The following is a 1,105,997-nucleotide window of genomic DNA, read 5'->3' on the forward strand; positions in this document are numbered from 1 at the left end:
TATTTTTATATACAAAACAATTGGCCTAGAGTTCAGTTCTGGAGTGTGTGAGACCATTTGCTGACTGAGTGTGTACAACAAATGCTTTACACTGTCCTCTGATACTGCCTTACTGCTCGACCAAGCTACCACTTTAGAGAGTAAGGTTATATCTAACTTTAACCTCTGCCAAACCTCTGGGGACTGTGGACTCTGTTCACACTGTACCTTACTTTGGTGCAGTATATATGGAGCAACTTTCTTACATTGGTGGATCAGCGGTGGGATACAAACTTGCATTAGTTGGACTACTTGGTTAACATCTGATCACACGACAGAACTCTTAAATTGCCTTTAGAATTCTGATTTTTCTAAATTGTTTTTTTCCAAAATACTAAAAGTCTTGTCAGGGCCTTGTTTAAGCCCCCTTAGAATTTTAGAAAAATAAAAGTCACTATAGTTAAGGGTAGAGGGTTAGATCGGTTTGGTTAAAATGTCTCAAAAGAACCCAACTACTAGTGAAGGTAATAACATGCAGGACCTGGTTGAGGAGCTCGACCTCGCAGCTTACTTACATTTGTCTTTCAAGGAATTGAGGTCGTTATGCAAACTTAAAAATACACAAATGGGCCTGCATCCAACCAAACAAGGGCTCCAGGAGCTCCTGGCTGAGTATGCTCAGGACCAACCCTCTGAAAATGGTGATGACCAGTCAGAAGGGGAAAGGGAGGAGGTTGTGGGGGATAATGGCCCTCTCCCATCCCTAGGGAAGAGAGGGCCCTATACTCTTGATTCCAAGAATCAACCTCTGGGGACCTGGAGACCACCCAGGTGGACCAGGTCCCAGAAAGGACACTGGGTAACTTCCCAGTGAGGAGGACAGCTTTTTAGCAAAGCAGGCCAAAAGATTAGACCTAGAGTCCAGGCTCCTGGCTCTAGAGAAAGAAAGGAAGGAGATGGGGTTAGCACCCATCAATGGTGGCAGCAATCAACATAATAATGATAAAAGACAGTCTTATGATCCTAAAACCCCCAAAGGGATTGTCCCTACATTTGAGGAAGGTGATGACATAAATTACCAAGTGGTTCACAGCCTTTGAGGTTTGTGACATGAGAAAGGTAAATAAACCTCTTTTGGGGGCACTCCTGTGGGAACTGTTCTCTCGTAACTGCAGAGACAGGCTCCTGACCCTCTTTGGGCCAGATGCAGGGTCCTATGACCTCATGAAGACTCTGATTGAGGGATTTGGACTCACCACTGAGGAGTATAGAATTAGATTCAGGGGGGCTCACAAAACCCAGACCCAGTCCTGGATGGATTTTGTAGACTACTCAGTAAAGACACTGGATGGTTGGTTAACGGGACACAATGTGCATGATTTTACTGGACTTTGTTTATGAAGGAACATACACTAAGTATTTGCACAAATGAAAAGTTACATCAGCATTTGGTAGACCTAGGTCTAATTTCTACCCAAGACTTGGGAAAGAAGGCATACCACTTGGTCAAGACTAGGGTGACAAGGACAACCCCTGGGGGTAACCAGAAGAAGGTGGTTACAAAACCTCCCCAGGGGAAAGATGGTGAGAATCCCCAAGATAAAAAGTCTGAGTCTTCCAAAGGGCCCCAAAAACCTGTACAGGGGGTGGGTCCCAAACTACTCCCTATGTGCCTCAGCCCAATAGGGGGAAGAACTTTGATCCCTTAAAGGCCTGGTGTAACAACTGTAAGAAATTGGGGCACTTAACTGTAGATAAATCTTGCCCCCACAAGTTCCCTAAGGCAACCAGTACCGCTACATCTGGGGTGGCAAGTCTACTGATGGGATCAGCAGTGTGCCCAGAGAAAATCAGGATGCACACTGAAGCAGTTCTAGTTTCAGAAGGGGGAGTGGAGTTTGCCACTGTAGCTGTGTGGCCACCCAACTTAAAGAAATATTTACAATACCCTTTGGTTAATGGAACTGGGATAGAAGCTCTGAGGGATACAGGTGCCAGTGTCACTATGGTGAGAGACACACTGGTTTCCCCTGAGCAATACATGATTGGGCGTACTTACCCAATCACCAATGCTGACAGTGTTACCACTAATCATCCTATGGCGATGGTGACATTAGGTTGGGGGGATTACTGGCTGAAACAGGTAGTGGTCTCTCAATAGTTACCTGTTGCATGTCTGCTTGGCAATGACCTTGAAACCTCAGCCTGGGCTGAGGTTGAATTGAAAACCCATGCAGCCATGCTGGGTATCCCTGAAGTGGTGTGTTTGCAAACAAGAGTACAGAGCAAGAGGAAGGGTGAAAAAGTGGCATTGGAGCCTGAAAGTGTGGCCCAACCCACAAAGAGAAAAGGTAAGAAGATTGGGGGACCAGCTTCTGTACAGCAAACCACTCAGGACCCCTCTCCTAAGTGAGAGGATTTAAAAACCCCAGAGGGAACGGAGCCTATGGAGCTTGACCCTTACCAGGTTGAACTCCTGTGGCCAGGGGGACCCAGTAGGGAAGAGCTGTGCCAGGGTCAGCGAGACTGTCCCACTCTTGAAAGCCTGAGGCAGCAAGCTGTTTCAGAAGCACAGGGAGATGTCAGTGGTACCTACAGACCTTATTGGGAAGAGGGATTACTGTATGTGGAGGCAATAAACCCCACCCTGGAGCCACCAGGAGGGTGTTAGTACCACAGAAGTACAGGGAGTTCCTCATAACATTAGCTCATGACATACCCTAGCTGAACACCTGGGACAAGCCAAATCTTGGGAAGGACTAGTGAGTCACTTTTACTGGCCACAGATGCACCAAAAGGTGAAGGAGTTTGTCAGCTCCTGTCTTACCTGTCAGGCCAGTGGCAAGACAGGTGGCTACCCAAAGGCCCCCCTGATAACACTGCCTGTGGTGGGGGTTACCTTTGAAAGGGTATGTGTGAACATTGTGGGTCCACTTGACCCCCCCACAGTCTCAGGGAACAAATTCATTATAGTAGTAGTGGATCATGCTACTAGGTACCCTGAAGCAATTCCACGTAGGACTACTACAGCTCCTGCAGTAGCCAAGGCCCTCCTGGGTGTCTTCACCAGGGTAGGGTTTCCCAAGGAGTTGGTTTCAGACAGAGGTTCCAACTTCATGTCTGCTTACCTGAAACACATGTGGAAAAAGTGTGGAGTACAGTACAAGTTTACTACACCATATCACCCACAAACCAATGGCCTTGTTGAGAGGTTCAACACGACAATGAAGGGCATGCTCATGGGAATCCCTGAAAAACTCAAGAGGAGATGGGATGTCCTGTTGCCATGCCTGCTTTTCGCTTACAGTAGGGTTTTCTCCCTTTGAACTTCTGTTTGGTCATCCTGTGAGGGGCCCACTCTGTCTTGTGAAATAGGGTTGGGCAAGGCCTCTCCAAGAACCCAAGCAAGACATGGACTAAGTGCTTGGCCTAAGGTCCAGAATGGCTGTGTACAAGGAAAAGGCATCCAAGAATCTTGAATTCACCACAATGGTACAGCACACCACACAGTATTTAGTAACAGTAATGAAAATATCAATAAGCCATGGAATTTCTCTTTTCTTGTTTTTATTCCAAATCTTCATACATAAGTAGCCAACGCGTTTCGTCCGAAGGACTTCTTCAGGGCTACAATAAACAAATATACAAAATATACATATTATACACTGCTATATTACAATTAAAAAATCCAACTGTTTATTGTACATTCTAAGCGAGAGGAACAGACAATCTTTTTTTTTCAAAAAATATTACTATATGGTCCAATAGCATGGCCTGTTGACACAAGTAACAATTCATTCTCATTAAAACAAGAGATACATATTACAACCTGTTTTATAAAGAGTTAAGAGGGCAGGGAGCTCTGTGTCTCTTAAGTCACTGGTTGTTGTCAAAAAAGCAGTCTTTTGCATTTTTTAATTTTTTGGGCAAACCATTAATAAAGTGGGATTTGAGAAAGGGAGGAGGATCTTCTGTTTTTTATACTTAAGTTTACAGGACAACAATTAAAAAAAACTATTTCTTACCGAATGATTATCAGATTTACGTCAGGGATTATGTATTCCAAAACTTAAAAGTAAGACACAGTCTTGGTCTTCGGAAGAAAAAATAGAAGGGATCCTATTTGTGAAGAAAAGGAAGTGGAGTAAACATTTTTTTGCCCTTATGCATATATTATTAGTTTGTCCGGGGTTAAAAGACTAGATACAACACATACCTTGTTTTTTAGAGATGGAAGAGTAAATTTCTCTGTGAATGCTGTATAACGAGTTGATATGAGATTGGATGCCAAAATTCGCATCTATTGGCGGCGATATCAATTTTCACCCTGATAAAAATAAAGGTAGGAGCTAATTTAAAAGCACGGAGCAACCTAACATAGTCATACATTTACCATCAATGGTGATCAATTTTATGATGGGGTTCCCTAGTGAGATCTATAATTAGTATGCAGGTAAGTAAAAGTAGAGGTGTGCAAGCACATATAAACGTGCTACTGTTTCATCTTGATGCTCTACATCTAACCCCATTTATTGGCACCGCAAGGCAATAAGAATTTAAGGGCGGTTGGTTGTAAATTTTTAGAGAAAATAGGTGGAGGCAAGAAGGTGAACACTGATCCCTATTTTCAAACTATACAAAATGGCAAGTTATGGGTTTTAGAATGGTGAAAAATAACAAAGTATAACATTGCCCCTTGTTTTAAAAACTTCATGTAGTGGGAAGGGGAACATCCTATATTAGTCAAGAGACTTAGTTTGGCCCAGAATATAAGAAGGCTAAAATAGCACTTCTAGCCAGAAAGCATTACAAGTTTAAATGCCCTCCCAAGAATCAACTTACTTCAACGATCTTCATGTCTCCAAGCCTCCCGGTCGCAGCCTCGAAAGGGTAGTTCGAGAATAGGACCAAAAACGCCCCGCTTAAATAGCCTGCAAATGAATGTCACCTGCTCGCAATTTTCACAGGAGCCGCGTAAATTAATGTAAAAGTGGCCGCCATCTTAAGATGTATATTTACTCCACAAAAGTTCGTGCAATCCAATGTTAGGATTTAGGCAAAAAATGTTTGTAAGCGTTTACGTATTATCTGTAGACGGCTTATGATACTACAGTTTCGGAAGACAGACTGATCCTTATTAAAAGATCGGATTCGAACATTGAATTCCGTGTGGCAACGAAACAATGCGTCTTTAATGTGGACAGGCTTTTAAAACCCCGTAATGAAGTGGACACTCCGGACATTATGTTATATATGTATAAATAGTTGGGGTTTTGTGATTTAATAAGTAAACTCGAATGAATTGTTTTATTAGAAAAGTATGCGGGGACGTCTTTGGGGCGCCATTTTGGATCGGGAAATGAATCGGCGGTTTGCTAAAGCCGATATGTAAACAAATCTTCCCTTCTGGGGCTTACTTTATTTATTTACAAAGTGAGTTACTCATTCGAAGGCCATCACCTATCTGAAGGCTTAATCTCCAATGTTATATCTTGTTTATAGATCGCATTAAACATTAATGAATAACTCATATATAAATTCCAGAATTGGAACAAGAAATAGCCAGTGATGTTTGCTGGAACCGATATCAAGGCACATATCAAGTATTGGGTCCAAAATATTTACAATAGTAGGTTCTGCAGAAATTAAGCGGTTTTTTCAACCAGAAGGACAAACAAGCAATGGATCTCATACTGTATTGCACCATATAATGGCCCAGGAGAAGAAGTTTAAAAACAATGTTTGATAAAAGCAATAGCTTGTGTGTCCTAATACATCCCGAGTAACAATTCACAAGAGATATTGACCGATGACAAAAGGCACATAAGTTTATACAGTTCAGAAACCAATTCAATAATGGATAACATCAGAAATGAGATGACTATTTTTCAGCGGAGCATCCCAGGAAGAAAAATATTATTACAAAAAATGATATAAGTCATTATTGATGTTGAGACCCTTGGAAATGCTACGAAGCCTACAAATCCATGCAGCTTCCCTTGTCCAAGAATCTTGAGGCCAGCCAGGAGCCTCAGAAGCTCTGGTATGACCAAAAAGCTGCACTGGTTGAATTTCAACCTGGGCAACAGGTGTGGGCTTTGGAGCCAGTGGCACCAAGGGCACTCCAGGATAGATGGAGTGGCCCTTACCCTATCCTAGAAAAAAAAGAGTGAGGTCACTTACTTAGTTGACCTGGGCACAAGCAGGACACCCAAAAGGGTTATCCATGTGAACCGCCTTAAGTTCTACAATGACAGGGCTGACATCACCATGCTGATGGTGACTGATGAGAAACAGGAAGCAGAGTGAACCTCTCCCTGATCTCCTCTCCTACAGCCCAAAAGATGGGTCAGTGGATGCTGTGGTCTTTTCAGACACCCTCTCTGCCCAACAGCAGACTGACTGCAAGCAAGTCTTGCAACAGTAGGCTAGTCTCTTTTCCCTGACCCCTGGTGTGACAAACTGATGTACCCCTGATGTGGACACTGGTGACAGTGCACCTGTCAAGAACAAGATCTATCTACTGTCAGACCAAGTCAAGGAAAGCATCAAAGCTGAAGTCAGCAAGATGCTGGAGTTAGGGGTTATTAAAACCTCTGAGAGCCCCTGGGCCAGCCCAGTGGTTCTGGTACCCACGCCTCATCCACCGGGTGGAAAGAGAGAAATTAGGTTTTGTGTGGACTATAGAGGGCTCAACTCTGTCACCAAGACAGATGTTCACCCTATCCCGAGAGCAGATGAGTTGATAGACAAATTGGGGGCAGCCACATTTCTATGTACCTTTGACTTAACTGCAGGGTACTGGCAGATTGGCATGGCCCCAGGAGCAAAAGAGAAAACAGCATTCTCCACACCTGATGGGCACTATCAGTTCACTGTGATGCTCTTTGGTTTAAAGAATGCCCCTGCCACCTTCCAGGGGTTGGTGAATCAAGTCCTTGCTGGGTTGGAGTCCTTTAGCGCAGTTTATCTTGATGATATTGCCGTCTTTAGTTCCACCTGGCAGGATCACCTGATACATCTTGGGAAGGTTTTAAAAGCCCTGCAATCTGCAGGCCTAACTATCAAGGCATCCAAATGCCAGATAGGGCAGGGCACTGTGGTGTACTTGGGCCACCTTGTTGGTGGAGGCCAGGTACAGCCCCTACAGCCCAAGATCGCGGCTATCCTGGACTGGGCAGCTCCAACAACCCAGACGCAAGTCAGGGCATTCCTTGGCTTGACTGGATACTACAGGAGGTTTGTGAAGGAATATGGGTCCATTGTGACTCCCCTCACAGAACTCACCTCCAAGAAAATGCCCAAGGAGGTTGGGCCTGGTACATGGACAAAGCACTGACTGCCCATGAGTTGCTCAATCTCTTGCTCTTTATTCAAGCACTTCTGCATGTTCTTACAATGGATATTTGTGCAGGCAACAGGTCACCACAATGACTTTCCTGATTAGCGCTTGCTTGTTAGTTTTCAGGAGCTTATGGAGGAAGTTGGGGTTTTCTTGGCCCAGGAAAAAATGGTCGGTCCGGTCACCACTATTTCATTCTTTCGCATTGAATTGGATTCACAGGACATGACCTCAGGACAAGATGGTGAGCTTGCAGGTGTGCTTCGACACTATGTTGGCAAAGAAGAAAGTCACGGTCCATGTACTCCTTGGACATTTGAATTTTGTTTGCCATATGGTGCGGGCGGCATGGCCTAGAACTTTCAGGACTGTCCCTTCCACACCACCATGTAAGGTTGTCAGTAGATGTGAAAGAGAACTTGCGTATGTGGAGATGCTTCTTGGACACCTTCAATGTCATCCTAATGAGGACCCTTCAGGAAATGGATTGGGAATCCACGTCTTTTATAATTATAGCGGAGGGTATTAAAAGAGACAAAGTCCCGCATTTTAGCACGGACGCAGGAAAAATTGAGGTTGTAGACTCTTTCCCCTATTTAGGTATTCTCTTTGACAAAGATCTGTCATGGGGAAAACTTAGGAAGGAAGGAAAGAAGGAAGGAGGGTATCACTACCGTAATATCTTTTGCAAAGAGACTGGGCGCTAAACCCGTATTGCCAATAAAAAATATATACCAGGCTAGAGTGAAAGCAGCCATGAACTATGGAGCAGGGGTCTGGGGTACGGTCGCATCTACACCACTGCAAATCATCGAAAATAAATTTTTAATATTATAGTGGGTCTCCCTTCGTCTTTCACGAATGGGATCTTACATATGGAATTGGCTCTTCCTTACATATCAGATTATATACAACTAGCCCCACTTCTTCTATGGCATTCTGTTTGGAGGAGAGATACAGTACCTCTGACCCTAATGGTAATTAAGAGCTGCATGGAGATGGATAATTGGAAAAGATCCAAGTGGCTAGGCTACGTGGGGTCAGTTTTAAAAGACACAGGCCTCCACAAACTATTTAAAGATCCCCTGGTTTGTAAGAAGGTGTCCAAGCAGAATGTCAGTGCCAGGTTTATGTTGAAGGCTGAATACAAGCGTAGGGAATACTACAAAGAGAAACACGCAGCACAGGTTTATCACCTTAACCCATCACTGATGGAGGGAGATTTCTCCTATTTAGCCAATATAAACAGCGTGCAACAGATTTATATTGTTAAGATTCCGCACTAATTTGATTCCCCTAATGCTCGGTTATCCTGAAAAAACCTATAATCACTCCAATATAAGCATTTGCCGGTGTGACAATTTATCACCCCAAACTGAACTGCATTTGGTTTTATCCTGCGGGCTCTATGAAAGCGAAAAGGAGGCCCATCTGAAACCATTTTTTATTTTTAAAAACAATTTTTATTGAACATTTCTCATGGTATTGCATTGACAGTAGTTGTACATGGCAAAGAGATATATATCCAGCAGTATGTTCACAGTCCTTCTCATACTTTTCAAAAGACAGATCAATCAGTGCCAATATCACTTTTGTGTACATCTGGTTTCCAGAAGCCATACATTTGGAAAGGGATCCTTGACACCCTCTGTTCATATGCTAGTATCAGACTCAGATTCCTCCACCTCGGGGGGTTCACATATATTACCCCTATAAACATTCCAGCCTCCCCAAATCTTCGCCCACTTTTCGGAAAACCTCGGTGAATGAAACCAATTTTAAAGAAAATGGGCTTTAAGCAGTGTCGGTTAGCACTATTTTTAAAAAAAACACTACCGGGGGTGTGGCCAAGATGGCGGCGTAGCAAGACGCAGAATCGCCGAGCTCCCGCTGACGGCCTTCTATAGCACCGGCCAGTGGCCGTAATAGCCACGGTCGGTACCGCAAACGAAGCACCGGATGTCCCTGAGGGTGCGGCGACGTGGACAGGCTTGCGGCTAGCTGACAACGGATGCCCCTTCACGGTCAAGCCTGCTGCCTCCGAGAACGGAGTGGGGGAGGGGCAGAGTCCACGGCGAGCAGGCACGCTCCGAGCACCGGACCGCGCAGGCCGTCTGCATCCTAGCACCAACGGGCCCTGACTCACTGGAGGTAGTGTGGAAACCCGGTAACGGGCACAGCACAAAGAGAGAGGAGAGCCCAGATGCCGAACCGGCCGCGGGCGCCATCTTGGTAAAGGATGCCCGACACCCAGGCTCCGGGAGAGGCAGGAGTGAGCAGCAGGATGCGGTAAGCAGCCACGACTCGGGGGACAGGACGAGGCGGAAGACCAGACGCTGAGATATCGTCCCCCACGACGGCTCAGCGAGCAACAACACTCCGGCCGCCATCTTGGTAAAGGCGACTCAAGCCCATAGCCTAAAGACACAGCTCAGATCGCGAGGTGGTGTGACACCCCTAGGAGGACCTCAGGGACAGCGGGGGAGGCCTCACACATGGGACCAGGCACAAGAGGCTGCACTGCACGGCAGGAAGGGAGCTGGGCCCCACGCTGAGGGGGCTGAGGAAAGTCCTTGCCGGGCGTACAACCAGCCGAGGAGGTGACACCAAGACTCGAGAGAAGGAGGGACAAGAGCCACATAGCGGCACCCGAGGCTGAAGGGAGGGGGTGCCGTGGCGGGAACGCAGCGACGACTCCATGACCAAAGTGGCCAAGGAAGGACTGTGAACCGCAGAGCTGCCCCGGGCCCGACCGACGTAGGACGAGGCGACTGAGCCACGTGGCCCGCGACTGCAGAGGCCGGTGAGGCCGATACAAGTGGGCTGAGCCACCGCAGTAGAGAAAGAGGCAGTCGCCCGTCGCCCAGTGAGTAGCGGTCCCACCAAAGAGATACCACCCACACAGCCAGGGGCAAAGACAGGGCTACTGCCAGCGGTGCGCTGCACTACACATGCCGAGAGATCCCTGCAATACGTCCACCTGCCATGTCGAATGCGCTGGTTCGCAAGGAGAAGACGGTCAAAGACTTATTCGAGAAAGCCCAGTCGTCACAATCTCCCAAAGCCATGTCCGCGACCATGGCACGTCCCGCTGCAGGCGCCTCAGAAGCCATGGAACCCATCACAAAGCATTTCTAGAATCGCTCTTCACCGCGCTGAGGGATGACATTCACAATTTCAAAAAAGAATTTACTGAGGAGCTCAAGGAGGTGGGTAGAGATGTAGACGGAGTGGGAGAGCGTGTGGTGGAGTTGAAAACAAAGTCGGACAGACAAGTTGTGGACATAGATGCCCTCCAACAAGAGATCCTGAGCCTCCACGATCAGCAAGTTGATCTGCAGTTACACGTGGAGGACCTGGAGAACAGGTCTCGGCGCCACAACATACGGATTAGGGGCGTAAAAATGACGGAGGAGGTCAAGGACATTTTCACCTTCACGAAAGAACTCTTTAACCATATCCTGGGTCGCCCACTTGAGTCAGAACTGCACCTTGATAGAGCACACAGAGTGGCACTACCGAGGAATGGTTTGTCCCCTCCACCCGATGTTCTCGTTTGTGTACAGGACTTTTGTACAAAGGAAGAAATCCTACAGCGGGCCCAACTGCAGCACCCTATCACCTTCAAGACTCACACTCCAGTCCTGTACCAGGACTTGTCGGCGCTCACTTTGCAGAAAAGACGGGCTTTTAAGCCAGTCACAACGTATCTTCAGCGACAACAAATTCCGTAGAGCTGGGGTCACCCCTTCCGTATAGTATTCAAGCTGGATAGCAAATTATACCAACTCCGCTCCCTGCGGGAGGCCTGCAGCTTGCTGGGGATCCATCCACCGGAGGAGGAAGACGACACAGCAGCCCGAACGGACAGGGACGGGAACTTGGGCTCGCAGTGGCGACAGCAGGGCAGGAGAAGACGGGCCAGGAAGCCCCCGGCAGAAGACATCAGGGAAGGGCAACGCGCCGCAATCGAAGCAGTGGCCTCGGACCTTCCCGCGACACATCCGGGCTGACACTAACTATGTCCTCTAACACAGTTGCGGTACGGATACACCATGTGCAGGCCCGTTGGCGGGAGGGAGGCTACCCGCGACAGACAGTGACAACCCGAGAGACAACATTACAGATCACCTAGGGAGGTGACGGACAATGGACTTCAGGTTTTTTTCTGGGGGGACTTGGGGAGTTTTTTGGGGGGGGTCGGAGGAGTTGGGGGAAGTTTGGGTTGGTTGGAGGGCTGGGGCAGGGTTGGGGACACTGGGGGGGTGGGTGGGAGTTTGGGACTCTTGGGGGGTTGGGGCTGGGGGGATGGTTGTTTTGGGGAGGTACCCCTTGTCCACCTATTGCAGTTGCTTTTCACTTTTTTTCCTTGTACACCATTACCAGCTTCAGAAGCCACCCTGATGACCGATACCATACCCCAGACAAAGTTCTCTCCCTTAATGTGAGAGGACTCAACAACCCCATTAAGCGCCGGGCGGTTTTATCCCTTTTGGAGCACTCGGCAGCCGACATTTGCCTCCTACAGGAGACGCACCTCCTGCCCAAGGATCAGCACCGACTTAAATCCCGTGCCTTCCCCACACAGCTTTTCTCATCCTCCTCCATAAAAAGTGGCAGGAGTGGCAATATTGGTGTCCAAGTTGTTCACAGGCAAGGTACTGCAGTGGGAGGCAGAAATCAAGGGGAGGTTGTTGGTACACCGCTTCTTAATAGCAGGTCTGACATTAATAGTGGGTTCAGTCTATGCACCTAACGAGGGGCAGGAAACATTTCTCCGGACAGCATTAGCAGCGGCTACAGCCAACACGGAGCGTCGGCTCCTACTAGGGGGCGACCCTAATTTAGTCTTTCATAACACAGCAGACCGCTCATGCCAACGGTGGGGTCAGGTTGGGGCCCTCTCCAAGGCCAGACACGCTTACCTCCACGATCTCGGTCTCACAGACCTATGGAGACATATCCACCCACGTAGCACTGCCTAAACTTACCACTCTGGGGCCCGAAAGTCCTACGCCAGGCTGGACTACTTTCTATGCACCTCCCCACTGGCAGCGCAAGCGCTGGAAGTGGACATCTTGCCGGCCTCGCTATCTGACCACTCGCCGGTGGTGGCCACATTCCTCTTACCGACAGCACCGACCCCACAATGACATTGGCGCCTCAGAGAGGCCCTACTCCATACCCCCTCAACAGTAGAGCGGGTTAAAACCACTATCACACAATTCCTGACCCACAACAACAATACCAACACCTCGCAGGCCACCCAGTGGGCAACCCTGAAGGTGGTCCTACGTGACGAGTTTATATCTATAGCCGCGCCCAACAATAAAGAAAGCGCGTTGAAGAGGGCCGAAATTCTGCAACGGGTGTCGGAATTGGAGCAAATGCACCAGCGCACAGGGGCGGCGGGGGCCTGGCGGCAACTGTGCACCGAGAGGAAAATGCTGGCCGCTCTAGATCAGGACGCCGCACAATATGCAGCCCTACGCCTCAAACAGGCGTACTACACAGGAGGGCACCGCTGTGGTCGGCTATTGGCGAGTAAGCTACGCGAACAGCGCCAAAGGCAGGGGGTGCAAGCCATACAGGCAGAGGGGGGTGGCCTTGTCTCAGACGATGCAGCAATAGCGGAGGACTTTTGGAAGTTCTACGAATTCCTCTACACTGGGGACACCCTTGACCTGCAAGCAGGTCAGACTTACCTGCAAGAGGCGCGTCTCCCATCCCTGAATTTCTTGGACACCTTCAATGTTATCCTAATGAGGACCCTTCAGGAAATGGATTGGGAATCCACGTCTTTTATAATTATAGCGGAGGGTATTAAAAGAGACAAAGTCCCGCATTTTAGCACGGACGCAGGAAAAATTGAGGTTGTAGACTCTTTCCCCTATTTAGGTATTCTCTTTGACAAAGATCTGTCATGGGGAAAACTTAGGAAGGAAGGAAGGAAGGAAGGAGGGTATCACTACCGTAATATCTTTTGCAAAGAGACTGGGCGCTAAACCCGTATTGCCAATAAAAAATATATACCAGGCTAGAGTGAAAGCAGCCATGAACTATGGAGCAGGGGTCTGGGGTACGGTCGCATCTACACCACTGCAAATCATCGAAAATAAATTTTTAATATTATAGTGGGTCTCCCTTCGTCTTTCACGAATGGGATCTTACATATGGAATTGGCTCTTCCTTACATATCAGATTATATACAACTAGCCCCACTTCTTCTATGGCATTCTGTTTGGAGGAGAGATACAGTACCTCTGACCCTAATGGTAATTAAGAGCTGCATAGAGATGGATAATTGGAAAAGATCCAAGTGGCTAGGCTACGTGGGGTCAGTTTTAAAAGACACAGGCCTCCACAAACTATTTAAAGATCCCCTGGTTTGTAAGAAGGTGTCCAAGCAGAATGTCAGTGCCAGGTTTATGTTGAAGGCTGAATACAAGCGTAGGGAATACTACAAAGAGAAACACGCAGCACAGGTTTATCACCTTAACCCATCACTGATGGAGGGAGATTTCTCCTATTTAGCCAATATAAACAGCGTGCAACAGATTTATATTGTTAAGATTCCGCACTAATTTGATTCCCCTAATGCTCGGTTATCCTGAAAAAACCTATAATCACTCCAATATAAGCATTTGCCGGTGTGACAATTTATCACCCCAAACTGAACTGCATTTGGTTTTATCCTGCGGGCTCTATGAAAGCGAAAAGGAGGCCCATCTGAAACCATTTTTTATTTTTAAAAACAATTTTTATTGAACATTTCTCATGGTATTGCATTGACAGTAGTTGTACATGGCAAAGAGATATATATCCAGCAGTATGTTCACAGTCCTTCTCATACTTTTCAAAAGACAGATCAATCAGTGCCAATATCACTTTTGTGTACATCTGGTTTCCAGAAGCCATACATTTGGAAAGGGATCCTTGACACCCTCTGTTCATATGCTAGTATCAGACTCAGATTCCTCCACCTGGGGGGGTTCACATATATTACCCCTATAAACATTCCAGCCTCCCCAAATCTTCGCCCACTTTTCGGAAAACCTCGGTGAATGAAACCAATTTTAAAGAAAATGGGCTTTAAGCAGTGTCGGTTAGCACTATTTTTAAAAAAAACACTACCGGGGGTGTGGCCAAGATGGCGGCGTAGCAAGACGCAGAATCGCCGAGCTCCCGCTGACGGCCTTCTATAGCACCGGCCAGTGGCCGTAATAGCCACGGTCGGTACCGCAAACGAAGCACCGGATGTCCCTGAGGGTGCGGCGACGTGGACAGGCTTGCGGCTAGCTGACAACGGATGCCCCTTCACGGTCAAGCCTGCTGCCTCCGAGAACGGAGTGGGGGAGGGGCAGAGTCCACGGCGAGCAGGCACGCTCCGAGCACCGGACCGCACAGGCCGTCTGCATCCTAGCACCAACGGGCCCTGACTCACTGGAGGTAGTGTGGAAACCCGGTAACGGGCACAGCACAAAGAGAGGGGAGAGCCCAGATGCCGAACCGGCCGCGGGCGCCATCTTGGTAAAGGATGCCCGACACCCAGGCTCTGGGATCAGGCAGGAGTGAGCAGCAGGATGCGGTAAGCAGCCACGACTCGGGGGACAGGACGAGGCGGAAGACCAGACGCTGAGATATCGTCCCCCACGACGGCTCAGCGAGCAACAACACTCCGGCCGCCATCTTGGTAAAGGCGACTCAAGCCCATAGCCTTAAGACACAGCTCAGATCGCGAGGTGGTGTGACACCCCTAGGAGGACCTCAGGGACAGCGGGGGAGGCCTCACACATGGGACCAGGCACAAGAGGCTGCACTGCACGGCAGGAAGGGAGCTGGGCCCCACGCTGAGGGGGCTGAGGAAAGTCCTTGCCGGGCGTACAACCAGCCGAGGAGGTGACACCAAGACTCGAGAGAAGGAGGGACAAGAGCCACATAGCGGCACCCGAGGCTGAAGGGAGGGGGTGCCGTGGCGGGAACGCAGCGACGACTCCATGACCAAAGTGGCCAAGGAAGGACTGTGAACCGCAGAGCTGCCCCGGGCCCGACCGACGTAGGACGAGGCGACTGAGCCACGTGGCCCGCGACTGCAGAGGCCGGTGAGGCCGATACAAGTGGGCTGAGCCACCGCAGTAGAGAAAGAGGCGGTCGCCCGTCGTCCAGTGAGTAGCGGTCCCACCAAAGAGATACCACCCACACAGCCAGGGGCAAAGACAGGGCTACTGCCAGCGGTGCGCTGCACTACACATGCCGAGAGATCCCTGCAATACGTCCACCTGCCATGTCGAATGCGCGGGTTCGCAAGGAGAAGACGGTCAAAGACTTATTCGAGAAAGCCCAGTCGTCACAATCTCCCAAAGCCATGTCCGCGACCGTGGCACGTCCCGCTGCAGGCGCCTCAGAAGCCATGGAACCCATCACAAAGCATTTCTAGAATCGCTCTTCACCGCGCTGAGGGATGACATTCACAATTTCAAAAAAGAATTTACTGAGGAGCTCAAGGAGGTGGGTAGAGATGTAGACGGAGTGGGAGAGCGTGTGGCGGAGTTGAAAACAAAGTCGGACAGACAAGTTGTGGACATAGATGCCCTCCAACAAGAGATCCTGAGCCTCCACGATCAGCAAGTTGATCTGCAGTTACACGTGGAGGACCTGGAGAACAGGTCTCGGCGCCACAACATACGGATTAGGGGCGTAAAAATGACGGAGGAGGTCAAGGACATTTTCACCTTCACGAAAGAACTCTTTAACCATATCCTGGGTCGCCCACTTGAGTCAGAACTGCACCTTGATAGAGCACACAGAGTGGCACTACCGAGGAATGGTTTGTCCCCTCCACCCGATGTTCTCGTTTGTGTACAGGACTTTTGTACAAAGGAAGAAATCCTACAGCGGGCCCAACTGCAGCACCCTATCACCTTCAAGACTCACACTCCAGTCCTGTACCAGGACTTGTCGGCGCTCACTTTGCAGAAAAGACGGGCTTTTAAGCCAGTCACAACGTATCTTCAGCGACAACAAATTCCGTAGAGCTGGGGTCACCCCTTCCGTATAGTATTCAAGCTGGATAGCAAATTATACCAACTCCGCTCCCTGCGGGAGGCCTGCAGCTTGCTGGGGATCCATCCACCGGAGGAGGAAGACGACACAGCAGCCCGAACGGACAGGGACGGGAACTTGGGCTCGCAATGGCGACAGCAGGGCAGGAGAAGACGGGCCAGGAAGCCGCCGGCAGAAGACATCAGGGAAGGGCAACGCGCCGCAATCGAAGCAGTGGCCTCGGACCTTCCCGCGACACATCCGGGCTGACACTAACTATGTCCTCTAACACAGTTGCGGTACGGATACACCATGTGCAGGCCCGTTGGCGGGAGGGAGGCTACCCGCGACAGACAGTGACAACCCGAGAGACAACATTACAGATCACCTAGGGAGGTGACGGACAATGGACTTCAGGTTTTTTTCTGGGGGGACTTGGGGAGTTTTTTTGGGGGGGTCGGAGGAGTTGGGGGAAGTTTGGGTTGGTTGGAGGGCTGGGGCAGGGTTGGGGACACTGGGGGGGTGGGTGGGAGTTTGGGACTCTTGGGGGGTTGGGGCTGGGGGGATGGTTGTTTTGGGGAGGTACCCCTTGTCCACCTATTGCAGTTGCTTTTCACTTTTTTTCCTTGTACACCATTACCAGCTTCAGAAGCCACCCTGATGACCGATACCATACCCCAGACAAAGTTCTCTCCCTTAATGTGAGAGGACTCAACAACCCCATTAAGCGCTGGGCGGTTTTATCCCTTTTGGAGCACTCGGCAGCCGACATTTGCCTCCTACAGGAGACGCACCTCCTGCCCAAGGATCAGCACCGACTTAAATCCCGTGCCTTCCCCACACAGCTTTTCTCATCCTCCTCCATAAAAAGTGTCAGGAGTGGCAATATTGGTGTCCAAGTTGTTCACAGGCAAGGTACTGCAGTGGGAGGCAGAAATCAAGGGGAGGTTGTTGGTACACCGCTTCTTAATAGCAGGTCTGACATTAATAGTGGGTTCAGTCTATGCACCTAACGAGGGGCAGGAAACATTTCTCCGGACAGCATTAGCAGCGGCTACAGCCAACACAGAGCGTCGGCTCCTACTAGGGGGCGACCCTAATTTAGTCTTTCATAACACAGCAGACCGCTCATGCCAACGGTGGGGTCAGGTTGGGGCCCTCTCCAAGGCCAGACACGCTTACCTCCACAATCTTGGTCTCACAGACCTATGGAGACATATCCACCCACGTAGCACTGCCTACACTTACCACTCTGGGGCCCGAAAGTCCTACGCCAGGCTGGACTACTTTCTATGCACCTCCCCACTGGCAGCGCAAGCGCTGGAAGTGGACATCTTGCCGGCCTCGCTATCTGACCACTCGCCGGTGGTGGCCACATTCCTCTTACCGACAGCACCGACCCCACAACGACATTGGCGCCTCAGAGAGGCCCTACTCCATACCCCCTCAACAGTAGAGCAGGTTAAAACCACTATCACACAATTCCTGACCCACAACAACAATACCAACACCTCGCAGGCCACCCAGTGGGCAACCCTGAAGGTGGTCCTACGTGACGAGTTTATATCTATAGCCGCGCCCAACAATAAAGAAAGCGCGTTGAAGAGGGCCGAAATTCTGCAACGGGTGTCGGAATTGGAGCAAATGCACCAGCGCACAGGGGCGGCGGGGGCCTGGCGGCAACTGTGCACCGAGAGGAAAATGCTGGCCGCTCTAGATCAGGACGCCGCACAATATGCAGCCCTACGCCTCAAACAGGCGTACTACACAGGAGGGCACCGCTGTGGTCGGCTATTGGCGAGTAAGCTACGCGAACAGCGCCAAAGGCAGGGGGTGCAAGCCATACAGGCAGAGGGGGGTGGCCTTGTCTCAGATGATGCAGCAATAGCGGAGGACTTTGGGAAGTTCTACGAATTCCTCTACACTGGGGACACCCTTGACCTGCAAGCAGGTCAGACTTACCTGCAAGAGGCGCGTCTCCCATCCCTGAATTTGGCCCAGGCGGATCTTCAGGCCCATTGGCTTGGAGGAGGTGGTGTAAGCAATCTCCCGCCTGAAGCTTGGGAAATCCCCTGGCCCAGATGGTTACCCAGCGAGTTTTTATAAGACGTTTTGCCATCAAGTGGCCCCCCTTCTACGGTACCTTTTCAATTCCTTTGACCAGCCTGGCGCGATCCCCGCAGAACTTCTAGAGGTGTCAATTTCAGTCAAAACCGGGCAGGGATGCGACCCGTTGCAGTTCATACCGTCCGATCTCGCTATTGAATATCGACTTCAAACTCTATATGGGTATTCTAGCGAACAGACTGGCCCCATACATGCAACAACTGGTGGAGCCAGACCAGGCGGGCTTTATACCCCAGCGACAGACTAGCGACAATACCAGGCGAGTCCTACACCTCATTGAAGCAGGGTTGCGTACACGTCCAGATTGTATGCTACTCACGATTGACGCCAAAAAAGCATTCGATAGCAGGTCCTACATCTTTTTGGCCTCGGGGGCGTCCTCTGCACCCGCATTTTGAATTGCTATAGACAACCTAACGCCACAGTACGCGTCAAAGGGCATACCTCCTTGCGCTTCCCGATTGGAAGGGGGACCAGACCGGGGTGCCCCCTCTCCCCCATTCTGTTTGCCCTCTACATGGAACCGCTAGTGCAAAGGGTCAGGCAGCACGCCTTTATCAAGGGCATTAAGTGTGGAGGAGATACCCTCAAAATTAGTCTCTACGCAGACGACATTCTGCTTTCCCTTACCGAACCGGTTCAATCGCTACGTGCACTCTTTATTGAACTCCATAGCTTTGCGCTCGCTTCCGGGTTTAAAATCAATACAGAAAAATCGATTGCCCTTAATATCGCTCTGTCGTCTGAAACTTTAACCGAAGTACGAGTAGAGCATGATGTGCAGTGGTCCGGCTCCACAGTCCCCTACTTGGGAGTCCTCCTGGACCCCACCATCCCGGCTACGGTGGAAGCGAACTACGCCAGACTTCGCGCGCAGCTACGCGAAGAACTCCGGAGATGGAAGCGACATTCCCTCTCCTGGCTGGGGAGGATAGCTGCCACTAAAATGACCCTTCTGCCACAGATTCTTTATCTGTTCCAGACCCTCCCCCTGCGACCACCACAGGGATGGATCCAACAGATGCAGTCTGAGCTGGCACGCTACATATAGCAAGGTCGTCGACCACGCTTCAAGCAGGCCATTGCGGTCCTCCCACCGGGCCACAGTGGTGTAGGGGTACCGGATCTCCAACTCTATTCCTACGCGGCACAACTCCGGAGCCTGGTGGAATGGTATCAGCTGGAGTCTGGCAAGAACTGGCTCTTCCAAGACCAAGCAGTGGCGGGTAAGCCCTACAAGGGATTCCCTTTCTCCCCAGGCGCCACCGGCCGCCTAACCTCTACGCCTCCCACATCACAGGCACGGTTATGGAAGTGTGGGACCGTGTCGCGTCCAAGCACGAACTGTCGTCCTTCCCCTCCCCCCAACCCCGCTCTTTGACAACCCCGACTTTACCCCGGGCCTCGACCCGAAAGCATTTGCGAACTGGCACCGCTCTCCCTGCAGGGCGTTAGGGTACCTTTTCAATTTGGAAGGAATTCTTTCCTTTCCACAGCTGAAGGAGGGCTATGGCATTCAAGAGGAAGACAGACTAGCTTATCTGCAGATACGACACTGGGCACTTCATCCTGACGTTAAACCCGGAGCGCAACGACATCGTACCCTCTACGAGAAATGGCTAGTTACTCGCACCTCCAAGAAAAAATTGATCTCTGACCTGTACCAACATCTCCTCCTCGCGAACATACACACATATAACACGGGCAGATGTCGATGGGAATGGGAACTTGGCAGGACCCTCACACACAAAGAATGGAGTGGTATATATCATAGGGCACAGCACTCCGCATACCACGCCGGGCTGACGGAAACCCTGACCAAGGTGGCCACTTATTGGTACCTCACACCTGCACGCCTCCATCAAGCAGACCCCCACATTAGTGACCGCTGTTGGAGAGGATGCGGGGTATTGGGCACACAATGGAACACCTACACAATAATAGATGCTATAGATGCTCACCTGAATACCCAGCTCCCCTGGTTCCCTGCCTACATCTTGCTGGGGTTGCCCAACACCCTGATGTATCCCCTGAAGTCACGGAGGGGCCGCCTCATAGTTATTGCATTGGGGCAGCCACACAAAACATTTTAGCACACTGGAGAACTCCGCAGGACCCCCACACACAGGCTGGCTGCACAGGTTATGGATGGTGCTTGGCATGGAGAAGCTGTCCCTGGTACAGGCCGGTCGGGGAAACGAATTCCCAGAGTTGTGGCGACCCTTTCTATTGCTACTCACAGGGGAGTTCCATGAACTGAGCTGTCCCAGATACTTACGACTTCTCAGGTTGGCAGACACTCCAATCCCGGAACAAAAGGCACCCAAGAGCACACGGCAACACAAGCGATGATGCTTCTCTCATACTCCCTATTCCTTAGCTATATGGAATTATCCTTTTTGTTGGGAGGACAAGGGGGGGAGGAGGAGGGAGGGACACACTGTATTGTTTAGGATGATATATGCGGCCTACATTGCTGCCCAGCCCAGCTCCGGCGGGCACTAATCGTACCCATCTTTCCCGCATTGGCACTTGCCTGGCCAAGCTTGTTTATCAGAAAGAGGCCCTATTGTCTTGTTCTCTGTGAAAATTCAATAAAAGATTTAAACCATAAAAACACTGCCGGACCTTTTGGTGTGCTATGGTACATAGTCCACTGAGTTTGATTAGTAATTCCAATGTAACCAGATCCGCGATATGAAATGTCTTATCCTTATACTTCTATGTATTTTCATCTTATTCTAGGATTGTGAAGAAATATTTGGAATAAAAAAAAACATTTTGTAATATTTTTTTGGGGATGTATTTATATGTGCTTTTATAATTATTTTTAATATGATTGAATAAAGATGATAATGGATTGGGCAGTCCACATTTTTTGGATGCATCTGTGGGGTGGGAAGGTCATTGGTGTGCAGAAGAGTGGCCAGAGGGTTAGAAAAATGGAGGGAGAAGTATTGCCTTTGAGTTCTTTCCACAATTGGTAGCGGTGACACTGTTCGGGGAGCGGCTGCAGCACAAGAGTCCTTTTTAGGATAGACAACATGGCAGTGGTCAGACAATTAGAACAGGTAATGAAGCTGTTGAGAGTATTTGTGCTTGAGCATTTGCTTCAGGATGTGTGTTAGAAATGGGGCTTCTTGTTGGCCAAGGCTTGTGCCAAAGTCAGGCAGAAACCACCATTTTACGTCAGGGCAAGGAAGTCACCCGCCAAGATAACCCCTGCTCACCCCCTTGGTAGATTGGCACAAGTAGTCAGGCTTATCTCGGAGGCAAGGTTTAAAGCGTTTGCGCGCGCACCCAGCAGCAACACCCAAGGCCCACCACAAAGGAAACTCCACACAAGGTTATATATAAAAATAGCCTTTGTATTGTACAAAACACATTAGATAATAAATACACACTTTACAGAGTGCCACTGGCAGAATTTACAGGGGATCATATACACAGGATAGGGCCACCTGGACCAATGTCAGGAATATACACTTTTTAGGTCTCGCCCTGGCGAAAGCACGAAGTGTGCTCTCGCCGCGAGACTATAGTCGTCGGCTCAGCCGACAACGAGTGGAGACAAGAGATGGCCAGGCGCAGCATTGAGACAGCATGGCACAGTAAAATTATGACGCGCGCCTTGGGATTTGGTCGTGCGCGTGAGCTTCTACTGTGGACAGCTTACGATGCGTGCCTTGTGAGTTTCGGTTTCGTTTTTACTCGCTCATCCCCATGGCGTGGAGGAGAAGGGCAGCGGGCGGCGCAAGGCTCCTTCTCCCCTGCTCTTTGCCTCAGACATAGTGCTGTGCTCAAGATCTGCTCTCGGAGGACACTCGAGGAGACGGACTTTGCAAGCACAGGACTCTCGCTGGGGTAATCGTGCGGTGCGCCCGAAAGGGGAAGGCGGGCTGGGGCTACCTAGATGTGTTCAGGACAAGGGAAGACAACCGTTGGATGGCTAACGGATGCTGAGGGAGAGTGCTTCGTAAGGAGTACCGGGTCTCGCCTCTTATGCTAAAAGGTAGGGGCTGCTCTTCACTACTGGGGTATCTTTTTCTTGGGTTTCGAAGACGACCCGCGCACTAAACTAACCAACTCTCTAGAACGAGGTCTACACCCGCAGTGCTTTCGAGTTATGGAAGTCAGATTAAAGTTCACCTTTGAACTCTACACTAAATTTGGCTCTGATCGGGGTTCCGTAACACAATCAAAAAAATATAACAGTAAAATTAACCCTTGGACCCCGCCCCTAAATAAAACTACCTTTCCCTCTAGCGCTGCTTGCAGTTTGCTCCTACACGCCTCCCTCTTTAAGCAGACATTGCTCCAAGCATGTGAGCACTTTTTTTCCTCGTTCATGCAGTGCCTGTGTCTTCCTGCACTCGTGTCTGTGTCTTCCTGCCCCAGTGTCCGTGTTTCTTCCTGCCCCAGTGTCTGTATTTCTTCCCGCCCCAGTGTCCGTGTCTTCCCGCCCCAGTGTCCGTGTCTTCCCGCCCCAGTGTCCGTGTCTTCCCGCCCCAGTGTCCGTGTCTTCCCGTCCTAATGTCCCCATCCCCCCGTCCCAGCGTTTATGGCTTCCTGTCCCAACGTCCAGGTCCCATTTCCATGGAGCTTAATATATTTCGCATCCAACAGGTATGCAAGCGCCACAAATCCTCCTGCCTCTGAGCGAAAATCTCATGGTGCCAGAAGGACCGACAGAAGGACCGACATATGAAAAGGGGGGAAATTAAGAAAAAATGGTAATTATTTGCACTTTTATGAACCCCAGCCTCCCTTAATATTCATTATTTAAAACAGCAACAATTACAAGTTGATGAGCGTTTGAGCCACCAGCCCACTTCATCGCTGCCAAATTAAGCGTTGATCATTTGCCACAAAAGAGTGCCCCCCGAACTGTGAATCAAGCGTGTGGGGATGGGTCTGGTCCAGAATAAAGTCTGAAGTAAATCTGCATGCCCCCCTCCTACGCCGCCGCCGCCCTCCCCCCTCTCGCCAATGTTTTGGCACCTTCTATGCAGAGGATCTCAGACAGATTCTGTAAGGTTCTCACATGGGCTGGTGTTAGGAGATGTCAAGTGGGCTTGGGCACAGTCAGAAACACTTTATAAAGTCTATTGTAAGGCTACTGTACTTGTGATAAATCGATTGTGTTCAAGATGTTGGAGTTTCGCAGTTTCTTAGCTTTTCACCTCAGTATTGACTGTGTGTTCTTTCATGTATGTGTCCTTGTGTATCTATGTAAGTATATATGCATATATGTGTGTGTGTAACTGAATGCCTATATGTGCTTGTCTGAGTGGCTCTGTGTGTGGTGTGCGCACATGTAAGCCTATCGGTGCCGGAGTTTCATTATACGAATGTCTGTATATGCATGTGTGTACTATGTTTCTGTTTGTCTGTGTTTTCTGTGCATATGTTTGTGTGTGTGTTTGTGTGTGTGTGTTTGTATGTGCGCGCTCGCATATGATTCTGTAACTGTGCTAGTGGGTTTCTGTAAGTTTCTCTATGCGAATGTCTGTGTGCGCTGTGTTACTGTGTGTCCTGTGTTACTGTGCGTGTCTCTTTCCTTTTATTTTAGGTTTTGCTTAGCTCTGGACAGCCGCCATCCCCTCTTTACAACCTGTTGGAAGGACAGGAACTGCCAATAGGATTAATGGGATAGTTGAAGTTTGTCAGGTCCCCCCTCTCATGGAATGGCTATGAGAAGGGTGGAGGTTTCCAGCTTTACTGGAGAGCCGAGGGCAGTAGCGCATGTGTTATGCGGTAGAGCTTAGAACATGCAGTTTGACAGTAGACTGCTCCTTATTATTTCTGAGCCTTCCTCTTGTTTTTAGGGCTTGTGTTGTCTCCGTTGATGTCACACACTTGTGTGTCTGTGCCCTCTTATTTCGGAGCCCTCGTCGTGGGTGTAGCCCTATACTGTGCTCCCACCACGTGCGAGTTCCCTGGTGACACCTTCCTCTCATTGTGTAGGCGATGGGAGTTGAGGGGTGTTCTTGTAGTGGGAGCGGGCGACAGGGGTGGGCATTACACCTATGTGGGAGGGGATCAGGGGCTCAGTCTTGTCGTGGCTGGTTGCTGGTGGCCTGGCTGCAGCTTGTTTACTTTGTTACATTGATACTGGGACTGGCCAATTGTGCTGTAAGCTGTGTAAAATCTCCTGCTCCTACGTACTTCGCAAGTCGTAGCACGCCCCAGTTCATAGACAACTGGGATGGCCCCAATGTCACTGTGGGGCAACCCCAGTGAGTGAGGGGAATCTAAAATAAAATGTTTCTTTCTTTTCAGCTTTTACTAACCACATTGACCAGTAGCCCTATCACAAGCTACATATCACAACATAATACCCAAGACATCTCCATTATACGCTACTATACAGTACACTACTAAATTTAACGCAATACACACCTGAGACAACAATAAATTATTAACACTTAGTTGCTCATTATTTTAAGAACAACATGCACCCACTAAACTACACTTTGCACAACACATAGTCATTCACAAATACAAGGTATGATAACATTTATTGACTACTGTACAGTTAATATAATGCAAAAATATTCTCTGTATCAATAAATATTAAACTACATGCCTAATATACTTCATAAAATGTAAGTAATCTACAAGTTATAATAATAACGTATTTGCATAATGTTTACAAACTGTGCATATATATATCTTATCACAAAATTTATCAACTACTGTACAGTTAATATAATGCAGAAATACTCTCTGTATCAATAAATATTAACGTATATACCTGATATACTTCATAAAAGGTAAGTAATCTACAAGTTTTGAACAATCATTATCCACAATTTACATGTATACTTTGATTAACTTGTGTTAAAAAAAACCTTAAATGCACATTGTACATCTTTCTCTGAATAGAACACTAACAATTTTTTTTATATTTTACAGGAAGAAGCGCCAAAAAATATATTTGTTGGCAGACAAGAAACTATATTAAAAAGTATCACAATAAAAGATACAACTGACTCTGTAAAGATTACTTTATGAAGGGAAGCAGCGGACTTCCCAATAACAATTGGACAGTATGTGCAGTTAACACACTTGACGGTACATGAATTTAATAAAGAGAAGATATTACACACAACGCGCCATACTAAACTACAAGTAAGTCTACTTTTTTTAATAACATACTGTTAATGTATAAACTTGACATACTGTAAAAATAACAAATAAGTACAAAAATACTAAAACAATATCTCCACAGGTAGTACAACCACCACAAGAAAATATTAACATCACAATATATGGATTGGAAAAAAATCAACAAGAGATAAGCACTATAACTGTGCAAGTTGAAACTACGGAACATTTTCAATCAATGGAAATTAACAACAGCACATTAATGGACTTCTTAGAGATAAATGCTGACACTGACGACTTTGCGGATGCATTAATGGATTACCTACCTAAACCTCTTAATGTAACATTTTGTAACGGATATATCACAAACATAATTCAGAAAATATAATTTGCCTTACTTAATACAAATGTAAAAAATACCTTCTGCATGTACCACAAACACTGTTAATGTATATAAAGAGCAAGTTCCCAATTGTAAACTAACTATTTGTATGACTCATAATAACTCATACAAGCTACAAGATATTGTTATACATTCATAAGTCAAATGTTTACATGTATATAACTACTTTAAAATACTACTTAACTATTGCTGTTTTTTAACAAAGAAGTTTTATTTTTAGCATATATAATGCCTTTAATAGTGTTTGCTTTCAAAAAGTTTTTTAAATAACAGTCTTTAATAATGTTTAGACATCGTTACATAACATAACTGTGTGCAATTTAGACTAAAATGTTTACTTAAACTGTGTGCAATTTAAAATGTTCTTATTTCCTTTACTTAACAGTTTATGCATATAGAACGATCCAATTACCAGTATGTGCAATTTGCAACATAATGTTTACTATGACTTAATAGTTTCACCATATAATGTCAAAAATGCTATCTTTTTGAAAAATTCGATCTTAAACATTAAACTTTAACCAAACAAATATACAATCTTTACATATTTATTTACAAACAACAAAATAAGCACCATTATCAAATAACATTGTTGAGTGTCAGAAAACAGACTAACAATAAATGGTTATAACTACAAGAGTAACTGCAAATATTATTCCCCAAATTGCTTAATATTCAACAACAACTAACAACTTGCAAATCCTCTTCATGCGCCAATACAGTTTCCGAAAATTTTCATGCAACACATTGTCATATACAATGCCAATAACTCAAACTTTAATGCTGCGAGACCTATTGCATTGCAAATGCTTGTAGAACTAGCACTTGGTAGAATTAGCACTTTGTAGGAATAACACTTAGAAAATAGAATACTGGTAGCACAAAATAGCAAATGTAGCACACAACCAGTAACCACTGTGAAAGGTAAGTACCACCTACGCAACCCTAGCAGCCTTAGGAAAATATCACGAAGGGAATCATGAATCCACTAGTAGGACCTTTATTAGGAAAAACAACCTCCTAAGCATCACATACATTCAGAGGTATAAAACATTACACTGTTGTGGTTTTATCTAGGACCCTAATTAAACATTTCATATTTAGTAATAGCAAATGCAAACCAAATGCGGCAAGGCTACTTCCTTAGACTCCTAGAAAGCACAACGAGTTCTTACAACATACCAAACCTCCAGCAACCTGGGAATTCCCCAAGCTTTTGTTTTGATTTGTCCTAGAACTCCTGCGAGCACTGAAAGAACGGTCAGTTCTTTGTAACATCTTTTTATTGACGTCTTATGTCCAACCTTACGTCAAACACAGCACCTTCCAGGTATAAATATACCAGCATTTGCCTTAAGCAACACACGGTGGTGTGGAGCAGAGCGGCTATCTACTTATCCGAAGCCCAGCTGATGCGAGTGCGGAAGGAAGCCGTCCCTCCCACTTGACGCACTGAGAAAGACGCTGTCTTTTTCTCCTGCCGAGAAAATCCAGCTCCGGTGTTCCCAGTCACCCTCGCGGGATACTGGGAGATCGAGGCCTGAGAGCGAGATACAAGACCTCCTCTATTCTAAAACCAAGGTACGGAGCGGATTAGATCCCTAGAGAATTCTTGAGTCAGATTCTTGGCAAAAACTAAACTTAACTAAAACTGAAACTCATTCACTCCTTCCCACGTACTAGGCTTAGGTTAGGTACACCGGGGTAGGCGTATCTTAGAAGCACCAGTTGAGTACGTTTAGTCAAACTTTTATCATTGTATGTAACTGTATATATTTTATACCTTTTAAGTATCATATGGCTCAGAAACCATATCAATGCTTTTAGAGTATTATTTCATAATACTCCTTTTACTGTACGCACTTTACTTCAGAACAAGTATTGCAATTATAGCAATTCATTTCTCCTGCGTGAGAAAGAAGACTGCTCAATAAATAATACCTTTTTATTGAAAACGTCAGTCTCTCTATTTCTCTGCACTCTGGTGAAACTAAGTATGCACAACTGACTGAGTGAAAAAGCTATCTATTGTTTTCACATGACTCTGGAGATATGCTCCTTATTCTGGGGGAGCAAAGTTGTCATGTTTATGCGGTTGTCAGAATCTGAATCCCTTCTTGTCTAATCAGGGAAGTTCACTCCTCCCTGTTCATTTGAGAAAGTTTCTAGTGACCTCTGAGCTATCTGGCAAACCTAAATTAAGTCTAACATATTCAATAGAGACCTAGTTTACCTCAGTCCTACATCTAAACTATTGTTTATGTTATTCCAATGCGCAGAGCCTATTGGGAAAATAGGAACTACACTACATGGCGCCCAACGTTTGGTAAGACGATAATCTAACGCAAGACACTAGAGTAACTCAGTCATGCTTTTTACACTGACCCCTTTTTCCCGTAAAATCTCCAATAGACGTCTGGAGTGGGTGAAAGGTTAATATCCGCTGAAACTTAGTAGGATGAGAATCTTATGTAATAGTTTAAGGTATAGTCAACGTTGAAGGATACAGTGTTCCAAAACATTGTGCATTTAATCTTTGTTTTCTCAAAAAACTTGCTCTGCAAGAAACTTTCACTGAAAAATGTAAAATAACAGCGACAACAACGAAGCCGGTGGAGCCGCAGTAAATGCAAATCAACAGGGTGCAGGCCTTACAGGGCCTGATAAAGACGACCATGATGCAATAATCATCAATATAAGAAAAACGATAACTAGAAAACTTATAGAAAATGGAGTATCATCAAGAGGTGGTACAGTCATATTAGTGGTCGAGGCACATGAGTTTCGGCAGACAGAGGTATTCTATTCCTGGATAAATTTTCCAGCAGCAAATGATGTAACACTTGAGTTCCACTACTACAAAATAGCGGAAGCTCCAGAGGAATACTCTCCTTTCGAGGAAGTTGAAATTCCACTAACATACCAAGAGCACCTGCTCTTATTTAATGGCGCCCTAAATCATCAAAATCACATTACCAGGCTCGGTCCATTAGGTAGACCTGGAGCCACATTGCCGGTTCTAGCCAGATACACACCAAATCCCGACATTGATAAAATGACAATCGAAGAACTCTTAGTTAAATTAAAAGAATTAACCAGAGCATATAGGGATTTAGTTCAATTAACATTAGACGGTACAACATACCAACTAAAACCCCAACTAATTGAAAGTCCTAAAAAACTTTTATTAAAAACAATCTCAATTCTCAAAAGAAGAAGTGGGAGGGTAACAAACAAACCACTCCAAGAGAAAAACAATTTCAGTCCAGAGGAAGGTCTCCCCAACGGAGAAATAGATCTCCTGAAGGGGGAGGCAAGTCTCCCCAAAGGGAACCCTCTGAAAAAAGATACAACCTTAGAAACAGGGATAATTTGAGAAAACCTGACAGATAAAGATATTGATACACGTTCCTCTTGATCTTTTCAGACTTCCTCAAAGAAATCGGAAAGAAGAGGACGGTCAGAACATAAAGAAGAGCACGTCAAGTCCAAAGACAAGGAACCTGCTCATCAAAGTAAAAAATTACAATTTCCAAGGAAGAAGGTAGCGAGTATCAAAATAAAACATGCATAGAATCCTGAGGACACAACTGAAAAACAGAGAGTGGGCCCAGACAATGCAGGACAGCGCAGCAGAAGTGAGCATAGCTCGCAAGATCCTGATGAATCTTCTGGAGACAGTGGACACGAATGAATACATTCAAGTGGAAACTGCAGACACCCGAGTGAGCGTGCCCCATAAACTATATGAAATAACATTGCGTATAGAGGGAGATACAACTAGGAAAATAAAAGGTCTCATTTGGGAGAATCTATCTAAAGGCTATGATATTCTTCTAGCAGAAAAAGACTGGCCACCAGAGTGTCAGGGAGTGCCCACATGGCGAAAAAATGATTATGCCTGCCTTCTCAAATCACATTCCAATACATAAAAAATACACACTTGCTAGAAAATGGGCAGTGGCCCAAGCCCCTGCATTATATAAAAATCATGTAGGATGGGATGAGGATTCTCCTCACCATAAAATCAAGTTAAAAAAAATCAACCCACTGCACAGAGGCAGTATCCTTTAAAGAAAGAAGCTAAAAAACAAGTAAAAGAAATGTTAGATCAACTTGAATATCAGGGGGTGATTGAAACATGCACCTCACAAATGAACAATCCTTTGTTTCTGGTCTCCAAACCAGACGATTCATATCGTCTAGTTTTGGACTACAGACATCTAAACTCCTGCTGTAAAACATTTGCAGCACAAAATTTACACAGTGCAGCACTAATGAATAACATTGTTCGCAAAAAATATAAAACAACTTTAGATATTTCAAATGGATTCTTCTGTCAAAACATAGCACTTGAAAGCAGATATTTGACCGCTTTCTCCAGTATGTGGACCCAAAAACAATTTTGTTGTCTCCCACAGGGATTCAAGAATAGCCCAGGATTATTTTCAGCAAGGGTAACAGAGTTACTACATATGTATAATGATGAGGCATTATCCTATGTCGATGACATTGATCTTACAGATGATGACCTGGAGACTCACTTGAAAAGAGTGAACACCATAATACTTTGGTTCGCAGCTGAAGGGTACAAATTTAACTTTAAAAATCACGAATTGCTCATCTAACTGTCCTACTTTTAGGATATGAATTATCAAGTGAAGGCAAAAGCCTGGCAGACAACTTCTTAGAGAAGTGTGCTGTACTCCAAGCTCCAAAAACACAGAAAAACTTACAATCAATACTAGGTTTCCTGAATTTCGGAAGAACATACATTCTAAATTATGCAGAGAGGGTTAAACCTCTCTACGAACTAATAAATCCTGATTTTAAACAAATTAATTGGACTCAAAAATACACAGATCATTACAGACAGATATGTTAACTAAAACAAAACTGCAAACACGCGCAAATGAATGCAAGCTTTGCAATCCGAGTCATCCCAGGAAGATGCGGATTCACATACCTGACCTCTAATGAGGGAGAAACTGTCAGGTCTCACGGCGGGGTCTAGTCTCGAACCCTGCCTTGAGACGCAATACTGTACCTTTAAACTACATTTCCCATGTTTCCAGGGTCCGCGCGCGCGACGCCCGTGGTGATGACGTCACACGCGCAGGGAACATTACCGGTGGAGGAACAGAAGCGCCCGCCGTTGATTCTGGTTGTGTTGCGGTATGACTGTTCCGAGAGTTACCAGCGTATCCTTTTTTGTGCTTGTTATCTGATCCGGCTGGTGAGTACATTAGAAGCGTTCCGCTTCTGTTAGTGGGTGGCGTCGTGAGGCGCTTCCCATTCCTGTGGAGTCCTCGGCTGAGGCTCTTGTTTTCGCACTTCCGTGTGGTTTGCCGTTTTACCTAGCGGCTTCTTCAGTGTTTTGCTGTCGTGAGGATTTTCGAGTGAGCACATGTATTCCGTGAACTGCCATTCTATGCTCTGGTGATTAACTGGCTTCCTGACGCACATTGCGATTGTTCTTGTCACTCGTATCCACCTTGTCTATATCCTCTTCAAAAGGGGAATATCGGAATTACCTGCATTGAGACTCTGTATTCCAGAAGTGCCTTATTAACTTTGGGAATATTGGCAAACTGAAGACGTGATTAGCCTTGCTTGGCTTCTGTATAGTACATGCTTCAGGATCCAGGACTATTAGTGTAACACATTGTGTGCAGTATCGTGTGTATGTCTGGTGATGTAACCGGGCAATACTAATCCAGGGTATTAGACATTAACTATTGTCTTCGTTTCTTTATTTTGTGCAACAGGGGCTTATGAGCTTCGCCTGGCAGGCTAACTACCATACTGACCCCTGTTGAAGCCCAATTAAACATTCATGTTGGTATGTAATATTACTGTTGTGTTTAGTGTACTAAAATATCACAGAGGGAAGAAACTGACCACAGGGTTCTTGTGTTTTAGAAATATCAACAAGTCCAACTTTTCTGATTGCCAGGCAAAGCCATCCAATTATTCCTTTCCAGGTATACCGCATTCACTTCACACTAGGGTGGGGATACAGGTTACTTATAAGTGAATTGCATATAAGTCTGTGCTTGTCTCATGGTGCCTTGTTCTCATTTCAGCTTCCCTTCCCAGCTGCTCCCTTCCTTCCCTTCCTGATTATCCCTCGCTCGATCATTCCTGCGTGTCTGTTTACATTCAGACCCAGGTGCTGTCGAGAGGTGGACCCCATAGAGCATCGTGAGATCCTGAGGACCATTGGACCTGACAGAAACGGAACCTATAGCTTACAAATCACATTTGTACACACAAGCGTTGATGAAATTCAGTTCAACTGAAAAAATTCTAAATGCGGTTAAAACTGCTGTAGCAAAAGAAAGAGCCCTAGCCCAAGGGGAAAGGATATCTGTTTTAACTGCTGTATCGACCCTTGAGGCAGTAACAATACCTGGTAATACCAATGCTAAAGTTCTAGATCTGAAATGGATAAAATGAGAAACTTCTCTTGCTACAGAAGACGTGACACACGCATTTGATCCGAAAATGAAAAAACTAGAATATCTGGAATATGAAAATGAATGTCCTCTGCTGATCGTAATTCTACCCCTGGAACAGTACACCTGTGTAATCTACACGGACAGATTTGCACAACACTACGTTGTGGGAAAACAGATTTTCAATGCAGAGTGCGAGATTGTTAAAGGTCGCTGGCGCTTAGGTAAATTCAGACCGATGGTCACTAAAACTGAATCACTCAGAAACTGTTCAGCTCAGCGAGCTGAAATAAGACCTATTAAGATGGCGCTTGAAAATGCCGATCGAGAATTCCCGACACTAATAGTGTGCGATTCGCATTACTGCGTCTGATCTTACAATAATTCCATGCAGACCTGCATAAAAAATGGTTACAAAGATGAGACAGGTGCCACAATAAATTATTAAAAACTTTGGGAACAAGTGGTTCTTTTGCAGAAAGAACTACAAAAGACTCACGTGATACATACGCAGAGTCTTCAACGTGATGGCGTTCACGTTACAGGTAATTCATTGGCTGACACAGCCACATCGGCAGCTGAACTCTCGGCTTCCGTAGCTACAAAAAAGCGTACAAAAAACATACAGATGGCGGCAAAACGCTGCTTGCAGTAAAGGCTTCAATGGAAGGCAATTATGCGGCGTTACCTCTAAACTATCCACTCGGCAATACATACATAATTGATGCGAACTACGTTCCGTTTGCTCAAATCCCTGGAGTGGGGGATAGAGTAATTCCAAACACGAAACGGAGGGTCTTCTTGATACAAGAAGCACACATGGGATTGGGTCTGAGGCATCAAGAGATCCTGAAATCTCTAATAGAATTACAATCTCAATACTGGTGGCCGGGGATGAGCGTAGAACTTTATAAATTTGTAATGAATTGTGAGGACTGCAACAGAGTTCGTAGTTGTGAAACGGACCAGACACCAGCCCAGACACCACTATTAGACAGCATCAGGCTATCTATGCGCAGACATCCAGACGGAAAAATGCGGTCCCATAAATATTAAGACGAGATTAATTTGGATGTGGCCCCAGCATTTGGCTGACGCCAGAACTGTTATAAAAGATTTGAGAGTCCTAATCGGCACATACGCAATTGGCATGCTACATTCTGACCAGGGTCCTGCGTTTAGCTCTCAGGCTTACAAGGAGGCCATGGCCAGCATGGGCATTGCATTGCAGTATTCTAGTCCATTCCATCCCGAGAGAAATGTGGTAGTGGAGAGAAAAAAACGGGACATAAAGCAATCTAGAACAGCGAGGGTATTCGGTTCGGGTGATGGGTGGGTCAAACATCTAATAAGTGTCCAACGTAGTCTTAATAATATGCCAAGAAATTCTCTAGGAGGTATCAGCCCGTATGAACTTTTATTTAGTGCTAGAATGATTATTCAGGACTTAGATGGTCAAACTTCAGTGGTGCAACAAAAAGCCTTTGATATCAAAGATAGTTTGGCTGTTTTACAGGACTTAAATGAAACAAGAAAAAGTCTGAGTAACGAAAAATTAAAGCCAACTACCACTGAAAAAAAACCACCTGTCCCAGCAAGACCTGTCTGGATCCCAAAGTTGGGGACCTGGTCAGAGAAAAAATTGTAGTAAAGAAGGAATTTGGGCCTTCTTACAGAAAAGCAGTACCTGACTTAGCTGTCAGCAGAACAAGATCAGTTGTACTACCGCCCCTTGCTGGAAAAAAGGAGAACCGAGTTGTATCAATCGACCTGGTGAAACCACAGCCATGTGGCCAATCATAAGTAGTAAGCCCAGTGAACTCCCAAGAAATAGCAGAAGACCGAATCTTGCTACAATTCAAGAGGTTCAAACTGGGAGACTAATCACATTTGACAAACCTGCAGTATTTAAAAAAGGACTATGCAACAAAGCCATGGAACTTGTGCCTCTTGAAACCCAAATTGCAACAATCCAACAAGAAACACCAGTCTACAACGATGTAGCCTCGGACTATACAAATGTAACAAAAGAAAATGCAAAGATCAATTGAACTCCGGAGGCAATCCCACCAATTGACAGAATTGCATCTGGCTACTTTATCAACTTTGATGACTTTTCTGATGATCCAACTGAACATGGAGACAAGCCAGCAACAAAAACATTCAAAACGTTTGTTTAACTTCCGTGACCGGGACGCAATCCTGCAGGCAGCCAGGTCCTCCCCTCCCCTCAAGATCCAGAACGCCACAGTTGCCATCTTCCCCGACTACACCGCGGAAGTCGCCCGTCGGCGACGCACATTTTTCGACGTGAAAAAGGAACTGAGGTCCAGAGAACTGCCGTACTCAATGCTATTCCCCGCAAGACTACGGGTGGTGGCGGAGAACAAAACATGGTTCTTCGACAGCCCGGGAAACGTGCAAGAATGGCTCGAGGGATGGAGACCGGGTCAGAACCACAGACGGACGAATCGCTCCAGAAAAGATCGGGCTGAAGGCCATCGCCGGGACTCACAGGCCTCAGGAGGGGGACCGGACAACAGTGACTCTTTGGGAGCTGAAGGCGGCGGGGAAGAGGTTGAGGAACAATGACCACCTGGGAATACTTCATTTTTGCTACTGTATTGAGACTTTTAAGCTGTGAAGCGCTTCCCGCCATTGGACACTGGGTGAAGGGCCTCCGAGGGTGTGAATGAGAGACTGCCGGCTGCGGAGAGTTCCTCACCCCAACGCGCAAGTACTCTGTTTTGAGGATGGGGTATGCACTCTGCTAAGTTGGGGGGGCGGGCAGTTTTGAGTCCGTATAGCAGGGGGGCAGGGAGGGGGGGTGAGTTGAGTAAGTTTCCTCTATGGGACTTTTCGGTCCTACAAGTTTATGTTCTATGCACACTTATGTATCTAGGCATGTCTTATGTAACTGAAAACTTCTGGTCCACTCGGGGCGCAGGGAGGTCTGCTTGGGAGTCTCGCTATGGCTGCAACGGATAGTCCAAACGCGAAAGGCTCACTAATTGTCATGTCCTGGAACGTGAGGGGCCTGGGGGATAAGATTAAGCGAGGGCTGGTGTTGCAGGGGATAAGGAGACGGGGGCCGGCTCTTATTCTCCTACAGGAGACACACTTGTCGGGAGCGGCCACGAAAGCCCTAGATAGGAGAGGCTATCATATGATAGTACATGCAGAGTTCACTTCGGGGTCCCGTGGCACCGGTATTTTGCAGAAAAAATCTTCCAAATTTATTGTCAAGTCTACTGCAACGGATGACCACGGCAGGTTCGCGGCGGTTCATGGCCAGTGGGAGGGGGGGCTTTTTAACGTAGTCTCTGTCTACATTCCACCAGCACTACATTCTGAGGCCTTGCCGGATTTGGGCAAATTCCTGCTGACACTCCCTGATGGGGAACTGCTTATAGGTGGGGACTTCAACATGGCACTTTCAAACACCGAGGACCGCTTTCCCCCACGTACGCACGCAGAAGGGCCCAACAGGCTCCAGACATTCCTGACTGCGCAGGGGTTGGTGGACATTTGGCGCGCTCTACACCCTACTCAGCAACATTACACATACTACTCGGCCACGCACAATAGTCTGTCCAGGATAGATTACTTTTTTACTTTGATTAATGGTCACCTTACTGTAGCGGAAGCGGACATACAGCCACGGGGGGTCTCCGACCACTCACCACTCACATTGACACTCACCACTACGACCATGGCGCGGCGCAGATTATTCCCGATTTTCCCTGGCTACCTCAAAGTACCTCGGATTAATAAGGACTTGAAGAGAGCAACACGGCTATATTTCGAAGAAAACCAATCTTCGGTGGACTACCCCGCTATACTGTGGGAGGCGTATAAGACAGTGTTCGGGGGTCAGGCCATAGCTGTGATCGCAAATTACAAACGGGAGCACAGGCAAGAGACCCTTGGGATAGAGTTAGGCCTCGAGAGGGCCAACACAGCCCATATGGCAAACCCCACAGACGACACGCTCCATGAACTCCAGATTCACCAGCACCGCCTTACAGATCACATGCGCAAGGTCACGATGTCGGACATTGCGGCCACACAACACAGGGTATATGATATTGGGGACAAGGCCAGTAAACTGCTGGCGTGGTTGGACAAGAGACAGGGGGGGGGGGAAGAATATCCTACAACTTACGGACCCACAGGGCAACAACCACACCCGCCCCGACGAGATAGTAGAAGTCCTCGCCGATTATTTCGCGTCAGTTTACAACCCAGGAATAGTGGTGGGGGAGGGGGAGGTCCAGACTGCTCTTGCGCACGTTCCCTTGCCAGAACTGACACCAGAGATGTCCGAGGATATAGACGCGCCTCTTACGGTGGAGGAGATCCAGCTGGCTATAGGCGCCCTTCATCCAGGCAAGGCGATGGGCCCTAACGGGATTCCCATTGAATGGTTGAAAGTCATGGCCGAATCCTTAAGCACGCCCCTACTCAATATGTACGAGGACTCTAGGACACAGGGTACACTGCCGCCAGATCAGCGGATGGCTACTATTGTGGCGATACCGAAACCAGGTAAGCCCCCCAACGAATGCTCATCGTATAGGCCGATCTCCCTTTTAAACCCGGAGGCCAAAATCATTGCCAAGGTGCTGGCGAACAGGATCTTGCCGACTCTGTCCCACCTGATCCACCCGGACCAATCCGGATTCATGCCACACCGCAGCACTGCCTTAAATCTCCGCAGGGTACATGGAGTGTTGGCGCGAGTTCCACTACTGCAAGAACCGGCTGCCATCCTCTCCTTGGACGCCAAGATGGCGTTCGACATGGTGGAATGGAGCTATCTTTTTGCAGTGCTCGCACGTATGGGTTTTGGCCCGGTGTTCCTTTCCTGGATACGAATGCTGTACAGGGACCCAGTGGCGCAGGTGACGGCCAATGGCCACATTTCAAGAACTTTTTCCCTAGGCAGAGGTACACGACAGGGCTGCCCGCTTTCGCCCCTACTCTTCGCATTAGTTTTAGAACCACTGGCGGTTACGATACGCACCACCCAACTCCTGAAAGGAATACAATGGACCCCGTTATGGGAGGACAGAGTATCCCTCTATGCAGACGACATGCTGATCTATCTTACGGACCTGGAAGAGAGTCTCCCTAACCTCCTGGCTCTCTGTACAGCTCATGGGCGAATCTCGGGTTACACCATTAACTGGGCCAAATCCATCATTTTCGAACTGCGGGGGCCGCTCCCGCCTCTCCCGGACTCCTGCCCACTGGAACTAGCGCATACGTCATTTAAATACCTGGGGATTCATATCACCCGGAATGAGACGGATTTCACACGGCTCAACCTACAACCTCCCTTGGCCCGGCTCCGAGGGGACGTGCGCCATTGGAAGGATCTCCCCCTAACGCTCCTTGGCCGTGCAGCGCTATTTAAAATGATGGCTCTGCCACGTTTCCTATATGTGCTGGAGAACGCCCCGTACTTGGTGCCGGATAGCTTCCTCCAGAAAATAACAGCGCAGATTTCGAGCCTGTTATGGGGCAACCAGCCAGCCCGCATTTCTCACGCCAAACTAAACAGGGGATGGTACGACGGGGGAATCGCCCTCCCGAACGTGCAGCTGTACTACTGGGCGGCCCAGCTCAAAATCCTTAACCAGTGGATACATGCCCCGCAGGACGACCCAGCATTCAAGGCTGACAGGGCGCAACTGGGGGCGAACAGTTTACTGGCCCCACTGTACCACCGTGGAGTGGCGGCAAAACTTAATGGGCCTACGAAATATACCGTCCGCATATGGTACAAGGCGCAGGCAAAGTTGAAGTGGGATGGCATCATTACGAAACTTACGCCCCTATGGGACGCGAAGGCGTTGGGCCATTTGCGGCGCTCTAAGGGCTTCACACAATGGGACAGCATCGGCATCTCCACGGTGGGGGACATGTGGACGAGGGACGGAGTGATCTCCTTTGCCACTCTGCAAGAACAATACGAGTTGGGGAACACAGAGCTCTATAGATACATCCAGGTCCGACACGCACTGCAGGCAGCGATCCCACCCGACACATCCCTGCCCGAATCCTCCCCTCTGGAGGATCGTCTACTTACTGATTTCATGCAGGAGGGGGCGACATCGCTGACATACCGTAAACTGATTAACAATATGCCTGATCCACTGGGGAAACTGAAGGACAAATGGATGGTGGAAGTGGGTGACCTGGATGAAACTGACTGGAACACAGCCATGGCATCCCCACGTGAAGCAGGCATATCGTCTAAATTTCGCCTAGTGCAGCTGAAAATCCTACACAGAATCTACTACACCCGTACACTGCTTCATAAACTGCACAGGGCGGATCATCCATATTGCCTTAGGGGCTGCGGGGCAGAAGGGACCTTTATTCACACGGTGTGGGAATGTCCGCTGATTGTCGGATACTGGCAACGGGTAGTGCGCACAATGGCTCAGGCACTTCACACCACCCTCACTCTAGACTCACGGCTCTGCCTGCTAAACATATGGGAGCCGACTGACCTCACCTTTTACGCAAGGACCTGGGTCACAGTGGGGATGGTAACAGCGAAACGGGACATAGCACAGAAGTGGGGATCGGCTGATCTCCCCACGCTGCCCCAATGGCTCCACAACATGGACATGCTTATGTTGACTGAAAGGGCGGTGTACAAATTGAGGGGTAACCCACGTAAATGGAATGGGGTGTGGAAACCCTGGAACTCCTATAGAGGGGATATCTGCGAACCACTGGAAGAGGATGACATCGAAGGATCTGAGAGTGACGAGGAGCATTGATGGGGTGTATAAATGTATATAGGGAGTGTGCAATGGAATTGGGTGGGACCTGCCTTGGGAGGTAGTACGGGTGGATGTGGGAATTAGGGGGCTTTGATTTAATGCACTGCTCCCTTTGCAGATGGACTGTGCTACGAGTGCCGAAAGCTACTACTTCAAGTACGTGCCGGACTAAGTGTGCTGTTTTTCCTGTTTTATGTTTGTTGTAAGATAAAAAAGGCAAGACTCAGACGCATAGTAGCCAACAAAACATAAAATCGCAAACTGTATTTCTACGACACATATAGATTCCTATTCATCACATCGCAGATAAGGCCTGAAATGCTTTGCACTAACGTGGATGATGTACGTTTTGTCATTACTGTAAACTGTATTACTTCATACACCCAGTACTTAATGTGTGATAACGCGATAGATGAAGCTGTACATACTATCTTTGTTTTGCACCAAAAATAAAAATTTTAAAAAAAACAAAAACATTCAAAGAAAAAAATCACAGAACTCTTTCAACAACTCAAAGAAACATATCTAACTTCTCAATGGATTAAAATATGGATTGTGTTAGGTGTACTTTTCCTCCTTCTATGGCTCATCTTGGTTCTAAGTTTGGGTAGATTTATTGATTGAAAATATAGTACAATGGACACAGCAAGTCAGAACATCAACTTGGTCCTGAAACCACACAGATCATCACACATTGAAAATTGAGAACTGTCATCAGTGAACATCACAGCCATCCCTATACCTGGTGGTATAGCATGGGACAAAACTGACTATGAAATTTATGGCCCGGTTGAGGTCTTGAAATTTCTACACCAATTTAAAATTTCGTTAAGTGACTATGTATCACCTAGTAGTTTTTCTGATGATTGGGACTTTGAAAATATTAATAATATGATGTCAGATTTAGAAATGTCAGCAACATTTACTGCACATTAATATTTACAGGGTTCTTTGAGTTATGAGGAGATGTACTGTTTTAACCACTTTGGGCATCATTATCTGCATAAATCTGTAAACCCTAGAAATACTTTTAGTAATAATCAATGGGAACATTGTCCAACCCCGCCAAAAGGCAGCTCAAAGACATTTCTTGAGAAATTCCCATATTTCTCGTGGTTTAATGTCACTGATCCTGAAACATTCTATTTTAAAATGTCAAATAAGACAGGGGTGAAAACCATGTTGACAAACACTAAACTGATTTATTCTGAAAAATTTTATGAGAAAATGTCTACATTTGGTTTTGATTTTTGGAAAAATAACATTGAGACAAAAACCATATGGGGAACAAAAGAATGGCAGGTACAAGGTGTAGAAGCATTGTTCAGAGCCTGCATGATCCCAGAACAAATAATGTTCCTGAATGACACAATTCAGCAAACAACCTGTCTTGGTTTAGCCAAGATAAAAGATTTAAACAACCCGTCTATACCAAAGCCAATGCCTGATAGAAACACGACTACATATGAGGGGTAAAACGTGGCCTATATTTTAAAACAAAATAGAACACTTCCCGACTGGAAAAAATGGTTGATCTGGCCCAAAGACACTAATAACTGTCATGATAGATTCCTGAACAAAATACAGGGGTTCAAACAGCTCAGGCCAGATTTGTGATATTCCCAAAGACAACATCCAGGGATAGTTACAACATACAGTGTAGGAAAATTATGCCTCGAGTGGCTACAAAGATCCACACTTCCCGAAATTAAGCAACACTTAACTTTACTTAAAGAAGGTGCTGACTTGCGAGATTTCATAATGGGACCTCGCAAACAGTGTCAAAAACGTTTCATATATGCCGGTATATACGCAGCATACAATGAAGCTTAAAAATTAAATCAAATTGAAACTGCAGAAAAGATACGAGTAATTGATCGTAATAATTTGGAAATAACACTTCCTGTAGTGGACAATGGGTTAACGAATCTGTCCTCGAGAATCTATTCACTGGATGGACAGCATTGTATCATCTGCTATTGATATAATAGAACAGAATATGATAATGTTACAACATGGTCAGTCCCAATAGCGTTCTATTGTACAGCTAGGCTGGATTTTACAAAATCTGCGTTCAGGTCACGTGCCATGGCGTCTAATCAACATAACGTAATTATTTTCTATCTTTAACCTTACTGATAGACAAATCTCGTTGGCACAGAAAGGAGCAGACTATATGTTGCTATGCATTGGAAAACTTGAGAGATTACCATTGACAATGTCAGAAAGACCTGTCATTGAATGGATAATACATGGCACCATCACAATCCCGATAACGACTTTCCAGTTTCAATACTGCCAAAAGTATATACCAGCAGGCCTGTATGAAAGGTTGGGTAAAGGATACATCAAATCAACCTGGAATTTACCTTTTACACATAGGTGTTGGAGTGGGGGCAAGAAAGAGGTATTTCTTAGTGGTACTAATTGTAAAACATCACTGAGCGGTACACTCCTATGCGAAGGTATAAACTTGCATGGATCTTGCAAGGGTTCATCAAATTACCTTTCATGTCATCTGCACGGCACCCCTGCTACACAGATAGAGCCATTTTTCAGACATCTTTCCAACCGTAGCTACGTTATATTGAGTGACCACAGCTGTTGTGGCATGATGCCAGGAAAACCCTATCTCGTGAGCGTTACTTCCAGGGTCATTTGTTGTATGCAAGTATTGTATCCAAACAGCAATCCAGACATGGAGGCGGCATTATGGCCTTCTGTGAATATCTCTTCTATATGATTTGATACTTTAAGCAGAATGAAGTCTATTCTTTTACAGACAACTGTGCCTTTAACCTCGTCCAAAGAGACATATGACCAGCAAGCTGCAAGGACAGCGGCAGAGATACATACCCTTTTATCAACAAATTGCCCCGTGCATTTCAGAGAAATGTTAAGCCAAATTTTAAACATGTCAGATACCAGTGGCATCACACATGTATAAGACAATTTTTTCGGGTCTGTTACCACCTTTTGAGACAGTCCTGAGCATCTTCCCGAATTTTGTGCACTCTCTTTTTGGTGGCCTGCCTCTTATTTTGGGACTCGTAGCAGGAATCTTATTTTTGTTCCTTCTACTCTGATATGGCAAGTCAAGTCGCAGACAAAACTCAGGCTTCGATGGAAGAAACGATCCTAGCAATACGATACCAAGACCGTATCACTAAGGTCCTCGGATTGGCCCGGCTAAGAGATCTGAATACAACATGGTTTCTTTCATTCAGACCGATCTGGCAAAATTGCATCTTACCTGTGCTTCGATGTCTGCTATGTGGAGAAGAATGCGTGTTAGACGTCTGTCTTACACTACCATCAACAATACCAATCGATATTGACGCTTTGCTTTGTCCGGTAACGACTCATGCAACGTGTTGTACCCAGCGGCTACCGATCCTGATGACGGCATTCGTTAAGACTTCACCATTACGAGTAGGTAGCGGTGGAGTACGAGATGAAAGCGGCAGCACACAGGTACAACCTTCTATGAACATTGCTGATCCAGACATAGATGATGGCAATGCATCTCATATATTCACTATTTCAACTTTTTCGGAGTTGGCCCAACTTTCACCTACTGTGGTAAACGCGTTTTTTGCTGGTCGATCTGAGGTGATGTTCTCTCCTAACAACGAGAATAACAATTAAAATAGCAAGCACACAGCGTTCCCTGAACTCTGAAATCGGCCTTCAAATTTTATAAACAGCCCTGCAAAAATGTTTGGAACTATATTTTTTTCTCCTTCAAAGCAAAATTATTTTTCCCAACTTCCAAAATATTTACCTTTTCTTTGGCACAAGGTACTCTGCTTAGAGTAGAACTATTCTTAGAGAACAGAGCTTCTATTCCTAGAGACTCTAGAGACAATATATTGAATCAGCCTCTAGCACACTTACAATCTTGTATAAATATGTGATGAAATGGTCTCGACCTTCTCTTCTGTATTAAGAGCCATTTCATAAATGTAATTTTCACAATTCATTCAGCGGTCAGTTAAATTTGCATTATCTAAATGACACCACTGCTTGAATGCGTACAGTATAATACTAATTTTTTCGTGCATCTATGACGTTTCAAATGCATTTAATGTATTTTGGGGTGGGATGGAAAAACACATGCATACTTATAGGTTTATATATTGTTTAGTATTTAGTAATGATGGACATTATAAGTAGGGCTCCCGGTTTTATGGTATTTATTTTTTTGCCGTTTCCGTCTGTATTTATCCATATTTATTTTTTGGGCTTTTTTTCTGTATTTATCTGCATTTATTTTTGCCACAAGCAAAAGATGACGCTACAGCTAGTATTTTTCCACATTTATTTCAGTCCCCAAAAACAAATGTGCAACTGCTTGTACACAGACACAAGAGCCGAGGAAACAACAAAACTAAATGGCAACGAACTCAACACACACTGATCACAATGCAAAAGGGACACCACAAGCCAGCAGGCCGCAGAAGCTCATAAAGGATTTGTGGTGAATTAATATGGTGAAATATTTAAGTAATTTCAGTGGTGGATATGAGTCAGTTATTTGGAGAAAGAAGGATAGCGGAGGGATAAAAGGGGGAAGAAAGGTTTGATCTCTGGAGCGATCCCCACTGGCCGACATCACTGGGCAAGCTGCCGCCCCCAGCCACTCAGGTCAGAAATCTTGGGGTCATCATAGATGACAATCTTTCCATGACACAGCAAGCCAACAAAGTGGCGGGCACATGTTTCACTATTCTCAGATGGCTTCGTAAAGTTGTCTGGATGTTGCCACTTACCACCCAGAAGACCGTAGTCAATGCCTTAGTAACTTCCCGGCTTGACTACGGTAACATCTTGTACCTGGGTGCAAACAAAGCAGTAGTAAGACGCTTACAACTGGTACAAAACACTGCGGCCAGACTGCTTTGCAGAATACCCAGACATGCCAGGATCACTAAACATCTTAGGGATCTACACTGGCTCAGGGTTGAAAACCGGATCCGTTTCAAAACCCTGAGCTATCTGTTTAAAATCAAAGCTGGGACCGCTCCCAAGTATCTTCAAGATCTTGCCAAGCCCCACTTTCCCAATCGCAATCTTCGTTCAGCTACATCAGCGACCTTTGCGGTTCCCAGGTACAAACGGGCTAGAATGGGCGGGAGATCGTTTTCATATCTGGGTCCAACCCTGTGGAACACATTGCCCATCCAAATACGCAAAGAGGAAAACTACAGGAACTTCAGAAAAAGTGTGAAGACCTGGTTGTTTGACAAATAAGTACCCTCGGATTTTCTCTCTCTCTAGCTGTGCCCGTGACCTGCTATTTCGGCGCCGGGAAACCCTTTGTGGGTAGCTGTGCGCCCTACAAATGCTATAAAATAAATAAAATAATTCATATAGCACTTGTTCCCCCTGATGGATGGTGAAGCGCTTTTCTGGCATGTAGCACACCACTCTGGAACCCATAAAGGATTAGGGTTGAAAATTAGTATAGTAAAATATTAAGTAGTGGATATGTTATTCAGTTATTTGGGTAGAGAAGGGTGGGTGGGGCCTTGGCACACTTTACTTTGTTATTTAAAGTGCTGTCTGCCTACTCGGGTTCTTTGCTCCTGAATGGGTTGGGAGCTAAATATGTATATGCAGTTTCAACTGTACTCAATCTCCCTCCCACACAAAAACTGACAAGTACAGCGATTTCCTCTAAGCAGCACCATTCCTGTATACATATGTGCCCTCTTTGGGAAAGTTCCACCAACCACAATCTGAATCAAGATGGGCAAATTAAACTCACAAATCGCTTTCTACTGGCTTCCAGTGCAATTTGAGTGTTGCGCTTTCGGAATTTCTACAACTGACACCCAGGACATCTAGAATAGGAGCAGTAGGCATCAGAGGAAACTCAATATTTGAATATACTTATTATAGTTTGAATAAATATGCAACTAACACTATTTGAATTTCAAAAGAAATGCATTCCAAGATTCCTGCGGAGAAATGGAACTGAAATCACTCGTCCACAACTAATCTGGTCTACCTGCTCCAGGGATCCTTACATGCTTGCGCTATCCATCAAGACTACCCTACCCCGTGATAACAGTGAGGAAAGAGAGGAGGAGCAGCAGTGTGCTGGCAGGTCAGCTAAAATGTCCCTAGTTCTAATTTTAATAGCCGATGTGGTAAGTGAAATTCATCTCTCCCCACAGCCAGGCACATAGGTATAATCAACTGCACACACACACACATCTTAAATGAGAGCTGCACGTGGGCAGCCATTTTTATATTTAGAAGGGATTTTTCAGAAGAAAAGCAACGCAAGACCCATGGGAGACTTTGCCCTTTGCCACAATACACAGCCCCATACCGAGACACACATGGAGAATGTCTCAAACGGTATTACCTCTACAACTACTTCCCAGCGCGGTCACATTTTATCTGACACAGAGGCTCAATTAGAGTCAAATTTCGGGGTGGGGGCTACTGGGGAGGCTGATTCTCCTGGCAACATGCAGAGATGCAGGGACGAAGGGGTGAGAAAATACAACAAAGCCTCGTTAGCAAATAAATGGTCTTTTAAAGACCTGTGGAGTTCTCGAGTCCTGCTGTGTGTCTGCCCGGGGAAACTGCCTCAGCCGGGCTGACACCAGACAAGAGGGGGAGGGGGCCGACGCTCTTTGAACCTAATGGCGTTAATCTGACCCCTGAGGCCCCAGAAATACACTTGACAAACAGATGCTGAATTCAACTCTGGGATGAAGCAGGGCAGCTCGGCAAAATTTACTAGTATTGTGCCATTTTTACATATAAATACAGACAAAGGAAATATTGTTTCCCGTCTGTATTTATATGTAAAAATCTGTTTAAACGGAAAACCGGGAGCCCTAATTATAAGTGGAGTGGGTGTTGTGGTTTTATCTAGGACCCTAATTAAACACTTCATATTTAGTAATAGCCAATGCAAACAAAATGCGGCAAGGCTACTTCCTTAGACTCCTAGAAAGCACAACGAGTTGTTACAACATACCAAACCTCCAGCAACCTGGGAATTCCCCGTGCTTTTGTTTTGATTTGTCCTTGAACTCCTGCGAGCACTAAAGAACGGTCAGTTCTTAGTGACATCTTTTTATTGACATCTTATGTCCAACCTTACGTCAAACACGGCACCTTCCAGGTATAAATATACCAGCGTTTGCCTTAAGCAACACACGGTGGTGTGGAGCAGAGCGGCTATCTACTTATCCGAAGCCCAGCTGATGCGAGTGCCAAAGGAAGCCATCCCTCCCACTTGACGCACTGAGAAAGCCGCTGTCTTTTTCTCCTGCCGAGAAAATCCAGCTCCGGTGTTCCCAGTCACCCTCGCGGGATACTGGGAGATCGAGTCCAGAGAGCGAGATACAAGACCTCCTCCATTCTAAAACCAAGGTACGGAGCTGATTAGATCCTTAGAGAATTCTTGAGTCAGATTCTTGGCAAAAACTAAACTTGACAAAAACTGCAACTCATTTACTGCTTCCCACGTACTAGGCTTAGGTTAGGTACACCGGGGTAGGCGTATCATAGAAGCACCAGTTGAGTACGTTTAGTCAAACTTTTATCATTGTATGTAACTGTATATATTTCATACCTTTTAAGTATCATATGGCTCAGAAACCATATCAATGCTTTTACAGTATTATTTCATAATACTCCTTTTACTGTACGCACTTTACTTCATAACAAGTATTGCAATTATAGCAATTCATTTCTCTTGCATGAGAAAGACTGCTCAATAAATAATACCTATTCATTGAAAACGCCCGTCTCTCTATTTCTCTGCACTCTGGTGAAACTAAGTATGCACAACTGACTGAGTGAAAAAGCCATCTATTGTTTTCACACGACTCTGGAGATATACTTCTTATTCTGGGGGAGTAAAGTTGTCATGTTTATGCGGTTGTCAGAAGCTGAATCCCTTCTTGTCTAATCAGGGAAGTTCAGTCCTCCCTGTTCATTCGAGAAAGTTTCTAGTGGCCTCTGAGCTAGCTGGCAAACCTAAATTAAGTCTAACATATTCAATAGCCTATTGCGTGCCTCTCAGACAGGTTTCCGTCCTCAGCACGGAACCGAGACCGCCCTCCTTGCGGTAACGGAAGAAGCAAGAGCGGTGCTGGATCGGGGAGGAAAAGTCGCCATCATTCTACTTGACCTTAGCGCCGCGTTCGACACGGTTAACCATGCCACGCTATTACATCGTTTGGCGGGCATGGGCGTGTCGGGCGCGGCCCTAGAATGGCTGACATCCTTCCTGGATGAGCGATTTTTTCAAGTCTTTGAGGGTGAAGCGGTGTCCCCCAAACACCCACTTAGGTGCGGGGTCCCCCAGGGCTCTTCCCTAAGTCCTACCCTCTTTAATGCCTACATGGAACCTCTGGACAGGATAGTCCATCCCTTTGGTGTGCGTATTGTCACCTACGCGGACGATACCCAATTGGTGGTCTCTTTAGACCACTCTGAGGGATCGTCCCCCACCTTAGGCCCCTGTCTAGAGGCTGTTGCCAGATGGATGCAATCTTCCTGCTTAAAGCTTAATGGGGAGAAGACAGACATCATCTTACTGGGCAACCCTTCTCCCTCTGCCCTTGCATCCATCTGGCCACCATGTTTAGGCCCGTCCCTAAGTCTCAGATAAAGAGTCTTGGGATCTGGCTCGATAGAGCACTTGACTTTTCGGTCCAGGCTACCAAGACGGCCGCCACCTGTTTTGGGCTAATGAGGATGCTGCGGAAGGTGCTCCCTTTGCTCCCATTCCAGGCGAGGAGGATCATGGTCCAGGCCCTGATACTCTCCCGCCTGGACTATGGGAACGCTCTTTATATGGGAGCCCCGACCTCCGTTACTCAGAAGCTCCAAGTCACACAGAACAGTGCAGCGCGCCTACTCTACAACATCCCCCGCTGGCAGTCAGCTAAGAACGCCCTAAGGGAGCTCCATTGGCTTCCTGTGGCGGCAAGAGTGCAATTTAAAGCCATGTGTATTTTACACAAATCGTTCCATTGAACGGGCCCTGTAATTCTACACCCTATGGTTACGCCATATGTCCCGTCCTATTCCCTTCGCTCTTGCACCCTTCAGCTGGCAACGTCCCCCAAAATCAAGAAAGCTCGCTGGGGAGGCCGCTCTTTCTCTCATATGGCGGCGAGACTTTGGAACTCCCTCCCACTCTCTCTTCGGGAACACAACAACCATATGTCTTTCAGGAAGGCCTTGAAAACGCACCTGTTTGCTAACACCTGCTAATCTACCCCAAGCCCGCACTAAGTAATCATTCACAAGCGCTGCGAGGCCTCCGGGTAGTTACGCGCTATACAAGTGCAATTTCCATTCCATTCCATTCCATTCAATAGAGACGTAGTTGACCTCAGTCCTACGTCTAAACTATCGTTTGTTATTCCAATGCGCAGAGCCTATTGGGAAAATAGGAACTACACTACAACACATGATGCAGAAATTTAGGCAGGTAAATCATAATTGCGCAAAAATCACATAGGGCCAGAACACGTACCCCATGCAAGGGTCTAACAACAGAACTGTCCCTAGGCCAATTTGGCCTCTCAGGGGCTAAGACGCCCTGTGTCCACAATGTCAGGGCTGGGCTGCGCAGGCAGCCAAAGTAGATTGTGCAAGAGTTCCTGGGGGCCTAAACGAAGTAGCTGCCCACTTAGTGCTGGGCATCTCTTCTGGGCTCTTAGAGACAACCAATGGGGCCAGAACAACATGGGAGCCTCTGGGCTCTGAATAAAACAAAATGCCCCATAATCAGCGTTGGAGCCCGCAGGCTCTAAATACACAAATGCCCCCGCATTTGGTGGAGCCCTACAGGCTCTCTGCCTTCAACAATGCCCCAGGAGCCTTCTAGGCTCTGATTAATAAAATGTTCCACACATAGGAGTCCCGCTCGGGGGACTCAGCTCAACAAATGCCCCCCTGAGCCTCTTGTGGGCTCTGAGTAAATTGCCCCTGTTGTTGGAGCCTCTCGGCTCTATGGACGCAAATGCCCCAAACTAACGTTAGAGCAGCACGCTGCCTTCTGGGGCCGCTCAAGGAATCTGCCCGGGCCCCCACGGGGCCTTTAAAGATCAATGCTACCAATGTGCCCTGACGCCCCCTCAGACTACCATGGCCCCCGTAGCTTCCCCCTGGCCCGTCAGCACTCACCGGGCTCGGTTGCAGGGAGGCTCCAACGTCGCGGCGGCTCTTGGGCTGCCAGGTTCTCATTCGGCCTCATGGCTGAACTCCGAGGCTCTCCGGTGGGGGACACAGGCAGGGCTCACACCACCTGTGCGGGAGCCCTGCTTCGTCTCCTTCGCCGGCCGCCCTCTGATTGGGCGGCCTGCGCAGCTTCTGGGTCGCTCCTAAGCCCCGCCCACGTCCCAACGCAGGTTGCGCTTCCTGCTATAAGCCGGGCCGCAGCGGTGATCTTTTTCCTGGTAATGAGGGGTAGGCTCCCTCGCAATGCAATGTACAAGAATACACGGGCACAAGGTCCCTGGCGGGGTGGGCACCGCCTAGGGACACAAACCAGCAAAATTACGGGGTAGGCTCCCGCGCCGATTATAAGCACAAAGGGGCAGAAGACGGCTCCAAATGTGGGCAAAATGCAGGGTGGGCACCTGCTCTGAAGTGGCCAAAACAGGGGGGGATCCCCACGCCGGGGAATCCCTCGATTTAGGGATTGCAGCGCTGGGCTGCAGATGAGAATAGCATCGCTCCTGGGCAGGGAAATCCAGCACTGCCCAGAGGCGTTAGGGACAAAGTTTCCCAGGCAAAAAGAAGTCCAGCAAGGTCCTTAGGCAGGCAGGGGGGTAAAGGCTGGGCCCAGGATCCAGCTCACAAGGCCCTCCAGGCAGGCAGTCCCAGTGGCAGTCCTCCTGGCGCCCAGCAGCAGCAGCCCACCTCAAGAAAGGATCCAGGAAGAGAACAACATTCATGGGGACACAGCCCCTTTTTATACACATAACTCCTTTGTCTTTAGGTGCAGGGTGGGGGAAAAACCAGTTGCAGCTGGTTTTGGAGCACTCTGATGTGCTCAGCCCCTTTTTCCATTCACAGGCTAGGGACATTAGACGCACCACAGGGGGCGGAGCCAGCATTGAGTGGGGAAAGCCCAGCCCTATTCAGGTCCCAGGTGCACCCCTCCCTCACATTAACATGCAGATCTCCCATTCACCACTGGGGCAGATCCATCCTGACTCCTGGAGCCTGGCACACCAGCCAGCTCCAGCCAATCACAAGCCAGCACATTCACTGAACAGATACCCCAGCTTCTAGAAGTGGCACTTCCACACTAGGTACATTAACGCCGCACACATCATCGCGCAGCAATTAATCACACGAGTCCGCATATACCAAACTCGAGTCTGCACACCCCACACATCAGGAACTACCAGGGACACATACATTCCCCATGCATTCCTATGGGAGTGCAGGCCAACCTCACCGCACGGACGCACTTTACCCTGGGACACAGTGGTAAAGTGCGCAGAAGCCAAAAATCACTAACACGGGGTGAACCTGCCAGAAGGGCCAAGTCCAACAATGTGGTATTTAAAGCACAACATATACTGGGAGTGGACAATGACATTGCGGATTCTTAGTCTCGTTCACAGTGGGAGAGATTCCATGGACTGGCCACAGAGGACAGGGGCAGGACACACATGCAAAAGTAATTGAGGATGGTGGTAGACGAACGATACTCCAACAGGTAATGGGGACCTTGGCAAGATCCACTCCTATAAGTTGTGCTCAGGCGCCTGGCAAATTCTTGAGCTCAGGAGCTAGCTGTTGCTCGGGGAATGGTAGAGTGGAGGATGTGGTAGTTTCTGCTGAAAATGACAAAGGTTTAGCTGGAGTGATGATCGCAGGGAAGTTAGCCAGAAGTGCCTTCATGAGGAAACTCAGTTGGGGCTTTGCTATGTCAACAGGAGAGTTCAGTAAAAGGATTTTGGAGGGTTGGGCCAAAGAGCAGGACAGAAAGGGACACATTAGGGCCCCCTCTTCCATGTCAGGTTTTCTGTAGCATAGTACAAAGTTTGCCAGAAATTAGTAATTCACAAAGGTGGGCAATCTTTTTTTCCACCTTGATGTCATGAGGTTTAAAGTGAGATGAGGTTAGTTTGACAGGAAGGATTGGAAATACACTTGCGTAATACCAAGACGCATCAGAGATCCAAGGGAGCGACGGTTCGCTTGTTGGTCCCAGGGGATAAAGTCTACCCCATGGTATGGGGCAGAATACTTGGGGCACATGCAGGTAATACAAGTTCTTAGTATTTTTGCATCAACCAGGTTGCGGGTGACTTCCTTACAGCTCCTGGTGGTTTTGAGGAAAGCAGTGATGAAGCAGAGTTTGAAGATCACTGACTTCGGCACCCATTTCTTTGTTATAGGGGCAGGTATGAGAGGATGGTCTCGAGAACAGATAAAGGGCTTGGGTAGGTTGTCTTCGAAGTGTTACTAGAGATAGGTCAGGGGAGGGGATTGGGTGCTGAAGAATTAGGAGTTCCTTTTCTTACATCCAATTATTTTTCCAGTACGATGTCTGGTCCTTTGTCTGCGGGCTTGTCAGTGTTGATTATTGGCCATTCTTTTGTGAAGTGGGCAGAACGAACAGCAGGAAGGAATGCTTGAGGAAGAAGCACAAGTTACTTACCTTCGATAACGATATATATATCTGTAAGAAACATTTGTTAGATATAAATTTCTTACCTTAGAATTCTGGATCCGGAAAGTTTTTTAGTCAGCAGTACCTCTGACCGTCGGAAGGGGATGTCGGTCGTCTCCACGTCCGTCATCGGTGTGATGACGTTGCAGCGGCTACTTAAGACACCACCCACGCACGCCGACGTCCGTTCGTTCTGTACATGACTTTCTGCGCCAGAAACGCAGAGCCATGCAAAACACCGACCACTGGTGCACAAAACCAGGGCCCTGAAAGGATGTTCTAAACCCTAGAAATCAGTTTGCAGAACAGGGAGGATGGGTGGGGCGGTAAGGAATCTATAACTAACTAATGTTTCTTACAGATATATTGTTACCAAATGTAAGTAACTTGTGCATCTGAAAGAAACACATTAGTTATAGATTCCTTACCTTAGAATAGATACCCCCAGCAATATCAACCCCGGTGGTGGGTCTGCAAACCAAGATCACACCAGAAAATCCTGGAGAACAGAACAGCCAAAGAAGCCATCTCTCCGGACTTGGCTGTCCAGGCAGTAGTGTTTGGTGAACGTGTGCAGCGATGCCCATGTGGCTGCCTGACAGAGGTCATTCAGAGGAACTCCTCTTACCAAGGCAGTAGTGGCTGCCGTCGCCCTGGTGGAATGGGTGAGTAGCCCGACTGGAGTCTCCTTTTTAGCCAGCGAATAACAAGCCTTAATACACAACATGACCCACCAAGAAATGGTGCGTTTGTGCACGGCCCAACCCTTTTTTTTTTATTTTTTATTAAAAGACCTTTATTAATTGCAAAGCCATTGACAACACCAAATGTTACACACGAGCACAGCGCACCTCCTCGCACAATATGATAATCACATGAGCAGCAAAATACTAATTCGTACAAAGCCTTTTTGCCGGCATCCCGGAGGCCCGGCGGCGTGGAAATGCATCAATTGTATAGCTGTGCCATTAAAAGTGTTATGTCGCAAGCTGTTCGTTGGTGCGGTGTGTCAACTGGCAATCCACTTCTGCAATCACGGTCAACAGATCTAGTACCAGGACAAAGTCAAGAAAAACAACCCCCACTAAACTCCCACCCCACCCTCTAGAGTGTGTCTGCCAGCCCAGTCCCAACTATCATGTCCCATGTGTACCTACTTTGTGTCCAGTGCCTATCCCCTCGTAGTGTACGACCCTCCCTCGGCAACCCCCTCTCTCGCCTCAACCCGGAATCCCCGCAGCAGCCCCCACTTAACTCAGAGCCCTCCCAACCCTCTCCACTTCAGTATAGTGATGAACTCAGTCGAAGCCCTACTCCTCCACCCTGTCCTGTAGCTCAACTGCCTCGGATGTGTCAGAGCTGTCCTCCTCCCCTTTCTGTAGGTGCTCTTTATAAAGATCCCAGAAATTCTTGGGTCTACTCCTGGGCGGGAGCAGGTCGCTGTACAACTCTGTCTGGGTGCAGCAGTACTGTAGGTCTCTCATCTATCTTGTTTTGGTTGGCAGGGGCCCTCGCATCCAGCAAGCCGCCACCACCCTCCTCGCCAACAGCAGCGCCATGTCCACCAGACGTCGCAGAGATGGGGCCAGTGGCTTTGAATAGCCAATAAGCGCCAACGCCGGAGTGCGGGGAAGAGTCTCCCCCAGAATCTGGTCTAGTTCAGCAAACACCTCCCCCCAGAATGCCTGCACCCCAGGACATAGCCACGACAAGTGAAAAAAGTCCGCCACCATCGTCCGGCAGCGCTCGCATTCAGCCGTGGGACGGAGGCCATAGCGATGCAGACGCTCCGGCGTATAGTACACCCTCTGTAGATATTTGAAATGCACCAACCGGTGCCTGCCATTCAAAGAAATCTTACATGTGCTGGAGCAGCAGTATCGCCACATTGCATCATCTATGGGGGATTGAAAGTCAACTTGCCAGGCCTCCCTGGCTTTAGAAGGCTGTAGGCGCTGATGCGTTACACCCAATTTGTTGACCTGCGAGATGAGCTTCGCCGACGAGGTGGATTTAAGAACATAGGTCCGTTCCGGCACCTCCACTGGTTCCTCCAAGTCTGAACCCAATATTTCACAGAACGCAGAGCGAAGTCTGTGATATTGGAATTTCTGTAGCAGAGTGTGGCCAGACCCCGTAGTGGTCAACTGGTCCCAGGTTTTAAGTGTGCCATCCGCGAACAGGTCTTTCATTCTTACTATGCCAAGGGTCCGCAGGGCTTTAATCACTCCCTTCTCCCCCAACGGGTCGAGCCAAAGGGCCCACTCAACCGGCAACAGTGGGGAATATAGCAACGTGCAGCCCCGAGAACTCACCAAGTGTTTCCAGGCATGGTTGGTCGCCTTAAGCGAGTCCATCTGGCCAACCGTGCGATCCGTGGGTAGGCAGACAGTGGCAGGCAGAGGGAGCGGGTCCGCAAACAACCGTTCCAATATGAGATGCGGGGTCCGAGCATCACCGTGTATCCACGAATGTAAATGCGATGCCTGTGCCACCCGATAGTAGCGTTCTAGGTCCGGTGCTCCCAGTCCCCCCATCTCGCAAGGGAGTGTCAGGGTCGCCCATCGGACTCTTGGCTGCTTGCCCCCCCATGCCAATCGCACCATTACTGTGGTGAGTTGCCTAAAGAAGAGCTTCGACAATACCACCGGCAAATTCAGGAAGAGAAACAGGAAACGAGGAAGCACCACCATTTTCATTAAAGCAATTCGACCCGAAAGGGAGAGCGGAAGCCTGATCCAGTTATCAACGTCGTCGACCAATTTGCTATAAGCCACCCCGTAATTGTCCCGAATTAGGATCTCCGGGTCTGTATGAAGGCGAATGCCCAGGTAACGAACTGAGTCGGAATACCACTGCAGCGGGTACTCCATAGCGAACGGTCGTGTCACCGGGGTAAGCAATCGACTTATCCCAGTTCACCTTCAGTCCAGACAGTGATCCGAAGCGGACCACCTCACGAAGCACCGCGGCCAAGTTGGCCTCCGGGTCTCTGACATACAATAACGTATCATCTGCATAAGTCGATATCCCTATTTTATAGGTGAGGAAGCTAATACCCTCTAGGCTGTGGTACTCCCGTATGGCACATGCGAGGGGTTCCGCCACCAGTGCATAGAGCAACGGCGACAGGGGGCACCCCTGCCGCGTACCCCTTCCAATGTGTATTGGCTCCGACACCCTATCGCCCGGACGTAGCCTGGCAGAGGGCCGGTGGTACAGCGCCCCAATCCGCTGCAGGAACGGCTCGCCCAGCCCCAACTTTCGCAACACCCGCACCATGAAGGGCCACTCAACTGAGTCAAACGCCTTCTCCATGTCAAGGAAGATTGCCAGCGCGCTGTTCTCCTGCTTGACATGCTGCATAGCGCCCAGAACCGTGCAAATGTTGTAGGTTAAATTTCTACATGGGACGAATCCGGATTGCTCCGGAGCGACCAGTCCAGGGACCAGCAAGGCCAGCCGAGTGGCTATGACCTTTGCGTAAAGCTTAGCATCGACATTTAGCAGGCTGAGTGGTCTGTACGAGCCGCATAGTTCAGGCGGTTTCCCCGGTTTGGGTATAGTGATAAGCAGCGCTTCTCGCATGGTCGGCGGCATTTCACCATTCTCACAAATTGCAACCAAGTGTGGCAGCAGTATGTCCTTAAAGGCTTTATAGAAACTGACCGTGAGGCCATCCGAGCCCAGGGCACTGCCCGATCTCATACTCGCTAGTGCCTCCAGTATTTCGTCCTGGTGGAAGGGGGCCATCAAGAATTCCCTATCCGAGTTCTTGAGGAACGGCATAGCAATATGATCTAAGTAGTCCTCCATTTCGTCCTCTACTCCCTGCGTCTTGGACTGATATAACCCTGCGTAGTATCTCCTGAAGGTCTCTAGTATCTGCTCCTCATCTGTGACCGTGTCTCCCTCTAGAGTCCTCAGCTCCTCAACGACCAGTGGGCGTCTAGAGCTGCGGACCATGCGCGCTAGCAACGCGCCAGGCCTTTCCCCTTCCCCATACACTCTGGCTGTAGCATATTTGCCCATATAAAGGATCTCCCTGTCCGCCAGAGCCTGAAACTCTGACAGGAGTTGGGTGATCTCCGGTCCCTCAGTATCGCCGCCTGACGTCAGTCGCCTAGCCTCCAGCCCTGCTATCCAATTCTCCAGAGTGGTGAGGTCCCGTCTGATGGTGCGTAACACACTCGAGTGCTTCGACATGGCCACCCCCCTGATGTACACCTTAAAAGCTTCCCAAACCGTAAAGAAGTCGTCTACTGTGCCTATGTTTGTCGCAAAGTATTGTTCAATGTCTTCTGCGAGCTCCCCCCTGAATGCGTCATCCAACAGCGCAAAAGGGGGGAACCTCCAAGTGAAGGCTGGGATCCCCTTCCTGGCTGTTAAGAGATGTAGGAGAATAGGGGAGTGGTCCGAGAGAGTTCGTGGAAGGACCTCGCATGCGCTAATATTCCCTAGTACCTGGGGGGTTGCCAACCAGTAATCTATCCTAGTGTGGACATCATGGAATGCCGAGTAATGTCTAAAACCTCCCTTCGTGGGGTGCCTTTCCCTTCAAACATCCACCAAGTCAGATTTATTCATTTCAGCTGTCATATATGAGGCCGAAGCCACAGGGCGCCGAGCAGTGCCCGCAGAACGGTCCATAGTCGGGTCAAATACAAAGTTAAAGTCCCCGCCCCATAACGTCCAAGACTGTGCATATGATCTGGCAAGAGCAGACAGAGTAGCATAGAATTCGGGGTGGTCGTAATTGGGGCCATAAACGTTCACCACCAATAAGTCCAGGCCCTTACCCACACATGTTGCTAGGACATACCTGCCTTCCGGGTCAGAGTGCACAGGAATGAGCTTCAGCTGTGATGTGGGATTGGCCCAGACTAACACCCCACGTGCATGTGTCGTGAAGCCCGCGGCGACTATGTTCCCAGCCAGACCCCTAGATGTTAGCATTCTACTGGAGTGTGGTAAGTGCATTTCCTGCAACAGGGCGAGGTCTACGTGATGTCTACTAAGATAGCTGAGGACTTTCCTTAATTTACGAAAGTCGTTCAGGCCCCGCACATTCCAAGTCATCAGTTTCAGCTTATCCGGGCCATTAGTAAGCAAATTCGGAGCAACATTAGACATTACAAGGATTCATTTGTGCATAATTATCAAGGATAGGCGAATCAGGACACAGCAGTTTACATAATCTCAAGATCGCCAGCCAGCAGTTCCGAGCAGGTACAGCAACACACTGCAGTTCGCACTCTGCACAATCAAACCCCACAACCAACCCCAGGCAACAACTTCCCTAAACAAACCCCTTCCTAGTTCCCACCCCGCGAGCACCAGCCCACCCACAGCCGACCTCCCCCAACCTGGTCAGACAGGCCCCAAGAACCCCCCCCCCCCCCATCAACCTCCAATAAGTGTAGTGTTCGACCGTTCAACACTAACCCCTCAGAGAGTAACTCAGCCAAAGGCACCAGGGCAGAGCGCGCCAAAATATAGAACCACCAACTGTTCCGAAGGAATGTCTGATCAGCGCCTCAGTCCGGCCCCACTTGTATGATAGTGCCCTTAGAATAGCAAGCGTAGCAGCCCTCTCCCACCCCTATTGGCCCCCCCAATTCTGCCTTAGTTGTCCAGGTTACTCTCCCCCGCTGCCACCACTTCCTTACCAGCAGTGCACGAGGTCTATGTCAGATCAGTGTCTCCACCCCCTACATAACATCCCTAGTGAAGCAAATGTAGGCCTCTTGCGCCTCTGCAAGCCCGGAGTCCTCGTGATGCCAGGGCCAGATGTCTGACTACAGTGAAGAGTTCCATACCACGCCGTAGTAACCTCTAGTCCTGTTCTTCCAAGTTTGATGTCGAGCCGGCTTCGTCTTCTTCGCCCCGCCCGGCTTCCTTCCTCTCCCGCGTCCAAGTCTTCAGGGACTTATGAAGTTCCTTAGGGTCCGTGAAATAATACGACCTCCCACCGGTGTCTATACGGAGCTTGGCGGGATACAACATCGCATAGTCCAGGCCCAGAGTTCGGAGTTGTTTCTTATATGGCGCAAACTGTCGCCTTTCTTCCTGCACCCTGGCTGTGAAGTCCGGGTAGATGGAGATATCCATTCCCTCATGTTGAAGTTTGCCCTTCTCCCTCGCCACTCGTAAAGCCGTGTCTCTGTCGCGATAGTTAAGTAGCTTCGCGATAATGGGTCGAGGAGGCGCGCCAGGCTTAGGCTGTGGGCCCAGCGTGCGGTGCGCCCGTTCCACAATGTACATGGGGGAAAATACCTCCTCACCCAGTAGTAGCTTCAGCAGTTTCTCTACGTATAACTCCATCTTTCCCGTTTGTGTAGTTTCCGCCACTCCCGTGATACGGAGGTTGGATCTGCGGGAGCGCGCCTCCAAATCCTCCGTCTTGTCTCTGATCACATGTAGAAGTCTATCGAACTGCTTTCTTTCTTTGTCCCACTCAGTTTGGGCCTCCTCCGCTTCGGTGAGACGGCGCTCCGCCATGTCTAGGCGCTCCGCATGTTTGTCCACACATTCCGCCATTCGATCCATGCGGTAGGACAGAGCGTCTATCTTGGTGCCCACAGACGCAATGCTATCCTGAATGCCCTTCTCCATTGCAGCTAACATTTCTCGGAGCTCAGTGGATGCCGGGGCTGCCGCCGTGGCTCCTTTCGGCAATGTTTCCGGCGCCGCCACCTCCGACCCTTTCGGCCGGCGCCGTTCAAAGGAGAGCTTCCCCTGGGCCGTGTCGTTCTTCCCCATCTCGGTCTCTTAACGTGCTGTAATTCAGAGCTGGGGAGCCCCTCTACAGCTGCAGGCCGCTCGTGCGACCTCAGGGTCTCCGTGAGTATTCAAATTACTGCCACCAGGCTCCGGGTGTCCGACGCGCCCAAGATGGCGTCTGCAATGGCGGACGAAGCCCTTCCTTTCGCTTCAGCAACTCTCACTTCCTCATAGCACAGCTTTCAGGCCCTTCATCCTTGAGGCGGTCGCCGACTGGGAAGAGGAGGACGCCTCGGTCAATGACAAGTCCAAACTGCGGTACGTTCCGAGCTCGGCCCGGCCACTGTCAGCGCTGAGGCCGCACGTCCGATGACGTCGCCTGGCCGCCTCTCCAGGATAGTGCGCGGCTGCCGGCCTAGTTCGCCACTGCCGCGCCGCCGAGGACAGCACCTTCGGATGGGTGGGAAGGCTCGCCCTCACTCGGTCCAAAAGTTCTCCAAAGGCAGCTGGGGGTGCCAGCGGGTGTTCGAGAGCCCGCTATGGCAAGTTCGGCACTATTAAGGATAATTTAACAGGATTATTCCGGGGCTATGCGAGGAGCCGAAGGCTCACGCGTCCGCCATCGACGCTGGCTAGCTCCGCCCCCCCCCCCCTCGCCCAACCCTTCTTTGCGCCCACGTAGCCAACAAAAAGTTTATCATTAACCCAGAACTGTTTTTGGCAATCCAGATAGAAGGACAAAGCATGTTTTGGGTCCAGACTGTGGATCCTACGAAGGATGCGGAAAGAAGGTGGGCAAAGTAATGGCCTGCCAGATGTGGAAGGCAGTGACCACCTTAGGAAGAAAGGATGGACATGTTCGGAGAACCACCTTGCCCAAATGGACAGACAGGAAAGGAGGCTTTGTAGAAAGAGCCTGGAGCTCAATCACCCTTCTACCACAAGTGATGACTACCAGGAAAGCAGTCTTCAGAGTTAGGAGACGTAAGGGACAGTTATGAAGCGGCTCAAAGGGAACGCACATTAAATAAGTTAGTACAAGATTTAAGTCCCACTGAGGAATAACGAAGGGGACTGGAGGAGAAAGATGTGTTAAGCCTTTTAAGAAACAATTAACTACCGGGGACTTGAAAAGAGTAGGCTGATCTGGCAGCCGAAGGAAGGCAGAGATGGCTGAAAGAAAGTTCTTGATCGTGCCCAGAGCAAAGCCCTGCTGGGCTAAAGATAGAAGGAACAAAAGTACTTCAGAAAGAGGGGCAGAAATGGGATCCACAGCATTTGCTGTGCACCATGACACAAATTTGTTCCTCCGGCAGGCGTATACAGTCTTAGTGGAGGGACGTCTGGCTGCCAAGATTGCATCACAGACTTCGGGAGGCAGGTCAAAAGATGTCAACTGCTGACACTCAATCTCCACGCAAGGAGGTGGAGAGTGGACAGGTTCGGGAGGAGGACCGTCCCCTGCTGCTGCAACAGAAGATCCCCCTGAAGAGGCAGTCTGATCAGAGGATCGATAGCCATGTTGAGCAGCTTGGGATACCACTCTTTGTGCCCAATCCGGAGCCACAAGAATGACTTGGGCCCGATCGCGCCTGATCATCTTCAGCATTCGCATACAACAGACCGCAACTCCACTCCACTCCACTCCACTCCACTTGTGACGAAAAGCGTCGCTGAACGAGTGCCACCTTGGAACTTACACTGCGCAGAATTGCTGACAATGTGCGTTCTCTTCGGTGGCGAATTGATCTAACCATGGGCTCTCCCCACTGTTGAAAGAGACCTTACACCACCTCTGAGTGAAGACGCCATTCATGCTCCATCATGCACCTGCGGCTGAGTTAGTCGGCCCTGGCGTTCAGGGAACCTGCCAGGTGTTAAACCACTAGGGATATGCCCTGATGTTCCAGCAATGTCCAGAGGCGGAGGGCCTCTTGACATAGGGTCCACAACCCCACCCGCCCTGTTTGTTTCAGTACCAAATGGCAGTGGTGTTGTTCGTGAATACCTGCACAACTCTTCCCCGGCCAGTGGAAGGAATGTTTTCAGTGCAAGAAGAATCGCTCGGAGCTCCTGAAGGTTGATGTGAAGCCTGTGCTCCGCCGGAGACCAGAGGCCTCTGCTTTCCCCCTCTCCCAAGTGGCCGCCCCATCCCAGAAGAGATGCAGCTGTCACCACAGTGTGGCCTGGTGGGGAAGGGAGAGGAATCTGCCACAGGCCCAATCCTGGTTCGTGAGCCACCACTGCAGTTGTTGTGCAGGGCACTCCGAGATCTGGACGCAAATCGGACAGATTCCCCCGATCATGCGCCCACTGGAACTTCAGGTTCCACTGCAGAGCCTGCATATGCCACCTGGCATGATCGACCAGCAGGATGCAGGAGCCATGAGGCCCAGCAGCCTCAGGGTCATTCTGACAGAAACCATGGGATAGAGGCTGAAAGATTGGAATTATAGCCCGAATATCCCGGGACGATGAACAGGATCTTCTGAGAGGGCATCAGGTGCGACTTCGGGACGTTGATTGAGAACCCCAGTGAATGTAGGTGGTTGGCCGTAGTCTGGAGGTGGGAGACGACTGCATGGGAGATCAGGGAAGACTGAAACCCCTGATCTGCGCAGATGTGCTGCGACCACCACCATCACTTTTGTGAACACCTGAGCGCTGGTAAGGCCAAAGGGGAGCACGATAAACTGAAAGTGCTTGTGGCCTACCGTAAACAGTAAGTTACGCCGGTGGGCCGGCCGGACGGGGATGTGAAAATAAGCATCCTACAAGTCCAATGCTACCATCCAGTCTTGCAGGACGAGGGCTGACAAAACCTGAGCAAACGTCAACATCTTGAACTTCTCCTTCCGGAGGAAGCGATTGACGTCCCGGAGGTCAAAAATGGGGCTGCCCAGAGAGTCGGCGATGTCCAGCCCACAACAGATCGTAAACTTTCGCTGCATCCCTCCCAGTGGCAGCAGCCTGAGAGAGCAATGCCCGGGACTCCTCCGAACACTGAGGCAGCACTTGCGCCACCGTATCCCACACTGAGTGCGAATAACGGCCCAAGAGACATGTGTTGTTTACGGACCGCAGTCCTTAGCTGGCTGAAGAGCAAATTTTCTTGCCATGGTGGTCCAGCTTCTTGGATTTCCTCTCCGGTGGAGTGGCAGGGTAGGCGCTTTTGGAGGTGGACGCTTGAACCACCAAGCTCTCAGGGGTGGGATGTTGGGAGAGGAAAGTGGGGTCGCCCCTGGCAATCATCTTGTCCACAGGAGCCCCGTGTTGGGCCTGGACCACATGCCCAAAAGGACGTCTAAGAGGGCCTTTTTGAACGGCAGCAGGGGCTCCGAAAAGCTCGTAGCCGGTTGAAGCACCTCTGTCAGGAGGTTAGTCCTGACCGCCACCGCAGGAAGCTTGAGAGCCTTGGCTGCCCTACGCAACACCACTGTGTATGATGCTCCCTCCTCCAAAACCACCGTAGTAGGAGACAACATGACACGGTCAGGGGAGGTATCTAGACCACTGGCATCCGCCAGTTCCTTTCTCCAGTCCTGTTCACTGTCCAACTGGTCAGTTAAAGGGTCACCTGACCCCTCCCAGTCCTCATCCGCTGGGTGCCACTGGGGTTGAAAAGGGACCCCAGGAGAAAAGAGGAGCATGAAAAGCCCACCAGGCGCCAGACGCCGGTCCGGCTCCATTTCCAAGTCTGGATAGAGGCTGGGGTTAACGCCGTCCGGGGGGTCCAATCGGCGTTGCACGCGGTATTGGTGCCGTTGGAAAGCGGCGCTGGTGGAGGCGTAACTAGGTAAACCGGCACCGATCCGGATCTAGGCTTGGATCTAAGGGGGTCCTGCTGTGCTAGTTCTGCTGGCAGGTGAAGACCTAGGCCCCCCCCAACCGAGTCTGCAGGGCCCGAAGGCACGCCGGCAGGGTCAGTCCGCCTAAAGATGGCATGCATCGCCTCGTAGAACATACAAAACTGGGCGGGAGTCGCTCTGGGTCCCGGAAAGGGAGGGGAAACTCAGAGTAGACTCTTCAGGCTCCACGCGCAGAGCCGCGGGAGAGGCACCACCCACGTGCTTCGTCGGATCGGCTGACAAGAAGTCGAAGAGCGATGATGCTTCTTCGACTTCTTCTTGTGCTCAGACTTACCTGACCCTGAGTGCGAAGACCGATTATTTCGAACCAGAATGGTGGTGGCTCTGCCACCAGTCCCTCGACCTCCCTCTCAAACGGCGCGGAGCCGACTGCCAGTGTTCAGGACCGCTCCCGCAAAGCCTTCGGCACCATTGACCGGCAGTTGGAGCACAACTTGGGGTTGTGTCGACCTCCAGGCAATAAAGACACACGCGGTGCAGATCCGTCACCATGCGATGACAGGAACTGCAGGCCTTGAAACCGGACATCCCTCGTGCACCTTTTCGGAGTCAGAGACGCGAAGAAAGAAGTTGACAAAAGTCGAGAAAAAGTTAGTAAAAAAATGACTGAGGTACCGCTCTTCCCGGATCTGCGCTGGCTGGCACGTAAAAAGAAAGAACTGACGTCAGCACACGAGGGTGGCATCTAAGTAGCTGCCGTGACATTATCCCGGCGACCGCGGCGCCGACGACCAGCCGACCGACAATACCTTCCGATGCGCAGAGGTAGTGCTGACGTAAAAACTTTCCAGATCCAGTCTGACGCTTGGGGGTAATTCTTAGGTAAGGAATTTATAACCAACGGGTTTCTTTCAGATACCTGGGTTTTAATTCCATTGCATTGCGAATTGATTGGTTTGGTGAAAGGGTTAAGTAGAAGGAATTGTATCCCAGGCTTAAATTAAGTGTTGGGTAGGAATGCATGTCCTGATATTATGCAGATCCATTTGGGGGAAAATGACATGGTAGTGGAGAAGAGCCTGACCCTTTAATGTTGCATGAAGCAGGACTTGAGGGAGGTAAAGGCAACATGGTATGGGTGTTTTGAAGCATGGACAGGTTGTTTACTGGAGGTTTTGGCGTGGCGTGGTAAAGCCATCAGCCATAGATAGAGCTTAAAGGAAGGTTGATAGAGAAATTTGACGCTTTTGTATGGATGAGGGTTTAGGTAGGGTGAGGCATAAGAGAATTGCGTTATGAAGACGTGTTTTATTTAGGAGTGATGAGCTGCATTTGTCAATGTATGTTATGCGCCTTTATTTGGTGGAGTTGAGGGAATTTCTAGCAAAGGCCTTTGAGGTTGCAGGATCGAGCAGTGGGGGGGAGGAGGGATTCAGAAAACATCAGGAAAGCCTTTTTCTGGTGGCAGAAGGCCCACAAGGTTGCAGGCCTTTACTATAGGTTAGTTTGATTAAGATAGGATAAGGAGGCAGAAATGGAGAGTCTCAACAAACCAACACCGGAAGGCCTGGAGTTAAAGCTGTTACATCATGAGAATAGCAAGTTGAGCATAAGTTAATTAGTCAGTTCAGGTAATGGGGAAGTTTAAAAGGAAGTGAGCAGACGGGTAAATAGGCCATGATGTCAAAGTTTGAATGTTATGTATATTGGAGAGGGAGGGGTTAGAGAAGGTAGGTGATTGGATGTATAGTGAGGTTTTAGTTTTGTAAGGCTTTGGGTCAAGAGGTTTTATGTGATGCACACTGGTTTCAATAGAGCAGCCTTTTTCACAGAGAGCAAGTCTTAGTGGTATGTACGCCCCCCCCCCCTTGGCCCAATAGGGCTTTGGGGAACAGTAGAGCGGGGGAAGGTCTGTCCCCAGGGGGTATTGGGGAAAAGACGGGCACAGTCTAGCTGACTAGGCTTGCTTGGGATACATTCAGTATAGAATGTAGCCAGAGAGTATATAGTCAGACATTTTGGGGCAGCCATCCACCATTTTGTTGGTAGGTGGACACGGAGGCAGCCCCCAGTTAGGTAGTGAAGTTTTTCACATCCCCCCATTAAATGTTTGGAGTTCTGGGGGAGAAGAGTTATATTTTATAGTCAATATATAGGCAAGCTGGTTGTAACAGGTGCATAGAGGCTGTTTTATTGCATTGGTTGTCACTTGAGACCGGTGAAAGTTAGGCTAGGACTCGAAAAATCATAGAAATATTTCTAGACCTACGGGTCTAGTAACTTGAATAATCTACATGACCTAACTTTAATGTACTTTTTTAAACAAACTTTATTGGGTTTTACAGAAGGTTCCAGGCGTCAAAAGTGCATCATTATTATCATTGATCAGGACTGTAATTGACCAGTCATTTATACAGATAATTCAGTAGCAAAACAAAAGGAATAGCGGTCACTGCAGTGAGCATACATTCTCAACCCTCTCCCAGCAACCCAATGGACATAAGCTGTTTCATGTTCAATTCTGGAGCTGCCTTACATGCCCTCAGGCTCGACCTTAAACTCCCTTCCCACTACTAACCACTCACCCTCCCTTCCCCCCAGGCGTGTCACCTGTGTTAAAATTTCTAGTTTGCGATACACGTCCGCTCCAAGTTAGGTTTCACATTTGTCTGACGCAGCACTAAACGATCCCTCGTCAGTAAGAACGACAGTGTACTGTGTCTGTTGCTGAACTCCATGGGTCCACCATTTGCTCAGGCATATGTAGCCTAGCCTACTCCTGCTGGGCGTTCCCCTATTGATTCCTGCTCCCCATCGTCATTTGACCTAACTGTAATGTACTTGACCTGTGAACTGGTCTGAAATTGTGTGATCCTAGCAAGTGTTTTATCTTATGTATCTACCTTTTTCTTCATTATCACAAAAGAGAGCACCTTCAAATATACAAGTCCACTGTTTCTGCTGTACAAAAAACTATTTACCAAACTAAACTTTTTCCCCATGTATAATAAGAATCACACCCACATATAGGGTATACATGATCCATGGATACCCGCTCAGTTCACTAAAGCATTGTGATCTGGGAGGAAGCAGGACTATTTCCCAGTTCATATTTAAAAACTCACTTTTCAGAAATAGATTACTAAATCATGATGTGGTACTGCACTGTCATTTACAGATAGCACATTTTCCATTGAAATGCCCACATAACTTTCCCACACATTTAGTTTTACTGATAAAAATATATAGCACATAAAAAATGTTTGGAAGTTGGGTTTCAGCAAAATAGTTAAAATGTACACATCAACAAGTAAAGAGTTCTGGTTCTTTTGATCCTATAAAAATCTTTTCAAACTCACCACAGAATTGCAAAGATCTGTCTTTATAACTAGTGAAATAAACTTGAAATGTTTGAACAGTTAATGTATTAGCGTATTAGCGATTCTAGTGTGTCAGAAAAAGCCTGAAATCCTACAACCTTTTATTTCACATGCTTTGCACACCATGATTGTCACACAGTTCACTTTACAAAATCCTTTAACCTCAGTCACAGAAAGAAAAGTAAATGTAGGAAGACAAACTGACTTTCAACCCCGGTCTATGAAAGCCCATCAAATGTGACAAGAAAACAAGATTTAAAAGCATCTTTATTGCTCATTCACTTTGTGAGCAAGCTCGCCATAGCGAGTGAATTTTTCGAGCCCTGTAGGCGGTAGGCCCAAAGTTGTAGGCCTTTACTTTAGGTTAGTTTGAATAAGCAGGAAGAAACTGAGGATCTCCACAAACCCACACCACAAGTCCTGCAGCTATATATAGCGGTTATGTCACAGGAATAACATGGTGAGCATAGGTTTATTAGTCAGTTTAGGTAAGGGGGAAGTTTGAAAGGGAATGTGCAGGTAAATAGGCCATGATGTTGAAGTTTGAATGTTATGTATATTGGGGGAAGGGGGTAAGGGGGGGGGGGGGGGGGGTAAGCGCGATTGGATGTATAGTGATATTTTTGTTTTGTAAGGCTTTCGGCCAAAGAAGTTTTATGTGATGCGCACCTGTTTAAGTGAAGCAACCTTTTTCACACCAAGCAAGTCTCAGTGGTATGCAAGTTTTCCCCCTTTTTGACCAATAGAAAGCAAGCAAATGTGAGTGACTAAACACAAAACCGATGGTAAACAATGGGAGAAATGCATTCCTATGTCAGTTTTCAGAATGTCCCCAAGATGTATTTGCAACCAGACAGCTGTCCTGTGGGCTTCGACCTCAAAAGGGTGTGGCGAGTCACACTTACTAGCTCTGTGCACACCTTCTTAGAATTCAAAAACACAGGTCATGTGGTGCAGATTAGTAGCCATCGTCCGTTTCAATTGTCCAAGAAACAAGTCCAAACAGGAATGCTTTCTGTATGGTGATTTGGACCACATTCCTTCAGTACACCAAAGAACTTAGGATGCTATTTTAGGCATTGCAGGGTGCATCCTTAACCTCCAATGCTTACGTGAAATAATGACCCATTATATCTGACATTTTTGTTCACTTACTTTGAGGTAGTCCTGTTTTTTTTCCTTTCCTTTAATGCAACTAAGCACAATTATTTGAGACCTTTTAAAAACAAGAGTCAAGCCTGGTCACTGCAACAATGTTTATATTTACTTGAAAAAAAAACATCAGTATAGAATCCTTGAAATTTGGGTAGTGGACTCGGTAGCTTTCATCACATTCTTACAGCATCACATTCCTAAGCAGCCTCATTAGGAACAAGAGACTGCCCAGGATACAAACCACAAACAAATACATCAAACTAATAAAAAAAACAACGAAAAAACAAAACACACACACAGTGTAGATAGAAGACACTCTGCCTCGGGAGAGAGGCAAGAGTGACTGGTTTGGTGATACTGTCAAGACAAAGCCCATCCTTCCTCCCCGTAATTGTAAGAAAGGGAGGATTAATCTCCCATAGTGCACAAGAAAAAAGCCTTCTAATTAAAAGCTGATTTTTAAAACTATCCTCTCGGCAATAGCCGACAATGAGCTGCATCTTTGGAACAGACCACAGCTGCTGCAGTGAGGAAGGAGGAGATGGTAGAAATAAAAGTATACAGCATCACTAAGACCTTCTTGGTTCACAACCAGAAGCTATAGCAAAGGTTGAACAAACCTACAATCACACTAACAGTAATCGCAGAAATAGACATTAGCTAGTTCAGAAAGAAACTCACCAAAGAGGTATGCACAATTATTTCACAATGCCCCATCAGTAACCAAGCATTACATCTGCTCAAAGAAAGGCACAAGACTAGAAAGATAAAACAGTGGAAGGGAAGAAACATTGCATACAATCTGTGGTATCCCAATTTGGATTGGAGTGCAGAAATGGTGCGCCACAACAGATCTCAGCCAATCCCTCTACGACACGCACACTTCAATTTATTTTTAAAAACTGAGGAAGTCAGATGTGGCTACAGAAAGTTTGCCGCCATTATATCTTTCTGTCACGCTTAATTACAATAGTTTTTTTTTTTTTACAACTTTCTGCTGGCTCGGAGCATCCTTGTGTCAAAAAAATCAGCAATCCGAGGTCCAAGTGCCTCTTGTAGATCGATTTCAAATTATCCTCACAATGACAGGACAGCCCTTCAACAGCAGTGTGGGACTCTTTCAGTCAGCCTCTGTACCAGAGATCGAATGTCACCACCAATCTACCTTTAAAAACCGTTAGGACTAAAATGCAAAAATAAAACACTCATAGTGGATTAAAAGTTCCTCGAGTCCTCAAGTCCCTGGGGCTTCCACAGTTATTCAGCATAGAAAAGCAGATGGTTCAGGTTCTTGCATATACTTTTTATGAAATGCTCGAAAATGTAACTAAAATAGTTTAAAAATAGATACAAATCCTGAATGGTGCATAAAAAGTAAACGTCTCATGCCAAAGGACCCTGTCCCAAAAAAGTAACCCTTTTTGGGGAACAAGCTACCAGCTGAGCACCACAACTCTTCTCCAACCCCTCCCCCCCCCCCCCCCCAACCAACTCAAGCAAGAGAAACAGACCACCTACTGAATACAAAAGAATCAGCATGTGAGCTTCCTCTCACCATGCTTCTAAATGCAGGTTTAAACTGGCTAATCTGTGATGGAGGGTGGACTGGAGAGTAGAAGCACTCCAAGCAGTAACAACATGCATCACTCTGAGGTAGAACCGTTAAATATCAACTGTGATTGGGTCCCTCCTCAGAGGGCAAGTCCATGTTCACAAAGAAACACATCAAGTATTGATGGTCAGATTAGGGAGGAAGGAGGGGCACAGAATTGCTCTCCTACCAAAATGCAGAACTTCAAAGTGTTCTTGAAGTTGTGGCATCCATACACACCGTCCGCAGGAAATCCTAAGGCAGAGTGGTCTTTCTGCCCCAGCCCTTTGGGGACAGGCGGCGCTTCCCAGAGATATTAAGAGGACAAGAGCAAGAGCTTCGCTCATGAGTCAGTGTGAGGTATTCAATTGGCTACTTCTTGCCCAGAGATGGAGGTCGCTTGGTAATGGGGGGTGGAAGAAAAATGCCAGGGCAGGATGGTCTGCACCACCTTATTTCTTCTGCTTTGATTTAGCTGCATTTCGAGGCGGTGTGACAGGCCGACCTTGAGAAATGCCACTGTATCCAAAGAGCTTCTTGTCAGCAGGTTTCAAGATCTGCAAAGCAAAATAAACAAGTTACAAAATGGCTTTACTCGACCTAAGAATTAGAATAATGTACATAACTGTGGTATCCTTATCCCTAACGCTCCCCAAATCCCAGTAAGAGACCACACATTCATTTGAATAAGCAAAGACCACAAATAATCAATGAATTCACTTACAATTGAGCTGCCCTAGTTTCACTTCCTGCTCTACATTCAAAGTGACAGTTTTATATAGTTCTCCCAGCCGGCAAACTTTCAATGAAAACCCCTTTGTTAATCCGGCATACCAGGCGACCGCCCACTTTTGCCAGCCGTGCTTCAGTTTGTCAGGCACCCAGGGTGAACCTTCACTTCGGGTGGCGTTCACCATCTTACAGAAGCCAGGTTTAATTCCCCTTCAGGGAATCTGCCTTTCTGGAACTCAAGAGGATTACGGAGGGCGATAGGTGTTTAAACCTACCCAATTTGACTGTATGGGCCTGGCCTTTAATGTCCACTTTGCGGACGGGGCAGAAACAAAATAATAAAAAAAATGTAATAAATAAAATGTCAACATCAAAGTTACATGAGCAAAGCAAAAGAACTCCAAAACTATTAATTATTAACTTGAAAATTCCTTGTACAATCTTGGGGAGTGTCCGCAGACACTAGTGTTGGTCCAGCGCTTCCAAAACAAAATTCTGACGGGAGCAGGTGGGAGAATAAGCTTTATCAAATACACCTCAGCCACGGCTAGCCCCAACTGTCACCACATGTTCTAGTATCTTCCCTAGAGACAGTCAGGGGAGAAAGATACTACACATCTCCCTTTTACCACAGGTAATTCCCACAAACAAATATTCAGTGCATGTAACATGAAGTAACATGGAGCAGAAAGATCCGAAAATACGGTACCAAAATGGGGGAGGGAAGATGCGGAATATCTATATACACAGTTTTTCATAAGATGTATGTACAATTTTATAGAGATCATTAAAACAGTACTATTTCCATTTTTCACACCCTACAACGAAGAGGCCTACTGTGGTCCATGCTATGAGCAAGGAAAGCCCATACTTATCCCTATTGTATATTCACTTTCAGGATTTACTTATCTTTTTTCCCTCTTACCTCATTAAGTTGACAAGGCCATAAATGTCTCCCTACTCTTTACAGGTGCCAAATCCTACTATCTTGCGTCCTGATTGAAACCACAAAACTTTTGGAATACAATGGGTTCAGTAAATTTGGAACATTTCATGTTATCAGTGGGAGCTTCAACTTTAACCTAGTTGCCTACTTTGAATTCTATCAACCTGGTTCTGTGTAAATTTGCATATTCTTTCTACCACACCATTGGGTTCTGGGTGATTTAGGCATAGTTTGGGAGTAATACCATTATACTGCAAGAATTCTTTTATCTCAAGAGTAAAACTGAACATTATCATCGGTCAGAAGGGTACTGGGCAGACCTTCGCTTATAAAAATGTCAACCATTAAATGTATGAGTGGGGGGGCGCTAGAGGGCGCCAAGCAAGATGTCCGCACTTGTGTGAGGCTCTTGCGGTTCGGGGAATAAAGCCAAAGGCAAGCCCGTCTGCGCCCGTCCGAACCTGTCCCGAGCCTAGGGCCACCCCCCCTGGACTAAATACTTCTGACTCTCCACACACAAGGATCTGCTACGATACAGAATATTTAACTTAGTTTAATATCAATAAAGTCCCCTGTTCCCGGATCAACCTACATACTTTAGACTATGCCCCATATACCTGTCCCTTCTGTTCTCTTCACATTATGGAACATCCTCACTTACAAAATCCAGTTGTCACCCCTCACAACAAATCCTCTCATATCATCAAATTAGCCCTTTAAAACTCTCGATCACTCCCTAAACACAGGTATGAAATTGCACATTTCATGGACAGTTGGCACCTTGAAATTCTATTACTCACTGAAACTTGGGGAGACCAAGCTTCGGACCCTGATTTTACTTCAGCTACTCCGGAAGGATTCTCTAACATCAGACTTGATAGGTCACTAAATAAAAAGGGGGGAGTGGCGATTAGCACCTTCAGTCATTAAAATGGCTCCAGAGAAGATTTCAATTGCTCTCGCAAACATCTTTAACGCCATGATTTCATCCTGTATTTATCCTACCATATGGAAAAAAACTGTTATTAAGCCTCTACTCAAGAAAACTACTTTAGACCCTTCCAAAGTAACCAGTTACAGACCGATAGCATGCATTCCCTATCCATCCAAGATCATTGAGAAAATCATGAACATTCAACTATCCGAATATATAGACTCTAACAACTGTCTAGATGCCTCCCAATTTGGCTTTAGGAGGGGACACGGGACGGAGACAGCATTTATAAAAGCCTCAGACGAGATACGAATGATCCTTGACAAAGGAGGCGCCGCGGTGCTCATACTACTCTACCTGTCCGCGGCTTTCGACACGGCCGATCATTCCATTCTGATCGTCCGTGTCGGAAAAGCTGGAATATCATCTGATGCTCTCTCACTCCTGGCGTCCTTCCTGACAGACCGAGAGCAATCAGTCTCCATGGGCACATTCTCTTCTGACTCCTTTACACTACCTTGTGGAGTCCCCCAGGGATCCTCGCTAAGCTCAACACTTTAACATTTATGTGACGGATTTAGCGAGGATCATCAAAGCTCATCGTCTAGCAGTTACATCGTACGCAGACGATACACAGCTTGTCCTGGCTATCAACAACAATGGAATGGAGGTTGCCAACAACTTCCAAAAAGGAATGATTGCCATATGTAACTGGATGCACTCAAATTGTCTGAAACTCAACTCGGATAAAACCGAGGTGATGGTGTTTGGGAAACTCACCCCTGCATGGTCCTCTATATGGTGGCCGCAAGATCTTGGCCCCCCGCCCAATCCGGTCACCAAGGTTAGAAATCTTGGTGTTATCATTGATAACAAACTCATTTAATCAACAAGCCAACTCTATAGTTTCTACCTCTTTTTTCATACTTAAATGATTTAAAAAATCCAGCCCCATCTCCCACTAAATACCATAAATACCTTGATTTCTACCTTACTAATGTCCCGAGTCGACTACTGCAATGCACTCATGCTTAACGCCCAAGAACAAGTAGTCAACAAACTTCAGCTGGTCCAAAACGCGGCCGCACGACTCGTCACAGGTATACCAAAATTCAAGCCAATCTCCAATACCATCCGTAATCTCCACTGGTTGCCAATCAGACAACGCATTAAATTCAAAGCCCTCTGCATTGCCTTCAAGAGCATTCATGAAAAAGCACCAGCCTTTCTTAAAGATGCTCTCCATCCCTATCGACCTTCACGCAATCTTAGATCTGCTGATGCTAATCTCCTGGAAGTAATTAAAACTATAAAAAAAGCAACCTGGGGAGATGGGTCTTTTGCAGTAGCTACTGCCAAATTATGGAACACCATGCCAGAACATCTAAAGAATGCTCCAACATTACTATCATTCAGGAAGCAGTTGAAGACGTGGCTGTTCAATTATTAATCCCTTGACTCCCGGGCCCAACCTTCAATTTTTGTCTATCAAAGCGCCAAGACACCCTTGGGTAATCGTGCGCTCAACAAATTGCATAAATAAATAAATAAATAAATAAACAAACATTTATCCTGGTTAATCCGCTTAAGGACATGCAACACGCATGATATTAGCCGTTGGAACACTTGAGGAGTGACATCGGCCAAACTAATCGCTTCCACGCACCTGCTGCCCCGAGAAAACAGCCGAGAAACCGACGCCTGGGGTGCGTGGCGAGGAGGAGGCGGAGCCCTGGGGGGGAATATTGCGGCGTGGCCAGAGACTCGCTGGAACCGAGCTGGGTCTCGTACGCCATGCATTTGTAACCCACCGTGGTGAGGAGCCCAACACCTGGACGTCGGTGGACAGTCTTCTAACCCCCGCCCCCCCCCCGCTCGCAAGCGTGGCGCTCAGGGTGAAGCGAGCGCCTGCCCGTCATCACCGGCTGCGACGAGGCGAGAGTCCTCTGCGAGGCGGGGCCTAGATCCTCCAAGACACGATATGGCGGCGGGGACGAAGTGAGACGCGGAGCTGCAGATATCGCCTGCGCCCCACCCGCCCTACCCTGCCTGGAGGGGCGCGAGGAGAAGAGAAGGCGCCACGCGTGGGTTGAGGACACCGCCTGCATTGACTGGCAGAGCTGCGGCGGCAGCAGCTGCAACACCGGCGGCTGGACGGTGAGGCCCGTTTTGATGAAGTTGAGAGCGGTGCGGAGGCGAGGGTGATCCGGCGCGGCACGCCTGGGAGGGACGGGGGCTCCTTTGCAGCCGACTCCTGGACAACGGTGACTGGCCCCTCCACTCTCCGATGCGGTACTAACTGCTTACATGGGCCAGTTGCTGAGAGGTGGAGGGAGCGGTGTTGGAGGTTGTAACTGCGCTGGCCCCATTATTTACCATATACAATGTCCCACGTGAAGGGCGCACATACTTATTGCCTCCCCTCCTCGATTGACCACAGGATCTCACCCACGTTGGCAGACAACTAACCGCAACAGGCGAACCTGCTGCCCCCCAGTGGGGCCTATACCATTGCCCTCGCAGCGCGCCGCATCTATACAAGCCACAGCGGTGCAGGCCACATGAATCCCATTCTGACTGCGGAGACGACCGTGGGGCATCGACACCAGGCGACAGATCAACCTTACTCTGCTGTAATTTGAATGCCCTGTGGCGGATTATAAGACATGCAGCGACAAGATCCACTAGGCCTGGTTTCCTGAGCTCGGCGGGGCTTTCTGGTCCACCGGCGTCTCCTTGCGCTGCGGACTCTTTTCTCCATTTGTGACTCCCCACCATAGACATTGCGCTGCACCGGCGGGGGGCAGCCTTCCTGGCCTTCCGCACTTTGCCCACCGCTCCCCCGAGGACCGTGTGGGTGGCTCGACCCTCTTCATCCTACGCGGTTGCGATGGGGAAGCCGGACGAGCGCCAACCCAAGCTGACCTTCCAGGCGCGCAGAAGCAACCGCTCCCAGACAGACCCAGAGGAAGAACAGATGGAGGACCAGGCGCCTTCAACCGCCGATCAAGGACTTATTGCTCGCCATGCAATCCAGTTTGACCTCCATAGAAACTAAAATGGACTGGATGGCTGCACGCCTGGATGGGGTGTCCCACAGAGTAGATAAGCACGAGGAGCGACTGACTGAAACGGAGCATTGCATTTCTCATCTGGAAGACACCTCCGCCGCAACAACGTCCCGTACGCTGGAAATGGAGAGGATCCTAAAAGTAGTAGCAGCCAAGAACGAGGACTTGTGAGGCTCCCTTGCCCACACATTCACTCCTCTCCCGCGGACAGGACTGGGGGGATGACTGTCCTGTAATCCCGGTATGCTTTGGGGTTGTATTGCGACTACTGTCTTCCTTCTTCACTTTAAGACTACAGAAAATGTGCCAGAGGAAGTAGATTACTGCATTTACCAGGTACCTTAGTTGTTGTTTTAACGTTATCTCTGTAAGCGTATGTTAAGATACATTCACCACCACACTCCGCTACACTCCACCTAAGCGGCCGGCCCTGAGGGGTTGTAGGCGACATGCTGTGTACTCAAACTGTCCTGCTTACACAATCGATAACCTGCCCGATGATTACACTGACTTGACGCTATGCTGGCCGCACAGCAGTTGAAGGCAGTAAGCATTGATGTAGAACGTTGTTGAACCTTACATAGTTTTTTTTTTGGAAAACCTTTATTGGTACTTCAACCAGTTACAAATATGGGCCTACAACCACCAGGGCGGCCGCTAATCAGTTTCATCACAGCAAGTCAGTTAGGACACGACTCGGCAGCCCGGGAAGCGAATGTACCACAAATTCAATTAAAACTGGCTATTAAGCATACCATACGAATGACAGGATTCTAAAGGCTCCATTTTAAAATATAAAAATAGAAGGATCAGGTGCTATACAATATCACAGAGTCACATAGAGGGCGGGCAAAATAGTAGGATTTCCACAGTAGATCGATCACATTTAAGACAGTGGCACTAAGGCATACAATTCAGGATAAACAAGCATACAATCACAGTTCGCACCAGTTAAGCGCCTGCCCAATGATACTGAAATACCGTGAAAAGTATAGTCACAGATAAGAAAAATCGATAATTGACAGAAGAGTGGACCCACTACACTGACCCGAAAAAGGAAGAAGCAAAAGAAAAGGCAAAAGGAAGGACACGAAAGAGAAAAAAGGCCATAGAAACAATAAAGGCAAAACAAATATTCCCCTCCCCCAACCCCCCACCTTGCACCCCTGCAGATTACTACGGCCTACCCCCCTAGCAGCGTGCCTGTCGCCCCAAATAACTGAAACACGAAATATAGGAAGAACAAAGAGAAATGAAGAACTAAACCCCTACACTAAAAGTAGAAATGGAGGAGGGCTTTATCGTACGCATTCCCGGTCTCTTTCCCACCGCCTTAACAAAGAATCCCCCACAAAGCTGACACAATCGAGGGGAATACAATAGAAAATTACACCGGAGGAAACTATAAACCCCGCCCGGTCTCCATTAACCTAGTAAAGCAATCCCGTTACCGATGAAACCTTAGTGTGAAACCCAAAACAACAGTCTCAGCCTTGGTCCCGTCTATTAAATTTGCTGATTCCCTCCGATAAGTAGAGCCCCAACGTCAAATTGTCAAAATACACACAGAAGTTGCCGAAATATAGACTGTTAGATGGAGAAAGGATGGCAAATCCCAAAGTAGATGGCCAGTTCCAACGATGCCCCTCCCCGACTCCGAGGCCAGACACTGCCCCATCCGCCATCTTGATGGACCAGCTGGTTCCGACCAAAAGTTTCCAGAGTGGAAACAGCAGTTAAATGGTCCGCTGGTTGCGAAACCAAAGATTCCGACCATATAGTTGATACACAGATCTCCGCATGTTTGATCAGTTCCACTTCTGTAGGGGCAGGCACAGCTCCATGCACCGGGTCTGAATGCACCGCTGGGGTGTCTGTCAAGAGTTGAGCTGGCCACCGGATCCCGGGCAACGAGTCATGGTCCGGTCCCGATCTTCTAATTCCATCCACTGCCGACATCAGATTCCAGGCCTGGGCCTCCATAGTCACCTGAAGTGCCTTGAGGGCTGCCAGCACTAACCGCAATGACGGGCCGCACTTAGCCCGCTCCGCCGGCATAGTGATCCCCTCGGAGAGTCGCCCTCCCCGGAGGAAGATTAGTCGGAGCAGGAATGAACCGTGAGGGACAGATCGTTAACATGCGTTTGTGCGCGCCAAGTCTCCAACCCAAAGGCACCGGCGATGCGAACGCTAGGCCTCCGGGCCAGGGACCCCCGCCACACCGCCTCGGGCGTCACTCGTCTCCTCACCTTCGATACAAGACCAGGCAGCAGATCGGCAGCAAAGCAATCCAAAAGATGTCGAAAGTTCCATGGACCGGACCCTGCCGCCCTCACCAGTCCGCTGTTGTTCAACTAGGACCCGGCTAGACCAGCACTCGAGACCCCGGCTTCCAGACTGGGTTAGGCCTCAAATCAAACCTCGACATTACTCCACTCCACAATGTCGGAAAAGTCTCGGGATTGCTCCATCGAACTGCAGATTAGTTAATAGACACTGATATTGGGTGGAATATCAGGATAAATGACAGGATCTTCGAGCGAAATACAGAGGTCAGCGGAGCCGGGAGACTACGCGGCCATCTTGCTTGCTGTCGTAACTCCTCCCTACATAGTTTTTTTTTTTAAAACAACAAAAAAAAAACATTAAACGTATGACTGCCTTAGTATTAATGTCTGAAACAAATCTGATTTCTGGCCATCTTGAATATAGGTCTTCTCTCCTGCAAACAGCATTGCTGCACCTTGTACCCACTCCCACCACCAGACGAGACCAAGACTCCATTTCCTAGCAGCCCCAGAGACAGGACCAGCTGGTTCAGCAGATTTTTGAGCCCAGTCACACCCATCAGAGCCCGGAGGAAGCTGGGTTGGGCCACACCTTTTTTGCCCAACCCCCAACTGTGTCCCTGCACTGCCTGCTGTCCCTGTGCTGCCTGCCGTCCTAGTCTCTGCCTGCTGTCCCTGTGCCGCAGATTCCAGGTCCCCCGTCCGGCACCTAGGATCACCTACCAGGACCACTACTGGAGGCCACCGTAAGGCCATGCAGCAGACATGTGCAGTGGACATACCAACACCTCCTCACCCGCTGGATAGCACCCAGCACCAGGACCCCAGGTCCCACTGCTACGCGATGGTACACCTCCAAGAAACACCTGTACATGACCCCTAAACAGCTGAGTAGCCTCCTCCCCATACACCACCAAAGGACCCTCACCTGCCGACACAGCCACTTCTCCAGCGACACAACCAATGAAAGATCCTGTGCCACTCCTGCATACAAGATCAAGAACACCCCGCAAACCACTCCATTGCATCCTGCAAAACGCCCGCTCACTCTGCAAAAACGCCACGGATATCTGAGACACCATAACCACCCTCCCCACTGATGTTGCCTTCATCACCAAAAAGTGACTGAACCCCTCCTCGAACCCAGACATCACCACCACTCCCAAAGGCTCCAAAATGATACACAGACTGCGCAAACAAACAAGGCAGAGGCATCACCAGCATCTTCAAGGAAACCTTCAGATGCTCCATCACCAACGACAACCCCACACCTTTCATGAACACCTCAACTTCCTACTACAAACCAACACGAAAACCACTACAAGACCCCAGAGACTCACCTACAGACCCCAGAGACCCAAACAACATTATGCGATGCCACCCAAACCTCATCACCCCCCCCTGCAATCGACTCCCACCACGATGTCCTACTCGGTGACCTCAACTTCTTCATTAATGACCCAAATTCCACCAGAATCTGATCATCAGAATCTGAACATTATCCTCACCCAACTGGTCACTGAACCCAGACACACACTTGGCCCCATTTTCACCTCCAGCGACAGAATCAAATTCAGCCACACCACAGAACTCACCTGACCACACCATTGTACACTTCACCATCACTGGCACCCAGCACATCATCACCAGATTTTCTCCCCCCCCCTGCCAATCGCAACTGGAGAAGCTCACAGAATCTCAGTGGCCACAGGCCCTAACTACCTCCCAAACTGAGGCATCAACTGATCTCAACCAGGATGCCCAGAACTTCACCGCCTGGATCATCAACAGTGCCGCCCCTCAGAAATCTACAACATCCAACAAGTCCTCCAAACAGGCCAGCTTGTGCACCCCAGAACTCAAGATCACCAAGCACTACTGCCACCATCTTGAAAAACAATGGCGCGCCACCAAGAACCAACAGACAGAGTAGCGCACAAATAAGCCCTGAGCAACTATCATCAGCACATCAAGGAAGCCAAGAAAGCAGCAATCACCTCCTGCATTTACTTTGCAGCCAACCACACAAAGGAACTCTTCAAAATAGTCAAAAGCATTCTCCAAGCCGACAGCTACAGAGAACACCATCCACCCCCCCCCCCCCCCCCCACCCAAAAAAAAACCTCTGAGGCACCCTCTCAGACTACTTCTACAGCAATGTTACCAACATCAACAACAATTTCAACCTCCAACCCACCACCCTAATGACCTCTACCAACCAGCTAGCATCAGACACACCATTACCACTTGCCCTCCACTCACAGCCCTGAAAACCTCAACCGTTATGTCTTACATTCACTCTGGGGTGCCCACCGACCCCTGCTCCTACCACTTCTACAACCTCACAACTAACCTAATCAGCAAGCAACTCATGTGCATCCTCAACACCTTCATCTCCACAGCAACCTTCTCGGACAAATGGAAACAAACAGACGTCAGACCCCTCCTAAAGAACGCCTTTGCCGATATCAGTGATCTAACAATTACAGTCTGCTCTCCCTGCTCCCCCACTTGGCCAAAGTACTTGAGAAAGCAATCAACTAGCAGACCACTGAATTACTGGAACAAAAACATCTACAAGACGACTCCCAATCAGGATTCTGTGCCAACCACAGCACTGAGACAGCGCGGACTACCACCACAGATTACATCAAAACACTCCACCACCGTGGAGAAACTGTGGCCTTGATCCCCGCTTGACCTCTCCACGGCGTTCGACACAATCACCCCAAAAACTCCTCATCCACAAACTCCACAACATAGGCATACAGCAAGATGCCATCAAGTGCACAGCCTCCTTCCTTATAGGACATGCAGACTATCTGACAGCCTCCCTTCACACCCAAAGACATCATATATGGCCGCCATGTACCACAAAGATCATCCCTCAGCCCCATCCAGTTCAGCATCTACACGAACCACCTCTCGTAGATGTTGTCAGATCCCAAGGACTCAACATAATCTTCTAGGGAGACAACACTCAACGGAACCTCTCGCTCTCCGAGGACTTCTCCCAACAACAAAACCCACTTCTGCAACACCATGACCAACGTAGCCAAATGGATGATAGACAACTGCCTCCAACTCAACTCCGACAAAACTGACGTTCTAATCTTTGGGAAAAACACCTCTGCTTGGGACCACAGCCTGCAGAACTCAGACCTACAGCCAAACTCACCGACCATGCAAGCAACCTCAGCATCATCCTCGTCAGCTAACTGGCCATGAAATGGCAAGTCAAAGCTGTCACCTCCGCCTGCTTCCACACACTCCGCAGAATTTTCAGATGGATCCCAACCAACACCAGAAAGACTGTCACGCAGGCCCTCATTACCAGCCACCTTGACTAAGGCAACACACTCTACGCTGCCATCTCCACCCAGCTCCTAAGAATACTCCAGGCCATACAGAACGCTGCAGCCAGTCTCATCCTGGACCTACCCAAAACGTACCCACGTCGCCCCCTACTTGAAAAACCTCCACTGGCTCACCATTCAGAAGAGATGGCAGTTCAAGATCCACACGCATGAATAAAAAGCCCTTCATGACATAGGAACTGCCTACATCAACCATACAGTCAAAAATGCAAATAATTTTTTTAGCTTCTCTTCAAAAGTCTTAATGGAGGGGTGCAGCAGGGAACGATTTTGATGTTTATGAAGTAAAGTTTTATTTTACCCCTCTTTTTCGCAGTTATACATCTTCCCCTCTCTTTAAGCTCTCTCTCTCCATGTAGTAATGACCAAGTTACACGTCCTAGGCATGCAACAGATTGACAAGCCTTAGCCACCCACAGCAGCAGTCTCAAGGGTTAGATTAAAAAAATAAAATAATCTATATCCATCTGTATGCAATGAGTATATATCATACCCTACTGAGCTTTCACTTCTTTCTGTAACAAGCTGCTCAGAGCTCAAAGGCTTCCACAGCTGTTCAAACTAACTTCAAGCTCACTTTGCTTTTCCTGACTTCCATGTTGGTTTGCTCATCGGGTTGTTAATTTCTGCTTACACTGAATGTCTGTATTATGGTTTGGCATAAGTGCTGGTATTACTTTTCGCTGTTACCCATGTTTGGCACCATGTCCTTTTTCCAGTTCTGCTCACGTTGCATTACAGTATTGTTTATATTGCCAAATACCAGCAACTCTGATAAGAAGCAGATGGAGCATCATTGTGTGCAGACTTCTTCCTTGCTGGCCAGCAAGCATGCAACGTACCTACAAATTTTATTTTTATTTTATTTTTGAAAGTTTTATATAGCGCGAACAAGATCTTTGCAGATATCAGAGCGCTTTACAATGGCACGGGGGTGATAGTCAAGGTACATGTGCATAGTTACATAGTTGAGGTAGATAGGTACAAGGTGCATAGTTACATAGGTAGGTCAAAAAACAAACAGGAGGTAGGTCGCAGGTGAGGTAATGTTTGTACAAGGTGCATAGTCAAACAGTTGCGCCAATAACAGTTGCGCCAATAATATAAAAGTACAAAAGTGAGCATATAACTTGTTTAAGCGTGCTTAACGTGTTTTAGGAGATAACATAAAGGTGTACATAGTTGAGGTAGGCGAGTGCAGGATGTATAGTCACACAGGTGCATCAGTAGTACAAAAGTAGGGATAGTTGAGGTGGTGTAGGTACAGTGTGCAAAGTCAGACAGGTGCGTCAACAACATAACAATATACAGAGAGGGAACGTATACAATCAAATAAGTCATAATACAAGTAGTACAAGTAGACCGAGGGGTCCAAGGCAGGTAATTACGGAGCGGATTCATGAGAAAATACCGAGTAATAGATCATGTGTATTTAGCCATGAGGATCGCTTTTACTTCTTTCTTAAACAGTTTGTTGGAGGAGATGAGCCTGGTTTCAGGAGGGAGCGAGTTCCAGATCCTGGGTGCCATTCCTGAAAAGGAGCGTTTATAGGTTTTTTCCTTCCAGAATCTTCGAGGTTTCAGCAGAAGATTGCTTGTGCTTCTAGTAATTCTAGAACCACCCGAGATTGTCAGCTTTTGAGTGAGGTAGGCGGGTGAGTTCATGTGTACAGCCTTGTGAGTCATGCAGGCGATTTTCAGATGTATTCTGGCTTCAAAAGGTAGCCAGTTCAAGGATTTAAAGTCAGGGGAAATATGCGAGTGCTTTTTTGAGCCAGTGATGAGTCTCGCTGCAGCGTTAAGGGACGCTCTTAGGGGAGCCGTTGTAGTTAGGGGGAGCCCGCAGAGGGCGGTGCTTCCGTACTCTATGTGCGGGATGACTATAGATTGTACTGCAGTTTGGAAGTCTTTGGCTGGGAGGAAGGGTTTAAGTTTTCTCAAGGTGTTGATTTGAAAGTTCGCTCCTTTGGTTGCCTTGCTGATGTGCTGCTGCATGTTGAGATTGGCGTCAAGTGTTATGCCTAAAGATTTTGCTGAGTCTACGACGGTAGGTTGTACATTTAGAGCCGTTAAGTGCTTAAGCCATGTTTGAGCCGTAGAGATTTTTGCGGGAGGTGAGATCAGGAGGAACTCAGTTTTCAGGGCATTGAGTTTGAGGTGATTCTCGGCAAGCCAGGATTGGGTGTTTCTGATCGTGGTGTTCAGAACCATGATGTCCTTGGGGGATTGTATTTTGAGATAAAGTTGGGTGTCGTCGGCATACATATGAAAATGAACATTGGATGTCTGTAGCAAAGTAGTGAGAGGTTCCATAACTAGGTTGAACAGTGTTGGGGAGAGGGAGGATCCTTGAGGGACGCCTAGCGATACAGGTACCGGAGAGGACATCGCGTTGTTGCTTTTGAATCTTTGTGACCGGTTGTGTAGAAAGGAGGTGAACCACTTGAGAACAGTCCCTGATACATTACATTTTCCTGCTGAGCAACTCCTGTGGATTGTGTGCTTCTTTCATTGATCTTGGGATGGTGCAAAAGGTTTTCTCTGACATTGCATGGAGAAGTGTGGCTCACTGGTTAGAGGAGGCAGACCTGGAAGCAGAGGTCAGCCCGGACCAGGGTTCAATTCCCGGCTTGGTGGGGTCTTGAGTCCTAAAATGTCCATGGACTCGACAATTCTCGCTCCGGTGCCTACTCGATTCACGGGTTCACACTCTGCGACTCTGGGCAATAGCTTGCTTAATCTCCACAACGGCCCCTCGCGGCGGGATGCTTGGCTTTCACCTTGCGGATACCCTGCCGGGGTTATCTCACAGGGGAATACCAGGACGGGTTCCGTAAGCAAGCGCTTAGAAACCGCTCGGTGATTTGCGCTATATAAATTCCTGTACATTTACATGTAGGACACTTACTCGGGAGTTTGAGTGTGGTAGAGTTCGAGGTGGTGGCAGTGGGGAGCACAAGTTAGGGGGAGGTGGGAAGGAGCTCCACATGGGTGGGTCTCTAGGAACCAAGGTGGCAAGTGAGGGGAGAGGGAGCCGGGGAGGGGGGGGCGGGTTGTTACTGTGAGAAAGTGCCTCCTTTGCATGATGAGCCCCCCACTTTTTGGCTGGATTTGATGTGGTTTCAAATCTAGTGCACAGGGCCCTTGCCAACCAGGTGCCCAGTGACAGTGCTCCTTCCCTAAAACAAACTCCCATTGGTACTTTTGCCCCATGTAAGTCCCTAGGAACTGGTAGCCTGGATACCTGGGGCCTGAGAGCTGAAAAGGGTCCCTTAAGGCCTCGCTCACTTGGACCATGCCACTGCCCTTGTAGCTTGCATGCCCATGTAAGGGAGAAAACAACAAAATCAATATGGCACCCAGCTAACACTGCTTAGAAATGGTCTCGGACCAGGACTAAAATTCAAAATCGTTATTTCTGCTGCTATGTTGTTTTACTCTGACCTCACCGTAGCCATCCCAAGTGTAGGAAGGTACATCCTGACTATGGTTGCCCCCAACTTTTTGCCCTGTGTTTTAGCTGGTTTTGGACATAGTCGACCTGGGACCCTGCCAATCAGGACCCCAGGCCTACTGCTCTCTCTTTAAAATGGATTCCATGTACCCTAGGTACATTTCCAATTGGTACTGGGCCACCTTATCAGACCCTGTAACTCAGGGCATAGGTGTACCCAGGGCTGCCAGGGGCTGCAGCATGTATTATGCCACCCCTGGCTGGCCTCCTAAATTTGACACAACTGGCTGCATGACAGCTGGGGCAAAGTCGTGTAATCACCCTTTGCTGTAGGTGTAGTATACCTATACCTAACCCTAAAATGGACACACAGATTCCTATCAGTCACTCCTATGGCAGGCCTTGACAATCCTGAAGGCAGAGTGCTTGGAATCGTGTGAGATGGTGCTCTGGCATGAGCTGAGCCTGTCTGCAGCTTGCGGAATCAAGTCCTAATAGCTGTTCCATGATATCGCATACCATATACTCTTAAGTGCATTATAATCCTCGCGGTTAAATGCTATCTTTGGTATTGCTTTATCAAAACATGTCGAGTAAGGTGTCATACGAATTGGAATACTAACCCCTCGCCAATTCTGGCGACGGGGTTAGCATTCCACCCTTCTAGAGGGACACGACATGTATGTAACTGTGAACCCCAGTTAAAGTTAACTGAAGCCTCAGCTCCACAAAATGGATGCTGCCACCACAGACACGAGTCTGACCTCCTGCTGCTGGGAGTCCTTCCAGCGAGGGAGGCCTGGACAAAGGGTTTCCTGTCCGGGGCGGTGCTAGCACCGTCCCAGACATGGTTTTGTGTATCCTGGGTAGGTAGGGCTTTTCAGGAAGGTGACTGCTGAGTGGCACCCCGGTGCTCACTACGCATAGGCCAGTCAGAACCAGTTCCAGGGGCACACCAGCCCCTGGCCTGGGGAAGTCCGGCAGGGGAGAGGGGTGTAACCACCCCCCTCCTGGTCCCACCCATAGGCAGGACCTAGTCACCGGGTCAACCCCCTTTTTTAGTATAAAGATAGGAGCGGGCCCCCTGTTCAAATTAGATCATCTTTGGAATCAAGATACCACTTTCTTCGAAAGGACTTCACGATTTCTTCTTCAAGATTCTCCCTTGTGGCTAAGGAGTAGTCACCCTGCATCAAGCGGGCACCATCCTAAAGAACACTGCGGTCTGCTGCAAGTCCTTCATCACGAATCCGACGACCCAGCTCGACGAGACCCGGCTTCCCTGGCACCTCTGACCTCTACTCACCTCTACAGCCAAGCTGAGAACCGTGAGTGCGACGAGACCTCGAGGGACCGACGATCGCCAAGACTGCACGACATCTTTACTGCAAGCCCACCGTGTCCTCCACTGGTGAGTGCTTTGGGGTCCGAGAAGCCCCGACCCTGCGCAGCTCCAGTACCCAAGGTCAGCCTCCCTGCATCTCCACGATCTGCGTGGGGCCCTTCTGCTGTTTGCTGTGCACCGCGTTGTTTGGCTACTAGCCGGCTGGCTTGTGGCCTTCTGAACGACGCCCGACGACTTCACGACTGCTGGTCTGGTTGCTCCAGACTGGCCCTTGCTTCCTTCTTGAAGAGAGGCACCCCGGACCCTCCAGGTCCACTCCAGACGCCATTTTGAGTCCACCGCGTGGGCTTGAATTTGCCAAGGCTTTGTTGCCCAACCCTGGGTCCAGCGACGCCGACAGCTTCTATCTTCGTGGGACAGCTCGATCCTCCATCCTGGTCGCCGACAACGCCTCCTGGTCCATGAGATCTTCGAGCTCAAGCGTCACCCACTCACCTTGTCGAGGTGGCTACCATCCGGTGCCCTCCTGGTGCCCACTGACTACTGGCAAGTAGTCTCGAACTTGGTCCCCTCTGCTTTCAGGTGTCATCTATCTTCGAGATCCAGGCTTGGATCCAACTGAACTTTCTTCACTGGTCACCGGCCAGCATCTTTTCTTCCGGCTCCTGGTCCGTCTACGAGGATTCCCGACGTCTTTTCAGACCTATGCAGCTGCAGCCCCTGGGCTAGGTAACTTCGGCATTTCGGTGCCCCAGCATAGCCTCACTATCCAAGGGTCAGAATCTACTTTCGTTTTCTCCCTACCAGGTCGGGTCCGCCCGAGAACACTAACTTTCTAATTCCTAGCTACCATAGACTTTTGTCTGCATCTCGCGTGAGAGCGCACACACTGCACCCGAGTCCCCTAGGCCTCCTAGAAGTAATCTAACGATTCCCTAGTCAAGTCCTAGCGATTCCAAAAGCTATTAGTACTGTACTTACCTGCTAGGAATTTCACATTCCACTTTCAGAGTATATGGTTTTCCGTGCCCCTCGGGCATTTGTATATACTGTGCTAACTTAAGTATTTTTGTAAGAGTTTTGGTTTGTGCTTAGTACCCTGTCCTCATAAAGAGTACAGGGCTGTTGTGATCTTTAATAAATAACTGTTTATTTTCATAACACTTGTGTGGTGTCCTTTCACTTGGTGTTCAAGGGGTATATGTGTGATAAACAGCTGGCTTAACACGCCCTCTCGAGTCTTTAGCCTTACACTGCTCGTACCCATGCTACTAGGATAGCTGGTCTATAAGGTTGACTTACAACCAATCATCAATAAGGGTTGCTGGACTGATACATAGTGTTCACTAGAATAGTGAGCACTGCATATCAGGCCACCTTCTCACACCAAGAAGCATTGGCACTATCCTACGTTATCAATAAATACGACTAACACTAAAGCCTTAGACTAGTGTATTATTGAGAGACCACTCCAGTACAACACTCGGGACCTGAATCTCACAGTCTCGTAGCAAACTTCTTCTTTCAATAAATTCACACCGATGCCAGTGTAGGATTTATTCGACCTTGTACCCAGAGGGCACCTCATAGGTGCCCCCTGAACCCCCTACCAACCATGGGTGCTATCTGACCTACTGTAAGCAGCCAGCCACTACCAAACAGGTTTCTAGACCCCTGGGTGGAGAGCCTCTGCTCTCTGGGACCAGAAACAATGCACAACCTGGACAGAGGGGGGTCATGCCTCCTCTCCAGGATGGGCCAGTGCTAGAAGAGGGAAGTGTCAAAAGCATGCCGCCTTTAATGCAGTCGCCAGCCTTTGCTGCTAGCAGCAGATGGCAGCACCCGGGAAAATTCCAAAATATAAATGTGCCCACCTCTGCCAATCCTACCCCTAGGGAGGGGGAAGCGAGGTGATCCACCTCAGTCTCCGCCATCTTGAGGATGGGGAGACCCCTCCGACCAGGGCTAGGTTTAGAGGCTGTAGTCACCCCAGGTAAGGTGCCCATTGGCCCCACCTGCTACTCCCCTAAAACGGCTCCTAAATTTAGTATTTAGGTGGCATCCCCAGATCTGGGATGACCTAAGAAGAAATAAGACACCCTGCAGCAGAAGATGACAACTGCCTTGGCACCAGCCCTACCGGCCTGTCTCCAGCTTTGACAAAACCTGCATCCTGTCTTTCAGCACGACCTCCAAAACCCATGGGATGACTGCTGCCTTCAATAAAGACTCCAATCTCCAGAGGACAGCAGACCTGTCCAGAAGAAACAGACTCTAAAGACTTCGGATCCCGGCAAATCCGCATTTCCAGTCCACTCTGCAGCCAACGCCACGGACCACGTCGGAGTGGCTCACCTGTGCAGTGAAGTCTCCCCAGCAATCCTGACCTCGTGTCCAGCGTTGGCTGACCTCTCCGAGGATGCCTGCAGTGTGAATCCAGATACTCCAGTGACCTGCTCCAGTAAGAAGATTCTGACCCTGGGCACAGGTGAGCTTAACAGACGGTGCCTCTACGCCCCCTATATCCCAACTTACCTCTGCTGTCACTGGTCTTCCTCCTTCAACCTCCAGTAGCACGACTGCAGCCTCTATACCATCAGGAAAATCCTAATTGAAAAGCATTGGGCGCCCAATGTCGAACTGGCACCCTACTGCCCTGTGACGCTGGTGGTGTATGTTTGGTTCAGCTTTGTGCCCCGTGCTTGTGCTAGCCCTCAAAGCTCGGCCCCCTGCAACTGATTTACTTACCTGTAAGCAGTGTGGCTCCAAGCAGCCCGTCGCCATTGGAAAGCACTGGGTCAAACTCATTTTGACCTGTGCACCCGGCCGCCCCTGTGTCTCTAGTGGTGTAGTTTTGGTACCTACCTGGCCCTAGCAGACTTTTGGCTCCGAAGACTGAACTGGTAAGTTCCGTACCATGTTTAACTGCAATGTTTTTTCTCTATAGGATAACATTGGACAGTGTGAAAAAGTTTCTGAAGTGTCAATTTTTTAAAGTGTAAAGTATTTTTCATTAAAAACATACTTATCTTATTAGGAAGATCTGGGTCTTAAAATGAAGTACAAACAGAGTATAATTTAATACAATTGGTCTGGATCTCGTTCTTGAGTCGTAGGTCTTTTATTGATCATATTGTGCAATACATATCTTACACTCACTCTGTGTTAGGCCTAAGGCAGCTCGCCCACATTACCACTAATTGAGCACTTTGGGTTTTACATTGAGCCCTGTACACTTTTGGGGGACACCTGGACCCTGTGCACTGCATTGCCACCCAGTGATAATGTACACAGAGCCAGCTTCCTACAGGTACACTTCTAGGGTGAAAAGTCACATAGGCAGTCAAATAGGAGTAAGTATAAAGTATTAAAGAAGTAATAAGTAGTCAAGACGGCTCGATGATAATTGGTGATTCAGCAGAGTAATTTGAACGAGCCTGGCAGAGTAGCAAAGGAGGCAGAATTAGGGAATCCCACTGGTAAGAGTTAAAGGTGTAAAAGTCATTACATGCAACATTAATGGCATCAATAATCAGACCAAATTCAGAGCCATGGCATAGTTACAATCTTTTAAAGCCAGATAATGTTTCTTTAAGAGATTCACCTGAAATCCCAGACCAGACCGCCCAAAATTCCCAATTTCATTACACATGCATTTAATGAATCTGCTAATGAAGCAGTCAGAGGGGTTGCTATTCCGATAACTCGTAATTTTCTGGGAGAGGTAGTATAGGTGAGGAGGGATCCAAAGGCTCAGTGGACAATGGGGAGTCTTTCAGTGGGCAATATGTTCTTCAGGGCTCGAAAAACCATAAAAATTGCACTAGACCTGCAGGTCTAGTAACGTGAAACATCTACTTGACCTAACTGAAATGTACTTGACCTCTAAGACAGAAAGCTGAGCTAATGTGACAAGGTAACAAGATTTTAAAACATTTTTATTGCTTATTTACTTTGTGAGCTATAAAGATGCCTTTAAAACTTGCTATCTTGTTACATTTGCTCTGCTTTCAGAGACTGAGGTCAATTGTCAGTTTTTTTCCTACTCACCTGAAAGGGCGAGTAGGACCTAAAAATAGATCGTCCTTATTGAATGTGACCCACAAATGCAAGCAAGTGGATTATGGCCCTATTGAGGACGATGTCTCCTCTTTAAGAGAAGTCTGACATTTTAGTTCCTCTTAAGGGCCTGCTGATTATGGGGAGCGACTTTAATATTGCACCAGAGTTGAGTGTAGAATGCTCTCGAAAAAACAGGCTTCAAAATAGGCCTAAAGCAGCACATTTTTGTGTGCAATTATTTAAGGACTTTGCTTGAATTGATCCTTGGTGAATGGATTTTCCTTGTGGGCGAGAGTATGCCTGTTCAATTCAGGAAGTACACATTGATTTTTAGTATCCCCAAATGTGACAGAAAGAGGTCCAGTTTGTTGCCAAAACCTTTTTCAGCCCCTCAGGCCCCATTTGAGGTGACAGTGCACACCTCTAGGATAGAACATAGACAATGGCAGCTTGATAAATCACTATTGACAGAAGAGGGCTGGGTATCATGTATGCACTCAGAGATAGAGGATTTTTTTTGATAATCAACTTTATTGGATTTTCAAGAAAATAGAAATTAATTGTCAGCAGATCATTAATCACTGAGGGAAACATGACATTGTATACAGTTGATAAGACAAGGGAGGCACATCAGGGTTGGGCATGGCAGTCCAGGTACTAAATACAGATGCATATAAAATAAAAAATGAAGGCAGATCATCACAGTGGTAGCAGATTAAACCATTTACCCCACACTTTACCGAATAAGTCAGGGCATCCCCGAGCTTCAAATAGGGATTCCTCCTGCATTCCACACCAGTCCACTCCCCTCCTCCATCTCTGTACAGTTGGTGCCTTAGCCTGGGACCAGTGCGCAGCTATGTCTCTTTTTGTCACCTCCACGGCCGTCCCCAGAAAGCGCTTGTCTGCCTTAGAGCCATACAGGCCGTCAAACACACCCAGCAGCAGGTGTATCAGGTCGTGGGGAACCTCCCATCCCAGGGCCCGCATGAGTTCGAGTTCCACCCCTCTCCAGAAAGGTGCCAAAGCCGGACAAAACCATACCCTGTGATAGAAATCGGCTGGGGCGGAGTTACATCGCGTGCATGCTGGGGAGGATATCATCTAGGCCTGGAATAGACGTGTCTGAGTGAGGTATGCTGCATGAAGGTAGTAAAGTTGGACCCAGCGTAACTTGGAGGATGTGGTCAGGGTTTTGGGTGCCATAAGGGCATCTCTCCAATTCGCCTCTTCTAGGGGGCCTAGCCATCCCTCCTATCGAGCCCTGAGCCGATCCACGGAAGCGGGACCATTGTTCACCAGTGACCGGTATATGCGGGACACTGCCTGCCCCCCGCCCCCCCCCCCCCCCCCCCTCCCTAGGTTCCCCATCATCACCTGGGCCTCCAGCGGGCTGAACTCCAGAAGGGAGACAGCGGCTGAGACTTGTGTATGAAGGGCGTGTCGGAGTTGTAGATACTTAAAGAATGGGGAGTGGGGAAGAGCGTGGCGCTGCTGCAGGTCAGCAAAGGATCGATGTGGTCCCCCACCCATAAACCTCCGAGCAACGAAATCCCAATGAGGTTCTAGCAGCAGAACCCCTGCAAAGATGAGACCTCTTGCATTCATGACCCATGCCAAAGTGACATCTGGCAAGTGAGTTTCCGGTCCCACCGCACATGACGTAGGGCCGTGCGCCAGGCCATAAGCACCGTCCTTGTGACAGAGGGCAGAGCCTGTGGCACCAGGCTGCCATCTAAAAACGCATGGATCTGCGTGAAGTGCGTTGTGCAGAGTTCCACACGGTATGCTGGGTCAGACCAGCCGCCCGCAAACCAATCGTGGATCCCGATGAGTTTCGTGATCAAGTAGTAGAGGTGGAGATTAGTTACTCCCATGCCCCCATCAAAGGGGGGGAAATGACAGTGCGCCAGGGATAAACACAGCCTCCCCCCTCCCCAGAGAAACCGGGTAAGAACACAGTCTAGTTTGCGGAACCAACTACCCGGGAGGTGGATAGTAACGTTTTGCAGTATGTAATGAAAACAGGAGAGGATCATCATTTTAAAAAGCGCACTCCTGCCCAGGGGGTTAAGGGGGAGGGTCTGCCATCTCTTGAGGTCCGTCTTCATCCTGACGACCAAAGGTGTGATATTCAAAGCCCATTTGAACTCTGGCAGAAGAGTAACCCACACGCCTAGGTATTTGAATGATTGTCTCCTAAGGGGGATGTCCGCCTGCCTGTCAAAGCAAGAGGGATGCAGAGGTACCAGAGTTGACTTCGCCGGGTTGAGGCGGAGTCCAGAGACCCGCTCGAAAGCAGAGAGGACCTCCAGGTACCTGGGGCCAGAACGGTCTGGGTCCGCCAGATAAAGCAGGAACGATTCAGAAAAGGGGGTGGTGATGAACAGAGTGTCTGAAATAAGCAGACCCCTCTTACCCAGTCCAAAGATCAGGGCTTGATCCATCACCGTTATTTATCTCACTGCACCATCCCAGCTCAGAACCTGGCTATATGCAAATCAGTCTGTCCCTGGCCCAGTGCATCATGGGAACAGGGCAGACTAAACTACCAAGCCAATTCTTTACCAGAAAGGAGAAAAGCTACCGGGGACCGGTTTCTGGCATTTCAGCCTTCTTCGGCCCGGCTTGCTTGAATCCTGATGGTGCAGTGAGAAAGGGACTCATGTCTGAGTATACCCTGCCACACCTATAGTGGCCAAAAACGATTCAGAAAAGGGGGGATAAAGCAGGAAGTCATCCGCATATAGGGCTATCTTATCGACCTGGCTCAAGTCCCAAGCCCAACCCCGGATAAGCGGGTCCTGTCAGATGAGCGCCGCCAGGGGCTCCATCGCCAACGCGAATGAGAGTGGTGAGAGCGGACACCCCTGACGCGTGCCCCTCCAGATTGGGAATGTCTCGGAAAGCTTGCCGGTAATGAGAACACGGGCTCTGGGGTTAGTATAGAGAACTCTGATCAGGTGGCGGAAGGAGAGACCGAAACCCATCCTTTCCAGCACATCCTCAAGATAACCTCAGTCCACTGTATCAAAGGCCTTTTCAAAGTCGATGAAAAGCAGTGCCAAATACGGGGATAGGCGACCTCGGTGGGTCAAAGCCAGGTGGAGGCGACAAATGCAGTGACGAGTGCCCCTGGCAGGCATGAACCCGCATTGGTCGGGATGGACTAGGTCCTGCAGAAGGGGTCGGAGTCTCTGGGCTATCATAGTAGCAAAGATCTTGATCTCTGTGTTAATCAGCGAGATCGGGCGCTAGTCTGCACAATTCAGGGAGGGCGGTTGAGTCTTTGGAATGACCACTATTGTGGCCACATCAGATTCGGGTTGGAAGGACCCAGTCTCCGCCACATGACGGAATAGTTCCACCAAATGGGGGGCCAAAATATCTTGAAAGGCTACGTAGTATTCTTGAGGGTAACCATCGGGACCAGTTGTTTTACCAGGGTGTAATATCGAAATAGCCTCCTGGATTTCCTCCAGGGTGAAGGAGCGATCCAGAGCCTCTGCGGTCTCCTGAGGGAGACCCGGCAGCTGAGTACCAGGCCTCTCCAGCAAATCCGCCAGAGGATCGCCCGGGGGGTGAGCGGTATAGAGGGCCGCGTAGTAAGCAGCAAAAGTCTGTGCGATGACTGAGGACGTCACTCGGTGGGTTCCGGTATCAGAGCGGATTTAAGGAATAATGCGGTTGACTTTGGGATAGGACACTAGGTTGTGGAGGAGCTTGCCATTCCAATCACCCCACCCATAAATACGGGCCACCGATGAACGCCTAAGCATTTTAGCGGATTCCAACGAGATACGGAGAATCTCCTCGCGAACCGCTGCTAATTGCCGGAGGAATCTCCGTGACCGTCAGTGAGCTGCGTTTTTTCCAGCTGCGCTGCCAGAGACTCCAGTTGGACAAGTTGGGCTGTTTGCTCCGTCCGCTTCGCGTGGACCAGTCCCCTGGCCACCCCCTGGACAACAGCCTTGTCAGCCTCCCACAACGTCCCTGGCGAGGGAACCGAGCTCGTATTAGTGGAAAAATAGTGACGCAATTCCCGACCAAGTGACTCCACTAGCTCAGAGTCCTGCAGGAACCAGGCGTTTAGCCACCAAGTCACCCTGGACCCGTCGGAGAGGACCCAAGATGGAGGGAGATGGGGGAGTGATCCGAAATCCCCCTGGGCAATATCGTGGCCCCAGATACCAGCTGGCAGTCTGTGGCAGGCATCAGGAGAAGGTCAATACGGGAGTGAGTATTGTGGGCTGCCGTTGTGTGGGTGTATTGTTCCCTGCAGGGGTTCCAAACCAGCCATTTGTCACAGAGACCCAGGGCCGAGGACCTGCTCGAGAGGATCTTCGTGGAAGCGCCACGGGCCTCCAATGGGGTCCCCGTCGTGTCACGCAGGGGTTGCAGGACGGCGTTGAAGTCCCCCCCCCCCCCTACCTCCATAAGACCCTGTGGGAAGGAGGAGATTACCTGTGTAAGGTGGCAAAGAGTTGGAGGCAGGAGTGCAGGGGGAATATAAATGCTTAGGAGGTTCAAAGGGCGCCCTTCAATGGTTCCCGAGACGGCCATGTAACGGCCCTGTGCATCAGTCTCGGCTTTAGTCAGGGTAAAGGGGAGCCCCTTTCCGAGTAAGGTAGCCACCCCTCGGTTGCCCCGTGTAAAACCAGAGTGCCAGACCCTGTCAAATCCGTAGCGAGCTAGGAAGTTGCATTGTGTACCCAGGAAGTGCGTCTCCTGGAGGAAGAGAATGTCCGGTGTGTGTGGTGATGAGTCGCGCGGAGGACGGCTGTGCGCTTGATTCGGTCCAGGAGGCCATTGACATTACAGGAGAGGATGTGGATAGGCCTAACGAGGGTGTAAGTCATCTAGAGGAATGGACTGTGGAGGGGCGGATGTCGACTTGGGACCGTGCCCAGCCCGACGGGAGCACCCACCCAGACCCGGGCTCAGGAAAGGGGCCATGGGAAGTATTGATCTGCTCGTCAACTGTGGAAACTAAAAAGGGAGACAACTACCAATTCAACCAGCGGCCCGTAGGCGGCTAAAAATAAACTGTCGGGAAACAACGGTCCCCCTCCCCTCCCTCGCCCCCCCAACCTACACTTCTGAAGTGGAAGCATCTGTCGCCCCAAAACCCCCAACCACTAACTACCTCACAAAGAGGTGATTCGCAACTCTAAAACGGTTAGCAACAAACAGTCAGGAGCATGGCTGAGTTGGACCCTCCTCCATGTATACGGATGAATGTCCACAGCAGACAGACATGGAGTGGATAACGTAAGAGTCATAGGATGGATCAGATCCGGGATTGCAATGAAAAGGTAAACCCTGGCCGGGTCGTCCAGATGAGCCAGATAGAACCCCGTTCATGGGGACGGGAATAGGCCCGCTACACAGGGTCTTGAAGGGTGAAATGAAGGTACACAAACTATAGCACTGATCACACCCCCTCCTCCCCACCAGAGTCACGGATCACGGGGCTCCCAGACAGGCCCGAGTCCGACACGCCCTTCCGCCGGGTGACGTCTGATCTTGGGGCGCTACCCATATCGATAAGTGAAGGGGCCAGGGTGGGGGAGGAGGCCCTTTGGTTCGAGGCCTGAGTTGGGGGGCACTGGGACTGCGCCCCCGGCGAATGAGAACTGAAAGCAGGCCGATGCGAGGCGGATGACGGAGGGGGGTCCGGAGCACTCTTAGAGTGCGACCGCCATCTTGACGCCTCAAGCCACGCCCCAGATAGAGGATTTTTAGAAGGAATTAAGCAACGGCTTCGATTTCTGCAGTATGGAGCACCTGTAAGGCTTTTATTAGAGGTGAATTTCATTTAACAAATTGAGACATGAAGCAGCGACGGTCTTACAATCTGACAGATTAGGTCGTTAGTGGAGATCTCGCATATAGTTCCACCGTATCTAAAGCTAACGTTTTTCAAGCTAGTCAGCGCTTAAAAGATCACAATCTCCAAAGAAGTCATAAAATCAGAGATCCTGCTTTCAGACATACTATGAAGAAAGAGTATGCAGGACGCTTCTTAGAGTGGTCAATCAAAAGCAAACAAAACCGAAAGGTAATTAAGTCCATTTTCAATGGAACTAAGAATTCCACTATTACACAACCCAAATTGGAAAAGATGTTCTGGGGCACTATGCTAACCTTTAAACCCCAGCAAGATTTACACCGCAGGACCAAATGGAGGATTCCCTACCATCCAACGGAACTCCCAGTGTTAAGTCGGGACAATCAAGCTTTAATTACCCCACCCATTTCATTAACAAAAGTAAGGGCAGCCATTCAATCCTTTACCCAGTGCCAAAGCATCTGCAAAGGATGGCTTGCCAGGCGAAATGTGTAGAAAGCTGGCTCTGTAATTACTATACCAAAGTATGGTATAGTGTGCACACAGAGTCCAGGGAGTCCCCAGAGGTATAGCAGAGGCTAAATTAGGGAAGTACTGACAGATTTCTTTGGGGTAGTGTGATCAGAGACCGAATCCAGACCAATTGGGTAAGTATGGAAAAGGTATACTTGTATTTTATTTCTAGAACCAAGCAGGACTTGGTACAGGGAGGTAAGGAATATGCTACTTACCAGTATGCATCTGTTCTTGGCATAGAGGGCTGCAGAGTGGTACATTATGAATAGATCGCCATCTGGTGTTGGGCTCGGATGATTGCACTTTGTTTTTCTCTTGGAGAGTCTTTTGTATCTTGGTGACTCCTCCCTTGGTTGGTAGTGCGCATGGGCATCGGCTCCATCCTTAGATTGTTTTGCCATAGTAGGGTTAGATGGAGTAGTATAGTAGAATACAGATAAGAGTGCCCATGTAAGTGTATCTAAATAAGATAATGTTGGAACAGACACAGGTTTCCGGGGAGGCTGGGAGGGCATGTACCACTCTGCAGCCCTCTATGCCAAGAACAGATGCATACTGGTAAGTAGCATATTCCGTTCGAGGCATATGGGCTGCAGATGGTACATTATGAATAGACTATACAGCAGTTCTCTCCCTAGCGGTGGTCGCCCGTGTCTGTTGCAACTGTCTGAAATAATGTTGTTAATACTGCTTGTCCCACTCTAGCTTGTTGTGTTGTGTGCACATCTACACAATAGTGCTTTGTGAAGGTGTGCGGTGTAACCCAGGTAGCTGCTCTGCATATGTCATCTAGTGGAATGTTTCCCAGAAATGCCATAGATGCTCCTAGTTTACGTGTAGAGTGAGCTCTAGGAGGAACAGTTAATGTTCTCTTTGCCTTTAAGTAGCATATTTGAATGCATTTTACAATCCATCTGGCAATGCCCGCTTTGGAGATGGGATTGCCTTTATGTGTAGGAGAAAACGCAACAAATAGCTGTTTTGTCTTTCTGAAAGTTTGTGTTCTTTCTATATAGTACAATATGGCCCTTCTAACGTCCAGTGTATGTAAGGCTCTTTCCGCTACTGTTTGTGGTTTTGGAAAGAAAACCGGTAATTCCACTGACTGATTGATGTGGAATGCTGAAATAACTTTCGGTAAGAATTTTGGGTTTGTTCTAAGAACCACTTTATTTTGGTGTAGCTGCATAAATGGTTCTTGAATCGTAAAAGCTTGCAGCTCACTTACTCTTCTAAGTGACGTGATAGCTATGAGGAAGGCCACCTTCCATGTGAGGAATTGTATTTCACACCTATGCATAGGTTCAAAGGGTGGCCCCATTAGTCTGGTAAGCACTATGTTGAGATTCCAGACTGGGGAAGGTGGTCTTCTTGGTGGAATGACTCTTTTGAGTCCTTCCATGAAAGCTTTAATTGCTGGTACTTTAAACAGTGACAGATGCTGCCTGTTTTGTAGGTACGCCGCCATGGCTGCGAGATGAACTCTGATAGAGGTATATGCTAGGTTACATTGCTGTAGGTGTAATAAATAGCAAATAATTTGTTTAGTGGATGCGTCCAGAGGGTTGATGTGCTTACTGTTACAGTGTATAGCAAACCTCTTCCATTTTGCTGCATAGCATGCTCTGGTGGTAGGACGTCTTGCTTGTTTAATGATTTCCATGCATTCTGGTGGTAAATCCAAATACCCAAACTCTATGACCTCAGGAGCCAGATCGCTAGGTTCAGTTGTTTGGGATCTGGGTGCATTATTTCTCCATGGTTCTGTGTAAGATGCATGGGTAATAACCTTAGCTTTTGATGTGGTACTTGTGAGAGTTGTAGCAGCGTGGTGAACCACGGCTGTCTTGCCCACGTGGGTGCCACTAGTATCATTGTCATTGAGTGTTGCTGTAGTTTCCGAACCAGTAATGGAATTAGTGGTAGAGGAGGGAACGCGTAAGCAAATTTGTTGGACCAATTTATCCACAGTGCATTGCCCTGGGACCTTTGGTGTGGGTACCTGGATGCGAATTCTTTGCATTTTGCGTTCTGATGATTGGCAAACAGATCTATCTCTGGTTGCCCCCATTTTTGGAAGAATGGCTGTAGTATTTGGTCGTGCAGCTCCCATTCGTGTACTTGTTCTGACTGTCTGCTTAGGATGTCTGCTATTTGATTTTGAACTCCTGGTAGGTGTTCCGCTAACAGGTAGATCTTTTGAGGAATGGCCCATCTCCATATGTCCTGTGCTAGTCTGGACAGTTGGAGAGAGTGTGTCCCCCCTGTTTTTGAATATAATACATTGCAGTCATGTTGTCTGTTCTGATCAGGACTGCTTTTCCTGCTATTTGTATTAGGAAAGCCTTTAGTGCTAGAAATATTGCTAATAGTTCTAGGTAGTTGATGTGCAGTTTCTTTTGCTGCACACTCCACTTCCCCTGTACTGTGTATCTGTCCATATGCGCTCCCCATCTGGAGAGCGATGCGTCCGCTGTTATTGTCACTTGTGGAATTGGCTCTAGGAACGACCGTCCCTTGGAAATGTTTTCTGTGTTCCACCACTTCAGAGAGCGATGCGTCCGGTCGTTTACCAACACCAGATCTGTAATCTGACCTTGAGCCTGATTCCACTGTGTCGCTAGACACTCTTGTAGTGGGCGCATTTGTAGTCTGGCATGTGGTATTAGCTGTATGCAGGAGGACATCATGCCTAATAGTTGCATATACACTCGTGCTGGTAGTAAGTGTTGTGGTTGAAATCTTTGTATTAACCCGACCATTGTCTGTACTCTGATTGGGTTGGGGTATGCTATTGCCTTCTCTGTGTCTACTGTAGCCCCCAGGTATTGCTGAATCTGGTTTGGTTGCAGGTGTGATTTTTTGTAGTTCACCGTGAACCCTAGGTGGTGCAGCAATTGGATTGTCTTCTGTGTGTTGTGAAGACATTCTTCCTTTGACTTGGCCTTTATTAGCCAATCGTCCAAGTATGGGAAGACATGTATTTGTTGTCTTCTTAGGTGTGCTGCCACCACAGCTAGACATTTTGTGAAAACTCTTGGTGCTGTTGTGACACCGAACGGAAGGACTTTGAACTGATAGTGTTGTCCTTCTAACACAAACCTTAGGTATTTTCTGTGGGCTTTGTGAATTGGGATATGAAAGTAAGCGTCTTTTAGATCCAGTGTAGAAAGAAAGTCCCCTTTCTTCAGTAAAGGGAGTACTTGTTGGAGCGTGACCATGTGGAAATGCTCCGAATTTATGTAAGCATTGAGAGGTCTGAGGTCTAATATTGGTCTTAGGGACCCGTCCTTTTTGGGGATCAGGAAGTATAGAGAGTATACTCCTGTTCCCTGTTGATCTTTTGGGACCTTCTCTATTGCATGCTTTTGTAGAAGTGCTAGAACTTCTTCTCTTAACAATGTCAGATGATCTTGACTCATTGGACGCTGTTTGGGGGGGATGTTTGGTGGGGTAGCTGTGAGTTCTAGGCAATAACCATGTTGGATAATTTGTCTCACCCACTTGTCTGACGTGATGTTTTCCCAGACAGGTAGGAACTGTGATAGACGTCCCCCGACCGGTGTTATGTGGTCTGGGGGGAGTTCTATGAAGTCACTGTTTCGGTGTTGAGGCGTTGCGGTTGTTATTATTTCCGCGGCCTCTACCCTTATTGTCGTTACCTCTGTAACTGCCTCTTGAATTACCTCAGGTGATGTTGGTGTGAAAGATGTGGATTGTTGATTTGTTCCTGTGTTCTTTGAGCCCCCTCTATAGGTGGATCTACGAAAGGAACCTCTGTGTGTTGGCTGTTGCAATGCTCCCATTGACTTAGCCGTTTCCGTATCTTTCTTCATTTTTTCTAATGTCTCGTCTGTGCTTGAACCAAACAATGTTTTCTGATCAAATGGTTTGTTCAATAGGGCTGTTTGTACTTCTTGTTTGAATCCTGAGATTCTAAGCCATGCATGCCTTCTTAGCATGACACTGGTGTTAATAGACCTTGCTGCAGTGTCTGCTGCGTCTAATGCACACTTAATGGAAGTATTGGTTATTATTTTACCTTCCTGTATTAATTGATCTGCCTTTTTCTGGTGTTCTTTTGGGAGATGTATGAGAAGTTTTTCTAACTCATCGTAATGTGCCCTGTCGTAACGTGCGAGTAGTGCTTGTGTATTGGCTATACGCCAGCTATTCGCTGCCTGTGATGCTACTCTTTTGCCTGATGCATCTATTAACTTCGACTCTTTATCTGGTGGAGGAGCCTCTCCTGTAGATAATGAGTTTGCTCTTTTACGAGCGTTTGAGACCACCAGCGAGTCTAGAGGTACATGCCCTCTAATAAATATTGGGTCCTTTGGAGCCGCTTTGTATTTTTTATCAATTCTGGGGTTTAACACCCTGGCTCTCACTGGGTTTTCGAATATTTCCTCTGTGTGACTAAGAAGACCCTTTAACATAGGAAGAGTACCTGATGTTCTCTGTGCATTAGGTAGAGTCTCTAACAAGAAATCCTCTATTTGAGGTTCTGTGTGCATATCTAGTTTGTGATATTTTGCTGCCCTATTAATGAGCTGCACAAACCCTGTGTTATCATCAGGTGGTGAAGGCTTTGAGGGATATAGCTCTGGGTCGTTGTCCTCATCTGACCCTACATCATAATTTTCCCATGGGTCCTCCTCATCTGGGATAGTTTCGTCATCCCCCTGAGGTTCTCCCTCCCCTAGATCACTGTCTACATCTGACTGAGGTGTAGCTGGTCTTGGTGTGGAAGGTGTAGGAATATTTGGCCTATTGTGAGGAATAGGAGAAGAGGGTGTGACTCTAGGACGAGGAGAAGCAGGAGGAGTTATATTCTTCCCCATTGTTCTCTTTTTTGGAGGAAGAGGTTTATCTTCTGACTGTTCACTCTTTCTCTTCTTTGTGACCACTTTTCCAGTCTGTGGATCAATAAACAAGATCTTTTGTTTGGGATCTGTCTGTTGCTCCTGAATCGGTACCGAAGGTCCTGGTTCCGAGAGGTGCTTTTGTTTTTGATCGTCAGATCTTGTTGTTTTCGGCACCGAATGTTTGCTCGATTCCGACTTTCTTGGTATTGAGTGTCTCTTGGGCGATAAGTCATATTTGTGTTTCGACATGGAATGTCTCGATACCGAGCTTCCCTTTGCATGTAGCCTCGGTGTCGAAGTCGATGTCGCCCTTTTCTCGGATCCGACATGGTGGGAGTCCGAGTGTTTCGGTTTCACTTTCGGTTTCGTTGCCGGGCCCGAGGGCGGGGCGTCGGAAACTTTTTTCAGCGGTTTGACCGGGCCCGAGGGCGGGGTCGTTACCGCACGGGGTCGGTTTTTCGGTAAGGGGACGTCGTCACTCACGGTTTGTTGATCGAGGAGTTCCTCGGTCTCCGACTGGTCCCCTTCCGACCCCGACTGTTCTTCTTCTTCTTCCTCGATTTGGTCGTCTCCGAACAACTCCGGGATCGCTTCCGCCTGCATTCTGGAAACCTCGTGTCTTCGAGCTCGACGATTTCTAATCGTTAGCTTGGAGGAGAATGCTGCGCAGGCTTCGCAGTCCCTGGATTCGTGTTCAGGCGATAGACAGAGGTTGCACACCTCGTGTAGGTCCTTGTGTGGGAACTTAGCACCACACTTTGGACATTTTTTGAATGGAGTCCTTTCCATGGACTCCGGGCTTGACTGCGTCGAGAAAGGCCTCTTGTTCTTCGACGTAGATCCAAGTTTTTCTGTTCGATTTTTATTTGCTACGCGCCGGAATGGAAATGAACGCGTTCGATAACAATACCGTCGAATTGGAAAGGGAATACGCGCCGATAAATCACTTTCTTCCGAAGTTGATCTGGAGCGTCTCGATCCTCATCCGAACCCGATGGCGGAAAAAAACAATCTAAGGATGGAGCCGATGCCCATGCGCACTACCAACCAAGGGAGGAGTCACCAAGATACAAAAGACTCTCCAAGAGAAAAACAAAGTGCAATCATCCGAGCCCAACACCAGATGGCGATCTATTCATAATGTACCATCTGCAGCCCATATGCCTCGAACATATACTTTCAATGGTAAACCTTTGCACAGAAATGCATTTGAGGATGGATTTGTGCTTGTTACAGGTTGGTATCCCTCTAATAAGCAGTACAAATTAGACAGTAATTACGTTTAGAATACTTTTAGATTACTTTGAGTACTGGGGGTGGTATGCCTGTGTACCACCCTTAAGGATCTCACAATACAAGGTAAGTAAGACTTTTCTTGGCTTGGAGTTAAAGTTTCTGTTTTCCCTAACAAAACGACAGTTCAACATTTTAGGCACCAAAATTTCATAACATGGATTACTATGGGAAAAAAATGGTTATCCGTTTTGCAGGTAAGTAAACGTCTTACAAGTGGGAGTTTTTGGGGATAGGATCAAGACTCCCCAGGGTCTAGGTAGGCACTCTAGTTGCACCACCAGCAGCACTGGGGAGGCCGGTTGCAGAGTGCAGGGGTTCAATGTTAGCCAATGGGGGCCTTCGGCTAGGGACTGCTTAGGAGAAGTCTACTCGGGTGTGGGAGTAAAGCTCCTGGGGTTAAGGTCAGCATTGAAGGCGCCAACAACATAGGAGCTGCACCACCAGTGGCACTGGGGAGGCTGGGTGCAAGGTGCCAAAAGGACGTCGGGAAGCCTGTGCTTTTCAAAGGAGGCCTTCGGTTCAGTAACGTTGCTGTAGGCTCGGGCAGGGAGACTTCCTGAAGGCGACCACCGGCTGGAGAGCTCAGCTGGGTTCTTGGGGACTGCCTGGAAACCGTTGGTTGGGCCACCCAAGGCCATGGGTCGTCAGGTGCAGGGGTGTCTTCTTTGATTGGGTTTCCTTACGAGCTTCAGTCAGGTGACTCAGGTTGAGGCTGCAGGTGTCGTCCAGAGGGAGGTCAAGGATCACCAGATCGTTCAGAGTCTGTAAGGTGACTGCAAGGCAGGTCCTCCGGGCTCTGGGGGTCTGCTGGGCATGCCGTTTTTTTCGATGCAGACAGGCCGGTAAGTCTGGGCCCAAAGCAGTAGTTGTCCTCTTCTTAAAGGTCGGCATGGCTATTCGGTCCTTCTTTCTTCCTCTAATCTGAGGACTCAAGGTTCAAGGTTGTCCCTGAATACTAAATTTAGGGGTGTTTAAAGGGGTGTGCAGGTCAGGACCAACAGGTCCCTTCCTTGGGATGGGTACACCCCCTACTATGTCACCCTGCAGTGGGAGGGGGCATGAGCCTCTCCCTCATTGGCCGAGTCCCCTCATCTTCAAGATGGAGGGGACGGAGATGTGTGCTTTACTTTGCCTCCCCCACCTGAGGGGTGGGGTTGGCGGAGGTGGGCACACCTATCTTCCTAGCTTGGTTTTCCTGCCGATTCTCCCAACCAAAGTGGGGGGCAGAACCGGGGGGAGCCAGTTGCTAGGGGCAGCAAGAGGCAGGGGTAGCTGTCAAAAGCAGCAGGCCTTTGAAGCTTCCCCTTCGTGGACCCAGCCCATCCTGGCGGAGGACGCATGACACCTCTGCCCAGATTGGCTTTGTCTTTGGACCCAGAGAGCGGAGGCTCTCTACCCAGGGGTCCAGAAACCTGTCTGTTGGTGGCAAATAGCGGGCAGCCATTCAGGCACCACACCAGGGCTGGCTGTTTTTTCCGGGGGGTATCTCCAAGATGCCCTTTGAGTGCATTTTACATTTAAATCCCACAATGGCATCAGTGAGGATTTAATGTGCTGAGAAGTTTGCTACCAAACTTCCCAGGTTTTAGTATAGCCATTATGTAGAGGTGGAGTTTGTAATGACCAACTCCCAGACCATATAAATATCGGACCCACGTCCTCCTTTGCAGGACTATTGATCTACTGACCACCTGATTGTCCGCTCAGTTTAATCGCAGATCTTTGCAACTACATTGCCCAGAAGTCCTTGCAATATTCCAACTATACGGACCTAGGAGATTTTAACTTACATATTAAGGATCCCGGCTGTATTCATGCCTCTCAGCTAACGATGTCACTCAATGGGGAAAATCTCACCCAGCGTGTAAAATCCCCCACTCATTGTACTGGCCACATTTTGGATCTAGTATTCTCGAATACTCCGTCCTTGGTTGCAGAGACCCTGCAACAAGTGGTCTGGACAGGCCACCACTTGGTCCCTTTCTCGTTTACCATGGACATATTACAACTTGGTGGGGAAGCCCGCAACATGCCAAAAAGAAATTGGAAGAAGCTAACAACTGAATACCTGGGTCCAATTAACTAACGACCCTAATGTAGACACGCCTGCTATGACCAGGTGGATCTCTGCCACCATGGACAACATAGCCCCGACCAGATTAGGCAGAGTCTTGAGAAATTCTCCATTGGCTTCATGGTTCTCTGAAGACCTCAGAGTGAAAAAAAGCAAATGTAAAAAAAGGAACTCCTCTGGAGGAAAGATTATAGCCCATCAGCCAAATTGGCCTATAAGGAAGCTCTAAAAGAATTACACAAAAAAATGAGGGTGGCAAGAAGGGACTACTTTGAGAAGTGCATTAATAGCGTGGAGGAACTAGAGAAAAATCTTCAGGTTAGTTAGCGCTTCACTACTAAGATGGTGGTTCTTGAGAGTAAGATATTACCATCACTGTCTTCAAAGTTATCGGACTTCTTCGTGAATAAAATTCAGAAGGTCTAGGACATCCTCAAGACAGGGATGGAAACAAATGAAATGGGAGCCATGGGAACCCGCAACAGCAAGGACTCCCTTTCAGAATTTCTCCCCATCTCACAGCAGGAATCCCTGGTGGAGACCTTGAAATGTAAATCAGGGTCCCCAGAGGATCCATGTCCCCCAAAACTGTGGAGGACACTGGCTCACCGGATCAATCCCACCCTGAATCATATATGGAATACCTCACTCACTAGGGGCATCTTTCCTGATTCATGGAAGTATGCTATGCTATTACATCTCATGAAAATCCTAAAGTGGATCAGAGAGAGCTTAACAACTACCGCCTGATCGAATTAGTGCCAGCACCGGCAAAGATGCCAGAAAAGCTGGTTCAGCGCCAACTAAGCAACTTCATTGATAGGCATGCCATTCTGCAGGATATGAAGTCCGGTTCCCGGTCCAGTTGCTGTACCGAGACGGCTCTGCTGGAGGTGGTGGAGTTAGTAAGACTGACTATGGACAAAGAAGCTTCAGCGATGCTGGTGCTCTTGGACTTGTCCGCAGCCTTGGACACGGTGGATAACCAAATTCTACTAGCCAAACTTGAATTGGCGGGACTCGTCTCTCCTGGACACAGTCTTATCTCAGTGACCGCACTCAAAGGGTCACTCTCCAACCCCTTTAAGGCGGATGCGAAACCTCGGTGGTGCGGAGTGCCGCAGAGCTTGGCCTTAAGCCCTCTACTATTCAATGTATATTTGGCACCCCTTTTTTTTAATCTCATTTTTATCTGGGAAGTAAAGGCTATATCCCATGTGGATGACACCCAGCTGGTATTCTCCTTCAAGGATCACCCCGTGAACTCTTTCACCATATTCAAGGGATGTTTGAAGGGCATCTCCTGTTGGATGAATATTAACAAGTTAAAGCTCAATGCGGAGAAAACGGAGGTCCTGTTCTTCAGCAAGACATCTCCTCCGTCTTCCGGACTGTGGTGGCCGGCTGAAATGGGACAGCCAACTAGTCCCACAACCTCAGCAAAAAACCTAGGTCTAAAATGGGAAATGTATCTTATGTTCATAACTCAAGTACGTCACATAGCATCCTCATGCTTTGGTAAGCTGAGAAGCCGGAGGAAATGTTTACATGTACTACCGCAGAACTGCCACAGAATCATTGTCCATGTCTCAGTGACATGTCGGCTGAATTATACGAATAGCTTCCTGCCTATCTGATCAAGAGATTGCAGATGGTACAAAATGAGGCTCAAGATTAATTAGAAGAGGGGGCGTGGCCAACAGCATGGCCGGTTAGGACGTGCTCCGCTGTAGCTCCTGATGAGCTGCTCCGAATCAGACTATCAAAACCTGTCCTGAAGCCCTATGTCGGCGGAGACCGGACCGCAGGAGACCAGATGCGCCCTGGGGTCAGATATTTGACGACACCGCCGCTGGAAACGGAGTAATCTGGTGACGAAGCTGCCGCGAGCCAGACGCGAGCCCCAAGATGGCGGGCGGACCCTGAGAGCCGGAGGTAGGCAGAGAGGCAAGGTGAGCCCCACACGAAAATCCCAGGAGGCAGCTGGACCACAGCGGAAAGAAGCTAGAAGCGGGAGTGCAGCCGGGAAAGGCGTCGGAACCGGTGAGATCGCTCCCGAGGCAGCAAGGTGGATCTGAGGCCCAGAGACCAGTGAAAAGGGCCGAGACCAGGTCCCGAGCAGGAACACAGAACACCGCGGACAAAGGAGGGAGGATGCGCTGCAGCAGAGTGCATCAGCGCAGACGGGGGCCCGCGGCGCCCGGCACCACCCGGCACAAGACCGAGGCCGACAGAGTGAGCCACCCACGGGGCCGTAGAGACATACAGCCGGAGGACGGGAGCCCCTGATCCAGGGCCCTCTGAAGAAAGCCGGTAAGGCGGCGGCTAATGGAGAGCGCCGCAGCCCCCCCCCCCCCACGCAGCCAAACAGACCCGGATAACTAGGGGACTAGGGGGACCCAACACCGGTGACAGACGGCACGGGAGCAAAGACGCCAGACCCAGCAGGACAGCGTGGCTCCCAGCGGCGGAAGTAGGCCTCAGAACGGAGGGGACTGCTGTGAAGAGACAAGATCGGGGTCGCTGGCGCCGACCAGGGCCTGCCCCCCCAGCACTACCCGGCCAGAGGCAGGCATCCGATCAGAACGGGGCCCCGCAGACAGACATGTACACCCGCCGCCATTAAGAGGTCAGAACTCCGGGGAAGCATGCAGTAAGGGACGGAGCCCAGCACCGAGATGAAGTGAGGAACTCCCGGGGCCGTGGGGAGGCAGATCGCTCAATATTGCCCAGGCCCGGGCGAGACCCCAACACTGAAGACGGGGAGCCTACGCGCCGAAGAGCGGAAATAGCTCCATACCACCGGCTGCTACCAGATTGGGCCTGCACGCCACTAGCTCCTGGGAGGCCCGGGGAGAGCTAGGAGAGACCCATTGATGCCATTAGAACGGGGTTCAGACAGCGAAAGAGGCCTGTGGGACAGCCGAGACTCCGGGAACCGTGGAGGGAAGGGACCGAGAGGTGCCTCTACAACGGGGTGAAAGGAAGACGACCCCTCCCCACAGCCTGAAGAAAAGGCGGCGAAGGGTACGTGAGGGAGTCATCCGAGCGGGTGAACACACGGAGGGGGTCGGAGAGGGGAAAAGGCAGCTAAAACCTCCAGGCAGGGGACCATGGACAACTACGCCACAGCCCGGCCACAGATAGAGGCTACACCTTCCGCCTCTGGCTCACGCTCGGACACCGAGCTGCTGATGGGGGCCATTCAAGCGTCCAGGACAGACATTAGCGCCAAGAAACCTCTGGTGTTAGTGCGCTTAAGAAGTTTCACTTAACATAACATAACATAACATTCAAGAGTCCCGGGCAGCCCTGGAGGTTAAGATCGGTGAGGTGGGCTCGGAAGTGACACTACTGCGACAGGACTTCAGAAATCTAACAGAGAGGGTGACGACGGCGGAGACTCAGATAAGTGAGGCGGCAGATTCACTCGCTACCCCCTGCAAAGACATGGCGGAACTCCAAGCATCACATCGCCAACTACTATGGAAGGTGGCCGATGCAAAAAACAGGGCGAGACGCAACAACCTGCGCTTTGTGGGCTTTAGAGAAGGCATCGAAGGGACAGACATGGAGACCTACCTGCATACTTGGTTGAGGAAAACCTTCCCAAAGGCACAGTTCTCGAATTGCTTTGTTATTGAACGGGCACACAGGGCGCTGTTGGTAAAGCCACCAGAAGGTGCGAGGCCGAGACCGGTCATTGCACGCTTCCTCAATTTTGCGGACCTTATGGGTAGCAATTGCGGTTTCCTAGCGAGAGGGCAATATAAAGTCCTAGCCAATGCGGGATTCACCAATGGCTCGAGGGGGGTGGCAATACTGATAAGAACCAACCATTCCAGGTAGTACGGATCTGGGCGGACCCACAGGGTGCATATGTTGCGGTACGGGGCACCTGGAAGAGGAGAGAATACACAATAGTGTCGGCCTATGCACCACCTAAATTACAGGCAGCCACACTGAAAGGAGTCACAGAGGTTCTACTCCATATATCTGACACTGTACAGGTTCTGGGGGGAGATTTCAATGACGTAATGATCCAGACCCTTGATTGAACAGGAGACAGGGTCAGAGACCAGACCCAGACCACCCTTTCTAGCGTGATCAATGCTATAGGACTGACAGATGTCTGGAGGTGGCTTCACCCGACAGAAAGGGCCTATTCCTTCTTCTCCAGTGCTCATAAGGTCTACTCTAGACTGGATTATATCTTTCTAGCCCGACAGGCTATAGCGAGAGATGACTCTGCCGAGTACAAAGCTAGGGGAATATCGGACCACTCCCCGCTCGTGGTAAAGGTGGGAAGTAGACCCCAGCGACAGGGGTCCTGGAGGCTGTCAGCCTGGGACTTGCAGAACCAGAGCATATTGAAGGGCCTTCGGGCTGATGTAAAAGTCTGCATAGCAGAAAAAGAGGGCTCAGTATCGTCCAAAGTGGTCTTATGGGAGGCCTGTAAGACAGTCATGACAGACAGGGCCCAAAATAGGCTAGCGGAGGTGAACCGGGCGGTTCAGAGAGAGCTGGAGACACTGGAAACCCGAATATTAAAGCTAGAAAGGGAATATCAAGAAGGTAAAGCCACGGGGATTCTCCGACAAATAACGGACACTCAAAGTCAGTATAGGGACCTATAATGGGAGAGGCCAGAACGCAGGTATTGGCGACGCTACACCGTCACACCGTCTATATGACGTAGGGGACAAATCTGGCAAACTACTGGCATGGCTGAGCAGGAAGGAGAGGGATGCCCGATGGATAGAGCAGGTGCGAGACACCCAAGGGAATCTGACGAGATCAGACGTCCAGATTGCATAAGCATTTGCCACGCATTATCAGACATTCTATGAGGCGAGAGATCTGGGCACTCAGGAGGATGCTCTGCAATATATGGAGCACCTTGACCTCCCAGTGCGGACGGACACTGATCTCAAAGACCTGGACGTTCCCATCACGCTGGAAGAGGTTAAAAAGGCCCTGGCTAAACTACTTGCAGGGAAAGCCCCTGGCCCGAATGGGTTCTCGGCAGAGTTCTTTAAAAAAACGGCGGACCTTCTGTCTCGCCATCTACTGGGACTCTTTGAGGGGGCACGCCAGGAAGGAAAACTTCCTCCAGACCTCCGCATGGCCACGATCATCCCGATTTTCAAGGAAGGTAAACCACCGGAGGAATGCACCTCTTATCGTCCTATTTCCCTCCTGAATATAGAGGTGAAACTATTGGCGACTGTACTAGTGCTTAGATTGCGGAGGGGGGTCCCAGTCTTGGTCCACTTGGACCAAACGGGATTCCTCCCGGGTAGGGCTACGAGATTCAACCTCCTGCGATCCCATAACTGGCTGCAGGAGGTGAGTAAGAGACGAGACCCCCATTGGTTCCTCTCGATGGACGTTCCTGGAGGGAGTCCTGGTGTGACTGGGCTTTGGTCCCAATTTTCGGGAACGGGTACATCTACTCTATACAGACCCGAGAGCAAGGGTCAAGGTAAACGGGATTATGTCGGGGGACTTCCCAGTGAGACGGGGAACCAGGCAGGGTTGCCCCCTGTCCCCCTTGCTCTTCACGTTGACGATAGAGGTGTTGGCAGCAGCGACGGCCCGACAACATCCAGACACCAGAGGCTTTCAGCTGGGGCCACTAGACGCCACAGAAGAAAAAATATCCCTATACGCTGAGAACGTCCTCCTTTATATAACACATCCGGAAACGACGGTACCTGCGCTTTTCTCGGAGCTGGAACGGTATGGAGCACGCGCGGGTTATAGGATTAACATGCATAAGTCGGTCCTATATGACCCCAGGGGCCTAGAGCAGTGGATGAACCTTCCGGAAAGGCTACAGACGACAACGGAGGGCTTTACCTACCTTGGAGTGTTTAGGACACTAGATAACACCGCCTCATACGTTAAAATTTCGGCCGGATATTACGAAATTTTGTGGAAGATGCGGCTAGATGGTGGCTCCTACACCTCACACTCCTAGGTCGCGCAGCAATGTTCAAGATGACGCTGCCCAAGCTCCTATATGAGTTTCAAAACAAAAATTACCCTCTTCCCCGAAGGGTGTTTCAGGAAATAAACTCGGAAGTCCGCACCTATCTCTGGCTCTGTAAGCAACCTAGAGTAGCTCTGTCGACCTTACAAAGACACCAATATAGTAGGGGGATTTCACTTCCCAGCGTTGAAGCCTAGTACTGGGCAGAACACTTGGTAGCCATCAATGACTGGTTTCATGCCCCGGCTACGCACCCCACATACGCACGAGAGACACACGATGGGTAGCCGCTCCTACAATTACTACCTATACGGGGGCAAAGGGAAAGGGAGACTGCTGCCGGCTACTAGGCTCACGTTGGTGCTATGGCACAGAGCAACCAGAACCATAGGCTGGGAAAAAAAGCCCACAAGACAGACACCCCTGTAGCACTGCTCATGGCTACAAGACCTGAATAAATTGAAGGGGTTCAAGAGGTGGGATGATATAGGGATCTCGACGCTAGGAGATGTGATTGCGAAGGGGGAACTGAAGTCATTCCCAGCCCTTAGGGCAGAATTTGGTCTGCTCCCCACGCAATACCTTAAATATGTTCAGCTGAGACATGCGTGGCGGGCGGAGGAGATCCCGGTGGCCACACTCCCTGAGTATGCACCTCTAGAGGGCCGCCTATTGCAAGAATAAATACCAGAGAGAGCGGTGTCACTTACGTATAGGACCCTTATGAATAGCATGCCAGATGACCTAGGTGCACTTAGAAGTAAATGGGAGAGTGAGGTGGGTGAATTGGACCATGGCCTTTTGGGCACCGCGAGGCAAATGTACTAGCTATCTTAAGCAAAGGATATGCCTCTATCAACAAAAACGATCACTTAGATCAAACTCTCAGCCTTAGCTCTGCGTACCCGATATGCAAAGTCATGCACTGGGGGCAGATTGTTCACGGTAGTGATGGCCAGACTATGGAACTCTACGCCTGTTAACTTGCACCTAATCCATTCCAAAATGGAGTTCAGAAAGGCTCTGAAGACCTGGTTATTTAACCAGAGCTAGACTCTTGGTAACCTCCTTCTCCTGCTTGGCCGCTATAGCGCTGGGACACCTCTGTCTGAGGTAGCTGTCATGCTTTATAAATATATTATATACTATTTATGGTTTTACCACCCTTACAATTTCTAAGAATAGACTTAAATTATACCCAATTTCAGTACAACATTTCGCCCTAATTGCCTGCTTTCTTTCAGCACCGCGAAGACGTTAAACTGTAGAACCGAGTGACAATTATAATACTGTGGATGTTCCATAAGCGTTTCTGGTGTAAAGTGTTGAGTACACATGTTCCTGTTGCGCCATCAATACTGCTAACTGCAGACAGCGTAGTCATCAATACTGTTAACTGCAGACAGCGTAGTAGCTCTGGAAAACATTGTAAGTGCTGCTGAGTGTTTCACATCAGGAGTGAGAGGCCATCAGCATGTATAATCTGCACTGCCATTTTACAATGGTGCTTCCACACCATTACATAGGTCAGGTGCAATAACAATTTTATAAAATGATCTCACCAGATATCTAAAATCAGTCACAGGAGTGATGATTCACAATAAGGATCGCCCGAACTCTGCTTTCAGAATCATGAAATATTCCTCCAAACTTTCACTGCCTGGAAATTTGTGTCACAGAGGATTCACACCTCAAATACAACCTCTTATAGTGGGACACACTGATTCGCTGTCAGTAGTCACTCTTCGCTAGGGTCAAATTCACAAATACAGAGTAGGTAATTAAAAAATTAGACAAATTCATAGTACAACCTTCAAAAGCCTCCCCAGTAAGCAACAACTGACTCGCTTGGAATCCTCCTTTCCTTCCTCGCCCCCACATTCTAATCTGGAATCTCACCAATATATAAACAGTTTTTTGTGCATTTAGACTATAGTCTGATGAGATCCTGACTGTGCTGAGAGCAGCTAGAAATTATGATCTTGCCAGCCAAATAGGCAGTTTGCTGGTCGTATTTATCAGAATTCACTGTTTATTGCTGAACCAGCCTTCTGCATGTGTCTTAGATCCAAACTTTGGGTGATAAAACCGCTGGCAGGTAAATAACACAATCTAATGTCAAGGCATGCAGAGTATGACTATCAACTGACATTTGTCACGTTTGTGTGTAGGTGTTGTGTATTTTCAGTGTTTGTTGCATGCATGCCGTTTCGGGGCATGAATTTGACATTGCATCGCATGCCTCACATGAAAAACAATTACGTATAATTGACAATTTGTATTGATTTGTTTGCTTTTGTGTTTTAGAACAGTTTTTTTGCCGACAGAGATACTAGATTCACCACAATTTGGTTGAGTGATTGGTAATCTCCTCTTGAGAATACACACCCAGAGATTGCCATCACTGTGTAGACTAGGGTCGTTTTAGGTGCTGAAGAATTGCCTCGTGATCATTTTTGACAAAAGGAGAGAACCACGTTGACCCATTAAGACCCACTAAGCTATCTAGGACCATTATATCCTTCTATAGAAATTACGATTTTAACTATACAAGAGAACTCATTCATTAAAATTTCTTCCCATGGGATCACCAAGTAAATTTTAATAGACATTTTCCTTCACGTCTATTTTACCAATCTACACACCCTCACTTAATCAAAAAGCTGTTCTATAAAAAGATCTCCGGCAAAGGGCCCCATTGCAGGTGCCCGTCGGGCATTGCAGCGCCGGCACAACTAGGAGTTAGCCCAATGTTGAATCATGACACCCATCTTGGTGTGTGAGGGCTTTTGCTACTATTGGAGCACATTCCCCCTCTAATAAACTGTACCTATACACACACACCCCACCATCCTCAAAAGGAACTGCATACTCTTGTTGGATCATCAACTGAGGTTGAACAGATCAACTAGGGAAACACTGATTCAGCCATAAAAACAATTATACATGGAAAGCAGGACCAAATTTGGAACAAAATGCACCTGCAGCATATCAAGTTTGTGACAGTCTGGTGAGGAATATGGCACATACGTCCAAGAGGAACAAGTGAGAAGCAGCTCTCAACTTACCCAAAGTCAAAGAAGGTGGGGGATGTATCACTTGGTATGCGATATGTAATACACCATGTACATCAAACTAAGGTCAGGCAAAGCAAGTAGGTTGCACCTAAAGGAACCACCAATGATAGGAGACTAAGAAAGCCCACAAAACCAAGGTGCTATCCTTTTGCTCTCAAGATCCATAGTTTCAAGCTTCAGCACTAGTGAAAAACTCCAGGTGGTTCCCGTATGAGCATCCCAACATGTATATTAACTAGTCTCTTTATTAACGTGGGGTTCAAGCCAAATATGTCCTCTCCCAAAAAGTAGTATGGCGTTCAGTTCATGAATCTATAAATATTAACGAAAATAATTCAGGATATGCAAAGATGAGCAAACTGAAAGTTGCTGGCAATGTACAAATAACAGGCCCATCACCAAGTTATCCTTCCCATGTCATTAAGACCCAATACTGAATTGGGAAATAAATATAACTATTTACAGATAATTCAGTTTGTGTTGTGCACCAAAAGTGGTAAAACAAATATGGTAAAAGATTTGATATAAAGAAAGCAATCAAACCAAATAAGTAAAAAAACAAATAAAACGCGGAGGTTAGTACAGAAGACACTGGAAACTACAATACATAGGTTGACCTGAACCTGTAATTCAATCAGACCCCACTATACAAGCAGCTCGACGAAAAAGAAGGTCAGAACCACTAATCCATAAAGTCTGCAGTCCTAAAGCAGGAGACAAGAACATCTTCTGAAACCATGGTAGAGGCAACTTTTGAACCACACCTAAGACTGGCTGTATCCCCAGTTTACTGCCTGCCCCAAATTACCCAAATATAAACCTATGTGGATACTTGCCTGAAAGGAACACATCAGCGACTCATCCACGCTCATCATAGAGCCTGCGTTGTCAAACTCGCCGCAGTAATTGGGTGCAGAGAAAAGGGTCACCAGTTGCCGTTTGGCAAAGAACTCATAGCCGTCCTCTACCACCTGAAAAGGGTAGAGAGGGTAAAAAATTAAGCATGTATTATCCTCTGCCTCTCATCAGTGTGCTCTGAATAGCCTAAAGCCCCCACGAGATACAGTTTAGTCTCATGTTAAAAAAATGTCTTCACCTACCACAAAAATGTTTCCCGTTGACCACTCAAGAGGAGTGGAGAACCTTTCTAGTTGTACCAACGCACACAAAATATAAAAAGATTATGTTGCTCGGTTTGTATAGAGAAATCAAATTAGCCCAAGATTAGGAAAATACAAAGGGTTGAACAGTTATTAATAACCTGACTTAAGTGTAGGTACAGTGCTTGAGAATTTTTGATCTGTATCCATTGTTCCATGAATATTTAAAACAATACCATCCCAACATAGAGTGTGCCATGATATCCAACAGCCTGAATGCTGATTCTAACATAATGCAATCGATTACTCTGGAAACAGGGACATTTTCCACACTCGGCAGAGTAATATTGCACTGATTTTACAAATCATTTTACACCTTTACCAATCTGCTTCAGAAGAGAGCCAAGTGGAGGGTCTCTGCGCATCCTTAAAGTTTATAGTTTCTTCTGTGTTTTATCAATATTGGACTCCCCACTTCTAATAGCAGGCAATTTGCTCACTATTCAATTAATCTAATAAAAATCAAGAAGTTGTAATCATTTACCTTAATCATGGATATTGAAATGGGTAGGAGTAGAAGCAGATTTGCAGCTTGAAGAATTTTCTGGATTCACATGCCGTGTATTATTCTACCATCTAGTAGGTGGGTCCGGAATACTTCTTAGTTTTCTTTCCCCCCTCCTCTTAGGTTGAGCCCACCGGACAGCACAGCTGTCTGGTTGAAAAAGGCCGATACCAAATTTTAAAGTGGCCTAAAGCCCTCCCAAAGCTGATCATGTGTTGTCTTTGTCACTCTCATTTGCTTTTTTCTTACTCTTTGGCTTGCCATGTCCATCTTGTGTTTGTCCCTTCCCTGGAGCATAGCCCGGTGTATTTCCACTGTAACTTTTAGGCAACTTTTTTTTTTCTTTTTGCTTAAGCACATCACAAGAGTGGATGTGTTTTCCATCTGTCTTTTCTGTGCCTCCCTCTTCACCCTTCTCCGATGCATCTTCTGATATTCTCTCATATCCAGAGAATTCTCTCCCCGCCCTCAGTTGTTCTCTCATCCATGCTCCCCCTTCTGCTCCCAGCTTAGTGTTGCTCTTTTGGTAGTGTGCTTCCCCACTCCATGTGTTGCAGTCACTCGTTGTGTGCTTCTACACCACTCCTAAGTTGTCGGCAAACCTGTAACTCCTTTAAAGGAAAATGCTTCTTACCAGTATGCATCTGTTCTTGGCATGTAGATCTGCAGAGTTTCACACTGTGCATAGATCGCCACCTAGTGTTGGCCCGAATGTTTGCAGTTTGTTGTTCTGAAAAGGACTTTGGAAGTCACGAGATAGGGGACTCCTCCTTTGGACCACATTGCGCATGGGCATCGGCTCCATCCTCAGATTGTTTTTCGCCATTAGGAAAATGATGGAGCTTTGCAAGAAAAGGAAGAATGCCTATGTAATCAGTATCGAATTAAGATAATACAGGATCAGACAAGGGTAACCGGGGAGGCGGGTGGGCCTGTGTAACTCTGCAGCTCTACATGCCAAGAACAGATGCATACTGGTAAGTAGCATTTTCCGTTCGAGGCATATGAGCTGCAGATTACACACTGTGCATAGATTGTATAGCAGTACCCACTCTTAGCGGCGACCACCCCTATCTGTTGCAGTACTTTGAAATAATGTTTTGAGAGCAGCCTGGCCCACATTAGCTGCTGGTTTGGTTTGCATATCTACACAAAATGTTTTATGAATGTGTGCGGTGTAGACCATGTAGCTGCTCTGCAGATAGCTTCTAGGGGAATTTCCCCTAAAAATGCCATTATAGCCCCTATTTTTCTTGTAGAATGGGCTTTAGGATGAACAGATAATGTACGTTTAGCTTTGTGGTAACAAATCTGTATGCATTTGACAATCTATCTAGCTATCCCAGATTTTGAAATGAGATTACCCTTGTGCGGTGGGGAGAAAGACACAAAAAGTTGTTTTGTCTCACAAAAGGGTTGTGTGCTCTCGATGAAGTATAGCAATGCTCTTTTGACATCAAGGGTATGAGGAGCTCTTTCTGCTACTGTCTGTGGCTGCGAGAAGAAAACGGGCAGTTCTACATATTGATTGAGGTGGAATGGAGAAATGACTTTGGGCAGGAATTTTGGATTAGGACGTAGAACAAACTTATTATGATGCATTTGAAAAAAGGGTTCTTGAATGGTTAGTGCTTGTAGTTCATTACTCTTCGCAGAGAAGTAATAGCTACTAGGAACGCAACCTTCCATGTTAAAAATAGTAGTTCACATTTATGTAATGGTTCAAAAGGAGGTCCCATTAGCCGTGTGAGAACAATGTTTAAATTCCACACAGGTGAAGGTGGCACTCCGGGAGGAATTATTCACTTAAGACCTTCCATAAAGGCTTTAATAGCAGGCACTCTAAACAGAGATATATGCTGTCTGTTTTGCAGATATGCTGCTATTGCAGAAAGATGCAGTCCAATAGACTTGTAGGCTAAGTTACATCTTTGGAGGTGCAGTAAGTATCCTATGATGTGTTGAATAGGCACGTCTAAGGGATTAATATTATTGTTGTGACAATATATTACAAAGCTTTTCTACTTGGCTGCATAACATGCTCTAGTGGTTGGGAGTCTAGCTTCTTTTATGACATTCATGCAGTCTGGAGGAAGGTTCAGATATCCAAATTCTAAGACCTCAGGAGCCAAATCGCTAGGTTGAGCTGGGTCTGGGTGCCTAACCTCTCCATGGTTCTGTGTTAAAAGGTGTCAAGACAGGTATAATTTTTGGTGCGGTACCAGAGACAGTTGTAGCAATGTTGTGTACAACTGCTGTCTGGCCTACGTTGGAGCAACTAGGATGTGAGTTAGAGAATGCAGCTGTAGTTTGCGTACTACTAGTGGCATGAGTGGTAGAGGTGGAAAAGCATACACAAATCTGTTTGAACGGTTCATCCATATCACATTACCTTTGGACAATGGGTGTGGATATCTGCCGGCGAAGCTTGGGCATTTGGCGTTTTCGTGAGTGGCAAAGAGGTCTATCTGAGGTTGTCCCCACATCTGAAAGAATGGTTGAAAAACTTGCATATGAAGTTCCCACTCGTGGGTCTGTTGTGTCGGACGACTTAACAGATCTGCTATGGTGTTTTGTCCTCCTGGAACATGTTGGGCTAGAAGGAATATGTTTTGAGGTATAGCCCGGCGCCATATGTCCTGAGCTAGTCGTGAAAGTTGCAGATAGTGTGTTCCACCCTGTTTCTGAATGTAGTACATGACTGTCGTGTTGTCCGTGCGGACTAACACAGCTTTGTTTGATAATTGTTTTTTGGAAAGCTTTCAGCGCTAGGAATATAGCTAGTAACTCCAGGTGATTGATATGAAGTAACTTTTGCTGTGGTGTCCACCTGCCTTGCATGGTGTGTTGCAGCCGGTGGGCTCCCCAGCTGGAGAGCGATGCATCCGCTGTCAAGACTATTTGGGGAATTGGCTCTAGGAACGGTCGACCCTTGGAAAGGTTATGGTGTTCCACCACTGCAGAGAGCAAAGAGTCCGACCGTCTACCAACACTAGGTCTGTTAATTAACCTGGAGTCTGGTTCCATTGACGTGATAGGCACTCTTGTAGAGGACGCATTTGAAGTCTTGTATGGGGCACTATGAAAATGAAAGAGGCATTCATCCTAATGAGTTGCATGAACACTCGTGCTGGAAGGGAGTGTTGTGGCTGAAACTTTGTGAGAAGAGTTTGCATGCTGGCTATCCTTACTGGAGTGGGATAAGCTAGCGCTGTTGGAGGTGTTTATTGTGGCACTGAGGTACTGTTGTACTTTGGATGGTTGCAGATGAGACTTGGTGTGGTTTATGTTATGTTATGTTATATGTTGATTTGTATCGCGCTCTGTTAGTCAGGACTGTCCTGGCGCAGTGAGGAAACAGAGTCAGAGTGAGCGAGGAGACAGCTATTCAGAATGTGTAAAGAGGTGGGTTTTTAACAATTTTTTTAAATTGGTCAGGTTGGGGGAGTATCTTAGAGCATCAGGGAGGGTGTTCCACATCTGAGCTCCCCGTACCGTCAGAGATTGACCCCCCAGGCGAACTCTCTAAAATCTGGGGACAACCACCTGCCTACGGGAGGCAGATCGCAGCTGACGGGTCGGTTGGTAAAAGGCAAATCTTTTTTCGAGGTAGGGCGGACAAGGTCCATGCAGGGCTTTATAAACGAGTACCAGAGCCTTAAAACGCACTGTTTGGGCCACTGGAAGCCAGTGTAGCTCCCTCAGTTGCTTACAAACGCTGAGCCTCCTAGGAATGTTATAGAGGAGTCTCACCGTCGCATTCTGGACTACCTGTAGCTTTCTAATCAGAAAGTCAGGCGCCCCGATGTAAAGGGCATTCGCATAGTCCAGGCGGGAGAGCACGAGTGCTCTGGCTACAGTTTCTTTGGCCGCTTGGGGGAGAAGTGGAAAGAATCTTCGAAGGATGGTCAGGGAGCCCCAAATTGTGGTGTAGTTGGATCGTGGCGTGAGTGTTCCACACACTAGATGTAGGAGCTGGCTTTTACGAGCCAGTCGTCTAGGTACGGGAAGACATGTAGGTGCTGTCTTCGTAAATGTGCAGCCACTACTGCTAGGCACTTGGTGAATACTCTTGGTGCTGTTGTGACTCCGAACGGGAGTACTTTGAATTGATAGTGCTGCCCGTCTATTACAAATCTGAGATACTTCCTGTGAGCCTTGTGAATGGGAATGCGGAAGTATGCGTCCTTGAGATCTAGAGTAGCAAGGAGGTCGTTTTGTAACAGGAGAGGAAGGACTTGTTAGAGTGTGACCATGTGAAAATGGTCTGAATATGTATGTGTTTAGCGATCTGAGGACCAGAATAGGCCTTAGATAGCAATCTTTTTTTTGGAATTTGAAAATATAGGGAGTAAACCCCCTTGTTTTGTTGGTGCAGAGGAACTGGTTCTATTGCACTTTTTTCTAGCAGACATTACTTCTTGCTTTAACAGTGACAGATGTTCTTGTGACATTGGATGCTGTTTGGGTGGTATGTTTAGGGGGGTAGATGTTCGTTCTAGACAGTATCCTGACTGAATAATTTGACGCACCCACCTGTCTGATGTGATGTTGATCCTAGCAGGAAGGAATTGCTGCAGTCTACCCCCCACAGGAGTGGAATGTTGGGGGGAAGGGGAGGAAAGTTATTGGGTAGGGGTGGAGGCAGAGTGGGAGTTGTTGGTTTTGCCCCTGCCTTTGTTGTTGTTACCCCTGTAACCCCCTCTCTCGTAGCCCTTAGTGTATTTGGATTGACTAGGAGTTTTGTAGGAAGTGGAAGGGCTTTCGGAGGAGTAGCCTCTTGTGTTGCCTCTGTATGATGAGCGATGAAAAGAACGCCTAGGAGTTTGCAGCTGCAAGACTCCAATAGATTTTGCTGCGTCGGTGTCTTTTTTCATCTTTTCTAAAGACACATCAACATTAGGGCCAAATAAATGTGTCTCATCAAATGGCTGATTGAGGATGGAATTTTGTAGCTCAGGTTTAAAACCTGAAATACGTAGCCAGGCATGTCTCCGCAAAAGGGTACTGGTATTGATTGCCCTTGAGGCAGTATCTGCATCATCTAGGGCACAACAAATGGAAGTTTCCTGTATGAGTTCATGGGCCCTATTTCTCTAGTAGATGCTGCATTATGGACTCCAGCTCATCATAATGTGCCCTGTCATATCTTGCCAACAACGCTTGGGTATTGGCAATGCGCCAAATGTTAGCTGCCTGTGACGCTGTTCTCTTACCAGAGGCCTCAAGGAGCTTAGATTCTTTATCTGGTGGTGAGGCCTCACCTGATGTTTGTGAATTAGCACATTTACGTGCATTAGACACTACAAAAGAATCTAGTGGTGCTGGACCTTTGATGTAAACAGGGTCTGTAGGGGCAGCTTTATATTTCTTCTCAATGCGAGGGTTAAGGACTCGAGCCTTGACAGGATCTTTAAAAACCTCTGTTGCGTCCTTAATGACGCCTTCAAGCATTGGCAAAATGGCAGTAGACCTTTGTGTATTATCAAAAGTGTCTAAAAGGAAATCTTCCTTAACAGCATCAGTGTGCATGTCAACCCCATGGTACTGGGCAGCTCTTTGGACTAGTAGGTTAAAACCTATAGTGTCCTCTGGTGGGGAAGGTCTGGAAGGGTATACATCATCTTGTGGGACGTAAGGTACATCAGGGGTGTTCTAATTATCCCAAGGATAGGTGACTGAGGGAGACTATTGGTCCCAGCTGGGTCATGTGCACCCCCACCTGTGTCATCAGAATCTGTATCCACATCATCATCTGGATTAGTGGATGGTATAGGAGAATGATGTGGTGGAGGAGGTGTAGGAGGAGGAACAGTATGGGGAGGTGGTGGAGAATGGACCCTTAATGGAGAGGTTGCCTCTTTGGAGGAGGAGGAGGAGGAGGAGGTGCTGGCGCTTCTAGTGGTCTCTTCTTGGAGCTAAGAGCTAGTTGGCCAGTCTTAGGATCTTTAACAAGAGTTTTTTGGTGAGGATCTGGTGTAAAAAGTTCTTCTGTATAGGGTAGATCCTTCGGCGAAATTTTGGGTCCGTAGGTTTTTTTGGCACTGAGTCGGTAGATGGTCTAGGGTCTTTTGGTTTAGAAGTGTGAACTTTTGAAATGTTTTTTACAGGAACATGTTTTTGCGGTTCCAGGTGTTTCTTTGGCTCCGAAGCATGTGAATCGGGGCCTTTAGGTGGTTTTTTACTTGGCTCCGAGTGCGGTTTCGGCATCGATGAGCCGCTGCCAGTCTTCGCCGCCGAGTGCTTAAGTGTTGGAGCAGCGGTCAGTGTGGTTGCTGAAGATGGCATCTTTGGTGTCGGTATCGGATCGGCACCGGGAATAGGCTGGCTCAAGCCCGAGCCGCCTGAAGGCTTAGTAGGCTTCTTTGCCGGGACCGAAGGTGGGGCGTGGGAAGCAGTCTCAGTGTGTACCCGGACCCGAAGTTGAGGGTGTGACCAAAGCCTTTGAGGGTGTCGAGGAAGGGTTGGGGTCGACAGTCTTACTTACGACCCGTTGACCTGGAGTGATGTCCTCGACGTCTGAGTCTTCGGTATCAGAAGAGCTGGAACTTTCTTCTGCGTGCTGATGTTCTGGCACGTCGACACCCTCTCCAAAGATGTCGTAGGGGATCGAAGCGGACGAGCGAACCATTGTTCTTCGAGCTTGTCAGTCCCGAATCGTCTTCTTGGAGCGGAAAGAGGCACAAGCGGAACAGTCTTTGGCCTCGTGCTCCGGTGAAAGGCAAAGGTTGCACACCTCATGTAGATCGGTGTGGGGAAACTTTGACCCACATTGAGGATACTTCTTGAATGGCGTCCTTTCCATGAGCCAGAAGATGAGGCCAAGGTAGGCCCGAAGGCCTTCATCGACGACCGGAATCGAAGACTTCGAAGTTGGTGAAGAATCGCGTCTATGTGGATCGCGATCGAAACAGTACTGTCGAACTGGGTGAGGATTGCGCATTGAAGGAAATTTCGGTTCCAAACCGGAGTGCAGGAAACACATCCGATCCTGATGGTGGAAAAAAAACTATCTGCGTAATGTGGTCTAAAGGAGAAGTCACCTATCTAGTGACTTCCAAAGAACTTTTCAGGACAACAAACTGCAAACATCCGGGCCCAACACTAGGTGGTGATCTATGCACAGTGTGTAATCTGCAGCTCATATGCCTCGAATAAATATATAATATATATATATATTTTTTTTACATTTGCATTCCTGCCTTTTACATGTCTTGGGAGGAGGCATGTTTTCCAGCACTCGGGCCACCTGTTTATGGCTGAAATTCCTCCTGGCTGCCTTTCCCAGCCGAAACTCTTGCCATTTTCTAGTTTACAGTTTAAACCCTCCCACCCCCAAGAAGTATATAGTTTCTCCTTCCTTCTACAACTTGTCTCCAGTCGTAGGGGTCCCAAGGATCGTCAGCGATTGCCTTTCAGGGCTAATTTTCTGCCTCCTGTGACATTGATTTCCACTGCTCCTGGCCCTTAAGACACTCGTAGTACTTGGTGTTTTCAGAATCGGTAGCTTAACAGTTAAACATTTTGTTCTTCTGCTTTCTTAACTGTGCTAGGAGCGCAGTTAACTTTGTCCTTTACGTACAAGTTAAGTGCAGAAATGTTAACCTATTGTGTATGTGTATCCACTCTTGTTCTTTAAATCTATTTGGTACCCTTAGGACAAAAGACTTGTGTTCATTTACCTTACGAGCCGCCATTTCATACCCTGGTCTTTGCTGGCCAAGAATATCCACTCAAGTTTGTGACACTATCACCTTGCGATAGAGCCTTTCGTCACTGGTAAGCCTTTGTTTGAATTTGCAAATGATACAAATACCCAACTTCCCTTTCTAATTCCTTTGTCCTTTCGAGTTAGTACATTTCTGTCCTATGCATTTCTAGCATATCCGTTTTTTTTGGCTTGAGTTTTTGGTTGTTGAAAGAACCCCAGCAGCTAAATCCCTTGATTCACGTCGATTTGATCTTTCGTAAGAAGCATGCATTGGTCTGCATCACTACTCTGTCCTTGTGTACCTGCAAATATGGTTTCTGTACTCTCACCCGCCGCAGTGATGCGATATAAACTAAGAAAGCTGTCTTTATGGTTAAGAACATTAGCTCAGCCTTGTGGAGCGGTTCACAAGGCTGAGCTAATGTCCCTCAGCCCTCGCCTGTTCATTCTCAGACCACATGGGTAGCTGCCCTTGTGGTCCACTTACTTTTCCGTGATGTTTCATGTATTTCAATTTGTTTTTTACTCTCTGCTCTACAGTTATCCTTTGTAGTGGATTTCTCCCTTGTCCGACAATTCGAACGGTTTACTTTCCTGGCATTCACAGAGCTTCAGCTGATGCTTCCAAAACCAACAGCGTAAATTAATCTGAAGATGGCGACCACACAGAGGCTTCTGAGGCGTAGATCTGAGGTCAGAAGACGAATATAGCACCAAATAGCCACCGACTATGCACAGCCCAAAAAACAATATAGATATATACACACAAACACATATATACGGAGGTTCTTCTTTGGTATGTGATAAGGGAGCATGACCCTCACGCTGCCGCCAGACCTACGAAGGAAAAATGGTGAAACAGACAGCCGCGTTGGAAGGGATTTGGTCAGGGATGATTCTCCTTCCAATCGTTCGTTTGACAGACGCTTGCAATTGGAGTAAAGTGTGAAATCCTGCACTACGCTTTTAAAATGACATTTGACTGCTGAGCATACTCGAAGGACAAAGTGCATCAGGGAGCCGAGCAGATTAAAATCTTTCTGCCAAAACAAAGAGTATTTTTCTCAATATCCACCCTTACCTGCAAAGAATGGTGCACTGTGGGAGATGCGGGCTATAATCGGTCAAGTGTTGTGAAAAGAACTATAAAAGAGTAAGCACAGATGCACTTGGCGAGACTTCCTGTCCGTGATCAAGACTGCATGGCCGAAACTGGTTGAACTGTAGGAAGCGCTGTACTGAATTCCCCAATTAAAAGCTCCATGTTTCTCGAAGTGGGCCTCTTGTGTGCGTCTGTTCACAGAGATTGGAATTTGGCGGCCTACTCCGTGCCAGTCTTTGAAGAGGCCGCCCTGCAGGGTTGGTGGCTCCCTAAACAGAGGTTTTTCTTTGATATATATATATATAAATATATATGAAGCATTCCAGAACCAGAGACTAGATGGTGTAATAACTCCCAGTTTGTAAATCCAGAAAAGATTCATGCTGCAAAACTTTACATTCAATGACATCCCTCTTTAAGGAAAGTTTTTTTTCCCCACCATTTTCCTTTGGTTGACAAAGTATGCCTTTATAAAGGATGTGTTTAAATAATTGAAGTTTCACTTTTTTATAAATGTTCAAGACCAAATATTGCAGAGCTACTCCAGGTTTATAAATTTAAAAACAACCACAATGGAGAAGTAGATTCACCGGCTTGCAGGTCTTTCTAGAACCTCCAGACATTTACCTGGTGCGCCCGGCAGATTAGATCCAGGTCGTGCTTGTGCAGAAACTTGGCCACCACATCAGCACCAAACGTAAAGGACACACCGCGGTCATTCTCGCCCCAGCCGAGAACATCCTTATCAGGGTCTGCCCACAGAAGATCACACAGGAGGCCCTGATCTGGCACATCAGTGGGGCGCAGGATACGCCGCACCTGCTCCATGGACTGCAGGTCTGGAGAGAGGCCTGAGGATAGAGTGAAGAGTCAGGATCCATACCGAGAAAGCAACCATGTTGACAATACAGCATAAGAATACATAGGAACAGAGGAAAGACACCTAAGCTGAACCAATGAGAATAGATGTAACAATTTTGCAACTCATCTGTTCTAATTTGTCAATTTGCGCATTAAACACAACATGTTTGGGCTAGGAATTGAATATTTTTCTCTGGAAATTAGAAGTGCGCATAAGCATGGTTAGGATTGACTAAATACAGTATACACAGGTCAACTACAAAAATCCAGTTTGAGGCATTTTCTGTTATAAGCACCCCATAGATTTTTTTCTTGTGACAGGAGACTCACCTTAACTGTACACAGGGCAATTTCTTAGTCCGCTATGGCTACACCACACATAGCTGCCAATGTTTTAGATTACTATGTGTGACATTTTCACAATTTGAGTGTAAATATGAGTGACAATTCAACGAGTATGAGTGACACTTACAGACGAGCAAATTCAAGCAATCAAGATGAGGGAAACAAATATAAGCAATTACACCCTTCTCAGCAATGAGAAACTACAAGAAGAGTCTATTCATATGCCACAGGCTGTATTCCCCCACCCCCAAAATAAGCTCATCAAAATAATTAGCTGAGTGGTCCGCCCCTGTCCAGGGCGCCACCCACTACCTGCCGAGCCCCGCAGGCGGCATTCACCATTACACCAGCTGCAGCCTGTTCCTACATGCTCTACTGACGGCATGCTAAGAAGTTACGTTGACAGGCACCACAGTGGCTCTAACATTCACTGCATTCAAAAAGGTAGTGGATGCTACTAACATAGCATAAAACGGTCAGAAAGCAGTTCCCCACTGTAACAGGGCAGGCCGGCAGCAGCTCAGAAGATGATCAACACTGTCACTGCGCGTGCCGCTAAAGCAAATTTTTGTTAGCATGATAGGTAACACCGCCTCGTCATGTTAGGCTGTGGAAATAAAACCACGCTTTACAGTGAAACTGTAATAAAACTTTACACACAGGTCAAGTGCGGTACATCTTAATATACTGAGACGCCGGTGCCCATGGCACACACGTATGTAAGACAACATACACAAACATGAAGGTCACGTGTCGGGGCACCGCCCCAACTGTGGATTATAAGTGCACACGTGCAATAATATAACAAGCATTTGCAAGGCAATAGGTCTCGCATTTTTGAAACTTTTACCCATTAGTATTGTACATGTCAATGTCTTTTATTATTCCAGATTTTTTTAACACATAAATAAAAGGCATGGTCATTTACAATGCCAATAGCTCAAAATCTCGCAAATGCGAGACCTATTGCATTGCAAATGCTGGTTTAAATTAGCTGTCCATTTTAGCCATTTTAAACCAAGGGAGAACTCCAAACATGGACAGTTCAGTCCCTGGTAACAAGCACACACACATCACTCTGCCAGTGCACGACGGTTGCTAACTCCATGACAGGCCATGCATTCTCTTAAATTATTTTGGTTCAAGTGGTGTTCTGATTGGCCGGCCAGTCTCTGTCGAGTCACTAGTACATCAGAGAAAACACATGGGGAACCCCAGGTTTTAGAACGATACAGGCCACAAACACGGGCACCCACAAATAGAAATCATGGGTGTTACACACAGTTGGACAACTCCGTGGGGCTCATTTAGAGCGTATGAAGGCCGGCTTGGTCGAACATCCTAGGGTAACGCTCAAATTCCTACTGCAGACGCTCAACACACTAAAACGCATCCCACTGTTTTTACAATAGTGAGATAGTTCAAAGTATGTTTATGTCTGTAATAAGATGAAAGTTCTTTAATCAGTGTGCAAGCCTGTACGTCGGTCATTCCCGGACACGTAAAGCCCGCCGGACAGTTAGTACAGTCCAGGCTCAGACTAGTTACTAAAACATTTTTGTTGTAGCAGGGACGTCTCAAACACGAAGAGCTGCCGAAGAAGGGTGTGGGGCCTGCCCGAGACCGGACTGCACATCCGGGGTTGTGAAGATAGTCGTCGGGTGTTGGACTCGGTCTTCAACAGAGCACCAGACGGGCCACTTGACTCCTAAAACACCCCTGTAGCACACCTCACTGGACATCCACAGGCACTCTGCTAGGCTGAAGCACAAGCCACGGCTGGCACAAGTTCATACACGTTCACAACGCATTATTCACAAATTGGATTTTTTTGCTCTCAAATAAACGAACCCTGAAGGAGGGGAAACGTCGACATTGTGACTTTTTTTTAATTAAACTCCCATTGGGTGTCTGTGGTAAAGGCTGCATATGTTTCAGAACGACCCGCACCTTACACTGTCTTACTGTGGGGTTTTAGTAAGGCATTTCAGTTCAAAATCCTCATCCTTTTCACCGAAGAGCGCCTCTTTTTGTCTCTGGTTGAGTCCAGGCACGTCCACAGAAAAATGCTGCCGTCAATAGGAAGCTACCGGCGACTGTTCGAGGAAGGCCCCGTAACCGCACACACCTGAACAGCCAACGCTCCTTCTTCTGTACGCGTGCCCTTTCAAACTACGACGCCGCAGTAGCACTATATGAGTCTGTGGCGCTATATATATTAGGGTACATAACAAATTAAACTGTATCGTGCCCAGATTGAGGCATTCTGCTGACCAGATAAAAAGGTTCAAGATCAAAGGTCGAGTGGTTTGTAAATGCCGCCAGAACTCACGTATCATTGAGTATTATTAATGTAGATTCCCTTTTGTATTACCCCCCTAGCTCACAGTACTGTTGGACTAAAAGTTTCAGATGCTTTAGGATAAAATGATAAAACATTATGTTCCATTATTAAACCCAGTTTTTTCGGGACTGTTATAGGTCGCGTTCCTTAGATATTCACAAAATATTTTTTTGTTAATTTTAAAACAGGTTTTGCTTGTTGGAGGGAGGTTTTAACAGCTACTTTTTGCAAGGTTCAGACAACAATGGACAAACGATCACACAAAATCTGTTCTTACTTCAAGGGTGGGGCGAGACAATTCATCGTTTGTTTATGTTGAAGGATAGAGTAAGAATGAATCCTTTTCTAGATTGAAGAATAATGTAAAACAATCAATCTTTTTTATATCGAAGGATAGAGTGAGACAATAAATCTTTTTTTAAACTGAAGGGCAGAGTACAACAATGGAAAGCTGATTGAACCGAGCCTTCCGATTGTCTTCATGGATCAAGCGCTGATTGAAGAACGCAAAGTGAATTTGTTCCTATATTTCTTAAGTGAATATTTCAAAGTCTCTCCATGCTTAGAGACACCATTTGCCTTGGGTCTGTACGCAGCCATGCTCGCAGCCTCGCTGGTCCTTCGCTGCGCTTTCAGCGGGGCAGTACGTGGCCTGCTTCGGGGTCGCCAGCTGGCTCAGCCTAGTCTAACCCCAGCTGCAGCAGCTGCTCGCGATTATTCCCATGCAAAGCATGAATCGGATGCTTAGAAATCAATTTTTCTAGCCTCCACATTATTTGAAATCCATAATTCACAGGAAGACTAATTAGTGTGAAATATGTAAAACAGTCGACTGCGTGGATCTTAAACATGGCTCCTTGTGCAGCAACCATACAGTGGCTGGATCTGGCTAATGCAGACAAAGGGAGCAAGGCTTTTGTCTATCCTCAGTTCCATTGACTTCCAACACCTCACGCTTGTGCACTGGTACCGTTTCGGTGCACCACATTCGGTGCATTCTACAGACCTCATGCACGCACTCAGCGCCTAAGGTGTAGGTTACAATACAAACAATACAACATCACCTATACCCTTCAAAAGGGGCAAAACGGTACCCTGCGGCCAGTGGCACGCCTTGCAGCGGCATTAATCGCTTTATACATTCTAGATTACAGTAGTAATCGGAGTTACACGCCTCAAAGCTCTTCAACGCCTAGTCAGAGGCAATAAGCTCTATTATAAATCCGATTACAGTGCAATATTCCCACTGAAGCCCCTTAAATGCACCTAACCTTCTTCAGTGCCCAACTCTTGCAGAAGACATGAAACTTGTTGTCAGGTGTTACCCCCGGGGGCCCATACTGAGGCAGGAAGGCTTCACCGGCACCAGCACGCTCCAGTGACCAGCCTTCCCGCACAGCCCTCTCTGCACCTCCCGGTCTCTTTTCTTAAACCGAAGCCCCGCTCCCACCACCCCAGTTTGCTATATCTGGCCTAGGGCTAATACTATGTTTACAACTCTCTCCACTCTGATAAGGCAGGTCTCTGGTTTGAGTTCTCGAAGAACAAACAATAAGTTTTTTTTCTTCGTTCCTTTCTGAAACATTTGAGGGAATTACCAGACACCATTTATTAGGTAATGTAAGATGTTTTTCTTAGTCTGCGATAAAAGACTTTAAAAAGAAAACACAATTTGCCTGCTATCGAAAAGTACATCTAAAAGAAAACATGTTCATGTGCAGATGGAATATTGTATTTTTTATTTTTGTAAAGTACTGCACAGTGATACATGGTTACTACATATGATTTGCTTTCATCAGTTTTAGAGTGATAACACAGCCATTTTATTACGGTACCGTGGCTTTTTGGCGCTGCGAAACGCAGGTGTTACAATTACCAAGTTAAACAAGCATTTGCAATGCAATAGGTCTTGCATTAGGAAAGTTTGAGCTATTGGTATTGTAAATAACAAATTTTTTATTTAGGTTTTGTTTTTGAAAATAGCTAAATTAATAGCTTTGTCATTTACAATGCCAATAGTTATAACTTTCGCAAATGCGACACATAGCATTTGTAATGCAATAGGTGTTGTATTTACGTGACTTACATGTATTGATATTACAAATAACAATGGCTTTTAATTTTTTTTCATTAATACTAAATAAAAGTTATTGCAATTTATAATGGCAATAGCTTAAAGTTTTGTAAATAACTTTTGTGAAGATTGTGTTCAGTGTATTTTATTGTGACGAAAATCCAAGAACAGAAGTGAAATGTTAACATTTTTTTGCTACATTTGTAATAAAGCTTGAAACATTGAGAGAACATATTTTGAACCAGGTGTTGAATGGCTGCACAGATTGAGGCTGTGGTGGCGCTGAGTGATGTTGTGATGGCGAACAAGTGATGCTGTGGCGTTCAGTGATGCTGTGGTAGCGCATAGTGATGTTGTGGTGCCCCTGAGTGATGCAGAGTGATGCTGTATGCTATCCTAGGTTTTGTTTTGCTATCCTAGGTTTTGTTTTGCTATGCTATGTTTTGCTATCCTATGGTTTGTTATACAATCCTATGGTTTGTTTTGCTATGCTATGTTTTGCTTTGCTATGCTTTGTTATGCTATGCTATGTTTTGTTAAGCTATGCTAGGTTTTGTTAAGCTATGCTAGGTTTTGTTATGCTATGCTAGGTTTTGTTATGCTATGCTAGGTTTTGTTATGCTATGCTAGGTTTTGTTATGCTATGCTATGCTATGTTTTGTTATGCTATGCTATGCTATGTTTTGTTATGCTATGCTATGTTTTGTTATGCTATGCTATGTTTTGTTATGCTACGCTATGTTTTGTTGTGTTTTGTTAAAGCTATGCTATGTTTTGCTATGTTATGCTTTGTGTTGTGTTTTGTTATGATAGGTTTTGTTATGTTAATGTATGTACAGGAGAAGAGAACAGGAAGTTAGCGAAAGAGGCGGGTGGAAGAGAACAGCAGATCGGCACAGGGAAGAGAACAGGGAGTTAGAGAAAGAGGCGGGTGGGTGGAAGAGAACAGCAGATCAGCACAGGAGAAGAGAAGAGAACAGGGAGTTAGAGAAGGAGGCAGAGTGGAAGAGAGCAGCAGATCAGCACGGGAGAAGAGAAGAGAACAGAGAGTTAGAGAAGGAGGTGGGTGGAAGAGAGGAGCAGATCAGCACAGCACAAGAGAACAGGGAGTTAAAGAAGGAGGGTGGTAGAGTGGCAGAGTGAGGGCAGTAGAGTGAGGGCGATAGAGTGAGGGGGGTAGAGTGAGGGGGTAGAGTGAGGGGGGTAGAGTGAGGGGGGTAGAGTGAGGGGGGTAGAGGGGTAGAGTGAGGGCGGTAGGGTGAGGGCGGTAGGGTGAGGGCGGTAGTGTGAGGGCGGTAGAGTGAGGGCAGTAGTGTGGGGGCGGTAGAGTGAGGGTAAGGATGTTGTGAAGCAGCTCCTTCCACAGCTGCAGCAGGGTTTAATGCAGGTCCATGTTATATTATTTATGGGCTCTCCCAGCTTTAATCTTTGACTTCGATATCATGGCTGAGAAGCTGATAAATCCAAGAAGATACAATGGCAGAGCTGTGTGGTGGGGCGGATTGGCGTCATAAAAGTGGGCTCAGTGAATGAGAAATTATAAAACTGGCAGAAAATAAAATGTGAGAAGCACATGGAGTGATTCCACGAGAGTAAGATGGAAGGAAATAAAACTAGAGACTAAAAGAAGGGTGACATGAAAGTTTTAAGGATAAGAGAAAAGATGATGAAAGGAAGCATTAAGGGATAGAAAAGATAAAAGTAAAGAAGGAAGGAAATGCAAATAAAGATTGAAAGAAGGAGAAATTCAAGATAGAAGGAAAGCTGGAATAATGGAAGGATAGATAACATTATAGAAGAAAAGATGGGAGAATGTATGGAACAATGGAAGGATAAAAGGAAGAATGCCACAATGGAAAGAAAGATGGAAGGGAAGGAAATATTTAAGCACTGAAGGAAAGATAGTAGGATGCTACAGAAGATGGAAAGATTAGTGGAAGGAATTATGTAAGGCATACAAAGTGCTATGAAGTGCATCACGATTTGGATTGACCCATATAGTCTCCTACGTAGGTTGAGACTTTCTCACTTACCGCCATTCAGGCATTTGGCTTGGGAGGTGGGGGGTATTTTATTTCTCTGGCTATTAGCTTGTGCCAGGGTGCCTGTTACTAGAAACAAATATAAACATGTGCAATTGATAAATCAGCAAAATACAAGGGTGTTAACAGCGGAGCACTGGAGTGTGTCCTTCTAAACGTATTTACAAAAGTGCACTAAATACAGTCTGACTAAGAAAATGTATTTCGAGAGCACTTATTTTATCTTTAAAAAAAGCAGTGTGAGATTTATCAAGCCTTGGCACCAGTGCAGTGTCACACAAGTGATGCAAACTGGTACAAAGGTTTGACTTATGATTTCTTTTTCAATGCAAATGCTAATTTGCACTGGAAAGTTGACCTAAAGTAACAGACTGGCACTTTGTGATACGTTGTGTCAAGGAGGTGTGCCATGGCTGGTACCTGGGTGATCAAATACAACCACTCATGAGTTTTGACACAAATCTGTATTTATTAACATTGATAGAGAGGGATTTACATTAAAAAATTATGCCTCCTCTCGGACGGTGTAATGTTTGAGAGAAGGTCCCTTTTTCACCACATGTTTTCAAATTTACATGTGTGCTCAGCGGTACAGCACACATACAAACATGGAAAAGTGTTAAACTTTCTAATCATTTAATTTGTACTGGAAGGTTGCCACTAGATATTCTATGTCTGAGACGCACACCCTGACTAAAGAAATTGGGAAGAGTTAGGCGAGTAACGGAGGCAGATCGGGAGGAGACATCAAGGCTGAGAAGCAGAGGGAGCATGCAGATGCGAAAGGAGAGGCGCAAAGGACTGGGCAAGAGTGAGCATGGGAGTTGAGAGAGAAAAGAGTGATCTATGGGTGTGGTGGGCGGCTAAAGATGAATGAAGTGACTGAGTCCGGGCGGTAGGAGTAGGGACAAAAACCTAACGAGAGGCGTAACTTGAAGATAGAAGGGCTTAGGAGATGAACCAAAAGGAGAGAGCGGAGCAGCAGGAGAAGAGAATACCAGCGGGAGGAAAGGAGAGACGAGGTGGAGAATGAGGAGAGGGACAAGGCTCCGTGGGAGGGGGAGCAAAGGGAAACACGAGAAGAGAAATGTAAAAAGTAGATGGAGGGGACGACCGACATGGAGATACGTGAGAGCGACGGAGAGAAAGGAGAAAGAAACTGAAACATGAGTGAGCCTCGGGATTGTTAGAGAAACAGGAATATAAGAGGACAGAAACAGGGACGAGCTAAGCACCAGGGAAACAAGAAATGATTTGTGCGCCATGGATCTGTGACACTAATCAGTGAGTGAGCTCTCTAAACAAAGAGAAGGAATCATGCTGAAAATAAAAGCAAACGTTTGTCTTTAGATGGGGGGCGCGGACAAAACCGGCACAGACAAATTGTGGTGTGACGTGGCTGGCGATGGCGTGCACGTGCATACTCACAGGAACTGTACGCGATCCGCAAGTTTGGTAGAGTTTTTCAGCTGCCTACTATAATCTCGTCCATCTATCCCTGCGGGATATAATAGTCGAGACCTAAAAACGCGGTCACCTATGCCCGAATGCAGCTGTGTGTTTATTTTTGCATTGCGCTTTCACTTTAATAATAGCAGTTAAAGTGAAAGCGCGATACTAAAATGAAAACGTGGCCACTGTTGCCAAAGCAAACTAAAAAAACGTAGTGCCTACCAACTAATAAAGGAGACAGTGTAAGGCCGCAAGCAAGTGATCCCAGTCCGGGTGGGCCGTCCGAGAAGGAGACCGGGCGGTATCAAACCAGCCTCATTTTCAACCAGACGCAAAGGTTTAACAAACTATGACACCAGCCAATAAGATTGATGGGCGGGGCTTCAAGTCCCCTTCCGAAATCATCTCTATCACAATAAGCCTCGCAGAGCGAGGAGCACATGTGCACTCCAGCGCTAGGTCTGCAAGACCAAAAAATATGCAAATTGATCGCCACTGATGGAGTCTGCTCTAATGCCCTATTTCACTCAGTTAACAAGCCTTATTTATACATGCAGGATTAGCAATTTAGGCCTAGGAGATCTCCTTACTGAGGTGAGCCTGAGCAGATGGCAATTAGCGGGCCGTGGCCAAAACTACTTGTGGACGTCCTCTGCAACGCCCGGCCGCAGTCTGGCTCAGCTGTATGTGCCTCTTGGCTGCTAAGGAACAGCTCGTGTAGGTTCCGGTCGCGGGACCAATTACTGTGGTGCGAGCACAGCAGCTCTGCTCTGCCATGATTGTTAGAAGAGCACTCACTGCAAATTCAAGTCAGCCGCCGGTACCGGTGGGCTCTAATCTAGTCATTACCTCCGCAGCCAAAATGAACAGATTGCAAATTACGCGTTGCAGGGAAAACGCGCCTATAAAAGTGTGTCTCTCAAACTGACACTATCTCATTGGGCACTGTCTTGGGACGTAATTCTGAGCTGTTGGGTGTCATGTGTAATATTGTAGCTGTGCAGAAGCTAGAGCTGCAAGCAGCTGTGCCATCCCCCGTAGCCTGCCGGGAGCAGTACGAACTCTGCGCTGCCACAGCTTTCACAGGCAGTATGGTGCAATTATAGCAGCCTCCGACTTGACAGCTGAACAGGCGCTATAATGCAGGACTATGCATTTCAGTGCGGTGATGCGGACCACCAAACTGAATTCTGTTAGTCGAACGCCTGTTGTGTGATACCTGGCAGGGCTGACAACATATCGGTCAAGAAAAAATAACCAAATTACATTTATTACAGTGCAATCAGATTAACTTGGTAGATTTGTGGTGGTACAGGGTTTCTAGGTATCAACTGGACAGTGTGTATGCACTCTCGTGGTTGCAGGGAGTAGTCCTCTGGCTTATATCAGGCAAATTGTTAAGGCCCGCCACTGGGCATGGTAGACAGCAGCCCCAGCTTTAACTCGCAGGTGAACATGGTCATGGATGTACAGCAGGGCACACACATGAATAGAGACCCATTTGTCTAACTGGGCCACTTCCATTTGTTGGGGGGTGAGGGGGGGGGGGGGGGGGGGGGGGGGAGAGAGAGAGACACGCTAGACATTGTGACGGGGACTGGCTTTTGTGGAGGGGGTGTAACCAGAGGACGCCCTTGGGATCTCACTGGTTCTACCACGTGCTGCTGCCAAACCCACTGAAAGGGACCAACTAAACATTGTAAAAGGCATCAACTGTGGATTTCATGGAGAAGGCATGGTCAGAGGAGGACCCTGGGATCTCACTGGTCTACAAAGTCAACCCTGCATCATGGGCAATAGGCGAACCTGTCCTTCGCCCGCCAGCAACAGAAATAGGCAGGGCAGGACCACCTTCTTTGGCCCTGCATGCGGAAAATGATTGGTCTTTGCTGGTAAGCCTTGCCGCTGTGTTGCTGGTTTCTTTAAAGAATATTTTCCTGATGAGGCTAAATTGACTAAACTGTTTATTGCCATGTGAATTTTTTTTTAAATATGGGCAAGAGAAAGGCAGCCAATAATCCGGAGGATGCCGGGGACGAGCATAAGCCTGCTCAAATTCATGAAGTTTAAAATAGTAATTTACAGATTTAATAGTGGACGTTGAAATTATTCCTAAAGAAAGAAATCCACACACAGGGCAGGCCCCTACAGCCTCAAAATCTAAGATTTCTCAATTTTCTAAAGCGACGTTAAATCTAGCTCATTCCAGCTACACCCTCCCAACCCCACCCCAACTCCAGGCTGCTAATTTACAAAATGTGGTGGAGGTAAGTATGACGGAACCTATCACCTCACATGTCGTTCACACAGCCACTGTTAATAGTAGACTGCAATAAGAAGTTGTAATGGCTAATCGACAAATTTGCCTTATATTCTAGCTTAATTGCTATACCTCACCAATTGATTTAGACAGAGCAAAGAAATGGCACTCTATTTCCAAACTGGTTCCTAATGTTGTATGTCTGGATGACATTAAAGTAATTGTTGATAATCTGAGGAATTAATTTAATACTGTAAGAGATGCTGTTCTTGCCCTAAATACAAGTTAATGAATTTTTTAAAAACTAATAACAGCCTAATGGAGAAACTTCTGTGAAGACAGTTTTGTAATCACTTGGCTTGTCAAAATAAACAGCCTATTTGTACCCCAAGCTCAATCAACTCTGGTGAACGTTTGCAGGGTAACCATGCTAGAGGGAATAATTAATTGTTTTCTACTCTTGTAGCCCCCTCACCTAGTGTTATTGTTCTTAATTCCTTAGGACATGGGGACCTTCTGTTGTAAAGAGTGTTTGTTACGATAGCTCAATGGCTGGTGACAAGGATAAAGCCCCTCCCATCAGTGCGCGAGTTAGGACATATACCTGTACCACATACCGCAAATAGGGATCAAATGAAGCAGCATGTGCAGATATCCTCCCAAGATCGATCCTTTGCATCTCCCACGACTGTAAACCATATGTGAGGGTCTTAGTAAACATGCCCCCACTTAAAACCTTCACTAATGTTCGATATAACAGTTAAAGAACATAGTGACATTAGATAACTAGGAGGGCTGGGGTTAATGCAAGTATTCACAAGGAAATTAATGTTACGTAGGGTAGGGTGCACGAGGTGGAATACCAAACTTTTTCTGGTGATTGTATGGTGGGGAATTTTAATAATAGTTGCACTACTGGCCAAATTGTTGCCTCTTTCGAGGTGAAAAAAGATCCTTCTGTTACAATTGGGTTGCGACCATAGGGGGGTTTCCATAGACTAGGTACTGTGCTTAATGTAAGAACCCCAAGGTCCATTATTTCTCAAGTGAACCGAGGCGTCCATGAGGCACATCCCAGGCATCTTTCCCCTCACTCTCTCTCTCCAATAGATTTGAAGGCCCCATACACTTGGAGGTGAAGTGACTAACCCCCATTGACTGACGTAGATGTGGATTTATGGTGGACTCGCTTTAGGGTCCTATTTCTGTTGATCAGCTCAACTATGTCGCATGGATTGAAGCAGGGCTCAAGGAGAAGGTCAACAACCCGAACTGGCTAGACTTCATTAGGCATTGTCATTTACTGGCCCCTCCAAGAAACCTGGTCTGTTAGCAGCACACCATTTTTTAGATCATTTCGTTCATTTTTTCACCCAGCTATACCATCCTCTTCAGGGAAATCCAAGGCAGGGCTGTGTATTTTAATATCTTTGTCTTTAAACTGTCTAATGGACGAGGTAGAGAAATTCCTTAAATTTAGGGGTGGTATTGCTTACTCGTCCTGATAAAATAAATATTTTGATTTTAAGTATGTACAACTCAAAGGGCCACTCTTCCCATTCTGATGTTACTATTGCTATGGTTATAGATAACCATAAGACGCTATTTTCAGGGTCCGGTTCAAGTTATATTTCATTTACTGCAAAAGTAGTCATGGGTGATTTTAATATGCATTAGTGTCAAAAGGTATGTCAGATCTTTCAGGAATTTCCCCAGGAAATGATTCTTCACCTGTCTACTTTAAACATACTGCTCAAGGGGACCAGGCCATTTTTTTAAATTCAGGCTCTAAACCTGGTTATACCTAGTGTTCAGGTGGGCCCGACTTATGTTGGATGGGGCGGTCAATCAACAGTAGACTACATTTTGATTTCCTTACCCCTTTCTCAGTGTTTAGTTGACTACCAGGCTGTATGGTCTGGTTGGAGTGACCACAAACCCTTAAAGTTATTGTTAAAGTACTGGCAACAGAGGTTGCTTCTGCTGGCTCCTTCCATTAAACTTCTTTCTCCTGTGGACCAAGGCAGTAGTCTGAAATGGATAAAAGTGCTCCCAGTGTAGTTCTGTGGAAATCTATTCTGTCTGATGAGTAATGAGCTTGCGAGGATAGAGAAGTTTTAAATGATTTTTCTGCACTTTGCGATAGTGTGAGGGCTGCCCTCACTGTCTCTAGTCAAGGCCATATTATTCCCAGGGGGGATGCTGGTTTGATGAGACCTGCTCAAAAGCTCATTGTGATTAAATAAAGGCCCTTAAATGTTCCCACAGGGATAGAGGGGAGGTGTCCTTAATGATAATTCCACCTTCTGGCGAGTTCTTAATCATCAATTTTTTGCAGCCGGAGGATGGAACATCTTTGATCTTAGTGACATATGAAGCCAAATAGTATGATCATTTTTCTTGCATCAAATCTTTTGAGGTTGGAACAGAGTCCTTAGCCCAATCTGTTGAAGATAAGGAGCCGGTCAACCCAATCTTTCTTTTCCCGCTGATGAAGTCAGGGGTGTCATCAGGAGATTAGCAGGTAAAAAAGCTCAGAGCCGTGATGGAGTTCCTGTAGATCGTTTCAGGAGTGATGTAACTATTTGGGCCCCTTGTTATCCAAAGTATTAAATGCAGCTGCGTTACTGGGTCATCCTAGCTCATGGGCCCATTCCATCATTGTGTCAATCTTTACCAAGCATTTGAAATGCAATAGGTCTCGCATTAGGAAAGTTTGAGCTATTGGTATTGTAAATGACACTTTTTTTATTCATGTGTTGGTTTTGAAAGTAGCAAAATGAATAGCTTTGTCAGTTACAATGTCAATAGTGTTAACTTTTGCAAATGTGACACCTATAGCATTTGTAATGCAATGTGTGTTGTATTTACGTGACTTAGATGTCTTGATATTATAAATAACAATGGCTTTTAATTTTGTAAATAATTAATACTTAAATAAAAGTTATTGTAATTTATAATGCCAAGAGCTTAAACGTTTGTAAATAACTTTTGTGAAGATTATGTTCAGTGTATTTTATTGTGACGAAAATCCAAGAACATTGCATTTGCACCTACACACACGCAGAGCCACACACACACACACACACATATAGATGTGGTAGTGGTGGATCTGGGGGATATGGTGGTGGTGGTGGTGGTGGTGGATGTGGTGGTGGATGAGGGGGTGGATGTGGTGGTGATGTGGATGTGGTGGTTGTGGATGTGGTGGTTGTGGTGAAGGTGGTGGTGGAAGTGATGGTGGTGGGTGTGGTGGATGAGGTGGTGGGTGTGGTGGATGTGGTGGTGGTGGATGTGGTGGTGGTGGATGCGGTGGTGGTGGATGCGGATGTGGTGGTGGTGGATGTGGTGGTGGTGGATGCGGTGGTGGATGTGGATGTGGTGGTGGTGGATGAGGTGGTGGTGGAAGTGGTGGTGGATGTGGTGGTGGTGGTGGGTGTGGTGGTGGTGGAAGTGGTGGATGTGGTGGAGGTGGATGTCGTGGTGGAGGTGGATGTCATGGTGGATGTGGTGGTGGATGCGGTGGATGTGGTGATGGTAGATGCCGTGGTGGTAGTGGTAAATGGGGTGGTGGTTGTAGTGGATGCGGTGGTGGTGGATGCGGTGGTGGTGGATGCGGTGGTGGATGTGGTGGTGGTGGTGGATGTGATGGTGGATGTGATGGTGGATGTGGTGATGGATGTGGTGATGGATGTGGTGATGGATGTGGTGATGGATGTGGTGGTTGCGGTGGTGGTGGATACGGTGGATGTGGTGGTGGATGGGGTGGTGGTTGTGGTGGATGTCATGATGGATGTGGAGGTGATGGTGGATGTGGTGGTGGATGTGGTGGTGGTGGGTGCACCTACACACACACACAGAGCCACACACACATATAGATGGGGTAGTGGTGGATCTGGGGGATATGGTGGTGGTGGTGGATGTGGTAGTGGTGTTGATGGTGGATGTGGTGGTGATGGTGGTGGATGTGGGAGTGGTGGATGTGGTGGTTGTGGTGAAAGTGGTGGTGGATGTGGAAGTGATGGTGGTGGGTGTGGTGGATGTGGTGGTGGGTGTGGTGGATGTGGTGGTGGATGTGGTGGTGGATGCGGTGAATGTGGTGGTGGATGTCATGGTGGAGGTGGATGTGGAGGTGGATGCAGTGGATGTGGTGATGGTGGATGCGGTGGTGATGGTGGATGCGGTGGTGGTAGTGGATGTGGTGGTGGTGGATGTGGTGGTGGATGTGGATGTGGTGGTGGTGGATGTGGCGGTGATGGTGGATGTGGTGGTGGTGGATGTGATGGTGGATGTGGTGGTGGATGCGGTGGTGGATTTGGCGGTGGATGTCATGGTGGATGTGTGCCTAGAAGCGCTATACCTCCCATCATATAGGTCAACATGTTGCTGCGAATTGTGATAAATAGCACATTCTAGTCTGCTCTACCTGCATGGATGGTTCATCCCATTGAATTTTTCATTAATATAGGTTTTATTTTTTTTTAAAACGATTAAACCAAGACCAGGGTGCAATGTGTTAAATGTGCATAACGGCACAATCACATTACAGAGGCCATGTGACTTTTAGAGACATGTTTCCCTGTGTAACAGTCCTTGCAATGTGCAATCTGAGACAGAAAACTATTTTTCCCATGTCAATTCTGCTGTACCGTTGTAAAAAATGGACTTTGACACTGTAGTCATAAATGTGTGACGGTAGTGCGTTTTAAGTTCCGCTGTTTCAAAAAATGTGTATTATGGAACCAAATTTATTTCACTGCAACGACAGACAACGGGTCGATCTATCGACAGACAATAGTATGTAATTGACGTGGGTAAACGTGGCTGGTCGTCGCCTTTTTTACATGCATCTCCATGTACAATTAAGAAAATGATATCACCTGGGAGGCACACCACTCTCCAACCGAGGATTACATACGTTCAGACCATCTGGTAGAAGGCGCTATATAAATGCAGCAAATCACCAAACCTTCCTGAAAGCACACGGGAAGCATTTCAGGCTCTTGCTGGGCAACAAAGAGCACGAGCTGTTCGCCCATCCCCCCTTCAAGCAGGACTAGCGACCAGAGCCTCCCTCGAGGCGCTTTACTTTACACTCACAGCTCAAGAACACGATTGAATGTATTCAGATAAGATGCTCGGGTGGTGATAGGCAGATGCATCACACCTCGCACCGCCAGGCAGGGCGCCTGTCATCGTGACTCATAATCACAAAATAAAACCAGACGGAGGGCATTGCTGTGGGGAGGGGGGGGGGGTGAGGAGAAATGCGACATGGCGGGCAGGGGAGGGGGTGGAGCGGGGAGAGGGTGTTAAGCAGCTGGGGCCTTTGAAGTGAAGCGAAGCTTCACTTCAAAAGGTGTGGGAGGAGTGCGGCTGAGGGAACAGACGGCGAGTTGGTGATGTGCACGCGCATTTTAGGTCAATGCGCAAGCGCATTGACCTAAAAGCCACGGGCACAGCACCAAATCGCCAAGTTGGGTAAAGTCTGTTTAAGCCCCTATAGAGCTTCGCCAGCGATGCGCATGCGCACAGCAGGCGAGCCCTAAAAAGGGTGACCGGGACGATCCAAGATATTACAGGCCCATCTCTTTGATTGATGAAACTGTCAAGTTCCTGGGTCAGGTGGTCTTGGGAAGGCTGTCTTTCTGGGTTAAGGAGAAATACATCTCCAACTTACAGTTCAGGCCCGGCTTATGCACCATCAATTAGAGTCTGAACCAGCACTTATTAACTCAGAGTACACTGTGATAAAATAAATTAAAAATAAATAAACTGTGGAGATAAAGGGCACCCATTTTCTGAGTTTTATGGCTCTTACCTCTGTTTAATCAGGTCAATTGCTCCAAGCTTTAGTCATTGATTTTGTCTATAGGAGTAGACCAGGCAGGGGGTCTTCCATAGGGGATATCCATAGGGAGATGTCTGCGTCTGAGGATTGGGTGGAATGGCTCCTGTACAAAGTCTTTTCCCATAACCCGAGGAGCAAGGCAGTAGTCCTGGCTCCATTTTTATTTACCATCTGTATTAATCGCTTAGAAGAGGTGCTCTTGGAGAAACAATTTACTGTTCCCCATGTAGGTGCCCATTCATTACCAGTTCTGCTATACCCAGATGATGCCGTCCTTATGTCAAGGACAGCAAAGGGATTTAATTCCTGGAAACCTTTGCGGATTTCATGGATAGTTTAGACCTTTCTATAAATAATACTAAATCTTTTGTAATGGTGGCTGGCACTAAACACATCAAGCAGAAAGCCCTTTTTTGTAACAAAACTAAGAACTCTCAAGTTCACACTTTTATTTACTTGGGCGTTTTGCTTGATGATGGAAACACACGGAGTCCATTGCTAACCTCAAAAAGATGCATGCCAGCATGCTCCTCAGGGTAGTTTCGATTTTAGTGCCAGGTTGGCAAGGACACAAATTAAGACCCCTCTCCATGTTTAGAATGCCAAATGTGTGTTTGTCACATTATTGTAGTGATATTTGGAAGTTTCAGGCTGTAGTGCACATCACACAGGACTACCAACTGAGTTTTTTGTTCCAGTTCCATGTCTTCACGTGAGCAAGCGAGGGAGACGCCGGCTGCCCCGCTACTCCAGGCTTCCAGCTCCAAGCCCCCGACTGGTTGATTGCCACACATAGGGGATCCCACAGCGCTTTTCATCCGTCGCAGGCGGAAGCGCCACACGAGGCAGAGTGACAGTCCCTCACAGAGCACAGACTCCATTCCACGGAGGGTGCCGTTCAGACACCCAACAGCTACAGCACAGCAGTTTCAGCAGCAGAAACGTTTCAAGGTCTCCACAGCCGCACGCTAGACCACTGTAAGGGGTGAGTCCCTGCAGCAGGCAGGCACCACGGCAGTAGCGGTAAAGTGGCAAACGCGGCCGTCATTTGTCAGCGGCCGCAGTGAGTGTGAGCCCTTGGCGGTCTCACGTAGGCGGCCTGATCAGATCAGGTGCAGCCAGTGACAGCCATGTGCGCCTGCCCCCCCCCCCCCCCCCCCCCCCGCTCCCCTGCTGCTCCCCGGCTACTCTGCTGGAACAATTCCCCAACTTTAGGAAAAACCAAACAATTGGGCCTATCCCCAAAGGCTACACTCCGGTAAAAACAACAACCCAAGTATCGCCAATTGTACAACTACCTGCATGCAAATCCAAAATAATGCACAGACGCTTAGTGCTCTGTGCTCCAGCCCAGCACAGATCCAGTGATCAGCTCTTGTCACACGGTGCCTTGCAAGTGCAATAGGCCGGTCAGAGAGTAGGCTACAAAAATGTGTTAAAATCCAGTAATGCGGTCAGGGAGAAAAAGAGGAGGGGAAAAAAAGGACAAACACCCACAAGTCACATCTGAAAACGAAAAAGTTGAGGATAAGGATGGAGCCTTGACTGACATTATGGCCCAAATGCACATTGCACCCGGTACGTCCGCTGTAGATCCTGGCCCACTATACACAGAGGACACAGAAGCCATAGAAGCATGGCACGAGTGCGGAGCCACAACAGACGTACCAGCAGACACGGCAAACAGCTTGGAAACTACAGGAAAAACTCTGCAGAGTCCGCCCCACAAGCCAAGTGTGTTGGAAGCAAGAAAATAACCCGAACGGCTCTAAATAGGCATAATTCCTACCCGAACAGCAGTAAACGGGCACAGATTATGGATTTTCTAAAGGTTGCAATTAAAACTACGGAAGAAAACCGGAGTCGTCGTGTTTACAAACACTCCAAAGCTACTAACCCTGCCGCTTTTGTGGACCTTAAGTCTGCTTTCGATTTGGTACCAAGAGAGAAAATGTGGAAATCCTTTAGACTCATGGGTCTGCCACCTGAACTTCTCGACTTAGTGGTTAGACTCCATGAAGAAAACTTCGCTAAAGTAAGATGGGGTAAACAAGGTCAGGTGACCGATAGTTTTCCAGTTAGACGCGGTGTGCGACAGGGATGCGTGTTGGCACCCACCTTATTTCTTTTGTTTATCAATCAGGTTGTAAAATTCTTTTCCGATACCCCGACTGATGCACCATCTTTGGGCGGGTTTAAATACCCGATGTTGATTTTTGCAGATGACACCCTGCTTCTCTCTAAAACACGAGGGGGGTTGCAAACAGCCCTCAACAGGTTTGCTGAGTTTTGCAGGGTTAATGATCTGCAGATCAACACAGATAAAACCAAATTTATGGTTTTTAGCAACAAAAGCCATATTAAAAGCTCCATTACCTTGAATGGTACCCTGATTGAACAAGTGGATCCAATGACGTACCTGGGTGTGACACTGGACTACCGCTTTAGCTGGAAACCCCAGATTGAGGCTTTATATCTTAAGTTTGTCCGCCTCTCGGGCTGCTTATTACAGGAGCAAAAGAAGTCCCTGACCAAATGTATTGCCCCGGTGATAAAAATCTACGAAGCAAAAATTAATACAGCCATACTATATGGCGCTGATGTGTGGGGGTATAAAGATTTGTCTCTCCTTGTTAAGGCACAAAATAAATTCCTGCGAAATTTGGTGGGTCTCCCTCAATCTACACCCACCAAACCATTGTTGCTAGATTTGGGCTGCAAACCCTTCAATGATTTGGCTCGCTTCCGTCTGGTGGCCCTATGGCGACGGCTCTGGACCACACCAGAGCTTAGCCTATTTGCCAAGGAACTGGACGAAGTTAAGTCATTGTGGGGGGCATCTCGAATCCCCTGGCTAAGGGAAGTAAAATCTGTGCTGGAAGAGATGGGACTCAACCACCTTCGGTCTAACCTGGGGGGTTCCCCCTTTCCCTCTAAACAGGATTTCAAGGACCTACACTGGGCCACAGTAAAGCATCTAGCAGTGGTCCAGTCAGAAGCTTCTAACTTAACTGGGCTTTTTCTGGTACATAAACTGACCCCTTCCTTAGAACCTTACTGGGATGTGATCACTAAAACCCTCGACCGGAAATTATACCACCAGTTCCGTGTCGGGTCACTCCCAGTCAATTCCTTTGCCGGGAAATGGTCAGCGAATTCAAATCATACCCGTCCTTGGTGCCCCAACCATTCGGAAAGCATGGGTCATTTTTTCTTTGCATGCCCAGCCTACCGTGTTCCACGGTTAAAATGGCTTAAACCCCTATGTAGTAATCTTGAAATCAAAGGGTTCTTAGAAGCCATGAGGATATTTTGTACTAACACATCTGAGATGGTAGTGGTCGGTGTGGCCAAGTATCTAGGCTGGGCCTGGATTATTCGAACTAGGAACCCCAATGCCTCTTAATGCCTGTTTTTTACATACTTTATATTTTGTTAAAGCTGATTGCTATTATAACTAGAAGTCTTTATTAAACTGCTTATTAAATTATTAAATTGTTTAATATCTTTTTAGATGAAGAAAACTTTTAGATGATGATTGTTATCATGGTTTTACAAAATTTGTTTTTTTTTATGTACTGTCTTATGAATGGATATTCGAAATAAAGACTTTTGAACTGAACTGAACTAACCTAAACAACCTAACAAATAATGACAAAGTCTTCCAAAATGATGCAGACACGAACCCTTCAGGTGATAGTACTATCAATAGTGAGGGTGAAAGGAAAGAAAAGCAAGAACCCCTGCTCATGGGATTGGACACCACGGGCGACAAAAACAAAGAAATTCATTGCCCCCAATTATTAACACCCAAAGCCCCCATCCTCCAGAAATCTGTCAAAGCAAGAATTTCCAGGTAACTGAGGCACTAATTCATTACCACTTGTCTATCTTGAATATGCCCTGCCAGTCCCAGTGACACCAATCTTCACCCGGATACAGCGGACACATCAGACAGGATGGGCACATTGAAAGTGACCCAACACATCAGTTTAATATAATTACCTCGAGTCCTTTGGGCATGCCATATTCATCATCGGGAGCCAATTCCCCCGTTTGTCAAGATAAACCAGATTCACTTTTCCACACACCGGAGATAGAAGAGCACTTTTGCCAGGATCTCTGCCAGGTTAAACCAAATGATGTGACGTCATGCCAGCCAAATTTCCCAGGAACCACCACCCTGATACCGCCCATCCAAAATAAGTTATCACCCAGCAGTTTTTCTGGCTGGTTGAGCAGAACTAAGTGGTCCATCAATATCTCCAGTCTGGCCTCACCTGCTAAATACAATGGACAATATCAGCAAAGCAATGATCCTCCATGCAGACAAATTGGACACCCAAGTAGACCTCCTAAATATATCAGGGGGGGTCAAACAAAAGTTGCACAGCTTCAATGAGATGATTCCGAAGGTGCAGCGAGACCAGGAAACAGCTTATCAAATGTGTCACTGTCATTGCACCCAAAGAATTGTTAAATTAGCTTCAGTTCCAACTCTATTGATGGAACTAGTGGGCACAACAAGGGAAGTTTTAACCAAGCCCGCAACTTCAACAGAGAAAGTAAAAGAAGCTTTAAAGGAAATAGATTTGGAAGGTCTCAAAAACAGCGAAATAGGATCAACCCCTGTACCAATCAAGGCAATAACATCCATATCCAATTCACCTGGTGTACTTGACAACTCAGGCGCCTTGGATTTTTCACTCCAAGTTCAAAGCAAGCAGTCACCATCAATACAATCAAAAGTACCCAAGTCACTATCTAAACGGGAGAGAAAACAACTGAGAAAGTCCAGAAAGAGCAAACAAACAAGCCAAGCATCAGTTCTAACCCTGGCAACATCCGTTCATAATGGAACTCCTCAAGAAGATAAAGTAATTCAAAATAACATGGAAGCAGCAAGTCTTAAGGAGCAACCGATTTCAGCTCCTATTTTGCCCGCCATTCTTAGGATCTAAAATCACAATACAAGGGAACTATCTCCACCAGAAAAAATATATAGTTAATTTAAACCTGCAGTAAGTAAGGAGAAATACAATCTAAAAATTCAGGCCTTACAATCAAAGAAGGTGAGTGTGGGGAACGAGAGTGAGGAGAAGTAGAGTGAACATGGGGAATATGGATAGGTGAAGAAAATTAGTAAAAGAACGGTGGTGTGGAAGGGTAAGAAAAGACTGACGCAAGCCCTTTCACATTATACCTGCGCTAGGTGTAATGTATACAAAGGGGGCGTATTGACGCAAGAAAGGGTCGTAGAAGTGACGCAGTGAAATCTATGAGATTTCACTGCGTCACTTTTAGGACACCATTGCGTCAAAATCTTGCACCTGCCTCACAGCAGGCGTAAGACTGACGCAGGCCCTTTCACATGGGGCTGGCCCCATGTGAAAGGATGCATTGCTGGAGTTGCATCACGTTTGTGACACACTCCAGCAATGCATCACTACCTCTAAGCACTATTATTATTTTACTGTTTCACTAAGTTGTTAACATGGTCCGCTCCCCGGTGCGCGTACCGGGCGCTCCCCCCGCTCAAATCGAAAAATATATATATATATATTTTTTGCCCCGCGGGGCCCTTTTATGGCCCCCACATCAAACCTAGGGGATCAGGGGGGGGGGGGGTCTACTCTGCCCCCTTATGGTCATTTCCCCCTTTGTTTTTGCCTCCTCTTGTGTCTCGATCTTACCGAGACACAAGATGGCGGCCGCTTCGGACTGTTTCGAATGTTTACAGACACCTGAGAGCCAATCAGCTTTCCGCGCGCAAGCCGCATAGCGCGCCCGGAGTGCTCCCCGGTGCGTGTACCGGGGCGCTGCCATAGATATATATATTTTTTTGAACCTAAATTACTCAAAATCCACTGGAGCACATAGCTTGAGACATAGCAACGGCACATCGGGCTACCAGTCCCTACAATTTTGCCAAGTTTGGTGGAAATCCATTCAGCCGTTCGGGCTAAAAGTGAGGTCGACGACCCTATGGAAATTAGCATGGGGAAAACACGTTTTGGGACCCCCCTTTTATCTCGGCCCCCGCTTGACGAATCCCCCCCAAACTTTCAGGGAAGGACCGAAGCGCCGCGAGGCAAATTTGAGGACATTTTCAGGCAGATTCCTCAACCGGCGCCAAAGTTATTCCCAATAGAATGTTGAGATTTTGCATTGGAAAAAATCCTAACTATAACTACCTACTGGCGACTGCCAGTAGGATATATAGATATAGAGATAGATATATATATATATATAGAGATATATATATATATATATATATATATATATATATATATATGGTTCAGTGGGCCACGTTTCTCCCCCCCCCCCGAATGGAGGGCAGACAAAATGCATGAGCACTAGAGGGACTGGGCTTCAAGATCTCAAAGCTAAAGGAAGTAGAGATGCCCATCCACCCCTTCTAACCAGAAGGGTTGGGATTGGGAGAGGGTAATATAATGGACCACTGTGCCATGGTGGGAGAAGAGGTGGCTGTGTGCAAAGCGAGGGGCTGCTCAGGCAATAAAGATCTGGTCCAGATGGAAATTAGAAACACTGCTTGAACTAGACGATGGGGTCCTTATATTCCATAATGTACCGCAGAAGGAAAGGCTTGTAGCAGGAACTCCTACTGTACTTGATTAAGACTGCTTAAATGAAAAATGTGGATATAATATTATTAGATGCATGCCGATGCCCTGCATAAATGATTTAAAATGAGTTAGGTATTTCAAGGGAGACTATAGGAGAAGCTAGGACACGATTGCTCACCTCCATGGCAGCAGAAAATTTTCTCGTCCACGATAGCAGCAACAGGCAAGCAGTTGAAGCAGTCGGTAAAGGTTTTCCAGAGCTTGATGTTATAACGGCGTTTACCTAAAGAGGAGAGAAACTGACAAACTTAACGTGCAGTCAACAACAGTGGGCGCTACTTAAAGGTGAAGAGTTCTCTACTAATCTGTGGATGCAGGTGGGCCTTGTTTATTCTTCTAGTCAGCATTGCACTACAGACCGATACCTCACCGTATGTCCACCACTCACTGCCCATTTCCGCCTCTTGTAGAAGGCAGATTATGCTAACAGGCTCTTTCAGAAAGCGGCCAGTGCTTTTACATTACCCCCCATAAAGACATCATTGGTCAATCCGGCCAAAATCGCCTAGTGCCAATCCACTGTTTAATACCTCCATGCGGTCACCCTGCGCCACCAACCAGTTAGTTCTAGTTGTCTCTCTGAATACCCCAAGTCGTACAGTGCATTGCCCTTCAGTCTTAGTCCAAATGGTTTAATTTCAAGCACAAATATTTCCAATGTGGAAAAGAGGGGGAAGTGAATTCAAACTAAGATGTGCAATTTATCCATGGAGCATTCAGCAAATTAGGTAATACAGTAGGGAAAAATATAGATACTTGGACCCATCATTTACCAGATTTATATACACCCTGAGAGGACTAAATTATTGACTTTACATTAGATAGGGATAACCGGGGACAAATAAGATGATGAAAAACGATTAGGAAAGCAAAAGGCCAGGTTTGCTTGCCTAGTCTTAACCGTTGCGTGTGCAACTAACATCTTTTCCCAGTACACCCATACCATCCTTGTGCAAGAATAATTTAATGATACCAATATATAAGAAAGCCTCTATTAACAAACTCCTGTTTATCTCCATTTTAAGAGGAACAGAAAGCACATGTTTAAAGTTTATAATGAGGATATTGTTCGGTTTGCTTACCAAAAATCACCTTACACAGGAAATGTAATTGATATCATGATTGCACGAGACTGGTTAAATCTTTTTTTACAATCGTTAGGAATACTGTACTCCGCATATGTGATGCTTTATTATCTATGAAAAGGGGAAGGACTAAATATATATCTCACAACAGTAACGTTTGGTCTCTGAGAAACACAGCACAGTGTTTTTTTTCACCATGAGGCAGACATTAGGTCCTAGGTGTGGGGAATGCTTATTTTGTGCGCCTAAACATCTGACCATGTTACACACATCACAAATACTTCCACGTACATTCATCATAGAACCCATAAATGCGGTTGATGCTGGCACACTCGTGGTTCCCACGCAGCAGGAAGAAGTTTTCTGGGTACTTGATCTTGTAAGCCAGGAGGAGACAGATGGTTTCCAAGGACTGCTTCCCACGATCCACGTAGTCACCTAGAAAGAGGTAGTTACTCTCGGGAGGGAATCCTCCATACTCGAAGAGCCGCAGAAGGTCGTAGTACTGCCCGTGTACGTCTCCTAGAAAGCAGGACACAGACTTCAGTAAGGGGGTGCCAGTGATTGCGATAACATGCTGGGGAAACTCGTAATTTAATGAGATTAGGAGACCAGAAGCAGCAGTAATTAACTTCAGAAAGTAGACATTCTAACAAAGAAGAGTCTAGGATGGTTAGACTAGAGCAAGCGACGAGCAATGAAAACAGAGCATAAATAAAGGCAGACACCGAGCAGGACCTGGTACCCCGAGGCCTCACCACAGATTTTCAAAGGCGCCTCCAGCTCCAGTAGGATGGTCTGGCTCAAGAAAATCTCGCGGGATTTCAGACACAAGCCCCGGATCTCGGTCTCCGCCAGCTGCACATTCTTCCCTGGACGGCATCCTTTCGCTGTACGGAGAGAGAATTACATCAGAAAGGCAGTCTAATGAGCCACCTTCAGTGGGGCCAAGCACGGCAGAGAAAGCCACACGTTGCCACCATAGCCTTCCACATTTGGCCATCGTTTTAACACGTGAAAACAGATACCCAGGAAGCGCCCGAAGTGAGGAGAAAGAAACGAAAAATGCAAAGGAGGAATGAACCCTGCAGCTTTGCTGCTACCATATGGCACTGTCGAGTCCAAACATCCACAGGCCCTAAGACCTCAACACAAATACACAACCCGTGGGCCCCTAGACACCGCAACAAAAATACACAACCCGTGTGCAGCCCTTCCACCATGCAGTGCGGGCGGTGCACACCCTCGCTCTATTAGCGCAGTAGGGGCATTTCTACACAGCCCGTGTGCAGCCCTTTCCACCATGCAGTGCTGGCAATGCACACCCTCGCTCTATTAGCGTAGTAGGGACATTTCACAGACTACACCCTTCACCATCCTGGTCCGTGACTTCTAATTCCGCCCACACCGAACCCTTCGTACCTTCGCCACGGGATCAATGACCCTTCCCACTGCCGCCTCCTTCAAACACACCCAGGAGCCCCCCAATCTCTCAATGGTCCGCACCCTCCAGCAGCCTTTGAATGATGGAGTCTATATTCAGCTTCTCGCTCTCGCCCATGGCCTCCGCACGCGTGAGCGCTTCCAAGTCCTTCGATGCGCCGCCGGCTCTCTGGTAAACGATCACCCGCAACACTTACCGCGCGGCGGCCTTTGCAACCATGTATTTTGTGAATGGAACTGGGTGGCGCCGCTAGTGATTGGTCGAGTGTATAAAGAGGCGGGTTCCTTTCGAACTACAACTGTCTTGATTGGCTGCCCGCATACTTCGAAACAACCCACTGCACTTGGAGAGGAACTCCTTCACGCGCGATACCTTTATGAGCATGGCGAAAAGGGACAGGACAAGGACACTGAAGAAAGATGCAGAAAGTACAGGCTTATAGATAGATAGATACAACCATTGGCAAAGTCACCAGGTCTCCCTTACGCGAGATTATTGGATGTGGAATGTTTTTTAAACCTTGCAGAAATAGCGGTGTAACATCTCTTAATGCCAGGAAAAAAGCGCTATGACGATGCCAGTATTAACTGCCTCACATTTTTTTGTATTTTTTTAAGTCGAGCCTGGGCTGTTCGGCTCTGCGAGGGATGCTATATTGAAGTATAGACTTGAAGCCCCGCCCACTCTCCGCCCATATTTGTCATAGTCCTTGGTGAAGGCTGGCTTCTGATTCGCTAATAGGCTTGTTAGTACCGCCTTGTACTTCTGATGTAATTGCATTTAATAGCGCTGTGACACAGTATGTCTTAGTCTGTAAGCACTATTTCCTTTCTTAAGTTTCTCTTACTGCAGGCAGAGACATGCTTTCTGCAGCATTCAGCCTGCAATTCGCGCTATCACTTTCCAAGCAGCCTGTGACAATGGCGGCCTCTTCTTTAATATTTAATAGGTCTGGCATTTACAAAGCTGCCATGGTTTCAGCTGTTATGTGTGACATTTTCATAATTTGAGATTAATTATGAGTGACATTTCAATGACTAAGAGTGACACTTTCTCGGGAGCAAAAATCAAGCAACGAAGATGAGAGAAACATATAAATATCAGAAATTACACCCATTTGAGCTACAAGAAAGTCTAAGAAGATCTTACAACTGATGGGAAGCACCAGAAATGGAACAACGCTAATCTGAGACACACTGCGTGACTGCAGTTCTCAGTAACCAAGGACAGGCAGACACTGCTGCTACTCAGAAGATGATCTGATCATTCATGACCACGCAGTAGCATAAAAAGCACATTTTATAGCATTGGTCAGCTTGTTATTGAAACTTCCCTCACAACCCTAACCCTCCTGCATCTCTCCCACCCCAGAGAACAATTACTATAGCCAGATATACAACACAGTAACCAACTGTTGGACAGGCCACATGAAGGGCCGCTCTCCCCGGCTCAACCAGGCCCGAGCCCGGTCACGCTAGTACCACACACCACCATTACACGTCCTCCGTCCCCTCAGGGACCCCTGCCCTCGAGCATGTCGACCTCGTGGGTCCGATCCACTGCCAGCCTACGCGCCCATCCTGGGGCGCCATCTTGGACATCCCACCACGTGGCCACCTGGCCCCCGGCCGAACTCAACCATGGGCCTAGCCAGGCCTCAGACATCCCGGCACCACCATCCACCCAGGAGGCGAGCGGGCTACTTGGCAAGTCAATAGGAGAAAGAGGTGTCAATGGCTCTCCCCCGCCAAGTGCCGCTCGCCCATCGCCTCCCCGGGCACTGGCTCCACCCCCCTGCTGGGTGTCTGGGCCCCCTCATCCCGGACCTCCCGACCTCCAAGTGCGAGGGTCCGGACATCAAAGCACTCCAGCCCTATAACTGGGGCAGCTCCAGAGCAGGAAGGCAGTTGTATCTTGGAGTCGAGAGACGTAAAGAGGAACTCATCCTGGACGGACTACTGGCGCTGCCGTAGCTCTGTCCTGTGCACCATCGTCCTGCCTGTTGGCGCTGCCACAGCCGTCGTAACCTTCATCCTTCATCGTCGTCGGGATCTGCTGGCGTGGCCGCGGACCGTTGTAACCGTCATCTTTCACCGGGACCTGCAGGCTCCGCCGCGGACCGTCATCCTTCCTTCGTCCATCTCGGGACCTGCTTGGCTCCTCCACGGCCCGATCATCTAGAACGCCGAGCTCGAGGATTGAGAGCTATTTTTGTACTCATTTGTAACTAAAGACTGTCCCGCTACCCCTCTCCTCAACCAAAGACTAGAATCGAGGGGACCCCCTGAGTCCAGACCTCCTTGTATCCTACCAACGTAACCTAAGAATTGCATATAAAGTCTCGTTAACCTTCAGTCTTGTGTGGCGTCCGTCTGTGGGGGGGAAGTTACTTGTCTGTACAGTCGTTGGAGACGGCTCTCCCTGGAGACCTCTCCCCGTAATCTCGGCCGACCCTCCCGGTCCGTCTAACATTGGTGGCCAGCGGCGCGATCCGAATCACCGCATAACGTACAGAGAGTAGCTCACCCCACAACGAACCACAATGACAACTAAAGAAAGCGGATCAACTGAGAAGTTCCAAATGGAAAAACTAGAGGAGTACAGCCATCGTGAACTAAAGCAGTTCTGCATCGAACTAGGTATCGCTACCACCGGACTAAGCACCAAGGACGATTTTAAGCATGCCCTAGAATCTTGGGCAGAGACCGGGGATGCCGAAGCCCCTGAGCAAAGCACCACAAAAAAAACCAACACGGCCCCTGAAGAGCAAAGAACCGGTCTCTCGCAAGACGAGATCCAAGAAAGAGAAAAAACCGACTACACGAACTAGAAATGGCCCGACTCAAAATGGACATAGAACTCAAGTTAGCCGAACAAAAAATCAACTTAGAGCACCTACGTCTCCGAGAAGAGAGAGAGGAGAAACAGAGACAAAGGGAGCTCGAGGAAAAGAAACTGGCGTACGAGCACGAACGGAACCTAGCCGAGATCAACCTGCGCAAGCAAAATAAAGAGTTAGGGGTGCCCGAGAGACCACACACCCCAGGGACCACGGAGAAAAAAGTACACATCCCCAAGGATGTTGTCCGAGAATATTTCCGAGAGGACGACATCCAGCAATGGTTTAAGGCCTATGAAATCGCTATGACTGCGCACCGGATCGATAGGAACGATTGGGGAGCCGGCCTATGGGGCAGATTCCTCAATGAGGGCCGCGATACCCTGTTACAGCTCCCAGACCACCAGATGACCTCCTACGACCATATGAAAGCGGCCCTCCTCACCCGCTATGGCCTCACGCCCGAGATGTACCGGCAGAGGTTCCGAGACTGCACACGCATCCCGGGTACCACTTGGGTGGACTATGTAACGTACTTTAGCCGAGCTTTCGAAGGCTGGATCAGAGGAAACAACGTCACGACCTACGAGCAGCTGTTCAATCTGATGGTGTGGGAGCATCTGTCCAACAATTGCTTCATTGAACTACGCCAACACCTCCTCGACAGCAAGTTAACCGATCCCCGGCAGCTCGCAGCCGAAGCTGACCGGTGGGAGATCACCAGAGTGGGCCGGAATGGGTCCTACGAGCAGAACAGGAACAACCATGGTCACCACCGACCCAGAGGAGGAGGAGGGGGCCAAGGACGAGGAAGAGACAACACTCCGGCCGCCCCCGCTACCAGCACCACCCCCCCGGCCAACCGGGGCAGCACCCCGGCGCGACCAGGGTACAGAGCCAATGTCACGTGTCACCGATGCCAACGGGTCGGCCACTATGCCAACGACCCAAGCTGCCCGCAGTATCAGAGTCCAAAACCCCGCCAAGTGGCCGCCGTGGCCCTAGGGGAAGAACAGATCTCCGAGGAACAAGAAACAGACGAGCAAGAGTATCAAGAGTGGGAGCCAGCCGCCATGACTCTCGCGTGCTTAGGGGGAAGAGACATGGTCCCGCGGGTCCCCCTACCCGCTAACACCCAGAAGTACAGCCAATGGGTGAGCATCAATGGACAACGGGCCGAAGCCCTTCGGGACACCGGGGCCAGTGTGACAGCCGTCCGCTGTCACCTAGTGACCCCAGAACAATATCTACCGAACATTCTCTGCCCTGTGCGATCAGCCGACAACTCGGAAAGTCTGTGTCGGATGGCCTGCGTCCCCTTTGAGTGGGGAGGGGTCTCCGGCATGTTGAAGGTGACGGTCCGAGACGACGCCCCCGTGGACTGTCTCCTCGGAAATGACCTGGAGAGCTCCCCGTGGGCAGCCGTGGAGCGCAAAGAACACTTGGGGATGTTGGGCGTCCCGGACTGGGCGTGCGTCACCACCCGGTCCATGGCCGCCCGTGCCAACCATCCCCCGGAAGAACCAGAATGGCCGGCGCCACCGCCTCCGGTCGCCCCAGCCGAGACCACCGACCATGACACCCCCCTCGAACCTGCTCAACCTTCCGACCTCGCTAACCTTGACCAGTGGGCCCAAGAGGGGGGGCCCACACAAGAACAATTTCGCCAGGAACAGAAGACCTGTCCCTCCCTCGAGGGACTCCGCCAGCAAGCGCTCGCCCAAAGCGCAGGAGATACCTCCGGAACTCATTGGGTCTACTGGGACAATGATCTGTTGTACAGCGAGCAAAGAATCGCCGAGCTGGGGGCCAACCGAGTACTAGTAGTGCCCCTCCGCTTTAGAGCCTTCCTGCTGAACCTGGCCCACGATGTTCCCCTGGCAGGACACCTGGGACAAGATAAAACCTACAGTCGCCTAGTGACCCACTTCTTCTGGCCCAAAATGAGAAACGAGGTGCACCAGCATTGCCGATCTTGCCCCACGTGCCAAGCCAGTGGGAAGAGCGGCCGCAAACTAAAGGCCCCCTTGCAACCTTTTCCAGTAGTCACGACCCCATTTGAGAGGGTCGGAATAGACATTGTGGGCCCCCTGGACCCGCGTACAAAACAAGGCCATCGCTTCATTCTGGTGCTAGTGGACCACGCCACCCGCTACCCTGAGGCTGTTCCTCTCCGGACCGTGACAGCCCCAGTGGTCGGCCGGGCCCTGATGGGAATCTTCTCCCGTGTGGGGTTCCCCCGAGAGGTCGTCAGCGACCGAGGCACGAACTTTATCTCTAAATACATGAAATCCCTCTGGCAACAGTGTGGGGTCACCTACAGATTCACGACCCCCTATCACCCCCAAGGGAACGGACTTGTTGAGCGGTTCAACCGCACGCTAAAAGGGATGATCGGGGGATTGGAAGAGCCCCTCCGTCGCCAGTGGGATGTGCTGCTGCCGTGCCTCCTCTTCGCTTACCGAGAGGTCCCACAGAAATCCCTAGGCTTCAGCCCATTTGAACTGCTATACGGGCACCCAGTGCGGGGGCCGCTCAGCCTGATCAAAGAAGGCTGGGAGATGCCTCCGGCCAAGAACCCTCCAGATGTCTTCCGGTACCTCCTCACCCTCCGAAACCAGTCCCGGCGGTTCAGAGACCTAGCAAAAGCCAACCTAGAGGCCAGTCAAGAGGACATGAAAAAATGGTATGACCAGAACGCCTCATCCATCGAATTCGAACCAGGGCAACAAGTATGGGTAATGTCCCCCACGGAGCCATGCGCTCTCCAAGACAAATGGACAGGGCTCTTCAAGGTAATCGAGCGCAAGGGACCTGCCACCTATCTGATCGATATGGAGTCCTCCCGGAACCCACTCCGAGTCCTCCACACCAACAGACTGAAACCCCACTTTGCACGAACAGAGCTCAGCCTACTGATGGCCACAGACAATGGGGTTGAAGACGACTCCGAGCCTCTCCCCGACCTCCTGCGGACCCAGGAGCAAGACGGCTCCGTGGATGGGGTCCGACTCTCGGAGACCCTCACCAGAGAACAACGCCAAGAGTGCCAAGCCCTCCTGTCACAGTTCGCCAGTCTGTTCTCCCTCACCCCAGGTGTCACTTCCTGGTGTGTGCACGATGTGGACACCGGAGACAGCCCTCCCATCCGCCACCGGGCCTACCGCGTACCTGATCGGGTACGGGCCTGCATCCAGGCGGAGGTGGCCAAGATGCTCACGCTCGGGGTCATCGAGCCCTCAGACAGTCCATGGGCCAGCCCGGTCGTACTGGTCCCCAAAGCAGCCGCCCCCGGAACCACACCAGAACTACGGTTCTGCGTCGACTACCGGGGCCTGAATGAAGTCACCAGAACAGACGCACATCCCATCCCCCGGGCGGATGAACTGGTCGACCGAATGGGAGCTGCCCGCTACCTCAGCATCTTCGACCTGACAGCAGGTTACTGGCAGATCAGCCTCACACCCCGAGCACAAGAACGTTCTGCCTTCTCCACCCCCGATGGCCACTACCATTTTACGGTCATGCCCTTCGGCATGAAGAATGCCCCAGCGACTTTCCAACGGCTCGTCAATCAGGTCCTGGCAGGGCTCGAAGGGTTCAGCGCCGCCTACCTAGACGACATCGCTGTGTACAGTCACCATTGGACCGAGCACCTCCACCACCTCCGAGCAGTGCTGCAAGCCCTTCAGCGAGCTGGCCTCACGATCAAGGCCAGCAAGTGTCAAATTGGACAAGGATCTGTGACCTACCTCGGACACCAGGTGGGAAGCGGCCTAGTGGCCCCTCTACAGTTGAAAATTGCCGCCATCCAGAACTGGCAGCCCCCTATCACCCAAACCGAGGTACGAGCCTTCCTGGGCCTCACGGGCTATTACCGAAGGTTCGTGAAAGACTATGGTACCATAGCGGGGCCTCTCACAGAACTCACGTCAAAGAATCAGCCCAAGAAAGTGAACTGGACCCCAGAGTGTCAAACGGCATTCGAACAGTTGAAGGCCGCCATGTGTTCCGCTCCTGTGCTCCAGGCTCCAGACTACAGCCGGGAGTTCGTCGTCCAGACGGGCGCCTCCGACCAGGGCATTGGGGCGGTCCTGTCACAAGTGAACACCGAAGGCCTTGATCAACCGGTGGCCTTCATCAGCCGGAGACTCCTACCACGGGAGCAACGCTGGAGCACCATAGAGAGGGAAGCCTTCGCTGTGGTATGGGCCCTCAAGAAACTCCGGCCCTACCTTTTTGGCACCCACTTTCGGGTGCAGACCGACCACCGACCCCTGCAGTGGCTGATGCATATGCGGGGGGAAAACCCAAAGTTGCTACGCTGGTCCATCTCCTTGCAAGGTATGGACTTCACAGTCGAACACCGGCCTGGGCCAGATCACGCCAACGCGGATGGCCTGTCCCGGTTTTTCCGCCTCGACGAGGAGAGTCCCCAAGAGGATGGGTAACTCTCCCCGCCTTCAGCTGGGGGGGACGCATGTTGGACAGGCCACATGAAGGGCCGCTCTCCCCGGCTCAACCAGGCCCGAGCCCGGTCACGCTAGTACCACACACCACCATTACACGTCCTCCGTCCCCTCAGGGACCCCTGCCCTCGAGCATGTCGACCTCGTGGGTCCGATCCACTGCCAGCCTACGCGCCCATCCTGGGGCGCCATCTTGGACATCCCACCACGTGGCCACCTGGCCCCCGGCCGAACTCAACCATGGGCCTAGCCAGGCCTCAGACATCCCGGCACCACCATCCACCCAGGAGGCGAGCGGGCTACTTGGCAAGTCAATAGGAGAAAGAGGTGTCAATGGCTCTCCCCCGCCAAGTGCCGCTCGCCCATCGCCTCCCCGGGCACTGGCTCCACCCCCCTGCTGGGTGTCTGGGCCCCCTCATCCCGGACCTCCCGACCTCCAAGTGCGAGGGTCCGGACATCAAAGCACTCCAGCCCTATAACTGGGGCAGCTCCAGAGCAGGAAGGCAGTTGTATCTTGGAGTCGAGAGACGTAAAGAGGAACTCATCCTGGACGGACTACTGGCGCTGCCGTAGCTCTGTCCTGTGCACCATCGTCCTGTCTGTTGGCGCTGCCACAGCCGTCGTAACCTTCATCCTTCATCGTCGTCGGGATCTGCTGGCGTGGCCGCGGACCGTTGTAACCGTCATCTTTCACCGGGACCTGCAGGCTCCGCCGCGGACCGTCATCCTTCCTTCGTCCATCTCGGGACCTGCTTGGCTCCTCCACGGCCCGATCATCTAGAACGCCGAGCTCGAGGATTGAGAGCTATTTTTGTACTCATTTGTAACTAAAGACTGTCCCGCTACCCCTCTCCTCAACCAAAGACTAGAATCGAGGGGACCCCCTGAGTCCAGACCTCCTTGTATCCTACCAACGTAACCTAAGAATTGCATATAAAGTCTCGTTAACCTTCAGTCTTGTGTGGCGTCCGTCTGTGGGGGGGAAGTTACTTGTCTGTACAGTCGTTGGAGACGGCTCTCCCTGGAGACCTCTCCCCGTAATCTCGGCCGACCCTCCCGGTCCGTCTAACACCAACATACCCTAAAACACGCCAGTCCTGTTGGTGTAACTTATGCTTGTTAGCAGTATGAGATGAATGAGTAATTAATACATATTTTGTTGTGAATTGGAGTTTAAAATGATGGAATTCTAAAAATGTTAGACTATGATTTAAACATTACTAAGGTGTGTGGAAGGGAAGCAGTCTTAGGAGTGCTTCAATCTATAACGTTTTTCCTTCATACTGTCTTCTGCATTTTCTCACTTTGTACACTGTCATTCTTTCTCTCCCAACATGTCTCTGAATTTGTCCTAAGCACGTCATGTCTAACTGTTGTTGAAATCTTCAGAAACATAACAGTTGGTGAAAGGAAATAGTCTTCAGGAATGCAATTTAGAGTAAACCATCTGAAATGTAAGCTGGCGCTGCGTGTGTGTCGTGGATTGCCTTCATTTAGGGTGCTAGGTTTTCTTAAACAATCGTTTAGCACTCTTTGAGAACTTCCACTGTCAGTCACAGTAGCCGCTCTGCTGGTTTTGTTGCAGAGTGGACTGGCCTCCGTGGACAATGATCTGGTCTCTGAGTCACACCGGCTGCCTGGGACCGAATATGTGTTTGAGGGCTGGAGGGAGCGCTCCACCGACTACCAGGAGGCCCTTTGGTAATTGCAACGTAAGGGGAAAAACATCCTGCCAACACCACTCAACTTTAGAAGCACGGACAGCCTTAGTAAGGCAGCCCGGTTAAGAAACGTGGCACGTTTTTGCCTGGAATGTCTGTACTACTAGTGCATGGTAGTGACTGCCTGGGGTGCCTTGCCAGCTTTTAAAACGGAAGGTTAGACACCACCAGATCAGCGTGGGAGCTGCAGCCAGTGCCCCGTTCGGATAATGATCCAGATTAAATTTTTTCTTCTTCCATGTGTTGAGGAGCACATGAAGAAAGCCTGTGAGGCGGCGCCGAAATCACATGAGACTTGATTGATGACAAATGTTAACCTGGGCAGGGCTTGCTTGCTCAAATAAAACCGTCATGAACATGAATGACAAAGCTCACCTCTCGGAGCCGGCTCAAATCTATATTACATAGCATTGATTCAGTCAGAGAAGATCCGCGCCGCAGGATGAGTTCAAGTTACAAGCCAGCAGCACTCTGCTACAGGCTGCCAGGCAGCAGATTCTCGACAGTGAATGTGAGTTAGCCGTCGGTGATGCGGGTAGGGTGAGCCTGAGAGGGCCCAGCCAGGCTATGGGATCCATGGTACCTCCCCTGCGGTAGTGCAAGCAGCGTGCACACTGCAGCTAAACTTTAAATGCTGTCCGCTCGCGGCACCGCTTTATTATAAAAGTGTCTCGCCATTGGGCACTGAAAGTGACGTCAAAGTTAGCCCGGCCGCGCTTTTCGAGTGTGCTGTTACACTGTAGCGCGGTACTGGCACACACATGAACCACCAGCCCTCAAGCATGCTGGAAACTGGCGCATTGCGCGCCGACACTTCCTTTCAGGACCAGGACATGAGCTCACACCCCACCACTGTTACTGGGCCTGTGCTGGGAGCAGCAGAGCCGGCGTACAAGTGTCACAGGCATCAGCGCGGGCGCTAGCAGCCTGGCCTAGCCAGTTTCAGCGCTGGTAAAAGCAGAGTGAAATTGTAGTATTCATTTCACAAGCGTGACAATGCATTTCAGTGCGGTGATGCAGAACACCACACTGAAATGTGTTAGAGTCATGCCTGATGCGTGATACTTGGCAGGCCTGCATTTACAAGAGTTTGAGCTATTGGCGTATTATTGACAGTGCCTTTTATTTGTGTGTTAATTATCAAACTAGATAAATAAAAGGCTTTGTCATTTACAATGCCAATAGTTAAATTGTAACAAATGCGAGACCTATTGCATTGAAAATGCTTGTTTTTAAAGCATGTCGCTTGGGTCAACTCCAGGATTCAGGATCTAGGAGAGCCATGAAAAAGCACCTGTGGGCCATGATGATGAATTGATGAATTGTTTTGTATACCATGCAGCACAATTACAATGGTTCACAAAATAGGTGGCAAGTCGAACCTGCACTGACAGCAGCCATTAGAAAACATTGGGGAGAGGGGATGGCAGAACCTCATACCTCTCTGGTCTGCCAATATGTAGTAATGACAGCAGGAACTATTAAGGCGGTTACGTGCCTATACAGAAGGATCACCCACAGCCTGAGACAGCCCCTGACGACCCTGTGTCTCAAGTGGGAAGAGGATTTGGGTGAACCCATCGAGGAGAAGCCCTGGGGGGAATTAGTGGAGCGGGCCTGGAAGTGTACTAGGAATGCACGCTTCCAGTTAATCCACTTCTACGTGTTGCATAGGGCGTACCTTACCCCGGGTGTTAGACCTGGCACCATTGGCGTGGGTCTCCCTTCCATTTTTTCTGTGCCTCATGTATGCTGCTGGTGTTGTATGCTTTGGGCACTGTGCACTGTGCCACTGTGCCACTGTGCCACTACTATTCAGTGCCACAGGGCCACTGTGCCACTACTATTCAGTGCCACAGTGCAAGTGCTCCCTACTGTAAATTGATGTACTAATCAGTGGTTCCATGTTTGGCTATTTGGTTTACTTGTCAGACCCTAGTCTAGTGCACTGAGTGTGCCCAGGGCGTGTAATCCAAATGCTGCTGGTGGGCCTGCAGCACTGGTTTTGCCACCCACAGAAGAAGCCTTGTAAAATGTGTCTAAGGTCTGCCATTGCAGAGCCTGCGCGCAGTCTGGTACTGTCATGCTGACTGGGCAAGTGCACCCACTTCCCAGTCCCTAAACCTTCCCTTTTCTTCATATCAGTCACCCCTATGGTAGGCCCAAGGGCAGGGTGCATTGTAAGTAAAAGGTAGGACAAACCCTGATGTGTGTGGCCTGTCCTCATAGTGAATTACAGCCAATTTTCGTTTTTCACTATTGCAAGGCTACCTGTTCTCCATAGGCCAGAATGGGCTGTTAGAAATATTACATTTTATAATCCTAACTGTCTCAGAGAACATGTTAGAATTTCGAGTTTAGTATGCCTGAACTCAGAATAATAAAATACATATTTTAGTGAAGTTTATTTTAATATTCTGTGTTTGCAAATACCACTTTTAGAACGTAGGTATTTGCTTGTCTAACCATTCAAACCTGCCTCTGCTAGTTTGTGAATTCCTATGTCTTGTTTTGGGAGTGACAGGGCTGGTGAATTCCAGGAGACAGGCTGAGTCACCCAGTGGTGAATAGAGAGATCTGCATCTAGATGGGAGGGAGGAGTTGCACCTGAACCTTGAATAGGGCTGTGCCTGCCTTCCACAATGCTGGCTCCACCCTCTGGGGAGCGGCTGATGACTCTGCCCTGCACACTGAAAGAAGAGAAGGAGTCCTGTAAACAAAGTGCTCCAGGACTGTACTTGCCTTCCACAATGCTGGCTCCACCTTCCGTGGGCCATCTGATGTTTCTGCCCTGCACTGTGAAAGGAAAGGAGAAGTCTGGTAAACAGAGTGCTTCAGAACTGGTTTGGACTGGGCAAAGGCCCCTCTCCCTTCCGAGAACAAAGGATTTTGGGGTATAAATATTGGGAACCTGATCCCATGAAATTAGATCACTTTGGACTACAAGAAGTAACCTTTACTGAGGAGAGGAACCTGAAGAAACTGAGGAGAGACTAATCCCAAGCTGAAGTGCTGCTTGGGGGATTGGTCTGCAGTGGTTGCCTTACTGCCAAAGAAAGGAGAAAGGAACTTTGTGTACTTTACTTTCATCTTGTGAAGGATCTCCAAGGGCTTGGAAAAGAGCTTGCCTCCTGCTGAAGTCTCAGGCACAACATACTTCACCCCCCAGCTCCCCAGAGTTCTTGTGGAAGTGCCTGCTGCTGTTTTGTGCCTTCAATCAGTCAATCAGGGTACTTGTAAAGCGCGCTACATACCCGTGACGGTCTCAAGGCGCTGGGGGGTGGGTGGGGGGGGGGAGGGGGGGGGGCTTCTGCTACTGCTCGAAGAGCCAGGTCTTGAGGAGTCTTCTGAAGTTGAGTAGGTCTTGGGTCTGGCGTAGGTGGGTTGGGAGGGTGTTCCAGGTTTTGGCGGCGAGGTAAGAGAATGATCTGCCGCCGGCGGTCGTACGTTGGATGCGGGGGACTTCTGCGAGGGCGAGGCTGGCGGAGCGGAGCTGGCGGGTTGGGGGGTAAAAGCTGATTCTGCTGTTCAGGTAGGCTGGTCGGGCGTTGTGGAGTGCTTTGTGTGCGTGGGTGAGGAGCTTGAAGGTGATCCTCTTGTCGATGGGGAGCCAGTGCAGGTCTCTCAGGAGGGGGGTGATGTGGCTGCCGCGGGGGGCACTGACGATCAGTCGGGCGGAGGCCTTCTTAGGAACTGTGTGTCGCAAGGAGCTGGAAGCACGACTCAACAAGAAGAAGCATCTCGCTGTCGCTGTGCCTGACATCGCAACTCAGAAGGAGGGTGTTGCCGCTGGAACTGTCGCACTGCACAGCATCGGATAGAAGCGTGCCCCAACGAAGAGGAAGCGTGTTGCCATCGCTGCTGCCGTCGCAACTCCGAAGACGGAGAGTGTCGCTGCTGTAGTTGTAGCACTGCACCGCATCAGGAGAAGAATCTTGCAACGAGGTCGGAGCGTGGCGTCGTTGCTGTGCCTGCCGTCGCAACTCCGAAGGAGGGTGTCGCCGCCAGAACTGTCGCATCGCACCGCATCGACCAAGAGCACCTAGCATTCCCGAGAAGTGCGCCGCCATCGGAGCTGCTGCCGTCGCATCTTGGATGTTGCCGCTGTAGTTGTCGCATTGAGCGGAAGCTTCACGCATTGTGGAGAAGAGCGTTGCCGCTGGAGCTGTTGCCGTCGCATCGTAAGGGTGTCGCCGCTGCAGTCCACGCATCGAACTTCTCGCATCCCCGAGAAGCCCTCCACATCTGGATGATCTTCACGTCTTTATTTCTTTGCACCTGACTTTGCCGCATTTCCCATCGCTGCGACATTGCTTGTCGTGGAAGCGCAACGCAACTTAAGGTACATTGATGCAGAGTGTCGCATCTAAGAACTGAACTGAACTAAGCTTAAATCTACCATCATAGTGTGTATTTTTGTCGTTTATGGTCTTGTGGTAACTCTATATAAAGTCTACTTATTTTTTATATAAAACCAGTGTGGTGTCCATTTGTAGTGTTGTCACTGGGTTACTGTATGTAGTCACAACTGCTTAACTTACATCGCCTCTGAAATAAGCTGATGTGTTTTATCTAGGACCCCGATCAATATTTTGACCTCATGCCCCTATATGGCTATAATCAATACATATCCCTATAATGGCATAAGAATCAGAGCCATATTTCAGTAACTCGCCTCTGCAGTCCATGACAGTCCATGACACAGCAGAAGCCACTTCCTTAGATTCCTAGATAGCACACCGAGTTCTTTCGACATACCAAACCCCCAGCAACCTGGGAAAGCCCCGCTTGCTTTGTTTTGATTAGTAATAGAACTCCTGCGAGCACTGTAAGAACGACCAGTTCTTAGTGACATCTTTATTGACGTCTTATGTCCAAAAACTTACGTCAAACTCAGCACCTTTCAGGTATAAATATACCAACGTTGCCTTAAGCAAACACACGGTGGTGAATACTGGAGCAGAACCGCTGTCCCCTTGCAGAGAGCCCAGCAGATGCGAGAAGCCCACGGACGCTGCCCCTCCTCCTTGACGCGCTGAGAAAGACGCTGTCTTTTCTCCTGCCGAGAAAATCCAGCTCCGGCGTTTCCAACCTACCCTTGCGGGTGACTGGGATATCGGGTCCTAAGAAGGAGATACCAGACCTCCTACATTCTATTCCAGAGGTACGGTGCTGACTAAACCCTTGGAGAGAATTCTTGAAACAAACTCTTGGCAAAATCAACTTAACCTAAATTGCTACTTACTTACTCCCTCCCATGTATTAGGCTTAGGTCAGGTACACCGGGGTAGGCGTAGTTAGAAGCACCAGTTGAGGTCGTTAGCCAATGTATATATGAATGTATATATTTTATTCATTTTTAACTATCTTATGGCTAAGAAACCATATCAATGCTTTTACAGTATTATTTTGTAATACTCCTTTTACTGTACGCACTTTTCATAATAACAAGTCTTGCAATTGTGGCAATTCATTTCTCTTGCATGAGAAGGAAGACTGCTCAATAAATAATATATTTTATTGAAAACGCCCGTCTCTCCATTCTCTGCACTCTGGTGAAAGTAAATCTGCACAACTGACTGAGTGAAATAGCTGTCTATTGTTTCACACGACTCTAGAGATTGACTCTTATTCTGAGGAGCAAAGTTGTCATGTTTATGCGGTTGTCAGAAGCTGAATCCCTTCTTGTCTGAGCCAGGGAAGCTGATCACTTCCTATTCAGTCAAGAAAGTTTCCAGTGACCTCTGAGCTAGCTGGCGCAAACCTAAATTAAGTCTAACATAGTCAGTAGAGACCTAGAAGACCGCAGTCCTACGTCTACACTGCTGTTTATGTTATTCCAATGCGCAGGGCCAATAGGGAAAATAGGAACTACACTACAAAGCCTTGACCGCTCGCGCCACACAGCCTAGAGGGTGAACAGGGGTTATTTTAGGAGTGTAATCCCCTTGTCCTGACTACAGGAGAGGGTCCCTATTTGTCACAGGTACTTACCTGTGCCAACTAGAGACCGCCAAATCTAACACCGGGCAAGGTGAATGAATACTTTGGGGGATCGACAGCTTGTCCACGGTGTACCCTAGAGAAGGCGAGGTTCCTCCACTGGCTTTGGGACTGTCCACATCTGGGAGAGTACTGGAGGGGGGTGACGATTGAACTGGCAGAAGCAACATGGAGAGGGGTGGCGCTGACACCAGGCTGTTGCTTATTACATTGGTTCCCACATACTGCCAAGACCAAACTCACTAGTAAGTTTATAGACCTGGGGTTGGTCTTGGTCAAAAGGGAGACTAATGGCTACTGGAAGACAAGGAATGGCCCCAATGTAGCGTGATCGCACAGGGAGTTAGTGAAATGGGCAGAGGCGTAGGGGAATTGCAGATTGCGAATGGCCAGGTGGACTGGGAGCGACAAGTCTCTGGAGATGGCACACGCATGGGTGATAGTTGTGGAGCTGGTAAGACACCCAGCGGTTAATACCGGTGGCACTCCCGAGTGGAGGGACCCTGCAGCAGACGGCCGACTTCGGGAGGCACTGACAGACTAGTGAGCAGAGCGATACAAAAGGGGATGATGGACGGAGCGTTTGAGCAAATCAAACACACACACAGTCAACTGATCTGGGTTCAATCCATCACCATTCTTTAGCTCACCCTGCCACCCCAGTTCAGACATGTCCATATGCAAATCAGTCTGACCCTTTGTCTCATGGGAACAGTCCAGCCCGAACTGCCAAGCCATGTCTTCCCTGGACCGGAAACAAGCATCCTGGGACCGGTTTCGGGTTCATAACCCTCAGCAGCCAGGCTATCTTGAATCCAGTGGCAAAGTGAGCAAGGGACTCACGTCTGAGCATACCCTGCCAACTTAGGCAATACAAAAGGGGGTTATGGACGGAGCGCTTGAGCACATCAAACACTCACCCCCAGTCAACTGATCTGGGTTTAATCCATCGCCATTCTTTAGCTCACTCCGCCACCCCAGTTCATACATGGCCATATGCAAATCAGTCTGACCCTGTGCCTCATGGGAACAGGCCAGCCCGAACTGCCAAGCCATGTCTTCCCTGGACCGGAAACAAGCATCCTGTTCGTTTTCGGGTTCATAACCCTCATCAGCCAGGATATCTTGAATCCAGTGGCAAAGTGAGCAAGGGACTCACGTCTGAGCATACCCTGCCAACTTAGGGCGAACAAAGCAATACAAAAGGGGATGATGGACGGAGGGTTTGAGCAAATGAAACACTCACCCCCAGTCAACTGATCTGGGTTTAATCCATCACCTTTCTTTAGCTCACTCCGTCACCCCAGTTCAGACATGGCCATATGCAAATCAGTCTGACCCTGTGCCTCATGGGAACAGTCCAGCCCGAACTGCCAAGCCATTTCTTCCCTGGACCGGAAACAATCATCCTGGGACCGGTTTCGGGTTCATAACCCTCATCAGCCAGGCTATCTTGAAACCAGTGGCAAAGTGAGCAAGGGACTAACGTCTGAGCATACCCTGCCAACTTAGGGCGAACAAAGGGATACAAAAGGGGATGATGGACGGAGCGTTTGAGCAAATCAAACACTCAACCCCAGTCAAGTGAGCAGAGCGCAGGTAGGGGGGATGAACCTGGGAGAACATCTGTCCCTGACACCGAACCTTGAGGTATGAGATATTTGGGACACAGAACGTCACTGTCCTGCCCACAGGCCCAACAGTGAAACATTGTTAACTCAGCGGAATGCCTGGGGAGGTTATTTAAGGTTGGAGGGAGGTTCGTTAGAGTTACATTATATGAAAGAGACCAAGAGATACCAACCAGTAGGTCTTCCTGAGTCATACTGCAGGACGTAGGGTGGGGTACAGTGGTATAAACCCATTTGAGGTCACATTATCCCAAGCCAGGAGGGACCTTTTACAGATGATGATGCTGTGACGTGGACATATAATATTCTGCTAAGTTCTATCTCCGATCCTAGTTGTGTGTACAGTTGCAGGCCTATTCAGGGTACTCACTGTGCCTCTGTTTCCTTTTTTTTTTACATCTCAATAAAATTCATACAGAGAGGAAGGGCCATCGCACTGTATAGTAGATTTCATTTTGCGTGACTAAGCTTTACATGACTGTAATATTGAACCCACTGGGAAGTATTGTGTAATGAACCCTGTCACAGTGTATGTTTGTGCTGACCAGAAAACTTCAATAAAGTTTGTAAAAAAAAAAAGATGAATTGTTTGGTAACATTACTCGGGTGTCTGAGACCTGGGTCTGGGCATGCTGGATTGCCTGGGAGGATGTGTAGGCCTGAAGTTATCTATATTTCTGACTATATCTTGCTTAGTGGTAGTGTTTGCCTATTGGCTTTGGCATGATTTTATGCCTTCTTTCTATTGTTTTTGCTCTTTCTAGGGCCTAAAGGCCTATGCTCAAACGATGGCATGTTCTTTTATGACACCATCTTGCTGAGCCTCTTTAGGTGAGAGGCTATGTTTTAGTTTTGAGGTGTTGTTCGCTCTTTGCAAACTGGAAGGGACCGGTTCTTATTGGTGCCGGAGACGCAACAACAGTTCGGCCGGCAGGGGGTGCATCCTTGGCACAGAGAGTGGTGCAGGAATCTGCTGGGAGGCGGGTTGCTTGCTGGAAATTTCCATGAGAGAGAGAGCCTTCCATATTAATGAAGAGCAGTGAACCTGAGTGGGAGTTGGAAATCAGTTGGAGTTACGGGACAGTTGGAAGTCAGTTGGAGTTGTTGGAGCTGTTGGTTGTTGTTGGAATTCAAGAGAGAGCTGGAGGGAGTTCAAGTATGAGGCCGAGTTATGGCAGTCTAATGAAGCAGAACGGTCCAGACGTGTATCCGTGATTGCAGAGCAGAACCCTGAATGAACCAAAGAGAGAGAGAGAGGGACCTGTTCAACTGCCAATGCTGGAATATACAAAAACATGGTGAGGTATTGTAAGAATGTTTTAATTACACCTGTTTATGCTTAATCACTTTTTCTTTTCAGCTTCCTATATGTATCTGTATCTAATTGTTTTTCTTCCTTGTCATTCTATCATTGTGTAATAAAGAGACCCCAGTGTGCATTAGTTTCATTTGTCCGTTGTCTCTGAAAGAGAGTGTGGGTAGCCAGGTGCTGACGTACAGAAGGATGTGTGATTCCCTTCTTACAGGTAAATGATGACATGAAGTACTGCAAAAATATACCATAGAGCTATACTTACCAATAGCCCATATACCTCATTTACCATACATAAATCAGTCAGCAATAGAAAAGGTTCAATCGTTTATTTTGCAAAGCGCCCTATATAGGGGAGCCTCCCTCTGGTTACAGCTCGCAAAGGTGTGCAGAGGAGACTGCTGGATCACGTTCAAAACAGTGCATATATACTTTCAACATACCTCATAGAAACCCCGTACATGGAAAAGTACCAGTTCTCGAGAAACCGACAGGAAAACCCATATATGGCACAATAGATTGGTTCGAAACTCTGCTCAAGTTATTCCGGGGGTAGGTCAGTAAAGGTGCCTCCCTTTCGTTCTGGTGCATGGGAGTACAGGCATGGCGCCTGCAAGAATGATCTCTTCCTACAATAAAGAGCAGATGTGACCTTGAGTTTCCTAAGTTAGAATCCATGCTCTGTGCATAGCCTACACCGTCCTTTCAGACTCTCCTCTCAGCAGCATGTCACATGTTTTCCTTACTAACGAAAGAGGCCTCGGGAAATGAAACCAAGATGGCGTTTGTTCAATTCGGGCCCGATTCTTAAGATGTACATGGGTCAAGTGTATTTACAAGGGGCTTCTATCGAAGTAGCATTTTATATATTGGATACATTATGACAACATTATATAGTATCGATTTTATATTTCTTCAGACAGGAAGGTGCACTGCTTTTAATCAGGGATGGCTACAAGTGTAAATTGTATTTCATACTTGTTGTGAGGGAATGTCAGGCCCCTTTCCAGGGTAAGGGAAATTGGCTCCCATCAAGAATGTCCAAATGATAGGTGTTGCTGATTTCGCACTAGGGTGCGTTGCTGATACGCACTAGGGTGCGTTGCTTGCGTGGATGCGCGTTGTTCGTGGGAGACGTTGCTGATTTCGCACTTCGGTGCATTGCTGATTCGCACCAGGGTGCGTTGCTCGAGTAGATGCGCTTTGTTCGTCGGGAGACATTGCTGATTTCGCAGCAGGGTGCGTTGCTTATTCGCACCAGGGTGTGTTGCTCGCGTAGATGCGCGTTGTTCGCTGGGAGACATTGCTGATTTCGCACTAGGGTGCGTTGCTCGTGCAGATGCACGTTGATTCACGGGAAGGTGTTGGTTTTATTGCATTATTGTACAGATTCCCTAAGACTTTGGCTCCAAATCTTTGGTATTTTTATTTGTATACGTGTTAGTTGTTAGTATTATTCCTTTCTCAGAAGGTATTCTAAAAGTATTGTTGTTTTCAGGCATTTTGGGAAGGGAGGTGCACGTGATGTCCTGATAGCTGGCAGAAGCCCAGAGCTTCTATGCAGAAATACAGGATTATCAGTTCATTACACCCGCCGCACCCTGCTCTGTCTCCACCTCACCTTGTCTCCCCCTCTACATCTGCTGCCTCACCATCATCTCTCTTCACCTCACCCTCCTCTTTCTCTGTCTCACCCTTCTTTCACCATCTCATCTTTCTGTCTCCCTTAAGTGGCCTCCACTTTCTCACCTTCTCCCTGTCTTCCTCACCTCACCCACCTCTCTCTCTTTTACTCACTATAATCACCCCAAAAGGTTTCCACTTCCACGTTATTCCTGTGTTTCCACTTCACCCCTCTCTATCGCTTCACCTTTGTGTCTCTGCCATGCTTTTCTCTCACTCTCACTGCCTCCTTCTTCTCTTAACCTCGCCACCCTCACTCTCTCTTATTCACTATTCTTCCTGTCTTTGCCTCACCCTCCTCCCGACCCCTCTCACATTCCTACCTATCTCCATCCCCTCTTTCCTCTTCATCATCCCCTCTTTGAAACACAACCCCCTGTCTTATCCTTGACCTAACTCTCTCATCTCACCCTCTTCTGGGAAGCGGTTGTACTTGTGTGGGTATGCATAAATAGACCTTGCAATCCTGCTGCCCGGTACCTGTTCTACACTGACAGCTCTCAACATTTTTACCAGCGGCAGCACCAAGGTCTGGATTATACAGGGTGTGTATGCAGAAGAGCTACAAATACTTGGGGGGACATGCCTATTTTAACCCCTTCACTGCGGCGGCTATTCCGCTGCAGTGCTAAGGGGGAGGCGGGGCCGCGCTTCGGTCCCGTGCTCGTGACGGAACCGCTCCGTCACGGCACACGGGTGAGCTGTGCTTGTGACGGAACGGTTCCGTCACGGCCCCGTCCGCTCAATAGAACGCGCCGCCGCGAACGGTTCCGTCACGAGCATGGGAGGGGTTAAAGAAATTGTAAAGCCTTTGTGACTTATTGAAGGTGTTGATAGTGCCTACTGCTGTCCTTTTACTTCAAATACATGTAATAACAATTGAAAGAGGAATCAAAGTTGGCAACTTGCCAAACATTAAATGTGAGCTTGTTTCTTCCCTTAGCTGCCCACTGTGCAAAAAGCATAGATTTTGAGGATGTCGACTGGAATTGTAATTGGGTGGCTAGTTTTTCAACCAATATTAGTCTGTCAGTCCTTTGAGTACTTAAGGGGAACAAAGGGGAAATGTATAGCTCATGTGAGTGCCTCTAGAGTACTGAACAGTCTTTTCTAAATTATGACTTGCATGGTCATTCCTTTTCTTTTCTCCCTCTAGTTTCTCCTGTCCCATCATCTTCTCTGTCTTCAGCATATCACTTTCCTACTCCTCTCTAATCAGCCCTTCTGTCATATTTCTTCTCTTCCCTTCTACTCACTACTTTACTTTTAATTAATCCATAACTTTCCTTACCATTATTTTCCTTATCCTTTGTAGTAAACTCAGGAAACAGGGTAAAACTTGAGCTTGAGTTTATTAGTAGAAAGATCTACACAGCTCATCATCTGCTGGTCACAACCACCTCCAGATCAGTTAACTCCCAGCATTGAAACATAACATTCCACAATGGACCAAATGCAGTGACATCATAAACACAGTGACAGCTGTAATCAAATCAAATCAAAGGTAACTTTATTCGATTGAATTTACAATCATAAAAGTAAATCATACAGTACAAAGACAGTTATTTACAACGTTTTGGTTTTCATATAGTAGTTGGCTGCTATGTACAATAAGATGTCAGTTTTAGCATAAAAACAATTTTCTTTTTGTTAGTATTAAAAGTAACAACAGTATAAAAATAATATTTACTGTGCAGACGCCGCAAGGTTAGACCGAATTTTGATACAAGCTTTTAAATAATAAGCAACTGTTTTTGCAACATGAGGAGAGTCTAGGCATTGTAGTGCCAGGAGGGCAGGTCTGCATCTTCTCAGTCCTAGTGTTCTAAGCAAAGGGACCAACCAACGTTTGCGGGGAATTTCATAGAAAGTACAGAATAAAATTGCATGTAACATAGACTGAGGGGTACAGTCATCGCAGGGACATTTGGCCAATTCACGTGACCAGTCTGAAGGCGTGGGAAATGAGACAAGGCGATAGAAAGAGTTAAATCTGAAACGAGTTAAAACATATCTATCGTAGTTGGACAAATAGAAAGACAAGTAGGGTTGCAGGCCATATGAGGATTGAATCGACATTAGATGGATCGTCGACTGCTTGCTAATTTCGGAGCACTGGCGTAAATCCCTCAGATGCGAGACACATAGGTTCTTTAAAGACTTTCTAGATATGGTCAAAAGTGAAATAGGGTTTATAAAAAACTCTAGGCAGTTCAAATCATTCAGAAATTTGAATACGTACGACAGCCAAGGAATCTTTTTCCAATGGGTCAGGGTGAGGCAGTCTGTTATTAGCGACCGGGTTAGGAGACATTGCTCCTTGGTCCATATACGGTGCCACAGGAGAATTGGCTGGTACCTTATGATGTCAGATAGGTAATCCCAGCCGAGTTCCATATGGCTACCGTAGTTGGAAGCACTTCTAGGGAGAGCTAATATGTACTTCAGGAAGTCGTTTTCAACTACCTGGAGCTCTTGGACAGGGGCGTAGCCCCATACACCGGCTCCATAAGTAGCCACACTCATGCATTTGGCTTGATAGATTTGCAATATTGCTGCAGGAGCGGGCTTGCCCAGTTTCCTTGAGAATGAGGTTAGTGCTGATGTTGTACGCTGGAGCTGCAATTTTCTACTAGATATAGCAGGTTTCCACGACATTTGATGGTCAATGAGGATTCCTAAGTAGGGATAGTACCTAGCGCTATCTAGTCTAGTGTTCTCAATATAGATGGGCTTACATTTCTGGGCTTTCTTACCAATATGCATTACAAAGGTCTTAGATTTGTTAACTTTAAGACCGAGGGAGAGCATATATTGGCAGTACTTATTGAGTTGCAGTTGAAGCTGGTTGGGTGTCCTTGCTAATATTACCGAATCATCGGCATAAAGAAGTGCTGGAATCGGGCGGGCTTTTATACAGGGGAGATCCTTGTTCCCTATCAGCATTGCTTGTTCCAAGCCGTTGGTATAGATGTTGAATAGGAATGGGGCAAGGACACACCCCTGTCTAACTCCTTTTGTGATTCCAAATGTATCCGTTAGCTCTCTGTTAATACCGAACCTCACACAGGCTTTGGCATCCGAATAAAGCTCTCGGAGAAACTTCAGGATTGGAGGGTCTACTCCCAGTTTGCTTAAGATCTCCCATAGCTTGGAGTGAATCACGCAATCGAATGCGGAGCTTAGATCCACATAGACCAAATAAAGATTATCACCTTTAGCCCAAGCATATTTCCCCATAAGTAGAGTGAGATTAAGCGCCTGTTCCACCGTACCTAATCCCTCTTGGAACCCAAACTGGAGGTCTGTGATGATCTTATTCTCCTTCGCCCAGTCCTGGAGACGTTCCAGGAGGAGTCTCCCAGCAACCTTACCCAGCGAGTCCAAGAGGGAAATTGGTCGGTAGCAAGCTGGATTGTCTCTATCTCCCTTCTTAAAGATAGGGAGAAGGACAGAGGTGGACCACGAATCGATTAAACCAACCTGAGAGACTGCGGACATAACTTGAGTTACTATTGGGGACCATAGTTCAAGGTTGTTCACAAAGATATCTAAGGGAACCCCATCAGGGCCGGGGGCTTTGCCGGTCTTGGAGGACGTTAGCGCTATGTTCACGTCACCAAGGTCAAAATGGATGTCTATTGGGTAGATGTTGTTACTGCTGGAACAGGCCTCCCCAGGTGTGGTATCGTCGGTAGTTGGTAAAGGGTTCCCAAATATCTGGGAGAAATGGGCAACCCATTTTTCAGCGGGTACCGCCACATCTAAGTGGGAAGAGGCGGGGTCATCTGCAAGAAATGGGGACTTGACTGTTCGCCAAAATAGCGTACTGTCCTTTGATTTTATACTCTCATGGAGTTGGGCCCAAAGGTTATTTTTTATTTCACGTTTGCGGGCTTTTATGGCCAATTTATATTGCCTTCTTAAAAAAGGAATTAAAACTGTGTCCCTGTCTTGGCTATGGAGGGCTCGTTTGAGTGCATTATGGGCCCTACGACAATCGGAGTCAAACCACCCCCGACTATCTTTATCTTTCTTCTTGCTATGATGGCGGGTAAGTTCCTGCCGCATGGTTTCTAGAATCTTTGCAAAACTACACAGAATTTGCTGGGGAGATGAAGTCTCATCTAAACAGGTGAATATATGGGGAAGAGTTTGTTGAATGACCTTTTCAGTGACCTCTTTGGGGTTGATCTTGGACCACTTTACTGTGTAGCCATTAGTTCGACCCATCTCCAGTGATTGCTGCATTAAAATACTGGGCTTAGTGCTAGATATGGGAGCCAAGGTAAAAGTTATAGTAATGCTGTTGGGGAAGTGGTCGCTAGAAGGGTCTGTACCGGTAGAACATTTTTTTAGTCTGGGTCCTAGGATCTGCAAACACAGTATAAAGTCGATCGTGGACAACAATCCTCTACCATGGAATGTTGGCTTAAAGTCGACGACAGGTGTTACAAGTTTGTTCGCAAATTCGAGTTCCAGTGAGAATAAAGATGCATTAAAAGCTGACCCTAAGCTAGAATGGGCAAAGTGGGTAATGGGAGAGTCATGCTCGTCTTGAAGGCCACATATACCTTTGTTATAATTACTACATAAATAAATATTAAAATCCCCACCCCATACAAAATAACATTGTGACTGTACATTTTTAACTTTCTGTTCATGCAGGAATGAAGTGATTTCCGCCAATGATTTTACACTGTCAGCCGATGGCTCATTGTTATACATGTTTATAACATAATAAACAGAGCTTTTAACAGTAAACTTAAGAATTTGGGAAATTGCAGACACCTGGGATGTTTCAGACATGGTAAACGGAATTTGGTTCGAGGCGTAAATAGCCAGACCACCCTTGTGTCTACCTTGAACTGATGGAGTAGCGGGCATATGAAAGGTTTTAAAGCCATGGATATGAATCGGCTCTATAGCCCAGGTTTCCTGGAGACAGACTATGTCATGGCTGTTAACCAGGTCAATCCAGGGCTGTAGGTGTGTTTTTGACCTCAGGCCCGCTACATTCCAGTACATGATTGCGAGATCTCTAGTAGAGGGTAAAGGGGAATATGAGGTCAACAGGTGGTCAGGCGGTATTGGGTCACAGATGTGAAGGGACGGATTAGTAGAAGGGGCAATGTTATTAGATAGACTGGTAGGTATGGATAAACTAGTTTGTTGGCTTTTAAGTATCTCCTCCGGAATAATAGGAGGAGCAGAGCTGAGAGCACGAACCTGCGAAAATGGCAAGTGTAATGGGGATTTTGACAGTGAAGTGGAGGACTCAATGACAGCACCTGGCAGGGAAGGATGGTTGGGCGTTACCACCCAATTTTTACTTAGAGAGAGGGTTGTGGGGATCTGGATATCTATGGTACCTTGGATGTTATCGGAGGGGACTGATGGTCAGTCAACCATGTCCAAACATTCATATCTATTAGATAATGATGGACCTCTCCAATTGGAAGGATGTCCGAAGGCGGAGTTGGAAAAACCATAACCTGCCCAGTGTCCATGGTCTCTGTTCCCGTCCCAACTACCTACTCTCGTCCAGCTCCAAGGGGGGGCTGCATTATGACGCGGAACCGGGGGGTAAAAGTATGACAGGTTATGGGTGGCTATCCCTTCATCAGAGGTGCGGTCACCCCAGGAGCAAATGTGCTCTACCGTGTTGGGGTCATCAAAGTTCACTATGATGCAGTCGCCCTGGATGTTTTTGGGCACAGTGCCGAGCCATGGCACTCTGCGTACGGTGGTAACTCTGTTGTCCAAAAAAGTTGGTAAGGGTCTGTTGTTGGACAACCAATAGATAACTTTGTTTTTTAGTGACCAAATGGGCTCATCTTGGCTGGGGGGGAGTTCCGGGACACCCGTCATTATTACCACATAAGGGGATGCCTCAGGTGGAAGATGTACAGGACGGGGCCCTCTCTTGCGGTTTCTGGGGACATTGTTAAAGCCAACCGATTGTTGCTTCGGGTGGGAAGGTACTAGGGTGGGAAGGGTAGGCTGAGGAGGGGTTTTTTGTTGAATAGACTGTTGGACATTTGAATTGTTGGAATTGATCGGGGGTTGTGGTGGTAAAGGCTTCGGTGCCTTGGGTGGGGGTTGGGGCTTAGGCTGAGCAGGTGGTGGTTGTTTTTGGTTGGGTTTCAGCAAGGCCTTTTGGTTAGTGTTGCTATTTGGAGCAGTCGTTTTTGCCAAACTGGGCTTACTGGTTTTGCTGTTATTTGGTAGGGATTTCCCTGGAGCAGGATTAGAATTTTTTGTACTGGTCTTGACTTGATCAAGAGCGGAGGACAAATGAGTCAGTTGAACTAGTTGAGTTTGCACCTGGTGTAATACCTTTTCAATTGGGGTTAGGTACGACTTAAATAGTTCACCTATTTTGTTAAGCAACAGGGTATCGTTATTACAGGTAATGTTAGTTATGTTCCCGTTGCCATCCAGGCTACTGTCGCTGCCGTAGCTACTGGAGCTGCTAAGATTTATGTTATCAACGATAAGAATCGTTGGAGGTGCTGGCGTGGGGGAGGGTGGTTGATCGGGGGTTAGAACAGGGTTGTTGGGTTGGGAGAGATGTGAGGTGGAGGGGGTTTTGGAGATGGTCATGGATGGACAGGTAGTAATGTGCTGTAAATGGGCAGTTTTCCTTCTTTTGGACTTTTTTTGGGAATGGCCCCTTCTCGTATACCCCTAACTGTGGTTGGAGAGGGATCGGGGGCAGTGTGGGTGGCAAATATAAGTGGGGATTTTTCGAGGGACAGGTGAGAATCTGACAAATCCAAAGTTGCAGAGAGATCCACTGTATTGGGCACCGTGTTTACCTCTGCATGGACTAACACTGGCAGGGGTAGTTCTGCTGGGCGTAGCGGAGTTACCGCAGAGGCAAGTAGGCCCATAGAAGAACGCCTTGCTATGGCCAGGTCCTGGGAGACTCGGCGATTTAATAAAATAATACCCTGCTCGATGGCATCGTTGGCCTTAGTTATAAATTGGTCAATCGGACCAATGACTTCGGCCGCGGCCAAAGCCTGCTTTTTAACAGTATTTCTAGTATTTCGAGGAGACATGCTGTACTTCAATTGATGGCTCGCTAGTGCTGGTGGAGCTAAAAGACGCAAATTCAGGGATAAAAGTTAATATGCTCTAACAGTAACAATAAAAGATGGTGAGGTAGAAAAAACCAACCAGAAATAAAGTGGCCCAGTCCAGTCTTGCACAGGCTTGAACGGGCTTAAACGGGCCCGCCCTTTGCCCGGGCTTCGCCCCGCGCTGCGTCCCGCGCTGCGGGAGGGACTGAACTTGTTCTTATGTTGTGCGGTGATGAGGGGGCGTGGCCACCGGGGGAAGAGGCACCAGCTGTAAGAGCTAGAGGCTGCTGGTCCTCGCAGTCCCCCGGTGTGGTCAGCAGTAGTTTTCTTTCTCCTTGGTCCAGCGCACGCTGGGAGCGTGCAGAGTTACCGCCGAATGCGGAACTGCTCCCACCAGCAGCGCGACCTGGGAGAAGAGCCCCTGTAGACTGTAAATCCCTCCGTGGGCGAACAGCGACTTTCCTTGAGTTAAAATCCGGGAACTGAGAGCAGGTGAGCGGCACCCGCGGAGCGGGTGTCGCGAAAGGTAAATAGACAGCGATGAGGGGGCGTGGCCACCGGGGGAAGAGGCACCAGCTGTAAGAGCTAGAGGTTGCTGGTCCTCGCAGTCCCCCGGTGTGGTCAGCAGTAGTTTTCTTTCTCCTTGGTCCAGCGCACGCTGGGAGCGTGCAGAGTTACCGCCGAATGCGGAACTGCTCCCACCAGCAGCGCGACCTGGGAGAAGAGCCCCTGTAGACTGTAAATCCCTCCGTGGGCGAACAGCGACTTTCCTTGAGTTAAAATCCGGGAACTGAGAGCAGGTGAGCGGCACCCGCGGAGCGGGTGTCGCGAAAGGTAAATAGACAGCGATGAGGGGGCGTGGCCACCGGGGGAAGAGGCACCAGCTGTAAGAGCTAGAGGCTGCTGGTCCTCGCAGTCCCCCGGTGTGGTCAGCAGTAGTTTTCTTTCTCCTTGGTCCAGCGCACGCTGGGAGCGTGCAGAGTTACCGCCGAATGCGGAACTGCTCCCACCAGCAGCGCGACCTGGGAGAAGAGCCCCTGTAGACTGTAAATCCCTCCGTGGGCGAACAGCGACTTTCCTTGAGTTAAAATCCGGGAACTGAGAGCAGGTGAGCGGCACCCGCGGAGCGGGTGTCGCGAAAGGTAAATAGACAGCGATGAGGGGGCGTGGCCACCGGGGGAAGAGGCACCAGCTGTAAGAGCTAGAGGCTGCTGGTCCTCGCAGTCCCCCGGTGTGGTCAGCAGTAGTTTTCTTTCTCCTTGGTCCAGCGCACGCTGGGAGCGTGCAGAGTTACCGCCGAATGCGGAACTGCTCCCACCAGCAGCGCGACCTGGGAGAAGAGCCCCTGTAGACTGTAAATCCCTCCGTGGGCGAACAGCGACTTTCCTTGAGTTAAAATCCGGGAACTGAGAGCAGGTGAGCTGTAATCAAGTATCTAAGCGAAATTGCATAATATAACCTGGAGAATATAATAACATATCATAACATGGAACATAGATTATAACATACCTCCCTTTCTTCAATTTATAAAAAATCATAAAAGTAAAACAAAATTAACAGAACTAGTTGTAATGGTTGCTTTAAATTACTTTAAATTACTCGTGCTCATTGCGCGGTGTATCGCGCAATGTTCACACATCCTTCTTGTTATGTTTCAATTATGCGGCCACGCGTGATGTGGTCGCATGCTGTGTTATTGTTTAATAATGCATCCTCGTGCGATGCGCCCGTTTGGTGGTTGCTCCTAACGTGTGTCCAGTCACCGTTGGGGTTTGCCACTGAAAGGAAGCATCGTGCATCGGGTGGAGTTTGTCTTCTTATTGGAAAATAAACCAATTGCAACTTTACTCCTTCTCCAGTGGGTTTATTCATCATAACATTTTGGCGACGAGAGTGGGATAAACTCCACCATACCCACGCTAAGACAATATTTAATGTCAAATTTTGGACGTACCTTTGCCGGTTTCAATGTGAAGCTCTTCATTGAATCTTTCCCTTCACCGATTAACAAGGTACGTCAATATTCATTTTATGCGCGATTGGCTTAAAATTCAAGCGTCAGGATTGGCCATTATAGACTGCTTTACGTCTTTTGTACGAGGATTGGCCATAAAAACGCTACGCTACCTCACAAGTTTAAAGATTGGCCAGAAGAGGCTAAAGACTCAAATCGTCTTTTAGTCCGTTTTCTGTGACTCAGCTCTGATTCGCCACGTAACTTCCAATCCTTACTTCCGTTCTTCACGGAGATTTTAGAGGCGTCTCAAGCAATCTGGATGTTAATTTGTTAAACATCGGTGCGTTACTCAACGACGCACCCGTTTCCTTGTTTGTGTTTGGAAACGGTCCCTTCGTCATCGGTGCTTTTCCACTGCAACGCACATGTTTCATGGATTTTCTTCGTTACAGCGCATTTCTACAGCGATACGCACGCTTTGAGAAGAGAATTCATTACGGTAAATTCAATTACTAGCGCATTATTTCAGCGATGCGCACGCTTTGAAATTCATTTGTCATATTTTTGCAGCGTGTTACTTCAGCGATGCGCTCACTCTGAAGATTCATTTATCATAACTTTCCAGCGCATTTCTTCAGCGATGCGCACGCTTTGAAACTCTTTGGTGATAATTTACAGTGAGTCACTTCAGCGACGCGCACGCTCTTCTTCTTCTTTTAATTATTTTTTTTTCTTCACTGTATTTAAAGGTTGTTTTAACAGAGGGAGATATTGGTTACTATGGCTAATTTACATTTACCTCTAATTAAAGAGAGAGGGACCCCTAAACCAAAGGGATAGGGTACCACAATAGACGCAAGTCAAAAAGTAAATTCCCTTTGGGCAGTTGAACATCAATACAAAGGTACTTACAGACAATAGACTCACTAATACATATGCATAATAAGGAAGCAATGAATAAACGGAAAATTCAAACACGTGAAAACACTATAGTAGAATCAAAACATTAGTACAATTTATTAACATACATTATGTTGATTTAAAAATTGGGAAACATACACAGGACGGAACAATAATAAATAAAAACATTCCAATAAAAAAGGAGCTACAGGAAAAAGGACTAAATTCAAATAACACAATTATTTCGAATTTTCCTTAATTTCTTAATCCACATTCACTCCTTGAGCATCGACGCGTTTCGGCGGTATGGACAAGATATGACCGCCTTCATCAGGGTGTATGTATACCTGTTTCCCAAAATTTCTGTAAATTTAAATAAGATTTGTCTAAGTTACAATTCATTGGCACAGCAAATCAAATTAAAAATACAAATTAAAAAACACAATGAAATGTCCTACTTAGTCTTTGAACACACATTATCGCTTTACTTCCAACATTACACAGTGCACAGTACATTAATACCAAAACATTACAATAAACAGTTATATATAAAAAAGTTCATAGCATATGAAGTAGATAACGAACAGGTCCACAGAATAAGTAGTACCTTGATACCAAGACATTACAATAAACAGTTATATACAAAAGTTCATAGCATATGAAGTAAATAACGAACAGGTCCACAGAATAAGTAGTACCTTTCAATTCCTTGCATGTATACTCTCTAATAGCAAGTCTACCCATGCCAGCTTAGAACATGTAGCCAGGGGCACAGAGTAATCCAAAAAAGGTTTTAAACAAATGACTCATCCTTCAAGCTAGGGTGGCAATAATGAGAAGAATGATACATCACCTACCTCAGGCATAAAACACATATATCAGTGCATCATAAGGGGTATATATCCTCCTTATCCTTTATTTAAGATATTCGGCCAGCGAAATATCCTTTGATCCTCCTAAACATAAGGATGAATAAATATCTTGTTTAGTTTTAACATAATCCGATACTCAGCTCAACAAGGCTATCTAAGTCAGGGCATTTTGGACAAAGACCGGACTCCGGACATATTTATTATACCCGGTATCAATGTCTGGGCATCTTATTCCCGTATTTATATTTACACGAGTACCATACTTCGCGAAAGGTACATATCTTCAAAAATAATAATTAATCCGGTAGGTGCCCCCAGTGAGATTAACATATTTTGTCATAAGGTTAGTCCATCCTTATGTTTAGGAGGATCAAAGGATATTTTGCTGGCCGAATATCTTAAATAAAGGATAAGGAGGATATATACCCCTTATGATGCACTGATATATGTGTTTTATGCCTGAGGTAGGTGATGTATCATTCTTCTCATTATTGCCACCCTAGCTTGAAGGATGAGTCATTTGTTTAAAACCTTTTTTGGATTACTCTGTGCCCCTGGCTACATGTTCTAAGCTGGCATGGGTAGTCTTGCTATTAGAGAGTATACATGCAAGGAATTGAAAGGTACTACTTATTCTGTGGACCTGTTCGTTATTTACTTCATATGCTATGAACTTTTGTATATAACTGTTTATTGTAATGTCTTGGTATCAAGGTACTACTTATTCTGTGGACCTGTTCGTTATCTACTTCATATGCTATGAACTTTTTTATATATAACTGTTTATTGTAATGTTTTGGTATTAATGTACTGTGCACTGTGTAATGTTGGAAGCAATGCGATAATGTGTGTTCAAAGACTAAGTAGGACATTTCATTGTGTTTTTTAATTTGTATTTTTAATTTGATTTGCTGTGCCAATGAATTGTAACTTAGACAAATCTTATTTAAATTTACAGAAATTTTGGGAAACAGGTATACATATACCCTGATGAAGGCGGTCATATCTTGTCCATACCGCCGAAACGCGTCGATGCTCAAGGAGTGAATGTGGATTAAGAAATTAAGGAACATTCGAAATAATTGTGTTATTTGAATTTAGTCCTTTTTCCTGTAGCTCCTTTTTTATTGGAATGTTTTTATTTATTATTGTTCCGTCCTGTGTATGTTTCCCAATTTTTAAATCAACATAATGTATGTTAATAAATTGTACTAATGTTTTGATTCTACTATAGTGTTTTCACGTGTTTGAATTTTCCGTTTATTCATTGCTTCCTTATTATGCTTATGTATTAGTGAGTCTATTGTCTGTAGGTACCTTTGTATTGATGTTCAACTGCCAAAAGGGAATTTACTTTTTGACTTGCGTAATTTACATTTAAAACATATCACTCAACCTCCTCATTTTTTGAGTAAACCTGGAAGCCCTGAAATAGTTTGGAAAGAATGGTTCGCTTTATTTGAAAATCATCTTATTGCTATTGATGCTATGGATTTTTCCTCTGAATGCAAATTTGCAATTCTTTTTGGGTGCCTTGGTCAAGCAGCTCAACGTATTTTTAAAAGTATTCCTCCAATTCCTCCTCCTGCTCAAAGTGGTGACCGTAATTGGAATGTACATCTTGAAGCTGTGGTTCGTTTAAAAAAACAATTTGCTGAAGAGCCAAATATTATGTTAGAAAGACATAACTTTTATGCTAGGAAACATAGAGATGGTGAAAAAGTTGAACAATACATTTCTGCACTTAGGGTTTTAGCAACAACATGTGAGTTTGGACCTCTTTGCGATAATTATATCAGGGACCAGTTTGTTTTTAACTGTTCTTCACGGAAGATTAAAGAAAGAATTCTTGGTTGCAAAAATCCTTCACTAAATGAAGTGATTGAACTTTCTTTAAGTATTGAACGTTCTGCGATTACTAGCAAAGTCATGGCTGATGCATCAAAAAGTGGAATCAATTCAGTTAATTCGTCTGAGCCTTGTTTAGACAGTTCTGTAAACTTTAAAAACAAAAATGTAAAATTTGTGCAAAAAAACAATCTGTTTTTTGTTACAGATGTGGGTCAAAGAATCATTTGGGTAACTTTCAAGTATGTCCTGTGGTTAACAGACGTTGTGTCATTTGCAAAAAGATGGGCCATTTTCAAGGTGTTTGTAGGAATTTAAAGAAAACACCTACTGTTAACTATGTTGAATCTGATATTCTTGATGATTGTACTAATTATTTTAGTAATATTGTTGTCACTTTAGATGATAACGGCCAAGTTAATGATATAAAAGGTCCTTTATGCTCTGCTATAATCGACAATATTCCTTTACAGGTGATGGCGGACTCCGGTTCTCATTTTACTATTCTGAGAGATTCTACTTTCTATGACTTATGGAAAAGAAAAGTTGAATTATTAAGTTCTGATGTAAACCCTAAGGCCTTAGGTGAAAAAGACATCAACATGATTGGATATTTTGAGGGTTTAGTACAATGTTTGGGTAGAGAAACTATTACCAAAATGTATGTTGCTGAAAAGGGCAAAAATATTATTGGCTGGAAGGACCTTGCCCGCATGGGATTATATTTGGCTCCTGGTGATGATAATCCAGTTAAGGTTGGGGATCTTCCTGTGTCAAGGGTGGAGTGCATGGCTGTTGACCAAACTTTTGATGCAAAACAGATTATGGAAGAGTTCAAACCTGTGTTCAGTGACAAAGTGGGCAGCGTTGAGGGTTTTGAACATAGAATAAGATTGATTCCTGGGGCTCAGCCCGTGGTCCATAAAGTCAGATATGTCCCTTTGAGTGTCCGCGCAGAATTAGATAAGTCTTTGAAAGATCTGTGTGATCAAGGAATCATTCAACCAGTTGATTCTTCACAGTGGGTGGCTCCGATTGTGGTTGCCCGCAAAAAGACTGGCGAGATTAGGCTCTGTGCGGATTTACGCGGTTTAAACAAAAATATTATTGCTGATTGCCACCTTCTACCAAAGATCCATGAGCTTCTCGCTAATCTTGGTGGGGCTAGGTGGTTTTCTCTGATCGACTTAAAGTCGGCTTATCATCAGGTCGCTTTATCAAAAGAGTCTCAGGAGTTAACCACTTTTATTACCCCGTTTGGTGCGTTTAAATTTTTACACCTTCCTTTTGATCTAGCTTCGGCTGGAAGTGTCTTCCAGAAGCTTATGGACTCTCTTTTCTGTGAGGTGCCTGGGGTGCAGGCTTACCTTGATGACATTTTGATTTATGCTAAGTCTTTGGAGGAGCATAACACAATTTTTGAGACGTGTCCTTACCATTTTGATGTCTAAAAAAATGACTGTCCGCGGTGACAAGTGCAAATTTGCTGTTAAGGAGCTCGATTATTTGGGTCATACAGTATCTCGTGAAGGGATTAAGCCGAAATTCTCTGTGGTCAGAGCCATAGAAGATGCCAAACCTCCATCTGACAAGGACTCTCTTAGGTCTTTTCTCGGTTTGGCTGAGTATTATGCTAGATTCGTTCCTGCTTATTCTGAGTTGGTTGAACCTCTACGCGGCTTGTTGAGGAAAGGCTGCAGTTTTGCCTGGTCTCCTGAGTTAGACAAAGTTTTTAATGATGTTAAAAAATTGATTGTGTCTGCTAAAGCTCTTCACGCTTTCAGGGATGATTGTCTTTCTATCATAACAGTGGATGCAAGTATCACTGGTTTGGGCGCAGTATTAACTCAGAAAGTAGGAGGAAATGAACAGACAGTGGCTTTTGCTTCGCGTTCGCTTAAGTCATTTGAGACCAGATATAGCACAATTGAAAGGGAAGCATTAGCTTGTGTGTGGGCAGTTCAGAAATTTAGAACATATATTTGGGGTCGAAAATGTGAGCTTGTTACCGACCATAAGCCTCTTGTCTATATTTTTGAAAAGGTCAATTCTTCATGTATGTCGGCTAGATTGATGAGGTTGGTTTCTGAGTTACAAGAATTCCATTTTGAGGTTAAACACATTAGTGGTGGTAAAAAGTTTAGGGCTGACTGTCTTTCAAGGCTTTCCATGATTAAGGATGATGATGAGGACATATCTACTGAGGATATCGAATGTGTCACCATGGTGGATGCTGTTGGTGAATTAACCCCTGTTTTGTCTGAGAATGATTGGAAATATGCAGGTGAAAGTGATCCAGTCCTTCAGAAGGTTATTCATTACTCGACCCATAGTTGGCCGGAGCCGAGGTGTCTGGAGAGGGAGTTACGTAGGTTTTCACAGGTTGCTGATGAACTTTCAGTTGAGAATAATATTGTTCGCAGAGGGGACAAATGTGTTCCTCCTTTCAAACTACGGTCTTTAACTATAGGTGAAGCTCACAAAGGTCATTTGGGGATTACTAAAACCATTATGAGAATTAAGGAGCATTACTGGTGGCCCTCTTTGGATGTACAGGTCAAGAGATTAATTGATTCTTGTCCAGAATGCCTGGTTTCTGATAAACATTGGCATACAATGAAAGTTCCTTTGTCCCCAACTGAATTTCCACATGCAGCATGGGAAAAAGTTGGTATTGATTTTTCAGGCCCTTATTCTATTCTTGACCAGGAGTGCAAGTATGTTATCCTATTGGTTGATTATTATTCAAAGTGGATGTACCACGAATTTGTTAAATCACCTGATTCTGACTCTACTATTTCATTAAAAAAAAATTTGGGGATGTGGAAGGAGCTCCTAGGGTACTTGTCAGTGACAATGGCACGCATTTTGTTTCCGATAAGATGAGGACATTTCTTGGTGATCTGGATATTAAACAACTTAAGGTTGCTTTATATTCCCCATCTTCTAATGGTTTGGTGGAGAGAGGAAATAAGGTGATTAAGGAGGGCATTCAGACGGCGTTGGATTGTGGAGTGAATGTAATTAATTTCATTAGGGAGAAAGTTTGGCATTACAACACTTCTCCGCACTGCACTACAGGAGTTTCTCCTTTTATGTTGTTGAGGAATAGAGGTTCACATTCTAATTTGTTTCCTTCCTGGCTTCAGAAATTATCCGGGGATAAAGATATTGATCTGGGCGCTATCCGGAAAAAAGTAGATACCAAACAAATGCTTATGAGGAAAATTTTTGATTCTAAGTCTAATGTTACTCCTGTGGATATTTTTATGGACGACTGGGTTTTGATCAAAAAGCCCGTTAAAGGTAAAAAAGGGGAGTCAAATTTTTTTCATCCTTTAAGGGTTCTCAAGGTCAGTAAGGGTGCTGCTTTTATTGATGGTAAAGGTTGGTGGAACAAACGCCATCTTGTAAAAGTTTCTCATCAACAAGCAAACACCATTAGAAACATAAGAAAGGAACCTGTTGAGGATCTGGATTGGTGTAATTTGTTAAATAATCCTATTAATGTGAACGGATGTGTTAATACTCATGTTCAATCGACAAATGGTTGTGTTAATTCCTCTGATGTCAATCCAAACAATGTCCCTTCTTCACAGGTTATTTCTTCTTATGGTAGAATCATCAGAGCACCTGGAAAGTTCAACGATTTTGTAAGGCATTGAAATCTGACGATTTCCTCTGATATTCATTTGTTTTTGTTTCTATTTATTGTTATAAGGGGGAAGGTGGTGTAATGGTTGCTTGAAATTACTTTAAATTACTCGTGCTCATCGCGCGGTGTGTCGCGCGATGTGCACGCATCCTTCTTGTTATGTTTCAATTATGCGGCCACGCGTGATGTGGTCGCATGCTGTGTTATTGTTTAATAATGCATCCTCGTGCTATGCGCCCGTTTGGTGGTTGCTCCTAACGTGTGTCCAGTCACTGTTGGGGTTTGCCACTGAAAGGAAGCATCGCGCATCGGGTGGAGTTTGTCTTCTTATTGGAAAATAAACCAATTGCAATGTTTTACTCCTTCTCCAGTGGGTTTATTCATCATAACACTAGTAACTAAATAAGATTGCATAACTTAACATTGAGCATAGAATAACATTGAGAATAACATATCTTTTCTTTCAATTTCAAACAAAATATAAAAGCATAAAGTTTACAAGAATACAATATTAATCACAAAACCTTCGAGGAATAATAGAAACTCTAGAATTCTTCCTCCTCTGTCCAAAAGAGGAAGACAGATTACTGTCCTGTCCATTAGAACTATCACCATTAGAGACAGAAACAGATCTAGTTTTAACTACCTTTGATACATTCCACCAACAACCACTCTCTACTTGAACAGCGTTATTACCAATTCTAATAACCATTTTTTTTTGTAACTCTTTTTATTGAAATGATAAAAAACAAACAAGGCAAGTACACAGTACAGTCGGATATCAGTCCAGAAGAAAGGAAGGAATAAAATACCATACAATAAGGTGCTCAAGTCATATTAGGGGATGGGGGCAGGGGAGAGAAAAATACAGAATCAGTTATTTCATGTACTCTACAAGGAATGGCAGGCCAGGGGGAAAGTGGAACTTCAGGGACTACCACAAGAGGAGGAGTGCAAATGTCTCCACGTAAGTAAGTATTCCAGTGGCCCCATACCTTACCCCATCTCCTGGGTCTTCCCCGTGATACATAGACCGTTTTCACCCTGAACATGCACCAGTCCATGTTTTCCATCCAAGCCTCAACCGTGGGAGATCTGGGATTGTTTGGTACTTGTTTATATTTTTACACTGAAACCACGGGAACCCACAAACACGGCATGTGAGATTTCACTGATACTTCGATATTCTAGTTGTATTTTATTTGCACGTATCACGACCACTCGGTTCTGTTTTTCCTTCGGTTTGTAAATCACATATGGCTCTTCGAGCATGAAGCCAGCATACTTAAAGCCTCTTTTTTTTTTTACGCACACCTTTCATTCATTCGGTTTGTCTTTTCGGTATGCATGTAGGTCCTTAAACTCACTTTTATGTATATATTTTGACAGTACTATATTTGCATGTGGATGTCTTGAACTGGTTCTGTTTAACTTCTCTTACAGACCCCTGACAAAGGGTCCCCGTTTTTTCGACCCAAAATGCATTGGGTATATATACAACATATGGACAACTAGGACTTGAAAATTGCATCATAAGAACTCTATTATGTTTGCAAAAATATACTGAAGTACAGTTTTGAAAAAAATATTTTGAAACTTCAAACAAACTTTGGAAATCAATAAATGAAACTTTGTGAAGAAACATTTGTTTCAAGTTTACAGTGTGCACATTCTGTTGGTTAGATTCTTCTACCCACCACATGGACAAGATCTGGGAGAGCCCCGCAGCTGCGCTATATCCCTTTTTGCTGCCATGTTTCCTAGGGTTGCACACTGTGTCTGTGGGACATTATAGTCATTTGGTTTCCAAACATTGAGGAGACAACTCTGGCCTGGGGCAACAAATCAACACCAGTAGCCTCCCTTATCTTATTGTGTATACCCATCCAAAAAGCAGCTACTGCTGGACATTCCCAAATTATATGTAGAAACGTCACAAGCAGCCCACAACCAAGTTTACAAAGACCATCATTTGAGTAACCCATTTTAACCAAGCGTGGGCCAGTCACATAGATCCCTTCAGTTGTACAAACCGGAAACGGGCCGGAATCGCGACCTCCTTGGGAGAAGAGAAAGCTGATTGCCAATCCTCGTCGTCTAATTCAAGACCGTCACGGGTCCACACATCCCGAAGGGACACCAACAGGTCAGTCCTACCATTAATTATCTTTTTACAAATCAAGGAAATAGTACTATCTGGCACATGACCATCCAATATTCTATCCTCAAGTGGAGAAGACTCCGGAATACCGGCACTATCAGGGAAAACCGAAGTCAAGGCATGATGCACCTGTGCATATCGAAAATATTCCCTGTCACTCAGGTCGTACTCAGCCTTCAATTCATCAAAAGTCTTAAACTTGCCTTTCACCCAGAGGTTACCCACAGTACTAATACCGATCATATACCATTTTTCTAATCCTTTCATTTTCCACAGGTTCCCTATCTTCTCGGAAGCAAAAAGCGGGGTCGCACGGGTCAGTCGATCCCTCCATCCCATCGCATCATTAGCACTTTGCCAGGCCCGAACAGCAATCTTTGTGGACCCGGAAAGTTTCCCTCTACCCAAACGAGAATAAAGCGCTCTATAGTAATCACCCCCCGGTAACTCCCACTTATCCAAGGCAAACGCTGGGTTTATTCCGGGGCCATACATACCATGGTTAATGGCCCCCAGCTGGGACGCCCAAATACCGCTTGATATCAGGGAGAGCGATGCCACCGTCGTACCATGGAAGCGTCAACTTGGCGAGGGCGATACGCGAACGCCCATCCCGGACCAACTTTCTCTGAAGACCCTCGATGGTACGAAAATAACTCGCAGGAATTACATCAAAAGTGTTCTGGAGGGCATACAAAAATCTCGGTAGCGACATCATCTTAAAGAGTGCAGCACAGCCGAGCGGCGAGAGCGGTAGCTTACGCCAGCGCACTACGTCCGATTTTAGCCGGGTTAACGGTGGGAGCAAGTTCTGTTCATATCGGGCAGCCGGGTTTAACGAAACATAAACCCCGAGATACTTAAAACCTGTCTGAGTGACCTGGTGGGGCAATCACGCGGCAGAAGAGGGACATCTCCCGACAGGACATATAAGTAAGACTTAGTCCAATTAATGACCAGACCCGAGTTCTTCCCGAAGGAGGCGAGGACATCGAACAAAACGACTAACGACTTCCGGGGCGAAGTCAGGTACAACAATATGTCATCCGCGTAAAGCGAAATACGATCTTCGAGGTCAGGGGCCCACTGGATACCCTTCATCGATGGTTCCCATCTAATCCATGCAGCAAGGGGCTCAAGAGCAAGAGCAAACAGGAGCGGAGATAATGGACAACCCTGTCTCGTGCCCCTACCAAGAACAAAGGCCTCTGAAACCCTACCATTCACAACCACTTGCGCCAACGGTTCCTCATACAGGAGCTTGACCCAGCCTATGAAGCCAGGACCAAACCCAAACTTAGCAAGTACAGCCCACAAATATGGCCACTCCACCGTATCAAAAGCCATTGTGGCATCCAGGGAGGCCAAGATGGCCGGCTCACGCAATAACGAAGTCCTCGCGAGAACACCATGTAAACGTCGCAGGTTCAGGGCCGTATTCCTATGTGGAATGAAACCGGACTGGTCTGGGTGGATCAAGTCACCAATTACCTTTATTACTCGGAAAGCCAGTATCTTAACAAGGATCTTGGGTTCCGCATTGAGGAGTGATATAGGCCTATAGGAGGCACAGTGGTCCCTTGGTTTCCCTTCCTTATTTATCACCACGATGGTCGCAAGACGCTGATCACGAGGAAGGGAGCCACCATCTTGTGATTCCAGGAACATGTCACGAAGATATGGCGCGATCTTATCGGGGCGCAATTTATAAAGTTCAATGGGGAGACCATTAGGTCCCTTCGTTTTACCTGAACGAATAGCAAGAGCCACCGCATCTGCCGTTATTGTGGTATCTAGCAACTCTCTATCAGAGTCAGATAAGCTGGGCAATGCAATGTCGCGTAACAATAAATGGGAGTCTTCTTCCGGCCTATCAGATACAGGCGAATACACTTCTCGGAAATGTTCAGCGAAACTCTGGACAATCTCCTCGGGTTCAGTCACAAGCGTACCATTTAGTTTCTCTATCACAGGAACCACACGACTGGCCCTCTCTTTTTTATCTAACCATGCTATCAGCTTGCCAGCTTTATCCCCGACATCGTACAATCGACCTTGCTGTTCCCTGCCCATAACTTTTGCGGCATCTGTAACCAGCGCCCTATAGTCAAGTTGCTTAAGACGCATAACATGTATCCTCTCACGGGTGACTCCCGATTCCAATTCGCACTCCAGTTCGGAGATCTCTGCCTGAAGCCGTACCACCTCCTCGCGGCTACTCTTCTTCGATCCAGCAATTTATGATAGCGCCTGACCTCGGATGACCGTCTTAAAGGCCTCCCTTAGCGATACTGCAGAGGTGACCGATCCCAAATTCTCTACAAAATACTGGTCAAGTGATTTGACCAATTCCGAACGGGTCTTAGGGTTACGGAGATACCACGGATTAATCGGGGCTACCCGCCCCTCTGACCCAATATTCACGTCTATCCCAATCCACAATGGAGAGTGGTCGGATATTCCCCGCGCCAGATGTCTCACTTCAATTATGGAGGAGGCGTGTGCAGCCGATACTAAAAGGTAGTCAATCCTGGAAAGGCTACCATGTGCACCTGAGTATAAAGTGTATTGATTCTGAGTTGGGTGCAACAATCTCCAACAGTCCACTAACCCCAATGTGTCAATGAAACCACTAAGCCAATTCTGTGACCCAGCAAGGTCTCTGGGTGGGTGCCGATCCTCCCTGCCAGAGACGACCGAGATGAAATCTCCGCCCATGACCAGAATTCCCTCGGGAAGTCCCAACACTAATTGCCCCAGGTCAGCAAAAGTTGTCGACTGTAGTCCCGGGGGGACGTAAACTGAGATCAAGGATATGGTCTTACCCTTCCATCGTCCAGTAAGGGCTGCATAACGCCCCCTATCATCTAAATCTGTTACATCTATTTCTAAGGGGATGGACTTCCTAACTAAAATACCCCCCCCTGGGGATCCAGAGGTGAACCCCGCATGTGCAACCATATGATATCCCTTCCGGTTCATGGCACGGCAAGTGTTACCGATCAAATGCGTTTCTTGTAACAATACCACATCGGGAGACAGCCTTTTCAACAATTGTAACACAACCCCTCATTTTATCTTATCCCCCAACCCATTCACATTCCAGCTCAGTAATCTCAATCCCCCACCCCCATCCCAGAAGTGGTAGCAGATCCACCTCCCCTCCGAGACCAACACCCACATCAGATAATAAAACGATACGTTGCCTTGCAGTGAACTTAAACACACCCACTGAAACATCCCCCCACCCTCAAAACATAAACCCGTTACAACTCCCACCACCCTGCACCCCAGCGAAAATTCAAATAACCACCCCAACTTGCAGTGTGCATGTCGCCCTTATATCAAACAAGTCTACAAAAAGAAATCCCCTAGGAGGAAGAGAGTCAACCCATCGCCCCGCCACTCCCAGACATGACACATTAAATCCTACATCCAATGTCATCGAACCATTGCAGTGTCCTCAGTAAAGTTCAGGAGCCGGATACCATGTTCCTATTCCTGCTCCATCGGGCCGCCCTCCACTCCTCCAGAATGTTCCTCTCGGCCACGTTGGTGCTGCAGAGTGTCAAGCCATTCTCCCGCATTCTCTGGTTGATCAAAGAAATATGTACATTCCTTGAATTCCACACACAGTCTAGCCGGGAATAACATTGCATATTTCAGTTCCTTGTGTCTCAATCGTCTTTTGATGCCCAGAAATCCAAATCTTTGTTTTTGGACTGCCTGTGTAAAATCCGGGTAGAAACTTACAGTTATGTTTTCATATTTTGTGGGTCCATTCAGCCGTGAGGCCTGCAGGATAGCGTCTCTATCCGGAAATTAAAGATTCTGGCGATGATAGGTCTCGGCGGGGCACTCACCTTCGGTTTACCGCCCGGTACTCTGTGAGCCCGCTCAACTGCGAAGAACTTGCTCAGACCCCTGGGAGCGAGGTATTTAGTAATAAGATCTTCCACAAACAGATCGGCTGCCGGATCTTCTGACTTTTCCGGGACTCCGATAATGCGCCCGTTGTTACTCCGGGCCCTACCTTCAAAGTCCTCCAACCGGCGCGCAAAAAGATCATTTGAGGTCCGTAAGTTGCGAACCTCCGTCTGCAAGTCGGATACGTCGCCTGTTTTCAGATCTAAGGATTTGACCTTTTCGTTAGTTTTTGATAAATCCGTGCGGATCAAATTCACATCAATCGAAACTGTGTCCAGCTTGTGGGTGAGAGTTTCAAATTGCTGGCCGATGGACGCCTTCATACCATCAATGGCACCCATGACATCTTGCAAAGTCAATTCCGCCGATGAGGAGAGATCCTCCTTAGTACCATCCAGTGATCTGCTCGGTCCACCAGGGGATCCTTTAGAGTGGGCATACCGATCCATATTGTTTGTTTGGGTATAGGTACCCCGCCGAGTGGTCTTAGATTTTGACTTGTCGCCATCCGGCTTGGTCGCCATTGCAGACAGGAAGGCCTTCCACAGTATGTTCACTCGAGAGAAATGGCTGCAATCAGAGTATCCTCAGCAACCAGAGGCCACAGTCAGTCTGGGCCTTGTATCCAAAGTCAGGATAACGCCTTATGATTGTGAAGTCATCAAAAAGGCGTCCGCTGGTGTCAGGCTGCACTTTCAGAGAAGGTCTGACTGGAGCCACGAAAAAACGAAAGTGAAAGTACAAGTCTGTGATTCTTCAGGCCGCTGTTGTTCAACTACTGCCCGGATAACATGCCAACTCGAGCTCCGGGCATCTCCGAGGGGCAGGCCGCAACATTCAAATCAATGTTATTCAGGTTCCCGAAATCTGTTTCAAATTTGGACAAAAGTGTCCACCTCAGCTATGGCTCGTCTTCAATTACCTGTCGATGTAATCAGGATAATTTTCAAGGATAGATGCGGGAGGTTGCGAGGGTCTTGGGAGCCCTGTGCTCACACAACCATCTTGGTTGCGCGCGAAGCTCCTCCGATTCTGATAACCTTGATAGGTTTACCAAATTTGCACTTTCCTTTCTTTGTTTGCACAGGATTCTTGATTCGAACAAAATCACCAACACACAAAGGAACTATCTTAACACCCATTTTCTTGTCGAACCATTTTTCTCTTTCCCCTGTGCGATATCAACATTGGTCTTAACAGTTTCCATAAGTGATTCAACATCAACCAAAGAGTCAAACCATTTACATATCCATCCGGGTCGAAAACTGGTATTAGCCTTTCTTCCCCTTAAAACTTCGAACAGACAAATCTTAGTGGATGAATACTTTCAAGAGAATCTAACACATCGTGCCTACCTTTGACAGCCCACTTGATACACTCAACTACGACTCTGTTCATTCCCTCCACAAGACCATTAGTCTGCGGATAATATAAGGAGCTTTTAAGGTGTTTTACACCACTGGATTTAAGAAAAGATTGGAATTCATCACTCAAAAATTGAGTCCCATTGTCTGAGACAAGAAATTGAGGCAACACTTCCCTCAAAAACACATCCTTTAGAAATTTGATAACACTAGAAGAACTGGCATCTCTGACAACCTTAATTTCCAGCCACTTGGATGTGTAATCCATCAAAACAATGATAAACCTCATGCCCAAAGGTAAAACCTTATATGGACCCATGATATCAACACCTACTTTGACCCATGGCCCAGGTGGACACTCAATAGATGATTAAGGTGGAATAACAACTTTAAGTGTTTTCTCTGATGAACAACACAATGGACAATTTTCTATAGTTGTCCTGATCTCATTGTCCATACTGGGCCACCAAAAATCTTGGCGGACCCGTCGTTTGGTAAGAGAAATCCCTAAATGTCCTTCATGAGATTCCTTAATAATGATAGATCTAAGAGAATGGGGTGGAATTAACTTGTCACACCTCATTAATAAACCATCCTCTATCGATATCTCAGATTCTATTGTCCAGTACGGCTGAAGTTCAAAGGACAAGGATTTTTCTTTCGGCCAACCATTTTTGACAAACATACAAACTTCTTGCAGAACTCTGTCTTCTGAAAAAGCTGACCTCCAATCCTTTTCTGAACCAACAGCTAAAATAAGTATATCTACAGACGCTACAAAACAATCTTCATCATCCTCATCATTCAAATCTTGAAAACTCGCCCCCTCGTTAACTTTTGAGGAAAACGTGAAAGAAAATCAGCCCTGGTGTTCTTACCACCAGCAATATGTGTAATTTCAAATTGATATTGTAGTAGCTTGCTAACCATCCTGGTAATTCTTGGTGTACAACATTTGCTAGGACCGGAAGACAATATCGAAACCAACTGCTTGTGATCTGTGACTAAGTTGAAATGCCTTCCCCAAACATATGGACGGTATTTGTCAATAGCCCACAAGCAAGCTAATAATTCTTTCTCAATTACAGAGTATTGAATTTCAGAACTCCTAAGAACCCTAGATGCAAACGCAACAGTGTTTTCCTGATTCCCAGACTATTGCGTACGAATTGCTCCCAAACCAACTTTACTGGCATCCACTGTTATGAAACATGGTAAATCTGGGTCAAATGGGGTAAGAGCATCACTTTTCTTAAGTGCAGCTTTGACTTCCCTGAACGCACGATCACAGTCTGGAGACCATAAAAACTTAGTGGAAGTCTTAAGGAGGTTACTAATGGGTCTAACCACAGATGCATAGTTAGATACAAACCTTGAATAATATTCCAAAAACCCCAATAATGATTTAACACCAGTTTTGTCTTTGGGTATAGGAGCATTCATGATGGCATCAATAAGACCTTGCCTAGGCTTGATTCCTTCTTGGGATGAAAGAAGATATTCTATTTCACTGCATGAAAACTTACATTCCTCAGAGATATACCACCAAAATCACTACCGGATCACATTCGAGAGGAACTTCACAAACAAGAACGGTTGAAGAACTCAATAATGCACTATCAGGCCTACGACCAAGCAAAGCACCGGGCCTTAACGGGTTCCCAAGTGAAATCCTATGATCTCACATGACCCTCATGGGCCCACACCTCCTTGAGGCACTCCATAAAGCCCTTGAACAACACATCCTTCCCCCAGATTGGCGTCATGTTGAAATTGTGGTATTCCTCAAACCGGAGAGCTCGCTTGAGGAACCCTCCTCATATCGCCCTATCTCCCTCCTGAACTTTGAGCCCAAGCTCCTCTGCAAGGTCCATGCGAACCGTCTCCGCACACATATCCACGAGCTCATCCATCCAGACCAGGTGGGCTTTATTCCACACAGATCCATGTGACATAACATCAGTCGGGTCCATATTGCTATTGCGAAGGCCCCAGATCTTGGACCCCCTGCAGTCTTCTTACTTGCGGACATTGAAAAGACATTTGAATCTCTCAGCTGGGAGTATTTATTTTTCCTCTTGCGTGCCCTTAAGTTCGGCCCACGTTTTTTATCACATGTTAGTCTTTTATACACAGGTCTCTCGGCCTCAGTATGGGTGGCGGGGTAACACTCGAGGCGATTCCCCATCTATCGGGTCACAAGACAGGGATGCCCGCTTTCCCCACTGCTAATTGCTCATGCGATTGAGAGCCTGGCGACATGGGTGAGGCGGTACCCGCTAGTGCAGGGTTACGACTGGTCCACAGAAACGTCTGACACAATTGCATTATATGCAGATGACGCCTTGTTATTTCTTACTGACACCAGGTTTTCTGGCCTGCGTATCTTGCAAATTCTGCGAGTATTCTGGGACACCACTGGGCTTAAAACCAACCCAGGGAAGTCAGTGTTGTTCCCGGTCTGTGGAGATCAAGGGAGGGGCTCCAGGTCGACTCAATTAAATCATGCTACAGGAGGGTTCCGTTACCTTGGGGTATACATTTCACCAAGCCCAATTGTCTCATGATTGCATAATATTCATCCAATATTGTGTACCCTCAGAGAGGAGATAAAGGCGAGGTCACCTCTACCTATATCCTTATATGGACGGTAAGCCATCTTCAAGATGGTCTCCCTTCCACGAATACTGTACCGACTTCAAAACCTACTGTGTGTCATCCAACCATTGTGGTTCCAGCAAGTCAATGCTCCCCTGAATCAGTTCCTGTGAGGAGGAGGAGCAATTCAGGTGGCCCTCCTTATTGCGGAGGGATCGCTGAGGCCGACATATGCGCATACTACTCCGCTTCTCACTCACTCAATATTAAAGAGTGGTGGTATAGTGCACAGGCGGACCTGGCATGTGGAGAAGTGTGGCTCACTGTTTAGAAGCGGCAGACCCGGAAGCAGAGGTCGGCCCGGGACCAGGGTTCAATTCCCGATGCGGCAGGGTCTTGGGTCAATGTCAGCGGACTCGATAATTCTCGCCTCGGTGCCTACTCTAACCATGGGTTCCACTCTGCAACTCTGGGCAATAGCTTGCTTAATCTCCACAACGGCCCCTTCAGCACCGGGGATGCCTGGCTTCACCTTGGGGATGCCCAGTAGGGACCATCTCACAGGGAAAGCCAGGACGGGTTCCCCAGCGGTATACAGCGCCTTGACACTCCGAGATGGAGTCACAGTGCGCTTTACAAGTATACACACATTTACATTTACATTCGCAGTCGAAAGGCGAGCAATGCACCTTTGGACCTTACTTGACCTCCTATACTCTCAGACGAACCTAGATCATTTGCCACTTGCATGCAAGGTGGCCATAACATTATGGCAGTGCTCAGTTAAGAGGATGAGCTGGAACGGGGAAATGACACAGACAACCCCATTCTGGCACGGTACCTACCTCACACTACCCGGCATTGGGGTATGGGACACTATTGGGATCTCAACACTGGGTGACATAATGCACGGGACGGTGCTAAGTCCTTTCAACAATTGCAAACAGAATATCAAATTACACCGTAGTCAATTATATAGATACTTCCAACTCAGGTATGCAATGACACCATATATCCGTTCTCTGAAAGACCTACCGTACATCCACCTACTTGAAGGACGCTTGTTGATAGGTGACCTAGACTCTCAAAAAATTAGACATATCTCTCAGAGCCTAATTACTCAAATTTGCACCACACTAGATACATTGTTCACAACCTAGGAAGGGGATATCCCTGACCTCACTGATGACGATTGGACTGATGCCCTAGCAAGTCCCTCTGGAGCCGCTATCACTACTTTGTACCGCCTAATCCAATTCAAATACATGCATAGAGCATACTACATGAGGTACCGGCGCTGGCGAATAGGCGTGATCCCATCCCACACCTGTCTTAGATGCGGGGACGAGGAGGCAACTTTCCTGCATAGTGTTGAGCTGTAGGGCACTCCAGCCTTTCTGGCGGAAGGTGACTTCGTGCTTAGGACAGGTCTTATCCTGGCGACTCGTTCTCAACCCCAAAATGTTTTTTACCACACAGCACGGATGGGATTGAGGGTAACCGGTTTAAGCAACACCTTCTATTCTTGGCACTCATGGTAGCTAAGCGGGATGTAGCCCAGCACTGGAAAGGTACCTCGCCACCTTCTACGGGTGGGTGTAAGCGTGCCATGGACAGATGCATGGGAATGGAGATCGCTGTGTACAAGGCGCAAGGCTGCCCACAGAAACATAATAAGATCTGGTCTTGCTGGGCTGCTTACAGAGGTATATACCTGTCACTGGCACAGTCCCCGGGATCCTCCATTACATAAACCTAGATTAGCTAACATGATCACTTAGACAAATTCGACAGAGACTCTCCATGGGTCGGGGTGGGGTGTACCGCCTGTGCCAAAGTTGTTTTTTATTGTTCTATTATTTATTCAGCGGTACAAAAGGGGGGGTGATGGACGGAGCATTTGAACCAATCAAACACTCACACCCAGTCAACAGATCTGGGTTTAATCCATCACCGTTCTTTAGCCCACTCTGCCACCCCAGTTCAGACATTGCCATATGCAAATCAGTCTGACCCTGTGCCTCATGGGAACAGTCCAACCTTAACTGCCAAGCCATGCCTTCCCTGGACCGGAAACAAGCTTCTTAGGAATGGTTTCTGGCATTACAGCCGTCTTCAGGCAGGCTTGCTTGAATCCAGTGGCAAAGTGAGCAACGGACTCACGTCTGAGCATACCCTGCCAACTTATGGCGAACAAATCGGTAGAAAAGGGGGTGGCTATTATTTATTCAGGCCGTTGTTGACACTTATGAAATATGTATGTGATGGGCCAAGACGAACTAGCAAAAATACCAATAACATTTGTTATTAAAAAAAGAAACCCAGCTTTCTTTTCTTTGAGGATGTCAAACCCACGTGTATCCACTTTGTGCTTGTGTTTGATCTCCATGATTAGTGCTGATTTACTGTTTGCTGTTCCAGCCTACATGTCAGCAGCTTGCCAGTCTGCATTTTCCTCGGCTCTTGCAGCCAGGAGCACTTTTTCTAAACTGAGCGTCTCTCTCAACTCCTCAAAAGAAGTCCTAAAGACAGCCATCAATGACTCATAGGCAAATGGTTTCTTTATCGTTAAATTTAATAAACTCACAATGTTTGATAGGCACATCAAGTCTCTCAACAAACTCATCCATCGTTATGCAAACTAATCTCGCTTGATTGAAAATGTACAGTTCAAAGTCGACGTTTGACATCGGATTGAACTAGCTCCTAATTCTTCTTTGATTTGACGGGACTATATTGTCTCAGTCTGTGAGATTTTCTTTATCACTTCATTTACTCCATCAGAAGCAAGATTCTTTAAATATTTAATGATTTTCTCATCATTTACTTCTTCCAGCGCTTTTATGACGTCATCGTAGGCCTCGATCCATGTGGTCCATGTAGACCTAATATTCTGCTTTTTGGTGGTGTCAAATGGCAGTGGTGGTTTCAGAAAAGCAGCTGCTTCATACTTTGTGCTCCTGTCAACAGATATTAAGAAATTTCACAATCCCGAAGGTCTTCTCCGCGTCTGCAGGAACTGTTCTTTCGGCATGCACAACTTCCATGCTTGCACTTGGGTTGTTTTCCCGATATTGGGAACGTAAAGCACTTTGTCTGCTTTCACCAGTAAGTGACACTCCGTCTCTCGTACCTGGTTATCACTGCCTTGAGCGCTTGCTTCATACCTGATTGTATATATATATAGCGTTTTTTGCTTTGTATTGATGATGGCTCTGTGTTAAGCCGTGGCGCAGTATCTTGCTGGTGGGCTTTCAAGGATACTACTCTGCAGGGCCTTCCACTTTATCGAGGTTCGTATATGGGCTGAAGTGGGGAATTTGATTCCACGCAAACCAACTTCGAACTGCTTCTTATGTAAGAGGCGCACGTAGTACACACCAGCAGTTTGCTGTAGCACTGTAGACTCTCAGGGAGAACAGTCTTGTTTCTTCAGGGCTCAGACCCACCTCTGTCGCAAGTTGTAGTGTTTTTCTCAGCCTGGGAGCATGCTAAATATGCTACACACTGAGCATGTACCAGACGTCTTTATTCACTGGCGTACCTATTCAACAGAGTTTCTCATTATCTCCTAACCGTTAATGATCACACATTAACACCTCCCCAAATGGCTTCGTAATGCTCTCATTGCTCCCGCCCAGAACCGCTCAGTCCTGGCGCTCACAGTCTTAAAACACTACACATGGGACCCAAGTCTGGGCATACCCATTGTACTTAGAGCTTTGCCTGCACACTGTGTCAATGGAGCCAATCTGTACCTGGCTGATGAGTCCAGAATTAGGGCAAAACTGGTCCTGGGTTGCTTGTGTTCCAGTTCAGGGAGGACATTGCTTGGCAGTTCATACTGGACAGTTCAGATTGGAGCAGGGTCAAGACGGATTTGCATATATGTGGTTCCAAACTGAGGTGGCCTGGAGTGCACAATAACAATGGCTAGGGATGTGGTCCTAGTGATTACCAGTGGCTAAGATTAATTGAAGCATTCCATCCATCACTTTCTTGTATACTTCAGTAGGTAGTCCTCCGTCAGTCCCCTTAATTGTATTTGAAGGTGTGGTGGAATGGAAAGAAATGGGGGTGTATAGCCCAGATGTACAATTTGGAGGACCCACTTGCCTTAAGTGATATTCTACCATTCTTGGAGGAAATATTGGAACCTGTCTCCAACAAGGTGGATGTGTCCCGGCAAGGGCACACTAAAGAGGTTTTGTGGCAGCTGATTCAGGAGGGCCAGGGGACTGAGCTGCAATCTGTTCCTGTTGTCCTGGGTGCTGTCTTTGGAAATCGCAGCTTCAACCACGAAAGGGCTGAAAAGCCTAGTCGGCTGGTGGAGGGATCTGGCACTGGAAAATTGAACATTCCGACCACGATAGCACAGAGAGTGTGAAACTGTTAATAGAACTGTCTGGTAGGGGTAGAAAGCCTCAAGGAAAGTGCCCTGGTTTAGCTTTTTTCAATCCGTTCCAGGGCTTATTCCACTTTGTCAGCAAAGAGGGGAGAGCCATCAAGCAGAATGTCCAAAAGGAATGCTTTGATATCCTCCAAGCGTGGCGTTGAAGTACCACACTGGTACCTTCTGCTCAACCTAAGCATTCGGTTGTGTCCAAGTCACAACTTACAAATGTAATTGTAGCCCGACCAAGTTGAGAAAAATGGGACCCCCTGCAAAGAATACTAGATCCTAGGGCAGGGAAAATGCATTTGAGAAAAAGAAACCTAGGCAATTAACTGGTCATAAACATATATATATATATTGTACAAACATGTATATAACAATTCAATAAAGATGTTTCAAACGTTAATACAAAAACCAAACATGAATATAAAAATTGGTTTTATGTTAAAACGTAGTGGCTTAATGGTGGCAGAATTCTTTTTTTATTTTTTACGCATGCTTCGGCGTGCTAAGCGCCTTCTTCAGGACAGCCACACAAATTCCTAAATGTTTGGAACCAAAGAAGGTAAAGGAATTACCTATTATTTGAGAGCAGAAGAGAAGCATGAATAGGAGTTGGATTGAGGGATTCTTGGTAATATAAAATTATAAATACAGTATAGATGCGGTCCTATGAATCAATCAATGAAATACTGGTACGTGATCCCAAGTCGCCAGAAAAAAGGAACAACCGAGCTGGTATGCCTCTCTTTTGTATTAACGTTTGAAAGATCTTTATTGAATTGTTTTATACTTGTTTGTACAATATATATATATGTTTATGTTATGTTTTTGAATATAGTATGTCTTATTTGTTTTATAGTTCTCAGACAGTTTATGTCTGATATCAATAACTTTTTATCATTTGTTTATATTAATAAAATGAAGCTTTTTTTGTAAAAATAAAATTACGTTTTTAATGTAAATGTCGAGTACACTGAATCTATGTTTATATCAATGTGCTTAGTATAGGTCTATACATGACCAGTTAATTGCCTAGGTTTCTTTTTGTCAACTGTAGCCTGACCATCCTGAATAGCCTGAATAAGAGACGTCCGAAGGTTGTCTGGAACAGCCAGTAAAACTTGTGCCACCATATCCCAAAGGGCATCAGAGTAGTGGCCTAGAAGATGACTAGTAGAGGAGGAAATCTGGTTTCCCAAATTTTAGACGCATTTTGACTCACATTTGTGAGGGGGGCTTAGGGAAGTTTTTGGGATTGATTTTAGTGGTAGACGCTTATACCACCAAACTCTATGGAATAAGGTGTTGTGTTAGAAAGGCTGGGTCGCCCTTTGCAAGATGATGGCGCTGAACGACCTGCCTATTAACAAGTGGCCTGGAACATGCTTTTTCCAAAAGCCCAAAAGGGTCTCCGTGAGGGCCTCATTATATGACAATAGAGGTACTGTAGGAGCCTGAGCAGGCTAAAGTACCTCAGTCAAAATATTAGCCTCACCTTCATAGTAAGATACTGTAGGTCTAAGACTTCTGCTACCCTTTGCTTAACAACTATGAAGGAGGAGCTTTCCTCAGAAGCTGGATTAGTGGGAAACGAGGCCAGTATCTAGAGAAGTATCCGGACCACTGGCACCTTCTTCAAACCATTTTTCCTCATCATATTATGGGATATATTTACTACCTTCATCATAATTGTCATCACCTGAGTCAGCGCCAAAAAGATTGTGCAGAGTTTGGGCTGAACAGTGTGGGGAGGGCAAAGTATCATAATTGGAAGAATTGCCTGTGGCTGCATGCTGGTTGGAGGTGGGTTTGGCCTCAACAAAGTTGTGGTGGACTTGCAACGGCCCCCCGGGGCCGGGCTGAGGTCGAAGGAGAGTTGCCCGGGAACCCTAGAGCTTGATCCTGTAGCGGGCCGTCCAGGCCCAGCCTTCATGACTCGGCTAGGCCCGTCACTCCAGGGCAGCACGTGGGACAGGTTGCTGGCGCCTATACAAGCCAGCGGGTTGCTGTTTTTGGGGCAGCCCCCTCCTTGCCCAGGCGCAGTGGTGGGACGTGGACCGCTCCGGCGGACAGCCTGGCTGTGGCAGTGGGGAGTGGCTGCACGGGCTCGGCGGTATCCCCCTCTGAACGCGGCAGAGCAGAGGTAGGTGGGCCTGTCTCCCAAGGGGCCAACTCAGCAGAAGAACGTGACAAGCTCTGGCATGGCACCCCGGTTGCGAAATCGCGAATTGCTTGTCGCATTGGACGAATGCTGATGACATCACAACCAGGAAGTCATCCAGCCTATGCTTCATTCAGTGCCCAGAGGAAGTGAGAGGAGGAAGCTGAGTGCTGGAGCTGAGCTGATTCATCACCTAACTTTGTTTGCTGGAACTTTCTGTGTACAAAAATTGATCAGACAACATCAGGGGAGAGTGCCACGCCCAGAAAGAGAAAACTGAAATTCAGTGAAAGAGAACTGGAAAACCTTATTGAGGAGGTTTCCAAGAGCAATGACAAGCTCTTTGGGAAACTTACACTTAAAGTGCCTGAGGCAGAAAAATGCAGGATGTGGCTGCGTATCAAGAGCAAGGTCAATACTGTGAGTGTCACACACCGCAGTATTGATGATCTCAAGTAGAGGTAGTATGACCTGCGTAGCCGTGCCAAGGAGCGAATTGCAGAAAGGCTGAAGGAGGCCAGGAGTACAGGAGGGGGCCGTCTACAGTTCCAGACAACACATCCCTGGAGGACCTGGTGGAGGCCACAATCCAGCCTTAAGCAGTGGTGGGAGTGACACAGCTGGACACATCCGGCGTGGCTAGTACCACATAAGGTAAGATGCATGCAACCATACACTTCAAAGTACTGTTCAATTGTGCAAATACCCCCAGTCCAACCCCAGTGTACAGGTCAAACTCCCGTCCACGTTTTCCCTCATACACCCAATGCAATATGGGAGTTGTAGGCATGTCAGTCAAGTGGACAGTCAAACACAACAATGGCAAGTAAAACACACCAACACTGCCTGGCAGTCAGTGATTGCAGTCAGTGATTTAATGTGAGCCAAGTCTGCTTAATGTCACACAACAGTAATGTTAACACAAATTAACATTGCACTGTTTCCCATCACAGATGAAGGAGACTCTTAAAACAGTGAATGTCTACACATCTCGGAGACTCCTGCAGAGACTGATGTTAAGACTCCAGTTGCCCCAGCAAGCACACCCACCGCACCCACAAAACACTGGTCCCAAGTTCCATCACTGCAGCCCATGGAATCAGAGGAGGCTCCTGCACCCACTCCTGTGACCAGACAGCCTCGTGGGAACACAACACCTACACTCCAGGCACCGGTCCAACGTGGACAGAGGCACACTTCAAGAGCCCGCATTGCTGCTCAGGAAGACCAGGCTCCAAAGGTGTGGGGTGGCGTCCCAGATGTTGTGGGTGCAGCGCCTGCAAGCAAGACACATGGGGTCAATCAAGCAGCAAATATCAACATTGGCCAAGAACATCAGCCTCATGACAGATAGTATGTGGGAACAAACCACAGCGGTTGTGGAGGGAAATAGGCAGACCAACCCAAGCATGCAGGAGCTCACCCGGGCGATGCTTGAGGGCCACAGCACACAGAGGAGAAGGCACAGGCAGAGCATGATGTGCATGGCAGCCTATACCAGGTCCAACAATAAGTTCTGCAACACCACTGCGCTGCTGTCACATCGCAACGTGGCCTTGCAAATTGAAATGGGCCGTTGTTGTGGGGATGTGGCCAGGGCCCTTGGACAAGTGACCACTGCTGTGGAACAGATCCAGGCTGGTGGTAGCAGCAACTCAACAGGGGAGATGGGGAGTTAGGAGGCATCCAGACTTAGCAGCCTGTCAGTGCCAGTGACCACTGACAAGAGGCGCAGTACCTGCAGCACAACACCTTCTGTTGCACATCAGGGAGATGTAGCCGATGCAGGCGAAAGGCGCTTGGGGGTGTGTGGCAGGAAGCGCTAGACAGACATGTCCTCCTTCATTTGCCCGTGGTGATGTAGCCATGGTCAATAAAATTACAGTGATTGATTTCAGGGACCTGGAATTGTTTATTTTCCTGTGTTTTCTATGCAATCACGGTTCTATTTAGCACAAATATCTGTGTGGCTACACAATACTACATGGGCTCTTGTGTGTAAATCATTTTCTGTTCGACATTTAAGTGCCTTGTCTCATCATCATTACATACCTCAGAAATAATGTTGTGTGATGTCTGCACGTCTCCTTTGCCCTTCTACTGTGCTTGCCACATGTGCTTGTCGGAGTTGTGCGAGTGGTTGGTTGTCCCCCTCAGACTCACCGTCGGACACACATCGATGGGTATACCTCTCCTGGTGGCAATATTGTGCCACATGATCTCTGGACGGTACTGCAACGCTCCACCAGTTTTTTTTTTCTTTGTCCTCATTTGCCACCAATCCCCCTTCAAATCACACCCTAAATGTCTGAGAGCTGGGGGGTGTGGGTTGTTTGGAGAACGGGAGACCCACCTACTAGTACCAGAACATCTTGGGGATCAATGAAGTAACCACTGAGATAACTCTTCTGCCAAGCTCTAAGAGCTAGAGGACTTCCATCAGAGAATTTTGCCATAAAATCTGGCAGTCTCCAACTTAGCCCGAAGAGTGTTAATGGCTTAATCATAGGACTCTAGAGGGAAAAAAAACCAGTCACTACAGCGACTCTGAACCCCATCGAGATTGCAAAAGATTCCAAAATGCTCTCTTCTTATTACTGCCTGATCTGGCAAGATCCATTTTGGAAACCGCCAAGACTGAGGCCTGCCAGTCCAAAAAGGTGGGAGGAGATGATTCTGTCCATTTCATGCAAATTTGCCTCCTGACTAGTAAGATAGCATAGAAGAGCAGAGCTCCCGCGGGGTCGGTAACTTTTTCTGCAGATCCAAATATGGTTAGGGGTAAATCTATGTTGATGGGGCAACCCAAAGTGTTTGTTAAAAATTCACCCACACTTCCCCAGAAGGCAACTAGTTTTGTGTAGGATGGGAAAGCAACTTTTCAGTAGTCCAAACGTGCCTTCAATTACATTCTGTGTGCTGATGTGTACTGCATTCTACATCTTCTCATGTGCGGTGGCTACGTTGAGGTATGGCGTCAATATGTAGTTCCGCACGGCGTATGTGCTGTCACCTACAGGGTGGTAAGCAAAGGGTTAGCGACAGTCATGCATTGACATTCGTTTGATTTATGTAGAGATTAAGTATATGTGTGTACCAAGTAGAGGTCCTTTGCCAATTTCACCCCTGAGCAGATGGGTGTGGATGCCAATGTGTCGAAACATATATGAGTCATGGGTGCTTCTAGGGTATTGCGCCACAATGTCGGTTATGATATGTTTTGCATTGCACACTACTTGCACATTGACTGAGTGATAGGATTTCCTGTTCCTGAAAATGTATTCATTCGCTGCTGGGGGACAAATGGGGACATGCGTACAATCTATGCAGCCAATCACATGAGGGAACTGTGCTACTTGGCAGAAGTCCAGTTTTGACTTGTTCAAATCCTGTTGGGTTGTGGGGAAGGTGATGTGGATCCTTGTCATCATGGCATCAAGGAAGGTTTTGAAGAAACGTGAAAGGAAGCTTTCTAATACCCCTCCAGCTACAGCTACTACCCCCTGGAAACTGCCTGAGGCAAGTAGGTGCAGGCAACACGGGACCCGTACATGTGCGGGGATAGCATGGGTCCTACGAGTCTGGCGCTGCATTAGGGATTCCAATTCTGCTATTAGTTGTAGGATCATTGCACCATTCAGCCTGTACTTATCGTAGATTTCATCTTCTGTTTGTCTCAGCAATGTGATGCGCACTCTGAAAATCTGATCCTGTATTCTCCTTCTGCGCAGGGCTGCTGCATGGATCCTCATCCTCCTTCCCATCACTTAGAGCGCTGCCACTGTGAAAAGCTTCAGGGGCCTTCTGAGTCAGTTTAAATAGGTTTCTGAGTGGGTGCATCTGTGCGAATTGTTTTTCTCCACTTTACCACCTGATTGTGATTCCCCTTATTGTGCACTTGCAAAATAGCGATTTTCCAGGGATTCGATATTTGCGAGTTTACATGCATTGGATTGCGACTCTTTATTAGCTAATCGCTATTTGAGGATGATGTTAAGGGACTTGCTAATAAGGATTCGCATTATTGGTTCTCGTTAAATTTGCGAGTCCTTATTTTAGCGATTCAGTTTGTTTTTCGGTAAATGGGTTCCTGCATTGGTACGGGTTGTATCGCGCTCGCAAACAGCCTTTTTTAGCGAATTGCAATTTTTGCAAGGCTTTTTTTGCTTGATGCATGTGCCTGATAATCACTACCTTCATCATAACTGTCATTATCTGAGTCAGCGCTGAAAAGATTGTGCAGAGTTTGTGCCCTACAGTGTGGTGAGGGCAAAGTGTCAGAATTGGAAGAATTACCTGTAGGCTGCGTGCTGGTTGGAGGTGGGTTTGGCCTCGGCAAAGTTGTGGGGGCTTCTGCTCGGACAGCAAAATGGCCTGGAAATCCGACGTTGGCATCATAAAAATGGGAAGCGACATAGGGGGTGGTGCTGGACACTAGAACCACTGCTGAACCAGATTTGTGTTCAAGGGACACAAACGGCACAGAGGGCAGATTTGCCGGCTGAAGTGGGACTGGAGGTCCATGCGGATCCTTGGGACCTGAAGGTGCACGAAAGGGGAACTGGTAATTTGCCATAAAGGCACCGCCTGGCCTCTTGAAGGCATCTTCGTCACTGAAGATAATAATAATAACGTTTATTTGATGATTAATTAAAATCATTACAAACGAAAAAAGTACAAGGCCAGAGCAAAATTTTATTAAAAATATACAGATACAGTGAATTGTTATGAACAAGGTGAGATCCGCAACCAAACCCTAACATGAATTGATCAACAGTAATTTGACAATTTGCCAATAAACAGTTAGCAACAGATAAAGTGCATTGTGCTTACAGCCACAAAACTAAAGTACCTTGTGCTAGCAGCAACAATTACAGGTAAACTCTTTAAATTGGTAATACTACATACATAAAGTGCCATCCGTCATTACAAAATTACAGTTAAAACAGAACATTACAGAGGGTAATCTCCATCAAAGATAAAAGTGACTTGTGCGAGCAGCAAAAAACTTTTTAAATTATTGAAGGCACGTAATAAACGAAACACCATCAAAAAAGGGTGCTGTGTGCTAACGATTTGGAGTCGGCAGATAGACATTTGGCTTGAAGAAGTGTACATAAAAAACAGTCCGCCATTATAAAATTCCAGTTAAAAACAATTCAATATATAAGGTATACTCCATCAAATAGCAGCAAAAAATTAAAGTGCCTTGTGCTAGCAGCAAGAATTATCAAAAAAAGCTTTCAAAATAAAAGTATACATAAAATACAATCCGCTATTATGGGATGATATTCGATACAAAACGAGATTAAAACACTTTAAAATAGCCCACACACTCCCTAAAAACATTTAAGATTGTTACATCATTATCAATTTTTTTTAAACAACTGTCATAACGGATATTTCATTTACTTAAAGTGTCTAGCTTGGGGAGTTTCTTTTCAGCTATAAAGATAAACTTAACAAATTGGTAAATAATGTGAATGATAACACCTCTTAGACATACAATAATTGCAGTCCTACAGGTTCTTACTCCCAAATCGTTAACAATAGGCTTTAAGACGGTCTTTCTTTCTTCTAACAGGTTTGGGCATAGGGTTACTATGTGCTGTAAGGTTTCATCACACAGCCCACATAGCCTACATATACTCAACGGACATTTATTCTCCCATTTTGGAATTCCGTCTTTAGTTGGATATCTCCCAAACCTTAATAATATGAATTTATTCTTAATAAATGGTTTTAGATGAAATAGCAAATAAGGTTGGGGAGACAATTTGCCAAAAGAGTTAGCTACTGACCATAGGTGTTTTTTTCCGTAGTTCATCTTTATCTGTTATAGTAGACAGTGAAGCAGCCAATTGGTTAATTGATTTTTTATAAACCATTTTACTACTCACTTCATCTACTAAGTTTGGGCATTCAAAGTTACATAAACACTAATTTAAATAAGTTTGCCAACTACTCGAATATTCACCTTTAGAGATCTCAAGTTAGCACAACTTTGCTAACGAGCCCTCTTCAGCACGAGATAGTGTCAGTAAGGACTTTAAAAATGTGGATTGTCGGGCCAATAACTGTTTCTTTAGACCGAATTCGAGTCTTATATTGGCACGACTAATATATCCGGGGATTATAAAAACAGATTTGTATGTCCTTAATTCTTTGTCATCGAGCAGTTTCGCATTAACAGAACCGTAGTCCAAAGATGGAATTAACTTTACTCTCATAACCTTCAGCAAGTGATCATAATTTGGGTATAATAGCTTATCCCTCAGTTTTCTGAAGGCAAATGCGAGCAAAGTGCCCTTAGCTTCAAGGTTATTAAAATGCTGCCTAAATGTCAAACCATCATCAAATGTGATTCCCAAATATTTGTTCGTTTTTACACTTTCAATAACCAAACCATTAATGTTCCATTCTTTTACTCCCAATTTACCTTTTCCCACTGTCAATATTTTCGTTTTTTTGTGTTTATTGTTAGTCCGTTTTGTGAAACATATTGGTTAAAAGAATCTATTAATATTTTTAGCCCTATAACGGTTTGGCTTAATAAAATGTTACAACTAGCCCTGTTGGTACATTCCGTCCACCCCTGCTCCCTGACCCCTGTTGGGTTCTCCCATCCTGAAGCTCCCTGTGGAATGTTGGCGTGTTCTCTAGTGAGGAGAGTGGATGGTCATTAAACAAGTATTCTTCCTATCAGCTGGGTCCTGTCTTTCTTCAGAACTAACACTGGCGACGGAACTGCGCAGGGGGCAGTATTGACCATCTTCCCTTTGTGTGCTCTCTCCACACGCAATCAAGGGACAGTGTATAAAGGAAATTATCACTGCAACTGGACACTCATCGTTTTTTCAGGAGGTGAAAGAGGAGTCTAGGTCGTTGCAAAGCTATCTGCATTGAAAGCAATTCAACCGGGTAAGGACTGGAATGCGGTCCGTGAGAAATGCTTTAAATGTAATGTTGCTGGAAGTCAGTAGGAGGGCGGATTTGCGTGTAGCAGAGGAAGCCTGACCCCGCTGTGGGTGCGACGTGTGCACTTTTGCTCTGAGGAAGAACTAACCTTTCCCGCTGGTTCCACACGTACCTTGGTTGTTGCTGGAGAATTGTTGTGGGCAAAGTTCCGGAGTACTGAGTGTTGTCCGACGATTTATGGTATCTGCAGCAGTGTTGACGGCGAGTGATTTCCTGGTAGTACGTCAAGTTTCCTGTCAAGTTGCTGACGGACTGAAGTCTCGTTTGGGCGCCTGCGTTACAATTTCATAGTCAGCGGGTTGGAAGCTGTCTGCCTGCGTGACTAGTGTTCCTGACTGGAGTTGCGGCTGCGCATCAAGAGCCAAGGGCCGCCTATTCCTGTCACAATCTCTGGAGAGTCAACCATATCCGGGGCCTTGCGGTGTCTCAGGTTGGCGCCTGCGCTCTATCACAAAGTCAGTTGGTCGGAAGCTAACTGTCGGTGTGACGAGTGTTCCGACCGGGAAACAGTGCCGGCGCATCAGGAGTTAAGGGCCGCCTATCTCCGTCACATTCCTAGGATAGCATCTGTATCTGGAGTCTTGCGATCAGGCCGGCACACCAAGAGCTAAGGAGCAGCAGTTCAGTCAGAACGGGGATTTTGTTGAGGATTTCCAAAGGACTTATCGAGCGGAGTCCAAGGGGAAGAAATACAAGTAAGAAGCTTGTGGAACTGCAAGTAATGTGACTGACAGTTGGTGCTCCGTGGAATAGAGTAAACTTTCATCCACATCCTTATTAACTTTGACTTTCACAGCATTTTCCCACTATTTTCATTATTGTTGGTCCATATAATAAGGAAGGGAGAGTGGGTACTGCTGGAAAATTTGCCTGTTCTAGAGCTACTATCAATACAAACTGTGTAGTATTCTTACTTGAAGGGTTATTCTTTCCCCCAGTTTATTTAGTTCTGGGTCCACCTTTCCCTCTTCACAATGGCAGCAGCAAGCATGAATCAACCCCCACCTTTTCTGAATGACATAGGGGAACCTGAGATTAGCTGGAAGGAATGGGTGAAACTTTTTGAGTCGTACCTCATAGCCATAGGTGGACAAAGGTTCAATTCTATAAGAAAACAACATATTTTACTCCATAATCTGGGTGTGCAAGGGCGCAAAGTATATGAATCACTACCCGTGCCAGAGCAGGAAGGTAATGCTGTTGGAGAGGTTGATGTGTATGTGCAGACCATGGAAAAATTAGAGAAACATTTTGGAGATAGAATCAATGTGGTTCTAGAGCGCCACAAATTCTTTAAAAGGTGTCAAGGCAAACAGGAGTCAGTACAGAATTATATCGCAGTTTTGTGGGGACTGACACAGCTATGTGAGTTTGGGGATCTCACAGACTCTTTAATAAGAGACCAATTGGTGAGGTGCACGAATAATCCACGCATCCAGGAGAAACTATTAGCAAAGAATCCAGGGCTAAAAGAAGCTATTGAAATAGCCAAGTCAGTGGAACACACAGCAAGGTGCGTAAAAGAAATGAAACCAGATGGGGAGGTAATGGCTACCATTAGTGATGCAGAAGACAGGGTTGATGTGTACAAGATGAGGTTTAAGGAAAATGCCAACACCAAGATAGATTACAGAGAGAAGGGTCCCAAGTGTTACCGGTGTGGCAGTAACAACCATTTTGCCACTTATTACCAATGCCCAGCCAGGTATGTCACTTGTAAGAAATGCAATAGAAAGGGGCATTTTGCCAGGGTGTGTCGGGATGGAGATTTACACACAAGAGATCAGGAAAGAAATACAGAAAAGGCTGCAAGTAAAGAAGTGAAATGCATTGAACAAAAAATGGAAAAGTTTATTTTACAGGTAAAGGATGTAAGTGACACTGTGAATTCTATTTATCCCAAATGCGATGTATTAATTAATGATGAACGAGTTGAAATGTTTGCAGATTCCTGTTCTCCGTTCACGTTAATATATAAGGATGATTATGTTTCCATGGGGAAAAATAAGATTAGTGAATTAAAAACACCAGATATCTCTCCCTCAGGATACAATAAGGGAAATATTCCCCTTCTGGGCATGAAGGATGTGCAGCTACAATTCAAGGATAGGAAAACCTATGGGACAGTATATGTAGTAAAGTCGGGTTCAAATCTTTTAGGATGGGTACACCAAAAGGAGTTGGGAATCATACTGGACCCAAATAGTGCTGAACAAGTTTTACTCACAGAAAAGTTTCCGGGGGTGAAAAGATTTGTGAAGAATTCAAACAGCTTTTCAAAGAGGAACTAGGATGTTTGCACAATTTTCAACATAGGATTAAATTAAAGCATAATGCTACACCTGTGGTGCACAGCCTGCGCACCGTGCCACTTAAATTGAAAGAGCCTCTAGAAAATGAGCTGCGCAAGTTATGTGACTTGGATATTATTCAACCCATAGACTGCTCTGAGTGGTTGGCTCCGATTGTCCTCGCAGCCAAATCCAATGGTGAAGGAATCCGCCTCTGTGTGGACTTGCGCAGCCTAAATGACTGTATCTGGGTAGAAAGACACCCCTTGCCAGTAATAAATGAAATCCTAAGCACCATGGGCCCTGCAAGGTATTTCAGTGTAATAGATCTATCCATGGCGTACCACCAGTTCGAACTGCATCCAGATTCAAGGCCACTCACGGCGTTCATTACGCCGTTCGGAGCATTTATGTTCAAAAGGATGCCTTTTGGCCTTGCGTCAGCTGCAGCTATTTTCCAACGAGTTATGCAGAAGATCCTGGAAGGTGTGGAACGCACAATGTGTTTCCAAGATGATATTTTGGTCTATGGAAAAAATTCTGAAGAACACGATGGTATATTGAGGCAAGTCTTTAAAAAACTCATGGACGCTGGCCTAACAGTTAAGAAGGAAAAGTGCAGAATAAAAGTGCAACAAGTTGAATATCTGGGCCATTCGATCTCAGAAGAAGGGTTTAGACCAAAGAGCAGTTTGATCCGAGCAGTAAAGGAGGCTCCCAACCCACGAAACAAGGATGAGCTCAAGTCTTTTTTAGGGCTCATGGAATATATGTCAAAGTATGTGAACAATTTTGCTACTAATTGTGAACCCATGAGAGAGATGTTAAAGAAAAACAAGGATTTTGTGTGGGATGAGGAGCAGGAGGCTGTTGCTAATGCCCTAAAGGAGGATTTAATCAACTCCCCAGCACTTGGAACATTTGATTCGACTAAGAAAACCATTCTTGCAACTGATGCCTCAAACTATGGATTGGGTGCCACACTAGTCCAGAAAAATGGTAGTGAGGAAAAGATCATTGCCTACGCGTCCAGGAGCCTCTCTCCACCAGAAAAGAACTATTCGGTAATTGAACGAGAAGCCTTGGCTTGTTTTTGGGCGGTCAGGCATTTTAAGTGTTTTCTATGGGGATTGAGGTTCACAATACGGACGGATCACAAACCCCCACGTTTATATTCTCTGTGAAAGGTCTGGAGAATTGCACCCGGTGCATCAGCAGATGGATTCTAGGACTGGAACATTTCAATTTCAAGATCGAACATGTGCCGGGCAAGGAAAATACCATTGCAGATTTCCTCTCAAGATCACCCTTACCAGAGGAAGAAGTACCTGAGGAAGCTCTGGACAGTCCAATAATGATGATGGATTTTCCTGCCATCACAGAAAAAGAATGGGAAGACGGGATGAAGGAGGACAAAGAGCTTAGTGTTTTAATAGAGCATGTCAAGAAGGGATGGCCTAACAAGAAGAAAGATGTTGAAGCGGAATTGAAAGAATTTTGGGAGGTCAGAAATGAATTGAGTGTCATTGGAGGAAAAGTGTATCGCAATAACAGAGTGATACTTCGCAGAGAATTACGGAAGAGAGTCATTGACTTGGTGCATGAAGGCCACCTTGGGCGTAGTGCCACCAAGGCGAGAGTAAGAACTAATTTCTGGTTCCCTAAAATGGACGCAATGACGGAAGAAGTTGTAAAAGAGTGTGGGGCATGTGCTAGAAGTGATAAGTCAAAAGTGATACATAAGTCTCCACTATCTCAAGTAAGTGTCCGGAACAAGCCGTGGAGCAAGTTGGCAATGGACATCATTGGACCGATGCAGAATCTAGGTGTACAGAAAAGATTCATGTTGGTTCTGATCGATTATACTTCACACTGGATAAAGCAAAAGTTTGTGCACAACATCACTACCAAATCAGTGATTCAATTCCTGAAAGAAGTGTTCTGTGAAGAAGGTATACCCTCCACATTAATTACTGACAATGGGGTACAATTCACCTCCAAGGAAATGCAGGATTTTCTGGAAATTTCAGGCATAAGGCATGAAACCACAGCCCTCTATTGCCCGAAAGCAAATGGCCTGGTGGAGAGAGCAAATAGTGAAATTAAGGAAAATATCCAGCTAGCTACCATAAATGGACAAGACGTAGAAAACTCTTTGAGGGAATGTCTGTGGGCTTATCACACTTCACCCAATAGAGTAACTGGGGTCTCTCCTTTCGTGTCTTTACGTGGGAGGGAACCATGTACCAAGTTTAATTCCAGTTGGTTAAATGGTGGCGATGTCAGGGAAGTAGATTGGGAGGAGGCAGGAGAGAAGGTCAGACAACATCAAACCAAGTACAAACAGTGGTACGATCAAAAACATGGAGTTAAGGTTCAAAAGTGGGAAGTGGGGGAATTTGGCGCAAGCCAGAAGGAACATCAAATCGGGAACCATTATCAGCAAGTTTCACTCTCCTAGTAAGATTGTTAAAGTGTTGAAAAATGTAGTACAGTTTGAAAATGGTCAATGGTGGAGTTTTGACAACATTGTAAAAGTGCAACCATAACCTGTTTTGCTAGGTACTCCTGCTGTTTCCCTCGCTGGCGTGTCTAGCCTACCAGTCGCTACTCTGTATCCGTCCTTAAGAATTGTTGGTCCTCATTATAAGGAAGGGAGATGTGTTACAACTAGCCCTGTTGGTACATTCCGTCCACCCCTGCTCCCTGACCCCTGTTGGGTTCTCCCATCCTGAAGCTCCATGTGGAATGTTGGCGTGTTCTCTAGTGAGGAGAGTGGATGGTCATTAAACAAGTATTCTTCCTATCAGCTGTGTCCTGTCTTTCTTCAGAACTTCTAACAGGTATCATCGGCATACTTTAAACAAGGTCAAGGTGCACCACTTCAATGTTTGCAGAAACTGTTAACTTTGATAAGGTTAACAGAAATAATCACATTAGTTGTTACTTGTGTTCTTTAAGAGTTCTTTTATTCAATTCAGTTGAAAGTGAAAAGCACACACAGGAGCTACAGCCGACGCGTTTCGTCCTCTTGGGACTTCTTCAGGGCAAAATAAATCATAAGATAATGTTCTTAGGTCTTCTCCCGTGGTTAATGAGTACGTGGGTATATCCGTGACGTTCTACTATGCTGAAAGGGGCATCCTGTTTGACAAACAGTTCTCAGTGGAGGAATCTGGTCTGTCAGAGCCGTTCTTGTTATTAGGCGGTGTGTATCTGTTTGTAGTCACGTTCAGCCAATACACTCATACATTGAGAGGTATTTCAATATTGTGTATATAATTCTCATCAAAGTATGGATGATAGTCCAAATAGTGCTGGAACCAGGGTAGTAAGCATGGAATGAAGGTTCTGTCTGTCTATTATTATTTGCTTGTTGTAGGGGAAATATATGTTAATCCTCCTGCTTGGGCACTCTTAATAAAGTGCGCTAAAGCATCCCCTGGTTCCTAGGTCAGCATGCAATACGACGTCCTCCTCCGTCAGGTACCGGCAGGAATCATCTGCATATTGTAAATATTTAATCTCTTTACCCAACACAGAAGGGGAGTGAGCATTAACATTGTTAAAATGGGCTGGGAGACAGACATAAAAAGGTTAAAAAGGCAAGGGGCCAAAACACAACCTTGTTTCAAGCCGATATATGTTTCGAGACGACGGGTCGTATGTCTACCGTCGCTGACTTTGATCTGTACCCAAGTATCAGAGTATAGTAATTTGATCATTTTTAAAAGTGTATCAGAAATAACCCAATTCATTAACTTCAACCAAAGAACATTTCGGGGCACAGAATCAAAGGCGGCTTTTAGGTCAATAAAACAGATATACAAGTTTTGTTTCCTACATTTGGGTCTTTCGCCTAATGATGTCAATGAAATCAAATTAGTATAAGTTGATTCTCCCTTTCTAAAACCGGTTTGTAGATTTGGAATCAAATCCTCCCTTATAGCCCAAGATTCCAATTCATCCAACAGACAGCTGGCAAATATTTTCGCATCTACATCTGTTAGTGTTATTAAGCGATAATTTGCAGGATTATCCTGGGGGCGACTTTTATAAATGGGTTGGATAATACTTCCCTGCCATGATTCCGAAATTAGGCCTGTTTTTAGCACATCATTAAACAGGAGTGTTAATATCTCTGGCCAATTGTTTATCTTTACTTTTAAAATGGCGTTTGGGATTCCATTCGGGCCAGGCGCTTCATTAGATCTAATCTTATTTATTACTTTTTTAACTTTATCAACGACCACGGCTCCATATCAAGGGAACTTAGTGAATCATAAGCACTTAAGTGTGACCCACCGTCTATTATCTTGCGTTGGCAATGATGTGGATTACTTTTACCATCATCGCACTGTGAGCTTTGAGGAGCAGTTTTCACATTATTAAAAAAGTTTACCCAACTTAGTTAATCAATATTGGCACTATTACTTCTATGATTACCATTTTCATGGTTGTTGATAATACTCCAAAATAGCCGCAAGTCTTTAGATTTACAAGCACGGTGTAGTTTAGACAAAGTTTCATCATAATATGCATGTTTAGCCTTCTAAATTTCGTGCTTGTATCCCTTTTTCAGTCAAGACAAGCTTTATTCGGTTAAATTTTTTTAAAAACCATCAAAGCACAGTGCAACACAAAATTCTTAAGATTAAAATTCACTACATACAAAGGATGAATTTGATTAACAATATACAAATGTATATGTTTTATAATCAATGCAAAAGACCATTTAGACTAGCTTAGCCCTTACAAAAATAATGCTTGGAATTCAAATAAATAGTTAAAAAGATTGTCACCCAATGAGTATGCTTTACAAAATTACCTAATAATAAGATTTCATATCAATAATTCATAAAGTCACTATATATACATAGGTAGAAAATTCATATCACGATAACTGCATCTTATTTCTTCGTCTAAATGCCCGCCTGATATAACTAGCCACTCCAAAACATACCAACGGGGACCTCAGACATTGCAAGTATATCAGGGCTGGCCTAACCTGTTCAAAGTTACAGCCCTTTAACAATTTCAATTCTCTAATTTGATGGGATATCGAAAAATATGATACCCCTTTTGCTTTCCTATACAATGATCTTATTGTTTTATTAAGACTTCTTTTAAGGTATAGTAAGCGATAAGAAAACCACCCTGGATTCTTCGGATTTAAGGTTATACCCCCAGAGGGTTTCTGATTTGAGAAATTAACCAAAAGCGCGGAACACAAACAAGGCCAAAGAGCAACCATAGATTTCCCTTCAGCGTTGGCAGCTTGAACATCTAGAATTAAACGAGAAAGGACTTATCATTCCATATTAACCTTTGAAGGTTAAAAGAGGTAGAAGCAGTTTTAATTATTCTAGATTCAGGCAACTAATCAAAAGGAAACTCGAAAGAGATAACTTGAGGATTATAATCGCTCTCAATCCTTGGAACTACCTGATAACTATGAACTAAATTAAAAAGTTTCTCTGATATTATTGAATAATCAAATATGGAACTGCTACCCATTTTATTGAATATCTGTATGTTGTCACCATCATGCATAATCTTTAAGTTATATTTTATAAACTCACTATTTGTCCATTGGGTTAAAGGTTTTGAGTGTATTGTCCGCTTTTTGTACGAAAAGAGATGCATATTAAAATCCCCAGAAATTATGATCATTGAATCCAGGTGATCACAATATAACACTTTTTATGTCCAGTTTCGAAAAGCACCGCTTTATAAATCAATCCAATCCAAATGGGAACGCTAGATAACTCTCTTATTGTCTTTGTATATAGACGCTGAGTCTTGATGTATTTTTCAATGCTTGTTTAATATTCAATTTTGGAAAAAAGCCAGGAGCCAAGACAGAAATCGTAAAACGATTTAATTCATTAGGCTCTAGTGGCTTTGGTCCTGAATACAGGGTTGATCTGCCTGACATTGGTAATTATTAGGTTTTACTATTTTCTGGATCAAAATGTTTTGTTCTCCATAATGGGTGGCCAATTCATTACTAGACTGATCAGGCACAGCAGCCCCTGACTTTACTAGATCAGGCACAGCAGCCCCTGACTTTACTGGAGGAGGGACATTGGGCCCTATAATTGATGGTCTCCAACTCCCTAAAGTTGAACGGGGATAAGACAGAGGTCCTGGTCTTTGGCAAAGATCAGGGCATGTGGTCAGATGAGTGGTGGCCTCCCTCTTTAGGCATCTGCCCCACACCTACACAATCTGCCAGGAACCTTGGTGTCATCTTTGACACCCAACTCTCGATGGAGCTTCAGGTCAACAGAACGGTGGCTACCTGTTGGGGCGTCATCAAGACCCTGAAAAGGATCGTCCATTATCTTTCCCCACAGGCACGGAAACAGGTGGTGATCGCCCTTGTTGGTTCAAGACTCGATTATTGTAATTCACTTTACGCCGGGGCCAACAAGGGCCTTCTGCAGCGCCTGCAGGTTATACAAAATGCGGCAGCACGTTTTGCCCTTGCCCTGCCTTGGTTGTCATCTATGACCTTGGCAAGGAAGAATCTCCATTGGCTCCCTATTCCCTCAAGGATCACGTTCAAACTTCTCTGTCTAACATATAAGGCTTTAACTGCAGGTTCGGCTGATGCCCTTGGATCCCTACTGACTAGATATGTTCCGAACAGATGCCTACGCTCCAGTGAGCTCAACCAATTGGTAACCCCTCGAGCCAAGAAGGCTAGATGGGGGAGCAAAGCTTTTTCCATACTGGCACCCCAGATGTGGAATTCACTCCCCCTGGAGATTAAGTCACTGCCTTCTCTTGACCTTTTCAGGAAGTCACTGAAAACTTGGCTTTTTATCAAAGCATACCAGTAAGCTCTGTTTCTGACTCTGACAGTCTGATATTTGATCTAGGCGCCTTGACGCCCATCGGGCATAGCTGCGCAATACAAATGCCATTTCATTCATTCATACTGCATTTAATCTCCTCCTGCATAGAATTATTAACATATTGACTGCTTTGATTATCCTTTGAATTAACAACACAACCAATCTTTGATCTAAAAATCGGGAAGCAGGCTTTCAGTTCAAGTTCTTTAGAGGTTTTAGGAATATTACTTACTTCCTCACTGGGGAGGTTTTTTTCCTGTGATATTTTAAAATGAGTTTTCCTTAACCATTTTTCTTGCCAGTTTGGACAGAATCTCAGAGTTTTTAGTAACGCCTATTACATGGCTTACGTCAGGACAAATCATTTTTGTCTCAGAGTTTTTAATAACACTTAAAGCTTGAGTTGGCTCAGGTTAATCGCTAATTATTTCCTCAGCTGCCAAATGGTCGTTGTTTTTTATACTTTTAAGGCTAACATGGGATCCTCTTTGGTGTTTTCATTTTATTGACATCATTTACAGGTTGGTCATTCCTATCGGTATCGGCACTATTTCTGCTATTCACAACTTCTTGTAACATAGTAGGTTTATCTTTAGTCAATGACCCAAATATAACAGGACCATTCAAATAATTTTTTATACCAAGTAGATTACTAGATTCTTCATTACCTTGAACTTTTCTACCGGACAACAGTTTTACTTCCTGTACCATAGAGCTAACAATTGACGGTAGATCAGAGATTTTATCTATTAGTTGTGCACAAGTACACGTTATTAAATGACTTTCGTTGCCTGCTTGCACCTTAGTAATCAGTTTAGTTAACTGAAGCAGCTTTGCATCGATTCCTACTACATGTGATGCTAATGTATTTAAAATGTCTACCTGTATATCTAACTTGTCTGAATAAAAATTAAGAGCATTAGTGATTGAATCCATAGTATGTAGTAGGCAATCCCATATACCACGCTCAGGTCTAGGAACGTTATTTTCTAAATCACCAGATCTGGCCTGAAAGTTCCCATCAAATTTAGTTAATAAAGATAAATCAACTGAGTTAAACCGATATTTAAAACTATATTAGTGGGTTTACTTTGCTCTTTTAAGATGGGAGCGCTATCATCGCTAACCGCACCGGGAACCAATAGTGATTTATTAATAATGAAACTATTCTCCAGGATCATGCTCGACTGGTCCAAATTAAAAGGTCTTGCATTACCATTTTTGTCAAATTGGCCGTTTGGGCTGGATATTAATTCAACTTGAGCTGGTATAGGTATTAAAACCCCCCTCTTGAGATTTGACTCTTCAGCAATGAAATCTGACACAAAAACCTCCTCACTTACATTCTGAACCAAACATGAGGAGATATTTATTACTGATACAGACTCTTTACGGCTATCAGCCGTCATTTTACAGGATTCCTCCTGCCTGGTATCCAGAGAATCATCAATGAAAATTACCTCTGTAGGATGTACTATAGAGTCATGTACATGAATTTGAGCTTTTGTCTGTAATCGAACAGAAGGTGTTAATAAAGCTTTAGACGTTAACGGCACTTCATCCTTTTCAACCTTTTCAAGATCATCTTCGTCACTGATGGACCTGGGAACTAGAGTTACATTGGGACTAGACTCTGAATCTGCTCAGCTAGAGAGCGGAAGGGAGACCGGGAGCCACAATGATTCCTTCACACCCTCTATGGAGTGCAAGTGTGGCAGGAAGGAGCCAATTTCCGCTTTTGACTAATACTTTTTTTTTTAACTTACCCAAAGACTTCAACTAAAATGATAATCTGCCACAGGAAAGGGCCCTTCCTATCGACTGGTCAATAGTCTTATGTTTGGTGACGTAAAGTTTAGGCTCACCGTCCCGTATGGCCCTAGGAGTCATCTGTGCAGAGTCATCACAGGTCTTGGAGTCATGGTCAGACTCAAGGTGCCAAAGACACACTTTTTTAGGGTCCGTCACGGATATCTGTTTGTGACAGTCCCTACACGACTTGAGCCCTGTTTTAGGGGGTGGCATTTTCCCTTGCACTCTGGTCTTTTTTTTTTTTTTTAAGGATTTTTAAGACCAAGGAGATGCTCTGGAGTCGCATCTTAAGGCCTGGAAAAAAAAGAAAGGACAGAAAGAATGGGTGGCACTTATATCTGGCTTCACTTATCACTGCCTGAGCTGAACAATGTTAGCGCAGAGCCGTACAATCCCACCTACTGGCATGCAGGAGAACTGTTTAAAAGTTTCGGGGTCTAGTTTAACACCTGGTAGAATATTCACATGGTGAGGAATCTGCAGTCAGAATTATCCATCAGAAATAAGTTATTTAAATAATGAATATACATAATAAAATGTCTTATATCACTAAACAGATCATTAGTTTTACATACCTGAAGGTAGATAAATCATGTACTTATATACATTGTGCTGTAACAAAACTCCTCACTCACATTCTTTAGGAGGAGCGATGTAGTTCCTACTTTGTGGCAAATGTTGCCAATGCTGACAATTTCTTCTCCTTTGTTCAACGTATCCTATGTGCCCCAAGCAGTTCAGTGGGAAATAGCAGGCTGCCATTTTGGATCCAAAATACTCGTTATGTCAAATACCTCAATGGTGCAGGGGTGAGTAAGCCAGATTGGATTTACTCAATAAGTCCTCTTCTTTTATGAAATATCATAGGGTCTTGGTGAACATGTTTCACAGCACAGAGCTATTTGACATAACAATCAAGAGGTCCTACATTCTTACAGAGAAATTCTCAATGAAAGGCTTGCTTTATCTAATGAAAAGCTTGGTTTCAGTTATTATTTGAGTGTATCCCCATCCTATAAAACTTTGTGTCACTGTGAAAATGAAAGGGGAGATGCTGCTCATCTGAGGTCAATGGTCACAGTCCACAAGGCATCCTATCCAACTACTCATGGGGAAGCCAATATAAAGGTGACGGGAAGGGCTGATGGTGGCATCTTCAAAGAAATAGCAGCAGGACAGTCTGATTCTGGCTTGAAGCCTGATAGAGAAGGCACCACATGGACACAATTAGAACATAATGTGTGTCCCAGTCTCTCAATGGACAAAACTGTTAAAAACCCAGAGGTAGTCAATATTAGGATTACTATGTAAGGAACTTTTTCCACATTCACAACCCATAACCATGGTGATCCAGTGAAAATGCCAAATGATGTCTGTTCCCCCTGCAAAATTTGGTGAGGGGCACCGAAAGTTTAGGTTGGTTGCATCTGATAAACACAGAGTAGTTAGGCTGAGTGAGGGTCCAAACAGAAGCAATGGCCCAAGCACTGATGAGGCTGTACGAGTTTATGTACATCCCTAGATATTTTCCTGAGCTGGCTGCTATGCCGCTTTAGATCTTGTAGTCTCAACGTACACCAACACAAGTAATATCAGCTAGTTTTACTGCTTTTGCAATTAAATGTCTTCCTTTTGTTTTACAGGCTACTTGATCCCAGGATCTTGTCCTCTTTCTCCAGTCTTTCTTCACCTCAAGTCCTGACCCTTATCACTCAAATAAAATCCGACTCCCCTCTGGATCCCTGCCCCCAGAAAATCCTCTGCCTAGCACCTGGAATCCTCTCACAAATATTTTTAATCAGGTACTTGGTACCGGCTATTTTCCACTAAAATGGAAATTAGCATCAATTCTTACCTATCTTAAAAAGCCAAATCTGAACGACTCAAATTTAAATAATTACAGTCCTATCTCTGCTCCCGTTCCCTGCAAAAATAGAGATGGCTATTAGCTCTCAACTTACAGCTTTCATCGAGGAACATGATCATCTTGATGCTTCTCAGTTTGGCCTGAGAAGCCAGAGGAAATGCCGCCTTGATCCTATAAGATTTCTGAGCAGCATTTGCACCGTTAACCATGATATCATCCTTTGTCATCTTTCCTTTATTGGAATCAAGAATCAAGCTCTTGCCCTTCTGAAATCCTTACTTTCTGACAGAAAGCTATTTGTGGCCCTTGAACATTTTAATTCCTCTCCTTTCTCTTTGCCATACAGTGTTCATCAGGGCTCCTCACTGAGCCCCACCCTTTTTAACATTTATGTTGCACCTCTGACCAAATTGGTCAGGTCCTTCGGGTTCTCAGCAGTATCATATGCCGATGATACCCAAATCGTGGTTTCCGTGGTCAGCGACCCAGTAGAAATGGCTTTGCGTTTTCAGGATTGCTTGCTGGAGGATGGGTACGGATGGTCCACAGCTGTTTAACGCTTAACTCTGGTAAAACAGAGGTCTTGATTTTCGGTAAGTACTTCCTTGTGGTCCCCTTCGTGGTGGCCTGCGGAACTCGGCACACTTCCTACCCCTTCCTCTAAAGTCAAGAACCTAGGAGCCATCTTAAACAGCAAACTCTCATTTGAAGGTCATGTAAAATCCTCACATCTGCTTCATTCTTTACAATCAAACATCTTAGGAAAATATTTCCAATCATTCCTAAGGACATGCAGAAAACAGTTTGACTACTTCCATTTCCTCTCAAGAATAGTGTGGGAAGTTGGCCTGGTATATGCTGTCCACTAATGTAAGTGGGCACCCTGCACCAGCCCAGACATCCCATATTGTAATTCAAGAGGTCTTAGACAACCTTATGAAGCTCTCTAATGGTAGCTTTGGAGAGCTGTCTTCAGGCTTAGTCCAGAAGGAGTGTAAAGCAGCTTGTTTCACCAAAATGCAATAATATATTTATTTTATTTATTTTATTTTGTGATTTCTAGAGCGCCTGGTGACCCGTAGGCATCCCTGCGCTATAAATCTGTGCAGACCAGGAGAGGAGAAGAGGTATTAAAGATTAAGTGAAAAAGAATCATACAAGGTATTTATAAAAATATGCATTTATTATAATATACTCTCTAACACGTTTAGATATCTCCTAACCAGAGATAATCACAATGCACACAATACTTTGGAACGAAACATACTAAATAGCACAGAATACACAGTGGACCCCAGGGGGGGACCACACCATATACTAAGAAAGTGGTGTAAGAACAACAACAAGGGCCTAGACAAGGTTGAGAAGATGTAGAATTGCTGGGGACCCAAGGAACCACCCAAGGTAAGCAGATAGGGACCCCTGGAGAGCGGGTGCAGTGTGGGAACACAACTGCATGCTCCATACAACTCTATGGGTATGTAATGGTTGGTTTTTAAAGATTAAAGACCCTTCCAAATGGACCCTGAAGAAACCCTGTTGAAGACAGAAGGTTGGCGAGCCACCCCACCCGTGAATACCCTAGTACCCACGTTACCTACACCAGGGACGTCTGGTGCATACGTGTGAAGTGGTGTCAGAAACCGGCATCTATCCCAATGGAGGACTTCAGGAAAGTGCCGCTGTTATAGAAGGAGAAAGTGTCCGGTGGAATCCGAAGGTGGATTCTAGATGAGAGGTACCTGCAAGCAGAGGGGACAGAGTCTATGTCACTCAGGAGTGGCCAGGAGACTTGGAAGGGGAATGCCCTCAGATGTCGATGTTTCAGGATGGGTGTTGATTACATTGATTCTGAAGCTGTGAGGACCAGCATATGCTGAGGAGGACCAGAAGCTATGCACAAGCTGTCCCACGAAGGATGTCGAGTGCTGAGGGGTCGAGTCCGGCGGGAGCACCTCAAACCTGGGCAAATGCAACCAACGCAGGAATTGAAGAAGGATCAATGTCGGGATCAGCAAGGTCCAGGAGACTCACCACAAGCAGGGGAGTCAGGGCAGGCCCTGAGCAATCGGGAGACCAAAAGAAACAAAGGTGACCCTCAAATGGACCCACAGGCCAGAGGCACTGTAACCGTGAGAGGACCTCAAACAGCTCACCAAAAGAAGAAGGCCACGATGCACACGATGCGGTGCCACTGAAGATTCTGGTCACTGGAGGTGATGAGGTTGGGCTACTTGGAGCCCGAAGATCTTCATGGAAGGAAGCCAACAAGCTTTTGCAACTGCAAGTTGACATGGTTCACAGGGGTTCGGTTATTGCAACCACCACAAGGGATACTTGCCTAAAACTTGGTGAGAGAGCAGGGCAGGCCTCAGGAGCTGTGGAAAACTACCACCTGTGTTGCAGTACCTTACGGAGACCGGAGGAGCACAGGCTCAGCAGATTGGTTGACTTAGTTGCGGTACCTGCAAATGCAGGGAGTGCCTCTTCACTCCAAGGGAGATTCCTTCAGGTATCTTTGATGCCCACAGGCCTTGGAAGGTTCTTGTATGGGGCACAGGCACCGACCATTTTGTGGTGTCTGGGTCAAGAAGGCTGGTACTGGAAACACTGAGAGCATAATGGAGGGCTCCTCCAGTGCTTGGAATCATACCTCCCACACCATTTATGTGTGGGGGTATGATTCCAACATGTTTGAAACCAAACATGATAGGATTCGTTGCAACCAGTTTCGAGATGGTCATCGCAGAATTACGTGGTGCCCCTCTATATAGTATATGGCTGCTTCACTGACAACCCGGGAGAATGGACTCTGTCGGCTGTAAGGGTGTCCTGCTCATGCAGGGGCACCTTCTCACTTAGAAACTAGCACCCTGATTTCAGGATTGCAAAGGCCTGATATAGGGGTGACTAATAGGTTTTAAGTGCAGTGACTGTGGATATAGGAAATCTATATCTTTAGTAAGTGCAGCTAGCACCAGCTTACACAGGCTGGGATGGTAGGCCTGTAGTTCAATTTTGAATGGTCTCCCATGGGTGGCATAATGCATGCTTCAACCCATGGAGGACCTCTGGGGTACCTATGCCCTGGGTACCTTAGTACCATATACTAGGGACTTATAAGGGTACCCCAGTATCAAATCTGGGATATACCTAAGTACTTATCAGAACAATTTATGGAGAAAGTAGATATACTGGGTCCTGATTAGCAGGATCCCAGTCCCACTAGTCAAAAACCAGCATAGCACTAGGCAAAAAGTGGTGGTAGACATGCAGAAGGATCTACCTCCCTACAAATAGATTACTGTAATGCCTTTTTCATCAACTTATAGAAAAACTGTATCAATAAAATTCAGATTTTACAAAACGCGGCAGCCTGACTTCTTTTGGGCATCCTTAAACGTGAATCCATGTTTTCTGCAATATGCATCTTCAATGGCTTCCCGTAAAAAAAACACAACAGTTAAAATCTCTCTGTATTGCCTTCAGGGCGTTTCACGGTTACGGCCATGAATAGTTTAGGCAACATTTTCACTAGTACATCCCATCTAGAACACTTCTCTCTGCCACAGCCTATAATCTGGTGGTTCCCAGATTAAAAAAAATCTTAATGGGGTGGAAGGAGTTTCATAACCAGAACTTTACGACTCTGGAACTCTCTTTCCATTAAATTGATGAAAAAAACAGCTGATCTGTTGTTATTTAGGACAGCTTTAAAACTTGGCTCTTCTATACCCCTCTCATCTTTCTCAAATCTATTAGTTACATCCAAGGAGTTCAGCGTCTAGACACCTCAGGGTATTAGTGCGCTTTACAAATCTCACTTTCATTTTTTTTTAAAACCATCTTTATTAACTTTTTACAATTTTATTTCCCTAAAGCCACCCTCCCCCCCACCCACAATCGAAGCTATTATACAGATCCAAAACCGCATTGGTTGAGGTATGCAGCAATTTAAACAAAACCCTATTTATACACAACAAACAAAAGTAAGAGAGGGAAAGGAAATTAGGTAACCATAAGCCGAGTGTCTATTGGCCATCTTCATTAGACTCCAACCATTCCCTTGAAGGTGCCCAGATTTGCAATCCCTTTTTACGAGCCCAAGAGTCCTTTAGAGCATACACAGCCCTTTCAATATGGTACACCAAAATGAAACGGCCAAGCCAATGATTAAACGAAGGCGGAGAAGGATCCAGCCAAGCTGTAGTAAGGCACAGTCGAAACACCGCCATCTCGAGAAACAGAAACATAGAATGTACCATTGGGGAGATTTCCTGTTCATGGACTCCTAAAATAATTAATTGCGATGTGACTGAGGCCTTCAATTTCAATTTGACCTTAAAAAAATCATTTAGCTCTCGTCTTAGGCTCGCTAGCACTGGTCCATCTGCCAGCATATGAACTAGATCAACCCCGAACATTTGACAGCGGGGACAATTTATACCGCCAACCTGCGCCCATTAGCTGATCAATGCTGAAGTTATATATAAGTTAAACCAAGTCTTATAGTGTTGAACTTGTAGGTGAGCAGACAGCAGAGTCGAACGAGCAAGCTCTAACGAGAGAAGACTGTCCCTCTCCGTAACTTGGCTGTTTGCCTGCCACCGGGCTGTAAAATAATCCTCTTAACACAGTGAGTACAGTTTAGTAATCTTGTTTAATGGAGCTTGTAAATCAGCTTCCAGATTCATCCCAGCACTTCAACTGAATTCCGCATGTATATTCTTTTAAAACCCTCAACATTCAACCCTGAACATTCTTTATAGAAAAAATGACATCACAATGTCATTTACACATTATTACATTCTCCCCCCTCACCCCTAAAGCAAATGAAACAAAATATAAAAGGAATAATATAGATAAAGTAAATAGATCAACATTGTTCAATTAATCTTTTAGGTCTTCTTGAAACTTTTTCTGACTTTCTGTGTATCCATCCATCTTGCTGGTCATTTAGTGTACAATTTCTTGTTCAGCATATGGTGTAATTTTCCTGAAAAATGATTTGTTTCTTGTTATTGTTCTATTATCATTTCCTGCAGTCATCGCTGTACCTTGGAATTTTGTAATTTCTAAAGGTGTGGGGGGAAACCTAGTTTGTGATTTCCTCACTTGTTGTTGTCGAACTAATACAAGGTCACCCAGTTGATAATCTTGGCTTTGATATTTTTTTCCTTTTTCAGCGTAATATTTCATTTTTTCTTTTGCTTTTTTATCTTTTCCTACCACTTCTTTGTGTACCTTTGGAGGAATTCAAGGCAGCTGTGGTAAAAGAGTTAGTCTTGATTGCCAAACATTAGATCCGAAGGGCATTTTCCAGTTGATACATGTGGAGTGTTTCTATAATCCCTTAAAATTTGACAACGCTTGATTTATTGAAATTTGTGAACGTTTTGCTCTTTGTACTGCTTTTTTAATTGTTGCCATCAATCTTTCTACCATTCCATTTGCTCTGGGCCACATTGGAGTTACTTTTCTATGTACTACGCCCCAAATAGTTCAGAAGTTTTCCAAATTCATCTCCACTAAATGGTGGTCCATTATCTGTCTTCAATATATTAGGGATTTCCCATGTCGAGAATATTTAATCTAGTACTGGAAGTACTGTAGAAGTGGATTTAGAAGATATTAATTTTACAATCGGAAAGCGAGAATACTCATCTACTATTGCTAGCAAATAATGTCCAGAATCTATTGGCCCATAAAGGCAGACCAGACATGTGTAGTTCTTCAATTCCTTTTTCTTTTACAGTACAATGACAGACATAACAAGATTGAACAACTTCTTCTACTTGTTTGTCCAGCCTTGGAAACCATCATTTTTCTCTTAGAATCTTTTTGTTGCCGAGACACCTCGATGACTTTCATGAGCCAAATCAATCACACAACGTTGAAGACTTTCTGGTATTACTATTTTAGTTCCTCTAAGTAATATTCCTGAGGAAATCACAGATAGTTCTGAATTTATATTCTTGAATGCTAGTACATCATTTTTTTGACATTCATTCGAAATTGACTCCCATTAGTTATCAATCTCCACTTGTTTTTATGGAAGATTTCTTTTACTTCTTGTAATGTATTATCTTTTTGCGTTTCTTCAATTAGCTCATTTTCTTTGATAATTCCTGGAACTGCTGATCTTACTATAAAATGTATGTATTCCTCCACCTCTAGCTGTTGCTCATCCATTGTTTTAGATGGATGCCTGGACAAATAATCTGCTAGATTATGTTATTTTCCTGGTTTATGAATAATTTAAAAATCATAATCCATGAGTTTCATTCCCCATCTTTCAATTCTTGGTGGCATTTTTGTTTTAGGATTTCCAAAAATAGAAACTAGTGCCTGATGATCAGTGATGATCACAAATGATTTTCCATAAATAAAATCATGGAAATGTTCACATGCCTAAACAACAGCTAAACTTTCTTTCTCGGACTGAGAATATCTCTGTTCTATTTCAGATAAGCTTTTGCTAGCATGTGAATCTACATATCTTGGAGTTTCTCTTCAGGGTTTATGTTGTACTAATATTGCACCTAAACCTACAGGACTGGCATCCACTATTAGTTCTGTACATAGATGTGGGTCAAAGTATTTCAAATTTGCCGCATTTGTTATTTCCATCTTTATTTTTTCAAATGCTTGTTCACAATCAATATTCCACTGAATGTTCTTTCCTTTCTTTGTTAGTTGTCTTAGGGGTGAACCTACAGTTGCAACATTCTTTATATATCTTGCGCAGTAACTTGCCATTCCAAGAAAAGATCTCAGTTCTGCTACATCTTTCGGTCTCTGCATTGCATTCAAAGCTGTTATTTTAATAGGATCTGGTCTCATCCCCTTTTCTGAAAATATATGACCAAAAATGTTAATTCATTCTTATTTATTTCACTTTTTTTTCATTCAAAATTAAACCAGCTTCTTCAAGCTGTTGACACACTCTATCTAATGCTTCATCATGTTCTTCTAGTGTTTTTCCAAAAACCAAAATATCATCACTGTAGTTCATACAGTTTTGTACTGGCCTTATAACATTCTTTATAATTTCCTAAAACATTTCCGCTGCAGAACGTATTCCAAAGTTTAACCACTTGTATCTAAACAATCCCAAGTGTGTTGAAAATATTGTGATATATCTTGATTGATTATCAATTTCTAACTGATGATATCCTTTGCATAAATCACGTTTTGAAAATACTGTTGCTCCATTTATAGTACCAATCATGTCATTCAAATGAGGGCCTGGATAACGTTCTCTTTCAATAGCAGTATTGGGAATTCTCGTGGTCACACATATTCTGATGTCATCAGTATAATTTTTTGGGACCATGACAATAGGACTTACCCAAAGTGTTGGGCCTGTCACTCCTTCAATTATATCTTGTTCAATTAGTAATTTTATTTATTTTTCAACTTTTCCTTGCATGTAACTAGGCACTCTTCTATGTGTTTGTGCTATTGGTTTTATTGCCTCATTTATGTGTAAAGTAATTTATTTTCCTTTACATTTACCTAGGCCTTCAAATAGTTTAGGATACTTCTTTAAAATTGGATGATCTGTTGAAATATTACAATTCAATGCCAACAAACCCATGAGTTGAGCAGTTACATTGCTTAATAAGCAGGGACCTTGAACTTCACCTTGCAACACATGTACATCTTCTTTACTTGTTATATTTCCATATCGTAGGGTCTCTTTATATTTTCCTAGGCATAGGACTGGACGTTTGGCACCCCATTAAAAAACACTAACATTTGATGGTGTCAACACAGGTTAGTTTTTCATTTTCATATATTCAGTTATGCACATTATGTTACATGTTGCTCCACAACTTCTTGTGATTCAACTAATACATTTACAGATGTGGTTTTTTAAATATTTTCTCTTTTGATCATATTGATTTGTTAGCAAACGCTACTTTCCTGTGTTATGTTGCTTTCTTGCATCTTATATACTTTTTGTGATTCCTCAAATTCTTCTTCAGACTCTCCTTCAATTTCTTCCATATGTTTTATATATTTTGTGTTTCCACATTTTTTTTAATCACATTAACTTATTTCCAACTCTCTTTATTTTCTTTTTTAAATTTGCATATTCTTGCAAAATGAGTGTATCCTCTGCATTCTTTGCATTGTTGTCCTATTGCTGGACATGTTTTTTGATGTGGAAACTGAAATCCACACCTGTAGCATAATCTTTTTCCTCTGAATTGGGTTTCATTTTTTTTCCTACTTTTTTTTGGTTGACATTCTCTAATCTGTTCGATTGCTTTAATTCTCCCTTGTTCCATGTTTGTAGCATGCTTTTTGGCCTGCGTTTCTGTTTTTGCCTTGCAAATTATTTCTTGTAGATCATATTTTTTTTCTAAGAGTTTTTTTCTAAATTTTATTGAGTTGCATACTTGTATTACTCTTAGCCGAATGGCTTCTTCGTTGTTGAATTTGTCAAATTCACAAAATGCAACTAGTTTTTCAAGTCTAGTAACATAATGACCATTGTTTCATTTTCTTGTTGGCATGCTATATTGAAATTATATCTTTCAAAATCTAAGTTTCTCTGAGAGTCAAACTTCACATTTAGACATTTCATAATACCTTCATATGTGTTTTTTTTCATCTTCTGGGAATGTAGTTATCAGGCCTTCAACATCATCACCTACAAGGTTAAGTTATAGGTCTTTTGCTTGCTCATCAGAGTATTTTTTACACGTTGCTTTTAGAAAATGTTTAAATCTCCTTATCCACTTTTCCCACCTTTGTGAAATATTTTCTTGTTCAGACAGACTGAAAGGTAATGGTCTTCTAAAAATTGTACTTGAAATGCTTTCACTAGCATCTTCCTCATTATATATGTCTGAATTCATATTTACAACTTCATTACTTGTTTCTTCACCAGTCATGTTTTAATATGTATTGTTTTTTTTTCTTGCATTTTAAAACTTTATTGCTCGCAGCTAATGAGTCACACAGCCGAATACCTACAACCCTGGGGCCGGCAGGCGGCAGTCACAGGAAATATCATAAACAGGTAACATCTGCAAGGTTAACACAGCCTCTCAGCCGACAACCCAGGGGTCCGGCGGCGTAATAGATGCATCGGAATGTGTAACAAGCAGCTGGTACCCATCTGAAAACATAGTGTATTATACATCTGCCTGTGGACTACTGCATGGTGATGTTTGTGTATCATCTCTGTGCAACCTAGTTATCCTTCTATGACAACAAAATATCTGAAAGCTTATAACCAACTAAGCTCGAACCCCAACAGCCCCCCCTCCCTCTCCTAGTGTTGCATACTTCTACTGCCCCTCTGTTCGTGGCACAATGTCTAGAGTCCCTCGCCTCCCGTGTCAAATCTAGCTTGCAATCATGTACAAATCAGACAGTTCGGAAGACAGTGTGAGTAACCATCAGAAACGCCTCCTTTATCCTGGACTTGGTCTCAGGGAGACTGCCCGTCATTCTCGGCCGCCCAAGTCAACATCGCAACAGCGCAGCCTACGTCTCTCCTTAATCAGCTACAGCTCTAGAACCTCCCCATCGTGCAGTTCTATGCAGTTCGCAGGCAAGCCCGCCTCTACTATGGGCTCTACATTTGCTGTCTGCCCCACTGTATCCGGTCCTTCCATCATTGTCGCCTCTGCGCCCCTATCTCTTAAATATGTTTGGTACAGGCTCCAAAAGTTCTTAGGGCGACTGACAGGGGGAAGCAACTCGCTGTAGTTTTCAGATTGTGTACAACAATATAGCATGTCATGTGCCCAACGCTTCTTCGTCGGGAGTGGTCCTCTCATCCAGCAGAGCGCTACAATGCGCCTGGCGACCAGAAGCCCCATATCAGCGAGTCTTCGGACAGACCTCGGCAGACCCCTGGAGTACCCGAGTAGTGCGAGCGCCGGGTCCGGAGTCAACTCCAGCTCTAGAATTGCGTTCAACTCTGCGAAGATCGCATCCCAATACTTTGAAATCCCCAGGCACAGCCACGCCAGGTGCATAAAGTGGGCCACCGGCTCGTGGCATCTTTCGCATTCCGCCGATTGGCGAAGACCGTATCTGCATAGTCTCTCTGGGGTGTAGTATACTCTTTGGAGAAACTTGAAGTGATTAATCTATGTCTGCCATTCAGGGAAAGTTTCCTAGTGTTGGCACAACAATATCGCCACATATCATCGTCAATTGTGGTCTGTAGGTCTCTCTGCCAGGCTACTCTGGCCCTCACAAGTTGTTGACCTTTGGCGGATACAGCCGTCTTATATAGGTTAGTCAGCAATTTGCGTGGGGACTCCGTCTTAATGACGTAGGTCAATTATGGGACTTCCGGCGGCTCCGCCAAATCCGGTCCCAGCAAGCCCAGGAGAGCGCTGCGCACTCTATGGAATTGGAATCTACTTAACAGTGATGCCGCCCCACCATCCGCGACTACCTGCTCCCAGGTTTTAGCAGTTCCGTCCAGGAATAAATCACCCATCGTGCAGACGCCCAGCGCGGATAATGCTTCGACCACACCTTTTTCCTTCATAGGCAGTAGCCACAAGGCCCAATCTAGAGGCATGCAAGGCGAATATAACAGCGCACCACATCTGGTCTGCAAGAGGGCGTCCCAGGCGTGATTCGTAGCCGTTATGGAGTCCAGAACAACCATTCTGCGGTCTACCGGTCTGAAGATCGTGGCAGGGGGTGGTATTGAGTCTGCAAACACCTTCTCCATACGTACGTGCGGAATGCACGGATCTCCATGGATCCATGTGTGTAGGTGGGCGGCCTGTGCAACCCTATAGTAGAGCTCAAAGTCAGGAGCGCCCAACCCTCCCATGTCGTACGGCAATGTGAGGAGAGACGATCTTACTCGGGGCTGCTTACCAACCCATGCAAGCTTAATCATGAGCTGCGTCAGTGTTCGAAAGAAGACCTTCGACAGCACCATCGGGATAGCATGAAACAGGAATAGGAACCTTGGCAACACCACCATTTTCATAATAGCTATGCGTCCCATTAGGGTCAGCGGGAGCTTGCACCAAGCCTCCACGTCATCCTCAAGTCAGCTAAAGGCAGTCCCGTAATTTTCCCTCATCAAAAGCTCGGGGTCAATATGTACGCGACCTCCCAGATATCTAATTGGGTCTTGTGACCACTGTAGGGGTAATTCCATGTCAAACCTTATAGTAGCTGGTGTAAGGGGAAAAACCAGCGACTTCGCCCAGTTGACCATGAGTCCAGAAAGTGCTCCAAAACGGACCACCTCTCTGAGCATAGACGTCAGATTCTGTTCCGGGTTACGGACATACAGCAGGGTGTCATCTGCGTAAGTCGATACCACAATTCGATATGATGGAAAACCAATACCCTCATTGCCGTGATATTCTCTCAAGGCACAGGCAAGTGGTTCCGCTACCAGCACATATAAAAGAGGGGAAAGTGGGCAGCCCTGTCGGGTGCCTCTGCTGATCGGGAACGGGTCTGTCACACGATCGCCGACTCGGACCCTGGCTGTCGGCTTGTGATACAATGCGCCTATCATTTGCAAAAATGGTGAGCCCAGGCCCAACCGCTGCAACACCTGCCTCATGAACGGCCACTCTACAGAATCTAAGGCCTTCTCAATGTACAAGAAGAACGCAATAGCCTGCGCGTCTTGCTTCACATGTTGTATCGTACCAAGGACTGTACGAATGTTATAAGTCAAGTTCCTACTAGGGATGAACCCCGCCTGTTCTGGTGCAACTAGCTTGGGGGCAAGGAGAGCCAGTCGGGTAGCTAGTACCGTCGCATACAGCTTGGCGTCCACATTCAGTAGGGACAGGGGTCTGTAGGAGCTGCACTCGTCGTGTGCCTTACCCTGTTTTAGAATTATGACTAGCAATGCTTCCCACATGGAGCCCGGCATACTACCGCTCTCACAGATATTGTCAAATAACATGGGCAGGTGGGGGATCAGCTTGTCCTTAAAGGCTTTATAGAAGCCCACCGTGAGCCCATCCGCGCCCGTAGCACCGCCAGAGCGCATACTCGCCATCGCCTCTTGTATTTCATCTTTTTCAATTGGTGCCATAAGGAACTCACGGTGAGCGTTCGTAAGCTGAGGCATATCTATATGTTCCAGATAGTCTGACGTTTCCGATAAAAGGTTCCCGCTTTTGGAGGAGTAAAGGTCCGAAAAATAACTCCGGAACCTGTTCGCTATTTCAGTTTCGTCAGCGAGAACCTGGTTGTCCGCGGACTTCAACTCAGTGATCAGAGGTTTTCCCCTACTACCTTTCAGAATTCTAGCCAAGAGTGAGCTAGGCCGCTCCCCCTCCCCATATGTTCTTGCAGTCGCATATTTCCTCCGTCACAGCCGGCTCCGAGGCATTCTGTTGCCGCCCTTCCAGCACCGCCAGCTGCCCCTCTATCGCCTTCAGTCTCTGCCGAATAGCTTTAAGTACACTAAAGTGCTTGGACATAGCTATGCCCCGTATGTAGACCTTAAAGGCCTCCCAAACCGTCTGAAAATTATCCACAGAGCCTACGTAAACCTTAAAAAAAACATCAATCTCCTCGGCCAGTTCACCCTTAAATACAGGGTCAAGCAGTGAATAAGGAGGGAAGCGCCACGTGAACGGAGGTATCGATTTCACCGGGGTCTCCATTACCAGCAGAAAGGGCGAGTGGTCTGAAAGAGTGCGTGTCAGGACTATGCAGGTCTTGATGCTACCCATCATAGAGGAGGATGCCGGCCAATAATCAATTCTGGTATGGATGTCGTGATATGCCGAATAATGTGTGTATCCGCCTTGTGTCTGATTTTTGTATCTCCACACGTCTTCCAGGTCCAGCCCAGTGAGCTCAGCTATTAGTGCCTGTGCAGCAGTCGATGGTCTACGCGGAGGACCCCCCGGACCTATCTAGGGCTGGATTCAAAACTAAATTAAATCCCCCCCCCCCGCCCCCCCCCCCCCCCCAGAGTATCTGCAATTTAGGATAGGATCAGACTGCAGTTGCTAGATTGTAATAGAAATCTGGGGAATCGTAATTCGGGCCATAGACATTAACCACTATCAAGTCCAGCCCCAGGCCTTTACAGTTTGATATTACGAACCTGCCCCCAGGGTCTGCCTGTAAAGGATTCTGCATCAGTTTTAAGTTGGGATTAATCCATGTGAGCACTCCCCTGGAGTGTGTAATGAAGCCTGCTGCTGTGATATTGCCCTTCAGTCCCCTGCTGTGCAGCATCTCACTCGAGAGTGGAAGTTGGGTTTCCTGTATGACGGCTAAATCAACCCTTTGTCGTTGGAGATAATTAAGCACTTTCCGAAGTTTACGGTGGTCATTTAGGCCCCGTACATTCCATGTGAGGGCCCGGATCTGTGCTGAGGTTTCTCGTGTGGTAGTGTCAGCTGTGCTCGCCACCTGCATATTGTATGTGCATCTCATGTGTAAGGGCAACTCGCAGATCTAGGGTTAGTAGTGTATGCGAACAGTAAGTCAATCCCCCCCCCCCAAGTAGCAACAACCAGAACTTACCCGCCCCCTCCCACAGCAGACCTCCCACAACCTAGCCTTGCCAAACCCAGTCCCTCCCCCCCACCCTCTCTTACCCCCCCCAAACAATTCTAACTCCTCAGAGTCAAATGGGAGCATTGAGCACTGGGGCCGAGGTTGCCATGCTGTCAACAAACGGTGCCATTACGCACCCTGCCGGAGACATGAAACCCCCTGCCCGCTGTGGTTTATATCATACATCAGCCGACCTAGGGGGTGCTTGTCACATACTTCCTGGAGTGAAGTAGAGCAAAGGAACATCTGCATACTTGTCGCAATAACCCCCCAGTACATGAATGATCGTGACAAAACAACAGTGCTATACTGTCGTCCAGTGTCCATGGCTACCGTATTGCACCCATGCGCGTAGGGCGCCTCTAAAACCTTGAGTCACATGCAATTACTGTAGTGAACCCATTTTGAGTGTTAGTCTCTCTACCAATCAAAAGGAAACTCTCCGTGGGGCACTGCCCCTTTACCTCACCGCCCCCTGGATATAGCTGTAAATGGACAGTCACTCCTGCTCGTCGAGCCGGGTGTTCCCCCTTGTCTCACCTCCGGGCTCGCCTGAGTTCCTTCGAATGTCCTTCGACCAACCTTTCAGAGCCTGTTGCAGGGCACGAGGATCCGTAAACAGATGAGAGTGTCCCTGCCTATTGACTCTTAGTTTTGCAGGATACCGCATCGCGTAGTACAAGCCTAGGTCTCTGAGTTGCTTCTTGTATGGAGCAAAGTGTTTGCGAGCTTCCTGCACTCTAGCGGTGAATTCCGGGTACAGGGAGATCTCCGAACCCTCATAGTGGAGCGACTTCTTGTCCCCGGCTTGGTGGAGAGCTGCGTCCCTGTCTCTATAGTTAAGTACTTTGGCAATGATCGGGCGCGGGGGGCCCCCGGTTTCGGTCATGGTCCCAGGGAGCGGTGGGCTCGCTCAATCACAAACATCGAGGAAAAGGTTTCTTCACCAAGTAGGGAGATGAGCAATTTATCCACGAACCTCTCCATGTTTCCTGTTTAAGTCGTTTCTGGAAGGCCCGTGATCCTTAGGTTGCAGCGCCGGGACCGCGCCTCTAAGTCCTCGGTCTTATCTTGCAGGGCCTGCATTAATTTCTCGATTTTTTTATGATCGGTATTCAGTTCCGTATGCGCCTCCTCAACCTCCGTTAGCCTCCGCTCAGACATATCCACTCTTTCGGCGTGTTTATCAATCCTTTCGGCCATCCTGTCCATTTGGTAGGTGATGGCGTCTATTTTAGACCCCAATTAGGCAATGCTATTCTGTAGGCCCTTATCCATTGCTAGCAGCATGGTTTTTATGTCTGAATCTCCTGCGGCACCTTCATCCTCCTGCGTAGGGCCATTTTTCGAGTGCGCAGCGTCCTGAAACTTAGAACGCCGTTGCTCAAACGAACGTTTAGTCTGTGTCTTATCCCCTCGGCCCATCCTGTTCGGTGCCGGTAGGGTCTCCCCCCTCCGCGACGCCAAAACTGTGTACTCCGAGGCCAGAGGTACTCCAAGTCGTGTAGAGCTTCTGGAATGCCGGATGGAACAATTTAGCACTCTCACACACTCCCTGTTACGTTTAATCCGATTCTGTTGCTCCAGCGCAGTTCACTTTAACGTAGTTCAGTCCAGGTCTGCTGCGGTAACTTTAGCTAGATGTCCTGCGATTACCCGAGTCAGGCCGCAGGCCCAACTCACTGTCGGAGCTTGCTCCTAGCTGGGGCCCAAGTTACACCCAAATTTGCGGTTCAGAGGTGGGTGGCACAGTTATGGCCGAGCCTGCACAGTGCGGAGGGTACTCCTGTCCAACTCGCCCTTAATACCAGGTGTTTGCGGTCTGCTGCGGCAAGCGTAGTTTTCCATGCAGCGCTGCAAGAAGCCCCAACTCAGTCCTCACCAAAGCACACCAGTCCAGACTCCCCCATGGGCCTCCACTGCGCTGTCGCTGTTAAAGCGGTGCTCCGCAAGCTGGAGGCCACATGTGTATGGCCTCCGATCACACTTGCGGGCGTATTTCGGCAGCCCCGGTTTCTCCAAGTGTTCCGCTACTCCTGCAGCTCTCCTTCTAAGGGCGCCGACACTCGCGCATGCCCGTACACACCCACCAAGGCTCTGCACCTCCACACGCCGCGCTCGCGGCTGGGCCCTCCTAGGCCTTCTACGGCGGCAGTAGCCTCACGCGACCGACGGCTCTCTGGGGCAGTGAAGGAGCGCGAGTCGTGTCCCCGGGGTCACAGCAGCTAGACACAGTTGCAGGACAGTCTTGGCAGTAGGGCCAAGCCAAGGGGCAGTACCTGTTTCGGTTGGCTCAGGCAGGTCCGCGGCGGTCCCGGCAGGGTGTCTCTCTGAGGCTGCACGTAGTGTTACGTCCCGCGGGCCGCCCCAGTGATCGAGGCCGCGGCTTTCCGGCCTACCTCGGCTCCACTCTGACTCCACGTCGTTCTCAGGGACTCCGGGTCGGTACCGCGTTGGGATTCACACACGGCCCGTCGCTTCACTCTGCTGGGCAAGAGATCAGGTTTTGTGTGTTGCAGCTGTGGCTGATGAAGGATTAATTAAGGATGTATTATAACCACCGAGCGGAGCTCCGGGCTTATGCAGCCATCTTGGTTGCCGGCAAGCTCCGCCCCACTCATGTATTGTTATATATTATGAAATTCAATTCATATTCCAGTATAAGTTGTAATCAGAAGAATCCTTTTATGTCTGTCTGTCACCTTGTTTAATAAAATTCAGTCAATATGTTTCATAAAATTCAGTCAATATGGTATTTGTCTGTTTTAATTATTTCCACATTTTCATATTTTATTGCTACTTTAATTTTCTTTTTTACACTGTAGCTGTTTTCCTTTAATATAGCATTCACGTTTTCTTTTAAATGGGGCTCACGCTACTGGTAGCTATTTTCCTTTAATACTGTGTGACTAGCGCTACTGGCAGTTGCTTACAGCTGCTTTCCTTTAATATAGCACTGGCGCTGTTCTCTTTTGACATAGCGCACACTTTGGCATGCACGTAGCAATGTGGATCTCGCGCTTCAGCTGTTTTTTTTAACACAGTGCTCGCGCTGTTTTCTTTTGACACAGCATTTACTTAGGCATGCACGCGGTAATGTTTATCTCTCGCCTGGGCACGCACGCAGCGGCACTAACGTTATTTTAATTGGTCTGTTTCCCTCGCGGCTGCACACGCCCTGATGATTTATGTTTCGCTCGCGCTAGAGGCTTGCAGCCAAATTAATTTACGTTCACTAACCTCAAATAAGTCCATTTTCAATCACGGCACTCCGAACCATGTAGATCAGCCTGCGGCACTCTGAATCCTGTAAACAGCCGACGGTCAATTTTACCTCCTGTGGGGATTTCTCGAAAACTTCTTACAACACACTTGTCACAGCAAAAGAAGTCTTCATTCCTCACAGGTGTTCTTCTCTCTTCGTCGCCATTGTAAAAGAATCCTCTTAACACAGTGAGTACAGTTTAGTAATCTTGTTTAATGGAGCTTGTAAATCAGCTTCCAGATTCATCACAGCATTTCAACTGAATGCTGTATGTATATTCTTTTAAAACCCTCAACATTCAACTCCTAACATTCGTTATAGAACAAATGACATCACAATGTCATTTACACATTATTACACGGGCCACATGCTTCTTAATGTCATCCCTCAGCCTGCAATTTAACAGATTATAAATCTCCCCAATCAGATGTTTTTCTCCCTTCAACAACTCCACCAGTTCTACTCTATTAAACCCGTCACCTCCACCCTTTTTCTTCCTAACAAAGTCCCTAATGTGCAGAAATGTGAAAAATGTATTATTTCCTAGAGAAAATTTCCTTTTCGGGTCCTCAAATATGGCAAAGCCCTCTTCATTGAAAAAATCTCCAAGGATACAGAGGCCGCTATTCTCCCCCCACCACTTGATGTATGAATCGTTAAAAATATCTGCCAGGAGGGGATTATCTTGTAGGGGAGTGTAAAAGCAGAATTGCCCGATCCCTAGCTTTTTCCAAATACTAGTCCATACCTGAGCTGCATATAATAGGGTTTTGAATCTTACTTTTTTAAAGTAGCTAAATTGGAGCTGTCACTTTCATTTCATTATCTTGCTGTTTCCAGAATAGAACAGGTGCATATAAATATATGGTACACATATCGTTTTTTATCAAAGTTTATTTTTTGTTGTTAAATGGAATATCACTATTAAAAAGAGTTCAAAGTGCATGCCAAATTTGGTGGTGTTGTATTCATTAATTCCCCAAAACACATCTGTAAAGGCATGAGTAGGAAATTACTTTTTGGTAAATGTGATCGGGTCCCGCTGTCACCCCCGCCAGGATTGTACCCCCTGAACCCTTACCACTATCAGGGGTGTCACGCACAAGCACTTTCCTCTAATCACCTCGGGTCCGTAGCATTGCCGGAGCGGTAACCATGACCCAAAGTACCCCGCCCCTCTCTCTGTTCCAGGAGCCAACCAGCGAACAGCAACAACCGGAAGCACTTCGCCTCGACCCCGGAAGTCCCACCCCTGAGGCAGCGACAGAACAGGTGAAAAGCCGAAGCAACATCACATCGGAGCATTGTGGCAGGATACTCAGACTGGCGTAGGAGACGGCGCAGGAGACGGAGAAGGAGAACAACCCGAGGAAGACGAGTGGTCGGAGGACTGGTGGAGTCCGTAAGGAGGTGGCTGAAGAGCGGCCGTGGCTCACTGGAGAGCTACGGCGGACCGCGTGAGTAGAATAAAAACACCCCGTGAACACGCTAGGTGTTCAGTGTACATATTCTGTAAAGACCTCTCCCCCTTAGGCACTTTTCACGAAGTAGAAGCACTGTGAATATCGTAAAGCACTCTCACCATAAGAAGCCCTTCTTCCCGTCACGCTCACCCTGACACCCTTGCTATACTCTCGTTCTATACCCTTCCTGTTCTCCCTCCTTCCCGTACCTCCCTCCCTCACGACTCGTTCCTCTCTGCTCCCCTCACTTGACGGTGTCGGTGGAAGCACACGTACTGAGTCCCTGTTCGGACTAACGGTCCCTTGTTTCTCTTGTTGCCCTCCGAGGTACCTCCCCAGCAACGGAGCCAGAGACCCAGACCTGGACCAACCCGAGTGGAGTCGAGCCGACCAGGAAGAAATACCCGACCCATCTGGAATACTCTGTACTGACTCTTCCTTTTGACTCTTGTACTTCAATAAAACCCCACTATAGCCCAATACATCCGGCCTCCTCGCCTGATTTTCCGGCCCGCTACACCCCCACGACCACATCTGGTGTCAGAAGTGGAATCAGCTGGAAGCATGGAGGCCGTCATGAAGAGAATGGCTGACTCCCAGGAGCAACTGGGGAAGCTAATGGAACAATTCCTGAAAACTGCAGAGGATGACAGAGGTCAACTGCATGATGTATTGAAGGGCCAAGGAACCGTGCACGAACAAGCAATGGGCAAATTGACCGACGCCATAGGACAACCCCGACCCATGGCCTCTCTCCCGTCTGTTGTGTTGCAGAAGTATGTCCCGGGGGAAGACCCTGACTACTTCTTTACTAATTTTGAGAGGTTGGCACAAGCCGCGAACTGGCCTGTAGAGAGATGGGGCCAATACCTGGGTCCCCTTCTTACGGGGGACTTACAGGCCGCCTACCAACAGGCCAACATCCAAGGCAACAACCCTTATGCCGACATAAAAAAATGTATCCTGGAGCGTCTGGGGGTGGACGACGACACATACCGGATGAAACTAAGGCAGGCCAAGGAAGGGCCCCAAGAAAACCCTAGGGCTCTGCTGTCCTTTCGAATTAAAGATCTTGCCAACCGGTGGCTTCGACCAGAGACCTCCACGAAAGAGGACATCTTAGAGAAAATCTATCTCGAACAATTCCTGAACTCCCTACATCCCGCCACCCAGAGGTGGGTACATCAACATACCAGACTCAACCTAGAGACGGCCGTGGAAATAGCCTGCGCATATGGCCGTGCTCAAGACCTGCAACGCAGTAAGGAGGAAGCCGCCCACAGACCTCATAACCCCACCGTCAACCGTCATCCCCGACCTTTGCTCTCACGGAGACCCGAACCCGCTCCTCTCTTACCCTCTCCAATCCTGTACCGTCCCCTCAATCCCGGACCCCAGTGCTACCATTGTGGGAACTTTGGACACATAGCCCGCATGTGCCCCCAGAAGGAGGTGCCGATGGAAATCGGAATGGTTAGAAACTACGTCTGCCACACGCCAGGGGCTACTCCCCCTCCATTTCATTGTCCCGTGTCCATTGATGGACAGGAAGTCCTGGCCCTCGCTGATACCGGGTGTCGGCAAAGCGTTCTCCGTCCTCAAGATTTGGCTCTTCCCCAGAGTCCTCCAACAGGGGTGGTGGCCATCCAGTGCGTCCATGGGGACACTAAACGCTACCCCACCACCCAGGTTTGGGTGCAACACCCCGGCGATCCGGGAACCAACCTCATGGTCGGTCTTGTACCGGCATTGCCTGAACAAGCTATCCTGGGCAGTGATTATCCCGGACTCCCTACTCTTCTCCAGGACACTACGGACTCCCTGGCCCAATGGTGGAAAGAGGCCCCCTACCCCCAGGGACTGTCTTCAACCCATAAAGAACCCAAACCCCACAAAACCAAGAGCCAGAAAAGACAGGAGAAGAATGTACCTTTGCCTATCCCGTGAATGTGGATGAACATCCCTGGCAAACCGACCAAGAGTTCCGAGCAGATCAACAGGAGGACCCACTCCTACAAGAAGCATGGGGAAGGGCCCTAGACAACGAGGACCCCACACAAGTAGGTCCATATTTCTTCAAGAAAAGGGGGTTATTATACAGAAAAGGAGGACCGCTACAAAACCCACAACTACTGATTCCGGGTCCCTTCCAGGACAAGGTCCTCTTTTTAGCCCACAGTCACCTGTTAGGGGATCATTTTGGGGATGAAAAGACCAGCCAAACGGTCCTTGACAAATTCTATTGGCCGGAGTCTATCAACGCATTAAAACCTACTGCCGTGAATGTGCTGTTTGCCAAAAACATAGCCGGTACCGACCCCCTAGGGTTCCGCTACAACCTCTCCCCCTCATCGACATCCCATTCAGTAGGGTAGGGATGGACATAATAGGGCCCCTATTGCCCTCCCGAAGCGGATGTCGATACGCACTTGTCATTGTGGACTATGCCACGCGCTTCCCTGAAGCCGCTCCGTTACGTCAACCCACAGCTCAGAACATAGCCAAAGCACTCATCACTCTATTTTCCCGAGTAGGGTTTCCCCGTGAGATCCTCACTGACCAGGGCACCCCATTTGTCTCCTCACTGCTGAAACAGGTCTGCTCTAGGCTAGGAATAAAACAAATAAGGACGTTGGCGTACCATCCGCAAACAGACGGACTGGTCGAGCGTTACAACACCACCTTAAAACAGACCCTGAAAAAACTGTTAGGGCTGGAGGCCAAACGGTGGGAGGAAATCCTACCGCTGGCCCTTTTTGCCATACTGTGTAAACCACAGAGCAGTACAGGCTACTCCCCCTATGAGTTACTGTATGGTAGACCCCCACGTACCCTGCTGGATATGGCTCAGGAAGCCTGGGAGTCTGAACCTGACCGCACACGCCCTTTACCCGAGTATGTAAACAACCTAAAGACCGATCTAGCAGAGATACGGGAAATAGTCAAACAAAACATGGAGAGGGCACAAGACACACAGAAACGACAATACGATAAGGGCACCAAAGCCAGGGTGTTCGCCGTCGGAGACCTAGTCCTCCTGATGATGCCCTCATCCGACCAAAAACTCTTGGGCCAGTGGCAAGGGCCCTATGCCATCCAGCGACAGGTGACCCCGGTTACTTATGAGCTTGAACTCGACCCCGCAAGAGGCACGTCCCAGATATATCATATAAACCTCTTAAAAAAATGGGAAGGACCCCGCCCTGTCCTGACGGGGATCAGGCCCCCGTTGTCCTTCCCCTTTGACCCCTGCCTAGATCCTGCTCTGACCCCGGCACAAATCCGGGCACTCCAAGTAGCCTTGTCACCCGTGATGAAGGTCTTCTCGTCCTCTCCGGGACGAACCACCGTCACCGAACACGCAATCGAAACAGAACCAGGGAAAGTGGTTCAGTTGCGGCCCTATCGAGTCCCTGAGGCTCGAAGGGCAGTCATAAAAAGGGAGACAGAGGACATGTTAAAAATGGGGATCATAGAGCCCTCGGTCAGTGATTGGAACTCCCCTATAGTACTGTGTCAGGTTTTGTATAGACTTCCGAGAGGTGAACAAGGTGTCAAGATTCGACACGTATCCCTTGCCAAGGGTTGACGAGATGGTCGAAAGAATAGGGAAGGCCAAATATATTTCCACCCTTGACCTCTGCAAGGGATACTGGCAGATCCCCCTCCGGGACCAAGACAAGAAGAAGACCGCCTTTTCTACCCCTGAGGGGTTGTTTCAGTTCATTGTCATGCCCTTTGGGCTACACGGTGCCCCTGCTACCTTCCAGCGTGCCGTGAATCAAGTACTACGTCCACACGCACCATATGCAGGCGCCTATCTGGACGACATAGTCATCTACAGCGACAGCTGGGAGCCACACCAGGTACATTTACACGATGTTGTCTCTTCCCTAGGCTCCTTTGGTTTCTCCATAAACCCCGCCAAAACCACCCTGGCTGCAAAAACCATCCAGTACCTTGGTTACCTTTTGGGCGAAGGTCTGATTAGACCCCAGAAATCCAAAACCACTGCCATTGAGACCCTTCCCTTCCCCCGGACAAAGAAAGATCTCCGAGCCTTTCTCGGACTCCTGGGTTATTATAGGAGATTTGTGCCCAACTTTTCTCAGAGAGCTGCCCCCCTTACGGATCGTCTAAAGAAATCTACACACACCGAGCTCGCCCTGAAGCACCCCACACCCCTTTTATGGCAGGCATTCACCGACCTGAAAGGAGCCCTAACTTCCAGCCCTGTCCTAGTAAGCCCTGATTATTCCCGGCCTTTCATACTCCAAACGGATGCCTCTGATCAGGGTTTAGGGGCAGTCCTGTCACAAGTGGACGAGCAAGGAAATGAGAAACCTATTCTATATCTCAGCCGGAAACTGTTCCCCCGAGAACTAAACTATGCAGTAGTCGAGAAAGAAGCCCTCGCAATCAAATGGTCCATCGAAAGTCTTAGGTACTATCTGGAGGGTCGAGACTTTACCATTTATACCGACCATGCCCCCTTGGAGTGGATGGCCCGGAACAAGGGACATAACGACCGGGTCCTCCGCTGGTTCCTGTCCCTCCAGCCCTTTCATTTCCATACCCGTCACCGAAAAGGATCCGAACAAGGCATGCAGACTTCTTATCCCGTTACCCCACCTCCCCAACCCGTACAAGAAAGACAGCTAGGGGAAGGGGATGTGATCGGGTCCCGCTGTCACCCCCGCCAGGATTGTACCCCCCTGAACCCTTACCACTATCAGGGGTGTCACGCACAAGCACTTTCCTCCAATCACCTCGGGTCCGTAGCATTGCCGGAGCGGTAACCATGACCCAAAGTACCCCGCCCCTCTCTCTGTTCCAGGAGCCAATCAGCGAACAGCAACAACCGGAAGCACTTCGCCTCGACCCTGGAAGTCCCACCCCTGAGGCAGCGACAGAACAGGTGAAAAGCCGAAGCAACATCACAGACGTCGTCGGAGCATTGTGGCAGGATACTCAGACTGGCTTAGGAGACGGCGCAGGAGACGGAGAAGGAGAACAACCCGAGGAAGACGAGTGGTCGGAGGACTGGTGGAGTCCGTAAGGAGGTGGCTGAAGAGCGGCCGTGGCTCACTGGAGAGCTACGGCGGACCGCGTGAGTAGTATAAAACCACCCCGTGAACACGCTAGGTGTTCAGTGTACATATTCTGTAAAGACCTCTCCCCCTTAGGCACTTTTCACGAAGTAGAAGCACTGTGAATATCGTAAAGCACTCTCACCATAAGAAGCCCTTCTTCCCGTCACGCTCACCCTGACACCCTTGCTATACTCTCGTTCTATACTCTTCCTGTTCTCCCTCCTTCCCGTACCTCCCTCCCTCACGACTCGTTCCTCTCTGCTCCCCTCACTTCCCGGTGTCGGTGGAAGCACATGTACTGAGTCCCTGTTCAGACTAACGGTCCCTTGTTTCTCTTGTTGCCCTCCGAGGTACCTCCCCAGCAACGGAGCCAGAGACCCAGACCTGGACCAACCCGAGTGGAGTCGAGCCGACCAGGAAGAAATACCCGACCCATCTGGAATACTCTGTGCTGACTCTTCCTTTTGACTCTTGTACTTCAATAAAACCCCACTATAGCCCAATACATCCGGCCTCCTCGCCTGATTTTCCGGCCCGCTACACCCCCACGACCACAGTAAATAACTCCCCTTGTGACCTATCTTCAAACAAATAGTTCGGCACGAGCCCGTTAGAGACTGACAAACGTATAGGCTGCCAAATGACCTGCATTAGCACAGAAACCAACTGTAACTTTATACACAGATACCTCTAGTGCTCCATGAATAGGGATGTATTTAAGAACAGCAAGAAGCAAAACTGCAAGCAAGCATCTTTACCCAGAAAGTTGGTTTGCTCTGTTTTGGATCATACGTATGTCTTGCACCGAAGTCCATTAAAAAATGTATTAATTGTCTTGACTCTTTTTGATGAAGGAAACTTTCTCATCGGAATAGAACGAAGGCACTCCCAGAGGCTTCACTCCACTGTCACTTACTACATATCAGTCAACTTGAGTCCATTCCAAAACCCACAACTCAGTTTTTATGGACGTTCTGTGGGGTAACACAATTCGATCTGTCTGAGAGGCACAAGCTGGGCACAGCGTGCGACGCCGTCACCGTGTTGGACACATCCAATCCCTGCAAACGATTCCCAATTCAGGATAACATGGTCAACACCATCTGCTTGGCAGCCGCTCGCCACCTCTGACCCTCACACTTATTTTGGTGAGCTGGGACTGTTGTGTGGCTCTTTCCTGTTGCTCCTCACGAAGCGTAGCAGATTCACAATGGCAGCGGGGGTGATTCCAGGGACGCGGCTGGCAGCACCAATCTGGGGAAACGCGAGACACCATTAGAATCGTTTTTGAAATGGATGCTCAGGCAACTTCTTGCATGAGGTACATTTTACAATAAACAATGAAATATATTTCATTCACAGTGTTCTACCAAAACAGATGGTGACAATATTTGAAAAAAGTGCACAAAAGAGGTACTGTGTTCGGGCCATTCGGCTAATCATGTTACAAAGGCAGAGCAAGCAGTACAGTGGAATTTCTTTTTTTTTTTTAAACCTTTATTGTACCTTTACATAAGTACACAGCCATTCGCCTACAACCCAAAGGGCCGGCCGCTAATAATTGAGCATTGGATGTCGTGCATGAGGATAAGTCCATACTTTGATCACGTTGCTGAAAAGTAAAAGGTTCATCACACGGCAAAGTAAAAGGTACAAAACTGACGTTATGTTGCTAATCAGTAATGGTTTTAGTTTTCTGTTTTTTATGAAAATAACAAAAAATAACAATGAGGAAATCACATTGCGGTCATCCAAAAGTAATTAGTGCTGTATAGCTGTACTGAAAGTCTACCCGACAGTATGTGTTACTATTTATAGTCACGGAGTTAAACACAAGGTGACGGGCAGCGACGCCCATGTACCTATGTGTTACTGTATAGCAGTCCCAACCTTGTCTACCCATACTGCCAATTCCTCGGAACCCGGGCCCCCTCCCACTCACAATATCCTCTCCCCTCTGCAACCCTCTCTTGACCCCTCAGCCTACCTCCCCCTCTTCATCTGACTCCAACGGGTCGTCCTCTGGCAGAGGATCACAAATTTCACCTCGGTACACATTCCATGGGGTCCATATCTTGTTACACTTCCCCGGGCAGGCACGACTCAAGTATACCGCCCTCTCTGTCACCATTATCTTATCCATATTCATGCACCACTGCGACTTCGTCAGTAGTTCTGCCGCCCCCCAGCGCTGTGCGATATCTCTCTTGGCCACTATCATGCCTAACGTAACCCAAAGTTGGCCACATCTGGACAGGTCATTCGGTCCCCACACATTTAAGAGACATTGCCGCGGTTCTGGAAGTAGAGAGGTCTCCAGAGTCTGTGACACAGTGCGCATTATTTGTCTCCAATAGTCTTGGATATGTGGGCAGTCCCAGATTGTATGGAAGAAGGACCCCTCCTCCCCACAGCCACGGAGACAGTAAGGATGTTGTATTCTGTGGATGTGATGTAATAGTGTCCTTGTGTAGTACACTCTGTGTAGGACCTTAAGCTGTACGTGTCTCAGCCTGGCTGAGATGCCTACCTCTTTTGGGGACGCTAGTGCCTCATTCCACTCGTGTTAGTCCAGGGCATCCACTTCCCCTTCCCATCTTTCTTTCAATGAGGTCAGCGGGTCAGGTAAATTATTGAGGAGCTTGCGGTATGTCAATGATGTCGCTCGTTCAATCATGAAGTCCAGTTAGAAGACGACCCTCCAGCGGGGATGATTCTGGTATATCCGCCCCGGAGGGGATGGCCGTGAGTAAAGCATGGCGTATCTGGACATAGCGGTATGATGCTTGTGGCCCCAGTTCGTACAATTCCCTCAGGCGGTAAATATATTAAAAACCGCTCCCCTTTCCCACATGTCATCCACCGTGGATATCCCAATGGTGTCCCAGTGAGAGAAGCCCTTGCTGTATCTCAAATTTCCCAAGGCACGGGTATCCCAGAGCGGGGTGAGTTTGGTAATTTTCCCCTTCCAGCCCAACGCCGCTAGTGCCGTATGCCACAGCGCTGCGGTAAGTCTAGTAGGTCCCGTTAATTTTCGCACTCGACGCTGGTCGTAGAGTGGGGCCAGCACAGTGTTGGTACCCAGTTGTGCCCTACCTGCTTGGAAAGCTGGGTCAGTGTGTGGAGCATGTATCCACTGGTTGATGGGCTTATGGTGAGCCGCCCAGTAATACAGGTTAAGATTCGGCAACGCGATTCCACCATCAAACCAACCCATGTGTAATTTGGCTTGTGCAATGCGCGTCGGGCGATTGCTCCACAGCAGACCAGAAACTATTGCTGCCACTTTTTTGAAGTACCCTGGCGCCACTGGAAACGGCGTGTTCTCTAGTATGTATAGGAAGCGGGGTAAGGACATCATTTTATATAGCGCTGCTTTTCCCAGCATTGTCAAGGGCAACTCCGCCCAGAACTTGATGTCTTGTTTAAGCCGTTCCAAGGGTGGTGTCAGATTCAGTTGTATGAATACCGTTGGGTCCATTGTAACATGGATCCCCAAATATTTAAAAGAGGAGCCAGCTAGCCTTAAGGGGCAGTCGGGGCCCAGCACTGGGACCGGGCCTTTCAGAACATACATTTCTGATTTGGTCCAGTTGATCGTGTAACCAGAAATCTTACCATGATCATCACACAGGTTCAAGAGCACTGGTACACCACGCTCGGGGTCTGTTAAGTACACCAGCATGTCGTCCGCGTAAAGGGACAGTCGGTCTTCCCAGCCTTCCTTCCATTGTATCCCTTTAAGTAAGGGCGTTTGCCTTATCAAATTAGCTAGTGGCTCCAGGGAGAGCGCGAAAAGCAAAGGTGAGAGGGGGCAGCCCTGGCGGGTGCCTCTCCCCAATGGGAATGTTCGGGAAATGTGGCCATTTGCTACCACATGTGCCATTGGTTTCGTGTACAGCAGTCTGATCCATGATATAAATTTCGAGCCAAAGCCCAGACAGACCAGAATCTCGAACAGGTAGCTCCATTCCACTAGATCAAATGCCATTTTCGCGTCTAGGGCCAATATTACTGCTTGATCGTGGATCAAGTCCGCTCTCGCCAGTACCCCATTTACCCTGCGAAGGTTCAGTGCCGTGTTCCTATGGGGCATAAACCCAGATTGATCTGGATGTATGAGATCAGATAGATGTGTCATCAACCGGTTGGCTAGGAGCTTGGCCAAAATTTTACCTTCTGCGTTCAGCAGAGAGATAGGGCGGTACGAGGAGCAATCCTCTTGCGGTTTCCCGGGTTTAGGAATCGTTACTATAGTGGCCGTTCTCTGATTGAGCGGAAGTTCACCCCTTTCTAGGCATTCCTCATACATGTCGAGTAAATGTGCACTTAGCTCCTCCGACTGAGACTGATACCATTCTACTGGAATGCCATTTGGTCCAAGAGCCTTGCCAGGTTTCAGCGCTCGTATAGCCAACTGTATTTCATCTCTAGTTATGGCCGCATCTAAGTCGGCTGCTGCTTCCGGCTGCAATATTGGGGTTTCTATCCTACCTAGCGCCTCCCGTGCCATGTCAGTAGAAACTACCCGTTCTGGGGTATAAACTTTCTCAAAATGTGCCGCCAATGCTTCCACTATCCGTTCAGGGCTTGTCTGAATTTCGCCGCTGCTATCTCTCACTTGTTGGATCCCTCTGGAACTACCCTCGTTCTTATCGAGCCAGGCCAGCATCTTTCCCGCCTTATCTCCCACATCGTATATCCTGTTCTGTGTATCAGTTATGTGCCCCTTCACCATCTGCCGAACATGTTCCGTGTATAGTTGTTGGTGGAGTGTGAGTGTATGCGCTGTGTCTGTTGTGGGGTTTGCCTCGTGCAAAGTTGTCATGTCGCGCAGTGTTGATTCGAGCTTAGACTGTTCGGCCGCTTGCTCCTTTTTGTGGGCCATGATGGAGCTTATCGCCTGCCCCCTCAAAACCATTTTGTAGGCCTCCCATAGCACCTCTGAAGAGGTCACGGTGGCCATGTTTTCTTCGAAATATTGTGTCGTAGCCTTCTGGAGGGTTTTCCTAATTTTCGGGATTTTGAGGTATGATGCCTGAATGGGATATATACGGCTGCAAGACTTTTCTTGGGTGGAAATTGTTAGGGTGTTCGGGGAGTGATCCGATATGCCTCTAGGATGGATGTCTGCGGTATCGACATGTTGTAAGCCGTCACCCAGAGCTAGAAAGTAATCAATTCGTGAAAGGATGTTGTGGACTGTGGAATGAAATGTGTATTGCCTATCTTGGGGGTGGACGTGCCGCCAGATGTCTACTAGACCCATTGCTGTTAGGAAACGTTGAAACCGGGAGGGTCCCCCGGTCTGGCCCGTTGCTGGGAATTTGTCAAGTTGTGTTTCTATTGTAGCATTAAAATCCCCTCCCAAGATTACATCGCCTTCGGGGAGAGACAACAAAAAGTCACTGAGTGCCGGAAGCATTATTGAGTGAAGGGATGGCGGGACATATACCGATACCACAGTTAGGGGGCGACCTTTCCATTGTCCCTGCAGGGCTGTGAAGCAACCCTGCCCGTCAGTTTTCGTGCTCAGTGGGATAAATTGTGAGGATTTTTTAATCAAGACGCCAGTGCCCCGGGAGCCCGAGGTGAATTCCGAGTGGGCCACCATCTTGTACCCCCTCCTGTCTAAGGCCTTAGAAGCCCCCCCCCCGTCAAGTGTGTTTCTTGTAACAGCGCTAGGTGGGGTTTTTTTGTCTCTTCAGCGCGTTCAGTACAAGGCCACGTTTCACCTTATCTCCAAGTCCCCTTACATTCCACGACAGTATTCGAAGGGGGGAGCCACGTGTCCGTGACTCAGCGTCCCCCGCATTACGTAGCAGACCATCCGACATTTCCAGTCATGCAGACACACACTAATGAATCTAGGAGGAGTATCCGGACCCTTAGGTTTACCCTTCCAGCTATATTATGTACACAAAAAGCACCAGTTTTTGACCGATATAGTGAATTTCCAACCAACAACCAACAACTCCCCCTCTCCCACCCCCTCCCTGCCTCCCTGCTTAACGGACCTTTAACTGCCCGCCTCCCCAACTGAGCAGAGCGCTTAACCCATCCCAAAAACAGAGTACTTGCACGTTGATGGAGAGTGTCTCCCTGGGCAGGCGGCCTCCCTGCTCCCTTCAGGGTAACCAGGCCAGCGTCCATCTACGACTTTTGTGCAAAGTTAGTCAATCAAGGAGTCAGCGTCTAAATTGTACACGGGTTGTCCACATCATATCCCCCCGGCAGCCTCAGATAGTTCTTGTGTCGGCGATTTGCTCGCGCCTCGTCTGTCTGACGTTTGTGAGCCAGTCCGGCTGTTGTCTCGATGTCCGTGGTTCATTCTGCCGGACCTACGCGGGGGATCCACATTGCGCCAGCCATCAAGCCAGTCTCTAGCCGCCTCGGGAGAGTCAAAAAACCAGACCTTCTTATCGGCGACCACCCGTAGCCGAGCCGGGAATAACATGGAGTAGGGTAATTCTTGCTCACGCAACGTCTTTTTTACTTCTAAGAATGTCCTCCTCCGTCGTGATATCTCCGCCATGCAATCGGGGAAAAAGGATTTTCTTGAATTTTGAATTTGAATGGCTGGCGCCACTCTGGTCGCCTGAAGGATGGTGTCGCGATCTCGAAAGTTAAAAAGTCTCGCCAGGATCGGACGCGGTGAGGCCCCTGGTTTCGGTTTTCCTCCTGGTACTCTGTGGGCCCTTTCCACCGTAAAGAAGTTTGAGAGACCCTTGGGGGCTAGCTGGCTCTTGATCAGGTCTTCCACGCATAGATCTATAGCACCTGTGGTTTCAGATTCCGGGACCCCCAAAATACGGACGTTGTTCCGCCGGGAGCGTCCTTCATGATCATCCAGCTTTTCCTTGAGCAACTTGTTATCAGCTTGCAGTTTCTCCATTTACACCTGTAGATCTGAGACATCCTCCACCAGGGATTTAGCTACCACCTCCACTTGCTTCACCCTTTCGCTCATTTTCTGGAGGTCCGCCCGAATAAGGGTTACTTCCGTTGCAGTCGCCCCCACCGTCGCTTGCACCTGGGGGAGAGACTGTTTCTCATAGGCAAATTTATGGAGCTTAGCTTGAGTGGAACTATTTCTGGACCCTCTGCTCGCCATGTTCACACACCAAGAGTTCAAGCACTGTTGAAGGCAGTCTGTAGTGATGTTCTACCAAGGGATTGTTCGCGGCGAGTGGTCGACGGGGCCGCCCGAGTTTCAGCGGCGCCTCGTCCACACAGTAGCTGGGCTTTTCTGGGCCGGATTCTCACAGTCGGGTGTGCACCCCTTCTTTAATTGTGCTGGTATACTTAGGGCTTGCGGAGACCTCGGCACCGGCCGCCCAGCCCGGTCAGTCGAGAAAGTTCGTGCCCACAGTGGCGGATGTAATATAAAATGGCGGCGTCTACGCACTTGTTTTCCAGCGTCGGTTGCCGTTAGCGTCGCCGTTACCCGCAGCAAGGTCTTATCGTTGGAGCGATATGTTTAGCCCTTAGACGATCTGCGGGGTTTCGGACTCTCACCGCCGTTTTCGCTTAGTTCGTACTCACTACGGGCACTTTCGGTTGACAGCACCGTCGAGGCCCCACTTCCGCCCGGGCTGCGTCCAAACCAGCCGCCGCTGCTGTGCTCGTGTCACCAGGCCGCGTACGGATGTCGTCTTTCCCACCAGTTCCCGGGGCACCGCTGCTCCAAAACTTCTCTGCCAAGTGCCGTTCGGTCACCGGACCCGAGGCACCTCGTCTGGGTTCGTTATTGAGCGGATAGGCATGCGGATTGATGCGGGAAGCCGCCTTACTCTGGGAGCCTCTCTAGTTTGCTGCCGCCATCATCGGCTGCTAGCCACGCCCCCACCTACAGTGGAATTTTATCAGCAAAACAAAAAGTGGTAGAAAAGCCAATACTGCAAAAGGGCAGAAGCGAGGGAAATAAGAAGTGATGCAAGGAAGCATGAAGCGCCTCAAGAAGAGTCAGTTTGTCAGCAGTTACAGAACAAAGTGCAGTTCTAGTAAATACATTATGCATCAGCAACAGCCACACGAAGTAGAAGACTAAGCAAGGGTAATTTAAAATATTTGTTGCACATACTTAACAACGTTGAATCAAACACTAAAGATTATGGAAGGAAAACTTGCAAATAAAATAAACCACTCGCAATCGCTCTGTGTAGCGTTCTAACCCATAATTTTGTAGTCCACTTCAGTGGTGGCTGGTGAACTTTGAACATGGTGGGCATAAATCTATGCCCCAATTTGCACCAGGCAAGCAAGCCCATAGCTTGTGTTTTGGTGAACTGGATGGAGAGACAAGTGGCTCCTCCGTCAGATTTGTTTGGAACAGAGAATATGTTGCTTTAGTCAGAACAATTTCTCTCTAGCTCTTACTCTTTAGGAGCCCGAGCTGTGCCAGGCCATCAATATATTTGGAATGTAAATCGTGCAGCAAGCACCATCATACGATTAGAGCCCCTTCAAAAAAAAAAACCAAAATTATTTCTTTTTCACACCTTTTAACTGTAGTACATCAAATTATATAACTGCATTGAGTGTTTTTTTAATTAAAACTATATTATTTAAACAAGAGCCTTAAAACATTCATGCACTCGCCTGCCCTTATGACAATGGCCATATGTATCAATGTTAGGTTTTGCGATTCTGAATTAGCGAATTTCTGAGAACCGCTATTTGAGAATCGCAAAACGCTATGTATGTAGGATTTGCAATAAATTTCGCGAATCCTACACATTCCTTAATTGCAAATCGGAAAATGCGATTCGCAATTGAGGAATACCTCCCCATTCATTCTTATGGGCCAAGAGGCCCATAGGAATGAATGGGAAGACATTCTTAATTTGCGATTCCCAATTAGAGCATCGCAAATTGAGAATGCAATTTCAAGTGTGTCAGGGTGTCAAAAGGACACCCTGTTGCTCCCCTGAAATGAGCATGGGTGCACATGTGGCGCACATACATGCCCGTGTGTAAAATGTAAAAATTTGCATTTTTGAAAGAAAACGCAAATTACCACCAACCTGTAGTTGGTGGTAATTTGCGATTCCTTATGCCATATTCGTACAACTTGGGTGGTTCAAACATTCCATTTAAGGAATCGCAATTTGCGATTCCTTAAATGCTTTCGCAAAATAAGGAAATGCAAATTTTGCGATTCCTTAATTTGCGAGCCAGTTGTGCTTTCATACACCTTCATTAACTAACATAACACACTTCTTCCATCACAACAAACTTTGCGTGACGCGTTCTATTTCTTTAAGGGATGTCGAACGAAACAATGTGGCACCTGGCTACCGTCAGTTAGAAATGATTGATGGTAATACCATTACTAGAACACGGTACACGGCGCATCAATTCTTATCTTTGCCGTTCATACCGACCTGCCTTCACTGAATCCTTCGTTCAAAAAAGAGGTGACATACATCCATGTTTTACCTCGTATAAAGGATACTATCGATCGTTTCTATCTGACGGTAGCCAGGTGCCACATTGTTTCTTTCGACATCCCGTAAAGAAATAGAACGCGTCACGCAAAGTTTTTAATTCAGGACGCTTTCCATCGGACAATATTAATTCACCCATGATATCAAAACTTGAGACATACCAGCCCTAGGCCTTCCTTTTCTGAGCGTGGCGGAGTCATCAGTGCATTGTATATAAACAGACACATGCTCATATGCCATCAACGCAAGCTTAAGCATTCCATTCAGAATATTTCTAAAGTTGGGGATCCGTTTGCTACTCTATCTACATATGACCAACAGAGCGTTTTAGGCCTAATAAAAACAGACCATTAGACATTACATATATCACAGCAATACATCATTTCAAGCGAAAGATATCAACATATTCGAATTGAACAACAAGCTACTCTCCTGAAGACGGCGGTTACTCGCCGAAACGCACGTAGAGACTGAGGACGATAATAAATGGACTGTATAGACATGAAAATGTGTGTTTTTAACTACAAGACTGGTGTTTATCACCCTTAAATCTGTATTGTGTTCCTTTTATGTTACTGTGTATGCTTTTTAAAACCAAAGGAGTGACCTTTCTGCCCACGTGTTCAATTATCTGTTTGCTGCTCTCCTTTTTTTAAAAAAAATGATAATTTGTGATATATTGTCATTTATGTACATGTTTTAATTGGAATAATTATACATAGATATTTTTAATCAAGAATTTGGTTGTGGTTGTGCATCAAGGTTCTATTGCATGCTGAATCCCTCAGTTTATTTAAATATTTTTAGTTATTGTGTTGCCTAGGAAATTGTCAATAATCTGTATTTACCCTGTCCTAGGAACATTATGTGGAATCAGGGGGTCCTTGTTTTATTCTACACCTGACTTACTCCAGTCTTGGTGCTGCAGGGGGCCAGCTGCAGATGGGGAAGGTCAATCCAATTTTAACTCACACCTTGTGCTGTTCATCTCACAGCTAACAAGTTGTTCAAGCGATGCTGTCTCTAAATATGACCTGTACTTGCACGTGCTTTTTTGGTTTGTGCAAAAAAGCCACATGCTCTGCCTACTGTATTCCTCCCTCACAACGGCAGATTCTGGCAGAAGCACACCAAACCAACGAAGGTGACTTATGGGATAAGTAACGTAAAGCCTAACGCATGGCTTCTTCTCACACGCCTGACGCAGTAACAATCAACTGCGCGTCTGCCATTCTCAACTACAGCACCCATTAAGTGATCCGATCCGAAGGTATATGTTGAATTGGCTATACCCAATTTAAAATGGCCAACGTACCTCAAAGTCGCTAGTAAATAGCACCCTGGTACCCAGGGCATATAGGTTAGAGGTGTACCCCAGGGCTTGCTACACTGATTGTGTCACCCTGGAGGCCTTCCCAAGTAAAACAAGTCCCCTCAATCTGCCACTGCAGCCTGATAGAGCAGCCATGCACTGCTACTCAGACTCAGACTCTGCCATTGACAGCAATGGCAAGGCCACCACTTCCCTTGGGCATGTTTGCATATCACCCCTCTGGCAGGCCTACCGAGCCTTAAATGCAGGGTGCAACATGACACAGGCAAGGTATGTGCTTTACATGTCCTGATAGTAAAACACACAAAACAACCATTTTTACTGAAGAAAGACTTGGCCGTCCGATTGGCAAGTACAGGGTAACATAAAAAAAAACTCCACTGAGCCAACTCCTGAACAGTGCAACCAAAGTGGGAACTCCAAGGAATCAAACAACTCGTTACATTAAGCCCGGCTTGTATCTTAAGCTGAAATTAATGTAACTTGTTGCAGTGTGCAGCTTTAGCAGAGCTGCCACTTTGTTGCCTTTAAAACTCCTGTGCCTTCCCGGGCACACATGGAGCCTGCTCCACGAGACAACTTTCTGCCCTCCTGGAGAGACATGCAAAGACTCTGAGGAAGGAGAACAATGAGGGATTGAAGGCCAGGGAGGTATCCCCTCGTTCCTGCAGGAAGCCACTTAGGTGTTAGCCCCAAAAAGCAAGCTTCAGAGGTGAAGCCTACTTTGAAGATCTGAACTACAACGTAGGACACCAGGGGGAGGGCCCCTCCATTGTTGCGGTAGACAGGCTGGCATAGGGAACAGAGAGGGGAAACCCGTTCCCAAACCGGTTTCCCCAGGGATGTGTAGCCCTGAGATAGCCACACTTGGAGGGAGGGCTAGGGAAGTCTGTATACCAGGAGAGGGATCTTGCCATCTTGGGAGTGGACAGAATGGTGAATTCTGGGATAGCCAGATGCCTCACTCCACACCAATTAGTCACCAGGTGGAAGGGAACCTGGTAGCCCATTGGCTAACAACTGAATCATATCATGAGGGCACTTTTGAAGCATAAAGAGGGAACCCATGGCACGCAGACATCCGATATCAACCAACTCAGAAGAAGGTCCGAAGGACTGCCCTGCTGCAAAGAGGGATCAGCGAAAAGAGGCTGCACCGACGAAGACTCCACATGGTGGCTAGCAAAGAGAGGTATTGGGCCTGACTTGTCCTGCTCAAAGAGAAGTCATCTCCTCAGGCAAGTCAAGCCCAGAGAAGTCCAAGGGCCACCTGACTGGCCTCTTGTTCGCAGCACGGACCCAACAGCTGAAGAAGCAAGTTGGGAAGAGTTGGTAACCGAAAGTATTCAAGCAACTGCCAACACCTTCGTGCAGCACCAAGGACCACGTCCCGATGCACAGAGTTGCACCAGAGTTTGCAGAATGCTGGAGTTGTCTGAGAGTTGCTGGCACCCTAAGAAGGCGAGTTATTGGCTCAGGATGAATTGGTCTGTGAACGCGACAATGGGCAACTGGTAGTCCATTGGTGACTGGACTTTTGCCTGACCGAAGAGGAGCTTGTTACAGAATTATGAGGCAACATTTGTCTTTTGTGGAGATGCACGTGACAAAGCTCAGTTTTGCAAGGCTCTAAAGCACATTCTGATGTCTGGATCAGCAAAAACGTGTGGTTGCAATTCCGTGAGACATTGTTTTTAACGGAGATATGCACTGTAGTGGTCCTGGAGGAAGATCCTTGAAAGCTTAGTTTAGCCAACTTCTATTTACCAAATTTGTCCCCAAAGTCCTTGCGCAACTGACTAATGATATTTTTTGCTAGCAGGTGGAGTTTTTCTTTCGGGAGAGAATTTCAACATGATTACTGATTAGATGTGGAAAAGGACTTCAGCAAGGTTCGAGGGGGCACACTTCCAAGTCTACTAGGGAATTACCGAAATCCCTCACCTTAATAGATGTTTGGAGATAGATAGAAAACGCAGAACAAAGGAAACAAACAGAATGGATGCTAGGCTAGAGTACTTATTCATTCGCAGATCACTTGGCAACAGATTAAAAGGCAGACTTCCAGAATATCCACCTCTCTGATTACAGTCCAAACCAGAACATACTAGACCTGGGAGACCGACACGGTACAGACTTAACCACTCTCCCCTCTGCAGCCCGTTAGAAAGAAACTAGTGCAAAAATGCTTCTTCCCCCCGGTAGATGGCAATTTGCTGCTTGGTCCATCACGACAGAACTGACTGTCCATGCAGTAATGCTTCGTGAATGTATGGAGGGATGTCCATGTGGCAAGTTAGTAGATGTCCAGGACAGGTGACCAGTGGACTAAAGCAGTGGTGGTATCCTTGGCCCTTGTAGAGTGAGCCTTCAAACCCTTAGGTGGGTGTTTCTTTGTCAATGCTGAGCACTATCCAGGTTTCTGTAAAGCCTTCCATTCTTTCCGGCAAACTCAATGAATAGTTGGTCTTTACTGCGATCAATGAAGAAGGAGAGAGCTCGCTTAGAGTCCAAACGATGGAGTCTCACCTCTTCATTGGAAAGATAAGGTCCAGGTCAGGGAAGAATTTGGTATATGGAGGGTGAACCAACAGAGCCTAAAGATCACTGACCTTCCTGAGTGATGTAATGGCCAGTAATAAAACTGTTTTGATGGTCAAGAGCCACTAAGAGCAGCTATGTAGGTGCTCAAATAGAGAACACGTGAAGTAAGTAATGACTACATTAAGATTCTATTGGGCACAAGGGGATTAGGTGGAAAGAAATACTGTAAACCTTTCAAAAAGTAAGTCACAACTGCTGACTGGAACATAGGAGGGCTGATCTTGCAACTGCAGAAAAGGCAAAATTGCTGACAAATAGCTCTTATCAGTGCCCAGGGCACAGCCTTACCAGGTTAAAGATAGAACAAACAGGAACACCTTCCTCAAAAGTGCAGCGAGAGGGGTTCCACATGGAGTAAGAAACACCAGGCCACCAACGTCTTCCAACAGAAGGTGTAGACAGTTTTAGTGGATGGACGCTTTGCTGCCAAGATGACAAAACAAACTTTGGGAGGGAGATTGAAAACCCTCAACTGTCACTGCTCAACCTCCAGGCATGAAGGTGGCGCGTACACAGGTTCTGGTGCAGAACCCTGCCCTTTTGGTGCACCAAGAGGTCATCCCAATGGGCCATTCTGACTGGAAACCAGATGCTCAAGCTCAGGAGTTCAGGATACCATACTCTCTTTGCCCAATCTGGAGTCACTAGTATGACTTCGGCCTGGTCGATCCTGATCTTCTTGAGAATTCTGGGCAGGAGTCCTCAGTTCCACTTAAGGCAGGACGCTGCTCCGAGTCACAGCTGCTTTGGAAACTACAGCACACAGAAGTGCTGACATTGTGCATTCTCGTCTGTGGAGAACAGATCAAGCCAAGGTTCTCCCGAGTCTTGTAAAAGACCTAGCACCACCTCCTGATCTAAATGCTATTCGTGAGCCGAGAGGCATAAGTGTCTGAGTTTGTCCACCCTGGCATTCAGGGAGCCTGCTAAGTGCGGCACGACCAGGAAGATGTCTTAGCGCTCCAGTCAAGTCCAGAGGCGCAGAGCCTCCTATCACAGGGTCCCCAGCCAGACGATTTTTACAATATCACATAGCGGTGGTGTTGTCCGTGAACATCTGAACCAGTCTTCTCTTGAGGGACGGAAGGAAGGCTTTCAATATAAAGCAAATAGCCCTCAACTCCAACAAACTGATGTGGAGATGAGACGGGACTCTGCCAGAGACCAGAGTCCTTTGATCTCCACCTCTCCCAGGAGGCCACCCCAACCCAGGAGTGACTCATCTGTCACTACCATGAACTCTTGGTTTTGAAGGGAGAGGATTCTGGTGCTGACCCAATCATGGGTTTGTGAGCCACCACTGACAATCTTTTGAGTTCCCTCAGGTATCTTGACCAGGCAGGAAAGATTCCCCTGTGGCTGCTCCCACTGGGACTTCAGATACCAGTACAGAGCCCGCATATGTCATCAGGCATGCTTTACCAGCAGGATGCATGAGGCCATGAGAGCCAGCAGCCTCAGAGTCAGGCTCACCAAAATCCAGGATATAGGCTGAAACATTTGAATCATAGCCTGAATATCCCAGACACACTGCTCCGGAAGATAAGCACATAAACTGCAGTGTCCAGAGTGGCTCTGATGAAAGAGTCAGGTGTGACTTCAGCATGTTGATAGTGAACCCTAGCGAATGCAAAAGGTTTGCCATAGTCTAGAGGTAGGAAACAACCAGTCGTTGAGGGGGAAGTGCAAACTGGAACCTCTGACCTCTACAGAGGTTCTACAACAATCACTATTATTTTCATGAACACCCGAGGGGCACTGGTGAGGCCAAGGGGGAACAGAGTGAACCAGAAATGCTTGCGCCCCATGGTGAACCACAGGTAGTGCCTGTTGGCCGGTAGGACTGGATATGGATATAGAAATGTGCATCCTCCAGATCCTGCGATACCATCCAGTCTCCGGGATAGAAGACAGACAGATCTTGAGCATACTTTAGCATCTTGAATTTCACTTTCTTGAGAAATAAGTTGAGAGCGCAGATCTAGTATAGGGATAGGGCAGAGGCCTGCGTTTTGTTTTGCACCAGAAAGTAGCAGCAATAACAACCTAGCCCTAATTATGGTGCAGGCACCCTCACAATAGTTCCTTTGGTCAAAAGAGCTTGCACTTCCTGATAGATTATGGAGAGATGTTCTTGGGATTGGGGGAGAGGCTGCGGCGTGTCCACAAATGGTAGGGAGTTTCCCTTCTGCATAATCTGAAGCACCCACTTGTCAGATGTAATCGCCAACCACTGAAGCAGGTGGTGCCTGATTCTCCTGCCATTGGGATGGCTGTGCACAATGGAGTGCACAATAAAGCGGTTTAGAGGCCCCGGCAGTCAGAGGGGCAGGGGACTGGCCAGCATGTTGGGACTTGCTCCAGCATCCTTTTTGGGCTCAACAACCTTGTCTTTGAAAGGGCTGGGCAGGCTACTGGACCGGATATGGCTTTTAATGTTAGCCTGGTGATTAAACAGGCGGAGCCATTTAAGGGGATGTTTGTGCCAGTGGACTGTAACCAGGGGTGGTGGTGCAGCTCTACCACAGAAGCTATGGCTCTACCAGGGAGTCTGTGGAGTTCAGTCCATATGGATTGCCAACTTACTTGGCAGTGTTGCCTTCTGAGCAAATCACTTTAGCTCCAAGTGTCTCCATTTATTGTTTTTTTACCAAAATTAGGGGCGCTTAGAAAACTAGGATTGAATCCCATTTGTGACTCACGTATTAAAAGTAATTGGCCATCTTACCTCTGCACTCATGAGAGAGTTAACCAAGGCCAGGGAACTACTTTGCCTTTGTAAAACATTAAAAAGTGTTATTGTGGGATAATGAAAAATATTAAGAGCTATACGAGAGTAGCTGCTTCTAAAGTCAGACAATGCCTAGCTAAATATATCTTGATTCAGGTTTCACCAAGTTGTGAATCTGATAGAGAGTTTGGGCTTAATAGATATGATCTAGAACAGGTGTGAAGTGGTTCATGCCGTGTCGATGGGGTGGAAAGAACTGTGGCAGATGCCAACTCCACCTTTCAGGAGGGGGAGCACATATCTCAGTCCCCTCCATCTTGAAGATGAGAGGACTCGGCCAATTAGAGAGAGGCTCATGCTCCCACCCACTGGAGTGTGGCACAATAGGGGTTGTTGCCACCCCAAGGAAGGGACCCATTGGTCCAGACCTGCACACCCCTTTAACACCTTAAATGTAGTATATAGGGGTGACCCTCAACCTTGCCTCCTCAGACTCAAGAATGAAAGAAGAAGGACTGAAGAGCTGTGCTGACCCAGGAAGGAGAAGAGGACACCGCCTTCCTTGGCCCCAGCCCTACCAGCCTATACTGTCTAGGACCTGCCTACCACAAGAATCCTGGCGAGTCCAGCAGCCAGCAACCCCCAGAGCTGGGAGACCTGCCCTGCGACCTTCCCACAGACTGTCGCCCGTGGGCACCGGATTTGCTCAACCCAAGACTCACCTCCAGAATCAGAGTTTCGTCGACTCTGCAATTCTGCACCCGATGCCCACAGCTCGAGTTTGAGTGGCCCAAAACCCCAAGGAGGTCTACCCAGCGATCCTGACTTGGGATCTGGTGATCCCCGACCTCCCTTAAAACTCCCACCGATGCCTGCAACCACAAACCGAAGGGTCCCCCACCGCGACCGGAGCTGGTAAGAAAATCCGACGCCAGAAGACACCCCTGCAATCTACGCCCCATGGCCTTTGGTGGCCCAACCTACGGTGTCCAGGCATCCCCAAAGATCCCAACTTACCACTCGAGCTGGTGGTCACCTTCAGGAAATCTCCCTGCTGGAGCCTGCAGCGAAGATCTCCATTGGAAAGCACAGGGTCCCAACTACCACTAGTGGTGCAGCAGCTGTGCTGGTCATTGGCCCCTGCAGTGCTGACCTTAACCCTAGAAGCTTGGCTCCCACAACTGAGTGGCCTGCTCGTCAGCAAACACTAACCAAAGGCCCCATTGGCTAAGATTGGGCACTGCATTATTCACCCGGCCACCCCAGTGCCGCTGGTGGTGCAACTTGAGTGTCTATATAGACCTTGGTCCTAACCCCCAAAGCTCACCCTCGTGAGTCAAGTACTTACCTCCAAAACCGATAACCATTTTTCCTATAAGAACCCATGTTATAAGATTTTGGGCCTAAAATTGTTCCAAGTGTGAAACTGTTAATGTATTAACATGTATCATTTGATATTAATTTCGAAAGCAATGCCCTACACCTCTTCGACAACCATGACGAAATGGCCATGGGTACCAGCAGTTCTCTGTGCTACTGTACTGTTCATGGTGTCTGCAGATTTCACATAAATACCTCTTACTTCAAAGTAGGAACATTGAATGAGATTGAGTCTTAACTTTTAATACATGATTGGCAATATAACCAAACATCTAGGAGAATGCAGCAGAGGTCCCCAACCTTTTCTGTAATAAGAGTTTCTTATGTTCTATGAATACCGTTCCGAGCTACTGTTATTACCATTGTCCTAGTGAGCATATCAGAAAAGATTACATTAGCGACCATCTATTCAAGATTACCAGCAGTAATCACCTCAGTGCCACAGACTGTGTTACCAGCACTAATTTAAAAAAGGCTATATCAATTTAGAATGCCTCTACCTGGGTAATACATACTAGCCATAGCAGTAATGGACAAGTTACTTACTTTCGGTAACGCCTTATCTGGTAGAGAAATGATCCTTACCATTGACCTTCCCAGCGCCAGGCTGGATCCGGAAGATTTTTCTTAGCAGTACCCCTGTGCGCTGGTAGATGGCGTTGGTTGCTCCATGTGACTTTGTCGTGTTCGGCTTCGTTGTGATGTCTGCGTCGTTAACATAACTGCGACTCTGGCGAGCTGATGTCAGTACTTTTCATGACCATCCACGCCAGAAACGCAGAGCCATAAAGCGACTGACCATGGTGTGTTAAAAAGAAAAGCTAGGGCCCTGAAGGGGAACAGCCCTGACACTAAAACAATTCCGCAGAGTGGGGAGGATGGGTGGGTCGGTAAGTAATATGCGGCTAGATTTCTTACCTTTGAACAGATACCCAAGCAATACCTTCCCCGGAGGTGGGCCAGCGGAAATGCTTTAAACCAGGAAATTCTGCAAGACGAAGCAGCTAAACAGGCCCTTCCTGTGAACCTAAGAATCCAGGCAATAGTATCTGACAAGCGTGAGCAGAGACGCCCACGTGGCTGCTTGGGAGATATCAGTAAATGGAACACCACACTGGAGCTACAGGACGCTATATGTAATTCCTCGGGCCAGGATCCTTGATGATTGTATGACTACAGGTCTGCCCCTCTGCCTGCACTCCTGGGAGGTGCGTGGTCCTCCAAAATTTGGTTGGACATCTGATTGATGTAACGCCACACTGAGGATAAGTATATCCATAAGGTGTAGTTTTCTAATGAAATATTTTTAACATTTTGATTACTTTTCGGTTTGTTTTTCCAGGGAGGGAATTTACACTGTTGGTTTACCCTGAAGAAAGCCACGGACCCTTGGGCCGTCTGTTGGCTGAAACACGTTGGCAAGTACTATCCTTGGAACACCCTTCATTTGTCTTTAATAGCTACCACTACTCCATATTAAAGGGATACTGGGAGTTGTTGGTGTTTTTTTAATCTTTAACCGCCCTGGCCTTTTCGTCTAAGTACTCCCTGAAACACGGTCAAGCCCACCTTGGCCTTTAGGAGCCAGGGTGAACCAGATGATGAAGCATGCCACTACTAGTGTGTGTGAGGGTTATTATAAAAGAGAGGTACTGCTCCCAATAGTGGTAGTAGCAGTTAACTAAGTTCACCTCCTGATAGTGAATTGTGCCTCTACCTCTCTTATCTACTCTCTACAGGGCTGGATACCTTTTTTGATTAGTATATATTGTTTGGGAGGACGTATCTTTCCCTGGAGGTTCTACACAAATTTCAGTCATGGTGTGTAGACATTACCTCTCAACCCTTGAATGGTCCTTGTGCCTCTTTTTGTATACACGTACTGTGGTGGCTGCCTTCGACCCGGTGGAATGGGCCGTAAGGCCTTCAGGAAGCTGCTCCTAGCCAAGGCGCAACATATTTTAATACAGAGGATAACCCAACGTGAGACGGTCCTCTTTTAAACCCGTACATCTATTCTTTGCTCCCACGTACCCTATAAAGAGTTGGTCATCCACCCTGAACTCATTGATGCGATCAAGGTAGAACGATAATGCTCTTTTTGGATCCAGACGGTGGAGACGCTCTTTTTCTTTAGAAGGGTGCCGAGGTGCCTCGAACGTGGGCTGAGTAACAGACTGTCCCAGATCGAAGGGTGTTGCAACCCTAGGAAGAATAGATGTCCTAATTCACAGTACCACTTTGGCCGGAAAGACAGTCAGGTAAGGAGGCTGTGATGACAGTGCCTGCAGTTCGCCCACCCTGCTGGCAGAGGTGATTTCCACCAAAAAAGCTGTTTTGAAGTAAGTAAGGACCACATTTAGGTCCCCTTGTGGCATTGGAAAAGGAGAAGGGGGACACAAATGTGTTAATACCTTAAAAAATCTATGCACTAGAGGGGATTTAAAAAGTGAAGTCTGATCTAGCAGCCGAAAAAAGCTGATAGGGACGCAGGGTAGACATTTAGAGTGCCCCGAGAAGAGCCCTGATAGGCCAAGGAAAGGATAAACAGAAGAACATCTGACAGAGAGGCAGATAAGGGGTCAATAGACCTTTCTGTACAATATTTACAGAATCTGTTCCATCGGCAGGCGTATGTCGAATTTTGTAGCGGGACACCTGGCTGCCAGAATAACTTCGCAGACTTTGGGAGAAAGTCAAAAACTGTCAACTGTCGTTCCCAATCTCCACGCAAGGAGGAGGAGAGTGGGCAGGTTCAGGTGGAGGCCCTCCCCTGCTGCTACGAAAGAGGAGCCTCCCGAAGGGGTAGCCTGATCGGATGATTGATGCTCATTGCCAGAAGTACGGGATACCAGACTCTGAATGCCCAGTCTGGAGCCACAAGAACTACTTGTGCCCAGTTGCTACTGATCTTCTTGAGCATTCTAGGCAGGAGTGGTATGGGTGGAAAGGCATACAGAGGCCTGAGCTCCACTCGCGCCGAAAAACGTTGACGAGCTAGAGTGGTCTTGAAAATGTCAATGCGCAAAAATGCTGACATTGAGGGTTCTCTTCAGAGGAGAACAGATCTATCCAAGGCTCTCCCCGCTCCTGAAAGAGACCTTGTACCACCCCTGGATGGAGAGCCACCCATGACCCGCAAGGCACTGTTGGCTCAGTTCATCTGCTGTGGCATTCAGAGAACCGGCCAGATGTTGAACCACCAAGGTAATGCCCTGTTGTTCCAGCCAAGTCCAGAGATGCAGGGTCTCTTGACAGAGAGTCCACGGCCCTACACCGCCCAGTTTGTGGCAGTACCACACGGCGGTAGTGTTGTCTGTGAACACCTGAACCAGCCTTCCCTTGATGGACGGAAAAAGACTTTCAGTGCCAATCGGATCGCTCACAGCTCCAATAGGTTGATATGGAGCTTGGCTTCCGCCGGAGACCTGAGTCCTCTGATCTCCATCTCCCCCACATGGCCACCACATCGGAGAAGAGACGCATCCGTCACTACTGTGAGATCTTGATGGGGAAGGGAGAGGGGTCTGCCTCTGACCTAATCACGGTTTGTCAGCCACCACTGCAGGTCTTTTGCAGTGCCCTCCGATTTCTGAACCAGGTTGGTGAGATTTCCACAAAGCTGTCCAAATTGAAATTCAGGTCCCACTGCAGAGCCCGCATGTGCCATGTGGCAGAGTCCACCAGTGGGATGCAGGAGGCCATGAGGCCCAACAGCTTCAGAGTCAGTCTCACTGAAATCCAGGATAGAGGCCGATACATGGGCATCATGAATATCCTGAACTCGCTGTTTGGGAGGATAGACCCATAAGTGCACCAGGTTCTGAACCGTTCCGTTGAAAGGAAGCATTTGAGAGGGAATCAGTTGTGACTTCGGCACGTTGACCGTGAACCCCAGTGAATGCAGGAGGTTCGTTGAGTCTGGAGGTGGGAGACAACTGCTTAATACGAGCCTGCCTTCTACAGCCAGTAGCAGAGATAGGGGAAGACGGAACCCCTGATCTCCTCAGACAGGCTGCGATCACCGCTATTGCCTTGATGAACACTGGTGAGGCCAAAGGGGAGCACGGCAAACTGAAAGTTGCTCGTGGCTCACTGTAAACCACAGGTAGCGACGATGGGCAGGCAATACGGGGATATGAAAATTAGCATCCTGCAAGTGCGGCGCTACCATCCAGTCTCCCGGGTCCAGGGCAGACAGGACCTCAGCAAGGGTGAGCGTCTTGAACTTCTATTTGAGGTCGTTTTTGAGGGCTGAAGTTGAGAATAGGACGAAGGCCTCCACCCATCTTTGGAACCAGAAAATAGCGGGAGTGACAATCATAGCCTATTTCTGACCCAGAAACCTTCTCTATAGCTCCCTTGGCCAAGATAGTTTTGACTTCCTCACAGAGTAGAGCACAGTGATCCTCCGTCAGCGGATTAAAAACTGGAGGCATGGATGGAGGAGTAGTCTCAAAGGGGAGGGAGTAGCCCCGTCAGACTATTTGCAATACCCACCTGTCTGAGGTGATGTCCCGCCAGTGGTGGAGATGATGACGTATTCTGCCACCAATGGGCGTGAATGATCCTTGGGTATCGGACCGGGAGGGTTTTGCAGTGGAGGAGGGGATTGTGGCTTGGCTTGACTTCTGGCCAAACGACCCTTGGGGTCAGAGTGAACTGTGCCCATGGCCCGCAGAGGTTGCTGAAGGTGTGGGCCTTCTGACTGGAATGGGGTTGGTGCGGTTGGTAGCCCCTTTAGTAAACACGAAAGGAGTAAAAAGCAGGCACAGGCTGGGATGTTGTAGTGAGGCCCAAGGACCGGGCCGTAGCCTGCGAGTCCTTAAAACGCTCAAGTGCTGCATCTGATTTGTCTCCAAAGAGACAGGAGCCATCAAAGGGCATGTCCATGAGATTAGCCAGGACATCCCCTGAAAAACCAGACGTTCTCAGACAGGCGAGGCAACGTATGGCTACCATCGTGGAAATCACTCTGCCCAGAAAGTTTGTCGTGCCCAAGCCACATTGGATGGCGAACTTCGCTGCATCTCTCCCATCTGAAATAGCCTGGGAGAGCAGAATCCAGTCCTCCTCCGAGACACTGAGCAGCACCTGCGCAACCGTGCCCCGTAAGGAATGGGAATAACGGCCCAAAAGGCATGCAGTGTTCACCGACTGCACTGCTAGACTGGCAGAAGAGAAAATCTTCCTTCCAAAGATTCCAGTCTCTTGAATTCCCTGTCCAGGGGTACGAAAAGGAATGCGCCACTGGAAATGGAAGCTTGAACCACCGAGCTTTTTGGGGTGGGCGGTGAGGAACAGCGGGCAATCATTCTGTTTACAGGAGCCCTGTGCTGGGCTTGGACCAGGTTCCCAGAAGAACATCGGTCAAGGCATCATTGAAAGACAGCAAGGGTTCTGAAGTGGAGACACCAGGCTGCAGGAACTCTGTCAAAGGTGTTAGTCTTGACTGCCACTGTAGGGAGCTGCAGGTCCAGGACCTCCGCAGACCTATGCACCACCATAGCAAATTATGCCCCCTCACCAGTACCCAGGTTAGTGGGAGACAGCATGCCAGAATCTGGGGAGATGTCCAGGCCACTTGCATCACCCAGTTCCTTATACCAGTCCATCTCTTGAGGTTGCAGGATCTCTAAGGGATCCTGCTCCCCCTCCCAACCCTCCTCATCCATTTTTTTTTTTTAAAAGATTTTTATTGCATCACCAATATAAATGTACAGACAAGATATTCAGCAAAATTAGTATGACATGGACCAGTTCAATTGATGACATTCGTGTTTCGACCTGGGGGCTTCCCCCGCTAGTGATGCGGTTGGCTTCATCTTCGTCTCGGTCTCGTACTTCTTACATTGTCTGACCGCTTCATTTTGCACATAACCCTGGAATGCTTTTGTGGTTTACGCCCCTCCCCCTCCCCAAATTTCGGTACCCCAACATCCCTCCAAACCAGCTTCCTACCCTCCCTCCCCCGTGGTCGCGCTGCGCTTGAGTAACCATGCATCAGTGCCTGGTGTGTTGCAGGAGGAAGCAAACAATCGCTAAGGTGTGTTCTCCTGTATCGTGTTAGGGTCTGCTCCGGCTAGTTCGCTCTCGCCTTCCTGCCCCTCATCGTCCACATCCCTGAGCGCCTGCACCATCACCTCCCATGCTGTCGCCCTTTCTAGCGCTTTCTCGTCATTCGACCTCCAGGCCATCTGGTATCGTAAGGTACTATCACACGCGGCCCATCTCAGACACTCCCCATACCATCTTTTATACGTGGGCCCCACTCTGGACTTCCAATTTCGCGTGATCTCCCGCTTGGCCAAGATAAGCCCTAAGTCTATAAATTTACTCGACATCGTATTTCTAGGTGTGTGCGGGAACCAGTGAAGGATGCCAACTGCTTTAGTATACTGGATATCCCGGTCCGTCGCACCGTTAAGGGCCCGCCCAACTTCCTGCCAATAGTCGCCTAAAGAAGGGCAATCCCACAGCATATGACACAGATCCGCCCCCGCTGTATTACATCTGGGGCAAGCAGCGTCGGTCGCCCCAAAGTACTGTTGGATTTTCCCGGGCGTGAGGTATGCCCTGTGGATAACATAAAAGTGGATCAATTGGAACCTGGCATTCCTCGAGCTCTTCCGCGCCCTCCTCAGCAGTTGGCCCCAGGTCGTGTCTGGTATCTCCACCTGGAGGTCCAGCTCCCACTTGGCCTTCAGGGCTGCCAAAGGTTGCAAGGCCTCCCGCTGCATCCGCGAGTACAGGCATGTGACGGCCTTAAAGGTTCCCGCCGCCATCATGGCGTACTGGCAGGCCATCGAGGTACCTGGTTCCTGCAGCCCTTCCCCCCAGTGGGCACGCATGGCGCCTGTGACTGCCGCGTGCAGCAGATAGTCACCCCTCGGTAGGTCAAATCTCTCTTGCAGGTCCCGGAACGGCAGCAACACCCCATCTTCGTAGAGGTCACCCAGCACGTGTATTCCCGCCTCCTCCCACCCTAGCAAGCGTGACCAGTCACCTCCATGTGGGAGGGCAGTGACCATCCCCAGCGGTATTTCGGGGGCGTACATAAGGCGGACACCCGCCCGCTTACGGGCCCGGTCCCAACATAGACGGAAAGACTGCTCCTCGACCGTCAGGTCTCCCACTCGGAGTTTCTGGTGTAGCGTGATATAAGCTAGAACGTGTCGCGGGGTGCCTTCGACTCTCGCGTCCTCGGGACCTCTATATACTCTCGCCACCTCCTGAGTAAAAGACTGCAGCTGGGCAGCGAGGTAATATCCCTCGAAGTCCGGCACTGCCATACCTCCCTCATCTTTGGGGCGTAACAGCGTGTCGAGCGCTATGCGTCTCCTACCCGTGCCCCACAGGAACGCTATGATCAGTGACCTCAGGCGTTTGAAAACCGAACTCGGGATCCATACCGGCAGTGTCCTAAAATAGTACAAAAGCCTGGGCAGGGCTATCATTTTAAGCAGGGAAATTCTACCAGCCAGAGAGAGCGGTAGGGTCGCCCAGAAGTCCATAGATCCACGCAGGGCGTTAATACAGCGAGTTACGTTGCCATCCAGCAGGTCGGACGGGGTGTGATAAACATAGACCCCTAAATAATGGAGGCAGCGCGGCTCCCACCGGAGTTCCGGAGCAGTGAGTGGGCACGGCTCCCCCGGCCTCAGGGGAAACAGACAGGATTTAGGCCAGTTGACCTTCAGGCCCGATAACCTACCGAACTGCTCCAGTAGCCTCCGCGCCCCCTGAAGGTCGGCGCCGGCATTGGCCAAAAACATCAACAAGTCATCCGCATAAAGGGAGATGAGGTGCGGCCTCCCCCTAAAAGGCAAACCTGCGTAGTGGCGGCCCAGTCTGGCTACCGCAGCGAAGGGTTCCATTGCTAACGCAAACAGTAGCGGGGATAGGGAACAACCCTGCCTAGTTCCACGCCTGATCGGGTATTGTCTCGAGATCAGCGCCCCCACCCGGACCCTCGCTACCGCCTCAGTATAGAGGACCTTGGTCCACTGTATATATCCGTCTCCCAACCCGAAGCGACGCATCACCTCATATAGGTATCCCCATTCGAGGCTGTCAAATGCCTTCTCAATGTCGATGGACAGGACAAATGGGGAGACGGTGTCTGGCCAGTCCACACCCATCAGTCTCGTGAGTCTGCGGATGTTATGAGTGGTGTTGCGTGTCGGTATGAAACCGCACTGGTCACCATGAACCAGGCTCGTCATGTGCACTAGCAATCTGTTGGCCAGAATTTTACTGAGGATTTTATAATCCGTCGTCAACATAGATAACGGACGGTACGAGGACAGCGCCGTACCCTCTCTGCCCTGCTTCAAGAGTGGGATCATAAGGGCCTCGCACATAGAGCCCGGGAGTCGGCCCTTCTCCTGCGCCTCATTGTATACCTCGCGCAGCCGCGGAGCAAGATGCTCTAGGTATTTGCCATAAAATTCGATCGGTAGACCGTCAAGGCCCGGGGTCTTGTTTCTAGCCATCTGTTTTACAGCGCAACCTATTTCTCCGAGGGAGATGGGCCGCCCTAATTCTTCTGCCTCCGAGTCCTCCACGCGCGGCAACTCTAGCCCGTCCAAGAACTCCTCAAGCTCCTCCGCCCCTCCCGTATCACCACTCAGATAGAGCCCTTCATAATAGGCTCGGAACTTGTTCAGGATCCCGGGTTGGGAGTGGCAAGGCTCCTCCCCTGGCTCCTGGATCCTCATGATCGGCCCTCCCCCCCGGATAGGGTTAGCAAGCCAAGCCAACATCGCCCCCGCCTTATCACCTTCCGCATGCGCCCTCGTCACGTACGCCTTGTGGTCGAAGCTACGCAGCCGCTCTAGCTCTACCGCCAGCCCCTCCCGCGCCCCACTAAGCCCCTCCTGCAATTCTGGGTGATTCGGGCGTCTCTTCTCAAGATCCCTCAGCCGTGTCTCAGCCTTATCTAAGTCATCCAACAAAGTCTTCCGTGCCCCTGCCGTGTGCCCAATACAGTGTCCCCGCACCACCACCTTGAAAGCATCCCATTCAACCGCCCTCGTAGAAGCCGAGCCACTGTTCTCCTCAAAATACCTCTCGATACGTTCACTCAGGGCCTCCCTGAACAACAAGTCGTCCAGGGTGTCAGGTTGCAGGCGCCATGTTGGCACGCAGTTAACAGTCACCATCCATTCCAGAGACATCAACAAGGGGTTGTGGTCCGATATTGTCCTTGCCAAGTATTCCGCCCCTCCTACCGCAGGGAGCACACATTCCGAACAAAGAAACGCATCCAGCCTCACATGTAGATCATGCAGGTGCGAGTGAAAGGAGTAGTCCCTAGTGGTGGGGTGCAACGCCCTCCATGCATCCGTGAGGGCCCAGCTCTCCTGCCATTCTAATCTGCGCTTGGCGATCCTATGTGCTGGGGACGCGCGTAGCGGGGGATGGGACCTATCTAGCAGCCCATCCTCAACCGAGTTGAAGTCCCCCCCCAGGAGGACCGGTCCTGCCAAGTAACCCGCCAATTTGCCCGAGACATTGGACAAGAAAGCGGGCAGGTCTACATTAGGAGCATACACATTGCAGAGCGATATCATCCTGCCTCTCAGCCTTCCTTCCACCGCCACATATCTGCCCTCTGGGTCTATCGACGACTTCGAAACTTGGAAGGGGACCCCCGCCCGTATCCAAATCAATGTCCCCCTCGCAAATGCCGAAAATGTCGTGTAGAACAACTGCCCCCTCCAGCGCCTTTGTAGAGCCGCCCCTTCCTGCTTATTTAGGTGCGTCTCCTGCAGGAACGCTATGTGAACCCCCCTACGCTTGAGGTACGCCTGAACCTTATGTCTGCGCGTCATGGACTGCATGCCCCGCACATTCCAGGTCACACATTTCAACGCTCCAGTACTAGCCATTCCCCCCTACACAACCGGACCATATAGCAAAGAACAGTGTTCGCCTAAATCTCGCGACCACGGGCCCTCCCCCCCACCCTCTCCAAACAGGAAGCCAAACCCCTCCAACAACTACAACCCCTTGAGCAACCCCAACCGCTCGCAACTCCCACCCCCCCAGGACAGGCCCCCCGCAACTGGAAGTACCCCCATCCAAACCAACACTCCCGACCACCCCTCAAGGAAAGGTGGTAATATTCGCAGTCCCCACTGCGATGACCTTAGGGGCCAGTAAGGCGCGGCTCAATGCTATAAGACCTCCAACAAATCAGCCCCGCGCGCTCCACCCCACACTCCCCACATTACAGATCCCCAAAACCTCAGTCAATATCATTCCACTGCTGTGGGTCCATCGCCCCGGTGTCCAACCAGCGAGTCCATTCCGCCAAACCAGTTCAACACGCCTCCAGTATCTCTCCCGAGGTCTGCGGCGTCACAATAGGGCCCCGGGCTCCACCAAATTCCGATAGACCTGTCTCTGAGCCCGTTCCCGGGGCCTCCGAATCCGTGCCCTTCCCAGACTGAGTCCTGGCGGCTCTAGATAAGTCCACCACCGCCTGTAGGGCCGCCTGCCTCTCCGCCTCCGTCTGCGACATCGAGGGTTTCCCGGTCCTCCTGCGATTCTTTCTGATCCGTTGGGACTGCCTGATCGGCTTTTCCACCTTGGCCTCTTCCTCCCTGGCCTTAGCACCGTCCGTTCCTGCCTTATAAGTGTCCCACCAGTCCCATGCATCCGCGGAAGTCGTGAAGAATAAAGACTTTTCGTCCACCACCACTCTTAGCTTGGCAGGAAACAACAGGGAGTACTTGATGCCTTCCTGGCGGAGCTCTCGCTTGAGGGACAAGAAGTTTGCCCGAAGTCGCTGAGTCTCAAACGTGTAGTCCGGGAACATGGTGACTCTGTTGTTTTCCACTTGAAAGGGCCCTGCCTCTCTCGCCCTCTGTAAAAGCCAGTCTCTGTCCCGATAATGGAGCAACTTGAACACCACCGGGCGAGGAGGAAGGCCCAAGGCAGGCGGACGCGCCGGAACTCTATGCGCCCGCTCCAGGGAGAAGAAGGGGGACAGACCTTCAGGTGCCACCTCCGTCCGCAGCCAGTTATCCAAGTAGCCCACCATGTCGTCGCCTTCAATTTTCTCCGGCAGGCCCACTAGGCGTACGTTGTTGCGCCTGTTCCTGTTTTCTGCATCCTCGGCCCTCCTTTCCAGTACCTTCAGACGGTCCATCACGTCGGCCATCTGGGCCTTCACCGTTGCCTGGGCCGGGGCTAAGTCCTTAACCGTGGTCTCCACGGATTTCACCCTGTCCTTGAGTTTATCGTGGTCGGCCTTCAGGAGGCCCAAGCCCGTTGCCACCTGAGCTATATCTTGCTGCAGGGCATCCTTAGTGGTGGCGATGGCTTCCAGGATACGATCCTGCATCCGCTGTAACGCCGCTTGGTCTCTCTCCGCTCCTTCCGCCGCCTCAGTGTCGGTCGCGCCATCTCCCTTCCGCTTCGGCTTCCCCATCTGGGCCGGGATGGGCGGTGATCTTCAAATGTGTTCCTGGTCGCCCTCCGAGCGTCGCCGGGCACCGTCCCCCGGCCGGGTTCTCAGGCCCAGAAGTGTCACCAAGAGGCAGGAAGCACCGAGCGGTCGTGGCCCGGCCAGCGCCAGTTGCGCCTGAGATCCGGGGTCCTCGTCTCCGAGTCACTGTCGCACCGTTGTCGCCCCAATCAGGAGACGGTCCTCAACCACCGCCCAAGGGCGCGCCCAAAGTTCTTCCAGCACCTGGGGAGAGGCGCGACGCGGCCGCCAGCACCTCTAGCGTGTCCGGGAGCGGTCTTCAGTGGGTCTCCGGGCAGATGTCTCCGTCACAAGCAATCTCATGCCACCGCCGCCATTTTGGGGTCCGCGACTTCTCGGCCGAGTTCAGCTTTTCAAAGTTAAGATACTGCTGCGGGAAGGCTCGGTGTCGTCCTCCGCGGGTCCCGGACCCTCCGCAGTACCGTCCAGTACCGGATAATGTCCTTTATCTCGGGGTTCGAATGAATTTTCAGGATATTTTCCGGGATCGGGCACGGAGCTCCGAGCTCACGCTGCCTACCTCCTCGGCATCCAAGCCACGCCCCAACCCTCCTCATCCATGTCTAACTCTTAAGAATAGGGCAGGTTGGGCCGCATAGAGCCTTACGGCTCCGTCGGCACTGGTCTCGGGCATCGGTGGACGCCCGACCGGCACCGTTTCCTCAGGAATGAGGACTGGGAAGGTGCCGCCAGTGGGGACCTGAACAGCAGACGCGGCGCTGGGGAAGGTCGCTGTGGAGGAGCAACAGGTGCTGGTCCGGACCTGGGGACGGGTCCAGTACGAGGCTGCAGTGACGAAGCCGAAAGCATAGAACCCAAAGGGACTCCTTCATCCGAGGCTGCGTGGAGAGGGCGCGTCAGCAGGGTCGGGTCACCCACAATGCTGTACATGGTGTCATAAAACTCATTAAGTTGGGCAGGGGTCACTCCCGGCCCCTGAAAAGGAGGCAGACACCCGCTCCACGGAGCAGGGCCTCAAACGCAGAGGTTCCTCCATCTTGTTGCGCGACGGACGGTTCGAATTCGAAGCACGCTTTGACTTCTTGTGTTTCTTGTGATGCCTCTTACCAGATCGTGATGACTTGGAAGAAGAGGACTTCGATCATCCGGAGAGGCAGTCGGACCTTCCTCTCGACGAGACCAGGATTGAGACTGAGATCGACAGAGTGACCTCCAAGATGCTGGGTGTGACTAGCTTTAAGGACCACTCCCTCAAAGCTTTTGGCACCATGGCCCGGCAATCTGAGCACGACTCTGTGTCATGGCAACACTCCAGGCACCAAAGACGCACATAGTGGGGGTCTGTGACCGACATGGCGCGATGACAGGTATTGCATGGCTTGAACCCCTGAGGTCTTCTTGCTAGACATCCCTAGCACACCAGAAGAAGTCAACAAAAGGTAGAAAAAAGTCTACCAAAAAATGACAAGGGGTAAGCTCTCGTTGACGGAACGGCGCTAGCTGGTGCGGAAAGAAAAGAACTGACATCAGCTCGCCATAGTGGTGGCTATATTAATGACTCGGATGTCATAACGACGACGAACACGACGCCAATGACGTCACGTTGAGTAGACCGACACCATCTATCGGCGCACAAAAAAAAATCTTTCAGATCCAGCCTGACGCCTGGCATTTCAAAGATATGCAGCTAGATGTCTCTATCAAATACCCCTGGTACCAAAGTAATGAGTCATCAGTCTCCCTGATGCTGCTTGATTTATCACTTGTATATATATCGTCTTCAGATATATTTGACAAAGTCTACCATTTTTCTCAAAACATCACCTTATGAGTTCTGAAAATACTCCCATTTTCATCTTCAATACACTGTTCAAATTTGGTATAAATATATTAATTCAGCCTAGCAAAAGCTTCTAATTTAGACTGTGTTCAGAATGGCTATAATGAAAAGGAGTGTCTGAGAGGGAGCCGGGTGTGACTTACGCACATTTATAGTGAACCCAGTGAATGCAGAGGCTCGTCGTAGTCTGAAGGTGGGAAACAACTGCATAAGGGCGAAACAGCCTACAACAACCAATCAACGAAGTAGGGTCAGACTAGAACCCCTGACCCACACAGATTAGCTGCAACCACTGTTATCACTTTCGTGAACACCTAAGGGGCACTGGTAAGGCCGAAGGGGAGCACAGCAAACTGAAAGCGCTCTTAGCCCACCGTGAACCAGAGGTCACGTCTGTGGGCAAACAAAAAAGGAGATGTGGGGGGGGGGGGGGGAAGGAGCCAAGCTAGCGACCGAGATGGCCGCATAGACGCTCGGCTCCGTGAGCCCTCTCACCCCGCGCACACATCCTGGCAACTATCCTGAGCCGTAACGGCATGTTTAAGTAGGCGAAGGAAAACTTTCACTGACCGTTTGCTCCTGAGGCTTCTACATGCGGCAGGCCCGAAGAAATGTCCCCGACTGTTTTGCGGCCCTCACGGAGCTGGGACCGGGGTGTCGAGTGAGAGGAGCAGCCGGCCGCGACTGTGACAACAGCGGCCATTGGTGGAGGTGAGGAGTCTGCCGGAGGGCGCCGGCGATTTGATGGGCCGATGGCGACAGTGATGACCCTGTCCATCTAGCGGAGTGCCTCGTGGGGATGCGTGGCAAAGCAGGGTCGAGGGGAGTGCACGATATTTGGCCCCCTTTCCAGTGTTGTGTCCGGGCATAACTAAGGACTTCCCCCGGAATTGGCGGGCGGCTCCCGGGGAGCGGCAGAGATTTTGTTTAGCCCTTTGGTGGCTCTTCCCTGGGAAGCCTGCCTTGACTTTCTGGGTCCTCGCTGTGAATCCTGTTGGGCCCTGGTGTGGGGCCCGGTCCCGAGGTGAGGTGAAGAAGGACGAGGCCGGATCAGCTAAGATGGCGGCTGGCACCCTCTTACGCAGACCACATCCTGGTAGAAAAGCTGCCGTGCGGGAGAGTTCAGGGGTCTGGCGGCACGAGAATGAGCCCACGTCCAAAGATATATTGACTGCTCTAACGGCCCTGCATGCGACCCTGATCCGTAACGCCCGGGACCTGGGAAGAAGGATGGCCGCCATTGTTGTCCCGCCGTTCCACATGGGCACAGTTCGATCTAAAGGAAGTGCCGACGTGCCCGCCTCTATGTCAGTGAAGAGTGCTCCAGCTACGCCTAGGTTCGTGGAAACGCTGGAAGAACCGGTTCATGAGATCGCCTTGGACAGATCTGTAGTACATGTGAGTTACTCGTCGGGGCACATATCTAATCAGCGGCTGGGGAAACAACGCCGACCTATGTTTTGGGCTGCCCCGGCGACGTCTCAGCGCTTGCCGGATGGTGTGACTCTCTCTCCCTGGATGGTGAGACTGTGTTCGGACTTGAGGATGTTTTCGGGGTCGATACAGACACAGACGGATTTCCGCCACACATATTCGGCTGGGTTTTGGTTGCTGAAGTCCCATGAAGTAATAACACGGCCCGGTCCGCCCGGATCACTTGGGCCCTCCACGCCGCTCTGTATGCCGACTGATAAGTGGACGTATGTTGGTACTACTGATAGAAAAGGCCAGGGGTGATACCGTCTAGGATCCAGTGAACTTATTGTTGGCTGACGGTGATTTGGGGGACACTCGGCGGGGATTTTATTGATGGTGCTATCGGTGATTAATGTTTTCCATGGTTATTCTGATCTTGCTTTTAGGATGTTTACTGGGCGCGGGGGTGGGGGGGGAGCCGGGTGGCAAGATCGAGGGCCCTTCTCCATTTCTTTCTTATTTTTTTCTTTCTCCTCCTTTTCTATATTTCGGGTCTCTTATTTAGGGCGACAGGCACGCTGCTGGGGGGGGGGGGGGGGGGGTAGGCCATGGCCTTCTGCAGGAGTGCAGGGTAGGGGGATGGGGTTTGTTAATTTGTCATTTGTCTGTTATTTGTTTCTATGGCCCTTTTGTCTTTCTTCCTTTTTGGTGTCGTTGTTTTTCATGTTTCCTACAGTATGTTTCGTTTTGAGGGGTGGGGTGCAGCTTTGCTACGCAACAGGTTTGTGTTTACATTTATCCTGACTCGTATACCTTACCCCCAATACTTCAATTGTATTTGCACTATTTGCAGATTTCCTGCTTCATGCTTGTTATTGTAGGACCATGTATGACCAAATGGCATTGATTCTTGGTTTTTCTTTATTGTAAAATGAACCTTCATGAATCCTGAATTTTGGCCAGTACGCTTGAATACAAGTCATATCCTGGACACTTGTTAGACCCCGGTTTTCGGGCTGCTATATTTTCCCACATTGATTTGCTGTACTTACGACTTGACTAGCGGCCGGCCGGGGTGGTTGTAGGCCCATGCTTGTATTTGCTTGAAGTAATAATAAAGGTTCCCCCAAAAAAATTTTTAAAAAAGGAGATGTGGAAATATGCATCCTGCCAGTCCAACACTACCATCCAGTCTCCTGGTTCAAGAGCAGACAGGGCTTGGGCAAGTTTGAGCATCTTGAATTTCTCTATCCTCAAGAAGAGGTCGAGAAGGCACAGATCTAAGATGAAGCAAAGTCCTCTGTCCTTATTCGGCACCAGAAAGTAGCAGGAATAAGAACTGCAATCTACTTCTTATGCAGGCATCCTCTCTATGGCTCCCTTGGCCAAGAGAGCCAGCACTTCTTGAAGGAGCAAGGAAAGATGGTCCTCTGTCAGCCGATCGTATATGGGTGGCACAGGTGGTGGGGTAGTCACAAACGGGAGGGAGTAGCCCCATCGGATGTTCTGGAGGATGCATAGGTCTGATGTCACTGCCTGCCAGTGGGGTAGGTGATGGCAAATCCTGCCTTGCACTGGATACCCATTGTGTTCAGAGGGCAAACTAAAGAGGCTTGGAGGCAGCAGCTGCTGGGGGAATAGCAGACTGACTCAACAGCTGTCCCATGCTGTCTGTGAAACCAGCACCCCTGCCCATGAAAAGCCTGTTGGCCATGGTGGCTGGGAGGGTAGAGGCGCAGTTGGAGAACCCTTCCGTGGTGACAAAAGGGACATAAGGCAGATTGGAGTTGACAAGGGTCCACAGACAAGCCCAAGTACCGGGCCATAGCTCTGATGTATTTTAAAGTGCTCCAGCGCTGAATATGCTTTCTCTCCAAAAAGACAAGACCCATCAAAGGGCATGTCCCTGAGGACATCCCCTGAAAAACACAGTTGTTCTCAGCCAGACGTGGCACTACAAGGCCAAAGATACGGAAATCGCCTAGCTCTGCAAGTTGTTCATGTCACGCCCTCACCTTATGATGAACTTTTTGGCATCTTGATCATCAGCAATACCATAGACAGCACTTGCGGAACAGAGTCCCATATTGTATGAGAATAATGGCCCAAAAGGTGCACAGTGTTCGCCAACCACAATGCTAGGCTGGCGGAAGAGAACATTCTCTTGTGAAAGGTGTCCAGCCTTTTGGAATTCCTATCTGGTAGAGTGGTAGGGAATGTCCCGAGGTTAATCTTGGACGTGGATGCTTGGACCACCAAACTCTCTGGGGTGAGGTGCTGGAATGAGGAAACTTGGATCCCCAGGAGTGGGGTGATGACGGTAGGCAATCAGCCTATGCACAGGAGCGCCTGTGTAGGGCTTGAACGAGGCCCCAAGTATGATATATGTAAGGGCTTCAATAAAAGGGAGAAGGGGTTCAGAAGGGGACACTCCCGGTTGAAGAACCTCTGTCAAGACATTTGTCTTGATTGCCACTGTGGGCAACTGAAGTTCCAAGACCTCAGCTGCTCTACGTATCACCATCCCTGAAGAGGCTTCCTCCTCTGTAGCCACAGTAGGAAGAGAGACCAGGCTAGTATCGGTGAGGTGTCTAACACACTAGCCTCCGCCAGTTCCTCATACCAGTTGTCCAATTCCTGCTCTTCTTCAGGGAACTGGTAACCATAAGGGTCCATATACCACTTCCACTTGTCTCCTCTCCTGTCCCATCATGTAAATAAGGCACTACTTCACTCCAGAGAACATGGGCATGGTCGGTGTCCGTCAATGTTGCTCTCGTTCTTTTGAAGGAGTTGGGAATAACGATGGGTGCAGTGCCACCTAGGGGCACTGGCAACCCTGGCCCTGGAGCAGGCGTTAAGGAAGCGCTCACTGACGACTCCGCTCTAGCTCCAGCAAGAGATCCATGGGGCCTGACTGGCCCGATGGTGTACCCGCTGTCTGAGATACAGTAGGGCCCCTCCCGTCCAAGTGGGATCCAAAGCGCTCCAAATGGGCTGGGCTACCCAAATTTGAGGCGCATGTCCTCATAAAACTCTTTTAACTTGGCGGGGGTCGCTCTGTCCTTGGGAAAAATCAGGGAAGTGTGGAGCTTTAGGAAGCGTTCCGTCAGTGCCTTGGGGTGCATGGCACGGCAGTCCTTGTAATCGTGCTGTTGCTTCAAGCACCACACACACACACCAGGCCCCACACGGCTTAAAACCAGCTGGTTTCCTCAGTAATATACCCACACACCAGGAGTAGATCTCAAAAAAGTTTGTCAAAAATTTGCAAAAAGCCAGGCACAAGTGACTGAGGGCTAGATGAGATCAGATCAGGGCTATTTGGCATAGAAATTTGAAAAAAAAATATATAAAAAAATAGCTGCGGTGGTACAGATGCACAGGCTATCAGGGCCTTTCATTCTCACAGATCACATGTCCACATTACACCTAAATGAGAAAGTATTCTAAATCTCATGAGAAATCCTGGCTTTGTGCTCAATAATGAAATTAAAAGACTACATAGGATTGAACAACTTGAAGGCTGTGAGACATTATGAGTGTTTTGCCATCCGTCTGAATAGTAAACTGTGTTCCAAACAAGAAGGGCTGAAATGTTTTCAATATCAACATGACCTCAAAACATTCCTTCTTAATTTCCGCCATGGATAGCCAACACTAACTAACAAAAGCAAGTGGGTAGTCTCAACTTATCACGTTTTGTTGACAGAGAACGCCATACTCTAAAGTTTAAGTCTCAACAACGAAGACTGATGGAAATCTTGCATCTTTAGAACTAGCGCCTTGCACAAAAACTTTTTAAAGTGATCAAAGGCAGCTGACAATCAGCAATCCAATTTACTTTCTTAGGTTGCTTCTGAGGCATCATTGCTATGAGTGGAGCAGTAATTTAACAGTAGTTCACCACGAAGATCTGGCAATACCCAGAGAGACCCAAGAGTGCCCTCACATGAGTCTAGGTAGGCTGTGTCTCCCAATCCAAGATTGTGTGAATTTGGTCAAGAACCACTTGCTGACCAAAGCAGAACACACTTGGCACTTGGTTTCCTTGGCTGTGAGCTTGGCTTTCTTCCCTCCCTGCAACACCTGAACACTGCCAGGTTGTCTAAGTAGACAACATAAAATGTATAAAGGACACACTGGTCATGGTTCATCCTTCTCCTCGAAATCAGTTGGTGCGTTTTGTAGCTCATACAACATTACCTAAAATTGAAACAGGCCTTCGGGGGTGAAAATGTAGTCTTACTCTTGGAATTGGGAGCTGCCAGCACTCAATGGAAAAGTCAAAACTGACCAGAAAGTGGGCTACTCTACCTTATTGACCACTTGGTGCTCTTTCAGTATTGTGTGGAGTCCACTGTTTTACATACAACAGCAGGGGTTTCTCAACCCCTACTTCAGTGCAGTCACCACTCTGTCCAGGGGCTTTATGAGGACTCAATGATGCCTAAGTGTTGCCTCTTGGAGATTTCAACTATGAAGTTGTCTTGGACTTTTTCATTTATTACATCTGCTATGTCTTTGACTTGACAAGCAAGCTTTCTTCTACACCTATGGTGTGGTTACATCAAGGTATAAGATTAGGGGCCAAAGAAAACATCTCCGTAAACTACCCTAACTGAGGCTCACACTCCTCCTCTAATAAGGTGGTCAAATTGGAGAAGAGTTGGACTTCCTCCACAGAGCAGCTGCTCAGCCACTCACAATATTTCAAGGAGCAACTCACTCTCTTCAAATTAACTAAAAATGGGATTACTTTTTTAATGAAAATTATCATACTCTACAGAGACGCATCAGGACTGTGGGTAATCAAGGGTAAACTCACTCTGGTTCGGATTAAGTGGGATGCAGGGAAGGTAGCAGTGGAAGCAGGACTCCGAGTGGCGATTGATAGCTTCTGCTACTTGGGACTGACAATTGCCTTCACCCAACAACGTTATTGGCATCTCAACATACTGCCACTGCTGTCCAAAACAAAAAACGATTTTAAAGTCTGGGCATCATTACTGCTCTCAATGGCGGGCCGAGGGGCGTTATTTAAAATGTTAACTATCTCTCGTTTCCTTTCTATCCTACAGCATCACCCGTATGAGATGCCAAGTACATTCTTTGCAGGGCTACGTGCAAACATCAGCATGTTCCTCTGGGTAGGAAAGACCCCTGCGTCTCTTTTGAAAAATACTGTATAACGCTATACAAAGCAGGATTGGGATGGGTCAATATCCAGCTATATTACTCAACATCCCACATGATAAATGCTCGGTTTTATGCGGACAGAGAAGTTGGAACTCAACTTTATACAGCCACATGATATCCTTACCCTGCTCTACATCGGTTCTCCACTGCATACCCTACCCCGATCTCACATCTTCCCGTCCTATGCTGGCATGCCACGTCAAGACACATTAAATGGCATTCCACACAGAGTGGGACAGGTATGCCCAGACGTGGGTCCTGTGCTCTCCATGCCACTGGAGTGAAGCTATTCTGGCTGTTGAGGGCTGAAAGCGAAACCGGTCCTAGGATGCTTGTTTCCAGTCCAGGTGATTTGAATATGGCTGGGTCCAAAGTGAAATGGCATGGTGAGCAAAATAACGATGGATTTACACCCATTACTGGGGTGAATGTATGACATTGTTCTGCATTCTGTCCATCAATTGTTCTTTTGGCAAGCAACACCCTTGAGCTGGGAAACATGGCTGTTAGAGACAGTAAAGCTATCTTATTGAAAGCTGGGACCGAATACACATATCCACCCTGGGTGACATCTGGACACTAGTAGGTAGTCACATTTGATCCTTTGAGGAACTTGCCACAGAGTTTCAGCTCTTCTCCACACAATTCTATAAATAATTACAGTTAATACATGCCCATGACACCTACAGAGACATGCTCACTGCGGTCCTGAAGTACAACCCAATCGAATGCTACCTAACACTAGAAACCCTGGACAAGTGGGACATATCCCAATTGTAAATAGGACTAAGGGCCAGCTGACAGGCAGGCTTGTAGTGGTCCTCGAGGACAAAGACGGGAGTGGGGCAAAAATGGCTCCTAGCGTGCTAGCTATATCCATGTTCTTACACCTTGCCTGGTTCAAATTCCTCCATGAATTCTACTGTACGCCAGCACGTTTGTGGCAGATAGGTCGCACCACCAGCCCTGCCTGCCTTTGCTATGAGGCCTCACAATGATAGAATCTAGATCAAAAAATTTTAACAGGTTGTTTCCGAAGGTGAGGCCAAAAGACATTTCCAGTCTCTTACTGCTGAGAAAATATACTTTAAAAACAATGGTTTTAACAGTCGACATTGACGCAAATGCAGGGGAAGATAGACAAATAGCCATTGTTTAAAGAAAGAGAGGCTATGTGACCTCTGCAGGAAACATGTTCAAGATTTAAATCATGACAGAATGAGTCAATGGGATGAATCTATGTGCTGCAGTGGAGAAACTGGTATGCACAGGTTGAGGAGCCTTAAGAAGAATGTTAAGATCTTGGGCTGACATGATGGAGTGAATCTGAACTTTGCAACTGAAATGGAATTGGGGAGGGGGAATGTATATGCTATGCTTTGGTACATTCCCAATTGGCTACTGGTGCACCCTTCTAAGTCCCTAGTATATGGTACGGAGGTACCCAGGGCATAGGAACACCAGATGTGTCACCTAGGCTGCAGCATGTATTGTGCCACCCAGGGGAGTCCACTTACACTGTAACAACAGGCTTGTCATTGCAGCCTGTGTGAGCTGGTGCTTGCACCTGGCACTGCAGATATGTTTCCTTATATCTGAGGTCACTACATTTAAAACCTACAAGTCACCCCTAGGGCACGCTCTTCAGTACAGAGGCCAGGGAGATTGGTTATAAGTGGGAGGGTGCCCCTGCATGATCAGGATATCCCTACAAACCCCGGAGTTGATACTCTGGGCTTTGTAAGTGCTGTTAGCCATTTAATACACATAATTGACATCAAGTCAGTTACGAGATGTCTAACTATATATTGGCTGCACAGAAACCGGTCATGTTTGGTATCAAACATGTTGGAATCCTGCCTGACACCGATTCCAGTGTTGGATGTAGGATCCCATGTACTGGGGGTTCCCCTAGGGTGCACCCCTGTATTCTCGGTACCAGCCTTTTGTGGTCTAAAAGCAAGCTAGTGCTGCTGCCGACCACAGGCACGTTTCTGCCCTGCTGAGCTGAGCTCGAGCAGGGGAAGGTAGAACAATAGGTTTCCTGTCACAGGGACGTGTGACCACCTCCTATACAGGACTTGGTGTATTGAGCTGGGGAGGGGGCGCTTGCCAGTGCCACCAGACTGCTCTGAAGGGCACATTTGGTGCCCTCCATGCATACTCCAGTTTTAGTCAGTTCAGGGAGCCTTTGACTCCCGCTGTGGCGCAAAACTGAGCTGTACGTTGAACATAGACTTAAATAAACCTCCACTGGGGATGGACAGAATTAAAGTTTGCGGACAAGGAAGCTAATAGGTAAACTGTAAAGTATATAATTAGGTCAAGTTTTCTATACCATTATTTGTTTAAAGAATATGCATGTCAGGTCAGACCAAGTTATTATAATAAATACAGAGCGAGTTATTTAGATAGAACACAACTGAAATCAAATTTGCTTTATGCTTAAATAACAAGTGCAATTATTAATTAACTGCATAGAATACACTTTTTAAGCTCGGTTTGCACCTAGATTCCAGCAGTAGGGTAATTAATTCCCTTAGATTTCTTGCTTGGATTGGAATCCGAATTCAGATTTCACAAACAATCTATGCAGAAGGCACATTACCAAGTGATCACTCTTACTGGACAGCAGGTGCCCATCATCTAGCCAATGTTATTCAGTAGATCTTGGATCCAGTTTCACCGCTATTGATAGCCAGAGGACAGGTATCATTGTCACGGTAGAAAGCTTGCCACACCACATACAAGGTAATTTGTTTTCTACAAAACGCCCTCTTGCCCTCAACATTCAGGAATTACATGGAACATAACTGCATGCTCAGATAAAAGTGTCTTGAATCCTTCAATTTTCTTTTGTATCAAGAGCAGCAACAGTACTAAGAAAAGATAATCCGGCAAGGTAGGTACCAGAATATCATTTTCCGAATAGTCTGCCCTAAATATTGTGCCCTAAATATTGTTTACAAATGTATTGCCAACGCTGCCGTTAATGATAGAAAATCTATACCCAATGGAACGATATTTTTGCGAACGATATTTAGAGAGAATATTTTCGAAAGACAATACTCCAGTGTACAATATTCTAACATACAACCTCTGAAACAATCTGAATGCACCCAGGGTACATTTTGTTTTCTACTGTAATATTTTTAAAGATACTCATTAATTTTAATACTGTAGTCAATATGTGATGACATGTCAGTGCAAGGCTTATCTGTAAGTGTATGTTTCCTTCTATAAGCTCCCTATGAAGCAGGTTCACTGATATTTTATCAATTAGCTTTCAGTGCGTCAAAAGAAAAGGATTTTAACATTTAAGGGGCATGTCCTTAACACGTCTCTGGAAAGAAAACCAAACTCCCAGTAGTCTTCCCAAAAGCAGTGGAGGGCCAAGAGAACTTTGTGAAGCCAGGGTGAAGAAAGAGGGCTCCTGCTGTGTCATCAGACAGGGCTACTACTCAAAAAGGTAATGGACCCAATTTGAATTAGCCAGTGGATATCAATTCCTCTACCAAGTTGAAATCATGTCCAATCCTTAAGTGTCTTTCTTTAGTCTACTAAAATTAAATAAATGCCAACCACATAACCATTATCAGCAGAGCATGTAGAGACCAACGTTTCATTCACAAAAAGCTGAGGCTAGTTTGCGGTCAGTTTGACATATTTTACAGAGTGGGGACCATTTTACCTACTCTTCCCATTCCTCACTCATGGTACTGGAAGACAAATTGTGATTTCGAAATTGGCAAGGGAACTAGCTCCTTTTAACTAAGAATTAACGTATGATCAAGGCATGAAAACCAGTCTGTGCTAGAACTAATCAACAACTTGTAATTGGAGCATCATGGAAGTATACCCAGTGAGACATGGTTCCTCCGGGCAATATCTCTAGATAGTGGGAGAAGCAGAGGAGGAGCCCACCCACCATAGAAGGATCGAGTAGTTGGGGGTCATGCATGGTCTGTTTGTGATGTGTACAGATAAGTGAATGGGCATGATGGTCATTGCTCGCTTTATTTAGTGCCATTCTTTACTTGCGAGACCTGGTCTTTAGAGCATGCCCAACTGTCAACAAGAATCTATGCCTGTGGTGCAAAAATGCCCCCAATCTGCAATGCCTTACCGTTTGTGGGCGGCTAAAGGCCAGCTTCTCACGAACCTCCAAAGACAACACAGCATCCAGGCTACGGTAGTCCAGATCCACTGGGAGCTCCAGCCCCTCTTCTCGCTGGACCTCAGCCATCTCTTGCTGCTGCAGTGCAACATGCAGTTCATAGATTGCTGGATGAAGGGAAGGGCAGAAGGAAATTAAAAGAAAAAAGCCTCAAAAAGAGACCAGATACCTGACAGTTTGCAATAGGAACATTTCCCAGAAAAATACCCAGAAACCTGGGGTGTATATGTCAATATCTGTATCAAGTTTCCAATTAATGTGCACATCTTCAGCAATGTCTGTGAATTTATCTGACCCTACTAGCAGAGTTTTTCTGTGAATTTCACTGTCCTTGGGGTCTCTGCTAATGAAAAATCATTCAACACCCTCTGTCCTGACAATGAATGTACTATTACATTATGACTCTTTTACATTCACAAAACATGCCTATCCCACACCGAGCTGCACACCTCTTGGTTGACACATTGGTTTGTGGGATGACTGTGCCTTTGGAGATGGGCTAACAGTCTCCCGGTTTGCTCTTACCCCTCATAGGTGTACCGCCCAACTGATCTGGATTTGCTACACCTTCACAGTTTCTTGTGGTAATGTACCCAAAAGGTATTGTTAGAACCTAAAATAAGGAAGGAGACTGAGGATGAGAGGTTGATATGTGTCACTACGTTTAACACCAGGAGTACGGAGATCAAAAGGATTATCAACAACCATTGGCACCTGGTGGCAGAAGAGACAGGTCTGCCGGACCCCCCTATGCATGCCTTCTGTAAGGGAAAGAGCGTGAGAGACTATGTTGTGCATTCTATGTTACAGAAGAAAATTGCGGAGAATCAGACTACATTATGGAATCTCCCCACTGTAGTAGGCCATTTCAAATGTGGATCCTGTAAGGCCTGTGCTATGGCCATGGAAATCAAGGAATGCACGTATAATGACTACACTCACACCCTACAAAATCACACCAATTGTAATACCATGGGGGTAATATATGCCATCTTCTGCCCCTGTGGCTTTATGTACATAGGGCAAACTATCCAGAAGGTGAAAACCCGCATCCTGCAACACTGCAGTAGGGTCCGGTGCAAAGTGCAGGGAGCCCCCCTTGTTGATCATTTTGTCAGATTTAACCACACACCTGAAAGTCTTAGATGGTGTGTAATTGAGAAAGTTAACTCCAACCCTAGGGGAGGCAACTTGGCACAGTCCATCATCATCCGTGAATGCAGATGGATGCATTTCTTCGATACTGTGAATAGGGGTCTGAATGAACAAGAGGAAGTAATGAGGCAAATGGCACTATTGCCAATTGGCTGACCTCCTTTCACTTTGTGGCTTTTTCATTTCTCCCTGAGGGGGTTTCTGTGCCACGCTGCATTTGTTTAAGATCCTCATCCCATTGTATATGCAATCTACTGTTAATGGGTTTTTACAGCAGCTATAGCATTTTTCCCCATGTAACTGTACCTGATACATACTGTTGTTTGTGATTGTCTGTATTGTGTTTCTATGTAAATTATTGTATTTCCATTATTTCAATTGTTATTTTCGTTTTTGTAATTTATGAAACGTTTATAAAAATAATTGTTGTTAAAATGTATTAACATTTACCCATGAAATATGACGAATTATAATAGTTTCTTTTGGACTCTTGGGTCTTAAATCTTAAGCAACATGGCGATATGGTTCGATACTTAGCTCGGTATCAGCCCCCATGTACCAACATCGACGTTTCAAATGAACTTAGTCCTTTGTTTATCCTTACTCCCGTTTCGAATGAATCTAGTCCCTTGTTTACCTCCATTAATCCCTAGTCCCTTGTTGAGCTTTACGCGCCTTCATAGATGTGATTGGCGGTGCCCTATCACGTGGTTTCTCTCGGATGTGAGAGTCGGGAGGTGCCGGACTGAGCTCAGAGTTACCAAGTCTTACAACTTACGGCCTGCCCATTTCGAACTACAGGGAATAACGAATTAATTTGAGGTAATTGTTAAAGTTTAATCCTGACATTGCTTTGTCAGTGATCCAATGCAGATGCCTTTTTCTTAAAACCGACTATATTGGCATCATCTACCGCTATTGTTTATCACTATGCCTCACTATTGGCGGCAATTTTAAACATTGGACTCAAACCTGGTTGTTTGTTCCAACACAGGTCCCCTTGAACTAGACCTAGTTCTTCCTCGCCTTCAACAACCGGTACAATGTTCATTGCCTTACCGGACTAGGATGAGTGTTTTTTACTTATGAGAGTTACTTGCTGGTCACTATACTGTGCCATGGGACGGATTGGTTCCTCTTTCTCTCATGTAGCACGATTGATTTCGACTGCTCGTTTTGTACCAACCGGTTCTCAACTGAACTTCTGAGTCAGAGGTGAGTCTTAACTGGGCTGCACACCTCTTGGTTGACACATTGGTTTGTGGGATGACTGTGCCTTTGGAGATGGGCTAACAGTCTCCCGGTTTGCTCTTACCCCTCATAGGTGTACCGCCCAACTGATCTGGATTTGCTACACCTTCACAGTTTCTTGTGGTAATGTACCCAACACTCCTTTTAACTTCTTTAATACTGGAATCCCTTCATAATAAATTGTAAAATATACTTATACTTACCCTTACAGGTGCTTCCCCGCCCCCCAACCGTCCTGAAGAAGACCCGCAGCAGAGGTCGTGACTTTCCCTTATTGCGCCAGGGTCGAAACGTCGACGATCCCCCATTTTTTTTTTTTTTTTTTTTTAAATTTTTGAAAACCTTTATTGTGCATAAGAAATGATAACAAATACGGGCCTACAACCATCCGGCCGGCAACGAGCAATCGGTTAGCACAGCAGCATACGTTATGGCGACACAGCACTGTACCAGAATCGCAAACATTTAAAGGAAGAAAGACTGAAGGACAACGCAGCACCGTGTCACAGGATAATTGTAGGTTAAATTTTAAAGTTTTGTTATGCAACTATTGAGATCAGGCCGTAGTGTTCCGTACTAAGAAAAGAAAGGTATAAGCAAAGTCCATGCAGGCGGGACTTGACTTTAGCACCTGTGTCAAGCAAGTCTTAAATCGGTAATCAAGTCCCCGCCAGGCAGGATGGCCACACAATAGTTATGCCACGTCGTAGCACCTATGATCCAATCACATTCCCACTGCCACCCTACACCCAGCACACCCAAACATGGAAGGGGAAGTGAAAATCATAAAAAGAACAAAACAGGTTCCATAGAAACTAACAAAAAAGAAAGGTAACCCCCCACCCTACACACATGCAGAGGCTATGGCCTACCCCCCCCCTAGCAGCGTGCCTGTCGCCCCATAAACCCGAAATTTAGGAAGAAGAAAAGTCGGAAGAAAGGAGAAAGAACAGCGAGAAGTACAGAGGAAGGAAAGAAGGAGACAAGAAGAAGAAGAAAAAGAAAAGGAAAAAACGTCACTCTTGGATTCAGGGAGGGAGAAAAGGACAAGCTAATCTACCGCTCCCCAAAAGGGAAAAGGTGGGGGGAGGAGCCCACTGAGCATCAGAACTCCCGGGACCCCAGCCATCCACTACGTACCCACACTGAAACCTCTTACTCCAAAAGCGATTGCGCTGTACTAAGTTGCAACAATAGGAGCGATGGAAGAAAACAATACACGATGTGTGCACCCAACATTTACAGGAGCAGTTTCAATCCCTGTGCAGCCCATACGGATAAGCATTGTGTCATTAATCACCCCAAATACGACATGGTAGCGGGCACCCGTCGAGGCTAGTCATTAATAATCACCCTTTAGACCCTGGACCCAGACAGAACCCCCCTCCCATCTTCAAAGAGCACAAATGTACAGGATAGACACAGGTTCTAACTGGGAAAGGGGCTGCAATTGCAAATCAGTCACCATATCAAAACAATAGACAGTCCAGGTCACCGCCAGCCGATCAAACTAGCCGAGTTGAGGGGCCACATCAACCCTGGCCCGATCGACGAAACTTCTCCAGGCATGGCCATTCCAGCGGATACCCGTCCGGCAGAACAATGGAGCAAGATGGCCGCTCTCGATGGGAAAGGTGCAATAGAGAGGAAGATGAGCGTCCCCGGTCTCCAAGTAATTCAGCGCCCAGGATGACAAGCCCCCCCTGCCATGCAGGATGTCGCTCACTCCGGCGATGTTGGAAGAGGGCTCCGAAGGCTACACCCACGAGGGGGGCAAACAGCTGGGAAAATGGGAAGCGATGCCCTGATTGCAGTCGGTCAGGCAGAGTCAGAGTTCCCGGAGTGAGGGAAAACTGCGTAGCAGTAGCAGCGTCGGCAGGGAGGCGCGCGACATTGTAGCCAGAAATATAGCAATCTTCCACACGCTCTTGTAGCAACACTGTATTCGGTTGAAAGGCACACGCAGACAGTAGAGACACAGGCAGCCTCGGCCGCTGTATGGAACTCACAGCTTCGTCGAACTTATCCCCCAGTTCTCGAGCAATGCGCCGCCATGTTGCTCGTAGGTCTGCGAGGGCTTCGAGAATATCGCCACAAGTCAGGTCACCCTGCAACAGCCGCCGGTCCCCATAGCCCAGCGTCGCATCTGAATCATCGCCCGGGTCGATTGCAGGCGGGTCCGTGCAGGCTGGGGACAAGGGAACAGCTCTCCGAGCCTGTTGGGGGACAAGCGCCATTGTCTCCACTCCCACGGATCCACACTGGAGGGAGAGGGGGCGACTCCTTCATGGATGGCAATCGTCGTAGCACGGAGGGGCAGGCAGCTGCCAGCACGGAGAGTCCTGAGCAGCGAGATCCCACTCCGCTCCCGGGAGCACTCACAGCGCGCGGCCAGAAGGACGCCTCAAGATGGAGACCACCCAGGACAGAGGCAGCGCAGGAGTGGGGAGTGAGGAACAAAGGGATCCCGTTTCCCTGGCACACACTCGTCAGCCGATTGGAATCGCTCCTCGCAGGGCAGGAGGAACTCCTGCCGTCACTCGCAAGCGGGTCAGCCCCAAACGCCGGCACCTCCCCAGTCCGGCCGCCCGACAAAGAGCTCCAGTGACCTGCGGCGGCAATCGGTTCGAGGGACGCGGGCAGCCCCGGTGAGCGGCTAGTCCCGAAATCCTCGTCCAAAAAGGCCGGCGAAGGTCGCGAATGAAAGCGACTGTCCACAGCGCGTACAGGTCATCGTCCCAGCGCGGAGCAAGCAAGGATTATTGCTAGGATATCCAAGCGGAGCAGACGGCTTTGGGAGCCGGGCGCTCACACGTCCGTCCCGTCCGCCATCTTGGCTCCTCCCCCGATCCCCCATTTTTAATTCTTCAAAGCCTACACCAGTCCCTCCCTGTCTCCCTGTATAATATTGTATATATATTGTGTATGGGTAGGCTTCATATGTGCAATGTAAAAATATTTTCTTTGTTGCACTGAATCATTCTAAACCTTTACTTACACCCTTCTTCTCCTCATCACCTGAGCACCAACTTTCCTTTTTTCCTCTTGTTGTAATTTTATGAATTTGTAAATAAACTGCAGTATAATTTGTCGTGATACTGTTGTGTTGGGTTTATTGCATTTATAGCTGAATTAGCTAATAATACATCTCCTTGTGTTTGTTTGTTCAGATTAAGTCTGACCATTTGTTGACTGTGAATAAGTAATACTCACATCATTTGCATTGTTTAAAAATTGTGTCTAGGACCACTTTCTTTATATATATACATTTACCCAGGTCCTATTGATTTATTGGGTTTACCCCATTGTTTTCAATTATCCCACACCGGGTGGCAGGACTGAAAAATGATCCTATACCTGTCTCAAAACAGAGCTTATAATGCTGATACCACGCATGGGGTCTTTCTCAAGACTAGGTGGTACCACCATAAACAATAAATGATCAGGTAAATAAACACTTTGGAGCAGTCCCTTGTATTGTCAGGCTACACCTCTTATTCCTCTGTTACCAAATGTGCTGATACAACAATAGGAAAAACTTCAGTCCTTGAGAAAAAAGCACCATCATCCGATTGGTGAAGTGACTTACTGAAGCCAATGAGCTGAATAAATCCGCTTTACCAGGCACGTAGGCATAACTGACAAGGGACATGCCTCCTATTCCTACCGTATGTGTGCCTTTGCCAGTACCCTATTCTCACCAAATGGTGAGAAGCAGAACTCATTTCTCTAGTGCTTAGTGACTTCCTTAGCCGGGCTTAGCTTTGATCCCTTGGGATCCTTTCTTTGGCTGTTTTTTTCCCTCAATCTGCTTCAGATGTTGTGGTTTATGCTGCACTGCTCAAGGTTTAAGTCATACACATAGCATAATTGGCTACTTGCAGCAACTGATCCGCATTAACTTCTGAATCTTGTGTTTGAGGGATATACGCACAGGACACAAATATCCGCTGTTTGCTACCATCAGTAAAAGGACCCTTCAGAACATTGTAAGTTGCTGCATTTTAAGAGCACACTTAACCTGAAAGAGATATTGGATTTCATTAACAGGAAGAGTAATGAGGTAATTAGAGAGAAGAGATCACCCAGTATGGTACAGAGAACCCTTCTTGTCAGTGAGATGTTAGCAGGGCATTCCTCCAAGGAATCCCCACTCCTTGCTGGAGGTCACCTGTAATGACACTGCACAAGTCACATAAGTAATGCACAGGACGATGAAAGAACCTGCTCAAAGGGCTATTTATCCACAAGAACCATACATGTTCTATCCCGAAATGTATAATCAAAGGCAAGGGGATCAGGGGCGCTTGTAGGTACAGCATACAAGTTCCTTATAAGTTTGGTTTTACGTGCGTGGTCTTTATTTGTTATTCCATACGCGAAAAAGGCAGCCAACACGTGTTTCGCCCTAGTGGCCTATTGGCCGTGGGCTTTTTCAAGGCCGAATTTAGTTAGATAGGCAGGTAAAGTTTGTGATTCTCTGGATGGAAGGTATTCAGTCTCTGCAGTTCGTGTATGGAATAACAAATAAAGACCACGCACATAAAACCATCAAGGAACGTTTGATAATCATTTTGTACTAATGTTGACAAATCGAGAGGGCACAATCCTCCATCTCCCTCTATCCTTATCAGTATTAATTGTATCAAACAGGTATGCAGTTCCTTCGGACAGAGTCAAATAGAGAGAAAATGTGACTGGTCGGTCTAATATCCACAACATGGGACAGGAGTCCGCTCCTCTTGGAACTGGGGCCCTCAGACACCCAATTGGTGTGTCATGCTTCATCACTGGGCTTGCTCCTTGTTGGGCCGGTGCTGCAATGCCTGACCCGCACCCTTAAAGGAGCTCTTTATCAGAGATCTTTTATTGGAATTCTGAAGAGAGATATGTTGTCTATTCTGAAGGTAGGCAGCCCCGGTGGGCAGATGTAATCATATAGAGGTGAAGGCTAGACCGGAAAGCTGCAAGTGGATTAATTAGCAGACAGTGTCCTGAACTGTGGCTTTAAAAGGATCAATATCTGTTTAGTGACAATAGTAAAAGATCTCTTCCACTTGGTCACATAGGAGGCCCGGTGGCCGGTCTGCATGCTTTAATGAGAATGCTCATACATAAAGGGGGAAGATTAAGGTACCCAAATTCTATGATCTCAGAAGCCAAATTGCAAGGTTGAGGAACTTGGGGTATGGGTGTATGATTTTTCCATGATTCTACTTGGGAAGGTCCAGCCTGTTGAGGAGCCTCTTGTGCAGAACTAGCGAGAGTTCGAGCAGAGTCATGAACCAGAGCTGGCGGGCCCATTTGGTGAGCTACCAGGATAAGAGTGAGGGACGTCTGCCGAAGCCTCCGCACCAATAACAAAAGAAGGGGGGAGAAGAGGAAAAGTGTAGGCAAATATCCCTGACCAGTTCATTCAGAGTGCATTGCAACTGGACTATGGGCGTTTAAACATGGAGGCAAAGTTTGTGCATTTGGCATTTTCTGCCACTGCAAAGGGGTCTATTATATGGGGAAACCCCATCTCTGGAAGGAGCAGAAGAGGACTTGCTAATGGAGTTCCCACTTGTAGATTTGTTGCCACATCCTGCTGAAGAGCTCGGCAAAGTCGTTATCCATCCCTGGAATGTACTCCATGAGCAAATTGATTTTGTGGCGAACAGCCCAGACCAAAATGCTCTGGGAAACCGGTAAGTGTTGTGGAGAGCGTGGAGAGCATGTGCCTTCCTTTTTCTGAGGAGAATACAAGGCTGTGATATTATCCGCCTCGACAAGAACAACCTTGCCAATCAGGTTTGGTGAGAAAGCCTTCAATGCTAGGTGGACGGCGTGGAGTTCCAGGCAGTTGATATGTGACCCTGGTGTTTGGAGGGTCAGGTTGTATAAGTGTGCACCCCATTCCATAAGGGAGAAGTACTGTTGTAACGGTCCTTTGCGGAACAGAGTTGAGGAAAGCCTGCCCCTGTAACAGGATGATGGTGTTGCACCACTGCAGAGAGCGGCAAGTGCAGTGGCAAATCAACACTAGATCGTCCCAATGACCCTCCGTAAAAGATCACTGTTGCGCTGGGCATTCCTGCAACGTATGGGACTCTGGCAATACAGGAGACCATCATGCCTAGGAGGCGCACGACTGCTGTGACTGTGAAGTTTTGATCTGGTTGGAAAAGAGGAAACCATGCCTGAAAAGACTGGATACTGTTAGGGTTTGTCTACCCTCTAATACCTCTGAAATGAGGATAGCCCCCAGGTAGGGTTAGAGGTGAGATGTTGTGGTGCTGAGTGCAAACCGCATTTTGTGAAGAAGGCCTATTGTGACCTGTGTATTCGCGGCTTTGCTGGCAGGTGGCACTCTTGATCAGCCAGTCATTCAGATAAGGGAATAGAAAGCTCTGACTGTGCAGGTGTGCGTCCACCACAAGGCACTTGGTAAACAATGGCAGTGAAGTAGTAACCCTGAAGGGGAGTGTAGGAAAGTAGGATCTGCTTTCATGGGTACCCCAAATTTTTGCATGGTGTCAGTATGTTTTTGACTAGTCTGACTGAGATCCTGCTATTCGGAACCCCAGTCCCTATGCTTTCTCCCTAAATTGACCATGGTAAGTACTTCTGTACATTCACAATTGTCTACTGGCGGACCCTAATAAGTCCCTTGTATATTGTACTAAGATACACCAGGGTTCTCCCATGGGTTTCAGCATGTATTGTGCCACCCATGGAAGACCACACAAACTGTGACTACAGGTCTCCCATTGCAGCCTGTGTAAACTGATGCTAGCACCACTTACAACAGATATATGTATCCTTATATTTGAGTTCACTTCACTTAACACCTATGTCACTCCTAAAACTTGCATTTCTATCCTTAAGGCAGTGTGCTGGGTTATAAGTGTGAAGGTGCCCCTGCATGAGCACGACACCCCTACAAAACCCCAAGTCAATTCTCCAGGCTTTGTAAATGCAGCTAACCATTTTGATACATATAGTGGCCATCCATCATTACGATGTGGCTAACAATGTAGTGGCTGTGCTGAACCTGGGCATGTTTAGTATCAAATATGTTGGAATCGTACCCCAACACCGTTACAGGTGTTGGATGTGTGATTTCATACACTGGGGGCTCCTCCAGGAAGCCCCCAGTACTCCCTGTAACAGCCTTTCAGGGTCTGCCAGCCAGCTAGTGCATCTGCCAACCCCAGACACGATTCTGCCCTCCTGCTGCTGAGCTGAACTCGAACAGGGGAAGGTAGAACAATAGGTATCCTGTCACAGGGAGGAGTGACCATCTCCCAGACAGGACTTAGTCTATTGGGCTGGGGGGTGGAGCCCTTGCCAGCACCACCAGACTGCTTTGAAGGGCACATTTGGTAGCCGCCTTGCATACTCCGGTTTGAGCCAATTCAGGGAGTCTTTGGCTCCAGCTCTGGCACGAAACTGGACAAAGGACATGGGAGTATCCTTCCCTCTTTCCAGCATCTCCTCTTTGAGGGACCCCTGAATCGTCCTAACCCCTTTCCTAGGGTATTTAATACCCTTTCCTAGGGTATTAAAATTACCTGTGGGTGGGACAAGATTCAGGCCTGAAACCACATCACTGTTCGACCGTCTGGACACTTGGACTTCGTTGGACTTCACCTGGAACCGAGACTGCAGCAAGGAAGACTCCTGCTACTCCTGGTCTCACTGTTCTTCAAGTCTTCTTTGTCATCTAAGTTCTTCCAGGATCTTAAACAGACCTGTGGGCATCAAGGGCACCCGAAGTAAACTCCCTTGGAGTGAGGTGTCACTCATCTGGATCTGCAGGCACCACAACAAAGCTTGACACACTCCTTTGTCTTCCATCTGTTGGGGATCCTGTATTCTGCCCCTTGATTCTGTTGGAGAGGTTTCTGTGTGCCTGACCTCTGAAGAAGACTGGGTCCTCAATGCAAATTTCTGACACAAGTCAAGAACTTTAACTTTAACTGAGGGATTTCCGTATTATGACACTGAGTAGAACACCATGAAAGCCATGAAGATCTATTGTTTCTATGTAAAACAAAAGTGGAAAGGTGTGCCTTCTTTGAGCAACCTTTCCAGGTGTCAGAGAGAAAAAAGACACTCCAGGAGGAACAAACCACTTACCACTGAGCTTCAATTGGTCTGATACCTTCTAAGAGACACCACACTGATCATAATAGATGCCTAGAAAATACACAACACAAGCTGCATTTGTCTTTTCAGAGGTTTCCATCTTAAGAAAGGCACTTGCAATGTTTACAAGATGGATGTGTAGAGGCTCATACCGACAGAAAAATGAAATAAACCTAACTTCAAGAGAAAAACTGAAGGAAACCGTGCGTGGCATCGAAGATCTTTGAGTGAAGCCAAAACATTTCTCCAGAGAAGAAAATTAATATTAAGCCTAAAAAGGCAGCTATATATTCAAATAGCCTTGCTCTATGAAGCATAAAAACAAACACGCAAACTAGCTGTGCAAGGCATAATAAACACTGTGTATTCGAAATGGAATTGACAAAATTTCTGTTTAAGTAAAAACACAAAAAACTACTGCACACTTTCTGCAGTGTTTTTCTTTGTAGGAGTTATTGCAAACACAAAAACAAAAAAATAAAAAGTTTCTTCTGTGCAAACAGTTTTTCAAGGGCAATTTACAACCACAATAAAACATTTGCAGAAAATGTGTCTTACAGAAGTTTTCTTAATTTAATTTCTACAATGTAAAATGTGTTTCAGAATCCGTGCGTAGACAAAGAAAGCACAGAGTTGATGAATTCAATGAAAATCCCATGATGGTGAAGTGATAAATCGACTGAAGAATCTATTGGCAGAATCTCCTCTGCCATTGGACTGTACAGGGAAGGAAATTCGCTAGAGGGTTCTCCACTTGATTTAACGTTTCCTCCACAAACCAGAGGATGTTCTGTTGTCCTGTACTCTAAAACGACTCTTCACAAGAAACCAGGGCCATATGTATGAAGGCAAACTGCGATCGCAAACTCTGAAATTCACAGAATTTCAGCGTTGGCGATCGCAATTTAGGCAGTGTGCAATGTAGCACACAAAAACCCACTCGCAAAATAAGGAATCGCAACATTTGCGATTCCCTGTTTTGCAAATACATTTAAGGAATCCCAAATTGCAATTCCTTAAATGCAATATAGGAAGCACCGAAGTTATGCGATTTTGGCTTAAGGAATCGCAAATTACCACCAACTTCAGGTTGGTGGTAATTTGCGATTTCTGAGAAAAATTCCCTTTTTAGCATTTTTCAAAGTGCCATTTGGCGCACATTCATGCCCTTAGGGCAGTGTTTCCCAAACTGTGGTCCGCGGACCCCCAGGGGTCCGTGGCACATTGCCAGGGGGTCCCCAGGCAGCAGTTTGAAAAGCACTGCAAAGTTCCTGGTGAAATTAGCAGTTTTCAAGCAACAATAAAAGTGTCATGAAAATGCCAGTGATTAATGTATCTGCTGGAGAGAGTTGAGACTTTTGTCCAGTGGCAGCTTTGACTTCTCTAATGTAGCACAGAGGGTTAATATGCCTACTGCAAAGAACGTGTACCATACATTTTAAAAAACAGTATTTTATGTGCATAGGTCAGTGGGTTACTGCTTTTGTTACCGAGATTCTTTTGTTACTGTGCAATTCATAAGGGACATTCGTAATCTAGCACAGTGACCTATAAACTCTCATCAAAGAGCTGCTTGCAAACTGCAAGGTACAAGTTGATAATTTATGTTTTTCCCCAGTCTATAATTATCCGCATGCTGCTAAAAAGGTTTATTTGGGTGGAAAAACTTTTTTATTGTTAAAGTCAATGCTAACCACTGTGTTAGGTTCTGAATCCCGAGTTTGTGTTTCACCAGACCAAGCACTCTTTAAAAATGCCTAGCAGTATGAATGACATGGCAATCCTACATCTTGTAGTCCCTTTTGCATTATGTAACATTTTCTATACATTAATTTTCACATGTGATTCATTGTCTCTATATGTGTGTGATGTAACTGGTCTGAGAACATTTGCCAGGGCTGCTTGGGGTTTCCAGACTGGCCCTGGCAGGAGCAGGAGCCTCGTACTGCGAAATAAAAGCAACCGTTGAAAAGTTAGTCTTGGAGATGCAGCACCAACCTTCCCATTAATGTGTTTCATTTTTTGCTATTTCTTTCAATATAAAATACTAAGGGGATATTTACAATAGAATTGGCGGAGCATGTTGTTAGCCTCCTTAGCTTAACGACATGCTCCACTTCAGAAACGCAAGGCTGCACCATATTTACAAGAATATGGTGCAGCCCTGCATTTCCCCTGCACTGATGCTACACTTAGCAGTGTAGTACCAATGCAGGCACCCTTGCACCATAGTGCAAGGGTGTCTGCGTGCGACTTCCTGCACATGAACAAATTTGAAATGCCGTTTTGTCACTTCTATGTGTGCTGCCTAATGCAGCACTCATGGAACTTACAAAATGTATATTTGTTTAAAGATTGTTTATGTGCCCGAAGTGTCACCTTCCTGAACATAAACAATCCAAAGCATTCTGCTTTTTCCATGGGAAAAAGCAGAATCGAGGAGAAATAACGCATTTCTCCTCTTTTTGCCAAGTGAAGACCAGGTTTTCCATGGTCTTAATCTTGTGCTGCCTCCTATTTACATTGTCCTTGTAAATATAGGGCAGCGTCAAAGTCAATGGGTGTTTTGGTGGAGCACCCACTGCAACTCCCACTGCCCACCCCTTTCATGCTAAGCATTGCGTGAAAGGGAGGCTTATTTACAAGGCAGCGCTAAGTCACATTAAGTGGCTTAAAGCTGCCGTATAAATATGGCAAAACCCCTATCCCCACTGGAACATCACAAAAATTGATGTTCCCATGGTGATAGTGGCTTGTAAATATGACCCTAAAACCCTTAGTAATTTGAGTATTTGTTTTGTGTGCACATGTGTGTTTATTGTTTTCGAATTATCGTTATAATGTTTTAAAATTAAATCCTACAAATTGCTTGGGGGTCCCCGGCTTCCTGGGTTGACTCAATGGGGTCCTCCGGAGTCAAGAGTTTGGGAACCACTGCCTTAGGGCATATATGTGTGCCACATGTGCACACATGCTTATTTTAGGGTGCAACAGGGTGTCCTATTGACACCCTTGCAACCTTGAAATTGCATTCCCAATTTGCGATTCTCTAATTGGGAATCGCAAATTGAGAATCTCTTCCTATTCATTCCTATGGGCCTTCTAGCCCATAGAAATGAATGGGAAGGTATTCCTTATTTGCGAATCTCAATTTGCGATTCGCGTATAAGGAATATGCAGGATTTGCAAAATATTTAGCAAATTCTACTTACATTGCATTTTGCGATTCTCTAATTGCGATTCCCTAAAGATCGCAATTTGAGAATGGCAAAACGTGTTTTTGATACATATGGCCCCAAGTGATCCACTGAGCAGCTTCAGGTTCTTTCCTGGTTATACTGACCCTTGGATGTGTCCCAGTCTTAGAGTCATGTTTGCACTTATACCTTTTGATCAGCTGCCTATTCACTGCTGTATCAATCTTCTTCGCAATATCACTGAGTGTCACGCTTTGGGCTATTATTTGACATTTAAGGTTCTTAGGGTTAAGAATTTCGGCGGGGTTTTTATTAATTTCATGGCTTTCCATTTAAGAAATATATCTTCTTTTTCGACTTCGGGGGGGGGGGGTACTCATTATCACTGAATTAGTGATTCATTTTACCTAGTATGCAAAATTGTACATTTAATCTCCAGAAGTGCCCCTAAGGGTGAGCCTGTCAATAGCTGGCCACCGAGTCCCTCGATGTCGCTATTTGTAATAATGTGCCTAGTTGTTCTTAGGTCCCTGGCAGTGGCAGTCAGTTTTTGTCCTTCAACTACAATACATTATGAACCGCTTGCGCAACGCAACACAAATAATTGATGTGGCCTTCTGTCACTGGCTCAGCTAAACTTCCTGATGAAAAATCTCAAATGCCTAAGCCAGAGACCAGATTGCAATTAGAGATTTCATGAAGGCCACATGGTTGATAATTGCTCAGAGTTCCAAGCCATGCCTGCTCCAAAAGCTACGGCATGGGCAGAAAAATATCTGCTTCTTATAATTCCCATTTTTTGCATCTGATAGGAAAGATGAATAGTGCTGAAGATGAGCAAAGTGTCCTACCTATTGCATAGAGTGGAAAGATGTCATTTAAGAATCGTGGCTCTTATCTGCCGAACTGATGGCCCAAAATGCAGAAAGACGTTTGCATCACCCTTTAGCTCACTAGGAGCTTTTAGTGTGTTAAAAACCAATAAGAATTATCAACACTAGGCAGAAAGAGTTTTGGGAATCATATGCTGGTACCTATAAATATAGACTAATTGCATAATCATGAAAAGGCCAACATGATGACTGCATAGGCTTAGTTCTAAAAGAAAGGATGCCAGAAACCAGTTTTTATTTTTTTTTAAAGTTGTCTACTGGTTCATACATTGCTTTAAACGATAGCAACCGTAAAAGTCAAAAAATAAAATAAAAAGGCGGTGGGTATGGCAGAAAGGATGGCCAACACTATTGACACCAAGCAAACGTGTAGCAAAGTTAGGCACTAGATCAGTGTGTTGTGAAATGCAATTGGTAAACCCAAATGTGCAGGTTGAAGTCAGGAGGAGTAAGGTATGCTTTAAACATGGACCAAAACAGAGCCATGCAGGACTATGTGTCCCTGGAATTGTTGGTGTGACTATGTATCCCTCGTATTACTGGACAGTTTATCTCTGTGCAGTGTGTGTAATTTCATCAGCTCGGTATCTCTTGGGAACATTAGTGAGGCTATTGAGTTTGCCTGTCCCTCTGATTTCGGACATTTCCAGGACTCTGATCTCAGTGGGATTCTCAGTATATGGTCTAGAGGATCCTGGAATGTACCTTCAATTTTGAGGCGCTCCGACACTTTTTCAGATTCTGAAAATTTCTTCAAGGATTCTGGAAATATTTGCGCAAGTTTTTCTAAGTTGATATCTTGATATCTCAGCATTTCCAGAGCACTGCAGAAACAAAAGGATAGACGTTAGATACATCTGTGTGTAAGGGGCCAGGATTCCCCAAGTTAAAGGCCTGAAATGCACGTTTATTTTAAACCTCAACTCAGAACAAACATTTGCAATGCAATCGGTCTCGCCTTTGGGACCTTATATGTATTTAGCTATGCAGCACATCAGCCTGGGTGCTGAAACATCTACTGTTCTTTAACATGGAGGGAAAGTAAGCACCAAACTGCGTGACACACTAGGTATGGGAACAAATGGAGAAATATATTGCCTTTCAGCAGGAAATGGTATAGTCTAAAGCTCTGTTTTTAATATAAAATCAAGGCCTTCGGTGGTCACATCACTGAAAATACAAGATTTAAAAAAAATATGATTGTCTACGGGTGCTCGTGGAAGACAATTTCTATGGACTGGAATCTAGAGAATGCTAAAGTGATTGTGGTATTTTACTGACCTCTGCTGGTCGTTTTCTATCAAGAAAGTTAAATAGAGGCAGTTGCCAAAAAAAGTTAAACAATTCTGGTATTTTACTGAACTCTAGAAGTCGTTTTCTATCAAGGCAGCTAAATAGAGTCAGTTGAACAAACAGAAAGCAATTTTGGTATTTTACTGACCTCTACTGGTCGTTTTCTATCGAGACAGTTAAATAGAGGCAGTTGAACAGAAAAAAAGTCGCTGAGCGGAAGCAGACAAGTTCTAGGGCTGATCTCCAGAGCCCAAATAGTACATACACATATAAGTATATACTATAGAACATACAAGAGGTCTTGAATGCTCAACCTAAAAAGGGACTTGGGAAGCAAGAGGGCACAGGAAAATAATTCTGAGTCAAATTATAATAATTGGTTACTAAAACGATTGCAACCATCCCATTGCTCTACATTTAAAACATGAAAACATGTATTTTAGGAAATGAGAACATATTAAAGAACACACAGTTCATTTTCAACAATCTTAGAATTACAGAATATTATGTTGGCCAACAATTAAATGAAAAACTGGTCGTCCAAATTCAATTAAAATTTGCAATGACAAAACAAATTCTTTAAAAAATGTGTTGTGGCCTTGCAGAGTTAAGAATAACGAAAGGCATTGGTAAAAAGAAGTCTGGCATTTTTAGAATAAAGCGCATTGGTTTAGCAACACTTGCCACCTGAACTGAATGAAGGACCAACTCTCGCTGGATCGAAGAAATGCAAGGCAAGTCTACAAACGTCATAAACAATAAAGTGCATTGGCATTAACTCCAGAGGACATCCAGCAGAGCCAATTGGACAACAGCCCCGATCGATTAGTAAAGTGCATTAGAAAAGTGCCTTGGTTTTAGTAACAGATGCTGCCAGGATAAATGAACATCTAACCCCTGCTGGACCGAGGGGATACAAGGAAAGACTGGTAGAGCGATGTACAGTGAAGTGCATTGTTTTCAACACCAGAGGGCAGTGGATCTAACAGAGCTAATTAAACATATATCAGAGCTAACTGGAGTTCCGCTCCCCGCCGGATTTATATAATGCATTGGAAAGGTGTCTTGGTTTTTAGCAACCAACTCTACCAAAGCTAAGTGGACATCTAACCGTAGCTAGATCAGTGAGATACAAGACAAGGAATACAGCATCTTGTACGATAAAATGCATCAATGTTAACGCCATAAGGCTGCATGTCTACCAGTGGTAATTAAACATCAATTTCCTGCTAGATCGATAAGCTAGAGTTAAATAACGCTGGTACAGGCGAAGAAAAATGACAGATGATTAAGACAACACAATATGTACAGTAAAATTCTTTAGTGTAACAATGGAGGGGTACGTTCTTCCAAGGTCGATTAATCACTATGAAGGACTGGGCTACTCTAAGGCCCAGCGGTGCCAGGGGACAACACCTGAAACCTTTGTGGGTTACCTGTTCCGGCGTACAAATCACAGAGACACGGGACACTTCCTTCGGCGTCAAAGATCGAGGTTTATTTACTGCAGGGAACACAGAAGTCGCTAGAAGTACAACATATGTAGGTTCTAGGAGACTGCTTCAAATTGCAACAGTGGATCGCTCCTTTTATACAGTTTTTAGTCATAGCACAACATGGCGAACAAAAGGTTACAACTCAGTTCCCACAGTAAACTTCAAAAGGGTTGCTTTCATGTATTCAGGAGCCCGGAACATAATTACAGTAGCATCGCCGGTTCCCAACTGTAAAAATACATTATCCCACCATTAAGTACATTCCATTCCGGCTGTAAACGAGTTAAGGAAAGGAGGCAGAAACAGGTGCAAGGAAGACAAAGATACACAACAGATTGAAAAAGAGTGTAGGGGGTGATATCGGAAACACGATTGCAGGATCAAAGGACTCGTGCCTAATGCATGCACGGCTGAAACAATAGACCGGCACGGCAAGATGAGCCTCGAGCAGGGCCATCTGCCTTTGCAGTGTCATCCCCCTCATCATAAAGACACCCTCAAAGGAACACGTGTCTTCCGCAAGAGCTTGGGAATCCCAGGGTCACGAAGCGGACAGTGTCCGTTCGCTGGCTACTTGAGGGCAAGAGACAAAATGGATGCCGTATCTAAAATGGAACCCGTGGGTTCAGATGAAGAAACCCACGAATAAGACGAACGGTTCAGGCCAGTGTAGCGAAAACGCGTACACCCACTAAACTCGTCATTTGCGGTTCATAGATACCAAACTCGTCCATATTCGAACGAGTCGAAAACATCACTATAATCGTCACGGAACCTCAGACGCTCCTTTTGCCCTCATGTAGGCAAGCACTAGTCGGAATCAGAATCGATCTCGATATTCATCAGATCATTCAGATGTTGCTGCAACATCATTCTATCCATCAATGCTTCCTTGGTAACAGATGGCCGTCTTATACACGTCGTAGCACAGAGGCCACATAAGGCAGGACCACACTGCACACAAACCCAACATGTGAACAGAAATGCTACAACAACCCCAATGATCATCAGAATCTTCCAACCCCACGTCGACATCAGGCCCCAAAACCACCCTAGTAGCGTCCAATCACCTACGTCCACGTGTATGGACTCGGAGATCTTATGCAACTTCGAGATGGCTTGATAGACAGTTGGAGCGTTATCAGGGATGAAAATGCAGCAACTCGAATGGATCACCTTACATACACCACCTCTATCTGCAAGAACAACGTCTAAAACCATACGGTTTTGCAACGTCATAAGCCTATCCGCCTGAAACTCTGCTGTCAGATTACCAAGAGCACTTGCAATTATATTAGCAGTCGATTCCACCACACGAGTCAACTGTCTCAGGTTCCTACTATTGATCATAGGTCCCCAAAACGGCAGGAAACCCTTAAAGAAGTCTCCCGCTTCTTGACCGGCAGTGTCCTCTTCGCTAATAATGCCTCTCACAACTCTAGTCTTGTGATAGTCCGAGGCAACTGTGAAGGTCGGTGGCAACAGATTCGCTATATAACAGGTGCCCGAGAAGTCACGGGGCAACCATGTATATGCGCGGTCGTAACATACAAAGTATGTACCCTTGGCAGTCAGAAGAACAGGGGAAGAGAGCGTTGGTAAAACATACGTTTCAGTACAAGCACTCCTCCCAAGCTGAGCTCGCGGACTTCGGCCAAGGCCTTTCAAGCAGAAATTACCGAGATGGGGCACGATCCAGATCGGAGACGAGCTTTTAAGCTGTCTATCACCCACTGACAAGCTATACTCAGCCTCACTCAGATCCTTGTATGCTCGCACCTCTTCCTCTGGAATAAGCGATGCGTGAAAAATATCCCTATCTAAGTCAGCAATCGCTCTTGCCAAAGGCTTGTGGTACGGGCCGGGACCATGATCTGCAGTGCGTGGCTCTCGATGGGGGTAGGAATCTAGTGCGCTACGAAACATAGTTTGGAATGCTCGAGCTGACCCCTGGGAGCTGTAAGGAAGAACCAAATACGGAATACCCCTATCCATGGTATGTGGCATTAACCCACACACCCAACAGTTAGTAGTATTCATCACCAACTGATGTTGATGAAGAAGCCGGACAAAGGAGTTGTTCATGAATTCCGCACGTCTAACCTGTTCGTGTTGGGGCAGAGGATGAAAGGAATGTGGAGAAACAGTGGGAATAAATTTTGGTTCAGAAGAAGAAGTAGGTAAAGCAGAAGGCAATAACGACTGTAGTCCGAAATACACTCCACCCACCAGTAACATGGAAACAGTCAGAAACAGCAGAAATACCTGAAACAGAAAGCATTTTGTTCGCACAACCCTATGTAATGTCGATCTTTGAGCTAGCATCCTCTCCACTTCCGACAACTTAGAGAATTCCATCCTCTAAAAACCGTCCGCAACGTTCTTGACGCACTTCGTTCTGAGTAGCGATTATCAATTCCCAGGAGTTCCCAGGAATCGACAAAAGTAACCGACCTAGTGTCAGGAACCTGCTAAACAGAAGGAAGTACCCGCACGGCCCTACGGTCAACCCGGATGTAAGGTTTTCTTTAATCAAACATTCAATTTTAATGCAAATCTCCTAGCTGTGGAAAAACATACGTGGAAAAGAACTCAAGAATTAATAGAGGATGCAATTGTTCATAATGTTCAAAACAACAGTAAGAGGGTAATATGAATTCAAAAAAGGGGAAAAAAAACCAAAAAGGGGTTTTGTTTATTAGTCTTTGTTATGAGAACGAAGAAAATATCTGCTTCTTCCAGGACGAGTCTGTTCTTCAAATAATTGTTCAGATTGTGAAACAGCGTCCAATCGATCAGCTGACAGTTCAAGCCTCGATTTCTCCGATGCTAATGGTTCAACAAACGTATCTGACTGCAATGAAGTGTCTCCTACAGGTTGAGCATCACTAAACGGCACAAATTTTGTTGGGGTCTCCGTTTCCGTTGCGGCAATCCCAGTCCTCACCCAAGAATCTGCTGGCAAAGGGATAGGCACTTTTTTGGTGTGGGTGGCATGCACCCAATTCTTCCTGCCCTCCAGACGAACTGCAGTCCTTGTGGCTAGGAGGACTTGGAACGGACCCACAAATCTCGGCTCCAAATTGCGTTTTCTGCCGAAGTTGCGGGTGACTACCCAGTCACCCGGTTGGAGCCAATGTCCAGGACCCTCAGTCTGTGCCGGTAGAGCTTCAAAGACCTGTTGATGAATTAACCTCAGTTTAGCAGTCAGATCATGAAGATAATCAATTAACATTGGGTACTCAAGACTATCAAAGGCCTTAGGCCTCGGGACTCCCCAAATGTTCGCAGGACGGCCGAACACAATCTCATATTGTCTAAGCCCTACTCGAGAGTGTACAGTCGCCCTGGTCGACAAGAGAGCCAGAGGCAAGGCATCAGGCCATGACAGACCAGTCGTAGCTTGTATCTTAGCAAGTTTCAATTTCAGAGTACCATTGTACCCTTCAACTAAACCCGCTGACTGGGGATGATTGGCGCTATGGAATTTTTGTCGAATTCCAGGGCACTTACACACACTCTTCATCACACTCCCCTCAAACTCACTTCCATTATCTGACCATACAATCCGTGGCATTCCATACCGAGGAAAGTATTCCTTCAGTAGGACTTTCTCTGTTGACAGGGCAGTATTATCTTTGAGAGGGTAGGCCTCGATCCATCTGGAGAACGTGCAAACCACAACTAAAACGTACTTCAGGTTATTGCATCTCTCCATATGGATGAAGTCCAGTTGGATAACCTCAAAGGGACATGAAGGAGGAGCAAAATGGCCAGGTGGAGTGGGGGTGCCTTTTCCGGGATTGTACATCATACATACCATGCAATTCTTAACTACTCTCTCAGCACACTTGCGATACCATCATTCTTCCATACAGGGGACAACAACTTGCATATACCTTTCGCGCTAATATGTGACAAGCCGTGAGCCATAGTCACAACGGCTAGCACATATGCATCCGGTAACATCCACCTCGGACATTCCGACAAATCAATCCAACATCCATGCGCATCTAACTTTCCCGTGCTTTCTTTCCACTTAGTCTTTTCAGTTTCAGTGGCCTCATTCTGAATCGCTTTCACGCTCTCAACAGTGTCCTCACACATACCAGTCTCTGCCGGCCACCTTACTGAACTCGTAACGTACATTCGAGTTGCAAGGTTCTTAGCTGTCTCTTTAGCAATCTCATCCGCAAACGCGTTACCACGACCAACATCATCCGTAACCTTTCGGTGCGCGCTGCATTTAATAATTGCCACCTGCTTAAGCAATGTAAGTGTGTCAAAAAGATCGTTCACGAGCTGTTCGTGTTGGATCTTCGTACCATGCGATGTCATAAATCCTCTTTCTCTCCACAGACGACCAAAGCTATGTGCAACGCCAAATGCATACTGACTATCCGTAAACACATTCACTCGCTTTCCCTTAGACAAAACACACGCTCTCGTCAACGCAATCAACTCTGCCGCCTGCGCGGAATTCTGACTCAATCTCGCAGTTTCCACAACCGTACTCAAAGTCACCACAGCATACGCAGTCGTCACATCACCATTCGGCAACTTAAAACACGAACCATCAACATACAAGGTACCATCGGGATCTGCCAATGGAGTGTTTTTTAGGTCAACACGACCCTTCGTTTCTTCCTCAGTTCGCAAATAGCAATCATGTGGTGTTACATCATCTGATTCCATATTAGTCGACAACAACGTCGCCGGGTTCAGTACATTACAGCGCTTTATTTGTATATGACTTGCCAAAAGCGTCAACTCATAACCGGACAACCGTGCGCTCGTCAAGTGTTGAGTTTTTGTACGATTTAAGAGAGTGTCAACTGCATGCGGAACCATCACCGTAAGCATATTATCCATGACCAATCCTGCAGACTGTCGGATGGACACCGCAGCTGCCGCTGTCGCTCTTAGACAACTCGGCAATGCTCTGGCTACTGGGTCCAAGGTCGAGGAGAAATATGCACAAGGACGCTGCTTACCACCAAATTGTTGCGTCAAGACACTCAACGCACAACCCTCTCTCTCGTGAACGTATAGTGTAAACGGCTTACTGTAGTCAGGAGTACCTAACACAGGGGCCGAACACAACGCATCACGCAATTCAGAAAAACTTTTCTGACACTCTTCAGTCCATGGCAAAGGAGTCCGAACATCCTTGCACGTGAGGGCTACCAATGGCTTCGCTAGCAATGGAAAATTTGGAATCCATTGCCTGCAGTATGACGTGATACCTAGAAAGGCACGCACATCTCTCTGAGTTGTTGGCACAGTCATTCGAGCGATCGCTGCAATTCTCTCTGGGGTCAACCGTCTTCCCTCCTTTGACAATAAGTGACCTAGATAGGTTACTTCTTGACAACAATATTGCAGTTTAGAAGGTGACACCTTGTGATGTAAGTCACAGAGATTCTGTAACAGCGATACTGTAGCACTTTTGCAGATCTCGTTAGTGTCAGCAGCCACTAACAAGTCATCAACATACTGGATCAAGGCCGCACCAGCCGGTAACACAAACGCATCAAGTTGACTCTTCAGGGCTTGGCTGTAGATCGATGGACTTTCACAGTAGCCCTGAGGAGCACGTTTAAACCGGAAACTGCGACCACTTAATGAGAAACCGAATAGATCTCTGCTTTCCTCAGCAATCGGAATGCTAAAGAAAGCATTCTTCAGATCAATCACTGAGAACCAAGAGGCAGAGGCTGGAATCAGAGTCAGTAAAGCGGTAATGTCAGGCACCACAGGAAATTGTGGAATCACAATTTTATTCACCTCCCTTAAATCGATGACAAAACGATACACAGGAGGCTTAGATGGATCAGTGCGTTTCAAAATAGGTAACACAGGACTATTACACACGTTTCCCAGAGTTTCCTCAATAACATCCTTCTTGATCAAGTCATAGATGATTGCTAACAGCGCTCGTTCACCATCGAGAGAGATACGATACTGGGGAATACGCGGTAATCGCACATTTGATTTCAATTGGACAACATAAGGTGAGATGTCCAGTAGGCCGAAATCATTGGGACCTGTAGCCCACAAAGACTTAGGAAGAGAACTCAATTCCGGTGGGAGCTTATCAGTTGACAAATACATAGGAGAGATCACTCTCTGACCCAATGTAAGCTCCAATCCCGCAGGAGAACAGTACAGGGTCGCATATAACCGTTTCAACAAATCCAGACCCAAAAGATTCTCACCACAACCAGTAGTCAAAATCAAAGGAGCTTCCAGCTCGCGAGGCCCAATTGTGAGGGGCTAAGGGCTAGAAACCGGATTGCTAACGGGGGCGCCAGAGAATCCAACGGAAACATTTGTTAAGCCAGACAAAGGGGCACCAGGGAGTTTCGAATGCATGATGGAACTTTTCGCTGCACCAGTGTCCAACAGAAAAGGCTCAACTACGCCCGATGTGGCAACTGCGACGTAAGGCCCTCTCTGATCAACCGGAACTGATACTACTCCCTCTCTTTGTCTGTGGCTATCCTAGTAATTACCGTCATCAATATCATGCTCGACGTAACAATCATCCACATGATAATGTGCAGATCTACCTGACGATGAACCACGCTGATCAAAGCAATTGTTTGAATCTGATGTAGTGGTAGAACGTTCATTTTGATTTTGAGTAACACCACGACCTCTACCACGTGAAGCCTGTTGAGGACCACTACGACCTCCTCGAGCCAAACCACCATTATTTCGGTCGCGCAAAACCGGACAATTAAACTTCAAATGGCCCTCACCTCTACAGTATGCGCATTGATTATAACCAAGCATAGATCTCGGTGTAGAGGAGTCATTACGCGACTGCGACCTAGAAAACTGTGATTGCGATCTATTTTGCTACTGAGAGTCATTTTGATTCGAGCGCGGAGGATACGCTTGCTGTAACAAAACTTTGGTTTTAAGATCCTTTGTTTTCTTATCCGCACGATCATTTTCCTCCTTCTCCCTATTTTCGTAATATTGGGCCCTGGCCAATATTTGAGCAGAAGTAGAAACAGCCCACGAACTTTCGGAATTTTTCAATTTGTTGCTGAGTTCAGGCAACAAATTCGACACAAATTTATCTACAAATAACCGCTGACCTCCCTCAGTGCTCATATCCTGACCACTGTGATCGATGAATGCCTCCTCAAATCTCTAAAGAAATCGGAGACACTCTCGTCCTACTTTTGCTTGCACGCAGACAGTTTATCCCAATTAACTCTCATTGCTGGCATAAGTGTCTTCATAAGTGTAATTATCCTCTGGGGCAGATTCTCAATGATCTGTTCAGGCTTAGCCCCACCAACTTGTCGTCCGTCGGCCGCCGCAAGGGCAGCCCAATCACCGCCTAACTCGGCTACGTGATTCTCTTGACGGATTTTTGCCCAAATTGGTTGCGGTACTACATTACCAAACAGCATGTCGATATCGGCAAGGTTCATAATAGTAGCATCCACTAATTGGGATAATTCCTTATAGTAACCAGCCGGATTTTTGCGGGGGTCAGGCAAAGTTTGCTTCACCTGCAAAACTTCCGATCGCTTCCATGGGAGGTGTATCCAAACTCTCTGGAAGTGTGGCGGAATAACAGGATTAGCAGCAGGATCACCTGGCATCCAAACTGGAGGAACTTCTCGCATGGGATACTGACCAGGTGTTGCCATCTACTCTTCAGTTTCATCCTTAAACAATGCTCGAGGTAGTACTGTAGATCGAAAAGATAGAAGACGCTCTACAGCACGTCGAACATTACTACCCACAATCATACCGTTCGAAAACTGATTCTGGAGTTCAGTCATTTCGGACGGCACCTTGTCTACCTCATTAGTATCCCATACCTCACGTAAGGATTTACACATTTCCTCAAACACAAATCTCTGCGTGGGCTCATTAAATTGAGAAAACGTCTCAAAAACCATGCGCGGGGTGTTTTTAATGGGATACCTAATCCAATTGCGTGCCATTTTTATTAACGTATCACTCTCCCTACCACCAGGAATTTGACTTCGTCGTTGAGGAACATCAGAAACATCGGACCCAAGGATCGGTCCAAACGGAGAGTAAAGATTAGCAACAGCATTAGGTATGCGACTACGGACAGACGGAGAAGAGGAGAGAAGTACAGGGGCAACAACATGGGGGCTGAACGTAGGAGCAGTAGGAGCAGTAGGAGTAGCCAAAAGAGCAGAAGTAGCGGGAACAGTAGACTGAGAAGGTATAGGCAGTGGAGCAGTAGGAAGAGGGGCAGGTAAGGGAACAGGGACGACTTGAGGAACAAGGGGATTCGGAAGAACAGGTCCAGCGACAGGCTGACCAGCAGCTGCCGGAACAACAGGTTGGGGAACAGGAGGAACCACAGGAGCTGTAGTATCCCGTGCGTATGGAGGTGGTGATTTCAGTAGATAGGACAACAAAGGGTCCTCTACCGCTTCCTCTCCCTTCTTATCAATACTCAACGGTAAAACAGGATAACACTTATCCACCGCCATATGTTGCAGTCTAGCAAAAACTTCCTTTTCCTTCTCTTCTTTGTCTCGCTGGAACTGCTCTGCATTTTTCATCACCGTAACGATACCTTCCCTCTTATTTTTCTTAAACTGTTTGATTTCTTTCTGCTTGGCCTCCTTGCGCCATAACCGAAAGGAATCAAACATCCTTTTAAACAATTTGCTTCGAGATTATCCAAAATTGCTGTTTCGAAACTACCATGAGGTGGCCAACTAAGGACACCATCGTCTTTGGTGTAGCGGATCCAATAATCATTATACACGATAGGACCCACTCCGTGGCGACTATAGAGCTCATAGATCGGAGTTCCAACTGGAGGTATCGGACATGAGTCCTCCAATCGGGAATCCGCACCGCAACATTTAAAACAACTAAACAAAGTACTACGGCCAGGTATCGTGCACACTAACCGAGTTTACAAACTTCAAGGGTTATCGAATTACGATGTCCTCGCAAAAATGCAAGACCCTTGGTTTTTGGCAATTGCAATCGTCAAATAAAACCCAACAACTAAGAACCAAGAACTAAGAACCAAAAATGCAATGGAACCATGCAAACAACCAAGTTTCAACAACAACCAAGGACTCTGGGAGCGACCCACAAATACTTAACTGAAAGAGCAGTGGCGTCACCAGGAAGGCCCGTCTATCGTCTCGCTGTACAAAGGACTACGCCAGGAGCCAAAACAGGTCGACAGTCAGGGCATCAGTCCGTCGCAGCCGTCAGGAGGCGGGGATCTTCGCGGGAAAAGTCTTCGGACCACTTATTTCGACAACAGGATCGATGAAGCACCTTCCCTCGGAGATTTCACACGAAGTTCCTCACGATCGTCGGGCTTTGGACCGGTACCGCTGATGTCGCCCCACGTGGGGCGCCAACTGAAGGACTGGGCTATTCTAAGGCCCAGCGGTGCCAGGGGACAACACCTGAAACCTTCGTGGGTTACCTGTTCCGGCGTACAAATCACAGAGACACGGGACACTTCCTTCGGCGTCAAAGATCGAGGTTTATTTACTGCAGGTAACACAGAAGTCGCAAGAAGTACAACATATGTAGGTTCTAGGAGACTGCTTCAAATTGCAACAGTGGATCGCTCCTTTTATACAGTTTTTAGTCATAGCACAACATGGCGAACAAAAGGTTACAACTCAGTTCCCACAGTAAACTTCAAAAGGGTTGCTTTCATGTATTCAGGAGCCCGGAACATAATTACAGTAGCATCGCCGGTTCCCAACTGTAAAAATACATTATCCCACCATTAAGTACATTCCATTCCGGCTGTAAACGAGTTAAGGAAAGGAGGCAGAAACAGGTGCAAGGAAGACAAAGATACACAACAGATTGAAAAAGAGTGTAGGGGGTGATATCGGAAACACGATTGCAGGATCAAAGGACTCGTGCCTAATGCATGCACGGCTGAAACAATAGACCGGCACGGCAAGATGAGCCTCGAGCGGGGCCATCTGCCTTTGCAGTGTCATCCCCCTCATCATAAAGACACCCTCAAAGGAACACGTGTCTTCCGCAAGAGCTTGGGAATCCCAGGGTCACGAAGCGGACAGTGTCCGTTCGCTGGCTACTTGAGGGCAAGAGACAAAATGGATGCCGTATCTAAAATGGAACCCATGGGTTCAGATGAAGAAACCCACGAATAAGACGAACGGTTCAGGCCAGTGTAGCGAAAACGCGTACACCCACTAAACTCGTCATTTGCGGTTCATAGATACCAAACTCGTCCATATTCGAACGAGTCGAAAACATCACTATAATCGTCACGGAACCTCAACTACCCTCACTCTATAAGGTGTGCAATGTAAAAGCTTGAGGAATACAGTATCACAGCACATTGATCAGCGGGCTAGAGGGCAGCCAGATAGATGCTAGTCTAAAATAGAGCATTGCAATGTTGAGGGTTCTGATAGTCCTAGTATAGGGCTGTAGTTAGTGGATAGGGGCAGCTCGTTCCTTTTCAATTGCTACATGTTATGTTATGTTATATTTAATTTATACAGCGCACAGCTACTCAAAAGTGTCCCGCGCTGGGGTTAGAATGGTGTTGGGTACTGCCAGAAATGTAAGAATTGAGCTTGGGCCCAGTATGTGTATAGTGTAAGGCCCAGGGCCCCCAATCCGCCCTGTGCCAGTGGGAGGGTGAGGAGTTCCCAGGATACTCTGGGCTGTTTGCCTACCCATACTAATTCAACCACAATGGATTTAAGGCGTTTTAGGAAGTGTAGAGTAAGTGGCATCGGGATGTTAGCAAAAAGGTACATTAGCTTGGAAAGGATTATCATTTTTGTAATCTGTTTCATATGTGCAGTCTTATTTCTAGCCAAGTCACTACCCTGCCATTGTTTGCGCTCCAGGGCTCCTGAGTATCTCTGCTTATCCATATGCTCAAGTAGCGTACTAGGCAGTGAGCCCATGTGATCTGGTATTGTAAGTCAAATATTTGCGTGCCCTCGGTGAGCAGGAGTAGGGTGGACTTGGCCCAGTTTATTTGGATCCCAGACAGGCCCCCAAAGCGTAGCATCTCTCGTGTCACTGGTGTGAGATTCACATCAGGATCGCAAATGTATAGTGTGACATCGTCCACATACATGGAGACTATTAGCCATCTGTCGTTCTGAGGAACAACTCTTGCTGTTTTGTTTTTAACCAGGACTTTCTTCCTGATAAATGTTAGCAACTAACTGCTGCTCTAGTGTGTATATTGATCCAGAAATCTTTAGTTCAAGGACGCAAACATCCTTTTGGTTGCTTGGGAATAACTCAGTTTGACTAGTTTTGGGGCTGCTTGTAATGTTCTTAGAAATTGGTATTATTGTTCCTTGATTGTGTCAGCTTCCGCCATTTCTGCCTCCAGGCGTCTTTTCTTCTTCTGCGTCTCGAGGGCCCCTTCGACGTCTGAAGCCGGGGAGATCATCTTTTTGGGTGTGGTGGATTCTGCCTCCGAAGGTATGATTTTGTCCTTAGCAGTCACTCGTCCGGCCCTGTTTTCAGGATTTTGACATTCTTCCCTCGTCGGTATCCCAAGAGTGGGATCTGTGGTGGTCTTTTGGGTGTGGCTGACCCTCGGTCACCGTTTTCTTCAACAGCAGGCTGCCTTTTGCGCCTTCTTTACGAGGCCCTTGGTAACCGAAAAGTGAGGGGATTTTGTTACCTTGTCTGTTTTCTTCTCTATGTCCTTCACCGTATTTTTCGGGGTACGCCTCCTCCCAGCGTCCCCTTGGAGGATCTCAACCTCCGACCCTCCGTGTGTCTATTCTGCAGTCACCTCCTGATCGTCTTTGTCGCTTGAGAGGCCAAGTCCCTCAGCAATACCTGTTGTTTCTGACTGACGAGCATGGCTGCGAGATGGTCCTCCCTCTGCCTTCGACAGGCCTGGAGAGTCTTCGACACAAATACAGCACAGGACTCGCAGTCCTAATCCTTCTGATCCCTAGGCAGACAGAGGTTACAGACATTGAGTAGATCGCGTTGTGCAAAATTGTGGTGGCAATTAGGGCAAAATTTGAGAGGGGTATTTTACATGGCCCCTGTTAGACCAGGTACCATTGGCGTGAGTCTCCCTTCCATTTTTCTCTGTTGTCTCCTCTGTTTTTGATATGTTTTTGTTGGTTAGATTCTTTGGGCACTGTGCCACTGTTATTCAGTGCCACAGTGCAAGTGCTCCCTATTGTAATGGATTAGTGACTCCATGATTGGCTTATTTGATTTACTTGTCAGACCCTAGTACAGTGCACCGTGTGTCCAGGGCCTGAAGATCAAATGCTGCTAGTGGGCTTGCAGCACTGATTGTGCCATCCTCAGATGCAGCATGTAAAGTGTGTCTCAGGCCTGCCATTGCAGAGTCTGTGTGCAGTCTCTGAGCAGTCTAGTATTGCCATCTTGGAGCGGTCTAGCGCTCGGGGGTATTCGGAGCCGCCTACTTAAGGCGTCAGTATCCCGTGGTCAGCCTGGCAAAGGTGACCCCTTGGGTGGGAGCTGCATAGCGCGATTGATCGTGATTTCGCGCACTTAGAGCGCTGCTTATACTATTTTAAAACAACCTGTTTTCTATTTTCGTTTATATTATTTTATTTCCCCTGATTTTACCTGGCGCTGTGTTCTGGCCCTTACATGCACCATAATTCTATGGTATCCCCACCGCTGTTTGGCGGATCCGGTTCCCGGGGAGGCTTGGGCGCTACCTACACCACCTTGGGTAAGGAGGGACTTTGGCGGCCATCTTGGAGCGGTCTAGCGCTCGGGGGTATTCGGAGCCGCCTACTTAAGGTGTCAGTATCCCGTGGTCAGCCTGGCAAAGGTGACCACTTGGGTGGGAGCTGCATAGCGCGATTGATCGTGATTTTGCGCACTTAGAGCGCTGCTTATACTATTTTAAAACAACCTGTTTTCTATTTTCGTTTATATTATTTTATTTCCCCTGATTTTACCTGGCGCTGTGTTCTGGCCCTTACTTGCACCATAATTCTATGGTATCCCCACCGCTGTTTGGCGGATCCGGTTCACGGGGAGGCTTGGGCGCTACCTACACCACCTTGGGTAAGGAGGGACTTTGGCGGCCATCTTGGAGCGGTCTAGCGCTCAGGGGTATTCGGAGCCGCCTACTTAGGACGCTCTTCTTAACGCGCAGCGGGTGCGCCTTCCCTGCGCCTGAGTCGCGCCAGAGTCCTGCCCGTCTGCGCTTGTCAGCGTCTCGGAGGCGGTCGGGTGGTCTCTGGCTCCTTGGTAAGCGCTGTTTTGCAGGAATGCTTTCCTATTCTTTTTCTGAGCTCTTAGCATTGCGTAGGGACCCCTCCTCTTGCCACCATATATTTCCGGGAGGGCATGTTCTTGGTGTATAGTTTAGACGATCGGCAGATTCAAGTCTGCACTGATGGCGACACCGCGTTGAGGAGGATATCACGAAGACCCAAGAGAGCAACAGATCTCTCCTTGATAAACAATTGTGACAGTGAACCCACTTTTGAATCTGCCGATCGTCTAAACTATACACCAAGACATGGGTAACAACACAAGATAACTCAGATTGTGTCTGTTCGGTCCTGAAGAGAATCCCCCAAACCCCTGGGATTTGAAACGCGTCGACCCCCCCCATTGTTTGACCCCCCAGGTGTTTTTGATTCATTTCGCTTTTTGCGACCAACCCATTTCACAAACTGTTTGAATTATAACAACGTTGGATGGTCGTTTTTTGAAATAAGATTTGTACTAGTTTACCCCTCCATTTAGTGGAATAGGCCTACCTGTTGCACTCAGAACAGGACTTTTTATAGGGCCCTTCATAGGAAGTGATGATATTGTGATAGAGGAAAGGTTCCCTCTTGCCCCTTCATATTTGTTTGTCTGTCGTCAAATTGTTGTCCATGAGTGATATATGTTATGTTTACCACCTTTTGAATTTCACCCTTGGCATTTGCGCCTTTGTGTCCAACTGTTAGTCCAAATACCCTTTAGTTATCCTCCTGGATTATACTGATAAATGTATCAGATGTGAGTTGTATTTACATATTCTTGTTTTTATGAACTCCAAAAAAATTGTGACCTTGAAATTTTCCCGTTAAAAACTAAAAGTAAAAGAAGAAAAATTCCAAAAATAAATGAATTCATTTTTCAAATTAATTGACTGAAAGAGTGGTCCTTGGGCTGAGCGATAGCGAGTTCAACCCTGGTTCAAACGTGTAAACTATTGCACAGTATTGGCATCTCTCTTTGTTCATTCTGTTATTGGCACAGCCTTACTGTGCTTCAGCCAAAACCCTTTTGTGGGCACGCTCCTTGCTAGGATTGCTAACCCAGACATTAGAGGTTGCCCAATCATGAGCATAAGAATAGAGTCAGGGGAAATGGTCTACTCGCAAGCGGCGGTGCTGGCGCGCTTTCAGTCTTATTATGCGAATTGTATGAATGCCAACTAGAGGTGGAGGTCTCTGAAATCAGGGAATACCTGGACTCTGTCCCACTGCCAGTGCTGGATGATGAGGAAGCAAAGGAACTGGGAGGGCCTATAACGCTATCGGAGATTAGAGTGGCCATTAAACAGATGGCGAGGAACAAAACACCTGGGGTGGATGGCCTGCCGATAGAATTCTATCTGACATATATTGATATTTTGGCGCCCAGACTATTGGTGGTGTACACTGAAGCTAGAAGGTTGGGGTACTTGCCCAAGTCAATGAGGGAGGCACTAGTGGTGCCACTGCTGAAACCCGGCAGAGAGGCATCAGATGTGACGTCTTATCGGCCACTGTCCATGCTAACTGTGGACTATAAGATATTGAGCCGTATCCTGGCCACCAGACTGCTACCACATATGACCGGGTTAGTGCACGGGGACCAGGCAGGGTTTATTCCTACTAGGAACACATCACTGAACATACGCCGACTGATCCGGATACTGGACAGTGCTGAGGACACAGATAGAGACCCTGCAGTCTTATCAGTTGATATTGAGAAAGCTTTTGATAGCCTTGAGTGGGCTTACCTGGATGAGGTGTTGGTGAAGTTTGGTATAGGTGAGGGGTTTGGAAGATGGACAAGAGTGCTGTATTCATCGGCCACAGCGAGGGTACGCCTAGGATCGATTATATCCACAGATTATCCAGTCCGTAGAGGGACGAGGCAGGGGTGCTCGTTATCCCCACTGCTGTTCGCGCTGGCAATGGAACCATTGGCGGCGCGAGCAAGGTCCGGAGCCATGTACCAGGGGATCGAGCAAGTCGCATTACATATCTTTATATGCAGACGATCTGTTGTTATACCTAGCGGATGCAGAACAGGCCCTGAAGGGAGCAGTGGACATGTTATCCAGGTTTGGCCGCTTGTCGGGCCTTAAGGTGAACTGAACTAAGACTTGTATTTTTCCGCTGCAGGCGGGCACGCCGTGTTCCCCTCTCGAGCTGGGTGCGGTCTGGGAGCCATCTTGCTTCACTTATCTGGGTGTCCGCATCTACCATGAGGCCGCGAGTCTGTTGGAGGGTAACATAGGGCGTTGTGTGCGCGCATTGAGAGGCTGCATATCCTTCTGGGCCTCCCTCCCTTTGTCAGTGTTGGGCCGAGTGGCGCTACTGAAAATGGTGGCGCTTCCGAGGCTGCTATATTACTTTCGCACCCTGCCGATCTGGATTCCCCAGCGGGTCTTTAAAGAACTAAGGATGTTGGTGACGGACTTCCTTTGGGGTCATGGGCGACGCAGGGTAGCGTTGAATACTTTGGTCAGACCCAAGCTCGAGGGGGGGATGGCAGTCCCCGACTTTGAGCTATACTATTTAGCAGCACAGCTTCAGATACTCACACAACACGTTGCCAGGGAGTTCAGAGGGCCGGATCACGAACGAGGGACTGGTATTCAACGCCACGTCCTGGCCTATATAATTATGCAACAGAAACTAGAAATGAGGGACCTTACAATGGAGGAAAAGACGATCAGGCTGTGTTGGCTAAGAAGCCTGAAGAGAGCAAAGAGAGCCCGGCCGTATGCCTCAGAGATACCATTGCGAATGCTGACCGCTCTGCCGCATGGGGGTGACTGGTCTCCGTTGTCAGAATGGGAGGAATTAGGCTTACAAATGGTGGGGGACTTATACATAGATGGAATGTTAGTCCCCTTTCAGACGTTGCAGGAACAGTTTGGCCTACCGGACGGGCACTTTCTTCTGCATGCGGCGGTAGTAGCGGCGATACAAAAGCACTGGAAGGGAGGGCTAATTGAGCCGGAAACGACCATGGCCTGCCAGTATGTGGTGATGGCCGTGGGTACGTTTAAAGCTGTGACCTGCCTACATATTAGGATGTTAAATGAGGGACTGGAACCGCTTCTGGCGCTGAAGGCGAAATGGGAGGACAGTATAGGTAAGCCCATCCCAGACACGGTGTGGGGCCATATTCTGAAACGTACATGGAAGGGGACAAGGAATGCACGTTTCCAACAGGTACACTTTTATGTCCTGCACAGGGCATACCTGACCCCGGAAAGGATTAAACGGTACTTTCGGGTACATGAAGCAGTGTGCCCGAGGTGCCTGGTGCCCGAGGTTGACCTGGACCACTTGCTGTGGGGCTGTCCGAAATTGGGGACGTATTGGCCGGAAGTGGGGGAACTCCTGAACGTGACTACTGACAGGGAAGTGGACTTTGACATGGCGGCGTGCTTATTGCTTTGGTTTTCTCACACAAAGAACACAAAAATAACAAGCAAATTCATTGATCTAGGGCTCATGCTGGCCCAAAGAGAAATTACCTGGCACTGGAAGTCCAAGGAGGGTCCGTCGGTAAGTAGATGGATGAATGAGCTGCTGAAATGGTCTGGATGTGAGAGTGTGCTCCAAATGAGACAAGCTGCTAGGACTGACAATGATAAAAGCTTGGAGATGGCGAGAGCGTGGGAGATGATAGTTCAAGCGTTGCGTGACTACATGGTGGAAGATGAAGAATAAACAAATTGAACACTTAGGGCTCCATGGGGCTTGAAAGATCAAAGGCACCACCCGATTTGTAGCGTGCTCCATTATTGTTCTAGCAGGACCTTGCCCACATCAGCAGCGGTTGAGGGGGGAGGAGGGAGGTAGGATTGTTTGGGGAGGGTTGTTAGGCACCAAGGCTATGTTCTGGGAGAGTCTGAAGCTGAACCTAGGGCTGGGCACACGGTAAGGGGTCCCCGGGAGGGGTCATATAGGTTGCCAAGGGCGACAATAGATATACCCCGGACCAACACCATAGGCATCCACTAGTAGATAGGATCAGGACCAGGGGTTACACATCCGATGTCGCTTACATAGGACGCTGGAGCATGCTGGCTGGTGTAATGGGAGGGGTGGAAGTTTAGGGGGTAAAATGCAGATACTAAATGATGTCGTTAACCAGACACCCCTCTGGGGTAACCACTGTGACGCCTTTGCTGGACATACGAATCGATGCGCCGCCCGGCCTCCGGGTTGTGGGCTAATTGGCTGTGTACGAATTTGTGATTACTTTGTCTATGCATTGTGACGCCATAAGTGTACTGGATGATCTATTTTGTGAACTGGTTTCTAATTCTGCAATAAAAACAAATTTAAAAAAAATAAAATAAAAAAATAAAATGGCGGACGGCCAAAGTCCGTCCGCCATCCTGTCTGGGGCAGGTATCGTCCGCCACAAGGGCGGAGGAACCGTGCCCCCAATTAGGATGCACCCGCCACAGTGGCGGGTGCATCCCGCACTTTTAACATTGCGGCAGACGGTGCTTAAATCACCGCCTGCCGCAATGCTAAAAAGGCATGCTGTGCGTTTCCAAGCACAACATGACAGGCACCGCGCGGTGCCTGCCATGTTGTACTTGGAAACGGCGGGGGCTACCATAGGTACCCCCCATGTGCACCCCCACACCCCCCCCTTCACCCTGGGGGCCCGCAACGGGCCCCAAAGCAAAGACCGTCTGCCTTTCCGTGGTGGCATTGCCGCCACGGAAAGGCATACCCCACAGCCCATCCTAATATGGCTGGCCACCGCCACCATATTAGAGCTTTTCCGTCACGGTCGCAAGCCGACCGCGGCGGACGGTGTTTCTGACTACCGCGTTCCCCCCGCCATTGATATATGGCGGGGGAAAATTGAGAGCGGACGGGCATGGATGGCAGACGGATCGCCACCGCCTGAATGGCGGTGGCGATCCGTCCGCCATCCTAATCGGCCCCTAGGTGTTAATATACGCGCTCTAACTTGGTCTTTAAAAATATCATTAGCATGCCTCATTATACCTTTTCTCATAGGCAACATTTGTGTTGTTTTTGATGTCTCTCCTAAGGTTTCACAGAGGAAATCATCTTCTACTGCTTCTTTGTGTAAAGGCACTCTGTGGTAATTGGCTACCCTAGCAATTAATTCCTGATATGCGGTGTTATCATCAGGAGGGGAAGGTTTTGCAGGATGTGGATCAGGTTCTGTGTATTGAGTTGGATCTATGTTATAATCATCCCATGGATCAGGTGGTGGCTGAGAATATTTGTCGCCATCCTCGCCTATATCAGGATTTGTTTTAGGCAAACCGAATTGTGTAATGTGTAGAGGATCTGTATCTGGTATAATGGGCATTAGCGAATAAGGTGGAGGGGTTTGAGGAATGTTAATAGGGCTGGAAGCCAAGTCCTTTTTCTTCTTGGCAGGGATTTTGTATTCAGTATTTGCCTTTCGTTTTAAATGTATTACTGTTTTAGCTGTTATGTGTCAATTATCAGGATTTATATGAATCTTCTTTCGTTTGGGATACGGCTTTTCTTTCATTTTTTCCCCAAAATTTTCGGTGCTGAGCTGGATTTGTCTCTTTTATCTTTCAATCCGGAATGTTTCGGAACCGAAGGGGTATTATCTTGGCCCGAGCCGGTATGCTTGACTTGCTGTTTCTGTGCTGAGCCAGAAGGCGGGGAGTTTCAATCAGTGTCTCTGTGCCTACCATGGCCTGATTGGAGTGGTGGTCCAACAGCTTTTGGTTTAGTGGACACTGGTTTGGGGGTAAATGGGCTTTGGTAATCACGGCACCCTGTCCAGATGGAGTGTCGTGGGACTCTGGTTCGATATCCAACTCAAAATGGAAGTACTGAAGGGAGAAGGCCTCTTCTTCCGCTGCAGACACTTCCATCTCTTCTTGCTCAATATCTTCTCCGCAGATATCAGGGGTGCCCTCTATAGTTTGCCGCTGCATGTCTCTTCATCGAGCCAGACGGTTCCGCAGAGAGTTTTTGGATTGGAACGACCGTCAAAAATCGCAGTCTTCCTCTTTATGTTTCGGGGCACGTATCTCCTACTCGTCACCAGTTGCAGCTTCCTCCTCAGGCCATGGGCATGCAAATGAAACGAGCCATACACGGAGCTCTATGACAGACGGCTTTATTCCTCAGCATACGATCACCCAATCACGTATTGCGTCATGACTTTAATAACCACACCATAACACATCCCAGCAACTTATGTAATTCTTGTTTAAAGTCCGCCCAGAACGACGAGGATCCTAACGTTCATGCTCTTAAAGACACTACAGGGTTAAGCTTAATAATATGGGACTGGCTTTGATTCATGTTGTTCAGCTTATGATTCATGCTAAGTGCAGGTTTGTTATAGATTATATATTGTAGGAAAGTAGGACCTGCTTTTATGGTTACCCCCACTTTTTGCTGGTTTTAGTCGGTTTTGTGATTAGTCTGACTGGTACTCTGCTAATCAGGATACCTGTCACTGTGCTTCCTCCCTAAATTTGACAGTGGTAAGTATTTTAGTACCTTCTCAATTGGCTACTGGTGTACCCATGTAAGTTCAGGTTATATGGTACTAAGGTACCCAGGGCATAGGTACTCCAGGGGCCTCCCATGGGCTGCAGCATACATTATGCCAGCCATGAGAGGCCACTCAAACTGTGACCACAGGCCTCCCATTGCAGCTTTTGTTCGTTGGTGCTAACACAACTTACAATAGAAATAAGTTTCCTTATATCTGAGGTCAGGGCAATTAAAACCTATAAGATACACCTATGGCAGGCTCTTCAGTGCTGAGGGCAGGGTGCTTGGTTACAAGTGTGAGGCTGCCCCTGCATGAACAGGGCCCCTCTACAAACACCGGGGTCGATTCTCCAGGCTTTGTAAGTACACTCAGCCATTTGATACATATAGCGGAGATCAAGTCAATTACGAGATGTCTATGTATATATAGGCTGCACCGAAACCAGTCATGCTTGGTAACAAACATGTTGGAACCCTACCCCAACACTGACCAGTATTGGATGTAGGATCCCATGTACTGGGAGCTACCCTAGGGTGCCCCCCTGTAATCCCAGTACCAGCATTTCAGGATCTAACAGTAAGCTAGAGCGGCAGCTGACAGAGACACAATTCTGCCTGCCTGCTGCTGAGGCAAGCTTGAGTGGGGGAAGGTAAAACAATAGGTTTTCTGTCGCACGGAGGTGTGACCACCTCCCCAGACATGACTTAGTGTATTCGGCTGGTGTGGGGGCCCTTGCCAGCAACAACGGACTGCTTTGCAGAGCACATTTGGTGCCCTCCTTGAATACTCCAGTTTGAGCAGTTCAGGGAGACCTAGGCTCCCTCTCTGGCGCGATACTGGAGATGGGAGTATCCTGTTCTCTGTCCAGTCCCCTCCTCTGGGAGGGACCCTTGAATTGTCCCAACCCTTTCCCTAGCGTTCTTAAGGGCTTACCTGTGGGTTGCTCTCCAACTTCATCGTCGGACAAGATTCAAACTCAAAACCACTTCAACTGTCTGGGCACCTTGGACTTCGCCTGGAACCAAGTTTGCACCAAGGAAGACTCCTGTTGCTCCTGGTCTCGCTGTTATTCAACTCTTCTTCGTCTTCTGTGCCTGTGCTAAATCCAGGTTCTTCTCCAGGCTTGTGAGCATCAAGGACACACAAAGTAATCTCCATTGGAGTGAAGGAGTCACTCCCTACCATCTGCAGGCACTGCAACAAAGCTGACCGGTCTGCTGCTCCTGACGTCCCATGTACTCCGAAAGGCTCAGAAACACAGTTGGTGGCTCTGCAACTCCCTTGAGACTTCTCAGCAAGTTTGGGGCTAGTATTCCTCGTCAACCGCCGGAACAGAACCCCTGCGCACCACGTTGACTTGTCGTTGCCAAGGCTTGTTGGCTCTGTCCTCCAGAGATCTTCAGGCTACAGGAACCTCCAGCCTCTCTTCCTGCCAAAATCTTCATCCTCACTGCACCGTGGGTCTGCATCTTTGGACAGCTGCTTGAGGTCCTCTTGTGACTTCCTTGCCTTTGGCCTGTGGGTCCTCTTGAGGGTCTTCTTTGGCTTCAGTGGGCTCCCCTGCTTGCTCAGGGGACTGCTCTGACTCTCTTGCAATTGATGAGTCAGTGGACCTTGCTGGTCACAAAGCAGCACCTTTTTCCTTTACCACGCCTGTTGCTGCAGCCAATGCTTGTTTGTACTGACGTGGGACAGCTTGTAAATGGCTACTGGTCCTCACAGCTGCAGCGACAAGGTCACAGTCATCACTCCTGCATCTTCATTGATGGTCATTGGTCTCTCCTGGTCACTTCCGAATGGCATAGACTTAGTCCCCTCTGCTTGCAGGTACTCCTCTTCTAGAAGCCACCCTTGGATTCCACCTGACTTTTGCACAGTTTACGCCAGCGGCATCTTTACTGAAGTCCTCCATTGTGGTCTACGACAGTTTACGACCTCACTTCGCACATATGCACCCGGCTTGTAGATATCCTGGTTCCTGGGGTATCCACAGGTGGGGTGACTGTCCAACCTTTTGTCTTCCATGGGGTTTCTTCAGGGTCTACTGGGAAGGGTCGTTCTTGTTAAAAGCTACAACCACAACTTTCCTATTGACTCGCATTGAGTCATTGAGCTGTGTTTTCACCCTGCACTCAGCCTCCGTGGGGTTCCTGGGTACTTATCTTGCGTGGTTCTTTGAGTGCCCAGCTCTTCCTAGTCTTCTGGTTTAGGTCCTGACTTTGGCCACAGTTCGCATTCCACTTCTTTAGTACATTGTTTAATCTCCCCCAGGAGACCACTGTGTATTTGTGCTGTATTTGTGTTTACTTACCTGTTTTACATTTGAAATATTGTGTTGACGTCGGGTTGATATCTTCGGGTAGGAGATATATCAATGTGTTAGTTAGAGTGTATAATAAATATAATTATTTTTATAACTACACTGTGTGGTTCTCTTTCGTTAACCTACACTAGATGATTAGTTCTGGTAAAACGAGCTGCTTAACACTCCTTCTGGACTAAGCCAGTAGGCTGCTCTCCACAGCTACTACTTAGAGAGCTTTCTATGTTTGTCTATGACTACTAAAACCACAATAAGGATTGTCTGGATTAGTGCAGGGTGCTTCACTTAAATAAGTGTGACCCATATACTAAGCCAGCCTCCTACAAATATGATAAAGGCAATTATGACCAATTTAGGGAAGCGTTTGTTAGGATTCATATAGTGGAGATTGTTCACGTTTCATAGTAAGGGGTGATTACAATTCACATTGTGGGGTGGGGTGAGATAGGATTCACTTTGAGAGTGGGCAGATTAGGATATGTATTGTAGCAATGGTTATTATTTATGTTAGGTTGTTCCCATACACCAGTGGTTGTGAAGATTTCTAGGAGTTGATGGGGTATGGTTTGCAAAAGGATTCTTACCTGATCAAGCTGCTGCGGTTGACACTGATCCCCGCTTCCGGTAAAAGCCGAACCCATTGCATACTGGACAGTTTAATGGATCGGAGGGTTTCAATGCCTTCCTCCAGCAAGGCCTTCACCCTGGATGTGTGGGAATACCTCTCCTGTGACACACAGCCCGCATCAAGATATCCTGAAGAGGAAGAAGTGCGAGATTTTGAGAGAATGAGAGAAAACATCCTAATAGGGTAGGTAGCTATACTGATAAGGAGTGCTACAGTAAAACAAGTTGTCATGAAGGGAAAAGTAACTTACTTGCAACGTTGGTCATCTATCCGATCAATCTTCAATGAATTTATGAACATTAAATAGCTCTTCCTGTGAGCACTACCACTTTTCACAAGACAATCTCTATGGGTAACCCCTTAATTCGAAGACAATTTCTAAATTATTTTACATGCATGCCTATCTAAAAAGGTTTGCTACTAAAAAAAAAAATAGCAAATTAACATGTAAAGTTAACTAATCTATCGGTCACATGCATCATCCCGGCCTTTTGCGAATTCCAAATTGCGAAAAATAGGGAATCGCAATTTGGAATTCGCAAAATGGGATGCATGTATATTTTCACAAAATATTTGCAATTCTGTAAAAATCGCAATTTTTACCGAATCGCAAATATTATGCGAATTCTAAGTTGCGATTTCGCAATTCCCATTGATTCCTATGGGCCAAAAGGTCCATAGGAATCAATGGAAAGGCATTCACATTTTGCGAATTTCAAATTGCGATTCGCAAAATGTGAATGCAATTTCAAGGGTGCAGGGGGGTGGGGGGGGTCCAAAGAACCCCTCCCTGCACCCCTGAAATGTAAGTTTAAATGGAATTTACACACACACATGACCCAAGGACATGTGTGTGTGTAAATTTAAACTTTCAAATATGCAACTAGTGCATGTTTGAAAGTTTTCGGTAAATTAGCATGAAGTTTAACTTCATGCTAATTTACCCCTTCCAAAGTGCGAATTCGCAATTTCAAAATGATCATGCATAGCATTTAAGAAATTGTGACTTCTTAAATGCTATCGCAATTTAAGAAATCGCAAATTAATTGAGATTTCTTAAATTGCGAAAATAGCCAAAACCTTAATGCATCCCTAAAAAAGGATTTGCATTCGCAAACGGCCGAAAATTGCGATTCGCACCGTTTGCGAATGCAAAAACCCTTGATGCATGTGGGTGTAAGTCACTGGCCTTGGAACATTTCTAAAGCTTCTTGTTTTTTTTACTGATAAAGTGAAGAAAGCAAGCAGACAGGTAGCACTGATTTATATAGAGAGATACTGCACAGTGCCTATTCAGCTTTGGGCGACCCACCTATACGAGATATCTCAGCCTTGGCAGTTGACTGGCAGTTCAGTTTGAAGCTCAATTAAGGCACTAGCATCTTAGTTTAGAACAGTCAATCTAAGGTTACTTTCCACATTCACACAAAAGATGGTGGGTTGTTCATGATTCAGTAGGAGTCAGTAAATCCACTTCTGTGAGTTAGAAATGTGTTTCCAACTCACAGAAAGGGTTATAAGTATATCAAAAAGGCCGTTTTGCAGTTGCAAACCCTGCAATTTTTGTGAAGCGCAGGGTTTGTAACCCCAAAATGGCTTTGTAAATCTGACCCTAGAAAACCCATCTGCATCCACCCAGATCTTGCATTTGAGAACCCCAATATAGTTTGGTCCCTCATAAATTTTGAGATCTAGCACGCTATTTGTATGTTGACCTTCAGGGTAAAATACATTACAGATACTGCCTTACTAGGCCTGTCGACACACAACGTTCCCCTCTCTATAGATTCTTCCATAGTGTCTTTGTCAGGTCTGGCGCCTGATGACAGTAGGAGTTTTAGCAGCAGGTGTCTATAGATCTGTAAAGGTCAATGTCTTATTTGGTTTGCAGAGGTGTAAATTGCACCATGCCGTGTGCATACCCCACTTCATGCACTGTAAATATCACAATGTTATCTATTTGCCTAAAACCTGTTAGGAAGGACACCGCCTTTGGTTTGGTTACTAATAACTATTGTTTCGGGGATCTATCTGTTCTTACACCTCATTTCCCTAATAAGCTTATTTCAGACTCCTACCACCACAGCGGTCAAAGGTGGTACATTCTAACCATCTATTTAGATTTGTAAAGCACATGGCTGCCCCACTTAGACTTTCCAGCGCTCACGTAAACAGACTGAATACCAGGATTGAAAAAAAATAGAAATCCCAGGTCTTCAAGAGCTTTGGAAACATTTCCAGCGAACGTTTGTAGGAAGGGAGTCCTATAATTTAGGACCCAGAATCCAAAAGAGCACCCTACCTACCCAATTTTACTCTAGCAAGAGATGTGAAGTTGCGCTTGCTGGAAAGTAACACCAGACTGGGGAAGTAAAGATGCACCAGCAACCTTAAATATTCAGGTCCAGAGTGAGTCAAAGCTTTATGCATTTAGCATAGAGCCTTAAACTGAATAAATGTAGCTATCAGGAGCCAGTAAAATTGCAGAAGATGGAGGGAGACTGATGCAGATTTAGGAATGTGACATAAAAGGCAATCTGTCATATTCTGAATGATCAGAAGCCTCTTCTTTAAGAATTTAGTAGCACCAAGGAAAAGAACACTGCCATAAGAAATACACAGGGACAGCACAATCGTCCTTTGACTAAAGAAAGGTAAAAGCCAAAGTATTTTCCTAAAGCATGTAAGGATGCCAAAGCAACAGGCTGCCACCTTCATTATTTGCTGGTCCATACATGTTTATCACCCATCCAGAAGCCAAGATCTTTAATCACTTGACTAGGAGTTGAACAAGATCCCAATTCATTTGGCCAGCAATGGGGGCCATAAAATAAAGATTTATTATCCACCAGTAGAACTTTGGTCTTGCTTCCATTCAGGTTTAAACAGTTGTTCCTCATCCAGGTAGCAACCTCCGCAAAACAAGGGACAAGATGAGGTGGTGTAAGGTCATCCTTAGCAGAAAATTATACAATGACTTGTGCATCATCCATATAGGAGAAAAGTGGTAGACCTAGCGCTTCCACTATGTCCACCAGAGGGAGGACATATATATTAAACAGAGTAGGCCCCAAGGAGGAGCACCGAGGAACTCCGTAAGGTAACATGTGAACCGAAAATTCGTGAGGTTTGGAGGTCACTTGAAAGAAACAGCCTTTTAAAAAAGATTGACTCCAGGAAAGGGCACCATTCTCTGAATCATTCTCTGTCGTCGAAGTGGGAGTCTCACGTTACCATAGTAAGCAGTACGACTTATACCATAGTCCATAGTGGCAATAGGAGACACTTTTATAGCCTATCTAGGTCCTTTTTATTTAAAAAAAACTAAACTTGACATTCAGTCAATCAGGCGACAGCACCCTCTAGAATACTCCAGACAGAGGCTGAATCCCTCACCTTTTCAAGCATAAATGGGAATAAAACATCGCAACCTATGAGGGGAGCCTCTATGGGGAGGAGAGTGTGTCACATGCTAATCTGTGTAAGACAACAATAATGGATAAGGAAAATGCTACTACCAGTATGCATCTGTTCTTGGCATGTAAGGCTGCAGAGCCACACACTAGTGCATAGATCGCCATCTGGTGGTGGGCCCGGATGATGACACTTTGTTGTTATCTTGGAATAGTCTTTGTTTGTTAGATGACTCCTCCTGTAGAGCATAGTGCGCATGGGCATCGACTCCATCTTTAGATTGTTGTTTGCCATTGGGGAAATGATGGAGTTGCATGAGTACAGAAAAAGATGCCAATGTCTTATGTATCTAACTAAGATATTACTGGAACAGATATAGGTAGCCGGAGAGGCGGGTGGGCGTGTGTGGCTCTGCAGCCCTACATGCCAAGAACAGGTGCATTCTATACTCGTAAGTAGCATTTTCCGTTCGAGGCATATGGGCTGCAGACCACACACACTAGTGTATAGATTGCATAGCAGTTTTCTCTCTTAGTGGCGACCACCAGTATCTTTTGCAGTAGTTTGAAATAATGTTTTGAGTACAGCCTGTCCCACAGTAGCTTGTTGTTTTCCGTGCACATCTACACAGTAGTGTTTTGTAAATGTGTGCAGTGTAGACCATGTACCTGTTTTACAGATATCATCTAGGGGTATATTTACTAGAAATGCCATAGATGCCCCTAATTTACGGGTGGAATGAGCCCTAGGGGGAATGGATAGAGTGCGTTTTGCTTTTTGGTAACAAATCTGAATGCATTTAACAATCCACCTTGCAATTCCAGCTTTTGAGATGGGATTACCTTTCTGTGGAGGAGAAAAGGACACAAAGAACTGTTTTGTTTTACGAAATGGTTTTGTCCTATCAATGTAGTAGAGGAGTGGTCTTTTTACATCTAATGTATGTAGAACTCTTTCCGCAACTGTTTGTGGTTGAGAAAAGAATACTGGCAACTCAGCAGATTGATTGAGGTGGAACGGTGAAATGACTTTTGGAAGGAATTTTGGGTTTGTTTTAAGAACCACTTTGTTGTGATGGAGTTGTATGAATGGTTCTTAAATTGCTAATGCCTGTATCTCACTTACTCTTCTGAGTGAGGTTATAGCAACTAAAAAAGCAACTTTCCATGTAAGGAACCGTAATTCACACTTTTGTAAAGGTTCAAACGGAGGACCCATAAGTCTAGTGAGAACAATATTTAAATTCCATACAGGAGAGGGTGGTATCCTGGGAGGAATTATTCTTTTGAGTCCTTCCATAAATGCTTTGATGGCAGGTACTCTAAATAATGATAGATATTGTCTGTTTTGAAGGTAAGCTGCTATAGCAGCAAGATGTAATCTGATTGAAGAGTACGCTAAACTACATCTTTGTAGATGAAGCAGGTAACATATGATGTTTTGTATAGAAACATCTAGTGGGTTAATGTTATTTGTGCAATACACAACACATCTTTTCCACTTGGCTGCATAGCATGCTCTAGTGGTAGGACGTCTAGCTTCTTTTATAACATTCATGCAATCAGGCGGAAAATTGAGGTATCCAAATTCTAAGACCTCAGTAGCCAAATCAATAGGTTGAGCTGCATCAGGTCCGGATGCATGATCTCTCCATGGTTCTGTGTTAGCAGGTGTGGAGAGAGTTTTAGTTTTTGATGTGGTACTACTGAGAATTCTAGTAGTGTGGTGTACCACGTTGTCTTGCCCATGTTGGTGCTATGAGAATCAATGTGAGGGAATGTTGCTGTAGCTTGCGTACCACTAATGGAATTAGTGGGAAAGGTGGAAAAGCGTACACAAATTTGTTTGATCTACTCATCCATATCGCATTGCCTTTGGGCAATGGGTGTGAATATCTGGCGGCGAATCTTGGGCATTTGGAATTGCAATTTGTGGTGAACAGATCTATCTCTGGTTGGCCCCACTCGTGAAAGAAAGGTTGAAGAACTTGAGTATGAAGTTCCCACTCGTGTATCTGTTGCCTTTGACGACTTAACAGATCTGCAACTTGATTGTGAACTCCTGGTAGATGTTCTGCTAACAGAAAGATTTTTTCTGAGGAATGGCCCACCTCCATATGCTCTGTGCCTGCCGGGAGAGCTGTAAGTAGTGTGTTTCTCCCTGGTTTTGGATGTAATACATGGCTGTCATATTGTCGGTACAGACTAATACAGCCTTGCCTACTAGGTAATGCTGAAACGATTTTAGAGCTAGAAAAAGGGCTAGCAACTCCAGATGATTTATGTGTAGTAGCTTTTGTTGCAGTGTCCATGTGCCCTGTACTGTATGTTCTTTCAAATGTGCTCCCCATCCTGTACGAGATGTTTCTGTGGTTAGCACCACTTGTGGAACAGGCTCTATGAACGGCCGGCCCTTGGAAAGGTTTTTGGTGTTCCACCACTGCAGAGAGCGATGTGTCCGGTAGTCCACCACCACCAGTTCTGTATTTTGTGTTGAGCCGGATTCCATTGACTTGCCAAGCACTCTTGCAGGTGGCGCATTTGGAGTCTTGCATCTGGCACTATGAAGATTCAGGATGCCATCATTCCTATTCTTTGCATGAACACTCGAGCTGGAAGTGAGTGTTATGGCTGGAATCTTTGTATTAAAGCTTGCATACTTTGTGTCTTTGTTGGATTGGGGGATGCAATTGCTTTGGAGGTATCTATTGTGGCACCTAGATACTGTTGAGACAGGGATGGTTCAAGATGTGACTTTTTTTGATTTATTGTGAATCCTAGCTTGTGCAGCAGGCAGATGGTCTGATGCGTGTGCTGCAATCACTGGTGGTATGACTTGGATTTTATTAGCCAGTCGTCTAGGTATGAGAAGACATGAATGTTGTCCCTTCTTAAGTGTGCTGCTACTACTGCTAGACACTTTGTGAAAACTCGAGCTGCTGTAGTTTCTCCGAAAGGGAGTAAACTGGTAATGTTGACCGTCTAGTACGAACCGAAGGTACTTTCTGTGAGCTTGATGGATGGAATGTGGAAGTAGGCGTCTTTGAGATCTAATGGGGCAAGGAAGTCACCATGTTTTAACAGAGGCAGAACCTGCTGTAATGTGACCATATGAACGTGGTCGGCCGGTATGTAAAGGTTTAGGGGCCTGAGGTCTAGTATAGGTCTGAGGGATCCGTCCTTTTTGGGATGAGAAAATATAGGGAGTAAACTCCTGTGTTTTGGGACTGGTTCTATTGCATTCTTTTGCAGTAGAGATGCAACCTCTTGTTTTAGGAGAGTGAGATGCTCTTGTGACATGGGATGCTGTCTGGGTGGTATTGTTGGAGAAGTAAAAGTGAGCTCCAGGCAATAACCTGACTGAACTCTTTGTCTTACCCACCTGTCTGTGGTGATGGAGTTCCAGACAGGTAGGAACTGCTGTAATCTCCCCCCGACAGGAGTGGAATGGTCTGGGGGGATGGGAGGAAAATCACTGTTTGGGAGTGGAGGCACTGCGGTTGTTGTTGCCTTTGGCTCGACCCGTATTGTGGTTACCTCTATATCATCCTCTGTAATAACCTCTACTGGGCGAGGTTTGGGTAGGCACTTTATAAGAAGAGGAGTTGTTGTCTGTTTGAAAACCTTTAGAGGCGCCACTGTAAGAGGAGCAACGAAAGGACGCTCAATGGGTCTAAGTTTGTAAGGCTCCCATGGATTTTGCAGTGTCCGTATCTTTTTTCATTTTCTCTAGTGCATTATCAACTGTAGGACCAAAAAGATGTTGCTGGTCAAAAGGTTGATTTAGGATACTGGCCTGTACTTCTGGCTTGAAGCCAGAGATGCGTAACCAGGCATGTCTACGTAACAGTACTCCTGTATTTATTGCTCTAGAGGCTGTGTCGGCAGCATCTAACGCACAGCGGATTGAGGTATTGGTAATGACCTTGCCTTCATGTATTAAGTCAGAAGCCCTGGCTTTATATTGTTCTGGCAAAAGTTGCATGAGTCTCTCTAGCTCATCATAATGAGCTCGATCATATCTTGCTAACAAAGCTTGAGTGTTAGCAATTCTCCAGATATTGGCTGCTTGTGAGATGGTGCGTTTCCCTGAGGCATCTAAAAGCTTGGACTCCTTATCAGGGGGTGGAGTATCCTCTGTTTGCGAGTTAGCTCTTTTCCTCGCATTTGAGAGTACTTATGAGTCTAATGGCAGCTGACCCTTGATGTATGCTGGGTCAGTTGGAGCCGCTTTATACTTTTTTCTAGTCTGGGGTTGATTACCCTAGCTCTGACGGGGTCTTTGAAAACCTCTGGTGCATGTCTTACCACTCCATTAAGTATTGGTAATGTGGTTGTGGTTTTGTGTGATGACAGCAATGTGTCCATAAGGAAGTCTTCTTCCACTGGATCTGTATGTAAATCCACCCCATGAAAAGTGGCTTCTCTATGAAAAAGCTGCGTAAACCCAATAGTGTCACCTGGAGGAGATGGTCTAGAAGGGTATGCATCATCTTGTGGCAGATCTGGTGCATCTGGCGCGTTATAATCTTCCCAGGGATCATCTGGTGGCCTAGGGATATAGTCTGGGTCATCGGTATCATTTATGTGCTGCTCACTTTCTACCCCTGTGAATAAATCTCTTCATTTTTTTTTAAAACAGATTTTATTGAGTTTGACATTCTGAGAACATACACCTCATACATGTGTTCATATAATGTATGGCAAGCTTACAAATGCCAAGCGACGATTGTGGACACAGTAGAACATTGCCTTGCCTCGCAGCGGTTCAGGTACCCCTACTGCACTTTCTGCGTGTAGTGCCCAGTGGTTCCTGAGTCAAGTGCCATAGCTTAGTTGACTTGAGGCATGCCCCCGCGGGGCTCAATCTGATTACTACTCACTCACACAAGGCATAACCGTCTTCCACTCAACAGATCAGGCAACCGAAAAATCAACCCCCCCCCCAACTCGGGCCCTCCCTCCCATATCCCCCCCCCCTTTCCCCATCCTCCCTCCTCTCCTCAGACATGCCGCTTTCCTAACAACATGCGTGCCGCTCATAATGTATTCCGCACACTCCAAGGAAATCCTGTGTCAGTGGCCCACATCCCACCCAGGAGAATGCGCCCATTCAAGTGATCCCTCCACCCACCCACTTGGTCATCCCACTATCTGCAGCGAAGGTCCCATGTAGCTAAAGGGGTGCGTAAGGCCAGAAGGATCAGTCCTCTTCGTCAGTCGGGTCCTTAAGTAGATCTGTCAGCGCCACCCAGGCCCTTGCTGTGTCCCATAATTTGTCATTGTCAGTTCTTCGTGCTAGTTGGAGCCAGAGGGTCCCCTCACAGTCCGCCCACTTGAGAAATTCTCTAGGACAGCGCCCCGCATTGGGGCCTGTAACCGCCTTCCAATGGCTACTAATTTCACGCTTGGCTAGAACCAGTCCCAAGTCCAAAAACCTGCTGGTGATTTTGTTGCGGGCAGTGTGAGGAAAACAGTGCAGTAGGCACACAGCTGGGGTATTTTGCAGGTCCCTCTCTGTTACCTGTGTCAATTTGGTCATTATCTCTCCCCAGTACCCCTGGAGCCGAGGGCAATCCCAGAACATATGCTGCGAATAAATCTCTTCATCATGATCATCCTCTGGTATAGGACTATGCGTGGTGGATGGTGAGTGCGCAGGGGAAATGTCAATTGGTATCTCTGGCAATGGTGAAGGAATTCTTATGGGGAAGTTTGAGCATGTTTTTTGAAAGCAACTGGAGGTGGCTTGGGAGAGTCCATTTTCCTCTTTTCAGGCACTGTAATTATATGTCCAGTCTTTGGATTATTTGAAGAGTCTTTTCTTTTGAATCAGGGCGGAAAAGTTCTTCTGTGTAACTATCCTTTTTCAGCGCATACTTGTCTTGTTTGGGACTGAATTGTTTGGACTTTTGCTTGTCAGGACCGACAGATTGACTCGAGCCCGAGTCAACTGGAGGCTTTTTTGTGTTCTTCGCTGCCGAGCCAGAAGGCGGGGCATCTGAAGGTTTTGGTCGGTGTGCACCAGGACCCAGAGGTGGAGGTGGAACCGAAGCCTGTCCCGGTATAGGGGAGGTGAACAGGGTCGATGCTTGTACTCACGACCTGTTGACTAGCTAGAAGAAGATCGTCATCTTCTGATTGTCCTTCGGCTCCAGAAGCTGAATCCTCTGCTTCAGAAACGATGTCGTCCTGCTGTTGTTCTTCGGACTCTAGATCGATTGGAGTCTCGTCTATGATAAGGTCTGATGTCTATGAAGATGACTGCAACATGACTCTTCGAGCTCGACGGTCTCTGATGGTTTTTTTCGACCGGAACGAAGCGCAGGCCTGGCAATCTCGACTCTCGTGCTCTGGGGACTCATGTAGGTCAGTGTGGGGAAATTTGTGTCCACATGAGGGCACTTCTTGAAGGGTGTTATTTACATGAGCCAAAGGTCCAATGGTGCAGTTGGGCCCGACGGCCGAGACGAACGCTGGAATCGTGAAGCGCAAGGCTTTCATGACGCGGGTAACTGGAATCACGATCGAAGACGAGACCGATGGTATGATGTAGGACTGGAAGTCAAAAGGAGGTCGGTAACGGGACCGAACCATAAACACATCCGAGCCCGATGGCGGAAAAAAACAATCTAAAGATGGAGTTGATGCCCATGCACACTTTGCTATACAGGAGGAGTCATCTACCAAACAAAGACTATCAAGACAACAACAAAGTGTATTCATCCAGGCCCACCACCAGATGGTGATCTATGCACTAGTGAGTGGTCTGCAGCCCATATGCCTCGAACCTGTAGTTACAGGTAAGTAAATTATTTTCTTATCCAGTATTGGGGTATCTTTCATAGATTCACATGCTTGAATAAGAATAGAAAGCAGTACATAAGTGTATACATGTACATGATTTTCACACCAAAGTACCCTTGTGAACAGTTGGTATCAATGCAACATGTTCTATATCAATTTGTGAAATATGAATACAAGAATGTATATTATTTTAAACAGAGTCAAATCACTTATAGTTTCGAAGGCTCGCCTCAGTGGAATAAATGGTGTAAAACTGCTTGCCAAAGAGCAGCATCTCTTTTGTGGGCTGATTCTAAGCAGTAGTGTTGAGTAAATGTATGAGTGTTCTTCCATGTTGCCGCTCTGCAAATTCCATCCAGTGGACCGCCTGCAAACAGGGATGCAGAAGTAGAAACTGCACTTGTCAAGTGTACTCTTGCTTTGGCTGTGAAGGGCTTTCCAGCCTTACAATGACAGAAATTGAATCGTAGCAGCTATCCATCTGGCAATTGTAGCTGTGGTGACAGCGGACCCTTTGTAATGGAGACCATAAGACCTGAAACGCTGATCAGATTTTCTGAATTGATTAGTTCTTTGTAAATAGAATTTAAGGCACCTCTTGATGTCCACGGTATGAAGAGACTGTTTAGCTGGCGATTTCAGATGTGTAAAAAGGTACGCAAAATGATAGGCTCATTCAGGTGAAACTGTGATGGCACCTCGGATTTAAATTTAGGGATTGTACGGAGCATAACACTCATCAGTAAAACAGAGGAAAGGCTCCTGGGTAGTAAAGATCCGAAGTTCACTAACTCTTCTGTTTGACGTGAGGGCCAGCAAAATAGAAACTTTCCAAGTCAAGAACTTGAGATCCGCTCTGTGGATCAACTTAAATTGCGATTTCATTAGTTGGGAGAGAACCACATTGAGGTGTCATTCTGGTGGATGAGGTTTAACAAGAGGAAAGGTTCTAAATTATCCTTTCATGAATTGTTTGATTACTCTGGATGACCTAATTGAAACTGAATAACAGAATTGTCTGCATCTAGCTATTGCTGCGAGATGAACATTAATTGAAGTATGCAGCAAGCTTGAATGGGCTAGAAATAGTAAGTAGGGAAAAACCTGTCCAGTGATGATTCCAATGGATGAATACTGGAAGGTTTGCACCACAAGCAGAACCTCTTCCACTTCAGCTTGTATGTCTCTTCGTGGAAATGCAAAAGAAATAATTGATGGGCAGAATGCTGAACAATACAAATATTCACCCCCAGTCATAAGGATCTGGGTTTAATCCATCATTCTTTTGCTCACCACGCCACCCCAGTTACGACCCAGCCATATGCAAATCAGTCTTGACCCTGTTCCTTATGGGAACAGTCCAGCCCGAAGTGCCAAGCCAGGTCCTCCCTGGACCGGAAACAAGCATCCTGGGACTGGTTTTGGGGCATCAGCCCTTAACAGTCAGGCTAGCTTGAATCTAGTGGCGCAGGGAGCATGGGACCCATGTCTGGGCATACCCTTCCTACTTAGGGGGACAAATGCAAAAGAAACAATTGATAAACGGAATGCTGAACAATGCAAACATTCGACCCCCATCACAAGTATCTGGGTTTAATCCAAAAATCTTTTGCTCACCACAGCACTCCAGTTTGGACCCAGAAATATGCAAATCAGTCTTGACCCTGTTCCTTATGGGAACAGTCCAGCATGAACTGCCAAGCCTGGTCGTCCCTGGACTGGAAACAAGCATCCTGGGAGCTGTTTTGGGGCATTACGCCATATAGGCCAGGCTAGCTTGAATCTTGTGGCGCAGCAAGCACGGGACCAATGTCTGGGCATACGCTTCCAACTTAGGGCGACAAATGCAAAAGAAACAATTGATGGATGGAATGCTGAACAATGCAAACATTCACCCCCAGTCACAAGGATCTGGGTTTAATCCATCATTCTTTTGCTCACCACATCACCAGAGTTTTGACCCAGCCACATGCAAATCAGTCTTGACCCTGTTCCCAGTTAGCTCTGTCTTTGGCCAGAATGTCTCTACAGTCTGAAGAAATATCTAGATTGCACAATTCATGGTGTTCACAAGCCATGCATGCAGTTGAAGAGATGCCGGTTCTGGATGGAGAATGTGACCTTTGTTCTTCATGAGAAGGTTGTGTTTCTTGCAAAGCCTAATTGATTGGGATTCAGAGAGTAACAGAAGCTTGGTGAACCAGTGTTGTCTGAGCCACCGTGGATCTATGAGGATGAGGTGACATCCTGCCATCTTAAATTTGACAAGAATCCTCGTAATAGGCGGGGAAGCCGTAGGCGTAAATCCCTTACCATCTAAATGAAAGGGCATTTCCACATGGCCCTGGGAGTGGATATCGACCGGAGTAAAGTTGGCATTTTGAGTTCTTGTTGATTGTAAAAAGGTGGAGTGCTAGTGTGCCCAACATGCAAAAATCCCTTCTAAAACCTGTTGCTCTAGTTCCCATTTGTGGCAACTGTCAATGGTTCTAATGAGCGTGTCTGCTGACGTGTGTTGGTCCCTGGAACATACATTGCATTTATGGTGATTTGGTGCGTCTCTAACCACCTCTAGAGGGCTTGAGCTTTTTGAGAAAGAGGGAGAGATCATGTGCCACCTTGTTTGTTGATTAACAAAATGCGTTTTTTGTTGTCTGTCCGAACCAGCACAGAAGCTCCTGCAATACGTGGAAGGAATGCTTGGAGAATGAGAAAAATTGCTTTGAACTCCAAGAGGTTGCAGTGGAGTAATTTCTGGGATTGAGACCACCTCCCTTGAATACCGAGGTCCTGTAAATGGCCTCCCCAGTCCTCTAGAGAGGCATTGGTGGTGATAATGTTATCTGGTGTTGTAGTCAGAAATGTGAGACCTTGTGATAAATGAGGCAGTTGAGACCACCAAGTCAGTGTTTCATGCATTCCAGAGGTCACATATATGAAGTTGTCGAATGAGCCTGTGGACTGTAACCATTGTAATCTAAGTTCCTCCTGCAGAGGTCTCATCTTTAGTCGGGTCAGTGGGACTATGTTTATTGAAGAGGACATCATGCCAAGAATTGATCTGAACATCTGCACTGAAACTGACTTTCTTTGTGAGATTGCTAATGGTAGGCTTGACAATCGCTGTTGTATGTCTAGAGACATATAAGCCTTTTTGTCGATGGTTTTGAGGTTGGCTCCTAAGAATATTATTTCTTGGCTCTGGACGAGGAAGGACTTCTGATATTTGACAGTGAGACTCAACTTCTGAAATAATGCCAAGCATGCCTCTTTAATCTTGGAAGCTTGTTGCTGTGTGGAAGCTTTCAGCAGCAAGTCGTCAAGGTAGGGAAACACCTGATGACCTTGCTTGTGAAGTGTAGCTTGGCCTGGGGCAAGACATTTTGTAAGGATACTCAGGGCAAGAATTGAGCCCAAAAGGAAGGACTCTGAACTGAACATGGGCACCGGCCAGGATGAAACGGAGATACTTGTGATGCTTCTGATGTATGGGGATATGAACATAAGCATCTTGCAAATCCAGTGACGTCATGATACCTCAGCTGTTTAAGAGATGCATAGTGACGGAAAGGGAAATCATACAGAAAGACTGTGCAGGAACTTGTTTAATGCTCTGAGGTCTAAGATGGGTCTCCACTCCCCTGACTTCTTTCGAATAAGAAAGAAACGGGAGTAGAAACATTTGTTCTTCAGTGGAGTAGGGACTCGCTCAATTGCTCCTTTTGCTAACATAATCAGAATCTCTTTCCATAATAAGTGAAGGGGAGTTGAAAGCCCCCTTTTTGGAGGTTTGTCTGGAGATCTCTGCACAAATCCCAGGGTGTGTCCGTATGCTACCAAATTCAACACCCATCTGTCCAATGCTAAGATAGCTAGGGAATTTGCTGCACCAACTGTTATTGCTGACATAAGGGAGAAAGTCTTCCCTGTATTATTGAGGTGTCTTCCTTCCTTATCTGGAGGAGTTGAAATAGTAGTGGACGGATTTTTAGAACTGTTTTGTGTAGCCTGCGAGATAAGGGAATCTTGCTTGGAGTGAATAACCAGACAAGCTGGAGAATCATCAGTGGCCTTGTATTTTTTTTATCAAGACGAGTTGGCACAGGGGCAACCGATACTGGATTTCTCATTATTTTTATACTTTCCTCCCAAATGTAATCAATGACCGAAACTGCCTTCATGGAGCCTGCTTCTTAAAATCATGCAGGAAGCAATTGGCTTGCTTGATGGACGTGGGGGATGGAATCTTGCCGTTGCTCTGTCCATTAAGGTATGAAAGCCACCAATGTCCTTCGAGAGACAATCTGCCGGATGATGAGGGGGAGGAGATGGTGTAGCAATCAAATAGTCTTCCCATTCATAAGGTGGTGGTTGGTGTTTCTGAATTTCGCCTTCCTCAGGTTCATCCTCTGAGGACGAAAGGTCCTGTCTTGGGGTTAGCACATTAGGTCGAGGCGATATTATCAGTATAATAGGTGCCGGATTTACTGTCATAACCGGTGGCGCAGGCTGGGGAGATACTGGTGTTTGTTCCTGGAGGTTGTCAGGAAAGTGGCTTTTATAGGCCTGCAACATAGCCTGTAAGTCATTTAATAATAAGGTGGGCATGAATACCTCATCTCTCCTGGGCTGTTGATAGCTATAATGTTGATAATAATGCCTAGGAGGACCTTTAAAGATAAATAATAGTCTTCACTGTCATCACAGTCATCATCTTGACACTTTACACGGAGTTCAGAAGGACTGTAAGTATCTCCATAAGACCCCGCTTCCTAAGAGTCTTGTATATATAGCAAATGGGTAGGCAAAAGAGGAGATCTCTTGCTTGGAGATGTTATTCTAGGCCTTGGAACAGTTTTTGCACTCTTAACTCTTGTTGACAGTCCCATCCACAATGAGAGTTGCGACGTCATCTCCTATGTCGACGGCGAGTTAAGTCAATGGAACCCAATGATGGTATCTCCGTGGACTGTGAAGGTGCCAATGCTAAATCCATCGACAATGTGTTTGTCGATGATACAGGTTACGGTGTATTTGTCAGCGCAATAACTGCAGACAACGATGTTGCTCTGGTCGATGATTTAGTCGCTGGCTGAATCTGAGGACGCCGCTTTTGTTGACAGTGACTTGGAGGATTGTTGCAGTTTTGAGTGGGCTAAAGAATGGTGATGGATTAAACCCAGATCTTTTGACTGGGTGTGAGTGTTTGATTGATTCAGATGCTCCGTCCATCACCACCCCCTTTTGTACCGCTTTTGGCCACCGTAAGGGTTGCAGGGTATGCTCAGACGTGAGTCCCTTGCTCACTTTGCCACTGGATTCAAGCAAGCCGGGCTGAAGACGGCTGGAATGCCAGAAACCGGTCCTCGGAAGCTTGTTTCCGGTCCAGGGAAGACATGGCTTGGCAGTTCGGGATGGACTGTTCCCATGAGGCACAGGGTCAGACTGATTTGCATATAGCCATGTCTGAACTGGGGTGGCAGAGTGGGCTAAAGAACAGTGATGGATTAAACCCAGATCTTTTGACTGGGTGTGAGTGTTTGATTAATTCAGATGCTCCGTCCATCACAACCTCCTTTTGTACCGCTTTTGGCCACCATAAGTGTGGTAGGGTATGCTCAGACGTGAGTCCCTTGCTCACTTTGCCACTGGATTCAAGCAAGCAGGGCTGAAGACGGCTGGAATGCCGGAAACCGGTCCTCGGAAGCTTGTTTCCGGTCCAGGGAAGACATGGCTTGGCAGTTCGGGCTGGACTGTTCCCATGAGGCACAGGGTCAGACTGATTTGCATATAGCCATGTCTGAACTGGGGTGGCAGAGTGGGCTAAAGAACGGTGATGGATTAAACCCAGATCTTTTGACTGGGTGTGAGTGTTTGATTGATTCAGATGCATCGTCCATCACCACCCCCTTTTGTACCGCTTTTGGCCACCATAAGTGTGGCAGGGTATGCTCAGACGTGAGTCCCTTGCTCACTTTGCCACTGGATTCAAGCAAGCCGGGCTGAAGACGGCTGGAATGCCGGAAACCGGTCCTCGGAAGCTTGTTTCCGGTCCAGGGAAGACATGGCTTGGCAGTTCGGGCTGGACTGTTCCCATGAGGCACAGGGTCAGACTGATTTGCATATAGCCATGTCTGAACGGGGGTGGCAGAGTGGGCTAAAGAACGGTGATGGATTAAACCCAGATCTTTTGACTGGGTGTGAGTGTTTGATTGATTCAGATGCTCCGTCCATCACCACCCCTTTTGTACCGCAGTTTTGATGACAACAGCTCTGGGGAAGGAGACCTCCTCTTTCCCTTTTCTTGTCAGAAGAAGTAGAGGGATGAGAAGAAGCCGCCCCTTTGGAGACAAATTGTAATTTTTTCCTACCTGAGGGGATCATTTTTTAAGGCCTTCAGACTACCTTCAGCAGCCCCATGGTCAGAGGATCTTGACCTTTTTAAGGTGGCATGAGAAAAGTTGCTGTCTTCACCAGAAGAGCTGGATGTCTGGGCTTTTGACTTCTTTAGCCATATATATATAAAAAAAGACATCCTTCTCTGTCTCGTAGAGTCTGTAGAAAAAGTGTGACAAATCCTGTACTCCTTCATCTGGTGCGGAGGGTAAAGGCAGTCTTTTTGTGGATGTGGATCATCCACATAAAGTCTCTTTTTTTCCACAGGGTGAGCAGGATCTGAAGAGATTTGTTTCTGAAGAACCAGACATGGTGCAGATATACCAAATACAGAAGAATATGAAGAAAAACGGAGTAAAGCTCAGGGAGGCTCTCTTCACATGACGTGCAGTACAAAATCTGAAGGATTGAGCCTCCGTCTGGAGCATTCTAGAGGTTGCTGTTGCTTGATTGGCTGCATGTCAGAGTAGGGTATCAGAGCGCTTTACAATGAGAACAAAGAGCGAGTAAAACAAGTAGCAAAATAAAGTAGTACATAATATCAGCATGTTTTGTCAAAGATCAAAGGGGCACAGGGGACGAAGTTAATCTGAGCAACAAGTAATAGGTGCGAGGGAGTCCTTGGTGCGGGAGAGGAGGCAGGTATAAGGGTGTAAAGCTGGAATGAATCCTGTGAGAGTTTATGGAAGGCATTTGCACATCAGGAATGATTTTGCTTCTCTTTTGAACAGAGGATTAGAGGCGATTTTTCTGATGTACGGGTGGAGTGAGTTCCATATTCTTAGTGCTGCTCCGGAGCATGCTCTGTCAGAAGAAAATGTCCCTTTCTAGGAGTGGGCACACCGGCTAGAAGCTGCCGGCCCAGAACCTTAAAATCTCCAATAAGGGAGGAGGCTAAACTGCACTTAGGATTGTCAAAATGAATAATAAAATCACCAACAATATTAAAATTAGCACATTTAGGAACATAGGGGAATGAAGCCTCCACCACCGAAGAGCTCAACCTACCAGCAGATCTAGGTGGACGGTAGATCAACGAGCCCAACAAACGCTATAAACCTGGGCAAGCAATGGGGGTTAAAACACATAGAACTATAAAAAGTAAATAGTTCCCCCACACTAACAAATTGCAATAAGCTGCCTCAGTGCTTATATTACCCACTCTGTTTACCGGTTACAGCCTTATTTATAGAACAAGTAGATTGCCCTTCACTCCCAAAGTGAACCTATCCATTGTAAGAGTAGGCTCTTCCAGGTGATCTAAGAGCTAATCTTTCACCACAAACAGCAGGACTGCTTCATAATATTTGTTTTATTTGGGGTGCGATTTCCCACTCATTTATGGATCTCTGAAACATTTTCAACACAATCCTTTGGGCACCTTTTGTCCAGAGCAGCTACCAGACCATGGCATCTACATTTTAGAAGAACCTATCAGAGACAGCTTGTGGTATGTTTTGCAATATGTACAAGAATCTTGGCAGAGCAACCATTTTAAAAAGGCAGCCCTGCCGAGGAGAGAAGGAGGAGCCTGCACCAACAAAACCACCAATCATGAGCATCCGCAGGGGGGGTGGGCAAGGAGGGGCGCTTGCCCACCCCCTGAAGTGCCTCTCCTTGCCCCCCCTGCGCCCGCTTATGTGCACAAATGCATCCCAGAGGGAGGCCTGACGCCAGGGCTCGTCCTCAGGTAGGACATCACCTTTTGTCAGTAATTTAAGGCATTGCAGGGAACAGAGCTGTTCCTCTGCAAAAGGCCTCAGCTCCCTGATGGGGCCGCCTTTCACTCCTCTGAGCACAAGAGCAGCCCCACCCCGCCCATTGTCATTCTGTGTGGGGCTGATTGCCACATACAGAATGACAATGGGTCGGTCTGGGCTGGCAGCATGTGATGGCCTCCTACATCCTCAGTCCAGGGCAGGGCATTCTGTCACATGGAAGTACAAAAACGCCCATGCTGCTGCTAGGTGAGAATCCAGTTAGCCAAAGGAAGGCGGTGAAAGAAGTTGAAAGGAAGATTATAGTTATAGTATAACAGCCATGGTTGCTGCTTTTTTATTTTATGCAACTAACAACCATAGACAAAGCCAATAGTTCCGGCTTGTTGTAGGTGTAACTTACTTGTTTTAAGTGCAACGTTACTTGTTGTATTCTATATCTGGATGCAATGACAGAAGCAACAAAATACCAGTCGGGCAGCACATTATATTAAGCACAGATTTTTTAGCTTATGTGTTTTAAGCCACACATTTTATTACATCAAACACCCTTTTGGAGAGACCCCCCTTTTTTTTCATCCCACTTAAAGCTCTGGAAACAACACCATGTCACATTCACCCCGCGACAAGGCACTGTGCATCATGCATGACTCGTGCCTTCCACTTTTTCAGATTTCCTATGTGCAGGGGCATAGTGAACCCTGCTCCAGCCCACCCCTTGCTTTAGGAACTACAGCGAGGGTGGAGTTCTTGATGGGTCTCATAATTAATGTGAAAAGGTGAGTGATTAAGTAAGTAAAGGGATGGGATGGGAGGATGGATGGCTGGATTGATGAGTGAAATGATGGCTGGATGGATGAGTGAAAGGTTGGATGGCGGGCGAGTGAATGGGTGAATGGATTGATGAATTCATATGTGAAAGGGTGGATTGATGAATTGATAAGTGAAAGGGTGAATGGATGAACGGATGAATGAAAGGGTGGATGTAAGGCTGGATGAGTGAGTGAAAGGGCGGTAAATGGACAAAAGGATGGATAGATGAGTGAATGAGTGAAAGGGTGGATGGAGGAGTGAAAGGATGGATGAATGATAGGTTCAATGGCTGGATTCATGAGTGGATGAGTAGATGGGTGGGTGGATGGTAGGATGGATGGCTAAGTGAAAGGGGAATTGAAAGGAAGGGGGATTGGTAAATGGATGACTGAACGGGTGAATGGCTGGATGGATGAGTTAATGGATGGATGGATGGAAGAGTGGATGGATGAGCGTATGGATGGATAGGGTGAAAGGATGAATGGATGGATGATAGATGAGTAAAAGGGTAGATTGAGGGATGGATGAGTGAAATGATGGATGGAAGGAAACGTGATGGATAGGTTTGTAAATAGATGAATATGGACATGGATGCAGCCGCGGTCGGTAGTGGGAGTAGCTGCCGGGCGGTGACGTTGGGAGAGGGAGGGGCAGGATGGGGGCTAGTAATCTATGGATTACGGAGCTTTACAGGTAAGTAAACATATAAATAAATAAAACGAATTTCGTTGCGTGCACTGCATCGCATTTGGGGATGCAGTGCAGCAACAAAATTTGTTTTATTTATTTATATGTTTACTTACCTGTAAAGCTCCGTAATCCATAGATTACTACCCCCCAACCTGTCCCTCCCCCTCCCGACGTCACCACCCTTTGAATATGCAAATGTAGTGTAAGCTTGTAGGGGAAGATTTCCTTGGGCCACTTTTGCGTCACTTTTCCCATGTTAGCGTTCAGCTTTTGGGATGCCAGTGGGGTAATTTTAGGGTTCAGGGTGGGTATGGGTTTTGGGGTGGCAGGGATTATTTTAGGGTTCAAGGTAGGTATGAGTTTTGGGGTGCCAGGGGTAATTTAAGGGTTCAGGGCGGGTATGGGTTTTGGGGTGCCAGGGGAAATGTTAGGGTTCAGGGTGGATATGGGTTTTGGGGTGCCAGGGGTAATGTTAGGCTTCAGGGTGGGTATGAGTTTTGGGGGGCAGGGGTAATTTTAGTGTCCTGGGTGGGTATGGGTTTTGGGGTACCAGGGGGGGTAATTATAGGGTTCAGGGTGGGTATGGGTTTCGGGTTGCAAGGGGGGGACATGTTAGGGTTCGAGGCGGGTATGGGTTTTGGGATGCCAGGGGGACAATTTTAGGGGTAAGGGCAGATATGGGTTATGGGGTGCCAAGGGGCTAATTTTAGGGATCAGGGAATGTATGAGTGTTAAGGGGCCAGGTGGTAATATTAGGGTTCATATGTGTGTTATAATTGTTGTCCAGTTTCAAATGCAGAATTCACCACTTTTTTTTCCCCAGCTTGGCCTGAGCATTACCCGATCCTGATTGACTGTCATTTTAGCCCCGCCCCTATTGATTAACATTAGCCATGCCCCTTCGTTTGCCACGTTAGCCCCCGCCCCGGAAACATTTCTGCGGATGCCCATAACACCAATCACATTTTTGTTTTCCTCAGTGCGTTGCATAAAGTGCCCTGGGTATGCCCAGACATTGTTCTGGGGTTTTTTGTGTTCCAATCTGGAGGACACCTGACCTGGTAATTCAGGCTGGACTTTTTCTATCAGAGAAGGACCAAAGCTGATTTGCACATGGATGATGTATATTTAGAGATGCATAATGGGCAAAAAATAAGGTATGTAATAAGGTACAAGTCAATACCAGTGACCGATTAATTTAAACATTCCACCCAATCAGGGTTTTTGTTTTTCCTAGCCCAACAAGGAAGTGTCTAACAACTGTGGTCTGGGACTGCAGAGAACTGAAGGGCTAACCTGCTACAAGTTTGATTAGACACATCAGCCAATTCAGGTCTGGAAGGACAGACCAGCAAATCTCAATACAAGCCGTCAGACTCCCCTGATGTTGAATCCACTCCTTGTCGGATTCTCTGAGGAGGCGCAAGGGCACACATGCAGATTGCGTCCAGAACAGTCACATTGATTGACAATACCGGAGGCAAAATGAGGTTTAACTTCTGCCTATTGCTAGAGAAACCCCAAACAAGTAGGGTCAGGGTGTGCTCATAACTGTACACGACCAGTACCAGGTACCATTTTTCCCCAGCCAGTCACACAAGTCCTAAATTAATGAACTCCCGACCTCCTCAGAGAAGCTTCCACCACTTAAATGAAGACAACAGGGCTGTTGTGAGACCAAATCCTAAGACTACAAATTGGTAGTGTTGGTATGCACCCTGAACATATCTCTAACATTTCAAGCTGTTAGTTACTAAGGATGATGTTACTTACCTTGTAAGCATCTATTTGTAGCATGTAGTGCTTCAGATTCACATGCTATGCATACTCCTGCCATCTAATGTTGGGCCTGGACCTTGCAAGCTGTTTTTCTCCAGGAAGTTTTAAGTGTTAGTGTAGGAAAGTAGAATCTGCTTTCATAGTTGCCCCTACTTTTTGCTGGTGTTCTTCTGTTTTCTGACTAGTCTGACTGTGATCCTGCTAATCAGGAACCCAGTCACTGTGCTTCCTCCTTAAATTTGGTATGGTAAGTACCACAATTGGCTACCAGTGTACCCTAGTAAGTCCCCAGTATTTGATACTAAGGTACCCAGGGCATAGGTACACCGGGGATCTCCCATAGGCTGCAGCATATATTATGCCACCCATGAGAGACCACTCAACCTGTGGCTGTAGGCCTGCCATTGCAGCCTGTGTACGTTGATGCTAGCACCACTTACAACAGATAGAAGTTTCCTTATATCTGAGGTCATTGCACTTAAAACCTATAAGTCACCCCTATGGCACACTCTTCAGTCCTGAGGGCAGGATGCTTGGTTACAAGTGTGAGGATGCCATTGCAGCAGCAGGGCCACTCTACAAACACCAGAGTCAATTCTCAAGGCTTTGTAAGCGCTGTTAGCCATTTAATCCATTTGGTGGACATCAAGTCAAATACAAGATGTCTAACTAAATGTTGGCTGCACCGAAACTGGTCAGTTTGGAATCAAACATGTTGCAATCCTACCACAACACCGATTCCAGTGTTGGATGTGGGATCCCATGTGCTGGAGGGCTCCCTTATGGTAGCCTCATGTATTTCCGGTACCAGCCTTTTAGGGTCTAACAGCAAGCTAGTGCTGCTGCCAACCACAGACACGATTCTGCCCTCCTGCTGCTGAGCTTAGCTTGAGCAGGGCAAAGTAGAACAATAGGTTTCCTGTCAAAGAGAGGTGTAACCACCTCCCAGATAGGACTTAGTGTACTGGGCTGTGGTGGGGGCGCTTGTTAGCACTACCAGACTAATTTGAAGGGCACTTTTGGTGCCCTCCTTGCATAAACCAGTTTGAGCCAGGTCAGAGAGCCCTTGGCTCCCGCTCTGACGTGTTACAGGACTAAGGACATGAGAGTCTCCTCCACTCTGACTCTCCTCTCGGAGGGATCCTTGAATCGTCCCAACTCTTTCCAAAGGGTATTTAAGGGCTTACATGTGGGTTGCTCTTCAGATTTGTAATGGGACAAGATTCAAATCTGAAACCACTTCAACTTCACCCGTCTCTGCACCTAGGACTCCGTTGGAGTTTGCCTGGAACTGAGACTGCATCAAGGAAGACTCCTGCTGCTCCTGGTCTCGTCGTCCTGCCAGTCTCCTGCATCGTCTGTGACAATGCTCCATCCAGGTTCCTCTCCAGGCCTGTGGGCATCAGGGACACCTGAAGTAATCTCCTTTGAAGTGAAGGAATCACTCCCCTGCATCTGCAGGCACCGCAACCAAGGTGACCGGCCTGCTACTCTTAACGTCCTACGGCCTCCGAAAGACTCAGCAACACAGAATGTGGTTCTCCTGATTCCTCGAGGATTGCACAGTCTTCTCAGCAAGTTTGAAGATAGTATCGCTCGTCAGAACCACTTGAACTGAACCCCTGTGGACTGCGTCAACCCGCCATTGCCAAGGCTGGTTGAGTCTGTCCTCCAGAGATCTTTGGGTTTCAGGAAGCTCCACCCTCCAGCATCTTGTCCTTCCAAGATTTTTGTCCTCACCGCATCCACTGCACAGAGGGCGTGCATCTTTGTTGAGCTGCTGCAGGTCCTCTTGTGACTCCTGTACCTTCGGCCTATGGGTCTTCTTTAGGGTATTCTTTGACTTCATTGGTTTCCCCTGCTGGCTCAGGCCTGCTTTGACTCTCCTGCAATTGGGGAGTTCCTCAGGCCTTGCTGGTCCCAACGCACCTTCTTAGTTTACCACATTTGTTGCTGCTGCCAAGGCTTGTTGGTGCTCCCGCCAGACACCAATGCCCTGGTTCTTGACTTCCGACGCCAGACAGCTCGTGAACGGCTCCTGGTCTTCCACAGCATTGCCTCGTCCTCTCAGCTGCAGTGACAATGTCCCTGTCATCACTCTTCCATCTTCCGTCATCGGTGGTCATTGGTCTTCCATGCCTCCTGGTCCCTCCCGAGTGGCATATACTCTGGTCCTCTGCTTTCAGGTACTTTTCTTCAAGAATCCACCCTTGGATTCCACTGGACTCTTCAGCTTCTTCGCCTGCGGGATCTTTACTGAGGTCCTTCATTATGGACCACAGCGGTTTCAAACGTCACTTCGCACCTATGCACCTGGCTTCCCTGGTGTAGGTATCTTGGTTCCTGAGGTATCCACCAGTGGCGTGACTCTCCAACCTTCAATCTTCCACAGGCTTTCTTCAGGGTCCACTGGGAAGGGTCCTCCTTCTTAAAACCTACAATTGTGGCTTTCCCATTGACTTGTATCGAGTACATGGCTGTGTTTCCACTCTACACAAAGCCTCCGTGAGGTTCCTGGGTACTTACCTAGGGTGGCTGCTTATGTCCCCAGCTCTTCTGAGTCTTCTGGACCCAGTCCTGATTAAGGTTGCGGTTCAAATTCCCCTTCTTTAGTATATGGTTTAGTCTTCCCCTGGAGCCTACTGTGCATTTGTGCTTACTTACCTGTTTACATTTGAAATATTGTGTGTATTGTGTTGATATCTCCGGGTAGGAGATATACCAATGTGTTAGTGAGTGTGTATAATAAATATACTTCTTTATATAATAATACTGCATGGTTCTTTTTTGTTTAACCTACCCTATAGAAAGGCTATCCTGTTTTAGGTTTCAACCTATTTTAAATGATAAAATCCCACCGAAAGGAAAATAGCCCTCACCAGTGTAAGCATATAAACACTGAAAAAAACACCTTCGCTAGCACAAACTAAATGCCATTCAAAGAAAGGAAAAGGTTAGTGAAATAAGTCATTTTTATTTCTTTCTGTAGGGGCCAATACAGCACATCTTTGTTATACAAGGCAGCAGCAAGGAAGACTGAGCTAACATTATTATGCTTGAGTTTTATTTAGGGATGTCACTAAAATATTGTTTCTTCTTCCTTCTGCTTTTTTTCAGTTTTGTGGTCTTTGGTGTAAAGATTCAGGGTTTAGAAGCATGTTTTTAGGTTTTATTCAATATTTTTAGAAACTGTAGGAATCAGGAAATATCCAAATCATTTTTGATATTTTGGCTATGTTTAACCCGTTCAGCGCGGCGCAAATTCCTGCGCTGTGATGAACGTTCCATTGGGCCTATGGAACCATGACGGAACGGTTCCGTCATGAGCACAGGCCAACCGACGCTCATGACGGAACCGTTCTGTCATGAGCATGGAAGGGGTTAATTTTTCACTGATGGGTAAAATGGCTGGTTTCATAAGAATCTTTCTCAATATGTACCATCACATTTACCCACAGACAAAGAATGGGTGAATCCCTTTGATGCACCAGCCCCCTTTTCTAGCGAGTCAGTATTGATAGCGAGTCAGTATTGATAGTAGACACACCCAGGCTTTAAATATTCAATGCAAGGTGTAGTGACATATATATGTGAAAAAGAGTGCAGTCACCAAGCACCTTGGATAGTGATGAAAACATGACAGCAGACATTTAGAGAAACATGGAACGCAGTGTTATGAGCCCCAGTGTACCCCAATATAGGCCTACTAGGTAGCTATACAATCTTTTATCTATGTTCGTCAATCAATCAATCAATCAGTGACACTTATAGAGCGCGCTACATACCGGTAGGGTCTCAAGGCGCTGGGGGAGGGGGGGTGCCGCTACTGCTCGAACAGCCAGGTCTTCAGCTTCTTCCTGAAGGAGAGGTGGTCTTGGGTCAGGCGCAGGTCGGCCGGGAGGGAGTTCCAGGTCTTGGCGGCCAGGTAGGAGAAGGACCTTCCTCCTGTAGTCGCTCTTCGGATGCGGGGGACGGCGGCGAGGGCGTGGTTGGCTGATCGGAGGTGGCGTTTGGGAGCGTAGAAGTTGATCCGGCTGTTGAGGTAGCTCGGGCCTTGGTCGTGTAGGGCTTTGTGTGCGTGGGTGAGGAGGCGGAAGGTGATTCTTTTGTTGACGGGGAGCCAGTGAAGGTCTCTCAGATGTCCGGAGATGTGGCTGGTTCGTGGGATGTCGAGGATGAGTCTGGCTGAGGCGTTCTGGATCCGCTGGAGTCTCTTCTGGAGCTTGGCGGTGGTACCGGCGTAGAGGGCGTTGCCGTAGTCCAGTCGGCTGGTGACGAGGGCCTGGGTGACGGTCTTCCTGGTCTCGGTGGGGATCCACCAGAAGATCTTCCGTAGCATGCGTAGGATGTTGAAGCATGCCGAGGAGACGTTGTTGACTTGCCTGGTCATGGAGAGGGAGGAGTCCAGGATGAAGCCCAGGTTGCGTGCATGGTCTGTCGGTTTGGGTGCGGTGCCCAGGGCGGGAGGCCACCAGGAGTCGTCCCAGGCGGAGGGTGAAGAGCCCAGGATGAGGACCTCCGTCTTGTCAGAGTTCAGTTTCAGGCGGCTGGTCGTCATCCACTCGGCTACCTCTTTCATCCCTTCGTGTAGGTTGGCTCTGGCGGTGGCGGGGTCGTTGGTCAGGGAGAGGATCAGCTGGGTGTCGTCAGCGTAGGAGATTATGCTGAGGTTGTGTTGGCGTGCGATGGCCGCGAGGGGGCTCATGTAGACGTTGAAGAGGGTGGGGCTCAGAGAGGATCCTTGAGGGACGCCGCAGATGACTTCGAAGGCCTCTGACTTGTACGGTGGTAGGCGGACTCTCTGAGTTCTTCCGTTGAGGAAGGAGATGATCCATTCCAGCGCCTTGTCCTGGATTCCGACGTTGCTGAGGCGCTGTACTAGGGTGCGGTGGCAGACAGTGTCGAATGCCGCAGAGAGTTCTAGGAGGATGAGGGCCGCTGTTTCTCCGTTGTCCATCAGGGCTCGGATGTCATCGGTGGCGGCGATGAGGGCGGTCTCGGTGCTGTGATTGGCTCGGAAGCCGGACTGTGAGGGGTCGAGGGATCCATTTGTCTCGAGGAAGGCGGCCATCTGCTTGTTGACGGTCTTCTCGATGACTTTGGCTGGAAACGGGAGGAGTGAGATGGGGCGGTAGTTCTTGAGTTCGTCCTACCTTGTTCTACATAACGGCTCTATCGCTGACCTTTTACCTAGGTGCAGAATAAATGTCATGTGATTTTCTTCAAAAACTAGCCTCATTTACTATGCATGAGGATTCTTAGTATCACACAGCAGGATTCCCATCTTCTGCACAATAACTCTTTATAAAAGTCACTTATATCGTCATCCTTGAACGACAGGCCCACAGTACCATTACGCTTCTAGGTAGAACTCCTGAGGGAACCTTTTGGGTAAAAAAGAACTACATCTTTACTGGGCAAACCAGAGGAGAAACTTCCATGCTGACACAAGACGCTGAAATTCCTGCATGAAGAATCTCCAGCACGAAGTGGTCTGAAATCCCTTGCGGGGTGTCCAAATCGAGACCAAGACAAGGTCCTTCGCTCTCTCCCATCAGGTTATGGGGTTGGTTCTTCCCTAGGGAGATTCTTGGAATTACACCCACCTACATGCTAGGTACACTTAGATGGGGTCCGCATAGTAGGAATGCACCTGACTATTGCTATGTATCTATATGCCTGCATATATTGACTATTTTAGCACCATGGTAGAATTCTATCTTTTATTTACTCTGCTGGTGCTCACAACTTTATACATCTGTTTCTGTATAATGGTTGTTGTAGCACACATATTTTATACAAGCATGCCGCTGAGACTAAGAGAGCACGAGTGAGTGAGCAAAAAGGGTGGTACTGTTCTACGGTCCCTGAGGGGTCACGGTTGTCATGTTTGATAGTTGCCAGAAACTATTTGCTCCTTGGTAAGTGGGACTTATAGTTGCACTGTGAGCTAGCTAGTCTACAGGCTAACATATCCATTGGGGGTATCTGGAATCAGTCTGGACACCAATCCCATAGTTTATGTCGTCTAAACGTGCAGATCCTATATAGATTTATAGGAACTACATTATATGGTGCCACAAACATTGGTTTGTTTCTTATTTAACGGTCAAATCTGAATAGTTCAGTCATGCTTTCTCAGAGACCTCTACTCACATACACCCAGAGACGTCTGGAGTGGAAAGGGAAAATCCGCAATATCTGAGTAGGCATACCCTAGGAATCGGCTGTAGGTATGTTCAAAAGTGAAAGATTATAGTTCCCCATATTGCGCAACACCTTAGCTCTATTACCTTACAATTCGTTTCATATTGGCTGTCCAGGACGGTGTTGCAAAGGCAGGGGAAGCTGAGCAGAAAGGCGATTTTAACATTTCTGAAAATTGCAGAAATGCACTTACTATGAAATTAGTAGATTGTGGAGTCCCAACATTGGGTGGAACTGTTACCTTTGTGATTGAGGCACATGAGGCATTCAGACCAGAAGTATTCTATTCTTGGATTAAATTCCCACCTGCAGATTCATACACACATTTGTTTCATACTTACATTTCAGATGAGACACCTGAAGAATACAATCCATACGAGGACACAGAACTACTGTTAACTTACCAGGAGAGTATAATAAACTGGTTTAAAGGCGCCCTCCCACATACCAAAGAAAAAGTGAGACTCGATCCAATCAGCAGAGACGGAGCAACTTAGTCCTAGCTGCTTACACACCGCATCCAGAAATTGACACATTGCCAGCAGCAGACTTGCATCCATTTTACAAAGAAATAATAAAGCTATACAGAAATCTTACACAGTTTGTAATGCGAACACTTACTATTCAACCTACAAGTGTCACTCCAGCTGGTCAGATACAAGGGACTGCATAAAAATCACCCCACAAACGCTGAACGCTATTATGGGAAGAATGCCCACTAAATGTGAGCAAATGCCATTGTGGATAAGACAGAAAATTACACAGTTAGAGGCAGTGTTTCCACACACAGGCCCACAAGAAAAACAAAGAAACTGATAATGTGCTTGCCAATGGGGTTAGCGCCCCGGATAGAGCATTGTACCTCTTGGGGTACAGTTTTTGTTGCTATTTACACCAGAACTCATGGTATCCCCTCAATAGCTGCGGTACAAGAAGTATTAAGACAAATACAGCATGAGTGTGGATCAGAACCAGCTCTGAACTTTGGGATAAAATTATTCTGCACTTTTTCCTAGGCATCTACATTTACATTAGCAAACATAAAAGGGGAGGCAGCAGCTGTGGCTATACGCCAACGCCTGAGGGAATGCACTCCTGAACAGGAGCAATAATTACCTAAAATTATTGAAGATATATATGCCGGATTAGGTAGAGATAATTTGGGAGCTAGACCTACAAAACCACAAGTAATGGGTAGTCCTGAAAAGGATAACTCCAAGCAAGCAAAAAATAAATGGGATAATACACAACAGAAATATAGAAAGAATAGGCCACAATCTAGGGGTGGGTCTCCTCAACAAGAGCCCTCTGAAAGAAGGTATAACCTTAGAAATCGAGATAACATTAAAAAACCTGACAGGTATTAAGATACTGATACACATTCCTGTCGTTCCTTTCAGGGTTCATCAAAAAACTCTGAGAGGGAAGGACGGTCAGAACACAGATCAGAAGAGCAAACAAAGTCCAGAGATATACATTGTACGTCGGATTATAATAAGAAAAAAAAGATAAACCCAAATCAAAACCTCAATTTAAAAAGAAGAAAGTAGCTGGCCTTAAAGTAACAAATGCCCAGGCTGCTGAGGACTTGACTTCTGAACGGGAAATGGGCTCTGACGATGCTAGACAGTGCAGCAGAAGTATCAATAGCTCGCCAGAACCTGATGGAATTTCAGCGGCGTTGGATGAACATATCACGGCGGAGACACCTGATACTAGAGTAAGTGTCTCCCATCCATTATACAAAATAACACTCCAAATGGAGGTGGACAAACCCAGGAAAGTTAAAGGCCTCTTTTGGGAGAACCTTAGTTTTGGTTATGACATCCTTTTGTCTGAAAAAGATTGGCCAATTGAGTTAGTTATGCATTTCCCAAAAGGAGAAACTATAATTTTACCAGCTTTCTCTGACCTTGTTTAAGAATCACAAAAAAACTAATAGGCGCTGGAGTGGGTGGTAGAACTTGATCATGCATTATACTGCAATCATGTAGGATGGGATGCTGAGTCACTTCACGATGTAATCCCAGTAAAAACGACTCCAACTCCACAGAGACAAAACCCAATAAAACAAGATGCGAAAAAACAAGTCAGGGAGATCTTAGATCAACTTGAATACCAAGGTGTAATAGAGAATTGCACCTCTTCCATGAAGGATCCTTTGTTTCCCAAAATGAACCACGATGATTCATATTGTCTAGTTTTTAACTACAGGCATTTAAACACAAGCACAAAAACATTTGTAGTACAGAATGCACACAGTGCCGCATTGATGAATAAAGTTGTGCGGAAAAAATACAAAACACTAGATATCTCAAATGGATTCTTCTGCCAAAATGTGGCGCCCGAAAGTAGCTATTTTCCAGCATTTTCAGCCCTAGGTTCTCAGTTTCAATTCTGCCGACTGCCCCAAGGGTATACAATAGCCCTGGGTTGTTCTCAGCAGGGGTAACAGAGTTGCTTCAAACTTTTGATGAAGAGGCATTGTCCTATGTAGATGATATTTATCAGACGGATGATGAATTATTGGATCACTTTACCAAGGTGAACAACTTCATTTTGGAATTCGTCTCTGAAGGCAATAAATGTAACTTTAAAAAATTCAAATATTTTCCACCTCAATGTCCAATTTTTGGGATATGAGCTTTTAAGTAGAGGGAAAAAACTGGCAGCTAACTTTTTTATAAAAGTGTGCACTGCTCCAACCTCCAAAGACATTTTAGATTACGCTGAAAAAGTAAAACCTTTCTACGACTTAATCAGTCCTGATTTTTCAGTTCACCATTGAACACAGAAGCACACAGAAATCCTTTGTTCCTTACAAGTTGACATGATAGCTTTCAAACACTCACACACATGTGTAAACTTCACGTGTAAACTCCACAAATTTGGTGATCCGTGTAGTGATGGGTCTATCCGGGTACACTTACCTAAACCTTCAATGAAGGTGAAACTGTAACCACTGCATACGAATCTCATCTAAACAAAAAAACTTCGATGCACCTTGCATCCACTGAAAATATTCTAACAGCAGTACAGACGGCTGTAGTGAGAGAAAGAGCGCTGGCACAGGGAGAACGAATAATTGTCGTGACTCCAGTACCGGTCTTAGAGGCGGTTACAAAAGCTAGCATTCCAAACGCAAAAGCACTGCATCCGCGATGGATACAATAGGCTAATTCTCTCACTGCAACAGTTGTAGACTACAAATGTGATTCTACACTAATAACACAAGCACTTCTGCAGCACGAACAAGAATATCCTCTCACAAATGAAATAATGCCTTTAGATCAGTATGAATACATCATTTACACTGACAGATCTGCTCAGCCTGCCGTAGGAAGTAAACATCAGTACAGCTTTACATGTACAATTGGAAAGGGTCGTATGTGGGTTAGCAAGTTCCATCCTAGCAATACACATATGCAATCTCTAGGAGATTGCAAACTCCAATGGCTGAAATAAAAGTCCTACTACTGGCACTCAAAAATATGGATCGAGAATTTCCCCGCATTTATTGTGTGCAATTCATTTTATTATGTCCGGTCATATAATGATTAACTTCACTACTGGGGTCAGAATGGTTTTAAAGTCTCAAAAGGTTGCACAATAAAGCACAAGTTGATGTGGGAACAGGTGGCAGAGCTGAAAAAAGGCTTGCTGAGGGCTCATGTGAGTCATACGCTGAGGCATGCACGTGTTGGCGTGCACGTAGAAGGGAATTCATTGGCTGATGAAGCCACCAAGGCAACAGTGCGAACTGCTGCCGTAGCTGTAATGATTGGTCTCATGCAAGAATAGAAGGAAACATAATGGTAGCTGTCATTGCTTCACGCAAAAACAGCTTAGCCTTACCAAAAGGCTTCCCACTCAAGTACTCCTACAAGTTAGATGCGCAAAATATTCTGTATGCTCAAATTCCAGGAGTGGGGGATAGAGTAATACCAAACATGGGTCGCGGTTTAATTCTAGCTGCACACAAGGGTCTGGGATCATCACATGCATGGATTACTGCAACAGTTTCACTATTGAAACACCGCTATTGGTGGCCAGGTCCAACAAAACAGACAAAAGCAATTGTCCTTAAGTGTGACATCTGTCAGCAGATAAAGGGTTCCACCATAGCACGTCTACCGCAAACATCACTACTGATATCAGACAGACCTCTTGCTTGTGTCTATTTGGACCACTGTGACTCCTTACAATCCGATTGGGCTTACAGGTATATCTTGGTGGCAGTGGATTCATGCTCTAGGTTCCTGTGGGTTGGCGTAGCGCTCGGCTGACGCCTAAACTGTTATCAAGGATTTGCGAGACTTTATAGGTACATTCCTAATTGACACCTTACATTCTGACCCTGGCCCCGCATTTGGCTTACAGGGAAGCCATGGGAAGTTTGGGTGTTGCACTGCGGTACTCATCTCCGTATCATCCCAAGGGAAATTTGATAGTGGAGATGAAAAACTGGGACTTAAAGCAATCCTTAACAGCACGGGTACTAGGCTCTGTGGCAGTTGGGGCAATAATCTATATGGGGTTCAGAGGGCACTTAATAACATGCCAAGAAGTTCTCCAGGAGGCCACACTCCATATGAGGTCCTATTTGGGACGAGAATGTGGGTACCCGACCTCGATTGTGGCAGTACAGTGGCAGATGAAAAAACATTTGACATCAATAATCGTTTGGCTGTTTTACAGGAACTCAATGAATTCCGGGCATCACAAGGCAAGGTCCAAGTAAAACACACCGCCACTTTAGGGATCTAGGCAGCAAGAGCTGCCTTGATCCCTAAAGTCGGGGATCTGGTCAGAGAAAAGATTGTGGACAAAAAAGAATTTGGGCCATTTACAGAACGCCTGTTTATGTCATGGATGTCGAAGGAACAAGAACAGTACTTCTTCTACCTCTTGCCGGTAAAAAAGAAAAGGAATTTTTTTCATTGATCTGATCAAACCACACAATGTGGCCAATACTGAATAGCAGGCAACGTGGACTTCTGGGTAGCTGCGGATCTCCTCTTGCTACCATACAGGAGGTTCAGACAGTAAGACTTATAAAGTTTGAAGATGCTACTCTAGGAAGTAACGGAGTTGCCAATAATGGAATGGAACTAGTGCCTATTGAAATTAAACAACAAAGCACGAATGAAACACAAATCTCAATTCGGCGAAATAGCGACATCTATGTTAATATGCCTCAAAACGAGTTATCCGCCAGTTCAACAAAACCTGCTGAGCTATCAAAGATAGATCGATCTGCATCGGGCTATTTCATTGATTTTGATACCTTCTCTCTGGATCCGAGTGAACTCGAGTCACTGCCAGCTCTAGTTTCTCGCAAGAAACAACTTTATGATTTCTACCTTTGGCTGAAAAAGACTTACAGAGTTTCTCCCAGGTTACAGCTTTGGAAAGCACTTGGTATACTGTTCTTAGTCCTCTGGATAGGTTTAGTGACTGTCTTTTTCTTGCTTCTGAATGCATATTATCTCCCAGAACGCTCCGCAGTATCGCATGTGAACTTGGTACTGAGACCACATACGTAATCTCATCGTAAACAAAAATACCTTCCTTTGTGAACATTACAGAAATTCCCATTCCTGAAGGAATAGTTTGGGATAGTTTCATATGATGTATGTGGTCCCACTGAACTTGTAAAAATACTGCATGTATTTAACATTTCTTTGAATGATTTCATCACCTGCAGAACATACTCTGACGATGGGGACTTTGAAAATGTAAATAGTATGCTGTCTGATTTAGAACAATCTGCTGCATTGTCAAAAAATTAAATGCATGATGATACATCTGAGTTTGACACCATCTAATGTTACCAACATTATCGTCATCATTTTTTGCATAAAACAAGTACGCCACGTAATGTTTTCACATACCACCAATTGGAACATTGCCCTACACCACCAAAAGGTAGTTCACAAATGTTTGCACAAAAGTTTGATAATTTTTCTGGGTTTAACACGTCAGATCCACGCTCATATTATTATAAGCTTGCACCTACATCTGCGAAGAAAACCAACTCACCCACCAACACGAAACAGATATACTCTGCATCTTTTATCTCCCAACTGTCTGAACAGGGTTTCGACTTATGGAAAAACACTATAGACATAAAATCAGTCTGGGGGACTAAGGAATGGCAGGTTCAGGGAACTGAGGCACTATTTTAGTGCATGCCTCATTCCACAGCAGATTATTTTTCTGAACAAATCCGTCTTGGATTAGCCAAGATTAAGGACTTGAACACCCCTCTTATTCCCTCACTTTCACACATTGAGCAATGGCAGAATTATATAGAGCACAGTGAGGGTACGCTAGAAGACATCATGCATGATGTTTCATACTATTCATCAGACCCCAAGTGGAAGGGAAGGTTAGTTTGGCCTATTGACACAAATAGGTGTCAGTCAAGATTCAAGGGTACCACTGAAGGGTTTAGTATCCATAGGCCTGACTTACACTATGTACAACGAAAACATCCAGCGGTGGTGACATCATACAGTGTTAGGAAGTTATGCCCACATTGGCTAAGAACCACAATACTCTCTCAGGTGAAACAACACTTGTCCTTTCTCTCAGAAGACATTGATTTAAAGGATTTTTTTGCTAGGTCCCCGGAAACCATGTCGTAAACGCTTCTTATATGCTATTTACAATGAAATTTGGAAAATCTTTCAAAAGGAAGCTGCAGAGAGATTGTGTTAAATTGACAGAGTTAACTTAGAAAAGGCTTTGGAAGTGGTTGACAAAGGAATGGCCACACTAACATCTAGGATTTAATCACTGGTCAACATTGTATCTTCTGCTATAGATATAATGGAACAGGATGTGTCCATCCTACAACATGGAAAATCACAGTTACGATCCAATCAATTATTAAGCTGGACCCTACAATCATTTTGCTCTGGTTACATGCCTTGGTGATATATCAACAGCCGTCTCCGTTCTCTGCATATAATTTAATACAAAGGCCGACAACAATGGCACAAAGAGATGCAAAATATACGATGCTGCACATTGAAAAATTAGGCCAATTACCTTTCACCGTGGCAGGGTCTCCGTTCACAGAATGGTTAATTCATGGCCATAAAACACTATGAGTAAAAACATTCTAATTTCAATATTGCCTAGAACACCAGCAGGTAGGCAGGTATGAAGCAATGGGAAAGGACTTCATTCATGAATCTTGGGAATTACTGTATAGATTTAGATGCAGAAATGAGGTCACTGAGGTGATCTCAGCGGTACAGACTGCAAGACTTTATTAAGTGGGTTTCTAATTTTCCAGGATATTGTGCTTCATGGGGCCTGTAATGGCTTAGTTGCAAACTTACACCAAGAACAATGCCTCATGGGGCACCTTCACTTCTCTCAGTGAAAAGGACACTAACAAGATTCTTCAAAGCATCAACCTATCTAATCCTTTTAGCGACCGATTACCACAGTCCATCTTCAAAGAACTGAAGGAGGTTGTCTCCCCCATCTGGACAAAGATTGTCAATGCGTCTCTCTTACAAGGTACGATCCCGGATTGCCTAAAAGCTGCTCGGGTAACACCTATCCTGAAAAAGCCTACAGCAGATAGTACAGACCTTAACAACTTCCGCCCTATCTCTAGCATCCCCACCCTAGCCAAACTCCTAGAAAAATGTGTCCGATCTCAACTCTGTGCCCACATTGAGAATTTCCACCTCCTGGACCAACACCAATTTGGCTTCTGGAGTGGGCACAGCACCAAATCGTCTCTCACTCATGTTATGGATGACATTTAAAAAATGCTCGACCAAAATGAATACTGACTCCTTAGCACCATGGCTGCTGGAGACTTTCATCTGCTGTGCTGGGCCCTAATGTAAATGGGTGTGGTCATTACGAGCTGAGCTCGTAATGAGAACACGAGAGGTGCACCTGATGACGAGCTGAGCTCGTCATGATCATCGAAGGGGTTAACCTTTCCTCAACATTTGACACTGTTAATCACAACAACCTCCTATCCATTTAGAAGCACAGGATGGGCCTTTCTGGTGCGGTGCTACAATGGTTCTCATCCTTACTCCACCACAGATCCCAAAGAGTTAATGTGAACCACTCTCTCTCCCAGCCATCACCAGTATCTATGGAGGTGCCCCAAGGGTCCGCTCTATCCCCCATACTCTTCAGTCTGTTCTTGGAACCCTTAGCTAATGCACTTAATTCCACGGACATTCTATTCCATATGTATGCGGATGATACTGAACTCTATCTGAAAATCTCCTCAACAAATAACCTCATATCACTCAGCTCTACCATAATAAATACTCAAAACTGGTTAACTGAAAACCACCTCTCGCTCAACACCTCCAAAACAGAATTCCTTCTCATTTCTCCCCCGAATCACATCCTCAAGATAGACCTTTGGATGAACCACTCACTGCCTTTAACTGCTCCCCCCTCATTGTTGACACAGCCAAATTTCTCGGACTCACCCTAGACAAGTATCTGAACATCAAAAATCATATCAGCAATGTGTGCAAGGGAGCTAATCACCTAATGAGGATACTCAGGAATCTCAAACCTTTCCTCCCACAAGCGAACTTCAAGCAAGTGGTCCAAGCGCTTGTTTTGCCGAGGCTAGACTATGGCAGAGCTACGCTCTATGGCTTCCCCAAATATACCTTGGCCCCACTAAGGGCTTCACTGAATGCGAAGGCAAGATTGGTCACGGGTACCAAAAGAAACGAGCACATCTCCCCAGTCTTAAAAGCCCTAAATTGGTTGCCCTATGAATCAAGAATTCAGCTAAAGATTGCCTGTCTGTCTCACAAAGCCCTCCATTTTAAAATACCCCGTTGTCTAGTGCAAAAAGCTAGAATTATCCAGAGGGGATAGACCTTCCCGGAGTGCTAACTCTCTCCTCCTGAAACCACAGATCTTTCGCAAAAAGAAAACGTGTCAACGAGCTTTCTCCGGCTCTGCGCCAAAGATCTGGAACTCTCTCCCACCAGAAATACGCAGAATCTCCTCCAAGGTTGCCTTCAAATTGGAAGTAAAAAGATTCCTCATGAACAAGTTCCTACCTTTAAAGGGTCTCGGATCGTCTGCTCTAATGTTCTGGACTTACACCCTAAGTCCGGCCTTTGGTGTTATTCTGCTTTACTAGTCACTTGCTCCCCTCCCAGTTCTCTATGGTCTTATTATTATCTTACCCTTTGTTGTGCCTTTTGTTCGTAACCTTATTGTTTGATATGCATATTTGATATGTTTGGGTTGGTATTCCGTTTGATGATTGTACTGCAACTATTATACATATCAAAATTTCCCTCATTGACCAACACTTCTAATATTTGAAAATATGCCAGTGACAGAAAGTGATCATCTCAAAGTTTTTTAATTTATCAAAACATTTCATTTCCTTTTTTTAAAAAGATTTTCATCATAGTATTTTTATAAATATTCAAAGAGTTATAACTTTATCATAAATTGACTTTTATAGTCATTTGTTTAGTGCCAGTGTTGTAAGCTGACATCTTGCTGGATTTATAGGTCCCCTGTGAAATGAAAGCGTTGTATCTGAAGTGGTCCTGAGGAAGGTGAGCTTTCAGTCCACCAAAACGTGCGTCGAGCCAGTGCCGAGTCTCATATTTTCTTTTTGAGACCCGATTTGTTGGCAGAGAGGAAAACTACTATTTTCTTTTCTGTCTGATCCAAAACTCTACCATTGACAGATATTGTTTGTTTTCAAGTGTGTGAGAATGAATGACAGTGTATGATTGGAGTGTGGTTTGTGTTTGCTATATTGAATTATTATTATAGATGTGTTGTATAGTTGTATGTCATATTTATATAATTTCTTGCAATAATCGTGGTTGTAAAAGAAATGTGCCAATGATTATATGCATCTAAGTTCATTTATGATGAAGTTATAACTCTTTGAATATTTATAAAAATACTATGATGAAAATCTTTTAAAAAAAATGAAATGAAATGTTTTGACAAAATTAAAAAACTTTGAGATGATCACTTTCTGTCACTGGCATATTTTCAAATATTAGAAGTAGATATGTTGGTCAATGAGGGAAATTTTGATATGTATATATATGCTGTCCTCCCCTCTTTTCCCTGACCTATTATTGCTATAGAGGGGGTCCCCTTATTCTTGTTTTTGTACTGCAACTATTACCTTCCTTTCCTTCAAACTGTAAAGCGCTCTGATATCCTCCGGGATCATGTTCGCGCAATAAAAAACTTTATAAATAAAAAATACAATCCTGTCATGTAAAGGGATCCCCAGATACCGTGGTTAATCTAATGTTCAGGCTGCTCTTGAATGGGAGTTACTGAATGCTGAATGATCAAGTTTGTTGTGGGATGCTTCCAGTCATCGCATATCTAGTAACAGTGAGTTCTAGGGTTACTTGTTGTATGAAAGTATTGTTTCCACCGACCCACACAGTCAGGGAGGTGCCATTATGGCCTTCGTTGAATGTTTCCGTTAAACGATTTGATTCTCTGAGCTGACTGAAAGCCATGCTTTTACAGAAGGACGTGCCCTTAACCTCAGCCTGAGAAACTTTTGATCTTCAGGTTGCAAGGTCCTCAGCTGAGATACAGGCCCTAATACAAACTAACTTCCCTTTCGATACGGAGAAATGGTACAGCATATCTTTAACATGCCTAATACAAATGGTATTGTACACCTATTCAAGACCATACATTCTGAACTGTTAAGCACCTTTCAGACAGTCTTCAGAGTGATTCAGCTTTTATACACTCCGTATTGGAAAGCATTTTTGGAGGGCTTCGGCTAATACTACTACTGGTAGTGGGTATCCTGATTTTAAATTTTCTATTACACAATGGACATCCCTATCACAAAAGAGATGGAAAAAATGCTCTTGGAACGACATTTCTGTGACCGCATGGTACTCAATCTGAGCACACCTCGACTTTGGGAGCTAAGCGAGTCTTGGTTCCTGTCATTCAAACCAGTTTGTGTTCTGGCTGTTCTCCGCTGTTTATTCTGCAGACAAGAATGCATGTTGGACCTCTGTCTAACACTTCAATCATTTGCGCCTCCAGACGTGGATTTACTGATGGACCCGTTAAAGGCCCACGTAGTGCAGTGTCCTCAGCGTATTCCCATGTTGATGTCGGCATTCAGAGAGCGCCCACAGGATGCTTCAGCTCCTGTTGGATTGGACACTGGCTCTACTACAGGCACAGAGGTTTTGGATGTTTCAAATGCTTTCTCAGCATCGGCTGTAGGAACTGAGATCCCCTTTGCTCGATTGACCTGAACTGTGAACTGTTACAAGGACCGTCGTCTACGAAGGACAGCAGCAGTGATGTTGCATCTCCCACACATGACACACACACATTTGGCTTCTCGTGTGCTGGCAAGAATTCGGCCTCTTTTCCAAAACAACTGAAATTGCAATTAAAAAAAATAAATCTTTTCTTGCTCTTACTGAGCACCATGGCTTTCAGGCGTTCTCTGAAGCTCGAACTTCATAACTATTTTTGAGAACCTAGAGAGCTTTTTACATATTTTAAAGACTTCTAAAGTTTTATTTTGTACATTTTATGAATTTTTTTACCTTTTCATGCTTTAGGATGCAATTTTTTATTATATGTATGTTGTGACATATCGGCCAGTCAGATTAGGAGTGGGTGTTATGTTTCACAATATACCCCAATATAGGCCTGGGGACTGCCCTAACCTCTCACCCACATTTACACTGCCACTGTACTACGTAGCAGTTTTTGTGCTGACCTTTTATCCAGTTAGGTGCTGCATAAATAATGTGTGGTTTTCTCTGAAAACTAGCCTAATTTATTATACATGAGGAATCTCAGATTCACAGTGGGATTACCATCTTGTGCATAATAGCTGATTATAAGGTTCATCACTATCGTCGTACTCATCCGACATGACACAGCCAAGTAGGACCCCTGAGGATACCGTTTGGGTATATAAAACCATATCTTTGCTGGGGCAGGCAGAGGAGAAAGACTTCCATGCTGACACACTGACACAAGACGCTGAGGTTCCTGCAGAAAGACACTCCAGCACGCAGTAGTCCGACATCCCTCGCGGGGTGTTCATCTCGAGACCAAGATGGGGTCCTTCATTTTCTCACTTCAGGTAATGCGGTTGGCTTTATCCTAGGGAGATTCTTGGCTATGCACCTACATATATGCCAGGCACATTTAGCATTTAGGGTTATGTAGTTAGGCTTAGCATCGTAGGAGTACACATTACTGTTGAATATATATATTACCTACTGGCGGTCGCCAGTAGGTATATATAGTTAGGATTTTTTCTCTATGGGATTTTTGAAAATTCTATGTCTAATAACTTTGGCGTTTGTGGACGGAATTGGCTGAAATTTTCAGGAAAATGGAACATTTTGTTTCTGAGCAGCCCCTGGGGGGGTTTCATCAAGGGGGGGCCGAGAAAAAAGGGGGGTCCCAAAACGCGTTTTTCCCATGTTAATTTCCATAGGGCGGTTGGCCTCACTTTTAGCTCGAACGGCTGAATGGATTTGCACGAAACTTGGCAAAATTGTAGGGACTGTTAGCCCGATGTGCCTTTGCTAGGTCTCAATATATGTGCTCCAGTGGATTTTGAGTAATTTAGGTTCAAAAAAAGATATATATCTGGGCGGAGCCTAACCACACATCTAATCTGATTGGCTGTCAGCACTTCATCCAAGAAGTGTTGGCAGCCATCTTGGGACCAATATACATGATAGCACCTCATTAAAAAGCATTGTAGTTAATAGAGGGTTTTAGGACTTTAGTTACATTATAAATCATTTGTTGATGGTACCATACTCGTTTTAGGAATTGTGGTGGGTTCTAAGGTGATTTTACCATGTGAAAAAACCTTCTGCTGTGATATCATGAATATTGTTTGAAAGAAAACTAATATCTCATGATTTTCCCACAGTGGTTTGGAAGGGGATCTATAAGCTAAACTGAAAGCATATTTTCTGTAAATTCACATTATCTTTCTCAGTCATGTGAAAATGAAGTCTGACATTCTCAGTAAAACATGTACATCCAACAAGGACAGAGACTGTCAGTTGATTCCTTTGTGTTCTACTGCAGCCTCCTAGAGTGTTCTAAAGAACAACTAGAGCGCTAACAGTCCTACTTATTACAAAGGTATGGCACACCTGAAGCCATCTTGATTGGAATAAAGTGGTAACTCTTAAAACATTTAATTTAAAAAGAAACAACATGAGGGGGTATATTTTGCCATAGAAAGTATGATTAGTGCTGCAGAATGAAAAATTAGGGCACATTTTGAGTGACTTCTCAAATCCTTTTCTATTTCATTAAAACATTCTGACATGCAGTCTCCCAAAATGGCCACCAGAGACAAAAGAGCCCAAATGTAGCCCAAATATCACCCAGATGTAGCCCAAGTATAGCCCAATGACAGAATGTCCCAGAGTGTTCTAAAGAACAACTAGAGCGCTAACAGTCTTACTTATGACAAAAGTATGGCACACCAGAAGCCATCTTGATTGGAATGAAGTGGTAAGTCTGAAAACACTCAATTTAAAAAGGAACAACATGAGGGGGTTAATTTTGCCATAGAAAGTATGATTAGTGCTTCAGAAAGAAAAATTAGGGATAATTTTGAGTGACTTCTCAAATCCTCTTCTATTTCATTAAAAAAATTCTGACATGCAGACTGAAACATGCACTTTGAATACCAGCAGCAGACGTCCCTGGTGAGCAGTAGCTTTACTACAGTGATCTAATGTGCAACTAGAGTGCTAACATTCAGAATTTATGGCAAATGTGTGACACATCTGAATGCCTTCTTGATGGAACCAAAGTAAACAAGCATTGAAAATGCAATAGATCTCGCCCTCGTTTAAGTTAATTTAAACAACAACTGAGATTGCATGTGCTGCCAATCCTTTCACTTACTTATTTATAGTTAGAACACCTGACCATTAAACAAATGCTCCTAAGACCAAAAAGTGTCGTTTTTACTTCTATTTTATTTTGAAAAAAGGGATTATTTTTATTATTAGAATATCAACAGATTTTTTGAGAATTTTCAAGACGAAGTTTTTGACCTTATGTACAATTAATAACTCTTCATTATATAAACACGACAAAACTTTTTCAATAGAAATCTTTTTCTAGACTTTATAGACAACATATAATACAACAACACTCAGTCATACTACTCACAAACCACACTATTTACATATCTACAAACAATACAAAGAGAGAACATATAAATTATATCTACAATGTAATCACTTGATTTACAATGAAGCCTAGAACTTAATCATATATTTACAAAGCTATTCAAAAGTAAATATCATCCAATTCTTGGTTTGTTAAAGGCTTGAAAAGTCTATGCGTTTCGAACTCATATGAGTGAATGAGTTCTCATCAGGACCAAGGTCTCTCAGTCACTTAGAAACCAGCACAACAACAGTGAGTAATCTGGACACCCAGCCATATAATTCAGGAGGGGCCAGGCTTTCTGACGACTCTGGGCGCTCGAGCTCCGGCTCGGGTCTTGATACTGTGTCTTCAAGAAGCCGGTATGGTGTCGGATCAAACAATGGTCCGTTGCACTTGGAAGTGAATCTGCCGGCAGGGTTGTCGGCGCCGGGCAGCGTTCTGTTTGTCAGTTGTCCGAGTCTTCCGGGTCCGCAAAGGATCCTGGGAGTGTGGGCGGATGTGACACATCTGAATGCCTTCTTGATGGAACCAAAGTAAACAAGCATTGAAAATGCAATAGATCTCGCCCTCGTTTAAGTTAAAGCCATTCTGTTTGTAATGAGGTGGCTTTTTAGCTTTGCTTTTATTAGTGTTTTTTCAACTTTCATGTAAATAACATGCATCTGTATGCATATAAGTATATGTATGCATGCATTTATGTTTGTATTTATATAGATATACAGATGATATATGTTTATATATGTATGTATATATATATATATTCACTGAAAAAACCATAGGCTATAGACCATATATAGTTAGGAATTAGCATTTACAAAACCTTGAAAATTCACTGAAAAAACCATAGGTTATAGACCATATATAGTTAGGAATTAGCATTTACAAAACCTTGAAAATTCACTGAAAAAACCATAGGTTATAGACCATATATAGTTAGGAATTCGCATTTACAAAACCTTATTTTACTCACACAAAACCATTGAAATTCCATATATAGTTAGTTGCACTAACTATATATCGCGCACCCGCAATCCACTGCTGATGATGTCACATATTACATCATTCATGACATGGTCAGTGACATCACTGATGACATATCTGATGACATCTCAAATGACATCACTGATGACATCACTGATGACAACATCCAGTGACTGTATGTTTCTGTAAAGTTAAAATATGTCTTACATATTGAAGAATGAGTGGATGTATAAGTGTCTGGATGAAGGATTTAGTAGGTGCATGACTGACTGTATGAGTGAGTGATTAAATGTGTCTCACTGAGTGCATGGGTTAGTGACTAAACTGTCTTAATTTGTGCATCATTATGTCTGTTGTTCTGTAAACTGTTGCATGTGTTGATAAGTAGCTATATGAGTAACTATATGGGTTATTGATTGGTTGCCCAAGTATTTGTATGGGAGACTGAGTGTGTGTGTGGGTGGCTGGGAGGTGTATGACTCTGTGCATAGATGTGTGAGCAGTTGATTCACTAGATGTATGGTTTCAAAAGTGCATGTGGAAACAGCTGTATGGGTGGTTGACTGTGTGCATGAGTGTATTGGTGAGTGAATGGATATCTCAGTGCTACATGTCAAAGTAAGTACATATGTAAAACACAGTACATGGGAGAGTTGACATATATAAATAACTGTGCATAAGAGCCAGTGAATGTGTGAGTGGCTGTATGGATCCTTGTAAACTTGTATCAGGGATTGTATAAGAGAGTAAATATGTGTTAGTATATGTTTGAATAAGTAAAGTTTGTATAACTGTATAGTTGAGGAAATGGAGGTGAGATTGATTCTTTGCATGACTGACTAGGTGTGTGAGTAACTCCATGGATGAGTGACAGTCTGTGAGTGTCTGTTTACACTGATTGTATCTAAGGTTATATTAGAGTCTGAAGAGGTTCATCGTATTATCACATGAATGATATCATCAGTGATGTGATCAGTAATGTCAAATGAGATGTCATCAGTGATGTCATCAGTGATGTCATTTGAGATGTCATCAGTGATGTCATTTGAGATGTCATCAGTGATGTCACTGACCATGTCATGAATGATGTAATATGTGACATCATCAGCAGTGGATTGCGGGTGCGCGATATATAGTTAGTGCAACTAACTATATATGGAATTTCAATGGTTTTGTGTGAGTAAAATAAGGTTTTGTAAATGCGAATTCCTAACTATATATGGTCTATAACCTATGGTTTTTTCAGTGAATATATATATATATATATATATATATATATATATATATATATATATATATATATATATATATATATATATATCTGCTTGTGCTCGTGTTTATGTGGTAACATACTTTATTTTTCGCATAAACTGTACTTTGTACTTTGTGATAAATGTTTTTGATATGTACTTTTATGATTGTTATATGCAAACAATCGAATAAAGATATTTTACTTACTATATATATATATATATCAAACAGAATACACGCTCAGCTACCAGCAACGTGAGACCGGCCACACCAGCGTACTTTCAAAGACTTTATTCTTGGCAAAAACAGCATGATGCTTTAAATTAATGGTGGGTTCGTTAGCTTATTTCAAACGTGGCTTGGGCATTGAAGAAGGACTAACGTCCATTACTTTTAAAGAGGCATTCCGTTTTTCTGTGTGTTTCATCAAATAAGTTTGTTCAGTTAAGGTTTAAAGTACTTTCTTGATTCTTTTGTCATGTTAAATACACAGATCTCATTGATATCATATTGTTCACCTTAACTTTCTGCCGTTTCAGTTTCATTTCATTCCCGGACTTCAAGTCCCACAGTGCCTCTTGTCGGTAATCCAACTTCCAATTTTTCTCCAATGCTGCTCTTGGCAAACTTCCCAGGTGTTACCCCAACACTCTCCAAAAGCCTTCACAGGTTTAGTATCATTTTGCGGCTGCTTCCGATGGTCAGGGTGACATTGGTGAATTCTGCAACCACTGTTGTTTGTTCTTCCTTGCCATATGAAATTCTTCGGTACGACGTGCTTAGGGAAGATCCTTATTGGCAAACTCTGGCATATTCCAAATGTTCACATCAATATATATCATATATATACCTACCTGTATCCATTGTTTTAGCACTATCGTAGAATTCTACCATCTATTTACTGAACTGGTGCTTATAACCATATACATCTGTTTTTGTCTTATGGTTGTTGCAGCACACGTATTTTTCACTAGAATAACACTGGTTCAATAAATGCTTATTGAAAACGCCCCCATCGTTTATTCTGAGACAAAGTGAGCACAAGTGACTAAGCGAAAAGTACTGTACTGTTTCCACGATCCCTGAGGGGACAGGATTGTTATGTTCGATAGTTGCCAGAAACTATTTTCTCCTTGGTAAAGGGGTTCATAGTGGCACTGTGAGCTAGTTGGTATACAGGCAAGCATATTGGGTGGGGGTGTCTTGAACCAGTCTGGACACCAATCCTTGTTTATGTTGTCTAAATGCGCAGATCCTATATAGATTTATAGGAACTACCCGACAATGCCACAGCGAGCACCTACTGATTTTTAAGTCCCTCCCAAGTAAGCGAGTATTGATAGATATATAGAACATGACATAGGAAATGCTTGTGCTGCTAATATTAGTATGCGTGTAGGAAGAGACAAGCCTTACAAAGAAAATCAACTGGCTTTCATATGGTTACAAAAGGTCTAGTGTTAACCCTATTGCCAATGGAAGCAGATAAACATTACCATGATGCCTTATTCTTTCCCACTGTCTTAACTGTATGCACGACTTTCAGGATAATAAAGGTTTATGGTGAGAAATTGGATCATTCCAGTCATTAATGACAAGCGCAGAGAAGATGAACACAATGCTGGGAAGTTGGTAGGAAAAAATCTTTTGATTAAAGCATCCTCATCTACTGACAGAAAGAGAGCACAGCTCATTTATGTAATGGGGACATGTGGGGAATCAGATTCACATGTGAAGAGGGCTTACAGATGAAGTTTTGAGAGTTTTTATTAAGGCTGTCTCTTGCAAAGGAGTTAAACCTGAAGTCACTTTTATTGATTATCAAGGCTGTCTCTTTCAATGGATTTAAATGTGATGTTTGAGTATTTGTCCCGATAATAATCTCATTTTACTCATTCCAGGCAGTACAGTTTCCTTTATGCCTTGGTCACCCTATGCAAAAACTGCCGCCATACTCCACTTGGACACATCTACAGTATCAAATGTATTTTTGTTTTATTATGATGATTTAGCAAAAGATTTCTTATGAGTAAGTTTTCACAAACTGAATTAAGAATGGTAAAACAGCCCCAGGCTTACGTAAATACCTTGGACTCAAATGTGCTTAGATTTAAACATAGTCGACCTCTCTGGGAATATCCACAGCAGACCCAAATAAGTTTTTTACCTAAAGGCTAGAATACGCCCTACTTTCTCTCAAGTTCCAAGAGCATGAAAGAGAATTATGAATTTAAGCAGTCACAAGCAGAGGGTAGGGGCTTACTGCCCAACAATAGAGAACCTTTATGCACCTACAGAATGTGGGCCATTCATGCAAACTGGTTTCCCTAGTACACTGTCCAGCTGCCCTAAAACACAGCGCAAGCAGAGCTGACACTAACAGACAACAGTCCACCTAGGATAATTGTCTGCAGTGTAACGTCGGGAAAACCGAAGTGATGTTGTTTGGTCAAGCGATGACACACTGGTCATCAGACTGGTGGCCACAAGAACTGGGCCCTGTCCCTACCCCCAAGAGTAAGATCAGAAACTTGGGAGTATTATTTGACCAACAACTTACCTTCAAGGACCATGTTAATCAAGTAGCCGGCACCTGTTTCCGGGCTATAGGGATGCTAAGACGTGTTTTTCCCTATCTTCCGGATCACCACAGAAAAACGTTGGTGCAGGCGCTGGTTATCAGTAGGGTTGACTATTGCAATGGATTGCTCCAAGGAGCCAACGAGGAGCAACTTAAGAAATTGCAGGTCATTCAAAACACTGCTGCAAGGATTGTCGTGAATGCTCCTCCCAGGACACCATCTTGCCCCCTACTGTCTCAGCTTCACTGGCTTCCAGTGAAGAAACGAGTTCAGTTCAAGACTCTTTGTACCATACATAAGAGCCTAATGGGGATAGGCCCCAAGTATTTCACTGACATCTTTCAGCCTTATATCCCAGGACGCTCTTTGCGTTCCAGCAACCAGCAACTTCTTAAAACACCTAGAATCAAGAAAACCAGACAGGGTGGCCGTGCACTGGCCCACACTGGACCCATATTATGGAATTCACTACCGCTTGAACTAAGGTCAATCACCAACCATCTGATGTTCAGAAAAAGTCTAAAAACCTATCTGTTTCCCAGCTATTAACGCTACTTTATTCCTGAACACACTGTTACTCCTACCTCCATCTGCAGTTATAGCGCGGAGATACCCCTTCGGGGGTCTAGTCAGGCGCTCTATAAGCAAATAAAATAAAATAAAAATAAAATAGGATAACAGCTAAGCACAGACCCACAGACCCATAATTAGAGAAGGCCTACCCTCGCAATACCCCCCCAAATGGATTGGAAATATAACTCAGATTCCCCTAGCCGACCTAGAAGAAAGGATAAGTTCGCATCTCCCCAGCGCCACTGATCATCTTGCCACAACTGAACTCCCCTCTCACTACAACTCAAATATGACATCCATTCTTGATCAATTAGGCCCCCTGATTTTTTTTTTTAAAACAGGAATATTTCACCCAGATCATGGTTTAACACTGACATCAACTCCGAAAGGAGACAACTAAGAGCCACAGAAAGACTCTGGAGGAACAACCCTTCCGTTATCCTCAGCAAGTAACTCAAAGCAGCTCGCAGGAGCTACAAAAAAACACATCAAGAATGAAAAAACCTTGTTTTTCTGCACCGCGTTGGACAACGCAAAAAACAGACCCAAGGAGCTCTTTGACATCATTAGGCAACAAACCTCTAAGCCCACTGCTTCCTCCGTTTGGGGTCTCCCAAGAACTGTGAGCCAACTTCGCCAACTTCTTTAATGACAAAATCACCAAGATTGAGCTCTCAATGGACACCAATCACATTCCCCCCATTAAGAGCCCAACACCTGGGACTAAAGACAACGTATCCAAGTCCGCTACAAAACCCTGGAAATCCTTCAACCCCATTCGGGAAGCAGAGATAGTCAAACTGATCTCCACCTCCAATCCCTTATCCCACGTCCTAGATCCTTTCCCTCCACAACTGACCAGAAGGCTGAAACTCCCCCTAGCCCCGCTCTGGTGCAAGATCATAAACAGCTCTTTGAGAACCGGAGTCGTACTAGACTGCCTCAAAGTCGGACAAGTCATGCCACTGCTGAAAAAAACAGGACTAGACACAAAAGATCTGAATAACTTCAGACCTGTCTCTACCTTACCTCTACTATCCAAAATCCTGGAAAGATGCGTACTCCTACAACTGACTCAACACACGAATAGCATCACCCTTCTTGACCCCCACCAATCGGGTTTCAGAAAAGGCTGCAGCACTGAAACTGCGATCCTCAACATCATTGATGATATCCACAAGTCACTTGATTTGGACCAATGCTGCCTACTCATTCTCCTAGACCTATCGGCAGCCTTCGACACGGTCGAGTACTAAATTCTCATTAAGGTTCTTCAAGAAAGGGCAGGTCTAGAGGAGGTGGCCCTACACTGGTTCTCCTCCTTCCTTCACAACTGTACCCAAAGAATAAAAATCAAAAACTTTGCGTCTGACCAACACCCCGTCAGCAGGGGTGTCCCGCAAGGGTCAGTGCTCGTCTCGCAACTTTACAATATCTACATGGAACCCCTCACTACCCTACTCAAAAATCCAACATCCCCTTCCATCTATATGCAGACAACACTCAGATCTATCTGGAAACCACCCCAACGGATGATATTCAGAGACTCAACAACACGCTTAGAGAAGTCCAACACTGGCTCTCAAGTAACCACCTAAAACTCAATCAAGAAAAAACGGAAATACTCCTCATTTCAATCAAAGAAGAGAACCCCCAAATTGCAGAATAGTTAAAAGCTATTGGTGTGCTCAACAGTAACCTCACCCTGTCGGACTCTATAAAATCACTAGGTATCATCCTAGACCCGAAACTGGACATGACCAAACACATTAAGAACTCCGCAAAGAGCGCCTGCTTAACTTGAAGCTACTTAACAAAATAAAACCCTTCATCCTGCCCAAGGACCTCAAACAAGCCACTCAAGCAGTGTTGATGTCTAGACTAGACTACAGGAATGCAGTCCTCTCAGGTACAGTAAAATCACACCTTGCTCCGCTCAAAACAACTCTCAATGCAGCAGCCAGAATGGTCACGGGAGTTAAAAAATTCGATCACATCACACCCACACTCAGAGAACTATAATGGCTCCCAGTTGAAATGCGTGCTAGCTTCAGAAAAACCTGCCTCACGCACAAAGCCCTTCACACAGGCTAAACAGAGTACCTGGTGTCCAAACTCAAAAAAGCTGGTCAGACCAGGAACCTCAGGAGCTCCAACACTCTACTAATTATCCAGCTGAAAACACGCAAACAAAAAACCACGGCCCGGTCCTTCGCTGGTAACGCGCCCAAAATCTGGAACTCTATTCTCCCCCACATCAGTACTATCCAATCCTTTCAAAAATTCAAAAGACAGCTCAAAGACTTTTTCCTCGATTATTCCCTACCGAACCGTTAGGAGCCGCCAAAGTGCTTAAGCCGGCATATCTCAGCACTTCGACTCTGGGCCCTCAAAACCTCTACCTCCTCCACCTCCTGGACCCCTACTTCGTTCCCTCCTCCCTGAAAGAGGAGCGCTGGCCTAGCAACGGCACCCATCTAAGACATTTCAGGACTTGAATGCCCCAAGGTTACACAACCTGCTGGGACTTTCTTTCCATGATCTATACTATTACTGTATTCTGTGACTTTCGCAGTACGACTGTTGTAAAGCACTCCGATACCCTCGGTTCTGGCCAGCACTATATAAAACTTCATAATAAATAAAAAATAAAGAAATAAATAAAACCAGTCCTTTCAAAAGTCGCCATACCTTGGGGCGTGAGTCTGATGTCCGCATTGTCAGGACGCAGAGACATGCGGAACTCTGCACGGCTGGTGAACATCCGATATGGCTCATTTGTCCCCAGCGTGGTGAGGTCATCGATAAGCACTCCAATGTAACCCTCAGTACGACCTATCGTGAACGGGCCTCGCTTGTTAACACGAAGGGCAGCATTAATGCCTGCTATCAGCCCCTGAAAGAAAAAAAGGGTTAATGTTTAAGTTCGTTTTCTTTTACCTGATAAGTTACGAGAAATGGGGATGATTTAGATGAATTCAAATGCACCAGTGAAATAAGGAGCAGTTTTAAGGGCTCTACTGGGAACAGAGCCTGACTAGAGATGTGTACGGGAAGTGCATTTAAGGAAAGGTGACTGAGGAACATTCATTTTATACATATGTTTAATGTACCAAGAATTGTGCAATTGGAAATGTAACTGTCTAACCTTGTCGGCGAAAAATAAAAACAGATTAAAAAAAGTATCCATAAGAACTATGCAATCTCTTTGGTGCAGGACTAGGGGGCTCGCTGGCAGGCCGCAGAGGGAACTTTCAAGGCTGGGCAAAGTCCTTGCAGCACTACAAGACTCCTCCCGGCCTTCAGCCCTCTGGGAAATGCCAAAGATCCTGTTGACCAGTCCAGTCTTAGCTGTGTTTAACCCTTGCAGACCATCATTACTCAAGGCTCCATCCACATTCACTTGCAGTTAACTCTGCCTTCCCTGTCAGTAGTACATCACGCCAAAAGGCATTTCCTGTGCTGCTTGCCGTTCTCCCCTTGCAGTACCTCCTGGCCCTTGATGGCACTGACGTATATGACTATCTGACTTACTGGCCAGTGCGGTTACCAGTGCCTTGCCCTCTTTTACCTCCTTAATCTTTACTGCTTGTGGTTTCACAGGCCATATTTCAGACCCCAGATCCCAATTTAAATTTGTTGCTATAACACGATATCTCAAAATGTGCTGTTGACGGGTTACATTCCAGTAGGAACCTTAATTTAAGGGATTATATCTGTGCAGTGCAATAAAATATCAGAGCACAAAATAGGCCATTCTTGTCACAACCTGCCGCCTTTGCTTTCACACCAGGGTAAGCCACTGACAGACTCACCTGTGCCGCTGCCTCTTCGTAGCCTGTGGTCCCGTTGATCTGCCCAGCAAAGAATAGGCCTTGGACCCGGTGGGTCTCTAGGGATGGGCTGATTTGGCGAGGATCAAAGTAATCATATTGGACGCCATAACCTGAATCAAAAAGCGGGAAAAAGGCCTCAGAAATAGATCTTTATACCAGAACTCTGACATCAAACTGACTTGTGACACATTTTTGAAAGTCTGCATTTTCCTTCTCTATGAGGATTTCAATGTTAGAAGAAATCCTATTATAATGAGGGATGTAAATGTTACTTAACTTTATTTATAGTCCTCCTTTATGTGTGGTTTCATAATTTTCATAACTGTTAGGATATTCCAACAGAGCTGGTCGGATCCCTAAATACATTTTAAATTTGTATGGAACAAAAAAAATACAATTTTGAGCCTTCATAACAGAGTTGTTAAAATAAGCCTCTGGCTGTGCTTATCTATACAGCCAGAGGAAGATTAACCTGGAGGAAACGCTAATCTTGGTCTTGCTACATAAACTACAACAGAACCACATCGTGGGTGATCCTAGGATATCAAAAATGCTCTGGGTAAGTCTTATACGTCCTCTCTTGCCAGCTGCAACATGATCTGGTCAAAGTGAGGATCATCAATTTGAGCATATCAGGGAATATACATCATAGACAGATGCAGAAAAAGGATGTAGGTGCTTTGAAAAGGACTAATATTGACAAAGCTATTAAATCTGGTGTTGGCTAGGGACTGCTTGGTTTTGCAAGTGCTTATTTTGTTTATGAATTTTTTTTTGAAGGCACACATATGAAACAAGCATTGTCTAAAAGTAAACCTATTTTTTAATGCAAAAGAACAAGTTACTTACCTTCGGTAACGATCTATTTGTAAGAAACATTAGTTAGTTATAGATTCCTTACCTTAGAATTACCCCCAGGTGTCAGACTGGATCCGGAAAGATTTTTTCAGCAGCAGTACCTCTGCGTGTCGGAAGGTGGTGTTGGTCGGCTCCGCGTCCGACGTTGGCCTCGTGTAGCCTGAATGTCGTCACAGTAGCTACTCAAGCATTTGGAAAGACAAGGGTGTGTGGGAGGCCAATAGGGTCCTCGTGTAGACTAGGTACTAAAATTTCTTTAGAACAGCGTTAATCAAGAGGAAAAATGTTCAGGGAAGTCCAGGCGGACTGGTTACGCGATGTAAGCTGGGAAACGAGGTTTGGTATGACATCACGTTTATTAACAGCATAAATGGAGTATCTAAGTATATTTCTCGTAATAGTTCCAGTGCTCACACAAAAAGTGAAAGTTCATGAAGTGAGGGGTGATCGTGACATTAAAATTTACATAGCATTAGATCAGAGGCCTCTGGTCCCGCCTAATCTTCTTCAGCACTCTGGTATCGGCGGAAAGGCGTACAACAGACCACAACTCTGTTGTGAATGTATCTAGGACCCTAATTAAATATTCCTGATTCATGCCCTTATGTGGTTATGATAAATCATGTCCTTGTGAAGGCATAAGAATCATACCCATATTTAGTCATAGCCCACCCAGCCCAAATACGGCAAGGCTACTTCCTTAGATTCCTAGAGAGCACAAGTTCTTTCGACACACCAAACCTTTAGCAACCTGGGAATTCCCCATGTCTTTGTTTTGATTTGTCATAGAACTCCTGAGAGCACTTAAGGAACAGTCAGTTCTTAGTGACATCTTTTACTGACGTCTTATGTCCAACCTTACGTCAAACACGGCACCTTCCAGGTATAAATATACCAACACTTGCCTTAAGCAACACACAGTCGTGTGGAGCAGAGCGGCTATCTACTTATCCGAAGCCCAGCTGATGCGAGAGCCGAAGGACGCCGTCCCTCCCCTTTGACACACCGGGAAAGAAGCTACCTTTTCTCACGCTGAGAAATCCAGCTCCGGTGTTTCCAGTCACCCGTGCGGGTTACTGGGAGATCGAGTCCTGAGAAACGAGATACAAGACCTCCTTCATTCTATAACCAAGGTACGGAGCCGATTCAAACCTTAAAGAGACTTCTTGATTCAGATTCTTGGCAAAAAACCCAACTTAACTTAAAACTGCAACTTACTTACTTCTTCCCACGTATTAGGCTTAGGTCAGATACACCGGGGTAGGCGTATCTTAGAAGCACCAGTTGAGTCCGTTAGTCAATGTTTTTATGTATATAAATATTTTATCCGTTTTAAAGTATCATATGGCTAAGAAACCATATCAATGCTTTTACAGTATTATTTCATAATACTCCTTTTACTGTACGCACTTTACTTCATGATAAGTATTGCAATTGTGGCAATTCATTTCTCTTGCATGAGAAAGAAGACTGCTCAATAAAATAACACCTTTTATTGAAAACGCCCGTCTCTCTATTTCTCTGCACCCTGGTGAAATTAAGCATGCACGATTGACTGAGTGGAATAGCTGTCTATTGTTTTCACACGACTCTGGAGATATACTCCTTATTCTGGGGGAGCAAAATTGTCATGTTAAATGGTTGTCAGAAGCTAATCCCTTCTTGTCTAAATCAGGGAAGTTAACCCCTCCCTATTCATTTGAGAAAGTTTCTAGTGACCTCTGAGCTAGCTGGCAAAACTAGTTAAGTCTAACATAGTCAGTAGAGACCTAGATGACCTCAGTCCTAGGTCTACACTGCTGTTTATGTTATTCCAATGCGCAGAGCCTATTGGGAATATAGGAACTACACTACATGGCGCCCAACGTTTGGTAAGGCGATCATCTAACGCAAGATACTAGAGTAACTCAGTTGTGCTTTTCACACAGACCCCTTTCTCCCGTAAAAACTCCAATAGACGTCTGGAGTGGGTGAAAGGTTAATATCCGGCGAAACTTAGTAGGATGAGAATTCTATGTATTAGTTTACGGTATAGTCAACGTTGAAGGATACAGTGTTCCAAAATATTGTGCACCTAATCTTTGTTTCCTTGAAACTTGCTCTGCAAGAAACTTTCATTAAACAATGTCAAACCAAGGGGGACAACGACAAAACCGGTGAAGCCGCAGTAAATGCAAATCAACCGGGTGCAGACCTTACAGGGTTTAATGAAGACGACCATGATGCAATACTCATTCCGGTCAATATAAGAAAAACCATAACTATAAAACTTATAGAAAATGGGGTATCATCAAGAGGTGGTAAAGTTGTATTTGTGGTAGGGGCACATGAATATCGGCAGAGAGAGGTATTCTATTCCTGGATAACTTTTCCAGCAGCACATGCTGTGACACGTGAGTTCCACTATTATAAAATAGCGGAATCTCCAGAGGAATACTCTCCTTTCGAGGAAATTGAAATTCCACTAACATACCAAGAGCACCTGCTCTTATTTAACCCCTTCGAGGCTGATGACGAGCTGGGCTCGTCATGGTGTAGCCTCCTCAAACACTGATGACGAGCCCAGCTCGTCATGAATAATGGGTTTTTTAAAAAGCAAGCACAGCAGCAGAATAAGAGCAGCGCGCATGTGGTTAATGGCGCCCTAAAACATCAAAATCACATTACCAGGCTCGGTCCACTAGGTAGACCAGGAGCCACGTGGCCGGTTCTAGCCAGCTACACACCACACCCAGACATTGAAGCAATGTCAGACGGAGAACTTTTGGTTCAGCTAAAACAATTAATTAAAATTCATAGACAATTGTCCAATATGTCATGCGGACTTCAACAGTCCAAACTACAATTAAAATTCCACAAAATACCCCTCATCAGGGAAACACAAATAAAATTACACCCCAGAATATACAATCATGTCTTGGTAAAACACCCGTAAAACGGGAACAAATACCATTCTGGTAAGCTCAAAAAATCACTCAGATAGAGGCAGTATTTCCTGATACTACCCCTCACGAAAAACACAGAATTCTGACTATCTGTCTCCCAATGGGGATCGCACCACATGTGGAGGACTGTGACACTTGGGGCACGGTCTTTGCTTCTATCTACACAAAAACACATGGTATTCCATCAATGGCGGTTATACCAGATGTACTAAGACAGATTCAAAACGAATACGGTCCAGAACCTGTTTTAACTCTGGGTATGAAATTACTGAAAGACTTTAAGCAAGTCTCGGCTATATTATTAGCTAACATAAAAGGAGAAGCAGAATGTGTGGCATGCCGCCAAAAATTAAAGGAGACGGATAGAACAGACCAACCTTTTGAGCTTGCTAAAATAACTGAAAAATCCTATGAAGAATTAGGCAGAGATAGTTTGGGTGGTAAACCAGTAAAACCCCAACTAATTGAAAATCCTGAAAAAACCTTTATTAAAAACAATCTCAATTCTCAAAAGAAGGAGTGGGAGGGTAATTAACAAACCACTTTCAGAGAAAAACAATCTCAGTCCAGAGGAAGGTCTCCCCAACGGAGAAATAGATCTCCAGAAGGAGGGCGCAAGTCTCCCCAAAGCGAGCCCTCTGAAAAAAGATACAACCTTAGAGATAGGGATAAATTAAGAAAACCTGACAGATATCAAGATATTGATACACGTCCCTCTCGATCTTTTCAGACTTCCACACAGAAATCGGAAAGAAGAGGACGGTCAGAACACAAGGAAGAGCACGTCAAGTCCAAAGACAAAGAACCTGCTCATCAAAGAAAAAAATCACAATTTCCCAGTAAGAAGGTAGCAAGTATTTAAATTAAACATGCCGAGAATCCTGAGGACACAACTGAAAAACGGAGAGTGGGCCCAGACAATGCTAGAAAGCGCAGCAGAAGTGACCATAGCTCGCAAGATCCTGATGAATCTTCTGGAGACAGTGGACATGAATGAATACATTCAGGTGGAAACTGCAGACACGCGTGTTAGCGTGCCCCATAAACTATATGAAATAACATTACGTATAGAGGGAGATAAAACTAGGAAAATAAAAGGTCTCTTTTGGGAGAGTCTATCTAAAGGCTATGATATCCTGTTAGCTGAAAAAGACTGGCCACCAGAGTTTGTCAGGGAGTGCCCTCATGGCGAAGAAATGATTATTGATTATGCCTGCCTTCTCAAATCATATACCAATTCATAAAAAATACACATTTGCAAGAAAATGGGCAGTGGCCCAAGCCCCTGCCTTATATAAAAATCACGTAGGATGGGATGAGGATTCTCCTCCCCACAAAATCCAGTTCAAAAATCAACCTACTGCACAAAGGCAGTACCCAGTTAAACAAGAAGCTAAAAAGCAAGTCAGGGAGATCTTAGATCAACTTGAATATCAAGGGGTGATCGAATCATGCACCTCTCAAATGAACAATCCTTTGTTTCTTGTCTCCAAACCAGACTATTCATATCGTCTAGTTTTGGACTACAGACACCTTAACTTCTGTTGTAAAACATTTGCAGTACAAAACTCACATAGTGCAGCACTAATGAATAACATTGTGCGCAAAAAATATAAAACGACATTAGATATCTCTAATGGATTCTTCTGTCAAAACATTGCACCTGAAAGCAGGTATTTGACCGCTTTCTCAATAATGGGATCGCATAAAACAATTTTGCCGACTCCCACAGGGATTCAAGAATAGCCCAGGATTATTCTCAGCAAGGGTAACAGAGTTACTACAAATATATGATGATGAGGCATTATCCTATTATCCTATGTCGATGACATCTAGCTCACAGATGATGACCTGGAGACTAATTTAAGAAAAGAGTGAACACCATAATACTTGGGTTCGCATCAGAGGGTTACAAATTCAACTTTAAAAAGTCACGAATTGCCCATCTAATTGTCCTGTTTTTAGGATATGAATTATCAAGTGAAGGCAAGAGCCTGGCAGACAATTTCTTAGAGAAATGTGCTGTACTCCAAGCACCAAAAACGCTGAAGAATTTACAATCAATATTAGGTTTCTTGAATTTCGGAAGAACATACATACTAAATTATGCAGAGAGGGTTAAACCTCTCTATGAATTAATAAGACCTGATTTCAAACAAATCAATTGGACTCAGAAACACACAGAGATTTTGAGATCATTGCAAATAGACATGTTAACTAAAACAAAATTACAAACTCGCGAAAACATACGCAATCTTGTAATCCAAATCATCCCAGGAAGATGCAGATTCACATACCTGACCTCTAATGAGGAAGAAACGGTACCTATAGCTTACAAATCACATTTGTACACTCAAGCTGAAATGAAATTTAGCTCTATAGAAAAAAATTCTGACTGTGGTTAAAACTGCTGTAGCAAAAGAAAGAACCCTAGCCTAAGGCAAAAGAATAGCTGTTTTTACAGCAGAATCAGCCCTTGAGGCATTAACAAGTCCACGTAATCTGAATACAGTGGCATTAGATCCAAAATGGATAGAATGGGAAAATTATTTTGCTACAAAAGACGTGAAATACTATTTTGACCCGAAACTGAAAAAACTAGATGATCTAGAATATGAACGAGAATATCCTCTGCCAATCGAAATTCTGCCTCTGGAACAATACAACTGGGTAATCTATATGGACAGATTCGCACAACACTACAATGTATATAAAAAATCCTACAATGCAGCGTGCGCGATTGTTAAAGGTCGCTGGCGCTCTGATAAATTCAAATCAATGATTACCAAAACTGAATCACTCAGAAACTGTTCAGCTCAGCGAGCTGAAATAAGATCTTTAAAGATGGCGCTTGAAAATGCCGATCGCGAATTCCCCACACTAATAGTGTGTGATTCGTATATCTGCGTTAAGTCTTACAACAGTGACATGTAGACATGGAGTAAAACGGTTACAAAGATGACACAGGTGCCACAATAAAGCATAAAACGCTTTGGGAACAAGTAGTTCTTTTAAGAAAAAACTACGAAAGACTCACGTGATACACGCACTGAGTCATCGACGTGATGGCGTTCACGTTGCAGGGAATTCATTGGCTAACACAGCCACAGCGGAAGCGGTTTAACCGGCTTCCGTAGACACTGAAAAGCGTTCAGAAAAAGAAATAGATGGGAAAACCATGCTGGCAGTAAAAGCCTCATTAAAAGGCGATTATGCAGCATTACCTCTCAACTATCCACTCAGTAATACATACATAATGGATGCAAACTCCGTTCCGTTTGCTCGAATCCCTGGAGTGGAGGATAGAGTCATTCCAAACACGAACCGGAGAATCTTCTTGCTACAAGAAGCACATATGGGATTGGGTCTGAGGCACAAAGAGATCCTGAAATCTCTGATGGAATTACAATCAGAGTATTGGTGGCCGGGAATGAGCGTAGATATCTACAATTTTGCAAAAAATTGTGAGGACTGCAACAGAGATCGCAGTTGTGAACCAGACCAGCCAATAGCACTGATACCACTATTAGATAGCATCAGGCTATCTATAGCGCAGAAATCCAGTTGGAGAAATGCATCCCCATAATTATTAAGGCTGAATTCACTTAAAAATATAGACCCCAGCACTCGGCTGACGCCAGAACTGTTATAAAAGATTTGCGAGTCTTTATCCGCACATACGCAATGGGCATGCTGCATTCTGATCAGGGTCCTGCGTTTAGCTCTCGAGCTTACAAAGAGGCCATGAACAGCATGGGCATTGCATTGCGGTACTCTTCTCCCTTCCATCCTGAGGGAAATGCGGTTGTGGAAAGATAAAAACGGGATATAAAGCAATCTATAATGGCGAGGGTATTAGGTTCAGGTGATGGGTGGGTCAAACATTTAACAAGTGTCCAACATAGTCTTAATAATCTGCCAAGAAATTCTCTAAAAGGTCTCACTCCATACGAACTATTGTTCGGAACTAGAATGCGAATTCAGGATCTTGATTGTCACACTTCAGTGGTAGAAGAAAAAACCTTTGATATCAAAGATCGTTTGGCTGTTTTGTAGAATTTAAATGAAACAAGAAAAAACCTGAGTAACAAAGTTGAAACAACAGCCGACAGCCACTGAAGAAAAACCACCTGTCCCAGCAAGACCTGTCTGGATTCCAAAGATTGGGGATCTGGTCAGAGAGAAGATCGCGGTAAAGAAGGAATTTGGGCCTTCTTACAGAAAAGCAGTACCTGTCTTAACTATCAGCGGAACAAGATCAGTTGTACTACCGCCCCTTGCTGGTAAAAAGGAGAACAGAGTTGTATCCATCGACCTAGTAAAACCACAATCATGTGGCCAATAATAAGTAGTAGGCCAAGTGGACTCCCAAGAAATAGCAGAATACCGAAATTTGCTACAATCCAAGAGGCTCATACTGAGAGACTAATCACATTTGATGAACCTGCAGTGAATAACAAAGGACTATGCAATAATGCCATGGAACTTGTGCCTCTTGAAACCCAAATTGCAACAGTTCGTCTAGAAACACCAGTCTACAATGATGTAGCCTCTGACTATGCTAATGAAACAAAGAAAAATGCAAAAGCAAATGAAAATCCGGAAAAAATTCCATCAATTGACAGAACTGCATCTGGCTACTTCATCAATTTCGACGACTCCTCTGAAGATCCAAGCGAGCATGAAGAAACGCCTCCAACAAAATCTTTCAAAGACAAAGTAATTGAACTTTTTCACAAACTAAAAGAAACATATCTGATTTCACCATGGATTGAATTTTGGATTGTGTTAGGTGTACTTACTCTCCTGCTTTGGCTCATCATGGTTCTATGTTTGGGAAAATTCATTGATGGAAAATATAGTACAATGGACACAGCAAGTCAGAACATCAACTTGGTCCTAAAGCCTCACACATCCTCCCACATCGAGAAAAGAGAACTGACATCAGTAAACATCTCAGCCAATCCAATACCCGGTGGGGTAGCACGGGACAGAACTGATTATGACATTTTTGGCCGGTTTAACTCTTGAAATATCCACACCAGTTTAAGGTTTCATTAAGTGGCTTTGTGACACCAAGTACATTCTCTGATGATTGGGACTTTGAAAACATTAATAATATGATGTCAGATTTAGTAATGTCATCCAAATTTACAGAACATGATTACTTACAGGGTTCATCGAATTATGAAGAGTTATACTGTTATAATCATTATGGTGATCACTATTTGCATAAAACTGCTCAGCCTAGAAATGTTTTATCTTATAACCAATGGGAACACTGTCCAACTCCGCCAAAAGGCAGTTCGAAAACATTTTATGAGAAATTCCAGAACTTCTCAGGGTTTAATAACAGTGATCCAGAAACGTTTTATTTGAAAATGTTAACTAGGACAGGAATGAAAACAATGCTGACAAATACTACATTGATTTATTCTGAAAAATTTTATGACAAAATGTCTACATTTGGTTTCGAATTTTGGAAAAACACCATTGAAACAAAAACGATCTGGGGTTCCAACGATTGGCAAGTACAAGGCCTAGAAGCATTATTTAGGGCCAGCATGATCCCAGAACAAATGATATTCTTGAATGACACAATTCAACAAACTACTTGTCTTGGCCTAGCTAAGATAAAAGACTTAAATACATAGTCTATTCCGAAACCCATAACTGATAGTGACAGCACTACAGATGTGGAAATAGACGTATCCCATTTTACACCAAAACAGAACACATCCTGATTGGAAAAAGTGGTTGATCTGGTCAACAGACACAAATAACTGTCAAGATAGATTCCTGAACAAAACACAGGGGTTCAAAATAACCATACCAGACCCAAGATACTCCCAGAGACAACATCCAGGGATAGTTACAACATACAGTGTAGGGAAACTATGCCTTGAGTGGCTAGAGAAATCCACACTGGCTGAAATTAAACAACACTTGACTTTACTTAAAGACGGTGCTGACTTGCGTGATTTCATATTGGGACCACGCAAACAGCGGCAAAAACGTTTCATAGCGGCCGGTATATACGCTGCGTACAACGAAGCTTGGAAAGTAATGCAAATTGAAACAGCAGAAAAAATACGAGAAATTGATCGTATAAATTTGGAAAAATCACTTTCTGTAGTGGACAATGGGTTAACGACTCTGTCCTCCAGAATATATTCACTGGACAGCATTGTATCATCTGCTTTTGATATAATAAAGCAGGACTTACTAATGTTACAACATGGTCAGTCTCAATTACGTTTTATTGTACAGCTTGGTTGGACATTGCAAAATCTGCGTTCAGGCTATGTACCATGGCGTTTAATCAACACAACGTCATTATTCGGTATGGATTAGTTACTTACCTGTAATCCTAGTTCTCATCCAGGGGTATACTCATCAAAGTCATAATCTATGAATAATCCCCGCCCATGTGCGGGATCCCGGAGCATATAGAAAATACATATAAATATATATGTATAAATATGTGAAACATATACTAGCAGCCTAACAAACATTTTCTAACTGGCAAAAGTGCCACAAAATTACATAAATTAGTATACATACAGTAGTACCCTTCCAAACCCTAAGGAAGAAAGAGCAGAAAACATTTGTCTACAACAATGCTTTATTGCCATAGGAAAACCTGTAATTGCAGGCATTTGCCAGTAGGCTGCAGTAGAGTATAAAGCAAACAGAGAAAACTGACACATTGCCTTTAAGGCATTAGAGTAGGGGTACCGTGCCTTTAAGACCTGAAGGCAACCCCCTGCTCCCATGGTGCACCACAGGTGACAGTTGGGTCAGTTCTTTTTGGAGGTGAATAACACCTGAGGAGATCAATAATTAAACATCTCATAACTTAGTAACTTTGCTCGTCCGGGGAGGTGGGCGGGAGCTTATGACTTTGATGAGTATACCCCTGGATGAGAACTAGGATTACAGGTAAGTAACTAATCCTTCTCATCCAGGGGATACTCATCAATAGTCATAATCTATGAATAGATTAGCAAGCTCATACCCACAGTCTCGCGGACGAGCAAGAAGTGTAAAAACTTCACAGAAAAGCTAAGACATATATTGACAATACATCTTAAGCAAACAAGTTCCTTAAAGAGGCCTGCCCTACTCTGGCATCGGCCTGAGTATCTGAGTCCAGGCAATAATGGCGGGTAAAGGTATGGACAGACCGCCAAGTTGCCGCTTTACAAATTTCAGAGATAGGAACTTTACGAAGGAGAGCTGTAGTGGAAGCTTTCCCTCTGGTAGAATGTGCATGTGGTCTACCCTGCAAGGTTTTGTTAGCTAGTTGGTAAGCAAAAGCTATACAGGAAACAATCCAGCGAGAAATTGACCGTTTGGAAGCTGACAGACCAGTATTCGTACTGCCATAGTTAACAAAAAGCCGGTCAGACTTTCTCAGAGGCAGGGTTTTTGACAAGTAAAACTTCAGGACCCTCCGGAGATCAAGGGAGTGTAATGACCTCTCCGGGGGAGTGGAAGGATTAGGAAAAAAGGTAGGTAAGGTGATAGACTGGTTGATATGAAAGTCTGAAACCACCTTAGGCAGGAAACTTGGGTGTGTTCTTAAAACCACCCTATTGGCATGAAAAACCGTGTAAGGTTCCTTGCAACACAAGGCCTGGATTTCGCTGACCCTACGGGCAGAGGTAATCGCCACTAAAAAAGCAGCTTTCTAGGTCAAGTGCTGCAAAGAGGCCTTATGGATAGGCTCGAAAGGAGCACTCATCAGCTTAGTCAGTACAATATTCAGCTCCCAGGGAGGAGAGGGAGACCTCACCGGTGGGAAGACTTTTTTCAGGCCTTCTAGGAAATCCTTAACTACAGGCATAAGGAAGAAAGATGTCTGATTGGGAGACTTCCTATATGCTGTGATGGCAGCTAAATGAACCCTGATGGAGGGATATTTCAAGCCTGATCTTGCTAAATGCAAAAGGTATGGAAGAATCACCTGCTCTTGGCCATGTACCGGGTCAAGAGAATGTTCACGACACCATATGAAAAACCTATTCCACTTAAAAGCGTAAGACTTCCTAGTGGAGGGTCGCTTAGATTCTTTAAGAATAGTCATGCAGTCTGCTGGAAGGTCTAGATGTCCATACTGGATGACCTCAGGAGCCATGCCGTCAAGCGAAGGGAAGGAAGGTTGGGGTGCAACACCCTCCCCTGGTCTTTGGTCAGCAAGTCTGGACGGCATGGTAGGCCCCGGTGAGGAACCTTCTACATCTGAAGGAGATCGGGGTACCACCACTGGCGTGGCCACTCTGGTGCTATCAGGATCATTCTGGTGTTGGTCCTGTAGAACTTCTGGATCACTGCCGGGATCAGAGGCAGGGGGGGAAAGGCGTAGAGTAACGTTTGAGACCAGCTGATCAAAAGGCCATTCCCCAGTGATCCCTGTCTGGGGAACCTGGACGCGAAGACGGGGCATTTTGCGTTGTCCGCGTCTGCGAACAGGTCTACGTCTGGTACGCCCCAACACCAAAAAAGTTCTTGAGCCACTTCCTCGTTGAGCACCCAATCGTGCGCTTCGACGAAGATTCTGCTGAGGCAGTCTGCTTGGACGTTTTGAATTCCTGGTAGATGAACTGCCACGACGGACAGGCCTCTTGCTAGGAGCCAGTGCCAGATGGCTTGTGCTTCCAGAGACAAGACTCTTGACCTTGTGCCTCCCTGCTTGTTCAGATAGAACATCGTTGTTGTGTTGTCCGTCTGAATCTGGAGGTGTTTGGTGCGCAGGGCAGGATAAAGAGACTTGAGAGCAAGATGGACTGCTCGCAGCTCCAGGAAGTTTATATGATAGCCTTGCTCTATCTCGGACCAAAGGCCTTGAACTTGGAGTTGGTCCATGTGAGCACCCCAGCCTTGGAGGGAGGCATCCGTGATAATTGACTGAGATGGAGGAGGACGATGAAACGGAACTCCTCGTAGAAGATTGGATCGTTTCAACCACCATCTGATCGAGTTCCTGGCTCCTTGAGGAAGCATGACTCGGTCTTCCCACTGATCCGATCTTTGAGACCACTGATCCTCGAGGGCTTGTTGCAGAGGCCTCATGTGAAGGCGAGCATTGGGCACAATGTAAATGCATGATGCCATCGATCCCAGCAGAGAGGACACTTGTCTGGCTGTTGGGGCCTGATTGTCCAGAAGAAGGCGAGCCTTCAGAAGCATAGATGACAACCTCTCTTCCGAAGGACACACGCTTGCCTGAAGTGAGTCCAGAGAAGCACCCAGGTAGTGGATCCGCTGGGAGGGGTTGAGAACTGATTTCTTCGAATTGACGTGAAGATCCAACGACTTCATCAGTTTGAGGCAGAACGAGAGATGGTTCTGAAGCAGAGACGGAGTGGAGCTCTTCAACAACCAATCGTCTAGATATGGATAGACGAAGATCTTTCTTTTGCGGAGAAAAGCAGCCACCACCGCCATGCATTTTGAGAATGTCCGAGGTGCAGATTTCAGGCCAAACGGTAGTACTCGATATTGGTAGTGACGCCGTCCGATCTGAAATCTTTGAAACTTCCGATGTTTGATGGACACTGGTATGTGGAAGTAGGCGTCCTGCAAGTCGATGGCACACATCCAGTCCCCCTGGTGTAGGTGTGGGAAGATCTGGTGCAGGGCAAGCATACGGAACTTTTCTTTTCGTATGAACTTGTTTAACCTTCGAAGGTCTAGGATGGGTCTGTAGTCTTTGACAGATCCTCGTTTTTGAACCAGGAAATATCGCGAGTACACTCCTTGATTTCTGTGAATCAAAGGAACCTCTTCTATGGCCATTTTCTCTAGAAGGACGGAGACTTCGTCTTGTAGCAATTGAGTCTTGTAACGTGGAAGATGTTGCAACTGGGGAAACAGCTGAGGAGGAGGAGATTTGAACCTCAGCAAGTAACCTGCTGCACAATACTCAGCACCCATCTGTCTTTTGTAATGGATTGCCACTCTGTCGGATGATGAGAAACACTCCCTCCCACCGGAGTGGTGAACAGACTTGGAGGAAGCAATGGCTCAGGGTTTAGGAGGTTGTTTTGAGTTGAACTGCTGTCTGGTATTGCCACCTCTTCCTCTGCCAGGACGACGCTGCTGGAACTGCGTCTTCTGTTGTGACTGGGTCTGCCACTGAGGGGTTTGAACCCTCTGTTGGAAGGCCTTCCGGTCACCTTGGCGAAAGCGTTTCTTGAATTCCTTGCGCTTTTCTAATCCCACAGCTTTGACTGTGTCCATTTCAGCTTTCATTTTGGACATCTCGTCGTCCGCGTGTGGACCAAACAGTAATTTCCCATTGAAGGGCAAATTCAAAATCTTCTTCTGGGCATCTGGTTTAAGCCCTGTCAGGCGGAGCCAGGCTGAACGACGGGAACAAATGCCACTTGAGTAGCCATGAGCCGCAAGATCTGAGGCATCAACTGCGGCGCTAATAACTTGATTGGCTACCAGGCCTCCCTCCTGCAAAGTCTCCAGAAAATCTTGGCGATCTTCCTTGGGGAGCTTGTCTGTAAAACGAGTCATGGAGTCCCAAAGAGACCTGTCGTACCTTCCAAGTAAGGCAGAGGCACTCGCCACCTTCATAAAGGAAGAAGAGGTGTTGCATACCTTCCTTCCAAAAGAGTCCATAAGCTTGCTATCTTTTTCAGGTGGTACTGAGGAAGACGTAGAGCCTGCATGGGACTTCATGGCAGCCGCCACAATGATAGAATCCGCAGGAGGATCCGATCTGAGGAACAAGGGATCCTCTGCAGGGGCCTTATACTTTTTGGCTATTCGAGATGGAACAGATCCCACCACTGCTGGTGTGAGGAATGTAGCCATAGCTGGTTCTAGGAGGCCAGGGACCAGGGGAAGTAGAGGTCTGGGCGCTGTACGATGACGGAGGGTATCAAAGATCACGGACGTGGGAACCACTGGAGTGGTCAGCTTGATATTAAGCTTTGTTGCTCCTCTGACTAATACATCTGAGAAAGTCGCGAGGTCATCAATCGGAGAGACTCGGGAAGGTGGCGTAGAGGAATAGGTCGGAGAATAATCTCGGTAAGAAGACCTAGTCGATGACGACCTTGTGGAAGACCTTGTACGTCGCCTCCTATGGGACCTGTCACGATCCCTGTTGTGACTGTCCCTAGATCTAGACCGATGTCTTGATGGAGACCTTGGTCTTGGCCTGACTGGAGATTTGGATCTTGGTCTTGGCCTGACTGGAGATTTGGATCTTGGTCTTGGCCTGACTGGAGATTTTGATCTTGGTCTTGGCCTGACTGGAGATTTGGATCTGGCAGGTGTCTTTGACCGCACTGGAGATCGTGATCTGACTCGCGATCTGGGTCTGGGTGACCTCCTGGGGCTCAGAGGAGATCTAGCTGGTCTAGCTGGAGTCTTCGCCTTAGAAGGTGAATATGTACGGGAGTAGTCCGAGCCCGGACTACTCTGTCCAGATTCAGCCCCTTGAGGATGAGAAATCAAGCTGCCCCCTGATTTGGGCGTAGATTCTGGAGAAACCTGTACAATGTTCAAGCCAGGAGATGACGATTTTCCTCCTGAAGACTTTGAACCCGGTGACTCCACCTCTACAGTCACTTTATCCCTCGACGGCGAAATCCTCGACGTCGAAGAAGTCTGGGTGACTAACGGCGTTGAGCGGTGTCTTGAATCAAGCCGTGAAGAGGCCGACTGAGAGCCTCGACGTCGATCCGACCTCGACGTCGATCTTCCTCGACGTCGATCAGGAGACCTCGACGTCGATCAGGTTGAGTTACTTCATGACGTCGAGTCGACGACGTTGCTCGACGTCGTCTCGACGATGACCTTCCTCGACGTCGCGTCGACGGCGACCTTCCCTGACGTCGCCTCGGCGTCGACCTCCTTGATGTCGAAGGATGGGATCTGACAGTCCCTCTCGACGGCGGCCCGCTTGCCAGCGGCGACCTCGATGCCGTCCTAACTCTCGACGCCGATCCCTCCCAGGGTGGCGGAGAGTGTCTCGACGTCGACGGAAGCCTCGACGTCGACGGAGACTTAGAAGTAGCAGCAGCCATGGACTTCGAGCCCGAAGCATGGTGCCTCGACGCCGACTTACTTGACTGCGGCGGAGATCTTCGACGTCGTGAAGATGATCTGGGCCTTTTTGACGGCGTCCTCGACGTCGACGGAGATCTTCGACCTTCATTCCTCTTTCTGGAGACAGGAGAGGTGGAATGACGCCGTTTCTGGGCATGCTTGCTTGTAGAAGACGATCTAGGGGCTGAGGAAGCACCCACCTGGTGACTCTTGTCCATCTCCTGCATGGCATGAAGTCGAATCCTCTCCCTGTCGCGAAGAGTCCGACTTTTAAATTTTCTACAATGATGGCACTGATCAGGAATGTGTGAAGATGGAAGACACACAATAGTGTGGATCATTCTGAGCCATCTTTTTGTCACAAGAAGGACATTTCCTAAAAAGAGCAGGCATTCTGACAGGAAATTCCTATGGGTTACCACAGAAAAATAAATCAGAAGCCTTATTTATTCAAAAAATGTCGAATAATTTGAGAAAACTCTCTCAAAAAAACAATTTCAGTTGAAAACTGAAGAGCTCAAGCTCCAGGATCCTCACAGAAGGAGCCGGAAAAAAGAACTGACCCAACTGTCACCTGTGGTGCACCATGGGAGCAGGGGGTTGCCTTCAGGTCTTAAAGGCACGGTACCCCTACTCTAATGCCTTAAAGGCAAGGTGTCAGTTTTCTCTGTTTGCTTTATACTCTACTGCAGCCTACTGGCAAATGCCTGCAATTACAGGTTTTCCTATGGCAATAAAGCATTGTTGTAGACAAATGTTTTCTGCTCTTTCTTCCTTAGGGTTTGGAAGGGTACTACTGTATGTATACTAATTTATGTAATTTTGCGGCACTTTTGCCAGTTAGAAAATGTTTTTTAGGCTGCTAGTATATGTTTCACATATTTATACATATATATTTATATGTATTTTCTATATGCTCCGGGATCCCGCACATGGGCGGGGATTATTCATAGATTATGACTATTGATGAGTATCCCCTGGATGAGAACTTTAACCTTACTGATAAACAAATCAGTTTGACACAAAAAGGAGCAGACTATACGATTCTGAGCATTGAAAAACTTGAGAGATTTCCATTGACAATGTCAGAAAGACCTGTCATTGAATGGATAATACACGGAACGATTACAATTCCGATAACAACTTTCCAGTTTAAATACTGCTAAGAGCATATACCTGTGGGCCAGTATGAAAGGTTGGGTAAAGAATACATCAAATCAACCTGGGATTTACCTTATACACACAGATGTTATAGTGAAGGGAACAAGGAGGTATTCCTTAGTGGTAAAAATTGTAAAAAATCACTAAGCGGTACACTTCCGTGTCAAGGTATTAATTTGCATGGAGCCTGCGAAGGGTCTTCGAATAACCTTTCATGTCACCTGCATGGCATACCAGCAAAACGGATAGAGCCATTTTTTAGACCACTTTCTAACGGCAGTTACGTTTTACTAAGTGACCACAGCTGTTGTGGCATGCTGCCAGGAAAAGCCTATCTGACGACCGTAACTTCCAGGGCCGTTTGCTGTATGCAAGTATTGTATCCACACAGCAATCCAGATATGGGGGATGCGTTATGGCCTTCGTTGAATGTCTCTTCTATTCGAATTGATACTTTAAGCAGAATGAAGTCTATTCTTTTACAGACAACTGTGCCTTTAATGTCATCTAAAGAAATGTATGATCTGTAAGTGGCAGGGACATCGGCAGAGATACATTCCCTTTTATCGACAAATTGCCCCGTGCATTTCGTAGAAATGCCAAGCCAAATCTTAAACATGTCTGATACCAGTGGCATCGCACATGTATTTAAGACAGTTTTTTCGGGACTGTTAGCACCCTTTGAAACAGTTCTGGGCATCTTCCAGAATTTTGTCCATTCTGTCTTTGGCGGCCTACCCTTAATCTTGGGACTCGTGGCAGGAATTTTGTTTTTGCTCCTTCTGCACCGATATGGCAAGCCAACCCACAGACAAGACTCAAGCAATGATGGAAGAAACGATCCTAGCAATACGATACCGAGACCATATCACTTAGGTCCTCGGATTGGCCCGGATAAGAGATCTGAGTACAACCTGGTTTCTTTCATTTAGACCGATCTGGCAAGATTGCATCTTACCTGTGCTTTGATGTCTGCTATGCGGAGAAGAATGCGTGTTGGACGTCAATCTTACACTACCATCAACAGTACCAATGGATATTGATACTTTGCTAGGTCCTGTAACGACTCATGCATCGTGTTGTTCCCAGCGGCTACCGATTCTGATGACAGCATTCGTTGAGACTTCACCACTACGAGTAGGTGGCGGTGAGGTACGAGAGGAAAGCAGCACCAAACAGGTACAACCTTCTGTGAGCATTGCTGATCCAAACATCGATGATAGCAATCACGCAGAGAACTGCACAGTTGCAGTATTTTCGAACTTGGTCGAACTTTCACCTGATGTGGTAGACCAATTTTTTGCGAGTCTGTCTGAAATGATGTTCTCCCCTGAGCAACCAGAATGAACATTTTTAACAAGCACACAGCGTTCCCTGAACTCTGAATTCGGCCTTCAGTTTTTATAAACAAAGCTACAGAAAATATTTGGAACTATTTTTTTCCCCTGAAAGCGAAATTATTTTTTTCCATTTCCCAAAATATTTACTCTTTTTTTTGGCACATGGTACTCTGCTTAAAGTAGAACTATTCTTTGAGAACAGACCTTCTATTTTTCGGATACTAGAGACAATATTTGACCTCAGCCTCTAGCACATATACAGCATTTTGTATAAATATGTGATGGAATGGTCTCAACCTTCTTTTCTGTGTTAAGAGCCGTTTCATGTGTAATTTTCGCAATTCATTCAGCTGATATATATATGCATTTATCAGAATGATGACACTGCTTGAAAAGCGTACAGTACCAATACTAATTTTCATGTATTGACCATATACCATTTCAAATGCGAAATATGTATTTTGGGGTGGGTTGGAAAACACACATGCATCATTATATGTTTACTACTGCTTAGTTTTTTAGTAATGATGGACATCAATCCATGGAGTGGGTGTTGTGTTTCTATCTAGGACCCTAATTCGATATTCCCGATTCATGCCCTTATGTGGTTATAATCAATAATATCCTGATAAATGCATAAGAATCATATCCATATTCAGTAATAGCCCATGCAATCCAAAGCACAGCACGGCTACTCCCATCGACTCCTAGAAAGCACAATGCGTTCTTTAAACAAACCAAGCCTCCAGCAGCCCGGGAAATCCCCCCTGTTTTTGTTTTGATTTGAACAAGAACTCCTGGAGTCCAGAAAGAACTGTTAGTTCTTAGTGACGTCTTATGTCCAACCTTACGTCAAACTCGGCACCTTTCAGGTATAAATATACCAACAGTTGCCTTAAGCAAACACACAGTGGTTTGGAGCAGAGCGGCCATCTACTTGGCCGAGAGCCCAGCTGATGCGAGAGCCCACGGAAGCCTCCCCTCCCGTTTGACGCACTGAGAGAGACGCTGTCTTTTTCTCCAGCCGAGAAAATCCAGCTCCCGTGTTTCCAGCCTACCCTTGCGGGTTGCTGGGAGATCGAGTCCTGAGGAAAGAGATACGAGACCTCCGACATTCTATTACCAGGGTACGGAGCTGACTAAACCCTTAAGAGAATTCTTGATGCAGATCCTTGGCAAAACAATCTTAACCAACTTAACTTAAACTGCTACTTACATACTCCTTCCCAAGTATTAGGCTTAGGTCAGGTACACCAGGGTAGGCGTAGTTAGAAGCACCTGTTGAGTACGTTAGTCAAATGTTTCTATGTATGTATATATTTTATCCATTTTAAAGTATCATATGGCTAAGAAACCATATCAATGCTTTTACAGTATTATTTCATAATACTACTTTTACTGTACGCACTTTACTTTATGATAAGTATTGCAATTGTGGCAATTCATTTCTCTTGCATGAGAAAGAAGACTGCTCAATAAATAACGCCTTTTATTGAAAACGCCCGTCTCTCTATTTCTCTGCACTCTGGTGAAATTAAGTATGCACGGTTGACTGAGTGAAATAGCTGCCTATTGTTTTCACACGACTCTAGAGATACACTCTTATTCTGAGGGAGCAAAGTTGTCCTGTTTATGCGGTTGTCAGAAACTGAATACCTTCTCGTCTGAATCAGGAAAGTTCAGCCCTCCCTATTCATTCAAGAAAGTTTCTAGTGACCTCTGAGCTAGCTGGCGCAAACCCAAATTAAGTTTAACATAGTCAGTAGAGACCTAGATGACCTCAGTCCTACGTCTACACTGCTATTTATGTTATTCCAATGCACAGAGTCTATTGGGAAAATAGGAACTACACTACATACTGTAACTCTCATGTGCCTGCTTTTATTTCGATGGCTTGCCTTGTCCAACTTGTGTCTGTACCTTCCCTGGAGGTTTTTTCTAATTTACTTGTGTTTCTCCACTGTTCACTTTTAGGGAACTACTTTTTCTTTTGTCTTAGGCACTCCACTAGAGTGCATGTGTTTTCTAGTTGTTTTCAAAGTGTGATTCTCTTCTCTACCAGCACGTTCTGTGTTGCATTCTCACCTATGTGCTTCTCCACATCTCCCTCCATGAGGCGCACCCTCTCGTGCACTTCTCCTGTCGCATTACTCTCTCACCTGTGTTCTCCGCCCTAGCTCCACATGGCTCTCTCTTTCCTGTTTGTTTTTCTTCCTCCATGTGTGCCAAGTTACTCTCTCTCTTGGCCATTTGCTTTTCTCCTCTCACACTTTCCATGTTGCTTCCGTCCCGCATTGCTTTACCCTCATCCCGCTTTAAAAGAAAAATACGCTTTCATAAATTTTTTCTTTTTACTCAGATTGGTAGAAAAAAAAGTCTGGTTCATTTTGTAGCGTGCACATATGTGGTGCATGCATTTAGAAAATGAACTGGCCGACCACATAAAATAATTTTATTTTGAATTCTTCTTTCTTAATGCTGCTGTGCTTTTGGGGATGCTGTACAGCATCGCTGGAAACCAAAGGGGCAACCTATTGGCTTTGCCAGTCCTTGTTTATTTTTGGGTCAACGTGTACTTGTAGAGTCCGTTTTGATGTATAGATTTACACACATTTTTCCATAAGGTTATACCAGCGCATATTCCGGCCGGTCATTGCTCCTTACTCTCCCACTTAAGTAAATTGCTGGTAGAAGCAGAACATGTATAGTGTGATTAATAAAAACCAATACAATATAATATGGCAAATGTTCATAAAACGCAACAAGGATTTTAAAAAGTCTTGGCTTAAAATACAGAGATAATTAGCAGCACATTATACATTTTCCAATTAGTTTGGAACATGTTCATGAATTTGACAAATTTGCTAGAAAAAAAGTCTTCTATAGTATTAAAACAGTGTAATGCTGCCTCATTGCAGGTTTGTAGTACCTTTTTCTGAATGTTGCAATTATGAAAGATCGCCGCCGCAATGCAAATTTTGGGCAGCAGCAAACTTTGTGGGCTATGCTTTCTCTGTGGTAACTGCAAAATGTGCAGGCAAGGATAAGTCTTGAATCTCCATTTTTGTTTAATTTTCACAGCACCAAAAAGACCAAAGCGTAATAGCAAAAACTTAATTCTTAGAGCCCATGGAATGAAAATCGCATGAGAAGACAAAATGTTAGTGTTTATATGCAAGCAGGAAGCACTGCTCACGAGGGCTGAATTTCTGACGGTTTCCTTCATGAGAGACAGAAAAGGAAAATGTTACTTACCTGCAAGCACCTGTTTGAAGTGTGTTGTGCTGTAGATTGACATGATCTCCATACTCCTGCCATCCCGTGTTGGGATTGGATGTTTGAAAGTTGTTTTTCTTTGAAGAAAGTCTTTCGAGCCACAAGGTGCCTGAGCCTTTTACCTCAGTTGGCAATGCACATGGGCACCGTCTCCATGTTAGACTGTTAATTGCACAGGGGTTGAAAGGAGTATGGAGTGCTGAGTGCGGAAGTTATGGTGAAACACGCAAAGGAAGTTCAATGGTAAGAAATGGAAAACGTTATCTGATACCAGAGCCACAAACTTCCAGGAAGGAGGGTGGGGGCATGTGATTTAACAGACTACATACAAGGAACAAAAGCTTACAGGATAAGTGGCATTTTCCATTTGTAGCATGTGTTGCTGTAGATACGCATGCTTTAAACGGAATGTAAAGCAGTACCTCCCTGCAAGTGGTAGCTAGAGAGTGGATGATGCAAATGTCTGGAAGAGAATCCTGAGGACCATGTGGCCAATCACTGATTGTTGCCTGGCTAGAATATCCATATAATAATGCTTAGTAAAGGTGGGTGGGGTTGCCCAAGTAGGTGCCTTACAAATGTTCACTAAAAAAAAACATGGTTGCTGCTTTCATAAGTGTAGTGTATATCCTGGGGGTAACAGGGACACTCCTGTTCGCTTTGGGATAGCAGCTCTGGAAACATTTGACTATACACCTTGCAGTGTCTGTTCTGGAGATAGATTGGCCCTGTGTGGTTTTGCAAAGGGTATGAACAATCGGTTAGTCTTGCGAAAAGACTTTGTCCGCTCAATGTAGTACATGAGAGCTCATTTGACATCTAGGGTGTAAAGAGCTCTCTGCCACAGAGTCCAGTGAGGAAAAGCAACAAGAGCTCAATTTGAGGGGGAAGTGGACACTAATTTGGGGAGGAGATGTGGGTAGTTTCTAAGCACTACTCTGTCTTTGTGAACCTGAAAGAAAGGCTCTTGTATTGTGTGGGCTTGCAACGCACAAACAAGTCTGCTACATGTAATGGCCACAAGAAAAGCTACCTGCTAGTAAAATATGGTTAAAGAGTGGAGGGGCTCAAAAGGGGGTCCAATGAGTCTGGTGAAGACTATATTACATTTCAGACTTGTGCAAGGGGGACACTTGGAGGACTAACTCTGTTGAGGCCTGACATGAAGGGTTTAATGACTGGCATGCAAAAAAGGGAGAACTACTCTTGGTTTTGCATGTAATCGGCCATGGCTTAGTGGAGAAGTGTGGCTCACTGGTTAGAGCAGGCAGACCCTGAAGCAGAGGTCAGACCCGGGACCAGGGTTCAATTCCCGACGCGGCAGAGTCTTGAGCTCAAAATGTCCATGGACTCGATAATTCTCGCTTCAGTGCCTGACCTAATCATGGGTTCACACTCTGCAACTCTGGGCATTAAGCTTGCTTAATCTCCACAACGGCCCCCCCGCGGCGGGATGCCTGGCTTTCACCTTGGGGATGCCCTGTAGGGGCTATCTCACAGGGAAATGCCAGGACGGGTTCCCAAGGCAAGCGCGGAGGTGTGGATCCCGATGGCTTCACTTTCGTTTTCTTCAACGGGAGTGGCGCATCAGAAATGTCCGTGGCCGGGCCAGGAGGCGGGGCTGCTGGACTAGTAACGAGGTCTTGGGTAAGGCCCGAAGGCGATCCCTCGACCTGGGCCGTATGTTGGGGGTTGACCCCTGAGTCAGTTTGAGGATGCTCTTCCTCTGAGCTATCCCCCACGGTGGCAATGGCCCCATCGTCGTCCCCTACCTCGTCGCCGGCTTCATCAAACTCTTCGTCTCCCGCGTCGTAGTCATCTCCCTCCGACGCAGGGCTAGAGTCCGAAACCTGAAAGACATCGTCGTCTTCAACAAATTCTTCGAAGATGTTGTCCGGCGGGGGCGCCGGGGGTGCCGACAACTGGGCCTGGAGTCGAGCGGCCCGACGAAGCTTGAGAGTCTTCTTACACCGGAACTTTGAGCAGGCCATACACCTGGCCTCATCATGGTCCGGTGACAAACATTTGTTGCACACAGGGTGCACGTCGAGGTGTGAATACTTAGAGGTGCACACCGGGCACCTCTTGAACGGAGTTCTATCCATGTTCAGTAGTCTGGAGCGTCGAGTAGGCCCGTCCGCGCCGACAGCACGCGGAGGGGCAGGAAGCGTTCGGAGCTGAGAAAAAAGACAAACCCGAACGAAAACGATACCAACGCCAAGCCTAAAGACCTTTTGGTCTCAAGTTAGAAAGTTAAACAACTATCGATTCCGACAGAGGGAACCGAAACACATCCGAACCCAATGGTGGAAAAAAACAATCTGGGGATGGAGTCGATGCCCATGCGCACTGTAGTCCAGGGGAGGAGCCACCTATCTCGTGATACTTCGAAGACTCTTCCAGGACAACAATGTGCAATCATCCGGACCCAACACTAGGCGGCGATCTATGCACAGATATGAATTCAGCAGCCCACATGCCTCGAACACATAATAATAATAATAATAATAATAATAATAATGGCTGCTTAGTAGCAGAAGTGTAGGCAATGCCTGACTTCTGGAGGTGGAGGAAATGATAGCTAATGTCCTGAACTGCCAGATTTAGACACTCTTGAAGCCGAGGAATGCAGTAGTGGTCAAGTCTCATTCACTTCACTGCATAACAGAAGCAAGTGGTGGGCCAGCCGACTTCTGCAGGATGCCATACATTCTTGTGGAAGACGCAGATAGCCGAACTAAGACCACAGGTGCCAGTTGATTGAAATCTCCAGTACTGCTGAGTACCAGGGCTGTTTGGCCGGGTGCAAGCTACCAGGATGAAGATCTGAGACGTCAGCCGCATTTTCTGAAGCACAAACAATAGGAGTGGGAGAGGCAGATAAGTGTAAAGAAAGATCCCGGACCAGTTTATCCATTGTGCATTGCCCAAGGACAGTGGGGGTGGGTAGCTGGCGGCAAATCTTGGGCATTTAGCATTTTCTGGAGTGACAAACAAGTCTATGAGTGGTGTGTCACATGTTGGAAATAGGACAGCAGGACCTACAAGTGGAGCTCCCACTCGTGGACTTGTTGATGCGTCCTGCTGAGCAGGTCAGCAATGTTGTCCTACCCCCCAGTAGGTACTTTATAACAAGGTGAATGCTGTGAAGTGCCCACTGTCATGTCTTTTGTGTTGAAGAGGAACAAGTGCATGCACCCCTGTGTTTTTGAAGGTAGTGCATAGTGGTCATACTGTCAGTTATGATTAGAACTACCTTGCCCTAGATGAGGGGAATGAAGTCTTTGAGGGCAAGGTTTATGGTAAGGAGTTTGAGGTAGTTGATGTGGACTCTGGGTGATAAGGAGCCCACATCGAAAGAATGGTCCTGTTTTCCAGATGCGCCTCCAGCCAGCATCGGTGGTAACTCACAGAATGGGGTGTAGGAAGAGCCTGTTATGCAGCAAATTGTTGCTGTAAAAAGCTGCTAGAAGGCTAGCAACCCCTCTGTGGGTGTGTGCAGGCTTTGCCTGTGCCACTAGGAAGGGCTGGGTCTGAACGGTCTTTAGGAGGAGGGATTTGATGCCTGTGTAGGAGAAAGTCTGCATGTCTACCGGTTACTGTTGCTTGCTTGCGCTTTTCATCATCCAAACGTTGAGGTAGGAAAAATATAGACACTGCTCCTTCTCAGCAGCTACTACCAACAGGCACTTTGTGATGACGCTTGGAGCTGTGATGACACCAAAGAGGAGTATCTTTAATGGCTAGTGATTACCACTTACAATGAAGCAGATTTAGGGGCAATGGGCGAGATGGATGTGGACATAGGTGTAGGCATCCTTGAGGTCTAACGGCATCATATGATCCCCTTGTTGCAACATAGGATTGCCTACTTGCAACCCAAGAATGACATCCTGGACATTACCGTATGGAAATATTCGGACAGGATGTAATGAATGAGGGGACGTCCTTCTTGGTGACAAGGAAGTAAAGAGAATAGCTCTGCCTTGCTCCACTTGTTGGTGGGCACCAGTTCTATGTCCCCTTTCTGAATGAGTATCTGCACTTTTTTCTGCAGAAGGATGAAGTTGTCTCTGCTAAGTGTACGATTGCAAGGTAGGATGTTAGGAGGAGGTGTCAGAAGTTCTAGGCAGTAAACGTGGCAGACCACAAATAACATCCCTGTGGTAATTTCCCAGCATGGGAGGAAATGCTGAAGTCTCCTCCCGAAAAGGGTGTGATCAGAGAAGAGGGGACGAATCAGTGTTTGAAAATGGAGACCTCTTCACTAGAATCTCCTTTGCTTCCCTTCCTGTTGCTATTGCCTTTGTAGGACCTCCTGGTGTAGAACTCCTGTCACCTGCTAGTGGTATAACTGCTGCTTTTGGTATGAGTGGGTAGGCTCTGGAGAAGTGGCTTTTAGTCTGCCCTGAATTGCTGCCTAAGAAAAGGAACCCCTGGGTGAGAGAGCCTGAAGGGCACCCATGGCTTTCACGCTGTCAGTATCCTTCTTAATTTTCTCTCAAATCTACTTGACCTGCAGGCCTTAAAGATGTTTACTATCAAAATACAAGTTCAACAGATGTTACTGAAATTCCAGCTTGAAGCCTGAAATATGAAACCAGTTGTGGTGCCTAATGGGGATACTGATGTTAACTCCCCTAGACGCAGTGTCGGCTGTGTCAAGGATGCAGAGAACAATGGCATTAGATTCCCCTGCAGACTACTTACTCCACTCTCTTGAATTCTTCTGAGAGATGCATAACCAACTCCTGCATCTCATCAAAATGAACCCTGTCATAGTGAGAGAGGAGACCAACAGTTAGCTATCCTCTTGGGGCCCTTCCTGCTACCCTCTTACCAGCAGTGTCAAGACACTCACTTTCTGTATTGGGCAGGGGAGCATCAGACATAGCCTGAGCAGAAGCCCCCATGCGTGTTGTGTAGACTATGGAGTTTAGTGGGACATGACCCCTAATGCAGGTCAGGTCTATGGGAGAAGGCATGTATTTTTTCTCTTGGCATGGCGTTATCATCCTCGCCTTGACGGGCTCCTTGAAAGTGTCAAGGTGTGATTTGAACATGGCCTTCAACGTTGGGAATAACTGGACAATTCACTCCGATTTAGAGAGCATTAATGCAAGGAAGTCCTCCTCCACATGGAGATCATGTATATCCACTTTGTGGAAGTAGGCCACAAGCTGGATCACCTTGTGGGATGCAGTGGTAGTATCCATTTAAATGCTCTAATAGGGTAATGGTCCAGGTCTGGATCCCACTATGGACCGACGCTGTAGTGGTCCCCCGGGTCACCTGTGGGTACAAGTTGAGAATGGTGCATCGTAGGGGTTGGTAGGATCGAAAGGGCAGCTTTCTCTGCAAGAGGAGTGAGGGTAACCCTCTGGTGGGTGTGGAGGCAATAATGGATAAACCTCTATGGTGGTGTTGGTGGTGGAGGAGGGGGCGGCAGAGGTGGAGGAGTAATTTGGAGGAGGGGGCTGGTGCCCCAATCATTGTGTCTTTTGGGCTTAAAAACTGGATAGGGGTAAAAGACCAGTTGCTTCTCAAAAGTCAGCTTTCTGGAGTGTGAGTTGCTGACATCTTTCCCGTGTACTGGTGGGTGAACATTTGATTTTGCCATGTCCCCAATTCTTCCTGGAGAAGTCTGTTAGACTGGCTGCTCGGAGTCATCAGAGCCTGCTGTGATTGAATTCTAAGTGCAGAGGTTATTTTTGTTGCTTGTAGCAGTCTCTGAGCCAACAGCAGCCTGGGGGTCAAGGATGGACTTGGTGCCAGCACCAGAGGAGTCTTCCGCTTCTAAGGTCCTTATGGAGGATTCTGGGCCTTGGGGACCTAGGAGGGTCGATGCCGGGAGCAGAGAATGTTGTTGTCTCGTTCGATGTCTAGGGATGGTCATAGGCGGCAGAGGCCCAGATAGCTGAATGGCCGCAGAAGGGGTATATGCCTGAACCACTCAGGCTGTGCTCAGCCTCTGTGTGAGCATACAAATGTGTTCAAATAGCAATCATTCAAAAGGTAGTTATTCGTTCATACAATACTTGACCAATGTATCGTTAGGCGCATATAGTTAGCAAAAGATAGGATGAAAATTACGTTTCATACATGATTTTTTTTATTTGTACATACTTATGTGTAGCATACACAATGGATAATTAAAATATATACACAATCCGTGCTCAGTGTGTGGTGTGAACACATGCTGCTCGAATTGTCTAGGTGAAGCGAAAAGGTGATCACAGTAAACCAAAGGCAGTGAAAAGAAAATATGACATTGTATAAAGCATTGTGTGCAGATCTGTTATCCAAATGAATCAATGTCCCAGATGGTATTTTAGAAAAAGCTTTCTGCACTGAAGTCTATCAACGATGGTCTTTTCCAGCCAGATAGTTCTGATGGTGTTTTGACCCTTGCCAGATTAATGGGTCATCATCAGGGCAAGATCAGGAAACAAAACAAATTATAGAGGCTGCATCAAAGTGAGAAACGATTTATTTATTTATTTATTTGATGCTATTTATAAAGCGCATACAATTACCCTTAGGCGTCTCGGCGCTGATCCTTTAGGAATACATAATTTAAGCATAGTCGGTATAAGTTTTACTTGGGTTATAAGTCATATCAAGGGTACCAGAGTGTGTAATTTAAACTACCTACAAGAAAAATATACAAAATGATTTATAAACGATTTAACTGTATCAATAACTAAGAGGTATGCAAACAGTGACAAACAAGAACTGTTTCCAAAGGTACCATTGTCCTTTCGATGTTGTAAAAACTCTGCCTCTACATGAGGCCTCCTCAGAGGCTTGGTGGGTGTTTTGGTGCCGGGCATACTCATGACCCTTGTGAAGGTTTTTGTACAAGGGCCAGAGACTGTAAGCATTGGAGGGACGTCCTGCTCCATTTCCTTCTGGTTGGAAGAAAATATGGCCTCTGCACTGGGCGACGGCTGATTTGTTTGAACTCCCGAAGGTTATGCACGCTTAACTTCTTTAAAGTCAAGCAGGCTTCTTCACCAAAGAGCTCAAGCTTGTCGTCAGTGGTCTGCCGCTGCATCTTTTGTTGAGCCTACCTCCTTCGCATCAATAGCAGAGGATTATCTTTTAGTGGAAGGTGAGGCAAGCCTGACACATGGTGTTGCTGTTGACAGGAAAGAAGCAGAGGTGGCACACCTCGAGATAATCAGACCATAGGTGTTTAACTTGTCACTCTGGATAGTATAGGAATGGCTTTTGTTCCATCACCCTGTGTCCATTCTCTAAAGAGAAGTCACCGAAGACAAGGGGCATGAGGCACTGCAGACGCGTTGAGCCCTGCCGTTTGGGAGTGGCTGAATGAGTTAAGAGGAAACCTCTTTGGATTTGCCTGTGTACTGCGGGAGGCTGACAAGACTCTTTGCCTGTCACCGGATCTTTGCCTGTCACCGGATCCTTCAGCGACTAGCCGGACCCGCTGCGCGGGTCCCGCTGCGCCCGTGGACACCCTGTGTGGCGCTGGTGGGGAGCTCCATATTCAAAAACGTATTTGTTCACCGGCAGGGCTGCGAGCTGCCTAGCAGGGACTCCATTGACCAGGAGTACCTGCGTGCTACACCTGTGGCCGCTCTCCCTGCCGGCAACGCCCCCTGACTGCAGATTTAAAGTGCAGCGTTTCCTCTGTTAAGCGGGAAACCTCTTCGGATTTGCCTGTGTACTGCGGGAGGCTGACGAGACTCTTTGCCTGTCACCGGATCTTTGCCTGTCACCGGATCCTTCAGCGACTAGCCGGACCCGCTGCGCGGGTCCCGCTGCGCCCGTGGACACCCTGTGTGGCGCTGGTGGGGAGCTCCATATTCAAAAACTTATTTGTTCACCCGCAGGGCTGCGAGCTGCCTAGCAGGGACTCCATTGACCAGGAGTCCCTGCGTGCTGCACCTGTGGCCGCTCTCCCTGCCGGCTACGCCCCCTGCCCTGCCCTATTTTACAGGGCAGAGCACCCGCTGCGCGGGAGCGCGCAGGAGCGACCGGGGCGAAGACCAGGCAAAGAGCGGGCCGTATGAGGCCGTTCGAGTACGGCAGAGTCCGGCCCGGGCCCACCCCCCTGGCCATTTGGGGGCACCTAAGGTAGGCGGCGGCCCTTACCATACTAACCTTTGCCTTCTGGTTTTGCAAGGGCGGATCAAAAATATCTGCGAGATCCTTCATTCCACCTACATCTTATAATGCCCTTAAGGTCAGGTAAAGAACGAACAGTCCAAATTCACACTACCAAGGGAGTCGTATCAGGCCCCCTTGACGCCTTCATTACACGGGCCACGGGGATATTGGAGAAGGAAATTGCCATGGTCGAAAAAAGACTCTCGCTTGACCTTATCAGCGGAAAGCGCTCATCGCTGGGGGGACTAGCCACCATTACCAGCCCTGTACCACATGCCGCTTATAACTGTGTCCAAACCTCTTCCACGGACGCAATCGTCCATCTAGAAAGCGTGGGGGTGAGTCCAACTGTCCTTATCTTGGAGGAAGATGGGTACAGCACAGATGCCTCACAAGCTAGCCAGGGGGATGATCTACAGACTAGCGGGGGGCTCGAACCTAGCCAGATATCTGGATACCTTCCCCTTAATGTCTCTAACACTGCTGCCACCGCCGATTCTCCAAATATAAATACTGACCTTAACAACAAAAAGAGAAAGCAAGATTCTAGACTGTCGGGGGGGAGAGAACGAAAGATCCCAAAAATAAATGATGTCTCAGATAAAGGGAGCCAGGGCTCTGAGCATCCCACTGACACACAAAATCCCTCTGTGTTTTCTAATATGCTGTGCCCTTCCCTCACTACATTGGGCTCTTCAAACACCTGCCCTATGTGCCTTAACAGCGACGAAATACTGTTAGTAAAAATGGAGGCCATGTTTAAAACTTTATTACTACCTGTTTTGGAGCGGGCAAGGCTAATGACCTCATAAATCGACAGCATGGAGGCTATAATTAACTCAAACCATGCTATGCTACAAAAACTATCCGGCACTAGTCATATAGGAGTTAGCAAAACACAAACAGCCCCAAAAAACTCAGTTAGTAATAATTTGGCAATGAGCAACTCAGCCCATAACAAAACATCAAGGCCAAATACTAACACGCTTACAGGGGGGGAGAAGCAAAAAGCCACATCCTCTAAACCAGCCACGAGTACTTTAACACAGGCATCCAAGACCAAGGTCATGGACAAACACAACTCCTGTGGGCAACAAAGTACGGGGCTACCCCAACAAGTTAAAATAAACCCTGCCCCCCCGTCCACATAGAGCTACTGCTGGCCACTGCACTAACACCAGCCATAGGGAGGGGAGCCGCAGAGGATTTACCACTCCTCGCGCTGATCTACCGGTCGAAGCAACTCAACACACAATAGTCTTGACAGGTGTTGCCCCATTAAAACCTGGCAGTAAGGAGTCATATGGGGATCTCCGAAACAAAGTAATCTTCTGGTTAAATAAAAATCGTCCTTTGCCCCCCTCCTCTCCTACTGAGATATTATTTGTAAGAAGAGTGGACTGGGTGGGTCATGGGACCAAGGATCTGGAGGGAGATTGCATCTTGATCTCGTTTAAGGACCCATGGGTGGTAGACACTATCCGAAGAGAAGCCAGATTTGCTAGGCAGGGGGATGTACAAACTTTGGGCCTAGCGTACTTTTACCCCCATAGGCAAAGGCCAATCCAACCATATCCCATCCTCCGTCAGGCCCCAGCTATAAGACACCCCTTGGCATTAACCCCTCTTGACCGCCAACGCCCCTTCCTCTTTAACCACTTTGGCCCCCTCTCCGACCTTGAGGCCATAGATTGACTTCACACAACACCTAGTGAGTCTTCCCCTGCGAAAGTAGCTGGCCACGAGTCAATAGGGTGTAGTATGGAGACCCTGCATATAATTGATAACTTAGATGTAGTTGGGGGAGGCCTAGAGACGAGGGCGTCTAATCTACCTGCACCCAGAGATGATCAAGAGGTTATGTTAAATGTTGATCCCATGGATAATGCGAAGCTCACGGGGATTAAGAAGGCTAGGGGGCATAACCAGGCACCTATTCTAGTTTCACCTTTGCAACCCCCCCCTGTGGTTCCAACCTCTGACAACGTAAAAATGTTATCTTGGAATATCGCAGGAATTAAGGCCCGCTTGTCCTCCGCAGATTGGCTGGAATTTGTGGATAAATATGACATTATTTTGCTCCAAGAAACCTGGGCAACTGAACCAGCCTTTAAGCTGGGCTATGCTAACTTTTTCAAACCTGCGATTAAAGAGGGCAAAGGGCGTGGCTCAGGTGGCTTAATGATTTGGGTGAAGCAGTCATTGGGTCTTTATCCAACAGAGCTACCTGTTCAGCACCCGGACCTTCTTTCAATCAAACTGAGTAAGGCTAATCAACGGGATCTGTACATCTTCAACATATATGCCAGAGGCATGCCTGGTGGCCGTAGCCCGCCATTGCTGAACGTTATCGACCACAAACTTGGTGAAATGGGCAGTGGGAATATCACCATCTTTGCTGGAGACTTAAATTGCACCATAGAGCCATTGTTGGATATGGGGGACAGTTGGAGCTCGGCTGAGGATGCTGTCTGGGACATTCCTGATCTAATAGTTGACAAAATGGCTAAGGCTACCGAGGCGGCAGTGAACTGGATGGCACTTTGCCTAAATAGGGGATTTCGAGCTTGCAATGGCCGCACAAGTTCGGATAAAGAAGCCAACTGTACTTTCGACAATGGCCTAAGGCGGAGCTGCATTGACTATGTCTTGTTAAAACTGGAATATTGGTCCTCACTAGTAGACATGGTAGTAATACAGCGCCCGGAAAGTGACCATAATCCGCTGTTATTATCATTGAAACTGCCAGATTTAAAGAGACTAGAGGAGCCCACCACCTCACAAACAGGGGACATTTTGTTAACCAATCACAGGAGGAGGTTGAAATGGTCCCGGATTATGGAGGATAAAACCTTATGGGACAATGTTAACACAATGGCCAATAATGTGTACAATGACATGTTAAAAATCGATTTGCTGGGGGGGAAGACCGGGCTTGGCAAACAATGTCATTAATCTCCACATTAGTTGCTTTGACCACCTAAAGTCCCTACTTTCCCTCCCTTGCCGGAGTGTTTCCACCAAAGCTAATTCCCTTCCCCAGAAATGGTATAACAAAAAATGTAGGGAGGCCCATTCCGATCTTATTAAAACTATTAAATCTCGGGATATGGTTGCAGTCAAAGCGGCTAGGCTCCATTATAGAAAAACCCAGTGGGAATCCAAACGGGAGTGGGAGGACAGGTTTTGGTCAGATCTCTTGGATGCCTCCGTCTCAAACAATCAGAAAAAGTTCTGGGATCTAGTCAAGTGGGGGAAGGATCCGGACTCGAGCACCCCGGCTAACCATGTACCCCTAGATGAGTGGGTAACATTCTATTCTGCCCAATTCAGAGCCGATAACTCCAAATCCTTAAAATCCTCGGGCAGGTCACCCCCGTTACACACCCACGGGGAGAAACTCACTTTCTCAGTAACAGAGGCCGAGCTGGCTCCGGGCATGGATCTCATTCCAGCGGACTTATTTAAATCTAATCCAGCCTTGTGGCTTCCTTACATAACCATGATTGAGAACTCATTAGCTAAAGGAGCCACGATCCCAAAATCATGGAAGGGAGCGGAGATAATTCCAATATTTAAAAAAGGCGATAGGTCCAAGCCAGGGAATTACCGCCCTATCAGTCTCATTGATTCCATACAAAAAATCATCGCACGTATGGTGTTGGGACGGGTACAGGGCTGGATCGAATCAGAGGACATATTATCTCCCCTGCAGGCGGGCTTTAGATCAGGAATAAGCACCATAGACCAGGTATTTAGACTCTGCCTGATCTATTGGAAAGTGGTCTTGCTTGGCGGCGGTACCATCTTTGCTGCATTCATTGATCTAAAATCCGCCATCGATCTAGTGCCAAGGGACAAACTGTGGGAAGTGATGGAAAACTTAGGATGTCCACCAGAACTACTTGACCTCATAATTAAATTCCACGAGGATAATTATGCGAGGGTGAGGTGGGGAGGCCAGGGACAAGTGACGGAAACATTTCCCGTAACCAGAGGTGTCCGTCAGGGGTGTGTTCTGGCACCAACACTTTTCCTTTTATTCATCGACCAAGTGGTGACATTTTTCATGGACACCCCCACTGATGCCCCAATGCTGGCTGGGACGAGATTCCCACTGCTCATCTTCGCCGATGACACCCTACTCCTCTCTAGAACACGCAGCGGGCTGCAGTGGGCTTTGGACCGCTTCGAGGAGTTTTGTGCCATTAATAACCTCGCGGTGAATGTGGGGAAAACAAAGTTCATGGTTTTCTCTAGAAACCATCCTGTCCGGAGCTCCGTGAGGTTGAATGGAGTTAATCTCGAGCAAGTCGAGACTATGACCTACCTGGGGGTCACTCTTGACAGCCGCTTGAGATGGAAAGATCAAATTAACACTCAACATCTCAAGCTTGCACGGTTAACGGGCTGTCTCATTAAAGAGCAAAAGAGATCCACCACCAAGAGGGTTCTCCCAGCCCTAAAGATCTATGACGCCAAAATTACCACTGCTATCCTATATGGCGCAGATCTTTGGGGCTATATGGATCTCCTTAACCTCTTTAAAACCCAATGCAAGTTCCTACGGAACCTAGTAGGCCTACCACAGTCGACTCCATCAATCCCCCTTTGCCTGGATTTAGGGTGCCCTCCGATCAACGAGATGGCTAGATTTAGGTTGGTGGCCCTTTGGAGGCGAATATGGACCTCCCCTGACCTGTCTCTTTTCGCTAAAGAACTAGCAGAAGTTAGGTCAATCAGCGGATCTGGAAAAATCCCATGGCTCCAAGCTGTAAAAGCGATACTCATGGATATCCCCTTTAACCAATGCTTTCCCCTCTAAACAGGAGTTTAAAACCTTGTATTGGGCTTCGATCCGCCTAAATCGAGTCTCACTTTCCAGCAATGTCAGTCTCACGGGCAGGTTTCTAACATTCAAGCTAGACCTGTCCCGCGAGCCCTATTGGGATGTAATAACCAAACCGCTGGACAAGAAACTGTACCATCAGTTTAGAGTGGGCGCTTTGCCTTTGAATACTTTTGCAAACAAATGGTCTACAGGGGTATCGATTTTCTGCAAAGGTTGCCCGAGACAGAAAGAATCAGAGGGCCATTTTCTTTTTGCTTGCCCCAGTTATTCGGTGCTGCGAAAGAAATGGTTAAAACCACTGTTCCAGCGCTTACCTTTTAGAAAATCTGCCGAAGCCATCAGGGCATTAAAGTCTAATACCTCTGAGGTCTTTGTAGTGAGCCTAGCTAAATATCTGGGTTGGGCCAGGCTTATAAGGTTAAAACATATGTCAAGGTTGCCAGAGCCCGTACATAGTGCCTTATAAAGTGATATATCCTGTTTCTGCTTAAAATTGCAAATGCTACTTACCAGTATGCATCTGTTCTTGGCATGTAGGGCTGCTGACATTCATATCTGTGCATAGATCGCCGCCTAGTGTTGGGTCCGGATGATTGCACATTGTTGTCCTGGAAGAGTCTTCGAAGTATCACGAGATAGGTGGCTCCTCCCCTGGACTACAGTGCGCATGGGCATCGCCTCCATCCCCAGATTGTTTTTAGCCATTGGCAGAGATGGAGTGAAGTATGTGAGTGATGACCATGCTATGAGCATATATATACATATGAATGAACAGTGCAGCTGCTACAGGCGCCGGGGAGGAGGGTGGGCGATATGAATGTCAGCAGCCCTACATGCCAAGAACAGATGCATACTGGTAAGTAGCATTTGCAGTTCGAGGCATGTGGGCTGCTGAATTCATATCTGTGCATAGAATACATAGCAGTCCCTCCATTAGCGGCGGCCGCCCGTGCCAGCTGCAGCAGTCTGAAAAAGTGTCTTGAGAACAGCCTGACCAACAGCTGCCTGCTGTTTGGAGTGCACGTCTACACAGTAGTGTTTGGTGAAAGTATGTGTGGTAGACCATGTGGCTGCTCTACAGATATCTTCTAAGGGAATGTTACCTAGGAAAGCCATAGAGGCCCCCAACTTCCTGGTGGAGTGGGCCCTTGGTGGGATAGTGAGAGTGCGCTTAGCTTTAGCGTAGCAGATTTGAATGCATTTCACGATCCACCTAGCGATCCCAACTTTGGAGATAGCGTTTTCCTTGTGGTGTGTGGCAAAAGCAACGAAAAGCTGCTTGGTTTTGCGAAAATCTTTTGTCCTGTCTACATAGTACATCAAGGCTCTCTTAACGTCAAGGGTGTGGAGCATCCGCTCCGCCAGCGTCTCTGGGTTCTGGAAAAACACCGGCAACTCAATTGTCTGGTTTATATGGAATTGAGATACAACCTTGGGTAAGAATTTAGGGTTAGTGCGGAGCACAACCCTGTTAGCGTGTACCTGGAAGAAAGGTTCTTGGATGGTGAGCGCCTGCAGCTCGCTAACCCTCCGTAGCGATGTGATTGCTACTAAGAACGCAACCTTCCAAGTCAGGAACTGAAGCTCACAAGAGTGCAGTGGCTCGAAGGGAGGACCCATCAGTCTTGTAAGAACCACATTGAGGTTCCATTCTGGAGCTGGTGGTGTCCTTGGTGGAATGACTCTCTTGAGTCCTTCCAAAAAAGCCTTGATAGCAGGGACCTTAAAGAGCGACAGGTGTTGCCTATTCTGGAGGTATGCTGCCATAGCAGACAGGTGAATGCGGATGGAAGAGTACGCCTAATTGCATTGATACAGGTGAAACAGGTAACAAATGATGTTTTGAATGGAAGCATCTAGCGGGTCAATATTGTGGTTAACACAGTAGATGACAAACCTCTTCCATTTAGCCGCATAACAAGCTCTAGTAGTGGGCTTCCTTGCCTCACGAATGATGTCCATGCAATCGGGAGGAAGATTGAGGTAGCCAAACTCTAGGACTTCAGGAGCCAGATCGCCAGGTTGAGCTGTTGCGGGTCTGGGTGCTGAATGTCGCCATGGCTCTGCGTCAGAAGGCTGGGAGTGAGATGAAGCCTTTGATGCGGTACCACGGAGAGTTCCAGAAACGTGGTGTACCATGGTTGGCGAGCTCACGTTGGAGCAACCAGGATGAGAGTCATCGAGTGCTGCCTGAGCTTGCGTGCCACCAGCGGTATCAGCGGTGCTGGGGGAAAAGCGTACGCATATCTGCCTGACCAGTTCATCCACATCGCATTGCCCTGTGATTGCGGGTGTGGGAACCTGGCGGCGAAGCTTTGGCATTTTGCGTTCTCCTTTGTGGCGAACAGGTCTATCTCTGGATGACCCCACCTTTGGAAGTACGGTTGGAGTACTGATGGATGTATCTCCCACTCGTGCATTTGATGGCTGTGCCTGCTGAGCAGATCCGCCATCTGATTGTCCTTGCCCGGGAGATGCTCTGCCATGAGGAAGATGTTCCTCTGAATGGCCCACTTCCACATTCTCTGAGCCAGATGAGACAGCTGTGGAGAGTGTGTGCCTCCCTGCTTTTGAATATAGTACATGGCCGTCATGTTGTCCGTCCGGATCAACACGACCTTGTTGCACAGATGTACTTTGAACGCCTTTAAGGCCATGAAGACTGCCATCAGTTCCAACACATTGATGTGCATCTTCTTTTGCTGTAGTGTCCATAGTCCCTGCACTGTGTACTGGAGTACATGCGCTCCCCATCCCTGGAGAGAGGCGTCTGTCGTCAGGATAATCTGTGGCACAGGCTCTTGGAATGGTCGGCCCTTGCAAAGGTTTTGTGGATTCCACCAATGCAGAGAGTTGTATGCCCGACCGCTCACCAACACTAGGTCTGTCAGTTGCCCATGAGCCTGAGTCCACTGACGTGCTAGGCACTCCTGAAGCGGACGCATATGTAGTCTCGCGTGCGGGACAATGGAGATGCAGGAGGCCATCATGCCTATCAACTGCATGAACACCTTCGCTGGAAGCGAGTGTTGGGGTCTGAATCGTTGGATCAGCGCCTGGATACTGGCGATTCTCACTGAATTTGGCTGCGCAGTGGCTGCCAGAGTGTTGATTGTCGCGCCCAGATACTGTCGCACGTGGGCGGGCTGGAGATGGGACTTTGGGTAGTTCAGCGAGAATCCCAGATCGTGCAGGAGATGAATGGTGCGTGACACATGGTCGACGCACTGTTGTTCTGTCTTTGCTTGAATGAGCCAGTCGTCCAGGTAGGGGTAAACGTGGACGTTCTGGCGACGGAGATGCGCCGCCACAGTCGCTAGGCACTTTGTAAATACCCTTGGCGCCGTGGTGACCCCGAACGGCAGAACCCTGAACTGGTAATGCTGGTCTTGAATCGTGAATCTGAGATACTTCCGGTGGGAAGGATGCAGGGGGATATGAAAATATGCATCTTTCAGATCCAGCGTAGCCAGGAAGTCCCCCTGCTGAAGCAGAGGGAGTACTTGCTGTAACGTGAGCATATGGAAGTGCTCCGAGAGAATGTACCAGTTGAGGGGCCTGAGGTCCAGGATGGGCCTGAGGGATCCGTCCTTTTTGGGGATTAGAAAATACAGGGAGTAAACCCCTGTTCCCCTTTCCTGCAATGGAACGAGCTCTATTGCCCCTTTTTGCAGCATGACTAGAACTTCCTGCTGCAACAAGGTCAAGTGCTCGCCGGACATAGGACGGCTCCTTGGGGGTATGTTTGGTGGAATGGAAGTAAGTTCCAGACAGTAACCGTACTGGATAAGAGACTTGACCCACCTGTCCGTGGTGATGGATTTCCACGCGGGCAGGAATTGCTGGAGTCTCCCCCCGACCGGTGTTGTATGGTCGGGGGCAGTGACAAGACGTCACTGCTTGTTGGCGGTGGTGGACCTGGAGCTGTTGTTTCCACGTCCCCTGCCCTGGACGTTATTGCCTCTGTAGCCACCTCTACCCTTGTTGTTGTATGAGGTTTGGGTGTTACTTTTGTAATACTGTGTGGACTGCGATGCCTGACCCCTTGAGGTGCCTCTGGAATTGGAGCGGCGAAAGGAACCACTCCGAAACTGCTGAGACTGGAGGGCCCCCATAGACTTGGCAGTGTCTGTATCTTTTTTCATTTTTTCCAGCGTCGCATCCACCTCAGGGCCAAACAGGTGGTCAGGATTAACTGTTTGGTTCAGTATTGTCGTCTGAATATCGGGCTTGAACCCTGAAATTCTAAGCCAAGCATGCCGCCTAAGCAACACACTGGTGTTGATTGCCCTGGAGGCTGTATCGGCCACATCCAGCGCACAGTTTATGGATGCGTTTGTGATGAGCTTTCCTTCCTGAATCAGCATTTCTCCTGCCTCCTTGTACTGGTCAGGCAAGTGTTGCAGTAGTGATTCTAAGGTGTCATAATGAGCCCTATCATAGCGTGCAAGTAGGGCCTGTGTGTTTGAGATTCTCCAGATATTAGCTGCCTGTGCAGCGATTCGCTTCCCTGAGGCCTCGAAGATTTTGGACTCTTTGTCTGGGGGAGGTGCGTCACCAGTGGTCTGCGAGTTCGCCCTCTTCCGAGCGTTGGATACAACCAACGAGTCCAGTGGCAAGTGTCCCTTGATGTATGTTGGGTCCGAGGGCGCTGCCTTATATTTTTTGTCAATGTGAGGGTTGATGACACGCGCCCGGGTGGGCTCCTTGAAGACCTCCGTTGCGTGTTTTAGCACCCCCTTAAGCATTGGCAGTGTTTTGACCGACTTTTCGGCTACTGAGAAAGTGTCAAATAAAAAGTCCACATCCACAGGGTCTGAGTGCAGCTCGACATCGTGGTTAGCCGCAGCTCTCTCGATTAGAGCGTTGAAGGCCGCCGAGTCCTCCGTTGGTGATGTCTTGGCCGCAAAAAGTTGCGTGTCCTGGCCCGACTGCGGGTCCTCTGGGTCGCCTCCGGCCGACCAAGGTTCGTGTTCCTCGTCCGGATCCGAGTACGCCGGGTAGTTGTACTCGACGTCCTCATCATCAGCATCGCCTGCGGTGGAACGCGTTGGCGAGTGTTGTAGGGCTTGTGGAGACATAGGCTCTATCGGGGCCGAAGTCCCCGCAGAGTCCCTCTTATTCTTGAGAGGGATCCGAAAATGTTCCAACACCGGCTCCGTGGTGATTTTCCTCTTGAGGAGAGACAGTTTTCCAGTATTGGCGTCGATGATGACCTCTCGACGCTCCTCGTCAGCAAGCGGCTGGAGCCGAAGCTTCGACACCACCAAGGCTGCTTTTGGTGTCAAGACCTCCTTTGAGGGCCCGCCCTGTTTCGGCGCGAAAGCCTTCGGCGTTGACTTTGGCGGCAGGGTAAAGCGGATAGGCGTTTGCGCCTTGGCAGGCTTTGGCGTGTGCTTAGGCGCCACGTCCGAATCGGGAACCACATTGTCCTTCCGTATCCGCTGCAAGGATTCCGCTACCTTCTTCGTGAAGGCCGGAGAGGGCTTGACCGGCTCGAGCGATCTCCCCGAGTCGGGAGTCGGTTCGATGAAGGGCACCTTCTTCGGGGCCGACACCTCACGCGCCTTGTCTCCAAGGGCCGGCGCCGGCTGAGCCTGGGTTGCGGCGTCGCCCTGACGCTTCTTAGGAGCCGTCTTCGGGTCTTCGACACCGACCGTCTTCGGCGCCGACGCAGCCGCGTCAGTCCACTTCGCCTTCGGCGTCGACCCCGATGATTTCGGGTCGGCCATCTTGGCGTGGCTCTTCAAGTCGGCCATCTTGAATTGTTTGGAAGTTGACACCTCCAGAACCTTCTGCACCACCGCAACTTTCACTTTCGGTTTTGAAACCAAGGAAGCGTGACCCGATGGCTTCACTTTCGTTTTCTTGGACGGGAGTGTCGCCTTAGAAATGTCCGTGACAGGGCCCGGAGGCGGGGCTGCTGGACTTATAACAAGGTCTTGGGTAAGGCCCGAAGGCGATCCCTCGACCTGGGCCGCATGAAGGGGATTGACCCCTGAGTCTGGTTGGGGATGCTCCTCCTCCGAGCTATCCCCCACGGTGGCAATAGCCCGATCGTCGTCCCCTACCTCGTCGGCGACTTCGTCAAAGTCCTCATCACCCGCGTCGTAGGCATCCCCTTCGGACGCGGGACCAGAGTACGAAACTTGTACGTCGTCGTCGTCTCCAACAGATTCTTCGAATATGTTGTCTGGTGGGGGCGCCGGGGTAGCCGATAACTGGGCCTGGAGTCTAGCGGCCCGACGAAGTTACACACCGGACACCTCTTGAACGGAGTCCGCTCCATAGCAGAAGTTGTAGGCCCGTCCGCGCCGAGAGCACGCGGAAGGGTAGCAAGAGTTCGGAGCTGAGAGTCAGACAAGAAACCCGAACGAAACTATACCGACGCTCAGCCTAAAGACCTTTTGGTCTCGAATAGAAAAGTCGAACAACTATCGATTCCGACAGAGGGAACCGAAAACACATCCGAACCCAATGGCGGAAAAAAACAATCTGGGGATGGAGGCGATGCCCATGCGCACTGTAGTCCAGGGGAGGAGCCACCTATCTCGTGATACTTCGAAGACTCTTCCAGGACAACAATGTGCAATCATCCGGACCCAACACTAGGCGGCGATCTATGCACAGATATGAATTCAGCAGCCCACATGCCTCGAACATCTGTTTACTATTATCTGCTCCTTTTGCACTTTAAGCATGAAATGGTTTCCTATTGATCGACATGACTCGAAATGTATTACTAAAATATCATGTTTTTAAATCAGGTTTCTCTTTCTAGATGTTTAATACTTTTTCTTAATTCCTCTAAAATCAACTTATTTAAGGTTATTATTGTATGGTCTAGATGGTTTGTTTTAAATGTACACAGCCTTTGTCCACTACCGTTTTGCATCCCTTTCTTTGCAAAAGGTTTTTAAACTTATTGTTTGTTTTATTAATGTATTATAATGTGTCTTTTATGATTTGTCAAAAATCGAAATAAAGACTTGAAACCTGAACCTGAGTTAATCTCTGAAAGTTGACATCAAGATGGAGCGTGGACAAGGAAAGTTCCTCGATGAACAGAATAAAATGATACCTTGTGGGCGCAAGTGGAATATTCAGGAACGCAACAAAACTCAGAGCTCCGGTAGTACATGTCCAAACCACTTGGTTGGAAGAACTCAATCTAAAATGGAGTCGGTGTCCATATGCATTGCCAACACAGGTAGGAGCTTTACAGCACCTTGTGAGTTCAAAGACTTACTTAGGAAAAAAACTAAAAACTTTCAAACGTCTGAGCCGAACACTGGATGGCAGTCGTATGCAGAGCATGTGTATCTACAGCAACACATGCTACGAACATTATGTTTCTTAGGAGACTCTTAAAGGAGGATCTAGAAATTGCCTGGTCTCATGGGCATGCTATTTTCGTTTCAATTAGACTTCTGGCTATTTCTGCATGCCATGATATTTTGGCTTATAATTTTGGGCTGACCCACTCCTGGGATGAAATGCCTTGAAAAAGCGGTCGGCTCAGTTTTTTTTCCACATCAAACCTGAGTCTAGCGAGGGCACTATTTGCTCTAAGTTCTAGATCAACTGGTCCAAATTCCAAACGAACATCCACTAGGCTTGAAGATTGCAGAAGATTGAAAATCATTCTCGATAGTTATCTCTGCACCAGATTTAATCAAGCGCTAGGCTTTTCCAGAAAGACCTCCATGCCATTGGTTATTGCTGGTAAGTATTTGGTTTTGATAACATTTAAAAGAGCCATAATTGATGTGCCATCTAGATTTTTAGATAGTTTTAGCAGAGCAGTCCTCAATGATGCAGCCTTACTCTTTCGTCTGGCCAAATGTGTTCTGTGGTGGTCTTTTATACACAAGGTGAACCTAAATAAGTATAGGAGTCTACAAGTTTCAGTTATTGCCCTCCCGCACTTCAGGCTGGACTTTTGACTTTTTGTGGAGTAAATTATGGTATTTACGTTTTTTTCATAGTTATTTTGTCTCCTGATGGTTCTCGCACCATGTAGATAGCTTACTTACTTACTGCAAGCCGATTCTGGTGTAATCTAAACAACCCTTACCCCAATCACTAGAGCTCAATGCAGCTCTCACTACTGCCTTTTCTCTGGCCATCTAATGGGGGGGGGAGGGCTGACGGGCTGACTGCTCCTTACCTGGCTGTAGTATTCTTGCGTGCTCCAGACCCCGGATTTCTCTGATCATCTGCTCCTGTATGTCAGCTGGTAGTGTAACTGACAATCCTTGAGGGTAGATGACATCAGAGTCTAGTCCCTCTGGTTCCAGCCACAGTTGATGGACTCGGTTTGGGAAACGCAAAACCTTCGACTCTATGGAAGGACAATATCTAGAAGTAGAGAAAGACAATCACATGGAAATAAAGTGATAGCTTATAGCAATAATTTACAACTGCATCTAATCAAATGGCAACACTGAAATGACTGGCCTAATTTCTAGACTGCGGTGTACAATTGGGCATTGTGCTTCATGGGCTCATAATACTTGGATCACATCTCATGTTCAAATTTGTGATATGCCACTCAGAGAGGGTTAATCTTGTTAATTCGACATTTTTACTGAGACACAGCATCAGTTTGATTTCAACTCTCCTAATTGCATAACTTTGAAACTGTGTTCCATTCTGCTTCATTTTTTTATTTTTAACAGATAAACGTAACATTCAACACACTTTAATTTAAACACATTTCCAATGGTGGAAATACACATATGTAATGACGGGGGTTATCCCTTTACCCTAACCCCATTACCTTATGCCCAAATCCTTACTTGTGTATCCTTATCCATTTACGAATATGTCTTTCCATTCCGCAAAAAAAAATCCTGCATACCATCACTCCGCATTTTTAAGTCCGCAAAAACCATTACGCCTCATGCCATGATTCCGCAAATTTTCACAACGCATATGACTTCACTCCGCATGCAATTATAACGCAAATGCATGTGTGGTGAAGTCATATACTTTGTAAAAGTACTTTATCTTTAAAGATATATATATATATATATATGGTTAAGCAAACGCCCTGGAGCTTGGAGGCGCACTCGACGATTCTCTTCCTTCCAGGCTGAAGATGCTGCCTGCTTGTGTAAGTGCGTGTTCTGTTTTCAATGCCTACGCGTTTCAGGGCCATAAGCCCCTTCTTCCTGGGCTTTAAACAACAAAATGAGGTCCACATTTTCACTTTAGGACATTTATTATCCATACCTCCCACATGGGCGTGTCAGTATTACACATTCCATCGTGCATTATGGGGCATGGAGTCCTGTATGCAGATTAGTTCATCTCCTTTTAGTAAGTTCATGTTTGCGTTTAAAAATATTTTCCTTTTTCTTCTATTTGCCTCTGAGTGAGTCACGTCCTTACAAAGCAGGCTTTTGTTGGCATATTGAGAGTCGTGCCGTTTCCAGTGCTGAAGCAGTTCCGAAGGTCGGCCTCGATCAGCTGGAGAGGTGCCGTTAATCCCAGCTGATGATGTTGCTGCCTCCCACGGCCAGACACCGTGTATTAATGGTTAAGCAAACGCCCTGGAGCTTGGAGGCGCACTCGACGATTCTCTCCCTTCCAGGCTGAAGATGCTGCCTGCTTGTGTAAGTGCGTGTTCAGTTTTCAATGCCTACGCGTTTCAGGGCCATAAGCCCCTTCTTCCTGGGCGTTTGCTTAACCATATATATATATATATATATACACATATATATATAATTTTAAATAAAATGAAGAATTAAGTCTTTAAAATTACATTATATTTAGAACTATATTAATAATACACACACACACACATATATATATATATATATATATATACCCTAAAAACTAATTCCACCCTAGTCCCTTTAAATACCCCAGCACCCTTAAACACTAACCCACCCTGACCCTAAAAATACCCCTGTACCCCAAAACCCAAACATACCCCTGAACCCTAAAAATACCCCTGTACCCCAAAACCCAAACATACCCCTGAACCCTAAAAATACCCCTGTACCCCAAAACCCTAAACAACTCCTTAACCCCAAAAATGCCCCTGTACCCCAAAACCCAAAACAATCCCTGAACCCTAAAAATACCCATGTACCCCAAAACCCAAACCTACCCCTGAACCCTAAAAATACCCCTGTACCCCAAACCCAAATCAACCCCTGAACCCTAAAAATACCCCTGTACCCCAAAACCCAAAACAACCCCGGAACCCTAAAAATACCCCTGTACCCCAAAACCCAAATCAACCCCTGAACCCTAAAAATACCCCTGTACCCCAAAACAACCCCTGAACCCTAAAAATACCCCTGTACCCCAAAACCCAAAACAACCCCTGAACCCTAAAAATACCCCTGTACCCCAAAACCCAAAACAACCCCTTAACTCTAAAAATACCCCTGTACCCCAAAACCCAAACCTACCCCTGAACCCTAAAAATACCCCTGTACCCCAAAACCCAAAACAAGCCCCGAACCCTAAAAATACCTCTGTACCCCAAAACCCATAACAACCTCTGAACCCTAAAAATACCACTGTACCCCAAAACCCAAAACAACCCCTGAACCCTAAAAATACCCCTGTACCCCAAAACCCAAAACAACCCCTGAACCCTAAAAATACCCCTGTGCCCCAAAACCCAAAACAATCCCTGAACCCTAAAAATACCCCTGTACCCCAAAACCCAAATCAACCCCTGAACCCTAAAAATACCCCTGTACCCCAAAACCCAAAACAACCCCTGAACCCTAAAAATACCCCTGTACCCCAAAACCCAAATCAACCCCTGAACCCTAAAAATACCCCTGTACCCCAAAACCCAAAACAACCCCTGAACCCTAAAAATACCCCTGTACCCCAAAACCCAAAACAACCCCTGAACTCTAAAAATACCCCTGTACCCCAAAACAACCTCAGAACCCTAAAAATACCCCTATACCCGAAAACCCAAAACAACCTCAGAACCCTAAAAATACCCCTGTACACCAAAACCCAAAACAACCTCAGAACCCTAAAAATACCCCTGTACCCCAAAACCCAAAACAACCCCTGAACTCTAAAAATACCGATGTACCCCAAAACCCAAAACAACCCCTGAACCCTAAAAATACCCCTGTACCTCAAAACCCAAAACAACCCCTGAACCCTAAAAATACCCCTGTACCCAAAACCCAAAACAACCTCTGAACCCTAAAAATACCCCTGTACTCCAAAACCCAAAACAACCCCTGAACCCTAAAAATACCCCTGTACCCCAAAACCCAAAACAACCCCATAACCCTAAAAATACCCCTGTACCCCAAACCCCAAAACAACCCCTGAACCCTAAAAATACCCCCGTACCCCAAAACCCAAAACAACCCCTGAACCCTAAAAATACCCCAGTACCCCAAAACACAAACAACCCCTGAACCCTAAAAATACCCCTGTACCCCAAAACCCAAAACAACCCCTTAACCCCAAAAATACCCCTGTACCCCAAAACCCAAAACAATCCCTGAACCCTAAAAATACCCCTGTACCCCAAAACCCAAACCTACCCCTGAACCCTAAAAATACCCCTGTACCCCAAAACGGAAACCTACCCCTGAACCCTAAAAATACCCCTGTACCCCAAAACGCAAACCTACCCCTGAACCCTAAAAATACCCCTGTACCCCAAACCCAAATCAACCCCTGAACCCTAAAAATACCCCTGTACCCCAAAACCCAAAACAACCCCTGAACCCTAAAAATACCCCTGTACATCAAAAGCCAAAACAACCCCTGAACCCTAAAAATACCCCTGTACCCCAAAACCCAAAACAATCCCTGAACCCTAAAAATACCCCTGTACCCCAAAACCCAAATCAACCCCTGAACCCTAAAAATACCCCTGTACCCCAAAACCCAAAACAACCCCTGAACCCTAAAAATACTCCTGTACCCCAAAACCCAAAACAACCCCTGAACCCTAAAAATACCACTGTACCCCAAAACTCAAATCAACCCCTGAACCCTAAAAATACCCCTGTACCCCAAAACCCAAAACAACCCCTGAACCCTAAAAATACCCCTGTACCCCAAAACCCAAAACAACCCCTGAACTCTAAAAATACCCCTGTACCCCAAAACCCAAAACAACCTCAGAACCCTAAAAATACCCCTATACCCCAAAACCCAAAACAACCTCAGAACCCTAAAAATACCCCTGTACACCAAAACCCAAAACAACCTCAGAACCCTAAAAATACCCCTGTACCCCAAAACCCAAAACATCCCCTGAACTCTAAAATACCGCTGTACCCCAAAACCCAAAACAACCCCTGAACCCTAAAAATACCCCTGTACCTCAAAACCCAAAACAACCCCTGAACCCTAAAAATACCCCTGTACCCAAAACCCCAAACAACCTCTGAACCCTAAAAATACCCCTGTACTCCAAAACCCAAAACAACCCCTGAACCCTAAAAATACCCCTGTACCCCAAAACCCAAAACAACCCCATAACCCTAAAAATACCCCTGTACCCCAAAACCCAAAACAACCCCTGAACCCTAAAAATACCCCTGTACCCCAAAACCCAAAACAACCCCTGAACCCTAAAAATACCCCTGTACCCCAAAACACAAACAACCCCTGAACCCTAAAAATACCCCTGTACCCCAAAACGGAAACCTACCCCTGAACCCTAAAAATACCCCTGTACCCCAAAACCGAAACCTACCCCTGAACCCTAAAAATACCCCTGTACCCCAAAACGCAAACCTACCCCTGAACCCTAAAAATAACCCTGTACCCCTTAACCATTAAATACCCCTGCACCCCATAACCCAAACCCACCCTTAAAATACCCCTGACCCCCAAAAAAACCCATATACTTACCTTACAACTTACCTTAAAACATATACTTTTACCAATCATGCTTTTAAAATGATTTTCGTCATAAAAGCATGCGAGATAAAAGCATATAATATATGAAGGCATGCGGTATGAAAACATGCGGAGTAAAGGTACCTGCGTACTAATGGTATGAGGAGTGAAAGTATGCGGAGTAAAAAATGCGGAGTGATGGTATTTTACCTCCATTTACACTTAAACATTTAACCGAGACAGTATAGCTTAGTACTTACAAAAGTAACAAACATTTAACCCTAGAAATTCCCCTACCCCCAATACCACATACCATCAACTGTATACCCCAACCCCTTAACCCTATAGCACATCTCCTTAAAACTAACCCCTACCCCATACACAATACCCTCTATTCCGAAACCTATGTGCTTACCTCTTACCCAGAAGACCTATATCCAATAGCCCAAAGCCTAGCCCTCAGCTCCTAGCCTCATACTATGGTCCCTGTATCATTAACTCTTAACACCTTAACTCTATACCCCGTAATCCTTGACCCTATGATTTAACACTATACCCTTAACCTTTAACCTATTACCTTAAAGCCCTATACCTGAAACCCTCAAGTCTGTACTCCATACCCATGAACCCCAACCTTCAACCCTGAACCCCTATAGTTTATATCAGACACCACACACTCTTTACCCTATACACACAACCCATAACAACTTACAGCACACCCTAAAGCCCTAGGCCAATACCTTACAGTCTACACCCATAAACCTACTTTAAATACTCCAAGCCCTACCCCAAAGTTCTTAACCCTATTTAGTTAACCACAAGTCCAACCGTCATATCATGAGACCCTGTACCTGATATCCTATACCCTTAATCCTTAACCTTGTCAACCTTTTACACTGTCCTTAGTTTAATATATTTTGGAAACAAACACTTTAAAAGTAAGTGTTCCTTTTTTTGTGTAATTTGTTTTAGAAGCTTTGAGCAGAACCTTACAGCAGAACCACTCATCGCGAGCATGTCCATGGCCTACAGTGGAAAAAGCGTAAAGTAAAGAAATAGCATTGGACATGCACTGAACAGATAGTATAAGTATAGAGAACAGACAAGGCATGTACAAAGGTTGGATGAAGCACATGCAAAGGAAGGAATGTGCATCTAAAAGACAGACATAATGAGCGCAAAGAAAAGATAGTGCATGAGCACATTAGAGCCAACATGAGAAGCCCTTAACTTTTTCAACGTTAAGGGGCCAGATTAATCCGAATGTCATTAATGGTCTTAAGGAGGACCATAAAACAAAGCAGCTTCTGCTATTGCCTGTGAGTGAATCTCTACAGCCTGCAGCTGCTGGCAAGAGTAATGTAGTCACTAGAATGTCCCAGTAAATAACCTCACATCACAAGCTCACATGGGGGATTCAGAATCTACTAACACTTTATGAATGTTCTGCACTGTCTCGCAATTCTTAGTGCATATCCCAGAATGCCAACATAAGTATGGGTATTTTTGAGAAGATGGTGACTGTTCCACGTTAGTTATTCCTCCTGTGTAATTCAAGTGCCAAGATAAAGTTGTGCGTGGGGACACAATAAAATAATACACATTAAAATAATCAAAGCACAATAACACTACCAATGGAGATGTTGACCACAGGAAGCGATTTAAAGAAAACAGATTTGCCACTCAAACATCTATCCTTTTCCAGACTTGATGGGACCTCCCTAAAAAGCTCTGTGCAGATTTCTTAAGGGAGGGAAGGTGTACAGGGAAGAAGCAGATATAACAAAAGGCAGTGTGACTGATGACTCAGACAGAATTTCTACACATGGACCGGACACACCTGTGAAGTTGTCCAATGCCGCGACAGGAAAAACACAGGAGTGGGTTGCTAACATTAAATGGACACCCAGAGCAGGCAGATGGACGGTGATTCACCAACTGAGGAAGAACATTCTAATCCTAAATATCACATTTCATGACATATATAGATTCCAGTGCCCACCCACCTAAACACAACTAAGTACATCATAGCATCTCCCTTCTTTCACAAAAGTCACAATGAAACCCACACAACAGCTCAAAACAGAATATGAATGAATAAGAAAAACATAAAGTAAAGTAATACACTAAAAGATAATCGTGGCCAGGTGACTAGAACACTTGGAAGATAAAAAAAGAAGAACAAAGGTGGAAAACTGTAGAGCCGTTGACAGTCTCATGTATTAACGAACAGCCTTGCTTCCAATGAGGACTCATGATAGCACATTTACCCCTGACCAACAGAATGCGAGGTTGAAGCGGAACATCTTTTGCTAAATCAGGAGGAGCAACTGCAGCAGCACCACAATTACCTCATCCACTGTCTGCTCGGACCAATCTCAACCTAATCCAATTATCTCCAGAATCATTCCCAACAAACTTTCCTCCAGACCTACACACCTGTAAAAGATGCCAGAGATCCACTGCCTCTGTTCTTGAAACATCTTGGTTTATACACCATGCCACCAACCTCCAAACATTTCCATTTGACTATGATTTCTGTCAAACTACCCTTTGTACTTTTCCTGGTTCTTCACAACCCTCTCTGACAGGTAACTCTTTTCAACTTCTTGTCGCTCTCTCTCTCTCTCTCTCTCCACCAATCCAAAGGACTTTCAATTTTGATCCAGCAAGTCTCGCGTTCAAAAACACAAATGTCACAATTGTTATTATGTGGGCCCAAATTGTTTCAGCTAATGTGCACTTCAAAGACCTCCTAAACTCCACTACTCTCTGCACACAGCTTTTAACCATCCTATTCATACTCTAAACCTAACCATTTGTTGGGACAGTAACGAGCAGTTTTGTAATGCCTGTAAGCTAAGCTTTCCAGAAAATCATGTATCTCCGCTGATTCAGATTGTATCCATTATCCATAATGATGCATCTCGAAATGCCTTTCATGGCTAACTCCTCTTTCAAGAACTCCAACACATTTCCGGCTGTGGCCACAATTATGCATCTTATAGCAACCCACTTATTTGTGTTGTATACTAACAGCACTCTGAGGGTGGCAAAGAATGAAATAGACCCACAGTGCCCATCTCCAGTTTACAGCACTCTTCTCCTGGCACCTCCACTGGCTACAAAGGAGCTTTTCTCACAACTTTTTGAAGTGGGGGTGAGATGTGGGTTCGTCTGGGAAGGTCGAGGACGAATCTAGCCGTTGAGTTCTATATTGACTGTAGTCTCTTCAGAAGGGGTGCAGTGATTCCTACGTAGAATATGGTCTTGTAGTCCAGCCTGCCGGTGACGAGGACCTGCATGACGATCCTTCTGGTGTTATGAGCCCCTGGAAGATTTTGCGTAGCATGCGTAGGGTGTGGAAGCAAGCAACTGAAACTGCGCTGACCTGTTTTTTTCATAGATGGCTTGCTGTCCAAGACGATACTGCAGAGGTTGTGGGCATGGTCTGTATGGGGTGGGCCAAGTTCAGTAGGCCATCATGTGTTGTCACATGGAGAGATGTTGTTCCCAAAGATGAGGACTTCTGTCTTCTCCATGTTGAGTTTAAGACAGTTGTCCCTCATCTAGTCAGTGACGTTATTCATATATATGTAGAAGTTGGCTCTGGTGGTGGATGTGTCTTCTGCCAGCAAGAGGATGAGCTGTGTGTTTCGGCATAGGAGATGATGTTGAGTCAGTGCGATTTGATGGAGTTGGCCAGGAGGTTAGGGGGGGGGGGGGGGGGGGTGTTTATTGTATGTTTTGAAGAGGGGGGAACTGAGGGACGATATTTGGGGGATGACACAGATCTTGTGCTTTAAGATGATCAGTGGGAGACTGTTTCTCTGGGTTCATCCTGTGAGGTATGAGGTGATCAATTTGATGGCGTCTCCCTGGATTCCAATGTGGTGGAGTCCGTTGATCAAGATGTGATGGGTGACTGTGTCGAAAGCAGCTGACACGTCCAGGAGGATGAGAGCTGCCATTTTGCTGCAGTCTAGGAGGGCCCTGATGTCATCGGTGGCTGAGATTACAGCTGTCCCAGTGCTGTGGTTGGTTTGGAATCCAGATTGGGAGGGGCCCAGAAGGTTATGTTCAATGAGTTGCTGGTTGATCGTCGTCTCGAGAACCTTTGCTGGAAAGGGGAGCAGGGAGGTGGGCCAGCAGATATTAGATTCTGCTCAGTTAGCCGATGGTTTCTTCAGAAGGGGTCTCACTTCAGCGTGTTTCCAGTCCTAAAAGAAGGAGGCCGCATAACTGGCATCCCTTCACCTCATTCTACACCATCTGGTCCAGCTTAGCCCACCAATATTTTTTCCACACCTGAAACTTTGTCATATTTCTACCCCGATGTCTCATGTATGTCAAAATCACAACTCTTTTGTAGACTTTCAGTGGGCAACTCATCTGAAACCTCAAATCTACTTTTACTAAACATAATTCACTTCTCATGTTCCAGAACAGCTTCTCAGAGTCTGACAACTTGGACAACCCCTGAGCTTCATGATTCTGCGCAATGCTGGTTCGTCTTCTTCTTAAGCCAAATCCCAATTTGTTTTGTCTGCCTTTCTTTCACTCGCCCACATTGTAGTCTTCCTCTTTTGTTCAGGCCTCAATGGTAACCTAGAAAGACTATTTGTGATTGTAATCTTCAATTCTGATAGACACTTCAAAACAAAACTGAAATCCCTTATACCTTTCATCCACCTACTTATCCTTAGAGTAGCGGCCTTACCTCCTTTACATGTGAAAAGATTCACTAAGGGTTTTTGATCACTCCTCATCACAAACATTATACCCACAAGAAAAACTTGAAGTGATGGGCTGAATGTAAGAGCGTCTAGCTAAAAAAACAAGTAGTTCCACTCCTCCTATTTGAGAGAGCAGGAGGCAAATGCCACAACTCTCCTTACCATTCTTAACCTGAGCCAGCAAGCACCACACCCAATCCAAAGTGACTCACAGCAGTAGTCAATGCAGTCTTCTTCCTTACATCAAAATGCACTAAGATGGCATCCTCCGTATTTCCTCTTGGATACTAGTCAATGGCAACTGACAACTAGGCGACCATCAAAACCCTTTCCCCCTTTCCATCAAGACTCTCAAAAGGTGCTCAAGGGATTGATGCGAAAGACAAAGTCCTGAATAAAGTTAGAGTACTATTCATCAAAGCCAAGGAAAAAGTGTTCTGTTGATCCTTGTCTCTTGGGCAGGTGCTTTAAGTATGGATTCGGTCAACTCAATATTGGGACTAATGCCTCAAGCCCCCCCCCCCACGTACTCTGCCCGCCAAAAATAGTGTGTCCAAAATAAATTAAGTTAGAGTTCCCATTCTGGATTGACCTGACTTTATTTTTTGTAAAGACCAGGTTTGACATGTTCAACCTGTTTTGCTATATAAACCAACATATCATCGCAGAAAAAATATACTTTGCTTCCTCCAACACATTCCTCATGACTCTTTGGAAGTATTCATAGCAAATGCTCACCCAAAACAAGTTCTGAAGCAATGGTATATTCCCAAGGGTGTCCCAAATTAAGTCAAAAGTCCAATTCCTACCTCAGCTAACATCAATCTGTGCTTTGCCTAGTAGCACAGACTTTTCAGAAACGTTGGGACGTTGTTGTCTATCTACCTGGATATTCTGGTCTTTAAGATCAACACACATCCTGATGGTCTTAACATCATCCTTGGGAGCGAACACCGCAGGGTCTAACCATTTAGGGGCACTGCCTTGTTTTCCTCATTAACCCCACTCCTTTCGGTCAATCCAATTCTACCCTCAAGGATTCATTATCAAATCTAGAACCTTCCTCACAGATGAACCATTAGCTTTGCACATGAATAGTGCTATGTGCCTGCTGGATGACATCTCCCCACACTGTATTTCCATATTTCTTATAGGACTCGGATTCAAGGAATTAAACCGGAGAAATCGTCCTCCCCCCCCCATAGTTCAGTGCTGTCCAGTAACAGGGCTGCAGGGATGTATTTCTCCTTAATCGGGGAGCTCCTCTCTCCCGCCTAAGCACCACAGATTTAGCTTTACTCCACTTGTTGCTGCACACCAGTCCTTTAACCCCGGTTAATAGCAATGGGCCTTTGGAGTATGAGCAGCATCAGGTCTATGAAGCAGTTTGCCTTGCTTCCTACTTTCTTGCGCTTGAAAAGGCTCAGAAATCCACTCTCCATGGTGCATAGATCTTTGTGGCCTATGATATCAGTCAGTGCACCCTTGACCTCTCGCCACAGTACCGGTGCTTTGGGGCAGTCCTAGAACATATGGCCCATGTCGGACTTCGGTGCTCAAATACCCTGCGTAGTCTTGCCGGGGTGAGACAGGCCTTATGTAAAATGTTATGTTGAATGCATTGGAACTTGGCATTACAAGAAAGTTTACGTGGATATACCAATATCCTATGGGATCCTGTGGTGTATATACTAGAGCAAGTGTAAACCAGGTGATCAGCTGTGGGCCTTTGCCTGTAGTGTGAAGTGTATGTACCAGGGGGTGCTGCTCTGGCTCAACAATCTGCCAGTGTCACTTCATTTCAGCTAACAAATGGCCATAAGACAAGAAATGTCCCACTGGCAATTTACAACCAGTCTGTAATTGCTCGAACAGTACGAGTATGCAGTTATGGGAAAGGGTGTCCACGTCAGAAGCATCCCATGCCATCAGACCCTCCCTCCCGTCTAGGTCCCGGAAAGGCCCAATGGAACTGAAACAAATCTTGGGGGAATATTGTGTTAGAATCAGCATTAGACGCAGACTCCTACAAAAGCTGTTATGTGCTACATGCAGCAGATTGTTGATCTGACGGAGTACTCATGCACTGCTAAATAATAATATTCGAAGTTAGGGACCCCAAGACCCCCCAAGCCCTCAACCAGGAGCTGTAACTTAAGTAGTGTGACTCAGTTCTGGCTTTTATTCCAAGGAAGTCCCCCAGTGTAGCATGTAGGGCACGAAACGTACTTCAGGGTATGTACACTGGAAGATTGTGGCAAAATATAGCAAAAGTGGGACCAGCACCATTTTAGACAGTGATACTCTACCTTGGACAGTGAGTGGGAGCATGCTCCAAAGAGCCATTTGAGTGCAGAGGGAAGTGACAGCCCTAGTAAGGTTGCCATCTATGAGATCTTGTGTGGTATTATAAATGTGAAAAATATTGGAAGGTGCGCAGCTCCCAGCAGAGAAGGTGCGAGTCCACCATCAAGTGCAGTGGCAGGGCAGTCCGGGTGAATCGGGAACAGACCAGATTTAGCCCAGTTCACTCCCTAGTGGCTCGGAATTCCATCAGGATGTCCCTGATCTCCGAAATGCCGAATTAAAATGTCATAGACTTAGAATAGTACATCATCCGCGTATAGGGAGACTATATATGTCTCTTCACCTAAGGGTATGCCCCACGCCTGGCCTTGTTGTCTGAGCCGCTGCTCCAGCGGCTCCATCGGTAAGGTGAGGAGGAGTGGGGACAAAGGACATCTCTGGTGCATTCCTCTACTCACAGATATTGGGTCAGAAATACATTGCCTAATCTTCACCCGGGCAGTGGGATCCGTATAGAAGAGTCTGATGAGGCGTTGAAGACTACCAGTGATGCTCATGGATGTTAGTGTTGTGAACATAAACCCCCAGTCTAAGGTATCAAATGCCTTCTCCAAGTCTAATACTATATATTCCAACAGGAGAAATGGTGCGACCTCTCACACCATGTCCAGGCGCACAGCAATCACGAGTGCATGACAATAATGCAACAAGTTGATCCAAATTTATTCATCCTTTATTTGAATGTCATTTTCATCACGAAGTTTGTTTTTAATCCCAAGTTTTCTCAACAGTTACATGAGAGACGTCTCACATTAGTTACGGTAACCTTTAACGCTGCAGAAATGCTGACATGCCTTAATCTGAAGCTCGGCGTAACAGTGAGTAATCCTCAAAGTTCATCCAGATAACCCAATGCATTTCGGGCCATAAGCGCTCCTTCGTCAGGGGTATTCTACGATTTAAAAAAACAATGTTATAACACCAAGTGTTTCAAAACTCAATGCCTATGCAGCTTGTAATTCAAAAGCGTTGCGCGCCATTATCACATGCTTCCTCCACTTCATTAACGTATTCCCGCTAATCGTGGCTAAAAAGCCACTACTAAATCAATATCCACATCCCCATTTCACAATCTCCCAAAAACTTGTAGCACACAGACATGATTTACTGAATTAACGTAGTTCAAACAACTGTTTGCCCGTGTGGCGAAAGGAAAGAATTGTTGAAAGGTAACTACCCAGTGTGTTGAAAATCAGTTTTTCTAGTTCAGGATTTGGAGGGTTTGCACGTAATGAAACCTTGTACTGAAATCAGGTGGCACATTCGAATTGGAGTGGAGTGTGGAAGATTGTGAAATGGGGATGTGGATATTGATTTAGTAGTGGCTTTTTAGCCACGATAAGCGGGAATACGTTAATGAAGTGGAGGAAGCATGTGATAATGGCGCGCAACGCTTTTGAATTACAAGCTGCATAGGCATTTAGTTTTGAAACACTTGGTGTTATAACGTTGTTTTTTTAAATCGTAGAATACCCCTGACGAAGGGCCGCTTATGGCCCGAAATGCATTGGGTTATCTGGATGAACTTTGAGGATTACTCACTGTTACGCCGAGCTTCAGATTAAGGCATGTCAGCATTTCTGCAGCGTTAAAGGTTACCGTAACTAATGTGAGACGTCTCTCATGTGACTGTTGAGAAAACTTGGGATTAAAAACAAACTTCGTGATGAAAATGACATTCAAATAAAGGATGAATACATTTGGATCAACTTGTTGCATTATTGTCATGCACTCGTGATTGCTGTGCGCCTGGACATGGTGTGAGAGGTCGCACCATTTCTCCTGTTGTATTTCACTATCACGTGGCCAGGGCAGACCACGATTCCGGGCCAGCACGCTAAAAAATACTACACCAGATTAAAACTTGTAAAAGGGATGGAACAAAAGGTGTGCACTCGCCATTACTACGTTGAACTAATACTATATATTCCATATAGGGTTAGTGGGCAGGGGCCAGCTCATCACTCTATGGAGTCTACGAATATTGAGAGTGGTTGATCTACCGGGGATTAAGTCATTCCAATCCTGGTGGATCAGATGCGGAAAACATTTAAGGAGCCGAACCGCAATGATCTCCTTAGGATTATGCAATCAGTCCCTAGCATAGACAATGGGCAATATTATGCCATCTTTAGAGGTTCTGGGAGGGACACAAGTAAGGACTCGTGGTGCATCAGCGGAAGCCGACCTTCTGTTAAAGCATTCTGATACAGCTCAAGCATCTCAGGAACTAGAAGGTCCTCATAAGCTTTGCGGAACTCTACTGGCAGCCCATCTAATTCCAGAGTATTACCAAGGCACCACCCCGAATGGCTCCCCTTGATTTCTTGCTCTGTGAGTTTCTCCCTGTCTAGTGGATCGACAACTGGCAGTGTAACCCTTTCGAGAAACTCTCGGATGTTGGCCTGGCAATCTACGGGGGGTCTTAGAGGTTTTGGTAGTGAGTAGTAAATGCTGCATGTTTATTCGCTTGACTAGGTATTAGGCAGGTCAGAGTCATTGGAAGCATGGTGATATGGGTGACTGGAATCACGCTCCTCAGTAGCGATGCCAGCAGATGGCCAGACTTGTCCCCTTATGCATGCATTTTTACCTAATAGGCCCAAAAGTCTAGGCATCACAGTTGCTCATTCAGTTGGGCATGGTGCTCCGTCCCCATGTGTAAGGGACTTGGAACGCACTGCTACTTCCAGGGCTTCTAAAGATGTCTCCGTCTGGACCAGGTCTCTATGGAGGTCTGCCGTTGTGCCCACAATCACATGGATGAATGGTCCTTGAAGCACCACTTTCAGCACTTCTCATTCCCCTGATCTGGAGGGACCTGTGTCCCAGTTCTCAGTCAGGTAGTGGGTCGCATCTCGAAATTTCGGATTCTCCAGCACGGTTGGCTGCAATCGCCATGTAAGGACCGGTGGATGCGATGCACCCCATTCAAGATGTAATGTGAGAGATGCGGCACAGCCGTCAGAGTAGCTGACTCCGGAGTGCGGCGCTCACGGTATGATCCCCGGCAGTAGCTCAGCTCAACATCATGGGACTCTAGGCAATAGCTCACTAAATCTCCCTGATGGCCCCAAGTGCATTAAAACCTTAAGGGGTGATATGTTTGCATGTTACAAATATGGATTATTAAAATTGGATCAGGTTGTGGTCTGAGAATGTGTTCCCTTAAATATTCGGCATTAATGGCCTGTAGCAGGGGGGCCGGTTGACAGAGTATTCGGTCCAGGCAAACATGGAGATCACATGGGAGTGAATAGTAGGAATGATCTCTTGCATCTAGATTCAGGGACTATGAACCACTGAGAAAGGCAGGCCACGGCTGCCACTGAGGGAAGGTTGGCAAAGGAGGATATGAGTGATCCAATTGCGAATTGAGGACAGTTAAAATTTCCCCCAATGATCCAAGGTAATGCGACCATCTGGTAAGGATGACACTAAGACGGGTAAAAAATGCTTGTGCTACATTTGGCGCAAAGATACTACCTAATAGAAGGGGCCTGCCATTTAGCTGTCCCTCCACCAGTACATATCGCCCTTCAGGGTCTAACCCATATAAGAGCTCAGCGGCCAAATCCTTAATATGTAGTGCCATAGCATTGACCATATCAGCGTTTCAGCAGGCGTATGTCTTCTCCTCCAGCTATGGTATTTTTAGGGAGGAACGCTATCTAGGTGTCTCTACTTCTGATATATTGATGTACTGCATGTTGCCTGCGCCCAGCCCCCATTTGCAAGGGAGAGAGGGAAACGTGAGGATCAGAATATTTCTCAAGGGCATCTGCATGTAGGGTAGGGAATACTCAGCGCTAAACAATGTCATACTGTATGACCTTACGAGCAAGTGAAGAAGAACCCCCAACTCCCTACCCAGGGCAGTTGAGGAAACTCCAACTGCCCAAACTAATAATAACAAACAGTCCCATAGGTGTGTTATGAGCCCCAATGTACCCCACTCTAGGCCTAGGAAGCTACACAACCTTTTACCTACATTTGTCCTACCTTGCTCCGCATAAAGGTTCTAGCACTGACCTTTTACCGAGTTATGTTCTGATAGATGTCTATCAGTTTCTTGGAATCTAGCCTCATATATTATGCATGAGGGCTCTTAGAAAAGTCCCCTGCACATGACGTACATCAGAGCATAAACATACTCAGTGTAAAAGTCACGGTCATCTTCATCTTAGGGCGAAAGAACTACTTTGTAGAGAAGTGTGGCTCAGGGGTTAGAGGCGGCAGACCCGGAAGCTGAGATCGGCCCTGGACCAGGGTTCAATTCCCCGCCTCGACGGGGGTTGGGCTCAAAAATTCCACGGACTCGATAATTCTCGCTCCGGTGCCTACTCGACTCACGGGTTCACACTCTGCGACTCTGGGCAATAGCTTGCTTAATCTCCACAACGGCCCCTCGCGGCGGGAGGCCTGGCTTTCACCTTGTGGATACCCTGCCGGGGCTATCTCACAGGGGAATACCAGGACGGGTTCCCTAAGCAAGCGCATGGATGCCTGCGATGTGGGCGATTTGCGCTATATAAATACATGTACATTTACATTTACATTTACTTTGAATAATTGCAGGTATTGTTCTAGGCTCATTTGCATGATCGCACCCATAACATATTAAATGTGTAAGGAACCCTGAGGCTATCTTTTTGTTAAAAAAGAACCATACCGAACACTAGTTAGAGGAGAAGCTTCCACACTCACATAAGACGCTGGGGTCCCAGCCTGCAGAAGCTACAACATGCAGTGCTCTGACATCCCAAAAAAACCTACGCTCGACCCGGCCTGCCTTTCTAACTACCGGCCAATCTCCCTGCTCCCTTTTCCGGTTAAAATTATGGAAAAGTTGGTCACCCGTGCTCTGTCCAGTTTCCTAGAAGGGAACAGCTGGTTGGATGAGACGCAATTCGGCTTCCGCCCAGCACATGGGACGGAATCCGCGTTGGTGACCGTGTTAGACAACCTGCGGGCGCGAGTCGACAGTGGTCGGGCAGCATTTTTGGTGCTGCTCGACATGTCGGCCGCGTTCGACACGGTCAGCCATCCCACCCTGATTTCTAGGCTGGAGGAATGCGGGGTCAGGGACAAGGCCAGGGATTGGTTAATCTCCTATTTGGACTGCCGTCAGCAACGGGTTTCATTACCCCCCTTCAGCTCGGAGGAACGGAGAGTGAGACAAGGAGTACCTCAGGGCTCGGCCATCAGCCCTATACTCTTCAATGTCTACCTCCGCCCCCTAGTCCAGCTTATCAAAACCTTTGATATCTCTGCATTTAATTATGCAGACGATACCCAGCTGGTCTTCTCTCTGGAGGGACAGGAGGCAGTCACATTGGAGACCTTTCATCGGTGCATGCAGGCGACAGCGGAATGGCTCCGGTTGAACTCGTTACAGTTCAACGGAACTAAGACGGAGGTTTTACATTGCTCCACTGATCGAATTCCTCGTGACCTTCCAGTGGACTTCTGGCCTCCGTCCTTCTCAGAGACGGTGTCTGCGGCACAATCAGCGCGCAATTTAGGCGTCACTTTTGGGCCTAACCTGCAGTTGGATCTACATGTGAATAAGATCTCATCAACATGTATGATGCTGATTCGTATGCTGCGCAAGGTCCTTCCTCTTCTCCCTGTGCAAGCCAGACCAGAAGTAGTGCGTTGTACCATCCTAAGTCGACTTGACTATTGTAACGCACTACTTCTGGAGGCCCCGGTAACACTCCTGGGCAAGTTGCAAAGGGTGCAAAACATCGCAGCCAAACTCGCCCTTTCTCTCCCTTACCATAGTTCATCAACGGCAGCACTGCGAGAACTTCACTGGCTGCCAGTTCATCTTCGGGTGCGCTACAAAGCAGCATGTATTGTGTTCAGGGCTATCCACGAGCTAGGCCCCATTCCGTTGCGGCGAATGTTTGCCTGGTACTGTCCATCTAGAGCTTTACGCTCTTCGTCATCCAGGCTACTGGTAGTCCCACGATTCCAGAGAGTGAGGATGGGGGGCCGCTCTTTCAGAGTAGCGGCAGCCAGACTCTGGAACTCTCTGCCTTTATCCTTGAGAAGCCTTGGAGATCTCCTTTCCTTCAGAAAGGCTTTAAAGACTTATCTTTTCCCCAGGATAGGCTGAGCTACTGTTTCCACTGAGTACGGATCAAAGCGCCAGGATGCCCTTGGTGGTGACAGGTTGCGCTATATAAGTATGCCACAATGCCACAATACAATTGTCCAACTCAACACCAAGACAGGGTCCTACGTTCTTTCCCATCAGGTAATGGGGTTGGCTCTTTCCTAGGGGATTCTTGGCTTTACACCCACATACATGCTGGGAACACATAGACGCACACTAAGATATGGTCCGCATAGTAGGAGTACGATTGATTACTGCCATGTATCTATATGCCTGCATATATTCACTGTTTTAGCATCACTGTAGAATTCAACCTTTTATTTACTCTGTTGGTGTTTGTAATCTTATACGTCTGTTTCTGTCTAATGATTGTCACAGCAAACATATTTTATACTAGAATGACACTGGTTCAATAAATGCTTAATGAAAACGGCCCCATAGTTTCTCTCTGAGACCAAGTGAGCACGAGTGACAGAGCAAAAAGTACTGTACTGTTTCCACAATCCCAGAAGGATCAAGGTTTGTCATGTTCGATAACTGCCAGAAACGATTCGCTCCCTGGTAAGGTTAGGGGGCTCATGCTAGCACTGTTAGCTAGCTGGTCTAAACACCAACATATCCTTTGGGGAAGTCTGGAATCAGTCTAGACAACAATCCCTTTATTTACGTTGTCTAAACGGGCAGATGCTATATAGATTTGCAGCAAGTACACAACAGGTGGGATTCTCTGGGTTGTGTATATGGATACAGAACTACTTCCAAGAAGAGTGTCTAGGGGGCAGCTAGTGTGCCATGGCCTGGAGCAGTTCAAATGAAAAGTGTATTGGCCACATATTACTCAAAGGTGGGTCCGTCGACCCACTGCATCTTAGTGAAAGGCAGGACCCACTGCATCTTAGTGAAAGGCAGGAATAGGGAAATCTGGAGCGGGTCCCGCCAAAGACGGGCGGCAGAACCAGTCTTTCATGGGCATCCATGAGTTTTGGGGAGAGAAGGATGACTTATTTCACAGTGTCTTTCAAGAGATAGGCAGGCATTCACCTCCCAATTCATTGCAGGGTCGGTTAGGGTATTTTACAATCGTGGCCCTGAGCGTCTTGCCAGTAGTCCCCTCACACCAAAGTATCTGCAGTCTCTGGATTAGTGTCTGGCAGATTTATTTATGTGGCACTGCCCAATAAGGCACTTGCACCTGTTTCAAAGAGCGTTTCCTCAGGGGCCTGGGCAAGTGGGGATCACTGATCGGCCCACAAGGTGGTTGCAGGCGACAGTGGCTGGATTTTTTCTTCTTGGCCCTACATCATCAGGGGGGTGGGGGTGTTTACTCTGGGCTCTCCATTTCCACAGTTTCTGCGTTTACTCAGCTGCTGGGTTTTGTCCGTTCGGGATCGTGGAGTTGATAGAGCCGAGGGCTCATATCGGCGCTGCTCCAACAAGGCTCAGGGAAAGAAATGCTGGACCTGTTCATGGTAACCTTCAACTTAGCTGGGAATAGTAGTGAGTAGGTCAAGCCTGTTTGTCTAAATCATCGTTTCACTTCCAGGAAGGATGCTCTGCGGCGTTGCACTGTAACCTGGGAATTGGAATATATGCAGGTTTTCATATAGTACTGGCTCCAAAGATCGAGATCCAAAGATAGGATGGCCTCCTTATCTCTGTAGTTCATTAGTCTGCCCACCACCAACCAGCCTGGCAGGTCACAATATGGATGCATTCAACAAGATAATGAGTTGATTGTTTCACAGGATGCCACCACCTTCACCAGCCATGTCTAAAAGATGATTCAGAAAAGGGGGTGGTGATGGACAGAGTATCTGAATTAAGCAGAACACTCCTACCCAGTCCAAAGATCAGGGCTTGATCCATCACCGTTTTTTAGCTCACTGCACCATCCCAGCTCAGAACCTGGCTACATGCAAATTAGTCTGTCCCTGGCCCAGTGCATCATGGGAACAGGGCAGACCAAACTACCAAGCCAATTCTTATACTGGGAAGGAAACAAGCTTCCGGGGACCGGTTTCTGGCATTTCAGCCGACTTCGGCCCGGCTTGCTTGAATCCTGATGGTGCAGTGAGCAAGGGACTCACATCTGAGTATACCCTTCCACGCTTATGGTGGACAAAACGATTCAGAAAAGGGGGTGGTGATGGACAGAGTATCTGAATTAAGCAGAACACTCCTACCCAGTCCAAAGATCAGGGCTTGATCCATCATCGTTTTTTAGCTCACTGCACCATCCCAGCTCAGAACCTGGTAGTTTAGTCTGCCCTGTTCCCATGATGCACTGGGCCAGGGACAGACTGATTTGCATATAGCCAGGTTCTGAGCTGGGATGGTGCAGTGAGATAAATAACGGTGATGGATCAAGCCCTGATCTTTGGACTGGGTAAGAGTGGTCTGCTTAATTCAGACACTCTGTTCATCACCACCCCCTTTTCTGAATCGTTTTTGGCCACTATAGGTGTGGCAGGGTATACTCAGACATGAGTCCCTTTCTCACTGCACCATCAGGATTCAAGCAAGCCGGGCCGAAGACGGCTGAAATGCCAGAAACCGGTCCCCGGTAGCTTGTCTCCTTTCTGGTGAAGAATTGGCTTGGTAGTTTAGTCTGCCCTGTTCCCATGATGCACTGGGCTAGGGACAGACTGATTTGCATATAGCCAGGTTCTGAGCTGGGATGGTGCAGTGAGATAAATAACGGTGATGGATCAAGCCCTGATCTTTGGACTGGGTAAGAGTGGTCTGCTTAATTCAGACACTCTGTTCATCACCACCCCCTTTTCTGAATCGTTTTTGGCCACTATAGGTGTGGCAGGGTATACTCAGACATGAGTCCCTTTCTCACTGCACCATCAGGATTCAAGCAAGCCGGGCCGAAGACGGCTGAAATGCCAGAAACCGGTCCCCGGTAGCTTGTCTCCTTTCTGGTGAAGAATTGGCTTGGTAATTTAGTCTGCCCTGTTCCCATGATGCACTGGGCCAGGGACAGACTGATTTGCATATAGCCAGGTTCTGAGCTGGGATGGTGCAGTGAGATAAATAACGGTGATGGATCAAGCCCTGGTCTTTGGACTGGGTAAGAGTGGTCTGCTTAATTCAGACACTCTGTTCATCACCACCCCCTTTTCTGAATCATGTCTAAAAGATGAGCATAGAGTAGGAGGCCTCCACCCCTTTGGGGAAGCCCACGATTTATAGCTTTTTGCAGCAGGACTGCTCCCCGGAATCCTCTGCTCTGTTCTCCAACTCATGGACCTCGGCCGTAAGGGACCGCAGCTGCTCTTCTAGGTCGGACACTGTGGGCTGACTATCATCCAGTGTGGTTTCTGCTTGTGTGATGCAGGCAGGGAGCTTTCTTTGGTTATCATGCAATAGCCTCACTTCCACTGCCACCGCCTCAACCCTATTTCGTAAATTCTACATGGTGTCATCTATAGCAGCTAGAATTTTGTCTAGCTTAGTGTCCGCTAGGGTTCCTCTAGTGGCGTGGCAGCACCTGCTCAGTTCGTTTAGCGGGGACAGCTTCTGGGTTCCCCACCGTCTGGGAGCCCCCAACCCCGCACTTCCATTGCTGAAAGTGATGTGCCGTCTAGCACTCAAGTGAAAGCAGTGATTCTGGGTTAACAGGCTCCTGGATGGGGGTGGGGAGGGCATTTTGTTTTGATGGTGTCTTTTTCCTGTGGACCCACCAGCCTCCATCGGAAGGCCTCTGGCTGGAGAGGCACATGCAGTCCAGGCGATGAAAGTTCTGCTCCACTAGTGCACCTTAATGCCCTTGGTATGACGTTGTAATGACCTGCAAGACCTGGGGCTCACAGGTACGCCCAAAGGAGGTCGGCGGCTGCTCACAGTTTGAGGAATCAGCTATGGTCTCCAGTTGGTTGCAGTTCATCCATGATGTTGGGACCCACCTCACCCTTCAAGCCTGGAAAAGACTGGGTGGGAGGGGGGTCACGAGCAGTCCAGGTTCCGCACAGCCCTGTGATTGCATCAGATAGTGAGTTATTCCAAGTGGAGGGTTGTTTAGGCTGTGCATGGGGGGTCTCTTTTGGGACCCCAAGAGCATGCAGTCACTCGCATGGCTGCCCTACAACGAAGGCTGCCGCTATCTAAAGAGCCCGGGAGTCAGGACAGGCCAGGTTCCTTCTGTGTGCACCAGATATTGCTCTAGTTCCCCGGACTCATATCTATGATCGTGGCATCTGGTGTGAAGAGGAGCTCCTCATTAAACAGTCCAACGGTGCCAAAGGAGAGGGGAGGAGCTCCACCATCCCTCTGTGCAAGCCGCACGTGCAGTATGGGGACAGCGGCAACCCCACTGCGTGGGCCACAGCGCCACAACTCATCCGGGCCCTTGGGGGAAGTCTGTTCGAGGCTTTTCAGAGGCTCTGCAGCTTCGTTCCAGGGTCTCCGAGGCCTCTAAGAGAAGGGGGAGGGCGGCGGATTTCCGTGCATATGTTATGGCCGGGAAAGCGGCCGCAGTGCCTTGCAAACTCCCTCGATGGTTTTCAGGGACCACCCGGGTCCCACTGGTTCATCTCTCACCGCTGGATGACTCGCAACCAGATAGTTAGGACCACATTTCCATGTGGAGAAGTGTGGCTCAGGGGTTAGAGGCGGCAGACCCGGAAGCTGAGATCGGCCCTGGACCAGGGTTCAATTCCCCGCCTCGGCGGGTCTTGGGCTCAAAAAATTCCACGGACTCGATAATTCTCGCTCCGGTGCCTTCTCAACTCATGGGTTCACACTCTGCGACTCTGGGCAATAGCTTGCTTAATCTCCACAACGGCCCCTCGCGTCGGGATGCCTGGCTCTCACCTTGTGGATACCCTGCCGGGGTTATCTCACAGGGGAATACCAGGACGGGTTCCCTAAGCAAGCGCCGGGAAACCCTTTGTGGGTAGCTGTGCGCGATATAAGCTCAAATACATACATTTCCATAGGAAAAGCATTTTTTGGTATGCTAATAACTTTGGCACCTTTTGACAAATCATCATGGAACCTTGCTCCCCCCACCCCTCCAGAAAAAGTTCATACACCTCAGCTCCTACCTGGATTTTCGGGATGATCTGTCAAGCAGTAGCCAAGAAAAAAGGGGGTCCCAAATATGTTTTCCTCATACAATTTTCCATTGAAGAATAAGCTATACTCCAAAAGGTTTGAATGGAATTGATTCAAATTTGGCAGAAAACTAGATCTTGGCCCACAAAGAGTGCTTTTGTGATTCTGGTGTAAACCTGCTCAGTAGTATTTAAGAAATTAAGGTGTTAAAAAAAGAATTACACTGTGGAGGGGCGGTGGATCTAACAGGCTAAAAGATAAGACCTGGTTGCCTGCCGCCACATAAATAAAAATGTAGCAGTAGCCATTTTAGGATTCAGGCACTCAGTTGCCTGTTCAGAAAAAATAAATAGAAAAACATATAGAAGTGCTGGGTAGGGTTACCCTGCCCCCCCAGTCATCTTGGAATGGGATGAGGGAATGGGTGAGGGCCCTGGAGGTCGGCACCATGTATTTTTTAAAGAGGGGCCCCTCCCAGAGCCCATTTTAGTGCTTGTGGACCCCCTTCCCATGGCAGGTGTGATTTAAATCTTTCAGAAAGACCCAGGGACTCCAAACCCCAGAGCTAATATAAAAGGGAAGGGGTGTGCAGCCCTTCTCGCAAAGAATGTAAATGGCCCCATGGACCCATCCCCCGTGACCAACTCTTATTTGAGGTGGTGGCACTTATGGTACCCCCTTCCTGGAGCCATAGGCATGCCCAAAGGAGGGACCCCATTGCACAAGGGCCAGTGCTTTTATTGGGGGGGGGTGGAGGGGTGTGTCTGGACCCCACTCCCTAATGAAAGATTACTCGGGGATGGTTGGGGCCCAATCAAAGCAGTGCCCCTGGGGAATGGCACCTATTTATTATTCTCTGCTCCAAGCATGGAGCGTACCATAATGCCCTGTAAGGGCTTTTTAAAATTATATTTATGTTGTTGCGGGCTGCAGTAAGTACATCAGCCCCCCAGCGACATTAAAAATTCCTTGTGTTTTAAAAAAAACACATTTGGTATCCAGGGTCACTGAATCTATGACCCCATAAGAGCTTACCATCTATACATTTTTTAAATCACTCCAAGCTGTAGCTGTTTGCTCTTCAGCTGGAGTGCAGGGACCTCTTGTGGTTGGTTCTATGGCTGCACTTTGTGGCCTGAAATAGACAGAGTAGAGGCGGAGGTGATGAGGTTGAGGGCAGAGGTGTCGCGAACAGCGGCCCCCGAAGATATGCACCGCTTGAAACTGTGTCAGGATAAATATAGAAACCTCACTGGAAATGGGGCCAGGGCACAAAACGAGGAGACACAGAGTAGGATCTATGAGCACGGCGACAAAGCCGGCAAGTTAATAGCATGGCTCGAGAGGGGGGAGATGGCGTCGCGGCTTGTGCCGGAGCTACAGGGGGGAAACTTCAGTATGCTAAGGGACCCACAGGCTGTGGCTGACTAATTCTTGGTATATTTTAGGAAAGTATACACCACCACTGCGATATACTCGGAGGTAGACAATTCAGAGATGATTAAGGACATTCAGATGACCGCATTGTCAGATAACGATTGGGGATACCTGGATTACCCATTCACCAACGATGAGGTGGCACAGGCCATCAGGGGAGTTCACTCCAAAAAAGCCACGGGCCCTAACGGAATCCCTATAGAACTCTACAAGTTGAATGCTAACACGTTGGGCCCCCTTTGTTCGGTCTATGATGTTCGAACGAGAGTAAGGAGAAGGGCCAGCTCCCATATGACCAGCGGGTGGCCAATATTGTGGTCATCCACAAAGCGGGTAAACCCAAGACACTCTGCTCATCCTAAAGGCCTATTTCATTATTAAATGCTGAGCCTAAAGTTCTGGCGAAATTGCTGGCGACCCGACTTGTTAAGGTCATCACCACCCTGGTATACCCGGACCAGTCCGGTTTTATGCCACATCGAAAGACCGCTCTTAACCTACACAGATTACATGGAGTGCTGGGCAGGTGCCAGACGATTCAGGAATCAGCAGTGCTTGTGTCCCTCAATGCCACTATGGCTTTTGATTGGCTCGAGTGGCCCTACTTGTTTGCAGCTTTGGGAAAGATGGGCTTTGGACCGGAGTTCATCGGTTGGGTGCGCCTTTTGTATGCCGACCCCCTCGCCAGGGTAGAGGTAAATAATCATAAATCTGCTGACTTTCCACTTGGCAGAGGCATGAGGCAGGGATGCCCCTTGTCCCCACTCCTGTTTGCCTTGGCGTTGGAGGCACTGGCGTCGTGGGTTCGGTGGGACCGGTCGATCCGAGAATTGAGATGGACATTGGATTGGGAAGATAAAATCTCATTATATGCCGATGATATCCTGCTTTATCCCACCAATCCAAGGAGTTCCTTGATGTTTCCTGGATGTGCTTGCCATATTCGGGAGGTATTCCGGATTTGCAATCAACTGGTCGAAGTCAGTGCTCTTTGTCCTTAGAGGCAACCCACTGGTGATCCCGGATGCCTGCCCGACACAATTTGAACCGTTATCTTGGTGTCTATATCACACTTGACCCAAAATTAAGATACACTAACAATTTGCCCCCCCCCTATGACTCGATTTAAGGGAGACGCAGCGTGTTGGCGGGCACTCCCACTTTCCCTTCTGGGCAGGGCTGTACTCTTCAAGATGATGGCTCTTCCCCGTTTTTTTATACGCGATCCATAACGCTATGGACCCTGTTCCAGCATCCTATTTCAAGGAAATAGAGGCCCTTCAGAGGCAGCTTCTTTGGGATGGCAGGCCCCGTATAGCCTTCTCCAAGCTCACCCTCCCCTGGTACGATGGGGGGGATAGGGTTGCCGGACCGGCGGAAATATTACTGGGCCTCTCAGCTGGCAGCAGTGAATCACGTCATATACGGTGCCCCAATGGACCCCGGGTATGATATGGACCGTTCGCAAGTGCCTGGAGGAGGTCTCGTCAAGGCATTATATGCCAGGCCGGGCTGATTTCCCTTCACAGGTCCCACGGGACATGCAGTGCAGGTGTGGCATGCGGCTAATAGACATCTCAATTGGGAGGGGAAGCTAACACTTGCCACCCCGTTATTGAGCTCGGAGAAACTAGGTAGCCGATGGAAGTCCAAGGGGTTCGACAAGTGGGAACTCATTGGGATCACACAGATCAAAGACGTCTGGGGGAAAGACACAATCCACACGTTTGATTCCCTCAAGCAGCAATACCACTTCCACGATAGGGAGCACTTCCGCTATCTCCAGATCAGACATGCACTGCTTTCGCACGTCCCTGTGAACACGTCAGCCCCGACTCCTCCCCCTTGAAGACCGAGTGTTGGATGGTCTCCTCCCTGAGAAGACCATCTCTTTGATATATAAAAAACTCATCAACAATATGGAGGACCCAATGGTGCTAATCAGGACGCAATGGAGTGCAGATGGGTTGGAGCTAGACGACGAGGATTGGCAGGAGGCGGTTTCCTCCCCACGTGTAGTGGCCATACAGATGAGGCTCAGGTTGGTGCAGGTGAAGATCTTCCATAGGTCGTATATCACAGGGCCTCGCCTAGTTCGAATGCATATGTCGGAGAGTGGGGAATGTTGCAGGGGGTGCAGAGAACTTGGAACTTTCATGCAAATATTGTGGCACTGCAGCGAGGTACAGACCTATTGGATAGAGATCCATGATAGACTGCGGGCTATCCTCGGGGTGGAGATGCAGCCAGAGGCTCGTAGGTGTATTTTAAATGTATGGGAACCCACGGATCTGTGTGTTTATAAGAGACAGTGGGTGACGATGGCATGCATGGTCGCCAAGCGCAACATCGCTCAGCTGTGGGGTGCTAGACAGCCACCCCGGGTTAGGAAATGGGCGGAAGACATGGATTGGTGCATGTTTAGGGAGAGTTCGGTCTATGTATCCAGAGGTTGTCCCCAAAAGTGGGGAAAGATATGGGCGGACTGGAACAGTTACCGAGGTGACATCTGTGCGCCACCGATCCGTCTGGAAGGAGAGGAGGCGCAGGAATCCCTTTGATCCCCTGATCACTATCTTGTATGTATTGTTTGAAGTATGGATCTGTATGACGCTCTAATGTGTAACTACGGGCCAATGTCACCTAATGTCTTTCTTTTGTTGAATTGTTAATAAAAAGAATATTAAAAAAAAAAAAGATACTGGGAAATTTTTTCGAATATCCGTGGCACTAGAGTAAAATCCCTCCCAGGTCCAATAAAGCAGTTTGGAGAGCCTATTTAGAGGAACTTAATTGCGATAATGCATTACAGTGTGGTTTCATACTTCTACAGAACCTTCCTTTTCTCCCCCAGTATGTTGCGTCCCCTCCATGAAAGAGATTGAGAGTATTATCAGGGGAATGAGGGCTTCAGGGGGCAATGGGATCGGATGAGGTGCCCATTACTGTTATCAAAAAGGAGCCCTCTTATCAATATGGTGTCACCCCCCTTCTGGGTCTCTAAGTGTTTTAATTCCTCTACACAAAAAAGTACCAAGACATCTCCCCGGCAACTACTACCAAATAACACTTCTAGATGCGGTAGGGAAAATATTTGATGGGAGCATCTTAGAACATCTCAATAACTGTATGGGTCGAAGAAGAAGGGCTACTCCCTCTTGAACTAGCGAGTTTTAGAAAACTCAGTTTACACTTGATAACATATGCACGCTGAAACTTATAGCTGAAAAGTATACTTCAATCGGAGGTCTAAATGTATATGTGGCATTCATAGATTTTTCTCTGGCTTTCAACAGGGTGGACCATAAAACGTTATGGAACAACTAACGAAGTTAGGTATGCCCGATATCCTGCTTTCATTAATAATCGTTCTTTATTCCTCTACATGGTGTCAGCTGCTGTTAGGTGAGGATCGAGGACTACCCTCAATTATTCCAACTAAAAATGGTCTGAAACAGGGCTACCTGTTGGCTCCATTACTTTTTTCATTGTATAATTCTGACCTCCCTGATTGCTTAGCAACTAACAAGGGAGACACTCCCAAGATAGGCAGCCACCTGTTACCTTGTTTGATGTATGCAAATGATATCGCAATCTTGCCCTCAACTCCCAATGACTTGAATAATAGGCTGTTGTTTTTTTTTACAGCAGTATGCCACCTTCATCACTTGAAGATTAATGTTTCAAAGAGCAAGGTATTATCCTAAACAGTGGAAAGGCTCAGAAGTCCAATAGCTATGCCTGGGCTTAGGTTCAGAGAACTTGGAGGTTGTAAACTCATATCCCTATCTAGGGAAAATTGCTGCAAGTGTCTCGCTGGAAAAAGCACATATTGAACATTGCTACTCTAATGCCTCTTCGCATGCTAACGGGTTACGGGAATTCTAGAACACGATGGGACAGAGACATTTTATTCATTTGCGATCCATTTTAAAGGTGAAAATTCTACTGGCTTTACTATAAGCTGTAAAATCAATTAATGTAACAAAGTGAGGTTTTCTAAAGAAAATGGAAGGACAAATTTCACGCAAACTTTGTAAATCTTAATTAGTCTGTTTCAACCCCAGCACTAAGTCTGGGGTGGGGATTCCAGCTTAGGAATGGTAAAAATGGCTCAATGGAAAGGCTTATGAATCTGGAAATCTTTGGCTGCAGGAAGCAGCACTGTTATCTCTTTCTCCCACACAATTCAAAAGCTATTTAAAGCATGCCTCAAGATCTACTAGCTATTGCTTACACACTATGTACTGTATGTCAAAGAAAAAGCTGGAGGTAGTGACTTCTTCCTGTGATCCAAGGTAGCTCACCAGTACCTGACCTGGAATTTGGACCATGGTCTTCACCGCTTATGGACACTATTTTGAATAAACTTGCTTCCTTTAAACATGTTACCAGCAAACTGGTCCTATTCTGGGGAAACATGGAAAGAGTGAAACTTGTGTAACTTGGAGATCCAGTACCTTAATCATGTGCATTTTGTCCGCGCTGTATGACCCTTCAGCGCCCTCACTTTCTAAGGCCAATATTTTTAAAGAATAATATCAAATCAGCTGCAGCAGCTCGAGATTTGTTTGTTAACACAAAAAATTAAGCAATTTGCACAAAAGGTTTTACATATTTTATAGGCTTTATGAACTTACATTAATTTGTATGCAGGCTGCTGCTATATGAAAAAGAAGTTAGGTGTATAAATGTCTTTCTCAACTTTTAATGTTTAGTACTAATCTGTTTTACATTTGTTTCTATGTACTGTTTTATTAGGATCTCTTTTGAGTTTCAAAACATAAATGAATAATTGAATTGAAATGGTGTTAGCAGTATCCCTATTACAGCAGGTGTGAATGTAATTAAAACGAGAGCTGACACACAGACCAATACCAATTATGTCGGACGGTTCAGTGGGAATGGTGCCTTAGATTGACACCTGGTTTCAGAAGCTGAACGCATTGAATACTTGAGCTACACTGATCTGAGGCAGATGAGCCTTCAGCTCTACATTGCAAGCATTCAGGATTAAGTCTAAGGAGAGTACTGAGGGTATGCAGCTAAAGTCTGCAAAAGGGTCAGAAGGCCCAAAAACTCCTGATTCAGCAGTTTTCTCATCAATAATTTCACTGCAAATATTGCAATGATATTATCAATGATGTCATAGACGATGTCATGAGTAATGTAGTATGTTGGGTAATTAGCAGTGCATGGCGAGGGCGCAAGTTATAGTTACTTGAGATAACTAGAGCTGCTGAATTTCTATCGTTTTCTGAACCCAACTATAACGTCCCTGTAAAATGTTGATTTTTTTTCTGTGAATATTTAAGGTTCTTTAAATGCTATATTCTAACTGTAACATCCCTGTAACCTTTGTTTTTTTGACTGAATTTCACCCTTTTTTTCTAAATATAAAATGTACTATGATCTGACCCGTAAGTTTAATTTACTAATATACATTTTCACAAGTTTATAAATACATTTTATTCAAACATTCATTCTTATTATATATTTTAAAAGCAAAAATGCAGGTAAGGTAACTTGTGTAGTCTTTTCATGAATGCAACGCATCAATTCTTTTTTTTTTAAATGTATTTTATGGATCTGTGGAACCGTTGCGAGCCCTTAGACGATTAAGGGGTCTGCACTTTATTTTGCACCCATTTAATACTAAAACAACAACACTTTTAATACAAACATATGCTATTGCAATTTCTATAAGTGTATTACTGCACATGTGTGGATGTGTGAGTGACTGTGTGGGTGTGTGAGTGGCTATATGAGTGCCTGTGTGGGTGTATGAGTGGCTGTGTGGGTGTGTTTGACAGATCCTCATGACATTTTCAAAACTAATTTGCCACTCACTGCAGCTGCTGTTTTGAAAATTAATTTCGGGGTGATCCGTCAAGCAGGGTCCAAAAAAAAGGGGGGGGGGGTCCCAAAACACGTTTTCCCCATGTTAATTTTCATAGGAAACTTTAGAAACCGCTAAAGCCCAAACTGTGGAACAGAATTACACCAAATTTGGCAGAAAGGTAGCTGTTGGTCTAGAAAGCGGGCTACCCCTCTTCCCTTCAAAAAGAAAACGTTTTTTTTTTTTTTAAAGCCTGCAACTTGCTGGAGACCCTGCCCTGTTTGTCCACCACTCTGCAAACACTCCTCTTTGTGCGCTGCTGGTTGGGGGATGAAGTCTCTTTGGCTGCCAAGGGCCCTTAGGGGCCAGCAAGACCTTCTTTTACCTCCCGTAAGCCCTACACAGCGGGCTTGCCGGGAGGTGTTCAGAGGCCGCGCCCCTTTCTCCACCACACTGCAAACTCGCCTCTTGGCTCACTGCTGGTGGGGGGGATGACGTCAACTTGCCACCTGCGGGCCTCAGGACTAAAGTGGATGTCTTTCTCTATGCAGTCGTGCACCAGGAGATGAGTTTGCACAGTGATGGAGAAAGGGTGTGTGGCCTTTGATGACCTCTCTGTAGTCCAGCTGTGTCTTACTGGAGGTAACAGGAGGGCTAGTTGGCCCCCCAAGGACCCTCAAGAGCCAAGGAGACTTCACCCCTTAACTAGCAGTGCACCAGGACATAGGTTTGCAGAGTGGTGGAGAAAGGCAGCTTCCACACTACCATTCTCATACACATTCATACACCAATACCAGTACTTACATACCCACTCACTGATTCATAGGGTTACACACATCCAGCCACTCAATAATACAGCCACTGACATATCCACTCATACACCCATACAGCCACTCACACACTGTCAGTCACCCATTGAATCAATCACACAGCCACTCACTCACCCATACAGTTACACACACAGCCACTCACTTACTCATACAAATAAATAACACATACTTACTCACCTATACAGTCACTGACACAAGCACACACCCATTCAGTCTCTCACAACATTCACCTATACTGCCTTTCACATATGCAGTTACTCACCTATGTACCACTGACACATCCACTCACTCACCGACAGCCTACACACACTCAGTCACCCATACAGCTGGTGATTCACCACTCACTCATCCATACAGGCAGTCACACACCTCCTCACCCACCCACCCACACAGACACTCATACACCCATACAGGTACTCAGGAAACAAATCACTCACCCATTCAGCCACTCACATACCCACTCACACACCCATATAGCCATTTCGAAACCAACTGACACCCTAATAAAGACATTCACACAACCAGTCACTCACCCATACATTCACTGAGACACGCCATCACTCACTCATACAGTCAGTTACGCACCCACTGAATCATCCATACAGGCACTCATACAACCAAAGACTCACCAATACACCTTGGTATACATATATTTAACACTCAAACGTTTTAAGAACACTCATTCACTTGATGATGTCCTCAGTGATGTTATTTCAGATATGCTCTGTGATGTCACTGACCAGGTCATGTGACACGTGAGGTCATAAGCAGTACATTGCGGGGGCGCAAATTAACTGCTGAATTGCACTGGTATTGTACGAGTGAAATCTGAGCCTAACTATAACATTACTGCAACCTTTAGATTTTTCTGTGAAAAAAAAGATATATATATTTAGCTTGTGTTAGTGTGAAGTTATATCACAATAAAAATTTGATTATTCATAATTTAAAATTACTTATTTTAGAAAAATAATTAAACTAAAGTTTCAAAATAAATATAAAGGTAATTTATTTACATTTATACAATACATATATTTATTTTAATTAAGTCAATATTTCATAACTATTTAATTTAATGAATTATTGAGCTGCACCATTTTATTTTATTAGTTCTAGGTTATTAGAAATTATTTTAAATGAATTTACAATTGCATTAAATTAAATTTTATTTATTTTCCCTATACTTTACCATAGGAAGATATGTGACCCGATAGTGGAGAGTGACGTTTACATATAAAAAGTTACTCTCGCAAATGTAATCTTAGATGTCTCCACACACTGTTTTCGGGGAGGTGAGGACATGCATGTCTACACTTATGTGCAAATCTGCACACAGAATTGGAGAAGACCAATGTAGTGAAGTGTATTAGCGAGGATCGACAGGCCATGCTGAACAAAGAGATTACTTTAGCAGAGATCAGACTGGCAGTCTCTTCTCTACCTTCTGGTAAAGCATTGGGCGAAGATTCGATCCCAGTCGAACTTTATAAACACTGTATTGAGGAAGTAGCCCCCATACTTAGCCAGGTGATCGGATTTACGGGACAAGGGGGTATAGCCCCCGAGTCTTGGAATATTACGCAAATTATATTTTTTTCTAAAGAAGGGCAAAGCAGCGGACGAGTGTGGGTCTTACCGACCAATTTCATTAATAAACACTGAAGCAAAGATATTTGCTAAAATATTGGCAAATCGACTAACCCCAATAATTTCTACTTTGGTATCCTTACAACAGCACGTCTTTTTACCAGGTAGTGACACGACAACTCATATAAATACGGCTTTGCTGCCTTTGATGTTGCCAGGGTTAGCTCCACCCCACTCGGTATGATACTATTAGATGCCGAGAAAGCATTGAACCGTGTGGGGTGGAACTATTTATGGGCTGTTGTGAATACGATTGGCATTAGGGGCCTAATTCTGCAATGGATAAAGGTTCTTTATGATAATTCTTGAGCCAAAGTATGCTATGCAGGGGCACAATTGGATATATTCTCTGCCTTACATGGCACCCGTCAAGGGTGTCCACTATCACCTTTATTATTTGCTTTGGCCATTGAGCCTTTTTTAATGGCACTCCAAAATAATAGAAATATAATTCCTTTTTCATCTGGCATAGATACTCTTAAGATGACGGTATACGCAGATGATATTACGATTTACTCTACAAATATAAATGGGGCCAAGACAGGGATTACTACGGAGGCTGGGAAGTTTGGTGTAGTATCTGGCTATAGGTTGAATACCAATAAAACTCTAATAGTATTGAATTATAAACCAAAGGACTCTATCCAGGGGGTATGTAAAAATGCCATCTATCTGGGAGTTCAAATCTCTGCGTGTCCAGAAGAGTCAGCCACACTGAATTACGAACTATTGCTCAAGGAAACAACTATTACTCTAAAAAAGTGGCATAAGGCTCCACTTAGTTTAATTGGAAAAATTAATTTAATTAAAACGAAGATTCTCCCCAAATGTATTTATTTATTTCGGTCCATTGCTTTACGCATTAATAACCTTTTTTTTTAAGCGTTTAGATGGTATACTAAGCAGCTTTATTTGGGGGTATAAAAAAGAACGTCGTACAATAGAAGTACTTAAACTACCATATGTAAATGGTGGCGTGGACTTTCCTGATTTTAAAACATACTTCTGGTCAGCATTTCTAGGGAGTATCTGTAGTTTGATACAGCCTGATAAAGCACTCCTGTTTTATTATACATTTATGTTGGGAATAGAGTCTAAAATGTTCCTATACCGAATCAACGACCCAAACTATTTTAAGCGGGTCAAATTTAAGATCGCACGGGATATAGCATATATTTGGAAGGCTATTGTTAGCAAATTTCAAATGCCGACATATCACCCTAAACTACCTTTATGGGATAATCCAATCCTCCCTGGAATTTTTCATGATAGGGCAGGGAGACAATGGCATACTGTGGGATTAAAGACTTAGGGGATCTATATGACAATTCAGGCTTCTCAACGTTTGTCACACTTCAACTTTTGTTTAATGTCACCGAGAGCATGCGGTTCAAATATTATCAAATTAGAAATTACTTGCAACGTAATCTTAAACTTACTGAACCGACTGACTCTAGTATTTAGGAATGTATTTATTTAATAAAAGATAAATCACTGATCAGCTCTGCATATAAAAAATGTATCTCTCAAAAGGAAGGTGACTGTGGGAAATTAGCTACACGCTGGAATCAGAAGCTGGGGTCTACTATCTCTGCTAATTCAATACGTCTTGCATTTGATACCATTAAGAATACAGTTCACTCTACCAGCTTAAAGCTACAATCATATAGAACTATATGCTTTCTCTATTATACTGCGACACGTATTTCAAAATGGGCAGTAACTAATTTAAATAACTCAGATGCCCGAAATGTGATTTATATGCTGCAGATTTAGAGCATATGTTTTTTACATGCCCATCATTACTATCCTTTTGGGGTGGAATAGAAAGGATTATATCTCAGAAACTCAAAAGATCTGTCTCACTTACGGCTATAGACATTTTACTAGGGCCCCAACTACGTAATCATAATTTTAGAGAACTTATAAGTGTTATAGTGGCTTGTGCTAGACTAACTATTGCTCGTGCATGGATTGCTAAAGATCCACCATCGACGGCAGAATGGTGGGCTATAGTTAAGGACACATATAATATAGAACATATCTTAGCTAAAACTCACGCGGTAAAAGCACTAAATAAATTAGGAAAAATTTGGGGAGAATTTGTTTAGGTATCTGTACTAAAATTATGCCAGTATGTTTATAGTAGGCTATATTTGTGAGTAATGAGGTTTTATTTTGCTATTGGAAATTAATTTTGCCCTTGCTTTTTCGATATGTATTTATCTTTACAGTTTGATTTATGTGTTTCTAACCTTATTGCTAATGTGATCTTATGTCTTTAATAAAAAATATTTTTTTTAAAAAGAATTGGAGATGTTTCAATTAATTAAGTTTATTTTTAAGTTCATGATTATTTTACAATTAAAAAACATTTAAATGCAACATAACTTCTTACACTAAAACAAATTATTTATATGTATTTTAAACATTTTCATTATTTTAACATTATTTTCTATTGGGTGTTGGGATGCTGCTTCCATTATTTTCTAAGAACGTGTGTTGTAGTATCTGTGAGAGGCTATGTGACTTACTCTAAGTTTGAACTGGAGTACATTTATGACGGTTTTGTGGCCTTCAGGCTGTAGTAATTTAACAAGTGCAGTTTGTGAACTGAAATGAGAATATTCTTTTGTGACTTGGTATTTGTATGTCCCTCTTTGTTTAAATCTGTTTTTATTGTGAACACAGCGATAAGCCTACAACCCCTCTTCGGGGCCGGCCGCGCAGAGAGAAAAAATTGGCAATAGGAGCAGGTAACCAGGGGAGATGAAGTTTTAAACACAGCGCCCTGCCTACAACCCCTGGGGGGGGCCGGCCGCGTGGCTTAAGGGAGCAGAAAGCAAGGAGTAGCCGTGTGTCGGCAGTGTGCCACAGTACGGTGGAGGCGCTTATGGAAAGGAGAGCAGTGGTGTCACATTTTCAACGGCCCAACAGGGACCAAACTGCCCCGAAGGGGGACGGAAGCCAGAGTGGCAAGGTAGGAGGAAAGCGAAAGTCGGAAATGGGAGAGCAGGGGTGAGGTGAAGAGGGGCCAGGGAGGTGTGCCTGCGTTCGTCTACCAGGGGCCTAAGACGCAAATCAGTGCTGGGGGGGGGGAGGCGACTATGGGCCAAGCCTGCTTGGATCAGCGGGGATAAGGGCGTCCTCGAACAGTTGCAGAGCGCGGAGTCTGGGAGGCATGTGGCGGGCATAGCTGATGGAGCACAGGTGACGCACAAGAGGTTCCCACACCGCCTTAAAGCGCACCCCCCTTGATTGTATCCGGGCCGTAAGGAGTTCCATGGTCAGGACCTGCCAGAGACGCACAAACCAGGAGGCTACCGGTGGTGGCTCGGCCCTCTTCCAATACAGGGCAATGAGTTGTTTGGCAGCACCTAGCATGTGGAGGGTGAGGATCCAGTCGCTGCGCGTGAGTGCTTTAAGTGCAGGGGGTCGTACGCCTAGCAGTAGTGTGCAAACCTCCTCAGGGAGAGGGAAGCCCAGCACCTCCTTAATGTGACTGAGGACCTCCTTCCAAAAGACAGCCAGGGCAGGGCACGACCACCAGATGTGTATGAAGTCGCCAGTCGCAGCGCCACACCTCCAGCATAGCGGCGAGGAGGCAGGGAACATTTTGCTGAGCCGCAGGGGGGTGTAGTACCATTGTGTTAACATCTTGTATGCGTTCTCCCTCTGCGGGATGCTGCGGTAGGATTTGGGTATGTCGTTCCAGAGTCTAGACCATTGAGACGGTGTGATGTCAGAGCCAGTGGCGGTCTGCCACTGTCTCTGGTATGGGTGTGTAGGTGGAGCGGTGGGATGTTGCAAGATATTGTAGATTTGGGAGATGAGCCGCTTCAGTCCCCCAAGGGTGCGAGCCAGCTTCTCAAATGGAGTGTGCTCCCTGGAAGCAGCCTGGTACATATCTTCTCCCGTGGTCCAGTGGCGCAGCTGCGCGTACTGCAAGCTGGCGGTGCGAGGAAGGTTGAATTCTTCCTTGCAGTCCGGCCACGATTTAGGCGACCCACCAAGAAAGAGATCACCTGCAACTCTACAGTCACCCTGGGTCCAGTTCTCAAACGCCCGGGTCTGAGCAGCAGGAGGAAAGTGCGGGTTACCTGCAATGGGGGTATGTGGGGAGGGGAACGTGGTCAGACCTTTGGACACTGCCACTTTGTCCCATACCTCAAGAACCGTCCTCGTGGGGACCGCCATGTACGCACTTCTGGAGCGCGCCGCCCGCGGCAGCCAGGGCAGGTCCCAGATGGTGCGTCCCGTAACCACTCGGTCCATGTGGAACCAGTGTTTGTCGCTTTCGCGTGCACCCCACTCGATCACGAACCTGAGGTGCGCCGCCCAGTAGTAGTGGAGAAGATTCGGACAGGCGAGGCCGCCCCTGTCACGCGGCTCCATGAGGACTTTTTGTGAGAACCGGGGCCGTTTGCCCCCCCATATGAAAGACGTGAGGTCGCGTTGGAGGTGCTTGATGCAGTGGACCGGTATCGGGGTGGGGAGACACTGGAAGACATACAGGATGCGGGGGAGGATTGACATCTTGACCGCGTTGAGCCGCCCCAGCCAGGAGACCATCAGGGGCTTCCATTTCCGCAGGTCCGCCAGTACTTCCTTACCGCAGAGAGCCCAGTTCCGCGAGGACCACGAGTCGAGGTGGGGGGTGAGGTCTAGACCCAAGTACTTGATGTGGTCACCCGCCCAGCGGTAGGGCGTGGCCCCCTTCAGGGAGGAGACTTCCTCCTCAGGGATAGTGAGATTAAGCGCCCAAGATTTGGTGTGGTTAATTTTAAGGCCGGATGCCCGCTCGAACAGCGTGAGGGCGTCATGCACCGCAGGGAGGGAGACCCGAGGGTTCGTGAGAGTAAGGATCAGGTCGTCCGCAAAAAGCGCCACCTTGTTGGCACGTCCCCCGTGGGGGATGCCATGTATGTCAGGAGCACGCCTAATTAACTCCGCCAGTGGTTCGACCGCCAGGGCGAACAGGAGCGGCGAAAGCGGGCATCCCTGCCTCGTGCCCCTGTGGATCGAGAGCGGCGGTGTCAGGTGACCGTTGACCCGGATCCTAGCCTGTGGCCCGATGTAGGGGGCCATGCACCTGGAGATCATGGTGGGGCCAAGACCCAGCTTCTCGAGGACCGCCTTCAGAAAGGTCCAGTCGACCCGGTCAAAGGCCTTTTCCGCGTCTAGCGAGAGGAGGCAGGCCGGGATCTTCCAATGGTGTACCTTTCCCACTAGGTGCGCCAACCTGCGAACATTGTCAGCCCCCTGGCGGTCCCGAATGAAGCCCACTTGGTCCGGGTTCACCAAACCCGGCATATGCGGATCCAGCCGTTTGGCCAGGATCTTGGTATAAATTTTGAGGTCGGTGTTAAGGAGGGCGATGGGGCGGTAGGAGGCACACAGTTCAGGGTCCTTCCCAGGTTTGGGGATCAAGGCTATTTCCGCCATGCCCATGTCAGGGGATGGGCCAGTGGCGTCAGAAAAGGAGCTGTAGAGGCGCAGCAGATGCGGACGGAGCTGTGTCAGGAACAGGTGATAGAAGGCCAGTGGCAGGCCGTCCGGTCCTGGGGTTTTCCCCACGGGGAGGTCCCCCACCGCCTCTGTCACTTCCTCCTCCCGCAGGGGTTCCTCCAGCGAGGCTGCGCATGCCGGGGACAGTGGGGAGCCCCCAAGGTTCGCAAGTACGGCCTCCCGTGCCTCCGCAGAGGTGGGTTCCTCAGCATAGAGAGAAGAGTAGTAATCAACAAACACAGCCTGTTTGGCCCTTTCAGAGGTGACTCGGGTGCCATCCGGTCGTTTGACATTGGCAATGTGGGCCCTAGCGGCGCGCGCCCGCAGCCTACTAGCCAGCAGGCGACCTACCTTGTCCCCCCCCTCATAGTACCGTTGCTTGAGCGCAAGCAGGGAGAGTTCCGCCTTGTTAGTGCGTAGCGCGCGGAGTTGCCCCCTGAGGTTAGCAAGGGTTCTTTTCGTCGCCCGATTGGGGGCGTCCCGGTCTCGGGCCTCAGCCAGCTTGATCTCACTGGCCAGGTCGGTTTCCAACTTGTACGCCTCCTTCTTCCGCGCCGCCGCCAAGGAGGTGATGTGGCCCCGAATGGTGGCTTTGAAGGCATCCCACACCGTGTGGAAGGGCATGTCAGGGGTGTCATTAACGGTGAAGTACGAGTCTATGGCGTCACGGATGCTATCGACGTCGTCCGGGTCGCGAAGAACCGTTGGCGGGAGCACCCATCGGCGTTCGCGAGGGGCACGGGTCTGAGGGTCCTGCAACAACAGCTCCACGTGGGCGTGGTCCGACAGAGAGATGTCAGAAATAGCGGTAGCCAAGGAGTCTCGGGCTAATTCAAGGGAGGTGAACAGATAGTCGATACGGGAGTATGTCCGATGGGAGTGCGAGTAGAAGGAGTAGTCTCGGGTCCCTGGATTGTGATAGCGCCACACGTCCACAAGACCCAGGTCCGTGAGCCGCGTCTTGAGGGTTGAGGACATCGCCCCTGCGCCGTTAAGGGGGCCGCCCGCGCGGTCCAGCTCGGGGTCCCAGACAAGGTTGAAGTCGCCGCCCAGGATTGTAGCAGCGTCGCCCGTCGGGAAGTGTTCCCGCAGTAGCGCCTGGAGATATTTGTCCTGCGACTGGTTGGGAGCATACACACATCCCAGAGTGAGCTGTGCACAGCCTATCTGTACTGTGGTTCGGAGGAAGCGTCCGTCAGTGCTTTTGAAGGGCTTCCCGGGTCCCCGCCTAATGCCAGCCCTACAGAGGATTGCCACCCCCGCTGTCTTGGCGCCAGAGGATGCCCAGAACTGTGTGGGGTACCTAGGGTGTGCCATGCGCGCGGAGTCCCCTCTGAGGAGGTGCGTCTCCTGGAGGAGTACTATGTCAGGGGAGTGGTGCAGGAGGTATCGCCATATCTGCCTACGCTTATTGGGAGAGTTGAGCCCCTTGACGTTGAGGGAGAGGACCTTCAGGGGAGTGGGGAGGTTTGCTGTCATAGCGCTAAGGCAGGTGGAGGTCGCGCAAGTCCTGGCCCAGTGAGGTCCCTCGCAGGCGGGGCAGTAAAAGCGTCAGCACAGCGCCCGCACAGCAGCCCCCGCAGGTCCCACCATACCACCCCTTCGCAAGCACGGGGAGGGAACAGGAAGAGAAGGGCGCGCAAGGGAGAAGTAGGAAAAGAGGAGAGGAGGAAAGAGAGAAAGACACAGAGTAAAAACAGAACCATAACAGGCCAACGGGCCCAAAGTACAGTGTCCCAGGTACCAGACATCCTCTACCCAAGGGTTTGGACGAACTCAGGAATGTCACTTCCTACGGGACAAAGGGGGGGGGAGCGGAGATCTGGAGAAGTAATACGAAGACAAGTTGTCTCAGAGCCCGTCCACCCCGCTGCCTCAAAGTAGTTCGGGGGGTGCACAGGGTCCATGGGGACCAGTCAGCCCGAGCAGGCGCCCACAGGGCGCTGGGATGCAGCAACGTGGAGCTCGATCAGGGAGAGGCGAAGGGTGCCAGCCATGGGTGGAACAGTGGGGCAGGCCACCGTGGCAGATGAGGGCGAGTCCAGGCGCCCAGGAGTTGAGCGTGTGCTCAGGGTAGCTCAAGGCGTAACAGCAGCGATCAGAATCCGTCCGGCGTTGAGGGGCGGTCCCCACCCTCCGAGCCAGAAGCAAAAGGCTGGGAGGCCCGCTCCTCGCGATCGCCCTCGAGGGAGCGAATGTGTGCTATGATGTCCTGTTTGGTCTGGGAAGTAGAGAGTGTGTCCACTGGGGGGGACCTCCTGCGGGGGCGCACAGTGGACCAATCCGGACGTGGGGGGGCCCTCTCCGGGCGGGAGGGGCGAGCGGGCTGTGGTCCGGGGATTCTGGCATGCCTAGCAGGTGTGCGGCCTCACGATAGGATCGGAGAGCCCTACGCTTGCCCTCCCACTTGAAGATGAGAGCAAAAGGGTGGCCCCACTGGTAGGAGACATTGAGGGTCCGTAGTTTCTCGGTGATTGGGCGGAAGACCTTCCTTCTATGGAGCGTCGTGGGGGCCAAGTCCTGGAAGATCTGGATCCTGTGTCCCTCGTACTGTAAGTCCGGGTTGTCCCTGGCTGCCTTCAAGATGGCCTCCTTCTCGGTAAAGTAGTGGAGTCTAGTGACGATGTCGGGCAGAAGGCCCGCTTTCCCTCCCGCTCCAAAGACCCGGTGTGCACGGTCGAGGCGTGGTGGGGGGGCGTCCTCCTCACCCCACACTGCCTGCAAGAGCAGGGCCACGTAGGCCATGGTGTTAGTCCCTTCTTCTCCAAGTGGCACACCCCGTATGCGGAGGTTGTTGCGTCGCCCCCTGTTTTCCAAATCCTCCTGCTTGATCTGGAGCTGGATGTGTTGTTCCTCTAGAGTCGCCACTCTCTGCCAGATCTGCTCCAGGTCTTCGGTGCGGGAGTCAACCGTTTTCTCCAGGCCGTCGACTCGATCGCCGAGATCAGTGACTTCCCTGCGCAGTTCCTTAACACAGGTGTGGACCTCCGTTCTGAGGGATCCGATTTCGGTCTTCAGATCAGCCATGAAGGAGGTCATGAAGGCCTGCGTCACCGGTGGAGAGTCGGCTGGCGGCAGGGGCTTACCCCCCGAGGCTGCTGGGGGGCCTCCGGAAGGCGATGAGGAGCCCGCTTTGCCCCACATAGAAGCTACTGACGCCCCCCTGGTCGTCGCGGACGGAGGGTCCGGTTTGTTCCCCTTGCCGCGAGTCATGGTCCACTCGAGGCGTCGCAGGGCGAGTCCGCAGCTGGGTCCGTCTGCTGGCAGGGCGCAGGGCGCACTCAAGGTGGGGGTGCCTGAACGTTGCAGGGCCGCTGAAGCGGGAGTAGGCAGCTCAACCGGTGGGTTCAGGCAGAGACAAGGCAGGGGTGGCGTGTAGCGTGGAAGGGCACAGCTGACCCACGGTGGTTCGGGCCTGAGGCCCACAGGTGGAGGCCGCCGGAGATCCCTGGCAAGGCGCAGTCCCTATGCCCCACCAGGGTCAGGGCCAGGTCTCAGCGCAGCGTCCGGTCAGCCCCTGCGTAGCAGCTAGAGGGTGCTCGGGGGGCCCCCCGGGTGTCACAGCTCCCCAAATGCGGCGGGAAAAGCAGAAGGCCGAGGTCCTCGGGGTCCCCGTGCAGGCGCGGCAGGTGCGCCCGGTCCGCGGCCCACCAGGCTTGGCGTGACCGGGCCTCAGCAAGGGGGGGGCCAGAGGGCACAGCTATAGAATGCGGGGTCCACCAAGAAGCAGGGCCCGCCTGCAAGCAACGACCGGACTGCTCCCCAGGTCGCCGTCAGCAAGCGCAGGGCAAGCGAGGGCCTCCCAGTAGGGTTCCTCTGTGTCTGTGTCGCCGAGAGGAGAAGAAGGCGGAAAGTTCAATTGCCAGGCCCCGCAACCGCCGGACCCCCGGGGAGGCAGCCGGGGAAGGGAGGAGGTCAGCGCGCTGCAGCTCACCGGGTGGGTCCAGCGCCGGGCGACGGTGCAGAAGTTCGTGGGCATGGGCCACCGGGTTGTCCTCGTGGCAGGGCCCGCTGGCTTTGCAGGGCCGGGAGCTCACGTAGATTCGGCGCCAAGGCCGCCGCAGTTCCAGCAGCTCCGGCGCGATTCCGCCGGCGACAGGCTGTCCCTAGGCGGTGACCAGAGTGAGTCCAGGACGACCCCCCAGGCGTCGCAGTTCCACGGGGCCCGGCGCCAGGGTAGGCAGAAGGCAGGAGTCAGCGTGTTCCACCAGGGCTCCGGGCCGCCTGCACGTAGCGATTAGGTTGGACCCCAAGTCGCCGCCAGAAAGTTCAGGGTAGTCGGTGGAGCGGCGCAGCTCTCCGCAAGGGGGAAAAATGGCGGGAAGGTCAACCGCCAAACCCCGCGATTGCAGCCAGGGAGGGGAGGGGGGTCAGCGCGCTCTGTGGCTCACCGTGTGGGTCCAGCGACGAGCGGTGTTGCAGAGGCTCGTGTGGAAGGGGTACCGGCAGGCCCTCGCGTCCGGGCCTGCGCCCCTCGTGGAAGCCGGGAGCTCGCGTAGACTCGGTGCCCAGGCCAGGGTCAGCGCGCTCCGCTCGGGACAACCCGGCTCCGTCAGCTCCGGCGCGACTCCGCCGGCGATGGGGCGACCCTGCTGGGGTAGGGAGTCCACAGATGGGCGCAGGGGTGGTCCGGTGCCTCGCCCGAGGCGCTGCGTCGGGTCTCACCCCGGGAGCCAGCCGAGGTATGCCTCTGAGAGACCACGGGAAGATGGCGGCCAGCGGCCGACTGCAAGGGTCCCGGGTGCCGGGGCCGCTACCGCTGGGAGCTCCACAGCCGCCGTTCGCCGCCCAGAGAAGGCACCAGCGGGATCGGTGGTTCAGGGGGGGACCCCAGAAGCGGGCGATCCCCCGAAACTACGCTGAAACAGGCCAAAGCAAGCAGCGGGGCGACGGAGCTCAGGCGAGACACGTCCGCTCACATCGCTGTCTCGGCCACGCCCCCGTATGTCCCTCTTTAAAAACCTTTCTTTACCTCCTCCCTCTTCTCAAACCTATCCTTAGCTCCTCTCCAACCTACTCCGTACTTTTCAATAAACTCATCCCATTTAGTAAGAGATATGCTCTGTTCCAACACTCCCCCTGATTGTTCCGATATTTACTACTAAGTAGTAGACTTACATAGGTAGGGCTCTCCCCATGGAAAAAGTAAGAAAAGTGGAGGTGTAAATCTCCACCTGTGTGTTTGTCAATTGCAGAATGTGGGTAGTATTTCTATAGTACTAGATCCATACCACAAAATGCAGTTTGTGAATTGGGCCCTGGGTTTCTACTGAGGGCTACAGAAAGTAAAATCTCACTTATTCACGGTTTTTGTATTGTACATTTTTGACTTCTGCGCTTTTTAATCTATCTTGACATTTTTAAAACTACGTTGTTTGCATTTCTATAGTAAGCCAATGAAAAAAGTCCTTAACAACTTGTGAAACAAGACATATATTCTAAAGACAAACACTATAGACTTCCACATAACCCTTGCCACGAGTCAGCACATCTCCAACACCTAAAACACACGCTGCAGTCATGTTTAACATTCTAGGTACTTCAATCTAACATTAAGAGACACTTTCCATGGTTCACTGGCTTCATAAACTAGAGAGTAAATATAGGGATTTAAGACCATATGGCAAAACACTGAAGTAGACAGAAAGTTATTTTGGAGCCCTTAACACTAAATTTCCTCAAAAAGATTTCCAGGAACTCAGAAGGCATCTTAAGGCCCTGATATGATTAATGAGCACAAACAACTCCTTTAGTTTGCTGGTTCCTGCTCAACTTGAAAATACCTTGACTTCAGTTACCAAACCCTATTTAAATAAGAACCGTAACTCTGAGAATTAGTAATGGGTCTGATTCAGAGTTGGGCCAGTATTCCAGTACTCAGGTTTCCTGTGTGGGGGGCCACATTTTTCCAGGCGATAAGTTTACATAGAAAAAAAATCACATGAAGTTTTGGCTGCAGTCAAGCCTCATTGCCCCTTGTTTTCTATTGTAGGGAGATAAGGAGGGGGTGTTTAAGACATGTAAGGCCTCTGCCAGAATTTACCTTTCCCTTCCCACTACAACTCGCCACACACCCCTCCCCCCCACCACAACCTAAGGTAGAAGCATAGCCTTACCATATGCTTAGAACAGGTGGTAAATGGGTAATAATCTGTGTTAAACTCCACAAAATTGAGAAGGGTGTTTAGTTGGAAATCCAGACCCATATGGTATTTGCCCATTATTCAATAGGACTTAACTTGTAATTGCATGGTACTTGTGTGGATTTACTGCACAGTAACAGTAAATTTGATGCCGGTAAATTACCTGACAGGACCGTGCAACTCAGAATCAACGCCTAATTGAAGATTTATCTTGCTTGTTTTGTTCCACTGCAAATTTTGCATATTTTTTCTCACCTAACCCAGAATTTGATTTATTATGACTTGTGTCTGTATTTCGATTGAGCTAGAGATCGTATGATTTATTTTACACTCACTTTAAGTTTTGATCCTTCATACTCCTAGGAATAGCACTCACACTTTGACCCACTATACCGATGGAAGGTTCACGTTTCTGATGTTCTGAACTGTTTTCTAGAACACACAGGGTCAAATCTAAATGTTGGCTTAGGTTCAGTGCACTGGAATTCTCCATTCACACATATTTTTTAAAGTGCAAAAAGGCTTTAAGCATGCACAACATCTCCACCGCTACATGTACCCACCGAGGACCTCGGGTGGTCTCTTTCACATGGCTGTTGAGATGAAGGTTTTCTCGGATGATCTGCTCCACTCTTGGAGTTGTATATGTAAGATGACAAGGCAGCTGCTCCTCCGCCTGAGAGGAAATAAAACAAGTGTAAGCATAGAAAACGCTGAGATGGAGATGTGTAAATGTATAAACAAGATTTGTGGCCACCACCACAACAACAACAACATTCAGGGACCTCCCTCTTTCAGATGGAACAATCAACCTTCTCCAAAAATAAGATACTCTATAGTACAGCCACTAGACATGTAGTATTCTGCAATACCGTCCGCTCACCTAGGAAGGACCCAGTGTTACATCTCATTCAGACACAGGAACCTAACTACAATATCCCTTCAAATACTGCTTCCAGTGCTCATTCATAGAAGATACCTGGTGCCACTGCAAGCCAATACAATACCATTAAGCACTGCCCCATCACACAGTACAATGTGCCACCGTAATCTCACACAATATCTTACAAGTAAGCACCTCCACAGAGATGACTGCACATCTATGTCTCTTCTCAAACAGGTGCTTTTGTGTCGCCAGATACTCGGTCATTGCCCCTTACAGAGAGAAGCCTTCATATCACTGTTTCCTCTATGCCACAGATCCTTTGTACATGAGATAGTGTACCATCTGATATTCACACTAAGAATACTGTAAGTCTGCCTCATAGCTTTGCTTATATTCGCTCAAGCGCAATTGTATTGTACTATGTTGCTGCATTTATATAGCACTTAGTAGCCCTATAGCGGGTGCTAAAGTGCTGGCCTACATGGGTAGCAAGGTACACTGTGTAGGATGTGTGGTTGGAAGTATGTTGCCTTTGTTTTTATCCTATGTGGGAGGTGTGTCCGTGTTATGTGTAATGACCACCAAGGTGCAGTTATCGTGTTAGGGGACACAGCACGTAGCAGTATGGTGGATGATGGAGAGTTCCGAAGGTTCCTTTATGGTATTTCTTATTTTTATGGTATGCTTAGCTGGTTACTGCACAGGGCTGTCCGGTCTGATATTTTGTCAATAGTTTTGGGAATAAACTGGCATGGTTGGAGGGAGAGAGAATTTGAGCAATCTTTTGGGATGGGCATTGTCATCATCCCTTATCTGAGTGTCATTGTGAGAGGTCCGAGCGTATATATATTGGGGACCTGCACTGGTCTACTATATGAAAGTACTCCAAATTTTCCCACAGTGCGTGACCACTCATGTTGTTTATTACATGCTTTTTCATTTTGTGAGGTCTGGTGTTTTGACTGTACAGTACTAGTGATGGACAATCTTTGTAGAAGATACGTCTGTGAATATAAAAAGTAGACGTTACAATTTGCTGCTGACCAATGTGTATTATTGTCATAGTATTATTGTGGGCCATATACATGGTATTTACAAATACATACCTATATAATGCCACTGCATTTCATAGATCACCCCTTCTTAGCCTATCAGCATATTAAAAACTGTTTGCTGGTTGGGTGGTTTCCAATCTGTGGGTTGTAAGGTGAGGATTGAGCCCGACAGTGCAACTGTATTTCTGATTTCTGGGCTCTTTCTGGGGTCCATTGATGGGATGCAGGGGTCACAGTTATCTAAGAAATAGCCATGTTTTACACTGTCTTTGGAATAATATATGCTACTAGATGCTTCTAATTCTGGCTGATAGTCCAGAGCTTGGTTGCTTGTACTGAGAAGGCAGTGTCTCCTACAGATTTCTTATGGTAAGGTGATATGATAAGTGGTGCAAACCCGGAGCTCACTGTTCTGTTTTGTTCGTATTGCTTGAATTTACCTTGAAGGTAAAGCAGTCCTTTTCCTTGAGATTCTCTGTGGACAATGCAGAGCGCCTTGAACACTGCCCGTCTAGCTCGCAAGGCTAGAGTCATGCCATCTCTTGGGTAAAGGCTGAGCAGGATGTTAGCATAGTGAAGCTTGGAGATTAGTGTGTGAGGATGGATTGCAGTTCATGTTGGTATACCAGGTGTGGGAAGATGCAACTTAGTGTTTTCACTGTGTAGAAGGCACTCTTTCGTGACGGTAATATGAAGTATCAAGGATAGATTTGAACCCTTCACACACAAGATCCTCTATTCCAACATCACATCATACACAATATACCATGTGCTGCTACACAACTATTCTATGCCTGTGACCCCCTCCCACATTGGAACCAGGGACTACAAGCAGGTTCTACTGTGCCACTCCTTTCCCACTCCCTGGAACCACTGTCCAATCAAACATGGTACCAAATACATGTGAGATTCCATGGCACTGCTGCAAAGAAGAGTTCCTGTTAGAGGGGTCCCAAAACACACATCACATAGTGGTGCACCCTTTTGCAGTATTAGGAAGGATAGCCTCTCAGAATTGTCTGGGAGATCTATGACTGTCTGCTGCAGATCCAGCAGAGAATGCAAGTAAATTATCTAGTGCCTAAGTTGTATAATACGGAGTAAACTGTAGCTAATCCTTAGAAATTACAACTCTGTGGTGGCATCCTGCTTCCTTTCTGTTTCAATTGGTCAAGAAATTATGCATAATGAATGGCTTTACGCTGTCTGGATGAGCCCAGTTCTATCAGAAGGTAAGTACCTGATATGCTGCCTGAGGTCTATTAAAGACGCAAACTCATACATGCCAACAGACCTGATTCAGGTGGGAGACTGCTGAAATGGCCCCGACTTCAATACAAGTGAAAGAAGATAATAAAGTCCCCCCTCAATTATTTTTGAAAACTCTCCTTCTGCTTTCTAAATGTTAGCATGCATGTATTTAAGCTCCATTAGCAACCTTGAGCATACGGCATTCTTTGGCTCAGCTGTGATTCTATTAGATATGTAGTATGGCAATGTCACAAATGAAAATATGTTGGCCAAAAAAATGCAGTCTTTCGAGATGATTCAGAATGAGGCTATCAGTCTCATCTGTGACTTGAGGTCACAATAATATCTCACTACAGCGTTTGCTCTGCATGCCAGCTGGGGGCCTAGTGGTTGTTAATACAGCAGCTGCAGTGGCACTGGTGCAAGAGCATGTTAGGGGCCCTTTGCACTCCAATTATGGATGTTTACTATACAGCACAAGAGGGGCAAGCGCATAACTTAGATTCAAAATAACCAAAGAGCTCATTTTGAAACCACTAATTTTGGATCAAGCAGCTGAACGGATATCACCTGGTTTCAACTTTTTTAATTATGGAGGGATATTTAAAATCCTGTACTACTTCTATTACAACCCCATTAAATTAAAAGTCAGGGGCCATGCAGCAGCGGGATGCACTGTGCTGGAGACTGTATCTCTGACCCATATCCTAGGGACCTGTTCCCAGCTCAAGGATTTCTGACAGTGGGTACTTGAAATTACTGAAGATGAGATGAAGTAGTGTGGCTCACTGGTTAGAGGCGGCAGACCCGAGAGCAGAGGACGGCCCGGGACCAGGGTTCGATTCCCAGCGCGGCAGGTTTCTGGACCAGGGTCAGCGGACTAGATAATTCTCTCGCCTCGGTGCCCACTCTGATCAGCGATCACACTCGTTAACTCTGGGCATTAGCTTGCCTCATCTTCACTAACGGCCCCACCAGACCGCCGGGGATGCCTGGTCTCACCCTGGAGATACCCATTAAGGGACCATCTCTCAGGGAAGCCAGGAAGGGTTTCGCAGCGGTCGAAGCGCCTTGGGACCCTACGGGTAAGTAGTGCGCTATATAAATGCCAATACATTTACATTTACATTTACAAACATACACATGGCAGAATGCCTGGGTTGATGGGAGTGCCCTCACAAAAAATATATCCCCTACACAATAGGAAAGGAAAACTCCTCTCCCACATACTGTTGGCAGCCCAAAAAAACATCTTGTTCCACTTTACCTTCAGAGGACATGTTGGTGCGGACGTTGTGGCAGATCTTGGGCACAAAAAAACTTTAAACCGCCCAAAGCAAGGAAGGAGTTGCGGAAACAAAGGGAGACAATTATAAACTACCCAACTACCAATGTTAGGGAACTACAATGTCCCCAGTGGTTAAGAAGGGTACACATTCTAGACTAGTCCATTCTGGATTAATATTACTAACACCTACAGGGTCTTGGGTCTGACTGACCACAACCCAACTGAGAGACAGCACACAACTGCTTGATGTAATCATTCTTGAATAATACAACTGTTGACTGTTTTGTTGTTATCTGTAAACGCAATTAAAAGGTATTAAAAGTAAAATTATAGAAGGAGATCATTTGCAGTGACAGAATTAGTCTTATGAAAAGACTTCTGATTCAAACTGGTGCAGACGCAAAGTCATGTGAAGCTTCATATAATTAAAAGACATCTTTTGCACAATAAATCATTGTCAATCAAGGTTGAGTCACCCTTTATAAAGCAAACTCCAGTAGCGCTGACCCAAACAGCTTGCTTGCAAGAATGGAAAGGTGAATCCCGTAACTACCTGTCAAGTGAGAAAGCCCCAGAGCCAAACATAACCCTTGTGGGGGTTGAAAGGTTGCCAGTTTCTCTAAGGACCAAACGTTAATATAGAGGAAGATTCCTTAGCTCTCTAGCATCTGATAGAGTTGACCGTACCATATTATGATGCAGCTATGTTCCTTCTTGAGATGTCTTGTCTGACCAATTGTCGGTTTTTTAGAGCGGGTGGCCTGACAAGTCTGCTTGGGACCTCTACCAAGCACTATAATGGGGATAACTCTATGTTGCTTTCCTGACCAGGGACACCACCATGTCATTCCAGAAGACTAGGGGGGTGGAACAGAGGGAGTAGGATTGTCCACTGGCCTGCCACATCAATGGGCTGCTGGAGCAGAACCCATTCAATTAGATAATTCATGGATATGCCTGGGCCTGGCTAGGTTTTCCTGACTGCCAGCTATTGAGATATGCACCAAGGGAAAATCCCAATACTTGCAAATGTACCACTACCCATGTTTTTCGCTAAAGGTGAAGGATCTCTTCCACTGTGTTATGACCAAGAGGACACTAAATAAACGAGCATATTAAATGCAAATAAATATTTTAGTCAATAATGAGAGTTGTAAGCATTTTTAAATGGAGTTATTTTCCAATCAAAATGTAAGTTTCTCTGACTCTTCATTCATTAGTCAGATATCAATCAGGATACAGGATTGAAAATAGAAAAATTGGATTAATACAGAGCATATCATAAACTGCATACAGCGCGTTCCATAAAGGAAGGAATTCCGCTTCTAAAAAAATGAGGCATAAATGATTTCAGTTAGAACTCATGAAGAGTTCAAGAAATACAAGCAAGAGTGAGCTTAACATGAAGCTAAATCAATAATTAATAATTGCAAAATCTCCCATAAAGAGAAATAAAGCATAGGGCAAATAAGTCTTGGCAAAGCCAGTTAATCAAAGCATAAAGTGTGGGGGTTTTAGCAAAAAGTTTGCATCTAAATCTGCCCTTATTCCCTTCAGCTGATTCTCTCTCCTCTTATTCAGCTCTGAGCTGGTCTGCTCTTTCTCCCCCAGAGTCTGCCCACAGCACCTCCTTTCTTTGCAGGATTCAAAATCTTTCTAAAGAGAACACCCACCTCTCTGCTAGGAACGCGTATATAGTTCAGCAAAATGTTTCATACATGTGACATTGATCTTCCAATTGAAGTGCAGAAAAATATCGACACCCCTCGGCTGACTGCCCACGTCAATCAGGCGAGTTCTTGTAACACATTTGAATTATACTCTAAATGTCTTCATCTCCTGACTTCCTGCTACAGAAACAATCTTCAACTAAATAGAAAACATTTATCCCAAAAAGAAATTATTTTTTTAGGCCGGAAACTGTAAATACATTTTACAATAATAATAGGAAAAATGTGTGCTTTGCTGTTACTCTAGCTATTGAATGAATGAGGCTTTGTTCAAACAACTGAATACTGATAAAAACAAGTTACAGGCTGTAAATTATAAGAAGCTTCTTTCTTTCATGAAGAAGAAGGGAGGCACACATTCCATTCTTATCTCAAGGACAGCGTTGAAGCTCCCAAAGCAAAAACGAAATCTCCAGTTGTATTTCAGCTTTTCTACACTTCAAAATGCGTGTTAATACAGTACGAATATATGCTACTTTGCAAGTTCAAAACACGTTTTACAAATTAAATCTACATTCTATAGTGAGGAAAAATCTAAACTACACACATTTAAAGTCAACCATGAACTAATTGTGCATAGTTTTATATTAGTCATTAAATGGTAAGCATCTGACCAGGCCTCATGTTTTCACTTTTCCAGCACCAAATGTCTGCATGCCACTTTTAAAGGCAGTATTATGTCTGAAGCTCAAGGCAGCTTTTATCATTAATATGCTTAAATCTACAGGTGAATTTTACGCGCTCTCATGAGCTTTGGAAAATGGCAATATATTGTACTGTACATTTGGAATATAGAAATATAGGTTATTTAGGATGTGGAAACTTTCAATAACTGTTACCCAGAATGTCCTAAAAATATTTTTTACCTGCATATTGTAAAGACCTTTCGAAAACAAATGTATTTACTAATATTTAAGCCGTCATGAACGCATCTCCTAATTAAAATACTACTATAACATTGGGCTCGTAGAAAGGCTTAAATTCTAAAAGACAATGTTGATGGAATACGTACAGGACAGAAATGCACAGATTCCTCTAGAAGGTGATCCGACAGAAGGAAGATATTTTTAAAGTAATTCTACATAAGGCTTGTGACTAAGGGTGGATTTGAGAAAAAAAGCAGTGACTTTTAACTATAGATTATCAAAGGGTCCCAATACGGTACCTGCTACCAAAGGATCATAAGGATTTATTGGATCTACCAAAGAGCCCAGCTGCTCAGACAGACTCTATACACAAAATGATTAGAGAGCATATCCACACACTTCGGAAAACAACTGTAATTTCATTAAAACATGTAAAAATAAAAATAAGAGAAAACCCCAAGGATTACATAAAACACTGTTTAGTATTCAAACCTGGGTCGGGCCATGCTCTATGGATGTGAAGTCGCAAAAAATACCTGGATAACTTAGGAGGAAAAGATTGACAGTGGTGGAACACAATTTACTACAATTTGACATTAAAGATACAAATCATTTTTTATTGAACGCCATCTTTTTCCATTGTATTGCAGATACTTTAGTACAGAAGGAAAATTCTACTTGGACATATATAGAAAATCTATTGGCAGTAGAAAATATAAGAGCAGGGGATATAAGAGATGGAAAGGCTTGCACTGCAGATAGAAATAATCTGTTGAAATATGAGAGTTTCCAGTCAACACCAATAATAGAGAACTTACCCTTACTCCAGAGGATGAAAACTATGCAGATACTGTCAGATTAAAAAACGAAATGGAAGGTGAACAAAAGATGATAAAAGAAATTTTAACAATCCGGCTATCCAGACAGAATTATAAAGAAAGCCATCAAAGGAGATAAAAGCAAAACCTGGAGAGCAACTATTCGGCAGTAAAGTTTGCATGAAGATCGATAGATTACCACTTCTATTGAAATACTTAATTCAGATTACATTAATTAAGAAAGTAATATGTAACAACTGGAAATTAATCATCATTGAGAAAGTATTACAAAAGGTTTTCAATAATGAGATCATATTTTCAAGAAAGAAACGAATATTAAAGATTGAATAGTGAGTGATAGACCAACCTCAAGTATCACAAATGATTTTCCAAACTAAAAAAGGACAACCATTCCGTGTTTAGATTACCAACATTGTTTGAAATTGGTCAGTAAAGAATAAGACCAGAATCCAAGAACAGAAGGAAAATTCAAATTAACACAGCATTACCCGTGTGGCACAAGCTACTGCATCTATATAATCACATGCCTATGCAATTGTGCCAGTGAGGGTAAAGAATCTGGATCGGCAAAGGCTTGCTGGATTGAGAACAGGTAAAATAACAGACATAACACCAGCTGCAGCACACTTTACTTAACAATGACACTCTGTTTCAAATTAAGATATAGACTCTGGAGAAGATTCTAGGATTTAAACAAGGAGGTAATAGTGAGTTAAATAAGGTCAGCATAGTAGACCAGGTTTTTCAATTTTGCATGCTAAATTGTAAACATGTCACTCATTTAAAACAACATCTGCATTTGGCTTTTGAGATCTGAGGGCCGATTTGGTCTCTAGAAGTAAACTATGGTTGGTAATACGGGATATGGGGGTTCCTCCCTGCATACTTGAAATAGCAGAATTCATAATTAACTGTGCTCAAGTTCACTGGGGAGGGAATAGCGAATTAAAAGATAGGATCCCAACTAGAAAAGGGGTTAGACAAGGATTCATATTGAGGTCTACAGTATTTACATTATATGTTAATGATGAGATTACTTTTATGAATAATACTCTAAATTATCCATTCAGGTTGAATGGTCAAAAGAATTCAAGTCCTACTGTTTGCAGTCGATAGCTTGCTAACATCCAAAACCCCTATGGGCCTTCAATTGTTACTGAATGGGTTCCTTGCCTTTTGCAAGCAGTTAGGACTGGAAATCAATGTGAAAAAGACCAAATATATGACCTTGAATCCTCACAGGACCAACAAGGGCAGCCCGCAAATAGAGAATAGTATTCTAGAAAGGGTAAATTAATTTGAATATCTAGGAATAAAAATCTTACGGACAAACAATTCACATTTGTTTAAATGTGGCACCCATGAAAGTGTTTAACACAAGCCTACAGCAGTATTGAAGTGTATTAAGAAACTTGGAGATCAGTCTCCCTTACTATACAGACGAATTCTCTTAGGTCCAAGGAGCAGATTTAGATAGGGTATAGTGGGATGTAAAGCTTTAACTACTAAAGAGAATAACTTTATTAGAATCCCTTTTAACTTGCCTGCAAGTACTCCAATACGCCCACTCTATTTAGACCTAGACCTAAAGAGAATTGCAACTATGGCTAAATTAAGACCACTTGTTTATTGGTTGATATTTTGGTATACCCCTGAACTGGTCTCATAGATTGGAACTAGTAAAGCTGATGGAGATGGCTAATGCGAAGGATCTTCTTTGGATAAAGTATGTGAAACATTGACTATATACAGTCTGCTTGAAGGACCTTTGGATTTTTTATTTATTTTTATTTATTTTATGTAGTTTGTAGAGCGCACAGCTACCCCCGAAGGGGTGTCCCGGCGCTAGAACCTGAACCTCCTAAGGAGAGGAGAGGAGCAAGAAGGGAAATCAGCGGAGTAGATCAGAGTCCAGAGAAGAGCCAAGTTTTGAGTCTGGCCCGGAAGATGGATTCGGAGGGACAGAATCTAAGATCGACTGGCAGAGCGTTCCACAGTTTTGCCGCAATGACACTGAACCCTCTGCCACCCATTCTGGAAAGTCTGAAACGGGGAGAGATCAGAAGGCGGAGGTCATTGGATCTCAAAGATCTGATGGAACGGGATATTGAGACACGTTTTTTAAGGTAGTTTGGTCCGCGATCGTTGATGGCTCTATAGGTCAGGGTGAGGATCTTGACCTGAATACGGCTGGCCACTGGTAGCCAGTGCAGTGGATAACCCAAATGTACTTATAGTAGCTCTGTAAAGCTCTTCAAGGCACGATATTGGTTAGATGTTTCTGACCAATGGGTTGTGAAGGCAGAGGAAGAAGGATTAATGGCAACATTTTCGAATTTTAAAATGATTATGAAATTTGAACCATATTTGTACAATGTTTTTCTCCCTTATGCTAAATCTCTCTATATTAAATTCAGATTATGCACCTTACTAATTAACACCTTTACTGTTAAATGGCTTTCAAGGCGTGATAAATCTGCCAACTGCCTCTTCTGTGAACATGTAATTGAATCAGAGAAGCATTTAATATTTTTCCCAATGTATATCAAGATGTGAAGAAAGTGAATTTGCCCACTCTGTTTATATTTGGATTTACAGAATAATCAGCTAGTATTAAGAATTTTAAAATTGGACTAACACAAATTTATAATTTTTAGTCTGAGTAGATTTTTGCATAGTGGTTGGATAATAAATGAAGCAAAGTAGCTACTGCTTTAATGGTTATTCCCACTTTTGATGTCAGTATGTTTTTGTGACTAGTCTGGCTGGGATCCTGCAAATTAGGACCCCAGTCCGTGTGCTTTCTCCCTACATATGACATTGCAAGTACTTTTTTACCGCCATAATTGGCTAATGGTGTACCCCTATAAGCCCCTTGTATATGATACTAAGGTACCCAGGAAATTTGTACACCAGGGATCCCCCATGGGCTGCAGCTTGTATTATGCCACCCACGAGAGCCCACTCAAACTGTGGCTTCAGGCATGCCATTGCAGCATGTGTAAGCTGGTGCTAGAAACACTTACAACATATATATGTTTTCCTATATCTGAGATCTACACTTAAAACCTATGTCACCCCCAAGGCAGGCCTTTCAATCCTGAAGGCAGGGTCCTGGGTTATAAGTGTGAGGGTGCCCCTGCATTAGCAGGACACTCCTACAAACCTGGAGTCTATTCTCCAGGCTTTGTAAGTGCGGTCAGCCATTTTGATACATATAGTGGCCATCTGTCATTATGAGATGGTTAAGTATATAGTGGATGTGCCGAACATGGGCATGTATGGTTATCAAACATGTTGGATTCATACCACAACACTGTTACTGATGTTGGAGGTATGATTCCATGCACTAGGGGGCTCCTCTAGGAAGCCCACAGTACTCCTGTTAATAGTCTTTCAGGGTCTGCCAGCAAGCTAGTGCTGTTGCTGACCCCAGACACTATTCTGCACTCCTATTGTTGAGCGGGGGCAGAACCCTTTCCTCCTACCGCAACAGCAGGTCTTACTGAAGGGGCAGCCTGAGTGGCAGACAGATGCTCAAGCCCAGCAATCTTGTATACCTTAGTCTCCATGCCCAATCTGGAGCCACTAGGGTGACTTGGGTCTGGATGGTCCTGATCTTCTTTAGAACTCAGGGCAGAAGAAGTATCCACAGCAAGGCATATAGGAGTCATGAGTTCGAACGAGGTGGCATGCGTCTCAGAGCGAGAGACATTTTGGAAACTCCAACGCGCAGAAGTGCTGACATTTTGTGTTCTAAGCTATGGCAACAGTATGAGCCAAGGTTCTAATCATTCACAGAAGAAACCACATGGCACCTCCGGGTGAAACTGCAATCAGTGATCTGCAAGGTGCCAGCGGCTGGGTTGGTCTGCCCTAGCATTCAATGATCCAGCCAGGTGGTTCGCCACCACAAAATGTCAGTGGAGGTCCAGCCAATTCCAGTGGCACCAGGTCTCCTGGTACAGGGCTAGTGACCCTGCCCGCACTGTTTGTTGCACTATCATGTGGGGGTGGTGGTGTCCGTGAGCTCCTGAACCAGCCTCCCCTTCACAGACAGGAGGAGGGCTTTCAAAGTCAAGCAGATGGCCCTAAGCTACAGAAAGTTGTAATGGAGCTGGGTCTCTGTCAGAAACCAGTGACCTCTGATCTCCACCTTTCTCTCAGCTAGTGTCAGATCTGGGTGCCACTGAACAAATCCCAGTCCAGCAAACACCACTGCAGATCCTTTGCAGGGCTCCTCCGAAACCTGAACATAGTCAGATAGGTCTCCTTGATGTTGGGCCCACTGAGGCTTCAAATCCCAAAGCAAAGCCTGCATATGCCACCTGGTGTGCCAGACTAGCAGCATGCAGCAGGCAATCAGTCCCACTAACCTCAGATTCGACCTTACTGAAATACAGGAGCGATGCTTAAAGATCAGGATCACTGCCTGAATGTCCTGGACTCTCTTTCCCCTGAGAAAGGCACAAAACCGAACCTTGTCCAGAATGGCTCAGATGAAGGGAAACATCTGCGAAGGAGTCTGTTATGACTTCAGCATGTTGATAGTGACCCCCAAAGATGACAAGAAGTTGGCCTTAATCTGAAGGTGGTTGAAGACTGCCTGGAGCGAGCCTTCAATAGCCAGTTGGTCAAGGCAGGGGAAGAATGGCAACCCTTTGAAAATGTGCTGCCACCCCCATCATCACTTTTGTGTACACCTAAGGGGCACTGGTGAGACCACAGGGAAGCACAGCACAATGAAAATGCTCCTATCCCACCACAAACTGCAGGTAACCATGATGTGCCGGTAGAACGGGTATATAGAAAATGGTATCATGCAGGTCGAACGCTATCCTTCAAAATCTAGGACAGACAAGAAGTGGGCCAATGTGAGTAGAGACGTTGAGTGGGCACAGGTCTAAAATAGGTCGGAGGCCCCATTCCTTTTTAGGCACCAGAAAGAAGCAGAAATGGCAACCACATCTGGCGCAAACACCCTCTCGCTAGCCCCCTTTGGCCAAAAGGACCTGCACTTCCTGCCGCAAAATGGAAGCTTTGTCCTCCGTCAGTCCTTGGGGAGAAAGCGGAAGGTGCAGCAGTGTGGAAAGAATGGAGAGGTCTTAGCCTTTCTGAACAATTGGCAGTACTCCCCTCTCTTATGCTTTGGCCTGCCAGCCCGGTAAGAATTATCAGATCTTGTCTACCACTGAGTGGTTGTGCTTGTCTAAGGGCAAACTAAAGGGCTTTTACAGGTGGGGCTGCGGGGGGTGTAGCGAACAGGGCAGACTGTTGACCTTGGATGCAGGGGCAGTTGGCACCACAGCTGCAATCCTGCTGGGTGCCATGCTGGGGTTGGATTGACTGGGGGTATGGGAAACCTCTGCCCAAACTACGAAAAGAGCGGTAGGGCTGATGCACTTGGCAAGTTCAGTGGATAAGCCCAAGGAGCGTGCCGCAGCCCTGCTCTCCTTGAACTGCTTGAAAGCGAAGTTTGCCTTGTTCCCATACAGGTGAGTCCAATCAAACAGTATGTCCATGAGCGCCAACTCGACATAGCCAGAAAAACCAGCGGACTGCAGCCAGGAATGGTGGAGAATGGCAGCACTGGTTCCGATGATCAACCCAAAAGAATCTGTGAAGTCCAAGCCACAACCATTTGTGAACCCAATAGCATCCCAGTCATCCTCAATAGCTTGGGCAAGGACAGGTCAAAGATATTTAGGGACACTTAGGAAGACTTGAACCACTGAGTCCCAAAAGGTGTGGAAATAGTGCCCTAGCAGACAGCTGTCGTTGACCACCAAACTATCAGAGGAGGGGTGCTGAGATAGGAAAGCGGGGTAGCCTGGGGCAGGGAAATGGCGTTGCGCAATCTGGCGGTTGACTGGAGGGTCATAGCAAAATGTGGCTTATGCTCCTAATAAGGTGTCTGTTAAGGCCTCATGAAAAGGCAGGAAGGCCTAGGAAGATGTCTTTCCTCGCTGGAGATTCCCATCAATATGATTTAAAAAAAAAAAAACTTTTTTATTAAACAACCACCAGCAGAGTACAAGTATTGCAGTCACAAGGTACAGCAAATTACATGATCATCGTTAAAGGATGCATACATTTGAAGATTAACGACACATAAGATACAAGGGCAACAATAGAGCTGCATAGCATATATTGGGCATTTGACGACAATGGAGGGAACAGGGTGTATTACTCAGTGTATGATGGTATATGTAACAATACAGGGCTGTGTGTCCCACCCCAGAAATCACAAGAATATCTTTGGACCACATACCAGGCACGCAGGCTTAGGCATCAACAGTGAGAGGATGTTCCAGCAAATAGGACTGTAGCGGGCCCCATATGTCCCGGGGCCATGAAAAGCGAGGTATTAAGTCAGCATACGTGCAAATGTGGTCGTGCCAAAGGATCAAATCACCTAACCATTCCTTGAATTTAGGCGCACCGTCACAGCCCCCTCTACAGGCCACACGCCGTTTCGCCAGAACCATATTTACAACAAGGGGTGGTGAGGGACAGAGTCTCTGAATTAAGCAGAAAACTCTCACACAGTCAAGAGATCAGGGCTAGATCCAACACCGTTTTTTAGCTCACTGCACCATCCCAGTTTCAGAACCTGGCTGTATGCAAATTAGTCTGTTCCTGTCCCAGTGCATGATGGGAACAGGGCAAACCAAACTACAAAAGCCAATTCTTACACTGGGAAGGACACAAGCTCCCGGGGACCGGTTTCTGGCATTACAGCCGTCTTCGGCCCGGTTTGCTTGAATCCTGATGGTGCAATGAGCAAGGGACTCACATCTGAGTATACCCTTCCACGCTTAGGGTGGACAAAAATATTTACAACAAGGGGTGGTGAGGGACAGAGTCTCTGAATTAAGCAGAAAACTCTCACCCAGTCAAGAGATCAGGGCTAGATCCAACACCGTTTTTTAGCTCACTGCACCATCCCAGTTTCAGAACCTGGCTGTATGCAAATTAGTCTGTTCCTGTCCCAGTGCATGATGGGAACAGGGCAAACCAAACTACAAAAGCCAATTCTTACACTGGGAAGGAAACAAGCTCCCGGGGACCGGTTTCTGGCATTACAGCCGTCTTCGGCCCGGTTTGCTTGAATCCTGATGGTGCAATGAGCAAGGGACTCACATCTGAGTATACCCTTCCACGCTTAGGGTGGACAAAAATATTTACAACAAGGGGTGGTGAGGGACAGAGTCTCTGAATTAAGCAGAAAACTCTCACCCAGTCAAGAGATCAGGGCTAGATCCAACACCGTTTTTTAGCTCACTGCACCATCCCAGTTTCAGAACCTGGCTGTATGCAAATTAGTCTGTTCCTGTCCCAGTGCATGATGGGAACAGGGCAAACCAAACTACAAAAGCCAATTTTTACACTGGGAAGGAAACAAGCTCCTGTGGACCGGTTTCTGGCATTACAGCCGTCTGAAAGAAACAAACTTTCTGTATGCGGTAGGGATGGGCGCAGTATAGCCCAGGAGCGCAGTGAGTGGAGATCTAGGAAGGGGAGCAGTAGTCATGGAATCAAGAGCATCAAATACCAGCTGCCAGTAGTCATATACCCCCGGACACGCCCAGGCAAGATGAAGGAAATCTGCCTGCCCTGCCTGGCACCTAGCCCGTACCTGTGCAGCCGCACGGGAGTGTGATAATAACGTTGAAGGAAACGGTAATGGATAATGCATAATCTGCTGTTCGAGGAGACCCTCTCTGTCTGTTGACAGCAATATGTCCACTGCTCATCAGTGAGCTCTTGACTCAGATCTAATCACCACTTAGCGTGGGAAGTAGAAGTTGAATAGTCATGATCGGCGTACTGAGAACGGTAGAGGACAGACACCAGATGGCCAGCGCCATCCGCCTGAAGCACAAGATGCAGGGGCGGCAGGGTGGGAAGCTCTGAGGGGAACGTGGCTCAACACGCTCGTACCACATGCCTCAGGCGGGCATACAAAAAAGTGTCCATGGTAGAGGGTGCAGGGTCATGACATACCTGCTGAAGAGTGCAAAATGTACCTTGATCAAAGAGATCCCCCATGTGCGAATGTTCCGTGTATGTGCCATGTTTCTAAAAATGCCTTCTTGCAGCAACGCCACATCAGGGTGGTAAGTCAAAGGAAGGAGAGGAGAATAAAGATAGCGTGCAGAAGTATGTGTTAGAATACGAGCCCAGGCTGCGTTTGTGCAATCAATTGAGGTTGGCTCCGTCTCATGAGGTGCTACTCTAGCTAGTATAACACCATCCAACGGGATGGGATCCGATAACCAATGCTCAGCGGCTACATGAGGGGTGTAACGCGGAGGGTGGAACCAATAGTGAGCAAAATGTGCCTGTGAACTGATGTAATACAATTCAAAGTTTGGAATGTCCAAGCCTCCCTGCTCGCATGGTCGTACAAGTGTGTCCCATTGGATACGGGTTTGTTTGCCCCCCCCCCACAAGTCTAGACAGTTCTGACCGGAGGGAATAGAAGAAGTGACGCCCGGTATAATAAGGGATATTAAGAAATAGATTAAGGAATTTCGGTAAGATTACCATTTTAATAAGGGAAATGCGACCTGCCATAGTTAGGGGCAATGCTATCCAGCGGGTGATGCAATTAGCAATGTTTTCCATAGCGAAACCATAATTGAGGCGCATGAGTTCCTCGCGATTTGTCGTGATCTTGATCCCAAGATATTTGACCTCGTCCTCGCACCACACAATTGGATAGTCTATCTCAAAGGGAACAGTAGCACTCGTCAAGGGGAAGATTTGCGATTTGGACCAATTTATGTTAATGCCTGATAGGCCACCAAATCTTACAAATTCACGCATAAGTGGATTCAAATTTTGACGGGGGTTTTTTATATAAAGGATGACGTCATCCGCATAGAGGGATATGAGGATGGGGCGTACCAGGCAACGAAGACCTACATGTTGGTAGTGCTGCCTAATTCTCGGTGCCAGTTGCTCCATAATGAGAGCAAAAAAGAGAGGGGAGAGGGGACACCCCTGGCGGGTGCTGCGAGATAAGGTGAAGGATGGTGACGTTTGTCCATTAATCAGTACTCTTGCTGTGGGCGATGTGTACAGCAAGCGAATTCAGGAGAGGAAACCGACGGGGAGTCCCATACATTGAAGCACAGCGAATAAATAATCCCATTCTACAGAATCAATGGCCTTGGAGGCGTCCAGAAAGACTGCCGCCAGGGCCAGCTTGGGATCAACTGTCTGCAAGATGAAAAAAAGGGTACGGAGATTCTGTGACTTTACGCTGCCTGGTATGAAACCCGACTGGTCGAGAAGGACCAATTTGTCTAGCAGGAGACACAGCTGGTTCTCCAAAAGCTTAGCAAGAATTTTTGTATCTGTATTCAGCAAAGACAGCGATCTATAGGACTCGCAGCGGTCAGGGGGTTTACCTGGTTTGAACAATGAGGTGATTAGGGCTACCCTCATGGAAGGCGGAAAGATTTGTGTCTCTTGGGCTTCAAGGAAGACTTCCTTCAACATAGGGAGTAGCTGTTCGATGTATAACTTATAAAAATCCACAGGTAGCCCGTCAGAGCCCGGGGAACTGCCCGACCTCATCTGCATAATAGCCTCCCTTAATTCATCATCCTCAAAAGGTGCAGCCAAAAACTTATGTTGTGTGTCCCCCAACCATCCCAAATAAATGTCACCGAATAGGGGTGTGAAGTCTGGTGGGGAAGTGCGGTGCGTTTAATATAAATTCCTGTAGAATGAGGTGAATGTGTGCAATATGCCACGGCTATCCCTATGTCGTACGCCGTCCTCGCCGACCACTTCCAGCACAAAGTTGGAGAAGCGAGGCGGTTTAATTTCTGAAGCTAGAGCCCGGCGGGGTCGCTCCCCCTCCCCGTATCGGCGAGCCGTGAAGTATTTGCCGCAGAATTTCACTTCTCGGTCAGCAGTGGTAACATAATCAGTAATTGTTTCTCGAAGCAATGCTCTATGATTACCAGAACCCACCCTCCACATGTCAGCCTCTAGCTGCCGTATCTCAACCTTGAGGCATTGCATGTTATGTCTAATGTCCCGGAGGACGCCACTGCTCTTGGATATGCCTATGCCATGGACGGTGACTTTAAAGGCCCAAGCTATTAAAGCAAGAGATTACAGATCTGGAAAATAATATTCAATCCTTAGACATCGCTATTTCAATGGAACGAGATGAAGTCAGGAAACAAGAACTTCTTCAACAAAAACAGCATCAGAAAGATGAGATCGAAGGCGTCTTGGAAGCAAGACTGAGAAAGAAATGGGACGCTAGCAAACTAGCAAAACATGAATATGGCGAGGGCTGTGGAAAGTGGCTAGCATGGAAACTTAAAACCGATCTAGTCAGAAACAAAGTGAGAAGCATAATTCAGGATGATCAAACAGGGCAAAGCTCTGATGAAAATATCATCAGGCAAGAATTCTGGAAATTCTTCAAAGAACTTTATACGGAAGATACAAACCCGCAAGACAAGCTGATTAATACCTACTTGGAAGATGTTCCGCTCTTAAAACTTACAGATGAAGAAAGGGAAGATTTGAACAAAGTAATATCTGAAGGTGAAGTGGTTGACGCCATCAAGAGTTTGAAAAAAGGAAAGGCAGCGGGGCCTGACGCGTTACCGAATGAATTCTACCTGGCATTAAGAGATACCCTACTTCCACACATTACCGAACTAGCCAACATAATTCTTAAACAGCATGAAGCTATACCAGAATCTTGGAATGATGCCGTAATCACAATCATCCTAAAACCAGGAAAGGACCCTGCCAGATGCGAATCATACCACCCGATTTCACTGCTGAACGCAGATTATAAAGTTTTCACCAAAATCATGGCAGCACGGTTAGGGAAAGTACTACCGAAACTGCTGCACCAGGATCAAAAAGGGTTCATCAAAGGGAGGCAATTGCACGAAGTTACACAAGAACTCTTAACTGCAATAGACATTGCAACATATGAGAAAACTCCTCTCACCATACTCACTGTTGATGCCGCAAAGGCCTTCGATAGGGTCAACTGGGCCTTCCTAGAGAAAGTAATGGCCAAAAACAACATTGGACAAACCTTTATCCACATGGTAAAACAAATATACAAAACTCCAAGATCCAAGGTTCTAATAAATGGAAATCTTACGGAAAACATATAGATAAGTAGAGGAACGAGGCAGGGTTGCCCCCTTTCACCTTTGCTCTTCAATATATACATCGAACCCCTAGCGAACAACTTAAGAAACAGTAAAGAAATTACTCCATTCAAACATCATACATGGGAAAAGAAAATCGCACTATATGCGGATGACTTAATGATCTTTACGGACGACTACCTGAGAGCCAAGGATACAATTGAAGAAACTATAGAAGCATTTGGGAATGTCTCAGGGTACCTGGTAAATAAAACGAAAACAGAGATCATGACATGGAATACTTGCTTTAAAAGCCACAATATAAAGAACGAAATTAGATACCTAGGAATCCTAGTGAATCATGACATAGGGAAGATTCCGCAACGCAACTTAACCAAGGTAGCCTGAGACGTAAGGAAACTGCTCAAGGCCTGGGCCTCCTTACCATTAAGTCTGATTGGGAGATCAAACATAGTCAAGATGACCATCATACCAAAGTTCACTTTCTTATTTAACGCAATACCTTTGGAGTTTGGGAAAACGGTACTAACTCGGGCACAGAGAGACATCACAAGTTTCATATGGGCTGCGAAGAGCACGAGGATTGCTTGGAAGAAAATAAGGAGGGGGAAGAAAGATGGAGGGCTGGCTAGCCCGGACTTGGCAGAATACCATAGAGCCTTTCAATTTAAGAACATTAGAGTGCTGCTAAAGAGTTACGAAAACTACCCGAGGTACTTACAAGCGATCACAAAATCAGACGACCATGTCTTGTATAAATTCGGTCATCCCAAGTACTTCAAAAAAATAAAACTAAAGACCTTAAGGGACGCAGCAAAGATGTGGGCACAAATCAGAGGAATCCTGAAAATTCCGTACTATAGCAAACTGGGTCCAATCTGGAACTCGCCAGGAACCCCTGAATGCTTTAAAGACACCCTAGCACTCCCACTAAAAAAGAGCCAACGTAAAGTATTGGGGGCAAATACTAAACGGATCCAACTTGAAAGCATGGTCAGAACTTCAAGAGTTGACAAATAACACACTATCTAAATTTAAATATTATCAAATCCTAAGCTGGACTAAGACATTACCCACTAACAACAGCGAAAACGAAAGCCTGGAAAAAGAAATGGTCAAAACAACACCAGTACCAAAAGAAGTGGCTAAATGGTATTGGGCTTTGATTAAGGCCAACGACATAAACCTCAACATAGAGGTACAAACCTGGGGGAAAGACCTACTAATAACGGACCTAGATCTAATCTGGGATAAATCCGTAGGAAAATGTTGGTCCACTTTGAAATCCGCGGCTCTGAAAAGGAACCATCTATACACTATTCATCGGGCTTATTGGACACCAAGAAAGCTTTCCAAGTTTAAGAACGCAGGAATAAAGAAATGCCCAAAATGTGGAGAAGAAAAAGCAGATGACATCCACATGTTCAAAAACTGCCCCCAATTGAGAGAATTCTGGGACGAAGTTGGTAAGACCATGAGCCTTATCCTGACCAAGCAACTAACTGTAAGTACCACCCTTACTCTTTTTGGGATTGAAGATACAGCAAATGAAGGGGGGCTCACAAAAGGACAAGAAAATCTTCTTTTTGTTTTGATAGTACTTGCAAGGAGGGAAATTTGCATCAAATGGATAGGGTCTTCCAGCCCAACTCATGCAGATTGGTTGAATTCGGCCATAAGAATTAACAAACTTGACAGGAAGGGTAACACATGTAAGAGATTTAATTTCTGGGAAAGCTTCGAAAATTTCTTAAACCCCAAGTAAGATCAAAACATAAGTCCTATGATTAACGCGATTCATCCTCTGGTGGACAAGTATGGTACTTGTTGAGTGGTCAATGTGACTAGCTCCCCTCGCTCCAAAATCAGAGGCTTTGGTATGTAATGGACACAGGAATCTCCTCTAAAGGTCATCAGGAGGATGACAAAAACTCCCCAGACAAGAGAGATCGAGGGGCAGTACGGAAAGAAACTAGAGGCAGATATCTGATACTCCGCATCATACAGTTATCGCAAAATGAGGATTAAAAAAAAAAAATCATTGGCATCCCATCCCCAAGGTGCAGTGTGGAGACTCGGGTTTGCTTGGCCAGTGTCTGAGGGTGAGGATTTCAAACATATACCCGGGCATTTCCGTGTTACCCAGTCACCTCTTCACACAGTGCGGCTTCTTAGGCATGCACAGGCCCTATCCCCACCCGATGTGTTATGGCCGCTCCATGCGGGGGTTGGGGGGGAGTTAATGAAACCGAATGGGACGCTGCTCTGTCACCCACTCCCGCGCCACCTCCAGAGTATCAATAAGAGTGATATGGATTTATGAGCTACCCGTAGCCAAGCGGATTATGGAAGAATAGAACGTATCTTTAGTGTTCATAATTTACACTTGACTGCTTCAAATGATTTATGCTGCTGTTGTACTCTCAGAATCGCATCCATGTCTCTTTAGTTTAGCATTTTGGCCTTGATCGGTCGGGGAGGGGCACACAGAAAAGGTCGTTCTGTCACGGGTCTGTGGGCCCACTCAACTGTCAAGCATGCAGGGAGAAATTACTTTGAGGCCTAGGCATATGGATGTTGTTCTAGGACGGCCTCTGGGGCTATCCCCCCACTGCCCCTTCCGGGAAGCCCAGGAACGTCAGAATGCACCTGCAGGCATGGCTTTCTAGGTTTCAGGAGGCTGACGACAAGCGGATCACCTCCAGCTTGAGGGAGGGCACCACATCCTCCAACTCAGATATGTGCCCTTCAGTGCCAGTAACTCTCTTTGCTTTGTTGAGGAGATCCTGCTGCAGGAACTTCACATTTACTCCAACATCGCTGGTTTTGGTTTCAAGGGCATTATGTGAGACCTAGATTGCTTGCCGTGCCTAGAAGTTCGGATTTTTGCATGGCCAGATCTCCGTTGATGGCTGGCACTGAGGGTCCGAGAACTCATGGGAGTACATCTGCCATCTTGTCCGCCATGGCCACGATACCGGAAGCCCGAGTATTTAAGCTGTTTGTGGGAAGTTTAATGTTTGTGACCATGTACTATAACGTGTGCTAAAGGGATAGTGCAACACATTTTGGAGTTCCGAGACCTTATAAAAGAACTCGGCCTTCAGGTATGGTTCTCTCTATGGACACTTCGCTGGGGGGGGGGACTATCTCAAGACACACGGGAGCGTGGTCAGAGTACATCTGGGCAAGGTGAGTTACAGAATGGATCCAAGACGCCACACCGCGGGAGCATAGCCAGTAGTCGACGCAAGACCAAGTGGTGTGAGCAGAGGTATAGTATGTGCCCTCCCTCCCCGCGGGATGTGTAAATCTCCAGGTATCTACTAGCCTGTGTTCCTCCAGCTTCCCCAGAAGCGTTTCTCATGCCCTGGTGTAATGGTGAGGCAAAGGGGTGGAGCGGTCCGCCGATGGGTGCAATGCTATATTAAAATCCCCCCCCCCCCCCCCCCCCTCCCCAAATCACATGTGTAGACCCCATATCCAATATGCGGCCCCATAAGGTAGAGAAATATTGTGGGTCGTCCTGGTTAGGGCCGTAGCTACACGCCAGGGCCACTGATTGTGTGCATAGAGTACCCCACCATATACAACTGCGGCCAGAGTCGTCGCAGTATGTGCCTCCCAGTTTGAACGGTGTATTATTTTTTATCAGAATGACGGTACCCCTGGAATAGGTGGAGTAGGAGGAGAAAGCGCAGACCGAGGCTCATCTGGTGCCAAAACGTGGGGGTAAACGGGGGTCTATGTGGGTTTCCTGAAGCAGTGCAATATGCACCTGGTGTAGGTCTAAGTATGGCAAAATCTGTCTCCGTTTTCGGGGGTCACAGAGACCTCTAACATTCCATGTAAGCAATTTTATGCCTAAGGTCTTAGGGTGTGTTGCCAAAAGAAAGTGAGAAGTGAGGAACTGTCACATAGGCAAATGTAAATCAGTGTGATGTGTACCTGTGTATTGAACAGCAAAATAAGGTACATGTACAACATGCATGAGGTGTAGTAAACCCCAAAAGAACCCCCAACTCCCCATCAACCACCATCCCAAAACCACCCCCACCCAGCCCACCCGACCGCAAAGAGCCTCTGTGCAGGAGCATTGAAGAACAGTCAACATCATTTAAAACCCAACCCACCCACAACAGCACCCCAAACGTGCTGGTATACCACCTCCCACCCGAAGGAACCCAATTAAACAAAAGAACTGCAGTGTCCCAGAAAAACAGGCGTAAGGCCAATGAATAACAGTAAAAAACAAGCATTTGCAATGCAATAGGTCTCGCATTTGCAAGAGTTTAAGCTATTGGCATTGTAAATGACAATGCCTTTTATTTATCTGTTTTGCTACTTAACACATAAATAGAAGGCATTGTCATTTACATTTACAATGCCAATCGCTCAAATACTTGTAAATGCGAGACCTGTTCAAAGAAGCGGCCGCCATTGACCCTGCTGCTCAAAAAGTTAAAATGTGCATGGCGCGCTGAATGTTGCAGGAAAGCATGCCGTGCCTGCAGTAGGAGAAACTCATTAAAGAAAACAGTGCTCACAAACAAAAAAAGAATTAGGCAAAAGCAGGAGAGAGCAAAGAAGCAACACGGGAGAGCTGGGTAATCTGAAACTTTACAGCTATTGCAGATTCTGCAACGTTCGGAGTTTGAGAATTATGGTATAGTCCAATCGGAGTTTGAGAATTATGGTATAGTCCAATGAACAAAACATGTACGCAAATGTTAGCAAAGCAATTTGGGTATTGCGATGTATATGAACGGAAGTGACTGGCTACAAATTAACTATAGTGTCACTGAAGAAGCTGGCAGCCCTCTGCTTGAAAGGTGTTCACACATGCAAGATGTTTTAACCAAAATATATGGGGATGTGTGAGGAAACCACATAGTGATCAAATCATGTAATATGTGGTTTGTTAAATGCTATTTCAGGGAATACATTGATCAAATATAGCACCTTTGCTATCCTTATTAATACAATACTTTATATGGTGTAATTTCATTGATGAAGTTGCCCAGAATCCGTAAAAAAATATTTGTCCCGTAACGCAGGTAGTTTTGCATGGCCGATCCTCGGCATGTTTCACCTCATGGTGCTGCACCTTTCTTTTTAAACCTGTCCTGTTTCCTGCTCTCCTACCGTCAGCATAGGCAGGACAGCTGACTGTGCGGGGTATGCAGGGATGCGTGATCATCTACACAAACAGCTTCACATTCACAGGCGCCATGGTGAGCTCGTTCTGTGGTGGGTTACATGTTTACAGCAACAGCATTCTTTCAGAGGAGCATCAAACAATTTTGCGAAGATTACTGTTTGAACGCAGCAGCCTATTCCACCAGAAGCAACATATCTTCACAAAAGCCATTAGATCTGCACTGACTGTAGCAGCCCAGGAATGCCATGATAAGCAATTAGCAGCATTTAAGGTGGAAGGGGGGAAAGCGACTGATAAAAGCACAGACAAAACGCCTACCATTAATTTAAAAACAAGAACGTTTGCAATCCACATAAGGAAGTAATTTCCTGCTACATAAGAAATACTACAGCAAATTGAAGAAGAACCTCCAAATTGCAGCATGTATGCCAAAATAGCAAATGGGGAGAAAAAAGTATAGCCTCATTAACCGATGTGGAAAGACAGACATTGGTAGTAACAGCCATAATGAAGGTGGCATTATTATCAAAGAAATTGTCAGGTGAAGTCCATTACAAGTGTGAAGAAGCGTGAATGAGAAAGGTGCATTTAGTAATTTCTCCAACAAAGTCAGTAGAAAATTATAAATATGAAATAACCCATTCACCTGAAAGCTGCATTGACCCCAAGGCCTGTGGTCTGAAAAAATGGAAGACACCAATGTGATATGTAAATGTGATCTCTACTTTTAACACAAAGGTAAAGGGCCCCAAGTAAATCATTCCAAACACTATAAACTGAAAACTTTTTTCATTTTATGTGTATTTTCTTAATTTTATGTAGCACTCATGTTGAACAAGAAGCACTTAATATCACAGGTAAAGAAAGATATAAGAAATACCGTACAGTATGAAAGCCAGCAAAGGTCTTACTGAAGCTGCAAAAGAAAAACAAGATGACGCACTCCATTCTACGTCTTCCGGAGACGAGCACACGCACACAAGCTGTTCCAATGTGAAGCGCGGGAAGCGCGTTCACGGATTCCAATGTGAAGCGCGGGAAGCGCGTTCACGGACGTGAATCGGCTCGTGCACCGAACTGTAGCTGGTCTATACTCCCTTCCCAGCCAACGTAGCAGCTATAATACTCGCTGCCGGCGGCAGCGCTTCGCGCTGCGAACGGCAGCGAGCCCTAAAAATAACAAGCATTTGCAATGCAATAGGTCTCGCAGCATTCAAGTTTGAGTTATTGGCATTGTAAATGACAATGCTTTACATTATTTTTTTTTTATTTGCAATTGGTATATAAATCTAGTTCGTAACTGTTTGTAATGTGCACAACAACAAAAAAAAGCAAGAGAAGCGTGTCTTCTGACTGCTCTTCCTGTTGGCTCACACGTTGGCTGTTGAGGCCTCGGGGTCATCTCTCGCCCATGTAGAGGTAAGCTATCCAGGCCCATCTGGCATAGGACCATCAGTCGCAGCTGCCACACCTGGACCATGGTGTCCGGTATGGTAGGTCGCATCGAGAGTATGGTGCCCTGTCCTAACATTCAGGAGCACGGGGCCCAGCTTTCATTGCACATCTGGAGTATGGTGCCACTGATAGGGAGCAGGGCTAGATACCAGGAGCGCTCCTCGAGCCACATATGGACTTGTGCGGTCATGCCTTGAGCTCACATCTGGAGCACTCTGCAGCCAGCGCCTTTAGAAGGAGTAAAGCAGATAAGACACAGTCTGGAACTGAGCTGTCGAGGCGCAGAGACGGGCATTTTCTTAAAGTTGTACACCAGGGAGACAGTGAGCGGGCCTCGGTAAAGAGCGACCTGTGTGTCTCGAGGGCATGCGTGCAGACATGTTCCGCGATCCTGTGGTGCACGTGGACGTGCACAGCTCAGGAAATAGAACTCAAACAGGCCGGTGACGGGCATTTTACGGACTACAATAATTAAGTGTGACGGTAAAGCACGCGCTGGAGTGAAAGGTTCAGTTCACATTTTGTCGTTTTCGTGTCGCTTAGACACGCCTGGGGGAACCAGTAACACATGTTCTTTGACCAGTGTGTTGTCTGTCCTCTTGTGTGAAAGAGATACGCAGGCCAGATCAATGCATTTATTAAATGGAAACATTCACATAAGTATTAGAACTTTGTGCAGGCGAGAGCCGTTGAAGCAAGCCAGGAAGTAAACACGACGTGCACAGGATCAAACAACCAGACGGTGGAGCCGAGACTCGAAGAAGCTCGTAGCTCGGAATTCAGTGCCTCCAGTGGAAACAAATGCCCTCTAGCAGCATTGGGGGAGGTGGTGGTGGGTTAAGGCCCCTAAGAGGCCACCACGCCTGCTAATATTATGAATGACATTAAACTCTCCAGTGTCCTCTTGTTTCTTCCTTCTCCTAGTCTGCTGGGTCGCACCCCTCCCCCTCCTAATTCGAACTTCAAAGCCTCTGCCTGTGTCTGTTTGTGCCCCTCCCATTGCCCGTAATCGCCACCATATTGCCCCCACCCGCTACCAATTAGCCCACTCTCGGACAGCCTAGATAGCTGGTTGTAAACAGTGGCTGTTATCAAACGCTTGAACCCAGGGCTACTCAGAGGCTGAGCTGCTCGAACTGGGCCGTCCCGGAGGCCGCTGCCCTACCAGCTTTACCCCGTGTGTACCCGGAGGCACTACCTGCCTGTGCCTGCGTCTGTCCTGATGGGATGTGGGTGAATTCTCCGCTTTCTGCCCGTCTGCTCAAATTCGTGTAATTTCTGATATTTGTTATGTGTCGGCTTACATCATCAAAGAGTGGAGGTAGTGGGCGCCGTTTATCATGGGGCAGAGCTCTTTAAGAGAAAATGTATCAGCTCTGCAAAACGAAACCTATCGTGGGGCGGGACTAACAAAACGAAACCTATCGTGGGGCGGGACTTCTGTTTTGTGAAGCCTGCGCCCACGGAGTGCCTGGAGGAGCACCGAGGGAGAGCCCCGCGGTCGGAGGCTGCGCAAGTCCGGAGGGCCGTTGACCGGTGAGCGGGGAAGGGGGGGGGGATGCCTGTATGTGTGCGTGTGTGCGTGTGTGTCTGTGTGTGCGACGGCGGAGGGGTGGGGGAGGGATGCTCGGTGCACGTGTGTGTGTGTGTGTGTGTATGCGACGGCGGGGGTGGGTTCTCTGTATGTTTGGGTGCGTGCGTGCGTGCATGAGCGCTCGTGTGTGTGTCTGTCGCTGTTTCTGGGCATGCGAGTGTTGTCTTGCTGCTTCCCAGGAGACAGCAGCTGAGCGCGTTCGCCGAGCGCGTGGCCAGCGGAAATCGCCTCCTTGAAGAGGCAATGCGCGTGGCCGAGGCTGTCTCCTGGGAAGCACAGTCCATGACAAAAGATCTCGGCGAGTACAGCGCTGACGCGCTGTATCGCTACGAGACCTAAAAAGGACTCACAAGCAATGGGGATCTCTCATAAGGGGGGCACACAGTGGGCACAAACCCCCTCCTATGTCCAGCAGCATTATGTCATACACCCGAAAGGGAAGAGGAGAACCATGTCCTCTCACCAGAGGGAAGAACAGCTGCTTGGGGGGGGGGGGGAGGGGGGAGGGTGCCCGGTGAAACAGTAAGTGTACCTGTCCAATGTTCTAAGGTTTGATTGAAACACATATAACAATGAAAGTCACGACACTCAGAGCCACCCATAGCACTTATCTGAACAGGAACCGTCGCCAAAATCCAGGAGCGTGACAAGCATAACATGCACGGTGGCCAGATGTAGGAGATCGTGAGTCCGTCATGTGCCTCGTAGGATCACTGCACAAGACCAGGGACGGCAGGTGACAGGGAGGCAGGCCTCCAGCATGGTGAAAGTTCAATTGTCGGACGGGAAGGAGGGTCTAGAGGCCTGAATGCGCTCAGGTGATCCACGAGCCAGCTTCTTCAAGAAGTCGTCAACTTGTTGCAGACTTGTACAAATGATGTGTTTACCGTAGTGAAAGATCCAGAGTTTTGCAGGGTATAGGAGTGCATAGTCTATGTTCGCCTTCCTTAGTTTTTGCTTCACGGGTAGAAATTTCGGAAGCGCCTCCTGGACTGCAAGGGTATAATCTGGATAGACTGAAAAAGCATTGCCATCGAATTGCAGAGGTTTTGTTTCGCGAGCTTTCTGTAGTGCCACATCTAAAGTTCAAAAGCCTGGCAATAATAGGTCGAGAAGGGGCACCTGGGGACAGCCCCAGGGAATGGTGGGCGCGCTCCACGACCAGGTGTGATGAGAAGGAGTCAGCGCCAAAGCAGCCTCAGACAGGTGCCATCTCTTAAGAGTCGGATAGGATTATTGGAAGCTACTTATCCACAGTTAATTGACTTGGTATCAGCATCAAAGTCTCCAGCACCGGCATGGACCACACACCAGAGACAGTCTGGACTGGCACTAGGTGTCAATAGAGAATGAGGAGCCAAGGTGTTTTGTTGCAAGAGTATCTCAAGCCATCCCTGGACCCCAGTGAGTTTCCCAGACGTTTTCACTGGGCCAGGATCCTGTGAGCAAGTAATTTCATCATTGGCATCCCATCCCCACGGTGCAGTGTGGAGACTCGAGTTTGCATGGCCAGTGTCTGAGGGTGAGGATTTCAAACATATACCCGGGCATTTCCGTGTTACCTAGTCACCTCTTCACACAGTGCGGCTTCTTAGGAATGCACCGTCCCTATCCCCACCCTATGTGTTATGGCCGGTCCATGCGGGGGTTGGGGGTGAGTTAATGAAACTGAAGGGGACGCTGCTCTGTCACCCAATCCCGCGCAACCTCCAGAGTATCAATAAGAGTGATCTGGTTTTATGAACTACCCGTAGCCCGGCGGGATATGGAAGAATAGAACGTATCTTTAGTGTTCATAATTTACCCTTGACTGCTTCAAAGGATTTATACTGCTGTTGTACTCTCAGAATCGCGTCCATGTCTCTTTGGCTTAGCATTTTGGCCTTGATCGGTCGGGGAGGGGCACACAGAAAAGGTCGCTCTGTCACGGGTCTGTGGGCCCACTCAACTGTCAAGCATGCAGAGAGAAATTACTTTGAGGCCTAGGCCTATGGATGTTGTTCTAGGACGGCCTCTGGGGCTATCCCCCCACTGCCCCTTCCGGGAAGCCCAGGAACGTCAGAATGCACCTGCAGGCATGGCTTTCTAGGTTTCAGGAGGCTGACGACAAGCGGATCACCTCCAGCTTGAGGGAGGGCACCACATCCTCCAACTCAGATATGTGCCCTTCAGTGCCAGTAACTCTCTTTGCTTTGTTGCAGAGATCCTGCTGCAGGAACTTCAAATTTACTCCAACATCGCTGGTTTTGGTTTCAAGGGCATTATGTGAGACCTAGATTGCTTGCCGTGCCTAGAAGTTCGGATTTTTGCAGGGCCAGATCTCCATTGATGGCTGGCACTGAGGGTCCGAGAACTCATGGGAGTACATCTGCCATCTTGTCCGCCATGGCCACGATACCGGAAGCCCGAGTATATAAGCTGTTTGTGGGAAGTTTGATGTTTGTGACCATGTACTATAACGTGTGCTAAAGGGATAGTGCAACACATTTTGGAGTTCCGAGACCTTATAAAAGAACTCGACCTTCAGGTATGGTTCTCTCTATGGACAGATAACTCCTAGGTGACTTGCAATATCCTTACAATGTACTTCAAGGGTACTTTATCCCATATATTAAGTGGACTTAGTATCTGTTTTATATTGGTTTTGAGTACTTCCCTGAAGAAGGATATTTTATGCCAGAATTGAGTTGAAGTGCCCCACACATATCTAATTAGAAAAAAAATAAACACATCATATTAAGAGAAACTGCATGAAACATTAAGTCAAAGATTCATTTAAATGGAAATTGAAGAAGTCTGGTTACTAAAGCCATGGGTAATTTTATTAATAGCTTTGGTTGTATGGTTGGAATGTGGACAGTGAAGCGTCAGAAATCATTTAATTTCTAACTTATCTTTTGGGATTTTAAGAATCTATTGACACAGTATAATTAAAAAAAGATTACAGCAAGAGTTACTCCTACCTAACCTCACCCAACTCCAGTTGCTTATTGTCAATATTTACTGTACTAGAGCTCTCTTCAAAGGCCATCCTGATTCTATGGCAGGACCGGAGGCTTCGGATTATGCCTTATTTCCTTCGCTTTATTGCCAATACAGCAGCAAGAAAAAAACACAAACAACTACATTTCCCATGAACATAAGGGAAAGAAAAAAGAAACATAATGGCATTCCTTTGTCGCTCTCAGCACTCCGGCAACTCCCATCATGCTCCGCAGCTGCTCCCTCCTCCTCTTTCTTCGCTGCTCAGCAGCAAGTTAAGTAGTGCTTATGCTTCTCTCTGACTTTCTGGGACTGTGTGGGTAGCGTTTTTGGGTTCTAAGACAAGCGCTGACCTTTTGTTGCATTTTCAGAGTCCCTTGACGATCGCGGGACGCTTTTAGCGCTCCTCACGCGATCTGGCCCTAGTGCTTTGTGCGGTGTGGGTTTCCCACCGCTAGGGGGCGAGTCCCGTCGTGCCTTGTGAGGGCCCGTGGGACGTTTGGCGAGCGTTCGGAGTGAGCTCCAGTGCCCCTGCCACCCAGCTTGACACCCTGCGGGGTTGTAATTTAGGTTTTTTCCCTGTTTGAACGCCCGTGAAGGGTTATGAAGGTTTGTACTGTTCTGTGTGGTGAACACCTTACGAGGTCGTAATTGGCGCCAGCGTGCTGGTGCGAGGAACGCTCAGCCAAGTGGGTGGGCGCCCTGTGATCTAGAGGGCAGTAGCGTTCCCTGGGCTCTGTCCCGTAAATTGTGTGCCTTGGTGCCACCCTCATTGTCTGGGCCCCCTCCCAGCTTATATTGGGCGCCCGTTAGGGCCCGTCTTTATTGGCTCTACTGCGGATCCTCCTTTGCCAGAACTAGATTCGATTATGGAAGGAGATCAGGAGCAGTATACAGAGGGTGACCCCCTCAGCTACGTACCGTGGGACTCCATTTATCGGGCGGTGGACCAGGCCATGGTGCCTTGGAGCAACGCCTCACGGCACGCCTGGATGACGCCTATTCTAAGTTGGTGGCTCTGATTCCCGCTCCGGGCCCAGTTCCGGACCCTGCGTCCTCTCCCACTCCTCCCCCCCTAAGAAGCCCTGCACAGAGGGGGTCGACGCTGAACGCTTTCAAAGCTCTCGAGGAGTCCCAGTCCGACCCCAAGCCCGCGGAGGTTCCTCACCCCCCGACCCCGCGCACTATGTCCCCAGTTCCTAGGGACGATGACGACTCGCCGGACACGGATGAGGAGGCTTGTTCATCGAGGTCCTGGCTCCCGTCACAGCCCGCTTCCTCGGAGGGACCTTCGGATATGTTGGACCCGGACGACATCGTCCATCCTCGGTCCTCGGACTGGGTCCCGGGGGACAAGGTTGCCAAATACGTGGCCGGTCGCTTGCGCAAGCCTGTGGAGAAAGACGCGCGCAACCGCCTGCGAGCGGAATGCCCGAGGCCTACCCTGGAGGGAAAGGTGGCTTTGACGCCGGACATCGATCCGAAAATGGAGACGTTCCTAGCAAAGTTCGTGTGGGACCCCCGCAAAGGAATCGACAGATCCTGGCGCACCTGCCAGGACGAGTTGCTGGACGCGGTGGGCCCTCTGACTAAAATACTGGACATGGCAGAGGAGGCAAAGGTTACAGGCGACCAGATTTCCCCGGAGGTCCTGTCCAACTGGGCCCAACGGGCCATCGTCTTCCTGGGGAATGCAAATTGTGCCCTCTCAACGGAGAAGAGGAGGTCCCTGCTCATCAAGATCGACCCTAAGTTGGGTGACCTCACTTCGTCAGAGGCCGGACCTGTGGCCCAGGGGGGTCTGTTCGGGGACCCTTTCATTAAAGAACTCAGAAAGTTTGTCGCAACCTTCACCTCGTTGGACCGGGCGCAGTCCAACATTAGGAAAGTGTTTGCCCCTCGGGTTTTTGAGGGGGCTGGACGTGGCAGGGGCCGCTCGTTCGGCCGCGGCAACCCCTCTGATCGGGGTCAAGGCTCCGGCCGTGGGCGCGCCCAAGATAATGCCCGTTTCAACAACTTTTACCCCACCCGGGGCCAGCAGTTTTGTGGCCGTGGAGGAGGCAAAAGGAGACAGCAACTGAATGTTGGTAGAGGTGAGTGTGCTGCCTTCAGCGAGTTTGCGGGTTGGGGGGCATTTGGCGCAGTTTCTCCCCGCATGGGCATCCCTGACCAGCGACGCTTGGGTGCTGCAGACGGCCTAGGGCTTCCAGTTGGAGTTTCATGGCCGTCCTCATCAGCCTCAGCGTCCCCGTCCCATTGTCTTTTCGAAGCGCGACGCAGAATTAGTACGCGACGAGGTGTCCGCCCTCCTCCAAAAAGGGGCGATTGTTGCACGCGAGAGCACCCAGGGGGTTTTTCTCAGCAATCTGTTCTTGGTCGACAAGGTCGATGGGGGCCGTCGCCCAGTCATCAAGTTGAAGAAATTCAACAAATGGCTGGTCTACCGCCATTTCAAGATGGAGGGAATCCACCTTCTGAGGGACGTTTTGCGACCGTCAGATTGGATGGTCAGACTCGACTAGAAAGAAACCTATTTGACGGTGCCCGTTTTTCCTCCTCACCGTCGTTTCCTTCAGTTCGCATGGGCAGGTCAGGTTTACGAGTTTACCACTCTACCTTTCGGGCTCTCCTCGGCGCCGTGGTGCTTCACAAAAGTATTGCGAGGCCTTGCAAGCTCGGGGTGTTCGGATGATCGTTTACCTGGGCAACATGCCCTTCATGGACCAGTGTCCAGAGCGCCTCTCGTCCTAGCTTTAGATGTCGGTCAACCTTCTCCAGAGTCTGGGTTTCGTCATCAACGAGAAGAAGTCGCTTCTGGTTCCCACCCAGTGCGCCACCTTCTTGGGGTTCACGGTCAATTCAGTGGACGCTACACTGAGCCTTCCCGCTCTGAAGATGGCGAAGATCAGGCACGAGTTGCGTCAGACGCTGGCGAAGTCTCACACCTCGCTGCGCCTTTTGGCGCGGGTGGTGGGTCTCCTCTCCTCGTCGATTCAGGCCATCTTCCCAGGTCCCCTTCATTATTGGGCTATGCAACGCCTGAAGGCGTATCACCTCCGGCGGGTGGTGACCTACTCACAAATTATTCCGTTATCGGAGGAAGTGCGGGACGAGATGCAGGGGTGGCTTACGCACATGGAAGCCTGGAATGGCAGTGCGATCTTCGGCTCCGCTCCGGACATGGTTATCGAGTCCGACGCCAGTCGCTCTGGCTGGGTGGCCAGGTGCGGAGATTTTTCCACAGGGGGAGCCTGGTCGGCGCTCGAGCAGTCATTGCATATCAACTGTTTGGAGTTGCTAGCAGGCTCTTTTGCGGTCCAATGCTGGACAAAAGACAGAGTTCAGTCTTGTGTCCTACTTTGAATGGACAACATATCGGCGGTTCGGTATATCAACCACCTGGGAGGCACCAGGTCCAAGGTCCTAGCGGACCTTGCCAAGGACTTTTGGACTTTTTGCCTGGACCGTCAGGAGTCGGTCACAGCAGAATACTTGCCGGGTCGACAGAACGAAGTGGCCGATCGGCACTCCCGGCACCTGTTAGACGCCAGTGTGTGGAAGTTGGATCCTCTTGTGTTCTCTTGGTTGGGGACAGATGGAGCCCCTTCTCGGTGGACCTGTTCGCATCGCGACTGGACTACCAGCTTCCGAGGTACTTCAGTTGGCGACCGGACCCTCTGGTGGAGGCGACGGATGCTTTCCTTCAGGATTGGTCGAAGGAGCAGGGGTATGCGTTTCCCCCCTTTTCAATGATAACGCGTGTATCAGCGTTGCTACGCCGTCAGTTGGCGGAGGTGGTTCTGATCACCCCTTGGTGGAGGTCTCAAGTGTGGTTTCCGGTTCTTCTGGAACTTTCCTGGGATTCTCCAATCCTACTCCCCCACTCTCCACATGTTCTACTCAGTCCGGAGGGGCTTCCCCACAGGTTAGTGCAGGAGGGGTCCCTGCGTCTGATGGCTTGGCGGATCCCCGGCGTCGCTGGACGCTCCCAGGCCTTTCGGGAATGGCAGAAGACTTACTCTCCAAAGCGTGGGCCGATAGCACGACCAGGAGATACCGGTCTGCTTGGCATCGATGGCGCCGCTGGTGTATGCGATGGGGTCTTGATCCCGTGGGGGCAGATGTAGTGCAAGTGTTGAACTTCTTAGCGGGATTAGCGGAGGACGGCTTGGCCTACCGGTCAGTGAATACTTTCCGTTCAGCTATCTCGGCCGGTCATGACCTGGTTCAGGGTTCCCCGGTTGGAGAACATCCCTTGGTGTGTCGGCTTTTGAGAGGAATTCACCTCTCGTTACCTCCGGAGCCACGCTATTCCGTCCTCTGGGACGTGAACAGGGTTTTGAACCTGTTTTTATCCTGGCAGCCGAATCGTTTTTTGTCTCGTAAAGAACTCACGGCTAAACTGGCTATGCTGCTGTGTTTGGTGTCTTGCAGGCGAGTCTCGGATGTGCGAGCATTGGACATCACAGCTAGAGTTTTCTCTCCTGACGGAGTGTCTTTTACTGTCAGCAGGCGGACCAAATCCCTTTCGAGAGTGATCTCGTACCCGGCCTTTCAGGACTCCCCTAAACTGTGTGTGGCACAGTGCCTCCGTGCTTATGAGAGCTTGACTGAAGATACTCGTCCTCCGGGCGAGAGACAATTGCTTATTGCCCTACGTAAACCGTACAAGGCAGTTTCTTCCCCGACTATCGCCAGGTGGGTGCGTTGGGTGATGCAGGAGGCGGGGATTGATACCAAACAGTTTGGTGCCCATTCTGCGAGAGGGGCGATGGCCTCTAAAGCGTTTGCCCTTGGGGCTCGATTGGAGGATCTGATGAGGGCGGCCGATTGGTCCTCAGATTCCACTTTCAAGAGGTTTTATTTTAAGCCAGTGCTGGATGTTGCCCGGTTAGTGGTCGACAAGCTTTGAACTGGCATAATCCGAAGCCTCCGGTCCTGCCATGGAATGAGAATTTGCCTAGCCTTGGTGCTGGTAAGTTCCAATTCTATTAAGGACTCGGAGGCGAGGATTATCCCCCCCCCAGTGACTTGAGGGAAGTGGACCCTCCCCGTACGGAATGTAAGTAATGCATTTTGAAGTTATTCTCCGATATACTGCTTGTACCTGCAAATCTCTTGGCATGTATTTTGCACTTGTTAGTGGCTGCTCGATGTCTGACACTGCGTATTTTGCAGGGAATGACGGTAATAAGCAAGATTCATGAGTTGGATGGAGCATGAGCTTCGCGTGAAGAAAGAAGAGGAGGAAGCAGCTGCGGAGCATGATGGGAGTTGCCGGAGTGCGGAGAGCGACAAAGGACTGCCATTATGTTTCTTTTTTCTTTCCCTTATGTTCATGGGAAATGTAGTTGTTTGTGTTTTTTTCTTGCTGCTGTGTTGGCAATAAAGCGAAGGAAGTAAGGCATAATCCTCGCCTCCGAGTCCTTAATAGAATTGGAACTTACCAGCACCAAGGCTAGGCAAATTCTCATTGTCCATTATAAAACATGCAATGCATTTACCATGTAATCAATAGTCTTCACCATGGACATTACTATCATCATAAATATTCTTACTCCTGACTGAACAAATGAATATTTCCAACAAAAGAATTCCTGTAAGAATATCCTCAAGACCTTTATTTCTAGGCCAACAATATTAATAAGTATCCTAATCCCCAGGAAAATATGCTTTAAGTTCTACCACGAATGGTCAATTTTAGTGGTTACCCACGTCTAAAATATCCTTGATCCTCTATCATTCCGAAACAGTCTATGAGAAAAGCTCCCAGCCCCATAACGTCTTTGCAAAGTGGTGTTTACATCCTATTGCTGATTAACCAATATAATATACCAAAAGTCTTACTCATTTCTTGGGCTTGCCGAACATTTTCTCATTATACAGAATACTAACAAATCCCTAGCTAGTTTATTTCATTTATATGTATAGTATTGTAACAGTCCCCTTCAAATCATATTAAAAAAGAATTACAATATTTATCCAAAGTTAGAAAAAGTTGTGAAACGCAATAATATATATAGACCCTCCCACTCAACCAACAATTATTTTCTCAATGGTTAAATATAGCTCATAAGGGCTACGCCTTTGTGGTAGATATGACTAAAGACAGCAACAGTTCATTAGTTCATATTTTTTTTGATCTTGTTGATCTTCTGTTGTGATTTTATTTTACTAGTTATAAACAATTTTTTCCATTTTGAATTTTTTTAAATTGAGAAATATTTCTGTGTTCTTAGCTTGAATAACTTTCACAAATGAACTTATGGGGAGAATCCTTTAATTTCCACGGTTTTGGTGCCAGCTGGAAAATGATCAGGTCAATGCACGTTTCAGTGAATTATTAAACTTGAGTCCACATTCATCGGGACCACTCAATTTCATAAGATTAGAGCAGCTGAGGTTGTAAAGGGGAGTCTAAAAATACAAAGGGATCAAAATCAGTTTAAAGTGCCCTATCAACATTTCTTTAAAGTATTTAAAAGCGACTACTGCTCTATCAAGGAAGTAATTAGAAGTGCAAAGAAAGACTCCCCTTTACAACCTCAGCTGCTCTATTTTAATGGAATTGTGTGGTCCTAATGAAGGTGGACTCAAGTTCAATAATCCACTGAAACGTGCGTTGACCTGATCATTTTCCAGCTGGCACCAAAACCGTGGAAAATAAAGAAGGATTCTCCCCATGAGTTCATTTGTGAAAGTTATTCAAGCTGGAAATGTATGGTTGTGATGTGTGAATGTGTATGATTGGGATGTGGTGACTGTGAGGTTAGTTCACTTATGACTATGGAAGGGGTTGAACTTTAACATGACAACATGTATGTTTAATATTGCACAATTATGCTTTAACTGTACATTTTAAGAAAATTTCTTATACTTTTTTTTAATTATGCATGTTTTGCACTGTAAATAAAAACATAAAAAGATTTCTCAATTTAAAAAAAATCAAAATAGAAAAAAATGTTTATAACTAGTAAAATAAAATCACAACAGAAGATCAACAAGATAAATCAAAAATATGAACTAATGAACGGTTGCTGTCTTTAGTCATATCTACCACAAAGGGATAGATAGCCTGTGTGAGCTATATTTAGCCATTGAGAAAATAATTGTTGGTTGAGTGGGAGGTTCTTTAGATATTATTGCATTCTGATTTCCCCTTTTCTCCCAGACCATGCAAATTATTTTTTAAGGGGTACCTCTGACCTTGTATATTACATTGTGAAACTCCTTCAATACAAGTTCACCACCAGTCAGCCAACACGTTTTATCACACTTCGTTCCAGCTGAAGCAGGCCTTCGTGATCCAGTAAATATTTTGGAATATGATTTGAAGAGGATCGTTAAAGTGATATGCATATGAATAAGTAGGCTAGAGGTGGCTTTTGGTATTCTACACAATGAGAAAATTGAGTGCAGCTTAAAAAATCCTATAAGAATTTTATTTTGGGTCTCACAATGTGAAACTGAATGCAGCAATTACATCGGCTTGATTTCCTTTTGTTTTTTTACACCTATTAACGAAGTTGGAGGGCAGGGTATACATGCGACACTCTGTGCTTTTGTCACTTACCCCACAAAAGAAAAGTGTGTGCTCACATTTACCAAATACAAATCATTTGTTGGGAACCTTAAAGTAGTTATAATGGAGGGTTTTATTAAGGGGGCTGAGAAGGGGATTGAATGCTCAAAGCGGGGCAGACGCACCACAGTTCGTCACATTTGTCAGGGAAAGCCAATGCTTTCACCTATACTAGAGGCCACATCTCCCTCCCACAAACAGGAGCCTCTACTTCACACCCGCATGCGTAGAATCCTGTGCCACTGCTCTTACTCCCAAAATCCCTGTTCTTTTGCACCCTCCCACAGAGGATTCTAAGCCTCCTATAGTTCCACAAAAGACCCCTTTCACTGCCCCATAACCGAAAAGGAAGCGTCTGAACCACTGCTTCGCTCTCCACACAAAGAACACATGCTGCCACTGTTCCCTAAATACTGGAACCTCTGTGCCACTGTTCTCTCACATGTAGGAACATCTGCACCAGTGCACACTAAATGCCTGTTTTTGTGCAATTGCCCTCTCACACAGGACCCACTGCTCCAAGTGACCACTCATCAATCTGTGCATCCAATCACACTCTATCAGAACTGGTTGAGTAGCCCACTACAAAGTCTAAAATCACAGATTTCAACAATTTAATTTCTGCAATTTCAACACCCACCCACAGAGTCCACCTTGCTTTTCTTACAAGATGTGTCGTTGTTGACATTCTCACAGGTTCACCTTATGTGTAGACTTACAACTATCGAAATAAGTGCTTATCAGCAATGTCTCCTACCTGAATCCACACCGAGTCGCTCAGGAAACTGAATGGAACTGGGGGGTTGTCAGCAGTGTGCCTTTCCAGGACACTAAAGTCTATAGAGTCCTTAGCAATGCGCGGTGGGGTCCCAGTTTTTAGTCTCCCCACAGTGAATCCTAAGTTCTCCAGGGTATGAGCCAGTCCAAGTGAGGGCTGTTCTCCCATACGTCCAGCCGGGTGTTGTGCCAGGCCAATTCCAACCATCCCACGAAGGAAAGTGCCATTAGTCAGGACCACGCTGCCCGCTTCAATGAGGCTTCCGTCAGCTGTATCATGAAAAACAATATAACACTGTACTATAACTTTTCAAAAAGATACTTTGATTAAAGAGGCCAGCACACAGAAAAGTGAAAAGGGGTCTCAGCACAGAAAGTGGTTTAAAGCATACCCAGAATGACTCCTGTGACTCTGTATTTTCCTGGAAGCTGTGGTTCTGGTTCGGAAATGAGAAGATCCTCTACAGAGCCTTCTTGAACTTTGAGATTCGGGATGCTCAGGATTTCTTTCTAAAGAGAATACATTTCAAAAGTTACACCAACCACTATAAGATGAAGTGCATCTGGCACACTAACACCCTTGCCTCTCACACAGGAAGACAGATTTCTGCTTGCATTTGTTTGAGGAGCTTTTAGGACAGAAGGATGAATGCAAAACCGTAAAGACAATAGCATGAGTTACACCAAACATTAAACATTTAAGTCCATGAAGGGTTTATGTTACACCCAACGGGATACTGACCTTGGGCACAGGAGAATGAGGGACTTTGTTCATGGAGGTGAATTTTCATGAACATGCTCAGGTTAGTGGCACCTTTTAGATCAAAGCGAAGGTATTTAAATGAAAGAACAGGAGTTTACGTGAACTAGATCTTGTGCAACAATAGCAGATTTAAGGGTTGTGAGGACATGTTTGTGATAAATATGGGCAACCCAAGGGGGGATGGGGTGGGGGGTAAATAGAGGTAATCAGCACCAAGGAGTGGGGTGGTACGGAAGAGACTCATTTGGGCCATGAGGGCCAACCGCGTGATGCACAGCATGGCAGTGTTGCAGATGAGGCTGGCTGGGCCGGGACTGCAGAAGTGGCATCAACCCATTCGCAATGATCGTGGTAGGAAAACAGCCACCACAAGATCGATGAACAAAGAAAGGAGCTGTGGGATCGACCCTGCAAAGTTCTTACATGGAATGTACAAGGGCTAAATAACCTCAGAAAGGTGATGATGGTGCAAGCATACCTGCACCACAGAATGTAGATGTATTTTAAAAAAAAACCCACCTCCAGCCTCAAGTCGACATGTGTATTACAGAAATGGAAAGGACTATGGGGCATATGTATCAACCGTTTTGTAGTAGCAAACGCTGCGATTCGCAAAAAAGCAGTGTTTGCGACTGAAAAACTGAAAATGCGATGTATGATTGAAATTGCATCGTAAAATTAAGAAATCGCAAAATTTGCGATTCCTTAATTTTGCGTCAGCATTTAAGGAATCGCAAATTGCGATTCCTTAAATGCCATCTATGAAGCACCCAAGTTGTGCGATTTCCAATTAAGAAATCGCAAATTACCACCAACTTGAAGTTGGTGGTAATTTGCGATTTCTTTCACAAATGCACTTTTTGCCATTTGTGAAGGTGCCATGTGGCACACATGTAAATTTCAGGGGTGCATCAGGGTGTCCTTATGACACCCTTGAAATTATTCTCAATTTGCGATTCTCAAATTGCGAATCGCAAATTGAGAATAACTTCCCATTCATTCCTATGGGCCTCCTGGCCCACAGAAATGAATGGGAAAGTATTCCTTAATTGCTATTTCGCAATTTGCGATTCGCAATTAAGGAAAACTAAGAAATCGCTAAATAAATTGCGATTTATTACAAACATCTAATTTTGCACTTCTCAAATAGTATTTCTCAAAAAATCGCTTTTTGAGAATCGCAAACACGGATGTTGATACATCTGCCCCTATGTGTCATGTCACCACATTCAAACTATGCTACGGGGTAGCAATCTTCGTCAGGCAGGGTATTCCATGCCGCCTGATCCGTACAGTAATTAACAACACATATGTCATAATGCAGGACGCGTTTCACTCCAAACATGTCACCATGGTGAATGTGCATGGCCCAAACATGGATGACTCGGATATCTTATGCGCCCTATGGGGAAGATTAAGGAGCTGGTACCCAAGTCAGTTATCTGGGGCGGGGATTTTAACTACGCTAAGCCCCTCAATAAATAGATTGTATGCTACATCTAGGGAGCGCTCTGCTGCCAGTGAAGTCATCATTACTATCACTGGGGATCACATGTTGGTAGATGTCTGGTGACACAGACACCCTGGTATAGGGGAAGGAACATTTCACTCAGCAGTCTACAAAATGTGGTCCAGATTAGATTATTGGCTCACATCGATGATGTTAGCTCCTGGATGAGGGCTGTGATTCACCAAGCTTGCATGCTCTCTGATCACTCTGGCACTTGACATTACATTGCTTAATGTGTCCCAGGGCACAAGACTATGGCACCTGTCGTCGAGGGTGCATCTGGATATCTGTTTTCAGGATGAAATAACGGGCAACATACAAAACGATTTCATGGAAAACAAAGGGTCAGTAACAAAACACTCTGGCTATACTTTGGGAGGCTTTCAAAGTGGTTCTAAGGGGTCACTGTTTGGATAGACTGAATGTGTACGCACTGTTTGGCTAGGCCAGCATACTCTCCCGTGTGATTTTGCATTCTACAAATCTGCATAACATTACAAAGACAACATGGGGTACTTCAGACACTACAGCAACACATGAAAACATTAGAAACAAAGATAAAAGAGCTAGAGGGGAAATTAACAAGCAATGATGGTACCCAGTACATGGAAAAACTAAAACACTGTAGTACAGAATATTACAAACTCAGGGAAAGCGAGGTCAATTACCTAGGCAAATATGCCCAGGTACACGCATATGCAGAGGACGAGAGACCCGAGAAAGCGCTAGCTGCCATTATTCAAAAACCTTGAGACACGAATGACATCCCTCTAATCATGCACAAGGATGGACACACATTACAAGGCTGCAGACATACAAGAGGTGCTCCACTACTTTTCTAGTGACATCTATGCCTCTAGATGTGGGGGCACCCGAGCACAAGTACTTTAATACTTATAAAACACTTGTGTGGCTAAGTGCAGCTCAACGCAAATTTCTGTTTCTCCCACTCACGATTGATGAAATAAAAGAATCCATCCGAGTCTGCCCAATGTCAATGTGCCTGGCTCGAACGGCTTGCTGGTCAAAATGTACAATTCATATACATACCTATTGGTAACTGGTGGTGTATGGAAAGGCGCTGGAAATTGGCCACCTGCCACCGATCATGTGTGAGGCTATAATAATCACGCTTCTAAAGCCCTTTAAACCAGGCAATCAATGTAAATCCAATCGGCATTTGTCACTTATAAATTGAAGTATAAAAATACTAGCTGAAGCCGTCGCCAACAAACTGGTACTGTTTCTCCCCATGCTGTTTTTGCCAGATCAGCCGGGCATTGTCCCATAGAGATCTACCATGCACAACCTCAGGGCCATATTTGCCATTTTACATCAAATTGACACAAAAACCCGAGCCGCTGCAATACTATTAGATGCTACAAAAGCATTTGACTCGCTGGAGTGGAGCTCTCTCAGGATGACTTTCAGCGGCTTGGGAGTACTCCCATTGTTTTTAGCCCTGGTTAAACTGGAATACAGTTTTCAGACGGCTAGCCAATAAATGAAAAAAGGGCTCTCTTTACCGATCCTTATCGCACAAGGAACTAGACAGGGTTGCCCCCTGTACCCTGTCCCCCCAACTATTTGTGCGTACTGTGGAGCCCTATGGCAGCTTAACTCAGACAACATTACACACAGTGCACATGGAGTTTTCAGGACAGATCCCCTCCTAATATCTATGTATCCAGATGACATTATGTTAGAGATCCGCAGACAAACCTCGATCCTGTCTAACAAGAGTTTATCAGATTTGGTGGTCTGTCTGGACTAACCATAAACTGTCAGAAGCCTGCCTTTATCCCTCTAATGAGGTTAACATCTACATTTGACACTGAATATCTTTTGGAGTGTTGTGATATCCTCATCAAATACCTTGGGATATGGATAAGCCTAAATATGAAGGAAATAATTTCCGTGAACTATGGCAGGGTGATTTCTGCATTAGAAGATCAAATAAACTGATGGCTAAAGCTCCCATTAACGACGGCTGGTAGGATCAGGCTCGTAAAAATGGTAATCCTCCTGAAGTTTCTTTACTACTTTATAAACATTCCCATGTGGCTGAGAGGATATTTCTTCAAAACACTAACCTCCCTTCTAGTTAGACTTGCCTGGGTCAGGAAAATAATTTGAATAGTTTGGGACACCGTGCAATAATCCTATCATAGAGGTTTGATTTACCGCTACTAATATGGAGCTATATTGTTAATGCGCCCAAGCCCAACATGCGCATTTTTGCCCCATAATCATCATCTCACATCTTTATCGAGAAGATATTGCAGATCGTACTACCTTACAAACCGCATTATGTATGTGATTGAACAATGTGATCATAGAAATACAAATAGAGATTTGTACAACTATGGCGTGGGAGAGCCTCAGAATAAAGGAAAACTCAAAATATTATGTACTCTGCATGCCCACCGCATGCCCACCCACCATTTCCTGCAACATTTGAACAGGTAGCACAGTCTCAAATTCAGAGACTTCACATCACAACATGGGGACAATTTATACCCACAAGGTGAATTTCTAACCATGAAGGACTTCCGGACAAAATTGACGGTTACCCCTCTTAATAGACTCATATACTTTAACTAAAATCGATGAGTAAAAAACTGCAGCTAAATTTCCCATGAGAACCTGACAGTTTCAAACCAATAGAAATCACAGTGAGCAATGGGACCACCAAAAAGCTCATCACACTGCAATAAAGGGCAGCACAAGCTGATAGGCCTACCAGGGATAGCTTTGCAAGAGAAGGATGGGAGACAAATCTAGGCCAGTTGAAAGATGACATTTGGGAGTATTGCTGTGCACAAACAGATCTTCTGCCCAGCAGTCGACTACAATGAATCCACTACAGTACGTTAACATGGTATATTACACGACACCAACACTTCATAAGTGGGGACTGAGGAAGACTCAAGGTGTGCCCTATGCGGGCAAGCCTCGAGCTGTTAATGGATTTATCAGTTCTGGTGCAAAGCTGTTCGTGGATTTATCAGTTCTGGTGCCAAGTGGTCTGTCTGGACTAACCATAAACTGTCAGAAGCCTGCAAGATAGTCTCCAAGAAATTACAGTGGTTCCTTGACAAACATCTGCATTGGTAGGCCTGCTGGGCTGGGTGCAGAGGATTCCCTATTCTTACTGTCAATTTATATCCCTTGCCTTGCTACTAGCCAGTATAGTGAGTGACAGGAGTAGGGATGGGTCACAATAAGGGGGCAGGGACGTGTCGCAATGACGAAACAATAGATGTTGGAGATTACATACTGCAACAAATAATTTGAGCTATAATAAAAAAAAATCGCCCTGAATCATCCTGCCCCAGAGATGTATGGGCTCTGTACCGCTATAACATGTTGCAGGTACTGAATCTGATGAGCACTAAGGCACTGATTGAGAACAATTGAATGTGTGACCTGTGTTGTCCATTTGATCTGCCATCTATGATGGTTGGGTGTAATGAGGAGTTACTGCTCGACTTTTATTATTTATTCTGTTATCACATGCAAAACCTAATTTAAAAAACAAAATTGGAATAGAAGAGCAGCAGGACAGAGAACACAACGTCTGCATGATATTATGATAATATGGAGAAAGAAACACTAGCTATGCCTAAACTTGACTAACCGCATTAAAGACTGTAATAAAGGCTGCAAAGAGATTAAAGGTGACAACAATGGACACGCAACGGTTTGGTAGGAAAACGGTGTGAAGCTTTCGATGTGGGTACAAGATAGCTCAGGGGAGATTTACACATTTATCAACCAATCTGTGAATGAACATTTAAAGTATTAATGATGGTGGCTTTTATTGATCTACTGCAAAGCTTACACCAAAGCAATAAACAAATACAAGGTGATACAAAAAGAAACATTTGAAAATACATAGGAGGACATCAGGAGTAAGATTACTTATAAAAGCACAGTGGTATATACATAATGTACCTTTAGAAAAGAAAACAAAGAGTAAAAAGCAGGGCAGATAGGGCAAAGAGGAAGGGAATAACAATACTTGGGAAAATAGGAGAAAAGCAATGAAAATGTCCTGCTACGAACAGTAGTTAAGAAAGAACACAAACAGAGATTAGCAGCTTCACAGCATGGATAGGAAGTGAGACATTTTGTACATATTGTATTGTGGGAAATGGCACATCAAAGAAATAACAGGAAAATGAGGTGAGATTGTAAACATTGGGCGACTGAGAACGGAAAGTTGTTGGAACTGTAATACACAATGGGTGTGTCAGATGAAATGAGAAGAAGCTGGGGGAGAAAGATAATCTTAGTTGTAAGAGGGTTCATGTAGAATGAACGTGAACACAACAAGTTTGTATGGAGAAGATACAATTTGAGATCTTGTTCAACAAGGGGTTAAGTGTGCAGAAAAAGACAAGGATTTGAGAACTATCAGTATAAAATCTATCAGAAAAGACCAAAGGAGATAGCAAAGGCAAGAGGAGTAGGGTGGATACAAAAAAGGAGTGAGCCAAGGACAGAGCCTTGGGATACTCCAAAAATAGGAAGGAGGAGGGGGGGGTTTCAGGTCAGCCCAAGCTAGAGCAGTCAAAAAGACACAATGAAAGCACAATAAAAGTTACCCCAAAAGAAGCAAGAGTGAAAGAAAGAATATGTGGTATACCATGTTGAATGCTGCTGATAAAGCCAAGAGAAAACAACTGTCATTTGGCGTGGCAAGCTGATGTATGAGACTGCTTTACTTAAGAATTATTCCGATCTGGCTCAAACTTTAAGAGGTGGGCAAGATGTGACTGGTAGATGTGAATCCTGATGTGCCGTATAAATCTGGACACAGAATGCAAGACTTCAGATGTGGACACTAAACTGCAGGCATTACATGCAAAACTGCACAACATACCCTAGCTACAGCCTCCAAAATGACAAGTATGTAGGTGTTGACTCCAGAGCTAGATTTACATCAATTTCCATCTTCTGTCTCCTTTTGCACTAACCTGCATGTTCTTCTTGTAGAGTTTCCTGTCGATTTGTGCTCGAAGCCCCCATACTGCTGGACCCTTACACCGATTGAGAACCTTGTAGTGAATACCAGATTGGTCGCAGATTCTGGCACACAGTCCATCTAGAGCATCCACCTCCCGCATAAGGTGCCCCTTCCCGATGCCCCCAAATGAAGGGTTACAGGACATCTGACCTGCAAGGGTAAAAAAGGAGCAGTTATAACATGTTAAAGATATTCAGCACCTCTGCCTATCATGAGGATACAGCACACCCACCCAAAAAACCACTCAAACTAAACAAGGAATGGGGGATCACAGCTGCAAAACGAGATAATATTTGATGGCTGGGTAATTTGGCCCAGTAGATTTCCCTTCGCAATGGCTTTACAGTCCAAACACCAATTTATAGGACTTGTCATCATCCAACTAAATCCTAACGTGGAGAGCCACTAGGCAAATGCCTCCCTTAATTCATTGAAATCAGTGTAATGGTACCCCTCCCCAATAGTCATAGATCTGCGGGGTCAGAGAAAAATGGGGCAATTAAAAATAAGTGCGTTTTTTTCCATGTTACTTCCCATAGAGATTTTAAGACACGCCTACAACCCGAACCGCTGGACGGAATTACACGAAATTTGGCAAAAAGGATTTTTTTTCAGCTAGAAACCCCACTTTTTGTTATTTTGTGTAAATTTGTTCAATTGTTTTTAAGAGATTAAAGGAAATCCAATTTTTTTTATCTAGGACTGTGAAGCCTTCAGGAATAATGACAAGCTATTGCAGAAATCTGGAGAGCTCTGATTGGGTGCCAACACTTCAACCAGAGGTGTTGAAAGCCATTTTGGGACTCTGCTGCAGCTGAGCCCCCCCCCCCCAAAAAAACAGCAAAAAAAGAAAAGGCGCTGGATACCCTAACCCTGTAGCCTTGGTCTTGAGGTCCCCCTGGGACCCTGCCAGGGCAAAAACGCATTTTTTAATTCACCGTGAAAAATAAAAAAAACTATTCTTGTCTCCTGTGCTGGTTTTTAATGATGCCCACAGGTGGGCCAGGTACTGAGGGCATGCATATTTTTATAATAATAATAAAGGAGGCGCATGTTATCCCCTTCCAGGGGCATTTTTATGCCCTGGTGACCACCACCTCCCCGAGGCTACATATACGTATATGTGGCAATGCATAACCCCCCCCCCCCCCCCCCACTCCCCCCAGGGACAACCTCTTCCTCAGGGCTACATTAAACAATATTGAGGGGGTCTGCACGGTTCCCCGGCAACCCCTAGACTGACCATGCAAAACAAAGAGAGGGCTACTGTGGCCCCCTACTGGAGCCATTTATGGCCCGGGGTACGACCATCCCCCGGAGCCGGCTCCCGCTATCTCCCGAAGGTGCCTAACCTCAGGAAATAGCAGTTTGCTTTCCTTTGGTGGGAGTTGTGACAGCTGCCACCAAGTGAGAGCAAACACTAACATTGCTCCCGGCAAGCAGTAGCTAACAAACTGCTCCCGCTTGCTGGGAGCGGAGTTTTCATCTGTTTCCCTGCCGTGTATTTAGCAGCTCCCTGAATGCTGGGGGGGGGGGGGGGGGGGGTGCGGTTCCTGCATGGGGCAGGGAGCCAGCAGGGACAGGGGGGCATTCAGGTTCCCCCTCCCATCACCATCCAAGCACCCTGTATGGGCCAAGACACCCAGATAAACAAAGCCTTTAATATTACGGTGAGCACTCTAAAGAAATGGAAGGTCAGACGGCACTACCAACAGTGGTTTAAGTATAAAAATGTGTACACACGTTTGCAAAGTTTAACAATATGAGGCTTCGTATAATGACTCCAGAATGCTCTCTGATTAGATGCAAATTTATGCAAAAGATTGAAAGCAAGATTGATGATTCTGTGATTTCAAAATAAAATGTTCTTAAAAAAAATGCAAGTAGGAAAAAAACTTTTTCTTAACTACTGTGAAATTTTAGGTGCCATTTCTTTGAAGCATCATTTAGTAAAATATGTTGATGCATGCTAGTATTTCCAAAAATAGTCATAACGGAAAATCAGTATAACCAGTTTAAACAGAATTACAGGCAACATGAAAATAAACAAACATTGGCATAGCCAATAAGTGTGACATAGTTAGTCAGCCTTTTGGTTTTGGCAATGCGTGTCTTGTTTCGACATGGTTTTTTGGTTTTTGTGAGACTTTATTTTTGTTGGAGCTGCCGGACCGTCATCATTATACCAAAACATTGGCAAAAGCAAACAATATTTTTGGTTTCAAAACCACAAATTCTCTTTGATGACGCCCTAATCCCCGCAGACCCCACCAGACTTTGCCCCTGACCACCGCTCTTCCCGCAAGCGCTGTTGCAACCACGTAAGTCCTCTCACACTCTGCCCCCTGACCAGACACACGAAGCTGCCGCACCTTCTCCCTAACCCCCTTTCCTCTCTGATTGGCTATCCTCTGACTTTTTCCCTTTTTTACCTACTTGCCGCTCTGGCTTTCGCCTCACTACGGGGCAGTTGAGCCCTGTTGGGCCTTAAATTTCTGTGACACTACAATCAGCTATTCACTATGCGCCTCCCTCGTGTAGCAGCACAGCATCCGCACGAGGCCAACCTCTGCGCCCTCCACCCTTCAGCCACGCGGCCGGCCCCCTTGCGGGGTTCTAGGCAAGGCGCTGTGTTAACGCTTCTTACCAGCCCTAGGTGGTACAAGCCCACGAGTTCGTATATGCGCGGCCGGCCTCAGCATGAGGTTGCAGGCTTATCGCTGTGTTCACAATAAAAACAGATTTGAACAAAAACCACAAATTGCCACAGTAGTTCCTGGCACTGAACAAAACTACTTTGGGTGCCAATATGCTCTTTGTAAAAGATCAGAATGCAGCCACTCACAGTGAAGCCATCCTGTAAAGAGAGAGAGAGAATTATAATAAAACCAAAAGTTCTTGGGTAACGCCAGACCTAAATAGGGGCCGAATTCTTAATGAAAGTCACTTAAGTCCACCCATGGTATTTCCTTACATTAGTGCTTAAAGGCTTTCATGAATTCAGAGAATTTACAAAAGTAGGTCAGAAAATCATACTCCTAGAAAAGATTTGTGAACTGCACTTTAAGCATGAACAAATATGCATGTGTAGATTTGCTCATGTGAAAATCTGTTGAGTGGAAACAAGTTCACTCTCCCACCAATCAATTGTTTTCCCCAACTCTGGAAGAAGTTTTACTTTTGCCCTTGTCAGGAGATAATTTTCAACCTTTCTCTGTATTGGAAATTATTAGAGGCGAGCTGATGAAACCCATAAAACATGCAAGTTTGTAGGTTTGCACGGACTTAGAAGGGCATTCCAAATGGGGAACTATTGGTTACCACTACCTCCGGCCCCAGTATGTAGATCTACGGCAATATAAGGGAATTGCTAGTAATCAAATCCTACTATGGTATGAGCTTGGACATAATCAGAGAAGTTATTATCAGAGCTCCTTAATAATAGGATTGCTGCCATAATGTGTCACTGCACTACATGGCACCAAAGGGACATGTGGATTTTGTTACAGGACAAGCAGATTTATGAAGCAACCTATCCCATGGACAAGTAGATATTTTATCAAATTCCACATCCCTGGAATTAGGCTTTTAGGAAATGTTATCACCATTGATTCAAAGTTGATGGCAACCATGTGCAAAGTAAAAAATGCATTTAAAGATACATTGTTTAATGTGAGTGGAATGTGCGTGGAATTGCTATTTAGAAAATGCAAAATAAGAATTACGTACATCTGACCCATTAACACCTTAATTTAGGAGGTGTAGTATCCTGAAAACTGGCGCACCCAGGAATGACTGCAATGACAGAGAGCCTGGAGGGGAAAAGGTGGCAGAAATATTCAAGAGAAAGCCAAAGCCATCCAAAGCCGTTCCTAACATCAACTCTTCACAGCTCAAAGAGGGCCCAACTCCCTTCGATCTACAAGAAGTAATTGAGTATGCTGAGCTATTCCAAATGTAGAGTGCTCCAATAGGTTTGAAGCACTTTAGCTGGGACCTACTCCAATACCCCGACTCCAAAGTGTGATTCCAGCTTCACTGCCAGATATCCCCGATATCACAATGCATTGCTCCAACCCTTCTACTCGACGAGGCAGTTGACCGTATCAAACTTTAAGAGCTGAGGAAAGCAAACTAAAACAAGTAATACTTGGTGTAGCAGATACCCTTGCTAAATTCTCTGGTAGTCGTTCAAGTTTTCCCCTCCCACAGAGTAGTGGCGTTTCAAGTTCCACTACTTCTCTTCCTACATGAGATTTCACTCAACCTTCAGATGAGCTCCTAGATAATCACTGGGCGCTACTCAATGGGCCTAAAAAAGTGCCTGTGTTTCTTATACACAAACAACTCATGTTGCTGGCCGTGCCACAGCATAAAGTGTTGCCTACCCCAATGGAAACTAAATGGTTACTTAACAGACAGAGTAGTTTTGCAGCTTGAAGAATTTTCTGGATTAAAATGCTGTGCATTTGTCTGCCATCTAGTGGTTGGGTCCGGAACTGTCTCCTCTTTTCCTTTTTAGGTTTCGCCTTGCCGAAGGCTGCGCTCTGCGCAGCTTTTCGGCGCAGGCGAAATCTATTGTTTACTATAAGGGCTACAGGAACGTCCCCCGGCTCCCATTAGCTAGCTCCATAAATGGAGGCTAGCCATTGGGAGCCGGATCTGTCCGTCAAGGCCGGACCAGATTCGGGGGCGTTCTGCATTTTTTTCCCTCTCCGCCCCTCTGTGCGCGTCATCTCGGCGGTGGGCGTGTTGTTTTTTTTTTTTCTGCCAGGGCGTGTTTTCTCATTCCGCCGAAGATGGCGCCGGGGCCCGTCGACCACTGTTTCCCCTGCTCAATGCTCAGGTAAGCAGCATTTTTTTAAAATTGTGTTTTTATCCCGTTCCCCCCTCCCGCTCTCCGTGTGCCCGTTCCCGCCCCTGCCCCTGCCCCCCTCCCGCTCTCCATGTGCCTGTTCCCGCCCCTGCCCCCCCTCCCGCTCTCTGTGTGCCCGTTCCCGCACCACTTTCTAATGCTTGTTTATATTGACAGTAAAGGAGAACTTGCCTTTTACAAGGCTGGGTAATTTTTCCGGAAGGATTGTCAAATCTAAAGAAGGTCCTATCAACGAAATTGTAAACATTTCCGATTGTGCCAGACGAAGAGAGACACGAGTGTATGCAATTTGGGTAATTCTAAATGCAATATAAAATAAACGGAAATACTAGCTCCTTGAAGGGAAGGCGCACTGCGGATGGCAGCCAGGTGCAATGCTATTCCAGGCTCGCAGCTGCCATTTAACTGCACCCACAGGGTGCACACAAGTGCGCCTGCTTACACTTATCAACTGCGGAAGCAGCGCCGCAATCAGCCCGCACAACAGATGAACACGCACCGTCAATTGTCTGTTTTCACTTGTGGAGCAGAAATGATTCAGAATCAAGATCCGAGGAAGAGAAGCCGGAGCCAGCACAGCATCGGATGATGCCACATCTGTATCCGACGCATGGCCTGTGGGAAGCACAAAGACACAGCTGCGCCCACCCGGACTCCGAAGAATGGAAGTAATTAGCTCCATTCGGGATGCTGCACTTTAATTTTTTTGCCACATGAAAAAGGCTCGTCTATTTCTATATGTATGTTTATATAGCGCTATCTAGCTGCCAGAGTGTCAGAGCGCTGTACCGTTGGGAAGCAAGAGATAAAATACAAATCAGTAAGCATGAAGTGCAGTGCATTATTTCGTTTACTAATGGTGTAAGCATTTATACAGCAATATTTATAAAAGGATGTTGTCTTTTATACTAGGACGCATGCAGTAACCCTGCTGATTTTCTATCTGGATCATTTTATATGTTTGGTGCTCGTGGTTCCGGGGCACCTCTGAGAGGTTGGTCTTGAAAGAAGTTTCTTATCGTGCCTATCAAGACCCGTCTTATGTGATTTTAATGTCCCTTATTATTATTCTAGACGTAGTTTTTGAGTTTCCTTTATGAATACTCTTAATCATGCAGCAAGGGCGGTGGGCGTGTTGTTTTTTTTTTTTCTGTCAGGGCGTGTTTTCTCATTCCGCAAAAGATGGCGCCGGGGCCCGTCGACCACTGTTTCCCCTGCTCAATGCTCAGGTAAGCAGCATTTTTTTAAAATTGTGTTTTTATCCCGTTCCCCCCTCCTGCTCTCCGTGTGCCCGTTCCCGCCCCTGCCCCCCCTCCCGCTCTCCGTGTGCCCCCTCCCGCTCCTGCCCCCCCCCTCCCGCTCTCTGTGTGCCCGTTCCCGCACCACTTTCTAATGTTTGTTTATATTGACAGTAAAGGAGAACTTGCCTTTTACAAGGCTGGGTAATTTTTCCGGAAGGATTGTCAAATCTAAAGAAGGTCCTATCAACGAAATTGTAAACATTTCCGATTGTGCCAGACGAAGAGAGACACGAGTGTATGCAATTTGGGTAATTCTAAATGCAATATGAAACAAACGGAAATACTAGCTCGTGGAAGGAAGGCGCCCTGCGGATGGCAGCCAGGTGCTATGCTATTCCAGGCCCGCAGCTGCCATTTAACTGCACCCACAGGGTGCACACAAGTGCGCCTGCTTACACTTATCAACTGCAGAAGCTGTGTGGGCTGTGAGAGCTGTGTGCTGTGAGAGCTGTGTGGGCTGTGTGGGCTGTGAGAGCTGTGAGGGCGGTGTGGGCTGTGAGAGCTGTGTGGGCTGTGAGAGCTGTGTGGGCTATGAGAGCTGTGTGGGCTATGAGAGCTGTGTGGGCTGTGAGAGCTGTTTGGGCTGTGAGAGCTGTGAGGGCTGTGTGGGCTGTGAGGGCTGTGAGAGCTGTGTGGGCGGTGAGAGCTGTGTGTGCTGTGTGGGCTGTGAGAGCTGTGAGAGCTGTGTGGGCTGTGAGAGCTGTGTGGGCTGTGAGAGCTGTGTGGGCTGTGAGAGCTGTGTGGGCTGTGAGGGCTGTGAGGGCTGTGTGGGCTGTGAGGGCTGTGTGAGCTGCGTGGGCTGTGTGGGCTGTGTGGGCTGTGAGAGCTGTGTGCTGTGTGGGCTGTGAGGGCTGTGAGAGCTGTGAGAGCTGTATGGGCTGTGAGAGCTGTGTGGGCTGTGAGAGCTGTGAGAGCTGTGTGGGCTGTGAGAGCTATGTGGGCTTTGAGAGCTGTGTGGGCTGTGAGAGCTGTGCGGGCTGTGAGAGCTGTGTGGGCTGTGAGAGCTGTGTGGGCTGTGAGAGCTGTGTGGGCTATGAGAGCTGTGTGGGCTGTGAGAGCTGTGTGGGCTGTGAGAGCTGTGTGGGCTGTGAGAGCTGTGTGGGCTGTGAGGGCTGTGAGAGCTGTGAGGGCTGTGAGGGCTGTGAGGGCTGTGTGGACTGTGAGGGCTGTGAGGGCTGTGAGAGCTGTGTGGGCTGTGAGAGCTGTGTGGGCTGTGAGAGCTGTGTGGGCTGTGTGGGCTGTGAGGGCTGTGTGGGCTGTGAGGGCTGTGTGGGCTGTGAGGGCTGTGAGAGCTGTGAGGGCTGTGAGAGCTGTGTGTGCTGTGTGGGCTGTGTGAGCTGTTGGCAATGTAAATAACAATTCCATTTATTTATAAGTAAAAAAAAAAAAAGTCATGAGCAATGCCAATAGCTCTAACTTTTCCAAAGGCGAAACCATTGCATTGTAAATGCTTGTTTTCGTGGGCATCCACAACCATTTAGTGGTATGTCCATCCCATATATGACGTCGGACAGCGCCCAGTATGATCTTGTGCATAGTCGCAAACTTCTGATTTATTTTCTGAGTTTGGATTTCTTCTTATTTTTTCCTTTTCACACCTGACTGCATTGCTTCCCATTTCTGGGGAGGGAGGTGGGTTGTATATGAACTCAGAAAACTCTTCAAGTTGCAAACTACTGCTACTGGCAAGTAACCATTTCGTTTTGCAGCATTAATGCTTTTCTGGATTCACATGCTGTGCAGCATCCCTTCATTCGGTTGGGATGAAATTAGGAAGAATTTGCAAACAGGTGCTGAAGTACTTTTTGTCCCACCTGTGCTTCCTTGTTCATTCGAATGTCCACACAGTAATGTTTTGCAAATGTATGTGAAGTCCAGGTTGCTGCAGCGCAGATTGTGCCTATGTGTACATTTGCTAGGAACACTAAAGTTGAGCCCCTCTGACTTGTTGAATGTGCTGTTGGACATGAGGGTAGTGTCTTCCCTGTGCCTACTTAGCAGGTTTGTATTATTGTCACAATCCATTGTGAGATGCTTCCTTTTGATACTGGAGAACCCTTGCTTGCTTTTGCGCAAAAGACAAACGATAGGTTTACCTAGCGAAAGTCTTTTGGTTCTTGCAGATAGGGCATTAAAGCTCTCCTTACGTCTAAGGTGTATAGGGGTCTTTTCATTTATGTTTGTGGCTCTTTGAAGAATACCAATAGTTGTATGTTTTGATTCACGTGACATTTGCTCACTAATTTTGGTAAGAATTGTGGGTTGGTTCCGAGAAACAGCCTGTCCTTGTTTTCTTTGCATGTATGGTTCCTGCATCGTTAAAGCTTGTAGTTCACTTACTCTCCACAAGGAGGTGATTGCGATTAGGAATGCTGTGTTTTTTTTTTTTAACTATGAGTGATTAGGGATCTGAATTGTACATAGGTTCAAGCGGCTTTGCCATTCATTGTGTTAAGTACTGTGTTAAGATTCCACATCAGAGGTTGGACTGCTCTTGGGGTGCAATTCTTTTTGAACCCTCAAAAAACCTTTTCACCACTAGTGATGTGAAGAAGCTGTTACATGAAGTGCCAGTGGTGTAGTCTACTATTGCTGCTAGATGTACCTTTAGTGTTGAATAGGCTAGCCCACGATACTATAGGTGAGTGAGGCATGTTAGTACAGTTTCCTGTTTTGTTTTTCTTTTTATTCTTTTGTTCTTCCTGCACCAGTGGATATATAGCTTCTACTTCGCTGAGTAGCATTGTCCTGTGGTAGGCTTCCTTGCCTCCTTTAGTGTTTCCAAGGTGAACAACCTTTACAACGAAACTTTTACAACGCAGTGCCTTTACAACGCGGTATTTACAACGAAAACCATTACAACGCATTGCGCTGGGGGGCGCTCTAGGATAGGGAATAAGTTTAATTTACTATCCAACACCTTCCCTAGTGTCCACGGGGACTGGAGTTGGAATAGTAAATTAAACTATTCACTATCCAGCACCCCAAAGCGCTATGCGTTGTAAAGGTTTGCGATGTAAAAACCGCGTTGTAAAGGCATGCGTGGTAAAAGTATGCGTTGTAACGTCATACATCCGTTTCCAAAGTTCCAAGCAGTAACTCTAGGTTTCTGAACTCTATGTATTCAGGCGCCAGGACATTAGATAGAGTGTAGCTAGTTCCGGGTGATACACCTTCCCCTCCTGCACTGTGAAGAGGTCCCGTTCCTTTTGAAATTTTGATCATTTGTTCCTTGGACACCTTTAGAAGGTTTGAGTACTAGAGCTAGAAGAAAAAAAATAAGAAAAGAACCGTCTGGCCCATTGCGGGGCTCTGAGGATGAGGTTTGTTCCTGGTTGTCTGGCTTTCTCCAGCACCTTGGGTATTAGGGGAATTGGTGGAAAGGTGTACGCAAATCTCTCTGACCATTTTAGTGACAGGGCATTCCCCTATGACTGGTGGTGTTGAAATCTGAAGGCAAAGTGTTGACATTTTCTGTTCTCTGCTGTTGTGAACGGATGGATTTCCCCAGGCCTAGAAGATCATCTCCTAGATGTTCGCCAAGGTTTCCTGTTTCAGTTCCCATTCGTGGAAGCGGTTTTCTTGTCTGCTTAGTCCATCCGCCTTCATCTTTTCTTTTCCTGTTAGGTGGACAGTTTGTAGGTTGATCCTCCTTGGTATTGCCTGTTGCCATATTTCCTGGGCTAGCTTGCTCAGGGACAATGATTGTGCCTCCCAGTTTATTCAGGTATAACATAGTTGTCATGTTGTCTGTTTGTATTAGTACGGTTCTTCCTGTTATGTGTGCTTGGAAAGCCTTCAGAGCTAGGAACACTGTTTTCATTTCCAGGAAGCTGACGTGCGTCAACGCATCTGTGTTGTTCTATTGTCCCAGTACTTTCAGGTTGCCTGTGCTTTACACCCCTTGTGGGATGCATCTGTTGTGATGGCCACTTTTGGAGTTGGTGTCTTTAATAGTCTTCCTAATGCCCACCTTTGTATCTCCATTTGTATTTTTGCTGTGACAACTACTAGATCTTCCCAACTCTTGGTGGCCTGCAACCAAATCTTGCATGGCCATTCTTGGAAAGGCCACATGTGCAGTCTCGCATATGTTATGAGCGTGATGCATGATGCCACCATGCCCATTACTTTCATGACTTTCCTCAATGGCAGAGACATTGGTATAGAGGAACTTGCTCTGCCACCATTTGTACCCACCTCTGCACAGGGTATGTGCATGCTGTCTTCGAGTTCAGGGTCACCCCCAGGAACACCTTTTCCTGTTCTGGTTGTGATGACAATTTCCTGTGGTTTTTTGGGAGCTCAAGCGTTCTAAGGTTCTGATTACTGTGTGAATGTACCTTTGGCATTTTTGTTTTTTTTCGCCTTTACGAGCCAGTTGTCTAGTTATAGGTAAACATGTATTCCCTTCCTTCTTAGAAAGGCTGGGACTGCTGCAAGACATTTTGTAAAGACCCTTGGTGCTGCCTTTAATGTCGAATGGTGGGACTCTGAATTGGTAGTGAATTTTCTCTAGTACAAATTGTAGCTACCGTTTGTGTGCTCGATTCATGGGTGCAAGTTTGCAATGGTTACGTACCTAGATCACGAAGTAAGTTCTTAAGGCATTAGCCCCAAAACTAGTCTAATAAAAGCAATTACTGAAGCACCTACACCCAAGTCCAAGGAGGATCTTAGGTCTTTCCTTGGTCTTGCAGAGTTTTATTCCAAGTTTGTGGAAAACTTTTCCGAGGAGAATCAAGTCATGAGATTTCTCCTCAAAAACAAAGTGCAGTTCTCTTGGAGCTCTGCTTGCCAACAATCTTTTGTTGAAATTAAAAGAGCTATTACTCAAGCCCCTAATCTTCAGGATTTTAATCCCCTTGCCATCGCCATTGTAACCACTGATGCCAGCAATTAAGGTTTAGGTGCTGTCCTAACCCAACTGGATGATAACAATGGTGAATCTGTTGTTGCCTTTGCTTCGCGTTCGCTCACTCCTGCTGAAGAACGATATTCAGTGATCGAACGCGAAACATTGGCATGTGTCTGGGCTCTGGTGCATTTCAGGAAATTTTTATGGGGCAGGAAATTTGTGTTACGATGTGATCATAAACCCCTTACTAAACTCCTTACTACTGAAGGGTTGACCAATGCCACAGCCAGAATTGCCAGACTCTCCATGAGGCTCCAAGATTTCTTGTACAATATACAATACGTGCCTGTGCTTTTTAACTTCACTAAGCGCCAGCAAGCGCCAGGGCACTCACCTTCTCTTGTTTACACAGCGAGCAGCTGATCTAGCGCTCACTCGCTGTTTGTAAGATTTCCCTGAGTGAAAACGCCAACCCGGCGAGAAGTCAGGCCACGCCCCCTGCAGGCCACGCCCCCTTGACGCGGTATTTAAAGCGCTGATTGCAAGCGACTTTATACCACGATTGCGCACTCCTGAGGCGGAAGCCGGGAGATTTTTAAAAAAACTTGTTCTCACTTTGTGTCACCTTTAATCCTGTGCTTTTTAACTTCACTAAGCGCCAGCAAGCGCCAGGGCACTCACCTTCTCTTGTTTACACAGCGAGCAGCTGATCTAGCGCTCACTCGCTGTTTGTAAGATTTCCCTGAGTGAAAACGCCAACCCGGCGAGAAGTCAGGCCACGCCCCCTGCAGGCCACGCCCCCTTGACGCGGTATTTAAAGCGCTGATTGCAAGCGACTTTATACCACGATTGCGCACTCCTGAGGCGGAAGCCGGGAGATTTTTAAAAAACTTGTTCTCACTTTGTGTCACCTTTAATCCTGTGCTTTTTAACTTCACTAAGCGCCAGCAAGCGCCAGGGCACTCACCTTCTCTTGTTTACACAGCGAGCAGCTGATCTAGCGCTCACTCGCTGTTTGTAAGATTTCCCTGAGTGAAAACGCCAACCCGGCGAGAAGTCAGGCCACGCCCCCTGCAGGCCACGCCCCCTTGACCTCTTTATCATGTGCCACCACCGGAAGCGCAGCGGACGAGCGCAGCGGGAGCGCCGTTTGCGCGCCGAAGGCGCGCCTAAGGCAAGCCCGTCTGCGCCCGTCCGCGACCAGACTGCGGCCGGGGCCAAACATGCTGCTAAAAACGCTACATCTGGAGGACAGATAGTTTGGTCCGGGGAAGATTTAAAGGTACTTAATTTACCATCCAAATGTTGCCCCCATTCTATAGACCTAGCAACTCCTGACCCCGCCCAAACTTGCAGCAACTGTGGGATAACAATCGTCAGCGCCGCCCCCGCATTACAGCCATGCCCTAAAACCCCCCCTCACACCTACATCAAAGCGGGCCTACTTAATTGTAGATCCCTTGTCAAGCACACTGATGAGATCTGGATCTTATTAGAAGAGCAGAACTGGGATATCCTGTTTCTAACTGAAACATGGATTAAAGAGGACAGCCTGTCCTCGACCGCTTTGGCTATCCCTCAGGGATTCAAAATATGCCTCGCCAACCGACCCGGGACAAAAAGAGGCGGTGGTGTAGCGATCATTTTTAAAGAGCACCTAGCACTAACATCCTCGACTGCCACGACGATTCAAGGTATGGAAGGTCTTCACTTCTGCTTCCAAGTTAGTCCTCAGCTTTCACTAGCAGGGCTAGTGATTTACCGCCCCCCGGCCAGCGTAGATTCCATTCTCACTTCCTTATTAGATACAATAGTCCAGAGCTCACTTCTTCATCCCCTTTTTCTAGTGGTGGGTGATTTTAATATCCATATGGATAAAGTAGATTGTGTCTTAGCAGAGACACTCCGAACAACGCTAGATGCGGCTGGTCTCAGACTGATCAATGAGGGCCCCACACATACTGGGGGCCATACGATCGATCTCATCTTTACTAACATTAAGGAGGTGCGACCTGAAAAACCTCTCCCGCTGATATGGTCAGACCATTCACTCATTACATTCACTCTGAACATCCAAAGCGATTTCAAGGTGTCTAGTAAGCGCTATTTCATGAAAAGACAATGGAATAAACTGACCCCCGAGGCTATGCTCCCGGCTCTGTCACGCACCTCTCCCCTCCTGACAGATAATCCCAATAAGGACGCAGTGCTGCTCAACGAATGGATAGGAAGAATGGTATCCTCTATTGCCCCGGCCTCTCGTGCTCTTTCTAAAAGAGAATCTCCCTCAGCACCCTGGTTTTCGCAGGAACTTAGAGAGGAGAAAGCGGCCTGTAAGAAATTGGAAAGACTCTGGAGAGAAAATTATGGTCTAGAAGAAAAGGCTACATATAGGGATGCTTTGAAAAAATTCCGGAAAGCCATTAGGAATAATAAAAAACACTTCTATGCGGACTCGATTAGGCAGGCAGAACAATCCAGCAAACAAGTGTTCAAAGTTGTACAGTCCTTCCTAAAACCCCAATGTATTGAAAGAGAGGTTATCCCTACACCAGCACTTTGTGAGCAAATCTCAGATTTCTTTGACTACAAAATCAAGAAAGTATATGAGTCATTCGGCCCAGCGATAGACACTGAGAAACAAGACACAGCGCACTATGGCGAGCCAAAAGAAATCCTCACACAGTTCACGCATGTCCCTCTGGACGAGGTGAGGCAAGAGCTCAACCGCTGTAAATCCGGCTCACCCGATGACCCCTGTCCGGCTAAACTTTGGAGCACCATAGCGGATTCTGTAGCGCCCATACTCCAAAGTATCTGGAACTCTTCCATTACATCAGGAATTTTCCCAGACGCATGGAAGCATGCCACGCTCCTCCCCCTAAAAAAAAAATCTAACGGGGATCCTGATGATTTGACGAACCTCCGCCCAATATCCCTTCTAGCCGCTCCGGGAAAAATGCTGGAGAAAGTAATACAACGCCAACTGAGTAAATTCGTGGAAACCAGCAACATTCTCCATGAAACTCAGTCTGGGTTCCGGCCCGGTTTCAGTACTGAAACCGCGCTCTTAGAGGTAGCCGAGTCAGTGAGGTGGTCGTTGGATGCAGGAAGTTCAGCTATGCTGGTACTCCTGGATCTTTCGGCCGCCTTCGACACGGTGGACCATGCCAGATTACTTAGTCGACTGGCAGAGACAGGCATTCAAGACCACGCGCTGAGCTGGCTTAATTCCTATCTTTCCCAGAGATCGCAGAAGGTAGCACTCGGGACGATCTCTTCCACACCAAAAATCCTCAATTGTGGAGTCCCGCAGGGCTCGGCCCTCAGCCCTCTTTTATTTAATATCTACCTGGCCCCCCTCTTCACGCTCATTGCCAACTGGGGTGTTAAAGCAATTTCATATGCCGACGACACCCAGTTGGTATTCCCCTACACGGAAATGACTCAGGAATCCTTTGCAAATTTTAAAGGCTGTCTCCAGGACATTGCTCACTGGATGAACACCAACAAATTAAAATTAAACGCCAACAAAACTGAGGTCATCTTCTTTGGTAAAGGCCCTGTCCCCGCCCCAGAGCTATGGTGGCCGGTGGAAATGGGCCCCTCACCCTTGCCCAGTCATTCGGCCAAAAATCTTGGAGTGAGATGGGATGATAAGATGTCTTTCTCTGCCCATATCCAACAAGTGGCCGGCTGCTGCCTAAGTAAATTAAGAAACCTCCGCAAATTTCTTAAACTCCTTCCCGAGAGTTGCAGAAAGATGGTAGTCCATGCAACGGTCACTTCACGGCTGGACTACGCTAATGGTCTTTACCTAGGCCTCCCAAAATTCTTAACCCATAAACTGCAGGTGGTTCAAAATGCGGCTGCGAGGCTGTTACTGCAAATTCCATTCAAACAGTCGGTCTCTCCGCATCTTCGAACCCTGCATTGGCTCCCTGTCGCCAACCGGATAAAATTCAAAGCCCTGACACTCGCTTTCAGATCCTTGCATGGCTCCTGCCCTCCTTACCTAAGAAAACGCCTCCCTAGATATACGCAACATCGCGTATTACGCTCTAATGACCGTATCCTGCTGGTTGTACCACGAGCAAAAAAGGCACGCCTTGGAGGTCGCACCTTTTCAGCAAATGTTTCTGCGCTATGGAACTCCCTACCGCAAGCAATCCAGCAGGCCCCTTCTGAACCCTGCTTTAAGAAGCTGCTAAAGACTTGGCTCTTTTCCCAGCCTCGATAGGTCTCCCACTCCTGCCCCTGGACCCCTGTGGTACGTTCTTACAGCGCCGGGACACCTCCTTGTGAGGTAGCTGTTCGCGCTCTATAAATCACATTATTATTATTATTATTATTAAGAATTTCATGGCTGATTTCTTAAGCCGTATGTCGTTACCTTTACCTGAACTGAACAAAACCCTTGGAACGACTTTTCAGTTGCCTCTATATTCCTTGATACTGTTCAGAGAAGTTTTAGTAAAGAGGAATGGCTTGACGCTGAGAATGCTGACCAGGTCTTACTGGATCTTAAAAATTTGAGTGTGAATGGATGGAATGGAATGGATCAAAAGTCTGAGGTTTCTGGGAGGTGCGTAACGAACTTTGTGTGTGTGACAATTTAGTCCTACGTGGTGATAAAATTATCCCTCCAAAGAATCTACAAACCAGAATACGTGATCTGTGTCATGAAGGACATTCTGGCATCACACTTACCAAACTACGCTTGAAAGAACTCTATTGGTGGCCTAAAATAGACATAGATGTGGAAAGGTGTGTAAGATCATGTGTCAAGTGCGAAGTTTCTGATAAGACTCTTAAAATGTCAATCCTCCTTTAGCTTCTTCCTCATGTCCGGAACTTCCTTGGGAAGTTGTTGCAGTAGATTTTATGGGTCCTGTTGTATGTAAAGATGGTTCACAGAAGTACATTTTAGTTCTTGTAGACCCTTTTTCCAGGTGGTTGGACGTAAGTGTAGTAAGTACAATTAACACTAAAAAAAAATTCTGAGGGACAGATTTCCAAAAATTATCCTATTTGACAAAGGTGTGCAATTCAAATCTACTGAAATGAAAAACTACTTGTCTGCCTCTGGCATTCAACCAAGGTTCACTGCACTTTATCATCCCATTGGCACCGCAGTATTAAAGGTATTCTCCAACTAACCAACAAAGGAAGCCTGTCGTGGGATGAGGAGTTAAAAAATGTACTTTAGGCTTATAGAAACACCGTTCACTCATGAGCCCCTTCTCCCTCATGAGAGATAGGATTCCTCATTCAAAAATTAATCCTGGTTGGTTGAACAAAAATGGTATGGTTCAGTGCAATATACCCAGTGTGAAAGAGCATAACCAAGTATCCCAGTTTAAAAACAAAATTTACTCTGATCAGAATCATGGTGCTAAGCTAGTTTGTTTGTGTGAAGGTCAATGGGTTTGTGTGAAACACTCTAAGCATGTCTCTAAAGGAGAAAGCGAGTTCAGTTAACCCAAACGTGTTATTAAAGTTTTTAACAACACTGCCTTATTGCATAATGGTGAAGTTAGGCATTTCAGTCGCCTTGCACTGGTCTCATTCGACTTTGGTGGCATAATGGAGAATATTTAGAATGAAAGCAACAACTTTTGGTGGTTAGAGACTGTAAATGTCACTCCTGAACTGAGTGATCCCAGTATTATCCATCCTGAGTATACCGACCAAGTTCCTTCTCCAACTCTTAAACCTGCTTTATTAGACGACGTTCCAATTTCTGAAACTGTTGTACCTGCCTGTAATGACAATGTTATTAAAAATTAAAGTGGTAGAATTGTCCAGAAACCTTCATCTCTGGAAATGTTTAATTGTCATTTTTATTGTTGTTTTTGTTGTGTGTGTTTTTTTTTCTTTTAAAGGGAGGATTGTGTAGTATAGTGCTTTTGTGGTAAGTAGTGGATCTTTAATAGAACTGTATTACTCACATTCAGAGCACTGTAATTATTATTTAGAACATAAAACTGTGTGATGTATTAGCATTCCTCTGGGTCAGTTCTGCCTGGAGACCATTTGTACTGTTTGTGCCTGCTGCGCAGGGGCTGGAAATAAAGGATCATACTTAAACTACAAATACTAGTCTGGTGTTCTTCTGAAGATACTACACCGATTACACCTTTTACCATTAAGCAAGGTCTACAATGCGAGTTCTTACACATATATATAAATCCTATAAATCAATATTTCTACTATACCAATAGTCTCGATCTTGTGTGTCACAAGCAGGGTTCGTGCCCCAGTCCTGCATGTGGCGGCTGCAGCTTCAGTCCCAGCATGTCCACCTCCGACCACGATAACGTCATAGTTGGGCACAGTGACATCACTGGCTGTGCTGCCAAAGTGAAGAGTCAAAGGCAGTTGGTTCTTGTAGGCAGAGGTGAACTGTCGATAGAAGGTAGATCTCAACGAAAGCATCTGCCAAAAAAACAATTTGTTAACACTAAAAAATGACTTCCGTTTAAATACAAAGATGTTTATCATTAAATGTGGCATGTTTGCAACATTCTGAAAGTATACAAAAGACAATTACTTTGAACTCCAGCAGTTTACAGAAAAAGTGTTAAACCTAAGGCTCACCACTCATTTACAGGACTGTGTAAAGGGGTGAAATATGAGTGGATCGGATAAATGCATATTTCTACCATTCATCTAGTTTACAGTAAAGTCACAACTGTAAAGTCATCATACTGCCTTACACATTAAGTAAAAACTGTGAATGTTAATGGTTGCTAAAAGCTGTGGTGGTATTACCAAATGCTATTCAAACCCAGAAATGCAAATGCCAAGTCTGTTAAGCGGGAAGCAGCCGCAATTGCTGAAGCTGGAGTCTCGTGAGTGCTGTGTACATTAATTAAGTAAATAGTTCTCCGAACTGCTATTGAAAGCTCACAAGTAAGGATACATGTAAGAGGGCAGTCCTCATGGGAGGTAACAACAGAGTAAAAGGTGGTACTAATGAGGGACTATTAAGCCTATTACCAAATCAGAAGCGAACATTTACAAGGGACGAATGACCCAAGCCAATGAAAACTATGGGCGGAGCTTCAAGTCCATACCTGAATACAGCATGTCTCAAAGAGACACAGCAAGCGCTGAGTAGGCGAGACCTAAAAAACTAAACATCCAGCAACTCGACACCCACCTTGAAAAAACATACACCCAAAAGACAAAAATAAACACTGTCTAAACTAGATCTCCAATGCACTGGGCAAACAGATACCAATAAAAGCCACATCCAGAGTGAACCACAAAAACAAAAAAAACATTGGTTAATGACAACATCAAAAGAATGAACACACAGCTCAGCATGCTACAATACAAATGAAGAAAAGCAGGAGATGAAACGGACAAAAGCCACCCCTGCTCTATAATAGAGCCTATAAACGAGCCATCAGAACCGCAAAAAGACACCACCTCTCCATGCGTATAACTGAAGCAGACCGCTCTACAAAAGAACTCCAAAAAATGCCAGACAGAATTCTGCAGTCCTGAGCTCAAACCCTACACCAGATTTCTCCTCATAAATAAATACTATGACCTATGAGACCCAGAAAAACTACAGGCACATAGCAAATGGCCTATTCGTAGGGAAAACGTTTGATAGGGCAGTGTTTACTCACCTCTCTATTTGTACCGCACATTGTGGCCTACTGTCGACTAGGCCGCGGAACAGAGTCAGACATTATATCCATATGGGATGAACTTATACTCAAAATTAACAAAAATGCAGCAGCTGCCTTATTACTTCTGGATTTATTGACGGCATTTAGCAATGTCCACCACCACACTCCACTGCACAGACTTTACAATATGAGAATCCATGAAAATGCTTTAAAATGGACTGCTTCTTATCTCACAGACAAAGTGTAATCTAGTTACCTCTTTTCACATTATTTCTTCACACACAACACAATGGTGTTCTTCAAGGGTCCATTACATCCCCTCTATTATTCAACATCTACCTAACTCCCTTACCAAACGGATAAAATCATTCAACCTGACCTGTGGCAACTATGCGGATGACATCCAAATCATTTTAAAGATGGATAGCCCCAAAGACATCTACAATTAAAAATTTAAAGACTGCCTCTGTGCCATAATCGCATCAATGACACATGGCGCTAGTGTCCCTGGCCTCAGATGCAGATAAAGAAAGACGCAGCATGGATGTGACTGCATTAGGTGGGGAACCGAAGAAACTTTGCTAAAAATTGCTCTTACTTGCATTTTAATATTTTTAATGAATTTAAATCTGCATATGCTCTAACGTTATCAATACTTACTCACTCTTCTGGTACGAGGAGGAGGTAGCAGCTAATCTTGCCTCTCGACATAGTGCTCGGCATTGCGGCCATTCTCCTTACTTGGGGAACACCTGGAGCCGTCACTTTGGCCGAGTGTGCACTCTAGTGTCCCAGGCCTCAGATGCAGATAAAGACGCAGGACGGATGCGCCGCTTGTGTGCAGAAGGGGTGCCAAAGAAACGCCCGTCTGCGCCTGGAAGCGTCCCGGAAGTGTCCAGCACCAGCTACTATGCCCGTATGGTTCCTGAAGGGAAAAGGAACTATTCCTATAGCTCAGATCAACTAAGCAGACTAGTGCCTACGCAAACCTGCACACTCTTAGTCCTGGACTCCCCTGCACACACAGATACAAGATGCTCTTATTGCAGATTCCATACATCTACGAGCGACCTTGACAGAGACTCTAGTCTGTCTTGTAAATCAAAAAGCAATAAGGTCTTAGACTTCGCTGCAGCTCTTATCAATGCCCGGTCACTCCCTAAACATGCTGACTATATAGCTGATATGCTATGTGATGAGATCGTACACGTTTTGTTTGTAAAAGAAATGTGGTTAACTGACTCCTCTGGCCCTGATCTGCTCTGCAATCCCAGTGGGTTAAAACAAAATCAGAGAGGGTTGCAAGACTGGAAAGTGGGGGGCTTTGATCTATAGGGATAATCTTATTTACACTCCTGTTCCTGTTGTAGGTCTGGATGTAGCGGAGGTTCTAGGTTTCTGCATTACCTTATTTCCCAAGCAATCCATACCGGGAGCTTTAATCTATAGACCCCCAGACCCAGCTGGCTCCTTTCGCTCTTCCCTACATAATGCGTTATTCCTCCTAGCCCTTTGATACTAAGGAAAAGGGATGTTCTAACACTACGCGATAGCATCTCAGCTATGACTAGTATGACCCATACTGTATTCTTGCCTACACACGAAGCTGAACATACTCTGGCTCAGATTTTACTAGTCTACCCATAGAAGTGGATATTCCCATCCCTTTAGTTTGGTCACATTATTACCCGATTAGGTTTAGGTGGCTCAAAATAGAGAAATCCACATTCCATACTGACCTTACACTTAAAGGGGTTAGAACCTTTTATAAAATTCAACCGGAAGTCTTTTGTAGGGCCCTAAAAGCGAAAAGGCCCTCTCTAACAAATAATGTGGACCAGGACGTAGACATTTTAGATCGCTGGAGTGGAGGCATTACTTGCGCTCTAGCACAAGTACGAATACTGTATTCATGTCTAGCCAAACCTTCTAATCCATGTTACACTAACTCTCTGAGAGAAGTCAAATTAGCGTGTAAACACTTAGAGAGGAAATGAAGGGAGTCTTATTGCCCTGTCTCCAAATCGAGGTACAACCTTGTTAGACTTGGCATCTTTTGGCGTGTTACCCCTGAGTTTTAGCTTTCTAACCTCCTGGTTTTGACTCTGTTTTTGCTGGCATAGTGTTTCTGCGCACTTTTCTCACTGCTGATCAGTGGAAAAGATCAAGTGCTCCTGTGGTAAATTGTGTTATGGATTGGTGTTTCCATGATTGGATAATTGATTTACTTGTTAGTCCCTAGTCCTAAGTAGCACTGAAAAGGTAACTCAGACCCGCCATTGAGCAGTCTGCGTGCAGTTTGTAACTGCCATGGCGACTGGGCCAGTGCACACACTTGCCAGTCCCTCACCTTCCCTTTTCTTACATTCTGTCAGCCAACCCTAAGGTAGGCCCAAGGTACCCCAGTGGGCCGGGTGCAGTTTATGTGAAAGGTAGGAAATGCCCTGGTGTGTGTGGCATGTCCTGATAGTGAATTACGGCCAATTTAGTTTCTCGCTATTGCAAGGCTACCTGTTCTCCATAGGACAGAATGGTGAGTGTGTTTATAACATCTTATAAACATGAAAATAAAGTTTAGTATGCCTGAAATCAGACTCTAAAAATGCATCTTTTAGTGAAGGTGATTTTTTACATTCTGTGTTTGAAAATACCACTTTTAGAAAGTAGATATTTTCTTGCTCAGTCATCCTGTGTGCCTCTGCTGGAATGTGGATTGCCTGTCTGGGTTTTGGATGACAGAAGGCTGGGGAGCAGGAGTGGCTCCAGATAGCCTAGGTGGGTCAGGAAAAGGTTGAATAGACCCGGGCTTCACTAGGGGAAGGGGAAGAGATTTCCTTGCACATCAAAGGGCCTGGTCTGCCTCTGACCGTGCTGTCTTCACCTCCTGCCAGGAAGTCACACCAGAGAAGGTAGAACTGGTGCTGGCTGGGCACAGACACTCTCTGCCTAAGAAATCAAAATTCAATTCAATTTCAATTTATTTTATTATGATTCGGAATTCCGAAGAATTCCACATAACATTACAATAAAACATTAATTCATAAAAGACAGTATTAACAGCCCAAGAGATTAGACCCTGCAATTATCCTACATTACACACAGTACATAATACATTTTTCAATAAACCCTTAACATTAGTTACGAATGAATACTTTAAAAAAACAATTTATCTTGTCTGGCTGTTCTAAAATTACCTCCTCCCTGAAGGGACTAATCTCTGTTAATCATTAAATACGTCACTCAGGGGGACTGAATTCTTCTAATCATTATCTGGTAAGGAACACTATTGGCTGACTTCCTAATTAAATAAAACGATATAATCTAATCTAAAATTACACTTGAGCAGCACATGGTTAAGAAATTCTGTATAGTTCATCCAATATCCGGTTACAATTAAAACATTTCTTGTGTCGAGGACAGAGAACGGTGTTAACAACAGATGATTTTGTAAAGTGCTACTGAAGGTGCAAGTATATTAAGATAAAGTGCTAGTGCATAGATGCCCTAATCCTGGACAGAGCCCAGAATGATTATCTAGCGTCAATATAACCTAAATAACTTGGAAAATGCACCAAAAAGTTAAGTAGCAAACAGGATTGTTAAACACACTAATAAATAATTATTACTTATCGTATGTTACAACAAATTAAAAAATGTTTAAAGTGCTCAAAAGGTGCTAAAACAAGGGAAATTATACAAGGTACTACATAATCCACTGATCACCCTACTTATTGACTTCTAATATACATTTAAAAATTCTTTAAAAAAGCAGAAAATCTTAAAACATATCTGTTCTGACGGGGGGTGCAGAAGAAAGTTGCGTGCCTGTTCTGCTGTAGAAATATTATAATGTAGAAAACCATGCCTTCAAAATTTGGGTCGTATTGAACTAAGTGCTGGGCACACAATCAAAACATGATTAAAATCTTGGATGCCACCATTGCATAAATCACAAAGTCTTTCATTTTTGGGGATACCCTCCCAAGCTCCTGTTACTATCCTCAACGGCAACAAATTCATTCTGAGGAGTAGAATCACTCTGCGTACTCCATGTTTCAAGTTCCAAAGAACATACGGCTGAGGATTTTCAATAAGTGAGCTCTCCGCTACGCAGTCCAGTCTGCCATTCCCTCTGTATATTTTCAGATCTCTTTCTTGTGAGATCACATAAATGTTTTTTTAAATTAATTGCTTTAATGCTATTTTGTTTAAAACTGCTGCCCCTACTAAGTCTAAACCAAAAATGCTTAAAGCTTTTAAATAGTTTCTAAAAATTACACTTTTACACAATAAATTTTCAAAAATTTCCTTGTGCAATGCTATCCTTAATAGATTTTCTTGACCATTTATCAAAGCGTTACACCACCTTGAAGACCCTGCCAATGACAAAATATACGTTGAGAGAAGGCCAAATTTGAGCCTAAGAGCCGCGATTAATGCAGCGTGACTCAAGTTACATATTTGACGCCATATTTTACCTTCCACTTTCTCGAACTTAGCCCACTCACATTCGTCAATTGTTTCACATGCGTAATTCAAGGTCGGCGGAATCTTTATTTTGTACACTGCAATAGTATGTGAAAAATGTCTTTTCCCGCATAGCTTATCAAAGCAGTTAATTGCCGATGCTTGTGAAATAGCTTTATTTTTGCAGTGATCTAAATGTCTGTTAGCGGAGAACCAATTTGTAAAAAAAAATCCTAAATAAGGATAAAATGTCACTATTTCCATATTTTCATCCCCCAAAAACCATTTCAGATTTGATCTAACCTTACAGCCTTTCTGACTAAAAATCATCACCTTACTCTTAGAAGTGTTTATTTAAAAAAAATATTCATTAGTGTACCTGACCAGCTCCGTCAGACGTCTTTGCAACCCGATTGGAGTTAGGTCCATGATGATAGCGTTGTCAGCATACAGCAAACAACTTAATTTTAGATCACCCACTTGTGGAGGGTCCCCTTTACTCTCCCCTACCCGGCTTGGAAGGTCATTTATGTAGATTGAAAAGAGTAAAGGGGCCAAAAGGCACCCCTGCTTCAACCCGTTGTGGGTGGGGATTTTCTTTGATAGGCCTTGGGTCCCCCCTTACAGAACTTGAGTCCAGGTAAAAGAGTGGAGAGAGATTATTACTCTCAACAAATTCCCTGGGATCCCCATTCTTATCAATTTCCTCCACAGCATCCCCCGATCTACCCTATCAAACACGGTGGAGAAGTAAATGAAAGCTGTATACAGCGGAAGCCTCAGAGCCACAGGATATTTATCTATTAGGGTTTGTAGGACTGAGATGTTGCCTAGGGTGCCACTATTCTTCCGAAAACCAGACTGTTCAAGGGGGATTAAATTATTACTGAATACCCACTCTTGCAGGTGGACAAGAATGCTTTTTGCAAAACGTTTTCCCGTTGCGTCCAAAAGGGAGATTTGCCTATAGCTTGCAGGAGAATTTTTAGGGCCTTTCTTATATAGAGGTACTATTATACTGCCCTTCCAGGAATTAGGGATATCCCCAAACTTATGACAATGGACAAACAGCGGATGTAACACCTTTGCACAATCACCACGGTCCTTTTTTATTATGGCTACAGGGACATCATCCGGCCCCATTGCCCCGGAGTATCTCGCCCCCTTGATGTATCCCTCGAGATCGCTCATTATTGGTGCTTCTACCTTTTCTACCGAAAATGTGGACCTATTGAACCCCTCAATCCCAGCATCTATATGATTGGGGGCGTACAATAGGGATATATAAGTAGACCATTCAAATTCAGGGATCAACATGGGCTGGGATTTTACTCTACTGTCACAATATTTGGCAATCAATGCCCAGTACTTTCTAGTATCCCCCGAGAGAGCCACTTCCCAAAGGTTAACCCATTTTTCGTCTTCAGAGGCCCTGCGATCAGCAGCTATTTTCCTTTTCCAGACCTGTTTTAATCTTATATCTCTTTTTGTCTTGACGGCCATGGGTCTATAAATTGGGATCTGATCAACCCGTTATGTTATGTTATGTTAAACAAATTTATAAGGCGCAACTAACACCATTAGGTTTCTTGGCGCCATAATGAAGAGAGCAGATGAAGAAGCAACAGAGGACGTTTATTGGTAAGATTCAGTAAAAAGAAAAGTTTTGAGAGAAGATCTGAATTTGGGGTACGGAGTGGACAGTCTGAGAGGCAGAGGGAGGGAATTCCAAAAAGTGGGGGCCAGGAAGGAGAACTTAAGCCCGCCGTGTTTCTTCCTCTTGTATCTGGGAGTGGATAACAGGGCCAGTTGGGAAGACCGGAGAGTGCGAGGGGGAACATAGGGTTGAAGGAGGGAAGAGATGAAGTGGGGGCCCTGACCGGCAAAGGATTTGAAAATGATGCAGCCCAACTTGAACTTGCAACGGGCGGCTACCGGGAGCCAATGAAGGCTTTTCAGGAGGGGGCGAACATGTTGATCTCTTGGAAGAGAGTGAATCAGGCGGGCAGCCTGATTCTGGATCAGCTGAAGCCGCCTAAGTTGGTAGGCTGGAATGCCAACATAGAGCACGTTGGCGTAGTCGAGCCTCGATATTACTAGCGCTAGCAGGGCTAGGGTAAGGGCCTCGAAAGTAAGTAGCCGGGAGATTTTCCTAATTTTCCTTAATTGAAAATGGCTGGAGGAGACTACCGCGCTGATCTGGGGCGTCATAGAGAGGTCGCTGCTGATGACGACTCCCAGACTTTTGGCACAGTTGGCAGGGCGGGGTGGACTGCCGAGGCTGACCGGCCAGAAGGAGGAGTCCCAGGGGTTGGAAGAGCCCCCGACAAGAACCAGCTCGGTCTTGTCGGGGTTGAGCTTCAGATGAAGAGATCAGATGAAGAAGCAACAGAGGACGTTTATTGGTAAGATTCAGTAAAAAGAAAAGTTTTGAGAGAAGATCTGAATTTGGGGTACGGAGTGGACAGTCTGAGAGGCAGAGGGAGGGAATTCCAAAAAGTGGGGGCCAGGAAGGAGAACTTAAGCCCGCCGTGTTTCTTCCTCTTGTATCTGGGAGTGGATAACAGGGCCAGTTGGGAAGACCGGAGAGTGCGAGGGGGAACATAGGGTTGAAGGAGGGAAGAGATGAAGTGGGGGCCCTGACCGGCAAAGGATTTGAAAATGATGCAGCCCAACTTGAACTTGCAACGGGCGGCTACCGGGAGCCAATGAAGGCTTTTCAGGAGGGGGCGAACATGTTGATCTCTTGGAAGAGAGTGAATCAGGCGGGCAGCCTGATTCTGGATCAGCTGAAGCCGCCTAAGTTGGTAGGCTGGAATGCCAACTTAGAGCACGTTGGCGTAGTCGAGCCTCGATATTACTAGCGCTAGCAGGGCTAGGGTAAGGGCCTCGAAAGTAAGTAGCCGGGAGATTTTCCTAATTTTCCTTAATTGAAAATGGCTGGAGGAGACTACCGCGCTGATCTGGGGCGTCATAGAGAGGTCGCTGCTGATGACGACTCCCAGACTTTTGGCACAGTTGGCAGGGCGGGGTGGACTGCCGAGGCTGACCGGCCAGAAGGAGGAGTCCCAGGGGTTGGAAGAGCCCCCGACAAGAACCAGCTCGGTCTTGTCGGGGTTGAGCTTCAGATGGTTTGAGCTCATCCAATTGCTGATAAAACAGAGGGTGTTTTGGAAAGTAGAAATGGGATCAGGAGAGGAATCAATGTTGAAAATTAGTTGTATGTCATCAGCGTAGTTGAACGCTGTGACATTGAACTGCCGGAGGGCACGGATAAGTGGGGAAAGATACAAATTAAAAAGGAGGGGGGATAGGGAAGAGCCTTGCGGGACACCACAGGTAAGTTTGACCTGGGAAGCAGAGAACTGGGATAGTCTGACAGCTTGATGGCGTTGGGTCAGAAAGGAGCGGACCCAGGCCAGGGCGGTACCCTGGATGCCGGCCTCTCCGACACGGTCGACCAAAATATCATGGTCGACCGTGTCAAAGGCGGCCGACAGGTCCAGGAGGACCAAAGCCTGGCAGATGTTAGCGTCCGCTCCCCTGCGCAATTCCTCCATGACAGAAAGAATGACGGCTTCTGTTGAATGCGCGGGTCTAAATCCAGCCTGCTGGGGGTCCAGGACACCAGAGTCTTCCACAAAAGAACTGAGAATCTGAGTGACGTGCGATTCTAGAACTTTGCTGAGAAAAGGGAGAAGGGAGATTGAGCGATAGTTGCTCATGATGGAAGGGTCTGCCGAGGGTTTCTTTAAAATGGCGACCACCTCAGCCTGTTTGAAGGGTCCAGGAACCTCCCCTCTGGTCAAAGAGTTGTTCAAAAGAGCAAGGGGGGGGTCTGGACAAGAGGTGAAGGCTTCTCGGAGAACCGAGGGGGGGCAACAATCGCTGGGAGAACCAGAGGAGACTTTGTGTAGGAGTGACGAAAAGTTATCCTTTGAAATGAGAGGGATGTGAGTAAGAGTGTGAGTGTGAGAATAACTAGGAACACAAGAAGGTGTGGGAGCAGGTGGAGAAATGGAGATGCTGGTTTTAATTTTGATGATTTTCTCAACAAAAAATTGGTTAAGGGAGTCGCACAGGGATTGGGAAGGGAGGGGGGCTAGGGCAACTCTTTCCGGGTTAGATAGTTCATCCACTATGGAAAAAATATATTTGGATTTGTTGGAGGAGTTCAAGATTTTGCTTGAAAAATAGCAAGATTTGGCCGCAGTAATTGCTTTCTTGTACTCCTTCAGCCGGAGCGAAAAAATCTCTTTAGATTGAGGGGAGTAATCCCGGCGCCAGTGTCTCTCTGCCTGGCGGAGACTGAGTTTGAGTGCGCTGAGCTCAGCGGTAAACCACTTTTGGGCATCATGTCTGCGCCTTGTCTTGACAGGTTTTAAAGGTGCCACAGAGTCGGCCGCAGTGGTAAGCCAATGTGTGAGGGTTTTGGACTGAAGGTCAGTGGAGGTATTGGGTCCAGTGATGGGTGGGGACGAAGAGCTCAGAAGAGCAGTAAATTTGTTGAGGTCAGCTTTATTCCAATTACGTGCCAGGAAATTGGATTGGCGGGCAGCAGTGAAAGGGAGGGGCATAGCTAAGGAAAAGGTAATAAGGTGGTGATCTGACCAGAGACAGGGAGAGACGAGGGGAACAGAAATGGCAAGAGAGGTGGTCCAGACTTGATGTAAAGTGTGGCCTTTAACATGCGTAGGTGCATGAATGTGTTGGGTACAGTTGAGACTCAGCATAAGATCAGAGAAGGCGCGTGAGTCAGGGGTTTCGTGAGTGTCTGACGGCCAGTAGTTAAAGTCGCCTAGGACCAGCACGTTGGAATTGCTGATGGTAAGCTGGGTGATCAGATTGCCGAACTGAATAGAGAAGTCAGGCATGGGTTGAGGGGGGCTGTAGATCAGCACACAGATGAGCGAAAACCCAGGCTGCTCCAGTCTTAGTACGAGACAGTCTGTCGAGGAGATGCTGAGAAAGGGCACTAGGGAAAACCTGACGGGGTGTCTGATGATAGCTGCAACCCCGCCGCCCGCTTTACCAGTAGGGCGATTGGTCTGCAGAATGTAATAACCTGGGGGGATGGCTGCCAAGATGTCTGGAGACGAATCATCTGTAAGCCAGGTCTCAGTCAAGAACAAAACGTCCGGCTGTTCTGAATCCAGAAGGTAGAAGATTTCTGATCGGTGGCGGACCAGAGAGCGGGTGTTGAGGTACATCACGGACAGTGGGGAGGAAGAGGAGCAAGGGAATGATGGGCTCCGGGCCAAAGGGTGCAGAGTGAGAGTACATTGGTCGGGAAAGGAAGGAAGGATTTCCGGGAAGGTAGTTCTGGTCGTGAACAGGTTGTGAAGTAGCAGTTTAGGGACGGATGGGGGGGAGGGAGGGCGGGGTCGTGGACAGAGACAAGGGCTGAGCGAGTGTAGGTAAGGGGGGGGAGCAGAGTAACATGCCCCTTGCCCCGGCCTGCCGCGGACGGGCGCAGACGGGCTTAACTCAGGCGCAACTCCGGCGCGCCTACGTCGCGCCCGCTGCGCTCGTCCGCTGCGCTGACACATGGAGGCCGTTTAAATACCTATTTATCTTATTATTAGGAGATTTAATTTCATTAGGGAGTATTACTTTGGGGGCGGCGCTATCACCTTTCATCTTTCTTCCCAACTTTCTGACAGCAGTCATGACTCTTTCATATCTCACGATCGGGTTCTCCCAGGTTAAACTGAACGCAATATTCTTAAATACCCAATGAAGATTCGGAAGGTTCTTATGTGACCAACAAGTGCGACCATTACTTCGAGAATATGTTACTATCTCATTCCTCTGATTCCATAGTTCAGGTTTCTCGAAGTTTAAAGCTATCTTGACAGCCAATATTTTGTGGTCACTTAAATTAGTAGGAAGAACCTTAAACTGGGAGCATGCCCCGAACAGTTGAAATGACACTGCCATATAATCGAGAAGGGAATTGCCATGTGACCCGTGAAAGGTGAGAGCTGAAGGTGAGTCCTTAGGGAATCTGCCATTTAATACTATAAGGTCAAGGTTTCTCAAATTTTGCAACAGTAAAAGGCCACGTTTATCAGATCCTAAATTGGAAGGGAATACTGCCTCTGGTATAAACCAAACCTCCTCCAGGTCCAAATTGGAAAAGGATGTGATTGAGCTATTATTAATCTTGGCATTAAAATCTCCTACCATCAGGATACACACTCTTTCATCATTGCTACATAACTTTTGCACAAAAGTGCAAATGGAATCGACCAGTGGGGTGGACGCCTTCCCAGGAGGGATATATACATTTACCACATACAGAAATGTTGCACATCCCAAGTTGTCTTGTTCTAATTTTAACTTTGCACAGATACAGCAATTTGAAGGATGAATAAATATCTCAGGGACCCAAACTAACTTGCAACTTAGCAGAATGGCTAATCCTCCACCTGCATGCCCCTTTATAGATTTTTTTGCTGCACTGCAATACACGTAGTAGTTATCTAACTGGAACTCTTCAATTGCCCACATCTCTTGGAGGTAGATTATTTTGGGGTCTAGGTGTGCTAAGGAAATAAGCTTAAAATGTTCTTTTCCTAGCCCCGCCATATTCCAAGACACGATTGTTCCTAGTAGGCTACCTCTGCTCTGTGGGGATAGTGTTAGTAGATTTAGCCCCATTCAAGGCGCCTGCGATCCAGTTCCATTTTGACACCTCATCTCCACTATCAATGCCAAGGACCTCATGACCCTCGGGTGCTACTACCTTTATTTTTCTTACACCCGATCCCCTCCCAACTGTAATTTCCAAATCCTCAAATTTAGTGGTCATATTCTCACCCTCATGGACATTTAATCCTATCCCTTGTCAAAAATGAGAGGTTACAAGACGCTTCAACGGAGCACCCTGGGATGTGGGGCAGACAATAACATCTATTCCTCTTTTCCTAAAGCCATCCGCATTTGCTAACACAAGGGAAGACACCACCCCTGACGTAAAGATTGCTTTGGTGACCTGAGGTTTGTGCCTCCAATCTAAAAAGACTAGTTCGATATCTTTAGAAGAAATTAACTTTAGGTCCTCCATTTCCGATAGGATTCCAAGAAGGGCGCTTCTATTCAATGTCATTGGCTCAGCATCAAAAAGAGGGATAAAAATTAAGTCATTATTCACATGTCCAGTACCTAACTCTGGGGGCCTCAATACATTCGTATCATAAGGACTCCTCGTGGAATCAGTGGATTTACTCCCTTTATTGTTATTAACCGATGTAGTCATATTACGACTAACTCCCCCACCATTACTTACATCAGGCTTCATGAAAATCAGGGCAGGACCCACTGATTCACATGCGGTCCCACTTAGTTCTATACTCGGGGCTGGTACAAGGATTTTTATACTATCCACCGTTGCTCCTGTGCTACTCTCCAGATTAGAATCCCTTCTTTTCCTGGCCTCACCGAACCCATTTTCATTCTGGGAGATACTCGACCTACTAGACAAACTAATCGGCTGGGGGACATAATCTTGCTCCTCAGCTGTACTCAAATTCATCCTTTGTTTAGCCACTGTTGATGTGTTATTTTCAAAAACAACTGGAGAGTGATAGAACAAACCACACTTAAAAGGAAATTAAGGTGGGATAAAAGGAGTAGACAGAAGGTGAAGGAGAACCAAAGAAAGTTTTGTAAGAACCCTCACTCACCACCTAGTGGTGACATGCTTCATCACTGGGTTCCCACTGAAAAGACCTAGCGTCTTTCCAGTGTGCTACAACGCCTGTTTTGCAGCAGAGCTGGTTGTTTGTGAGTGTTGAGGGTGCAAACGAGAAAAAACCAAAAAGTGCTATGTGAGTGCAGATTAAAAAGTGCGTAGTTGTGACAGTAAACTATTTTATTCAAGGTCCAACTAGCACTAGTAAAAACAATACTAAGTGGAAATTCAGAGAAGGTATCTATAATTAAAGACACCTAGTCCACTGGGTGAAAAAAATGGTCGACATGTTTCTGCTATTGGTGAGCCCAAGTCGCTCAGCTTTCGTCAGGACCAAAGGACAGTGATCCTCCGGTGGTATGCACACACTAAGGTGCACCCAACCGCGGTGTTGACAAAGTTAGGTCCCGAGTGGGGAGTCGTCAGCGGATACAAACGCTACGTGAAGCTTTCCCTCCATCGCGTTTTGCCCATGAGGAGAATGTTTCTTCCTACATAAGTACAGACCCCAGCAACTAGCTGCATGGGTCACAACCGGCTCTAAGCCGTCATTATTTTTGGAACAATTTTCCGGAAATGTTAACCCTTTTTTCACATAACATTCCTCACGGTTGGGTGCACCTTAGTGTGTGCATACCACCGGAGGATCACTGTCCTTTGGTCCTGACGAAAGCTGAGCGACTTGGGCTCACCAATAGCAGAAACATGTCGACCATTTTTTTCACCCAGTGGACTAGGTGTCTTTAATTATAGATACCTTCTCTGAATTTCCACTTAGTATTGTTTTTACTAGTGCTAGTTGGACCTTGAATAAAATAGTTTACTGTCACAACTACGCACTTTTTAATCTGCACTCACATAGCACTTTTTGGTTTTTTCTCGTTTGCACCCTCAACACTCACAAACAACCAGCTCCGCTGCAAAACAGGCGTTGTAGCACACTGGAAAGACGCTAGGTCTTTTCAGTGGGAACCCAGTGATGAAGCATGTCACCATTAGGTGGTGAGTGAGGGTTCTTACAAAACTTTCTTTGGTTCTCCTTCACCTTCTGTCTACTCCTTTTATCCCACCTTAATTTCCTTTTAAGTGTGGTTTGTTCTATCACTCTCCAGTTGTTTTTGTAATCATTTCTTGGGGGTACGAGAGTGACCTGCTATACCCTTACTCTCTCTTTGTTTAGTAGAGATGTGTTATTTTCATCATCAGGAGCGAAATTAGAATGATCCAATAGTACTACGCTTTGGAACCGCAGCTTTCTCTGCTTACGTTTTGGGAACCGTTGATTTTTCCCCTTCCTTTTCCTCCTACAATTATTTTTAACACTTCCCTCACTTACTAATAAATGTTCCCCACTTGCTCATATTAAAGATTGGGAAAACACGCACTGTATCTATCACTGGAGAGATCTTTACATTTACACTTTTCCCCTCAGTGGGGACCTTTGTAGAGTCATTAAAAATAATTTGGGATGGGCTTGGAGTTAGATTTCTTCCAGATGGCAAACATCCAACGTTCACCAACTGATTATTCGGTTCCCCTAACCCTGAGGCATTAGCAGCTTCATGTATTCTGCCATTAATTTGACAAAGATTGTTACGTTTAGGGGAGGAACAATTCACACATACTTGGCTAGGTTGTTTAAGTTCTAAAACCCCTCCCAAAATGGGCGTTAAACTTTGAGGATATGATCCGAGTTAGAGGCACTCTTCTCCGGCAGGGACAAAATTGCAGCTAAAAATGTTTCCAATTTAGTAAATGTATACGTTAGCTCCCCTGAACCTGCAATCTCATTTTTAGACAATGAAAACGCGGAATTCCCTACCTGGTTATCACGGGGCATAGATAAATCATGAAAATCTGATGTCAAAGAGAATTTAGTAGGTGTACTGCTATACATAATTGGCATGTGTAAGTGAATTCCTGCTTGAGGAGACAATATTTCCTTATTCGGATGGGGGTCTATAACCAAGCATTGAGCACCTGATTTTTCTAACTGCTTCAGTCGATCAGCGTTCTTTTCCAGTTGAATGGCAATATCCGGAAGAGTGAGGTCCTCTGTTTTTGCCTGCCCATTAAGTTCACTATGGGCTTTCTGACGTTCACTTTTAGGAGAAAATTCACTTATTTTTATTGATGATGAGCAGTCTAGTAAACTCCTTTGAGATACACTTACATTGTCATGCACTTTTTCAAAAAGGGTTATCAAATCTGCTAGTGGAGAAAGAGGGGTGACGTCCTCACTTTCGCCACTCTTACTTTGCGTGGAAACTGCCACCTCATTCCTAGATAGAGCCAATTCCATCTCCAAACCTGAATTTTTCTCCACCCCTTCTTGATATGACACAACAGCTCGACTTACAATAGAAGGGGGTGCTACATTGCCTACGTCCCCATTAGATTTCTGTATTATTATTACAGGAAAGAGTGCTTCTGGTCTTGATATATGGCTATCTACCCCATTCTCAGCTATTATTTCGGAGTCCATTATGACCTCCATTGAATTATCCTCATTTCCCACAACTCCAGGTTCTTCGTTGTTTTGCCCTGTTCCGCTCATAAACCTTCTTCCCTTTTTAGAAAACATTGATGTTATTGATGGGTATGATTTTAAAAGAGATAGGTGAGCACCAATTCTGCGTCTACGGATTAATTTTTGAGGTTTTGGGGGGCTCCACGAATTCTTGTCACTCTTATCACTCTTGACACTATGGTTAATGGCTACTAGAGGGTTTTACAGATTTTACTTTAGACTGAGAACGCAGTTTTACCATGGCAAAAGAGGTTATCACCACTTAAACTTAGGGTTCCTCCAGCTAGAGATGTGACAAGGCTAGCAGAGCAGGAGAGAGCAATTCGTTCCAAGAGAAAGGATAACTGAATGATAACTGAATGATGAGAAGCACCGCCTTAGGACAGATTTTACGTGGTGTTATATCCGACACAGAGTATTCCTCAGATAGCCCCCAGATACCTCCGAAGACCCCCACGGCTATTCACGTGTCACCTTACCCGAGGCCTGAGCGATTCAGCGGTAGCCCAATCAGAGCCGCATGCCGACCCCTGTCTGGCAACTGGGGCTATGGTGACTATGATGACCGTGGTAGACTTCTCCGGTCGGAGTAAGCACTTGGAGATTAGGAATAAAACCAGCGCACACCACCCTAAATATTGTACAAAACTTTTATCCAGATTGTATCTGAGATTAATCAATAATTACTCCCAGTGTCCAAAACAGGCAAGGCAAAAGATGCCTGAGACACCAAGGTCTAAGTCCAAGGTCCAAGGTCCAAGGTCCACGGTCCACAGGTCCACGATCCACAATCCGACGATCAAAGGAAGATAAAGAACTGATGAAAACCAGTAAGACAGCCACCACTGCAGAACCACTGACACAGATCCACAGCAGACCTGGGGTGATCAAGGCAAGTCACCCGGCGCAGCAGAGTATAGCACAGAGCAATTAGCACAGAGAAGGCAAGCGAGGAGTGAGTCCACGGCTGGAGGGAAAGAGCAACGGGCGATGGAAGCACATACAACTCGTAACCGCCCCATACGCCCAGCTCACCTCGTTTTCTCACACTATCAGTCTCTCGCCTCCTACGCCTATACCCCACTTCTTACTCCAGTTTTACTGTGCTCACATAACGCAAAGCTCACAAGGGCCATCCAATAAAGTCATTGAGGGGTCATTAAGGGGTCCACCCGCTCCTCCACTCCTCACCTCCTCGTCTCCGCTTCGCCCCCCCCCCTGCCTCGCCGACCTGCAGGGCTTTATTGCCGACTTTCCGACTTCCTGCTCCTGCCCGCGGTCTGCGGGCTTGCCTCGGGTCTCACTTCTCCCAACGCCGTCCGCCGTCCGCAGGCCAAGCTCCCGCTGCTGTTACAACGACTTGCTGCAGGGGGGCAGATGGTGTTGGATTTAAAATCCAACACCTTCCCTACTATTGCACAGACTGGAGTTGGAATAGTAAATTATAATATTCCAGCATCCAATGCCACCTACAGCAAGTTGTTGTAACAATGGGGTGGTTGGACGACTGCGTTGTAATGGCATGCGATGTATTGCATTCATTGTAACGTGGCCTATTCAGCCAAAAGTTCAATCAATGCATGTCCAGCATTATATGCTGGATGAAGGACAATTCATTAACAATAACAGAAGCTCTGTAGCGTAGAGGCTGATATGCACCAGCACCACACCATTTATTTCAATAGCAGAAGCTAAATCCCTGGGTTGGGCATGGGCTCTAAGGCAGAATTCAATTCGAGGCCAATTGATTGTCTCAGAATAATGTCCAATGGATGTCTTTGACTATTTGTTAATTGATTTTACCACTTTTTAACCTCTATAATCAAATGATTCTATTTATTGTATTTTATGAAATTGCGCGTCAATCTCCTCTACTTGCCGTTTCTAATTCTATTCTTAAATTACTGTTTTTTTATCTTATTTCTTAATCCATATTACCTCAATCATGTTTGTACTATGGATTATTTGTTCTGCTTTTGTGAGTTTTTATCTCGAATAAAGCCAACTTGACTGACTGACTGATTAACAATAAGTGTGGACAAAACCGAGGTACTAGTCTTTGGACCACAGACTTCCATCTGGTCTCCTGCCTGGTGGCCCTTAGATTGCGGTCCCCTTCCTGTTTTGGTTAAAACTGCTAAGAATCTGGGGGTCCCCTTCGAAGAGGGCCTGTCTTTTGATGCCCAGGTTAACCATACAGTCAGCAACTGTTTTTACATCCTTACAATCTTGAGGAGAGTATTGCCATATATCTCATTGGAGCTACACCGGCCCGCTATCATTGCACTAGTCACCTTCCGGCTGGACTACTGCAATGCTCTGTACCCCAACATCAGCGCAGGCTCCCTGAACAAGCTTCAGGTGGTACAGAACGCTGAGGCAAGGCTGATACTTATTATCCTGTAGTATCAGTCAGCCAGGGAAGGAATCCAAGCCTTGCACTTGCTTCCCATCAGGAAGCGCATCTCCTTCAAGGATCTGAATTTGGTGTACAAGGCAATTCATAGCAACGGCTCATCATATCTTAAAACCATGTTGCAGCGGTATACTCCAGGTAGAGCCTTAGGATGCTTTTCTCTAAAAAAAATGTTTTCTCCCAGATTTCGCAGGCCCAATGGTATGGTCGCTCATTCTCTGTGGGAGCTGCTAAACTCTGTAACTCTTTGCCTCTTCCCATTTCTAAGGCGGACTCACTTCCTGTCTTCAGGAAACTTTTGAAGACCTGGCGCTTTGCCGCCTAGCTGGTTGTTGGTGTTCTCACTCCTCCTGTTCGCTTAGCGCCTTGACACCCCTTGTTAAAACTGCACTTGATAACTACTATCCAATCCTATCCTTAATTTACTTGTAAATCCCTAGCAAAGAGGCACTACTTTGTGCTCAGGGTCTGTAATGAAATGCTACTAGTGGGCCTGCAGCGCACAGGGGTGGGGAATTTCTATCTCCCGACGCTCGAGACATCTAGATTTCTTACAAGGGCAAGAGGTTTTCATTTCTATTTTGTCCAAAGGACAAGTAGACAGTTTTACGGTAATCTGATACACAGCTGTTCAACCCTGTTGGTCACAGCCAGTTAATAAGTAGCTCTGCAAAGTTTATTGGTAGTGAAAGGGTCAATGTAAAAGCTGGGGCCTGCACTTTAATTTCCCAAGACATAAGAACAACATGATGGAGCTGGGCTTAAGTTGCAGTTCCGTATAAAACATCCACAGCACTGGAGTCTTTTTGCTTTCTCCCCAAGCTCATGTGTGGCTTCCAGGCCCTCCCTGCCCCTTTTATTTTCTTCGAGCACAAAGCGAACATGGAGCTTCTGCAGTGAATGGAGGGATGAATGAAAGGGTGGATATGAGTAAAAAGGAGGATGGTTGGGGTGAATGATGGAAGAGCAAAAGGATGGATGGAGGGAGGAGTGAAAAGATGAATTAATATGAGGGGAAAAAAGGATGGAGGGGTGAAAGATGGAATTACAAAAGGATCGATGGAGGGGTGAAAGATCGAAGAGCAACAGGATGGATGGAGGGATAAGTGAAAGGATGGGTATGAGTGAAAGGGTGGATGGAGGGGGTGAAAGTGGATGGATGGATGAGCGAAAGGATGGATGGATGAGTGAGTGGAAGGAAGGATGGATGAGTTTGAATGATAGATTTAGAGCTGGAAGGATAGGTTTGGCCAGGGGCATCATGAACCCCTCTCTTTAGCAGCTCCATCGGGGGAGGAGCTCTTGATGGGCCTCTTCTGTCTGCAGCTCAGCAGTCAAAGTCCCATAATTAACGTGTAAAGGTGAGTGAGTGAGAGGATGGATAGATGGATGGATGGATGTGGGTGAAAGGGTGTATAGATCAGTGAGTATAAGTGTGGCTTTCTAGATGGATGAATGAGTGAAAGGATGGATGAGTGATGGGGATGGTGGATGGATGATGGATGTGTTGATGAAGGAAAGGGTGAAAAGATAGAAGGGTTGCAAGGTGGATTGATTAGTAAGCAAAAGAATGGATGACTGAAAGGGTAAATTGATGGATGAGTGGAAGGATAGATGAATGTAAGGGTACATTGATGGATAAACGGAAGGATGAGTGAGCGAAAGGATGGACCAATGGCAGAGATGGATGGATATGGTTGGGGATGGATGGGTAGGTTTGAATATGGATGGGCTGATGGATGGATGGACAAACAGAATGGGGAAAGTCTGATGAAAGAATGAATGGATGCCAATGTAAAGGTGAAATGCTAGATATCAGTGGGTGAATGAGAGAATGAATGGGTAGATCTTCACAAAAGAGGCAAAATAAAGAAATCACTAGTATTCGAAACCTTCTATAATATGAGCCTGACATAACCAGAGAGGCTATTATCAGAGTTCTTCTATAATGAGTGCTGCCATTATTTGACAGTACACTACATGGCACCAAAGGGACAATTGGATTTAGTTACAGGACAAGTAGATTTATGAAGCTCCCTGTCCCATGGACAAGTAGATATTTTATTAAATTCCACACCCCTGACCGCGGATTGTGCCACCCACCTAAGTAGCACTTTAAAACATGTCTCAGGCTGCCAGTGCAGCCTGTGTGTGCTGTTTTTACTTGCCATTTTGACCTGGCAAAATAAACATTTAGCCAGGCACAAACCGTCCTTTTTAATACATATAGGTCATCCCTAGGGTAGGCCCTGGACAACCCAGAGAGGACAGCACAGTGAATTTAAAAGGTAGGACACGCACTTTTAAGTTTCTCATGCCCCGGTAGTGAAAAACTCTTACATTTGTTTTTCACTAATGCAAATCCTACCTCTCCGTAGGATAACATTGGTGTTACCTTATTACATTTACTACGCTGTAACTTCCAAATGGGAACTTATAACTCATTTATGTTGTCCGGTGTCTTTGGAATTATGGTGTGAAATCCGACTTATGGTGAAGACTTATGGTGAAGTCTGATCTGGGTTTAATCCATGATCATTCTTTAGCTCACTCCACCCATTTTGGTGTTTACTTTGCCACTGGATTCAAGATAGCCTGGCTGATGAGGGTTATGAACCCGAAACCGGTCACAGGATGCTTGTTTCCGGCCCAGGGAAGACATGGCTTGGTAGTTCGACGCTGGACTGTTCCCATGAGGCACAGGGTCAGACTGACTTGCATATGGCCATGTCTGAACTGGGGTGGCTGAGTGAGCTAAAGAATGGTGATGGATTAAACCCAGATCAGTTGACTGGGGGTGAGTGTTTGATTTCCTCAAACGCTCCATCCATCATCCCTTTGGTATCGCTTTGTTCACCCTAAATTGGTAGCATATGCCCAGACGTGGGTCACTTGCTCACTTTGCCACTGGATTCAAGATAGCCTGGCTGATGAGGGTTATGAATCCGAAACCGGTCCCAGGATGCTTGTTTCCGGTCCAGGGAAGACATGGCTTGGCAGTTTGGTGCTGGACCGTTCCTATGAGGCACAGGATCAGACTGATTTGTATATGGCCAGGTCTGAACTGGGGTGGTGGAGTGAGCTAAAGAATGATGATGGATTGAACCCAGATCAGATGACTGGGGGTGAGTGTTTGATGTGCTCAAACGCTCCGTCCATCATCCCCTTTGGCATCGCTTTTCTTCCGCCGTTACAACAAGCATAGAGTTTACCAAGATCGGAGCATCTAATGGTAAGTGCCCGACAAGGCCCTGAAGCCAGATCTTTGACGAGACAACTGTACCATCATGAACTAGGAGGCACAGCATTTTGTTCACTACTAGGGAAGCAGAGTTCTTGAGCGAATAGGTTATATTTTATTTGATTTCTTTAAAATCATAAAAGGGTGGAACCTTGGTACATAAAGTATTAAACAATTGTTCTGGGTTAAAATTACAATAAACTCATTTATATAAAAGGTAAAATAGTGTTAGCATTGCTTCTATTTAATGTCCGGCACTGCTGGAAAGCAAACTCCTAGATGAGTGTGTTAAAACTGTACACAAGCATGTATATCTCTCCAGGGTGTAATAAAATACTAATGCTAAGGTCAAATGAACTGCAGAATTTAAATTAGATGAACAAGAAAATTCTGTCTAGTACAGTTCAATTCATCTGTCGTTCTTTTCTAGTTCTTTTGCCGCTAAGTTAAAAAAATGTTATTGCCTTGTGGGACAATTGGACAGACGAGCCTTCTAGACATTTTATAACGGCCGCTCTGCAGGACCTTATTTGTTCTCTCCTCAGTATTGGCTGTAAGAGAATTTTCCGAATGTTTATTAGTGCTGGACAGATACATAACAGGTGGAGTAGTGACTCTTCTCCATGACCGCAAACGCGGCATTCCTTTGCCAACCAGGTCCATTTCCATTTTGGGGTAAGGTCTTTCGATGGGAAGGATCCCAGTCTCAATATGTTAAGGGCTCTGATGCCTTCAGGACTAGCTAGCTCTATAAAAAAACTTAAGAATAAATATGGTCAGATTTTGCTTATATTATTCTGAGAGGTGTTCTAACAAATACAATTGAGGTTTCAGCAAGTTGTAAGATGACATCACCACCCACGCGTGTGTTTTGAGGGCCAAGAAACTTTGTCTATTGACAGCGATTGTTGAATCCGATTTCAACAAAAGGAGGGCTGATGGCACTTTAAGTGAGTCCTTTGTATTGGGCCCTGCTGGAAGTGAAAATAAGAAAACCCCCTGAAACTCTACAGATTGTTGCTCTGAAAGTAAAGCAGACAAGTTGCGGGTGCTGCTGAATAACTACCAGTGTCAACAAATTACGCTGGAACAACTGCCACATATTTCACTGATGAGGGCCTAGTTTCAGCTCAAGAATCATCGCTTCCAAGTTTCCCAGGCGCATGTGTTATGTTGTGATCCATTCCAGGGTTTTTCTTTGAATTCTGGGACTTGCAGTCATTTTCAAAACAGGACTGCAAGTCCCAGAACTCAAAGAAAAAAACCTGGACTGCAGCAGCACATCGCACATGGACGTGGGAAATTTGGCAGCTATGAAGAATAGCTTCCGGTTCCACCTGGGTTTCCCTTATATCCTGCACAGATCAAATGGAATCTATACTACTATTATAAAGGAAGAACTTTGAACATTTGAGGCAGGTAAACTCGGGAACCACAGCGCCAATCCACACACCTGATACATTGTTGAAATTGTCAGGGTGTGCAGATGGTCATAGGCTATATAAATTTTAAAAATATATGTTATTTATAAAATTTACGAGAAAAAAAAAAGTAGTCCCATGGAAGTAGTGCCGGCCACGACGTGCGTGCTGACATCAGGAGCGCGGGGAGGAGCGACGTCCAGGAGCGCGAGGAGGAGCGGCGGACATGAGCGCGGGGAGGAGCAGCGGACAGGCGGGGAGGAGCGGTGAGGAGCGGCGGACAGGCTGGGAGGAGCGGCGGACAGGCGGATTGGGAAGGAGCGGCGGACCGGTGAACTCAGGAGCGCAGGGAGGTGCAGGCGGATGAGGTAAGGCTCCGGGGCACCCACGGACAATGTCAGGGCGGGCGGGGGCCCTGAAGCCAAGGTCGGGATGGGCTGCTACTCCGGGGGACCCATGGACAATGTGGGGGCGGGCGGGTGCCGGGGCGGGGGCCCTGAAGCCTGATTGCTCCCGGACAAGGTCGGGACGGGCTGCTAGTACATAATAAAAGGACAAAGTGGCAAGCTGGGGTTGAAGACGAAAGACATGACGCGCGATGCACAGATGGATGATTTCAGAAAGATGTGGGGGTGTAAAAGGGTCCCACAATCCTGCCTCTTTCGGCCCAGATGGGAATAAGAAACTAGCTGGGATCCAGCCCCTGGCTGCATTGGTGCTGCTTTCATTTACAATTGGCATAAAGGTGAGCATCTCTTTGTGTGCTCTGCAGCGAGGGCAAGAATTGTAATTACATCTACTCTGCACATGATACTGAATCACTGTCAGAAACTCGTTCTGCTTTCAGCCTTTGGGCTCTCATTCAAGCCCAGACATAAACACCCACCCACAACCTCATCTCACCCAGACACCTGAAGGTGACTCAGTTCACAATATAACCTATACAAAAGTCATATGTTGCTTGAAAATAAAATTATAGAAACATCTGAAAAAAGCAGATTCTCTTAGGTAACAAAGGTTGAAATAAAATATGTGTAGGCTGTCCGGAAATCGGTTAAAACCGACTCTGCCCAACAGTACCCTACCGGATGAAAATCAGCTTACCCGGTTTAAACCGAGTGTCACTGATTTTCATAGTTGTTGCGCCACTTGGCCACTCGATGGAGCCAAAGCATTAGAAACCATTGGCCTGTCTGTGGTGGCCTGCCGCAGAGGTTTCAGGGGAAAACACTGCTTCTGCACATGGGGAGCCGAGGTGTGAATGGCCCAATAGCCAGAGCAACACCAGGCCCCCTGCTTGGCTCAGGTGGGGGTGGGGGGGGGATATACGGGGGGGATGAGGAGCTGTTGTGGTCTGCCGCCATCTGTCTTACTACGGCCGCACCGGAGTACTTCACAGGTCTTTAAAAAGACCATTTACTGAATGAGGCTACCTTTGAAATCGCTTGGAAGCCCAGGCTAATTGTTGTAGGTGCTCCGTAGTGGTTAGATGGCCAGTCGTAGATTTAGGGTTGCTGAATTCTAATCCTGGCTCCTCAACAACTTGTGATCCTGGCCTTTGCCTCGTCCTTAGTGCACTGAAACAATAGTCGCGTAGGAGCACTCGTGTACTCTACATCATAAGGCAGAGAAGCACTGTACAAGTGATGTAAACAAAAGTTATTAATAATAGGGCGTACCTGTCTGTGGGAGATGTGGGCTCTCCTTGCTGTCCCAGCAGAGAGACCTCTCCTGCCCCATACCGTCCGCCATGGTCCTGCACATCAGTACAATCCTCAGTGAAGGGCGGCTTCGGGGAGCTTTGTACCCTCGGTGCTCATTGGCAGCTCTAGGCAGCTCCCACTGCTCTCAGCACAGACCTGCCTGCATCTCTGCTCCTCCCCTCCCACCAGGGACCGCCCCCAAAACACGGCGAGCAGCTGCTCCAGTCTAGGGGTGTCCAATTGTCGAAGGAAGTCACCCCGGGAGTGAGCGCTGGCGAGAGAAGTCAGCGAGTGCACAGAGGCAGAGTCTGGGAGTCAAAGATGCATTCACCACTGCGAGTGTAATTGTGAAAAGTGCAGTAATGTACTCTCCCTCCACCCACCGGATCACGTGGACCAGGCAGAAGCATGTGGCTATGAGCTAGTGAATGAATGAATGAAGAATGAATGAAGAGCATGGCAGACCAACACTACAAACATTGTCTTCCGTGCGCTACAAGGAGGAATGAGGGGCAGTGTCAGAAAGAGGAGGAGACTGTGACAAAGGCAGTGTGCGGGAGGGGGCGTCTGGGAGACAGAGGGACGTGACACCAGTAGGGGGGAGTGTTACTAGAGGAAGGAAGATGGTGCATGCCTGGAAGGGAGGGCTGTGGTGGAAACAGGAATGTCACAAGGGAGAGGAGTGTCACAAAGCGGGGGAGGGGGTATCACTAGGGGACGGAGTGACAAATGTTACCAGGGGAGTTTGTGACACAAGGAACAGACAGAGTGACAAATGTTACCAGGGCAGTTTGTGACACAAGGAACAAGTGGGCGCTATTAGGGAGAGACTGATATCACTCAACGAAAAAAGGAATGTCATAGAAGAGATTGTCTATAAGGATGGAGGAAGGAAGGGAGGGAATGTCAGTAGAGGGATGTCCCCAAGGAGGGAGGGAATGTCACTAGAGAGAGGAACATCACCCGAGGAGGAACGGAATGTCACTAGAGAGGGATGTCACTCAAGGAGGGAAGAACTGTTACTAGAGAGAGGGATGTCACTCAAGGAGGGAAGGAATGTCATTAGAGAGAGGGATGTTTCACGAGGAGGGAAAGGAATGTCACTAGAGAGAGGGATGTCACTCAAGAAGGGAATGAATGTCACTAGAGAGAGGGAGGTCCCCAAGGAGGGAAAGAATGTCACTAGAGAGAGGGATGTCACTCAAGGAGGGAAGGAATGTCACTAGAGAGAGGGATGTCACTCAAGAAGGGAATGAATGTCACTAGAGAGAGGGAGGTCACCCAAGGAGGGAAAGAATGTCACGAGAGAGAGGGATGTCACTCAAGGAGGGAAGGAATGTCACTAGAGAGAGGGATGTCACTCAAGAAGGGAATGGATGTCACTCAAGAAGGTAAGGAATGTCACTAGAGAGAGGGATGTCACTCAAGGAGGGAGGAATGTCACTAGAGAGAGTGATGTTTCACGAGGAGGGAAAGGAATGTCACTAGAGAGAGTGATGTTTCACGAGGAGGGAAAGGAATGTCACTAGAGAGAGGGATGTTTCACGAGGAGGGAAAGGAATGTCATTAGAGAGAGGGATGTCACCCAAGGAGGTGATTGTACAGCAAACAATGTATGGAGCAGAAGAGGTTAACCCCTTCGCTGCGCTGAAGGGGTTAAACAAACTTTTGTGGACAGACATTCCTGCCAGCTGTTGAAAGTTTGCAAAGTTTACAAAGTCAACAAATTTCACAAATATGTGAGATCTCAAAGTTTGTTATTTTCACAAAACTTCACACACCTCGAATTTAAAATGTAAGAGTTTAGTTTTAGTTTTAATTTTCATAAAAAGCCCTCCCAATAGCAGTAGTCTTCTGATTAGAGTTACTTAAATTATTCTCAACTTGTGCAAGTCCACGGTCACTGAGAAATATGCGCGGTTTGTTAACAAAGGTGGGGGTAGTCTGGCAAGAATTAGTTAAACTGGGAACATGCTAAGAGCTTGTCTAAGAGTGGTGATCAGTGACATAGTTATGGCATGACAGATGTGCACACAGACTACATTAAGGGTCTGAACTGAAGATGACCAGAAGAGGTGGCTGCAGGAGAAGGAAATTACCGCTACAGGAGTGAATTGAAGGGTTCAGCAACACCTGGGACATTTGTGCAGGGGTCCTATAGGCAACTTGGATTTTAACGTAGTCAAAAACACAGGCGAATATGACTTGTAAGATTCATGCAGTTGAGCCCTGTAACTTCTTTCAAGCGCTGTCATTTAGTCTTTGGGAAGACAACGGGTAACTTTTGGATATTTTGATGTGTAATCTGTTCACAAAGAAATCAGCTCTAATGTTGTGTTGGTGATTTGTAGCATTCGTAAACCTGTAAAACAAGCTTTTGCAATGCAATCGGTCTCGCCTTTGGGACCTTATATGTATTTAGCTATGCAGCATATTAGTCTGGGTGCTGAAACATCTACTGTTCTTTAACATAGAGGGAAAGTAAGCACTAAACTTATAAACAGCAGACCTTTATTTAATAGACAAAAGGCAAGGCACATTAAAACAAGCGCGGCCCACGGCACTCCGAAATAAAGCAGTCAAAAAACTACACCTGTTTGGCTATGCCAATGCTTGTTTTCAGTTTACCATGCAGTGCTCTTCGGGGTTTGGAGTGCCATCCAGTGCTTGCAGTGGATTCCCGATGCCAATAGTTTCTAAAGATCGTTTTCCAAGACCCTCATTACAACTTTAACAGCCATGCTTATTCCCAGACCCGATACTTAAGTAGCTATTTACTTCACAGATTAGTAGCCCATTTACTGTAGCATGGCTTCATCTGTTGTAGCTATTTGTATAGTGTAAAAGTCAATGGGCAAACAACATGAATGCATAATTTCTAGCAACAAGCAGATATCTTATTCTAATTACCTGTCTAGAGATTAAAAGCAAGGAAAGTGAAAAGAAGCCAAATTGAAAACTTTTAACCTGTCTTAACGCGGCGTGAGTTGTGCTATTAACAGACAGTGTAAAACAACTTGATCTTGGGAGGGTCAACTTAGTAAAGATGACGGTATTACCTAAATTGACTTTCCTTTTTGGTTCAGTGCCTCTTCCCTTTCCACAGAAAATCATAAGTAAAATCCAATGTAAAATTGGCTGTTTTATTTGGGGTCAGAAATGCGCTAGGTTATCCTGGAAAAAACTAAGAAGGAAACTTTTAAAAGGGGGCTTGGCACTTCCGGATATTAATTGGTACTTACTGGCCACTCAATTTAAGGGCATAAGGATGCTGTTGGCTACTCCGGAAGAGACCACATGGGGTAGGCTTTTGGGTGAATTGGCCTTAGCGGAGGGGGGCAATGGGCAAGTGGGGTTTTTATACAAATTTGGGGCTCCCAGCTTTTTCAAACGTGTACGTCTTAAGGTTTTAAAAGCGGCCCTGTTGACTTGGCATAAATTAAGATGTATCTAGGGTATAGGTCATTTCCCCCCCCTTTGCACCAATCTGGGATTGGCCGGGACACCCCCCCCCCCCGCCCCCCTCTCCCCCCCATCCCCCGCCTGCTGGGTGATAGCTTGGCAATCCCGATTAAGAGAGCAGGTTTGGAGAGGTGGTCGGATCTGGTGGACACAGAGGAGTTTCTCCCTTGGGAGATACTGTTAGATAAGATCGGCCCCTCTTTCTCTAGGTTTAAGTGCCTCCAATTAAAATCATGGTACGAGGCGGAAGCTCTGGAAATAGTAGGTAACTGGGAACTTGAGCACTTATTCCAAGATGTCCGCCCAAGGAAGAAAGAACTAGCTTTGTGGTACTCAAGTATATTAGAAGCAAAAGATCACAGGCTCCCCCCCAGTCATCGGTTTGGAACTCCTCCCCTCTAGCCCATGATATAGAACTTTTTTTGAAGCCTCCCTCAAGCTATTGTATAAATGTATAAAGCCTGCTAGGCTAAAGAAGAATCACTTCTTTGTATTAAATAGGCTCTATTACACCCTAGCCAAAATTGCCAAATTTGCCTCTGTCCCTGGTCCAGTATGCCCGAGATGTTCCTTCAGTAAGGAGGATGATATGCACATGTTCTTTGAATGTGCCGAACTAGTTCTATTTTGGAAAAAAGTGAGAGACTCTTTGTCATCTATGTTTCAAATGCATTCAGAGATTGATCTCCACCTGGTGATTTTTGGCATAAATAGCTATGTAAAAAGCTCGATGTCACAGCCCCATATGGGCCTACTTCTTTATCTTCTGATTTTGGCAAGGAGGGAGATCTGCATTAAGTGGAAGGGTCCGGCCCCACCCACCAGAGAAAGCTGTCTGAAAGCGGCATTGCGCATGGCTAGTCTCGACCAAAAGTATGCATCGGACTCCCAAGATAACATCTGGTCTCCCCTGTTAATTTGGGGTCGCCGCCTGCGCTTGATAACCCAAGAGGCTGTTAATACATCTTGGTTCTATGGGTCGTCCTATGATTACACCAGTCCTCGGGATCGAGAGGAAGGCCACGTGGACCAGACTAATGCAGTGAGTCGAAGGGCATCCAGTTAGAGTATAAGTCGCCTTGTGAAAACTGCCAGAGTCTTTAGTGAGATGAGGACAAAAAAAACATGATCTTAAGCAGAGCCAAATATGTCAGTCAGTCAATTTTCTTTATTCGATTATTTAAAATCATAAAAGAGCAAGCATTTTACATATCCTGGTTACAATACATTTCATTGAAGCACAAAGACAATTTAACAAATCTGAAACATTCATCAATATTATAAAACAGATGAGCCGCAATGCAACGTACATAAATATCTAAAAAAGCTAAAAAAGAAGGGTTTATTAAGCACAATTCATTTAAAAAATGAGGAAGAGAGGAAATTCATTTGTCAAAGATAAAGTGCCTGTGCCTTGTGCGGTGCTTATTTTTACGTGCACCTGCAACCAGAAAACTAGCCACTGAAAAAGCTACATTTACATTGGGGAGGAGCTGCAAGAACAACAGGGCTGGTTTAACCTGGATAAAGCCCTGGTGGCGTAAAATAGGGAGCAGATAACTTTTCCTGAGCTCAGTGTAATGTCCGCAGAACATAATAAAGTGCATCGTGTCCTGTGTCGAAAAATGATCACAGTCGCATGGATCGGCATCCTCGGGTCGCGACCAAGATTTGAAGTTGCCCAGTACAAAATGAATTAAATCAAAGCGAAATCTCGTTAAGAGAAAGCGATGATAGGAATTTGTGGTAAAGAGGAGATAAGGTTCCATTCCTGGGGCTAAGGAGAGCGTGCAATGTTTCCTTACCATAGTCTTTTTTAGCTCTGCTTCTTCCCTTTCCATGGCGTATAAATTTGTCAGGGTGTTTTTGACTAGTTTTATATCGCCATAGGTTATTCCTTCTGGAGAACAAAAAAGCTCCGGACGACCTGCTAGGGTAAGCTGCATTTTAACGTATCTCAACCAGGGAATGTGGAGGGCTCTATCCAGGGCTAAACAATCTTTTAGGATGGTATGATTTAAAGTTAGCTCCTGATTGAGCCATATTTTTATCCAACCAATCACTGGAGCTAGTTTTAATAAATCTGAGATATAACCCACACCTAGCTCTGTATGTATTGCAAAGGTCGAAGTTGATTGGGGGACAGAGAGCAAGGATCTCAAAAATTTATTCTCTACGGTCTGTATTTTAGCTGGGCAGGTATATCCCCAGATTACCGAGCCATACTGGGCAACTGACAGACATTTGGAGATATAAACTTTAATGATGCTTTCCATTGGACGAGCACCCAGCTTTTTGGCAAAACCCAGCAGCCCTGCGGCCGCTCTAGCGACAGCGCTACTTTTGGCCAAAAGCTGAGGGCCCCAAGTACCCCTGTCGTCAAAAATAACGCCTAAGTATGGGAAGGAGGAGACTCTCTTTACCTCCTTTCCTGCACAGGAGAAAGTTAGTGACTTTTTTTTCCTTCCTGCGGGGCCAGCAATCATTACATGTGATTTGTCTGTGTTAATTTTCATGTCCAAAGATGACATAAAAGTCCCGAAGGATGCAAGAAGTTTATTTAGCGCGACTCCGGAGCGTGCCAGGAGGACAGCGTCATCCGCGTACAGGAGTACAGGAATCTTTGTCTCCCCTGCACGCGGAATATCGCTGTGGGCTGTTATCATTACTGCCTCTAGGTCATTAATATATAAGGTGAAGAGGAGGGGAGCAAGTATGCACCCTTGCCTAACCCCCCTCTCCGACTTAAAGTGACAGGTGCATCTTCCGTCCTGAGTAACTCTGACCGAGGTCAGAAGGTCCTTATGTAACTCGGCCAGGTAATTGACCAAGGGGGGGTCGAGACCCATGGCCAAGAGGATCCGCCACAGCTTCGACCTGTTGACCAGGTCAAAAGCCGATGACAGATCCATAAAGGCCATGTATAAAGACCCCTCCCTGCCGACCACATACTTATTTAGAATTAATTCCAAATTTAGGCACTGATCTAACGTTCCTCTCTTGGATCTAAAACCATATTGTGCATTAGATAAAATACCCCTACTTTCTAAAATAAGGGTCAGTCTTGATAATAGGACTCTGCCCATAATTTTTACACTAGAATCAATAAGGGAAATTGGCCTATAGCAAGCCGGGTCTGTCCTCTGACCCTTCTTAAAAATTGGCACTATAGTTGAGTTTGCCCAGCTGGAGGGGAAAATGAATTCCCGTGTTGCATTAAAAACATTGGTTAAAATTTTCGAGCTAAAATCAGGGGCACTCTTAAAAAAGTCTGCCGGAACCCCATCTGGTCCTGGTGCCTTTTTACAGAGTGTGTCGTTGATAGCTTTTTTCACCTCATCCTGAGTAAAAGGAGAGATGGGATTTGGCGCTAAGGAAAGAGGGAGTACCTGATCTATACTCGTATCATTGTGACGATAGATATTACTAAAATGTGTCACCCATTGCTCGTCTGGGATGGTACAATCCGCTCTTTGATGATCTAACCCTACAAAGTATGGGTGATTTATTACTGCCCAAAATTTAGCACTATCTTTCTGTGTCTCAGGCAGTAACAGGTTATTCCAAGCTTCATCTTTTATCTCGGATTTCCTCTTTCTGATAGCCAAATTATAATTTTTCCTTAGAGATGCTACCATTACTCTGTTTCTAGGTTTGTTTTTTAAGGCTTTAAGTAGACTTGAATGAGCCTTAGAGCAATTTGTATCGAACCATTTGGGGCCCATGGTCTTATTGCATTTAACCTTCACAGTCAGATCTAATTTGACTTGTTGACAAATAGTGCTGAAGGCCTCGACCAGGGTATTACTAGAATTTTTGTTATCTAGACATATGGCGACTTCACCTTCTACCTTGGCCAGTGTATCTTGTAAGAAGGTTATAGGGGTAACTTTGTCCCATTTAAGCCTTCGATTTTGGTCTCTCAGCACAAGGTTTGTTGCACAAGAATTACCAGAGGTTCTATTACTCAAAGCTCCCTGTGCTAAAACCTCTAAAATCACAGGATTGTGATCGCTAAAAACAGAGATTAAAACTTTGCAAACAAGTACATCAGATAAAAGTCTAAAAGAAACAAAAATGTAATCAATGATTGTGCCTCGGTCCTTGCCCTCATAGGTCGGTAACCGTGAGTCATTTGAGCAAGAATAAAATTCATAGAGGTTGAAGGTAGCCAAAAACAGTTCCAGAGCCTCGCCACTAGATGTATGTTCAAAATGCGGCGTGGGAGAATAGAAAAGAGATTCCTCTGTTTCTCTTTGGCAACCCGCCTGGCAAGGATGAATATTGAAATCTCCCATGAGGATCACCTCATACCCATGAGAGCTATTTGTATCATAAGTTGATAGGAGGTCCTCAAGGGATGCTAAATGCTCAGTAGGAAATTGACTGGCTGGGGAATTATAAAAGTTGATAAGTAAAATAGGATGGGAGTTTGATGAGCTCAATTCCACCATTAAGCAATTTTTGGTGTTAGACTTAATATGCCTCGCTTTTCCTTTTACATCAAGTGAAATGTATAAAGCCAACCCACCCCTTGCTCTTCCTGCTTTACTGGGGTCTGCAGGTACATAAAAAAGTAAATAACCATCTATAGGCAGACACACTGATGTTTCCCAAGTTTCCTGGAATGCAAGGATATCATAGTTTCTAATTAGGTCCAGCCAGTTCTTATCTTTAAATTTAGCTCTGAGCCCAGCGATGTTCCAGCTCATAATTCTTCGAACCTCAGCACTTAATAAAAAATGAGCCATAGGGCCAGGAGCTGGCTGCAAACCTTCTGAGTTATTTTCTTCTCCGGCTGGCGAGAGTCAATCATTTTGGTCCATGAATGAAAGAGGCGCAAAACGATTAAAAAGTTCAAGTGGCTGAGTGACAGGGTTAAACGTTGGGGGTTGGTGACGGTGAACTGAGGCGTTGTTCCTTAAATCTTGCCCCCATCTAAAGTGAGACTCCCAATTAGTATCCCACCCTGGGGCGGGAGTCCTTGGGAAGGAGACATTCTGCTGCTCTCCATAAAAAAATTTCAAAGTAAGTGGAACCACAGTGCCTCTTCTTCGTTGGGGAGGAAAGATGTTTATGAGAATATTGGGAAGAACGTCTGGGTTAGAAAAAGTCACTGCCACGCAATCCCCTTTAAATTTTTTTGGCCGGTTTCCCAGCCAAGGAACCCTGGTTGCAGATTTAATCACACTTGCAAGATGATGTTTCCCGCCTGGTGCTAATCGGATATTGGTAGTTAACCAGTGTAGGGCTTTGCTGCAAAGTGAAGTTGAAGTTTCAGCTATGCCCCCTTCTAATGGGGGTACGTTTGCGAGGACCAAAACCACGGGTGTGGCCTCTACGATAAATTGCAAGGGGTCCGTGGGGTGAGTTTGAGATTGCACTTGTATTTGCGTGGGAGGAATGTTTAGCGAAGGAGTTGGGTCTGATGTGGAGCATGCTGATATGGGGCCCTCAAATGCTACTGATGGTGTTTGTTGCGTTGGATTTTGATTTGGCCCAAGCATTTCCATTTCATCTCCAACATCCGTATTGCTTCCAGCTTCAGCTCCTCTAGGATTATTGTCCAGATTAGTAATTAGCTTAGTACATTTCTCAATACCACTTGCGACTGTATTTTGAAGTGCGCCCAGCTTCTTGACCTCTGCTTGCAGTTTATCGATCTTAGAAATGAGGGGTTTGACAATGATATTAATTTTCATCTCAATGAGATCAGCAATTTTATCAAGGAGGGCTTCCTCGGAGGAACAAGAAGGGTGTTCCTCGACAAGAGTCATTTGTTTGTGCTTTGGAGTGGTAGCCCTCTTCCGCTTAGTCCCTGAGCGTAAACCCCCCCGCTTGGAAGGATTCTTAGTACATTGACGTTTAGGTCTGCCAGCGTGTCCTATAATAGATTGGTCTAGGACGGAGACCTGGGATTGTGTATCCTGCTCTGGGTCTTGATCAATGTCAGTGTCTATAATAACATCGGTAGACAAGCCATCAAGAGCCGGAATTACGTTCTCCGATGATCCCAATATAACTTGGGGTGTTAGGTCAGCTGTAAAGTCTACAGTATGAATGTCCTGAGTTACTGTACCATCAAGCAGGATTGAGGTAGATGTAGGTGGTGATGTGCATAGCAAGTCAGGTGATAGGCTCAGCCCCAGTGACTCCCTCCTTTGCATGTTTATTTTCTGAACAGTCTGGACCATGTAGTTGTTTATCTTATTTTGTTGCACTACAACAGGTTTTTTAGACATTGCTCAGGGTGTATAGTAAGTGTACGTGACTTACTTGAGGGACGATCGGTGTCTTCACGCTTGCAGGGTTTCTGGCCCTGCCCCTGCCTCTTCGTGCCGATGAGGGCCGTAGAGGGCCCGCCCTTTGCCCGGGCTTAGCCCCGGGCGCTCCCGCGCGCGACTCGCGGGTGCGAGGGGCGTTCCGTTCTTTCAAGCGCCGCCTGGCGCTCCTGCGGCGTCACTTCCGCCGCCGGGGCTCCTGGGAGATGTAGTTTGGCCGGGCTAGCCGTTTCCCTCACGGCGTCGTTTGGTAAGGCGCTGTAGCGCTAGTGATCCTGGCGCTGTCGAAGTGGTAAGTCTGCTCGCTGGCCGTTCACCTCACGGCTTGGAAAGTTGTCCCGCTGGAGCTCAGGGCGCTCCGTTCTTTCAAGCGCCGCCTGGCGCTCCTGCGGCGTCACTTCCGCCGCCGGGGCTCCTGGGAGATGTAGTTTGGCCGGGCTAGCCGTTTCCCTCACGGCGTCGTTTGGTAAGGCGCTGTAGCGCTAGTGATCCTGGCGCTGTCGAAGTGGTAAGTCTGCTCGCTGGCCGTTCACCTCACGGCTTGGAAAGTTGTCCCGCTGGAGCTCAGGGCGCTCCGTTCTTTCAAGCGCCGCCTGGCGCTCCTGCGGCGTCACTTCCGCCGCCGGGGCTCCTGGGAGATGTAGTTTGGCCGGGCTAGCCGTTTCCCTCACGGCGTCGTTTGGTAAGGCGCTGTAGCGCTAGTGATCCTGGCGCTGTCGAAGTGGTAAGTCTGCTCGCTGGCCGTTCACCTCACGGCTTGGAAAGTTGTCCCGCTGGAGCTCAGGGCGCTCCGTTCTTTCAAGCGCCGCCTGGCGCTCCTGCGGCGTCACTTCCGCCGCCGGGGCTCCTGGGAGATGTAGTTTGGCCGGGCTAGCCGTTTCCCTCACGGCGTCGTTTGGTAAGGCGCTGTAGCGCTAGTGATCCTGGCGCTGTCGAAGTGGTAAGTCTGCTCGCTGGCCGTTCACCTCACGGCTTGGAAAGTTGTCCCGCTGGAGCTCAGGGCGCTCCGTTCTTTCAAGCGCCGCCTGGCGCTCCTGCGGCGTCACTTCCGCCGCCGGGGCTCCTGGGAGATGTAGTTTGGCCGGGCTAGCCGTTTCCCTCACGGCGTCGTTTGGTAAGGCGCTGTAGCGCTAGTGATCCTGGCGCTGTCGAAGTGGTAAGTCTGCTCGCTGGCCGTTCACCTCACGGCTTGGAAAGTTGTCCCGCTGGAGCTCAGGGCGCTCCGTTCTTTCAAGCGCCGCCTGGCGCTCCTGCGGCGTCACTTCCGCCGCCGGGGCTCCTGGGAGATGTAGTTTGGCCGGGCTAGCCGTTTCCCTCACGGCGTCGTTTGGTAAGGCGCTGTAGCGCTAGTGATCCTGGCGCTGTCGAAGTGGTAAGTCTGCTCGCTGGCCGTTCACCTCGCGGCTTGGAAAGTTGTCCGCCAAATATGTCAGTGAGAGAGTTGGTACAAATGTTAAAGATAGTGTCACATTGGAAATAGCAACCCATTTTCAAGTCACTTTTAGGACTTGTCACACTTAAAGCTCTGGGTGGGTGACATGTGTAAAGAAGCGTAGACTGCACACGTTAGTGATAATGTAAGGTAAGATGAATTTGTAGAATGCTAATTGTCACACATGAGGATATCCAATCACTAAGGAGGTGAGAGTAGGCATGTGGTGAGGCTGGGCCTGAGTACAGCCAATCGCAATGGTCCCACAAGAAGACTAATTTAAAAGCCAAGTCTGTGAGTAGGGGGGACCTGGTTTGGGCAGCTTGGAGGGAGAGGGAGAGGGAGTGAGTGAGTGAGTGAGTGAGTGAGTGAGTGAGTGTGTGCTGCAGAGCAAAATTGTCTGGTGGGTTAGTGGAAGTGAAGACGGTGATTGGGGTATGCGGGTTCCTTGTTGTCTAGTGACTTGGTCAAGTGTGTGAGAAGTTTGAACTGGCAGCGCTTTTGGATGGGGAGCCAGTGGACTCTGAGGAACGGTGTGGTAAGGGATCGGCATGGGAGGTTGAGGACAAGTATGGTGGTGGACTTTTGGATGGTTTTAATTCTGTGAAGATGGGTTGGGATGCCAGAGTAGAGAGCATTGCCATAGTCCAAATTCGGTAGTGATTAGGACCTTTATGAAGGTACGTCTGGTGTCCAGCGGGAGCCACTTGATGATTTTACATAACATGCGGAGGACGTGGAAGCATGCAGAACTAACGGCATTGACCTGGAACTTCAAGGTGAGGTTGGTGTCCAGGATGAAGCCTAAGTTCCTAGTGTGGACGGTTGGGGTGGGTGTGGATCCAAGTTCAGCAGGCCGCCAGGTGAAGTCATAAGGTGAGCTCTTATACCAGTACATCAACAATTCAGCTTTGTCAGCTTTGAGCTTGAGGGAGTTCTCTTTCATCCAATTGGCGACGCTGTTAATGCATTGTTTGAAGTTTTACTTTTGGTGGTGAAGGTGTCTGAGAGGAAAAAAATGAGATGAGTGTCGTCAGTGTAGGTGAGAATATTGAGTCCCTGGTATCTGATGATGTTAGACAGAGGAGTCATGTACATGTTGAAAAGTGTGGGGCTGAGTGATGATCCCTGTGGGACTCCGCAGATGAGATCCTTGGTTTCTGATGAGAACGGTGTGAGCCTGACTCATTGTGTTCTTCCGGAGAGGAAGGAAGCTATCCATTTGAGTGCTGGTCCTTGTAATCCTGCTGTGTGTAATATAGCAATGAGTGAGTAGTGGGAGACGGTGTTGTAAGTGGAGAAGAGGTCGAGGAGGATGGAAGCAGCAGTCTGTCCATGTTTGAGGAGTGTGCGTATGTCACTTATGGCAGTCAAATGATAGTGGGAAAGTTCTAATAATAATGGGGAATTGTGTGGGATGGGACAAGAGGAATGATGACAGTGTCAGCAGAGCTGAGAAAGCCTAAATATATAGATCCTGGAGGAAATGTATAGCTGAAGAGGTCTTTCCTTACTGCTCGAATAGCCCTGCTTTCATTTGTACCCCAAACCCATTTGCTTCTTACCAAGACTGGGAGCTTTAGTCTAATCTATGCTGAAACTTGTCTTACTGTGGCAACCCTTGTAGCATGCCAAACAGGTCATGCTGGAATTGCTTCAACCCTTGGGTGGTCTCTTTTGTAAGAGGACAATTCTGTGATGTTTTACTTGCAAGATCAGTTAAATGTACTGTTTTAGGAGCAATTGCCGAAAGAGTTTGAAGTTCTCACTCTTGTATTTTTTTTTTTTTACGAAGTTTTATATAGCGCAAACTTGACCCAAAGGTATCGGGTTTCAGAGCGCTTTCCATAGCACCAGTTCTTTGCATGAGTACACATTCATTTTTGTTAAGCACGGGAAGATTAAGTGATTTGCCCAGAATCACAGGATGTTCAGCGTCATTGCCAAGACTCGAGCCTGGTTCCCCAGATTTGAGGTTGACCGCCCTAGCCGTTAGGCCATCTCGTTATAGTCTGCTCTCGTAAATTTTATTCATTTTTTTTGTATACAGATTTTTATTGGTTTTTCAAGGTGATATCATAGGAAAAACAGCCCACCGCCCCCCCTCAGGCATGCTATGCCTCAACAAAAATGTCCGTTCATGGCCACCTAGGGCATCTACCGTGTTCCATGTCCTCTACGTTCTGAACCCCAGTAGTCAATATTGTGAAGCGAGTGGAAGGGAGCCCCCAACTAGTCCTTCCCAGGCCCCACCCTTTGCTCAAGACTGTGAGGAATCGCTAGATTCAGTCATCCAGTGCTGCGCCCAACTCCCCGAGCGAATCCTCTTAGTCCCCAGGCGGGTGAATCACCAAGTCCACCAGTGCCACCCATGCACGCGCCATTTCCACCGACTTCTCATTCCCAGTGCATGTAGCCATCCGTAATCTGCAGGTCCCATCACTCTCCGCCCATTTCGCTAGTTCCCTAATCCATTTCAGCAGGTTGGGGGCATTCTTTGATTTCCAGTGACTAGTAAGCTCCCCCTTTGCCAATACTAACCCCAAGTCGATAAATGTACTAGTAACTTTTGTCTGAGCAGTATGCGGGAACCAATACAACAGGCAACAACCAGGTGTCAATGCTACTTCTCTCTCCGTCACTGTGGTCAGTCCAGTCGTCACCCCTCTCCAGTAGTCTCCCAGGTGTGGGCACTCCCAAAACATGTGTAGGAACCCTGCCCCCTACAGGTTACATCTTGGGCAGGTTGACGATACCCCAAAGTACTCGTTAATTTTGCCAGTTGTTAGGTAGGCCCTGTGTAATACATAGAAGTAAATTAATTGAAAGTGTGTATTCCTAGTGCTCTTCCAAGCCTGTTCTAGGATCTCTCCCAATGGTTTCTCCCCGATGGCCTCCACCAAGTCTGCCTCCCATTTAAGGCGTAACGCTACCAGAGGTTGTCGCAAGTCATGAGTGATCCGCCTATAGAGACATGTAACCGCCTTAATAGTCCCCGCTGCCATCACTACGTACTAACATGCCAGGAACAGCTTGCAACCCCTACCGCCAGTGCTTTCTGATGGTTGCCATCAAAGCCGCATGGAAGAGAAATTCCCCTCATGGGAGATCATGGCGCTCCGATAGGTCATCAGAGGGGAGGAGGCTAGTATCCTCGAATAAGTCCCCAATAGTGATGACCCCTTCGTCTTCCCACTGGCGCAACTTGCTCCAATCGCCCCCATGAGGCAGTGCTTCACACACCCGCAGAGGAATCTCAGGCGCGTATGGGATCCGTACCCGTGCCCTTCCAGCCAGACAATTCCAACACTGTCTTACTGTTTGCAAATCATGGGGAATCGTTCTATCTCTCACAGATAACCGTAACAGCACCCGAGAAAGCTGGGACAAACTTGGGTCCTGACCCCCCAAATCCCCGTTATGGAAACAGAGGTTCCTAGCTTATTTGGAATCATTACAATGAAGTATAGAACACGATAGGCTGCTATACGTGAAAGTCTCCTTGCCCAGCCGGACAAGGAATTTATTTATGAAACAATGTCAATTATGATTACAATATACTTTTCACAAATAGTGTGGCACAAGCCTGTGCTGTACTAAAGAAGAAGGAAAAATAGAACAGAGTGAAAGGGGTGTTTTCAGGCAAGAAAAGGAGCAAAACAGGGCACTGTAAGTAAATTAAAGGATAGTGACAGTGTCGCCTGGAATGGAACATACACAATTACATTTACAATCTGCTGTATGTATGCCCACTCATGGGTGTCGACGTTTCGATCCCTATCGCTCAATTACATTACTGGGATCATCATCAGGACTTAAAATTAGATTTGCCTGAATGTAACAAAGCCTGTTGGGAAAAACAAAGAAAGTAAAAGACTTTTTAAGGATTAAAATGACGGAGGGCGGTCATCACATGTCTTGCATCTTTGTAACAGAATCCGGAATCGCAGTGTGTGAATTGTGCGTAGTGACAGTGCTTGTTTAAAAACCTAAATACACTTTTTTATATAAACAGTAGACCTCGGAATCGCAGTGACATTCGTGCGATTGGCGCTAAGGACTGTGCGAGAAAGAGTGAGTGAATTGGATCGTGCAGAACGCGTGGATAGGAGCTGCTCACGGCTCAGTGGATTGGTGGTTGAGCTGAGCACTGTGCAACTGTCTATGAATATAGGGTAGTCTCCCGGTGATTACTTATGGTTGGAGAATATACACTAGACATACCTCTGATTGAGAGGTTTGGAGTTTTCATAAGAGAACATCCAGGTGGGAAATTCTCGGGATATTCCAGCATGAGCGCCAATAGCGCTAGATATATTCTCGTTTGTTATGTTGCCGCATTAAGCCGGACTGTGGGGACAATAAGAGTCGGTAAGTTTGAACCCAAATAACATCGGGAATTGGAAGTGGAAAGAATTTTCAAAGGTGCATGTAGGAGAGTAGGGTCTGCAATCCTATGATCACCCAGATTTTTTGCTTTTGTTTCACTGGTTTACGACTTTCTCTGGCTGTGGGCCTGCTAATCAGACCCACAGCCTGGCTGTTCTCTTTCTAAATTACGATATGTACCCTAGGTGCATTTACCAATTGGTACTGGGCCACCTTATCAGACCCCGTAACGCAGGGCATAGGTGTACCCAGGGCCGCCAGGGGCTGCAGCATGTATTATGCCACCCCTGGCTGGCCTCCTAAATTTGACACAACTGGCTGCATGACAGCTGGGGCGAAGTCGTGTAATCACACTTTGCTTTAGATATAGTAGCCCTATATCTAACCATACAATGGACACTCGAGTTCCTATCAGTCACTCCTATGGCAGGCCTTGACAATCCTGAAGGCAGAGTGCATGGGCTCGTGTGAACTAGGCTCTGGCCCGAGCCGAGCCCGGTTGCAGCTTGCGGAACCAAGACCCAATGGCTGTTCCATGATAACGCGTACCTCATCGGTAACTCCGGTGTCGCGTTATCAAGGCATGTCGAGTAAGGTGTCATACGAATCGGGATGCTGCCCCCTCACCAATTCTGGCGACGAGGTTAGCATTCCGCCCTTCTAGAGGGACACGACATGTACGTAACTGTGAACCCCGGTTAAAGTTAACTAAAGCCTCAGCTCCACAAAATGGATGCTGCCACCACAGACACGAGTCTGACCTCCTGCTGCTGGGAGTCCTTCCAGTGAGGGGAGCTTGGACAAAGGGTTTCCTGTCAAGGGCGGTGTTCGCACCGTCCTAGACAGGGTTTGTGTATTCTGGGTAGGTAGGGCTTTTGCGAGAAGGTGACTGCGGAGTGGCACCCCGGTGCTCACTACGCATCTGCCGGTCAGAACCAGTTCCAGGGGCGCCAGCCCTGGCCTGGGGAAAGTCCGGCAGGGGAGAGGGGTGTAACTACCCCCCTTCCTGGTCCCACCCTTAGGGCCGGACCTAGTCATGTACCCACCCCTTTCTTTAGAATAAAGGCCGGAGCGGGGACCCTTCCAAATTAGATCATCTTTGAATCAAGAACTACTTTCTACGAAAGGACACTCAAGACTCTTCTCAAGATTTCTCCCTTGTGACTAAGGAGTAGTCACCCTGCATCAGCGGGCACCATCTAAGAACTCTGCGGGTTGCTGCAAGTCCTTCCTCAAGGATCCGACGGCCCAGCTCGACGAGAACCGGCTTCCCTGGCACCTCTGACCTCTACCCACGTCATCAGCTCAGCTGTGATCTGTGGGTGCGACGAGACCTCGAGGGACCGGCCATCATCAGAACCTGCACGCTCTTAAACCAGCACGACCATCGAAGCGATTCCCTGGCGAGTGCTCTGGGGTCCGAGAAGCCCCGACCCTGAGCCGCTCTAGCACCGAAGTGCAGTCTCCCAGCATCTCCACGATCTGCGTGGGGCCCTTCTGCTCGCTGCTCAGCACGTTGTCTGGTCACTCGCCGCTGGCTTGTGCCCTTCTGTGACGACATCCGACAATCAACACTGCTGGTCTGGTTGCTCCAGACTGGCCCTTGCTTCCATCCTTGCAAGAAGCCCCCCGGACCCTCCTGGTCCACTCAAGACGCCATCTTAGGCCCACCACGTGGCCCTGAGATCTGCCAAGGCTTGTTGCCCCATCCTGGGCCCAGCGACGCCGACAGCATCATCCTTCGTGGGACAGCTCGCACCTCCGCCGTGGTCGCCGACAACGCCTCCTGGTCCGTGAGACTGCAGAGCCTAGCGTCGCCCACTCACCTGGTCGAGGTGACGGCCAACCGGTGCCATCCTGGTATCCTCGGACTACTGGCTAGTAGTACGAACTTGGTCCCCTCTGCTTTCAGGTATCAACAATCTCTGATCCAGGCTTGGATCTCTACGAACTATTCATCACTGGTCGCCGGCCAGCAACTCCTTTTCTTCCGGCTCCTGGCTCGTCAGCGAAGACCCCGACGCCTGTAAGACTTGTGCAGCCGCAGCCCTCGTGGCTAGGTAACTCGGCATTTCGGTGCCTGCATAGCCTCTTTACTCTAGGGTCCCGAGTCCCTCGCTTCCGACTTGCCTTATCAGGTCCGCCCGAGACCTTAAACTTTCCGTGTCCTCGGACACTTGTTTTAATTGTGCACTTGAAGTATTTTCCTAAGAGATTTGGTCTGTGCTTAGTACCCTGTCCTCATAAAGAGTCCAGGGCTGTTGTGAATCTTAATAAATATCCTGTTTATTTTCATAACACTTGTGTGGTGTCCTTTCACTGGGTGTTCAAGGGGTACATGTGTGGTAAACAGCTGGCTTAACACGCCCTCTCGAGTCTTTAGCCTTAGACTGCTCGTATCCACGCTACTAGGATAGCTGGTCTATAGGCTGACTTACAACCAAACACCATAAGGGTCGTTGGAACGATACATAGCGGTCGCTAGAATAGCGAACGTTGCATATCGGGCCAACTTCTCACATTGGTGAGCAGCGGTTGGGATTTGAGCTTGCTGTTGTTTTACCACACGTATCCTAAGAATATCTTGTTGAAAGATCGCATAAGTACTGTTAGTACATATAACTAAAGCTTAGAATACTCTGAGTTCTACTGAACCAGCTGTTGCAGCTCCTCAAGGCCTAGCACACCTTGGCTGCAACTCTTAGCAAGGGAACAGTAGGTAAACACATAGTGTAGGTAGGTGCATCACTTACACCACACTAGAAGCAGTATGTCGGACAAAGGAGGAAACTCTGAGTCTCCCCTTGTGTCAGTTGACCCTCCACAGGTCATCCCTTCAAGATATACTGCGCTTAACTTCCATGAGTTACGACAAGTATGTACCTCTAGGAAGATTAAGCAAGGGGCTAACCCCACCACCTCCTTTCTGATTGGTCTCCTCGAGACTTATGATGCCGGAAAGGCTGAGAAGCTTCTTAGCCATTCTAATCCAGAAGGAGACATGCCTCCCCTCGAGGGAACCAGAGGTGACCCTGACCTAATCCTCCTCTCAACCGAGAATGAGAATGTGGAGGAGGATGAGGATGAGGATCCCTCTGGGGATGAGGCAGATAAGGGACAGGTAGAAGTCGTCAGACTAAGCAGGTCCAACTTAAGCAAACATGATAGCGGTACTGGGGGACCCCTGGGGCCACTATCAGGTCAGCTTAACATTGGGAATGGACGAGCCCGATCTCTGTCAAGAGACTCTGGCAGATCCCTTCAAACCAATGGCTCTCGCAACTCTTCTCAGAGAGGGATGACGTCCCCTCAGCGGAGAGTGTACGAAGCTAAGGAAAGGGCAGCTAATCTGAGGATCGAAAGGGAAGAACTTGCCCTGGCCAAAGAAAGGCTTGCCTTTGCGAGAGAGCAACAGTTAAGTGGGGTAGTCCCCACTGGTGGCAGCAATGTACCTAGCAATAGGGAAAAGAGTTTCGATACGAAACACCTTGGTAAGATAGTGCCCCCCTTTAAACAAGGGGACGACATCCACAAATGGATTACTGCTTTGGAGAGGGCCTGCACTGTGCAAGGTGTTCCCCAGAGTCAGTGGGCAGCTATCTTGTGGCTCTCCTTTGAAGGTAAAGGAAGAGACAAGCTCCTCACCACAAGGGTGGAGGATGCGAACGATTACCAAGTCTTGAAAAATACACTCGTTGAAGGGTTCGGCCTAACCACTGAGCAGTACAGGGTGCTGTTCAGGGATACCCAGAAAACGCAGTCTCAAGACTGGTCTGACTTTGTCGATTGTGCCACTAAGGCTTTTGAGGGCTGGTTGCTGGGCAGTAAGGTTACTGATTACGAAGGATTGTATAATTTGATGATGAGAGAACAAATTTTAAACAATTGTCAGAACCAGTTGTTGCATCAGCATCTTGTCGACTCGGATCTGACCTCTCCCCAAGAATTGGGAAAGAAGGCAGACAGATGGGTTCGCACGAGAGTCAAACAGAACCAGGGCCAGAATCAAGGTGGTCAGAAGAAAGCAGACCAAAAGGGTAAAGATTCTAAGGGGGAACAAAATGACCAGAAGTCTTCGACAGGTCCCCAACAACCCAAAGAGGGGGGGGGTCAGGCTCCCCAAAAGAAGAAAGAAGGCCAATCCAAAAGATGGTGCCAGTACTGTAAAAGTAAATCTCACTGGTTTAGTGAGTGCACCAAGAAAGGAGGAGGGCAGACTCCTGCCACTGCAGCCCCTAAGGCACCTGTGCCCCCTAGTACAGTCAGCAGTGGTAGTGCGCCTCCCAAGGGTTTAGTAGGGTTAACCCTGGGTTCTGAGGGGCGTGACAACTTAGTTGGCACACTCACTCAGGCTGTCCTTGTCAGTACAGGGGACGAGGACGTGTCCCCTGACATAAGTCCCAATACCTTGGGCAAATACAGACAGACGCCTTTCATAAATGGAAAGATGGCTCAGGCCTATAGGGACACTTGTGCCAGCGTCACCATGGTGACGCCTAACTTTGTGGACCCTGGACAGATCATGCCAGGTACAGAATTCCTGGTGACCAATGCAAGCAATGTCACTACCAATCACAGTATGGCGATTGTAGCTTTCTCCTGGGGAGGGGTAACTGGCCAAAAGAAGGTTGTAGTTAGTCCAGACCTCCCAGTGGATTGTTTGTTGGGCAATGATTTGGAGTCATCACAATGGTCAGAAGTGGAGCACCGGACTCACATGGAAATGTTAGGTTTGCCAGCACATGTGTTCGCTGTGACCAGGTCACAGGTCAGGAAATGCCCCACTGAACAGGTGCTGGATCCTGGAACAATGGACCAGACACCTCCCAAGAAAAAGAGCAGTAGGGTTAAGGCTGCGCCTTCCCCCTTGCCCCAGGTCGTGGATCAAGTCTCAGAGGAGGCTGACCTACAAGAATTGAGGGAAACTGAACCTAGGGAGTTCGAACTTGATCAAGTTGAATTCTTGGGTTCAGGGGGACCCTCAAGGGAAGACCTGGGGAAGGACCAGTTAGACTGCCCTTCTCTTGAACCCCTCAGATAGCAGGCTGCTGCTGAGGCTGCTGGGAACGCCACAGGTACCCACAAGGTATACTGGGAAGACGGACTCCTGTACACTGAGTCAAGAGACCCCAAGCCTGGCATGACCAGGAGGCTGGTTGTACCCTTGTCTCAGCGTGGTTTCCTACTTACCTTGGCCCACGAGATTCCCTTAGCAGGTCACTTAGGCCAGACGAAAACGTGGGACAGGCTTGTCTCACACTTTCACTGGCCTCATATGAACGAAGATACCAAGGAGTTTTGCCGCTCCTGTGTCACTTGCCAAGCCAGTGGTAAGTCAGGTGGCACGACAAAGGCCCCCCTTATACCCATGCCTGTGGTGGGGGTGCCCTTTGAACGGGTGGGGATCGACATCGTCGGTCCCATGGAACCACCAACAGCCTCAGGGCACAAGTTTATACTGGTGGTAGTGGATCATGCCACCAGGTATCCTGAAGCTATTCCCCTTAGGACCACTACAGCACCTGTTGTGGCAAGAGCCCTAGTTGGAGTATTCTCCAGAGTGGGCTTCCCTAAGGAGGTCGTCTCCGACAGAGGTGCAAACTTTATGTCGAGCTACTTAACTGCTATGTGGAAGGAATGTGGTGTCAACTACAAGTTCACTACACCCTATCATCCACAATGCAATGGGCTTGTTGAGAGATTCAACAGGACCCTTAAAGGGATGATTCATGGACTACCTGAAAAGCTTCGGCGTAGATGGGACGTCCTGATCCCCTGCCTCTTGTTCGCCTACAGAGAAGTCCCACAGAAGGGGGTTGGCTACAGCCCTTTTGAACTTTTGTACGGGCATCCTGTAAGAGGACCCCTGTGTTTGGTGAAGGAAGGATGGGAGAGACCTCTCAAAAAGCCTGCAGCCAACATAGTGGACTATGTGCTTGGCCTCCGCTCGCGGATGGCTGAATACATGGAGAAGGCATCTGAAAACCTTAAGGCCAGCCAAGAACTCCAGAAAGCTTGGCATGACCAAAAGGCTGTCTTGACTGTTTACCAGCCCGGACAGAAGGTGTGGGTGTTGGAGCCAGTGGCCCCAGCAGCACTCAAGGACAAATGGTCCGGGCCCTACACCATCCTGGAGAAAAAGGGAGAGGTCACCTACCTGGTCGACCTGGGAACTCCCCGGAGCCCCCACAGGGTGCTTCATGTTAACAGGCTCAAGGCATATGTCGACAGGAAGGACATGAGTTTGCTCATGGCCCTAGATGAGGGACAGGAGGAGGAGAGTGACCCTCTCCCCGACCTGCTCACTCAGAATCCTGACGATGGATCGGTAGATGGTGTTGTCTTTTGTGGCAGCCTCTCCGAACATCAACAGAGAGACTGTAAACAGGTTCTTCAGTCTTTCAGACATATGTTTTCTCTAACACCCAGCCAGACCGATTGGTGCACCCATGAGGTTGACACTGGTGACAGCTTGCCCGTTAAGAGTAAAATCTACCGGCAGCCTGATCACGTTAGAGACTGCATCAAGAGTGAAGTGCAGAAAATGTTGGAGCTGGGAGTCATTGAACCCTCGGATAGCCCTTGGGCTAGTCCCGTAGTTCTAGTGCCGAAACCTCACACCCAGGGTGGTAAGAGAGAGATGAGGTTCTGCGTAGACTACAGGGGTCTCAATGCAGTCACTAAGACTGACGCCCACCCAATACCAAGGGCAGACGAGCTTATCGATAGATTGGCTTCGGCCAACTACTTAAGTACGTTTGACCTGACAGCTGGGTATTGGCAAATCAGGTTAGCTGAGGACGCCAAGCCTAAAACCGCATTTTCAACCCCTGGTGGGCATTATCAGTTCGTGGTAATGCCCTTTGGTCTGAAAAATGCACCTGCCACCTTCCAAAGGTTGGTGAATCAAGTCCTTACTGGGCTGGATGACTTCTGTGCGGCGTATCTTGACGATATCGCTGTCTTTAGCTCCACCTGGGAGGATCACCTGGTCCACCTGCGGAAAGCGTTAGAGGCCCTGCAAGCAGCAGGCCTCACTATCAAGGCCACCAAGTGCCAGATAGGGCAGACACAGGTTGTATACCTGGGCCACCTTGTAGGTGGAGGCCAGGTTCAGCCACTGGAGAGCAAGATACAGTCAATCAGGGACTGGGCTCCTCCAACCACCCAGACTCAGGTTCGAGCTTTCTTGGGCCTGACTGGATACTACCGGAAGTTTGTCAGGAACTATGGTTCCATCGTGACACCATTAAACGAACTGACAAGCAAGAAAATGCCAAAAAAGGTTCAGTGGACAGCGAGCTGTCAAAAAGCATTCGATGACCTAAAGCAGGCCATGTGCACGGCGCCTATCCTCAAGAGTCCGGACTACTCCAAGCCATTCATTGTCCAAACAGATGCTTCTGAGTTGGGTGTGGGAGCTGTTCTTTCTCAACTGAATTTTGATGGTCAAGACCAGCCCATTGCTTTTATAAGCAGAAGGCTGACCCCTAGAGAGAAGAATTGGTCAGCTATTGAGAGGGAGGCCTTTGCTGTGGTTTGGGCCCTGAAGAAGCTGAGGCCATACTTGTTTGGCACCCACTTCAAGATTCAGACCGACCATAAGCCCCTCTTGTGGCTAAATCAGATGAAGGGTGAAAACCCCAAACTGCTTAGGTGGTCCATTTCCCTACAGGGGATGGACTTTACAGTGGAACATAGACCTGGTACTGATCATGGCAATGCCGATGGGCTCTCCAGATATTTCCACTTAGAACAAGAAGACTCACCTGGTCAAGGTTAGCTTATTGTTCCGACATTTGGGGGGGGGTCATGTAGGAGAGTAGGGTCTGCAATCCTATGATCACCCAGATTTTTTGCTTTTGTTTCACTGGTTTACGACTTTCTCTGGCTGTGGGCCTGCTAATCAGACCCACAGCCTGGCTGTTCTCTTTCTAAATTACGATATGTACCCTAGGTGCATTTACCAATTGGTACTGGGCCACCTTATCAGACCCCGTAACGCAGGGCATAGGTGTACCCAGGGCCGCCAGGGGCTGCAGCATGTATTATGCCACCCCTGGCTGGCCTCCTAAATTTGACACAACTGGCTGCATGACAGCTGGGGCGAAGTCGTGTAATCACACTTTGCTTTAGATATAGTAGCCCTATATCTAACCATACAATGGACACTCGAGTTCCTATCAGTCACTCCTATGGCAGGCCTTGACAATCCTGAAGGCAGAGTGCATGGGCTCGTGTGAACTAGGCTCTGGCCCGAGCCGAGCCCGGTTGCAGCTTGCGGAACCAAGACCCAATGGCTGTTCCATGATAATGCGTACCTCATCGGTAACTCCGGTGTCGCGTTATCAAGGCATGTCGAGTAAGGTGTCATACGAATCGGGATGCTGCCCCCTCACCAATTCTGGCGACGAGGTTAGCATTCCGCCCTTCTAGAGGGACACGACATGTACGTAACTGTGAACCCCGGTTAAAGTTAACTAAAGCCTCAGCTCCACAAAATGGATGCTGCCACCACAGACACGAGTCTGACCTCCTGCTGCTGGGAGTCCTTCCAGTGAGGGGAGCTTGGACAAAGGGTTTCCTGTCAAGGGCGGTGTTCGCACCGTCCCAGACAGGGTTTGTGTATTCTGGGTAGGTAGGGCTTTTGCGAGAAGGTGACTGCGGAGTGGCACCCCGGTGCTCACTACGCATCTGCCGGTCAGAACCAGTTCCAGGGGCGCCAGCCCTGGCCTGGGGAAAGTCCGGCAGGGGAGAGGGGTGTAACTACCCCCCTTCCTGGTCCCACCCTTAGGGCCGGACCTAGTCATGTACCCACCCCTTTCTTTAGAATAAAGGCCGGAGCGGGGACCCTTCCAAATTAGATCATCTTTGAATCAAGAACTACTTTCTACGAAAGGACACTCAAGACTCTTCTCAAGATTTCTCCCTTGTGACTAAGGAGTAGTCACCCTGCATCAGCGGGCACCATCTAAGAACTCTGCGGGTTGCTGCAAGTCCTTCCTCAAGGATCCGACGGCCCAGCTCGACGAGAACCGGCTTCCCTGGCACCTCTGACCTCTACCCACGTCATCAGCTCAGCTGTGATCTGTGGGTGCGACGAGACCTCGAGGGACCGGCCATCATCAGAACCTGCACGCTCTTAAACCAGCACGACCATCGAAGCGATTCCCTGGTGAGTGCTCTGGGGTCCGAGAAGCCCCGACCCTGAGCCGCTCTAGCACCGAAGTGCAGTCTCCCAGCATCTCCACGATCTGCGTGGGGCCCTTCTGCTCGCTGCTCAGCACGTTGTCTGGTCACTCGCCGCTGGCTTGTGCCCTTCTGTGACGACATCCGACAATCAACACTGCTGGTCTGGTTGCTCCAGACTGGCCCTTGCTTCCATCCTTGCAAGAAGCACCCCGGACCCTCCTAGTCCACTCAAGACGCCATCTTAGGCCCACCACGTGGCCCTGAGATCTGCCAAGGCTTGTTGCCCCATCCTGGGCCCAGCGACGCCGACAGCATCATCCTTCGTGGGACAGCTCGCACCTCCGCCGTGGTCGCCGACAACGCCTCCTGGTCCGTGAGACTGCAGAGCCTAGCGTCGCCCACTCACCTGGTCGAGGTGACGGCCAACCGGTGCCATCCTGGTATCCTCTGACTACTGGCTAGTAGTACGAACTTGGTCCCCTCTGCTTTCAGGTATCAACAATCTCTGATCCAGGCTTGGATCTCTACGAACTATTCATCACTGGTCGCCGGCCAGCAACTCCTTTTCTTCCGGCTCCTGGCTCGTCAGCGAAGACCCCGACGCCTGTAAGACTTGTGCAGCCGCAGCCCTCGTGGCTAGGTAACTCGGCATTTCGGTGCCTGCATAGCCTCTTTACTCTAGGGTCCCGAGTCCCTCGCTTCCGACTTGCCTTATCGGGTCCGCCCGAGACCTTAAACTTTCCGTGTCCTCGGACACTTGTTTTAATTGTGCACTTGAAGTATTTTCCTAAGAGATTTGGTTTGTGCTTAGTACCCTGTCCTCATAAAGAGTCCAGGGCTGTTGTGAATCTTAATAAATATCCTGTTTATTTTCATAACACTTGTGTGGTGTCCTTTCACTGGGTGTTCAAGGGGTACATGTGTGGTAAACAGCTGGCTTAACACGCCCTCTCGAGTCTTTAGCCTTAGACTGCTCGTATCCACGCTACTAGGATAGCTGGTCTATAGGTTGACTTACAACCAAACACCATAAGGGTCGTTGGAACGATACATAGCGGTCGCTAGAATAGCGAACGTTGCATATCGGGCCAACTTCTCACAGTGCATACCCGTTAGCTGCTACGATTTGTATTTATATCAGAATCCATTAGGAATTAGGAGGGAAGGTATCCTGTTTCTTTCAGTTACGCCTGGTATGGCGGGCTAGAAAGAAATAATTAATGTTACTACGTTGGAGGTATAAGTGGCTCCATTACGTGGGTTAGGTAAATAAACTTTTTACCGTGGGTGTGCTCAGCCTACCTTAATCAATAGAGAAGAATATCGAGATGCTCGAGCAGGGCTGAATGGCCTTCCACTCGTTTCACGATCGATGTCGGAATGGGACGCTGAAAACAAAATTATGTTTCATTGAGCGTCTCGTATCGGAACCATGGTTAAATAAGGAAATTGGTAGTTAGTTTGGTCATGAGCCCGGTTAAGAGCTACTTACCAAGTCGGATTAGAGCTCGCGTGTGGACAGGATACTCGGTCTCGATGCCGGTTCATGGTGGGGAGTATGGGATTGCTATTTGTAGTCTGGCATTCCGGTCACGTGCTGGTGACTCAGAGCGCCATCTTGGAGCAGTATACTGGTTGGAGGTTTACGGGCGCCATCTTGGAGTGTTGTGATGGGTTCCCGGGTTGAATGATGGCAAATTGGGGGTGGCATCATGGGAGGAGTAGATGGACATGGGGAGGGGAGTGCAAGGTGACAATACCGTCAGTGTTAGCTACCCTCTGGGTCCCCCTTGTTTCTAGAAAATACCCCCAAATCCCCAGCATCCCGGATTCGCCTCGCCACCAACTTCGTAAACCACTGGATCTGCGCTGCGTGATAGTAAGTCTCAAGATTTAGCAGGGCAAAGCCCCCTTCCACCCTGGGCTGCTGCATAGGGACAAGCGCCACTCTCTACCTCCCGCTGCCCCATAAAAACCCTGTGAGCAAGGTGTTGAGCTGCACAAAGATCCTGCGCTGAATCCAGATGGGAAGTGTCCCGAAGAGATAAAGAAGCCTAGGTAAGGTAACCATCTTCACAAGTGCAACCCTACCTGCCACAGACAGCGGGAGTGTTGCCCAAAATTCAAAGCAGCTCTTAACGCTGCGCACCGCCCATCCTATATTACCCTCCCGGAGATCCGCGGGTCGTGGTAGATCCAGGTCCCCGAATAAGGCAAGCAGATGGGCTCCCATGGAACCCCTTCCACACTCTGCATACCGACTCTGCCAGGACTGGCAGGGCACAGGCACGATTTGGTCCAGTTGACACAGAGCCCTGCAACCCTCCACAGTGTGACTAACAAATCCCTAGCTCCCCGAAGCGCATCACCAGAGTTGGCTAAGAAAAAAAGGAGATCATCTGTATAAAGCGCTATATGCTGTACCTGGCCCTCCACTAGCAGCCCCTGATACACTTTCAACCCGTCCTGGCATGGACAGCCATGGGCTCAATTGCCAGGGCAAATAACATAGGGGACTGGGGGTACCCCTGCCTCGTACCCCTTTCCACCTGACAGGTAGCAGAAATCAAACCCCCCATCTGACTCTGGCAGTGGAATTATTGTACAAGATCGACCTCCACTCTACAAATCAGTCCCCCAAACCAAATGCCCTCAGGACATTAAACATTTACAGCCCTTCTAGGCTATCAAAAGCCTTTTCAATGTTGACCGTGAAAATTCAGGCACCCTCCCTGCAATAAGTATATGCCCCTAGATTGCGCAGAAGTTTCCGAACATTCATTGCTGTGGACGGAATCTCGTAAATTTTATTCATCAATTTCAGATTCGGGTTTGGATTTGTGGTGACCAAAGTGCCAGTTAGATGGTCACAGCGGAAACTAATCTTCAAAATCAGTAGTTATTATTAATAGCTTTGGATAGGACTGTGGGAGTGGAAAAGTGCCCATTGAACCTCCTTCCATTATACACAAATTCTTATAAATTGGACATATGCCAAACATGTTTACAGAACGATGGTTTTGAATAATTTGAGATCTTAGTTGAGTTTTGGGCTGATACTGTTCTGCGTTGCACTGAAATTTGGCTTACACTTGGACACCTTTGGGCTGGGGGCAGGTCTCAAAATCTGGAAACACTGTTTCAAAGGCAGTGGCGTGGAGGGGGGGTCCGCCCTGGGCACACAAGTTTTGGAGGCGGCGTGGCCTCCACCTGCTCTTACCTGCGGCCGTCACAGGAATCGTCAGCCCCTCCTCCCCTTTTGCCCGCTGCAGGCGACAAATGATGTGCCCGTCTCTGGCAGCCAAAGACCAGGCTAAACCACTGTTCACAGGCGTCCCCATGGCGCGCAAACCAGTGCTTTAAATGGGCTGGTACTCACATGTACTGAGTACCGGCACTTCTTGTTTTTACCAAGCTGAGTACCGGCACTTATCCAGTGCCAATGAGAGTACCGGTACTCGCATTCATAAGGTGGGCACTGGGTAGATGCCCGAGGACCAACTGGAGACCATTTTTTTGGCAGCATGCTGGCCGTTTTGGTGTCTGTCTGTATCATTCAGCTGAACGGCCTGCTGGAGGCCTGCCGCAGGGGCAAATGAGCATCTCCTCCTAGATGAAGCTCTCATTGTCCTCCACCACCCCCTGCCTGGCCTCCATGCTGGGTTGTCTTGTCGTTTATTGGGCACCGGCTGCCAGGGGCACAGTGATGTGTGCATCCTGAATAGGTGGGAGGGAAGAGAGCCTGCATAAGTGACTGTACCATTTTAACTGATCGGCCTCCCACTGAGGCCAGACTCACTTGCTCCTGCAAATCCACCCCCTCCACCTGCTGGGACATTGGCTGGGATAAGGTGGTTTAGATGGCCTACGTGGCCGGCCTGGACCCAGGTGAGGTGGGAGGAGGTCTACTGACCTGTCAATCAGAGGCCAGTATTGTTCTTCCCCCAGTGGCGGCTGGTGACATTTGAAATTGGTGAGGCGTAAAATTGGCGGTGGAGGGCACCTCGGCGAGCGAGCCGAAGGACCACTGCCTCCATAACTATATACTATTGTATATTGACAAATATAGTTTACAGCAAGCGGGTATTTGCACTGACTAGCGTCAGTTACTACAGTGGTTAATTTATTTGACCAAAGAGTTGTGGCACTCTTCATTACCAACCCTGGTATGCACCAGTTTCTGCCAACATTTCTCTTTACAGCAGTCTCATTTGGGCAGTGCACCAACCCTTGATTTCAGGGCATCTGCTGCTACCAATATATATATATTTTTTTGAAAGACCTTTATTGTACATCAACATCATTGCACAGCCTCAGGCCTACAACCCAGAAGGGCCGGCCGCATGTTAACTCAGTTAGTATTTTGTGAGAGTGTTTAAACACAGCCGTTCAGCCGACAACCCTGGGTCCGGCGGCGTATTTAAGGAGTAATGGCAACTTTCAGGCAATACAGGCTACGGATAAAGTATTGTCTTATTTATTTTTCTTTTTTTCTTTGTTGTAGCAGGTACAGTGTAAAGATATACAGTTTAGTCAGTAAGAACAATAAGCAAATGTTAACTTAGACAGTAGACATCTTCGGTAGCATCATAGCATACATTGAACAGTTACGCACAGGTATGTACACACCGGCCACCCCACGCTGGCACAGTTGGTCATTTGTGAGGATCACGTTGAATTGCTGCCATAACTACACACATCCATCAGGACAAACTAGTTCCATCCTCATCTACCTCTTCATAGGAGTCGATAATGTCATCTTCAGGCAGCGGGTCACACAGGTCCCCCTATATTTATTCCATGGCATCCAAATCTTGTTCCACTTGCGTGGACTTGCCCTCACCGTATACACCGCTCTTTCTATAAGCATCAGGACATCCATATTCCTACACCAGTGCGCCAGTGTAGGCGTCTCAGACGCGCCCCATTTCTGTGCTAAGTCTCTTTTCGCAACCATCATACCTATTATGCCCCAGATTTGACCATGGCGTGAGAGATCGTTTGGTTCCCATATGTTCAAAAGACATCTACGGGGCTCAGGTAAGAGGGAGACACTCAGTGTTTGGGAGATAGTGTGCAGTATCTGCCTCCAGTATTCCAGCACGCTCGGGCAGTCCCAGATGGTGTGTAGAAAGGACCCCTCCTCCCCGCAACCGCGAAGGCAGTACGGATGTTGCGCCTGGTGAAATGTATGCAGTGTGGTCCCGGTGTAATATATTCAGTGCAGTATCTTAAGCTGCACTAAACGGAACTTGGCTGAAACGCCTATTTCTTTTGGGGACGCTAGCGCCTCATTCCACTCTGTTTCGTCCATATCGCCCAGTTCATCTACCCATTTCTCTTGCAGCCTACATGTGGGGTCTGGCAGGTTGTTGGTCAGTTTGCGGTATGTGAGGGAGGTGGCGCTATGTTGCATATAATCTGTGAGTAGCCGATCCTGCAAGGGGGAGGCTTCGGGGATCTCCGTGTCTGTAGGTATTGCAGTCAGCAAAGCATGGCTAATTTGCACGTATCAATAGCTTTCCGTTGGACCAAGGCCATATTGTTGCTGGAGCCGGGGGAATGGTACCACAGTCCCTTCCGCCGACAAATCTCCCACTGTCGATATACCAATATTGTCCCACTGCGTGAAACCCTTGCTCGGTCTGAGGTGCCCCAGCGCCTTGGTGTCCCATAACGGGGTTTGCTTAGTGATTGTAGTGTAGTTCCTATTTTCCCTATAGGCTCTGCGCATTGGAATAACATAAACAGCAGTGTAGACGTAGGACTGCGGTCTTCTAGGTCTCTACTGACTATGTTAGACTTAATTTTAGGTTTGCGCCAGCTAGCTCAGAGGTCACTGGAAACTTTCTTGACTGAATAGGAAGTGATCAGCTTCCCTGGCTCAGACAAGAAGGGATTCAGCTTCCGACAACCGCATAAACATGACAACTTTGCTCCTCAGAATAAGAGTCAATCTCTAGAGTCGTGTGAAACAATAGACAGCTATTTCACTCAGTCAGTTGTGCAGATTTACTTTCACCAGAGTGCAGAGAATAGAGAGACGGGCGTTTTTCAATAAAAGATATTATTTATTGAGCAGTCTTCCTTCTCATGCAAGAGAAATGAATTGCCACAATTGCAAGACTTGTTATTATGAAAAGTGCGTACAGTAAAAGGAGTATTACAAAATAATACTGTAAAAGCATTGATATGGTTTCTTAGCCATAAGATAGTTAAAATGAATAAAATATATACATTCATATATACAGTAGCTAATGACCTCAACTGGTGCTTCTAAGTACGCCTACCCCAGTGTACCTGACCTAAGCCTAATACAAGGGAGGGAGTAAGTAACAGTTTAAGTTAAGTTGGTTTTGCCAAGAGTTTGTTTCAAGAATTCTCTCTAAGGGTTTAGTCAGCACCGTACCTCTGGAATAGAATGCAGGAGGTCTGGTATCTCCTTCTTAGGACCCGATATCCCAGTCACCCGCAAGGGTAGGCTGGAAACGCCAGAGCTGGATTTTCTCGGCAGGAGAAAAGACAGCGTCTTTCTCAGCGCGTCAAGGAGGAGGGGCAGCGTCCGTGGGCTTCTCGCATCTGCTGGGCTCTCTGCAAGGGGACAGCTGTTCTGCTCCAGTATTCACCACCACCGTGTGCTTGCTTAAGGCAATGTTGGTATATTTATACCTGAAAGGGGCCGAGTTTGACGTATGTTTTTGGACATAAGACGTCAATAAAGATGTCACTAAGAACTGGTCGTTCTTACAGTGCTCGCAGGAGTTCTATTACTAATCAAAACAAAGCAAGCTGGGCTTTCCCAGGTTGCTGGGGGTTTGGTATGTCGAAAGAACTCTGTGTGCTATCTAGGAATCTAAGGAAGTGGCTTCTGCTGTGTCATGGACTGTCATGGACTGCAGAGGCGAGTTACTGAAATATGGCTCTCATTGTTATGCCATTATAGGGATATGTATTGATTATAGCCGTATAGGGGAATGAGGTCACAATATTGATCAGGGTCCTAGATAAAACACATCATGATGACGCCATTCCATTTAAGCCTTGTCTGCGCTGTGTACCACAGGCTTACTGTGTGTTTCGTGGGCCCTATAAGTTTCGTCGCGATTCCCTTGTGGTAGAGCGCCGCCAATAAGCTGTGCGTACCCAGCTGTATTCCATCAGCCTTATATGCTGGGTCATCATGGGGGACATGTATCCAGTGGTTAATGACCTTGAGATGTATTGCCCAATAATACATCTGTAGGTTTGGCAACTGTCTGTTGTTGGTCCTTTTAATTTACCCGAAATACAGCTGTTTGCCAGATTTCAATCTCGTGGTTATGCAGAAGTAAAACTTTCTCGGGTGGGTTGTTCTTATGACAAAGGTCACGTCTCTCTAATGACAGCCAGTTCAAAAGTCTCCCACTCCCGGTAGCCTAGATCTTAAGTCTTACGCGCTCCTCTTTTCACGACTCCAACCGCGGTGAACTGACAGACAGTCCGTATACACCAAACTCTAAGGAAGAACCGCCAGGGGGCAGTGTTCATTACTAAAATAAGCAGGTGAGACTTATAGTTAAAGAAAGAGCGGTTCCCAGGAGAAGTAGTTTTAAAAATCAAGAAGGAATGCATTAAGACCTAAAAGGTGACGCAAGAGAAATCCTAGAGATACGATCAAGGGTGATGTAACCAGGAAATTTCTTGCAAGTGGCAACCAACCAGTGCCTATAAGCATGAGAGACTGATTATTTAGTCTTGAAAAAGATGGCAGAGTATCAATAAAAGCCATCGAAACGCGTCGACGCCACTGCTGCACAATCACGAAACCAAATCTATCCTGTAGACAAGATATATAACGGGTCCAGGTTTAGTTTTTGTGAATACCAGGTTTCCAGATGTGCAAAATATAAAGACCAATAAGAAGTGTCTGTTTGTCTCTCCCCCAATGTGATATTTGTCTCTTTTCAACCAATCAATGTTAATGAAAATTATTTGTGATTCAATGTGTTTTTAATTTTTGTGTATAAAATGATGTCAATGAAATTGTAAACTGTTTTTATGTAGGCGCGCAATGGCTTGTTTTTAAGTAGTGTAATATACAGAAGTATATAAAAAAATGTTTTAATAAATATCAAAACTATACTGTTACTGTGTGGGTGCATTATAGTGTGCAGGATTTATTGTATGTGTTTAGTTGACCTAGACAATCATGTTTGTGTAACTTCAGCTGTCCGCCAAGGGAAGAAACACCCCTTTTCTTACTGTTTAAAGTACCCTATTCCCCTGGTGTGCTAAGGGGTCACTCTCAAATTATAAAACGCACATTGATTCTTAGCCTGAAAGTGCTAATAGTACTGTTGGCTTGGCTGCATCCAAGGTTTAGAAGCTCCTAGCATTGTTCCTAGAAGTACTTCACACCACCCATAGCATATGTACCTGTTGATCTGCACATATGAAAAGTTTGAGACAACTGTCAAGGGCAAAATGAACAATCAATGGAAGTGTTTTCTATCATCATGTTTCGCCTAGCCTCTCACCCCGCCAGCTAGCTACGCCCCTAACTCAATTTAATGAGTACCTGCACTTAATTTTTTTCCTTTGAAAACACGGACGCAAACATTAAACATCTCCTCTCCCCTTTCCAATTCAGCACATAATCCATGAGCGTTTCAACTTCCGCGTCACTTAAATGACTGCCTTGGCTCAGTGGCCGAAAACACAAACTGTAAAACCATACATATGATCACGTTTTACATCGTTGTCGGAAGCTTCATACTGGAACAGCAACTCCAGTATGTCACCCGGAGGAGAGATTCGGGATTATGATGAGTGTAATGAATGGTAATAGAAGAAAGACTACCGCATATCGTACTAGAGATAAATGCTTGTGGGGAAGAGCTTGTCCAGAAGGTGGGGCCATCTCAAACAAGACTGAGATAGAGGGTAACGGCGTCGTTCGAAATTTGTTTGCATAATTATACCTACACGGACACACATTTTTGTTTTTATCAGAGATTTTGCTAATATGTTGAAGTTTTGGATATGCATATTCATTCACTTATCATTATCAAGCCATCAACAAGGAAGATAGAGTGCATCTCTTTATTTTATCCATGAATGTCATTTGAACGTATGCATTGAATATTCTGAAGAAACCCGTTTTAAAAGCATCACGCTGGGGCAAGGACAACACAGTAACAGGAAGGACATTGAAACTACAGTTTCTGATGTGCTTATCATTGGTAGGTGAAAGACAGACTTGCTACAAGTAACCTTCACGACAGCATACAGGATGGCGGATCGAGATCTAAATTATTGCTTGAGTAAACAAGGCACTAAAACGTAATCTAGAGTTGCCCTAAACCGCTCTACCCCTGAATGCGCCGATTATTCATCTCAAAGTCCTATGCAATCCGACAACAACTCTTATGCACGCATAGGTCACTCTTTCACAATTTATTTAACTTGCTTTCTTGTAATTGTAATATTGCATATGCAGAGTGGAAACAGTAAATAATTAACACACGCCTGGAATGGAGTGACATGGAAACTCCGCTTTAGATCCCGTCCAGTCAAACATCCGCCCCCTGCCACTTGCATAGTAACTTAACCGTACCGCCGTTCCTTTCAAATCTATTGTGTGGTCGCTTCCCTGCTCCCAAATGTCCTTAACACTAGCTCACGTTTCACAATCAATGCCATATTCCATGCGCGTCAATATTTTCACCTCACCTCACTGACTTCCGATTTCTAGCGCAACCCCGAACTTCTCATGCCGGCTGTCTCACAGCCGAAGCTCCGCCTGCGCCTCGTGCTTCCGTTGCCAGCCGTTTCCTAGGAGATGAGTGGTCGCCGTGAGGAAGGCAGAGGGAAAACCAAGGTTTTGACACGGGAAGTGGGACCAGTAGAACCGGAGAGAGGACCCCTACGACCCGAAAGAGAGTCCGTCGAATTAGAGGGAACGTCGGAACGCCAGGGAGAGCAAAAGTGGAGAAGGTAGAATTAATTGGAAACTGAGAAGTCGGCTTCAGAAAACTTCGCAACAATTTCAAAACACTTGCCCGCTATTGCGCATTTTGATATAAGCCTGTGTGTTTGTATTAGCAGAAAAATCGCGTTCTCTTGCTGTGTTTGCCGGAAGTAACGCTCTTCTGCTTTGAACACTACCCATTGTGGCATTTGTGAAGTTGAAATGGGTGACTAACATTGAAAATATTTGTATAATGATGATGATGATGATGCTGGTATCGATGCAGAATGAGGAGGCAGACTCGGTGACTATGGGGAAGGTCGCTTTATTATAATTACAGGATCGCGGGAGAGTGCAGAGAGTCCGCTCTGCTCCGATCCGCGGGCTCTCTTCGCACGCATGCGCACTCACTCGGACTGGGCGTCTTCGCGTGTTGCGTCACGCAACGCACGAAGACTAGAGCACAACTCTACATATATCCCCTTTTTATACATACACAAAAGAGTCCTCTGAGTCCCCAGGGGCTTAACACCACCCTAGTTCAAAGTCTCTGAAATGATTGGGTCTGACCACCACTCTAACGGCGCGTGTGCGTCTTACCGGCGTGGAGGCTTCTCTGGTGTAGTTCTCTTCAGGGCTTACAGTCTTGTCTCTTTGCTGACTCTGCTCGGCTCTTTTTGGTGCCACACACCTTTCTCCCTGTGTTTCCTCTGCAAAGGGTCTTTCTTGATCTCCCAAGTCCTCGTAAGATCCTTCTTCCGTCTGGTGCTCTTCCCCAGCTGATGTACATCTTCTCTGTCTCTTGGCCCTTGATCTTGTAGGGCTCTCTCTTCCTCCGCAGGCCACTGAAGGATCTTGTTGATTTTAGCCATGCGGTCTTGGGACCACACGTTCCCGTTGCTGAGTAACGCCACTCTATCGTATACTTCTACTTGCAGAGGCGGGCTGTATTTGCTTTCTCCTTTCCTTTTCAACACAGCCAGTTTGACTCTCACCCACTCCCCTCTTTCAAGTGCAGTCTCTTGTACGTTTCTCCCACGGTTATATTGGTCGGTGTATTTTCTGAGCTCTCTCTAGGTTATGTTGTACTACTGCAGGAGACCATTTGCTGGTGATGGTCTTTTCTCTCCAAACCACATTGTCCTCCGTGAAGGGGTGCCTGCCTCTCAGGATTTGGAATGGGCTGTACCCAGTGGAGGTGGGGGTAATACGGTAGGCCCATATCATCTTCAGTATCTCTTTTTCCCAATCCTTGCCTTTCATGATGGAAGCTTGGATGGACCCCATGATGAGCCGATTGAATCTTTCCACCTGTCCGTTGCTCGAGGGGTGGTATATAGAAGTGTGTTTGGTTTTGATCCCATTCCTTTCTGCATACTTGTACCATTTCTCAGAGGTAAATTGCAGGCCATTGTCGCTCAGGATTGTCCTCGGGATCCCTTCTCTCAGGAAAACCGACGTGAGGAACTTTATCACAGTTTCAGAGTCCATTTCTTCTTGGATATGAATTTCCGGCCACTTTGAGTATTTGTCCACCAGTACACATACATACTTCGGCACTCCTTGGTTGTCCAGAACAGGTCCTAAAATGTCGACCGTGACATCTTCCCAGGGGTCGCGTGGCTGGTCAAATTTCCCCAAAGCAGGCCTTAGAGGTTTCAGGATTTTGTCAGCTCCTTGGCACTGGTCACAGCCTCTCACATGCCTTTCCACTTGTAGGTCTAGTCCAGGCCACCAGTACATTTGCTTCACTCTCTTTTTTGTTTTGACAATCCCGAGATGCCCTTCATGTAACTGTGTCAATAGGAACAGGATCAAACTCGTAGGAGGCACCACCTTGTCTCCTCGATATAGAAAGATGCCCGAGTCACTCACAGACAGTTCCTCGCGGACTTCATAGAATTTCCGGAGCTCTTCCTTTACTCTCTTCTTTTCGGGCCAGCCCTTGATTATGTGTTCTTTGACTTCCCCGATCTCTCCATCCTCTTCATATGCTAGGACCCATTCTTGCTTACTGATTACTCTTTCTGGAACTTCCGTTATCGCTATCATTTCTTCATCCTCAGAGGAGAGGTTTGGGGCTTCTTCCATGGCTGAGGCTCTACTAAGGTAATCAGCTACCTTGTTGCGTGTCCCCGGTATATACTCCACGTCATACCGGTGCTCCAGTAGTTTCAACAACATCTTGGCTATGCGTGGCGTGGTAGTCGCATGTCCACTCAAGGTTAGCACTTTGACTAGCGGCTTGTGGTCCGTCTGCAGTCGAAATCTCGTGACCCACAGGAACTGCCGGAACTTCCCCATGGCCAGCGGCGGTTCTACCATGGGGGCGTTTGGGCACCGCCCCCCCCCCCTGTTTTCTCGCCGTGCGAGAAGAAGGCAGAAACAAATGGTAGTTATTTATTTATAACTACCATTTGTTTCTGCCTTCTTCTCGCACGGCGAGAAAGCAGTCAGCAGAACTTGATTACTCGAGCCTCAGTGCAGGGGGGAGTGGCTTGGGGGAGTGGCTTGCCCAATGTTGTGAATACGGACTGTTTGGACAGCCTGAGAGGCTGTCCAAACAGACAGTATTAGCAACAGTGGGCAAGCTGCTCCCCCAAGCCTCCTCCCACTCTTCGTTCTGCAGGATGCAGACTAGCAGAAATGACGTAGTTAGGGCAGCCGGCCGAACCAATCAGCGCCGGCTGCCATGGAGGGGAGGGAGGCTGCCTGCAGCCTTCCGTGACGAGAGCCCACACATGTCAGACGCAGCGGGCGGCAGCATTCAAAATCCAGGACGCCAAGGTAAGTTTTTTATATTTATACTGTATTTTTAATGCAGGTCGACCACTCTCAGGTAGGCACAGCAAGAGCATGACTTTGTTGCAAGAGAACATTCCCATGGCAGTGCACAGTCTTTTGTAAGCAAGCAGCCAAATCCGTAGAGCAGGAGCCTCCTTTTTAAAAACCATGAAAATGTTTGGCAGAGGTATTATTGAGGACGTAATAATTCATAGGCGTTTATCAAAAACCAGGAATGTGAACCGAAGCTAAAGGCATTTATAGTCTCACCACAGTGCAAGCTAACATTACAGGACTCGGCTCCATGGCGGCGGGATGGGGGGCGGGGGCACGGGTGTGGAAACTGAGGGGAATGTGTAATCTGTATAAACAGCCTTTTCATGCTCCTCGCCGTTAAGGTGCCCGTGGTGATTGTGGTATGTCGACTCATCTTGCGGTTCATAAAGTGGTTTTTATTCAATGAATAATAATGTCTTTGAAAGGATGGGGCTCTATGTTCCGCTGCAACATTAAATCACGTCGAAGAGCTCGCAGTACACTTATTTGTTTAAAGAATTAGCCGGTAGCGCTGCAGCGACACAGACCTCTGCCAAGTTACTTCCTCTATTTATTTATTTATTTATTTATTTATTTATGCATTTTTATATAGCGCGGACTTTACCCGAAGGCGTCAGAGCGCTTCACATTAGGAACAGAAATGAAACATAATGAGAAACATTACAAAAGAGCAGATTACAAAAGCAAACGTTACTTACATAAGGTAATAGTGACAATTGTGAGCAAACAAAATAAATGAGGTAGTAAAAATTGTGAGCCACCAAAATTACATGAGGTAGTAAAGGTAAAAGTGACAATTGTGAGCAAACAAAATACTTGAGGTAATAGTAAAAATTGTGAGCAACCAAAAATACATGAGGTAGTAAAGGTAATAGTGATAATTGTGAGCATACAAAATACTTGAGGTAGTAAAAATTGTGAGCAACCAAAAATACATGAGGTAGTCAAAAGTGCACAAGAGGAAAGTGACAAGTGTGTAGTTATAAGAGAAAACAGAGTATAATTTGAGGTATAATACTGCAATAAATGCTAGGCACACGAACAAGCGTTACGTAGGCAAGGTGGCACTTGTGCAAGTATTCAAAGGTAAAAACATGTGAGAGGTAGCAGCCGTGTGTTACAAGGGCAAAGTGGTGTGTGCATGTTACAAAAGGGCACCGAACACAAGAACATGGAGAATACTGCGAAAAGGCAGACACTCCAACCACAGGACAAACACTGGGAAGACACTTCCATGGTCATGGAAAGTAGAAAATATCAGTAGTGGGAAGTCTTCCTCCAAGTAGCAAGAGGACGTGAATTACTTTTGGAGGTGTCTCTGGAGGAGGAGAGCTTTGAGGTCCCTTTTGAAGGCCTGGGAGGAGGCGGTGGTCCGGAGCTGAGGCGGAAACGAGTTCCAGATTCTCACTGCATTGCCTGAAAAGGATTGGGCCATTGTTCTTTCCTTCTTGAAAGTGGGAGGTTCAAGCAGTAGATTCTCCGCATTGCGTGAAGGTCTAGAGCCTCCAGAGAGTTTCAGTTTATTTGCCAGGTAGCGGGGAGAGGAGGAGTGCAAGGCTTTGTGGGTGATACAAGCGGTCTTGTAGATAGCTCTAGCTTCGAAGGGAAGCCAGCGGAGGGTGGATAACATCGGTGTGATGTGATCGCTTCTTTTGGCCCCATAAATGAAACGAGCTGCTGAATGGAAGACAGACTTAAGTGGGGACAGGTGAGATTTGGGGAGGCCAGTAAGAAGAGAATTGCAATAGTCTAGTCTGGAGAGGACCAGCGATTGCACCAGGGTTATAAGGTCATGCTCCGGGAAGAAGCGACGTATTCCCCAAAGAAGGCGCAGTTGGTAGCGAGCAGATTTTGCAATAGAATTGATGTGGGGAGTTAGATTGAGATTTTTGTCTAGAATGACACCAAGGGATTTTGCGCTGTCGACAATGATGGGTTTATTGTTAAGTAGATTCATCTGATCCATCCATGATTGAACCGGGGGAGGAGAGAGTGAGGAGGAGAAGAGGAGGAATTCAGTTTTGGAGGGATTCAGAATCAGTTGATGAGATGACATCCAATTTTGAATGGAGTCGAGAGTGGAGCTTAGGAAGGAGAGGTCATGAGTGGAGGCAACCTTGAGGTAGAGTTGAGTGTCATCTGCATAGAGATGATAGTGAATCCCGGATTTGCTTAGGAGGTTTCCCAGTGGTTCTAAGTAGAGATTGAACAATGTGGGTGCAAGTATAGAGCCTTGGGGAACACCTTGACCCACCGCCACAGGAGAAGAAAGACTGTTCGCTATTTTGATCATTTGAGATCTGTCAGAGAGGAAGGATGCAAACCATTTAAGCACAGTGCCCTCCAAGCCCATTCTCTGTTGAAGAATATTGAGGAGGGTGTTGTGATTAACAGTGTCGAAGGCTGCGGAAAGGTCAAGGAGAATTAGCAGACAGGACCCCCCTGAGTCGAGTATCCTCAGCGCATCATCAACCACTTGCAGTAGGGCTGTTTCAGTGCTGCAGTTTTGGATGAAGCCGGACTGACAATTGTCAAGAAGATCATTGTCCTTGATATGACGAGAGAGTTGTTTGGCTACACATCTTTCCGTGATCTTCGCAAGAAAGGGAAGGTTGGTGCTGGGGCGGAAGTTGTTGAGGTCACTCGCATCAGCAGTGGGCTTTTTCAGCAGAGGGGTGACCTGCCCAGTTTTGAAGGAGACAGGAAGGGATCCTTGCCAGAGGGAGATATTGATCAGAGTGGACCAATAGGAGAGGGAATGGGTATAGAAGTCAAAGGCAATGGCACTGGGAATAGGGTCAAGAGAATGGTTGGAGGGCTTTGTTTCGCGTATGCACTTGAGAAGGGCATCTTCAGATATGGGGTCAAAGCTCTGCCAGATGGTTAAGGATTTGCGCTCCTCTGGAGGTGTAGGATGAGCAACCTGATCCACAAGTGATTTCACCTTTTCATCAAAGAAAACAGCGAACTCCGCTGCTCTCTTTGTAGAATCCTCCACCTTGGAGGTTGGGGGAGAGCAGCTTGGAGTCTTGATGAGATCGAATAGTTTTTTGGGTCTATTTTTGGCGGAATCAAGGAGGGTTTTGAAGTGCGTCGCTTTCTCAAGGAAGATGTGCTTGTGGTATTTGGATCTTGCTGTGCGAAGCAAGGCTAAATTGTCAGTGGAAGGCAATTGCCTCCATTGCTTCTCCAGGACTCTTAGCTGCTTCCTTTCCTCATAAAGGGATTTGTTGAACCAAGGTGCTGAGGGAGTGGGCCTTATCCTTTTGCTTTTAAGTGGAGCGACGTTATTAATTTCAGCTGCAAGAACTGTGAGGCATTGGGAGGTGAGATCGTCAACCGCTATGTTCGGGTCTAGCCTTGGAAGTGAAAGCAAAGCTGATTCACAGAGGGGACCGACATCAATGTTTTTGGCGTCACGGAACCAGGAGATGGCCCTTTTGGGTTGGCCAAGAGTTATAGAGTGTGAAAGTTGAAGAGAGAATGGGATGAGGTGGTGGTCAGACCAATCTACATGAATAGGGGTAGAAGTAGAAAGCATGCCTGCTTTAGAAATAACAAGGTCCAGGATTGCGCCCTTAGAGTGGGTTGGTTCAGTGCAGTGTTGGATAAGATCATTTGCCGAGAAGAAGGTGGCCAGTGAGTTTGCAGAGGAGTCTTGCGGTGCGCCCCAGTGGAGATTGTAGTCACCCACGATGGTCTGATTGTCACTTTGAGAGTATTGGTCGCTGATGAAGTCTTTGAGATCTTCTATAAACGAAGAGCTACTACTACGAGGCGGGTGGTAAATGATATGGAATCTGAGCGGTGAACGGTGTTGCAATTGAAGTTCAAGAGAAAGGCATTCAAAGGTGTGGGAGGAGCTGCTAGGAGACGCCTTAAGTTGGAGGGCGTTTCTGAAGATGACTGCAACACCTCCCCCCGTGTTTTCAGTTCTGTCATTCCTAAATATGGAATAACCTGTGGGTACTAGGAGATCAAATATAGAGTGAGAGGTATCTTTGAACCAGGTCTCTGTGAGGAAGAGCATGTCAAGTTTGTGAAGGGAGATGGTGTCGGATATTTCAAGTTTGTGTTTAACTGCAGATCTGCAGTTGTGAAGCATACAGCGCAGCTCTGTCAAGACTGTTTTGGTGACGGGGGCACTTGGGCTCTGAAGGGTGATCGGGATATTATACATTTGCGGGGGTGCTCGGGAGGGTTTAGGTGGACGCTTTGTTCTGACAGAGGTGATGGTCGGAATAGTGTAGACAGTGGGGTTGTTAGGGTATGCCTGGTGAAGAAGGGTGGCGTTCAGGGGCTTGTGTAAGTTAACGACGTTTGCAGACGAAAGGTTGAGCTTGGCTGTATTGGGGTGAGGGGGCGAGGTGTATCTCTGTGGAAGTTGGGAGGGAGTAGAGGTGCATGGAGGGGTGGAGATCTTAGAGCATAAAAGTGAAATGGCAGCTGTAAGCTGAGAGATGGAGGTGATCAGAGAGCCAAGCGTATTTTCCAGTGAGAAAGAGGCAGAGCGCGGAAGGTTGGGTGGCTCGATTGAAATAAGGGGGGGTGGAATTGGTGGTGGACGGCAGGGAGAAGTGGGGGGACAGGAGGTGTGTTGGGGGGTGGGGTTCACAGGTGGGGAAAGGTGGGGGTTGGGAGCGGGAGTAAGTGAATTGGGGGTTAAGGGAGAGTTGTCATTGTTGGTGTTGCAAGAGGGAGAGGAAGTAAGGACAAATTTAGGGGGAGAAAGGTGCGGAACACGTCGGTAGGGAAGTAGGAGGGGGGAGGCCTGTGTGGCGTCATGGGAGTGTAGGAGGTTTGGGAGGAACAGAGGTGCATTGGTTGCGGAGGTCCTGTCAGTTAGGAGAGGTAGCACTGAGGGAACGGTCATCTGGCAGAGTGAGGGGGGTTGAGAGAAAGGGAAGTTGAGGAGGGGAAGTGGTTCTGCTGGGCCTGAGTGAGGGAGAAGGAAGGTGTTCCTAGGAGTGGCAAGGGGGTAGTGCGGCAGTACTGGAGGGGGGAGACGGGAAGAAGTATGGGGGAGGGGAATAGATTGGAGTGTCGTGAAGGTGCAGATGGGACGAGGAGCGTGTTAGCTAGTGGTAAGGCCGAAGTAATGCGGGATGGGACATACTGTGGGGGAGGAGGATTAGGAGATGAGGTATGTTGGGGGGGGGAGGGAAGAGGGCCGACCTGCCCTTCTCGTGAATGCAGCCAATTGGAGTGGGGAGGGGTCGGCGGAGGAGAAAGGGAGTAATGGGTGGAGCTGGAAGGAGAGTCAAGGGGAAACCCGGTTGCAGAGACGGGGAGTAAGGAGGGGAAGAGGTGGTCAAAGATCGAGAGGCAGGAGTCTTTGCTTTGGATCATGACAGTACCGTTGTTATAGAGTGAGATAGTGAGGTAGCCATTGAAGCACCCAGAGGGGGAAATTTTTAGTTGTTTCCCATAAGGAATAGAGGAGGAGGAGGTGACGTTAAGGGAATTGTAAAAACTGTTGGACCAAGAGGGTATGTCGCGAGTGAAGAAGATGAAATCGTTTTTGAGCCTCCCAAGACGACCATTGTAAAATTGATCCACAAAAAGGGAGTCCGGGAAACGTTCAATAGTGCTATGCTTAAGTCGTTTTATTGTAGCTTTAGTCTGGTCGGGAGGATAAATGATTTTGTAGCAATTGGCTCCAGACTTAATTCGAGAGGTGGCCATGTTGGGAAGCTGAGGCGAAGGAGGGTGGGGGAGAGATGAGAGGGGTGTTGCTGGGAGAGCAGAAGTGAGGAGAAAAAAGAGGGCAAAAAGGGGGCGCATAATCCAAACGTCTGTGGTGGAAAAACCGGGTTGATGTGCCGTCAGGCTGTAAAAAGGCCTAAACGATGCAGCTGGCACTACTTGCTGCGCAGCTGTAAAAAGGCCTAAACGGTGCAGCTGGCACTACTTGCTGCGCAGCTGTACCTAATACCTATACCTGTACCTAATAGCTAGACTAATACCCTGTGCTGGGCGCAGCCAGCCTGCATCCGGAATTATAACTCATGCCCACAGCAGTGGTATGCGTCGCCCCTGGCTGCAGGGTTCCGCCTTTTCACCGGTGTCATTTATTGTTTAGACACAAAATGTAAAATAAAAAAATCAAGCATGCTGTGCTGTTGACTGAAATAGACTGGGCTGGCTGAAGGTGTCGCACATAACGCGGGGACATTATACAGCTTTTGTGATGCCAGCCTTGAGTGGAGAGCGGGTGCCAATACAGGACAATAAGATATGGACTTTTCTCCACCACCAATTTCAAATGTCACCAGCCGCCTCTGCCCATGGCCCATACCACCGCTAGCATTTCTTTCTCAATCACATTACATTTCTGTTGTGTGGGTGATAGGGTCCTGGAAGCAAAGATGAGGAACTCCACGGTTCCGTCTGTTCTCTCCTGCATGAGGACTGCTCCCAGTCCCTTCTCACTGACATCTGTCGTCAGTATGGTCTGTCCCATGGGGTCATATCCTTGTAATGGCACCGCTCGACTTATGTTTCTTTTCAACTCTTCAAATTCTTTCTGTGCTTCCTCGTTCCACTTGAACACTGTCTTGTCTCTTATCAGCTGCCTCAGGTGATATTTTAGTAGCGAAGTGCTGGACAAACTTGCTATAATACTCAGCCATCCCCAGGAAGGATCTCACCTCCTCTTTGCTGTCGGGCGCCCTGGCCTCACAGATTGCCTTTACGTTCTCCTTTTTTGGCGTTATTCCGTGTTCTCCTATTTCGTGTCCAAGGTAAGTGACTGATGTCATTCCTAGTCGACATTTCTCCCATTCTGCTGTCAGGCCTGTTTTTTGTAGCACACCCAGTACCTTGTCCAATTTCCTGTCATGGTCCTCCCGGTCTTTCCCCATTACCAAAATATCATCCTGAAAGTATTGGATGCCTTCGATGTCCTTGAATAGACGATGCATTAACTTTTGGAACACCGCTGCAGCTGAGGCCAGGCCAAAAGGCATCCTGCGAAATTGATAGCATCCAAAGGGCGTTATGAAGGATGTGAGTTTCCGTTTTTGTGGGGTGTAGGTCTATTATAGGTAGACGTAAGGTCGATAGTGGAGAACCACTTTACTCCTCTCGTTTTGGCCAGCATTTCTTCTATGCGGGGTAACGGGAATTTTTCCACGATCAGGCACTTATTAAGTTCCCGGAGGTCCACGCACAGACACACCATGTCATTTGGTTTTCTTGCCTCAACTAAGGACGCCAGCCGCTCCGAACTGTCTATGGGTTCGATTATTCCTTGTTCTTCCAGTACCGGTGGAGAAGTGTGGCTCACCGGTTAGAGGAGGCAGTCCCTGATGCAGAGGTCAGACCCGGGACCTGGGTTCAAACCCCGACGCGGCAGGGCCTTGAGCTCAAAATGTCCACGGACTTGATAATTCTCTCCTCGGTGCCTACTCGAATCGTGGGTTCACACTCTGCAACTCTGGGCAATAGCTTGCTTAATCTCCACTACGGCCCCACCGCGATGGGATGCCTGGTCTTCACCTTGGGGATGCCCAGTAGGGATAATCTCACAGGGAAAGGCCAGGACGGGTTCCCAAAGCAAGCGCCTTGAGACCTTACAGTGAAAGGCGCTATATAAGAACGTATGATTTACGATTTATTTTTATTTACGCAATTCTTGTTGTACTGCTTCCTTCACTGCTAGGGGCACGTTCCTAACTTTGTGGGACACTGGGTTGGACTTCTCCTTGAGCAGAATTTTGTGCGTGATCTTTTCTAGTTTGCCGACCTTCCCTCCGAACACCTTCGGAAAGTCCCTTTTTAACTTCTCCAAGTCTGGCCAACTCTCAGGAGCTGTCATCAATACTTGGATGTCTCCTCCAGGGTCCAGTTTTATCCCTAAGTCACCTTGATCCATCCAACCTAAGACCGATGGACCTTTTTCTGCCACATACAGCTTGCACTCTGCTGTCCTTCCTCTGAATTCGAACTTTACAGTGCTGTACCCTACCATGGGGATGGGTGTGTTCAAGTATGTCACCGGCCGTATGTCTGGCGGTTCCAATCTGGGTCCTAGGCTGGGCTCGAACTCTTCTTCCCATACTGATCTTTGGATTATGGTGAACGGGGACCCCGAGTCTATCACAATCTTGATTTTCACACCTCCTATTACCATGTCGCATTGAGGTTTGCGAGAACGCTTGTTCCCTATTCCCAGCACCTGCTCCTCTATACACAACACATGGTCATCGTCATCCAGCTCGTCCTCTTCTCTCTCTGTGTGGTCTTGTGTTACGTACTTCACCACTGGTCTCTTCATTTTCCTGCGACACACTTTTTCATAGTGGCCCAGTAGACCACAGAACATACATTTCGCCCGGAACGCCGGGCAGCGTTTATTCTGGCCTGCGTGATTCGGGCTTCCGCACCTGTAGCACGTGGACTTGCTTTCCATGGGTTGTTTCCTTGTCTGTCCGGTTCTTTCCGCCCATCTGTTGGTCCCTTTACTTTCTCCAGGCACAGTTCTAATCCTTGCTGAAGGTTCCGAATCTTCTGTCCTGTTCACCATGGTTTTCAGGCTGGATTCCCTTTTCGCTGCTTCGGCACATCGTTTCGACAATTCCGCTTTCTTCACCATGGCTATGACTTCTTTCAGCGACGCTTCTCAGTGTGCCCATAGTTTATCCTGCACAGTCTTGTTGGTGGTGTGCATAACAATTTGGTCTTTTATAAATTTGTCATGCAGTGCCCCATACTTGCACGTCATCGCTAATCAACGTAGAGCGGCGACATAATCATCGATGGATTCTCCTGCTTCTTGCTTCCTTTGCTGGAAATTGTAGCGGTCGATGGAGACACATACTGCTGGGCGGTAGTGATTGTCTAGATCTTCTAAGGCATGCTTGAAGACGTCAACATCCGCTTGTGGTCTGGTCGTGGGCACTAAGTTCGTGAATACTCTTATCCCCTCCAGGCCCAGATTGTGCAAGAGTATCCTTCTTCTCCTCGCGCTGGGGAAGGGTTCCCCGTTTTCATCTTCCAGGGCCTCAAGATAATTTTTGAAATACTCCCTCCAGTCTTCCCACTTCATCTGGGGTTCACCTGGTTTGGGCAAGAACGGGACTGGCGCAGTGAGTGACGACATCTGCGTGCTCATTCTAGCCTGTTCCTCCGGTTCTGCTCCCTGGTTTCTTGGGCTGCCGGGGGCGCTTGTGTTCCCACCTTGCGTCTGGTTCGGTCGGGGTTCTCCTGCACCCCCTTCTCTGCGGTCTTCCTGTTCCGCCAGGGCCTCTGTGGGGTTTTATCGATTTGCTCCGCGCTTCACCCCCTTGGTTCCCGCCTTCTGGCACTGGTGCATGCAGTAGGTGCTCTCCACCTGTCTGCGCTTCTGCTGCGCTGTCCCTGCGATCTTCCTTTGACTTCCTGGATGTTGTTTCTTCCCGCGTCGTCCCCTGTCAAGGTGGGCTCATGTGGGGTGTATTCTCCTCCTCCTTGTGCTGCTCCTCCGTTTTTCTGCTTTATTTCTATATATGTATTTATTATTTATTTTTTTGTGTGGGCAATCCCACTCCTTGTCGCCTCTATAATGATGCTGGTATCAATGCAGAATGAGGAGGCAGACTCGGTGACTATGGGGAAGGTCGCTTTATTATAATTACAGGATCTGCTCTGCTCCGATCCGCGGGCTCTCTTCGCGCGCATGTGCACTCGCTCGGACTGGGCGTCTTCGCGTGTTGCGTCATGACGCAACGCGCGAAGACTAGAGCACAACTCTACAATTTTCTACTTAATTAAAACCATACAAATGATGTTGCAAAAAATAAACCCACAATTAAAACCCTAACACAATTTATAGCTTCAAGCATCAAGACCCCCTTTTTTTGTTAAATAATATAAAAATAAGGTACTCCCAGTTGGAGTGGCATTAAGAATTTTGTTAAAGAATCTAAAGATATGTTACTTCCAGGTGGGGTGGCATTAAGAATCAATTAGTGGCACTTTTGTAACTGCAGTGCCCCAGTGGTTTACAAACCTGCCACGTATTGCGAATCTTCCCCATTATACAATACAGAAAAGAGCGACACGTGCAGAAATCAAAATGTAAAAGAAAGATTTTAACTGTTTCCTTTGCTTGCTGTTGTATGTTGGGCAAGCGCAAACTATATATGATAAAGGTTCACTTTTGTAACCGCATAGTCTCCATTCCATTGATGTTGCATTGTTTTTACCAGCACTGCCTATTGTCATTCAATTGTACTGTTTACGAAAATAGCATTGCAACGCATTTGCAGACAGAAGGGCAGGGCGAATCTGATGTTAGCTTTAAATCCTCTTTTTAAGACAACATAGTCAGCCGTGACATTTTTCTGTGTGCAAAGTTTAGATACTCCTCTCCATATGATATCAGGATTTTCTGGTCAGCAAGATGTTACCTATAGTTTTTGCAGGGTGGCTTTCCAGTCCTCAAGGTGGCTTGTGTATTTTGAGGATGTCAGTATGTCCATTCATGCTGTGTGATTACCCGATTACTTATTATTAATTTTCATTACTCGTCAAAGTCATTTCATCATGAGGGTGACTCTACCCTCTGGACAGAAAACAATACACTGGAGAATTCTAGTAAGCACTATCCACCCTTCTGAGTACCATATAAGCTATGGGGTTACCCTGAATCCTCCTGACATTTACATGCAATATCAAAGGCTTGGAGTGGGGTAGGAGGTGTAGTCTCCTGCTGGACACGTTCCGCCTGCTGTTAACCTACACTGCTCACCCACTCATCACAGGCGTCACTGGTCAGGTGACCCTGCTAATAAAGTGGGCCGGGCGCACGTGCCCTGGGCCAGTTACAGTACCATACTCCATGTGTCTGTGCAGTCATTTACTTGACATGTGGCCTAAGCCCCAATGCACTGTAATGGCGGCAAAACGGGTCTGACCCTGTTTGCTTGCTGAAAGTGACTCCCAACATCCCTCATAGTGAAAAGAGGAGCCAGAGTAAGCAGCACCCTCGTAGATACTGCTTGCCCGTGGAAGAGGCCCACGTAGTGCGGGAAGGGCACAACGCCGATGGCAGAAGCATACGGACCGTCAAGGTGAGGCATGTAGCGCTGCTCAACTACCAGTGAGATCTTCAGGAACAGACTGGTACAGAAAGAGGAGGCTCATGGAGCTCACTGCAAAGACACAATGGCTGCACCTCTGCTCCGGGTGCGAAGGCCAACACCTACGCAGGGCTCGAGTCGGGGTACCACGCGGGTGGACGGCGTCCCGCCACTTATTTTACAGGGTGGACGCCGTCCCCCCTGCCAAGCAGCTGAACCTCACCTTTTTGGCCTCTCCGGGACAAGAACGGAGCAACCTTTCGTGACGTCACTTCCTGACGTGACCTCACTTCCAGTGACAGCGTCCCCCCACTTCTTTTTAGGTTTCAGCCTGGCGAGGGGCACGAAGTGCCCCTCCCAGTTTGAAAACTTTTGTTTTCAGTAGGGATGTTCAGACCGCCTCTGTTTCCAATTGGCTAGCTCCATAAATGGAGGCTAGCCATTGGAAGACATCAGCGTCAATCCCTTTCTCCCGGTCAGAACGCGAATCGTGGGCGTTTCTGACTATTTTTTTAAATCCCGCCCCTTGATGTCGTGTGTCCCGGGCAGCGCTGTGATTGGCTGCCGGCCCGGGACACCCCAGTGACGTCAGCCAATCACAGCACGGCCCGGGACCTGACTTGTTTCATTCAGCGATCCATTTGTTTATCCCCCGCCCTCCCTCCCGTTGTCCGTGCCTCCTCCCTCCCACTCCACTCGCCGAGGAAGCACTTTTTAGGCCTACAGGAAGCACGAGGGATCGCAGTTCTCAGGTAATTTAAAATGGTAACTGGTGGCATTTGTAAAACACCTTACCGGCGTGATTTATGGCCAAGGAAACAAAAGATAACCCCTAAGGGCGTCCCCGTGTTGCTGGGGAATCCAACATGCTGTGCTGAGAATTAAGGGAGGCCAGCTCCGTCGCGCCTGCCCCAGAGCCGAGGAAGACAGGCAGAATTAACAACATAGCCATTCTTAGAGCCAGGCAGAAGCATACCCGACCAAGAAAGTACCGCCTATCGGGGTGCAGCCATTACCGTGTGCCCGCACGGAACCAGAGAAGCGCCTCGGCCCCTCCGCTGCAATTGCGGTGAGACTGGGAGTCCAGTGAGGGCTCGAGACAAGGGAACGCTCCACTGCCCCACGTGCCAAGTGGCCCGAGATTGTTGGCATCAGTGGCGAAGGCTCGCTGTAGGGGTCAGTTCACAGTGGAGACCAGACCAGTGAAGGTCGCGGGGTGAACAGAGGGAGGGGCGGGGCGAGGCGAACAGGGGGCGGGGGAGGTAAGGGACCTTGAGGGAGGGAACGGCTCAGGAGAGAGAAAAATACAGGGGCTTGCGGAGTAAGAAGAGGTGAAGAGAAGAGAGCAGAGGGATAAGGGTCGTGAGGTAGGAGAAAGAGAAGAAGGGGTCGAAGACGAGTGAGGGACAGGAATGCACGAGGCACGGAGGGGCGGGGCTAAAGAGGCACGGAGATGGGGGAGGGAAAGGCGGGTGGCCCTGAGACCTGTGTAGCTCCCAATAGTGCAGCAGGTGCAGTGACACCAGGCCCCATGTATGCCAGTTACGGCAGCACTGGGGACCGCTGTCTCCCCGCTCAAGTCAATGGACAGGAAGTCGAAGGACACCGCAGGGCCACCAGAATGGGGAATAACTATATTTGGCATTTGTGGCTTTTCAGTGACGCGCACAGAGTCTCGGCTCCGAAACTCCTGGCTCTGAAGGCAGACACCATGTGATCTTGTGCCTGGGGCAGAAGAGTCTTGCGAAAGAGTCCCCGCGTTTTCACAAGAAATAACACCGCTTCCACCCCACCCCTCGAGTGCCTGCTTCTGTAGCAGGGAGTCCAGCACCTCGGGCCCCTGCACGGATCAGACCCCTGGAAGGGCCCCCCAGCAGCCTTGCTTCTGTAGCAGGGAGTCCAGGACCCCGGGCCCCTGCACGGACCAGACCCCTGGAAGAGCCCCCCAGCAGCCTTGCTTCTGTAACAGGGAGTCCAGCACCCCGGGCCCCTGCACTGACCAGAACCCTGGAAGGGCCCCCCAGCAGCCGGCCTCTCCCCAGCCCGCCGCAGACACCGCTCTGAAGGGACCCCGGCTGCCTCAGCAGGTAGACTTCCTCCTCTGCAAGACTTGTGGTCACAGAAAGAACAGAAAACAACAGAAAAACAGAAGCGGGCATCAGCGGTGAGAGGAGGCGGATCCCCGCATCCGCAGCTCATCGGGGGCCAGGGGCGACCCCCCAGCATCCGCAGCTCATCGGGGGCCAGGGGCCACCCCCAGCATCCGCAGCTCATCTGGGGCGCTGTCCCCCTGGGGGGGGGGGGAGGGCAGGCGTAGCCTGCAGAAGGGGTAGGCACTTGTTTCTGTAGAATTAAATCCCGGCTGCGTGCATGCAGGCTGTGACCCTCGGCACTTCCGACTCTCACTCTTGCCCACTTCAAGTGTTCTCTCGTCTGTGTGTCTGTCTTTGTGTGTCTGGGGGTGTGGTAGTTTTTCTGCGGGTGTGTCATTTCGTTGTGCGTTTGGTTTTCTTGTTTGTGTTTTTATGTAAGTTGCCGACGTGTGTGTATTAGCCTTCGCGTCTGCCTGTGTATATGTGCGTTCTTGGGTGTCTGTGTTTGTACACATGCATCTCTGTACTTGTCATCATGTCCCTTTGTGTGTGTGTGCCTGCCTGCTTGTGGTTGTGTGTGCCTGCGTGTGTACAGTTTTCCTAAATAACTATGTCTGAATGCCTGCCCCAGAGCCGAGGAAGACAGGCAGAATTAACAACATAGCCATTCTTAGAGCCAGGCAGAAGCATACCCGACCAAGAAAGTACCGCCTATCGGGGCGCAGCCATTACCGTGTGCCCGCACGGAACCAGAGAAGCGCCTCGGCCCCTCCGCTGCAATTGCGGTGAGACTGGGAGTCCAGTGAGGGCTCGAGACAAGGGAACGCTCCACTGCCCCACGTGCCAGGTGGCCCGAGATTGTTGGCATCAGTGGCGAAGGCTCGCTGTAGGGGTCAGTTCACAGTGGAGACCAGACCAGTGAAGGTCTTCGTGTGGAGAGCCTGCACGCCCCCCCCTTGTTGTTCTGTGTAGGGGACACTGCGAGGTAGAGCCTCGAAGGAGGCCCACGTCTTGAAACTTGCAGCACTTCAGGATAACTACCATAATGGGCGCAGGGGCCCATGAGCCCTACGATAGGTTTGCAATACAGTGATATCTGGTGATTAGTGGACACCTGGAAGGTGCACCTGGCGGGCGCGGACACCTGCCTCTCTTATCGTGCAGTGCGCTGTGTGCGTGCGTGCGTGCTTGCCAGCCTTGAAGGTAAAGACGCCAGCATTTTCCTGACAGTCCCTGCTGTATGTTTGTCTCTCTTATGCCCTATTCACCCGGCCTCGACCCTTCACCTTCTTCTTTGTGCTCTCTTGTCAGGTAAATAGTGCCCTCGTGGTTTGGAAACTATTGCTTTCTTTTCCGAAGACAAAGGGAACGCGCAGCGGCTGCAGTGGTGTTATGTTGTGGGCTTGTTTTTAATTATTATTATTTCTTTACAAAACGCTGAACATTTATTAATTTAGTAGGTCTGGGTTGGTAGCACCGCTATCTGTTTGGCCTGTAGTAACCACGTTTTCAGTGCAACAACCTTTGTAAATCGCGTTTCTCTCTGTCGCACTTTTGATCTCCCCTCACCGTAACTCCGTATCTTCTGCCTCCCGTCCTCATGTTTCTCCACCCTCCCGCTCCCCGATGTGCCCTGTTTAGCTTGTGTCTCCCATCCGTGCCCCAGTGTTGTTTGCGCCCCATGTTCTTTTCCCCAACCGCTTTAAAATCCCCGCCATGGTCCCCCGTTTTGCTTCCGGCCCTCTTTCTCCCTGTTACTTCAGTGCCCTAAGTTGCTTCGGTCCCTTCCAGCTCCCCCCTGTTGCTTCCGCCCCTCATCTTGTGCCCCCGTGTGGCTCCCCTTCAGTTTTTTCCCCTCCACCCATTTTAAAAAATATAAAGTATTTTCGGTTTCAGTTACTGATCCAGCTCGGAACGGTAACTAAAAATAATAGAAAATAAGCGACTGACCAAAAACTTAAAAAAAAAATTATATAGCCACAAGGCGCAGCATCTGTGATGCTATGCCTCACGGCGCACACACATTTGCGCAAAGTGGATAGGCCTCAAAGGTGCGACCTATTGGCTTTGCCAATGCGTGTTTATTGTTTTAGACAAAGCCTGGAACTGATTGTTGGTGTTCATGACTTATTTGGAGCCGCGGGGCTATGACCTTCGGCTGCTGACTTCTCACACCTGTAGCTGAAAGTGTTCAGTTTCGGGCTCGTACTTTCGTTGTCCGTCACCTCTGCAAGAAAGGTAAAGGTGGCCCAATTTTCCCCACCTGTTTAACAAGACCACTCAATTTCCGATTTTGTACTTACTGAGGAACTGCTGATTGCTCACGTTATTAAGGCCTTTTGGTCTGATCGGATAATATTATTCACAGTCCGTTAGGAGACCACTTTATTCCATCATGTAGAAAGCTTATTCTTATCCAGGGCTTTTCACTGTGGTTTGGAATTTTGTCAATAGTATCACTGAAAACAATTTGCTCATCCTCGGGTCAATTGTCTTTGTTTTATTTATTAGGTTTTCACTTGATTTTCCTCTCTGGGGGTTGGCGTTTATTGTTCCTTTTAAGACTTCCTTTTCAACAGGCATATTACTGTGTACATTTTGATAGCTCTGATTCGGTTACAGTGTCTGCATTTTTTTAATGTCCCAATGTTCCTGATCCCGTTTTTTTCACCAATCTCTTCTTGTTTGGGATAGCGCAGTCGCTCTGTGGCTCTGTGTGTGTGTGGCTCTGCGTGTGGCTCTGCAGGTATGTATGTGTGTAAATAAAAATGTTGTCATTTACAATGCCAATTGCTCTAACTTTTTCAAAGGCGAAACCGTTGCATTGTAAATGCTTGTTTTACGACTTGTGCCCTGCACCTACACAAGTCTCGCCACTGCGACAAGCCTGCTGTGGTCACTGTCGCAAATGAGTGCCACCACCACTCGCACACAGAGCGACAAAAGAGTCAGCAGCCCGGCTCCCAGCATCAAGAGGAGCTGGCAGTGCCCCGCGACCAAGCCCAAGCAGTGGCAGCAAGGAAAAGGTGAATACCTACCTTTTGTACAACAGCTCACCCTGCATAAAGGGCCTCCACACCTGTCTCCTCTACGCCTGCTGGACTATACAGCCACAAATAAGGTAAAAAGGTACCCCCTGAAACTAGTAACTGTTCCTAGGACGGGGCAACAATACTTAAAGTAGTAACAATTCCTAGGCAACTGAATACCTGTCTAAAATCAGGTTTGACACATACAAAATGATAAACAGGAACTCCGTGTACTGACAGACTAAGTAGATAGAGATCGACATCCTATCTACTCATTCTCTGTAACCCTTGTAATATTTTACCAATTGCTGTTGAAATTTTTGTTCTTTTATGATTAGATGAAATAATTATTTTACATGTATTGTCAGTTTATATACGTTTTACAATGAGATTGTTTTACATTTCAGAATTTTATATGTGCACTAATTTTAGACAGGTATTCAGTTGCCTAGGAATTGTTACTACTTTAACTATACAGCCACAAAGACACATAGTGTTTCGGTGAGCTACACCGATGCTCCGAAAGGCCTGCCACGTTAGGACAGGTGCCGGAGCTCTCATACAGTGTTTCAGCACCACCTAGCGGCCCCCTTGCCTTGCACTGCTACCGGCTTCAACTTAAAATAATGAAGGTAGCAGCCGCGACAGAGGCGCCGAGACAACAGGCTGAGCCGTCTCTGCGCCGACATCTCTGGAGGCCCGCGGCATTAGGAAGGCTGCTGTAGCCTATAGAGGAAACTGAAGCACCACCTAGCGGCGGCTCTTTAAACCACACCCTGAATTGTCAGAGACTGTCGGGAAACGCCAATACTGTCCGGTAGAAGACTGCGAGGCCCTCAGGTGGCCACTTGCCAACACTGTTGTAGTGGAGAAGCACCTCATGCACACAGGCCAGCCCCCCCCCCCCCCAAAGAGTGAGGAGAGAGACAGACACTGACACCCCCAGCGTGGCCCATATACATGTTCCCGCAGTCCCTGCTACAAATAAAGCCTGCAGCTGTCACACTAGCTGTGTTTTTTTCAGCCGGTAAAGGTTTGCCGCGCCCCATCAACAGCCCAGGCAACCAAGACCGCAACAATGCTAAAGAGGGCCCAAGGCGGCATCAGCATAAAAGGAGGAACGGTGCTCTATGCACACCTGAACAGCCGCAAGGATTGCAGCATAAGGGAAGCCTGCTGTGGCCTCCTAAAGATCTGCAGTGCCACCTAGCGCCTGGTCTGGACACTGTATCCTGGTCATAGTAACTGTTACATAACGGCCAGTGCAAAGAATACGGAGTACCTCCACAACCTTCATACTGTGCTGCCACAGAGTAAGCAGCTGCACCCACAACTAGTTACCGCATTGACTCTCGGCGGAGGCCCCGACCGGGGTCAACATGGAAAATTACCCAGACCAGCATTTGTGTGCCCCCCCCCCCCCTCCCCCCTCCCGTCCAGCCTGCACTCAAGAAAGGCTGCGGCAACCACTGCAGTAGCACCTAGCTGTACATGTTATGTTATGTTATGTGATGTTATGTTATGTTATGTTATGGGCTTTTGTATAGCGCGTGACTCACCCAGGGGCATCTCAGCGCTTACCAGAGGGGAATACAGAGAGCGAAAGACCAGGGAAGGATAGTGTTCTGTCTGGTCTTTCAAAACAACCACGTTTTTAATTGTTTCCTAAATGACAGATAGGTGTTAGATTTTCGCAACTTCACTGGAAGTGAGTTCCAGTATTTAGGGGCTATGAACGAAAATGCTCTGCCACCTGTGCGAGTTAGCCGAATACGGGGAATATTCAGAAGTACTAAAGCATTGGATCTTAGATTACATTCACTTAAATGTTTGGAAAGTTTGTTCTGAATATATGATGGGCCCTCTCAGGCAGCATATCTTAAACATGGAACGTTTTTGAATCGGCAACCAGTGTAGTTGTCTAAGCAAAGGGAGGGATGGGGTTCCAGGGGAACAGTTCAAATTCTATGTCAGGACAGGAGGCTCCGATTATGCTTTCTCATTTCTTTAATGAAATGCTCAGCAGCCAATAAAAATAACCAAAAAACTACATTTCCCATGAACACCAGGGAATAACCATAGAGAGTAGTGTATAAAAGGTCCCAACATCAGTCTGTCTTCCTCTTTCTTTGCTGCTCCGCAGCCAGTTAAGTGCATTTTTCTCTTCTAAGCATATTGTTACTTGGTTGACTTTGTTGCTTCTCTTACCTGTTGTGCTTTGCGCATTGGGGTTCACGTGTTTGGGGCTTCGTCTCCGTTCTTACTACGTGTTTTTTCTCCTTCCATTTGGAGTGTGTGGTTCACCTCCGTTTGTTCCGAGCGCTGTCTCGCGCTCGTGTACTTTGGTGGAGCGGGAGCAGGGGTTTCCGTTTTCCTTAGGGGAGCGCGAGCGCTCTCGAGACGGTGTTTTGGTGACAGGCGACAGTCGCGCATGCGCACTGTCCTATTTCCGGTTTCGGAGTTTCTCCTCAGAACTGGTTGAGTGACGACGTTCTTGGCGTTCTGCCCACGGCCTGTCTCCAGACTTTAACCCCGTCAGACACCGAAGTCTCTTGAAGACTTGGGTTGCAACATTGTGGCATAGACTCTGCCTAGAGTGTTTTGGTGCTGTGCAGGCTTGGCTCCCTCCACGCTTGAATTATTCTTAGAAGTCGGACCCGGTCCAGCTTCGTTCGAAGCCTGCTTTGGGGTCTCCACACTCCCCCTGACTGGTGTTTTGACACCCCGGATTATAGTCGTCTTGTGGGCATTTACTTTTCTACCTGGTAGAATGGCGGAATACTATGACGCTGATGACGACTACTGCTATGATGTCGAGGAGGAGGACTCCTTGGAACAGAATTTGGTGGAGCAGTTGGACAGAGGGGTCCAACACTCTGTTAACAAGGCACTGGTGCGTGCAATCAATCCTCTGAAGCGTCACCTGAATCTTTATGCTCAACAGCAGGGTTGGCTTCCTGCTGCCAAGAAATCGACTAAGTCGCCGGTCAATCCTCATAAGGCAGACTTTCAGCGCCTTGCGCAGAGTTTGGCGACGGCTCCTTCCGCTTCTCCTGCTCTGCATGAGTCGGAATCAGATAATGCCCACTCTTCCCCGTCTTCGGATCATGCTTCACCGCCTCCTCGGAAGAGGGTCTGTAAAGAACATTTTGTGGACGCCCCTGAGCGTCCTCCGGTGCTTAATTTCGAGCCAGCAGATATTATCCACCCGAACTCTTCGACCTGGATGCCTTCACCTGCAGTGGCTGCCTATATTGAGACTCACATTCGTCAGCCTTTTGAGGCCTCGGTTCGGGCACGTTTGCGCTCGGAGTGCCCGAGACCGGAATTGGCGGACCATTTAGCCGACACTCCTGAGGTTGACCCCATGATGGTCACGTACCTCAAGAAGTATGCTAAAGACCCTAAAAAAGGCCTGGATAGATCATGGCGGTCCTGTCAGGACAAGATGCTCGACTTGCTGGCTCCGCTCACCAAGATATTGGATCTCGGCTACAAGGCTGAGGAGGCTTCTGCTCTGGTGAACCCGAAGGAATTGATCGAATGGGCCCAACGGGCCATATGTTATCTGGGTAATGCTAATTGTGCGATGTCGGCTGAACGTCGCAGGTCCATCCTCTTAAAACTGGATCCGAAACTTTCGGAATTAGCCACTTCAGAGTCTGGTCCTGAGGCTCAAGGACTGTTGTTCGGTCAGCCGTTCCTGAAAGAACTCACTCGTTTTGTCTCCACGTTCAGCGGGATAGACAAGGCGCAGGCCTCCTTAAGGCGGGCAATGCGCCCGGTTTTTGCTAAGTCCGGACGAGGTAGGGGACGCTCGTTCGGCCGTGGCTCTGCGAACCAGTCACAGAGGGGAAATTCCTCTCAGCAGAGAGGTTCCTATGATTCCGGCTACTCCACCCGAGCCAACTTCTACCCCTCAAGAAAGGGAAAAGGCCAGTACGGAAAAGGCCGTTCTGGCGGCCAGCAAGGACAATACCACGATGCCTCTTCTACAGGTGAGCCTGATTCATGCATGCGATGTAATGTTGGGGGGTCGCATTCAATTTTTCCTGCACAATTGGCGCGTGATCTCCAGCGATGCCTGGGTGCTACAAACTGTTCAAGGGTTCAGAATAGAGTTCTATCACCCGGGGCATCAGTCCCGCCCCCCCCCCCCTTGTTTACATTTTCCTCTAAAAGACCAGGTTTGTCTCTCCGAGGAAATAGACACCCTCCTCAAGAAAGGGGCGATTGTTCCAACGACCCGTCATCCCTTGGGGTTTGCCAGTTCAGTCTTTCTGGTCGAGAAGAAAGGGGGCGGCTCCCGCCTAGTTCTCAACCTGAGAGACTTCAACGGGGGGGTAGTCTATCGCCATTTCAAGATGGAGGGCATCCATCTTCTGAGGGATCTCTTGAGAGAGGGAGACTGGATGGTCCGTCTGGACCTCAAGGATGCATACCTCTCGATTCCAATTTACAAACCTCATCGCCGTTTTCTCCAGTTTCTCTGGCAGGGAGTTTGGTACGAGTATCAGGTTCTCCCGTTCGGCCTGTCATCGGCACCATGGTGCTTCACGAAACTGTTGAGACCAGTTGTGGAACATCTACGGTCTCGGGGTGTGCGGTTGATTATTTATCTGGACGATATCCTCCTTATGGCGGATTGTCCTCATCAACTTCTACGTCATCTGCATTGGTCCATCGCTCTATTACAGTCTCTAGGTTTTCTGATCAATGTTCAGAAGTCGGTTTTGGTCCCTGCCCAATCTATAGACTTCCTGGGTTTCCAGATCGATTCGGTAGCTTGTCAACTTCTCTTGCCCAAGCAAAAGATGCGTTACATCAAGAGAGAGTTGACATCTGTTATTTCCAGACCGACTGTGTCATTGAGGTCGTTGGCACGAGTAGTAGGTCTGCTGGCATCGTCCATTCAGGCGATATTTCCGGGTCCTCTGCATTACAGGGCGATGCAACGACTGAAAATTCTACATCTCCGGAAAGGCCTCGGATATTCCGATCAGATTCCTCTTACGGAGGAGGTCCGTTGGGAAATGCAGTGGTGGTTGGACCACATGGAGGCCTGGAATGGTCGAGCCCTCTTCGGTGTGTCCCCGGATCTAGTGATAGAATCCGATGCCAGTCGGTGGGGTTGGGGAGCCCGCTGCGGCTCGGTCTCGACCGGGGGTCGTTGGTCCCCTCAGGAATTGACTCTACATATCAACTGTCTGGAACTCCTAGCGGGTTCCTTTGCGATCAAATGTTTCTCCCCTCTGCAACCGAGTTGTTGTGTCCTTCTCCTGATGGACAATGTATCGGCGGTCCGCTATGTGAACAAACTGGGCGGGACCAGGTCCAAAGTGTTGGCGGAGATCGCCAAGGATTTCTGGCACTTCTGTCTGCAGAGGAAGATCACTGTTATTGCGGAGTATCTTCCGGGATGCCACAATCAGATAGCGGACTGGCACTCCAGACATCTCCGAGATTACAGCGATTGGAAGCTTCACCCTCGAGTCTTCCGTGCTCTCCATCGGCGTTGGGGTCCTTGTCAGCTAGATCTGTTTGCCTCTCGCCTCAATGCGCAACTTCCGCGTTTTTACAGTTGGAGACCGGACCCTCAAGCTCTGGCCACAGATGCTTTTCTCCAGCAGTGGCCATCGACCCTTTGCTATGCCTTTCCACCATTTCTAATGATTCCCAGGGTATTGGCTTACTCCAAACGGTTTCAGACGGATCTGATTCTGATTGCCCCTCTCTGGAGGGCTCAAGCGTGGTTTCCGGTGCTTCTGGAAATGTGTTCGGCTCTGCCGTTTCTCCTTCCCCCATTGTGGAATCTCCTATTGGATCCTCTCGGAGATCCTCATCCCCTGATCCTCTCAGGCTCCCTGCAACTGCTCGCGTGGAGGATCTCAGGGATCGTTGGTCGCTCCCGGGCCTTTCAAGCGACGCTTCCAAATTCCTTAGTGAGGCATGGGCTCCCAATACTCACAAACGGTATAAAGGGTCTTGGAAGCGATGGTGCGATTGGTGTGCTCAACAACAAGTTGATCCCGTTTCAGCAGATGTCAGTGTGATTGTTAATTTCTTGGCCTCTTTAGCCACCTCTGGTCTGGCTTATTCGACTATCAGTGGTTTCCGATCGGCTATTTCAGCGGGTCATGCCCACATCGATGGGAAACCTGCGGGTGAACATCCTTTTGTTTCCAGGTTGCTTAAAGGGGTTCGTTTTGCAAAACCTCCCACTCCTAAGTATGTTACCTTATGGGATGTTTCAGTTGTTCTCAGATTCTTGGAAGCCTGGCCTTCGAATTCTTTGTTGTCTCGCAAGCAATTATCTGCGAAGCTTACGATGCTGCTATGTTTGGTTTCATGTAAGCGCGTGTCAGATGTGCACGCTTTAGATCTTGCGGGTCGCAGTTTTACTCCTGAAAGGGTTTCTTTTCGTCTTTCCAGGCGTACAAAATCTAATACGCCTTCTATTACTTATCCTTCTTTTCCCTCTCATCCCAACCTTTGTGTGGTTCAGTGCCTAAAGGATTACGAGGTGAGTACCGCTTCTTTTCGTTCAGACATGCAGGGTCAACTGCTGATTGCTTTACAAAAGCCCTTTCGCCCCGTCTCTCCAGCTACCTTGGCGCGCTGGGTGCGGTGGCTTATGTCTGAAGCAGGTATTGATGTTTCTGTGTTTGGCGCGCATTCTGCACGTGGAGCGATGGCGTCCAAAGCCTATTCCATGGGTGTTACTCTGTTTGATATCATGAAAGCTGCAGATTGGTCATCTGCTTCTGTATTTAAAACGTTTTATTTTAAACCGATTGATTGTGTTGCTTCTGTGGTGGTGGATCAGCTTTAAAAAAGCATAATCGGAGCCTCCTGTCCTGACATAGAATTCAAAATTTGCAAACATTCGTGACAAGAATTTTCAATTCTATTAAGGACTAGGAGGCGAGGATTATCCCACCCGTGTTTCATATTTGTATGCTAATGTATTATGACTGTATACATGTAATTGCAAATATTTCACTCCTTGTTCTCCCTCCCTGAACTGCTGGACAGTATTATTACTTTGGATATTATGGCTCTGTATCTTTTTCCAGGTTCAGACCAGAAGTGATGTCGTTTGTTCCTTGGCGGAATCTGTTTCTCCTCCTGGTTTCTGGACCCATGGTTCTTCGGCTGCCTACTTCAGGATCCTCTGGATGACAGCGGCTTGTTTGGAATTGTTGTTCCTGTTGTATTTGGGATTTTACTTTAACTTGGACGTGTTTCCACAAAGAAAGAGGAAGACAGACTGATGTTGGGACCTTTTATACACTACTCTCTATGGTTATTCCCTGGTGTTCATGGGAAATGTAGTTTTTTGGTTATTTTTATTGGCTGCTGAGCATTTCATTAAAGAAATGAGAAAGCATAATCCTCGCCTCCTAGTCCTTAATAGAATTGAAAATTCTTGTCACAAATGTTTGCAAATTTTGAAATCATTCTGGCTGCGGTGTTCTGTATCACCTGCAACTTTGCCAGAGTGGTGACCCCTACCTCTGCCAACAAGGCATTACCGTAATCTAGCCTACTCCCTACCATTGCCTGTACTACAGTTTTGCGATGCTCCTGCGGTCGATAAGGAATAATTCTACGCAGTAGACGCAGATTGTGGTAACATGATCCTGCGATGATTTTCACATTATCCTTCATGTTAAGCTTGGCATCCAGCTGGATTCCCAGGCTTTTTACTGAGGCAGATGGCTTTGGTGCCTCACCCAATTGGGTGGGCCACCAGTCCGAAGTCCAAAAATGAACAGACTTTCCTAAGAGCATTAGCTCAGTTTTCCCTGGGTTGAGTTGTAAACACTGCTCCATCATCCAGTTTGTGATTGCCAGCATACCGCCCGAAAAACGCTGTTTCTCATCTATGATGTTTTTACCTATTGGGAACAATAGCTGCGTATCGTTGGCATACGAAATGATCTCGAAGCCGAAAGATTGGATTAGCTTAGCCAGGGGGGCCAGATATATATTAAAAAGGGCGGGGCTGAGACAGGAGCCCTGTGGCACCCCTTTGTCCAGGAGGAATTTGTTTTTTGAGACAAGTGTAGTGGTTTGCCATCTGTCCTTTAGACAATTTCTCAACCACTGTAGAGCTGTACCCCCGATGCCGCACTCACTTAGTCTCTCCGCCGATGAGATATCGTATCGAAAGCTGTGGAGAGATCTAAGAGGATCAAGGTCGAGGGTGCGCCTCAACGAGTGGGTAACCGCCAGCATTGCTGTTTCTGTGCTAAACCTTGGTCGGAAACCCGACTGGGAGGGATCAAGTATATCATTAGCTTCCAGGTACTGACTAAGTTGGGTGTTTATTTTGGATTCTAGCAGTTTCCCCAGTAGGGGTAATAGGGATATTGGCCTATAATTACTTAGCTCCTGGGGGTCTGCAGATGGCTTTTTTAGAATGAGCCGCACAGAGGCCTCTTTCCAGGCACACGGAATAAGCCCAGTCTCGATCGACGCATTGAAAATGCGTTGGACCACGGAGGCACATGTAGGTGACACAAGGGCCATAGTGCTGGGTGGACTAGAGTCCAATGGAGACCCAGATTTGGCTGTTTGTAATAGTTTAATTGTGTCGGCCAGTGAAATGTGGTTGAACTGATTAGGTGCACCTATGGTAAGTGCGGAGGGATTATCCAGCTTAATATTTGTATGAGTATTGTTGATAACCGTGGCCGGAAAATTTGCATAGATTTTCGCAATTTTGTCATGAAAAAAATGTGCAATAGAATCACATAATTCCTGGGATACATTATCACACTATACCTGGACAAAGTCCCACACAGGCACCTGCAGCCTAATAGCACTCGAGAGAGAAGGTAAGCAGGACTCCACTGCGAGAAACACACTGCCAGCAACTGCAGAATCAGAGGAAAGGCACACGCAAGCCATCCAGAGTCTCTGTCCCTAATTAGCAGGAACCAGGACAGTACCCCGATGATGCCTAAACAAGGGAAGAGAAAGTAACCGAGGAGCACCACAAGTACCATGTTGCTGCCTATCAGTTGCAGTTAGAAGGGGGAGAGACCGATACCCGCACAAGAAGTCACAAGACGCTAGCAGCTGTCTCGACACATCCAGTGCTTGGCGCAGAGCACCCAAGGAAACTGCCAAAATGCCCTGAGCTGCCATGGCCAAGAGAAGTTTTAAGTGCCAAGCAGTGAAGGCGATAGGACCGAAAAGCAGCCAAGACCATGAAGGTGTAAGGGGAACGTGCGCTGAGCGCAGAACCCATAGATACTGTTTGACGCCACTTCAAGTGAGGAAACTGCAGCACTCGCCCTTAGTGGTGTGCAGACTTGCCAAGCTCCCAGGAGAGAGGGACCTCTCCACCGAGAAGAAGCAATGTTGAAGGTAGTAGGGAGATCCTCTACAGCTCCACAGCACCAGTAAAGGCTTCACATTGGGTCAAAAGACAGCACAGTGTCCTCCCTCACACTGCCTCAAGACGGAGTCGCCGGCGGCCCAAGACAGGCAAGAGGATAGTCGCACACTCCACGTGGTCAGCTGCCACTGCAACATGTGCTAAGGCGACATGTTACCAGACGCCACATTCGTACAGCAAGGAAAGAGTACGTCAAACGAAGGGACTGTCCCCGCCAAGCATGCCTGCATGGAAGCATGAGCAGGTGCCACAATGGCGTAGGCTCGAAGGGCAAGCACAACGCCCTCGAGCAAAGAGGTAACCTGTCATCCTGGCAGAGGAGCACCATGAAAACCCCTGAGGAGGGAAAGGGGCCTGCAAGAGGGCCTTAAGGTGAAGAATCACATCCTACCAACAGGACAGACCTGCGACAGGTCAGAAGCAAAGTAAAGACCGTCCCAAGAACCGGACACGACCAGTGAGAAATCCATGAGGCGCAAACAGGAGATATGTGGCAGGACGCCATATCCATGCGAGGAACCTGGTCAGAAGGAGGAGAAGACTGTGGCAAGACACCACTCCACCAAGGAGGAAAGGGGAGTGGCACAACGCCACAGGGCAAACAACCACCACAGGTGTGTACGATTGCAAAGGAGGTAAGATGGTTTCATTACGCTGTTTACAGCACAATATAATTAGTCCTCTGTCCTGTCGCTCTTCTCCTTTGCAATCTGGTGGTGGTGAGCACCGGCTGGTGATCTACTCGGACCCCGTTCGTGCTTCGCCCTAACGCCAGAATTAAATTCCAGGCGCAAGTAACTGTAACGCTGACAGCGACGAAGGCGCTTAATCAGACGCGCTGAATCAGACCCCCTACCCAAATTCAAGAAAGTGACAGATCCCACTTTTAGGCGCCCGAAATTTTCACAGCGAGGAACACGCACAAGCAGATCCCCTCGCTCTGTAAAAAACTCTTCAATCCAAGTAGGACCCTCTTCTAATTTACAGTGACAGAGCGCTACCTGGATCATCCAAATTGAGAGGCACTTTTGATTAATTATTATAAAGCAACCTCCCAATCAATTTCAGCATCAAAATATCATCCTTGCCTGCGAATACCTTGGCAAGTTTCAGGAAGCTCATCAGTCCTGATGATGATCTAAAGCAATATAGATCGAAACGCCGTCGACATACCCAAGGATTTTTTACTCATTCTATTGTATATAATTGTTTTTTAACCTTGTTGTTGTTGTGTGACAGTTCGTTCACTTTGTTCACTTTTGTCACGTCCTGCACCGTATCACTCACCTGAGCACCTGAAATACAGTATAAATATTTATGTATATTCTATAAAAAAGAAAAGATTAAAGTAATTTTTCTACCTACACCTACAGTCTCTGCTCCCTAGCGTTTATTAAATACTCGCTTCATATACCTTTTTCTCCAGGACCTAATCAGGCCAAAAACTGAACCATTGTGACTTAAAAAACAGAGGACTAATGCCAGCACTGGAGAAGGTGTTCATCAGCACAAGCCAGCCACTGGTGTGCAGAGATGTCACTGCAGACAGTTTCGCAGGAGGACTAACCGTAAGCCGCTAACAGACGTGATGTGTGTCTAGGCCCCACGCTTTACATTGAGACCGTCCACTCACCTGTCACCGGCTGCTTGGCATCGATTGAATAAATGCACCTGTCAGAAGATAACCGTAAGTGGCCACAAAGTCCCTCCGGTCCTTCTCACTCCACGAAGTCACCTACAGCAAGAGATCGCCGCCTGTTTGCCCAAGTGTAAAATAAACAAATATCATCATATTCAGCATCCAGGTGCATCATCACCAAGAACATCGAAGTAGCATCGCACCTCCAGAGTGGATCCAAACACTCAAGACATCGGTGGTCCAAGAGGCACTCCTGGCGCCATGGGAGGCTAGCCACCCAGGAACCATCTGTGTGCCCCTGTAAACCTGAAGACTGTAGAAGAAGAGCATACTCGACTTCTGGACTATCCACCCTTGGGGTTACATGAGGCTTGACTGTGGCCCTGTTGGGAGTTCTGCAGCGACACCTCAGCTCGGCCTACGAAAGGCCAGCACAGCCCACACAGTCACGTGACAATCCAGGAACAAGGGCCTCAATGGAATCGGAGAGAGATGTGTCGGCAGCAGCTCCACGGCAGGCACCGGGAAGCTTGGAGGTAGCAGATGGAGACTGGTCACCCCAAAGACCATCTGAGGAAGGCATGCAACCTTTGTCCTGATGGCGAGAGCACACAGACCGAGACACCACCCTCTGCGGCTACATGAGCTATTTGGCTGTGGCCATTAATGTGAACTGGAACCACGAAGCAGTGGTTACAGTGACATAAGCAACCTCAAGAACCGAATAGTATGTGCGTGGAGAAGCCGCGGGAGGCAGAGAACATAAGCTGAATGGGGATAAAGTGACATAAGTAGCCACAACAACAAAATAGTGTGTGCATGAAGAGGCCCTAACTGCAAATGACGCTTAAGAGGTTTGTTTTTTTGTATGCTGCGAGCACTGAGACACACACCATACTGCCATTCATAAAACATGAGTATTGCCAGGCATAAGTACCCTGATTTTCACAAAGTACAACAAAAACGAGCATCAATGGAGAAGTGGTGTTGAGGAAGAGTGAAGTGCGTGACGAGGGAAGGTAGCTGAGGGTAAGATAAGGCGAGACTCTGGTGAGACTGCCGGTGTGTTCATATATTTAAAACCCCGCTGCTTATCTGCGCTGACGATTTAATTTCTTTGTATTTTAATCCGTTTTAACCCGTTTTTAGCCCATTGTGTTTGAACTATAAGTGTGTAGCTCTTACATGGAAGGCTGAACGGGCACTTTTTGAAACTGCAAAATCTATTTTGAGTCACTTTTAAATAACTTGCTCTCACCCTTTCTATCTGCCTGCCCCAGTCCATCGTGGCGGAAGGGCCTTTTGTGTGGAGGGCGTGGCGAATTGGGTTAAGGCTTGCCAAGTATCACTTCCGGTTGGGGAGAGGGAAGAGGGACTTCACTCTCTATATAACACCGATGTGCCAGCGCCCGCGCGCAGTGGGCATGCCGCTGGCGCGCCGAAGGCGCACCTAAGGCAAGCCAGTCTGCACCCGTCCGCTCCTGGCCTGGCCAGGCCCAGGGGCCAGGACCCCTGCTCCTCTGGACACATCCCCCACTCTGGTCTACCCAAGAGAGACACTCTTAGTACTCTCAGGACAGGTTGTAGGCGATGAAACTCACTGTATCAAAGCTCATCCAGGGCATACAGAAGGCTCCTTTTCATGCCTCAGTTGTAAATGGTGTATTTTCACACAGTCATAGCAACCTTCCAGAGAACTGGATGATGGGAACAAATTGAGTTGCATTTACTTTAATGCCCGCTCTGTACCCAAACACTCCCTCAGTATCAGGGACACCATAAACAAAATGCGCCCAACCTGGTTTTCATAACAGAAACATGGCTGGACGAAAGTAACTCTCCTGACTTTGCCACCGCCCTACCTATAAAGGAGGGGGTCTGACCATACTTTTTAAAGACCACCTCACCTGCCTCCACGTGGCAGTGGCACAAGCTGGGAAGCATGAGGTTCTATCATTTCAAGTGGCAGGACAGGACCACATATTGCTCGGAGGAGCTGTAATCCACAATCCCCCGGGACATCAATCAGTACTTAGCGCCCATCTACTAACTCAACTGTTCCCTCCCTGTCTGAAATAAAGCCATTACTTGGTCATAGATGATTTCAACATTCATTTTGATAAAACTAATAGCTCTGCTGCCCTGCATCTGGAGACTGATTTGCAGATTCTCCAGCTAAAGCAGGGGGTCGAAGGGCCCACACACATTGCAAGGCACACTTTGGATCAGCTTTTGACAAACTTTGACTCTGTCTGTATCCAGGACATTAAACCCCTGTCCTGGACAGACCACCCACTTATATCCTTTGCACTCACACTCCCAGTAAATCCCACTAAGCCCATGAGGTGCTCACAGGGGACAAGGCGAACATGGCGGTTAGTCACAGAAGATTCCTTTCGGACCCACTTTAGCCCCAAGAACCCAGAAGCCTTAAGTATGGTTCAAGCCAACTGGGAAACAATGAATCTCGAAAAAGAAATCAGTAGCACCCTAGATTTACTTGCGCCAAAGCTGCCATTAAAGATGTCGAACAAATCCCAACAAGGAAAGTGGTACACGCACGAACTCAAAGCACTGAAAAGAAAGTGCCAAACCTCAGAGCATCACTGGAGGATATCTAAAGTACAATCAGATAGATAGGCATACAAGACTGAGCTGAGGAACTACAATAATGCCATTAAGAAAGCCAAAAAGTCCTATTTTGCCAGTAGAATTAATGAGAGCTGTAACTCAAGTAAGGAGCTGTATAAAATAGTAAGGGAGTTATGCAACCCAGTAAGCCTATCCCAGACCTTGCCACCCTCAGAGGAAGGCTGCGATGAATTCAGCGAATTCTTTTCAGATAAAATTAATAAAATATATTTCACATTTGATATCTGCACTTCGCTGCTAGCAACCAACCACGAAACCTCAACCCTTCCCTCTGATGCATCTGCTCGCATGAGCAACTTCTCCCCATTTTCAGAGGCTGAAGTTGCATAAAGAATGGGGGAAATTAAGTCAGGGGCTCCCCTTGACCCCTGCCCTTACTTTGTATTCACCCAGATCATACCTATAATCTGTCCATATGTCACCCAGCTACTCAATAACTCGCTGGATACTACTGTATTCCCAGATTCTTGGAAACAGGTCGAAGTAATCCCCCTTCTAAAGTAAGCAGGAACAGACGTGCATAATCCGGCAAATTACAGATGCCGTAACTCTCCAAAGTTATGGAAAAACTGGTTAATAAACAGCTATCTAATTATCTCGAGTCAAACGATCTATTAGACCCTTCCCAAACTGGCTTTAGATGCACCAATAGCACGAAAGCTACTCTCCTAGCCGTGTCCGACAATATAGTGAAGTAGTGTGGCTCACTGGTTAGAGGCGGCAGACCCGAGAGCAGAGGACGGCCCGGGACCAGGGTTCGATTCCCGGCGCGGCAGGTTTCTGGACCAGGGTCAGCGGACTCGATAATTCTCTCGCCTCGGTGCCCACTCTGATCAGCGATCACACTCGGCAACTCTGGGCATTAGCTTGCCTCATCTTCACTAACGGCCCCACCAGACCGCCGGGGATGCCTGGTCTCACCCTGGAGATACCCATTAAGGGACCATCTCTCAGGGAAGCCAGGAAGGGTTTCGCAGCGGTCGAAGCGCCTTGGGACCCTATGGGTAAGTAGTGCGCTATATAAATGCCTATACATTACATTACATTACATTACATTACATTACAAGATCCCTGGTTGATCAAGGGAAAGCCGTCACCCTAATTTTATTAGACCTATCGGCGGCGTTCTACATTGTTTCCCACAATCGCCTACCGGAGATTCTTCATGAAAAAGGAGTCCATGCTAAAGCCCTTAAATGGCTGAGCTCCTTCCTGACTAATAGAACAAAGAGAGTTCAAATTGGGAGTTTCTCATCTATACCTCAACTTTTCAGATGTGGTGTTCCTCAGGGGGCATTCCTGAGTCCCACTCTCTTCAATGTCTGTGTGTCATCCCTGGCAAAAATCTGCGAGAAGTGGGGCTTGGGTATCTGCTCCTATGCTGATGACACTCAGCTGCTGATATCCATCGAAGAAGAGCATGATAACACAAGACTAAAACTAAATAATTGTCTCTCGGAGATGGCAACTTGGATGGCAGAACATGCAGACACCACTATGTCTTGTGCAGGCGTGCACTGTTCAAACTTGCTCAGGTGCAACAAATGTTTGCTTTTTAACACTCTTTCAAATTATATATCTCAGTGCGAACATATACAATGACATCTTCGTGAATTCCATTTGACCAAATATCGTTATAAAGAAAGAAAAAGAATTTCAACATTCTGAGAATTCATGATTTGTTTACTGTGATTTATAACAGTGTATGATTTTTTTCAATTCATCTCAACTTTTTTCGACATAGTCAAAATTGATTTTCAATGAGAATACGATTCAAATGTTCCTAACATAATATCTAACTAATGCAAACACAAGACAGCAATTCCATCTGAACTTGCGACGACTCCCAATGCATTTCGATGCCTCAGCATCTTCGTCAGGGGAATTACTGTGTAAAAAAATATTGTAAAATGAAAAATGTAACCATGTATCCTTATGTTATTACATATCATTTTGAATGCATGTCTTATATATACAAGTACATATTATGCCTATCTTTTCAAAATCAAATACATTCTCTTACTATAACCAAACATACCAGCTGCCCAAGCAACGATGTACCAGTTCCTACTGTGGTATACCCTATACATGCCATCAAGTCCGGACTAGTGCTATCAACGTGTATATCACATGCATAAAAAATACTAAATGGAAAAGTAAATAAATAATGGAAAAGTAAATAAATAAACGTACCCACCAATCAGGTACTGTTACTTATGTCCAAATTCCATGAGATGAGCGACTATTCCTGAAACCAAAAAAAGGAGCCAACATGAATCTGTCTATCCGTGACAGTAGCCTCAGATATCTTACATCAACACAGCAGCATTTACTACTTACTTCCTGGTTTCTACGCGTTGGACTCAAGCCTTCTACTTTCACTGTTCTACCTGTGTAAACGAGAGACGAACTTTACTAAATGTGTATAAATATTCTCGTTTCTCAAAAGGCATTGCAGTCCGGTCATTGTATTCATGCTTGCCCTGTAACATACCTTGTTCGTTCTACTGCCCAGTACGCACTGCCATCCCCGTACACTCCCACGTGTAACGAAACGCCGAGCTACAGCATGTCTCGACGGGATGTGATTTATAACCAGTCATCCACATCGGACCGGTGTCCCCGCCCCCTCTTTTTTTTATCTTTACAAACAAACTATCTTCAATGTTTCTAATCGTTTCTACGTTACTCACTTGGATTTTACGAAACATGGAAAAAGCTTGTTTAAACAAAGGTTATGCACTTATTTTATATTTCTGAAGAAACACGACGCGACCGAGTAAACACAGCGTCCACCAGTACTCATAGAAAGAGGACTACCAAGTAAACTAATAAGAACCCGACGAAGACCATCTCAGTTTTGGATTGCCCTAAAATTCACGTTACTCTTGCCCCTAGTCAACTAATCAAAAAATGCAACCCAGATATGCGGTATATGTAATATATAATACCTTAACCCATTAATGAAAAATCTTAAATGTGTGAATTGAAAACACTAATTCAAAAATCATGAAAAGAATTGTCATGTGCACAAGCGTTGATGGCGCTTACTCCAGACTTAATCCTGTATTCACAACTCTCTTATTACCACAGGGATATAATAGTTAAACTTTCATAAATAACATGCAAATTCAATTTTGTCATTTAGCCCACCCGGTTTAACGGTGTTCAGGTATCTCATCCAAAAAGTCTCTCTCTGAGCTATTCTCATGTTGGGATCCACATGGGGTTCAACCAACACCTGCTCTAGTACAGTAAATCTCAGTTGGGGAATAGTATGCTGCCTCTCTCTCCAATGTTGCGCCAAACTTGACTTCTCATTCCCTAGCCTTATGTTTGATTTGTGTTCCGTGATCCTAATCTTAATTTTCCTTGTGGTTCGGCCTACATAAACTAGGCCACAAGGGCATTTGATGGCGTATATCACTGAACTTGTATTGCAGTCAGAAGTATGTCTGAGTTTTATATGTTTCCCTGTATGTGGATGTGTGAATGTGTCTCCCATCAGTACATTTCCACAGTGTCCGCAATTAAAACACTTGCGCATTCCTTTAGCCTTCTCCTGTGTAACCTTCGTATCTTTTTGTTTCAACAGTTCCTTAAGGTTTTTGGATCTTGACAGTGCAAATATGGGTTTATCAATAAATATTGCTTTGAAGTCTTGTTCCTGCTCAATTAGCTCCCATCTTCTCAATATGCATTTCTTAATCTTGGATGTGAGCGTGGATTGCTTCAACACACAGACTTCTCTCCTTGTTGGTGTTTTTTGGACTTTCTGCAGTAATACTTCTCGTGTTCTTGATGAAACTTTCTGTTTTGCTTCAATAACTGTTAAGTAAAACAAGGGGTTTTCCCACTGGGAAGTATTATAACCTGTTACTAGATCAGGATTCAAACTCACAACCATAAATCACAACATTCATTTTGTGGAACTAAAACACTTACCAAGAAGGAACATATACAAACAAAATTATAAAAGAGTTGCAATTTATTAAAAATATATTGGTTACAGAATTTATCGACAGAATTATCAATTAAAAACATATAAAACACAAAAATACCTCAAATCTATACAATTTATAAAAATACAATCAGAGCCACCTAACGTGGACGTGGAGAAATTATGGAAAGACACTACTATCTGTCTTATTCATTTCATTTCGGACATCTAGTTTGTCAACAATGGAAGGAATGTTGTTCCTTTGAACCAGGATTGTTGTTGGCAACGCCGAATATGAATTTAGGTAATAGCGTCGACGCGTTTCGGAAGCTTCAACTTGATAACGGCTTCCTTCCTCAGGACCAATTTATACTTTTATTCTCCACAAAGTGAACGAGTTAATCCTAATGCACAAAAATATACAATACAATGCAACGGTTATACTAACATGTGGTGTATTATGAATTACATTTTTTGTTTCCCGTTCTAAAGATATTCCAAAAGATTTATTCAAACTCTGCCACTGGGTCTTAACGAAAGATTTTTAATAGACCCATAAATACTAGCCCAACCATGTTTTGTACATTTGTTTCTCTCTTTTTTCTATATATATAAAAACTCCTCCGGGAATAACGTCAGTCCCATACAGCCTAAAGTTTTGTAATTACGAACTAAAATAAAGTTTTTTTAAAAAAACTGAGAAATTGGCGCTCTCCGTACAACGCCCTCACGAGTCACATGGGGCGTCATCTGATCCATGTGACCCGATGACGTAAATAACGCCAGCCCCATCGGCACAGCAACTCAACAAGAGCAATACAGCGTAAAGTTTTGTAATTACGAACTAAAATAAACTTTTTCGAAAAAAACTGAGGAATTGGCGCTTTCCGTACAACGCCCTCACGAGTCACATGGGGCTGTATCTCAACCATGTGACCCGATGATGCATTTTAAAAGCGACCATTATACGGAGAGCAGTCGATACTCTCAAAACACAAGCAGTGATCTATCAGACGCCTTCGAAGAGCAGATCCGGGGAAACTCGCCGTGTGCGTTTAACAGGTAAGAAAGGAACCAGGGGCAATATAAGGACAGTAACAGTTTAGACTGTTCTTTAAACCCGTTCTCCCTGTATTATGATTAAAAATAGCAAACTGACGCTAGCATATGCACCTTTTGTATTTGTATGCAGCCACGTGTTAAAATACCCGACTGCCAAACAGATTCCCCCCTTACGGAGAGGAAACCCGTTTGTTAGGTAAGGAATCAATGAACTTAAAACTGTGTGCGTTTTAAATCAGCCCTTATGGTGTAGTCGATAAAGCCAGCAAATCGAGGATCGCCAAAAAATACGATACCTAATCACAGGCACATTTTGTATATTGTTTTAACACAGCCTCGAGTAAAACTACCCGGCTGTAAAACAGAACCCCACCCACGGAGACAAGACCTGTCCTTTGGGTAAGAATGAACAATGAATCTTAGACATAGGAGGTATGATCTGGTCAGAAATATATATTTTATTTTACAATATATATGTCTTGCAGTATAAAACGATTTTAAACGGAGGGGAACCACCAAGTCAAGTACGCTGGTTGGCACAGATGAAAAGAGGTAAATGTAAATCTCGATACGAATGCATAGGAGACTGTCCCTGCAATTGATCTCTAACGTAATAATACTAAAGGGGATAATACACTAATCTTCTCTCTGCAATTTATGCAGGTGTGTGCCGGTTCTGTCTTTGAATTATTCTCCAAACAGAGAAGTTGCTAATCTAAAAGCATTTGAAAATAAATTTAAGGTACAAAAATAATAAAAGAACGCGCACCAATAAACTAATTTAATAACATCGATATTTGGGCATGCTTCACTAAACGTTATATTCCTCCAAATTCTAGATCGGAGCATAAAAAGTTTGATGACTTCACAAGCTATAAGGAGCTACACCTTGGGTAGCTTTCTACGAGCAACAGAACCACTCTGGTCAGTGCTCAATACAAATTTATTGGTATGAATGATACTCGTGTGTGGTTATGTATGGGACAAAAACAGGTGGACAACACAAACCAGAAGGTCATATTTGAGTATTGTTGCAATAGTAAAGGTAATAGACCACTATATATAGGGCCATGTAGATATTTTTAATGTGTTGTATTGTTAAACAAATGCACAGTTTTTATATATATAGAAAAAAGAGAGAAACAAATGTACAAAACATGGTTGGGCTAGTATTTATGGGTCTATTAAAAATCTTTCGTTAAGACCCAGTGGCAGAGTTTGAATAAATCTTTTGGAATATCTTTAGAACGGGAAACAAAAAATGTAATTCATAATACACCACATGTTAGTATAACCGTTGCATTGTATTGTATATTTTTGTGCATTAGGATTAACTCGTTCACTTTGTGGAGAATAAAAGTATAAATTGGTCCTGAGGAAGGAAGCCGTTATCAAGTTGAAGCTTCCGAAACGCGTCGACGCTATTACCTAAATTCATATTCGGCGTTGCCAACAACAATCCTGGTTCAAAGGAACAACATTCCTTCCATTGTTGACAAACTAGATGTCCGAAATGAAATGAATAAGACAGATAGTAGTGTCTTTCCATAATTTCTCCACGTCCACGTTAGGTGGCTCTGATTGTATTTTTATAAATTGTATAGATTTGAGGTATTTTTGTGTTTTATATGTTTTTAATTGATAATTCTGTCGATAAATTCTGTAACCAATATATTTTTAATAAATTGCAACTCTTTTATAATTTTGTTTGTATATGTTCCTTCTTGGTAAGTGTTTTAGTTCCACAAAATGAATGTTGTGATTTATGGCTGTGAGTTTGAATCCTGATCTAGTAACAGGTTATAATACTTCCCAGTGGGAAAACCCCTTGTTTTACTTAACAGTATATTGGCGCTCCATTTCCCTCTGGGTAACTAAGAGCCCCTCTCTTCTTGTTTACACCATTGCTTCAATAACTACCTTATCTGGGTACCCTCTATTACTGTATTGTTGCACCATTTCCTCTAAGTCCTCCATGGCCTGTGATTCATCACTGCTGATCCTCTTTATTCTGATGAACTGTGAAAATGGCAAATGATTCTTCAGATTTTGCGAATGAAAACTGGAGTAATGCAATGCATTATTTCTGTCGGTTGGTTTCTTGAATAATTTTGTTATGATTTGGTTGCCTGATTTGATTATGGTGATGTCCAAAAAATTGATGGTGTTCTGATTTATATTGTTGGTGAATTTGATCCTAGGATGACATCCATTCAGAATCCCAATAGCTTCCTCTAACTGTATTTTGGTCCCTTGCCAGACTATCAAAATATCATCTATATAGCGGACGTACAATTTTAAATGTTCCGTCCACTGCAGATTTTCCAAAATATGTGAGTGTTCAAATTTGGCCATGAAGATATTAGCGTATGCGGGCGCCCCCGTGAATCCCATTGACGTTCCCGTCTTCTGAAGGTAGAACTTGGATTGCCATGAAAAGTATCCATGATAAAGGCAAAATTGTAAAATTTCAAGTAAAAAGATGTTTAATGACTCCTCATACTCACTTCTTAACAGCATCCACTCAACCGCTTCTATTCCCTCCCCGTGGGGGATTGATGTATAGAGTGCAGTCACGTCAATAGTGGCCAACCATGTTTCGCACTCACTTGATATTTTTACATTGCCTAGTTTATTGAGACAGTCCGTGGTATCCTGTATATATGATACCCACTGTTGTACCAATGGTTGTAGATAGTAGTCAAGAAATCTTCCTATGGGCTCATGGAGTGAACCGCATCCCGCCACAATGGGGCGGAAGGGAGGGTCTTGAGCATCTTTATGCAGTTTGGGTAGCATGTAAATGTGTGGTCTTTTGGGATATTCCGTGATTAGATACCTGTACGTCTTTTTGTTGATCCATCCTAAGTCCTTTGCTTTCTTCAGAATGTCATGTAGTGTGGTTTGGAAAGTAACTGTAGGGTCTGTATCCAGAGCTATGTAGGTGTCTGTGTCGCCCACATGGGCTGAGACCTTTTGGTTATAGTAGATGGTATCCATAACCACCAAGACACCTCCCTTGTCTGCCGCTTGAAATGTTAATTCCTGATTGTTCCTTAATGTCTTTAACGTTGTCAATTCTTTGTTCGTCAGATTCCTGTATTTAGGTACATTTTTGTGTGTTTCTGCCAGATCTTTTTTCACTAGCAACTCGAATAAGTCCAAAGTCTTATGTGATGTCGGAGGAATGAATGTACTTTTCGGTTTAAACACCCTCGCAGAGGCATCGATGTCAGGCACATGAGGTACATTGTGAAAAAACCATCTCAAACGAAGTTTCCTTGTAAATTTATACATTGCTATTTCCGTCTCCAATGCGTTGGTGTTATATGTTGGTACGAATGACATTCCTTTGTTAAGAACTTTCAATTGATTGTCAGTGAGTTCCATACTTGAAATGTTTACCACCAGATCTTCTATCGGTTTCTCCCCTTCGGCTTGGACTTTTTTGTTGTAGAGCCTTGTCCCCTTCTGACTCGTTTACTCTGCTTGCTTCGTCCTCTTGAGGAGGATGGTCGCTCCTCTGGCCTGCCTCTAAAAAAGGCTCCCTACTGGATCCACTGGTGGATGCTCCATTACTAGTTGTCAATGTGGTACCTGTGGCTGGTACCGGTGGTCTGTTGGGGAGGGTATCTTGTTCGGTTGCCACACTTTCTTCCGAAGAGGCCTGCGTTTTCTTGAATGGGCGACTCTGGGCATACACCTCTGCCCACGTGTACACTTTGTCCAGCTTGTAATCTATCGTATCTCTACGAAACTTCCTCAACTTCCTTTTGTGTACTTCTTTTTCATGCGCATCTATCGTGTCATTAATTTCCTTGAGTGCTTGATCCAGCTCTTCCTTCGTCATCCGTACTTCGAGGTTGGTTTTCAGGTCCTGAATCTCAGTGGCTAATTCTTTAAGGATATCAGATAGCTCCTCTATAATTAGGAGTATGAGATTGAGCGAGCATTTGTTTAAAATCGAATACCACTTGACCATGAACGGTTTATTGAATTTGAAAAGCATGGGTTTTAGGGCAATCCTTAATCCTCGTGGGATCCGTTTAACCCGGTGGTACTGAATGAGCGTAGAGGCATGTAGCCTCTGGTTTACCTCCTTTCTAAGGGTATATTGTAGTTGCTTGAGAGTTGTGCTGGTTGTGCCTGGGGCTGCTTGGAAAGCCCTTGTTTCTTTGATCAGAGAATATATATTTGTTGCTTCCTCATCAGTATAACCTTTTACCTCTGCTTGATTGGCTGTTAAATGTGATATTTCTTCGAAATTCATTTTGTTGGGGTGCTGGTTTACGGTTGGGGTTAATAGATACTAAAATGGTTATGTATGTAACCTGCACACCACAGTTTGTGAAACCTAAATTCAATTTCTTATTCAACACATTGGTGCAGACCTGCTACCTGACTAGCCCCTGTCAGGTCTCTAGAATAACTGAACATGCAGACACCACTATGTCTTGGATGGCAGAACATTGTCTCAAATTAAATGCTGGGAAATTCGAAATCCTACTTTTCGGAGGCATCAAACTTGTCTGGAACGCCACTTGGTGGCCACAGTCACTGGGCGATGCCCCAACACCAAAGCAATGCGCAAAAAATACGGGGATTGTCATGGATAGCACTCTATCCATGCAGGACCACGTGCGGGCCCTGTGTGGAAGATTCTTCGCGATGCTGAAACTTCTAAGAAGGCTATTTCCCTGGATCCCGCAAGCTTGTAGGAGAACTGTCACACAGGTATTACTTACCAGCAGGCTGGATTATGGCAATGCATTATTTATGGGCATGGCAGACTACCTCTTCACTTGATTGCAGGTAGAGCAGAAAGCCGCAGCCAAACTGGTATGCAACAAAGACAGACTCAGTTCTTCGTCTGAGTGCCTCAAATCCCTCCATTGGCTGCCAAAGCGCCAAACAGCAAAATTTAAGCTGCTTAGTTACACAAACAAGGCCCTGCACCAACAGGGGCCTATTATTCTTCAGAGGAAAGTTGAATTCTATGTACCCTTGAGGTGCCTCAGATCACGGTCCCTAGCACTAGCGAGGACAAAACGCATTAAGAAAACAAGAACAGGGGGGTCACAACTTCTCATACCTGGCAGCTAAACACTGGAATGACCTACCACAAGAACTCTGCCTCACAGAGAACTATCTCATTTTCAGAAAAAAACTTAAAACCTATCTATTCACAGCAAAATAATAACTGCCACCATCATGAACCACCCATAAACCACCGCGCCATTCGCTAGAAGTCCTAGCATAGCGACGGGATATCCTTTGGATGAATGTCGTGCTTTATAAATACAAATACAAATAAGGGAGCGAAAGATGGAGAGTGAGAGAGAAACTGATAGAAAGATGGAGGGAGGAAGGGGGTGAGAGTAGGAGGGACAAGAAAAAAGGCAAGACTGGAAGGAGACGGAACAGGCACCCTAGGAAAACAGCAAATGTGATGAGAGTGGTGCTATGAGCTACATGCAATGTAAACAAGAAGAATGTGGAGCAGTCTGACCGTAGTAGAATGATAGGCTGAGCAGGCCATTTTCAGCAATAAATTGGTTTTAGTGTTTTGCTGTGGGGCCCTAAGGTGGTATTCCTTCCTCTTCCTCTATGTTCTCCCAGTGGCTTAGTAGGGGGAGGCAGTCCTCCCCAGGCAGCACTTTCTTGGGGGGCAGCAGAGATGAGCAAGTCATGTCTGTCGACTACCACCATCCCCCCATCCCCAAGAACAAGTTGTCCGTCTGAGGCCACCAACCCCCAATCTTGCCTGCACCGGACAGCAATTTTAGGGGCCGCCCTGGGTGGCAGTAGGTTTAGCTATGCCACTGTGTGCCCCACAGCTACAGGCTTGCAGTAGACATGAGACATTTATGAAATGGAAGTCTCACACCAGGACCAGCATAGGATTGGTAACGCGGGCACTCGCGAAATGCCAGAGGGGCTCGTGTCCGAGTTCCAGCTGTGGGCTTCTTTATGGAGTAGACCGGGGGGGCAGATTTGGGCAGTGTTGCTGTTGTTCGGATACAGCCAGCGGCCCAGTGGGTGTCTGAGTGGCCTTTCTGGAGGCAGATGGGCACTTATTACCTCACGTTTAGCAACAGGCAGAGGTGTCACTTTATTTCTTTCGCAGGGTTGGCCCTTTAATGTATGCATACCTAGCGGGGCAGGGGGCCTGAGCAGAAGTGGCCCCACTTGTTTTCAGTCACCAGTGTAAACAAATCCGTGCATTTTTTGTATCCCCCCTTTTTTTAAAATAAAATTTGGCGAAGCAGTGTTTTGAGGAAAGGCAATATGAAAATGTGGGCCACTCCTTTTTAGGTGCCCTGGCCGATTTTGAATCCCAATCCAACCCTGACCAGGACCCATGCATGCCTGGCACCTGAATCAATGCGTCTCACAACATCAATGTACCTCAAAACTGTTATGTGTCTTTTTCATAATAAGGTTTTAACTGGCAAAGCGTGCGGGTCGGGCAAGGGATTGAAGTTATGTGGCTGGCATGAATGCTAGGTGCACAAAGAATCACAAAGGATAGTGAGCAGTACACATGCAGGAAAGTGGCAGGATGTAGCGGGAGCAAACACAAACTGCGAAAAGTAAAGTGGAGTGCAGGGAAACATCTGGTGCTTCAGAGTGACACAAATAGCATGGTGGAGAGGAGCATACAAGGGTGAGCACTGCAAAACACTCAATATCCTCTGGCAAACCATGTATCTCCCAGTGCTTAGAAAAAAACAGGCCTGTAAATGTGCAATACAAAACATGGATTACACTTCCTTATACGGCTTAGCCCTGCCTCTACAGAAGAAGTAAATATATCGTAATATAATGATATTTAAATGTATATTCAGCGATGTTAGAATGTTTGAATTAAAGCGGCGACTGAAGTCAGGAAATGCAAATCAGTACAGCAACAACGATTGGCATAGACACAATGCACAACAAACAAAAATATATATATTCAATCTACTGCAATCTCTTACCAACAAAGGAAATGCTTGTAAATGAAAGCAAACTTAATTATCTATTTACAAGTGAAAGTTAAACGGGTTTAATCCTTACCTTGCAACTCGCACCTTCATTTAGCTTGTAATTCCATTTTAGCTACAAGGCAGTAGAGCACTGTACTCAATTGGGATCTAACATTTAGTGTACACCTTATTTTCACACAATTCGTTTGCTTCCTGGAAAATAAATATATTACACTAATGTGCAGGGGAGAATGTCTCACCTCTGAGAGAGTTCACGAGGTGATGTCTAATGTCTGAGAGTGCAGAGCATGTTTCAGCAGTGAGGGAGTTGTTAGGGGGCACAGGAGGTTAGTGCTTTATCTCTGAGCTCCTGAGGAGGCTTCAGTTGTGTGAGGGTAATAAGAGTTCTGAAGAGAGGTCTCAGTTCTGAGAGGCCCTGTGAGAAGGGAGCATATCTCTGCTGTGAGAGAGCCGAGAGAGTGCTGAGAAGAATGTCTCGGTCCTGAAAGACCCTGTGAGAGAAGAGCATGTCTCAGCTGTGAGGGGGCTATGAGCTCAAAGAAGACGAAGACATTTTTCTGAGAGACCCTTAGAGTATAGAGCGTGATTCAGCTATACAAGTGTTGCGAGAGTGCTGAGGAGAATGTCTCTGTTCTCAGAGGCTCTTTAAGTCAAAGAGATGCAAATGGATAAAGGTTTTTGCAGCCTTTTAAGCAGCAGGCACTCCAAATAGAATAGAAATGGGTGAAAGACAGCCATCCGCAACCGATTTGTTTTTTTTAAGGAAAAGTATAATATTTTTACCAGCTTCAATTTAGCAAATGGCTGAGACCGAAGGGAGTGGTGGGATACAATGGGTGGGGGCTCTGGAGACGGTCTTTGTCGGTGTTGAATCGAGCCGTAACTAAGCGCCTGGCAGCCTTCTTCCAGGCTTGTCGCTGCCGCCGATCCTGACAGGCCCTGCCAAGCGCCAGCCGAGGGCTACTGGAAGTACAAAGGCTTGGGATGTTGAACGATTCGCCTTCTTGAGCCCTGGGCATACATGGACACTGGGGATCCCCAGCTGACCTTATATATGACACAACATTTATCCTGAGCTAACACAAAAATCCACTTTGCAACCAACGAACAAATCACAAGTCGCTGTTTGTTTTCTTCTTTTCTTTCTTTTATTTCATGCGTTGATTGTTCATAAAACCTCCTAGCCGACACGTGTTTCGTCTGATTTGGTGTTAATCCACAGACTTCTTCAAGGCTAGAACAATGTAATTTTATAGTTTTAAAATCTTACATATGTTAGTTTATTTCAAAACCCCTATTTTTCAAGAACTCTGATTCCAAAGAGTCCCATTTATAGAGTGTTGCAGGTTATCAGCATCAAGGAGCTGGTGCAATATCACCAAAAGACAAAACAAGGTGCTCTGAAAAGAATTTTGGTGAATAGTAACCGCCAACACAACAAAGTATATAATAGTGGTAATAAAGAGGAATCCCACCACCATGAGCTTTATCCTGTGTGCAGTTCGCATCAACACACTGTTGAGAGTCCCGTATTTATAAATCTGGTGAGAAATATGTAAAAATAAGTTTGCTATGGCTAGAGAGAGATAGCCCCACATCAAAATATCGTGCTCAACCAAAGTTGTGAACCAGTCATGGGTACCTTGATTGATCAAGTTCAACCTCTAGTCTCTTGTTCAACACCCCTGCCACAGCGTCATTGGGGTTCAGTTATCCTCTTAGCTATCGATATAAAAACCGCAATTTAGAACTTAAATACCGTCTATCTGTATGCACGTTTAAAAGCCAACCTTAATCTAATTATATTTGATACTCACTCTATTTTTCACGTTGGTTTGGCCCGTAGATAGCGGTTAAAATCAGTCTCTCTCCATACTGTATTATTCGGGTATTTTCTCCGACATGGCGCGGGTGCTGAACGCCAGGAACTTTTTTACAGAGGAGGAGATATCGTCACAGGTGAGACTTCTCACACATACAGATCCTTCTCGTGGCGGTGTTAATTTGCCGAGCACGATTTGCTGCGCTTTATGAATGGGTATGGGTCGTGTAGCGCGCAACCACAGTGATTAGAAATTGCTGTTAGCCTAGTGGGTTAACTCTATCAGTTTGTAGTGCTTTAAGTGTGGGTCATCTAAAGATTGATCCCAGTTAGTAAATATATACGTCTCTAATGATGACGGAAATGAATATCTCCTAACTAGTAGGATTCCATCTGTTTTAATTTGACTATAGGAGGAAAATACCAGGGGTGTTGAACAAGAGACTAGAGGTTGAACTTGATCAATCAAGGTACCCATGACTGGTTCACAACTTTGGTTGAGCACGATATTTTGATGTGGGGCTATCTCTCTCTAGCCATAGCAAACTTATTTTTACATATTTCTCACCAGATTTATAAATACGGGACTCTCAACAGTGTGTTGATGCGAACTGCACACAGGATAAAGCTCATGGTGGTGGGATTCCTCTTTATTACCACTATTATATACTTTGTTGTGTTGGCGGTTACTATTCACCAAAATTCTTTTCAGAGCACCTTGTTTTGTCTTTTGGTGATATTGCACCAGCTCCTTGATGCTGATAACCTGCAACACTCTATAAATGGGACTCTTTGGAATCAGAGTTCTTGAAAAATAGGGGTTTTGAAATAAACTAACATATGTAAGATTTTAAAACTATAAAATTACATTGTTCTAGCCTTGAAGAAGTCTGTGGATTAACACCAAATCAGACGAAACACGTGTCGGCTAGGAGGTTTTATGAACAATCAACGCATGAAATAAAAGAAAGAAAAGAAGAAAACAAACAGCGACTTGTGATTTGTTCGTTGGTTGCAAAGTGGATTTTTGTGTTAGCTCAGGATAAATGTTGTGTTGTATATTAGGGCATTGACTGGTTCATGCCTGTTGTGTTTAGTTTGGTGGTCTAAACCTTATCCTTGGAGCTTCTTTACTTGTTCTTATCTTTACTATTATCATTGTTACCCAGCGCAACTGTAACCCAGCCACCAATTTCTTCATTTGACCTTATATATGGTTAGGGGCTGCGAGGAACTCATAATGCAATCCTCCCGCCCTGCTAAACATTTGATAAAAGTGCTTTTAATAAAGAAGTAGAAATAATTCCCAATGTGAAATAATTCCCAATGTGTGGGAGGTGGCGTTATCACGGAACAATGGCAATAGTGAAAATAAACAGTGACGGGCAGGAGGTAGCTACAGGGAGATTAACCCTTCCATGCTCATAACGAGCTCAGCTCGTCATGAACCATGGGATTCAATGACTCTCAGCACAAAGGGAGAAATGTTGTAGCATTGATGTGTTTAAGTGAACTGGGAGGAGAGCCATGCGCCAAGCTCAGCACTTACCAAAGACTTGAGCAGCAACGGGTGCCGAAGCTGAACGAGCACTAAAGACACAAGCAAAACAATTAAAAAAACAGCTGAAGCTGTGCACGTCGTACCTGCATGAAGAGAAACTCATTAAAGGAAAGAGAGCTCACAAACTTAAGAACACGTTCCCTGTAACAACCGAAGTAAAGGGTCCAGTCGCCATGGGAGGTTACAATTGAAGACAAGGCGGTACTAAGGAGGGACTAACAAGCCTAATAAGGCATCGGAAGCCAGCATTCTGGAAGGACAAAGACACAAGCCAATGACAAATATGGGCAGAGATTGGGCGGGGCTTTTATTCCATACTACAGGACAACAAGTCTCGTAGAGCAGCACATGCATGCTGACTCGGGCTCAACCTAAACAAGCATTTACAATGCAACGGTTTCGCCTTTGGAGAAGTTAGAGCTATTGGCATTGTAAATGACAAAATGTGTACTTATGTGTTGGTTTTGAAAACAGATAAATAAATGGCATTGTCATTTACATTGCCAATAGCTTAATATCTCGCAAATGTGAGAACTATTGTACCCTACGGACGAGCTCAGCAGACAGCAATTACTACCACACACACACACACACACACACACCCATAGCCAGCCCCACACACCCAGAGCCAGCCACACACACCCAGTGCCAGCCACACCCAGAGCCACACACACACACCCAGAGCCCCACACACACACACAACCAGAGCAGTCACATACACACACCCACTGGAGTAGTCACACACACACACACACACACACTGGAGCAGTCACACACACACTGGAGCAGTCACATACACACACACACACACTCTGGAGCAGTCACATACACACACACACACACCCTGGAACAGTCACACACACACACACACACCCAGGAGCTCCGGCAATGACGGGCAGATCTGTCTTCCAATGGCTAGCCTCCATTTATGGAGCTATCCAATGGAAGACAGAGGCGGGAGAAAGCTCCATACTTGTTTACAAAAGTTTTCGCCTGCGCGATACTGCTTGCGCAGTAAACGCCAGGCGAAACCTAAAAATGACTAAAGCATGGGAAGTCTCCATATGTCCTGCTAGTAATACTTATTTACACACTAGGACTATTGTTAACCAGACATATTTGAAATAAGAAACAGGATAAGAAGACCACCAAAAGGTCAAATATGATTTACATTCACTCGAATTCTGTACAATGTGAACAACAATTAAATCAAAAAAGAAAACGCACTTATGAATTATGCCTCTCTGTGGACCAAACTAAAACAAAAATAAAATACACTATTTTAGTGGTATTCCGAAACATCAACTTGGACAATTCTTCCTTGATGCTTTGTACATCCACACAGTGCTATTTAGGGCACCCAAAATGCATTTGTGAGAACCCATATTTCTGAAAAGAAAACATGATTCTGCTTTACCTTTATCCATGGCCTGAAAGTAACTGAATCAGTAAGTTGTTCCCTACACGCAAAGTCGATTTCTGTGATCATCATACAGATGCTGATTCAATTGCCCAAAGTTTCAATGCAAAGGAAGAGAAAACAAAGAATTTCAGTATGTCCCAATACTTTGGAAAACCTTTTGAAATAACACAATCTGCCTACCTTAATAGAAATTCAGTAACCCTAATAATCTCCCATTTAGCTGATCATAACAACGCACAGTGTTTTAAACACACACACACGCTCGCATGTCACACAATTCTCGAATAAACGGAAGCACGCACACATTGTTATATACCTAAACGGGTACACACACACTAGCATGTACATACACTTCTTCCAGCATACATGCAATGCTCTCTTCAGACATGGCTTTTCTCTAACGCTCATGCACAATCCCCTATGTATGGATAAACACACCCCCGTGGAGCTGCAGTACCCTGGCTCCCCCTACTCGGCGTGCCCATCCGCGGCTGGCAGAGTGTGTCCTTTTAGGGCACGTGTGCTGTGACTGACACCTCTTACCAGTGACAGCCTCTGAGCTGTGGAGGGGCCGCCGTCCCTCTCAGCGAGTGTGGCTGACACTAACCGGCCTGCATGCACTTCACCCACATCCTGCAAGCGCCTTACCCTATCACACGATAAGCATGAGCGGGGGGTGTGGTGCGCAGCCCACTCACCCCAAGAAATATCACCAAACTTCTTAAACTGCCAGGCAAGCTTCCATGAAGTGCCAAGCTCGGCGTATCTGCGCCTGCACACACATCGCCAGCTGACCGCAGGTTCGAATCCCACCCGGCAATATAGTGCGAGGGAACATTGACACACATAGCACATGCTGACCTGCAACAGTCCACACACAGCAAGACAGTGTTGTAAAAGCGCGGCGAACCACGTCAGACTGCCTCTGTTGCGCAGTAGGGTTGGCACAGGGTCAGTCTCGCGCCAGAAGGGGCCAGAGGAGCTGTCAGGGGCAGGGCTGGAGTAAAGTCATGTCACTGCCTGAAAAGCGAAGCCGGTAGGGATGGAACAGTCGATTGCATGTTAGACTTCTTCCAGGAAGAGGCAGTCCATTCTGCCAAGTGTTTAATTTGAGCAGGTGCTCAGCACCGGCGATTATGTCGCATGATTTCCCCTGGACATTGAGGCACGCCGAGACTCGAGCCCGGTTCTCCAGCTCCGAAATAGGCAGCTTCTAGCCATTTGGCCAAGTCCTCTCCAGAATAACGAGTGCTGGGGCTCTAGTCGGGAGGCAGATTACACCTGCACATTTCTACGGTTAGCGCTGTCTCCTGATGAGAGCCCCGGCACTTTTTATTTTACAAATTAACCACTGAGTTTCTAGACAGCTGAGGTAGTCAGGCACTGGCAGCATTTTCTCAGAGACAGCCCTACAGCCCGGAGTGATTGACTTGGCGCGGGCCTGCCCCGTGACTGACAGCCTGCCCCGTCCCCGGCACACGTGCAGACGCGAGGTGTGGGGTCGCTCACCTAGTAGCAGCAGCAGTAGGGCCCCCCTGCCGGCCGGTCCAGGGTCCGAGGTGCTGCCCCCTGCAGGCGACGCCATCTTCATGCAGTCCAGCGCCCAGAAGAGGTGAGTCAAGAGCCTGGGCGCCGAGTCAGATGGCAGGAGACGGTCAAAGGCGAAGGATAAAAATAGTGCAAGAGTAGGTAGAGGCCGGAGCCCGAGCAGTCCGCAGGGCGAGTCTGTCTAAAGTTTTAACAGGGAAATCAAGTCCACGGGCCATCTCCCTTCCCCCAACTCCTCATTCCTGTCTGGTGCTCGCTGCTAAGCCACCTCTCCCTTCTGTCCCTCCTCCTCTCTCACTTTCTCTCTTTCCTTCTCTTTACCCCTCCCCCTCCCCCCATCCACTGCTACTTTGCTGCCCCTCTTTCTGTCTCTTCCCTATCTCTTTAGGACTCTGTTTTTTCTCTTATCCTTCCTTTTTCTCTTCCTTATACTTGCTTCTCCCCTCGCCCGTCTCTTCTCTTTTATCTATACTGTCGCTATCTCTCTATGTTCCTACATCAACATTCTCTTTTAACTCTATATTGCCATGCCCCTCTTTCTCCTCTACCGACCTCTCCTCCCTCTTTTTCTACTTTTTATTCTCTCTCCACTTGTCACCCCCCTCTTGCTACCCTCTAGCTGCCTTTTTAACCTGACTGTTCTCCCTATCATCTCCCAAAGCCATCGTTGGAGCCCCTCACGGCTCTGCTGAAATGCCCGGGGACTTGGAAACAATGTCCGCTGGGGGAGCGACCCACTGCCTTCTGGGGCCACTCTACCCCTTCAGGAATGCCCTCGTGAGCCTCTCAGGGCTCAAGACAGTGACACCCTGCCACACGGAGCCTCCCCTAGCCCTTCTCACTTACCGGGCTACTCTGGCGGGGGCTCCTGGCGGGTTTCGCGCTGCTCCTCTTCTCGGGCTGCGGGGCTCTCCTCGGCCACGGAGCCCTGCCTGCCGCTTCCCTCTTTGCTTTCCGGGGCGGCCCCGGCGCTCTCCCTCACTCCTGGGAGCCCCGGGCCGCAGGGATTCGGCCGGCATTCATCCTCTATTTTCCCCGGTGGCAGTGCTGGCCAATCACAGCGCGGCGGCGGGCGGGACTTCCTCCGACAAACCGGAAGTCCCGCCCCGCATCAGGCACCGTCGTGCCTGACTTCCTGTTTTGCGGCGCTCGGGCCGCGGCGGTGAATCTCGGGGGCATTTCAGAGGGGTGGCACCCTCGAGATTAAAATAAACAGCGAGGTAAAGCGGCTTTTTAAAGAGCGTCTTCCAACTCAATGAGAAACAAAATAAAATCTAAAAATTATTTTTGCAGAGTCCCAATAATCGAAGCGGGAGGGGAGACGGGCACAAGGAGGGGGGAGGCGGGAAACTTGCACAGGACAGCGAGGAGGGGGGAGGGGGGAGGGGGGACGGCGGGAGGAGGGACACAGAGTAAGGCAGGACAGCAGCAAGCACGGCCCGGCCGGACCAGATTCGGGGGCGTTCCCGGCTTTTGGCTGACGTATCATGACGTAGCCAAAAGCCAAAGATTCTCGGGAACGCCCCTGAATCTGGTCCGGCCATGACGGACGCCTCTCTGTTCCAATGGCTAGCCTCCATTTATGGAGCTAGCCAATGGGACAGGGGGGCGTATTCCAGAGTCCTTACTGTAATCAAGAGATTTCTCTGGAGGCGGAGCTTACAGCTCCGTTCCCCAGCGAAACCTAAAAAGGGCTTATTTATTATTCACTACTCTTTCTAGGGAGGGGCCCAACCAAGCATTTTTTTTAATGCTGTGCGGGGTGCTGAAGTAAGTGAAGCAGCTCCCCTGCAGCATAAAAAAACTGTAAGTCTTCTGGGTCATTAAAACCATGACCCCAGTAGATCTTACAATTTTTTAAAGCATTCCTATCTGGAGTTTTATGCTCTTCAGCTGGAGTGCAAGTTCTCCTTGTGGATGCTCCTAGGATTGCATCTTGTGGGCAAATAAGTGTTTAGAGAAAGACTCGGACACATGTTACTTTTTTTTGACACAAAAAACAATATGCCTTGAAGACTTTCCTTTACCATTTTCCAGCTCACAAAACTAAATATTAAAAGCTATGTTAAAAGAAAGACTCACAGGAGGGGCGTGGCTTGGACGCCGATGGCGATGGTCGCCTGAGAGCTCGGCTCCGGGACTGAGCCCGCATTGATCCTGCAGATCGGAGTCCACGGGGCACCCTAGTCCCCGCAAACCGACGATCAAACTGATTGGGACCCACTGGGACACCCGGTGATACTTGAAAACCGGTCGATCCGACGGAAAATCGAAGTTTGGGGACCAGCGGAGTGCGACCCAAGATGGCGCCCGGACCTTCTCGACGCCTTGGCCGGGACCCTTAATCCGGAGGAACATCGTTGGGCACGGCGCACCCTCTGCCTCCTATCTCCCTGTGATATGATGGTCTGGGTGTTGCTTTACCCAGAATCTGAGCACGGTGACCGATCCCGGACGATCTGAGGTCCGGACTATCGTTGGCTTTGTAACACGGACGTCTGGCGACCCTGTGTGTGGAACCGAACCCCAGTGCCGCACCCGGCTGCACCCCGCCGAGTGCCTGAAACCCATGGGCAGCACGGCGCCTTGGCGCCACAAAGTCTCCGGCGGCGTTGGTGACTCTCGTTCTAGATCCTCATCGACCAAGCAGGCCTACCCGACCTGGCGCCGATTGTCCCCGCCTCCTTCTCGGTGTCCTCCGACGACGCGGTGGTGGCGCGGCCCGGGGTTGCGGAAGACCAACAGGCCCTGGAGACAGAGATCGGCGACCCTCGGCTCCACGACAATTTGCCGGGAGGGGCAGAGTGGACGCCCGCACTCGGGGGTGCCTCTGACTGACTTTCCATCGTGGGACTCCAGCGCCATGGGAAAACCGAAAGGACCCAAAGGAGCCGCTCCAGCTGCCTCGGATTCGGAGGCGCCAGACAAAGATGATCGCAGGGACCCGGAGAGCTCTGGAGGCCCTCACTTGCAACAACAATTTGACCTGGTCCTGGAGGCGATAGCGACCACGCGCTCGGCCCTCCAGCAGGACATTGCCCAGGTTGCGACGAGCTTGGGCCTCCTTAGAGCGGACCATGGCAAGCTTTCAGATAGGGTCAAGGAAGTGGAGGGCTCGATGAAGACCTTAGAGCCCGCGCAGAAGACCCTGGCCGCGACTATGAAGGATGCCCTGTCCCGGATAGAGGCCCTAGAGCGGCGAGCGGAGGATGCGGAGGGGCGTAGTAGGCGAAACAACATTCGTGTGGTGGGCCTGCCGGAAAAGATTGAAGATGGCGATATGGTGGCATACTTGGAAGCCTGGCTCCGGGACACGGTGGCGCCAGAAGGCCTGTCCTCCTTCTACACCTTGGAGCGAGCACACAGGGTGCCGGCAAGGCCGCCGCAGCAGGGCCGCGCCCCACGGCCGGTGGTGGCACGCTTGCTACATTTTAGGGACAGGGATCTCATCCTCAATGCCGCCAGACATAATGGCCCTTACAAGGTGGAGAATAGCCAGGTGAACATTTTTCCGGACTACCCGTTTGAGACCCAGCGCAGGCGGTCCTCTTTCCTGGCGATCAAGCGCGAGCTCCGGAGCGAGGGCATTCAATACTCGCTCCTGTTTCCCGCAAGGCTCCGCATAATCGTTGATGACAAGACTCAGTTCTTTGATTCCCCGGAGGACGTCTGCAACTGGCTCGAACTCTATAGGGCTGGTAAAGATGGTTTCAGCTCGTCATCTCGGCTGACAACAGAACCTGGACAGCGACGGCGATCCAGCAGGCTTCGGAGTCGCCGTGGCCAAGCGGGCAGGCCTTCGACCGTGGAGACATCGGCGAAATGGAAGGGAGTGTTGGAGATGTTGACTACGATATCTGGTTCGCGAGAAGGCCCCATTACTGAGGAAACGGACCCTGGAGACGAGGGGGCGCCAACGGATTCGGAGGAATCGGTGACTGACAGTGTCCACATGCCGGTGATCACTCCTAACTCGGTTGAGGACCTTCTGGATGGACAGGGGTGATGGGGTGAGCTACTTCCATTTGGGTGGGGGTCTGCAGCGGGGGTGGCAGGGGTTGGCGATTGCCCATGAACTCCGGGGTGAAGAAGGGAGGGGTGCCCTGCCCGTGACATAGCTTTTGTTTTGGGCTCATCTCTAGTCTCGGTAGTCCGAGAGTCGAGGGCCCATTACCGGCGCCCAGCCCGCACCTAGCCCTTAAGGCCTTCCTGCGGTGGCGACCGCAGGATTAGTTGGGGACTTTGGGATTGTTAGGGGTATGGTTTGGATGGGAACTAGATGGTACTATTTGGGTCCTGTTCTGGGGAGGGTGGGCAGGGGTTTGTTTCGACCGGGGGTTGTGGTTTTTTGGTTGGGGAAAATGGCCGCCATCAGTGTTGGGTTGATTGTTGCTCTTTCTTTGTTGGGACCGAGGTGGAGAGACTTGGAACGAACGGTATGGGACAATGGCTGATGTTGCTAATGTGAAATGCATTACTTGGAACGTACGAGGGCTTCACACTATGTCTAGACGCCACAAAGTCCACGCTTATTTAGTGCGTAGAGGGGTGCAAATGGCGCTGCTGCAGGAGACCCATCTCAACAAGGCGGAAGGGGCGGCGCTACAGCGTAGATGGAGGGGGCAGGTCTTCTGCACTTCGTATTCAGCATATGCCAGGGGGGCGCTGATTTGGATTAGAGCTGGGGTTCCATTCCAGGTCACAAAATCCGTGGTGGACCCGGAGGGCCGCTACGTAGCCATCTCGGGCACACTGGGGGGGAGGGACCTGAACGTTTGCTGTGTTTATGCGCCTAATGTGGACCAACTCGCCTTCCTCTCCGGGTTATCGAGCTCGTTAGCCCACTTCTTCTCTGGGCCCCTTCTGCTCGGAGAGGATTTCAATTCAATAATAGACGTGGAGGCCGACCGCTCGCACCCCCCCCCTCCCTGACTCTCCGGTTCACCGTGTGGCTAAAGGTAGGAGGGAATGGCAGACGCACTGGGGGCTCACGGATATCTGGAGAGCACAGCACCCCGATACTAGAGACTACTCCTACTTCTCGGGCCTGCACGAATTGCACGTCCGGTTGGACGGGTTTCTGGGCTCGGCTGAGTTGACTTCAGCAGCGGTCCGGTCTGAATATCTGACCAGGACTATCTCAGACCATAACCCTCTTTTGCTGGACCTTCGCTGGTTTCCCGGGGTTCCCGCTGTGCCCACCTGGAAATTGCGCCCGGAAATTTTGGAGGACGCAGTTTTTAAGGCGGACTTGGAGGATACCATTTCAGAATATTTTGCGTCCAATGGGGGTACGGCGGGATCGAGGGCGCTGGAATGGGACGCCTTTAAGGTGGTGGTCAGGGGCTACTGTATTGCTAAGAAGGTGGGCATGCAGCGTGTCATCCTTGATGACTTGGCTACGGCGGATCGGAAGCTCCGTGAGTTGGAACTCCGCCGCCCCGGGCGTCCTGAACTTCAGGAGCGCACGGCGGCGGCGAAAGAGGCGGTGGCGGCGGAGGTCGAGCGGCTGCGCTGCTTCGACTATAAGGCCTATACTGCTAGGTCGCTTGCGGAGGGAGACAGATCGGGCGCACTGCTGGCGTGGTTAGCTAACCCCACGCGCCAAACTTCCCTGACGACGTCCATGCGCACGGCAGAAGGGACCGAAGTGCACACTCAACCTGAGATCTTGAGTTGTTACCTGCGCTACTATGAGCGCTTGTACCGCAGCTGCTCAGCCAGGGACCCCTCCCGGATTGAGGACTACCTGCGACCCCTGGAACTCCCAGCAGTGGAATCGGACGTGGCGAAAGCTCTGGGCTCCGATATCGAACTGGGTGAAATCCGCAGCGCCATTAAAAAGATGGCGAGGAATAAGACCCCGGGCCTGGATGGTCTTCCGATAGAATTTTATTCCGCCTATGTTGACCTCCTGGCGCCAAGACTGCTGATAGTCTACAGAGAGGCGAAGCGGCTGGGTCGGCTCCCCGGCTCGATGTGTGAGGCCTTAGTAGTTCCCCCCTCAAACCGGGCAGGAATTCATCCGACCCGGCGTCCTACCGTCCACTATCCATGTTGACGGTCGATTACAAGATACTGAACAGCATACTGGCGTCGCGGCTGCTCGGTCACATGCGCTCTTTGGTGCACGAGGACCAGGCCGGATTCATTCCCAAGCGAAACACGACCATGAACATCCGCAGGCTGTTCCGTTTGCTGGGGGAGCCGCTTGTTGACGCCCCGTGCCCGGTGGTCCTTTCGGTGGATTTGGAAAAGGCCTTTGACAGCCTGGAATGGGACTACCTGCGCTGTGTATTACGGCGGTTCGGCCTAGGTGAGGGCTTCGTCAGGTGGACTACGGTACTGTATGCCTCGGCATCGGCCAGGGTACGCGCAGGCCCGCTGGTTTCCTCACAATACTCGGTGGAGAGAGGCACGAGGCAGGGTTGTTCACTATCCCCGCTTCTCTTCACGCTAGCGGTGGAACCACTGGCGCTGCTGCTCCGATCCGGGACCCACTTTCGCGGTTTATGGACTCCGTCGGGCCCGCACTATGTCTCGCTATACGCTGATGACCTGTTGCTCTTCCTTGAGGACCCGATTGATGCCTTGAATGGGGCTGCATCGGCGCTCACGGCGTTTGGGGAGATCTCGGGCCTTCGGGTGAATTGGGCCAAGACCTGCCTGTTCCCGGTTCGCAGGGGCACGCCCAGCCCCGATATCAGTAGGGAGATTAGGTGGGAACCTGACTGCTTCAAATACCTGGGGGTGTACGTCTACCACGACCCGACTGACCTCCTGGATGGGAACATAGCTCGCAGCACTCGCGCACTGCGGGGTAGCATGGATTTCTGGGCTACCCTGCCGCTATCGGTGGCCGGGCGAATCGCTCTGCTAAAAATGGTGGCGCTCCCTCGGCTGCTGTACTATTTCCGTGCGCTGCCGGTTTGGATCCCGCCGGCCACCTTTCGCCTGCTACGATCAATGGTGGTGGGATTCCTCTGGGGCTCAGGCTGCCGGAGAGTGGCCCTTAAGACCCTGACAAGGCCGAAAACTGAGGGTGGTCTTGCGGTGCCAGACTTTGAGAAATACTACTTGGCAGCCCAGCTACAGACCTTCACTCAGGAAGTCGCCAGGGAATTCCGTGGCCCAGAGACCGGGAGGGGCACAGGGATGGCCAGGCATGTTGTTTCCTTCATTGCGTTGCGTCAACGTCTGGCCTTGCAGGACCTGACGCTCGAGGAAAAGACCATTCGACTATGCTGGAACCGCGCCCACGCCCGGGGACGGTTGCGGCTGCCGTACGCACCCGAAATACCTTTGGGTATGTTGACGGCCCTGCCTCACGGTGGTGATTGGTCACGACTAGCGGATTGGGAGGACGCGGGCCTACAGCTGGTGGGTGACCTTTACGAGGATGGGGCACTACTACCCTTTCAGGAGCTCATTGACCGCTTTGATGTTCCTCGTGGCGACTTTCTTTTGCACACAGCCCTGGTCCGAGCGATTCAAGCGCACTGAAAGAACGGAATGGAGGAACCTCCTACATCCCCGGTATGCCAGTATGTCATGATGTCTGCGGGCAGGGTCAAGGCGGTCACATGCCTGTATAACAGACTGGTCAACGAGGGGTTAACCCCCCTCACCACCTTAAGAAACCGCTGGGAGGCGGACGTCGGAAAGGAGATACCGGAGGCGACCTGGTCACAACTCATGAGGCGGGCCTGGAAGGGCACGCGCCACGCCCGCTTTCAACTGGTCCACTTCTATGTGCTCCACAGAGCATATTTGACCCCGGCGAAGATCCAACAATACTTCGCCACGGATTCTGCGGACTGCCCCAGGTGCCGCGCGCCTGGGGCAGACCTCCTCCACATGCTGTGGTCCTGCCCAGGATTGTCCTCCTATTGGCTTGAGGTGGGAGACACTCTGAAGGGGGTGACGGGGAGGTCCTTGGCGGTTGACGCGGCGGTGGGACTCTTACACTGGTTTCCACATACCCCCAAAAATAAAATTTCCAGTAAATTCATCGACCTAGGGCTTCTCCTTGCTAAGCGGGAGGTCACTAGGAACTGGAAGGCGAGGGTTGGCCCCACGTGGAGCCGGTGGCACAGCGAACTTTTGAAATGGGCGGCAGGGGAAAGCACGCTTCGATACCAGCTAGCTAGAAGACAACACAATGAGAAGGCGCAGGAGGCAGCGCTAGAATGGGAGACATTAGTACAGGCCCTCAGGGATTATTGCGCTTCCAGCGATTCAGAAAGCGAGGATGCTGCTCGCCCCGAGTCCCGATAGACAGTTGTACTTCACATATCTGTAGAGTTCCCAGGAGACTCTCCCATGATTCCTTCTACATCTCTTTCCATACACTGATGGCGGGGTTGGGGGGGGTTCTGTTTAGTTCATAGTGTTTTGGGGGGGTTTTACTTTTGCTTTTCCTTTTGTAGGATGGTTTAGAAAAGCAGATGATGGACTGTGGATCATCCGGACCGGCCTTGCCCTCCTATCGGGCCCTCACTGGTACTCGCCGCCCGACCCTCGGGTTGTGGGCTGAATGGCTGTGTGTTGGGATGTCTTATTGAGTGGGGGTGGGATGTGTTCTATTATTTTCAATTGAACTTATAATGCTGGTCCATTTTGTAACTTTTTACTGATTCCTGCAATAAAAATATAGAGCTGGAGGAGGATTTCTTCGCGCGTCTTAAGACCATGCTCCTGAGGTTTGTATGGCAGGGGGGAAGGGCACGTTTCTCCTTTTACATGCTAAGGCGTCCGCAGCGTGAGGGGGGGGCAGGGCTTCCAGACCTTCGTCTCTACTATAAGGCAGCTCAATTGCGCATCCTGGTTGAATGGGCGCAGATGGAGTCGGAAAAACACTGGCTCCACATGGACCGCAGTGTAGCGGGCAGAACAATCTGGGATCTGATATGGCGCGCTAAGAAAGACAGGCCCCTCAATGCGTACATCAGCACCCCTACACGCACCACCCTAAAAGTGTGGGACACTGTGGCTGGAAGGGAGGGCTGGACGTCCTTCCCGTCACCGCTCACCCCGATCCATTTCACCTCTTCCTTTCCTCCGGCACTCCGAGAGGGGCCTTTCGATGCCTGGAGGACAGGGGGCTGTCTCGCACTCACGCACCTGTTCCACAACCATGACCCACTCACTTTTGACAACTGCAGGAGGGATTATGGGGTGGGGGAAGGGGAGCGGTATCACCACGCACAACTCCTTCACTGGGCCCTGAGTCCGCAGATTAGGGAGGGGGCCACCAGACCTCTTACTTCGCTCGAGTTATTCCTGCTCAAGGCTAAGTCCATGAAGGGGGCAATCTCAACATTGTATAAGCTCCTACTCTCTACCGAGACTGCACCACGGCCGCGCTATATGTCATGGTGGGAGGGTATGGCACAACGGGACATTGGGGAGGAGGATTGGAAGCACCTGTGGGCAGATATCTTCCGCTTTAATCGCTCCACGAAACTGAGGGAGGCACACATAAAGGTAATGGCAGACTGGTACCTGTACCCGACTAGACTGGCTAGGATCTACCCAGGGACATCCGATAGGTGTTGGAGGGGATGTGGACTACTGGGCGACTTCCAACACATATGGTGGGACTGCCCCACCATTAGGCCGTTCTGGGAGGAGATCCTTGCTCCAGGGCAGATAAAAGGATTATGTGGTTATGTCTGGGGGCAGCTAAACTAGCCATTGCAAAAGCCTGGAAACAGAAGGAGGCACCAGCGTTGTCATTATGGCATTCCCTCCTGTGGCACCTGCTCAGCCTGGAACGCATGTCCGACATTTCCCGTGAGGACTTCAAGAACTTCGAGTTCCACTGGGGGCCACTGGTCTCGTTCCTCTCTAAGGGCCTCCCATCTGCGGTATGCCCCTCTACAATCAGGGCCTTACACTTGTTCCAGTTTTAGATACAGTACACAGGCCTCGAGCGATGACGCTACACTTTAGGGCACTTTCACCACTGGGGGGTGGGAGAGGGCGTTTGGGGGAAGGGGGGAGGGGTAGTTGAGGGTTCTGGGGTACATGAGTTGGGGTTAAAATGTCCACCCTTAGCGGTCCTGGCGCTCGGGGAACGCTAGAAGGGCTAAGGCTCTCACTGGTATGGCTGGAGCGTTGTGGTTGGGCGGGCCTGGTCTACGCAGGAGTATTGTGATGTGTCATGGCATTGGGGGACTCTTCCGTCTGGACTTTGCTGAGACTCGACCCTGGCAGCCCGAGCGGTGACACTTATAGACTTACTGTGCATGGTCCAAGGGTGTCCTGAGTCGTGGTTAATGGTTGCCCCTTCACCTGGCTATGCTTTGAATGCAATGCTCCTTGTCTTATGGGCCCCTGCGTGGGCATGTTGGCGGTTTGTGCCTTGCATATTTTTTTCGAATATGGACAACAATAAAATCTGTTTACAAAAAAAAAAAAGTAGTCTGTTACATTCCATGAAAACAAAACTGATCTGTAGGCTTTCAATAACTCTCCACCCTTAAATGCTTATTGACGTTAACATGTGCTTTTCACAGTCAGTATGCCAGGCCTACTGCATTCACAGTGACCTTTCATTATAAACAATCAAGTCAATATTATATTTGGCGGAGACTTGAACTTGCATCTTCCAGGGGGGCTTGACATATCTAGCGATACTTTATACCCTGGTATTAAAAAAAAGACATATAATGCTGTTAAAGGGCTAGTAACTGAATATGGTTTAAAAGACGTGGGATTCATAAAAAATCCTTCTTCACCTGGATCTACGTTTTTTTCTAATCCCCATCAGAAATTTGTACGCATAGATTATTTTTTTTTTAAATAGTGGGCTAGTAAACAACACATTATTTAAAATATTTCCCCGAATAATTTCTGACCACAATCCAATAGTAATTGAAGTGCCGACAATGACTGGTACTTCTGTATCTACAAGACCCTGGTCATTTGATCGGAAATTATTGGCAGATCCATCTTATTTAAAAACAATGAGTAGATGGATTAAAGATTTTTTTCATTTTAATAGAAACAGTACTTCTATACAGATAATTTGGGACGCTTTTAAAGCGGGGGTCCGGGGTGAAACACTTTCCTATTCAATTAAAAAACAAAAAATAGTTAAACAGAAAACAGAACAGAACTTTAACCTAGTACGAGAATGGGAGGAAAAACTTGCTAGAGCTATCTCCAGGCATCAAGAAACTGAACAAATTAAAACCATATTAGATATTCATAAGGCCAGGGTTTATGAAATTTTTGCAGCCAAACTAGCGGAACAACTTGCAACCTTTCGATCTCAGATTTATGAAATGGGAGAAAATTCTGGAAAGATACTTGCAAAAAGAACCAGGGAGAAAGAAATATCAAACTCTATTAACGCGATACAAGATGAGATGGGTCAGGTCCATGAGGATCCAGATCGAATTCTTGAGGTATTCCGACAATTCTATTCTCAACTGTATAAAACTGATAATATGACATATTCTCATGACATGTTGCTAAATTTTATAGGAGAAAATAACATTACAAAATTAAATGAATTACATTCAAACTCCCTGGAAAAGGATATTACATGGGACGAAATTGAATTAGCTTTACTCTCGTTGGCTACGGGAAAAGCCATGGGTCCCGATGGTATCCCTCTTGAATTTTTTAGGATATTTAGAAATGTTATGAAAGAAGACCTACTGCTTACATTTCAAGAAGCTCAGAGAGGGTCTGCACCTGTATCTTGGAGTCAATCCACATTGATGGCTTTCCTTAAAAAGGATAAGCCTCCCCTTAACCCAGCGTCCTTCAGACCGATCTCTTTATTAAATGCTGATAGCAAGGTCTTCTCCAAAATATTAGCTACCCGCATGTCAACCGTGATATCTTCCATCGTTTCACGTTGGCAACACGGGTTTATCCCTAATAGAGACACTGCGGACCATGTCCGAACAATAATAGCTATGATGGACTGGGCCCAAACTACTAATACATCCATTGGAATCACCCTGTTGGATGCCGAGAAGGCATTCGACAGGGTGGCATGGCCTTATTTATGGGATGTACTGGCTCTGAAGGGCTTCGGACCAAAAATGATTAAAGCTTTGAAAACGTTATATTTAACACCATCGTCACATATTAAAATTGGATCTCGTAATTCTAACCCATTTTCTATCTTTCGTGGGACCCGACAAGGATGCCCATCATCTCCACTGCTATTTTCAATATATATCGATATATATCTTAATAAACTTAATCAAGAGGAAGACATAAAACCTGTGGAGGTGGCTGGAACTACTTACAGAGCATTGGCATACGCCGATGATGTGGTAGTGACTACCACAGATATTGTAGCAACAATTCCAAAAATTGAAGAGATAGCGGAAGAGTTCGGCATTTTTTCAGGCTATAAATTAAACTCTTCAAAAACCCAAATTTTATATATAGGTCAAACTCCACCTACACATCTCAATATAGTATCCACTGCAAAATATTTAGGAATTAACATTACAACCCCAATATCTGATATACCTAAGCTTAATTTTACCCCTATTCTTAAAAAAGCAAATTCTACTTTGGAACGGATAAACCATTTACACTTAACATTACATGGCAGAAATAATGTATTAAAAATGTTAATAGTTCCGCGATTCCTATATCTTTTTCGAACTATACCCCTTGAATTCCCAATAGAATTTTTTTTAACAATTAGAGAGAATGGCGGGCAGATTCCTATGGGGATATAAACGTCATCGTAGAGCTTTTAAAAAGCTCACTTTACCTAAGGACAGAGGAGGATGGAGCACACCACATTTTTTATTTTACTATCTAGCATCAATACTGCAGTTTATTAATCCATTAATTATTGGCATTAAAGCCCCAATTCATGAAGCACACTTCCCTTCCATTTACGAGTTTTCTTTAGGAGCAGAAGCTCGTGGCTGCTTTCTAAAAAATATTGAATTGAGTTATTTTAAGAAAATTAAATTTAAGACTGTAATAGCAGCATACCGGACATGGAAGATTATTAAGCGACATATAGGGATACCGAAGATTTTGAGATACACCCCCTTGTCATCTAATTATATATTGCCTGATATTTTTAGAGATCACATTATGCTAAAATTGAGTAAACAAGGAATCAATTGTATCAATGATTTATGGCAGAATGATGAGATGATATCCTTTCTGACTCTTCAGGCTAAGTTTAATATCCCGACTCTGGATTATTTTAAATACTATCAACTACACAGCTATTTTAATACTTTATCTCCAGAACAACGTTTAGGGCTTCAGAAAATACCTCTGATTGAATCTCTATACATCAAAAGAAAGATAGGCTTCCTGTACAACTTATTGATTTCATCATATTCAGATGACATAATATTAATTCAAGAACGTTGGGCAGGAAAACTTGGGGTGACAAATGTAATGATAGAAGATTCCATTACGATGGCTAACTCTATTTTATTAACGGGTAGATCCCGTACTCAACACTATATGGTTCTCTATGATTTATATCATACCCCTGAAAAAATCTCTAAATGGGGAGCTTCTGTAGGTACTGCATGTAAGAGATGCTCTTTAGAAGCAGCAGACGCGACTCACATGTCCTTTTCCTGTCCAATGCTTTCATCAGTTCTTAATCAGATTCAGATTTTTATGTCTTTAATTCTTGGATGTAATATTACTCTCACAGCAGAGATTGTTTTGCTAGGCACCTCCTCTATCAACATTCCTGAGGATAAAAAAAAACTTGTATTCATATGTATGTCTATATATCGTGCTTGTGTTACTCAGGAATGGATAAGTCCTGATCCGTTACAATTTCATACTTGGAGGGCCCGGCGTTTAGCAAAATACAATATAGAACAGGCAATCTATGCTGTGAAAGGACGTGCTAAAAGACTAATGGGGGAGAAAATCTGGGATCCAATTCATCAATGGATACAGGAAGAACTGGGAAGTTAGCAATTTCTCTATATTAATTGCAATGTACTTTTTTATCTTATGTCGCTACTTTTTTTCTGGTTTTCCTTTTGCTGTTTCTTTTGGTATGTTTCTGTATTTCTTCTCAATCTGAATTATGTATCTGATTTTGCTTGCAATAAAATCTAAAATTAATTAAAAAAAAAAAACACAAACAATCAAGTCAATAGCATTTATCATTGGCATGTCACCATAACCAACTCAAGCCTACTTTACTGACCGTAAGCTTTCTACAAGACAGCCATCCATCATTCAGTCATAAAAGTAAACATGTATACAATATTACAGTTGGCAAAGCAAAGTAGATTCTCTCCCAAAAAGCCTAACCGAATATTCAGTGCATATATTCTCTCCCTGTGGTTTGTTTAGGTGAATAACCAACAATACAACTCTTGTCTAGTACGGTGTTCTGTGAAAATTCATGTAACAAAATACCTGCCTGCTGGCTTTAGCACAGTGTAATACCATTCCATGCTGAAAATCCTGTTGTCTTTAACACATGCTTTTCACAATAAGTAGGTCAAACCAACTAGCTTTGTTAAAATGTTTCATAATAAAAAGATGAAAACTATGAGATCTGTCATGACTGTTTCCAGTGAACCAATAAAGCCTTTACCATTGGCTTTACACCTCACCAAACACTGGCCAATTCAAGTTTCCGGTGTGCAGTTGCCGGCAGACGGTGTAGAGTTTGGCGTTTAGCCCAGTGAAGAAACGAATAGACTAAGGAACGCCTGGGACGCTTTTAAATGAATCACGACTGAGGAGTTAGCGTATAAGTTATTACAACGTGTGGAGTGAAATATTGCCACAGGCATTGACTTAGTTCCCCGGAAGCCGACCGTTAGCCACGTTTGACCGCATTTTGTTTGTTCCCTCACCCTGGTCCTGAGGAGGCCTAGATGTAAATGACGGCCGAAACGCGCTCGCATCGACAGATAGTCCTTTGACAAGAGGAATCTAATAAGAAATGAAAATTGTTTATGTTTAAAGGCACTTTTTGAGTTAAGGTTTTGAGAAGGGTGATTACCTCATGTGCTTAAATGACGACCTCATAGTGGATTGCTTTTATTTTAATATGCAAACACTACATGTATTTCTAATGAGTGGGTAGTAGGAACTTATGGATTTTTGTTGCTTTTGTTTGATTTGTGATGTACACTTTGTATATATGTTTGTATGTTTTAAAGGAAAAAACAACAAAAAATAATAATGATTAGATTTTTTTTAAATTGTGTCTGTGGTATGTGATGATGTTTTGCTCTTGAACGAGGTACGTGAATTACTGACAGGATTATGAACTACCTCTAGGGTAATATGGAGTTCCCTATGAGTCATTAGATTTATACATATATTATTTTTGTCTACTTGTTGTAGTACCTTTACCCAGGTAGAGGAGGGTAATTTGGGTAAACCCCTATATACCTTTGAATATACCTGTCTAGAGCCTGTTAAATAATGTTATAACAATCAACTGTTAAAGGTGTACTGGCTTTAAAAATTGCTTTTTGCAAATAAGCTAGGCCAGCTGCCTTTGACATAACGTTTCATAATAAGCAGACCGGACCCATGGAATCAGACATAATGTTTTCCCAGTACACCAATAAGGCCTATAGTTTGTCACCCTAAACAACTCAGGCCTACGTTTTGAGCGTAAGGTTTTCAACAAGGCAGCTATCATGCACACAGGCACACTATTAGAAAGGAACACAACATTACAGTTGACTAAGCAAAGTACTATTGTATAAGGTCTATCAAGGGTTCTCAGACCGCAAACCTTGTATATCCATTGCTTGTCACACCAGGTAACCAACACCAAAACCATTCCCTACTATGGTGATTGCAAGATTCCATGTAAGAAAATACCTACCAGTATGATTTAATATATAGTTTAAAAAAAACAGCACTTAAATGCCTACTGTCTTTAAAATGTGCTTTTCAGGATAAAATTTAGACTTGGTGCCTTTATCATAAGGTTTCATAAACAGATCAGGCCTATAGCCTCTGTCATTGGCTTGCCTACATAACCAACTCAGCCATGTATAGAGTATAAGCTTTGCGACAGGCCAAAAAGTGCAATACTAGCATTCTTTTTAGTGAAAGCACACAAAAATTATCCCAATCAAATCCTGTGACCAGGGGAACCAGCATGTAGGTGGAGCTTAAGAGCCTCTCTTAGTAGTACTCTGAAAGGTTTGTTTTTGTTGATCATATAAGTTGAGATTAAAGTGCGCTGCCAAGCCAGACCTAAAATTGATCTGTAGATTAGTGTAGCCCTGGGCATCCCATGCTGCTCTTAAACAAATTTGCAATCTCAAGTCTAAAGTATATAATGGAAAGGGAGGGTGTCAGGACTGTAATACATTCCTCATGGCTGCCCTCCTCCCTTTTGTGCTGCTGCAAGAGAGAGACAAATACCATACATTATCTAGTAGCTTACATCATTACAATATCATGTGTGCACCCCTGAAAGTTCAAGCTCAGACAGCTAGAAAAATTAACAAAATGATCACAGGTGCATCGAGAGCAAGCTTTTCTTGTGGAAGTACTCAACTTCTGCCTAATCAAAACACGTACTTCTGCCTACCAACATGTGGGTTGAGCCAAACCACCTCTGTAGTGATTCTCAGAATTGTCAGAGGACAGCTGCCCTGAGGCCAATTTCATTTCAATCTGTCCTAGTGGAGTCTGTGATACTTGTTATGAATATTGTCTATCTGCTCCTGAATTGGGTAGGCCACAGATAACTGACCTGGCATTATATCAGAAGATGTTGTGTTTTTTAAGTTTGAACTGAACTCTCATGTGGTCTACTTTTTTATGGCCTCAATCTAGCAAATGGAGTGATTTCGAAAGCATGTAAAGGCTTTTAAAAGGCAGGAATGGCGCAACAAACTGACTATATATATCTGCATAGCAGTGACTGTTTGGTTGTAGGATTAGGGCTTTGGTCATCTCTGAGCCATAACCAGTGTTTTTTCTGGTACTCTGAATTTGGCAGGTGATCCCATAGCAATGTACAGCCTGTTTGTGACCCCCCGTCGTCTAGTGCCAAGTCGCTCCTTTCAACACAGTTCACCATGGGACAGCTATGCATCTGAAGACTCTGAATATTCCCTACCTGCTCCAGAACCATCCGTCCAGGGGGACCTGCGGATCATTAAAATGATGTAGGTATTGTTGATGTGTGTTGTGTGGCTGTACAACAAAGTCATATTGTGGTTTCCGTATAGTAGATCCCAGCGTTTGAGTCTCACGCCACGTTGGAGCTAGCTTCCTTTGCTGGTGGTGCTCATATTAAGGTTGGCATGCCTGCAGACTACTCATTTTCTCAGCTAAGCTATTCATGTTTTCTGTGGCCCTGATTTCCTGAACAAAAATCTTTTTTTGTCCTTTGCGTATTCCCCTGCTTGCTGATTTAGAGACTGTGGAGGGGAAACAATGCACTGCCAGTTCAACCAGCAAGGCACCCTGCTGGCTGTCGGACTTATCAATGGTGTCATCAAGGTAAAAAATGCTCATGTACTCGATGCTGTCTTTTCCTGATATGGCCTCATCAACTTTGCAGTGGTCCTTTCATGCCTTCTTTCTTATTCTTGCTTAGGTATACTTGGTGAGCGAGGGATCATGTGTGCACATGTTGAGTGACAGTGAAGCTATGGATGCCTCACTGCCCGTCACAAGCCTGCGCTTCTACCCACAGAGCTCTACTTCCACCGGAGACCTGCTTCTGGCCACATGTAAGACTGACATTAAGCGATGGCACAAAGCTACTAGGCATGGAAGGAATAAAAGGGTACAGATTCGGCCTTAGCCACCGGAGGGAAGAGTGAAGGAAACTAGAGGATATATAACACACTACTTAGAGGCAGGCACTTCTCTTGCCTTCCACATAAAGGGAAGAGTGATGACAATTGGAAGGCAATCTGCAAAAATATCTAAACCCATGTGCTGCAGAATCGGAACTGAATGAATAGCCGGCCATTCTGTCAAAATGTACCTTTGTTAGGGAATATATGGCCATGCACACAATTCCCTGGTTGGTTTCTCAAATCATTAACCGGCTGATCATTACTTTTTACATTCTCTCTCTCTCTCTCTCTCTCTCTCCTTCTCTCTCACACACTTGAAAATCTCACAGGATGTCTCTCCAATTCCCCGTTAACCTTTAGCTCTTTGTTCTGACTAGAGGGAAGTTAAGTTTGAGGGGTCAGCAAGGCTTTACCTGATTTCTGCCTCTAGTTGGGGCTTTTTCTGCCCGCTTTTTTATTCACATTTGCATGCCAAGCTCTCCGAATCCGCGAACCAGATATGGCTATGAAGGAAATGAAAGTAAATACCTGTGCGAGCGAGAGCAATTTTCGCAGGTAGTAGGTAGAAATCTGAGGCCCAATGAGAGAACTTGCTGAACAATATATGGTTAAGATTGTAAACATTTTACAGTAGGCTCAGTAATGGTTGTTTATTTATTCAGTTGTTTTGTCTAGCACTTGTTACGTAGCTTATGGCTTCTTTGCTTCATTAATTACCTTACCCTCTTACTGCCTTAAAAAGTAGATTTCTTAGAGCACACTGGTGTCTTATTCAAAGAATCTGGAAGGGATCAGGGAAAATTGTGCTTAATAGTAGCAACATTTGAAAATGATTTTAGGATGAGCTGCATCTTCTTTTTGGTATCTTGCAAAAAGTGTTGCGAGAGCTATCTGGAAAAGCATTTAGCACAGTAAAGAGGAACATTCACTCATCCAGCTTGCTCAGGGTCTCATGTGAGGAAGGAGCGAGCAGTCTGGGTGGTTGGGGGTAAATGGTGAGCAGAGGATTTACAAGTACAGACTTGGGCTATGTCAGTTGAAGGAGAAGAGAGAGGATCTGAAAGGGGGAAATGTGCAATGTGGGGGGTTGAGGTGTCGGGGGGGGGGGGGGGGGGCTACTGAAACAGGCCTTGGTCCAGTGGGAATGAAATGAGGGCAGCTGAGGAAAAGTAACTGGGAGCAGGCAGGCACAGTTTCAACCAGGGTCCTTGCAGGAATAGAATGTTTGTGGGCTGGAAGGTGAATACCTGGCTCTGACCTCACCTTCCTTTCTTCATCAGATGCCAGTGGCCTGGTGAAGTTCTGGCACCTCTCCACACAGACTTGCCTGCAAACCATTTCTGAAGACCGACAGATCCTCACTGGAACGTTTAATCCTTCTGGGACGTGCTTCTTGACTGCAGGTTCCAGCGACGCCATCTATGTCTATGACACAGAAACCAAGGAGAGGGTTAACACCTGCAGGCCCAGGTGAGTAACATGCAGCCCAGGGGAAGAACTCAGTCATAATCTTTCAGAGGAGGAGAGATCCTCAATATTGTATATGGACTCCTATTGTAGCTTGGGAGTGCGTACTGCACACAAGGGCTCAACATGATCATGAAGGCTGCTCAAAGCATAGGAGAGATAAAGTAGCAACATAAAGTACCAGACAGGTGGGCGAAGGTAGCAAAGTGGCACAAGGTAAAAGAGTAATGGGAGCCAGGCTGAAAAAGGAAGCAAAAGCTCTAAAGAGTATAATCGGCGAGAGAGTAGATTTTGGAACAATATGCATTTAGGGTTCTGCATGACATAAGATTGAAGAAAGTAGGAAGTGAGCGAAACGTGTGATGAGTGAGAGGAGTGGGATGCATGACTCATAAGCAAACGGAGAACCTGCATTGTAGATAGGACCAACGAGCATGGAGTGTAGGAAAGGGAATGACTGATGAGTGCGGGGACAAGATACAAAAAGAATGAGAATGTGGAGTGAAGTCCAACATGAACGAGATAGAAAAACAAGGTACCAGACCAAAGAGAGACCAGTCAAGGCTTACGACAAGTTATAGAAGGGAGTTAGACCCAAGATAGAGGAGAGACAGTCGGAGCGTACCAAGGTGCAAGGAGAATGAGAAATGTTTGTGAGGCAGAACGATGGAATCCAGTAACAAGAGTGAGAGAAAAAATGCACACAGTAGAATAGAGAGAGTATGTTGCAAAAACTTGCAAGAAACTAGAGTGTGTCCCTGGGCAGATGATCAAGGGGAGTGAGTCCAAAGCTGACTATGAGAAGGAACAAGTCCCAGTTGGATGATTTTTCCTCCTTAAACGGGCTGACGTTGATCTAAAGATCCATTGGAATTACTGAAACAGGCCACAATGTGTAAGCATGTGTGTGCAATGTCTAGTATCCCCACACTCAGGAAATCCAGTGGGATCAAATAATTGGAGTCACTGACCCAGCTAACATTTTCTAGTAAGAGGAAAATAAGTCTTTTTATAGAAATTACTCATAAAAAGAAAACACAGGAACTGTGTACTCCTTGCAGAAAAGTGTCTGGGTCACGGAGATAGAAACACCAGGAAGTGCATAGGGAATGAAGATGGAGCTCTGGCATGATTAATAATTGCTAGCATTAGAGATGTGCTTTCTGTGTTAGGGTTTATACTTTCTCAGAGCAGATTTATAGTGGATAATCCACAATCTAGATCTAAGCTATATTTCCAAGGTAAAGACGAAATAGTGGCTTAAGTTATTTCCACCCCAATGTCAGCTCGCCAACTGAAGGAATGCTAGTCTGCCTGCGGAAGGTTCCTTTTCCTAAAGGCCAGTATACACAGAAGAAATGACCCCTGTCAGGTCATTAGCTTGCACTCCATGTAAGGAACATTCTATTAATCTTCTTCGTACTGGCCTGGATTCCCTACAATTGTTATATTATGTGTTTTTAACCACTACTTCAAAGTTAGCGATACATTTCCCATCCTCTAAGACATCTAGGCAGCGGCCAATATGTCTGATTTTTAACTTGCCAACACACGCAAACATTGGTGTATTTCTATGTTAGGTTTTTCTTTAAACATAGACGCCAGACCATTTGGCTTGGCTAGTACTTATTTACATTGTGCAGAATGTAGTTCTATGTGGCACGTATGAAAAGTATCTGTCGCCTATAAGCCAAACTGTCTAACAATTGGGCTGTTTGCTTATGCAGGGTATAGACTTCCCCTTGATTTATGCAAATGCACAAGGAATACCTTCATATCACCTCACTGACCAAACGCACTCTACAGTCTCACCTGAATTTCTTGTACACAAGAGCTGTGTCAGTGCACCGATATTAGTCATTCCAATATCAGTTCCAAATACCAGAAACAGAAATATTGGCAATTTTAATTCCTGGTTTGAGTGAGGTGCAGCTGGGAAGGAGCACCTCTTCAGAGGCAGCACAAGAGACGGTTAGCAACGCTGATGATTGCTCCAGGCGGTTGCACAAAGTGAGGATATCAGAGGTATGGTTCTGGAGCTCTGTATTTATGTCCCGAATCCGTGTACCTTCCATAAAAGACAGAATGCGCACAGATCAGTTTATAATAGTAGGATGACCCCCCTCCTTCAAATAAGAACTGGGCTTTGGGAGGTGGTAGGGCTCCAGATATTCCACCATATTGAAATATGGATCCGCTCCTGACAAACGAACCCTGACGGGTTTTGAAAATGTATTTTCTCAATCTGTGAGCAGAGGTCTGATGGCTGGGAAGAATTCCTTTTTAAAAATGCTCACACCAGAATGTGTTTAGCATAAAAATATCCAAAGCGCCATGCCCCAGACTGGTACTGTCTACATGTCAAAGTGTTACTTTTGACATGTGCTACTGTAGTGTTTTAGGTTGCAACCAGACATACTACTGTGGTAGGCCTGAAGTAATATGGTGTAAGGTCCAGCGTGACGTTACATTTTTATACCATTGGTGTATTTCCTGTGCATCTGTGCTTTACCTAAAAGGTAAATATGCCATTCTTCTATCCCTCTATTATCCTATTCCAATCCAGTCCAAAACTTCTTTATTTCGGCCATTTGAGACCATAAAGTATTCATTAAAACATTTAAAACACATAAAACATACAGTAAAATCGGGGCAAGGAGCAACTTACAAATCAGTTCGGTTCCAGGAAAGTCAGGGGAGCTATGGACACAGTTAGCTACATTTCATTACATTCCAGAACATATTTAGTGGGAAATTAGCCTTTCAGTATTTTTCCCCTTATCCTATTGAATCCAACTAACAGACTCAGATGCCAAACCGCTCAAATTAACGCATCATTCCCTATACTAATCTACTGCTTATCCTTTTGGGTTCCGTAGTAGTGTGCTACTCACCGAAAAGCCCTTTGATGACTCGTAGGGGGTAATAAGCGATATATAAATACAATTGCAATTAGAAGTTGGCCAATGGTGCACCTTAGAGGTTAGAGCGCATGCACCAGGAGGCAAAATAGCAGAGATCAGAATAAAGAAAGACCAGTAATTCTAGGTTCATAAATGCAAAGAAAATTGGGTGAGCCCATGTAAAATATGAAGGGCACTGTAGATCCCGCGCTGAGATTATTTAGGGTGTGCCTGCTGCATAGACTTGGTAGGAGTTGTGTCTGCCTGAATGTTCTTTCTCTGATAACACATCATGATTTGAGTGGTACAGTGTCACTCAGGAGGTCCAAATGCATAGTATATCAAGCCAGGCTAGCAGGTGATGATTTTGACCCATGCTGTTAGTAAATTAGCCAGGTGCTGCCTTGTTTACTACTTTCCATCAGTGTTTTTTTAAGGCATTCTTCCCTCACAAAACCCTACTTTTATAGAAAAAACAACTAAGTGAAACTAAGGACCTGATTACGACTTTTACCGCAGCAGCGTCCCATGCCCTGACTGCCGACTAGGTAATCCACCAGCCATATTATGATGTTGGCTGTCCCATTGACGAAAGCTTGCCCGAATCGCACCTCCTTCGCCGGTCTTTCCCTCCCCCAATGATGGGGGTCACAAGTTACAGCGGTTGACAGCTGGAGTCCAGCCCCTATTCCCGCAGGTGAGATTACAATGTGCCTCACTGCCAAGCTGATTCTGGCAGGAGGACTTCCACACTTGACCTGGCGGGAATTTGAGATATAAGGTGAGAACTCATCATATATCCAGTTTCTACTCCTCTTCCCGTCACTGAGACCCTGGTCCAGGTCCTCTCTTCACTGCAAACACTTGCCCACATAGAAAGTGCACACCGCTGGCGCCAACTCCTAAGGTAAGCCTCTTGTACATGTCTTCCTTGTTACAATAGCTGGGGACCTATGCTGTTGGACAAGGTATGTTTTCCATAGGTGTAATACATATGTGTGTATTTTCAGACTTACTTCATGTACATACACACATATGTATTTGGACTGTGGAACAAACCTTAAAAAAGTGAGGTTCCTAGTGCGATGGTCCACCTCTGTCAGAAGACTGCCGCCGTGAGCCCGCCATCACAAACATAAACATCTTAATATGGCAGGCGGGATACACAGGCTTGGCGGCATTGAATGGCCTGCCGCTGCGGCATGCCGGCGGTAAGACCCTCAAACTCATACTCAGGTGCCCTGACAGAGGGACACTGATCTAAACGCTTAACAGTGAACATGCAAATACTACAAGAATATCAGTTATCTAGTGGCTCTAGCATGCAATTGTGGTCGCACTATAAGTCAGCAGAAGGATCTGGATGTATGACATTACAACGCATGCTTTTACCACGCATGCTTTTACATCGCAAGGTTTACAACGCATGCCTTGACAACGCAAAGTGTTGAGGGGTGCTGGATAGTGAATAGTTTAATTTACTATTCCAACTCCGGTCCCCGTGGATAGTAGGGAAGGTTTTTTGCTAGTAAATTAAATCTATTCCCTATCCTAGAGCGCCCCCCAACACAATGCGTTGCAATGGTTTGCGTTGTAAAAGTTGCGATGTAAAGGCACTGCGTGGTAAAAGTTGCGTTGTAAAGGATGTTTCCCGAAGGATCTGTGTGGGTTAAATATATATGACCATTTGGTTAATAATTTGTGGAATGCAACAGTACACGTATGTAGGACTCCTGTAAACGTTGAAGTCTGTTCATGGGGAGCAAAGTGGATGATTCCCTTTAACAGCACCTATTTGTTTATGTACATAATGCGACCCAAAGGTGCCTGTGAAAAACAACTAGCTCAGAATTAGAGGTGCTACCATTTCACTGTGTGGCAAACAAATGCCATATTGGTTGCCTTTGTGTTTATGAACACAAGAAATGGACTCACCATCTTGAAATGGTTATCATCCCCCAAGACAAAACCAGTGATGTTGGAATCTCTAATACCCATGTGAATGTGGGGGGTTCCTGAACATCTATACTTGTAATATGTAATGAAATGCCTCTTTTTGCATGATCACCCCCAAGGTTTTGGAATGCAGCTGCTTTTGTTTACTCTTAAAATGCACTGAGGGGGCGTGGCCAAGATGGCGGGCTGAGAGGTCGCACTTGCCGAGAGCTCCCGGGCCCCTGAAACCCTGCACCGCTCATAACCGCTGATTCCCCCCCCGGATCATGCGGCGATTGAGCCTGGAGACCCCGGTGGCGGTGCGGAGCGATCGTTGAGCCTTGATGCCCCCTCCGGAGGTGCGATTCAGACCGAAACGGCCTGTGTGTGAGCCGGGAGCCGCGAGTCCTCCGGGCCTGGGATCCTGACGGTGTGCCCTGCCGCCTGTGAATGGCCCGCTGAAGTACCTGTGCCGTGATGTCGGAGTAGGAGTCGAAGGGGACTTCGCGAGCGGAGCGGAGCTGACCGAAGGTGGTTGATGAGAGCGGAGCTGCACGGAGGAGTAAGACGGAGGCGGAGCCGGCATCGAGTTGCTACGCAGGTCCGAGGCTTGAGGGTGCTCGCCCCGTGAGGCCGCTACGGTCCGACACTGGTTGTGGAGGAGTGGTGTTGTGTCCCCAGGGCGGATATTCCCCCAGGATTGCCGGCCCCGGCGGCCCCTGCCCCGCGAGTTTGCCCTCCGGCTGTGTTTCTCACCACTGGACTTGAGACGAGGGTAGGCCTCCCTCCTTGGGCGTTGGCCTATTGATAGTAACGGGCGGCCATTTTGTGGACTCCGGCCCGGCTGCTCGGCCCTGCTCGGGATCTCTGTGTGGCGGTGTTCCCTGACCGGTGTGTAGCTGCTCTGGCCCTGTTGATCTCTTTTGCCGAGCGTCGTCCACCGACGCCCCCTGTGCAGCCAAGATGTCGAACGCTAGGGGACAAAGAAGGGGTGATCGGACTCTGCCGGACATGTTGGGGCGCGGTGCCCTGCGTAGCGGAGGGAATCAACCCACCACGACCTCCCCGGCCCCGACCAGGGGCGCTGAAGGCGGAGAACCCCCGGTGACACGATCATTCCTCGAGTCGCTCTTCAGCTCCTTGCGGGAGGACTTTCAAACGTTGAAGCAAGAGGTGGCCGGGGAGGTCCGCGAGGTACGGAGAGAGGTGGACTCCCTGGGGGAGCGGGTCAACACCGTGGAGGAGGCTGGTCATTCCAGAGACGAGGAGATCACCCATCTGCAGCAGGAGGTCCTGCGGCTGCGGGAACAACAGATTGAGCTGCAGGCCCACGCCGAGGACCTCGAAAATGGATCCAGGCGGAATAACATCAGGGTCTGTGGCGTTCCGTCCGGCGAGGAGGGTGAGAACGTGACGGCATACTTGGAGGGCCTCTTCCGTGCAATTTTAGGGGAGTCGGAGGACTTTCAGGTCCGCATCGACAGGGCGCACCGGGTGGGTCGCCCCCGCAGAGCCACAGCACCCCCCCCGGACATCCTGGCCTTCTTGCCGGACTTCCCCCTGAAGGAGCGGATCCTCCGCGAGGCGCGGAGACAGCAGCCTTTCCGATTCCGAGACCACCCGGTGGCCCTGTATCAGGATTTATCTGCGGTCACGCTGCAGAAGAGAAAATCCTTCAAAATCGCCACGGACTTCCTCCGGGAGCAGGGGACGCAGTACTCTTGGGGTCACCCTTTCCGCCTGATTTTTAGGTGGAACTGGACACCAGCTCCGGTCCCTCCAGGACGTTTGCGCGGTGTTGGGCCTCACCGCATCTGATACGGACACCCCGGCGCCCCGCCGCAGGCGAAGCACTCGAGACGGCTGGCAGCAAGCAGGGGGAAGGCGCTCCCCAACGCCGGAGCGACCGGGATCGCCCACGATTCGGGCGGACATGGCGGCCGCCATCCAGGAGGCCTCCAGAGTGGCGGCGACTGGCGAAGTGGCCCTGACGGCCTGAATTTACTCCGGGGGGAGTCTGCACTAGCCTTTTCTTATTGCAGGTGCGGGGTTCTGGGGGAGGGTGGGGCAGGATGGCGAGTGCAGGAGGTGGTGTCTGAACGTCCACTAGACTGACTCTCCATGGCCTTGTCTGATACGGACCGGACTGGGACAATGTCTTCTTTGCAAAGTTTGAGAAGCGGGGAGTGGGAACGGGAACAGCAGGGGGATGTTTTGAGTTTGGGGGCTAGTGAGGGGATTGGTAGTTGGGGGTGGTACGGATTCGAGCGTTTGGGGTTCCAAGGGGAGGGGGGGTTCTTCTAGTTGTGGGGTGTTGGGGTCTGGGGACTGTACTGTGCCAGAGAGATATCCGTGGTTGCTGTGCGTTGAGGCTTCGTGAGATGGCCTCTATGTTTGCTTGCTGGGCTTTGCCTATCTGTGTGTGCTCCAATGATTCCCCTCCTTGATGGCTCTTAAAGTGGTCACTCTAAATGTGAAAGGGTTGAATAATCCGGTTAAAAGGCGGGCGGTATTGTCTCTGTTGGAGAACTCCCAGGCCGATGTTTGCCTGCTGCAAGAGACCCATCTGCTGGCTAAAGACTGTTCCAGAATGCGTACCCCCAAATTCCCTACGCAGCTTTTCTCCTCTAGCGCCTCTAAAACGGCAGGGGTGGCGCTCCTGTTCTCTAAGGGGTTCAGGGGGGAGATCTTACACAAAGTGGCGGAGCAGAAAGGGAGGCTTTTGGCATATAGGATCAGGGTGGGGGGTTTAGTACTGACTGTCGGCTCTATCTACGGCCCCAATGACCACCAGGACCAATTTTTGCACAGGGCATTGGAAGATGTAGCGTCCACCTCTGATAGGCACATAGTGCTGGGGGGAGATTTGAATCTAGTTTTCGACGCGGCTATGGACAGGTCTGTGCAGCGGCGCCACCAGATGGGTGAGCTCTCGGGCTCAATTTGCACTCGACTTGAGGAGCTGGACTTGCATGACATGTGGCGCCACCTCCACCCCACTACCCGCGCGTACTCCTACTTTTCACATGCACACAAGTCCTATGCGCGACTGGACCATCTACTTGTGTCGGGTCCGATGCTCGCTTTAGCCTCGAACGCTGATATGGGGGTCCTCTCTCTTTCCGACCACGCGCCGGTGGAGGGTACTTTCAATCTGCCCCCGGTGGCTCGGCCGAGAGGGGTCTGGCGGCTTCGGGACACGCTATTGCACAGACGGTCGACAGTGGACCAGATCCACGCGGCCATTGTGGACTTACAACGCGTGAACGATAATGACGATACCTCTCGCGCGACGCAGTGGGCAGCCCTGAAGGCTGTGCTCCGGGGCGAATTCATAGCTATCTCCTCGGCGGAGAACAAGGATCGACAGCTTAAGAGGGATGAGCTCACCCGGCAGGTGCGGGAGCTGGAGCAGGTTCATCATAGAACGGGGGCCCCCAGGGTCTGGAGACAGCTGAAAGCTGCCAGAAAACTCTTGGCGGCCCTGGACACGGACCGGGCGGAGTACGCGATGCTTCGTCTGAAGCCACAAGTATTACACCGGCGGCGATAGATGCGGGCGGCTCCTGGCCAATAAGCCTAGGGTGCAGCACCAACAGCACCGAGTGAAGGAGCTGGCTGACCCGACCGGAGGTTCTGTCACGGCAGATGAGCAAATAGTGGACGTCTTCCGTAGATTCTACGCAGACCTCTACACTGGTGAGGCCCCCTCCGCCCAAGCGGAGGCGGAATATCTAGAGTCGGTACCGCTCCTGTCGTTAACGCCGGATCAGGCTCAGTATCTGGAACGAAACATCCGTATTGAGGAGGTGGTCACGGCGATATCCCGGCTCAAACCGGGCAAGGCCCCGGGACCGGATGGCTTTATCCCTCTGTTTTATAAGACCTTCTGTCAGGAGCTGGCGCCTTTGCTGACCCGCCTTTTCAACACCTTCGCGGAGCCGGGTGCCATTCCCCCCGAATTCCTTCAGGCCACGGTCTCAGTGATCCCGAAACCGGGCAAGGACAGGACCGCCTGTGGATCCTACCGTCCTATCTCGTTGCTGAACACGGACTTGAAAGTGTTCACCAGTATATTAGCAGCACGCCTGGCACTTCATCTCCCGGGCATGGTTGACTCAGATCAAGCGGGCTTTTTTAACTACACCACCATGCTCACGATTGCACTTCTTTAGGCCCCTCACACACACACACCCGTTGGCCCAGAATAGAAGATCTCCGCCAAAGTGCAGCTTCCCTTGCTGCCCGACGGGCATTGCACCGCCAGCCTGCCGAAGGAGCAGGATACCGATGATGACGCTGGACGGTCATCGGCTGGGACTACAGTTGTGGTCCTGCCGGTAGCCTGTGTGAGGTATCCTTACATTCTGGAAAAAGGGTCTACATCATGCACTCTAGACCCTCTCACCACCCCTTGTCTAATTAAGTGAGAGAGAAGACTGGCTGGGCTAAAATTTCTAGCTCTCCTTGGGGAACTCTGTACACCAATTGTTGCTTGCCTTTGCTGACCCGCCTTTTCAACACCTTCGCGGAGCCGGGTGCCATTCCCCCCGAATTCCTTCAGGCCACGGTCTCAGTGATCCCGAAACCGGGCAAGGACAGGACCGCCTGTGGATCCTACCGTCCTATCTCGTTGCTGAACACGGACTTGAAAGTGTTCACCAGTATATTAGCAGCACGCCTGGCACTTCATCTCCCGGGCATGGTTGACTCAGATCAAGCGGGCTTCGTGCCTGGCAGGCAAACAGTGGACAACACAAAGAGGGTGACTCATATTCTTGAGAAGGCCTCCAGGATCCCCAGGGCAAAGGATGCTCCTCTCCATAGACGCGGAGAAGGCTTTCGACAGGGTGCACTGGCCCTACCTAGAGAAGGTCTTGGGCAAGTTCGGGATAGGCGAGAAGTTCCGTCATCTGATTTTCAACTGCTACCGGTCCCCGTCCGCGGTGGTCCGAGTGAATGGAGGTAGCTCCCGGCCCTTTGCCATAGAACGGGGTACGCGACAGGGGTGCCCACTGTCTCCTTTGCTCTTTGCCCTTTACATGGAGCCGTTTGCTCAAAGGGTTCGGCAGAACCCCGACATCGTTGGTGTCAAGATGGGCGAATTTCATCATGCGATTAGCCTGTACGCAGATGACGTCATTCTGACGCTCGATGACCCGCGGAGGTCACTGCCGGCTTGCATTGCAGAATTGGACCTCTTTGCCGAGGTGGCGGGCTTTAAGGTGAACCTCGGGAAATCAGCCGCCCTCGACATTTCGCTCGCTAGTGCCACCAGAGCGGAACTACAGAGACTTTACCCTCTGAGCTGGTCCAAGGACCGGATTCCGTATTTAGGGATCCTGTTGGCGCCCTCCCTCCCGGCGATGGTCACGGCCAATTATGCGGCTTTGAGCACGAAAATCAGAGAGGAACTAGGTCGGTGGGATAAGGGCACGTTGTCGTTGCTAGGTAGGGTGGCCGCAGTGAAGATGACCCTCCTGCCTCAGGTGCTATACCTGTTTAGGGCGTTGCCGCTCCAGCCCCCCACAGGGTGGCTTGCGGAGACCCAAGCGGCCATTGCACGATTCGTGTGGCAGGGCCGTAGACCGCGGATCAAGAGGAGCATCGCGGCGCTGGCGCCCGAATCTGGGGGGCTGGGGATACCGGACTTACGGAAATATTTCCAGGCCGCCCAACTCCGCTATCTGGTGGAATGGAGCCGGTGGGAGTCAGACAAACACTGGCTGTTCCAGGATCAAGCGGTGGCGGGCAGGACATTACAGGAGGTCCCATTCTTGAAGCGGGCTCATCGACCCCCTAACCTTTACGCTTCTTTCGTGACGCGTGTCCCGCTTCGGGCGTGGGACTCAGTGGCTGTTAGGAATGAGCTTACTACTTTTCCCTCTCCCTTTACGCCGCTCATTGGCAATCCGGACTTCGGTCCCGGCACGGAGCACGGTGCTTATGATCGCTGGCGGGCGGCCCGCTGCTGCACTTTGTATCATCTATACGGCCCGAGGGGGTCGTCCCCTTCCAGGACTTGCAGCGGGACTACGGCCTCCCAGAGAGATATATGCAGGCGCGCCACTGGGCATTGCAACCCCAAGTGCGCGATACGGCAGATCGGGAGATCACGGTGTACGAGCGTTGGTTAATCACCCGCACATCGGACGCTAAACTGATCTCAGATTTGTATAAAATGTAGCAGCCCCCCCCTTTCATATTCACAATCCCGGTCGGGAGCGATGGGAACGGGAGCTCGGACGAGGGTTGAGTCACACGGAATGGGACCATATCTCCTACCGCTCACGCCACTCGGCCTATCACACGGGGCTCACGGAGACCTTCACCAAAATCTCGACCTACTGGTACAGCACTCCGGAGAAGTTACATGAGATGGATAGGGCAATACCGGGGACATGCTGGCGCAACTGTGGCAATAATGGCACGCTAACACACATACTGTGGGAATGCCCCCTTTTGGCTTCTTACTGGGAGGAGGTCCTGGGTGAGGTGGACAAATGTTTTGAGATAGAGCTGCCGAGGTTCCCTGCCTATGTTTTACTGGGTTTACCGAATGGGTTGATGTATCCCCTCAGGTCTAGGAGGGGCAGACAGATTGCGATTGCTCTGGGGTCAGCGGTGCAAAACATTCTCATACACTGGCGCTCCACCACACTCCCCACTGTTGTCAGCTGGCTGCATAGATTGTGGCATGTCCTTGGCATGAAAAAGATGTCCTTAGTGGCCCTGGGGGATACTGATGCTTTTGAGGAACTGTGGGCGCCCTTCCATAGTCTGTTGTGTTCTGAGTTTCGGGAGATCACCTGTCCTAGATATCTTAGGTTGTTACGGCTGACGCCGCCACCGGATCCGCCTGTCTGATTGGTCGGGGTTGACATTGCATAGCGGGGATTACTGTAGGGTCGCTATGAGGGGAGAGCAGAAGGTTATGGCACAGTACAGGGGGTGGGTTGGGGTGTGGTAGTTTTGGGGGTTTTGATGGTTAAGTAGGTTTTTGGAGCGGGGATGATTCCCCACCCTTCCCCTTTCCCCCCCCCTTTCTTTTCCCCCCCCTCTTTCTTTTTTCCTCCTCTCCCCTCCCCCTATTCCTCTTTCCATCCCCCCTCCCCCCCTCCCCCCGTTATTTGTTTGTGACCACAGGCGCACAAGCTGTGTTCCTGAGTCGAATGGTGCCTATTGAAGAGATGTAACTGCTTTGCTGTATCTACTGTATTGTACGCATTGAATATGCGGCTCCTGTGGTTTATCTTTTTCTTGCCCTGTTGTTTCCTATCTTACCCTGCTTCAATAAAATACTTTAAACCTTAAAATGCACTGAGGCCTGTTAACCAGACCTCAGTGCCAGTGCTCTGATTCCTAAACTGTATTGGCTTATACCCAACTGGCATATGTTAACTTACTTACTAATTTACTAATGACTTACAAATACTCCTTCAACTGGAATGCCCCAAAGACATTGGAAACTCGCCAATTTTCATTTGTCTCAGAGCTGTTGATCAATGGACGACGTGGAGTCATCTCAAATTGAATGCTTCTAAAATGGTAATACTCATGTGTGTTGATTGGAAACATTATAACCCGCTTGCCACGTGGCCTGATGATCTGTGTACACTGCATAGAGTATCAAAGGAAGTAAGAAACCTTGGAATGACCTTGGACGCCAAGCTATTGATGAATGCCCTAGTGGACAAACTAGGTACTTGTTGCAGTCGCGCACTGTTCACTTGGTGTTACTTCACACCTAAACAGCTTATTAAAACTGTAACACAATTTATCTAATTTGCAATCTTGTATTTATCAGTCATCTTTTGCTCATGACAATGATTGAAAATATACACATTCGAATCCTTGCTGTTATTCATAAACTTATATATCACAAATCATAACTTTCAATGTTACTCATTGTACATCATAAACATTTAACATCAATTCAGCACATGTTTGCTTCATGCCCAATGCATTTCGGTACCAGCCTGGTACCTTCCTCTGGGGGTGATCTGTGAAAACGAATGTGTGCTGGAGTTTCTCTTTGCTATCTACAACAATTGAGAAAATGCTGCTTACCGTTGTGTTCACGGTTTGTTTTACTGCAAAGCAGTTTTGGAGTAAAACAAACCGTGAACACAATGGTAAGCAGCAAGTTGTGCAGTATAGAGAGAAGTTAGTTTCCTATGTTCTCTTAGATTTGATAGTACAGCTTGGGGATGTGAGGAATATGGAGGGGATGTTTCAATTTACAGAGTTAATGACTAAATTTGGGTTAGACAGAAGAGACCTTTTTAAATTTTTTCAGCTAAGAAGTTTTCTGGGGAATAAGCGGGGTGGAAGTATAGGTTTTGCTAAAATAGAAATTCTCGAGAAAATAAGACTTGGGGGAGATTGTTCAATACGGTGCTTTTATGCAAATTTGTTAGCAGGGAAACCAGATGATATGGATAAATATAGTAAAAAGTGGGCAGACAAGTTGGAAGGGGAGCTCTGCTGGTTTAAGGAGTCACTAGACTTAGGGCGAACTCTCCTGTGTTCAGCACCGCTTCAATCACAGCAGTATAAAACTCTTTATTCGCTTTACTTTACCCCTGCAAAAATAGCAAAATGGGGAGGCACCTCAGGTATCACATGCCCAAGATGTAGCTCCCTTGACGCAGACTTAATACATTTATTTGCTGTATGCCCACAAATACAGACAACGATAAAGGATATAGAGAAGTTTCTGGATGGTACGCTAAATATTCAGATTACTTTAAAACCCCCAGAAATACTGCTTGGGATAGTCACAGACACTAGTGTTATACAGAGGGAGTTCATCTTTGTCGCAATGGCAGTCTTTAGGCTCTGCATAGCCAGGGCTTGGTTAGACAAAAATCCCCCTGGAATGCAAGTCTGGCTATCTAACCTTTTATCAACCTATAATTTGGAAAAGAATATATATGCCCGGAAGGGTAAGAAAGGGAGGAGACTGGGATTAAGGATATGGGACCCTATTATAAGATGGAAAGAAGGTCTGGATTTGTGAGATTGGACCAGGGCAAGTAATGACAATCGAAACAACAGTGCAGATGCTGATATGGCGTTTTAATGAATTTCTAATTGTTTTCCTTTTTTTTTTGTATGATGTAATATGATAAATGAATACAATGTATGGTTGTAGAATATATAATGAATTGTGTGAATTGTGCAATGGTATAGTAAAAAAATAAAAATAAAAATAAAAAAAAGGAAACTCGCCAATTTTCATTTGTCTCAGAGCTGTTGATCAATGGACGACGTGGAGTCATCTCAAATTGAATGCTTCTAAAATGGTAATACTCATGTGTGTTGATTGGAAACATTATAACCCGCTTGCCACGTGGCCTGATGATCTGTGTACACTGCATAGAGTATCAAAGGAAGTAAGAAACCTTGGAATGACCTTGGACGCCAAGCTATTGATGAATGCCCTAGTGGACAAACTAGGTACTTGTTGCAGTCGCGCACTGTTCACTTGGTGTTACTTCACACCTAAACAGCTTATTAAAACTGTAACACAATTTATCTAATTTGCAATCTTGTATTTATCAGTCATCTTTTGCTCATGACAATGATTGAAAATATACACATTCGAATCCTTGCTGTTATTCATAAACTTATATATCACAAATCATAACTTTCAATGTTACTCATTGTACATCATAAACATTTAACATCAATTCAGCACATGTTTGCTTCATGCCCAATGCATTTCGGTACCAGCCTGGTACCTTCCTCTGGGGGTGATCTGTGAAAACGAATGTGTGCTGGAGTTTCTCTTTGCTATCTACAACAATTGAGAAAATGCTGCTTACCGTTGTGTTCACGGTTTGTTTTACTGCAAAGCAGTTTTGGAGTAAAACAAACCGTGAACACAATGGTAAGCAGCAAGTTGTGCAGTATAGAGAGAAGTTAGTTTCCTATGTTCTCTTAGATTTGGACACTCATAAGAATTTTCTCAATTGTTGTAGATAGCAAAGAGAAACTCCACTCCATGAAAAGACTACAACGGATTCAGATCTCTGCTGCCAGACTACTCTTACATATAAAACCGCAAGACCACATCTCCCCTGTGTTGGTTACCGGTTGCCAGAAGATCCATGTTCAAGCTGCTTTGTATCACCCACAAAGCGATACATGGAACAGGAGCGCTCTTCATCAGGAATAAAATCACCAAACACTTTCAACAGAGGAACCCCTGCTCTAGAGTGGCTCCTTGCCTCAAAATCGCAGGATATACGAAAAAAACATGGGTTGCACATCATTCCCTGTTCAAACAGACAAGCTATGGAACCACCTTATCTTCAGAAAACTACTCAAGAATTGGCTCTTCCCCCATAACCACCATAACCTAACAGAAATCTACAGCATATCTCTCTGTTTATAAGTATTTCTGTGTACTATAGATATGTACCTATATACGTGTATAGCTTTGTTTATACATGTAGAATAATTATGTTTAAAAAAAATATATATACATATAGATATTGTTAGAAATTGGGGTCTCTAGTTGGCAATGGTTTGCACCTTTGTCCAAGTAGGGACCCTTCTTCCTAGTCAAGGTAAGGGAGATACACTTCTAAAATAACCCCTGCTCACCACCTAGGTAGCTTGGCACGTGCAGACAAGTTTATTCCAGAGGCGGTGTGTAAAGCATTTGTGCATTCATACACAACACAGTGAAAACACTACTAACTGACACCACACCATTTTAGAAAAATAAGCAAAACTTTATTTAAACCAACAAGACCAAATACGACGAAAATCCAACATACAATACTCTAAAAATTAGTTATTTTGCAAGATAACTTTCAATTTGAAGAATAGCTGAAAAACACAGTTCTTCCAAGTCGGTAGCTCCATCCGGGGCTTCCACGATGCTGAAAACGACGTGTCTAACAGTTCAAGCCAACCGTGTCGGTACAGGAAAGGTAAAGTGTCGACAGACCCGTGAACAGTACCTTTCTCATTGCGGCAGAACCCTTTGGTACAAGTCGGCTGGGGCAACCATCACGGCTGCTATGTGGAGTGGAAGTGATGCAGCGCAGTGCCCTCACGGCGCAGTGCAGGCTGCGGCTCGGTGATGGTCATCCAAATTCATTGATTAGGCCAAGACTTATGGTGCGGAGTGAGGCGGTGCTCGATGCGGTGCTGAGAGCTCACGGTGCAGGCGGCGGAGACGGTTGTTTTTTGAGCCGGGCAGCGACTGTGTTGGTGACGTCCAGGCAGAGTGAAGCGAGGTGGGCAGATTGTGGTGCCCTCAGGACGCGGTGCAAGTAACAGCTCAGTGACGGTCGTCTAGCCACATCTGCCTTCTGAGGTGCCTTTAGGACACGGAACTAGCAATGGACTCAGTAACAGAGTCGGCTGCTCTTTTCTTCTGTGGCGACTGAAACCAGCGGTTCCAGAGACGGTGCCGAAAAGGATGGTGAAGTCTCTGCTGTTCCTGAGACTTCTTGAACAGGGGACAAGCTCTTAACTCAAGCCCTTGGAGATACACAAACAGTTCCTCTCCTTGGCAGAAACAGCTACTATAGGACAACCCCAGACAGCACACAGCAAAGGGGCAGTACTTGTCCTCCAGCTTCTCCCAGCTCTTCTCCTTGTCAGAGGTTCTGCTTGAATTCCAAAAGTAATCTAAAATTCTCGGGTCTGGGCCCCACGTACTATAGTACAAAATCCTTTGTTCTCTGGAGGCAGAGAGTGTCTGTGCTCAGGAAAAAACTGTTCTTTCCTCTTTGGCCCAGCTACCTGGCAGTAGGTGGAGACAGCATTTTCCAAAGCAGACCAGGCCCATTCAGGTGTGAATGGAATCTCCTCCCCCTACTCTGAATGTAGCCCAGTTCTATTCAGCCCAGCCCTGACTCACTATGGAAAGGCAGGACACATCTCATTCCACCCCTTCCCTGAGTGGCTGTCTGAACCAAATCCACATCTCCAGCCCCTGTCACTCTAAAGCCAGACAGTCAATACGCAAACCTAGCAGTGGCACACTGGATAGCTAAGCTACCTGCTTTCTAAAAGTAGCATTTTCATAAACAGAATATAAAAATCATCCTTACTAAAAGATGCATCTCAAGATTCTGGGTTCAGGCATACTAAACTACATTTTCACATCTTGTTCCCATGGGCAGTTATACTTATAAGCTGTTATGTGTAAACCCCCCTGTTGGACCTAAAGTTGTCAGGTCACCTAGGGTAGCCTGGCCTAGGGTAAGACAATCTCTAATTGAAGCACATGTGTAAAGGTTGCATACAACCCAGCAGTAACATCAAGCAATTCCACTCAAAAATGACGCTACACCAGTCTTTGTGTAAAAATACGAGCTGTTTTATAAAAATATTCTTTGCTCTCTTGTCTACTATTTATCCTTAGATAGCACAGTTCAATACAATACATTCAAACAGTGTAATTATTAATCTCTTCAAAGTTGCCAAGATATCTCACTATTCAGCTTTCCAGCTTAACAACACATTACATTGGTTTTCAGGAAGCAGTGTCTGCACTCCTCTAAACTTAGCTAGACTTGACTCCCCTAATAGAGGTTATTACCATTTACCCCCCTCCCCACCTTTGGCAACAAGGAGAGATGGCTAGCCCTACTCACTCCACTTATTCTGTGTAAGCTCTTCTCAAAAACTGTCTCAAGGGGGGGGGGGTTTATTCACCAATGGTGTACAGTCAGCATTCAATAACAGGTTTAAGATGAACTTTGCAAGAGTCTTGACGGGTTTGGCCCAGTTTTAGCCCAATCCTCGTGTGGCCAACCGAAAGTCTCTGCTCCACTGAAAGTAAATCTATGGCCTCCAACTTCCCCCTCTCATTCTCTCCTTACTTCTTTTGAGTAGAGCCCAATGGGCCTGTGTCTCCGATCATCAGGTGGGAAGGAACCAGTCACACCCGGCACTTGACGCGGCCCGTCGGCCCCTCGTCCCTCCTCTCCCGCAAAGACAGCTCCTTCTTGTTGGAACTAGTGCGGGGAGAGAGGGCACACAAGCGGAGAAGAGCCGATGCTCGCCTCCCGCCCTCTTCCTCCACCGATGATAACTCCGCCTTCCGTGAGGGAAGCGGATTGACCGGGCATGCGCGGGTGAGTAGTGACTCGAGGCCGGAGTCTGCTTAGCTGCACGGGACCTCCTCCTCGGGTTCCGCCCACGCTCCGGGACTTGCGTCCAGTCAGCCGGACCTGCGCAGCGCGGGGGGGGGAATGAAATACCCACAAACGATCCTTCCGCCTCAGTCACCAGGCATAAAGAGATGGGGACCGCCTTCATCACACTGACAGTTCCTTGCACAGTGTAGAGGGAATGAAATTCCTTAAGCGATCTTATCGCCTCAGTTACCAAGCACAGAGAGATGGGGGCAGCCTTCACCACACGGACAGTTCCTTCGGCGACACTGCGCCAGGCACTCGGTTCTCGCCCCCAACCAGGATGATCCCACTTCCCCTGATGAGGCGAATTAACACCACAGGTAACCAGAGTGGGGTGGGGGGGGGACATTGGAAATTCAGTTGGATGCCTGATAAGTCCTCCTATTCTCCCTGTTCTCGTGGCTTCTGATAAAGGCACCCAGGAATCCTTCTCTTTTAATCTGCACTAGGACCCTTTTCCTCAATGAGCAGTGGAAGGAGTTTCACTCCAGTGCAACCGCCCTCTCTTTCTCTTTCCTCTGGGACCCGATGGGAACAGGTGCCCAGGGTCTTCAGGATTCCCACAGGCAGGGTCAGGTCAGCAACCACAAGGGAAGAAGGGTGGTGAACCAGTAAGGAGCGTCCCTACCATGGGAGGTCAACCCTCTGATGATCCTACCCCCGCCTTATGCTACAGCCTTAACTCCAGCCAGCCTACTCTGCAAGACAAAATGGCTGCCCAGCATTCCGCCTTATATAGGCTGACCCTCAGAGGTCCAGAAGGGACCAGAAGGTTCTGGAATGCCCTATTCTATCCCATGGGACAGATCTCAGGTGTGACAGTTGTGGCAGTTGGTAGCCACCATTTTGTGGAACTGGGTGAATTCCAGTCATGAAAGGCACCTAGGCAAGAGGTGAAAAACTAGGAGGGCAAAAGAGCATCTATCCCCCAGGCCAATACCATAAAAACCTAGTGGACACAAAAAGATACAAAGGTATGAAGGGTAAAAAGGGGACAAAAATAAATAAATAATAGGAAGGGCTACGCAAAAGGCCAGACAGATCTAACACCCCCATTCTATCCTATGGGAAAAATGGCCTTTCAATAGTGAAAAACAAAATTGGCAGTATTTCAATATCAGGACATGCCACACACATCAGGGTATGCTCTACCTTTCACATACACTGCACCTTACCCACAGGGGTATCTTGGGCTTACCTTAGGGGTGACTCACGTGTAAGGAAAGGGAAGGTTAGGGTCTGGCAAGTGGCTGTACTTGCCAGGTCAACATGGCAGTATTAGACTGCACGCAGACACTGCAATGGCAGATCTGAAAACCTGTTGCAAGGCTGCTTGTGTGGGTGGCACAATAAGTGCTGCAAGCATACTAGCAGCATTTGATTTATTTACCGGCCCTGGGCACACACAGTGCACTGTACTAGGGTCTTAGTAGCAAATTAAATAGGATAAATATGGTAACACCAATCCATAATAACAATTTACATTGAGAGCATACGCACTGATCAGTAAAGTGCACAGAGTCCTAAAACCAACTAAAAGAGGGTCAAAAACAGGAGACCAAAAAGTAAAATGTCTGGTGATACATCCGCTGAAAAAGCCAGGTCTAACAGATATTCATTAGTTCTGCTTAACAAATGTACATGTTACTTATAGTTACATTTTTCAATGTTTTTAACATGTATGGAAGTGACTGCATACATAAGGGCGGCGTGGCCAGGTGCCAATGGCATAGGGAGCTTTGATCCGTGCTCCTGCCGGCAATCCGCCATCCGGTGCCATCCTGACTGTAACAGGGTGCCCCAAGACGAACAAAACAACCTCCCCAACCCCTGAAACACAGGGGGTATGAACGGCCCAATAACAGGGGAGAATAAGGTGCAGGAGCGAGCCATTGGGCTATCAGCAGCAGGACTGCGAGGGAAAATAAAATGGCGTCTGTGACGCGGAGCTGAGCCCGGAGGCAGAACCTTGGGGCAGTAGGGACCCACAGAACGCAGACGTTATGCCCTACCAGCGCAGGTAGGTGGGTGAACTGAATCGGGCCACCTGGCGAGAGCAAGCAGTGAGGGGCGGGGGAAGCCCGAACAGCAGAGTTGTGGGGAAAGCTAAGATGGCACCGGCGGCAGAGCAGTGAGCCTTGTGTGCATTAACTGAGCACCTGAAGCGCGGCCTGAGGAGAGCCAGCAGCGAGGCCCGCCAGTGAAGCTGAAGCCCTCAAAATAGCACAAGCAAGAAGGGAGCAGATAGAGCCCCAAAATTGCGCAGGAACAGCAGCGGCAGGAGCAAATAAGTGGGGACAGTGGCGATAGCCTTGTGCATAGACCTAGGATAAGCTGCTTTTTTTTTCTCCACCCCTAACCGCATGCAGGGATGAAGACAGAGCCAGCCCTCAGATGAGGGAAAGGCGGATGAGACAATGGAGGTCTTCGAGGAAACAGTAGAGTGACAGCACGAGAGGGACCTGGACGAACTGGAGGGGGGGCTGGTCACTGGAAGATAAACTTTGCGAGGGCACAGCATGCCTGCAGATTATCGGCGGCCTGATCCCAGTAACAAGAGACCGGCAGGAGTATAAGAGAGAGGCACAGGGCTGGAGTCTGATGGGAGTTGGCTCCGGGCAGAGCACGGACAGCAGGCCAATAACAGACGGTGAACCGCACTGAACTGCCTGTAGTTTCCTTACTTGGAGCGTGGGGGAGCCCACCAGGCGGAAAGTAGCCTCTACGTCCACTGAGCAAATAAGAAATTCCTCCAGGACAATGAGAGTGGGTACACCCAGGACACAAGCAACACCAGAGATTGAACTCCAGAGTGGAAGACACAGATTGCGAAAAGTCAGGAAACCTTGCCAGGCAGACTCAGCCACAAGTAGGTAGGCGCCATGGGGAAGGATATTAAATGAAAGGAGCAGAAAAAATTGAGGGAAACAATATTATAGAACATTGGATCCGCACCGAAGTGGCAGAAGAAGGATTGTCTCCGTACTTTGCTCTGGAGCGAGCACATAGAGTCCTTGCTAAAGCACCTCCACCAGGACGACCACCGAGACCAGTGGTGGCACGCCTGCTATTTCTATAAGGATAGAGACCATGTGCTAGGGCAGGCTCCACAAAAAGGACAACTCAAGGTGGACAACAGTATTGTCCAAATGTTTCTGGACTTTTCCCAGGAGGTTCAAAAACCGAGGACGTCATATGTCACTGTCAAACGAAAGCTACAACAGCTGAGCATACAATATTCAATGTTGTTCCCTGCCAAATTGAGACTGGTGATCGCTGATGGGACCAAGTTCTTCAACACCCCGAGGGAAGTGTGGGAATGGATTGACCAGCATGCTCCACAGGAACAGGGCGATGCAAGGCAAGAGAGACCAGAACGAGGCATGGCCCGCCACAGAGGTAACAAAGGAAAACCAGCTACCCTACCCACAGTAGAGTAAACACAATGGGAAAGGGACAGAGCAATGATGGCAATAGCATCCCTCAGCGCGCACGGAAGGAGAGACACCGCATCACTGTCCAGGGATGACCCAAGAGACTCGGACTCAGAGCACACTTCTAGCACAGTGGGGGAATCCAGCCAAGATTTCCAAATTGTGACTCCCAGATCGGCAGATGATATTATTTGAACAGTGCAGGACATGCAAGTATGAACAGGGAATGTTAAAAATGGGGGAGCTGCAGAGAACTGAGCATGGGCTCAGACAAATAGAGAGGGCCCAAGACCATGGTCTGATATCCGAATTCTATAAGCACTGGTTGAGGGGGTACCCTGGGGGTCGGGAGAATGTGGCTCTTCTCTAAAGTGAGCGCCTGTCCCGTCACTAACTGAACTTTAGACAATTTCTATAGTTGCACAAGAGTGCACTGTTTGGATGGGGGAGAGAACCTCACTTGTCCTGGGGAGGGGGAGTTGGGGTGTTTACAAAGTTTTAAGTTGGGGACACTACAGGCAGTGAGAATTGGAACTGAGCGTCGCTAGTAATGGTCGCACCCATCTGCATCATCTCCCTGCGGACCCTAGTAACGAGGTCAGAAGGGAGAAGGGGAATAAGTAAAAATGATTGACAGAATGACATATAATATGATATCCTGGAATATCCGGTGTATGCACTCCATGCACAAGCGACATCAAATATTTTCATACCTAAACAGACATGGGGGGGTCGGGAGAATGTGGCTCTTCTCTAAAGTGAGCGCCTGTCCTGTCACTACCTGAACTTTGGACAATTTCTATAGTTGCATGAGAGTGCACTGTTTGGATGGGGGAGAGAACCTCACTTGTCCTGGGGAGGGGGAGTTGGGATGTTGACAAAGTTTTAAGTTGGGGACACTGCAGGCAGTCAGAATTGGAACTGAGTGTAGCTGGTAATGGTCGCACCCATCTACCTCATCTCCCTGCGGACCCTAGTAACGAGGTCAGAAGGGAGAAGGGGAATAAGTAAAAATGATTGACAGAATGATATATAATATGATATCCTGGAATATCCGGGTATGCACTCCATGAACAAGTGACATAAAATATTTTCATACCTTAACAGACACAGGGTTCCCATCGCCATGCTACAGGAGACCCATGCCCTACTATCGGATAGCGCTGCACTACACCGGAGGTGGAGTGTCCAGGCTTATCACACCTCGTTCTCAGCATTCAATGTGGGTGTGCTGATCTTGATACGTGCGGGGGCCGTTTCACAACACATGGGGCAAAAGGTCGACCCAGAGTGTAGATATTTGATAGTCACAGGTAGGTTGGATGGCCAGGACGTGACGCTAATCAATCTGTATGGGCAGAACACTGACCAAGTTGCCTTCTTGGAGAGGATGTCTGTTATTTTAGCACCCTATATGATTGGCTCTGTTATTATGGGGAAATTTTAACTTTGAAGAGGACCCGGACCTTGACCGATCCCACCCACCTCTCCAGGATTCCCCAGTGCATAGAACAGTCAGTGCCTTTAGAGACTGGCAGACCCTTTGGGGACTGGTGGATACTTGGAGGTGCACACATCCACTAGACACAAAGTACTTGTACCTCTCGCATGCTCATGAACTGCATGTAAGGCTGGATACATTACTATGTTCACTTGACATGCATGCCATGATGCGTTGAGCGGAGTAACTGACACGTACAATATCGGACCATAACCCAATCTTGGCGAGACTACATTGGGGAGCACAACACCAACCCATCCCTACTTGGAGCTTCACACCTGAAGCACTTGAGGACCAGGTATTCCACCACGAGATCAGGGGACAAATCACATCCTATTTCACCGACAACACCCACTCCACGGACTCTAGGTTGACGGGTGGGAAGCTTTTAAGGCTGTGATCAAGGGGGAGTTCATGGCAACATCTATTGGGGTATGGCGGACATTGCTTACGAATGTGGAAAAGGCAGACCGAGCTTTGAGAGAGCTAGAGATAAGATGCCCCGAACATCCGGAGCTCCTGCAGGAACTCTTGGAGGCAAAGAAAGAAATAGCAGTTCGGGAAGAACAGTTGAGATGCTTCGACTATAAAAAAAATCAATGGACAGACTTATGCGGAGAGAAATAAGGAGGGCGGATTGCTGGGATGGCTGGCCAACTTGTCCTGCAGAGGGAATAATACCAAAGAAATAGCTGACCAGGTAGACAATACCTGTATAGGCAGGCAGAAAAAAATAACAGGTTTCAAGACTATTACAAACGGCTATATAAGAGCTGTGGGCCCCGGGGGTAAGAGGAGATAGGGGAGTATCCATCTGAGCTCCCCCTTTATACACTATCAGAGGAGGAGGCAGACAACTGGGAGCTGACATTTCAGAACGAGAGATTAAAGTAGCCATTAAGGAATTGGCGAGAGGCAAAACCCCAGGTACAGATGGACTCCCTATGGACTTTTACACCACCTATGTGCAGGAACTGGCTTCCAGGTTGGCAGAGGTAAATGCAGTGGCCGGAGAGGAGGGAATTCTGCCACAGACTACCCGGGAAGCAATAGTGATTCCAATACTTAAACCCCTTGATTGCATGGCTTATAGGCCGCAGTCTCTAGACAGGGAAGCCAGCTGAGACATGGCCAAGAAGGGACTTAGAACAAGAACCCGGGGAGGCAAACCCTTAAACTACAAGGAAACACAGATTGGGGCAGAACAAGGGGAGGAATATCCAAAAGTTACATTACTAATCAATGAGTAGCAAGAGAAGCGATAACTAGCTGAAATGTGATGCTTAGAATGCCTGCCGAGAAGGAGAGGGGGGAGTGGGGGGTGTATGCATGAATAGGTGACTCAGATGACACATATTTATTTATTTTTATTTTGAGAGTTTTATATAGCGCAAACAAGATCTTTGCAGATATCAGAGCGCTTTACAACAAGGGGGGAGTAAAAACAAGAGAGCAATTAACAAGCTTTTGAGCGACAGATAGTTGAGGTAGTAAATGGGTAGTAAAAAATAAAGTAGATAAAAGAGGGAGCATACACAACAGTTAAACAATAATACAAATAGTCAATCTGATAAGCAAGTATTACACATAGTCAGGAGTCTCAAAAAGTTCCAAGGTTAGGTACATGTTCAGGTGAATTTAGCCATGAGGATAGCTTTCACTTCTTTCTTAAAGAATGTGGTGGAGGTGATAAGTCTGGTTTCTGGAGGGAGAGAGTTCCAGATCCTGGGTGCCATTCCTGAGAAGGAGCGCTTATATGTTTTTTTCCTCCCGGAATCTACGAGGTTTCAGAAGGAGATTCTTTGAACTTCTAGTGGATCTTGAGCCACCAGAGATTGTCAGCTTCTGAGTAAGGTAACCTGGTGATCTGTGGTGTATAGCCCTTTGAGTCATGCATGCAATTTTCAGATGTATTCTGGCCTCAAAAGGCAGCCAGTTCAAGGATTTTAGGTCAGGGGAAATATGGGAGTGTTTTTTTGATCCAGTGATAAGTCTCGCTGCAGCGTTCAAAGCGGCTCTCAGGGGTGCAGTTGTAGATAGGGGGAGTCCGCAGAGGGCGACGCTACCGTAGTCTAAGCGCGGCATGACTAGGGCTTGTACTGCAGTTTGGAAGTCCTTGACTGGGAGGAAGGGTTTAAGTTTCCTCAGGCTATTGATTTGGAAGTTAGCTCCCTTAGTTGCGTTGCTGCATGTTGAGATTGGTGTCAAGTGTTATGCCTAAAGATTTCGCTGAGTCCACAATGGTAGGTTGGACATTGAGTGCAGTAAGGTGCTTAAGCCAGGTTTGAGAGGTGGAGCTTTTCGCAGGAGGTGAGATCAGAAGGAACTCAGTTTTCAGGGCATTGAGTTTGAGGTGATTATCGGCAAGCCAAGATTGAGTGTTTCTGAGCGTTGAGTTAAGAAGTTTGATGTCATTAAGGGATTGTAGTTTCAGGTATAGTTGGGTGTCGTCTGCGTACATGTGAAAGTGCACATTAGATGCTTGTAGCAGGGTGGTGAGAGGTTCCATGACCAGGTTGAACAATGTAGGAGAAATGGAAGATCCTTGTGGGACGCCCAGTGTTACTCAAGTTGTTGCTCTTGAATTTCTGAGACCGGTTATGTAGAAAGGAAGTGAACCATTTGAGAACTGTCCCAGATAGGCCCATTCTGGTATTTAACAACTCGAGTAAGTTCACGTGTTTGACTGTGTCGAATGCTGAGGACAGATCGAGAAGGATGAGGAGGTTGGTATCGTTTTGATCAAGGATTTGGAGGGCGTCGTCAATTATGTGTGTAATAGCAGTCTCAGTACTGTGCCCTGCTCTGAAACATGATTGATGAGGGTTGAGGAGGTCAAACTGATCAATGTGTTTCGTTAGTTGGAGTTGTACGCATTTTTCCATCAGTTTGGCAAGGGTGGGAATGTTGGTAATAGGACGGTAATTGTTTAAGTCAGAAGGGTCAGCTGTTGGTTTCTTGAGTATAGGTGTGACTTGTCCAACTTTGAGGGAGTCGGGGATGTGCAAATATGTACTTAGGGATGAAGAATGTGCAAGAAACATGCACATTAATATGATGTGAATTAATGTTCTGTAATGAACCAAAATGTAAACAACTGAAAATGTAGTGAATCAAAGGAAATAAAATGATTTTTTTAAAGTGACTGCATACATAAATAAATCTTTGAACATAACTATTTATCTACAGTTGCTTTACTATTTATTTACCAAAAATATATATAATTAAACCTAGTTCTTAGGCTCTAGAGCAACTCTGCTGACCTTGTTCTCTGGCTCTAAAGCAGCTCTGCTGACCTGGTTCTATGGCTCTAAAGCAGCTCTGCTGACCTGGTTCTCTGGCTCTAGAGCAGCTCTGCTGACCTGGTTCTCTGGCTCTAGAGCAGCTATGCTGACCTGGTTCTCTCCCTCTAAATCAGCTCTGCTCACCTGGTTGTCTGCCTCTAGAACAGCTCTGCTGACCTGATTCTATGGCTCTAAAGCAGCTCTGCTGACCTAGTTTTCTGGCTCTAGAGCAGCTCTGCTGACCTGGTTCTCTCGCTCTAAAGCAGATCTGCTGACCTGGTTCTCTCCCTCTAAAGCAGCTCTGCTCACCTGGTTCTCTGCCTTTAGAGCAGCTCTGCTAACCCGGTTCTCTGGCTATAAAGCAGCTCTGCTGACCTGCTTCTCTGTCTCTAAAGCAGCTCTGCTGACCTGGTTCTCTGGCTCTAGAGCAGCTCTGCTGACCTGGTTCTCTGGCTCTAGAACAGCTCTGCTGACCTGGTTCTCCCCCTCTAAAGAGCTCTGCTGACCTGTTTTTCTGGCTCTAAAGCAGTTCTGCTGACCTGTTTCTCTGCCTCTAGAGCAGCTCTGCTGACCTGGTTCTATGGCTTTAAAGCAGCTCTGCTGACCTGGTTCTCTGACTCTAGAGCAGCTCTGCTGACCTGGTTCTCTGGCTCTAAAGCAGTTCTGCTGACCTCATTCTCTCCCTCTAAAGCAGCTCTGCTGACCTGGTTTCTCTGGCTTTACAGCAGCTCTGCTGACCTGGTTCTTGGCCTCTAGAGCAGCTCTGCTGACCTTGATCTCTAGAGCCAGAGAACCAGGTCAGCAGAACTGCTTTAGAGCCATAAGCCATAACACTGGGTTAGCAGAGCTGCTTTTGAGCCAGAGAGCCAGGTCAGCAGAGCTGTTGTAGAGCCAGAGAAATAGGTCAGCAAATCGTCCAAAGGGGCTACTCCCTCCCCTTCGAGACGACGCCTCCAGCCATGTCACCGCAGTACCACCGCGTGTCGAGGGATCACTTGCAACTTCTACAAGAGGAAGTGTCGGCCCTCTTGGCCAAGGGGGCCATCGAGCGCGTTCCTGGGCCAGAAGTAGGGTGTGGTTGCTATTCCCACTACTTTCTGGTTCCCAAGAAGGGCAAAGGGGGCCTACGCCCTATCTTGGACCTGTGGAACGTCAACGCTTCCTCTGGAAGGAGAAGTTCAAGATGCTGACTTTGGCTCAGGTCTTAGCTGCCCTGGACCCCGAAGACTGGATGGTAGCGGTGGACTTGCAGGACGCATATTTCCACATCCCCGTCCTGCCAGCCCACTGGCGTTACCTGCGGTTCACGGTAGGCTACGAGCACTTTCAGTTCACCGTGCTCCCTTTCGACCTTACCAGCGCCCCATGGGTGTTCACGAAAGTGATGGCGGTGGTCGCAGCTCATCTGCGCAGATTAGGAGTGTCAGTCTTCCCCTATCTCGACTGGAAGAAAGGAGAACCGGTTCGTGTCCATCGATCTGGTAAAACCACATCATGTAGCTGATAATAAGTTGTAGGCTCAGTGGACTCCAAAGATGTAGCAGACGACCAAATCTTGCTACTATCCAAGAGGTTCAAACTGAGAGACTCATCACCTTTGAAGAATCTGCAGTAAGAAAAGAAGGACTATGCAACAAAGCCATGGAACGTGTGCCTCTTGATACCCAAATAACAGTTCGTCAAAACACTCCTGTCTACAATGATATAGCCTTGGACTATACTAATATGACAAGGGACCAAGCAACTCCAGCGATTTCAAGTAATCCGGATGCAATACCAACAATGGACAGAACTGCCTCTGGCTATTTCATCAACTTTGATATGTTTTCTGAGGATCCCAGTGAGCTCGAAACAATGCCAGCAAATAAAACTTTTAAAGATCAAGTAACAACCCTTTTTCAGCGACTAGAAAAGACTTATCTGGTTTTACCATGGGTTGAATTTTGGATTGTGTTAGGTGTACTTTTTCTCCTACTTTCGCTCATTCTTGTTCTAAGTTTGGGAAAGCTGATAAATGGAAAATATAGTAAAATGGACACAGCAAGTAAGAACATCAACTTCCTCCCGAAGCCGCACAAATCATCTCATAGTGAACAAAGAGACCTGTCATCAGTGAACATCACAGCCGTTCCTATACCTGGTGGTATAGCATCGGACAGAACTGATTATGATATTTATGGTCCTACCGAGCTGTTGAAGATTCTACATCAATTTAAGGTTTCCTTGAGTGACTTTGTTTCACCTAGTACATTTTCTGATGATTGGGACTTCAAGACTGTTAATAATATGATGGCAGACTTAGAAATGTCAGCAAAATTTACATTCCATGAATATTTAGAAGGATCATCAGATTATGAACAAATGTATTGTTATAATCACTATGGTCATCATTACTTGTACAAATCTACAAAACCAAGAAATGTATTTACTTTCAATCAATGGAAACATTGCCAACGCCACCAAAAGGTAGCTCAAAAACATTGTATAACAAATTTCCATACTTCTCAGGTTTTAATACCACAAATCCGGAAACATTTTACTTTAAAAATGTTAATAAGACAGAAATTAAAAGTATGTTAACCAATACAAAGCAAATTTATTTAGGAGCCTTTTATGCCCAACTGTCCTCATTGGATTTCGACTTCTGGAGTTACAACATAGAAACAAAAACTGTCTGGGGTTCAAAAGACTGGCAAGTACAGGGAATAGAAGCTTTATTTTGAGCCTGTATTATTCCTGAATAAATAATGTTTTTGAATGACACTGTTCAACAAACATCCTGTCTTGCCTAGCCAAGATATAAGATTTAAACAAACTGTCCACACCTGTACCAACAGCTGATAGTAAGAACACTTCAGAGGGAGGGGTCGACGTAACATTGAGTTTACTTAAAAACAGAACTGATCCTGATTGGAAAAAATGGTTAATCTGGCCCACAGACACAAATAACTGTCAAGATAGATTCCTTAACAAGACACAAGAGTTTACAGTAACTAGGTCAGACCCAAGATATGTCCAGATACAACATCCAGGGATAGTAACAACATACAGTGTAGGAAAACTGTGCCTTGAGTGGCTACAAAAATCTACACTTACAGAGGTAAAACAACACTTAACTTTTCTTAAAGATGGCGTTGATTTGAGAGACTTCTTACTAGGGCCTCGTCAACCACGTCATAAATGTTTCATATACGCCGGTATTTATGCTGCATAAAATGAAGCTTGGAAAATCACACAAATGGAAACTGCAGAACGAATACGAGAAATTGATCGTATTAATATAGAGAAAGCTCTCTCTGTAGTTGATTATGGGTTAACAACTCTGTCATCCAGAATTTATTCTTTGGACATCATTGTATCGTCTGCCATAGACATAATGGAACAGGACTTGCTCATGTTACAACATGGACAGTCTCAATTGCTCTCTATAATGCTGCTAGTCTGGACGTTACAAAATCTTCGTTCAGGCTATGTGCCTTGGCGTCTAATCAACATCACGTCATTGTTTAACCTTATAGATAAACAAATCTCTTTGGCACAGAGAGGAGCAGACTATACGGTGCTGAGCATAGAAAAACTGGAAAGATTACCATTGACTGTTTCTGAGAAACCAGCCATAGAATGGATAATACATGGCACCATTAGGTTGCCAGCGACGATTTTCCAGTTTCAATATTGCTTGAAACACATACCAGCGGGCCTGTATGAAAGGTTGGGTAAAGGGTACATAATGTCAACCTGGGATTTACCATACACACACAAATGTTGGAGTGGGGGAAAAGAAGTATTTCTTAGTGGTACACAATGTAACAGCGCACTAAGTGGTACACTTTTATGTCAGGGTATTAATTTACAAGGAGCCTGTGATGGTTCTTTGACCAACTTATCCTGCCACCTGCAAGGTTCTCCGGCAGCGGTGATAGATCCAATTTTTAGGCAGCTTTCCAATGGGAGCTACATAATGTTAAATGATCACAGCTGTTGTGGAATTATGACAGGAATTTCCTATCTCATAAGTGTGCCAGCCTGGGTCACTTGTATGCAAGTATTGTTTCCTAAAAGCAAGACAGACGGGGAGTCACCGATATGGCCTTCACTGAACATCTCTTCTATTCAAATTGATACTTTAAGCAGAATGAAAGCCATTCTATTAAAAAAACTGTGCCACTGACCTAGTCCAAAGAGACGTATGATCTGCAGGTTGCAAGGACTTCTGCAGAGATACATGCCCTATTATCAACAAACTGCCCCATACATTTCGTAGAAATGTTAGGTCGTATCTTAAACATGTCTGATACCAGTGGTATTGTACATGTATTTAAGACTATTTTTTCGGGACTGTTAGCACCTTTTGAAGCAGTCCTCAGCATATTTCCAAACTTCGTGCACTCAGTATTTGGCGGACCTCTCGTTTTGGGACTCGCAGCAGGAATATTATTTTTACTACTTCTGCTTCGATATGGCAAGCCAATCCACCAATGATGCTCAGATCACCATGGAGAACACCCTTCTAGCGATGAGGTGTCGTGAGCTCATAATCCAAATTTTGGGCTTGGCTCATTTAAGAGATCTGAATACCACATGGTTTCTTTCATTCAGACCAATCTGGCAAGATTGCATCTTACCTGTTCTACAATGCCTGCTATGTGGAGAACAGTGCGTGCTTGACATCTGTCTAACACTTCCATCAGCATTGCTAACGGATGTTGACGCTTTGCTTGGTTCGGTAACGGCTCATGCATTGTGTTGTCCCCAACGGCTACTAATCCTGATGACGGCATTCATGGAGGTCTCACCAGCACAATCAGCTGACTGTGAGATACGTGGACCAACAGGCACACAGGTACCATCTATTGCGAACATTGCTAATGCGACTGACACTGACAGCGATGCTTCTCATCTGTGTACAATTGATCTGCTTAACGAGGTAGTCCAACTTTCACCTACAGTAGTAGACAAATTCTTTTCAAACTTCGACGACTTGATGTTTTCTCCAAACAGCGAGAATGACTTTTGAAATTAGCACACAGTGTTCTGATGAACTCTGAATTCGACCTTCTTTTTTCAAAAACAAAAACTCTGACTTTGGAACTCTATTTTTCTACAATTTGACTTTTTCCAAAATGGAATTTTTTTTGGGGGGCTCAAAGTAATCTGCTTAAAGTAGAACTATTCTTAGAAAACAAGAATTCTTTGAACACTTCCAATAGACAATATTTGACCTCGTTCTCAACCAAAACAGTTGATATATTCTGTCATGGAATGGTCTCGACCTTTCTTCGATATTTCAGAGCCATTTCATAACATTTTATCTAATGACTCATTCTGAAAAGCATTTTTTATCACACTACATGCTTTTAATGAAAATATTGCTTTTTTAAATACATACATCACAAATGCTCATTTTCATGTACAACAATTTCGAGTGCATTTTATGTATTTTGGGTGGGATTGTAAACACATCATGCTTTAGATATGTTTTAATGCTTAGAATTTAGTAATATCAAACATAATAAAGTGTAGTGGGTGTTGTTTAGCGTTTTAGGACCCTAGTGTAATTTTCCTGATTCATGCCCTTATCCTTATATAGGTATAATTCGCATTACCCGTATATAGGCATAGACATCATACCCATATTTAGACATAGCCCATGCAGTCCTAATACAGGCATGGCTACTTCCACTAGTTCCAAAAAGCCACAACGATTTCCTGGAAAACTCCGCTTCAGCAGTCGGAGACATCCCCTTTCTTGAATATTGATTTGTCCTAGAAATCATGGCGTTTTCAAAGAACTACGGTTCCTGGGTGACGTTATTATGTCTGACTTTACGTCAATCCAGGCGCCTTCAAGGTATAAATATGCCTACACTTGCCCTAGCAAACACACGGTGGTTTGGAGCAGTTCGACTATCTACTTGCCCGACGCATCTCGCTACAGCAAGTGCCGAAGGAAACCTGATCCCCAAGCTGACACACTAACAGAGAGGCTGCCTTTCTCTCGATGAGAATCCAGCTCCAGTGTTTCCAAGCTCCCCTTGCGGGGTGTTGGGAAATCGAGTCCTGAGACAGAGATACCAGACCTCCTTCATTCTAAATCCAAGGTACGGAGCTGTTTTGACCCTAAGAGAAATCTTGGATATATTTTTGGCAAATAAACTAAAACCTATGCTACACCATTCTTACTTCTTCCCTCGTACTAGACTTAGGTTAGGTACATTGGGGTAGGCGTATTTTAGAAGCACCAGTTGAGTACTTTTAGTCTTTGTTATTTATGTATGTATTTTATGGCTTAGAAACCATAGCATGCTTTTACAGTATTATTTTATACTACTCTTCTTGCTGTATGCGTTATACTTTACAGCCAGTATTACGATTGTAGCAGTTCATTTCTTCTGCATGAGAAAGAAGACAGTTCAATAAAACCCTTTTATTGAAAACGGCCTTCTCTCTATTTTCTGCACCTCTGGTGAAATAAAGCATGCACGATTGACTGAGAAAAATATCTATCTATTGTTTCCATGACTCTGAAGATACGTTTTATCTTGGGGAAACAAAGTTGTCATGTTTTTGCGATTGTCAGAAACGAATCCCTTCTTGTTTATTCGAGGAAGTTTCTAGTGACCTCTGAGCTAGCTGGCACTCGCAATTAAGTCTAATAAATTCGATAGAGACCTAGTTGACATAAGTCTTACGTTAATTCTATAGGATATATTATTCCAATGCGCAGAGCATATTGGGAATATAGGAACTACACTTCACTCCTGTCCGTACCTCATTCAACCCCAACTTTTGTTATCCATCAGGAACTGGGGCTGGGTCATGTGTCTGATCTGTTGTGAACAGCACCGCTGGTATGCTGGGTTCAAACCCGGCTTAACCCAGATTTATCTCTGAATCACCAGATTATGAGGGACTGTGTTACCGTGGATAAAGCCAGCAGTATGCCGTGGCTGTCCTATGTTAAGTCTATGTTTTCTAAACTGAGGCGCCCTGAACTTTTTAATTCTCCAGAAAGAATCAAAATAGAAGACGTGAAATGGGTTAAATCACAATTTTTGAATATTCTGATGATGGAACGCGAAAAGTTGAAGCTAAAGAAACCCTGTGTCAGAGCTCATTATTTGATAAAATCTTCCTCATTAATGGAGCCATATTTGAGAGTAGTGACTAAGCCTTTCCATCGCTGGCTCCTGATCAGGTTTCATTTCAATTTAATTCATTTTTTGCTCGGTAACCTGACGGGGTGGTGCAAACCAGAGGATATAGACCTGTGTTAATGTTAATGTTATCAGAGTTTATATAGCGCACAGCTACCCCAACAAAGGGGCGTCCCGGCGATTCCAGCATCAGAAAACGGGCCAAACCACTACAGAAGGATAGCTCCAACAAAACAAAGGATCAAAAAGAGCTAAACTAAGGGAAAGAGGAAGGTCTTAATGGCTTTCATAAAGTCCAACAGACCCTCCAAACTACATATTTGAACCAGCAGGGAGTTCCATAACTTGGCCGCCAATCAGCGTTTTACATGGCCGCTCGACAGCGTTTTACATGGGGAACAATGACCAGGTGCTGTCCTAAGGAGAGCAGCTGGCTGGGGGGAGTATACGGGGTAAGCAGATTACCAAGTAGCTTCAGTATCTTGAAAGAAAGACACAGCGTCTTAAATTGAATCCGCTCCGCCATGGGAAGCCAATGAAATTTCCGGATGGTGTCAACAACAGGACAGAACCGAGGGAGCCCCAACAAGGTTCTGACAGCAGCGTTTTGACCACGCTGCATCCTAATAATTTCAGCCTGATTAGCCTCCAGCAGCAGAGAGCTGGCATAGTCCAGTCGAGATAGAATAGTCGACTGGACAATCAGCTGGCATGACGGAGGTTAAAAAAACTTCGAGGGGCTTAAGACCTCGCAGGAGGCCAAAGCACGTGCCTGCAACTTTTTTGGTATGGATTTGTTTATTTATTTATTTATTTATTTATTTTATTTACGTAATTTTTATAGCGCAACAAATACCCTGGGGTGTCTCGGCGCTGTGGAGCTACTGGGGTCAGTCATCCTCTCACTGGTTAAATAACCACGTTTTTAAGAGCCTGCGGAAGCTCATCAGGTTCGGGGCAGTTTTGATGGAATGTGGCAGAAGATTCCAGAGTTTTGGGGTGGCCACCAAGAAACGTCTATCTCCCCAGGTGGCCGTTCTTGTGCGTGGCACAGTGAGGAGGTTGGTATTGGCCGATCAAATTGGTTGGAATTTTTGGATGATTGGAAGCTGAGAGAGGAATCCATTCAGACCCCCAGGTTCTTAACCACCTCCTTTGGCTCGGGAGTATTACCCAGGGCACTCGGCCACCAGTGCTCGCCCCACAAGCTTGCATTCTTCTCTACTATCAAAACCTCGCTTTTATTAGCATTTAACTGCAGGTATTTAGTGGTCATTCATTCAGCCACGGCCGTCAGTCCATCTCTAAACCTGGGGCATTCAAAGTAGAACCTTCAGCCAAGGCCACCGCTAGCTGCGTGTCGTCCGCATAGGAGACCATAGTAAGGTCCAACTGCCTGCGACCGCTGCCACCGGCTGCACGTACAGGTTAAATAATGAGGGACTCAGTGCCGAGCCCCGAGGCACCCCCTGATCGATGGAATGGAGCTGAGATAGGAACGGGGGCAGAGACTCGGAAAGATCTTCCGGACAAAAAGGATCTAACCCATTCCAGAGCCAAGCCCGTTACACCTGCCTCCTCCAGCCGCTGTAGCAGAACACCATGCAAGACCGTGTCAAAGGCGGCACTAAGATCCAGCAGGATCAGTGCTGCCTTCTGACCGTAATCGAGGATGGTCCGCAGATGTTCAGTCATGGTCAGGAGAGCAGTCTCTGTACTATGGCTGGAGCGGAAACCATTTTGGGTTGGATCCAAGATGTTATTGGAGTGCAAATAATCGTCAATGTGTTGTTAACATGCCCTTCCACTGGGGGGCGCTAGAGGGCGCCGGACAAGATGGCCGCACTTGTGTGAGGCTCCGTCCCGGCCATTGCAAATCCGCCCAAAAATCCTGCTTTACCCCAGCTCTTTTGCCTTCCACCCCGGCTGCGTCCTTTCCGCTTTCAGCGGTGACCCCCTGGGGCGCTTTGCGGAAGGATTGAGGCTGTGCCGAGGGCGTCTGGAGCGGAGCGGCCCGCGCTGGGCGTGCAGGTCGGCAAACCCGGCGGCTGTGGAGCGGCGGCCTCGGGGTGATCTGGGCGCTGGACATCGTCGCTGCCTCGGCGAGCGGAGCCTGGGAGACGGCGTGTCAGGACTGCAGCAGCGCGGAGGTGGATCTGCCAGCGGATCCTTTGGAGCGGCCTCGGAGCGCTGAAAGGCCTGGACTTGGCCCTACTGGTCCTGGTGAGTGGGGCGGGGATCACGCTAGCTCGGTGCTGCGAGGTGGTACTGGGCCGCGTTGGCCCGCGCCGCGCGAGCTGGGGCCGGGGGGGGGGCTGAAGGAGAGTCGGCTGAGGTGCGGTTGGGAGCACCGGCGGGAGATTGCGCTGGGCTGCCTGGAGAAGCGCTTGAGGACACACGGGTCCCCTGGGGGGCCTACTACATTGGGGGCCGAGGAGAGAAGGAGCACCCGCCATCTTGGGCAATCTATCTGCGCTGTTGCTTGCGTCTGTGCACCAGCGAATGGAGATCTTCCGGCGCATACAGCTCTAACATCGGCAGTGTCGGAGGGCCCTCCTGGGAACTGCATAAGACTGTACACTCCTGCTGAGGAGTAGACATTGTTTCGGCGCACTCTGCCCGCTGTGTCGAGGGGACTGTTTGGCCTACACTAGTAGTACCTGAGGGCCTGGGCCTGGTCGTGCTCCGGGGCGGATAGCGACACGAGTGGGAACAGCTGGCCCGGAGGGACTGAATCTAAAACTGCGCTGACCCCAATCGCAGGCATGGGCAGGACCGACAGAAGCCAACCCAAACTTAACTTTGAAGCAAAAAAGGCTACGCAGACTTCCTCCCAGGCGCCAGTGGACTCTGACCAGGGGGGGGCTGCTGGGGGTACGCCTAATCTAGAATCCACACTGGTGGCAATGCAAAAGACTCTACAATCTATCGAGGGCACTATGGAGTCCGTCAATCATCGTCTTGACCAAATGGCGACGCAATTTGACCGTCAGAACGAACGGATGGGCGAGGTGGAGCAGCGAGTTTCGGCCACGGAGGACGGTCTGGCCACAGTCTCGTCCAAAGTGTTCAGTATGGAAAGGGTTCTGGCGGTCATACAAGCGAAGAATGAGGAATTGGAAGGGAGGTCTAGGCGGAACAACGTTCGCGTTACGGGTCTGCCGGAGTCCACCAACGTGGGGCGCATGGAAGACTACATGGAACGCATGATTGTTGACATTTTTGGCGCTGACCACCTCTCTCGCCTATTCATTGTGGAGCGTGCGCATCGCTCTCTGGCCAAGAAACCACCACCGGGAGCGCCACCGCGTCCTATTGTGGCTAGGATCCTGAACTACAGGGACCGGGACACCATCTTGAGGCTAGCCAGGGAGAAGGGCTCCATTGAATATCAGGGCAATAAATTGGAGTTCTTTCCGGACTTCACCATGGCGGTACAGACTGCACGGAAGGAATTCGCTGCGGTGAAACAGTTGCTGAGGGCCGAGAACGTGACTTATGCCATGCTGTATCCTGCGCGCCTTCGGATTGGGCCTCCTTCGGATAACAAAATCTTCTCTTCACCCAAGGCGGCTATGGACTATGCCAAGAGGCTGAAAAAACGTGCCAAGGAACCGCCAGGGCGCCATGAGGGTGATGATGAACGACTGGGAGAAGAGGATTGACTTGAGTCGCACTGCTAGCCCTAGGGCGGAGGGAACGACGGGTGACTGCACTGGGCCGCCTCTACTGCATGGTGCTCTTTGACACTCGAGAGCCACAAGGGCACTTCAGCATTTGATCCACTTAACACTATTGTTTTGGGAGCTGAGGGGGGCGACGCTCAGGCTGACGCTGTTCCTGCTTCTATCGCCTGCTCGCCTCCCTGGGGTCTTTCTACGGGATCAGCTTGGTAAACTGCGGTTCTGTTGGACAATATGAGTAACCTCGTTGGCTGTGGTGGCACCTCTGAGCTCTGCGAGCCCCACTTTAGGCGGGGAAGCTTCATGGGCGCCCAGTGCAATGTACTGATGCACGAATATTAAAGGGTTTGCAGCTCTGACCGGGGTGTGGGTGGGGGAGTTGGGGTTGTTGATGACGGCAATGGTCTAAGCTCTCGTCAGTTCTGGCGGGGGTGAGGCGCCGCTACGTCCCCAGATAAGGGAGATCCCCAAAACGTGGTTGTTTGCATTGTTGGGGGTTGCAAAGGGGGGGGATGTGGGGATTCTTTGGCAAATTGGGGGTGCTGAAGTGGGTGGAGGGTTGGGGGAAGGGAAGTTGAGAACTGTTGAGTTGTTGGGGTTTTTCCTGATCAAAGAGACAAAGTCTGGGAACTGCATGGGGGGTGAGTGGGGTCACAGCCGGGGATGTGGGAAGCTTACCTGCAATATTGATGTTGACACCGGGCTGGAGGAGGGGGAGGGGGGGACTGTCACGATGGGGCTGCTGGGGATGAAATCACTGATGGGATGCTTACACACTTGGCGATATGGATAGGGGGGGCACACTAAATTGTGTTACGTGGAATGTGCGAGGGTTGAATAAGCCGCAAAAAACACGACAAATGCTTGCCTTTCTCAACAGACATGGGGCCCAAGTAGTGTTTCTGCAGGAGACGCATCTGAAGGGCACGGCGGCCGAAATGGTGGGCAAACAATGGGCGGGGGCGAGGTGGGCTACGGCGTACTCTTCCTATGCCCGTGGGGTAATGATCTTGATAAAAAAGAATGTTCCTTTTGAGGTGATGCATGAGGACGTGGACCAGGATGGTAGATATATTGTTGTGCAGGGTAAACTGTGTGGCACGCTGGTCACTCTTCTCAATGTCTACGGTCCTAATATAGATAATCCTGATTTTTTCGTTGCTCTCTGGAACAAGCTGTATGAACTGCCACCCTCGGCTATCATCTGTGGGGGGGATTGGAATGTTACATTAGACTCTGGTATGGACAGGCGGCAGGATCGGCCCCATGAACATAGGAGGGCGACGGATGCAGTGTGTGAGGGAATGCATGGCCTGCACTTGGTGGATGTTTGGCGCTTGCGAAATCCTGGCAGACGGGAGGGGACTTGTTACACGTCAGCGCATAATACGTGGTCGAGACTGGATTTTTGGCTATTGACCCGAGATGTGAGTGGTTGGGTGATGACTGTGGAACATCTGCCCCGTACGCTGTCTGATCATGCCCCTGTTAAATTGCAGCTGCGGATGCCTATGCACACTCCTGCTCCATTTACTTGGCGACTCTCACCTGGAGTACTGACGGATCAAGTGTTGAGTGAACGCCTGCGGCAGGTGATTGAGGAATTTTTTGAGATAAATGTGGGCTCTGTGGATAGTATGCTCACGGTGTGGGAGGCCTTTAAGGTCTCAGTGCGGGGTGCTTGTATTGGGTTGCGGTCCGGGGTCCTCACGTCCATCAGAGACTCTATGTCCAGATTGGAGAGGGAGCTGTTGTCTCTGGAGCGCCAACTGGAGGAGGGGGCGGAGAACACGCTCTTAGCAGAAGTCAGGGCAAAGGTTACAGAATATAATGAATTAGCCGACCAGGAGGTGAAATTTCTGTCCAAACGTGCTACGGCAAGGTACTATGGTGAAGGGGGTAGGCCGGGTAAGGGGCTCGCTGATAGACTTTGCGATCCTTGGGCAAAGCACTGTTCTGTCTTGGAAATTGAGGATCAGGGGGAAGTGGTGACCACGACGGAAGGTATACTCGCCAGCTTCTCGAGTCATTATGCACAACTCTATGAACATAGGGAAACAGCGGAAGAGGCAGACATATCACGGTATTTGGAGGATGTGGCGCTAGTGTGGCTCTCCAGGGGTCAACAGGAATTCCTAATGCACCATGTCACTGAAGCGGAGTTCCGAGATGCTATCGCTGCACTCCCAAATGGAAAGGCGGCTGGCACGGATGGCTTGCCTGCTGAATTTTATAAGACCTTTGCAGACTTGCTTATTCCGCGGTTGGCGATGGTTCTGGAGGAGGCCTTTGAATGCGGACGGCTTCCGGCGACCATGAGAGAAGCGCTGTTAGTGGCGCTCCCCAAACCCGGAAAACCTCTGAATAAATGCGAATCATACCGCCCGCTTTCACTTATGAATACTGACGTTAAAATAATTGCCAAGGTGTTGGCCACGAGACTGTGGCTGATACTACCGGTCATGGTACTACCTGATCAGTCGGGATTTATCCCTCTTCGGTCCACCACTCACAACCTACGGACATTATTCGCTGTACTGCATCTCCTTAAGCCGGAGCTGGCTGCGGTGGCGGTCCTGCTAGATGCCGCCAAAGCCTTTGATTCAGTGGCGTGGAGGTACATGATGGCCGTACTACACCGAATGGGGGTCCCTTACTTTTTCACGTCTCTGATCGCCCTGCTATATAATGCGCCCACGGCAAGAGTCAGGGTTAACGGGTATGTCTCTTCCTCCTTTCAGATACAGAGGGGGACTAGACAGGGGTGCCCTCTCTCGCCCCTGCTTTTTGCAATAATGATGGAGCCACTGGCCTGTATTTTGCGACAAAGGTATGCGGACGCAGCATTGAAATTTCCTCTCCGATCACTGGCTGTCTCGATGTATGCCGATGACATGGTCCTATACGTCAGGGACCCGGCACTCCACCTGGAACGTATACTTCGAGAGTTCATCAAATTCGGTAGGCACTCCGGACTAACCATAAACTGGGACAAGTCGATTGTGCTACCTCTCACGGATGCTACCCATCGGGTCCCTTTAGAATTCCCGCTGGAGTGGGCGACGGAGTCGGTTAGATATCTGGGCATCTGGGTACATAGGGATTGTCAGGAAGTCATACGGGCCAATTACGGCGTTGCCATATCCAAGCTGGAGGATCAGGTGGCGAAATGGACTCACTTGCCGCTTACCCTGGCGGACAGAGTGTCACTAATAAAAATGGTGGTGCTTCCGAAATTTCTGTATCTCTTCACGAACATCCCAATTGCGTTGACATCCCACTTTTTTGCGAGGCTCAGATCCCTGTTAATATCTCTCACATGGGCTGGCAAGAGGCCGCAAGTGACTTGGGAGGTGTTGGTCAAGCCATACGGTCTGGGCGGGTTTGCCCTGCCGGACATGCGGCTTTATTATCTATGCGCGCAGGCACACTTCGCGAGTTACTGGATAACCGCACCGCCATACACTCCGCACGTGGCGCTGGAAGCGAGCGCGGTTTTGCCATACCCCTTAAGGGCTATGATCGCCAATGAACATTCGGTCTTTGAGAAGGGGGAGATTGACACGGTGCGAATCACGGCAACTGCATGGCACAGCTTAGGCAAACGGGCTGATAGACTGCCGCTATATGCCCCGGCTATGCCACTACTCTATCACTCAGATATTTCTGTGACGGGAGAACCGGGAGGGTTGCAGATACTGCGGGAAGCTGGGCTGCAGACCATGGGAGACCTGTTTCCTGGAGCCTCGTTTATCTCCTCTCGGGAGATGACGATCAACTCGACGAATGCCACTATGTCCACCTTTATGTATGTTAGATTACGGGCCGCCGTGCGTGACTTATATCCTACGTATCCGGATGAGCCTCCGGCCCTAAGTGCCTTGCAGCTGCTATATACGATTAAGGACAGGACTAAACTGTTATCTAAGCTATATAAGGCTGCACAAGAAGAGGAGGGCGGGGGGGCGGCGCTGGCTAGAGCACGGTGGGACAGGGACCTCCCGGAACCGCTGAGTGACGATGAGTGGAATGAATGCTGTGCGATGACGGGGGGTATGTGATAAATGGCAACTTCCGCCTTCTACATTATAAGTTTCTGCAACAATGGTACTATACGCCTACACAACTGGTGAGATATGGTCTTAGATCCACTGCTCAATGTGTCCGGTGTGGGGCCGAGGAGGCCGACTTTATTCATCTGGCCTGGGGGTGCCCCCGAGTCTACGATTTCTGGAGAGAGGTGACTGAACGGTTGACTATCATCACCTCGATTGAGGTGCGGCTGGATGTACGCCTGTGTCTTTTGGGTATCGCTTCTGGTGTGGCTGCTCCGTTGCGACGTTTTGTGGTGCTGGCGCTTCAGATGGCCAAGAGGAGAATCGCTATGGTTTGGGGGGGGAGGAGAGCGCCTGAGGTGCAACTGTGGCTGAAGGACATGGCCTATTGCAGGGACCAACTGAACTGCTATTATGACGAATTGCCTGCGGTGTCCCGCCCGAGGGACATATGGACACCGTTCACACTGTACATGCTGTCTTTGGCAGAGTCCGATAGTGACGATAGTGTGGTTACAGCATTATCTGCTGGAGGGGATGCGGGTGTGTGAGGGGTCCCTGTGGAGTGTTGCTCCGACTACCTTGTGTGCTGAGTGGAATACTCTCTGGTTGCTTCCGACAGTACCTAGACAGTGCCCGTGCGAGTGGGTATGTCTTGTTCTGCTGAGATGGGCATGCCAGTGTGCCTTACGGTGCCTTATTACAGCCTAAGGGTAATTGCGGGAGAGCGGTGAAGATATCCTTCTCTGGAGGCCCTGTCGGCCGTCTGCAGTATCGCCTATCCTGTCACGTTCTGGCTGAAGGACTTAGACTATTCTTGCTGATCAGGTTCTGTTGGGGAGGGGGGGTTCGGGGTTCTTAGGGTTGTTATTGTTTATAAAACTGAAATTAGACCGAGATCACATGGGGGCACAACGGCCGCAGTCGTTGGGAGTGTTGGACTTAATGCATATGTCTCTGCTGCAGTGCCTATCTGAGCTAGGGATTCTGGACTTCTGCACTCGTGCCTCTGGCGAATTATCTCAAGATTGTATGATATCTGTGACACTCTGATTGCGGCCGGCCCCAGCAGTGGGTTGTGGGCACACCGCTGTGTATATTAACAATGTGCAATAAAGGTCTTCCAAAAAAAAAAAAAAAAAAAACATGCCCTTCCACTATCTTAGCAACCCAGGGAAGGAGAGATATAGGCCTGAAGTTCTCAGGTTTAGCCGAGTCGAGCGATGGTTTCTTAAGAATGGGGGACACCCATGCCTGTTTCCACCACACCAGCATCATTGCTGAAGAGAAAGAGGAGTTCATTATCTGGCGGAGAGAAGCCAAAAAGAACGAAAAAGACTCCTTAAACTGAGCTGGCTTTAATGGGTCAGCTGGAGAGCCAGATTTAATTTTTCTGCTCAGCCGAGTAAGCTCATTTTGGGGATAGCAGTAAGACAGGAACGTGGCGAAGGTCTTGGAAAGATGGAGATGTAGGGGGAGGTCATTGGAGGGAAGGACCTATAGATCGCACAAACTTTCTCCATAAAGAAGGAGGCCAAATCTTCACATTGCTGTTCAGATGAAATAGCGGGCACCAGGTTTTTCCTAGCTCTAAGATCCATTAAGATCTTAAAAACACATTTGGCTGGGTTAGGACTAAGCTTAATCTCATTAGCATAATAGGCCGCTCAAACCTTACAAATGGTTCTATGGGAGGATTTAATCTTGGCCAGATAACATGCTTTTTTCCGGGGGTCTTAGTCTTTTCTCCATTCACGCTCTGTTCTTTTACAGGCCTTCCTTAATGTGATCAAAGAGTCGTTGTACCAGGGACTGGTGTCATGAGTACGTCCCTTAAACCATCTCGCTGGAATGAGGGAGTCTAGCCCCGGGGTAATCCAATAACAAAATACATTATAGCCTGACTCTGCGCTATTAAGAGGTACCAGAGGATCAGCACCAAGAAGTGCATAAAAATCCTCTAGCCTCAATTTACGCCAATGGCGTTTAAAGACAGGCCGCTGAACGGCTTTGTTAAGCAGCTCTAAGACTGGGAAGGACATTTCTACCAACAGGTGGTTGGTCCAGCCCATATGAGTAGGCATCGCCACAGTAGCAGATTGAATGTTAAAAAAAATAGGATTTAACAAATGGCCACCTACATGCGTGGGACCGGTGAGCAATTGATTTAGCAGAAACGCTGCCAGATCTGCAAGCAAGCTACAGATCGCATTATCTTGCATGAGGTCAAAGTGCAGATTCAAATCACCAAAAATGCTAAATTTAGCAGTGCCCAAAGCAAGCATGCACACTGCCTCCAAAAGTGCATCTTTAAACTTAGAGGACAGCCCTGGTGGGCGATACACTAAGATCCCCGAGAGGGTCAGATGGGTACTCCCGGTGATGTAATACAAGCACACTCGCAACCCTCAACTACTTCATTAATGAAGAGACAAGAGTAACATGATATAAAAATCACTGCAATGCCGCCCCCCCCATGTCTCCCTGTTTATCATGCAGATGGAATAACCAGAGGGCAGAATTAAGTTGGTTCACCCACCATGTCCTCATTGAGCCAAGTCTCCATCAGAAAAAAATATATCCGGGGCTTACTCGATGATTAGGTCATGAATTTCTAGGTAATGTTTAACTAGTAACCTAACATTAAGCTGGAGGATTTTCAACAGACGCTGAGATTGTATGATGGAAGGGGATAGAAGGGACAGAGGAGTAGGAAGAGCGTACTTACAACATGAGCAGCTGGCTGAACCACTCAAAAGATTTAATGGCGGAGCTTTACACAATTTAGCTATGGGGTTAATCTTTAGTAGTTCTTCCCTAGAGTAGGATCAAAACCAAGACATACCCAGACCAGCGTTTCTGGCGAGAGGCGGCGTACTGGCGCGGACAGGCGCAGACGGGCTTGCTTTGCTCAAATACTAAGCTGCAGGGAGTGCAAAACAACTAGACCGCCAGCCAAGATGGCGTCTAGAAATGTGCAACCGGAAATGAGGGTTTCCGGCGCTCTAATTCAAGTCGCCCTCCACATCAATCAGCCACAAAGGCTGCGGTGACCGGGGCGCTTGAAGCCAATGAGTAGAGCAGGTAAGTAAAGAAAGTACTCTACAGTACAGGGCTGGTTATAAAAACATCAACAGGCAGTCCTAATTTCAAATAAAATCATAAGAATGAACTTTAAAATCACAGCGTTCCTAACGTAGCAGCAAATCATACTTCTGCTGGACAAACAGTGAGCTAAGCGTGCCCAACCCCGTTAAATACCGGAGCTGCGGGAGCTCAAAACAACTAGACCGCCAGCCAAGATGGCGTCTAGAAATTTGCAACCAGAAGTGAGGGTTTCCGGCGCTCGAATTCAAGTCGCCCTCCACATCAATCAGCCACAAAGGCTGCGGTGGACCGGGCGCTTGAAGCCAATGAGTAGAGCAGGTAACACTACAGTACAGGGCTGGTTATAAAAACATCAACAGGCAGTCCTAATTTCAAATAAAATCATAAGAATGGACTTTAAAATCACAGCGTTCCTAACGTAGCAGCGAATCGTACTTCTGATGGACAATGTCAGTGCGATAACTTCTCACCACAGGACACACTGCATTTTATGATGTTTTGCGAGTATTATAATGAAATTCGTAGGCGGTTTTTAGTCCCTCTATTGAAGGATAAGGGCTTCTTACAGGTTAGACCTGCATTACTTTATCTCCAAATACTTAATAATACTTGGAACATTTTTAATATTGATTGTTTTCTAGTCGCTGCTATTCGTCTTAGGAAAAAAAGACTTCCTCCGTTAATTCATGTAGGAAACCCCATATTTTATATCTCTATGAAATTTTATCTTATTTACTTTTTCACTTAGCTTTGATGAATTATATAATTGCTGCTGATGTTTTTACTCTTTTTTACCATCGCTCATATGTATTGATTGACAACATGATTTGGTTTATTGTATATTGTGTATTGTACTTTTATGATTTTAATTAATCGAATAAAGTGGTTTTGTCTGTCTGTCTGACTGCCCTACTGTTCTCTGGGCCTGGCCAAGAGATGCTGCACCTATGCTAGCAAAGAGAGGACTGTACCTGTGACGCCCTGCTTGAAGAAAAGTTGTCCTCAAAGAGGTGAACTCCAAGAGTCAATTGGCTGACTTCCTGTTAAAGCTCTAGGGCTACAAAAGTTGAAGAATCCTGCGGTGTCTAGTAAGTAGCCACAGATGCTTGCTCGCCACTGACTGCCGACGTGCAGCCTGGGAGACTGAGCCCTGATGCTCAAAAGTTGCACCAAGTCTGCTGGTCCTGGGAGAGACATCAAAGTGCAGTCTGAACACCCAAGAAAGACACTAGCCTCCACTAAAGGCAACCACTGTTTTTTTGTGTGATCGGAGACCAGTAGTCCAGTGGCAACTAGACTTTTGATGGACCCAACAGGACTTTGAGGGGCATCGACCCCTCCGGCTAAAGTCACCCCACCAAGACTGTGGACCAACGCAACGCCACGCCCCATTGTCAACCACGCTGCATCCTTAGCACCCTACAGCATCTTCAGCACACGTTATCCTTTGCATCAGGATAACTCCATTGATATCTATGGCAGTTCACCCATCGTAACTGGACTGGAGACTGCTTTGATGACCAGGTAACTGTTCTACAAATCCTTACTGATCCCCTTGCCCTGCTCCCTGTTGGAGTTGGTTGCCCAACGTCAGCCGGAGTACTTGAACACAACTTTATAAAGTTTTGCAACATTTCCAAAGTTTTTCGCTAACGGAGGTGGGTGCCAAATCTTGTTTACATTTTAATTGAAAAGCAGTGATTTACAATTTACTTAAAATCTATATTTCTGGACAAGGGAGTAGCCAGAATAATATCCCCCACTTTGAGCCATACCTTGAATGGGTGAGCGAAGTGAGAAAACCCTGCCCACCCTAAATGAGGACTCTTCATCACATCATCTGTCCATTTATTTCTCCATCCTTTAAGCCTTTCATGAATGCATTCATCTATCTACCTCTCCCTGCTTCCATCCTTTACCATTTTGTCCATCCACCGTTCCTTCTTTACTCTTTACTTTCATCCATTATTCTAACCTTCAACTCACACTTCCAGCTGTTCATCCTTCTTTTTGCCAGCATAATTCCTTCTTTTTCATCTATACCGCATTTTACTCTCATTTTATCACTTGACACATTTGTCCAAACATCCCTTCATCCATCCACACATCAATACTAGCCTTTCTTCATTCCAGCCATTCTTTTCTTCCACTCAACAATACAATGTTGTTTTTCCATGTCATCCATTAATCCTTTCACCCTCACATTCATCTTTTCATCCTTTTGGCCCTTCCTTCTTGTCTCATTTTCTTTCTTCTCTTCATATATTTTTTGTTTCACTCTTCCCTCCAACACTCTCTCTCACACTCTCTGTAGCCAGTATATTGTGGGCTCTAATACAAGGAAGGAAATGGGCCCCAGCTGCTATTTGAATGATAAAATACAGCAACAAACAGGGTTCAGTGAACCAGTCGGGCCTATGGGTACCAGTGCCACTACATATCCTGCACCAGTTGAATCTATGCACCATACACAGTCTTTCTTTCTCTTATCTGTTCGCCATTTGGGCCCCTTTTACTGACTGGCTTCATGTCTGTTATAGTTTTCCCTTTCTTAATTTTTATAAAACCATTTGCAGAGCTGCAGATAGAACAGGCTCATAAATAATTAGGACAAATTGTGTCAACATCACCCTCACTTAAGCTGTGAAAGTGGGAGGTTGATGATACCATTGTCTCTGGGACCTTCAGGTGGACTTTGTTTTAGTGTCTACAAATTCACTCTAATTAAGATCTGTATCTATAAATTGGTGTTGGATTTCCTTAATTTTGTGTGGTTTTCTTCTTCAATTGTTTTGGTACTTCTAAATGATTTGAACTTGTTTCTTTGTTTAAACCTGACAGCTCGAAGCCACAGCTACTCAGGGTTGAGCTAAGGTTTTTACAAATGAACATGATTGGACCCATGACATGACAAGGTTGCACAATCATACCATATAATACACCACTTTTCTCACATCAGTGCCTAGCAGTGGGATCTACAACTTGTGATTTGCAGTACTGTACAATTAATAAGTCAAAAGCTGCTGACAATCTGCCAAGTCAACATCCAAGAAAGAGTTTTACAAAAGTTTACAAACTCTGAATCTCTGAGGCACAGGATTTTTAGAGTTTACCATTTTTTAGAATAGTTTACAAAGGTTTTTGATAGTTTGAACTTTTTTGTAAAAGTTTGTTGAAGTCACATAAAGTGTGGAAAACATGGAGCTCGACTTGGCCACCCTGTCCTCATTAAAAACCAACAAGTTGAGTGTGCTCTGCAAGGACAAGAAAGTAAGCTTGGGCATCTCAGCAAAGACCGAGGATCTGGAAAAATCCTTGGGTATTGGAAAGAAACCAGAAGAGCCAAAACACTACTTGAAAGTGTGATAATCCCTGATAGTGGCGAAGAGGAGGATGATCGGGAGGTCATCGAATGAGGGAACGAAGGGTACATTGGCAGCCTGGCCCCCACCATCTGTTAAACCCACATCTTCGAATGAAAGGAGCACTACCTCAGAGATTGGGCTAAGGAACCTGGATGCCCAAGTTGCCCTCCTAGAGTTGGAGGAAATGAGACTAGCCTTAGAGCAAAGAAGACTGGCCCTTGAGAAAAGGGTCAAGATGAGTTTGAATTCCCAAGGGCATGGTGGCAGCAATAAAGCTACAGAGGTAAATGTAGGGGGAGCCTATGATGCCAGATTGCCATGGGTATTGTTCCTAAATATTCTGCGGGTGATGACACTGATAAGTTGCTAGCGTCCTGTTATAGGGCTCTGAGGATGAGGAGGATGGATGCCCATCACAGGGGGTCCCTGTTGTGGGAAATGGTTACAGTAGTGGGGATGGCCAGGCTCCTAACCCTTAAGTATGAGGTGGTAGAGTCCTATCCACGCATTAAAGAGTCACTTATTGAGCTCTTTGGTCTCACCCCTGAAGAATACTGAAAAAAGTTCAGGAACACACAAGGGTGCAACACAGACATGAGCCGACTGTGTGGGTGCGTCAGTGAAGTTACATTGATGCTGGCTCAAGGGTAACAGAGTGAACACTTATTAAGGGCTCTACAGTTTGATAGTAAAAAAGAATATACTCCCCAACTCTTCCACAGAGTCCTTACACCAGCCCCTGGTAGATTTCAAGCTGTCTAGTCCAAGAGGGCTGGGTAAGATGGCTGATGAATGGGCATGCACTAAGGTGCCCAAGAAGTTTCATGGAGGTGATCCTAAGAAAAGGAGTTAAGTCCCCTCGCCCCATCTTAAGGGAAAAGACATGGGCAAAGATAAAAAGTAAGAGACCCATAAAAAGCCCCAAAAGAATGTCCAAGGGGAGCCCAGAGCCACATCATTTTCAAAAAAGATGGTACAGGCGAAAGAAGTATGACCCTTCAACAGCAGGGGTGTGCTTTGACTATCAGCAGCCTAGGCACAAGAGGGGAGATACGGTGTGCACCAAAAAGTCACCTACAGTGACCATCCCAAATGTGTTGTTAGTGTAGGGATGGGGAGAAAGTTTTCACAGGGAGTTCCAGATGATACACAAATGCCACATTCATGTCTCTGGGTGGAGAAAAACTCTTGACTCACTGGCCTCCAAGTATGGAAAAGTATAGGCAGTGGCCAAGACTCAATGGGGTTGAAGTGAACGCTTTAGGGATACAGGTGCCAGCAGAACAATGGTCATGGCTAAGCTGGTTTTCCTAGACAAAGTAATCCCAGATGATTTGCACCAGGTAGTCTACTCTGACAATGTTACAAAGTCCCATCCCATGGCTATTGTGGACTTTGAGTGAGAAGTGTTACTGGCCCAAAGAGGGTATGTATGCCCCCTACCATCCAAATGGAGTGTCTGCTGGGAAATAAATTTGAAACCTCTGCCTAGGCAGACTGGAGAGAAGGACACGTGCAGAAATGCTGGGTCTCCTGAAGTGGGTGTGTGTGCCTCTACTAGAGCACAAAAGGCCTGTAACCTGGGCACGGGGTCTCGCCCTGCAGAGGGACCCCCTTTAATGTTGTCCGACCCCCCCCCTCTTGTCTCCACAGCCTCCCCAACCCCCTGGATGGTCGGCAACTGAACGATATAGTTGCGATGACGAAGAGGAGGAAGGATGTGGGCCCTTTAAATGGACTGACAGCCTGATGGTGGAGGAGGAGCCTGGAGAGCCCGTAAAAGGAGGCACCGACAGTCCACAGGTGTGTTACTACACCGGAGGAGCGGACAGAGTGCAGGAGAGCGGAGAGGCGGGAAGCAGCGACACGGAGTGGAGCGGAGGAGCGAGTTGGTTACGTGAAGAGGAGTGGACCGGAGGAGCGAGTTGGTTAACCGGGGAGACCATTGCGGAGGTGGAGAACCCTGAACCGAGACGACGGGAATCAGAATCCTCGGATCAAGAGTCGGCGGGACCGAAGACTTCTGCAGAACGAGCCCAGAGCCGAGAGACGGGATCTACAAAGCCTGGAGGCCAACCCCACGAGCCGCCCAGCCGTACGCCAGGAGGGGTACGGCTAGCCGAGGTACGTGAACGGTTCCTGGGGTGGTGGAGGAGGAAAGGCAGACGCCTGACGTAGTTTAAGTGATCGGATAGACAACCGGCTTCCCCTGATTGGCTTATCACTGTAACTGCACAATCACGATTCTAGATAGAAGTGCACCGTGTGTCACCCTCACTTCCCTCACGTCCCCCTTCCCCCTCAACTTCCATTGCTCGTCATTCGGAAATACTTACTTGTCCTCTCTTCTCTTTACCTCCTCGGCGGCCGGCGAGGGCGAGCACTACGGAGCCTCCGGAGCCCAGCAGCAGGAGGAGGAGTCCCGCCCGGAGAAAGGAGGAGGGAGTGCTCCGAAAGACCCGACAGGAAAGGAGCCGATCCCCCAGAAGGGGCGCCACGAGAAAAACCTGTACCGATGACCTGTATGCTAAAATAAAAACCACTACAACCAAAACACGCCTCCTACCCCTTCCTAGCCCCGCGGTAACAGTGGTGGAGAATGCGGGCATAACCTCCGTCTGTCAACCCAAGATGGATGAATTAGTGCAGGCCCTGGTACACGGACAAGAAAGACTGGAAAAGATTGCAGAGCAGCAGCTGCTCGCGGCAGAAGCAGACAGAGAGATCATTAAAGCAGCAGTCGTAGCCCGCACCCTGGACCCCCCTGTAGCTACCGGTTCAGTGGCAGTGGGCGGGGCACCCCATACTATTGGAGGGGTATCTCTACAAAAATATCAGCCCGGTGAGGATCCGGACGCCTTCCTCCTTAATTTCGAGAGGGCGGCTCGGGCCTGTGGCTGGCCCGCGGCGAAATGGCCCTTCTTCCTGGCCCTGTTATTGGTGGGGGAGGCCCAGGCGGCCTACCAGGTGGCAAACCCCCGAGGGGACACTTCATACGCCGACGTCAAAAAGATTATCCTGGACCATCTAGGCCTGGACAAAGAGGCGTACCGGCTGAGGTTCAGGAAGGAAAGGGGTGTTCCAGGGGAGACGCCTAAAACATTGTTTGTCCGCCTGAAGATGGCCGCGGATAAATGGCTCAAACCCAATGAAAGTACAAAAGAAGAAATAATGGACCGTATTTATCTTGAGCAGTTCCTTGAGGCTCTCCCCTTCTCTACACAAAGGTGGTTAAAACAACACCACGACTTAACCACCATCCAGGCCGTCGAAATGGCCAATACCTTTTCCAGAGCACCACAGAGACCCCCGCTGGTAGGGGAAACAGACAGACAGAAACACCTCTACAAAACTGAGAGGAAACCCGTAAAAACCCAGGAGGTAGTGAAACCCCGTACGTGGAAACCGGAGCCTCTGCCACACAGCGGGCCGCAATGTTTCGAGTGTGGGACCTGGGGACACATTGCCCGACATTGTCCTCATCGGAAGCAAGAAGAGGAGCCCATGGAGGTCGGATTACTACCCAGGACCGTGTTGTACTCGGCCGAGATGGGACGAGCATATAGAGTGAGTATGGGAATCAATGGTAACCCCGTAGAAGCCCTGCTAGACTCTGGATGCCGTCAGTCAGTGGTCCAGGCCCACCACGTACGACCCCATCAGATCGTCCCCAGAGAGAAAGTATATATCAGGTGTGTTCATGGGGACGTGAAACCGTATCAAGTAGCTGTGATCCCCCTGGTTCCCCAAACAGGCACCCCCTTTCAAGTCAAAGTGGGTGTACTGTCCTCCCTGCCCGAAGACCGAATTATTGGAACAGACAACCCGGCTTTTCTGGACATGTTCAAGCAGAGCATATCACCCGAGAAAGGGACAAGAAGCCCCTCACAGAAAAGGAAGTCTTTGACAGCTTTAGCATCCCCGGAACCCTGGGTATTGGACCGGAGTTTCCACTTCGCCCAAACAAATTATGCTACTTTGTTTAATGCCTGGGAGAGTGCCCACCAAACGCAGAACCAAAACCCCATTAGGTATCCACGCCTGTTCATCAAAAACGACCTTCTGTACAGACAGGGCAAGGAAAACGACCCAGAACAATTATTGGTACCAATATCCTTTCGTGAACAGGTGTTGTTCTATTCTCACTCTCATTTAGTGGCAGGCCATACCGGAGCTGAAAAACGACACAAAATCTGCTGAAATGCTTCTACTGGCCTGGAATATATAAAGACGCCATGGTATATTGCCAGGAATGCGACGTTTGCCAAAAACGGAACATGACCCGACCACCCGCCGTTCCATTACAACCTCTTCCGATTATCGGAGTCCCTTTGGAGAGAGTAGGGATGGACCTCATAGGGCCTCTCCCCAAGACAAGAAAAGGATATCAATACGTGTTAGTCATAGTAGACTATTCCACCCGATTTCCCGAGGCCTTCCCGCTGACTGCGACAACAACCAAGAACGTAGCAGACAAAATGCTGGAGTTGTTTTCCCGAGTCGGCTTCCCGAAAGAAATATTAACAGATCAGGGGACCCCCTTTGTGTCCCGCCTCATGAGAGAAGTGTGTGCCCTCCTACACATCCACCAAATAAGAACGGCCGTATACCATCCTCAAACGGATGGCCTAGTGGAGCGGTACAATCGCACATTGAAGACCACCCTGAGAAAAATGTTGGAGGTAAACGGTGCGGAGTGGGACCAGATACTCCCCCTTGCGTTATACGTCATTAGGGGCCAAAAACAGAGCAGCCTGGGCTTCTCATTTGAACTACTATACGGTCGGCCGCCACGGTCCCTGTTGGACATGACCAAGGAAGCCTGGGAGAGGGAAACACCAGAAGAGGTAATAAACACCCTACGAGACCTGGCCTTTGCTAACTTGGAGAAAAGCCAAACGAAACAGAAGACGATATACGATAAAGGAAAGAAGTGGTGAAGACTCTCCGTAGGTGACTGGGCTCTGGTCCTGTTGCCTTCTTCGACTCAAAAATTCAAAGCGGAATGGAGCGGACCATACGAAGTCATAGAAACAATTGGAAACACCAGCTACAGACTGAAAATCCGTCCACGGACAACACAGGTGTATCGCATAAATATACTAAAAAAATGGCTTGGTAGACCTCCGGCGGAGATTCATCTTATGAACTCTAACATACCCGCTCCCTCTACCACCCTTGAAAAATTAGTGGTCAACGAGGACTTAACGGAAAACGAGAAACAGGAGCTGAAGAAAACCCTATAACGACATGCCCCAGTGTTCTCAGACATTCCAGGAAAAACTAGTCTGGCAGAGCACAGTATCCATACGATACCGGGGAAAACCGTAAAGATCAAACCCTATCGGATCCCGGAGGCCAGAAGGACCGGGATACAGCAAGAAGTTGAAGAGATGCTAAGACTCGGGGTGATCCGGCCTTCTCACAGCGAATGGTCAAGTCCGATCGTGTTAATACCAAAACCGGATGGAAGGAGAAGGTTTTGTATGGACTTTCGAGCGCTGAACGACATATCCACATTTGATGCTTATCCTATTCCAAGGATAGACGAACTCATAGAAAAACTCGGAGAAGCCAAATATATAAGCACGATCAACCTTACCAAAGGATACTGGCAGGTCCCCCTTAAGGAGGAGGACCGGCACAAAACCGCGTTCACAACCGAAACTGGGAGGTACGAATTCACTGTTCTCCCCTTTGGCCTGCATGGGGCCCCTGCTACCTTCCAAAGGCTGATGAACAACGTGTTGAAGGACATTTCGACATTTACGTCTGCGTATCTTGACAATATCGTCGTCTTCAGCCCAGACCGGGGCACACATCTGAAACACCTGCGTATGCTGTTCGAGACGCTCACCCAGGCTGGTTTGAAAGTAAACGCAAAAAAATCACGGATTGGATTCCAGAAAGTGAAATACTTGGGATATGTACTAGGTCATGGCCGGATTGAGCCCTAAATGGAGAAAGTAAGGGCCATAGCAGAGACCCCATTCCCGAGCACAAAAAAAGAACTTAGAGCGTTTTTGGGCCTCATTGGCTATTACAGGCGATTTATACCTGACTTTGCCCAGTTGGCAGCCCCCCTCACTGATGCCCTGCAGACTAAGGTCAAACAGTCGGACTTACGGACACCCATGCCGTCCATGTCCGAGGCGTTCGCCTCCCTGAAGAGGACAATCACCTCCACCCCGATTCTCACCTCCCCTGATTTCTCGCGGCCCTTTTCTCTCCATACGGATGCCTCGGACTATGGTATAGGGGCGGTGCTATCTCAAGTGGGTGCCGACGGTTGTGACCATCCGATTCTGTTCATCAGCCGGAAGTTGTTCCCGAGGGAACTAAAGTATCCGACTGTTGAAAAGGAGTGTCTGGCCATCCGGTGGGCTGTAGAGAAGCTGTCCTATTACCTGGAGGGTCGGCAGTTCTCGCTCTACACGGACCACGCACCCCTTCTCTGGATGGCCCGCAACAAGTCGAACAATGCGAGGGTCATGAGGTGGTTTCTGGCGCTGCAGCCTTATGCCTTTAGCGTGCACCACAAGAAGGGGGTCGACAATAAGGGGGCTGACTTTTTATCCCGGAATCCACTTCCCGAACGGAAGTGTTCAGGGGGGATGGTGTGTAACCTGGGCACGGGGTCTCGCCCTGCAGAGGGACCCCCTTTAATGTTGTCCGACCTCCCCCTCTTGTCTCCACAGCCTCCCCAACCCCCTGGATGGTCGGCAACTGAATGATATAGTTGCGATGACGAAGAGGAGGAAGGATGGGGGCCCTTTAAATGGACTGACAGCCTGATGGTGGAGGAGGAGCCTGGAGAGCCCGTAAAAGGAGGCACCGACAGTCCACAGGTGTGTTACTACACCGGAGGAGCGGACAGAGTGCAGGAGAGCGGAGAGGCGGGAAGCAGCGAGACGGAGTGGAGCGGAGGAACGAGTTGGTTACGTGAAGAGGAGTGGACCGGAGGAGCGAGTTGGTTAAGCGAGGAGACCATTGCGGAGGTGGAGAACCCTGAACCGAGACGACGGGAATCTGAATCCTCGGATCAAGAGTCGGCGGGACCGAAGACTTCTGCAGAACGAGCCGAGAGACGGGATCTACAAAGCCTGGAGGCCAACTCCACGAGCCGCCCAGCCGTACGCCAGGAGGGGTACGGCTAGCCGAGGTACGTGAACGGTTCCTGGGGTGGTGGAGGAGGAAAGGCAGACGCCTGACGTAGTTTAAGTGATCGGATAGACAACCGGCTTCCCCTGATTGGCTTATCACTGTAACTGCACAATCACAATTCTAGATAGAAGTGCACCGTGTGTCACCCTCACTTCCCTCACGTCCCCCTTCCCCCTCAACTTCCATTGCTCGTCATTCGGAAATACTTACTTGTCCTCTCTTCTCTTTACCTCCTCGGCGGCCGGCGAGGGCGAGCACTACGGAGCCTCCGGAGCCCAGCAGCAGGAGGAGGAGCCCCGTCCGGAGAAAGGAGGAGGGAGTGCTCCGAAAGACCCGACAGGAAAGGAGCCGATCCCCCAGAAGGGACGCCACGAGAAAAACCTGTACCGATGACCTGTATGCTAAAATAAAAACCACTACAACCAAAACACGCCTCCTACCCCTTCCTAGCCCCGCGGTAACAAGGCCATAAGGGAAAATCAAGGGAGCCTGGAAGAATGGCCTAGATCCATTTTAACAGAAGAAAGGACAGAAAGTCTGGTGAGCGACTTTCCAAAGTCCCCATGCCCAGAAGGTCCTGGTGCCTGTAGAGAAGGTTGCTCCCTTGGTAAACTTGCCAAAGCTGGCAGAACTTCAGGAAGGAGGAGGTCCCTCAAGCGAGGACTTGAGCCATGTAAGCTTACTTGACCCACTCTTGAAGGCCTGAGGCAGCTGACTATCAGGCAAGAACAAGGAGATGTATGTGGTACACATAAGTTATACTAGGAGGAGAGAATCCTGTACAGTGAGTCAAGCGACCACAAAACAAGGGCAACCAGGATAGTAGTGCCTCCCCCCCCCCCCCAACAGTTTAGAGAGTTCTTCCTTAACCTGGCCTGTGGCACCCCCTTAGCTGGACACGTGGGGCTGACCAAAACCTGGGAAAAATTTGGGCAACCTTTTTTTATTGGCCTCAGGTGTCTGAGAAAGTGAAGGAGTTCTGTTGCTCCTGTGTCACTTGTAAAGGTACTGACAAGACAAGAAGCAAGCCAAATACTCCCCAATTAACCCTATCTGTTGTGGGGACTACCTTTGAGAGGGTGGTTAGTGACGTTGGGCTCCTAGACACCCAAACATCATCTGGAAACAGATTCATCCTGGCTGTAGTACACTATGCCACTAGGTATAATGGGGCTATACCCCTTAGGGAGGTTACAGCTGCTCCTGCTGTAGCTAGGGCCCTCCCTAGAATCTTCACCTGAGTTGGGTTACCTAAGGAGGTAATCTCAGATAGGGTACTCATTTTACTTCACCCCATCGGAAACTATTGTGGGATGAGTGTGGTATGACCTACAAACTCACTACCCCCTATCATCCCCAAGGAAATGGAGATTCAACAAGACCCTGAAAGGCATGTTCATGGCCCTTCCTAAGAAAATCCAAAGGAGAGGGGATGCCTTCTGTTTGTCTATAGGGAGGCTTGTAAGAATGGAGTGGGCTTCTGCCCTTTTCAACTCTTCTTTGGTCACCCTGTAAGAGGTTCATTAAGTTTGTTGCATGAGAGATGGGAGAGGCCCCTCAAAGAACTCCAGTAAGATATTGTGGATTATGTATTTGACCTTCGCTCAAGAATGGCAGAGTATAGACAAAAAGACAAACACAAATTTGGAGGCCAGCCAAGAGTGTGTGAAGTACTGCTATTACCAAACGTCCTCAATGGTAGAGCACCAATCAGAACAGTTGTTATGGGTTTTGGAGCTTGTAGGTCCTAGGGCCCTCTAGGGCAAGTAGGCTGGGACCTATCCCATTTAGGAAAAGAGAGGGGGGAAGTCACCTATCTGGTGGACTTACATGCCCCAAGAAGCCCCCAAGGGGTTATGCATGAGAGCAGGCTGAAACTCCACAATGTCAGAGACTATATTACCATGCTAATGGTGACAAGAAGAAAGTGAGCCTCTCCCTGACTTACTATCAGGTATTGCTAAAGATAGCCCATTGGAGGTAGTTGTTCTTTCTTCCATTCTAACGGACCAACAGCAAAATGATTGTTGTAGCGTGTTACAGCAGTTTGCTGGGCTGTTTTCACTGACCCACAGGTCGGACAACTTGGTGTACCAACGATGTGTACACAGGTGACAGCTTGCCTGTCAAAAGTAAAATTTATAGGTTGTCCGTTCAGGGCAAAGCTAGCACCAGAGCTCAGGTTGCTAAGATGCTAGACATGGGGATGACAGAGCCTTTTAGTAGCCCTTGAGCCAACACAGTGGTGCTGGTAGCCCAACCAAACCAAACCCCAAATGAGGGAAACCTGTGAAGTGATTTTTTGTGGACTACACAGCCCTTAAGGCAGTCACTAAGACTTATGCCCACCCTATCCCCAGAACTGATGAGCTCATTGACAAGTTGAGAGCTGCCAAGTTCCTAAGCTCATTGACCTGTGTTGGACCCGGCCCTCTCTGCAGGGTCTACCCCAAACCTTCTGCCTTTATTCCCCTTGTTTTGCTGAATTTGTTTTGTTGTCCTTAGGACCCAGTGCACTTTACCACTGCTAACCAGTGCTAAGGTGCTTGTTATGCTCACTCCCCTAAACATGGTTACATTGGTTTACACCTTATTGGCAGATTTAATTTACTTATGAGTCCCTAGTACAGTGGGATAGCATATTCCTAAGTCCTGCAAAATGAAATGTTACTAGTGGTAGTTGCTTCTAAGGGGCGTATGAGCATTACTTCCCTGTCCCCTCTGAGGTACCACATAATGTACTGTTTATTATGTTCCTTATTTTTTTTTATTGTCTTATCCACAGCGGCGATATTTTGGGGGGACGTTGGGTATAGCCTATCTGACTGATTGGCAGTGTGCATGTCGGGTTGGACAGCTCTCTCACTGTGTTCAGTGTGCACAGCTCTGCCTCCTGTACCTGCACTGTGTTAGGCAGCCAGTGTAAAGGCAGCGCTGCCACCAAGTCTCCTTCGGAGTGCTGGCTACATATGCTCCAACCAATCCTTGCATGGCTCTCATGTAGTTTACTACTATAAACAACAGCATGGTAGTAATGCAGGCATTGGCTGTGTTGTGATCACCAGCTTCAGTCAAGGAATTGTGTGTGGGGGCGGGCATATTAAAGACCATGGCCAATCATTGTGTGGCTTTATTTGAAGCCACACAGTGATTGGTCATGTTCTGTCCTTTGCCTGTGAGGAGGGACAGCCCTGTAAATCTGACTAGGCCAGCATGGAGAAAGAACTGCTAAGTCTGACTAGGCCAGCATGGAGGAAGAACAGCTGTTGAGTCAGATTATGAGGGTGAGCCACATTTTATGAGGGCTTAAGTAAGGGCATTATAAAGAAAGATTTTCACTTATAAATTAAGTGAGATCTGTTGGCTGTGTCAGTGATTGTTTTCTTTCTTTCCCTCAGTTGATTTGATGACTTGTAAAAAGGGTAAATGTTTCTTTTTTCAATAAAGTATTATTGCACTGTCATTTCAAAGAAGAATTAACAAATAAATTGCTAGTTTAAAACATGTGCTTTAAACCTTTACTGCAGACAGTTCTGTGCTGCCACTCCCGCTCCTATTCCAGCAGCAAGGTGTATTTGGGTGCTTCCACTGTTCCTTCATTTTGTGACACGTTAGCTCTCTCGTTGTTTATTACAACCCAAGACACTTTTGTTTTTATTCCAGCAACAGCTCTGATTGGACACCTCTGAACAAATTTCTGGAGTTTGAAAATTAGCTTGTTTTAGGATTTTGTCCCTCCCGGAAGAAGATGCAGTTTTATGGTTTGAGACTGACAGGAATTCATCTGCCATATGACTTATAGTCCAGAAGCCCACCCCATTTGTTTATTGCCAGTGTGCTCGATGCAAGTGCTGTACAACCGAGCACCCTGTTTTGGGAAACGCACATCCAGATTGTACTTTGATTGACTGTCCTCTGACAGGTCAGCTGTGCCCTGACTTGTTGAAAAAAGTCTTGGAAATGATCACCCTTTGTCTTCTGCTCTCTGAGTCTGTATCTCTTACTGTCGTCCCTTAATCACCAAAGCTAGCGTGAAGGTCCTGTTGACTTGCTCCCTCCTGGAGTTGGTCGTCTAAAGCGGGATGGAATACCCAAACACAACTTTTTAAAAGTTTTACGTTTTCAAAGTTTCCGCTAACCACAGTAGTTGCCAATAGGCCTAGGCGGTAAATTCCGTTCCGTTCGTGGAATTTGGGTAATTTCGCGTTCCGCGGAGAACGCAAAATTGCCCAAAATTGTGCGTTCCGCGACTTCGCAAAATGTTTTGCTTGTTCGAGTTCTCAAATGTGCGTTAGCGAACAAGTAATTCTGCATGTGCGCCGAGATTTTTTACCGTTTCGTGGAGATTTGCGTAAAGCGATTACGCAATTTCCGCCCACCCCTAGTTGCCAATGCGTGTTTACATTTTGAGTTAAAAACAGTGAATTACGTTTTAGTTCAATATCGAAATCTCCGTACCCCTCGGTGAAATCTGTTCATTTTGGTGTCTAAAAATTCATAAAAAATATGATCTATTTTTATAATTTGGTTTTGTATTTTTTTTGTGTTGTGTGGCCTTATGTGATTGTTTTGGTACTTCGAAATGGTTTGCACTTGTTCCTTTGTTTAAGGCTGTCTGCTCAAAGCCATAGCTGCCCAGGGCTGATTTAAGGTTTTTACAAACAAGCCTGACTGTACCTAAGATGGTATTGTGAGTGTATCACACAACCACACCATATAATACACCACTTTCCTCCCAAAATACAATTTTTAATCTGTCCTAAACAAATTACAAAAATGAAAAAACAAAATGAAATTGAGGAAACAGAATAATGAGGCCATGCCTCATAAATTAATATTAGCCTGGCCACATAAAGCAAATTTAGAAATATGAAAGTTAGAGCCACCATCTAAAAAGGTAAGATTACTGGTCGAGTTTATAAATTCCAAAATTTTAGGACAAAATCAGTGTCAACACCTCATCAGCCATATTTAGACCTGTATCCACCATTTTGAAAACCTGAATAAATTGTGCTACTAATCGTTATAGTGGAGACTCCACATCCCCAACCTTTTTGTCCACTTTATCTTTGGCAATTATTGTCCCATACAGATTATTGGGATTGTGCCATGCTTCCATGTAATGTGGTACCAAAGCTGTCAAGGCTACCTTACACGTGACTGTGAAATGTGACGTTTTTAGGTCGAGGATCGAAAATGCTGGCTTGCCAGCTTCCGGTAAGGAGATCTTATGTTTCTTAGTAGGGCTTTAGAACCGCCTCCCTGGCCCGTCTCTCCTCCATTGGCTGGCTTCCTAAACGGAGGCCAGCCATTGGAGGAGAGAGCCGTCCCCCCAAAGAAGCTCTGTCTTTTTCGGATTCGGGGGCGTACATTTTGCTGTTCTTTAGCTCGTGACGTCGTCCGTCACTCAGGACAGCAAAACACGGCCCCGAATCCGAAAAATTTCGGAAGCTTCTGGCCGCCATTTTGCTGCCCGATAAGGTTGAGGTAGGCTGCTCTCGCTCGCTTTCCTCTTTTGGCAGTTCCCCTTTCTTCCGGGTTCGCCCTCTGCACATGGCAGCATTGAGCCATTGCCGGATAACATGGGGGACGAGAAGAAGCCGGGTCGGGAGGGGGCAGAGGAAAGACTCCTGCAGCCAGGGGTCGAGGGGTACAAACCAAGGCGACTTCGCAGACTGATGGACAGGCACAGGATACCATCAAAAAGGGGTAGCACAGATGGGGTGGCTAAGGCTTCGGTGCCGATATCTTCCGGCAGTGTAGTAAGTTCCACCACCAAACCATCCAAGTCCCCGGTGTGCTCATCACCCCGGGAGCCGAACGCCGCCTCTCCAATTTCACCCCGACCACCCCCTCACAGCAGCTCTCCTCCATCCCGCTCTCGCATCCCCCTTCCCTCTGCCGTAGCTCTTCTCCATCCCGCTCTGGACTCGCATCCCCCCCTTCCTTCTGCCGCTCCCCGGCCCCCACCTCCCTCCCTCTCCAGCGGCCATGCTGCCTCTGCATTTTTTTCTTTTTAAAGTATTCGGGTTAGAACCGAGAAATCCCAGTGCCAGTAGGTGCGTTCTGCTGATCGACCTTCCCCCTCTCCGTATTGTGCCCGCAGCCATCTGTACACACACTGGGACCTGCACCCGCAGACTTGAATCGATTCGTGTCTGCAGCCTGCGTGTCCGCCTCCTGGCCTGGGCTTGGCTTTTAGAGGGAGTACAACCTCCGTTCCTATCCAGCCCCGGCAGTTTTGCCTGCTGCTCGAGGGTTCTGAATCATGCCCCTCTGCGGTACTGTAGGGTGGATGCTGGAGTCACTCGTGGGGTATAGTTTGCCCAAATGATCAGAGGGCGGAGGCTAGTGGGGAATGGGCGTTGTTTTTTTTCAATTTCGAAACCTCTCACGGGCTTAGAACGCGCACTACTAACGTTCATCTCCTGCAGTTAGTGAGCAGAGGGAAACGGGACCCGAATGCAGGAAGTAGAGGTTGGAGCTGCTGGAGTCGACTGGAGCTCAATCCTTTATTATTTGAAGACAAGAGCGCCGGGACGGCTTTAGGCGCAGTTAGTCCGAAGGCACCAGTTTAAACAGTAACGCGGTGAAAGGACACCCGTGACTGGATGTTGCCGTGCCCTATTTGTACAGCCATGACTGGAAAATGCGTGCGGGACGTGGAGCGGTACCACCCTGGTACAGGAGTTAGAAAATCGGACGTGTGCCTACTGCAGAGCTAAAGGTATGTGTAAGCTGTACAACTTGTCCAGCCTTGGACATTTTGACCGTAGTTTAGAGTTCCCTCCGTCTTCTCCTTCGCAACAGAGAACCGATGCTCCCTTAGGACATCTCTTACCCCAGATCACAAATTACCGGAGTAACCACCACTGCCACAACCACCCTCCCTCCGCCCCCAATCACCGTACTCTTCAGCAATCGCTTCCATAGCCTCCTGTTATCGATCCACACCAAGATCCCAAAAGAATTCATTAAAAAAAGTGCTCGACATCTGGCAAGGAGACCTCAGCGTCACCCCGCCGATCTCAAATGTCTTCAACAGTTCCTAGTGGAAAATCGCAACTAAACAGACTCAAAAGCAGATAGCTTTCTCATCAGCACTGACTGAATCCTCATGGCACCATCTATCTACAGAGATAAACTACACTAAGGTGCTAGCGGCACCTACGTTCATTTGCCTTCCCAACCCGAAGTACAAGACCCCGTTAGCAACGGCAGTGCCCCGTGCCCAGTGCTTTCTCCCCTGGCTGTGCTTTCTCCCCTGGCTGTGCTTTCTCCCCTGGCTGTGCTTTCTCCCCTGGCTGTGCTTTCACCCCTGGCTGTGCTTTCACCCCTGGCTGTGCTTGCTTCCCTGGCTATGCTTGCTCCCCTGGCTGTGCTTGCTCCCCTGGCTGTGCTTGCTCCCCTGGCTGTGCTTGCTCCCCTGGCTGAATTTTTGAACCGGCTTACGCAGTGGCCTCACTTGCTATTTTTCTGTGCCTCAATGAGATGGTTTGTTTTTTCCCTGAAAATCCAGATATTGGAAAGATGAGAACAGAAACTCCTAATCCCTGTGCAGGTTGACACCTTACATTTTGCTTTGCTGGATATCAGCTAAAGTTGCTTCTGCATCACCCCCTCAAGGGGTGGTGGGCATGTTCTGGCAATTTTGGCAATTCTGACCGCTCCCAAAAACGCTGTGCCTCCATGAACTGTGGCCCTGGTGCCCAAGAAGTCAAAGCCTGCCAAGGCACGCCAGTCATTCTTTAATCAGAGCCTCCTTTGGCGCCAGCACAGATTCCGTCCATTAGGTAGTCTCTACAACACTGCCCTCAAAGCCATCATTGTTGGAGGAAATCATTTTAATGATGTATCCATGGCAGAACATCTTCCTAGGGCTCAGAGTTTCACATCGAACGCAGAATTGTAAGGCTTTTACTTAGAGGCTCCTGCAATACATGAAGATAATTAGGGCTGCACCGAGTGTCGTGTTTTGGAGGCATTCTCCTTAAATGAGTGAGGGTTACTTTTTTTATCTAAATATACAAAATGTGAGTGGCCTGGGCACTTCGCTTGAAGGAGACATTCTTTATCCCGGTGGTCCCCTTCTGAAGTTTCCTTTTTTACAACTGTGTTACAAAAAGCAGCCCAAGTGTTGGAATTGACCTCACCTTTAGCAGAAGTGAAGTCAAACACATTGACTGAGATTTTGCCACCCTTGAACTCAGTGGTGGACACCGTGATTTCATTTAACAACGTTGTTTAGTCATATCTTCATGAGAGAAACCCTTCTCAGGCGCAGTGGTCCACAGGCACATACCCAGATGCCAATGGCCTACTCTGTGTGACCCACAAGTATTGACTTCTCATCCGTACCTGGATGTTGAGTAGTGTAAGCTTCTTCAAAACAAAACCCAATTGGCTTTCCTATGACACCCCCAGTAGAGAGTCAATTACAATTTACTCCAGGGGCTGCAAGTATTTTCTTCCAGTAGCCTAGCTTTCCACGCTGCAAATGCAAACTGCAATATTGTCTGATATGTACACACCCTGTGGGAACTGCCAAAGCTTACCAGGTCATACAACGAAGCCGTTTCTGGTTTGGTCAATGATCTCTTGAATGCCTCTCAGCAGATTCTAAAATGTGACCTGAACCCTGCAGCTCAATCCATGGCTCCCCCTGCTCCCCTGGCTGTGCTTGCTCCCCTGGCTGTGCTTGCTCCCCTGCCCCCTGGCTGTGCTTGCTCCCCTGGCTGTGCTTGCTCCCCTGGTTGTGCTTGCTCCCCTGGTTGTGCTTGCTTCCCTGGTTGTGCTTGCTTCCCTGGTTGTGCTTGCTCCCCTGGCTGTGTTTGCTCCCCAGGCTGTGCTTGCTCCCCTGCCCCCTGGCTGTGCTTGCTCCCCTGCCCCCTGGCTGTGCTTGCTCCCCTGCCCCCTGGCTGTGCTTGCTCCCCTTCCCCCTGTCTGTGCTTGCTCCCCTGCCCCCTGGCTGTGCTTGCTCTCCTGTGTGTGTGTGTGTGTGGTTCCGTGTGTGTGTGTGTGTGTGTGTGTGTGGCTGTGTACATAACTTTTTTTGTAGGTGGCTCTGTGTGGGTGGCTCTATGTCAATGACTCTGTGTGGGTGGCTCTGTATGTATGTGTGTTTGTGTATGTGTGTCTCTGTGTGGGTGTAAATGCAATAGGTGATGCATATGCGAGCGATTAATCTATTGGCATTGTAAATTACAATGCTTTTTATTTAACGATTAAGCTATTGGCAATGTAAATGACAATGCTATTTATTTATGATTAAAAAAAAAAAAATCATAAGCAATGCCAATAGCTCTACCTTTAAAAATGCAGAGACCATTGCATTGTAAATGCTTGTTAGAGTTGCAATTGCTAAAAAACTTTTGCCTATGTGCAGTACCATTCATGGTATCTCTTTGCTATTAATTGTAAATCGGCAAACTGAATGGGATCCACATTCAAAATGCCCAGTAACCTTGGAAATTCCACAATGTTTTCTGTGTGTTTTACTTACTAAGATGTTAGCCTGATTGAAGGATTGCCTTAAATGCGCCCCTTTTATTAAGGAAAGCATAGGTTTTGGAAGGTCTCTTTGTTTCAAAACTGACCAGTGTTTCTTATTAGATGTTCAGATCTTACTGGACGCAGGACTTTACATCATACTGCATGTCTGTCTTTGATCCTCCTTCTTATCCTTAGGGACTGACATTGTTTTGCTAGGGGTGAACCAGGCCTGTTTAAGTGCCTGTTTGACCAGTGGGATACAGCCTTTCCTTGAGTTTGTTACTCAGCAATGTGGCATTTCAAAGTAATCCGTTTTCATATAGCAACTCCCTTGGCTGGGGCAGGGGCCTGCAGATATTGAAAAGCCTTCTTGTTGGTGATTAATCTTCCATTTTTTAATTGGAAAAATAAGAGTAGGAGCTGCGCAGTGCGAGGGAGTGCATGAGCAGCAGGTCGGGAGGCACTCACCTCGGCTTGCCCTGGGACACTGGGATCTTGATCCACCTGGATTAGAGAGAGGCCGGAACTCAACCTACCCGGCCCAAGGTTGTGCCTCCCAGGTCGGCGAGAAGGCGACCACGAGTGGCTGTGGCGGCGAGGAACGCCGCTGTTAGTTGGCGGGATAGAGAGAGGCGCTGGGTGTACTGTGGAGGTGGTCTGGTCAGAACCAGGTGCCGTTTGCATTCCAACCCGGCAGCCCAACCCCCTGTATCCAGCACTCATTAGAGTAACTCACACGTACTCAGCTCAGTCAAAGGGTGTTTAAAAGAGGTTAAAAAGAGCCCAAAGGAGTGCCAGGAAAAAACAAAGGGCCTATTATTCCACACTCTTTTTTAGAAATTTGTATTTAAAAGTGAACTAGCCCCCTTACCAGTACCCCAGCCCCCACCTCACTACCTCGTCCTCCATGCAACGGCAGGACAACCAAGGAGGAACCAGAGACAAGGTACAAGGTCAGAAGGCAGATTTAGTAAATCCAGAGGGTCAAGCACTACAGCGGACACCTGCAGGAGAGCAAGCTGAGGCCGCAATAAGCCGTTATAAGTGTTAGGAGTTAGACACCTTGACATGCGAGATTGCAGGTTATGTGGTCTTTTGACCATATCCCTAAACTACAGGATAGCTATATTCTTTGTGGACGCTCCCTTAACTAAGAAAAGAGTCGCGGCAGAACGTAGCCGTTGCTTGGCTTACTGTTCCGGTACCACGCCCCCTCTTCACTTCCTGGTTGCTTGCTCGAGTGCTCCGTGGCGTCCTGCGGATCTCTTCGCGTGTTCCTGGACCCTGCCCTTCCTGCATTCAACCGTCCCCTTGTCCTGCAGTAGCGAGCTGGTCTGTTACGCTGTGAGAGTGTTTCTGACGGTCTTCTGCATTTCTTAGTTTTTACGTGAGTGTCCTATCGCGACTACCCTTACTTTGCTCACGCATTTTGCGGGCGTTTTTCTGCTCGTTTTCTTTTCATTGCTCCTTCTGTATGGCTGATACTTACCCCACAATTTTAGTTGTTTAGAGACTCCTTTGAGAGTGAGCGCTCCGCCCTTGCTTCTTTTGGGGCCGGGTGTCTCTCCTCGTGTGTGTGTGCTGCTCCGCTGTTTCAGCCCAAAGACAGCCGGCCGGTGCTCCTCACTCCCCTCATTATTTTTGGTTGTGTTTGTTGTGTATGTCCTTCGAGAGTTCTACTCCTCCCACCCCGATACTGTGTATCCTGCTTACCTTTACTGGAACTCTTCGATAAAGTCCGCCTGACCTACAGTTGGGGTAAGCACACCTGGAATATCACGCATGTCAATTTCTCCTGTATCAAGGTCAGTGTAACAAGGGGATTATTATGTGTATAACTTATTTGTTTTCTAGCCTGGACATCCACCTGTGATTCCTGCTGTACCCTGCCGACCCCCTCGAATGAGGAGAGTGGTGGACACTCCTTGGGTAATTCCCTCATACTTTTAGGGGACAGTAGACAGGAGTGTGTACAATTCGCATTCTTGCTTCTGTGTCCTGGAGGTGTGGGGATCTTTCCTCGCTCCTGTGGAAAATTGGTTATTCACCTAACCATAAGATTTAAAAAAAATAATAAATAAGCTGACGCTTCCCCAAAAGTTCACGTAAGCAAATCCATTACAGTCTCAGTGAGGTATAAAGAACAGGGGCAGAATGCGTTCTGGAAAAAATAGAGGACTTGCAGCCAAGGGGAAAAAGCAGCAGACAAAGTGAGCAAGGCAAAAGTCTTGCTCAGACTCTACATCAGAATCAGAGATCCCCTAAAGTAGTGGAAAAACACACAGCCTCGCCACAAACTGTAGCAATAAAAAAGGAAATAACCGCAGGTACAGCAACAAAAAAGAAGGAGGGTATAAGATAACGGGTTTTCTAACAACAGCAAAAAGTTGCAGAGCTAAGCCCCACGAAAGCGATACAACCAGCAGAGTTGGAAGTAGATGGTCGAGCAGCAGCATGAAACGAGAGCACCTGCCGGCCAAAAGATCAAAATCAAGAGGGAACATTCACTGGCCCAATCTCGCCAGGAGCTGCATCAACAAATAAAATAATGGTACAAGCAGAGATCCATAACTCAACCATCCATGAGAATACTTGTCTAAAAATCTATAAAAACTGAGACATTTTGATCCCAAAGACAGACACAATGGAGAATCCACAGACCATAGCAGAAAAACAGAAGTTTCAGGAACATCTTCTCATTGAATTTGGAGGAACATTTTCTCAATTCCAAGACGTCAAACAATGGAAGATCAATTGCCCAGGGATACCATTACAAAACTCCCAAGTGGATATAGGGAGAGAGAAGGATAAATCAACACTCAATCTAAGCGCCTTTGCTAGAGTGATCACTATCCCAAATTATTCAAATAAACTACAAATCCGAGCTGAACCACACATCAAAAGAGTTAACACCTTGGCTGCGCAGGATATTCCTCTGCTGTGCTGGGCCATAATGATAATGGGTGTGGTCATGACGAGCTCAGCTCGTCATGAGCACACGAGCACCATGCCTCATGACGAGCTGAGCTCGTCATGAGCACCGAAGGAGTTAATATTGTCTCCAGACACATTTAACTTAAAATGCTTGAAATTGCGGGGAAAAGGTATAGAAAAACTGATGGGGGAGGTGTATTTACATGCTAGCTGATTGGACATAATAAAAGATAATCAAGAAAATAGGGATAATGAACAAACTAAAGAGGGGGAACAACAACAAAAAATGGGAAAGTAAAAAAAACATTTTGCTAGAAAGATTCTCAAATCATTGAAGCACGAATACTGAAAACAGGAAATACAAAGTGGGAACCGGAAAGCAAACCTGGTATAGTAGGAAGCTACAAAAAGAAGAAATGCAAATACTGCATGAAACTAAAAAAAATCAAAACATGTCATGTGTACCAAGAACACTGTTTGAAAAAACTGCTGAGAAGAATAAAAAAGATACCAACAGTCACTGTGGAACTAATTACTCATCTCAAGCAAAACATTTTAGCAGCAGATAAACAGTTTGACTCTAGGGGAGACACATCACCAAAATGTAGGGATCAATGCAGCAATGTGGGGAAACTATGTTCGTGAAATGTACACCGAATCAGAGCCTAAAGATGTGCATGACCAGACAAACGGAGATAATAAAACGCACATTTACCCAGTAAGACAGGCAACAAATGTTAACAACAAAATAGAAAACGCAAATATAATTTAAGTTAAACCCATCACCGGTCGAGACTGCTGAACATCTTGAAAAAATCATAAAGAAACTAAAATCAGAAGGGGCGGCTGGACCAAACGGCATACCCAATGCTCTTTTTAAAGGGAATACAACTTATAGGGCACATGATTTCACCCCTCTCTTTAACGAGCTATATTACATGAATAACATCCCGGAATCATGGAAAGGTAGTATTTTCCAGACAATATTCAAAAGCAGCTATCCCTCAATACCAACGAGTTACAGCCCTTATCGACGTGGACGTTATCGACGTGGAGGCAAACTCTAAGCAGCCTGATTGTTGGAATACTTTAAAGCCTGGTTAAAAGACACTATCATCCAGATTCATCAATGTCCCGATTTGCGAGTCCTTAATAGCGATTATTAAGGAATAGCTATTAAGGATTTGCAAATCGGGATTCATGTAGAAATCGCAAAATAAATTGCCGTTCCTACAGCCTCCTTATTTGCCAAAGGCCCATAGGAATGAATGGGGAGTCAATCCTTATTTGCGCAAATAAGGATGCGATTTCAAGGGTGCCAGGGGTGTCGAAAGGACACCCTGTAGCACCCCTGAAATGTCAATGTAGACTGATGTTGAGCACACACATGTCCAAAGGACATGTGTGTGTAACATACCACTTAGAAAAATGCACTAATGTGCATTTTTCTAAGTTTTCGCTATTTACCACGAAGTCAGACTTCGCGGTAAATAGCGGTAAGAAATAGCGAATTCGCAATTTTTCAAAGGTTCATGAATAGCATTTAAGGAATCTCTAATTGAGATTCCTTAAATGCGATCGCAATTTGAGAAATCGCAATTATTTGCGATTTTTCAAATTGCGAGTTCATGACCCATTGATGAATTCCAAATGCCATTTTTGCGGGCGGAAACGGCCGAATTTTGCAATTCGCACCGTTTGCGCTCGCTAAAATGCTCGATGAATCTAGCTGTAAGGGGTCTATTAGAATGTCGGGCAGATCGCCACCGCCCGCATGGCGGTGGCGATCCACCTGACATTCTCTTCCGCCCGCATGCCATTTCCCCCGCCATATTAGAATTGCGGGGGGATCCCGGCGGACGTAAAGACGGTCTGCCGGTTTTCCGCCAGTCACACAGGTGACGGGGGGGAAAAGGGGCCTAATATGGTGGCGGTGTCTGCTAGACACCGACATCTATATTAGTATGGCAGCGGGAAGCAGCCTTTTCATGGCGGCGTTGATGACACAGAAAGGCATGTTGATTTCGCTGTTGGGGCCCGTTGCGGGCCCGAGGATGTTGGGGGTGTGGGGGGGCACATGGGGGTACCAATGATACCTTCCTGCATTTGCATACACAAATTGGCAGGCACTGCGCGGTGCCTGCACCTTGTGCATGCAAATGTGCAGCCACAGCGTTGTGGTAGGCGGTGCTGTGTGCACCGCCCACCACAATGATGTGATGGGGGATGCCACCGTGGCATCCTAATTGCCGGTGCAGGACCGCTGCACCACTGGCAGCCGGTCCCAGCACCACAAGGGTGGCGAGCGGATTTAAGTCCGCCTGCCATCCTAATAGGCCCTTAGGCTTTTAACCTGAATGCAAACACGGTTTAGGGCTGGTATGGGGACATCAACAAATCTAACAGTGCTGGCTCTAGTAGCTGAAAATGGCAACAAAAGGAAACGCAGCTATTCCCGGGTTTCATAGACCTCAAGTCTGCCTTCGACCGGGTGCCGCGGGAGAACCTATGGAAAAAATGGCCGCATGGGGCGCACCAAAAAGATTTTGAAGGCAATTAAGGAGCTCAGGTCAAAATAGGAGACGGAACGTGTGCAACTAACAACATTTATACAAAAAACGGGTGCGTTTTAGCTCCATTCTTATTTATTATATTCCTGACCGATCTTGCAGAAGCATTAAGGAATATCAACTCTCATCTACCAAGTTTGGCGCACGAAGAAATGGATTAGCTTAGTCTTCCTAAGCCAAACACCTATAGGACTACAGAGCAGCATGAAGACCCTTAAAAGTTTATGGACAAGCAAGGCTTAGAGCTCAACTTGAAAAAAACAAAAGTAGTACGGCTGGTGGGTTCAACAAATAAGAAGCATCCATAGTTCTTAGAAGGGGAAAAAGTGGAGGAAGTCAAAATATGCAAATACATAGGATTTATTGTAGAATATCAAATGAAAGGAAAACAACAGATCGGAACAATGCAAGCGAATGCTCAATTTCAGAACTACGGTTTTAAAATCCTAAAGAAGAAAATGAGCTGCCCTTCATTGGAACAGCAGTTAACAGTGATGCGCACCCAGTTGATGCCAATGGTGACATATGACTCGGAATCGCTGAAAGGACGAGAGGAAGGCATTTTAAATAAATCTCAAACAAGAGTATTTAAATTGGTGTTCAACACTGCGAAATCAGCATCCCCAGCACAAGTGTGCTTAAAATTCGGTCTGGTGAGCCAAAAATATCAATTCATAGGTGCATTTGTAAAATTATGTTGGAGACTATGCACTTCCGATAAAGGATCCATCAATCATTTATGGTAGCAGGGAATAGAGGAGCAAAAACAGAATAACGCGAAAGACTCGTGAGGCCAACATCTAAAACAGACCATCTAGGAATTAGGAGTACAAGAAGCTTGGTGTGCAAGCATTGGGAAACAAGCCTTTTATCAAGTAATTAAGATTTCAGACAAACGACTCTCATATTTGATACACCAGAACACCTTCGCGCTAAGACGACATGCCCGGACAGTGATTACTTTGTATCTCACATCTAATTTTTTGTAGGCATTAAAACATCAGTTCATGCAGAACAGATTTGGAAAATGGGAAACAAAAGATCTAATCCCAACTTGGAAGGACCAGACATCAAACCAAGAAAGTCGACTATGTAAATACAAGAAAGAAACCCTGGTACATATTTTTGTGTTTGCCCAAAGTTCTTGAAAGAAAGGAAACATTTGCTGAAAGAAATTTTCAGAGATCTAAAAATCTGATCTGTTGGCAAGCAGTAATTTCGTGGCTAGGCGGAGCCTCAATACCCCTCATTTGCCAAGGTGTAAAATTTGTAAAAGTCAATATAAAAGCAATGGAACAACTAATGTAAGGCACTTGTACTATAATAAAGAAGTACCATTGGGGAACAAGATCTGTAGAATATGTAAGAACAAAGTATTATTGGTTAAGTTGCACAATGCACCTGCACTTTAAACGTAGGGGATCAGAAAAGACAAAAGGGAATAACGGTCTTAACCACAGAAAAGAAGGGGGGCGTGGCCTGGTAACATGGCCGGCTAGACCTGTCTGTGGATCTCCTGCCCGAATAGTATTCATCCTGCCTAATCCTGGCGTTTTGGGAACCCTCATAGCACATACCTGCAGCGGAAACCTCCCCTGACTCGGCGGTCCTTGGTGGTGTCAGCCTGCAGCGGAGGACCGGCGATACGGGCCGCGGCAAATCTGGGGAATCCTGTTCCAAGTAATGGCAACCGTCATTACCCTTTGAGCGGGTAAAATTGGTGGGAAGTGGTGGCGGCCCACGACCCCGGGGAGTCCCGACCCAAGACCGACAGTGTGCAGACCCCAGGAGAGAGGACAAACCACTGGGAGATGGCGATCGAACCGTGAGACCGACAGGCGGGTCTCCAAGGACTGGGGGTGCACTTTAAGAGAGGCTGCGGTGGCGGGCCTACCTCCGCACCTAGGGCTGGGACAGCCCAGACAGATTCCTGACCCCGGAGTCGGAGACCATCGGGTGGAGATGAGAGGCGGACATCGGGGATTGCAGAGGAGGCCCGTGTCCCAGGTGAATCCAGCCCCATGGAAAGACCAATATTTCGGCCCCAGGAGAGGTGAAGCAAATTGCGAGAGAGAGGCGGCGGCAGATGGGACCTCGCGGGCTGGAGGAAGAAGCTGCGCAAGGCCGCGGTGGTGCGAGCTGCACACATTCTTGCGGGCCGCGCCTGCATCCTAAGAGGAAACTGCCTGGGGGCTGCTTCCAGTGCCCGGTTGCGGTGGCGCGCTGCCATACGCACCCAGCGAAACACTTTCCCCCTGTTTATTAGAATTAGAGAATCTCGAGGCCGCAGATTGACCGTAACAGAGGCTGAAGGGGTGAGAAGAGGCCTGCCTACACCCCAGCTGTTGGGTCGGGGGAAAATGACTTGGCGAATGCTTGGGGGCTATACAGTGGTGCTCAGTGCCAAAGGCCAGAGGCAGTACCTCAGGTGAAGGGGTGAGGGCCCCCCCCCCTGATTGGCGTAACCCCCTGGAGCAAGGGAATTGGCCAGAGGCGTTCGCACCGCGAGTTGGCGGAAGGCCAGGCTCACAAGGATACTGCACCGGAACTGTCCGCAAGGCTGGTGAAGAGTGGCGGAGGGCCAGGTAACCCCAGCGATTTGACGAACGGCTGGGCTCGAGAGGGTACCATACCGGAACTGTCCGGCGAGACTTGTGGGGAGAGAAGGAAGGCCAGGGAACAGCTACGAGCAACGGCCGAGGGGCCTGCCTGACAAAGACAACGATGAAAGCCCCGGAGGGGAGGTGGACTGTCGGAGGGAACCCTTCCCTGGACTGCTTGAGGCAAGACTAGTTTTTAGTCGGAGAGCCCACCGGGGCGTACGCTAGGGCGGCCTCGCTGATAATAGGGTAGGACCGACCCCTAAGAGGCGCCCAAATGAATAAAATCGTACAATACACGGTCCCGGGGCCGACTGCGGTGCACCACCCTTGTGCAGACATGGAGCCGGGGGCCCACCAGGACTCGGACGCTCGGGACAAGGCATATATCTTGGAAGCGATCTGCCCAGGGTGGCATTAGAGACCAAAATGGATGGGATGGCCATTGACATCAATCGCCTGGATCTCTGGAAGGCGGCAGACAGGGTCACCATCACAGAAGGAGACCTGAGTGCCCCGCAGACGGAGGTCAGGCAGCTGCTGGAGACGGTGACGGCACTACAGGACAATACGGTCCAGCGGGAGTGAAGGGCGGAAGAGGCGTAAGGCCGCTCTAGAAGGATTAATCTCTGCTTTTTGGGATTCCCCGAAAAGGCGGAGGGGCCGGCAGCAGATCTATTTCTGGAGGACTGGATCGGCAGAGCTTTCCTCAACTTTAGGCTCTCCAAAATGTTTGCGGTGGAAAGGGCACATAGATCACTGGGACCGCCCCAGAGACTGAGATCCCCGCCTATAGCATTGATTGCCCGGATGTTCAACTTCAGGGTCCGGGACATGATCTTACAGCACATCCGTGCCAACAGCCCGCCTAGATTTGAGAACAAAGACATTCATATATGCCCTGATTATACTAAAAAAGTGCAAGACCTGCGGAATTACTTCCTGAGTGTTAAACGCCGGATGCGTAGCCACAACATTAAATACAGCCTGATGTTCCCGGCTAGGCTTCGAGTGCAGTACGCAGACAAAGTCCACATCTTTGGTACCCCATCGGAGGCAGCAGACTGGATAGACTCGCTGGGCCTGGCTGGCCCGGACCAAAATCAGGGATGGCAGGAGCAGAGGCGCCGGACCAATCGACAGAAGAACCATCAATGTCCTGCCGAAGAACAACAGCGGCGGGAACGAGATGGGGTAGACGGAGGACGCATCGTGGTGGGACCCGATGGCACTCTTCTTATGGAGCGAGAGGTGATCCTGACGCAGAACCAGTTTTCTCCACTCTGTGTGGTGCAGGAAACCTAGTCAGACGTGGACGGAGCCACATACCTAGCTGTAGAGGGCTCTGGAAACAAGTGAGCGAGGGTCCGGATGCTGATATCGGGAAGTTCTTACCCAAGGACACTGTGAGTACCGGGTTTGGCTCACGGGGCACTTGACTTTACCATGAGACTCATATGAACAGACTTGAGCCCATTGGACTCGAGGGGGGAGGGTTTGATAAATGTGGGAGGAGGGTACACCATTTCGCCTATATGCGGGTTAGGTTCGCTGGCTGTGGAGTGCTGAGGAAACCTGGATAGACAGAGTCTAAGTGGGGAGGGAGGTTTAAGCAGACCCGGGTGGATAAGTGTGGTTGTAATCGTTCTTTCAAGTTGAGAGGGGTATTCTAGGGGGTGGATGGAGCTTTGGGGCGGGGTTCGGAGTCCTCAAACCAGGGCTGGTTGTGAGAATGAAGGGCTACTGCCTGTGGGTGGGGTAGTTAGGGGTTCCAGTTGTGGGTTTCTTGGGGTTCCTGCCGGGTCTGGTCTATGTTGGTACTCAGGAGATCGAAGGCGTCCTCCTTCTGTGGGGGCAGGATTTGACACTACTGGGGGGTCCCCAAACCATAGGCGAGGGACTGTGATACTGAATGTTCACTCATGCCAGGGGATAACCAGAAATGCAAACTGATCACGTGGAACGTGTGGGGGCTCGATAATAGGGTGAAAAGGATCCGGTTGGCATCATACCTTAGGCGTTATGTGGTCAGTATAGCCCTACTCTAGGAAACCCACCTATGGGGAGACTGTCTTAGATTCGTCCAACGCAAGAGGAGGGGTCTGTTTTTTGCTACATCCTACTCGGGGTTTGCTAGGGGAGCCCTTATCTGGGTGGCACCGGGAGTCCTCTTTAAGGCTGTGCATGTTAAACAGGATCACGACGGGAGGTTTGTGGTGGTGGTGGGGACCCTAGATGGGTGCAATATATGCCTTGTCATGCCCCAAATCGCGATGATGGTGGGTTTTTGAGCCGAGTTATGGGGCAGCTGGATCTGGACCCGGATACAGAATTGGTAGTGGCAGGTGACTTTAATTGTGCCCTGGATGGGGAGCTCGACCGATTCCCCCAAACTAGATGCCAAGCCTAGAGTCCGAGAAGTGATGGGCCAAATGCTTCACAATTATGGTTTACCGTACGTGTGGGGCCACAGTAACCCTAGTCGTAGAGTGTACTTGTGTCACACTCCTGCAGCCAATACCTATAGTAGATCAGACTATTTCTTCATTCAAAAGACGGCGATATATCGGGTAGCAGAGACGCAATACCTAGCCCGCTATTTGTTGGATCATTCCCTGCTCCTAATTGCATACTCGCTGGCCCGACCGAGGTCTAAGGAACTGCCCTGGAGGCTCAATATCGAAGCCTTTGGTGACCCGATCCATAAAGACGCCATATCAAAAGGGCTGGACTATTATATGGAGGTCAACTGGGGCGCCGCTGGCACCAGGGCGACGAGTAGGATGCAATGAAAGTGGTGGTACGGGGATATGTATGTCCACGGAGGTGGGGGTTGAAAAAGTGTTGGAGCGTGACCTGCAGCGGGCAGGAGGAACGGTTAGCAGCTTTGGAAAAAGAACCTCCCACGAATAAAGAGAAGTCGGCGGAATGGGATGACGTGCGGCGGCAGATAGAGGACATATGGGGCTCACTAGGCAAATATGCGAGAACGGCAAGTAGGCGTCGATGGTATAAGGAAGGAGATAAGGCAGGAGAGCTGTTGGTGTGCCTGATTAGAGTGGAGACTCAGCCTTGCCCCATCCTGGCACTTAAAAACGACCTTGGACAGATGGTGTATGCTTAACATGAAATAAATAACGTATTCCTGGCCCACTTAAGTAAAATATACCCCGAGAGCCAGTCACACACGACCCTTGAGGCAGTGGAGGCCTATTTGGCAGAAGTGGACTTGCCTCGTATCGACGCGGAAAGTCAAGAGACCCTGGGGGCCCATTTAGTGGGGAGGAAATAGAGAGGCAATCGCCCACCTTAAGAAGGCAAAGTCCCTGGGAATGGATGGTATAGCAGCCGAATTCGACGGAGTGCTGATCCCCAAACTACTAGAGATCACAGTGGAGGCCGAGGAATGTGGTATGCTCCCAGACTCCATGCGGGAAGCGTTGATTGTGTAGATCCCCAAACCTGGGAAGAACCACCCACTCCCCGGCTCATATAGAACCATCTTTATGCTGAATGTTGGTCTTAAAATTACCAGCCAGGTGTTGGCGTCTAGGCTCCTCCCCTGTCTTTGGCGGCTGGTCCATGATGACCAGTCCGGGATTTATACTAGGCAGAAATAAGTTGCGGAATATCCGCCGCCTGGCGCACGTTATGCAATCGTTGGAGGGACGGGCCCAACAGAGCACCTTGGTGTTCCTCGATATCGAACAAGCGTTCGATTCGATCAGTTGGGATTACCTTTGGCAGGTACTGTTTGAAATGGGCCTGGGGAGGAATTTGTAAACTGGATTAAATTGCTATATGCTCGTCCGATGGCGAGGGTCCGTACGGGACGTTACGTGTCTGACACATTTCGTATAGCAAGGGGGGCGCAGCAGGGCTGCCCGCTCTTCCTCTTGATATTTGCCCTGGCAATGGAGCCGTTGGTGTGTCATCTGCACCAGATATGGTGGAACAGGGCATACATGTTGGGCGTTCAGAGCATGTGGTGTCAATGTCGTCTCAGTCATTGCCGACATTGATAGCTGTGCTGGCCCAATTCACTGATGCCTCTGGGCTTCACATTAACAGAACAAAGTCACAACTCTACGCGATTGGAACAGAGAGCGAATGGGGGGGGGGGGACAACGCCCGGTGCTGGAGCGCGGGGGGTTGCCTAATGTCGTCGGACCTCTACCCGGACGGTAAATTTATCACTTATCAGGAGGCAGTGGCCACCTTCGAGTTGGGGGCAGGGCAGTTTTTGCAGTATGCCAAACTAGCGGCAAGGGCACAGCAATTGTGGCCCACATTTCTGGACGCCCGGGGCACACCCAAACCCTGGTCACTATGATTGTTTTGGCGGGAGGGAGAAAGTGGGTTACTCACCTCTATAGGGAGCTGAGGGACGATAAAAAGAACGGCCCACTAAACATAGAAGAAAAATGGCAGCAGGTGTGTCCACAGGAAGTCATGACGCGAGAGACTGGGAAAAATACACAGGAGTGTGCGGAAGGTGGCGGTGAGCAATCGCTTTAAGCAAATCCAGTACAACATAATACATATGACGTACCTCCCGCCCAGGAGGCTCAACGCCATTGATGGCTCCAGAGACCCTCACTGCCCCAGATGTCGCTATGACCCGGCTGATATTCTGAAAATGGTATGGACATGCCCAATGATCCAGATGTATTGGGGGGTGGTTATTGGGGATCTAACCCGGATAATGGGATGGACTATAGAATTGGATCCACGCGCTTGTCTACTGGGCTTGGTTCTTAGGGACCCGAAACGTAAGATAAGCAGGGGGTTCCTGGTCCTGGGTCTAATTATAGCCAAGAGACTTATTGCGATCCACTGGTTAATTCAGCAAGGACCGCTACTGGCAAACTGGAGAACGGATCTACGAGAATGGGCCCTGGCAGAGGAGGGGCACATAAGGAACACCAGAAGGGATCCCAAACTGCCCGAGGTGTTAATGGCATGGGCAGCGATGATACAGGAGATAGCAGGACAGGGCTCCCAAGTCACCATAGACAGCGGGGTTGAGACGTCCTCCGTAGAGGGGAGGGCCCCAGGACAGGGGAGGGAGACGCAGGGTGACCCCGCATGATTACTTAGATACGTGGACCTTGAGTTACATAGACCCGGCAGAGGGGGGGAGGACAAGGAGGGGGGATGTTGGGAAGGGGAGAGGGTTTGGGAGGCAGGGGGGAAGTTTCTTACAGTTGGGTATGATTATGTATGGAACAAAAACAAGAAGACTAACCAAAGATAATGTTGATGGGAGTGGACTCTCTACGGTTGCGAATTCAGTTATTATCGTTGATCCATATTCTTACCGTGATGTTCCTCACCTCGGCTGAGGTGGACGAAATGTAAACATGTTGTTTTGGATATGAGCTACCGATTTGGAGAAAACCCAATAAAGAAATGTATTTTTTAAAAAACACAGAAAAGAAATTTAAAGAGGAATTCATTTACTCACCAAGTATGGAAATCAAATTAGCAAAAGGCCCCTGCACTTAAATCGATGGGACTATATCGGCATCAACCAAATTACACAAAGCTCTAGCTCTTTAAACCATGGGACTATAAAGGAAAACAACTACCTCTCTTGATAAGGGATGAAAGAACATTCAATTTGAATAATAAGTATTGAAGTAAGACTTATGTGGGAGGTTATTAATGAGGAATAGATCAATGGTTTAAAAGATAGCAGCTGTAACAATAGAAACGTAACATAGGATTTAATGTCTAATTTGTTAAAAGTGTCTGTATGACCTTTTAGAGATTTTAAACATATCCTTTTTAAATGAAAACAACTTGACAAAATGGTCAAGTGCAACATTTTAGAGTGATAGTAAAGACACTGTTTATGTTTATGACAAGCAGTGAACGTTTGTGTAATGGTTTTTATTGACTAAACACTTAATAAACATCCACTCCCAGTCCTGGAGGATGATGAACTTACAATGTGGGAAATTCTCTTTCAGTGGCCAGCAGTTAAATGTAATATTTCTATCAGTTGTTTTGATGTACAAAGTGGTATAAATCCTGTCTTCTTTGTGGAAGACTTCTAGGTCAAGGAAGTAAATCCTGTGTTTATCCTTCACACAGGTGAACCTGAGAACTCGAGCTCTATGGTTGATCAATGTTGCAAATGCATTCACCTCTTCCTCTGATATCTACCTAATATCAATAATATATCATCAAAGTATCTATACCAGATCATGATCTTATGTCTGAATGGATTACTCTCTGTATAGATACACTTATTCTCAAAGTATGCCATAAAAATATTCACCAGCTCTGATGCAAAAAGAAATTCCATTGCAACACCTTTGCTTTGAAGGAAGAAATCTTCCCCAAACACAAAAAAACATTTTGAGAATGCATTTGTGCCAGTTCAATGATAATATTCGTTGGGGCATTTTTATGACCTCCTTGTGTCAAAAATATCATTTAATACTGGCAATTCTTTCGGTTGAGGAATGTTCATGAAAAACAACTCTACATTATAAATTATCAGAATGTCCTGATCACTATTAAATGATGTATTCTCGATTAGATTGATAAAATGCATGGTGTCCCTTACATATAATTTGATGGAAGGAATTAATAGCTTCAAGAAGCAATCAATGGAAAATGGGTTTCATGTAGGAAACCACAGCCGGACATAATCAGTCTACCTGGTGTATTTTCAGGACTTTTAAGAACTTTAGGCAGTATGTAGTACACTAAAAACCTTGCTCCCTTCTTATTGAGGAATTCAAATTCATTAGTTGGTAACCAACCAGCTTCTTTTCCTTTCGGTGTGATTTCCTTAATCCTTACCCATATCTCTGTGATGAGGTCTTCTGGAAGTTTTCCAAAATGTTCTATGTTCATCAGGTGTCTCTTTTCTACTTTTTTAAAACAGGCTCCAAGGTTCAGGATAACAATACCTTCTTCATTGTCTGCCTTTTAATTGCAAGTTCACCATTGGAGGATATGGAGTTTATGGCCTCAAATTCTTCACATGTGAAATTGGAATTGATTCAAGTTTTTCCCCCCAAAATCCTGTTGAGGTCTTTGAACACCATTTCTTCAAAAACCTCTACCTCATGAAGTAAATTGTACAGGTCTAGGCAAATGGTGTATTGAGTTTTCAAACCCAAAGCACTTTCACCTATAACAGTTTCGCTAACCTCAAAGTGTCTTTAGTCTGATCTTTCTGAGAAATGTCAATACCTCACTTCTTATTTCAGTGAGGTTCCTAGACCTAGTGAGTACAAAGTACAGTCCCTTGCTCAGTAATGAAGTTTCGCCATTAGAGAGAGTATGGTTTAAGAGGTTATAGATTTGGAGAGTCTCACCCATCATCTCAGATATGTTTGTCATCTTGTTGTGAGACATTTCGTCCCTCTTGTTGAAGCTTTCTGATTCCCTCTCCCTCTTCCTCTGTTGCTCCGGTTGCGTCTTCCTTAAAAAGGCTGAAGTACCCTTGATTAAACGACAAGCTCCAAAGTACAATACAAAAAATGTAACAACAGTTGTACACAAAAATTAAAATAAGCCAAACTAGCAAAACCCCTATTTCTAACTGCAACCAGTTAAAAAAAATAGTACTGTGTAAGACCAACTATAGCTGAGGTATAACAGGCTAGTAGCATGGTACCAAGAGGCGGATGAACTTGCCGAACAAGTAGAGAAGTCTCAGAATAATCCAGGTGTTATTGTCAACCATTCCTAATTTGAGTGCTGCCTAGAAATCTGTTCTTATTTGCAGTGGTCACAAATGACATGATTCATCCTATTTAAGTGCCTGAAATTTGGATATCAGTATTTCAGGTGCAGTTAACTATGTTGCGGAACCATAGTGTTTTATTGATAGCATTGAATTAACAAAACATATTAGGCCTTTGGCATTGCTAACTCCTGAGCCTCAAAAAGATGTGCTTATCAAACGTCGCTACTAAATTGCATTCTATATTTATTGGATTGTGGGTGATTAGGCACAAGGGAGATGGACATTCCAGGGATTAAATGCCCATCTGAATAATGGCCGTACAGACAATTGCCGATTTTTCAACATTAAGGATAATATTATGTTTCTCCAGTATTAGGGGTGTCTTTCATAGATTCACATGCCTGAATCATTCCCCGTCGTCGGAGTGGGAGTCCCACGGTACATAAAAAAGCAATAGTATGCCAAAAATATATAGCAAGTACCAGTTATACTAAACCAGGAAGTAAAGTAGCCCCAGCTACAGTAGAAAAAACTTCCACATTAGTGACCATCCCTGTCATTTTGTATAGCCCAAACTGCAGCCAATCAGGCGCCAGCACCCACCAGAAGGTTCTCCCCAGAGGCTCAGGCTGTCAGATTTTTTACCGCACGTCGTGTGAAGGGAGTCTCCCTGAGCTCTGCTCAGTTTCTTCATTTACTTCATTTATATTAAATTTTTTCTTCATATTTCACAGTTTTGTGATGTCTTCTTTCATGAAGTCTATTTGTTGACCCTGTGTCACTTGTGGAAAGCTGAGACCGTTTCCGGTTATCTTCACGAATATATGGATCATTTCTCTGCCTGTCGCTGACATGGTAGGATAAGAAGGGGATGTTCTTGTGATTTGGCTCTACCCCCCTTCTGATGTGGGAGGATTTTCTTTATTTATATGGCACTTTAAGGTTGCAGTGATGTGTTTGGCTTTACTTCACCAACTGAGGTCGCTTTAAAAGTAAAGGGTCTTTGACCTACTCGGAGTCTGCCTCCCACATCTACGCCCACGAGATTTACTCTCAGGCGTTTAGACTCGTTCTGCGCACTTTTCTTCTGAGAACGTGCCAGCTTGTTGACAAGACGCTCTTGTATTTTACGACGACAATCTGCCGTCACTGGTGCTCTACGGTGTCACAGGGCTACAGGATCCTGTTGACAGTGCCCTCTTATGCACTGGTTGTAAGTCGCAGGGAGCTGCGCAACCGTCAAAGAGCTTCATCTGCAAACAGTCTCATCTTCAAGTGCATTTTTGCCTCGTCGATGGTGTGCCTCGTCGACGACGAGTTTTGCCTCGTCGACGCTAAGCCTCGTCGACGGTGCGGGGTGCATCGTCGACGGAAAGCATCGTTGACGACGAGGGAGCTTCGTCGACGACGGGCCTCGTCGACGACGAGGGAGCTCCGTCGACGACGAGCCTCGTCGACGGTGCAGGGTGTCCCTCGTCGACGGTGAAGAGCAATCGTCGACGGTGAAGGGCAATCGTCGACGGTGAGGAGCCTCGTCGACGACGAGGGAGTTCTGTCTACGACGAGCCTCGTCGACGGTGAAGTGCAATCGTCGCCGGTGAGGAGCCTCGTCGACGGTGAGGTGCCCCGTCAACGGTGAAGAGCCTCGTCGACGTTTGAGGACCTCTTCAGCTGACATAGTCACTGAAAGCTTTGGCGACGGTTGGCTCAATACCAGTGGGCCACTGACAGTGGCCCTTTTGACAGGTGGTCCATCGGCAGTTGGCCATTGGCAGTGGGCCCAGCATCTCTTGACTGCCAACAGTAAACCTATAAACAATGCAATTGGGGCCATTAACAGTGGGCACATCGACAGTTGACCGCAAGCTTTAGGTCTGTAAACAGTTGGCCATTGACGACAGTTCAGCTTAGTTAATAGCAGACTCGTCGACGACATTCTAAGTCGACAAAATGCTCTGTTCATCAATCATCCTCAGTGATGGTGAGTTTTATTATTGAACATTGGCCAAGTTAAGGACCAGTTTCGTTGACGACAAGAAGTACGTCTACAGAGGGTTTATAAACTGACAGCATCAGCGGTCACCTCCATAGTAGTTTAAGGCTGCAACACTTTTCCTATGTGGACACTGAGGGTCATGTTTTTTGGTTGACCTCTTTGATGCTGGACCCAGTCCATGGTTAGGTTCGTCGAAGCTTGATCCAGTTGGGTTTATGTACAGTGTTCCTGTAGCCTACTTATTAGTCGTAGCATCCTTTCAGCAAGATCCTTCGGATGGAGTTATGTAGTTTTACTCAACGCCATATTTTCTTGGAATGGCTTAAGTCTTAGCCAGACTCTTAGCCTAGGTTTCCTGGGATGCCATGTCCTGTCCTTTGCCGAGATCTTGCATGACTCTTTGCTATTCTATCCTCCGGCGGATGTTCGCGGATTACCCTCCTCATGTAAGGAACGGTGACGCGCTTTCGCCAAGCCCTTGTCACCAGAATAGAGGCAGAAGGCTTTTTCTCTTTAAATTTTAGATTGGCAGAGAATTTGAGCTCTGCTTAAGCCTAGATTGGCGCTGGTGGCTCTCTCGAGCCTCAAGCACATATTTCCAACGCCAGACATTTCAACGCGTTTGTCTTGTCTTTCAACTTCAATCAGACCCATTTTTTGCACGGGTGACCAAGAGACATCCTCGCAGCTTGCTTCTTCTTTGACGTCTACTTTCTCACGACAGAGAAGGTCAATGCATCGTATTGTTTGGGAGGAGAAGGTGTCTAAAACAGCTGCACCCACAGTTCAGCAGGCAATCTTTTAGCTATTTTAACAAGATCACTTTTTGACATAGGGACACGGAATGTGCGTATCCATGAAAACCCCTATACTGACGCTTCTAGAATTTTTAACAAAAAGGATGGAAGGAGATCATCATCAACAAAACGCCGTGCAGTGCACATTGCATCTCCAAGTTTTGCAACATTGTGTTGCGGAGTTAAGGTTGGAAGAACCCTTGGTTCTTCGCCCACAAGTTCACACTGAGATAATGGACGTATCTTTTGATAGATGTTCCTTCTAGGCCATCATATTGGCCAGACAATACCGAGCCTTCGGTTCTCTACAGTACGGGGATCAACCCGTTCGTGGTGCCCGAGGACAGTTTTCACATTTTATTCCAAGAAGTTCCACCCAGTATCAGGTATACAACTGTACTATTCGACTCTAATGCGTATACAGGAAATCGTTTTTCCAGGAAACTACGACTTACTTTAGAGCCCATCCTTAGTCCATTCCAAGTGGGATAAGGGTGGAATATCTCTGGGATTTAATTTGGTCACCGATGCCATTTGTCTGTTGGGAATTCTAATTGTGATGTCATGAGGACATGCTTTTGAATTTGGCAATTTCTTTTCTACTACGCCTTCATGGTGACCGCTTTCACCTCATCTGCGCGAGTCATTCACAAATTTACTTATGGATACATCAGGGACCGTCGGAGTGGTTCTGAATCAAATACGGAGTTAGGTTTTTTTCCTCTCAGTTCCTCATTAACTAGCTGGTCAGAAATGTAGCGCCGGATTTTTCGTCATCTCTGCGAAAAAAAAAAAAATTTCAAATGTTGTACCTCAAGAAGGTTTTTCAAATATTACTGCCAGTACTAGTGCACTCGACCTCCAGAGTGTCAAGATTCAGGTGCCAATCCTTTCACAGCACGGGACGTGGCTCCTCTTTACTCTAAGTTTTAATCATTTTCTATCGCAGGCCTATCTTTTGGGACTCTCGGTCCACTCCACGTGATTCTTATCTAGATCCTGGCAGCCTATCTGTGTCTGCAATACATGCGCATTCATCATTTCTGAGACAAGTTTATTTAAGAAGGATCACTGTTTCAATGCCTGGTTTTTATCAATATACCATGTCAAGTCCCAATTATTCCTAGTTCTGACACAGAATTTTTCTAGAAACAGCAATCAATGCAAATCCAACAACAGAATGTTGTCTCTTACGAATGAGAAGCCTGCAGCTCTTACAGGATGTTTCTTTTACGTACATTACAGTCTATTTCATTAGATTCTCGAAATTTCAACTGGCCATGACCTACACCTGCATCCTGTTGGTTTCCTTCTGCACAGGATAAAGCTGCTAAAGCAACTGCATACCAGTGGTTTCAGGTCGCTGATTCATTTGAAGATCTCATTACAATCACTCCTCGATGCGAGAGGTCTTTTCTTGGGTGAATCCAAGACAGAAGTTTGTACACAAGGTGTGTTTTTTCCTTCAAAAAGTTCAAATTGCACAATTACCATAGACGCATCCCTCGGGAATTGGGGAGCACTCTTTTAGGGGCTGAAGGTCTACGAGAAATGGAGCCCTCAAATAAGGGGCTTGGTACATCATTCTGCTGAGCGAAGGGTCATCTTCTTTGCCCTCCAATTTTGTTGCGCAATAATTTCAAGGAGACAACTGTATTGTGGCGAATAGACAATACAACTGGTATGCACTATGTCACTAAACACAAAGGGCTAGATCAGTTCTGTTGCCTCAGGAAGCCTGTGATCTATAGGCATGAGAGATACAACGCGCACTCAACTTTCTGACGATTGCATGTTCCTGGTACAAGAAGCAGTCTGGCAGGCACTCTCAGCAAGATGGCAATTTCCACTCTCGATTGAGTTTTTCTTCGACGGAAGGTGGAGGCATCCCCACAAAGATTTACAGGGAAATGCGTTTGTCGTCCAACTGATCTCAATCTGCTTCCGTTTTCCACCGAAAAAGTTGGGTCTCAAAGTTCTGCGGAAGAACAAGATAGAGTGGTGTCGAGGGTTCCTCTTTACCACTGAAGGCTTCGTCAAAACTGGTTTACTGAGTTTCTCTTTTTTTCCATTCGGAGTGCGAACCAATTCAGTCGTGTCCACCTCCGGATCTGTTTTTCCTTCAGAGCGGCCAGGTTTATCACCAGGAACCGCCATCTTTGAGGTCAGGGGCCTGCCCCTGAGTACCTTTGGTTCGCCCATCTAAAGATCCCTGCGGTTTGCAAGGAGGTGTTCGCCATAACAGGGACACGGTCTCAAACGCAAATGTTTTTGCGGTGTCTGATATTGTTCGGCTGGACTTCATCCTTTTACTCCTTAAACAGAAACATTTAGCTGGCAAGTTCAGGATTGCCTCATGCAACTCTGATAGTTTTTTATTGCCAGCAGTTCCAGATGCCGACGAGATAGGAACACATCTTTATTCTTCAAGATATATAAATCAATCCTTCAAAGGAATTTTCAGAATGTTTTTCCTACGCCAATTAGTCCATTACCATCAAGACATCTTAATTTTTGGACTAGTGCAGTTTCATGTGCTATCCTTTGATCCTATCCTCAGTGATGATCAAAATGACTTACTTGAAAGGTGTCATTTTCTTTTTCTTGGCTTTGACATTCCTCTATTTATCGGTTCTTCAGCCTTTTCATACAGTTTACTATGACTCTGTGGTGGTTCGCGTTGCTCCAGAATTCATACTTTCAGTGCCTCCGAAATTTCTTTTGGAACAAGCCTGTTAATTTAAAGGCATATTTTCCTCCACCACTGTCAACAAAGGGGGTTTTGCATATTCTTGATATTAGGAGAAGTTTCAAATGTTCTATTTACATGGGATAGTTCGATTTCGCAGATCCGATCAATTAGTTATTAACTAGGGTACGATTAGTTAAAACCCAACAGTATCTTGGCGAACAGTTGCATTATGGATCCCTGCTTCGATCGATTTTTTCCCATGCACAAGTTAAACAGCTTTGCTAGCAGCCCCTAGAGCGCACTCTGCCAGGGCACTGTCTTCCTCAACTGCTTTGTTTGCTGGAGTTCTTCTCCAGCACATCGGCAGAGCGACAACCTAGGTTAGCAGGCATGCTTTCACCAATCACTACTGTTGGCTGCAGCCAGTGAGACCGATGTTTACATGTGTCAAGCAGTTCTATGTAATCTTTTCAACTAAGGTGAGCCTCTGTTCCCACCTCCTTTTTTCCTGCAGTCAGACGCTTAGGATACCGTTTTTAGTGTGAACATTCTTCACTAGATGCATTTTATCATGCTTCGGGCTGTGTTAATACATTTTATATATTTCATGATAATGTGCACAGTTTTACAAGCTGGGTTACTATGGCGTCTGACTAGCAAGGATATTTACTGCTATCTACTCTGATTCAGGCATGTGAATCTATGAAAGACACCCCTAATACTGGAGAAGAACAATAGTTACTTACCTGTAAACAGGTGGTTCTCCAGTATTGGTGTCTTTCATAGATTCACATGCACCCGCCCACCTCCCCTTCAGAGGCTCTTAGGATACATTGGTTTATTATCACTTCGTGCGAGAAAATCTGACAGCCTGAGCCTCTGGGGAGAACCTTCTGGTGGGTGCTGGCGCCTGATTGGCTGCAGTTTGGGCTATACAAAATGACAGGGATGGTCACTAATGTGGAAGTTTTTTCTACTGTAGCTGGGGCTACTTTACTTCCTGGTTTAGTATAACTGGTACTTGCTATATATTTTTGGCATACTATTGCTTTTTTATGTACCGTGGGACTCCCACTCCGACGACGGGGAATGATTCAGGCATGTGAATCTATGAAAGACACCAATACTGGAGAACCACCTGTTTACAGGTAAGTAACTATTGTTCATCTACTTCCAGGATTTAATGTTCTTGAGACAGAAATTGTGGCGATGCGTGCCAAGCCATCATGTGGAACTAGTAGATTTTGTGCATCATTGGCATATATTTAGTACAACGACCAGAGGCTACAGTAATCTGTTCAAATAGGTATTACATAGGGATTTAAAAAGGGATTTTGTGGGCACTGCTGACGGTAGCGAGAATTAATATTCCAATTTTAATAACCATAGGATGAAATTCCTTTTTAAGTAAGGTAAAGCTACCAACCAATCTTTCTTTTAGATAATCCCTCTTTTCCATTCATGTACACAATTAATGATCTGGGTTTGGTAAACACAGACCTAATGAGCATAATGTGAGTCATTGTCTCTTTGAGTACAAAATCTATGGAGTTGTGCAATGTCATTGAGAATCATCTCTTTTTAGTCAATTTTGCAGATGTGGCCATATGTGCAGAGCCCATCCATGCAATCTACCATTTGTTAATCCTTGCCACAAATCTTTGGATATAGTCGGCTGGCAAAAGACAAAATAGGCACATTCTTCATCTACCTTATGCATATCTGGCTCTTTCAACTTCTCTTTTCCCATGCTTCATATTATCTGTGTCTTTTATCTCCCTTCAGCCAGTCGCTGACCATCATGAACGGACACCGCTCAAGGATCTTCACCATCACCTTTCATCCACAGAGTGAGGACTGCTTCATCTCTGGGGGCTGGGACAACACTGTGCAGGTGAGAGTAATGGAAGGGCATTGGAATTTAGGCTACGTTTGAGAACACAAGTGATTGGAGAGGAGAAGACAGAGGGGGTTAAGGGAGGAAATTTGTGAATTTTTGAAGGAAGGCGCAAAAATTTGGACAAAAAAGGGTATAATGGGATTGTACCAGACATATTTTTTAGGGTTCTTTCTATGGCATGCTTTGTAGTGCATTCTTTCGTCTCAAAGTCTATCCTTTTGTTTTTTTCATAGTTCTGGGATGTTAACAGTCGGCACTCCTTGAGGTAAGATCTTCATGTTTCCTTGGCAGTAATAACCTCCTTTCTGTGCTTCCTTAGCTTTTTCTCATAGACCTTTGTATCCTTTTACCGTTGATTAGGAAGATATTTGGGCCGCACATTTGCGGTGATGCCCTGAAGTTTCATCCCACCACCAATCAGCTCCTGACAGGCTCCTGGAGGAAGCACCAATCACTACAGGTAAGACTGGCTGCGCCTTGATGGCTAAGGAGTGTTGTATAAAGAGAGATGGGAGTGGGGAAGTACCATGTCAGGGGTGTCAATGAAACACTACATAAAGGCAGAAGTGGGAGTGTGCAGCATGAGAGCAGGTTGAAGCAGCAATGATCCTCAATGGGTTAAAGCTGAGCAGAATTACTCTCAACACCATCCTCATCCAGAAATGATTTTTCAAATAGATATACACTCCTACTTAGATTAGGCTATTTTTGAATCAGCCAAAGGAAAACGACATGTACAATAATTTTCAGGTAAGAGGTGTCAGACCCTATTCAGGGGGCATAAGGCAGACTGGAGCTACCGTGGTGATTGCAGTTGTTTGCCACTGATGTCCTGGGATTTTTCTTACTAATTGCTCTACAAAATAGGCCCGTATATCCCTTTCACACTTGACTGCTTGGGTGGCGAGGGTGAGCAGCCAAATGCTTCTCACGGAGGTAGCGGGGGGTCAACAACTTAGGACTCAACAGTCAAATAACGGTGCTTATCTGCAGAAATTCTGCTGTGAATCTGTCAGGCTGGAAAAACAACATGGCGGCCATGGACGTCTGTGGTGAATTGAGCTCACCCCAATGAACAGCTGCGGACTTAATCTATCAAGTGTGGGCGTGTGAGAGGTGAGGTGCCTGCTGTGCCTGCAGGACTTGATCACAGTAAGAGGGAGATCGGGTCCCGACTCGCTGCCCGGCGCCGATTCCAACTGTGCGAAGGCCTGCCCATATTAGAGCGGCGGGGCCTATCCTGATAGTTAGGTGGATCGGGCCTGCCCCGCGGAATTTGTGGTGTCACTGCTGGGGGTGGCGGGTGGCGGGAAAAGGCCAGCATAGCAATACGCCCTGCGGAGAATAATATCAGTCTGGCAGGTATGAGCTGCAGCGAGGAGCGGGAGCGGTGGTCTGGTTCGGCTGTCTCTAATTACAAGTGTACCCAATGCACTCTAGGATAAAGCAATGTTCAATGACATTCAAACACACAAATAATGCATAAAGCGACAGAAGGATGTAGAATCTCCAGTGGGTAAGTAGTCCGGTGGAGTCCTTTATTAGATAAAACAGCCAGCCGACACGTGTTTCATCGCTATTGCGAATCCTCAGGGCTATATGTGGCTGTAATGTGTCAATAGGTCGCTCTGCTGGTGATACTTCCGACCCAGCCGGGCCCTTGACCGTTGAAAATAGAGGAAGAGAAGGTTGTCTCAGTGATAACTGTCGTCCCCGGTTTCTGTAAGTATTCCTTTTTATAGCACCATCGCGAGATTAGTAGTCCACGAAATAAATCAAGTTCCAGTACGTTCGAGCGTGAAAGAGATCAGTGTCTCTCAGTGAGAAGCGATATTCTTATGTGTTCATGGTCGGGTACGACCCTCTTCTATTAAACACAACCGAATCCGGTGTGTTCTGTGTGTGCCGCCGCGTCTGATTCCGCGTAGTGCTCTTGATGTGATGGTTCGGCTGTCTCGCTTGGGGCCGGGAGGGCTGGGACATACTTGCGGCCTGTGCATGCTAGTGAGTCCTATGATCCTGATTGTCCTTGTGGACTGCTACGACTGCGCAAGATACACAAAACAAAAAGCTTGTTGAGGGAGCATACTGTGCTAAACTTTGAGAGGACACTGAGGACATAAGGGCGCAATCTACTATTGGCAACACAGAGGCTGCAGCGGAGCAGAGTGTACAATAAATCTGGTGCTAGACAACTGCAGTGGAAGCTGGAGAAAGTGACCAGTGCTGGCAAGCCAGGTGAGCAGGTCACAATCTATGGTAGCTGGGTGGAAGCTATGGATAGCTGGGCCCAGTTGCCCTGATACCGGGTCTCTCAAGGAGGTGGACTATAGCTGTTAACAGAGGATTGCGCACGAGGAGCTATGTGGCAAGATCGCGCCTGAGCTGAGGTGCTTCCGAGGAGGTGCTGTCTGCACTTTATCCAATAGCGAGTGGAGGGGGACCGGCAGACTGAGCAAGGGTGAATGCAGTCAGCCCGGGATATAAAAGAGCCAACAGAAATGGGGAAAACTGACAAGTCGCAATCCCGTCTCACGTTCGAGATGCGAAAGCCGGGCAGGACGCAGTCAAAACACGCATCGGACTCGAAGGCGGATGCCCCAGCAGTAGCCGCCCCCTCCCTGGAAACTACACTTTTGGCAATGCATCGAAGCCTCCAATCAATCGATGGCAAGATTGACGCCCTGAATCTCGAAAGGACCATATGACTGCGAAGCTGGAAAAACAATAACCAAACAGTGGTGATGTGGAACAGAGGATCTCCACAGCTGACGATGAACTGCATACGGTTCAAGTAAATCCTTGAATATGGAGAAGGAGTTGGCGATCATACAGGCGAAGAATGAAGATTTGGAGGCGAGGTCCAGAAGAAACAACCTAGGAATTACTGGGCTGCCAGAATCAACCAACACTGGCAAAATGATCATCTTTGTGGATGCAATGATTAAGGACCTATTTGGGGTTGACAATGTATCTGAAAAGCTAAAAGTGCAGCGTGCACATAGCTCGCTAGCTTCTCTTCTGATCCCTGGTTCAATGCCACGCCCCATCATAGCTTGGTTATTAAACTACATGGATCGGGACTCAATTCTGCGAAGGGTCCTGCAATCAAGGAAACGCACTGGCCTTGTTCCAGGACTTTACGACAGCGGTGCAGGCAGCCAGGAGAAAATTTGTACCAGTTAAAAGTCTGCTGATGACAGAGGGCATTCCTTACGCCATGCTGTATCTGGCTCAGCTTAGAATTGGCCCAGAGGGTGCCTCCAAGATCTTCACCAACCCAAAAGCTGCACTAGAGTACGCCAAAACCTTGAAAAAGCGCAGGTGAGAAACCTCTAATGATTCTGAAGACGAGGAACAGTAAATCTCGCAGTGAGCTGTGCACGAAGTGAGAGGCGCGGTACTCCTTGTATGGATATATCTAAACTGTGAATTCAGTGTTTGAGGGATGCACCTGTTCAATTACCTGTTCATTTTATTATTGCTCAGTAGTCCTGGAAATATGACAGAGATAATATACCTCCAGGATGGGACAGATCAGCCACCTCCAGGACTGCTGTGAGGTAAATTGCACTCTAGCATTTCCTGATGGGTGTGCCCAGTTTGGTTCCTGTAATACTATGTTTATGGGGGTGTAGGGGGGGATCGCTTTTGTTTCATGGGAATGTCTCTAGAAAATTGGGGGTGCTGTAGTGGGTGGGGGGATGGAGGGGCGGGGGGCAACAGCAGGTGGGAGACAGTGTGGGTGCAGCCTTTAGAAAAATACAATTTCCGTCTGTGGAATGGGTGGGAATTAGCTACTGTTGAAATGTCATTTTGCATGTCTGGGTAGTACTGTAAAGCTTGTAACTTGGAATGTGCGTGGGTTTAATAACCCCCAAAAAAGGTGTTCTGTATTAGCCTACTTAGATAGGCTGGATGTGCAGATCGCTTTCCTGCAGGAAACGTATCGTACTAAATATACTGAGAACAACGCGGGGGCTCAATGGTCTGGGGTGGCTGCATTGTATTCCTCTTACTCTAGAGGTGTGATGATCTTAGTTAAGAAAGGCACACCATTTACTATGATTAGGTCTGAGGTGGACGATCAGGGCAGAGTGGCCATAGTCTTTGGGAAGAATATGGACCACATTTTGAAGATCCTGCCTTTTTCAATGATGTATGAAATATATTTCTCTGTTCCTTCCCACAGTTGTGCTTTGGGGCGGCGACTTCAACATATGCATAGATACTAGCCTAGACCGTTCACGGGGTGCAGTGGGTTGTGGGAAGCAGGCTTCACAGGTATTGTCAGAGCTAATGGAAGCTGATGGTCTTAGAGGTATATGGAGACTCTGAAACCGCACAGCCAGGGAGAGCACATTTGTCTCCACAGTGCATGGGACATTGTCCAGGCTGGACTGCTGGCTGGCTTCCGAGTAGGCATGCCCCTGGATGGTCACAATTAGCCGCTTGGCAAAAACACTTTCAGATGACTCCCTTGTGATGTTGGAGCTGTGTGTCCCCGGGTGTGCCAGGCCCCAGTTTCAGTGGAGGCTACAGCAGTCCTCCTTGCCGTACTCAGTCTTCCGTGACACAATAGGGAACGCCATTAGGAAAGTTTTTGTAGAAAATGAGAGATCAGTCGATAATGTAGGAATACTCTGGGAGGCTTTCAAAGTGACCATGCAGGGGGAGGGCTGAAAGATCTTCGACACAGAATCCGTGATTTAGCAGCGCAGATCACCGTGCTGGAGCGGGAATATGAGGTGAATCCCGCACCAGCGACACTTGCCAAAATCAGGGACCTGATTTCAGAACATAACCAAAGAGCCGATCAAGAGATCCTGCAAACATCTAGACAGTGTAAAGCACTCTATTATGGGCAGGGTGGTAGGCTAAGTTGCTCACTAGCTCAAAAGATTACAATGCCGAGGGGTCAGGAACATACTGTTGAGATGCTAGATGGGGATGCTGTTGCGCAACTCTCTACATTGGACATTAGTAAGTTACTCATAGATTTTTACTCTGAACTGTATGGGGATAGACCCTTAGTTGGTGAGCCAGAGACCTTCAGTTATCAGGAGAACATTGCTCTTGGGTGGCTTTCTGAGGGCCAGAGAGAATATCTGATGCAGCCTTTCGATGTGGACGACGTGAAGGAAGCTATAATGTCCCTCCCCACGTGCAAAGCCTCAGGCCTTGATGGGCTACCTAGTGAGTTTTATAAGGCCTATATTGAGGAGCTGGTCCCAAGATTGTTGGATGTATATGCTAAAGCATATGAGATGGGTATGCTGCCTCCCTCTCTGAAAGAGGTGCTTATTGTCAGACGGTTAAAGCCTGAAAAGTAGGCGACTGAATGTATCTGATGCAGCCTTTCGATGTGGAAGATGTGAAGAAAGCTATCATATATCTCCCCACGTGCAAAGCCTCAGTCCTTGATGGGCTGCCTAGTGAGATTTGCAAAAACAACAGTTGATGGACAGAATGCAGAACAATGTCATACATTCACCCCAGTACAGAGCTCTGGGCCTAAATCCATCGTTTTTTTGCACTCCACTCCACACCACCCTAGTTCAGACATGGCCTTATGCAAATCAGCCTTAACCCTGTGCCTCATGGGAACAGTCCAGCCCGAACTGCCAAGCCATGTCTTTCCTGGACCGGAATCAAGCATCCTAGGACAGGTTTCTGGCTATCAGCCGCCTTCAGCCAGGATAGCTTGACACCAGTGGTGTGGAGAGCATGGGACTCACGTCTGAGCATACCCATCCCACTCGGGGTGACAAATGCAAAAACAACAGTTGATGGACAGAATGCAGAACAATGTCATACATTCACCCCAGTACAGAGATCTGTGCCTAAATCCATCGTTTTTTTTACACTCCACACCACCCCAGTTCAGACATGGCCATATGCAAATCAGCCTTGACCCTGTGCCTCATGGGAACAGTCTGGCCCGAACTGCCAAGCCATGTCTTTCCTGGACCGCTATCAAGCATCCTAGGACCGGTTTCTGGCTATCAGCCGTCTTCAGCCAGGATAGCTTGACTCCAGTGGTGTGGAGAGCATGGGACTCACGTCTGAACATACCCATCCCACTCGGGGTGACAAATGCAAAAACAACAGTTGATGGACAGAATGCAGAACAATGTCATACATTCACCCCAGTACAGAGATCTGGGCCTAAATCCATCGTTTTTTTTACACTCCACACCACCCCAGTTCAGACATGGCCATATGCAAATCAGCCTTGACCCTGTGCCTCATGGGAACAGTCTGGCCCGAACTGCCAAGCCATGTCTTTCCTGGACCGCTATCAAGCATCCTAGGACCGGTTTCTGGCTATCAGCCGTCTTCAGCCAGGATAGCTTGACTCCAGTGGTGTGGAGAGCATGGGACTCACGTCTGAACATACCCATCCCACTCGGGGTGACAAATGCAAAAACAACAGTTGATGGACAGAATGCAGAACAATGTCATACATTCACCCCAGTACAGAGATCTGGGCATAAATCCATCGTTTTTTTGCACTCCACACCACCCCAGTTCAGACATGGCCATTTGCAAATCAGCCTTGACTCTGTGCCTCATGGGAACATTCCAGCCCGAACTGCCAAGCCATGTCTTTCCTGGACCGGAATCAAGCATCCTAGGACCGGTTTTTGGCTGTCAGCCGTCTTCAGCCAGGATAGCTTGACTCCAGTGGTGTGGAGAGCATGGGACTCGTATAAGGCCTATATTGAGGAGCTGGCACTCAGATTGTTGAATGTATATGCTGTAGCATATGAGACTGGCATGCTGCCTCCCTCTCTGATCAAGGCGCTTATTGTCCCACTGTTAAAGCCTGAGAAGGAGGCGACTAAATGTGAGTCATATAGGCCCTTGTTCTTAATTAACATTGACACTAAGATTTTGGCAAAAATAATTGTGAATAGATTGCAGCCACTAGTCCCAAAGCTGATCCTCCCGGATCAGTCGGGATTTGTCCCTAAGCGATCAACTGTACACAATTTTCGAACCATCTTCGCAGTCTTACACTATTTGGATTCGGACTTTCAGGCAGTTGCAGTGCTGCAAGATGCAGCTAAAGCCTTTGATTCATTAGAATGGAGGTATATGTTTACAGTTTTGCAAAGAACGGGCATGCAGCTATTCTTTCTGAAATGGGTGCGATTGTTGTATGCTGAGCCAGTGGCCTGACTGCTGGTTAATGGGTGGATTTCAGAAGCCTTTCCAATTAGGAGAGGCTCTAGACAGGGATGACTCTTATCCCCGATGTTTTTTTCTTTGGCGGTTTAACCCTTGGCCTGCAAAATCTGAAAAAAACACGCTGATGCTGCTCTAAGGTTTTGACAGCGACCACTTGCTGTTTTTTGTACGCGGACAATATGATGTACGTTCATGAGGCAGCCGCGCATCTCCCGGCCCTGCTGCGTGAATATGTGGTATTTGAGAGGTACTCGGGTCTGGGAATCAACTGGGTGAAGTCCACGGTATTCCCGTTGACTGATGGTACTCGGGAGACTACGCTATATTTCCCACTTTTCTAGTCAACCGACCCGGTGAAGTACTTGGGAATATTGAAACATAGGGACCCGGACGTGGTTCTGACCATGAACTTTGGGCGTGCCATTATTAAAATCACAGAGCAAGTTGCTCGCTGGATCCGTATGCCCCTCTCACTTGCAGACAGAAGAGCAGTTGTAACAAGCATTTACAATGCAATGGTCTCGGCATTATTAAAGGTAGAGCTATTGGCATTGCTCATGACATTTTTTTTCATATATATTTTTTTTAAACATAAATAAATGGTATTGTCATTTGCAATGGCAATAGGTGAGCATTAGAGAGTAGTAGAGAGTATTCGTGGACACAGAGCCACCCACACACAGAGAGCCACACACACTCACATAGAGCCCCACACAAACCATGGCATTTTGGATTAGAGTCCGGGTTCACACTCCCGAGCCTCCCGGCCACCTCCTGTCTCATAACCTGACAATACCGCTGTGTCCCTTCTATACACGAGACCCCAACACTTTACTCCTGCTCCCCTGCCTGTGTCACGTACAGAACACAGGCATCTCCCTCCAGCGCGTGCATGGACAAGTTACTCACAACCCATTCCACAGCGCTCATTAGCTGATCTTACTGTTGTGTGCCCCTATACACCGAGACCCCATCACCTTGCTCCTGCACCACTGCCTGCGACGTACAACACCGAGACAGCTCTCTGAAGCACATGCATGGACACAGGGAGTCGACTCGCAGCTTGTTATTGAAAAGAACATTTGCAACCATTAATGACAAATGCAGTGTGTTTTTCAGTCACTTTATTTGCGTTCCTTTCAGTGATACATTTTGGGTCATTTCTGCCTCCCACGAGGAAAGGACTTAAATAAAAAATCACACTCGAAAGGAGGCGGGGCAGTTTGGGGCCGGTGGAGGTGAATTCATCAGAGAGGCGCTATGTGGGCCAGGGGAAGTACAGGCATGTGTGTACACTGTTTGGTGGTCGTTCATCCGATGCGGAGGGGGCGGGGCGGGTACCCGTTTCCGCGACATGACCTCACCCCGCAATGACACTGCCCAGATACGAGGAGGCCACGTGTGTGCCTGCTGCTGTGCCACATCCAGACCAGCGGGCATGGCCGTCTGCGCCTACCAGTGAGAGCCTGCTCCTGAATCACTACAGACCCTGCGTCATACTACAGACCCACAGGCCTGCCTGCCCTCTGCGTCTACCCGTGTGTACCTGCTGGTGAACAACACCAGACCCTCGGGCCTGCCGCCTGTGCATGCAGCTGCACCACACCACAAACATACAGACCTGCTCTCTGTGCTTACCAGTGTGTGCCTGCGTCATACTACAGACCCACAGGCCTGCCCTCTGTGCTAATCCTGTGTGTCAGCTCCTGCGTCATACTACAGACGCTGGGGTCGTGCTGGCTGCTGTGCCACATTGCAGACCCTCAAGGTATGTGCCGGCTGCTGCACTGCACTCCAGCTCGAGTGAAGGCTGTGGAGCAAGAGTTGTGAGGAGGGAGACCTGGGCTCTGAGAACTGAAGATTACAAGGCGGCAATCATTTTAGGGCTCGATATTTTCCGCATAATTATGGATTTTCGCATTTACCACAAAATACATCACCCACTGCATAGATTTTAACAAAAACGCTCAAACGGACCAACATTTACTAAAAATGTGACAACAGCTGTTGCTGCACAAGGAACTCTCTAGCCAAAAGTTGGCGGGGAAACCTTTGCTTAGTGCTGCATTTGGGTGTAAAACTGATACTACAGATGCTGAACGAGTTCAGACAGGGTTAACATGCAAGAAAACAGCAGAACAGAGAATGAATCGATTCTAACACAAAATGTGCCACATTAAGCAGCATAATCCTCCTGTTGACCAAATAGTTTAGGCACTTGCTGCACAATATGTTCCTCCCGTGACGCATAATTCCAGTGGCACGGTCAGTAGGTAAAAGTGACATTCCATAAGACTTTGAACCATGCACGAAGTGGGCAAACCCACTTCATGTAACCACCCCGGGGGCACTATTTCTGCTTCTTAATGGCCATTTACCACAATGATGAGGTGAATGACCGGGGACCATGCGGCCGAGTTTGGGGCATAATCACTTTGCGCTCTCTCAGACTGAAAACATAAGAGGAAACTGCGTTTTTTTTTTGTGGAAAGGCTATTATTCTAGAACGTGTTTTAATTAAATCTACAACAAGCTCACAATTTCTAAGCAAGAGTTACATCCTACATTTTTATAAAACATTTTTGCAATAGTGTCGCAATTGGTTTCCTCGATTCTCTGGTTCAAATTCAAATTGCTTTATGCAACATGGACTACAAAAAAATATGCTTTTTGTTTCCCATCCCCATAGAGGCACACTGCACCCCCTCTCCTATCACTACAAACTGCTGCTCTCAAGCTCCGCTAGACCCCGCCTCGTCTGTTACCCAGCTTTTATGGGGACCCCGATTCACACGTGTCGACCCAGGCTAAAACCCTACAATCATTTCCTGTCTTCGTTTTTGTGCCCAGCCTCCTCCTCTCGGGTTGATACCGTGCAGGCCCGGCCCATAAATCCCACATGTGCGCCCATAACCCTACAGCCCACCTCATTCTTTTTAACGAGGATAAAGCGGCCAGCCTGCATGCAGCCAGTCGGACCATAGTGGATTAGGCGGCAAGGCAACTCAGTGGGTTAAGGACGGCCTTATGGACGCAGACGCAAAGTCTGCAGGGCTGGTAAGCCTTTCATCTCTCCAAGGTCAAGGAGACGTTTTTGATAAGAACGGTTACAGACCCCTGTTGTCTCAATGGTACAAAACAAAATAAACACAACATTTCGACAAATTAAAAAATAAAATAGAATGGAAGCCATGGAGACGCATATAGTTTCAAGTAGGACATCTTTAAACACAAATGAGAAAATAACCCAGCCAAAACCACGCCATGATCGCGTGCGTTTCCTTAAGTAAAAGCGCATTGCCTCGCGGCGCTTTGCATGGATTTGGTGAAAGCGATAGCGCTTTAGGTGTGTTTGGGGTGAGTGACAGGCGCTTTGTGTGAGTTGGTGCAAGCAAACTTTACTGGGGGAGGGTAAAAGGGCTTTAGGTGGATTTTTGAGGGCTTGAAAGATGCCAGAGTACTCAAACCCGCCCCGTGTAAACCTGAATACTTGGTCCTGGCGGGCAAGCTGTACGGAGTCAGCACTGCAGCTGAACTCAGACACAAAAGGAAGCGCAGGGAAGGCGCCAAGAAGAAGGCCCGTCATGGTACCAAAAATACAGTGGGCCGCACGGGCATGCCCTGCACTCGTGCAGTACACACAGGGCCCTAACGAACTGTTAATGCCCTCGGCTACCTTGACATTTGTCCCAGACACACCTAATTACGCCCCGGGAGGAGGCATTGTTGCTGTGCGCAGACTACAAGCGCTACAAGGCCTTACTTACCATGGGCAGAGTAAGCGCTGTCCCTCTGCAGACGGGCCGTTGGCGCAGCCCCCCTGCCCCCAGGGTGTGCATGCAAAGGGGATGGGGGGTCCTTCCTCCCAAATCCATTCATAATCCGGTGCTCGATGGCTCTGAATGAGGAGATCACCCACCCCCAATCCCCCCCCCACGAATGGATCACGCGAGCCTCTCACCTTGGCAATGGCGTGAAGGAGTCACGGCTTCTGCAGTCTCTCCCCTACCTCGAGCGGTGCGGTCTGTCCTCTCCAGGGAGGGTGCAGCCACTGCCGTCCAGTGGGTGTCGTCTCTTGACTCTTCCTTCAGGTCGCTGCAGTGTCTGGCTTCACGTTCCTCGTTCTCTGCAGTCTCTCGTGGTGTTCGAGTGAGGGAAGAGTTTAGGGCTCCTCGAGCACCATCCTTCCCGAACGCGGGCTGAAGGCAGGCATATGGATCCGATCTGTAGGGGTGGGAGCGGGGTCATGAGAAGGGGCGCGGGATTGCAAGCACGGGGCGTCAGCCATGGGGGGGGGGGGCAGAGATTCACAGCGGATTAGATTACAAGCGGGAGGAGGGCGGAAACAGAGACGGACAGCGGGAGGGGGGGCGGGAAAAAGACACGGCGGGGAAGAATAGAACGGGCCGACCTAATCAGCGGGAGGAGGGCGGGAACAAACACGGACAGCAGGAGGGGGGCGGGAAAAAGACACAGCGGGGAAGAATAGAACGGGCTGACCTAATCAGCGGGAGGAGGGCGGAAACAGAGACGGACAGCGGGTGGAGGGGGGCGGGAAAAAGACAGCGGTAAACGAGGACAGCAGCCTACCTCATCTTAAGGAGACCTAAAATGGCGGCCACAAGCTTTTGAAATTTTTCGGAATTGGGGGCGTGGTTTGCTGTCCTGAGTGACGGACGACGTCACAGGGCTAAAGAATGCAAAAAATCACGCCCCCCAAATCCGAAAAAGACGGGGCTTCTTTGGAGGGATGGCTCTCTCCTCCAATGGCTGGCCTCGATTTAGGAAGCCAGCCAATGGTGGAGAGACAGGACAGGGAGGCGGGACCTTCTGCGCCACTAAGACTCATTAAATCTCCGGCCTAAGACTGCGCAAGCACAGCCTTTTAGGCCTTCGACCTAAAAATGACTATTTTGTCTAAGCTTCTTTATCTATTTATCAGTATCCCAATATGACTGCATGTGGCACTTTTTAAAACACTAGAGTCCTGCCTCCTATCACTTGTGTGGGGTGTAAAGCAGCCAAGGTGTAGTTGGAACACTGTAGCACTACCGTTTGATCAAGGTGGGTCTGAGGCACCTGACTTGCGTTTGTATTATTTGTGCGCTCACGCGCAATTCGCACACTACTGGTATTTCCCACAGCGTTGCCTTCCACACTCTGCTGTTTGGGCGGACACTGCACATTCGACCCCGCTAACTGCCACGGTCCTGCTGGGTGGAGAGGGCACCGCCAGGAAGGAAATAAATTCGGTCAAATGCACTGCCTGGGCGTGGAACAATCTTGCCAAACATGCGCGGCTGGAGTTATGTTATGTTATAGCTAATTTATATAGCGCATGTACACCGGGTTGGTTTCTTGGCGCTGCTGGAGTATATATATGCCCCTGCTATGCCGATCGCCGTGCATACGGGTAATTCTGCAGCCCAGGAACAGGGGACCTTGAAGGTACAGCAGATGGTTGGGGTTACAAAACTTGGAAACATGTACTCAAATGTCTTCTTTAAGCTTTTCGTTGATTTTCAGGCAGGTCAAACGTATAATGCAATGCTTTGTTTTACATTCTCAAGGGTGCGCCAGGCGGTTCGGTCCATGTACCTTGAGTTTCCCTCAGAGCCAAAAACCCTAAAGGTATTACAAGTTGTTCTGGCCAGGGAGGAGTGCAGGGGGCTGATCACTAGATTTCATAACTCTTTCCAAAGGGAGAATGGGCTGGCAGACCCCCGTTCTCTTGAAAAGTGAAATGCTGTGCTTGAGACCCCATTGACGCTAGAGGGTTGAGAGTTCTGCTGTGAGATGACTGGTTGCCTGACCGCTAAGTGTAGTCTCTGTATTATACATTTCAAATACTTACACCAGTTGTATTACACTCCTATACAATTAAAGAGATTTGGGTTGAGGGAAAATGCAAGATGCACCAGATGTGGGCATGAACAGCAGATTTCATGCATCTGGAGGGGGGTTGTGCTGTTATATTTTCTTTTGTCAACGTGTCGTACAAGTGCTCACTGACATAACACTTGAAAGAATTGAATGTACTCCTGAATTGTGCTTGCTCGGCTTGGTAAAGAAGCTTAAACCATGCAATAGGCGTATTGTCTCAATTTCTACCTTTGTTTGCAAAGCGTGCAGTCACAATGCACTGGGGCCCCACTCTGCTGAAGTGAAATTGTGAATTTGTGTATTGTAAAGAACGGGGGATATATGCTAAAGAGCTACCTGTTGCCTCAAGACCAAAAGGATTTTGGGCGCCACTTTGTCTGTTTCTGCTTGAAAACCCGGACCTGCGCTTAATTGTTTGGAACAATTGCCTAGATTGGCCCACTCTGGCCATCATGTTCAGTTGCAAGGAGCGCCAGAAGGAGATAGTCATCCCAAAGGATCGTATTACTGGTTTTAAATTGCCCTCTTTTATGTTTACTAATTCGTGGTACACCTGGTTCCTAGATTTTTAAAAGAGCGGGCACCCAGTTCAAGCCAACTGGAAGGTCCTCTGGGCATTCTGCCCCTTCTATCACTGGGAAAACATACGTTTTGTTTTTGTTTAACGTTAGGCCTGCCATTACTGCATATTTGACCAGGAGTTCCACCGCCCTTGTCACACCATTCCTCCCCTGCCCCAGATATAACAAAATGTTGTTGGTATACAGCAAAATGATATGCTCTTGATTCCCTCAGTAGCATTCCATGTGACCATCCTACCTGTCTGAACAGTTATGTCAGGGGCTCAATAGCAAGGGAAAACAGTAAGGGGGATAGTGGGCATCCCTGGGTGGTGCCCCTAAAGATGTCATATGGTCTTGAGATCACCACCCCCGGTCTTGACCCGTGCTGTAGGATGAGAGTACAATATTGATCCATTTTACCCATTTTTCTCCTAGCCGATTTTGATCATTGTAGCACAGAAAATCCCACCACACGGAATCGAATGCCTTCTCCAGGTCCACCGACATTATCAGTGCCTCTGGGTGATGGATTCTATAGGGATGATGTAGGACATCAAAAAGCCTCCAGATATTGGCCGATATAGGCCTTGATGGTATAAACCCACTCCGATCTGTATGTATAAGTGACATCATGTGTGGTAATATTTGTCTTGCCAAGGCCTTTCTCAGGGTTTTTGAATCCGTGTTTAACATTGACAGGGGTCTAAACACGGATACTATTGCTTCCGCTATTTTTGTTTACGGGACGGGTATCACCAATGCATCCCTGGTGGATGCCAACAGTAAATTGTTCTGCCTCATTTCAGCTTACAGTGCCTCTAGTTTGGGGGTTAATGCCTGTGCCATTAGCCGGTCAAATTCGGCTGGCAAACCATCTGATCCCGGCGTGCTCCCGGATGCCATCTCTTGTATAGCCTCTCGTATTTCATGAGCTGTTACCGCTCCCACAACTCCCTCTTTAGTCCCGGATCCAGAACTCGTAATAGCAATGGAGCCAAAAAAGCACTCAGTTTGTTTGCCTGTAGTATTGGCGGGTCTTGTACAATGTTTTATAGTATGTGCGGAACTCATCATTAATATTAATGGGGAGGTATAGTTTTCCCCCTTTTCCATCCTAATTTGTGTTACTGGTATTCCCCTGCTTTCCGGTTGGACTAACCAAGCCAATAATCTGCTTGCCTTTCCCCCTTCCTCATGCACTTTATTATGATATTGGGGCATATCTACTTTTGCAGTATCTCGAGTGTCCCATTATACTCACGCCTTGTGTATTCTGTTTGTGGTTTTTTTATCTGTTATGAGGTTGAGCCCCTGTTCATGAAGCAGTATTTCTAGTTGGGTTATCTCCTTCTGCAAGTCTTTTGTCAATCCCACTGTGGCACCTAAACAGTGACCCCTTATTACCACCTTGAACGCCTCCCATTCTGTGGCCCTAGAAGTGGTGGATCCCTGATTATATCTGAAGTACTCCGCAACCTTGTCCTCTAAGGATTGGCTGAAATATTCATCTGTTAACAATTTTGTGTCTAGGCGCCACGTCGGCGTCGCTCTAGGTTTTGCCCACTTTTGATAGCAGAGAAGAAGGGGATTGTGGTCAGAGAAGGTGCGACCTTAATATTCTGTGTGTATCATTCAACTCGTTAGCGTGTCTGTGCATATGCACAAGTCCAGTCTTGTATGTAGGTTAAACAAGTGTGAATAGTAGAAGTCTTGGGACTGCCCATGATGTAGTCTCCAGATGTCATTGAATTTCCACTGTGTTAGCCAGTTCTTAAATCCCTGCACTAGGTTAATGGCTACTGTGCCATGTAATGGGAGGTGGAGAGGTCCAAGTTGATATCTGCTATGCAATTAAAGTCCCTACCTAATAGCACCTCAACCCCATGCAAGGTGGATAGGGATGCAGTTTCTCTAAGAACAGCAGTTGATCATGATTCGGGGCATAAACACTACCAATACAATTTCCCGCCCTAATAGCCTTCCTTGTACCAATACGAATCTGCCCTCTGGATCCTCCACTGTGTTCTGCATTCTAATTGGGGAGCTGGCTCCTATCCAGTTCAAAGCCCCATTCGAGAAGGCTGAGTAAGAGGTCGCATACACTTGTCCGCGCCATTTTCATCATAGTTTAGCCCCCTTCTCTGCTGTCAGGTGGGTTTCTTGCATCATAACAATGTGTGCCCCTTATCTATTAATATAACTATGTATTTTCTGATGTTTAGCTGGCAATCCTAGTCTACGGACATTCCCAGTCAGCATTATTAACAGTGGGGAACTCGCGCCACAAGGTCATACCCATCCCCTCATGTATTGGTGTCTCTTCACTTCCCCTCCTCCACACCACATTAGTAGTAGCACCACAGGACAATCACTAAACTTAATAAACCAATTACTCCCCATCCCTTGGACAGCTTCGCAATGGCCTGCTGCCCAAACCTGTAACAAAAGTAAAAAATAAAATAAATAGACAATTTGCCATGTGCATGTGGGAGCCATTCTAGTTGGGAATGGTCAATATGGCCTTTGAAGCAAGTCAACCCTGCCCGGCTAAATTTTGTATCTTTGCAGCAACACCATTTTCACTGAGTCCTCTCAAAATGTATTGTACATTACCCCTTCAGACATCGAAGTCAGGATTCTATGCTGCAGCTCCTTTCTGATCGATACATCTGCCAGTGGATTCCTCACCTTGTGAATATCCCCCTGCGTCAGCAACATTCGGAAATTATTTTTGTAGCTTTGCGCCGACGTGGTCAACGTCACAGAAGCACGGCGTCATGCGCGACTCCGCTAACGTCACAGACTCCATAATAGGCCCATGTCGGCGTGATGACATCACTTCCCTTTTTTCCGCATCGACGCTAACGGTTTTCGAGGGATCCTCTGTAGCTGTTTAGTAACTTTGTTACTGTTTGTTTCTATTATTGTCTTTTTGCTTCGTTGTCTCCTGTCGAGATGTCTACAAAGAAGACAGGTTTCAAGCCTTGCGGAGAATGTGGGAAGATGATGTTGATCACGGACCCGCATGAGGATTGCATTTGGTGCCTGAATTCGGACCACAATGTTCAAGGGTGCTCTTCCTGCAAGAAGATGAACCCAAAAGCCCTTCGTGAAAAAGAGGCGAAGCTTCTGGTTGCCAAATTGAAAGGTAACAAAGAGAAGAAGTCTTCGAGGTCACGTTCAAGGCGGTCGAGGTCGAGGACGAGGTCGAGGTCTTGCACGGCCTCGCCTTCGAAGTCATCGTCGGGGCATGCTTCTAGATCAGCAAAAAAGAAGCACAAGAAAAAAAAAGAACGGATCTCGACATCACTCTGGGAAGGATTCGGATTCGAGACCGAAGTCACCAAGTAGGAGACGTCATAAAGAGAAGCCCCCTTCTCCAGTTGTGGATCTGGTAAGTGAAGTTTCCCCTGTGGAGTCACCGGAGCATTCACCGGCTCCGGTGTCGAATCCTTCTCCGGCACCGTATCGATCTCCTGTTCAAGAGGAAGAAGAGGCTCCCTTGCCTGAAGGTTCGACGACTCCGGCTCACCAACCCGAAGAAGAGGAGACAAATCCGGTGCCTCCTCGAGGGCAACCTGTGGGTCCTTACCCTCCTTTTCCAGGCCCAGGCCAAGACCCTACACAGTTCTTTAACGCGATGTATGGTGTCTATTCGAGAGCTATGTACCCCTCTGGAGCACCAGCAGGTCCCATAGGTCCTTTGGCATACAACCTGGGAGTCCCCCAGTCTTATGCTCCAGCTCAGTTTTTGCCATTTATGCCAGCGCCGACTCCGCCTTGGCATTTCTCGGCACCACCGAGGTCTTCGACGCCGATACCTTCGTCACCGGCGCCGGCCTGACCTCGAGAGCTTCGACCTGTGCTTCCAGATCCAATCTCGACGCCGGTTCCGGCTCCATCGGAGTCAATCGCGGATTCGCCGCCGCCGCTCTTGAAGGAGAGGTCGAGGCGTGATGCTCAGCGTCTTCTCGAAGAACAGAGGTACAGAGAGGCTGAGGTCAAAGAAGGTGAGCTGCAGGAGGATTATTTTGATGATCCGAGGGAGGCTAGCAAACTGGAACTTTCTCCAGACTAGGAGCTATCCTCTGTATCGGATGCCCCTTCAAAGGACGTTGCACCATACCATGTGGTCATCAAAAAGGCAGCAGAACTTTTGATTTTAAGTCTGCCTACTGCTGAGTTCAAGTCTAATTTGTTAACAGAAGTCCTCCATTCCCCGTCTTCTTTTGTGGAACCTATGCTTCCATTCCATGATGCTTTGACGGAACCTATTTTGGAAGTATGGAATAGGCCTCTCACTGCTCCTGCTGTTGCTAAAGGTATTGCAAGGAGATACAGGGTGGCCCCTGGTGACCCAGACTTTTTATCATCGCACCCTTTACCAGAGAGCTTGGTAATACAGGCAGCCTGTTCTAAGAAATCTGTGGGAGCTTTCCCTCAGGTGCCTGGGGACAAAGAGTCAAAAAAGCAGGACCAAACTGCAAAGAAATTGTTTTAATCGGCGAGTATGGCTTTTAAATCAATGACTGCCACATGTCTCTTGGGGAGGTACATACATGCCTTGATGGACTCTGTAAGACAGTTGGCCCCTAAGATTCCAGAAGAGGACAGGAAAAATTTTAATGAGGTGCTGGCTGACACTCAAGCTGCTGCACGTCGTCATACAAAGTGGACTAGACACCGCTGACTTGGTGGCGAGAGTTTTGGTGACTTGAATTGCAACAAGAAGAGCAGCCTGGTTGAAGTCTTCTGAATTCTCTGTGGACGTCCAAGCTGCTTTATTAGATCTGCCCTTTGATGGCTCTGGTCTTTTTGGAAAGAAGGCTGATGCAGCTTTGGAGAGGTTTAAAGACAGCAGGGCTACAGCCAGGTCTTTGGGACTACAGTCCAGAGGAACTGTGACCAAAAGATATAGGGGCTTTGGAAGGTCTTCCTTTTGTCCCTTTAAACAGCCTCAACAGCAGCAGCAACAACAACAAAATCCACTGTATAAGTCATACAGGGGTAGACAAAAAGCTCGTCCTCGAGGACGTCAAGTGTCCTCCTCCTCCTCCTCCTCCTCCTCCTCTTCCCAACCCCCTCCAACATTAGCAAAGCACCCCTATATCTGCCATTCCGGATCATGTGGGTCCTGTAGGGGGTCGGCTTACCTATTTTCTACGGGATTGGGATTCGGTCACATCGGACCTTTGGGTTCTCAATCTCGTGGAGAATGGATATGCACTTCCCTTTCGGGAATTCCCTCTGAATTACCCTCCTTGTCAAAGTTTTTGCTCAGAGGACCACCTGTTACTCCTGCAGGAGGAAGTCCTGGAGTTGTTAAGAAAAGGTGCGATAGAGGTGGTTCTGGAGCAGGAAAGGGGTCAGGGATGCTACTCCCGGTACTTCCTGATCCCAAGAAGGATGGCCGACTTCCTCCGATCCTGGATCTCAGGATCTTGAACCTTTTTCTGAAGCAGGAGAAGTTCAAGATGCTCACCCTTGCGCAAGTTCTTCAAGCGCTGCTGGAAGAAGACTGGATGGTGTTGATCGACTTTCAGGATGCGTATTTTCACATCCCTATCCTGAAGTCGCACAAGAAGTATCTCTGTTTCACAGTGGGTTCGCAACACTACCAGTTTGCGGTCCTTCCGTTTGGTCTTACTACTGCGCCTCGAGTCTTCACCAAGGTGATGGCTGTGATGGATGCACATCTCAGAAGGTCAGGGATTCCTGTATTCCCTTATCTGGACGATTGGCTGATCAAAGCGGAATCTCCAGAGAAAGTGCTCCATCATCTGCAAGTCACAACTCAGTTGTTGTACAGGTTGGGTTTTTCGATAAATGTACCCAAATCTCACCTGGTGCCCTCCCAGCACAACCTGTTCATAGGTGCTGTACTGGACACAACTGTATGTTGTGCATTCCCTCCTCCTCAAAGGATTCTCGACATACAGGAAATTATTCCTTTATTTTACAATGGAGCGGTCGTTCCAGTCCTGAAGGTCCTTTGTCTGCTCGGTCTGATGGCTTCCTGCATTCTGCTGGTCAACCATGCATGCTGGAACATGAGGGCACCCCAGTGGTGCCTCCGCAGGCAGTGATATCAACACGACGGAGATCTCAGGGAGTCGATCAGGATCTCCAGAGAGACTGCAGCGGATCTGTCTTGGTGGCAATCTGTCTCAAGGAAAGCCCTTCCACCTACCTCCATCGATGACCACAGTGATAACGGTTGCATCCACTCTAGGGTGGGGTGCTCATCTGGGGGATCTGGAGATCAAGGGTCTTTGGTCTCCAGAGGAAAGGTTGCTTCACATCAACCTTCTAGAGTTGCGGGCAATACGTCTGGCGCTCAAGGCCTTCCTCCATTCCCTTCGCCGTCAGTCGGTTCAAGTCCTGACGGACAACACTACCGCAATGTGGTATGTCAACAAGCAGGGAGGAGTGGGGTCACAGTGTCTCTGCAGAGAGGCTCTGCGTCTCTCTGGTCCTGGGTTCAGGACCATCAGATTTGTCTTATGGCAAATCATCTGGCCGGAGTTCTGAACGTACGTGCAGACAGTCTCAGTCTGCAGTTTTCATCCGACCATGAGTGGAGACTTCATTCAGATGTAGTTAGTCACATCTTTCGGACGTGGGGAACTCCTCAGGTGGACCTGTTCGCCACTCACGAGAAGGCTCACTGCCCATCATTCTGCAGTCTCCAGTATCCGATGCAGGGAGCGTTGGGGGATGCGTTTCAGTTGAGTTGGGACTCAAGACTCCTTTACGCGTTTCCTCCCATACCCTTGATTCCTCGGGTTCTGAGGAAGATTCGCCAAGACCGGGCCCAAATCATATTGATCGCCCCGGATTGGCCAAGAAGGGTGTGGTACACAGATCTTCTCAACCTCTCCTCGTGCCCACCGCTCCGTCTCCCTCTCAGGGCAGATCTCCTCTCTCAGATGGAGGGACAGGTTCTACACCCCCACCTCCAGACCTTGCACCTTCATTCCAGGAGATTGAACGGGCAAACCTGAATTATTTTTCTCTTCCACATGATGTGGTGGATGTCATCTTATCGGCCAGGCGTGACTCCACCAAGTCTATCTATTCCTATAGGTGGTCTAAATTTGCTTCTTGGTGTGGAGAGAAGTCCACCGATCCTTTGAGGGCTCGTTTATCTGACATTCTTCAGTTTGCGCTAACTTTGGCTCAGCAAGGGTTTGCTGTAGCTACAGTCAAAGGTTATCTATCGGCATTGTCGGCTTTTCTCTGTTTGCCGGCTCAGCCGTCTTTATTTAAATCTCCTGTCGTTTTGAGGTTTCTAAAAGGACTTACAAATACATTTCCTCCTACTCCCTTTATTGTGCCTCAATGGTACTTGAACCTTGTACTTACTTTCTTGATGAGTTCACCTTTTGAACCTTTGCACAAGTGTCCCTTGAGACTGTTATCTTTTAAAACGGTCTTCCGGGTTGCAATTACCTCGGCAAGGAGGGTAAGTGAGCTTCAGGCTTTTGGTTTAAAGCCCCCATTCTTGACCATTCATGCTGAACGAATGGTACTTAGAACCAGGGCTGCTTTTCTGCCTAAGGTGGTTACTCCCTTCCATTTAGGGCAGTCTGTTACCCTTCCTACCTTCTATCCTACCCCTCACCCTTCCAAGGAGGAGGAGAGTCTTCACTGGTGGCACCAGAAGAGGGCGGTGAGCTTCTACCTGGACAGAACCGGAGACTTCAGAGTGGATGACCAGCTCTTTGTTGGTTTTGTTGGTGCCAGAAGAGGCAAGGCGGTGCACAAGCGCACGCTGTCAAGATGGATTGTCTTGTGTATCAAGATTTACTACTCTCTGGCGGGTAAGGAACCTCCTGAAGGTTTAAGAGCTCATTCTACTAGAGCAAGGTCTGCTACGTCTGCTTTGTCTAGGGGTGTACCTGTGTAGGACATTTGTAGAGCGGCGACTTGGGCCTCCCTCCACACTTTCGCAAAGCATTACTGCTTAGATTCCGAAGTGAGGAGGGAGGGCCACTTTGCGCGTTCTGTCCTCCAGGATTTTCTAGTATAGGAGAGTGGACACCCTCCTCCGGGAGTGGGACTGCTGTGAGACTCTATTCACAAGGTGAGGAATCCACTGGCAGATGTATCCATCAGAAGAACAAGTTACTTACCTTCGGTAATGCTTTTTCTGGTGGATACAGTATCTGCCTTTGGATTCCTCACTGACCCACCCACCTCCCCGTTTTCCACTCTTCTATACCTGATTTAGTATAATGTAAATATTTTATTGTCAAAGGACATGTTTTATTATGATTGCTTTCCTGCATTGACTACACACTGTGTGCGTTATTTAGATTATTTGGTACTGTGTACATTGTGTGTATATCTATTGTTGTTGATCCGTCCGTGTGCCTCAAAGGCACGGAAAAAAGGGCAGAACCGATGTCATCACGCCGACGTGGGCCTATTATGAAGTTGGTGAAGTCAGCGGAGCCGCGCGCGATGCCGTGCTTCTGAGACGTCGACCACGTCGGCGCGAAGCTTCAAAAAGAATTTCCGAATGTTGCTGACGCAGGAGGATATTCCCAAGGTGAGGAATCCACAGGCAGATACTGTATCCACCAGAAAAAGCGTTACAGAAGGTAAGTAACTTGTTCTTTAGATCTCAAAAAGAGTCCCCGTTGCTTATCCTCGATCATTCTTCTCAGAAGTGCTCCCAACACCCGGCATCGCTCTTCTTATTCCTCCCAGACAGTCCGAGTTGGTAGCACTTCTCTCTTTTCCTGTGCTTTAAATAATATCGCCCACCGATCTCAGCGTCACCACTGGCAACTGCACATAACTCTTCATGAATGTTCCAGAGTCTGATCCTTCCATTTCGTGGTCAGTGGAGACGTTCGTTCCTGTTCTCTTCAAGCAGGATGACATGGCCTCCACCACTGCTTGCATGGCTACACGAAGTTCTCGTGCCATTTGTGATAAGGAAGGTTTCTGTATCGGTAGTCTGCATGATGCTCTTCTTAGCCGTCTACTTTGTGGTTTGGGGCCGGTTGGCTCATTTTTCTACCGGACTGTTGGCTGCTCGCCTGTTCTGTACAGTTCTAGGCAGTCCTATACATCTTCTGGGGATTCGTAGAAGCGTGCTTTACCATCTATTTGTAGTCTGAGTGTGGCCGGATACTGTAGCGAGTACTGTATGCCTTCCTTTCATAAGGCCTTCTTAACTTCTAGGAAGGAGGAACATTGCGCTAAAAGTTTTGCCGGGAAAGACTGATACTTTATTGTTACCAATCGTGTGCAGGCCATGCAGGAGTGTTGTATTATAGTGTCTCTGTCTCTATAGGATAGCAATCGTGCCACCACTGGCCGTGAAGGTCAGCCAGGCATCTGAGGCCGTGACGGGACCCTCTAGGCCCTCTCAAGTTAAAAAAACATTGAGAGTCCTCCCTGCATCACTGTATGCTGGAGCAATGTTTCTAGATATGTGACCATGTCTGTGCCTTCTGCACCATCTGGTTTTCCTACCACTTTGATATTATTCCGTCGGTTTCAACCTTTAGCATCTTCAGCCATCCTCTCTAATGTCACAACCCTGGCAGATGGTCAGTTAACTGGTGTAGTGGGGTTTTGTGCTCTGGGACCAGCTCTTCCTCTGCCAGTTCCACCTCTTTCATCAGATCCACAAGTTTGTGGTGTTCCACTTGCAACAGGCCAAGACCAACAGACACAGTTCCAATGTCCTGTTGCAAGGTAGCCTTAGTATCAGCGATTGTTCCTAGTATTTTGCTAGATGCAGGTAGATTGATTGTTCTTGGCCGTCAGTTCAAGTTTGCGTGTTCCCTGCCATCTAAGAGTAGTCCCCTGTTTCCGGTGAGCCGCTCCCTTGCTTAGGTTTCGTTTTCCCCATGTTGTCTTTCTAGGGGATACTGATTTGATCCGGCTGCAATATCCACAGTTGTGGGGGTTCCCAGCTGTCTTGATTCTGTTTCTTCCCTGTCGTGGTAGTTTTATGGGTGCCCCCAGTGTTCCTCTCTTGCATCTTCGGCATCGGGGATGAATCCTTTAGTCTCTTTGTAACTGCTAGGTACGGCCTGTGATCAACGCGGAGTGAATGTTCCTCCAATTGTGTCCTACAGGTTCTGTGTCCCACACCTTTATATATGACGTGTGTGATAGAGTCACTTGTTCCAGCCAATCTTTCATGTCTTTGTTCCGTTCCCCTATGAGAAGTTCACCAGATAGGCCTGAGCCTGTGCACTTAGGTAGTATTGCGGGTCTAGTCCCATTGGTGTGCGTTTTCGGCACCGTTTATAGCCAGATCGGGGGTTGCCCCCCCTGGTGATCCAGTGTCATGGTGCGTGCGATTGTATAGGTCTGCGACCCCTCCTACTTGTTGAAGTTTACCATTTCTTTGTTCGGGTTGAGGGAATAGTCTTATCTCTCCTGTTTCTTCATATCTTCGTACTTCTCCATTCTAATCTGTTGCTTTCTTTGCAGTGACTGCCCTAGCAGTTGTGGGGATCTTCTAGGGCCTGCTGTCCCTCCACAGCCCCTCAGGTGCCTACCGGTCGGCCATTTTGTCGGGGTGTCCCATTGGTTCTATCAGGGCTAGGCGCACATCTCTTACTGGGCTCACCCCCATTATGTGCTGTGTCACAGTGTCCAGTGGTCAGGTCCAGCACCCCAAGGGCTTTGCTGTGCCATCGGCCTCACCTTTTACTCGAGTCCGCTCTTTTGCCAGCTCTAGTATTTGCTTCACCCTGCAGCCACCCTGCTGCTCGCTGCGAGGAAGTCCGCTTCCTGGTTGGGCCGTCTCTCATCACCTCGGCCCATTCTGTGTTGGGTCGGCACATTGCAGAAATCACTCTTTACGTCTTCGGCACGATGTCCACAGCTCCTCCACTTGTACGACCTTCCGGTGGGCGCCGGCAGCCATCTGTGTTCTTGCGGCCTGCTTTCACTATGCCGTCACTGCTGTGCCGCACAAGGCCCCAGATTCATAAGCCGAATCATGGTCAAAAGACCTTCCGATCACCTTCAGGTACATCTGTCGCACCTCCACGGACCGCGCTCACTTATTCACAATAATTTGTCTGTGCATACATAATATTCAGGATTTTAGGACCTGAGCTGATTCGGAGCTCCTCACTGAGCGTCTGTTCCAGTCACTATCTTGGCCACGCCCCACAGACATGCCTTTTGACAGCAATGAACAGGTCGCTATCTTACAGGAACTATAAGACTTCTGAGATGAGCACTCAAATGAAATTTCCAAACATTCAGGTACTGATAAAGTGAAAGTGCAACCAGCAACTTCTGGCAAGATTCCTAAACTGGAGGATCTAGTTAGGGAGAAGATTACTGAAAGTACATAATTTGGCCCATCATACAGAGCAAAAATACCAGTACTTGGCATTGCAGCTACCAGAAATGTGATTTTGCCTCTGCTTGCTGGTTGTAGAAACAAACAGTTTATTTCCATCGATCTCTTGAAACAACAGCATGTGGCCAGTTCTACAAAGTAGGCCATGAGGGTTACTTGGTAGTTACTGGTCTCCTCTTGCTACCATACAGGAAATACCTTTACAAACATATAATAATACAAATATTGTTACTCCCTGGTTGGGGACATCAGATGTGAATTTACAATTTTCCACGGCTAACGCTAAGAACGAAGTTGTATGTTATCAACTACATTTGGAGGTGTCTACCAGTTCTCTAGTACCACAAGAGGTTCCTGTTTTTACACAGACTGCCTCTGGCTACTTTGTCGACGATGATATTTCTTCACTGTATGGTGCACATGCGTTTTTCTTTGGCTGAAACAAACTTACCAGATTCCTCCATGGTCCTGGATTTCCATTTAGCTGTTTTTCCTATTCTTTGGATTGTTTTTGTTATGCTATTTTTCTTGCTTTTATATGGACATTACCTTCCAGAATTCTCTGTTGTAGAACTGGTAGCCTCATTCTTCTCAAATAAAGTGCGAATATACCTGCCCCTTTGCGATTCTTTCTGCATTCCCTATCTCTAATGGAATAGTGTGGGATAAGATCCCATTTGATATTTCTCGTTCTACAGAAACTGCAGATTCCTTATGAAGGTGTCTATGGACAATGTTATTACTTCTGAATAGATCTCCGATGAGTGGGATTCGGACACTGTCAAAAGCATGCTTTCTAAACTATAATCTTATACAGTATTGAAACTGAAGATATGTATTTAAATTCAGTTAATTTTGGTTTTCTGTTTTGTTATCATCAAAAATTCCCATCACTATTTACACAGAGCTTGTACTCCACGTACAGTTTTCAATTAATCTCAACGGGAACATCGCACCACACCACCAGTGGGTAGTTCAATGACATCATTGAAAAAGTTTGCATATTTTTCTGGTCGCAATCCTTTAGACTCCGTTTCTTATTACTATAATATTACCCTCTCCCCAGCAAAGAAAAATATGCTGACCCAGGCTATATGAATCTTTTCAGATTAATTTATTTCCAAGTTGGCCAGACAAGGCTGTGAATATTGGAAAAAAAACATTGCTTTGAAATCAATTTGGGTAACACAACACAGGCAAGTTAAGGGCAGTGATGCTTTATTTAGAGCTTGTCTGACTCAATAGTATGTCACAGAAAGGTACATTTGATTATTTTAATTTCAGTACAGATGCGTGGTTATTGTTGCCAGTTACACTGATGATTGTAATGCACATTTTTCAAACTCCTCAATGGGTTTTAAAGCTAACAGACAGGACCCCCATTACATGAAGTCACAACATTCAGGGGTGGTTACTGCCTATAGAGCAGGGAAGTTATGCCAGCAATGGCTACAGCATTCCACCTTATATGCAGTTAAAGAATGTTTTTCTCTCCTTTCCAATGACTTGGCTTTACAAGATTTATTGTTGGTTCCTAGGTCATCCGCACTCTAAATGGTCATATATGCTACTTACAATGAACTGTAGAAAAGTTCTCAGATAGAAGCTGTTGAATCCTAAATACAAATTAACAGGACTAATTTGGAGAAAAAAGCATTAGCTAATGTGGACAATGGCATGACTACATTGTCAACTTTAGTCTATTCTTTAAATAATATTGTGTCATCTGCATTCAATATAATACAGAATGACACGTCGCTCTCTCAACATGGGCAAAGTCAGCTAAGATCAATTATGCAATTGAGTTGGATATTCCACGTTTAAAATCAACCCATGTGCCTTAGAAATGTGTGAACGCAACAGAATTGTTTTTGCCATGCAATTTAACACACACACAAAGGTTGATGGCAAAGAAAAATGTGACATACACAATGCTACACATAGAGTATATAGAGCCTTTGCCTTTTACAGTAGCCCAGACACCATCTGTGGTTTTATCACACTACCAATTTCAACATTTCAATTTACATCTTGACTGAAACACTTTCAAGGAGGCAAATATGAGGTTTTTGGGGACAGTTTTCTTGAAATCTGGGTTTTACCCTTCGATTACAAATGTAAGAGTGGGGAAACTGTAAGGTTCATTAGCGAAAAAAATTGCTCACTAGTATCTAAAGAGGTGACCCATCATGGAGCGTGCAGTGCATCCATTGCCAATTTGTAGTGTTAACTGAAGGACGTTCCGGTCTCCTTAATTGGTCTATTGTTCAATTTACTTTCAAATGGAAGTTATTTGATCCTCAACCACCAAGGTTGTTGTGGGATGAAACTTGGGGTGCCATACTTGGTGACGGTTTCCAGGGTCAAGACTTGTAATAATGTATTTTTATCACCAACACACAAGATTACGGAAGTTACCGTTTGGCCCTTGATTCAAATTTTTAATATTAACTTTTATTCCGGAGACGCATCGTACTGGCACAGTTGTTTGTGGCAGGAGAGCGGGGGACACCGCGCACAGGACTCCACACCCCAGGAGGCTGCGGGGCGAGCAGCGGACCAGCAGCCTCTCCCCCTGGACACCGGGGAGGATATAGCCAACGACTCATTCCCGCCTCGCGGGTGGCGCCAGGCTAACCCCGGGCCGTCTGTGGCCGTCAGGGGCCGAAGGGGGCCGGGTGGGCCATGGTACCAACATCCACTTCCTGGACCATGTAAGACATTGTTCGTTCATTTGCATATCGGAACTGGAAAAACTTGGTGTAATATCTGGTACCGGTATTAGCCTGTTGAGTGGTATATATGCCTATGTCTCCTTTGTAGGGCCTAAAACTGTTTAGTGTCATTTCTATTGGTGAAAAGCTGTCGTCCTGTGTGGGCATATTTGGAATGGCTAGACAAAAGGATGGTAAAGAGAAGGGGGTAGTTGGCACACTGGATGCCTTCCTATTAAGAGCTGAATCAGCCATAATCCAGGAAATAAAGTTAAAAGAGCGTAGATTGTCCTTGGATTCTCAAATGCTCCAAAATGGCCACATTATCGCCAGCCCTAACTCAAATGACGGTCCAGTTAATGGAGGTTCACAAAGTACTGGGTGTGTTGTACTATCACCTAAATCACCCAGTGTTCAGGAGATTTTAGACTCTCTAGATCCTTCCCCTGTTCCTAACGATAAACTTAGTGTAGTTACAAGGGCACAAACGGCAAGCAAATAAATGGAAGCCATCTTGTCCCGATTGTTAAAAAACGAAAGGGGCCAAGCACTAAAAAAACTTTGGAAACAGACACAGCACATACCCAAGCCCCTAACAAGGAAGGCTACAAAAGAGGTTTCAGAACCTTTAACTTAGCCTGTATCTGAGGCAAGTCAAGATATAGTTGTGGAAGACTTACAAACTACACCCACATTACCAACCATAGAACAGGGCTTGGAGGGGAGTTTTGGGACTAAACTGGAAGCAGTAATCTGCTCTCATTTAAAACCTGTGCTTCATAAACGGAAGACTATTGATAATAGATTATCGCACCTAGAGAACCAATATTCCAGTGCCTGTGTGTCACACCCTGAAATAAGAACTAGCTCGAACAAGCCCACAGGGAAAACTGTTAGTGTGGGCGCAGATAAATCAGACCCCCTGTGGAAAAGTATCATATATGATGGGAACTCGAGGGGGAATTCTGTTAAGGCGAGTCCCCATTTAAATACCATCTTGATAACACCGGATGGCTAGACCAAGGATGGCCCCCAGGCTCCAAACCCCTCAACCACTAATAAATCACAAAGGGAGCGAAATATTCAAAATAAAGATACATCAAACACGGCTTAAGCTGTGGAACACCACTCACTCAATCTGTCTCACAGTAGCCCTGATTTGATTCTTAATCTGCCCTCACAAACTACTCCCTATATTGTTGTCTTAGCAAACGTCTCTCCTTTAGCCCCTGGAGAAAGTGAAGACTGGCCATCCCTGAGGAATAAATCTTTACATTTCATAAATGCCAAGATTGGTATAAACCAAAATTTGTTGTTCTCAGAACTTAAGATGGCACGTAGGGTTAGATGGGTTGGCCCCACTGAGAAAACAATGGAGGGAGACTGTATTGTTTTGACCTTCAGGTCCTCTGGTCTGGTAAGAGCTAAAATGGACAGGGTGAATGATCAAATTATGGATAAGTCCTGGGTCTCGATACTGCCCTTGGGGTTTTTCTATCGTCATTTAATATGGCGACCTAGCCAAACAGAAATTGCATCCCAAATAAGATCAAAGTCATATCCACAGTCTCCCCCATGGTACCATCCAAATCGTTTTGACCCCTGAGTACTCTGGCTGAGGTCGATTGACTTCATTTAGAGAATGTTAAGGAAAATGCCACCATAGAAATAATTCTTCCTGACTCTTTGGGCATTAATAGTGATTCTCAGCTGTCTCTTAACATTATTAATAAAACTCCGGGCACAATAAAAGACAGTGAGGAAGGACAGAATATGACTCAAGCCGAACATATAGTGGAAGAGTATAAGTCCAGTAAACCCCATGGTTTAGCAAATAACCGGTCTGATGGTTGTACTCTTCGCCTGATTTCGTGGAATGTAGCAGGCATCTCACGTAGGTTAGCGGATGAGGCATGGAATGAGTACATTAAATCCTTTGACATTATCTGTCTCCAAGAAACGTGGAGCAGAGAGGATCTTTCTTTAGATGGCTATAATACACTGATCGTTTGTGCTGATTCGTCCCTTTCTGGGAGGGCAAAGGGTGGTTTAATGACTTCAATTTCAATATGGAATATGTTTTTAAAGATAGAAAAAATATTTTCTTGTCCTTGGTACCAACTGACTTTGTGTACTAACTTGATTGTTGTACCCCTGCTTCTGATAACATTTTTGACTCTCATACGTCTGTTATTATTGACTCTTTGCAGGTGGAAATCACTAAAGTGTCCGAGAAAATCTCTCCCTTATGTATTATGTGACTAGGGGATTTCAATTGTACTTTATGTCCATATAGTGGGAGTCATGCTTGAGGGCTTTTTGACACCAGTGAACAACCCCTGGCACACTTTAAGCACACCATACAGTGAGATGCACTAAATAACATCATTGTGGTTAATGACCTTTGCATACTTGATACCCTGACTAATATATCAACCGCACCCATTCCAATTTTTCAGGGAGCCAGGGGGTTTATGAGTATAATAGATTTCATGTTAATTTCCAGCAGATATGTGCATCTTGCTGATGATTTTAGGATAGAACCGAATCCTGCCAGTGATCATAACCCCCTTATTTTATCTCTGAGTACTGTGATATCAAGGATAAGGCCCCTAGAACAACCAATAACATATAATCACAATCAAATGGTTAGAATAAAATGGGACAAGATTGACCCAAAAAAAATGGAGGAAAGGATTCTCAAAGCCATTTCTTCACAAATGATGACTTGTCTAACGGTCACCTCTGACCCATAGCTGATCGTGCAAAATGTTGAAGTTCTCTGCAAGAGTGTGGCCACAAATTTGCTTAAACCTGCCAGGAAAGGCACTATCCCGGATAAGAAATGGTTTAATGGTGAATGCTCCAAAGCACAAACAGCGTTGAGGACGGCACTTCATGCGGTCCCTCAGGATAAAGAAATGGTCAGAAATGTAAGACAAACTTATAAAAAGGTAATCGAAAAAAAGGAAAATAGAATTGAAGAAGAGGGCTTGGGACGACCTTGAGAAAACCTGTGATCTGAGAGACAGCAGGTTAGTGTGGGAGGTCATACATCGTCCTCTTTTTACTAGTGATGATGACAGGTCTATGGTCTCGCATAAAACTGGGGAGGCTTAGGCGGCCCACTATTTAAAAATATTTAATCCAAAGGGCATCCTATTGTCAAATGAATGTGAGGATAATGTCCCTTTTAATATTGAGACCTTGCGGCAGCTTAGCTTATCGCTCTCTTTGGAGGAAGTGGAGGAGGCCCTGAGAAAAGGCATTGCTCTTAAGGCTCCAGGGCCCGATGCCGTACCCCTGGATTTGTTTAAAAACTAATCCCCAAGTCTGGGCGCCCCTCCTGTTAAATGTTTTTAAAGCGACTTTTGTGGGACGTATTCCATCATCTTGGAAAGAGGCGGTAATCGTTCCCATTTTTAAAAAGGGAAATAAAAATGATCCCTGTTGTTATAGACCAATCTCCCTAATAGATGCCAATTCTAAACTATTGGGGAGAGTAATATTGGCGTGTTTACAGACATGGGCAGATGCCTCTGGCATCATTGTGGACTCCCAATATGGCTTTAGGAGAGGCAGGGGGACTACAGAACAGTGTCTTAATTTGGCCATGATCATGGGTAAGTACATGAATGCCAAGGGTGTTTCAATTCACCTGGCCTTCATGGACTTATCCAGTGCATTCGACACTGTATGCAGGGGAAAGCTCTGGTCGTTAATGGAGTCTATGGGATTTGAGGAGCCACTTGTCACCCTGTTGCGTAGACTGCATCTGCGACTTCCGTAGCTGAACGATATGGTGAAGGCGGTGAAAAAACTGGGATAATCGCCTCATCCGAAGGTGTCTGCCAGGGCTGTATCATGGCTCCTTTTTTGTTTTTAGTATACACAAATGGTTTGGAACAGTTTTTATTGCAAAAAGGTTTAGGTTTTCCTAAAATAAATGGCAATTATGTACCGTTACTGTCATACGCGGACAATACCGTGCTGATGACTTTAACAGCAAATAGTATGCAAAAATGTCTGAATGCTTTTAACACATTTATGTTGGGACTAGATCTTAGGGTGAACTTCAGTAAATCATTTGCAATGGCTTGTGGTCCAAGTAGAATTAAGACTTGTAAATACACTGTGGACAATATGGTTATTGAGAAAGTCACACAGTTTAATTATTTAGGAAATCTTTTTAATAGAACATTAAACTGGGATTATTTGATACTGACCCGACTTAAAAAAACAACTAGATCTGTAGAGGCCCTTTTCTGCTTCGCTAGTAAACTGGGTCAAAAACCAATAGGGGACTTGATGACCTTGTATAAATCTAAGTGTTTGCCGGTGGCGACTTATGGGGCAGGGGTATGGGGATACCACAAAAGCGAACAAATTCAAATTATGGAGAACACATTTTTAAAGCGACTTTTATCTATTCCTAATAGTTCTCCAAATACTTTCTGTCACTCGGAGGTGGGCCTATATTTTGTAAAGGACAGAATTCATGTGTCCCCTTTGCTCCTCTGGGGAAAAATATAGACCTCAGGGGATTTGTCGTTTTCAAAAGAAATTCTAAAGGATTGTATGAATCTCGACAAGGCCATGATGATACCTTGGTTACGTTACGTGAAGGAAACTTTTTATAAAATAGGCCTAGAAATGTTTTATGATAAATCTGATTCTATTAATCTGAACATGAAGAAGGTCATTAAGAATGCCTATCACACTGTTGTAGGATCTATTAGGCAAGATACACCCACATCTATTCAAGTGGTTAGATTACAGCAACAGTTTTACTTGCTTTTTACCACACACACACACAATGGCGTTTTTATTTGACCAGATTCCGGTTGAAAGTACTGCACTTTTTGGCTGCCTTCCCTAAGCAAGGGGGTTGATGTGAGAGGCTGCCCCCCTGCCCATGTAATAATGTAGCCCAACAATGCACAGTGCACTTTGTACTCTTCTGTTCACTTTATAAAGCTCCAAGAGATTGTTTTATTAAACCTCTCCTAAGGGACATTAGACCTTGCACATATATGGAAGGCTATGAGTATTTGAGATCATTATCAACTGCTGTTATATGTAGCTCTATGCTTAGTTTTATTAGATCTGCCCTTTTGATTAGGAATCGTTATGAATCATGAACTTGTTTTTATCGATGTTATGTCTTTTGATATGATATTTTGTATATTATTTATTTGTTGATGATCCTTTTTGTGTGAATATGAAATAATATTGGTAATTTGTAGATGTGAAATTCATTTTAATGCACTGCACTTTCTAGATTTCCTCAATAAGCATGGTGGTTAGTGTGAGAGACTACACCCCGGCTTATTTAATAATTTAGTCCAACAATGTATAGTGTCATGATTTTTTGCATATTGTTTATCATCCGTGAATTTTGGAGATCGAAATATTTATCTGTGGAATACCATTTGTGACTTGTATGTACGATATTTGATCATTTTTATTAGCATACTTTTATGATTCTTTTGGAATCGAATAAAGTTATTTGAATTGAATTGAAAAAACGTTTATAAGTTAAGCAGACTGAAAGCCTTATTGTTTCAGTGGGACGTTACATTAACATCTGCTTAAAAGTTGTTTGAACTTCAAGTTGCAAGGTGGTCTGCAATCGCTATTGCGCACAAACCTACCACAGCATTTTCGTGAACTTGTACACCGAATAATCTGGTAGAGACTTCTGGCTGCAGACTCCTTACCTTGTAATTCCCGAGGCATCAGGCTGGATCCGGAAAGAGTGCAAAAATGGTTCAGAGGTGGGAGCCCCAGACTAAAGCACTGCGGTCAAATGATTAGTCCTGACCTGCATTGGAAGGCTATGCCCAGACGTGGGTTCCGTGCTCAATACGCCACTAGATTCAAGCTAGCCTGGCTGATGAGGGGTGATGCTCCAAAACCAGTCCCAGGATGCTTGTTTCCGGTCCAGAAAGGACCTGGCTTGGTAGTTCGGGCTGAACTGTTCCCATGAGGAAAAGGGTCAAGACTGATTTGCACATCGCCGAGTCCAAACCTAGGTGGCGTGGTGAGCAAAAGAATGATGGATTAAACCGAGATCTTTGAGACTAGGTGTGAATTGTTCAGCATTCCGTCCATCATTTGTTCCTTTTGCGTTCATTTCTTAGTAAGCATTAATATCATATTATTTGTACACTCTGTAAAATGCTAGGTATGTAAAATGCAATGTCCTTGCATTTACTTTGTCCTGTTGGAGACAGCTCCAAGACTCCAAACTAAATCCTCGCATCGGCTCTGCACGTTTGACACAGGGCGATTGGAACAGTACTTTATTATATAAACAGTCTCTGTGTCACATTAAGCAGAGGAGCACTTTAGCTCGGATTGCACTGGAACACTATGCACTGTAGCTGAGATGCAGTTCTGCTGACTCGGACCGCTATCCTGTAAAGGATGATAGCCAGTTCTACACAGTCCGGCTTCCTAATACATCACACTCGGTATGGGGTGTTAGGTTATACCAAAGGATCTGGCAAAGGGTACTACCACTTTGCTCTCGAAATTATAGGTAGTGTATCACATAGTGTTGCAGGGATTCTGCTCCTACCCAGAACTGTGCACAGAGATCCAGGACCTCAGTGAATTGTGGTGTACTAAAAAACTCCCCTCAGTACCTAGACACCCTAACCAGCTAGCATCCGTGTCTCATTAGCTCTTTGTCCTACAGCAAAGGAACCAATGATTAGACAACCCAGAACATGCGACTTAGGTTATACTCAGAAATGGTGGGAAGCAATAACACTCTTTCGTTATACTCTCATACCAGTCCACAACAAGAGTAAAAAAGAGACACGAGAATGGTTAAAATATTTATTTTAACGACGTACTCTAAGATGCAGTATCTTTGCTAAAATAAGCAGGCATATGGTTAGAAATAATATGAGCAGCTTCGTTACAACACCATAAAACACAAAAGGATAAATCATATTACAATGATGGTGAAAATAGGTATTATAGCGCCTCCCTTGCTAGGAACTATCTTTTATAAACTACTAGCTTACTCGTCGTGCGTTGCTGCGATCTCCGAAGAATGGAAATTCAAGGAAACTCGTTATGATAACATTAAATTTATATTGTGTCATTTTTATTTAAACTTATTCATTTTAATATGGAAAACATTTCAAAGTGTCGTTTTAATTCTATTTATTTATTTGAGTGCTTGTGGATACACGATTTTTTGTTTTTCCATCTGGTGCATACATCAGTATTCGAAAGATTATGAGGTCCCTGGGGGGCCGATATTTAAAACAAATTTATGCCAGAAACCTTTGCGGGAGTGTACTCAACAACTTCCTAAAGTTTCCTGGCGATCAGATGAATGCTGTTTTAATTCTATTTATTTATTCGAGTGCTTGTGGATACACAATTTTTTGTTTTTCCGTCTTGTGCTTACATCAGTATTCGAAAGATTATGAGGGCCCTGGGGGGCCGATATTTAAAACAAATTTATGCCAGAAACCTTCGTGGGAGTGTACTCAACAACTTCCCAAAGTTTCATGGCGATCGGATAAATGCTGTTTTAATTCTATTTATTTATTCGAGTGCTTGTGGATACACAATTTTTTGTTTTTCCGTCTTGTGCTTACATCAGTATTCGAAAGATTATGAGGGCCATGGGGGGGCCAATATTTAAAAACAAAATATGCCAGAAACCTTCGCGGGAGTGTACTCAACAACTTCCCAAAGTTTCATGGCGATCGGATGAATGGTGTCGTAATGCATAAAGGACAAACAGATAGACATACTTTCGTTTTTTATATATATAGATAGAAGGTCTCTTAGGGTTGTCTCGGAGACCCCATACTTCTAAGATCAGCAGGAGTAAATCACATCAGGATCTGCAAAAGTTCTTTCTCTCTGGAATCGGAATTCTTCCAAGTGCCTGAAATCATGCTTACAATGTGATATTAAAGGCGCCAGAATCTCTGTTGGTTTGCAGCTGCATGTATGGAAGTCTAAAAACGTGAACCGATCAGTTTGAACAACAGCTACCTTGTTATGATAACCTTGGAGGCTTGAGCACTCACTGTGCAGACTAGGGACGCGATGTAAGTCTAGGGAAGCTGAAAACAAGCCTTTCTCATGTAAAGCATTTCACGCAGCCTAACTTACAAGAACAGTTATATGCAGTGTTGTGTGCAAAAGCAGCAAAAGGTAAAATGTCGTTTAAACTTCTAATAAGCTCATGCTAACATAACAGTGTGCCCAAACTAGGCTCAGGCCTCACGACACCTTCCCTTGATCGGAGAACGCACAAAACATGGGGGGCAAGTATTTAGAACGCAGAGTTCCAGTTCGAATAAGACAGAACCAAGTTTAAAATGTTGCCAAACTAGATAATTGGGAGTTTAATCCAGTACGCGTCTCTATGAAGCAATGAGGAAAGAAATAGTCACTTCAATCCAACAGCGTATAGGCACAATACTTTGCAACAGCCTCCAATAGGAAGTCGCTGTTTTCTTCAGCAAACATTTCAGCCATCCAATTCAGTAATGGAAAAGAACACACATGTTCCTCAACAGCCGGAGCCTCTAGCACCATCAGAGGATAACTCAGATGTTCTTCGAGATAACTGCGTGCCAGAAAATCATGGGCTGCGCTCCATATATTCCAATTACCAAGGACTCCATGTGCGGCTGGGCAGGCCAATATTCCGACACCAGAACAATCTAGTTCATGAGCAACTAAGGGACTCATTAGTAGATCATAATCTGGGTTAGGAGACACCTTATTGCAGAGACACAAATCCAGAGCCCATTCAAAACTGCAATCCAGGTAGTGGAAAACTGGCTGCACGCATGTAAAGTATGAAAACCGGAAAGATAAACCATACGCCACACTCAAAGTAGCCAGAGGCAGCGATCCATAGTAATCAAGCATCTGGTCACGAAGTTGGAGCAGCCGAGGCAGGTCCTCGTGGGGCACAGGATGTGCAACCATTTTGGAGTAAGCAAACTAACAGCAGCACCCCGACAGCCAAGGCGAGAATTAACGGGAAACCGCCAAAGAGGCTGGAAAAGATATAATGGAAAAAATGCTGGTATCACACCAGATATAGTTTGGAATGAAGTCACAAGGGCAGAACTTACTGCTTTAAAAAAGTGTGCCAAGCCTGAGGTTGAAGAGGCATTAAATATAGTGTGAATCTAATCACTGAAATGCAGGGGCAGATCATTATTTAATAATGCATATTCCTCAGTACGAGTGTTAGCCACGTGAAGGACGAATGTTTCACGCGCAGATGTAAGAGCAACTTCTTTTTGAGACAAAAGAGCTCTTATTCTACTCATCTTGTTGAACTCTGCTTTCAAGGTCAGAATGGAAGGCCAGATGGATACAGCGAGCTTCCCATGTGAAGGAGGAAACAGAACATTTTTACAACAGACTACACGTTGGTAGACAGTCACTATTTAAGGTATCCCTGCCAGCATACCACAGCAATCTTTAATATTTAATAATAAATAACTACCATTTGCTAACAACGGGAAAGTCGGTGTAATAGCCGGGACGGGTGTACCTTTTAAAATACACGCCAAATTTGGGGCGTCTGTATTACAGGAGCCGTGCAATTGTATATGCCTACAGACCAATGAGTGATCGGGAGTTGAAGTGCAATCTTCACCTTTTCAAATAAACTTCTTTACCCTCCCTCAGGCACCTAAAGGTAAAAGGCAGTGACCACACTTCATCGAGATATGCGCTACCTAACGGTTCATATCTGCCTATGGCATAGTGTTTCATACAAGCCTCAAATTTAAACAGTGGAAAAGGCAGTGTTATTAACCCATGAATATGCCAAACAGTAGAATTCATCTCAGCCACGGAAAAGGGCAAAGGCTCTAATTTTTCAATATGCAGTCGGGAAAAAGTAGCATCTTTTATCAACATGAATTGTTGTTTTAACAGTCAGATTAAATAGTAAAAACAATGAGGAAGTATTCATATAGTCCCAAGGCACCTTCCCAGCCTTTAACGTTTGTAAAGTCCATGCAAACTGCATAATGGAACGCAATTGATTTTGACCATGGTACAAAACTGAGACTTCATCTTGCACAATATCAACAACAGAAGAAACAATGTTGTCTAAAGTGTAAATTCGGGAAGAAAGTGTGTTAAAGCTATTATCTACAACGGCAAGCATTTTTTCTAAATTAGCTTGATCAATAGCATGCAACCTAGAAGCAGCTTCAATTTGGGACAGTTTCCATACTTCGTTTTAAACTGCATAGACCCATCTCTTGGATCTGCCTGTGGCAGGACCTTTCACAAAGTCATTCAAATCAACATCGTCAGTCAATTTAGACAAATGAAGCTTAACTGACGCTAAGGTGGAGTGTTTGAGCCCGTTCTGACATAACTTGCTTACAGAATTGGTAGAGACTGAATGTGCACTTTCAAAACGGGGATCCACCCTGTGTATGGCCAGGGCCCAAACCTAGAAAACGCTGCTGGCATCAATCTGCACTTTGTTGCCATCATAACCAGCCTTGGGCATCCAAACTGGAAATGTTAAAAGACAAATTTTGTAACAGAGTCTGTACTTCACTAAGGGACATACTGGTGTAATTATCCCTATTGGAGTATTCTCCCAAATCAGGTATAGCAGGAGCATTTCATTTTTTAGACATTGCCGATCCAAAGCAGGTGGTTTGTGAAATAGTTGAATTCAGAAACAACATATGGTTCGGGATGAGACATGCACGATGCAAAGCCTCAGTGCCTTGTACTTGCCAATTTTTAGAACCCCAAACAGATTTAAAAACAGATTTTTCCACGGCGCAAAGCCCCTACAGCCAATTGGTCGATAAAGGGCATAGAATATAATAATTTGGTGTGGGTAAGTCTAACCTTGGAAGAGGACTTCTCAGTCATCTTAAAATAAAATGCAACAGGATTAGACTGATCAAAATCAGTAAAGTAAGAATAGTTTTTCAAAAGAGTCCTAGAGCTGCCTTCAAAAGGAGCGGGACAGTGTTCTCATTGTGTGTAATTAACCACATTCCTAAATGTGTTTGCTTTGTGCAGAAAGTGATTGCCGTAGTGTTGGTAGCAAAATAAATCAGCATAATTGGCAGAATCCAAATACAATTCTTCAGCATCAAAGGCAGCATAATATTTCAAATTAGAGAACAAAGCCTCTATGTCTTGGACATCCCAATCATCAGAGCGTATATTTTGTTTAACCACATCCCCCATTGAAACACGAAGTACATTAGGGACATTAATAACCTCTGTGGGACCGTGAATTTGAAATTTAACAGCATCCCACACAATCCCATTTAAGACTGGCCAAGCAGTGATATTCACGAAAGTCTGGTCCATCTTCATTATGTGTGATGAGGAGTGGGGTGCTAAAGTTCCATCAATTTGTCTAATTGTAGTTCTTTCTTTAACATAGTGTCCATTCACAAGACGGAAAAAATACACCACAAATCCAATGGACATGAACAAAAAAATTGAAAAAAGCACCAGCCAAATGTAAGTCCAAGGGGGAATCAAAAAATTTTTTTTAAACCAAACAGCAAAAATCTAAACTTTTGGAGGGGACTTTGATGTGGCACAGGCAGTGTCAAGTGAAAAACGTGATTGAGTGGCCACACAGGTCTCTAAATCGGGCATAGATAAGTCAGTGGGATAAGTGTACTCAATTTCATCAAGAAGATCACCAGCCAGTGTATTCAATAAAAGATTCGCAACTATAGTCATCTCAATGGCAACCTCAGGCCTGGTGGTAGGTGTCGGAGCCAAAACAGAGTTTCTCAGCATTGCTGGACGAGACCGCAGGTGTCATACTAAGAAGAATTGGCCACTGTGTAGTTTGACTTTGTCAATGGAGGTGTACCTGTTTTCCTTTCGACCAGGAAGTGGAGGTAAAATGACTGTTCTTGTACCCTGCACGCCAAGCACAGGAACTGGAGCAGGAGATGAGCGACCAAATTCCTTCTTGTTCTCGAGCTTCTCTCTGACCAGTTCACCAACTTGGGGTAGCCAGCCAACTACCGGGATCTGCAATGCAGCATCAGATGTGGAGGGCAAGTGCTCCTTTGCAAGACTGTCACAGGTCTTTTGTAGATTCTGGAAAACAGCACAATGTTCATCTACGTCAAAGGGAGTGGCAGATGCTGCCAGGTCTAGACCCTCAAGGTCCGGAACAAACATTTTGGTGCCAAAGAGCATTTCATATGGGGTCCGCCCACCCAGAGACATTCTAGGGAGATTATGTCATGCACGCTGAACACTATTGAGGTGGGCTAGCCAGTTCCGGTCTGTACCTAATACCCTAGCTGTCAAGGATTGCTTGAAGTCCTGGTTCATCCGCTCCACAACACTATTACCCTCAGGTCGGTATGGAGACGAAAATTTGACTTAGACCCCCAATGAACGCATGACATCCTTGTATGCTTTAGAGGCAAACACTGGACCCTGGTCCGAGTGGAAGATACGACATGTAAAAATTCTCACAAAGACACTCAAATCACTTACGACAGTTCGAGAATCAGCACTCCTTTGGGGCCACACCCAGACAAAGCGCATGCAAGAATCAACTGCAACTAAGATGTACCTATACGCAGTATCAGAGGAGAAAGGGCCGCAGTGATCTAAATAAACTCAACCACGTGGTTTATTAGATCTATACAACTGTGTCTGGGACGGGCGTGCAGCAGTAGAAGATTTAATCTGCTGGCAAATGTCACAATGAAGGACATAATCATGCATTTGTTTGTACAATCTGCACCACCAGTAACGTTGTTGTAAAAGTGATACAGTCGCAGAGACGCCGGCATGAGCGGATGCCATACCCTCATGAGCGGTTGTAATCAGTGTGGACCTGCAGTCCGCGTTGGGAATCAATCTGTCACCAACGTCATTAATTCTCACATCAGGAACTTTATCAGGACTTAAATGATAAGAGTATTTGGAAGGGAAACCTCTTGGGTACTTACTTCCCTTCGCTGTTGTGGCAATAGCTGCCAAGATGTCATCATCAATCATACTTTCGGAGCGTGTAACTGCTGCAACTGCTTATGTCGCTACTGCTGCCTTCGCCGCTTCATCGGCGAGACTATTACCCACAGCTTGAACTCCAATACGCGGGTGCCAAGAGTATGAGTCACATACACAAGTGGTAGCCGTTCTTTAAACTCAGCCACTCAAACCCAGATCATTTTATGTTTTATTGTGCTACCTTTGGAATCACAATATTCATTTTGAGTCCAAAAGAACAAATTGTAATTGTAAGACTGAACACAGTAGTAAGAGTCACTTATGATCAGAGTCGTCACACTAGGATCTGCGTACTCCAATGCAAGCATTAGAGCATGGAGCTCTGCCAATTGGGCCGTACAGTCCCCTAAGGTCTGTGTATGCACAACATCGGACTTGAACTCTACATTGACCATAGTACCAACCACTATTGCGCAGGCCAAAGAATAGGCGTGCTTTGAACTCGTCGACAGTTGCGCCGAACCGTGTGTTTAAATGATACACTGGAAATCCTCCAGCGAGCGCATTGTCAGAGGAGCCGGATGGACAAATTAATACTGCAAAAACTCCTGAGTCTGCACGGAGAAATCGAACATGAACGTGTCATCTGGAGATGTCACGAACGTGGCCCATTGTATCCACTTCGGGTGCAAAGCTTTTGAATTAGGTACACTGGCTTTCGGTACTGCCTCTAGGGCAGGATACAGGGTAACAACCAAAATGCGTTTTCCCTGTGACAGTGCGCGTTCCTTTAGAATCGCCATTTGCACTGCTGTCAAAACTTTTTCCACAGTGGAAAACCTCAACTCAGCCGAAGTGTACAAGTGTGACTCGTAAATGATAGGCACTGTGTCACCTTCATTAAAAGTCACGTATGTGAAACCCACCACCCCAGGTATGATTCTTATCACCAGGTTGGTGTGGTTATCACGGGTCATTAAGAATTTTGATTCTAAAAGATCAGCCTGCAATGATTTCAAAATGACTGAATGAGTCGGCAGCCAGCAAGATTTAGAGAAAGTACGTTGTACCAAAGCGTAAAGCCGCTTGATACGCTGGGCATACTCCGGTATGTATGTACGACTGAAATTTAAAAAGCCCAGTAGAGACTGTAGTTTCTTCAGTGTTGTAGAAGCGTGCAACTGTGCGCATTTCTCCAGGAAGTGAGGTGCTAAACCTCTACCTTCATTGTTGAGCTCATAGCCCAGGAACAACACTGTGTACTCTGCAATGTGAGATTTTGCAAAGTTGAATTCATAGCCAAAGTCCGCATATCGGCAAATTATGCGGTCAACACGACACAGATGCGGCCATAATTCGTTGTCTGTGAGATAAATGTCCTCCACATACGAACAAGCATCTGGGTCGAGTCCCTCTAAAAGAGAGACTATGCGGGCGGCAAAGACGCCTGGACTGGTCTTATAGCCCATAGCCAAACGTTGGAAATGGCGTTGTTTGCCACCACTGGTAAACACTGTCCATTGACTGCTATGAGGGGACAGGTTATGGGCAAAAAAGCCATTGGATAGGTCAAGTGTGGTCTTAAACCTTTTATGCACAAGACTACCCACAAGAGCAGAACTGTGAGTGTTCTGTACCTCGCATGTACGACAATGGGAGTTTAAGAGCCGGTAATCCAATACCAAACGGTACGAGCCATCAGGCTTAGTCACAGTAAAAAGAGGGTTATTCATCGGTGATACACATGTTTCAATCACACCTTGATATTCCAATTGTTCAAGGATTTCTGCGACTGGAGCTTTCGCATCACGCTGCATGGGATATGGGGGTTGAGGCTGTGGCATAGACCGCAATGCTATCTCATGCTGGGGGGAAAATTTGTCCCATCCACAGTGAGTACGGTACAAAGCCGGTGCAAGCACCTTAGCCCACTATTCTGCAAAATTCAGCCCCTGCTCCTTCGGCACAGTGTGCGCAAAAGCGGGGAGGATTACCTCTCCCCTTGTGGAGCAGACAGAACGAATGGTGGGGGCCAATCAGCCTCAGCTAACTGAATGTTCTAGGTAGTGGTCAGATTTTCTCTTAATACCCCTTTTATTGTACGTTGTATATCACCTTCAAATAAAAGGACAATTTCATAAAGTCGTTCAGGGGTGCCACTCTAATGTCTGCTGTTTCAACAACTACAAATTTGGCAGTTGCTGTCACCTTCAGAAGAGGCCGCAACGCTTCCCGTACAATGGTAATTTCCGCCACGCTGTCCAGCAGCGTCAGCGCCCATGTCAGATTCCAAAGCTGCATTCTCACTACCCATGGCATATCTCACTCTTAAAGCTGCAACTTTCTTTTTCTGAAACTGGGTCTTTGACGTGGAGAGTCGTGCTGCTTGCCTTTACCGTCTGTCTTGCCTGTCTAGTGGAGAAGTGTGGCTCAATGCTTAGAGCGGCAGACCTTGATGCAGAACGCTGGCCAGGGACCAGGGTTCGATTCCCGCCTCGGCGGGTTTCGGGCTTAAATTCCTCTGACCGGATATTCTCGCCTCAGTGCCGATTCTAAGCATGGGTCCCACGCTGCAACTCTGGGCAATAGCTTGCTTAGTCTCCACAAAGGCCCCCTGATACACAAGGGATGCCTGGTTTCACCATGGGATGCCTAGGAGTGGACACCCCACAAGGAAAAGCCAGGAGGGGTTCCCTTGTGGTAGGAGTACAAGCGCCGGGATGCCTCCGGGTCACTGTTCGCGCTATACAAATACACCACATTTACATTTACATTTGCCGGGTTGCTCTTGTTTTGCACCCAGTCCTCTGCCGCAGTCTCCTACACCAGTAGGTGAGACCGATGTATCCTGAAAAGAGCGAGGAGAACGTTGTTCAGGAACCTGAAAACGATCAGGTGACTTAATAGTAGCGCGGTCGTGCAATTCATAAGTGCGTTCAGTAAACGAGGCACAGGTGCAGCGGTACGGGACCCCTGTTTCTGTTGCTTTTTCCCCTGTTTTTAATTCTTACTCCAATTCTGTTTCGGAACATTCTTGTGATCATCCTTATTGGATTTCGCCGCTTGAATTTGCTTTTGCCCTGTTTTAGCAAAAGTCTTAATACCCAAACTATTACGGCCAATGGTCTTATAAGCCGCCTTAATAATTTTCGGTAACTGTCGGGGCTTGTCGGCATCGGGGACATCGCGCAAAGCATTAAACACCTGAAAGCTCACTGCATCTCCCTTAACATTAGCAAGGATGAGATCGGAAACTACGTCAAACACTCCAGCGAGTCTCATGCCCAACTCGACAGCCGCCTCCGCCCGTGTTCATCTTGGACACTCTTAATGACTGTGGGCAGGACAGCTTTGGATGGTGTGCCGAAGCACTTAGAATAGACTGCCGCAAAAATACTACCCCAGGTTTTACAATCAGTAACCTCCGGTATTAAGTCTTTCTGCAAACTAATGGTTAGAATCCTGTGTTTTTCAAAGGAGTTGTGTTAGGAAACACTGCCTCCAGTTGGTCAAATTTCTCAGCAAGCCAAAAAGGTATATCATCCTTATCTTGGGGACGCCTGCCAATAACTGAATTCACCATGACGGGATTCATTTTAAGCCCGACTGGTCCAACTGGATGCACAGCAGCGCCAGGTGCACCCACCTGGACATTGTGTGTCACATATTGTACCAGAGCCCTGTGCACTCTAACCAAAGAGGTATAAAGCCCATGCAACTCCTCAACAGTGACAAGATTGTAACGCAGATGCAGCGTATAGCCGGCCAAGACCGGCCATGTGGCCCCTGGAATGGACAAAGGGCCTAACCGAACCACCGTTAAGGATTGGGGAAGGGCACCATCAAACCAAACGCGATGCTGCCAAGCAATAATAGGAATCTCCAGTGTCCTATAAGGGTTGTAATTGAGAGGGACGGCGGTGGGAGTATAAACGTGAAACACGCCAGAATTAGAGTGAATGGAATATCTCAAATGGGTACACTGCCTCTGCACTCACCACAAAAAACCCACCAATCCATCAACCGTAACGCCATACACCTGCAAATGATTGCGGACGGCCACCCGACTATGCTGCGGGATGTCGATGTCACCCATAATGACACAGAGAAGACTAAGAACAATGCAAAGAAATGTAGCACAACTGGGTAGTTAATGCAATAAAAACTGTTTTAAATTATCAAGCTTGAAAAGACCTGTTTAACTATAGGTAAGTTTATCCGTCACCATTGTCAACCGGAAACAATAGTGAGGGGGTCGTGGACTGATATAAGGACTACTGGAGAGTCTCAAAACAAGACCACAAAGTTGGGTGCGCCATGTTTTAGAGATTCTGCTCCTACACAGAACTGTGCACAGGGACCCAGGACCTCAATGAAATGTGGTGTACCAAAAAACTCACCTCAGTACCTAGAAACCCTAACCAGCTAGCATCATTGTCTCATTAGCTCTTCGTCCTACAGCAAAGGAACCAATGATTAGACAACCCAGAACATGCGACTCAGGTTATACTCAGGAATGGTGGGAAGAAAGAACAGTCTTTCGTTATACTCTCATACCAGTCCACAACAGGAGTAATAAAAGGGACACGAGAAAGGTTAAAATATTTATTTTAACGACGTGCTCTAAGATGCAGTATCTTTGCTAACATAAGCAGGCATATGATTAGAACGAAAGTGATCAGCATTGTTACAACTCCATAAAACACAAAAGGAGAAATCATATCAAAATGATGGTGAAAATAGGTATTATAGCGCCTAGTATATCACTCTTCCTTGCTAGGAACTATGTTTTATAAAATATAGAAGGCCTCTTATGCTTGTCTGGGGGACCCCATACCTCTAAGATCAGCAGGAGTAAATCACATCAGGATATGCAAAAGCTCTTTCTCTCTGGAAATGGAATTCTTCCAAGTGCCTGAAATCATGCTTACAGTGTGATATTAAAGGCGCCAGAATCTCCGTTGGTTTGCAGCTGCATGTATGTTAGGTCTAAAAACGTGAACCGATCAGTTCGAACAACAGCTACCTTTGTCATGATAACCTTGGAGGCTTGAGCACTCACTGTGCAGACTAGGGACGCGATGTAAGTCTAGGGAAGCTGAAAACAAGCCTTTCTCATGTAAAGCATTTCACGCAGCCTAACTTACAACAACAGTTATATGCAGTGTTGTGTGCAAAATCAGCAAAAGTCAAGTCAAATAATGCTTTATTCGAGGTTCACTCATTAAAGCAAGTACATAAAACATAAATTAACAATCATTTCCAATCGTTGCTATTAAAAATAAGACTTTCAATTAAAATTAAGACTTGAGAATAGAGTACAATTTAGATGCATTTACAATGTAAAATTCTATGCATAAGATTTTGTTAAAAACAGTACAAGTATAAAGATTTGTGAGGATAAAAAGTTTTAGATAAAAAATAACAGTATAAAATGCAGACCGACTAACTAGAAGAAACACAATCAAGTGGCTATCAGTCTCTGTCTGATAGACCACGCCCATCCAAGGTACTTGGCTGTAGCTATCACTAAAGGCAATAAAGTGCTTGTGCGAATGATACGTAAGGCAACAGTACTACTGGTGGTATCCAGATTTTTGCATGTTGGTGCTAGCCAAATACGTCTTGGGTCAGAGTACGCTGTACAAGAAAATAAGAAATGACCAACTGTTTCTTTGGTGGAACCACAAGCAGGGCAGCTATCGTGTGATCCACCTCCCCACCTTCCCGTCAGTGATCTAAGTGGAAGCGCTCCTGCTCTTAGTTGGAAGAGGAGCTTTCTGTCGCCTGGTCTTGTTATAGCGTCCCAGTATGATTCAAGGCAGGGATAAAGCTTGGCTTCTAAACATCCTCCAGCCATGGACACTGCACTAGAACTACTCCAGGTACAAGCAGCTACCTTCTCCCAATAGATTTCTTTTATGATTCTCTTTGTTGGGAAGGGGGTACCCGCTGGATCTTCCCACAGTGCCTGAAGACCAAGTTCGCTCAGGGTTAGACTAAGAGTTTTAAGCCATCCGATTTTGTGGAACTCATCCCTTTTGATGATATCTAGAAAACCCTCGATTCAGAAAAGGGGGTGGTGATGAACAGAGTGTCTGAATTAAGCAGACCACTCTTACCCAGTCCAAAGATCAGGGCTTGATCCATCACCGTTATTTATCTCACTGCCCCATCCCAGCTCAGAACCTGGCTATATGCAAATCAGTCTGTCCCTGGCCCAGTGCATCATGGGAACAGGGCAGACTAAACTACCAAGCCAATTCTTCACCAGAAAGGAGACAAGCTACCGGGGACCGGTTTCTGGCATTTCAGCCTTCTTCGGCCCGGCTTGCTTGAATCCTGATGGTGCAGTGAGAAAGGGACTCATGTCTGAGTATACCCTGCCACACCTATAGTGGCCAAAAACGATTCAGAAAAGGGGGTGGTGATGAACAGAGTGTCTGAATTAAGCAGACCACTCTTACCCAGTCCAAAGACCAGGGCTTGATCCATCACCGTTATTTATCTCACTGCACCATCCCAGCTCAGAACCTGGCTATATGCAAATCAGTCTGTCCCTGGCCCAGTGCATCATGGGAACAGGGCAGACTAAACTACCAAGCCAATTCTTCACCAGAAAGGAGACAAGCTACCGGGACCGGTTTCTGGCATTTCAGCCTTCTTCGGCCCGGCTTGCTTGAATCCTGATGGTGCAGTGAGAAAGGGACTCATGTCTGAGTATACCCTGCCACACCTATAGTGGCCAAAAACGATTCAGAAAAGGGGGTGGTGATGAACAGAGTGTCTGAATTAAGCAGACCACTCTTACCCAGTCCAAAGATCAGGGCTTGATCCATCACCGTTATTTATCTCACTGCACCATCCCAATGCCAGAAACCGGTCCCCGGTAGCTTGTTTCCTTCCCAGTATAAGAATTGGCTTGGTAGTTTGGTTTGCCCTGTTCCCATCATGCACTGGGACAGGAACAGACTAATTTGCATGTAGCCAGGTTCTGAGCTGGGATGGTGCAGTGAGCTAAAAAATGGTGATGGATCAAGCCCTGATCTTTGGACTGGGTAAGAGTGGTCTGCTTAATTCAGACACTCTGTTCATCACCACCCCCTTTTCTGAATCATTTTGTCCACCATAAGCGTGGAAGGGTATACTCAGATGTGAGTCCCTTGCTCATTGCACCATCAGGATTCAAGCAAGCCGGGCCGACGACGGCTGAAATGCCAGAAACCGGTCCCCGGTAGCTTGTTTCCTTCCCAGTATAAGAATTGGCTTGGTAGTTTGGTTTGCCCTGTTCCCATCATGCACTGGGACAGGAACATACTAATTTGCATGTAGCCAGGTTCTGAGCTGGGATGGTGCAGTGAGCTAAAAAACGGTGATGGATCAAGCCCTGATCTTTGGACTGGGTAAGAGTGGTCTGCTTAATTCAGACACTCTGTTCATCACCACCCCCTTTTCTGAATCATTTTGTCCACCATAAGCGTGGAAGGGTATACTCAGATGTGAGTCCCTTGCTCATTGCACCATCAGGATTCAAGCAAGCCATGCCGACGACGGCTGAAATGCCAGAAACCGGTCCCCAGTAGCTTGTTTCCTTCCCAGTATAAGAATTGGCTTGGTAGTTTGGTTTGCCCTGTTCCCATCATGCACTGGGACAGGAACAGACTAATTTGCAAGTAGCCAGGTTCTGAGCTGGGATGGTGCAGTGAGCTAAAAAACGGTGATGGATCAAGCCCTGATCTTTGGACTGGGTAAGAGTGGTCTGCTTAATTCAGACACTCTGTTCATCACCACCCCCTTTTCTGAATCATTTTGTCCACCATAAGCGTGGAAGGGTATACTCAGATGTGAGTCCCTTGCTCATTGCACCATCAGGATTCAAGCAAGCCGGGCCGACGACGGCTGAAATGCCAGAAACCGGTCCCCGGTAGCTTGTTTCCTTCCCAGTATAAGAATTGGCTTGGTAGTTTGGTTTGCCCTGTTCCCATCATGCACTGGGACAGGAACAGACTAATTTGCATGTAGCCAGGTTCTGAGCTGGGATGGTGCAGTGAGCTAAAAAACGGTGATGGATCAAGCCCTGATCTTTGGACTGGGTAAGAGTGGTCTGCTTAATTCAGACACTCTGTTCATCACCACCCCCTTTTCTGAATCATTTTGTCCACCATAAGCGTGGAAGGGTATACTCAGATGTGAGTCCCTTGCTCATTGCACCATCAGGATTCAAGCAAGCCGGGCCGACGACGGCTGAAATGCCAGAAACCGGTCACCGGTAGCTTGTTTCCTTCCCAGTATAAGAATTGGTTTGGTAGTTTGGTTTGCCCTGTTCCCATCATGCACTGGGACAGGAACAGACTAATTTGCATGTAGCCAGGTTCTGAGCTAGGATGGTGCAGTGAGCTAAAAAACGGTGATGGATCAAGCCCTGATCTTTGGACTGGGTAAGAGTGGTCTGCTTAATTCAGACACTCTGTTCATCACCACCCCCTTTTCGAATCATCTAGAAAACCCTCGGCATAATGAGTAAGCTCAGGCGTAGTCCAGAGCCTTCGCCAATACAAGATCGGACGAAGTCTAACCAAGTCTCCCACCGCTTTTCTGCCCAGATCGTACCTGAGAGGCACCAGTGGGGTACTCTTGGGGACACCAGTGATGGCCCTGAAAAACGTGTTTTCCGAGGTTTGAAGTGCTGGTACCTTCTCAAATCCCGACAGCTCAGCACCATAAAGTGCAGAGCCGAGTGCCTTAGCTTCATAAACCTGCAATGCTGGCTTTATTGGTCTAGTCAAAGATTTTCTATGTTCTCGACCAAGAGCACCAGCCAATTGCCTATGCCTTAATGAAGCAATATCTATATGCTGGGACCATCTGAGATCTTTAGAAACATGGATTCCCAGATATGTAAAAGCATCCACTACCTCTAAAGAACGACCATTCATAGTTAACTTGGATTTAAAGCTATGGTGGGGGTTAAAAATCATAAGTTTTGTTTTGGTCACATTAACTTCTAGACCATGCTCCACACAAAATTGGTCGAAAATAGACCAAGCACGCTGTAGACCGCTCGGCGTCTTAGATAAAATCAACATGTCGTCTGCAAACATCAAGATAGGAATTTTAGTGCCAGCTAATGAGGGAGCATCCACATTCGAAGACAACATACGTGCAACAACCCCGTTGATATATAGTGTAAAAAGTGTGGGCGCCATCGACCACCCTTGCCTGACGCCACGCTCAACTGGGAAGTCTGCAGTCACCATTCCCTGACCCCCCCACTGGATCTTAGCGAAGTTGGTTTCGTGGAGCCTCATTATCATTGTCAACAGCTCTTCTGGAACTCCCTGATTCCTCAACACCAGCCATAGCTTGGACCTAGGTACTAGGTCGAAGGCAGCCCGCAAATCGACAAAAGCCGCGTACAGGTTGCCCCCTCCCAGCAACACAGTCCTCCACTGGAGTAAGGTGAAACGAAACACCTGATCAACCGTACTAGTTCGCCTTCGAAATCCTGCATGGAATTGGGACAGGGCGTTGTTCTCCTCGGCCCAGTCAAGGAGCCTGTTTACAACTAGACGACCACTACCTTTTGTATGGTGTTAATAAGGCTTATGGGCCTGAAATTGCCCGGCTGGGATCGGTTACCTTTCTTAAACACAGGTATTATTACTGCACCCTGCCAGGATGTTGGTACGGTTGTGCCCCGAGCGATTGCGTTAGTAAGGAGATAAATATACTTGTACCATCGCTCTTTGTCATTAATAAAGATGTCAGCTGGAACACCGTCTAATCCTGGGGCTCTGCCACTGGACACTGTGTTGAGGGCCATCATTATTTCTTTAGTACTAAAGGTAAAAAAGGTAAAATGGCGTTCAAACTTCTAATAAACTCATGCTAACATAACAGTGTGCGCAAACTAGGCTCAGGCCTCACTACAATACTAATGTTATCATGGTTGAACTGTTTATCTTTCTCACCATTCTAGTAATGCTGGTTACAACGCTTCGTTTCTTCTGCCTAATTGTTGCAGCACTTTTTTTCTATACAAGGATAGGATTGTTTCATTAAATGCTTGAAAAACCTGTTTGTATATTTCTTGTGTGTACCGTGGGCATGCAAAAGTAAACAACGAAAGGGTAAGATTTGTTTCCATGACTTTCTTGAGTGGTCAAGTCCGTGGTTATTGATGCCATCTGGTACCCTAGGAAGGTTTGAGTTTAGGTGGGGCACCGTGAGCTAATTAGGAAGCATGCCAACATTTTTCGATGATATATGTGAACTAAGTTCCCATATTTTGAAGTTTATATTGTCCTGCTGCACCATCCTACATAATTTGTAGGAACCATATAACATTAGAGGTGCTGGAAATGTGGCTCGACAGTCTTTTCAGGTCACAGACCCACTCCTTGAGTGCAGGTGCATTATTCAGAGCTTGTCAGCTCAACTAGCTCAAGGGAACCTTATCAAGCAAAAACAGGGCAGTAGCACACTGCCTTGACATCCCAGCAACCAGCTCACTTAGATGCCTACTTGTAAATATAGTGCATGGTAGCACCTACTTCCATAAAGCAATATGTTTTCACATGCTGCTGGATTCCTGATGGCTATGACCCTACCTGTCACTCTCAGCTGTTTAGTCTATTATTGTTGTGCACAAAGCTGAATGGGAACGCATTTACAAATGCTTCTCTGTTTTTCCTTAACAGAAAAATCACCTCTTATCACTTCTCCATCAATGTAAGGTGAATGTAAGGTCAGCTTTGCAAAGGACAATGAGTATGTTCATGATCAGCCCATGAACATTTGTATACCCTATAGTCCTTTGCAAACTCATCTACTTATTCCTGCCTGCCTTTTCAACTATCCAGTGTACAGTGGATTATGAAAACATATACAATTCTGTACATTTCTACAGTTTCAGGTTTATCTATGCCCGTGTTTGTGGCCTCTGAAAGAACCTCTTTTCATTAAGAGAAAGTTCTGCAGGATCATTAGGGGGTATTTGCATTAAATTTCAAAGTTGTTTTGCATGTCTCTAACTTACAGGTAACATGGGTATACAGTACTCTCTCCCTGCTATACCATTCTACTTCTGTGAAGGAAAAAAATGTTTTTTTGTGTAGTACTTATAATAAAACATGTCTCAATTACTCATTGTATCAAAGTTGTGCTTTAAAACATATCTGCAATTTGAATTTTACCTCTGTACCTGCTGTAGGGCCTCTGGAAGACCTTGTTCAATAAACTAAAAGATCTGCAGAACACTATTAATTATTTCAAATGTATTTTGTATGTATATAACCAAATGAGATTTGGGATTTAAAATACTGATCCTTTAAAAGAGACGAACTATGTTGATGATTTTGCCAATGGTGGATAATGCAGCCTCTCAACGTGTCACCAATCTGTTGCTCTGTAGGAAATATTAAGAGTGCACTTCAGAGAATCCGTTGTAACAGAACATATTTATTTCTAAACGTTTGTTAAATATACTTTGCTAATATTTAATTTGCATTTGTACACCTGGGTTGAAGTCAACCCACCACTTACTAGCAGGGCTCATTTTGCTTAGAATTTTTAAGTGTATTTGTTCGTAATTGAACTGGATACAGTACAAGTAAACATCAGTTGCACACATTCACGGTAAATTCATTTTGAGCAAATTGGGATTCAAAGGACTTAGAGGACATACATCCTTCCATGTAGACCATTTTAATAAGGGTCTAGTTTGGGCTTCTTCACCCTTTTACGGTCAACCTCATTTACCCCCCAACCCTCACCAGGACCCCTCAGACCAACGTGCTTACCCTCAAAGTTGCTCATTACAAGTTTCAATTGTGCATATAGTCCAGAAGAGTGTGCCTCCAAACATTTTGGTGCAACACAGATAAGAATAATGAAAGCGATCATCAACCTCAGATCAACACTGTTGTCAGGGGCATGAACCCTCACTTAAACATGACAAAGAAGATAATACCGTTATTGAACACCAACCACCTTATTGCATGAGCACGATATATGTCCTTTTGAAATGTGATTCAAGTTTATTTTTGTTTGGTAATATGCCAGTCAAGGCAAAACAAACATTAAAGCTTACTATCTGCGCAACATATAAAATAATTACTTTTGTTATCTCCCCTATTTAAAACAGCTTTAGAAATGATTTACAGATACTATTTTTACACATTTTAAAAATATAAACATACATTAATAATATGTTCTATGTGCAAATAATCCTAAAGCAAAGTGGAGTGCATAGTCCAAATCCATTACTAATCAAGCAGCATAACAGTAATTATTAATAGATATGTTATAGCATACACCCAATTTTCCAGTGAGTGAGACAAGGGTACAAACCATGGAACGGTATACTCCTAATTGTAATCTCAAGATTCGTAAACCCTAGAAAGTAGACTACTTGGATATAAAACAGATGTAGTTGTACTTTCCCTATGCTAGTGCTCTTTGGAGAGGATGTTTCACCTTCCTAGTGCATAGCTAAAATTATGTACAGAGCCAATCTAATGTCATCATAATCACTTCAAAAAATGTCCCCAAACGGTAAATAAGTTAGATATTAGCACAGTCCATTAAACAAGTTAAACGATCTGCGACTTTTTCTAATATTCATTTGTTTAAAAACAGGAATTAGAAATCACTTTCTTTTCTTTCAGAAATATGTGCAAAAAAACGGAAAATGTATTATAGTAACAGAATCCTGGTTACGGAAGGGGCATGGTGCTATATTATCGGACCTTGGAAGTTTCCAAAATATAAAGAAGGCACTTGGCTCATACCACCTTCTAACATTTCTATCTCTTATATCTTTTAAGTATGGTTGTATCAATCCAGTGAATTTACTTTCACACAAATATGTAAGATTTTTTTTTACTCTCACATTCATTTAAGTCTGATTTAAGAGCAAGCTGTTTTACCAAGATGTGTTAGTAACTTCTTGATTGAAAACGGAGAGCACTCTGATGGATGATGGTTCCTCCTGGATCAATCTTCGCCACAATATTCCCAAGATTAACCACCCATGGTACATCCTTGACAGACAAGAAATCATTTTTTATTGTATGATTTATTATGCCTCCTGTAGATGCCATGATTTGATACCAATAATTAATTATTCTGTAATAATAGTCAAATGTTATATTTTAAAAACCAAGGTCCAGCCTTAATGCAACGTTCACTGACCCATTTGTGATGTTTAATTAAAAAAAAAGACTTTATTGGCATTTTACTTATATGCATTTTCATTATCACAGTGTCAGGATATAGATGTACGTTCTCAGGTGACATTTCTGTTCTCGCTTTTCTGTTGTACCAGGACCTCAAGAAATCCAAAAATGAACTCCCTCTTCCCTCCTCCCCATCAAGTCGCTTATTTGCTGTTAAGTGTCTCTAGCAGTGTATGTTCGCATCTTCTGTTTTGTTCCTTGCTCTCATTGGGGGTCTGTGTTTGGCAGGGAAGTTCTCGTTCCAGTCTCCCTAGAACCATTTGTAATGTTTAGCCATCTTTTCCAAATATTGATCTCAGTGTGCTTAGCATGTTTTAAATCCATATAGGACCAAATTCACTATCATCATATTAGACAATTCTAGTAAAACCTCAACAAATTTATGAACAAATTCCATATCTAGCTGAGCCAAATCACCAGCAATGACCGTGCAGCCTCGTTTGTTAGCCTCAAAATGACTTTTAGAGAAAAGAGTATTTCTTAAAAGTATTTCCAAATATTTATATTCAGAGACAGTTTCCAGCCGGTTAAAAACTTATCCCTTTAGTGGTTATGACATTGTGTTATTTATTTATTTGTTACATTTACTCCGTTGCTTTCTAGAAGTGACTACAACCCTTTAGCCTTAGAGTTCTCTTTGGAATGTACTTTCTGGTGATGTGGGAGAGCTGACTCCAGATTCTATCTCTGGTAGTTGGGACTCTCACAGCTGATGGATGAGGTCAATAAACATATTGTATGAAGTCACTTACCTTGTTGGACTTTTCTTGATAAAGGAAAACACCCTGTCCTGTAATGCAATGACCAAGATAATTAACCTGCTCAAGACCAGACCTACACTTCACTTTTTTCAAAGTTAATTCTGACTCTTTTAATCGTTTTAAACAGCACACACTCTAAAATAGTGTTCCAAATTAGACTTTCCAAAAATCAACAAATCATCCTGGTAACACCTTACACCCAACAAACCTTTCAACATTTTAGACATAATACGCTGAAAAACTGCAGCAGCGGAAACATGGTCAAAAGGCGTTCTACAAAATTTGTAAGTGCCCATAGGTGTCACAAAAGCAGTAAAATCTTGAAAAGTCTCATCCAACTCAACTTGTCTAAATCGAGTGTGGTAAAGAACTTGGCACCCACTAAAGTGCTAACCATCTCATGTAATGTAATGTAATGTAAACAAATATTTATAATCATCAATATTCGGTAAAGGAAATCTGTCAACGACAACTTCCTTATTGAGAGAGCGCAAATCTATGCACAAACGAAGCTCACCACTGGCTTTCTTGGCCACAACTATGGGAGCCAACCATTCTGTTGCTCCAAAAGATTCAATGATACCTTCATCAACTACTCATTCAATTTCTTTTAGAACACCTGCTTGCTCATTCAAAGGAATTCTTCTCACTTTAGCAACAACAGGAACAGCACCACATCTCAACTTAATGTGATTTTTATAACCCTTTAAACATCCAAGTTTGTCAGTAAAAACATCAGGAAATTGTTCTGCAAAAATGGCACCTTGATCACTCACTTCATGTATCTGTACCTGTGGATCAGCATTGGGATTAAGACTAACTCCTAACAGTTGCTGATGTGGCCATCCTAAAAGAGCATCTCCACGCTTGGCCACATATACTTTACCAGCAATTATGTGTCCACCCAATTCAATAGAAGCTAAGAAATAACCCAACATTTTGATTGGCTGACCACGATACCCTTGTGGAGATACATCACTTCTAAGCAACTTTACTCTGCCCTTAAAATGTTGTTAAAAATATTCTCATTTATCATTGGCAAATGAGAGCAGGAATCAAACTTAAACTCAAGTTAAATACCCTCTATCTCAACAAAATGCGATGAGATGGATGTGTTACTCCTACATCATTCACTTGAAAAGTGACAACTTTATCTTGCGGATGATCTTTCATGTTAGTTTGATCTTTTTCTATTTTAGTTTTACAACACTTAGAAAAATGACCTCTTCTTCCACAGGTATTGCAAAAGACTCTTAAAGCAGGACAAAAGGTGGCATTAGCTAAATGTCCCATTCTACCACATTCTACCACATCTAATACAAGAGAATTTGTTAGAACAAGTAGACATATTATAATTTGCAGAAGAAGAAACACTCTTGTCTTTTGGCTCAACACTTTTGTTTTTCACTTGGTTAACTACATCTTCCACCTTTAACTTCGTCATTTCAGGTTTACTTTTCTCCAAATTTAATTCATTAACACATTTCATCATGTGTTCAACCTGCTTTGCAATTGGTATTACCTCATCTAATGGAGGCTCATCCTTTAACCATAACTCTTTTCTAATATTGTCATGCGCACATTTTAACACAAATTGATCTCTTATCCTCTCCTCAGTGGCACCCCCAAATGTGCAAGCGGAAGCTAATTTCCTCAATGCTGATCTTCTACAGACTCATACTTCTTTTGTCCACAAAGACCAAAATGATACCTTTCCATGATTGTGCTCAGACATCGAAGGTAATGTCGATCAAGCTGAAGCATACCTATTTCATATTCATTTAAATTCCTCTGATCAGCAATACTAAGTTCTGGTAAATGCTCAAGCACCTCTTGTCTCTCACCCCCTAAACATAGTAACAGTAAAGAATGTTTACACTCCGCACTTAAATTCGTTCCGCAGACTATTGCATAGTTTATGAATATCTTTTTCCATTTCTGCCACTTTATGCTAGGTTCACCTGGGCTTGTTAAAAAAATGGAGGTTGAGTCATGTTCTGCATTTTGTGTTCTTTTGGCAATCAAAGAAGAAAAAAACTCCTTTAGTTTAAACACAATATAACTTCCTAAGACTAAGTATTCTTCTATATATTTTAAAGTATAGACCTTTCTATCTCATCCCAACTTTGTACATAAACACATAATATACATGTTTTGTCAAATTTAATACAAATGGGTTAAGAATCAAACAAACCGTTTGAAGTCACTTACCTTGTTGGACCTTTCTTGATAAAGGAAAACACCACAGTGGTTTTCAGGAATACGATTGCTTTTGGTTTGGTTGCATTTATTGTTAAATCATTCAAGGCACAATATTTAACAAATAATTAAATTGTCTTTGTAAACCAACTGGGGTAAGATCAATTCAAATTGTGTTAGGACACTTGCTCCTCTCTTAGTTTTGACAGAAATTTTCTGGCCTTTGCTAGATAATTTGGCACATCTGAAATATATATACAGAAAACAAGAGAGGTGCCAATATGCATCGCTGTCTAAATGTAATTATTGTAATGTTATTATTATGGTTATGGTTAATCAGCCTTTGTATTGCACACAAACACCCATTATTATGATATAGCATGTCAGGTAAAATCTAAAATCAAAATAACTAGAAATGTTAAAAATAAGGCAGTAGGGATATTTCATAAATGTAAATAAACACATTTCCACTGCCTTGACAGCACTGGTGCCAAACTGACAAAATGATTTTATTCAAGATACTGCAAAGTATTTATAATGCATTCTGATGTAATAGGCTGAAGTAGCTAAATAAACTGTCTCTTCACTAGCCCCCCCCCACTTGAATATCCATTGCAGGCACTTCTTCCTGACCATATATAGAGAAAAGCACCTAAGCATGACAATGAGTACATATTACAACCTAACTTGAATTTTTAAAAAATCCTTACCACTTCCAAGAGTAAGCCTCAACTGCACAACTCGACTATCCTTGGCAAGTGAAGGGCCTAATAGAGTGACATGTTATGTTATGTTAATAGGATTTGTAGAGCGCATGGCTACCCGAAGGCCTCTCAGCGCTAAGCACGAACATAGAGAAGCGAAAGAAGAGGTGTTAGTCACACTAATTGAACAACCAGGTTTTGAGTTTTTCCTGAAGGTGGATTCCGAAGCTGTGAATCTTATCTCCCTAGGAAGAGAGTTCCATAGCTCAGGTGCAAGTTGGGAAAAAGCTCTCCCCCCTCCATCTGGCCCTTTTTATTTTGGTCGTTTTGAACAATCTCTCAGAGCCTGACCCCAGGTTTCTCTTAGGGAGGTACAGAACTACTAGATTTCTGATCTTGCAGGGCCCTGTGTTGTTTATGGCTCTGTGGGTGAGGCAAAGTGCTTTAAACTTAATTCTCGCTTCAATCAGGAGCCAATGTAGCTGTCTGCGATGCTTCTTCACTGATTCCTTCATTTGGATCTGACACAGAAGTCTAGCCGCTGCATTCTGGACTAGCTGTAACTTGTTGATGACATACTTAGGAGCACCCAAAAGGAGCATGTTACCATAGTCCAGGCGGGATGTAACCAGGGAGTGTATGACCGTTTTCCTTAGCTGTAAGGGAATTAGGTCAAGGATTTTCCAGAGCAATCTTAACAGCCCAAAGCAAGAACCTGCCACCTTTCTTTGCCTGGGGATCCATGATGAGCTCCTTATCTCTCCAGAAGCTGAGATTTTTTATAGCAGTACTCGGGACTGGAGCACTCCCTGAGCAGGGTGGCCAGCTGGCCAGGGGCCTGGGTACACCTGCATTGCCAAGGACCATCAGTTCGTTTTTGTCCCCGTTTACTTTCAGACAGCTCCCTGTCATCCATTTAACCGCCCGTTCAACACAGGGCTCCAGTTGACTTGACTCACCGTTGGTCCTGGAGTCAAGAGACACCACCAACTAGGTGTCATCAGTGTATGAAATCACTGAGATGCCATATCCTTGAACTATGTCCGCCAGCGGGCGCATATAGATATTAAACAATGTGGGGCTAAGCAATGAGCCCCGTGGCACCCCACACGTCAGTGGCTTAATATCAGAGAAGAGGCTGCCTTCCATAACCTGGAAGGACCTCTCCTCCCAGAAGGACAACAACCAGTTCAGGGCATTGCCTTGAATACCCATTTTCCTGGAGTCTGTTAGCCTGCAAGCCATAGTCAACAGTGTTGAAGGCTGCGCTTAGGTCTAGCAGCAGTATTGCAGCTGCTTTACCATGATCCAGGGTCATTTTAAGTTCTTTAGACACCACTAATAGGGCAGAATCCGTGCTGTGCTGGGGCGGAACACCATATGTGTAGGGTGTAACCGAAGATGATCTTCCAGGAATTGTGACAGTATTCTGTTAACATGCTCCTCCACAATTTTACCAATAAATGGGAGAAGTGATATTGGTCAGACGTTCTCTGGCTGAGCAGCATCCAGGCTGTTTTTTTTAGCAGGGGTTTTATTATTGCCTGCTTCCATAGTGTGGGGACTCTGCCTGACGGCAGGAAGAGGTTTGACATGCCAAAAATAGATGGCAGAAGGGCCTCAATGGCCTTTACAAGAATTGGTGGAGTTGGGACACCAAGAGCGAAACCTGATTGAATTTCCCTCATGACAGATTGTACCGTCTCCTTATCCAATTCGGGAAACTGAGTCAATGCAGGGGTTACCCCTGCCATTTGATCTATTTCGTGGACTCTGGACGTGTTTGGTTCACCATGGAGGGAGCTATAAATGTTAATCAACCTTTTGTGAAAGTAAGTTGGCCAGTGCGACACATTTTTCCTTTGAGGCCTACTGATGGGGGCGTTTTGTATAATCGTGGTCAAGGTTTTCACTACTTTAAATAGCTCTTTGGAAGAGTTCTGAGCCTGTGCGATGTTGTCCTTAAAGAACCTTGCCTGTGCCTCTCTCGTTTGAGTATGATAGGTTCTAATCGCTGACTTATATTTAGCTATGATTTAGGGTTTATGGGTCTTTCTCCATTACCTTGCCAGCTTTTACACCCTTTCTTTAATGCTGCTAGCTGAGAATTGAACCAAGGAGACTTTTTAATGCTGTTAATTGGTTTAGGGTTCATTTTGGGTGCCGATTTCTCCAAAGACTGATAAATCCACCTCTCCTAGTTAGTATATACTTTTTCACTGCTACCGGAAGTATTAAAGCCATAGGACAACAGGGAATTGACCAAGGTTCCTACATTGAGCATGGCCCAGTTTCTTGCTTGGGGAGGGAGGGCAGCCTTAATGGGTTGGAGGCTAGTCTTAGCGACCTCCCCCTTCTCTAGTGCAAACAAAATTAAATGGTGGTCAGACCACGGTACTGGGGCATGGGGGAGTATTGAGACTTTAGGCTTATTGGTGATCACAGGGTCAAGTATATGACCTTTGAGTGGCTGTTATTAGTTGGGAAAGTGCTAAGCTCTCCAATTCATGCTCTAGCCTCTAGATGCTGAGTATACTCTTTTTTTTTGCGATTATCAACTTTATTAACATTTTTAAAACAGGGAAAAGATTGCATTGGTCGCAGCTCATGAAAAGTTGGGTACATTGAGATAAAGACATCATTACATATGGGTAAAGTTATATCAGTCCAGTCTGACATCATATTTAACGTGGTGACAACCAGTCCAGTGTACACATCTGGGTTTACGGTGGAATCGTGATAAACCATTCCCCCCATATTTTAGGGAACATTTCTGGGGCACCTTGGGATTCAAAGAGGGCCTCCTCTTGGGCCCCACACCAGTCCACCCCCCTCCTCCACCCCCCAACCATGGGGGCGGATTCTCGCAGCCAGTTGCGTGCTATGTCTCGCTTGGCCACGGCCACCGCAGTCACCAGCAGGCGTTTGTCTGATCTATTGCCATCTAGGCCATCAAAGATACCCAGCAACAGCTGCAGCGGGTTGTGGGGGACCTCCCAGCCCAGAGCCTGTGAGAGTTCCCTCTCCACCCCCCTCCAAAACCTCGCCAGCCCCGGGCACATCCACACCATATGATAGAAATCGGCTGGGGAGTGCCCACATCTAGGACAGTCCGGGGAGGGTCGCAAGCGGGCTCGGAAAAGCCTCTCTGGAGTGAGGTAGGACGTGTGTAGGTAATACATTTGCACCAGCCGCAGCTTGGAGGACGTGGTTAGGGTACGCAGGCCATCAGGGCATCTCTCCAGTCGGCCTCCTCCAGGGGTCCCACCCAACCCTCCCAGCGGGTGTGCAGGTGGTCGAGGGATGAGGGGCTATTGTTGACCAGGGCACAGTAAATGTGGGACACTCCTCCGCTACCCAGGTCCCCCATCATCACTTGGGCTTCTAACGGGCTGAACTGGAAGGGTGGATGGCGCAGGGAGGTGTGCATATAGTGTGTGGCGCAGCTGCAAGTACCGAAAGTGCTGGGCGTGAGGAAGGGCGTTCTGCCGTTGTAAGTCAGCGAAAGCTTGCATGTGGTCCCCCACCCAGACGTCCCCCAGCACCGACACCCCAATGAGATCCCAGCGCCGGAAACCTCTGAGGGACGAGACCTCCCGGAGCCAGTCCCCATGCTAGAGTGACATCTGTCGGGTAAGTTTGCGGTCCCATCCTGTGTCGCGTAGGACGGTGCGCCAAGCCATCAAGACCGTTCTAGTGATTGGGGCCATGGTTTGTGGGACAGGGCATCCATAGAGGAACGCTTGGAGGTGAGAGAAGTCCGTCTCCTCCAGCTCCACTCGGTACGCCGGATCGGACCAGGCGACCTCGTACCAGTCGTGGATGACGATCAGCCTGGAGGCAAGGTAGTAGAGGTAAAGATGAGTCACCCCTAGGCCCCCATCAAAGGGGGGAATGCGGCTGTGTGCAAGGAAGATACGCGATCGCCCTCCACTCCAGAGGAACCTGGAGAGGGCCCCGTCCATCTCTCGGAACCAGGAGCGGGGGAGGGGGATGGAAATATTTTGTAGAATGTATAGGAAACGGGGGAGGACCATCATTTTGAACAGTGCACCCCTTCCCAGGGGATTGAGGGGGAGGAATTGCCATTTCTTCAGGTCAGAGCGCATTGACTCGGTGACTAGGGGCGTAACGTTTAGTGCTTATTCCAACTCCGGCAACAGAGTCACTCATATCCCCAAGTATTTAACCAAGTGACGTCTGAGAGGAATGGATGACTGCCAGTCAAAACATTCCCGGGAGGGGTGCAGCGGAACCAGGGTGGATTTGGCCGCATTAAACCGGAGACTTGTTCTAAGTCCAAAAGGATCTGCAGACACCTAGGTCCTGAGGTCACCGGATCCTCCAAATATAGGAGCACATCGTCGGCGTAGAGGGCTATCTTGTCTTTGTGACTCTCATTCCAGGCCCACCCCTGGACGAGGCTGTTGTGCCAGATGAGTGTCGCCAGGGGCTCCATCGCTAACGCAAACAGGAGTGGAGATAGGGGACACCCCTGGTGCGTGCCTCTACGTATCGGGAATGCCTCCGAGAGCATCCCATTGATCAACACTCGGGCCCTGGGACTTGCGTAAAGGACCTCCACATAGCTGCGGAACTGCGGACCGAAGTCCATCTCCTCCAGGACATCTTGTAAATAATCCCAGCCCACTGTATCGAAAGCTTTCTCAAAGTTGAGAAAGAGGAGGGCTAGCTAGGGCGATAGACGGGAGCGGTGGGCCAGGGCCAAATAGAGGCGTCGGATACAGTGGCGGGTACCTCTGGCCGGCATGAAACCGCACTGGTCCGGAGGAACCAGGTCCCTCAGGAAGGGTTCGAGCCGCTGGGCCAGTATGGTGGCGAAGAGCTTGATTTCTGTGTTGATGAGGGAGATGGGGCGGAAGTTGGCGCAGTTCACGGACGGCGGGTGGGTCTTGGGGATGACCACAAGGGGGGAAAGGAGCCCCGCTCCAGCGCATGATGGAAGAGAGTCATCAGATGGGAGGCCAGAGTGTCTCGGAAGGCCGCATAGAACTCTTGGAGGAATCCGTCTGGGCCGGGCGTCTTGCCACTGTTCAGTAGAGAGATAGCCTCCAGGACTTCCTCCTGTGTGAAGGGCCTCTCCAAGGCCTCCATATCCTCTGGAGCAAGGGAGGGTAGCCAGGCGCCGTTCCTGCTCAGGAGGGTAGTCAGACGTGCATCGGGTGGGCGCGCCGTATAAAGACGGGTGTAGAAGTCGGCGAAGGCTCCTGCTATAGCTCCAGAGGACGTCAGGAGGGTGCCGTCTGGCGCGCGGATCTCCAGGATAACGCGGTGAACCCGAGGGTAGGAGACCAAGATGTGTAGTAGTTTACCGTTTTTGTCCCCCCAGCCGTAGATCCGCGCCACAGACAACCGCCACAGCTGTTGGGCCGAGTCAAGCGAAACCTGACGGAGTTCCTCCCGGATCAGCGGCAGTTGCCGGGTGGGGTCATCTAGACCCAGTGCAGCTTGCTCAGCTTCAAGCCGGGCGGCCCGGGACTCCAACTCCGCAAGCCGGGCCAGCCGGTCCGCTTGTTTGGCATGTACAAGCCCTCTAGCCACTCCGCGGATGACTGCCTTACCGGCCTCCCATATGGTTCCCGGGGATGGAACCGAGCCCTCGTTGGCCGTGAAGTAAAGGGTTAGTTCTAGTTTTAGTTCATCCACCATTGCCTGGTCCTGAAGGAACCATGCATTGAAGCGCCATACCGCCGCGGACCTCCCGGTGGGGAGCCCATGCAGAGGGAGACGGGGGAATGGTCTGGCAGTCCCCTCGGTAGGATAGTGACTCCAGTGACCAAATGATAATCTGTGGCCGGGAGCAGGAGAAGGTAAATACGGGAGTGACTGTGGTGTGAGGCCGAGGTATGAGTGTATTGTGTCTTGCGTGGGTTCCAGACCCGCCAAGCGTCGCATAGCCTCAAGGCCGAAGCCCAGCCCGACAGGGTCCGCCGCGGAGGAGGAGCGGGTCGCCGAAGGGGGACCGGTAGAGTCGCGCCCCGGTTGCATCACAGCGTTGAAGTCACCTCCTATAATTGTCAGGCCAAAGGGGAAGGTGGGGATAATCTGAGTGAGGCATTGAAGCGTCGGAGACAAGAGGGCCGGCGGGACATAGACATTCAGAATGTTCAGGGGGCAGCCCTCCATCATGCCCAAGATAGCAACGTAGCGTCCTAATGGGTCATTATGGGCACTAAGCAGGGTAAAGGGGAGACCTCTCCAGGGCAGGACCGCCACCACTCGGGACCCCCGTTGGAACCCAGAGTGCCATACCATCGCGAACTCGTAGCGGGCCAGGAAAGTGCATTGGGTCCCTAAAAGGTGGGTCTCCTGGAGAAGGAGCATGTCCGCCGAGTGGCGATGCGCCGCTCGAAGGACCGCAGCGCGCTTAATACGGTCAAGGAGACCGTTGACGTTCCAGGAGAGAACGTGGAGGGGCCTACTTAGAGTGGAAGCCATGCAGGGAGGAGAAAGACATGGGAGAGTGCAGGGGCAACTGGGGACACGCCTCGGGTGGGAAGGGTCCACAGTATCGCGTCGGGTCAGTGGAGCTGGGCAATAGGAGCAGGCCAGCGGGGTGTAGGCATCCAGGGTGGGGGTGGGAGACAGGGGGAGGGGGGCAGCCGCCCACAGTCCGCTCCCATTGTAGACCGCGGGGACCCAGAGTGGCCGAGAGCTCAATGAGCCGGAACTGTAGATCGGACAGGGATGTACCCACAATCGGATAGCGAGGTAGGACGCTGCAACCATCTGCTCACAAGCAGCAACAACAAAGACCGAGGAGCGGCCAAACCATATGAAACCTGAAAGCAGCCAGTAGGTGGCGAGGAACAAGAAACAGTTGGGAGACAACAGCCTCCCCCCCCATACCCCTCAACTCCCCCCACCCACACTTCGGAACAGGAAGCATCTGTCGCCCTACGGTAGAACACCCAAAGAACTAACCCCTCACTGGGGGACTGATACTAAACTTTAAACGATTAGTGAGGAGCGAACAAAGGAGGACCCCCCTCCATAGTGTCGGATGGATGGCAGCAGCAATAAACAGTTACGGTCGAGTGAAAACAAGGTACAGAAAGATAAGTGTCCACGGAAGCGCAAGGGATAGAAGGGTGCAGCATCAGAAAGGAAAGATGGAGAAAAGAAAAGGAAAAAAAAAAGGGGGGTGGAAACGGAGAAGGGAAAACAGAGGCAAGCATTGTTTGGATTACAGTTCCTGGAAGGGATCCCCTCCAGGTATTTCGCCCCATGGGCGTCTGACAGGGCCCGGGCAAGCGGTGCAGGGCAGTTGGCCAGTCAGGGCGGCCTCGAGTAGACAGACCTCAGAAAGCCAGAGCTCAGGCCTCCGTATCCTGTGGAGAGTCTCGGATTATGGGGCTGCCTGACAAGTCTGAGTCCGATCTGGACTTGCGCAGGCTGGTGCCTGAGTCAGGGGGCATGTCAATGGCGGCCCCCGATGAGGGCCACGTCACCGGAGGCGCTCCCTGGTCCGGAGGGGGAGGTGACCGTCCTGCGCTACCCCCTGGTGAGCGTGAGGCGTCTCGACGCGGGTGCCCTCGCCTGCGGGAGCCAGTCCGGCGTCGCCTCGGCTTGGGCCCCTCACGGGCCGGGCGGAGTGTGGGACCTTGGGTAAGGGAGGGCCCTCGCCCAGGTAGAAGGGGACGCTCCTTCGTGAGCCAGGTCCAGGCTGTCTGTGGAGGATCAAAGAAAAAGGACTTGCCCTGGAAGAGGACCTTGAGCCGGGCGGGAAAAAGGAGACCATACCGCAGGCCCAGCGCCCTGAGCTTTTGCTTGACTTCATCGTAGGATCGCCTTTGGGACTGGACCTCCCTCGAGTAATCCGAAAAAGACCATAACTTTAGAGTTCTCAAAGAGCAGGGGTCCCAGGTCTCTGGCCGCACCCAGGATGGCGTCCCGGTCTCTAAAGTTAAAGATGCGGAGGATAAAGGATAGGGCCGGGCCTCCGGGGGGAGGACGGGGCGCCAAGGATCGATGGGTCCTTTCTATGGCGAACCAGGGGGAGAGCTTCTCAGTCGGCATCCAGGATCGGAACCAGGTTTCAAGGAATTCGGCCACCGGTCCCTTTTCCACCCCCTCCGGAAAACCCAGGAGGTGCAGGTTGTTCCGTCGGGCCCGGTTTTTGGCATCCTCCACCCGATGGTGAAGATCCGACGTCAGTGTCAGGAGACGGGCCACCTGGGTCTTGAGGGAGGCCAGGTCATCCTCCGCCGTGGATATGCGGGACTCGGCTTCGGTGATGCGTGCTCTGGCGTTCCTGAGGTCTTGACGGATAAGGGCCACATCCACGCGCACCTTCCCGATTTTTGCCTCAACCGACGTTTGGGAGGCGCTGATCGCCTGGAGGATCGTTGAAAGGTCCCCTCCCCCCATCCCCGAGGGAGGCAGGGGCCCGGCACAGGAGGCATGGTCCGTCTTGGCCAATTGGTCCAAACGTAGCTGGTAGGAGGGGACCGGAGTCTGTGTGTTCTTACCCCTGACCATGGCTTCTCCAGGCGGTCGTGGGCCGGGGGGGGGTATTACGGCTCCAGGGATGCTGTCCAGCGGGCTACGCCGCAGGGTCACTCAGTAGAACCGAGGGAGAGCTCCAGGGACTTCCGATGTAGGGAGTCAGCCAATAATAGTGGCCCCAGGTGGGCCCCCCAGTCCTCGCACCGTGCCGCGGCAGGCCCGGCCCAGCTGTGGTAGAGCAGAGCAGAGTCCTGGCGTCTCAACCGACCCCCCACGCCGCTCGCGCCTCGCGGAGGACCTGCACCTGCAAGCTACCATAGAAAAAACTTCCACACTCATGACTATCCTAGTCATTTTGTATAGCCCAAACTGCAGCCAATCAGGCGACAGCACCCACCAGAAAGTCCTCCTCAGAGGCTCAGGCTCTCAGATTTTCTACCACACGCCCTGTGAAAGGAGTCTCCCTGAGCTCAGCTCAGTACTACTCTATTTTCCTTCAAGTATCTGGATTTGAAGATGTCTTCATCTAAGAAGTCCTTATTCAGGCCTTGTGACTCTTGTGGTAAGCTTTGGCTTTTCAAAGAAGATCCCCACAACAAGTGCATTTACTGCCTGTACCCTGGCCATCAGGTGAAGGACTGCAATATTTGTAGGACCTTCCCTCAAAAGACCCTCAGGACAGAGAGGGCCGCTTGCTTTTGTGGCTACAAAAGCTCAAGGATCAGGATAATCCTGTTTCTGAGGTAGGCAGTATTGTCTCTGGGTCTACTGCAGCTTCCAGGAAGAGAGCTGCTGATGAGGTGTTATCTTCTCCTGGGGCCAAGATTGTAAGGAAGCAACAGTCTTCTAAAGGGTCTGAGAGGCCTTCCACTTCTAAGGCTACTCCCCCTGCCAAAACAAAACTGATGTCATCCCCGAGAAGAACAACCAAAAATTTTCCCTCAAAAATCAACTTCTAAGAAGACTTTACCTCAGAAAAAGACCCTGTCATCGACGAAGGAGCCGTCGACGCGACGTCTATTGTAACTTTCCCTTCTCCTAAGCCTGAGATGTTAATGTCGACGGTGTCTTTACCGTCGACGAGGGTTTATGTCGCTGTCAGACCTATCTCGTCGACGAAAGAATCTTCGCCTGCCATCGTCAGCGCCCCTTTGACGGCCAAGCTGAAGATTCCGTCGACGATAGCTTCGTAAACGGTTGGCCCATCGCCGTCGACAGAACATCCTGTCGTCGACGAGCTCGTCGACGAAGACACCGGCGTCGACGAAGACACTGTCGTCGACGAAGACAACTCAATCGTCGATGACGTCCTCTTCATCGTCTGGATCCAAGCCCCTGTCGACGAGCCCATCGATAGGGCCTCTGTCGACGCCGCAACTGTCTACATGTACCACCATGCAGGTTTGGTCACCGTCTATGGCTTTTATGTCGACACCAAAGCCATCTTTGCTTTAGAGACGCGGTTCTGGCCTAGAACCTTTATCTCCTCTACGACTGTCACCTCAATCTGTACCTCTACAGGTCCCTGACAAGTTGCTGGACTCTGAAGATAGTGAGGAGGATTCTGACATGGGTGAAAGGTTTGGGACGGCTTCAATGGCAGCAACTACAGTCCGGGCTGCTAACTCATTACCCATTCTGGGCATATATGACCGGCAAACGTGGTCTGACATCTCGCCATATGTCAACATGCTTCCAGAGCCCTCCAAATCAGAAGCTCTCAAAATATTACAGGAAGGTGAGAAGATCTCGGCTGAGATAATTGATTCTGCAGTTGATGTGGCTTCAACTGAATTCAGGCAGTTAACAGGAGCTGCTGTCTTGCGTAGGCAAGGCTTGCTAAGAGCGACTTCGTTCCGTCAAGAAGTTCAACCTAAGGTGTTAGATATGCCTTTCGACGGGGAGTTTTTGTTTGGTCCGCAAGTAGAGGAAGCTTTGCAGACAATCAAAAAGGACACAGAAACAGCCAAATCCTTTGGCACCTTGCAATTTCGGAAGCCGCCCTTTCGAGGTGCGAGGGGACGTGGATCGTCCTCTACTAGAGGAGGTTATATTCAGCAGTCATCCTACAGGCAAGGGAATCAACGTTACGAAACCCAACGTTACCAGTCCTACAGCCAGCTCAACACTAATTATTCCCAAAACAAAAGATAGCCTGCCTACTGCAGAAAGGATAAGAGACAATGAATATCACCGCCTGTCACTGCTACTGCTGCAGTCTCCCATGAAAATTTGAGGAAAGAGCCCAAAATTCTACTCGAAATGGTCTTCAATAATGTCAGACAGGTGGGTCTTGCACATGCCCTCTAATTCGAAAAGTTTCCTCCAAACGGCCCACCTCCAGCTCATCTCAAGGAGCTATTTTCCCAGATTAATTTGATGCTCAAAAAAGGAGCAATCGAAAAGGTTCCTCAGATTCAGAGAGGAGCAGGATTCTACTCCAGATTCTTCCTAATAAAGAAAAAGTCTGGGGAGTGGCGTCCAATTCTGGATCTCCGGGCCCTAAACAAGTATTTGAAAAAGCTAACGTTCCGGATGCTAATACTTCAGGGGATACTGCATCTTCTCTCGGCGGGAGAATACATGGCCACCTTGGACCTCCAAGATGCATATTTCCACATCCCCATTTTACCTCGTCACAGGAAGTTCCTGCGATTCAGAGTGGCTGGCAGGGATTTTCAGTTCAAGGTCCTCCCCTTTGGGCTGCGTTCGGCACCCTGGGTGTTTACAAAGGTCTTGGCTCCGGTAGCAGCATACCTCTGGCTGGAGGGAATACAAATATTTCCCTACTTAGACGACTGTGTCTGCGTAAGAATTCGCCTAGATAAGGCAGACGACCATATCCATCGGTGTCTGTCTCTATTTCAGTCACCGAGTCTCTCCATCAATGTCAGCAACTCACAGCTAGAACCATCCCAAAGACCAGCTTTCTTGGGAGCAACCTTGGACACACAGCAGGTACAAGCTTTCGTGTCGGATGAAAGGCAAGAAAGAATACAGAGAATGGCTTGGATTTTACTCTCAAGAAGGTCAGTTTCAGTCCGACAGTTCAAGTCTTTTCTGGGGATGGTTTCTTCTTGCATTCCTTTGATACCTAATTGCCATCTCAGGATGAGATCTCTTCAAGAAACACTCAACCTGCAGTGGCTGCAGGTCTCCGGCTCATTCGAGGACGTCATCCGGATCACCCCTCGCATCGGAAGTGCTCTTCGCTGGTGGATTCAAAGGAAAAATTTACAACAGGTTTACGCGTTCCTCCAAGACGCGCCAAACTTCACAATCACCACGGACCTATCCCTCGAAGGCTGGGGAGCACATCTTCAAGTGCTGACAGTCAGTTAGTGATGGAGTCCTCAACAGAAGGTCTGTCACATCAATCTGCTGGAGCTAAGAGCCATCTTCCTAGCCCTCAATTCCTTTCGTGCAATCGTTCAAGGGGCCACGGTATTGGTGCACACAGACAATACTACAAGCATGCACTATTTGAACAAAAAGGGAAGAACAAGATCATCTCTTCTGTCTCAGGAAGCCCAAGATATATTGGCATGGACAATACGACACAGAATCAATCTTCTGGCGGTCCATGTACCGGGAAAGGCCAACGTTCTTGCGGACACTCTCAGCAGGACAACGGTGTCCACCCACGAATGGGAACTTCATCAACCTACAGTGGATCGGATTTTTCAACAGTGGGGTCATCCAGATCTAGACCTCTTTGCGACCAAGAACAGCAAATGCTGGTTCTTTACAAGTTGGCATCCCCACAAAGACTCTCAGGGGAATGCGTTTTCGATCAGCTGGTCTCAAATATATGCTTACGCCTTTCCTCCGATACCATTGATTCCCAGGGCGCTCCGGAAGATTAAGAGAGAACCGTGTCGCCTGATTCTTATTGCCCCCAGATGGCCTCGCCAATACTGGTTCACTGAGCTCCTTCTCCTATCGGAGTGCAAACCAATCCAATTTCGCCCAATACCGGATCTCCTCTCAATTCAGGAGGGTCAGATTTACCATCGGGACCCGACATCTCTGAAATTAGCGGCTTGGCGCCTGAGTACCTTGAATTTGCCCATCTAAATATCCCTGCAGATTGTGAGGAGGTACTAGCCAAAGCAAGAGCACCTGCTACGATAAAGACATACAGGCTTAAATGGAAGAGATTTTGTATCTGGTGTCAATCGGCTGGAATTCATCCTTTTCAGGCAAGACCAGACCAGATATTTCCTTTTTTCTTACATCTGGCAAAATCTGGATTATATCACGCAACTTTGAAAGTTTTCCTAGCTGCCATTTCAAGATATCGTCAGGATGGGTCCACTTCACTTTACTCTTCAAGAATTATACAACTATTTTTTAAAGAACTTTTCAGAATGTTTCCTCCGCTGTGTCGTCCACCGCCATCGTGGCATCTCAATATAGTGTTAGCGCAACTCATGCGCCACCCTTTTGAACCAATTCACAGAGTGGATTTAAAATGTCTTACAAGGAAAGTATCACTTTTGTTGGCTTTGACTTCATCTAGAAGGGTCAGTGATGTCCAGGCTTTCACGGTCCATCCACCCTTCTTACAATTCACGTCCGATTCAGTAGTGCTCCACACTAACCCAAAATTCATGCCTAAGGTGCCTTCGGACTTTCATCTGAACGAGCCAGTCATCTTAAGGAAATTTTGTCCTAACCCACAATCCCCTGCAGTAAGAGCATTGCATACACTGGACATCAAGAGGTGTTTAAAGTTCCAGCCAAGTCCAGAGCACACAAATATGGGTAAGATATTGTGAAGTTTATCATATGTTTTGAAACAAAAAGGATAAGATCGTCACCAGAACGTTTTTCACAAAAATATTTTTATTTCTATTCACTGCCGGTGCTCCCATCAGAAGGAGATCCACCAGGGAAAATGGCCAACCGACGCGTGTTTCGTCAACGGATATTTAACCGTGACTCTTCAGGGCTGAAAATAAGAAATAAATGATATGACAAATTGTACAAAACTACCTATGCACAGTAATCTATCCTGTGCAAGTGAAAGGGCAGCCAGTGTTGTGGAAACCAAAAGGGGGAGGGGAAAGGTGAAAAGAGTGTATGTATATGTGACTGTTTTTAAAAAATATATATAAATCATACAAATGACCTTATGTGACAAATGTGACATCACACAAAGTGGCGCATCGGTCAAAAATAGAGGCAGGGAAAATTAAAAATAGAGATTATGAAGGAAGCCATGCTAAACAAAAATAGGGGGGGGGGGGGAGTTCAATATATCTTGAGTTTGAAATTGGCTCGTTCTTCAAAGGGAAAAAGGAAACGTCCGTGAGTGCCGTGAAGTGGGTGACTTGAAAATCTTATACACAAATTACAAAAGTAACGGTACTCTGGAAATATGTAGTCCAAGTCACAGTAGTTAAAGAAACATTGTAACCTCTATTGACATTGACTCTGCAGATATCTAATCAATTTTTTCTATTACACGAATGAAAATACCAAAATGTAATTTAACATTTGTGTGTATCTGTGGAAGAGAAACGGGGAGGGAAGAAACAAAAGAAAGTGGAACCAGTTTGATTATGAGCCGTTCAAGCAAAAACTGTGGAAATTATCTAGTAAAAAAGCCAACGTTAGAAACCACACAAAACATGATATAGAAGGTTTTTTTTTTTACCCTCATTATTCCAAACGCCAAGCAGGGTGATTAGTGATCAGAGCATAACAATGCGTGCATAAATCATATCTCAGTACTGATGTCCCATCAACGTTATTGGAAAACATGCGGAAATGTATTGACATTATTTGAGTGTTGCATGATAGTAACACGAGGCAAATTTTCAAATTAAAACAGAGAATGCTGTTAGTTTTAAAGCGCAATCATACCTGATCTCTTGTGAGAAAAAACGATATCTACAGGGTAGAAAAGGGAATAATTGGTCCAAGTTGCCTACAGATTGGAAATATGAGCCTAATCAATGGAGTTAACTAAAAAGGGAGCGCAATGAAGGTTTAAAATAAAAATGTATTAAGTTAGAACGACTGGCTGACAAAACTCTACATGAAGCCATCAGCCCAAAACCACAAATCTCATACCGACGTGGTAGAAACCTAAAAAGCAGACTGAGTCCCACCGTCCCAAGTGACTCAACTAGGAGGACGTTAGTGCAGGCCTTAGTGTTGAGTCGCTTAGACTATTGCAATGGGTTGCTTCTATCAGCAAATGAGGGAGTAACTGCCAGATTGCAGGTAGTCCAAAATACCGCGGCCCGTCTTGTTCTAAACCAGCCCCCTCGCACCCCCTCCAAACCCCTCTTGAACACCCTGCATTGGCTTCCCGTCAAGCAAAGGGGGAAGTACAAGACTTGTTGCATTATACACAAGTGTCTCCAGAAGAAAGGCCCTGTGTATTTGTCTAACAGATTTTTCCCCTATAAACCTTTGAGATCCTTGAGATCTAGTGAACAAGCTCTGTTGCAGGTCCGAGAGCAAAAAAGGCTAGACAGGGTGGTAGAGCCCTCTCAATTGCTGGCCCAACGCTGTGGAACAGCCTCCCACTTTCCTTGAGACTTTGCAAGGAGTATCTCCCGTTCAGAAAACAGCTAAAAACCTTTTTTATTCCAAAATTAGTGTAAATTGTATATACCCACTGTTTATCTGCTGGAAGGTTGCCAAAGGCGCGGAGATACTCCTTTGGGAGGTGATCCTAGCGCGTTATAAACCCGCAAATAAATAAATAAACCAGGAACAGCACATGGTTGACGCAGTGATCAAAGGGTTTCTACAAATGTGGCCTATGTGTTATGTGCAAATGGGCCAACCATGGAATAAAGACTTTCTCAGGATACCACCATCAAGAGTTTTCAATTAAAACCAATATCAACTGCAACACCAGCTATACAGTGTACGTCATTGAGTGCGCATGTCACAGTCAATATGTGGGAAGTTCCATCAGGCCCCTGAAGGAACGCATTAGGGAACTTGCCAGAGCCATTTCCACACAAGATACACGCTACCCTATGGCCATACACATGGCCACCTGTCTGGCACAAGGTCCAGTCAAAACATTTAAATTCTATGGAATTGATGTCATTGAGGCAAATGTCAGAGGTGGCAATCGTGAACTACGTCTCAGACGACAAGAGGCCACCTGGATAATGCGTTTGAATACGGTGAAATATGGGCAAAACTCTGTTGACGAGTTTCATTTCTTTCTGAGACCAGAAACATAGTTAAACGGTTGCTGTCAATTTAAATCCTGAGCACACCATATGTGGACAAAATTGTGTGAGATATTAGGTTCATTGTTACTGTTTCTGTCACATTGCTACCAGTATGAATTGCATGCGGTCTAAATGTTGCTGCTGAAATTTTGGGATAAATTAGTTCTTACAAAACTGCAAATTGTGTGTAAACGAAAGTGCATGGTATATCGCCTTTTGGTTCTATGCCAGTGAAGTAAGTGCAATATTTATGACCCCCTTTTTTGGTTTTCTCCTTTCCTTTTCTTACTTTGACATAGACACTATCATTTAGGAAGTTCTTTTTTTGCCAAGTAGGAGTCCAACATAGTTTCTCTTCTAAGACCATTATCGACCTTTTTCTCTGCACCAGCTACTGCTGGTGAGCTGTCTAAGTTACTCTATATAAGCGAAAGTGCGAGATATAACGCTTCTTAGCTTCATGCTACTTTAGTCTGTGCGCGAATCATACCCTTTGTCTTTTTCGTTTTCTATAACTTTACAAGGACAATGTCCTTCGGTAAGTTTTCTTGCCCCACAGGAATCTTAATATAGGATTTTTTCTATTACCATGATCGACTCTTTTCGTCACTAGCTACTGCTGATTAGTGGGCTAGTCCTTTTCGCCCCACTCGCTTAAATAGGAAGTGGAAGAGCACATAATGGTTCCCGTATCCGGCGACCACTTCACGCTCCGACTCAGCTTTGCAACACAGGTAGGCATTCGCATTCCTTGTCGCTATCCAGCACCCATGATTTTCCTAGTGTGCCATGGTGTCCTGACTGATAGGGTACCCTTTTTCCTCCCAGCCATAGCTGTTTCTACAGACGGCATTACCCGCCCATCTCCCTCTTTGTACTTGGACTTACGAAGATTATCCTCCTGAAAAACGGCCATCTCGGTCTGTTTTATTACTTAACCCGACTTGGACGGGGTTGGAATTATCACCGGTCCTCCGGTGAGTTCCTCCTCAGTATATACATTTCTTTTCACTCAGACCGCTGACTCTCCCTTTTTAGTTAACTCCATTGATTAGGCTCATATTTCCAATCTGTAGGCAACTTGGACCAAATATACCCTTTTCTACCCTGTAGATATCGTTTTTTCTCACAAGAGATCAGGTATGATTGCGCTTTAAAACTGACAGCATTCTCTGTTTTAATTTGAAAATTTGCCTCGTGTTACTATCATGCAACGCTCAAATAATGTCAATACATTTCCGCATGTTTTCCAATAACGTTGATGGGACATCGGTACTGAGATATGATTTATGCACACATTGTTATGCTCTGATCACTAATCATCCTGCTTGGCGTTTGGAATAATGAGGGTAAAACAAACCCCCTTCTATATCATGTTTTGTGTGGTTTCTAACGTTGGCTTTTTTACTAGATAATTTCCACAGTTTTTGCTTGAATGGCTCATAATCAAACTGGTTCCACTTTCTTTTGTTTCTTCCCTCCCCGTTTCTCTTCCACAGATACACACAAATGTTAAATGACATTTTGGTATTTTTATTCGTGTAATTGAAAATATTGATTAGATATCTGCAGAGTCAATGTCAATAGAGGTTACAATGTTTCTTTAACTACTGTGACTTGGATTACATATTTCCAGAGTACCGTTACTTTTGTAATTTGTGTATAAGATTTTCAAGTCACCCACTTCACGGCACTCACTGACGTTTCCTTTTTTCCTTTGAAGAACAAGTCAATTTCAAACTCAAGATACATTGAACTTCCCCCCCTCCCTATTTTTGTTTAGCATGGCTTCCTTCATAACCTCTTTTTTAAATTTTCCCTGCCTCTATTTTTGACCGCTGCGCCACTTTGTGTGATTTTGTTTAAACAACAGTGGTCCCATGGATGCAAGAGATACGTACAACAATAAATATAGACAGTGTCGATCTATATTGGGAGTGACATGTCCAGCCGGACAGAGGTCTTTCAAGTTTACTCAATAAACACTTAATCCAAACACAAAGAGTACCTTCCACAATTCGCCTAGTGTGGTACACAAGCCTGTGCCGAGCACTAACAGATCCAGTACAGAAGGTAGAAAGCAAAGGAGGGCTTTTTAATGCAAACAAACGTTTTCACTTTTAAATTCAGTTGTACAGAAATGTCAAAGCAGCACCAATACATTACATAGTTATCACGTTTTTGCATTAGGTGCTAGACAGGTCGACGGCGTTTCGGACCCCCTATTTAATCGTGGGGACCATCATCAGGACATTCAGTGAATGCCTTAACATTAATTAGCCTCTAATTGCCAGGGAATTCCACTGGAGCTCAGCCGAGGAGAAAATAATTTGGATGTGAACGTCCAGAATCGAGCGCACAGTACCGCGTTACAATATCGTATCCGACGGAGCCAAGGGTACCGGGTTAGTCGGCGTGAGAGTGTGCTCCCTGGCGTGCTCGGCCACTTTGTGTGATGTCACATTTGTCACATAAGGTCCTTTGTATGATTTATATATTTTTTTTAAAAGACAGTCACATATACATACACTCTTTTCACCTTTCCCCTCCCCCTTTTGGTTTCCACGACACTGGGTGTCCTTTCATTTGCACAGGATAGATTACTGTGCATAGGTAGTTTTGTACAATTTTTCATATCATTTATTTCTTATTTCCAGCCCTGAAGAGTCACGGTTAAATATCCGTTGACAAAACACGTGTTGGTTGGCCATTTTCCCTGGTGGATCTCCTTCTGATGGGAGCACCAGCAGTGAATAGAAATAAAAATCTTTGTGAAAAACGTTCTGGTGACGATCTTATCCTTTTTGTTTGAAAACATGTGATAAACGTCACAATATCTTACCCTTATTTGTGTGCTCTGGACTTGGCTTGATCAAATCGGAAGAGGGGGTCTCCGCCCACTCTTTCCTTCTCAGAGGTTGTGGTTTTCCTCTGACCAAGATGCACCAAAACTAAAACATTTCCAAACCAATATATGTTCTCCTCTACATTACCGTAAACTGTTGAGCGCCATCAATTTCTGAAAACTCCAAAAACCTCTCGCTGAACCCACATATACGTGTTTAAAGAACCTCTACAATACGCAAATCTGACCAGTTGTTTGTCGCCTATGGAGAAATTTGTCAAGGTCATGCAGTGTCTAAACAAACAGTAGCAAGATGGATCTCTGCAGCTAAGGACTTTTGCTATATACAAGCAGGAAGACCTTTGCAGGCAGCTCCAAGGGCTCACTCTACGAGAGCCATGTTTTCTTCGTCTGCTCTTTTCGCTGGGGTTCCTCTTCAGCACATTTGCTGAGCAGCAACCTGGGCCAGCAGGCATACTTTCACCAAGCATTATTGTTTGGATGCAGCCAGCGAAACTGATGCTTCAGTGGGTCAAGCAGTTCTGCGTAATCTTTTCAGATAAGGTGAGCCTCTGTTTCCCTCCTCCTCTTTACTGCTTTCCAGACGCTTATTTAATTCTAATTATTATGTACATTCTTATGTAACTGCAAAGTTTCATGGTTTTAGGAATGAGGCATTTCATTATATGGTTATGTGTCTTTCATATGCACTAACTTATGCTACTTATAGCATCTTCCTAGCATTATTATATACTGCTATCTACTCTGATTCAGGCATGTGAATCTATGAAAGACACCCATACTGGAGAACCACAGATTACAGGTAAGTAAGTATTGTTCTTTCGTATTGTTTTTTTTTCTTTGCTGATATCTAAAATAAAGAACATTACCTCCATAATTGGGATCTCAAGTCCTAGTTTAGAAATCTGCCCTCCTTGGGCTCTGGTGAACCTCACTAATGGGTTTCTGGGGACTTTTCCATCTGCACAGCTTTTATTGGGAAACCATTAGTTCAATCAGGGGTGCCAGTCACCTCACTCCTCAGTGATCTAGCCTTTGTTCCATTTATTCAGAGACAGGTCGCTATTTTGGCACCGACCCCTCTCACACTTGAAGCCTCAAGGATGTTATGGACTCTCAAAGATATACTAGGAGAATTCAGTTCGGATTTTTGTACAAAATAAGCTGGGTGACTGCTTAGGTGTGGCGGAGGTATTAACAGACTTTATATCTGTGATATCATCTAAGATTCCCCAAGCACAAGGCCTAATAGAAGGAATAGCTTAATGGTTTGAAAAAATAAGCAGTATGAAGACCCTGGGCAACAGAAAACCCTGTATGAGTGCTTCTCTAAGTTCAGGCAGCTCAAGCATAGAAAGTGTCACATAGGCCCATATGTTCTTTGGTGTCCTCACTATTCACTCTAGAGGTTTCCTAAAAATACTCTGACATCTGATTTGACCAGGATGAAAGCTTCCACCCGCCCCCAGTGAAGAAATAAACTTCACTCCCAGAGGTCCATGAGAGACCTCAGAATGTAAACTTGCCTGTGATGCTGAGGTCTTTTCCAATAAATCTTCTTGCGAATCCCCAGACAGTGTATTGGTACGAAGACCAGACAAATGTCTTCTTTCTTCAGGTAAGTACACTTATATTTATGAATCCAGAGCTTACTTTTCAGCCAGAAGAAGGATATCTTTTGGTAACAACAGTCTCTTCTTTTAGCATTGCAGCAAATGCTAAGTTATAGCAGACTTTCTCATGATGTCAGATCCTAGGCTTGCAATGTGCCCAACTTTTGAGGTGAGATTTTTATAAAGCTGGTTAGAAAGTTGCTAGAATCTGTAAGTATGGGTCTGGTCTTTCAAATAAAGTTAGACACTGTTTCAGAAATAGAGAACAGAGCAAATAGTTACATTTGCCCACTTTGGTGCCTATTAGGTCTCGCTGAGTCAGCGCGCATGCGCTGCTCGGAGACACTTTAGTAGGTGAATTTTGAAAGTGCTGCTGGCTGGCGACAAGCTTGCTAGAACGCGCAAAGGCACGCGTGACGTGCACAGCACTTTTTCACGTCCCGCGCACGCGTGCGCCCAACTTCCATCACCACTCGCGCATTTCCTCTTATATCCGCATTTCTATGTCTGCCCACTCTGGGCTCACAGCAAGCTCTGACCCCTTTAAGCAAGGTTATTTAACTGCAGCCCGGCCCCTGTGTTGTCCTTCCCTCTCTCGCTGCACCCCCTGGGGATCTGTGCATTCCACGCAGCAACATTCACCTACATGTCTTCTCCGTCCAATCCACTACAGCTCTCCTAGCCCAGTTCCCATTCTGAAGCCCATCTCCCTTTTCAAACCTGTGGTTAAACAAACCTTGTACTTCGGAACCCCTAATCTCCTGGTGCCCGATCTGTGGACACTCCGTTGCCACCAGAACTACCGCCCCCCCCCCACACACACAGGCAGTGCCAAGAGCCTCTTGATACCCGTCAGGTAACATTGCACAGAAAATAACATCTATGCAGGCTCTTCTGATTATAACTGCATGCATCTTGCTCAGGGATAATCTGCTTGCCTAATCTTTTGGCATAAAATGGCATTAGAAACGTTATCAAGTTGAAACTTTTCACCTCCTGCTGAGTGGAAAAACAGCAGTGGGCTGTAAGCATGTTTCGCGTTACAAGCTGCACCTGTGCTAACAACAAGTGTCAGGCTGATGAAAATCGGAATGCCTTGATGGTGAGGCCCATATATGGGGGCATGCCTGTGAAATCTCAGCTCGACCTCAGCAGGAGCCCTGCAAATGCGCATCAGGCTGTGCGAATGCAAACCGCAGCAGGGACAAAGATGCCCTCCTTTCTTAGGGTTCATCAGCTCACTAATGGCCAAGGTTTCAGTGGCTTTTACAATTCCTGCGGCCTGGCAGGTTTGGCTGAAAGAGCACAGGATTTCATTGTTGCTGCACAGTAACTTTTATCATAGGGTAGCCTGGACTTAGTTAGCTGCAATGTTTTAGATTACAACAACTGATATTTCAGTTTAAAAGCAAAACTTTCTAGATGACAATGTCCTACGTATTCAGGAAAATATTGACTTGTATTATCATCAGTTCCACTCTGTGACTTTAGTAATGAAAGAAAACTGTTTGTTGATAAATGTAGCTATGTTAGAGCTTTGATGGGTTTCTATGAATGTCAATTGACGTAAATTTGCTAATTACCCATTTGAGACTTTGCATTGGCAAAGTATTGACCCACCAACCCAGGCACTGAAATGCACTTAACTTTAGGTGGAAGTGCACACGTGATCAGAAAAAATGTATTCACTTGGAGTGGAACAAAGACAGTGGCTGAAATGTCCTGACCAATTACCACATATGGTACTGCGTGGTTTGCCGAAGTAAAATGTGAATGACAGTTTAACACACACCAATAGATGAAGAGGGCTTACCGAAATCCCTCCATTTATGTATATATTTATTTTGAATAATTTCGATTACTAGAGTCTGGCGGAAAAGCTAAAGCTGTCTTTAGGCCACTCCTAACAGTGGCTTTGATATGAAATACCCCAGCTGTAATTATGGTCGTTGGAAGACTGAAAAATCTCCATTGCTTTCACCAAATATGCTTATTTAAAGGTGTCACATACTGACCAGTATTGCTCAGATATCATCAGCGTGTTTGGTTGTCGCTCATGAAACTTTTGTATGTAGTTGTGTGAGGCATGACTTACAGGCTGTATATGGTTAAACGGCATGAGAGTTCAATAATTCAACAATTTAGTTAAATATGGGAATTCCCTACTTTTTGGGCGGGTCGCTTCTGGTAAAGTGAAATTTGCTGGCCTTTCTTAGGGTTATCAGTGATTTCCTCTTCAGAAATTGTGATGCTGAGGCCTTTTGTTAGATCACGTATGAAAATGGAGAGTTAATACTCAGCTGGGAACTCACAAGACGTCAATTTGAAGAACGTCTTTAAAGATGGAATATTAGACTGACGCTGGGTGCCCCTGTTGGATTAAACTGGGCTTTACTCTTGTACTTTGAACAGAAAGCTCTCTGCACCAGACCATTTCCCACGAGAGGAATGTGATTGCATCTTGCTTGCTCCTTTGACATAGAGGAAAGAGCAATCGACTTACGTGAACACTAAAACTACTTTTGAAATAATTCATAGCAGTCTTATTGAATAGTTTAGAGTACACCATCTGTGCACTCTGAAAGACTGAAACTGTGATGTGGACTTGCTGCTATTATGTAAAAATATAAAGATATACAAATATGTAACTACACTGATAGAAAAGGGATTTCTAATAGTCTGTGTGAAAGAGCATTGGCATAGCCAATAGGTCTCGCTGATGGGACATTATAAGTGTTCAGTTATCCTGCTCAACATCCTTGGTGCAACAACATCAACTGTTGCATAGCTAAACACTTATAAGGTCCCAAAAGGCGAGACCTATTGGCTATGCCAATGCTTGTTCAAATCGCTGTAGTAGACACACCTACTTGACTGTACCTGTGGTGGTTGCAGATCAACAATGGTGGCTAAGGTTCACCTTTCAATCAAAACTTTCATAGTGTCTAAACAGTGATTGCAGTGACCTTGTAGTTCATCACTCACTCTACCTAGACAATTCAAGGGCTCCTTCAGCTTGAGGCAGAATTAACATTTTGCAGTGTGATTGTTTCTGTTTCCAATAGTAAAACAACTTACGTTCAGTGCATGTTTTTGAAGTTCCCAAATATTAATCAGGTGACCATGAGTTGTAAGTCGAAATTAGTATTGATGAAATGGCCAGATGATTGACATTTGGGCAAATAAACGTATTGGCCATGATTAGAGATGAGTGAGTGATATCAAAAAATAGTTTTTTGTGGTATGTGGACTTACTCTCATCCAAATTATGTTGCCGGACTCTCCACATCTGTACGTCTCCCTGGGATTGCACAGCAGGTACTGGCAGGGAACCACAAAACTAAGCAGAATGCAGATGCAGTAGTATTGTGGTAATCCACCATAAAAATCGGAATGTAATCCAGGAGAGCGGGCGAAGGCTGTAACGCAAACAAGCATTTGCAAGGCAGTAGGTCTCGCATTTGCGTGAGTTTGAACTATTGGCATTGTAAACGACAATGCCTTTCATTTATGTGTTTTGAAACCCTGCAAGAGGCACGTAAACACACACTTAGTACTTATGGTCCTTGCTTACGAGAAGCAAGGCTTTCTGTAAAAGAGGCGCAGTTACTGCCAGCTTTGCTTCTCATAAGGAACGACTATAACTACAAAGTGCGTGTTTCCCCACCGCTTGCATGTTTTCAAAACAGATAAATTAATGGCATTATCATTTACAATGGCAATACCTCAAACACTCAAAAATGCAAGACCTATTGCATTGCAAATGCTTGTTGAGCTCTGAGAAGGAGGCGGCAGCAACCATAGGAAAGCAGGGACTATAATGCCAGGCAGTTTGGGAAGGAGGGCTTTTTTAAGCCCTGCTAAACTGTACAATAATGGGAAGTGAGGCACAGGAGATAAGAAACCCGTGATCACAGATGTCAAGTGGACAAGTCGGGATTACAATTGATGCATGCTGGTCACCCATAAGCCTGAACATAGAGCTCAAGTGCTTATCACAAGCTGTGTTGGCTTCAGCGATACATCAAAATCAAACCTGCGAGTATGTTTGGGCATGTTCAACAGCAATTGTACTCCGAAACCAGAAACTGGTGAGTTCCCATCTTAGTAATGAGATATCTAGTAAGGATAGCTCAGTTGGTTAAGCGCTTGCTCCAGAGAGGTGCAGGGCAAGAGTCTAAACCTCAGCAAGCAAGGCCGATTCAAGCATCATTCAGAGAGCAGTAAAAAACATAGGGTAGAAATACCACCTGTTCTTTATAACGCTTAGGAAGGATAGTATGAAATACTACATGAAAATTATTACCTACAAGCTAAGAAATGTACTTGCCATTCAGGTATCCTACTCCTATTTTTAAAACTCCTAATTTTATATAATGATCTCCGTAATAGGTCGAGCGTGATGCGCATGGGATTGAAAGGCTACATGTATTTTGCAAAACATTACTATTCGATAATATCCAAGTTTTTCACACCCTTGTTTTTACACTGTTGCGCCCCAACATTTACTTTTTCATCAATATTTTTACTTGATTTTCTGTTTCTCTTTTAGATTTTTATTTTTTTTAACAAATATAGGGCCATATGTAGGTAAAACTCAATTTGCAAGTTCTTAATAGCGATTTTTACCGAATCGCTATTAAGATCTCGCAAAGACCTATGTAGGTAAATATTCATAAAAAAAATAGCAAATCGGTAAAATTAAATACTGATTCTGATTTACCGCTTAGCAAATAGCGATTATGTATTACTGAATCGGTATTAACGAATCAGTATTTTAAGAAATCGCTAACTATTTAAACTGTGATTCTGGTGCATTCTGATGACATGGCAAGCATGAAGTGGCCTGACACCTGCTGCTACACTGTGGCTGAAACTGTGGGAGAGGCAGCGAGCAGACCTTACAACACAAAAGCTGCTTTGCAGACATCTTGCAGACACACCAAGGCCAAAAATGGACAACCATGAGAAGGAAAAGGAGGCAGGTGAGCGAAAAAGAAAGCACAAATTTAGCGAGAGGGAGCTGGAGGTGCCGATAGAGGCGGTGACAAAGGACCACGGCAAGCTCTTTGGCAAACATTCCCTGCATGTCCCGGAATCCCAAAAGAGAAAAATTTGGCTGGTGATCCAGGAGAGGATAAATGCAATTGGCATAACACAGCGCTCAATAGATAAACTAAAGAAGCGCTGGTATGACCTCAGGAAGCGTGCAAAAGAGAGGGGGGCTGAAAAGCTCAAGCAAGCCATGCAGACAGGTGGTGGGACATCTGCAGCGCCTGTACCCACTGCCCTGGATTTATTGGTGGAGCCCACCCTCCAGCCGGAGAGCGTGAGTGGCATTGGGGACGCAGACAGCTCAGCCAGGGTTGACAACAAGCAAGGTAAGATGCATGCACAGCATGCTGTGCCCCCCACTCCCTAACCCCACTCCACAATACCCAATGAGCCAGTAGGATTCCCACTCCAGTACGTGTTTTCCAAAAAAACAGCAATGCATTATTGGAGATGTGGTCAGAAGTAACACATATCATAACAGTCCGTCCACTGAACCCAAAGGCATGTGATACACATCAGTAATTAGCAAGCAGAGGAAAATCTGTGTGATTGGCAGTCATTACATTTATTATTCTGCAAATTCTGCCAGACAAGTGAGCCAATGTACATTCTGTCTCCACAGGCGAGGCATCACGCAAGGCTGCTGCAAGGGACACAGGAAAGGCACCCAGGAAAGCCAACACACAGGATGAAGAGGTCTTGTCGCCTGCTGAGTACACATTACCACCACTGACACCACTACGGAGAGCCAGGAGGCATACAGTGGCTAGCCTCCAGGAGATGGAGGGATCAGAGGAGGAGAGCATGGGAGGCCAACATTCCACGCTGGTAGAGGATGAGAACAGTGCAGGGACACAGTCCCCCACCGAGCGTGTCCAAACAGGTGTCAGACAACGCAGATCGAGGGCAGCCAGTCCTATCGCAGAGGGCGAGGAGTCCAGCGTATTTGCCGGTCTGGAGGAGAATATGCTGAAGGTACAGCACCTGCAAAGCCATTAGATCTGTTCAACGCCAGATGGTGTACATGAACAGACACATGCTGGAAATTAAAGAGGGCATAAACAGCATGAACAACACTGAGGCTGAGGGCATGTGGGACATGTCAGAGGCTGTGAGGCTGCTGTGCAGCAAACTGGATAAAGATCGTGTGGCGAGGCGCAGGGACCGACAGAAATCGGAGAGCTAGACTAAGGTGGTGAACCGCCTCTCCACTGCCACCTCTGTTCTCTGCAGGTACTCAGTGGCCATGCAGGAAGGGATGGACCACTGCTGCCGTGATGTTGCAAGGGGGCTTGGCACAGTTACCAGTGCTCTGGAAGTGCTCCAGACCACTCAAATAGCCGCAACAGGTGCAGGGGATGGGGGGAATTAAGGAGGCAACTAGCCGCAGCAGCATCACACCCCCAATAACTGAGTCCAGGAGGAGCAGTGAAAGGCATGGAGCTGCCACAGAACAAACCACCAGGGAGGACAGTGTGCCCAGGGAATGCGGCATTGCTGCGCGTGGGCGCAGAAAATAACGACATCCATCACCTGGCATTGTGAGATGGGTGATGTAACCCGTTTCACCTTTTGAATGTTTATTGAATATTGTCATGGCATGTTGAGGCCTTCATGGTGTGGCGGTGTGCTGTGCTATTGCCTAGGTTAAGGTTAATAAAACACTGTCACACACTTACAGTTACTGGCTTTGTCTCATTACTTACTCAGAAATAATTGCGTGTGATCTCAGCCCGTCTGTGTCTCCCATCTGGTGCTGCTGCCTTACCTGCTGCGCTGTGCTCTTACTGTGGACATTCCTCACCCTCATCCTCTGAGTCAGTTAGTTCCACCGCTGTTCCTTTCTTTGTGGCAAGGTTATGCAGCGTGGCACACATTTCTATAATTTTACAGCAGATGATAGAGCAGTACTGCCGTGCACCTCCACTTTTGTGGAGGAAGCAGAACCTGCTTTTTAAGAGCCCAAATGTGCGCTCCACAACGTTGCGCGTAGATCTATGTGCCACATTGAATCTCCTCTCACTTGGGGAAGATGGGTTGAGATATGGAGTCGGGATAAATGCCCGCACGGCATATGCCCTATCACCTGAGTGAGAAAGGAAGAATCATTAATAACAGTCACCAACACATTCTTCCAAGGTATTCATCAGGGTGTGTCACATTGATTTACCTAGCAGGTATCCTTCCCCAAATTCCCCCCCAGCCAGACATGTGTAGATCCCACTGTTCCTGAATATGTGGGAGTCATGGGTGCTCCCTGGAAATTTGGCTACGATGTCAGTGATGAGGTGGTCCGCATTACAAATTACCTGCACGTTGATAGAATGTGTAGATTTGCGGTTCCGATATATGTACTCTATAGCTGCAGGTGGGAAAATTGGTATGTGTGACCCATCAATGCACCCTATTACATGTGGGAACTGTGCCATTTGATAAAAATCCATCTTGGTTTTATGCAGTTCCGCCTGTGTGCTGGGGAAGCGTATGAAGTGGTGCATTCTTTGCATCATGGCATCCAGGAAAGTGTTGAAAGAATGGGACAGGCAACTATGTGACACACCACCTGCCACAGCTTTCACCCCGTGGTAACTACCTGATGCAAGTAGTTGCAGGCTACAAAGCACCTGGGCATGTGGTGGTATAGCATGCGCCCTTGGTGTCTTATGCTCCAGGAGTGGGTGCAGGTCCCGTATCAGGTCTAGGATGGTTTGGGGGTGAAGCCTGTACCTCTCCTGGACTTCAGCCTCAGTCATTTGGAATAATGTAATGCGCAGTCTGTACACACGTTCCTCCCGTCTCCAGATTCTCAGTCCTGCTGCTTGCATCCGAGGCCGCCTTGCAATGACATAGAGGGCCGCCATTGTGTTCATACTGTTGCATTTTGGGGCTGTTTAAATGCAGTGCACCTGATTACCACCTGCTTTGAGTCAGTAGTAATTTGCAACTCATAAATAACGAATATGTGAAAAATCAGTAATAGCGATTTTTGGTACATCAATTTGCGATTTTTTTTAAAGAATTTCTTATTTTGCGAATATCTATTTAGGGATTCAATGTGTACTAATCGCAAACTAAGGAATCACTAACTGGTTTCCCTTATTTTTAGAGATTTCTTATTTTGCTATAGTGTTTGGCATTACCTACATTGTACATTGCTATTTACCAGCCGCAAACGCTGAAATTCTGTGAATTTCAGCGTTAGCGCTCAGTATTTGGCCACCTACATCTGGCCCATAGTCTTTTATTATTCTACAGGTGAACAGTGCCAAAGCACCATTTAAACCTGGATAGTTTATAAATATTCTTTATTAATAAAATAATGGCAAGGAATTATGTACAGTACTTAATGCATATTGAATAGTCTTAGGTGGTCGGGAAACTCGAATTGTGCATCTGGCTTTGGATTCAAAGCACCATAGTCTGAAGCCTTCCATGGTAACCAAGCTTCCATGGCACCAAAACTCTTCAGCACTAGGGAGAAGGTATTCCAGACTCTGTGCCTGTTCAGTCCTTTATCTTTCTGCTGAGACTGCCATCAGGCACTGCTAATTTTTGTGTCAGTGGTGATGGTGGCTTTGTGGGAAACAGTTGAGGATATATGTAAAAATCAGAAGGAAACACCCATAAGCAATAAAAAGAATGAGTAATGTGGAAGGAGGTGGAATTGACACATTTGCGCAAGGGTCTGTGACCGAGACCAGGAAAACCATATTTCAGAAGACCTTTGAGGATAACTGAAATATTATTGCACTGTAATGGATGAAATACAACAAATTGAAAACAGTCAATGCCGACACCTTGCATTTATGTTGAGGCGCCTTTAGAGTTGACTGTAAGCTCTGATTTTCCTCCTCCTTTTCAGATCTGGGATCCTGATACTGGTGAGGTGATTCAAGAGATTCCAGATGACTTCCGAGGACATTCACGGGTCAGTATTTCTTGAGTGAATTATAAACCTGATGTTGTGTTTCAAGAGCTAAAGAAGAGATAGAGAAGAAAGGAACGTGGCAACCTGTGGCTGCCAGCCAATATGGATATTGGGACAGGGTCCACCAGAAATTTAACCTGTCACCTTCAAGTTTGGAGCTGCTGGGCATAATTTCTAACATATTACAAAATAGATCAAAATACAGAAGGAGCGTGCAAAGTGAAACAGAAAATATTGTGATGCCAATTTCACATTAGTATTCGGAAATTAACTCCAAAAAGCAATCCTCCAGGCGGATCTTGTTTGGTTTGTTTTCTTTAGTCAGAATAATATGTTGGTGTCAGTCAGCTTCCAAGCAAAAATAATATCATTGATACAACAAAGTTAACAGCCGACACGTTTCGTCCCCATTTGGGACATCATCAGGGCTGTAAATAAGGAAAACAAATATAAAGTCACCCAACAATAATCTAAATAATGTACAATGTAAATTATTAACTTGAAAGACACAGTAATTTCACCTATATTTCACATAATGAAATGTTACCTATACAAAGCACAGATATCAGTCTGCCTAATGAACAGTCTAAACAATTGTATTTCAACAACAACATATATCTTAGAACATTCTCAAAAAATGGAGAAACCAAATGTGTAATAATTCGAAAATGCCGCCCAACTTGGGTCCTGTTCTAGTGATCCAAAAACATTGGGTCCTGTTCTAGTGATCCAAAAACATACGGAACATTAGTGCCAGATTAGTGTAACTGTATTAAGATTCGGAAAGTACTGTCGAACTCAGGTCATGATTTAATGATCAAAAATTGTAGAAATAAGAACCATTTGGACCAACTACGTATAAAAAATGAAAAATGTTACCTTCCCAAGCTCACCTTAGAAAAATGTTTTTGGTTTTTTTCACTGTAATTTTCCACTGGTATATTTTTTTCTTTCTCAAACCTTCTAATCCTCTACCCAGGTTTCAAACTGTAAGTAAACATTAATAAGAATCCTTAATTTTAAACGACATGACATTTTCTATCCTGTCCGTCCCCACATTCCCTCTGTAAAAATCACCTTTCTCATACCGATCATGGCATTAAATCCAAACGTCTCCCTCATCTACTGCGTGCTTCTACTTTATGACCTTTCAGTCCTCCAGTTCCTTCAATTCAATCCAAATTCTAGACTGTAAAATAATATTGAATAACAACTAAAGTCAAACGTTCCAAGAGGTCAGTATCTAAGATTCCCCTTATATAAATCCACATCAAGTCAAATAATCTTACATTAATCACCCAGTCTTCCCTTCCATAGGCCTCCTCCTTACCAGTACAAAATGTCCAAGTTCGCGACGTGTACCCTGCTCCCGGCACGATAAATCCTGAATGCAAGTATATCACGTTTGTCTCTTCTTTTAAATAAAGCGCCCACCAATCCTATCCCTTGGTGGTGTATTCCTTCACCAATCATCATACTCATCTGCTTAAGCCGGGTCAAAATGCTTTCTATGCTCCCCATCAAGTCTGCAACGTCCGTTATATGCTGGTCTGCATACATGACTTCCTGTGTAGTCAAATCGGACAGCGGTTCCCTCTCTGGTCAGCATATGATTAAAACGCTATGCCGAACTGCGCGAGGCCTACGATTTCCATATTTCCTGCCGTTTATTAAATCAAATGCAAAAACAACAGTTGATGGACAGAATGCAAAACAATGTCATGCATTCACCCCAGTACAGAGATCTGGGAATAAATCCATCGTTTTTTTGCACTCCACCCCACCCCAGTTCAGACATGGCCATATGCAAATCAGCCTTGACCCTGTGCCTCATGGGAACAGTCCAGCCCGAACTGCCAAGCCATGTCTTTCCTGAACCGGAATCAAGCATCCTAGGACCGGTTTCTGGCTATCAACCGTCTTCAGCCAGGATAGCTTGACTCCAGTTGTGTGGGGAGCATGGGACTCCCGTCTGAGCATACCCATCCCACTAGGGGTGACAAATGCAAAAACAACAGTTGATGGACAGAATGCAGAACAATGTCATACATTCACCCCAGTATAGAGATCTGGGCCCAGGATTGCTTGACTCCAGTGGTGTGGAGAGCATGGGACTCACGTCTGAGCATTCCCATCCCACTCGGGGTGACAAATGCAAAAACAACAGTTGATGGACAGAATGCAGAACAATGTCATACATTCACCCCAGTACAGAGATCTGGGCCTATATCCATTGTTTTTTCCACACCACTGCAGGCAAGCTATCCTGGCTGAAGACGGCTGATAGCCAGAAACCGGTCCTAGGATGCTTGATTCCAGTCCAGGAAAGACATGGCTTGGCAGTTCGGGCTGGACTGTTCCCATGAGGCACAGGGTCAAGGCTGATTTGTATATGGCCATGTCTGAACTGGGGTGGTGTGGAGTGCAAAAAAACGATGGATTTAGGCCCAGATCTCTGTACTGGGGTGAATGTATGACCTTGTTCTACATTCTGTCCATCAACTGTTGTTTTTGCGTTTAATAAATCAGCTCTCTAGGTTATAAACTATCCTATTAACTATTTCAACTTTCACAGTAAACCACGGCAAAATAGATTATCTCGTAGTTATGAGACTCTGAAAAGTTGTGCCTCAGTATTTACCCGGCCCCGGTGTCCAAAGACGTGAACAGAATTGCGTATTGCCAAAATAGACCTATCAAAGTCCTAAACATGTCAGCGCACCTTACAGCCAATCGGAATAAAGTCATCCCCGTCCAAATCCTTGCATCTCTATACACACTCTGATTCACGCACAAAAACCAAATCCCACTCACATCTATGTCGCCAGTAAATGTTGTGAGACGCAAGAAATGATAAAACTGTGAACAAACCCAAATGCGCGCACCAACTTACTTGTATTTTGAGTGACCTATCAAAATCTCTAGACCTCAGGTTATATTATTTTATATTATACATGACCATGTAATATAACTAACCTCAGCATAGCAGCTACCCTAAAGCTTGATATGCTTACCATTGGTGCGTTGTTCGAGTCTTGTTAACGTAGAATCTTGTACTTGCTCTATATCAAACAAGTATATCCTTCCTCAAAAACTCTCACCAGGGGTAAGTGTTTGTTGATAACCTGCACAGTCACCTGTCAATCCGAAGCCTGTATTCAAAAGTAATATCAACCACCGAAATTCCTAGTTGGTAACATCAACCACCAAAGTTCGTAGTTAGTATCATTATCTGAACACAACATCTTTAATCCTGTACCAACCTGCACCTCCCTTCAGTCAAACATTAGATTTACACTGCCATAAAAAACAATTCATACACCTCTCTTATGACTAGTCAAGCCTAAATCCTTACACCAAGAAGTAGTGTAATTCTGAATCCGTATTTAGGCCCATGGTCACCGTCCTACATTTGCAAATCCACCTAGCTTCTGCTTGTCTGATCTTGAGATCTTGAGGTAGGTGGATTTGAGGTTGAGCGGGTCATGATATATATTCAGGAATTGAGTACTTAATTTTAAATGATAGCTACTCAATGCACACATTAGAACCATACATCGTCTGGTCATAGAGTAAGAATATTACAACATAGCTCCAGTCCCTCTGAGGGATAAAAAACACATTGAAATTGCACATGTGATGGAATGACCATGAACAATTTATGCTTTTCAACTGGTGAAGATGGTGTACCATGTTCTGAAACTGATTCCCTGTACAACCTTAGCCGAAATGCCCGTCAGCCAGTGGATGAGCATGTAAATATGTAAACTTTGTAAAACAAGACACGCTTCTGTTTGGGGTTGCACTTCCTTTATCACCTCTTCTTGAGTGAGGGATTATAAGTGAAACCTCCTTCAGAATTCTCACTGCTGTCCTCTTGGCTCACTGAAACTAAGGTAAAATAACACCAATCAAGGCACTAAGAGAGCTCTGCACAGTGGTAGATGTAACATAGGGGTACCTAAGAGAGGAACAAGCAAATATGTTGCAGGAAAAAAGTCATAAAAACACACAAGCAAAAATAGAATAAACAAACCAACCAAATCCAAACATAAGAATTCTATCTAGGGAGTGTGGCCAACCACCAAGCAAGATGGCTACACACTAAGCGAGCCCCGCAGCAGCCAGACATAAAACCTCCCAACGTCCCCGCTAACATCCGTGCAGCGCTGACTGTGTGGGGTACAGTGGTGGTCGCAGGCAAGCCTGGTGACCGATCGATTGAAATTTGAGCCGCGAGGGTCAAGCTGAGATAGAGGGGCCAATGTAGACCCACAGGCCATGAGGAGGAGGTGGCACACTCGTGAGAGATGCGGAGTACGAGGCACGGCAGACAGACTGGTTGAGAGAGGAAGAGCACTGGTCAGCTGATGACCGGTGGTGAGGTGTGGGCCGCCTGGTAGCATTTGCTGAGGCCTGGTGCCAGAGGCCTGGGAGATCTTGACGGGGAGTGGATGCCTTTCTCTTCCCCCCACCTGGTCTTTTCCCCCTCCCATACCTTCTTCCTCTCGGGTCCCCCTCACTCTCCCAACCCACTAGAGTGGAGGTTCCCGCTGAGGTCAAATAGGTGAGGTTTCTGGTGGCTCCCTGTGTGCAAGCCTGGGGGAGGTAATCACATGAGTCTGCTGATTGCCCCCCCCCCCCCCCGGAGGGAGGCTTGGACATTGCTGGCCTGTACCGACCGTGCTACCAAGCAGAGGTGGGGCCCAAGGGGCTGAAGCACACAGTTCTTGTGTGCGGCTGCAGATTTAAACCAGAAACATGGAACGTAGAACAAATTGAATTAGGTCCTGAGGTTATGTAATTGGGGCACAGCTCTCACCCCTCGAAATCGCCCCCCGATGAGCCTGGTAGGGTGAAGATCTACTGGCCAGGCTGAGTGTTGCAGGGACTTGTGGCCTGCTGGCATGGTCGGATCACCTTGGTGGTAAGCGGTTCCCAAAGAAGGGCCTGCTGGTATCGTGGATTTCTTGGAGTCCCAAGAACTGAGACAGGTTTCCATTCAGTAGATGCTACACCAGTGAGGAGCCCCATGGAAGCAGTGGGACTCCCTGCCTATCTCCTGATTTATCAGGGCAATGGTTAGAAATTGTGGGAGCCAAACCCATGCAATCCAATAAGCTCGAGAGGTATGCTGTTCTGATGTCCACTGAGGGAAGAATCCACTCTTCCTACAGGGAGCAATGCTGGTCCCTCCACTCATATCAGTGAAGAACCCATGCAACGCACAATAATGGCAGCAATAAGGGACCAATGAGGGACATTGTAACCCAAGTTAGATACAGTCTCCACAGATGTGAACATAGTGAACATACTCAGAACAGATGTCCGCAACATTGCAGACAAGGTGAAGATGGCGGAATCTCAAATCATCGGTCTTCAAGCCATGACAAACCGCTATGAGGAGCAGGTCCATGATCTCACCAAAAACATTGCGATACAGCGAAAGTCGCCGACTAGGAGGGCAGGTCTAGGCGTAATAACATCAGGGTTGTGGGGTCCCGGAAGGAACTGAAGAGCCTAGTGTGGACCTGTTCCTAGAAGATGTGATACTTAACACGCTCCGCCTGAAGAGACATTCTAAATTCTTCTCAATATTGCCAGAATATTTAACTATAAGGATTGAGACGCAATCCTGCCGGAAGCTGGAGCCCATGATGACCCATTTATTAAAAATGTGACTATTAGATTATTCACAGACTTCACCTTGCAGGTCCAGAAACGGAGTTTTGAAGCAGTGAAACAAGCCCTACATGAAAAAGAAATCATATGCATGATGCTCTAGCCAGCCAAGCTATGGGTCATCAGCGACGGCAAAACATGGCATTTCAATACTCCTAAGGAGGCCTGGGATTGGGTGGAGGGATGGCGTCCTGCTCATTGAAGAGGGCAAGACCTAAAGTACTCTGGATCTGGGGGCAGAGGCCACACTCCATCAGAAGGACCCCTGTCGACCGTTAATCTTCTGATCAGCTGGTGGACATGTTAGTATTAGGGGTGGGCGTAATTTGCGTAATTGCGTTACGCAAATCTCAGTGAAATGGTAAAGAATCTCTGCAAACACACAGAAATTCCGTGAACACGCGGAATTGCTTGTTCGCAATGCTTTTTTCCTGTTCGCAATCGCTGTTTGCGTGATCAGGGGGAAATATCTCGCGAACATGCATTTTCAGAACGCGAACAGGCAAAAAATTCCGCGAAGTCGCAGAATGCAGACTTGTGGGCAATTTCTCGTTCTCCACGGAACGCAAAATTACCCAAATTCCGTGAGCGGAACTGAATTTACTGCCCAGGCCTAGTTAATATAATCCTGTTAGACTATGTTTATTAATCTGTTGACTCTGGCTAGAAAGGTTATTGGATTGATGATGTCTGACTGACCAAAGGGTCCCTTGTGGTTTGGCTCTATGAACCAGAATATATAAATACTGGACAATACCCCAAAGTCGGACGCTGGGACTAGATTATTGAAACACGATCCTTTGATTATTTAGTCTTGTTTATTCAGATATGTTTCACATTAGTGTGTGTTGCCCGCCCCATATATGTTATGTACTGGGCCACAGACTCTGCAAGTTGGGGGTTCGACCTGTTCTAGCTCACAAGGCAGGAAAGCTGGAAGGGGGGTGGTTGGGGTTTTCTCGAGGCATGCTATATTTGTTTAGTTTTTTGTTCATGTTATTGATGCATCATTACATACTTACTCTGGCAGGTGGACTGGGGAAAAGTGGGGATGTCCTGGGGCGTTGGTTGCCCGAGCAGAGATAGAGATATCCCTGTTGGGGAGCAATTCCATTACGACATTCCCTGCACTACAATAACACATCTGCACTGAGATTTAAATATTTGATCTGATAGAGCCTTCTAGCTGCAGATTCCTTACATTTGAATTTCCCAGCCATCAAGCTGGATCCGGCCACTTTTGCCAAGCAATACCATTGCGCTCGCCATCTGGTGGCTCCATTCAGCTCCGCATGACATTGTCGGCATCGGTTATGACGTTGTGGTGCCTATATAGGTGCCACCCAGGCATACGGAAATCAGTTCTTTTCTTTCTGCTCCAGTTAAGTACCGATTTCAGGAGGAGCTGCCCCTCTGTCGCTTTTTGACAGTTTTTTTTGTACTTTTGGCAAATTCTGTAGATTTTTCCAACTTTGTGCGCAAGGGATGTCTTTGAGGAAGACAGGTTTCAAATTGTGCGGAGCTTGCCACTTCATGATGTCGGTTACCGACCCCCACTTTGTCTGTCTCTGGTGTCTTGAGTGAGACCGCGACTTGAAGTTGTGCTCAGACTGTGGAGCCATGGACTCGAAGGCCTTGAGGGACTGGGCGATGAAGCTCCTCTCGGCTTGGCAGTCGACACCGTCGAGCAAGACTCTGCCGAGGTTCTGGCCCTGATTGAGGAAGATGAGGTTGTGTTACCGCTCCCGTAGTACTTAGTCCTCTTCATCCCACTCAAGGTCCTCTGGACACTTAGGACGGAGGTACAAGAAGAAGTCCAAGCGGACTGCATCTTCGGTTGTCATCTGTTGATGAGGGAGGTAAGGAGCACCGGCGCTCTAGGCACGCTTCCTCGGAGTTGTAACCTGGGTTGACTTTGCTCCTCCCTTCCTTTCTGGGAGCCGGTGCGACCCCCGCTCAGATAAAAGAATTTTACGAGGCCATGCGCTGTGTATTTGAGCTGGCCAACCCGGCTAGTGAGCCCTCGGGCCCCACGGTGTTGGAAGAGGTTGCATCAGGTTTGACCCTGTCAGTTTTGGCCACCGTGTTGGTGGATCCATCCAGGATCCGGGTCGATGCTGGTTGAGCCAACCCAACCTCCAGCATTGGACCCGAAGCCGGTGCCGCCGGTGCCCGCTGGCACTGCCAGCCCAATCTTCATCCCCAATGACACAGAGTTGAAATGACACAGATTCCGATGTTGATTGAACCCAAGGGTTCTGTGTCGTTGCCTGAGCACTTTGAGGATGTGCTAGGCTCGGGAGAGGAATGGGAGGGGTCTATGGACCCTATGAAACATCAGGATGACTATGTGGAGCAGTTGCAATGGTATGGGCAACTTGCGGATGCCAGTGGATGGGACACTTCTCCAGATACTGACATGCTCTCTCTGCCGGCATTGACGACAGAGGAGGGAACATCCTATGCCATGGTGGTAAAAAGGGCAGCTCAGGGCCTTGGACTAGAGTTACCCTTGGTGCATGTCAGGACTTATCTCCTGACCGAAGTGCTGCAACCTGTGGCTTCCATTTCCAAACCCCTTTTGCCTTCTAGTGAGGCACTTACAGAAGCCCTTCTTGGCACGTGGCCCAAGCCTAGCACAGGGGCCACTCTGAACCGGAGGGTTGCTAGCCACCCAGCCGCAGGTGACCCTAAGTCCCTCACCCAGCACCGCACCCCAGTCAGTTTGGTGGTGTAGGCTGTCTACTTCCCAGGGTGTGTTACCTTCCACCCCTCTGGACAGGGAATACAAGAGGTTGGATGCATTTGGGAAGAAATAGTTTTCTTCCTCCAGCCTCGCACTGCGGTCAGAGAATACATGCTTATTGAGCTGTTTCTTCCACTCGATTATGGAAACGGTTGCACAAGTGCTGCCACAAGTCTCGTAGGAGACCCAGGCTATGTTCTCCCAAGTGGTCAAGAATGGGAGAGATGCAGAAAAACTCTCTATTCAGTGTGGCCTAGATACGATTGATTCACTGGGCAGATCAGTTTCAATGACTGTGGCCTTAAGGCGCCACGCCTGGCTTAGGACAACTGGCTTCTCAGGCGATGTCTAGGCCAATCTGATGGACATGCCCTTTGATGGAACCTGGGGAAAAGGCAGATACAGCCCTGGTCCAGTTCAACGACTCTAGAGCAACGGACAGTTTTGGACCTCTCCTCTACTCCTCGTGGCCAGTCTTCCTTTCGTAGTAATAGAAGGGATTTCCAGCCGCAGCAGCCCTATCCCAGCCATTTTCCAACACAGACAACCTAAGCTGTGTGAGGACATGGACGTGGTGCATTCTGATCCAAGAATGGAGGCTAGAAGTCATTGAACACCATGCCCCGGGCAACTGCAGCCTCCAAGCACTCCTAGCCTCAGTCTGCAAGACCACACTACCCAAGTTGGCAGGAGAATTCGTCACCATCTCTCCTACTGGAGAATCCATAACATCGGACAAGTGGGTCTTTTCAGATCATTCAGGAGGGCTATTCTCTGCCTTTCCTTTTTTCCTCCTCCCACTCTGCCAAGTCAGGAACTGCTGATGAAGGTTCATCTGAAGTTACTCCAGGTGGAAGTTACAGCTCTCTTGGCCAAAGGAGCTATAGAAAGGGTCCGGTTTTAGAAGTAGGCAGTGGTTGTTATTCCAGCTACTTTCTGATTCTGAAGAACAACAAAAGGTTGCAACCCATTTTAGATCTTTGGACCGTCCATCTCTTCCTCAAGAAGGAGAAGTTCAAGATGCTCACTCTAGCTTAGGTCTTGTCTGCCTTAGACCAAGAAGACTAGATGGTAGCGTTGGAGCTGCAGGATGTGTATTTCACACCCCCATCCTGCCGAGCCTCAGGCGTTACTTTCAGTGTACCATGCTCTCCTTTGGCTTTACAAGGGCCCCTCTGGTGGTTACCAAGGTGATGGCAGTGGTCACAGCTCATCTGCGCAGGTTAAGGGTGTCAGTGTCCCCTACCTCGACGACTGGCTGTTAGAGATGTCATCACCCTGGACAGTTGTCTCCCTCCTTCAGACTACGGTGGACCTCCTGCATTCACTGGAATTCTCTATAAACGTGCCGAAGTCATAGCTGACTCCTTCTCAGATGCTCCCTTTCTAGTTCTGGACACAGTGCAGTTTCAGGCTTATCCTTCGGAGCAGCGAGTCCAGGATATTCAGGTTATGATTCTGATGTTTTGGTCGCTATCCTGGATATTGGTGAGATTGATTCTGAGGCTGTTGGGCCTCATGGCCTGCTGCATCCTACCGGTAAAGCGGGCCTGGTAGTGTATGCGGGCTGTGCAGTGGGACCTAAAGTTCAAGTGGGCACAGCATCGAGGGAATCTCACTGACATGATCCAGATTTCGGAAGGAACTGCGAGAGATCTGCAGTGATGGTTGATGAACCGTGATTGGGTCAACAGCAGACCCCACTTCCTTCCCCAACCAAAATTCCCAGTGGTGACAGATGCGTCACTTCTGGGATGGGGCAGCCATCTGGGAGAGGTGGAGATCAGGAGACACTGGTCTCCGCAGAGTCAGGGCTCCACCTAATTCTGTTGGAGCTCCATTCGATTCAATTGACATTGGAAGCATTTCTTTCCTCTGTCATGGGGAAGCTAGCACAGATGTTCACGGACAACATCACCACGATATGGTACTGCAACGAGAAGGGCGGGTGTGGTTGTGGACCCTTCGTCGAGAGGCCCTGCGTCTCTGAACATGGCTTGGTTCAACACATGGCAGTTTCTTTGAAAACTCAGCTGTCGATGTCTGTTGGATCATGAATGCCACCTCCAGTCGGAGGTGGTACAAGATTTCTTTCAGCAGTGGGGCGAACCTTGGTTAGATTTATTTGCCTCCAAAGAGAATGTGCAGTGTCAGCAGTACTGCGGGCTGGAGTTTCCAAGGCAGCTATCGCTCGACCACGCCTTTCTGCGTGAGTGGAGCTCAGGCCTGCTGTACGCCTTTTTTGCCTATATCAGTCCTGTCCAGGGATCTGAAGAATATCAGGAGCAACAGGGCCCAAGTCTTTCTTGTGGCTCTGGAATGGGCAAGGAGAGTCTGGTATCCAGAGCTTCTAAAGATGAGCATCGATCCTCCGATTAAGCGGTCCTTTCGGGAGGATCTTCTGTCGCAGCAGTAGGGGACAGTTCTCCACCCGAACCAGTCAACTCTCGACTAGATGCGTTGCGGTTGAGCGGCAGCAGTTGATGGCTTTTGACCTTCCTTCCGAGGTTTGTATTGCTATTCTGGCAGCCAGGCGGCCCTCCACTAAGAAGGTATATGCCTATGGTTGGCAGAAATGTGTATTTTACTATACAGAAAGGTCTATTTCTGCTTCTTTTTCTACTGCCCTTCTATTCGTTTTAACCCCTGCCCAACAGGGCTCTGCTTTGGGAACTCTCAAGGGTTATCTCTCTGCTCTGTCTGCTTTTTTGCAACTGCCAGACCAACCCACTCTCTTGAAGTCTCCTATTGTACATAGATTTTCTAAAAGGGCTGGCTCACTTGTTTCCACCCAAGCCCTTTGTTTTGCCACAGTGCAACCTTAATTTGGTCTCACTTACCTGATTTGTGCTCCATTTGAGCCTCTACAATATAGTCCCCTCCAGCTCTTGACCATCAAAACAGCCTTCTTGGTGGCGATTAAAACAGCCCGGAGGGTGTGTGAGTTGCAGATGTTTCTTGCTCACCTCCCTATCTAATGCCCTTTCCGGACAGAGCAGTGCTTCGCACCGGGGCTTCTTTGTTGTCAAAGGTTGTGACCCTATTCCATCTGGGTCAATCCATCACCTTGCCTACATTCTTTGCTCCTCCCCTTACCTCTAATGAAGACGAGCGTCTCCACTGGCCGGACCCAAAAAGAGCATTGCGTTCTACCTTGACCGCAAAAAAGAGTTCCGGGAGGACGACCAACTCTTTGTGGGGTACGTGGGACCAAAGAAGAAAAGGACCATCTCTCGCTGGGTCATTCTCTGCATTAAGATCTGCTGTGCCCTGGCAAAGAAGCAACCCCCTGAGAAAAAATGGGCTCATTTCCCCAGGGAAGAGTCTACGACTACGGCCTTGGCTCGGATTGTACCAGTCCAAGAAATCTGTCAGGCGGCAACGTGGGCATCATTGCACACGTTTGCAAAACACTACTGCCTGGATGGTCAGGTCCGCAGAGACAGGTACTTTGCTCGCTAGGTCCAGCAGAAGTTTCTTGTTTAAAGCATTGGTCCGCAGCCCACCGTTGGGATGGTATTGCTTGGGTATCTAATTCAAAGATAAACAATCTGCATTTAGAAGTCCCTATCAGATGAACAAGTTAATTACCTTCGGTAACACATTATCTGGTAGAGACGGTATCTAGCTGCAGATTCCTTACGGCCCCACCAATACCTCCCCACTTTCTGGACTAATATTGTAGGCCAAGCTTACTCCCCCTTTCAGGGCCCTAGTTTTGCACATGCCTGCGTCAGTTTCTTTGCAGCTCTGCTCTTCTTGCATAGAAAAAACGAAATGTACTGACATCCACATGCCTGGGTGGCACCTATAAAGGTATTGCAACGTCATAACCGATGCTGCCGATGACACAGAGCCGAATGGAGCCATCCAACGTCACTTTCAAGGGGTATTGCTCGGCAAAAGTTTCTGGATCCAGGCCCATGCTTGAGAAATTCAAAGGTAAGGAATCTGCAGCTAGATAGAGTCTTTACCAGATAATGTGTTACCGAAGGTAAGTAATGTTAACAGGCTGGGTCCTGAGATTAATTGTACCCTGGTCCTTCAGTATTTATGGAGACAGGCTCCGAATGTGATATACCGCCAAGAGAAAAATCTTAAGGGCACATTTAAATGGCCCTAGCTAGGTTTGGATACACACTGATAGCCTATCCAGGTTACACAATAGATTCAAGAGTGGGTATATTACTTAGAAAATCGGTTCCTTTTACAACTCATCGTACTTGGAATGACCCACAGGGTAGATTTGTGGCAGTAACAGGAACATAGGAAGGTGGGATGACAAATCTCTGCTCCCTATATATCCCCCCTGTGCATGCATGCAGGGACTCTGCCGGATGTTGGTGTACTACTCTTAGCCATTAGTCCTGGGGGAGATGTTAACAATGTTATGGCTGTTGTCCTTGACCAGGTTAGTTCAGGTTAGTTGGGTGGGGGCAGGGGTGCGCCACCCTCGTTTGTAGAAGCAGTGGGGCTGGTCCACCTGTGAGACAACCAAATCCCTCCCGCAAACGCTTTACACACTAGTTATACCTGCTTGGACTAGATCTTCATGCATACTCCATTGGCTGAGCTATTTCACAATGCAACAATATCTGCGAGGAGTATCTCAGAATATTCACCCGTGAGGGTACACTTACAGGGACCATCAAAGTCCATCCCATTATTCCCCAAAATTGACACCTGGTAACTCCAAGACTGAGAAGTAAAGAATAAAATCAAAAATAGGACTACCCAATATTTTGAAGAGAATCGGGGATCGGTGGACTCCCCCTGTATACTTTGGGAAGCCTGTTAGGTAGTGCTCTTTGACCAGGTCCTTGCCATCATAGAACATGAGACCATTGAAAAAGAGGTTTTAGCACTGGAGGAGAAAGCTGCGTTAGACAGGTCGGAAGGCCTGGCACATCAGCTGATGCTAAAGCAGGACGCTCTCTGCGTTCTTGCAGAACATAGGGCCAGATAGTATGCCCTAGCGACACAATGTTGCACGCATGATCTTGGCAAGAAGGCCGGCAAACTCCTGGCCTGGATGGATCGCAGAGACTAGACAGGGCTTGGGTGTTGGAGGTTCTGGTCATCAATGGAGTGATGCGGAGGACCAATGCAGACATAGCTGAGACATTTGCCACATAAAATGAAAATATATATGCGTCCTCAGAACCGGAGTTGGAGGTAGATAGTTCAACACTTTTACTGACAATCGACCTGCAGACGCTAGCACAGGAAGACAGAGAGGGCCTAGTGGCAGACCTGATGGAGGAGGAGGTGGCAGGTACCATTAGGGAACTGCGGTCTGGGATGGCAGCAGGCCCAAACGGCTTGCCAGTTGAGCTATTTAAGATATGCGAGGCATGGGTGGCCAAACCTATGTTGGCCATGTTCCAGAAAGCACGAGAGGAGGAGTGCCTGCCAAGGGACCAGCGCCTCGCCACAATCATTGTTCTCTACAAGGCTGGCAAACCACCATCCCAGTGTAGTTCATATAGGCATATATCCCTCCTCAATGTGGCGGCAAAGGTACTTTTCAGGGTACTGGCGACTAGTCTGAGATGGTAAATTACATCATTAGTGCATACAGATCAATCGAGTTTCATGCCTCATAGTAATACCCCACTCAACTTCCGATGTCTATATGGGGTGCTTTTATTAGCAACAATAATGGGGCTACCCAGTGTCCCTCAGAACCTGGGTATATATATTAAGCAAAAACAATTGGTTCTGTTGGGGTTACAAATTACTTTAGAGTACTCAAGCAGCAGAAAGCTTACTTGTAGCAAATGCCAACGATTTAAGGAAAAGAAAAGAACATAACATAACATAACACTCACAGAGGTTTAGAATTCAATGCTGTATTCAGGATAAAATGTCAACTATTCAAGGCTGTCGCATTTTACAAATTCAATTGCAGAAGGAATAGGTGACTGTGGTGAAAAACGTGACATGTGGTGTTTGGTGACATACACAGTACACTATATACAAGACTATTAACTGTGAAAAATTGCAAGGGGGAAAGAATTTCTGTATTGTCCTTATAATTGTTGCACATAAGCTGCAAGATTCATGAATAATTTAAACTGTGATCATGAGCGTTGTGCAGACATATGTGGTGCGTCAACGTTTGACCCTGAGAGTTGCGCTATTATGTGCATAGCCAGCGGTCTGTATGAACCTAAAGCATTGTGGTCCCGGTCCGGCTTGGGTAAGGAGACGAGAAACGCTTCCTGCATGGATGGGGGAACGAGCTTTCATCGATGGCAGTGTTAAACAGCCGAAGGAGTAGGGGCCCCAGAGTATCTCTATTTGCCTTGTAGTATTCCACCGGCAGGCCATCTGGGCCGGGGTTTTTCCCTGTCGCCATGTCCCCAATTGCATCTCCCACTTCCTCCAGAGTGAGCGGAGCGTTAAGTGCGCCCCTGTGGTCATCAGATGCCACAGGTAGGGCAAGAGCGTCCAGGAACTCGTTCAGCGCCTGCCTGGGGCCAGTGCCTCTAGACTGGTAGAGTTGCTGATAATGGTCGGTCAGGGCACGATGGATTTCTCGCTGTGTGTAGACCATCTCCCCCTCTGCAGTGCGCAGCGCTCCTATGGGGATTCTACGCCCCTCGCACTGCACCAACCAGGCCAGCAGCTAGCCTGCTCTGTCCGCCTTAGCGTGTGTCCTGGCTGTGTGTTCCGCATAGTTATGGCAGCGCAACTGCTCCATAAGTTTTGCTTGTTCAGTGCGTAGATCGCTGAGCGCGCACGAGTGCTCACCCGTCCCCTCACCTTCCCTTTCGTATCGTAGGAGGTCTAACTCCAGTCTCGTCAGGGAAGCCGATAACCTTTTACGTATGATCCATGTAGCCCCCATGCAATGCCCTCAGATAGCTGCTTTATGTGCCTCCCACTCCATCAGCGCGCTGCTTGCCGTCCCTTCATTGGCCTCAAAGTAGGCCAAAATGGCCGTGCCCAGAGAGGATCGAAACTCGGCATCCTCGATTGCAGCAGGCTGCAGCCGCCACGTGGGTACAGGCGGGCGGTCTGCCTCCCAGCTGATCCTGAACCATAGGGGATTGTGATCTGAGTGTGTTCTCCCTAAATATTCTGACTTGGCTAGGAGCGGGAGCAGTGACTGGGTGCCTACTTTCCGATCCAAGCGGACTTGTAGGTCATGGACTGGGGAGTAGTAGGAGCAAATTCTATCTGTGGGATGCTGCACGCTCCAGAGGTCACCCACGCCCCAGTGCACAAGCCAATCCTGAAACGCTTGCGCGATAGATGCCATCGTTGCAGCTCGGAGGGGAGGGAAGGACCTGTCTATGTGTGCGTCCAGTACCATATTGAAGTCCCCTCCTATTAGCCAGGGGAGGCCAGCGAAGGGATGAAGGATTTGATTCAGACTCTCTAAGTAAGAAGGCTGCTCTGTGTTTGGGGCGTAGAGAGAGCCTAATAGAATTTCCTGGCCATTCAGTCATCCCCGCACCAGCGTGTACCTGCCCTCGGGATCCACCAGCACGTCTGTACAGTTGAAGGGGACACCCGCCCCTATCCAGATCAGTGTGCCGCGCGCGTGAGCAGAGAAGGTGGTGCCAAATAGCTGCTCCCTCCAGCGCCTGCGCAGCTTTTCTATCTCAACCAGGGTCATGTGTGTTTCCTGGAGAAGGGCAATCCCCACCCCATGACGCTGTAGGTATGAAAATACTGAGTATCGACGAGAGGGGCTGTGCATACCGCGGATGTTACAGGTCGCTATGTTAATGTGTGTCATGCGTCAGACCTATTCGCATGCGCACGGGGTCAAGGGATCGCCCCACGGGGGATGTGGGAGCGCTGGCGGGAGAAGGAAGGCCAGTGTGCTGCATTGAAAACCTGTGAACGGATGCAAACGATATAACAAAGAGGGCGAGTCCCCGATAGGGCTTACGTCCAAACTTTAACAAGATCCACCCCACCATGGCGGATTTAACTCAGCGTGACTGCTGTGTGGGTGTGTGTGCTGCCAACATCCTAGTACTCTACACCCCTACCACTTATCGCCTGGGAACGCGGGAGGTGTTTCTGAATATCTAATGCCTAGCATCCGCGCCTGGCCAGTGTGGGTCGTCTGCAAGGGAGCCTGCCAGTGGGTTAACCTATCTGGACTTGTTGGACTTAGCCTGGGAATCATTTCCCCGGTCCTGCAACCCTCCAGTTCCCCCCCCCCCCCCCCAGGCATGCAAGTGTATGTGAAGGAGTGCAAACATGGCTCAACAGTACACACAGCCGCAATATGAATAAGACATCACAAGCAAATGCCAAATGAAGAGAGAGGTCCCACTTGCTTGCGCCACCAGTCACATCACATCAGGAGGTCGGCTGTTTGTGGTGTTACCACTGGCATGGTCTCATCGTCGGAGAGTACAGTTGAAGGGGATGACGGGCTGCTCATGTCCGGCTCAATGCGTTTCTGGAAGGCCTGTCTGGTAGTGCCCTGCGCTGCTCCCAAGTTCGCGACCGCTTTGAGCGCTTCCTGCCGTTTGAGCCGTATTTTCTCTGGGCTGGGCGCAGCTTGGCCAACACCCCAGCCACTCCGAGCGCCACGTTTCCTACGTCTTCTCGCCTTTGCACCTGCCAGTCACCGTCTCCCTCCACGTTCTCGGGTCTTGTGCCCTTCCATTGCCCTGTTTCCTCCAGCCAGTCCCAGGCATCCGACAGCGGGTCAAAGAAGCGGGCCCCTTCCTTGGTGATCACACGGAGGCGAGAGGGGAACAGCAAGGAGTATGGCAGTCCCAGTTCCCTCAGCTGTTTTTTCACCGCCAAGTATGTACTCCTTCTTCTCTGCACTGTGGCCGTATAGTCGGGAAAAAACATCACATGGCTATTCCCCACTGTCAGATTATGCAACTTCCGTGTCTCGCGCAGCACTACATCCCGATCGCGATAGTTAAGTAATCGGAAAAGAAACGGGCGAAGTCGGGCTCCAGGTCGAGGCTTTTGCGCTGGCACCCTATGGGCTCTTTCTACTGCAAAGTGTGGGGACAACACCTCTGGGGGCAGGAGGTCCCGCAACCAGGACTCGGTGTACTGCTCCGGGTCTCTCCCTTCCTCTTCTTCCGGAAGCCCCACCACCCAAACATTGTTGCGCCGAGAGCGCCCTTCCGCATCCTCAATGCGATCTTCCAGCCCGTGAACCCTGTCCATGATGTCTTGGAGCGCCGATGTATGGGTGTGCACCACTTACTGCAACTCCTGAAATGACTGGCGCTGTTCAGCGACTGAGTCCACCAGCTTGCGATGGTCGGCGTGGAGTAAAGTGAAGTCCGACGTCACCTTATTGATTCAGGCCTCTAGGGATACCTTCGTTTGTTCCAACGTGGAGCCTAAGTGCTCCACCGCTGCCAACACAGAGTCCATCTTGGCCGAGAGGGCCGCCGCCAGGCCCAAGTTGTCGCCCTGTGATCCGTGTGCTGAGCCCAATCCATCCGCCACCTGTTGCTTCTGCAGGGACTTATCTCTGAGCTTGGCCATCACGAGCTGCTGCGCAGAAGGCATCCACACCTGTCGACTGCCGCCCAACGCTCAGCACCAGGCCCCCACCAGCGCCTCAGAGGAGAGGACCCCTCGCCAATCCAGTGCCACCCGCTTCAGCTAGGGGGGTTCCGCTGATTCGAACCATGCGCCAGCGCAGAGTAGGCCCCAGCTCCCAACAACCCGCGAACAGTCCTCGGGCATCTCAGGCGAGCGACTGACCTGTACCTCATGACCTGGTAGGGCACACACTCTCCAGCACTCCACAGCTAACTGCGTCAATGCCTCCACATCCATAGGCTATTGCTGCATTCCTCCAGTGGCTCCCGGCATCGCCACAACATCAAGGCCTAGCACGTCCTGCACTGCCCCTGGGCCTAAGGATCGATCCCAGGTAAAATGGCGCCCGCCGTAAAATGGCGTCCAGATCCAGCGCTCTGACCAAAGAATCTCAGTCCAAGGGCACCGTTGGCAGCCAACCACAGGGCACCACTCTCCGCTGCGGCCCACTCAGTCCAATGCCTCCCACTGCACTCGTGCGGGCCTGGTTGTATTCCTCACTGTCTGCCACTAACCCCTGGGCAGTCCGGCTCTACAGTCAATGCAGTGCCCGATCCCGGTCACACACCTGTGGCTCCTCTGCAGTGTCAGTCTTTTCGGGCCCGGGCCCCGGGCACAGGATTCACCACACTGCCACCAGTCTACTGCTGCGCCCCTCGTGTTTTGCAGCTTTGCCCAACCGTCTCACATCTCAGGCTGAAGCCCTCTGTGACCGCGACTGCGTCGCTGGGTCCCAAAACACCACCACAGGGCCTCCTTAGTCTGTCCCAGGCCCCACTGCTCACCTGCTCTGCTAGCTGCCACCGGCTGCCTTCTGCGCCTCGTCCGGGGGGGGGGGCCTCGAGCCCCGGCTGATTCCAGACTGCACCTACTGCGGCACCAGGCCTCAGACCCGGCCAGCCGCAGGAGCCGCCGCCCCCTCTGTCCACGTGGGGCGCCGCTCAGCGACCGCAGCCAGCAGCTTCTGCACGCTGATCTCCCCCGGGTTCCAGCGCTGGGTCCACCGGCTGCCCGGGCTCCAGGCAGCACCCGACTCCACACAGCAGCCCACAGCAGTTCCGCTGTCTGCCAGGCTCATCCCACGCCACTCCGCCCTGGGCCTCCATATCGTTGCCCACCGGCGGTCTCTGTCTGCGCGGCCGCCCCTCCTGGGCCGCACCAGGCGGCGCTCGTACGGCTCTGTCAGCCGCTCCTCCACGCCTGTCTCCCCGCTGCTCCGGCGCAGAGTCTGCAGGTCTCCTGGGCTTGGGCAGCAACAAATGCCACCCGGCGGAACTCAGCAGCCCCAACGGTCACCAGGCGCGTTTCGCGCCACTCTGCTGCAGGCCTCGATGTCCCTGTCCGCTGGCGGTCTCCTCTGCTACTGCCGCTGACCCGATACCGGACCCGCTGCGCTCATCAGGCTTCCCGCAACGTCCCCACACTGGTGCCGTGCAGGATGGGCTATGGGAGTTCCTCTGCCAGGTAAATATCAGGATAATTAGCGGCACTGTACTGGAGCTCTACGCGGACACGTCCGCCATGCTTGTTGGCTAGCCACGCCCCCTCCTCTGTGTGTTAATAGCCTTGCAGGTTATCCACTCACAGTGGTGCCTTTTAATTTGTTTGGATGCATGCCTACCTCCTGAGCTTTTGCTCAAATGGTGGCTTCTCTGTCTCTGTTGGCACTAGGCTCTGGGCTCGGGCCTGCCACTCTTGCCACATGTCCTAGGCAGTACACATTAAGGTGTTTTTTCTTCCACCAACAGGCCTCATGCTGCGGCTCAGTTTCTTGGGCGGACAGTCTCCAGACTGTCCCGTTTTTTCTGGCTTCCACTATGGTGTGTGTCCAGGCGGTATGCTCTACCATTATCATGTTGTTTTGACCCTTGGTACTTCGTTTCTCTTGGGTTATAGGGACCGATGCCTGGATCCTTCTCTTTCCAGTTCTGTTTTTCTTTCGTCTATGTCTGGGCGAGAGAGGTCTCACACCGTCCTTCATCGGATTTGGTGTTTTTACCATCCCTTGTTCATGCTCCTTAAGGTGGGTCATAGGTCTGATGCCTGTTGTCCTGGCATTGCGGTTCCCACCGTTTTTTCGTCAGCCTCTCGACGAATGTGTTCTCCTGGAACTTGGTGGTTATTTTGCAGAACCTTCTCCTAAAGGGTATGGCTTTGGTATCCATTCTAAGTTAAGGAATCTGCAACTAGATGTCTCTATCCGATGGAAGAGTTACTCACCTTCGGTAACGATATAGCTGGTAGAGACACAGTCTAGCCACAGATTCCTTAACGCCCGCCCATCCTCCCCACTCTGCAAAGACCTTTCATACGGTGTCTTTCCACCTAGCCTCCTTCTTTTTGGTGGCCTTGCTCTTTTAGGGGTGTACTCTCGCACCTCACTCTGGGGTAGGGTGTGTTGTTCTAGGCGGGGCCCTTCGTACTCCACTCCGTTCTAGTGTTTGGTTGGTGGCGTGCTCTCGCACCTTCCTTTGGCAGCTTTCGAGCCCTTTGTCTCTCCACTCTGGCCACAATTTAAGGTTTTTCAGGTCTATACTTTTTAGTACATTCTCATGTTTTTCCTTCCTGTGCTACTCACGCATGGAGTTATTCTGTTTTCAATTCCCTATCGCCGCCACACCTATGCCTCCTCCTTTCTCTGGCAGTCGGCTGGGTTGGGTTCTCTTGATGCTACAGTACTTCAATCTCTGGAGTGTGTGCGTGGTTCACTTCTAGGCCCATGTCTTGCAACATGTTGCTTCAATATTGTGGTTCTTTTAATTTCCCTTCTGTGGGGAGGAGCTGTGCCTCGCTTGTCATAACTTTTGTGTCACTGTTGTTGCCCCCTTGCGGTGGGGCACAGCTTGGCAATCTGTGGGTCCTTGCTCGCTGCAAGTACTCTGTATGCTTCCTTCAGCCCCTCCGGGGACTGGGTGCTTTTTCAGTGAATTTATTCTTTTTTAACACATACTGTTCCTGTGCTATCGCAGTTTTTTGCACTGCTCCGCGTTGTGGCGCGGAAAAGTTTCCTGTAGAAAACTGACGTCAACACCCCGGGAGGGGCTTATATGGCTCCATTGAAGTCACTTCCGTGGACGACGTCAGGATGGAGCCGGGCCGCTCTGCCTCCCGGCGTGCAGAGGTATTGCTGGGGAAAAAGAATTTCCGGATCCAGTCTGACGCCAGGGGAGATATTCTAAGTTAAGGAATCTAAGGCTAGACTGTGTCTCTACCAGATATATTGTTACCGAAGGTAAGTAACTCTTTCGATGCAAGAATTGTGAAATGGTTAATGTAAATGCTATTCCTATCCCATGCGCACTCACTGTTTGCCTCTGCAGAGCTGAGCAGTAGCCTAGCAGTGCCAGACATTCTCTTAGTGAATCCCTGTGTCCAGTGCAACTCACATGAATGAACGAGACTGCCGAAGAACCTGGACACACTAAGGGACACACGATCTATCAGGTGACCAGCTCATCCTGGTCCAGTTTCACAGGCAGTCCATCACAAAACAAGAACTGTGCTAAACTGAAGATGCCTCCTGTAGTCTCCTCTTCGAAAAATGTCTTAGATATTGCTCTGGCTCTCACTGTAAACCGTACTGCCCTGCATTTGTTTCTGTGGCATGCGAAGACAATTAGGATGAGTTAAAAAAAGATGTGGGGAAATCGACAGTCCACTCTCTCTTTTCCACTGCTCAGAATGTCTTTAAATGTGTCCTTTTCTTTTACAGATTTACAGTTGCCACTGGCTGGACTCTGAGCACATTCTGGCAGCCGGCAGTGAAGCCCACATGTGCAGGGTTATTGATCGCACAACCCTAATGGTATGTCTTCTACTCCTCAGATGGGTGATATCTTGCACAGGGGTCATACCATTCCTTCACACCAGCGGGATAGAGGGATAGCTGTCACAGAGCTTGATTCATTTGGTTGTGTTGGGCATGTGGTATGAGGACAACTTAAGTAGCCTCTGAAGTACCAGGTGAGTTCAGAGAACATGTACTTTACGCACTTTGCTGGAGCTTTACATAGCTTTATACACTCTGTGGTGGCATAGAGGTCAGAGCTATAAATCGAGTAAGGAGTACTTGTCTCTTATTCAGAGTATCTGCATTGGTAACTATATATATTGAATAGTCTGGCCTATGCAGAGTAACTTGGAGGAATTTTTAGAATATATGTATATATTACGCTAATGTTTTGAAAGCCAATGTTTATTTTCTTTAAAAATGAAGCCAATATTTTAAAAAGTCAGTATTTTAAGAAAGATAACAAAAAAACTATTTTGCAAACCTTTTAGAAAAAAAAAATGGTGGGAAAAGGGCAATGTAGCTAAACAGGATTCAGTCTACAGAGGCTGAAAAACTGATACTGCTTCTTTAAGGAAGAACATTCCACCAGTATCCCATGATGCTCTGTGATTGGCAGTAGCTCATCTTTTTAGATCTTGCGTGGCGTACTGCGCACATGCGCAGTCGAGCTCGCGAGATTTTATGTTTTAGGGTGAGTTAGTTTCTCTAGCGAGGTTAAGCCCCGCTTCTCTTCTCCATTGGCTGGCCTCCTAAATGGTGGCCAGCCATTGGAGAAGAGCTCCTATTGACGTTCTTCTTTCTATCTAAGCCCCTTCCTTTTCAGACCGGGGGTGTGTTTTTGACTGTTGTTTTTTACATTCTTTGATGTTTTTAGGTCTCCGCCTAAGAAAGACTGCGCACATGCGCAGTCGAGCTGGCGAAAACCTAAAAACATCAAAGAATCAGTCAAAAACACGCCCCCCAGTCTAAAAAGGACGGGCCTTACAGACAAAAGGCTGTGTGATTGATTGACTTGACTGAACGCTCGCTAATCACTTTGAAAGCAGAATTCAGGCTAATACCACACTCCATGCAATATGCGAAGCATTGAAGGCTTTACACGCACATCAACGGCACGGCGTTGACGCTGAAGCCATGTTAGTGTCAGGCAGACCGATCGTTCTCTGCTGATTGCTTGTAATGAGAACGGCCTGGCCTTAAGGTGGCAACTCTAGGTACACTGCCACGCCCATGCTCAGACGCTGGTGCGAGTTGAGGTACTTTCGATAGTCCACGTTTTGGGCACTCATTTAGCTTCACTGCAGTACGGTCCGCTTCTTGAAACCATTATTCCACACAGAAATGGCAGACCCACGCCTCAGGCAGATTAAGATCAAGACCGGTGTAGTAAAAAAGTGAGTGCATGGCTAGTGTGCGATTAAAGCTCTTTGCTATCCCCACACCTAGAAGCTGAGTCACTCAGGGCTGAGGGATCACGGCCTGGACCCTCTTGTTCTGCAGGTTTGTCTTAGTACAGCATCCCCACAGGGTATCACCGCAGCCAATCGCGGACAGGTGTGTTCCTAAAACGTTCCTACTTCCCCATGCCCCACACCTTCCCCAAATCGTGGAAGCTCGTCCATGCTGCCACTTGTCCCAAGGAAGGACTAAAATGCCCCATAAGTGCCCAGGTAAGGGCACCATCAAACAGCAGTTGTACCCTGATCAGGGCCTTACTTAAAGTGCAACTATGGTTTGGAGGTTAGCTAGTACACCCGACTCTGCCAAACTGTAACAAAAAAAAAAACAATAAAACTGTTGTACCTGTGTGATTGCACTGCCACACCCTGGGCGTGTGGCTTTCCTAACCTCCGCTGTACTGAACGTAACTATTCCTTAGCTTATGTGATGGTACTTTCAGCCACTGAACGGTGGCCATAGGAGGATACTACCATACATCAAATTGTGTCGCTATGCTATGTTTTATGTTATCTGTATAGCTCACTGCTTTGCGTTGTTGCTTTTTCATGAAGCAGGTGCAGGTTATAGTCTAAATACGTGTTATGGGAAGAGTATAGTACGAATTGATCGTGTTTGTGCCGACTGTAGAGTTCTCGATACTTTTGAAGCATCCAAAGCGAAGCATGCTAGTATATAAGGTAGCTGGATGAACACGAGGTGCATTGGAGGTGCATGGTTGCGTGGAGATGTTCTGTGTGTGACGAGCATGTTGTGATCCATGAGGACAGAAGATGTGATCTGATTGCGTCATCTGTGGTACATTACTACATCTAAAGCTGTTTGTGTGGTGAAGAAGCTGCTTGAGTGGTAAGGGTGGAAAGAACTGCCCTAGTGCCCAGAAAGGCGTGCACGGTGGAGTTGGCCTCTGCGGGATAACGTTAAATGTAATGCTCAAAGGTCACAGACGTGTACAAGCTGTGTAGCAGTGTGCTCGTTGATGCACTTGAGCATGCCAGTGTTGTGAGAGGTTTAGGTAACCTAGTGCACACCTTCATACATAGCGGAAATATGAGTGGGGCTCTGTGTGTGGCTGTGTGTGTGTGGGGCTCTGTTTGTGTGTGTGTGTGGCTGTGTGTGTGGCTCCGTGTGTGTGGCTCCGTGTGTGTGTGTGTGTGGCTCTGTGTGTGTGGGGCTCTTTGTGGGGCTCTGTGTCTGTGTGTAGGCCTCTGTGTGTGTGTGGGTCTGTGTGTGTGTGGGTGTGGGTCTGTGTGTTTGTGTGTGTCATTTGCGAGAGATTAAGCTATTGACATTGTAAATGACAATGCCATTTATTTATCTGTTTTCAGAACCAACACATAAATAAAAATGTTGTCATTTACAATGCCAATAGCTCGAACTTTTGCAAAGGCGAGACCTTTGCATTGTAAATGCTTGTTTCAGCTAATGGTTACAGGATCCTGCAACACTGACTTTGGCCTCTTTGTGTTTTTTCTCTCTGCAAAACTTTCCCAACCTTAGGATTTTTGATTTGCTCATTATAGGTTAGGGCTCAGTGTGTAATGTATCCCTCCTGTAGAAGAAAAAGTCGCTGATAGGCCCCCTTACAGTCTGTGTTTTCTTGCCTTCCATAGAGTTGTGACTTGGAAGACTGCAGACAGTCAAAGGACATTTCCAGGAAGATATTAAGGGTCATAAGACAAAAAAATCTTCCTGGTCTGCAGGAGGACCAGCAAAGGACTTAGGTTCAGTGTGCAGAAGATCAGAAGGTTTGGGGGAATTGGCTCCCATAGCCATTATTCCTTCACTTTTCTCTGCAGACTCCAAGATGGGTGAAATGGAAAAGGAAGTGAGAAACCATACCATTCTCAGTTCATGTCTGCGTCAGTGATGTTGAAGACCAGTTTGGTGGCAGCATGCTCACGAATGAGTGTGGGTTTGCCATCTAGATGCCATGTGAAAATGCATCTCAAAATTGAAGACTAGATTGACATCCAAATCTGATAGAATATCAAGACAACACTGGCCGTCAAGCAAGTTGAGAAATAGTGTTCCTGAGACTTCAGGCTCTGAATATTCAAAGCCTACTCTTTGATCCCTGAGTTTATACCTTTTGTCAGTCTTTCGTAGTCTATATTGTAGCCACCAAGCATCTCCTGTGTCATTTGGTTTAATACCCACATGCCCTATTATCTCTGTCGCTGTGCAACAACCTGTGGCTTATATGCTCCACGGCCACTAACTACCTCCTCTTGTTGATCAATTTCCCCAAAAATCAATGTTGCCATAGCCAAGGTCACCTTCTCTGAAAAGGCATCGCTTATCAAGTCAATCAATCACATAAACTTTATTCAACTAAATTAGCCATAAAAACACACATCATAACGAGATAATATAATACATTAAAAACAGCATTAAAAAAATAACAGCATATATTAAAATAGTCCACAAAACCAGCATATGTTAAAATAATCTTCAGTGACAGTCCATAAAAATTTGGTACATCACCCTAACATCCAGTTAAGTAAATCACCCAAATATCTCAGGACATAGACCATTAAAATGCTCCTACTGAAAAATTCCCCTCTTTGTAGTTTTCATAACTTGCCTAAAAAAAGTCATGGAGAAACAAATAAGACTAGAACTGAATTGTTAGTGATACATCAGGGCCAGTCTACATTGCTCAAAGTTTAAACGTTTTATCAAAGGTAAAAGATTGTTTTCTTAGTGTCCACATAAAAGTCACAGAAAAGGTAAATGGAGGGTATTTTGCTCTGAAAAATTGTCACATGGGCATAGAGGTAGATACCTATAATCACAATAACCTTCCTGAAAGGCAAATAGATGGTGAATAGTACCCAACCTGAATCTCACCAATAAAAACCTTATGGTGTACATTCAGTACCATATAAAGATTAAGCTGTATTCCTGTCTCAGTTAATTGGAGAGTATGAGCTGCCATGGACACCTTATTAAATTCCCTGGCTTCCCTTTCATCAGATCTTACCCTAAGAATCCTAGAGAGCAGATCTCACTTATTTATACCCCTTAAGGAGTCTGGGATCACAAAGAGAGTAGGTGAGGCTATGCTATCACACAGAGACTTAGGGGCCCATTAGGATGTTGGGCGGATTGCCCCCGCCAGGCTGGCGGTGGCTACCGCCAGCCTGGCGGGGGCAATCCGCCCGACATCCGCATTCGAATTCCCCCTGCCATATTAGTATGGTGGGGAGGACCTCGGCGGACGGAAAGACCGTCCGGGCGGAAAAGGATTAATATGGTGGCGGTGTCTATTAGGCACGGCCAGCCATATTGCAATGGGCTATGTGAGATGCCTTTCCGTGGCAGCGATGCCGCCACGGAAAGGCATGCGGTCTTCACTCTGGGGGCCCCCTGCGGGCCCCCAGAGTAAAGGAGAGGTGGGGCTGCACAGTGGGGGTACCTATGGTACCCCCCTTCATTTGCATAAACAAAGCGGCAGGCACCACGCGGTGCCTGCCACTTTGTTTATGCAAATGCATTAATGCATTTATAGCATTGTGGCGGACGGTGCAGAGAGCACCGCCCGCCACAATGCTATAAATGCAGGATGTGCCCGCCACTGTGGCGGGCACATCCTAGTACCCCCCACGGGACCCCTGCCCTTATGGCGGGCGGTCCTGAATTCCTCCGCCCGTCATCCTAATGAGCCCCTTAATATTGATATAGTTTAACCAAGGAATGTTCCTCTCATCTACCAAAACCAATATGATCACTAATTATCCTTTTATTCAATTAAGCTGCCTCTTTAGTCCAATCAGCTTTCCATAATTAGAGCAAAGCCATATGAATCTTGTCTTCTATAATTGGAACACCAAGTTCTACATGACGGATACAATTTGTACACTTATTCGCAACGTATTGATTCATAGCAATGTTGGAGCATCCCAAAACGCCTTCCCAGTAGGTTGCTTTTGCCACACATTTACTTTCATAGATCGTGGTCAGCTCCTTTAAAGTTTTAGAACCCAATCGAGAAGCAAATCTAAACACCGCCAATAAGGATTTATCAAAATATCTACTTCTGTTCTCAAGCAGAGTTTTCCAGGTATTTTAAACGCTTAATAAAATAGTAAGAAAAGTAAGAAAGTGTATTTGTTGATAGCATCCTACTGCCCTTCAAAAAATTAGAACCTGCCCTCTTGTTTCCCTGTCCAAGGCTCATTTTAAGTTATTTCCTATAGTTTACTGTCATGCACAAGTTATCCATAAAAAGAGAAAAAGAATCAATTACAAACTGAAGGGCATTTCCTGTCCATGCCATTAAGATGGCATTGTCTGCATACAGCAGAATCGGTAATGCACAAGACCCTATCCGTGGTTTATCCTGCAACCTGTCCAATAAAAAGGCACTGCAAATTATTGATATACAAGGTGAACAGAAACAGGGCTATAATACAACCTTGCCTAACCCCTCTGCTAACCTCGAACAAATCTGTGCATTATCCCTGGCTGCCATAGCTTATCCTAACCGTTGTATTGCTGTAAAACTGTTGTAGAATATCAATAAGCCGCCTGTCATGAGATCCCACAGCTTTGAACAAATTACACTATTGAATGCAGAGGACAGCTCCACAAAGGCCAAATACAAGGGCCGTTTTATTACCACAGTGTGTATATATATATTTACCAGCAGGTACAAATTCAGACATTGCACCTCAGTTCCTAATACTTTATGAAAACCATACTGTATCTCACAGAACATTTTGTTTTCATCTGCCTAGTTTTCCAGCATGGGCAAAACGAACCCCCAACAACTTTAAAAGTTGAGTCAAATAATGAGATAAGCCTATAACAACTTGGGTCCATTGTATTCCCCTTTTTGAAGATAGGGAGTAAAATAGCCTGTGACCAGGTCCCTAAGGATCCAGACGCAGTTACGGCCCTAAAGGCAATTGTAAGAACAAGTGGCCAGAAATCTGTCTTATCAATAAATGCATCTATACGGGCCTGGGGTTTTCTCATATCTCCTGGCCCTATTGCCCTGATGGCTTTGCTCAAGCTGAACTCAAGTGGGTTCTCTATGGAGTCCTCAAACCTGTGCACCCCCCCTCCGCACCTCAAACTCTGATGAGTAAATTGCACCAAAATGCCTAACCTACTTCTCTGGTGTGATGACCGTGTCGATAGATGGAAAATGTACATAGTTAAAAAAGGGAGCATTGAGTAGCTTCCAAAAGGCTGTGCCATCCTTAAATGCACTAGATTCCCTTAAGGCTTCATCCAACCATATTATAAAAAAACACTTTATCTCTTATCTCAAGGACAGCCCTCAAATCCTTCTCAAGTTTCACCACAACACTAGCACTAGAAGAAGAAAGAAAACTATTGTAATCATTAATTAACACTAAGACCCTGCCCCCCTGAAGATCATATCGAATCATTTCATAGCTAGGGACATCCATTGCATTTTTAGAGACCGTTCCAGCAAGAGTAGCCGTAATTACAATTGCCAAACCTACCTTGCCTCTACCATGCACTGATTTACTGGCATGAGAACAAAAGGAGGATTAGCCATCCAGATAAAAAGGGTCACCCAGGTTTTCTGTAAAGAGACTATAGAATAACTGCTAATTAGATTCACCCATTTTGGGTTAATTAATTTTCTCTTTGTCCAGCAAAGCAACTTCAGCCTATTGTCCTCCATTACCGAATCTCTAAAGCAAGGTGCATTGCAGACCCCTGAAGGTGGTTCCCTACTAGTATCCTCCTGTGCTAGCTATATGATTATTTGCTTTCCATGCCTCTCTAGTTCTCATTTGCTGTCAGTCATTATCCTGCAGGTTACTCAGCGGGGTAAACCGATTTTGTAAGCTTACAAGGGAAAACAAGATTATGGGTGTTCTAAGATCATAACAAGCAACACATGGCACCTTATCAATCACATTCCTGAGGGGGGGCATGGCCTGATGCTGATGGCGACGGGAGCCTGAATCAGAGCTCCCACCGGTGATCCCTTCTTTGACACCATCCTGCCCGCTAAAGAAGAGCCCCGAGCGAGGTGACCGGCCCTGGGGGTGTCGGAACCACGGGGGCGTCGGGGACACCTGCTGCAGGAGTTTAATAGCCCTCCCCCGGAAACATAGGGCGGACGGACTGGTGAGGCCATGGGCTACGCAAAATGGCAGCTGTGCGATAATAACGTCTTGTGATGAGAAGAGGAGCTGTGTGCCTGATTGAGGATCGCGTTGCGCTGCCGCCTCAGATGTGGGAAGAGTGACACCTGCGGAGGCGGGGACCGGGACTAACGCTGGTGAGGAGGTGGTGCGGGAAAGTAATACAGCGGACCCCGGGACCTGAGGCCGCGGGCTGCGCAAAATGGCGGCCGCGCGGCAATAACCGCTCCTGGTGAGAAGCGGACCTGTGTGCCTGATGGAAGATCGCCTTGCGCTGCCGCCTTAGACGCGGGACGAGAGACGCGGGCAGAGGCGGCGACCGGGATTAACGCTGGTAAGGAGGAGGCCCTGGGACCTGGCGCGTACCCACACACGAAAAAGGAGGCCATACAGGGAACCCAGTGGCAGGAGGCTGACGCAGGGACTTGGATCCCCAGCGCGGCTGGCACGACCAGGGACACGTGTTGGCCCACGCCCCCCCTTCCAAGGTGGCGGGGCAGGGAGGAGGACCAGCGGTTGTGTAGGACAGGTGGACAGGAGACAGCGCTGCGGAGGGGAAGGTACAGGGCCCCGCAGAGGAAAACAGAGGAGCACACCATGAGAGCGACTGGAGCCTCTGGGGGGTCTCCGGAGTTGGCTGAGGCCGCAGTCTGCATGAAATCGCGTCTACGCTGCAATAATAGTTCCAGGTTTGTTGAAACACAGACGGGGCTGTGAGACTGGCTAATGGCTTCCTTGTGCTGCCACCTCAGCCGAAAGAAGAGTGACGCCGGTTGGGGAAGGAGCCGGGACTGACATAAGTAAGTAGGTGGCGCTGGGAGAAAATAAGATGGGCCCCACGACTTGGCACACCGCTGCACCTGATTGAGGCGGCTGGCCTCCAGGCCATACAGGGAGCCCGGAGGACAAGCGCGCCTCAACGGATGTCAGAGGGTCTGGAGCTGGGATAGGGCTTCAGATAGGGCAGCTGATCACGGACCTGCTAAGCCAGTAGTGGAACGAAGGTGATGGCTGGAACCCCACGGTAAGAGCAAGGGAGGCACTGACTGGCCTGGAGGAGAAGGATCTACAGGCAGTGGGCGCAGAGGTGGAGTCTCTGCTTGGGTAAGGCCAGTGCAGTGGTTCAGGAGCCTACAGGCGGAGGGCCTAACACGCAAATATAATACAGCAGGTTGGAGCTGAGTGGTGGACCGGCTTTGGTTCCCTCTTTTAGGGGTACCGAGCAGGTCCGCGACTGCAGGTCGTCCAATGCATTGAGGACGGTGAGTGCCAGCATCAAAGGACCACCAAATGACGGGACACCGAGCAGCAGGAGGGGCCCATCGGGGAACATGGGGAATCCAGTGCACGCATGGGGTCCAGGAAGGAAGGGGTTGCATCCCAGGAGCTCTTACTACATGATATCTTGCAGGCCATAGAGAGATCGCGGATGGCAGTGGAGACTAAGATAGACACAATCAGGGAAGACCTGGGCTGACCATAGGAAGTTGGCGGAGTGGGTCACGGTCATGAAAGGAGAAGTGGAAGGTCTGAAGTCACCGGTAGCTGCAGCGACACGTAAAGTAACGGACATAGAAAATAGGGTCCAGATTCTAGAACAGAGCGCTGAGGATGCGGAAAACAGGGCCTGCCGCAACAACATCAGGGTCACGGGCCTTCCCGATAAAGTTGAAGGGAACAACATGGTGGCATACTTCAAACACTGGCAGCGCACAGCAGTAGCAGAGGACTGGTTGTCAGCATTTTTTGCCTTGGAAAGAGCACACAGAGTTCCGGCCCGAGCCCCGCAACCCGGCAGGCTACCGAGACCGGTTGTGGCCCGCCTCTTATTCTACAAGGACAGAGACCCGTGCTGGGTCAGGCGCGACTCAAAGGGCTCCTGAAGGTGGACAACAGTATTGTGCGGATCTTCCCAGATTTCTCTCGGGAGGTGCAACAGCAAAGAGCATCCTTCACCGCGGTCAAAAGGAAAATGCGCTCGATGGGGGTGTCCTACTCTATGGTTTTCCCAGCGAAACCTCGCATAGTGGGCCCGGGGGCACTTTGTTCTTCACCACCCCACAGGAGGCCTGGGACTTGATTGAGGAGCAGGACCCCAGGGGACTGCAGAATAAGGGTAAAAGCCCAGCTGAAAAGAGCCAGACGCGTTCTCCGGACAGAGGGACATCCTCTAAGAACCACCCGACGACGGAAGAGGCGAACTGGACTAGAGTCAGTGCAATAGCAGCTGTGGCATCGCTGAGTGCGGCAGACAACCGGTATCTGCTCTTGCACTCTGGGGAAGAGCAGAGTGACTTGGACTCTGAAACTAGCTCGAGCTCGGTGGGGAATGCTAGCCAGATCCTGCCGCATGTTTACCCCCAGATCGGCGGACCACTTGATGTGAGGCGGGTCGCATAGGAAAGTATTGATGGGGCTATGTTGGGAGGGAAGGGGGCATGATGACTATATAGCCCTATACATTGGCAGGAGGGTCCCGGGATAATTAGCTGCAGAATTTCTGCTGGGGTGGGGGAATCTGGGAGGGGTGGAGAGGACGGCGGTCCTCCAGGCGTACATTGGCCTAACCACCACATACAAACTTTGGACTACGACTGTTAAGGCACTAGAGTGCTAGGTTTGGATGGGGGAGAGGTTCTCACTTGTCCTGGGGAGAGGGAGTAGGGATGTTTATTTAGTTTTTTCATTAGGAAAGGGGGCGCCGCTGTGGACGGGGGTATGGGCCATGGAATGATATTCGACATGGGATTTATGCGAGGCACCCATATGGGCACTCATGCAGCAGACAAAGGCCAGCTATAACATAATGTTGTAGAATGTTAGGGACATGTACTCCATGAGTAAAAGGGATAAAATATTCTCTCAGCTAAATAGGAGGGGAGTGCAGATAGCGATGCTCCAAGAAACGCACACACTGGACATGGGGGGGCGGCGCTGTGCAGGAGATGGAGAGGGCAAGCATTTTACACATCATACTCAGCATTTGCCCGAGGAGTCCTGATCTGGGTGCGGGCGGGAGTCCCCTTCCAACCTATTGAGCATAGAATTGATCCAGAGGGAAGGTACGTGATTGTCTCCGGGAAGCTTGATGGACAGGATATCACTCTAGTAAATGTGTATGGCCCAAATGTAGATCGCATTCGCTTTCTGGCACTGTACATGACTGGGGCGGTCTTAATAGGGGGGATTTTAATTGCATAGCAGATCCCGAAATGGACAGATCGCACCCACCTCTCAGAGACTCTCCAGTACACACCGTAGCTCGAGCTTTTCGAGACTGGCAAGCTCTCTGGGGGTTAGTGGACGCATGACGCAGCGCACACCCGACTGACAGGGACTACTCGCACCTCTCCCACACTCACGAGTTGCATGTCCGCTTAGACACCTTTTTAAGCTCAACGGACCTCTACACCCAACTTGGGGGGACGGAGTACCTGACCAGAACAGTCTCGGACCATAACCCCCTCATGCTTCGGTTCAAGGGGGGGACGTTATCACAGCCCATCCCTACATGGCGCCTCAAGCTGAAAGCACTGGAAGATCAGGTCTTTCAACATGAGACTAGGGAGCATATCATACAATATTTTGCTGACAATGCGGGCACCACTGACTCTAGAATCACGGAATGGGAGGCCTTTAAGGCTATAATCAGAGGTAGATGCATGGCTACATCTATTGGGGTCCGTAGGACACTTACAGAAGACATAGAGAGAGTGGATGGGGTACTCAGGAACTTAGAGCCTAGACGGCCGGAACACCTGGAATTGAGGCAGGAACTTCTAGAGGCCAAAGAGGAGGTGGCAGTGCAGGAAGAGCGTCTACAATGCTTTGACTACCAGAAATACATGGATAGGACACATGCTGAGCGAGATAAAGCAGGGCGACTGTTGGCGTGGCTCGCTAACCCGGCCAGGCGGGGAAGTGCTATACTGATGATTCATGACCAGGGCGGGCAACCCTTACATAGACACAAAGAGATTAGTAACCGCTTCCGGGAGTACTATGCCCGCTTTATAAAAGCACTGGCAGCTGTGAATAGACGAAATTACAGAATACGTATCACCCAGAGTTGCTAGGAGCTGCAATAACAGAACAGGAGATTAGGGGGCAGTCAAAGCTATGGCACGCTGTAAAACCCCAGGCACTGACGGACTGCCCCAGGAATTCTATGCCACATACCTAGCAGAGCTGGCCCCCCAGATTAGTGGAACTCCACGCGGAAACGTGGGAGAGTGGGAGACTACCACAAACAACGCGGGAAGCGGTAATGATCCCCCTGATCAAGCCTGACAAGATCGCAACGGAGGGCTCAGCATACCAACCGCTGTCCATGCTAAACCTAGATTTTAAAATTCTCAGTAAGATATTGGCCACCAGACTGCTACCACATATGACCTCCTTGGTACATTCCGACCAAGCAGGATTCATCCCTAGCAGAAATACCACCCTTAACATCAGGCAACTGTTCGCAGTGCTACATCAAGGTGTTGAAGACGCATCAGAGGGGGGCGATCTTTGCTATCAATATTGAGAAAGTATTCGATAGTCTCGAGTGGGAATTTTTATTTGCAGTGCTCACACGGATGGGGCTGGGGCAGGGGTTCGTTCAATGGGTTAAAATACTATTTAAGGACCCAGTGACGAGGGTACTCACGGGCTGCACCATTTCCCTGCAGACACAGCGTGGAGAGGGGCACGAGGCAGGGGTGTCCCCTCTCCCCCTGTTATTCGCACTAGCGATAGAGCCACTGGCGTGTGTGGCACGATCAGGGACACCATATGAAGTATTAGGCTAGCAGAGCAAACACATCACATCGCATTATATGCAGATAATCTCCTGCTATTCCTGAAGGACTCTGTTGCAGCGTTAGGAGGAGCCTGGCACATGATGGACGAGTTTGGCACACTTTCTGGACACTGCGTCAATTGGCAGAAGTCACGACTCTTACCGATGACAAGGGATGCTCTACCGCCCGAGGGCTTGGGAGACCTACAATGGGAGCCGCATTGTTTTAGATACCTAGGGATTAGAGTATATCATGATCTCCCTTTTGTTCAGGAGGGAAATGTAGGGGGGGGGGGAGCTCTGTGGGCGTTAAAAGGCTGTATGGCGTTCTGGGGGATGTTACCCCTGTCGGTGGCGGGGTGAATATCCTTGCTGAGAATGGTGGCGTCTCCCCGATTGCTATATTTTTTCACCACACTCCCAGTGTAGATCCCCAGGGCGTGGTTTCACTCCCTCGACCCTCTTATTGCTACTTTTATTTGGGGACCCAGCAGGCACAGAGTGGCATTGGCTACGTTGAGAAGGGCACAAGCAGAGGGAGGACTAGCGGTGCCGGATATGGAGAATTATTATCTGGCAGAACAGCTTCCACGCTTCACGCAGTGGGTGGCAGGTAGTCTAGATCCGGACAGAAGGAAGCCCCCATTCACCCCGAATAGGGTGGATGTCCTGAGCACATTAATGGGCACCATTAAACAGCGAACAATAAGTTCTTCGGAATAAGGAATTGCTGGGTCAGGTGTCTTCAGAAGACCAAAACCAAACGTCCTTACTCCCCAGAGATGTCTGTGGCATTACTGGAGGCGCTCTCACATTGGGGTCACTGGAGGGGATTAGAGGAATGGGCACAAGCGGGAGTCACTAAGATAGGGGACTTATACGGAGATGGGGAACTTCTTACATTCGAGGCCTTCCAAGCAAATTGGGACATTCCACAGGGACACTTTTTACTATATAGGGCGGTTACTGGAGCTATGCCCAGGCACTGGGATCAGGGGACAGTCTAGCAGGAGGTGTGATCAAGGCAGTATCGTGCCTATATCGAGCCATTCGGCGGGACTCCACGGGGCCACTGGTGGGACTGAAAGATAAATGGGAGGCAGACTTGGGAATTCCTATAGCGGGTAAGGATTGGAAAAATACGCTTCTCTGAGCCACCAAGGTATCTCGTAACGCACGATTCCAATTAATTAGTTTTTATACCCTGCATAGGGCCTATATTACACCTGACAGAATTAATTGATAATTTCCATCGAGAGGATGCGAGTTGCCCTCGCTGCCAGGAGACAGGAGCTAGCTATATTCACATGATGTGGAGCTGCCCACAGTTAGAAGGGTACTGGCAGGAAGTGGTTAGGGAGACAGCGCGCATCACAGAGAAGGAGATCCCAGGCACCCCCAGTCATGTGCTGCTCAACATATTCCCCCACTTCGCTAAAACCAAGGTCATGGCCAGGTTCCAGAACCTAGCATATATACTAGCAAAAAGCGAACTAACAAGCAAGTGGAAAGCCCCGACAGGTCCAGGGGTGGGAAATTGGAAACGGGAACTAGAAAGTGTTCGAGCTGCGAACATAGAATATTGCTTCAGAATGCAAAACGAGGCATAGGATGATTGGAGAGGGCACAGGCCTGGGGGGTGTTGTTAGACGACCTGAAGAAGGTAGACCAGGAGTCTGCACCCAGCACGCCACAGACTGGATCTCGGCCGGCCAGCCCCGAGAGCCAAGGCCAAGAAGGGAGGGAAAGGGCGGCATAAAGAGATCATAGCACCCTAGCATCCACGGACATGGTGGTTTATATGAGTACGGCCCACGGTTTCGACTGAAAAGAGCGAGGCCCAGACCACACATACGGCGAGAGGCAAAGTGGCGGGTTAGTCGGCAGCAGCGGGGGAGGGGGAAGGCGGGGGATAGTTGAGGGGGAACTGTTAGACTGTTATGATAGATAAGGATCGGGTACAGCTAGAATGGCATAGAGCGGCAGAAAGTCACATGGCAAGAGGAGATATAACCAAGAGGCCAGATGACCACCTGGGAAGGGCGAATCAGAAGGGTGACTGGGAATTCCAATGAATGTGAAACAAATTGTGTGTGGAATGCTGTTTATTAAATGCCAATAAAATGTGTTTTTTAAAAATCTATCACCCTCCCGAGGAGCACTAAGAAATGACCATCATATGAAGACGATAAAAAATTAACCAACACACAATCATCTATGCACGTCTTAGGTTGCAACCCAATCCATGAAACCCATCTCACCATGCAAGTGCCTGCCTACACTTGGGATTAGCCAATGTCACACTTTATTGTATAACTCACGTCAAGTTTCTATCTGGCCCGGCTTCAGGTTTGGTGCCCTTTTAAAGACAATCAACAGTGGAGTGGCCTCGGGGCAAATAAAAAAAATGTCGTCTGTTATCTGAGCTTGCTGGATTTCATTGTTCTTGAAGAGATCGGGATATGTTTAACTGACCTTTAAACACAGGCCAAAGCAAAGGGTCCCCTCCCATCTATCAGTGGAGAGCATTTTTCTGATATGGCAGCTGTCCCTCTTCACCCAAATATAGATTTTAGCACTGGATGTAATTTTCTGAGTTCCTGTGATCACTAAATTCTGGTGAGTGCCAATTCTGTCCCCATTAGAGGGATTTGCAAGGGATTTTTTAATCAGGTTGCACTTGCCATTAACAGAGCCTCTGGTGTTTTAATTCTTCTAAACATATCTTCAAAAAATATTTTATTAAAGAGTTCAGGAGTACTAAGCATACCACCCTATAAATTCAATCAAGTGAACCTTTTAGGAGGTCTCATCCTCTGTGCTGGAATTGAGACTAAATGGTCAATGTATAGCCATCTGAGACACCCCGTGTTGTTGCTGGGTTATCGATTTGTCTTTATTCCCAGTAGGGCATGCTGTTCTCTTACGTTTCTTGTCCGGAGGTAGACACGCAGTGTATGGCAGGAAGGTAAAGTTTAGCAATTGGTGAATCAAAACAGACACAGGGATTATCCATCCTCAAAGACACTATAGGAGGTGCTGCCTCTAAAGGGTCATTCCCCTCCTTATGTGAACCTTCCATTAAGTGGCCACAGACCTCACATCTCGTTGGAAATTCACTAGCTTTTCCTCCATGATAGAGATTTCCATATTGATCATCTACATTGCTTTGGTTCCAAAATTAATAAGGCTTTGTAAAGGTTTTCTCCTTACCCAGCCAAAGTGGTGTTGAATTACGTTTCCCCATAGCCACCAATTAAAATCAACAAACCACTTGAGGTGGCCCAACCCCTTATGGGCACTGAAGGACGCAGACATTCCCGCTCTTGACCCGGCCAAATCACGTTTCGCGGGGGCAAGAATGTGTCTTAACCTCATCCATGCTCATGACATGCTCATGACGGCTCCCTGCCGTCATGAGTCACGGTGGGTGGGTGCTCATGATGGCCGGGAGCCGTCGCGACCACGCCCGCGACTGGAATGTCTAGCACTGCGGCGGAATAACCGCAGCAGTGAAGAGGTAAGTATGCCTGACTAGCGTGCTGTAGGGGTTCCTGGTTGTTGGAGTCGTGGCCCGCTGTGTAGCCACGTCCCGTGCCGTAGGGCAAGAATGTGGCTTAAGTCCACCCGACTGGTGCCTTGCAGGGCTGCCCACCTCCAATCAGTAGCAGGGGTTAGTGGGCGTTGGAGTCCTGGCCCGCTGTGCAGCCACATCACATATCATATTCAAGATATCATTGTAGATTTTCTAAAAGGTGTTCCTTACTAAGAAGACCTTGCGGAAGACCTTACACAAGTACTTTGACTTTATGGATACTTACCTATTCTTAACTGCTTTCAGAGTTTTCCCAATTGATGGCATTATTACTTTGAATTAAGTTAATGTCTCAGGTACTACTAAGCCTAACGTCCCAATATCTACCCTAACACAGCAGCTTTACATGCCTTACATCATCTTTGATGCCTTACATCCCCAACCTATCTCTAGGCTATTACTTTCCCTGGTGTTACATTTATTGAAATTAGCCAAAGAGCTATTCCTGACTCCTGCCTCAACCATATCTGCTCCGGTCAGGTTTTTGAATAAATATACATCCCCAGAACAAGATTCAAAGGGCCTGAATCACAAACTGCCCTTTTTAGTGCATATTGTAGTACTACAAAACATATTACAACATGTAATTCACAAATCATGTGGCAAGTTTTAGGACTACGTACTCCGGATACTTATGTGTGAGGAGTTCTCCGCCACAATTGTAGCGTCTCCGTGAGCAGAGTACTCTGCACACATAAGTATAGGGAGTACAGAGTCATAAAACTCAGCACATAGTTTTTGTATACTGAAAAGTAGTAAACTTACACAAACGTTTGTTTACCTTTGTGAATCTGGCCTTCAGTTTCTAAACTGTGATCCTTGTAACTCAGTCATAGCTTCAGCTGCAAGAAAGTTCCTTACTACATCTCCGCTTCCTCTTCACCTTTTGAGGTGGAAAGTAAAAAGTAGGATGTGGTGGGGCTAAAACTTTGGTGAACTTTTGCAGTAGAAATCTATTACTACTACCCTGATAGGGATATAAGTGATCTGATGGGATTCACTGCAGAGATTCAAAGATAATCTCCCCCTGAGGATATAGAAGCTATTAAAGAAGTCTTTAATGAAGGAATCATGGTGTTGAATCAGGAGGTCAGTGCTACAGCTGATTCTTATCATCCAGCTGTTCATGGCCAATGTGAGGGTCTTTCCCTGCAGCATAATACTTGGCTTTGCCTTACTGATCAAAAACCTGTGGCACAGCAAATGATTTTGAAACATGTTTATTCTGGTAAAACATTGTTAGGTTTGCATGCCGATACGGAGGTGCAGTCATTGAAAATCGAATTTGAGACCATCAAGGCAGTGGGCTTAGAGAAAGGAAACACCAATTTAACCCACAAGTTCCGTTATTCATAAAAGAAGATTCAGAACCTACAGGGATCCCAGCAATACCATTGGCAATATCAAGAGTAGTACACAGAGCTGGGAAACACTAATATGCCATTACTGCCCTGTATTCTTGAACTCTTCTGTCAGCAAAACGTGCATGAACACTGAGATATTTCAAATTATTGTATGCACCCATGATGCCAAAAACAACAGCACTAATCCCTACTGTGCTGGCACTGCGCACAAAATGTCATGATACAGTCCCTGGAACACATTTGTTAGAATAATAAAGAAAAAACAGTAAAAACCATCATTGTTTTTGAATATGAAATGATAATCGATAAATGCCGTAGCCAAAACCTACAGTGAAGCACAAATAGAAGACTTTCATCATCATCATTTCGCTTTATTTGACAGAATTTGTCATAATTTGTCATAAAAGCAGTAAATAAAATATTACAGATAAAAATATTTTTACATAAAAATGATATCTTTCAGGTATGAGCACGAATGCATCACAGCCTTACAGAAGATAACATATAAAAGTTAAGTATAAAACATACAGCAAGCAAAGTATGACAATATATTTCCTCTAAAACCCGCCCCATTGCCTGTGTTGCCCTGTATGATAGCCCTCAATCAGATAAGTGGGGTAATAGGTAGCAAAAAAAACTGATATCAAATCATTGTACTGGAACTGGGATTCAAAATTACTGTGCAACTTTCTAATGGACTTTTTATATCTTTTATACTCTGTTTTTAATTCCATTTTGTATTGTATGTATGGCAAAACTATACCCTTCTTTTTATAACATTGATGCCTTTTTAAACTGAGGAACGAACTGTGTACACTTTTATGATATTTGTATCGAATAAAGTCATACAACAACAACATTAAAAGAACAATCAATTACAAGTATAAAGCAGGCGACGTTGCCCCAGCCCCTAAAAGGCTGGTGACGCCCACAGAACTACAAGTAATAGCTTATATCATTTAGTTATTTGTGCTGGCCAAGATTTGGTTGGGAGTTTTCAGTGGCAGCCATTGCCTTTCCTCTAATAACCCACATTTTACCCAAAAACCTTGCAACTGCACATGCATGGACTAGGCTGGGATCTGATCTTAGAATTCTGAGAGCAGCAAAGCTACTTTGTGACCCCATTTACCTGCAGGTTGCTTTCATCCATGTCTGGCACATAGGACATTCCCGATGAATTCAGGTGAAAAATTGCATGTGGGGCACAGTACATCTTTTCCAGGGGCCCACCCTTTGATGAATGATTTAAAGGGCAAAGAACCAACCATGAACTGGAAATATAATTTCCTATCTAAAGTTACAGGGATGGCATCCCACTATAGTTCCAAAAAGCTGGTGCATTTAAAGTCCAAGAAATGTCCAGTCAAAGGGCATCTAATGCTCACTCTAACCATATTTTTGACTGCCTAAAGCCAATAACTTTTCTTTACGATGTCAGCCGTCATAGGTGGATTGGAGTGGGGGTTATCCCAGAGTTGACCAAAGCCAATGGCTGAGAACACTTTTTGCACCTGCCTTAACCAGACAATTGTATGGAAACTGTCGGCCTCCATCACATCCCTTAGAGCCAAAGCAAACGGGGCGTTTTCCGGTTGAGACCATATCCTCCTCCAGAACAGTGGGGGAGTTTAGCTGTGCCTGCCTAAGAGTGCCTACCATATGCATCATCAGCGGCTTTAGTGGGTTATTCTGCGGTAGCCGGACTAGGCTCCTCAGAAACCTATTCTCAAAGCTGGTTAGTGGGTCTAATTCGAAAAATCCCCACAGCTCTGAGCAGTAGAAAACTGAACTGACTGCTTTGGCAGTGTATATTCGTAATACAGGTCTGATAGGTTTAACCCCTTTGCCGCGGCGCAAATTCCGCCGTGGCGCGGGGGGCTAGGGGGTGAGCGTGGCGCTTCGATACTCATGGCAACTCCAAGCCGTCATGAGTTACGAGTGGTGTGTGCTCATGACGGCGTGGTTCCGTCATGACCCCGCCCGCTCATTAATTTTCCCGCACAGGCGGGGAATAAGTGCCGCGTGGTCGGAGCGGCAGTGGCATGAAGGAACCACGCCGTCATGAGCACACGCCGCCCGTGACTCATGACGGCCTGGTTTCGTCATAAGCACTCAAGTGGTTAGTGAAGGAGCGACTGTGTTCTTTGGTAATGGCACCTGTGATTTGCCATTGTTTAAGAGTCTTGAGTTCCCCCTGAGGTTTCTAAGAGAGATTAGAAGATAAAGTAACGCTCAGATAGCTGAAAATGTTGAAGCTTTCAGTGGGTGTGCCCCACAGCTCTAACCTGCCTCTGAATGATCTGTGTTTGTTAAAACACCATGAGCTTGGTCTTTGCAGAGTTAATGTTAATGTCTGTAGAATTGGCTTTGACAGAGAGCTTGCATTGGAGGCAACTATGAGGTAATTTGAGAGGCTTATCAACCTACACGAAGCGTGGCTGGTTGTGTGAGAATCCCCCCCCCCCCAATCTGGGGTAATGGGGAGGGGGGTGAGGGGGGTACTCAATCCGCCATCTGTGTGGATGAATCAATTTGTGCGTAGTTAGGGAATTTTTCCTGATCAAGGGCATTACGATGTTCGGGGAGAGTATATTTAACTTTGACAGAATAGTTTGTTGTGGATGGCAGTCATTGTCACGCCACAAGCTAGGGGGGGAGAAATTGTGGGTCAGTTTCGATAAGCAGTCCTGGAGGTCTTTATTGATTTATTGTAGGTGTCAGGTGACTCGACAACTTGGTGCCACATTAAATGCTGCATGTTATTAGAAGGGATAATATCCCATGTGCAAACTAGAGGGCGTTGGCCATTTTTAAATTTTGGAAAAAGGGAGTCCATAAAGAGACATAGCGGATCATAGTCACTCTCCACCCTATCAGTGACCATCATATTGAGAAAGGAAGGCCACAAAGAGAGATTTAATAGGAAATAGCCTATGCAAGTAGAGTTGATAGAGGTGCTATAATTGTAGGCCCCCTGCATATCTGAATTGACTGCCATTGGTGGCTCTTAGGACATAATTCAATGTAAAGGCCTTCAGCTGCAAAGCAGCCTCTGTCCATTTTCTTATGGATGGAAGGTCGAGTCCTCTGCTCCCTCACTTGTGAGCTCGTCGTCACTAGTGAGCTCGTCCATGACCAGGGGCTCGAATGTGGCAGTAAAGTCCCCCCTATTATCAAACATGAGTTATGAATGTGAACCATCAGGTTTTCTTCAAAGTTAGGATAGTTTGGGATCTTAGTCCTCCACGGACCCCTCTTACACAGACATTAAAAATATTGATGTTGGGAGATCTCCCATCACTTGTCACTAGTCAAATGGTTGAAATATCAGAGGAGTCAATAGGTAGCCTTTTGATTTTACAATCCAATCTAATCCAAATAGTTACTCCCCATGCAGGCCTCCCAACGAGTCCACAAACAGCGGGGATGAAAACATTTAAATAAACACGTTTGAAGACAGGCTTCGTGCTCCAGATTTCCTGAAGCAGGCAATTATCATGTAGCTCAATAAACTATTCCAGTCAAGGAGGACAATTTTAGATTTAAGGCCTGCAACGTTCCAGGATAATATATAGAATACTGATCCCCTTCCCAGACACAACAGAATTAGATAGTGGAAGCTGACTGCCAATGGGCAACGTGCTTGGATTTGGGCAATCATTGTAAGTAAATGGGGAGGGACCTTAAAATGTCTATAGAATTGGCTTTGACAGAGAGGTGGGATTGGAGGCAGCTATGGGGCAATTTGAGAGGGTTATCAACCTACCCGAAGCGTGGCTGGTTGGGTGAGAACCCCCCCCTCCATCTGGGGTACTTGGGGGTAGTAGTCAATCCACCATCTGTGTGTATAAATGAATTTGTGCGTAGTTAGGGAATATTTCCTGATCAAGGGCATTAAGATGCTCGGGAGAGTATATTTGAATCAGATGAGGGAGAAGTGTGGCTCAAGTGGTTGGAGCGGCAGACCCTGATGCAGAGGTCTTGCCCGGACCAGGGTTCAATTCCCCGCCTCGGCGGGTCTTGGGCTCAAATTTCCCCGGACCTGACAATTCTCGCCTCGGTGCCTATTCCAATCATGGAGTCCCACTCTGTAACTCTGGGCAATAGCTTGCTTAATCTCCACAACGGCCCCTCGCAGCGGGATGCCTGGCTTTCACCTTGGGGATGCCCAGTAATGGGTTATCTCGCAGGGGAATACCAGGACGGGTTCCCTAAGCAAGCGCTGGGACGCTTTCGGGCAGCCATGCGCTCTACAAATCAAATTTCATTTCATTTCATTTCATTTTCATGTCAATTGTGAACAGTGGAAACGTACGCATTTTACATTTTAATCAGCCCATTTGAAACAGGATGCAAACAGTGAGTATTTTACTTTTGCATTTAATTTGATAAACAATAGCTCTACCCTCTGTTGACATCACTGAAGTTCTCTAACCTCCTGAAAGATACAACCTATGTCATGGCTAATGAAGAAATAACTGCCTACTTTTTGAATATTTGTGAACACGAGGGTGTGTCGCATGCTACAATCACGCCAATGGTGGACTCTCAGGTCCCACCTCACATGGGTGGATCCCCCGGTTACTTACTGGTAATCTTCATTACTCCGAGTATAGTCTTCCTCGCCACATGATTAACAAAGTGAGCTTCAGCTCCACACCAGACCCATCCAAAGCAAAACAGTTAGCCTCCCATCCCTTCCCAATATGGCCGACCAATATCACCAGTGACCTCTGTAAGAGGCCCACCCCTTCAGCCTGAAACTACCAAGCATAAACATGAAGCCAATAGCGAGACAGGGAGTGAGGGATGGGAACCTATGTGGCGAGGAAGACTAAACTCGGAGTAATGAAGATTACCGGGAAGTAACCGGGGCATTACCTCCTCGTTAGTCTTCCTCGCCACATGATTAACTAAGTGAGCATATACCAAAGCCAAGCGGCTTCATGGAAACTCACAAGAAACCAATGGACCAGAAAGGGGCGCCAAAAAAGCAGGCAAACCCAAAAGACCAGACGGGTGGAAGGACCACCCAAGAGAGAGGCAACCACGAGCAGGAAGAACCAGCCGGGAACATAGAAACACCGGGAGGGCCGAGGACCCGGACCCCCGAGACCCATAGGGATGCCAGAAATTTTTCCCGAACCAACCTGTCTGAACGAGGACAGAAAACACAGAACCTCGCGCCAGAACGGTTACATCTTACATGGGGTGACCGGCGTTTCACCGTGTCTGCTGCCAGACTCTGGAACTCTCTTCCGCCGACAATCAGATCGGTCCAATCTCTTCTCCAGTTCAGGAAACAGGTGAAGACATGGTTGTTTAATCAGTAAAGTCCATTTTGCCTCTGTGCTCCTTCTACTCAGAGATCCTATGTTGTAATTCAGCGCCAAGACGCCTACGGGCATACGTATGCGCTCTATAAATTGTATTAATAAATAAATAAATAATAAACTAGACTGCACGGGCCACAGTAACCACCAAACCCAGAACAGAAAGCAGCCAGTCCAAACACCCTAAGACCGCACCACAGACAGCCAAAAACGAGAGGGGAGCAAAAGCCCAGGCGGCGGAACCTAAAATAGAGGGCATCCCAACCACAGTGACCCAGCAAAGAGCCACAGCAGTAAGAGATGCAGACAGACCGAAACACAGAAACTGCGCACTGAGGACCACCAACAGTGAGAGACCCGAAACCCAAGGACCGAAGCACCCGAACCAGATGCAAACAAAACTGACAGGCCGTGGCCAGATGAACGAGGCACAGAAGGGAGTCCATCACGCCAACCGAACACCAAAAAATAAGGGCACCAAATTCCCACCAGCAAGGAGATAAACAGGTGGGACATGGACCCCAGACACACAAAGGACCCCCCGGAAGGGAGTCCGACACCAATGAGAAAACCCAGGCAGGTACAAGGCTAGAGAACCCAGGAAGCCGCCGGAATGACCCGATCCCCAAGGGAACCCAACAGACCAACAGCGAAAAAAGGAAAACCCCGAAGGCCACCCACGGAGCTCAAAGAGCGGAAGGGACTAGGACCAGGGCCCAGCCACCACAAAGGAAGTGAACGACCACCAGGGTCCATCAGTCCCAAGAACGCAAAAAGAACCCGGGAGGGAGGAGAACGGAGCACGGAGCGAGACCACTCCGCCTAAGGGGCCTAGCAAAACGACCCAGTAACATTCCACAAGTAGTAAGCGAGCCATCGAAGCGAGCACCCAGGATGCCATGCAACAACCAAGCCGGACCCAGCGAACAAGGAAGAGCCAAAAGGCACAGGAACAGACAGGGAGGGAAGGCCACAGGCAGCAACACACCCAAGGCGAGAATGACATAAGAGTAGGGCAAGACAAGGCCAAGCAACGTCAGCAACACCAGGGAGCAACCCCGAGCCAGCAGGCCTCAGTACATAAAAGTACACCACGAAGCCACCACCAGTGAAACACCAGGGGTAGAACACACAACCTCAAGGGTAAGAGGCCGAGACCAAAACCACCAAGCCACAATGCCACATCCAAAACCAGGGACAAAGAAGAAAGGATGCAAATTCCGCACAGGAATCAGAGGGCCCGCCTGGGGAAAGGGAACCGGGGAACCCAGCCTCCCCGGACAAGGAAGGCACAGTTCGAACACACACCAATGTGGGAGATCACAAAAGTAGCAGCAGGAGACAAACCCATGTCCCGAGCAAGTCATGCCCCCAGAAGCACAAGACTCACCATCAAGTCATAGCACAATGGTCCAACGCTCGCAGCAGCAGAAAAACAAGAGAGAAGCACCCAGGAGGGTACCATCAACAAGGCAAACGCCCCGAGCAGGCCAGTCAAGCTCAGACCCGCGAAAGCAAAGGGACCAGAGGAAAGCGCAAAGCTGGAAGCCCAGACAAGAAGGCAGAGAACCCAACATCAGGGAGACAAACCCGAACAAGAGTGACCCAGCCAAGGGCAGCACAACCGTGCCAACAAGTCAAGGGGGTAAACCCTGCAACCCCCTGGAGAACAAAGCAGAGGACAAACTGGTCAGAGGAGGAACAAGAGGCCCCCGCAAGGCAGGGGCAAACCCCAGAAAGACATGGCCCGGGTAATGGAAGGCAGACGAGGAACCCACCTGCAGGAGTACCGACCGACCCAGTACAGACCGGGAACCCAAGCACGCCCCACAGGACGACAAAGGCTGCCAACACCCGGGAAGGGGAAACTAGAACAGTAGACCACTGGCCGCACTGGTAGACAGAGCGGGAATGGAGCCACCCGGGCAAGAGAAGGGGCACCCACGGGCACAGGCGAAGCCGGAACGGAACCGAAGCCAAGTCAGGCCCAAAAGTCCAGAGACTACCAGGACAGGAAGGACCACCAATGGACAGAGGGGGCAAGCACCGCCTGTCCACAAGGACCAAAAACACCTTAAACAATCCCCGAGGAAGGCCCCAACCAAATGTAGATAACCCAAACACCCGGAGGATCACACGAAAAGAGTCCACAAAACGCACCTCCCCGCAGTGGTGTGTGCCTAACCCCTGGCCCGACCAGGCAGTCAACACCCAAAGGCAGCAGACCACCAAAGAACGACTGCACCATGGACACGAACAGGGGAGCCCAACAACTGACCACCGGCGATGACCGGAGTGGCCCGGCAGCGGGCAAGACCCATGGAACCGAGAACAAGGCCACCCAGGATGGAAGGAAGGGCAACAGATGGCCCCCAAGAGGGCCCTTAAGGCCCGGATCCGAGGAGAAGTATGTCATGGACAGGTGTAACAGCAGCCAACCAAGGCAAGGAAGCAGGACTTAAACGAGCACCAGACTCGGTCCTGGACAGGAAAGAAAGGCAAGCCCTCCAGGAGCAGAAGCAAAAGCCCGCATGGAGACCATAGAAGCAGCCCAGAGAAGGACGGACAAATGCCAACAGCATCCCGTCTTCAACAGACACGCAGCATCCAATGGCCCACAAGAATCGCCAGGAGGATGCTCAACCAGTGACCAACCAGGCCAGACACTGCATCACAATTGTGAGCAGATGGGAACTGGAACCCACAGGACAGAAGGAGCGCATGCCCAAAGCCCGAAAGGGAAGAAAAAGCCAGGGACAAACACAGCAGACACAAGGAAGCCATGGCCCAGAGACATACCCCATATAAGGACATGAACACACAACCCATAGGGCAAAAGGTCGAAACCTAGTCCAGCACGTACCTAGATGGCTAAAGAAACAGAGCTGTCAAACTAGAGCGGTACATCACCCCATGGGACTCCTCTCAGCAACCCAAGATTAGAGACAATAGGAGAAACACTTGGAAGGGCCAATGGCGAGACCTGTAGTGCACATGACAGAGTCCGCACGGCAGCGGGATGTCGGCCGCAATATACAACAGTCAGAAAAGACCAGCAGGCAATAAACACAAAGAATAATGCCACAAAGCAGAAGGAAGTGGACCAACCAGAACTTGAGGCCACCTCCTCACAACACCCCATTGTGCTCCCTCGGGCGAGAACACCCACCCGGCGGGAGGGAACTCAGAAGTCAAGAGCAGTATGGCATAATGCATGGCAGAAACTGAACCCTGTCCATTTGTCTATGTACACCCTACGGGAATCCAGCCACTTCATTCAAGCCGGACCGATTGGATAATGAAGCCACCAGAGAAAGCTGCGAGGCAAACACAAATACAACACAATCAGAGTACAGTGTTCCCTATTCACAGTAACACTCATGGTAGAGACTGAAACGGGACCGCAGCTCAGAAACATAACTAGCTCACAGATACCCTCAGTCGGAAACCTCGAATACAGATTTCGCCGCGTGAGGAATGCCTAGTGCGCCTGCGTGCGGTCAAGACACTCAAAGCAGATTGAGAGCACAAAAGATAATCTTGCACACAGACACCCTCAAACCAAAACCTGAAATACAGTTTTGCAGCATGAGGAAAGCATTGTGCGCTTGCGTGTGGGCAAGACACATCAACAAAACCATATTCAAAGAGTGCCTCGTGAATAAATGCGACAGTACCAAAAAATCATGAAGTAAAAAAATAACAAAGCAGAAAGAATCCCACGAATGACAGCCGCCACCCAAAGGACAAAGTCAAACTTACAAACTGCCCAAAGTCAGCCCAGAGGAACAGACAGTACAGATCTTCCGGGACAGAGTACACTGAGGAGACGGCAGCAGTGTGTGCACCAGGCTGCATGCATCTGCGCGCTGTACCCGGCAGCATGCGTGGCTACACTGCCCGGGTGAGGGAGCCGCCCGGTAGCAAACCCTGGCCATAGGGTCCCTGCACAGCAACTCACAGCTGCGGGAGTCCAACCGAATCGGCATCGTCCGGAACGCGGGTAGACGCGCTCCAAGCCCGCCACTTCCTCCACAGCAGTGAGAGCAACCGACGTACCTGCCCGGAAGCCATGAACACCATGGCGGCTGCCAGCCCCGAACGAGGACCGATACCGTCAAGCCAGGAAGCGAATTTACTGGAAACCGGCCAGAGTGAGAGACAGAGCAGTCTCCACAAGTGGAATATGTAACCACGCCATTTCCAACCTACGCGAGGCACCACCGCCGTATGCCGGTCACCCCTCGAGGGACTGGCGGTCGGGGTGCATGCAAGTGGGAAGCGCCCACTGTGAGCAAACGCGTGGGGCACGGCACGCATCTAGATCACCGGCCCCCACCCGCAAAATACAGCGAATGCCAGGAAGCCTTCCCACAGTGAAACCAGAAAACGGAGGGAATCCACACCCACCGCGCAGCTCACACGGCTGGGGAACATAACCAGTGAGGCCATAAACGATACTCAGGCACCCTGGCCGCCTTCCCTTTAGACCCGTGGCTCGCTAGGGCAGAGCCTGAACGGACCCTCAAGGAACCCGGGGGAAGGAAGTGGAGATAGGCCCAGATCCTAGGGTCCGCTAAAGCAGGACCGTCAATCCCAGACCCCCGTGCCTGCTACAGCAGGAACCACTTACCTGATGGCGCTCTGGAGAGATGTGCGCAGAACTAAAAAAACAGGCTGAAGGGTTGGGGCGGCCCGCCTCTTATAGAGGTCATGAGTGATATTGGTCGGCCATATTAGGAAGGGATGGGAGGTATGGGAGGCCAACTCTTTTGCTTTGGATGGTTCTGGTGTGGAGCTGAAGCTCACTTAGGTAATCATGTGGCAAGGAAGACTTACGAGGAGGTAATATATATATATGTAAGCGCAAAAAAGCAGAAACAAATGTAACCAAATTGTGGCACAACTATTTAAAGGAAGCCTAGGAGTACAACACTCCACTCTTCTGCAGCTCATTGAATCCTAAAGCTAGAGCATAGCTACAAAGATCTAGGTCAAAGATCACCTAGCCCAAACCCACTTCCTAAAGTCTAAACAAAGGCACATGTTATCTAAAAAAACAAAGTCCTGTGATTTGAAAGCATAGACTGTGTAGATTATCTGGAATCAACAGCCTACACCTTAATATAAACAGAACTGCAAAAAACATTGCTTAAGTAACCCATAAAGTTCATGTTTTTTCTTCCATTCAGGAACTTGCAGTTCTGTTAATTGTATCCAAAAAATTAGTACTTCATGTCATAGCATACAAAGTATTTGATATAACCCACTTACAAATCCACAATCAAAACTGTAGAACAAATGTTGAAAATATATACAGCATCCAAACACATATTTTAATAAAGTAAATAAACATTAACTAACATAAATTACCATATTTATGAACAATTAAAACAACACAGTATAAAAATGCAACATATATTTCCTTTAAAGTATATAAAACGTTATATAAATATATTTCTCATTTTGATTCAAAAACACCTATGACTATACAAAATATTGCTCATTAAAACCAATAAATTACATTTAAAAAATCACAAACAGTGGTACAATATAAATGAAATCAATGAGACTAGTCATGGTTTGATGCTTTAGAGAATTCAAGCAGGACATTCTTACATATCAGGTTATTAAAAATTATACCCATCAAAAAATTAAAAAATGTTTTTCTGCAAAAAAAAATAAAGATCCAAAATAAGGTTCTATATCACATCTACCCACAACCTATAAAATCTGAAAAATACTTAAAACATATTCTGGTAAACTAAAAAAAGAGAAAAAGTATAAAAATTGGGTTAAAAGGAAGAAATCCAACATATTTTCTTAAAATATACTATTCAAACTCCCATCCCACAAACATTATGGAAAGTGCAAACATTTGCGTAGAAACATTTACTATTTCTACTCATGTACCATAAATGTTTGAGATAGTACATATATTAGGTGGGGTGGAAATATAGTATTATGACTCCAATCACACAAACATTGTGCAAAGTGGATACATTGGGGATGAGATTTACTATTCTTGCACCAGTCCACACTTCAGTTCAGAAATTGTAGGCAGTGCACCGATATACTAGTCTAATTCCAATCCACAAATATTGTAGAAAGTGCATACATTGAAGGAGAGTGAGATTTACAATTTTAACTCCAGTTCCACAAGTATTGGGGAATGTGGGTGGAGATTTAAGATGTGTCTTTACAAGACCAACAACCCAAAATATGTTCAAATAATTATAAAACCAAAACCAGTGTCACCAGTATCTCTAGCATATTAATCCAAAAACTGTATGAATAAAATTTAAAAATGTAACAATCAAAACAAGTAATCAGCTGAACCCAAAATAAAAGGTACCACAAAATATGCAGTAAGCACTCACCAAAAAAGTATGCTAACAAATATATCAAATATAACCCACATACACATTAGTTACACTTGAACTCCCTAAATGAAATATTTTTGCAACTTGGACACAATAAAAACAATCAAATTCAACAACAAATATGCAACACGGATAGAACATTTATTTTAAAACACATCAAAAACTGCAATTAAATAGATACTCATTTCAATTAAATACTACAGAATATGAGTAAACTGTATTTTTAACAAACAGAAAAACTTATACTTACCTACAGTATTGTGTCCCACAATCTTTTGGCTACCATGATATATTTACTTAGTCCTCTGCAATGACATTTAGAACTTGGTATTCAGACAATCCACCCCTTCATTGATTTAAGACTGGGGAACAAATGTACTAGTAAGTGTGAAATTCTGACAGCATTCCTTCAATCTAAACGCAACTCTTTCAAGGGCAATGGCTGTGTTTCATAGGCCTTTTGGATCTGTGCTTTCATATTCCAACACTGGAGAAACAAGAAATGTTCTTAAGGTTTCTTGTCAGAAAATTTCATTACCAATACAAGGTCCTTTTTTTTTGGCTTCTCTAATTATCTGGTAGTGGTTGTAGCTCATCTGAGAAGACAGAGTTATTTATCTACCCATACTCAGATGCCTGGCTTGATCAGTGCCTCAGCACCTCATCATTTATGCTTAGTTACCGAAAGACCTTAACCGTGTACATAGACAGGGCCTGTGGATCAATTATGTAAAATCAACATCAACACCAATTCAGTCCACCCACAACCCGAAGGGTGTGCTGGTCAGACTGGTGGAAAAAGTGTATCCCTCTGAGGAGAGACTATAGGCCAGATGTAAGACCAACCAATTTACGACTCGCAAATTGCGTCGCATTTGCGACTCGCAAATTGGGATGTACAACTGTGTCTCGGACACTGTTAGCGATTCCTAATGGGGTCGCAAATTGAATGCCTCATGAATATTAATGAGGCTGTTGCAATTTCCGACCCCATTAGGAATGGCTAGCACTCCCAGGGATGGTTGCCTGCTGGGGTCAGCAGACTACCACCTCTGGGACTGCTTTTATATAAAGCAGTCTTTATTTTTTTTAATGCAGCCCGTTTTACTTAAAGGATGCATCTAAAAAAAAAAAGAATCTTTTCAGATACATTTTTTGGAGGGCCGGCAGTGGTCCCAGGGACCACTTTCCGCTCTTAAAAATATTTTCTCACATACTCACAAAGGGGAAGGTGTCCCCTGTGGACCCCTTCCACTTTGTGGGGGGTTTACCACCTACTTGAAGAGGTGGTAAACTGCGAGTGTTTTGTGGCCGCAAATACGGTTGCAAAACACGGCATGGTGACTCGCTTTTTAGGAAGGGACACCCCTTCCTAACAGCGGGAGTTGCAAATGCTATTTTGCGAGTCAGTGATTTGCAAAATAGCATTTGTACATGCCATTGCCCTTTTTTGCGATTGCATACAGGAGGATCTCCTGTTTGCAGTTGCAAAAAAGGGTTGTACATCTGACCCTATTTTCCATTTGCCTGAAATGTCACACTCTTCAGAAAACATAGCAGTGACTGCGCATCTGATTTAATCATTACTGTGGTTCATGGCTTCTTGCATCTTCAAGATACCTTGTTATTGACAGAATTTTTAGCATTGCCTCAGTGATCAGTGGTGCAAATACTTCTAACGGCCGGTAAAGTAGGCTAGTTTTAACTCCTTTTGAAGTTGAATCGTCCCTTGATGTTGCAAGAAATACAGCTCTGTGAAAGTGGTGCCTTTCCACCAAAACTTTACAAATCAGACAGTTGTTATGGACACTTCATCGAAGGTTTTGGGAGCCCTTTGATTCATTTTTTTTTTTAAACCGTTTTTATTGAAGAACCACAATGTACAGCATACTTTTATAATGATCCTGCACTGCCAACGCTAGTGCTTAGCTCTTATTCAAGTAAACTTCTTACACAGCCTGCAAGCCCACAACCCGGAGGTCGGGCGGCGTCTATCGATGGATCTCCCATCTCAACAACCTTTGAAAATTTTAATTCTACATGCAAGGATTTCTTGATTACGCTTTTATCCTTATTTGTCCCCCCCATCCCGATCCCCATCCCTTCCCCAACTTCTTCCACCCTGATTCCCTCCCCCTCCCACCTACACGTGCCTCCACCTACGCCTGAGCTCGCTGCTGGTGTGCGTGTGTAAGTACTATCCTGAGTAATAGATGAACTATTGAGAAAGTACTCCTGGTGTGTGTCTGGGAGCTTCAGCTCCTAAGTCGGAAAGTCCCTCCTCCTCCTCCATCGTGCTGTCTCGGAAGGCCTGCACTAACGTCTTCCACGCCAATGTTGCCTCCATCGCCTTGTCGTCGGACTTGCGGCGAGCTAGCTGGTACCTGAGTGCACTTTCACTCGCTGCCCACTTGAGAACCTCATTGACCCACCACCTGTGCGTAGGACTCTTCTTCGATTTCCAATTTCTTGTTATTTCCCTTTTGGCCAAGATCAGACCCATGTCTATAAATTTACTCGTAATCCTATTCTTGGGTGTATGCGGAAACCAGTGCAACACGCCTACAGCCTTGGTAAATTGTAAATCCCTGTCCGTTACGTCGTTTAATGTCTCGCCAATCTCCCTCCAATAGTCCCGTAGGTGTGAGCAGTCCCATAGCATAGGGCCCAGGTCCGCCCCTGCCGTGTTACATCTGGGGCATGCTGCGTTCTCCACACCAAAATACTTCCCGGTTTTCCCTGGTGTGAGGTAGGCTCTATGAAGGACATAGAAATGTATCAGTTGAAAACGTGCGTTTCTTGTGCTCTTCCTCGCTCGCCTCACTATCTGCGCCCAAGTGGTGTCCGGGATCTCTATCTGTAGATCTGATTCCCATGTAGTTTTCAGTGCTGTTAAAGGTTGCAGAGTCTCGCGCAGTATTCTCAGCGATCACCGCCAGAACCCCACCGTCCTGCCACCAAGCTAGACGCCTATAAATCCCGCAGAGGGATCATCGGACCACCGCAGCAGCGAGCCTGGAGCCACTTATTTAACTCCTCGTATTTTCCTCATGCCGGCGAAGTTATTTGTGAGTATCTAGCTCTGAATTTCACGAGCACTCCTTACACTTGTATATACAAGTAGTAAACTTAACGGGTTTAATTCTACTCTTAACAGATGCATATCTATGCAGTCCGTTTTTAAAAAAACACTACCGGAAATCGGAGTGGAACCTAACAAACAGAAATAAGAAGCTTTGTTACTGCTGAAATACTTTCAAGACAAACATGATACATTGTTTTTGTCCTGATGATGATGCATGTACTCGCAAGCTGCATCGAAACGTTGTCGACCTTAATGCACCATATGTTTGTTTGAATTCAAGAAATGTCTAGAACAATGGATTGCTACAAAAGTATCCTAGTCTGTAAAACTGAATAATAGTACAGACCGCTTTGTGTGCTTTTACATAACTTTCTGTCACTTGTTTTGTCTTTTCCCCTGTGGGTCACAGGCTGTATAAATGTTGCATATATGAATTAATACAAAAAATTGATAAATAAAATCCTGTCCGGCTGGACAGAGGTCATACATACTATTTAGTGTATGTCTATTATTCACATGATCCTTAATTACTAGGGTCCTCTGTTCTGTACAATGTATTCTTGAGTAAAGGCACGTCACCGCTTTATAAGTGCCAGCTGCCATCATAGTGTATTGGCAAGCCATGGACGTAGCGGGCTCTTGGATCCCTTCCCCCCAGTGCGCCTGCATAGCTCTTGTTACAGCAGCGTGCATCAGGAAGTCCCCCCTCGGGAGGTCAAAACGATCTTGCAAGGTTTGGTATGGGATCAACGCCCCGTCTTCATATAAGTCTCCTAGCATTTGCTGCCCTACGTCCTCCCATCCTTGTAAACGCGACCAATCGCCGCCATGGGGGAGTGCCGTCACCATACCCAGCGGTATCTCAGGTGCGTAAATGCGCCGCATCCCCGCTCGTCTCTGTGATCGGTTCCAGCAGAGCCTAAACGTCTGCTCCTCTAGAGATAAATCTCTGAGGGCAAGCTTCTGCTGCAAGGCGATGTACGCTAGCACATGACGGGGGGTGCCTCCAGCTCTCTCGTGCTCCGGACCTCGATACACCCTCGCCACCTCCTGCGTGAAAATCTGCAATTGAACCGCCAAGTAATAGAGCTCAAAATCCGGGACCGCCAGGCCTCCCTCATCCTTTGGTCGGAGTAGCGTGGTTAGAGCTATTCTACGCCTGCTTGTGCCCCAGAGGAACGATATCAGTATTGATTTCAACTGTTGAAAGATAGATCTAGGTATCCACACAGGCAGTGTGCGAAAGTAGTAAAGAAGGCGTGGTAAGGCTATCATTTTCACTAGAGAAATGCGTCCCGTCACCGAAATCGGGAGGGTGGTCCAAGGACATGCTGGCCTTCAACGCCCGGATACAGCGGCCTACATTGCCCTCAAGCAGATCTGCAGCCTTGTGGTAAATATGCACTCCCAAATATTTCAGGCAATTAGGCTCCCAATTGAGCAGTGGGTGGGTGGCAGGTCGCATCTCCCCCTGTCGCAATGGAAATAAGCAGGATTTAGACCAGTTGACTTTTAGGCCAGACAGCCTACCAAAGAGTACTAGAAGTCTCTCTGCCCCCTCCAGCGCCTCACTCGCGTCCTCTAGAAATAACAAGAGGTCGTCCGCATACAGCGAAATAACCTGCGGGCTTCCCCTGTAGACTAGGCCCTTATAGTAGTGTCCCTTCCTGGCCTCCACCGCAAAGGGCTCTATCGCTAATGCAAATAACAGGGGGGAAAGTGAGCACCCCTGCCTAGTGCCGCGGTATTGGTGCGATATGAGGGAGCCCATCCGTACTCGTGCCATCGCTGAGGCGTACAGCACTCTCGTCCAGCCTATGTAGCCTTCTCCAAAGCCAAAGCTCTTCATGACCCTGTACAGATATTCCCACTCTAAGCTGTCAAATGCTTTCTCAATGTCAATTGATAGTACTAAAGGCGCTCGTGCACTGGGCATTGGATCTCCTAGCAGACGTATTAGTCGGCGTATATTGATAGTTGTGTTTCGCGTGGGAATAAATCCGGATTGATCGCTATGGACCAGCTCCGACATGTGCTGTAATAATCTGGTCGCTAATATGGTACTCAGGATTTTGTAGTCCGTTGTTAGCATGGACAACGGCCTGTAGGATGCTGGCCTGCTGCTCTCTCTCCCTTGTTTCAGCAACAGGATCATCAGAGCTTCACGCATGGATTGAGGTAACCTTCCTCTAGCCTTAGCCTCATTGTATACTCTCTGGAGCCGCGGAGCTAGTTGCTCCAGATATTTACTGTAAAATTCTATGGGCAACCCATCGAGACCCGGAGTTTTATTACGAGCCATCCGCTTCACAGCACTCCCAATCTCCCCTAGTTCAATATCCCTGCCCAGGGTCTCTGCCTGCTCTTGGTCTAACTGCGGTAATTGCAGCCCCTCCAGAAAGGCATCAATCTCACTTTCCTGCCCTTCTAATGCACTCTCATAGAGCGTTCCATAGTACGATTGGAAGCAGTCCAGTATTCCCATTTGGGTGTCGTATATACGGCCTCCCTCCCCCTCTATGGCCAAGATCGGGTGGCTACGTCTAGTGGGGTTAGCCAACCAAGCAAGCAACATCCCCGCCTTGTCCCCTTCAGCGTGTGCTCTTGTCAAATAAGTCTTATGGTCGAAGCTGTGGAGTCGTTCCATTTCAACCGCCACTGCTTCCTTGGCCTTACAGACCGCCTCCTGCAACTCAGGGTGATTAGGTCGTTCTATCTCGGCCTTCTGCAGTGTTCTTTCTGCCTTAACTAAATCATTCAGTAAGGCCTTGCGCACTCCGGCATATTTCCCTATGCAATGGCCTCTAACAACAACCTTGAAGGTGTTCCACTCCATCGCTCTGGATGTCGTGGTGCCATTGTTTTCCTCAAAATAATGTGTGATCCTTTCTCCTAGCGCCTTCCGAAACAGTAAGTCGTCCAGTGTGTCAGGCCACAGTTGCCACGTCGAGACTCGCGAGGTCTCTGTCATCCAATTCAGCGTTAGCAGCAAGGGGTTATGATCGGACAGCGTGCGGGTTAAGTACTCAGTGTTCGCCACAGCCGAGAGCACAAGTGGGGAGCACAGGAAGGTGTCAAGGCGGACATGGAGGTCATGCAGGCTAGAATAGTACGAATAATCCCTCACAGTTGGGTGTTGCGCTCGCCAAGCGTCCTCCAATTCCCATTTCTCTTGCCACTCAAGTGTACGCTTCTCCTTTGACACAGTGGAATGGCCATATTTGTGGGCTGCTCTCGCAAAGTTCGGTTTTGGTCCAGGGTTTGTTGGTTGGGTTAAACTCCTTTATGAGGAACCACTTGCCCAGGTTGTGGTAAATGGCAGGGTCTCGGAGTCCTTTGTTCTCGGGAGGGGCACGCGGCAGGGGTGCCCATTGTCTCCTTTGCTCTTCGCCCTTGCTTTGGAACCCCTAGCCGCCTGGTTGCGGTGGGAGCCATCGCTTAAGGGTATTAGGTGGACCCCTGACTTTGAAGATCGCATATCGCTCTACGCGGATGATATTCTGCTATACCTCACATCCCCTCGGAAGTCACTAATAGTATTGTTTGACGTGCTTAGTTCATTCGGGAGGAACTCTGGTCTAGTGATCAACTGGGCTAAATCCTGTGTTTATGTTCTCACTGTGGATGTACCCCCCGCCGCGTGTCTGCCCGATACAGGTATCACAGATTGGTTTTAAATATTTGGGAATTTTCATATCATTTGACCCCGCTGTCCGATATGAACGTAACTTGCTTCCCCCGCTTCTGCGGCTTAAATCTGACGTAACGGCCTGGTGTGGCTTGCCGTTGTCCCCTGTCGGGATGGCGGCCCTTTTTAAGATGATGTCTCTTCCTCGATTTCTATACGCCCTTCAAAACACACTTGATCTCTTACCTGCGAGTTATTTCCGTGAGGTAGAGAGCTTGCAGAGGCAGTTGATATGGGGCGGGCGTCCTCGTATTGCCCTGGCGAAATTGACACTGCCCTGGTACGACGGGGGCATCGCGTTACCGGACATCAAGCGTTATTACTGGGCATCTCAATTGTGCGCAATCAATCATGCCATGTATGGCCCCATGCCAAATCCCGCGTTTGAAATGGATAGGTGGCAGTTACCGGGTGGAAACTACAACAGGGCGTTATACTCTAAATCTGTTGGTAGGAAGCTAATGGGACCCACTAGGATTGCGGTGCGAGTGTGGCATAGTGTGAACGCAGCAATGGGGTGGTCGTATATATTGACTCGAGCGACCCCGCTCTACGTTGCTGAAAGTTTGGGTAGCTTGTGGAAAACGAAGGGCTTCGAAAAGTGGGATCTCATAGGTATCAGTAGGGTCGGAGATCTTTGGATCAAGGACAGGATTAAGACCTTTGAGGAGCTGCAGCTGGAATATGCGCTTAGTGATAAGGAGCATTTCCGCTATATGCAGATCCGCCATGCGCTTTGTTCGGTTTTTCCGGCCTGACCACGATTCCGGAATCCTCTCCTCTTGAAGATAGAGTGCTAGACGGACACGTTCCGGACAGCACTATTTCTTTGATATACAAAAAACTAATTAATGACCGAACGGATTTACTTCTGCAGCTCCGGGAGGCTTGGACCAGCCATGGACTGGAATTGGATGATGAGGATTGGCAGGCTGCGATATCCTCTCCTAAGGAGGTCGCGATTCCGGCCCGTCTCCGGCTGGTGCAATTAAAGATCCTACACCGTATTTATATAACGGGTTTTCGTCTGCTCCGTATGGGTTATTCTGTGGATGGATTGTGTAAGCGTGGGTGTAGTTTGATGGGTACTTTCCTCCATATCATATGGGAATGCCCGGAGGTGGTTGTGTTCTGGAACCGAGTGCATGCAGTTATGGAAGAGGTTACGGGAGTTTCGTTGTTGCCTGAAGCCCGACGCTGTCTGCTGAACTTATGGGAACCGAATGATTATAATGTGGCACAGACTCAATGGGCTACCCTTGGGAATATGGTAGCTAAAAGAGACATAGCACAATTGTGGGGGTCCCAAAGAGCACCTACGGTCTCAGTGTGGAAAGAAAACATGGACTGGTGCATGTTCAGGGAAAAAACGGTGTATGTTGCTCGTGGCAGACCAAGGAAATGGGGTAAAATAAGGGACCAATGGAATTCATACCGGGGGGAGGTGTGTACTACTCCTTTTGTAGATACTCCAGAAATGTCGCAGTCTCCATAGCCGAGCATTCATTGTACTGTTTAGATCCTTGTTGTCACTGTGGTCTACTTCCTCCTTGCCCCCCCCCCACACTTTTTCATTTATTATTGTAGCGTAAATTGTTTCACGGTGTGGTTTCTTTCTCCCCTGGAGCAGGCACCTATCGACATAGCTTATTTTGCCTCGTTAGTTTTTGTTTATTTATTGTTTATAATTAGATTTATGTATACCTAAAATGTAAAACCTTAACTTCATCCTGTGCAAATATCCTATGATTCCTACGAACTGTACGCTGAATCGCTGCCGGAGCCCCGGGTTGTCGGCTGAAGAGCTGTGTCTTTTACAATACCAGGTTTCTGTTTAATTTTAGTGATGGCCGGCCCCTGTGGTTGTAGGTCCACGCATGTACTGTTGCTGAAATGAACAATAAAGGTTTTAAAAAAAAAAAAAAGTCTACGCTTCGCCAGTCAGTGCACCGGGGATGTTCCCAGGGGCGGATGGGACCTGTCTAATGTAGTATCTGCCACTGAATTAAAGTCTCCACCCATGACAATGGGGCCCACTAAGTAACTTGCTAGCGCTCCAGAGAGCTTTGTTAAGAAAGAAGATTGGTCAATATTGAGTGCGTATACACTACAGAGCACTATATCCCTGCCCTTCAGCTTCCCTTTAACTGCCACAAACCTACCCTCTGAGTCTATTGTATGCCTAACCACCTGAAAAGGAGTCCCCGCCCGTATCCAAATCAGCGCGCCCCTTGCAAATGCAGAGTATGTGGTATTGAACAATTGCCCCCTCCACCTTCGCTGCAGCGCAACTCCCTCCTGCTTTGTCAGATGTGTTTCTTGCAAAAGCGCAATCTGAACCCCTCTGCGAACCAAAGAAGCGTGAACATTATGCCTCCTTGCCATAGTATGTAGTCCCCTCATGTTCCAGGTTACACATTTCACTGTTCCAGTACTAGCCATAGTCCCATACTGTCCAACATAAGCTAGCAGAAGTCCGCATCCAGGCGCACGTGGTTGCACTCTCCCACCCCAACCTCAAAACAACAGTCCCCCCCCTCCCCAACCGCCCGCCTCGAGCCCCCTCAACTACTCTTGGCTCCCTCCTCCCCAGAACAGGACCCAGCTTCGTAAAAGCAGCTCCCATCCAAACCTAGTAAGGGCAAGATAACCCCCCTCAACTGCCCAGCTATTCCGCAGTCTACACTACGGCGGCCTTAGGGGCCAAGAGGGCGTAACTTGGCTCCGAAGGTGGTCACCACAGTTCCGTCCCCCCGCCCCACAATCCCCCACAAACACTCACGAACATCCAGTCTGCTGCGTCGTATGCTTCAACATCGGTTGGCTCAGGCCCCCCAGGCATCATACACAGTTAGCATTGACCGTCTCCTTCTTCAAGCTTCAATTATTTCCTCCGATGTCTGCGGCGTCACCACTGGTCCCTTGGCACCATTAAGTTCCGATAGGTCCGTTTCCGAGCCAGTGATCTGGCCCTCCGAGTCTGAGCCCCTGTGTGAACGAGTTCTCACAGTCCCCGATAAATCCACTACTGCTTGCAGCGCTGCTCTCCTCTCTTCTTCCGTTTGTGACTCTGTAGGTTTTCTAGATCTCTGCAGGTGCCGCCGAAGCCTCTGCGATTTCCGCACCGGTTGCTGACGTTGCTCTTCTTCGGCTCTAAATTTCGCCCCGTCCGTTCCGGCCTTGTAAGTGTCCCACCACGCCCAGGCATCCGCTGACGTAGGAAAGAAGAGCGTCTTGCTATCCACCACTACCCTGAGCTTGGCTGGGAAAAGGAGCGAGTATTTTATGCCCTCCGCTCGCAGTTCTCGCTTAAGTGATAAAAAAAGAGGCACGCAGTTTCTGAGTTTCAAACGTGTAGTCAGGGAATAGTGTTACTTTGCTGTTGTCCACTTGGAAGAGGGCCATGTCTCTGGCCCTCTGCAATAGCCAGTCTCTGTCTTTCTAGTGCAGCAGTTTTATTACCACTGGGCGGGGCGTCAGGCCTGGTCAAGGGGGCCGAGCTGGGACCCGGTGCGCTCGTTTTAACGTGAAGAAAGGCGAAAGACCCTCCGGCGCCACTTCTGTTCTTAACCAATTGTCTAGGTAGCCCACCATGTCATCGCCTTCCTTTTTCTCCGGCAGGCCCACCAAGTGCACGTTGTTGCGCCTGCTGCGGTTTTCAGCGTCCTCCGCTCGCCTTTCCAGTGCCTGTATACGGTCAAGCGCATCTGCCAACCGCCCCTCCATGGATTTGTGCTCTGGCATTATCCCTTGCAGGGTGTCTTCTGTACTTTTAACCCTGTCTTTAAGTTTATCATGATCGGCTCGCAGAAGCCCCAACCCCGTCGCCACCTGAGCTATATCCTGCTGCAGTGCGTCTTTTGTGGCCGTAATAGCTTCCAGAATACGGTCTTGTAGCTGCTGTAGATCTGCAGGGCCCTGTGTCGTGCCGTCCGGTGCCTCAGAGCCCGCAGCCCCCTCCGCTCTCCCCTTGGGCTTCCCCATCTTGCCCTTTTTACCAGCAGACAGCACCTTCTTCGCTAACCCAGAGGGGGGGGGGGCTTTCTCTTCGCTCCTTTCCAGACAGTGGGATTCAGCAGTCGCACTCTCCGGGTCTATAGATTTGCTAGTTCGAGGACTCGAGCGGTGTCTGATACTCTTCAGGTGTTGGTTCGTAGGTGTCGGTTAGTGCCAATGTCCCAGCGACTGCCCATCGCTTTGTCGTTTCAGCTTCTAGATCTGATGGGTCGGTCCTATGTCAGGTCCACTCAGCTGTCCACTTCCGGATTCGGCCAGCCCCGGTGCAGCGATCAGCACTCCAATCTTTTTTCCGGTGGCCGCTCCCCCAGGATCCGGAGGATCTTCCAGTATCCCGCGCTCTTCGCTCCGCTCACTGCGTGCGCGGCCTCCGGCCATCATAGTGCTCGATCTCGTGTCCCTGTTCCACTCTTAGAACCCGCTGCCTCCTGGGCCCTCCAGCGCCATTACAGTCTGGGCCTTACTGGCAGTTAGTATCAGGTCACCCTGTTGCTATCCTAGGGTCCCACAGTAAGCCATGCAGCTTCTGACTTCACTCGCCCAGGGTGTGTCCTCTCAGGGAGCGTTCTGCCGTCTAACCCCACCTCAGGCCGCGCGAATGCAGCCAGCGCCGCCGGCAGCAAGGCCCCGAATCAGCTTTGACCCAGGCTCCTTTGCGGGGCTCTCCACACTTTCAGTCCGGTCAGCACAAGTAGTCCCAGTGCCACCAGAGGCACAGGCAAACTCAGCGCGGCCCAAATCTTGTGCCCTTGCCGCCATGGTGCACCAGCAGGGGCTATTGCTCACTCGGCTATCACCTGCTGCCTTCCGTCCATTCGTGGCACTGTCGGGCCCGTCTAGCTCCGGCCTCCGTTCTTCAGAGAGTTCTCTCCCTGTTAGGCGAGTATGCCGCCCGTCCCGCAGTGAGGCCCGGGGCAGGGTTTCCGCCGTTCTTTGCGCTCGCGGCTCTTCTGCCCTGCCGCTACTCACGGTGACGCGCACGGCTGCCGATTCCCGGGGCGGCTGCCATCTTACCCTCCGTCACTATAATCAGTCAGCGGCCAATTCCGCCCTCAACCGCAGGATTTAAGATCACCAGTCTCCGTCTCTGCCGGTGCCCGGGCGAATCCGAGCGGCGCCACTCCCCTTCCGATGCGTCACAGGGGGGCCGCTGTGCTCCTTCAGTCCTCAGCTACGCCGGCTCTGGGTTCCGTCCGCCATTTTGGGCCAGAGTGCTCGGTGTTGCTTTGTTCTTCCTAACGGGCCGTTGTGCTGCAGTAGAAGCTTTATATCCATTTCCTGGGGGTCCGCTGCTGTTCCGATGTCTTATAGTGCCCGGATAACTCTGCACACGCCGGAGTTCGTGCCTTTTGCAGGATATTATCGGGGATCGGGCACGGAGCTCCGGGCTCACGCTGCCAGTCCCCTCGGTATCCAACCACGCCCCAGCTCTTTGATTCATCTGCAGGAATTAGTATATAAAGAAAATAGAAATGGGGCGAGAACACATCCCTGCCTCACGCCACTGGTGATCCAAAGTGACTTGTGCATTTGCCCTGTCTGCCATAACGGAGGCCGTAGAATGCATCACACAAATAAAATTGATTATGGACTTATCAATACCCATGCGTTCCTATAATAACCATAATTTTGCATGGACCGCACAATCAAAGGCAGCTGACAAGTCCATATCGAGATGATCTTCCCTTGCCACAGTGTACTTGGCAGTTAACAGATTTAAGTTTAAACATTGATCAGTTGTGCCCTTTCCCTTTTTAAAACCATATTGGGCAGAAGATAAAATGTTTCTTTCCTGGACCCAAATTTCTAACCTGTTCAGGAGTAAATGACCCATTAATTTTGCTTTACTATCCAGGAGAGGGATATGGGGCTATAATTCATAGTATTGGCTATATCCCCCTTTTTATATATTGGAATGGTAACAGTCTTCTTCCATGACAGGGGAACTCCTGTGTGGGTTAAAATATTAAAAACATTAGTAAGTTATCTGGCACATAGATCCTGATTAGATAAACAGAGATCAATAGGAACCCTATCGGGCCAGAAACCTTCAGTGTACTACACTGCTTCAGGGCATGTCTCATTTCAGCCGAGCTGAATAATAGTTTAGCATTAGTGATAGGTGTAGGAAGACCAGATGACTCAAAAAGTTCACTCTCTGAATTCCTAAACACTCCTTTAAAGTAAGCTACCCATAGCTCCTCACTTATGTGAAGATTCAGAGTAATCTCATTTTCATACTTCAAAAACTGAGAGTTAATTACGCTCCAAAAATCACTACTGTTTTTTGATAATGCTGCTTCTTGCAACCTATCCCAGGCTGCTTGCTTGAGAATCCTCCATCTGTTAGCTCTGACTTCCTTGTATTAACGACGTAGCATTTTTACCAAGGCCTCATCCCTTGATTTCGCTCTCAGGGCACAGTGAAGGTTGTCCAGGGCCTTAGTACAGGCATCATCGAACCAACCTACCTTTCTACAGGACCTCTGCGTACTCGGGTGAGAAAGATTACTATAGATGTAGTCTAGAATCTTTTCAAAAGCTGAGGGAATTAACATATTTGTTGATTAGAGTCTAAACAAATGGAAATTTCTTGGTGCATCTTTGTGACTCCTTTATGCATAAATAAGGAGGTGTCAATCTTGTCCCATTTCAATACCACACTATTTTAACCTTGCAGCTAAAGGTTTGATCATTCTTCTTCTGTTACAGTTTCAACCATGGTCACTGAAAGGCCAGAACTTGGTATTGACATGGGAGAAGTTAGCGCTTATGGCTTGCGAGACTAGAACATAATCAATCATAGAAGTGTATGCCCGGGAAGAGAACATGGTATCTAATTTACCTGATTTGGCATCCCGTGAATTTATTATCTCTAGATTGTTAACTAAGAGTTGTCTGTTTAAAGCAGTACCATAATCATTATGCCTAAAATGATAGATACAGTCACTAAAATCCTCATTCAAACCACAAACTGAGGAATTAGCCCTGCTACAGTTATGGGCATTAAAATCACCCAACCATATCATATAAAAGAATTTGTGGTGTGTTTCAGTCAAATCCTCAATATCCTTCTCAATTAAACCTAATACCTATTCCATTCTACCTTCAAAATTATTGTTATGAAAATTAATCAAAATTCAGTCCCTCTTGTTACGGCGCTCACATAAAAGAATATGATCATTTGGAGGTGTGTAAGAAAGAAATTATTTGATCTTTGCTGTATTGGCTATTAAAGTAGCAATTTCTCCTCTTGAGCGCCCTGCTCTAGAAGCGACCGCATTTGTCTGAAAAGTGCGGAACCTATCTATTGCAATCTGATTTGATTCCCATATTTCTTGGAAACCTAGGATGTCAAAAGGTTTCCACGAGAGATAATCAATGTAAATTGTTCTTTTTGAGATTATAGCCCACTATATTCCACTATATTACTTTAAAAAATGTCAGAGGGAGTATTGGACTGTCAGTGCTATCTGACTAAAAGGTATATTTTGGGGAGCCTGGAAGTCAGTAAAAGATCAGAAGGTGGTGATAGTCAATCACATACTTCAGGATCACTCAAGGGAGCAAATCTGTTTCTAATCGGGAGTGATGGAAGGGTTACATTACGTACACAATACAAATGAGGGGGGCTTAGCCCTATTTTGTAGGGTAAAATTTGTAACAAGCGGTTTGTAAAAAAAAAAAACAAAGGTAGTGTAAAAATCTGTTTATCAAAATGGGAGGAAATAGGAAGTATGCTTAGTAAATGCTCAACCACCTTCTGATTATTAAAGATGACAACTATACAGTCTCCCTGTATTGACTTTGGGCCCTTGATTACCCATTTTAGTCGCCTGGCCATAATGATGTAGTTGTAGAGTTTAAAAGTGCCCTTATAAAATTCAGATTGCCAGTGTAAAGATTTATCCATCAACTGAACCATCAATTCATGCTGGTCTGATTGCAACACAGAGGCATTAGCTAAGATGATTACAAAAGGACACGCTGCCGAGGGGAATTCCAGTCTATCACCTGAAATTTCTATCTTGCCGGAGTTCTTGAGACCTCAGCCATTATTAGTAACCTCCCACCTTACTTCCTGCCCACTGCTATTCTCTACAATGTCAGAAGTGGTTGCTCGGTCCACTTGTACATCATATGGCGCAGGATGGATCCTTAGTGGACTTCTTCCATTATCAGAACCGCCGGGCCTTCTATGATCAAAGGTATCCAGTCTCTCTTTTGAAAGGGAATGTGATAAATGGAGCTCGGGCGTGAATGTGGCACACAAATGGGAGCGGCAATTGGAGTAGAACCTCCAAATATTTGGCTACTATTTTTTGGGCCTTCCCTGATCAAGCAGAAACCAGTTCTCGGTTGGATAACTGATTCAATCTCTCCAATATTTAATTTAATTTGCTCATGAGCAGGCGAAGAAGTGATTTAAGTTTGTTCCAATTTCTGGCCTAACTCCCTTCCTTGTGGTGTCATAAGTGTACTAAATGCAGTTTCAGACTGTGTGCCTTGTTGAGGGGCTAATGATCCATCAGTACCTCAATGTCCAATGGTGCAACCAAGTGTGATCAGAGGCAGAAATCCAGTACACATTCATGACTGCACAGCAGACAGCGGAATACAGGTTGTACACAGTGAGGCCATACAGGCCTGAACGATAAGAACCAATTCTCATTCAGTTTTCGGAGCCAAGGTGTACCGAAGCAGTGTATCCTGCACTCATGCCATTGCAGCACAGGCAGTGCTGTATCCATTACGTTTTGAATTGGGACATCCATTGCGGAGCGGAAAAATTAAAATAAGAATTCCCGCCACAAGTAACAGGCGAAATGGAAGACCTTTAAAAACACTTCACAGTACAGAGTGTGTGAATGTTGGAATTACTCCGAAAACCGTCTGAAAGGTGCTAACCATTCCAGAGCCAAAACATTTTTTAAAGTGTGCTACTCCCTTTGTATTGGACATATTAAAGATCAGTGAACCAGCTCCCCAAAATGTAGTGGGAAGTTAGTATGATGTAGCATCTGTATTTTGGAAGAAGACCTCACAACCTGGATATCAAACGTCTCTTTGGTGGATGTTAAGGCCACATCTTTTTGAAAAAGCACGGCTTTCATTTTGCTCAGAGAATCAAAGGATATGTTGCAAACATTTATCGAAGGCTGCAGCTCTGCCTCCCTAACTGTGCGGGCAGGTAGAAATAGTACTTGTCTGCAACAGGTAATTATGGAATTAACCGTCACCAGATAAGCAGGGTCTAATTTCATCCCACAGCAGCCTTGATCGTTTAACATCAAATAACTCCCATTAGAGTGTAACTTAAAGACCGGGCGAGTCACGGCAGTGGGAGGACCCTTCAGGTAACAGGACAAGTTCGTAACCAATGCATTAAAAGCTCAGTGAAGCAAAATGGCCTTGCATATTAAGGACCCCCTTAAAGCATTCTCACAGTCAGAAACACTGAGAAAAACTTCGGTGTCCCCATTCCAGCTTTGAAACTTGAAAGGTAATTTCCAGTATTCATGCACAAATCCTTCCCCTAGTGCTTCATATATGCCTACCTGGTGATGTTGTAGACAATATTGGAAATGGAAAGTCGTGACTGGTAGGGTAATGTATCCGTGGATTATCCAATACGTGGATGGCATCTCAGTAAAGGTGAACGACAATAGTTCTAGTTTTTCAATGTACAACATGGTAACGTTGCTGTCTTTCAGTTAGATTGAATGCAGAAAACAGATTAGTAGTGTTAATATAACGCCACGGCACGTGGCCAGAATGTAAAGTTTGAAGTGTCCAGCTTAGTAAGAAAATGGACCGAAGTTGCACAATGAATATATCCTAGAGGATAGCGTGGTCATGCCATTGTCAACCAACGCCAAAGCCTTTTCTAAATAAATCCTATCAATTTTCCATAGCCTTACAGCAGCTTCCTGTTTAGAAACATTCTATAGTTCTTTGTATACGGCATACAAGAAGTGCTTTTAACATGGATTCCGGGGACCTAACAAGAAATCCCTGAGATTCAGGTCATCAAACAGAAGGGACAAGTATAGTTGAGGTATTTAGCCAGTCAAGCCATAACTTCTGAACACAATATGATGTCACCCCCGAGTGTTCAAATTGTACATATCGTTGGCCAGGTCTATTGATCTTAAACCCTTTGGTGTAACCCAGGAATCTGGACTGACATCAATTATTGTCTAAAGGCCAAACGAACCATACTTTCCAATTGGGGTCTGAAGTATTGTAAGAGCTGTTGCGTAGCGTGGCATCTAGTGTATCCTCTCTATAGCATGTAAATTGCTGCCAATTTTCAAAACCTGCAAATGTTGGAATTCGCAATGTGTTCAAAGCTTTGATGTCAGCTATTCCACAGTTTTGCTCAGGAAAATCATTTGGTGTTAGGCATGCTCTAAACAAGGCCTCAGTTCCCTTAACCTGCCAAACATTTGTCCCCCAAAGAGACTTTGTATCTAGCGTGTCTTTCCAAAAGTCAAAACCCTGTACAGACAGCTGGGAAAGAAAAGGAGCAGAATATATCAGCTTGGTGTTTCTTAGTATATTTTCTTAGCAGGTGCAAGCCTGTAAAAATATGAGGCAGGGCCTGATGTGTCAAAACCAGAAAAATAGGGGGCGTGGCCAAGATGGCGACCTGAGAGGACGTCTGCTTGAGTGGCTCCTCGTCCCAAACCCCCTTAACGCCCGTCTTTAACTGATCTAACCCCCCAACCACCTCAATTCCCAACTACTTTTTGGGGGGCATAAGGCGGCCGCCTCGAGGTGACTGAGCCCGAGCACGCAACACACCCGAGACCCTTGCCGGCCGAGAGAGCTTTACCCAGACCATGGCGGCCGGGCCCGCCGAGTGATCGAGGCCGGCCTGGTCCCCTGCTGCAGGCCGGAACACGCCACGGAGCGGAGCCCCTCGTGACATCAAACCCGCTGCCACGGAGGAGGGAGCGTGAAAGTGCGGCAAGTGGTGCGCGGACCCATCGACGTGCCGCCGGTGGCGGGAATTGCAAAAACAACAAGTGATGGACCGAATGTGGATCAATGTCACACATTCCCCCAGTCAAAAGATCTGGGCCTAAATCCATCGTTTTTTTGCACTCCATACCACCCTGGGTTAGACAATGGCGATATGCAAATCAGCTCTGACCCTGTTGCCCCATGGGAACAGTCCAGTCCGAACTACAAAAGCCATGTCCTTCCCAGAACGGAATCAAACATCCGAGGACCGGACCGGTTTCGAGGTAACACCTCTCATCAGCCCGGCTAGCTTGACTCCAAGTGGTGTGGAGTGCCTGGGACCCACGTCTGGGCATCCCCAGCGCACTTAGGGCGGCAATTGCAAAAAAAACAAGTGATGGACCGAATGTGGATCAATGTCACACATTCCCCCAGTCAAAAGATCTGGGCCTAAATCCATCGTTTTTTTGCACTCCATACCACCCTGGGTTAGACAATGGCGATATGCAAATCAGCTCTGACCCTGTTGCCCCATGGGAACAGTCCAGTCCGAACTACAAAAGCCATGTCCTTCCCAGAACGCAATCAAGCATCCGAGGACCGGACCGGTTTCGAGGTAACACCTCTCATCAGCCCGGCTAGCTTGACTCCAAGTGGTGTGGAGTGCCTGGGACCCACGTCTGGGCATCCCCAGCGCACTTAGGGCGGCAATTGCAAAAACAACAAGTGATGGACCGAATGTGGATCAATGTCACACATTCCCCCAGTCAAAAGATCTGGGCCTAAATCCATCGTTATTTTTTGCACTCCATACCACCCTGGGTTAGACAATGGCGATATGCAAATCAGCTCTGACCCTGTTGCCCCATGGGAACAGTCCAGTCCGAACTACAAAAGCCATGTCCTTCCCAGAACGGAATCAAGCATCCGAGGACCGGACCGGTTTCGAGGTAACACCTCTCATCAGCCCGGCTAGCTTGACTCCAAGTGGTGTGGAGTGCCTGGGACCCACGTCTGGGCATCCCCAGCGCACTTAGGGCGGCAATTGCAAAAACAACAAGTGATGGACCGAATGTGGATCAATGTCACACATTCCCCCAGTCAAAAGATCTGGGCCTAAATCCATCGTTTTTTTGCACTCCATACCACCCTGGGTTAGACAATGGCGATATGCAAATCAGCTCTGACCCTGTTGCCCCATGGGAACAGTCCAGTCCGAACTACAAAAGCCATGTCCTTCCCAGAACGGAATCAAGCATCCGAGGACCGGACCGGTTTCGAGGTAACACCTCTCATCAGCCCGGCTAGCTTGACTCCAAGTGGTGTGGAGTGCCTGGGACCCACGTCTGGGCATCCCCAGCGCACTTAGGGCGGCAATTGCAAAAACAACAAGTGATGGACCGAATGTGGATCAATGTCACACATTCCCCCAGTCAAAAGATCTGGGCCTAAATCCATCGTTTTTTTGCACTCCATACCACCCTGGGTTAGACAATGGCGATATGCAAATCAGCTCTGACCCTGTTGCCCCATGGGAACAGTCCAGTCCGAACTACAAAAGCCATGTCCTTCCCAGAACGGAATCAAGCATCCGAGGACCGGACCGGTTTCGAGGTAACACCTCTCATCAGCCCGGCTAGCTTGACTCCAAGTGGTGTGGAGTGCCTGGGACCCACGTCTGGGCATCCCCAGCGCACTTAGGGCGGCAATTGCAAAAACAACAAGTGATGGACCGAATGTGGATCAATGTCACACATTCCCCCAGTCAAAAGATCTGGGCCTAAATCCATCGTTTTTTTGCACTCCATACCACCCTGGGTTAGACAATGGCGATATGCAAATCAGCTCTGACCCTGTTGCCCCATGGGAACAGTCCAGTCCGAACTACAAAAGCCATGTCCTTCCCAGAACGGAATCAAGCATCCGAGGACCGGACCGGTTTCGAGGTAACACCTCTCATCAGCCCGGCTAGCTTGACTCCAAGTGGTGTGGAGTGCCTGGGACCCACGTCTGGGCATCCCCAGCGCACTTAGGGCGGCAATTGCAAAAACAACAAGTGATGGACCGAATGTGGATCAATGTCACACATTCCCCCAGTCAAAAGATCTGGGCCTAAATCCATCGTTTTTTTGCACTCCATACCACCCTGGGTTAGACAATGGCGATATGCAAATCAGCTCTGACCCTGTTGCCCCATGGGAACAGTCCAGTCCGAACTACAAAAGCCATGTCCTTCCCAGAACGGAATCAAGCATCCGAGGACCGGACCGGTTTCGAGGTAACACCTCTCATCAGCCCGGCTAGCTTGACTCCAAGTGGTGTGGAGTGCCTGGGACCCACGTCTGGGCATCCCCAGCGCACTTAGGGCGGCAATTGCAAAAACAACAAGTGATGGACCGAATGTGGAACAATGTCACACATTCCCCCAGTCAAAAGATCTGGGCCTAAATCCATCGTTTTTTTGCACTCCATACCACCCTGGGTTAGACAATGGCGATATGCAAATCAGCTCTGACCCTGTTGCCCCATGGGAACAGTCCAGTCCGGACTACAAAAGCCATGTCCTTCCCAGAACGGAATCAAGCATCCGAGGACCGGACCGGTTTCGAGGTAACACCTCTCATCAGCCCGGCTAGCTTGACTCCAAGTGGTGTGGAGTGCCTGGGACCCACGTCTGGGCATCCCCAGCGCACTTAGGGCGGCAATTGCAAAAACAACAAGTGATGGACCGAATGTGGATCAATGTCACACATTCCCCCAGTCAAAAGATCTGGGCCTAAATCCATCGTTTTTTTGCACTCCATACCACCCTGGGTTAGACAATGGCGATATGCAAATCAGCTCTGACCCTGTTGCCCCATGGGAACAGTCCAGTCCGAACTACAAAAGCCATGTCCTTCCCAGAACGGAATCAAGCATCCGAGGACCGGACCGGTTTCGAGGTAACACCTCTCATCAGCCCGGCTAGCTTGACTCCAAGTGGTGTGGAGTGCCTGGGACCCACGTCTGGGCATCCCCAGCGCACTTAGGGCGGCAATTGCAAAAACAACAAGTGATGGACCGAATGTGGATCAATGTCACACATTCCCCCAGTCAAAAGATCTGGGCCTAAATCCATCGTTTTTTTGCACTCCATACCACCCTGGGTTAGACAATGGCGATATGCAAATCAGCTCTGACCCTGTTGCCCCATGGGAACAGTCCCGTCCGAACTACAAAAGCCATGTCCTTCCCAGAACGGAATCAAGCATCCGAGGACCGGACCGGTTTCGAGGTAACACCTCTCATCGGTGGCGGGACGCAAGAGAGCCGGCCGGGAGGAGCGGTACCCGAGGCCCCGGTCTGGGCCTAGGAGGCGGCCGACGAGTGAACTCCCCTGCGCCACAGAGGACGGAGAGAGCAGCCGGCCGAGCCTAAGCCTCCAGGGCCCCCCGCAGAGGTGAGAAGCGCAGCGCCTGGCTGTTGAGAGACCGGAGCTCGGGGGGCACTTAATCGAGCCCCCGGCGCGGGGCCTAGCGAGGCCTATCAGGCATAATCACCCAGCGCACCACACAGAGGCCGGAGGGGGAGAGCCCTCCAGCGCCCTCGAGGGCGTAGAGCTGGTGGCAGGTTCTGGGGTCAATTCGTAGGTGCCGGCCAAGCCGCAGCCCACAGGGCCCCCACAGAGGAGAAAAGAGCAGGGTCAGGCCGGTGAGGGTTGCAGGCTCGGGGGGCAATAATCGAGCCCCGGCGGGAGGCCTAGCGGGGCCCACCAGAACCAGAAGCACGTCTCCAGTGCAGTGGTGGAACAGCGGCGCGGGGGGGGAGGCTTAGGGGCCGAAGCATAAACGCCTGTACGCCCAGAGACAGGGACTGTAATACAGCGCTACGAGGGCCCAAGAGCCGAAGGGCCCACACGGAGAAACTAGCAAAGGGCCACAGAGACAGAGCAAAGAGGGGACCCTGGAAGTTCACAAGGAGAGTGCCCAAAGTGTAGTGGAACTACAAGGCCGACCAAGGGACTCCCACCTGACATAGCGCTGTAAAGATTATCAATGGTAACCCCGCCAAGACACCTGGGAGTCCCCTGAGCCCAGTCCACGCAAGGGGCCAGCACCGGGAACGACTTACCCTCCTCCCCTGAGCATCTAGATTCCAGCACAGGCCCGCCCTTGATAGAGGGCCCGCTAAAAGAAGAGGCCGACGTGGTGGGGCACGCCGGGACCGCGCGTGGGGTGAATCATGTCGACCACGAACCGCAGAGGTTGCCTCACCATCCCCGACATGCTGGCCAGGAGCACCCCAAAAGGTGATAAGAGCTCCGAAACGTCCACGCCGGCAGAACGTCCCAAAGAGCAAGGGGAGGGAGAGGCCCCCATCACAAAAGCCTTTATGGAGTCCCTGTTCAACTCCCTCAGAGAGGACTTCCAAACCCTCAAGCAAGATATGGCGGGAGAACACAGAGAGCTGCGTCGCGATGTTGATGGCCTCGGGGAGCTCGTGGCGGCGATAGAAGACACTGAGCACGCTAGGAGCGAGGAAGTTGAATTCCTACAACAAGAAATCATCAGGCTCCATGAACAACAGACGGATCTGCAAGCACACGCTGAGGACCTCGAGAACCGCTCCCGACGTAATAACATACGAGTCCGGGGCGTGCCACCCAAATCGGAGGGGGACAGTGTTATGGCATATCTACAACGACTGTTTCGAGAAATACTGGGAGAGCCTGAGGACTTTGAGATCCGAATAGACAGGGCACCAGGGTGGGCCTGGCGCGCCGGGCACCGGCTCTGCCACCCGACATCCTGTCTTTCCTACCTGACTTCCCCTTAAAGGAACGCATTTTGAAGGTGGCGCGCCAAAAGCAACCCCTCCAATTCCAGGGATACTCGGTGGGGTTATTCCAAGATCTGTCGGAGATCACATTACAGAAGAGAAAGGCATTCAAGGTGGCCACAACTTTCTTACGAGACAATGGAATCCCGTACTCTTGGGGCCACCCCTTCAGGCTCATTTTCAAATGGAAGGGGGCCCTCCACCAACTCCGGTCCCTACGAGAAAAGTGTGAGCTGTTGGGCATTGCCAACGGGGAAGACGCTAGTGAAGAGGGGTCCTCTACGCAACCTTCCCAAACAAGATCTCCACAGATATCAGGGGACAGCTGGCAACGTGTGGGCCACCAGCGATCGCCCAGAAGTAACCTCAGGCCAGATCCCAAAACCATGGCTCAGGAACATGCAGCGGCGATACAGGAAGTTTCCAAAGACACGAAAAATGGGACTTGATGCAGCACATATGCTCCATCTTAGCATTGGGCTGGGGGGCGGGACGGGGGGCCAACGAAGTCGCCACTGCCACACACTCCCTCACTCCGTAACGTTACCACAGGCCTGGACTGAGATTGCATAGGCCTGGGACAATGATCGCTAGTTGGGGGTTCAAAGTTGGGGCCAGGGAGGGGGGCGGGGGGAGGGCAGAGTGGGGAAGGGAAGTTTGGAAGTTGGGGGTAGCTGGGGTTTAGTTGGGAATGGGGGAGGGGTTCAGGGAGGGAACCAGGGTGGGGGGAAGGTCGGAGGGGAGCTTTCAGTTGTGGTCTGGTTGGGAGTGGGAGGAGGGGCTCAGGGTGGGAACCAGTGTGCCGCAGGGGGTTCCAGGTGCTGGACCAATTGCTATACACATACACGTTACACCGCAATGTCAACGGCTTCACACAGCACTTCTCATCCCTTCACTTTGAGATGACAGACTCCGTCTTGAAGGTACTGACCCTTAACCCTTTCGACGCTGATGACGAGCTCAGCTCGTCATCACCCACGGGAGTCGTGTGCTGATGACGAGCTGAGCTCGTCATGACACCAGCAAAATGGTAATTCCCAGCACACAGCGGGAAAACGCCTAGCAGCCAAGAGGTTAATGTAAAGGGACTGAATAATCCCGTTAAGCAGAGGGCAGTAATCTCCTATCTGGAAAACTCGGGGGCAGAGATTTGTTTACTCCAGGAAACCCATTTACTTGCGAAGGATTAGCACAGGATGCGATCCCGCGCTTTCCCCCAACAATTCTTCTCTTCTTTATCTGAGAAAAAGGATGGGGTGGCTATTTTAGTGTCAAGGCGCTTCCAGGGACAGGTTGGTGATAAAATGGGGGAGATCAAAGGTTGGCTCCTAACATACAGCTTCCTGATAGCTGGTCAAAAGCTGACGATAGGTTCCCTGTACACTCCGAATACGGGACAGGAAGTCTTTTTGAAGACTTTGTTCCCCTGACTCTCATTTGCTCATAGGGGGAGACCTCAACCTGGTGATGGACACTGCAGCGGATAGATCCGGGCGTAGATATGGGGACTCAGGCACTTTTTCCACTGCAGAGAAGATTTGGCTACACGAGCAGGGGTTGGTAGATCTGTGAAGAGCCAAACACCCGGGGACGTCGCAATATACATTTTATTCCCATGTCCATCGCACTTATGCCAGACTGGATCACTTTCTTGGATCCTCCGACTTGATCGCCAGACTAACCGACGTTTGCATTGTGCCAGCAGCTCTCTCGGACCACGACGTGGTCGAACTCACACTCATGATTCCCAAAGTCAGGCGTCCCCCGGGGAAATGGAGGTTACGCGAAACTCTCCTGCAACGCCCGGAGGTCACTAAGCAACTCCGCAAGTGTATTGTTGACTTCCTGACCATTAACTACACGCCCGAGATTTCGGCTCTGGCTCTGTGGGGAGCCCTGAAGTCGGTAGCTTGGCGAACTCATTGCGATAGCAGCGGCAGAGGCCCGAGACCGTAAGGCGAAGCGGGTGGACATGACAGTTCAGGTTGCCGAACTTGAACGAGTCCACAGCCGCACCGGGGCTCCAAGAGTCTGGAAGCAATTTCAAGGCTGCTCGAGCCCAACTGGCCAGCTTAGACACGGACAGGGCGGAGTTCGCAGCCTTGCGCCTTCGCCACACTTACTATGTGGGGGGAATAAGACGGGCCGCCTACTCGCTAGTGCGCTGAGAGCAAAAGCCCAGAGATCAAAGATTCAGGGCCTAAAAGATGGGAGCGGCGACGAAATCAAGGAGGAGGTACGGATTGCGGAGGCGTTTCGAGACTTTTACGCATCCTTGTACCGAGCCGATACTGTCCCGGGTGCGGACATTGACGCGTATTTGGCGAATGCGGCGACCACCGCACTCTCCCCGGCGAACGCGGACGCCTTGGAAGCCCCCATCTGAGTGGATGAGGTAGCGGCTGCTATATCTCGCCTTCAACTCCTCAAGTCTCCAGGCGCGGACGGTTACTCCGCCGGCTTTTATAAAACCTTCAGCCCGCTACTGGCTACAGTTCTTACTCAGCTTATCAATTGCTTTTGTAGTCCGGGCTCCATTCCTCCGGATATGCTGGAGGCCGAGATCGTGGGCCTACCTAAGCCAGGCAAGGAACCCACACACTGTACGGCGTTTCGCCCTATCTCTCTCCTTTATCTGGACTTAAAGCTCTTTACGGGAGTGCTGGCCGCACGCCTTGGGCCGTACCTGCCTGGGATTCTTGACCCTGATCAATCGGGCTTCGTCCCAAGCCGTCAGTGTAGCGATAACACCAAACAGATTCTCCACCTCATGGACAAGGCACACTTCCAGCAATCGGACTCAGTTCTGTTGGCCATCGACGCCGAGAAAGCATTTGACCGGGTCGACTGGTCTTTCTTACAACGGGTCCTGGCTCATTTCAAGATAGGCGATCGCTTTCAATCCTGGATAGCGAGCTGTTATCACCACCCCCAGGCACGGGTTCGGCTGGGTGGCCTACGCTCGAGCCCATTCGAGATTCAACGCGGTACGAGGCAGGGTTGCCCCCTCTCACCTCTCTTGTTCGCTCTATATGTGGAGCCGCTAGCGCAGAAGATCCGTGATAATCCGGATATTCGTGGCACCACTTTTGGTGGAGAGTCTCACACGATTGGCCTCTATGCCGATAACATTATAGCAGCCCTCGATCACCCGAGATGCTAGGTCCCCGCGTTTCTGGGGGAGGTGGAATCCTTTGGGGCGGTGGCCGGCTTCAAGATGAACAGGGGGAAATCACTGCTACTACCACTGGGCAGAAACGCCCGTTCTGACGCGGGCACGCCAGAATATGGAGGGCGCCTGCAGACAAGCAAGCAAATCCCGTATCTAGGAATCAGCCTTACCCCCTCCATGGACTCGACGTTCACCCTAAACTATGGGAACCTTACATCCCAGATCCGCGCAGACCTGACAGGGTGGTCCAAACAGCCGCTCTCCCTATTAGGGCGTATTGCGGTGGTGAAGATGTCAGCCCTGCCCAAGATTTTATATATCTTTCAAACTATCCCGGTGATCCCTCCAGCTGGCGCCATCGCGACCTTACAGACTGCCCTTCAACAATTCATCTGGCGGGGGAAGCGCCCGCGCTTACACAAACAATTAGCCTACCGGGGCATGGATGACGGGGTCTTGGGATCCCCAATCTCCAGCAATACTTCCAGGCATCACAGCTCTGCTACCTCGTAGAGTGGTATAGACCGCAATCCAAAAAAAGATGGTTATTCCAAGGTGGTCCAAACGTCTCTCTGGAAGATCCCATTTCTCCACCCAAAAGACAGGCCGCGGTACCTCCAGAAATCACCCATCTTGCGCGTCTGGGATAAGGTTGCTGTCAGGAGGGGCCTTACGACCTTCCCATCCCCGCTCACTCTCCTCTCCGACAATCCAGAGTTCCCACCGGGCAATGACCCTCACGCCTTTCCACAGTGGCACAGTACCAGCTGCAGGTCGGCAGGCCATCTCTTCGATCTGCAGGGATTTCTTCCCCCCTCTCTGACCTATCCCAGGGATATGGCGTGGTTACCCCCGACTCTATCAATATTTTCAACTCCGACACTGGCTCACACATCCTGATTTTGCTCCACTAGTAAGCAGACGTATGACAGACTTTGAAAAGTGGCTAGTGAGGAAGGAGTCCGATAAAAGTCTCATTTCGGAGCTCTATCAGCTGCTTTCACCCCCGCCTGCACCAGGTCGTGCAGCAGAACAGAAACGCTGGTAGACAGAACTAGGGAGGACACTGACAAACCGGGAATGGCGCTACATGTACTTCAGAGCTTCCCACACGACACGCAATACTCCGAGCAAAGAAGTGGCGGTGAAACTAACCACTTACTGGCACCTTACCCCGGTTCGACTCAACAAAGGTAATCCAACTCGTAGCGCGCTTTGCTGGAGGGGTTGTGGGGAGCCGGGCACTATGACTCATCTCCTTTGGGATTGCCGAGAAGTCAGAGACTACTGGAAAGTGGTTTTAGATTATATCGATAGCACTCTTGACACTGAAATACCGAGGTGCCCAGCCTACACTATCCTAGGCCTCCCCAATGTGATCACTTTCCCCCTGGGATCCGTACGAGGGCGTCAAATGGGGATCACCATGCAGGCGGCATCTCAACACATCTTATCACTCTGGGTGACGACCACTAAACCCACTCACACAGGCTGGCTGCACAAAATCTGGTTCACGCTGGGAATGGAACGTATTCAGGCTACCCTTACACAATCAGCAGATACCTTCCGCAAAATTTGGTTACCATTACTGTCCCCGTTGGTGTGTTTCGGGGTAGCCAGCTACATCACGGGGGCCATTAGACGAAGAAACATGTTATAGAAATTGCAGTACCCATTCCCCACCTTTGCATTTATAGTGATTTTTTGGAAGAAGAAATTCTTTGGTGTGACGATTTAGTTAAGGAATTATGGGATTTTATAAGGAAGACTCAATGGGTGAAAACATTTTTTTTTATTATTTATTTGAACTCCAAGTGTTTTTCTTAATGATGGTGTTATGTGATTTACATGGTCTTTTTATTTACAACATATGTTAAGCTGGAATGTGTTTTTATATCTCAGAGTAGTATGTAATGTATTTTTTAATTCTATGTCATTTGTATTGTGCTTTGATGGTTTTAATTTTTAACCGAATAAAGCTAATATTGACTTGAATATTGACTTGACTTGACTACTATCCCTTCTCTCGAAGGAATTTAACGAAATTACATGCCCACGATACCTCCGCTTACTGCGCCTTACAGAGAATCCAAATGACACTCACAGACCTACAGAAGAAACAAGTTAAGCGAAATGTGGAAGTCTTGATGATGGTTCCACTAACCCGGCACACTGGTTGGGGTGGGGAGGAACGGGGGGGGGGAGGGGTTTTTGTTTTTGTTTTAGACTCTTGAGAGTACGTTCCTTTCACAGGCTCAATACACGTAACTTCTGCCTTACATTAATGGCCGGACACATATATCTTGATTGTAATTTCTTATGTGGAGAAGACATGCTTGTCTGTCTCATACGCTTTCTATATGTGGAATCCTTCCTTTGCAATGTATCACCTGTGCCTTTTCTTGAAACCAATAAAACAAATTTGAATTTGAAACCAGAAAAATAACCATACACTTGTGCATATGCCTTTGAACTATCTTTTGGTGTTGTTGGGCAGTGTTCCCACCGGATGTAATCATATAAATGGTATTTGGGATACTTGCTTTATGCAAAAAGTGGTGACCATAATATTGATAACAGAACATTTCACCATGATTCGAGGTACCATCATACAATTCAACAGAAACAAATGCAGTTGATTGCTCTAGATCTTCTACCCAATTATGCACTGAATCAATGTCCAAATCATCAGAAATAGTACTAGGGGTAATAATATAATTTAAAGGAATCTTAAAAAATTTCGGGATTTGCAAAAGTTCAGTAGGGCCATACACATGATACGCTACGCTGCCCCATACTATTCCTTCTGGAACTGGAACTGCTGTAATGTTCACCAGGGACAGATCTATTTGCTCATGGTGCGATGATGCATATGGTTTCAAAACCAGGTCCACAAGGTATACTGCAGAGTGTTCTGGGAGATAATGTTCATTCAGAAGTAAGAAAAGGCAGTCACTAAACCAATCCTGAGGACCCGAAATAGTAATCTAATTGTAGTCTAAAGGTGTAACCAGGAAGTACCGAAGGATGTCTCTGCCAAAGATAGAGAGCACAACCTTGTAGCTTAAAACAGAGAGGCTGCTGTAGTGGAGTCCCAGGTTCAGTTAAATCCGATAAGAAGTCGTCTTAGTCCACAACGTAGGCAGACGCTGTTTGTCTGTTTTTGGCAGCTCAGCACGTTTGTTAGAACTGGGAGATGATTCAATCTGTGGCAAATTGACATAGATCTTAGTGTTGTTTCATTGTTGAATTGAAATGTGTGTTTCTGTACTAATTGACTGTACAGTGGTGTTGTTGCAACAGGGAGAAGAAATACTTAATTGTTGTTTACTGTTTCTCGTTGGAGAGAGGTGTCATCTGAACCTCCTGAGTGGTTGCAAGAGGAGAGTGGTGGCTACCCAGGAGTCCATGTGGCCTACTGTTGAGAATCAGACACATAATGTGGTTTTATCGATCAATGGAGACAAGCCTTTTGTCTTGTCGACTGGCAAGGGGTGGAAGAAGTACTGTTCTAGTACCTTCGACAACCAGGACTGGTAAAGGCACTCCATATGACAGCCCAAACTCCTTTTTGTCCACAATTTTCTCCCTGACCAGATCTTCAATTTTCGGGGCCCAACTAGATTGTGCCAGGAGAGCCTTCACTTCCCTAATGGTGGTGCTTTTTACTTGGACGTTGTTTTGGTCGTCAAAAATTCATTTTATTACTGTAAAACTGCCAAATGTTTATTGATGCCAAACAGTGTTTCTGCCGACACTGTGCCGACTTTATTGAGGTCTGGCCCCGGACAGGATTTCATATGGAGTCCAACCACCCAGGGATATTCTTGGTATATTGTTAAGTTCCCTCCGGACCCCATATAGGTAGGTAATGGACCCAATTGTGACCATAGCCAAACATTTCATGGCCTCTTTGTAAACCAGAGAGCTACACACCAGACCCTGTTCGTAATGTAGTCTGCCAATTGCGCATGTCCCAATGAAGACTCGCAAGTCTTTGATAACAGTTTGGGTGTCAGCCGACAGCTGTGACCATACTCACAGGAATCTAGAGCATGAATCCACTTCCTCCAAGATGTACTTGTAAGCCCCATCAGAATGTAAGGGACGCAGTGGTCTAAATAAATATAAGCGAGAGGCTTGTTCGAAATAAGAGGTGTCTGTGGTGGACGCGCTATACTGGACCCCTTCATCTGCTGGCAGATGTCACATTTGAGAACAAAGGGACTTATGTATCATAAAACCAATTTGCGATTCCCAAAATTAGATTTTTAGCGAATCGCATTTTGAGAATCGCAAATCGCAATGTAAATAAAAAGTCACAAACATTTAGCAATGTCTAAAAAATCGCAGAATATACTGTGAATCCCGTTTTTGTGATTCCTTATTTGCGAAATTCGCAAATTGGAAATCGCAAATTCAGGGACTCTTCAATTCAGGTGCAGTTTGAGGACATCACACCCAGGAAGTGGGAGTGCACAGCTGCACCTGATTGCCTGATGCAGAGTCAGAGGCTGTGAGGAGAGGCAGAGGAGTGAGCACAGCATTCACAGCCAGCTACAATGGAGTCACAGCACAAACAGAAGGACAAGGAGGGTGCAGGGAGAAACGCAAGTTTAGCGTAAGGGAGCAGCAGGTGCTGATTGAGGAGATGGTGGGCAGCCATGAACTCCTATTTGGCAAAAAGGCACTCCATGTACTTGAGTCCAGAAAGAGGAAGATCGGGCTGGATATACAGGAGAAGGTCAATACTGTCGGTGTGACCCAGCGTACGATCGAGGTAAGTAAGCGATAATCTGATATGCGCCAAAGGTGCTAGGAGAAGGTGGCAGCCAGGCTGGCGGAGGCCAATAAGACCGGGTTGGAACATCAACTGCAACCGACTCAACACCCCATGAGGAGTTGGTGGAGTTCACCCTCCTGCCTGAGAGCGCCAGTGGTTTAGCTGAAATAGAAAGCTCTAACCCTGCAAACATCAGCCAAGGTAAGATGCATGCCAAAGGTAGCCGCACACATCACCATCCCATTCACACAGTCAGGAATGCACCAAACACAAACTACACATGTCACTCAGGTCCACGTCTTCCAGCACATACGGCAACGCATCATGGGAGACGTAATCAGATGCATAACGGTGGGGCAATGAGTGAGACACATAAATGTTAATGCAGTATGTGAATACCTATAAAGGGAAAAAGCTATAGATAGCAGTTAGCCAATACAAATTGAGAACACTTTATTGAGTGAGAAATGCAGACAATGTCACAAAATTTCCCTTTCCATCCACATCCACATCACAAGCTAGGACACAGGAGGACAGCACAGGAGCCAAGGAGGCAGAACATATGGAGGAGCAGGCAGGGTAGGGAGACTCCGACAATACCACAGACACCGCAACTGTCCCACGGAGAAAGCGCACCATTGTGCCACCACTGGATGTTAACACACAGTCCACAGGGGAGGATGATGCACAGGCTGAGTCAGGGCAGCGTGTGACACAGGTGCCAGAACAGCACACACCCCAACACAGGGAGCAAGGAGCAGTGAGACGCTGGCCAAAGGCGAGCACCAGCACATGGGGAGGGCATCGTGGATATGGCAGGTCCCATACGCGAACTGTGTGCAACATTAAGGAGGGACCAGGCAGCCAGGCGCAGGGTGAGCCAACGTTCCGACAGCCATCTGAACAGCTACACCAAGGCAGTGAACCGCCTGTGCACTGCCATTAGCTAGCTGACACGTCGCACCGTCAGCATGCAAGTGGAGATGTCCCACTGCTGCCACGATGTAGTGAAAGGCCTGGTGCAGGTCACCACTGCTGTGGAACAACTGCAGACAGCGTACACAGGTGGCACAGCACTCCTGGGCTCAGGGATGAGTGAGGAGGTATCCAGCAGAAGCAGCATCACCCCACCAGTGCGTGATCCAAAAAGGTGCAGTGGGAGACAGGATGCAACACCTATGGACACAGGGGAGGGCAGTCAGCACCCAGAACGGGCAGCAGCAGTCCGTCCCAGGAGGAAATTAACTGGCAACACTGAGTCACGCAAATGGGTGGGGCAACCCATTCCTACAGGACTCCAGGCTTGCATGAATACCTGTACTGTGGCCCTAACATGTGCTATGTACAGCAACACTCATTGAGTCGGTCAGGCTGTGTGACGAAATTTCATCCTGCAGTTAAGAGTTTGAATAAACACAGACCTACTAAAACATATCTTTTGCATCATGTCATTATTACTCACCTAGAAGTAGTTGTGTGTGGTCTCTGCGGTCCGGCAGCTGCCCCAACTCAAACTACTGGTCTGCCAGGGGGACCTGGCCACCATCGTCAGAAGTATCGGTATCAGTCAGTTCTATTCGGATGCCTTTTTCATAGCTATGTTGTGTAGCATTGCACAGGTAGCCACAATCATGCAGCAGGTCTCAGGGCTGTATTGGAGTGCTCCTCTGCTTTTATGCAGGCAGCGGAACCGGCTCTTCAGGATCCCAAAAGTCCGCCCAATTACACAGCGCGTAGATTTGTGTGCACAGTTGTATCTACTCTCCCTTGAATTGGCTGGATTTCGGTACGGTGTCAGGATGAAGTGCTGCACTGCATATGCACTGTCACCTGCAGGAATGGAAACAAGAGGTGAGTCAATGTCCCACCCCCCAAAGATGTACTCTATGTAGGGATGTTTGCCATGCATTTACCTAGTAGGTAGCCCTCACCAAACTCGCCTGCATTGAGACTTCAGTATATCTCACTATGTCTAAAGATGAAAGAGTCGTGCGTGCTGCCTGGGTATTTAGCTACAATGTCATTGATGAAATGTTTGACCCTGCAGATGACCTGTATGTTCAGGGAATGATAGGATTTACGGTTTCTGAATACATATTAATTAGTTGATGGGGTAGTGAGGGCCACATGGGTCCCATCATTGAAGCCAATTACGTGGGGTAATCGTGCAATCTGGTAGAAGTCCAGTTTTGTTTGCCTTAATGTCTGTTGTGTGCTGGGAAATTGTATGTGATGTTGTAGCCTCTGTACCATTGCATGTAGGAATGCATGGAAGAAGCGCGACAGCCCACTCTGGGAGACCCCACCTGACACTGCTACCACCCCTTGGAAACTCCCTGAAGCCAGTAGGTGCAATGAGCACAGGACCTGCAAATGGGGAGGAATGCTTTGGGTCCTGTGTGTTGGGTGTTCCAGATGGGGTTTCAGCTCCTCTTTCAAGTCTAAAATGCTATTTGGTCCAGCCTGTTCTTCTCATGTATCTCCTCCTCAGTCTGCTGGAACAGCATGATGCGCACTCTGAAGATCCGTTTCTGTCGCCCCCTCCTCTGTGCTGCTGCCCGGATTCTCAGCCTCCTGGCTATCACATATAGCGCTGCCATTGTGGAAGTCCCTGTTGCATTGTGGGCCTGTTTATATAGCTTGCACCTGGTTACCACCTGCATTGACTTGGTGATAAAATTGAAGTGCAAAATTGCAAATTTTCTGAATTAGCGATTTTTTCGTACGTTGCTTTGCGAATTCTCAGACTGTGATTTCTCAATTTGTGATTTTCGGAGGCTGCGTATCGCAGACTGCGAATTCGCAGATAAATTTGAAAATTTCAGACCTCGCAAAATAAGAAATCGCTAAAATAGCAAAATGTTTTAGTTTGCGATGCGAAAATTTGTCATACTTCGTGTTTGTCTATTTCTTGATCACAAACACCGTTTTTTTGCGATTTGCAGTGTTTGCGATCACAAAATAGTTTTATAAGTATGCCCCAAAGTTCTTGATCTGTTTAGTAAGACCAGGTCACCAATAGCGCTGCTGCAATAGTTAAATCATAGCAATAATCCCTGCTTGTGCTGAACACAGACCCTCATGTGCAGCTAGTATTAAACCAAGTATATGATCAGTGTTGGGTATGACTCTATCCCCACTCCTGGAATGTGAACATATGGTATGTTTCGTTCATCTAACTTACAGGAGTACTTGAGTGGGAAGCCCTTCGGCAGGTGTGTGTCATTGCACGCAGCATTGACACCCATGATGATGTCTATGACTATTCTTGTACTAGAACAAGTGAGTGCAGCAACGCAGCAGTACAAACTGTTTCCTTATTGGCTTCATCTGCCATGGAATATCCCTACAACCTGAATGCCAACAGTTGAAGACTCAATGTGTGTATTACATGAGCGTGTCACAAGCAATCTTTCAGCTTTGCCACTTGTTCCCAAAGCATCTTGTGCTTTGAATCTCGAAATCCATTTTGGTGCTCGTAGTGAAGGTATTCATTATATGACTGGACACAATAATACGAATCACACACTATAAGTGTGGGGAATCCATGATCCGTATTCTCCAGTACCAGTATTAGAGCCTTGACTTCTACCAGCTGCACTGTGCAGTCGCCAAGGGACAGCATGTGTGTTTCCAGGATGGAATTTTCCATCTTGCATGCTCCTCCTTACTATTGCACATGTAGGGGAATATTGGTGCTTTGTCCCTACGGCAGGCTGAACAGACCTAACAGTGTAGATGATGTATTTATAATAATTTAGAGGCATTATTTAATTCGAAAGAGGGTATTCTTGTTTATATTATAAAAAGGCTTGCGTTTGTAATGTAGAGTCACATTTCTACCTACATCCATTGCAGTGAGAGAGTTAGCCCATTGTATCAATCTTGGATATAAAACTTTGGCATCTGGAATGCTTGTTCTGGTGACTGCCTCTAAGTTCAGTACCAGGGTTACGACTATTATGCATTTACCTCGAGCTAGTGCTCGCTCTATCACTACTGCAATCTACTGCTATGAGAATTTTCTCAGTAGGTGCAAACCGCATTTTAGTTTGTGTAGAAAGGTGATTTGTATGCTATTGGTACTGTATCACCTTCATTGAATGTGATATAGGTGTACCTAGATGGTCTAGCGACTACGTGGATCACCAGATTTGTGGTGTTTACACGTGTGTAAATGTTTGGAAGCTATCATATCAGCTTATACGGACTCAAAATGTTAGTGTGTTCCTGTGTCCAATGTGTGATTGAAAAGTCTGATCTTATCAAATCGTAAAATTGTTTTACGTGTTCTTTCTAATCCAACATGTATGTTCTGCCAAAATGTTCAAATCCTAAAATGTATTATAGTCTTTCTATAGTCGTTGTAGGTTGTAGCAACACACCTTTTTCCCAAAAATGAATTGCTAAACTTTTACCTACAATTTTTATCCTAAACATAGGACCTTAATGTGGGCAATTTATTCTATTTTTTTTTATTCAATTTGTGTCCCAAGTGACCAACCCGAGAACTATGTGGTCCACACTGTTCAAGTGTTCCATTAATTAATCGTTCATCACATATATATCATCAATGTAGGACTATGTCTCTTTATCACAGTTTTGTAGCAACTCTTTTACTCCGGCTTAAAACAGGCCCAGGGCTATTCTTATACCCCTGTGGCAAGCGAAAAAAATCTTCTCTTTGAGCCTACTGCTGACAATGCTGTCAAATATCTGCTTCCAGGCGCTATATTTTGGTACAAAAATCCATTTGAGATATCTGGTGTTGTTTTGAATTTTTTCCACACAATGTTATTCACAAGTGCGGCACTGTGTGCATTTTGTACTGCAAATGTGTGAGTAGATAGATTTAAATGTCTGTTGTCTTATACTAGACAGACTGAATTGCCTGGTTTCATTACTGGAAACAAGGGATTATTCATTGAATAGGTGCAATTTTCTATCACACCTTAGTATTCAAGTTGCTCTATGATTTCCCTAACTGTTTTTTTAGCTTCATGTTTAATAGGATATTGTCTTTGTGGTTGAGGAGTTGATTTCATCGGGATCTCATGATAAGGTGACTCATCATCCCACCCTACTTGATTGTGGTCTAATGCAGGACCTAGCGCTAAAGCCCACTCCTTGGTGTAAGAATGTTTTACTGATTCTGGAACAAGGTCGAAAAAGGTTGGTAAAATTACTGTTTTCCCATTTGGGCACTCCATTACAAAATAAGGTGTCCAGTCTTTTTCAGCCAAAAGAATATCGTAACCATATATCAAGCTGTCTCAAAAGAGAGCCTTGATGTTTCTGGGTATGTGCCCATCCAACTTGGGTGTAATTTCGTATAAATGATGGGGAACACTTATCCTAGTATCCGGTGTTTCCACCATGATATGCTATCTCAGCGCTACTGCCGCCACATAATCCATCAGGTACCGGTGAGCTATTGTGACTTCTGCTGCATTGTCCAACATTGTCACTGCCCACTCACCGCTCATGCCTGTTTTAATTCCGGCTACCTTTTTCTTTTTGAATTTAAGGTTAGAAGGCTTTGATTTTTCTTCTTTGATAATGATGTAATCAGACGAGCAGTTGATTGCTTCTTTTGTTTCTTTTGCTCTTCCTATCTGCGTTTTGAACACTCACCTCTCTCCGAACGTGTATCGGATGACTCCTGAAAGGAACGAGACAAACGTGTATCAGTATCCTGATACCTGTCAGGCTTAAATGTTATCACGGTTTCTGAGTTATATCTTTTTTCATTTTCTTCCTGCTGAGGTGAACCACCCCTTAATCGTGTCTTGTCTTTATTCTTTTGTTTTTATCCCATTTCTTCTTAGTCGAAGAATCGGGTGCTTGCTTAGAGTTATCCTTCTCAGAATTGCTCTTAAATTGTGATTTCCCCGGTCTTGCTCCCAAATGATCTCTGCCTAATGTAGCATAGGCTTCTTCGATAATCTTAGGTCATTCCTGAACTACCCAGGTGAACAGTAAAATAGAAACCCAACCAACAGTAGCGGCACCATGTTGTGTAGTTTCCACTATTCAGTAGGACCTGCATGTTTGTGGACAACATATACTTTGGGTGAAGTGCCTATATTGATTCCATCCACCGCCGTTGCATATGTTGGCCTAGAGTCCAGTTAGCTCACTGGGCCACCACAAGCCCTCCTAACCCAAATAGGGAGCAACTGGTTTCTGACAACCACTGAGCTTGATAACCCTGACGCCTCAGTGATCGTATTAACATCTAGAACCCTTTTGCTCAGTCACTTGTGCGCTCTTGTTCTCAGAGAATACTTTATTCTTGTATAGAGTGCATTTGCTGTGATAATCCGTAGACATAAGAATATATGAACGTGATTCCAAGCACTAAAATATTAAAACCCATGTATAGTTCCACCATGGTGCTAGGAACAGTGTCTATATACAGGCATTAAAAAAACAAGGTAGTAATCAGGCATACTCCTATTAGGCAATCCCTACACTATGCGTGTCTAGGGTGTGTGTGAGTGTGTAGCCAGGAGTCCCCCCACAGGATGATCCAACCCTACCTGGCTGAACAGAATGTAGGGCACAAACTGGACACCCCTCATGACGATGTTATGCAGCTGCTTGGTGAAGCATCAGCATGCAGGGATCTCTCAATGTCAGCTGAGGTGTCTCCTCTGCTAGCCTCCAGAAATGCTTATTTATTTATAATAAAAAACATCCTTGCGGGGGCGTGGCCAAGCAAGCTGACATGGCGGACGCAGCTTGAGAGGGCTGGCGGTAGGCTCCGGAAGAAATCCCGTCTCTCCACGACCACCGGAGACGGAAAATCGAGCACTGCAGCTGTGAGGCCTAACCCGGGCTGTGGAGCCGGGGACCTCGAGTTTGGCGATCCCAGGCGGAAACTGAGATCCGGCGAGGTGCGGGGACCTGGGAGGAGTGGAGGTCCTCCTGGCAGAGTGGATCCGGCCCTCTGTCCTTGAAGGCTGACCGGCTACGGACCCCCTGGACGGCCGGGGACCGGGTCCTGGGGGAGCAGAGAGGAGGTGCGGCCTGCCGGCCGCCGGGCAGCCGGGACCTCGATTTTGGTGCGGCCGGGCCTGGCTGACTGCCGGACAGATCCTTGACTCCCCGCCACACATTGGGGTAAGGAGGAGCGCAGTGCCTAGGACGCTGGGGCCCCGGTTTCGGCGGCCATATCGGGCCGTGGTGGTGGGACGGAGACCATCTCTGGGGCGCACGGGGGGGCCCTCAGGCGCTGATCGGCCAAAAGCTCCTGGAGTTCAGGGGAGGAGACGGCGCGGAGGCCTGCTTGATACCCGCCGCGTCACGACTGGACCCAACAGGAGCGCGTCTGGTGGGACGGCGACCACCCGGAAGACTGGTGGCAAAGGAGACGAGGTGGTGACCCCAATTGATCGTCCCTTAAGCTGCAGAGGCTGCGAATTACCCAGTCCAGTGACCCTACTGTTCGGCGGCCTTGTCATGCCGTGGCCCCCCTGAAGGGGCCCCCCGCTTATTCTTGCCAGGTCGGCGGTCGGGCCAGGTCTGGGGACGTGCAGAGACGGACCGACCGGCTGGGGACAAGGCCCGATCGATAAATTCACCGGCCCTACTGGGGTCGCTGGGGCATCTGGAGGCCGCCAAGACTCCGGGCCGGACAATGCGGCATTAATGGCGGCCATAACGCAATCTAGAGATGCTTTGGATGCAAAGATTGGGGCTGTCGGGTCCGATGTGACACTGCTCCGCCAGGACTTGCTAAATGCTGTGAGCCACACAACGGAAGCCGAGACACGCATCTCCGGGGTTGAGGATGATGTGGCGACCCTGAAGCACAAGATGGCGAGCATGGAATCCGTTCAGAAGGGCCGAGTGGAGAATGCGGAGGGGCGCGCCAGGCGGAATAACCTGCGCTTCGTGGGCCTGCCGGAGGGGTGAGAAGGGCGATATGGAGGGCTTCTTATTGAGGTGGCTGGAGAGCTGGCTTCCGCAGAACTCCCTCTCCCGCTGCTTTGTCATTGAGAGGGCACACAGGGCCCTAATGCAGAAACCTCCGGAGGGGGCGAGGCCGAGGCCGGTGATAGCTAAGCTCCTGAACTATCATGACCGGGACATTATCCTCAAGCTTGCCAGGGACAAGGAGCCACCCATGTTTGAAAACCACCGGATTATGATTTTCCCAGACTATACGCGCCTGGTGCAGCAGCAGCGACAATCATTTATTGCAGCGAAAGCCCGCTTGCGTGAGTTGCGGCTCCCCTATGCCCTATTGTTTCCGGCCCGTCTGCGGGTGCTATACCAGTCCCGTACCCACTTCTTCGACACCCCGGAGGAGGTATTTCGCTGGACTGATGAGACTGTTCCGATCAGAGTGCACACGCCCCCGGGGTTGGATGCCGATTCCGTTGGGGCACAGGCGCAGACCACCCAAGGGACCCGTCAAAAAGGCAACTGGAGATCCCGCTCCCGGCAGTGCTCGGCATCGGTGAATACTACGGTGAGACAGCAGGAGGCTCGAGAGGATCGCACAGATGGAACTCGATTTGCCGCTGATTAAGCTTTGGGTCCCTAGCCTACGGAGATTCGACCATTACACTGTATTTCAGACTATATGTTGTTTGTTTTCATTCTAACCATTGGTCTGGTTGAGGTCAGACGGATAGATACTGCACCTGGGACTGTCCACCGTCTGGTCTGTTATTTGCAGGGTGCTATGCTGTGGGGTTTGGGGGGGGGGGTTGGTCGGGGGCACTCCAGGGAGTGCGTTAGCTACAAGGGACAGAGGGGTTGGGAGAGTTATTGGGGATCCATTGGGGTAGAGGGCTGCCAGCGTTCAGTTGGGTGTTGACAGATTGCTGCTCCGCGACAGGTACTTCACTGTTTTTGAGGTATGGGGGCGGGGGAGGGAGGTTGGGAGTTTTCACAGTTCAAGGGGATTGTGGGGGAGGTGGGGGGTTAGGTTGATGAGTTAAGGGGGGGGCTTGGGGGAATTCGATTGCACGACAGTTCCGGTACCTCCTATGTATATGTATCTCTATTGGTGTGTCCCGCTGTGGGGCGCTCTTTTTTCCTGGGCTCCAAATGGCGACTACTGAGACAAAGGCCCTAAGCCGTGGGGCCTCATTGCGAATTCTGAGCTGGAATGTGAGGGGTATGCTAGATAAGATTAAGAGGGGGGCAGGCGAAGAGAGAACGTGCTGACGTATTGTGTCTACAGGAAACCCACTTATTGGGTAATAAGATATTATGCTTACAGCGCTTTTGTCAGACGAGGTCTTCCTCAGGATCTGTCGAGTTGATATAAGGGCCCACCTCTCGATACCTCCAATTCTGATTGTAGTAAATACACAGAATATTGAAGTGATCAAGCGGGGGGAAAAGGGTGTTGGGTAGGGAACAGCAGGTAGGGAGATCTGAAAAGGAAAAGTTAATGCTGCAAGTTTTTTGTAATATTTTCGAAAACTCTGCAACAACTCTAATAACTAAAATTGCTTCTTAAATTAAAAGGCTTTTTGACTTTAAATTCAGCCTTAACTCCAAAGTCTTCAAAGGTAACAATATCTTGAATTGCGCATTGACAAACACATTAGAATCTCAGGGTTACCAAAGACTTAATGACTCTTTCCTTGTAAATAACCTCTTTACGATGATAGCCACAAATGTCTCTTTGCCTTGTAAATATCTGCTTTACATTGGTAGCCTCAAATGTCTCTTTACCTTGTAAATATTCACTTTACATCGGTAATCTGCAAACCCAAAAACTGCACATGAATATATTTCTTTAAGCAAAATAAATCCTTTTGCTGTAAACTGCAAAATGAATTGGGCCAGTTAAGAATAGCGACCAAAAACTATTCAAAGAAGAACTCAATAAGATTGAGTCTAAACTCTCACTGAATAATATCAAAGGAAACAATGAATGTTTTAATTTACCCAAAGAAACATTCTAAAAGCACTTTTGCAATGATTGCGCCAAATTTGAGCCTTTTAAATAACCTAAATTGGTCCTACTTGTAGAGTACGACCTACTCTACTCAATAGAAGGGCGTGGCTGCAGAAGTCCAAAACCTCGTAGATGTAACTTACAGGATCTGACAAGTTCTCCACAACAACCTTTCAACTGGAATCGCCTTCTCCAATGGACCTTCTCTGGATACCACTCGCCTGCTGCAACAAAAACCAAAAAATGCTTCCTAAGCTCTGTTTCCAAATCAGAGCATCAGGAGGAAGCTGCCACACCTTCAAAATCCCTGGAATAGTGAGCAAAGGGGTTTGGGAGTGGTCGCATACGTTGACGTGACTACGCCCGGTGTTTTATGCGACCGCTTGCCATTTCTCACGCATCTCGCGGACGCGTTAAAGCCGCTTGCCAAATCCCACGCATCTCGCGTGAGGCTACCAAACCTCACGCATCTCGCGGACGCGTTCAGGGTGCCAAATCTAACGCATTAGGCGGACAGGAAGGATAAACTCCATACAATATGCACATTACAAGACATAAAAAGTACATTTCACCACAGTACATCATAGAGTTGCACAATTGAACCACCAACGCCCCTTAGAAGGAAAACAATGTACCTTTCCACACAAATGCCTAGGACATGGTACATGACGTGGGGCGGGCCCTAGACCGCAAGCCACCCGAGTCCTGACAGTACTCCCCCCTCCCAAGAGCGGTCTAGGGCCTGGCTTTGTAGGATGGAGGAGGTGGAAGCTGTGTAACAAACGAGGGGCATGTATGTTCTCAGCTGGTTCCCAAGAATCGTTCTCAGATCCATAACCTTTCCAAGATACCAGATACCATAGCTTTGTACCCCTGCGCTTAGAGTCTAGTATTTTTTGTACTTCATACTCCCAATTGCCATGAACTGAGATCGTGCTGGTTTGGGAGTTATATTTTGTCTAGCTGGTTTTAGCAAAGACGTATGAAACACAGGATGAATTCGTAAAGTCTTGGGAAGTCGTAGTTTATATGTTACTGGATTGACCTGATGAATCACTGGATATGGAACGATGAACTTGGGGTGAAATATGTTTTTATGTTTGAAATGTAAGTTCTTTGTGGACAACCACACTTTGTCTCCTGATTCATATGTTGGTCCTGTGCGATGATGTTTATCATATTGTCTTTTGTACTCTTCCTTACTTTGTAATAATCTTTTGTGAATTTTCTGGTGAACAGTCTGCATAAGTTGTACTGTGTCTTGTACTGCTGGTGCATTACTCTCCTCTTTAGGCAGTGTTAAAGGGATTGTCTTTGGTAAATATCCATAAAGAGCTTCAAAAGGGGATGATCCAGTAGATGAGTGAGGTGATGAATTATAAGCTATTTCTGCAATCCACAACAATTCTAACCAAGATCGTTTGGAATCTGTTACATAGCATCTCAAATATTGTTTCAATGATTGATTTAAACGCTCGGTTTGACCATCCGTTTGTGGATGATAACTGGTAGACATATTTGAAGTGATCTGTAAACATTGACACCATTGCTGCCAAAATTTGGAGGAAAACTGTGAACCTCGATCTGATAACAACACCGACGGCAAACCATGTAATCGTACTACATTATCCAGAAAGATTTGCGCTAATTGTCCTGCCGTAGGCAATCGTTTACAAGCGATGAAATGTGCATACTTAGTCAAACTGTCTACAACAACCAAGATAACTGAATGCTGATTGACTTGTGGGAGATTTGTAATAAAGTCTAGAGAAATATGTTCCCACGGTTTGGTTGGTGTAGGTAAAACTTGTAATAGCCCTTTTGGTTTACTGTGATCCGTTTTAAACCTTGCACAAGTCTCACAATTCTGAGCCATTTGAATTACATCCTTTTGAAGAGTTGGCCACCAGAATATTTTTTGTATCTTTTCTATAGTCTTTTTAGGACCAGGATGCCCTGCCATTGGATGAGAGTGTAACCAATTGAATACAGTTTTTTGTAGTTCTTTGGTAGGGAGATAAACTTGTTTTCCATGGAATGGTATTCCTTCTTTGATTGTTTGATTCTCCCCTTTCTTTTCCCATTTTTTCCATTGAGAAAGAGGAAAGTTTTCATAAATATTTTCTAGGAATTGATCAGCAGACAACAAACAAAGTACTTTATCTGGATCTATGATCGCCTGTGGAGCTCCTTCAAATCTTTGCAAAGAGGAGTCTTTTCTGGAAAGAGCATCTGCTTTTTTATTATCTTGTCCTGGACGATAAGTTACAATAAAATCATATTCTGCAAAAAACATCATCCATCTTAAATGCCTTGGTGTTAACATTCTGGCTGAACTCATGAATTGCAGATTTCTGTGATCTGTATATACTGTTACTGTGAATTTTGCTCCCATTATATAATGTCTCCATTCTTTGAATGCTTCTAAAATAGCAAGCAATTCTTTTTCTGCGATAACATAGTTTTGCTCTGCTGAGTTCAATTTCCGGGACATGTATGCAACTGGGTGCATTTGACCAGTTTTGGGATGTCTTTGAGAAAGAATGGCTGCTATAGCTACATCTGAGGCATCGGCTTCAATAATGAAAGGTTCATTTACATCTGGATGCATCAAAATTGGAGCTGCTGTAAATGCCTTCTTTAAATTCTGGAATGCATCATTAGCTTCTGGAGTCCATTCAAATTTCACTTTTTTCCTTAGTAATCGAGTGATAGGAGCAACCACTGCTGAAAAGTGATCAATAAAACGGCGATAGAAATTCGCAAATCCCAAAAAGCATTGTACATCTCGAACAGAATTTGGAATGGGCCATTCAGCTACTGCTTGAATCTTTCTATCAGTCATTTTCATGCCAGTTGGTGTGAGGAGCACTCCTAAGAACTCTACTTCAAAAACATGGAAGTCACATTTAGTTAATTTACAATACAGATTATGTGCTTGCAGGGTTTTCAAAACTTGTTTAACATGACCTTCATGTTTTTCCACTGAGTCCGAATAGATTAAAATATTGTCTATATAAACGATTACAAACAGATCCAAAAATTCTCTTAGAACATCATTGAGGAAAAACTGAAAGGCCGCTGGAGCGTTACAAAGGCCAAATGGCATTACCAAATATTCAAATAAGCCATAACGAGTTTTAAAAGCAGTCTTCCACTCATCTCCTTGTCTTATTCGTACCAAATGATAGGCCCCTCTAAGATCAAGTTTAGTGTAAATCACTGCTGTCTTAACTTGATCTAAAAGGACCGGAATCAAAGGCAAGGGATATGTGTTCTTAATCGTTATCTTGTTCAACGCCCTATAGTCAATGCAAGTTCTTAATTCCCCATTGGCTTTTGGGATAAAAAACAAAGGGGAGGCGGCTGGAGATTTAGAGGGGCGGATAAAACCATTTTCCAAATATTGATCTAAATAGTCTCTCAGATGTTGATTTTCCTTTTCCGATAAAGCATAAATTCTACAATTTGGTACACAAGATCCTGGTATGAGGTCAATCTGGCAGTCATAACTACGATGAGGTGGGAGTTTTGCAGCCTTTTCTTCACTGAATACCTCTTGATATTCTTTGTAGACTATGGGTAATATTGTCTCCTTTTCTTCCGCAGTTGCTATTTGACTCACAGTTGGTTCAAAAAATTTTAAACAAGATGACTGACAAAAATCAGAAAGAAATACAAGTTCTCTTTTTTGCCAATCAATCAAAGGATTATGTAAACAAAGCCAGGGCATTCCTAAAATAAATCCATATTGGGGAGCTTGAATTACATCAAATTGTACTTCTTCTCTATGTCTTTGTTTCTTTGAATCTTCACAAACCATAATGACCCTGGAACTTTGCATCGTGACTGGCCCTCCAGACAAAATTTTCCCATCCACTGCTTGCACAATTTCTGGTGTTTCTTTTTTTTCACAGATGATACTTAGCCGTTGAGCAGTTTCCAGATCGACAACATTTCCAGTGGCTCCAGAATCAATTAAGACTTCCATTTGCCAAATTTTTAGAGTTATTTGTATTTGAACTGCTAATCTAAAATGAGCTTTGTAGTTAGTTACACAAGAGTTTATGAAAGGGTAAGCGAAGGTACCCAAGAGATCTCCTTCTAAACATCTTGGGCAAGTTAGTTTTCCGACGTTTGATCGGTTCTTTCAATGACTGCTGCTTTGTTGATATTAGGAGATTTATTTTTGGGTTTCATCATGCAATCTTTCACAAAATGCCCTTTACGACCACAGTATAGACACTGACCATTTTTTCGTCTGTTATCTTTTTCTTCCTTTGATAAAGGTTGCCGAAGAGTTCCAATCTCCATTGGTTCCAAACTTGATTCGGAATGGGCAAATGGGGTTCGAGATCTTGGTTCATTCTTCCAACTCGGTCTTTCGCCTCTTTTTTTTATCTGATCTTCTTTCAGAGAGTCGATGATCTAGACGTAAGGTTAGGTTTATCAAATCTGAACAAGCTGTTGGTTGTGGGTCAATTTGGGCCAGGACATCCTTTAACTCGTCTTTCAGACCTTGATAAAAGAGAGCAGCCCTTTTTTTCTTCTGGCCAAGAGGTTTCGGCAACTAGTCTATTAAAATGAGACAGATATGTAATGAGGTCTCTGCTTCCTTGTCTTAACTGTAGTAGTTCTCGATCAGCAGATAGAGTGACACTTCGCCTATCAAACACCTTTTCAAATTCCTCAACAAAGCGTCTCCAATTATACAATAAAGCGCTATCTTGCCTAACTAATGGAACCGCCCAATTAGCAGCTTCTCCAGATAGATAGGAAATTAGAAACGCAATCCTAGATTGAGGGGTAGGAAAGGCGGCTGGTCTACAGGAATAATGTAACTCAATTTGTGTTAGAAATGTTTGCACTTTCGAAGGATCCCCCGAGAAACGTTCAGGAGAAGCTAAAGGAATTTGCGGTGGAACAGTGACTGAAATGTTAGTATAAGCTCTAGCACCAGTATCCTGAACCTCATCAGGAAGTGGAGTACTCTGAAGTTGTATATTTTCCACCTTTTCGGCCAATAACGTGGTTGCATTCATGGTTTCATTTAAATCAGCCTGCATCTTTACAATAACTGCCATCAAATCATCGATGGTGGCCATTATGGCAACTCAGACAGATCGGGAGGAAAATAATTTGTGGGCTCACTATTCTGTCAGACGAGGTCTTCCTCAGGATCTGTCGAGTTGATATAAGGGCCCACCTCTCAATACCTCCAATTCTGATTGTAGTAAATACACAGAATATTGAAGTGATCAAGCGGGGGGAAAAGGGTGTTGGGTAGGGAACAGCAGGGAGCGAGATCTGAAAAGGAAAAGTTAATGCTGCAAGTTTTTTCTAATATTTTCGAAAACTCTGCAACAACTCTAATAACTAAAATTGCTTCTTAAATTAAAAGGCTTTTTGACTTTAAATTCAGCCTTAACTCCAAAGTCATCAAAGGTAACAATATCTTAAATTGCGCATTGACAAACACATTAGAATCTCAGGGTTACCAAAGACTTAATGACTCTTTCCTTGTAAATAACCTCTTTACGATGATAGCCACAAATGTCTCTTTGCCTTGTAAATATCTGCTTTACATTGGTAGCCTCAAATGTCTCTTTACCTTGTAAATATTCACTTTACATCGGTAATCTGCAAACCCAAAAACTGCACATGAATATATTTCTTTAAGCAAAATAAATCCTTTTGCTGTAAACTGCAAAATGAATTGCGCCAGTTAAGAATAGCGACCAAAAACTATTCAAAGAAGAACTCAATAAGATTGAGTCTAAACTCTCACTGAATAATAGCAAAGGAAACAATGAATGTTTTAATTTACCCAAAGAAACATTCTAAAAGCACTTTTACAATGATTGCGCCAAATTTGAGCTTTTTAAATAACCTAAATTGGTCCTACCTGTAGAGTACGACCTACTCTACTCAATAGAAAGGCGTGGCTGCAGAAGTCCAAAACCTCGGAGATGTAACTTACAGGATCTGACAAGTTCTCCACAACAACCTTTCAACTGGAATCGCCTTCTCCAATGGACCTTCTGCTGGATACCACTCGCTTGCTGCAACAAAAACCAAAAAATGCTTCCCAAGCTCTGTTTCCAAATCAGAGCATCAGGAGGAAGCTGCCACACCTTCAAAATCCCTGGAATAGTGAGCAAAGGGGTTTGGGCGTGGTCACGTACGTTGACGTGACTACGCCCGGTGTTTTATGTGACCGCTTGCCATTTCTCACGCATCTCGCGGACGCGTTAAAGCCGCTTGCCAAATCCCACGCATCTCGCGTGAGGCTACCAAACCACGCATCTCGCGGACGCGTTCAGGGTGCCAAATCTAACGCATTAGGCGGACAGGAAGGATAAACTCCATACAATATGCACATTACAAGACATAAAAAGTACATTTCACCACAGTACATCATAGAGTTGCACAATTGAACCACCAATGCCCCTTAGAAGGAAAACAATGTACCTTTCCACACAAATGCCTAGGACATGGTACATGACGTGGGGCGGGCCCTAGACCGCAAGCCACCTGAGTCCTGACAGTTTTGGTTATCAGCAGGTCTACCATGCAGGCTTTGTCAGAGGGTCCCGGGGGGTGGCCATTCTGATACACTGCAGGCTCTCATACATTAATTCCACCCAGTGGGTAGATACACAGGGCAGGTACATCTTTATCAGGGGGAAGGTGGGGGAGGAGCCCCTGGTGCTGGGAAGCGTTTATGCCCCTCCCCCGCTGGAATGGTCCCTAGTAGAAAAATTGTTCACGATTTGGGCGGATATTCCAGAGTCTCCGGCGATAGTGGGTGGAGACTGGAACAATGTTATAGACGGCCGATTGGATAGGTGTAGGCCCGGAGACGGTCAGTTGGCGCATGGAGGCACTAAACTAGGGGACTTGGTGGGAGGCCTGGATTGGGTGGATACCTGGCGCTACCTACATGCACAGGGGAGGGAATACACCTATGTCTCAGCAGTACACAAATCCTTCTCTCGGTTGGATTACATATTTGTCCCCCGCTCAGTTATTGGAAGGGTGGAGTCGGTGACAATACAGCCTAGGGGGCTCTCAGACCATTCCCCAGTAGTCTTGGACTTTGCCCTGGATAGGGGGCGGCAGCCCTTCCGGTGGCGCCTGTCCACGTGGCATCTCCAAAATGAGGAGTACCAGCGACATATGAGGGAAGCTATAGCATTCAATTGGGCAGAGAATGCCGGCCCTGGCATGACGGCCGGTACTCTGTGGGAGGCTATGAAGCCCACACTCCGGGGAATAGATATTGCCTGGTGTGCGGCGGAGCGCAGACAAAAGAAATCAGAATTGCTTCGGGCGGCCGCGGAAGTCGAGGCCCTTGAGAGCCGCTGCAGTATCAGTGGCGATGGTCAAGCGGTGGGGCAGCTCCTGCTGGCACAACACTCTTATGCGTCACGGTTGCTAGATGAGGCGCGACAGGTATGGCTGGCGACGCGCAGCAGAATATATCAGTGGGGGGACAAGTCCGGGACAATGTTACACCGCATCTGCCAGAATACATTTCAGGCGCAGACCCTCCCGGGACTTCTGGACACGGCTGGGGACCCGATCACAGACTCACGGGCGCTGGCGGAGAGCTTTGCGACGTACTACGAGGTCCAATACGCCCCAAAGGAGTGTATACCGGCCTACATGGTAGACAAATTTATTGCGGATTTGTTGCCCCGGGCGGTGACAGACGAAGTGCGGGACAGACTGGAGCTCCCCCTCACAGCAGAGGAGCTGGGACAGGCGCTGGGGGAACTAAACGCGGGGAAGGCCCCTGGGCCCAATGGGTTCCCCACTGAATTCTTTAGGTACTATCACCTACAGCTCGGCGTCCACTACAGAGCGGCGAGGGGGAGGGTGACACTCCTGGCAGACTGGCGGCATGCGGAGATCGTGGTCTTTCAGAAACCTGCCAGACCTCCGGAACGACACGAGTCGTACCGTCCTATATCACTCTTAAATATTGAGGCTAAAATCCTGGCCAAGGCATTGGCTAACCGTCTCCTGCCCCATATCATGGAGCTTGTGCATCCGGACCAAGCCGGCTTCATGCCGGGTAGGGCCACCAGACATAATATTGGTAGAGCACACGTAGCGGTGGCGGCGGTTCCGAATACTGGAGTCCAGGTGGCGCTTCTCCTCGCAGATATTGATCGAGCCTTCGACTCACTGAGCTGGACCTATCTATTTGCGCTGCTGCCCCGACTTAACCTGGGGCCCCACTTTTTGTCCTATCTGAAACTACTATACACGAATCTGACGGCGTCGGTTAGAGTAGCGGGGGCGACTTCCGTGAAGTTTTCAATTTCGCGTGGTACGCGTCGAGGTGCCCCCTCTCCCCATACCTATTTACCCTGGCAATGGAGCCGCTGGCGGCCTGGGTGCGAATTGATGCACAGTTACACGGTTTCAATTGGGATCGGGCCTGACAGATAAAATCGCCCTGTATGCCGACGATGTACTATTCTTCCTTTCACGGCTGGACAGATCGGGGCCGCGTCTATTAGACATCATGCGGATATTTGGCGAAACGTCAGGTCTCTACTTAAATCTGCGGAAATCGACTCTGTGGGTCCTGGGGGAAGGTCCAGGTGTTGGGGACTGGCTTCCACGCTGCAGATGGACAAGGATGGCATCAAATACCTGGGGGTGTTTATCTCCACGAGTCCTGAGGTGTCCTGGGAGCGCAACATGTTGCTGGTCTGGGATAAAGTTTGCTCGGAGATGGAGACGTGGTCCCGGATGGCCCTCACCATATACGGCCGGTCAGCCATCTTCAAAATGGTGGCTCTCCCCAGTCTTCTTTATCAACTGCACAACTATCCGTACCCGGTCATGCCTCAGTGGTTCCGCCAAGTGGATTCTGCGCTGGGGCGGTATTTGTGGGCCGGGGGGATGGTACGAGTCGCGCTGCGCACCTGCTTTTTGTCTACCTACGATAGGGGATTGGCGACTTCTGATATATTGTCCTACTACCAGGCTTCCCACCTGCTAGTCCTCAATGAATGGTGGTATGGGGATAGAGGAGATCCGGCATACGCCCTGGAGAGATATCTCATGGGCTCTAATACGCTACACACAATCCTATACGCGGCACGGCTGCGGAGAGAAGTGCCGCCGGCCACTCAGGTGGTGTTTCAGGTCTGGAGGCAGGCACTGCGTCGTATGGGTTGGTGGAACAAATTAACCCGGGAGACCCCGCTGTGGAGAAATGGTCGTTTACCGGCGCTTGCATCCCTCCAAGGGTTTGGTGGGTGGGACGCCATAGGCATCTCGTCCCTGGGAGATGTGATGTCTGGTACGACGCTCAAATCCTTTCAGGATCTGCAAGGGGAGTATGGTATGCCCAACGCCCAGTTTTTCCGGTACCTGCAGTTCCGCCATGCCATCTCCCCGAGTATCGCCGATCTGGATTCCTTGCCGGAATTCAGCCCACTAGAGGCCAAAGTCTTTATGGGAGATTTAGAAGATAAAAAGATATCCCGCATCTACCACACATTAGTTATACACTGTTCGCCACCCCTTCAGAAACTTCGGGAATCCTGGGAGAGGGATGTGGGGGCGCTGGAGGAGGAGGACTGGAGAGAGGCCCTGGAGGCCCCGAGAGGTGCTGCCATAGCAATACGGCTGCGACTGATCTAATTTAAATACCTACATAGGGTCTACTTTACAAGAGAAAGACTGTGGCGGGCAGGCCTCATTGCATCACCGGACTGTCTCAGATGCAGGGTAGAGGTGGGGACATTGATCCATACGGTGTGGAGCTGTGATATGCTGTGTAGATTCTGGACGGGTGTGTGGAATTGCTTGGATGAGGTGCTGGGATGGGAACTCCCCCGTACCCCACAACTTGGGCTGCTGCATGTCTTGGACGGGGTGGAGGGCAACATTTATAAGCGACATCTCCTACTGTTGGGTATCACTCTAGCCAAAAGGGACATAGCGCAGGCATGGAAGGACCCCGCCCTCCCTCGGTCTTGGTGTGGAAGAAGGGCCTTGACTTTTGTATGGGGCTGGAACAGCCGATATTTGAGGCCCGTGGGTGCCCGCGAAAAAACACTACAAGATATGGAAGAGGTGGGCGGAATATCGGGGTCTTTGGTTGGCACCCCCAGTGGAAAGGGACCAGGAGTTGTGATAAGAGATGCAGAGGTGGAGATACACACATGCTACTGGCATGTAGTTAAGTTATCATTGGAGACTTTGGAACAACTCGGGGCTGGGTGGGATCCGGGGGGGGGGGGGTTGTTGGGTCGGGGTTTTGGGGGAGGGCCGGGGAAGGAAGGGTGAGTTCCATTTTGCTGTAATGTTTGATATTAACTGACTATGTGGATTGCCGATCTGAAATGAGCCATTTTATTGTGCAGCTGACCTCGGTGTGAGAGGGTCTGCTTAATCTGTGCAATCTCTCAATAAAAATCTGTTTTAAAAAAAAAACATCCTTGCGATGTATATGCAGATTAGCATTGTTATGGGTATGTAGATTGGCCTGTCGCCTCGTGGCTGAAGATAGGGTGTCATTTGTACCATGAGTGCAAAACCCTTTAACTCAGTGTTTGAGGCATCATGATAATGTTGGGCAAAACAAGATTTGTAAGTAAAGCAGTTTCAGAGAAATGAATCCAACATTGTCACGCACACGAATATGTGCAGAAGGTCATCGCAAAATGTTATTGATCAGAAAGAAAGCAATGTAAGATAATGTGCATCATTGCTACAGGGGCCTAACTCGGGCACATAACACTCTAAAGTAAGCAGCTGCATTTAAGAGCAGTCCAAAGAAAGGTGCATGCATGGCACACCAATGGATCTTCAAGCTGGTGGATATATAATAATGCTGTCTGACTCTGAGTGAAATTAGCTCTACTCAAAAGAGTTACTATTGAGCTTTTCCTCTGGGTAAAGCAAAATGAGCAGGAAATAGTATGTGGGGAACCGACTGGGTAGATACTCCATCGCAGGGGCAGAAGGTCAGCTTATTCAAAGTTAGTGTTTGCCGTAAAACCCACCATAAGTGGAATACAATTTAAACTAAACCTTATCAGAATAAATCAGTGCTGAGGATTATGCACAAAAGCTAAATAAGAGTGCACACCTTGATTTACAGAAGGGGACATATGATATAATCTTGCGCTATTTCTATTTTTATTTTGCTCCCATCTATCAGCAGCAGCCTTTGCTAAGGAGATTTGTTTCAGTTTAGCCTTAGGGAAAGTGGCACAAAGTGTGGGAGAATCGAATAAATCTCTCAGGCCCAGAAGTGCCAAAGTAGACTTTCATAGCTCAGCCATGGTATCTTATTAGCGAAGTCAAATTTTAGACAATCCCTTAACACAGCTTGGTTCAGATTAACAGTCTCCCTCCTCCATATCGAGTGCCACAATAGTAATGGGGCCAAACAAATTGCGTCACCAATACATGGTAAACCTAGCTCACTATGACAAATTAAATGTGCACAGCTGCAGGGCGGTGTGTGCACTTTTTTAACAAAAGCATCCTCCACGTGCTGCAAGGATTCTGTATCCACCATACCCGACACTGCTGCCCCATATGTGGCAATAGCCTTTGCTTTTGCTGTATAATAATTTTAGATTTCGGGGATAGGTTTATTCCCCAGTTTCTTTGAGAAGGTAAATATTGCTGCAATATTTCTTTAGAAACAGGGAACTGTATTTAAAACCATGTCTTTCCATGGAAACTTCCTATTGAATACAATCCTAAAATAAGAAAATGTTTCTACCACCTCAAGCCTTCGATAGGCTATATGAAAGGTTGGAAAATTCCTTAGGTTTGACTCTACAATAGGTACATATAATTCCGGTTCATTCACATGTAGGTCCAAGGTATCCATAAAACAAGTATACTCCTCTATGAGTCTCTGTAGTGCCAGGGGGGTTCTAACTAACAGCACTCTGGGTGCATGAGTGTTCAGTGTTAAAGTATTGTCATTTTTCAGTTGCAATGCCATTGTGCTATGAACGAAAGTCTGGTATTTGTATACCAGTCAACCAATTTTACTTGTCATTCCCTATACCCTTCCCCTTGTCTAGTTTTTCTTTTTAAATTTTACAGGTACTAGCTGACCTTGTCCAAGAACAACACAACAAGATGTTCTATTGATTTTCTTGTACTCATAGAGACGTAAGTAAGTCTCTACTCACTTAAGCACTGTGGTCCTGATGAAAGCCCCACTGACTTTACGGCGACTAGAGGGCTGAAACATGTCGACCTATACCACTAATAAAATGTGAGTCATAATCGCTCTAAATTCACTCACTTTAATTTTAATATTGTCCTCTAAAAATCAGAATTAATAAATAATTGTCTGTTATAGAGAACAATTTTTACCTATTTTCTTTGTAAATTTCACCATTTCACTTCAGTATCACGATTTCTGATCACTACTGTTCTAACAAGGGTAACACCTCCTGCTTGGAGGTCGCATAAACTACTAAACCCCGTGATTATGCGAACACGTGTGAGGGGCAGTGGAGAACCAAGATATACCGCTAAAACATCGTAATTTTCCAACACGTGTATGAGGGTTTTTTATTTGGGAATAGTATGAACCATCCCCGCATACCCCATGTTATGCAGGACAAGTGATCCTTTCTCATTGATTAAAAAAATCTTATTAGCGAAGTCAAATTTTAGACAATCCCTTAACACAGCTTGGTTCAGATTAACAGGCTCCCTCCTCCATATCGAGTGCCACAATAGTAATGGGGCCAAACAAATTGCATCACCAATACATGGTAAACCTAGCTCACTATGACAAATTAAATGTGCACAGCTGCAGGGCAGTGTGTGCACTTTTTTAACAAAAGCATCCTCCAAGTGCTGCAAGGATTCTGTATCCACCATACCCGACACTGCTGCCCCATATGTGGCAATAGCCTTTGCTTTTGCTGTATAAATATTTTAGATTTCGGGGATAGGTTTATTCCCCAGTTTCTTTGAGAAGTTAAATATTGCTGCAATATTTCTTTAGAAACAGGGAACTGTATTTAAAACCATGTGTTTCCATGGAAACTTCCTATTGAATACAATCCTAAGATAAGAAAATGTTTCTACCACCTCAAGCCTTCGATAGGCTATATGAAAGGTTGGAAAATTCCTTAGGTTTGACTCTACAATAGGTACATATAATTCCGGTTCATTCACATGTAGGTCCAAGGTATAAAACTAGTATACTCCTCTATGAGTCTCTGCAGTGCCAGGGGGGTTCTAACTAACAGCACTGCATCATCTGCATAAGAGATGTTTTGGTAGGGTAGGACATGTTATTACAATGACTAGCACAGTAAATCAAGCTAGCTAGGGACTAGCTAGAAAAGTAATTAAACAATTATTTTTAATACTAATTAGAAATACAATTCAGGGGAGGAGCCTAACCAGCGACCATGATGGCCGCCTGATCTCTCGGCTCCGCCGACCCTCTTGCTTTTCTCCCGTTTTCCGCCTCATCCTTCGACCTATCCTGCTACTACGCGACATCGGCGGAAACGGGAAGAGACCCCGGATCTATTGGTGTGCTTTCTGTCTGGATCCCGGCGGCGCACCCACTGAAACCACTTCTCCCCTGCCTCGCGCTGCGCGGCTACGGCTGGGTCTTTGTTCTCTGCCTGGGGTCGGCTTCGCTCATTACAACAGCCGCCGTGGCCGGTGAACCATCTACGGCGGTTTCAGCCTCGTCCTGCTCCCGGCGGTGTGCTTCCTTGCATCTCAGGGTCGCGCACATCGCTGGTACTGAAAACACTTTGTATCGTGTTCTTTACCCGGATGCAACATTGGCGGATACTTTGTCTCCCTACGCGCCGGGCTGGGCGCCATCTTACAAGCTGATCTCCCTTTTTGTAGCAGCGGACCCTGGGCTGCTACCGAAGATACAGCCGTCCTGCCATACCGCATTACTATTTTGCTTCCATGTCGTGTGCCCTTCATGTGCCCCAAGGCTGTTTGTGCTGTTGCCCGGATATCGACGGTGCCCTGCTGGCCATGGATGGCAATGGTGGATGGCTAGACGGACAGTGCTGCCTTTGTTCGCCCTGCTTGCCGAGATCTGCCCAACCCTCTCATTCCGGCGCATCTGTGTCGCTCAGTGAGGTGATGTGCGCCCTGGAAACTGTGAGAGCAGCTCTCCATTCTGCCGTTCGTGTATTGGGAGACCGGCTGGCTTTGATTTCCTCTGTGGCACCGCTGCTTAAACATGGACGCTCCCGGGAGCAGGACACAGTGTCTCCTACTGATGCTGCCTTCTGTTGTTTTTCCTCTCCGGCCATCACGGGCACACAACGGGTGCGGGACCCAAGCGCAGTCAAGATGTCGGCTGAACTATTCTGGGGACAGGCTGCAGTTACGGGACATGTAGTGTGGCAAGAGCATTGCAGCTGGAACCCATGTCTAGTTTCTCCTCCTAAGGACCCTGGCGTGTCTCGACTCCTAATCCTGAATCCACTCCTACTGACTGGTTCTTCCAATCTCGGAGAAACTTTGTTGTGCGTTATCCTGGACTCTGCTGCGGACTCCTACACTGCGGACTATCGGATGGACTACATTGATCGTCCCCCCGCCTGGATCATGATGCTTGGATCGCTTTCCTCCTGCAAGATGTCTACCGTGAGGCCGGACTACGTCGTTGCCCCATATCGCAGGGGCCAGGGTTGAGTGTGCCCCCCCGTCATGTCGGGACTGTTTTACTTGTACTGCTGGGTCACTGAAGGACTGCCGGGGATGCCAACTATGGGTATTGTATTGGTCGCGGGGTCTGGGATCGGGCGGCCGGAATGAAACTGTATAGTGCCTTGAATATATTCGACGGCCCTCCTCCGTTCTTCTGTGAATTACGTTTTTCTTTTACCTCTCTTTTCTCTCTCTACTCTAAATTTCGGGTCCGGTTTGTGGGCGACAGGCACGCAGCTTGGGGGGGGGGGTAGGCCGTAGCCTCCGCTTACGTGCAGGGTGGGGGGTGGGGGGTAGGGGTTTTGTTTTAGTTTCGGTTTCTATGGGCCTTTTTCTTGTGTTTTCTCTTCTTTACCTCTTCCTTTTCTTTTTCTTTCTTTTCTCCTTTGGGTTCTCAGGTGCTTCGGGGTAGTGTTACCTATTCTCTCCGCTGTCGCTGCTGTCATCTTTGTGGATTTGGGTGTTCTGAGTCCGTGGGGCGGGCGATGGCCAGCATGTACTGTTTTCTCGTACTAGTATCCTTAGGGTCACTATCCTTTAGTGCTGTTAATTTTATTTCTCGTCCTGCTCATGTCTCGCTGGTTCGTTGCCTGCCATTTCTTTTAGTGGATAGAATGCACCTGATCCTAATTTCTCTTCAAAACTTTAAAAATTAACCTTATGCATCCTGTGCCTGGTGGTCCCACTTCAGTTTGGCCACGTTTCAGACAATTATCGTTTGTACATTCATTGGGACTGCTGAGTTGCAATATCCGTACTTTTTGTGCTATTGATTCCTTTCGAGGCCGGCCTGTATGGTTGTAGGCCCGTAATTGTACGCTTGCTATGCACAATAAAGGTTTACAAAAATTAAAAAAAAAAAAACAAAAGAAATACAATTCAGTGGGAAATTAGGATTTTTACTAAATATTAAGGAAAAGTAATATTTAGAAAGTTACCATTTAACCTAGCTGAACTGTAAGAACACTACTTAGCTTACTCCTCTGCCACCTCATAGCCAGTGATTAGCCTTTAAATAGGTGTGAAATGCCTCCCAACAGCAAACCATATGCTGTCCTGAATGGGAAGAGTTGACTTCTCAAAGCTAGTCAGAATATGCAGGGTGGGGATTTGGCCTCCTTTTCATAGCACAATGTAATATCCTCCTTGACAGGTCTGCAGAGCCACATGCAACATGAGAACAGGATGTAAAGATAATTCTTGTGTATCCAATCTATGGTTGCTGAAGAATGCTGCTTTAGTCTTACCAGACTCCCGTCTGTAGGTTTTACACAACACCTGGGACGCACCCGGAAGGGAACAAGATGCCAAGCAGTTCTTGTGTATCCACTGTCTGGTTGCTGAGTAATATTTCTTTTGTACTATCAAACTTCTTTCTCTGGGTTTATTGTGGGAGCAGTTTTGGTCTCAAACTGGACTTTAGTGTTCGATATGGTATGACACTAGGATTACCAGAGGGCACTCCCCCACACACTCCCTCATCCCTCTGACCCCAAGTTTAGTATGGCCTCAAAAAGAGGGTAGAGTTGGGCCAGGAACTTTTACCTTGTAGGTAACGGCGTGCCCAGTAAGCATTCCCACTCACTATCTCATGCCAGGCTTAAATATGGCATCTCCAGGAACCTACTTCAGAACACTCCTATACTCTAGGATTAACAGAAGAGGACTAGACCTGCTATTTGTGACCTGGGAGGAGCCCGAAGGACTGGACCTGCTCCCTCTGGTACCCAGGGCAACGAGGTGGAGTCCAAGGGTCTTAAGGCTGAGCTGTTCAATCTTCAGGGAGACAACAAGTTGCAAGAGGCCTTTCTTGCAACTTGCAACCCAAACAAACTCCCCAAAACCCTTGCCTGGCCACCCAGCATGGGCACCCCCCCACACCAAAAAATGAAATCAAGAGCCTAGGCTTTTGGCTCGACCAGGACCTCAGCTTCAGAGCCCAAGCGAGAAAGACAGCTGGCACTTGCTTTGGGCTCATGCGAGCTGCCCGGAAGATTCTCCCTCTTATCCCCCCCCAGTCTAGGAAAATTCTTATCCAGGGCCTTATTATCTCGAGACTGGACTATGGAAACGCCATGTACCTAGGCGCCCCAGTAGCTGTCATTAAAAAACTTCAGCACGCTCAGAATGCCGCAGCAAGACTCCTCACGGGGACGAAATCAAGATGCTAGGCTAAGCTCCCTTTTCCTTGCCACCGTCTCTAGAATAAGAAGAGCACGCATGGGTGGGCGCCGCTTCGCATACAACGCCCCTAAGCTCTGGAATAGCCTCCCCCTTAGCATCCGCAAAGAAACCAATCTGCTGTCATTCCGCAGACTACTGAAGACCTGGCTCTTCCCCCAATAATCCTACCCCAGGAGTACTTTCAGGCTGATACTATAGCACTGGGATGCCCTAGGGTAGCTACGCGCTCTATAAATTCTAAATCAAAATCAGCTGACCAGTGGCTACTGGACCTGGACTGGAGTCTGCTGTTGGCCTCTGCCTGACACCCAGTGAGCCTCTAAGGGCCTCTTGTGAGGTCCCCATGGGACTTTAGAAGGGTACTCCTATAGTTGATTGGGACTTAAAGGGCTAAAGTCAGTTGGTGAAATCTTTGACCAGGACTAACCTGATTGATGTATCCGACACACGCTCCATCGTGGTCAGCGTCAAATTGCACCTTGTTCCAGGTCTACCATAACCATTGACTATCATTGGCACTTTGTTCTTCTTGGTGCTATTCCTATTTAAACTTTATAGGAATTCATATCCCTAGTTCCACATATTGGTTATTTTGGTATAATTTTGTTGTTTATGCTTTTACTATTTTTCTAATCTGGTTTGGGATTTTTATTGTTGTTTTGCATTTTTAATTAATTACTGTTTTGGTACTGCATAAATATATTACACATTGCCCTAACTTGATCCTGTCTTCTCTGTGCGATAGCTATGAGGGGGTTGAGTTCAAGTTAATTTAGTACATCTAAGGGCAAGGGTTGTGATTACTTCTTGTGATACGTAGTAAACCACCTGAAATAATAATCCTATTTCTTACTGTATCATTCAGTGGTGAGTCTATCATCCAGTTGCCTGAAGTGTCTCAGTCTTCTAAAAATGCCAAACCTGACTGCTCATCAGATATCAGCTCTGCTAGGATCATTAGCTTCTTTTCTTCCTGGTACTTCCAGCAGTAAGATGTAATGCCTAGAGGACCAACTGTAGTACTGCTCCAGCTTTTAGGAGGACTGACTCCCTCTGTCTCAGTCTGCAGTTCAAACATTCACCTGGTGGTGTTGATCAGAGAATCTACTGATATGAGTGCCTGCCATCTACTTATCTTTACACAAAATAGTTGTCACATACCTGACTCCTGGCATGAGGCACTCACTTGCATCACCTTCAAGTACAGGGAAGATGGTAGAAGAAGGAGATGTCTTACTAGCTCAGCCTTCTGCAGTTAAGAGCAGTCCAACTGGCTCTAAAGTCATTCTTGTCAGCTTTCAAAACAAACTCCCCACTTGCACAAATGACAACAACAATGTACCATGTAAACAAAATTGAAATTAAGGTTTTTATCTGCCTTTCCCGTCTACCTTTACCTCCTCCACCAAGTACGGTGTCCCTGCTTTGATCCAGAACGGCACCCCCCTGGTCTGGGACAAGTAGTTGCTGACGAACACCTGCCAGGGCCAGAGTCAGTTGATAAACTCCACCACAATCCTTGTTATGTGGGTTTCTTGCAGGAGTGCTATGTGGGCGGATCTGAGTTGAAGGTAGGAGTATATGGAATATCGGCGTGTGGGTCTGTGTATACCTCTCACATTACAAGTTATGAGGTTAGTGTGCCCCATACTGAGGGTGTGTTGCTGTTGCCATTCATTCCAAAGTATTCAGTGCAGGGGATGATTGATGTGTTTACTAGTGGCAGAATGCGAATGGGTGACAATGGGTTGGGAAGTAGCAGACAGTGCTGCTGGCCTAAAAAGAAAAATGGGGGGATTAAACTTCAACATTTGTAACCTTATTAGGGCAGACCCTCTTTGGGAATCCATCTGATCTGTACTGCCTATTCTTGGTAACTACCAAGTGTGTCGGTATCTGAAAGGAGCTGTGTGTAGCGGAGGGTTGGCTATAGAATACTCCTGATTTGGTAAGTGTTAGGTGCTAATCATTTGTTTTCCATGTCAAAGATTATAACATTTTACATGGTATCACTATATCATGGGTAACCAATGTTCTGGTAGCATGACCTTTACTCAAATCTGTTCTGCGTCTTGTTTAGAAAATCAATGGATGCAGGCAATTGGGGAATGTTACATTTTGATCAGCAAGTGACTGAAGGGTATCGGTTCCATTGGAAAAAGTCACCAAATATATGATATAATATGAAACAAAAGTTGGTTTATATTATGTCAACTGACATCTGCGGTGTTAAGTCTGGCATGACCGGCGACCCGTTTCCCTGAGCAGGTGTGTGTGGAGCCGTCTTCGCTCGGGGATTTGGTCGGCATCATGGTCCGAACTCTGTGTCTGATCACGGATCGCAGCTGCCACATGGAGGGCCTCTTGTCGCTTGGTGATTATCTGCCCCAGGTTGGGGACAGCCGTCGGCGTAGGAGGGCGACTAAACCTCTTGTTCTAATTCCCGCGTCTTCTCCTCTCCAATGTCTCCTCCCCAGATGAGGGGTGTGGAGTGGTAAGGCCAGTCCCAGGTGTCTGTCAGGGAGTCAAAGAAAAGAGGCTGTATAAACCGCCACCACCTAAAGACCGGCCAGAAACAACAATAACCAGCGTATGTCTAGGTCACGTAGTTGGCGATTCACTGCTTGGAAAGAGCTCCTTTCTTTCTGTACTTGTGCTGTCTAATCTGGGAATAGCATAACCAGAGCATTGTTTATCCTGATTTTTGTGTAATTTGCGTGTTTCTCTTAAGATGGCATCCTAATCCTGTGAGGGCGTTCCACTACAAAGTGAGCCGACAGTGCACCTACCGTCCGTCAGCAGCTCTCGCAGCCAATTTTTAGGTATAGTCCTGCATCTTGACCCTCCTCTCCCTCCAGGAGGCATATCATTCTTATGTTGTTCCTCCGTGAACACCCCTCCACGTCCTCCAGTGTATGTTCTCCAGTCTATGTTCTAGGGTGCTCACATGACCGAGTAGGGGGAACATCCTTTACAATGCAACTTTTACTCTGCACTACCATTACGACGCAGCTATTACAACGCAAGTCGTTACAACGACTTGCGCTGGAGGGCGGTGTAGGATATGGAATAGTTTAATTTTCTATCCAACACCTTCCCTACTATCCACGGGGACTGGAGTTGGAATAGAAAATTAAACTATTCCACTAACTTGCCCTGTAAAAACTGCGTTGTAATGGCATGCGGAGTAAAAGCATACGTTGTGATGTCATACATCCCGAGTAGTGTGTGCAGTGTTGTGGTGTTTTCATGGTTTGACTGCTGCTGGTCTCCTAATGCCAGTTTGCTAGCATGTACTTTATCAGCTAGTTTGAAGTGATCCACCCACAGGATGGTGAAGTCAGAGGTTACCATGTCTATTTTGGATTCCAGTGAGATGCGTGTCTGGTCGAGCGCTGCTCCAATTTTCTCAACAGCTGTCAGTACTGTATCTAATGTGGAGTTCAGCACAAGGCGGGGTGGCTCGGCTCCTGGATTCTTTAGGTTGCGATGACATGGCCAGTTTTTGGGAGGTAGGCATCTAGGGTCCCTTTGGGGGAAGCTCGGGCGGGTGCAGGGTTGACTTCATCAGGTGGACAGTAGGGGGTCTGCCTTTTTCGCTTATCAATCAGGGGCACTTAAGGTGTTGTTCCCAGGGCGGCTGTAGCACTATGCTTCCATCGCAGTGTGATGGCTGGCTTCCTTCTCCTCAGGAGGAGGGAGGGAGAAGCAAGCTCTCTTCCTCAGTGCAACTCTGGGATCCCCATGTACAGAGATTCTGTATCTAGTGTATTCACAAAGACATTGATCACTCGAGATCTTAGGAAAGATGCTACCTTCTTACTTTCTCCACTTAACGTGATCTGAATTGCACTTGTCAACTAAGGTACATCTTGTAGTTAGTTCTTTTTTCCGAGAGCCGGTTATTGAAGATTCCCCAGAGGGTATTTGTAAAGTCTTTCCACCCGTTAGATAACTGAATCCACCTTTATAATCCTTCAGTGGTATCCATAGGTTTCTCAGGGTCAGTTCAATGCTTGAAAAGTTCCACCTGTATGCACCATCAGCTCTGAAAACTCTGATGTGCAGACAGGTGAGGGAAAGGGTTAGGGGAAGGGCACAGTGAGGAAATTACCTACAACAAAAAAGGAGAAATGTTAAACTCGGTGTCCCGTTGACCCGTACTTGCCAGAGGTGGGTGCTCTAACATAAAGCAGGGCAAAGTGCTGTGCCAGGAAAGAACATGGTTCATAGCATTAATTGAGATAGACAAGAATGTGCTACATTTATAAGAAAACAATCAAAAAGCTAAAGGCATACCATAGTGCTAGTGTTCTTGGACTACACGTGATTCACAGCAGTGTTTCTGTTACCAACCTGGAAGAAGCAGTGATTTATAAATAATAAAATTGTGCCACAGATAAGTTGTGCTGATGCTAGGGATCCAGCTCCTGGTATTTAATTGTCTTGCAGCCAAGTGAAGCAACTCAAGAATTGTCTGCACTCCTAGTCTAATATTTGGATTAACTTTGCCACAGTCAAATGGTAAAAAAAAATGCATAAAATGGGAAGCCAAATGTCTCTCGAGTTATTAACATTCAGTTATATGCATTTTCAGCCACGGAATGACTCACAAACTTCCTCTCCACTAAAATTGTGGTTTAATCAGAATTGGTTAAACATTCATGAGCAAAAGAGGGTAAGGTAATGCACCTACTGCTGGATTGGAAAAATGTCTTCCTCAGGGTATGCCACCTGTAGCAACCACAGAGCTCCAAAGTGACCTATAAGGGGGTCAGGTCTCCTTAACTGGGACTGAGCAAGACATATACATGAGCCTCTCGGAGTTCTTGAATACTGAGCATGGATATTTGGTAAGGGCTTCTTTATGGAAATATACAATCAACATAGAACTGGATTGAAGTTCTCCTCCTTTAAGGTACATTGTTCTGCTATGGCTGCTTTCAAGAAACGTTCTTCACAAACCTCTTTCTTCAGGGTTCCTGGTATTAAATATTTCCTGCAGGGCATTAAAAACATTTCCATTCAATTAGAAGACCTTCTCGACTTCGGGAACTCAATATAGTCTATTCAAAACTCATCTGTCCCCCATTCAAGCCAATGCATGACTTAAGTTGTACTCATGGAAATATTCTTTCTTATTAGCGATTACATCCGCATGCAAGGTCAGCAAAATTCAAGCCGTGGGCTCCCATTAACCTTATAGAGTGTTCCACAAGAACAGTGTTGACTTGAGGACTCACACAGGTTTTGTTTATAGTGGTTTGCATGTTAATCAGACTATTTCTTTCCCCATATTCTTTCAGAATCCTTCCATTCCAGCCTATAAATCGTACATGCTTTTGATGTGAGAAGAGACCCAAATTTCTGTCTTGTTAAGACTAAAGACATTTGTAGATCCAAGCTGTCATTTGTGAACTGTGGACGTTTGTACAGTTGTAACCACTTGAAAACAGTCCATATCAAGACGGATTGTCTCTCACATAGAATTGTGTTACCAGAAAATAAAAATGTCCTTACTGGGCAGACCCAAGATCATTCTACTCATTAAAGCTGCTTCTACTGACCTTTTGAGGAACAGTCTCATAGCAGAGATCCTTATAGCCACCACATAAAGATCAGTCCTCATTTTCACAAAACACTGTTGTCTTGTTGGAACCACCTTCCCCAGCTGAGGCCCAGTTGGGGCCAGCCTCCTTGAGGAGTCCCTCTGGTTAAAGTCTGATATGGGCATGCTGTTTCCCTCAGTGCTTGTGATTATCAGTGGAGATCGCGGAGGGAAATGGAGTAATTATATGGCAGTAACCCTAATTGGCCTTCAGGGGAATCTTTATTGAATTGTTAAACAGTCCCCCCTTGTCCCGAAGAAAGAGAATAGACATTGATTACACATAGGACAGACCCCCAAGGCTCTGCTCAAAAAGCACTGAAGCAACAGCCATTGCCAGTGCATGATCTGATACTGATGGAAGGTGCTTCGTAAAGTAGTAATGGCAGTTTTACAGCCTCCATAGGATGCAGCCTATCTAGCTACATTGTCCAGCTATTTCTCTTTTTTTCCATTTAAAAAAAGATTTGAAACTTTTCCTAATGTGGTGACTTTGTAATATTAACATTGGCTTCCTTTTTAAATGCAAAAATCAGAAATTGTCCAATATAGCCTGCAATAGTGTGGCAAAAGAATTAATGGTTTAAAAAAATACCTATTCTAGAAGAAAAGGATAGTCTAGATATAGTTTATAAAAAGTGCTACAAGATCCTGGGACAATGGAGAGTTTATGATTTTAATGGAGTGTCCCATGAAGGAGAACTATGATTACTGTTTGGGTCTGTATTGTATAATTTCTTATTGTGACAAGTTTATTTTTCTCCTGACAGAGTACGGGCTGCCTGTTGGACTTGCCTGGGGGAGTCTACAGCACAGATGTTACGCCAGTAGGACCTTATGGCCCCCTCATTGCTGTCACCTCCCGCTCCAGTGTATACCTGTTGCAGAGGCCTAACAAGTGATTTGCTATGTGACTGGTGAGATGTTCTCTACAAATTTGTAAAGAAGGGGCCCCTGTGTCTTAGATAAATTGACACGACAGGGAGATATGATTTTTTTTTTTTAAAAGAGTCAATTTGGCAAGGTGGATCAAAACATGTCACAGGCTGTAATGGCCTGAAAATTCTGCCAATGATCAAGACACACAAGCTTATCCTTCTTGGGGACCCAAAAGATACAACACTCCACAATACTTACCCAAGAAAGGAACAACAACAACAATAAGAGTAAATCTATAGCCTTTGTCGAGAAGCTCGCAAACAACAACAACAAGGCATCACAAAGTACCACAATGTATTACAACCCATCACAGCACACAAAATATAACAAACCTCCTGGTGACAGTCAATGTGCAGGAGTCTATTTACCGCTCCTTTCCGTTCACAGAATACTCACCCAGGTAGGACTACAAATATCCAACGCACACCTCTCCTAACAAGGCTGGGGGTGGAAGAATTAGAATTTCGCTCCTTGCTGGGGAGCCGGTCAATCTTCTGTATCAACAATTACCCATTGGAAGGGAATTTACCAATCCTTCTTTAAGCATTTGGTCAAAAAGGAGCCCGACCTCCCTCTACAAGGTATACGGACAAATAATCATATACTCTGGGGTTTCTTTTATTACACAATGAAAGAATAAGAATAAGTCACAATAGGCCTTCTTCACATTAGCACCTAGGCAATTGCTAAACGCAATCAGTAAAACATATATAGAACTTATATGTATAGAAATGTGTAGAACATAAAGCAGAAGAAGATAGGCAAGATCAGTAGGAATATAAGAATTAGTGGAACACCTCACCAACTGTCTACACATCCCGCTTCCACTTCGCCAGAGGGGAGTAGTTTCTCAAGCTGAATTGGGACTATTTGCTCCACCGTCACAGCTGCACGTCTGCACTGCAAAGAACCTCCGTGATCGGGACTCAGATACCCCCTTTAGTACCAGTGGAGACGTAAGGCGAAGCTCCTGTGAACCTCGCCCCCTTTTCCCATCAGATTCTGTACCACTCTGCACCAAGGCACCAGCTTCAGCTGGCCAGGCGTCTAGTATGACTTCAGAGCAGAGCGAGTACATTCCTCTGACAAGAACCGGTTTCTACCAGCATACAAAGTGCAGAAAACAAATGAAAAGCATAACATGGCTTCTCACCTAGAAAGGCTCAGAAGCTTAGAAAATGGAGTCGCTTAGGCATGGGCCACTATTCCCGTAAGTGAGCAAAATTAGTATGCAAGACAGCATAAGAGTATGCCAAAGCCGATAGGTAAGCACTGCCATGAAGCAAGATAAAGTCGGAAACAGAAAAGGCATATTCAAGCCCTACTTTGGCAGTTATTCATACTATGCAGGCCTACACATCACTATATTGGATCAAGATATACTGTGATGGTGAGGGGCAACGGTCATAATCGGGCCATTCAACCATATAAATGGCACATTCATTACATTCCACCCATGACCATTGTCCAACACCGTCGAACGTATAGATTCATCAAACAGTACGTAAATCATTACTAGAATAATAGGAAACATAACTGACAGAACTAGTCAAAGTACCAGGTCAAAACATATCCAAAAGATTAGGCACACACTGAATGCAACAACATATAGCAATCGGAAAGCAAATGACTAATAGTGCACCACCCAAAATAGAACGAAGTAAACCAAGGTTAGGTAACCACCCAAAGAGCCAATCCCACAATCCTTGATCTAAATTTTGTCGAACTTCTGAAGATAATTCATGTAAAGCATTAATATGAGACTGGATAGATTTAGAGTGGTCAGAAAGATTAAAACAACATGAAACTTCAAAACCGGAACATCCGTGATTATGTTTCAAGAGAAGATAATCGATAGCAGCTCTATTCTGCAAAATATCTTGTTGTTCACCTTGTGCATCGAGTAAAAATTCTGATAAAGCGGTTGAAGTGTGGTTGATCGACTTAACCATAAGACAAGCCAGTCTACTAATAGCTCTAGAATTGTTGATTGACAGTCCAGGAATGCCTACAATTGAAGCCGCTAAACTAATATATTTAGATCTAGAAAGCAAATGCAAATTATATTTGCAGTGTTCATCTAACTGAGGAGCCTCGCGTACAATCCGGCTATGAATAGGAGGAGATACAGAAAACGTCATCAAACTGAGTCTAGTCAAAGCACACGGTCCATCGGAAATGTTCGCTGAAATAAAGGATAAAGGACCGTGAAATAATTCCACATGAAAAGAGCCATACGGTTGGCAATAAAACAGTTCTATAATGACTAATAGCAAGAACGAAATTTCTGCAGATCATAGAGTTAAGGATTGAGGAACACATGCCAAGTTTATGATTGTGGCACAAAATCTGTACTTGTTGAGAAAGTGTAGAAGCATTTTCAAATTTAGTCTGTGCAAATTTGCCAATTAATTGTGGATCGCACGTAAAATTGTAGTAAACATCTCCCTCAGTGATGTTGTAAGTGTTTATCTCGAAGGTCTGTAAATCGTTAGAGTTAGATGTCTCTGGGCAAGACTTGCAAAACTCATAAATTGATAGATGATGTCGTACATCATCAATGCCAGCATTTCTGTCGATATTGGTAACGTTGTGAAGACGTTCATCAAAACAGCAGCAGGAGTCGGAACAGTTACCAAACAAGTTGATGCGATATCAAGAACACCTCATGTTCGTCATGCAAATGTGGGAACGGTTTAGCACTTTGCGTGCAAGATTCTCCCAAACATTCAGTTTGTTGGTCAAAATTGAATTCATCCTGCGCTAGTAGTCAACCGTCTCGTCTTGGGATCCCTCCGGACTACCTTGGCCCCATTCGCGCCATGCCAATAGGAGTTCAGCGACTGCAAGTGCTGCATCAGCAATCCATACAATGACCTAAAGAAAGAAGTCAAAAACAGGTATTACTCATTCTCGAAGATAACATTTATCTGCTGGGACACAGTCCCATTTTTGCCGTCCAGGTTTCATGACCAGTATCGTATTATCACTGCCCGTGGCGATTACTTCAGCTGGTTCGGGGGGTTGATTGGGTAACTGGCCCCAAACTCTGGCACCTGGATTTTTATCAGTTGAGCCAAAACCTCCATCTCCACGTACAGTTAGGAGGGTTGGGGCAGTCCCCTTTCTCACCACACCTCACAAAACTGGCATTATAACCAACTGGGCAACTCGATCTCCAGGCTGGATTATTAAATCCAGATCACCACTGTTCAACAGAATTATTTTGATTTCACCTTGGTAATCAGAATCAATTACGCCACCCAGCACCTGGATGCCTTTTAGCAGTAGTCCAGACCGTGGGGCAATCAAGCCAAAGTGTCCTGCTGGTATTTGGACACCAATTCCAGTTTCAATTAGAACAATGTTTCTTTGTTTCAAAGTATGCTGCTTCAAAGCATGTAAATCCAAATCAGCAGCCTCAGGGGTCGCTCTATGTGGAGCCATCTCCCAAAAGGTAATCATAGCAACTGCTGTATGGGGCTGAACATTCACAGAAGAAGTTAACATTCTCATTAGGGGCGTTTCAGAGTTGTTCAAAGGACGATTATTCAGAATTTGTAAAGCATCAAATAAATTATCTTTCCAGTTTTTCAAAGAAGCACCAGAAAGTTTTTTCAATTGATCTTTCAAAAGACCATTCATGCGTTCAATTAAGCCTGCGGCTTCAGGGTAATAAGGAATATGAAAAATCCATTCAATATTATGTTGTGCACAATACTCTTGTACCATCCTCCCTTTAAAATGTGAACCGATATCTGATTGAATCTGCACAGGGATTCTATAGTATAAAATCAGCAAATCCAAAGTTTTAAGGGTATACATCTAAGTAGCATGTTTGTATGGGGATGCAATCAAATATTTTGAGTAGGTATCTACAATAGTGCATGCATACTGACAACCTCTGCACATGGGTAAGGGACCTATGTAATCTATATGCCAAATCTGCGCTGGCGACTTACCTCTATTTAACTGACCTCTCACTATCTGTGGTATCACCCGTCGTCGGGAATGTTGGCAAATTGGACACTGCACAATTACAGTTTTTACCACATCATGGGGAAGATGTATCCCTCTATCTGCTGCCCACCTACTAGTGATTTGTTCTCCAAAATGCCCACACTTCTGATGTGCCCACCTCGCCAATCCAACCAAGTCAGAATTCTGCGTTTCCACCACTGCCTCAGAGATTTTTGCATTTCCCTCTGCAATGAGGTTAAACCACCTATCAAGTGAATCAATTGAACAGTGAGCGTCAACATGATAAACTGCCACAGTACTTTGGGGAAGCATATCCCACACCTCTTTCCACAGTTCTTTTCCCCATACCTCCTTCGAATTGATTAACCATTTGTGAGTGTGCCATGTGGGGAGCCATGTAGCTAACCCATTAGCAGTTGACCATGAATCAGTGTGTATATGGAAAACTCCTGGTAACTCCTGTTTTAAAGCTTGGTAAACAGCATAAAGTTCTACACACTGACTGCTTTTTCCTTCACCAGTCGTGCTCAACAATTTCTAGGTAACAGGGTTATGCAACACTGCTTTCCACTGTCTCTTTGCTCCAACATACCTGGCTGAACGATCCATAAACCACACATGCTTTCTAACCTCCACGGAAAGATCGCTAAATGGTCTACCCCATTTAACAGGAGATTCCTGTACTATAGGTACGTTGTAATTCATATCTGTCTCTTCAATTGGCGCCTGTGCCACCTGCTCATGTAACATCGCTGTGCATTTAGGACCCACCCAAGCCCTATCCTGTATGTTCCATTTCCATTTGATCACACTGGCTTCCTGTGCATGTCCGATTCTGTAAGATTTAGGAGAGCTCATAAACCATTGCATTATTGGAAACTCAGGTCTCAAAATAACATCATGTCCCAAAGTCAATTGTTCTGTATCCATCAAATCCCAGTAACATGCAAGCAATTGTTTTTCAAAAGGTGTATAACGCTCACCAGCATCTGGCAACTATTTCGTCCAGAATCCTAAGGGTACTTTTGTCTTACCTTGTTTTTGCCATAAACTCCAATGTGCATATGGACCCTGTACAGACACATTCAAATCAACATCGCCAACTCGCACCGGCCACAAATCCAAAGCATGCTGAATAGCCTCTTTTGCCAGTTCAAACGCGGTCTGCTGTGTCTCACCCCACTCAAACGCATTCTTCTTTCGAGTGACTTTATACAAAGGAGCCAAAATCTGACTTAAATGGGGAATATGCTGTCTCCAGAATCCAAACAAACCAATGAATCTCTGAGCCTCTTTTCTATTTCGGGGTACTGCAAATTCTTTAATTTTCTGTCTCACTTGAGGAACTACTTCTCAATGTCCCTGATACCACTGAATGCCTAAAAAATTTTCACTTTGTGCTGGACCTTGTCATTTGTCAGGATTGATTTCCCATCCTTTGCCTTGCAAATAGATTACAATTCGATCTAACTGAATTTGGACTTGCTCTTATGTCTCACCTAGGACCATTATGTAGTCAATGTAATGAGAAATTTGCACTCTAGAAATTATCAATATCTCATCTAAATGCTCTGCCACCAGCCGGTGACATATCGTCGGACTATGCAAATAGCCCTGGGGCAAACTTCGAAATGTCATTTGTCTGCCACCCCATGAAAAACGGAATTGTTCCTGACATTCGGGAGCTATAGGAATAGAAAAGAAAGCATTGGCAATATCAATAGCCGCATACCAAGTCCCTGCACGTCTCTGAATTCTCTCTATCAAAGTAACAGTGTCTGGGACAGTAACAGTCAAAGGTGGTGTATGTTTATTCAGTTCGCGATAATCCACTGTCATGCGCCATGAATTGTCACTTTTGTGCACCGGCCATACGGGAGTGTTCCATGCCGTAGTGATTGGAACCACTACCACCACTATTCATCAAGTCTTGAATTGGGGCATTGATTTCATCATGCCCACCAGGAATTCTGTACTGTTTCATCGAAATCACCTTGGTCGCCTGAGGCACCTTCACTGGAGGAATTTTCAAATGACCTACTCTCACTGTGTTAGCTGAAATGTAACGTTTTGTTCCAAACTGATAGTACCCCTCATCTAAACACAGTCATTCATTTTAAAATGTAAATTCCGATGATATATTCAGAAAGAGGCACAACTAATATGCTATATTCTCTTTCTGGTATTCTTCCAATTTTTAATTTAACATTAGTTTGCACTGCTGGGGTCTCTTTACCACCCAAACCTGTGATTGTAAAATACTGTCCTCTAAATTTCTTGGGATTTCCATGTGTTAAAGTTGCCTCCGCTCCCGTATCTACTAGGGCTCGGGCCATTTGTACATTACGATGTTTCCAGAAAATCTCTATATCTACATAGGGTCTATTATCTTTGGTAGCCCAATTCGGTACCCGAGCTTGACCTATTTCCTAGTCATTTTTGCTCTTGTCCTGCGCCCTAGACAAATCAGGGTAAAGACTTTCATATCGTTTAGGAAGCACATCTTCCTCGTGCACTCTCTCTTCATAACATGAATGTCTCATATTTCTGTCACTCTGCGATCTTCGATCTGGGGATCTCCCTCGTTTGTTTCTCATTCTCAGTTCAGGGGATCTACCTCTTTCACTTCTGACTGCGATCTAGATTCTTCCCTCTCACGTCTTGTTCTATATTTTGGGGATTCTTCCCTTCTCCCTCGGTATGTTTCATCACCATAACTGAGGGTGAGTAGCTGAGGCCCTTTCGAGCCGCTTAGGGTGTGGCCACACTTAACTGTGGTTAGGAGAATCGTTTCAATCACACACTGAGGAAGAAGAAACAATAATGTGAAAAGACGACTTTTGAAGTTGGAGTGGCACGTTTATTATTTAACACACAATTATATCGATGAGGCGTATTGCTAAAGAACGCTCTTTAAGAAAACCTGGCTTCACTCTGCCAGAATCTATGCATGATATCAATTGTTTATAAAAAGCTGCAAAGTAAACAGAAGTAACTTATCTAGTAAAACATAGCTTATGGTGTAGGATGGAGGATGTAAGAAGGCATTGAATGTTGCTCAAGAGAATACTATGTCTACACACAACTCTCTGTGGAGTAACTACTCACAGGTCTAAGCATTCCAGCAAGAGTAAAATAACAGAGGCTAAGATTAAAAAAGACATAATTGCATTTTAAGCTAGGTTAAATAAAGAACATTACTATCAGGCCTAGTGCCTTTAAGCACCTATCTAGGGAATAGAACCCTAGAGGATCTTATACTAAACTGATACCTATAATGCAAGGAATTGGGTATGGATGAAAAAGCATAGGGCTAGCTAAGATTATTAAGAAGATTGAAAATTGAAAAGCTATCTTATTCAGGAAGGCATCACCTGGTAGAGTAGGCTCTGGCAGTCCCAAATCAGATATCGGTCGACCGGAGAACCGCCCAAAAAGTCCGCTTGGAAAGTTCTGCCTTCTACTTGTGAAGGTGGATCTTTTATACCTAAAATCACAGAACTAACACTGGCCTGACGTATTTTCTGACGCAGGTGGCTTGACCGCATTGTCCTAGGACAGTGGGGGCGGTCAGGTGTCCTAACGGTTGGCCGGCCATGCTTGAACGCAGAACATAAACAAAGACTTCTTGTCCTGTACATATTTCTAAAATTATATGTGAAAGCGGAACTTGCAATAGGTATTGCTATTGCGAGAGGTTGCGGCTTTTACTTTGTGCAAGCAATGTTTCAAAATAATGTTTCAGTGGAAAGTACCACGATGTGTCAATCTGCACCAGCTGGGTCTTGTGTACGTGTGAGAGGGCGTTGGTCTTGAGGCTGTGGAAAATTACTGTACTTTACGTCAGGCCAATTTACCTCGTTGTTTTTCATTGCAACTGGAATGCACATTTAACATCAGTGTGGGCCTAGTGCATTTTGTTACCCTAGGACATGTCTTCTTGTCCTTTGCCTTGGGTCTATAACTCCAGGATTCAGGGGATTGGTGGGATTTACTTAGCTGATTATGCATAGCAAAAATAGAGGGTTTTAAGCATATTTTCAGGTTTTCTCTGGTAGGGCCATATGTGGCATTTTCACCATCAAGGCAGATAAGAGGTGCTCTTTTTGGTGATCAGATGGTAGAGCGTGATTTTAACCCTTCATCAACCACTTCCATCTGAATGTCTCCACTCATGATCATGTTTATTAACTCTTCTGCTCCCTTCTTTTCTGTTTATACCCCTTTTTCGAAACATGCTCCATAAGTTCGGAGTAGGTTCCCCATCTATTTCATCTTTCCTCACCCCATCTTTCATTAGAGTTGTAAACAAATCTTGTCTAGTTAGTCTGTTATTATCTGTACGAGTTTCAGGTTTAGAAGGTCTTTTGAATTTCATCCACTCTCCCAGTTCGCTCAACTCTCAAACTGCCTCGATCACTTGTGCTAAAGTGTTTCCCGTCTGATTTATTAACAATGTCATCATCACCTGCTTATAAGCAGGAGGAGCAGTACGAATGATCTTATTTCGCGCAGAGGTGTTAAGCAGTCCTTCCATTCATTTATGTGCTTGATCTCGGAAAATAGAGGTTTTCATCACCTCTTCCTTCATTTTCTGTGTAGCATCTCTCAAAGAATACCAAGGTTTCTTATTTATCGGCCAGTCTGATTCAGTCGGGTATTTGTGACTACATCCAGCTACAGCTAATTGCAATAAACCAATCTGGTCATTTAGTGTATAGTTTCTGAAACATTCTTGAACCGTCGGGTCTGTGCTTAGCGCAGAAAATGTCACTGAATCTCCTTGGTCTAACATCACGCCCACCTCGGCAGCCAACATGTCTGGGGGGATGGAACCAGGGCCCTCAAAAGAATTGAAGAGTCGGGTAAGCACCGGAGCTATCAGCTGGCTAAAGGTCTTATAGAATCCTGCTGAGAAGCCGTCCGGCCCCGGGGACTTAAGCGGGCGTAAACGGGATATGGCTGCTAACACCTCATCCTGGCGGATGGGGGCATCCAAGGCGTCTGCATTTGCCTGGGAGAATTCGGTGACCGCCGTCGCATTCAAATACGCATCTATCTCCTCGGGGATGTCTCCTCGGCTCCGTATAGCGAGGCATAATAAGATCGGAACGCTTCAGCAACCTGAGTGTCTTCCGTGAGAACAACGCCGGTGTCGTCTGTGAGGTCGGTGATCTTGGAGCGTTGGGTTTTAGCCTTCAAGGCGCTGGCTAGTAAACGGCCAGTTCTGTTACCCCGAGGTAATAGGTATGCTGAAGGCGGAGTGTGGCGAATTCCGCCCTATCAGTATCCAGGCTGGCTAGTTAGGCCCTGACTGCTTTTAGTTGTCTCCAAACACGTGGAGCGCAGGTGCGACTGTGGACCCTCTCCAATTCTGAGACACGCGCGGCGAGGTCATCTCGTTTGGCGTTGCGGTCCTTGGCCTCAGCGGCAACTATGGCAATAAGTTTGCCGCGGGTGACCGACTTCAGAGCCCCCCAAAGAGCCGTCATGCATATCCCCATCGTGTCGTTGGTGGCTAGATAGTCAACAATGCATTCGTTGATTCTTTTAGTAACCTCCGGTCGCTGCAGCAGGGTTTCGCGCAGGCGCCACGACCTCTGGGGCGAGGGGACGTGTGGATTTTGAGCAACAGTTCCACCGCGTCATGATCCGAAATGGCCGCAGGTACTATGCTAACCTCCTCAAGGGTTGTGAGCAGCTCTGAGGAGCCTAAGAAATGATCAAGCCTAGCATACGTGTGGTGCACGTGTGACGCATTCGGATGTTTAGTTCTCCAGAGGTCTACCAAACCCCTCTCCCTTAGCCACTCGTGTCCGGTCGCCGAGACTGCGCCCGTCTCCCCATAGCAGTGCCCTGACCTATCTGCATGCGTGTCCATAACTATGTTGAAGTCCCCACCTAAGAGTAAAAGTGAGTTAGAGGATTGAAATGACTCAGAGATAGCGCCTTTCAGGAATGTCTCTTGTCCCGTGTTAGGGGCGTAGATAGAACCAACCGTAAGGTGTCTGTCGCCAAGCTGAAATGTGTATGCCAAAAGGCGACCCTTAATCTCCCCCACCCTGTTCCCCACCCGTTCCCGAAAGTGTTTGGATATTAGAACTGCCACACCGGCATTCTTCGTGGGGAGAGAGGAAAAGAATTGCTGTGGGAAGGCGTGGGAGCACATTCTATGACAGTCCTTTGGCAAGAGATGGGTCTCCTGCAATAAACAAATATCGGCCCCAGAATTTTCTAGGTAGGAGATGACCGCTCTTCTCTTGATGGGGTTATTCAACCCTTTCACATTAAGGGTCAGTACTTTTAACGTGGTGTCAGCCATGGTAAGGTGAACATGTGGTATAGCGTAGAATTAGAGTCATGTGTATGTGGTGCACAGGAATGCAAGAAGCGGGCCAGCATATGTGTTTCCCTGGAGACCTCGGCCCTTGGAGGGAGCATATTCGTGGCTACACACATAAATGGGACAGCTCGCCAATCGGGCGAGAAGGAGACATTACCGGGAAGAGGCATTCAAAGCAGGGGGGGTAAATGTGAAGTACAGCATATCCGTCCCGGGAACCCTCCCTGTAGCATCGCACACCTCCCACGACTTCCCTGTGGGCAGTAGTCAGCTCTAATTGTAACTGGTAAATGAGAGACATAGCTAATCTGTCGTCGACAAAACCTTTTTCGCACACTGGTTCCCGCCCTCGATCCCTCCCGCAATCCCCAAACCCCCCCGAACAACCCAACTGTCAAGCTCTACGCTCAAGTTCAGAATCCATTGTTCTAGATCTGAGTGACCATCCCCCCTCCCACCTTCCACCCCCCAATCCCCAAACCAAGAGAAGGCATAGTCCCAGTCATGTTGGTCCACACAGGGCTGTGGTAATGTTTCTTGTACGGGTCATATCCGATGGCGGCCTCTCCGGCCCCCCGCCCGACCCCTCCCCACCGCACGGGCAGAGTATGTGCTATAGGTAATCTCCCCAACAATAGTACAGATCACTCAGAGGAAGAGTTCTCTTTGGCCACCTCCGCCACCGCTGTTGCTCGTTCCTGTGTGATGATAGAGGCGTCTGGTTTCAAGCGGTGCGATGGGGACCGCCTGCGAATCACTGTCTGCCATCCTCCCCCGGATGGCCCTTACGATGCTCTCGTTATGGGCTCATCATCATCCTGGGCAAGTCCCAGGAGGGCGCAAGTGTCTTTAAGCGATCGCAGTTGGTGTGACCGTCCGTTCCATTTGAATATTAGTCTGAACGGATGGCCCCATGAGTAGGGGACTTCCTGTTGTCGCAAGAAGTCCGTTGCTCTCTTGAAGTCTTTTCGTTTTTGCAGAGTAATGGTTGATAGGTCTTGATATAGGGCTATGGGGTTACCCTGAAATTGAAGGGGCTGTACTTGCCGGGCTTCTCGGAGAATCCGCTCTTTTAACGGGAAATCAGGGAGGAAGGCCAAAATGTCTGGTGGCGGGGCAGAGGCGCGTCGAGGCAGCTCAACTCTATGTGCTCTGTCGATACGAATGGCAAAGTCTGCTGGTTCCCCCAGAATGTTCCTGAATAGGGCTTGCAGGTACCCAGTGACATCAGTCCCCTCTGCCTTCTGAGGGACCCCCCGGACCCGTATGTTGTTTCGACGAGAACGGTTTTCGAGGTCCTCTGCGTGGGCCTGAAGGTCCAGCTGCTGCCGTGAGTCGCAGGTCCTCTTGTTGGAGCTGCTCGATTTTGTTGCTTCTGGTTTGGTCCGCCTCCTCAATGGCAACCACCCGCTCTCCAAGGCCCTCGACGTCGCGCCGGAGCTCTCGGACCTCACCCGCTACTTCCTGCTTTAAGGATTTGAAGTCCTCTCTGAGTGAATTAAACAATGTCTCTAGGAAAGATCTGGTGATGGGTATCTGGTCATCTGCAGGCGCTGGCAGGGTTTTCGTGGCCACCAGGGAGGGTGGGTCTTTGCTGGGTTTGGGCTGGGACTTGGCCAGTAGTTCGGGGAGCATCTGGGGCCCTTTCTTTCCTCTCTGTCCCGCCATGTCGTGAGTAGCTTCGGAGACGAACAGGCGGCGGGCTTCAAGGGCTTGTGGTAAGTGCAGAAGTCCGGCGTGGTAAATTTAGGGGCGAATCGTGCTATCACAGGTCAGCTCACCCCCGGGGTCAAGACGGCGGACACGGGTCGACCGCCGCAGCGCAGCCGCCGGTCCCCACCTCGATTCTTCCGGCTCCGCCGAGCCTAGCGTCTGCAGGGCAGGTCCGGCCCGATGATCAGCGGTATGGCGACAGATTCAACTGCATCGGGGGCGGTCAAACCGCAGCTGGATCCCCGGAGTCCACCGGGCTATTTCAGTGGGGCAAACAGCCGCAGCTGGTCAGGAGCGTAGTGAAACCAGCCCCCCTCTCCAATAGGCCGCACACCCCACAAACGGGTCGCCGCCCAGCACTGCTCGGCAGGTGCAGGTGAATCCGGGCCCCCAGTGTCCCAATACAAGTGTGCTCAGTCCCGCCTCTCAGGCATAGGTGTAGCTCAGCCCGCGGGCCTCTCCAGTTAACCCCCACGCCGGGAGCTCGATTGTGCTCCCCGAACCTTCTGTGGTGCCCACCTCCAATCTCCTCACCTTGTGCTTACTAGCTGGAGAACGGCCCTCTGCCGCGGTTCTGGCCCTTCGGGACCGCTCCACACCCTCTCCAATTGTACCCCGGTCTGGGGGACTCACAGGGCCACCGCGGCATCGTCCTCGCTGTCGGCTTCGGGGTCGTGCTTGTTTGGCTCGGGCAATCTCCAGGCCCGTTCCACCGCGGGGGGGCAGCGCTGTGTAATCCGCAGCTGGTGGGGTCTGCTCTTTCTGTGCAGGGGCGCACCGGCAGGCCGCGCCAAAGACCGCAAACGCCGGGGTGGAAGGCCCAAAGCCGGGGCCTCAATTTTCGCGACCTCCGGCCGGTCCTCGCCTGGTTACCGGCCGGGTCGCAGGGACAGCGATGTGCTGCGGTCTGGGTCCACTGCTCCGGGGTCGGCAGCGGAGGCTCAATCCAGCAGGCTCCGCACTCGTTCACCAGGTTTGCCCTCAGAGACGTCGGGGCATTGGGCGCTCGGGCCGATCAGGTCCCCGGAGCGGCCGCCAGTACAGGGCCGCGGCCTGTGGTCCCCCGCGTCCGGGGCCCCCCACGGGGCGCGCGGGTCAAACGGCTCGATTCCGGGGCTGCAGCTGCGTTGTACCACCACTCCCTACGCTTTTCACTGCTTTTAGGGAGATTAGGCGATGTTTGTAGGTGCTTTAGGCGGGATCGGGCAGGGAGCCTCGGAGACCTGCGTCCGATCACGCCGCCATCTTGGACACGCCCCCCATGGTTTTGTTTTTAAGCTCATGGTACAATTCGGGTTTGCGAGCTTTGAGCTGTGGGACCCCAGTAAGCACAACTACATAAGGCAGGCATTCTGGTGGTAGGTTAATATGGGGTAAGTCGGAGTCTCCTGACGCCGCCGGGATGGGCTTCTTAGATGTTACAGATGGATTACGACTAGGTCCCCCTCTTTCGCTCAAGTCGCCAGTTGATACCTGATTCTGCATGGAGACACATTGACAGGGGCTTTTTTGACCTTTGGCCATGCTTGAGTTAGAATTAGAAATGGTTTGCTTGACACGAGCAGCTGGTACTACAGCATTCACTCCCATAGTAGGTCGAAATGCTACCTCTGGCGCCATTGATACCCTCGCCTCGGAGGATGTAAGATCCACCAATGGATTTTCCTTCTGCTCACATACCCTGCCTGTTCTTGGATTGCCATTTAATTAATGACTTGAGGAAAAAGAAATTGTCGAGAGTGGCTTGCTCAAATCTATCCAGCCTCTCCGTCAATACCTTCACCCTCTCAAGTACAGGGAGTATTAAGGATTTCATAATTTTCTCTATCTGAGCAATGGGGGGGACCTGGGGGGGGAGCTTGTGATGGAGGTTGGCTTTAGACTAGCATTCTCCTGCTCTTCTGAGATACGCATAGGCTGGCCACCAGTCTGGAAAATTCCTCCATCTCTAGATGGCATTAGATTCTCTTGTCTCCCTGACCCCACAGCTTTAACACTTCCCTTAGAATTTTTTGCTTTAAACTTTTTGGAGGTTTTAAGATAACCACTCCTTAAACCACTTATAACTCTTTTTCTTTTAGAGGATGCTGGTCTGGGACCAACCGCAGGCGCTGGCTCTGATTGTACAGAGGTGCTCTCGGGGATTGAGGGGTTACTGACAATAGGGGCGTGCTTCTCAAAGGGTGTGACAAGCCCTGGTACAGGCAGGGTGCCCGTTTGCCTGGGAGAATCTGAGACATTAATCCTCTCCAGGCTAGCCCTTATGGTCGATAGATTTGATAAGGCTATACCTGCTGTAACACTTTTGGTACGCTCGTTGTTGATAACAGGGGAAACTGCCAATGCTAATGGCCCTAAAGAAGAGCGCTTATGGTTAAAGGGCTCTAGAGAGAGCCGACGCTCAGTGATGGCGATTTCCTTTTCAAGGACTGAGTAAGCTTGGGTGATAAACTGGTCAAGTATGCCACTAACACAGCCTCCCCCCACCCGCTTACCCTTTCCAGATCGAGTTGACATGAGCGATAAGCTTTCCCCTAATAGCACAGAAATCCTGAATGAACGAATATATGGTGTAAAGCAAAGTACAGAACAGATTGTCCATATACCTATTTGCTGTCCATGTGCAAAACCGGAGGTCAGAAGGATGGCCCAGCCCAGCCTTGGTCAGCCCCAGACGGCACAGACGGCCCGCCCTTTGCCCGGGCTTAGCCCGGCGCCGCCCGGGCGCGTCCCGCGGTGCGGGAGGCGTTCCTCGGGTTTCAAGCGCCTCCGGGCGCACCAATGGCGTCACACGTGCGCCGTGGCCGCCGGGGCGATGGTGTGGCCAGAAGAGCAGCCGTTTCCCTCACGGCGGTAAAGGCACAGGATTCGTGAGCCGTTCCCCTCACGGCAGGATTACAAGGTGTGTGCTGTCTCCAATGTCCAAGGAAGGTCTCCCAGTGAGTGCACGGCGCTCCTCGGTTTTCAAGCGCCTCCGGGCGCACCAATGGTGTCACACGTGTGCCGTGGCCGCCGTGGCACCTGGGGATTGTAGTCCCTGCCCTCGTGGCGATGGTGTGGCCAGAAGAGCAGCCGTTCCCCTCACGGCGGTAAAGGCACAGGATTCGCGAAACGTTCCCCTCACGGCAGGATTACAAGGTATGTGCTGTCTCCAATGTCCAAGAAAGGTCTCCCAGTGAGCGCTCGAGCTCCTCGGTTTTCAAGCGCCTCCGGGCGCACCAAGGCGTCACACGTGCGCCGTGGCTGCCGGGGCACCTGGGGATTGTATTCCCTGTACGAAACATGTCCAAGGAAGGTCTCCCTTATATAAATGTATAGAACCTAAAAACAGAAGAAGATAGTTAGACAAGATCAGTAGGAATATAAGAATTAGTGGAAAACTGGTTAAGTAACGAAAGATCCGTAGTCCATAGGTGTAGTTCAGGATCATAGATTTATTCATCAGCTTAGATCCATAATATAAGATATAATGTAGAGACCAGAGACAGACCCCATCAGGAGAAGTTCTACTGCTCAGCCCCTCATACCAACTGACTTCTTCTCACTGTTCAACCCACTCAACATTCAGATGACATCATCATGGGCCAAGCAGTAGAGCGGGTGCAAGCACAGGGAGGATGCACAACACTAGCTTCATTACAACACATCCCCCTTTCATCAAAATCAACAAATGAATCATAATGCACACACACAATATAATTCACAAAAAGTAAATGTGCAGAGATGAAACAGCACAAAAGGAATGTCAAGAAGATTCAGAAACAAAAGGTCAAATAACACAACGATTCAACTTCCAAGTCCTAAACCTTCAAACACTCCCAATACATTTATAAATGAATCCATAAGACTAGGACCCACACAAAAGTCCTAAGGCAATCCAGACAATGTCAGGGACTAGATATTTCTCACCCAACAATGGAGGTACACCATCCTCTCCATACAACACAATGATAAAACATTGCTAACGGGGAAACTAATCTTTGTCCACCCACAACCAGGTGTGAGAACAGTACTCAGAACGTGACCACAGAGATAAAGACAGACTTAGTCTACAGGGCGACTATCCTAAGCCAACCCACAACCAAATGAGAGACACTGCTCTCAAAACAACCCCGTAAAGATAAAACCAAACATTACCTATGGGGTGACAGACTTATGTCACCCAACAACCAAGAAAACGGCAGGACTGGGGACACAACATATTCCCCGTACTGCAAACCAGACAATACCAATGGGGTGACAGACTTAGGTCACCCACAACCAAGAATAGTGGCACATTGCCTATGGGGTAACCCCTATGGGGTAACCGACTAAGTTACCCACAACCAAATGAGAGAACTATACTCTCAGACTCTCAACAAAACCTTGAAATACAAGATAAAGGCTGACCTCGCCTATGGGGTATCCGACAGAGTTACCCACAACCCAATGAGAGAACAATACTCTCAGAAACCTTGGAAAGAAACACCAACAGCATACAATGCAGAACTACTCATGCCACACAACACTTCCCCCTTTCATACATAAGCAATAACAGCATACTGACAAAGCACATATAACATTGACATAAAATACACTGCTGTTAACATCCAAGCATCATTTAAAACAGTTTTAGATGATTACAGATGGGCATACCCTCAACTCTATGAGTGCAACACGTCAAACACTACCTCAAAACCCTCAGCCTTACAAGAATGACTAATTGAGCCCCCCACAATGTAAAACACCCGTTTTAAATGTACAGTAAGGACAAACTTGAGCACCGGTGAGTGATCTCTCACCCGAATTGAAAACAAAGTCTAAGTCTGTGTGATCTCCTTACAATGTCCCCCTGTCAAAAATAATCATCCTCCATTGTTCGGGAAAGTCACCAAGAATTCTCCATCCCAAAGTGAAATAATCATTCCCTACCAAGCTGAGATGTCGATGTGCCACAAAACCGCAAGATGGCACTGTTGATCTGTTTCGAAAATGTCCAAAGTTGCTTCAAAGAAACTCCGAATGGGTTCAGGGTTCTGCCAATGAAAGGTTTGCGTGAAGAAATCTTGTCGTTATCGTTCCGGTTGTAGTGGTGATCTCTATGATAACAAAGATGGCGGTATACGTGCTCACGTGACGATTTTTCTTGCGGAATTACGTCACCACATATTGCGCACTGCCAGTCGAGAAAGGTGGAGCGTGAGGAAAAGCAGGTTTGAAAATCCACAATGGCAGAACGTGCTTGGCAGGGAGGAGCGCGAGTGAAGACAGCGAGAGTGAAGACAGCGCAAGCGAAGACAGCGCGAGCGAAGACAGCGCGAGCAGCAGAGCGCGCTTGGTAACGGTAAGTGTAGCCGTTACGATTCAAAAGCAAACAAATGTTAAAACGCTGACTTTTCTTCCGTTTTTTTCGGCGGACAGCACAGCCAAACCACAAAAAGGACATACTTGCTGAAAACCAGATGCGTCCATACAAATTCCATAGTGTGTGAAAGGTGCTCAAAAATTCACGAACCGTACATCAATATGCATTTGGCAATGATTCTGTTGGTGAAAACTGCTGAAACATGCGACTGTTACCACACGCAAAAGTTCTGTGGAAGGTTCCCCTGGTGACTTTCACAGGGAGGGGAGTAGGCGATACAGAAAATTAGACCCTGTGGTTTGTATCAGAAGAAAGTCAAAATGCTGACTGTAGGGAGACGTGTGGGGGAATTTAGCCTAAGGAGAATCCCTGATATTAACCAAGCTATGATGGCAAAAAGATATTGTACACTTATGACACTGTATATCAAAACATTGATCAATAAACAAATACAACAAAGATATAAAAACGATTTGCACAATTTATTATGGTACCTCCCTTCAGGGTTACACTCTAAAATTTAAAAGCATTTCTAAAAAGGTTATCCTCATCATAAGAAAAACATAAACAATAATAAAAAAAGTCAAAAGAAAGAGTCGACGCGGCGTTTCGGTGTCGTTACAATAGTTGCACCTTCATCAGGACATTTGACAATATTGACTTGTGATCTAAAAATTGAGAAACAATGTTTTAGATGCCTATTTTTATATATACACAGTGACACATACATAGCATTTGTTTTTTTGACTTTCTTCTGATACAAACCACAGGGTCTCATTTTCTGTACTGTTACCACACATCCATACGAACACCTAAGAGTTTATATTACAACATCTCTCTTATTATCAGTACATATTCAATTTTTTCTTTAAAATGATGAAACTGGCAGTTTATGTTCTGGCTACGTGCATTTCGGCTTGCGCCTTCCTCAGGACTCTGTCACAGATTCTTAAAAGGAACCTGACCCCAGGACACCCCTCCACGCCGCACGGCTCGTCAGCTGTGAGCGCGTCACTGCCCCCGGCGCCACAGGTTCGCCCCTGGCCTCGGTGTCCCCTCGCCGCTTCTTTTCTCCCTTTCTCCGCTGTTGCCCACACTTGTGATCTAATTTGTGCATTCTTTGTCTGTCTTTAGGTATTCTGTTTCCTCATTGTTATTGTATCCCCGCCCTCCCGTGTGTCCCCCTGCCGCTACCTTCTCCTTACTCCGCTGTTGCCCACTTGTATCCTGATTTGTGCATTTTTGACTGTTTGTTATTAATCTCTGCTTTTTCCTCGTAGCTGTTGTACCCCTGCCCTCTGGTGTGCCCCCCCCCGCTCCATGCTTCCCGCCGCTGATCCCTTGCGGCCCCGCCCCCTTTTCTTTCTGTACCCCATTGGCCACCCCGCTCCCGCCTCCCAGTTGCTCCTCCCTCCCACTTCGCCTCATATGGAGCCCACGCGGCGACCTCGCAGCGGACCCGCGCATTGGGTGCGCCGATTGTGCTCCGAAGGCGCACCAAAGGCAAGCCCGTCTACACCCGTCCGCGCCTGGACCGTGCCCAGTGCCAGAACCCCTGGTCCTCGACGATGCCAGCCCACCCGACGGACTTACAAAGCTGCCACCCTCCACGCACTCAACGCCGGCCGGAACCCCGCCTGCTACCGAGTCACCCCGAAACGCACCCAAGGACCCTTCACCTGCCAAGCCTGCAAATTCACCTGCCTCCGAACCTACACCGCTCCCACCAAGCCGACCACCAGCAACAACCACCTCAAGTGCATCCTGCTCAAAACCCGCTCCGTCCACAGGCACGCCGTCGAACTCTGGAACCTCCTCGACACAACCGCACCGGACGTCGCCTTCCTCACGGAGACCTGGATGAACGCCTCCTCAGCCCCCGACATCGCCATAGCCATCCCAGATGTCTACAAGATCACCCGAAAGGATCGCGTCAACCAAACCGGAGGAGGCATCGCCATCGTCCACAGAAACACCATCCGCATCACGACCAACTCCAACGACACCCTCACCGCCGCCGAGCACCTTCACTTCCAGATGCACACCGACCCCAAGACCACTCTCAGAGGCACTCTCATCTACAGACCCCCAGGACCACGCGCCCAATTCAGCAAAGCCATCGCAGACTTCATCAGTCCACACGCCCTCACCTCCTCAGACTACATCCTCCTAGGGGACCTCAACTTCCACCTGGAGAACAACAAGGACTGCAACACCGCCGCCCTGCCGGACAACCTCCACAACCTCGGACTCAAGCAACAGGTGAACACCCCCACCCACTACGCCGGCCACACGCTTGACCCCATCTTCTCCTCCAGCAAGCACATCTCCTTCAGCCACTCCACCGGACTACACTGGACAGATCACAGCTGCGTCCACTTCAACTTCAGGAGAACCACGACCCACCACCACCCGCAACAGGTTCCCCGCAGAAGCTGGAGCAAGATTACCGCCGGCCATCTCACCACCGCCCTCAGCCAGAACCCACCCACCAACACGACCGACCCCAACGAATCAGCCCCCAACCTCACACAGTGGCTCACCAACTGCGCCGACGATCTCGCACCACTAAAAAACCCTCCCAGCAGACTCGGCTGCAGGAAAGCCCCGTGGTTCACCAACAACCTCAAAAACTCCCAAGAAAACATGCCGCACCCTCGAGAAAGCCTGGCGCCACAACCAGACAACAGAAAACAAGACAGCCCTCAAGAACGCCACCCGCAAACACCACCAGCTGATCCGCACCACCAAAAGGACAACATTCAAAGAACGACTGGACAACAACACCCACAACAGCAAGAACCTCTACAGCATTGTGAAAGAGCTCTCCAACCCCAGCGCCTGCAATAACGAGATCACACCCTCGCAAGACTTCTGCGACTCACTCGCCTCGTTCTTCCATCGCAAGATCGCAGACATACACAACAGCTTCGGAGCACAGACCGCGCACCCAACCACCGAGCCAACGCTCTCCACCACCAACCCTCTGCACCTGGACCCCGGTCAGCACCAAAGACACCACCCACCTGATGAACACCATCCACTCCGGCTCCCCAACCGACCCCTGCCCACACCACATCTTCAACAAAGCCAACTCCATCATCGCACCCCAACTCCGGAATTTCATCAACAGCTCCTTCGCATCTGTCACCTTCCCGGAGAGTTGGAAACAAGCTGAGCTGAGCGCCCTTCTGAAGAAACCCACAGCGGACCCCACGGACCTCAAGAACTTCCGCCCCATCTCGCTCCTCCCCTTCCCGGCCAAAGTCATTGAGAAGACCGTCAACAGACAACTCTCTGCCTTCCTCGAGTCCAGCGGATCCCTCGACCCCTGCAGTCCGGGTTCTGAGTAAACCACAGCACCGAGACCGCCCTCATCGCAGCTACCGACGACATCAGGTCCCTGCTCGACAACGGAGAAAATGACGCCCTCATCCTCCTAGACCTCTCAGCAGCCTTCGACACCGTATGCCACTGCACCCTGATAGAGCGCCTGAGCAACACCGGAATCCGAGGAGCGGCCCTGGAGTGGATCATCTCGTTCCTGGTCGGAAGAACCCAGAGAGTCCGCCTTCCCCCGTTCCAATCCGTGGCCACCGAAATCATCTGCGGCGTTCCGCAGGGAACCTCACTCAGCCCCACCCTCTTCAACGTCTACATGAGCCCTCTCTTAGCCATCGCACGCTAACACAACCTCAACATCATCTCCTACGCCAACGACACCCAGCTGATCGTCTCCCTCACCAATGACCCCGCCACCGCCAGAGCCAGCCTCCAGGAAGGAATGAAAGACGTCGCGGAATGGATGAAGCTCAGCCGTCTGAAACTGAACTCAGACAAGACGGAAGTCCTCATCCTGGGACCATCCCCTTCTGCCTGGGACGACTCCTGGTGGCCCCCTGCCCTGGGCACCGCACCCAAGCCAACGGACCATGCACGCAACCTGGGCTTCATCCTGGACTCCTCCCTCACGATCACCAAGCAAGTCAGCGCCGTCTCGTCTTCCTGCTTCAACACCCTGCGCATGCTCCGAAAGATCTTCTGGTGGATCCCCACCGAAACCAGGAAGACGGTCACCCAGGCCCTCGTCACCAGCCGGCTGGACTACGGGACCACCCTCTACGCTGGAACCACAGCCAAACTCAAGAAAAGACTCCAGCGCATACAGAATTCTTCTGCACGACTCATCCTGGACATCCCTCGCCACATCTCTGCCCATCTGAAAGACCTGCACTGGCTCCCCGTCAGCAAGAGGATCACGTTCAGACTCCTCACCCACGCACACAAGGCTCTCCATGACATGGGCCCGAAATACCTCAACAGCCACCTCACATTCTACACACCCACCCGCCAGCTCCGATCCTCCAGCCTCGCCCTCGCCTCCGTCCCACGAATTCGCAAATCCACCGCCGGAGGAAGATCCTTCTCCTACCTGGCGGCCAAGACATGGAACTCCCTCCCCACCCACCTACGGCTGACCCTGGACCATCTCTCCTTCAGGAAACAACTCAAGACCTGGCTGTTCGAGCAGTAGCGACTCCGCCCCCCCCCCCCCAGCGCCTTGAGACCCTAGTGGGTGATTAGCGCCCTTTACAAATTTGACTGATTGATTGATTAAAAGGAGAGATTAACAATAGTATAGTCTAATATTAATATGCCTGCTTGATGGATCTAATTACACATATATATCCATTTGTTTAAAAGATAATGCAGTTTAGGAGACCCAGTGCATCCAGCAGACTCCTCACCCTTAAATTTGTGAATTTGTGCTCTGAAAACACCCTTGTGATCAAGATTGTTAAGACATAATGTGCATAGATGGATCCTGACTTGAAAGAAATGTACAGGTTCTGAAATCCTTCACCAAAGTAACTTGCTGTCATGCTTAAAACCTTATATATTATTTATACCTGTTGGCATTGGTTCTGAATAACCCAGCCCTATTTCTCTTGTATTTGAGATATTACTTGTCTTTTCCTTCGTTGTGGCAGTTTTTTGTTTCAGCTGGTAGCAAACAAACAAAATGTAGAAATGGTCTGGCATATTAATATTAAACCATACTATTGTTAATCTCTCCTTTCAAGAATCTGTGACGGAGTCCTGAGGAAGGCGCAAGCCGAAACACGCGTAGCCAGAAAATAAACGGCCAGTTTCATCATTTTAAAGATAAAATTTAATTATAAAATGGATATATCAATGTATCAATAAATGTATCATGAAAGTGAGAGTAATAATTGGTATAACAAGTTTATGCACTAAGACAACCTGTTTTACATACAAAGAAAATGTCTATGATCAGAACAAATATCTGTCTGTATGAAAAGCGTTTCTCTTTTGTATATTGAAAAATTAGTGATTAATACCATCATACTGATTATAAAAAATATTTTTAAAAAAAGAAAATAAAAGAAATAGTTTTGATACAGGGTTGTCATGTGTTGAAAATGTATATATATATATATGGTCACTCTAAGTCATTTCTTAATATAGAATGTGTTTGTGAAATGTTTCATTTAAAGTAATTGCTTAATACAGAATGTGCCTGTGACATGTTTTGATCCACCTTGCCAAAGTGACTCTTTTAAAAAAAAAAGAGATGTTCTCTACTGTCATTTGCATTAGTGACGCTGTGCTTCCAAGGGTTGACTTGCTTGTGCTTTGGATTAGACTCAGTACCGACCATTAGTATATTGAGTGACCCTACACCCATCAAGCTAATAGACGATATGCTGCTGCCCTTTGTAGTATGGAACTGTCTCAAAATGTTGCATGCATCATTTGCCTGACTCTCCAGAGTTTGTAAGTAAGGTTTTACTCAGGGAATCATTTTGCTTTAGATCCACAGAATCATTAATGTTGTCCATCAATCGCACTTCCCTTGATCACAGATTGCTTGCCAGTAGTGGAATTATTCTGGTATAATAGCAGTGGATTACTTGCTAGTAGTGGAAGACTTCTGGTATAATAGTGATGCATCACTATATCTGTCCATTCTTGGAATCAGCAAAAATAATGATTTGATAGTACTTTTGAAGGTCTTGGTTACAGTGAACACGAAAATGATCCAAGAAGACCTCTACCCTGTTGTGGAGATTACATATACTGTTAAGGTATACTGAAGTCTGCATATGTATGTGTATTGATTAGCTCTTATGTACAGGAGCAATGAGCATACATATATAGAAACAGTAAGGAGATATCTTACAGTTTTGTAACAGCACCAAGAAGACCACCAGAATCAGCAATACACATGACTTTTGGGTGCAGGGGTAAATGTTTCCTATCTATGCTCTGCATTTATCACATCAATTTCTGTTGCTCTTTTTGTGACTTGCACTCTTGTTTCTCCTATAGAAAGTGAAACCTTTGGTAAAAAGAAGCTTTCCTTAATTATGGGGGCTCCTATGAAAAGAATGCTCCTGGTGGGCCCGCAAAGAGGCATTCATCGCGGCTCAGAAACAAATGGAGCATGGTTTTGGAATTGTATTGTCATTGAAGTTAATGGTTTTTAATTGCCAATGAAGTGATTTGGGTCTCAGAAAATAAAGTTTAAGTGCCATGTGTTGAATTTAATAAAGTTGCTCATGAAAACATTGGAGTGGACCTTGGCTCAACTTCACAATCAAGGATTCTCCTTCTAAAATCAAAGACTCATCTTCTAAAATCAAGGACTCTTTTTCCAGAATCTATGGTTTGTTAAACAAGATAAGGATTTGAAATAAATAATTTGGCAGAAATTAAGCGGACATGGGGTCATTGAGGAGACCTTATTTATAAGCTTTCCTTTTTTGATGTTTCAGTTTTGTTTTATCTATAAACATAGAACACAATCTGTTTCCCTGTCTGTATATATTTATAAAAGTTAAAAGTTACTCCGGCTGACTTTGTGAATTGACAGCATGGAGTGTAAAACACCAAGGGATGCCATAATATTTAGTCTGGCACTGTAACCAGACTAAATAGTCCTCTATGAACATCCCTTTCCTCCAAGAAGGAGACATACTCCAATTGTGGGTTTGTAAATGTGGGTCGATTTAGAACTATATGATTAACCGAAATGTGGAATCTTTCCATTTGTTGTCTGTTTTAGATCATAGCTGCGAAATGATGGCTCAGTAGTTACACAGAGGATTAACTAGTACATTATTGACAATTAAATACATTTTTGAAAAACCTTTTAATCCTGAGGAGCGCATTGGTGGGACAGAGGCTAAAGTGTAACAAAACAAGTAGTGAAACTGGTGGTGAGGCAGTGGAGGATGTGAAGGGGTGGTGGGGCAGTGGAGGATGCTGGGAGCGGGACAAAGCATACTACAGCCAAATTGCCTTCCTATTAGCCTAAAAGCCTAGCCGCCAACTTCTGTGCAGCTTTCAGGCTTAGGCCCCACCAGTATTTCAGCTGGGTATGGGTGGGGCACATTTGCAGATGCAGTGTGTGAGCTAAAGTAACAGAGCAAAGAGTTCTGGGAGTAGAAAGGATAGTGTAGGAACAAAAGATGCACTAAGCAGAAACAGTATCATGTTAAGGCTTTTTGGGGCTAGGCATATTTAGGGGCTGCTGCACAGTCAACATCTTTATTTTATTACCCATTTCTTCAAGGCAGCAAAATGTCACACAGTGCTAAATGATATGTTAAACTTTAACAGGGTAGCAAAAAAACAGTTGAAACATGTCTTTCTCGGGACCCCGAAATATCCTTAAGATGGCACAAGTGTTAGTAAATATCCAAAATGACAAAAATTTAGATTTATTGAAGAGATACACATTACAGCAACTGTTCAGGTCAGATAGTCCATTACATCTGTTGTATGGAACATAGAACTACACAAACCATAGCAACAGATCACAATACAGCTTTCAAGTATAAACTTCTGGCAAACATACAATTAAGGTAACAGTGTCATAATAAACCAGTATAAGAATACAACACATCTCATATCTGAGAAAAACAAATAGAGAGGTAACTACAACAACAAAGATTACCTATAGTCTTTAAATCTAACCGGAGTATTTATTACTCTTTTGCTGGCTTTCACTCTTGAAGCTACAGTATTGTCATCCGATAAAATTTTAGAATGAAATACACTACCCAAGCCTTGACTGGTTCTCAGGAAGTGTGTCCCATTTCCATGTGGAGATAAAACAGTTTCAGGAACATTTTGACATTTAACAACACGTCTGACACTCCATACTTTGCCATCGTTCGTAACAATACTATTGAGATTGACCTTTACTACTCTCCGTATGGGCCCATACTTTGAAGAACCTTTAACAAGAAAACCAGGCCTACGTATCTTTACAAAATCACCAACCATAAAAGTAGGGACTTTGTATTTAGCATCACGTTACGCTTTAATTTTTATCTCTGTGACGTTTGACTCTCAACAAAGTACTGTAAATATCAGCAGGAATGGAACAATTTCCTTTTTACTTAATCCACCAAGGACACAGTTGTGAAACTGGTTCCCTACTTCTCAAGAGGCGGAACAGACTAAGTTCAGTAACAGAATGGGGAGTCATTCTATACATCCATAATCTTTCTCGCAACACACGCTTCGACTCATTTCCACTTTTCCTGGCTCACTCCACACATTCCTTAAGCACACAATTAAATCTTTCCACTTGGCCATTCCCTTGTGGTTCGTACAGCGGAGTAGTAATGTGTTTAACACCACAAGAGTGATGAAAGTCCTCTACTTGTTTAGATTTCAATTGCACTCCATTGTCAGTGATAAGAAGTTCTGGACTCACCTTCCGAGCAAAAACTTCTCTGAAAAATTCAACAATTATCTGTGAAGTGGCGTGTGAAACAAACCTGACTTCAGGCCACTTTGAACGATAGTCAATCAAGACTACAGCAAACCGAGCATCTTGAGGCAAGCAATTAAAAGGACCTGAAATATCAAACGCTAATTTCCTCCAAGGACTTTCCGGCCATGCAATAAGTATCAGAGAAACTGGATGAACTTTCAACATTTTGTCACTGTTGATACAAATAGGACATACTCTAACTACCCTATCAATCCTCTTGTCCATGCCAGGCCACCAAAAACTAGATCTTACTAGCCTTTTCATTGACAACATACCCAAGTGACTCTCATGAGCAAGTTTAATAATCTCATCCTACATGCCCTCAGGAGGAACACACTTCCCACCTTTGAAAATTAGATCGTTGTCTACTTCCAATTCATTCAACACTTGATGAAATGACCTCAACTCAGGAGGAACCATATTAATTTTAGGCCAACCTTCCGAAATATATTTCTTTAACGACTCCCAATGTTTGTCTCTTACAATACAACTCTTCCATACATGTTCAGCAATCGCAGAGAATTCATTGGTCACAAAATCTCCTAAAGAAGCAACAACTTCCACATCATCACCCTCATCTTTTACTCTTTCAGAATTGCAAGGTAACCTGGACAGGCAGTCAGCAGTTAAATTACTCCTTCCTGGAACGTACTCAATTGCTAAATTGTACTCTTGTAATCTGGACATAAGCCTACCAATATGTGCAGTGGCATTACAACCACCACCTGGGGATAATATTAAGACCAACGGTTTATGATCTGTTCTCAAAAGGAACCGACTTCCCCACCAAAAATTGTGAAAATGTTCTATTCCCCATGCACATCCCAAAGGTTCTTTCTCAATAACCGAGTACTTTCTCTCTGCCTCATTAAGAGTTCTAGAGGCAAACGCCACACACCATTAATCTTTCCCACATTTCTGAGATAAGACCCCTCTAAGCCCATTCTCACTGGCATCAACAGTGACTACACACAGTTTATTGACACAAAACGGTTTTAAAGTGGGAGCATGAGAAATTTCATCTTTGATTAACTGAAAGGCAGAATCCTGTTTCTCACCCTAATGAAACTCAACCTTTTGCCTAGTAAGTTACCTCAAAGGTTCCATTTTAGTAGCAAATCCCTTAATAAACTTACTATAATCTTCACATAATCCAGTGAAGGATAGAAGTGTTTCCTTGTTATCTGGATGTGGAGCTTTCACAATGGCCTCCACAAGAGATTTATTTGGAACAACTCCATCTCCAGAAATACTCTACAGATTTGCTAAACATTTTGCATTTGTTATCCTTAAGGGTGAGTCCATGTGATTCCAACCGTTTACAAGCTTCTATTACATGTTCCTTGTGAGAATCATCATTAGGGGAAAACACAAGAATATCGTCTTGAAAACACTTAACATACCCTTTTTGCGATCCTTGAAAATGGGATGCATAGCAAGTTGAAAGACAGACGCCGCAGAGGCTAGCCCAAAAGGCATTATTTTATACTGGAAGAGACCCTCAAGTGTCAGAAAGGCAGTCAAATGCCTGTAATCTTCAGATAACACAACTTGCAGATAAGCTGAACGTAAGTCGAAAGTGGAAAAAACTTTCGCTCCTTCCAGCATACACACAACTTCATTAATTTTCGGCACAGGATGACAATCTACAATCAAATTAGCATTAAGTGCTCTCAAGTCAACACACAATCTCAAATTTTGGTCAGACTTGCAAAACAAAACGATGGGTGAAACCCACTCAGAAGACTCAATCTTCTCAATGATGTCATCATCAATAAGGTTCTGTAACAAAAGTTTGAGATCTTCTCTGATATTAATCAGTACATTTCTCAATTTTTGTCTGACTGGAACAGTCCCTTCCTTAAGTTTAATTTTGTGATGAAAGGTATGTAATCTTCCTAGGTCTTTAGAGAACACTTTAGGAAATGATCCAACAATATTGTTAATGATATCACCAGCATTAACAACACCTTTGACAGCCTGAGATCCATCATGGTCATTGTCCATGACCATCACCGGGTCACAATTCCTAGGATTGAGAATGATTCTTAGACTCCACTGATCTCTCCACCAAGTACATTCACACCCTTTATAGCCACATATAATTTCACAAAGGCAACATGTCCTTTGAAATGCATGTCAACGCCAAAATACCCTTCCATTTCAATGATCGATCCATCAAATGCTTTAGCAATGAAGTCTGATTTTTTAAGATCTTTAAAGCCAATTACTTCCTTAAACACTTCACAAAAATACTCCTTGGTAATCATAGTCCAAGGTGACCCAGAGTCTGCCATACGTCTAAGAGAAACACCAAGAACTTGTACATAGCAATCAGGTTGTTTAAGAGAGGTGTGGGAACTGCATTGTTCACCACAATCAGTGATGGACACAACAGTTCCTCTTTCGTCTACCTCTATTACCATTTACTGTGGAAGTGTTCCCTGAGACTTAATTTCTGCACACATTGGCAAAGTGTCACCGCCTACCACACTTTTTACATTCTTTACCTATGGCAGGACATTTTGGGAAAGAAGGGGCATGGTTAGTACTTCCACATCGAAAGCAATGAAATTCCCTGTCATTTTCTTTAAACATGCGTTGAGAATTACTAAAGTTCAGTTGAGAACTACTGGCACTTGAGGAATTATGTACAGACTCTGTTTTAATAGCACAAACGTCATCAGATTTCTCTTTTGAATTCTTGTCCAAAGACTTCAACCATTTGTCTGATTGTTCCATAGCCTTTGCTGTAACAATAACATCTTTTAAATCGGATCACCCATAATCCACAGTTGTTCTTGGATTTTCTTGCTTTTAGTATGAACAATAATCTGGTCCCTAATCATTTCATCAGTGATTGGGCCAAAATTATAATTAAAATCATCAAAAGTTTCTGATTCTTCTTGGGCCCTCGTATAGAATTTATATCTGTTCGAGGCATATGGGCTGCAGATGGTACATTATGAATAGATCGCCATCTGGTGTTGGGCTCGGATGATTGCACTTTGTTTTTCTCTTGGAGAGTCTTTTGTATCTTGGTGACTCCTCCCTTGGTTGGTAGTGCGCATGGGCATCGGCTCCATCCTTAGATTGTTTTTTTCCGCCATCGGGTTCGGATGAGGATCGAGACGCTCCAGATCAACTTCGGAAGAAAGTGATTTATCGGCGCGTATTCCCTTTCCAATTCAACGGTATTGTTATCGAACGCGTTTATTTCCATTCCGACGCGTTCCAATTAAAAATCGAAGAGAAAAACTTGGATCTACGTCGAAGAACAGGAGGCCTTTCTCGACGCAGTCAAGCCCGGAGTCCATGGAAAGGACTCCATTCAAAAAATGTCCAAAGTGTGGTGCTAAGTTCCCACACAAGGACCTACACGAGGTGTGCAACCTCTGTTTATCGCCTGAACACGAATCCAGGGACTGCGAAGCCTGCGCAGCATTCTCCTCCAAGCTAACGATTAGAAATCGTCGAGCTCGAAGACACGAGGTTTCCAGAATGCAGGCGGAAGCGATCCCGGAGTTGTTCGGAGACGACCAAATCGAGGAAGAAGAAGAAGAACAGTCGGGGTCGGAAGGGGACCAGTCGGAGACCGAGGAACTCATCGATCAACAAACCGTGAGTGACGATGTCCCCTTACCGAAAAACCGACCCCGTGCGGTAACGACCCCGCCCTCGGGCCCAGTCAAACCGCTGAAAAAAGTTTCCGACGCCCCGCCCTCGGGCCCGGCAACGAAACCGAAACTGAAACCTAAACACTCGGACTCCCACCATGTCGGATCCGAGAAAAGGGCGACATCGACTTCGACACCGAGGCTACATGCAAAGGGAAGCTCGGTATCGAGACATTCCATGTCGAAACACAAATATGACTTATCGCCCAAGAGACACTCGATACCAAGAAAGTCGGAATCGAGCAAACATTCAGAACCTAATAAATGCAAAAGGATGTTTTTCTTCCTTTCTGCAGAAAATCGATCGCCATCTATAGCTTTTAAGAATGTTAAAAATTATTCTTTCCATTGGTTCCAAGGTATAGGGGGTTCTCCTTTAGTTTGTACACATTTAGATGGAGGATCAAGTTGTATTTTGTATGGCTTAATTAATCTTCACAATATGTAGCATATCATAAGACACAGTACATTAAAATGGTATTAAATGTAGAACTAAAGGTGCAGTGTTAGCTTGAGTTTAGCCACTCTTGTTCATGTAAGCAGTAGAAGAAATAATTTTTAAAGCAGGATAACAAAAATTAAAAACTGAATTAATAATGCTGGTCAAACCTATTATGCGGATGGAAAATGATGAAGAAGATAATTGTTGGTAATATGGAATTCCTCAGCGCTCGTCAACCCTTTCTTAGCGTGTTGCCGATTTGAAGAAAATCCCTTTGTGGTTTTTATGGTAATAATAAACAAAATGGCTCCCACGTATGTGCGATGACGTCATGCGCTGCGTGAGATCATAGAGTAGAATGCGGAAAGAACAGTCTTTTATATGGGCTAGAGCACGAAGAATGATGAGTTCTGGAAGGATACAGAGAAGACGCTCGCTCGCTCAGTTTTCGTTAGAACATCGAGCGCAAGTGGGGGCGCTTCAAAAATCAACAAAGCGCTGAGCGAACAGACAATGACAAGGTAACTTAAAACAGACAAATATACAGAGTTACCTTAAATTGTTGACCTCGTAGCTTGTAGAAAATTATCGGCAATAGGTTGACAAAAGGAGATGCAAAATAGAGAACAAAAAAATAGCTAAAAATAGTCCTGAGTCCACAAGAAAAATGCCAGTAATGAGGAAAACAGTTCCAATAAAAAAAAAATATTTCCCAGTAATGAGGATAACAGTTCCAAGTGAATCCAATGTAATGATATCTCAAGAAGTATCCAAAGTTCTGTAAAGATCTAAATCCAACATAGGTTCAATGTTCTGGTCGCTCCTGTGTCCCTTGAATTCAGGTGTAGCAGACCAAAACAAATCGTCGCCAATTTTGTAGTAAATAAGTCCAAAATTACAAAAAATGAGATTTATTGAAGAAGAACACAGTACAGCAACTGTTCAGGTCAGATAGTCCATAAAATCTGTTGTATGGAACATAGAACTACACAAACCATATCAACAGATCACAATACAGCTTTCAAGTATAAACTTCTGGCAAACATAAAATTAAAGTAACAGTGTCGTAATAAACCAATATAAGAATACAACAACTAGGTAGCGAAATGTAGTCAGAGGTAGAGGTTGGCAGAGAGGGAGAGTTGTAAAGATAAAGAAATAGGATGGGCAGGGGCTAAATAGAGGTTGTTTGCAGGCTACGCGCTCTATGCCGGCGGTTGAACCTCCGCTGACATTGGAAGCTACTCATTTTCTCCACGCAGAGAAAATGTGCCATATTGTCTCAATGTTTCGTTACCTGAGAAGGCCGTTAAGTTATTAATTTCAATTTTCAGACAAATAGTGAATATTTAATTAACTATGGTGGCAGTTCCTGGGAGGGCTTTCACGCTAGGAGCTCACCTCTCGCCCTGCTGAGGTCCCGCTGTGGTGTGCTGTTTGTTTTCCGTGGCTGTGGTGGCGGCCGGGCTTTGCTCCGCCGCGTGTCATCTTCCAGCACTTCCGACTGGCCGGGCTTGGCTCCGCCGGTCGTGAGACACAGAACTACAGATCCCAGCAGCCTCTAAGCAAAGGTCGCCTCCCCCATCATCACCTTTCAGCGCCAGGAGGCGCATAAAGCTGCGCATACTACCGAGGACCGAGTGGCAGTTCCTGGGAGGGCTTTCACACTAGGAGCTCACCTCTCGCCCTGCTGAGGTCCCGCTGTGGTGTGCTGTTTGTTTTCCGTGGCTGTGGTGGCGGCCGGGCTTTGCTCCGCCGCGTGTCATCTTCCAGCACTTCCGACTGGCCGGGCTTGGCTTCGCCGGTCGGGAGACACAGAACTACAGATCCCAGCAGCCTCTAAGCAAAGGTCGCCTCCCCCATCATCACCTTTCAGCGCCAGGAGGCGCATAAAGCTGCACTTACTACCGAGGACCGAGTGGCAGTTCCTGGGAGGGCTGTCACGCTAGGAGCTCACCTCTCGCCCTGCTCAGGTCCCTCTGTGGTGTGCTGTTTGTTTTCCGTGGCTGTGGTGGCGGCCGGGCTTTGCTCCGCCGCGTGTCATCTTCCAGCACTTCCGTCTGGCCGGGCTTGGCTCCGCCGGTCGGGGGACACAGAACTACAGATCCCAGCAGCCTCTAAGCAAAGGTCGCCTCCCCCATCATCACCTTTCAGCGCCAGGAGGCGCATAAAGCTGCACTTACTACCGAGGACCGAGTGGCAGTTCCTGGGAGGGCTTTCACGCTAGGAGCTCACCTCTCGCCCTGCTCAGGTCCCTCTGTGGTGTGCTGTTTGTTTTCCGTGGCTGTGGTGGCGGCCGGGCTTTGCTCCGCCGCGTGTCATCTTCCAGCACTTCCGACTGGCCGGGCTTGGCTCCGCCGGTCGGGAGACACAGAACTACAGATCCCAGCAGCCTCTAAGCAAAGGTCGCCTCCCCCATCATCACCTTTCAGCGCCAGGAGGCGCATAAAGCTGCGCTTACTACCGAGGACCGAGTGGCAGTTCCTGGGAGGGCTTTCACGCTAGGAGCTCACCTCTCGCCCTGCTGAGGTCCCGCTGTGATGTGCTGTTTGTTTTCCGTGGCTGTGGTGGCGGCCGGGCTTTGCTCCGCCGCGTGTCATCTTCCAGCACTTCCGACTGGCCGGGCTTGGCTCCGCCGGTTGGGAGACACAGAACTACAGATCCCAGCAGCCTCTAAGCAAAGGTCGCCTCCCCCATCATCACCTTTCAGCGCCTGGAGGCGCATAAAGCTGCGCTTGCTTCCTCGTCCCGCGAGGACGTGCCGGGCTAAGCCCGGGCAAAGGGCGGGCCCTCTGAGGCCCTCAGAGACAGGAAGAGACTGGGCTGGGCCACCCTCTTTGATCTTTCCTCTTGGCTACTAAGGTAACTCTCCTGTACGTCTGACTGTAAAGAGTAGCAGTTGGTAATAGCCCTGATGGAGGCTAAAAGTAAAAGTAGATTGGTAGTTAAAAAAAAACCAATGCATACACGTTCGGTTACAAGAAAACAAACATTGGTACCACCCCCTTTACCCACCTTAACTGCTATCGATAGAATTCTACAGCAAACTATTGGGGTTGTGGTTAATGCCATTGAGAACACGGAGAGAAGACTCTCACTGCCAGCTAGCATGTGTTTAATAACTCAATCCCCAAAAGTGGTTAGCACATTAGCTGATATTACAAATGAAACATCATTATCTCATGATTCCCTTTTGTTACAATCCTTTGCCGGTCTACCTAGGAATGACCAAAATCAATCTGTTGTATCTCAACATTTAGAACCATCTATTACATGTGTCAGGGATAGCAGACTGTCGTTAACACCAGACCTGACAATAAGTGTCAAACCGCAGCCTACAATCCAGAATGACGCGTCTAATGACTTGGGGGATCTATATGGTCGTGATATCAACGGCACCACCCCCACTGTAAGAACAAGTGATATCAGTTTGGTAAGCTGTGAAACTGATTGTGGGTTTGTTCAGCCTAAGAGGAAATCTACTTTTGGTAGGAAAAGGGTGATAATCAGCAAGCAGGGTAAGGCAGTTAGACGCAAAAAGAAGAGAGCGGCACACACTCATGTAGACCGTGAGAGGGAGGGTGAGAAACATCAAAACAGTGGAAACATGTACCCCGAGGAAGCACTAACTCCAACTAGCGTTGAGGGACTGATGCAATATTTTGAGAAGACCATAACAACCCACATTGCTCCAGTGACAGAAACCTTAGAAATTCTTAAGAAAAAAATTGAGAACTTAGAAAAATTGGGCATAGATAACCTGGACGTCTTAGAACAACTGGGTACACAGTTTAGGCCCCCCACAACTAATGTACCACCCGGTAAATTGAACAAAAATACAACATGTATAGTAAACAGAACCCCTATTGTGACTGCTCCGGCGGTGAACTCTGCAGCTACTACAAGTGGCAGCAAGAGGCCAGCAACCATTTTTCCTAACACAACAAATGGGCTGAAAACCGCAGGTGGTCAGAAGAACACAGGCGACCATGTTTATAATAATAAGAACCCGCCAGTACCCAGGCGTCACAATAATAATATCGTTCCGGCCACAATTAATTTACCACCGGAATGTAGACCATATGTGGCAATCCTTGCTAATGTACCCAAATTACAGCCTACCCAATTTGAAAACCAGGAAACCTTAAAAAATAAAACCCTGCACTGGTTGGTGAAAAACTGAGGCTTCCCAATACGTGGGGCCGTAGAGATTATTTCTACACAGAGGGTAGGATGGGTGGGACCAAATAAAAAGGAGATAGATGGGGATTGCATAGTTATAAACTATAGGACCACCGAATGGGCTAGAGATTCGATATTACACGCACCCATGCCATCTAATCAGGAATATAACACCACCTTGTTTCCACTTGATTATTTTTTATAGGAATCAGTCAGGAAGGCAAATCACCCGCACCCATTTCAGCACCCAAGAGCTGTACATATTAACCATCCAAATGTCCCCCCCATTCCGGCCCCACTGTTTAATATATACGATAATTTTGCAGTCCCAACTTACAATAGATTCCAGGTGTTCAACTCATTAGAGGAGAATGATTGACTGAATGCATTATCAACGGTCGCACAATCTGAGACTATTGTACTTGGTGATTCAGTAACTTTGACAAAAGAGTTGGGGGGTCAATGCTGTGTAAGAGTTGAAACTGAGCAAAATTTAAATGTGACCAACAATGAATTAAGCAAAGATAATGATGTAATTATGACGACCACCAATGCTTTACAAATCAACAATATGACACCAAGTATAGAAACATCATTATTATCTAATCACTCTGAGGTCACAAGAGACAATCATGTTGATTCCCTTGTAATTACCACCTGGAACATAGCGGGAATTGCTGCAAAACTAAATACACCGTTCTGGGACAACTTTATCAAGCAAGGTTACGATATTATCTGTTTACAAGAGACGTGGCACAGAGAACAAATACAAGTTGACGGTTACACCTCTTACAGCGTGACAGCAGTGGCCTCTAAGGCTGGCAGAGCAAAGGGGGGTCTACTGACTTTGGTTTCTACAACACTAACGGAATTCAATGATGGAGGATATGTGGTGGTGGTTGAGCACGCCTCAGTCTTGCGCCTAATACACAGCAACGACTCCTGTCAGTACCTGGACTCCCATTGTGGACCGCACGCACTACTATCCCCGGGACCATCGTGTTTCCCTCGTACAAATACCTGCTGTTGCGGTCCCGCGGTAATCATTTAACCTTGGCGACACGCTTAATGCAAATTTAGCTATGTATGATAAGGCATGAATTTTGATTGTCCTGATGATGATCCCGTAATGCCCTAAAGGGATCGAAACGTCGTCGATACTTTACACTGGATGATTTGATTTGATTACTATTTAAATCACAACAGTGTTTTTGTGCAAATATATGTCTGCCAAATTTTGGAATGTATGCAGACTGCTTGCTTTTGCCTCATTCATGTTCATGTGTGTCACAATTGTCTTTGATGCAGTAGTAGGACACAGGCTGTGTCCCACTTTTTGATTTTGTAACTTATTGATTGGTAAAATTCTACTATTGTGTTATTAAACTCTGTCCGGCTGGACAGTTTATATAGACTTCATTCGTTGTTCTATATTCATTCTAAGTTATTGACTAATTGTTGGGGACCAATGTTCCTTGAAACAATAATACACAACAAAGGCAGGGATTTAATTATTGTGAACTTTTACAACAATATTGTGGGTCCTAAACGGGATAAGATCGTTCCTGATGTTGAGTGCGCAATAGAAGCAGCAATTGCGCGCTCAAATAACAGAACTGTGATACTATGGGCAGGAGATTTTAACATCCAAGCATGTAGTCAAGCCCGAAAGGGGATCTGTGGACATCGTGAAGAGTATCCGGGTGGTGATAATATCTTCTTTAACCATTTCCCACACAGTAACTATGGTAGTGCACTGAACAATCTGGTAGCTAAACTAAATCTGGAGCTACTAGAATGTACAAAGAATAAAAAAAACAACAAGCATTTGTAATGCATAAGGTCTCGCATTAGGAAAGTTTGAGCTATTGGTATTGTAAATGACACATTTTTTATTTATGTGTTGGTTTTGAAAATAGCAAAAATAATAGCTTTGTCATTTACAGTGCCAATAGTTATAACTTGTGACACCTATAGCATTTGTAATGCAATATGTGTTGTATTCACGTGACTTGGATGTATTGATATTACAAATAACAATGGCTTATAATTTTTTTAATAATTAATACTTAAATAAAAGTTATTGTAATTTATAATGGCAATAGCTTAAACTTTTGTAAATAACTTTTGTGAAGAATATGTTCAGTGTATTTTATTGTGACGAAAATCCAAGAACAGAAGTGAAATACTAACTTCTTTTTGTGACATCTATACTACTATTATAAAGAGAGAACTGTGTCCTTTGAGCCAGGTAAACTCGAAAAGTTCACCACCAATCGCAACACCCAATACAGCGTTGGAAAGGGGAGGTTCAGTAGATGGACATAGGCTATATAAAAAATATATATATATACGTTATTTTAAGAGTTTACAATAAAAAAGTAGTCCCTTCGAAGTAGCGCCGGCCGTGTGCACTAACCACATACGTGCTGACATCATCATCGGAGGACGGGAGCGCGAGGAGGAGCGGCGGACAGGACCGCGAGGAGGAGCGGCGGACAACAGCGCGGGGAGGAGCGGAGAACTTAGCCACACTTGAGCGGCCTGAGGTATGTGAACCCCGGGGAGGAGCAGTGAAGTAAGGAGGACTGGACTGCAGCGGCGCCGGACAACAGCGCGGGGCAGAGCGGAGAACTTAGCCACACTGGAGCGGCCTGAGGTACGCGAACCGCGGGGAGGAGCTGTGAAGTAAGGCGGACTGGAGCGGGATGACAGGTAAACTTTAGCGCTGCAGCGGGGCGTGTATACTGGCTTTGTTAGTTTGCAGCGTCGGATGCGTGGCCACAGTGTTAGGGAGCAGGGCGTGTGCAGATGATTGAGGGTACTGAAGGTGGCGGTGAACTTGGGCTGAGGAGGTGGTTGGGGGCCTGGGTTTCGGCCACTGGGAGCAAGCCTGATTGCCCCCGGACAACGTGGGAATGGAAGTGAGCCTGGGGTTAAGCAGAGTTAACAATAAGTACCAGCGCCCAAAACTCTGCTTCAAAGTATGGCACCAGTGCAATTACATGTCGGCGGGTGGAATACCAGCAAGCCTGAATGCCCCCGGACAACGTCGGGCGGGCTGCTAGTTTGTAATAAAGCTTGAAACATTGAGAGAACATATTTGACCCAGTTGTTGTTGAATGGTTGCACAGATTGATGCTGTGGTGGCGCTGAGTGATGTTGTGGTGGCGACTAGTGATGCTGTGGCATTCAATGATCCTGTGGTAGCGCATAGTGATGTTGTTGTGCCCCTTAGTGATGCTGTGGTGGTGCGGAGTAATGCTGTGGTGGTGCGATAGATAGAGTGAGGGCGATAGATAGATAGAGGGAGGGCGATAGATAGATAGAGGGAGGGCGATAGAGTGAGGGCGATAGATAGCTAGACAGATCGATAGAGTGATTGCGATCAGTATCTAGATAAATAGATAGATGGAATGATAGATAGATAGATAGAATGAGGGCGATAGATAGTGAGGGCAATAGATAGCTAGAGTGAGGGTGATAGATAGTGAGGGCAATAGATAGATAGATAGAGTGAGGGCGATAGATAGAGTGAGGGCAAAAGATAGATAGATTGATAGAGTGAGGCAGATAGATAGATAGATAGATAGATAGATAGATAGATAGATAGATAGATAGATAGAGTGAGGGCGATAGATAGAGTGAGGGCGATGGATAGAGTGAGGGCGATGGATAGAGTGAAGGTGATAGATAGATAGATAGATAGATAGATAGATAGATAGATAGATAGATAGATAGATAGAGTGAGGGCGATAGATAGATAGTGAGGGCAATAGATAGATAGATAGAGTGAGGGCAATAGCAAGATAGAGTGAGGGGGATAGATAGAGTGAGGGCGATAGATAGATAGAGTGAGGGCGATAGACAGAGAGTGAGGGCGATAGATCGATAGACAGATAGAGTGAGGGTGATAGATCAATAGACAGATAGAGTGAGGGAGATAGATAGATAGATAAGAGTGAGGGAGATAGATAGATAGATAAGAGTGAGGGCGATAGACTGATAGATAGATAGATAGGTAGATAGATAGGTAGATAGATAGATAGATAGATAGATAGATAGATAGATAGATAGATAGATAGATAGATAGATAGTTGTGTGTGCGGTTGTGTTTGTGGTTGTGTGTGTTATGCTTTGTTTTGCTATGCTATATTATGTTATGCCATGCTATGTTTTGTTGTGTTTGGTATGCTATGCTATGTTTTGCTAGGCTATGATATGTTTTGTTATGCTATGTTTTGTTGTGTTTTGTTAAGCTATGCTACGTTTTGTTGTGTTTTGTTATGCTATGTGTTGTTGTGTTTTGTTATGCTATGCTATGTTTTGTTATGTTATGCTATGTTTTGTTATGCTATGCAATGTTTTGTTTTGCTATTCTATGCTTTGTTTTGTAATGCTATGCTATGTTTTTTTGCTATCCTATGCTTTGTTTTGTTATGCTATGCAATGCTTTGTTGTGTTTTGCTATGATTTGTTATGCCATGCTATGTTTTGTTGTGTTTTGCTATGTTTTGTTATGCTATGTGTTGTTGTGTTTTGTTTTGCTATGCTATGTTTTGTTATGCTATGCAATGTTATGCTTTGTTTTATTATGCTATGCTATGTTTTGCTATCCTATGCTTTGTTTTGTTATGCTATGCTATGTGTTTTGCTATGCTATGCTTTGTTATGCTATGCTATGTTTTGTTGTGTTTTGCTATGCTATGCTTTGTTTTGCTATGCTGTGTTTTGTTATGCTATGTTTTGTTATGCTATGCTTTGTTATGCTATGCTTTGTTATGCTATGCTTTGTTATGCTAAGTTTTGCTATGCTTTGTTATGCTATGCTATGTTTTGTTATGCTATGTTATGTTGTTTTATTATGCTATGCTTTGTTTTGCTATGCTATGTTTTGTTATGCTATGCTATGTATTGTTGTGTTTGATATGCTATGTTTTGCTATGCTATTATATGTTTTGTTTTGCTGTGCTATGTTTTGTTGTGTTTTGTTAAGCTATGCTATGTTTTGTTGTGTTTTGCTGTTTTGTTATGCTATGTGTTGTGTTTTGTTATGCTATGTTTTGTCATGTTATGCAATGTTTTGTTATGCTATGCTATGCTTGTTTTGCTATCCTATGCTTTGTTTTGTTATGCTATGCTCTGTTTAGTTTTGCTATCCTATGCTTTGTTTTGTTATGCTATGCTATGGTTTGTTGTATTTTGTTATGCTATGCTATGCTTTGTTGTGATTTGATATGCTATGCTTTGTTATGCTATTTTGTGTTATGCTATGCTTTGTTTTATTATGCTATGCTTTGTTTTGCTATGCTGTTTTGTTATGCTATGCTTTGTTATGCTATGCTTTTTTATGCTATGCTTTTTATGCTATTTTGTGTTATGCTATGCTATGTTTTGTTTTATTATGCTATGCTTTGTTTTGCTGTTTTGTTATGCTATGTTTTGTTATGCTATGCCAAGCGTTGTTTTGTTAGGCTATGCTATGTTTTGTTGTGTGTTGCTATGCTATGCTATGTTTTGTTGTGTTTTGTTATGCTATGCTTTGTTTTGTTATGCTATGCTTTGTTCTGCTATGTGTTGCTGTGTTTTGTTATGCTTTGTTTTGTTATGTTATGCTATGCTATGTTTAGTTTTGCTATCCTATGCTTTGTTACGCTATGCTATGTTTTGTTGTGTTTTGCTATGATGTGTTATGCTATGCTATGTTTTGTTGTGTTTTATTATGCTATGCTTTGTTTTGCTATGCCATGCTTTGTTATGCTATGTTTTGTTATGCTATGCTATGCTTTGTTATACTAGGTTTTGTTATGCTAAGCTTTGTTTTGTTATGCTATGCTTTGTTGTGCTTGGTTATGCTATGCTATGTTTTGTTGTGTTTTCTTACGCTATGCTATGCTTTGCTATGCTTTGCAATGCTGTGTTTTGTTATGTATGCTATGTTTTGTTGTGTTTAGTTATGCTATGCTATATTTTGTTGTGTTTTGCTATGTTTTGTTATGCTATGCTTTGTTTTATGTTATGTTAGGTTTTGTTATGTTAAGCTGTTTTGTTCTGCTATGCTATGTTTATGCTATGTTTTTTGCTATCCTATGCTTTGTTTTGTTATGCTATGCAATGCTTTGTTGTGTTTTGCTATGATTTGTTATGCGATGCTATGTTTTGTTGTGTTTTGCTATGTTTTGTTATGCTATGTGTTGTGTTTTGTTTTGCTATGCTATGTTTTGTTATGCTACACAATGTTTTGTTATGCTTTGTTTTATTATGCTATGCTATGTTTTGCTATCCTATGCTTTGTTTTGTTATGCTATGCTAAGTGTTGTTGTGTTTTGCTATGCTATGCTTTGTTATGCTATGCTATGTTTTGTTGTGTTTTGCTATGCTATGCTTTGTTATGCTATGCTTTGTTATGCTATGCTTTGTTATGCTATGCTATGTTTTGGTATGCTATGCTTTGTTATGCTATGCTATGTTTTGTTATGCTATGCTATATGTTGTGTTTTATTATGCTATGCTGTTTTTCTATGCTATGTTTTGTTATGCTATGCTATGTTTTGTTGTGTTTGATATGCTATGTTTTGCTATGCTTTTATATGTTTTGTTTTGCTATGTTTTGTTGTGTTTTGTTAAGCTATGCTTTGTTTTTTTGTGTTTTCTGTTTTGTTATGCTATGTGTTGTGTTATGCTATGTTTTGTCATGTTATGCAATGTTTTGTTATGCTATGCTCCGTTTAGTTTTGCTATCTATGCTTTGTTTTGTTATGCTATGCTATGCTTTGTTGTGTTTTGATATGCTATGCTTTGTTATGCTATTTTGTGTTATGCTATGCTTTGTTTTATTATGCTATGCTTTGTTTTGCTATGCTGTTTTGTTATGCTATGCTTTGTTATGCCATTCTTTGTTATGCTATGCTTTGTTATGCTATGTTTTGTTATGCTATGCCAAGCGTTGTTTTGTTAGGCTATGCTATGTTGTGTTTTGTAATGCTAGGCTATGTTGTATTTTGTTATGTATGCTATGTTTTGTTGTGTGTTGTTATGCTATGCTTTGTTGTTTTGTTATGCTATGCTTTGTTTTGTTATGCTATGCTTTGTTATGTTATGCTATGTTTTGTTCTGTTATGTGTTGTTGTGTTTTGTTATGCTATGTTTTGTTATGTTATGCTATGTTTTGTTATTCTATGCTATGTTTTGTTTTGCTATCCTATGCTTTGTTTTGTTATGGTATGCTTTGTTTTGCTATGCTATGCTTTGTTATGCTATGTTTTGTTATGCTATGCTATGCTTTGTTATACTATGTTTTGTAATGCTAAGCTTTGTTTTGTTATGCTATGCTATGTTGTGTTTGGTTATGCTATGCTATGTTCTGTTGTGTTTTCTTACGCTATGCTATGTTTTGCTATGCTTTGCAATGCTGTGTTTTGTTATGTATGCTATGTTTTGTTGTGTTTAGTTATGCTATGCTATATTTTGTTGTGTTTTGCTATGTTTTTTTATGCTATGCTTTGTTTTATGTTATGTTATGCTATGTTTTGTTATGTTATGCTGTTTTGTTCTGCTGTTTTGTTGTGTTATGTTATGCTATGCTATGTTTTGTTTTACGCTATGCTATATTTTGTTGTGTTTTGCTATGTTTTGTTATGCTAAGTTTTGTTATGCTATGCTTTGTTTTATGTTATGTTATGCTATGTTTTGTTATGTTATGCTGTTTTGTTGTGTTATGTTATGCTATGCTATGTTTTACTATGCTATGTTTTGTTTTGCTATTCTTTGTTATGTTATGCTATGGTTTGTTTTGTTATGCTATGCTATGTTTTGCTGTGTTTTGCTATTTTTTGTTATGCTATGCTTTGTTTTATGTTATGTTATGCTATGTTTTGTTCTGCTATGTTTTGTTGTGTTATGTTATGCTATGTTTTGTTTTACTATGATATGTTTTGTTTTGCTATGCTTTGTTATGTTATGCTTTGTTTTGTTATGCTATGTTTTGTTATGCTATGTTTTGTTGTGTTTTGTTATGCTATGCTTTGTTGTGTTTTGCTGTGCTATGTTTTGTTTTGTTATGCTATCCTATGCTTTGTTTTGTTATGCTGTGCTTTTGCTATCCTATGCTTTTGTTTGTTATGCTATGCTGTGTTTCGTTATGCTATGCTATGTTTTGTTATGCTATGCGGGTGAGGGTGTGTGAGGGTGTGTGAGTGTATGTGAAGGTGTGTGAAGGTGTGTGAGGGTGAGTGAGGGTGAGTGAGAGTGAGGGGGGTGAGGGTGTGTGAGGGTGAGTGTTTTTGAGGGTGATGGTGTGTGAGGGTGAAAGGGTGAGGGGGTGTGAGGGTGAGGGTGTGAGAGTGAGTGAGGGGGTGTGAGAGGGGGTGAGGGGGTGAGGGTGTGTGAGAGTGAGGTGGTGTGAGGGTGAGGTGGTGTGAGGGTGAGTGAGGGTGAGAGGGTGAGGGTGAGTGAGGGTGTGTGAGGGTATGTGAGGGGTGAGTGTGTGAGGGTGAGAGTGTGTGTGTGTGTGAGGGTGAGGGGGTGTGAGGGTGAGGGTGTGTGAGGGTGAGGGGATGTGAGGGTGAGGCGGTGTGAGGGTGAGGCGGGGTGAGGGGGTGTGAGGGTGAGGGGGTGTGAGGGTGAGAGGGTGTGAGGGTGAGAGGGTGTGAGGGTGTGAGGGTGAGAGGGTGTGAGGGTGAGAAGGTGAGAGGGTGTGAGGGTGTGAGAGTGAGAGGGTGTGAGGGTGTGAGGGTGAGAGGGTGTGTGAAGGTGAGAGGCTGTGTGAGGGTGAGAGGGTGAGGGTGTGTGAGGGTGTGTGAGAGTGAGGGGGGTGTGAGGGTGAGGAGGTGTGTGAGGGGTCAGGGGGTGTGAGGGGGTGAGGGTGAGTGAGGGGGGTGAGGGTGAGTGTCTCCAATGAATGTTGCTGCTTCGCCTTCTTTGAAAATATTCAGTGCTGCAAATAGAGTATGCCGCCCTAATTATCACTGCTGGTCTCCACTGGGTATGGGTTCCCAAGCAGTAAGGCCAAACCCTGCCTTAATTAGTATCAAAAAAAGATTGCCAGTACTGCCAAATGATTCTAGGGACTTAGTAGACACTGTACATATGAACCAAACAATATGTAAGGAAGATACAAATCATAGAATTAATCACTTTTAAATTTGTATTTTATTTACACTTTTTCTTTTTAACTTATACTTTTTTTACCATTTCAAAGATTTTTACAAATTATTGTAGTGAAATATATTACAAAAAACGAACATCAAGGTACTTTTCGCATCAAAATCTCATTCATACGCATTCATACAACTAGACATTTCATTCATACTAAAGAACATTCATTCAACTAACAGTCTAAGACAACATATACTTTTTACAATTTATATACACTTTATGACTCGGAAACCATAGAATCTCATTTGTGAAAGTAAATCCCTCTAATCATAGAGTTGTTCAATTATCTTATGGTTTCAACGTGAGAACGTTATCTGAGAAGGTCTACGCGTTTCAAACTCCGTGATTAGGGAGTTCTCGTCAGGACCATAGACTGCAAATGAAAAACAAGGGGAACCTCTATTAATGCGTGATCTCAGAAAGGTGAAAGCTGCTTTTGGCTCAACACCCACTTCTCTGCCTCTTACCTCTCTAATTGTCAGTAGGATATACCTCATAAGTTATTCACCGTCCGCGGAGCGGGACCACCTATATAACAAATGTGCACGCTATTGAAATCGCTCAAGAAATGACTCAAAGAAATGATGGCAACACTCACTCTCACACATGTTTTTTAAGTGTACTCACTTCAAGATGATGATCTTTCTCTTTAATTCTAAAACAAAGCATGGTAAAAATTGAGTCAGTGACCTGTTTTTTGCTGTGAAAAACCATACCTATGGCGTTTTAAGGAGTTTTGAATCTTACCGGTTTTGTTATTCTCAACCTCTGTGGATTGGATTCCGTTTGATTGAATTGATAATTCGCAGAGCGCCTGGGGGAACCAAGAGAGGACGATTCAGAGTTTGTTTGTATGAGACACAGACCTCAGTGGCGGTGTTTTTAGTGGAACATACCTTTAGTTCGCAGTGTGTTCTGGCTGTGTCCCGCCTCACGCTCCGGGATGTGTTGCTCTGTGGAGCTATTATTTCCTGTTTTCAAAAGTCACATGACTTAGTTGTGTACTGTGGTCGCCATCTTTGTCTAGTCATTTCTTGTTTGGATTCACATGTGTGTACTTGACGTTTGTTGTATTACCTCATGAAGCCAGGTAGTCATCCTATTGATTTTGCTGATTGTGTGCCATGTAAGCTCTGATGCAATCGTTGTATGATTCCATCATCAGGGGTTTCTATTGGATATGGGACCTGTCAATAGGTCCTAAGCATGGTTCTGTCTTTGGATTAGTTATAACTTGAACATCTCAGAAAGTTCATTTAATCCGTTTGTAGCTGTATTGAACCTTACGATCATTGATGCTTATGTTCTTGATAATTTGGCATCTAGGTCTCCTCCTCTCGGGGTCCTGTTCCACTTTTGTTATCACTGTCCATCGTAGGTCATTGTCTCCATGATTCTTCATTTGCCAATGATTTACCAATAGGGCATTCACTACCTTTCGTTTGATCCTTGATTTATGTTGTTGGATCCTTAAACGGACCTCCTGGTTAGTTTTCCCAATATATAGGAGGTTACATGGACACTTGATTCCATAGATGACCGATCGTGTTTTACAGTTTGTAAACATCTCATGTCTCCATGTTACTCCGTTGTGTTTAAATGTTGATCCTTCTTCGGTGGACTCACAGCAGTTGCAACCTCCACATTTATGGTGTCCCATCACTGGTGGTAAGCCCATCATGTTCCTCAGATTAGTGGGTCGTTTAATTGGAAGTGCAGCTCTCACCAATTTATTGGCTAAACTTGATTCTTTTTTGAAGGCGAATAGTGGGGGTTTGTTCAATTCCTCACTTAGATTTTTAACCAAGTGCCAATTGTTATGCACCACTTTTTTTAGCATGTTGGAGTTTGGGCAATATGTGGTGACTAGAGCTATTCGGTCCAATTTCTTTTTGGCTTTTTTCTCCAACAGATGTTCCCGTGGAGTCCACCAAGCCCGTTTTTTTGAATGGTGTAGGAGTTTTTTGGGGTACCCGCGATCGATGAGATTGTTGGTTAATTTCTCAGCATGTTTTTCATATTCTTGCCGATCTTGGCAATTTCTCCGGATCCTAAGGTATTGCCCATATGGCAAGTTCTCTTTCAAACTACGGGGGTGATTACTGGTGAAGTGTAACAATTTGTTCCGGTCGGTTCCTTTTTTATGTAATGTTGTAATCAGATCTCCTTCATCTGAAGGGTATACTTCAACATCCAGGAATGGAATTTTATCTTTTGAGTACATGAGACTAAATTTGATCTCTTCAGTTCTATTGTTCAGCCATTAATTAAAGAGCTTTAGTTCCTCCTCGGAACCAGACCACACAAAGAACACGTCGTCAATGAACCGACACCAATGGTTGATTGAATGTCCAAAGGGGTTGTCTTGGTAGATGAATTTGTCACAGCATGAGGCCCCAAAGTGATAATTATCACAGCATGCTGAGAGGCGCCCCACACTGCTGGAGCACTCAACTGCACATTAATTATAGTTGAGTGCTCCAGCAGCCTGGGGCGCCTGTTGACATGCTGTGATAAGTGGGGTCTCAAGCTGTGATAATTGTTACTTGCAGCACATACTGATTCCCGCCCCTCCAGGACTCCCTGACCTGCCTCATGGTTGCCAAGGCAATATTTCTGAAAATATTGTCGTGCTACCGTAAGGCAGGTCATGGAGTCCTCGAGAAGTGGGATCCAGAGCAGACAAATCTGCTAAACAGGAGCTTTTTCCAATGGCAGGCCTCCATTTCGAGAGGCCTGCCAATGGAAAGAGGGGGCATGGTTTCACGCAGTACTGAAATCCCCCTGTTCACAATAGGTCTTTGCCTGCAGCAGGGCCATGCCCTGCAATGCAGGCTTCGACCTAAAAAGTGCCCCACGTTTAGAGGGAGGGACGCCCAATCAATCAATCAATCAATGACACTTATAGAGCGCGCTACATACCCGTAGGGTCTCAAGGCGCTGGGGGGGGGGGGGTGTGCCGCTACTGCTCGAACAGCCAGGTCTTCAGTTTCTTCCTGAAGGAGAGGTGGTCTTGGGTCAGGCGCAGGTCGGGAGGGAGGGAGTTCCAGGTCTTGGCGGCCAGGTAGGAGAAGGACCTTCCTCCTGTAGTCGCTCTTCGGATGCGGGGGACGGCGGCGAGGGCGTGGTTGGCCGATCGGAGGTGGCGTTTGGGAGCGTAGAAGTTGATCCGGCTGTTGAGGTAGCTCGGGCCTTGGTCGTGTAGGGCTTTGTGTGCGTGGGTGAGGAGGCGAAGGTGATTCTTTTGTTGACGGGGAGCCAGTGAAGGTCTCTCAGATGTCCGGAGATGTGGCTGGTTCGTGGGATGTCGAGGATGAGTCTGGCTGAGGCGTTCTGGATCCGCTGGAGTCTCTTCTGGAGCTTGGCGGTGGTACCGGCGTAGAGGGCGTTGCCGTAGTCCAGTCGGCTGGTGACGAGGGCCTGGGTGACGGTCTTCCTGGTCTCGGTGGGGATCCACCAGAAGATCTTCCGTAGCATGCGTAGGATGTTGAAGCACGCCGAGGAGACGCTGTTGACTTGCCTGGTCATGGAGAGGGAGGAGTCCAGGATGAAGCCCAGGTTGCGTGCATGGTCTGTCGGTTTGGGTGCGGTGCCCAGGGCGGGAGGCCACCAGGAGTCGTCCCAGGCGGAGGGTGAAGAGCCCAGGATGAGGACCTCCGTCTTGTCAGAGTTCAGTTTCAGGCGGCTGGTCGTCATCCACTCGCTACCTCTTTCATCCCTTCATGCAGGTTGGCTCTGGCGGAGGCGGGGTCGTTGGTCAGGGAGAGGATCAGCTGGGTGTCGTCGGCGTAGGAGATTATGCTGAGGTTGTGTTTGCGTGCGATGGCCGCGAGGGGGCTCATGTAGACGTTGAAGAGGGTGGGGCTCAGAGATGATCCTTGAGGGACGCCGCAGATGACTTCGGAGGCCTCTGACTTGTACGGTGGTAGGCGGACTCTCTGTGTTCTTCCGTCGAGGAAGGAGATGATCCATTCCAGCGCCTTGTCCTGGATTCCCACTCTAATATTGATCATATTTTGGTGACTAATGGCTCTGTTTTCTCCAACGTCTGGGTAATAGAGCAGCCCGTGAGTGACCACAACAGCATCTCTGTGGAATTAATGGGCTGGAGCCCGAAAACAACAGTATATGGCAGGCCCGTCCAAGGGATCACGGACGAGAGACCAAACGGCACGAGGATCAAATGGACCAAGATAGACCCCAATAAACTGACGAAGGATATCATTTGTATATGTAACACAGAGATTGAATATTGCTTAGCACCAATTGTGACTGCGCCCACTTTACTCTCTAACTTTTTAAAAATAACAAGTACCGTTGAGAACTCTTTGGCTGCAAGAAATAGAACGCCTAAAAGAATTAAAACTGTGTGGTTTGATAAGCAGTGTGCCCAGGCTTTAAAAAATCTAAAAATAGCGCTGGATGATAAACCAAGAGACAAAGAAAGAGTTAGAGAAGGACGAATTAACTATAAATCTGCTCTGGTAAAGCCAAAGCTGGTAATCTTTACCTGTGCTTTGCCGAATTGAGTTCAGCATTTGACCTAGTGGAACACGCACTGCTCTGGCCTACCTTGCTGGAGATGGGCGCCCCCACTGAAATTATCCATCTGCTTGCCCGGCTGTATAACAATCTGTCCAGCAAAGTGAGATTCGGAAGAGATGGTGAATGTACCCCGTTTTTTAAAATCAGAAGAGGTATTCGGCAAGGATGCGTACTTGCCCCTCTACTGTTTTCGCTTTTTATTAACCAGGTAGATCAAATTTTAAGACAGACTAATGCAGATGCACCCACCATTAATGGTAACCCAATCCCAATTCTTTCATATGCGGATGACGCAGTCCTCCTTTCTAGGACACATAATGGACTGCAACATCTAATTAATCAATTCCATCTTTGTATTGAAAATAGGAAGTTGAAAGTTAATAAGGGGAAGACGGTTACAATGGTATGTGGTAAGAAACAGAGAAAATGTAAGCCCTTCTTTTTAGAAGGGGAGAGACTAGAATCTGTCAGTAGTTTCTATTATATAGGTATCACCTTTTCAGGAGATGGAAGATGGGTTAATGAACAAAAAAGTGTCCTTTTTAAAATGGTTTGGAATACAAGTTGTATTTTTAGATTTGCTGCAAAATTAGGGGGTCGTAGAATTCATGAAATGATATCTATATTTTACGCAAGATGTATATCTTCAGCCATATACGGAGCCGGAGTTTGGGGATATGATGCACAGAGTGCCAAACTGATTCAACGTGAGGAAAATGTGTTTTTAAAACGTTTAATTAGTGTACCGGCTACGGCATTAACTGAATTAACACACAGGGAACTTAATATGAATCATGTTAATGATTTAATTGTTTTACGTCCTCTGTCCCTTTGGCGCTCAATTTGGGCAAAGGAGGAGACAAAGTTCACACAGGATGTAATTAATGACTGTATTAAACTTGATCGTCGATCAACTATTCCCTGGTTAAGTCATATACAACATTGGTAGAAGTCACTTTATGGCCTAAACATCTTTAAAGACCCTGTAACTAATTTTGTACCATCAAAGCGGGAGCTTAAAATCTTATTCCTTAAACATACGGCTGGGATTAGAGCGGAAAAATATGCAAAACAAAGTACGTTCAATCTCTATCTGGAATATAATATTAATGAAGGCTTCCAAAATTATCTTAGCATTGTTAGTACTAACTCACACCGTTTTGTATTGTTTGGGAATTGTGCACCACCTTGTGGCCTTTCCCGTGGTTAAGAAACCCGCCACCTGTTTGTGTCCTTGTGACAGTAAATCCAAACAGAACACTTGTCACTTTATGTTATCCTGTAACTTTTACACTTTTTACAGAAAATTTTATTTGAAACCCATCTTTTTAAAATATAATACGCGTGATATACAAAAAGCAATGCAACTGATGTTCAATCTAGAGACCCCAGATGTATGTTCCCATGTGGCCACTTATATTTTAAAATGTATTTCTGTAAGAAAGTCAATTATTATATGAACTCATTCAATAATGCTTTATTATTCTTAAATACTTGAAATGTGTGCTGTTAAACGTATTGTGTATTTTTGGTATGATGCTATTGACAACTTGCACTTTATCATGCTAATTTGCACATATATGAATATTGTATAATTGCTGCTATCGTTTCTCTGAGCACTGAAAGTAGGCCATAGCACTTGCACTTTATTATGACGTAGCTTAGACCTTTTAAGCATTTGATTTTGTGCTGCTAAATGTACATTGCACTTTAGGAACGACGGAATTAACACTCGCACTTTATCTGGCTACTTTGCACATATATCAATATCAGATGAATGCCGCTATATCGTATTGTACGTATCAGGCAGGGACATCGCTGAAATAAAGCCAGACTGCTGATTAATCACATATATATATATATATATATATATATATATATACTAGCTTACCCGTCGCGCGTTGCTGCAATCTCCGAAGAAAGGAAATTTAAGGAAACTCGTTATGATAACATTCAATTTACATTGTGTCATTTTTATTGAAACTTATTCATTTTAATATGGAAAACATTTCAAAGTGTTGTTTTCATTCTGTTTCTTTATTCGAGTGCTTGTGGATACACGATTTTTTGTTTTTCCGTCTGGTGCGTACATCAGTATTCAAAAGATTATGAGGGCCCTGGGGGGGCCAATATTTAAAACATTTTTATGCCAGAAACCTTCGCGGGAGTGTACTCAACAACTTCCCAAAGATTCCTGGCGATCGGATGAATGCGGTTTTAATTCTATTTATTTATTCGAGTGCTTGTGGATACACGATTTTTTGTTTTTCAGTCTTGTGCGTACATCAGTATTCGAAAGATTATGAGGGCCCTGGGGGGGGGCCGATATTTTAAAAAAATTATGCCAGAAACCTTTGCGGGAGTGTACTCAACAACTTCCCAAAGTTTCATGGCGATCGGATGAATGGTGTAGTAATGCATAAAGGACAAACATTTTATATATATAGATATATATATATATATATATATATATATATATATATCAGCAACAATCCATAAAGTCTGCGTACTCTCAGTAAAGACAAATGCACAATTGTAGGGGTGTCCGTTGTTTAATTCAAAACGCGCTTCACCTCATGCGAGGCTTGTTCACGGTTTTTACTTCTCAAATATTAACGGTGCATAGCGGTTATATATATCCAGTGAATATGTGTTTTTCTGAAAATTAAATATGTTTTACATATATGAATATCTCAAGGTCGATGGAAGAATAAATGGGTATATAAGTGTCTAAACGGATGATTTTTTTGCGTAAAATTGATTGTATAACTGACTGATTAATTGTATCATAGTGAATACATGGGTTAGTGAATAATGCTTAAATATGTAAATATCTGTATCAGTCTCTTACTTTGTGTATAAATGGCTGCATGGGTTGGTGAGTAGCTACATGAATGTGTATATAGGTTATTAGTTGGTTTTTTGAGTATCACTATGAGTACCTGAATGCCTGTATGGTTTGGTGCATAGATGCATGAATGGGTGACTCACTGTTTGTATGTATTTTGAAGACAGCATGTGTGCAGGACTGTATGGGTGGATGAGTGTCTGTATGGGTGTGTTAGTGAGTGAACGACTGTCGCAATAGTATCTTTATGAGTAACTACATATGTTTTAAACTAGTATATGCGAGTATCAATGTATATAAGTGAGTATATGTGAGAGCAGGAGATTTTAAGAGTTCCAGTGCAAGAAATGGGGGACCCCCTCTCGTGATGCTTAAGGCTAGGGAAAGGAGGAGAATTACAAACTATACCACATTGAATATTTCCCTCACAGCCTATATGTACTTTCCTTTAGACATGGTTTATATTTCTTTCAACTCTCATCAGAATACAACAGTGACACATATAGTCATTTCATTATTCTTTTTATTTATCAAAAATATACATTTTTATCCTTTTTTTATATATAAAAATGTTTACTTCAAAACCACATTACTTGTGAACATTTCATATTTCTTTCATCATGGTTATGGTTATAAATCCATATTCATTAGTGAGGACTTCGATCAAAGACAAACATTTTACTCGAATGCATACAGTGACATTGTAAAAACAAAATACATAATACCCTGGTTCAAATTACACAAAAACACCCATCTTACATTCATTCCACCACTTTCATACCATACACAAACACATCAAATCTGTACACAGTTCAGTAGGAATTGTGGTCAGGAAGATTCCTGCCACAATAGGAACCACAGTAAATAATACAGGGTTCCACGCAAGGTCGACGCGCGTTTCAGTGGGATAAAAGATGTCAAGACCACCTTCCTCAGGACCTATCCAGATATCAGCTACAAACTTTCGAAGACCAGGGAATAAGGATAATGCTTTCTATCGGTAGACCATAGAAATTGAGAAAGATGTCTATCAAAAATAGTTCTGGAGTCCAGCCGGATTACCAGTTCCGATTATCTCTGTTAGTCCCCTAATTTTGGTGGTTATTACATATCGTATTTCAGGAGTTCCTCATGAAAGATTCATGTACCAGCATGTCAGATATTAGATGGAGGGCAAGCGTGCTACTAGTCTGTCTCAAAATGATAAATCGTCTTATGCCTGTTGATCATACTTTATCTTCCTAGTTAAAAAAAGGGGGCTCTACAGCTCACACTTCATTGTTGTGTTACAATCCTCCTAAACGTGATACCGGGATCATATAAATTGCTGCTTCGAGTCTCTGTATAAAAAAGTATGTGTTTCTATAAGTGATTGTTTAAGAGAGTAAGTATATGTACGATTCTGTAGAAGTAAGTGTAGTGGTGGCTGTATAGCTGTATATGCAAGTAAATAGATGTTTTATAGTTTATTTGCATGTGTGAGTATGTGTGTGAGTAACTCTATGGATGAGTGTCGCTGTGTAACAGCATGTATAGGTGTATGAGTACATATGAAGAGTGATTACATGTATAAGTGACTATATAGAACTGTTGGTGAATGAGTGGATGTGTATGTAGATGGTGGAATTACTGTATAGGTTGTTGTAAGTGGTATTGGTATCTCCATTTTTTTGAAAATTTTAGTTTCTATTTTTTAATGTGTGTATCAACGGTTATATTACGCTGAGAGCAGGTCTGCCACTCTGTCACAAGGATGATGTCATCAGTGATATCATTTGAGATGTCATCAGTGATATCATGTGAGAAGTCATCAGTGATGTCATGAGTGATGTCACTGACCATGTCATGAGTGATGTAATATGTGACATCATCAGCAGTGCATTGCGGGCACGCGAGTTATAGTTAGCTGACCTAACTATAACGGGGGAATTTCAAAGGTTTTGTATGAGTGAAATGTCCAGCTAACTATAACATTTGAAACCTATGTTTTTTTTCAGTGAATTTCTAAGGTTTTTTAAATACTAATTCCTAACTATAACTTGTGTGAAACCCATGGTTTTTTCAGTGAATTTGCAAGGTTTTTTAAATGCTAATTCCTAACTATAATGTGTGTGAAACCTATGGTTTTTTCCAGTGAATCACAGTGTGCCAAAATCCACCTTAGTATCCAAACCCCCTAACAGACTAGCAATCAGTGACTCATCGGTTCTTCGTCCTATAGCAAAAACACCAATAACTAGTCAACCCAGAACATGCAACTTAGATTACCTCAAGTAAGGTGGATAACAAGAGCACTCTCTCGTTATAGTCTTACACCAGTCCAAAACAAGCCGTAAATAAAGACACGTGCAAGTTTGAAATGTTTATTTCTAATGCCGTAATCTCATGCACAGGACCTTAGATAATACAAGCAAACATATTATCAGAAACAAGGTTGTCAGCATTGTTACTAATCCATAAAATACAAAAGTAGAAAGCAACTTATAATGCTAAAGGGAAAGAGATTTAAAATATACCTAGATTTCACACTCCCTACCTAGCAGGTTAGTTTATAACTACAGAAGGTCTCATAGGATTACATGGGCGAACCCATACCTCTGGTACTCAGCAGTAGTGGATCACATTGAGTTCTGCACAAACTGTCAGGATACAAATGTTCTCCAACTGTGTGTAATCATGCCTGCACAGTGCATTATTAAGCGCGCCAGTATAAGAGGTGGCCACAGCTGCATATGTGCTATGGCTCTAATGTGCGGGGAATCATTCCGAATAACAGACACAGTCTCCAAGAAAACCTTGATGTTCCATGCTCTCACTATACACACTAAACTAGCGAGGCACTCTACAAATGTAGCATAACAAATTATTCTCATTTGAATCAAAATACTCAGCCTTCTTTAAACAATATCGCAAGTGTGTGTTGTGTGCAAAGCAGAGCAGGAAAGCAAAAATGGCGTTTAAGCTTTTAATAAACCCATGCTAACTTACCACAGTATGAGTGCAAGCCTCAGCCCCACGACGCCCTTCCTTGATCGAAGCACGTGATATAAACGTGGACTAATTACGAACGCAGAGTCCAAGCCTGATAAGCACAGTCAAGTTCATTTTTGCAAATAAAATGATTTGCTGTTTCATAGAAAGCAGTAACTAAATAATAAAGAATAGGAAGAAAAATCAAAGAGTCTTGATCCAATAGCGTATAAGCACAGTATGTAGCAACAGCCTCCAGGAGGAAGTCATTGTTCCCATCTGAAAAGATTTCAGCCATCCAATTCAATAGTGGGAATGAACATACATGTTCCTCAATGACTGGAGCCTCTATCACCATCGGAGGAAAACTCGGGTCATCTTCAATGTAACTGCGTGCCAAGAAGTCATGCGCCGCTGCAAAAACATTCCAACGTCCCATTATTCCATGTATCGCTGCTAAGGCCATAATCCCGCCACCAGACTCGAGCAAGTCATGACTCACTAAGGGGCTCATCCGCTGGTCAGGCAGTGGAAGACAGGTTGAACGCATGTGAAAAAGGAAAATCTAAATGATAATCCATAAGCATTCCATAAGCTGCACTCAATGCAGCCAGAGGCAGCGATCCGTAATAAGTAAGCATTCAGTTGTGCAACAACCGAGAAATATTGTTGTGTACTGCAGAATGTGCATCCATATTTAAGTAAACAAATTAATAGAAGCACACCAGCAACTAATGCGAGTATTAAGGGGAATCCACCAACAATGCTGGAAAAAATCAAATGGAACAATGCAGACAAGACACCAAATATAGTTTGAAAAGAAGTCACAATGCCACTGCTTATAACTTTAGGAAAGTAAAGTAACTCCGTAGTCAAGGACGCATTAAAGATAGTCTAAATTAACTCCCCAAAATAGAAGGACAGGTCAGTATTTAATAATGCATGACTTCAATGCGGGTATGTACCACGTGAAGGACAAATGTGTCTCTACCAGATGTAAGAGCGACCTCTTTTTGAGACAATAGCGCTCTTATACGGCTCATTTGGTTGACTCTGTATTCAAGGTCAGAATCGACGGCCAGATAGAAACATCCAGCTTCCCATGCCGAGGAGTAAACACAACTTTTTTATAGCAAACCACACGCTCGGTTACCGTAATCATGTAACCGATGCCTGCTAACATTGCACAACAATTTGCATTATTTCAAATTAAATAACTCACGTTTCCAGTAAACTGAAAGTTGGTATGATAGCAGGTGTCGGAGTGCCTTTCAAAACTCAGGCCAAATTAGGCGCATCTTGTTTACAAGAGCCATGCAATAGTATGTGTCTACAAATTAAGGAGTGATCTGGTGCTATTGTGCAATCCTCGCCATTCAGATAGACTTCTTTTCCCTCCCTCATGCACCTATATGTAAATGATAATAACCAACCTTCATGGAGATAAGTGCTGCCTAAAGGTCCATATCTGCCTATAGCATACTATTTCATGTAAACCTCAAACTTAACAGGCTAAAAAGTAACGTTATGATACTGTGGATAAGCCAAATATGGAGCGACACGTGAAGAACTTACACCCCAACAACTTTGCTCGAGCTGCAACACAGAGGTTGAAGGACAACCCACCTGCTACTGCACCAAACACATCAACTGCTGCAGTAGCATTTTCAGCAAGCACTCCACACCCACAAATGAATCCTGATTTTGGTGAAGTTAAAATTCTATGCACTTTTGTGTTATGGGAAGCAGTCTATTGACCTGATAAAACGCAGGAAGCAGGAGGGTCGCTGTCCTCGACATTAGTTTTTTTCCCATTCTTTTGTTCCTCTTGGACACTTCCAAGACACCCATTATAGAAAAAAATTGCCCCCAGGATTTGGCCCCCCGGGAGCTAATTAAGAATAAAACAAACTCCTACTTTTTTTTTTCCTTTTCCACAGCGTACGAGTACAATACACGTACCACGCGTTTAAAAAAAAAAAAAAAAAAGAAATGTTTGCACTTAATCATCCATATGGGTCCCCCTGAGCAGGCCTAGAGGATCAACATGTTTCTACCCTTCCCCCTTTCCTTATTTTTCAACTTTCTTTTACTATTTTCTTGTGACTCGGTGCTACCGAGGCACAAGATGGCTGCCAACACTTCCTGGTTTGGAGTGTTGACATCCAATCAGCATGCAGCTCGTGCACGTAATTGTACAGATTTTGTACTTTTGTACTTTTGTACTTTGTCTCTAGATATCGCTATAATTTTACTTTTGATTTTCTCAGGAGCTACTCAATGGATTTACACCATTTAACGAAAAGCACAATCTGCGAACCGAACTCTACCTCTCTGCCAAATTTGGTGTAATTCAGTTCAGCCATTCGGGCTGTAGCCCTGGCTAAAGGTCCCTATGGAAAATTGCATGGGGAAAACACGTTTTGGGACCCCCCTTTTTTCTTGTCCCCCACTTGACGAATCACCCCCAAACTTTCACGGAAGGAGCGGAGCCGAGTAGGCCATTTTCTTGGAGAAATTTGCGAAGAATCGTCCACCGGCGCCAAAGTTATTCCAAATAGAATGTTGTTCAGTAGTTCCTGAGAAAATCAAAAGTAAAATCATAGATATATCTATAGATGAAGTACTGTACGCGTACGGGAAGCGTACCGTAAAAGTACAATTACGAGCACGAGCTGCATGTTGATTGGCTGTCAACTGTATGTTAACACTCAAAACCAGGAAGTGTTGGCAGCCATCTTGTGCCTCGAGGCACAAGAAAACAGAAAAAGAAACACGAAAAACATGAAAAGGGGGCAGGGTAGAAACACCCTGACCCCCTAGGCCTGTTAGGGGATCCCACGAGGACCCCCAAGGCCCAAATTATTATATATTTTTTTTTTAAATCGCGGGATACGCGTATGGTACGCTTACCCTGCCGATCCCCCCCAAAAAATTAGGGCACCACACTGCAAACGCGCCTCCTGGTGCGTTCGCAGATGGGGAAATAATTCCCCTTGAATACTGGGGGTCCCTGGGGGCCAAGTAGCCCACCAGGAACCTCCAGTATGTGCCAGGGGCCTGCCTTTCAGAGACGTGTAAAGAGGCCATGCCCCTTTTTACACCTCTCTGCAACGCAGCCCCATGGCGCATACTGGAGGTTCCTGGTGGGCTAGTTGGCCCCCAGGGACCCCCAGTATTCAAGGGAAATTAGTTACCCCTCTGCAAACGCGCCAGGGGGATGCCTTGCAGAGACGTGTAAAGAGGCCATGTCTCTTTTGACACCTCTCTGCAAGGCAGCCCCTTGGCGCATACTGGAGGTTCTGTGGTTCCGTAGTTCGAGGGTCCGTGGTTCGTAGATTTTGAACCCGTCCAATAAAGGTCGTCGGATATAGACGATTTTCGTATCAGCGGACGGCAAATCACGAGTGCGGTGTGTACGAGTGTTTTCGTCATAATTGATCAATGAGAACACTACGTATTCAGGGATTTCGTTTGAACCCTCTGGTTCCATTTTATGTGCGGCAGCCATTTTGTGTGGTTGCCCTCCCATAGGCCGATGACTATGGCCGAACGAGTCCTTGGGACACGTACACCTTAGCTGACTTTTGCGTGACCTGGCCGAACTGACTCCCTTGCCCAAGGCTGACCTCGCTGAGCCAGTTCCTTGTTAAGCAGCTGGTCAGATAAAGATCAAAGAGCAGGACATTGCTGAGTTTATGGTACACGCACACACCCCTCTATCTTGCTTCTCATCTGTTTCTGTTCCTTCCTTTATGGCTTAATCACTGATTTGGGTTGAGGTCTTTATGATGGGTTTGTCCGGCTTGATCAAACAGGAATATTGGAATGTGCTTGGTCATTTCTGGTGGGCTGGACAACGGAAAGTGGGATTGTCGTCATGCGCTACTTTTGAAATGTCATGTTTCTATTGGTCAGTTTGTATGTAATCGATGCTAGCCAGGAATGTGAATTTTAGCATAAAAGACGATGCTCCGCTCCTTGAATTTGTGCAGTCTCTAGCGAACCACCCGTGTTGTGCTTCGTAGACCTCTGTTTCTGGTTGCAGCCAATAAACTTGGTCTTTAACGTCATCAAGAAGTGTCCAGTGTCTCTGTTTGTCGAGGCAGGGGAATCCGAAGGCATCGGGCGTTATCCCTGGCGCCGCTGGATTCTAAAACCCGGTTCTTCAGTTCCTGACCCCTTAGGCCTGCTCAGGGGTTTCCACAAGGACCCCCAAGGCCCCCCAACTTTTTTTTTTTTAAATCCCGGGATACGCGTACCCTGCCGATCCCCCAAAAGAATTAAGGCACCACTCTGCAAACGCACCCCCTGGTGCATTTGCAGAGGGGGAAATAATTTTCCTTGAATACTGGGCTGCCTTACAGAGACGTGTAAAAAGGCGATGCCCCTTTTTACACCTCTCTGCAACACAGCCCCCTGACGCATACTGGAGGTTCCTAGTGGGCTAGTTGGCCCCCAGGCCCCCCAGTATTCAAGGGGAATTAGTTCCTCCTCTGCAAGCACGCCAGGGGGCTGCCTTGCAGGGACGTGTAAAGAGGCCATGCCCCTTTTTACACCTCCGCAATGCAGCCCCCAGGCGCATACTGGAGGTTCCTAGTGGGCTAGTTGGCCCCAGTATTCAAGGGGAATTAGTTCCCCCTCTGCAAACATGCCAGGGGGGCGTGTTTGCAGAGTGGTGCAATTCGTCACCTCAAGCCCCTGCACCACTCTGCAAACGCACCCCCTGGCATGTTTGCAGAGGGGGAAGTAATTCCCCTTGAATATTGGGGGTCCCTGGGGGCCAACTAGCCCACCAGGTACCTCCAGTAAGCGCCACGAAGCTGCGTTGCAGACTGTTGTAAAAAGGGGCGTGGCCTCATTACACCTCTCTGCAATGCAGCTCCCTGGCGCATACTGGAGGTTCCTGGTGGGCTAGTTGGCCCCCAGGGACCCTCAGTATGCAAGGGGAATTAGTTCCCCCTCTGCAAACATGCCAGGGGGTTGAGTTGGAGAGAGGACTAAAAAGGGGCATGGCCTCATTACACCTCTCTGAGCAGCAACCCTACGCCTGGCAGATTGTAAAAAAGTTGGGCCTGGAGGGGGCACACCTCCTGGATATCAGAGACTGCTCTTTTTGCTCCATCTATGCCATGAGGGCTGCAAGAACTGTTGTTACAGCATATGCGGAGGAGCTAGGTACCTGGTAATTTCTTTCTGTGATTGGGTTGGCTCCCCCATTTACTCCTCTCAGGATTTTTGCCTCATGAGCAAATATATGTACACATATGGCACTACCATGGATGATTGGGATACCTATGAAGAGGATGACACCCTGTATGAAGAGAAAGTGAATAATCCTTCCATTGAAGATGACATTGTTGAGTCCCTGGACGCTTCAGTCCAGGACTCTGTCAACAAGGCCTTTGTAAAGACAGTTCCGAGAACTGTGCTGCAGGCGCTAGCTACTGCGCTAAAACCTATCACTAAGCAGTTAGTAAAATTCGCTAAGCGTCATGGTTTCACTGTCCCGACAGTTCCTCAAAAGGACGTGGTATCCTCTGGGTATACTCTGACTCTCAAGCTAAGTCCTGGCCTCCCTCCTATACCTTGTCCTCATTGCCTGCACCTGACGCCAGCAAGTCCAAGGCTCCAGATACTGATACCGATACAGACACCAAGTCTACTGACACCCCAGATGAGTCTCCCACAAAGAAGAGGGCCAGAAAGTCAAAGAATGTGGAGCCTTTGCAGCCTATATCCACCCCCTTTAACTTTAACTCAGCTGACATTGTTCACCCGAGATGTTCTGACTGGCTACCGGCTCCTGAGGTTGCCGCATATCTGCATGACAACCTCTGCAAAAGTTTCTACAAGGAGGTGCGTAACAGGCTCCGCTCAGAGTGTCCTAGGCCGGATGTCTCGGATAAGGTCGCAGAAACCCCTGACAGACTCCAGCCTTCGGACCTTCCTAAAAAAGTTTGCAAAAGACCCCACGAAGGGTATTGATTGTGCCTGGCGGGGGTGTCAGGACAAGCTCCTGGACGTAGTGGGACCCCTGGCAAAGATCTTGGAGATGGCTCTAGAGGCGCAGGAATCTGGTGCTGCCTTGGATCCGCGTGTACTAGCGGGTTGGACCCAGAGGGCGATATGCTTCTTGAGTAATGCAAATTGCGCCAGAAGCCCCTCCTTATGAGGATGGATTCTAATCTCACCGAGTTGGCAGCGGCGGAACCAGGTCCTTTGGCGGATGGTAACTTGTTCGGTGAACGTTTTGTCAAAGACGTGGCCAAGTACGTAGGCACCTTCACGGCGCTCGACAAGGCCCAGTCGGGGATCAAGAGAGTCTTTCAGGCTAGTGTTTTCAACGGGGCCGGACGAGGTCGGGACGCTCGATTGGCCGTCAGTTCTCACAAGGTCCCGAGAGAGGTGACTTTGGTCGAGGACGAGGTGATTGGGACTCCACTCGTGGGGGGATGTTCTACCCCACCAGGCAACGTTTCAACGAGAGGCGTTTCAACAGAGGGGCATATCGTGGAGGCTTTCAAGCCCCAGAATCTTCAGGTGAGTGCTCCAGACACCTTTCCCCCTACCTTGGGGGTTTTTCTTTCCCAATTGGGTTCAATGGTCTCAGGATGCTTGGATACTTCAGACTTTTCAGGGTTCTCATCTAGATATCTTCCAGGTTTCTTGTCAGGACAGGCAGCTGTCTTTTTCCCAAACAGAATGCGCTTTTATAGATTCAGAAATCGAAGGATTGCTGCAGAAACACGCGATAGCGCGTTGCGACACGGGCCCTCGCGGCTACTGCAGCAATATTTTTCTGGTACAGAAGAAAGGCGGAGGTTACAGGTTGGTACTCAATTTAAAGGATTTCAATCATTACATGAACTACAAATATTTCAAGATGGAGGGTATCCATCTGTTGGCAGATCTTCTGAAACAGGGAGACTGGATGGTCCGTCTAGACCTGAAGGACGCTTACTTATCCATTCCGATTTTTTCTCCACATCGGAGATTCCTGCAGTTCCAGTGGAGAGACAGATGGTACGAATATTTGGTCCTTCCTTTCGGACTTTCCTCTGCACTATGGTGCTTCACCAAGGTGTTGAAGCCAGTAATAGCCTATCGAGCAAGGGGTTCGCATCGGCACCATGGTGCTTCACCAAGGTGTTGAAGTCAGTAATAGCATATCTCAGAGAGCAAGGGGTTTGCATGATAGTGTACTTAGACAATATAATGATCATGGCGCAGACACCGGAGATGGCGGTTCAACATTTGTGTATGACCATTGCTATGTTGCAAAGTCTCGGTTTTGTGGTCAACGAAGCCAAATCTGTACTGTGTCCTTCACAACAGATAGATTTTCTAGGCTTCGTTATAAATTCTCACACGGCTCAGTTGAGTCTCCCTCGTTCCAAACTGCGGGACATCAAAAAGGAGCTGCGCTCTCTGTTGTCCAAACAAACAGTATCGCTGAGAGTCATTACCAGGATAGTGGGTCTCCTAGCATTGTCCATTCAGGCAAACTTCCCAGGTCCCCTTCATTATCGAGCCCTTCAGAGATTATAGATTCAACATCTGCAGATGGGTCTCTCATACACGGATCTGGTGCCTCTGTTGTCAGAGGTCCAGGAAGAAACTCAGTGGTGGCTAGCCCACGTGGAACGGCAGAGCCATCTTCAGCTCCCTTCCAGAGGTCGTCATAGAGTCCGACGCCAACAGCTGGGGCTGGGGGGCTCGTTGCGGAAATATTTCCACAGGAGGGCGGTGGTCCCTTCAAGAGCTAGATCTCCATATCAATTGCATAGAGCTGCTCGCAGGATCGTTCGCAATCCGGACTCTGTCGCCCAGAAAGGTCTCGTGTTGCATCCTTTTGTGGATGGACAACACATCGGCAGTTCGCTACATAAACAAACTGGGAGGCACGAGGTCCTCCATGTTAGTGTAAATAGCGAAGGACTTTTGGCTCTATTGCCTAGCTCACCAGATATCGGTCATAGCCGAATACATTCCGGGCCAGTCGAACGTGGTGGCGGACTGGAACTCCAGACACCTCAGGGACTACAGCGATTGGCAACTCCCTCAGGTAGTACATTGGCTACAGGCGATCTGGGGGTCATGCCAGATCGACCTGTTTGCATCCAGATTGAATCGGCAAATGACCAGGTTCTTCAGCTGGAGACCGGATCCGTCAGCTCTGGCAACGGATGCCTTAACTCAGGACTGGTCTTTCTGAATTATGCCTTTCCCCCATTCATATTGATTCCTCTGGTGCGCACGCAGATAATGCAGCAGATGGCGGAAGTAACCTCAGTGACTCCCCTGTGGAAGTCGCAGCCTTGGTTCCCGAGTCTCCTGGAGGTGAGCTGCGACTCCCCTAGGAGAATTCCGGAGTACCTGATGATGCTCTAGGGCCCTCATGGAGAGATGCACCCAATGGTAGTGTCGGGCAGTTGTCCCGTGGGGGCAGGATTACCCTGCATCGTGAACTTTCTTTCGCAGAAAGCTTCAGAGGGATTGGCATATCGTTCCATTAATAATTTCCGTTCCGCTATCTCGGAGGGTCATTCTCAAATTAAGGGCAAGCCTGTAGGAATGCATCAGTTAATATGTAAGCTTTTGAATGGTATTAGAGTGGCAAATTCGCCTAAACCCAAGCATACTTCCTTAAGGGATGTCACTCTAGTTCTTTCCCCGTTTAATCATTGGCCTAAAAATGACATGTTAACCAGAAAACAACTTTCAGCCAAACTGGCCATGCTTTCATGTCTTGCGGCATGCAGACTTTCATCTGACGTTAAGGTTCTGGACATTACAGGTAGAGTATTTACTCCGGAAGGAGTCTCCTTTAACATTACTTCCAGAACTAATGCAATGTCTCAAAGTATAGATTACCATACTTTTCCTAGTAATGCTAAGCTTTGTGTAGTGCAATGTCTTAAGACCTACGAGAAATGTACCAGGTTCATTCGGCCTGCTGGTATAGTGCAATTATTGATTGCTTTGCAGAAACCTTTCAAGCCTGTTACTTCAGCTACAATAGCCAGATGGTTGAAATATGTTATGTAAGAGGCGGGTATTGATACCCAGGTATTTGACGGGCATTCTGTTCTTGGCGCCATGGCCTCTAAAAGTTTTATGTTAGGCTCTACTGTTCAGGACATTATGCATTCTGCTGATTGGTCTTCAGAATCTCTTTTAAACAGTTTTATTACAAACCGGTGGGTGATATTTACTCTGTAGTGTTTCATCAGCGTTAAACTAGCATAATACAAAGCCTCCGGTCCTGTAATGGAATAGAAAATTTTCTAGCTATCACGCCAAGAATTTTCAATTCTATTAAGTAAACGGAGGCGAGGATTATCCCACCCGGTTATATTACAAGTATTGTAATGCTTTACCCACCTGTGTGTTTATGGTCTGTTTAAGCAGAGGTTACGGGTTTTCTATCTCTCATTCTTCCAGACTCTGAGAAAAAGATGGACTAAATATGCTTCCTGTTAAGAAGAGGTTCTTTCCAGTTGGATGATTCTTCTACGTTGGAGGGTGTTTTGTTGGACTTGAGTTATTTCATGGACTGTTACTGTTCGAAGCAAAGAAAGAGGATATCCGGTATTGACTCTCTCTTATGGAGTCTGGCAGGATGTGATGTGTCATGTGCATCATGGGAAATGTAGTTTTTGTTATACAATACTAAGTTTTCATTGGCTGCTGTGTGTAGCAATAAATGAAAGAAAGCATAATCCTCGCCTCCATGTCCTTAATAGAATTGAAAATTATTGACGCAATAGCTAGCTAATTTTGTATTCCCTTTCTTCTAACACGGTTTTCAGTGGTCCTTTTTCTTGAAAATGCAGTACGTACACCCACGTACGTAATCACGTTGCATTCCTTTACTACATATCTCGTAGTAAAGGCATGCGTGGTTAAGGTTATACATGGTAACCAGGCATGCGTTGTAAAGCATGCGTGGTTAGTGTAGGAAGGTGGATATCTGACTATATGGTTACCCCAACTTTTTGCCTAGTGTTTAGCTGGTTTTCGACTTAGTTGGCCTGGGATCCTGCTAATCGGGCCCCAGGCTATATGCTCTCACTGTAAAATGGACTCCATGTACTTTAGGTACATCGCCAATTGGATATTGGGTCACCTTATGAGCACCTGTATAGTGTACCATAGGTACCCAGGGCATAGGTGCATCCAAGGCCTACCAGGGGCTGCAGCATGTATTATGCCACCCCTGGCTGGCCATCCACATTGACACAACTGGCTGATCACTCAGCTGGGGCAAGGTCGTGTAATCACCCCTTGCTTAGGTATAGTATCCCTATACCTACCATTACATATTAACACATATATAGCTATGTCACTCCTATGGCAGGCCTTAACAATCCTGATGGAAGAGTGCTTGGTTTTATGTGAGATGGTGCTCTAGCATGAGCGGAGTCTGTCTGCAGCTTTCGGAACCACGTCCTTATAGCTGTTCTATGATATAGCCATACCATATACTCTCAAGTGCATTATAATCCTCGCGGTTAATGCTAACTTTGGTTTGGCTTTATCAAAACATGTCGTGTAAGGTGTGATACACTTTGGAATACTACCCCCTCGCCAGTTCTGGCGACGGGGGTAGAATTCCACCCTTCTAGAGGTAGAAGACGTTGTTCCTGTTAATCCCGGTTAAAGTTAACCAGAGCCTCAGCATCACAAAATGGATGCTGCTACCACAGACACAAGTCTGACCTCCTGCTGCTGGGAGTCCTTCCAGTGAGGGAAGCTTGGACAATAGGGTTCCTGTCTTGGGAGGTGCTAGCACCACCCCAGACAGGCCATAGTGTATTAGGGCAGGGAGGGCTGAATGAAATGAGACACTGCCTGGGGCACACAAGGTGCTCCATGCATAGTCCGGTTCAAACCAGTTGCTGGGGCACTCTAGCCCCAGCTCTGGTGCGAAACTGGACAAAGGGAAAGGGGTGTAACCACCCCCTTCCCTGGTCCCACCCATAGGAGGGACCTAGCAGGTAATTCAGCCCCTTTAATCAGTATAAAGCTAGGAGCGGAGTCTAGAGACTTTAGATTATCCTGAACTGAAACTTGAAACGAAACTCTGGACCTTCGACATTCTACTGCAACTAGAAGACTGAAGAATCTCCCTTGTGTTCCACCCTGTGCAAACAGGCACCAACAGCGACTTGCCGGTTTGCTTTGTCGACGCTCCCACCGGAGCCAGAGCACAGAGCCAGACAGGAAGTGGATTTCCAGACTTCTCTGACCCGACCCACATCTGCAGCAGAGCTGAGACCCGTGGAGGCGACAAGAGACGTGGAACCAGACATCTTGAAAAACCTGCTTATTGCTAATTGCGCAGCTTCTGAGGCACCCTCTTAGTAGTGCATTGGGGATTGAGAAGCCCCAGCCCCGAGCCACATTTGCACCGACGCACAGCCCTCCACACTCCACGAGTGTCGCGTGGGGCCTGCTGTTGCTTTTGAGCTAGACACGCCTTTCCAGTCACTTGCCCATTGGCTGGTGGCCTCTGTGAAGGCAAACCTTTGAATCTTTACCGCGGGCCTGGTTGCTACAGGCTTGCTCCTGCTTCCCTGAAAAAGAGAAGCCCCCCCAGACCTTGCTGGTCTGACTCGAAGCGAATATTCGATTCCTGCGCGTGTTGCATTTGCCAAGGCTCGTTGGGTCCAATCCGGGTTCCGACACCGCAGACATCTAGATCTATCGTGGGACAGCTCGATTCCAACGCATGGTTGTTGTCGACGCCTCCTGGACCTCGTGGCTGCAGAGACAAGCTTCACAACATCACCTGATTGCTTCACGACATCGCCTGGTTCCTTCCTGGTCACTGGCTAGTGACCCAGACTCTCCCCTCTGCTTTCAGGCACTCTTCATCCTCGATCCACCCTTGGATCCAACCGGACACTTCTCTCCTGGTCACCTGCAGCATCTTTTTACAAGTCTCCATAGGATTCAGCAAAGAAACCCGACACAACTTGACACCTATGCACCCGGCTCCTGTGGGTGAGGTAACGCGAGTACTCCGGTACTCCTGAGGGTATGGACTATCCAAGTGTCCTAGTTTTCAGTAGCTTTCTCCTAGTCCATCCGGAAGTGTCCTAAATCAACTAGTTTCTGACTCTTACGTTCCCATTGTATCACTATGGTAACTCGCGTGTGTGTTAAGACACTGCACATGCTTCCCATGGGCCTCCTGCTTCCTAACCTTTGGTAGTTCAGTGTAGCCCCAGCGATTCCCTAGGCCTACTCCCTGTTCGTGACTCGGTTCTTATACCACTATTTTAGTATATGGTTTGCAACGCCCCTAGGGCTCAACTGTATTTTGTGCAACTTATTGTATGATCATTAAGTATCTTGTTATGTGCTTGTGCCTCCGACCTCAAAGAGTTCAGAGGGGTTGTGTTAGTAATAAATACATATATATTTTATATATAACCTGTGTGGTGTCCTTTCATTCTGTATTCAAGGGGTTACATATGGTAAAACAGCTGGCTAAACATGCTCTCTGAAGTTTTAGCCTAAGACTGCTTTGTCCATGCTACCACTAGGATAGCTGGTCTATAAGGTTGACTTTACAACCATCACCATAAGGGTTGTTTGAACCGATACAGGGTGCCCACTAGAATAGTGGACATCACATATCAGGCCAACTTCTCACAGTTAGTGTATTTGTGGAAACGACTGCATTGTAGTTGCTGTTTCCCCGGCTGGATATATGTGTATTGTTCCACCTCACATGGAGTAAAGGTCGCTGGGAAGACGAGAGACCAGTCATGACATCCAACGGCCCAAGATAGCTTCCGGGAGGCTCCGCTGGAAGAACCAGGATTTTCCCACCCCTCTAGCATGGCAAGAGGGTAACTGTAATATGGGTTCATAATTGCTTTATGGACAAGGCTGCTTAACCAGTCAGATTTCACAATAAGTAATCTGCATTCGTTTGCAGACAACTTGACGGATGACAAGTTCCGAATGAAAAGGGCCATTAGTACACCCAATCTCGGTGGCTTCAGTGCTAATTTTATAATGAGGGCAGTTGTAAGCAATACAACCCCATTCATCTCAAATTTGACATTGAAGGCTGTGTGGTACCAATTAAATGGGGATACAAAGAGGGAGGGACAGCCCTTTATGTCTAAGTATTGGGGCTCCTCACTACCGAATTTGAGTGGCTGTGGTCGTGTAAGAACTGCAGATTTGTTAGGGACGTGTTGAGGTCTCAAATACTGGGCACGACAAAAGGCAAACATGACTATGACATCTCTAAAATTGATATTCGCATATTATCTAAATAAGTATATCAAGGCTCGAGAAAACCCACCCTCGCACTTATCAATAAGATACAGTACATTATCAATTAAGCTGGTGGATACCAACGTGAGGGATGAGTCTCCTATCAGTTGACACATGGTGCAGGCACCAAATTATCTGTTTATAGCCACGGGGCTTTCCAAACCTGATCCAAATAAGTTGAGGTTGCCATTTGTCTTCTCAGTACAAATTCTGACGGCTCCACTGAATTAGAAATAGCCATACACCAGAAATCTTGCATATAGGGGGCACTGGAATTATGGCAGACACACAAATTATGCAGCACGGTGGAGTAAATTATGCTGCAAGAAAAGGCATATTGTGTGGCATAACATGCCACATTTTGATATGTACTTACTTCATTATTTGGTAATTTTCACACTTGTTAACACAGTCTGGGCATTAGCTGCCCCTCATTTGATAGCCAAATACACAGTGATTAAGCCACTTAATGTATGCAGACGATGTTAAGATAGTTATGTTTTTTAAATAAATGTTATCATGACTTTACTGTATATGAAATGTACAATAATTGTGATGGTTTTAATTTATCTGAAGCATTAAATGTTAACTTAAATAGCTAAAAACAGCAATAAGTAACGGAATGATGAAGTTAACCCTTGCAGAGGGCCTTCCGCTGCACAGCAACACTTGCAGCTGTGTTTTTATTAACTTTTGAACTGTTAGAGCTAGAAACAATTTTTCATACAATGTGCAGATTGACTTTTGGCAAATCTATTATTATGCGAAAAACAATGCAGCTGCAAAATCACATAATTCCAGTGGGCCAGCTTATAGCTCTGTGCCCTTGATGTAGGGTTCCCCAGCAGTTGCCAGGCCCCTACTCCAGCCCTACCCTGCTCCTATGCAACACACAGCCTACCATTACCTGTATCCAAGTTCTGTGTTGAAGAAAATCGAAAAGCCCACCCTTGCAACAAAGACCAGTGATAAGGTCGTGTGAGCTACAGAAGAAAAATACAGCAGCAAATAACAGATCGAGATGTGTTCAGGAGGGTCGAGAAGGTAGGGAACTTAAGGCAAAGAGACTTGGCAACCAACTTAAGCTCAAAAGAGATAGAGGAGTTGGCCTAACGGCTAGGGCAGTCGACCTCAATCCTGGTTGGAGTCTCGTCAATGACCCTGAACATCCTGTGATTCTGGGCAAGTCACTTAATCTCCCCGTGCCTTACAAATATGAATGTCCTTGTGTCACGCAACTGGTGCTATGTAAAGCGCTCTCATACCAGATACCGGGTCTAGTTCACCCTATATAAAACTCTGTAAAAGAAAAATAGAAGGAGCTGCATATTTTGCCTCCTCTGCAGCAGCTCCCACTGCAGGAGGACTCTACTACCTTTCAGGCATAAATCGGAGTAAGAGTGCCCTCCATAATTGAGCCAGGTATACCGGCATAAATAGAAAATTTCAAGTTTGAATACTCCACATAGAAGCCGGCTCCTCCAAGAGGAGTCCGCTCTACGGAACCACCTTCCCCTCAGTGAGAACAAAACAATCCTGGAATTGGGCTAGGAGGAACTACTGACCTACTGTTGTATGAATTATGCTGTGATCACTTTGGGCTGGCCTCAGCCCAACACTGGAGATACTTTAGGCACTACAGTAGTCCTATTTTATCTCGATTTGTGTGGTGAAAAGCATAATGGTTGAAAGAGATGAAAACAACAAATTACACTTGCTTACTTAATCTCTTGAAGATTCAACATTGCCATGGACCGCCCATTGCAGGACAGTCTCGCTCAGATGTGAATGGTGGGTGCAGTTTTGGATCATCTTGCGTGGAAGTACCTCTGAGGAATCAACTCCTGAAGAGAAGCAGTTAACAAAAAAAACCACAGTAAACGGCATCAATCTCAGTAAGACTCAGTGGGCACACCAGTGTACAGCCCAGGACTAACTCCTCACAGAGGTCTAGGAACTTCTGGCTCGTTATGGGCTTAGTGTTCCACACTGTTGGCCTGCTGAAGTAGGAATGATCTCAGATCTTGAAAGTTGCATGTTAGAAAGTTCTCTGGCACAGTGACCCCTCTGCACGTGAACGTGATAGCAACTCACTATCCCTCCCCCACCTCAGGGGCAGAAAAAACTGCTAATACATTTAGACCCTAGGGTACGAGTAGCTGAACACAAAGTTGCAGAAAACAATTGAAAATATTGCCCCCCCCCCATTCTATTGAGAGGGCATTTGATTGGCATGATACAAAAGGCCACACACTACTTGGAGGAGGATATTTAGACCAGATGTCTAGAGGGACCGCCTAGGAATCTTCTCTTAGGAACCATATCGTGGACAGTAATTAGACAGGGTGAACAATTTTTATGCCCCCATGCATCAGGGGTGTACATTGTAGGGCAGATTTTCAGAATATACACAGAGGCTACATTAAAATACAATGAATCGAAATTGATTTTGTGTAGAGAGTTGACCTTTATCCTGCAGAGCGTGTTGCACTCACAGAAAGTGCAATAGTAAATAAGGCTCTGGGGAGCGCAATAGTAAATAAGGCTCTGGGACACCAGTGGTAAATTACAGTATCCACGCAGGATACTGACCAGTAGTTAATGACTGCTGAAAGACGAAAATGTTTCAAAAAAGACTTAGGGGAGCTTAAAAGTAAAAAGGAAGGCAGGGAAGGAGTGGTAGCATTTAGGAGCAAAGGTGGAGGTTCAACTGCGATGCTCGCAAGGGGCAATTTGATTTGTTCATGGTGGGGTTCCTATAGTAACTGAGTGGAGTAACTGGCATTTGATAGAAGGGGCACTTAATGCCATTTTAAAATTGTAAGAAAATAAATTATTAGTTGTTGAAGATTTGAGTTCTTCCAGAGTAACGACTTCAAAAACAAATCTGATTAAACATACAGTTTCAATATTTTAAACCTGGTCACCATGGCTCACATCAGACTTCCTTAACTTGAGGAATTGTGTAAAGTATTTAACAGTACCAAAACGCTGTAACTCAAAAAACAATAAAAAGTCAAAAAACACAATAAAAATCCCACAACAATGTTGCAAAAATAAATAATTTAATAAGAGCACAAAAATTTGTAAAATCTAATAGGGGGAAACAGAAATGTAATTTCTTTTTACTTTTTAGGCCGAAAAGTGCCAATGAAAAGTCACTGTTTGGGGGCGACTGGAAACTACATGCAATTTCAGGACGACCGCAGTAGAACAGAGGCCAGCTACACCAAGCAGCTCATCAAAGTTTTTCCTTTCTTAATAGTCTTTTATGGAAATCAAAATCCTCCAGCAGGGCGTGGTTAAAGGCTGTAGTCAATTCGTGATTAGCTAATGTTACCACATTTTATAGGTCAGAGCACAAACACTGGAGACTGGTCAGCAGTGCCATGACCTGCCGAGTTCAAAGGCCAGCAATTAAGTCAACAAAAAATATGGATGTGACCACACAAAAAGAGAACATTTCTAACAGATGTTAATTGACGTCATTCTGGGCATGGGGCTGGTGGTATCTGAAGCATAGTAGGAACCCATACCTAGGCGGGCAATTAGGCGACATGGAAACTGACATCTGGTTTACAGCTGGAGAGAACGCACAGTCCTAGAGAACACAACTGATTTACATCAAAGACGGCACAGCACTGCTTTGACCTCTACAGCATTCAACAGTTTCTCACCATGTCTTACTCGAAGGTTTACAATCAAGGTGCTAGATTCTGCTTTAAATAGAAGGCTCATTTCTCTTGAACAGATAGCAATCATTTACATTAGGTGCCATAGCTTTTGAATCAGAACATGGGGTTCCGTAGGCTTTTTCCTGGGCCACACGATGTTTAATGTGTGTATGGCTCCTCTGGCTTAAGCTGTTAAGAGAGTGTATGGTCCTGAATAGTTTCTCGTTAATAAAACAAAGCTAATTGTGTTGACTTCCCATGACTCTACAGTCAGCAAACATTTCAAAGCTGGCCTTGCAGAAATGGCACAATGGAAGACAGACACTTGATTGAAATTAAACGTCGAAAACAAACCATCAAAAATCCACCTGGTCTAATCTCCAATGGCCCTCAGATGTAATGTCCATGTCGGCTAGCTACCTAAGGTTTGTCCTTTATTCTAATGCCTCCTTTTCGTCTCATATTAAAACCATGGTAGCTACTTGATTTGCATTGCTATACGCCATGAAAATAATCCTACCTTTCCTGACTTAACAGCCCGCAAGACTACTACGCAAGCGCTCTTCACCTCCTGATTGGAGTAAAGATAACTCCTTATGAGTTATGTGCTTACCTTATTAGAAACATTTAAGCAGTACTGGATGCTGGAGCAAAGATTCTCCTTAACCTTCCCTGCCAACACTCCTATCTCAACTCCTCTTTAATAAACAAAAATACCAAAGTCTGCACATGCTCACTTATCAGGAAACATGTCCTGTTTAAAATATGCTGGTAATTTGTTAGCAAAGTTATTTAAAGAACGCATCAGACAGTACATTCCTAGTACAGCACTCCAGTCAGTTAAGTAGTTTGTTTCCTCAGTGCCAGTATGCCTGGAATTCTTGGGGCATCGTGGCACTCTATAAATCTAATATTCACTGAACTGGGAAATTGGTATTGAGGAAATACATATGAAGCGAGGGTGGAGTGGTCACTGTGAAGCCAATTAAGCATTGCATGTAGAAGGAGCACCGTAGGCTCATATGGTGGGGCCTCTAGAGACACCTTTTGAAGACCATGAGGTGTGGGCACAGTGAGAAGAGGCATCTAGAACAACGTTCTGGCTTGTAGTGAGAAATTAATTGTGGGAGAACATGAGGGATGGGGACTACAAAGAAGGGGAAACTGCTAAAAATAATTAAGTCAACTTGGGTTAACTTGGAAAACTATAGGTGAGAAAATAAGGGGCACGTCACTGGGGACAATTGGTGTTGGGAATGCGGAGGAGGAATCTGAGACTAGGGGGCTTGGAGTGGTTGATTTGGGGTGCAATAAACGTTTTTGTTTCAACAGTGGGTGTGAAGAATCTTTTTCCACATAACTGTGGCACAATAATTTGAAATCCTGAGGCACTCCAAGATGACAATTTCCGTTGGGACATGGTATGGGGCACCTTAGGAGAGAGGAAGCAATGAAAGCGACTGCTAGGAGGCATCAAAATTACAAGAAAGGTGCCATTCAAGTTTGGAATAATGGCCATGTGGGAATTTTGGGGACACTGACTGAGCGCCTTGAGTCATACAGGGCCCAATTCACAATTTGGCAGTAGTGACCATTCAGAAATCTGCTGCCATAAGATTACTCTGTTTAGAGCAAATGTTGCAATTTTCATGGATTCAAAAAGAATCCCAAGAGTATAACTGGAAATCTATGCTGGTCATCAATTTTCAGAATTCGTGCACAACAGATCCACCAAGTAAACAATTCAGGATGTGTATACATGACGCAAATGTGTATTTTGTTCCATCAGTTCCCTCCCCGTTGTCCAAGTGTTTCCTTTCCATTTCAACTCCAGAAGTTCACGTACTTTTGGCATCGACAGGAATAAATGTGCATGCTTTTATTTTGAACGATTTCTGTGGCATTAAACACATATGTATAGATGTTCTTCTCATAAGTGTAAAAAAATGACTGTTTTCAATGTGGTCAAATACACTGATGACACCTGCATGCTCTTAGAAATTAGGCCACTTCCATTCGAGCACATGACCTTGAAAGTTCAACCTGTTCGTTCATTTGGTATAAGCATTTACTTCAACAACAAAACTGGTTATTTTTCCATGGTAGAAAATTGACATTTCAAAATCAATGTCTGTTCATGTAGGGTGAACCGGCATGCTCAGCTACAGATGGCCATTTGTCTTGAGTAAATGGCCTGTTAAGTTTACGGTCAACTCCTAGAATGGAAATAGCATTTTTAAATGAAAAGGTTAATTTTCATCCAAAAAATAAGGCTTATACTGAAATCCAACATATTAACCTCCCCTGAGAACTAACTTGAGCATCAAATCATGCTAATTCCTATGAGATAAAATGGCATATAACATTCAAGTACGTTTCCTGAAAGAGAAGAGTGCACATGATGTCCAAGAATCGCCATTGCTCTTATGGGAACAAGTATACTTGGCTTAGTACGTGATCCAAGTTACGTTGAAAATAATTCTGGTCACCACAAGGGCCCAATGTTATTTGAGACCGATGCCTTTGTTACGATTTTGTCAGTAAAGCCAACTCAGACGGAAATGGGTGTTTATGTCTGAACTGGTATCACGAGTTATGTGCAGAATGTATAAAAATACCTGGCTGATAAGGTGGAAAAGTTCACTATTATAGTATCCCGCATTTCAAGCAATGAAACCGAGAATAAGGGATGTAATGGTGCGCGAACAGGTGGGGGCGGTCAAACCACGCGTTATGTTACTCCCCCCCCCCCCCCCCCCTCCCCTCCGATTACTAGCATTTTCCGTGACAACGCCAGTCACCAGTAGAATACCTGACAAACAGAAAACGACTTGGCAACTATAGGTCATTAGTCTTATAGGTATTTACGGCTTTTAAAGGGTATGTAGTTAACTGCAAATTTTGGGCTACGTAAAAAACGAAATTAAATGTTATAACAATCTTGTTATTGCAGTTGATCTGCCTAAAAAAACTCAAGTACTTGTATTACCTAATATGATTCTAAAAGTGTGAAATGCCTGCTTTACACACACACAAAAATAGATATATTAAGCGTTAGTTCGACTACAGTTGGCAAAATGGAACATAAAATATTAAGGGCCGTTCCATTGTCGCAGAAGTGGCTGCAATGCCCTCAGACAGCTTCTACGCCTTCAGTGTAGAAGCATAACTCAGTCTGCGGGAAATTGAGCGTATACCACAAGAGGACCCCCAAAAAATCGCATCTTCACTGGAAAATATCTCTGTCGTAGGACACTGGGCAGAATTCCTCCTCCAACCTAAAAAGAACTCAAAGTAGTAATGTGCCTATAAACAAGATGCTGAACCAAGGACGATTATTAATGAAAACAACGAACAGGCGCTGTTTGTTACTTGTTGGGTAAAGGGCATTACTTGAGCGGAATGCTGAACAGGAAGCGAAGTCTCAGTCTCACGGAGCCTAAGAAGAGAAAACAGCCATGTAGGCGTTATCGAACAGGCGCTTTCATCCCCTCCATCCATGGATTCCCGCCGTCTAGTGCTCCTTCGTGGCTTCCTTCCTCGCCTCCCAAGTCATTCATTATCTCCTCACTCTCTTCTGGAGACATGAGTTGCGTTGAGGTTTGAAGACCCTCGTATCCATCTTCGTTCTTCGGCTCTCTGCTGTGGGATATATGTGTCACCTCCGCCTTTTCATCAGCCACTCCTTTCGGGCTTGCAACCGCCATTTCCACCCCAAGTTCTCGGTTCCTGACCTGGTAGGCTGCCAGATCAGATTCGTACTTTTTCCGGAGGGCTGCGGCACGGATCTCGAATGGTCGCCGGTGTTCCGGGCTCAGCTTCGCCCAATACTCGCCCATCTTCTTGAGGGCTTCGGCGTAGTTTAGACTGGGCCATTCGGATCGCACCTGATTTTTATGCTCCGCCGAGTATAGTAAAAAAGCAGTGTGTGGTCGCTTGGGTTGCAGCGGGTCTCGGGGGGGTTTGATTTGATTGCCCCTTGAAGTTCCGGGTTGTTGCTCCCGGTGAGACTCTTTTGGGTGTTTTCTGTCCTTAGTGGTTTGGACTTCCTTTCGCTCTTTGCTGGTCCGTGGCCTAGAATGTCCTTGCGTATCAATGCGGTCTCCCACTGGCGAGCCCACTGCAGCCTCTGGGCCCCTGGCCTTTTTAGGAGCTTCACTGAAGAAGAGGGCAGCTTCCTCGGGGCCCCCGTGGACCTCCTCTCGCTGGAGCATACCCCCAGGGTCCCCGCTCTCCTGGTCATTCTTCTGCCGATCCTTCCGTGGCCTGCCACGCCCATCGGGCGCCCCCCTCTCCCGTTCCCAGCGCTTCTTGTCGACCCGGGAGAGGTGCTCGAAAAGAGCGCGCTCCTTGGGGGAGGTGTGCCGCCATCGCTCGGCGCAGGCCTCCGACAGGACGGCCGAGCTCACCTCCACTTCCGGGCGCCGCCGTCTCAGCTCCGCCCGGCAAGCCTGCACAAAGAAAGCGAGAGGAGACATGCGGGCCCTAACCCGCCTCCGGTTGCCCATGACGGCGGTTGGGGCACTGAAGAAGTCGATTCTTGGAGAAGAAGCGAAAGGGAAACCAGGAGGGCACACCTAATAAAAACCTATTATAGGTGCTATACCTCTACTTATGCCACTGCCCAGACGTAACTATTCATTTTACTGAAGGGATCAGGCTGTGATTGCCGGAAGTGACATCATTTGACTCTGGCGGCCCAATCAACGGTGTCTACTTGTGGGCGGGGGAAGGGGCGTTCCGAGACCCTGCTTTGAATAAATGACACTTATTTCCTGGAGCGATCGGAAGTGACTTTTTGAGCTCTACTGCTCTGGAGGGCAGAAATATAAATATTTCCGGAAATAACAAAGTTACATTTTTTTTCTCGAGAATATAGGGGGTGAAGGAGCAGCTGATATTTACATGAAAGGTTGCGGAGAAGTTCTCGGTCTGGGAAGAACTCCTAGGAACCTTGGTGAACGATCGAACAGCTGTGGTTTCCAGCCCAGATTCTTGTCATAATAATGTAGTTTTGGGAGACTTGGAGTGCTTCTTCTTTCAGGGACAGGTGAGTTGCCCCCACCCGGACGAGGCGCTGTCACCATTGTTGTGTTACAAACCGAGGCGAAGTTACGTTCTGACTATAACTGGTTTGATTACAGCAGCGTTGTATATTCTGGTACCACGTACTCCAACCTAAAGCGAAACACTTACTTTCAACACAATGCAAGTTAACGGGGTACCTCATTTTTTAAAAAAATTTTCTGCTACTTTTCCTGTTCTCACATGCGGCATATGTGAATTACTTCTGGTGCTTTTTAACGATTAGAAAGTGAACATAAGATGTTGCGCACTGTCTTCATTTAGCAGTCATCCAATTATAGGGCTCCCGGTATTCCGTTTAAACGGATTTTTACATATAAATACAGACGGAAAACATGTTTTTTCTTTGTCTGTATTTATATGTAAAAACGGGAAAATACTAGCACATTTTGCGCGCTGCTGTGCTCCAGCAGAGTTGTTTCGCCATGCCCACTTGCTGATTCTTGGGCTGTGGGGTCTTTTTGGCGCTCCTGTCGGCCTTTTGTTAGCTGCCCCAGCCATGTCTAGGGCTCTGCTCCTCCCCTCGAGTGAGCCTCGCCAGCCATTTCAAAAGCAAGCCAAGAAGTACATGCTAATCCTGTTCATTGTTTTAGCGTAAGTGGCTGCACAATGGGGGTCTTGACAGGAGGCACTATGCCCTGAGCTCCCAGATGAACCAATGCTGCCAGCGCCAGGAGGCCTACGTTGGTCGCAGCGTCCCACCTCTGGAAGGGTGAGATTTTGATCAATACCTTATCACTATCGATCTAAAACCCCGATCTGGTCGACTGAACCTTTATTGCCTGTCTTTGAGGAAAGAAAGTGCATCTCTTACCAAGTTAGTTCTCCCAATAAAGGACTCTGCTCAAAGGATCACAAACAACTTCTAGCTTTCAAAGGTTTATTATAAAGTCAAGATAAGTTGCAAATACAAACATCTCAAAATGAGATTAACCAGATACACAGGCCCAACTACGTACATGTGTTCTCTGAAAGCCCTCAGACGAACAACGGAAATTACCAATACCAGTTCTAAAAACAATAGTGCTATTAGCATAGACACATATTGAAATCTGTCGGTCATTACAGGCGGAGGGAAAATACAGGTTAGGCTTTCCCTACCCTGATCTAGATGGTATCCCTACTTAACCAGGTCTCAACCTAACAAAAGGTGTCAGCAGTGAATGACTCCCGAGGGAAGTCACTCACTCTAAACTCTTGGTGAAAACCTAAAGTCCTCCAGTCATGGCCCCTCTCTGCCTACCCATCCGCTCTCTAAAGGGTCCTCAGGCTTCTGCTCTAACTCCCCCCAGGGGTGCTGTCCCTAATACAAAAATCCAATAACATTTAGGACGCCCCTCGTGAGACGCCCCTCACGTGGTGTAGCTTCTGGCTTTTTCCATGATGAGGCCTTGTGGTTAGCTTCGACCTTGCTTCTCAGACTCTTCTCCGGCCCGCTGATACCCCTTAAACATTCCGGAACCCTCCTCCATGTCTGGTCCATTTCACGAACAAGCATCTATTCATTTATGAATAATTGAATACCCCCTTTTCTCTTCCAGACAGACATTTGGAGCCAAATCCCAATTCTCATGGTTTTCCAACCGCGTTGCAACATTCCCCGGCCCAGACTAATATGTGTAAATCAACGTTTAAGGCTTTCCAGCTCTACAACAGTTTTATAATATTCAACTTCTTCTTTAATTGTTAGCATGTTAATACTCTTATTCTACTGATTAAGTAAACACATCTATAAATCAAACCCTACTCATTATTACTAAACATTAGTACAATCCACATTATGCAATTTAATCGCCTTCCCCCTCCCTCCTAGCTCTGGCCCTGAGGCCTACCACGTTCAACGTTTCCGTATGCCATCTTACATTTAACAGCTGCACAACATAGATTCAGGAATATTCACGTTGAATAAAATCACATAGTATCACATTTTGTGAATTAATAAAAGAACTCACATCTATATAATATAGCTCTTCTGAATAATATAATGTAATCATAACATGAATGCGGTCCAAGAAATGAAAGGTATACCAGTCTAATTCCTTCTGTCATGGCCATGCATGAGGCCTGTCTCTTTCTGTGCTCACAGCACGCCATCTTCCTATTAGCAGCTACATTTAACATGAACCATGATTAATCACATCTAATAAAGTTATACATTGCACTCATGTCTTCATTAGTTCCACTTCTATATGCATTCTCTAAGTTAACTACATATTTCAGAATATAGATGTAGTTACTATCAGCACTCATGGCATTTCTCTTCATGATTTATGCTTACTACGTGTAAGTGTGGTGCACTTCTACATTTTGATCAGTTTGCGCTCTCTCAGTTCCCCCCTTTGATGACCTCTCGGGGTCATCACTAAATATTTAAACTGCGGTGATTGCTAGCATAACTCGCTTCTGTGTTTCCAGAGCCCTCAGACTCCGATACTGACTATCTTGTATGGCAGCCAATCTCTGCAGCTGTTTTCTCTGAGCTCTCTCTGACCTTCTGGCTCTGTTCCATTTAAATACCCTCACCAAACCCCATAACACGATTCCACAGATCAATATTATGATGATAGGTTTTAGTATTTTCCACACAAAGCTTTTGCCTAAGGCGGTGAGCCAGCTTCCAGCTTCACTCATTCCTTGGCCCACCTTTTCCCAGACATTTTCTCTGCTCAGGTCTTCAATCTCCTTGTGAATACCAGTTATATTTCTAATAACTTTCTCAAGGGGCTTCGAATTGTCTGGAATGTAAGTACAACATTCTTGGACCTTCAAAGCCTTACAGACTCCGCCCTCTTTTGCTAATAGGACATCTAACGCAAGGCGGTTTTGAAGAACCATAGCCCTTATCGATTGCATCTCTCCTTCTACTAGCATTAAGGACTGAGCAGTGCTGGCAGACAACCTGTCTACGACTGTTGCTAGCCGTCTAATTTTAACATCATTAAGAGCTAATCCCAGAAGTGGGAACACAGCTCCAAAGACATCTCCAACCATTTCTGCACTCACATCTCTCCTTCCTCTTGATGATGTCTTGCCCTCAATGATCTCTAAGTCTTGGGCATGATATATTTTAGGAAAGATAATGGCCAAATAACATGAGCCATACCAATTATCAGGTAGCCTCACGTAGGCATTTCTCCCACATACAAAATATACGTTAGGAATCACTTGCATTCCCTTCAGGAAGTCTTTGGTGTAATACTCCAAATTGAAGGCATGTTCACAACTAACCTCTCCCACGTATACATTTTCATAATACGTTTTGGCTCTATGAAGACATAACTTTCCTCTCTGCGTTCTATCTAAAGCTATTGGACCACTACTACCCTTTCTTTTGTGTGCCTTCTCTTCTTCGGTCCAATCTGTTTTCCATTGTCCTGATTTTTTCAAAATCTTTTGTCTCCTATTCCGATCATCCACCTGCCCTATAAACTTTTTCTCGACTTCTGACACCTTGCATGTCAGATTATTTCTGCGGGCATGTGAAGTATCTAACGTAATCCAAGGAATGAAAAATTTTGCCAACCTGTCTTCACTCTTCCAGTAGTCCCATTTGTTCATCTGTTTATAATTTGGGACTTCTGGTAACACTGCATCATAATTGGAGAAATAATAGTCAAAACTATCTCTCCCATAAAATATACTAAGCAACAAGCTACAAGTAATGCCATATGTCAGCGGGAGGTGATGGTATCGAATGCCTTCATCTACAGACGCCGGCAACTGCATGCAGACGTAACAGTCCTTCACCTCCATGGCCTCCACATACTCATATAATAATTTAGCATAAGCATTTGACCTAAAGTCACCTTGGGACTCATCCACGTGTAACCTGCGGGCTTCTGCAGCCAATAACGCTTTCTCATGTGTGTTTTCCCCCTTCTCACCAGCAATGATGGGTGTAAGCGCTTCTACAGATGCCACATCAGTTACCTTTGCCTCCTCCTCACGTCCCTTTACATAAGAGACTGTTACCACTAAAGCTATTAGTATTATCACTCCTACTATTAGTGTACCTATTATACATTTCGCTCTGCGGTTCTGGGTACCGGCCTCCATTTCGTCAGATAGTGTGGTTCTCTCTTAACTCAGCACAAAGTTCCTTTCTTTTTTTCGTTCCTTTACTGTCTCTTTTACTCCTTTTGTCCTGAGAACCACGCAACTGGAAGCTGACAACCCTTTCCGCCAAAGTTCCTTTTAGTTCAAATACAGACAACCCTAGCCCTTCTCCATCATCTCAGGGAGAGTCCCTAAGAATCTCTGCTTCCTAGGCGCTAGGTAATCTTCTTTTCTTCACGCTTATTTACAAAGTCTTTTAAGCATCCACTATCAGGCGCTCGCCTGCAGCTTCAACAGCAAAATTCAATATTTCCAGACGAAGATTGTGCTCTTCTGCTGCTGATATCTTTGTACCAAAATCGGGGAATTGCAATTCTGTGAGAAACATGTCCTTTATCTTGCTGAGGCGGGGAGGTCGGGGAAGCATAAATGTCAGTGACCCTTCTTGTTCAACTCCGGGTACTAACAGTCGTATCTCCACTGTTACGATGGGCTCAGAACTGGACACCACCACTGCTCGGATCCTCCCTGTCACTGGCTTCGAAGCCATCTGTCGCCAGGTATGTCCACTCAGGGGTGGAGTATCTTCTGTTAGGCACACGCACTCTTCTTGACCTCCTCAACTCCGGTGCTTCAGCGCCCTGAGCACCTTCTTCGGGGTCTGAGTCTTCTGATATCGGAGGAAGGGTTCTCTCCGGAGTTGACCTTAGGCTAGAGCTCCTTCTTTGCGGCCAATCAGCTTCTCCACGTACCCTTCTACTCCGTCTTCTTCTTGTTCTTTCCCGCTCTCTGTCAGACCTGTCAGCGTCTGACTCGTACTCCCAGCTACTTTCCCCTTCAGTAGCTTCGTCTGTCTCGCTGTTGTACTGACCGTCCTCAGCTTGGTCAGATTCGTTCCCTGCTTCCGCTGGCACCTCTACAGCTTGGCTAGCCCCCTCTATGGCTTCTCGGTCCGCAGCTGGACGTCTATCCGAGAGAGGAGCTGTTTCTTCCAGAGGTGCTGGAACTCTCCGCGTGTGCGACGCGTGGATCCAGTTGGGCAGGCTTCCCACCTTCACTGCCGTATTTGTGGTCAGGATGATCTGGAAAGGCCCACGCCAACGAACATCCAGGCAGCTGTTTCTCACGTGCTTTTTCACCAGGACCCAATCTCCAGGAAGCAAGTCGTGACAAGGGTCCTGGCACGATGGTACCTCGGCAGCCTGCACCTGAAGGGACACAGAATGAATGGCGTCAGACAGCCCCTTACAATAGTCCAGGATCATATCATCTGTGATGCTAATCAGTGCAGCAGTTGGGACAGAAGGTAACCTCATTGCTCTTCCCATTAACACCTCATGTGGTGACAGCCCCGTTCTTCTGTCTGGGGTACTGCGGAGGCTCATAAGAACCAATGGCAACGCATCAGGCCAACTCAAGGATGTTGATGAACACACCTTTGCAATTCTGGCCTTGATGGTGCCATTTATTTGCTCCACAATTCCTGAAGCTTCTGGTCGATAACTGCAATGTAGCTTTTGGTCTATATTTAAAGCGGCACAAATCATTTTCACAAGCGAGCTGTTGAAATGCGTTCCCCTATCTGATTCCAAAGAGGCCGGCACCCCGAAGCGCGGTATAAGCTCCCTAAGCAGTAACTTAGCCACTGTGAGGGTGTCGCACCTGCGTGTAGGATATGCCTCAACCCATCTGGAGAAAACGCAGACAACCACCAGGATATAACGGAGGCGGCTGCACCTTGGCATTTCGATAAAATCTATCTGCATTCTATTGAATGGACCTCCTGACCTCCCTATGTGGCTCAGTGCAACTGGTGTCTTTTTCCCTACATTCAACTGCTGGCACGTCACACAACGCTGGCACACTGCTTCGGCTGCCACTCTGAACTTGGGGTTGTACCAGGTCTGTCTAAACACTCTCAGCATAGCATCTCTTCCTAAGTGGACAGGACCATGTATGTGTCGGGCCATTGGGCTCACCATCTCATTGGGCAACACTGCTCTGCCATCTGCTGAGACCCAGAAATGGGCCTCACCCACCACACATCCTGCCTTTTGCCATGTTTCTTTTTCACCGTCAGGAGCATTCTCTTGCATCTCCTTCAGTTCGTCCCATGTATCAACAGTTTCCAATATCATAGCTAATTCAGTCCTTACATTTATTCCACCCACTTCCACCTCTGTGAAAGAGTATCCTGTCTCCGCGCAATACCGTGCGACTTCGTCGGCATATCTATTGCCTTGTGACACGAAGTCCATATTTCTGGTATGCGCGGTACACTTCACAACTGCAATACCTGCTGGACATTGTAATGCCTCCAACAGCAGGCGCACAAACTCTCCATTGCGAATGGGAGAGCCTGAAGAGGTCATGAACCCTCTTTGAGACCATAACTGCCCGTAATCATGAACTACCCCGTATCCATATTGACTATCAGTGTATATGGTGACTCGAATTTGATTGCTTGCCAGGCAGGCACGCGTCAGGGCAATAATCTCGGCTACCTGAGCGGAGTGTACTCCTTCCAGGCATCCAGCTTCCACTACTCCAGTAATTGTGCAAACAGCGTAAGCTGCTCTCAACTGCCCAACTTCATCTCTTACACATGAGCCATCGACAAAGAAAATTTCATCTGGGTCGGTCAGTGGCTCATCTACGATGTCGGGTCTTGGTTTGGTGCATAGTTCAGTCACATCGAGGCAGTCATGGTCTGTACATTCATCATCATCTTCAATATCGTTTGGAAGTGGCATCAAGGTAGCAGGATTTAAAACAGAGCATCTCCTGAGGGTCACGTTCTCTGCAGCAAGAATGACTTGCTCATAGCGCGTGAGCCTGCTGTTTGTCAGATGCTGTGTTTTGGTCCTGGTCATCAATAGTTCAACAGAGTGGGGCACATGTACCTCTAACGGGTGCCCCATAACTATATTCTCACACCTCTCAATGCTGACACCTGTTGCGGCAACGGATTTGAGACATCCGGGCAACGCTGCGGCTACTGGGTCTAAAGTAGCCGAGAAATAAGCGACTGGTCTACGGGCATTCCCATGGATTTGGACTAACACAGACAGCGCGCATCCCTCTCTCTCGCAGCAGTAGAGCAAGAATGGTTTATCGTAATCCGGCATTCCCAGAGCCGGAGCACGACACAAGTCCTCTCTCAGCTGCAGGAACGCCATCAAACAGTCTTTGTCCCATGGTACCGGATCGCTCACTTCCTTGTGCGTCAGTTTTTGCAAGGGCTTTGCCTTCAGTGAAAAGTTTGCAATCCACTGTCGGCAATATCCCACCATTCCTAGGAACATTCTGACTTCTCTCTGTGTTTTAGGCGCATTCATTTTCATGATGGCCTCTATCCTGTCTGGTGACACCTTTCGCTTACCTTTCTCAATTCTGTGTCCCAAGTACTGTACCTCTGTCAGGCAGTACTGCAATTTCCCCGGGGATACCTTATGCCCATTTTCAGCTAGGTGATTTAACAAAGCAATAGAGTCTTCCCTGCAAGCTTCTTCTGTTTCTGACGCCACAAGGAGGTCGTCTATGTACTGGACCAGAACTGACCTCTGGGGCAGCACTAGACTTTCAAGATTTTTCTTCAGGAGCTGGTTGAAGATCGATGGGCTCTCTGTATACCCCTGAGGAATACGACACCATGTTAGGACGCGACCTTCCAGCTTAAATGCGAAAAGAAAATGGCTTTCTTCGTCCAAAGGGATCGAAAAGAAAGCCTGGCAAAGATCAATCACAGTGAACCATTCTGCTTGGAACGGTATCTGAAACAGTATCACTGATGGATTCGGTACCACTGGACAACATGAAACGACTATGTTATTAATCTTTCTGAGGTCCTGCACTATCCGAAATTTCCCATTTGGTTTCTGCAAACCCATAATCGGGGAGTTACATGGACTACCCACGATTTCCTTCAGTATTCCCTGCTTAATCATGGACTCAATCACGGGTTTTATGCCTGCAATCGTTTCTGGGGTCAATTTATACTGAGGTGTTCTTGGAAACTCAGCATGAGGTTTCACTACAATTTTCACTGGGTCTACTCCTTTGACCAACCCAATCTCTTCCCCAGTGAAATCCCACACTTCTGGAGCGACTGTCTCCCTCAAATCCCAGGGGAGCTCGTCTACTGTCAGAGTGGGATATAGTTCCACACATATTCTGGAATTCGCGACCTTAAAGTCTGCATCATCATCATTTGTCAGTACCTCCACTCCTTGCGGAGTACAGTATATAGTGCAGTTCAATTTGCACAAAAGGTCTCTTCCTAGCAGACATACAGGACTAGAATCGCAAACCACAAACTGGTGCTCCTCACTGTACTTCCCTATTTTCACCTGCACGGGCTCAGTCAAAGGACTGGTCATTCTCTTGTTAGCGACCCCCACCACTTGTATGGTCTCCCCCGACATGGGCAGGCCTGGGACTGCGGCTGATCTGATCGTGGATCGAGTGGCTCCTGTGTCCACTAAAAATGTCGTGGGGAACCCTGCCACTTCGGCCTCAACATAGGGTCCCCTTTGGTCTACCTCCAGAGCTGCCCCGAGGATGCAGTCATCTCTTTCCACTCTCTGTCCAGTTAGTGGGTCCACATAATAGCATTCCTCTCCTCCTACAAACAGGGGCATCTGTCTATATGTCTTACCCATAGTCCCTACTCTGGGTGCCTGCGGGAACTGGGCTCGGGGGGGAGGCCCCCCTTTGAGCACCTTTCCCTGGTATTGCGTTATCCCTCTTGTAGGCGCACTCTGAGTCTTTTCCTCTTCCACCTCTTGGTCTCCTATCTCAATATTATAGGGACACTCGCGTTTCCAATGCCCCAGCTCGTTACACTGGTGGCACCTAGTCGTTTTCTTTAAGGTAGCTATATCTATCCTAGGTCTAAAGGTGGAGTTCTCCTCATTGGCCTTGTTCTGGCTGTATTGTTTCCTTCCTCCAGTACCGGTTCCTGGTTGTTGTGGCTGCTGTCCCCCCTTTCCTGCTGCCTGCATCTGTACCACCATCAGTTTCTCCTTTAGTTTCTTAGCCTTAGAATCTATCTCATCACAGCAGTACCTGGCATACCTCAGTATTTCATCCAGGGGTTTATTTTGCCAACAAATCAAGTGTTGCTGGATCATTAAACTAATATCCGGTCTCAGGCCTAGGACAAACTTGGACACAAACTGCCCTATGTCCCTCGGATCCATGACATCCAGACCGCTATACTGTTTAAACGCCTTCAGCAACCTCTCATAGTATTCGTGTACTGTCTCTTTGGGTTCCTGTCTCGTTCGGTCAATTTTTACCCAATCTATGTCTTGCATTGGCACTTTCTCTTTCAGCCACGTCATTACTCTTTCGAATTTTGCCATCACACTCTCGGCCGGCCCATTAGTCCTAGCGTCTCTCTCTGGCTCTATGATGGGCCACTCAGCGCTAACCTTGCATGCGGTCCACAAATCTCCTGGCACCACTATGTCAAACAGTGTGTTCAAATCTATCCATAGGACCTTTGAGATTTTTACGAATCTCTCAACTTGCTTATACCACTCCACAGGGTTTTCCCGCAGTTTGGGGAAAGAGGTGGTAAAAGCAGCTAAATCCCCCCTACTCCAAGGGACGTGGACATAGGTCCCATTTGCGACTTCCCTCAAAGGGTACGTCTCTACTCCCTGCTGTCCTCCTGGTGTCATCCCAAGTGTACTTCTCCTAACGGTCCCTCTCTTGGACCACCTCTCTTCCCACTTATCTAGGGCCCTCCATGTCCTTATTCCAGTGATCAGTTCCCTTATGTGTGTTTTCAATCCGATGGTCCTCCTCTCATCTAGATCTCGGTCTGTGTAATGTAGCCTGTGGTTGCCCTGTAACGCTTTGGTTCTTGACAAGTCTACCATATATTTGCCTGCTAGTTCGACTAATTTCTCATGTGTTGCTCTCGCCTTTCGAGTTACATCCTTTGCCATGAACAGAATTTCATCCTGCTCATACATGTCCATTCTTTCTAAGGGCAGGGTACCGTCTACCATGTCATCCAGATCTGACTTTAAGCTGGAGACATCGAGTCTTTTGGCTTTTATTTCTGCTCGCAATAATTCCTTCGAGGGAGGTTGACAGGTGTCTCTCCCATCCCAACTTCGGGCCCTACGTTTGGGTCCTGGAGAGTTGGGGAGTGCTCTCTCTTGTTCCCATCTCTCCAGATCCCATGCTCGGCCATCCGATCTTGGAAGGTGGTGGAACACGGGCCTGTTACCCCCCTTTTCATTTTGCCCATTCTCTTCTCTCTTCTCACAGTAAGTCTCTCTGCTACTCTCCCTTCGGTCTCCATTCTCCCTTGGCCTCGTATCACTCAGTATCTGATACGATCCTTCCTGGTTTCCCATATTCCCTGGGCTGCGCTCATGTCCGTCGTCACCAGGACTATGGCACGGCCTCTCGCAACTCCCACTCTGTTCCCTCCTGCTGGGCCCACAGTGGATACACTTAAAGCTATCCCTGTACTCCCGAGCCCTCCTGTCTTCTTCATTAGGTATCGGGCGAGACACCCCCCCGTTCTCTGGGCCCCCATTTTCCAGGTTTGATCTACCTCCACTCCGGGCCCAATGGGTGAATCCCCTACTGTCTTTCTCCCTTCCGTCCCACTCCGGACTGCTCTCTTCAGCCCCGCAGTGAGTCCGGGCTCTGCTGTCCTGACTTTCCCTTTCAGCTTCTGCCGCTATAATGTTCTTTTGAGCCTCGACTGCCTCATCCCATTTCTTCATGTACTCTCTGAACTCTTGAAAAGATTCCCGTCCTGGTCCCCTCATATCCTCTGGCCATCTAATGTCCCCCAGATCTCCTGTGGTGTGTACTGGGGTGCTCCAATCCCTTGGTATCGGCAACTGACTTGGGGAGTTGATCGTATCTTTCCTTCTTGCCATCTCTGTTCTTTCTCTGTCCCTTCGTACCCGCTCTTCCCCTCTAGCCCTGTCTGGGTCATATACCGACACTATAGGACCTATGGTAACAGGTACCTGTAGTGCATCAGGTAATGCGTAGGATGTGGCACACGCCGTTTCTGGCGCTCTTTGCACCACAAACCTCCCGACCACCTGTTGCACTTGGCTAGGCTGGGATAGTTCTCTCTTTGCAGCGGGACTCCAATCGGAACTGGGAAGCGGCCCATGCTCTCCTGCATTGCCCCCCCCTTTCTCTCCGTTCTCGGCATCTCCCCCTGCTCTGTTATACGGGGGTGGCCTGTCTGTCAATAATCTGTTTATCAGGCTGTCCTCTGTCTCGCTCTCGTCATCCTCTTCTAGGGGGCTTTTGTTCCCGGGCATCTCTAACACTGGATACAATTTATTTACTTCCATGTTATGCACCCTCCATCTTTTAGCATCCTCATCCCACTTGGCGTCCTGTACTGCCCTTACCGAACGTTTCACTCTTTCTTGCCGTTTGTTCGTGTTCTTTTCATGCGCTGCCCTAATCCATGCATTAAGGGCTTCAAACTGAGTTGGTCTAGGCAAGGGTCTAGTTGCGGTCATAATTGCTTTTAATCTGTGCAACACCTCTAATCTGAACGTCCCGTACTTCGGGAACGTGAGTTCCTCATTTCCATCTGTCATCCTACTCCACTCTGAGATCCACAGAATCGTGTGCAACCCAACATTTGTCCCCATGAAATGCGCTGGCGTACCCTCTGGCGGGGCTTCTTCCCCTTCATACGATCCCCTGCGCTCTCTTTTAAACAGCGCTCTTAACCATTTAAAACACTTCATAATTATGCGCAAAATTTCCAGCTTGAATACTTTGTTTACTTCCTGATGACAATCCACCAATCCTAGCGCGGCTTTGCTAGCTGGCCTATCGCAGCGCGGTCTTTCACCGGCCGGCCAATCCCAGCGCGGCACTTCCTGACGTCACTAGTCTCCGCTTCGCAGCAGCACCCCTCCTTTCTCAGCTCTCCTCGCGGTCATGCATGCGTCCCATTCACACACCGAAAAATGACTACTTCCGACCAAGCGGTCACTTCTCTCGACTGTACGTCCACAGTCTATCTGTAATTGTCAACACAACTGACGAGATGTCTATCGTCTCTCTGATAGGTTCTTTACACACACAGTAACTTCCGACCAGCGTCCGTTACTCACGCACTCACTCTTACGTTCCCCCTATCCGGTCCTTCGGGTGATCATTGGTACCTCATGACCCCCTTCACACTAGTTAACAATTACTCTGGGCGTCCGATACGCCCGAACCACTTAAGCTCTCTTTGAACTTAAGATTTCCACCGGTTGCGCGCGCTCACAACCTGTTCCACAGTCTCTCTACAGTCATTCAACTCCGCCAGACATTACAACATAGATACAATACAAGACACCGCAATCTTAACACGCATGACCCTTTATACTCACTCTCGACCGATACTGCTGCTTTTCTGTCTCACGTCATCCGGTCCTTCTTCCGCGGGCGGTTCTTCCGATCATCGATCTCTAGGGGCCTGGGGGTAATCTAACCTGGCCTAGATCACCTTCCTCAAGAAGGCAACCATTCTCTATAGCTACCAACTGGAAGGGTGAGATTTTGATCAATACCTTATCACTATCGATCTAAAACCCCGATCTGGTCGACTGAACCTTTATTGCCTGTCTTTGAGGAAAGAAAGTGCATCTCTTACCAAGTTAGTTCTCCCAATAAAGGACTCTGCTCAAAGGATCACAAACAACTTCTAGCTTTCAAAGGTTTATTATAAAGTCAAGATAAGTTGCAAATACAAACATCTCAAAATGAGATTAACCAGATACACAGGCCCAACTACGTACATGTGTTCTCTGAAAGCCCTCAGACGAACAACGGAAATTACCAATACCAGTTCTAAAAACAATAGTGCTATTAGCATAGACACATATTGAAATCTGTCGGTCATTACAGGCGGAGGGAAAATACAGGTTAGGCTTTCCCTACCCTGATCTAGATGGTATCCCTACTTAACCAGGTCTCAACCTAACAAAAGGTGTCAGCAGTGAATGACTCCCGAGGGAAGTCACTCACTCTAAACTCTTGGTGAAAACCTAAAGTCCTCCAGTCATGGCCCCTCTCTGCCTACCCATCCGCTCTCTAAAGGGTCCTCAGGCTTCTGCTCTAACTCCCCCCAGGGGTGCTGTCCCTAATACAAAAATCCAATAACATTTAGGACGCCCCTCGTGAGACGCCCCTCACGTGGTGTAGCTTCTGGCTTTTTCCATGATGAGGCCTTGTGGTTAGCTTCGACCTTGCTTCTCAGACTCTTCTCCGGCCCGCTGATACCCCTTAAACATTCCGGAACCCTCCTCCATGTCTGGTCCATTTCACGAACAAGCATCTATTCATTTATGAATAATTGAATACCCCCTTTTCTCTTCCAGACAGACATTTGGAGCCAAATCCCAATTCTCATGGTTTTCCAACCGCGTTGCAACATTCCCCGGCCCAGACTAATATGTGTAAATCAACGTTTAAGGCTTTCCAGCTCTACAACAGTTTTATAATATTCAACTTCTTCTTTAATTGTTAGCATGTTAATACTCTTATTCTACTGATTAAGTAAACACATCTATAAATCAAACCCTACTCATTATTACTAAACATTAGTACAATCCACATTATGCAATTTAATCGCCTTCCCCCTCCCTCCTAGCTCTGGCCCTGAGGCCTACCACGTTCAACGTTTCCGTATGCCATCTTACATTTAACAGCTGCACAACATAGATTCAGGAATATTCACGTTGAATAAAATCACATAGTATCACATTTTGTGAATTAATAAAAGAACTCACATCTATATAATATAGCTCTTCTGAATAATATAATGTAATCATAACATGAATGCGGTCCAAGAAATGAAAGGTATACCAGTCTAATTCCTTCTGTCATGGCCATGCATGAGGCCTGTCTCTTTCTGTGCTCACAGCACGCCATCTTCCTATTAGCAGCTACATTTAACATGAACCATGATTAATCACATCTAATAAAGTTATACATTGCACTCATGTCTTCATTAGTTCCACTTCTATATGCATTCTCTAAGTTAACTACATATTTCAGAATATAGATGTAGTTACTATCAGCACTCATGGCATTTCTCTTCATGATTTATGCTTACTACGTGTAAGTGTGGTGCACTTCTACATTTTGATCAGTTTGCGCTCTCTCACCTCTGAGAGGTGAATCACTCTCACACACCCGCATTCAGCCCCCCTCCCTTCCCTTGGCTCGGACTGCTATCTCACTCTCACAGACACGTCTCGGGTGGACAGGGGGGAGTGGGCAACAGAGAGAAGAAATCCAATCCTTGTATTTTCAACCCCGGCTGCGCTGGAAGGCAGGGCTCAAGTCAGACACACACAGGGAAGCAGTGCTTAATTTGTAAAGTGATAAGTACCGGTGCCCAAAGTGTTCTTTAGCAGCCTGCCACCCTCGATCTCGTATTGATTCAGTTCTTTGCCTTGCTCACTCACTGGCATACTCTCCTTGGCGTTTTAATTCACTTTGGCACGTTCATTTGCATCCTTGCTTTCCTCCTTTGGCACTGTTTCCCCCTCTCTTCCTCCTTCTTTCCTATGTTGATGCTTTTCTCTGTATTTTTTTATTCTTTTCTGTCCCGTTTGAGTAAATGTCTTCTAATAAAAAATAAGTCCCAGTCCCCACCTATCATGAATGCTACAATGCCCCCCTAAAAAAAGAGGAAATACAGCGGGTAACTCAATGGGGCGGATGTTACCCAGCAGTACACACAAATTCAGCCCACCGCCACAACACCGCACACTAGTCATAAAGCTTCATAAGAAATGACACCTAACAATAAGGAAATAACTAAGCAGCAGCTTTGGATGTGCCATTTTGATAACAGTGAGCAACATGGGGTCGTCCCCCATATGTATCCATGCAGCTCTACACCACCTCCCCCCCCCAAACCAAAGGGAAGTGAGGGGGAGGAAAACAAAGAAGAAGCTTGCCCAATACAAATACACAATACAGCAGCCATCTGAACCAGCCACCGACCCGCTAATCATCTTGACATTATACATGTACCCCTATAACATTGTGAAACCATTACAAGGAGTACATCAAGTCGGAAACTCAGTTGTGGTAGCTTCGCACCCTCGGTCATTGTCGTCAAGTCCTCCAAAGCCACCAGCTGCAGCGGGAGTGTCACTCTGACTTTCCCATGCTTGCCAGCTCTTTCCCAGTCTTTAAATGCTTTCTGGAGGGACAGGGGTCAGAGTAAATCCTAGGTTTACCATCAAACAAGACCTTGAGTCGTACTGGGTATAGCATAGCATACTCTATGTGCTGTCACATAGTTTACGTTTTAAGGGAATAAACTGCTGTCTGGCCTCCTGCACTTTCAGGGTGAAGTCCGGGGGAACAGAGAGCTAGAGGCTCCCTCATATTGCAAGGCGCCCAGTTCTTTTGCCTTACGCAGTGCAGCATCCCTGTCTCGGTAGTTCAAGAGTTTTGTTATAGGGGCTGAGGCGGGGCACCAGGTTGAGGGTGAGGGCAAGTGAGCGAGCACCCTTTCCACGACAAATAAGTGAAAGTGTCCGCACCTAACATAGTAGGTAGCAATGTTTCTACAAAGGACTCCATATTGCCTGTGGCCGTAGACTCTGCCAGGCCAGTAATACGGAGGTTGCTGCATCGTGACCGGGCCTCCAAGTCTTCAGCTCTGTCCTGCAAGGTAGTTAATGTGCGTTCAACACGTTTCTGTGTGCCACCGGCATCAGACTGGACCTCTTCAATCTCTGTGATGCAGGGCTCTGCCATGTTGATACGCTCGGAGTGCTTATCAACCCTCTCCGACATCCTATCCATCCTATAGGCTACCGTGTCAGTTTTCGAGTCAATGGCAGTTAGACCCTTCTGCATGGATGCAATAATCTGTTTCATGTCACCTACCGGGTCATCAGAAGGGGCATCCGCCTCAGACAGCGCTTTGTGGATGTATGACGTTACTCCGCATACTTTTACTCCGCATACCGTTACAGCGCGACTTTTACAACGCATACCATTACAACGCATAGCGCTTTGAGGTGCTGGATAGTGGTAAGTGTAATTTACTATTCTAACTCCAGTCCCCGTGGATCCTAGGGAAGGTGTTGGATAGTAAATTATACTTATTCCCTATCCTAGAGCGCCCCCCAGCGCAATGCGTTGTAATGGTATGCGGAGTAAAAGTCGCGTTGTAATGGTAGTGCGGAGTAAAAGATGCGTTGTAACGGGTGTATACCGCGCTGGGTCCACCGATTCTTCACAACGCCAAGACTTGCGCTGCTCAAAAATGAGCTTTGGTTGAGATTTGTCTGGCTTCCCCATCACACGAGCCGCAGCACAACAGGCTACGCTGGAACACACTCGCCAGATCTAGCTGGGGGAGTTTAACAAGCGATGAGGGTGACCTGACGTATCCGCTGTGTTAACAAAATGAGGCAAACTCAGTAGGAGGCAGATAGCCACAGCGCCAGACAGGCCACACACAGCCTGCCCGTCGTTCAAACTTCCAAGGGAGGGGGGCCACTTGGCATTTCCAACAGCACAAGGAGGATGGTGATAGCGGAGATTCGCCAGGCAGCACCTGCAGGTAGTGCACTCTAGTCAGGAATCGGCAATTTGGGCCATGAAGATATAGGCCAGCGAGGCCGGGAGCAGATCTCACGCAGCGCACCGCGGCCCACAGCTCTTTGCCCCGCAGGGCATGGGTTCACCGATTGCGCCTCGCAGGGTCTTTGGGGGCAGGGACCGCAACACAGGGCTCCTTCAACCAAGCTGCAGTGCTAGGAGCCAGGTCAGATCGTGAGGGAGACCACGTAGAGCACAGGGATGCAATCACGGCTCCGGCCTCCCCGCAACCTGGCCCAGCCACGTCTCACCTGTCCCGCTCTCCCCCAAACAGAAGGGCCCTCCAGATCGTCCGCAGCTCCGGGCGCTCGCGGCCAGGCCAGGGCCCACAGGGACTCCGCTGTCCTCGATGCTTCACCAGCAGTAACGGTTCTCCACCACCGAGGGGCCGACCACTCTCTGCACGGATCTAGGCCGCGCCGTCAGCAGGGCCACATCGAGGCACCCCTGCAGACCTCAAGGCAGCACCCGGGACCCAGCCCCGGGTTCAGCAGCGGCAGGGGTGCCCGCCAGTGTTGGCGCTCAGATCCTGGCCCACGGAACCGTGCCACGGCAGGCTCCACCCACAGCAGCGCGGCAAGTAGGCCTTTCCATGCCGCAAATTTTTCCAGTCAAATTGTCAGCCCCGCTACAGGAATCCGCAGCATGAGGCACAGCCTCAGCGACAGCAAGTCATCAGGGCTGTGAATCCGTCGTTTCCATGAAGGATTGGACCGGTTGAAGCCTTCAATTCTGTCGGATAGAGACGGTGTGTGGCGGAGCTCTATCACAAGGCGGCCATCTTCAGGCCGGGCAAGCTCCGCCCCCCTGCACCCACACTCTTATGTCTGTTTCCCACCAATGTGAAGGAAACCAAAAGTTTTATTGGATGTTCAAATTTTTTGTTGCCTAATTATTAAGAATTTTGCACATCTTACTGGTGAAATTATGCAAGTCCTAAAGAAAAAAAAAATTAAAGTATGTTTTCATTGGGGCTTAAAGCTGAAGAAGCATTTAATAGCCTAAGAGAAAGTTCATAAAGGTTCATATTCTAAATCACTTTAATGTTACAAAGAAACTTGGAGTAGAAACTGATGCTTCTGGAAATAATGCAATTGGGAGTTGTTCTGTTACAATTTCAAGACGATGAACAGAGCATCCAGTTTTGGTCCATTTCATATTTTGTCAAAAACTGAACAGAGCTTTTCAGTGTTGGATACTCCGTTATAACTATGGAAAAAGCCTTGTGTTCAGGGGGACAATTGCTGATTGGTACCAGGTTTTGAAATTTCGATTCTCAGAGTTTAACTGTATAGAGAACCATGATTTTATTGAAGACAAAGTTATGGACAACACCTGCCCTGGAGTCCTACTGTAATGGTATTAAGGATCTTTTGGTCCCACAGTATGCATGGAAAATACAGTGGCTCTGTGTAATCAAAGCCTTACTTTTAAGATTGAAATTGGATGAATATTGGACCTTCCCAGACAGTGTGTGCCAGATTGGTAAGGCTAGACTAAAGGGACTATTTTGGGAAAGTGTGGCAATTGATAATATTAGGGTGGAAGGCTCCCTATCAGTGTCTTTCATTGACCGGAAACCAATAGCAGCCTATTAAAGCACTATTAACTAAATCGTCCGTCCATTGGCGAGGAAACTATCTCCAATTCAGGTATGGCACCTTACCTATAAAGTCATTTATGTGCAGATTGCAACAGGAGAAAGGCTCAATCGACGATTTGTGTGTAGGCTATGAAGGCTGTTCTGAATCACTTCTCCATATTTCGTTTTTTTGTTCTTTTTATCCATCTATACATGCAAAATGGATTGTTCCCCTATGCAAACATTTGGGCTGTAGGGAGCATTAGTAACCCTTTAGAATACTGCAGAGTGACACCAGCCAGATTGTAGTTTTTTGTGTGGTATGTTTTTAAAGGCATTTTGGATTAAGCAAGCTAAACTCCTACAGTCTGCCACCGACCATTGATATGAATTACTTGATGTTATGTGGTATTTTTTTATTTTTTTGTGCTGTAAATTTTATCTGTGGTTTTAGTCCCTTGCTATTTTAAGTTCACGGTTGTGACATGAATTTTATGTGGTTTTTATAGCATGTATTTTAACAGCCAACTTTTATGTACTGATATTCATATGTGAATGTATAGATGTATTGTGGTTGTCTTGTTGTCTATACCTTTCATGATCCATAGTGATTGAAATAAAGTCTATGATGAGGATAATTAAAGACAAGGAGGCTAGCACTATGCATTACCTTTTACTCACCACTCCTGAGCATCACTTAAAAGCTTGAAATAGAACAACATGAAGTCATAGAACAGTAGTACATAAAACCCAAACTTTCCAATCTCACCCTTTTTTGTTTCTCTTCTTCTGATAACATCTTTTACCATCTTCTTACCCTGACTTAACTTGTTGAGACGCTAACATTTTCAAAAAAATAATTTCTACACAACATATAAACAATCCTTATTATTAAACTTCAATATATCAATATACTTTAAAGCACGATTTCTGTAGTTGTACCATCTTCTTTCTTACCTCACCCACCTTCAAGGGTGGGAGGAAGGGATATTGCTAGCCCCCTTGTCTTTAAACAAATCACGATTCTCTATACAATTAACCTCTGAGAATGAGAATCTTTAACACTCAAAACTACTTGAGGTTATTTAGGGTCCCTGTCACACATTAGTAATTAGGAATTCTTTTGAAGAGGGTCATCAGAAGATTTTTGAGAGGTCGTCTCACCCTTAACTTATCAAGGCATGCTTCATCATTGATGACCTCTCACACTGGAGTAGGAACAGTGTCATCCCAGCAAACTCAACGAGGGCAACTATTCATAACCCTGGGAGTTCTTAGAAATCTGTTGCCAGGACAAATTATAGGGTCCTGTTGATTTGGCAGGAAAAGAAGTTGTTAAAAATACCTAGAGGTATACCCAAAAGCTACTTTAATAAAGAGTACCTCTGGTATTAATTGTGGGTTTGTAATGCGCTAGAATCGACTCCCGAAGGAGTATCTCTGCGCAGTAGACCGCTGGGGAACCTGTCCTGGCTTTCCCTGTGAGATGGTCCCTACTGGGTATCTCCAAGGTGAAACCAGGCATCCCCAGCGTATGTGGGGGGCGTTGTGGAGATGAGGCAAGCTAATGCCCAGAGTTGCAGAGTGTGATCCCTGGTTAGAGTAGGCACCGAGATGAGAATTATCGAGTCCGCTGCCCCTTTTCCACGACCCTGCCGCGTCGGGAATTGAACCCTGGTCCCGGGCCGTCCTCTGTTCTCGATGGTCCCTACTGGGTATCTCCAAGGTGAAACCAGGCATCCCCAGCGTATGTGGGGGGCCGTTGTGGAGATGAGGCAAGCTAATGCCCAGAGTTGCCGAGTGTGCTCCCTGGTTAGAGTAGGCACCGAGATGAGAATTATCGAGTCCGCTGACCCTGGTCCACGACCCTGACGCGTCGGGAATTGAACCCTGGTCCCGGGCTGTCCTCTGCTCTCGGGACTGCCGCCTCTAACCAGTGAGCCACACCACTTATGGTTGGTATGGTTAAAAATTCGAACTTTGGGTGATAGCGTGAAACCAATGAATCACTTGACTCCTGGTTAATTACTTTGTTACCAACATGGTTCAAACCCTGTGCTGGCCTAAAAAGTATTGGGTCTTCTTCAGGGTAAAAATATTCATATAGTTACTGAATGAGAGACGCTGTGCATGCAGGGAGCGTACTCCACCACTCAAGGTATACAATACTACGGGATTCGTGGTTCATTGTGGGGGCGCTGCTTTCATAGTCACACATTCGTCAGAAGGTCAGCACTTCCACTACATCTACAAGTATCCCCTTCAATCCCGTATTGCGGGAATCTGTGAGAATCAACTTTTTATGACCAGACACGAGGATAGCATTATGCATGTTTAACGTTCTTTAAAACTATGTTCACTACATGCTAAATTGGTCTGAAATAAAAATTCCTAAAGAATCTATCATTTGACCAACCCACTGCTAGTAAAATGTCACTTAAATTTCCACAAACATTAAACACTTTTGATGCCATTGCCCCAAGAATTGAATGCACCTTGAATTTATCCAAATCCTCACCTGATTCACGCATCGCGTTCTTTACCCATCACCTGCATCAACACTCTCTGAATCATGGAAAAAGATGGAGATGCATGCCCTTTCATATCTTGCCAATTGAGACTGTAAGCATCCACTGCTCTTGCCCCTCAATCCGACCTCCAACTCACATACCTGTCTAACTCATTTGTCAACCATGACATAAACAATTCTGTCTCCAGCGGACCCAACTATCTCTGTATTTCTTGGAATACTCTTGGTTTCAGTTTTCAATTGCTGAAAACCTTCAAGAAGCGGGATTCTATTTCGCTACTAAATTCTCCCTCCCTGGCAAATAATGCACACTCACTTATCTGTGCTCCATACAAATATTCAAAAAATCATTTTCCAACTCTGACAGTCTCCTCGACCTGCTGCTTCTCAATTTGTTTGTGTGTCATAACCAAAGTATTGCCCTTTTTCAAAAGCACTGTAGTACCCTGTATCTGTCTCCGGAAGCTACAAACCGCTAACTCCCCAGCTCTCATCTCCAAACAATTGATATGTTCTCTCTTTCCAAAATACTCCATCTTCCTCCTGTCCCTAGAGCATCTAGTCTTGCTCCTCATCCTAAATTGCTTGCATCCATCTCCACCACGAAATCTGGGGTTGCTCCAAAAATTGACCGACCATTCCATGCCTGCAAGTTCTCCTGCCACCAATTGAAGTCCTCCTAAGCTTCAGCATTCAATCTCACTTTGTCTCCATACCAGAGATTCCTGTTGAGACCTTATTTCTTGACTCTTGTAAAGCCCTGTAAGGTAAAGGCCCTGGAAATATTGACTGAATCGATGACGACAAACGCCTTATTACTCTAGCCAACTGCCTCAAACTCGCCACTTGTTGCCTCAATAAATTCTTCACTTCTCACTTTCTCAAGTTAATCTTCCTTTCTTGTAATTGCAATTGTACCTCACCTCTACCTGTCCGTCGGTACCTCTTCGTGGAGTAGACCTCCCGGGGTTAGCTCTACTCCACGAAGAGGTACCGACGGACAGTGCGGGGCCTCCCTCCTGAGCAACCTGACAGGTAGAGGTGAGGCTGGACTATTCAACAATTGTGGATATCCAGAGTATGACCTGACACAGCAATAATATTGCGCAGGAGTACTGGTGGTGTATTACCAAAATGTTCCTATTTTCTTTTTTGCTTTATTCACTAAATTGCAGCAGCATTGTATAAATATCTGGTCCTGAAGAAAGCCGCTGATACTAAAAATAGTTCAAGAGGCTGAAACATGTCGACCTATCACTAACAGTGGTTCATATCCATACCACTGTGCTGTTACATTTTAACCCTGTCAGGTAGTACACAGGAATAAAGGTTATTGGTGACCTATCTAGACAGTTTTAATTCACATTCCCCTATCTTCACACAGCGCTGCAGCATACCTCACTCAACCTACAACAGTACACATATGGGATTACCATCCGACTCCATAAAAACATCTCTGAGCTCCTTCCTTAAAACCCAGAAGTAGTAGCTCCCAGTGGTGACTAGGTTTTCCCCACTGGTAAGGAGGCCCCATATGATGAAGCATGTCACCTTCAGGTGAGTGAGGGGTCTCATAAGAGATGCCTTCCCCGGTGTTACAACACCTTGAGAGTTGAGAGATAAACTAGGGCTCTTCAATATTACACCACATACACATGTGTAAGACCATAGGTATATATTGTGTGTGTTTTTTTTTACTCTTGATAGAACCAATTACTTTCCTCATACTTGCCTTGTCCTAATTGAGATCCTGCCTGAAATCCTTCTGCTCTCACACAGCCAGCTCTGTTTCTTCCACCTCTACCTCGCTGAGGATAGAATCCTCCTGAAGATGAGCCACCTCTGTGACCTCCTCTACTTTGTGTACTTCCTCCTCCTTGATAATATGGGGCTCTAATATGGTCGGCCAAAAGTCTGACCCCACCTTCCGGCCCTGCATTTAAATTTCAATCTCCGAAAACTTTCCTCATAGACACGTGTGTTTTGTCAAGAGCGTTTAAAGTTTGGACATGTTTAACTAGCAATTTACACTATGCCTTCTCCAAGTTAAAGTTCCATGGACTCTTAACTACATTATTTTTTTGCAAAATCCCCTAATTTGAGGCTTATTCTGAAAAGTACTGCTTTCCATCTCTCTGCTATTACACCTGCTTTGGCGTTGCTAATAAAAAAGACTGATTTTCCACGTGGTTGGAGCCAAAGAGCAATGTCTAGTTCTATACCGTTTAAATAGGATTCTTCCACCATATCGAAGATCCTTGCAACAGGACCTAAAGCATCTAGATGCCGGTCTTCACATTGTTTCCGTGATCTCTCTAACCATTTTCTTGGATCATGATCAAACATAAGTTATGAGATCTTGGTCTAAATTTGGGATAATTAATTCTTTGACCTCTATCACTGGCCGTGAGCATTCTGCTAACATTAAATTATGCTAATTTCTTTTCAAAGAACGCCTATTCCAATATTTAATGTAGTTTGCTACATGTCCGAGGGCCACCACTCTGAGCTTCGAGGATGTCTTATCTGCTGAAGATTTTACAATGCATGACCCAAAGGATCTTTCCTATCTTTTTTATTTCCCTATCTCAGAAAATTAATTTTGTCCCTCATTATATCCAGATCCAATATATATTCATCAAATTCTTCATCTTCTCCCTGTTCAGAACAGTTGGCTGTCTGCCTCTCTCCTTCACAGGGTAAACCTGGCTCTCCTTTTTGCTGCTTCTTAGACCAATCATTGACTCACCAGAAGCACTTGCTTTTTTCCTTGTCGAACCAGTGTCAATGTCAGTGGTATTCCTGTGTTTTTGTTATTTATAGCATTTCACTCCTGGTCTTCTATTTTGTGACTCATCTTCCCCTAACGGAGTCAAAATTCTTCTTCCTCTACACTATCAATCCTCCTCTTTCTTTCCTTCCTTCATTAATTCCTCTACATTTTCCTGTACCTTACTACCTATTTATCTTTCAATCAATTTTTCAATAATCTCCTCCTGCACTTGTTTTGAAGTTATCCCACTTCCCTCTATCATTTTCCTTCAATTTGTCATGTTTAAAAAGACTTTCCATCCTCTATTACTCCAAATAAAGTATTCCCAAAAGTGTACTTGATAATTACGCTTCGATCGGCAACTGCCAGCCGATACCGATCGGAGACGTATTGCCAGCATACCTTTCATACTCGTCATTGTTTTTAATGCTTACAGGCTAACAAGGCGAACCGGCTCCTAAAATCCAGAGTCTTGTTTGACGCTTTTAAAGTATGCCCAATGTGGCATAAAAAACAGCTTGAATGCTGTGCACAGCTCGTAAGCCTTGAGCCTTTAGGCGCACTGCCTGATCCTCGCACAGAGATCCAGACAAGAAGGCGTAAGTACCATCAAGCACAGGAGCAGTTGCAATCCCCCGCTCAAGACCGTTTAAATAACGGAAGGCCTGTTTCCTCGGCCACATTCAACTTTTCACCCAAAATTAATCTCCAAAGTTAAATCAAGTCTAGTCCTACTATTTTATCCTAATAATGAATTCCTGACTATCTCTATATTTATTACCTGACAATTTGCTATATAATAACAATTTACAGAATACTATTAGCACTAAACTAAATTAAAAATACAATAATCATTCACAATCAATATAGAAACGTAAAATCCACATACTTTGTCACAAATACACAAAAGGAATAAAAAAATATACTCCTCTGCTGAGAAGCAGCAAACTAAAGTGGATGAGATTGGAATGTTGGGGTTTTATGTACTTAGTGGATGGTCTACTGTTCTAGGACTTCATGTTCTATTTGAAGCTTTTAAGTACTGCTCAGAAGTGGTGAATAAAAGGTTATGCATAATGAAAGCCTCCTGTCTTGACAAAAAATCTAGACTGATCATAGGAATTTACACTGTATATGGAACTTTCACTGTAAAAATAAGCTAGACGCGCATTTTTCTTTTCACATATTGACTTGACTACAATTTATGTTCCTTGTTCATATAATCTGTTGACAGATGCCCTGTCTTATCATTGTCCTGATTTTGGAAAAGGGGGTGGTGATGGACATAGTTTCTGAATGATGCAGAATACTCTTACCTAGTCAAGAGATCAGGGCTTGATCCATCACCGTTTTTTTAGCTCACTGCACCATCCCAGCTCAGAACCTGGCTACATGCAAATTAGTCTGTTCCTGTCCCAGTGCATGATGGGAACTCGGCAAACCAAACTACCAAGCCAATTCTTATACTGGGAAGGAAACAAGCTTCCGGGGACCGGTTTCTGGCATTTCAGCCGTCGTCGGCCCGGCTTGCTTGAATCCTGATGGTGCAATGAGCAAGGGACTCACGTCTGAGTATACCCTCCCACACTTAGTGTGGACAAAATCGATCATTGTCCTGAGTCATCACTAATTCAAGATCAACCGATTTATGCTTTCAGGTTGTGTGTTTGGAATTATTCAGTCGTTCTTGGGAAAAAGTAAAGGGGCCCACGAATAGTTTGATCTTAACCACATCAAAGCTGCTGCACATTCCCGTTGTGCGCTGCAATTTTCAAAATCCCATTGTTTGTGACAAGGTCAACTCGTCAAACGCACAGCGCAGGTAACACCCATGACGAGTTGACCTTGTCACAAGCATCGAAGGGGTTAAGGAGCTTGAAGAATCTCAAGTCATGATTCCCTTGCATAATAATTTGACTTTCAGCCAGCAAGCTACATTCACCCATATGAAGAAATGTGTTGTCTTGCCCATCTGTGCTCACAGCAGTTCTTTACATTGTAAACCTTTAGTACAACTGTAACCTTTACCTGTAGCTCAATTACTGTGCCATACAATATCCACTAGTTTTATCGCTGATTTCCCACCTTCAGAAGGATATGGAGTCATTTTTGAGAACTGCATGACTTAGTAAAAAATGACTTCTTTTTTCCTCTATCCGGATTGCCAAAAGTTGAAGAGATGGGTCAGCATTTTTACAGGCAGGTTTTATCTTCATAGGTTTCCACACACTATAACTTTTGACTCAGAACTCCATATCTATCTCGTTTTGAAAGGCTTGTGTAAGGCCCCAAGAATTAAACAAGCCAGTTTTTCAGGTTATCTCCCTTGGACCAATAAGCAAACACAGCAAACTAATTGGAGAACATCTTTTTTTATAGTATAATGTTTTCCAGGATCAGCAGGCCTCTCAGCTATCATTAGCTCGATTTTTCTTACACTTACACATTTCATAACTTCACCAAAGTTTTTACCCTTTTACAAAGTTTTCATCCAATGATTTCTCCTTCTTCATCTCATGTTGATCCTCTTATTCCAGCCGCTCCTGATCACGTGAAACAGATATAGGAATCAAGATAACTAGTATCTGTCGGTCTACATCATTCAAAGCCCACGGGAAAAGAATGCACTGTCAGGATCTTGGGAGGCATTGGTGTCCTTGCAGCCATTCTGAGGGATTTCCACTGGTAGTGAACCTCTCTGCATGCGGGACAGTATGTCTGAATGAGAGTTCGGAAGAACAAGTATGGTCATACAGAGTCAGAGATGCTCAGTGGATGAAGGGCAGAATGTCAGGCATTCAATCTTTTATTAACCACATAGGAAAAGCCATTTTCTGTGTAGATGGGTATGGATTATTTATTCCTTCCTAACAAGAATGGTCATCTTTCCAATTTGTACTGCCAGAGACAAAAGTGTTGTTCAAGCATTGTGCTTTGACGTCCATTCTGGTTCAATATTTAAGCCCAACTTTGTGTCTGTGAACACTGAATTCTGCGACCCGTTACAGTCTCAGGACCTTTTTCCTGCAAGATATCCATTCAGGCTTTTAGCACGACATACAACTTTCTTGTGAGCTTCAACCATGTCATAACTTACCACTCTAACTTAACAGAGGCACATAGTGCCTTACAATTGACATATTGGTATCAGAGCAAACACAAGGAAATGATGGACGGAGCGCTGAAACATTTCAGACTCTCACCCCCTGTCACAGATCTGGGTTGAAACCAATATCGTTCTTTAGCTCACTTGGCCACCCCAGTCCAGACCCAGCCATGTGCAAATCAGTCTTGACCCTGTGCCTCATTGGAACAGTACGGCCCGAGCTGCCAGGCCAGGTCCTCCCTTGACCGGTAACAAGCATCCTGTGACTAGTGTCTGAACTTGGGTGTCAAAGTGAACTAAAGAACTATGATGGATTCAACTCAGATCTGTGACTGGGGGTGAGTGTCTTAAACGTTTCATCGCTCTATCCATCATCTCCTTATGTTTGCTATAGTCTCATCAGATACTTATTTCTGACAAGCTGCTTCTGTAATAAAAAAGCTTTGAAAAAGTCAAATGGACAAAACCTGCGTTGGCTGTACTCTTATCTACCAAAGGGGCCTTCAACAACTAGTGTACCAACATCTGACTTTCTTCTGTGACATTGCTGAGCCTGCCATCGAAAGGCTTTTTTGTATATGTGTCTGTATCAAACGTTAACAGTTACAGTAAAAGTTAAAACTTGTGGTGTCTGTAAACGCAATAAGAAAACAAGTGCCATATCTAAACACTGTAACACATTGCACCCTTATTCCACTTCATCCAATATAGACTGTTCGTTTTATACATAATACAACTACTGTTTATACTTATTCATTTGGTGTGCTCCGGACTATTTCATAATCTTTAAAGACCCCAATTTGGGAAGAATAAGGGGTTTAACTGAGGCCTTTGAAAGCTGAGAAGAGTGGGGGTGGGGGGTTACATTTATTTCTGCTCCATGTAGACAGGCGATTTCTCACCAGTGGTAAGGCTGGAAAAAATATTGGCAAGGAGTATCTCAAGTACCCCCACAGCAATTTTCTCCATTGACTGCCACACATTATTTGAGCTTTTTTTTCATTCATTCTTGTAACATGGTATTTGAATTTGAATTTAAAAACATTTATACAGCGCTCGTTTACCCAGCGGTTTCATGGCGCTAGTGGTGAAACAGTGGACGGCAGCAGCTAAGGGATTTAGGTAGAGTAGGCTTACATAAAAAGGAAGGTTTTGAGATCCTTCCGAAACTGGAGGTAAGAAGGTGAGGTGCGCAGGGTAACCGGGAGGGAGTTCCAAAAGGCTGGAGCCAGGACAGCGAATCTCGCTCCACCTGCCTTCTGTTTTTTAAAACGGGGGATGGTTAGGAGGGCCAAATGAGTGGAGCGAAGTTCTCTGCCTGGGAGGTAAGGCTTAATGGCAGAGCAGATGAATTCGGGAGCAGTGCCCGATCTGGCCTGGTAAGTGAGGCAGCCGAGTTTGAAAAGGGCACGCTCTTTCACAGGGAGCCAATGTAATGCTTTGAGCAGCGGAGTGGCCCGGTGGTATTTAGGTAGGCCATGGATCAGGCGGGAAGCCTGATTCTGTACCAGTTGCAAGCGGTGGATCGCGTAGGCAGGGGCACCATTATAGACTGTTACCATAGTCTATACGAGACAGTACCATGGCCAGCACAATTATTTTTAAAGCAGAGGAAGAAAAAAAACGGGAAACTTTCCTGATTATTCTGAGGGAAATAAAACAAGAGGAAACCACAGAACCAACTTGTGAGTGAACAGTGAGTTGAGAGTTAAGGAGGATCCCAAGGGTTTTTACTTTGGGTACAGGGAGTGGAGGGGCACCAAGGGAAGGGGGCCAGAAAGAGGAGGACCATGGACTGCAACCACCTCCGGTCAGGACCAGCTCGGTCTTGTCCAGGTCCTTGTGCTTTAGCCCTATATGGCTTTGCCATTCCATTTTTGTCTTTTTTTCACTCTTACGCCTTAGCATCTCCGTTCTGATGAAGGGGACTCTTGATTGAGGCTGCTTGCTGTAGCATAATCAGCTTTACAATATCTCCAGGACACGTGTCTGATTAACTTTCATGTTGTGTCTTTTAGCTTTACACCCAAGACAGGAAGTATAGCATATTAGCCTTCCTGGCTTAAGGTAACATTTTAAACACCCCATATATTCCAACAAGCCACTCTGTCACTGTTCTCAATGACTCATTGTAGACGAGATGTTTTGAAAGACACATCACCATTAGCTCCTTGCACAGAATTCTTCTATCCTTTGTGTTTGAAATTCCTGCTTAGTAGGTGTCACTTCTTTCCACCTATCTTCATGAATATCGTACTCCACACCAGCCTTTACAACAGAATGTTTAATTCGATTTGTGTGTTATTTGTATGTTATCTTAGCCAAAATGGCCTATTAATTCCTGTGTTGACTGGATAGTATAGGACAGGGCTCCCCAACCAATAGCTTGTGAGCTACTGTAGCTCTCCAGCTACCTATGATGGCTCACCTGTGTGCAGCCCAGCTTATTAAATTGGAATGCTTGGTTCAATTATTATACACATAACAAAATTGAGATTATATAACACTAATAATAGAAGTAGCTCTCAATGCGTTTCATTGAACATAAGTAGCTCTCAGTACAGAAAAGGTTGGAGACCGCTGACCTAGAACCTGTAGTTTCTGTCTGTTGAGCAGATGGCTAAGTGTCCAATATCCGTCTCAAAGGAGCTGCCATCTTCCTTCTACCATCTAAAGATAAGCATGATCGTTAGATGCTTCATTCTTCTATTCATTATGCGTTTTCACATAGGTAAAATTTCATATCTCAAAATGTGAAAACAGCACAAATAGTGAGGCTATATAAATATGAATACATTCCAGACTCTGAATAAACCCCAAATAATTGAGCACTTGACAAATCCCTGTCCTGCTCCTGCTTTATTAAAGCCACACTCATCCCCTGTGAGAGCCTGTTTTCTTCATTACATTATGTGATGGTATGCATCACATCTGAACAGCACTTTCAAAGTAATTATCCTTGTTTTTATTACCATCATTTAGCAATAATAAGAGATAATATCCCACATGTTTTATAACTATTTTATCTGCAATCGCAGGTGTAGAATTAAGATTTAAAAAACAGACTGCTAATGTCTTTTGACTGATTATCTTGTAATTCACAAAAAACATTGCAAAATGAGTGTTTTTGTTCAAAACACAGTTAATACAATATCCATGCAGAATAAAACACTGTAGTTATGTAGATGTGGCTTGTGCCTAAATGTAACATTTTAAAAATCATGGATTTTTTTGCAGCTTTATCTACACTTTGCTTCCTTCCTCCAACCCATTCCGCTTCCTATTCTCTTTAGCTATGGAGCAATTTTGGTGTTGTTTGGGTGTAGAAAGATAGGTACAGAAGGCCTTTACGGGCTTAAGACAGTACATAACCCTGCACGATTCTCACACTTCTTGAGAAGGGCTTGAAGTTGCCCTGGGAGGAGAAAGTATACTGGCCCTGTTGGTTTTGCCTCAGTCGTTTGGGAGTTCTAATGATTCCTTTTAGATCCTTCCTAGTAGCATACAGTGCACTGCTTATACTCGTTGTAATGCAAGAGAGGAGTGGAGGATGGTCATATTTTCCCTGGGTTGTGAGATCTTTCAATCAGACCAGCAAGATCTTGTGAAGTAAAGCGAGGTGCTGCCAAATGATGGTTAATTTACATAGCAGAGACATATTTCCTGCAATGAGCGATCACATAATATAAATTGCCATCTCTTGTTCTATACAGCCACAGGTGAGTGGAATTAAATCATTTCTCAGGCATTGAGGGGCGAGGACGCCCACACACGCAAGTAAGAAAATCAGGGTTCAAATTGCTTTATAAACCGCATATATTTACATATATGAACAAGTTGTAGACTAGATCAGGACACAACATGGGAATGAATACTGCCTAAAAAGAGGCAGTATTGCTCAAAACAGGTGAGTTTCAATTGGCAACTATGCTGAGGGTTGGGTTGTTGCCCCTTCAGGGAAATTGGGGATATTTATTTTCCTGTCAGGGAGAGTTGAGGGCATTGCTTTCCCTCCCATGGATGGTTAAGACATACCTTTTCCTCTCTGGAAGGCTGGTTGTTTTTTTTTCTTATTCCATGGAGGCTTGAGGTATTTCTCTTTCTTTCATAGATGAATTATTATATGTATTGCTTCTGTGTGGTGTTTGGTGTTGATGAAGACGTTGCTGTTCCTCAAAGACCAAATCTTTTCTTACTGATCATTATACTGATATGGTAACTGTAACTATAAATACTTGCTTGTTGTTGCCTCACATGCCTATACATATCCATCCTTTTCTGTAGGTGGCGGGTTCCAGAGCACAAGAGCTATTTTACAGAATCCAGTGCGCATCAATTTATGCTAAAAATATGTATGAGACTCATGAAAAGCTCCCCTTGCGCCGCTTGGAGCCTTCCATCCAGAAATTCGTCAAGGTGGCTATCCCAACTGACCTTGAGAGGCTGCACAAACACCAGATCAACATTGAGAAGTACCAGCGCTGCAAGTTGTGGGCCAGACTGCATAAGGAGCATGTCAATGCTGGGCGGACTGTACAGCAGTTGCGAGCTAACATCCGTGAGATGGAGAAAGTATGCATCCGGGTTCGCGAGGAGGACTCTGAAGCCTTGTTGAGAATGATCAGCCCTGTCAGGGAAAATGCTGCAGATGCCACGAGCCAGTTTCTGCAGATACATTCTGAGTCTGCAGAAGAGTTGAGAAGACAGCATTCCTTGTTAAAGGTTCCTCTCAATAGGTCATCTACTACAGAACCATTTTGTGAGGCTGAGGGAATGACCGAAAGCCAAATAGAGGTACAGACTTTTTCCCCTCTCCCTCCAATCCCAGATGATCAAAATGCTGCTGAGTCGTGGCAGACATTAGAAAGTGACCTGATGGATCTGAGTAAGCTGGTCACAGAGTTCTCCGAGATGGTCCATTTGCAGCAGGAGAAGATTGACACTATAGAGGAAAACGTCAACATGGCTGCAGTGAACGTAGAGGAGGGAACTAAAATCCTGGGAAAGACTGCCAAGCTGAAGGTGGCGGCATTGCCCATTGCAGGAGCTCTCCTTGGAGGTGTGATTGGGGGTCCTTTAGGGCTACTTGCAGGCCTCAAAGTGGGCGGCATTGCAGCTGCACTGGGAGGTGGGATTTTGGGATTTACTGGCGGCAAACTGATACAGAGAAAGAAGGAAACTATGATTCAGAAAGAACTTTCTGCCAGCTGCCCGGAGTTTAACAACAAAGCAGAGGAGCAGTTTTGTAAACACAGTGAATCAGAACATTAAATTCTTAAAATTGAGAAATGCTGCATGGTTCATGTTCAACCACTTGCATAAGCCTCCAAAAATGCTGCTGATCCCAATGAGACAATAGCGCAGTCTGAATAGTGGATTAATTGCATTATTTCCACTAAGTCATTTGGTTTGGTGTTCAATTCCGACAATCATTATAAACCATGATGATAATAAATGCTTTGGTATTGTCTCCAGATTGTCCAATCAGCCGAGCAAGAGTGCCTTTGACAATTTAATCAGTGAAATATTCTGACACTGATAATGAAAAGTTCAAAAAAAGATTAATTTCTTCGCAGCGAACAAAGTCACGACTACTAAACACTACAGCTTAGAAATACTTGCTTTCTTTTGAATGAAACCCCAGAAGGTGCATTGAAGTGTTATTATTTATTCACCAGAAAGTGCGCTGGCAACTGTATTGATGTGGCCTGCCTTGAAAGAGCATTTGTAGCTCCTATACAATTTAAAATCCCCCCTCTTGCTGTGAATCTCAACCATTCGAGCATCCTCTCAATGTCTCGCTTTCTGAGCATAGAAGACTTCAAGGCTCTTGAGTAAGGGCAGTCTTTCACTGAGGGTATCCCAAGTGATGTAGAAAAAGGGAACAGCACTATTTCTTGGACAGCAGGTTCTGCACAATGAATACTGGATGTCCTTGTATAGCTCGTCTTTTGTTTACATACTCCGTGCTTCCCCTTCCCCAATCCTCAATAGCTGTGTTCTTAAGGATTCAACACAGTAGATTCTACAAGAGATCCCTTTTGTTTCATGTGGTCTCCCATCTAATAAAAATCAGATGTAGCAAGAGCAACAAATAAGTTCGCTTGGGACTTTTGTTTGTGCTACTCTCTGGAAACACCACCCTGTTATTGCTCACTAATCTTACCCGTGGGCTTGTGGGGACCACAGTGAATGTATGTGTTAAATATAATATCAAAGGTAAACAGTTTGCTAGACTGTGCCCACCAATAATAGAAGAAAGGATCTACGCGTCATTGGAGTGACCACCCATGCAGTCATTAGGCAAAAGCTGCACTGCACTGCACTGGGTTTGCTTTACAACAAGAACTTGGCTTTTAAAGCTGCGGTCTAGCTGGGCCCCAATTACAAGTTGGACGGTACTGGCTTACTTTTATTTTGAAATTTACATTACTGTGTGGGAACACCTTGCCCGTACTGTGTAATTATGAGTTAGAACCTATTTATTGGGAATTAACCATGTGGGACCTCCATTTATTAGTCATACAATCACATACAATTCTCAGTTCCATTGGGTTTAATGCAAACATCTATCACCTGTTCTGAGCAGGCGGTAAATATATGCTACAGCCTTCGTGTGGATGGGGTAGAGAGCGGGTGGGGTGGGTAGTAGAGGTGTGAAGGGGAAGTTATTGTCTGGCAGTGGAGAGCATTGTATGCTCCTCTCTGTCAAAAACACATGGGGATGCAAAGAATCATGCAATGTGTGGGAAGAATTACGGTCCGGTAAAATAGGGTCTCCATAGTTTAGAGCAGAAATAATTGAATATATTTGCAAATTTTCCTATAGTCCCTGCAAAGTTATTGAACTAAAACCCCTAAGTGGTGAGTGAGGGAGGGCTACCTTTTTTCTGATGAGTACTACTACCTCTGTCCTCTTCTGAAACTGTTGAATAGTCTTGAACCAAATGAATACTGTTGAACCAGAAATTATGAACAACATTCTTGCAAGTGACAGACTTTTTATTAAAAAGATCTTTTGTGCCAGACTAGTACATTTTCAAGGAGGTACTGCATTTTCTGCTTAAATTATTTTAGCAGTATTCCATGAGTCATAAAAGGTTTACAAGTGCTTTGAATTATTTGTATCGAACGTTGTCATATATGTTGTATTAAAGTATAATTTTCCAATGTTGACAAGTCTCCCCTAATTAAAATGTTGAAGGACATGAGGTGAGGTGGGAATTTCAGCCAGAATTTGAGTTACTCTGCGTATACCACCTTAGTGATCATGTTTGATTTACGAGAAGACCAAGGCATGTCTTAACTATTTCCTCACCTTCAATATACGTTAGATAATTTTTGTTTGAGCTCCTACGTTGAACCTCTTATGTATGTCTTCCAATTAAATCTAGCTTGCCTCTTCCTCAAAAGCCAATAACAGTCAAGCTGCAAGCTATTTTGTACTTTGTGATTTGAGGCAGAAGTGTCTGACAAATTTGTAGACCTACAGGCTTCAAAAAATCATAAAAAATTAGCAGACCTGTAGGTCTAGTGACTTAAAAAATATACTCGACCTAACTGTAAAGCTTGTGACCCATAAACTGGTCTTAAATTATGTATGTGATCTGGGCTCGTTTTTTATTTCTCTGAGCCACCTTTTTTCTTTATCACAAATGAGCGCATCTTTAAGTATGTGACTTCCTCATATGTGAAGTAGAAATTCCTTATTTGATTTTTTTAATAGGCTAAACCGTTGCTCCATATATAATACGAATCTTGCACACATATAGGGTACACGTGACCCCTGACTTGCCTCTTAGTTCACTAACTGCATTGTCATCCAGACAGAATCAGGAATGTTCACGTTTAAAAACTCTTTTTTAATAAATCTATTATTAATGCGTGATGTTACCACACTGTCATTTACAGTCCGCACATTTTCTATTGAAACAGCCACAACTTTTGCCACTGGTATCCAGGTTTTCTTATAAATCTATAAAGTGTACAAAATATAACATTCGGAAATCTGGTTTCTGCAGATAATTATCAGTTACACATCACCAAGTAAAGCGTCCTGATTTGTCGTGATTCTATTAGAATCTTTGTTTTTATCAAACTTCCGAATTACCAAAAAAGGGCTTCCCTAATTGTTTATATTTTAAAATATTTGTACTGTCTGTTTACAAGCTATTTAAATGTTGTGTTAGGAAAAAATTGATAACCTACAGCCTTTGGTTACACACTTCTCGCAGTCAGAGAAAGAAAAGTAATCGCCAATCTTCAGGATAAAATAAGCAGCAGTTTGTAAAAAGACATAAGCTGACCTTTGGCCTCTGTCTTTGAAAGGACAGCAAATGTGACAAGATAAAAAGAAGATTTAAAGGTATCTTTATCGCTCATTCACTTTCTGAAAGAACGGAACACCTGTACTATGCCAGCTCCAGCTCACCCATGGGACTGAAAAATGGCTTGCCCCGATAAAAATTTGACTCCCCATAGCAAGTGGGCAATTAGATTTTTCAAGGCTTGGCTCAACCTAGTTGAGAAGTTTTTACCATAATTTTATGCCAGGACAGAGAACCTACATTCTCTGGCCAGTGCTCCTTATTTTGGTCAAATATACCCCCTTGATCAATACTGTCCTGCGTGGAGATAGAAAAAAAGTGTTTACCATGCAGCTGCCTCAATAAGATGATAATGAAATGGTTGCAAATTTGAATATAGATTTATAAATAAAGGATATAATGACAAATTTTGGATTTACCATTATTTATTCACTTCCAGTATATATCTATAAACCGAATCTAATTGAGTGTGTAACATTATAATGAACAGAAAATAAAATGAAAGCGCATACATCATAAAAATCCTTCCCACTTTGGTTAGTACGAGTCGTAGGTACCTTTTGGGCCACTCTCTGTTCTCTGACCAGACACATGTACTCTGACAGTCAACTTTTTTCCATGTTAAGGATGGCAGTTTGCAAGTGCCCCCTATTAATGTAGTACTTCAGTGCATGGATTTATGACAAAAATAAATTGTACTTCCGTTCCATGCTTTTGAATACAGCCACATCTCTGGCAAACTGGCAGCTAGTTTCTTTAATTAATAGCCATTACCTTTCAAGCAGCAATGTTTCACATAAGATTATTAGTATCTCGCATAATGATGAAACTGATGGTTATGGTGTGTGCACCTATTCCAGATAAACATGCTTTGCAGTAATCTGCCATTTAGTGGTTGGGTCTGGAAATATTGTCTTATGGAAAGATCCAGGTCTAAATTCAACGCTGGGGCCGGGACATCAGGGACATTGATCTGGCAAAAGAAGGATGTGCATCTAAAGAAGAGACACTGTCAAACTCCAAGGGAAAAATTATTCCTCTTACAGCCATGAAAATAAAGACAAAGACCAATCCCAGGGTGGGAATAGAGCTGAAACGAAACTTAGTCTACTCTAGAAACCTTTAGATGAGCAGTATTCTTAACAGAATAAAAATTGTCAGCTGGAATGTCAATGGATTAAGGGACAGTAGGAAATTGTCTAGAGTCTGCGAATTTGTGAATAAATCTGGTGCCCATATCTGCTTTCTTGAGGCCCATGAGTGCAAGGTAGTAGCATTTGGTAAGCATAGGTGGGTCCAAGATCTTTTTTGTTCCAATCAGAAAGGAAATACAAGGGGATTGGCAATCATAATTCGAACTAATGCTGGGATCAGGGTAGAGAAGTTAGAGACTGATCATTCGGGAGATGGCTGGTTGTATCATGATCAGTGGAAAGTTCACCATTGGTATGTGCAGTATACTACGGGCCTAATCAAGATTCTCCAAGGGCTCTGTTAAGCCTAAAGCCTAAAGCTAGCCTTTCAGCTCTGGTAATACCAATTATTGTAGGAGGGGACTTTAATCTGATCTTGGATGAAACTTTGGATCGTACCTCCCCGGCTAAATATACCCCTCCTCGTAAATCACAAATTGAGCTAAAACATATTCTTAAAGACTTCAACCTAATAGATACCTGGAGGGCTAAAAACGGCAATAAAAAGGATTTCTCCTTTTATAGCCGCAAGTATAGGCGCCATTCTAGAATTGATTTTTTTTTATTGGATCAGGTCCTCTTTCCAGCAGTAGTCTCTGTAGCCTACATGCCGGCCCTACTCTCTGTCCACTCTATGGTGGAATTGATCATCAAGTTTAAGCAGGAAAAGCTACAGAGAAGGTGGACATTAGATAGGTCTTTACTATTAAAGAGGAGGTTAAGGATAGTATAAGGACGGCGATAGTGGAATACTTCAGACTCCATTCTGGTACTGCAAATGATCAAGTTGTGTGGGAGGCATTTAAGGCCTTTATTAGGGGATTTCTAACCACACAGATGATCGTGAGAAACCATTCTAGAATGAGCATGGAAGAAGAAAACTCTCCAAGATCAAGTTAAAAGAACAGCAGCTCCAGATATCATCGGCCAATCAACAGAACAGTATATCGCGTATACAAAGAGAGCTAGATAGCCTATGTGCAGTATACCAGGCAAGTCTAGATAAAATTCTAAAGGATAGGTGGGACGCTAGTAAATTACAAAGTTTTCCCTACAGGGAAAAATGTGGACAACTTCTTGCCTGGAAAACCAGGACAGACCGGGTCAGAAACCAGATTAAAAGTCTATCTCTGCATAGCACAGGAATCATTACACATGACAATGATAAGATTCGGGAGGAGGCCAAACTGTTCATGCAAAATTTATATAAAGAAGTTACCCTGTCTCCAACTCAGACAGCAGAAGAGTGGTTGAACCAGCTAGGGTTGCCTCCGTTATCAGAAGCTGACAGGACATTCTTCACCTTCAAATATAAAAGAAGGTGAAATCCAAACACAGATAAAAAAAAATGAGCAAAGGCAAGGCAGCCGGTCCAGATGGACTACCAATAGAACTGTACCTGATAGGGTTAGAAAAAATCATCTGTGTCTTAACGACCCTGTAATAGAATTTATCTATCGGGTGAGTCTACCCCAAAAACCTGGTCAGAAGCCACAGTCACTCTGATCCTGAAGCCTAATAAAGATCCCCTTAAAATTGAGTCGTACCGACCGATTTCGCTGTTAAACACAGCCTATACATTTTTTGCAGGGGTCTTAGCAACAAGATTGGCTAGAGTCATCAAAACAATTGTACACCAGGATCAGAAAGACTTCATCCCTGACAGGCAGTTGAATGAGCTAACTTTTCAGGCTATGTGGCAATAGATGTCGCAGTAGATTAGAAGACCCCTTTGACTCTCGTAGCCATTGATGCTGCTAAGGCTTTCAACCAAGTGAACTGGTCGTATTTGTGGACAACTCTAACTAGATTTGGTTTCCCCGTTAATTTTGTTTCAGCAATTCGATCTCTTTGTTAAAACCCGGAGCTAAAATCTTGGTCAACGGACTCCTTACAGATTGGTTCTCAATCTCTCGTGGAATCAGGCAAGGGTGTCCCCTATCACCCCTTATGTTAAACCTTTATATTGAAACTTTTGTCTGCCAGTTAAGATCTGACCCCTTGATCAAATCCTTTAGAATTGCAGATCTGGAATTAAAATTTGCCATATACGACGACGATCTCCTTATGTTTACCTCCAATCCAGCTGAAGCCATTCCCAGACTATTCGATCAGGCAGAATCGTTTGGAGTAATCTCGCGGTACAAAATAAATGAGGATAAAACCGAGATCATGCAGTGGAACCAGGTGGTGGGGACAGCACAAATGAGATATCTGGGCATTTATCTGGCTCAAAATATTTCAGAAATATCGAAGCTAAACTTGACCAGAGTTTATAAGGACGTTTGTGTTTTGTTGCAACGATGGTCTGGCCTCCCTTTAAATATCTTTGGGAGGGTAAATCTAATTAAAATGATCATCCTACCAAAAATAACATTTTTATTTAACTCAATACCTCTAACCTTTAAGACACTCGATATCGCCAAACTACAAGGAAAAATTGTCTCTTTTATTTGGAACACCAAGTCACCAAGAATCTCTTGGAAAAAGCTAAGCAGTCTAACAACGGGAGGATTAGCCTTGCCAGATTTACTTACCTACTGCCACTCATTTCACTTTAAAAATTTCAGCATGTTGGCCGATAAGACAGATGCAACTTCCCTAGGTTTATTGTTCCAAGCCTTGTTACACGGTATACCTCAAGGGCAAGGATATTTCCTTTATAAATATGGCGATCCAAAGTTTTATAAGAAGGTCAGGCTAAAGATCCTATATGCGGCCCTTAAGAACTGGCTGCATATCAGAAAGACTTTAAGAATTCCATACTATGCATCCCAGGCCCCGATCTGGGACTCTCCAGGCACTCCAGATTGCCTTAACGATCAACTATCCCGCCCCCTTAAAGCGGCAGGCCTAATGTGCTGGCAAGATCTGCAGAAAGACTCACAGTTCCTGGACTGGGAGTCCTTATCTAGCATGACAGACGGGACCCTGACTAGATTTAAATATTATCAGCTGTCAGGATGGTGGGCAATTAAATCCTGGAACCTTGATGTATCCAATCCAAAGTTCGACTTAATATCAAGGAAGGGCAGATGGAAGCAGGAGGTGTCCTATTGGTACTGGGCTATGCTCGATTCAGAGGGGGTGACAGATCCCGAACTTCAAAAACTTTGGTGTAATGTGTCTACAACATCAAGGATATGTGGAGGGACTCCTTTGCTATGCTCCACGCAGTGGTTAAACCTGCCCCACTTAAAATAATCCTCTTTATACCATGCATAGGGCATATATATCACCCAAAAAATGAGTTAAGATCCCTGGCTTAGAGTATTACTGCCCTAGGTGCAAACATCTTGCAGCCGAGGATTTTCACATGTTTGTAGATTGCCCGGCAATACTAAGTTACTGGATTAAAGTACAGGAATTTCTGGTAGATGTACTACACAAACAACTAGTGGTAACTCCGGGAGCAATCCTCTTTGGGCTAAATTCAGATTATCATCTTAACGACCTATCGTCCAAATTTATTTTCTATGTAATTATCCTGGCAAGGCATGAGATATGCAGGTCCTGGAAGGATATAAAGGCCCCTACCTTCTCAGAGTGTCTGAAACAAATAATTCTTATTAGCGAATCTGATATGGCGTGTGACCGTATGAGTCAAGATAAGGTTTAGGCAGCTCTGGTTGCATGGCGGAATAGGTAACGGATATTCCAATGATTCCACCGGGGCTCTTTCCTCCAAAGTAACGATGGGTCACCAAGGTAGCATGAAATGGAGTGGACCAAGAAAGCAGAAGTCGCTTGAGGGTAATGCACCTCTCTCTGTGTACGGGTCTCTAAAATCAGGGCCCGAATCGGTGGATCAGTAGAGAGAGGTTGCGGATTCCCATCAAGAATGCCCATCATGGTATATGAGGAATAAAAAAAAATATTAAAAAAAAAAACTTTAAGGAGAACTAGATTTGTGGAAAAAATCCACTGTGAGAATGTCAGCAAATTTATATTTGTGGGGGTTTTGTTTTTCAAATTTTGCAAAAAGGATAGTCGAAAATTTGCACAGAGGGAGGGTCCCAGATATGCAACCTCTGTCTCCCAAAGGTCTTTAAGTACAAGACCCACACCCAGTTTTCATCCAAGACACTGAAAATGTGAGAAAAGCAAAAGTATTCACACTACGATATGGCAGAGGCAAAAGGGCAGAGATTGGCCGAATATGTAAGGCTCATCTGATGATGGATCTGACACAAAGGATCAGAAGTGGAGTTGTGTGGCTCACTGGTTAGAGGTGGCAGACCCGGAAGCAGAGAATGGCCTGGGACCAGGGTTCAATTCCCGATGCGGCAGGGTCGTGGACCAGGGTCAGCGGACCTGATAATTCTCGCCTCAGTGCCTACTCTAACCAGGGATCACACTTGGCAACTCTGGGCATTAGCTTGCCTCATCTCTACAACGGCCCCCCACATTCGCTGGGGATGCCTGGTTTCATCTTGGAGATACCCAGTAGGGACCATCTCACAGGGATAGCCAGGACGGGTTCCCCAGCGGTCTACAGCGCCACGGCGCCTCAGGGCAGCAGTGCGCTTTACAAGACACATACATTTACATACATTTCACAAAGGTGTACAGAGGCAGCAATAGGGGAACAGATCCAGGATTCTGATGTTGAGGATCCAACTCCATTCGGCATCAAAATATATGAAATGGAACTGACAGACATCTTTTGACACCAAAAAAGATGTAGCAGGCAGTGCCTTTAGACCAAAAGGCATTAAAGATTAACATTTTAAATCTAAACTTTCAACACTGAAACACTAACAATTGAAAAGATAAAAGATTCATTGCAAGGATGAAAACAAGATACCAATGTGGCGAAAAAGCTTAAAATATATTGCACAGCATTTACAGAGGATCAAGAACGGAGGCAGGCAGAGGGTGTGGCTAAATTGGCGTCTGAATCGGATGATCCTTGAGCGAGCTCCGTTCTGGCCCACTGAAATGCTGCTGAATTCTTGGCACTGCCTCAGAGCAGAAGTTTGTGTCCAGGTCCACTGGGTCATGGGAAAAACGTACATGCCACAGCTCTGGTGACTTGTGAGGGTGTCATCCATAGACTAGTGAGGCCAGAAGGTGGGGGGCTGAGCTATAGCCTCAACCAAGGGCCACCCCATATAGTGGGGCAGTCAGTGAGAGACAAGGGCCTCTGGAGGCCTCACGTTGGGATAGGGGAGCCTGGAGCGAGTGCACAGATCCTGAGACGCTGACCAGTGCCTGCAACCTTCAGGAGCCCCGAGTTGCTCATGGCTGAAGACCTACAGCTGCGGGACATCGCCCAAAGAGGTGTCCTTGCTGCACACTTGTGGGCTAGAGATGAGCGGAGGAAGGCCAGGACCAGAGCAAAGACCGGTGTGGTGGAGTGCTGGTACACGCCTCTGGGAGCGACAGCATGGTGAGGCCTGGACCGCGAAGCTGGTTGGCAGAGGAGGAGCCACCGGGGCAGACCTGTGTGGCTGATGAAGTTCGTTCCCGGAGCCCAGGTGGCTGCAGCAGGTGTGGGGCCATGTCTTCCTTTGCCTCCCCGGACCTGCTCTCCCCCCCCATGCTAAAACCTGAGGGGGTTTGGCCAATATTGAAGATGGCTGGAGACTGCCCCATCTGAGAGAAAGGGGGTGGCCCAGCATTCCCCCCTCCGCTGGAGGTCCCTCTGCAATCTATGCCTGATTATGCTGTCCTTCTCCTGGCGAAAGTCATCCCGGTATGCCCTGGTAGGGAGAATAGGTGAAGTGCGTTCAGAGGTTTAACTTTTGCGTTGAGATCTCCAAAACTTGCCAAATAGGGTCTCCTCAGCGGAAACGAGGATAACTGAACTGGAAAATATGGTCACGGACCTCCGCAATGAGGTAAGAGAGGCCAGGCCTCTACTTAAGAGTTGGTATGGAGACTGGAAGACACTAAAAACTGCTGCTGATGGAATAACCTATGGTTTGTGGGGTTTCGTGAAGGGGTTGTGGGCCCCAATATGATACAATTCCTGGATGAGTGGCTGCGAAGTATCCTCCCTCTGTACAAGTTCGCCTTTTTCTTTCTTATAGAAGGGGCGCCGGGGCACTAGGGGCAGACACCACTAGAACTGTGAAAGCACGTTTCTTGAACTTTTAAGATTGGGACATGATCCTTAGTTGGATGCTCAGATTAGGGGAGGTATGTCACGAGAACTCCAAAATCCTCATATTACCCAACTACATCAGGGAGATTCAGAAGCAGCAGCGCAGTTTTGATTTAGTGAAAGCCAGGTTGAGGGGTTTCCAGCTGCAATATATACTTTTATTCCCGCCAACTTGAAATTCATTTGCCGTGAAAGTCCTTCGATTTTTCAAGCATCATAGGAGGACTGGAATTGGTTGCATGAGTGTCCCAGGCTAGCGAGGCATAGAAAAAGAGAGCCTGGTGTGCGCTCCTATGCAGAGGAGGGTGCCCAGCCACAGAGGGGGAATGTTACAGTGTGGAGAAGAACCAGATCAACTGGACACCCAGAAGTCTCCCTTGATTCAGAAGGGGACTGGTCAGTAGACACTAAAAGAGTAAAAAAGATGAACTTGAGGGGGACTCTGCCCACGGTGATAAAGGGGTTGGTCAGGGGACCGGATCAGAGTCCCCTAAACCCTCTGACAGTGGCCATTGATGTTCTCGAATGTGACCCATAGGTCGCCCCTTCAGAAGACACAGCTTCAGGACTAACGGTGGCGACATAGCGGAAGGTGTGGTGAGATATTCGGGGCCCGAAAGTGGTGGAATTAGTATTTCCACACCACTCCATGGACGGCTCTGAGAATCTAAGCAAGACTCTTTTTTCCTAGTAAAGAACAGGGATAGTTAGTCTGTCTGTGTTTACAGTGTTTTTGGGGCTGAGTTAGTGGGTGGAGGTGGTAGGCTACAGACCCGTTTCCCCTGGTGAGTAGTTCTAGTTAAGTTATGGGTGCATACAGTTGCATGGGGTCCTTGTGGGGTAGGGTGAAGGGAAGGGGTGGGCAATTGGTTTGGGGTTTAGGGGGGTGGATTTAGGCAAGTCAGCCATTTAATGTTCTGGCTCAGGAACATATTTTGTAACCATTTGATTTCTTTAAAGCGGATTAGCCTTGGGGGGGATCACGTGTCATTGAGTGTAGGCGTGAAAGCCGGTATTAAGCTTGCAGTGTACACGAAGGACTTCCGTGTGGTTATACATTTATGGCCACTCAGTTAAAACATGGTGTTTCTCTTTAAGATATGTTTCGATCCATTGTTGTTGGAAAGGCTTTTCCGATATTGCAGTATTTGATTCTTAAACCACTGAGGTTTTTGTTAGCAAGCATACAGTTAGTGATTTATTTATTGGTTATTGTTATCACAGCATGCATTAGAGTGGGTTTAATTTTTAGTTTGATTTTGGGAATGTTTTCTATTCAGCATGTTTTAATGCACAAGGTATTTTAGGTGCACTTTAAATTTTGGCCTTGTTTAAGTCGATGTATCAAGGCATTTTTTTTGTAGACAATGTATATTGTGATATTGATGTTTTGGGGAGTTTTATGTTAGTAGTAATATCTGTATGAGCTGCACAGGGTGTGCATTACTCCAGTAAAATACAATCTGATAGCCTTGATTATAATAGGATGTTCTCTTTAATCATTTTCAACAGATGCCCCTGAGATGGTTTTCTCGAAATGCATCTTTGCTGTTATATCGGATGTATGACGTTACAATGCATACTTTTACCACGCATACCATTACAACGTGGTATTTACAACGCATACCGTTACAACGCATAGCGCTTAGAGGTGCTGGATAGTGGTAAGTATAATTTTATATTCCAACTCCAGTCCCCGTGGACACTAGGGAAGGTGTTGGATATAAAATTATACTTATTCCCTATCCTAGAGCGCCCCCCAGCGCAATGCGTTGTAATGGTATGCGTGGTAATGCCTGCGTTGTAGTGGTAGTGCGTGGTAAAAACTTTGTTGTAAACGTTGTATACCTGTTATATCCAATGGAATTAACTGTTTTGGAGCTATTTTAACTCCAATAAAACACGGAAAACTTTAATATTTTTGCTCATCTTGTGCAAATTTGTCTAAAAAATATGGACAAGATTTATAACAAAAATATGATATAAAATGATTATTTGGAGTTCTATCGGCCTACGTGCCCCACTTACAGGCTGTGCACCTTGACTCTGTTGAATCACACAGTTCGCCCATGATTTTTGTCTGGAACACATTCACCACATTACCCAGCTGACTGCTACACATTCATTAACACAGCACGTAGCGCGGGCGGGCTTGAAAGTCAATGATGGCGGATGCGTGAGCCGTTGCTCACAATCCTGAAATTCCTGAGCACACAGGGCGGCAGAAGACGGAGCTTTGACTCCCCAGTAGACTCAAAGGGCCCCACCGCCTGAAGGGCCCGGTCAGAGCTCCAGAATCTGCTCTCTTTCCTACATCGGAGCGCTGAATGCAGGAGATCAAGGCCTGCAAAATGGCGGCCTCAGGTTGTGAATTTGCGTTGGCCTAAGCCGTGTCTGAACCTGGCACCCCAGAGGATACAGGAGATGGCTAAGAGGCAGGGAAACATCAGACTAATATGAGACCCGGAGACGGCCCTCTGCTGATTGCAATGGCGTAGACTTCCGGTCAGAACGCAGCAAGGAGCTGCAGGATCACTATGGTAGAGGAGAGCCAGCGGAGGCGCTCGCCACAATCCTACGGAAGACAATGAGAGTGAAACCGCAAGAGAACCCAGGGGTCTACAGCTGGCAGAGACTGGTGGAAAGAGTGCGCCCGAGCAACTACCAGACCGGACCCAACAGAGCCCTCCTGGCAGCCTCTAGATCACGCCTGGGCAGTGCTTGCAAGTATCCTGGACCTGAGGAAGGCATGTGAGGGGCCACGGGCAGATGGCCAGAGGCCCCGAACCCGAGCTGCATGTACCGGGAGCAACAGAGCCCCCCTGCACTCCGAGTGAATCGGAGGACTTGTACGAGAGTTGCTAATCCTGGAAGGAAAGGCCTGGTCCCTCCCCCACCACTTACAATGCCTCTGGTCCGTAACCATCATACTCTGCTCTGGTGGATTGATGAACCTGGAAGGTGGTGGATGTTATTGGGTGGGAGCCTGAGAGTCTCGACCCTCATTAAGTAACTGCACAGTCAAACAGGAGGCTGACTGCTGTTGGGGAGTCCCAGGGCCCGAATCTGAGCCCAGTAGTGGTGTAGGAGCCTCCCTGGTTTGAGGGGGCAGGCGGTGGAGCGCCCTCCTGGCCATAGTCCAGAGGCTTTCTGCTCGGACTCTACTTATCCCCCCCCGAAATCTTGAATAGGCACGGAGGTGCTACGCCACGAACCCAGGGAGAGCATGAAGGGCAATATCTTGTTGGCGTGAGCTTGAACCTTCCCACGTGAACATACAACCACTCTGGTATATTTCACACAGACTCATAGCAAGACGACCCTACATATTCCCTATACTGAATGCCATGTCCCTTAGCAGCTCCGGGCCGGATATTGGCCCTGTCTGTCAGAGCTGTCTGACTGTGTGGTCCGGCGGTGAGTGAAGGTGGAGATTAACCTGCCAGTGGGTGCTTAGTCACACTACGAGAAGGAAGCTTGGGGGCGATTGATGGCGGGCTGGGTCTGAGAGCCCACATCTTGCCGATTGGACCTCCTTTCTTTTTTGGCACCCTTCGAATGTCCCCAGTTCCCTGTATGGTGCAAAGATAGGGAAGGCTAGGGCGAAGATGATTGTAGTGCCTGTGAACAGAAAGATGATGTCCCAGATCAGCAGGAGTGGCCCCGACAGACCCAGTGCAGCAACAGTTAGCCAAGATACTGGCATCTATCGTGGACACTAAATCTACCCTTCACCAAGATATAAGTACGGTGTCAGTGGGGCTGGGTTTATTACGCATGGGACATCACAAATTAGCGTAGAGAGTGGGAATAACTGAAGCTTCCATTGCTGAACTTCTCCCCACACAACAATCGCTGACACATCAAGTCAAGGAACTTTCTGAACGACTTTGCACCCTGGAACGCAGGGCAGAGGACAACGAGGGAGGAAACTGAAGGAATAAAGTCAGTGTGACAGAAATACCCGAAGGAACAGATGGCAAGTACATGCTAACCTTTCTTGAAACCTGGCTCCAACAGTAGTGGCCCCAGAGAGCTTATCCACCTTCTACACTCTCGAAAGAGCGTATCGGGTCTCCGCCCGCCCACCCTCCCGCCTGCACCCAGCCAACCACCACGTCACTTCAGAGACAGGGACACCCTCCTGCAAAGAGCAAGAACCGAGCCCATTTGTGGTTGATAACAGTGAGGTAGCCATCTTCCCTGACTACACCCCTGAGGTGCAACAACACAGTGCATCATTCACTGAAGTTAAGAGAGCGTTGCTGGAAGAGGGCCTGCAATACTCTTTGCTTTTCCCTGCTTGGCTCTGCATACAGCTGTATGGAAAGACTTATGTCTGCGAAGATCCTGGGGCAGCCTGTGAATAGATCGAAACCTAAAAATCCGGGAATCCACAATTGAAGACAGAAACGGCTGTTTCGGGCTGACAACAACGCTTTGGGAAACGGTCCAGGAGGGGGTCCAGACGAAGACCATCTAAGAAACCAAACTCATCCCAAACTGAGAAGGAAATGGCAGTGGCACTTCAGGCTGTGACCAAGATCATAAAGCCTAGAGACTCTCTGTCAGAAAGATGGTCGCCTTCAGTGAAGGAATCAGGAGACTCTGACTCCGATTCCTCCCGGGCAGATAGTATCCCGTTGCTGACAATTACCTCTAGGACTGCTGAAAACCTAGAACTAAAGTGCTTGGCCGGATAGGAATGATCCAAGAAGCAGTATGGGTCGCTCTGTTGGCAAAGGGAGGTCCCAAACTGGATGTTGCTGCTGTATGGGCTGGCACAGGCCGGCTTGAACACCATAACCTGTGCACAGCAACCCACCTCTTCCTAGAAAGCTACACCCAATCCTGATTAGGGTGTTCTGTAAAGATTGATGCACTGTTCATGGTTTGGGCGGCTGGCCGTTTCCAGACTGCTCTGGGGAAAGGGAGTTTGGACTTGTTGGGGGTTTGTTTCCGTTTGTATTGTGTTTTTTTCTGCTGCCAAAGAGGTACTACCTGGGGTTTTTGGGGGCCCGGGGAGGGCGGGGGGGTTGTGGAGGGGACTGATTTCCTGCAAATGGCATCCACACCTTAGACGCTTGACATGAAATATCAGGGGGATGGGATTGGTATCCAAATTATATCACATCCATAGATACCTACGGAGGAGGGGGGTACAGACTGCCCTACTGCAAGAGACACATCTTGTACAGTCTGTAGTGGAGAAATTGCTTAGGCGTTGGAGGGGGCAGATCTATGCGGCCACATACTCTGCATTTGCTTGGGGAGTGTTAATATGGATACATGCAGGAGTACACTTTGAATCCCTTCATAACTTGATAGATAAGGAGGGCAGATATATATTTGTGAGGGTATGATTGCTTGGGCGTGGGATTACCTTGGGCACTGTATACGCCCCTAACCAGGAGCAGCGATTCTCCTGCAGGACCTCTCGGTTCATAAAGCGGGAATGGAAGGGGCAGATATGATCTTAGGAGGTGAATTTAATTGCATAGTTGGATCGGTCACAACCCGTGCTACCAGGGTCCAAGCTCCCTGCACAGCGGCGGCCCTGAGAGCTTAGACAGGACACTGGGGGTTGGAAGCTGTATGGAGGATACAACATAAACATGACCGGGATTATTCATATTACTCCTCCATGCACCAGTTACATATTAGGATAGACTCCTTCCTGTGTTCCTCCAGCCTAGGACACTCCATTACATGGACTGAATATCTAAGGCACGCCTTCTCAGATCACAGTCCATTATAACTGTCCTTCCGGCCCCTGGGAATACGCCCACTGATCCCATTATGGCGACTTAACCCACTGATGTTGGAGGATCCCTGCCTCTTGGAATTACTGGGCATGACCATTGACCCCTACTTTTCCACTAACTCACACACAGCATCCCCAGCACTGGTTGAGTGCAAGGCGTTCAAAGTGGTGACAAGAGGGTTCTGCCTGGGACAGTTGATTGGGGCTCAGCGGGAACTAAATCAAGAACTGAGAGCCCTGGAAGACAAATTGCATGAACTGGACAATATACAAGGCCCAGACACGGCTAAGCTGGAACTGCTGCTGCTGAAGGATACACAAGTATTGTACCACCAGGCCCTTAAAAGACTGAGATGCCACGACTACAGGGGGTACCTCACTAGGTTACAGGAGAAAGAAGGCAGACCGAGACGCATACTGGCTTGGCTGATTGGGACAGGTGGCTCCCCGTTCACACGTGTGCACGAGTGCAAACTATCCTGTCCATGACCCGAAGGCCATTAAAATCCCTGTTTAGAAACTATTATGACTCCATGTATAAAATGCCCCCCCCCCCCCCCCTGGTATCCTGGGAGGATCAGCAAAACATTTTTTTATCATTGCTCCCTCTTTAAAGACTAGATCGGCAGGAAAGGGAGACGTTAGGTAGACTAATCAAAATCAAGGAAATCAGGGCTGCCATTAGGAGTATGGCCACAGGCAAGACCCAGGGCCAAGATGGTTTCCATGCGGAATTGTTTTCAGCATACATACAGAAACTGGCCCCCCACCTAGGGACCTTGTAAGCAGAATCCCTAAGACTTGGGCAGCACCCTGCTTCTACGAGGGATTTTGACCCCTCTCCATGCTTAATGTGGATTTCAAAATTCTTAGCAAAATATTAGCGCTCCTCCTATTACCACTCATGTCGACACTAATCCACCCAGATCAGGATTGCTTTATCCCCACCCGGAACACATTGTTTAACCTTCGTAGATTGTAGTCAGAGTTTTACCACCCCAGGGTTAAACTTCTTCCAGGGGCAGCACTCCTGTCAAGAGATTTCGAGAAAGCCTTTGACACTGTAAGGTTGGATTTCCTGCTAGAAAATATGTGGCACATAGGGCTGGGAGATGACTGAGTGAAATGGTTCAAGGTACTATATAAACACCCCATGGCCAGAGTTAGAACAGGCAAGATGGTATCTGCACAATATTGGATCTTCCATGGCACTAGACATGGTTGCCAACTATTGCCCCTTTTATTTGCCATGGCGACAGAATCTTTGGCAGTGTTGTTCCGACCCGGAGGTGTAGGTGTAGGGGTAGGCCTGATAGTTGGGGGATGTGCTCATATCATTTCACTTTATGCAGATGATCTCCTGATCTATCTTAGTGATGCCGTACATGGTTCTAAAGTGGCTCTTGATCTCTTGAGCAGATTTGAACATGTGTCTGGCCTAAAGATTACTAAAAGCTAGACCTACTTATTCCCCACTTTCACGGACCTTCCGCATCCCCTAGATCTTCTATTGGACCTCATTTGGGGCCCCTCCCCCTTCAAATACCTAGGGATACATAACTTTCACTCCATGGAGGTCTTGAGAGAGGGGAACCTGGGAAGAGTGGTTAAAGCCCTTTGATCATGCTTACCCTTTTGGTGCTCCTTGCGCCTTCCAACAATGGCGCGAGTATCCCTGGCAAAGATGGTTATGCTACCATGACTTTTATATTTCTTTGCTAATCTCCTGACTATTGTGCCCGCTGGGTGGTTCAAGCAAATAGATGCCCTGCTGCAAGGCCTTATTTAGGAGTAGGGGCGTTGAAGGGTGTCCCGGACATCATTGCAACGCCCCATGCCAGAGGGAGGGCTGGGGGTACTAAACTTCAAACTCTATTTTTTAGCTGCCCAACTACAATGGCAAACAAGAACAATTGATTGACAGAATGTAGAGCAATGTCATACATTCAATCCAGTATAAAGATCTGGTCCTAAATGTATTGTTGTTTTGCTCCCCATGCCTTTCCAGTATGAACCCAACCTGCAAATCAGTCTTGACCCTGCGCCCAATGGGAACAGTCCAGCCCGAACTGCCAGGCCGGTTTTGGGGTTTCACCCCTCATCAGCCTGGATAGCTTAACTCCAGTTGCAGGGAGAGCACAGGACCCACGTCTGGGCTTACCCGCCCCAGTGGCGACCGTACAACTAATCCCTGCTACAATCCACTGCCCTGCAGTGCTGGAAACACTGCACGGACAAAAAAGTGGGGGTGCCAGGCAATCCCCTGATAGGCCTACTGCAGAACAATATTTACCTCTGACCAACTGTTTGCCTGTACAGATGTAGGTTTAAAGACAGTGGGGGACTGCTATCAGCAATATACTCTTCCCCACTGGGAGACCTGGCTGAGAGCTTTGGACTTCAGGCGGGACAATTCCTGCAGTACGAGGCTCTGACCCGAATGTTTAAAGGGCTGTGGAATAACAAACGAGAAGAACCCACAACCCATCTGGTATTGCTGGCCATACTCACTCTAGGAGGATCTAGACACCAGGTGAAATGGTTGTTTGTTTTCTTATCCAAAATGTCCTGTAGCCCGTTACAACGTCTGCGTAATAAATGGGATAGAAGATGGCACAATTAATTTCAGAACCAGAGTGGGGCAAATTTTGTCATATCTAAAATGGGTCTTTTGCAACATCAGGATGAAATATATACAGTTCAATTATACTCACACAATGTATATGACCCCCACAGGCTCCGTGCTGCTATAACGACGTGGATTTTGGTCATATGACCTGGGAATGTGCCACAATAAGCAGGTTCTGGTCTGAAGCCCTGCAAATGGTAGGTATGCAACGGGGACACATTGGAACCCACAATAGCGTCTTATCTGCTGGGGTTGTTCTCCCGACCACCTAAAAGCAAAATAGGCACAAAGTTCATAGACTTAGCATTAGTTCTAGCCAAAAGGAGAATAGCGTTAACCTGGAAATCAAGCTGCGGCTCCACGGTTAGAGACTGGAAAAGGGATGTGAGTCGCTGGGCGGTTGCAGAGGGGAGGACATCGGCTAGAGAGGATGCACGGAGAATGAGACCACACAATGGTGGAACCCTGGCGAGAAGCCCTTGCAAACTGGGAAACCATAGTGGGCCTTGTAATGGGTCTCGTAGTGGGACTGAGGAAGACGACACCAGCTCCCACTTGCATAGAGAATAGGGACTAATAGCCAGAGTAGATATCAGAAATACACTGCACGTGGGTATGAGTAGCAACACAACATCAGAACTGGTAGCACATGATCTCTGTGAATATTCTGAACGCTGCCCCAAGACTCGGCCACACTCCATGGCTCACCTAAATAATAGGTAAACTGACCCAATAAGAAACTGTGGGATCAAAGATCACAGAAGCAGATAGGCAGGTCTGGGGGCCTCTTTTACCCCTTTCCCCCTCCTCCTTGCCCAGTATCCCCCGACCCATTTCTTTCCTCTTGACTGACTCCTACCTTCCAGCGTCAGGTTAATAATAGTTAATAAGTAGTTACATATTGAATTATATAATCTGGGTCATTTCCCCAGGGTGCTCCCTTTCTCACACCGAATGATATATAATTGTAAGATGCAAATTGCAAGTTTAATAAGCTAATACTGTGAAACCATGTTAAGCTTGGAATAATTCACTGTGTAATGTTGGGAACTGATATATTTGACAGATTTTAACTTCAAATGCTAATAAAAATATTTTTTTTTAAAAACTCAGCCAAGCACACCAGAAGGTGCCTCATTACACACCCCAACATTTGAAACTAAATCTTTCTTAGTTTTTTCCTGGAACGTCATTTAGCTGGGGTACAAAGTTAAAAGGGGATTGGTGGCCTAAAGTATTAAAAGGCTGCTACCAGATGTGATGCTCCTGCATTAGGCCCATCTTCGGGGGACAGAGTGCACATTCCTGGGAAGGGGCTCTTCCACTGCTCTGGCCCATGTGTCTATACCTCGGGGTCTCAGATTGTGGCCTTTCTAGTCAGGAAAAACCCTACGTTACAGGTGGTAAAAAGGTGGATAGACCCTTCTGGCAGATATGTGGGAGTGCAGGGACTCTGGGGACGGACAGATGCTATTTTTCTGGGCGAATACGCACTGCCTGGCCCCCACGATGACAAAACTTTGGTGCACAGTCAAAATATTGATTCCTAATTATCGACCTACAGTAATATTGAGTTGAAAATATCGAAGGTGAAGAATATCGAGGTCAAGAATATCGTTGGACAGAATATCGACCCTAAGGTATGTAATATCGATTTTTTTTATATTGATGTAAGTAATATTGAAGTTAGTAATGTCGATATCAAATATATCGATGTTACTAATTTCGATGTTACTAATATCGATATTTGTTTGTTGTTATGTATTTCATTATGTATTTTAAATGTATGTGTTATATGTTTTTTGTTAAGTATTTTATTTGTTTTAAATTATATGTGTACTATTTTTTATATATTAAAAATGTTATTTTTCATTTAATTTTATGTTTTAGTACTGGAGCGGGTTGTGGGTTTATAGGGGAATTGGGTGGGAAGTAATTTAATTGTAATTAAGTAATTATTAATTTTTTATTGGTATTGATAATTATTTTATTTGTAATTAATTATTTTAATTGGTAATTAATTTTTTTAATTGGTAATTAAGGTTTGTAATTGATAATTACATTTTTAATTGGCAATTTTTTTTTAAATTTGTAATTAATTTTTCATACATTTTTTTATTTAAAAATACATGTGTTTACCATTTTTTAATTGGTAATCAATTTTTAATTATCAATGTTTTTTGTTTTTAAAAATATTTTAGTGTTCAATATTTATTATTTGGTAATTTATATTTATTAATTAATATTGTTAATTATTCAATTGTAATGATGTTTTTAATAATTATTAATGGGTATTTGCAAATGATGTAGAGTTATTTAAAAATTTAAATTTTAATTATTTTATTTACAACAATTATTTATAAGTAAGTTATATTTAACTTCTACGCTATCCAATGCTTTCCGTACTGTTGCACTCTCTGGAGTGGGAATAGTAATTTTTACCCCTACGCTATCCAACGTAGTCCCTACTGTTGCACTCTCTGGTGGGAATAGTAATTTTTATCCCTACGCTATCCAACGCTTTCCCTACTGTTGCACTCTCTGGAGTGGGAATAGTAATTTTTACCCCTACGCTATCCAATGCTTTCCCTACTGTTACACTCTCTGGAGTGGGAATAGTAATGTTTACCCCTACGCTATCCAACGCTTTCCCTACTGTTGCACTCTCTGGAGTGGGAATAGTAATTTTTACCCCTACGCTATCCAACGTTTTCTCTACTGTTGCACTCTCTGGAGTTGGAATAGTAATTTTTACCCCTACGCTATCCAACGTTTTCCCTACTGTTGCACTCTCTGGAGTGGGAATAGTAATTTTTACCCCTGCGCTATCCAACGTTTTCCCTACTGTTGCACTCTCTGGAGTTGGAATAGTAATTTTTACCCCTATGCTATCCAACGCTTTCCCTACTGTTGCACTTTTTGGAGTTAGAATAGTAATTTTTACCCCTACGTTATCCAACGTTTTCCCTACTGTTGCACTCTCTGGAGTGGGAATGGTAGTTTTAAGTTCTATGGTATCCAAAAATGTTATTACTGAATTTTTTTTACTTATGGATTTTGAATAGTATTTTTATGTATTTAGCTATTTAATTTTTTTGTATACATTTAGATAATGTAGTATATAATTAATTTTAAAAATATTAAAAGTATATTTAATTTTTTTATTTATTAAACATAATTCTTTCCTTTTTATTTATGTTTTTGTTTTATGTTTGTAAATGTATTTGTAATTTATAATATTTTATATTCATTTATAAATTATTAAAGTAATTATTACAACTTATTGTTAAGTACATATATATGATATATTTTCTGTATATGTTTAATTAATGTATTATTATATATGTATTTATTAATTTTAAACATTATAAGATATTTTTAACTATGTTAATTTTATTTATTAGTGTTATTTACTTTATTTTACATTTATATTTTTGCAGAAAAAAACGATATTTTTACCATCGATATTTTTAACATCTATATTTTTTTTCAGATATTTTTGTACTTACCATGTTGTCGATAGGATGTCGATATTCTTGCCTCCGATATTTCTACATCGATATTTTGTCAGTGATCCCAAAACTTTAATGATGTCATGGCATTAGAGCTGAACCGGACCGAGACATCTGTGATGCCTACCCGAATACCCCATTTTCATGCTTTGTCACTACCTTTGGCCTTTCAGACCTGTGTTGCCAGGCACACCCCACTGAGAGACGGTACTCCTACTTTTCTAGGGCCCTACAGGGTGTTTTTGTACTTCGGTTATATTTTTGCCCCTGTGGGTGAGGTAGGCGCCATACATCAGGCAGAATACTTAGCCCGGGGTCTTTGATCACTCCCCCCTTACTGGTGAAACTAGGTGGATGAGACCCAGGGAGAGGCATGGTCTGGATGCCTAATGCATGGGACTTGCGAGACTGGGAGGTGGCTACGGGGCCATTAGTAGACTCTGACCTCTACTTTCAAGAGAATTAAGGCTCTGCTAATCTCCAGTGATCGTGTGGGAAGCATACAAGACTGTCCTCTGGGAAAGCACCCAAAACCTGATTGCCCAAAAGATGAGGAGGTTGCTGGGAGCCTTGGAGTAGCTTGAGGACAAACTTCTGGAACTCGAGGGAGACCCGGGCACAGAGGTAGAATCTCCTAGGATTAGACAGTTGGAATTTTTGGGAGCCAAATATGGTGATCTGGCACAGGATGGGGCTTGGAATTAAATGCTTGCTACGCTCCATAGGCTGTATTATACTGGTTATAAAGCCAGTAAGCTCCTAGCATGGCTGGGAAGAAAGGAAGCAGAGGCTATATGGATGCTGTGGATCTTGGGGCCAGGAGGTGAATGTTTTGCAATGGATGACTCCATTGTAAAGGCCTTTGCCCGATATTACGAGGAGTTCTATAAAGCTCACCCCCTTCACAACACAACACTCATTGCACATTACTTGTTGTCTGTTGCCACTCCTATGCTGGACGCAGAGGCATGTGAGACACTGGAAGTGGAAATCACGTTGGCTGTGGTGCAGGCCACCATGGCGAAGTTAAAGTCCAACAAAACGTCGGGTCCCAACAGGCTTTCTGGGGAATTTTTCAACCTATATATAGGGTTACTTGGGCCCTATTGTTGGGTAGTTGCTATAAATCTATATAGGATCTGCACATTTAGACAACATAAACTATGAGATTGGTGTCCAGATTGATTCCAGACACCCCCACAGGATAGGTTTGCCTGTAGACTAGCGAGCTCACTGTCCCACTACAAGCCCCCCTTACCAAGTAGCGAATAGTTTCTGACAACTATTGAACATGACAACCTGTATCCTCGGGGATCGTGGAAACAGTACAGTACTTTTCGCTCAGTCACTCGTGCTCACTTTGTCTCATAGAGATACACAGAATAAATGGTAGGGATGTTTTCAATATGCATTTACTGAACCAGCGTCATTCTAGTATAAAATACGTTTGCTGCAACAACCATGAGACAGAAACAGATATGTATGATCACAAGCACAAACAGATAAATAAAAGGTAGAATTCTACCTTGGTGCTAAAACAGTGGATATATGCAGGGATATAGATACATGGCAGTAATCATTAGTACTCCTACGATGCAAACCCTAACAAGATGTACCTAAGTTGTGCCTATCATGTATGTAGGTGTATAGCCAAGAATCCCCCTAGGAAAGAACTAAACCTATTACCTAATGTGAGCGAATGAAGGACCCTGTCTTGGTCTCGAGTTGGACACCCCGCAAGGGATATCAGACCACTGCATGCTGGAGTGTCTGCATGCAGGGACTTCATCGTCTCGTGTCAGCATGAAAGCTTCTCTTCTGGCTTGCCCAGCGAAAATGTGGTACTTGTATACCCGAAAGGTACCCTCAGGGGTTCTACCTAGATGTGTCATGGTACTGTGGGCATGTCAGCCAAGGATAACCATAGTGGTGAACCTTGTACAGAAGATGGTAATCCTGCTGTGGTCCTAAGAATCCTCATGCATAATCAATGAGGCTAGTTTTCGGAGAAAACCACACAACATTTACTCTGCACCAAACTAGGCAAAAGGTCAGCACCAGAACCGTTATGTAGAGCAAGGTAGGACAAATGTGGGTAAAAGGCCGTACAACTGCCTAGGCCTGTATAGGGGTACATTAGGGCTCATAACACCTACTCCTCATCGGACTGAATGGCAAAACTAACATGCTAAGTATGCCTGTGAAAAAGCATAAAAGCATTGCTAAAATAGGAGTATAAAACATCTAAAAACATGGTATGTGTAAAAACTGATGCAAAAATGTTAAAAAAGCTTTAAAAGTATTTTAAATAGTCAGTATTCAGTTAGACTAACTGAGCATGCTGAAAGCCTTAGTGTTCAGTGAGAGCAAAAGAGAAATCTAAAACAAAATTTGTTGTTGTCGACTTCCAATTTTGGTCGTTTTGGAATAGGTCGAATTGTTCCCATCACTTGGAGAGCCAAATGTTTATGTGTCCTGTGTAGGCGACACAACATCACGGCTGCTTGCCTTCGCAGAAGACGGTCCCTGTAACACCTCTTGGATCAGGTCAACAGAGCAAAGGTGATCTTCTTGGGTTCCCACAGCTGCTACTGAGGTAGCATTTGAAGCCTGTGTGCTTGTAGTAGAGGTGGTGTCCATTCCGACAGGAGCGGGAGCATCCTGTGGTGGCTCTAGGAATGCCGACATCAACATTGGAATACACTGAGGACACTGTAACACATGAGCCTTTAAGGGGTGCAGTAGTACGTCTATGTCTGGTTGTGCAGCCGATGGAAGAGTTACACACATGCCCAACACGCATTCTGATCTATAATATAGGCATTGGATCACAGGCAAGACGCAGTCAGCCCAGACTGATCTGAGCAATAGGAACCAATGCTCGCTTAGATCCCGAAGCTGAGGTGTGCCCAGATGGAGTACAATGGGTACATGGCAACATCGCACCAAGAGTGCTTTTTCCATCTTTTTTGAATCTTGGACGTCCATTGCATAGCAGGAAATATAAAATCAGGATCCCCACTACCAGTAGTAAGATCAGCAGAAATCCTTCAAAAACGCTTCCTAATACAGAGTGTATGAATGCTGGAATCACTCGGAAGACTGGCTGAAAAGTGCTTAACAGTCCAGAACCTAGTCTCTTAAATAGGTGTACAATTCCCTTCGTATCAGACATGTTAAAGATACGATGCACCATTTCCCTGAAATGGAGTGGGAAGTTAGTTCGTACTAGTGCATGTATCTCAGCTGAGGACCTTGCAACCTGAAGATCAAAAGTCTCTCGGGCTGAGGTTAATGATGGGGAAATACTGGCACCCTCCCAGGAGCAACTAAATGACATAGCAGGTTTGCTCAGAAACTGAGTGAAATTTATTTAATGGTACCAAAAGCATGCATCAATGCTAATTAACAAGAAAGAAGTCTGAGCTGCCACCTTAGGGACTCTCAGATCGCTTCTTCCCAGATTGACAGGTTTCTAGGTGCTATATACCTAAAGTAATGCCATGTCAGCTGAACTAGAATAAGGCACCAAGCCAAATATGGCTGACTGGATGTGCAATGTCTGCACCATGCAAAACAGCCAGATATGGGCAGACCAAAAAGGTAGGCTCTGTAGTGTGTAGCACTTGCATATCATGTATTCAAGACAAGCAAGGTGACTTGTAAGGGGGGTACAGAATAGCTTGTTGAAGCTTGTCCAGTCAAGGTCAGATAGGAAGCCCTTTTGAGCTCCAGGCCTCATGTTAATGTGAAATATCTAATCATGATATCTTTTAAAGTGGGGGGGGGCGTGGCTTGGACGCCGATGTAAGCGGCAGCGGAGTTCGGAGCTCCTCCGCGGCCGCCCGTCTCCCGTCACCATCCTGACCACCGATCCCGGTCCCCGACCCTGGATGGTCCACCTCTGCTGCCTGTGCCTCTGCTGACCGGGGAGGCAAGGAGTGAGGCGTCCTGGGAGCAGAATAATGAACTTGAGGAGGGCACCCGAGACGGCTTGGCCGGAGGCTCCTAAGATGGCGGCTGAGGTCGCGGGAGCTGATGCCTGATCAGTGCTTCCCTCTGCAAGCGGCGCGGCTCCTGCTGCACTGGAGGGGGAGCGGACGGTGAGGGGGCCCCGGTGCGGCGCTCAGAGAGAGTGGGGAGGCTGTGCAGTGCCTTTGACTGCCCGGTGAGGTGGCTATCGATACCTTGCCTGACCTTAAGATGGCGGCACCCTCGTGACGCCAGGACAGTGCAAGTGGAGCGTCTGCATGAAGCCTGCGGAGCCCAGGAGGGCATCGGCGATCGGATTGGGACTCGGCCTGGGCGAACTAGACTAGCACTGGAGAGCGGAGAGTGCTGTGGATGGGGTGGCTCTGCTTGGAGACGCAAGATTGCAGATCGCGACTTCCCTGGCCCTACATATGGTCCCTTGTCTCTGCGCAGTGCCCCCGTACCGCCGCACCTGTGGTGCATGACCCCGAGAAGTGCCGCTCCCCCGGCTCGATTTGCGGACCCTGCTGGCTGGAGGGCATGAGCTTACACGGATGGCTGGTCTCATGACGGTGGTCACCTTGCAGGGGCCTATGATTTGAGCGTGGGGCCCTCCCTGGAGTTCTCCCCCTGCTGCGGAGACCTCGTGCGGCAGCCCACAGACAGCGGAGCCCAACACTGATACCTCCCCTGGTGCTGAGGTGATAGAGGAGGAGACCACGATACAGTCCTGGGGAGTTACCTGGGGGAGCCGCCCTTCCTCATGCTGGCGTCGGCCTACTGATGCCGTGGCGCTATCTGTACGAACTTCGACTGCACACTATTGGGCTCCGGGAGTTCGCAGATAGCTGGTGGTGCCTGGAGTAGGATTGCGGAAGTCTGAGCGGTGTGGGGTTACTGCCTCATATTTACAGACCTCGTGGTCTCGTGATTGGAGGACGACGAGTGGCATACCTGTGGGTGAGCTTTGGGGCGACGACCTGATCTGTGACTGCCGCAAGGGGCCATCACTGAGGGTCGCCGCTCGTAAGTGCCCAGCGCCTGACGGGGGATCCAGTCTGCTCTGCGCTGTCTACCGCCGGGGCTCCTCTGGTCCCTGAGTTAGGTGCCGGAACTGACCACTAGTACACTGTCTCAAGATGTTCAGGGGGAACAGGAAGAAGGGCTTTAAGACGCTGCGCCTCAATGTTCCGGGACACTCCGTGAAGGAAGACGATGCAGCGCCTGGACCGGAAAGCTCCGTACAGCCACAGGATCCTTCCCTGAGTGACATTATGCAAGCCATTGTGTCCTCAAGGGAGGCACTGGAGAAAAGAATGGACTCCATAGGCTCTGACCTGTCTCTCTTGAAAGATGATCACAGGAAGTTGAAGGAACGGGTGGCGACTTCGGAGACGAACATGAAGGACATCCCCGATGAGGTTGCTGCCCTGAAGAAATCGCTGGCTGACGTGGCGCAGAAAGTCCGTGTGTTGGAGCTCCGGGCCGAGGACAGCAAGGGGTGTTCTCGACGCAACAACCTCCGTATCGTTGGTATTCCGGAGCGAGAAGAGGGCCCAGATGCAGTGACTTTCATGGAAGAGTGGTTGAGGGCGGAGGTGGCCCCAGAAGGGCTTTCTGCATTTTATGCGCTGGAACGAGCCCACAGGGTCCCAACGCGCCCGCCTAGGCCTGTAGCCCAACTGCGCCCGATGGTGGTACGACTCCTTCACTACCGAGATCGTGATCATATTCTCCAGAAGGCCAGGGAGCTGCAGAACCTACGCGTCGGCAACAGTAAAGTCATGATCTTCCCGGATTTCACCAGGGTCGTCCAACGGCAAAGGCCTCCTTCTTGGCTGTCAAACGGAAATTACGAACACTGCAACTGCCCTATGCAATGTTGTTCCCGGCCAGATTGAGAATTACGGCCGAGGGGGACACTCATTTTTTCCTTACACCGCAAGCGGCTTGGGATTGGATTGAAGCCAGGGGGGACTTGGTGTGGTCGCCTCCCCTGCGACCTCGCCTCGGCGACGCTCCCCCGACTTCACACCGACGCGGCGGCCCGGCTCTCCTGCCGGCTGGCAACAAGAACGGAACAAGGCGGTGCTGGCGAGGCGGCCATCAGCCAAGGAGACGTCAGTCCCTCCAGTAACATTTCGGAGCGCTCGAAGAATGGCGATCTGAGCCCAGGTTCCAGCAGTGCTCAAGGTCTTTCGGAGGCGGACTTGCCGATAGTCACTCAAACAGCGGATGGAATGTTTGGTTGATGGGACTGTGAGGACGTTGAGGACACGTCTGTAAGGTACTGGGGATGTGCGATAAATCTTGACCACCGGTTATAATGGCGGGGGCAGTTGGTTACAAATACTCTGTAATGCCACATTGGGGGGGACCTGTTGTAGGGACCTGAACCTTGGGAGAGGGGTGGGGGGGACCTTCCGGACCTTTTGATTCAACGTTCCAAATAGCCTGACCTGTTCTAGACGCGATGCGATTTGTTAGCTTGGTTTGGATGTGGATACCATGTTGGATGTCTGTCCTGGGGAGTGGGAGTTGGGTAGGCTTGGACTGCTTTGTTTATGGGATTAGTTTTAAGGGACCTGGGCGTGTCGGAGAGAGCTATGGGGGGGACGGTCAAGTTCTATGTTGTCCGCAATGGGACCCGCCTTAGGCTACAAATGTCTCACGTGGAATGTTAGGGGTATGCACACCATGCATAGGCGGCACAAGATCCACTCCGATTTAATACGAAGAGGTATTCATATTGCCTTCCTACAGGAAACACACCTCTTGGCACTGGAAGGGAAAGCTCTGCAGCGACGATGGAGGGGCCAAGTTTTCCACACTGTCTACTCGGCCTATGCTAGGGGGGTACTAATCTGGGTGCGGGCGGGGGTTCCCTTCCAATGTACAATGCAGCTAATTGACCCAGAGGGTAGGTATGTGGTAGTGCGGGGGAAATTAGATGGTAGAGATTTAACGTTGGGATGTCTGTATGCCCCAAATGTAGAGCAGGCTATCTTCTTTTCCTCATTGTCCCATAAGCTAGCTCCGGTCCTGGTGGGTCCATTGCTCCTGGGAGGGGATTTTAATTGCGTCACAGATATTGCCTTAGACCGTTCACACCCCCCTTACCTAATGCACCAGCGGGTAAACTGGCGCTTGCACATTCTGCTTGGCAACAACAGTGGGGATTGATTGACTCCTGGAGGGCTCACCATCCATTAGACAGGGACTATTCCTTCTTCTCCGCCCTCCGTGAATTACATAGATGCCTTCTTGAGCTCCCCTGACGTGCATGGAGAGGTCTGCAATAGTGAGTATCTCACACGCACGATCTCTGACCATAACCCGCTGTTAGTCCAGATGCAGTGGTCCAGCGTTCCCTGAGAATCCCCACCTGGAGACTGCGCCCAGAGGTGCTTGAGGATCAGGTCTTCCGGACAACGATAGCCGTGAGTATAGAAACCTATTTTCACATTAATGAGGGGTCCGCAGGATCGACCGCCATTGAGTGAGATGCCTTTAAAACGGTAGCGAGAGGGAGATGCATTGCGACGGTATCGGGTGTTCGGAAGACCTTACTTCATGATATCCGCCGGGAAGATGAGAGGTTACGCACCCTAAAGAAAGAACGACCGGAACGGCCGGATAAACAGGAGGCCCTATTGGAGGCTAGGGAAGCTACAGCGGCAATGGTGGAACGTCTCCGCTGTTTCGATTAAAAGTCCTATCTTACACGGGCGCACTCGGAACGAGATAAAACGGGAGCCCTTCTGGCCTGGTTGGCCAACCCGGCTCGCTGAGGCTCGGTTATTCTGGAGCTCAGGGATCATTTGGGTGTAGCCCGGTTTGATCAACATGGAATTAACAAGCTATTTTTCGATTATTATACAGAGCTATACCGCAGTAGGGTACTACCTTCGGAGGCCGACTTGCAGAGATTCCTGGACGGAATGCACTTGCCGGAATTAGAAGAGGAAGATGCGAAATTGCTGGGTGGTAAGATAGAGGCGAGGGAGGTGAGGGTAGCCATTAAGAGTATGGCGCGGAATAAAACACCAGGCTCGGATGGTTTCCCGATGGAATTTTATCACACCTACATTGACCTCCTGGCGCCCCGGCTAGCGTGGCTTTATAATGAGGCTAAAAGGTTGGGTAGATTGCTGGAGACTACTGGGGAAGCCATTACAGTTCCACTGTTAAAACCGGGCAAGCAGCCCTGGGACAGGTCGGCGTATCGCCCGCTGTCTATGCTCAACCTGGACTATAAAATCTTGAGTAAAATACTGGCGAAGCGATTACTCCCTCACATTCCCACACTGATTCATGTGGATCAGTCCGGATTCATCCCGACCCGCAATACCGCGCTTAATATAAGAAGGCTCCTGCATGTTTTGGAAGCTGACACCTATGACGTGGATGTGGCGGCGGTGTTTGCCATCGACATTGAAAAGGCTTTTGATAGCTTGGAGTGGCCTTACCTTTTTCACGTTATGCGCGCGATGGGATTGGGCCCGGACTTTATGAGTTGGACAGCTCTCCTGTACCAGAACGCTACGGCTAGGGTCCGAACGGGAGGAGTGATCTCTGAGGCATGCGCCGTGAGTAGGGGCACTCGCCAGGGCAGCCCCTCTCCCCATTATTGTTTGCCATAGCGGTGGAGCCTTTGGCGGCGCGGGCTCGATTGGGCCAGGCATACCATGGATTGGATATTTATGGGCAAGTGCATCATATTGCACTGTACCCTGATGACCTTTTGATGTTCTTGGCGGATACTGATGACTCTGCGAGGAGCGAAGTCCCTACTGAAGTCGTTGACTGCGGTGGCTGGGCTCAAAGTTAATTGGGCGAAGTTGTGCCTGTTCCCGACTCATGAGCGCGGGGAGTGTCCGCATTTTATTGAAGGGGTGACCTGGGAGGGGAGATGTCTTCCCTACCTGGGCACGGCAATCTACCATGACAGGGGGGACATTCTAGAAGGTAATGTAGGGAAGGCGATAAGGAGTATAGTGTAGTTCCTATATTCCCAATAGGCTCTGCGCATTGGAATAACATAAACAGCAGTGTAGACGTAGGACTGAGGTCATCTAGGTCTCTACTGACTATGTTAGACTTAATTAGTTTTTGCCAGCTAGTTCAGAGGTCACTAGAAACTTTCTCGAATGAATAGGGAGGGGTTATCTTCCCTGATTTAGACAAGAAGGGATTAGCTTCTGACAACCATATAACATGACAACTTTGCTCCCCCAGAATAAGGAGTGTATCTCCAGAGTCGTGTGAAAACAATAGACAGCTATTTCACTCAGTCAATCGTGCATGCTTAATTTCACCAGGGTGCAGAGAAATAGAGAGACGGGCGTTTTCAATAAAGGTGTTATTTTATTGAGCAGTCTTCTTTCTCATGCAAGAGAAATGAATTGCCACAATTGCAATACTTATTATGAATTAAAGTGCGTACAGTAAAAGGAGTATTATAAAATAATACTGTAAAAGCATTGATATGGTTTCTTAGCCATAAGATACTTTAAAACGGATAAAATATTTACATACATAAAAACATTGACTAACGAACTCAACTGGTGCTTCTAAGATACGCCTACCCCGGTGTACCTGACCTAAGCCTAATACGTGGGAAGGAGTAAGTAAGTTGCAGTTTTAAGTTAAGTTAGGTTTTTTCGCTATACAATGGGGGATCTCACCTGCGCTCCAAATATCTAGGTTAGAGTAGACCTGGTATAGGCTCAACCAACAACAGAATCTGTAATCACAGAGTTATAGCAGAAAGCAAATATATATAACAATCTTGTTATGACCAAAAGTGACTCAGTCAAAATGAGCAGTAATCATTCCTCCAATCCTGGTCAAAAAAAAAAAATCACTATGTCCAAAATCAAGATGCAAGATTAATGTCCACAACTGTATATTTGATTGTAGTATTCTTCTTTATTCTTTATAGCTTTTGTTGATTGGTGTATCAAATTCCAATACAGTCAGTTAACAGCCAACACGTGTTTCGTCTGACCCAATATGACAGTCTGTGACTTCGTCAGGGCTGCATAATAAACATCAAATAAATGTATATCAGTATATTATTGTTATTAGTGTACTAACCGAAAGAAAAATAGAAATAGTAAGATACACCTAGTAGACACCAGTGTCATGAGAGGAATATAAACGAAAGTGTATTACGCCACCAAGGACATAGGGTCACCCTGGTGCACACCATTATATCCAAGATTAGTAAGAATAAGAGTGTAATCACCTCAAAAAGAAATGAATAGCGTCACAGAAGATTCTTCTCATCTTCTAGACTAATGATACTGTCATCCTGTCCTCTAAATAGTTAAATATGTATAATCAGTAATCATTCTGGTTCAACTACAATACCCCACTTTATTAACCACGCCACATAAGGTCAGTTAATGTAATGACCATATCCATTCACCAATAATATATAAATATATTCTCGTCTTCTCAATGGTCAAAAGTAATATAAATCTCCTAGCTGCACGTATAATAATAACCTGCAGCAAAGAATTAAGTAAATCAATAATAGTCTAACAATGTACCATTTAAATGATTGTTTAGGTACTCCCTATAGATCACCTTACCAAGTCGTATCCTTCTGTTATGTTGACATATCACAGTATAGTGTGAATAATGAAATTTTTGTAGCGTTAACTCGGTCTGCGTAAGAGAGAGCAATATTATCTGAGGATCAAACTAAATGTTAACTGTCCATATTCCCTATCTATGCCCAATATATAACAAATAGTCTTACCTCAGACTATATCTTTGTCATTACTGGCCTGGGGATAATGAAGACACTATAATCAACTTACTCCCATAAGTAAATGAAATCACTTGTATATATAAACCCATAACGGGTACTCACCCACTATTTCCGAATCTGTGGTGACCTGTTCGGTGATTTTGGGAGATCGTAAAAAGAACAAACAATACGAGGTCAGAGAACTGACGGAAAACGGCATCTTATCTAATTCATTAATTACTATTCTAAATCTAAATTAAATATTAGAACAATTGTCGTGAATATCATGATCACGACAGAAATCAATGACATGAGTTTAATATATATAGTGACTCGTAGTTTAAGAACTATTGGTAAACCCTCCACTGACGATCTTCACTCACCAGAGTATTGTGGAATATCCTCCGTTTCGAAATCTGGCGTGCAGCGCGGTCGCCATGTCTGTATGCCAATTTATGCTGCGGCATACATGAGCGCCATATTGTAGTGTGCAATTGTCCTAACATTTGATTCAAATCTTGAATAAACTCTAATTTTCTAAATTATATGTATAACAAACACCTATTTTATACTGAACTGTTTTTTCTACGGTACCGGCCCTAAATAAGACCTATTATTATGTAACGGCCCGATTATCTCAACATCATATTTACATGTATCATCCTCCATTCTCATCTGTTTTCCACGAGGAATTTAAGTATAATTAAAATCAAACTTGATCTTAATTCTTCACATTATTTAATTATTAAGAAAAAAACAATAAGGATTACAGATCTCAAAATAGGATCATTGTATAACAATTTCGAACCCTGTATCAAGGTAACGTCAAACTTCCTCCTATACTATGTACTACTGGTGAGTCCAAACACCTATTTAGTACTGAACTGTCTTCTCTAAGGCACCTGCCCCATGTGTGACTTATTAATATGTAACGGTCTGATTATTTCGGCTTAGTATTTACATATATTATCCTGCATTCCCGTCTGTTTCCACGGGGGATTCGATTATAATTAAAATCAAATGTTTATCTTAATTATCCATATTATTATATCATTATAAAAAGTAAGGATTCCAGATCTTAAATTAGAATCATCGTATAGCAGTTTCGAACCGTGTATCAAGGTATACGTCAAGTGTCCTCCTATGCTCTGTGCTACTGGTGGGTCTAATGGGGTCCCTCAGGGCTCAAGTCTGAGCCCCACGCTTTTTAATTTATATATGGAACCCCTAGCCCAACTGGTGGAAACCTTTGGTGTGGATATCGTCACATATGCTGACGATACCCAACTAATAATCAATCTCTCCAACAACCAGGCGGAGGATGCCACCAATTTTTCCAACTGCATGCGATCAGTAGCAGACTGGATGAATAACAACTGCCTCCGCCTCAATAGCAACAAAACGGAGCTATTGATGGTTGGCAAGTCCTCCTCTGCTTGGTCGCAGGCTTGGTGGCCACCAGAACTTGGAGTAGTTCCCCGTCCAGCACTCTCCATTAAAAATCTTGGGATATGGTTGGACGCAGAGCTCTCCTTCAAACAACAGATCAACAAAATTACGGGCAAATGCTTTGGTATACTAAAAATACTCCGTAAAGTTCTTGATCTGCTCCCTTTCAGTGTTAGGAAGACTCTCGTTCACGCCCTAGTGACTCCACACCTGGACTATGGTAATGCCCTCCTTTTAGGACTGAGCAGGAAAGGCTTACACCAATTACAAAGCCTACAAAATGCCGCCGCCCGCATGGTACTCAACCTCCCGCGCAGGGCATCCGGCAAATCAGCATTACAAAAACTTCACTGGCTCCCTATTGAGGAGCGCATCAAGTTTAAAGCTCTCTGCTTTGCACACCGCATTGCCCAGGGTAAAGGACCAAGGCATCTGCGTAACCTCCTGACCATACATCGCCCCACCCGGGATCTTAGATCTACGGGAGCAATGCTGTTTCAAATTCCTCGGGTACGCAGGAGCAGGATGGGAGGCAGCTCCTTCCGCTATCTTGCGAGCAAGCACTGGAACAATCTCCCCCTCAACTTGCGCATGGAGCCATCTGAAATACTGTTTAGATCTAAACTAAAAACCCACCTCTTCCCTAAGGAATAACTGATCCAGATTCCCGGGACGCAGTCTATCCCCTGTCCTCGGCCTCTTCAGGGAGCAGTAGCACTTCTTAGCGCGGGGACACACTGTTGTGAGTGTAACCATGCGCTCTATAAGTGGTTTTATTATTATTATTATTAATGGACGGGGAGGGGTTTGTGATATCAAAAGGGAATATGGTGCGGAGTAAAGTTAGGTAGAGTTGAGTTTAGAAAGTAAAGGACTAACAATGGAAATTAAATTATATCAAAGATATAAGACATATTAGTAAAGTCAAGCACCCTAATATCCAAAGACCAGAAAATAGAGTTAGGTTTTTTGCCAAGAATCTGAATCAAGAATTCTCTCTAAGGTTTGAATCAGCTCCGTACCTTGGTTATAGAAAGAAGGAGGTCTTGTATCTCGTTTCTCAGGACTCGATCTCCCAGTAACCCGCAAGGGTGACTGGAAAACACCGGAGCTGGATTTCTCGGCGTGAGAAAAGGCAGCTTCTCCAGTGTGTCAAAGGGGAAGGGCGGCTTCCTTCGGCTCTCGCATCAGCTGGGCTTTGGATAAGTAGATAGCCGCTCTGCTCCACACCACCGTGTGTTTGCTTAAGGCAAGTGTTGGTATATTTATACCTGGAAGGTGCCGTGTTTGACGTAAGGTTGGACATAAGACGTCAATAAAAGATGTCACTAAGAACTGACTGTTTCTTTAGTGCTCGCAGGAGTTCAATGACAAAATAAAACAAAGACATGGGGAATTCCCAGGTTGCTGAAGGTTTGGTGTGTCAAAAGAACTCGTCGTGCTCTCTAGGAATCTAAGGAAGTAGCCTTGCCGTATTTGGGCTGCGTGGGCTATTACTGAATATGGGCAAGATTCGTATGTCTTCATTAGGACATGATTTATCATAACCGCAGGAATCAGGAATATTTAATTAGGGTCCTAGATACATTCACAACACCCATTCCACGTATAATGTCCATCATTACTAAATACTAAGCAATATATAAACATATAGGTATGCATGTGTTTTCCAACCCACCCCAAAATACAATGAAATGCATGTGAAATGGTATAGATACACGAAATGAGTATTATACTGTATGCTTTCAAGCAGAGTTATCATTAAGGAAATGCAAATTTGAATATAGGCTGAATGAATTGCAAAATTACATTTTATGAAATGGCTCTGAATACAGAAAAAAGGGTCGAGACCATTCCATCACAAAGTTAAATAACATTGTACATATGCTAGAGGCTGATTCAAAATATTGTCTCTAGATTCTCTAAAAATAGAAGCTCTGTTCTCTAAGAATAGTTCTACTTTAAGCAGAGTACCATGTGCCAAAAAATGGTAAATATTTTGGAAATTAGGGGAAAATAATTTCGTTCTCGGGAAGGGAGAAAAAATTAGTGTCACTGTCTTTTTGGAGTTCTGTTCATCAAAAACTGAAGGCCGAATTCAGAGTTCAGGGAACGCTGTGAGCTCGTTTTTTCAAATATTATTCTCGTTGTTAGGGGACAACATTACTTCTGATAGGCCGGAAAAAAATTTGTCTAGAACAGTAGGTGAAAGTTGGGCCAACTCCGAAAATGTGGAAATAGTGCAAATGTTCAATACATTGCCATCATCGATGTCAGGATCAGCAATGTTCACAGAAGGTTGTACCTGTGTGGTGCCGCTTTCATCTCGTACTTCACCCCCACTTAATCGTAACGGTGAAGTCTCAATGAATGCCGTCATCAGAATAGGTAGCCGCTGGGGACAACACGTTGCATGAGTCGTTACAGGACAAAGCAAAGCGTCGATATCCAGTAGTACTGCTGATGGTAGTGTAAGACAGACGTCCAACACGCATTCTTCTCCGCATAGCAGACATCGAAGCACAGGTAAGATGCAATTTTGCCAAATTGGTCTGAATGAAAGAAACCAGGTAGTATTCAGATCTCTTAGCCGGGCCAATCCGAGGACCTTAGTGATACGGTCTCGATATCGTATTGCTAGGATCATTTCTTCCATCGTTGCCAGAGGTTTGTCTGTGACTTGGCTTGCCATATCGGAGCAGAAGGAACAAAAATAAAATTCCTGCTACGAGTCCCAAAATAAGAGGCAGGCCACCGAAGAGCGAATGCACAAAATTCGGGAAGATGCCAAGAACTGCTCCGAAGGGTGTTAGCAGTCCCGAAACAATTATCCTAAATACATGTGCGATGCCACTGGTATCTAACATGTTTAAGATTTGGCATAACATTTCTACGAAATGCACCGGACAATTTGTCGATAATAGGGTATGTGTCTCTGCCGCTGTACTTGCAACTTGCAGGTCATATGTCTCTTTGGACGAGGTTAAAGGCACAGTTGTTTGCAAAAGAATAGACTTCATTCTGCTTAAAGTATCAATTTGAATAAAAGAGATATTCACATAAGGATTGCTGTTTGGATACAATACTTGCATACAGCAAACGACCCTGGACGTCACAGTTACGAGATAGGCCTTCCCTGGCACCATGCCACAGCAGCTGTGATCGCTTATTGAAACGTAGGTACCGTTTTAAAGCTGTCTGAAAAATGGCTCTATCTGTGTAGTAGGGGTGCCCTGAAGATGACATGAAAGGTTGTTCGAAGAACCTTCACAGGCCCCATGCAAGTTAATACCTTGGCATAGGAGAGTACTGCTTAGTGATTTTTTACAATCATTACCACTAAGAAAGACCTCTTTTTCCCTTCACTGTAACATTTGTGTGTATACGGTAAATTCCAGGTTGATTTGATGTATCCTTTACCCAACCTTTCATACTGGCCTGCTGGTATATATTTTTGGCAGTATTGAAACTGAAAAGTCGTAATCGGGATTGTAATGGTGCCATGTATTATCCATTCAATGCCAGGTCTTTCTGACAGTGTCAATGGTAATCTCTCAAGTTTTTCAATGCTCAGTATCCTATAGTCTGCTCCTTTTTGTGCCAAACTGATTTGTTTATCAGTAAGGTTAAAGTTAGAAAACAATGACGTTGTGTTGATTAAACGCCCTGGCACATAGCCTGAACGCAGGTTTTGTAACGTCCAACCTAGCTGTACAATAGAACGTAATTGGGACTGGCCATGTTGTAACATTAGCATGTCCTGCTCTAGCAGATGATACAATGCTGTCCAGTGAATAGATTCTGGAGGACAGAGTCGTTAACCCATTGTCTACTACAGAAAATGCTTTCTCCAAATTGATACGGTCAATTTCCCGTATTTTTTCTGCAGTTTCAATCTGTTTCAATTTCCAAGCTTCATTGTAAGCTGCGTATATACCGGCGTATATGAAACGTTTTTGACGCGGTTTGCGAGTTCCCATTATGAAATCTCGCAAGTCAGCACCTTCTTTAAGTAAAGTTAAGTGTTGCTTTATTTCGGGAAGTGTGGATTTCTGTAGCCACTCAAGGCATAGTTTTCCTACACTATATGTTGTTACTATCCCTGGATGTTGTCTCTGGGACTATCTAGGGTCTGGCCTGTTCTGTTTGAACCCCTGTATTTTGTTCAGGAATCTATTGTGACAGTTATTTGTGTCTAAGGGCCAGATCAACCATTTTTTCCAATCAGGATTTGTTCTGTTTTGTTTTAAAATATAGGACACGTCTAACCCCTCATCTGTAGTGGTATTTCTATCAGGCATAGGTTTTGGTATAGACGGGTTGTTTAAATCTTTTATCTTAGCTAAGCCAAGACAGGATGTTTGCTGAATTGTATCATTCAGGAATATTATTTGTTTGGGGATCATGCAGGCTCTGAATAATGCTTCTAGACCTTGTACCTGCCATTCTTTCGTTCCCCAGATGGTTTTTGTTTCAATGATATTTTTCCAAAATTCAAAACCAAATGTTGACATTTTGTCATAATTTTTTCTAGAATAAATTAATTTAGTATTTGTCAGCATGTTTTTCATACCTGTCTTATTTAACATTTTGAAATAAAACATTTCTGGATCAGTGTGATTAAACCTTGAAAAGTATGGGAATTTTTCATAAAACGTTTTTGAACTGCCTATTGGCGGAGTTGGACAATGTTCCCACTGATTATAAGTAAATGCATTTCTAGGATTCGCAGATTTATGCAGATAATGATGACCATAGTGGTTATAACAGTACATCTCTTCATAATTCGATGAGCCCTGTAAATAATCATTTTCTGTAAATTCTGCTGACATTTCTAAATCTGACATCATATTATTAATGTTTTCAAAGACCCAATCATCAGAAAAAGAACTTGGTGTCATAAAGTCACTTAATGAAATCTTGAATTTATGTGGATACTTCAATAGCTCTACCGGGCCATAGATTTCATACTCAGTTCTGTCCCATGCTATACCACGAGGTATAGGCTTTGCTGTGATGTTCACTGATGATAGTTCTCTTTTCTCTATGTGAGATGATCTGTGTGGTTTCAGGACCAAGTTAATGTTCTGACTTGCTGTGTCCATTGTACTTTATTTTCCATCAATAAATTTGCCCAAAATTAAAACTAAGATTAGCCAAAGTAGAAGGATAAGTACACCTAACACAATCCATAGTTCAATCCAAGGGGAAATCAGATATGTTTCTTTGAGTTGATGAAAAAGTTCTTTAATTTTCGTTTTGAAAGTTTTTGTTGCTGGCTTGTCTCCATGTTCACTCGGATCATCGGAAAAGTCATCAAAGTTGATAAAGTAGCCAGATGCAGTTCTGTCAATTGGTGGGATTGCTTCCGGATTTCCATTGATCTTTGCATTTTCTTTTGTTACATTTTTATAGTCCGAGGCTACATCATTGTAGACTGGTGTTACTTGAACTGTTGCAATTTGGGTTTCAAGAGGCACAAGTTCCATTGCTTTGTTGCATAGTTCTTTTTTTATTAACTGATGGTTTATCGAAAGTGATTAGTCTTTCAGTTTGAACCTCTTGAATTGTAGCAAGATTTGGTCTTCTGCTATTTCTTGGGAGTCCACTGGGCCTACTACTTATTATTGGCCACATGATTGTGGTTTCACTAGGTCTATGGAAACAACTCTGTTTTCCTTTTTACCAGCAAGTGGCGGTAGTACTACTGATCTTGTTCCGCTGACAGCTAAGACAGGTACTGCTTTTCTGTAAGAAGGCCCAAATTCCTTCTTCACCGCGATCTTTTCTCTGACCAGATCCCCAATCTTTGGAACCCAGACAGGTCTTGCTGGGACAGGTGGTTTTTCAGTGGTTGTTGGCTTAGACTTTATGTTACTTAGACTTTTTCTTGTTTCATTCAAGTCCTGTAAAACAGCCAAACGATCTTTGATATCAAAGGTTTTTTCTTCTACCACTGAAGTATGACTATTTAAGTCCTGAATTCTCATTCTAGTGCCGAACAATAGTTCGTATGGAGTGAAACCCTTTAGAGACTTTCTTGGCAGATTGTTAAGACTACGTTGGACACTTGTTAGATGTTTGACCCACCCATCACCTGAACCTAATACCCTCGCTGTTATAGATTGCTTTATGTCTCGGTTTTTTCTTTCCTCAACCGCATTCCCTCAGGATGGAAGGGAGAAGAGTACCGCAATGCAATGCCCATGCTGTTCATGGCCTCTTTGTAAGCTCGAGAGCTAAACGCAGGACCCTGATCAGAATGTAGCATGCCAATTGCGTATGTGCGATAAAGACTCGCAAATCTTTTATAACAGTTCTGGCGTCAGCCAAGCGCTGGGGCCACATCTTTAGTGAATCTAGTCTTAATAATTATGGGGCCGCATTTGTCCGGTCGGACGTCTGCGCATAGAAAGCCTGATGCTGTCTAATAGTGGTGTCTGGGCTGATGCTTGGTCCGGTTCACAACTGCGATCTCTGTTGCAGTCCTCACAATTTATTGCAAAATTGTAAATTTCTACGCTCATTCCAGGCCACCAGTATTCTGATTGTAATTCTATCAGAGATTTCAGGATCTATTGGTGCCTCAGACCCAATCCCATGTGTGCTTCTTGTATCAAGAAGATTCCCCGGTTCGTGTTTGGAATTACTCTATGCCCCACTCCAGGGATTCGAGCAAACGGAACGGAGTTTGCATCAATTATGTATGTATTATTGAGTGGATAGTTGAGAGGTAATGCTGCATAGTTGCCTTTTAATGAGGCTTTTACCGCCAGCATGGTTTCTCCATCTATTTGTTTTTCTGAACGCTTTTTAGTGGCTACGGAATCCGGATGACCAGCTGCCGATGTGGCTTTATCAGCCAATGAATCACCTGCAACGTGAACACCATCACGTCGATGACTCAGTGTATGTATCACGTGAGTCTTTTGTAGTTCTTTCTGCAAAAGAACTACTTGTTCCCAAAGTTTTTATGCTTTATTGTGGCACCTGTGTCATCTTTGTAACCGTTTTGAATCCAAGTCTGCAGGTTCTCATTGTAAGATTGGACGCAGTAATGAGAATCGCACACTATTAGTGTGGGGAATTCGTGATCCGCATTTTCAAGCGCCATCTTTAGGGAACTTATTTCAGCTCGCTGAGCTGTACAGTTTCTGAATGATTCTGTTTTAGTGACCATTGGTCTGAATTTACCTAAGCGCCAACGACATTTAACAATCGCGCACGCGTTGTTGTAAATTTGCTTTTCCACAACAAAATGTTGTGCAAATCTGTCTGTGTAGATTACAGAGGTGTATTGTTCTAGAGGCAGGATTTCGGTCGGCAGAGGATATTCATATTCGTATTCCAGATTTTCTAGCTTTTTTCATATTCGGATCAAAATAGTGTTTCACGTCTTCTGCAGCAAGAGAATTTTCCCATTGTATCCATTTCGGATCTAATAACACTGCATGTAGATTGCGTGGGCTTCTCAATGCCTCAATGGCTGATTCTGCTGTGAAAACAGTTATCCTCTTGTTTTGGGCTAGGCCTCTTTCTCTTGCTACAGCAGTTTGAACCGCTGTCAGATTTTTTTCTGTAGAACTGAATTTCATTTCAGCTTGTGTGTACAAATGTGATTTGTAAGCTATTGGTACCGTTTCTCCCTCATTAGAGGTCAGGTATGTGAATCTGCATCTTCCTGGGATGACTCGGATCACCAGATTGCGTTTGTTTGCACGTGTTTGCAGTTTTGTTTTAGTTAACATGTCTGTCTGTAATGATCTCAAAATTTCTGTGTTTTTGAGTCCAATTATTTGTTTTAAAATCAGGTTTTATTAATTCGTAGAGATGTTTAACCCTCTCTGCATAATTTAGAATGTATGTTCTTCCGAAATTCAGGAAACCTTGTATTGATTGTAAGTTCTTCAGTGTTTTAGGTGCTTGGAGTACTGCACATTTCTCTAAGAAATTGTCTGCTAGGCTTTTGCCTTCACTTGATAATTCATATCCTAAAAATCGGACAGTTAGATGGGCTATTCTTGACTTTTTAAAGTTGAATTTGTAACCTTCGGATGCGAACCCAAGTATTATGGTGTTCACTCTTTTCAAGTGAGTCTCCAGGTCATCGTCTGTAAGATAGATGTCATCGACATAGGATAATGCCTCATCATCATACATTTGTAGTAATTCTGTTACCCTTGCTGAGAATAATCCTAGGCTATTCTTGAATCCCTGTGGGAGTCAGCAAAATTGTTTTGTGACCCCCATTATTGAGAAAGCGGTCAAATACCTGCTTTCAGGTGCAATGTTTTGACAGAAGAATCCATTAGAGATATCTAATGTCATTTTATATTTTTTGGGCATGATGTTATTCATTAGTGCTGCACTGTGTGAGTTTTGGACTGCAAAAGTTTTACAGTAGGAGTTTAAATGTCTGTAGTCCAAGACTAGACAATATGAATCGTCTGTCTTGGAGACAGGAAACAAAGCATGGTTCATTTGTGAGGTGCATGTGTCAATCACCCCCTGATATTCAAGTTGATCTAAGATCTCCCTGACTTGCTTTTTAGCTTCTTGTTTTACTGGGTACTGCCTTTGGGCAGTAGGTTGACTTTTTAACTGGATTTTGTGGTGAGGAGAGTCCTCATCCCATCCTACATGTTTTTTATATAAAGCAGGAGCTTGGGCCACCGCTCATTTTCTTGCAAATGTGTATTTTTTATGAATTGGGATATGATTTGAGAAGGCAGGCATAATCATTTCTTCGCCATGAGGGCACTCCCTGACAAACTCTGGGGGCCAGTCTTTTTCAGCTAACAGGATGTCATAGCCTTTAGAAAGATTCTCCCAAAAGAGACCTTTTATTATCCTAGTTTTATCTCCTTCTATACGTAATGTTTTTTGATATAGTTTATGGGGCACGGTAACTCGTGTGTCTGCAGTTTCCACCTGAATGTATTAATTTGTGTCCACTGTCTCCAGAAGATTCATCAGGATCTTGCGAGCTATGGTCACTTCTGCTGCGCTGTCTAGCATTGCCTGGGCCCACTCTCCGTTTTTCAGTTGTGTCCTCAGGATTCTCGCCATGTTTAATTTTAATACTTGCTACCTTCTTTCTGGGAAATTGTGATTTTTTACTTTGATGATCAGGTTCTTTGTCTTTGGATTTGACGTACTCTTCCTTGTGTTCTGACCGTCCTCTTCTTTCCGATTTCTGTGAGGAAGTCTGAAAAGATCGATAGGGACGTGTATCAATATCTTGATATCTGTCAAGTTTTCTTAATTTATCCCTATCTCTAAGGTTATATCTTTTTTCAGAGGGCTCCCTTTGGGGAGACTTGTCCCCTCCTCCTGGAGACTTATTTCTCCGTTGGGGAGACCTTCCTCTGGACTGAAATAGTTTTTCTTTGGGAGTAGTTTGTTTATTACCCTCCCATTTCTTCTTTTGAGAATTGAGGTTGTTTTTAATAAACGTTTTTTCAGGGTTTTCAATTAGTTGGGGTTTTACTGGTTTACCACCCAAACTATCTCTGCCTAATTCTTCATAGCATTTTTCAATTATTTTAGCAAGCTCAAAAGGTTGGTCTGTTATATCTGTTTCCTTCAATTTTTGGGGGATTGCCACACATGCTGCTTCTCCTTTTATGTTGGCTAGTAATATAGCCGAGACCTGTTTGAAGTCTTTCAGTAATTTCATACCCAGAGTTAAAGCAGGTTCTGGACTGTATTCGTTTTGACTCTGTCTTAGTACATCTGGTATAACCGCCATTGACGGAACACCATGTGTTTCTGTGTAGATGGAAGCAAAGACCGTGCCCCAAATGTCACAGTCCTCCACATGTGGTGCGATCTCCATTGGGAGACAGATAGTCCAAATTCTGTGTTTTTCGTGAGGGGTAGTATCAGGAAATACTGCCTATATCTGAGTGATTTTTTGAGCTAACCAGAAAGTAATTTGTTACCGTTTTGCGGGTGTTTTTCCAAGACATGATTGAATATTCTGTGGTGTGATTTTATTTGTATTCCCCTGATGAGGGGTGTTTTGAGGAATTTTAATTGTAGGTTGGACTGTTGAAGTCCGCATGACGTATTGGACCAATGGTCTATGTATTTTAATTAGTTGTTTTAGCTGAACCAAAAGTTCTCCATCTGACATTGCTTCAATGTCTGGGTGTGGTGTGTAACTGGCTAGAACCGGTCACGTGGCTCCTGGTCTACCTAGTGGACCGAGCCTGGTAATGTGATTTTGATGTTTTAGGGCGCCATTAAATAAGAGCAGGTGCTCTTGGTATGTTAGTGGAATTTAAATTTCCTCGAAAGGAGAGTATTCCGCTGGAGATTCTGCTACTTTATAGTAGTGGAACTCACGTGTCACAGTATGTGCTGCTGGAAAAGTTATCCAGGAATAGAATACCTCTGTCTGCCGATACTCATGTGCCCCTACCACAAATACAACTGTACCACCTCTTGGTGATACCCCATTTTCTATAAGTTTTATAGTTATGGTTTTTCTTATATTGACCGGGATGAGTTTTGCACCAGGGTCTGCATTTTGGAGGACTGTGTCCTCTGCTAAGAGTTGAGCTGCTAGTCTAACTCTTCCCCTTTCACCCTCACTGTCTGACATTTTCACTTGACAGAAAGGTTTTTTGTTGCAGATCAAGTTTCAAGGAAACAAAGATTAGGTGCACAATATTTTTGGAACACTTTTTCCTTCAACGTTGACTATACAGTAAACTAATACATAGGATTCTCATCCTACTAAGTTTCGGCGGATATTAACCTTTCACCCACTCCAGACATCTATTGGAGTTTTTACGGGAGAAAGGGGTCTGTGTGAAAAGCACGACTGAGTTACTCTAGTATCTTGCCTTAGATTATCGTCTTACCAAACGTTGGGCGCCATGTAGTGTAGTTCCTATATTCCCAATAGGCTCTGCGCATTGGAATAACATATCTGTGATAGGGAGGGAGTTAACCTTTTTTTAATCAGGAAAAAGGATTGGGTCAACAATCATAAAAAGCAAAAACTCCTTTTCCTGAACTTTACAACCAATTTCTATTACTTTGTCCCATAAAGAGACATTCCACAGGTAGGAGAAGGGATCTCGTCTATGCGCAAATTACCAAATTTACAAACTTTTTGAATGTCAGACTGGGTTCAACATAAATGTATTTATAAACACAAATTTTAAAAAGTTCTCATTCATTTATTAAAAATATTTAAAAAAACAACAACAATACATTGTCTCATTTACATTATACATCTTGTTGTACACAAATCAATTACAAATATTATTTGACTTAGTTTAAAAGCTTGAATATCTAGACTTTGCTAATCAGCATAGTTCAAAAAATCTCACTCTAGTGTTTTTTTATATAAAAACAGAGAACAAACAAACTGTCGACGCGGCGTTTCTTGCACCTTCTTCAGGACTTGTTCATTACAATGATATCTAAAAAAGACATGTTACAATAAATTCCATTAGATCCTGTTCCAGTCTGACATTTGCACATTGAATGTTTTGCATTTTTATTAACTTTTCCCTACCATTTGGTAACCCCGCTAGACCTTATTGGGAATACTTTACATCAATTCCCACTTATACTAAAAGCCTACACTTTAGCATTACTCATAAAGACATGTCTGAAAAAATGAAATGAATAGCATATATTAGGCTTAGAATAATAAAAATCAATGAGAACTTTTTAAAATGTGTGTTTGTAAATACATTCATGTTGAACCCAGTCTGACACTCAAAAAGTTTGTAAATTTGGTAACCTGCGCATAGACGAGATCCCTTCTCCTACCTGTGGAATGTCTCTTTATGGGACAAAGTAATAGAAATTGGTTGTAAAGTTCAGGAAAAGGAGTTTTTGCTTTTAATCATTGGAATAACATAAACAGCAGTGTAGACGTAGGACTGAGGTCATCTAGGTCTCTACTGATTATGTTAGACTTAATTAGTTTTTGCCAGCTAGCTCAGAGGTCACTAGAAACTTTCTCGAATGAATAGGGAGTGGTTAACTTCCGTGATTTAGTCAAGAAGGGATTCGCTTCTGACAACCATATAACATGACAACTTTGCTCCCCCAGAATAAGGAGTGTATCTCCAGAGTCGTGTGAAAACAATAGACAGCTATTTCACTCAGTCAATCGTGCATGCTTAATTTCACCAGGGTGCAGAGAAATAGAGAGACGGTGTTTTCAATAAAAGGTGTTATTTTATTGAGCAGTCTTCTTTCTCATGCAAGAGAAATGAATTGCCACAATTGCAATACTTATTATGAAGTAAAGTGCGTACAGTAAAAGGAGTATTATAAAATAATACTGTATAAGCATTGATATGGTTTCTTAGCCATATGATACTTTAAAACGGATAAAATATTTACATACATAAAAACATTGACTAACAAACTCAACTGGTGCTTCTAAGATACACCTACCCCGGTGTACCTGACCTAAGCCTAATACGTGGGAAGGAGTAAGTAAGTTGCAGTTTTAGGTTAAGTTAGGTTTTTTGCCAAGAATCTGAATCAAGAATTCTCTCTAAGGTTTAAATCAGCTCCGTACCTTGGTTATAGAATGAAGGAGGTCTTGTATCTCGTTTCTCAGGACTCGATCTCCCAGTAACCCGCAAGGGTGACTGGAAAACACCAGAGCTGGATTTCTCGGCGTGTGAAAAGGCAGCTTCTCCAGTGTGTCAAAGGGGAGGGGCGGCTTCCTTCGGCTCGCGCATCAGCTGGGCTTCGGATAAGTAGATAGCCGCCCTGCTCCACACCACCGTGTGTTTGCTTAAGGCAAGTGTTGGTATATTTATACCTCAAAGGTGCTGTGTTTGACGTAAGGTTGGACATAAGACGTCAATAAAAGATGTCACTAAGAACTGACTGTTCCTTTAGTGCTTGCAGGAGTTCAATGACAAATCAAAACAAAGACATGGGGAATTCCCAGGTTGCTGAAGATTTGGTGTGTCGTAAAAACTTGTTGTGCTCTCTAGGAATCTAAGGAAGTAGCCTTGGCATATTTGGGCTGCGTGGGCTATTACTGAATATGGGCAAGTTTCGTATGTCTTCATTAGGACATGATTTATCATAACCGCATGAAGGCATGAATCAGGAATATTTAATTAGGGTCCTAGATACATTCACAACAGGAGCACTAGAGCGAACTTTGATTTCTGAGGTACGCTCCTGTTGTCTTTGGCGGGGAGATTGGCACTCCTTAAAATGGTGACCCTGCCGAAATTGCTCTACTTTTTTTGGACTCTCCCAATCTGGATTCCGGCGAGTTATTTCCGTCGGCTACGGGTGATGGTTAATGGCTTTCTATGGGGATCGGGCAGACACAGGATGGCGCACAGCACGCTTCTGAGACCCCGGACGGAGGGAGGGCTGGCAGTACCGGACTATGAGATGTATTACCTGGCGGCTCAGCTGCAGTGGCTTACACAGTGGGTAGCGAGAGCCACGAGAGAAGAAGGCGAGTCCAGTGAACCGGCGGGACCCGTTCAGGTCTTGTCTCGGATCGTTCTCTGCCTCCCGATGGGAGATTTGTACCTCTCTCAGGAATTTTTCACGGCCAGGAAATGTTGGCGTAGATACCTGCGAAGGGGCGGAATAAAGGTCCCGTATTCGCCCAAGATACCACTCAAAATGTGTAGGGTACTCCCACATGGGGGCACATGGAGACGCTTGGAAACCTGGGAACAGCAGGGGTTGGCGACCATAGGTGACTTGTATGAAAACGGCGCGTTGATGCCCTTTGATTTTCTGAGAGACCGATTTGAGCTGTCTAGAGATTTCCTAGTACATGCGGCGTTAGCGGCGGCGATACGTAAGCACTGGGGGCTGAGTATGACTGAACAGCCGGTGGCTATGGGCTGTCAGTATGTTGTAGTAGCTGCGGGGACCGTCAAGGCTATCATGTGCCTTTATAAGCGTATGACCGTGGAGGCCTTGTCCCCTCTACTAGCTCTGAAGGCGAAATGGGAGGCGGACTTAGCGACAGAGATCCCTGATGCAGCATGGTCTGGCATAGTGGAAAGGGCTTGGAAAGGGACGCGCAACGCAAGGTTTCAGCTGGTAAATTTTCACATCCTCCACAGGGCATATCTGACCCCTGATAAATTACATAAATATTTCCCGACCCACTCAGCGGCCTGTCCGCGCTGTCCGGCAGAGCTGGCTGATTTCCAACACATGTTTTGGTCCTGTCCGGCACTTGGCTCCTTTTGCAGGGGGTGGTGGGGCTCTTACGGGAGGTTACTGAACGAGATTTACAGTCCTCAATGGCACACTGCGTCCTACATTGGTTTCCGCACACCTCGAAGAACAAAATTACTAGCAAATTTCTTGACTTGGGGTTGATCCTAGCGAAGCGTTCCATAACTTCCCAGTGGAAGGCGAATAGGGGACCCGCTGTAGAGAAATGGAAGGCGGAGCTCAGTAAATGGGCCCGGTGTGAATGGGAGGTCCGGTTGCAAATGGCACTTAGATCAGGTAGTGAGCCAGCATTGGAGAAGGCTAAGGCCTCTGAAAGGTTGGTCCTGGAACTCACACTTACGGAGGCTGAGAACGAAGAATCCCCGCACATAGTCTGGTGCCTCCGGTGGCATAGTATAGGCTACCATTTGCTTAGAGTCTACACCCTGGATTGCTACCCCTCTCTCGTGACAACTGATAACACTTTCTGCCTGCTTCTGATGGACTGTTTTTGGGTAGAACTGCCGATAGTGGTTCCAGCCCACACTGGTAGCACTCCGACACGCCTGGGGAGAGCGGGGGGATGGTGGGGGGAGGGCTGTGGGGTATTGGCATTGGGTGGTTGGTTGTCTTGTTCACAAGGGTGGGGAAGGTTTGAGGGGGGTGGGAGGATGAGGGAGGGATATGGGTTCGAGTTGGAGGCGGATGGAGGGTGATTGTAGAAGATATAGCTTGATGCCTCTCGGGAATTACGTAGCAGTCACCTGGACATTTGAATCCGATTTACATACCACTTTGGGCAAAGACAATCTCTGCTGTATGTGTGATAGACTTGGGATAGTGGTGGTGAGGGGATGGACTTACTGATGTTTTTTGTCACAATGTCGTCTTCTCTGTGTATAAAACAATAAAAATTGTGTTTAAAAAAATGATATCTTTTAAAATGCATACACATGAATTTGTATGGATATTCATATATATTTTACAACAATCCCCCCTTCTGGATAGACCTATCCAACATTAGTGTAAAACCAATATATATATATATATATATATATATATATATATATATATATATATATATATATATATATATATATATATATATATATATATATATATATATATATATATATATATATATATATATTCACTGAAAAAACCATAGGTTATAGACCGTATATAGTTAGGGATTAGCATTTAAAAAACCTTATTTTATTTGCACAAAACCATTGAAATTCCATATATAGTTAGTTGCACTAACTATATATCGCGGACCCGCAATCCACTGCTAATGATGTCACATATTACATCATTCATGACATGGTCAGTGACATCACTGATGACATCACTGATGACATCTCAAATGACATCACTGATGACATCACTGATGACAACACCCAGTGACTGTATGTTTCTGTAAAGTTAAAATATGTCTTACATATTGAAGAATGAGTGGATGTATAAGTGTCTGGATGAAGGATTTAGTAGGTGCATGACTGACTGTATGAGAGAATGATTAAATGTGTCTCACTGAGTGCATGGGTTAGTGATTAAAGTGTCTTAATTTGGCAATCATTATTTATGTTCTTCTGTAAACTGCTGCATGTTTAAATCAGTAGCTATATCAGTAACTATATGGGTTATTGAATGGTTGCCCAAGTATTTGTATGGGAGACTGAGTATGTGTGTGGGTGGCTGGGAGGTGTATAACTCTGTGCATAGATGTGTGAGCAGTTGATTCCCTAGGTGTATGGGTTCAAAAGTGCATGTAGAAAGAGCTGTATGGACAGTTGACTGTGTGCATGAGTATATTGGTGAGTGAATGGATATCTCAGTTCTACATGTCAAAGTAAGTACATATGTAAAACACACTCCATGTGAGAGTTGACATATATAAATAACTGAACATAAGAGCCAGTGAATGTGAGAGTGGCTGTATGAATCATTGTGAACTTGTATCAAGGATTGTATAAGAGAGTAAATATGTGTTAGTATATGTTTGAATAAGTAAGGTGTGTATAACTGTATAGTTGAGGAA

General features: G+C 46.6%; 4 protein-coding genes across 5 annotated transcripts; 2 read left to right on the top strand and 2 right to left on the bottom strand.

Annotated features, from left to right (window-relative positions):
* Positions 1 to 67,090: 67,090 nt before the first annotated feature.
* LOC147705891 (serine/threonine-protein phosphatase PP1-gamma catalytic subunit B-like) lies at positions 67,091 to 149,629 on the bottom strand. Its single transcript, XM_086932361.1, has 7 exons — positions 149,430 to 149,629; positions 148,682 to 148,813; positions 148,215 to 148,445; positions 146,957 to 147,061; positions 123,587 to 123,810; positions 113,318 to 113,452; positions 67,091 to 69,152 (listed from the first exon to the last, which is right to left on the bottom strand). The coding sequence occupies exons 1-7, from the start codon at positions 149,482 to 149,484 to the stop codon at positions 69,048 to 69,050; spliced, it is 987 nt and encodes a 328-aa protein (XP_086788487.1). The 5' UTR covers positions 149,485 to 149,629; the 3' UTR covers positions 67,091 to 69,047.
* A 96,196-nt stretch (positions 149,630 to 245,825) lies between these two features.
* On the bottom strand, positions 245,826 to 587,967 carry MTO1 (mitochondrial tRNA translation optimization 1). The gene is made up of 13 exons (XM_086932362.1): positions 587,864 to 587,967; positions 528,495 to 528,714; positions 511,192 to 511,391; positions 504,329 to 504,446; positions 503,917 to 504,206; positions 465,869 to 465,981; positions 420,929 to 421,119; positions 378,098 to 378,228; positions 376,974 to 377,178; positions 326,812 to 326,983; positions 302,048 to 302,166; positions 286,663 to 286,820; positions 245,826 to 246,380 (listed from the first exon to the last, which is right to left on the bottom strand). The coding sequence occupies exons 2-13, from the start codon at positions 528,712 to 528,714 to the stop codon at positions 246,267 to 246,269; spliced, it is 2,031 nt and encodes a 676-aa protein (XP_086788488.1). The 5' UTR covers positions 587,864 to 587,967; the 3' UTR covers positions 245,826 to 246,266.
* On the top strand, positions 587,913 to 971,518 carry LOC147705893 (uncharacterized). 2 transcript variants are annotated; one of them, XM_086932363.1, is made up of 12 exons: positions 587,913 to 588,127; positions 656,133 to 656,301; positions 656,554 to 656,638; positions 656,736 to 656,871; positions 658,224 to 658,413; positions 745,746 to 745,854; positions 746,094 to 746,125; positions 746,221 to 746,320; positions 832,518 to 832,583; positions 854,273 to 854,365; positions 947,135 to 947,281; positions 971,039 to 971,518. In XM_086932363.1, exons 2-11 carry the CDS (start codon positions 656,147 to 656,149, stop codon positions 947,264 to 947,266), a joined length of 1,098 nt encoding a protein of 365 aa, XP_086788489.1. In that variant the 5' UTR covers positions 587,913 to 588,127; positions 656,133 to 656,146; the 3' UTR covers positions 947,267 to 947,281; positions 971,039 to 971,518. The 2 variants fall into 2 exon arrangements, with proteins under 2 accessions (XP_086788489.1, XP_086788490.1); XM_086932364.1 differs by lacking the exon at positions 971,039 to 971,518 and adding an exon at positions 969,769 to 969,878 and having other exon boundaries at positions 587,951 to 588,127.
* Positions 971,519 to 1,021,740: 50,222 nt separating this feature from the next.
* On the top strand, positions 1,021,741 to 1,057,228 carry STX17 (syntaxin 17). Its single transcript, XM_086932365.1, has 2 exons — positions 1,021,741 to 1,023,342; positions 1,054,339 to 1,057,228. Exon 2 carries the CDS (start codon positions 1,054,405 to 1,054,407, stop codon positions 1,055,323 to 1,055,325), a length of 921 nt encoding a protein of 306 aa, XP_086788491.1. The 5' UTR covers positions 1,021,741 to 1,023,342; positions 1,054,339 to 1,054,404; the 3' UTR covers positions 1,055,326 to 1,057,228.
* The last annotated feature ends 48,769 nt before the right edge of the window (positions 1,057,229 to 1,105,997 follow it).

Source organism: Lissotriton vulgaris, chromosome 7 (genome assembly GCF_964263255.1).
Source record: "Lissotriton vulgaris chromosome 7, aLisVul1.2, whole genome shotgun sequence".
Lineage (NCBI taxonomy): Eukaryota > Metazoa > Chordata > Amphibia > Caudata > Salamandridae > Lissotriton > Lissotriton vulgaris.

Coding starts and splice junctions, on each gene's coding strand:
- LOC147705893 (XM_086932363.1), top strand. CDS start 656,147: ATGTACAGCCTGTTTGTGACCCCCCGTCGTCTAGTGCCAAGTCGCTCC. Junction 656,302..656,553: donor CTGCGGATCATTAAAATGAT/GTAGGTATTGTT, acceptor TTGCTGATTTAG/AGACTGTGGAGGGGAAACAA. Junction 745,855..746,093: donor GCTGGGACAACACTGTGCAG/GTGAGAGTAATG, acceptor TTTTTTTCATAG/TTCTGGGATGTTAACAGTCG.
- LOC147705891 (XM_086932361.1), bottom strand. CDS start 149,484: ATGGGCGAGAGCGAGAAGCTGAATATAGACTCCATCATTCAAAGGCTG. Junction 148,446..148,681: donor GGCGCCTTTGAAAATCTGTG/GTGAGGCCTCGG, acceptor CCTGCTTTCTAG/GAGACGTACACGGGCAGTAC. Junction 123,811..146,956: donor AATTTTCTGCTGCCATGGAG/GTGAGCAATCGT, acceptor CTCTATCCTCAG/GCCTCTCTCCAGACCTGCAG.
- MTO1 (XM_086932362.1), bottom strand. CDS start 528,714: ATGCTTTCGTTGAGATCTACCTTCTATCGACAGTTCACCTCTGCCTAC. Junction 421,120..465,868: donor GAGACCACCCGAGGTCCTCG/GTGGGTACATGT, acceptor CTCTACTTCTAG/ATATTGTCCTTCCATAGAGT. Junction 377,179..378,097: donor ACGAAGAGGCAGCGGCACAG/GTGAGTCTGTCA, acceptor TTTTTCTTTCAG/GGGCTGATAGCAGGCATTAA.
- STX17 (XM_086932365.1), top strand. CDS start 1,054,405: ATGTATGAGACTCATGAAAAGCTCCCCTTGCGCCGCTTGGAGCCTTCC.